Genomic DNA, 1,035,763 nt, shown 5'->3' on the forward strand with positions numbered 1-1,035,763 from the left:
TGGTTATGTTACTTGTGAAGGTAATCTCTGTAATCGGTAGGCTATAACCAACAGAAAAGGAACATGGCAACTGAGAAAATCGATTATAGGCCTCATTATTATTGTAGTTGACCGGAAAGTTTTCTACCAAATTGTAAAAATATTAAAACAGCAATAATTAACAAAGTAATCAAAGCAAGGATATCGAAAAGTTGGTCTGAAAGCCGCCAGATTTTTCCAGAAAAATATTCAAGAACGATGGAGTGACAAAAATTAGCTTCAGAGTTGCATCATTGCAAATAGAAATTTCCAATGCATTCAAATTAGGTATATTTATTCTAGGGAATAGGCCTACGTTAGTTGCAAAATGATCTTGAAACTTCGATAACGGTGCGTTCACACAAGGATAAAAGACACTGTAAACGGCCCCATGATCTGACTGTGTTTATAGTTTGACTTTATTTGTAATATCAAGGATTTGAAGATCTATTTTTGTTGCGGTTTTTCAGTTTATAAAGAGTCCAAAATGGTCCGTTTGTGTGAATTCAACTTAATTCAATTTAACTTTATAAGTAGCAATGAAAAACGAAAATGATGTAGTGACGTATTAAAACGTTGATAATAGATTTATCATTTTACCGCGAATAATTCAATGAGTGTTAAAACAATGTAGTGACGCATTAAAAGAATGACACTTAGATTTACCTTAACCGCAAATATTTAATAATTCTCAAATAAATTGGAAAGCCACAATAGAACTCTGTATAATATGGTTTTGGTCTTTAAACTGTGTAATACAAAATACAATTATATATGCTTCGGAATTAACTATAAAAAGTATATGCCATTTTTATTCATATCGAACTTTGATTCCAATTAATCATATTATTATTGTTTTTTTTTCTTTAGGCCTATAGGCCTAGTAGGCCTACATTACATAATGTATATAGTTACATATAGTTCTAGAATGAAAAGTATTTCTTTTATTTCATGTATGAAAAATGCATATTTGTCTATCGTCGATCGTTATCGTCCTAGTGTAAATAGGCCTTAAAGATAAGTAATAATATACAGAGACTTTACACTGAATTTGAGAACAACATAGCGAAAATGATTATTGTGAGCATGATGTGAAGTTACCCTGTATGATTATATTATATGTTTATGGCGAACGAACTAAATTAAGAATTGTTCTGAACCGTCACTTAAGTCTATGATTTATTTAAAACTGATATTAATGATATTTCATTATGTACAGATATAAAAGCTCAAGGCATCAGGCACTCCAAAAGGGTAAAATATTATATAAAAGATTATCTCATTGCAATTGCACAAAAGAAATATGAAAAACTAACATTTTATCAACATTGTCAATACAAGAATACAAAACGGAATGTAAATAAGGTCATTTAAAGAGACTGAGATTATCATGTATAACACACACTACAACAATCAACTAATATTTCAGTATTGAACACATTTGTTTGTTTTGTTTAAAAGCATGAGATCTAAACAATAGGAAAATGTTTGGCAATATAAATATTCCTAAATTGATAATGGAATTAAACGATATATAGATCCAATGCTATATAAAACAAAATCAATGGCTACATAAGAAGCTTTATGTACAAACTAAACATGTATTTAAAACCTGCCTATAGGCCTACTTTATATAATTTTTTATATAGAATATAAAAACTCTGACCAAAACAATTTTTTTCCAAGTACAACTGTCATCCTTTGTTTTATCAACTGATTTATATTTTCTCTGTTTGTTGGTAACTTGGAGGGGGATAATTACCAGCAGGAGGGGGATAATTGCCAGCAGGAGGGGGGTAATTGGCAACAGGAGGGGGGTAATTTCCAGCAGGATAATTACCAGGAGGTGGTTGGTATGGGTAAGCTGGTTGTCCATACTGCATTTGTTGAGCAGGGTAGCCTGGAATATAAAATAAATAAATACAAGTTACAAATTGTGTTCTTCTTGTTGAAATAGGTGCTCTATTATGATAATGTCAATCTATTAGTGCTTAATGCTGAAAGCGTTTAAGCACTTCAGTTAGTTACTCCAGTCAATGGATTTTCAGCTTCCATAATGTCATAGCCACTAACAGTTACTAGGTACCTATTTGAACACCTGAGGAAAGGAGGCAACCTGTTTGACTAATGACTAAGAAGACAAGTAAGACCCGACAACCATTGGTCTTAAAGGCCAGGTGCGGGCAAAAAAATTCTATTGATCATACATTCCAATAATTATCGATCTATAGTTTCCCCTATGTTTCATAATTTTTGCGATTTTATTTGTGTTACACGAGCTTGTTGAAAATAAGCACTTTCTTATCAGTGGGGGGGATAGTTCAAATTACACAGTAAAATCTCTATTCTTTTGTACACAAATTTTGTAAATAGAGAGGCATTTTAAAAAGCTATGAAAAATAAACGGTGTGGTAAAAAATGTTATCAGATAACTAAATATAGGTAATATAACTTGAATATTACATTTCTGGTATTTTTATTCAACTTCAGCTTTTTATTTTCATGCTATAGCAAAAATTATCCACCCTATATCCACCATCCTTTTCACCTTCTAGGGAGTCACCAGACATGTTATTACATTAGGTTAACTACCTAACTACTGAAAAAAAGTCTTCCTGGTTTTTATGGAAGAAATTTGCCAAATCTTGTATTTGGCCATATTAAGGGAAATTCATGTTTTTTCGTCTTGATTTCTGTTACAAATATTTGATTTATGTACAATTAACCAAATATTATATTTAAAATTCATGCCTGTACCTGAGCTTTAAGAATAATCCAACACCTAACAAACTTTAGAACAAAGAATAAGCAGGTACAGTAGAAGTTGTCACAACTTAATTACGAAAGTTTGATTTTAACATACTGTACATACATTTTTTCTAAATTGAGGTAAATCTCTAACTAGTTGGCATTAAATCCATTTAATAATCGAAAAAATTAAATTATTATTAAAAGAATATAATACCTGTCTGAATGACCTGAGTAGTGGTAGTTGGCATGGCTTGGTTCGAAACAACAGTCTGATAAAATTAGAACACAAACATTATTTCAAGAATCATTATTTGTTGATGATAGTACTATATGACCTAATGTGTATAGGTAATAACATCAAGCCACTGATTAAAAAAACATTGAGAGTAAAACATTGTTTATATATTGTTTGTATATTGGTTATGTTCAATCTGTATGATGTTAATTTATGTAACAAAAATAAAGTATACTGTTTCAGTTTCATTTATTTATCCAAAAAGAAAAGAAAAATATCAATATAATAAAATACATTAAAAGATGAAAAGGTTCTATCAATAAAAAGCTAAAGTTTGGCCTACAGTATAATGGAATATTATTGATTATGTTAATTAGTATTTTTGCACATGACCCTAACCAACGTACTCGATAACCAGAGATTCGTTTGTACGTTACGGTACAGATGTTGAATCGATCTTAACAAATTGAAATTTACCACAATCTGAAATGTTGTTGATGTGTGTTTGATGAGTAGTAAAAAGTAAGTTAGTATACGGGAATGTTGTTGTGACATGTATACTTTGTAATGATATTGAGAGCATACCACAGTAGTGTTTGGTCTGGTACGACAACAGCTGGTTCCTCCACACATGACAGCACTGGCATAAATAGACACAACAAATTCAACGACGGCAATGATGGTCAGTATGATGTTGACAGCAAGCTTTCCATTCTAACACAAAGTTAAAAAAAATAAAATAACTATGACTTTAATAATAATTAATAATAATAATTTTTTAAATTTCAGCATTAGTGTTCGTATTTATTAACCATGGGTATGTGTTTGTTATCAACTATACTTACATAATCCTCATCTTCATAATAATCAAAGTAGTAGTAGTAGCTGTTGTAGTAATCTTCATAACAACTGTAATCACCTTCGTGGAGAGCTCCGGACAAATTCACACTAAAGTGAGAGACACTGCAAATGGTTGACAGGATGGACATCACCATACAACCAATAATCTAACAACATTAAAAACAAAGGAGGAATTAAAGTGGAGCAGAATGATAAAGAGAAGACACTTTGACATGGTGTGGACACCGTCTTTGTCTAGTCTCTGATAACCCAACGCAAGAGGTTGGTGTCCAAATCTATGAGAAAAATCAAGACCAAAAGGACAACCAAAAACCACCTAGATGAAATTATAGAGAATGATACAAAAAGGAAATAGTCTATGTGCATTCTGACCAATGATCACTCTGATTTGGAGAAGTGCACAAGACGTCCAGTGTTCATAATGATGATGTGATGATTAAAAACATCTCCTTAGAAATATGGCTTTACCAACTCACAGAGCTAAAACATTGTCATGTTCGTATATGCTATTTTTACACTAAAATTTTTATTACACTGTGTCACATTACAGCTTGAGTCAATTTTCCCAAATTATGGCTTACTATGCATGACCATAATCTGTTCATTAAACTTTACTACCAATATTTTAATGCTACAAAAATTTGAGTACTTACTATATCATAAGGAAGGAATGATATATCATTTTGAAATAGAAGATGGTTATTTCATATGCAAACCAATAAAAAAACTTTTACTTATATAATCATAGCCTACAGTATAGGCATACTATTAGTGAAAATAATGAAACGGACTAAAATACTCTGCCGAGAATAGGCCAACGGATTGCTTAAATAGTATTTTGCATATCACATACTTGAGTAGCTCAGCAACTTATGTACATTTGCTGTTTACACTGAACAATTTGTGTGTTTAAAACATGTTGGAAAAACATGGGTATTTAGACGTTCTGCTGTAGCCATACAATTCTGTTAAAAACTGTGTTCAACGTTTAGAAAATCAATACTACTGTGTATTTCTACTATTATTCCTGGCACCAACCCAATATTGGAAAATAACAATAAAAAAAAAAAAAATAATAAAATGAGGCCTGTAAAATACTTACTGGGCATGACTGCTTTTGATAACCTGCAATTACACCAAGAATTCCAGCAGGCAAGTAAAACTAAAAAAATAACAATTGAGCATAAAAACAAACATGCATGAAAGGTTATAATTTATCACAAATAATATCTTGTACAGTGTCATGTAGATTTGCATTTCAAATTGGTAGCATTAATATAGGCCTAAAGATAATAATAAATTCCAGTACTCATTTCATTAAACATAAATCTCAGATTTGATTTACCCCTGCTCCACACCAGATGGCTGTGACTGATGAGTTGTTACATGCTTCAATGGCAATGGCAACACCTCCGAGAATGATTGATAGTACGGCACAACTGACTTGGATCCATCCAGTGACTTTAGCACTGACAGCATTCAGACTGGCGCTTGGTAATGGACCAGATTGGTGATGGTACTGCACTGTTTGTGCTGCAGGCATGACAACTGTATGAGGTTGCGGGTGTTGAATAATAGTAGTAGCCATTTTTCTTTTTAAAATTCTAAAAGAAATTTATTCAAGGTCAGTTCACTATGATACTATTTATCTATATATAAATTATATAAAAGTGAATCAAAACTAAAAAAGGGTAAAATAACTATATAGTCATGTGATTTTTGCCATGCCATTTTTTTATACTGTACAAATGGATACCAAAGATTGTGTACTGGGAAAAATGAACTTTCATTAGAATCCCCTTACTGGTAAGAAAGTGCTTATCTAAAGAACATCATGGAACACAAACAAAATAATACATGATACAAAGGAGGAACAAGGATGATCGATATTAAATTAAAATGTATGATCAATACATGTTTTTGGCTACACCATGAGTCTGGCCTTTACCCATTGAAAATACATAGCAAACAAAATGAACAATAATAGATACAATATTAGCTTACACTTACCACTATTTGTATGGTTTTAACGCTATTTTAAAACAGGGAAAATGTGTACGTGACAATTCAGTTTATTACTCCGACTGCTGCGTCATTGGTGTGGATTTCATACTAATTGTTATTGTTGAATTATGGATCGAAAAAGAAGTTCAGTGATGCATGACCAAGTTGATCTACATCCTAGAGTTTCAATTCAATAGAATTCAATGAGCAGTCACTGTGATGACAATGACTAGAGTTATGTATTATTATCTATATATAAATTATGGTTAATTTCGACATAGGCGAGCACACTGGAAAAACTTCGGTACAAATCTCTGCCTTGGATATCTACCTTATCTATCTCAGATGTACCGTGAAATGTAAATGTGATAACATTAGTTTCACTATTACGATATTGTTCCATATTTCTATCTTAGGAAGATATAATAAAGAGTTTCTTAACAAAATTTATGATTAAAACGGTAGATTTTCAACTCAATATCAATTCTACGCAGTCAAAGTAATTTCCGGGTTCACGATGAGTTCACCTTGCAACAAACTGGTTTCAAAAACTACCAAGATTGAATGTCGATACGCCAAATTATTAGCATACGGTGAATTTATATAAACTGAAGTACAGACTACAGACTACTATAGGCCTAGTACATTATATAAAAATGTTATCTCAAAAGCATAGATTTTTATTATATAAAAAAACACTAAACAAATCAAGCACATTTTTGTGCTTACAAACAGTATATTAAAGTCATTAAAACATTCAATACAACAGTAATTAACATAATCATTATTTATTACATAAATACGCATGCGTATAAGCTGACGCTTTCGATTCGTGTTAACAAATTCGCATATTGGAAAATCGGCTTAAAGACCCATTTACAATAGGACCATAACGATCGACGATAAATATATAATGCATTTTTTTTTACATAAAACAAAATTAGAAAGGTTTTCGTTCTAGAGAACTATAGGATAATCATTTATGCTGTCTTTGATATAAATAATATTTTTAAAATTCCAATCAAATGACGACATGATAAATAAAAACAATAAAATCGTTGTATTGTCAGGATGTCATTGCTCTTACTAATCATGATGTCATTTGATTGGACGTGTGAAAATATTATTTTCATCAAAGCAAGCATAGATGGTTTTTCTATAGTTCTAGAATGAAAAGTTTTTATATTTCTTTTATTTTATGTATGAAAAATGCATATTTGTCTATCGTCGATCGTTATCGTCCTAGTGTAAATAGGCCTTAAAGATAAGTAATAATAAACAGAGACTTTACACTGAATTTGAGAACATAGCGAAATGATTATTGTGAGCATGATGTGAAGTTACCCTGTATGATTATATTATATGTTTATGGCGAACGAACTAAATTCAGAATTGTTCTGAACCGTCACTTAAAATTTATTTAAAACTGATATTACTGATATTTCATTATGTACAGATATAAAAGCTCAAGGCATCAGGCACTCCAAAAGGGTAACATATTATATAAAAAGATCATAATATATCTCATTGCAATTGCACAAGAGAAATATGAATAACATTTTATCAACATTGTCAATACAAGAATACAAAACGGAATGTAAATAAGGTTATTTAAAGAGACTGAGATTATCATGTATAACACACACTATAACAATCAACTAATATTTCAGTATTGAACACATTTGTTTGTTTTATTTAGGAAAATGTTTGGCAATATAAATATTCCTATATTGATAATAAAAGGAATTAAACGATATATAAATCCAATGCTATATAGAACAAAATCAATGGTTACATAATAAACTTTATGTACAAACTAAACATGTATTTAAAACTGCCTATAGGCCTACTTTATATAATTTTTTATATAGAATATAAAAACGCTGACCAAAACAATTTTTTTCCAAGTACAACTGTCATCCTTTGTTTTATCAACTGATTTATATTTTCTCTGTTTGTTAGTAACTTGGAGGGGGATAATTGCAAGCAGGAGGGGGGTAATTGCCAACAGGAGGGGGGTAATTTCCAGCAGGATAATTACCAGGAGGTGGTTGGTATGGGTAAGCTGGTTGTCCATACTGCATTTGTTGAGCAGGGTAGCCTGGAATGTAAAATAAATAAATAAATGTTACAAATTGTATTCTTCTTGTTGAAATAGGTGCTATGCTATTATGATAATGTCAATCTAATAGTGCTTAATGCTGAAAGCGTTTAAGCACTTCAGTTAGTTACTCCAGACAATGGATTTTCAGCTTCCATAATGTCATAGCCACTAACAATTACCAGGTACCCATTTGAACACCTCAGGAAAGGAGACAAAGTGTTTGCCTAAGAAGACAAGTAGGACGCGACAACCATTGGTCTCAAGAATAATCAAACCCCTAACAAACTTTAGAACAAAGAATAAGCAGGTACAGTAGAAGTTGTCAGAACTTAATTATGAAAGTTTGATTTTAACATACTGTACATACATTTTTTCTAAATTGAGGTAAATCTCTAACTAGTTGGCATTAAATCCATTTAGTAATCGAAAAAATAAAATTATAATTAAAAGAATATACTGTACCTGTCTGAATGACCTGAGTAGTGGTAGTTGGCATGGCTTGGTTCGAAACAACAGTCTGATAAAATTAGAACACAAACATTATTTCAAGAATCATTATTTGTTGATGCTAGTACTATAATGACCTAATGTGTATAGCCACTGATTAAAACAAAATTGTTTAAACTAATTTTTAAATTAATGAAATGAAGAGTTTTATTTTAAGTTCAGTAGATAAAAAATTAGGTGTATGAGAGTAAAACATTGTTTATATATTGATTATGTTCAATATGTATGTGAATTTATGTAACAAAAATAAAGTATACTGTTTCAGTTTCATTTATCCAAAAAGAAAATATCGTATAATAAAATACATTAAAAGATGAAAAGGTTCTATCAATAAAAAGCTAAAGTTTGTACGTAGAAATGAATTTAACATTTAACTTGTAGGCCTACAGTATGGAATATTATTGATTATGTTAATTAGTATTTTTGCACATGACCCTAACCAACATACTCGATAACCAGAGATTCGTTTGTACGTTACGGTACAGATGTTGAATCGATCTTAACAAATTGAAATTTACCACAATCTGAAATGTTGTTAATGTGTGTTTGATGAGTAGTGTAATTAAAAAGTAAGTTAGTATACAGGAATGTTGTTGTGACATGTATACTTTGTAATGATATTGAGAGCATACCACAGTAGTGTTTGGTCTGGTACGACAACAGCTGGTTCCTCCACACATGACAGCACTGGCATAAATAGACACAACAAATTCAACGACGGCAATGATGGTCAGTATGATGTTGACAGCAAGCTTTCCATTCTAATAAAAACAAAAAATGACTTTAATAATAATATTTAATACTGTTTTTAATTTCAGCATTAGTGTTTATGTTTATTAAACATGGGCATCAAATATACTTACATAATTATCAACATAATAATCATCATACAAGAAGCCATAATATTCATAACAATAACTGTACGGATCACCTTCGTTGAGAGCTCCGGACAAACTCACAGAAAAGTGAGTGACACTGCATATGGCTGACAAGATGGACATCACCATACAACCAATAATCTAACAACATTAAAAACAAAGGAGGAAATAAAGTGGAGCAGAGTGATAAAGAGAAGACACTTTAACATGGTGTGGACATCGTCTTCGTCTAGTCTCTGATAACCCAACGCAAAGAACTTGTATCCAAAGCCATTAGAAAAATCAAGACCAAATGCGCATTCTGGCCGAGACGAAAATTTCTTAGAAATATGGCTTTACCAATTCACAGAGTTAAAACACTGTCATGTTCGTATATGCTATTTTTAAACTTGAGTAGCCTGGAAATTATGCTTTGTCACCCGACAGAGTCACTTTTCTCTAATATGGCTATGAATACTTAATATATCATAAAAAATGATATATCATTTTGAAATAAAAGATGGTTATTTTATACAAAACAAATAAAAAAAACTTTTTAGCATACAGTACTACAGAAAATAATGAAACAGACTAAAATACTGCGAATAGGCCTACAGATTGTTGAATGTATTCTGCATCGATCACAATACAGTACTTATATTAGAGTAGTTCAGAAACTTACTGTATGTACATTTTTAAGCTGTTTGTGTTCCATGTATGGCATGGGTTAACTTCTTATCTCCGCATTTTTAGTGGCAGTGTAAATGGGGTGAATCGCGCGCTACTGAATGGATTCAGAATGTGTGGATCAGGGTCATCCCATAGAATATTGTTATGTTATTTACCCAATGTTTTTTAGCTTTTTGTCCTCCAAACGTTTGTGTTAGAGGAAAAAAACAGGGGTATTTAGGCATTTTGTAGCCATACGATTCTAAATTTGGAGTTTGCTTGTTAAAAAGTGTGTTCAATGTTTAGACAATCAATACTACTGTAGCCCTCTTTATTCCTAGCACCAACCCATTTTTTAAAAATAATACCCCAATTAAAAACTAAAAATAAAGTACCAATACTTACTGGACATGACTGCTTTTGATGACCTGCAATTACACCAAGAATTCCAGCAGGTAAGTAAAACTAAAAAAAAATTGGAGCATAAAGATTGAGAAAAATATGCAGATATGCATGAAAGGTTATAATTTGTCACTCATAATTTCTTGTACAGTATGTGCAGTGTTATGTATATTTGCAGAGAATTGAATATAGGTCTACAGATAATATAATACATTCCAGTAATCATTATGATAAAAAATAAATCTCAGATTTTATTTACTCCTGCTCCACACCAGATGACTGTGGCTCTTTCGGTGTTACATGCATCAATGACAATGGCAACAACTCCGAGAATGATTGACAGTACGCCACAACTGACTTGGATCCATCCAGTGACTTTAGCACTGACATCATTTAGGCTGGCGCTTGGTAATGGACCAGATTGGTGTTGGTACTGCACTGTTTGCGCTGCAGGCATGACAACTGTATGAGGTTGCGGGTGTTGAATAATAGTAGTAGCCATTTTTCTTTTTAAAATTCTGAAAGAAATTTATTCAAGGTCAGTTCACTATGATACTATTTATCTATAAATTATATAAAAGAATTGAATTAAAACAAAAAAAGTAAAATAACTATAGTCATGTCATATTCTCACTCCTGAGGACGATCAAAGCATATTGATCGAAACGTCGAGAAACTCAACAGTTCTTTTCAGAACTAATACATGTGGTGTACCGCAAACTTTATACCAACATATATTCATGTGATGGAAGTTTTTTGCCATCCCATTTTTTTTTATACTGTACAAATGGATACCAAAGATTGTGTACTGGGAAAAATGAACTTTTATTAGAATCCCCTTACTGGTAAGAAAGTGCTTCTAAAGAACATCATGGAACACAAAAAAAAAATAATACAAGATACAAAGGAGAAACAAGGATGATCGATATTATCATGTGATGGAAGTTTTTTGCCATACAATTTTTTTTATACTGTACAAATGGATACCAAAGATTGTGTACTGAGCAAAATGAACTTTCATATAGAATCCCATCACTGTTAAAAATGTGCTTATCTAAAGAAAATCGTGTAAGAAACAGTGCAACCCAAAAAAAAAAGACATGTACAAAGGAGAAACAAGGATGATCGATATTAAAATGTATGATCAACATGACAATACGTTCAATACAGAAAACAAATATTGACTGTGGACGTGATGCACAATAGGCTCAGGATGTGGTTGAAAAAGCACAGCCCATCATGGTGATCTGGGGCTTCCTCTAACAGTATCATCGCCTCCTGATCACTCTGAGCTGAAATTCCCTCAACCAAGTCAATAAAAAAGTAAACATTTTCAAAAAAATGTTCTGTCCAGTAGTCATACTGTATACAGTAGGTTACTAATTATCTTTAAAAAGAAATATTTTTATCTTGAATGATTAAGAAATGACATATTGAGGGACATCTTTTTAAAAATAGCAATGCTTGACATACAATAGCTGGATGGTTTCACAGTAAAGATAATAAATGTAATTGTACAAAACATAAAACCATTGTAGAAGTGAGTATTTATATTTAATGGCTAAAAAAATGCTCATAAAGCAAAGGCAAACACTATCATAAATCAATGATTAAAGTAACAAGTAAACTGAAATTGCATTTTCTCGAGAACTACTTGTCCAAAAAATGTCATTTTTGTACAAGAGGCAAGAGTTATAATTTGTGATTTGTAATTTTAAAACATAAACATAATTTTTCGATGCGAGTAGTTTATAAAACCTATTTCTTTTCAAATTCACTCGTTTGATTTCCGCGTTGCTGTTATTGTTAAGTCAAATGAAGCTATTGTTAATTGAAAGGCTTGTTACATAACCATTACACCAAAACTCGCATACACATGCCTGTAGTGAAATTAGCCTAAATAGCCATTTGTGACCTTTTTTTTAGTTAAGCAGGACGAGCATCCGCTGTTCCTCTCATTACCGGTTTTTTGCAATTACGGTGATTTTAGAAGTTTAAGAGAAATTATAGGTTAATATTATTAATTATAGAATTTTAAAGGAAATTAGTATATATTTTTAATTTTTAACAAAACAACAAACAATCTGTGTGCACATTATTGTTGCAATCATATTATTTGAATGTTTTGTGAGTATACCAGCACTATCAACTGTTATCACAACTAAAATATTTCTTTTTAAATTCAAATGGCACAATACAAAATGCTGAAAAATACCCACACACAATAATAAGAGGATGCCTCGCAGTTACCTATCTCCTTCTACGATAATTGCTTTTAATATCTGAACACCGGTCAAACAGCTCGAGTAGAGCATCATAATGTTAAAGACAAGTCGATTTTCTTTATAAAATACTATTTTGATATTTTAATAATACGTAATACAAAAGGATTGCTTGGCGATGAATGGAACATTGCAAGTCTCAGTCTCCCTGTATATCATTTGGTATAACACAAGTAGGTAAATTTATGGGCCCTTGTGGATAAACTTTACTGTAGTTTAGTTATAGGTAGTGTATAACAAATTTTGACAATATTAACCATTTTTGGTCACCATTTGAAGTGCACATTTAGATATATATTATAAAGACATATACAAATAGTTGCTCTCAACATTTTACAAAAATATATAAACGTAGTGGTGTATTGTTACATATTATTATATTACATAGCCTATGTAAATACGTGATCGTGATTGGTTGAAACTGCATCACATGACTACCTACTGATGGAAATTCTTCTGTTATTATTTAAACGACCTTTATTGCCAAGGAATCATTAATTAGTAATTATCTGTATTATTCTTCGCAAGGTAAGGTGTCTAGGCAGCTTGTTTACATACAATACAAAAAGGAGGCCTAGCCTAGCTACCCGACCCAGCAGATATTCTACTTGCTGTTGGCTATGTAATATAACAGATATCGCCTTTTATATCGGTAAAATATAAGATTTAACATCCCCTCGGGATGATATTATATTTTCGGGGAATTATATTTCCCCCAGCTGCGCTTCGGGAATTATATATTCCCTCGAACATAATATCATTCCCTTTGGGATGTCAAATCTTATATTTCACCTCTAAGCAGGCAATATCTGTATAATATTACCCTATTTCAATCGACTACAGTATGACAGTGACAGTTTGAGCAAAGTATTAAATCGATGTTTTATTATTATTATTTAAAAATTGTTCCTCTTTGCACCCATTCTCTTTCTTATCCCTCAACACAAATTGGGTTTGTATAAATTTGACTAAAAAGTTTGGACTCATTTTTTCAGTTTTTCTTTTGGAAGTAGTTCCCAGGGTGCTAATTTTACATGACTACATTCGAATCACTGTGTCTATTTTTGTTGCTTTAAACGACATGTATTTTATATTGTCGATCCTACGGTACGTGCATTTGAAATCGCCAGTTTTTTTTTACGCTGAAATTACTGTATATTGCCGTTCCGCAACCTATGGTTGAAAAAAATTGATGGGTCGTGAAATTGTTTCCGATACTAAAAATTTCTATCAATTATACACTGATCTATATGTGAAATGTTCTCAGTTTTGTAGAATCTACAACACTGATTACATTTTACATACTACAGTTTTTCTTTATGTCGACGACGGGGCAATGGACGCTTTTGACACATACAGTAGTTCGTTGTTAATAAGTGGGGAATCCCCTTGTAGGAGGTGCATTTAATAACCTAACAACTGGTTGTTCTACGACGCTAATTTTCTGTAGTTTGCAAGTGAGTGCCGTGTATCTTGACTGAAAAACTGCAAACTTTGATGTACCGACGGTGGGAACTTTTACAATGAACATTAGAATAATAGAAAGAACAATAGAGGTCCATCCCAAATTACACTCATAGCGATGTTGTTCAGGCCCTAGCCAGGGAAACTCTTTATGGTTCGGGAGAACCCCTTGATATTGTTAGCATTGAATGTAAATGTGTTAACCAGGGGAAAAAGTAGGATACGATTGTTTTGCAATTTGCGAGCACGCTATTTATTATTGGAGTATCATCATTTCCGGTCAACTAGTAGAGGTGCCATTTATCATGATTTTTACGCATTTCCAGACATCTAGAGGTGTCAGTCATTCAACAAAAATGGGTGGGGGAGGGGGGGGGAGGGGGTTGTGGCTCTAATACGCAATGTTGGGTCGCGAGGAAAAAAGGATCATGGTGGGGTCGCAGTCGAAAAAGTAGTTTCGTAACGCTGTTCTAGATGATACGCAAGCGAAGCGAGCGTACCATAGGCTACTTACTACTAGGCCAAGGGCTAGCCCCTAGCTAGCTCTAGTTAGAGGCCTAGGCCCCTATGCCTAGTATAGGACCTAGCCTAGGCCCTCCTCCTAGGCCTGGCCCTATCTAGGCCTATAGACTATCATTATTATCAATATCATGCTGTTTTACCGCACTTCTTTACCTTTCTTTATAATAATTCGGTAATAATAATATAATATTCAGAAATCAATGTTTATTGTTAGCAATTAGTAAGTTACAAGTATAAACTCACACCTTTTATAAAATCAAATTGACGAAGTTTGGAATTCAATTAGGCCTACTGTATCTCGCTCTCGATCGGGATGATGTTTATAGTCCATGGGATTTAGACTTTTAACTCACACAAATTGCAAGAAAAGGTTTTTTTGATGAAATGTGTTCTTTAGACCCTACTGAACACATTTATCAACGTTAGGACATTTTTCGACAACGGGAAGTAGCCTAATTTGCATAATTAAAAATGGCGGCCATTTTTAATAACGTACTATGTATCTTGGAAACCGCTAGTCACAGATACTTAATTATGGTGTTAAAATCGTTAGAATATATGTTTTTATATTCACTTTAATGAAAAAGTTTGTCCAAAAATGAATGGAAGTGCTATTTCTAACATTATTGACCTTTGACCTTGATTTATCATATCTCAGCAACCACTAATTGGAGATATACAAATTAGGGCTTAAATTGTTCAGAAACTACACATTTATATCCAGTCTAATGGCATGTTTTTGCCAAAAATGTCGGATTCTAACATTATTGACCTTTGACCTTGATTTATCATATCTTAGCAACCACTAATCTGAGAGACACACAATATGGCTCAAACTGTTCAGAAACTACATATTTATATTTAGTCTAATGGCATGTTTTTACAAAAAATGGCCGATTCTAACATTATTGACCTTTGAACTTTGCACTACATAAAATTGCATAACTTTGAAAATATTGTACATATGAAATTATTTTTAGTGTCAAATTGTTCAGAACATACATGTTTCTATGGAATTCAATGACACATTATGTCCAATAATGACCTATTGTATGGTTATTAACATTTGAACTATATTTGAAAAGGATTTTTAAACCCGGAATCTTCTTCATGTAGGCATTCATTAGAACATGTGATTTGGCACTACTTGTTTAGAATATGGTGGTAATTTAATGTGCATGTAACCAGTTGAAAATATTCACTTAAAAAAAAAAATATTAGACTATGTATACATACATTATAGGTTTGGATTATAAATAAATTTTAAATTAGGTCTTACATCTTACTCAGGAGAAAGTTGGTGTTGACACTATTAACAGAGCCAACAAAGATGTAGTTTTTTTTATGATATATTGTACATACTTTAAATAGGCCATGCCATTTTGCAGGTTTATTAAAGTTTTTTTCAAGTTAGTAATTTATTTTTTGATCAAATTAAATTGGCATTAAATGGCATATTCAACAAACAAATTTCTAAAGATTATTTAGTTTATATTTTGGTAAGGATAGCATCACTCTTGAGGGCATTCTTTTAGGTTGAAACATAGTCTTATTAAGAAGGCCTTTTCTACTACTAGACGCATTGTTGACAACTGGAATTTTAAAAGATCGATATTTATGCAACATATTTAGTTTAGTTTAATTAATTGGCTATCGAGACTCATAATTAGGCTAACCACCACTTGCAATATTTTCACCGTATACAGTAAAGACCTCAGTTTCGTATGGAATTTATTTATTCATTTCAATAACCATCCATATACAGTATGACTACTAGTGGTGTATAGTTTTTAACCTTTTATAATTTGTTTTTGTACTTTTTTTACGTGAATGTATTGTGTATGTACCATGTTTCTATGTGGTTTAATTTTTACCATTTTTTAACCATCAATTTTAATGCTTTTAATATAAATATCTTGTAATTCAGCTTCAGCTGCGAAGACGATAAGAAATAAAATAAACAAACGTGTAAACTTGTAGGCAGTTTATGGATGAATGCAATAGTTTATGGTTATAAATTTAATGTACCATGGCCTACTTTAAACTAAACATAATAAGTCAACGTTGCAACTCTTACATTTTAGAGTGCCAAATCACATGTTCTAATGGATGTCCACATGAAGAAGATTCCGGGTTTAAATCCTTTTCAAATATATTAAAATGTTAATAACCATACAATAGGCCATTATTGGACATCATGTGTCATTGGACTCTATAGAAACATGTATGTTCTGAACAATTTGACACTAAAAATAATTTCATATGTACAATATTTTCAAAGTTATGCGATTTTATGTAGTGCAAAGTTCAAAGGTCAATAATGTTAGAATCGGCCATTTTTTGCAAAAACATGCCATTAGACTAAATATAAATATGTAGTTTTTTAACAGTTTGAGCCATATTGTGTGTCTCTCAGATTAGTGGTTGCTAAGATATGAAAAATCAAGGTCAAAGGTCAATAATGTTAGAATCCGCCATTTTTTGCAAAAACATGCCATTAGACTGGATATAAATGTGTAGTTTCTGAACAATTTAAGCCCTAATTTGTATATCTCCGATTAGTGGTTGCTGAGATATGAGAATTCAAGGTCAAAGGTCAATAATGTTAGAAATAGCACTTCCATTCATTTTTGGACAAACTTTTTCAATAAAGTGAATATAAAAACATATATTCTAACGATTTTGACGCCATAATTAAGTATCTGTGACTAGCGGTTTCCAAGATACAGAGTGTGTTATTAAAAATGGCGGCCATTTTTAATTATGCAAATTAGGCTACTTCCCGTTGTCGAAAAATGTCCTAACGTTGATAAATGTGTTCAGTAGGGTCTAAAGAACACATTTCATCAAAAAAACCTTTTCTTGCAATTTGTGTGAGAAAAGGGTCATTTTTTAGCTAAATCCCATGGACTATTAGGGGAGAGAGGAAGGTCGTTGTTTTCGTCGTTTTGTTGTTGTTTTTCGTTGATGTTGGTGTCCCGGATGCTCTTTAAAGTTTTTGAGTGACGTCAGTTTACGTGTGTAAACGCCGCGCGCGGCGGCGGTTCGATTGTTATGTAAACTTGTTTTTAGAGAGGGCGGTATGGCCGAATATTAAACTGATAAACAGAGCCATATAATATATTAATTACATTATAATATTAAATTCTCTGATAATAAATAGAGCCCTTTGTATAATAATATGGCTCTGACAGGCATTAGTAAGAGCCATTCAGAACCTAATTTGAAAATATTTCACTATGAAATATATTTCAAAGGTAGGTTCGAGCTAAATGAGGTATGCTGACATTATTGTTACATCTTTATAAAAATCCAGAATTGTTTTGAACAAATTCGAAGTTTACATCCAGTATTTCAATTTGTCTAAAAACCAAATATATAAAAGTAACTTTTTACAAAAATTATGTAAAGTTACGTGTTCATTTTGTTACGCTCTCTATATCATATCAGCACATTTCAAACACTAATGAGTAGTAGATAGGCGGCCTACCTAATTTAGCTGCCGCCATGTAGAGCGACCCTGTAAGATAGATAGCCCTATAGGTCTACTTGCGGTCATAATTTTCGGTTGAAATAAGTATTGTTTTGACAGAAAAAAAAAGTAGAGAAAATATCTATAATAACAGAATGCTTGCGGGATCCAATAACACTTTTAGAAAGAATAAAAAATGTAAATGCACTTTCTGAGACGTAAGACCAAAGCATAGGAAATGCTGTAAATACATAACTGATCTATAATCAATCTTAAGTATCGTGCTTAGGCCTAAATGTATCGTATGATAACTTTACGTCATCAAGAGATCAGGAAACTAATTTCAAAATAACATGTTGATAAACCAGATACTAATGTCCCTCAATCATACCAAAAATCCGACCGTATAATAAGAATTATATAAGAATTAAACAGGAGAGCATAACAAACTTGTATATAAAAGAGAGAGAATCAACAGTTCTGAGGACAAAATTAGCCTACAAACAGAAGTTACTAAAAAATCGGTTTGTTTCTTACATTAGGGCCTACCGATATGGCTATGCCCTAGTGGTTCACAAATAATGTCGGCCTCTATCATTGTATTTGCTTTATAGCGCCTCATCATTGTATGTTATCAGCGCATTTCTCTTTTCCCGAGTGACGTATGAAGAGTAAAATCATTTCCGCCTAACCTTCAAAGTAAATACAAACTGGTCACCCGCTTCCATGCATTTGAAATTATGGAGTCATTGGAGCCGTACACAATTCCATTTGAGGAATTAGAGGTAGTAAAGCGTGATATTGGAAGTGTCGGTGCAACGGCGTCAATCCACAAGGCATTATGGAAAACAAGAGAAAATATTCCAGTAGTATTAAAGATATACAATAAAGGCCTGAGTGAAAAAGAAGTCAAGATCCTTCGAAAATTAGACCACACTAATATCATAAAATTTCATGGAATTGTAAATAGTGGTTTGTCGAGTGGTATTGTTATCGAATTTGCTCCAGGTGGTGATCTTTTTACGCATTTGGCTTCAAAACGTGAAGCGAATGAAAGATTGTCTCAAACACAGTTTTCTAAATGGTGTTTAGACATCGCATTTGCTATACAGTATCTTCACAAGCAACACATTACGCATAAAGATATCAAATCACTGAATGTTCTTATATGCAGTAAGGATAACGAAGATTCTCTACATTATTTGAAAGTATGCGACTTTGGAATTTCAAAAGAAACGGCCATCACCGAATCAGTTATGTCCAAAGTTGGTGGATATTCCAAACCATGGGCAGCTCCTGAAGTTATTAAAGATCCTCGAATTGTTTCCCAGATGTCGGATATTTACTCGTTATGTATTGTGTTCTGGGAACTTTGGACATGTCAACAACCTTGGTTAGCAGAAGAGCCTGATTATAAACTTGAAGAAAGGGTGTTAAATGGTATTTTCCTAAATCTCCCGTCTGACTTTCCAAGAGTATTGAAACCAAATGATGACACAATGCTGGCAGACTGATAGATGTAAACGATGTGCAATTGATGATGTAATCTCATTCTTCAAACGTCAAATGTCTGAATGGAATATCAATGGTAGGTGATGAAACGTTGTGTCCGAAATATGACCAACGGGTGCGCATCGCAACAGTTACTAGATTATCTTATTTAATAAGTACACATAATACAGACGAAACAAAGATTGTCTCGCCTCTACTCAGACAGTGACCCTACTACTGACCGCTGGCGTTCAAGCTCCGTCGATGAACTTATTTTCAAACTATCCTTCAAACAAAGGAAAAAAATATATTATAATTATTATAAGTATATTATTATATCATCTTGTTTGACAGATAACAACAAACATGAGAAGTACAATTGTTTTGTAGAGCCAAAAATATTTGGGTTTTTTTTGTATGTAAAGAGTAAATTATAAATAATATTATTTAATTATTATAGCCATATCAATAGCCATTTTGGTAATGATCATACCATTTGTCTACATTCTTTGTTTGACGGTATCCACTTCCATTATTCGCTTCATTCATTTTCCTTTTCCTCCCTCAAGTCGATCGTGATGGTCCTCCTACAGGAAATACAATCGTTTTGTTTCTTACATTGCATTATAACTACTATGCTCTAGTGGTTCACAAATAATGTCGACCTCTATCATTGTATTTCTTCATAGCGCATCTCACTTCTCCCGAGTTACGTATGAAAAGTAAAATTATTTCCGCCTAACCTTCAAATTGTCCATGTACAAACTGGAAATCCGCTTTCATGCATTTGGCATTATGGAGTCATTGGTGCCGCACATAATACCATTTGACGAATTAGAGTTAGTAAAGCGTAATATTGGTGCCGGTGCAACGTCGGTAATACACAAGGCATTATGGAAAACAAGAGAAAATCTTCCAGTAGTAATAAAGATCTACACTAAACACCCGTGCCAAAAAGAAGTCGAGATTCTTCGAAAACTGGATCACATAAATATCATCAAATTTTATGGAATTGTGAATGGGTTGGCGAGTGGTATTGTTATCGAATTTGCTCCAGGTGGTGATCTCTTTACGTTTTTGGCTTCAAAGCGTGAAGAGAAGGTAAGATTATCGAAAACACAGTTCTCTAAATGGTGTTTAGACATCGCATTTGCTATACAGTATCTTCACAAGCGACACATTACGCATAAAGATATCAAATCACTGAATGTTCTTATATTCAGCAAAGACAATGTTCACCAGACAAATGACGATTCACTAAGTTATTTGAAAATATGCGACTTTGGAATTTCAAAAGAAACCACCATTACTGAATCAACTATCACCAGTTATGGTGGATGTTCCAAACCATGGGCAGCTCCTGAAGTTATTAAGGATCCTCGAATTGTTTCCCAAAAGTCGGATATTTACTCTTTATGTATTGTTATTTGGGAACTTTGGACTTGCCAAGAACCTTGGTCTGAAGAGTTGGATTATGATATTGAAAAGAGGATAAAGGGAATTTCTCTAGAAATTCCTTCAGACTTCCCAAAATTATTGAAACCAATGATGACAAAATGTTGGCAGACTGAGAGATGTAGACGATGTGAAATTGGTGATGTCATCTCATTCTTCAAACGTCAAATGTCTGAATGGAATATCGATGGTAGGTTTTTATTTTAACAAGATTCAAGTGTATTTCACGTGCAATACTGATAAACATCATCTAAGGTATGGTGTATTTGATATAATGTGCCCGACAGCTTCAAATATACGCATTTACGTGACCAACTAAAACATATCTTTTTGAATTATTTTATTATCATTCTTTTTATTTGCATTCGAAAAAAGAGGTCAATGTGTCCACTCAACCTCTGCAACAAACAATAGCACAATTAAGAAAATATTCAAAAGACAAACTGATTTTTTATATTTATAATATTTACAGTTATAAGCGATAAAAATATCGATAATAAATAGAAACGTTTACCTATCTTATCACTGAAGTACGAAATTGCTCTATAATAATAATCTATATTATAAGTGAGAGAGTTTGTACGTTTGTTTGTCTGTTTGTTTGTTCGTTATACACATTTCTGTTACTACACGTAACCTAATTACATATCGTTTATCAAAATGACCGGAATTGTACCGGAAAGGTTCTAAACTACATTTGAACATCATCCGCCATCTAGGATCCAAGTTAGGGACCAAAATGTGGTCAAAATGGCCCACTTTCCCCCACTTTCGATGTTTGTTCGTTATACAAATTTCTGTTTCTGCACGTAACCATACATATGGAGTATCAAAATGATCGCAATTGTACCCGGAAGGTTTTAAACTACATTTCAAAAATTGGTGAGTATAGGGAGGTACTGGAGTCGGGTGTTATGTACTGAGAAGGCTTTAAACTAATTTTGAAACCCGCCCTGGGGCTGGTATAATTGCTAGTATATACATATTGTGTTACATCCTAGAACAATGTTCAAAACAGTATAATCATAATAATACGACTTATAACGTTATTTTATTTTAGACCATCGGGTAAATCTACCAGAAACTAAACACACAGACAATACTGGACATGGAATTGTTTCTGATGAAATAGGTAGAGTATGTGAGGCTGATGACAAGGAAGACCTGTACCAGTCTACTAGTAGTAATCTGAAAGATCCAGTCCAATCAATAGCAATCAACGACTACAATCCTATTGGAAAGTCTTCGGAAATACAAGACAAGAATGAGATTTCAGAAAACATCCACACAGCAAATAATGAACATGTAATCATTTCTGATGAAATAGGTAAGGACGAGGGTGGTGTTGAGGACGATCTGTACCAATCTAACACTACTAGTAGTAATGTGAAAGAATCAGTGCAATTACCTGAAATCGAGGGAAAGCATCCTATTACGAAATCATCGAAAATACAAGAGATATCCAGTGAGTTGTCTTTAAACAGTGTCTTACCTAATTCTGACAAAGCAGACAAGGAAACTGAACGTTCTACAGAAAGCACCGAAGAAATTAAGGAAAATGACTTATCAGGAATTGGAAGTGATAATGCTGACATAATTAAACCACACGATGAAGCAACACAACATCAGAATTATGAACAGCAATCAACCGAGGTTACTGCCGATAAGTCTACAGACGCCATACTGGATAAAAAGGACTCTAATACATTTGAAGGTGGTCGTAATGTAGCTTATATTATCAAACGCTTTGAAAGTTTGGATGCGTTAGATGGCAGTGAGAAAACAACAACATGTACTACTAGCAATGGAAACAAAGAATCCATATATGATAGTAAGTTTACATTTTGTTGGAACATATATGACGATTAGAAACTGTTCTTGGCTGGGTATTATTTAAATACATTATTATTTTTGACATTCATAATAATATAGAATACATTAAAGCACACTGCGAGACTAAAGAAAGTGTATCCTAAACTTTCTTCTAAAAAGATATGCATGACATCCGATTATATATATATTATATGATGACTTCATATTATGTTATTAAGTCCAATAGATAACATTCTAAATTCTATTCTTTATTCTTTTCATTTCCTGTTTCTCAAATGATATGTTTATTATTTTGTTTTATTTGTAAAATGGTATGGTATTTAATCAGTTTGTGCTCAGCGGATCTGTTGTTTTTTTACTTGTTTTTTTTACTCGCCGCATAAATGTCGAATATAGATAAACTAATTTGTTAAAAAGACAAAGTAAACCACTCATGAGTTTAAAATAATAAACCGATTATAATATTAACCGATGAGAACATTTATTAATAATAATAATTTAATTTTAGAAGACCGACCACGTACCCTCGACATTGATAAAGAAGAAGACATGTAAGTTTGAATACTACTTTTAAACAAATTATAATATTTATTCAAGATAACTATAATCATCAGCGCCTTTCATCCCTGGACAACTTGCTGATTATCCTCTAGAATTATCAAGTGAAATTCCCACCAACATCAGGACTAGTGTGAGAGTGGACATGAGAAAAAAAGTTATACAAATATTGAATAGGGATGTACATACAATTTAAAATACTTAAATGACTGAATCACGGTTTGTTTATTTACTAAAATTGAAAAATGCAATATACAGTGTCTATAGGCCTACGACATATCATTGTGAAAAAACGTTTAGTTAATTTACAATGATGTTTATAGAAAATGTTCGAAAATGTGCACTGATTGTGTGAAACAATATTGCTGGTTCGCTAACACTGATTACAAATGTTTTATGCTCCAGATATCCAGATCTTGTGTTATACCAAAATCTCATCTCACCAGTCCCGACGATTGCGTATTACTATGGTAAGTTTAATGTCTTGGCAGGCATCCAGTTGACTAGAAGCAATTATGCTCTCAATTTGCTGTTGTTTCTTTCTTAAATAAAAAATAAAACAAAATATATCATTTACTGCAATTTAGAAAATGAAATAATCATACTTGCCATATTTACAATTTGAATGTCAAAAAAGATGAAACGGAAAGAAGACTTTTTATTTTATATTGATTTGAATTTTTAATTGATACAAGCATATTTTTTTTTCTAGACATGCACTATTTAGTTTAGTTAAATAGAATTTTGTCAATATGTTTATCAAATTCAATCAAACAGAGCCTATTGATTCATAGGTTTTACTATAGATCTAATCGAACTTTGAGAATACGAATACGAATAGAACTTTATTGCAATCAAACGAAAGATTGAAGTTTAACAAAAGCGTTTCACTCAGAAAAATAAAATGCAATATACAAATATAAAAGACATTCAGAAATGTAGAACATACAATCAAAAAATTAAAACAAAATTACAATTAAAAATCACTTATAAAAACAATAAATATAAAATTCAAATTGTTAAAGACATAGGCCTGCAGGATAAAAATTTAAAAGTATTAAAAATGTTTACAAATTAAAAAAATGTTAAAAACTTCAAAAATTTTCAATAATATTTACACACAAAGGTACGGAAGGTCGCGGAAACATAACAGCTTATGATTTTCCTCGTACAGGAAGTCATAAAACGCATAGATGCAGAAATCCACCGTTTTTATTTAAACAATTGCATAGGCCTATTATCTGATCAAGCAAAGAACCCTCAGGTCGTTTAAGTCTGCCTTTGTAGAGGTATGTTAACACTTTCATTTTATCGTTCTTTCTTTCTACAACAATATTGCATGTGGACAGTTCAATACCAATAGACATTACCAAATTTACAATTCACAAATGAACTCTTGTTTCTTCCATTTATAGGCTACTGCCATTATAATTTTATTTTCTGTATTTGAGCTTACAAATATGACCACTCTCGCATCCAGACGAGAGATGTTAATTAAAAAATGAAAGACTCTTGAAATCGGAGTTGTACAGAACTATTTTGCCCGACTACCGCATTATTACTAGAGAGCTTAGATCAACCATGGTAGATAAACCCCTAATTTAATATACCTGTTTGTAGTACTAACCGTACTAGCCCTTACTATAAGTAGAATCCTTAATTTAAACAATACTTAAAATGATCACACGCTGAAGATGTTATAAATATTTACATATATAGGCCTATGCATTTGTATATAAATTTTGGAATTTGTTAACACAATTTATTTTTTAACTGACTTGTTTAAATTTGTTAATGTTTTGTATAAATTATATATATATATATATTTTTAATATTTGTGTTTTCATATATATATTAAATAAATCAATGTTAACTTTTTGGTTAAACCAGTTGACAAGTACTTACTTGCTACGTTTCAGCTACTTTCAGTAGCCTTGATCACGCAAATGACGTTGACATGATGTTCTGTCATTCGTCATAGTTCGGTGACTTGCGCCATCTTTCGTCTGATGTTCAGCTTTCTGCTGGTGTCCCCCTTTGGATGCTCGGGTGTCCCTTTTTATTAAGTCATCATAGATGTGTCAACGTCATTTGCGTGATCAAGGCTACTGAAAGTAGCTGAAACGTAGCAAGTAAGTACTTGTCAACTGGTTTAACCAAAAAGTTAACATTGATTTATTTAATATATATTTGAAACCAGATGAAATTTTTTGAGAATTCATATATATATTTTTGTAAATCAACAATTTCAGCCTTCGGGCTGCATGTTTTTACTATATAAACCTGAATAAAAAAAAATAAAAAAAAGTTGTAGTAAATATTGTTTTAATTTTCCTAAGGATGCTTATTTGCATAAGGATAATGTGCTTTGCCTTTTTTTGGTGTGTAAAAAAAAGTGAAAAAAGAAAATTCAGTAAATCGCATTGGATTTTTCAATGGTTTACATAGTTGGTATATATTCTCAGGATGAAAAACAGTACACTAATACGAGGGTGCTTCTGTTCGGCTTCTGCCTTTACAATAACTATTTCTAACTACCGAAATTTGGTACACAGTTCAAGTACATCGTAATTGTAGACGGGAAATAATTGTTTTATGAATTATAATTTTATCTATAGATTAAAATTACTACAGTAATTACAGAAGAAGCTCAATTCCAAAACGCACACACATTTTGAATTTGCTGTTATACTGTATTATGTTACTAGATGATACATTGTTTCATTTATTTTGTAGACGATGTTGAACTCGCAGATTTACGACCAACGGGTCAACCAGGCAAGGTTAGTTTAACTGTTTGAGTATTTCCAGGGAAATTCCGGTTATTGTCCACATCCTGGATCATAATAACAATTAGGTACCTGGGCTGAATACTTGTTTTCAGAATGTCTATGAAGTTAAGTACGCCTACGCCTATAGCTCCTTATACAATTAAAAGTGAAAGTTACCGCTTTCTAATACCTGATGTCTCTCAGTTAATACTGAATACTGAAATACTTTATTTGTCACCATCATGATAGATATAACAACAAATATTTTTTTCAACAAAGATTAGCAAATATTAGTACGATAACGAACATAAAAATATAAAACAAAATGAATAACACACACGTCATACACACATTATTGCGCAAACCTAAGTTGTAAAATGTAAAAGTAAGATAACAACGCATAAAAGGCTGAACACTTTAACAATATAGATACATTATAGGTCCCAATAAAGTTAAAATAAACTATTCAAACACTGCAACAACACTAACAAGTTAGAGCAATACTTGACCACAACATTATTATGCTTTCAAAATGTTTGTAAAGTTAGTAGTTACTAAACATTATACTTTTACGCACTTCGAAATACTTTGAAGGGAAAGTGATCAATGTTTCAAAATACAAATGATCACTTATTGCATGATATTGACAGGAGTTATCCAAGTTGTATTTGCATATTGAAGAAAGTCACAAGGACCTAGAACTTGTTAAAGAAGAATTCATAGAGAAGGATCGATTGAACCAGATTTTAAATAAAGGAGAAATAAGGCATCTACTGATTAACACATCTGATGTGGAAAGTATAATGTCCAGGTAAGGTGATAACATCTTATTTTGTTAAAGATATTATAGATAATCAATAAATGGGTTTTCAAAAACGAGTTTGACCTTTTTTGACACAACGTATTAAACTATCAACCAAGATTATACAGTCGTAAATCGTTGCAGCTTTTTGGTCTTTTCTTTGCATTCATATTTATAATATAATAATAATAATTGTATTTTCATATGAATATTTAACTCTGATGGCTAAATAAAAAATCAAATTTGTAGTCAACATTTAATGGCGCACTATATTACCTACATCTGAAAATATTGATCATATCACGAAATATATAAGGAATAATATTGTTTTAAATTGGGTATACTATAACGTGATTGTTACGTTAAAATAATATAGTAATATTAGGCTCTTATGTTCTTATTTATATCTTCATTTAAATGTAGATTTCATTTATGGTTCGTCAAGTGTAAATATCATGTCCCAGCTGTGTGTAAATTGATAAGCAACATTGTTGAGGCTGACTATCTGCAACCGATCATAAACTTTGCTATATATTCACACCTTCAAATGAATATGCTGAAATTAATAAGGTATTGTATTATTATATATTTGATATAAACCCAGTTTAAAAGCAAAGAAGAAAGTGACTGTCAATCATCAGCTGCAAATGAGCGAGTGCATCCAACTGACGTCATACATTTTATAGTATAAATAACTGTGTTCATTGTATAGAATTAAATATTTATCAATCTCATTTAATTGGTTGATTCATTTTTTAATCTAAAGTTAAAGAGTTCTTTCAGTATATATTAAAATACATACTTTCAGAGCGGTTGGTTCATTCTTATGAATATAATTTAATGAATTTTAATAATTCAATGCAGTAGCACAAAAATAAAACAAAACACATTTTTTACATAGTGAATCAATTCAGTAGCTACATATGTATGTATATGTATTTATTTTCATTTAGTGCATTCATTTATTCTAGACAACGTTGTCTCGATTTTGACGAAAAGCTGGACAAAATGCAACAGCAAGGAAGTGATGACATAACCTATCGACTCTCCTTTAAACAGCTTCAATCAATCTTCTTAAAGCAAGCAAATTGGTTAAAGAAATTCTATGGTATACTGAAGGTAATTACAGAGTTGTTTAAATCTACATTGTATTTCTAAATGTTTTACAAGACGATGAATTAGTTTTTTTACTTCTATTCTCCACATTTTTATAAAAATGTCTTTTATTATATAGACCTATTTCTTTTTTGAAGTTGTATTATTCTTTTTACAGTAAGATTACTTTTACAAATGTTTTTTAAAAATTTTATTTATAAGAGTTTCTACGATGCTCTCGTTGTTGAGAAAACGATAGAAAACGAATCATCAATTCAAGATTTAAAGGAAGCCTGTTGCAAACTAGATACAGTCATTAAGAACTGCGCGGAACGAGAAGCTCGTATCACTGGAGATATCCAAGAACACAGTACGTCTGTATTGCAAAAACTACGCTTTGACTCAGTGAGTAACGAAACTATGTCACAGGTAAATATTTGCTTTTGTTTTGACACGATATTTTGAAAACATTATAATATTACATACATTAATTAATTTTCTGTAAATTTATTTAAAATACATGAGTAAAAAATAATATAATATTAAAAAAATACGTATTCTTGTGTATCGAACTGTTTCACCACCAGAACTAGGAGCGAGTCGGCCTCCAACCCTTGTTATTTAGGTATGGTATTGGTAAACGGCGCCCCTGCCTTAACCGCTCGGCCATTTGACTCCGCTCGGCCAATTGAATATAGATCTATAAACTCGATGTTTTAATTAGGATAATGTTTATTGTTTTGGTAGAAGTCGATGGTAAGCGATGAAAGTTGGATAAAGAAGAAAGGTACTATATCTATAATAGAGGAAATAAAACATGGCAAAAGACACTCTAAAATAGAAAAGAAAGAATGTACTATGATTGCCTTTGTGTCAACAGTACTTATTGCAGAGGTTAATGGGTGAGTTTATGCAAGATAAATGTAAAAAAAAACAATTTTGTAGGCCTATACCTAAGTTACTGAGTAAACATCGATTCCTCGACTACTCATACTTTGTTTAGCATACAGTAGTCATTGTATTTTTGACAATAAGTGAGCTTCTAAAGGATACAAGTCTTGTTCCACAGTTACAATTCAGTCTAAGCTCCAAAAATACCTCCTTAAATTGTAATAATATTTACTAATAGTAGGTGTATCATCCTAATTATAATTTGAATGTTACATTTTGAATCATCCAACAACTTTAAAGTTGATTTCGACTGCTCCCTGACAATACACCAATATCTAAAGATATGAGAGAAAGTAACATAATATTAAACTACTGTATAAAATATACAATATAATAGTGTACACATTAGTAACATCATGGCATTACTTTAAAGAAGTATCAAATGGTTTTGGGTTTCTGTAAAATAAACGAAACGCAAAGACCACCTTTATAGTAGGTGGCTGTAAAGGCTAGATACAACTACTTATGTCTTCATTTAAAACGTGTTGTTACCTACGGCCTGATTACGCTTAATTTATGTTTCTATTTTTTATAAGGTCTAAGTTGTGAAAACAAAATGCCACTTTCATTATTTATTTAGTATATACTTCCTGCTTCGACGAATACCCAGATTTTAAATGTAAATGTAAATAATCGATGCCACCATTAATAATAGTGGTTAATATTGAGTGTTTTATTGTTTATTTATTGTACTATACATTTCAGAGAGTATTACAAAGTTATTGATTGTATCAGCAAGAAGGACATTACATTCCAACGTCAAGACTATTTGAATGTCGCCTACATGGGAAATGAAGTATTTTCACTTACCAAGTTCAACCCAATTACACGAGCAGCTATCAAAGAATATGAAATTACACTACAGGACAGGTTAGAGGTCATCATATATTTGAATATTATAATATAACATTTCTATTTATTCACTCCAGATTTTTATCTAAACTAATTATCTATATAATAATGTTGTGTTTTTCATCCGAAAAAATGGTGGGACAATAAACATTTCGATATAATATTGTATAATCTATTGTTTTAGTGGAGAATTTCAAGAATGGTCCAAAGTATTGACGTTTTCCGAGGAAGAAAAATCTTATCAAGATACAGAATATAGTAAGTCTTTTAACAAGAATAATGTTGGTGTCATGACTTAATCACCCCCTCCATCTATCTTCTATAATTATCTTCTATTTTTTTTTCTATTATTCTACAGAAAACCTACTGTTTATATTGAAAAGCTAACTCGTAGCAAGTAAAATTGATATTTATATGCCACCGATAGACCCTTTCTAATTAAAGTTTAGTGTTCTTGACGCTTTATCAAACAAACTATTGATGACATTAATACAAATATTCATTATTGATATCGCTAATGTAAAATGAATATTAGTAATAATTCAGAGTGGTAAATTTCATAGGCCTACTGGTTAATTTGAATTCGAAACAATTAAAAACAGATGTCGAATTCAAACTGGGGCTAATACAATTCAATTAAATTCGATTAGGTTACTATTATTATATTTTGCATTTATAGTCACTCCACTTGAAATACTGAACACACCAGACGTTGAATCTGTGTATGAAGTCTGCTACATGCCAATCGGTATTGTAAAATTGAAATTTGAAACTATATGCCCATTATATTTAATTAAAATGTATAGCGATGTATTGCTGGTCACTAGTACATTTTTAAAAAAGTTTCCATCTCAGCATATTTGTATTAGGCTATTTATATTCATAGTGGTCAAACGATCCATTAAAAATTATGTTTTGCTCTTGTTTTCAAAGCACGACAGAACAGCATATATGAAAATATGGAAGCGATACAAGTAAGTTCACTTATTTTATCTTACTTTTTTTCTACGACCATGTTGTTAGGCTTAACGTTAATTAATATGAGCACCTCTACTGCTATTAGTTTTGTACGCCAGAATAGTTAATTCTTACATAGGTTCTCAACAAATTCTTGCCAGAACTTTATTTCAAAACTTAACTACAATATGGTATAGTATGTTTTCCAAAATAAACGAAATATCGAATTGTTATTATTTCCATAATTATCTGAGCAAAGGTTTGATTACTGACTGTGAACATTTCACTAAACTAAAGCCATTATTATGCTGTTTTTAGGCTTAACGTTAATAATGAGCTTACATCTTAACAGGTGCTGTCGGGTATTATCACCCTAAATAAGAAGACAATTGAAAGTCTAAGGAAGCTTAGGGAATTGTACATTAATAATGTCGTTTTAAGTTCGATTATTGGTAAAGGAGAAAAACATCATTTATACCTAAATGTCATGGAAGTACAAGACGCTATTGAAAGGTAAAACCAATTTTTCTAAATCTGAAATAGTAACGAATTTGTTGGCTTTCAAGATAGATGCCAAATCATATCTGGAGCAATTGTCATTTTCTAACGGCAATTCCAATTACATAGACTCCTATATATTTTGTGTGTTGATGTTTAAAATGTGAACCGATTGTCACATTGAGTAATTGAAAGTAATTAAAACATTTATTGAAACTTTTTTGGAAACAAAACGATTTAGTCAAAGTGGTGATCAAAGCATTTGCCATGGAAATTTTTAATAACGTTGGTATAGTTTTCTTTTTTTCCCCTACGTAATGCCTTTTACACATCCGTATTAAACCAAAATAAATACATGATGCTTAATATTATTTAGAAAATAGAAAACTAACCTTAAAAAGTAGTGCATTTACACAAACAGTTCGTAGTATAGTGTATGTCATTTCGCTAGACATAATACTGATAAACCGGCTGATTGTTAAGGGGGAGAACCCGTGTGGTACTTGTACTTGTACTGTATTAATGCATCTTTTTCTCTTTTATTCCAGCTTCAACCAAAAGCTAGAAAACAGCGGCACTTATGACAGTTACCAATTATTTACTGAATTACGAAAGCATTTAGAGGAGGATAGGTTTCATCCGATAATTAATTATGAAGCCCATATATGTTTCCAACGAAATATGGTTAGGTTCCAAAGGTAGGCTTAACAACTTCTTATACCATCCCTATTTGCCAATACTATTTACTTTAGCCGGCATATTTCATTTATTCTTTTTATTAGTCGCGTGGACGCGATTCTATAGTTCACTATGTCGGTCGGTCTGTCTGTCGGTCCGGTATCACTATGCGTTTTATCGCTTTTCTGTACTTTTTGAACTGTTTTGATGTACAGAAAGTTTTAAAGTACATTACTTTTTGAAAGTTAATTTTTTTCTGAGAGCACGCGACTTATGGCTGTTGGCCTTGTTCTTGTACTTTCTTTGTAATACAGTAGTATTATTCAAGAAGTTATTCCGTTCTATGTTCCGCAGCACTGTGTCGTCAATAGCTGTGATGAATTCCGATATTGTAACTATCTAGGCCTATAACTATTTAAAAACCCCGGTTAACTCTATTATAATAGAACAATTTGTATATAATGTTGCAGCTTGTTATATACAATGTATTTAAAAAATAATACTTTTACAATTATGATGACATAAACCCTTTTAAACTTTACTACCAAATCAATGTTTTTGATAATCAATAAAAATGAAAGCTAGAATCGTCATTATTCATTTATCATATTTTGTTATTTGTAATGTTGATGCTTTGTTTTACATCAGAAAACACAATACAGCATTTCACCAAGTTCTTGGAAACTTAGAGCGAGATCCTCAAACAGAAATGCGTGTATCTGAGATTGATCTACAGACACGGCTCTCAAAACCTGCTGATTGGCTGTCGAGGCTTTACCACAAATTAAAGGTATAGTATAATTATACTCATCAGAGATTAGATGATGAAAAACAATAAAACATAACATGATGAAATTGTAAACAAAAATTCTCTGGTGGTAACTATTTGCAAGCAGTACTTCTGCTTGATATGTGAAATGGTACTTTTTTTCTGTCGTTACAGTCTGTCGTCATCAATTATATTTCGTACGTTGCTTTAGTATAGAAGGTTACCTAATCTCAGTATTAAACGTATTGGGTCAAAATTAAAGAATTTGAATTGAAGTTTTTTTTCTTTTTTCTACATTTCTGTCGTTGTAGACTTTAGAAGGTACAATTAAAATCGATCCTGATCATCAAGAATCCTTCCACCGGCTCAATGCCGAGACTTTACACATGTTACAGCAACTCATACATCGTGAACAGGATCTCAGAAGTGAAGTCGAATCAGCTTCTAAAGACCATATCACAACTGTGCTCCTCAGTCTACCAATTCCTTCAGTGCATGCGCCAGGCTTAATACAAGTAAAGTAGCACTTCCAATTTACAAAATCTAGTATAAGTGCCGGTATCAGGCTGTTATATGTTTGGGTTTAATATTACTTACAACTGTTATTGTAAGTACTTTTCTAATTTTATTTTAATTTTAACTTAGACAATTACCTTAATGGGCTATAACAGTCACGCAGTATACCATATACCATCAGTAATTAAGTAATGAATTTTAAAATAATAATAATAATAGGCCTTAAGTAAATAAATTAATAGATAAAAATATATGGATAAATGTTAAGCGCATAATTCGTCAAAACTCTTTTCACTTCACATTAACGTAACAAGTTTTCCATAATAAACATAGACAAACATTGGATTGGATATAATATCGAGGCAAATATTTAAAAATAAAAATTATAATAATATAATTATAATTATAGAAGCTTTCCAACATACAAGATGACTGGATAACGAAACAGGGCATTGTAACAATGTTTTCAAAGCGTAGTAAATCGCTGGCAACTGTGAAAAAGAGGTATCATTCAAGCAAAATCAACCTCTATATATCCAAATCAGCCGTTATTTTAACTGATTCAAAAGTTAATACCGGTCTTGGCGATACCAAAAAGTAAGTATAATTTTGGTAATTTATAACAATCACATTGGTTTCCACGTTGGCTCTCTTTTCTGTGATTCGTTCTTTTTTTAATTTCTTCTCATTCAATCTAATTATTGTCCGTACCTGTTTAAAACGAGCAGAAAGATATTGTCTCTACGATTTTTTTGTTATTGTTTTGTTATTCACTTTTACCAAAAATTGGATCGAAAAAAATTATTCACATGAAAACAAATGTAATTGCAACAACATAGCAGCTATTTATAATTATACTGGATAGCAATTTGACTTTCCGTCACGATTTGACAATCAAATATTTTACAGACCTGTATTTTGTCAGTGCTATGATCGTAACTACGTAGATGTGGAAATACTCGATACAAAATCACGAGAGATATGGATGCCTGAAAGAGAATGTGTGTTTAAGCTCTGGATATATGAAAAACAAGACGGTGATTACACACAAATTGAGTATCTTCTTGGTCTGAATCCGGAGCAACCAAAGTAAGTGTTTACTAAACTAGAATATCTTAATGAGATGTTGTTTTTATCTGTTTGAAATTTGTTCCTTTTAAAAAATATAATTAAAATTCTTTTCATGTACGTTAATCTATATGTATTTACTTTTCGTTGTAATGGAAACTCCTAAATGTTTATTTAGGCCCAATCACGAATAAAAGACACAGACCTGTATTTTTACAATGTTTAATTTCCTCTATTATGCTGTACTACGGTTTGGTCTGAAATATCTACGACACAGCATGTGATTTTGTGATACTGATACAAAAAAACATATTCTATCTAAAAGCCCCTCCCTACAATTTTTAAACCCCTGTCTGTCATTGTTATAGTTATAGGCCTACCTATCATGTTGATTTGTATGACAATTTCAGAGAGGATTTAAATGAATGGAAGGCGCTGCTTGTTGTAGCAACAGGTGAATCAGGAATTTTCGATGACTACAGTGAGTCAAACTTTATCACATAGTTTTACATATTTCTCGATATGTATAATTATATTTGTAATAAATTGATTTATATTTTGTTGTGTGTTTTATTTACTGTTACTACCGCTAAATGCTACCATATTGGATTCTAGTTGGATGAATCATAATCATATACAAACATACCGGTACCCAATTTAAAGAAAGATAATTTGTTTCCATGAATTCGTTTAAATACCATATTTAATATTCGTCTGTGTTGACAATGTTATTCTATTCTTAGGGCGACCAAGCCATATTGTCTCTGAGTCTTTTACGACAGATAGGGAAGATGAACTACATTTGGAAGTCAATGACTTCGTAGAGATTTTGCAAATGGAATATGCTATGGACAAAGGTATAACAAATAGGAAGAGGCTAAACGAAATCAGGCCTATACTTAGTTTTTCAATTTTAGACGAACACTTTTTTATAGCGTTAAGTTCAACTAGATTGGTAAACTGCATTTCTGAACTACTAGTTACCACATTACAATACGTTTTTTTCAGCTTGGGTTAAAGGAAGGCGGATAAAAGATGAACAGATAGGATGGTTTCCACGTAAAATCCTTGGTCATGAAATTGACAGCGAGTACAGCAGAGGACAAGAAGTAAAGCTACGGTACAAACGCGAAAGAGAAAGCAAAACTTAACCAAAGCCATGAAGCTATCATAACAACTGTAGATTAATATCTGCATTAGGCCTATTGTTATAACTTCACCAACCTCTAAATCCGTAACCTCTTCATGCATCTTCATAGTAAGAATAAAATAAATGATCAAACTTCTTACGATTGGCATGATATATCATCGCCATAGTAAAATTGAATTTTCAAACATCCCGTTTGTAACAGGCCATCGAAGAGAGGACACAATTCAGTGGTCTGATGAAAGGATTCTCGAGGAACCACAAACAAATAGAGCGCATGTACTAGGCCTATAATTCAGGAAAATTGCAATCGCTCATTAAGTTAGTGTTCATAGATTGTTATCGAATACTGAATGACGTTCTGGCGTAAAACACCCCTTTTTCCTTCATTATGTAATTATTTGTATTGTATTCATTTCTGAAATAAATAATCATAAGACTACAATTGTATTTATAACTGACAAAAAGATAAAAATAGCATATACATGCAGTTTCGTGCATTTACGTTTATAAGATTAGATATTTGTAAATAAAACAATCAGTTAACTATTTATTTATTTCTAGTCTTGTACTGTATTGGTGGTTAAAACTGAGACTAGACTATAACGATACGGTGGGCTTTTTCATGAGACTTAACTGCTCGCGGTGTTTATAACAATGTAATAATAATCAAACACTTATATTGAGTTCGTTCCAAAGATGCAACAAATGAAAATGAGCGTCTCCGTTAGTCTTGGTCCTGACCGGGTAACAGATAGCAATGATTTGTCAGATGAACGAAGGCGACGAGATGGAACGTATCGTGGAACAGGTTGGGTGATAGAAGATTGACGGGGAAAAAAGCTTTAAATGTTTGAACAAGGATCTTAAAGATAATACGTTGTTTAATGGGGAGCCAATGCAAGTAAATCTGAGAAGCGCGAAATATACTTTGAGAGCAGTTTGAGGATCTCGTAAGACGGCCAGTCGGGTAGGCCACGCCTATTGTGTGCATGGTCGTACAGCTAGAACGTTACCGCTTTCTACTTGTTATCAGAAAAATCACTGACAAGTACAGTACAAAGAATTATATCTATTAGAATTATAATCATTACTTAGACTTTGTGTCTCTCAATTAAACACAGCTTGTAAAATTCAATTGGCTATCCATGGACAACACAAAGCAGTATGTGGCGCTATACACATTTCGACTTATCGATACACTCCCTCAGGCACAACAAATGTTCACAGCTAAACGTTTCTGAAACTTTACATACAGTATTAACCATAGGTGAAAATCTTCTGAAAACCGTTAAGAATGAATCCTCGCTGTAATACTTCTCCATCGTCAGTATTTGAAATAATGCACCTCTTTATTTTTAGAACAACATTTCTCCACTATTTTGTCGACTTCCTGGGATCCGATTGCTTGTAGCTACGGCTACATATTAATGTGTATGCTCATTCTCCTTAAATGTTTTGGTCGCTTCATGATACTAATTTTGAATCATCAGTCGTCATATCAGAATTGTAATCACCATACTGCTACTGGCATGTCTCTAAAGTTAATTGCAGCCACACAGTTTGTGAATGCTTCCTTATAAGACACAAAACGATCTCTCTGTCTAACCATAACTCTTCCTAATACCAACACTATGATCCCACTTTATTTAAATGAATGGTTGCTTTGTGTTTTCTGAAATAACACGTCAATTAGATAATTTTTATTTTTTCTCAATATTTGTTCAATACTGTGTTTCTTGTGCTGGTCTTAATCTTACTCCGGAGTGGTGTAGTCACGCAGTCGATTTAAGTACGCCATGATTGTAATGCAACTTTAACAGATTGTGGGGATAGAGTATATTGCTACAGAGCAGTGTCAGTACCTTCTCTCTTGTGGATACAAGTTTTAACAGAGCAATAATGTCAGGTCCTTCTATTCTCTCAACTTGGATAGATAATTGTAGATACATGTTGTTACAGAGTATAGTGTCTGTACCTTTCTCCTCCCAACTTGAACATTATTGTGGAACCAGTTGTTTTAGAACAGTGTAGTACCTCCTCTACTCCAAACTTAAACAGATCGCGGGGACAAGTTGTTACAGAGTAGTGCCAATGCCTTCTCTCCTACCAAACTGAACACTTTGTTGTCGACTTGCTGAGATTACCTGTTTACTACGGCTACATCATTCGCATATGATCATTCTTCTTCGATGTTTTGGTCGCTCCATTTTAACTGCATTTAAACCTTCTTCTTCTTTCTTACGGTTCATAGCGCTTGTTTTCTGTGCAACTTCTATAGTCGATACGAGTGGCCAATCGGTTAAAGACAGGCGCGCCGCAACAACCCAGCTCAATCAGCACCAGTTCAAGTCACTCTTTGACCATTGTTCTGGTGGTAGAACAAGTTTTTTCGGATAAGGACTTAAAAACGGTGTATACACATCTGGCTCGTGTGCATTCTAAATAACCCAGTTCATCTTTCGGAAAATCAAGGGATTACCACGGTGTACTGGTCCATTCATTCGTTGAGGAAAGACGAACATGCGCCGTCAGCACTCGGCAAGAAGGGACAGTTTAGGGGGAAGAAAGTGCAGTTAGGCTGCAAGCCATATAGTTAATTCCTCCACTTGTACAGGATTTTCGATATTTCAAGCGGCGTCAAAAATTTCTATTTTAGTCTAACTTCGTCCGACTATCAGTAGATTTATCGTCATCGTTTGCCAATATATACCAACTCGTTTTCATTTCTATTCCATTCTCATGCAGAAACTCCTTTTCTCTCTAGCTGGAGGTTGGGGACCGGGGAAAACATTCGATACGGACGACCATACAAATAAATTCCGAAATGTAAAACATTGCAATAAGTGAAGGTACCAGTCCACGAAAATTAATTAGGTGAAAAGCAATGCGTTGAGACATGATTGTCAATCAAGGATAATGGGTACAGCTAAGCAGCGGAAAAGATGGTATGGACTTTATATACAACAGGAGCTGGGGAAATCCTGATACCCTTTGAGGTTTTCAGTCTATTGGGAGAGGCGGTGTAAGCCTAGACTCTGTAGTAAACAATAGGCCACAGCAGCAGTAGTAGTAGTATAGTAAACACTAGTAAAACATTTTTGTCCATATTGAATGCATATGCAAAATCCCAGTGCTACTACGGTCTGGAAGTGGCACCACGACCATAGGCCTAATTCGGTTTTGTTTCCTCTTTCCTTTATCCGGTTGCAACAGCTAAGAACCAGAGCTACCTACGTTCGTAGTACAGTATAAACAAATCTCAGCAACCAGTTTTTAATTAACACACGGACGGTTGACCTCTACAACGTATTGCAGCTGGCCTCTATATCATTTTAAAAATGAAATTCACATCACAGTTAAACCAAATAAATTATAGAAATTAAAAACTAAATGGAGAAAATGCAATTTCTTTGAGTTACCATTATGGTAACTCAAAGAAATTGTAGCAAACACATTGGCCAGGCCTACTGACGATCAAGGAATGTCGACTCTCGGGCCAAAATAAAACAAACAACATCTATATATTTTTATGGAGACAATTTGGATGCACATTACTTATATCTAGACGTCTAATGTTTGCTCAAATACGGTACATCAACAGCCTGCTTTTATTGTGACCGTATAGTTTGTAGAGTAAAACATGCTTGCTCGCTAGTCATAGGCCTAATTAGCCTTGGACTGACTTCGCTGGCAAATAGTGTATTGATGCGGTTGCCGGGGCGATATATTGTGAGGCAGTGCTTCAACTCGCTTGCGACGTGTGATTACATTATCATAATTACCACAGTCAAGCTGTGTTGCTGATCGCGTCTTCTACTCCCGCTCTAGTGCTTGTATTGCCGTACAGTAGATTTTTAATAAGCATCTGTCGTAGCCTACCGCCATCTTAACCCGCTTTTCCTTATTTTGCATTGTAACTCCTACTAAAATGTACTGGAAGTTGTGCTGAGAATTGCTTCAAGACTTGACCCATGCAGCGACCCGCCTGGGAAGCGACGACAACGGTACGTACTTACATATTTACACGATTTTTGTTCTTGTACTACTTTACATAGGTTAATTCCAATGTATATTATTTCTTTGATAAGACAATCGTTTTACAGTTATATCGTACTTGTAATAATCGTGTGTATAAAACAATTTTATGCTCATGTTATAAATGTGTTTCAAATTAGTATAATCATTATTATAGTATGTAGTAATAAGCTATAAAATGAGCGAGATGATGTAGGCCTATATGGATTTTGAGTATGAAAAAAACAAAGAAATCGCCTTGAATAAGACTGACCTTTATCTTCTGTTTTAGCCTACCGGCACTTTAGTGTATAATGGTACAATGTTGCAACCACTCTACTGTATGCATAGAGAAAAGAAAACAATAATGGATTATTATAATGTGCATAATCACAAGTATCATCAATAGAAGATGATACAATTTCTTCTATGTATGTAAATATATAAATTAACACTATAAATATCGTACACATTTATAATTAATATATATATATCAACAAAATGAAACAGAATTAAGCATAGCATAATAAATAAAGGAAATAAATATTATACTATTTTACTATATAGAAAAAAAAAGGCAGCATTTAATTATGTGGAGTGATACATGGTTTAATTTTGTTATTCTAGTATTCTGTTTTTTTTTTCAATTTAAAAAATCGGTTCAGTCTTTTTGGTTTTTTAAATCGCATGAGAACAACCTTTCATACAATTCAGACCCAGTGAACACAACATAGAGTGGACCCCAGTAGTTCTCATCTCTCTCATGTGCATTTATTTTGAATGGAAAAAACCAGTTCGATTTTATAGTAATGTTATCATCCAACCAAGAATAAGGTGTAAAACACTGCTAATTTTTTAGTATAGCTTTATAATTTAAAAAGAGCAAGCTTAATGTGTCGTGAGCAAAAATGATGGGATTCGAACTTCTTCTCACGCTAGTATAGTTCATTGTATTTAGTAGGGTATAATAATATTGTCATTACAGTATTATAATGCAGGCCTAATATCTCATTCCCTGTTAGTGTTCATGGTGTCATAGTTCAATATTATCGGCCTGTTGATAATATCATATTTAATTAATTTAATTCAAATGAAAACTCTGATAGTGATAATTAACATAAAAAGCAGGTTGATATTTCTTGGTGACATTTTTGTATTTCTGGGCTTACAGTAACCCACAGATTACACCGTAATTTCACATATCATTCCTGAATGAATTAGGTCAATTAATATATTATAATTGATAAGTAATTGATTACAAATGACTACTGCTCTTATTATCGTGTTTACACACATATTGTACTATGGTACCATTTTGTTAAACGAAAGTGTAATCGTATAACTACTTGCTGATAAAACTGTTTTGAGACAACGTTCCATTGATAAGCTAACTCAAGCTCAATGATTGCGTTCATTCAAAAACAGACTTTTCATCAAAACAAAAAAAAATCTCTTCAAAGTTATAAATCAATAATAAAACAAAATACTGATATGGTTAATATATTTTATGAGAAAGGCCATATTACCAAAATCAAATGTAAAGCAACAACATGTTTATTGCAAACATTTCTTCATAATCCATGAGTTTACTGCTTCACTCTACAATCATTCCATACAATATTAATCGACGTAGGCCTATACATAGGTAACGATCTCAATGTCAGATCTCTCTATACGCTAGAAAACTTATTCAAAATAATGTTGATTTACGCATGTTCATCATGCTATTCTGCAAGTTCAAAGAAAAGCAAGTTTTGCAAAATAATATGGTTCGGTTGTACTTTATGAAGGGCCATAGTTAATACAAATTAAGACTATAAAGTTGAATAGAGTTCATAAGATTGGTACTGCTACACCGTACTTAAATGTTAACTTTAAGAGTTTGAGTTTGTGATGAGCATAATCATATATATGCATGTTTTCTGCTTTTTATGATTATACCCTTTTAACCATTTCTTTAATATTTCTTGTAATCTTATTCTCATACATTTTTCTTGTATAATTGTTTTCGACAGAATAAATAAATCAATGATCTTCTATCCATGATTTTGAAATAGGGGAATTAGGTGCTGAATTACAGGTGCTGAATTAGGTGCTGAAAGTCTTATATTTTAAAATGTAATAAATTGCGAATTTTAGGAGCTGGGTATATCCTCCTATTGGTTCTTGAAATTTCAAAACATTTTTGAAGCATTCGATTATTTTTATAATATTGATTCATCTGTTCATTGATCCATGTTTTCATTACAGTATTAATTCACTTCATTTTATTCAATTGTTCAAATATTCATTCACGTCATTATAATATTAATCAGTTATTATATTCATTCAACCATCTCGTTCATATTCATTCCATTCGTTGCATTTTGGTGTGTGTATACAACAGCCGATTCTCCCTTCAGTATTTAGATTCTCCTCGTATAGTATCTGGCAAATTATTTTGGTTATTTGTTATGTACTAGCTACTGTAACATAGACATGATGTAAACAGTAATACTACTTACAATATACTGTACTTCCTTCTTTCATTTTATTTACTTTGCCTCAAAACGAAACATAACAATAGTACCTGTATTAATACAATACATGGAAAAGGAAAACAAACAGGCAGAGGCATGATTCCTCAAAAAAATCAATTATCTAATAGGTTTCCTATTGCACTGATTAGAGATAAAACCTTTATAATATAAACACAAATATATAGAAATTGTTTTTGGTGAAAATAGCTTTGGAATATATTATGTTTATGCACAATAATAATAAATAAATTTGATTGAAATTAACTATATTTTGGGGAGGAGGGTGGAAATGAAAAGACACTATAATAATAAATAGTAAAATATAGAACAATCTTACCAAAATATAATTTCAAATTGTTATAAATTCTAAACATTTAACATTAATGAATCTCTCATTTCTTTTAGTATTAGTACCGTAGTAATTACTCTCATGTGGAATTTCACAAGGTACGTTTTGCGAAAGTCGAATGATATTAAACTGATTTTGATATACCGAAACTGGTAATAGGCTATACGATTATTATATATACCTATAATTATTATAATTCAAGTTCAGTATCGCAGCATTAGTATTTTTTGTTTACAATACAGGTACACAAATATATAAATACAGTGCAAATATGTTGTTCCTTCTTTACTCAATTATCTTAAACCTTTCACGGCAGTTGAACGTTGACATTTCATTACAGATTGTTTAAAATACACCTTACAGTATTGTATTTGTTTGCTTATTGACAAAGTCTTTGTCATTTTCACCGACTCGCCATTTGTGTATAATACAACACAAATCCTTACCCACAAGGTCACCATCCTCATGTAATGTTCGGAGCACTAGCATGTGCATTAAGGATTTTAACTAAATTATGTTTTACTTTTGTTTAACTCGGTCTAATTAAGGTGGTCATGGATTTACTGAAATGCAGTCAGGGCCTATGGGCCTACCGTGTTGGAAACAGCTGATGTTAAAGCTAACCAAAATCGTAAAGGCCCGAGGCGATACTCGTTTCATACTTATGGGTGGTCAGTCTATGTCTGCGGCAGGCTATAATAATAATAATAACAACTTTATTTTAAAACGGATGCAACACTTGAAACACCAGATTGGTGTTTTTCACAAGGCCGTTACTTACTGTAAAACTATTTACACAAGTTATCTACAGTACATATGATTCAAAAACTATACAAAAAGAGACAAAACTGTAGGCTACAATTTAAAAAAAGATTTCATGAAAAACATAGAGTTTCAGGTATATCTTATCTATATATATATATTTATTAATGTATATTAAGAGCTGTAGGCCTAATTGCATTTCAGTCTATATCATTTAAACTATTCCATAGCTTTGCGCCAGAATATGAGTAACTTTTCTTTTTATACTCAGTTTTTGGTATATGTAAACTTAGAATATCTTTTGATCTAGTATTATATGTTTGTTTACGTTCATAGGCTCATTACATTTGAACATTGCCTCTCTTTTAATTAAATTAAAAGGCAAATAATAATCATATTAAAGTTATAAACTAGCCCACGTGATGATTCATCAGGCTACGCATAACAACTACACATTTATTCCAAGAATATACTGTAGGCCTACGGCACATAATTTATGTATGTATTATTTTATGTGGCTATTCAATACCGTACCAAATGTAACAGATACGAGCACTTCAAGACTAAAATCGAAAGAAAAAAGGGCGGGGAGCCTAAATTATTAATTAATTATTCACCTGAGTTTTAAGTTGTTGACCTCCTACCAATAATTGACCCATAAAATCAACTTACCACCTTGTTAATTAACTAAGCAAAAACTACCATTAGAACATGCTTAGAATAAGTTTCATGACATCCACCATTTTGAAAGACCAATATCATTATAGAAAGAAGCAATTATTTTTATTTCGAGTTATACTATGTCCTGTCGAAGACATTCTGAGTCTTATATAAAAGTAAATTTGTTAAACCATTGTCAGAAGATTGAGTATAACATTCGTTACACGGAGACTAAAACGTTTGAAATTTAATCAGGAATTGAAATACTGTATACACTATGTTTGCATATTGGATTATATTTGTATAGGCCTACAGTATAAATTGTATTGTAGGCATATACTGCTTGATGTCGATATCTCAATCCGTAGTATTCTGGATTCATATTCTTTCACCATTCATGATGATGTTGATATTAATTAAATTGGGCCTACCGGTAATAGTAATAACATGTCAACAATTATGTTAATTTATTCATTTATGCACACACTAATCTAAATAATGATTATTATATATACCATTGTATTATACTCACAATATACAGCCCATTTACAGCATACCAGCTGTTTTGCTCTTGGCCAATCCATTCAGGCTGCCGCGGTTATGTTAATTATGTTTGTATATTTGTTGTGTTTGTATGAAAAAATATAGATGCTTATGTTAATGATGTCATGATGATTGTGATATAAAATATATAAAAATAAAATCTAATTGTAGTAACATACAACACTTTAGGTTTTTCCTCCATGGTAAGACCAACTCATGTTATACTTGTCGATGTCCTTTTTTTCCCGCTCATATTCTCGTTTTTCTAGCAATTTTTAATTTTTACCTATATGGTTTGCATTGTTTAAACATAATACTTATACTTCATGTTATGAGAATCCGTAAAAAATGTTGTTTATTTTTTTTCCAAAACACACAAATGTTACCTATTCCTTTTCTCCTTACATTTCGGCTTGTACTTTTCAAGCATGAAATAAGACTTGTTTAAAACATCTCGTGCGTATGTTTGTCCGATTCTCTGTGAACAGGGTTGTCACATTTAATAAGAGGATAGTGAATGAAATCACAAAATGGTTATCATTTGGTATGCCTAAATTGTGAATACAAACAGTTATGCTGTGACTCCGGTAATATTAAATAATATAATAATTATTTATAACAATGCTTTTGTTTTTAATTTTAAAATTATTCCAATCTTAGTGTGTTTCTTTGTTTCGACTGAAGCCTCTTATGTTTCCTTATATTATGTAGTATGTGGCATAAAACAGTTGTTCTTGGTAATAGGTAATATGGTTTATAAACTAACCGCATTCGGTAATCTAAAGATTTAATTGATTGCCTCTAGTATAATGAATTTTGATTGCTTCCTTCTATTCATCTGTTATTTAGATCATTCACTGATTTAATCTTACAGGCCATTGCAGTTGTTGTAAAGTCATTAAGTTGTGTGGTTACGATTCAGTGTATACTGCAGCCAGGGAGGCATAGATACCTCCCTGCTACAGCACACCCTAATATTACAACATTACAACACATACCACAAGATTAAATGAGATACAAATTGAAACTGAAATAGGTTTAAATATTTTCCTTATTATATTCATACACTTTTTAAAGCCGAACCTGTAAATCGTCTCCCACCCCGATGTGCCGGTTCACTTTTCACAAACAGGGACATGTAAAATAAATCTCCCTGCACAAACATACTTCATCTGTTTTCATTTGGCCAGCCATTCAATTCGTTCATTAAAAACTAGGTTTGCGGTACACCATGTTTTTCCAAAAGGAAATGGTTATGAATGTCTCGACGTTACGGTTTTCATGCTCAGGTGAGTTGGAAACTAATTTATTTTATAACTTACTTTACAACTTTCTGCTGAAACCGTCTTCAGGAGGAGCCTATTCTATATACACGTGATGTACCACAAACACAACTTTACTAGTCATTAATCATTATGTTCCTATATTAAATATGTTAATTAATATATTATATTTAATTTTGTTTGTTTTTTTTTAAATAACCAACTGCATGTAAAAGTATACTGAAATTACCATTTTTTAGGTGAGTACTTACCTGCAATACCAATGGGGTTTTTAAACAAATAACAGAGATAAAATAAATAATGTTTACAATTTCAATTTCTATCAAGCAAACATGTCTGCCTTTTTACAGCTATCCTGTAAGTGACCACCATAAGAACGATTGTCCTGTTTATGAATTTTATGAAATCCATTGAGTTTGTTGACTGAATACATTTTTTTTAATGAGCAAAGGCCAAGCAAGGAAAAAAAGTTTTTGTTTTGATTACCGGTAATGTGATACAGATGATATAACAATACACATATAAAAGCACGAATATACAAGCTAAAAATAAAAACGAGTAGAAAAGTAGCTTTTGATGGCTTTTCCTATATAACATTAGCTTAAGTTATTCATTATAATAAAAATTGGGTAGAAAAGGTAAACCTCTATACATTTAATCCTCTACATCGTATATAAAAAGTCTTTACAACCATGGGGGATTTCCCGCATATTCATTCTCATTATGTGTTATGACAGGAAATAACTATAGTGACATAAATAGAGCAGTATAAAGCGAGTTTCGTCTGTCTGTGACAGAATGTGCCATTCAATGGGTAAGTTAAACTCGGCCTTCTATTCGGCAGAAATGTGTTTGCCGCGTAAATTGTACCCGAACATTAGTGAAAGTGTTGGTCCAAACGACCTTCCGCTAACCTGCTGTTAATAATACATGTTCAATCCGTGATATTACGCTTCGATTTACACACGATCCATTGTACGGAATTTGGAATAGTTATAGTTAGATAACCGTTTTTCATGATTTTATCCGGCTACACGAATACGGACTTCGTGTCAGTGTGAACGTACATTCTAGAATATATCGATGTTGGGGTTTGTCCAGCTAGGCCTACATTGTAGCTAAGATATATACAGTACTGTATATCTATATTATACAGTGTAGCATAGGTGAAATTTAAAAAAAACCAATTTGGTACGATAGCGTTATCAAAATCAAACATGAAGATGACAATTTCGGAAGATAATGATTAGGGCAACAAGATATAACATTTGGAAGAAAATTAGACATTGGAATCGCGGTGTTTTAAATTTTCATAACTTTGACGAAAGAGATGAAAAAACTACTATTTAACTTCAACTGGCCATATGTTAACGTCACAACATCCGATAAGCACAATTTGTATATTTCATATCTACATTTGCAGCTTTCATAATAAGTTATAAACATCAAGATCATATAATATACAGTCGGTGAAATTACACGACCCAAGTTGGTCGGTATCTTTACAATGTTCTACATTTTGTTCTTTTCTGACATTATAACAAAAATTGAGGGAGCCAAACATAACATTTATGAGATAAAAACAGGTGGCGTAAGCCAGAGGGAAAAAATATGTTATGGTGTGCTCTCCCTGCCTCAGCACTAAGGCCCTGCCACAGCCTTGGGGTCGATTTCACGACATCAAATGTATTGATTTTGCCGCCTCATGATGTGGTGGAAAGGGGGACGTATAATTCTGTGACCCCCAGACACAGTAGCTCGCATAGCTTTAACTCTATTCCACCAGCGTAGGATTCGAACCGCGACATTCGTATTATTAACACGAGGCTGAGCTAACCGGTCATCTTGTTTATAGATAGGTTAATACGGTACTAATTTCGTAGCCTCAAGAAGAAGTTCATGAATATGCATATTTATGACGTAACAATGATTACTTATAAATAGACTATTTTCAGCTGTCCAGTCATGTACTTTCTGGCGGGTATTGATCTGTTTTGAGTACTCTCAGCTTTACCTTGGGTTCGAATCGCGGATTTTTTTTCTCTCTTTTTATGGAAAATAAATATTAATTATTTTTCTTTTATTTTGAAGGAGAGATATTTAGAGGGTTACGTTAATTTAGGTAAACTATCTTTGCGATTCCCACCGTCATAAATGCATAGTCAACTGTCATGATGCATACTTAATCACTATATCTATTTACAGTAAACGCTATCTATTATAGGACTTCTTGCACCGTAGGCAATTTGCCACCGCGGCCTGTTTCCAACCGCCTTCTGTCACATTAAAAATGCATACAAAATAAAGGCAAATTGTCCACAATTCTGCATGAACGAGTCTTGCACCACAACCTGGAAGTTGACTACCGTTAGCGGCGCCAGACCCAATAAATTGAAATTTCATATAACTAATGCCCCTTCCCCATTACGCCTCTCATCTCGTGTCACTTGTCATCACAAAATGAGGAAATTATTTTTGTTTTCACTAGCGGAAATATCTTTTTCAGACACCAGACTGTATAAGAATACCGATAATGATCCAACCTCGCCTCGTCCCGATCATATCCGGTAAACTTTGTTTATGTAACCCGTTATTTGTTTCTGGGTATATTCAGTATATTCATGTGGTTTTCTTTGTTTACCGGCAAGTTACAAACAACAACCGACAGTACATGTTTACTTAATGCGCGCTTCAATATTTGTACCTACGAACACTGATAAATTAACACTTGGCCTAATACTTCAACAAATCGTAGAAATAAAATAGTTATTGTCAGAAGTAGCTATGCCTAGTACTGCCAATTAAAGTTGTCAAAATGATCAGTTTCATGTTTGAATGGTGTGACCATGATTCAATAATAATAAGAAAAACATTTTTGTTATAGTGAAAGCGACTATAAATTATTTTATACCAATTTCTTTGAAACAAACAATATTTCAAATGTAAATCGTGGATAGACAATATATTTAATTGTGCGTTTTTGTTGTAGGCCTATATTCTAATAATTAATTGTAATAATTATTATTATGGGTACGTAGTACGTGTACTTCGTGGAACTGATGGTATGGTGAGGGTATTCTTGATTATGTATCATATGTGAACTTTACATCAACTTTAAAACGACGATCTAGACAGTTCGTCAACTTTAACCCGAAACGTCATTTTATCTGTTGCGGAATAGACTATTGTTCTTACCTTGCCAAGAAAGGAAATAGTAGAGATTGGTCGGTACTTAGGTATACTGTATTCTATTTTCAGGTCATATCCATTTTTTAGTCAAACGTGTTTCATATATTGTCTTTATTACATCATTTAGTAATCAATGTTTACGTTTTGTGACGGTGTAAATAATAGAAAAATAAGTAGTTGTTTATTTTTGTCTTATTAGACTTGGACCTTTTGTCGGACCAAGGAGCGATATTCGGCACTGTCAATGAGGACCGAAGGAGAAGAGTTGAGAGGGCCTGGTACGGCGTCTGTGAGCAATCTTGAGGCAAACGAAGATGAAGAAGAAAATTCACCTAGGGCTTGTTGTTTCTGCTGGTGTTGGTGCTGCTCGTGTCGATGGTACGTAGTACATGGTCGATCATGCTGCCGACTGAATAGCAGTTGCAAAGCAGATAACTTGACACCGGCTGGAGTTTCATTACAGAAATGTGAAGTCGGTGCCGAGAGGTAACATAATTAAACTGTTTAGTTTAGTTTCAATAACAGCAGTGAAAATATTTCATTTTTGACTGTGCGATTGTTTTTGTTTATTTATACCGAACAAAGTCTTCCATAACATGATTAGATACAAAAAATACAATAACATAAAGATTGTCGATATTAATTTGTTGTTTTATTATATTATATTCTGGTTGTTTACAGTTTAACAATGAGTCCAAGTGAGACTTCAGCATTACCAGCTTCTATGCAGACCAATTATGCGTAAGTATAGGGGCCGATTTCAACTAAAAAGGAAGAAAACAAAGTATATAGACAGCCTACATAAGTTGATATGCATTAGCCTAAAGCTCTGTCTACACAGGACACATCACAATGTTTTGTCACATAAAGTTTGATAGTGTTACACTATAAAACTTTATGTGACAAAAAATTGTGATGTGTCCATATATGGACATGATGTCATACCACTACCATGTTTGAGGATACCACTACCATGTTTGAGGATATCACTACCATATTTGGAAACATCACATTTTTTTTCAAAATAGTTTGATAGTGTAGACAGAGCTTAACTATAAATAAACGATGTTTGGTGTAAATAACTAGCAAAAACCATGTTTTACTATTGTTTAACTCTAATGACCCTATACTAAATGACTTTAATGATACTTGACCTTTGAACCCAATTTGTGAACTCTTGAGGCACCAGTCACAAAAACTCACAAAATTGTAATGAAATTAGTACTACCGTTGCCACTATTCATACTTAGGAGAATTAGAGTTGGGCAGCAACACATGATACCAAATTAACCAATCAAGCAGTTCGGATACAGTCACGTGTGTAATAATATCGAATATTAGAAAGTATGCATATTACCCATAGTTTGTTAGTATATGCAAATAGATAATAAATATATTTCTTTGTTGCAGTCCGACGGAAGAGGAGTTACGGGCGTGGAGTCGTAGTTTTGATACGATGGTGAGAAGCACCAGTAAGTATTATCAGGGAGGTATTATCAATCTTCTTTTGTATCATTTGAACGAAACTACGCAGTAGACAACCAATCGAATTTTTACACACAATGGCTGTGTTTCCGCAGCCAAAACAAAATTATCGTGCGCATTATCAGTCATTACCAAACAACCAATTGCCCAATCAGATCGCAACAATTTGTTCTTTAGGTCAAAGGTTAAACATTATCGCATTTATCCGATAATTATCTGATTTGAATGAGAAAATTATCGGATTTTTCTTTAGTGGAATCGGTTGAACCCCGTTTCCAGATGCAGTTTGTCGGTTAATTATCGATTAATTTTTGTCTTTTGCGGAAACACGGCGAATGTATAACAACTGGTAATGAAAACATTTAAATCAGTTTCAAAGATATATTAGATCAAATTTTCCGACCTTTTTTTCCATTCTGATCTCTATTCATATGATAACTGTAAACTTTTTGAAAAATAGGAATTTTAAGGAAGAATTAATTGGAGCTGTAGTAACTACGTAATGTTTAAATACTATTTACAAAGTGATTGGCGTTTATTCTTTATAGATGGATTACGGGCATTTAGAGAATTTCTGTGTTCAGAATACAGTGAAGAAAATTTAATGTTTTGGTTAGCATGCGAAGAGTTGCATACACTATCTGAGGCAGTCAAGATTGAGGAACGAGCTCGCATTATGTATGAAGATTATATCTCAATATTATCACCTAAAGAGGTAGGCTATAATCACTTTGGTTTCAACTAACGATTATGGGTGTAAGTTTAAGGACTTCTGTGTCCGTAGCAATTGGAGAGACGCCGTGGATGAAACGATAACGTGCTGCGAACGTGTTCAGATAAGTAGTGGGTTCAAAATTAGTATTTCTGGATTGAATTTTAGCCTATTTAAGGCTACTGTTGTGATGAAGTCTCGGTTGAGGTTTATGGCGGCCGGGATGGGAGAACAATTCCTTGAAATAATGTATGTACTTTATTCAGTATTCTGGCATAGGCCTATGTTTCTCAAGATTATGTCGAAAGTACTTCGAAACCGTTCTATTATGATTGTTTTTCATATTGCAATTATTTTTTTTACCATTCTAATTTCAGGTTAGTTTGGATTCAAGAGTCCGTGAAATTGTGAATCGCAACATGGTAGACCCGACAGTATACACGTTTGACGAAGCACAGAAACAAATATATACCCTTATGCAAAGAGACTCTTTTCCTAGGTTTTTAAATTCCAAACTCTACAAATCGCTGCTGCTAAAATCCCAATCTCAGCCTCAAGGGAATTGCTAGATGGAACTTAGTGGATTGTTGTAAAAAGTGGACAAGGCCCAATTGGCAAGATTGCCATACGAAGAGAGCTTTCACTGACAACTCAGGTTATGCTAGTTGTGTTTTATAAGACGTCGACTATCGCATTATGGATACAAGTTATTTCAACCGTAATGTTGTTGCAAAGAATTGTCAAGGATTGAGCGAGGATTATACACGTTTGTGAGCAAGATTTAACGCGTTTGTGAATGTAAATCCAATGCGTTTGACGGATGATTCAAAGCGTTTGAGTTCGCATTCGTTAGGCATTTGTGATGGAGAATTCAGTGCCGTTTGGCGAGAATTCAATGTTCAATGAGAAAATGTGTTGCGTTCGAGCGACATTTATTTACGATTGTAATTCAATGCATTTGACAGATAATTCTACGCAAAAATGTTGAGCTATAGTTAGAAGAATGTATTTGGGTGTTAAACCAATGCATTCAAATGAGAATTCAATGCGTTTAAGTATGAATTCAAAGCGTTTGAGCAAAAATTCAATGCGTTTAATCGTAAATCTAGTACGTTTGAATTCAATCACGCATTAACTTCATCATTTATCATCAGAATACGTTGCACATCAGTTATTACGATTTTTAAAAATTATCTTTGCTTGGAAACGATAAGACGCGAAATAACAAATCGATGAGTGAAGACATCTTATTTCTTTTCTAAATATTCTTTTTGACGACAAATATTTTCCACGTTAACTTGATCTATAAGTACCAAGTCAGTACGCTAACACACTTCCATTTTACTAACAATATGGTTACAGTCGCATCCATACAGTAGTTCGGCCATTCCAGTTGGTTTTAATGATTCTACATTACGCAAGCATATTTTTGACGGTCATTGTGTTACAGTATCGGCAACTGGAATTATACAATGAAAACACGTCACTTGTTTAAACAAATAGGGAAATGATGATTGTATTAAAAACACAACAACACTCACAAAAACAGGATAATAGTATCAGGAAATAACTGTCATACAGCACTATGTGATAAGATCTGTTGTATACAACGGGCGCGTGTAACCATTGTGACTGTATACCTGTTTGACGTTTTCCTTTTTATCAAAGAAGTTACTGTGTACCCGATACAGTATTGAGTAATTTTACTATTTTTTACTCAGAAAACGACACATTTGGAACCATGAATATTCTACCTGATGGTGTTTTTATAGGCCCATAGCGTGTTAGAAAATAATAAAATTAATGATTTTCTTAGATACATTTTATTTGAATTTTAATACTATACGTATAATGTTTTACTATTACTACGTTTTAAATTTAGTATAAGAAACTTCAAACAAAAATGTAAATGCTTCCAGTTAAACTTTTTACTATCATAAAACATTACAAACTAAATCAATGTAGCTAAATAGTGTATAGATATAGGTCAGAGTGAATTATTCTTGTGAGTAATATGTGTAGTTTATTTATTTATTCAGACAGTATTGTTAAGCCTCACACTATCAAACTGTCAAAAAATGTGATGTGCCCATATATGGACATGATGATGTCATATCACTACCATATTTAAGCATAACACTACCATATATGGGCACATCAAACTTTTTTTGACACATAAAGTTTGATAGTGTAGACAAGGCTTTAATTTTACAATCAAATATTATTATGATCTTCGGTGGAATATAGGTGCTTTACTACTGGTGCTAAACCGTAGCCTTACCTTATCTAATTTAATAAAAATTGATGCGTGCGTTCTGCTACGAATTGCGTTATTCATTACGTCAACGTTGAGTTTTCGTAGTTGTCATTGGTTTGACATAACGGTACCACATCTTCAATATTTGCAGATGTAAATTGTGCATATACAGTTTTTCCCGAATATATAGTCCCATTTCAGTTTTCGTTTCGAATACCATCATGATACTAACCAACGAAGAACGCCGCCGAATTATGTGTGATAAACTCAGCTTTGTATTCCCGATAGACCTACCTTAACTATATTTTAAATAAATAAATTAATGTTTATGAACGAATTAAATGTGGAAAATGTTAGTTGGAATTCATTGTTCTATTCGACATGGATTCATTCTTTCTACGAATACAATTATTCTACCCATCAGAAAATACAACACATTCATTATTTATTATTTATATAATGCATTGATGACACCCGAATCTTGCTTTATCTTCACATTTTTGTCCAGTATCATAGGCAATTCCATAATACAGCACCTCATGTGCATCACATGTTGTGACTGTATCATGTAAGGTTAGTATAAGGGTTAGGTTATGGTCTAAACATGTGATGTATCACGGTATTTTCATGTGATACTGGACAAATTTAAATACAGTACCTGGAATCGGTTAGTTTTGGAAGTACTGTACTGTAATAATAAAATAATAAACAAAAAAAACAATAAATAAAACCGGTGAGATATTAAATATATTACATAAATACCGTCACCTGTGTATATACGAGAACGTGATCGGTCGACATGGCATCACATGAATCGAAACGTTATATTGTCCGGTCGGTAGATGACAAATATTGACCGTAATCTTGCGTCATTGGATACGCTTCTGGAAATGTAATCCCTCGAGAAAAATTATTTAATTCCGATGATCTTCAATATTATATTACACTTCTAAACAGGCAATATCTGTATGATAGTATAATGTTACAGTAAATTCATGTGTGAAATGGTACTGTCATTGTTAACACGCAATTTCTGGTGCTATTGCAGAGAGAGTGTAATAACATTTGTACTTAACAAAACGTAGCATCGTTAATTGTTGGGATGATATATAAAATATAGGCTACAGAAACATCCTTTAGCAGACGACTGATTTGTATGAAATATGACGTTACACATTATTAGGGGTTCAGATTTTACTCAAACACCTCATCAGATCACATGACTATTTTTCGAGTAGTGTTTTGAACAGCATTTTAGTTGTTAGAAATATATTTTCTTGAATCAAGTGCTGTGTAAAACCATCAAGACACTACCATTGTTGTAAACATATAGCCGTAGCCCGAATTATTTTCTAATTGTAGGCATACCAACAAGGGGAGAAAGGGTACTGTAAATACATGCAAGTATTATTAGCATCAGTAACATTTAAGGTCAATTTACACAGACGAGTGGTACAGTAATTTGTAAGTAGAAAACAAAAATAAAGAATATATGTTAACTCTTTATTATATTTCATGTGCACTTACACAGTAAAAAAAGCAGAGCGGTGAGCAGAAACGCACTCACGTGGTTTTCCCGCTTACCGTTACCGCTCGTCTGTTTACATTGGCCTGTCATCATTTATGAATAACCAAGAAAGTTTCTTTCTTTTGTTAAAATTAACATTATTGAAATCAGACATATATTTATACGGTATAATGTAATATTGTTATGTCTTTTTACTACCGTTGGTATGTCTACACATGCGTGCAATTGAATTCAGTAGATATAGTCATTTTAGCAGTTATGGTTTCTGTTCGGTTAATACAGTATTAAAGTCCGTATTAGAAAAGGCCTTTTTAAAACTTGTTTTCCCAATGTTCAGTAATATACAATGACATGATATGAAGAAAACATTATGTACCATTTTAAAATGGGTTAAATTATGCTTTTTCTTAACTTTAATAATTTATAATTTATACACGCAGCAGATTACTGTATAGACTTGCGTTCAATTAGGCCTACATTCGAACATTTTCACCAGAGAGCAGTACGATTAGAATGCTCTCTTTAGTCAGAGACTTAATAAAGAGCAAAAAAATAGTTAATTTAAAGCCTCTTGGTGCCGACTTGTACGTATTTAATAGTATATGTTTTACTAAGATACGCTTTGCATACGTTTGTATACATGTTTTTATAATACGCCTATATACACACATTAGTGTTGAAAGTTGATATAATAACTATTCTACATCGTTTATAGGCCCGAGTTTTCAACAAATTGGTATTTATCTTTCAATTATCAATGTCTTTGAAATTTTGTTATTTTGAATTTTTTGATGTCAAAAGTTGTTCTTTGTAGAAATATGTGACGTCACAGTATATTGTTCAGTTTATGCTAATTAGTAAAATATGAAAATAAAGACACTAGTCGTTAAACATGTTTATTATTTATTTATGTGGAATACAATGTACTGTTATGTTGATGTCTTTTATTTTGTGTATACATCTGCGTACTCGCGCATTGTTAATCTTTAAGCTTTGCTGATGAAAAGTAGAAGTGCTTGTGAGTGTGCCAGCTTATTCTCATTTTATTTGTGTGTCTAGAAAAATTATTAAGTTCTTCACATGAGGTACATATGGAAAAAGACATCGCTACATGCAAAATTGTGTCGTGTCCAACATAGAGAAAAAGAGTGTTCAACGAGTATTATAAGCCTGGTTGTTGAAGCGGAAATATGTAATTATGTTATTTTTAATATTCCTAAATAATAGATTGACTATCAAGCTACGAGTTGGTGACAATGTGTGACGTTTTGCGGCAACAATACATACAATAACTAGATGTTTAACTCGTCACAATAGTTAGTTTATCCGCGCTGACAGTACTTTTTTTAGGTACAGTATTTCTCCACAACACTTGTCGATTCTTTACGAGAGCACTCGCTATGCTCAAGCTACCGATGATGACCACCATACATTATACAATTGCTTTTGAATCTCAGTTGGGAAGAGGGTTCTGTTCCTCATTTTTACAGCTTTACTCATCCTCAGATTATAAATTACTTAATTTCCAGTATGTCACATGGCTATCACATTTTTACTAAATTATATAATACAAAAATCTTCGGAGATCCTGCCTAGCCAATTAAACTACAAGATAGTGGGCGTATCAATGTGATATCTGTTGCATTGTATACTTGAGAACTAGTTCTGTTGCACCACCATACCACACCGAGGGTAGATTCCGGGCGCGATTTTCTGTTGGGTGGCGTTTTCTCATTCTCCCATATTCTCATTGTCATTCATATTAGGCCTAAATTAATATTCCAGCTTGTGTAGCCTAATTTGTTACTTAACAGAATAGCGTAGAAACATAGACGATAATTGATAATCAAAATAGGTGTACCGCACAGATCACACAAAAATTGTATTCTGCATTTCTTTTATTCATACAGTGCGATTATACGCTTCAATAAAGATATAAAATCTTTAGGATTGTTGTTGGGTGACGTTAAGCTATTGTGACTATGTAAATATTCTAACTGTACATGCTGTTCGATTGCGTGTGTTATTCAGACGTAGATTAATAGGCCTACTGTCAACATGTTCTACATCAGATTCGTTATTCTATTTTCCACTGCTATAGTTATATCACATGCACAGGGTAAGTTGTTTTTCTAATATTGTATTATGTAGTATAATATACATGTTGCTTTAAGGCTTCATCCTGTGAATACCGTAGGCCAGTTACGAACACAATAGGCCTTTGGTTGGTCTACACCTTAGCACAACCTGCTTGACATTGTAGTTGCATACTCATTGCGTTTCACTAAAGGTATAGAGTCAAAAGAGCCAAATTGCTTAATTAGGCCTACGCGAAGGAAGAAAGTTAAGCTATGCCACAAAATTATAATAATAAACGGAGTTAACTGCCCAGCCAGCTGATAGCCTATTGCAAATAACTTCAAAGGAGTAAGAGTAAGATTTTGCTCTTCCCTGGTTCAACCAGCAATCATACAGACAATCAATCAATCAATGGGTTTTTTTTAATTACGATAAACGTTTGCTGTTTAATTAACACAAAGATTTTTTTTTGTGCCATGTCGTACTCTAACAACTTTATTTCCTGCCATGACGTATACTACCAACAAAAAATACATTTTTTGTCATGACGCAGGCCTACTTTACAACTTTTTATTTCCTGCAATGTCATACTCTAAAAACATTACACTATATCTTTGGTATTTCTGATGCGATTCCATGCAGATGTATCTTTCACCTTAAACATGCTACCGTGTACTAGGCCTACTACCTTGATATGACTTTAGTGTTCAGCATAACTAACTTGGTAAACGAATATCGGCTCTTAATCATGTAGACTACTGTTCGTATTGTGTCCGATATGTTGGAATATTATAGTGTTCGTTTAAATTCACATTCAATACAGTATTCTATATGGTGATTAATACATAGGCTACCGATTTCCTTTAATGATATGCCCCCCTAAAAAAAAGATTATTTTTTTAATATACCATTTAAATTTCACATAGGCCTAATAGTTATTCACTTTGACCAAAATTCGGATCGAAAGAATCAATTATTCACCTGAAAACAATTATAAATTAAGGCCAAAACACTATTATAAATTGTCTGTCTGTCTGTCTGTTGACCAAAATTCGGATCGAAAGAATCAATTATTCACCTGAAAACAATTATAAATTAAGGCCAAAACATTATTATAAATTGTCTGTCAGTCTGTGAAAGTGAATATCTTATAACTAAAACTACAAAATGGCCCATTCAAAGTCTGATTTATATTAATGTACATTTTTAATGTTTTTGAATGACAATACATCTAATGTATTTTCTTCGGTGTAGTTTTGTGTAGTTTCTTAAAACTTACAATTACCATTACAGTAGGCCTATTGGTAGCAGTTTTATTACTTATTTGTCATTGATATTACTTTTTAGACGTATTCAACAGAGTCTACTATAAATTTAATTTAATAATTTTATTTTTAATAGTATAGGATCACTGCCATTTTTACACAATATTTTGCTTGTTGACATTATACATTTACAGATATGATATTCACATCTGAAAAACAATGGTGTTCAGTAGTGTTCTGACAACTTATTCAATTGAATGGATTTTTCCCCAGTAAATGCATTGTTCTGCACATTGCTGATACTGATATTATCACTTTTACTTATCGTTAATCTGTAAAACAATTTATATACTGTTAAAAGTTTATCGGATTTGAAGAAAACACTGAGAGACTTACTAGATAACTGAAGAAAAGAACGGTATATAGTTGTATAGAACAACACATTTAAATAATGGTTTTACTTGTTCCTGAAAGGTGAATGAATTGTTCAATGCCGACCGATATTATAAATTTTACTTTTTATCGTTAATCTTTAAAACAATCGATAGACTGTTAAAAGTATCGGATTTGTACTAGGAGAAAATACTTTTGTTACTATTAATAGTCTGTGAGACAGATATCTGAAAAAAGAATGGTATAGTTGTATAAAACATATAATGGTTGCTGTTCGGTAAAATGAATAAACTGCCCAATGGTAAAACCGATACCGATATTATCAATTTCACATTATTGTTAATCTATTTTAAATAATTAAAAGACTGATAACAGTTTATCGGATTTGAAGTAAGAGAAACGTCTGAAACAGTCAATAGCCTGTGAGACCTACCGTACACGATAATGATTACACACAGTGCTATTTAACATTAACCGAATAATAATAATATTTTTAGACAATAATATAGTGACCTCGTCTTTTGGTCTATCATATACTGTATACTTAAACTGCCTATCCCTCATTCCTTAGCATTGTAATGCTTTCGAGCGTACGGTATGAATACATACTATTATTTTATTTGTGTGATACAACAATTCACGGTTCTATAAGTCATAATAGATATTTTATTATTTACTGGTCGTACCAACTTTGTTATTCAAATATCAGGTTCACTGGAGTTCAGATAAACAAGCATTAAACGTACGTATGTCTATAGTATATTGTCGCTATTCTTTCAAAAACTTGTATCTCCATTCTTTTCTGCAATTGAGTTATTGTGCCCAATATGTTGTCAGTGTTATTGTGCAAACAATGGTGACGTTTTTAGTTTCAACTGTGACCAATCAGAAATCAGCAAACTGTTTTATTTTCTGATCATGATATTTTAAAGCTATAATCATGTCAGTATATGAAACAGCAAACGTTTTTATATAATTGTTTGATATTCAATTTTACTTTACTTTTTTTTATAATTGATTAGAATTTTGTGTATTGTTTAATTCGTTATATATTTTACAAACAGAAAATACAACAAACATAAATGAGGACCTAATGTTCTGTCCTACTGTAAAAATATGTCTATGGTTTTGTTGGTTTGAAAAAAAGTGGATGTTAGGTTTTACATGGACATACCCGTATACAATGTATGCCTATTCTGCGTAGATTTTCTGATGATGTCAAAAACCAATAGTAGAATATAATAATATAACGTTTAATTTTTGTTCTTAATCTACCATAGTTTCTGAACAATGGAATATATCTATCGAGTTGCAAGGTAGTTCACTGTGGGGTTATGTACAAGTTTTAAAAGATGGTCAATTGAAGTATATATGCAATGATTACTGGGACATTGAAGATGGTCGTGTTGTCTGTGCACAATTAGGTCAGTATAATGAGGTTATTTTTATTAATAATCCACAAAACTTTAATAGACAAAGACATGGTCAAACTAATAATAAATTAAATCATATTATAATATTATGTATAATAATGATGACAGTTATAATATTAGAATAAATTGCGACCATTGATGATTGATATAACCAACAAAACCTGTCAGTGGGTTATACAGGAACCAAGTGAAAGAATGTAGTAGTCAGCAGAGAAGAAACTGCAGATACTGTTTAGTGTCGCTAGACATAATACTCCGTACGACAATCGAGTGGCATACATATATATTGCAAGTTTCCATCCCACTATAGAATAATGTTCTCAATGTTTGAGTATCAAGTACAATTTACTTCAGAGTGTTGCAAAACATCTAATGAGTATTGTTATATTACTGACCTTCATATTATATATTTGCTGTTATGTAACATGTTCAAACGGTAATTAGAGAACCTGGTTTGTATTGTATTGATGCCAAAATGTATTGTTGCCACAATTGATTATTGTCTTTGTAGAAATGACATTTGTTTAATGATTAGAATTATAATTGTGGGGATGACATAGGATTATATTAAGAGACATCATTTTAAATATTTGCCTTTAGGTCTTGGTGATGTATTTACGGTTAGTGGACAGGAATACCCTACAGAAAATGCAATACCAGATGGATTCTTGTGCGATGGAACAGAGAGTACGCTAACCGAATGTCAACGTACATCAGATCTACCAGGCGACGAAAGTACCCGATGCAATGCAGCATACGTATCATGTGGTCCAAAGGGTAAGTTAAATGTGTTGAGAGGAAATAAAAGTTATACATTCTAATACAAAATAATCAACTCTAGGCTGAAATCTAGAAAGACATCTTGAAATATAATTATTTTGATATGAAAAGTCATTCTGCGCACACTCAGGAACACGCATGATCATGCGCAGAATGTTAGGTGCATAGTGTCCCATCTCTACTCTTTCTGCATTGAGTAGGCCTATGCTTCATGAATGTATGTCGACTTCTTAGAACTAGGAGGAAATTCTCAATTTGAAATGTCCTACATAAAAAATGGTTCAATCAGTAAACAAAATGTGTTAAGCCTATTATCTCAATTATAGATGCTAAGGTGTACGATTGGAAAGAAATTGGCTGTTTTCAAGATAACAATGATCGAATACTTCCTGACTTAAAGTGCGATGAATCCACAACCGAGATATGTAGACATTGCTTAAATGACACCGGCCAGTATTTTTGTGCTGATTACCACGGAATGACTGTGGATCTATGTCTACAAGTATGCTGTGGTTATGGTTATGCGTACGCAGGCTTACAGAATGGAGATCAATGCTTCTGTGGACGCGAATCTGCTGACTATAGTAGATTTGGAGAGAAGCCATCAACTGACTGCTCTTCCGAGTGTGAAGGCAACGCTGGGCAGGATTGTGGCGGTATATTCAACATGAAAGTCTACGAATGTAGTAAGTTCGAACATACGATACAAATATTTTCTTATTTGGTCCTCGGAGTGTTTTCTTGTTGTAATGCCATTAATTGATTATTCACTTCAACAATAACCAAGTTTATTTGGCGTACAGATGTGTTTCTTATACTAATTGATATAGTACAATATTATTATTTTCTAGTTTATCCTGATGCTAGCACAATACAATATATATCGACTGAATCATCGACATCTGTATCACTCACTTCTAAAAGAGACTCAACTACACAAGAAAATAATGTAACACCATCAATGACTACGGAATACTCAAGTAGTGTAACAGTTTCAAAATCAAGCGAGCCATCTTCTGCTTCAACTTATCTTACTTCTACTAAACCTAACGAAGTATCTATGACTAACGGTGTAACAGTGCCAACTTCAAGTAAAGAACCAACAAAACCCTCTGTCACACCACCTTCTACGGAAGATTCAAGTCGTATAACAGTTTCTTCTTCTACTTCTACTCAATCAAAAGTGTCTATGATCAGTGACGTTACAATGACAACTTCAAGTAAGGAACCAACCAAATCCTCTGTCACACCATCTTCTACGGAAGATTCAAGTCGTATAACAGTTTCAAAATCAAACGAAGGAACAAGCAACCCATTCTCTACTTTAACTTCTTCTATTTCTACTCAATCAAAAGTGTCTATGATCAGTGACGTTACAATGACAATACCAAGTAAGAATCCAACCAAATCCTCTGTCACACCACCTTACACTATTACTAAATCAACGGAAGGTCCTGTATCTTCTTCAGTTACAAGCACACGTCAGTATTCAACAAGCGACGGAGGTACATTTGTAAAAACGACTATCGCGTCATCAACTGGTGACGCAATGATGTCACGTAACCCGTCTGAGTATTCAACATCAATGAGTTCAGTGAGAAACACGGATGGACCAAGAACATCTGATCCATCTTTATCATCGAATCTACCAAGTAATAATCCTACTACATCATTTAACAAGTCTCTGACAACATCTAAGGTGCTAGAAACACCGATCAATCCCACAAGTAAGTTACAAATGGTAAATATGGATATATATACACAGTAGGCACTATTTTCTTACTGCCGTCCTTGCATCAGAGATAATAATGAAAGATAACTAATGTCTTTGTTATCATTTGCTATTGGCATTTGATAGCGAGACGTTGTATCCTGTTTTCTTTCTATAATTTAATTTATAATGATATAAAACATTATAGCATCAATATGATTATCTGTGTTGATACTGTATAAGGTAATATGTTACTGTTTCATCATTACAGCAAAGAAAAACAACGACAACCCCGTTCCTAAGGACAGCTTAACGTCTAACGACGAAGATGATTCATTTTGGTGTAAGCTTTCAAATTATAAATAGAATTAGCGCTCTTTTTTCTTTTATATAATAAATAGGATCGAGTGTCAACAATAAACTTTTTTTACAATTTCTTGTAACAATGTATCTTATGAGTATCTTTTATTTTTGATAGACTGGTATATGATATTGGGAACCGTGTGTTTGCTGCCTCTTGTTTTAATTTTGTTTCGATGTTGCTGTTGGAAAACCAGGTAAGATTTATATCATTATTTAGTGAATAACTACACCCATGATTTGATGAAAACACGTATTTAACTTTCTGCAGAAGTAAACAACTATAAAATCGTCTGTTCACTTTTGAGTTTATTCTGTTTTTTAAGTATTTTCAAGTTAAACATTTTCAACTGTTTAAACAAATGAATTAATCTGTTTTTTTTGTAGCAAGAAACACAAGTTCAACTACTCACAAAACAAGCCTAGCAAGATCAAAAGTGAACTGGCAGACGACTGTGATTTCGATTCAATTGATGATAACTGTATTGTTACTAAAGGCACCATAGTGGATGAAGAGGTTCAACCGGTACCAATACCTTCATATCTATATCCACCACCAACTGTAAACGATAACCAGAAGCTTATCGAAAAAGAAGATCCAGAATATACCGACTGGAACGTTGATAGTAATGGCGTTGTCAACACTGGTGTGTCTGTTGAAACTGAAACAAAACCCATTAACGGTGATGTTGAGGCGGCTGTAGACGCTGCAGATTTGTACAGTCGAGTTGATTTTTCAAAGAAAAAAAATCGACGAATGATTGATATGAATAATTTGTAATTCTATATTGTAATACATTTATTTATTAACTTTATAGATTTCAATACTGAAATTATTTTTTAGCACTATATTTATTTTTTCTTTATTTTCAATTATAATATTGCCATTATTATTATAGTTATATAATATGTTTGCTGAAAATTAGTTAGATATTAGTTATGGATGAAATAATAACATTTATTTTTGTTATCTTTGTTATTTTGTTAATGCTATTATTATCATTCAGCATTAAGCCAAGAACAGGATAAAGAGGACAATATACAAATGCTATATTTAATATAAACTGATCGCATACATGTTATGTCAAAATTGCAGCTAACATTAACACACGAAGTCTGGAACGGACTTTGACTTTGATTAAAAATATCAATTGATTACAAATGTTATTTAAAAAAAAGTAAGGATTTAACTTTTACTACTATGTATAATTTCGCTTACTAATCTTTAAAACCAATGTTTTCAGGATCATAAATAAACACAAATACTGGCATGCATTTCATTAAAATTAGCTGTATAAATTAGAAACACTTCACTTATTAGGCCTATGATAATTATCTTGACATAACGATTAACGTTATGTTTTTTAACAAGTTGTACATCGGATATGTAAGTTTGTATCAGGGTGTTATATAAGAGAGGCGAAGATGATTAAAATTGAAAACGGTTTATTGATCACAAATCGTGTTTTATTGTATTGAAAATGTTTTCGACGAAAGGTAAAAAATGTTTCAAATCAATTAGGAATTATGAAATTCTGTATCTGTGAAACTTTGTGTTCAAAAATATATATAATTCGGAACTGCATACAATAGAAGGCTTGTTAAGGAAGACATTCTAGGGACCCAACAAAATGTCCGTAAAACACGGGTGTCCCTTGAATAGTGGTTGACCGTGTTATACAGGTATTCCTTTCATATACAGAAGACCGTCCCCTCAACATGTCTCCAGAATAGGGGTGTGCTTTGACTAGGGGCTGGTAGTAGGCCTAGTGTTAATATATTACCCCTTATTCGTTTACACAGGAGAGCGTCTCTGCAATATGTTCCTAGAATAGTTATGTCCCAAAGGAGGGGTCCTACTGTTATCGCCTTTCGTTTCAAGAAAAAAAGTAGGACAGTAACAATGCTATGTTATAAGACAGTCTTGTAGGCATCTAGCTGTTCAAACATACTGGGTATGAATGAAACACATAAAGATAAACACAAACAGAATAGTTATTTAAATGTATACAAATATTTGGTCTATCAATCGAATAAGGAAATCATCGAAACGTAGCTGAAATACATAAAATATGCCTTTATTTTTGTTGTTAGTGTTTCCATGGTAACAATTCGGAGTTGATGATCCGTATAGAACCTGACCAGATATCGTATATAAGCCTGCAAATGCCTGTATATTTGAGAATGAGTTATATTTAGTGGTTTCTATGAAGGACAAAGGAACTAGACGCCATTCTATTTCGATTACTTGTACAAGGTAAACTCTCTCTGTTAGCTTATGAATGAGTAGGCCTATAGTCTGTATTAGATAGGAATGCCCATAATAGTTGTAATATTCTTTTAAATAACACAACTGAGACTTGGGCCCTACATTCATCAATACAAGGAATTAAAAACTTATAAATGGATTTTTAAAGAATTGTGTCTTTCCTTGCCTTATCTGTGGCAACTAAATAGTAGATAAATTTATATGCAGCTATTAGGCCTAAATACGTTTATGTTTTTTTTAAATTTATTTAAGGAAAAGTAAATTCGTTTGCAATGAATACAACGACACCATTGGATTTTATTCTTTTGGTACCAACTCAGAAACCATCAGAAAATAGTAACTTAGACATAATAGGTAGGTATATCCATTGAACGATTATTTACTTACTTTATCTTCTAGGAAATTATGAGAATGCCTAGTAATCAATTTTTATCTTTTACATTATAAATATAAAAATACATACATTGTTATTAGGATTGCCTTAAAAATCTCTCAAAGTATATTAGTATTACTATACCTTTGACAAGTATTGCTTATGATAACGAATACGTATAATGTATAATAAATAAGTAACAAAGCTAAATCTTATTAATAAGTATAATATCAAAGTTAAATATTATAATTTTATACATTAAATATAGTATAATATAATACATACATATTAATACAAGATGTATTATAAAAATCGTTTTGTAAGAGAAATAATTTTATTTTGAGAGAGTCGTTTGATTGCAGACAGTATACATCCGGTGCTTTTGTAATAAAATGTTAAATACAAATGAATGTGTTTAAACAGTTAAAAGAGTTGTAATTACTGTAAATAGTACGGTAAAATGCATGCTTTAATTTTTATCCAGCGTACGTGATTATATCCTTGGCATTGTTGTTTTTGTTGTTCTTCTTGTGGATAAACTTAAAACATGTAAGGTAGGTAGGTTTATTTTACATTAAAAAAAATGTTAAAATTATAAAAATAATAATAAACATTTAAATGCACTGAGTATAAATGTAATTAACACCCCACGGGTTTATTTTGATTCTGTACCCAATACAAATCGTAGAATCGTTTCTTCATTTCCTTCTTTTTTGTGTTACGTTTACAAAATAATTTTCTTCCCACCAGAAATAACAATCGGTTCCAGGATCCTACACCAGTAACGGTACCACAAATCATCCAGATTTCTAGTATTAGCAGTAGGCATAATTCATTAAGATCCATAGACCTGGATCGTACAATAAGCAGCATTCCCCAGAGCCAGCACTCTTTTGTTGCAGAGGACATGTATTCTAAGGTTCAGGAAACAACAAGAGAGAACATGAAAAATGATACAATTGAAAGAAACTCAAGGAAAAATAAACATAGGCCTAATCATGATATATACGCTGATATCGATACAGTTATTGTTGAACCTTCATCAAGTAATACAGGAGAAACTAACCAAGCAGCCGTACCTATCTATGCCAAAGTAAATAAACACCCGAAAAAATTGTAATTCGTACTGGTTTGCTCAGTTACATCTGACATTATTTTACGCTACTTTTCCTACTGTAGATACAATAAACAGCACCTGTAGTTTCTTTTCTTCTGAATGCAAGCTATGTCTACAGTTACATTGCCTCTTTTTACGCCAGGTCATGTCAAACATTGTCGGCAAGCTCATGGCTGTTTGGTCAAAATGTTAGACCTATACCTTCACATCTTGAAGAAAAGCTTGGTTCGAACCCTTTCGACGTGTGATTTTTACCGTTCGTTTGAGAAACATTTAGCTTGAATTATTATATTAATTAATTATTATAATATTAATTATTTCATATATTTTAAAGAATTGTGCAAGTGTATGTGTTAGCTTTATGTGGTTTACTTTTTCAATATCACTATATAGGTTTCTTTTCAGCAGGAACAACTGTATGTTATTTTACATAATGTGACTGTGGAAATTATGGATTTTTAATTATTATCCATACATTTCATTTAAATAGAGTAGAAATAATAAGAACATGCCAAACATTATAAAAGCTAAATAAATTATGTCTGAATCAAATGTTTAATTACTACAACTCTACAGTGATTTCATCATAAGTTGTTGCTGATTCATAAACGATATTTTCCTCCCAAATCGTATTTTCTATATCACTGTAGTCATAAGTTGGATTTTTATTATTATAATTTAAGCTTATATTATTTTTGGTGTCTTTTGTATTATTATGTTTGTTATCGTACTCCCTGCTGTTAATATATGTTGGTTCCAAATCTACATAAGGTGGCTCTACTTCATGGTAAATATCACAAGGTTCAGTTCCATTAGCTTTCGTTGATTCTTTATCATACTGTTTTGTTGTAGGCCTTCGAAAAAAAGAAAACATAATGTAAAATTATGCAGGGTGAATAATTATATATAAACATACAGTAATGTTATATTTAATTTTTAGTTAAATTTGTCGATAGATATACAATTTAAGTACACAATTTAAATTCTGTTTCAAGGTTTGTTACTAAACAGTACTACATTAAATAATTGTATTTTACAGCACTATGAAGCGAGATGTCTATGTCAACACCGTTTATTTATGTTTATTACAAACATATTTAACATGGATAACATTTTCATTAAAAAAGTTATATTTTTACAAATGGTCCACGGAGAGAATAAATTATTTAGAAAGCCTATTACTAAGTCTTCCCATCAATCAACTCATGTTTAACAGTAAGTAATTAAACATACCATTTGAACAAAATAATTCCTCCAATAACAAGAAAAACTACCACGCAGACAACACCAATGGACAAGTACCACCGCCAGTTACCATTTGCTTGTTTTAAATAATCTAGAAAAATTAACAGGAATACGTTAAAGATGTATTGTCCCCTAAAAACATGAAAAATAAAGATTAATTAAATCAGACTTTGAATAGGCCGTTTTGTAGTTTTAACTAAGTTAATCACTTCCGTAGAAAAAAAACCCTGACAAAAATAATGTTTTAACTTATAAAATGACAAAATAAACAGTTAATTTTCTTCAAGTAAATCATTTTTTCCCGATCCAATTTTTGGTCAAATTGAATAACTATCTTGTGACATTAAATGAAAAAAAAAAAATCCACTTTTCATCCAATAAAGGTTGTATCTGTCCATCAAATGAGCTAATATCCATTATTTGTGTTTGTTCTCTCCAAAATAAAGGCCGCTGCAATATGGGCTTTCCATTTATAAAGCATGAACTCCTGAGCTACGGTATGGTTTGCATTTTTTTCGCATCATAATGGTATGGAAATACCAATATACATGCGCATAAACCAATATGAAAACATTTTATCGAGTGGAAAACAATAAAGTTCGAAATAAAAATAATTATAAAAATGTTCTTAATGCGTACACATACCTTTGAATTAGAAATTAATTACTAGGTTACTTACCTTGTTTTTTGAAAACAGTAGACATTGTTTCCGTTGACTGCATGTGATTATTATATCTACAAAAATCATTCAGTTACAATTATACTTTTGTATATCAGTATGTAGAAATATGCTACCATTGAACAGTGGTATACAACGGATTACGATATAAAGAACATCAGTATTAGTATGTTCCTAAGTTAGTTTTTGTTAAAGTGATTATCCTGTGTGTATTGCCCATGTGAATTGTCGTCTAGTCCTATTTAAAAAAAAATGCAAGTTACTTTGAATTAGAAGACCGAAGCGAATTCTGAGTTGACTGTAAATATTCATCTGTTGTAACTGTTGGATATGGACGATCTGAATTCGATTTTGTTAGTAGAGTTGTAGAAGTTGTCTTATAAAACGTGGTTCCTTGTGTTGTTATGTCTGAAATTTAAAACATAGCAGAAAATAGACAAAGAACATGACAAAAGGTGACTCTGTTTTATTGTATCTATGGTATAGTTACGCTATTGCGTAGACCTAACCTAATCCTCTTTTGTTTTTATATTTAGTACACCACAAAGAAAATAAGATTTTAATCATTTTCAATTATGTTTCCTCAACAAAACTCACAGGAATTTCCAAAATTCTTTGACTTATAACTTTGTCTATCTCTTTAAAAATATTGTTTAGACAATCGCTTGACTGCCTCATTATAAGCACTACGCAAATAGGCCTACCAGTTGGCCACTGACCACATTTTGGTTGCGGGTTTCCGACGTTACAATATCCCCACTTGCGTCTAGTAAAACACCAAGCACTTTTCACACCAATTGGGTTACGGCAGTAGTTATTGCTCAAACCAGCGTTTGGGTAACGTGTTGACCAGTCGTCGTTCCAACGTTGACATGTCTTATTACTTTTTGTTCTACTCAAGAAACCTCTGTAGTCTGAAGCATCGCTTCTTGTGTAACATTCTGGAAGTTATTTAAAGTGAATATTGAATATGTATACTGTAGTAATGTAGGTTTCGTTGTAAACAATCATTCAATTCAACATAAACATAACAAAGAATCGATAGTTTACCTGCAGGGACGTTATATAAATTGTTAATACTGATTTTGTAACAATTTTATTTTATTTATTCAATTTTCTGCTATATATAATACAAAGAAGACAACAAATATAAAAGGCAAGGAAAGACCTATGCTAGTTGGTCAACCCAGAACAGAGCACAGAAATAAACAAATACAAAATTACATTATTAAATTAATTAAGCATCTACAAGAAAGCGACCAACTACACACATTTTAGTTCTCCAAAGGCCTTTCGAGACAACTTAAAGAATAAAAACAATATCATGGGTCTCTGTGTTAGAAATTCCAAATTTTTAAAATGATGAAGAAGAATTAGACCTAATTATTCTTTCCTTTATCTCTAGGTCGCTATTTTAAAATACCACTGGATTCTTACTTACCGTTTGCTTCAAGTCCACAGATTAAACAGTAAAACATAAATAAACTAGGTATTGCCGGACCACCAATACATTTATGCCTAAACAACATCGTAGCCCGTTTGCTTATATAGACCCAAATGCAATGCAATTAAGTGGAGTAGTGTCGACAGTGTTAGGTAGGTTACTGGGCTTAATCACAGGAAACTTGACACACCTGTAGGATTTAAAAGTGCACTCGGTTGTTCAACTCACAATAAATGTATAGGCCTATGTATCAATATATTTATTTTATGTAGTTTTTTTTTTTTTTTTGGAAGAATCCTTCAGAATACGCCTTCTTTGAGTTCAACTGTTTAATTCGTCATACGACATAGACATGATGCAGAATCGACGCCCGTGCACAAAAACCTCACGGAACCATTAGTCGATAGAAAGAAAAACAACCTCTCATGGTTTATTATTAGTTGTTTGTATCCGGTTTTTTTTTCAATACACTGTAAATACTCCAACATAGATTTATATCAATGCGACAAAATTGAAATACGTATATTTAATTATATATTTTTTTTGGTAGCCAATAATATTACAAAACCATTAAAAACAAAGGTCTAGATATACAAAATAATACTGTATTAGTTGACTATGTTACGCCTTATGTAACCGTCAATTATTTCTAACGTATACCGTGTGCTAAAAATAGAATAGAACATACGTACTATCACCGGTTTTTAAAGAAAAGTCGGTTTAAAAACTAGAAAGGTATAACAAAAGTATTAATGTATAGAGGGTTGATTTACTTTACTCATTTTGTAGGCTTAGGCATACTATTATATTTAATGATTGTTCCTCTAGACTAATTAAGTGATAATTATTTGAATGTGAATTGTGATAAGCTATTAGTATTATTGCAAGGACAATTAAACAGACAATTTGCAATGTAGTACTGCAATTGTTTTGTAGGTGTAGGCATTTAGGTTTTAGTCCCACAGCATCAATGAAAACCAACAAGACTGACGACCAATTTTCCAATCGTATAACCGTAAGTTTCTCAAATGAATTTAGGAAAAATGAGTCAGATATTAATGCATAATCATATTCTTTTCTACATTAACTACATTGAAACCTGTTCCTACGGTCTATTGAAACGAACAAAGCCCATTTTATATAGCCGTTTCTGTGACTGTAGAATTTATTTTAAATCCGTTGTGGACGACTACAGTATTCTTATCTATACAATAGGATCATTGTCTGTCGTAACGTTCAGCTCGTCGTCAATATGAGTTTCTGCTATATCCGCGTTGGTTATATCTTCCGCTATTACATCACGTTTATCATTATGTTTTCCGTTCTTAACATTGTTACTTTCGGTTAACACAATTTCATCTGTTTTTGTTTCCTCTTTATTGTATAAGCTTTCAGATGTGTCTGTAGTTTCATTTATTACAAGAGGAGCTCGTTTACGGTTGCCAGACGGACTTGTACGTCCAAATGTTTCACCGTCGTGCTTGTATCGTTTGTCCATTAAACTTGTCCGTTTGCCAATTTTACCTGCTAAGGGGCCTACATATTGATTATCTTCTTCATCATTTGCTCCATCATACAACCAGTCTTGTCGACTGTCGTTAAATACCCATCGTGCACCACTAATGTCACCCTTTTCATCATCGTATTCAGGTTCAGTAGAAGCCTTTGAGTACTCATTCTTCCGGCATCTAGATACATGTAAATAAAATAGTAATTATTTGTATTAAATCATTTTGATTGTTGGTCATAGTGTACCTCTAAATCCATATGCAGAAAAAATATGGTAGATCTGTGATAATCCTGCGTCAGTTAATAATCAAAATAAGACACAGTTTGCTATCATCTTACAAATCCTATAAATTCCACTGATCAACACTAACAGTATTATTCAAAAGAAAGGATAATACGATTTGGACATCCTGTGAAACAATTAGAAAGAAAACCCAAATACTCACCGTTTGCAAATAAATATGGTTAGAATGATGAAAAAGATGAGTGCCAGAGCACCAGTACACGCTGCTCCAACTAAGATGTATATACTTTTATCAGACACTGGGAAGAAAAAATAAAATACAAAATACAAGTTGGACTGTGAATCTATTTTGATGGACAGTTGCTGACCATTGTGATGAGTCGATGATGTGGTTTGAAGAAGATATTGTCTGGTGGTGGCGGTTGAAATTATGTAGGCCTATGCCTAATGTTATGGCTTCTGACATTGAAGAAAGAAATGTCAGTCCTATACTACTCACCAGGAACAGAAGACGTAGTCGCTGGCAATACCGCCTGTGACGTAGACATCATTATACCCTTAGACGTTGGAATTGTTGACTGAACATCTGATTGGCTTGTCTCTAAAAACTGTGTGCTTTCCATTGCAAATGTTGTTTGACTAGTTTCAGTCGAAAACACCGATACTTTTTGAGTTTTATTAATAGAATCATACGGTGTTGTTTCAGTAGAATGTATTACAGTCACGTGTTCCATTGATGCACTTGTTGGGATGGTGTCGGTATTCATCATTTCATTTTCTTGAGCCAATAAACCTAACATAACATAAATATTCAAACTTAAATAATACCAAAGTATATGTCTCGTTATCTGAAGGCCTACTATTTTTTGTTTTCGTTTGTTTTTTGCTTATAGGCCTAAGTATAATGCCGTTGGGAAAGTTGTGTGTGACGAACACATTGAAATAATAATTGGCTTACGCCTATGTTAGTGACATGCACATTGTTTTAACTCCTCATACTTAGAGCAATTATTACTTTCTACCAAAAGGTTTACATAAGACCTTAGCAAACACATTGAAGATAAGACCCGATGTCAAATGATAAGCGCCATGGTGTGCGGGCCTACTTAGTTATCTTATTATTGTATATTGAAGTACTATTGTGCTATAATAAATTGTTAACCAATACTGTATTATATTAATGTAATGTGCCTAATGTCATGGAATGAAAGGTACCTTTCTCTGATCCCTTTGACGGGACAACATGTCCATGTAGACTCTATGACGCGTCGTCATTGAATAGGCCTATTGTTCCTTTATTTCAAATTTAATCGATAGTGTCGAGATCATGCAATAAAATAAGACCCGTTTTAGGCCTATTTTACCAATATAATTTAGCCTACATAAGGAAATGGCGCATATTACACGCTATGTAACATCGATTGTTGCGCAGAATCATAGCAACAAGTGTGACGATATCTTAATCTTGACTATAGTATATTTTAGGTATATGTGTTTGGTGTTGCGCCAAGTTGTCAAAAAGTATAAAACCGGGCCATGCAGTCGTCATAGCCTAATTTCACGCCAAGATATCACAGCATCAAAGTCGTACTTAATTCCATCTTGAAATCGAGTTCAGATACAGTGTTTTACTTTAAAACTACCCATGACCACGCCCGCACTCTGAGTGTTGCATCTGTAGGTCTATCATAATATAACTCTAGACGAATGATGGCCCTACTGATATAAGAAAGTGACAGGGATATTTGAATAGGAATAATAGATCTACATTTTACATCTAAATTAACTAATATTGTTGTTGCATTGAAAACTTGGCTAACCAGCATTGGGACTCCACCCCATTTACTCACTAGCAAGAGAAAATAATCTACCCGAGTCGGTGTACCGGCGAGCCCGATACAGTGGTTTCTCACGATGCATTGGTAGATTTAAAATTAAGTGCAAAGTCCACTTACCATTAAAGCAGAGTAATATCCATGCTTTTAACAAATATTCCACTGGTCTTGATTGCAACATATTGGAAAATTATAATGTCAACTCAGGAAACACTTCGGTGAAATAACTCCGGCACGTGATCTTGAATTCGACGGTTCGATTCTTTAGTACAATGCAAATTTCACAGGCTGAATTTTTCAGCTTTACTCCATTCAGGTAAAATACTTAACAAACAAAACGTTTGAAAATTCGTTGAGCCCTGTACAATGCTTGTTCATTCAATGCGTATGACCAGGGATCACACTGATCTTCTTTGGTATGACAATGAACAAAAGCGCGATGTAAAAATCCTTACCACTTTTAACGGAAACCATGAAAGGCCCATTGTTGTACAAGTGATATAGGAAGCAGCAATCTTATCATCTAGATATATAAGTTTTACAATAATACGAAGTAAAATATAATAAATATAGCTAGCAGTACCTACGGATAGGCGCTTTACCTACCGATAGTGATTAGTTTCATTCGAAAACCCTCTGGTAAAATTCCTATCGCAAAGAAAAGTTTATTTGTCAGCGGGTGGTTCATAAACCAATTTTGCATAGTCAGTGGGTAGGCATATCCAGGTAGGTACGTACACATGATCTTATTTCACCATGGGTAGAGCCAGACTTCTTTCTATACTTGTGTATACTTTGCGTGGCGAAAGTGGTGAATAAGTCGGAATACATCGACATAGACAACAAAAAGAAAAACAACTAGGCCTATTATGCCTATTCATAGAAAACTGTAATACAGTTTACACCGGTCTCAATTTTGTTGGTCATGGATTTATTATTGACAAAAAAGAAAATTTTAGTTCAGTTAAAAATAATGTATCCGAAGTCTGGTATACTGCTAAGCAACCCATATCTATTGTGATAGATTTTGAACAAGAGATAATTAATGGCAACACGAGTTACATCATTTCTGTTTTGTGTATTTCTTTTTATTTTGGAAGACATTTTACAGTATAATAACATTTTGCTACAAAAATAATGAATGCGTGATATTAATTGCATAAAATCGATATAGCGCCCTCATCCATTATTGATTTTACTCTTGACGCGTACCTGGGAAGAAAATAGAAGCGCCCGATTTGCCAGAAATAAACTAAATAATATTATATTTATTTAACAGATTAAAATTCATGTCATTATTATATTTTGTATATTGTTTACAGGTTTAGAAAATATGATATTCTAAATGTGATATAAATCGTTTATTTTATTTCAATAATTTTATTTTAGACATTATAAAATAAGGTAACTCTGGAAACTGTCTAAGCCTAGATCAATTTGCAAAACACAAAAGTAGAGAGAGAAGCGTTGCATCGACCCACCTACGTCAGTTTAGCCTAGATAGCTTAACCACGATTAGTAGGCCTAGATTTAGATTTAAGACTAAAAGATGTCTGAAGATATATATGCGCCGGCGACTGAAGTGCAAAATGTAGCGCATGTAAAGTCGATGGAACAGTATGAAGAAATGTACAAAGAATCGGTGAATGACCCTGAAAGTTTTTGGACCAAAATCTCAAAAGACTTTTACTTTCAGAAGCCGCCGACAGGAAAGTTTCTTAATTACAATTTTGATGTTTCAGATGGAAAGAAAGTGTTTGTTGAATGGATGAAAGGAGCCGTTACCAATGTATGTTATAATGTTCTTGATCGTCATGTTGAAAATGGCAAAAAAGACAACGTGTGTTTTTATTGGTGAGTCAATATAACATAAATATCCTTCCTAGCCTAGTTAGGCCTAGCCTAGGCCTATATTCTTCTTCTTCTTCTTTCGGAATACTGCTTAACGATCCTTAAGGATCAAAACAAGCAGGGTTTGTGCGCATGCTAGGCATAGGGCCTAGAAGACCTATATAGGCCTATTACTGTATACTATAGCCCCCTTAGTAATAAGTATAATATAGATAGGCTATAGGCCCTATATATTTTATATAGCCTAGGCCTAACTAGGCCTAGTTAGCTGTTGTAGTAGAAATGGGTTCATTTCCGCCCAGTGAAAAGTTTTTGCCCAATAATAATAATATGTTATTGGTTATATATTTGTCTAATCTAATGGCTTTTTTAAATACGGTGGCCCAGTCGCCAATGGCGACCTTTATTTATAATTTGGTAAGGGCGAGTATTAATGTTGTGATGGTTGACCCGCCTGGCGACTTCCAGAAACTGCATCCACCTACCTTTTATAACCAATCTAGGCTAAGCTAATAATATACAGTATAAGCTACTGTAAACTTAAGCCTAGTGGCAGTCCCTCGTTGTTACGAAGCGCGAGCGCGATCGCGCTCCTCAACAACCTTCAAGTAGAGAGCAATTAATCGCGCTCCTTAAATCTCACAGTGCGAGATACCAAAAAAAGGGATTCCCCTGCCTGCATTCAAGGGCAAGTTTACTTAAATCATCTCATAGTGCATCCAGTACGGTGTCATAGAAACACCTCCTTTACAGCAAGCATATGTCCCAATTAATAATTGTTCCTTTATGCTTACTCCATGTTTTTGTGGAACGAGTTTATAAAATATATTTGGCTATGCCAACGATGAGTCGTAAGTATTGTTCGCAGTGTTCTTACGATTAAAAACCAATGACAAACTGAAAATGCATTTTAATACATTACATTCCCAGAATATCATCGCAAGATCATTCCCGCCATGATTTTGGTAAACTTTTGCAGTGTTATGACGTTATACGTACACTCGTATCTCAGTCAGAAAGCAGACAGTAAAATGCTACTGAACACTAATCTCAATTTTGCCAGTCAACGCATTTGCACATCATAAACATGAAGTCATGGGTTATCAGTTGACATAATCAACATGCAAATTATCAACAAGTCCCTAATATTATTGTTAATCTATACCTACCATGTCTTTAAAGCCAGGAAGAAAATGTTATCTTGAAATATTAATGTCAGATTTTTACTTTGTTGCCTTTGTAGGGAAGGTAATGATCCTGATGATAGCAAGGTAATCACATATGGAGAGCTATACAAACAAGTATGCAAGTTTGCCAACGTCTTGAAAGATCTCGGTAAGTTTCAAAATAATAATCTGTATATTGAAATAATTTATTATTTCAATGGCATTTGACAAAAATCAATGTTTATTGAACAGAATTGTAATAGTACACAGATGGTGATGCATCCATTCAGTGTTCTTCCAGTGCTTTAAAGCGTTATCGTCATGAGGAAATTTCCTCGGATCGGAATAAAAAACGGTACAAATGTCATCCGTTCATAGAAGCATTGATTGATGTAGAAAGTCTAACCGTGGTGACTAATAGAGTGTGGTCCCGGTACATGACTATACTTTGGCTTTAGTTGATAGAAATTGAAATGTTTGTTAGAGATAAAGTATACGATGTTTTACTACAGTGTATACTGTTTTTGTATAAATTATATTTTATATAATATATAAAAATAAAATAAAATAAATTTAAAAAAAATTAGATTACATTGTTAGGTGTTAAAATAGGGAAATCCATGGAGACAAATTCAGATTCATTTTATTTGTCATAAAACATATGACATTAATTTCCAGAGACAAAAGTTATTTAAAATTTCATAAATTGAACAATGTATTTAAAATGTTTATTTGTTATTTTGATCTGCTTTTCTACAGGAATCAAGAAAGGAGACCATGTTGCGATCTACATGCCTATGATTGTAGAGCTAGTCGTTGCTATGTTAGCATGTGCCAGGATTGGTGCCGTTCACTCCATTGTGGTATGTTGTCCGTCATAAATGTTTGTAAAAACAAATTTCTTAATAACTATGAAATAAGAAATGTACCAATGCTGTCTTAGCTTGGTATTTTAATTGATCTACAAGTACATTAAATTACATTACAAAGTAGAGATGCTCAAAAAAAGCTTAATTTCCAAATTAGGAAATACTTTTTTTAAAGATGTATTGTCCCCCAAAAACATGAAAAATGAAGATTAATTAAATTAGACTTTGAATATGGTATTTTGTAGTTTTAATAACATTAATCACTTCTGTAGAAAAAAAAACGAAAAAATCATGTTTTCACTTAAATTCAACCAAAAATCCATTGGCTGGCAGCCAATTTGACTATTTTTTTATTTAAATTACAGTTTTTTCAGGTACACTATATATTTTTTTTGTAGATCTAAATTTTTGTCAAAGTGGATAACTATTATGTGACAATAAATTGGCATATTCAACAAAAAAAAAGAATTTTCAGGGGACAATACATCTTTAACCCAGCACTAACCCAAAATATGTTATTGACAGAATTTCACGCCGTTTGAGATGATGAGGCACCTTTTAATTCCCCTTTAGCCATTCAGCTATATTACAACAACAATTTTCTTGTGAAAAGCAAGAAAGGTCACATATTGGTCATCATGAATTCACTAATTAGATGTTCCCATTCATTGGACGGGAAAATGGCTACTAGTTTTATAATAATTGTTCCTTATAAAAGCTACACGTTCTATTTGTTTCTGTTTCCGACTTGCTTGTTTTCGGGCATATGTTATTGTATCAGCAAAACATCGATTCAAGTCTTTCTCCTTTGGGGTAGGCTTTCCATATTTATAACACCAGTTTATAATGTAGGCTGTAAAAGAAAATGGTTAAATCAAAACCAGTGTTGTATAGTAGCACGAGCCCCACACCATGACCCCAATCACCCATTGGTTTCATGTTATTTAAATCAAATTGCTACACAATCTGATGATATTGTCACAACTTCATGCACACCTGTAGGAAATTCTCCACATGATTCTAGAAGCAACACAGAAATATACATGATAAAGTGTGTCTATTCATTTCATACAGAAAATGACCAGGTTACATTGCCATTATTTTTTTCCCAATGTGTCAAGGCAGAAATCATAATAGCTAAACTTACACCTAACCCTCTAAAAAATAATCTCTCTGACTATAAAAGATGACATCTTTCGAAGATGTTTAACACTAAACGTTCAGCCATTATAGTGGCTTGCAGAAATGACAACAAATTTGATTTAAAAATATATTAAAATAATGCTGGCAAACATTTTAGTCATCACAATGTTTGAATACCAATAGAGCAATCAACAACTAAGCATTATAGCATGGCAATGAACTTACTTTTTAGTGTTTGACAAACAGTAGTGTCAAGTGGAGGTTTTGTAGAGTGCCCTCTTCTAAGACCTAAACCTCCAGCATCCATCAGTTGAGTTGGTGTGAATGTAGATCTGATAAGATTACGCAGAAGTTGTAACGGGTCATCTGTTGCTGATGACAGACTTTCCAGCAAGGCACTGCTTTCCAGGAATACAGGACAATCTTTAACTAGTTGGACCTGTTGTTGAGGCTAGAAAGAAATTTGAGAAATCAAGCCTCTCTAATAATCTCCTAATACTGGTTACTATAAATACTATATCTGTTAGTGGTGTATTGTTAATTTTTAATTCAAGAAAACATGCACTGTGGCAAATATGGGAAAATAAATGCGTGTGTTGCTCACTGGGATTTCAATTTATTTTCTTATAATATAATTAAAATATCCATACTTCTAGTAGCCAATTAAATTAAGGCACAGTAATGCCACCCATGCACTACAGTAGTGTACTGTAGGGTCCCATCAAGACTGCAGTATACTTACTGGTGACGGACATAATGTTTCTATTACTGTATGTTCTTCTTCATAATTAGAGTTAATTGTCTTTCCATTCATTGTATCAATAACAGATTGAAAGTAGTTTAACACACCTTGATTAGGAACTGCAAGATAAAGTTTGAAATTAAAAGTCCAATTTTGAAAATATCAGATTATGTAGTTAGTAGGTAACAGCTATATTTAAATCAATCAGACCGCGGTAAAAATAAAAATCATGATGGAGTCTTTCGTGTGAATTGGGTCTCCACAAGGTTATAAAAAGTATCCAAACAGAATGGCACAGTTTAGGAATACATAGGTATACAAATGTCAGCTTAGTACTGTACTTTATATTACCTGGTACAGCTTCTTTTTTAGATTTCTTTAATTCTGCTTTTAGCTTCTGTATCTCCTTCTTTAAGACCAAGCAATTTGCGCAACAAGAATCAACATATTCCTTTTTTTTGCTCCTATTATCGTCATCAGTTTCTTCTTTTTCTTCATCCACATATGCAACTTCTAGTATCATATTCATATCCTCTTCGGCGTTTACCTTTTTTATAAATTCATTTTCTTCACTATCTGAATCACTGTGTTCGCTTTGTTGAGGGCGATTTTGTGAAAGTATTGTTGTTGGTTCCTGTTTAATTAATTGACCCAGTCTGGTCCCCCCTAAATTTGTAAAAAATACAATGTAAAAAATAAAACACTTCATTTTACCCTGCCCCTCCCCCCCCATTCCCCTTCCCTGAAACATACAGGGTACAGTACACTATCTGTATAATTGATCTTTCATTGCTATATAATGGTTTAGCCTATAGCCAAAGAACTTATAACACAAGAATCTCCTGTTCTTCAATTTGCATTCAAAACACAGCTGACAAAATCTTCACCAAATAATGCGTTAAATATATAGATTCCACAGAGTTTTTAGCCCTCTAACTAAGGCAGGTGCAAAAGGGAACTAGCCTACTAGCGGGCCTAGGCTACTTCAATTTCGGTGATTTCCTGCCTCGCAATTTTGAGAAATGATAAAATGATGCCTCGCATTTTTTGATGATGGTAAAACGATGCCTCGCATAAATTTGTGACTTGCCGCGCATGCCTTGCTTGCCTCGCACTTTGTTACTACCCTATAATAGATATAACACAATTTTCATAGCAAATACATCTGGAGAATAAACAGGAAATTATAATTTTACCTAAGGAACATTCTGATTTCTCTCCTTTCTTTTCTGGCCTAGTAGCCTTTCTTCTCTTGTTACTATATACTTCTGATTTATTACTTCTCTGACGCTTCATTCCATCGTCTGTAACTATATTTGTGGCTGAATCTTGGTAAATAATTCTTTCTTGTTCCATTTTCAAAATATTGATCAGTTAGAATGCACAGGAAATGTGTTGTAATAATAATGGGAGCTTAAGTGAGACAGTTAACCAACCAACTGAGCTGATTTCCATCTGACTCACACTATTGATTAACAATGAATGACCTTTGTGCTGCTTGTGCATGACCTCACATGGCCAACAAAATAAAATAAATAGTTTACTATCATTCAACTTAACATAATACATATGAAATTTTTTTTTTTTACAATGTTAATATTTAAATCATTTTTTATAAGTTATTTCTTTTTTTACTTTTGTTTTTTTTTTAAATTATGGTTTATTGGGTAATTTTTTTTTTTCAAACCAATTTTCAGTCAAAACAAATAATTTTTATGTCTTATTAATTTTTAAAAAAAATTCAATATTTTTTTAAGTCATAACAAAATGTATATTTTTAAGAGATTTGTCACAAATATATATCTATATTATTTTCTTTTTTATAGTTTGGTGGATTTTCTTCCGACTCCTTAGCAGAAAGAATCTTAGATGGAAAATGCTGTTTATTAATTACGGCAGGTTAGATTTGCATGGTCTCTTTTATAACTTTTATCACACTAACTAAATTATTTTATGAATTAAAGTATGTTTTTTATAAAAATAATGCAAAAAAAGGAGGAACAACATTTCTATTTCATCATGGGGTTGTTACAATATTTCTATTGTTATTTTTCTTTTAATTGAATTATTTTATTGTTTCAAAATTTTTTTTTTAATTGTTTTTGTTTCAGGAATACAATAATATATCTTTAAATGTCTTGGAATGGCCTTTTTTTTGGAGTATTTTACTGTACAGTATAATAATTTTTTCAATTAGATGGCGTATACAGAGGCACAAAATTGGTAAATCTGAAAGATATCGCTGATGGCGCTCTTAAGATCTGTAAAGAGAAAAAGTTTGAGGTGAAAAAGACGATTGTGGTTTGCCATCTTGGACCAATGTCACCACCAAGTGATAAGAAAGTGTCATCACCAGCTGCAAAGAGACCATGCATGTCACTTGTTGTAAGTATCTGTGTCATATATTCATTCCAAGTTCTGTTTTTTAGCGATCATTTGCCACCCATACAGCATTTCTGTGCCAATATAGCCAAGGCTTGACAACTGTAAATCTGCCAGCCATCATTGGTTTTCAAGATTTTCATTTCAATCATGTTTAATGAATAAGAATATTGCAACAATACTAAAACAATTTTGGCTTGTATATCCCAAATGCAATGCATGGATTGTAAAATGGTATTACTCTTTCTAAGCCATGACATTACTATCCAACTGGTGCTTGAGGATTACGGTATTGGCTTGGAAGACAATAGAGTATCTCTAGTTGTGCAATATGTATAATTTTAAATAAATTAGTTAGAGGAGAAAAAAAAGATTCAAATATATAATATAACCACCTAAACATAATATGTGGAACTCCATACAATATTGCACAGTTTTAGAGGAGGTACCAAATCACTACTAGCCATGTCTCATAGGATTTTATTTTCCTGTGCCCTCTGCTAGACCACCTCCAGAATCATGGGATCTCTTCTTATGAGAAGTACTGTAATATTCCATAAATATTGTTTTTCATACTATGAATTTCTTTTATTAGACTAACTTTGTTGAAGGTTCTGATCTATGGTACCATGATGTAATGTCAAATGCCAGCGAGGAGTGCAAACCAGAGTGGTTAGATGCTGAAGACCCTTTGTTTATGCTTTACACAAGGTGAGACAACCGTCAATATGAAACTTTCATTATTATACTTCAAGAACAGAAGTTGTAAGTAAAAAGTATCGCTCAACTTGGCTCCTCCAAAATTGTCATCAATATTTTATTCATCAATGTTGTCACCATTATCATCCCTATCTTCATTAACATTATTGAGCTGATCAGAAAGTAAGCCCTGCTTTGATATAATTTACGAATAATGGTTTGTTTTTTAATTTCAGTGGATCGACTGGAAAACCAAAAGGAGTGGTTCATACTCAAGCAGGCTATATGATGTATGCAGCTACGACATTCAAGTATGTTTTTGATTATCACGATGGAGATGTCTATTGGTGTACTGCTGACATTGGTTGGATAACTGGTCATTCCTACATCACCTATGGACCAATGGCGAATGGAGCCACAAGTGTACTGGTAAGAATAAAATTGTGAGATACCAAGGATAATTAATTGTTGATCTACTTTAAATAGACCTCAAATAATATTTCCAGACATCTATACATGAACACATCTCATAACATCTGCCCCTATGGTATACAGTAACTCAAAATCCATAAATTATGCTTTATCAGTCTATTTTGTGCCTAGGTTACCTGGATAAACCAACAGTAGCCTATGCTCTCCAGAGAGAGGGCTTAGATACGAAAAGTTACATTACTAGAGCACCCCTCTACCATAATGGACCAGTCCACATGAAAACAAATTTAAATATCGAATTATAGGATAAAAGTTTAACCCACAACCTGCATGTTGTTGAGAACTGTGCATTTAACATCATTTATCATTTTCTGTAATGTAGTTTGAGGGCGTTCCGACGTACCCTGGACCAGAGCGGTGTTGGCAGGTTGTTGAGAAATACAAAGTCTCTAAATTCTATACAGCACCAACACTTATCAGAACTTTGATGAAATATGGAGATGAGCCCATCAAAAAGTGAGATTTCACACATTACATACAGTATTTTATTATTAAATTATTTCTTCAATATTTGCTATTCTAATACATTTTTTCCATGTATTTTTTGTAGATATGATCGTAGTTCACTAAAAGTTCTTGGCTCGGTTGGAGAGCCTATAAACCCAGAGGCATGGCGTTTCTACTACAATAATATTGGCGAAAAGAAGTGCTCAATAGTGGACACATTCTGGCAGACTGAAACAGTAGGTCAAACATTAATTAGCTTAATTGCTTTCAGAGGTCAGTCGATTGACCAATTATAAACCCTATCACCTCAAATAATTTACTAAAATAGAAATTTTAATTTCCTTAAAATTACTATCTACTACTGTAGTAGCTATGCTTTTATTAATTTTAAATGCTTTTCAACATTAATTTTAAATGCTTTAAATTTCATTTCATTTACTCATATTATCATTTAAAATAATCTAATATGACACAACATAAGTAATTTTACCATTATTATTCAAAGTCGCTTGTCATTAATTTAAGCTTCGTTCCATTGTGGGAACGAAGCTTAAAAGTGAAGTGATGTTTTGTTTTCTAGGGAGGTCATACTATGACACCATTACCAGGCTGTACACCAACAAAACCTGGTGCTGCTGTAAGTAATTTCAATAAAATGATCCTCTATTTTAAAGTGTATTACTACTGTTTTTTGTAGTTTATTATTCATATGCCTACAAATAAGATAGATAGCAGATTTCTCAATATCATAGGTTTACTTATATATGAGAGAACGCCTATAAAAAGCAATTATATTGCCATTTTGTCTCTTACACATAATTATTCAACTTGTACCAACATAGTTGAATGTGTCTCTATACTACCTACTTATAGTCACTTGGAGAACTATGTAATGATGTGCAAGTCTGGAAGTCACACATACATGTACGTTAGCCTAGCAATAACTATGCATAATATTTGTTTCAGACGTTTCCATTCTTTGGAATTGTGCCAGTACTGTTGGATGAAAATGGCAAAGTTATTGACGGTGTAGGAGAAGGATATCTGGTTAGTTGTATTCAATACAATTAAAAAGGATTTAGTTGATGGTTGAATGTTTTACCTTTACGTAAATTTATATATAGATTTAAATAAAACACTGCTTTAGTTATGAAAAATCCACTGGCAAGGTTGTAACAAAAATGTATTTCAATGGTTCATTAAAACAAATGTAATAATAGGCAACATAACTAACAGTAGAAGCAGGAATGGCAAGAAATAGATCCAGCTAGAATAAGACAAGAGAATTTAACAGCTTGACGTAGTGTACGCAAGATGAGACAAAAACCACTGTTATGAAACAAAACTACAATGGACAGAAATACCCTTGTGACTGCTACCTTTTTAATTCTTTATATTTATACTGTACATTTACAGGTGTTTAAGCAGCCTTGGCCTGGTGTTATGCGTACTATTTATGGAAATCATCCAAGATATGAAGAAACCTACTTTACTCAGTTTCCAGGGTATTACAAGACAGGGGATGGTAAATACGCTTGTTACAGACATTCTGTTAGATCTTCATCATTGAAGTTCCACAATAAACATATTTTTTTTCATCAGTTAAATAAAAGAAATAATTTTTTTGATGGTATAGAGTATCACGGTGTGACGTCACAACGATAGAGGGCGCTGCATGGTTGCTAGCAAACCAAAAAATGCGTTCAACGCTACTATGTTGATAAACTGTAAAGATCTGTATTTCTATCAAATTATGTATCTTAGCTTGATTTTTTTTAACTTAAACTGTAGTTGAAGAATAAATAGATTATTAAAAACAAAAGTTAAATAAAAAAAAAATTGTTTGATGATATAAAAAGGAAAATTCAACCCCATAAATTATCTGGACTTTCAATACAAAAGTACAGTTGAATATAGAGACATTTAATTTTTTTATCCTAATGATAATAAATAATAATAATTTTATTGTAGGAGCCAAACGTGACAAAGATGGTTATATATGGATCACAGGCCGCATAGATGACATGGTAAATGTATCTGGCCATCTTCTCAGCACCGCTGCAGTTGAGTCAGCATTGGTGGAACACCCTAAAGTTGCCGAAGCGGCAGTCGTCAGTCTACCTCACAAAATCAAGGGAGAAACATGTTACTGTTTTGTTACTTTAATTGATGGCAATACCTTCAATAGTGAGCTAATCACAGAATTGAAACACTGTGGTAAGACACTATTCATATATAACACAGTAGAACATATACAAAAGCGACACCACTATGTCCCAATAATAGGTATATCCCCTTGATAGGGAGTAACCTCTTGATAGGGGGTGGGGGGAGGTATCCTCTTGATAAGGTTTGGCTATTCATTCATTCATCTTTTTATTTCGGAATATCATGGTGACATAATATTATATCCATAGCAAAAGAGAGAAAAAAAAAAATTCTTAATCTAACAGCTCATAGAACAAAAACAAAGATATGTAAATATATAAAGTCAATGCAACAAAGCATTCCATTGTATGTGCATTCTTGACACATTAAGAACGTGGCGATTAATGGCCATGATCAAAGAATTACTACTTGCGTTCACACGATTTTTAAAACTAAAAACAGATTTTCTAATGAACTCATCAAAGGATGGAACGTCATTTAAGACAAACATCATGCTTGCACTACAATGTCTAGGCTGCTTCAGCAGCAAACGTAAGGCATTGTTATAACATACTTTCAGTGATCTCAGAGTGCTCTTATTATATCTACACCATAAGGTTGAACACTATAATTTTGTTCATGTGAAAGAATACCTTTACTTAATAGGGTTCCCCTGAATCAGGCTGTTCCCTTGAAAATTGTGTCCCAAAGGATGTGTTCTACTATATGCTTTTTTTTAAAACACAATTTCATATATTTTTTTTATATTTAAAACCACATAAAACTATATATTTAACTGTTTTAATTGTAGTGCGAACAAAGATTGGTCCATTTGCACAGCCAGAAGTTATCCAGAATGCTCCTGGTCTTCCCAAGACTCGATCGGGAAAGATTATGCGCCGTATTCTCAGAAAAATTGCTGTAAACGATCGTGAATTTGGAGATGTGTCGACTATGGCTGATTCTTCAGTGATCGATGTCCTGTTTGCAAATCGACCAACATCGACATCATAAGTAATAAGAGTAACTTCACAATAATTACTACAAGTTACATTCTTTTATTTTCATTGATTACAGTACAATTTTAGTAGTAATTGAAGAGTAACTTTGGCGCGTATTTACACATGCCTTCTGTTGCAGCTGTAAAAATCAATATGGAGGTTTTATTTGTGACGACCATTGAACCTCAACACAGTGTTGACGTACAGATTCTTGTTTCAATTAATTGTAAAATAATGTGTCCTAGGTCGATTTGAAAGACTATGATTGACTTACTGGTCACGTAAATAAACTTTGATATTGATTCTTAGACTGTTTTCATATATTAGTACTTTATATAATTATATTTATTCAGAGGACCAATCATGTTGTACACAGATTTTTTTAAAATTTAGTTTACTTAATATTTTGTTTATTATAGTAGATGAAACGTCCTGGCTTTGTCACGTTACTAGGAATTGTCTCATTGCTGCAAACATGCCACTGCACAATACAAAGATCTCATTAATAAGAAACAATTTGAAGGCATGGGCTTTCAACATTTTGTAATCGTCGACCTTGCTATTTGATATGGTTTAGATAAATATTTATGCTGACTACAAAAACATTGAGTAGGAACAATCATATTTATTCAAAAAAACTTGTTTATTAAGTTGTCACAGCAATAAGTTGTATGCGAATCATGGTCAAAAGAGTAATATTAAAATGTGATCATGAAAATTAATTAAACCAAAACATATAAAATAGACCCATCTACTGAAATGTATCTTGCACAGTAAGTTTCCAACCAAACCACTGCCTAACATTCTCTGAACAAGAAAAACCCCAAATTCTTTCTTATTCAAATACAGGATGAAGTCAAGTAATGTTTATGATGTTATTTATATACTTATATGGTTGTTATTTATATTATTTACTAGGAGTTCTACTTATATAAATAATTATCATCATTGGCTTGATTTTCTGTTAAAGTATGGTTAAACGTCTACCCCAGACTTACCAATTTATCTTCCCATTGTTCCAGACATTTCCCACCACCTATCTTTTCAATTTATCAACAACTATACGGCTAGATAATTTAATATTTTAGTAGTTTAGCAAATGTTATATAATTTTGTTTCAATTTTCTAGAAGAAGATAGTGTAGTATTGGTGATGGGTATAAACAAATGTTTTTTTTAATAATGAATTTGTATCATTAATTGTTACCCATTCCTTTTCTTCAGTCTTTTACTGGTCTTGACAAATTGCGGATAATTGTGCTTTTAAATGCATCTTGACCAGCCTTCACATCTGTGACATTTTCAACTCTTTTTTGTATTGTAGCAAAATATTTGGTAGTTTATCAGTAATTTTTTTTCTGTATCTTCAATAACAGTATAAACATTTTGCAGGGAAACATGTTGTAGCATTTTCGTTTGTAATGATTGTCTAGTGAATAGTAGGTTTTGTAATCTCTCTATATATTAGGCGTGTGACAATAAACATTGAATTCAACACAAATTATTAATCAAAATGTACTATTTATTTTATTTTCCAAATAACTGAGTACTGCAATATTGAAATAAATTTTGAAATAACCTCATTATGTTGTAATCTTGATTATAATTCACATGCACGTTCAAACGCTTGATATAATAAGCTTTTATATATGCACGATCAACTGTCTGTTATCCGAGTGTTATTAACTATTGATAAACTAAAATTCTATACAGTTTTATCCTATATATATATATATTTATTATATGTCAAAATAAATTATGCCTTTTTCCTTATAATTATTATACAATTTTGGTGCTGCAGAATTTTCAAATGCTCACTAAAAATTTGCCAGTACACAGCATAATTATTCTAAATATATCCTTCATACAGTTTTTTTATTAGGTAATAATAACCTAATTATTATTAAACATTACTACTAAAACTATCGATAACTCTTAATAATATTTATTTTAATTACAAATTAGATCTCAAATATTCAATTAAAATATCAACAAGTAAAAAGATATTAAATAAAATTACTAAGTAGCATAATAAAATAGAATTAATCATATTGCTTTAAATAGAATAATTAAACATCCATGAATAAACTTTAATGTCAACATTATTTTGTTTCTATTATTTAATGAATATGTAATAGGACAGAGAAAAGGTAATTAATAATTGAATATAATTTACAACAAATAGGAAAAAAGAACTTAAATAGAACAAAAAGAAACAATAAAGTTCATTAAGATATAAACCAATAATAAAAACGATAAAATTGTTTTCACAAATATGGATGGTTATACATAATAGTAAAATAATAATGATTTACAAGTAATAATAGAAAGACTTTATAAATTTTTAATGTGTCATACTGCAATTCTATCTGCTTTCACTCATTAGATTTAGTGTATTATAATTTAAAATATAGAAATAATAAAACATTTACAACTAGGCTACTACTTAATTACTTGATTATTCTCCACCTCAATGTCTTTTTTACATTTACAATTTTATTCTATTTGTGTTGCAGCATCTGTTAACGAAAGGATTGATATTTGACTCAAGTTTGATCTAATTAACACAATATATTAACAAGACAATCTTGCCGAGATAGGAACCTCTAACAGTCCTTTGATCTTATGATTGGCTGTGATAAATTCATACTAGTTGCGGTTACAGCCGTTAATTTGCATCACATTTTAGCTATATGTTTCATTGTGTTTATTTTTAGGAACATGAAGTTCTAATAGGTATTTAATATCCTATTGTTAAATTGCCTTGATGAATAACCATTGTATTTTTTGTATTCTATTAAAATTATAATTTAAGTCTGAAACAAAGGTCAATTATACAGTCTATCAAAAAAAATGTTTCAAATGAAAAATAACAATTGTCCAGACTTACTAGAAAACATCTATTCTATTGTCAGTAAGTTTAGAACCTTTCTTGATGAATTAAAGTAAATGCTATTCTTTAAATTTATATAGATCTAAATTTTCAAAAACATTTTGCACTTTTGAGATTTCTAAAACCAATTGTCTATCAAATAAAGAATCTTAACAACACTTCTCTTCAAATACATTACCAAAGTTAAGAGCAGTATATGATTGTGTTGGTCATAATTGCTACTTTATTCCTGTATTGAGTAAAGTTGTGCAATTGTCTTCCATGTGTCCACAGCATGGCTTAATGGTATGGTGTTTAATAAATCGTCTAGTCCAGTAATTTCAGAGTGATAATTTTTACTATCATAGTATGGTTTCAAGGTAGAAGAAATTCTGAAAATATAACATTTGTTAGATTAATGTTTGATGACTTTGGGCAACATAAACCATGTAAGTATGTGAGTTTGTATAAAGTGTGTGATTGAGTACAGTATGTAGTTTAGTTCCTTGAATTTAATATTTGTTATCAATAGAAATGTTGAAATTTATTTTGTATCCCCTATATTTTGATATAGTAATACCAAATTAGAGCGTGGGGCACTATACATCTATTCTTACAGGATACTATTTAAACTTACTTCCATTTTGTCCTGTCTTCTTCTGATTGGCTACTTAGATTCAATAGAATATACTCATAAAGTTCCCCACACAGCTGATCCAACTTACTGAACTTTTTTAGCTTGGCTATCAGATCAGTTTTGTCTTCATCATTCAGTTTGTCTCGATAATCTTTGCTAACCCCATCGAAGGGATCCTGAAAGTTGAAAAAATATCTTGTTATAAACTGGCATATGGTATGCTAAACAAGGCTACAGTAAAAGTTGGCATACTGCATGACATGCATAGCAAGTCAAAAGTGGAAATTTTTCACTTTCCTTTACCTATAAACTGAACAGAATAATTGCTATATTGAAATATTTACCTGAAGGTCTTTGGTAAGTCTCACAGCTTTCTTCATTGCAAGTAGCTGCCAAAGAGCCAGCACATGTTTCAGACGGCAATGTCGTGATGCCTGAAAAAAGTAATGTGATAATAGGTAATGTTTTTTGTTAGTAACTAGTATATTTATGTTTAGAAAAAAACAGTTTAAGGTATCAATATTTATTAGCATTGTGTCACGTTTTTGATTTTATACTTGGTAAAATTGCCACACATTAATATGTGTTGCATTATTGGGCTTTATATATTTAATAACAACATTCACATTTTTAAATCCTAGCTCTGAAAAGATAAATGATTATAATTAAAAGAATACAGTACCACCCACAGATTGTACCTATTATTATTGTCACCCACATTTTTTTCTTTTAGATATAAATTTCTGAAAAGAGCAACTCTTCCAGTTTGAATTGAATTTTCATATTTCTATTTTCTTTTGAAAAAAAGATCGAAAAGTTGTCGTCTGGTTCTTCACTAGTATGCTGGTGTACTACCACCACTAGCCCATGGCACAACGCGCACTAGGGATTACACGGGCGTTACGTCATACATTCACTGGCACGTCAATGTGAATGTTCACAAAAGTTTGTACATTTGTCGACGAGTACCAGTCGAATACGACCAATGTGGAAGTGAACTTCGTGCATTGGGGATAAACGGGCCACTTTATGTAGCACTATAAACCATCATAAACACCAGTTGCTTGTACCGTACAGAACAGTAGGGTATAGATTTTTTATACAAATGGAAAGTAAGTCTTAAATTTGCAATTATTCATTAAATTATTTTAATGAATTGAATTACTATTGAATTTTGAAACCAAACTTCACAAGCTATTCAATTCAAATGATAATGCATATATGTTAATAACATGAATTGGTATACTGTAATGTTAATTTCTTGTTTTGTTTTCAGAAGTTTACAATAATTTTTTAAATAAATGAAAAATGGTTTATAATCAATTATAGAAAAGTAGATTTCTTACTGTAGCACTTTTTAGTCCTTTGTTCTGTGGCATAGCAAGTTTATCCCACAAGTAGTCGTTGATCAACATGTCACCTTCTGGCTTGTAGTTGGCAAGGAAACCAATAGCAATATCCAATGAAGCTAAACATCCACACAGGTCTGGGTATGACTTCAGTTCAGCTAGGATATTATGTTGTAGAGCCTTTGATGAAAATTCTTCCTGCAAATGGAAAAAAGAGATACCGTAAATCTTCTAATAGTAACCCACACTCTAATAGTAACCCCCCTTCTAATAGTAACCCACCCTAAAAAACAATCAAAGAATAATAACCCAGGGTTACAATTAGAAGATTTACGGTATATAAGAGCAATACTAACAGTTAGAGCAGCGAAACTTTATTGTTAATTTTCTCAAAACAAAGATTTCCTGAGCTAGAATGTTTTCATTAATAATGCTTCATATAATAAACCAATTTTAATACACCTCATTTAAAGCTTATTAAGATTATGAATATATAAAAAAGTATTAATTATTGTTTTATTTTTTACACTAAGCTGATTTTGTGATGCCATACCTCTAATGTTTTTGTTTTAAATTTTAATTAGTTGTTCTCTCTGCTATATATATTCTTTTAATTGTGGTTATTGATTGAATGTTATTATGAAACTTGAACTTACTAACTGAAGAATTTATTATGAAAATAAAATCTCATCTTCCATTTTACCTGAGGTATATTATTTCGCAAATTCTCAAAGATAGCAACATTCCGAACATCTTGGCGAAATAAAAGTTGGTCAAATTTGCAATTAATAAATGCACGTCCTCTGATGAATCTTTCGATTACTTGGAGTTCCAGACCGGTCAGGTTATATTCAATTCGGTCTCCTGCCATTGGCCTTACTATATACTGACACTGCGACAGAATCAATGGAAGCAAATCACGGTCTGGGTCATAGGCGATCAGATGCGACTGTAACAAGTCCGATTTTTTGTCTACTTTACTGAAAGAAATCAGAATCAGAAATATCAAATGTAAATATTTACTATTAAGAGATTCATTGGTAGAAATGCTAACTCTACCAGTAACATATTAGAAAACAGACTAACCTGAGTTTTTCATTTTGGATGTTCTGATATCTCCCAAGAAATTCATTCTGTGTAGTTACAAGAAACTCTACAAGACCAATACAACAGAGTCCAGATTCCTGTCTTGTGGGCAACAGTATTGCTATTTCACTGTTGTATGTTACAGTTTCCTTAAAAAATGCTTTTGGATCTAGTTTTACTGAAATTAATAATAAATAAGTAATATTAATAATAATAAATTTATTTTTTTTCTTTTATTCGTATTATAACAATTCAGTTGGGCATTCAGGGTGATTTAACAAGATTCGTGAGCATTATTTGAAATATAATCTGTACAGGAATAAAATATATGAATAACATTTTTATTAAAAGAAAGTCATAAAATAACAAAATATTGATAATTTTACTTGTTGCTGCAACATCTTGACTTAGAGAATTCCATGCATGAATGAATGTGTCAATCAAACGTTTAAACTCTGCATGCTCCCTCTCTATAATGAAGACATTTAAGTTGTTATAAACTGTAGCTGTTCACTACCAAGCATTAATACCAAACTAATACGAATTAGTTTTACAGTAAAACACATATTGATTTAAAAGATAACACTGAGAATGAGAATAATAAATATTGTAGTAGGAATTCCTTTTAAATGGAAGGATTATAAATGTGTTTATAGTATTTACAAACACAAGATGCTCTACATCTATTCTTGATTGTTTGTCTGGCATCAGACAAGATTTGAACACAGTGAAGCATTTAATTCACAGAGCTATAACTGATATATTCCTATGTCATTTTAATTTCATTGAGATCTATATTTTTATATCTAAAACTTGTGATCAAAATATGTGAAGCGCTTTGATCAACTTGGAAAAGCGCTATATATAAGCAATTATTATTAACTAATGACTTCTTTGGTGCTCATTTGAGGAGCAGTTTCAACAATTGTAAAATTAATATTTGTACTTACTAATTTAAGGACCAGACTGTTATGGACTGGATACACATCCATTCACATGCAATCATTAGAGGTGGGGCGTTTATTAGACACGTAAAATATTGGTTAAATAAGTTAAACAAATTACCATTGAGTTGGCCCAAAAACGTTGCGATGTTTAAATTGATTGCCTCAGATGCATCTATATGTCGATTAAACTTGTTTATTAGTAGACGTTGTAATTGTACTATGTCGGGTAGATATCTTACAAATCTCAGATGCTTTTCCTGCACAAAAAAGCATGTATAGTATTTATTATTAAATAGTAAATTTTTCCAGTTACACCCTATTGTATGCTATTAATTTTATTAATAAAAAAAAAATGATATAGTTAAAATATTATTGTACGGCTGTAAAAACCACACAGTTTATTGTTATACCACATGAAGTAATTTAGTAAGTTTAGTATTTGAATACTTAAACGGCCTGTTGTACTACTATAAAACAGCACCAACTGTTGTTAGTAATATATTTTTGTCATAAGCTAACCTTTTCCATGAAATGTTTAAGTACAAGCAAGGTATCATCCTCTTGTTCATTTTCCAAAGCTTGGTGGATGCTGTGAATTGTGATGCGACTACGATACTGCCAAACATGAGATGTGTCTGCCAGTTTAGCAAGGTCCTCTGGCTCAATAGGTGCATTTAGCAAACATATTAAGGGGTCATTGCTAAGACGTTTGTCCTCACTTAATGCTGCATTTGATTCATTGATCATTTCATCAAGACCCTATTATACAGACAAAAATGTTTAATGAGGTGGGTACTGTGTGAATTTTATTCTGGTTCATTAAAAAAGACAGGCAGTACAAACCTTGCGTGTATTAACATCTATAAAAAATATACATACAAATATAAAACGCAGTGGCTACGTCTACACCTAGTTGTAGATGCAATTCCTTTGCTATATCTAGGCCTATGCCTATTGGCTTGATCGGGTCGAAGTCCCTCTTTCTCGGGCATCGAGCCCTCGTAATAAAAAAAAACATCCCTCTAGGTATATGGTAATGGTAATGGTCAACAAAGAAGATGGAGAGTCAAAAAAAAGAAAAAAACAAAAAACAATGAATTTCGAACACTAGCCGAGGGCTACAGCATGACGTTGCGAGACCCATGCACTACCCCTTCAGCCATCCGACCGGCTTACGATGCACCAATATCATAACACAGTAGTCTTTTATCAAAAGCCATAGGGGGCACTATATAGGCATAGATATAGTCTGGAGATTGTATCTACGACTAGGCGTAGATGCAGTCAGTATGAATATAAAAATAGTAAAATAAACATACAATAAGTCTAGAAAAAATATTTTGCTTCATATTTCAAATTATAATTCATTTTCGGGGGACCTAGCAGCTCTATTTTTTTAAAAAGGTCAGCCCCAGGGGAAGGGGGTCGGTCAGGGGGTTAGTTCTGCATTTACAATTCAATTTCTTTTGTTTCTGTTTCATTCTGTTACCTGAAGTGCGGGTTTAATGTAAGCTGCTGTAAAGTTTTCTTCCCAAGTCTTTCTACATTTTTTTGATGGTAGCAGCTGCTGGAAACCAGTTTGCAAATCATCTGTAAAAAAAAACAAGCACTTAGTATTAAACAAAACAATATTTATGCTATCAGTGTCTAATCTAATTTAGAATGATACATCATTACTGTGATGGTCGAACCAGCAATGTACTTTTTCCTGCATGTTGCTAGTGACTCCTAATCCTATTTCTTGACCCCTGATCATACCCTAACCAAAACCCAAATTTTTACTACTGTATACCTTCAACTTGTGTTTGAAAAATGTTGTCAATAACTTTATGCAGAATAAATATACAGTCATCCTTGCTTTTTCCTGTTGCTTCTGATAACAGTCGTACATCATTATGCAGATGTCTCCATAGAAACTCAAAGACATTATATGGATCTGGTTTAATTATGCGGATTATTGGCTAAAAAAACATAAGAAAAAACAAGCTTTTTATGAGAAAAATGAGCAAATTATATTTCTGTTTTGATCTTAGCTTATATACAACAGAAATTTGTTATTAAATATATATTATATATTAATTTTTTACAGTAAGTAAAAAAAACAGAATATAAACAATTTTTAAATGACAGTAATGAGGAAAAATAAATACTAAAAATGTAACAATATTATGGCTAAAGTGAAATAGAATTTTGGTCTTTTCCAATATCTGGTTTAAATATTTTAATCACGAGAGAGGGCAGGTCACATTTACACTTGACTTCGCCTCATGGAAATATAACCTTTCATCATTCCCCTAACGCCATTATTTGTACCATTCCACTCATAAAAATTCATTATTTATATAAAATTGACTGTACACAATATTGTTGGAAGATAACCAATAGAAAAAGAAACAGGACAGTAAACAATAACTAAATAGAATTGCATCCTCTTTTAAAATTGTGTTTTGTGGAGATACAAGGTTTTGACAGAATAGTAATGATATTCTATGTTCATTTTGTTGTTGAGAGTATAAAAACATTTTTCCTTCACTAATATAAGACTATGCAGTCTCTGCACATTCAGAAACATACTGTTTGAGCATTTGAATAATGACTGTTTGATTCAATAGCTGCATATAGTCGCATTATTTTAGATGAATTAATCTTATTATCTATACATTATTCTACCTCAGGTCCATGTTGACATTCTGTACCCAGTAGCATGCTGCTGTGCATAAGGAACCTAACAATAGCTGTTGCTACACAGTTCATGGTTCTTTCACAAACTATCTGGCTACCATGTTGCTGTGCATCACCAAGCACATGACCAGTAGCTGTTGTATCAACCCTAAAAGAAAGTTTTAAGTGCCATAAAAAGAGATAAACAATGCACTAACTAAGTAGCTTCGGTCGAATGTTCTGTCGTAGACGGTCTAATTAGGCCTAGCTTAACTAGGCTTATAGTTTTGTAGGCCTAGTGGGCAAAGAGCATTTTTAACCATTTAAAGATCTAGTATTAGGGTTGAACCGTTTCTTGAAATAATCTAACATTAACATAGTCTAGACTATGTGTAACTGTGATATGATATTTGCAAAATAAATTTTCAAACTTTACATTGAAGCTATGTCCCTTTTCTTGTTGCCTGGGTGCAACACATTATATGAGCTCCCTCCTATAAGCAAGTTACATTCTGGACAATTCCCACAATCAGTTGGTTTGCCACACTAAAAAAGGTAAACAAATTGTACATGGTGTCAATAACATGTTATAAACACTGCAATAACATTTAGTAAACACTGCCCAAGAGGAAACCATGGGCCAAAGGTCCTATACATTCCAAGAGTGCAAACTTCTTGATAAAATGATCATCTATTATACACAGTATATCTATCTAGTGTTGCCCGAAAGCTCTGCTAATTTTTCTGGCTGTTTTACTTATCGTTTTGATTTAGTTTTTCGCTTTTTTTTTGTATCTCCATTGAGATCCAGCCACTGATACCCACAGCATTGTCATTTTTTCAGTAATTTGCCTTTGGATTTATATATATATATATACATACAGTGTTTATTGTCGTGGATGTAAGTCTCAATGGACATCTTTATTTCTATTTAAAAATAAATGTTTACTTACATTTCCTATAGCATATATGTGACCATTTGGGCAGTCTATATAACAAAACAAAAGATTTAATCAAAACACTGTAGTTTTAACGCAGTATGAACAAGTACTTATCTGGACCACTGACACTATAAACCCTATAGAAATGGTATTAATATTGACTTACCATACCAAGTCAAGTTCTCATCATCCTCACTTGATTTACGAATTGCTTTCACAGATTCTATTCTCTCATCTTGTGGCATTGCTGGTAAATATGAATTCTGGAATGAATTAACAGTATACACAGTACAGCAGCAATAACAGTATACATTACAGTAGCAATAACAGTATACAGAAAAAAACTTTAAGCTTCTAATTACGATGGGAGGTGCCCGAGAGATTATTTGTTTGAACCCTCGCTAGCAACTTGGGGGTGTATCCCCACACTTTGGTTTGGAGATGCTGGTTTGGCTTTCTCTCTTTTCCTTCTTTTAATTGTTTTTCACAGCACTTTGAGACTTTTTATTTTTATTATGTAAATTCAAAACCATATAACCATTAATGTGCAGGATTCTCCCGCCTCCTACTGAAGTTCAATTTCTCTTATAATACTGGATGATAAATTGTACTTGCTTCCCTGATTTAGTGGTTACTTTTACCCTGCCCATATGTTTAAATCAACAGAGGACATTCTAACATTAGAACATTCTTCTGAAAATATAAATTAGTAAATGTCTCTTACTGTATATTGTTATTCGTACAATGAATGCCGAAATAAAGAACTGAAATAATCTAACCTGCATTTGAGAAGGATCTTTCATAAGCATAGCAAGGCACTGTGTCAACGATTTTCCATCAACTACACTTAAAACAATGTGAAGGTGAGTCACAACTCCCTGAATACTGTAGTCTTGATGGCTCAAACCGGGTATGACTTTAAGCTTGTGATGCGGATTCTGTACTCTGTTCATTAACAGGGTGTCTGCCACAACCTGTATAGTTAAAATGATTTTTACATATTTTTAAATGTATACGGTATTTTTATGGTACTCAATTTACTGAAAATTTGGATATCATGATCAGCAAACCATGAGAAGATGATGAATAAACATCTCATCCAATACACTTTATAAGCAATACAGACACATACATTTAAATCTTTAAATCAATTAAATATTTTTTACATCATGCCAGAAAAGAATTCTCATTTGAAAAACAACCTTAAAAAGCACCTACCTTATTTCTAAGGAATGGAAAATTCTGAAGCACTTTTCCAAAGTTCTTTTTTGTCTAATAATAAAAAAAGGAATTTATTTATTTAAACAATTTATGGTGTATGGTGGCTGGATTTAGAATAGAAGCATACAAACATGAAATGTACACACTGTTATTTAAATTTATTGTAAATTGTAAATTTAATTACCTCTACATTGATTATTTTAGCTTTATCTTGTGTTGTTGCATTCATTGTTATCTCTCTAAATAAGGAAAGAAGAAAGCAAACTTCTTTTTGTTTTTCTTGTCCTTTTACATTCTAAATAAAGAAAAACAGCCAAATTAAACAATATCAATAACTGAAGATAAAAAAAATTCTTTAAATAAAAAATTTTAGAGACTGGTAAAATATTTTTGAGGGTCAATATTAGGTAATTAACTGATTATAGTATTTAAAAGTGTAAATATTTTAAACATACCACAATCACTTTTGACATTTTTTCAAAGTCTTTGTCCACCACACATTCACCAACTGCTTCTCGAATGCTTTTATACATACCTCCAACAATGACAAAATAATCTGGAATACTCAGTTCCTATTTTCAGCAAACAATTAAATATATCAATAAGAATCAATTAAGAATCTTCTTAGGTCAAAGGTAGAAATGCTTCCAATGTCAAGAAAATAATGTTTTGTTAGTAATGCAAGACTTTTGCATTTTTTCTTTTTTCTAAATGAAAAATAATTTATTTGAGGGTCTTTACTTTTATCAAACAAAACCATCAAAAGAGAAATGTGATTAAGCATGGGGGAATTACAGTTTTGACTAATATTGGATGGAAAGACAGGGCTATGTAGTAAATATTATCACTGTATACCTATTTACCTTATCCTATTGTAATAACTACTGTAGTATTAATGGCTAGTATCCACCATATGTAACATCTGTGAAAAAACAGAAATTCAAACCTGAACTTTCAGCTCATCTGGCAAGATCCATTTCAACTGGTCATCCTCTTTGAGTTGGTTTATAGCATCTCTACCATAGGCCTTATACATGTATCTCACTATGTACAGCTGAGCTTGCTTATTCTTCTTACAAAACTCACATGCTTCCCTACGTAGCTTGCTTAACTTAAAATAAGAAACAGACATTGCATAAATATTGATTTGTTCCCTTTAATTTCAAGGGATAAAAAACAATGTCTAATAAGCAAAATCAGATCATATGTCCATATTAAAAAAGGTTTTGATAATTATATTATCATTATTTTCAGTGCTTCTAAGTACATTACTGTAATGTAACTGTGTAATATATTATATTATATTATATTTAATATCATACTAATGCCTGCATTGGGGCATATGTTAGACAATATCTAAAGAATGGTGCATTGAAAAAAAATCTGTGCTTATATTATTTGATATTTGTTATTTATTATTGGATTATTATTGTGTGGTAATTTTACAAAAGAGAAGATTCAAATAAAGATAATTCCAAGGAAACCTACATGATTTTCGATGTATATCGAATCGTGATGTTGCTGTTCCACATCAATGAGAGTCGTAAAAGCAAACCGTATTTGTGATATAGCTTCAAGTAACTCAACGATTAATGAATCATCTATGGCATTATTTTTCCTTTTAAAAAAATCTTGAGCACTCTGAATTTTGTTCTGAGCATCCACTATGAGTTCACAGATTTGATCAACAGAGCCGTAAGAGAACCCTGAATAGTATGTGTCCTAAACAAATTTGTAGAAAAAATAGGTATGGTACTGTACGACGTCAACTGTAATTTGTTGAGGGAGTAGTTGTTGTAACAATAATAACAATCTTAAAATTGAGAATGAAGAATATTGACAAACAATGTGTAAAAATATATTGTTTTCATTTGTTCACAAGGAGAACATTTTGTTATTAACTATGAATATATATACATACCTCTAAACAGTTTATAAACAATGTGCAGATAGACTCTTTCATAAAGGATTTACAATGCTTAAGATACCCTTCTACATGTTCTTTGACTTTCTCAAGGCTGTGAAATCAGTAAAAGAAATCTGTATTTAATTCAATTTCAAATGTGTATTGCAAAAAAAATTAAAATAGGGCACTAAGACTTTCCAAATCTTTTTGAAATCTTAATCCTCTTTGCTATCACTAATGCAATCATAAAAAATACATATTACAAAACCAAAAGAACTCACTTTGACAGAAGTAAAAGCTGAAGTAGAAATGATCTGACAACTGGATTTGGATCAATACAGTCTTCTGGAAATGGTGACACTTTCTTGGTGGTTAGTTGGTTCTGTTTCTTTGAATCGATTGTAACATATCCCAGCAACCTTTTAATAACCTCTTCACTTGGTGGAGTTCCGTCAGCAAAGCAAAGTTGTGAGATAACTTCCATGAAAAACGAATTACAACATTGCCTAAATGCATTGTGCTTTGTAATAGCTTCACTAAAAATCAAGAAACACATTTTGTTATGTTTATAATTTTATTTAAATTTTCAGTAGCATTGTTTGACTGATTATTTATTAATCTTGATAGCCTCAAAGGAAAACTGTTCAGTTGAAGCAAAACCTGTTTTGATTTAGTCTGACCAAGTCTGGCAATAATTAAAACCCTTTGTAAAATCTAGACATATGTCAATGGCAAGAAAACTAAACACTGTAGCTTAATATGGCATGAACTCAAATAGAATACTGTAAACCTACCTGACTTGAGATTGCTCTTTACATACAAAATCATGAGGGAAATCTGACTTGCATGATGGACATTTATTAGCCTTTTCTGCTTTGAAGTATTCTTCAATACATTCTTTACAGAATACATGTTGTTCTGGCTTACATGGAAGCATGACAGGATCTGCAATGCTCTCTTCACAAATTCCACATTTATGAATTCCACTCCTGCAAATTTATTTCAATACAAGTATAACCAGTAAAATTACGTTTGTTATGTTCAATATTGTTTGAAACTCTGATTTATGACTTCTCTCACAGCAGAGGTGTCCTCTGAGAGCTGGATTACCCGTGTTGTTAAAACATCTCCCTCATTCATTTCAAGGAAGTGTCCGCTTTATAGGGGTGTCTCCTAAGTGAATTAGTTCCAAGGGAGGAATTCAGCCATATTGTCCGATTATAAATACTTGTTTTTACGTACTTTCGTAACAATTTGTATTTACAGTATTAATCAAGAAATAAAAGTAGATCAGAAAATTCAAATAAACCGCTGTCAAAGCTCTATACTTATATCAACTACTTAAAATTACCAAAGTGAACTTTTCGTAGTCAGATTGTGATGAAATTAAAACAAATTGCTCAGCAATATCTTGTTGTTGTCAATATCATCGACACAGACATGTCAATAGAACAATCAGACTGCGCATAATATTTCTACATGGCTACGTTCTAAAAAAATGTAACAGTTGATTCGCAGCGTCCTATAGAGGGCCACGGTTAGAGACACGGAGTTCAAATAGCGTGTTTGTTTGATTGGCAGCAGTGCTTTAGTATAGGCGAGTGTGTTGGAAAATCATTTGATGTGAACGTTGATGTGAATCCTTCTATTCCTTAATCCATGGTATAATAAAAGCAACTCTTGGACAGAAACTTTAAATTTTGGGTGTATTTTTCGTTGAATTTTGATATTTTGTGGAAATACAACACCCACTTGGATTTGGATTCATTTATTTATGAGTGCATGTTTTTGTTTTCTTTAAATTTTTTTTTATTTCAGTGGTTTTTTATATTTTGCAATTTCTTGTGCGAGGTTTGGTATCTTTTTTGCTAGTTTTGTAATTACATTGTGGTGTAGTTTTGATTTATTAGTTTAAGTGGTGATACTTATTATTTACACATATCGCGGATCTGAACTCGAACGTACTAAGCATTGATATCAATGACGGCATGGTATTTTTAGATCCGACCATGGCGGATACACAACAGAGGAGGTTGGGTAGTTTATAAGGTGATGGTCACTGAGACGTCAAATTACTGTTATTTTTTGCCTTTTTAAATGTTTATCCTTAAAATTCGAAAAGTGACATAGCCAATCGTGTGCAGCTCCTCAATTATTATCAGTGTGCCAAATGTGAGCACGTATCGTTCAGTGGTTTCGGAGGAGAAACGTAAAATTACGTGAAAAATTTAGTAGCATTATAATATATAGATATTGCAGGAAAGGAAATCACTATCACACAGTAAAATTTTAATCTGTAAATAAAATTGTAACTTACTCATAATAAGCTTTACCAGTTCTCTTGTTCATGATATTCAGGATATTTACCAATATTTTTATCGACTTATCCGTTTTTAAATTTGCAACTTTTCCTAGTCCCTACAATAAAAATTCACAATATTAATTATTAATTTTGGTTTTTACAGGTGTTATTGTTGCCTGAGGCAATTGCATGTGCAGAATTATAACATAAGTTTGCTATGTACAGTAACAATATTTCTAGTATTGTAACTTTTTTGCAACTTTGTTTTTACTTTGAAGAAGTTCGAACTTTAAACAAAATGTTTACAAACAATACACTAGAAAAGTATACATACCATCCACATGGCTTTGCAATTTGGTGAGATTAATTCTGCAAACTCCTTATTTGGCAAAGAGACATGCTCGAAGAATAGCTTCATCACTGTTATTCTCGACCATAGACATCTGGAAAAAATATATGGCTTTATTCTAATGTCACAAGTGACTACATAAAATGTTTATATTTTATTTATGTGCTTTTTATTTCTATCTTTAATTGTTTTTCTTCCTTCCTATGCTATTGAGTGAGTCAGGGAAGCAGAGTCATGCAGAGAAGAGTGAGAGAAGAATTATGATTGGTTGAAAAGTGTAACAGCTAAAGGAATGTGGGTTGGTGGATATGTATGCATGTGAAATAAAGTAGATGAATGGGTGTTGGCTGAATGAAGAGTTAGTTATGGAGGAGTTATGACAAAGAAAAGAAGTGGTATTTGAAGCTAATAAAATAAAGTAAAGTGTTATGGGAAACTAAGGAAATACAGTACAAGAAGGTAGTTGTGTTATAGTGAAGTAGAGCAAAAGGAATTATAGTGATGTGCAAGGAGTAATAAGGAGTTTGAATTCGTAATATATGGATGTACTGTTCACAAAAATAATTGGAGATAAATTGTAATTGTATGCTGAAATTGGAGAAGGTGAACACTTTATGCCTACTGTTTACTTGAATGAATTTACTATAGTGCATATCATAATGAGTATATTTGAGGAACGTGAACTGGGTGAATATAATAACTGTTAATATTTGATTTTGACAATTAATGTGGTTTAGAAATAACTTGTTAGAGCAGAAGATTAGTTGCAGTTGGTGAAGATATATATTGGTGTTACAAGCAGTACAGGAACAGAGGTGTGATTGTTTTTAAATTAGATTGGTTGTATTGCAGAACATTGTCAAGAAACATTTTAACTTTTATCTTTCTTAATTATTTATATATATCATATTTGGAAAATATATATATTGTTACATACAGGTTCTCCTTGAATCACTAAGAGGAGGTAGAATACTTTATGTAGTTAGTTTTTAATGTACCTGCATTCATCTAAAATTGTTTGGTTTCTTGCACTGTAAATTACATTGTCTTTCTTGGACAAGTCCATAACTCTCTGAACCAATGGAAACACAATATGTATTTCCTTCAACCATTTCCTTTGTCCTTCTTGTGGGCAAACATCTTGATTGAAACCAGGGAGATTCTTTTCTTTATCCTCGAAACTGTCCAATACATATTTTAGACTTGTTAAATCAAGTGTCTACAAGAAAAACAAATATATTTAAAATTTAGTTGGTTTGTTGCTAATGCCATTTGTAGTAGTGGTACTTTAACAATGAGATTACTCTTTCAGAGTAGCAGGTTGTCCAATATGATTTTGTAAAGGAAGATAAACCTATTCCTTTTTTTAAATACAAATATACTTGGATTATGATAACTTCACTTTAAAACTGTTTCTGAAATAGTTATATTGAAATTATTTTTACCATTTCTCCTTTATTTTTAGTCTCTTCCTCGTCTAGTGTGTGCAAGACATCTGGGCATAGTTCAACAATTTGTGAAAAGTGTTCAAATCTTGCTTGCAACGTGTTGAATGCCAAATGCACGGCAGAAACCATGTCAACACTTTCAACTTTACCGCCAAGTTGTTGTACAATTGACAATGACGAGTTACTCAACTGTTTGCAGAGCAATTGATGTACAGATTGACTTCTTGATTCCAGCTAATAAAAAAAGAGGAGTAGTGTAAAGCCTCATTCAAGGTACCGAAAACAATGATTTAAAATACCAACATTGAATGGTGCCTTTTTTTTTGTGAATATAGTTCTAAGGTTTTTTCAAATTTGATTTCCACACAGTCCTCTGAAAATGTGGCAACAATTAGATACAAATATAAGTAAAAGGCTATAGGTACATTCATTTAAGCTATATACATTCAAATGTGAATGTAGATTAATTTTTGATTAACTCTAAAATTCCAAGAGCGTTAAATACATACCATGTTTTCATCATTTTGTGTCGTCTTGCAAGTCATGCTGACAAAGTCTGAGATGTAGCTTTCAATAAAATCGTGACTATTACCAGTAGTTATGGCAGTCTGAAGGATTTTCCCAATCTCTGATTCCTGTATGTTTCTTAAAAACTGCTGCTCTGATGATATTTCTGCTTCCCCTATCAAACGCAATTAATTTTATGTAAATGTATTTCCTTTAACATTTAATTTGACATTATTGCCCTGTAAAACCTATACACTTGGCTTTAAATTACTAATTTTGAAGTCTAAGGGACATTAATTTACAAAAAAACTGACCTTTTGCTTCTGATGCAAATTTCCAGATTTCATTTAATTTTTGCTTCACAATCCAAGAGAATGGAAATCTGGCTGTGAATGATATACCACCAAATCCTTTTTCTATCACTGGTACCTCTGATCTTTGAACTTTCTTCTTAACAGAAATGCACATGTCATAACTCATGTTCATCAAATCTTTGGATGAAAATATATCAATCCAAAGACGGTGAGACCAACAATTATCTGCTTGGTCAATCATAAGAAGGTGGAGGTTGTTACTGATGTCACAGGCTGCAATTACTTCTGCCAGAAATGAGGCTACAGTTGCTGTTAAACGTTGCCAACATGCTTGCCTACATCAATGAAAAAAGTCTATGTGGCAGACAATACTTCAAATATAAAACTTTTAAAATGAATATTAACTGATAGGTTATAATAATATATTTATGTATTACTAAATTAATTGGCAGACAGTTTTGAATTCAAGTCTAAAAAATAATCATGGTGAAAAATAATAACACTCACCTAAATGTTCCACTCTCTTGAACTTCTTTGATAAAGCCTTTTCTACTTAACCAATTAGCAGGATTTGGTGATCTCCCTTCTTTCTCTTTCATGAGACTGACGATGAGATGTTTCAATGCATTTATAAATTCTGAACAAAAAGATTAACATTAAAGGAAAACCATGAATTGTTTTGTCACTGGCATTACATAATCATTGCATGGTAAGTCCTGAGTAAGCCTATCTACCACCATCGGTTATAACAGGGATGGGTCTATCCAAAATTACTTGGTGGATATATTCTAAAAAAACATATAAATATGTACCGTGATGAGCACAATCCCCTTCTATCAGTTGCACTAACAGACGGACTCGCTCTGTTGATCGATGTCGTTGATCAGAAGGATCAATAATTCTTGCCATAGCTGGATGAATACAGTCAACAAGGACGGCTGCGAAATTGACAAGAGAAACTTCATCATGTGGAGAGCTCTCTAGAGCTAAAATTGTGACATCTTCAGAACCTTCTACTGCTTTAGATCCTTCCTCCATCTCTTCCTCAATCATTTGCTTCTCGTCTTCCATAACTTTTACAGTGGCATCAACTAGATCTGTCACTACTTGCTTAACATCTGATTGATACATTGAATTATACTCTTCTGAATCATTATCATCATCTTCTGTTTCTTCTGCGACTAAATAGCAATACAATATTTATTTGTTGTTTGTTATATTCCAATTCAATTTATATATTTTAGTAAATTTACAAATATTTACAAATTATATAAATAATACCACTCTACCACTCTTAATAACATACCACTTCTAAAAACATGTATACATCTGGAATGCACAATTACCTTTAGATTTTTGCTCATTACAGGTGAAATTTTCTTGCATATTCTCATGTTTTGGAACTGGAAGTAGTAATTCACTTATTGGTCGACCTAAAAGTTTGGAAACATCTGGACAATTTTTTTTAGGCGGTTGAAGGTCATCGATGTGAGCAGATGACCATAGTCCACCTATTAAGAAATAACAGTTAAAGACGTTATCCTCTGTTTTTATGTCATCTATGCAAATTGAAAATTTAGAATCAATTAGAAATGCCAAATTTACTTTACTTGCAACAAATATTCTAAAACTTCTTTAAAGCAACTAGTAAGTCATTTTTTCAGTTGATATTTTATTTGAACTTAATTTCAAATATTATTAGCGCCAACTTGGTAATAATATAGACAATACTCACACAGATAATACAACTGAATAACCGATACTTGAGGTATAACAATAATGTAACTTTATTAACAAAGCAAACAGTAAACATTCGTATGTAAAACAACAACAACGAGTGGGCTCATATGGAGCGCCGTACGTGACATAACAGCCAAACTGGCGTGACTACCTTTTTTCCTTTTCTCAAAAAAAACAAAGTCAACAACAAAAACGGCAAATCGGGACAAACTGTGAATCATATATAAAAAATTGAAAAACGAGCTTTCATCGGGTAGACTGCCCTCCAGCTTGGGGATTATTCTGCCCCACAATACTTATCAGAAGTCACTTGTCAAGTACAAAATCGTTAAAATGAGTGGGTAAGCGATGACTGCGAGTAGATCGTCTGGGTTCTATCACTGGTGGTGGAATAACGACTTTATGAAGGTCAGTGAGAGGGCGGACATCATCAGAAGCAGCAGGAGTTAAGAACTCTGAGTCGGTACCGGTAGGCAATGGATCAACCTGGTAAGCGTGATCGGCTGGGGTTGACAGCTCAATAGGTATGTTTGTACGCGGTGGCTCAGGAATTTGATAATCGTCATCGCTGTTCGAGTCCTCTTGGTAATAATGTTGCGATCGAGGAGATGGTGACGAGGGAACCTTGTAGCATTCAGTACGCTTGACTTTGTACGCCGTACTACGTAACTGAGAACCGATAAATTTGCGGATATTGCACCAAGTGTTATCAACCGACGTTACGAGATAACGATGACGGGCCTTTGACTTGTTGCGATCGGCTAAGACGTACACAAGATCACCAACATCAATATCGGAGCTTGCTGGAAAACGGCCCGTTGGAGCCTTTGATCTTTCACTATGTGCATGATTGGCTAAACGACGTTTGTGCTGTGAGATAATTAATTGACTGTCAGACAGAGGAATTTGGTCGTTAGTAAATTGGTCGCGTTGTGTCCACATCTCTCTAGAAGAGAGACCACATGAGCGTAGTCGAGAGTTTAAGCAAGCCATAGTAATTTTGAGCATAGTTGGGGTGACTAATCCACCAGTGGGTTCTTGTGTAAGAAGTTCGTCTTCCACTTCACGTACGGCCTTTTCGGCGATTGGGTTCTTATTTGGGTTTTTGGTTCTTCCTAGCTCAATCATTATTCTGTGGTGCGCTAACAACTTATCGCTGACCAACGAAGCAAATCCAGGAGCGGGGTCGGTGCGAATTACAGCGTGTGGGCCGTCAAGAGGCCTGAGCTCAATACAAAGGCGGATTAAACCGTCTCGTAGACTGTCGTGACGTTCGCTGTCGATAATGCACGCGACTGTAAATGATGTTACACACTCTCGCATCACTAGAATAAGTTGTCGTTCACGCTTAATTACATCAGCAGCGAAGGTGGTACCAACTGCATCGGGTGGGTCTCCGGTGGACTGCGGGATAACGGTATGTGGAATAGAGCGAAGGGCAGCGCAGTGGTGACATCTTGCTGAGATACGCTCCACAGAGGCATCCATGTCGAGAGCGAAGAAATATCTGCGAACGATCGTTTTAAGCTGATGGCACGAAGGGTGGTCAAAACGCAGATGAAGTGCTGTGAGAAGGCCCTCGAGGACATCACGAGGAACAACAATACATTCGCGTACGGGTGCGAGTGGCTCATCCCTACGAACGACCAAAAGACCATCCTTGGCTATGGTAGAAAACCGTAGAAGGCGCTTGACATCTTTAATGTTTGTGATTTTTTTGTGGGGGCGAGTACCCTGAGAAAGGTGAGCGTGAGTGCGTCGTAGGACCGAACATTCAGACTGGATGGCCAGCCAAGCAGGACGACTAGTGAAAGGTAGCTTTGTGGAGCCAGATATAACGTCTTTAATGTTCACTTGGAAAACAACAGAGTCTTCGGTTTGTTGGACAAAAGAGCAGATTTGGCAAGAAAGAGCGTCACAAGGTTGTGCGTTCCTGCTCCCGAAGTCAGACGGCATATTTGCGGAACCTGCGAGGTGGTGAACAGATGCGTGATAGCGGCTAACAGTGGATAAGAAGGTTGAAACCCGAGGACTCACAGAGAATTCACCTCTGCACAACTTTTCGTAGGCTTGGACACACGGCTTACTGTCTGTCAAAATGTGTGCCTGATGTGCGGATTGTATGATAAATGGACTAAAGTGTTTTGTGGATGCGGCAATTGAAAGAGCTTCGACTTCACATGGTAACCAGGTCATTTGTCGTCCGCGTAGTTTAGCGCTATAAAAACCAGCGAGTAATGGTTTGCTGTCACGGGAGACATACAAGGTGGAAGCTATGCCATATTTCTTGACGGCACCATCAGTAACAATCCACAATTGGTCACTTGCTCGTGGGATGGCAATCGTGTGCGGTGAGTTGAGGATAGATTGCGCACTTGCGAAACTAGCGAGCAATTCGTCAGACCAGTCTATCTTCTCTTGGGATTGTCGTCCAGCGACAGCAGCTTCAAGAGGTGACAAAATAGGTGCACATCGCGGGAGAACGCGAGATAGCATCTTAAATGCGCCAATGAACGATCGTAATCCGGTCACGGTGACTGGTCTCGGGCAGCTAGATAATGTTGAAATGCGATGAGAGCTAGCTCGGAGTGTCCCTTGGCTCCATATCCACCCAAGAATGTTAGTAGTCTTAGGACAGATAACGGTTTTGGTAGCGGATAAATGTAGTCCTGAGTTGGATAGTGCATGAAGGATTCTTCTCCATACGTTCAAGACCTCTTCAACTGTATTACCGCCGCAGTAAAGATCATCAGCGAGTTTTGTAGCTGAACCTTCTTCTAAAAAATCACCCACTACTCTGCTTAGAAGTTCTTCCAATGCGGTCTCTGACCCCGGCATGCCCATTGCGCAACGGGTATATACCCGGACACCGTGAAATGGAGTGACGATTCCGCAATATTTCATGGACGGTTTTGAAAGTGGAATTTGGTAAAAAGCGTTGGTGAGATCCGTTGTTATAATGTATTTCCACTGTCCGATTTTAAGAAGAGTGGAGTCGACGTCAGGCATGAGTGACGGTTGTGGTTTGCTGTACCTGCCGACATCGGCAAAGGATGTCACTAATCTGGAACCGCCGTTGGGTTTCTTCACGAGGAATGACGGATTGAGATATTCTACAGCAACTCCAACATCTTCTGGACGGGCAAAAACTCCAAGTGTTTCGAGTTCGTCGAATTTGTGTTGTAGTTCGAGGAGCTTGTCTCTTGCATACTGAGGAAGACGACCTTTGCGTTGTGGGGGTTGGACTGGTCCCATATTTACGGTGGCAACAAACGGGCCTACAGCACCATTATAACCTTTAAAGGAAGGGTTGAAAATGTCATCATACTCCTTGTGGAGGCTAGTAAATTGTTCGAGTATGTTGCGAGGTAGAATGCTATCCGGATCCAGCTTAATGCTATCAGAGAAGCAAGTGTGAACTGTTGTAGTGTTAAGCTTTGGTGGTTTAATCGGGGATGATGAAGGGTCAGGTAGGTTAGGTGTAAACACAGGGCTAGCTTGGCAAAACTGTTCATGGCGTGAAAGCACTTTGGGTTCGTCTGACAGGTTAGGAATGCGAATTCGTCCGGCAACGCACGATATGATACGTGGTTCAGGCCAAACATGAGATGGCAAAGATGTTTTCGAGATTGGTGCATCAATGCGAGGTTCAATAGCAACAGTGTCTATGTCGGTGAGGTCATTTGGGAGTGAAAGTTCAATGTAACTACCTGGCCATATCACAGTGCGTGTTGAAGGAGCACGGAGAACATGAGCGCGTCTGATCGAGTGGCGTTCGGACGAAGTGGTAGGCAAGGAGCCATAGATGTATGTTGTGCCATCGGCCATAACTACTTGACGCTTAGCGGGGCGGATAGAAATATCATTCTGTTCCATGAACGGTGTACCAGCGAGTAGCTCAACGTCGAGGTCCTTAACGACGAGGCCATTGAAAGTCAAGTCTTTATTGTCACGTGTAAAGGTGACGTTTGTCTCGCCCATAACCTGTAACTGTGAAGATCCATCGGCTTGGTGTGCTGATTGACTACTGGGCTTAATCTGAATGCCAAGTAAACGTGCAGTTGATTCACGGATCATGTTGCCAGTAGCACCGCTGTCTATAGTAATATGTACGGTATTATAGCCGTGAAAGGCTTCGAGATATGGCGACTGACGTACCTGTATTCGAAGAGCTGAGGATGAACCAGATGGTGGGTCGTTGGGATCCTCGACATGGGTGGAATCCTGTTCATAGCAGTAGCTGTCGTCATCGTCGAAGATGTTTGCGGCCCGGGCACGTGCCATGTAGCGGCGGTCGCGTTCCGGAAGGAACTTGCACTCACTGAGAAAGTGGCGGTCTGGTCGTCCACCTTGTTTACAAAATGGGCAGCATTTATTTGGTTTGTTATTGTATGTCTGAGTATTGAATGTCTTAGGTGGGTAGCGGGAACGCGGTGGTTGAGAAGGAAGAGAAGCTGGTCTTTGAAACGGTAAAATCGCTGAACGCATGACTCTTGTGTCATCGGAAGTTTTGATTTCTTCTAATAGGGAAGTCATAGCTTGTGAAATTTCAGGCTTGATGGACGCTAGTGTACGTGAGCGAAGCTCTGTGCCATACCTCTGTTTGACGAGTTGGGGAAGTGAAGGGTGAACTAAGCGTAGCCATGTCAGTGTGAGTAGGTTTTCAAGTGAAGGGGTGAGTTCTTCGTCTTCCGTAATAGGTTGATTGTGGTGAGTTATAACACTGTCTGCTTGAAGAAGATTGTCATCAATGAAAGCTAGCAAACGTTGGTATAGATCCTCTGGGCGTTCATCTGGGCCCAGACTAATGTTAGCAAACTCTAAGAAATGAGCCCCACTAGATTGGAACCCGTAATGTAATCGTATGCACTGCCAGATGCAAGGTAGTGATGTGGATGATTTTACGATAGTGTTTCTTGAGATTACAGGGCAATAGTTAGCAATTTGACCTAACATTAGTTCCAACATGGTTACTTTCTGTTGTGCAGATAAAGCATTAGCTACGTTGTCTTCAAAACCATTGTCATCAGTGAACCCTCGGAGTGGGGAAGCTCTGGTTTTCTTGCCCCACGAGAAACCTTCCACCAGGAAATTGGCGAATTTAGTGTCTAATGTTAACGTGTACATGAGGTTTTGACGCCAATTCTCAAATGTGTTTATTGTTTCGTTTTTACCTAAGCACCATTGCTTGGGGGCACGATTGGATGCAGCCATTGTTGTGGTGTTTATACAAAGTGTACTGAATGAAAACGTTATTCCTCTATTGACGAACGGAGAATTACAGCGACGGCAGTATGCGCCGGTCAGTTGCTCGCCTGTGGATGTGCGATAACGGCAGTATAAGTACTATAGTTATAGGCTAGGCCTAGGTCTGCCTCCTGTGTAGACGGTAAGTCGATATTCTTGTGGGCAGTAAAATGTGTTGCGTAGGATTTTCGTCTCCTGACGCTGCCACCACGCCAACTTGGTAATAATATAGACAATACTCACACAGATAATACAACTGAATAACCGATACTTGAGGTATAACAATAATGTAACTTTATTAACAAAGCAAACAGTAAACATTCGTATGTAAAACAACAACAACGAGTGGGCTCATATGGAGCGCCGTACGTGACATAACAGCCAAACTGGCGTAGGGTATTTACAGTACCTTGAAATCCATTAAAGCATCTCTTAAGACGAGGAAGTTGAATAATAAAGACTACATGAGCTCTGTTTGTAATCTCTTCTTCCATGGAAGACAATGCATTCTCTCGCTCATCTTGCACTCGATAAGAAGCGCAGGAAATCAAAGGTGTAGTGTCACTACTTGCATCGCATTGCACTAATAATAATCTTTCATTCGCAGTAACACCAAAGAATTTCCTAAAAAAATGTTAGATATTATTGTATTTATGTGGTAAAAAGAAGCAACTCAAACTTTGTTATAATTATGCCCACTATAATTTAGGTCTCTGGTATAAATTTACTTGATAAATTCAACTTCGTGTTCAAATGAAATTCTACTAGGGAATATAAAAAATGCTGGTTTTAACTCACTGGACTCTAACAGAAAACTGTTGTTCATATTGGAACTCTTGTAGGGAGACCAAACTGATGTCAGAGGTATTAAGCTGTGTAGATTCCGCAAGAGCTTTGCAATCTTTCTCAGTTAGCAAACGTGAATATGTGGTCACCTAAATTATTACATAAAAAAAAAATTGATAATTAAATTTGTGCATAGACTTGGATGCCAAAGAATGTGCAAATAATATTTGTTATAGTTGATTTTTTTTTCCAGATTTCTGTTGCCTATTACAAGAAAAATCCAATCAGAAAAAAACAAACATTGGATATTGATTTTTGTAATACTATACTGTAGATATTAGAGTTGAAGTTGAACCTCTAAACAGAAACGATATGTTAGGATTACACCTCACCTGAGCTAAAATACCTTCATTACTAGGAGCATTTCTAATTCGATCACCAAGATAGTCTGCTAGGCTTGAATGCTTCTGAATATCAAAGTATGTATCCTGCAATACATTTTTTTCGTTTTCTGTTATTTTTGTTTCTGATAATCTGGTGACAGATTCTGGGGTTGCACACATCAACAACTGGTTTTTAACATCTTCAAAGACCTTTTGAAAAAAGAAACACAAATTGTAATATAAACAGTTAAACATGTGTAATTTGATTTAAATAACGACATTCCTCAGGTGTAGATAGATATTTTTCGTTTTGCTACTCTGATGTACCCATATTTGCGATCATAACACAAATGTGTATGTAGAAGAAATGTCAACTTCAAGCAACATTACAACTGTGCTTTCCCCAATTTTACGCTTTTAATGGACTCTACCAAAAGTTGAAACACAATTCAGCAATGAGACAACACAAGGATATCTTACAGTGTTTAAAAACATCTGGAAGGATTTATTGAAAGTCCTTGGTCTAGGCTAGAAAAAGTCAAATGCAAAGCCTTCCAGGCTGGGAGATCCTACACTACTATGCCTAACCTAGCTGGACCTAGTATAGAAAGTTTACACAAACCAACAGTGGTGAATAGACACCACAATATATGTGAAAAAATAATAAAGTCCATTAATTTATGAAATGTGCTAGGATTAGATGTGCATATTTTCCAAAGCTTTAAGAATATGTATATTTTGGAATAGAATAGAAAACATTATGGTGACAGAGAAAAGGATCGTTATACATAAAATACCTCTTCAGCAGTATCAAAAGATGGCCATGTTTGATAAACAAGTGCAGCAACTGTATCACAATGGTAACCAACAAACGCATCACTTTTCTTAAAAGCTTCTGATGACCTAATGAAGAAATAAATTATGCATTTTTATATACATACATTTTAGACGAGGATTTTAAGGTGGGCTTAGGTCAACACTCAACTCAACTATGTCAACAGTTGAGTTCAGTTTAAACATGTTCTACTTTTTCCAGAACTGAAAGGAACTAAACAGCACTGAAAACTTTGTGGTATGGTGAGAGCTCACACACTAGTTCCTTTCAGTTGCTCAAAAGCGTGTCGGTTGCTTAGAATTTGAGTTGCTTTCACTTCCAGACCAACAAAGCTTACCTTTACTGTGAATATTACAAATAATTTATTATTATTACTGTACAGGCATGTATTTTTAAATAATATAATATTTTTCATAATTTTGAGAGTCATTTTTATGTGTTTAGTGGTTGTCTACAAACTTAATTATATCAATAACTAAAAGTTTGGTAAACACTTAAACTTACTTTACAGGAGGAAACTGTTGTTTGTTAGTAATAAAAATGTCAATCCAATCTTCAACTTTGTTGACAACTTGCAACTGCTTTTCACTCAACATTGTTGTCATTGCTAAAAAGTGTTTCTCAAGACGGTTGATAAGAGGGATTGGAAAGCGTGTACGTACTACTTCTTTGTCAGCTACTACTATCAACCTATAATGTGTTAATAACTTATTTATTAATACCATCATATGTTGAATAAAAATCACATTTTCAGAAACCTTAACTGTAAAACAAGCATCATGCCAATATTACATACAACTCTATAAAGAGAAAAGTGACAACAGTGAAAATACCCAATGCCTGATTGAGCTGTAGACATTTATTTATTTAATAACTAAAATCCATCATGGCTTTAATGATAGTTCTACTGTTTGCATAATTAAAACCTTAATTTTTACCTAAATGAATCATGAACACGGCATTTCACACGGTGGGTACCAAGTCCAAGATCTACATATCGTTGTCCGCCAAAGTAAACATAGTACTGGTTGAGGGCGTCATACAAACTCTCGTAGAGGTTCTCAAGATTTAAAAGGACAACTGTCTTTCCTGCCTCCATATAAAGTTTAATGCGATTTATGTTTCTACACACCTATAATTAATGGTACACAATTAATGATTATTTACACAAAATATCATCTACTAAACAATCTGTAATTGTTTCTGAATACTTACTGTGTGTTACTAATTAACTGTTTAAAAATTTATATAATAAAAAGAAATTTCTCTACAATGATAAATATGTATAGTTTTGTTGGTGTGGAGCATATAGACTGTAACTGTAAAGCACTCAATTAAAGGAGTAACCCACAAACCTGTTGGTCCAATCAATGGCATCATTACCAATGAAATGTGAATAAAAAACCATAAAATAAAAATAAATAACCTGTGTATATTCTTGATCAAATGGAAAACTGCTTCCATAGATAATGACAGAATCTTTCATCGTATTCAGATGTTGTTGTAAAATTGGAAGAGCTGAAAACTTTTCAGTTAATACAAGAAGGTATCTGCTATCTCTATGATAAAAAACAAAAGAATTCCTCAAATTAGATATTTCATAGAGAAAAAAGAACCAGATTCATAGAAAGTACTGAAGTAAGTCAATCACCATCTTGAAAAAAATATTTTTGAGCTACTGTCAACTTACCCATCTGAAGTGCCATGTCCAACTTTTTTTATTCCTCCTGCCTGTGTCTGACCTTGAGCATCTAAGCTTGCTTTGATAAGGCCAGATGGTGTACAATCTGGATCAGTGTCAAGCTAGAAAACATTATTTTATCTATCATTCAATTTGTTCATTTAAGTTGCATTTTTTAGAGAATTGACATCAAGTTTTAATGATATACAGTACAATCATAATATTAGTAAGGAGAAAAGTGCAAATCTAACTAACCTTCTCTTTTTTTATATATGGTTCAAGTTTCTTTCCAAATATCTCGATATAATCTTCTATTCCTTCCATTCCACCAAAGTTACGCCTAATTGCATGCTCAATTTCAGCCCAAGTGGGTGGTGCTCTTGAATTCTTAGAGAATTGATTCACCATTTTGATCAAACTATAACAAAACAAACATAAACTGAAAAACTAAAAAGATTTTCTTAAAAATTATTTTCAGACAGGTACCATCTTTCAATAAAAGGTTTAAAGATACTTTCCCTACAATTTTTGACGTTTTTTAAAAAGTAATGCATATTACTTTATAAACATTAAACCAGGTCATTCCTTGTCTTAAATGTACGTTTTATGGTTAATTATGATAAAAAGAGAAAAACAATGCACTCCATATGTAGCTCGCGTCGAATGTCCACTCACAGTAAAAGGCTTAGCCTAGCTAGGCTTAGTTTTGTAGGCCTAGCTGATAAACAGCATTAACGTACAAACAAAATCATACTCTAGCTATAGTTATATGATAAAATAGTAATAAAGGAGATAAACATAATGGTAATGTCTGCCAAAATGATGATACTTCTACCATTGGTATTCGGTAAAATAGCTTAAAAATAGACAAGAAAATTCTAAGCAGATTTACTTACCTATAGAAATCTCTAAGTCCAAAGAAGTCATGTCTTTGTTCTTGATAAATCTTAAGGTATCCTTCTGCAAGTGGTCTTAAGATTTGGCTGACATTATGTGAGGTATCTAATGCACATATACCCCTAAGATATAATAATGATAATACTATGTAGAGAAAGTTTCATTGGCCAAGAACACAAACAAATTCGTATGAGGATTGAATGTCCAGCAATGTGTAGAAGCTTTAATATAAGATAGACACCTTCCATATTTAAACCCCTTTAATTTTCCACATATTACTTACTTGGCACTTTCTATGAGTTCAGCTTCGTCCGGAACTCCTCTAGAAACCAATATGCCTCTATTCATCTTGGCAGGATCTAGGGCCCAGTTTGAGATCCCTATGAATCCAACTTTTTTATAGGCTGGTGGATTGTCTTCTTCTTCAGAACCATATTCTAGCAATGGGTGCAGTGTCTACAAAAGAGCAATATTAATTATTTTGAGAAAATATATACACACACCATGACCATAATAATAACCATATTATAATATATAGTTTGTACAACAAACTAAGTGTAACAGGCACAAGCCGCAAGCCTAATTTTGCTGAATTTGAGTGAGTTATAAATTTTGAATGAATACTATTCTGTACTTTAATAGGCCTTCCATCTAGTTTAATGTTCTTTACATCCACCTTACGAATTTCTTTTATTAACATTCTATCTATATGTTTTCCACTATGAACACAAAATATTTTGTTAGCTATGTTTATGAGAAAGATTATAAACAGCATATATACCTTTAACGGCATTCTTGGAGAATCTTCAGCAAGTCCAACTTCATCAAGAACGACGACAGACACAAATTTGTTCAGATCTTTGCTTTGCTGGAATACGCTACATTGACGAAAAGTTCCAACAATTCCATCTGGGGTCGACAATGGACTACATTGGTATGATATCATGTGTACCTGATATCAAATAGAGTAAAATAAAATAAGAGTTGACATGGAAAACTAAATTAATAAAATGGCTTGCTTTTGCCAGAAGTTATCAAAAAGCATACCTGTTTGAGTTTTTTAAAAATCTCAGATGCGGATGAATCGCCTTGCATGGCATCAGCCACTATTGTCTTGGCCAAAGATTTGGAACTTCCAGGTTTGCCAACCAAAAATAACGGAATTCGCAACTCGATGCAGATAATCATCATGAAGATGTTTTCCTTCAGTGCCATGTTGCGAGCAATGTTGGGACCCAATCGTATTTCATCTAAAAGTATGTCTTGACAGCTGAAAAAGGGATACTCTTTTTTTTTTTTTTAAACCATATTTAATGAGGGTGATCCATCCAGCTATTGCTGATCATTAGGGACCCTCAGAGGTTCACAAGACAAACATATACACAAGATGCTGTACATAAACAAAGTCTTATTACAAGTCTTTGGGAGTGGAGTAATTTGGTCCTTAGAAAAATTCCTAACATGTTCCTAACGGGACTTGAACCCAGGACCCTTGGAGTGGTAGACAAGCATCATAACCACCAAGCCACAACTCCACTCCACTCTCACAACATATCGCTTTTTCATATCTTTATTCATTTTTTTAAAACTGTAAATATGTTTCTAACTGAATGTAGGCTTTGAACTGGAACTGAAAGCAACATGACACAACTGAAAACAAGAGCGACATAAGCTTACATTAAGTTAGGCAAAAAAAACAACTTGTGGGCGTAACCTGACCGGCCCAAAATATATATATCTGACCCTTAACATTTTTATTTACTTTAAAAAAAATGAACTAAATACCAGAATTTGTTTCTCTATCACTGCTGTAAAGATAACAAATTACATTGTTGAACACCGCCTTTGTATTGCAACAAAGGAAAAGATTCTCCTTTTAAACATAATTAAAAATATATAAAGTTAATGATTACTGTTGCTGAGTTTTTTATGGCTTACTTCTATTTTCAAATGGTTTATTTTACACTTGAAACAGTGAATTTGGAATATCTTACCTGTTAATTTCTCTGTATATCGTTCCATGACCTCCATATAAATTCAGCGGGTTCTTAAAGCTGTTGGCCACAGTTCTTCTGAAGTCTTCTCGCTTTTTATCTAAGCATGCATGGTAGCATACACCAAGTGCCAGAACTAACGCCCATGTAAGGTCATCAATATCCTTTAAAATAATTGAAGCATATTTCAGATGAAATAAAACAGAAAGAGATTGTACATCAATATAAAAAATATAAAATAAACAAATATAATGCAGATAATATTGCAGATGAAATTCAATTGATTTGAAGAGGAGAAAAAATGTGGAAATAAAACAAGCACCCACTCCCCCCTTTCACACAACTCAATGTACTTATGTTGTGATCATGACAAACCTTCTCTAATTGAGAATTTTCATTTTCAGTATCATCTACTTCCTCATATTCCTTTTCAAAGAATTCAGCTACATCCTGTTCCCTTCCTATATCATCCTCTTCCCCTCCAATACCATCCTCTTCCCTTCCAATATCATCCTCTTCCCTTCCAATATCATCCTCTTCCCTTTCTATATCTTCCTCTTTTATGTTCACTTTCTTCTTTTTTTCAATCAATGGCCGTAGCAAATCTCGCTTGCCAAAGAACCACACCATTACATTAAGTGTTCTCTCAACGTCTCTTAAGCTTACAAAGCTGCACTCATTCTAATTAAGACAAAAATAAATAATTATGAATATATTGATTTTAAATGTCTATTTAATTTTAACAGGAAGGAAGAATAATGTGCAAAATAGCATTTAAAAAGCATGACAGGGTAACCATACCCCTACTCTCAAATTTCTTAAAACACACCTTCTGTTTCCTCATAAACATCTGTGCAGCTGATAATACCTCACAGACGACATCTACCTGCTGTTGCTTGACAATACCCTGAAAATAAATCAAACATCAAAGTCCACTGATCACCATGATACATTCAACTCAGATGTGACACTACAATTTGTGATATTTTGTAAATATAATGCATATAATAGTACTTTAAAAACATGTGCTGAGGAATAAAAGATTAGAAAAGCATATTATTTATATAAATATTTGATATACATATTTATATTAAATATATAATTTATTCAGTTACTTAACGGACAGACTTACTGTAAAAAGTTTCTGAAAGATTAGCCTACATCACTGTATGATTGAAAAATTGCTTAAAATCCAAATAAAAAATGATGCCCGACTTGTTACTCATAGATATATATTGTTGAGAATAATTCATAATGTGAGGCTTGAATGAATAAATGCTTGGATATACGCTTGTATTGTATATGCGTACTGAATTTCCTTTGTTCTACCTGTTTAACTTGGAGGCACAGGTAGACAACACTAGATATTTGTGACACCAGTATTAAAAACAGGAAATGGTATTAAAAATAGGAAATGGTACTAACAAAACAACAAGCCTTAATACTTACAAAGCGTTGAACAATTTGCTTAATATACATCTTTTCTACATCACTGTTCAACTGTCCAAAGTCCCAAACAAGTGGTAGCATGCTGGGAGGCAGAGCTTGGACTCTGTAAACAAGTTGACGTAAAGGTATGCAACCTAAAATTTAAAATACCAATTAGGTTGGTGTTCTCTATGTATTGTACAATGCTCTCTGGAACTCCCTCAGTTCATTTCATTAATATATTTGACCAAATAAAATACAACAATTCAGGAAAAACAAGAGCAATCTATGCCATTATAACTCTGTAAGTCAGTAATTTCTTAAGGTGCTCCTGTAGCTTCTCAACTCAACTGTGTCGACATAAGCACTCCGAGCAACTGAACTCAACTGACTTAACTAATCGCAACTGACAGGCACAAAAAATAAGTCGTTCCTTTCAGTTGCCATGTTTCTTCTTCTGGAAAGGGCAGAACTGAAAGTTGAGGTTTAAATTGCGTCACATGTGCGGTATGGGCAATAATCGGTCGGTAGCGATCGGTTCAAGGTTACCATATAAGCGCTCGCGCATACTGGTTCCTATACAACTATGAATTCAACTAGTTACAGTCAGTTCCAATGTTGACATAAGCACTTGCACACTGGTTCCTTTAAGTTCCATTCAGTTGCTAAAAAAACATAAGTGCTGTCATGAAACTAGTTTCTTCAGTTGAGTTCCATGTGTCTACATAAGCTCACCTTTAAAATACATACATTGTTTTCTTGTAATTCAGCTTATGTGAAATAAAATTTTCAATAAATTTAATGAAAATAGAATAGCTACCTAGTCTATCTGTTGTTTTACTTGCTTTGATGTGGTAGCCAAGACCTGCTGCTTCCAATCTTTCAATCATTTCATCTGTGTGCCTAAATTGTAAATAAACATATTTTGTTTCATTTGTAAATAATTCCAACATTAAAGAGGAAGAAAAAGAGATGGCGCTTTAAGAACTTCTTACGCAGAAACAAAGAGAGCAACTGAAATCGTACTAAGTGGAGAACATGGTGACCAACCTTTTTATTGAAGACGGCACATGATGATGAAATAAGTACATTTAATTTACTAAATTAATTGGTTCCAGAATAAACATAGGGGGAACAAAAAATAGATTATTTCTACATTTTGTTAATAAGTTGTGTTTGTGCATTGTTCTGTGATTTATATTCCACCTTTTTTGTTTAAAAAACTTTTGTGCATGGCTTAAAGTTTGCGAAAAAGAAGTGTTTGTGAAATACCTTTTATAAGGGTTGCAAGCAGCAACAATCTTCAGACCACTGCCTTTGAAGTCAATTTGCTGGCCATTCATTCGACCATCACACATGATCTCTTTTATGATTCCAATCGCTTCTGTCGTATTCGCTTCATCAAAAAACAGAATCGTATCAATTTCATACTCAGACTTGTTGTATTTAGCAAGTTTTTCAGCTTTGTGTATACGTTCAGCAATATATTCCGAAGAAGTGCCTCCATGTACCTTAATAGAAACAAAATATGGTCTTAAAATTTTATGAATTGTATTGATTTTAAACTTTAATATTAAATCGTCTAAAATATGAAGAATTTATCAAGCAAGTATTCAAGGCAAATATATATGTAGAAATATACCGAAGTGTTTTATTCATTTTTAAAAAATGTGCTTATAGACCTACATTGTATTTTATAATAGAGCGATCTATTTGATTATATTAATTTTAAGCATTACTAATGGCAGGCCTTTGAAATTAAAACAACAACTAACTGAAATTACTGCATCGTTGTTATTGTTTAATTGTGATAATTGAGATTACATTTTTTTGGAAAAACATATATTAAATGTTACCTTCATAAGAATCATGTTTTGAACCTCATCATCTACAATGCCACCTGCTTGCAACTGACACATGAAACGGATCAGGCGTGTTTTGCCACAACCTGTTTCTCCCATCACAATCACAGGGATACCACACCTATACAACCAAGAGGAATGACTGTTATATCTTTCTTACACTGAAAATGTCACATTAATAGAATAAGAGTATAAAGAGGCGTAAGTAAAAGAAAATAACTTAAAATGTATGGTAGAATTAGTTCTTTGTATTTCCAACAGGGATTTTTATAACAGTAATGTAATATAAACCAAAATAAAAATCAAACAAAATGTCTACAAAACTATTATTTAATTGCTTATTTTTATGTAATGTGCTTACCTAAATCTCATGTGTATAGCTAAGATCTTCTTAACATTATCTGTGGTCAGCTCATACGTGATGTCCGGGTTACTAACATACTTAATTCCCATTACCATACACAACTTTTTCAACTTCTCGTCTCTTTTGGATGAAAGAAAAACATTGAATTATATGTGAAAACAATGAACAGGGACGAACTGTCTTACATGTATGATAAAATACAGCTAGACTCCAAGACTTTATTGGAAAACTGTAATCTGCAGAGCAACTAAGAAGCCAAGCTGAGTGGCTAGACAAAACGGTTTATATTGGTTTAATTTTGATTAATTCGTTTTATATCGAGTGAGTGGCCGAGCGGTTAAGACAGTGGAACCGTAATCTACAAGTCTTCTTGGTAAGGACTATAAACCGTAGGTCCCATGTACACAATAATACTTGCACTAAAGAACCTTGTACATCTTTCGAGACAATTAGGGGGTTACCCCGGTGTACTAGCTCAGATAGCCACTGTCGTGGACAGACTTAATGGTACCGTAGGTGGCAGCCGGTGACATGACGTGACCCTTAGTAGAGAAGAATTTTGAAAAGGTTGAACATCAAAGTCCACAGCCCAATGAGCGCTATTGCGTATATGGCGCTATATGAATCTTAATTATCATTTATCATTGCCTTATTAGATTAGTCATGAAAAGAATAAAGCAATATAGATAATAGGATATTTAATTTGGATGCAACGCACTGAAGTAAGCACAACGCAAGTGAGTTAACTGAATCACAAGCAACAGTTTGGATGATCCATTCCATAGCAATTGCTCAAAGTACTTACAGCTGAATTACGTAATTACTTTGTGTCTAAGTGGGAACTTATTATTAAAACTGTCCTTAATACTGGCATTAGAAATTAACATAAAATAGGTCAGTTCAGAAAGCCTAAAAAAACATTTTAAAATATGATAAAATTCACCTTGGTAACGAGTTGAAATCTTCTGAAAGGTTAACTGTTTGATTTTGAAGTGCTCGCATCAAGCTTTTTGTCATCACATTGCGTTGAAGAACCTCTCCGTTGACATCTAGAAGTGTTCCGTAGCGATTAACACTAAACCCCATAAATGTCATGGTCTGATGATCTTGATTAAAGAAGATGTATGGATGTGGGCTAAAAAAAGATTAGTGTTGTTAAGAGTCCTCAAAATTTGTGTTTACAATGCAAATACCTTATCTTTTTGGTTAGCTTTAGGCTGATTCACTAGGGACTTAACGAAACAGGACAGGAAGCCACAGGACGATGCTCATGAATAATTTATGCATGATCTTTAACAAAGTGGGTAAAGCTTGGTGGTTAAAGGACAACTTGACCGAGGACCATATTTTAACAACGTATTAGAACCATCGCGAGATTAAGGATATCACCGCACGCGCTCGCCGTACAGCCGTCGCCGTAGATTGCTGTGACGTCACAGGTGCATCACAAAATTTACATCATGAGTTTTCTGACAAAGTCTGGAAAATCGCGAACATTTCTAGTAAACACACTTTGTAAATAAATCTTTAAAAATATAAATGTTGATTTTTTTTATTTTTTCTTTTGCTTATCTGGACTCATTAAGTAGATTTAGCGATGCACCTGTGACGTCACAGCAATTTACGGCGACGGCTGTACGGCGAGCACGTGCGGCGATATCCTTAATCTCGCGATTGTTCTGAAATCATATGTACATCCCTAATACGTTGTAAAAATATGGTCCTCGGTCAAGTTGTCCTTTAACATGATGGCCAGCATGTTAACCACCAAGCTCCACCCACTTTGTTAAAGCTCATGCATAAATTATTCATGAGCACCGTCCTGTGGCTTCCTGTCCAAATGTTGAAAACTTTTAAATAATTTGTTCTGTATATATGTATGATGGCAAATAAAATCAAACAAACGACCGTGACAGTATAATACTGTCACGGTTGTTAAATACTGTCACGGTTGTTTGATTGATTTCATTTGCCATCATACATATACAGAACAAATTATTTAAAAGTATTCAAAATTTGCTAAATTAAAAAAAAAGTACAGATAGGAATTATATAACGGTAAACAAAAAAGAAAGATTTAAAAAACCAAATCCCCACAACCATCCAAACAATCTTAAGACTCTACCCCACTCCCTAAGCCTCTAATAACTATAAGCATGACAGATTATGGTTTATTCATCCTGTAATTGTAATTTTCTCGCTGTTGGATGAATATAAATTTTTTTTAAAATAAATAAATAAAAGGTTAGGGTTCTTTAATACACTTGAAGGGTCTACAAAGAAATAAAGAGGTGTACAGTGACAAAAACAATACTGTAATAAGAATAGGAGATCACTTGAATACTGTACTAGGTACAAGAGCAAATACATTACATTTTGGTTAGATTTAGTTGGGAGAGAGAAGTATATACTTACCTGCTTTCCCATCGTCTGCGAAGCTGTAATGCTTGTAAACTGCCATCTGTTTCTTGCGCGGGATCTACAGGATAACTCTCATCACTCATTTGAAGAGACGGAGTAGCAAAATCCTGATAATATAAAACAACTAATAAGTTTTCATCATATCCTAAAATCTCAAGCAGAAAAAAGATGAAAGTTTTTAAAATAAAAAATAAGTAAAAAATAATTCATAAATTGTAACCTTTGACATTTGTAACATGAACCTGACAACAAATGTTTTAAAGCCATCCAGTCCAGTGCCAGCCAGCATTTCAGGTTTACAAAAGTGAGAGCTTTCGCAAGCTTCTAGCTGTTTTTCAAGAAAACAGGCAAAATGACATAACTCAGACCATGATGGATCACAGAGGCCACAGTGTCTAAAAAAACACAAACAAAAATATTTGACTTGATGTGTAAGTTCAGGTAGCTTGTTAAATAATTTTTTAGGAAAAAAAAATAATCTCAGTATTTGTTGGAAAGCTGTTTTAATAATAATGTACATATACACTATGAATGGTCAAAACCTAGTACTGCACAGTTTTACCTTAGTAGTGTTACAAGGCACTCTTCATGAGTTCCAGACACATCTCCCTTAAATGTAAATTCATCTAATTTAGTACCCTCATCAAGTCCTCTTAAATAACAATATGGACGCTGGAAACTTGAACTTCGAAAATGCTGATCATCCATCAGAGGATCCTTAAAATCTTCTACAAATTAAAATTAACATGTATAATTACTGATGATGTTATCCTTGAAAGCAACAAATAAAAACAATAGCCCTTTGACATGTTGTTAACAGATGTAATTTAATTTTACTATGGTGTAATTGCAAAGACATTATATGTGCCCTTGGTATACTTTTTCTTAGGTTGTATTCCAAAATAATGCTATCTGCATGAATAGGGGTTTATAAACCGATTATTAGGTGTCTGTATTATAATAAATATCTTGCCTCTTAATAGATTTTTAGATTTCTCTTCTTCCAACTGGTATACCTCTCTAGGTGGTCGACACAGAACAGTTGGGAGACTCTCATAGAAACATTGTGTGATGAATTTCTGATCACTCTAAATTCATAATTTAAAACCAGTTCAGTACAGTAGTCAACAATATTATTGTACGTTGATAAATTTCATAAATTTGTTATTAATAAGTTATAAAATAAATATTATTAGGATAAAAAGTGACTTAGCAGAGGTGCTAAATCAAATTGAATGATGACTAAATACAGTTGAAGTTTTACCTTTCAATTCAAACATTAATACAATGTATTAAAGTTGTAACAATTTAAATTTAAATATGATACAATATTGTTTTTTTCATTTCTTGTGTGTATTGGATATTTGATATTTTATTTTGATATTTGTAATCAAACAGGTATAAGTAGCCAGTCAGGTCTAGTATTGATATTTGGCTATATTGAAACAGTATACTGTATATCGCTTTTTATATCTGTGAAATAAACAGAAAATTTATAGTCTCTCAAGAAAAATATCATTCCCTCATGAATCTTATATTTCACCTCTAACCAGGCAATATCTGTATATTATTACCTCCGCCAAGGAGGTTATTCAATCAACCTGGTTTATTTGCCTATTTGTGTGTTTGCAAGATTACATCAAAACTACTGAACGGATTTTTAACAAATGTTCACCATATAGATATCTACTATACAGACTACAAACCTTTCCCTCATCTTTAGATTCTGCTTCCTTTGGGTCAAGAGTGACCTCTACTAGATAAAGGTCATAGAATTTTCTTTGCCAAACAAAGCCATCAGAGCAACATATTGTGTTTAGCACAAGAAGATTGAATAGAAAATGGTCCAAACCTCCACACACCTATAACAAAATAATGTGGTAATTATGTAAAAAGCATTGTAGCAACAAGATGCGCAAATATACGCTTAAAGATACCTTAATATGACACTAGTGTAAATCTACAGTATACTCACATTTGGTGAAATATCCAGATGAAAAATTCGAGGAAAGTTTAAATCATTTCTTTGAATTTCTCTGATTAATTTCTTTGCAATGTTATGCTCTTGGACAGTCGGTGTCTGCAAAGGAACAGTGATGCAGCAATTTTGTTCCTGGCCAGTACATTGAAGTCGCTCTTTGTATCGTTGAATTAAAAGTGATTTTCCAACACCAGGTCTTTTAGAAGATACAGTCTGTACACATGTTCTAAAAAATGTGCAGATTAAAATGTTAGAAATTAAATGATAATATAATTATATTACATTGTTAATTATAAAATCAGTTTCAATTTTTCTAAAGACAACATTTATTTTGTAATAAGAAGCTACAGCAACCTCAGATTGGTTAAATTAGCTGCTGGTATCAATCCTTGGTTTGTTGGTTTAACTTGTTGAATGAACTGTTTACAAAGATAATCTTGGATTTCCTCTTGTTTTCGGCAAGTTAGCTTATTTGATGAAATGCGGTCAGAGTTCAATGCTGCCACCATGTGAGATTGGTCTTCTCTTTCCTGATTACAAATGATCACAAGTTTGAAACCTAACAAATAATTAAACAATAGGTTAGAAATTTACTTTGGAATAAATGTGTTATCATATGTGTTAATATGCAATACACCTTTGCGAGATGAACAAATATACTTCACGTCTAAGCCTTAACCATTGATCAAGCGCCAGTGCTGCACGACTTGGCTCAAACTTTTCCAAATTTTCCTTTATTAACAACACAACTTTGTGATTTTTTTGTGATTCTATATGTGTCTACACTCGCTTTTTGACGGCAGTGCTAGCCTGAACAGTGAACACATTACGATTCTATTTGTGCTTTGGCCCGCTGACTATTGTTACCGCGACTGTCATTGTTATTGGTATGCTGGCCTAACGCGCCCATTGTTCAAACGACTACTGTGAGTAGATGATCAAGTACTGTATTTATTTTGCGTGTGGTGCTAGGCATAGTTGCTGTGATGGTTCTTATATACTCGGCTGAAGATCTTATTGCAATTAACCGCTCATACAACACGGAGTGGCGTAGCCCTGTTAACTCGGGTGGTATCTTACGCATGCATCCTACTTGTTGGGCCTCTGCAAAACAGCTGAGATTAGTTAAAGTCACCAGAAGAGGAAGTCGAGCAGGTAGAGCGTCTAGGATGTCGACTGTGAGCGCACCAGTTGCCGAACCTGTCTTGGACCCTGTGACACATCTAACAAGCACTGATCCAACTAGTTGCCCGAGTAATGATAGTGTTGCTGATATCTTCATCCCAAAAATTCTTGTTACTAATGCCCACTCAATTTTAAATAAGCATGACGAATTCTGTATACTTCTCAATGAAAATTCACCTGACATCTGTTTTGTTACTGAATCATGGATCCGGAACGACACACCACCAGAGCGTTTTAATGTACGCGGTTATTTCGCGTTCACCACAAACAGAGTGGACCAAGTTGGTGGTGGTATTGTTACATACGTCAAGAAAACTCTTAGTGCTGAGATCATTAAGAATATTACTGTTCCTGAGCCTCTGGAAGTTCACTGGTTGCTGATTAAACACCACAGACTACCACGGAATGTGCCGTACCTAGTTTTTGCAAATGCCTACCTACCATCAGGTAAAGAGTCAACACTGGGTGGAACTATGTTGACTCATCTACATACTGGCGTGGACTTTGTTAGAACAGCAAAACCACAGACAGGTATACTTATCTGTGGCGACCTGAACAAACTGAAGTTTAATTCCCTTCTATGTGGCAATCAGTTAAAACAGGTTAAGTCCCCCACTAGAGGAAATAACATACTTGATGTGATCATTACTAACATTAATGACATGTATGATATCCCTTGTATCAAATCCCAAATAGGACATAGTGACCATAACGTAATCATAATGTCCCCAAAAACGTGTAAATCCGACAATAGCTTAATCAACAAATCTTGTAGACCAATGCCCCAGTCCAAGATTAATGCTTTTGGTCAATGGATTCAAAATCTTTCTTGGGACACTGTATTAGGCACCCCCGATGTCCAATCCAAAGCAGAGCTTTTTTATGAACTAGTCAATGGTGCTGTTGAAAGGATCTTCCCAACCAAAAATGTTAATGTCCACCCCAATGATAAGCCATGGATGAACAATACTATTAAAAAACTTATCAAAAGGTAATGAACCATTAAGGAAACATTTCCGTAACAAAATTATCCATGAAATTAATGTATGTAAGAAACGCTACTCCCAGCGCAAAGTTAGAATCTTGCGTGAAACTAATGTTAAGAGATGGCATTCGGAGATTCGCAGCATCACGAATAAAAAACCCCCATCCTCTACTATCCATATTAATGGTGTCAACCCAGAGGACTACTTAATGACCGCTAACGTAGTAAACGCCCAGTTAGCTAGTTACTCCCAGCAACAACCCCCAATTGATACGTCCATGCTACCAGCATACCTACCCTGTCCTGAACCACCCCCCCAATTTGAACCATATGAAATATATGATGAGTTAAGAAAAGTGTCTATTGCCAAATCTGGTGGTCCAGACAACATACCTCAGATTCTTCTGAAGGAATGTGCAGTAGAATTTAGTGAGCCTGTTACCAACATCATTAACGCCTCAATATCACAGGGTAAAGTTCCTTCCCAGTGGAAGGCAGCTAACGTTGTCCCTGTCCCAAAAACGTATCCTCCTTCGCTAGAAAAGTTAAGGCCCATTTCTCTTACCCCTACCCTGTCTAAAATAGCTGAACGCAAAGTAACTCAAATAGTTATTGACGCCATCAAACCAAAACTAGACATTAGGCAATATGGAAACCAAAAGGGCGTCTCCACAACCCACTGCCTAATACACATCTACCATTTTCTTGCTTCCAATACTGATGTGGCAAGTAATATTTGCACTCTGGTACTTACTGACTTTAGCAAGGCGTTTGACCTGGTCGATCACACTATAGCAGTGTCTAAATTATTAGATCTCAATATCCCTGCCTCCTTGTTGAAGTGGATAATTGACTTTTTGATTGACAGACGCCAAAGAGTGAAATACAAAGACGTATATTCGCAGTGGGTCATCCTTACTGGGGGTGTTCCCAAAGGAACCTTACTTGCTGTTCTGATATTCCTGGTCGTTATTAATAACGCTCTTGATGGGTCAAATGAAGCTGGAATTCCGGTCTGGAAGTATGTTGACGATCTTACCTTAGGGGAAAAAATTAAGCCATGGGAGAATAGTATAATTCAAAATTCCATCAATATACTCTCCCAATGGGCGTCTGATAACAAATTGAAACTAAACCCCGCTAAATGCCAAATATTCCAAGTTTTCTTTGGCCGCCGCTTACTTCCAGACTGGAATTTCACAATTAATGGTACTGTGTTACCACTTGCTGATAAAGTAAAATTACTAGGTGTCGTGATTGATAATGATCTTAGATGGGAGAGCAATACAAATGAAATAGTTAAGAAGGGGAACCAAAAACTATTCATGTTGAGACTTCTTAAGCTAAGTGGTTTCAATAAGGAAGAGCTGTCCATTGTATTTAAGGTCTACATCAGACCCGTTTTAGAATACGCCGCCCCAGTTTGGCATTTTGGTATAACCCACGCACAATCCAACCTGATTGAACGCGTCCAGAAAAGGGCTTTTAGGTGTATAATAGGCTATGAGAACTATACATCATACGATGCGGCCCTGACTGAGTTAGGCTTTGAACGTTTGTCAGACCGCCGTGACCTGCTTTGTGCCAATTTTGCTCACAAATGTGTACAAAACAATAGATTTAGTGAATGGTTCCCACTAAACAATAAAACACATAACATGAATATGCGAAAATCACTTAAATACAAAGAATATAAATGTAGAACTAAACGATTCCAATGCTCCCCTATACCATCAATGGTTAAATTACTAAATGAATGAACGAAAAAGAATGAAAATGAAAACTATATTTATTTATTTTTATATATATTTAAACGTTATATATTTTTAAAGATATTTTTCTACTAATTAATTGACTATGTACCGTAACTTAACTATTGTTCTTCATTTTGCTCATTTTGTTTAATTCTGTATATTTTTTGTATAATGTATTTAACTACTCAGTTTGCAATTCAGTTTATACTGCCATGAATTGTTTTATGTATATACTTATTTGATGAATAAAAGATACCGAAATATATATATATATAAGATGGTTTTTATGTACAGTGAACCATTCCAGGAGAGACCTCTATTAAGGCAACACTTTGTTGGGTCATCATTATTTTTGTACCTTGAGCACTCCTGGTTGAGATGTATGATGAATGTTTGTTATTATTATGAGTGTTATTTTATTCTGTTTACATACAAAATAATAATTTAATTTGCTTACCATGTTTTCCCTTCATTAAATGATTAAGCTTAGTAACAGCTTCAACACTAACATCATAATTTAAAACATCAGCATTCACAAGACAGTATGTCTTATTATTATCACCATTTAATGCCCTTCGCCATAATAACACAACCTGTGGATAAAGATTTGAGAAATTGCATGATTCTTTTCTTAGATTTGACAAAACTAGAGGGCATGGTGGTTTCGCTGGCATTGGCCACTGATGGTTATTGAATGCTGTAATAAAGCTTCGGTGTAAATAACTGGAAATTAAATCCATAAAATACATGTCCATGAAGTGAAAATAAATGTATGTAGTATGTAGCCCCCTGTGAATTATCTCCGAAGGAGGAACTTGCCAGTAATTATTTAAAATGAATATTAATCTTTGCATGGTATCGAACCTACATTTGATGAATTTTGGGTGGTATACACAAATATTTTTTTTCGAACAATCGATCGATCAGGCCGCTTTATTATCACAATCAATTATTGACAAAGGCAAATCAAATTAGATTAAATTCTATAGATATTATACTTAAATCTAATAATCTTCAATTATTCACATTGTGTTGTCATCCAGTTCAAGACCTGGGTTTTTGAGGGGGACATTTCTATAAATGATCTATAAATCCCAGGAATTCGCACAACTAAAGCAAGGTACGTCTGTTAATCACAGAAATAAATGGGACTAAAAGTTTAATTCAACATAATATTATATGAATGTAAAATAATTTAGTACCCTGTGAATACTTTGCTAAAACTAAAAAGTATGGCATAAATTAATTAAAAATAATTATAAATACATTTTACTCAGTAAAGAAATGTATATGCTTTTATATTTTTATAATGTACGACTAAACAAAGTATGGCAGGTAAGACTTTTGTTCACTTAGTAACCATATTATGTAATTTTCATTTATTTTGAGTAATTTTAGTTTCTTGTCGAAACAATTATTGTTGCATTATATATTTACTTAAACCAGAACATCTTGCAGTATACATTTTCCCTTTTCTGTCTTAATGTACAATCCGTCATTAATTAATTTTTTTTCTGTAACTCTCATTTTAACTGGTGGCCATGCCTTAAAGTTTAATATAACATAGCCTATGTAAATATGTGAACATGATTGGTTGAAACTGCATCACATGACTACCGCTGCGAGGATCGTAAATCGTATATATCCTCGAGAACGATGATATTGACTGAGTAATTTTCGCGTAATTATCGTGTCCCCTGTCATTAAACATATAAAATCCAGCAAATTCTCGAGTACGATGATATTGACTGTGTAATTTTCGTGTGAAAACACTCGCGTTTGCCGATAAATAAACAATAGTCATCCACTGGGTCTTGAACTCACGATAAAATTGTCACTTTATCACAAGACAATGCTTCATGCGCTGCGCTACGGACCTTGCTTGAAGAAATTAATCATCTAAACTATTTAAACTATGCATATATAGCGCCCTCATTTGTTATTAGTCCTCCCAAGATGTGATGAAAGACCATTTGTGATTGGTTAATACTCACGGAAGTAGTTAGTTCCGTGCGACGCGGCGAACATCCGTTGATTCGGCTCGCGAAGAAGACAAATTATTATTTATTCGGCCTACCGAATAATATTATTATTATTATTAATGTAGGCTTATTGACATAATTGTTACTGGAATACTGTAACAATTACAACTTATTACCTCTTCCAGACTGGTAGTAGAATTGCATAGTAATACTTCATCATAGCTTGGGAGACTTTCATTGTTTTCCATGTAAACGGAGAGTACGGTGTTAAGAACATTTCCTGTGAAATAAAAACAAGTTAGTATTATATAATTATATGATAAATGAAGTTCAACTTATCTTTACTATATTAATTATTATGATCATATAAATTTTTAAGACGCAATGAGATATTTGAAAGTAGGGAAGACAAAAGACTGTAAGCTAAATTGGAGGTCACTCTTTGAGAACCTCAAATAAAGTAAATTCAAGCTCAATATCATTATTGGTAAATGCAGACTTCTATCCACAAACAAAAAACAATCAAAAGCCAATCCATAAAAAAACTTACTTGCAGGACTAACAATTAGATTAGGACAGCCTGTTTTAAACACTTGAGGAAAACTTCTTTTTGTTTCTATAAAAATGAAAAAGAAAGACAAAATTACGTTGTAAATATATATCATACATGTACTGTAATTGAAAACAATAAATATTTGCAAATTAAATGTATATTCCTTTTGTTTGGTTTATACTCAGCTCTGCTTATTTTATTTCTGTTCAGATCCCCAATTTTAATTAAATCCCATTTAATTTCATCTTATAGCAGTGACTCTTAAAAGCAGTGATTTAGTTTATGTATATTTTTATTATGTTTATACCCTTTTTACACTATCGACTGGGAGAGAAACAGGAGTTGAACTCGGAGGCAATTTCCAAAAAAACTACGAGACTCCAGTTTCACCCATTTACACTCCATCAATCACCCCGGTGCTGTCAATCAAATCAGTACTGTGAGCACACACATGGAACATAGAGTAACTGACTATAGTTTAAACATTTAAACACTGGAACATATCAGGGGTTTGGTGCAGCAGTCACATCGAGATATGAGGCACTTGCGCTACATGTTTTACTGAAAAAAACTATAGACGTCTTGAACTACCAAGGCGACAGGAAAAGGGCCACGCCAGATAGGCAAAAGGGAAACAGTTTGTGACAGGGTTTGCGATAAAATAGGCGTCTAGTTTTCATTGATTTAAAGGTAGGATATCTTTATCGATGGGCTTAGCATCCAGTATAGCTGAAATCAATTTTGACACTGGACAGGCCAGGGACTTAGTTTTAGTTTTAATTTTTTCTGACCTAACCTCTTTACCAGCTCACCATAACAATTACAAACTTACTATCAGATGAAGCCAGACACTGCAGAAGCATTCCTAGTGTCTCAAGACTAGCATAATCAGATAAGTCTACAGTCTTTGTTTTACTTAGATATTTTTCCCATAGAATCTTCAGCTTTTTCACAAGAGTTCTGGAATAAAGGATAAATATTTAGACACTAATAGCAAACTTAGCTACAGTACTCTAAACTACTACACTAGTGCTGTCCATTTCATACAACCATTTTATTTACAATGAACTTACGCATTCTTGTCCATTCCTTGTAACAAGTAATTCTTGACATTGTAAGTTCCAAAACCTTGATTCTTAAGACTGACTGGTCCTACTAGCTCTTTTTCCATCTTTTTATCTTGAACTACTTTGTTCTCTAATTCTTCGTTATCATTGCATAAGTCAGAAAGATTACAACCAACTCTATCAATGAATCTTGTCACAAACTCTTTTAATTCTTTTTCTTCATAAGAGGTACCTAAAAGATACATAACTGCTTCTTGAACATTAAGTGATCTTTTATGTTCTATAAATGCCATTGTCTGCTGTTCATCGTCATACATTTCTTTCAACTTATTCCAGAACTCAATCAGTTCTTCCTTGCTTTCATCTACTACATCTTCTCGTGTGACATCTTCTATGACATTTTCCTCATCAATACTTGAATTCGTTTCTTCAGACACCTCCACAACTGCTTTTCTCAAATCCTGAACTGTGCAATTTGGTCTCACAAGGCTTAATAGTGCATATATTTCTGGACTGACATCTTGTTTTCCAAACTTTGCTAGAGCACGTTGCAAAATCACAAGCTGTTTTGTTGTGTAAACATTCAGATGATAAAAATCTTCTCTTTTTTCATCGATGTAATCATACCAATTCTTCAGACTTTCTTTCATAAACACAAGCAGTTCTTTTAATATGTCAGTAAGCTGCTGCTTATTAGCAAACAAAGGTTTCTGCTCAGTGACACGGAAATCCACTTGAACTGGTGATTTGCTATTCTTATTGCATTTCAGAATGATTTTAAGGTCAGTGAAAAGTACATTTCCTGATGCACACATTTTGTGATAATATGTTTCCAAATCCTGCGCCCCATCGAACACCTAGAAATGAAATAATTTGTTTAATTTATGCATATGAAAGTGACATGAATGACACAATGAATCAAATTGGATGAAATTGTTGCTCCAAGTCAAAGTAATTTTAAAGCAGAAACTTGTTTTTTATTTAAAAAAAAAATGAATTCTTCTTTTGGAGGATAATAAAGTTGTTTGAATCATCATCTGTTATGTCAAAGACTAGCTCATCTGAGCTTACACTACCTTACCTCTACAAAGCGATCAACTTCTTCTTTGGCACCAGTGGTTCTGTGGGCCTTGCCAGCTACCAGCATCAACTTACTCTGTAGGTCTTTCAGTTGCTGTACCGTGTAAATCTTATCCTCATCAATTCCTTCACGGTTCTCCACCGGAACTCGAAGCTGTAAACTTCCCTAAAATCAATTTAAACTGTTTGTTATAATTATTTGTTCTATGCTAATGCTAAAATTCAAATTTAACATTTTCTGTTAATTTGTAAGCTTTTTTTGTATGCATTTCATACAACATACATAGATCAAGGCAATCAAACAACAGGACGCTGAGCTCAACTTGCCAAGATAGGCTATTGTAACAGACTGCATTTATTTGGCACAAGTTTAGTACCGTACATCATGAAAACTGACACTACACATTAGTTGAAACTGAATAAACAATAGTCATTATACAAATGAGAAGAGCTCTGTTTAAAAGAGATGTTTAAAGTGGTATAAGAATGATGCAATACCTCAGCTAGTTTGCCAATTTCATACATCCCATCTGCATTAATTCTTTCTACTTGACGTAATGAAGTCACTTCCACAGCTCCATGTGATTCCTTAATACCCTTCAACCATTCCATGAGACGAGAAACATCTCGCTAGTAAATACGAAAAACAAGATAGCAAGGTTATTTACAAGAATATAAATTATTATTATTTTTTTTTTCAATATTTTTATTATATATATACATTCAATTTGTTGAGCTTGTCTACAGTACTAAAACTTTTTGCACGACCAGAAGCAGGACATTTACCAAAACTTAAATTTTTAACTGATAAACTACAGCGTGCTGGTTTCGGTAGTGTAATTAATAAATTCTTATGTTTTATAAATATCTAGAATAATACATGAATTTGTGTAAAAAAGAGCTTTTGATTGTGCCAGACATTACCAGTTTCTTTGACAACTGCGGATCATTCTTCAAAGCTTTCCACGTCAGGTTGCAGATGTTCATAAGTTCTTTATAACCAGCATCTTCATTTAGATCAAAAATGAAGGCAGAATATCCAGTGGCAGCCTGATGGAGACATGCAACTCTGTCTACTTCTATTGGAGTTTCTCCAGCTTGTATCATTGCCAAATCTACAAACACCTTCAATTCCTGCACACCTACAAAAAGGATCATCAATTTTAGGTAAATATAGGCCTAACTGTCTGAAATGTATCTTTCCAACTTTTTGAATGATTCGGTTTACAGGCAAATTGGACCAGCCCATTGGTGTTTTGTTTTGCACAGGTAAAACATTAACAAGTGAGTGAGTGGCCGAGCGGTTAAGACAGTGGAACCATAATACGTAGCCGTAACATCAGCAAGGGTTCGAGGCTTGATCACTCGCTCTATGGTTCTGGTGGTAAAACAAGTCTTCTCGGATATATATATATATATATAGGACTATAAACTGTAGGTTCAGTGTACAGATCTGGCTCATGTGCCCTTTAAAGAACCTAAGTTCATCTTTCGAGACGATTAGGGGGGTTACCCCGGTGTACTAGTTCACACACAGCCACTGTCACAAACTCATCATATATACACACTGGGCCCTCTGGGAGAACAGTCTTAGACTGAAGAGGCTATCCAGTATAAAGAATAAAATAATAACAATAAATATGATTACATCAAATCAAATTTGTAAATTATTAAATAGTTTATCCATCTTGCCGAGTTACTCACTTTTTCTTATTTATTTACGATATGACACTCAACTTAACAAATGGTTTACATAAAACTAATTCAATGTTCTTTTACCTTTTATTAAATGTAATTTTGTTTAGTTTTATTTCAAATCAACTGACTGAGATAACAACCTCCAATAATAACAGCAAAAAAAATATAAATATGAAAATACAAACTTTCAATTTCGTAGTCAAGTGCTAATTATATAAAACAATACAGAAAGGAAAACAGAACTCTGTGCCTGCTCTCTAGCTTGTCAGACATAACATGTTATGTTGCGTCCAGAATAATTATGCAGTTGAGATTTTATTAAATAGTAACAGAAAAATTAAATGAACCAAAAACTTATGCTATTTACTTACTTTTGATTTCCTTTTTTATCCAATTAATAAGGGTTTTACTTTCTATTAACATTTTCAAACATTCACTCTCTTCTTTAGACACCTTTTTAAGCTCTCTACAGGCATTTTCCACGCCAATATTTAATTCTCTTAGGACTGTTTTCTTGAAATCTTTGTTGGTCTGTAATATACAAATATAGTAATAAAATTAATTCTGTGTCAATTATGTTTTTAAAAAATACATTAAAACATATAAATGTCTTTCAAGCTAAAGCTGACTTATTGCAAGTGAAAATTAACAATTTTGAATTTGTAATTCAAAATATAAATAACTTAAAATTTAGAATTAAAATATACATTACTATATATATTAATATTTTTATTTAAAACATTTCTGATTATGTAAAATTTAAAGATATTGTGTTTACTGTTGAACACAAAACGTCTATGGCACTGAAGTCTCCTGCAAGTTGGAAAGTTTCTTGAATCTCATGAATAGTGTTTGCTGTATCAAAACACCGAGCAATTTGTCGATAGAGACAGATCTGATCACAACGTTCTTTGATCCAATTATTTGGAATGCTGTCAGATTCAAAGATTTTGAAATGTGACTCCAAGTCTTCATCAGAAAAAGATGATAAGTTTTCTTCAACAGACTGTAATGTGATATTACCAGACATCAAGGATTGACCCAAGTTTTCTAAATCATTCTTGACATTTTGCCATATCAGTTTCTCCACATCATTCAGTTTCATTAGTCCTTCACTTTTCCCTCGTTGCATTAACACTCTACGGACAGTTCTTTTCCAAAACTGTTGGAATATCGAACTCAGGTAAAACCTTTGAATTTTTGGAAGCATTTCAACAATTTCATTTGAAAAATTGAAGAATATGATCTTTGGTGGAGATACTGAAGTGTAAGTTTCGTGGAAGTCAGGTGGACAGCAGAACTCAATTAACTGCAGCGAATCTCTATCAACTGTAAGTAATTTCTCCGTTTCTTTGATGTCCACAGCCAATATTTTCCTTCCACTGGAATCTTCTACAATAATATAATCATTAAGGTTAAAATAATGTCATAAAATATAATATAATGCTTATTTCGACAAAAATGTTTGCCCTAAAATCTTTCAAAATGACACAGCAATGGTTTTTTTGTGTATATAATACTGTAGTATAAACAGTTTACAGAAATTGTGATTCAGATTCATGTCTCATATCACATACAGGTACAAGTGCAATAATTGAGCAGACATGTTACAAAGTATACTGTAAATATAAATTAACCATAAAATCATAGTATAGTAGTACACAGGCATGCTAGTAAAAATTCTTATACCATATACTAATATGCAAAATGCGAAGACCCTAAAACTATCAATGACCATAGATTAGCAATGTAGCATGGAACTCACACCAACTGATTCCAATTTCACAAAATACACCAAATGATACCAAAGCTACATGATTCAGGTTAATACCGGTCACTGTGATGCATAGGACATACAGACAAGTCAGTCTCAAATTCTCACTTTAGGGCAAGGTTCAATAATCTAGAATCTCATACTTTACCGTAATGAATATCTCTGCACATTGTTATCATTACACCAACTTTAAGCGTAAAATCATCAAACACATTCAGTTCGCGTTCTCGCTGCTTAATTAATTTCTGCATCAATACATCAAACTTTATATTGGTCATATCAGATGGTAAGTGTTTCTTTGCGATTCTTGCAACATCTATGACATCACAGATTTTCAAGAATTGGTCTTTCTCTTGTCGAATCAATTTAAGATCTTTTACTGCAATTGTGCCATTAAAAATGCTGTTAAGGACAAGATCTTCCATCAAAGATTTAGCTTCAAAGAGTAGAGACTGGGCCTTTTCAGTTAAAGCAATACTACTTTTGCCCCTAACTGTAGAGTAATAAAAATATAAAGTGTAACAGTTATTCTTTTCCAAAACAAACAAGTTTAGCACACTGGCAGAGAATATAACTCTGCCACTAGAATTCTTTGAACTAGGCACAGAGTAGTAGAAATTGCATTTATGTACCACCCTTTACTGTTTGGCCATTATTTTCACCATGGAAACAATTTTTCTTGGCACAAGAAATGAAACCAGATGATTATCTATGTGAAGTGAATTAATTGACAAAAAAGTTATTATGCTGTACCTGCCATCCTAAAAAAACTAGCAAGTGGTTTCCATTGTAGTTGATGCTGGAGTGTCATGGCGTCTGGATGTGATAGTGAGCTTTCAAGCAGATGAGAGAATATTCTACCATATTTGGTTGCCTCCCGTGGTAAAGGTGAGCCATGTGTGACATTGTATAAAATGTTCTCTAAACCTGTAGCCTAAATATATAATACATTGTTTATAGCTGTTAACAAAAAATCCTGTACTTTTTCATTTTCAAAAAAATGCAAATGTTCTTTCAACTCTGTTTGTATCCATTTGTAAGACAGTGCCTAGCTAGGCTTAGTTTTGTAGGCCTAGCTGTTAAACATCAGTAACATACCAACATACGCTATCTATAGGCCTTGCCTGCCGTTGTGTAATAATTCTCAGTATAGCAGAAGCAAAAGTGACGATGCATTCTGGGATTTATAGCGGGTCGCTTAAATTATTAGAATTGACTTAAATTTAAAATTGTTACCATCTAAAGATGAAAACAATTATTGCAATAGGTCAATATAGTATTTAAATTTACATAAAATGCAGTTTGTGACTTTAAATTAGATCAAATAACGTAGAAAATAGGAAAAAATCTTAACACCCACAGTATGTATCCAAGTTACCATGATGTAAAATATTGTTTGTTCAGATTTGTTATGACTGTTGAGAAAGATACTTTACCTCCATAACTTTATCTATGACACCAAATGCTACTTCGGCAAAGGCTTCTTCAATCTTTACATGTAGATTTCTGAAGTCTGTATGGCAATAAAATGTTACCACTTGTTCTCCTCTGTAAGTTGAATTAAGAATTCTCTATAATAAAAAATCATTATAAAATTATTAAACTAGACGAGACTTCAAGAGAGTGAACCTAACCCACACTTATGTCAAGTCATTTGATCAGAACAGTTTCCGTTGCTATTGCAGGAAAAATATAACAAAAATTAAACAAAGAAGAAACCTATGCATGTTTTATTTAAGATCACTGTAATATCCAGAGCTTAGGCCTATGCTCACATGGCTGTCCATATTTTAAAGAGCCCCATCTATGTAGTCAACATAAAAGCATGGCCGCCGAAGTTATTACAGTTTTTAACATTAGTAGTTACTACAATCACATTCTCTACAGTAACCATTGACAAAGGCAATTAAAACTATAAAACTATATTAACAGAAATGATTTTTATTTGGTACATTATAGACATATTGAAAATTATCGTCTGTAAATTCAAATTTGGTGTTCACTCAAAAACTATAACTATATATATATGTTTGCAATTTGTAGCAAAAGTCAAACTTGAACCTATAGAGAAATGACATGAGAAGAAACAACAAACTATTACCGATCTGACGCTTTCCTGTAAACTTTTGTACAAGATGGTTTCCCATATTTCCTGAAACTTGCTGCAGTTAAAAACAACATTGAACAGGCTATTCAAAAATCCAATCTGATAAATATGAATAAAAATACAGTAATTGACACAAATACATTTTTAAATGATTACTGAAGTACAAAAATGACAATGTAGATATCTGCTATGATTGCTTGCATTACTGTACTAGAGTCACTGCAGTAATGATTGGGGGGGGGGGGGGGGGGGGTGTCCTATCAGTACTTACTACTGAATCAGTATGACCACTGCGTTCTATCAAACTCTTTATCAGGTGGTTCATAAGTTGTCCAGCTTCAACCACATATTCTTTTGCTGTCTCCATCCACTCATCTGTAGCCAAACTGGAATGAGTCACACATCTGTCTACACTCGCCACAAATAACTGCAGGAGCAACACAACTGTGTTATATTCATCTGCATATGAACAGTTTTTTAAACAGTTTAATGCTTCCAAGACAGTTGGTGTTGCTTTATAATCTTGTTCAGTGAGCTGGGTATCTGAACTGAAATTGAATATAAACAGAAATGATTTATATCATATATATTGAGTTGCCCATGCACTTTAAAGAGCCTTGTACATCTTTCGAGACGTGTAGGGGGAATTACCCCGGTGTACTAGTATACACACAGCCACTGTCATACTCATCAAGAGGGCCCCTTGATTGTCAGCATATGCTGTTTAGGGTCACCCTCTACAAATAAGGTGTAATAAAAAATAAATAAAATAAAATATAATTATTTCAATGGATTATATATATATAATTATAAACTTTAGAAGTCTCCTCACAAAAATGAGAGACAATAGAAATTAATCATAACATTTAATTGCATTTTAACTTTTTTTAAACCCTAAAAGTAACATACAATAGGCCTACCTTTCGTCGTCTTTTACTTTGTCATTTATAACCAAAAGGACAGACAGCAAATCCTAATGGGGGTAATGAAAATGTAGATGTTAGAGTTACAAAAAGCAGTGAGATGTTTCATAAAATAAAAAAAAACATTACAAACAAAAAAGTATGTACATAGTTAAACTGTTTATGAATTAGCGTATATACATCGATGTACAAAAACCACAATGAAAACTAAACACAGAAATGATCTAAATTAGAAATCAGTGGTGAAAATTTACAAGCCACTGTGGAACAACATGCTTGTTTTCGATTTAATTTTGATTTAAATGTACTTAGATTTCAATAAATTTAGTGTGTTATGTTTTATCTATTGTGGTTGTTCACTGTTCCCAGAAGTTGACTCCCTCAATAATCCTGAATCTTCAAAAATGACCCTAAAACGGTCAGATTTGCAACTGACCAATGAACACAACTTATAAAACTTCTACAATGGTAAGATACTTTCATGTACAGTATTTCCCTGATATTATTTTCAGAAAAAATGCTTCATAGAATAAGATATTCCAAAAGCTTTAATTTAAAATTCAAATCGAACAAAAAATCCTGATAGAAGACCATTATTATTACTATAGTATGGCTACACTGCAAATTTCTTAAAAAGTTAAATTGTTTCTTTTCACAATAATTAGATATCTTATGATTGTGTCACCTGTAAATAAGATAACTGGTTGTAAACATCAAACATCTGTCGAACTCTTTGTCCAATTGTACAACAAGTGATATAAAAGTCAAACTTCGCAATACGGAATATTTCAGTCAGCTGATGGAGGTCCATTGATGACAGAAATGTGCGTTGAAGCAGAACATCAATTTGGAAGAGCCACTGAAGATGTGGTATTATTCCTTTTATTTGCTCCCTATCAATCAGACAATCATCAGTGTTACTATACTTAATGTTGAGGGTGCTATTTATGTTGTGCTATATTGAATTATAAGCTGCATCGTATAAATAATATAAAGTACACTAAGTCAAAGTGTTATCTAGGTATTGTTTAGTATTATTTTATATTACAAACAATTTTTTAATTACAAAAAATTAACAAGATAAAATACTGTATGATTTAAGTGGGATTTGTGTATAGTAAACGATGTTATCTACTGTTTAGACATACTATACGTATCTTGAATGAATCAAACTAACGTAACATTTAATACCTTTGCTATTATTATTGAATTATTCGACATCCTTTTTAATTTTAATAATTAATTTTAATTCCAGTTTTAATATTACAACATCACTGTCTGTGTTAAAGCAGTTAAAGAATTGACTTACAGGGTTACATTTCGATATTTTTTGTTTTCCTTAATGTCCAGATTATTATGACCCCACCATGCAACATCATGATAATTATGTTTATCCAAATTCGTAGGCCATTCTATTGGTTTGGAATCCCCTCGTAAGAAGTGCAATAGGGGAACTACCAACCACCAAGATGCATCAAACATTGCTTTCTTGCACAAAACTTCAAGTGACTTGATTAGCTCTCTATAGAAAGACATGGATAATATTATCAAACTTAGCTATAAAAATGTTGTCTTTTTTTCCACATTTTCAAAATAAGTTCAGGATAAACCAATTAGTTATTAAATTAAATAGTGAACATTTTCAGGTCGCATTATTAACATTTGCACACATAAAAGTTTACAAAGATGTAACTTTAAATAACTTTATACAGCCTTGTGGAAGAACACATTTTGTTGTGAACGAGCCTCCATTTTAAAATAAAGATTTTGTTATTATTATTATTATTATTATTATTATTATTATTATTATACTAGAGGGTTCGCTCGCTTCGCTCGCGCACCCTCTAGTGGGTGTACCCGAATGGTCCTCGAAAACATGACCAACGCCTCTGGAAATTGAAGCCCGGGTGACACCTATGCATATGACTGATGAGTACTGTATGTTTATTTTGTGATGTTTCATGGTGGTCCATAAATTAGGTACGCCAGAAATATCGCTTCCAGGGTAATGTAGCAAATTAGAGTTTTAAAAATGTACGAATAGAGCACAATATAGGCTAATTATTATATTCGGTCTTCCGCCGAATGTGTGTGTGAGATTTGAACCTGTACTGAAAATAAGTTTGGTAAGATGCGAAATGTATACCAATTATGATTGATTACGTCCCCTGTCAGTAATGATGTATGGACACTTGACAGCAATCGGTGGTTAGGAACGTAAAGGGGAAAAGTTACTCAATAGATTTATTTATTTGTAAACAAAATGTACATTAATTCTCCCTGTAATGATGTAAAAACTTTCAACAATTGGTATTAATGCAAATAATATAATTGTAAAGAACAGTATATACGTATAATATACATATTATATTATTATATTATTATATATTATCTGAACGTTACACACAGGAGGAAACCGTTAATAGGGGTCGTAAATCACTGAAACAGTCTCTAACGTGACCGTACCAAGAGACCAAAAACATAGTTTATCAACGTGGGTGACAGTGAGCGGGGCTTTAACATTTGTATCACAATATATCATGACAACAGCATCTTGTTAATTTTGGAACAAAATGATCAACTTTCGTAGCCTACTTATATTTCGGTCGTAGTAGACACCATTTATAATTATAAATAGAGCAAGCAACAGAAATAATCGATAAACAGTAAAGGTGTTTCTCTGGTAGGCATGGCCTCCTATTGAATCGCACCTAAATTTGATAAAATGATTAATAAATAGCATAAATAATTAGTTAAATTACTAAAACAAATTGTATTTCACGTAAAGTAAAGGCCTTTATAATTGATATTTGAATATCTAAAACAAATAAATTGTAGTTCACGATTCAGTTGAATCACTAAAATCACATTGTAGTTCACATAAAAGTAAAGGCCTTCAATAAAGTTAAATTACTAAAACAAATTGTAGTTCACGTAAAGTAAATGCCTTTAATCAATATAATTAAACAAATTAATTTCAGTAGTTCACGATACGTTGAACCACAAAAATATTTTTTTATTTAATATTGAATGGCGCCACCAACGGCCATTTTGCCGGAAGTGACGGACCCGGAAGCCAGTTGAACAACAGCGCGAGTGTGTGAAAATAACCCTGTGATATCCACAAATTTCGATAGGTAACGCTAAATTTTGTTGTTGTAAAAGACAAAAATGAAACAATAGCGTCGATGTGAAAACTAATGTTATCAAATCTACGTTTCGCGGTACATCTGAGATAGATAAGGTAGGTATCCAAGGCGGAGATTTGTACCGAAGTTTTTGCATTGTGCTCGCCTATGTCAGAATTAACCATAATTTATATATAGATTAAATCTAGTTACTGTTGTACTTACGCTAGGATTGGATAAAATGCTTTCTTGAGTTCACCAATTACATAATCATATGTAATCTTGTTCAGGTTAGGAGGTAGAGCCAATGCATGTAGCAAGCTAACATGTTGTGATTCTGTTAGTTGGATCTTACATTTTCTAATAATGTGAACTATAGCCAATGAAGATATCAGCGTTTTAATAAGTGTATGAACATTATAAGCAGAGCAACATCCTAGCTCAGTGATCTTTGGTTCAAGAAACTGAAGAATAACCTGTGATAAGAAAGAACACATTGTTTTCATAATTTGATTACATTCATTTAATGGGGGAGAGAAAGGTGATTGTGCACATAGATAAAATTAAGATGCATTATTCCATCTTTTCTTGCTTTTTCTCTTTTTTTTTATTATGGCTTTTATTTTCATACTCTTGGCAAAAAAAAATTGAATTGCGAGTTGATTACGAATATATGAAAAACAAATATGAAATTTCAAGAAGAAAAACATTGATATTGATCAAATTTAACAATATTATTATATACAGATTAAAAACCGACATAGTGCCGGAAAACATGAATTTCTATATCTTCTAGTTCTGCAGAACAATTCACTGAGGTGTTTGCGGTTTCTAAGGACCTTCCCTCATGTTTCTTCTCTACTATTAGGTAATGCATGGGGCAGGACTAGATCAATGCCTTTTGCAAACTTAAGCAACAAGGTATCTCATCTCACATTAGGTAAGTTTTAATTAAGTGCATGCTCATAAGAGTCAAATTCCTGACCAAGTATTATCTTACAAGCGCATTTCTGTATACATTCTAATTCTTTGGTTTGTGCATCAGTTAATGCAAAATAACACAATTAATCAATAATACAATAATTTTTTATAAAATCTGTGATTGAGATTGGTCTTATCTAATTTAAGTTAATAGGGCCTTTTAACTTCAAACTAATTTGTAAAGCTAGTTCCTTATTTGCCGTAGAGGGCATAGATGTATAAAATTTCCCGGAACTAGGGTGGCAAATGGTAAAGTACTTCAAGGGTCATCGATTTTAAGTAGGTCAAGTGTTATAACATTCATAAAAGCTAGTTACCTATTCCCTGCAGAGGGCTACATTTTCATTTTTATCATGCCTAAAAAGTGGATTCCATAATTTCATCTCTGTTATTATCTTCACGAAGATCACCTACAGTACTATTCATCAAAATAACAAATGAACTAGTTTTAAATAAGAATATATACCTTTTCTGATGAATATCCACGTGGAATCCAACGTTGTGGTTGTAAAAAAGAATCTTTCTTTGTCCATACTCCTTGCATGCATTCAGCAACATGTAGAAACCACTTAATTGCAAAAGAAGGATCCAATGGTGTACAATTTTTACACACAAAGCCTTCCCAAATAGGAAGATATGAAAGTAGACCCTGTTGATAGTCGCTAGCAATACGATCATCACGATTTGATATCAAATTAGACCTACTAAATAAACCCACAAACTGCTCGAAGTAAGATTTTTGTTCTTCTTTGAATTTTTCTTTTATGAAATCTTTTAGCATTGGATGATGTATCATGTTGTCATATTGATGCCAAACCTCTGACAAAAAAAATAAGAGCATCAATACACAGTTTATTTATTATTGTCATTGTTGTTTAAAAAAAAAGGATTTGAAGCAGGGTCTCAATCGTGGAAAGCTAGATGCAGCCACCAATGTCCTATTCACAATGGCTGGTAGTGCAATTAGGCCTACACACACACACACACACATAAATTATATATTTTTCTTTTTCAGGGGGAAATTCTTCTGTAGGGAAATTATACTGGGGTATGCACTATCAGAGACCCCTCTAGTATTTTATATATATTATTTTTTTTCCGTGCCGCGGCTTTAGCCAGCTATATCCCAAGAGGACTAATCATTCAGAAGCTATATCAAGCGGAAAGCTTATTATCTACGGTTGACATTTTCGGTATTTTGTAAACTTGGCAAAGATAGGTCCAAGCTGCTGGACCCAAAACACGTCTGGGAAAAGAGAGTCTATGAGGCTCACGATTGAACGATTTTGATTCTCGGCCTTTGATTGGTTGACTTGACAACACAAAGTGAAGTCATGATGTAAACGATAATTTATTGAAATTATTTTAATTTTAGGTTAAATAAACACTCTTTATTATTTAATAAACATGTAATATCATATTTGATTGAATTTTACAATGTTATACAAAATATATTACTAAAAACCGTAATTTTTCAAGTTCATACAATTGCCTACTGAGGGTGCAATTTATTTACTTCGTTTGTGGCTATAAAATATGATTATTTTCGGGGATGTTTTGGACCCTATATTTCGAAAACTAGCTATTAACTTTTAATGTTGCATCGTTATCCCTAGCTAGGTAAGTATGCCTTTATACAGGGTCAAATTAGGGAGTAATTAATGCTCCTACCATGGACCTATAAATTAGATAGATCCATGCATACGGTAGTTTAGTTTATGATTATATTTTTGTTCTGTACAGTAGGCCTGACTATATTTACACATAATGTTACTACTGATTGTTAAACAAAAATAATTGATATAAGAAACCATAATATCTGAAGAAAGAGAACAATGATTACAGTTTTTATTTCAAGAGTGCCTATTAGTAACACGATTTGTGCTTTTCATACTTACTCGTCAAGTCATTTCAATCAATTTCATTACAATGAATACAATTTTATACAAAATATACATTCTACTTTTAGTCCGTCTAACATTTTTTTTTATTTCACAAAGATAACTGATCCAAATACAATATTATAGAAAATCAATGTGTTCAAAACAAATTAGGAATCAATTTGTCACCAAAAATGTAAATAAAATAACTAAAATATAGATAAATTTACCTCCTGCACATAGTTTCATCTTTTTGATCATCAGTGCCCTGTTCACGACTGATTCGTTATACTGATTGTAGAGAAACTCGTACAGATATTGTTCCCCTCTAACATGACAATATTTGTACTCAATAAAAGGATACTTTAGATACTGCGGTTTAACCTCTATCATGCCAGTCATAAAAACATAGTTGTTATCATATCTGTAAAAATAATAGTAAGGTCTTTTAAACCTGCCCAATTAAGTATAGTTGAACATTTTTCAATTGTTTAATAAAGGACATTTGTTAACGTTTATCTTGAGGTGGTATTGTATTTTGTTGAAAGAAATGTTTACACTTTACTACTTACTTTACTGGTATCATTTTAACAGCATTATATAGAAAAGATCCTAAACTATCCAATCCGAAACGAATGTACACAGCATCAGTATGTGGATTGAATTGAAATTCAGGTGTAAGTACTGCATTGAAGTGTATTCTCATCATCTGTCCTTCTGTGTAATCACTTATAGCATATGGCATTAAAGGAGGACAATATCTAAAAAGTGAATCATAAACTTTTAGTCTTTTAACAATTCTATTAAGCCAGGTTTGTGTGTGCATTAAGTTAACAAGTTTCTTACAATATCCAAAACAAATACACAAATATCTGCTTTAACTAAAGATTACTGTTTGTTGTATCAACTTTAGTATCTAAAATGAATTGGAAATCAAAATTAGATGCATTCTATAGGCCTAATTGTAAAATAATTGTTTCAAATCATTTTCTTTTTAACTTACAGAGCTTGTGATGGCGCCCTACTGTTACCTTTCTTATAGGCAACATTCCCTCTTCTCTCATCATTCTAATTATAAAGAATATAATATATAAAATAAATATTTTATCAAAAAAAAGAACTAGATTTAATTCGTCACTATGACGAATTATAGGTTATATATATGCATTGATTTAAATACAGATAATTGGTTTTTAAAAGATATATTGATTGATTTTGTCAGAATCTTTAATTACTTATAATATTAGGGAGGTTTCGCAACCTTACGAAAACGATATTGAAAACGGATACGTCACACATTTGTGAATCTTTTGAGCTGATCCCCATCTCATATTCGTAAAGCGTATTCGTATTGACAAATATCACCAGTCATATTCGTAACTACAAAACGAGTATAGTTTTTGATCTATTTTGCACATTTTGCATTTGAATCAGGAATGATTCATGATTATAATATAATTATAGATTTATTGAAAGTAATTTACTAAAGTAATTTACTAAAATGCCAGGTCAATTTTGATAAATAGCAGTTTTTAAAGTCCTCACTCGCTTTGATGTTTGCTCAAATTTACCGTGATTTGCGTGACGTATTCGTTTTCATAATCATATTCGTAAGATTGCGAAACCTCTCTAATGAAAGATAGGTTCTTACTAATGAAAGATAGGTTCTTACTAATGCAAATCTAATAGCCAGAATCACAATCCGATCAAAGATCCCCCCGCATATAATGTCATAAATTACCCTTGTTACATAACAATAAAGACATAAGTTACTTTTTCTTTATATTTCATTATACATCATGTGTATAATCTATACACTAAGAAATAAAATTGAACAAACAATACGGATAATAAAAAAAAATCTTATTTCGTTTTATTTCCCAATAGTTGTGACTCGATCTCGGTACCTTGAATGCTATAGACACGAGCACAGACCACCGAGCCATACACAACTGACTAAAGGTTGAAGAAAGATTCCTCCATGTATTTACTATACAGTAACCACTTTGGTGCAGATAGATTATTACATACCGCAATGAATTATAATTTTTTACTATGATGACATCTTTAAAAATGTTAAAAAATGAGGCAATGTCAAAGTATATACTTTTAACTTTAATATATGAACATTTTAAAGAAGAAAGTTAATGTTGAAAGGTAAAGTGTGTTATTTCAGCCCAAGAAAATGTCATAGTTTGTTTGATTGTTAAAATTAATTTTTTTAAATTTAATATGCAAAAAATGATGACTTAATCACCTTTTTTTTCTCTTAATTTCATAATAAATCATATGATACATACACTTTAAGAAAATGAAATGCAAAATGGGGGTTCCCGAGCATTCTGACGATCTATATTAATTTTAAAATTTAGCATATTTTTCATTTTGACGTGCTTGTATAACGCAATTTCGAGTTGAAAAGTTAATAAAATATGATGAAATTATTAATGTGAGGTTGTAAAACAGAAATCTGGCAAAAAGATTGCGTATTAACGTTTATGCACAGTGCAGTACATGCAAAATGCAAAAAAAAAAATGTCATCGAAAATAAAGCTGGCGTATGCACTATATAACTTTTTGAATAGTATTCTAAAGACTGTTCTTATTGTATTTGAAACAATGACTTGAGCATTTGAAGGAAATTGTTGGTCTACTCTTTGAGTTGTTTCCTGCCTGGTTTCTGGTTTGGATGTATTGTTTTGTGTTTGATGATTAGATTCTTTTTGTAATTCCTTGAGTAAAAAAGAATTCAGTATTACAGTACATAATTAGAAGCAATTCGAACATATAATAGTAGACAGACAACAGAAAACAACATAATAGCCATATTCATATGGTAGTATTTTTTTCGAAAGACCTACTAAAATAGACAGGGATTTTGTATTTAAATAAATGATGTGAACTTAAATATGATGAAACTACTTTTATGGTTTAAAAAATGTTAATATGCTAAAAAGAGAAAATTAGTGGCATAACAAGTAAGGGTGGGGAAATCTGTAACACTCAACTTTGTGATCCTTCAACAGTTTCATTTATTCTTCTCCTGTATCTTATGACCTATGTTGAACTGTTGTTTTAATAAAGATGCAACATGGAGAGAGAACTTAACTATGTAGATGCAACATAATTGACTTACATTATCTACCGATGAACCATTGTTTTCTTTTTCTTCTTGTTTAGAATTTGAGACAGGTGTTGCTCGCTGTTTGGAATGTGTAGAAGGAGCACTGGTATCACTTGAATGACCTTGATTTGAACGGAGATTATATCTTGATTGAGAAGTAGATGTATCTTGACCAACAACTGTTGTTTTCTGCATTGGTGCAGTTATCTGCTCTCCAGTAGATGCCAACCCTGCTACAACTGTATGTGTAGTCTGACTGACTGGATATTTATCTCCACTGCTTTGTTTTGTAATAATGTTTTTAAACTGGTTTTCATGCATGGCATATCCTTCTATGTGATGAATTGTGCCATTGTCAGATGTTATTACGTCTCCACTTGTAAGACCTAAAATTGTTTCACTTACTGAATCATCATCATCTTTATTTTTGTTTTGCCCCTCATTTTTTAAATAAGGCTCTGTATCTGCCAGTTTTTTCCTCCCTGAATCTGGTTTATCTACATCAATTTTTTTAGTATGACGAAGTTTTATCGAACCATCACCAGATGAAGGATTGTCTTGTCGAAGAGATAGTGGTGGTCTCTCAACCTGGTTATCTAAAGATAACTTAGCTTTATTTACGGCTGCAACAGGTGGTGGTTTTTCTTCTTCGTTTTCTGAAACCAAGTTTTCTCCTTTTATAGCAGAACAATCTGCAGCAGCTGGTGGTGTCCCATCTTGGTTATCTGAAGATAACTTAGCTTTATTTATGGCAGGTGGTTTTTCGTCTTCATTTTCTGAAACAAATTGTTCTCCTTTTATATCAGAACAATCTGCAGCAGCTGGTGGTGTCCCATCTTGGTTATATAAAGCTAACTTAGCTTTATTTATGGCCGCAATATGTGGTGCCAGTTTTTTCCTCTCTGCATCTGGTTTATCTACATCAATTATTGTAGTATGACGAGGTTTTATCGTTCTATCATTACCAGATGAAGGATTGTCTTGTCGAAGAGATAGTGGTGGTCTCTCTTCATGGTTATCTAAAGATAACTTAGCTTTATTTACGGCTGCAACAGGTGGTGGTTTTTCTTCTTCGTTTTCTGAAACCAAGTTTTCTCCTTTTATAGCAGAACAATCTGCAGCAGCTGTTTTTTTCTCATCTTGGTTATTTAAAGTTAACTTAGCTTTATTTATGGCCGCAACAGGTGGTGGTTTTTCTTCTTCGTTTTCTGAAACAAATTTTTCTCCCTTTATAGCAGAAAAATCTGCAGCAGCAGGTTGTTTCTCATCTTGGTTATCTAAAGCTAACGTAGCTTTATTTATGACCTCAACATCTGCATCAGGTAGTGGTATCTCATCTTGGTTTTCTGTAGCATGTGATGATATATCTAAGTTCTCGTTCTTTATGGCAGAAATGTCTGGAACTGGTGGTGGTCTCTGACCCTGATTTTCTGAAGCCACATGTAGTACTTTTTCTTTCTTTATGGCAGCAACATCTTTTGCAGGAGGTCTCTTGATTTGAGTTTCTATATAAAAAACACACACACATTTAAAATTGTAAGGTTTCAACACAGTTTGTTAGCTTCAGAGTTGCATCAACATCACTGTACACCGTATGTCTTTGTCAACATATGTACCAAATTCATCTTGTTCTGTATAATGCAAAATTACTACAATTTTGTTTTCATTATTACTCTTTCTTTCTACCTATTTTTTTGGTTCTATATGTCTCTAAAACTGATGGTCAGAAAATGTTATTATTTGATCAGAAGTTGTACACCATCAAAATAGTTTTTATCAGCAATTTTACGAGAATTTTGAATATGTCATCATGTGATAAAACTTAAGCGTAGTCTTGCTTCTCTGATTTTTTTTTCAAAACAGAGCAGTTTTGATTTTTTAAACACTTTTAAATTGTTACTTTGACCTAGCTAGGTATAGGCCTAAATATCTAAAGTGATTAGAGAGAATTTGCTTTTAGAGAACGTGCTGTAATGAAACAGACAACTGATGATTGGGCCAAATTTGGTTTTGCCTGTTCATCTTATGTGTTTACTGAAGACATTATAAGCAATATCTCAAAATAATGAAGTGTTTCCAACTACTGTAACTTCTTGAAATGTTAGGGTATATAGGAGAACAATTTCATAGGAACTTGATGGTAGTGCACAGTCATAATTGACTCCCAACTGTAATTCGATTTATGGAAGGCAATTGTCGCCAAAAACGGAAACATTTTGCATTATCACACTGCATTAATACTTTGTTTGTAAGTCCAGTGGCAAAAATGATTACATTTGAAATAAGTCCAGTGGAAAAAAATGATTGAGAAAAAAGAAAAAAAACTGTTGAGGAACCACTTTTATTAATAAAGAATATATTTGTAATTTGTGTTAATTCAGGTATCCGAATGAAAACAATTTAAATTAACTATTTTACTTTATCTTTTATATCCAAAAAGAACTTTAAGGAAGAATGTAATTAGCATTTTGCAATTTAATTGATTAAAATCCAATTACCGAATTGTGTCTAATAAATGCCCCCTCCCTAATTACCCCTCTGAGATTTGTTTCCATATTGCAATGAGTGTTCCAACATGTATCCAGTCCATAGGAGGTGGCGACCTTAAATTAGTAAGGACAAATATAAATTTTACAACAATGATTTACCCGTCTCGTAAAATGCCTTAACTTTTATTATGACCAAACTAAGCTATGTTTGCGGTACACCACATATATTTAGTTCTGAAAAAAGTGTGAAAATCGGCATGACAGGATTCTTCATTCATTTTATTTAGAAAAACGTATTTAAAATAATTAATAAATTTCAAAAGTGATACCAATCTGTGAACTATTATTGTGGTACAATGTACCACACCAAATATAGTAAGAAATTTGTGATTTAGATGACAACCAAAATAAGTATAAAACTTCTTCTTTTAGGTCTTTTAATAAAATTTGTTCTTATAGAAATGTATATTATAATAGATGAAAATGAAAAAAAAAATTATACCTGATGCTTGTTGACTAGGAACTTTTTGTCCACATATACGACAAAAATTATCTTTTGATTCCAGGGGATTTAGACAACCCAAGCACCTGAGTTGTATTTGATTATCTTCATTTTCATGAGTGCCCATAGATGCACATGTAGCCAAACATTCTTCTTGTTCACTTGTACCATCATCAGATTTTGCCTGCTGCAGTTGACACTTACCACAAGATGGATTGTCTAAGTTTTTTCGTTTGGCTTTACAGCCTTGAGTCGAACATTGTTTTAACTTTTTATAACACGCCTTACAATACTCTTTTTTCTGGTTTTCAGTTTTATTTGTACAGTCTGCAGAACGACATTTTTTCTTTGGAGACATGGTCACAGGTGATGTGCAGACATTCTAGAAGAAGAAATAAAATCGCAAGAATGATTATTACATTAATACAAACTATATTAATCATGGTTCTAAACTAGGATTTATATTCAATAAAGAATGCAATTTGACAAACACCAACCAAAGATACAGATATATACACCGGAGCCTACTAATAAAAAAAAAACACAAAACTAACACATATACCGTTTCGAAAATTGGTCAAAATCTATGAGATTTTTGGAATGCTTTTATGTTGTAGTAATTTCAGAATCGTTTTTGTATAATAACATAGCAGCGCAAAGTATGCATTTATAATCTGTGTCTTTATTGTTATAGAATTCCAAGGTTCAACTATAAGGCCAATGATACTTCAAAAGAATTTTTGTTAAAAGTTACTTCAGCTACTTAAAGTTACACGAATATCGATTTATTCTTTTTTTCCCTCTGTATTGTTTAATATTTTGTATTCTAAATACCTAGATTTCTATTTATGGATATTATATTTCAAATTGAAATGGGCCTAATGTAATATATTGTGGAAGCTTTAATTGTATAGAGAGACTCTGACTCGCTTGGTTGCTTTATTAGTTCTTTATTTATATATTCTTTATTCACCTACATATTTAATGCTTTTTTTTTATTACAACTCATCAGAAACAGGATAAAATAATAGAAGATGATTGGTCCTAAGTTATCCCAGTTACTTCTTAAGGGGTTGACTATTATTATATAACTACCACTATTGAGTGAAGTGGCCCTGTAAAAATATTTAGTATATAAAAATAATGACCTAAAATATTATGAAGTACATATATTTATGTATGTTGTGCATGCATTTAATTGACTAGTGCTGTTCGGCTGTACCACGGCAAGGATGTTAGTAGCAACTATCTAATCGGATTTTAACAACCCCTATCAGTCAGTGTGTTAGGGATCAACTCAAGATAAACATTAGGTGAAATGGATTGAAGAGAAGATCAATAGTTACATTGACATAGGCCCAACATAGCATCCAACTTGGTCCAATAATAAAATACTGAATACTAAATAGCTTTATTTGTCCATTATCATATAAAACAATAATAGAAATTCTTCTTAAAGATTGGCAAGTATATATTAGTACAATTAAAAACAGATATATATAAAATATAAACAAAAAAATAGAATACATACAAATTATTGCACAAAAACCTTTTGGAAGTGAAAGGATAAAATATGATAAAAAGCAAAACGCTTACAACGTTGTAGTTTAAAAAATGAGATACAATTTTGAAGTTAAAAGTTAAAATAAAATATATAGATAAAATGCATAAAATGCTTAAAAAGTTACATTTACATATTCTTAATTAAAATACAGTATTTTATCGATGGTGATGTGAGTTAATAATATGGATGGCATTTGCAACAAAGGCATATCTTGTTCTGTTGGTCTTAGTTATTGGGACTTGTATTCTACCATTGCGTTTGATTGTGAAGTATTTACTGAATCGCAATTAATCACTTCCGTAGAAAAAAAAAATGAAAAAATAATGTTTTCACTTATAAAACGACAAAATAAATGGTTAAATTCAACCAAAAACCTATTGGCTGGCAGCCAATTTGACGATTTTTTGCTTTAAGTTAGTTTTTTCAAGTAAATAATAATAATTTTTTTGGGATCCAATTTTTGGTCAAAGTGGATAACTATTATGTGACATTAAAATGGCATATTCAACAAAAAAAATGTTAGACATTTTTTTTAGGGGGACAATACATCTTTAATTATTTTATCAGCTGCCTTCACTATCCAATCAATGTATATGTCATCTAATTGTATCAACTGATCTTTAGCGATGTATTCAGCTTTCCTTGTAATGCGATTCAGTTTCTTTTTATCTTTTTTATTAATATTTTCATAGTTGCAAATCAAACAGAAAGTCATAATAAAAATGCAGGGAATGTTTAAAGGTTAGGGTCAAAGGTCACCGTAGGAGACATGAAAATGCTGATAAATGAATGAAAGACTACTCCTTCTACAAATAACAAATAGGCTTGTATTTTTTTCCTTCACACATGTTATGATACAGGATCAAAGGTGTTCTTGGATTTAGGATCAAAGGTCGGGAGGGTGAACATTTCAATTTAACATAGTACAGCTCATGCCTCACATGTATTTTATGATATAGGGCTTACATGTTTTAACAAATAATAAAACAAAGGAAAAAAACAAATTATGATGTAAAGACGCACAAACATGTGTGTCATCAATCTATAGCTTTTTCATACAGAAGTGACACAAATAGAAGCATTTTCAGGTATTTGCAAAAATGTATGTGATAATACACTCGATAATACAGTCAGTAGTGCAAGTTAGCTCAAGTCTAAATTTAATGATATTCAAAAAAATACATTCATAATTTTATTTTAGGGGTACAAATAAAAGCAAATGTAGAAAAAAACTTGGTCAAACATTCTTTGTTAATGACATAACAGACAGTCTAACGTCTAATGTCACTGATGATACCAAAACATTTGGAAAAATTAATCAAAGATACTTGGACACTGTCATGGAATGGTCCAATGACAATTTAATGTGACAAAAAATGTAGCTGCGTGCATCTTTGATTCTCAAAATGAACGTTTGCAATACACAATGGGTCCTAATATCCTGAAGCAAACCACCAAGAGATCTAGGTTTCGGAAGACATGAAAATTAATTAGTAGGCCTATCCAGTCAGTCTAATTACCGAAAACAACCGAAATAACTGAAAACAACCTAAAACAACCATAAACAAGAAATATTTCTTAGAAAAAACGCCGCTCGACATTTTAAAATTAATCATTGTTCTTTTGATTAATTTATGATTAATTATTAAAAAGATGTCCTTTCATTGCAAAGATATATACAAATCACAGATAGTTCCTTAATTATGAATCACATGCCCATTTTTTCACTAGTTAATTGTATACACAGCATTTGAAAGAAGACATGTGTACCTTTCCAACAATGTATTATTTGCCAACAAATATTAATCTACTAATTCAAAAATGGCATTTAAAAATGGTCAATTTTGAACTTTAATGTGCTGTAGCCTGTTTGTCTGTGACCTCAACCTGAACTGTAGGCATGCAACTGAATACCCTCTAGAGACAACGTGACTTCAAGGTGGTAAAAGTGAAAATTCTTCCACAATCTGTTGATTCGCGTCAACCAATCAAAGGGCAAGAATCCAAAATCGTTCAACCGTGAGCCCTCATAGACTTTCTTTTCCCAGATGTTTTTTGGGTCCAGCAGCTGGGACCTATCAATTATAGTCGAGTTTGCAAATTCGCAAAACTGTCGGACTTAGATACTAAAGCTTACCGCTATGAAACAGTTTATTAATGAATATGTCCTCATGGACATAGTTGGCTACAGCAGCGGAGCGAAAAACAAACCGAAAACAAAATAAAAAAATCTAAATACCGAAAACAATATTGTTTTTAAAAGTCGCCCTCTACTGTGATTCTAAAACTAAGACCATGCAGGAGAGAAGACTGTGCGCGCAAACAAGGAAGACCCTACGAAATGATAGTGTGCAAAAAACAACTCAAAATCATACATACTTAACTAGATTTAATTCGTCACTATGACGAATTATAGGTTATATGCATTGATTAAAATAAAGATAATTGATTTGTAAAAGATATATTGATTGATTGATTTTCTCAGAATCTTTAATTATTTATAATATATGCTAGGATCTTGCTAACGCAAATACAATAGCCGGTATCGCAATCCGATCAAAGATCCCTCTGCGTATAATGTCATAAACCACATTTGTTACATAATAATAAAGACATAAGTTTCTTTTTATCTAGATTTCATTATAAATCATGTGTATAATCTATACACTAAGAAATAAAATTGAACAAACAATACAAATAATAAAAAAAAATCTTATTTCGTTTCGTTACCCAAGGTGAGGCTCGATCTCGGTACCTTGAATGCTATAGACATGAGCACAGACCACCGAGCCATACACAACTTACTAAAACATGTAGAAAGATTCCTCCGTGTATTTACTATTCAGTAGCCACTTTGGTGCAGATAGATTATTACATACCGCAATGAATTATAATTTATTACTATGATGACGTCTTTAAAAATTTTAAAAAATGATGCACTGTCAAACTATATACTTTTAACTTATTTAATAAATGAAATTCTTAAGAAAAAAAGTTAATGTTAAGTTTGTTATTTCGGCCAAAGAAAATGTCAAAATTTGTTTGATTGTCGAAATTAATTTTTTTTAATTCAATATGCAATTAATGATGACTTAATCAACTTTTGTTCTCTTAATTTGATAATAAATCATACATATGATACATACACTTCAAGAAAATGAAATAAAAAATAGGTGTTCCCCAGCATTCTGACGATATATATTAATTTTAAAATTTAGCATATTTTCACTATTTTGTTAACTTATACGTGCGTAGCCTGTCATTTTTGACGTGCTTGTATAACGCAATTTCGAGTTGAAAAGTGAATCAAATATGATGATATTATTAAAGAAAGGTTGTAAAACAGAAATCGGGCAAAAAGAGTGCGCATTAACGTTTAACGCGCAGTGCGCGTGCAAAATTCTGCGCACTCGTGGCAATTTTTTAAACGCTTAAAATTGTCTGAAACGTACTCTAATTTCATCGAAAATAAATTTTGACAATTTTAAAACTTTTAAGCGTGCGTACGCATGCGTTATATGCGCTACGCACGTAATTATATTGCCATATGATGAAATATGAGCTGAAATTTATAAGTACCAAATTTTGTTTAAAAGTGATTCATGCTTGTGAAGATATGATTACAAACGTGATTTCATTAAATCGCGCGTAGACCGCGTAATTTATGATTGCGCACCGTGAAAACATAACCACATCGATTCCTGGCCATAAGGAATATACTCTGAAAAATTGACTTAGCTAGATGAAACTGATGCCAAGATAATTCACGGACAAAATAGTGCTAAGGAAAGAATAAATAAATAAATAAATAAAGGTTATCCGCTGTGCAAACGCCATGTGCACGTCATACGTTAGAATATTGCGCACAGAAAAACGATTATGCCATTGTGACATGAAAAAAATAAAATGTTAGTGTGCCCTCTATTTTGTGTCACGTCTAAGTATATACAGTATATACGCTATATACTGTATACGTACTACATACAGTGCAGAATAGGTGAAAATAATGGGATCCGCCTTTTTATCCAATTTTTAACATGATGACGTCATCAAAATGAAACACGTAGATAGCAATTTTGGAAGGAAATTATTTGAGCAACAACATATCAACGTGTTGAAGAAATTTGGATATGTAGAATATGGAAGCGCGCTCTTTTAAATGTCATGAACTATGATGCAAAATATGAAATTAAGACTTTTATAATTGAACTGGCCATGACCATGATGACGTCACAACATCCGATAATATTAATAATTTTTTGTACAATTCAACAGCTTCCAGAAAACGTTTTAATCATGAGTATCACTTTTCACTCTGAGGAGCTATAACATATTGAAATTTATTGGAATGATGAAAATAAGTGACCAGAGTTATTCATGCTTTTGAACATGATGACGTCATAAAAATTTGTTAAATGGTAAATCATGTGAAAGATAATTGATTGACCTAGACAATATCAAAATATGGGGGAAAATGGAATACGGATAAGTGGAGATGCACTCTATTAAATGTGTTGAGCTATGACGAAAGAGACAAAAATCCTATATTTTATATTCGAGTGGCCATACGATGACGGTTAGCCATATTGATGCATGATCCGATATCTAAAACTCATCTTCTTCCAGAATATGTAATAAAAATAAAGTTCACCATGTAGTTTAGAATCTATGACTGTTTAAGAAAAGGCATTGTTTTGACAAATTTTTGAGTTTTTTAATCAAAAACGCGCGTGAAGTGTCCCAAGATCGTGACAATAACAAGAGGTTATCCAAAACCAAATTTTACCTAACTATACATTGATTACACATTTTAGAGTGATATCGTATTATGTTTTGTTATTAAGGCTAAAAATGTTATTAACTCGACTATGCTAATTTTACTAAATATATTTTATTGTGAATCGTTATGGTGAGCTTGTTTTGAGTATACTTTATAGTCTTTTTTTTTTTGTGGGTACCCATTCGCGAAGTAAGCCTAAGGCGAAGCCTAGGGTCTAGTCGTAGAGAGGCTAGTGAGTCAACCTAGGCCTAGCATTTTTTTTTTCTGTAAGTTGAAGTTCGTGTACCTAAAAATGTTTTTCCAGTCCCATTAGATTCTTGGGACTTAGGCGGAGTCGACTGTATATTACTTTAAAAACATTAAACCAGGTCATTCCTTGTCTTAAATGTACGTTTTATGGTAAATAAGATAAAAAGAGAGAAACAATGCACCTGTTTTTATTTCGACTTCCATTCGACTCCAAACTTGTTAAGTAACTTATTGTGAATACCACTCGTACATATCGTTTTTGTCCATGATTTGCGTTTTTAAAAAAGGGGAATAGCTGCCAAAGGTGCAGGGAGGCGCAGCTACGAATTGGTTTCAGATGTTGTCGCCTAATCAAATGCATACACTGAAGAAATCCACGAATTTTACAATCTTATTACACCTAATAAATGTCCTCGCATATCGGACATGTTTATTGAATTTTGACGCACGAATGAACATACACGCCCACGTACGTGCATCATCATTATTGGGCCTACAATGTGTTCCTATTTATTATCCAAATGTTCATATTGTAATCATTAATAAAAGTATAAATGCTAGCTTATTAATCAATTGTTTGTTATGCGCAATTTGAACAATTTGTGCAATTTGAAATTTTATTAAACGTAAATAAAGGAAAGTTGGTGAAATCCTTCTTATTTTTTTTGCTAAATGTATTATTGTCTAATTATTAATATTCATTAAAAGTCAGAATTATTCATAGGTAAAAAAATGTGAAGAAATATTATTTTATCAATCCCCTTCCTTTGCACCTTTTGCATTCCATACTTTAACGGGGCCGAGTTGACCGATTATTTTTGGCCGAATTGACGTGAGGCCGAGTTGACTTGAGGCCGAGTTGACTTGAGGCCGAGTTGACTTGGGGCCGACTTGAATTGGGGCCGACTTGAATTGGGGCCGACTTGGATCGAAATCGTCTGATGTTGTATAGTTTGCTGCATTAATTGCCTTTCTGTTTTTTGCCAGACTCCGTTGAATACAAATTGGGGGAAACCCGCCGGTATTTTCTCTGACGATCGATCGAAAAGTGGGTGAATTACGGAAGAAAAACAAAAATATCAATCCGTACGTGTGCAATGCATGTTGGAATTTATAGTGGGCCACTTAAATTATTAGATTAGAATCGACTTATTTTTCACATTTTTATCTGTTTAAAGACGAAAAAGTGATCTCAATAGGACCATATAGTATTTATTTTTACATTAATGTAGTTTGTGACCTTAAATTAGATCTAAAAAACGTAGGAAATGGGGCGCGGAAATGGGACTTAATGTTACAGTCACCAACCTACCTTTGCCTGGAGTGATTAGAAAGGCAGCCAGTTTTCGCCACGATCCGCCCCAGACAGTCCACACTACTCAGAACAGCCTCTTCTTACTCTCAAATGGAGATTAATTATGCTTGAAAAAAACTCCCTAAAGTGTAATAATATATACAATATCGAATTCAAGTTTATTTTAACTGCTATTACGAGAAGAATATGTTGATCTTTCTTCGAATTCAACAAATTTTAAAATAAAAAGCTTGGTATTTCTGTCGGTTTTTCCATTCTCGCCAGAAGCTGGAAATTCCCTTGTTGGTAGATAATTAAATGGAATAAGCCACAATAATTTAACTTTTCTGAAATTTATGATCTTCGAAATGTTTAAATATTATGAATTTTAATTGGGTAAATAGATTTAAAATTCTTAATATATTGTATTATAATTGGAATTATATAGTGTACATATAATACATGCATTCTTTTATTTCAGACAACTTTTACTGTACCTATTTCACAATGGATTAACCCAACAATCAAACAACTTGCGACACACAGTCAGTCAGTCTCCGCCCACTGAACACTTGACTGATTTTCGATTGGCCTATTGGCTTCCTGGTACCCACCATAATGTGTATAAGTAAATCCTTCCCACTTTCAATATAAATTAATCAATGCACGAATTAACGATAATATGAAAGACACCTTTTTGGGAAAACATAACAAAGTCAGTATACACATTATCTGGTTTTATGCATTTTAATGTCAAAATTCTCAACAAATTATTTCAATCACAAAGATAATAATGAACAATTTAAAATGTAATTGTAAGCACTCAGAAAGTGAGTGAAGTGGACTTGGTACGGGCGCGTGTTGATATTTCGGCCAAAATGTTAAAAGAATAATAAAATAAATAAATGTTTCTTTTTTTTTTATTTCAATGTGAAGTTATTAATTAATCGATTTTCTTGAATTTAAAGTATATACCTATTTACATCGACAAATTTAGAATAATAATAATAATAATAATAATAATAACAATAATAATAATAATAATAATAATAATAATAATAATACAAAACGTGATGCTTATAGAAACGATCAATAGCAAGATTACCAATATTGAATTGAAGTCGTGTAATAGAGCAAGCTAAGATCAGAGGTTAAACAAATCAATGAAGCCGTGGAAATGATTGAAACTCGAAATATCACAGATCTAAATTCATTAATGTACGCAGCTGCTTATGTCACTACTAAAAACATGAGAATGTTAACAAAACAAAGGGAAAGAAAAGTCGATGAACCATTCTTGAAAAGGAGAATAAAACAAAGTATTGAAACATGGGGAAAAGATCACAGCAAGATCGAGGAAAGCCGAAAAGTAAATATGAGATTAAAACACAAAGAGAAAGATCGATTGAATAGAAAATACAGCCTCGGAGAGAAAGGCGTTTGCAAGTTTCAGGCATATTAAAGCAGAAAATCAAGGCAGGGGGAACTAAGCTTAGGAGAAATGATGAAAATGAAAGAGTTTATTTAGAACAAACCAGAAACGGTTTTATCCAATTCTGGATGGAAAGGGAAAAGAAGAGGCAGAAAAACCTGGTCCAATCGAAGTAGGTTCCCAATTGAAACACAAGATGATATCAAAATCACTATAGTAGATATCAAAACAGCAGTTAATAAGACGGCAAATTGGAAGGCAGCTGGACATGACCTAGTCCAGGGATACTGGTTTAAAAAATGTGTCTGTATTGCACGACAGATTAAAATTACACCTGAATGACTGTATGTCCCAGGGAAATGTGCCTGAGTAGATGGTAAAAGGAAGAACAGTATTAATTCAGAAAAATCCTGCAAAGGGCACTCAGGCAAATAAACTATCGTCCTATTGCCTGTCTGCCAATAATTTGGAAACTACTCACTGGAATCTTGGGAGAAAAGCTGTACCAGCACCTTGATAGGAACGACATTCTAGCTGATGACCAAAAAGGTTGCATAAAAAATGACCAAAGGAGGACCATTTACTGGTAGACACGGCGATTTTAAAGAATTGCTGAAGAAGACTGACTAACTTGCCAATGGCGTGGATAGACTATAAAAAAGCTGACGACATGGTACCACATTCGTGGATTCTTAAATTCTTAGAGATGGTTGGTGGGACGAAGAACATGATAGCCGTGATAAGCATGTCGAATTGGAAAACGGTACTGACGTCAAGCGGATCAGATGTCGGGCAAGTAGACATCAAAAGAGGAATTTTCCAAGGAGACTCACTATTACCGTTACTGTTTGATAATTATCATGCTGCCACTTACCTTTATATTACGGAAGGTGAGATTATTGAAAAGGGCATGAAACATGTTAGTGAGTGTGGCCGAGCGGTTAAGACAGTGGAACCGGAATCCATAGCCATAACATTGGCAAGGGTTCGAGGCTCACTCGCTCCATGGTTCTGGTGGTAGAACAAGTCTTCTCGGATAAGGACTATAAACCGTAGGTCCAGTGTACATTTGGCTCATGTGCACTTTAAAGAACCTAGTACATCTTTCGAGACGAGTAGGGGGTTACCCCGATGTACTAGTTCATTCATTCACACACACTGCCGTGGACAGACGTATTGGCGCCGTAGTTGGCTGCCGATGACACAATGGGACCCTTAGTGGGGCAGTAGCCTCCTTCAAATATGAAGTTTGCTCCTTAAAATAGAAGAAGTCATCTCTTGTTTCATGTGTGATCTAAAATTGTATGGATCTAATAACGATCAACTAGACTCACTTGTACAGGTTCACAAGATATTAGAATGTCGTTTGGCTTGACAAGTGTGCAGTTCTAGAAATAGGTAGACATGTTGGCTGTAGTGAATTGGATTTGTTAGATGATAGATCAGAGAGGTTGGAGAAGACGGCTACAAATACCTTGGTATATTGTAGCTGGATAAGATTATCAATACTAATATTTAAGACAAGGTCACAGCTGAGTATATAAAGAGAGTTAAAAAACTATGTAAATCTAAACTAAATGGGGGAAATATGATAAGTGGCATCAACGCATGGGCTGTTAGTGTGTTACGCTACAGTGCAGGGATAATTGATTGGTCTGTGGAAGAGCTGGGCAACATCGACAGACGAAATAGACAAATTATGGCAATGAACGGAAGTATGCATACCAGAAGTAATGTGTCATGAGACTGTATTTACCGAGGAAGGAGGAAGAGTGCTGATCAGCATTGAGGACTGTGTAAGGAAAGAGAGTAAGTCACTGCATGGCTACCTAAAAAATACAGTCGAGTGGATGCTGCAATTTGGTTTAAAGGAGAAGGTGTTAGATGAAAAAGAGAATCGTATAGATTATCAGAAGAGGTGCTGAGGTGGCAAGAGGAGAAAACCAAGGTCTGGAAAGAGAAAGCCCTACAATGAGAGTTTGTGCGACAAACAGCAGTTATAGAAGATTCTTGGAGATGGCTTAGGAATGGTTTTAATGGATTTAATAGTTTTAAATTTATATATGGTTTTTTAAAGGAGACAGAAGGTTTGATACTGCTTAAGAACAAGCTTTAAGAACGAATGCGATAAAATGGGAAGATTAAACGAGACTTACCTGTAAGTTGAAGTTTGATCACTATTTTATGAATATGTGAGTGAGGTGTAAACTGAGATCCCGACGCGCACGCGCACCCTCATACTTTAAATCAAACATGTCCAGAGTAATAATTTGCAGCGATAAGTATATATATGATAACCTGCATTGTTCTATAATAATAATTGTTTTACTTGGGGTGGGTTGAGGCGGGCAGTTTACACCTCACTCACATATTCATAAAATAGTGATCAAACTTCAACTTACAGGTAAGTCTCGTTTAATCTTCCTATTTTATTTCATATACGTTCGCTGTAAACTGAGATGTTTAAAGCCAACTCTGGAAACATGTTTGAACTGTAAACCAAATAATTGACGGAAATGTTAGTTTCAATAAAACAACTTTATTTCCAAAAGTCTACATTCATTCATAAGGATGTTTGCCTAACGGGCAACTTAAATATGACAACTATCGTGTTGTATTAATAATAAAGCATTTATTTTGCTTATAATCAATAGTCCAACGTTTTAGGATTCTCACCCTAAAAACATCAATTAGAAAACTAAACAACAATATTAAACTGGTTCAAAATGCAAACAGGGGCTATTTGTAGTAGCCAACAACAAACACAACCAATATTAATGAGTTGATGAATCAACTTTTCTCAACAGTGCCTGTTGAAATGACGGATTTTCTACAAATTTTATAGGCTTATTATAATATCTGTTTAGTGTATGTTCGTTTCTCCACCCAGCTGTTTTCATTATTAAGTCAACCGGGACATTCCTTAATTTTGCTGATGAAGATGCAGCCGCTCGGACCGAATGGGCTTTAAATTTTGTTGTATCTACTCCTGCTTCTGATAAACCTGTCCTTATCCATCGAGCAATTGTGTCTTTTGATGCCTCGGCATACGGTTTCTTATGACATATAAAAAATCTGTCCTTATTTTCCCTTAAATTACTAGTTTTTTCCCTGTACTTTAGAATTGTTCTGACCGGACATAGGGCAGGGTCTTCACTTTTGTGGAAAACCACCAGTTGACCTGTATTGTTTGGTCTGCTAGTTTTTAGTAATGTACAAATGTAAAAGGTGATTGCTTCATTCTCGATATTCATATTTGAAAATTTGAAATTATATAAGGTTTGAAGCCTACTTGAGGACAATAATGCTAATAACAATGCTACTTTTATGGTAAATTCTTTAGGCGATAATGTATCGTCGTTAATTGTTCGCCTCAGATAGTCTGTAACTAAGCGAACATCCCAAATTTGTGCATATTTTGGAGTCGGTGGGTTAAAATTGAATAACCCTTTCATAAATCTTTTCAGTTCAATAGACTCCTTCATGTTTATATCTAAGATTTCGAGAAAGTTTACAATTGCGCCTTTCGCCATACTGATAGTACTATAGCCTAAGCCCTCGTCCTTCAGCTTTATCAAGAAATCGAGGACGTGACCGGTGTTTAGCTGTTGCCATGTGATTCCTCTGATTTCACAAAAGTCTATAAATTTTGTTAGCTGTGAGTTATATTGCTTCCACGTTGACCGTCTCCAGGATTGCAGAATGACGTCTGCTGCAGTATTGCTTATTCCTTTGTTGTAGAGTTCCGCCCTGATAGCCTGCAGGCAAAAAGGTTAAGTCTGTTATAAAGGGGATGACAATCATCTGAACCATGTAATGTTAAGGCATGTTTGGTATTCTTAAACCTCAGTGGTTCCCCAACCATCATTGATAGTAATTTAGGATACCAATACTGTGTTGGCCAGTTTGGGACCACCATGATAACTATGGCATTATCTGTCAATATTTTTTGCAAACATCTACCTATAAGGCAGAACGGCGGGAAAGCATAGAGCTTGGCAGAGGACCAATTTTGTAGAAATGCATCGATACCAATTGAATCTGGGTCCGGTTTCCATGATATATATTTCGGAAGCTGTGCATTGTGCCTAGAAGCGAATAGGTCTATATCCAGTTCGCCGAATGTTTTAGTGATTTTTATAAACAATTCTTTGTTAAGCATCCATTCTGTCTCATCTTTAAACTGACGAGACTTTGCATCAGCTATTATATTATCTCTACCTGGGATGTATTCTGCACTTATCCAAAAATTGTTCTCAATGCACCAAGACCAGATGGCTTTTGAAATTTTATTGCACGCAATTGATTTTGCGCCGCCCATGTTGTTTATGTAAGCTACTGCCGTGGTATTATCAACCTTCAACCTTATGTGCTTAGCTTTTCTCTCACGGGACAATGCTTTAAGGCCGAAAAAAGCAGCCAGCAATTCTAAGTAATTAATATTTAATGCCCCTGTAGCATATGCAATGTCTAGGTCTTTGTTTATCCACCTTCCCCCTGTGTGGGTATGTCCATCAGTGGCACCCCAGCCTAGACCACTAGCGTCTGTCTCAATTGTTAGGTCGGGGTACCCATGATATATCAATTTATATGCGTCTTTGACATTATTTTGCCACCAAAGAATATCGTCCCGTCCATTGACGGAAATACTAATAGGCCTATCGTAATGGCCTTTATTTATTTTTAGAGCTAGTATTTTCTCCTCCTCTAGTGCCCTATAATGAAGCTTTCCATACTCTACAGCAGGTAGTGTTGCTATAATTTTGCCTAAAAATTGCGCAACTTTCCTAATGGTAGTATGACTTAATGTAAGTATGTGTTTACTTTGAACTCTAATTTCCTCCTTCTTGTGATATGGAAGGGAAACCGTCATACTTATAGAATTTATTTCAAATCCCAAGAAGGTTATGATCTGCATAGGATTCATTACTGATTTTTCTCTATTAATGATAAAACCCAATGAGGCTAGAAGTTCACTAGTTTCCCTGGCGGTACCGCCGGCCAAGTCTTCTGACTGGTTTATACACAAAATGTCATCAATGTAAACCAACAGAATATGCCCTCTGCTGCGCAAAAACGCAATTGGGGGCTTCAATAATTTCGTGAAAAGTCTAGGCCCTGAGCTAAGCCCATTAGGCAATGCGACAAACTTATACAGGTTGTCTTTCCAAACAAATTTTAAATATTTAGTGTCCGACTCTGCTATGGGTACAGTAAAATATGCATCTTTGAGGTCGACTGACGTCATATATACACCTGGTGAAATTAGTGTCAATGCATTTCCAAACATTTCCATTTTGAAATGTTTGTATGTCACATATTCATTTAATTTAGAGAGGTCTAATATCATTCTGAACCCTCCATCTTTCTTTGGCCTTGTAAAAATATTTGATACAAACTGGTCATGTTCATACATGGCTGGTTTGACCACCCATTTTGATATCAATTTAACTATTTGATCATCAATAGCCTCCATATTCATGTTGCTGAGTTTGTATGGATGAGGTATTTTTCCCTTTTAGGTGGTAGGGTATGGCTTTATCAAACTCTATTTTATATCCTGAAACCGCATTTAGGATGTATGGATCCGAAGTATATTTTTTCCACCTATGTATATATGACCTGAGTCGACCTCCTACTATGTCAAGGTTATTATGTTTGTTAACCTTATTGTTAGGAGAAATACTTATATTATCAATCGACTCATACCTCTTCGGCTGTTGTTTTAGGTCCTTTTTCCCCTGATAAAATTTGGTCTGGTTGTAGTTGTTTGTTGACCATTTGTGTCGCCGGGTTTGACCTAAAAAAGGTTTGCCATTTCTATTGTATGGCTGGTATCTGTAGTTGTTGGACCTGGTCTTTGGTTGGTACGACTTAAAATTAAATAAGCCTGCCGTAGCCTTCCTTTCCTCATCCAGTTTTTTAACTGTAGTACTCAGGTCACCAAATAAATACTCTGTAGGCTTAATGCTGGGTTTACATAAATGAGTATATTTGGCATTTATTTCCGGTTTGAACATCTCCTTACGAAGTGCAAGTAACTCGAAGTTCGCATTGGCAAGTAGGCCGATTGTGTCCTCCTGTGCTATCTCCGATGACTCATTTCCATCAACTAATTTAGCAAGGGCGGTAATTCCCTTTATCAAAGGTTTTTGTACCTTTTGAAATTTTAGATCGTTAGACCGTGCCCTTGGTGTAATGGAATCCCAAATAGTTGGATTGACCTTTGGCACCATTAGGGCCTCTAGATTTTCCGGTATAGGATAGCTTTTGATCAGCTCGGTCATTACACTCTCACTCATATGCGAGTGCAATAAGTATGTTAGCGTGTCAGCCAACTCTTGGCTGACTGCTGGTGCCAATTCGTTAGAAACAGCAAATCTTGCTGCAAAACCCGGAGGAAGGGGGCCTTTGACCTTACTATTACTATTAGTGGCTGGCCGCTCAGGATTTTCATCCTTCTTGGATAGTTGTGTACCTGTTACTTCCCCCTCCTCCAGGTCAGACACATCACGTTCGTACTGATGATGCCTATCGTAAATGTTACTCGTGAGGCTAACCACCGAGCTACTGTCATCATATTCATTGTTGTGACATTGTGATGACATTTGTGTCATCAACTGAGATAAAAGGTCGTGCGTTGACTCATTTATTTGTTGAGCAGCCTTCGTCTCTTTAACCTGCTGCTCAACCAACCGCTCAAGGTTTTCAACCCTAGCCTCATAGTTCAGGCCTACTCCGACCTGTTGATTAGGCTGTAGCACGTTAGTGCATGATGGCCCGGCGATAGCAACGGCCCCGCTGTTGCTATGCGTATTACCTTCTTTAGGAGGCCTAGGCCTAGTAATAGTACAGCTAGACCCCGCCTTCCTGGCCTTTTTGGTGGGCTTAGCCACCGCATGCTGTACAAGTGGAGTTGTAGCTGCAAATGTTACATTTCCAGCAGAAATCTCCAGCACATCTTCTTGTATTGCAAGTGATTTTTGTTCCATGATCGTTCGGGTGCACGCCGTCTCCAAACGATGGCGCCGATATGAGGGTGCGCGTGCGCGTCGGGATCTCAGTTTACAGCGAACGTATATGAAATAAAATACAGTATAGATAAGACTTCAGAAACACCGTTATGTAGATTGTGTGGAGACTCTACTGAAACTGAAGACATTATCAGTGGATGCAAGATGCTCGCCCAGAGATAGTTATAGAAAGCGTCATGACAAGGTAGCATTGCGGGTACACTGGGCATGGGAGATTTGCAGAAAATACGGAATCGAATGTACTGACAAATGGTATGATCATCAGCCATTAGCAGTCACAGAGAATAAAAACATTCAAATTACTTGGGACATGACAGTTTGCACGGATAAGAAATTAAAACACAATCGACCTGAAATTACTTTTGTAAAGAAATGTAGGCCCACATATGAATGGACATTGGTTGACATAGCTGTGCCAGCGGACCAAAACATCATAAACAGAGAGAAAGAAAAGGTAGAAAAATACCAAGAACTGGCTTTTGAAATCAAGAGAATCCACAGAACAAAAGTTATATTGGTTCCAATCGTAAGTAGCGCTCTTGGAACAATTTCACAAAATGGCAAGAAAAGTTAAATGTGTATGGAGCGCTCAGATGTCGGCCATCCTGGGAACAGCACTGAGGAAGGTGTTATGTCTCTAAGCTAGCTGATGTAAGCAGTTCAGACAACAACAAGAAGAATATATAATAAATGTGTAGGCGCTATCACAGGTAACAGACATCAAAGCCGCAGTAAAACATTCTATTTTGCCAAGTAATTGGTATTAATCTGAAATATTGTGTCTACTTCGATCAAATCAATTTTAAAAATTAGACGAACTTCACGTATCAGGGACTTGAACGTGTACATAGCCTAGAACTCAACGGCGTATTAATTCGTCGAAGTCAAACCGCAGATCAAAGTCTATTTTGATAGCCTATCTTGACAATTCAAGCTCAGTGTGCTGTTTGCCTTGGTTGATTTACTTTGGATGAAAGCGGAGAAAAATGCTTTCCTATTCATAAACAATGTAGAAATACGTTATACAGTTGCCAGATTGCGTGTAACCTTTACAAGCAGATTAAAACTACCAATATTGATAGTACAGTACATAAAAGATAATGTTATGATAAAAATACAATAGAATCAGGCATTGAGTAGGCGGATGAACGATAACTAAATTTATTTTTAACTAAACAGAGAGGAAAAGTGGCAAAATCAGCACTGTGGTCATGTTACAAGAGTAGTCAAAACAATATAGATTATCTTATAAAAATCGTAGAAAGTAGGAAAAATGTTGCCATTTTTCCCCTGACTGTAAATGGGGAACTTTCTTTCCTTGGAAAATCCAAGAACATTTATTATGGCCTTTGGCCCAAATAATATACAATGGGGTCTAGGACAACTACCCCCTGGACAACTACCACCCGGACAACTACCACCCGGAAAACTATCACCCGGACAATTACCACCCGGACAATTACCATTCTATGACAACTACCACCCGGACAACTACCCTCTTAGGAAAATTACCCCTAGGACAATCACCCCCCAGAACAACTACCTACAGTGTGCTGTTTGCCTTGGTTGATTTACTTTGGATCAAAGCGGAGAAAAATGCTTTCCTATTCATAAACAATGTAGAAATACGTTATACAGTTGCCAGATTGCGTGTAACCTTTACAAGCAGATTAAAACTACCAATATTGATAGTACATAAAAGATAATGTTATGATAAAAATACAATAGAATCAGGCATTGAGTAGGCGGATGAACGATAACTAAATTTATTTTTAACTAAACAGAAAGGAAAAGTGGCAAAATCAGCACTGTGGTCATGTTACAAGAGTAGTCAAAACAATATAGATTATCTTATAAAAATCGTAGAAAGTAGGAAAATTGTTGCCATTTTTCCCCTGACTGTAAATGGGGAACTTTCTTTCCTTGGAAAATCCAAGAACATTTATTATGGCCTTTGGCCCAAATAATATACAATGTTATGTGACAGATAAATAGAATTAGAATTAGAGTGCGTTTAAAAAAAAAATCAAAGCTTAGTAATTCTGATCAGTACTGTTTGCAGTAGACATAAATGGGTCTAGAACAACTACCCCCTGGACAACTACCACCCGGACAACTACCACCCGGACAACTATCACCCGGACAATTACCACCCGAACAATTACCATTCTATGACAACTACCACCCGGACAACTACCCTCTTAGGAAAATTACCCCTAGGACAATCACCCCCCAGAACAACTACCTCCTAGAACAACTACCTCCTAGAACAACTACCCTAGGTCAATTAATCTCTAGGACAACTACCTTCTAGGACAACTACCCTCTAGGACAACTTATACCCACTAGGAAAACTACTCCCTAGGACAACTACCCCATAGTTCAACTATAGCTTAGGACAATTATCCCGTGGACGATTGGTAATCATTAACAAGCTGCTTGTTTTGGTGCCAATTGTAAATCAAATTGTGGATGAGGAGAGGGGACTGAGCGGTGTTGTACCATACTATGTATTTTACAGTATTTGACGTGGAATTATTAACATACCGGTCTTATAATTTATATCGACGTATGTTATTTTGTAATAAATCGCGATATTTATCTTTTTTTTTCTTCTAGGAAAAACGATGTATGTATGACACAACATGATTTCTTCAATTGGCACAGTTAGCTATGTTTTCATAATAGGAAGACTAAGAAATGTATGAATTTGCCGGGTTAGGCGCTGTACATAAACTAATACGATAAAAGGGATTACAACCATGCCAAAAAAAACCCAAACCGAAGTAAGGGGATACGCCTTCGTCGCTAACCAGGGATCGGTCTAATTGAACCCCGGTCAGCACCAGTTGTGTCTCGGTCATCCCGGACTCAGGCGCCTCCTGCCCTACTTAAATTAGATCTAAAACAATCTAGGTGGCATGGTAAAGGAGAAAAATGGGGATTAATATGCTTTATTAAACAAGTATGTCTTAAGAAGCCTCTTAAAAAGAGCCACCGACTGTGCATCTTTAATGTAGTTTGGAAGAGAATTCCAAAGCATAGGAGATGCATAAGATAATGCACGGTGACCATATGAGATGGTCTTCACTTTAGCAGGAACAAGACGATTCTGAAAATTGGAACGAAGATTGCGACAAGAGGATTGGTGGAATCAATCAATTAATTAATATTGTAAGCTTTTTCTTTTTAAATCTAAAGCAAAATTAGGAGGTTCTTTGCTGTAGAATACGAATTGGAATAAAATAAAATAAGTTGAAATGTTCAAGTTATACATGAACATATCATTGGTATAATTATTCTTTAGGTCCTTAGCACGTTTATTGTCCTATTTTCTCAGGAGTTGGGAGAAAATAAAAAAAAATCAATTAAAGTTTTTCTATGAAGTAGTCCTGTAACAGTCAAACCGATATTCCATATTTACTGGACTTGCAATAAACGTATAATATCATTAAACAGCATGGCATAAGCTCTTACGGTAAAACATTCGTTTTGGAAAAGAAAACAATATCGGGCCAATTGTATCGATAGTAAAAAAAAATTGTTTTATATGGTTTTCGATTGAAATAATAATAATTAAATAACATTAAATGAAAAGACTAAGGTGTAGGTGTCATGAGATTAGTTATTCTAGAGGTGTTGTCCAGAGTGTGTTGTTGTACTATCACCTAGACCTGGGGGACTCAATGGCTTTCGATACTTTAAACTCATATAAGATCATAATAGATACATAACTGAATATAAAATAAAAGATAAGCAACACTAACACTAAAGTTTTCTTTTGTAGATTACTTGTTTAACAGAAAACGTTTTAACAGCAAGTAAGACAGGATTAAGTCCCAGATTCGAGGGAATATAAATAAAACAGAAGTTTTCCTAAGGGGTAATTGTTCGGGTGGTAATTGTCCTAGGGGGGTAATTGTCCGGGTGGTAGTTGTCCGGGTGGTAACTGTCCACGGGGTAGTTGTCCGGATACATATATGCCTATTTTAATTTAGATGGGTTACGGTATTCGTATAATAAAAAGAAAACATTAGTTCTAATATATGAATAAAAGGGACAAACTGAAGTGATATTCATCTTCAAGTAATTGTAGAGAAAATAATTTGCATAATCTTTCATTCTATCAATAAGATTCCATCTTCATTTTTCAATTTCTAAATAATATTCCTAGTCTTAATTTAGCCATAATTTATCTATGTTTGTGTAATTTGATTATTTTAATTTAGTATTCTGCAATTCCAAAATTATATAATTGTACTTTGTATGTAAAATGTACGAAAGCCTAATCCTGCTGTTTGTTAGACGGCGCACAGAGAGTTTATTCATGTGAAAAGCTACACGGATAAAAGTTGTTGGACATCGTCCTCATATATGCAATGTTAAAACAGCAACTTTATCCTATATGCCTAAGTTGCCCGAGACAGTAGTCCCAATTAAGTGATCACTCCAAAATTATGTTAATCATCAAGAGCCATCAGTCATCGTGCAGTCTTAACATTCATTTACATTTTCTGAATGAATAAACAAACCAAAATACAGTACTTATTATAATTACCCATAACTAAAGTATAGGTCTTGATGACAAAGGAACCATAAGCAGATGTTCATCTCAATAATGACAAAATTAACAAAATACAAGAAATAGCATTGATATCAATGGTTTCAAGTAAATGCCAAAATAAAAATTAAGGAATAACATTGAGGCATGTTGAGTTCTATGACAGAATATATATAGAAACAAAAGGTTCACCAAACCATTACTAGTTTGTACAATATACTAACATTCCTATTGAAATATGTGTCGCGTTTGTGAACATATCCTACTATTGACCCGCGTATAACTACCGGTACCAATTCTAATAGTAATATTATGCGTAGAAAGTATACATAATTGGTTTAGCGTATTGAAGTTGCCATACAACATCTAGGTCTATGATTGACAAGAAAGATCAACCAGGTGTGAAATAATTAATGCAGGATCTCTCTCCAGCGATTCCTAATGGTTGAAGAATAGAGACAATATTTATAAACATCAAGATACCCGCATTTTATAAGAGTTCATAAAATATTTATTAAAAAAATATATATATATGTCATATACAGTATTTATTTATTATTGAATAATTATAAAAATGACAATATTGCACGATTAGTCTAAAGGTAGTCTATAATTTAGGAACACCATGGTCGAGGCATCTGAAAGATATCAAATACAAAATGTGTTTAAATTAGTATGCAAATGATTTCAGGCTACAGTGACTTAACGGTTAAGTATTTTCTACCGTAGGCCTAGGCATTTACTGTACTGTCAATATTATAATAATGTAATAGTACATTAATTATTGTATAAAAATGTAGTACTACTACTATAGTTTTGTTATTTAACTTACGTAATGTTGCTTTTAAAATTGTTTGTAAGGCTCTCGATTGCTTCTTCTTCTAATTGTGGGTTTGTCTTTGTGGCAATGATATATTCCAGATGTTGGAAGTGATGATCCACGGAACTTCTTTGTTTGGTAAATGCCATCAGCATGTGTCACATTCGCCGGTAATTCTAATCCTGCTGTTTTCCGAATGGAGCTATGGAAAATGCAACACATTTTATTATTTGTATCGAACATTATATTTATATTTAGGCAAATTGCAAAGGATGACCATATTATGCAAATTTGTTATCTATCCTTAGGCCTAAAGGTGGCAATCATGACAAACACAAATACAGTAAACAATCTTAAAATAGTCTTTGGGAGTGGAGCTGATACACATCTTTTGAGATTCATTTTTGACTCGACAGTATAATCGTGTGGCGCATCAAGAAAACGTAATAATCGATTTTATCGATGATGAAAATGATCAGGATGACAATAATGGTTGATTATTCATATACAAGTTGTACATACTGGTTATCAGTTACTTTCTTAATTTCATCTCTTGCTTTTCTTAACTGTTCCATCAACTTTTCACATGCTTTCTTTTCTTTGCTTACTTCGCAACATTTCTCATTCAACCTGAATTATAAAGTGAAAACAAAGTTTAATTAAATAAACATTATAATATGAGGTTATATATGTAATTGTAAGTTCACTAATCTTTAACATAGAAATCATAGTACATATCAACATGATTAACAGTTATCAAAAGTATTTTCTACCTACTTTATTTTTTCTGTTTCAAATCGATCCAAAGATTCCTGCTTGTACATTTCAAATTCTGTCTTCAGTTCTTTTTTCTCATCAGTTACTTTCTTAATTTCATCTCTTGCTTTCTTTAACTGTTCCATTAGTTTTTCACATACTTTCTTTTCTTTGCTTACTTCGCAACATTTCTCATTCAACCTGAATTATAAAGTGAAAACAAAGTATAATTAAATAAACATTATTATAAGAGGTTATATAAACTTAATAACATTGGACAAGTGTTATTTATTTATAAAAATATTCTATTGTAAATTCTGCAATAATATCGGAAACGATAAAACGTAAATTATTATTAATTAAATTACCTTTGTCTTTCAAAATTAATATACACTGACGCTTGCTGTTTGCAGAGGTCTTGTTTATCTTCTGCTTCATATTGCTTCTTTCTGGCTTCGTACAGTTCTTTCTTCAAATTCTCCAATTCTCCATTCAAAATCTCGCATTCTCTTTTAAACTCTTTCTTTGATGTTCTGTATTCACGTTTATTTTTAATGATAACGCTTTCTAAATGGACACACTTCTGATTCATTCTACAAAGAAAAGTACTTTGTATTAGAAACAATCTACCTTTTTAAGAGAACATGTTAGGAGGACATAGGTTGAAGGCTGCTCTAAGTATTATACCGAATCGTCTTTTTTAATAACATACAATTTATCTACTACTGTACCTTGTACACATGCGCATAATCAATGATTTCTTACCTTCTATATGCGTCTTCTTTATTAATCAATTGCTCCTTTAGCTTTCTATTTTCTTCTTCATATTTTTCTTTCAATCGTTGAGTTTCTCTTTCCATTATCTGTCGGTCTTTTCTCTCGGAACTTAGTGCATTATTCGCATGTTCATTAACTTGTGAGATATCGTCCAGTTTGTCATACACATGTTGAAGGAAGGAACCCATGATGATCTGATAAAATACCAAAAGAAGGTTTAAGAAACATACATACACGGGTCCTTTAAAGATGTATTGTCCCTTTGTCAAATTCCAAAAAAATAAAAAATAAAAGATTTTGAAAAAAAGTGGGTCATTTTGAAGTATCATAATAGTTATTAACTTTCACCAAAAATTAGTCGAAAAAAAAATCATTTAACTGAAATACAGACGTTTTTTGGTTCAAAAAATAACTTTGACTTCCAGTCAAAGTTTTCGATCAAAACATATCTCATAATGCAACGCGCTTATTTGGCTACTCTGTATGCATAATCATAAAACTTCCTCGCGATCTGTGTGAAAACACCTTCTCAACCGTGACGAGTTGTAAACAATCCTAATTAGCATCATGCATAATGTATAATCATGGTTTGAAATCTTTGTTTACTTTCGCTTGCGATGATTTTCCAGAAGAAATGTAATCAAGTTAATTTAGCTGTTAATTACGTAAAATTGTTGTTTTTGGCTCGAATTTTCGACTTAAAGTGAATAACTTTAACATTACTTTGATATGGCCAATTTAAATTTAGAATATTCTGACCTTCATTTTTTTGTGTTTCAAGGGATCTTTAACTTTTATAAAAATCAATTTATATGTACCTACCATGCAATTGCATTGCCTACAATACATTTTAAAAATGATAAATGAATAATATATGGTTTTAGCAGCTATTGTTTTTGGCCAGAATATCAGTCCTATATCATTATTTACAAGTGACATTTAAAGTTGATTCGGTATAAAAATATTTCCAAACCTTGTTCCCATCCATTGTATGCATAAAAAGCAATTTGCTTGGATCAAGATAATCAATCTTTGATGACGAAAGTGGAGCATACGGTAGGGTTGATCCTGTTAGAGACTTCTTACAAACTTCATCTGAAGTTGTAAAGTTTGCCATCCCTACTCTCAGAAAGTTAGTCCTTTGGTTTTAGAAAGAAAACAAATATATTGAAAATTGAAAGCTATTTTTTAGTATTCCTCATTAAAATGTATTATTCAATAATAATATTAATGTTGTTGGTGATGATGATGGTGGTGGTGACGATGATGATGATGATGATGATTATGTTTAAACTCTTCTAGACTAGGCCTCGAGGCCTAGTTAGTAGTAGAGTACTAGTAGTAGTAAGCCTAGAGTCTAAAGAGTCGTATCACATATCACTAAATAAAAAGTAGTAATATAATTAGGCCTAGGCCTAGTAGGCTAGGCCTAGTAGTAGATTGATAGGCCTCCCTCTAGACTAACTAGGCCTGGCTAGGCCTACATATAGGGCCTATCGGCTAGGCCTATATTTCAATATATTATTTGTATTTATTTACCTCTATTAAAAATTAGGTAGGGCATATAGCCTAAGTAAGCTAGTAAGTAGGCCCTACCTAGCTAGGCCTATGCCTATCTAGGCCCAGGCCTAGGCCTAGTTAGGCTATAAAAGTAGGCATTATGTTAGTCTCATAATAGGTACCACTACACTCTAGAAAATCGGCCTTAATAATAGGGAGGATAGCATACACCTAGGCCTAGTAGGCCTACCTAGCCTAGTAGGCCTAGTTTTTGGGCCACCAAATAATTGAACAAACTGCTGCTGCACAGAGCAGCCAGACAGTCACTCAGAGAGAGGAGAGAGTTTAAAAAAAAATTAAATATGTCACGTACCATTTAGAATCCTGTTCGTTAGGCCTATTCATTGACATTGTTGATAAAATCAAAGTTTGTAGTTATAGCTAAAAGTCAAGAAATCAAAAGTGAAATCAAATAAATTTTTTACAAGTTACTTTTTTCCGGCCTACATTCCGGCCTTTTATACAAGTTTTGGGTGCGTGCAGAGGATTACGTCATAAACACAATACATCTGACGCACGCGTTTCACATTCGTGTTCTAAATACGCGCGCTTTTCACTTTGTTTTGTCTCCATAGAGATCTCTATGGGTTCGTCAGATTCTTGTCAATAGAGGGCCAATGATTCCCTCCCGGCCCGGCCCCCCCATCCGGTATCCATCAATAAGAAAGCCGGCTTATTTATCTCTATGCTATGCTCTCCCCTCACACACCCCACAGTGGTGGTATCAATTAACAGACTAATTGTATTACGTAGGTCACAACATCACAAATTAAGCTAAAAACTTAAACTGTATGGTTTACCTATCATCAGAGCGAATCTGAGTAGGCTCCCGAGTAGGCTAGATCAAAAGTTTAAATATTATTATTAAAGCCATTGAAACGACTTAAAATTACTCAGACAGACAAAAATCGATCCAGGTAAATGATCGAATACAAATAATTTGTCCGTCATGTGTTATAAGTTCTTTGGTCATATTCAATAAAGAAGGAAGAATATTTATATATATTTAACGATTTTTTTTAATTATATTTAAGATTTCTATGATTAGGCCTACAGTACGGAGATATAGAAATAAAATTTGAATATAAAAAAGATGTTTGGAGAGATAACAAAACTAGAAACCGAACAAGAAGATATAGAAAAGCTTGTATAGCATTAGTGTCAACGATGGAGAGAACTTCTGCTCCACTCAGATCGCCAAACCATCAAGTTTCTACAATAGAGAACTTCTGCTACTGCCAGTTTCGCCAAAATTAAATCATCAGGTTTCAATAATGGAGAACTTCTGCTACTATCAGGCTCAGCAAACCATCAAATTTGTACAATGGAGAACTTTTGCTACTGCCAATTTCGCCAAACCATCAGGTTTCAACAATTGAGATCTAGAAAACTAAGATATCTTAGGTCTTACTTTTCTAGACACCCATCATCGGATCTAGAAAACTAAGATATCTTAGGTCTTAGTTTTCTAGACACCCATCATCGGATCTAGAATTCTAAGACCTAAGATATCTTAGTTTTCTAGATCTAGAAAACTATGATATCTTAGGTCTTAGTTTTCTAGATCTTAGTTTTCTAGACACCCATCATCGGATCTATAAAACTAAGATATCTTAGGTCTTAGTTTTCTAGATCTTAGTTTTCTAGACACCCATCATCAGATCTAGTCTTCTAGACTAAATCTAGTTTTCTAGATCTAGAAAACTAAGATATCTTAGGTCTTAGTTTTCTAGATCTTAGTTTTCTAGACACCCTCAGCAAACCATCAAATTTGTACAATGAAGAACTTCTGCTCAGACTACTGTCAGATTCGCCAAACCATCAAGTTTCTACAATGTAGAACTTCTGCTAATGTCAGTCTCGCCATGGGGTATTAACTCACCAAACCATTCCAACATCAAGTTTGCATTGGAGAACTTTTACTAACTATACCAGGCTCACCAATCATAAAGTTTGAATGTTTTTTTTTTCGTGCCAAATTCAATAAAATACAAATATTAAACCTAAAAGTAACATTGCTAATTTTAATCTATTTTTATAAAACTCTCTACAATGATAAATGATATATAATCAAAATACAACACAATTTGCCAAAAATTTGTAAAATACAGTAAAAAATTGTATAAAAATGCCTGGTATAGATCATGAAAGTCGAAATATTATCATACAATAATATTGTGTGTACAGTAGGCGTATGGAAAAAATGTTATTTCGAGGATTGTTTATTCGAAACGATGTCCTATTGGGGGCATTTATTCGAGGAGGGCATTTATTCAAAGGCGGTGTTTATCCGAATAAATACGGTATGCTGATAAACAAAATAAACATTACATTTTAAAAATACACTACAGTATATTACATTTTATATACACAGTATCTACAAAACTTCTATTTAAATTAAAAATTCGTTATATTACAATACTATATTTCGTACATAATTAAAATGTATACATTAACTTTTACATTTAAAAAAAAAGTTAATATACAGTGCCGTAATACTGGTGTAGGGTATAACTTTTCATTCAAAATAGACTGATCTGCTGGGGCCTATGATACTTTTAAAATCACAATGTCAAGATTTGGCTTCTTTTATTAAAAATTAAAGGATAAAAATATATTTGTTCCATAATCAATTCAGTTCTTATTAATATGTTTAAAAATATAATCAGGAGAACACTTGCATAATCGTTTATTTTTTGCCACCCTGTGTCACCATCTTTTTCATCATTGTGCATTCTTTCACCAAATTTAAACATGTGTTCTTCAGCATTGTGAAGCAGTGCTGGCGTCAGCAGGTTTACTATCTTTAACAACTTCTACGGGAATGCTGTGCTGTGATTCGCTGTCTGCTGTATTATCAGTACTGCCTCCATCCTCTTCTTCGTATTCACTGACAGATGAGCTTACTAATGTCAATGAACTGGAATCATCAGACTGATCTGAAGAAGCTTTTGATGCAGGTCTGGCAACAGAATCAGTAACATCTATTGCACTACCTTGCTTGACTTCTACAGTGACAGGTTCATTGTTGTCAGTGGTGTTGCTTTCTATATTACTGGCTATTTCCAGACTGTTATTACCAAGTGGCTGTGGCTAGAATAAAAGAATATACTTTTTATTTTCTTCCTACACCATACTAATTTCTGCCATTTTTTCAACAGTGTAGCTCTTGTTTTCCTATGTCTGAATTTAATTTTCAGATCTAAAGTATAGATATTATCAGTACCTATTCTCTACACAAATTTAAAAGCGTATGCTTAGAACAGTAAATTTTCCAAAAACTTAATGAATACAGAAAACAGATATGTTACTAAGGTTCCAAAATATAAAACTAAAAAAAACATTTGGAAAACTAAATAAGATTTTAAGAAAGTTAACAGTATGATAGTTTGTATGGTAGATGGATATGGACTTTTCTAGGTAAGTCATTCTCATATGGTGGTCCTGAATTAGTACAAAATAGACTTACTGTAACAGTACTCCTAAACTTTAACCGGTTTACAAGAGACTGTTCATCATCACTGATGATCAGTGAATGCTGCAGAGGTGAAAGAGCTCTTTCTGCAGGCTGCTGTGATGATGAAATATCTAGGAGACCTCCACCAGCTTTGCCCTTTTGCTTAAGTTCAAGATAATTCTCTTGTTCTTTTCTCTTTTTAAATGTTTTCTTTCGTTGTTCACGATATAAACTCAATCTGAGAAGTAAATAATTGTGAGTTCATTTCCAGTGAAACGAACAAGGGGCAATACAAGAATGATACAATATTAACTCTATTATTAAACAATAACTTACGTTGATCATCGGAGATACATGCTTTAGCACTTTATTTAGGTGACACACCTATAGCGGACACTTTGTTTAGTCACAAATGTGTCTTTAATAGGAGTTTTACTGTATTGAATTTATATAAAAAATTGTTTGTACCTTTCTTTACTACTAGCCTGCAGTAACTGCTCTCTGGCACTGATGTCTGTAGCACCAGGAAGTACAGGCAAATTTAGTATTCTTCGCTGATCAATAGATTTGTTCAACAAGACATCCTCTTCAAAATCATTACTAGAAATTATGACAATAACATACATATTATGTACATACATTGGTTACATCTTAACAATGCATAGATCACAAAATGTTTGGAGTGTGAGAAGCAAAAAGAAACAAACAACACTAACGCATTATGTCACTCAAACAAAGAGATACAGTACAGCACTACCTAATTTATTCATATTTTGGAAACAAATACATCCACCTAAGCTACATGTAGGTGGCTAACATTCTATTATACAGATAAATCAAAAGTTGCTTGCCATACATATACTTATATTTACCTTCTAATGTTTCTTGGACTTGACTGAACTGGGTTTTGAACTCCTTGAAATCGTGGTTGCATGTAGAGTTTATTTTCATTTTCTAATGTCAATGATGGTAGTTGAGTTGCTCTGTGAGGTAACATCTGACTGTTTATTGGAGTTACTTGACCTGAAGGCTGGTAACTTCTTGACAAAAGGTTATATCCACCAGATGATCCGCCACCACCACCACCTTTCAACATAATTAGTGTAATTAGACTATATTCTACCATGCCATTATAAAACGGCTCTACAAAACCATAACGTTTTTCTTCCTACCTGGTTGACCTGGTCGATCAATTAGCTGTTGCACTAGTTGTTTAAGTATATGCAACTCTGATGTAATCTCACTAACAGCTATTGATTGCTTATCTTTCAACTTCTTTATCTCACTCTTCATAGATGCTATAATTTCCTTGCTATCGTCATCTACTCCATGATAATGTTCTCGAAATTGGTCAAAGTCATCCTTAAAAGACAAGTATTATTATTATCATTATGTGTTAGTGTAGACATCAGGAAGTATTTATAACTAGAAGTATGAATTCCAGGATGGTGATCTGGAGGCTGTCGGTTCGAGTCACGCTTAAGAATTATTTATTTACTATACAACTATGTTATTGATCTTTTATTGATCATGACATCATTTAATTGGATTTGTGAAGTCGAAGACAGTACATAAATGGTTATTCTAAAACATCTAAAACTTCATTTGTGGAGGCATTAATTTGTAGTTTTTTGGTCATTAGAAATGTATGTCTTGAGATAGATCCAGATTTGGAAACTAAGGCCATTGACAAGGATTTATTTTACAGTATAAAGTAGAAATAAGTTGAAATACTGTTGAAGTAAATAATGAAATGTGCATCTAATAAGGGGTTTTCTTTAAATGCAAAATTGAACAACAAGAGTACTAACTTTTATTTGGAATGTAACTTTTTTAAGCTCATCCCCACCCTCAGTAACCGTATCATCATCATAGAACAGCGTTTCTGGTGAACAGTGTTGATGTACATAGGCACGAACACTTTGTTTTTTCGAATGAGATAGGCCTTCTTCTATTCCTTGCATGATGGATGCTCGCTGCATAATGGCATTTGAAAAGGCATTATCATATACTCTATAAGCAAAAGAATATATAACACATGATGAAATATTATGTAGAAAATGTAATGTATTACTGATCATAATGTATGTATATGGTATGATAGTGGAAGTATTTCTGTACCGTTTTTCCTAAAACTTACCTTTGGAAAGTGTCTGACAGCAGTGCTATGAAAAGATTAATGCCAACAAGTGCAGATATGGCTAAAAATGATCCCAATAAGATATTAGCCATGAACTTATCAATTTCCTTCATGCCCTGCAATGGAAGTGAAACCATGATTATTATCTGCTTAGACAAAAAAGAGAAAGAGATGAGAGGAGGGTAAGAAGGTAGGAAACAGCATATGGTTTAATGAGTAGCAGCAGACACCAGCTATCATCATTGATGACACCAGCAATCATCATTGATGATGGTAGCTATCATCATTGATGACGGCAGCTATCATCATTGATGATGGTCGCTATCATCATTGATGACGGCAGCTATCATCATTGACGGCAGCTGAGCTATCACAGCAGCTATCATCATTGATGGCGGCAGCTATCATCAGTGATGACAGCAGCTATCATCATTGATGACGGCAGCTATCATCCGAGATGATTGCAGAAATCATCAGTAATGATGGCAGCTATCATCATTGATGACGGCAGCTATCATCATTGATTACAGTATCATCATTGATGACACCAGCTATCACCATTGATGATGGCAACTGAACTTGTTCTTCAGGTTAGTCAAAAAAAAAAAGAATAAGGAGACTTAAACCTTGCAATACAAAAAAGATTCTTACATCATAATCATAGTCATCGACTAGTGTGATTCGGAACAGGCTAAAGGCTAGATCATCAAATGTTGTCATTCCAATAACTTCTGTTCCTTTATCTGTTCCACCAAATATCATCCAGAAGGCACACACTAGAATACAAAACTCAATACATTGTCTATGTTTTTGGATATCAGTGATGCTTAGCTTACTGTAGCTTATTGGCTAAACAAAAGAGGACATTCTGATAGTCGGATCACTTTTTGTGCAATCACAACGAACACATTTACAATGATCTTCTCTGTTTTCCTGAGACCTTTGGCAAAAACTCATGGTATATCACAATAATATATTTTATTTTCATTAAAGAGCAAATAAAACTTACAGTATGGGATATAAAACTCCATGTATAAGAATAAAAATCTTGCACAATCCCTTGTAATATGCCCAAGCATTACAATAAACGGACCTGTAAAATATGATAATAGTATTGATAAACATACTTGTCATCAGAAAAAAGGAGTAAATTAATTTGGCAAAAAAATTAGAATGCTTGTAGAAAAAAAATCCCAAATCCGGCATCTACATTTTCAAGTCAGGTTTAGGCAAAGTTTATTCCCTAATGCTATTTTAACAATAATAAAAATGCGTGTATTAAATAATGAGAAAAAATAACAAAGAACAAAATGGTAATATCTTTGACACTAGTAGATTTCATATTTACTATGAAAAAAGATAGATGTTTAAATGACATTAAATTACCATTTAAACATTAAACTAATAAACCATTACTGAATACACTTACCAATAGCTTTGAATGCTCTGGCAACTTTCATAAAACGACACCAAACAAAGATGATTGTAACTGCAAATATCCTTATGGTGACATCACTAAGAACATCACTTTTAATGAGCCAAGCTGTTAGATGGCAAATAGACACTGCCAATAATAATACATACACAAACCAGTCCAAGTAATTCCTGTAAGTAACAAGAGTGATAGCGATTGGAATTAGTATTTTGATAAAGTTATTGATGTTTTAATTTTCAAATTTAAAAAGAAATTCACCTAACTTTTTTTACTTGATTCTTACCAAAATTCAGAGAAATATGACGGTCCTTTGCTTTCAACAAAGTCTATTTCACATTCTAAGTATGATTTCTCTTGGGGCCATCTTGGATGACAAAACTTTAGGTCTTTTTTTAACTCCCCAACACGCCATTCTTGCCATTTCTATAGGGTAAAAAGTAAAATAATATATTGGTTTCATACTGTCTCGAAAAGATGATACATTTCATTGCAGATATAATTATTTCAGAATTTCAAATCAGGTTGCAGAAACAGTCTTTCTATAAAGAGAAAGAATGATCAATCAATCAATTAAATTATTCTCTTCCCCAATGTATGCTAGACCAAGCTCAGATCCTTTTTTTCAAACTGTACTACTGTATATAGTCTGTGTACTTCCAATGTAAATTACTGTTTTTGCTTTTGCCTATTTGCAAATCTTTACTGAACCACTTTGGAAATTAATGCTTCAGCACTGAAAGTGTCATTCATGCAATGCACAAAAATCCACAAAAATAAATACCTTAAAATTCTTCTTGCTCTGCAAGTACTCTCTTATTTCTAAAAATATCTGGACGAATGTACAAATTGTTGATAGAATCTAATAAACCAAAAAAAGAGAGAAGAAAATACTGTAATCTAATTGAACTGGTTTTTTTAAGCACTGTAATCTTGCATTTTGACAGCACCAAATGTTATTATTAGGTTAGTAACTTTTTTAAATATATTCTTTTAATCCAAAACCATGGCATTATACTGGAATGTTTGTGGCCAGTGATTGTGCTCACTACTTTCTTATTACTTTTACCTTTTTACTTGGTTAAAGTATCAATTAAAAACCTAAAACATCAGATATAGTTTACTTTATATTTTACTTGAAAATACTGCAAAATTCACCTTCCAAGCTACCTTTTTGTCAACTCACCATTATAGAAAACTGGAAGATATCAATAGCTTTTGAAAAGTCATAAGTAATTGGCGACTTCATTGTAACTGCAAGAATTGTCCACAGCAAAATGATGAAGATATTCCATATTACCTGCTTCAAAACACCAAACCTAATTGAAATGTAAACACAATTGATTAGAACAATCTTCAACATTCATAAATGCTAATGTACTAAACAGTACTTGATACTATGGAAATAAGCTCACCGTAGGTTATAGGAGTTAATTGACTATAGAGAAATCTTCTGTGTGGATGCTTTGAACTCTTTGGTCACAAGACAAGCTTGACCAACATTTACACCAGTACCTTAAGTATTATAAAAACCACTCTCCAAGACCTGTTAACTATTTCATAACATTCTGATCTGACAATATAAGTGTAATTGTTCACTTACTAAATAGACAAACATTGACAAATTAGTTGTAGCCTACCTTCCACATAGCTGCCATTTGATGTCAATGAGCCGCAGTATAACTGGATGTTTAATGACCTCAAGTTGATTGTACTCTACAACAACTTGCAACTATTACAAAAAAATGGAAAAGATTGTAATACATTTAAAGAGCAACATCACATCAATCTTTGTAAACAACTGACTGTAAGTGATCTTATCTACAACCAAATTTGTAAAGTTATAAAAGACACTACAATGTACAATACACAAGGGCTAGAATCAGAGTTTATAGAATAAATGGGATATGACAATGATTGATAATAGTTCATTTGTAAATAGCGTATATAAGTTGGTTCTCAATGCGATGCATTGTGTGAAGAACTATTTAAATCAAGCTCTTGCAAGATGGAAAGGACTGACTTGAAAATGATAGCGTTTACTTACAACAGATCTACTCTTAGGCTCCCTATCGGTTTCCTTTATAGGCTCTAACAAGTGTATGTCATAATACTGTTTACGATTAGCTCGGTTTCTACGATGGAAATTGTTAAGAGCTTCAATTGCCTGTGGGAAAATAAAACACAAAAGGTACTTATGAATAGTTACCAATCGTTCAAGGGTGTAAAAATGAATAATAAACCATAATTATCAAGAAAATCAGACATACCACAGTAGGCATCTTGCAAATCATCAGAATCATTGCAGTTAACCCAGACTTATCAACATCACAAGCCTTCGCTCCTAGCTCCAACAAGACGAGAGCGGTTTCACTTCGATCTGTTGTACAGGTAGAAAAAACATCAGTCCAGAATCTATTCCCATGATTATTGTTTTATACATTATCTAAACTAGTTTTCTTACAATATCATTATTAAGAATAAGTTAGGAAGTTAAGATCTTGAAATGGATAGGACATGTGCTTAAAATGGAAGATGACAGGTGTTGTACTGTATAATAGCATTTATGAATGTATAATTCATTTATAGTTAATCGTCATCATTACCAAGTTCTGCAGCCACTTGAAGGGGTGTTCTATCTTTGTAATCTCTTGGGTTGATATCCGCTCCAAGTTTGTGCAGCATCTTCAATGATTCACATGCATCGTTACGAGCAGCATAGTGTAGTGGTGTTTGAAGCTCCTCTTTAGTTTTAGACTCAATGTCAGCTGATTAATTGATAACATGAGATATAATGTAAATGTCAAGTAGCAAGTCATATCGATAAATCAAAGATAAATATAATCAAATTTCTACAATTTTTGTTTACCTGTATAGGTGTTCGTGTAATTGAGAGCTTACCTCCATTTTCAATGAGAAAATTAACCATTTCTGAATAGTCCACAGCAGCAGCCACATGCAAAGGAGTTCGACCAAAGCAATCTTTACAATTCACATCAGCTCCTCTCTCCAACAAAAATTGGACAACATCAGTTTCCCATTCCCTGGCAACCTTTTTTTTTTAAAGATAAAAAATAAATTAATGTAAATATTAAAGTATCTTTCCAAAGGCATAAAATATATAGTGCTGTGAAAGAATGTCTGGCAAAATGCAAGAGCCATCATAAAACAAACCAACTGTTTAACATTATTTTTTTAATACTCTCTCTAGACAACAAATAAAACCTATATGTGACCTATGTTGAGTACCAACAGATGAACAAAACAATACCTCATGTAAAATAGTCTGTCCATATCGATCAATACAATTGACACTTGCTCCTGAACTCAACATCTGGTCAACATAATCCAGGTCAATTTCTTCTGATACATCAGAAGATTCTGCTAACTTTGAAAAGTATGAGATGAGGTACCGATTGCGTGGATTTGGTTTCATATCTTCGTTCACAATTCCATCTAATCCACGAATTCCTTTGGATGGACTGCCTACAAATAGAAATTTAACATAAATATTTTACAGTTAAATGTAAAATCAATTTTTCTTTTAAACTTGGTGGTCTAAAAGTAAATTTTACATTTTTAGTAAATTAATATGAATTTGTCTTATATTACCCATGATTTTAATTTACTGTTAATGCTATGCAGGATAATTGAGGGTTATTATTGTGAGATAAAACACTAATCTAAATGTGATGTTAAATTCAAAGTAGAGCAACAACACATTGTGAGGGGCCTCAAGGGTCATTAAAATGGTACTTTCAATTGCGGATGTAACGGTGCTGGTTTTACAAATTGACTATGTATAAGTACTACATTGGTTTGCTGAAAGTCAACAGTTATTGTAGGACTGCATTAGGACCAACTACAGCTAAGATACAGCTGATCTAATGTTACAAAAAGCATGTACTGGTTAGAAGTATATACAAAGTCATGCTTAACACAATCAATATAAAAACAATTAAAATCAGTAAAACCTAAAATAAATAAGTGAATGGCAACTACTCACAACATTTACTTTGGTTACAAGGATCAATGTATCCTAACATGTTTACGCTAACCATATATACGTTAATAATTCTGTTGTGGTGTTTTATTTATTGATCGGCGATGGTAAATATGAATGCTTTTTGATTAATTGAAGTTTTGTATGAATGGAAAAGTACAGTTGGAATAATTATGTTAATGTGTAATTGTTGATGATATTGCAGAATTTTATACTGTTGATTGTCTTGTTGACTGTTGATCCAATTAAATACAGAAAGAAGAACAGTTGAAATCCGAAAAAGTGAGGGCCTAAGTCTCCATTTAATATACTCTGTCACAATGAAACTGTTTTGTGTGACAAGTGACAGGAAAACCTAGAAAGTTTTTATCTCTACAAACCAGGCTTTACCGGAGAGAATGTGAGGAATCGTTTATGTTTATTAAAATTATTAGTGTATTCTTAGACTAATCTGGTTTCTAGACATAATATGAATATGTTGCTACTCAGCACTATAATAATATTGTGATTGTAGCCATATGATCATGGTGGCATTGGTATCAATAGCTGACAGGAAAACCTAGAAAGTTTTTATCTCTACAAACCAGGCTTTACCGGATAGAGAATGTGAGGAATCGTTTATGTTTATTAAAATTATTAGTGTATTCTTAAACTAATCTGGTTTCTAGACATAATATGAATATGTTGCTACTCAGCACTATAATATTGTGATTGTAGCCATATGAGCATGGTGGCATTGGTATCAATCTCTACAAACCAGGCTTTACCGGATAGAGAATGTGAGGAATCGTTTATGTTTATTAAAATTATTAGTGTATTCTTAAACTAATCTGGTTTCTAGACATAATATGAAAATAAATTGCTACTCAGCACTATAATATTGTGATTGTAGCCATATGATCATGGTGGCATTGGTATCAATAGCCTATAATATGATGAAATGATCAATCAATTTTATGAAATGCCATGATGATTGTAATAATAATGAAAATATATGACTGGATATTGGGATAATACTGTATGATGATTAAATGAATTATGATATCTTAATTCCATTTGTTCATAGATTCACAACAAACAGTGGTTCTAATTAAACATCTGCATGATGAAACGACCAAATTTGGCTAAAATCAAATTTTTAACTGCTTTAAACCTAATTGCGAATGATAACCAACAGACCAGAAGAATTTGATGGTAAAGTACCAAACCTGTAGCCAGTTAATGAGTTAGTGTTTGTGTGTTCGAAAGAAACCCCTCTCTAACTGGTATCTCTGATAAACTATCATTATCAAGGCATGGGTATAGAAATTTGTTTACTTTCATACGTCAAACAAATATCATCTACTACAGAAAACAATCTTTAACAAAATGGATCTAATTTTTTGGAAAGGGGGAGGGGGATTTCCAATAACAATTGTGGCTACAGGCTTAAGTACTATCTGTAAGTCACATCATTGCTATATTCATTGATTTATAATATTCATGACAACTTATTTTTTTAATGAAGATGGGCTATAAATCTTAGGTGAAAATTATACAATAGCAGTATCCTGTAGTTAGCTTCTGTGGGTGACATGCAAACATACTGTAAGCTCATCATACTGACCATGACAACTTCCATTAACAAAGTGTCTACCTTTTGCATGCTCTGCAAAAATATATAATGATATCATTGACTGTACAAATACAATACAAATAAACACAGATTTACAGTTTTTTTTACAATATTTACATACTGTACATACCTCTTTTGGCTTGAGCATAACAGATTGCAAATAGTTTTGAAGAAAAAATGATAAAAACATACATAAACTAAGTAAAAATTTAAATATTTTAACTAATTCAAAGATCATTCGGTTCAGTTTCTTATTTTTAAAATTCAATATTTATTGAATTCCAATAGTACAATTAGGCACTTTGATATAGATACAAAAAGACAATATTTTCTTATATTATTATAGAAAATATTTGCCATAGAATATTGTCAGTACAGACCTCATATTTCTCCAACATATCAAACAAGATTGACAAAAAAATATACATAATTTTTATTTATTTAAAAAATAACACATTTATAATAACAAATAATAAATGGCAAAAAAAAATCTAAATAAATACCTATAATTATACATCTGCGACGACTTGTTCGCATTTCTTTAAACTTTTCTACACCTTTCTTGACATTTTTTATGACAGTGACAGTGTCCGCTGTGGACATCTTTGCACCATCTCTTGCTAACTTTGACCTTTCCATGTTATTGAGTTTTTTCATCATGGCTGTATCAGATCCAAAATCACCCAGTTCCATATGTGAAAGTAAGGCATCATCACCACCTGGGAAAACCTTCCCAGTTCTTCGCCTTTTCTTTTTGTGTTTTTTGCTGGAACTCATATCTGTTATAAATATGATGTTAAAGATGTATTGTCCCTCTAAACAAACTTTGAATAGGCCTTTTTGTTTCACTTATACAAGGCAAAATAATTGTAAGATAGGCCTAGGCTAGACATTTTAGGTAGGCCTAGGCCCTAGCAACAAACTATTCTCATCATCAAAAGAAATAGAATCAACTAGCCTAGGCTAGCCTAGTTAGGCTAGGCCTACCCTAAACTAAATAAAAGGTCTAGGCCTATAGGCTACTGTATCTCTACTCGCCAGCAGAGGCCCTGCTAGGCCTACTCTCTTTAGAGGGCCATATAGCGGTAGCCGATTTTAGTAAATTTGGTACCCACTACTAGTACTACTAGCTAGGCCCTAGGCCTACTAGGCTAGGCCTAGACCTACTCTAGCTAGGCCTAGCCTAGCTAGGACAGGTATAGACTAGGCCCATTACTAGGAAAATCTAGCTAGATCCTAAAACTAGAAAGTTTACATTAGGCCTTATTTTATCTTTATACTTCTCAAAATTCCGATATTCTTTCCCTTCACACGACGTCTCAGTTTTAATTTATTTACATGTTGCCATAGTCCAATTACCTTCAGCCAATCAGAGTCAATCAAAATTCTGATCTTTTTATGAAACGTCAGGAATGCCTTAATCGGTGTACACATTAGAAAAACCAATAGCTCATGACGGTATATACACACAATTATAATTATACTATTATACAAATATACCGACCTAGAGCCGATTTAATGTTGTAATTGTAGATTCAATTTTTTGTATCATTATTTATATTGGGCTGACCAAGGGGGTAATTTTTTAGCTTAGCTAACACCCTGTTTTGTACTGTCTTTCCCTGACAGTTGACTTTTTTCACGCTGCTGCTCTAGCCCGCTACGTCACAAGAGATAAATCATTCAGATATAAAGCAAGCAGCAGTTATAGTACTAGACACTGACATTTTTGCGAAAAATGATTCTCGACTATAATTTATAGGTACCACCTGTTGAATCCAAAAAACGTCTGGGAAAAGAGTCTAACGACAAATCCCAAAGCATTTCTGGTATTAATGAGTCCCATGATATTACTATAATTCGCTGTCAGATAATCATTGAATTTGTAAGAAATATTCTTGTTTATATCTATTCGTTTGTTTTTCATTCGAAAAAAAAACAACAATAAATACAAATAATAGGAAACAATCACACTGCTTCTAAAACTAAGGCAGAAACCGTTTATTGTAACATTGTTAATTTTTTTTTTCACTTTTTTTTGTTTTTATAGTTCAGGGGGACAATATATGAAGTAAGAAATCCTTAAGACAATGTAGTACTCAGATGGTATACAGTACTGGAATTGTTAATTGTAGAATCTGTTTTTTGTGTGTGTGTACCGCTGCGTTGGTCCTGTTTTTGTTTTGTTATTATACCATAAAATCTGAAATAAAATAATTAAAAATATAGAAGAAATTTAGAACGTTCAAAATTTATAATAAAACACTCCACGACAAAAAAAAGATACTTAAAGAACTAGAGGCAATAGAAAATATGGTCAAAACAGACAATTAACAATTTGCTAATTAAAACAATAACATGGAGTTGTAAAAAGGATTTTGTGTATTGAATTTGAAATAATTTGCTCATTCGAATTTAGGCCTATTATTTTATACGAAAAGTGCCTTCCATATACGTTTTTTGGATTTCTTAAAACCCTTGAGGGCAGCAAATAAATATTGACAATTTACTTTTTCTCGACCTCCAAAAGGTCGTCGATTCTATCGTCGATGCTCGTATTTTAGGTGAATTACAAACCAAATTTTATAAATAAGGAACAATTATGGACGTTTTTTGTCATAATACATGAAATCCATATTTAATTTAAAAGAAATATCCTTGGATTTTGTTGAAATTGGTAAGGTATTTAATAAATAAATCATGGAGAATCGACAAGGCTCAAGATCAGGAAGAGTAAATGTAAACATGGTGGAAGGCGTAGGCTCCCGTGTTGTCCGTGGACCTGACTGGAAATGGGGGAAACAAGACGGTGGTGAAGGTCATATTGGCACGGTACGGAGTTTTGAATCTCCCGAAGAAGTTGTTGTTGTGTGGGATAATGGTACAGCTGCTAATTATCGTTGTGCAGGAGCGTATGATCTAAGAGTTCTGGATAGTGCTTCGACGGGTAAGTTAAACGACCGATAATACCAACCGAGAGTCTATTTTAGTACTACCTACTGTAGCCTAGGCCTAGGGCCTACTTACTCGCATACAGGGCCTACCATAGTACTAGGCCTAATATGTTTTAAGGTAGGCCTAGTTTAGGTGCAATCCAATGTTATTATTATTTTAATGTATGTTATGCGCAATTTGAAATAGTGGAAAGGATTCTTTTTTTGCAATTCAAATTGTGGTACACAATTTAAAATTATATATTTAAATGCCACTGAACAACAAGTGCTCAATTTTGCCAGTCGCCTAGTGCATGCACATATCATAAAATGACGTCATAGGGTAGCAGTCGACATAGCCGACGTGACAATCTAAAAGTCCCTCGCGCACTTGTGCCATGGTACCAGAGATCGCACAAATTGTAAGGATTATGAATGAATAAAACCAAGAGGAGTCTGTATCTTCTCTCCACGCTAGCAGGAGTTGTAGGTGAAGGGGTATATCTCTTTTTATTCCTCAGTATATCTCCCCAGTGCAAGGGTATTAACTTAATGAATAAATACCGACTTTGGACAAATATAGACTGGTTGACTTGTTGTTGGGGCTGACTGAAGTGAGGACATTTTAGAAATAATGCACTTGTCAATTGTATGACCCACTTATACGACCCCCGGATAAAGACAATCGTGTCTCGTTTAAAATCGATTCATCTTTTAATTTGACTGTCTCATCTCCACTTCAAAAGCTCACTATAGTATTAACAGTACACGAAGTACATCCAGAATTATCCATTTGTAATTATAATTAACAGTATGTAATGTGTTTTTTTTTTATGTTTTAGGTATAAAACATGAGGGAAGCATGTGTGATACATGTCGTATGCAACCAATTTATGGAATTAGATGGAAATGTGCTGAATGTCCAAATTATGACCTTTGTTCAGCATGTTACCATGGAGACAAACATTCTCTCCGACATCGTTTTTATAGAATGAACACACCGTCAAGTGAAAAGTAAGTGCTGTTGCAAACCACTAAACTCAATCACATTAATGTGTTTCGTTGACATTTATTAGTATCATACTGTTATTAATTACTAAAGTCAAGTCTAGAAATTCTAGGCAGGGTTGTCACCGCACTTGTCTGCTTTTCTAAATTTCCTTGAAGTGCAACTTGTGTTTTATAAGACAATGAAGCTAAAAATATTTATTGTGTTTAAATGATGTACAGTACATTTTCCAGTCCTGATATGTATGCTTGTGAGAACCCCTGCTAAATTACATTGTATCAATAATTAATTAATAATTAATTAAAAAATGTTTTAAAACAATAGTAAGCAAACATTAAAATTAATTCCCTGAGTTTTTTAAAGTATTGATAAAGGTTCAGATGTAAAAGGAGTTCAAAGTCACTGAATAATGGCACATTGTTTTACGGGTCATTATCTTGCGGGTAATTATCTTGGGTTTATTTTTCCTGAGTGTTCTGAGGTTAATTGATCTTGGGTTATTTCTTCTTGGGATTTGAAGTCTGAGATAATTGTGGAAGTATACTGTAAGAGATAAAGTTGGACAAAATGCACATTTCCAATGCATCAATAATGCATTCTTGCAATTGAATTCATAAGGTCATTTTACACTTATTAGAGTAATTTGCTATCCTCTCAAGTTCTTATACAATCCTTGTTAATGTTGGATTAGCAAGTACTTAATATTAATTATTATGTACATTAATTATATGTTTGGAATTTTGCTAATAACTAATAATCATGTGTAAGTGTATGGAGTGATTTTTTACGCAGCATAATCACAGTGCAAAATATTCAGTTAGCTGAATTAATAATTGCCTTAAGTGTGTATAATATTGACTTTTTTAATGTAGAGTTAACATTGTGTATTTTTGTCTTTGAAAAAAAGACAGTTAATTTGTTATTACAATGGTAAAATGCATAATAATAAATTATGATCAAAATTGCTAGCCATTTTTAACCCACTGCAGGATACAGGCCTCTCCATTCAAGTGGACTCCATAACTGTTTACTTTGTCCTGTTCATCCATGTCAATATCAATTGCTTGGGAAAATTCATTGTCAATCATTGATAACACTAGATATAGATTTTCAAAAAAGGAAAGAAAAAACGATGTGAGTGTGAGTGAGTTTATAAAGTATATTGTATATTTTAATGTAGAGTTCTATTGGAGCCTAGAAGAAAAAGTAAGAAGATTGGTGCAAGAGGAATATTCGCCGGTGCTAGAGTTGTTCGTGGTGTTGACTGGGAATGGGAAGATCAAGACGGAGGTAATGGACGTAGGGGAAAAGTTACTGAAATTCAAGACTGGAGTGCTACCGGGCCTCGAAGTGCAGCTTATGTTTTATGGGACAACGGAGCTAAGAATCTTTATCGAGTGGGATATGAGGGAATGGTAAGGAATGTAATGTAACACATTTGTAAAAAAATGTTTTCAGATAATTGCAGGAGCCTCCCGATATTTTGTGTCATCTCTTGCTCTCCTGCTAAAATGCAAATTCCATTTTTTTCTCATTTATATTTTCGTTCAAAACATAACAAAAGCTTTAAAACTGTGTGATAGATTGAAATGATACTTTTAATACACACCTAACTATTTTTTTATCATCTCTGTAGTCTGACCTGAAAGTTGTGAGTGATGCTAAAGGTGGAATATTTTACCGAGATCATCTTCCTTGTCTGGGTAAGTTTGTGCCTATTTATTACCAGGATAAACCGACATTGGCCTTTTATCTTCCTAGGACAAAATGTAGAGCTTGAAAAATAATAATTACACCCTTGCAATATAATTGGTATTATCCATATCACCATTTATTCAATTCTTTTGTGTGTGTTGTAACATTTTGAGTATGCTAATTTGAATTCCAGGTGAGCAAGGACCAGGTGGACATGGTAATCAAGGAGCATTCCTGATAGGTGACCAGGTGAATGTTGATCTTGATCTAGAGATTGTGCAATCTCTCCAACATGGTCATGGTGGATGGACAGATGGCATGTTTGAGGTAAATCTTCTATGCAATCTGTAGAGCTTTGTCATGGCAGATAAATATGTAGATAAATATTGAAAGAACATAGCTGCCCAGACAACTCATTATGGTAACATTATTGTTATTGCCTTTAATCTAGAAGTACAATAAAAAGAACCGTTGTTTAAATACAATCTAGGCCTCTTTTCTATTTTATTTTGGTTGGCATTTAATATGGACAGAAAGAGAATACAAATATAGCAACAGCGCCATCTTTGTACTGCTGCTAGTTTTGCAGATTAGAATATGATAGCTAGCTATAGGAATTCAAAGTCACAAACAGTTTTTAGCCATTGAGTTCAGTTGATGATGATTAATATTAATTTCAAATCGGCTGAAAGAGAGGTGTAAGGTGAAATCAATGTGTCATAAATTTGTCTACAAATGTAGCTATTAGCACAATAATTTTAGTTTGGTCGTTCCTGCAACACCTGAGAAAGATTGATCTTGGCTATCAAAGTAAAAGTAATAAAATTATCAATGGCCATTCAGTGGAAATTATTGGTAGCTCTCTCAGCCTGTAGCTGCTGTGATAATAGAAAAATCAACTTGATGTCAACACATTGTCTTATAATGGTCATCAGAGATCAGTCATTATTTCTCTGACTGTCATTGTATATATAACAGGTGACTGCCAATGGCCATTCATGTTGAGGGATTTTTATAGTTAGGTCTAGTTCTGTTTTCTAGGTCTGTTGTCTTGCCAGCAGGTGATAGAGAGACACCAATAAGACATTTGCTCTGATGCAGTGTTATCAATGGTAGCTTTGCTGTAATATTAAAATAAATAATAATAAATTGTTATTTTGCAGACACTTGGTGTTACTGGTACAGTTGTAGGAATTGATGAAGATCACGACATTGTAGTTTCCTACCCTAGTGGTAATAGGTGAGCACTGAAATTTAATTTTAAAACCTTAAGCTATTTAAAAACAATGAAGCACAGTTTTAAACAAAAGACGCTGATAGGGTTAAACAATCATTTGCATGATCTATATTATGATAGCACTTGCCCAAAATGTGTTACTCTATCTCCAATATGCATCTTGACAGATTTGGGCTAGGGCACCCTTTAATTTTAATTCATTCTGCTATGTTATAACGACAAATTTTTGCTATAAATATGATTCTTAGACCAATTTCTTTACTAATGCTGTGTTTGCTAGGGCTGGACCATATTCTCTAAACCACAACATCTATGCCATAATACATTGGACTAGTAGTATAAACCGCTATTTGAGGGTTAGTTGTACCTGATTGTAATGTAATACTGTATTTAACTCATTTATTTGTGTTCTCTATTAGATGGACATTCAACCCTGCTGTATTAACAAAAACTAGTGGGTCAACTACTGGCGGTGCAAGCGCTGGAGCAGAAGCATCAAATGCCAGCCCGTTCCAAGTGTCTGACTTGGTACAGATTTGCAGTGATTTAGACCGAATTAAAGTTTTACAGAGAGGACATGGTGAATGGGCAGATGCTATGCTACCGGTTAGTATTTCAATTCCTTAGGTTTCCAATCTGATTTATAGTACCAAAACACAAATTAAAATGTGTTCAGTATTTTCTACAAAAATTTACAATGTCGCCACTACCGATATATTTACATATTGAGAGGAGTTTACCATCAAAGCTAAATACTTTTTTGAAACATATAATACATATTATGATGATTCTTTGTTATAAAAAATCAATATTTTATTCTGTATATATATGTAAGAATTTGGTCATGCTCTACAACTATCTTGGCCGCCATTGCATTGACTTCAAAACATTTATTAATTTCAATACAGTACAAATAAAGATATATCACATATATATTTTATTCCTTTTTGTTCAACATCTGTTTGTGAAGCTTTGCGTTTAGTCCCTGTATTATGAAACAAACAACAAAGCAAACTAGCTCATGTACAAGATTTGAATAATCCTATAAATCCTATAAACCTGCAGTAAACCTATATAAATGTTGATCTTGTTAATTTACTTTTGTTTCTAGACCTTAGGAAAAATTGGAAGAGTTCAGCAGATTTACCATGACAATGATCTGAAAGTAGAAGTATGTGGAACATCTTGGACATACAACCCTGCAGCAGTAACTAAGGTTGCTTCAGACAATACTGGGCTGGGTTCATCTTCAGGTAATTGTTATGGCTTACTGCAGCCTACCTAACTGTAGATCGATGTACCCACCTGTAGGCTACCTAACTGTAGGTTGACTACATCTCATCTACAAAACTTCATTAAACATCGATTTTGAGCCTTGTGGTGATACAAATAGGCTAACCCATGTTAATTGACATGTTATGCTTAGTTATAAAGCATTCCTACGTGTACTACTAATTGTTGTATTTGCTCTTAATTATTTTTAGAACGATTGTCTGCATTGCTAAAGAAGTTATTTGAAACTCATATAACTGGTGATTTAAATGAAGAACTTGTAAAAGCTGCTGCAAATGGTGACTCGGCCAGGTGCGAAGAAATACTTTCAAGGCATGACCTTGATGTAAGTAATGTTGGATTCAAACAAATACAAAATACAAAATCATGGTTTGTAAATTTATATTGAAGAATTTCCAATTCATTTATGTATATAGAAACAAGATAACAATATAATACAATAATAGCATTATATAGTAACAAGCTGCATGTTGGTGTTTAAAGAAGCTTGACTGCCAATTTTAGAGTTCCCCATTCAACTCTGGCAAAACAAAGATGTGCACATTTCAATACCCTTGTTTTGTAAACAATTGATGGTGCTTAAAGCTTAATGACTTAAAACTGGTCCAGTGTGTATATGTGGCTACAGAAAACAGTGCATCTTTTGGAGTAGGAGCGAGTCAAATGGCCGAGCTGTTAAAGCAGGGGCGCCGTTTACAATACCTAAAGAGCTAACATAATCGGTATGGGTTTGAGGCCGACTCGCTCCAAGTTCTGATGGTGAAACAAGTCTTCTCGGATAAGGACTATAAACCATATAACCTGTGTGCACTTTAAATAACCCAGTTCATCTTTCGAGACGAGTATGGGTTCGGTGAACTGGATCACAAAAATCACCTATCGGATAGGACAGTGATTAATTTACACTTGGTAATCCTTGGCCACATGTGCTACAAAAAAAGGTATACCCTTGACAGCTGTACAACATGAATATTGTACATCGTCCACACCTGTGTACAATTCAGCCCAGTTAGGCTGCGATATATAGGTTATTCCCACACATTCACATTCCCACACATTTCAACTTGACTCGTGAACATTATTCTCTCTGTTTACTCATTGATATTCATTAGTTTTTATTCTGATTTATGATTATAAGATTAATCATTGTTTACCAGCATTCTAATGCATCATATCTATTTACAGGCAAATGCTCAGTTTGCTGGTCACACAGCATTGCAAGCAGCCAGTCAGAATGGTCATGCTGAAATCATCAAAGTTCTTATGTCGCATATGGTAGATGTGGAAATAGAAGTAAGTCTGTCTTCTTGTATGATAGATGTCATTGTGAGGGCATGTGGCGCAGTGTGTTGGACGTTCATATCCAACTCTCGCTGCATTGCTTGTATCCTTAGACTTACGTTTGCCTCTTTCCATGCACCCAGGTGTATAAATGTTTCCATACGTGTTTGATCCAAAAAAATGACTGGGGTAATAATGTTCAGCGCTTAGAGGTTTCACAACATTAGGCGCTATATAAATACAGGATATTATTATTATTAACGCCATTTGAAATCTAATCATTAAAATAAAAGTATTTGAATAAAGAGTACATAATCTCATAATAATGTATCTACCAACTGCTTTATTTTGTAGTAAGATTGCAGACAAGTCAGCGTAATTATATTAACGTATGTGAACAGAACTAAATATATATCTATTTTGATTTTTCCTTAGGACAAAGATGGTGACAGATCAATTCACCATGCTGCGTTTGGAGATGAGGGATCAATTATACGAATTCTACAGTGTGGTGGAGCAGACCTGAATGCACGCAACAAACGACGGCAAACGGCGCTTCACATTGGTGTAAATAAAGGACACTTAGGGGTTGTGAAAGTATTGCTTGAATTAGACGCTCATCCAAGTTTACAGGATTCAGAAGGCGATACGCCACTGCATGATGCTATCAGTAAAAAGCGTGATGACATACTACAACTTCTGCTAGACAACAGTGCTGATATCTGCATCACAAATAACAATGGCTTCAATGCATTGCATCATGCAGCTTTACGTGGAAATCCAAGGTAAATATTTAAAAGTAGAAATATGTTTCTTATCAATTCATATTTTATTTTAAAAACATCACACTTTTCCTTTTCATAATCCATATGCCCTCATTCAAAAGTTGTCTATTTTTGCATTATAGGATGAAAGTTGTCATGACCTGACATTTTCAGTCCTGTCTTCTTCATAAATGTGCAGAATTTTATTCTCATTTATTGCAGCATCTCCATGCCATTTTAATGTCAATGTTTATGGCAGTTAAAGACAATGCAAAACAATGGGAAACTATTGAATTGGGTACTAGCACATGGATTGTGAATTGTGTGGTTTATTAAGGAATGTTATGTTTTTATGCTTCAATCGATAATTAATGTGTATAATAATAATAATAATGACATTATAATATAATAATATGATATATTATTTATATAGTTGTTTCTTATGTAGAAAATAGAAATATTTTCCAGGATTTTTTTCTTTTATAGGTAGCAATCCGGATCAGTTGTATAATACTACAGTAGAAAATAGATATATACACCTATATATTTTTATTACAGGTAGCAATTTCACAGGTCTAGGATAAATGGCAATTTCATACATTCTGCTTCATGTGAAGCCAAATTTCTAAATTTTATTGCAGATTTATCATAGCAGGATATTCAAATCATCATCTCTACACGTTAATAGTACAAATTTAATCAAGTATTTAATAGGTGCAGAACATATAGTTAATTTAGGTGACCTTCAAGTTATCAATATCTAGTAGTGAGATGGAAGTACATTACTGCTAAAAGTGGACAGTCAACCTGCACATCATCTAGTGATAGATCAAATCAGCACTATGGTTAATCATAGCAAACACCACAGCTACTGATAAACCAATTCATCGCTACAAATTTGCCACTGCCAAGTACCGATAAACCCACCATATAAATATATGCTACATATTACTTCAACTGATGGACCAACTATTGAAGACCAAACTGCTACCTACCTGTCTACTGGCTACCAACTCAGACTGCTCAATAGCTACATGACTATCAACTCCATTACACAAAGTAAGTAGGTTTTTTAATTTTTCATCTTTTCTAGTCTTCAAAAAAATCTCTACATCTAGTATAGCAACATTTTGCTTGCTGTAGCACCAAATTCTGTTGGAACTCATGTTACTACCGAATGTGGTGGAGTGCTAGTAAAAATGTTGTTTGTAGCAGCTACATGTATGAAGGGTAATCATATTGTATTACTTTCATTTTACCATATTAATAATTTATATTATATAATGGTAAACTACAGTATTAATATGTTTTCATATGAAATCTCTATGGTCCATTTGCTATGATGTTGTCTAAATGAAAAAGATTTCCTCTATTTTAAACCTTCATTGTTGTAATTCGTATACTAATATCTGGCATCAATATCTGGCATCATGCAGACTACGTTTGATACTGGCATTTCTTTCTGGCAACATTTCAAGAGAATACCGTGATTTTAATCACATGTTCTTGTTGGAATCCACCCATTTATTAGGTCATGAGGAATAATTAGAATAATAATTTTTTTTAAACATAAAATAAATGTAATGAATTATTGCTTTTGTCTTAAATGTCTTTTCTCTGCTCATGCAGGGTTTGTGGGTAAATTTGAGTGAAAGGTCATTTAGATTCTATACCCTTTCCAATAAGCAATTATATCATGGTCTTTGGTTTCATAATGTTTCTACTCAGGAAAATTTGTTTTATTTTTCATTTTCTATATATTATTGTTCATTAACAATCATCATGATCAACCAAGTCAAAATGATTAGGATTAACCATTCTCAGTAAATATTCAGCAACAATATATTCGGAATGATTAGCAGCAGCATATACTGTAGTAGTCACAATCATTTATCAATCAATCAACATCATTTCATGAGCAAAACATCGTCAACAAGATGAAGAACATGCAACATGATCAGTAAGAACATGACCAGAGATATAATCATATATCATCAACACAGTCTGAGTCAACATTATCAACATTCATCATAGTCGTCATGACAGCAATACATGCAACATAATCAACCACAAATGTAACATAATCATAATAATAAAAGCATAAGCAAAATTATCAGTAATATATATAATATTTAATGACCAAATGTAGTGATCCTTTAATATCAACCCCATTTACACTTACAATTGTGTCCTGGGCCTCTCTAGATTTAATTATTTGGTTTCCGTCAAGCATGTTTACACTTTCCTTTCAAATAATAGCCCTGATGATTCATTTACTTCATTTCTCAAGTCATTTGTCATGGTTTACTGCATAAGCCAGCTCAAAAAGTAAAAGCCCCTCCTGGACCTACATTGAGAGGTGGTCCAGGTCTGTATCTGACTCTGGGCCGGGTCTGGGCCTACCCAAATTGTAAGTGTAAATTGGAATCATACTTGCGTAAATGGGGTCATAGTTAACATAAATAGGGTCATAGTCAACATAGCTAGCAAAGTCAGAACAATCATTGTTGTCAACAATATAGTCCAGCAACATCATTATCAAGATTGACAACATGATCTTCATAATGAATACATTGACAACAAGACTACCAACATAGTCACCAGTAACACATGAAACCACAGACCACAGTCATCAACACAGTTTACCTATTGGTCATTATCAAAAATACATTTGTCATGATATCTATCTATCAACGATATATTAGAATGATAAAAAAACATATTCATAATGATAAGCAGCAACATACTCACCACGAGCATTGCCATTATTTATTAGAATCAACACGGTTAACATAATAAGTAGCATAGTTAACATCATTAACAGCATATTCACCATGACCTTACAATACCTACAGATTAATTGGTTTGAGGCATTAGCATTCTATGCCTAAACCTAATAACTAGGGACTTTTCTATTTGATTGAACGTGCATGAAGTTCACATCCACATGGGTAGTAGTTGACTGGTACTCATCCACGATTAAATTAACATTTTGATTATTAAGTGGACATTCACATTGATGTGCCAGTGAACATATGACCTACTGTAATGACCATGTAATCTCTAGTAGTACACTTATGCTGGGCCGGTGGTAGTACACAGGTTTAGGCCATGGTATCTATAAGGCTAGCCTAGATACTTAATTTTCAGTGTTATGACGACATACATTCACTCGTACTCAGTCAGAGAGAGAACAGCAAAAGGCCAAGTTCTCAAATTTTGCAGTCAACATTTCAGTCGACCTGCACATACACATATCATAACAATAACTTCATAGGGTATCAGTTGACATTGTGGACGTTCAAATTCAAAAGTCCCTATTATCAACAACATACTGATAGTCAACATTAACAGCATAGCCAGCATGATCAACAAAATAGTCATCAACTCAATAGACAGCATGATAAACAATCAGGATGATCAACAACAACACAGTTACCAGCAAAGTCATCATTGCTATTTACCGTTGATTTAAGAAAAATAAAGTTATTGGCTAATTGTTTGACATCTGTTTCTGCAAATACAATTTGATGCGATTGAATCCATCTGTGCGCAGCTGCTAACTGGTTACAAGTTGATGTGAAATGGAGTGCTACGGCTGGTTGAAGGGGACCAAATCCATGTAAAGATACGATGTGATTCCCATTTACCAGCTAAAGCCCAACATTTATTATCGTTCTTGCATCTTCCATGGTTCAGATTTTTTCCTTTTGTCCTGTGTCTTTTCTTTGTATTGTTGTTTGTTTCTTGTGTCCTTTGTTGCTGTTTCTTGTTCTGTGTGTACCATACATTTTTACTGTCTTCTTACTTACTGTTTCCATTATATATTTGTATTGTCTTGTTTCTTGTGTCTCGTATGCTGTTGTTTGTTTCTTGTGTCATGCGTTGTTCTGTGTGTACCTACCATACATTTTTATTGCTTTTTTCTTCTTCACATATTTTGTACCGTCTTGTTTTTTATGTGTCCATATAATGTTTATCTTTGTTACTTGTGTCCATACATAGTTATTATTTTGTTTCCCCATAAATTCTTTTGTCCATCATTATTGTTGTTGTCTTTACCTGTACTTAATATAAACCAAAAATAGAAAAAAAAAATCATTAATATATAACTATATCAAATAAAGCAGTGCTTGCAATTAGTCCTCAAGCTCCATTTACAAAGTATATTTGTTGACCATGCATCTCTTGTTTCCATCAAATTAAATTGAACTACAGAAATAGAATATTATATCCATCAAATATTAACAGTATTCTCATAAAACTATTAATTAATATTAGAAAAACTGTGTTTGTTAAGCTTCATGGAAATCTTGTTAATTAATTTAGGTATTTATTTTAGTAGATGATATGTTAAAAATTAAACTCCCACATATCTTTAAAAAATGTTTGTATTATCCATTGTAAAAACAATGACCTTTCTTTTGAGCTAAGAAGGATTATTTTCAAAAGACAAACATTGATTTGACAATTTGTTTCAGTTGAGGTTTAAGTGAAATTTGATTCAGCATTTGCAATTCATGCAAGACATTCATATAATTATGGCTAGCCGAGTGGGTGAGCGGTCAAGACAAACGCACTGCAAGCCATAGCTATAATTTCTACATTCTGCATTCCTCGATCATAGTTGGTGGCCGAACAAGTCTTCTTCAGGACTGAAAGCTAGCAGTTTCAAATGTTACTTATTCAGATCTCCCCTTCAATAGAGTTGTTGTTATACCCATAGGCCTTCTTGTCTGTATCCATCTCATGGACTCAACAGAAAACTGATACGAGTCATTTTTTTGCCTGAACCTGCCCTTAAAAACTGGCCCTGGTGTACTTTAAAGAACCATGGGTGCATTTTTCAGAAGAGTACGGAATTACCCTGGTATCTTTTACTGTTCCTGGTAGGCTACACTTGCGGTGTGGGTCTGTTAAGGGCCCAATCCGAATTTGCTAAATTGAGAATGAACTGTAAAACAAACAAGACTATGACCCTTTAAGATGCTAATTCTATTATATAATTATAATGTACTTACAGTTTTAATGCAGTTTACCTTGATTTAAAAGTAATGCACTCAATTAATCTTACTGTAATAAAAGGAAACACTTTATTACAACAATCAAATTGTAATTGTTTATAGGCCAATTTAATCCACCAATCAAAAAGGCCCATCATGCTCTGAAAGTTTATGATTTTAAAAAGATCAAAATCTACCTAGTCATTATATTTTAATAGTTCTTATCATTTAGGCAATTTGTATAGCGTGATATGCTATGTATGGGTGTGTCGCATGGACGTACTATAGCAAAAGCTAAGTTTGTCTTCAAATCAGTGCGTTTTTATGCAACTTCTATGAGTGTGATGTATATTATACTATTAGAAGTTAGTTAATTGCATAACTCTTATTGTTTTATACTATCTATTTTGATTTGTCTGTGTATTGCATGTTTTACATCAAAGACGATGTCGAGGGATATATAGACTTAGTATAAACTGTAGAATAATGATGGCAGACGCGTTTGCCAAACAAGCTAAACATGCAGTTCAATCTAGTTTATCGTTCTTGTACAACATACATTTATATTCATTCTATAAAAAAAAGAACATAGTTGGAAATATACAATGTCAGTTACCAATCAGATGATGTGAATTTAAATATGTAGCATAGTGCATGTTTTTCAGAACATGTCATTACACATGCTATTTTTGAGATGTTGTAACATTTTATAACACTCAGTAATGAGTGCTAAAAAAGGGAAGATAATGCCCTCTATTGGTCCACAGTAGATAATTAAAAGGGTTCATTTTATAATGAATACAAAGAATAGGAATAAATAAATGACTGAAATAATATAAATATGTTTGGCAACATGAGACTAATATGGGTATTCAGAGGAGTGGTATGTTCATGAATTCATAGCTGACTAAACAACATAAAGGCGGATGATTTATACAGTAATTTCATGCTAATAATTCGTAATGATCCAACATTGATCTGTCTGAAGTTCAGTGTGGTCAGATTAAAATATCCAACATGTGTAAATTAGTTGATTTACTACATGTCTTTGAACAAGTGTGAAACAAATTTATTTACTAGCTGTGAGTGCACATCATATCTAATTAAGTATGTCTTATAAATCTCATGCATATTCATTAGAACAGCTGTCAAGTTGGCATACACACATAGTTAATATTTATGAGCTTATCATACTATATTATTAGAATATATATACCACATACTATAACCTTATTTGTATTGTGTGGGTGATAGTAATGAGATGATATTCTATAATAACTAAAATCATTTCTGATTCTTAATTATTGAGTATAATTTTCTCTTTAAAGGGCAAGTCCGTATTTTAACATTTCTATTTGCGACCACAAATAAAGCAGAACTAACGTTTGTTAAAAAAATGTCCTGACTTATGTAAGAATTTAACACACATAAATTTGAGAATTTATTTTATGACTAGATTTTGGTCTGCAATAATTAATTAGTTATTACATAATATGTGCTATCAATTGTATATTTAAATACATTAGACCAATTGCAAACATGCAATTTATTTGAAAGAAAATTTGTAATTATTCAAATTATCTTTTGCAATATGTTAGTAAAGAGCTAAGACAGTGAGTTATGTGTAGATTATTTGATAATATTAGTATATGACAAGCTTGTTGGTGACAAAATATCATAATTGTCTCATATAGCCAATGAAGTTCTAGGCCATCAATTCTTTATGACAAGGAATAAGTAGACTGTGAAAGGAGAACGGTGCGCGTGCATGTCAGTTGGTTAGTAATTGGATAAGGTGTTGGTGAGGGACCCCAAACTGTGTACTTGATGGTATACCCTAGCATCATGACAAAGACAAGGTGACCTTGGACAAGTTCAGTAAGAATCTAAATAACTAATCTAATGATTTTGATTAAATCTTGTGCCGGTAATTTAACTCGGTTCATTTATTTAATCAACTAGTTTAATGAAAACGTAGTGTGCTGATTACCATTACTATTCGTCACTCTTCGCTTCCATTTAAGGCATCATAATGTCATTTCTTTCTACACATTCTTTCAATTTGCTTTTAAATATTTCAATTAATATTTTTAAAAAAAGATCAATGATTAACTGTATAGCTTTCCTTTTCAAGTTTTCTGTAGGAAAGACTTTTTTTTTCTTGTATAACACACTTTATCTCAAACAGTGTTAAATTTAATTGAACTCTTAAAAACAAAATAATGTAATTCCTGTTGTTTTGTTGTTGTTACTTTCCATATTTCAAAGATATATTTTCTTGAAAAAATCACTTTGAAGCAATTTTTTTTGTATGTTATTTTAATGCCACATAATAGTTAGTTAGTAATCACTTTGACCAAAAACTAGATTAAAACTACTTTTAATTAAACTTGAGTAAAAAGAGTAATTCACAGAATATTGTACAATTGTTCAGACTCGTGTGCGAGGACCAAATTGAGGCATAAACTCAAAATGATCATTTAAATCATTTTAATCTAAATTAGGAGATGAGCAAACAGAATAACAATGTATTATCCCCCACTCCAATTTTGCAGTGTTCTATAGTTTGCATGTAGCATTTTGATGCATGTGATCTTTTAGGTAAATATTGTATTGTTATTTAACCCAATACTGATGAAAAATTACAAAATTTAAAATCCATGAAGTTTAATTAACTAATATTAATTATCAAATAGATTTTATTTGAATTATAAATTCTTCAATAATAAATAGTTCACTCCAATATCAATATTAGGTTTATTGAAGGTTTGTTAATAAAAAGAAGAGAAATAAGTCATAAACAAAGTTGAAAAAATTAAATTTCTAAGTTTTTATATCAATTATTTATGTATTTGTTTTTTAAAAAACATTCAATAAATTTAAAATTAATAATTATTATTACATAAGAAAATTAAAATATGAATATTATAGTATCTTTTGAAATTACTTTGATATACACTAAATTAGTTTGTGTGTACCGTGTACTGAACAAATTGTATACAGCAGTGTGACGATGATGCAGTGCTATCATAATTCTCTTGATTGCCCATAAATAGGCCTAACTAGCATGTGATGTTTCATCAGGACAGGTGTATGGTAGCTTCTATACACGAGTCAATAGCCGGCAGCATATGATTGCTTTAGGCTTTGTGAGACATTATACTATTGAAAGGGCCTAATGAAAAGCATAATAATATAAATATCTTAGGTGCATGTATCCTTGACTCTTTCCCTTCTCTCCGCCATTTTTGTCCTCATTTATGTACTTTTCTTCTATTATCTTCGTCTTTCTTCCTGTTCTCCACCCCTCCCAACACCACTTTCTTATTCACTACCACCTCTCTTTCCTGTCTCCACTCCTTTCCCTTCTCCCCCTGTACTTCTCCATTCCTGTACATGCCTTTCTCTTATTACTTTCTTTCCTTTCCTGTCTTGACCACATCTCACTACCACCTTTTCATCTATCACCCACTTTCTTTCCCATCTCCACTCTTTTCCCTTCTCCCCTGTACCTCTCCTTCTGTACATTCCTATCTCTTATTTAACTTCTTTCTTTTCCTGTCTTTACCACCTCTCACTACCACCTTATTATCCTCTATTACCCCTTCCTTTCCCATCTCCACTCCTTTCCCTTCTTCCCTGTACCTTTCCATTTCTGTACATACCTTTCTCTTATTTATCTTCTTTCTTTTCCTGTCCTTACCACCTCTCACTATCACCTTATCCTCTATCACCCTCTCTTTCCCATCTCCACTCCTCCATGTACTTCTCTCCATGTACTTCTCTCCATGCACTTTTCCTTTCACCTTTTCTCCTCTCCACATGTCATCCACCACTACATTCTTATCCACTACCATGCTCTTTTCCTTCCCCACTCCTCAACTCCCATTCTTGTGTACACTTTTCTCTCACCATGTCTGTCACATCACCAATCCATCTTCTTGTCTTCGCCCTTTTACCCTACCACCCACAACACCTTGATACACAGTAAATCATGCGTGGAAATTAAAACTGAAAAGAGTACTCTATGTTGAAATATTTCATTGAGAGGCCATCTGATCCATTCCAAGAAAAAACATGTCAACAGTTTATTATTTCTCTACTATTTAGTAAACTTCAAACAAAATGATATGACCTTTGACTTATGGAGAATAGATAAATTATTAAATGGAACACATGATGAACATTATGATACTGATATACTTAATTAATTATACAATGGTTATGAGCAGATAATATCTGGTACATGTGGTATAATTAAATGTCAAGAAATGAATTAATTAAATAGTTTATTAGATATGTGTGTCGTTCTATTTAATATCAAATTCCCTATTCATGTAATAAACAAAATAATATAATCTTCAATAGGTTCTGCAGAGTGTATAAAAGTAGGCCAACACTCTTATACTCTTTCAGTATGTTCTGATGACTTAACGAACCAATATACAATTAAATCTCAGATTAAAATTTGTAAACTCTTGACTTTACTGATGAATAAATAATGTTACTTACCTTTACTTTCAGTCATTCAGTCTTCGTTCCATCGTTATGCATTCATTCCAACTTCAGAAGTTTCAATTGTTCATAAAATACAAAACAAAAGGAATATTACACAACATCGTAAATAGTTGGTCTGATTCTATGTATGCGACTCAACCTTCACATGGTTGCACTGTACTGTATACCTATCAAAATGACTAAATGATAACACTGCTGGGGTTTATTTGCCCTTTTATTTCAATTAAGTTGTGCGTACCGGTGATCAAAAACTTTGTCAATTTATCATCTTACTCTTCTTCATTCTCAATTATTAAGCTATCTGATTGGTCGATTGCTTAGTGTTGTGAATATAATTGTTTGAGCATGCTCTCACGATTGGTCAGTAATCTTAATAATTATTAAAGCTTTTGTCCAACTGTTGCTTTTCTTTACAACTCTGAGATCCCCTAAGTTACTGTAAAACATTTAATACATACCATAACTCAATTGTGAAACTTATTGTTATAGTTTAAGTGTTATATTTATTACGAACCCTCCCCTCTAGTTGTTGTGGCGATGTGCTCATGTAGAAGGTTGGCCTAAATTTCAGTATAATCATTATGGCTTAAAGTTGGATTGTACTTCTAAGTTATTGTGCTAATTATGAATATAAATTATTATCTAATATTATGATACAATATTATTTAAGCTTTTTAAAAATTGGAGTGGCATGCCTACAGTAAGTGGTGACAATGACATAAGCTTATGCATTTTTTTTACTCCTTGGCAAAATAATATTTATTCTATTATAATTATGTAATAATAATAATTATATAAAAATTATATAATAATAATGATTATATAATAATAATTATAATAATTTAAGTTAAATTTAATATATAACAGTAATTAATTAATAATAAGAAACAAGGGATTTATATACCTGTACAGTAAACACTATATATAATTTGTATTGATACTATGGTATTGATAATCAAATAATTATTAAAATATTTATTGATTCTTATTTTAAAATATTCCACAAAAAGTACCGTAGCATAATTGTATTAATGTACGATTATGTAGCTTCTATTTAATTTTAATTTATACTTTAATATTTTATAATAAAATTACAAATAGCATATTATACCAAAGCTGCTTAATATCTTCAGTGAAAAATATCCAAACTACAAAATATCATTTATGTAATGATATTGAATTTTGAGTAAGTTAAGGATTCAATGTTAGTTATGGGAATGATGCATGGAATGTATGGAATGGCTGCACTATGAGACTACATGTGGAATACTACAAGCAATTGTAGGATGTCTGTGTGTGTATGCTTTCTCACAGCCTGTGGTAGCACTCTGTGGGTGTTGATCAAGTCAATGCCTCAACACAGCTGTTTGTCTTTTTACATTTCATTGTGTCGTTGTATATAATTAACCTGTATCATAACGAACGAAGACAATTTCATATTCAATTTTTGCTAAAATTTAGTTGAAGTTGATTTTTATTGTTGGAATATTACTTCACTGAAAATGTTACAAATCTAAAACTTGTCTATCTATAAATTAGCAATAATTTAATTACAAAAAATTTAGTGATTGACATTGTTATTATTGAGATAATAGTTATTTCTATCTTTATAAAGTTGCCGAATATGTTTGTAAACGTACAGAACGTGATATATGGGGCTAGAGTTTTGATCACCATGTAATGTAAAATCATTCATGAACTGTAAAGTGACACAGAGACATGTGCCGTGTGTATTATAATGGGGAACCCCAGGCTGTGCTGAATTTTTCTGGATCATCGCATTTCATTTTCAACCTAAAAAACGCAATTTCCAATGAAATTGTTGTAGATGTGGATGGTTGGGCCAGTGTTAAGGCCTCAAAATAAAAAGTTTATGGAACGCTGTTTTAGACCCTTTTTTTATACATCCATAAATGTCATTTTTAAACATACTGTAGTATAAATACATAATTGTTATATTGACTAAACTATCAAATTTTGTCATGAAAAAAAATGTATTTTTGGTGATTGATAATAATTTCATTAGTCCTCGGTTGTCATGTTGTAAGCATCATTATTTCATCATCGATTTCATTTGTTTAAATATACCCAGCGAAACTACCGCTTGTTGATGTCTGCAAGGCACTATAAAGAATGTAATAAAACCAATAGATAATCAAGATGTTAAATCACAATAAAGTGCCTTATAGGTCAAACAAAATGTTAAAGTTGGGTAATTTTAGAAGTCTGTTTCTACATGTATACGTATTCAGCTGCTTACCTGTAAATATCATTTAATAACACTTGCCAACGTACAACAGATGTAAATACATATCATAGCTCTGTTCTATCATTTTCTTAGTCTTAAATAACCAATCTTAAGCCTTTATTACTTTAGTTTACACTCCAATCCTATATTATACTGTTTGTCTAATATTCTTATGTCATCTTTTTTTAAATATCAGTTACATCCTTTTATTGAAATATAGTACTCATAGCAATATTATTATTTATATGTAACATGGATAGTTATTTATTGTCTGGTAAAGCAAACATACAAAAGTTCCTGTTTTCCAAACTAAAATGTTTCCCTAAACACGGGTTTGCCATAGTGCTAAAACATTACCGTGAATCTTCTAATAGTAACCCACACTCTAATAGTAACCCCCCTTCTAATAGTAACCCACCTTATAAGTCAATCTATAATAATACCCCCATACTCTAATAGAAACCCATGGGGTTACTATTAGAGTCACAAAACTTATGATGCAGACATATTTTGAAAATAAGGAGATCATGCATGCTGATCTCGGGAGTGGGGGTTGGATTGAGTGTTTTTGAGTTTATAAAATAAAGTTAGAGTTCAACAAAATTTGTTTATTCGTACTGTTTTATTATTTTGTTGCTGACCGGAAAAGTTGGAGGTGGGTTACTATTTTCAAAATAACTTATATTTAGTCTCAGTCACTTGGGGTAGAAACCTTGCGTCTTCAAAGGGTTAAACTGTCATAATATTGATTAAAATAAAAAGTCTTTAAATGTTTTTAAACTGATTATTGTCATTCAAATGTTTAATGTAACTTGTCATTAACCAGCAACAGAAAACAAGCAGTCAGCAAGTGTCTTTCGTTTAGGTTGTAGGATTGTTAGCAACCATATTTGTCGTTTCCCAACTATTTGCTCTTCGGGAATAATGCATCCATTGTGTTGTGGTTCTTTTTCCACAGATGGCGTGTCTTGCTTTTTATAGGTGCTGTTTCCCGATTAGTGTCTCATCGGTAATAATGTTGCATACTTTTTGTTCTTCCATTGATGTTTATAAGCTTAACTTTGACATAATAGGGATGGGGATCAGTCTGGTGCTAATATGTAGGTCACTGAATGACCTTTTAAGACACAGATGGTCTTTATATAATGTATGCTAAACTGTAAATGTCAAGTCGAATGTAAAATAACGACAAATTAACATGCAAATGTGTGAACTAAATATTTACATATATCAATTCTTAATTTGATTTACGTTAGTTCATCGTGTGCTGTTCTTCATATGTTTTTCTTAATACCATATATTAATCATGTCTAGATGGATAAAGATTGGTTATGATTTAATTATATAATTCACCATACTTGGACGGATGTGGATAGAAACCATAAAGGGCATGCCTTGAGGAATTTAAACCCTCCCCAGCATTCACCAGCTACACACACATCATACACATAATGTTTTATATGTACTTTGGAATGAAAAATTACTATTAATGACTTTTAAATGTTTAAAAGGGTGTGCTCCTACATATTTGACCTCAAAATTGACTTTTAATAATAAAACCCATTCTAAAGGCACACGAAGCCAAAGCCATAATGATTTAGTTGTCCCCACCTGGAATATTTGTCAAGGCAAAACAACTTTTATGTATTGTTCATCTAAAAGCTTCAATGAACTTCCAAATGAATTAAAAATTAACTTTAAAAATATGTCAATAACTTCATTTCAAAATACAATTAATACGCAACATTTAAACTAAGTTTTCTTTTCTAAAATTGATTTTTATTTTTAGTGTATATTTTCTCTATTTATTATTTCTATTACTCTTTGCCTTTACTTTATTATGTTTGTTATGAGAGTTTCAATTACTGTACCACTTTGAAAATCAGTGCACTAGTACTGAAAGTGCCTGCAGAATAAAGAAAGTATAAATAAATAAATAATTAAATTTTACATCTAGTGGTCTTTTATTGTGACTCTTCATATTTCCCTCCAAGACAAGATATAAATTTGAAACTTAAAATTGAGAAGTCACTATCGTCATATGCAAGTTCATCTTTCTTTCTCTTTTTTTTTCAACTTTATTTATAGAAGGTTGGACTGTTTGATCACTTAATAATGGAAGTTGATATTCAGAGGCCATCTTAAATTTCATTACCAAAAAACAATACTGATAAGACTACAACATTCATCAGGATTACAACACAGGATACGAAATCATGTATCACTATGAATCAAATTTATTCCTGCATATCATATTTTTGCCCTGGCCGATTGAAGATATTTAGTTAATCGAGCCTGAAACGTTTTGCTGTTACAGCAATTTATTATAATGTGACTATGCTCTATGGTATGAAAGCACAATTCCATAAATCTGAACTTACCTTGGACAGTTATTGGTAGTTTTATTTTTAATTGATTAAAGCACTACCTACATTTTTCAAATTATGATTGAATGACAAAAAAACAATAATTGTTTTTATTAATTTTAAAATAATATACTGATTACTAAAAATAATATATGAATCCTCTTAAATTTTAAATGTCAAATCTACAAAAATGATTGATAATTGTTCATATACCCAGGGGGATGCATATCCTATTTTATGATAAGACATAAAAGTGTAGCGATGCTCTCACCAACATGCTATGAGAGAAAACGTGGAGGTAGAGAATGTGTTGAACTGTACAATCCTTATGGTATCATTGTTATATTAACCATTCTTTGTTGACACTCATTTTTGTGTCGTAGAAGTATAATTGCAGTTTCAACATTTAGATATGGAACGCTGTTTACGTTTAACATTTTGATGATATGAATTTTATGACTTGATATGTGAATGAAATGCATCGATATGAATTGCATGACACTATATGAATGAAATGTTTTGAATGAATTGAATGCTTTGAGAAGTCAAACTATTGGCGGCGTATGTCATTCTCGCTCACGATTTTTTACGAGGTCCGTACGCGGTCAAGCTACCAAGGGAGCGTGGTGGGAATGACATGCGCCGCCAATAGTTTGACTTTTCAAAGCATTCAACTCAATTCATTCAAAACATTTCATTCAAAACATTTCATTCAAAACATTTCATTCAAAACATTTCATTCAAAACATTTCATTCAACTCAATTCATTCAAAACATTTCAATCAAAACATTTCATTCAAAACATTTCATTCAAAACATTTCATTCAAAACATTTCATTCAAAACATTTCATTCAAAACATTTCATTCAACTCAATTCATTCAAAACATTTCATTCAAAACATTTCATTCAAAACATTTCATTCAAAACATTTCATTCAAAACATTTCATTCAAAACATTTCATTCAAAACATTTCATTCAAAACATTTCATTCAATTCATATCGATGCATTTCATTCATATATTGCGTCGTAAAATTCATATCACCGAAATGTTGCGTAAAGGGTGTTCCATAATTAGATATAACTCATCACTCTCACCCCGTTTCCAATGTTAAACAATCCAATATCATGAAGAAAAATAACGGTAACGGGACGATTCGGCCCTGAGACGATTCGGCCCGGGACGATTCGGCCCTGGGACGATTCGGCCCGGGACGATTCGGCCCTGGGACGATTCGGCCCGGGACTATTCGGCCCGGGACGATTCGGCCCTGAGACGATTCGGCACACTTACATTTATCGGCTTTGATATGCATTTTATAAGCAAAAATAAGCTTTTCCCCAAACTTTATTTCCAGAGAGACTATGGGGTAGTACTACTAGGGATAAAGATGCAATAAAGCAAACATTTTGAAAACATTGTCGAAAATGATCAATTTTTAGTCACGCGAACGATGTAAACAAGTTACGCCCTCTGTTGGCCGCTTGGCGAATGCACGAAATAAACAAGGTTTTCGAAGTAATAAATTCATTATAAAATTATAAATTTTTTTTAGTAATTTATTATATATATTATATCAAAATGTCAATATCAATAAAATACGGATTGTTAAACACCTTTAAAAACTTGATAAATACCCACAAAAATGAATATGAATTTGGTCTGAGGTGAGACGTTTCGGCCCACAAAGTGGGATGTTTCGGCCCGAAAGTGGGCCGAATCGTCCCACCAAAAGTGGGCCGAATAGTCCCGGGCCGAATCGTCTCAGGGCCGAATCGTCCCTGAACCAAAATAACACATTACAACAATTGCACTGTAAAGGAAACACTGCTTCTTAGTTATCCTAATCCACTAATTAAATGCTACCTATTACCTTTCTGTGCTCTTTTATTGTTCGCGTTTGTTACTTGACTAGCATTACTTCAGAAGTTACTTGAATACCGAAACTTCAAGATATTCTAAACTCTTCTTTATTCTAATATTCCTTCTGAAAACATATGGTGTACTGCAAGCCTGATTGTACTAATTGTATAATTACATATCAAATATCATTAGGAAGGTGACTTTTGGCCATTGTCATTACATTTTCCTATACATCTAATATATGGAAAAAAAAAATTTAATTTCTAGTTTATAACATTTTTTATTTTTAAATTTGTGTTAATGTATTTATTAAGTTCAATTTGTTCATTTCATAAAATTTATTTACAAACTCTGATCCACAAACAATGAGAATCTAGGAGATCAGTGAATAAAGGCAAATACACAAAAATTTGATTAAAAAACGAGTAAGCCTAAATAGTCGGTTGTTTGTTTTTAGTTTGTTGTTAAAGTCATTCTGTGAAGTACATGTGTGTATTCTTTGTCTCTGTACTGTTTCTGTGTGTATCTGACTTAATATAGTTTTTGTTAGTTCTCTTGGCCATGCTAGTTGACACAATTGTTGTAGTATGTTGTATTCAGGGTGTGGTAGTACATTTTATTGGCTGTACACTGCATTATGTTTTTACTTTCAACAATTGCTGCTGTGCTATAACAGCTGATGTACAAACTTACATGTTTCACAGTGACAAGAATGTAATTCGTTATTGGAATGCCTTCCTTCTTCTAGTGATACCTTCTTGCTACAACCTATGCATCAACTCTGAGAAAACAAACTCAGTTTGACTTTTAAAAGGCTTTTAATTAGGTTGATAGCAGAAGAAAGTTCATTCTTGTAACATTGTAATGGGATACCCATCAGATACCACCTTTGTTGGGCCTATATAAACATACCATCTACACAACCACTTTATGTGTCAAAACAGTTTCTTTGTTGGTATTTACCTAAAAGTCAATATTTTAACTATTTGTAGTAACTTTTAATTCATCTAAAAACATAAACATTTTTTGCACGGGATTTCATATGTAAAACACTTAAGTTGGGATTATTAAGTTAACAATAGCCATAAAGGTGACAGCGCCCTCATATGTTTTTCATAATTAAATTAATAATTCCACAGTTTTATAATTGTTAGTATTGTTGTATTCTGTGATTGGTTATTTGCAGTTTGCATTACTGTGTCATCAACAGTGATTGGCCAGTGCTAGGCTTGTCACATAGTAGTAGTAGGCAATCTTGGTGCTTGCCATCTTGTGGTCCTGGGTTCAATCCTCAGTCTGACCTTTGACAAGGTTTTTCTAATAAAATTCACATTCCTAATCAGCTTATAATGGCGTTTTTATATACATATTCTGATTTAATGTGTTATATGTATTCCTTCAGGATATAACAATTAGAAAATGATCTGTTTCAACATTTTTACCGTCTGTTTATTTTATTTTATTTGAACCATATTTAATGAGGGTGATCTATCCAGCAATTGCTGATCATTTGGGACCCTTAGAACAGATACAATACACAAAATACAACAATAACAGTAAAGTTAAAGAAAAACAAAAGCCTAAAAATAAAATAAATTGCATGAGAATTAAAAATCTGAATAAGAAAATTTGGAATATAGTTAAGCAAAAATAATAAATATATATACTTAGATCTGTTTGTACTGTGACATATAAGACATTTCCCCAAAGGGCATAGAAACATGTTATACACTTCAGCGTAATAGATGGGAATGATGCCACTTTCAGCTAACATTGCCATGGTCAGCAAAATTATAATTATATGAAAAATAATTACCCTCAACCCCAAATTAAATCGCTAAGGTCATCTAACAAAGGATGAACATGCAAACACATTGCTGTTTTTGGATTTATAATTAAAAATCGTTTACGCAATGAAAGATACATAAGATATGTACTTTATGTTGACATGGAACTCAACTCAACTGTGACGACATAAGTACTTCGAGCAACTGACCGCCCTTCATAGTAACGCAGATATGTCGCATAAGCCCAGTTGAATTGAGTTAAGAAAACTTAAAACAATTTATCACATCATGCGTGTTGTATAGGTAATCACAACCAGTAGCGAATTGTAATCCTTAGCCTTTATGGCAAGGGTTTGAAGCTCACTCGCTCCGTAACTCTGGTGGCAGAATGAGTCTTCTCGGATAATGAATAAAGAACCGGCTATTGTACATCTTTCGAGACGAGTAGGGGGGTTAGTTCGGTGTACTAGCTCACACAACCACTGTCGTGGACAGAATGATTTGCGCCATAGTTGACAGAGCCGACATGAAAGGACCCTTAGGGGAGATGAATGTTGTTGTAAAGGTGTATCATCTAAGTCCATTATGCCATGTTGCGGATATGGCGATATATAACTCTCCACCATTATTATTTTATACAGTAATAAACTAATACGACCTTACCACGTTGAAACACCGGTTCTCATCAGATCACTGAAGTTAATCATTGAGCTTGTATGGGAGACTATCTGGGAATACCGGGGTGCTGTATGGAGCTGGGGTCCCATTAGGCATTTGAAATCAGCACTACTGACTCTTATGGCAGCCCCTGCATCTAATATCTGCCTCAGACCTGGACGAGAGAAGCCTTGGTCAATGTTGGGACCAGCCAAAGGTGCTTTAAACAGTCCTGGCTTAGTCATCATTCAGATGAATTTAAGACTAATTGACATTGTCGTTTACAACATAGAAACAAATAAATTAAAGAAAATAAACTAATCCCATAACCACAATACATGCCACTTGGAGATAATCAAGTGTAATGATCCTCTTTGTTTGTCATGCTTATCAAGACATTGCATGGCTGCAGTGAATCTATACACCCAGCAAAAATTACAGTGCTTAAGATAAGATATAAATCTAACATGGTGTAAAAATATACCCCTACATCTTTCAATCAATCCACATTTCCCCTAGTAAAAGTTTCTAATAGCATCATTATCCAAGTCAAGTGCCAGAGCCTAACAACATTATAGGGCTACTAATGTGTATTATAGTAATGATACTCTACCTGTGTTAAATTGTGTATAATCCGATGGTAAAGTCTACCGTATCTTCACATGTTACATGCCCACTCAAAATCATATTGGAAATAACTGCTTTCTGAATTATATTGAATATAGCTTGTGAATGTGTGGGTGTTATGTATGTTATCAGGTATGCAAATAGCAAATTCAACTTACTACTCTCTGATTAATTCTCCTTATTCTTGATCCTGCTATTTATATATTCCAGTGGTTTACTCCCACTCATTTTTCTCTATTTTCATCCACCATCTTGATGATAACAAAACATGATCGCTATAGTATATTTTACATCGTTACTTTACTTACTATCACATCACTTACTTTACACTCCGAGTACAGAAAGTAGTACTATTTTTTGTTTAGTAATCCTAAACAACCTTAAATATTTTTAATAAGTACAAATATGTTTCTGCTACAGATGATTAATTTATTTAAACAAATAATACATTATAAATATTCTCAATACATGACCACTCTTGATTATGTTTTGAATTTATAATTATTTATTATAACTATATGTCATTTTAATCGACAGTATTATGTTGTGCTTCATAATCATATTATAAAACTAATCTATGGTTAAATATAAATAAAGTAATATGTAGTGGCCAAACAGTAAATCTAGCTTGTGTGCCAGGGCATTTTTTGACGAGTTAAAGTTTACCCCAGTGTACTGTGGTTAATCTCAACCCCCGTTGTCATGGACAAACGAATGATCACCATTTGGTGGCAGCGCTCGACACAACAGGACACAATAAAGGAGAGGTCTTTAGTGATAATGTGTTGAATGCTACACTTAAAGTTCCATCGATCAGACTTTGGATGGCTGGACACAGGGGTTCTGCAAACTAGGTCCGGATGTCGTTCAGTATCCTTCTTCCCATAAGTTTCCATTCACATGGAGTGAAAGATGACGCCGTTCAATTGTTTTTATGATTTTCCATTATTTAACAGCATGGCGTTGTCTTCTGTTCCATGAAATTTAACATTAACAAGGGTCCTTTCATGTCGTACTGCCACCAAACAGGCCGAAAGATTCACTGGGTTTTTTAAAGTGGACACGAGTTTTACTTGTTTCACTCACCAGAACCATGTTCGAAAGGTGAATTGAACCCATGCTGATTGTATGGCTATAGATTGCGGTGCTCCTCTGTCTTAACCGCTTGGCCACAGTATAGTCAACTTTCCCAATACTGGACACCTTTGGTTTTCTGGAAATTCTGGTACTTCAAATTTGTTTTTAATGATTAAAATGGTATTGGGACATTTTGGATCTCAAAAGTCAGGTTTTGGGAAAGTTTCCGGTTTCAAAGAATCTATTTTGCAAATGGCAATTGAATATGATAAAACTGACTGAGACTGATTTTCAGTAGTTTATTGGTTACATTCCCTGTTTTAAATCTAGGTTCTATTGCAGTTTGCGATCTATACTGTCAGTTTTTCTTCTTTAAATGTGGTTCCCACTAGAACGCAACGCGACACAGCAACGTATCAACACAGGGCGCTCTAGAACCGACGACACAACAGTGCTGCAAACATTGTTACAGGAAATCAATCAAAATTTGATTTCATACAGACAGGGGCAAACACAATTATTGGAAGAGCATTTTCTTAAGTTGCATAGGTTGCGTTACGTTACGTCACTAGTGGGAACCAAGCTTTAATAAAAACCTTATACAGTTTGCTGAGTTCACTCTTAATCAATCTAAACATAGAACCTTTACACCTCCATCTTTAAACGTTTTTTATCTTCATGCATGACCTGTAAATTCTAAAAGTTCAGATTCTCTGTAATTTTGTATTTTCCCTGTTTGATACACAAATAAATGCATAAAAAAAATTTGATAAAAATATAATTGTAAATTAAAAATGTGTTTTTTTTTTTTTTAGCAGATTTTGAATAGTACTGTATCGTGATGGAATAAGATTAATTGAAGTGTATAACTATCAAGAAATCACTTGTGATGCAGACTAGATGCTATCAACATCCAAGAATTCTGTACCTATGTAAAGTAAGTTTTACACAAGTTGAATAGATTTAATTATTATCTCAGTGAATATTTAAAATGTTTGCATTTTGGAATATTTATGCTTTAACAATAATCAGATCAAATTGATAGAGCCGGGCCTATAGCTGCCTAGGATAGCTGGTTTTTTGTTGAAATCCATAACAGTTTATCAACTGAAAATGATAATTCTACCTGTTCAAGGTGTATTATAAACCCCTTTGTTAATATAAAGTTAGTGTTTGTAGTTGAAAGTGTGCACAATGTCCAATATTTTGTGGCAATCGGATGCGTAAGCCAAAAACATTTCCAGATTTAATTGGAAACTTATTCCTGACATAATTTGTACTTCATACTAAGTACATTGAGAATACTTGGAAAAAATATGCAAGTAATTCTCGGGTGGGACTCAAACCCACGACCTCCAGATCACTAGCCTGGCGTTCATACCTCTAGACCACGGAGCTCTAGTGGGACCAATTACTCAACACCCTGACGCAAAGCTACTCCACAGTAGTTACAAACGATTACAAACTTATTCCTACTCACCAGTAGTTTCTGTATGAAAAGCGTTGTTTGAATTCAATAATGCATGTTTGACTAGTCTAATTGGAGGAGATCTATCTCGTCAAACTTCTCACTGTTTCTATACAAGTGGTGCAAGTGAATCTTTTGCGCGTATTATAAAATAGGGTGTCTTACTTACAGTAATCCATGGTGCAGCCTACAGTACATACATACAGTTATCTTGTTTATTGTATCCTCACGATACAATTGTTGTACTTAATGTGTATTGTTTTATGTGACTACAATGGCATTCTGTAAGATATTGTGTTTTATGTAATTGTATAATAATTTTGTTACCAGTATGTTATAATTATTATTTTAATGAGGCCCACACAAACACCCACACTCACTGTTTGGTGAACTCTAAAGCCACGCTGCGGAAGTTACAAGCAGTTACAATACAGATATATGCCTGTAAATATGCGCATAATTACTCTCTTTAAATCTGCATTAATGTTGGCTGAACTGTGTAACACTACACTTTTACGATTCATTTTTAAATATGAATTGTGTTTTTCAAGATTATAAAACATTAACTATCATTTATACTTTGAATCATTTAATCGCACAATAAGAACGTAAAACAAAATCACATCAAAATTTGTTCTTCAAACGAGGAACCAGAAAATTAACATAAGTTATATAAGTTAAAACTAATACTAATACTAATTTAATTCAATTCCATCTTTTATTTTGAAATCTCTGCTTCATTAAAAAAAACATAATTCTTAGGTGCGTGTCGAACCCACAACCTCTAGACCACCGAGATTGCGCTGATAGGTAAAGTTAGAGTTAAACCAGAAAATTCACAAGATACACTGTTATATGAATATAATTATGAAGAACATTCAGAAAATTCAGAATTTAATAATCATCATTTTAATGATTATTATTTGTAGCCTAGGTAGATTTAGGGGCAGGTGTATTCACCACTCAAGGATTATTGAATCTAGAAAGTTATCGATAATTAAAATAAAAAAAATACAAAGATCTTTATTTAACTCTAATCTTTACCCAGCTAGAAATGCAACATGTTTGAGGGAAAAAAAGTTCTGCCAAATTCTGAAACTTCACATCTGCTGGTAGTGTATGCTTATGAAAAAAAAAAATTTATTGCATAATATTTGTTTATTAAAGGTATGGTATGTTAATTTGCCATTTCCGATTCATTATTTTTCACCACACATTATGCAAAATTGATACCAAAATAACAATAAGCATTGATAGCAGTGTGTATAATAATGATTTCCGTTTCTTGTTAACGTTTATTCATTTACCCACACACTGTTCATTGATACTATTGATAGTAATTAGTGTAACTATTTAATAACATTGCAAGAGCCAATTACTTGGTATTTGATATTTAATTTCATATGTCAATCAGCCAATAGTATTTCAATTTAAAATTATCACAACACAGAGCTATGAAAAAACTGTCTACATTATCAAACTAGTTTGACAAAAAAAGTGTGATGTGCCCAAATATGGTAGTGGTATGCCCAAATATTGGAGAGTGATATGAACACTCCTGATGCAAGCAGTTCAGTGCCACCATTCCTGGAACATACCTTTGCTTTATTGACAGCCTCGTTTTGGTTTAAATTTTGTATTAATTTTACACATCCTTAAAGTTCTGTCTACATTATCAATCTAGTTTGACAAAAAAGTGTGGTATGCCCAAATATGGTAGTGGTATGCCCAAATATGGGAGTGATATGCCCAAATATGAGAGTGATATGAAATCATCATGTCCATATATGGGCACATTGCATTTTTTTTGTCACATACAGTTTGATAGTCTAGACAAGGCTTTAGTTTAGTGTGGATGGATTGGCATATCCATAATAAAATCATAGATGTTGAGACAGACTAAGGGGCACGCTTAACTGTTGATTATCATTAATCGAGCATGAACATTAAGACATGTTTACAAGATAATGTTAGAATTATTTTAACTGTATGCTGTCCTCACAAATGACATCCAACTAAAGAGGGCAGTATTTCAAATCTTGTGATTATCATAAATATATATAGTTGACTTTCCCAATACAGTACTTTACTCTCTGAAAACCAGAAACTGTCCCAAGATAGCCCAAAATGTCCATAAAAACTAATAAAAGAAATGTAGAGTATGTTCTGATCATGGGCTACAATCTGTGCCTTACCCACAACCTGACAATGCATAATTGTTTTACCTACTTTGATCACTTAAAAATGTGTAATTATGATTAGAATTTCGCTTTTTTTAACAAAACTATTTTTAACTTTATTTCTTTTTCAATTTTTATGAGCCAAATTATCTGCGTTGAATAAAAAACACAATTTTTCCTAGTTGAAAATCGAAGTCCCAGGTAAATGCTGTTAATCAGTTTATGACAAATAAATCAGTATAGCAAAAAAATTACATAAATTTATAGTGGGTATACAATTAATGTACCCAGGTATTCATCCATATGGACACATAAAAACTTGATTCGGCCAAAATGTATGGCAAAAACAATTATGGTATAGCTCAATGACCCACACTGCTTCCAGGTTTTGCCGACCATACAAATGTCAAAACATAACAGCAAGCAGAATGATACAGCATCTCAGCAAATGAGTGTGTTGGCCAATCAGAGAGACCTTTCATTTTCACAACATGAATATGCAGCTGTCGCGTCAAAAAAATCATTCTGCCCATGCTCAGAAACATATGAACATGCGCAAAATGCTGTTTGACATAAAAGTTTTAAAAAAAATATGTACTTCAAGAATTACTGAAATTAATTTTAGCAGGTTGAGAGTGAGTTGGAGTGAACGAAGACAGACTTGGTATATAACTCACAGTATATTTATTCAGTAACAAAAAACATAGGCCTACAGTGAAACAATAAATAACGGAAGGAGTACAAAGTTCTGAATTGACATATTCTTTATACATTCATAAAAAATCTATATAAAACTATTATAAATATACATTAATTATTAATAAGCTTGTATATAAAGTTACAATTAATAAGATTCATATAAACATAGGCCGCATTTCTATGGGTATACTGCAGTATACACTAATATTCTATTTACTTATATTTTATTACTACTGTTCTAATATTTTCTAATAATTTCATCAAATAAGAGACAGAACTGTTTTTAAATCTTTCAGTTTTTGAGATAGAGACTAGATATTTCCATTCTTTCCAAAGCTGCTGATGATAATTGTTTTTGATTTGGGAGCAAGTGATTGAAATATTCATTTTTACTTAGTTTTTTAACTAACAAATTGGAATACAAACTTCGATTAATTGTTTAATGTTTACATGTTTATTTTGTATCTCATTCCATTTTCTCGCTTAGTATTGGAATTATATTATTTTGTTTCAATTTTAGAATAAAATTTTCAGTGAAATGAAATGATTTTATAGTACTTCTTCAACCAGAACATTAACAATCATCATGGCTTTAATTAATATATAAATTAATACATTTTTATATATGTTTATTTCATGATTTTAATATTTAAAAAAAGTTGTTCACATCACTTTAAATGTGGAAAAAAAATTAGCTTTGTCTGGCTGCCAGGTATTCACTTTATGGTGCATCAACACAACATAGCGAATGAGACTTGTGAATAATATATGTTCTTGTCTGATTGTATAGTCACATATTAATACAGGATTACAATTGTCTGGCCAATGCTAAAGCCATAGAATAAATACAAATTTAGCAACATGATTACAGCATGCAATTCCTATATATTGTACATTTTACAGTAAGTGACACTTATTATGTAATGAAACCATGGCTAGCGAATAGAGCATCTTTATTGTGATTATAAAAATACAGAAATAAGTAAGGGGAACCTTAATCTAATCCATGTACATTTTAAAAATGTACATTCTTAAAAGCGCTAATTAGTTATTATTTAGGACTACATAGTTAACATCAGTTGGTAATGTGAGATTTCATATCTTTACATTGATAATATTTTGAATTGCAACTAATAGAAAATGATAAATACATTTCAAAATTAAAATACAGATATTTCTATTATTGGTTTTTTGCTTGGAAATTTCCCCATTATTTTCAGTTTGATGACATTAGTAACTACTGTACATTGCTATTGTTTTCAGTCATGCTTGAATAGTTTCCCTTCGTCATGTTTGGTCATGTGGGTTTTTTTTTATTGTATTATTGTGCATATGTCATTTTATGTCTTTGACTCACATCCAGTTATATTGCTTTGTTGTTTTCTAAAATTAGTTTCTTTTTTATTTGTTATAATATCAATGCTTTGAAACTTTTTAAAAACTATTTTCTTTGTTTATTGTAATGTAAAATGTAATAATAATCGTCCTTAAGATTAGCTAAGACTGAGGAAATTCAGATTACCATGACAGTCGGCAATGCAGTGCCTACCCAAGTCAGTACACCTGGAGACGATCTCCTTCTCTTTCGAAAAGTGTACTAAGCTCTTTAACATGGTACTATACACAAAACCAACAGCTCTACATCCCTTCTGAAGGATGATGCAATGAGAGTAGTATCTTGCCTAAGTATAATCAATATGGCACAGGCCTCACACATGCAGCAGTCCCAATCCCTTACCAATATGCCAATATGTAACTCTCTGAAAGGTCTATACAGGACCCAATATACCAGAAAAGGTCTCCCATCAAAGATATCTGCCGGGCCCAACATTGCTTAACTTCATCTGGTGAGAACCAGTTTTTCAACGTGGTATTGCTATATTTGGTATGGGTTATAATGGTATATGTTTGCCAAAGTATGGCATGAGAATGATTTGATTGTGGTAGGAGTTGACCACCTTTTGAGTAAGATGCTTCCATAAGGTCAGTTACCATTGCAGGTCTACCACAGGGCCAATATTTTTATTATTTAATCAGGAATGTAGGATTTGGTTGTAGGAGTGTGAAAAAGACAAAATAAAGTATCAAACAGTCAATTCTTGCATCACACTGATATTGTACTTTGCTTTTTAGTGTTGGGGTGCAAACTACTGGCTGTACCGATTAAGGTTCTTTTTTTGCTAACTCTATCGCAGTCATTAGAGGCCATTGATATGAAGAAAACCACATGCTTGTCTATATTGTCGAAAACATTTCATGTTTGGAACTTGACGCTTCCTGCTCATGTTGTTGATGCAGATACAATCATTGCTTTAGTTCAAAAAGCATTTTGAGAAGTCAGAACAGGCTTAAATTAGAAAACTACAGTATATACTACTAAGCCTACCAACAAGCAGAAATAGAAAACATTTTAAATAACCGGTTAAATGGCATTCTCAAAATAATAGATAAAACACCCAATTGCTGGTGTTAATTTTAGAACACTTTTAAGTGTTAAAACTGGTTATCACTGTCAACTACATCCTAAAGTGCATTGCGTTTTGGGTAGTTTTAGTTTTTTCGCCAATGACCACCAACTGATTTAAATGTTTAGCAGAAATGTGGTTGATATAAACATTATATTTTTTCAAACAAACAGTTATTCTACATTAAGCAAGGAGTTTCTGCTGCCAAGAAAATGGAGATTATTTACTTTATGCAAAATTTATAACCAGTAGAAACAGAGCTTCATATAAAAATCTAACCTTGTTGTAACTTTGACCCTCTACACTATATGACTATATAATTTTCACCTTGGATTTACTTTTCAGTACTTATAACCCAAACATAGAGGGAGCTGTATTATGTGTGCAAAAGTGCACTATTTGTAAACAAGCATTGAAAATCATGAAATGTTATTTTAGTGTTTACATATGAAGAAACTTGTAATCAGGATAGTCAGCCAGACCCTGCGGAATGATCGCACTCGTCAGTTGAAGGTAGATAAGTAAGAAACTTGAAAGTGAAATTATCAGATAATTTTTTTCCCAACATAGATTCTTTTTTTTTATAGAAAGTACTGTTTAGTAGTAATTACTTCTAACCTGGTTATTTCCAGTTCACACACATTTATGCAGGACTGACTTTGTTTATGCTGATAAGAACTGCTTTGAAAATGTAAGGATATTATGATGTTACATATATCTTAAAAACTGTCAGAATGTTTTTGAAATTTGTCAGAATTAATGTTCTTGAAATTTGTCAGAATTCATGTTTTTGAAATTTGTCAGAATTAATGTTTTTGAAATTTGTCAGAATTAATGTGCTATATCTACATTTTAGCTCATCTTAGTTTGAGTATTATCTCTAACAATAGATTTGTAATGTAACTGGGTATAAACAACCTTCAACATCTTTAATATTTTTGAAAGCATCTTTTGATATTAATTGTGTCTTGAAAATGGGTAGCAATTAGTCTATCCATTCTGTGTGAACATCAGAATTGCATTGTCTTGATTCGAAACTTGTAACCAAAGTGGTGGAAAAAGCTCACAATAAGAAAAAAATAACATTACTATAGTATTGTTAGTTTTGATTCTTAACTCACCACATGTTGGTTAAAGATCCCACACTATACTTACTTGATCTTCAAGCCTTTGGGTGTTGATTTCACCGCTGAATTTAGTGTAGACTTCTTGTACGATGTAATCTGGTTTCTGGTTAAAAGATCCTCTTTAGCTTAGTAGAATTCCCATTCTCAACAAACGTAAAACTGGTAAATGGTTTGAAGAATCTTTGACTTTAGCATTTCTATAATCAACCCACTTACAAAGCTGATAACTGTTTGAAAGAATCTCTTTGGCGTTATCATGATCAACCCACTTACAAACTGGCAACTGGTTGAAAGAATATCTCTTTAGCTTTGAATTTCTATTCTCAACTCACTTAAAACTGGTTTCTGGTTGAAAGAATCTCAGACACAAAACATACTTCTTTACATTCCATACAACGTTAAAAACAGTATGGAACAATAAGGAAGTATGTGCTGTAAATGAGTCACCGAGAATATCTTCTTCGGACTTCTAGTTGATTCCATATTCTAATTATTATTATTAGATGGAATATTATTAATTACAAACATCAAAATGTACATGATTTATTGTTTATAGAACATACCTTAATATCTGGTAAACCAGTCCATCAAATTTAAGATTGTTTTTCCAGATTTTGAAGTTCAAACATCAGAAGTTGCGTAAAGTTTCAAATCCAATTTCGTCATTTTTTATACATTTTCTGTCAAAAATAATACAAAAAGAGTTTAGTAGAATAGAGTAGCTTCTACTCGTACAGCTTCGTCTGTCTAATAGCTTTAAATTTCACAATTTGACCAGAATCAGCCATATAATTAGGCTATTCCATTACACAAGAAGGGGAAGTTGATCTTCATATAGACTAAAGTGAAAGAGAAAAACAACAATGAGTAAAAGTTTACAAGCTGGGAACCTCCCTTTGTAGTGAATGGTACAAGTGAAAGTATTGTAGAATGATTTGGCTTTAGTCCCATCTTACATTTGTGATAAATCTAGGCCTTATTAGAAAGTTTCCGTTTTTGATCTACAATTCCTTCCTACTGAATTAAGCAAATCTCAACTTCTGCATCTTTTCAGTAGTTTGATTGGGTGTGTATTTAATATAGGGAAATACAGCAATTTGCCCGTGTCCGCTGATTTAGCAAATCTGATTTTAACATCCTGGGTCATGTGGGATCTGCAAGATCTCAGTTGTCTGCGAGTTAGTCTGGCGGCAAATATAACAGGCACATAATATACATCAGGCACGTATCAAGCTTCAAAGTAGTTGAAATCTTGAAAATCTAAACTCAAGTCGTTGGCTTGAGTCGTTGTTCGGGCCAGACTAATTATATCTGCCATATCTGGCAGTGAACCATTCTTTGTTTGCAGGAGAATGTGTTTTATGTTTTTAGTAATTTCATTAACATCCACAAATGCTATGTGAAGATAAAATAAACTTGCCGAATCTCAAGGGAAGATCTAACCATACCACTGTAGCATGCCCGTTACTAGTTTCTAACAAGGTTATACAATATCATGATTTGTTTTAGCACATCTGTGCGCTGAATGTGTGCGACACCTGTATTGATCAATACTATGTCTACCAATCATGGGCAACATTGGTCATGCTTCATTACCTGTGTACATTATGCAAGCAGTCAATTGAGAAAGTCTTACTTTATTACCATTATCCATGATTCTATGAATAGATTGATTAGAAGTTAATTGACGTTCTACTTCAATCTGACTTTATTTTGGTTGATTTATTATAATACTAAATATTAAAATGTAGATTGTTTATGTATTAATTGTAAAACATTTAGGAATTATTGGATTTATTCTGAAAGTAAAAAATTAGCATTGTTAATTTGTTAAAATGGACTGTTCTTTGAATTGTTAATGTGATGTCATCTTTATTATTCTCTCCTAATTAGCATATTTGGAGATGTAATTTTAATCACTGCATCTTTTCGCTAATACATTACGATACACTGAACTAAATTTTGAAATGTTTTCTCAAATAGTAAATTAATTTATAATGTTGTCAGTTAAATTCCCAAATTGTAATTGTATTCTGCATGTCATTACAGGAGCTTACATTGCAGCACAGCACAAAGGTCAAAGTTTAATCTAATTAACATAAACTGGAGTTTAGATATGACCTGCTGTAGGCTGTACAGTGCATGACGAGATTAAAGTGTAGATATTAATAGTTAAAAACGCATAAATACAAATTGTATCAATAGGCTGGTAGGTAGAAGCAAGAAATGAAACAATTTTACTTGTGTTTTATTTTCTCTTCTGTAATATATAATAAATTTGACTTATTATTCTTCTATATATTTAATACAGCAATATCTGAAACTTAGACTATACTGTACACTACTTTCTTTATCTAGCTATATTATTTAGTTTAGTCATGTTAAATCACTTTTTAACACTTTTTGAGAAAAAGAAGACAAGGCATAGAATATTACTTACCATGGCCAAATAATACGATGAAGATGATTGTGTGTTAGAGAAGACGTTCAAAAATGTCCTTCAAAACAAAATTAACATAAGCAATATGAAAGATAGTTATTTTATGTAAAATAACAGCTATTTACTAGTAGTAGCATCAGTACTGGGGAATTCCTTGACTGCATGAAGAATGTTTCCATAAAAAGGCCCAAGAACTGTTAGCACATGGTATAGAATGTCTGCATGGTCTGAGTATGTCTACACACAACTGAGATGCATCCAAGAATGATGACTATGCCTATTCTGTGATGTCATCACTTTGGAATGTTTTAGCTAGGACTCTCTGCTTGAACCTATTTACAAATATGGCAGCATCCACCATGTGCTATATTATTCTAATTCCTACCTTCAACCATCAACATTAAATTCATTAACATATTAACAAAATACAACACTCATTCATAAAAGCTGTTATAAATATAGTTGTAGTAGGTAACTACAACTATTTTCAGTTTATTGGTTGTACTGTTGTGGTGTGTGGGAAAGTGCAATGTTCCAGTACTGTAGATGATTTAAAACATCTGTGTAAGGCATGTTGGCATTGGCCTGCTCTAGTAATTTAGATCCTTTACTGGATTTGTGACCTCCACAAACTTAAAATAACTCAACATTATAACTACATACAATTAGTTCTATATTTGTAGTTTTGTTTAACTTTCATAACAGTCCTACAAGCATATAGTTTTATTTTAGGAATAAGAAAGTAAGGCAAAGAGGAAATTAGTAATATAGGCTCAGCATGGCCACAGTGAAAAAACAATGGTCATGGAATGTGAGCTATGGATGCAGTAAATACCTTGTAACCATGGTGATATGTAGGTCAAATTAAGGCCAAATGAAAAATATGACACTGGTGGTGTCTTTATCCTAAGGTTGCACAACACAATTTTAATTTGCAAATTAGTCCTGGGCTGGGCCTTACATATATCATTTATTTCTGGTGCCTGATTCATCAATAGTGTGTACATTTATTATTACAAGATTTAAAGTTATTGTAAAAATTGCTTAAACTTTTGTATCTATCAGTTTTTTTTAATGAATTGCATAGTAATATCAATTCGTATAGTGTTTAATGCACAAAGCTTCTAAGCCCTTCACATTATTACCCTGGTACTTTTTTGGATCGAACAAAACACGTATAGAAACATACTTCCATAATGCAGCTAGTAATTAGCACAATTGACCTTACCAGATACCCATTTGTACACCTGGGTGGAGAGAGGCAAAGTAGTAAAGTGTCTTGCCTAAAAAGGAAGCAATGAAACGAACGTTGGATTCGAACTCATGATCTCACGATCAGTAGTCTACACACTGCGCCACATGTCCTTACATACTGTTGAGTTACCGTAAAAAGTAGAATAAAATGATTTGAAATAATTACTGGATGTTGTAGAATTTGATTTATTTTTCTGATAATTTTAGTATTGGTGGAGATCATTTGTTTGATAATATTTGTTCAAATGTCCTGTGCTAGATTGGGTAGGCCACCACTAAGTAAGGCATTGTACTAAATGGTTTATATTATAAGATGTAAATTTATGTTGAGGAGATGATGGATATGCATGTGTTAAGGTTTATATATTGACCCAAAGTACCAGCAAATTGATTGAGCTGGCAGCAGCCATCTTGTAACAAAGCATATAAAATAGTACCAAATTTATTATGACACACCCATCGACAATGATGAATAATAATGATATTGTAGTTGATTAATAAATATGAGTGTACAATATATTCCTGGTTAAATTTACTAATAACCAGAATATTTAAATTTTTAAAATGAATGAATAGTAGTCGCCGAAATAATCCATATGTTTTCAGCATTGTTTTAACATATTTAGTGGTTTAAGTATTGGAACAGACCGTTGAGACACTATATTGCCTTGTATTGAACAAACTCCTCTGGGATATTATCTATAACATTCAATGAAGCATACAATTAACGTAGTAGTATCATTTTAAAGATTCATTCAATTTTATTTTTAACTCTTGTAACAATATATAGTAAAAGTATATGAACATGAGAGAGGTGAACATATTGTACGTAAATAATTTATAGATAGCTAGAGATATAATAGTGAATAATAAAATCATAACTTACATCTTATCTGAATAATTATTCTAATTTATATGACCGATGAACACATCCAATCCATTGATTGTTAATGTAATCTGTCGTTGTGTATTCATTGCAGGTAATCTGTTTCATTTAAATGTTATATATTACTATTTAGTATTTACAGTTAAAAGATGAATGAATACACAAATGTGTACAAAAGATAACTGACTTACCATAAATGACAGTATTGACTTGAACAGTAAGGTGTGCTGATGTACAACAGTCAAGGGATCAAAAGTGTCTCATTCTTGAGATATTTTGAAACGCAAGCTAGAAAAATAGGATAGAAAATATGAAAACATGATTTACTGTCCTAAAATAATCTAACCACACCTCTTACCCTGCTGTGTACACTGATTTCAGGATGCTGTTACAAGTTTCTTGTCAATAATTAAGCTTATATTAGATGCCTTATGAATATTTCCCTTCTTTCTGTGACTCAATGCTATCACTTTCCTGTGAGCCTTTGACAGGCAAGCTTATATTAACTTGGGTATGTACCATTTTACCAATAGGGGTTTAAAAAATCATGATTATAAAACGGCCAAAAAGTAGCCAAAATGGATATAGATATTTAGGAATACAAACTCATGGAATTAAAATAACAATTTGTTTTGTTTTGGAGAAGATTTTTTCTTTAAGCTTTTTTTTTGTAATTAATGAAAAATAATTTGGCAAAATACATAAAATAAAATAATACTCTACTGTCTGTATATGAAGATACAGGTACAATAAAACATAAATTTGAATATTGACCCGAATAAAGAAATTCATAAACATTTAAATACAGTTTATCAAAAAGTTGATATTGTTTAGGATATTACCGTACAGTAGGCTTTTATTATTTAAATATTAATTGTGTTGTTATTTTATTGGTATAATTTGATATATAAAATCATATTGGACGTACCAAACTATATGTAAGGCCTTCACATCAAATCATTCCCCTCCCTGTGGCACACCCTTGTGAATTGAGGGGCTTACCAATAGTTCTTTCCCACATAAAGTTCTTTCACCCATAGTAAAGTTAAAAATACTACACATTTTCATTGATAAGGAAGGTCCATTTACCATTGTGTAGGCGATGTTTTAAAAGGGTACTATTCAGGGATGTGATCCTCCTTGCATTGTGGGTGTATTGGTTTATATTGGTTTCTTTTATTAGAGAATTTCTTCTTCTATAAACACTTTATATTACTATTGTTGTATTGTATGTAGGATGCTATATAAAGTATAATTAATTAACATTATTTAAAATTATTTACTAGCAAGTAGAAACCCCCTACATAGCAATATTTTCTTTTGTTATCTAAACTTTGATCTAAAACATGATGAAGTAAAACAATGGTGTGTCTTGTGGATGATTTCACTCATCAGCAAGGTCACGGGACACAGGAAGTGGTAAACTCCAATTTAGCAAAAAAGGTCATGACCTTTTTCTTGTAAAGCCACCAAATTAAAAAAAAAGAGAACAACAAATACAGGAATGAATCAAACATATTTGCATACAATTATTAAAATTAATCATTGTGTTAAATTTATACAGAGTTCTCAACGGATATAAGTAAATTCTTGATAAATCATTTCTGTAGTAAATAGTAAATGTTACGTGGTGCGACAAATAGTCATTATGTGCATGGTACATGGTTCTAATGCAACCGTGCTGCGTTTTGACACTCATATAGTCGCTGGAAAACCCGGATTTAACCATAATTAGACCAAATCATAATTTTGGGTTTTTGGTATTTCCAGGTAGTATTTATCTCCTTTTTCATATGTCCATAATTTGGTCGAATTTCCATGGTAATTACAGATCATGACATCATTTTTTTTTTTACCAGGTTTATAATGCGCAATTGATTTCTGTGGACTATGTACCAGATCTTGGAAGAATTTGATACAACTCAGACTTTGTTCCGTACACACTGTGGGTGAGTTTCGATTTACTTATTCTAGTAGTAACACCCACATGGTTGTTCCAAAAACATTTACTAAACTATTTCTTTGTTGCCATGAATTCTCTATCTGTACCTAAATGTAATGATTTTTTTGTAATTTTTGATATATAAAAACCAAACAATCAACTGAAAGTCTTACTTAAACATTTAGTACTGCGCAAACCTTTTGCCAAATTTAACCTGTCTAGCATTAGACAGAACATTGCTTTTTATTTTGTTTTTTTTTACCCATGACGGAAAACATCGCTATATCATCGATCATCAATATACGCCGATTTACTGTATTTTTCAAAGCATACTGTACATTCTTAGGATACCTGTTCTGTACTTGTAATGACACAGAATGCAGATTGCATAACCGAAGCACTAAAACATTTACACAGATGGAGATGTTTATAATATTATAATGAGTGGGCATTTTAAGGGATTATTGATTTAGTTTCACGGTTTCTCTCGAAATTATGCGACATGCAAATTAAAATTAATTACCTATCCTGCGCTTAAATGAAAATCATCTTACAGTTCACTAAGTAATCTTTTTGAAGAATAAAATGTTGTGCTATAGAAACAATAATTTTATACACTGAAGTTCCAAGAAAAGAAACAGTGCTACACCATTAAAGGATAAAGTTTAATTGAATTTGTAGACAGGTTATAGTAAAAAGTCCTATGAAATTAAAAAAGAAAACATTCATTCATTATTGTTTGCTACTGTAATAGTTAATACAGTAAAACCTGTCCTTTGAGACACTATTCCTGAGACACCCCTATTAAGGGGACACTTTACCATGACACGAATAAGGGGCAATATATGTTTAAATACTACTGCCAACCCCCATTCGCGCGGACCACTATTCATTTGTTGGGTCCCTTAATAGGGTTTATAAATGACATCTGTTCACTATTAACTTTTTCACTTTCATCCATTAATAAAAAGATTGATTTTTACTCATTCATTACAGTAATTAATGTATTCATTCCTTCACCTATTATATATTAATGTATTGATTAAGTCATTCATGTTTTTATTAATTTATTCAGATCATCATCTATGCCATTCATTCACTAACTTCTAACTGGCTTACAACTCATATACAAAATAATGAGCATTCACTCTTTTCATATTTATAAACAAAGAAAGCTTATTTTTTAATCAAATTTACTGCAGAGTGTTAAACTAAACATCCATGGTCCAAGTAATCAAGTTGATTTAATTCAAATAACAAATTAATTGATTACTCTGATTACATGGTGCATGGTCTCAACTTATTTCTCCATGCATGGTGTTAGTACTGGTGTCAAGAACTGTGTATTGTCAGCTTTTGTTGATCAATACGTTATGGTGCAATGTAACAGTTCCAAAATTATTGATTTCCAAAGCTGGTCCTGTTTCTGTTGCAATAAAGAACATGTGAATAAATTAACCTCAATTTATTGGCAGCAGAAATAGGACAAATTTTCATTAAACTGGTTAAATGGCAGCCTGAACATAATGGTTAAAAATAAAGTCAATGATATTTATAAATGTTATTTATTTGTGCTTTTTTTCTCCCAAACTCTTATTCTCAGTTAATGATTAGCTCAGCCTATTTTATATTGATTGAATTTGGGGCTTTCTCATCCTCAGTCTTTTTAAAAGTTGTTTAGTAATTAGGTCTACTTACATTTGATAGTGTACAATATGTATAATTTGTGAGTACAGCACAATGATTAGCATAGGAAGTATGCCATGATTTTGCATACCAGGAATTCCCCTTAGATTTCTAAAGTGGTTTGCAATACAATAGGATAATATAACCAAGGTTCTATTCACTGTCATTTCCTAAATATTAACTGTATAGGATTCTATAACAGTAAATTCATTGTAGACTTTTATTAACACTCATTTAGAGAACTTGCTTATTTTCCGATACAGAAACCAGTACCGGCTGAGATCTTATCTTTTGCTGTCATCTCCTCATTATTATTAAATTCTCATTTTTGTTCAGATTTGTTTTTTTTGTATTTTAAAGCTTCGTTTTACTTTATCAGAGAGGTGAAATTAATTTTAATCAACTGCGTGATGATCAACAAAGAGTTTCATCTATAGTATATAAAAATCTTGGCAGTTTCTAAAAAAGAATCAGTTGCCCTCTGACCTAGGGTGACCCAGGGCAACCAAAAGCCAACTAAAAGTTAAAATGGTCCCCAACGGTCTAGTGTAGATCATTTTTGCCACCACACGTTTTGGCCACCAAGGTTTAAGAAAGAAATTGAGAGGGCAACCAAATCTCAGACACAAAACAAATATAAAAAGGTTTTGTATTGGTTACTCGTTTGCATAATGTGCCATGTCTATAGGCATGTGTTGAGAGGGTAGACCTGTGATTCATCATGGAATATGTATATCTATCAGTAGTAATTTCTTCATCATTTATCAGGGGCCATCTGCTACTTAGTTTCTCTGCCTCACAGCACATTGGTGTGTGTATGAGAAGGTGCGGCATATGGTAGACAAAAGAACTCACACACTTGTGTACATAAATATCAGAAAACATTTTAAAACAATTATCAAAAGTATGATACTACCTAATCAAATATTTTGCTTTATACTTCTCGGGAAATAGTTATTAATTTAATCATTAAACATAATTTACTATGAATTTAAAGAAATAAATACTGTATACATTGAATTAAGTGAAAATATATTGTTTATTAATCACCTGAATGTTTTAACATTTTAACAATATTTCATTTTTTTATGATATGCCTACACATTATGTCAATGTTTTAGTCAAATTTTTGAAACATGGGTTATTTTTAAGTTCTAATTTTAAATTTACAATCAAAAATATCTTTTAAAATTCTCATACTCTGAGAAGGTTTGACAGATAGTACATGAATAAGTAATGAGGCCAAATTTCTATCTTAAGAACTTCTTATAAATTAATTAAATGTACTCTAGCATTCATCTATACCTTCAATTTGTGTTTTCATATACTCTGTAGTGTAATTGAGGTATATGTGTATATCATTCTTCATTCACTTAAAAATACATGTTTTGATTTGTATTTATTAATATTGGTTAGATAGTTACATATTAAAATTGTATGCGATGTCATTGCCAACAAATATATGATTTTGTTTAATCTAGCTTGAATCTGGCACGAAATGAAGTTATAAATAATGTCATCAAAATTGTGTCAAAAAAATAAAAATGAATTACGAGTTTTCTTCTAATCATCACCCTAGTAAAAATGAAAGTGGGATCCCAGTGGGATCCCAGGGGATCCCACTGGGATATGGTTATCCCAGTGGGATAGCACCATCCCACTGGGATTTTATATTGACACAGTGGGATTTTCTAGGATGAGTGAAAAATCCCAGTGGGATCCCACTGGGATAGATATATCCCAGTGGGATTGTTTTATCTCACTGGGATAATATGAAATCCCAGTGGGATTCAAATTATCCTACTGGGATGAATAAAATCCCAGTATTAAATACCACTACTTTATCAAATCCCACTCAAGTGGGATAAAATCCCAGTACCATCCCACTCCTTTGTAAAATCCCACTCAAGAGGGACAAAATCCCAGCTCCATCCCAGTACCATCCCACTACTTTATCAAATCCCACTCAAGTGGGATAAAATCCCAGTACCATCCCACTCAAGAGGGACAAAATCCCAGCTCCATTCCAGTACCATCCCACTACTTTATCAAATCCCACTGAAGTGGGATAAAATCCCAGTACCATCCCACTCAAGAGGGACAAAATCCCAGCTCCATCCCAGTACCATCCCACTACTTTATCAAATCCCACTCAAGTGGGATAAAATCCCAGTACCATCCCACTCCTTTATCAAATCCCACTCAAGTGGGATAAAATCCCAGTACCATCCCACTCAAGAGGGACAAAATCCCAGCTCCATTCCAGTACCATCCCACTACTTTATCAAATCCCACTCAAGTGGGATAAAATCCCAGTGCCATCCCACTACTTTATCAAATCCCACTCAAGTGGGATAAAATCCCAGTACCATCCCACTCAAGAGGGACAAAGATCACACAGCCCCCTCAAAACACAACACTATATAAACAAACAAAACCCCTGGACACACAAAGATGTGCGAGTCGGGGAAAACCCCATCCCCCAAAATACTCCCACTTTTAAACGCGCATTCACATTTTCTATTTTTATAGATCAATAAAATCCAGTGTGCCACCCACTCAATCATCAGATTTTTGTTGGTTTTGCGTTATTTTATAGTCTGTAATACATCGTAAATGATCAGATAAGAGCCGCCGATTTCGGAAAAGGAGGATACCCGGCATCATGGCCGTGGCTTCTTTGATCACTTACGATGAGCGAGTAGTTTATGTCATCTCATTCTATTTAACATCCATTTTATTAACAAGTTTTTGAGTTAACTCTTTTATATTTACTATGTTTCATAACGTTTACAAGTTTTAATTAATTGTTGAGTTGAGTTCCTTTAATATGTTGAGGGTATTACGCTATTGGTTTCCTAGCTGATGAGTGCAATGCACGCCTGCATAGACAATGCATGTTAATTGTTGTGCAGGAGATCCGATCAATAGCCACCTCCCTAACTGAGGATCGAAACAGTTATCATCATTGGTGTCATATGAAAAATAAATTTAAATCAAAATAAAAAAGTAATTGGCTTAAATACACTCAAAATTTATATTTTTGGAATTCCCAAAATCAATTTAACCTGTGCAATAAATGATGATGATAGCTGTCCTGGGATAAACAACCCAGTTACTTATTTTTATACTAATTTGGTAATCAACATCGACAGCAGTGGTTCAGAAAGAGTCGAGCTCATTGACGATTTCACATGATCTCGTCGGCTTTTCTTTGTATGCCTCACAGCAGTAGGTAAGTACTGTACTTATTATTCTCTCCAAGCTTTTGGTTGGTGACTTGGCAAAAAAACCCATTCCAGTATGTTTCATCTTGAACAATAATTTTTGTTAGACGGACATAATTGTTTATATAGCAACTAAATGAATGATAATGGTTAATTGATGAAAGATTATACAGCATAGCGTCACTTTGATCAGATCTCCTGATAATGAATTAATGTAAAGGAAACCAAAAGCGCAATATTCATTATAATAGTATTCCATCTTGGTTAGCCAATTAATAAAAATTGTAGAAACAACTTGACAAGTCATTATTATCAAATCAATCTTATTATCCTAGCAAACACCCTGGACACACAAAGATGTGCGAGTCGGGGAAAACCCCATCCCCCAAAATACTCCCACTTTTAAACGCGCATTCACATTTTCTATTTTTATAGATCAATAAAATCCAGTGTGCCACCCACTCAATCATCAGATTTTTGTTGGTTTTGCGTTATTTTATAGTCTGTAATACATCGTAAATGATCAGATAAGAGCCGCCGATTTCGGAAAAGGAGGATACCCGGCATCATGGCCGTGGCTTCTTTGATCACTTACGATGAGCGAGTAGTTTATGTCATCTCATTCTATTTAACATCCATTTTATTAACAAGTTTTTGAGTTAACTCTTTTATATTTACTATGTTTCATAACGTTTACAAGTTTTAATTAATTGTTGAGTTGAGTTCCTTTAATATGTTGAGGGTATTACGCTATTGGTTTCCTAGCTGATGAGTGCAATGCACGCCTGCATAGACAATGCATGTTAATTGTTGTGCAGGAGATCCGATCAATAGCCACCTCCCTAACTGAGGATCGAAACAGTTATCATCATTGGTGTCATATGAAAAATAAATTTAAATCAAAATAAAAAAGTAATTGGCTTAAATACACTCAAAATTTATATTTTTGGAATTCCCAAAATCAATTTAACCTGTGCAATAAATGATGATGATAGCTGTCCTGGGATAAACAACCCAGTTACTTATTTTTATACTAATTTGGTAATCAACATCGACAGCAGTGGTTCAGAAAGAGTCGAGCTCATTGACGATTTCACATGATCTCGTCGGCTTTTCTTTGTATGCCTCACAGCAGTAGGTAAGTACTGTACTTATTATTCTCTCCAAGCTTTTGGTTGGTGACTTGGCAAAAAAACCCATTCCAGTATGTTTCATCTTGAACAATAATTTTTGTTAGACGGACATAATTGTTTATATAGCAACTAAATGAATGATAATGGTTAATTGATGAAAGATTATACAGCATAGCGTCACTTTGATCAGATCTCCTGATAATGAATTAATGTAAAGGAAACCAAAAGCGCAATATTCATTATAATAGTATTCCATCTTGGTTAGCCAATTAATAAAAATTGTAGAAACAACTTGACAAGTCATTATTATCAAATCAATCTTATTATCCTAGCAAACACAAATCCATACAGTAATACTGATCCAGATTGTTTATTGGAAATTGTATATTACAATACAGTATAAACAATTTTGTAGGCCTATTTAAAATTAGTTTGAAAATAACAATGCAATATACCAAACTTTCAAATTTCCATGAAGCAGAGAAATGTCAGTAGAATAATAGATTGATAACAAATGTGTGTAATAACCTGTGTGTTCAAAGACCATTTTTTCCAATTACTTTTCATACCATACATGATAAATTCCATTGGTTTTTATGATTGATTCCTGTGCACATTTAAAGCTCAGGTACAGGCATGAATTTTAAATGTAATATCTGGTTAATTGTACATAAATCAAATATTTATAATGAAATCAAGACAAAAAAACATGAATTTCCCTTAATATGGTCAAATACAAAATTTGGCAAAATTCTGCCATAAAAACTAGGAAGACCTTTTTTCAGTAGTTAGGTAGTTAACCTAATGTAATAACATGTCTGGTGACTCCCTAGAAGGTGAAAAAAAGATGGTGGATATACAGTGGATAATTTTTGCTATAGCATGAAAATAAAAATCTGAAGTTGAATAAAAATACCAGAACTGTAAAATTCAAGTTATATTACCTATATTTAGTCATCTGATAACATTTTTTACCACACCGTTTAGTTTTCATAGCTTTTTAAAATGCCTCTCTATTTACAAAATTTGTGTACAAAAGAATAGAGATTTTACTGTGTAATTTGAAAAGGGGTTTCATTTTCAGACATCAGAAAACAAATAATTTGTCCAAAATTCAATGAATCTGAATCTTTGTATACAATAGAATAATTTTGTGTTCGTTTTGTTGTGCTAGTGGTTTTAGAAGTGTAGCAATGTTTACCGATTTTGTACTTAGAAAAACTCTTTGTGAAACGGATATTTTGTGGTTGTTCAAAGTAGTTAGCAATATTTGGCAATCTTTGAAATTTGCCAATAACGCCATTGGCAACAGCCTGATTTTCCTCTGTTGCTAGTTTTGATGACAGTTTACTAAAAAGCTTCTTCATGTCATTGTTATTTGTTTCCTCTGTTAAACTTCTCACTAAGTCAGGAAGGGCCTTTGTCATTTGTACTGCGAATGAAATCACTGATAAGAAAGTGCTTATTTTCAACAAGCTCGTGTAACACAAATAAAATCCCAAAAATTATGAAACATAGGGGAAACTATAGATCGATAATTATTGGAATGTATGATCAATAGAAATTTTTTGCCCGCACCTGGCCTTTAAAGCTTTTGAATCAAAATGTAATCAACAATCATAATAAAACATTCAATTTGATTAGAGATTCAATATTCAATTGTGTTCAAGCAGATTTGGTGGATATGACATATACATGCCATCATCTGTTTCAATAAATACACACTTCTTACAGATTTCTGTAAGAGGAAGCAAGATATTATTACCTGGGGTTACAATTGCCATATGATTACAAAGTTGTCTGTGTGTGTAACTGTTAAGGGTTGGGTTTTGAATGCGAGTTGGTGCAATTAGAGACTGATTAGAAATGTATTTTTGGACAATTGCAAAAGGGGTTTCATTTTCAGACATCAGAAAACAAATAATTTGTCCAAAATTCAATGAATCTGAATCTTTGTATACAATAGAATAATTTTGTGTTCGTTTTGTTGTGCTAGTGGTTTTAGAAGTGTAGCAATGTTTACCGATTTTGTACTTAGAAAAACTCTTTGTGAAACGGATATTTTGTGGTTGTTCAAAGTAGTTAGCAATATTTGGCAATCTTTGAAATTTGCCAATAACGCCATTGGCAACAGCCTGATTTTCCTCTGTTGCTAGTTTTGATGACAGTTTACTAAAAAGCTTCTTCATGTCATTGTTATTTGTTTCCTCTGTTAAACTTCTCACTAAGTCAGGAAGGGCCTTTGTCATTTGTACTGCAAATGAAATCTGAAATCCAAGAACATTATTTATTACTGTATTAAAAAGTAAAATAAGCATTAGCATTATTTCTTATTATTATTATTATTATTTAGCTTTCAAGCACCTATATATAATTGTACATATAATAATGAATGTATACCTGGCTATTCACATATCTTGTGCCATGAAACATACTTTTGAGGTGAGCATTCATTGACTCGAACCCAAAGCAAGAAAAATGGAAAAGTGGGCCATACAGTTTAACAAAGTATGGCATGTGTCGTAATGTGTGAATATTCATTGTCTGTCTTGTTTCACCTGCCGAGGGAAAAGGCATATACCGTATTCATTTAATGTGATTATACTCATTGTTCATTTCTACAAACAATATGACAATCATGTTTATTAACTAGATACAAAAGTTGTCAAATGTGCACGTCATCAGGCTGAGAGTATAGAAATCATATTTATGTATTCTCAATCATTGAATGGTTTGAAAAATTGTAATAAATATGCAGTTGCATTTACCGTATATAGTTGGAAAAATTTGACAAAAATCATTCAGAAGAATGTTGGCATATGAGAGGTCTGCTGATGTGATGCGTTCTTGAACAAGCAGAGACAATCCAGACACTAATAGGCAATAGTGGATGAAAATATCCGGTTCCAATATGCCTCTTAACACAGGTACTGAAAAGTGAAGTAACCATTCACGGTACTCTGTAGCTGTAATAACAACGCAAAAGTCACATAATCATGGAAAAACAGGTGTCTAGGAAACTTGGATATATCTGAGTTTTCTAGATCTAGAAAACTCAGATATATCTGAGCTCTGAGTTTTCTAGACACCCTGAAAAAACGGCTACAATTTATGAAACATGCAATCCAGTTGAAGGTCGCAAAATGATTGAAGGTTACATTGGTAATATTTTCAACATTTGCTTTTGATGTGTTTTGTCTGATCATACCATATTCAACTTAAGGAAATAAAAATGGTGCACGTCATACTCTGTATATAAACAGTATAGACTACTGGAAAAAAATGAAAAAGAATTTTATTACCTTTCCAGTGCTGGCTTTCCTCCAACCTTCTTTGACTACGAGCAATAAAATCGGGTAACTTTATCTTCATAAATCTTGTATTCATAAGATCAATCTACATTAACATTCAATTTATATTTATTATTATAATTAAATTAGGTGTATCAGAATATGAAACATTAAAAATTGCTAATAACAATATAAAAAGGACTAAATAAACAGTATAGTATTGTGTGTAATCTAAATGCATATTCAACAGTTATCAGTTAGAACACAAGTGACAAATTAGCTAAATTATTCAAACAATGATTGTTTAGAAGCTCACTGGAATTAAATCTACATAATTTGTGTTTATAAAAGAAGTATGTGCAATTTCAAATGAAATTTTCTTTTAAATATGTTTTACCTTAGAACCAATATAAAACTTCTTTGCCTTGTGGTCTTTTCCAAGCCACAAGTTCAACATGGATTTGGTAACTCCTAACAAGCAGGAATGCATCCAGTCAATTGGAAATACACATGATAAATCAACATAGCTCAAAGCTACCAAAGGGCATGCTCCCTTTATTCCTCTGACCTGAAAGTATGAAAATATATCAATTAAATAATGGAGCTATAAATTGTGATTGTATAGGCATTGTACAATAACTTTACACAATCAATAAAAAAAAGTCTACAATAACACTGAGACAATTTGATTGTTGTCTCAGAATAACAGTAGCCGTTTACAACTGTTATATCTAGCGGTACCACAAAGGATTTCATGACCTAATTCTACTTGGTAGTCATGGCATCTGTAAAAAAATATTGTAACATGTTACAATATTTTTTTCTCATGATCACTATGGTAACAGAGTGCAGTGAATTCCATGTTATTGTTGACGACCGAGCGAGTTCATTGCGGAAGTTTACAATCGTCACGTTCACGCATTTCCTTTCTGGTACGCGGTACGAAGCGAATTTAAATATATGTAAACACTTATAACCCCAAGGTCGCTGATACCAATAATATTTATGGCTAGTCTGGTTAGTAGGACTACTACTGATATACCTTCAGCACAGCTGAGTTGGTGGGTAGACTAGGCCTAGCCTAGAGTGGATGATTTGAAGGCTAGCTATTTTGTTAAGTATCACTAAAAAGGGAAACGTCCGTAATTTTTCAGAAATCAATGACGAACGTACGGAAATGAAGACCAAAATACATAAACTACCAGCAATTATAATTTACCTTAAATTTTAGGAAACCCTCAGCAAAACATAATAATTAATGAACAAATCAACGACTCGAACTAAAAGGTCCGTAATGCAAGCTTCCGGGTTTCTCCATACTACAAGCATGGACAAGCGTTGAAACACGGCATGTGTTTCAAGGAGCAACGGGCAGAGTACAATGCACTGGGTCTGTCAGTTCGAAAATCATTCTGCGCAGTCTCAAAAACCACTGAAAATAAACGTCTGGGAGCGTCTTTGGGTAAAGATAGCGTTTAACGTTTTTCGTGGGCGACTACTCACTGATTTTAACTGATTATTGAAAAGCGAAAACTTTGATATAAAATGATTTTAAAAAAAATTTATTTTCAAATAAATTGTTATTCGGCGTTATGGAGCAGAATAATAATAATAATAAAATAACTCACAGCCTTGCGTGTTACGGCAGCAGTTCTGGCGTCTTGAATGATAGTTTGATGTGACCGATGTTCATTGTTGTCAGTGAACGGATAGTGTCTGTGAAGTGGGGCATTTGGTCTTGTCATACCCTCGTCTAAACAAAGTGAACAGCCAAACCGACCATTAAATTGTTTCATATTAGACACCATTGCTCTGGCCGGTAAGTCTAAACACGATGCCAGTAGATGCCCTTTTACTTGTTTTTCTCCATAGCACGTCATGATTTGAATTCCTGCGATTGAATCATCAGTGTACAAGTATCATATAAATATTTAGCCAGAAAAGTTGTTATGGTTTTATTATATTTATTTTAATCCCCTTCCCCCTTTACAGCGAACCCCCATCCCCGACATGCCCAATACCTCATCCTCATCTCCCACAGTACATAAGGTTGTTCGTAAATTGAAAAAATCGTAAACTCGTTCGTGAATAACTCTAACCAGGGAGATGTAAAATAAACTAACTTCTTCCCTCCTGTATGAGGGTACGTCGAGCGATACGTGTCTGTAAATTTCAAAGAGTTGCTAATGAATTGCAGATTTTCAGCTGAAATATAAATACGTATTTTTGGTACCTGGATGCCCCTGGATGTAACATGTTATTGTTGTTATAGCCTTCTTCCGACGTACATAAAAAAATTGAACGCTGCGGTTATTATAGTATTTATGTTTATGAAATATAGTGTATCATCATCATAGAGCATTATAGTGAATATTAATATATTACACTATACTTTCTATAGAATCATGTACTGTAGTTTACATTATAACATCCGATTTTTTTTATAGGCCACCAGCCGATACGTACTCAACTCAAATACTACCTATTTGTCCGAAGCCCCCCCCCCCCCCCCCTTTGACAGACCCTGGCTACGGCCCTGTACGTTACAGTATTTTGAACATTAAAAAAAAAATACGAACCTCTACTAAACCGCAACAGAACGTCAATAAGTGATCGCAAGTATGTCGTCATACTTGGCTTTTCGGCTTGGCAGTGCAGAAGACATGGTATTATGTATCGTCTTGCAAATCTGAAATGTGTAAATAGTACGGTATTGGTGGATCATTCCAGAACAGGTTAATTATAACCTACCGGTATGTCTTATATTTTGCATTAACATTTGAAATTTAGGCGATCCAACAATCGCCCACCCCCTCTTCATCCTCTCCCACTGACATCTAAAAAAACACCAGTAAAGTAATTTTTTAAAGTATAAGTAATTTATTTTACAAAATATATTGCATGTTATTACTAATGTACCTACCTATATTGCACTGGCAATTCATTAATTGCCAAGTATACAGGCCAGAGACTTCCTTTATTTGATGATTTGAAAACTGCCACGCCATCTGCATAAAAAAAATCATTTCAAAAAAATGTATCATCCACATTTAGGCTATGACATACTGAACGCTTTATTGGGATTTTTCCCTTCGACCCCACCGCGACATCGCGGCGGCAGCCACATTACCCTCAGGAAAGTGATGATGATATGTGTTAGTTGTTATTTTCATATCATAAATAACTACCATGATGCTAACCAGTATTCATCATGAATGTCAGATGAACAGTATTCATCATCGGTTCTCTTGGAACAATTCTACTGTACTCTTCACCGTCACATACGTCCTTCCACACACCAGCTTCCGCGTACCGACGTCTTGCCATTACCATCTCACAAAAATGTTGATCTGAAAAATACATTTATTTAAAAAGAGGTTAGAAAACGTGTCTGTTATTTTATAATACCACTGTGTATTTGAAAAGGTTGTATACAATAACGTCATCTTACCTTGGAAAAGTTTTTGAATCTGATTTTCGACATCCAAGCTTAAGTACTCTAGCACTTTCCCACTCATGTCCGTACAGTTACATGAATCGGATGACGTTTCCACTTCTCTATTGCAGTTTTCGCAGTAAAAATGGGTTGTTGATGTTTCAAATTGGGTATTTTTCTTTAGAATCTCTTTGACCATGTAAGTTGACTTAGCGATGACACACGTTGGTGGAAGTATAGAGGCAATCAAATGTAGAAGATCGGAGAATGCTTCTCCCGAAAGTGAATGTTTGATAACGAATAGCATTAAAGATGTATATAGAGAAATATGTGTCTGAGGACAACCGTCAAATAAAGGATGTTTGCCATTGACGGGTTCCTCGCCTTCGATGTTGTCGTACTCATCATCTGTCGGTGCGTCACTACTGATCGAAGGATCGGTGGTAGGCCGACTTGAGATGGTACTATCACTACTACTACTATCGTCAGTATTTGAGACATTTTCTGGTGATGAAAAAATGGAGCTACTCCTGTCTAATTCAAAATCAGACTCACTTTCGCTTGACGAAGAACTTGTCAATATTGATTCCCTTAATAAGGGGCCAGGTGTTTTTTTAGCTAATATTACTGCTTTCAAATATCGAGCACGTCTAGGGTTAAACCCATGACGTTTTGATAGTACACGCCGTCTCTTTTGCGGTGTTGCCAGAAATTGCTCTTCTGTTGTGGTGGTATCACTTGAATCCATGTTGCATACTACTAGGCCTAGTACTACCTACAGTATCGAAATTAATAAAATGTTAAAAACAAATCAAAGATAAACGCAAGCAATTATATAGCAAAAATGATTACCTCTAAAAAGGGCACCTTGTAAAATTTAGGGGGGGTTGCATGCGGACCCAATGACACAATATTGATTGATTTTTATAAAGAATATAAAGCCTTATTAATTATAATATAAGTTAAGTTATATTTTAGGCCTAGCCTATATTGAAAAATCAGTACTTACTACTTGATTTAAATAGAGTTCTTTCAAATCCAAACATATTACCGCGAAATTTGAAAGACGATGCAAGCTTGTGCACAATATGTCAAAAGGGCAGCCCTGACTAGGCCTAGCCTAGGCCTAGGCTCTTAATATAATATTAGGACTTGCCCAAATTTAGCTTACTGACGTAGGCCTATAATAAGTAGAAACTAATACAATATGGCTATTCTATAGCTAGGCATTCCGGATAGACATAGGCCTAGGCCTATATGTATATTATTTGCTTTAAAAAAAAAAGAAATGTGACACATATAGGATAGCTTAGGCCTAGCTAGGCCTATTATAGGCCTATACAACATAGGCTAGGCTAGCCTAAAAAGCCTATTAGGGCCTAGTATAGCCTATGTATGTAGCCAATATAGGGCTAGGCTATATGCCTATAGGCTAGGCCTATTATACTAGCTAGCTATATAGGTGAATGGGTCTTGTTATAAGTTTACACGTCCCAAATAAAATGTAGGACTCATCATGTAAATCTATGTATGTATTTTACTGACCTGTTGAGGTGTACAGTGTTTAGCTCTTCATATTATTCATCATCTAGGCCTAGCGTGTGTAGCGTTCTCCGCTCTCTGCTGGCACGTCACACGACCAAAGATCGTATAGCGTCACTTCGTTTTATCTTTTGCACACGACGATAGGAGCCGCCGGACACGTCACACGCCGTATATACGTGACATGTCGTGCGCATATTATACGCGTCTCGCACGCGACGCCCGGGGCATACCAAACATAACAAGGGGGCGGCTCGCGGCGGAGGCGTCTTCAGATAATTTTCAAAAATCGTGTGAAAAAGGGTGATATTCAATATCCATGACGGGTGGTAAATATGGTAACAAATTCACTTTAAGGATAAATTCCAGTAATTTAGAAACAAATTATGAAAATAAAAAGGGTGCGTAAAATTACCCGTATCATCTGTCCGTCCGTCCGTTCGTCCGTGCGCGTAAGTTTCAAATCATTTGGCGGTCGATCCTCCTCTTTTTTCTCTTGTTCTTCTTCTCCGCCCGTCGGTTGTCTGTTCATCATCATCATCTTTTTAGTAAATTTGTTTAATCATTATGGGTCTAATCACATTAATGATTTGGATTAATGACGATCCTGTTACGGGTAATGTTATCAAAATAGAGAATATTGTAGAGCCACGGTGGGAATTGAATGACTATTTAGTAGGAGACCGTGTTAAAGCAAAGTGCCCAGGTTTTGGTATACAGACAGGACTGATTGGAGAAATAGGCGGTAAGTTAATTTATTTGGTCCAACAGCACTCATATCATTGTATAGCCTTAGGTTCGACAACCGTAACACACAAATTAATTTGTGATAGGCCTATTAATAAAACTTATGATATGGTCTAGCCTATTAAATAAGATTTTAAAAGTAATAGGCCCTAAATTAACTTAACGTCACTGGAGGACAACTGAAATTTATAATTACCAATAATAATGGTTAGGGCCCAGGCCTACCCTAGGCCCTAGGTAGGTATAGGGCCTAGTTAGGCCTATATAACTCTCTCAACCTTAAAAGTATACCTGTTTGCCAACATTTAGTTTTACTTTTAGGCTATACTATTTTTTGCAGATGAATCAATGCGGAAAAAATTCTCCAAAATACTTTCTGGCCCAGAGTTTCCAGATTTGGTCTCCCAAGTCCTGGAAAGTGAGACACATATCCAGAAAGGGCAAAAGGCGAGTACATACATATACTAATTAGGCCTATGCCTACTACTATCATTATTAAAGCAGATAAAAAGTTACAATCAATAGGCCCCTAGAATAAATGAAACAATGATACACTTTAAACTACAAAAATTGAATAATACACTAGGCCCTAAGCCTAGGCTACATCGAATACATTTAAGCTGCATGAAGTTAGCAGTTAACAGTTTCTTAAAAAGAGAAAGTGTTCATATAGTATATGCCTATATATTCATGTATAGTCATACAAATAAAATATGATATTAATGTGGGAAAGCTATATTAACGGTGAAAATTAAATATTTTTTTATTTATTACAGAAAGCATTAGAACTAATGCCACCAAAGAAAAAGGTAGGGTTCATTGTGTTTATAGTCTATATATGCCGATTTTAGTACTGTAAACATAAACATGTTTTGGTTGTGTGACCGTTTTATTTCATTTACAGGCTGCCGCATCAACCGTTTCCGTTCCACCAACAAAGAAGATAGTAGAGGTAAATTGTTCTCATTGAATGAATCAATTGTGATGAATAATTTACGATACCGAATGGAACTATCGTTCCGTATTTATTCGAATAAAACACCTTTCATAGCAGAATTCTTTGACTTCCATGATCTACAATTTACCAAGCATTTTGATACAATTTTACATTATTTTATCACTTCTTAATATTAATTGTGTTATACTATAGTTTTTCATACCTATGTGTTTTTTTTTATTGGGAGTTTATTCGAACAAATACGGCATGTGAAAATCCAACTTTCATGGGTGCATGCCATTCACATTAAGGGTGCATAATTACGTTTTTGTTTTAAATTACAGATGGCTTCAGAACCCATACAACAAAAGAAATCCTCAAAAAGGAAAAACGTAGAAGTACATTGTGTTTAGTATTTTCCACTTACTTTTGCATTTTGCACTTGCATTTTGTTTTTGCCAAATTGTTTTTAATACTTTAATAGGCAGCATTTTGATACAATTGTTACTGTATTTTACCAGTTCTTGTTATTGATTGTGTTATAGTTTTTTATATCTAGGGCTTTATTATTTGATTATACATGTTACTAATTACACCCAAAAAAATAAACGCCCTCGCCCAAAATCACCACATGCATTATTTTTGTTTATATTTATTTTTATATTTATGTTATGATATCCAGCTTTCATGATTTTAAATCTACCATTGTTCTTGATTAACGTGAACTACGCAATTTTTTATTTAGCATTCGTCTAGTCTATGCCGATGTTAGTACTGTAAACATAACATCACAACAACTGCCTTTAGATAATAATTATTAATAAATATTTTGGTTGTGTGACCGTTTTATTTCATTTACAGGCTGCCGCATCAACCGTTTCGGTTCCACAAAAAAAGAAGATAGTAGAGGTAAATTTTTCTCATTAAATGAAGCAATTGTGATGCATAATTTACGATACCGAGTGGAACTTTATTTATATATTTATACAAGTTACCATAAACGCATCGAATAAATAGTCATTGCGACTTGTTTTTATATTATCCAGGATATTATTATTATTTTATGATATCCAGCTTTCATGATTTTAAATCTACCATTGTTCTTGATTAACGTGACCTACGTAATTGTTGCTCGAATATAATTACAGGCAATCACGGTAAAAAAAGCCGTGGCAGCTGAGAAGAAGCAAAAAGAAAAAGCGAGGGAACAATATGCAGTGTCCTCAACATTAAGTTTGGTAGATGGAGGGAATTATCAGGACATAATAGATAAGGTAAAATATGTTTTAAAAATGTATTTAGCCCAAAGTTGAATAGTTCAATTTAAAGGCCAGGTGCGAGCAAAAAATGTCTATTGATCATACATTCCAATAATTATCGATCTATAGTTTCCCCTATGTTTCATAATTTTTTGAATTTTATTTGTATTACACGAGCTTGTTGAAAATAAGCACTTTCTTATCAGTGGGGGGATAGTTCAAATTACACAGTAAAATCTCTAGGCCTATTCTTTTGTACACACATTTTGTAAATAGAGAGGCATTTTAAAAAGCTATGAAAAATAAACGGTGTGGTAACAAATGTTATCAGATGACTAAATATAGGTAATAAAACTTGAATTTTACATTTCTGGTTTTTTTTATTCAACTTCAGATTTTTATTTTCATGCTAGCTATAGCAAAAATTATCCACCGTATATCCACCATCTTTTTTCACCTTCTAGGGAGTCACCAGACATGTTATTACATTAGGTTAAACTACATAAAAAAAGTCTTCCTGGTTTTTATATTTTATAATTTATTTTGTATTTGACCATATTCATGTTTTTTCGTCCTGATTTCTGTTACAAATATTTTATTTATGTACAATTAACCAGATATTATATTTAAAATTCATGCCTGTACCTGAGCTTTAAGCATAAGTATCCCTCAACTCCGATTGTTCATTTGTTTGTAAACCGTTATGCACAATAAATGTCTATAGTTATCAATTAATAATTATATGTAATTTAATTTGATTTTTGAAGCTCAACCGCATAGAACAAAATCAACAAACTATTATGTCGTTGATGCAGGACAGGCAAGCTGTCAAGTTCTTGTACAAGGTACGGTAGATGAGACACAATTTAAAGTAATATATGTTAGCTTGTGTAATATCTGTGAAACTGAACATATTTTTCAGAATTTGAATTTTTAAACGTTTCAGAATTTGAAGACTGCCGCCGTTGCGGATGATGGACGATGTGAGTACATAAGATATAATTTGTAATAATTTGATGTCTCTCCTTCATATAAAGTTGCAATCTTTAATATATTTTTAAAAATGTTTTCACACTTACGTCGTTTAGTATAATGTAACTTAGTCAGAGTAGTAGGGCAAGCTGACCAATTACTCGGCTTTCTGACGCACTGAGCTGCTACACAGTAGTTACATACAATTATCATTAATTATACCGTATTCTATATTAACTTATTTGTAGTGGCTGATCATATATCTGGTGAAAGCAGGCATGCGGCGAAATCGCCACCATCATCATGTCCTCTTCCTCCTCCTCCTCCTCCTCCTTCTTCCCAAGAGGATTCTGATACTAGTGGTAGGTTTTGAAAATAATTGTTTAGCCGGCCGTGAATTTGGTGTGTTATTTATTATGTTGATCTAATCGATTGGAAACAATTTATACATGTGATCTACAAGGATTTATAAATACTTTTTAAAAACATTCCTCGTTGTAATGTTCTTGGAATATAAACACATCATAACTTTTTTTTTTTGTTTTGTTTATAACAAGAATTTACATACATGGGTGATGCGAAATTTGGGGTCAGTGTCAGCAGGGAGAGGCTGACACTGGCTGAAATGTCGGCAACCAACATAATGAAGCTGGCCCTTAACCTTCTTGAACTGGTTGTTTGCAAAGAAGAATGCGCCACTTTAAGCATTTATGGATTTGGCCGGGACAAGGTGGCGATGGCCGAGGTTAAAAGACGGGCGCTTAGAAGTGAGTAAATTAACAGTATCTTTGGTTACGAAAGCAGCAATCCCCTTCCAAGCCCCACCTGTGGAAACTTTATGTTTAATGTTTCTTTAAAACAACTCGTCTGTTGCAGCACTATAGGCCCACTGTGTCATTGTAATGCGTCTTGTATGCATGGACAATAATTAAACACTGTAAATAAAAACACAACACAACATTCTGTGATTTAACCGGCGTATTGTTTTATTTCAGCTCACATATTCAAACGATACCAAGAAGTTCAAGTTGAGCAAAGGGAGCAGGTGTGGACCGAAATTGTCAAAAAACTAAATGATAAAATTAGAGCAATCAAAAATAACAAATATACTTTGAAGTATTAATAACGAGATGTTAATGTGATTAAAAGATAATTTAAAATGCAATATGTCGACTTATGATTTTTTATCACAGCGAGAATACCCCCAAAAAAACCGATCACAAATTACCCAAATCCCATCGGGATCCCGGTGGGATTTTACGCAAATCCCATCGGGATCCTGGTGGGATTTTACGCAAATCCCACCGGGATCCCGATCGATTTTTTTTTAATGAGGAAGGATCCCAGTGGGATTTTACGCGAATCCCAGCGGGATACCGCTGGGAATCCCGATCGTTTTCATTTTAAATTCAAGCGGAATCGCACCGGGAATCCCGACCATAAATCCCAGTGGAATTTTACGCAAATCCCGGCAGGATCCCGCGAAAATCCCGATCGTTTTCTTTTTAAATTCAAGCGGGATCCCAACGGGATCCCGCGGAAATCCCGATCGTTTTCTTTTTAAATTCAAGCGGGATCGCACCGGGATCCCACCGGGAATCCCTACCATAAATCCCAGTGGGATTTTACGCAAATCTCGGCGGGATCCCGCGGAAATCCCGATCGTTTTCTTCTTAAATTCAAGCGGGATCGCACCGGGATCCCAACGGGATCCCAACGGGATCCCACCGGGAATCCCGACCATAATTCCCGGTGGGATTTTCGTAAAATCCCACCGGGATCCCAACGGGATCCCGCCGGGAATCCCGATCGTTTTTTTACCCGGGCAGCTCTATTGATAGAAATAGTTGATAGATTCATGACCAAATGAAAAAAATGGGGAAAATGAATGATACAAAAAAACCAACATACCTTGTTTTTTCTTCTTGTTGTTTTCTCTCTTCTTAGTTCTTGTGTAGTTTTCAGCATTTCTGTCTACACACCCTGGTCTATAACAGCTGATTATACTTCAAGCTGTAGAAATTTTATTCCTGGTATGCAAACACAAAATGGACTGATCCACTTGACAGTGGGCACTGTACAGTATTACCACACCCATAGTTGCTAAATGGAGAGGGACAACTGGATATGGGGTATTTATAGACAGAAATGTCCACTTCCACTTCCCTTGTACTAATTACACACAAGGTTTTCCATAATGAGGATGCTGAGACATATGGCATAAATGTGTACCTTATTTGCATAAGGAGCCTTTGCATTGGAAATTGCTGGTCCTCATGATCAGTCATTGTTGGATCGTTCCATTTATTTATAAGGTAGAATAAATTATAATATTACATCAGGAATAAAGTACTGTAGGGTTGTGTTGTGTAGATTAATATTAGTGTAGTTTGATGCATATGATTATCCCATGATCTGATCATGTAACAACAATTTATGAGGTAAGGAAATGTAATTGTAGGATGTTGTGTATGATTGTAGGCTAAATGTGTTGATTCATTCTTTTGTGTGGTGTTCACTTCACTTGGATTAGTATGTAGGAAGCTAGTACAACTGTCATTGTCTCGTTTGATACTACTAGCTAGGCCTAGTCGACGTGAATTATGAATTCTAATGCTTGTCATACTCTCATTGTCACAATACTAGCTATATTGACTATACCACAATTCAGTATACTACATATACCATACAGTACTATGCATGGTGGTGGAGGTGTCATGATACCCATCTGCATAATTAGATATTCTGTATTGTATGGTAGCTACTGTATTTTTACGCATATCAGTGAAATCAATCCTGTAAAATTGTATAATTCTATCTAACATGGCACTTAATTTTATTTAGTAACTGACATTACCAAAGTGTATACAGAGTTGGATGTCTCTCCAATCTCTTATTTTGGGAGGCCCCTATTAAAGGGAGATTTTCTCTTTCTCCTTCTTTGGGCTGTAACAAAAGCCAACCACTACTCAGAGGGAAGCACCCATATCTTTTTAATCCAGAGGGTGTCCCCTTAATAGTGGTTTTACTGTTAAAGTCTTTTGTTGTCAAGTCAATCATTGCTACACAAAATGTCTTGTGTCTTTAAATTGAATGCAGAAATAATTTCATTGGCTTATTGGTAAATTATTTGAATTTCAAACCAAAGTAAAACAAAAAAAAATACAATAATTCATAATTAATTTATAATAAATGTATTATTGCTAGCAGCTAACTTATTATTTTCTATAGCCCTTGAGCTTCTTCGTTGGTGGCCTAATTATAATTTCATTAAGGTGACCCTTTTGACCAGTGGCATTACTTTGACCTATGTTGTCTTCAGGCCTGATACTGCTTCGAAAAACAATGTTTCAATATTTTTTGGAAGCAGAAATTATGATCTTAAAACCATACAATACACAATATATATTTTTTGACCCATAAAACATGTGTCAAATCAAAATACTCAATCTAAATCATATAATTAATAGGACATAAAGTCTGTAAGTTAGGTGTAAACTTCATTGTATACTTTATTACAAAACAAGTGAAACCATACGAATCTGTTGAATGTCCATGTATTTGAGCAAGTTTTTGCTTCTAGAAAATGTTTATATAATTTTGAATACAATCCTGCATTGCACACAGTTTATAGTCAGCATTTTGATCCTGTATTCAATGAGTAGATCAATTTTTTTAATTTTTTTATTTCAACAATATTTTACCAGGGTGGTCCATCCAGCCAAAGCTGATCATTATAAAGCACAAACAATTTAGAATAAAAAATTAAATGAATTAACTTTATCAAGTTGAATGAATTAAATGCATCAAGTTGTGGCACAATGCGTTGAACCAATGAATTGTGCTCAACTTACATGTGCCACGAACATGTCAAATGCATTTCATTATTGTGGGAAATGGCACTAGTTTACATCTTTACTGTGCACTGTACTTCTTACAATGGTTTTACCAAGGGTCTGTTTCTGTTATTATACAGAATAATATAATTTTTAGGCCATTAGGCTATTTTGTGTTGCAGCTAAAAGTTGCACAACAATAACCAGTTAAATGGCGGTCTAACATAGAATCGTTTTAGTGTTTTTAACGGTTATTTTCAGGCTGCGCCTTTTAACCGTTTATTGAAAATTTGTCCTGTTTCTGTTGCCAAAGAAATTTTGGTTAATTTATTCACACGGTTATTAACTAGTTATTTTTTTCACAGCAGAAGCATGACCCAAGTCAACTATTCATTAATGTCTTTAACTTTTTTTTGAATTTATAACTCTAGAATTCTATTTTAAAGATTTCTCTACTCTCTTTGGAAATGGAATAAAAACAAACAAAAGGCAATTTTATTGAAATTAAAGAATTTTGTTTATTTTGGGAAGGCCAGGTGGGTCTGCTTCCATTCACTCCTGATGTCATTAAATTGAACCATCATCAATAATTGATACTCAGAAGTATTGACAGCATTTGGGCTTGTGCATGAGGTATTTGAGCTGGTATGTTGTATGGGCCCTGATCAGTTAGATTAGAGGCATGTGGCGGCAGCAGCCTAGCATCTTGCCCTGATTTAGGCAAAGCAAATTGTGTTATTACACTGGTATGTTGTTCATATGCCTTCAAGGACTATACTTGTCCAAATAAGGTATACATTTACTATGCAGTTAATTTCCATTCATCTTCCATGCAAGTATATCCTGACATAATATGCAATTAACAAAGGTTGACTGTTAATTAAATTTAAACAAACTGAAGAATGACTTTGGACAAAAATGTTTTTGTCCAACTATAAACATTCCAAGTCTTGAACTGATTCTATTAATTGTCCATTGTATATAGTGACTTTTTTTGTCGGATTCAATGAAGAAATGAAACAGTTTTTATACTGATGTCAGCTGATGTGATCACAAAGATGCGTTGATCGTAAAATTCATTAATGATGCTTTTGATTTGATTCTTAAAACCTGTCCTCTTGGAACAGCTTGTCATCCTATTTAACTCATTTATTAATGTTCAATCTCTGGAAAAGCAATTGGTAATTATTTTTAGCTTCAATACACCTTATCTACAGTACAATCTCATTGTTTTGTTTTTCTTTTGTTTTGGACACACTTTCTTTATTGTATTAATATCTATTTGAGCAAACATTAACAATAAATTATTTGTGATTGCTATTTAGAAGATTACTTAAAAGAATCGATCATCCCCAAAAGTTAACAAAATAAAAGTTAAATAAGGTATTAAAGATGAAAAGACCAAAATCCCATGGGTATTGCTAAACCCTGCAAACCTAAAAAACATACAGTAGCAAACCATATTGAGCCAACATAAAAGTGATTGAATCATGTAGTCTACAACAATTTTTTTTGTTTTTTAGGGGTGGGGAGAGAGGGCCACAAAAATTGAAATTTTACCCCAAAAATAAGTAGTTAACAATAAAAATTTACAATTAAAAACTGATATAAGTGAGTTTTACACTACATGATTCAATCACTTTTATGTTGGTTTGAGGGGTTTAACAATTATTTTAAACCAAAGAATGATCGTTTTACCCCAAAAATAAATATTCTAAAATTATATACATAATACAGTATATATTTTTTTTGACTGACATACCAAGTGAGTCATACACTACATGATTCAAACCCAAATGGGGTTTGCAATGTTTTTTTGGAGGTTTGCGGGGTTTAGCAACCATCTTTAAGACAATGGGCTTCATTTTTATTTTTTAGACTAGTTATAATGAATAAATAATTATGATACTATTCATAACTATAGTATTACACTAGTTTTTGATCATTTCATTATAAGAAATAGATATAGATTTCTCAAATATTATTGATTTGTTGTATTTTAAAATATAAAACTAATAGTTGATAAAGGCAGAATTGGTTGTATTGATTTCTTATGACAGTCCTGGTAGGAAGTATTGAATATACCACTAACTATCATGAATAAGTACACAGTAGTCAAATATGCAATGGACTAATCCACGGATGATGTAAATAAGGGCTTCCTCAATGCTAATAAGGATATCCGTGTATGTTGACTAGTCAACTCTTGACAATCGAAGCTTGTTTTGTTTGTTGATTCATTTACGTTATTTTTAGGTATATCACCTGTTTTGTGTAATTATTTTGAAGGGCATTTTTACATAATAATTTTAGTATTTTAGAAATTTATCTGATTTTATTTTTTATGTATTAAAATTAAACCTTTTATTCTATTATTAGTCTTTGGAATACTGTAATTTTATTAAATTTAAATACATATTTTGATACAGTGTTATAAAATAATGATTGATTCCAATGAAAAAATAACAATAACCTAACAATAATCATTTCACTGGTCAGAAATGACAATGTAAAAGAACATGCTCTCAGTAAAATAATTTATTATTTTACCTTACTTTATACTTCATATTTTAATTACTTTTAATTACTTTCCTGCATACTTAAAATATCAGGGGAAAAAAAACATCAATCACAGTTTATTATTTTTTTCGTATTCGTATTTATTGTTATATCTTGGGGTGGGTCTTTCTGACTTATATAACCCTCCCCCACATGATTACTTCATTGTATTTATAATCCTGTATGGTATTGTGTATTGCGGAAATAAATTTAATTGAATTGAAAAGATACGTAATATACATTGTCGCGGCGGTCATCACATCTATGGCCGCTGTATATTGTAACAGGGAGTGGTGTGTTTGTTAAACAGAAATGATTGGTGAAAAACAAAATTAATACACTGATGATCCAGTATTGTCAATAAACCCTCCTGATAAACATTCTAAAACAGCCTGAAAATTCCAAAATCGTCTATAACCTACAGGGGGACATAGGATCCCCCTGACTACAATATTACACCCCTCCCTCCTCTCCACTACAACCAAATGATGGAGCCTGTTAGACATTTCAAATCTCTCAGGTTGGTAACTGATCATGGAGGAAATGTCAAGCTATAAGTATACAATGTATTTTACTGATAAATGTATATACATCATTTTGTTATAAAACTGTTTTCTGAAAAAAAAATAAAAAAATGTTTGACGTTTGTGCCATTATAATAATTAAGCACAGTGGGATGTAGCCAATTGAGAATAATTAGCATGGAAATTGAGTAAAACACCCGAAAAGGAAATATTTGATAACGTGCTAACCATCAGGTTTAATATAGGAATGAAGTCATTGAGTAAAATTGATGAAAGGAAAAAGAGTATATATGACATTGATATCATTAACTATAGTGCGATAACAAAGAACTTTTTTAATAGTTAAATCATACTTTATTGTTATTAACTAATCTAAGTGCAAATTATTTATATTTAGTAGTATGATTGTATATTTTTTTGGTGTTATCCCAAAAAGAAGTGACATATATAGTGAGAGGGGAAATAGTCTGCAAGGGCGGATCCAAGGGGGCCCCAGCAAATTGTAATGCAAAAGATAGGACATAAAATTAAGCTCAGCCCTTCATTTCACCATTTTTAGGCCCTGCATTTCACACGCCAATGCCGGATTCAGGGATTGAAGTAGACGATCAAGTGGCTAAAACTTGAGAAATGAAGGGTTGAACTTAACCACATTTTTTTCATTTAGGTGGTTTCCCATGCCAGCTGGTCCCCCTCCCTTCACACATCCACGTTATAATTTAATGTTTCACAATAGAAATTTATCCTCATGCTATTTTAACTCATGGTTATTTGCTTGCAGCAGAAACAGGCCTTAGTTTAATAATGTAACACTGTATAATTTGTCTATACTCTAATACTATAACTGAATTATTCCCTTTTTTGGCACATTTTTTGCAAATCATTGCCATAATAGTGCCTACCAGTAATTATCAAAATATCGCTTTTAATGGCCAACAAAAAAAACAATGTTAGTTCCACATCAGATTTGCATTTGAAAAAATGTAATTATTAACTAATTTTACCAAACATAAGACTGTGAATCCATGATGACCACAATGTTAAAACAATTTTGATTTATGATTTTAGAGTCTTCCAAAATTGTCACTAAATACAAGCCATTTAAAAAAAAAATTAAATAGCTATGAAAAGTTATATTTACGGGACGGGAAAGTAAACTTTATTTGTCTTTACTTTTTTAAATGAGCTTTCGTATAACACTAATCCTTCCTGTATATTTTAGATATTTTTTTATAGGCTAAAAGTAAAATAGGTTTTTTGTGTGAAATAAATTGAAATTGAATAATCTTAATCCATCCTAATTAAAAATGTTTTGTACCGGGTACTTTAATTGTCAATGTCATCTGTTGATTGCTGTGGAAATATAGGATTCTGTTAATTATATTTTGTAAATGATTTTGTACACTTGTTTCAAATGTCTTTGTTTGTCTTCCTTGTTTTTAATAGAAAGGATATAATTCATTTCCTAGTGTTTGAAGTAAACAACAATTGTTGTCCTGTCTGTCAATTCCTTAATGTTTTGTTCATTGTCATTGCATTCTTTTGTTTCTGTGAAAAGTGATTGATGTATTACACAAAGCAACTTGATTTAATATGTACTACATCTCCAAACATGGCATTATCTGTCTCGAAATCTATCCAGTATAAATTTAAATTGTGTAACACATTGTCACATATGTCATGGATGGATAGTCCTTCCATGTATCTATACAGGTTAGGGTTCAGGCTTATGATGTAGACGTCATATGTGATACATATTGTGACACTGTATCGCCAAATTTTCTGAGAACTGAGAATCGGCTAAGTACAAAAAACAGTAAACTTTAGGAATCTTGTAATATGTAGTCAGTTGTTATTTAAAAAAGAAGCAATAAATAGTCATATGACTAATCAGAAATAAAGATGATTTGTTTAAACAAATGGTCCCATGAACAAAATATATTACACATTTATTCACAATTACATTTACAATATTTAACAATATACCGAAAGAAGCAAGTGCTTGTCAGGTTGGTAACCTTTTAAATGTATTTAAATGTACGGTGCATACATGCCAGACAACATTAAACAAAAATTATGTACAAAAAAAAAACAACATGGGTAGCCCATGACTGGTCAGCACCTCCGATAGGGCACTCTTCTGTGAGGAAAAAGGATACCATCATATGTATACATTTGTTTCTATTGTACAGTTTACAACATGACAATCAAAGAAGATAAGACACAGACAAGGGAGAATGCAAGGAATAAGAAGAGGACAAGACATGTTAAGAGATCAAGGATGATAGACAGATAAATATTCAGCTGATGAACTTAAAGATGAGATTTACATCAAAGGTAGTAAAGAAAAAAAACTATGATGCATTTTCGTTTGCTATCGTACTATTATAACACACCCGAGAGTGTGTCCTTGCCATTCGATTGATACATTTTGTATCACATGCTGTTCAGAAATAAATAAATATGAATTACTTTATTTAGGTCTGATGTTTTTCCCAACTAGTCTACAGTACTCTATTCTTTTGAGACAAATTAATTTAATTTCCTGACAGTATTCAGTATTTTTCAATATTTTTCAATTTAAGTACCTCTTTTAAATTTGTAATTAAAATATATTTCATTTCATATCTACCAGCAACAAGACTCAGCAGTGGAAGAGTACTAACATGCTCAGCCTTCTAAGAGGTGATGAAAGTAAATTGATTACAAAACAACCATACTAAAAACAATCTCTATGGACAACCTACAACATTAAAAGAGAAGTGTATTTATGTAGTCTCCGGAGAGTACAAAGAAAACATTTCTTTTGAACACCTCAGCATGGACCACTGCAATGTTATCAGATTGCATGGAACATCATCGAGGCAGGTCAGTGAGTTTGCTGATTGCAGGCTGCAACGTGGACGTGTAGAGAGATTCATGGAGGCCTAGATGTTTTATCTCCACAAGTATAATGAACAGTTGTCTAGTCCAACAACAAATAGACAAACTTGATCAGTAATGAATGTTTAGTATGCAGAACTGTACGGTTATTTTGCGTAAGTATAAACTCAGTGTGCAAACACATCTTAGGTAAGTATCAAAATAATGTATATGCCAAACACATGCATATTCAGGTATCTGATATTGGTCTTAACCCACACTCTGTTTATATTCAACTCATTTTGGTGAATGTACAGTAGATCATGATCATGATATACTCTTACCTGCAAATGTGGATGCTAAATTATCAATATGGGGTTTACTCCACTGAAGAGTAGGCCAACCTACTATGGGTACTCATCTCCCAGACATCACCAATGGTATATAATAATTATATGAATTTGTTATTTTCATATATGTTTTTTTTTCGTATCTTTAAATGAATTAACATTAATAACAATATCCATTTTCTTCCATTATAATGTTATCTTTTCTTGATAAAAATAATCATATTTTTTTTACTTTCAGAACAGATAAATTATCTGAATAGTTGATTTAATTGAATATTAATAATTTCATAATTTTTTTTCCACTTAATGCAGTTCATTTTCTCTTTTTATATTCACAGACACTACTACAAATGTTTTTTTCTCAATAATATAATCTTTTTCTCTCCATCTATACTTATGTGCATTCATAAATTCTCATGAATGCAATTATTTGTATTTTACAGTGCAATGCGTATTTTGTTGACACAATTACCAAGACCATGGATAGTGGATGAAAAGAAAGATGATGGTTATACTGCGTTGCATCTGGCTGCTCTCAACAACCATGTAGAGGTCGCTGAACTTCTGGTTCACCAGGGCAAGGCAAATATGGATATCCAGAACGTGAACCAGCAAACAGCCTTGCATCTTGCAGTTGAAAGACAACACACACAGATTGTCAGGGTACGTACAATGACACAGTGACTTATATATTAGGGACGTTGAGACGAGTAGGAAGTAAACTCTGAAGTTACAGTTTGTCTGTTGTAAGCCCATGGTAGTGAATGAAGACGATCTTTGTATAAAGTTACTTCAACCGTACTACAGACGATTTACTCCTTATAAGCCTCGGGAGTAAATGTGCTACTTCCGCATGCATTATGTGCTATCAACTAGCGTTGTGTAGACACAGTTACTCACAAGTAAATGTACCTTGTGTTAAGCATCATGTGGATGCTCATCAAGTACAGTAACGTACGCGTGTAATTTAATGTTTGACGTAAAATTACTGCAGGCATAAGGCCATCTGAACATAACTACTGTCACTGTAAAATTCACATACATTTTCATAATTTCATGAGATTGAAATATTCATGATTTTTACACCGTTAATGCAATTAATGATTTGTAATTCCTGTTTTTAGCTGCTTGTTAGAGCTGGTAGTAAGTTAGACATACCAGATAAGGATGGAGATACTCCTCTACATGAAGCTCTTCGACACCACACCCTCTCACAGCTACGCCAACTTCAGGATATGCAGGATGTTGGAAAGGTACATAAAGTGATCTGGAGGTCATGGGTTCGAGCCCCACCCGAGAATTACTTGCATATTTTTTCGCAAGTATTCTCAATGTACTTACTATGAAGTACAAATTACGTCAGAGTAGGGCAAGACATCTGACCCAGTACATAAAGTGCTTGAATACCTAATAACATAATTGTATAAATTATGATTTTTTATTTTATTTGAACTTTATTTATAGCGGGTAACCCTTCCAGCTGGACAAATTAATGCCAGTTGATATTCAGGGGCCTCTAATAATAACATGAGTTAATTATAATGTCAAATAGATTCTCATTTTCTCATTGATTTTGTCCTTTAAAATATAGAGTGTATTTGTTTTAGTGTATTTATTATAAATTATGGATAAATCTTTGATTGAAATAAGCAGTAAAATTGATTTTGTTAGACACACCACCAAAACATAATGTGCTGCAATTGGTGTAAAAATGTGTAAGCATCTCACTGTACACTATGATAGGCACAGGTTATCTTTCATCTAACTGATTTTCAAAATGACATGCATTCATTTTCCATTCATTTATAATGAGAATTGTAACAAATTGCTTAGTATAACTATGAATGATTAATGGTTATGGGTTTTTAAAGCATAAAAAACAAATACTGGTAGCCTTCAAGTACAAGTAAAAGATGTTTAAGGAAAAGGGAGAAATCAATTAAGCATAAGTCTATGCCAACACCCAAGGCGAAGTATTAGTATACACCCACATCGCTAACCAGAGTTCTAACTAATAAAGTGCGGTTAGCACCAGTTGAGTCTTAGCCTTCTCTCCTCGTTATAGCTCTAGAATCAGGCAATCATAAACAAAAACCAATGACTTAACTGACAAAAAAGTATGTTTAAGTGTTCCTTAAAAATACAGAAGGCGAATAAAGATAAGAAATCCACAAATGTTTACACATTAAATTGTTTTATGATTTTACTTTCAGCTACTGATGGGCCTGAGCACACAAGGAACTGATAAGAAGAGTAGTGCATCTATTGCGTGTTTCTTAGCAGCAAATGGTGCTGATTTGAACGTGAAAAATAAAAAAGGACAGTCCCCATTAGACTTGTGTCCAGACCCTAATCTGTGTAAAGCACTGACCAAGTGTCACAAAGAAAAGTACAGGTATTTGCTGTTTTTATTGGTTTATTATAATAAGGTTCATCCAACTTTTACAGTTGGATCTTTCTGTGCAGACATCCCTCATAAAAATCGCATACTTGCCAACATCTGATGTTCAAACAGTGGAAGGTGGTTGTTTTTGAGCTCTTGAATCTTGATTTCTAAAGCTCTGTCCACACTATCAAACCTAAAGTGACAAAAAAAATGTGATGTGCCCATATATGGAGTGTCTTTAATTGAATGTAGATCTCTACCATTGCATTTTCATGTTTGATATTTATCAATTTTAGTAACAATCCTGTACAACAAAGCAACAATCTTGTACACCAAGAAGAAGATTCATTGGATGAATGTATGGTGTGTTCAGACATGAAGCGTGACACTATCTTTGGACCATGTGGACACATAGCTACATGTTCACTGTGCTCTCCACGTGTCAAGAAGTGTCTGGTCTGCAAAGAGCAGGTTCAGTCCCGCACAAAGGTATGATGATTCTTAGGAATATAGCTACATTCATACATGTGAGGACAGCGCCATTTTGAAAATATAAATAATTGAACAGCAAATTGTGAATGCAACTTAAGGTAGTTAGATTATTAACATCCATAAGAACTTCTTTGTGGATGTCAACTTTAATTATTTTAATAAAGATGAATATAAGCATCCTTACTAACCAGTATACATTGTGATAGCTTTCACAACTTCACCAATTTCACGAAAGCCATTACCATCCTTATCTTAACTAAGATTGACATTTTGGTTGCCATAAGGTTGATGTTTTTTTTTATAAAGATACAATATACCTTAGATTATAAAGCCATAACAGTCAATGACCCTAAAACAGGTTGAAATTTATCAGATCAGACTACTAAAAATATATAAAGTTAAAAGATGGTATATATGACGTACAAGATACTAGGCCTATTCATGTGTCTGCTATATATGTGCAGTGTAAAGCTCTACCTAAGGGGAAAAAATTATTTGTTTGCCATCAAACGTGCGACAAATTGGCCCTTTAACTAATTATTGCAACCATTTTGATATCTAATTATAGCAGTATGATGTACTAGATAGGCTTACTTTGAACTTTCTCTTTTTCTATTAGATTGAAGAGTGTGTGGTGTGCTCTGATAAGAAAGCTAGTGTATTGTTCAAGCCATGTGGCCATATGTGTGCATGCAGCAGTTGTGCTAATCTAATGAAGAAATGCGTACAGTGTCGAGAAACTATTGATAAAACTGTACCATTTATTGTTTGTTGTGGAGGCCAAGGTAACTTTCATGACATTTTTTTTTTATTCTGATAATATTTCAGACTATAGTAAAAAGATTTTATCATTATAAACCAATGGTAATATGGATAATGATATTAGCTAGTTATAAGCCCAAATTGTCCAAAGAGAAATATCTAGCTAAAAGCTAGTGTACATGGTTGATGACCTAAAAAATCATAAAAAACAGTAAATACAATAAAAATAAAAAATAAAGTTATCACATTAAAACCCAATAATAGTAAAAAGACAAAGACGAATCAAAACAAGATTTCAGAGAAAAAAAATATTTAAATTAAATTAAAAAGGTAGTGTAATAAAACAAATCTCTAAATTAACTAAATTAATGTAGTTGATATCTTGCAAAGGTTTTTTTTTCATCGTTTCATATTAATTTTCGTTTGTGTTGTGTTAGATGCATTTTTTGGCAGAGTGAGCCATTTTCTATTTTCACTTGCATTAATCTTAGCTTGTAAATGTTAAGTATTCTTTGTTCTCTCACATGTGTTTCACTTATATAATAATTGAGATTGTCAACTGTTGACAAGCATCTCTTGTGAATAGTATTGGCCCAAATTTAAACACCTGATATGAAAGTAGTCTTTTCAGACGGGACTTTAATTATATCATGCTGGATATTTTCCAATATAACATATAAATTCACTTTCATTTATTCTATAAAACTAAGTAGATTTACTGTCTTGATTAATATTTAATTTACTTTGACTTTCAAGTGAAATAAATGACACGATGTTCATTTGTATCGTGCCATTCCAATGATCACTAAATACTGCTACACACTAGGACGGTAACAATACATGATAAACAGATAAACATACATTTTTCGTACATAAAACAAAAGAAATTAGAACATTTTTATTCTAGAACTATAGGATAACCAGTTATGCTGTCTTTAATTAATAATATAAGACAGAAGCCCCAACATACAAAAAAGTGCAGATACATAAAATGTAAAAGAAGGCCCTGTCATCTGAAAATAGCACATGCATCTGAAGAAAGCCCATGGTATCTGAAAATGCGCTATGTATCTGACAGAAGTTTGATTGTTAGAAAAAGTATACATAAATTATAGCTATAAGATGGCCCTCGTATCTGAAAATAGCACATGAATCTGAAGAAAGCCCATGGTATCTGAAAACGTACTATGTATCTGACAGATATCCGATTGTTAGAAAAAGTATACATAAATTAAAGGCCTCAGCATCTGAAGTGGCCCTGCATGTATAGAAAAGCCTACCAATCTGAAACAAAGTCATATACATGGCTGCAGTCGCGTGCGCAAATTTGTGTTAGTGTTTACCGACCGACCGACTGACCGATATAGTGAGCTGGAGAGTCACGTTTGCATGTGACTAAAAACTCTGATAAGCACTATCTTGCACATTAATATATATACCAACATTTTTAGATGAATGTATGTGCTATTAAGGGTTGTGTATGAATTAATTTTATAATGTTTTAACATCAGTTGTGCTTTGTCATTTCAGTAGAACAGCCTGTTGTTCCAGTGCAACAAAATAAACCAGTTAATACTAGAACAATTCAAAATAATGCCGATATTATTAAACTCCAACAGCAATTACAAGATATCAAGGATCAGGTAAAGAACATAAAGAATGCTGTCTACACTATCAAACTTTATGTGACAAAAAATTGTGATGTGCCCATGTATGGACATGATGACATTATATCACCACCATATTTGGGCACATCACACTTTTTTGTCAAACTAGTTTGATAGTGTAGACAAATGAGTTCTTCTAAGAACATTTAAAAAAAGACAGATTATAAAAATGCCCATTACCGAACGATTAAGTGCATGCTTTTATTGAAAGCAGTTTGCATAGTTTTTTATAACAGATCACATTTCAGCCTAAATTTTACTCAAAATAAAACCAGTTTTTCTCATCATTCTTGGTCGGTTGTACAATGATGTCATTATTATCCCGCAAAGAGTAGTTGAATGTTCGTGCTATTCAGATACTGTATCTTTTGAAGTGAGATCAGCTGCCGATTGCTGTATTAGAAAAGAGTTTAATCAAAGTTTCTGCCTTTTTAAGTGAAAGTTTTCAAAATCTAAAAAATATTTACTTTACATGGAATAATTTGGTGTATATTTCTTTTATTCTTTATAGACTTTGTGTCCAGTTTGCCTTGACCGTCTCAAGAATATGATATTCCTCTGTGGGCATGGAACTTGCCAGCTTTGCGGAGACCGAATGTCAGAATGTCCAATATGTCGAAAAACTGTTGAAAAACGCATTTTACTTTACTAAAAATAAATTTAACAATATTCTATAATTAATCATGATTTAAATTGTACATACCTACATGAATTTCTGAGACTATTATGCTATCAAAACTTGTATTTTGATATAAAGAATGTAATGGTCTGAACACTTATTATCTCTATCAGTGAGTTGTAAATGTAAATATAATCATCTTTTTTAGTTGTACAGTATTTAAGTAGAGCAAGGAATGGTCGTAATGTAGAAAAAAAAATGAAAAGGTAATTTTACATGTAGAGAGTTTAAGATAAATCCTGAACTGGATTTTTAACATTTTTATAAAACATAAACTAGATGTTGTGGCACTGGTGTAATGAAGCCTAGACATTTTGTTTACAAAATACTGTTTAATGAAGGAGTGGGAAAAATGGAAACATTTGTTCATGGATTAATGTATGGAAAAGGTGGAAACATTTGTTCATGGATTAATGTATGGAAAAGGTGGAAACATTTGTTCATGGATTAATGTATGGAAAGGGTGGAAACATTTTGTTCATAGGGTAATGTCTGGGAAAGCTGGAAACATTTGTTGATAACGTAATGTCTGGGGAAACTGGAAACATTTGTTAATAGATTAATGTATGGAAAAGCTGGAAACATTTTGTTTGTAGGTTAATGTCTAGGAAAGCTGAAACATTTGTTCATGGATTAATGTATGGAGAAAGTGGAAACATTTTGTTCATAGGGTAATGTCTAGGAAAGCTGAAAACATTTTTCAATAAAAAATAATGTCTGGGAAACTGAAAACATTTGTTGTTAGATTAATGTATGGAAAAGCTGGAAACATTTTGTTCATAGAGTAATGTCTAGGAAAGCTGAAAACATTTGTTCATGGATTAATGTATGGAGAAAGTGGAAACATTTTGTTCATAGGGTAATGTCTAGGAAAGCTGGAAACATTTTTCAATAAAAAATAATGTCTGGGAAACTGGAATTTTTTTTATAGATTAATCTATGGAAAAGGTGGAAACATTTTGTTCATAGGGTAATGTCTAGGAAAGCTGGAAACATTTTTTAATCAAGTAATATCTGGGAAAATAGGACACATTTGTTAATAGATTAATGTATGGAAAAGCTGGAAACATTTTGTTCATAGGGTAATGCCAAGGAAAGCTGAAAACATTTTGTTCATAGGGTAATGCCTAGGAAATCTGAAAACATTTGTTAATAGATTCATGTATGGAAAAGCTGGAAACATTTTGTTCATAGGGTAATGCCTAGGAAAGCTGAAAACATTTGTTCATGTATTAATGTATGGAGAAAGTGGAAACATTTTGTTAATAGATTAATGTATGGAAAAGCAGGAAACATTATGTTCATAGGGTAATGTCTAGGAAAGCTGGAAACATTTGTTCATGTATTAATGTATGGAGAAAGTGGAAACATTTTGTTAATAGATTAATGTATGGAAAAGCTGGAAACATTTTGTTCATAGGGTAATGTCTAGGAAAGCTGGAAACATTTGTTCATGGATTAATGTATGGAGAAAGTGGAAACATTTTGTTCATAGGGTCATGTCTAGGAAAGCTGGAAACATTTGTTCATGTATTAATGTATGGAGAAAGTGAAAACATTTTGTTAATAGATTAATGTATGGAAAAGCTGGAAACATTTTGTTCATAGGGTAATGTCTAGGAAAGCTGGAAACATTTGTTAATATATTAATGTATGGAAAAGCTGGATATTTTGTAATAGATTAATCTATGGGAAAGCTGAAAACATTTGTTCATAGATTAATTCCTAGCAAAGTTGGAAACATTTCTTATAGATTAGTGTATGGAGAAGCAGGAATGTTTGTTCATAGAATAATGTCTGGGAAAGATGGAAAATAATGTTAGTGAAGGTTTACCTTATTCAAAGACTGGGACATGATAATTGAACGAAGGTAAATAGATTCTATTAATGTTTTGTTTATATGCATTAATGATAAAAATGGCCCCATTTTCTAACAAGATGCTAGTGTTTAAAAAAAGATTTTATGAAATCGAAAGGGTGTTATATAAACGTTTTTATTTTTTTACGAGGGTGGTCCATCCAGCCGAAGCTGATCATTTGGTATCCTCACAAAATACAACATGACGAGACATAAACATGTTACAATAAAAATTAAAATAAATATAATTTATAATGATAACAATAAAGCACAACATATTTAGAATAAACAATAAAATGAATTAAATTAAATTTGCCATCTCTATGTGGTATTACTTGTCAGTTGTGAGACAAACAAATATAAACATATTAATAATTTGGTTAGTGTGCTCCCCACATATGTCCCTTCTTAGATGCTTCACAATCCTTGCAATGTTTGTTATGCTTCACAATATATTTATGTCATATACCTTAACCACGTAACTCGTGTTGTTTCCAGTCATTTAAAAATGCCGCTTGTGAAAGTTCATATCCCCCTGCAATTATAAATCAATGGTCAATATTTACAGGGTGTATTTAGGTTTATAACTAATTAACAAACAATTATGATTATTGTATAGAATTTACATGCATAATTCATGCAATATTATTGGAGGTATTATGTTGTACTAATTACTATGTACATTTTATTCGGTAAATAAATTTTAAATTCGTCGTGAAGGCAAGTTCTCAGACACATGGTGCTGATTTTTTGTTGTTTTATTTAAAATGATGATATTTAACTAACGTACAGTAACTATCGATAACATTTCACAACTAATTAGCCTATTTTTAAATTGGAAAATTATGCGATGATTGCTTATATTTTCGGATTATTATTTTATGGTGTCATAGTAACAAGTAATGTCAACAAATGAAATTTGCCAAAATGAGCAAAATAAATAGAATGTTTAAATTTCAATTATATTTACGCTTATTTGATTATTGCTACTTGCTAATCATCATATTTGGTGTCGTAGCAACACTTTTTGTCGAAAATTGAAATGGTTAATATTTGGCCTTGTTTCTAGAAAACAATCCTGATTTTGTCGAAATATGGGCAAAATATAAAAAACTAAAAACTATGCGATAATAATTGCTAAATATGAGCATATGTTGTACCTTATGAAAATCTTACAGAATCATATTAACCAGTTTTGTCAAAAAATAAAAATGTCGAGATTTTACCATGTTACTCTGCGCATGTCAATTATGATATAGTAACCATTTATGTCAAAAAATAAAAGGGTCGAAATTATTCGAAAATGTTACTTGTCACTAATAGTACAGGTATTTTTTCGAAAAATGACCAAAATATTGACTTATTTTAATAATGTTATGTTAACATGCGCAGAACACCTTTTGTTACTCTGGGCATGTCAATTATGTTATACGAACCATTTATGTCAACAAATAAAGGGGGCGGAATTTTGCCACTTTTCGAAAATTTCCCTGTACTATAGTACAGGGAATTTTTTCGTAAAATGACCAAAATGTATACTTTTTAAAATATATTGAGATACCAGGTGCAGAATACATTATGTTACTCTGCGCATGTCAATTATGATTATAGTAACCATTTGTGTCCAAAAATAAAGCGGGCTGAATTTCGCCACTTTTCTAACATTTTAGGCCTACAGGGATTTAGCCAAAATAGCCACTTTTTAAAATTCAATAATTATGCGAAAATATTGCCATATATGCGCATATATTGTGTCATCATCTTATAGAACCATAGTAACCAGTAACAATCAAAAAATAAAAGGGTCGAAATTACTATGCACAAATATTGCCACTGAAATTTAATTAATTAATTTGAAACGATAGAGATGAGGAAATCTGTGAGAATGAGAAAAATCATGGAATACTAGGAATATTTTATTTTTTCTTTTGTTCACCTTTCTTGCCTGTTGTTGTTTTTCCGACTAGGCTAGGAGGCACCGGATCCCTGAAAAGAGCAAGACTCAACCGATGCTAACTTGGGTATTTACACACTGATCCCCAGTTAGCGGTGATGGTGCCATCCCCATATTCCGGTTTGGCTGCTAGCTTGGTGTTTTTGTCTTTTTGTTCTCTTCCTTTTGGTTTCCACTCTTTCTCTTTATTGTCGAGCGCATAGAGACATCGTTTATTTGCGCTATATAAATCTATCGATTATTATTTATTATTATTTAATACATGGAAACCAATTTTCCATTAGGCCTTATAAACTTTATTGTGACTAAACAAATAAATACATGTGAATAAATAATAGTCAAATTGCCAATACATCATAAGCCTTGCGGTACATCTATGTATTACTTAGCGATACACTGATGTAGGCCTACATTAAACAAACATTTTTGCGAGTGGTACGTGATACAAGTGTCAATCCTCCACAAATTTAGGACGCCATTCTGACGCACACAATATAAAATCTAAATATTATCCTCTACAAAGAGTGGGAAAGTCAGTAGTATCACCCTCATATAGAGTCATAACCGTGCTACAGAATTAAAATATTTTTTCAACCATAGGCCTAAAAACATGCAATAGTTTATTACCAACTGGCCATAGTACCTTAAATCTACATTGAATATGTGGTTATATTATTTTAATATAATAAGAGTTTTAGCTACGATTTTTAAAATGCCGTTCATCTGGTCGATTACTTTAGTTGTTTATTCACCGCATGGAAGTGATTTTAAACTTTCCAACTTATTGAGAGCTTCGATGATAACAGTGAGTCTGAAAATAAACATGAATATCGTAAGTCTCAATTATCACATGGTAGGCCTATGTAGTTTACTTATAATAATAGAGCCAAAATGAGTCTTATTTATCTTGCGCTTTATACAGAAGAATCAACGCGCGTGCTATAACTTGGATCCCGCTTAAGACCGGTTCAAGAGGTCGCAAGACAACATTACTCGGCAGCTCCCTAATGGCATAGAAGAGGTATTCAAACCAAATACTAATCCTTTTTACCCAGCTGGTCAACGCCCATCTAATATGCTGTCGAAAAACTGATGGGAGGAAAAGGCATGCACCTGCCTCAAAAGATGCAAACAGAATCAAGCTGGCATGCTGGAACATCATTACCACCATGCTGGATACAGCAGCAGAATGCGGTCGTCCGCTCTTTTTGCAGACATTGGCAGAAGAAAGAGACAGCCTTCAAGAACACGGAGCTGGTTCACTCTTAACTGGTTTATTATTAATATTATCATCACACACCACCATAGCTTTTAAACTTGCAAATAATATACCAACTGGTCATATCGATCGTATTCTGACCTCCCCAGCACAAACAAATGTCATTGTGTCACCAACTCTTCAAGCAGACCCTGCTGAAAAACCGTAAATTGTACACTGATCTACGAAAGCCTAATTCCGCCACATGTGTGTAACTATTACCCAATTAAAAATCGGAATTTCGGAAGAAAGCAACAAAGATCATCAACGTGTACAGTACATAGTCCTACTATCCATCCATCTATGGATGTGAGATGTGTTGTATACCGTCACCAATTACGTTATTTTGCCTACGCTCCATCCTAAACATCCATTTGGAATAACTTCACTAACACCGAATTATGGGAACGAGCAGAATAAAAACTTCGAATGGAAGGACATATGAATAGTATGTTTAACATCGTTTACTCAAAATTGCCATGTATGGAAAGCTCAAGTAAACGTAACATAGAATACCAAAAGAAGCGGTAGGCCTATTAAAGAGATTACCACAAATGGTCATCATGCTGTCTCCTCTCCCATAGAGAAGAATTGTAGAAAAAAAAAATGAGAAAAAAAGATAGAACTCATAGAAATCATTTACCGCATTACAAACCCTCATCTGCACCCAAAGTAGTCGTACCTGCCTTTTTCCTATTGGACCTGTCAACCATGTATGCGAACATGTAGTAGACGTGGTAAATCTTTATTCGCAAAGTCAAGATTTTTCCAAAAGCAATAACTATAGTACACATAATAAGGGAAATTCTGTTGGTACCCTTTAAATTCGTAAATTCCTTGACGTCAATTCGTCTTTTTTTCTGCACCTTACTTTTTGTATTTATTTTCACCTAACATAGCACATTACTATAAGTTAAACATATTCGTACTTATCGTTAACTTCGCCAATTCGTTTAAAAATACGAGCTTCTGTCGGTATTGTTATCTCTCCGTTATTATCTTCCTTTCCGGCATCTTCAAGAACAGGTATATTTCCAAATAGTCCATCTAACCATGTAATTATCTAAAAATACCATACTTTGTATCAATACAGTAATACAGATTACAATATAGCAACGATACATAATTTGTATTACCGTTCAGGCCTAGACTTACCTTTGCCATAGAGTGTCTGCGTTCTTTTCTGTTTGGATAAACAGTCAGTGAATGTTTTTGAAAGTGTTTCTTATGGAAATTGAATGTAATTTCAAATTGCTTGTAGAAGCCGACACTAAGCACCTGCTGGTGATATTTAGCCATCTTACCAATTTTCTCTATATCTCCCACTGCTAAACCAATCTACAAAAATTACAACTTCATATCATTACTGAGCAAAATACACATTTAAAATGTCTTAGCTGCTGAATAAACTGAACAAAATTTAGGTTAAAATACAGATAAAAAAATACAGCACCATTTGTTTTAGTATATAGAAAACATTTGTGTTTTTTTCGCTTTACTAAAGAAAGAGGACATTTTTACCCTGGACTGTTTTCACTCAAACTTGGTCAATAGTAAAATTCATAAATGGAGTGTTGAAAGCGTAGGAATCAAAGTCCATAGAATTCATCTGACTGAGTTCGTGTTCTATTGAACATTGTGTCTCTAGTTTAAACTTACCATCAGATTCATTAAAGCTATAGTCATAGTTATCATAAATATCAAAACCAATATTATAATGGTCCACTGATAATGGGCTGTATCTTTACTACCGTCCATTACTGGTTTGGCAAACGAATTAATGAAATCAATTTCTCCAATCATCATATCATAAATCCGCACAATAGACATAATAAAGCTCTCAAATGGCTGACCTTCCTGTATTAAAAAAGAAAGATAATTAGGAGCAAAAAAGAGTAGAATGAGAAAAAGAAGTTGATATATTTAAACGTTGGGAATCAACATTGGGAAATTACTTCTTCGACGGTGGTGATAAATTATCAAAACAAATGGACTTTCATTTAAATATTAAGTTATTTATCGGCATTATATACGTAAAAAAGGAATACATATCTTATACTCTTTTTAAAAAACTGTCTTTGCCTTGAAAGAATACGTACATCGGATCCAAGCAATGCATGAAAACAAACTGCGAGTCCAAACAATTGAAGTGAGAAAACAGTTATTATCTTCAACATTGAAACTAACACTTCATAGAACATCATGATCAGGATCCCGAAAGGAGAAGTTCTAAAATAGAAATACAGCATGATTACGTTGTCAAATAAATTCTATACTTAAATTTGATAATTTTACAATGAATTCAATGTATGATTTGTCCCATTGCTGCTGCTACTGCAATTAATACTGATACACATAAGGTCGTTCATTCGTCTCACTTGATCTACTACAAATTTATATAATTTTGAGAGTTTGAGTAAGTTAGTATTTAGGAATAAGTGTTATACCGTCAGCAGACACGATACTCTATATAGACCTAACTATGTTTTGTAAATAATGTGTCTTTGGATTAAAATCATAGCTCAATTATCAGGGTGCCATAGATTCTTGAAAACAGTCATGAAACAGGACAAGGCGCAACGGTTCTCTAATCTTACTTACATCATAATTGTCCACAAGCCTACTAGTTTGTATAGTGTGCTGAACTTTCCAGATAAGGAATAATAACCATCGTTATTACCTTAGATGAATACATAAGCCTAGAAGTACAACCTACATGATACGATTAATTATTAATTGGTAGAAATTATTACCTTTTTAGGAGTTGCATCGTGTTTGTCCAACCGAGGAATAAACCTAAAATGCCAAATTCCCACTGCCAATGATAACTAAACTCTTCTTGAAACAATAATGGTCCAGCGAAAATAGCAACTACAACATGTGTTCCAATCTTGAACAACCTTTCAACTGACAGAACTCTCCAATTACCCTACAAATATATACCCTTTTCATCAGAAGAAAAACCAATTGAAAATCCAGATTGGGCGAATTTATTGAATCGAGAAATATTCGCAGAAAAAAAATAGGGTCAGGAACAATGACCTCTATTCTAATTAAATATAGTAGTCCTACGGATTAATTACAAATCTGCCCAGAACTCAATTCTATCATTGACATTTCACGTCATATTTGGAACATTAGGTTCACCAATAGTTCCTCGTCATTGTCTAAGATTTGCATGAACACCAAGCTCTGATTGGTTGTGCATTTTATGCTTTGAAGAAAGTAAAAACTGTTTGAAGTGAAAAAAAAATGTACTTACCCAAGAGAGAAGTATTTTTATTTGTACAAGGAAAGAAACTGAACTGTAAATCATCAAACAAATCAGTGAACCAAACTGCGCATCTGTGAACTAATGAAAATATAGACCTCAAATAGACATTTGTTATTGTAGATACTACTGTATAACTTATCAATTTGTTGTCGAACTAAGACTAAGTGTGACACTTGATAGTATAGTGCCCATATCGAAGTCTCATTTAAACTATTGTTTATTTTATTGTCGACTATTACTAAAGCAACAATATTATATGTAAAATATGTTTAAAAGTACTTCTGACGAAGCAATTAAAAAAAGAATTCGCCTCTGATCTAAAATGATGATGATATGGCTTGTTTCTTAAGTATTATGGCTCAGTAACTATAAGTCATTTGCTTTGGAACTTTTTTCTTTATAAAAAAAAGGAACGATGATATAATATACTAATTCATGAATAATGTACCTCATTGTTACCAACATGTGTGCATTCCTCAGTCACATTGTTTGTTTTACAATCAAATTTGTTCATTTCAACCGATAGAATGAAGTAGGTGTAAATCATAACGTACAGTATATAAAAGGTAAATTGAATCATATGAGTAAAGATCCCATAGCTTTCCCTGAAAGTAAAAGCAATTGTTTAGTAAAGTTATAACCGCATATGACCAGAATGAATTAAATGACATTATCTGCATTCTACACAATACATTTTACATGAGACAACACACATAATTTAGGACTCCGCCAGTGTCTCCAACTCAAATCGCGATAAGTATTATACAGATAATATTTCATTAGTTGAAAGATTGACTTAAACCCAACTGCGGCTTCAAAAGTGCTATTACGAACTATTACTTTAAGTTCGATTCATAAAAGAAGTAGTCGAAGTTTGCAGTTTGACATACTAGTATGACATTGACATAGTAAACAAAGGCTAATATTGGCCAATAGGACAGTTTATATAAGAGAAGCAAATATCACTTTTAGTTTTGTAATAACCAAACATTTTACATTTAATGGAAAAGTTAAATAGAACTTTCCGTGCAATCGAACTAATATTGAATGGCACAAAATTATCAAATCAGATGCAAGGACACAATCCGCTTACCAAGTACAGAGGATTTATAAGATTTGATTTCATGTTTTTACTAATAATATACGATATGTGACGCATTATTTAAAATTGAATTGTTTGGGATATTTTGAATTGTTTATACTGAAAACATGAACAAATTTACAGTACTAATAATTCTCACCACTTCAAATTTAAATACTTCTCACAAACTTGATGACCAAGAAGTTCAGTTCTTGTGAACTTAATCATTGTCTATGAAAAAAGTATTAATTTAGTTAGGATTTGGATACATATACAAAAGTTATAGGCCTACGAAGCTATATAAATTATAATGTTTTTTAAAAAACTGTTAGACATGTTTTTTTATTTAATGTTGTTAGTATTTCTTTTACCACCAACAAATAAACACGTTTTGTGTCCGGAAATTCCACAATACGTATAACACGTCATGTATACTGAAATGTTGTTTTTTGTATTAAGCCGAATCGCAATCTACAACCTAAATTAACTTAGACATTTGAGCATAATGATTCAGACTAACTTACGTCAATCACTTCAAGAGGCTGTACATATATCTCATCTTTTTCACTTGCGTCTGGACATAAATAGCGGAAATCATACTTAATCTGAAAATACAATATATTTGATGTAAACTTACGGAATGTATCTTACAATAAGTATATTTGTTTATTAACTTAATATAAAATAGATTCAGATAACGATAAGGAAGGCATGATATGTGCAGTATCAATATCATTATTGTTTAGACATACAAGATACAAGAAACTTTAGGCCTATTTGTCTTCGTAACAAACAAAGAAAAAGGTTATCAGCAAATCCGATTAAAAGATACATAATATAAACGGACTATTTAAAAATGACAAACATCTTAGTGGTCTGAAAAGCAATCAATTCATAGGACAATAGATGTTTTGACCAAATCGTAACAAATAATATGTTACCCAATATTCCAGATTTTTAGGGTCAATATCTGCAGTTTCTTTACTTCTGTCTAGAACAATCTGAAAAAGAATGTAGGTTACAACAAGATCAGTCACAAAATAATTATATTTAGCTTTCGTAATTTTAGAAGAAGCAACATATATCCTTTTTTCAGACACGTGTCTAAAGAATGAGTACAAGTACAATCGTAAAAATGAAGATTTAAATTATGACCTTAGCTGCTGACGGCATGTCCATAATCAATCGATTCATCGGCAACCCTTTGGATGTGTTGTACATACTAAGACACTCGTGCCATCTTGGTGGTAAATAAAAAATATAAGCTATGAAAGAAACATGATATTGGAGTGGAAAATAGAGGAGTGAGCAAGAAAATACCTGCAAGATTTGAAGCCGTATCATATACAGAAAGATCTTTGGATCTTTTAGTAATTTATCAGAAAATATTTACTTTTACACAATATTACACTTTATCAACAATAAAAAAGGACAACAAAATATACAAAAAAAAACATGGTACAGTAAACAACAATTACATTTCTAGTGATCATGTCAAAACAATTCGACTATAGTAACTGCAATGCCATTGATAATTAACACTAGCCTACTGTGCAGCAGCAAGAAACCCACTGACACATAAATATACAAAACTATAAAGAACAAAGAAATAAACATATAGAATACTGTAAGCCAAGAGTTTGTTCGTCATATCTCTCGCGGAATAAATGTTTGTGTATACTTGCGAGATATGGAATGTTTGATTATACAAGTATATCAGCCTGGTGAATGAGCTAAGATATGACTATGAAACTGGTGCTATGACATGAGTAGGTCTACTATAGTGATTTAATAAATAACTTGTATAACCTGTCATGTATTGTGAGCGCTAGAGTTGCATTTCGGTTTCGGTTGTCAGTTACAACATCAAAAAAGTAATCCCCATCGATGTTTACACGTAATGTGGCACCCTCAGTCAGCAGGTAAGATACCATGTGCGGTTGATTTTCAATAGCCGCCAAATGAAGAGCAGTGTTCTAAGGAGGTGAATACGATAGAAAAATAAAAATTCGCTAAACAAATCCATGATAATGCTTCAACGTGTCTACAAACTAGATTAGGTCCATTTAGAAAAATACGTAAAACGTTACAATAGTTAAGGTCACGTTGAATGATGGAGTCTATATTTCACGATAGCAGTAGTAAATTAACATATTATTAGAGACTTTTGAACACTTACGCCATTTTTGTCTTGATCATTAAGCACAGTCTTAGACCTCATTTTAAGTAGTACCCGCGCTACTTCTATGTGACCGCCTTTTGCAGCGGCATGGAATGGGTTTTGTCCTAACGTGTCCCTGTGGTAAAATATAACGTAGAGTTAATGAACGTTTGTTTACTCAGTTAGCAAAAGCTGACTGGGTCAACCACATCCAGAGCAATCATGCATTCAGTTATGGATAAAATAGCACATGGACCTGCGTCTAATTGCTCTATTAATATGTCTGCGTCGAGGATTAATTAACAAAATGTTGCTGAACAATTATTTTTAATTTTATCAAAATCGGACGAAATGAAGTTCATTTTTATAATATTAATAATAATGCAATTTTTATATTTGAATTATTATATTGTTCCAGAAAACTCCGGAAAATAAATGCTACGTTAATCTATAGACTATGAAATAATGCATTTGAACATGTATATCGTTACCGTGTGCATTGATGTGCAGTGTGATAACAATGTTGTTTTAAATACATGGTTAGACAGTGTTTTTACTGTAGTTCTTTTCATTTCGGCACTCGTTTTGAAAAGTACATGCATGCTATCTTAACGTAAAATGCACCGTTGTCTAGAGATATGGAACGTTTGACCTTAGACTTATTCATATCCATGTGCTCTTTTGATTCAGTAAGGCAACTAATTAAACTAATAACTATACATAGCAAAAATTAGGTAATACAAGAGCAGAATACGATAGCAAGTTAATGCAATAAAAAATAGCAATCATACGAAGCCCATAATCACAGCTATATATCATTCTAACATTGCAGAGTTTGATATGTCACGTTCGATTTCAACCATTTAAAAAAAACTGAATATTAATATCTTGGAGTGAGAGAGATATAATAGAGAAGAAAAAATAGAGAATGAAGAATAGAGAATACAAAAATACATATCTAAAGAAAAACTGAGAATAAAATCATAAGATACTAAGTTTGTGTATGCCTATAATCTAAAAAAAAAAATTAATAACAACAAGGATACGCAGCTAACTAAACAAGCAACGCCCCAACCCGACCAGGATTCATCGATCGATCGCAATTGATCAATCAATATTCAACCAATATCTACCCTCGTGTAATTGCTCCTGATCTCAATAGGATCTTGACAACTTCCACATGTCCATTTTCTGCTGCTTGGTGGACAGCTCTTTTATTATCCGCACCAATTTGATTAATGCTTAAAGATGATGGGTAGTTCATTAAGACGTTTATGCAATCACATCGACCAATTCTATTTTAAAAAAAAATGTATTGCACATCTGAGAAACACATTTTGTCTGTAAGATACACATTATCAGATTAGATAGTAAATAAAATAACCTCAGACTGCATTAATTTGTATTTACAAATGTATAATTTTCTTTAGGCAATATTCAAATATGCCTACGAATGATCACGTCTTACTCAATGTCTACTGATTATGGATAGGCGAAACGTTACAAAACAGACAAAACTATAGATACAGGTTTATCAATTGAAATATTAAAACATTTACATAGGCCTACGATCCCACTCCTTGAAACTCTTTTTGACACCTGAGCTAGTTAAAAATTGGTTGTTACTATTTACAATATTCATAGTTGTGTTTCTCCGTTTTTGTAGGTTTTGGGGTTTTGGGGCTTTGCTGGGAGAAAACGGTTTCAGCTTTTGGCAGCCTGTTTGTCATTTGTATTTGAATAAAGTATACATTTCATTTCATTTCATTTCATTTCATTTATTTCACTATCATCATCGCAGCCTTAGCTGAATTACAAAGATATTTACATTTTCTCAATATTAAAATTTGTATAAAAGTATAAAACCAATGATAATTATATATAAAAGAGGAGGCAATTTACACAAGAAATACAATACAGGAACATTCAACAAGTTTAGCATTAAAATATACACGAATAATAGTACGTTCGTGTGTAGAATAACTTACGCCGCTGCGATGTGGAAAGGAGTCTGACATTGATTGTTACGTAACCGTTGTGACGCACCAAAATCAAGAATTTGTTGAACGTGAATAATATCTCCGTATAGTACAGCAACGTGTAAAGGTGAGTTGCCTTCAATGTCCTGTCTATTAACTAGCTTGAGAAGGTCCTCTTTATATTTCTATTGAATTTAGAAAAAAACAGATTTGTTATGAAACGCTGATATTGGTTTAATTTGGTTCATCGCATTTAATATTCGATACGGGTCTCTTATAATTACTATTCATTATTCAGCCCAATTCCTGTCATCAGTCAGCCCAATTCCTGTCATCAGTCAGCCCAATTCCTTTCATCAGACAGCTCAGTTTTTTTATTTTTCTATAATTCAACCAAATTCCTTCCCACCCATTTTACCAGTATTTCAGAAATATCACTGATTCGTATTTTCTTTTTTAAAAGAAGTTTTTTTCGGTAATATTTAAATTTGAATATGAACACACGGTCCTATTGTTACCCACTGGTTTTACCCTAAATTTATTACTGTTAGGCTTCAGCCAAACAATTCTTCTTTTATATGTATGTATTCAAACCTCAATTTTGTTGTTAAAATTACATTTTACAGGGTCTACCTACCTCACAAAGGAATTTTGGTATTGAAAAGATTGCTGATGTTTTATACACGAATAGATGCATTATATTACGGCCATTAACGTCAGTATCCGCAAGATTGGCTTTATGTTCCATCAGTAACCAGGATGTTTGCCAACAACTCATCAAAGATGCTATCAATAACGGTGTAAATCCGTCGTTATCCTTTTCATCTAATTTACAGCCCTACATTAAACATTAAATATACAAGACAAACTTGAATGTTTTCTTAATAACTTACGCAGACAGTAAATGATAGGAAATCGGACTGGCAAGCAAGTATACTTTGCCAGTACGATTAGTACATAATCTGCAGATGTATACACGCCATGGGCTAGTGGGTCTGATCCCAATTTAATTTGCTCCACCGTTAAAATGAATTTCCAAACATAATATTGATAATAAATGTTTCAACGTGTCGTTATCTTTCATCCAATTTAGATTAAATACTAATAACTAAATGTTATTTTCTTCGATATGCACTTTCACATAGACATATTATTATACTCATAGAGGGTCAACATTAGATACCTTCATGCTATACTAATTATTTTATTGTTTTGTCGCAGATTAAGCGATAAGGATAACGAAAACAATTTGTTAAGAACAACAATAAGAGAAAAACAAAAAAGATATAAAAGAAAGAAACGAAGAATAGAGAGAGAGAGAAAAAAAGAAATAAGAAAATTAAAAATAAGAAAAGTAGAAAAGGAAAGAAAACGGAATTAAAGTTAAAGAAAAAAAGGAAACAATAGAATAAAAAGAAAAAAAGAAAGGAAAGAAGAATAAGAAATAAGAAGAAAAGAAATAGAAGTATAACATTGTTTATGCGTGTAGGAAATGTACAAATCAATTTTTAGTAATAATGAGGATCCTCGTATGATTGTAGACCTTTTATTAATTTAAAATGACTATATTATTTGTTTACTTAAAATGAAAAATTGAAATTATTACGTTTTGAATCAGGAGTCTTGCAACGTCAACATGGTTATATTTAGATGCTAGATGAAGAGCTGTCTGGCCAGCAATGTCTTTAAAGTCAATAACCTTACTTGCATTACCATTATTTAAAAGCACTTCTGTGATACTTGTGCAGCCTTGAGAACACGACATATGCAGAGCAGTACATCCTGTATTCTGTAGAAACATAAACATAACTCAGTTGGCAATATTTATCTGCAGGTATGTGTGAAAGAATGGAATTATGAACATTCTCCAAACGTCAATAGAACTCTGAAATACGGTTATTTGTATTTAAAGCTCAAGTACAGGCATGAAATTTAAACATAATATCTGGTTAATTGTACATAAATCAAATATTTGTAACAGAAATCAAGATGAAAAAAAATGAATTTCCCTTAATATGGTCAAATACAAAATTTGGCAAAATTCTGCCATAAAAACCAGGAAGACTTTTTTCAGTAGTTAGGTAGTTTAACCTAATGTAATAACATGGTGGATACATGGTGGATAATTTTTGCTATAGCATGAAAATAAAAAAGTTGAATAAAAACACCAGAAATGTAAAATTCAAGTTATATTACCTATATTTAGTCATCTGGTAACATTTTTTACCACACCGTTTATTTTTCATAGCTTTTTTAAATGCCTCTCTATTTACAAAAGTGTAATTTGAACTATCCTCCCACTGATAAGAAAGTGCTTATTTTCAACAAGCTCGTGTAACACAAATAAAATCCCAAAAATTATGAAACATAGGGGAAACTATAGATCGATAATTATTGTAATGTATGATCAATAGAAATTTTTGTTTTTGCCCGCACCTGGCCTTTAAGATCAGCTTTGGGTATATATCTACCTAACCATTAGGAATAATAATTATTTATGTTATGTGGGTCTACGCTTACTGATAACAATACTCGTTTCGATAGGGGTTAATGAGTCTTGTTGCTATTCTATATTCTGGAAAAACAATTTCTCCATTTTGGACAAGATTCACCACACCAATTTAATTTCTGAACACACTTTAAGAAACATTGAATTTGACTTTCACTTGGCGATTGTTAACTAAGACTTCTTAAATAAACTCCTTTCCCATACCTCAGTCAGCTCCACTGAACAACCAAACAGCAAACAACATTCAACCACTTCCTTTGATCCACCACTTACAGCTGAATGGAGAGGTGTGAATCCGTCATCGTCTCGCAACCGCATTAATTCACTTTCTGTCGATTCACCTAGACTGACGGCTAGATTGGAAATAATACAGATAATTATTAGTCGCGTGCAAATGCAACTCTACAGAGCTCACTATGTCGGTCGGTCGGTAAACACTAACTCAAATTTGCGCACGCGACTGCAGCCATGTATATGGCCTTGTTTAGTATACAGTCACTATTCTAATTAGAATTTAACATGTTTAGAATCTGATGATTGTTACTGTCACGTCACTGAGCAATTAAATTATACATTTTCGTCAATGATGGGTTAAGATTGTTTAAAGTTCAATACAGGTTTTTGTTGAAATTGTTTTGATTTATTTTAATGTTGGTGTGAAATACCGAACAGTGAAAAATATATATACAATGTCTTTATAACTAACTGATTAAGATGCTTCTCTGACATATTGTACCGAATACGGTCTCGGTACATTTGAGAATATACAGTACGTGTGAAAACACAACAGCTTGAGATTTTTTCGCGCCGCGCCTGTAGGCAGTTATATTCAAGAGAACGGAAGCATTAGCAAACAGTTACCATGCGGTATAATTAAATAGAGTACTACAGACTATATTTAAATGTTTACTACTAATTGTTAAACAAAAAAATAATTATTTCTTAAATTATTAAATAGAATATCATACAAAGCATAATTTAATAAAGAAAGAACAATAATTAAAATAAGTAAAAATAAAATAATCAAAAAGTCGAACGGCGTTTACGTAAGAAATATTTCTTGTTTAATTCTAAAATGGGTGTTCGGTACTACATATTTTCAATATAATGAGTCGGCAAAAGTGTGTTCTGCAAACAATATTTAAGTAACGGCGTGTTTTCTTACCTTTTTCTACGAGATACTTGAAAGGTGAGACACACGAATGAGAAGCAGCATAGTGAAGTGGATAGTTGGTGTTGTCCGGTGTGCTACCTGCGGGGTTATCCACAAACTGCCCTGCAATCTGTTATAAGACATTGTGATAATCATAAACGGTTTTATTAACTTAATACATTAATGGTAATTATATTTTTTAAGTGATGTAAGCCACCATGATTCCATATTTCGTACTTAAAATTTACTCGCTAGCTTGACATTTAGTTTGGCCACTTGGTTCTCTGTAGGCCTACTGTATCCTTACATATAATATATGTTCATTATAAGGACAATATTCTGAATACTGTTTCACATTTATTTCATGGCGATTGTATCATGTTAAGGTTAATGTTGGATTATACTTATTGCCTGTGATACACCAGGGAAAAGTATAAACTCTTCCCTAGTGTACACGTAATCTGCCCAATACAGTAAACATTTTAATAGATTTTATAGTACTGAAAATCGGCTGTTTCGGTAATGTAAAATGTTTATAGAAAGCAAGCGAATACTCGTATTAACAAATGTAAAACACAATCGATACAGACATTCATTTTAACAAAGACATCTATGACTGGTGATTATTCTTTATGACTTTTTTTAGTTTATGTCCAGCTCGTGTCCAATATTAAATTGATGTTTTTTTTATCTTATTCTTTCCATCAAATTGTTGTTGTTCTCTGATCATAACATACATTTACTTATTAATCTAAAATCAATTTACATACATTACAAAAATGAAATTTAATACGTGCATACATTTTTGGTGCACATTCTTTAATTCAATTCAATTTAACAATTTAACAAACATCCATACATTTAACAAAAATAAAACATTGTATCATGTTTTCACTAAGATGTATTGTTGATATTTTTACTCAAATAAACCTACACTTTTTTTTCTGCTTTGTTATCTAAAGATATATAATCCAGTACTCTTTCCTTTCAGAAATACTAAACATTACTTTTCCTGTTTGAATTTACCATATTTTTTAAATAAAAACAACAAACATGATAGAAGGTAACCAGGCCAAATTCTGTACCAATTTGCAGAAAAGACTCACAGTGTGACATCGATAGCTAAATTGTATATGATGGAGAAAATATAAACAAACATATGTTCATTCATGTTTATATTATGAAATACAGTTATGAATGAAAACACTGCACAATAATTAGTGTAAAAAGAATGGCCTCTAACACAATTTTCACAGCAAAAGACTCATTATTACTATGGTGCTTTTGTATTTCATTATGCTTAGACATAAAAAAAAAATAAGAAGAAAAAGATTTTAGAATAAAAATATATTTACCCTCTAGTCTCAGGACATTTTTCAAATATAATAAACTAATTGTGATGTATGGTTATATTTCATAATTATGTCTCTGTACTCTAACTAGTAATTCATTCTTTCAAGTAATAAATTCGTAAATATCAATTACAAATAACAGTATTGTTTGACATGCACGTTTGTCGGTAAGCTCACTAATCTATAAACGCGAAGAAGTCCTATATACATAAGTGATTGGTTTTTTTCCATAAAACGTGTTGTTTCGCAATACAAAGTATTACAATTCTGCTAAAAAAGAATCAATACTGCTATGCATAAAAAATACTGTTTAATATAAAACGTAAACATAAAACATATTTAAATCGATAAGTATCGATTGTAAATGCAAATAATCTCATGAAATTATTACAAACTAAGATTTAGACTTTTTGTTGAACCTAAGAGATGTCGTCACAAGCATCTTCTTATCTTTTTCACATTATTTTTTTCTAAATTAAATGAAATCTAAATGTATATTAGCGAGATTAATTAATTCATAATTGCCTTTGACTCTTGATATTTTCTTTAATTTTGTATCTTTATTTTTTAGCAAAAATTAAGACATTTTTTTTAATTGGTTTTTGTGGACTTTGTCTATGTTCTTTTGTTCCAGTCTGTAAATGGCGGGATGCGATTTTTTTTTTCGTAAATAAGTTGAGGACATCTTATGTGAAAGATAGCCGAACTACATCCTAAATATAACTAAACCTAACCCTCTAATAAATAATCTAACTATAAAGTAAACAAGGCCATATACATGGCTGCAGTCGCGTGCTCAAGTTAGTGTTTACCGACCAACCGACCGACCGACATAGTGAGCTTTAGAGTCGCGTTGCACGCGACTAAAAAGAAGTTGCTCATGGCATTCGAACCCCATACATCGACATGTAAAGTCCATAGTCTAATCCACTGACTACACAGACGGCTCGACAGAAAGCGTTTGCATTAGTGAATTGTTGTTAGATTAATTCTTACATCACACATTATGGATATGACTAATAATGAATATTCATTTTTATTTTGTGAAGTTTCATGAGGGGTCCCCAACTTATGTACGAAAAGAAATATCGCTGGCGGGATCCCCTCTGTTGATTGTGAATTGAAAAAAACCAAAAACAAACAAACAAAACTAGGCGTTTGTTATTATAAAGAATTATTGGGTTGAGTATTGTTGTTGAATCGCAGATACCTTTCTTATTAATGCTACCCAAGGCTATATTTTAGAAACCAAAACAGTAGTATATTATTATTCATTAAACCATTTCGATAATTTTGAACAAACTTGATTTGTGTGTATCTGGTGTAACACACCTATGGATATCCCTATATCGTTTACCGTACAATAGATTGTTGTTCAATTTGGTTTCTGCGCAATGAGATGATAGGTCATATTATATAGACACCTGGAAGGCCAGGAGTTTGGAATAAACAGCGTAGTATTATCCTTACTCCTTATAGTAAGAGGGAAGTTATGATTCAACGCTTCGATAGAAACGTTGAATCATGACTTCCTTCTCATTATGTGGATGGTTGGTTCTCTACACTATGTTATCTAACAAAATCAGTGCAAATGACGTATCCCTATGTGATAGATATAATGCTTTACCTTACATATATCTATATTATATTAAGATTTTTTTTTTATTACTAAAGGAATTTGTGCTGATAATTGAAGAAACCCCTTACAAAAATAGTAACAAAGATCACGTTGTGCAGACTATTCTGTAGATGATGATGGCGTCATTATTATCTATCTATTATCAAATGTTCGCGCCATTCAATATTAAATGTTTTTCATTATAATACTCAAAATGCTGATAGCATTCGTAAAAAAATAATTAATCCTGTGCGTCACAAGACTAGTCTTTTTTCATATTAATTAAAAGGTTTTTATTTTCAAAATCGGCTGTCAATTTATGTTGTCAATAGTGCCAGATAAACAAAAATATTTTGTGTAACCGTTTTAAAAACAGGATTTTTCTTTTTTTCAGCAAAAAAGCCAGCTCTAATACCCGTTTAGTATACTTTTTGTTTGGTAATAATACCAACTTCAGTCACTCTGAAACGGATATTTCTTCGTGCATATTACACTGATAATGTTTCCCTGTATGACTAATTTAATGAGTTGCCTACCTGTTGATGGGCGAAGTCAATCCCATCTTCATATAACACCACCTCTGACATTTTAACGTTTGCTTACGGCTAGCTTTCCAACTGCTCTGTTCACACAGACCTAAATTAGAAATAAAGATACGTATTTTTATTGAATTTTCAATAACACAAATTTAATTAGAATTTGCATTGCTCTTGAAAATATCTAGTTTGTGTTACCTCGTGTTGGGAGTACTTATGCGGGTGCAAAATCTTAAGATTATCGCGCCAATGCCGTTTTCAATTTCAGAACAAGTTAGTTATTAATAATACACCATTTCAAGACATACAATATTACACTATCATGATTATTATCGATTTGGATTTAGTTCCCGGTACGGATATTACATCCGGGACTACAAAGAGAGCCTGTACATTGATACACAGAGTTATATTATATAATTATAACAATGATTCTATTGTATACCAATAACTTAATGTCGAAATGCAATGCATACTTTGAACACGCCTTTTAGATGTAATACTCTATAAACATTGTCCATGTAAACTTTCCGTAAATAAACGCTACCCCAAAAGCTTTTACATCATCAAGTGTGTCTAATTTCGAGAGCACATTTAAACTACGATAAAAAAACGAAATCCTAGTACTGTACCTGAATTTCATAATCTCTCCAGTCGGTCACAATCACGGCAGCGTTTCTGTATAAATTACAATATCAAGAAGCAGTGTACGATTAATCTACATCACTTGATTGCGGATGTTAAGACGCTTCCCAATGTTTACTAAATAAAACCTATTAAATCTATCAATCATCATTACGCGAATCAATACAGCATCAATAGTGACGATGATTTCATATTGCTTCAAATACTCGAGCGTTTGTTTAAATAATTATTAGAGTGACCACACACGTCATAGTGATGGGTAAGTGTTAGTAACACTTGATGTACGCCGATGGTTAGTTAAGCATTACAACCGTGCATTGTACGAGTGATGTGGCGGTTATATAAGGATTGACATTTATGGGAGAATTGTATCTGACGTTATTATGTGATGGCGCTAGTTACTCTTCGTTATGCGTGATTAATTTATATAATGACGTAATGCATAAAACGGTATAAATACGGAGAAACATGAAACGTATTGTTAATTGCCGGTACCGGTGTATCGTATGTACAGGCTATGCTTATACCAAAAAGGTGGTCGATTTTTATTTATTACTTAAACGTGGTATTTTTTAGTGCATAAAAACACGTTAACGTTAATCATAATTTAAGCACATTTCAGCCTACTCTTTCTCGCTGTCACTTATAATTATATCATTTTAATCAGGATCAGTAATAAAAACATTAAGCAACAAAAAGCAACTTATAATATCTAAAACTTTTAATGAATTATTAAGTGTATTTGCCTGCATCTCCAGACAATTTACAGAAGTGTGAATTAACAAGACTTGTCTGTTGGCTCGTTACAAAATAATAAACAACAATTAAAAAATAAAATCTGAATCCGAAACTATATTATCGAGTATGACGTGATGGATTAACAGCTACGCTATTTCAAATACTACAGAATGCAACCTCATATTTTCATCATGTAAATTTACTAACAGCGACAGACCTTCACAGAAGTCCTGTCGCAAGGCAAGCAAGACCAATGCACAGTAGGCATCACATCATTTAATACAGTACTATTTAGGCTGGCATTTGTGCGATAGTTATGTATTATGAGTATGTTTATAAGGTTGCATCTGCTGCCCTCTATCCTAATTCCTGGTTAAAATTTCATTTTACTGTAACAGCACAGCTTATTACAGAAAAAGGTGACAAAAACAAATAAATAAAATGGCAAATAAAATAAAAATTTAAAAAACGGAAATTAGACAGGGGAAACCAATAAAAATGTACTGTTATTCTGTATCAAAGGGATAACATTTTTTTTTTAATAGCAATATTATTGGAAAAAACTGGTAGTACAAAAATAACAATTCTGTACAAAATTTGAATTGCTAGTTACCGAGACAAAAAGCAATAATTAAAATTTGGGCAAACCATCACTGTACCATTATGGTTAACATTGACGTTAAAATTTAAAATTGTTCTACAAAATATATGCAATTCTTTTCTTTAAAATCAATAATTAAAAAAATAAAAATACCATATTTTTCTATGACCAATAGTTACTGAAATTAATTAACCACCATAAAATAAACATATAAAGTACACCTACTTGATTACAAATGATGATGATTTAGAAATAAAATATATGTATTTGAATAAAAAAAAACACCAAAATGCAAAAATATAGAGTTAAAATGAGTAAACGTAGAGTAGTAGATGTTGATGTTAATTCTTAGGACAGAAGCTCTTCACTATTCCACCTGTCTTCTTAACACCAAGATCTTGCACTTCATCTTGTATAATCACATCCTTAATGCAACCGACAAAATCTCCTGTGGTGGTTATACCATCATGCATTTGATCATCTAGAAATTAAAGCATGATTAAAGTGTATAACAATAATTTTGAAGAAAAATTGTTTTCGGTCAAATGACCCCACTTGTTTGAAAAATTTAGGACTGAATAAACAAAACATAAACATACAACAACCTCTCTGATAACGATCATAAAAACAATTAAGTAAAAGTAAGAGAAAATATGTGCCGTATTGGGTTTGTTGTTGTCCATATCCATTTAACTACATTTTTCCAGACAATACATTTCAGAATGGAAAAATATATATTTTACTGGTTTTAGAATGATAGCTTGCAGGTGTACTGGGTAGTGGATGCACATAACAAAATGTATCTAGCCTTACACGTTACACCCCTTCATAACAGGACATTTAGAATACTCTATTATGTAATTTTTATGATATCACATGTTATTTTAAATAAAGCTTTTATTAATACAGGTTTCAGCCTGGGTCTAGTCAGCCTTAATTCAGAGACCCACTTGGCCTGACTTAAGCCTGTCATGTACTTACACTGGCCCAGCGAATTGGAATAGCTCCAAGGACGAGCGCTACTAGAGATTATAAGGTCAGACCATAAGGTCATTACGTCATACGCTCACTGGCACATCAACGTAAATGTTCATATATCTGCGACGAGTAAAAGTCGACTACGACCCAGTAGTCGTGGGGCGCAGTGTTTTGGACGTTTCGACTATTGATCGTGTGATTGAGGTTCGAATCCCAACTCTCTCCGCATTGCGTGTATCCTTAAGCAAGATACATTACTTGTGTTTGCCTCTCTCCACCCAGGTGTGTAAATGGGAACCCAGTTAGATCAAGACACAACTTTGCGCTGATTACTAGCTGCATTATGGGAGTATGTATCCATATGTGTTTAATCCAAAAAAATGACTGGGATAATAATGTTCAGCGCTTAGAGGTTTCACAACATTAGGCGCTATATAAATCCAGGATATTATTATTATGTGGATGTGAACGTCGTGCACTCAAATCTAGTCCTAATTTGATACCAACCTGGAACACCACCAAGATAGAATGCTTGGTTGTTTGTATTTGTTGCTGTTGTGCTGCCATCACCGTCACCATCTATGCCTGGTATATTGTCAACAAGAATGGAAACAACTGATCTCTGCTTAGAAACTACAAAACAAAAATGTAACCCAAATAGTTTCATTGCAACCGCATTTTTTAAATTGACATACCACTATTATTTAAATGTATTCATTATATCTATAACCTACTGATTCTACCCGAATTGTTTTTATTTATCTATACTTTATTATTATTATTATTTATACAATATTATTATTATATCCAGATACGTTTCATCAATATACATTAACTTTTCACAGTTTCTTATGGCAAGAATCGCCATATTAATAATGCTTAATCTTCCCAAACAGCTGTCTAACTACACCAAATTCAATGCCCATAAAAAAATAATTTTAGACTGGAGCACCTTTTAGGCAATTTTTAGCAGTTTTAATAGCAAAGTGGCAAATAAAACTCTAGTTAAAATGATATATCAGCAGCATTCATTGGCAAAACAAATAATGATTTGACTTACCAATAACAGAATGCCACTGGCCATCACACAAAGACACACCAGTCTGGTCACTTGTTGCCTCGAATGGACCATTACCATTGTCAGCACGGGCAATTAACTGCCCTCCAACAAGTTCAACAACAAAGAAATCGAGTTTAGCACGCACAGACATTATAACACCATCAGTTACTCTTGGCTTGATTTGGAACTCTACATTGAACTTCCTATAAACATTCAAGTTATCGCCTGTAATACGAAATAATCAGAAATGTACATGAAATCATTCCCAAAAAGTATGAAAAATGTATTCAAACTTGTGTTTAAAAAGAAACCAGCTTTGCATTTTGTGAACAGAACAAATATTGAAATTTGGCGTTTGAGTGGTATTGTAAAACTACATGCTATCACAGCTGTATAGTAGTAGCAATAGTAATAAACATCACATTTTGGGAATGGTTTAATTTTAGACAACATAACTAGGAGGAGTGACACAGTTGCAATCTTAGGACCTGGATCTAGCTCAGGTTATTTTGTTACTATGTCATTGAAGTAAAATTAAATGCAATAAAAAAAAAGCCAGCCATGCCACTTTTACACATTGTCTATAAATATTAATACCAGTCACTAAAATAACAAAACAGATGCCCTTTAACTTACTTATAATTATATAGCCATCATTAACAAAAGTTCCATCTTCCATTGAACCTTTGCATTGTGTGATTCCAAACTCTGTTTTCTCGCTGGCAAGGTCCACCAATTCACCATTAACATTGAATGTTAAATTCCTCATACAACCTACAAAGCCATCACGGATCTAAGAAACAAAAATAGAAAATAATAATAAATTAATATTTATTTCTATTGGTTGGAGGCAATCTAACTCAAGAAGTCTACACTAGCAAACTTTAGTTCTGAAATGCCAAGAAAACTCCCAAGTTCGCAAGAGAAGTTTTCAAAAGTTTGCTACAGCAGACGTTATGCTGTCCACCAAGTTTAGAAATAATCATGCCCGACCAATAAAGTTCAAAGTATTATTTACTTACGGGCATGTCGTTAGCTACTATTTCTTCTGGTAGGCCTCCTACGTATTGTTTACCTATATTGTTCAAAAACTTTCCAGTGCCTGGGCTTTCCCCTCTTACTTCTACTACACCATCAATACGAATTTCTCCAATCTGTAAATTTCTTTGTGCCTCAACCTAACATCAAATATATATAATAATTATACTGTGTATATATATATATATATATATGCAAGCAAAATATATAGCATCAACTAATGGCAATAGGAAAGTAAAGAAAAAGATTTCTCTTGTTTTAAGTTGTGTCAACATGCTGATTTCTGGTTTAATGGATTACTTTCATAGTTTGTCACACATTTTAATATTTTATTTATTTAGATATTTGTTTTCTTTTTTTTCACGCTGCTACTCTAGCCAGCTACGTTATAGTATCTAAGGCCGACAGTTTTGAGACTTTGTCAACTTGACTATAATTTATAGATCCCAGCTGCTGGACCCAAAAACCGTCTGGGAAAAGAGAGTCTATGAGGGCTCACGGTTGAAAGATTTTGGATTCTCGCCCTTTGATTGGTTGACGCGAATCAACAGACTGGGAAAAATTTCTCACTTGTACCACCATGAAGTCACGTTGTCTCTAGATGGTTTTTAGTTGCATGCCTACAGGTTGTGGTCACACACACACACAGCACATTAAAGTTCAAAATTGACCATTTTTAAATGGGCATGCGATTCATAATTAAAGAACTATCTTTGATTTGTATGTATTTGATTAAAGGACATCTTTTTATTAATTAATCATAAATATATCTGAAGAAAGAACAATGATTAATTTTAAAATGTTGAGCAGCGTTTTTTGTAAGAAATATTTCATGTTTAAATGGTGGCCGTGAATTAGAGATTGGTCAATCTTATGGTGACCTACCACACACTGTTTTATCTTTATAGTATATTTCATGTTTTTTTTGTTACTATTTATATACAATGTGTGTGGAAAACAAACAAATAAATTACTTACAAAATGCCATTCACCATCATTGACAGTAGATTCACTTTCAATTACGCCAACACCTGAACCACAATCAAACCTGAATACAATCCTTCCATTTAACATATTAACACCTACAAAGTCAATCGCTCGTCTGTCAGCAGTATAGTATATCATTGCATTTTGTGCTGTTGTTTTGATTTCAAATTGCAAAGTTCCTCTGAAAAAAAATATGGTTTTCTGTTATAGTCACACTAATTTTTCACCATAATGATCATATGCATTTTTTAAATGTCACATCCTGGATTATTGTTGGGTTTCGTCGCACAACATTATCATATTTCTATGTGCTAGCCATTGAATAGAACAATTACCTGTTAAAATAAATGAAATCAATTGAAAATTCCACAGAATAAAATATTCTTACTCTTTTCTGAGGTTTGTTTCATCGTATATTTTACCATCTGCATACTCAATCCTACTGAAAGCTTCGCTGCCGAACATGATGGCGCCCCTGTCTGCTGGATCAATTATGGTGGCTTCGCCAGGTGCTGGTGGTTGAAGAGCACATGTTTGTAGTTGCATTGGAGTGCTCGACAACACTGATGATGCAGTGGTAAAGGGTGGTAACGTAACAATGGCTGGCTCTACCAAAGTTGTCACTACGCATGTGCCAAAGTGTGCATTGTCATCTTCTAGTCTATCAGCGAAACTTAAAAGACTGAAACAAACAAAATTTTGAGAATATTCAATGAACATTTATTATTTGTTTTAGAACAAACTTACTATGAATACATAGGCTAGACTTAATACGAAAGCTAATAGTAAGTTTTGTTGTTGTAAATGAATACATTGTTTCATGGTTTTCACAAGCGCCTTGAGCACTTTAGTGGATATGTGCGCTGTATAAATCTTATTATTATTATTATTATTACATTATAACATTATTATAATGATTATGATGGTTTTATTTGTGATTCAGAAACTTACCTTGTGTCTAATATTACATCTGCTATACAACCAATAAAGGCAATATTGCTCTGAGAACCTCTGCCTAGGACAAGTGGACCTCCACTGATAGAAAAGGCACTTTCTGAATTGAAAGCATCAACTTCAACATCATCAACATAGAGAGTTATCCTATCAAGAAAACATGACATCATATTCTAGTATTCAAATTTTTATTCACTAAACGAAATGTTTTTGTATTTATATAGAGCTTTTAACAAGATTGTCCCAAAGCAAACATCATTGTAGATTTTGAAACATTGGTATGTGAAAAAAAAAACCTTTTGGAAGGTTGTTATTTGGAAGCAACCACCTAAAGATTGAGGTGAATCTTATAAAACATTGCGAGGTCATATTGTTAAAAAATGCATATTTTGCCCCATTATAATTACAATACTTTAATAATAATACTATCTTCCAGCTCCTTCCTATGTGCATGTTATTAATCATTATTTTGATATGAAATGCAACTCTATTGACTGACCTATTGCGTTCTTTAAGCAGCGTAATTACATGCCAGTTACCATCACTGACATTCACATTATGAGACAATGAAAAGTCTGTTGATGACGACCCTCGACCTGTTACTTGCAGTGTACCATCCTCTAAGAATGCTGATATATGCTGTAAGTAGCAAATACAAATGTTGACAAATTGATCAATTTGATTGTGTAAAAAAGACTTATTTATTACCTCCTTAATTTTTGTCTATAATATTTGTGTGCGAGTATAATATGTGTAGTCTATTAGCAGGATAGCCTCAAAACTCAAAGACAGATCTTTATCTACATTTAAACTACATATAGATATATGGTTACGGAAAAGTGCATTACAGTTTGATATTTTACTAACTTTATACAAATTTTTAGCAAATTTAAACCACTGAAAGGTATTGTATACTACAATGACTCCATTAAATTTGGAGGCAATTTAAAAACGAGTCTTAAGCATTTTTTAAATTTGGAGGTATGTAATCTCCGATTATTCTAGTTTTTGGTTATTTATATATTTTTTTTGATACAAACAAGCATTTGGGTTTTAATTACCCTAAAAAATAGTATGTAGTATGTTAAAAAAAAGAAATATTTAGTTATTTTGACTTGTTTTAATGTATACCTTTGAATTCTCTTTGACTTCAAATATGACTCCAGCACTTTCAAGAGTGCGGAAACTGACTACCATTCTGAATTCTAATCCTAATGTAACATCCGACATCTTGACAAAGCCTGGACTTTGTAAATTCATCATTCGAACATCCTACAAAAACGAAATTATTAAAAATATCTACACATATCGTATATAGGAAAATGAAAAATGAGAAAAATTAGTATGTATATAAGACCACACAGATGTATATACTTATGTGATCTACAAATTATAACTTACTTTAAAATACAAATTAATATTCTACACATAATAATGTAAAAAGGTATGGGTACCAGATACATAAACGAGTATAATCTATAAAACTACACGTTCAAATCAAGATACAGAATGTAGTGTACAAGATCCATTATTTGAACATTGGCAAGTGGTTTACCTCTCATAGAAATGTACTGTAGTCCTATCTACACTAAGTTAAGGTAGGTAATATTGGTAGTAGAGGTTATGAAAAGAGTAGATGGTAGGCTTAGCCTTAATTTAAAATGAATAGAAGGCACAAGTGTGGGTAACCAACCTACTATTACCCTGCAAAGATTATATATTCACTAGAATACTCACCCTGTGCTGGCAGCCAAAGAAGAATCCTTCCGATAAACCAGTATAATCTTGTAATTTCTTTGTGACTCCAGATATACTTACATCACTAAGACAACCCAAGAATCCTTTACTGTTCACTACATTGCTATTCAAAAAGATAGATAAAAAAGATACATTGTTACATCTCCTTTAATCCTATTTTAACATGGTAAATTTACGATGATAAAATCATCTAAATACTATAGCACGCTTTCTAGACCTTTTATCGAGTATATAAAAGGTAAAGAATAGCAGATGTTCACAAAATCAAATCATAAGCATTATCAAGTCTGAACACATACTTATTGCCTCTCTGGCTGTTAAATGTCTTTTCAGGTTAGCACATAATAATTACCTGTGTGGAAACTTTGTTGGATCGAGTAGGCCACCAATTTGAATAAGTGCTTCTGTTTCTGTATCATCTGGTAATGTTCCTTGTGCAGTTACTAATATACGTTCATCACTACATTAAATTATAATCATTGCAATGATCGATATGGTGATGTTAGCAAACAATTTATGTACAAATAAAACTATATTAATTCTTAAATAGAACATTTGTGTGATTCAACTGGAAATGGTTGACAGCAATCACTCCTCCAATAGTTTCAACTTCTACCTCTCCGACGAATAATATTGCAAATTGCCAAGGGTATCCATAAGTGAATTTATTATATACAATATATATTAATATATAGGTGGCAATCCTGTTTACAAACCAAGTCTTTAGGAGCAGAATTGTCATCTGATGGGAGTTGAAACCAGGACCCCAAGATTAGGAACCAAGCTTCTTAATCAACAACTTTGAGAATGACTCATAAAATTGTGCTTTTGAATACAGTAACAGATTTTTGTATTATATAAATAACAACATACTTAATTTCAAGATTTCCTTTTAGTCCATTTCTTCCAAATATAACTTTGTAAAACTGATCATCATTGTAGGCTTCTTTACTTTCTATCTCCAGTGATACATCATCACCATTCTTGAAGTTCATCACAAGATGTCCGTTCCTGAGGGACAATGATAGGAAGTTCTGCTCATCGCCAGAATAGAACAGTAGACCATTGGCAGCAATTGACTTGAATGCAAGTTCCACAACAGTATTTTTATTTGTAGAGAGTGTTAGTGTGTCAAGTAGGAGATATGCTTCACCATCAAACTGACCTATGTTTGACTGATCTTCACTGGTACTAAAATATCAACAAAAACAAACCAAATACATAAAATAGAAAAACAAAATTTCAGTAGAACTAATACCAAAGTAATTAATTAAGGTTAGTTAACCTTATCACTATGTACAACTGCGTATAACCGCTACCAATAACCTCCAAAAAAATCCTTGAATAAATCATGAATTAAATAAATACTAACACTGCTTGACTAGTTGCTTGGATTCCTGTATACTCTTCAAAGTTCCATAATCCAATGACATGGTTATCAAAGTGCATTCCCTGTACTGTACCACGATATGAGGCAGCAACTACGCCATCAGGTATCTATTACATAAACATAACATGTAGTCATAGGCAGTACAAAATAGAAGAATATATCATTTTTGTCTAGCTGTTCATTTTGATTTAGCTTTTTTGCTTATTTCTCATTTGAAAATATATCTTTATTAGGAAGCTTTTAATATGTGACGATAAAGAGTCTATGAACCAGTTACATCATGTTATGTATTGTGCACTTGAACATTGGAATGTAATTTCTAACTAGATTCCTTCATTTTGCTGTATTCAGGTCAAGGCGAGCAGTTAAAAACAAACGAGACAAAGATGCTATAAATATAATAATTAATATAAAACATTTTAGTTTGTGCTGGGAAATTGGTGTGGGTGGTAAAAATCTAAAATTGCAGACGAGGCGAGCGCCTCAAAACTGCAGACTAGGTGAGTGCCTCATCAGCCTCATGCTGGCAATGGCCCTGCAGGTGATAATTAACAACAATATCTGTAGGTTCTAGTTTCTCACTAAACTTAAGCTCGCTATTAGAACGGTTATGTGTCTACAGCTATGACAATCTCAATTGTCTCTCCCTGCTGCCGATGCGACTGAAAATTGAGACAATAGTTTTGCAATATTATTTTGGTAGATTTTATACTTAATACAGGTGACAACATGGTCTTTTTAATGATGCAAGAAAACACAATTAATACTTACTCCTTCAAATTCATTTGGAACGCCTCCAAGGAAAAATGATGCATCTGGGCTAAGATGTAAAATAGCTGCGATTGAATTTGATTGCTGTTCAACAACGTCATCCTCTTGATCAGGCGTACTAATCTTCAGTGAAGCTGCACTTGCCAATCTGTAAAATTGTACAACAAATAAACATGTATATGACATTAGAAAATTAATAAGATGATTTGTTGCTTTGTTTAATTAGCGATGGAATGTTATGGTATATTATTACTGTATTATTTGAGATAATGCAGTGAAAATGTCAACATCTAAAAATGCATTAAGGCATGTACACTACTCACGATAAATAACAGTATATAGAAAACTATACATTATTATTAGATTAGCCAACCCTTTTTGATTGGTATACTGTACATAACATTATAGATACTCATCTACACAGAGCTAAATTACACAAAAAACAAAACAAAAACAAAAATGTCATCATTTTGCATGACTTCACTTCAGACCAGTATGTATAAATAATATAAAATATACCTGGTGACAGTGACTTCATGCCAGAATTCATCATTAACATTCCTGTTTGAAATCAATCGAGTAGGTTCATCCTCGCCCAAACGATAGATAACATTTAGACGTCCATCCACAATTTCACTTGCTACAAAGTCATCCTGTAAAAGATACATCCAATTAAAAAATGTTAAATCAATCAAAGGTCAAGTGGTTCAGACATTCCAATCCATAGCTGCTTGAGGCATGAGTTCACAACCAACATGGTTTTTATGGGGTATTGAAGTACATTGTACATCAATTGCTCATAATATGAATTTTAAACATTATAGTACATGTTGGGAGATGAGAATGGTGTCAATGTACTGGATAGATAGAAAATTTACACTAGTGTATGGCTTCCAAAGGATATGACAAGACACAAAGAATTTTATAGACAATGTTAACATCCAATACCAAGCAATTCAATAATAAGAAAAAAAACTATATTGATCTTTGACATATGGAATTACACATGTGTTGGCTTTATTTATTTAAAGGAAATTGGACAAGAGAAACTGACCTGTTTAGTTGGGCCTCCATTGAAGAAGAGAAGACCATCGGTTGCATTGTTGATGTTGAAGATGGTCTTGGTGTAAGTAGTGTCACTTGCTGGCAATGATCTAGCTTTCACATATGAACCTTCATCTGAGAATGCCACTGCTAATTTGATCTAAAAAAAAAGAAGAATTTTAAAGTATTTTCTTCAGTTGATTGGCATTTTCAGCTAGGCCTACTATACAAGATTCATTCTTACCTGATCTGCAGCTCCTCTGGCCTGCTCCACAAGTCGTTTGATATCACTTATGTCAAGTTCAATACCTTCCTTTCCAGCATCAACTTCATCAGCAGTAGTCTGAATACTCTGTATAAGGTCTCTTGCAGCTGATATTTGTACCCTTGAAGACTCCACTGCAATAAATAATTGAAACAGATCCTTTATCAGTAAGAAAATTGAAAGTAGGATAGGCTATCATTTTTTGGGACATCCCTATTCAGGAGACATTTTATCGTAAAAGGAACAGGAGGAAATATATGTTTTGACACTATGAAATTCTTTTGCAATTTACTTATAAAGCTTATGAAAAAGAAAAACATGTATGACTGGAAATAATATGGATTTTATCATGTGAACTTGTTTATTGAAATAAAAAGAAAGAATCCCTATTCAGAGGACACCTCCTTTAAGAGGATACTTTGTTGCATCTCCAAGGTGTCCCTTTAACAAATAATAAACACTTAAAGCATGCTTCATAACATTGAATTCTACATAATGCTCATCTCTATTGTTTTATTTGAATGCATGTTTTGTGATAGGTAACAATTGACTTACATTTGTCTTCTGCTTGTTTTAATGCGTCATTTGCAGCCGTTACGTCTCCATCTATGCTAGCCAATCTATCAGAATATTCTCCAAGCTCTCCTTGCAGCATCTCCACCAACTGCTTGGTTTCACTTGCAATGTCGTTTGCTTGCATTGCAGTAGTAACAGCCTCTGACGCTGCATTTGAATCAACTAAAATTACGAAAACAATGAATTTAAATACAGTTTGAAATAGTACCAATGAAGGTTTAAAGCACAAGGTATCATGTCTTCATTATGATCAACAGTAATTTCACATTACTATAGCATGTACATTAGATTAGACAAGGCTATATATAACTCATTCAGATTCATTTATAGATCTACCATTAGCTAATGATTTGTCATGCAGTTGCTTTTTTGTTTTTGTTTTTTTGTTTAGGGGTTGGTATTTTCTGATCCCACAATCAGTTCTTATTTAATGTTACCATTTAAAGTTATTGTTAATGTATGCTGCTTTTATTTATCTCGGTTTCAAAATGAATGTTGAATCTAAACATACACTCTTCTGTGAAATAAGGGTAGTTTTAAAACTTAGATCGACTTACTAGTTGGTAAATTAGCAATTGCATCTCGTATCATACGCAGCTGATTGCTAGTTTCATCATTTGTGTTGCGTAGTTCTTCCATACTTATTCGGGTTGCTTCCATCTTTGGTGCAAGGTCTGAAAAAAAAAACCATTCATACTATTTAGTAAGCAATAATCACTTTTTAGAAAACATTGTCATTTGAACTAACATACATTGGCGATCAAAAAACATAAAAGTAAATTAAATCACATGTAATTAGCTAAGAGATCCATCAGTGGTAGCATAGGGCATCTACACATTAAGAAAACGGTGTACACCCCTTGGTTGAAGTAACCCTCACTTTTAAAATTCTGTCTCGTTCTTAAGGAACTAAACGTTATAACAATGTTCTGCAAGGAAAACACTAATTGTGAATTAACTTCATAATACATGTTCAAGACACAAGTAACTCTGGCTTGCACTCACCATTGACTTCTTCCTTCAGTTCTTCTGTGTTTTTCTTTTGTTTCTCTCCTTTCCTTAGCAATCGTTGAGCTGCTTTAACTACTCCTTCAGTCTACAAAAAAGAAGTTTATTTTAATTTCATTTGATTGAATATAATACAAATAGCTAGTGAACTATTTGAGGAAAAGTTATGTAGATTCAACATTTGAAAGAAGGATCTCAAGCATCTCAAGAATCGCAATATCGGTAATACTGTAATATACAAAATTTGTTACCACTCCTTTACATAGAAGATAGTAATTTTACACTTTACGTAGTGGTACACAAATTGCAAAAGAATCTAAAGTTGAGATATAAATCTTCAAACTTACATCTTCAAGAGCAGTTTCTGCTGCAGTATTCGCTGTACCAGCAGCAGCACTAGCACTGTTGATAGCTTCTATAATATCTTTATACGCATTTGCAGCCTTTCTAGCTTGTTCTGCATAAGCTGTGCCGACTTTAGACAATTCAACAATTTCCATCGCATAGCTGGTGAGGTTGTCAGCATGTTCACCAGACTGAACAACTAGAGGTCTTACATTGTCCAGCGCTATTGCCAGAGCTGTAACAACTGGTTGAAGTCGATTGATGCCTTCATCCAGACGGGTGTAATCGGTTTCAAGTTTAGTGTATGCATCGTTAGCATCCAGGAGGAACTGACGTGCAAGATTGAGCAGATCAAATCCTTTAATGATGTTTGAAGTACCATTATTGAATGATTCAATTGCAGATGCAATGGCAGCCTATAAAGAGAACAAAATGATAAAACTGGTTCTGCTGCTATGACAATAGCCTTGATTACTTGATAATATTCAAGATTAATAATTTCTATATTTTGTGTTTATACATTCTGTATTTTGTATTAATATTAATCAATATTAATAATACATGCCATCTGTCTAAATTGACATGGCTAAACCTTAAAGACATCGGTTGGTAGAGATTACACCCACCACTTACGCAAATCACAAATAGAGCAATATCACAAGATGTATATTACATACCTGTACTGCTGCTGCAGCAACAGAATTTGCATCATTAAGTTGATTTGAAAGTAGGCTTAGATTGGCTGCCTGCTCACTCAGGTCAATAAGTTCCTGTAGTTGGGCTATTACATCATCAGTGCTTCCAATCACAACAGCAATTTCATCTAGGAGTCCCTGAGACAGCTTAGTCAAATTCTTTGCAGCTTCTAATACTTTAATTTAAAATAAAAAAAGTAAAGATGTATTGTCCCTCAAAACCATGAAAAATCATGAAAGATTTGAATAGGCTATTTTGTAGTTTTAATAAATAATTCAATTCCATAGAAAAAAAAACTCCAATGTTGTTCTCGCTTACAAAGGATGTGGATTATCCACTATATTGGATCCAAGATAGCGGATAATGTTCAAGTTGTATATTATGTTCAAGTTGTATATAAACATTCCCATGCTTGTGTGGATGAATGCAGTAGGGAAAATGTGTACACAGTCATGTAGATTTCAGCTTATAACAAGATCCATATTAGCAGGATCAGCTCTGCTAACTTTGCAGAAACACAACTTACATTCTTCAGCTGTGGATTTTTCTTTATGGGCAAGTTCTTCAGAATTAGAAAAATTTCTCGTTTCTAAATCTGCCACAATGAGCCTAGCTTCATCAAGCCTCCTTTGTACATCATCAGTTCCTTCTTCAATTTGCTTTGCTTTTTGATTATCTATCAATTCTAAAAATGTATACAAATACGAATACAAATTGTTATGACGTTAAGAAAAAAAGGAAATTTGGATTAGGCCTTCTACAAACCTACAGCAGTCAGCAGTGCAGCACCTACCAGATCAGCACACTGGGAGACGATCTCTACTCTTTTCAAATAGTGTACCAAGTGATCAATGTACACAGATTTACATCCCATCCGAAGGACGAGGCAATGAGAGTAAAGCATCTTGCCTAAGGATGCAATCAGTATGGAACCCTATCACATGCTAGTCTGATATTATCATTACACCATAATCTCCGGTATATGCAGCATCAGACGCGGTCTCCAATCCAGAACGCAACTGGGCCCAACACTGCTTTAACAGTATACCTGTTAAGTTCAATCGATATGCCAGTAAAACACTAACCTGTAAGGGATTGGTAGGTATCATTAATGAACTTTTCTATTTCCACTGCATCTGCTAAAGTCTCTGCAGCTCCATTTTTACCTTCATAAGCAGATTTCACTTTTGCTACAGACTTTAAAAAATAAAATATATACAAGAAAAAAATCAAATATCAATGATATCAAAGCCCAACAATGACATTAATTTGTTTGTACAAATGTACCAGAGGTTTAAAATTAATCATTATTCTGATGCATGGATTATTTGAAAAACAAAATTCTGAAATGTAATAATTGAAAAGCTTGACTTACATCCTGATCAATTTTGTCTGCATTTTCTGTTACATTATCTAAAAGTTGATAGACTGGAGCTAAGCTAGTTGAAATAATAGTTGAAGCAATCCCTGCATCAGCCACACCAGGCTAAAAGAAATGAACACAACATTATAATTCTTTCAGAACTAAGTTATGACTTATGACACCAATACGTCTAACAACTAAAAGCTGAGTGATGGTATTTTAAAAATATAACTATACAGATAGTTTAATATATTGTACAGGTAGTTGCTGGTTGATCCTCCCCAACTACTCATTTACAACTGAGTGAACTGGGAGCTTCTTATCAAGAATTGAGACAGAATCTTTTGATGATAGTATACGTATATTGGTAATATATTACACTGGTATACTATAACAGCCAATTTATTGTTTGCAAGAAGCGATTTTAATTAAAAATATATGCTTATATTGAATATAATATTCAAAATATTGGGACACTACGATTTTTACAGAGTCATCAAATTGTGACATAATACCTTTAGTTCATTGTACAATGTATCATTGAGTCTATCGATTGTTGCAAAGGCTTCCAGTCCAATAGAAACAGCTCCTGGTTTTGTGTTATTAACTTGAAACAACATAACATCTAATACATCTAATAGCGTGTGAACACAACTATCACATGGTAAGCAACCTTGAGGTGTGAAAACAAATCGTGCTTCACAGCGGTCACATCGTTTGCCAGTGGCTCCTGGTGGACAGATACACTTGCCTGAATCGGTTTCACATTCCAACAGCTCAGGACAGTTACATTCTAGAAAGAAAGGTTAGTTTAACAATTCATTTTAACCTGTAAATTGTAAGAGACCTATACAACATACAAAGCCTACTGGAACAACTTTTTTTTTCTCTAAAAATTTATAAGATGAACTAGTACACCTGGGTAACCCATACTCTTCCAAAAGATAAATCAGATGTGTATACAAGAACTCCAAATTTAATTCCTTTAAGACTTGTTCTACCACCAGAAAAATGGTAGAGGAGTGCACTGAACCTGTGCCAATTGTATCTTTGCGATGCTCCTGCCTTAAACGCTTGGACACTCAGCTAGACCTTGATTAAGCGATTCCAGAAATCATTTGTTACTTACTTGTACAGCCTGATGGACCATAATCCCAGTAACCTCTTTGACACCTGTCACACTTATGACCTTCCACACCAGGCATGCAAATACATGAGCCATCAGTTTGTAGACACTGTTCGGTCACTGAACCATCTCCACATGAACAGGTTTCACAACCAGTGCATGAATCATAATTCCAGGTGTTGGGCTATGGCAAAAAAGTATTTGTTTGACATAAAATATTACATTACTTTTTTTATTGTTTGTTTCTTTTCTTTTGGACAGAGGATCGCTCTTAGTAGTTTCTGTAATAAGCAATTTAACTGAAATTTAACTTGACAAAAATAGAACATCAGGATAACTGGCCCTCGTCCAGACAGCAATGATACACTTACCCTACACTGGTCACATGTGTCTCCAATCACATTTCGTTTGCAGTTACAGATACCATTTGTGTTATCACACTGTTCAGTTCCACAGGTGTTGCAATTACAACCTGATTTTATAAAAAAAAAATTTTGCATGCATGAAAACGTTATTTTAATAATTGATTTTTCATTACACATCTTACAGAAACAAACTTACATGATATAAGAATGTTAGAAACTATAAGATAATAAGAACTGGTTTGTTTCAGAATCATCAGTTAAAGAGCAGGGAGTTATTGTAACCAAAACCACTTCAAGTTCAACACCCACAACAGTTAGGTTTAGATAGCACAAATGATGCATGTGGTTGCTTTATGCAATAGGTACAATTTGATGAAGAGACCCAAATACATACCATCATAATTTACACTTATCCAATCTAAGGTACACAGTGGGATGAGTAGTATTTACATATAATCACATTCCAACTACCAAATATTTGCGACATAAAACTTTTGAAACCTACATCAACTACAAAGCCTGGTTGTTACCCTTCCAGTTAAAACTAGAATTAAGGATAATAGTAATACTAACGTGAACAGTTTTTCTTTACAACAGCATCTCCAAAATAGCCATTACCACACTGCTCACAGCTATATCCATCATATCCTTCTAGACAGAGAAGACAAGCTCCAGTTGAACCACTACATACATTACCAACAGCATTCGGATCTAAGTTACCATTGCAAAAACATGGTTCACAAAACCCACCCAACTCATCAGGGTTGCCGTAATATCCATTTTCACACCTGCAAATTAAATAGTAACAGACAAATATAATAAAAAAATGAATACATTACACATTTATCTTATCTTAAGGTGTTAAATAAGTCCAGTTGATTTATTTTACACCTACTACCTGGATAATATTTAAAATCATACAACATTTATCTTCTATAGTATATATAAGTAGCTAAAGCTAATCACTTTGGCTAATGCTACAGAATGTTATCTGTGCGGCAAACTGGATGAATACTTACACGCTGCAGTTTTCGGTTGTATATCCAAGTGTACAGTCGCAGTTGAAATTGGAACTAAATGCATCTGGGGGCTGACAAGTTGTTGCAAACCTAAAAATCAGAAATAATTTAAAAACCAAATACAGTTTCTATGCTCATGGAAAATGGCTTTCTACTCCCAAAGGTGACAGTGTGAATGTTATGTGCACTTGAAAAGCCAAAAACCTGAAGCTAGGTTGCAGACAGTACAAGAAAATTGTATTTGTTTGCCATTAAAAAGTAAGGGAGACGCCAGTGTCTACTCCACCAAAAAAAGGACTTGCAAGTTTCTTGGATATTCAATGTTTCTTATCTTTACAGGCATATATGCAAAATGTAAACATGTATTTTTAAGTACGCAGAGAAGAAGTTGTTACATACGTGCTACCAACAACAGCAAATGGACATGGGCATATCTGACAATCTGATTCCGTTCCATATCTTGGATCTCCATAAAAACCAGTACTACATTTTTCACAATGTTCGCCTTCTGTGTTGTGGTCACATAACTGAAAAAGGATATAAAAAAGAACAAGATATGTAAAGCTATTTGTTACATTCATTACCTTTAATTTATACACTCAAATCTTTGAATTGAAGTCAGTCTAGAATTATTCAGCAAGACAGTTGTAGCATTGAGACATTTTGAACCATACTTTATCTCCTTTCAGAAACACATGGTACATCACAAACTGACCTGAACTAGATGTTATTCACCATTGAGAACAACTCCTCTTTGTTGGTTACCATAAATTTATACACTACATCAATAATTTGTAAACTGTGTGGCACATGACTTTATTATTCTTCTATGTAATATAAAAAATGCAAAATTAATCATGACAATTTCCAAAAAAAAACTCACCAAACATCGACCATCAAATGGATCACATGAGATTGCATGGTTGTTACATTGACATGGTACACAGGCTCCACTGCTCAATTTATAGTAGCCATCAGAACAGTCCTATCAAATAAAATCAATAACATTTATTTTATATAACTTCTATTTCAGAGGAATATCTCATGAATACTTTCCCAATAGAATATCAATTGTGTAGATTTCAAATATAAAAAGACTCATTCATTCAATCTTTTATTTCGTTATCTCTGGTCAATAATAGTAAAATTACATATAAATTAATTAAAAATAAACAAGACTGTACTAATTACTATTACTAATCTCAGGATGCAATTCCACCTGAAGAGCATCTTTGACTATATAAGACGTTGCCTATAATCGTTGAGACTAAAACATTTCACTTGAATTGAGTCTACACATCAGGCCATATATCGATGTACACAAATGTACACAACTATTTTCGACAAATACAATAGATACAAAATGTATGAAAGGCATGGCAATACCCTGGGGGTAGGTTGCAAGTAACTGGCTTTCAAACATTAAATATGACATTTCCAAATAATATTTCTACAGTATTTCAAACCTACCTGACATGAAAGACCTTCATACCCTACAGGGCAATTACAGAATTCAACACTATACTCTGGAACGCCATCAAAATCCTTAACAGTAGTATCCATGGAAACATCACTCAAGCTGATGAAAACAAATGTAATGAATGTTATAAAAACATGTGATACTAGAGAGTGCGCTCGCTCACCCTCTAGTAAGTGTAGACGATGGTTCTGGTAAATCGTAAAAACGCCTCGGGGAAAACTTGAGCCTAACATGAAGGAATGAAGTAGGACATTTCAGCCAATTTCGGAAATTATAATTGATCATCAATGGAGGTTGTACAGTCTTAGTAGTAATGGAACTCTGTAAATGCAGCAGTATGTCAATTATTTACAATTTATATTGACTGCATAATTACCTTGCATATATTACTCTGTCAAAATACTGTGCTTGGATCTGAAGAGAGCTAATATCGGCCAATACAGTCATTAATGTTTGTCGTGAAACTGTGGCACCACTAAATGCTCGGAAACTTGTCTAAATGTAGGGAGAACAATTGGATAGTTAAGGAAACATACTACACGTGCTAAAGTTATTGGAATTATTAATACATACAATATTGACGGAACACATTACATTACATTATAATACATACATTACTAATGTGTCATGAGTGTGAAGGGTGGTTTTAAAATATTTTTCCTCCACCTCCTCCCTCATAAAATCTTTCTTCTTGCTTAAAGCTACATTAAAGCGTCATTTTGTTAAATAATGGAAAATCATATAAAGAATTGAATGGCATCATCTTCACGGAACGGATTGAGTGTGAATGTAGCATTACATTGGTAATTTCACTAATTCTGGACAAATTTTTTCTTGCCAAGTATTCATACCTCAAGTAAATCAACTTCAACAAGCTCTCCTGTTTCAACTGGTCTCTGTATGTTATTATACATCAAGTTAAGTCCATTGCCCTAAAAGATTGTTAATAATAGAGAAAAGAGTTGCACACTCATCATATTGATATTCATTTGTCTTAGAACACCAAGCTTGAGTGGAAGGCCCAAGACACTTGCATCAAGATGGCAATACCTTTAATAGTAATAAATGCATATTTATTATGCAAAAAGTGTACAAATAAATCAGACTCTCATAATGTAGCCTACAACAGCCGAATTTAGAGAATATCAAATGTGCATTTGCAACCAAACCAAACTGCTTTTAATGAACCATAAAACTCACAGACAAGATAACATCTGCTCGTATCAATGGTAAAGCGGGTTGTGCGCCAGAAGCATCACCTCGTACAGCCTCTATGCTATTTTCCACACGATAGCGAAGTTTACCACCATAAGAACCAATCTACAAAAAAAAAAAAATAGCTATGAAAAACAACAGCTTTTTTTTGGTTGTGTGTGGAATTGTATGTTGTGTGTTCAACATTGCTTAACATTGGCCTAAATGTCTATGTAACCAAATTTCACTCTTGATGATTTAAGAGTTTATTTGAGCATTTTATTTTGCAGCCTAAAATATGGTTCCTCTGACCAAGCTTTCGACATAGGTTACTGAAGAAAATATAAAAAGAATTTGAAATATGATGGAACCCTGTGGCTTAATTAAGGACCAAAGAATACTTAATTATAGCTCAATTTAAAAATAGCTGAAAAAAAAAAAAAAATCAACATACCTTATCTCCTAAATATTCATTGGGAGCAACCCAGTAAACTGTGGATTGAGGGTTGATGCTACTTCCTTCAATGTAGACATTCATTTGGTTACCTGCTAAACTAATTTGAGGATCTCTAATGTTGGTCACATTCCAACCTTCCATTGTGTTGACCTACAATTTAAAATACAAGGTAATAGATGTAAAATCGTACAGAAGCAAGTACAAAGGCATACTTAAACATATCATACTTGTATTTTCTCCACATTTTTCCCTCCCAAAATTCATTGCTCAAACAGGATGCTAAAACATAATGTGGATTACCATACAGTTATAAAGTTAATGACTCTTTGTCTACTAAACTCCACTCCCCCAAAGGACCATGCCCATAATAAGTTATTACTCAAAATGAGCATAATAAATAATATAAAGGCACAAAAAATAGCGCTCCGGCTCATAACGGATAAAACAAAATGCATTTCTTAGATTCTGAAAAATAAAACTGGTTTTTAATTTTTACTTAGGAAGGCAATATGCCTAATATTATAAATATTAATATTACTATTAATATATAAATATTATAATATAATGTCAAGTAGACTTGATACTCACTTGGCCCCTGCTGACGGGTGCAATAACACAGTCTGTTGTGACTCCGAAGCAGAAGCAAGATGTACAACCTTTTGGGTTACGGTCTTCAAGCGAGAAGGTACCAGGCTTACACCGATTGCAATAATCTCCTTCAACATTTTCCTACAAAACCAAATAAGGTTATTAAGATGGGCATAGAGTAAATAATATATGTCATAATACAATTATAGTATACTGTTTGAAGGTACACCATGTATGTTACTTCTGAAAAGAACTGTTGAGTTTCTCGACGTTTCGATCAATATGCTTTGATCGTCCTCAAGAGTGAGAATGATTGAATTTGATCGAGAAACTCAACAGTTCTTTTCAGAACTAACATATGTGGTGTACCGCAAACTTATATCTTTATTTTTTATTTATTTATTCAATTTTCTGCCATATACAATACAAAGAAGACAAAACAATTATAAAAGGGGGGCAAGGAAACACCTATGCTAGTTGGTCAACCCAGAACATACAGAGCACAGAAAGAAAGAGATAAATAAAAAAATAATATTACGTTCCACAATATCAACACAATTATAGTAACTAAAAACTCCACAGAAGCCATCCGAAGATAATTCTCTATTCTTATAAAACAGATGTGCACTGTATGTATATGGACCAACCGTTTTATTTCCCATCTGAAGGACAAGGTAATGAGACAGTCATCTAATGATACAATACGGCACAGATAGGTATGAACCCCTTTTACACGATTCCTTACCATATGCCATATATCACATATTATTTATTTTGCCAAATTTCAAATACAGTACAAAGTAAGACATAAAAACAGTACAAATGAGGCAGGATCACCTAAAGGCTATAAATAAAAATAAACGCCGAGAGGCTCTCCACATAGAAATACTTACATAAAATTAATTACACACATTAAAAACATGAATTCCTAATAGATTTAGATAAAACTCTAAAATATCTATCTATTATTACCACAATTAAGAAATATATACTTTCGAAATACTTTAGAATAATAATTATAAAAAGCATATAGTAGATATAGCAGTACCTTGCACAAACATTCAGCATTTGTTTGGTTACATATACCAGGTAGAGTTCCCGACAAATCACAGTTACAATCACTACAGAATGGATATGAATGGAAACCAGGGTTACAAGCTTCACACCGACGACCCGCTACATCTGCTTGGCAACGGCACTGTCCTGTGTTGGCATCACAGCCTAGATCGCTACCAATAGTGCCTCTTTCATCACAATCACATGGCTGAAAAATGATGATTTTATAAAATAGAAATTGTACATGGTAAAAGACTAATTCCTTAAAGGGTTCTGGTTTAACATCTCTATTATTTATTATCGGTCAAACAAACCCATAAACTGGTGACATAAGTAGAGTTTTTATTACCATCGTACCATTTACCAATTGAGATAGAGAAAGATCTGTAATGTACAAGACTAAAGACAAGACTGAACTCAAGTCACCTAATTAAATGACTTACTACACATCCAGCAATAGGATCATATCCATAATGATTATCAAGACATCTGTCACAGTACTCTCCGGACACATTTGGTGGACACGTGCATTGACCAGTTTCTTCATTACACACACCAGACAAGCATCTACATTCTGTAAAGACATTTTAAGTGGTTATTTTTGTATATGTGTAGGGTTATACATATATAAAAACAAATATACAGTATGTGTTAATGAAACTAAGCAAGGACTGGTTGGTGCTATCACTGATTAAGGTTGTCGCTCGACCAGTGCCCATTTTTACGAGAGGAAAGTTATTAGTAAATACTGAATGCAGGGGCTGCCATAAGAGTCAGTAGTGCTGATTTCAAATGCCTAATGGGACCACAGCTCCATATACAGCACCCAATATTCCCAGATGGTCTCCTGTCCAAGCTCTAACCAGGCTCAACGTTGCTTAACTTCGGTGATCTGACAAGAACCGGTGTTTCAACATGGCAAGGCCGTACATTTTATGACAAGCAAAAAAGCATAATAGTGCTTTCACTATCTATTTCAGTAGTGCTGTACAAATTAAGTATAGTAGTAATTCACAGAAAAGAACTATTTTAATGAAAACAATTTCTAATGAATACCTCTACATAATGGAAATCCATAGAATCCAATCATACACCTTTCGCATTGACGACCTGTGACATGGTCACGACATGGACACTGACCACCAAGTTCTTCACAATAATAGTTGAGTGAACCATCAATATTACAGTCACATGATAATGCTCCATTGTTGTAGTCAGTTGTAAGCGAGAAGACAGAGTCACGGCAAAATCCAGTTGTTGAAGGGCTAAAAAAAATAATTAAACCAATAAACTATTCAGTTCCTGTCGATTCAATCACTACTGTATTATGAAAAAGCAAGAAAATAGAATTAAGGATTTTGCTTACCTAATGTAAAAGTTCTGGCTGCCACACTCTCTGATAAAGTCACCATTTCGATCTTGTGGACTGGCTTTTAGGAGCGCCTCACTGTATCCGTCTTCTGGTATTGCAAGGATGTAATCCTAAACAAAGACAATGAGAAATGTACTTTCTTAAGCTTATGAATTGCCAATAGGGTTTTATGCTAAAGTAGGTCATGCAGTTGTCACAATATGGGGGTGGGAGAGAGCTTAGGATAGGGGCGGAGTCGAGGATAGGGGCAGGGGATACCTTCTATACAACAGGTTTTGTACAGTCATTATACCTTTTTATAGCAGTGCATTTGATTAGGATCTGATTTAAATAAGTTAAGACAAGTAGTTAAGAGAGTGAGAGCTATAATTCCTATTGAAGATGTAGAATGTCCTGGGGACAATAATAAATTAGTAATACCAATACTAAAGTTACTTACAATCCAAAGAGTACGTTTGTCTCCATTTGGTAATGTAATGAGAATGTCACTGCCTACACCATTCATTTCAAATGTGGTGCCTCCAGCTGCATTGGAGACTACAGTACGACAACCAGAAGTATGAGGGCAGTATTTGGCTTCAAAAGAACCTGTCAAATAATGTTCATATTATATTATTGTTTCATGTTATATATATATATGAATACATGAATGAATATATTACATTTTAGCTCAATGCTACACATGCCAGTCTATATAATTGAACATAAATATTGGTACCAAAGAAATGTTTTTTTCCTCATTTTGTTTATGAAATTGCAGAAGAAACTACAAGTTCTACAAAGTTTAGAATGTTTCTCAAAACTATATATGCTACCAACCTGAAGATTCTACTTCACCAAGAAGATCAAAGAACACTTCATACGATGAGGTCAAAGGTTGATAATAATGCACCACAAACACCCATCTTCCCACGCCAGGATTTCCATCTACGATTGTTAACTCCATCTGAAAAAAAGATCTTATTTGAAAAAGCTGTATTTCCTCCATGCTTATACAAACAAGGCATATGCTGGGTTGGTTAAGGATGTATTGACCTCCGAATAAGTTAAAATAAAGGCAAAATTTTCGAACTTTGAATAGGCCATTTATAGATGTAATAAGTTTTTAATAGTTTAAGTTTAATAAATAATGATTTTGCTTCGTTTTCCAACAATGGGCTTCAGTTCAACTATTTTTCCTTTAAATTATGATGTATTGGTAAATAATTTCTTTTTTGAATAATATTAAATAATGATTATCATAAATAACAATAAAATATAGTCCCCTGAAACATATAAATTAAAATTGTCTCCTACAAACACATATGAATGAATGGCTGCATGTGGATCTGGAATGCGGTCTAAAAAGATTGTGATTGATGTTGTATGTTATTATTATTATACTAGTAAAGTGAAACATAATTACTCTTCCTGCATCCGTATCCATATAATAGAGAACATTCCTGTCACTGGCCATGGTAGGCAGGGGAAATTGTTCATCTTTCTCTTCTGGTCTCTCAGCTTCCTTACGAACAGCTGGAACAGGAATTACATAGCTGGATCCTAGACAGCTACAAAGCAAAAAACACCTCAATAAATACAACACTCTGATCGTTGCTACAACTAATTTTTAGAACACATAATCAACTGCTGCAAAGCGGGAGCAGGAATGCATACAGTGTGTGTATAAGTTCATCATTAAATTACATGCCATTATTTTAGATCTAAAGCTCTGTTTACACTATCAAAATAGCTTCACAAAACAAGTTTATATATGGTAGTGATACGACATCATCATATCCATGGGCAAATCACATTATATCAGGAATGTATACAGTGTGTGTATAAGTTCATCAATTTACATGCCATTATTTTAGATCTAAAGCTCTGTTTACACTAGCAAATAACTTTACAAAACAAATTTATATATGGTAGTGATACGACATCATGTCCATGGGCACATCACATTTGATAGTGTAGACAGAGCTTTAGTTACGGTCATTGTACATAGATTGTCACCGCAAGAAAGGTTGGTTAAATATTGTTTGTATTGGCAAGTCTATTCCCTTTAAATGTGAATTAGCATTGATATAAAAGTGATTGTTGATTTTGGATAACATGGATTATGAGGTTGATATATGAGGTTCAGGGGGAAAAGATTTTCTGTTACATTTCGTATAGATTTACTGTACATTTAACTAATGGTTAATTGTGAATAAGAGCGTGTACATTTCAGCATACAGGTGACGACCTAATTAGTTTGAAAATAAATTCCTCATTTCTTACTTTTTGTTCACATCTCTGACACACATTAATGTTGGTGTGACAAACTCCATACTCCATTTCTCAGCAGGTACAGCGACAATGGAGCTCTGCAATATAAAGTTGAATTACTAATTAAGGTATATTGCTACAAAAATGCGAGTGGTAAGGTGAAGTTTCTTATAGTTTCAGAATAAAAACATGGGATATGCCAGCACAATATACTTACAAGACCAAATACAAAATTCTGGCCATATTCTGAAACCTGAGCTCTGAAAATAGTTGTTGTTACATCAAAGATCATCACACGGTTTTGAGAGTCCATTACAACTGCTCGACACCTAACATAAAAACAAAAAATGTCTTAAAAAATATGAAAATGGTAAAATATTCTGTGTACGCTGCACCTATGGTGTATAGACCTTATCAGGGAAGACTCGTTCTACCACCAGCACCATGGAGTGAGTGAGCAGGGTACCCTTGCCGATTTTGTGGCTAGCTGCCATTCACTAACTCTGAAAGCTTAGCTGGCACAGTGTTATACATAAATTTTTGTTATGCTTCTCTAGAAAAAAAAAGAAGAGACTTACATAAAGTTGCAGTTATAGACAACAAAGTAACCAGTCTGCTCAATACCATCCATTGATACATTGAATTTGCCATTGTAAGCACCAGGACCGCCGCCGTAATATTCAAGCACAAACACATAGCTACCAACTTCTTCAATGGGAAATACCAAATTTAGGTATGGCTGAAACAAAAATATTAACACTGTTATGTTAAATATTTCACAATTAAAGAGGCTAAATTATGTTTATACTCATGAATCAATATTCAAGCACAAACACATAGCTACCAACTTCTTCAATGGGAAATACCAAATTTAGGTATGGCTGAAACAAAAATATTAACACTGTTATGTTAAATATTTCACAATTAAAGAGGCTAAATTATGTTTATACTCATGAATCAATTAAGAAAGATATTTTGTGTTGCTGCTCATCAACATCCACAAAGTTAAAAACAAATTTCTTATGTTCAATAATTAAAATAATATGGATGATCATGTAAAATTTTAATTTTTTAATATTAATTCAATGAAACGTACTACATTGGAAGAATACAAGGAGACATTTTTGAAATTTTTTGTCAAGGAAAACCAAACAAACATATAGGGCCTACTTTACGAAATCTAGAGAGTACACTTCTCAATAATAAATATATAGGCTCCTTCTGTTTGTTACATCATCTTCAATGGGCCCATCTAGAAACTATCGCAGTGTAAAAAGATTCACCTTGCAGATTACTTTAGTAGTACTATATGCTCCAACTGTTGTAATTTTAGCTTACTTATACTGTAGTAGTACCATAGAGCTTACTTGCACACACATAAAATCATAGATGTCATTTTCTGTACCTGATCTGGGCTTAAGTAGGCCATTTCTGAGACACCAAGGTCCTCCAAGATTGTAACATCAGTAAAGAGGTTTGTACGAACATTATCACCATCATCATTTGTGTAGGAGCCAGCATGCCCAAGAAGAGTGTCAAATTGCTCCAAGCCAGGAAATGTAAAATAATTGCACCTATAATAACCATATCAAACTTGCATATTAAATGTTTACACTTAATAGTCATGATGTCATCTTCTTGCAATCTTAAATCCATGACATTATAATGGTAACAGGCAAAGTACACAAGAGAGTGTGAAATTTAAATTTCCGATTACAGTACACAGTGCGAGAATATAGAATACTTCTGCATGTCAACTAAGCATAGTTACTTTACTTAATGCCTGAATTTATTTAATACCTAAAAGGTGTGCTATAAATCAAATTATAAATGTTTTATATTCATGTAATGGAACAAATAATTTCATTCGGTGAAAAATGAAATGTTATATTAAAATAGAACCTTTCATCTTTTACCTCATTAAATTATTTGTATCATTGCACTCATTGCATTCATTATTTGTAAAATTAAATATTAAAAAGATTTGCTTGAGGAACCTTTCTTGATCTTGTCCAGCTACACATGGTTCAGTAATGTCAATATGAAGAGTTCTTGCTTCAAAATAAGCAGATGGCAGCAAAACAAGATAATCCTGTCAAAATATATTATATCATTTTAAAATATAAATAAATATAAATTTATCAGTATGGTTTGTCTTTGCAAATTGTCTTTTCCATTAATTGCTACAAAATACATCTCAAGAAGAAAATCAGACAAAAGCATTTCAAACTTTACAAATGAAAATAAGACCAGAAATTTCTGTTAGTTTATTTTACTTTTGGTAAATAGTCAAATGGGTTTCACTTTCTTATTCATTATCAGACATACCAGTAAAACACCTGACGGTGCCTCAATGACTGCAAGCCAGTGGTCTCGATTCAGTACGAATGGCGATATTTTTATATCACTTTGGACAGTCACAAGTTGTGGGCTAGCACCGGGCTTGAAAAGTACTGGGTACTCTTGAACATCGTCTAAAACATACAAGTAAATTTTTTATAAAATAAGTGCCAATATAATAACTGCCAAGTAGTAGCTTTGAGGAAGATTCTAGCCACCAGCACGATTCGAGCCGATCAAGGATTTAATTACTTGCAATTGGATTACTCTAATTACAGTACTTGTATCAACCACCAATAATGAACTACACCAATGTTATAGTGGAGTTTTGAAGACAATGATGGGTGGTTTGTTTTTATCTGTACATTGTTACTTTTCATATTCAACTTTTCTTCTTTTTTTTGAGATGCGACTCTATAGCTCACTATGTTGGTCGGTCGGTAAACACTAACTCAAATTTGCGGTAGCAACTGCAGCCATGTATATGGCCTTGTTTTTTGTAAATTTGCCATGGTGATGAATAATATAGGGAAGTAAACTTTAAACTTCAAGATGGTCGTTGTTATTAAATTTTACATACTTTCTTGAATGTTGGTTGGTGTCATACGAATTTTACCATACACTGGCTCAGAACCATCATACATGTAACGCAATACAATACGGTAGAGGTCGGGCACTTCAACTGGTACCCATAAACTGACCGAAGGCTGAATAAAAAAGAAATCAAGGCATGATTTTCAAGCAATCAATTAAAGCATCAAACCTTTGTCGATTTAAAGTTTACGATACACCACGTATATTAGTTCTGAAAAGAACAGACACTCATATACGTGGTGTACCGCAAACATTACATCAACATTTGATTTCGCCATGCAAACCTTCAAACAATATATCAAACATTTATAATTAATCATTTTCTGATGTGTCTAGTCTAAAACATCATTTGTAATAGCTATTATTTTGTTTAAATTGTTTATTCAAAAGCTGTGAAATTTGTCTAAAATACTATACCTGTAGACTTTGCGACATGACAGCATATCCAATATAAGAGAAACCGGGAAAGGTGTTTTGATCATATCCAATACGTAACTGACTGCCATCAGATGCATGTCCAGATTCAATCTCATATTTGTATTGGTAAAGATCAGGGAAATAGTGAGCACGTTCTGGTCTGTAAAATGAACAATTAGCATTAGGACACATATATTTGGAGAAAATCTAGGACAACCTGGAAACCATGAAAACAAATGGACAGAAATATAAGTAGGTAGTCTGAGAGGAGATACAGCAGTAATCACAATGACATGAACGGTCAATCCTATCCACACCTTAAAAAAAAGTCAATCAAAGAGGTAAGGCTGACATATTGTGTCGTATGCATAACAATCCTTAAATTGAATGGCAATGGCCATACAATGGTATGGTACAACCACACTGTGTAGAAAACAAGGACCACAACTTTAGGCTAATAATTGGTATATCTATATGAACATTTCAACAAAACAAATTCTTACTGATCACAGTTCTGTCCACGAATCCTGGCTTTACAGATACAATTTCCTGTTGTTTTATCACATACATTAGTTGCAGCACCACCAACATCACAATTACATGCTGTAAAAATATTACAAATTAGCAGTTAATAAACCACAGTCGTAATCATGCTACAGTAGGCTGTGGCTGGATGGAGTTGGCTGGTTTAACGTGTTTCAGAACTGTTTATCTTCTTGTTTACGACCCAAATTAAATTTTACTTTAAGAAGTCTATTTTTGATTTCAAGGTCTCATGAACCATCCTTAAAATGTTAGCTCCGTGAGGTTTGTAGTAGAAAACCCTGTATACCGTAGCTGTCTGATCATAATTACTGATCAACTATGATTGAAACGGACTAACTCATTAAAAAAAAACATCTTTTTAAAATTGTAAATGAAAGCATGGTTATTATATTGAAATCAATCATCTTTTTATGTAAATATGCCTACTTTTTAACTACTTTTAACTTGTAACAATCTTAGTAATATACAATAGAAAGAGAAATATTCATACAAATAATTAATTGTTACAATGTACCTTTATTTTATATATAATATATATACATATAAATCTGAGAATTATAATAAAAGTGGGAAGACCCCACACAAGACAAAAAAAAAAAAAAAACTCATTAAAAAAAATTAACTAACCCCTAACCCTAACCCAACCTCTCTGGGTAACCTACTGAAGGTAGGCCTACATGAAGACTCCAACCTCTCTGGGTAACCTACTGAAGGTAGGCCTACATGAAGACTCCAACCTCTCTGGGTAACCTACTGTAGGTAGGCCTACATGAAGACTCCAACCTCTCTGGGTAACCTATAGTAATAACCTAACCTGTACATCCAAAGGAGTTTCCTTCAGTCAGTTGATAAGCACCATCTCTACACTCGTCACAAATCCTTCCATTGGTCAAAAGTTTGCAAAAACATTGTCCAGTCACCTACAACAAACACAAAATTAGAACATGTATATATGAATGTAATTTCCATTTAATCAAACAACTATTACTATACTTTGTCTATGAATGGTTTTACCTCATTATACAAAAACCAATGGCTGGCTGACTCTACAGTGAAATGACAATCATGAGTTTAGTTTAGATGGGTAAGTTTAGGCAGTGTGTGTCCCGAATCCAATGGGTTTAAAATGTGTGGTGGTTTCAGAAATGACTACTTCGGTTGGCAAACTATTCCAATATGTAATTACAGTCTAAGCTGATGTCCTCATGAATGTTCTATCTCAAACCAATGTCATATGTATGCAACTTACCGTGTTACATCTGTCACTACCAGATACAGTTCCTGGAGTGAAGCAATTACAACGCTCACACCCATCAGGATTGCTTAGCTGAAGGTTCCAGTACAACGGTGTACACGTATCACATGATCTTCCCTCTACAAAACTCTTGCAGATACATGCACCCTATATACAAAAATATAAATAAATAGTTAAATCAGTGATTTAATTACATAGAACACAAAACCTGTTCGAATATTATAGAATCCATGTTTATAAGCTTTCCTCTCATTGTAAGCAGAAGGTCTAATTTTTTCTCTCCTATAATTGGATGTGTTATATTTAACACAACTTTCGCATTGTCTTGCATTTTCACAGGAAGACAGTCTGATTAAGTTTTGTCACTGTGTGAATCGGATTCAAGCGCGAGTGTGCAACATAAATACAACCTAATCTTGTTGCCCTTGTTCGCTAACCTTTGGTATATTATAGTAAAATAGCTGAACGCTAAAGTGTGATGGCAAAGAAGACTAGACCAGACATACATAAAAACAGTTCTTACCTTCGTTTCAGCACCACAACCACCAAGCGGTTGACCTGGTAGCTCTTCAACACCAGCTGGATCACAATCGCACTCTATGGATATAGTTTGTGTAAAATAAGATTAGAGTTTTCATACCAAAGTCCAAATACATACTACTTGAGGTAGCAAAACCAATTTTAGATTGGATTACACTTGACAGAAGATGCCCTAGGTATCATTTTTAGTTCATTTACTGTGAAGATAGGAACTTCTAAATTCACTTACAACAAACATGTTATCTAAAATAAACTTAGGCGAGAGAATATAGAATAGGAATATCTCATTGAAGTTGAAACTACTGTATTCCATAACTTGTTGAATACAGTACTGTAATATTTATCAAGTATTATAGGCGTTAAAAAAACAGAATCCAAAATCAAAAAATGTTTACCATACTGACGTTACAAGAAATTATGCTAATTATTATTATTATGATGTTACCTTCACAAGTTGGAAAGTTATAGAAGCCCGAGTTGCAAGCTTCACACATGCGACCTTTGAAACTGTTGTAACAGTAGCACTGTCCAGTCACCTGATCACATTCTTCAGAGTCTGTCCCTAATAGATTACAGCCACAGTCTGAAAGAAATAGTACAAACAAAACATTTAACAGCTAACATTGCTGTTTACTGGATGCTGCAATTGAAAGGACAGAAGTTGAGACGTATCTATGCATGTTGAAACAAACAAGTCAGTCTTAACCATGAAAGACCATAGGTTTCTATTGGTCCACAACAGTATGTATTATGCACTAAGTAAGAATACATAGAGTTTTGTGGTGTGATGTCACAACGATAGATGGCGCTGCATGGTTGCTAGCGTTTTAAACTTAAACTGTAGTTGAAGAATAAATAGATTATTAAAAACAAATATTTACTGATCTTTTGAAATTTTAGTTTGTTTTTATTGAAAATTATTAAGTTTTAAAATGACTACTTCAATAAGCCTATTCCAAACCATTGGTGACCAACCAGGCAGCGCCACCTACCGTCCACGCACCGTCACCTACCATCGTGATGTCAGCAACGCAGAACTCTATACTGTATTATTCCTACTTACATTGGCAAACTGGGAAGTTGTAATATCCCACATTACATGCATCACACTTCATGCCACCAAAGTTGTTGAGACAAGGACATTGACCTTGGTTATTGCATTGAACTTGACCACCAGTTCCTGATATGTCACAACTACAAGCTATAAAGGTAGAAAGAGCATCTTAGATCAAGCCCTAAGACATTTTTAAAAGGGTCATGCAGCAGAATCCTGATGTCTTTCTAACAACCTGACAATGTACAATAAATACAATAGACACTCTAAAAATGTCCATAGTAAGATTCTTTTCTTTCATCAGTACAGGCATGTCACTTTTTCTAATGCTGATCAGGGTTCAATTAGACCGATCCCTGGTTAGCAACTTTGGTTTGGGTTTTTTTTTTGGCATGGTTGGAATCCCTTTTATCGTATTAGTTTATGTACATCGCTTAGAGGTTTCACAACATTAGGCGCTATATAAATCCAGAATATTATTATTATTATTTATTATATAGTAATAATATAGTAGTAATATAATTCTTTATTTTCATGACCACAAACATAGGCGAACAGAAAATTTGGTTTTCTGATGCTTGAAAAACACAACTTACAGTTACACAGTGTATCAGAATATTTCCTGCAAACTACCAGAATCATAAATATAACATCATGAATGAAAATCAGGCCAACATAAGAGCATCTTTGCCATGTTAAATAAACAATATTGCTGGATACTTTCCAACTTGTTTTAGTAGTTTGCAATACTTACCATAACAATATGGGTAGTTATAAAAACCCTCTGCGCATTGATCACAACGTGCTCCAGCATAGCTACTCTTGCACAAACACTCGGATGTTTCCTTGTCACAGATTTCACTCAAGGTACCTTGTATGTCACAGTCACAACCTAAAATTCATAAATTTATCTTCAGAAAAACTGTCTTACTATAGTTGACTACTGTAACATTGCCTGTTGGCGTGGGTGCGGTCGACACTGGATATATAACAGCACACCACACCTGCAGTAAACAGTAGGCTATAGTTTTCTCAAATGTAGGCCTACTAGGCTATAGGATATGTCCGCTTTTTACTGAAACATCAAAACTGGTAAATTTCAATGTCTTTTCTACTCATGCAACACCTGGCATTTCACAACAGCACAAAACGACTATTCGGAATTAGCTTGCTAGGCACACGACCTGGCTGAAATCCATCATAAAAATCTCAAATGAACATTATCATTTTGTTCACATAACTTTGGAACAACCTTTTTATCAAAAAGCATTCTGTTTTTAATTGTTTAATTGTGGTAAGCAATAGACGGAGGTTTCCAATACTATGGCCTAGGTTGTAGTTTAGAGGTGGCCTAGTTTAATAGGCATAACACTGTACTGTTTTCTTTTTTTTGGTGGGGGGGGGGGGGTGTTGTTATTGGTTGATTTGCAAACGTACCAATACAATCAAATTCACTATAGTAACCATCGTTACATTGGTCACAAGCACGCCCAGCAAAGTTAGGTTGGCATCGACATTGTCCTGTTGTTGCTCCACATGTTGGACTCACAGTGCCAAACAGGTTGCATCCACATGCTGTAAAAATATAGGAAATAATATAATAATGCACAGATATAAACCATGTATTACTTGTTTATAAATTGACTGAGAGTACAATTGTAGCACAATCAGTCCAACTTGTGTCGTGCATGGTTGCTCATGAACATGCATATAATGAAATGGCACTCTCATATGTAACGGGATTTCAGACTTATATGATGTAAGGTTCATTTGAGTATTTTATTGAATATCATGTGATCGACAATCCTCCAATCAAATGACAAGCATCTAGTCATGTCTGTTATAATATTTAGTTTGATTAAAAAAGGGTGGTTTTAAATGATTGAAAAGTCTTACGAATACAATCGGGAAAGTTGTAGAACCCAGGTGCACATGCATCACAGTTGAGGCCGACATAGTTCCTCTTGCATGGACACTGTCCTCCATTAGCCTGGCATAAAGCTTCATAAGTGCCTTCAACATGACAATCGCAAGCTGTAATACAAAAACAAGTAACAACACAACATTCTTGAATCAAATTGTGTATACTGTAATTTAGGCCAAATGGTCTTGACCAAAAATAAGACAAAAAAGCAGAAATGTACTATGTAATACAAAGTGACAGACTTCCTATTGTTTTTGCTGCTTTATTCAAGATTTTTCTACCCATTCTATGCTGTCAGAAGGTGTAGATCTCAAAATACGAAACTAGTATTAGGTTTGCGATACAGCATGTGTTTCCAAAAGGGAAGTATGGTTGAGAATGTCGACGTTGTACTACAACCGAATTCTCCAGAAGCTAAACTAACTTTATCTATTATTTGCCATACAAAACTTATTATTTAAAGATATTACAGATTTCTGTAATCAAAATTTCTGACAAACACAACCACAGCTATGAAATTTTAAACCACTTACGTTTGCATTCAGGGAAGCTGTAGTACCCTGGGCTGCATTCAGAACAACCTTCACCAGTGAACTGGGGTTTACATTCACATACGCCAGTAGATGATGCACAATTACCAGTTGAGAAATATAGATCACATTCACATTCTTTTATTTAAAAAAGCAAGAACAAATATAGCATAGTTCACTGAGAATAAGGCAGAAGTGTTTGTTTATTGTTTACATGAAACTCGCTTACTGTAACTGTGGCTGCCATTTGAACACTTTGACCCTAATTAAATCTTAAACCATAAGGCATTTTGTATAAAAATTATTAGTTACATTATATACAGTAAACCTATGCTCCTTAAACTTGGCATTTATTTATGTTTCGCAAAAGGAAAGTGTTCACATAGGGGTCTATGACAGACTCGAATGACTTTAACTGAATAATGTAACTCTACAAAATAAAGCCTGAATGAGTCAAATATTAATTTGTAGCATAGTACATTTACTTACGTCTGCAAACATATGGAGAATCTAGTGCTTCTCCTTGTACTTGGTAGAATCCAGAAATGCATTCATTGCAGTTTATGCCTTGTGTGTTATCCTAAAGAACAAATTTATAAAAGCATAATGGAAATACATAGATTAATATAATAATACAACACAAATCAAGTTTTTGTTGAAAACCTTGACCCGATATGTAGTCCCATTGTACAAAAGGAAAAGAGATATTTTGTAGAGCTGTGGCACTTGCAAGAATAACTTGTTATTGCAGATAGCTAGGCCTATAGTATTTGATGCCTTTAATTGATATACTATTTATACACTTTCTTGAAAATAAAGTTTACCTGACAATTGGTACAAACTCCACCACCAGAATAGTTTCCATAGATATCAATAGACTCCCTACGTTCTGCTACACCCTCATCATAAACACACTCATTAGAGTGTCCATAGCAGTTGCATGCTAAAAAATTGAAACTAGTGGTTTTGGTATATCCTACAAACCGCACTTTTGTCATAGTTTGTCAGTCATTCGTATCATGCAATATCAATTTTCATCCATATTTTATTATGAACAACCCTCTTTCATGATCTACCATTTTATTTTCTTTTTTAAATAAATGTCAGAAAATTATCTTCACAACAAAAGATCACCTATAATTCGTTGAATAACGAATTAAAATCTTTTTCCAGCTCATGCATTTTACAAACAAATTAATTAAATCATAATTTTCTCAAGATGGGCTTAAATTTGTGTGTGGAGAAAATTTCAATTGTTGTAGTTTTTAAACTTACGTTCACATTCATTAGAACTATCAGGTATTGCTGGTTTCCATTTTTTCTGAACAAACCCTGGACAACAAGTCTCGCATTCAGCGCCACAAGTATTATGGGAACAGGTGCACATGAACTGTGATTGACTTCCAGGGACTGGGGTATCACAAGCATCCGCATGTCCATTACATACACACCGTCCGCCGATTGATATGTCTTTAATACTATAAAAGTACCGCCTTGTGACAGTCGGATCCAGTTGTTGTATGGCCATCAGATGTCCAAGAAGTGTCTTTGTTTGTAGGAGACGCAGTCTAACATTTGTGGCTCTTGTAAATTCTTTTAGTGTTGGTGAGTCGTAAAAGGTTTGAGCACCTGGACGTCCATTTATGAGAGATACAACAATCTGTAAAGTAAGCCAATTATAAATTATATGGTAAAAATTGTGCTTCTTTTTACATTAAAAATTAAAAAATGTATTCAAAATTAAATGATGAACTAGATAATTGAGCTTTATATGACGGACCACAAATAACAACTTTCATTTCACATAAGGTGCCTTTGTGTCGAGTGCTGCCAACAAATGGTCTGTCAAGAACAGGAGCCGAGATGGAGCAGAACAATAGATAACTCATACTCTTTCAAAAGAAGCAATGGGATTATTTGTACACTAGGAGGACTACCACTACTGTATTGTCGAGGAGAGCATTGAACATATGTAGATATTTTGGCTAGTGGTTTCCAGCACCCCAGCTCAGCCAATCTATTTCCATCCTTAAATCTGCATATTCCCAGAATACCATGATACTTTTTTTGGTTCAATAGTGTCTTGGTTTTTTTTCAGAGTTACTGGTGTTATAATCTTACAACATCTTAATCTTACCTCACCATCTTCAAGAGGGACAATACCAGAGTATTCTGTTGTACAGATTACATCATCATCATTTGAAATTTGTTCAAGCGATCTCATCCCAAAATAGTTGAGGCAGTCACTGGGAGTATCAGCAAAGTATTGCCATGGCTGGTATGTTTCTCCATAATCTACAGATTTTTCTAGAACCCATGTACCTGGTCTTGGAGAGTTGGCAAACTTAATCAGGACGTATGCAACATGATAGAGCTAAAAAAAAGTCAATGAATTGTTTTAAAAAAAGTACCAATATGTATCATGCAAATTCAAATCCTAATGCCAATTTATACTATGAAAATAATTTTGCAAAACTGATAAAAGACTAATTACTTATTTTTAATAATATATAAATCTGTTTGTTTTCCTTGTTCTTTTTATGTAAATCAAATGTATATTTTATGGCAATCCTGTATTGGTGTTTTTATTGATACACTGCTGGATCTTGAATAAATAAATAAAAAAAATAATATAAGAAAAGAAATGCATGTACATAAACAGTGAGTAAAAATAAAATCAGTAAATGGAGAAAATGTTCATAGTAAAGTTGTAAAAAAAAATTGGTGGTAATCACTAATAATAATATTAATTGTTTTACTTGGCACAATACTATTTTAAGAACAATATAAAAGAAAATCTATCTAAGATTTCAAGTACTGTGTATGTACAGTACAATGATATATTTTACAAAACAAAGGAATAAGCCCATAAAGTTCAACTGGTGGCAGTTGTTATTCCATTTGTAAGTGATTAACCATCTGGCTGTGATAGGAGTGGTTTTGAAACATACCATAAATAAATATCACTGTCTAGCAATGTCATTCTGCCCAAATGAATGCAAAGAATTTAACCTCAAGCCCATGTTTGAGTTTCAGATCAGTCATAACACCACCATTATCTATTTAAAGTGTTTACTAATTGGCTACTATAACATATTTATTACTCCACTACTAGCTTTCAATGCATGAAATGTTTATTCTTTTTTCAACAATGTACAGCATTTGGTTTGAGCTAATAAATAAACAAAAAGTTACACAAAGCAATTGATGGGTTTTGAAGGATTTACAGTACATCCAGTACAACAGGTAGCAAAAATAGGGTCTGTTTCTGCTGTACCATATAGCACTGAACAATTTATTTCGAAATAAATAAATATAAAAAAAAAATAATAAAATATAATTTTTATTTCGACTGCATTTCTGCTAAATTTGTGCTCCTAACCGTTTAAATCATTGGGTTGTTGATGGAAATCGTTAGCGTTACCCAAAATGCAATGGGTTATGCCGGTCAATTCAAACATTACTACAGAGTAGTTGACTCAAAGGTAAGCGGTTGTAAAATACAGTTATATTGTGTTGCAGCCAGAACTTGCAAACCAATAACCGGTTAAGGCAAATCGATTGGGTGTGTATTTAACCGTTTTTTCCAGGCTGCCATTTAACCAGTTACCGAAAATTTGCCTTGTTTCTGCTGCCAAGAAATTGGGGTCAATTTATTCGTAAGGTTATTTTAATAACCGGTTATTTTTTTGGAGCAAACAGAACCAGTCAAATTGGGTTGTTTAAAAATTATTATCATTTTGAGAATTTTCTCTTTCCAACCATCAAATCGAATAGAAAATACTGTATAATACTTTTTAATGTCTTTTAAGGTACAGCAGTAAATGAAGGATAATATTAATATTTCTCAGTTGAAAAACAGTCAAACCAGATTGTTGCTCTATGGAAAGTAATTAAAAATACTGCCCACTGTGCGAGGTCAGTGAGAATGGCTGATATTTTCAGTATACCTTACAGAGTGTATGTACAGTGACTGTGTAAAACATGTGCTTTTAATATTAATAATAGCTGGGATAATAAATACAGATTTTGTCCATATAGAACCCAGTGTCCCCTGAATAGGGGTTTCCTGTATTATTGTCTAATATTTGTTAAATTGTCCCTTAGATAGGGGTATCCTAAATAGGGGTTCAACTGTATGTGAATCACATCCGCAGTAGGTGCTTGTGTGCGATATAACTCTGACGTACCTCTGATAGGTTTTAGAATACGTCATCAGAATGTAACATAAGCTCTTCACATCAGGGGTACAGTGATCAGATGTTTTAACTGGTATATTATTGGAATGCAGAATACGTTAAATTGCAATTCAACTCTGACTGTTCTAATAGTACATGTAGTAGTACAAATTCAAAAAGTACAGAGGTGGAATTGTCCCAATAATATGGTAACATGATCCAAAATCTTTTGTACTGTGGCAATAACAAGAGATGAAAACATGATTTGTCCTATATTTGAACTTTCAATTAACTACTGAAGTAAGCTACCAATACATTTGACATTTTCGATTTTACCGTTGAGTATACAGTAGTTTTTTTCCGTTGAGTACATTTAACGGAGGATTGAGATTGTTCTTAATGAAAAATCTAGCGTTGTTAACAACGTTTTCTATTCGAATGATCATATTGAAGATTTGAAAATACTTTTTAAAATGTAATTTATTTTGAATGCATTGTTTGTGGTTTTACCTACAGAATTATTTAAATCAGTGGGTGGTTGTCGATGAATAATGTTGAATCCAAAGCAAAAAAAATATTTACCAGAATAAATGTAAAGTAAAGCAAAAAATAGTCAAATTGGCTGCCATTTTAAACTGTACAATGTGTTTTTGGTTGAATTTAACACTTTAGTTTGTCTTTTTCTCATTTTTTACGGAAGTGGTTCTTTCTTAAAACTACAAAATAGCCTATTCAAAGTCTGATTAATAATATTTGGTTGTTTTTCATGTTTTTGGGGGACAAACAAATCTAGCCCTCCTACAACCATCTTGCAAACCAAAGGTTAATAACAATGACAGGAAAAGTAGGTAGACACTGGGAAGATATAAAAGGGTACTTAATACAAAATCCAGACTTCCCGTTTATAAATGGTCCCGAAACCTTCCTGTATTAGTTTATCCCAGGTACTTAAATAACAGTACTTTATTATTATAAAACATGTAAAGAGATGCATGCATGGTTCATTTCATTCAATAATAAAGGCAACCCAACAATCGAATGAACAGGTCAAAACCCACACAATGGGATCAATTCTATGGCTGATACAATTAATAAACAATTTTCAGTTGAATAAAAGCAAAAGTTATATTGAATATGTGTATGTATCTTGTTTTGAGAAAAAAAGACAGAGCCAACTGATAGCTTTTTATGGTTCGGAAAATCTAAACAGCAAATTTACATTTGTTGTAAAAATGGCTTGTTTCTGCTGCACATCCTCTCAGAATATATGGTATAAAAGTGCACCCCATTTCCGCTATCAGTACTACTATCTTGGGTTGTCATGTTAAAATTTATCTTAATCCAAACCGCCTTTCAATCGATAAGTTAGTATTTCCTTGCCCGAATTAGATTGCTATCTTTGTGGCGATGTTGTAACCTACAGATTTCACAGGCTCTTCATTTTTTTATTGACTTGTTTCGACAACAAGTTCGCACCTTGTATGCTTCTTATTTTTAACTAAAATTATCTTTGTATTAAACCTTTCAATTTTCCCGAAATTAATTTACAATTGTGATTTTCGCTGACTCTAGACTATCCATGTGTAAAAAGCTTACATAAAATAAAAACATACAGTATTTTTTATTGGCAGCAGAAAATGGTACACAAAATATGGTATAAATTTATAAATATCGTATTTATACAGTATATTTTTTCAAGCACCATTTTTGCTGCAAAAAATAACGGCGTATTAGAAAATGTGTAACATACAGTAGTAGTTCATAAAATTTGATTTTGTCAAAAGTAGGAGCACACGCAAAAAGCGTTTCATCTGTCACAAATTGTTACCGATATTTGCTTGGAATCACGCCCTCACCCCTCTCATTTCTGGCAAGGGTTTGCTATAAGCAAAAAAAATATTTAACATTAGTGATGCACATTTCAGAAATCCTGGATCTGTTCCTTCTTTGAGGTTGCGGCACAGTTTTAATCGATGTTTTGGAAAATAATTGATAAAACGAATCATTCTTCTTACCTGTGCGAGATCAATAGTAAGGTTTACTTTGCTGTAATCGAATGACCGAGAGAGTGGCGGACTCTGCCACCATTTCTCAGTGCCATCAATGGCATACTCTGCTGGATGAGCTCGAAGGGAATCTCCAGTCTCACAGTAGTCACAATATTGGCCATCCACTATGTCTTGTTCATTGTATCGGAAGCTGTTCACTCCTGTATTCCCTGCCAATTTACAATAGAGTTCTGCCTCACCTTCATCTGCACAGGTGGAAGTTGCAGAAATTGATTTACCTTCAGCAATGTTAAAATATGGGGGAACAAGAACACCAGTAGTCTGGCATAAAGAATTTGCAACAAAGCAAGATAAAATTAAAAGCAAAATCTTCATCTTGCTTACCGACAGCACAACTTCAGCCGCCGTACCAGACTTGAATGAGACCAGTCTCAAAATCGCAGCTTGCATCATTCATCGAGCCACAGGCACATTCCATTCCAATGCTTAAAGAATTTACGACTATACCAAACCTTTGTTATAACGGGTAATATAAAATATGCATTATATTATAATGCCTCCTAAATTATCATACGCACTCATGTAACATTAACGAAATTCGTACACGATTCTCATCAATCTAATCTATAGTTATTTTATTAACGAATCAATCATTCCCGATTGACAAATAAATTTAAAAATGCAATTGCCTCCTGTTTGTAAAGTGGATTACTCTGGTAGAGTATTCCCTTTCTTTAGGAAAGAGGGCGCCGTAAGTTTTGTTCTTATTATTTTTTTATTTATTTTTTATGATTAGTATATTGTTGTTTTGTTCTGTTTTTGTTTTATTTATTTTTTAACTTGGTTTTCTGTTTTGTTGTTGTGGTTATATATTGTACAGTTTAAGTATTATGTATTTCCATACAGATTCAATTAATTAATTAATTAATTAATTAATTACTTTTGTTTTGATGTTATTAGTATTTAGAGCTTATGGTTATTTGCAATTTTGTCTGTAAAATGGATGCACCATTAACTGATAAACGTGTGCCACCGATATACAGGTGATTCCTATGAATAAATAAAATAAAATAAATAAAACAAGTTTTATAAACTAGACAAGCAGTCGATTGCAAACGGACTAAAAAACAATCTATACATGTATATTTCTGAATCGTCTTATAATTAACCATTATTTCACATTGAGATGAATTTTAAAAATTGTCTCAATCATCGACGAAAATCGCTAAAGCCTGTTTTCCTGTCGACGTTATTCGACGCTATCGTTAACAATAATCGGCAATCTTCTACGTAAACATTAAAATGTTAACGATTTACAGGAAAGTACTCGCTCCATTATCATTTCAACTTGATCGTTTTCGTTTTCCTTTTGATGGTCTACAACTTTGGAATGAGGTAATGTAGTTTAATAAATGATCTTGGGTTTTTGGATTATTCATCCCAAGATCTGCTATTGTTTCGAAAATCAGTAAGCCAACAAGCTAGCTCGATACCAATTGGTTATTACAATCGTCAATCTGGTTGCAAATGGTTGCTGGAGAAAATGCGATGACATTCACAATTAATAGTTCTATTTCAATTACCAGTGTACTTTTCGTTGCATAAATTCCCAAATTGTAGGTACATTTTCCCGGATGATTGTTAAATTAGAAAATGGAGAAAAGTGCAAAGTTATGCACATTTTGTAAGAATAATCACAATTCCATCTAATTCATGGAAAACACACCAATGTTGAGAAGGATTTATTTAGGGCTATTGTTACATCTGTACAACTCAAGTTTCTAAAGCATGCAGCAAAGGAAAAGTCTATTGTCCGGGTTTCTGACATTATTATGAACAAAAAAAGATGCAGGGTTAATTGGAACTCGATAGCTCCATTGAGTATGCTGTTTAGGCCTTGTCACCTTATATCTCAAACACTGATATTAAAGTATTTGAAAATGTCCAAAGGTGTGCAACAAAACTTGTCCCTTAATTATGAAATTTTCCATTAGAATAAAATCTATGAGCCCGTTTGGACTATTTATTTACACAAAGTCCGAACTGTCTACTAGCATTGAAAGAAAAGGAGAGTACGATGTATTATGGAAACTTTCAAGATCTTGCACGCGTATAGAGAATGTAAAATAATCTTTACAAACATTCCGGTTGTAAGATCACTCGTGGTTCATTATTAAAAACTAGATAGAAATCAAACGCAATGATTTCTCTTGAATGGGTTGTAGCCAGTAAAAGTGTTAATTCATTCAAAAACAAATGCAGTTTGAGAGTAGGAGGTAGCATAGCAGTTTTACTAGTAGCCTCTTACACTACAAACATAATATTGATATAAACTTTCTTCGTCCACAAGTAACTTATGATATTATCAGTTCAGAATAACATTACCTCATCTTCTCGTGTTTGCTGAACATATTAGTAGTGGGAGTTTGTTCCAAAGAGGATGCAACGAAAAATATCAGCGCGGATTGGAACAGATACGGAGATTTGTCACGGGACGACGAGATGGATCAATGAACAAGTTGGTTGATAACAATGGATGGGAAAGTAATAGTCACAAATGTTAAAACAAAGGAACTCAGTCAGGGCATGGATTAAAGAATTCTTTAATCCATGGTCAGGGGAAACATGGCAAAAGGCTTCCTACTTTCTAGGAGTGTTTATTAGATATTCTATATTGTTTTGACAACTCTGGTAACAAGACCACATTGCTGATTTTTCCCCCTAACTGCTTGACAAGTTTTGTTGTTAACAGGGGATTATAGCCAATGATGGTCTATGGTATATAATTTCCCTCCAATATTTGCTTAAAATCGACGTTTTGCTAAAAAAATATTATTCATGAATTCACTAAGAAGAAGACTTTCAATAAAAATCATCTACTATTACCATGGTATTTATAGTAAACTCTGTCAACAAAAGAACAACTATACTGTATGGATTTAAGCTCATGTCTTTAATAAAAAAAAAACAACAGCATCGTTTTTAACAAAACAAATTGTAAAACTAACAAAGGGAAACAATCACATTTTATGCTATATAATTAATAAATCAGTTATAAACAATAATACTAATTGGTACGTTTTAGAAGATTTAATAAAGGGTTAAAATATTGTATCATTACTTATAATTCAAAGTTACCTCATTTGCAATTAATTTTTTTTATCATACATTAAAACGCATTTTTATTCTATTTGTTCATTCATTCAGTCTAAAATAGAAATACAGAGTTAAGCTTAGTTTCCACAGTAGGACCAAACGCAGTGCAAGTAATTTGACCAATTACGACGGGTACATAATCTGAACTGCTCCTTGTGATTTGTCAACTCTACGTCGTTGCATCTGAGTGGGAACCAAGCTTTATGGGCAGAGAGTATGATGCCAATGCTATGTTGTTTGTTCATTGTTCATGAACTCCTATTTTGTTTAGGAGACATGTAGTACATTACGAGATGAAAGTTGCTATACTGTACTGTCAATTTAAGTATTTTGCAAAAGTTTAAATTGTCAAGTGTCTGGCAAGATGTACGTTTAAGCAATGACAGAAAAGTAGACAAGCTTTAAGGCCCATTTACACTACGAATATATAAGCATGCATTTTTTTACATAAATCAAAAGAAATTAGAAAGGTTTGCGTTCTAGAACAGTAGGATAATCATTTATGCTGCCTTTGATAAAAATAATATTTTAAAATTCCAATCAAATGACTTCATGATAAATACAAATAATATGTCACGATATTATTGCTCTTACCAATTATGACGTATGAAAACATCATTTTCATCAAAGGAAGCATAGATGGATATTCTATAGTTCTAGAATGAAAAGTGTTTATATTTCTTTTGTTTTATGTATGAAAAATGCACATCTGTCTATCGTCCTAGTGTAAATGGGCCTTTCACAATCGGTGCTTTTCATTATACTGTACACTTATTTGACAACACTGCTTATTTACCATTCCAGTTTCGCTAGTTTTAAAACAGCTATACAGCAATATACAGTATTTTGTTCATACAAGGTTTTCTTTCAGAAGTATTGATTACTATGTAATATGCTATTGTTTTTCTGAAATGTATCTGTGGGCAAATTACTTACGTCATTATATCATTTATTACACATAAAAATCATTGCTGTATATTATACATTATTCATTTTGTCAAGTTGATTACAATTCATTGAAATACAAGTTTGAGAATGCACTGACTATCTGTGCATCATATTTGGTCATATATTAAAATCTTTAGTTCAAATTCTCATTAGTCAATCTATGCACCACCAACAGTTCAATGTGAAAATCTGCTTAACAAGTTACAGTATATTGTGATCCAAAAGATTTGTCACAATCCAGAAAGTGAAGTATATTGTACTTTTTACAAATTGAGTAAAACATTAAAGATGTATTGTCCCCCAAAATCATGAAAAATAAAGATTTTTAAAATCGGACTTTGAATAGGCCATTTTGCAGTTTTAATGAAGTTGTTCACTTCCATAAGAAAAAAAACGGGGGAAAAAATTATTTCCCCTATAAAAAGACAAAATAAACAGTTAAATTACCCAAAAACTCATTGTCTTCCAGACAATTTGACCATTTTTTGCTTCAAATTAAATTTTTCTCAGGTAAATAAATTTTTTTCAGACCCAATTTTTTGTGAGAGTGAATAACTATTATGTGACATTAAAATAACATATTCAACAAAAAAATTTAAAAAAATATTTTTTTAAGGGGACAATATATCTTTAAATAAATCTTACTCAATATTAAGGCAGATTTCAAGTTAAATGGCCTAAAGCATGTTTTCCACTAGGCGAATTTGTTTATGTGAATCAAAAGCATCAGCTTATATGCATACATACTCATTCTTTCATCTACCAATCCTTATCTGCTATTCGGTTGAATTGTTTCTACTTTTTGCAAAGCGCAAAATTATGCAACCAATTAGAGCTCAGGGAATGAGTTATGAGCACTCGTGCAAATTGAAAAGATCTTGCAGTGGAATGGCTAGGACGCATTTTCTCTGTGAAAACATTGGATTCACACGACTAAATTCACATAGTGGAAAACAGGCTTTAGTTCATATATCTGGTGATGTGTGAATGTTGGTTGCACATGGATTGGAAAACCGGGAAATTGGTTGCGACACTCATTAAGCGGAGAAGGCTGTACAACATGCATACTACGTAGAGGGCTCCAAACGTTAGACAAAACTGAGAAGTTCCACATCAAAGACCAACGTTGAGGATGGTGGAATAGTGTGTAGCAGTTAAGGAAAATAATGTTTTCAACATTTTATCTAGCTACAAAATAAAAAAGTACTACAGTACTTAAACAATAATCATAAAATATAATTTATTATAAATAAGGAGTTAAACTAAAGTGTGGTTCCCACTAGCGACGCAATGCAAGGACGTAGACACAAGCGAGTTGACCAATCACAAGCGACTGTTTGAATAATCCATCGATTGTGATTGGTCTACTCGCTTGCTTGCTAGTAGGAACCAAGGTCAAGGGAACATTTTCTTTTAAACATTTTAAATAGCACTTCTGATCAATATAAATCGCCATAGCGGTTCATTACTGTAGGTTTGCCTACATGTGAATTATTGACATTCAGTAGTTGACTAGCATAATAGACCATGATTTATTCCAATATCCAGAATAACATTTGAAACTGGGCCAAACATAGTGGTGGAATTGCAATTGAATAATATTTTAGGCATTCAAATATAATTTATATTATTACCGAGTTTTGTACCCCTTAAAGGACAACTTGACCGAGGACCATATTTTTACAACATATTAGGGATGTACATATGATTTCAGAACAATTGCGAGATTAAAGATATCGCCGCACAGCCGTAAATTGCTGTGACGTCACAGGTGCATTGCAAAATCTACTTAATGAGTCCAGATAAGCAAAAGAAACAATAAAAAAGTCAATATTTATATTTTTTTACGATTTATTTACAAAGTGCGATGCACCTGTGACGTTACATCGATTGATGGCGACGGCGAGCACGTGCGGCGATATCTTAAATTTTTTGCGATGGTTCTGAAAGCATATGTACATCCCTAATACCTTGTTAAAATATGGTCCTCGGTCAAGTTGTCCTTTAACAAGATGCCAATCGACAAACTATTGTTACGTACAATACAAGCATGCTCATCTTAACATTTCAAATAGACAAATTTGATTTCATCAAAGCAGAAGCGGACACTCACAGACTTATAGGCTAAAACATTGGCTGGTACTGGTAGTAGCAATTCATGTTTTGTCATGGGAAAACAATTAATTTCTTTATAATTATTAATAGGTAAAATGTCATCACTTATCCACTTCTTTAAGCATTACAAAATAACATGTTTGTCAGTGGGTTTTTTTGTGTGAAAAGGGTGAGTCAAATGGCCGAGCGATTAAGGCAGGGGCGCCATTTACCATACCTAAAGAGCCAACAACATCGGCAAGGGTTCGAGGCCGACTCGCTTCTAGTTATGGTGGTGGAACAAGTCTTCTCGGATAAGGACTATAAACCGTAGGTCCAGTGTACACAGTTATAACCTGTGTTCACTTTAAAGAACCCAGTTCATTATTCAAGAAGTGTAGGAGTTACCCCGATGAACTGGTTCACAAAATAGCCCCTGTATCAGGGGGATTACCACCTATCTGATAGGACAGTGATTAATTTACCATTGGTAACCCTTATTATTATTATATGAATTATTAAAAATAAAATAACTAATTGAATTTAAAGGATATACACCAGGATAACCTTTGCTTCCGTATGCAAAATCAGGAGGACAGGTGAGCTCTGCTCTTTCTCCTTTACTCATCTGAAATAAACAATAAATAAAATGTTAACAATGTTACAAACATACAGATATATGTTGGGCTTATTGCTGTATTGCACAACATCACAACATAAAGCTCTGTCTACACTATCAAACTAGTTTGACAAAAAAAGATGTGATGTGCCAAAATATGGTACAGTGAAATGACAATATCATGTCCATATATGGGCACATCACATTTTTTTGTCACATAAAGTTTGATTGTGTAAACATAGCAATTTTAGAATTTGAATTATTAAAACATTTGATTACAGTACAGTATGAATTCTCTTTATTTTGACTGATGATGTAGTTTTTTTTAACCACTAAATACTCAAATATCTATAGGCTTTGAATTAACAGGCAAATTAGGTGGTAGTACAGGCTGGCCTGGCAGCATCAGAAATCATGAATAATTCATTACCTTAATTATTTTCTATTATAAAGATTGCAAGATAGCTGATCTACTTCCTAAATATACTAAACCTAACCCTCTAAATAATCTCTCTCAACTATTTAAAACAAATCATGTTCTTGATAGATCTCGAACTGAGGGCTCCAGTGTTAAACTCAAAGGAAAAAAAATAATGCGGCCTGGCAGTGAAAGTGTTTACACACTGACTGTACATATAAACAAATACTGTATAACAATTTACTTAGTTTACTTAATAAGATAGTTTATACTGTATTAGCCCTCATACAATATTCAAAATCTCATTTCCATGTTGGCCCACCCGTGGTTAGATGACGTAGTGCAGACTTTCAGCTTATTGGTATGGCCCCATTCATGGGGAGCAGTAAGTGATCACATCTGCAGAGTATTTTAGTTTTTACACTTGTAACATTATCAACATTAATGATTGTAATTCTTCTCTATTAAAATTATGAGATAAATACAAAAAAAAGATGAATGAAGAACATCTCCATTGGACCAACAAGAAATTACAGTCAAATCTAATTGGACTGGAATAAAAATGTTGAAGTTTATCCGAACTTCAACATGACAAATTTGTAAAAACAATGCTCTGTAATAGGCCTAATACACAGTACTGCTCTCCCCATAAACACGGAATGACTCATGCTGAGCATTTAATTGAGTTGATTAAATTCTAGGCTTTGATTTTAATGCTAATATGTACTGTATTGTATACGAATTAGGCAAATAAAATAGATTTCATTTTTATGCTTCTGTCTACTTATAGGGAAGCAAAACGCAGACAACAATACACCACCAGATTGAGAGAGAACTGATATTTTTCCATACTATCACCTCTCTCAGTTTGTTATCCGTATCATTTTCATCTACATTTTGAGTTTGTTGGAAATCAGACTTATACCAAAACTACTAAAGAATGTGTATACTGTACTGTATAGTATTAGTCTAAGTTACACAGAATGTATAGGTATAGTAATTTCATAAAAATTGGTCGACATACAGTAGGTGGAGTCAACTGTAATTTTGTAAACTGTTATTAAAGCAAGATAATACAAAAAACAACCTTAGCAACGCCGACGTCCCATCCTTTTATGACTTGACCTGCTCCTAATTTAAATTTGAAGGGCTTGCCACGATCACGAGATGAATCAAACTTTGTTCCATCTGTCAAAGTTCCTAAAATACAGTAAAAGGTACACAAACAATTGTAAACTATACATTGAAAAAAAATGTCAACTGATGCTACTGTATAAAAGAAAAAGCAACCCAAAGATAAGGTTACTGGCTCCATCAAATGCAAGGGTTTATGCATTTATGCAAAGTTGATTATCTCAGTATTTTATATTGTACTAACCCTAATAGAATTTTGGTATGGAATCACTGTGCCCTACTACTACTACTACTACTACTACTAAGGTATTTATTTACCATTTTGGAAATACTGTAGTAGTGTACAATGATAATCTACAGGATCCAAATATTTTGGAAGTATTCTGAAAGAATTGAACCGATGGGAAAGGAATTACATAACTAGCAAACAACTGACTCAATGCTTTATAATGTTCCTGTATTGATTAATATGTACATACCTGTATAATGAACTTCTACTGTTTGGCCATTCTTAGGAAAATTGCAACCTAAAAATAAAAGACAAAATGTTATGAATATCATGCTAACTACATGAATTGGGCTGAACAATGTAAAAATACTATACGGAAAGGAAATATGCGACTGTTCTTTCTTAGGAAACTTAATAAATTTGGAGTGGACAAGTCAATATTAAATTTGTTCTAATCATCAGTGGTTGAAAGTGTAATTGCGTTCCGCTGTGTTGTACGGTATGAAAAATGTAAAGAAGAAGAAATGTGGACTAATCACAGACATGAATTATTCGCTGAAGGAAATATGTCATAAATGTATTAAATCTAAAACCACTAATATTCAGAAAGACGCAAAACACCTGCTATAGTAATTATCATAAAATGCGCTTCGAGAGAAATGATCTGTATAGATCTATTAGATTAGAACCGAGAGATATAAAAGATCCTTTGTTCCTTACTTGATCAGGTTGTACAATGGACGGCCGGCATTAAATAAAATCGATGAAAGAAAAACCTGGACCAATTTTGGCAGTGGGGACTGCTTTTGACCACAAATTTAGGCCCTGGATCATATTTGTCGTGGATGTCCTTTTTTATTATATTGAAGTTCGTCGAAAGGTCTACTAGCCTAGTAGGGCCGCCTAGTAGAGTACTAGCTAGCCTAGGCTGAGGCTAATATTAATAATACTAATAGTTCGACCGTAATCCATAATAAATAATACTAATATAGCAAAACAAGGCCTCTATCTACTCTACAGTAGCTAGGCCTACGCATAATCATAATTTGCTCCCTAAAATGGGCGTCCTTTCTCTCCTCTAGCTAGCTAGATCTAGGCCTACTACGGTTACTACTACTACTCTAGAGTCTAGACCTACCTAGGCGGTAGGGATGGTAGGCCTAGCTAGAGGCCTAGGCCTAGCCTCTAGGCTAGGCCTAGAAAGTAGTAGGAGAAGAGTATCATTATTATTACCTTTTTTTTCTAAATTCCAATTCATTATAGTAGGCCTAGGCATAATTACTTACCATCACCAGGAGTCAAAATATTAATGCCTACGTCTGACATAATTTACTACGTAGGTAAGTAACTGGTAATTAGGTTTTAAGCAATAATATTAAATAACAGCCAACAAGGAACGTCAGAAAGCGAGCCTGCAAGCCTGCCACACTCTCCACCAAACACGGGGGGCGAGGTGGCGTGTGCGCACGTCGACTTCTTCTCTGGCACCCTCTAGAGCTTAGAGCGAGCGGGACGAGAATGTCTAGATAAGTTGAGGGCGGGCTCTTAATTGATGTCAATATGAAATATGGAACGCCGTTACTGCATTCTGTAGCTTTTTTCAACATTATGTCATTCGGCTATTTTACAATTATTCTGCTCTTTTACCACATCGTTCGTTTCCTTTTTCGTTACGTAGACCCGCGTTTACCATTACGTTAGGACTATGCTTTAATAATCATTTGGCGCTTTACCTGTCATTTCAAATTATAGCCTGGATAAAATGAAAAAAATAAAATAAATCAACGGCTCTGGAAAAAAAGCACATTCTTTGAATTTAACCAGTGGTAGCCTCACGTACACACCTAGTCTATTCATACGACTAGTCAAGTCCTAGGCTATATAACTTTATTTATTGTTCAAATTTTATTTGCTATTTTTACATCATATATTGCTGGACATTTGTTGGGTTTCTTTTTTAATCAAAACGGTCATATGCTATCATACTAATGTGTACCTGTACTGCATCATAAATATCAGATAATGTACACAGTTATTGGTTAATTTGTTGTCTACCTAAATTCAAGATAATCGAGAGGAACTTTGTACACGTAATAGGCCTAAAGCTCATAATATCAACCAATCAAGCGAGTAATTTATGCAGTAGCATTGACACAATAGTAAAGTATTGGAAATAGAGGAAAGAGGACAAGAGCACAATGGATAAAATAATAATCAATAATATTGAATACAAATGAAATTGTATAATATAAGATTCACAATACAATTAATTACGAATGAAGAAATATTACGAAAATGCCATAACCTAGTATATTTAATTAGCATATTTACGAAACATGTTTTCTGCAAAGGAGGGAATGTGTTGAGTCTTTCATTACCTCCGCCAATGATGTTGTTATGTAGTCGATCGCACGTGTGTGTTTGTTACTTGGTATAGTATAGTATTTGTATGTTTGTTTGTTAGTACGGTGGCGCCTACAATTTTCAATTTATAATTCTGAATTGAAATGACTATTAAGAACTTAGACTCAGGTGGCTAGTATGTTGAAAATGTGTGTGACGGTAGGAATCGCAAAGATAGCTCACCTATTACTTAAATACAAGCTTCGTTCCCTCAAGATGACGTTCTATATCTTTCTTCATAAATAAAAGAAAAACATTTTTTTTTCATTAAAAAAAAAAGAGAAATCCTTAGAGTTTCGAACCCGGGATAAAGCTGTGAGTACTCAAAGCAAAGCATATTTCCCATTGCGCCACAAAGTTGAGACTAAACAGCTGACGTATAGTCTATTTCTACATGTTTCATTACGTAATTCGTCGTGGCGTCTTAAATATGCATATGTATGAACGAGTCGAATCCCTAGCTGGCTTTCCATGGTGGAATAAAGTTAAATCTATGCGAGCTACTGTGTTTGGGGTTCACAGAATATATACCTTTCCACCACATCATAAGGCGGCAACATGTATCTGATGCTGTGGAAACGACCCCAAGGCCGTGGCAGGCCCTTAGAGCTGAGGCAGAGAGAGCATATACCATAACATCTTTTTTTTCTTCTGTGACTTACGCCACCTCCTTCGTTCTCGTAAATTTTATACTTAGCGCTTTAAAATAGAATTTTGCAAAGTATAGTAATTGCTTTTTATGTTTTTTTCGCGTTTACAATTTTCAAGTGTAGATGTGTGTATATTGAAATGATGTTCCGCATTATTATAGATAGATGAAGATGTTAGTTGGATGTAATGATCTTGTATATCAAATAGATTGTCATGCGATAAATTGGTTAATCCATGTAGTTTTGGTTAATCCATATTATTTTATACATATTTTTAATAATTGTTATAATTATAATATTAATAAAAATGATATTTGTTAGTATAAATTTCATAACATAAAACTATAGATATAAAGAAGAAAAGCAAAGAGATTATGGAGCGGGCTATTCCTGAATATACAATAGTAAGTATGGTAAGTTAAATTGATAAATGTTAGCGATCTTGTCAAAGGTCAAGCGCCTATAGCCTGGTGACGTTTCGATATTCAATATTATTCTACGTTCATTAATTACAGTATTATAAATGGTCATCATGTGTTCTTTCTCATAATTTACACAACTTATGGATATGTTTAGTTTTTAAGCTTGAATGTAGATTTATCGTTGGTGATAGTATAAAATGTATAAACATTATATGGGAATATACACAGGTGAATGGAAACAAAGGTGGTATTGATAATTCATAGCTCTAATCAGATACCATACACTCGCTCGACATAGATAGATGTCCTAAATTGATACACGCTTGTTAAATTTACTTTATTTTGCTAATAGCATTACGTGTACTAAAAAATGAGAACGACAAGCTGCAGTTATTGCGCAATATCAATATTCTCAAACTTCATGCCATTAGTTCTTTCTCAACAATGTTCCTTTATGCCTCTTTAAATTCTATTTTACTACAGTACAGACTTTTGTATATTCCTTTCACCTGAGATTTTTCAAGCCCATTTTCCATAAAGGATTGAACTGTAGAAGACATACCTTCTCGCAACGAGTAATAAACCATTGGAACAGTTTACCAGCCGACGTTGTCAATTCTGAGACCACTAACACCTTCAAGAATCGCATCGACACAATGTAGTTGATATGGGGTTAAAAGGCACATCGCCTAAACTTTCCCATTATAACTAAACTAAACTAAACTAATAAAATTTCGATTATTTTATAGTTACATATTTATTTATTCATTATATATTTTTTTCTATTATTTCAATCTAAGGAAGAAAACAGATTAGTTTCAAATTGAAAGTATCTTTGCAATACTTTTTATTTTCATTAAAGGAACCGGCTCAAAGATTTCCTCATTTTCATTGTTTATATATTAGTATTGTTCCCCAAAAACATGAAAAATTCAAGACCTTGAATAGTTCATTTCATAGTTTTAATAAATCACTTCCGTAGAAAAAATGTTTTCACTTGTAAAAAGAAAAAATAAACTGTTAAATTTAACCAAGAACTCTTCTTCCAGTCAATTTGACTATTTTTGGTAATAATAGTTTTTTCAGGTAAATATATATATATTTTTTGATCTAAATTTTGGTCAAAGTTAATAAGTATTATGTGACATTAAAATGGCATATTTAACAAAAACATTTTAAACAATTATTTTTTCAGGGAGACAATCTTTAATTCCCAGTGTATCACTGGTTTTAAGTTCTCTATGTCGGTTACATTGTTATATAAACAACAAGTATGCCATTGATATCCCGCCATCTTTGTTGCGCATGCTTACAATGGTAAGATGGGTTTTGAAAGCTTATGATTAATATAGCAGGAACCATAATTAACTCTTTCTTGGTCTATTCTAATAATGAAGTTGTTTTTGTATTATATGCAATTGTTTTTGTCGGCAATATCATTATTACGCAATTGATATAATCATTCTACGTTTATTAATTGCAGTATTACAAATCACCATCATGTGTTCGTTCTCATACTAATTTATCACAGCAATATTTTGATATGTTTGGTTTTGTATCTCGAATGTTAATATTACCTTGGTGATAAAAGTATAAGATATACACATTATGTGGGAATATATACAGGTGAATGTTCTTAAACAATGCTATTGGTAATTGTTTATCAGCGAAATTTAATTAAACAGACACCGTACTCGCTCGACAAAGATGTCCTATATTGTTAAAGTACTTATCAATGTATAGTAAACAGTTAAGAGTACAAATTAATGAGCACGCCATATTGCAGACATTTTCCATAATAATATTATACACTTACACTGGTATAATAAATTAGGCTGTAACTATTATTTAGTTTTCTTTTGGTTTTTAAATCAATCTATATTTTTCTGTGTTAAAGGTATAGTGTGGCGAATGGTTTCATGCAACGTAGGTTGAATAGTGGTCAACATCCTTGTTGTTTGTGTTTGCAAACATATGCTCCATAACTCCAAAATGTATTGTAGATGTTGAAGCATTCTATTAATATGGATGATATTTCCGAAATAAAAGGAAATTGAATTGAATTAAATGGCGAAACAACGGAGACTTGTTTAAAGTTGGCCAATGGATGGTGTTGTGTGAATACATATTTATTTGAATATTGTGGGTGAGGACACTATGGACTGCATCACTTTATTTATTTTTAAAAATTTTATTTCAACAATATTTAATGAGGGTGATCCATCCAGCATAAGCTGATCATTAGGGACCCTCAAACAACACAAACAGTAAATACAAAATAAACTATAAAAATACACAATTAACAAAGATATAAAAAATATATATATATATAAATATATACGTTAAGTCTGGAAAAGAAGTAAAAATATACATATAACTGAATAAATTATTTTCAATCAGCTTCTCGGATGCCTATTTTATTGTATCCAAACATATTTGACTCATCCCTAATGATAGGATGCCTGCATATCAAGCAGAATATTCTGCGGATTGAATATCGGTTGAGGGCGGATTTTCTCATTCTCCTCATCTTCCACGGTAATTATTTAATGTATCACTGGTCTGAAAATTGATAGGAATAATATAAACTAAAATATAACATATTACAATCAATCAAATAATCAACCAATCATTATAGCACTGGTTTCCAAAATAGAATGTTAAGAGGCGATAAAAGTAAAACAGGAAGAGCTTCTGTGTATAGGCCTACAGGTGAGTTTTCAAAGGATTTTTAAAAGATATTGGCGTTTTCTGAGGTCTTTATGTGTCTATTTAATATTCCATCAAATGGGTGCTACACAGGAAAATGCACGATTGTAAATATATGCAGTAACGTATCACATGAACTTGCAAAAACAACGTCCAAAACACGTATGTTAAAGCAGATGGCTTCATCCCATACAAAATATGGAAACAACTCAATCAGATAAATTCGTTTATACTGATATAAATATTGATATCATAATAGTTCCATCAAGAATATTATTAAATTATACTGAATTATCTGTTTAATTATTTGTATTCGATAATGTGCAAGATAGGGAGATAGTGATAATGTGTAAAAACAAACCTATGGACATGTTAAATACAGGACTTCAGTAGGTCTACTTTACATTTCAAGAGACTACTCATTACAGGTAAGAGGTGGCCAATTAAATTATTATAGCTGTAAACGGGTATTGTAGGCCTACTTTAAAGTTTGGCATTTAAACATTTATTTACTTACTACTTACTTTATTGCCGGTCCGTCAGATAGTCTGATGACTTTCCCGCCTCGGCTGCTTTGCCTATATCTCGGATTGCTTTTCTCCAGTCCTGTCTGTTTTCTGCTACTCTCCGAATCGTTTCTATATATTTTATGCTATTGATCCTAGGGTGTAGTGCAGTTGATGATTGTTTACATTTATTTATAAATTAATATTCATTATAAGTAACAATGTGTTGTTATTAAAGAAGAGTCTTCAAGTATAGCGCGCTTCTTCCTTGGAATTTGCTGACTGTGACTTTAATTGCTTATACTATTAAAAACAATTAATAAAATCGTGTCAATTAATTTCGTTGCATTGATCGACATTGGTATTTTAGGGCTTTTTTAATAATTGGTTAATAGCCCCTCCTACTGCCGTACTTTGAGAAAAGGGCTTATCTACAAAAAGCTACTTTTGAGTAATTGACCAAAACGTGTTTTTGTTTTTCATTAAAAAAGTTCATGTAATATTTTATTTTCAAACGTACATTATTGACAAATATTTGACATAATTTTCAATTATTATTTTTTTTATTTTGTGGGGTCAAATTGCAGATGAAGCCTTTTTCCAAATTATTTGTACTCAAATGGCGGGAAATACTTCGAAAACACCTATGCCTATGTTGTTCAAAATTTACCAAAACATTTAGTAACTTTAGTTGAAATAAATAATAAATGCAATCATTCAGGTAAATTGTTAAAAAATTACAAAATATATGAAAAAGGCTTTTCTCCTGAAAGTATTATTCTGCCTCATTATATATTCATCACTGTTATCTGATTGGTCAATTGATGTAGTTGAGGCCTTTTGTCAAATTATTTCTATAGGTGTTTGTAGATAAGCCCCAATAATAATAATTATTATTGTAAATTTCATATTTATAGACATATTTTGGGATAACTGGTCAATTCAAGTGATGAAGTATACCCACAAGAGTCAAATAAGACAAAAATCTCAATTTCGAAAAACAATGTAGTTAAGTCCTTTTCTCAAAGTAGGGCAGTATTGTAATTACTAAATAATATTTAGTAGACCTAATTACAATAGGTGCTATTAACCAAGTGTAGACCTATATTATAGAAAATGAAGGTGTTTTTGTTGTTGATGTTAATTGGGACTGTGTCGGCTCAATGGGACCCAAACATGGCGTATGGACGTCAAGTGATGGTTCACTTGTTCGAATGGAAGTGGAAAGACATAGCTTCAGAATGTGAAAAGTAAGTAGCATACCGGTATTGTAAGAGTGGGTAGGATCTCCACAAAAAGACAAACAAAGGCTTCTGCATTATTATTATTATCGTCGCCTATTACTATTGAAATCATAATAACGGTTAAAGGACAACTTTAACCTAGAACCATATTTTAACAACGTATTAGGGATGTACATATGATTTTAGAACAATCGTGAGATTTGCGATATCGCGCTCGCGGTACAGCCGTCCCCATAAATTGTTATTAAGTCACAAGTGCATGTGCCCGTCAAAAGCCTGCTGGCAAAGCACGAACATTTCTAGTAAACACACTTTTTAAATAAATTATAAAAAAATAAAAATGTTGAATTTGTTCATTGTTTCTTTTGCCTTGTTTGCCTTTGTGTTTCTTCAAAATACCAGGTCAGATTAGCAATAGCAGTGACGGTACCTATCTCTTGTATGTTAGCAACAGTGAAAACTCTTGAGGTAGATGTTGCCATTCACTTTACGGCGACGGCTGTACGACGAGCCCGTGTGGCGATATCCTGTTCTGAAATCATTATGAACACGTCAATACATTGTTAAAATATGGTTCTCGGTCAAGTTATCCTTTAAGTAATTAACGTTTAAATTAGCATGGCAAACTAGTACTGTCAATGTAGGCTGTTCCCGCAATGTATCTTTTATTTTCTGTTGAAAATTGTTTCAACTAATTGATTCATTTATAAACGGTGAAGATGACGGAGTCTGTGAGTGAGAAAAATCCTGCCTCACTGAGACATCCTTATTGCAGCCGACGAGGAAAGGAGAACATTACAATATTTGAACTTGTAGAAAGTTTTGTCCGTTATTAAATGATAATACGTTTAGAAATGTCAGCCTGCCTGCGACAGCCTTCACAAACACATTTAGAGGCATATGGCTGACAAGTTTTGAAAAAGTGCATCACATAGGTTATATCATGATTACAATTTTTGATCCAATAATAATATTCTGCATGCTCTCATTTTGATACTTTCAACAAGCTGAATAAGTTGGGAAGTCCTTTAAATAACATCAACATAATTATAATCTAGGCCTATATTTAAATAATGCTGCATAATGATCATTTATTTGTCAGTTTCCTAGCTCCAAATGGATTCGGTGGTGTTCAGATTTCTCCACCTTACAACCATGTCAATGTTTGGTCCCCATTCCGTCCTTGGTGGGAACGGTATCAGCCTTGGAGCTATGACTTGAACAGTCGTAGCGGTAGTGAATCGGAGTTTGAAGATATGGTAAACCGATGTAACAATGTTGGAGTTCGGATCTATGTTGATGCTGTCTTCAACCATATGGCCGCTGTTGGTAAGTTAATAATGTCAACACTAAGAACTCGCACCTACACTATCAATATATTTCCATAGAGCCTCTTGTAACTAATTCCCCTGTTATTCTATTGCCGGAAAAGGAAAACTTTCTATAGGCCTACTCGCATGAAATTAACACACCACTGACTGGAGTACGAGTTCATACGAAAATGAAATGGGCGTATGCTCATCATACTTCAGCAGACACGCAAAGGATCGCAACTATTCGCTCTTGACAATGGTGGAAAAAAGGAGGAAGAGCGATTTTTTCTCTGCGAAAACGTGGAATTGCGCGAACAAATTCGTCAGGTGGAAAACAGGATTTACGATAGTGTGAGCATATACACATACATAGCATATATAGACAAACAAAACTATCAGTTTATAATATTTATTTATGCAGGCTATGATTTTCCGGATGTACCTTTTAGCAAGTATGATTTCAACGTACCACAAGGGAAGTGTTCTACTGGTGGAGATATTCAAAGCTACCAGGATGTAAACCAAGTACGTCCTATAAACAGTTTACTTTTTGCAATTTAACGAACAAACTTGCTTAGGCCTAATAAGTAGCAATCGAAGCTAACTATAATTTTACCAAGCTACTAAAAAGTTTCAAACGGTTAAGGATAAAGTACGGTATCTTATTAAATCTTTAAACAGCCAAAGCGAACTCAGTTTGGAGAAAACTTACAGTCGTTGATGTTTTGCTTGTTGGTTAGGCGCTTATACTTGACATATAACGTTTGATTTCTTTTCCAGATTTAATCCGAAATACCATATAGTTCGTGCTCAAATACCTAATGTTATAGGTGTCCTCCCTATCTTTCTCTCGTCAACGTGCCCCCGTCGTATCAATATCATTAAATTTAATGTAACACTAATTTACAACTATAGAAACTAAGAAATAATACAACTTAGAATATATTAGTTTGGACACATCTTGTTTCAATATTTAAATTGTTTTGCAGGTGCGTAACTGTAACTTGGTGGGATTACCAGACTTGGATCTTGGTAAAGAATATGTAAGAGGCAAAGTAATAAACTACCTTAACAATCTGATCAATTATGGTGTCGCAGGCTTCCGTGTAGATGCATGTAAACATATGTGGCCTGGTGATCTCTCAGTAAGCTCTTGTATTGTACTATAGGCCTACTTTTGTACTTTTGTAAACGCGGTAAAGAATCCATTATAAAAAGATGTACAGTTTTATAAATAACTATGAATAGAGAATGACAATACTGTTAATACCCCTTTTAAACTATTTATACGTCAGTTGTTTGCCATTCTCAATGTCATACATTTAGTTTCAACTAATAAGATATCATATTTTTGGAACAATCAGATTGCATCTATTATATTCAGTTAGGTTTAGGTACCGTAAGTGAATGTAGACATACTGATTATACTCATTTAATTCTTTTCTACTACTATACTGTTGAAATGTTTGTTATAATTACAGTTTGTTTGTGTGTATTTTAACAAAAGCCCATACTAAACCACTACAATAATGCTATCCCTTTTCAGGCTATATATGGCAGCTTAAATAATCTAAACACAAAATACTTCAACTCTGGTAGCAAAGCTTTTATATTTCAAGAGGTAATTGATCAAGGTGGTGAACCAATAACAGCTGGAGAATATACAGGTCTTGGTCGTGTAACCGAGTTTAAGTATTGCCTGAGGATTGCTGAAGGAATCCGAGGTTCCACTCCAATGAAGCACTTCAGTAACTTTGGGTCAGAATGGGGCATGTTGAGTGATGGTAGCGCAGTTGTTTTCGTTGATAACCATGACAATCAACGTGGGCACGGTGGAGGTGGAAGTATTATCACACATGAAGAATCTAGACTGTATAAAATGGCCGTTACATTTATGATGGCTCACCCGTATGGCGCAAAGAGGGTTATGAGTAGTTTCTACTTCAACCATAATACTGATCAGGGCCCACCATCCGATGGAAGTGGCAACACAAACTCAGTGATGATTAATGGTGACGGAACATGCGACGGAGGTTGGGTCTGTGAACATAGATGGCGACAAATTACAAACATGGCAGAATTTGCGAATGCCGCTGCTGGACAACCACAGTCCAACTGGTGGGATAACGGAAACAAACAGATTGCATTTGGACGCGGAGACAAGGCATTCTATGTATTGAATGTTGATGGCTATGGTCTGAATGAACGTTTGTACACAGGCTTGCCGTCTGGTGAATATTGTAACGTCATAACTGGTTCGTTTGACAAGAACACTGCCAGCTGCAGCGGACCAACTATTCACGTTGATGGTTCTGGTTATGCCTCTTTCAGTGTCAATAACGGAGAAGACCCAATGGCTGCAATACATGTAAACGCTCGTGTTGGTGATTATAGTGGCGGTGGTGGTGATAATGGTGGAGGTGGTGGTGATAATGGCGGTGATAACGGTGGTGATAATGGTGGTGATACTCCTTCTGGTTCACAACGTACTGTTGTATTTGTGTATAAACCAACATCTTCTGGTCAGGACCTTTTCATCCGAGGAGGTATTGATCACAAGCAGCGTACAGGTTGTACATCTAACGCCCAAACTAGTGAATGTGCCATACAAATTACCCACAATATTGGAGGAAGCAACAGTAAATATAATGCTTGGAAAACAGGAGATAACTACCTTGATTGGTACGGAGCAGAGAGCGGACAAGGTTCATACAATGGACAATCTTCTGAAGGCACGCCTCTCGTATGGACAACCAACAATGCTAATAATGATAACAATGTCGATTCTGACGGAGTTGGTTATACACCTTTGAACAAATGGGGAGACCATTACTGGATGCTGGATATCGATATGGACTGTGATAAGACAGAAAATGGTTGGTTTGAATTGAAGGCTTACATAAGCAACGGTGATGGATGGGAAAGTGATAGAAAACAGGGAACATGCACTGGCACCGCTGGTGGCAGTACACCTTACTCAACTGGGAATCACTTTGGTAGATGTGGTTTCATCAACGTCTTCGACTTTGACAATGATAAGTGTACTATTGATAAAATCTAAAACTTGAATGTTAATTTCAGAGTATTAGAAAAATGCATGAATAAATAAATAATAGCATTTATTTTTATTTGTTATCTTTAATTTTGTTAAAACACATTTCCAAGACATGTTTTAAGATAGTTTCCGCGCCACGTAATTCATGCCCATCAATATACTCGTAACATTTGGATAATATGTTTTGATTGACGCTAAATCTAAACTTGATTAAACAGTAAAAGAAAAATAAATTTCTATGTAGAGACCTATTTTATTGTTGCTGGGTTTTTGTATTAAAATAAGCCTGAAATAAAAAAAAGTAAAAATATAGTTTAAACGCAGTTATTTAAGATTGCAACGTGCCTACACACATACATACATACAAAATATCTATATTTAACTTCACCAGGAGAAAGTTTAATATATACAAACATATATTTATTTTGCTTTCTAGCCAGGTTGGTTTGCTTAAGCTCTGTCTACACTCAAACTGTATGTGACAAAAAAAATGTGATTTCCCGTGGACATGGTGATGTCACATCACCACCATTTTGGGCATATCACTAGCATATTTAGGCACACTTTTTTTGTCAAACTATTTTGATTGTGTGAGCTTTAAGCTCTGTCTACACTATCAAACTTTATGTGAAAAAAATGTGATGTGCCCATGGACATTATGATGTCATATTTAAGCATATCGCTACCATATTTGGGCACATCAATTTTTGTCTACACTATCAAACTAGTTTAATAGTGTAGAAAGATCTTTAAATTCAAAGGAAAATTTCAGATACTTACAACAACACACACGAAAAAAACGACGGCAACTTTCATTATTCAAACACAATGCCTTAACAAGTCTATTGTCTTAGTCGACATTCTCTCATTGTAGAATTTGTCCTGGTTGTTAATAGTTCGTTTGGGTTGACACCTTCGGGACCTAACAAGGCCAACAGCCATTAGGTCGCGTGCTACAATGCATAGTGATACCGGACAGACAGACAGACAGACCAACCGACCGACATAGTGAACTATAGAGTCGCTTCCACGCGACTAAAAATGTGTCCGCTGAATAGGGGGGTGTCTCAAGAATAAAGGTACTCATATTCAAAAGACACTAACCAAAAATTTAAAATGTCCGTTTACTGTGGGTTCGCGGAAAAACAAAAGTGACAAAATGATAATCTTAAACTCGACTCTTGAAATTAAGAATTGAAACTATAGCAGCCTGCGTTAAAGATAACAATTCAACAGAAAGAACTAGAAAACATTAGGTTAAGTTCGGCACATCATTTTAAATGCCATTGATTGGTCACATTCCACAGCAATTATAGCTTTTAGTTAGTGTTCACACTTTCTAATAGTTAAGTTTAGTAAGGCTTACTGCAGTGACCATTGAGCTTATGGCATTTAGGCCTACAGTAGGCCTTGTTGGTTGTCGTCTTGTTCGGGTAGGCCTATATTCTGAATAACCCAGTTAACAGTTTTATTATAGGTAATTAAGAAAATATCACAAAATTATAGCATACACTGATTTATCTTTGAATAACATTTTCCATTCCGTTGAAGGAAAGCATTGATTTCTGCTTTACTGTAAACAATTACAATATTGACGTCTTTTTCAAGATTAACATTTTCTTCTATATAAAATAAACAAGGCCAACAGCCATTAAGTCGCGTGCTACAATGCATAGTGATACCGGACGGACAGACAGACCGACAGACAGACAGACCAACCGACCGACATAGTGAACTATAGAGTCGCGTCCACGCGACTAAAAACTTACACCTACACCTTGTTGAGTGAGTAGTTGAGAATTAGTGAATATCATCCCAGCCGGTCAACACCAAAATACAGTTAAAAGAACACTGGTTAAAGACTATACTCTTGAATTACCATGATCATAATGAACGCAGACAATTACTAGGGTGATTAAATCGTTTGCCAGTAGTATACTTTTTGAATGAGTCAAATGGCCGAGCGGTTAAGGCAGGGGCGCCGTTTACCGTACCTAAAGAGCCAACAACATCGGCTCGGCAAGGGTTCGAGGCCGACTCGCTCCTAGTTCTGGTGGTGGAACAAGTCTTCTCGGATAAGGACTATAAACCGTAGGTCCAGTGCACTTTAAAGAACCCAGTTCATTATTCGAAAAGAGTAGGGGGTTACCCCGGTGAACTGGTTCACAAAATAGCCCCTGTATCAGGGGGATTACCACCTATCTGATAGGACAGTGATTAATTCACTATTGGTAATCCTTGGCCACATTGCCTAAAGACATAAAATAAAATAAATAAAATAAATAAACAAGAAAATGTAGGAAAACATAACCAGTCAGCATCTGATGAGAATATGTTCAATATAACAAGGCACCATACTTTACACCAAACTGTGAACAAAAAATACTGCAGTTTGTGACTCACTTCTTATTGATACAACTTCTTGGATACAAGAAGCTCATCCATTAAATTATTATCCATTCTTCGAGAAAAACAACGGTTAAAAAGTTAGCAATCAAGGCGCTAGTAAATGTAGTGCATTCATAACTGAAATTACTGTGTCCCGTTATAGCCATTTTTTGTCACAATGAAGAAACTAAATATCTTTGATTAAATGCATGAAATAACTAGAAAGCCACTCCTAGAGTACATACCTCCGCCTACTGTGAAATTATCCTACATAAGATTTTTCAGGGAAATGCTGTGTGTGATTTAGGCTAATTTCACTACAAGCATGTGTATGCGAATTTGGTGTAATGGTTATGTAACCAGCCTTTCAACTAACAATAGTTTCAGTTGACTAACAATAGAACAGCAACGCCAAAAACAAACGAGTGAATTTGAAAAGAAATAGAATTTTTAAAACTACTCGTATAAAAAAAAACCTGTGAATTAAATCAAATTATGTTTTAAAATTACAAATCACGAATTATAACTTTTGCCTCTTGTACAAAAATGAAGTTTTTTGGACAAGTAGTTCTCTAGAAATTATAATTTCAGTTTAATTGTTATTTTAAGACTGCTCGGCGGCTTTTGAAAATTCCATCCCATCTTTTTAACATTATAGCAGGTCTGATAATAATACTAAAAAGTGGTCCAGAATTGGGACCGTGGTCTGGATTGCCTCCAAAATGAATGGAGTGGTCCTTGGTCACATATCTATCTGTATTTTCATTTTAGTAAAGATCTTGTAATTACTTTTTGAGTAGGCCTAATCCTTCTAACAAACAGACAAACAAACATACATACATACAAACAAACAGACAAACAAACACACGCGATCGATCGACTACATAATACCTCCTTGGCGGAGGTAAACAACAGAAATCAAGTTTTACAAACAACGGCAGTCTTTCATCATAATAATAATTTGGGTCATCTTGAGGATCGATCTATTATAGTACATTCGAAATAGGCACAATCTGTTAGTTAAGTTAAACAATGGTCTTACCCTACTATGCGGGTTGTTGAGCGAGTATGTGAAAAGTAGGAACATTTTTTAAATGCATATTGGATTAAAAGGTGCTTTAAGAAATTATATATTTTGACTTTGCGCATTATGAATTTTAATTGTATATAGTAGTTGACCCTTGAATATGAAATTGTTGTTTTATGATTCATTTAAAATTCAACGCAACTCGCCGTAACGTTACGTCGACAGGAAAACATGCTTCATGATCAATAATAGCATTTCAAGTTAGCTAGTAGTAATAATTATTATTACAACTGTTCTCAGTCATTTTTTATAGTTTTATTTTACACATTAGCAATATAAAAAAAGTAAAGAAAAAAAAGTGTAACAACATATTGTTGAAGTGTTTCATTTTATTTAACAAGAGAGTTAGAAGGGTAAATGCTTATTCTTTGTTACTGCACTAGCGTGATCAATTACTTCTATTGATACAGGAATTGACAATGTAGCAGTGAAAGAATACAAGCTTATAGTACAAACAACTCAAAGTATAACAGGTAATTGATTTTTAACAAAGCAGACAGATGCAGTTGGATTCGGTTAGCAACACACATACATGCAAGGCGAGATTACAATTTCTTCTGAAGGGTTAACAGTAGGCCGAACTGTTATTGCATAAACACGGTAAGACAAGCTTAATCAATATAAATTATATCAATCACTGTTAATAATTATCTAAACAAAGCCTACAATTAATAATTATATACTTTGTTTTCTTAGTGTTTTTTAGAAACAAAAACATACTGTAAAATGGCTCAATTGGCTGGCAGTAAGTATTCGGCGTCGACACAGCGAACGGAGCGAAGTCAGGCTCTAAGGGGACCCCAAATAAAGTATGAACCTACGTTTAAAATGGAACCGGATCGAGTATTTATTTCATACCAAGCAAAGTGCATAATTGATGGTGTACTAACACAGAGGCTAGAATCAGAGATCTATGATCCGGAAAAATGCAACAATATTTGCCGTGAATTATCGGACACAATAAAGAATAGAGTAAAGGAATTAGGTTACGATCGATATAAGCTTGTAATTGTCGTATCCATTGGATCTGTATCAGGCGCAACTCTTTGCACAGCTAGCCAATGTATTTGGAATGACAAATTTGACACTTTTGCCGAACATACGTATACAAATGGATCACTATATGCTGTTGCAACAGTATATGGAGTATATCAAGAATAGTGTCTCAGTTTGCTATCTCAAATCTTTGATGTTCATTTGATTCTATTAATTTGATTTTCTTGGTTGCTCTGATCGTCCTAATTAATGATATGCACATTTCAATTATGAACAGTTTGTCTTCCAGTTTGAACACATAGGCTAGTAACGTTACGGTTTGTAAACATCTATAAACTATCTGGATAGATTTATTTGGACGTGTCGTAAGTTATAACTAATAAACCGTTTTAAATGACAGCGTACCTAAATATTGCCTAAGACTCAGTTTTACTAAGATATTTCTGATATAAAATGTGTATAAAGCACAACAACGTAGGCGTTGACGTTTTATTACACAATAATTATGAAGAATAACAACATATCACGTGATAATCTAGACGGAAACATTTTTAGAGTGCAGTGTGATTTAAATTATTTAATTTTTTAAACAAAACTGTTCTGATTTATAAATTTGAAAAACTTATAAACGTTATGAAAAGTAAACAGGTTTCTGTTCCACTTAATTTTGGGGGTTTTGTGATTCTTTGTTAGACTAATAAAACAATATTTTAACTTTTATATTATACATTAAAAAAAGAAAATAAGATGAGTCGATTTAGTACACATATTTTAACATTGGTCTTAATATGATTTTTGTGTGAGGTATGATCGATTGGAATAATCAAGGCAATCTAACAATATAGACGGCCTTGGAATAAATGATCAATAGGAATTATTATTAGGACTGAACAGAGTGTTACAGACGAAAAAGGCAGTAACAGCGTTCCATAGCCAAAATGTTGATTTTTATGGATTTGTGATTGTGACATTTTTTCGCGCGAGGGGACGCGACGAGTGTGAACTTTGAGTTTTGCTGTGAGAAAAACACTCAATATATCTCTGTTTGTGACATCACAAAAAAGAGAACAGTATGACATCAGCAAGTGAAAAAGATGTTTTCAAAATTGGCAAACGGCTAGAGCAAATAATATCTAAAAACGAGGTAAGAATTTGGTTTATTTACTAAAGTTTATGTTAGGCATGCCTGCGGATTAGCTAGGCCTAGAGTCTAGCCTAGGACTAGATGATTCAAGGACGTTTCTGTCTAGGCATACTAGGCCTAGGGACGATTTGGCCCTGGACGCTTCGTCCCATTCAAATGTCTGGCTGTTAGGCCGAACGCTTCATCGAAATGTCTCATTTTTAGGCACAAAAATGATTGTGATAAAATAGACTAGCCTACCAGGCTAGGCTAGTAGTAGTAGTAGGCCTAGGCTAGATGCCTAGTAAATAGTTTACAGTATATATACTTATACTAGCCTAGGCCTACAGTAGTAGTATAGGAATAGGCCCAAGGCGTAGCTAGGTAATCCTAGACCTACAGACAGTAGCAAGCCTATAATATATTATTAATATAATTTACATTTTTCTATTGTATATTGAGTTTCCCCAATATTTATATTGAGAAAACCACTGTCTCCGTCATACAATACAAAAACAGTGAAGAGAATCAATTCATCAAACTGAGTAAATACTATTATAGACTATGTTAGTCATCACCCGTATTTGTTACAGTATTTAATTTTTTTAAATATGATTCTTACATTTCTATAGGTCGTCGAATGTGGAATTATTTTAGAAACTAATTAAAAATCAACATACAGTAATACTACTACAGTACTGTAGTATCCTACAGAACCACACATTCTTATCACAACCCTATGCTTATTTTGGATAAGGATAAATGGCAAAACTAAAAAAACTAAAAGACGGATCTTTGCCAAATTTAAATCACAGATATATGTGGTCACGGACGACTCCATTTTGGAGGAAATCCGGACCAGGATCCCAATTCTGGACCACTTTTTATTGTTTTACGTTGTATATAATGTATGCATGGAATTAGCAAACTCTGTCTCATTTAAAATATAATAATAAGAATAATGATAATAATAATAGTAATTTCATTATTTTTAAACATTTCAAAAAGAATACAGATGAGGCATTGGATTTACTGAAACGTCTGAAAGAACTTCCGGTCACACTTGAAGTACTCCAGGTAAACAAATTCAATTTTTTTCCAAAACCCTCAATTTGAACACAACAACCATTGACACAGATTTCCTGTCACTTCCCAGGGTCTTAAATGTCTTAAACTCTGTCTATACTATCAAACTAGTTTGACATAAAAAGTGTGAAGTGCCCAAATATGGTAGTGATAAGCTTAAATATGGTAATAACAGACATAAATTAAGTTCTATATTAAAGCCCCCTTCCCTATGTTTTTTAGATCTAATTTAAGATCACAAACTATATTTAATGTAAAAATAATACTATATGGTCCTATTGCGATAACTTTTTTCGTCTTTAAACGGTTAAAAATGTGAAAAATAAGTCGATTCTAATAATTATAGTGGCCCGCTATAAATCCCAAAATGCATTGCGCGCGAATTGATATGTTTGTTTTTCACCTGTAATTCGCCCACTTTTCGATCGATCGTGAGGCCAAAACAAATGGAAGACTCCTAACTTTTCAGCGAAAATACCGGGTTTTCTCCAATTTGTATCAACGGAGTCTGGCAAAAATAGAAAGACAATTAATGCAGCAACTATACAACGTCAGGCTAGGTATATAGCTAGCGTACGATGTTCGTACGTTACCGATGTTTACCAGCTAGGCCTACAAAACTAAGCCTAGCTAGGCTAGGCCTAAGACCGTCCACGAGAGGTCGATCGCCGCGAGCTACTTAGGTAGTGCATTGTTTCTCACTTTTTATCATAATTTACCATAAAACGTACATTTAAGACAAGGAATGACATGGTTTAATGTTTTTAAAGTGATATATATGTATTATTTTCCAAAAAACGGCCAAAATTGCAGGGAAGGGGTCTTTAAATATTTTGTGCTGTTGAATCTCATACAGGTAATTGTTATTTTTTATAATTGTATTTTGCATTGTTTGCACAGAAAACAAGAGTTGGTATGTCAGTAAATGCCTTACGGAAAAAGAGTAGTGATGAAGAAGTGATTGGAATAGCAAAGTCATTGATTAAAGCCTGGAAGAAGTTACTGCCAGGTTAGGATGTCTGCTTTACTGTAAAGCCGATTTTCCACTAGGCGAATTTGCGCGAATCCAACGTTCGAAGAGAAACAAATCGCCTACTCTCTTTCCACTACAGCGTGGCTGCTGAGCTTTTGATTCACATGAGTGCTCATGAAAACGTCATAGCTCATTTCCTGAGCTCTGATTGGTTGCGCAATATTTCGCTTAGCAAAAAGTAGAAACAATTGGAACTAGTAAATTTCGCTGCAGCGAAAAATCAAAGGAACTAGAATTCGTCGCAGAAGGAAGTATGACACCCAGAAACATGAATACGCATAGCATAACGCTTTCCATTCGCGCGAACAAATTCGCCTAGTGGAAAATCGGCTTAATGTAATATCTCATCTCATGATCCTAGGAATGAATAGGACCATTTATAGCAATATGCTTTTATGAAGCAGACTTAGGAGTACAGAGTATACTGTAGTGCAATATCATCACATTTACCAAAGGTACAGTATATTGATATTTTTTCTTAGTGGTCAGCAGGGCAAGTTTGGCGAATATTTTACTTCAACAAATTGAACTTGCCCTAATTAAAACTTGTGAACAGGAAGAGTGGCGATTCTGTATTTTTGACAAAAATCAATACTTAAAAAAAAATAATAATATTATCTTTATTTCTTTCTCAGATCAGAGCAAAAGTTCTGTTAAAGATGAGAAAAGCAGAGATTCAAATAATTCGCCAATGCCATCAGAAGACAGTAACAGTAGTGTTCATGATACAGAATCAAACAACAGCGACACTTCACAGCGTAAGTCAGTCGTACCAAAAACAAATGACTCAGTAAGGGAAAAGTGTCGAAGCATGATCACTGCTGCCCTCAAAGTTCCAAGTAAGTCAATATCAATTTCTCAATTGTTGTTCAGGCTTAGTAATTTACCTGGGTTGTTGGTTACCAACCCACCACTATTGATCCATGAAGCCAACTTACGAAGGAAATTAAGTAAATATAAATGCACCCTTTGAGTTTGTATGATTTGGTGCATATTCCAGTCTGTTATTTCTACAGTACTGTAGTTTCTTTAATTTGAACAAAACAATTGAAACTAGAAAGCCACTCAGAGAGTGCATACCTCCGCCTACTGTAAAATTCTCCTACATAAGATTTCTCCGGGAAAAAAAAAATATATATTATTTGTGTGTGTCTTAATGCTGTTTGTGATTTAGGCTAATTTCACTACAAGCAAGTATATGCGAGTTTGGCGTAATGGTTTATGTAACAAGCCTTTCAATTAACAATAGCTTCAGTTGACTAACAATAGAACAGCAACGCGAAAACCAAACGAGTGAATTTGAAAAGAAATAGGTTTTTTAAACTACTCGCATCAAAAAAAGTGCACATTAAATCAAATTATGTTTTAAAATTACAAATCACAAATTATAACTCTTGTACAAAAATGAAGTTTTTTGGACAAGTAGTTCTCGAGAAAATGCAATTTCAGTTAATTTACTTGTTAACTTTAAGACTGCTCACCGGCTTTTGAAAAATTTTGTCCTATCTTTTAACACTAGCAGGTCTGAAAAGTATACTAAAAAGTGGTCCAGAATTGGAACCATGGTCCCAAAATTTAATGGAATGGTCCTTGACCATATATCTATCTGTATATTCATTTTGGTAAAGATCTTGTAATTACTTTTTGAGTAATCCTGCTAACAAACAAAAAAACAGACAAACAAACCCACGCGACCGATTACATATACCTCCTTGGCGGAGGTAAATAAAAACTGTTTTGTGATCAGTTTCTTGATGGCGATTCTGTTTTTTTGTATAAGTTCTAGTACTTTAAAATATACAGATATTGATGCCAATTTGGCGATTGTATTTCTCCTCCGCTCTGGACGATATCAACAATAGATCTTGATAGCGGCAGTGAATATTTATCACAGAATACCTGATTGTAAATTTAGGGATTTAACTATATAAAATAACGGTTTTAACTACACAGTAGGCGATGCATGTGTTTAATAAGATATTAAAAAGTAAACAATCCAATAATTAATGGACTCTACCAAATTATTTTGTGCGCCCTTATGTTTTCGCGATCGATGTTCAATCAAAGTCACAACATCAAAAGTGCTTGAAAACTGTTGGCTTTACAGTATGCTATACAACGAGACAAAGCTGAGTGATACTGAATTTTTATCACCAGTCATTACAGGCTTATGATGTTAATTTTGCCTCTAACAATGTAATTATAATACTGTATATATAAATCCAAAGGCAAATTACTGAAAAAATGACAATGCTGTGGGTATCAGTGGCTGGATCTCAATGGAGATACAAAAAAAAAAGCTAAATCAAAACGATAAAGTAATGCCAGAAAAGTTAGCTGAGCTAATAATATATATATATGATTTTTCTCTTTATTGTAGTTGATATTGAAGATAAATCAGCTTTTCAAGATGCAGATGAGCTTGGTGCTATCATTGAAGATTATATCCTTTTGAACAACTGTCAGTGTTCTCCAACTATCGCCATTATTTTAATTGTCATCATTTAATTGTTATAGCCAATGTCATTGTGTTTATGGTCATTATGTTCATGGTCATTATGTTCATTATAATTTAATCATCATTTATTCGTTAAATACAATATAGTATTCTTTTTATTCTCATGCCATAGACAATATTATTATCTTCATCATAGTCAATATTATACTGCATGATATAACGTAATATAAATATATAAATTCAAATTACTGAAAAAATGAGAATGCTGTGGGTATCAGTGGCTGGATCTCAATGGAGATACAAAAAAAAAAGCTAAATCAAAATGATAAAGTAAAACAGCCAGAAAAGTTAGCAGAGCTTTCGGGCAACATTAACCCTTCATCAGTGCAAGTGTATATATTTGCAAATGCAACTTATTTTTGTAACAATCCTTAATTCTTGATTACGTATATTCACGATATTTGTGAACACGGACCAGAAGTACAAAAACCGAGTACGTAGTCGTGTATGCAATTTGAAAGATGCTAAAAATCCAGAGCTGCGAAGGCGTGTACTATGTGGAGAAATAAAACCAGAAGAGATAGCCAAGATGCTACCTGAGGTAAGCTGCATTCTTTTAAAATTAAAAACATTAAAGCTTGATTAGGCTTAAACAAAAAAAACTGACAACCTGTGGCCGTATTCACCATTCACACTTAGGCTAAGGGAAACACTTACCCTTAAAATTAAGAAAAATTACCTATCTAAGTGAACACAGTTTAAGGGAAATACTTAAATATTTATTGAGTTAAGTGAAATACTTAATATTTAAGGGAAATATCTCTTTAAGTGTGATTGGTGAATACGGCCACAGGATTTTGCAACAAGTCTATTGTGCTTTAAGCCTTAAGATATATAACAATGGGGAACATCAAAATTGCTAATATTTACCGTTGTCTGTAGGAAATGGCTAGCAATGAAATGAAGGACCTACGTAAGGAGTTCACAAAGGAGGCAATCAGAGATCATCAAATGGCAAAGACAAGTGGAACAACTACTGATCTGCTGAAATGTGGAAAATGTCTGAAACGAAACTGCACATATAATCAGGTAAAATCATAAATTATATTTGAATATACTGTACTGAATGAGCTTCACTCCAATCCAACTAACATAAAAAAATCCTTACATTTTATTACAATCACGAATCCTACAGTATTTTACCTTTTAAGAAATATGATTCTATTTTGAGGTCTACTGTATATCATATCACTATTATTTGTTATTTTCTCCAATGTCATGTTTCTAATCATTGCTTGGCTTTTTGTAAAAGTTTTTTTTTCTTAAATTTTAATGGGTTTTGATTTTAGGTACAAACTCGGAGTGCTGATGAACCGATGACAACATTTGTATTTTGCAATGAATGCGGTAATAGATGGAAGGTAAGTTACAAATATAAATATGTCGAAATTACCTGTGTCTTAACTGGGTGTGTGGATGACACATACACCAACATTCTTCTCCCCTAATGGTGCATTTGAGCCCTACGGTTGCCACCAAATGACGCTCATTCATCTGTCCACTCTGAAAGGGCTAGTACACTGGTGTAACCCCCCACTCTTGGGTTATTTAAAGTGCACCCTAGCCAGATGCACACACTGGACTTCCATCCTTAAGACTTGTTCTACCACCAGTACCATAGTCGAAGAGAGCATTGAATCCGTGCCGATTGATTGTATGGCTATGGATTGCGTACTCCTGTCTTAACCGCTCTGCTACTCAACACAAAATAATGTGGTTCATACATTTATTGTGTAATTATATACATAAACCATTTATTATACTTTGTTGTGGATGTGAAAAGAAACTTATTTGAAATGGAAGGCCTAATCTTTGGTCTATTATTAATGTTCTGTTCGCAAAATATGTTGTTGGCATTTCATACATGGCATGTCATATCTTGTTTGGATTTTTGGATGTCAAACAGAGTGACACAGATGTTCAACCCCTCTCACACTGCTTAGCAAATGTGCCCCAGTATGTGTAAACTCCAGGTTTGGTAGTTGATGTGAAAGATTATTACATTTCCACTGAATCCCTCTCGTTGAGCCTGACATCCATGGCTTAATGAATTGTGGTTTTTATTGACTGTGTGTTCATCTATGCTTGACACAGGTATGGCATTTATCCAAACGTTATTCTACAAGACTGGGATTGAGATTTATAATTATTTCTATTGTATCTGCCTATATTTATATAATATCTTTACCGTTTCAAAATTAATTAAATAATTTTCAGTGTATCACCGGGCAGTTTAGAATTTATTTCTATGCCTGTTGTGTATAATATATAATATATAAACACATGCAAAGAACATTAATTCTAAACCGCCCGGTGATATACTGAAATTTAATTAATTAATTTGAAACGATAAAGATGAGGAAATCTGTGAGAATGAGAAAAAGTCGCCCCAACCGAGACTCAAACTCGGATCGTCTGCTTGATATGCAGTTGTCTTAACCATTAGACCACTGGGGCTTTCATGGTATTGTTCAAACTCGATTGGATAGCGACTATATAATATATAATGCAAAATTTATATAGCGCTATTTCATGAAGATCAGAGCGCTGTGGACTTTACATCTAATTCAACAACATTCTTCTCTCCTAAGGGTCACATCGTGTCATCAGCAGCCAACTACGGCGCCATTACGTCTGTCCACGACAGTGTGTGTGTGAACTAGCACACCGGGGTAACCCCCTACTCGTCTCGAAAGATGTACTAGGTTTTTTAAAGTGCACACGAGCAATATGCATACGCTGGACCTACGGTTTATAGTCCTTATCCGAGAAGACTTGTTCTACCACCAGAACGATAGAGCAGAAGAACCCTTGCCGATGTAATAGCTATGGATTACGGTTCCACTGTCTTAACCGCTCGGCCACTCACCCACATATTTAACAATTTAAAAGCTTGCATGTAATGTAAGCAATATTAAACAAACAGTACAATTAATCAATTATTATTCTTTCATACTTTAGTTCTGCTGAAAGTTATTCAAGTTTGGATTGAGCGATTCCTGCTTACACCACTCTCTCGACATCTGCTTACCAAATCTATCTGCTGCCCTCAACATCCTCATGTTTGTATTGTAGGAATCGTCACTGCAAGTATGCTAAATGGGGTGGGGCTTTGTGTTGAACCAGATATTTACATTGGACATTTGATATATAATTTTAATAAATTGTACAATTATGGTTATTAAAACACTTAATGGCAATATTGCCTGTGGATGTGTATGCACTACCTACTGTAAGAAACCTTCAGGATTTACTGACAACTTTAAAATCAACCTACCAAGTCAGTCAGACTTCACTGAAAATAACATTATTATAATACAATGTTTTCTTGTTAAACTACAACCTTGCAGTATTTGTATTTAGTTAAGTAATGTATGTATGTAGGCCTTGTATCCCATGGATGTAAACTTTATAACAGTAGAACCCCCTGGTGGTGGACCCAACAAAGTGTCCCTTTGATAGGTGGATCCCCTGAATAGGGGTTAGCCATAGTATTAAAACATATATTTTCATTGTTGATTTCATTGCAAAGTGGCTATTTAATAGAGGTGTCCCAAAGGAGGGGTTCTACTGTTTCCAATTTCTCACAAGTTTGTATATACCAGAATAAATGCATGATAGCGATACTTATTTTTCATTTCAAAACTTTTTAAGATTAATTTTTATGTAAATAGATTATTACAGTTAAATGCCTTAACAAAAAGTATGATTTCTAGGCAATGTGTATAATAATGATTTCATTATATTGTAGTTACATATATACAATTTAATCAGCTGTAATGAAACTGGATCATATGCCCTGTGTCTGGTTGTTAAGGGTTTTCCTTTCGGTCTTTGTGTGAACTTCAACATGAAAAAACAGATTTTCTGTAAATCTAGATATTTTGATCACATAGTTTTCAGTTTTCTGAGAGTTAATTAAGCTTGGTTCCCAATGCAAGGACGTAGACGCAATGCAGGCGAGTTGACCAATGTCAAGCTCGCAGTTTGCTTGCGTTACGTCGTTGTATTGCGTCACTAGTGGGAACCACGCATTATCCTAAAGTTTAGGTTTTTATATAGACTGTAACATATTAACATAGCAAATGATAGTTAGTAATTGCCAGTCTTGTCTTACAACACTGAAAGGCGCTAGGATTGATTCGTTTATTTAGTACATGGAAGAGGTTTTTATGATTTAATGTTATCAAATGCCTAAAATAAAGATGGATTAATTAAGGGTGGGTTTACAGGAAGAATGTTAAGGTTTTTCCTAATAAATTCTAGGAACAATTGTGTGTAAATTGTCTAGTTTTATCATTGTGTTTTTTGTTTTCCAAAGCATTTATTCCAGAATGTGACATGTGTTATTGACTTATTTGAATACGACTTCCTATTAATAATTACTACTAAATTGTGAATTTAAACAAAGTGTGTATCCTGTTATCAAGTAGTTATATGTTTTTCTATGGTTATAAAATAATTTATATCCCAATAAAATGTTAATTTTTTGTAAAAATGTTAAAAAATACAGGTTGTATTGAACCAATTTGACAACGTGGGTTTACACTTATTTGCACTTTTTATAAAGGGAACTGGACTGTGAACCTGCGATCTGATTGCGTCGCGTGCAGAGATTTTCGAATGGCATGAGTATTATTCAAACCGTCATAACCCATTTGCTGACATTGTTTGCGGTTCGCGTGGGCAGGCCCGTAGTCAGGGGGGGTTTTTATGGTTCGGGCGAACCCCCCCCCCCCCCTTAACCGACTGTGAACCCCCATCCCCGACATCCCCAATACCTCACCACCCTCATCTCTGAAAATCCTCCAAATACGTGCCCCACAATACAAAAGGTTATTTGTAAATTGAAAAATTCGTTAACTCGTTCGTGAATAACTCATACCTTATTGTTAAACAAATGAATTGGTTGCCGAAAAATAATACGAATTTTTGGTCCCAGGATGTAACATGATATTGACGTGAGCTTGGGCACGAACGAATCGTACAAAGGACACCGCTAGACAACCGCGTACCTATTGTTTCGATCACTGGCAGTCAGCATGCATATAATAATAGCCTTCCGACGTACATCAAAAAATGGAACGCTGCGGTTATGTATGTGTGGCTATGAAGTATAGTGGATTATAGTGAATTTAATATATTACACTATAATATCTATGGTATCATGTACTGTAGTTTACACCTATAGCATTCGATTATTTTTTTCTAGACCACCAGCCGATACGTAGGCCTACTCAACTGTATCAATACCACCTATTTACATTGATATATTTAGTTTCCTCAACAAATTGCTGTAAATAAATATAGATAGAGCTATCAGGGGCGGTCGCAGGACTATTTTAAGAGGGTTGCCCAAAGACTCCAGGGCTGTAGACACTGAGTATTTGAGCAAGAAAATTGTTAAATGACACCCCTAGATGGCCGCAAATGGTACTCTCGCACGTAAAATTCATGATAATTTTTTTTTCGTTCAATGCGAACGTCACGGGGAGGTCCCCGATGAAGGTACTTTTGGTACGGTAATACATTCTAATAACTGTACTCAATTAATGTAAATTAATTATCAATTAATAATTTTAAAAAGTTATACAAAAAATATGAAGCTGTTGCTATAAATATATTGAGCAAAAGGTTAAATTGTATAATTTGGAATTTTAATTAATTTAAAAATGCTAAATAAAGTCAGATGTTCAAACCACCATTTCCAAAAATTCATTTTTATTTATCCACTATAAACTATACAAAAGTGTTGTTTTAAACCACACTCCAAATAAAACATAGAAAAGAATGATAGGACATTTGCAGAAAGAAGCAAACTTTGCTCTGCTACCGGTATAACACGGTTCAAATTTCGGAACGTCTATAAATTACTACGGAAATTCGGCCTAATATTTACGAACGTACGGAAATGAAGATAAATAGGGTACTACACGCATCGGAAATACAGAATACGCACAATTATGATTTGGCCTAAAAATTGGCCTTAGATTATGGAAAACCCCCGGCAAAACACAATAATTATGGACAAATCGATTATTAGCCTTGGCAATATGCCTAATATTTAAAAGGAATGAATATAGGCTATATTTCGTTTGTCGATGAAGTTTTGAATTCATGTATGAATGATTGATCTATTAGAGGTAATCTGTGATGGCTCTAGTAACACTGCTATGCGTGGGTAATTTGTGAATAACGTAGTATGCTACATACACGAGCCTAGATAGGGAAGATCTGTACTGTCGTTCATTGCGAGAGGAGGGGGAAGTCCGGTAATGTGTCATGAAAAATGTAACAAGCCAGAGATGAAATAAAATCACTAACATTTAGCTGATTGTCGTTGTTTTAGTCGTCGTCAGAAGTTTATCGACCGACATCTATTTCTCATGTGTTGAGCGTTTCTTTAATTGAATAATTTTGGATTTTCAGTAAATTACCAATGGTTTATTCAAAGTCAAACTGTAACTAATCCCTCACTATTCAATCAAAATGTTATTATTATACTACTATATTGTTAAAAAATGGATTGCGTGACATGAAAATGGATTGATAGTAAAACGTAACAAAGATACGTTCTTGTCTGGTTATTAGGTATTCATGCTCCGATGAAGCAGAGGATTATTTTTGTAGCGTTCCATTTAAAATGAAAAGAAATATTTTGGTTGTGAAGGTCGTTTTAACAATTAGGCTAATATCAAAACATTCAACAATAATAAAATGTCCTGCAACTCTGTAACTACTTTATGACTAAGCCTATCAAGTTCCGGGTCCGGATGGAGATTGTATACGATGAAATGGAACTCAATTTTAATTTAGTGGCAGAAACAACATTTAGTATGAAATTAAGGCTGTTGCCCGGGCCACAAGGGAAACACCCCTGGGTCCGCCCCTGGCTATAATAAGCATTGAATTTGCCTTCTCACCCAAATTGTGCTTTTTTTGAGGGGCTTGTAACTTGAACGCAAAACAAAATACCGAGTGAATGATCAAACAATCGGCGGTGGTTCCGCACAACACAGAGCACGCGCATCTAACATACGGCGGCAACAAATGTTATCGTGAGGAGGAGGAAAAAAGTACGATCGTTTTGTTCAATCGTAGCATGCTGCATGAGAGTGTTTTTCCGGCCAATTAGAGGTGCCATTTATCATGAATGTTATGTACGAGAGTACCATTTCCGGCCATCAAGGGGTGTCACTAAATTCGCCTCAGACCCCACCCACACCCAACCATATTTGTTTTTATATGTCAGTTAATATTCGTCCTCTTGTTTGGATAGTACATAATACTGCATTTTATATTCGTCTGGTAAATTTTACAAAAGTATGTTATTTTGAAAATTGTGTCAAACGTTGCAATGTCATAATAGAAGTGGTATTAAATGGTAAAAAAAAGATTAACAAAATATTTTAAAATCCGATTTTGGAATAGGCCTACTTTTATAGGCCTATGCAAATTACTAACACGCAGCAATAGCAACAGTTTCACAAACAAAATTCATATTGCACGCAATTAAAAATTCAAAATACGATAAAATACGATACGATTTACAAAAGGTACAAATGAAATTCGGTTGGTTGATTTACATTTGATTAACATACAATATACAAATATAAAGAAAACAAAAAAGTGCTCAACCAATACAGTAAATTAAACATAGGCCTACACACCAAATTTTAGTGTCAGTTTATGGCGTAACAAATAATTTAAGTTAATAGGACAATCTGACAGCTAGATTTGCATGCGTGTGTCCTTTACGGGAATATTGAACTCTCGGATTTTAGTAGGTCTAATAATAATACATTTGAACTTTTGAACAGTACTCATACAATGCTTTTAGATTAGATAAAGTGCATTAGGCCTAAATAGTCAAGCTCTTCAGTAATAAAATTACTGATTTGGAAACTAACAAAAGCCTTTTATCATAAGTTTCAACAAAACGAGATAGAACTAACATTCTCTGTTTATGATCCTTTAATTTAACAAAAGCCTTTTATGTGATTATTTCAACAAAAGAATTTTTATCGAAATGGCTTGGTCTTACTTTTAATTCCTGAGACAACATTGTTGTCTCAGATATTTTCAATAAAGTATTATGATGTCAATTGACCAATCAACAATGAACAAATTCTTTGCAGAAATACCAGACGAGGCCTATACGAAACTAATGAAGGAGGTTGCTGTAAAAAAGTTTGCGTTATTTAAGTTTGCACAGCATAACACCACTCACATTAATGATGACTAATTTAACTTTATTTTTTATACCTCTAATTTGTATCGGCTTGTTTCACTCTGGCAACTCATCTCATTTTCGAGGTGCCATATTTACATGGACGCCAACATCAGAAGGAAATCAGGTAAATAATATATCATTCTTTTAAAAATAGTATCATACGTTTTGTTTACTATAATTTAGGTGCTACAAATTATTACAAAAAATCAGACTGTATAGTTTTGGTTTGTGTATCTGCGTTGTTACTCGGTGTTTGTCTTCCTTCCAACTCTTCTAATGCCAACATTATTTCAGATTGAAATTTCATGGAGGATATCTTGGCGAAGAGGTACACAATATTGTGACGAGACTACAATAGCAAATCAACAGTTACTGAGTGGAGAAGGAACACTAAGTTGCACCAATGGATGTTCTGGAGGTGTTAGTCTGAGATTCCGTTGCACTGATTTTAGCGTAAGTGAAGATTGGACGACTGGTGTAAACACTGTCACATTTGATCCTTCGAGTAACACAATATTTGTCATGTCGTAAGTATTTTTATTCAATAATCAAACAGTGTGGAGTTAGTTGTCGATTTAAAGCTTGCACAAAATGAAAAAAAAGCCTTTACTTAATATATAGTCAGCCAACGTGTGTCTAAGAATATATCGCCTGTTATAATACAGTGAACCAATTTATCATTCTTTACTAACAATGTGGCCAAGTTGATAAGCAACCATGTAACCTAAACAAACAACCTCTTTTAATCAGTATTCCTGGACTTACTGACAGGGACATTGAGAGACCATTACCATCCACACCCATACCACACCATTGGACCTTACAACATTGGCTGCCTTTTTTGCCGGCAAATGTTTTTGTCGGTCAGGTAGGAAATGGCTTGAAAAATTAACTCTAGGAAATCTTTGTTTTTCTTTCTGTTCACCAAATTTCACCAATTAAACAACAATTTCGTGCGTAAAGGTATGAAAGCCAATATTATACATTTTATAATTTGAAGCTTTACAGGTGGTAACTGGATTGGGGGCCTACATATTGGTAGTAATGGTAATTGGGCACTTCCAATGAGTGTTGATCTGACGGTAAGGCAAGATACCGGAAGGCCAAATTCATCTCCAGTTTCATCGGTTACTCCCATTGTTCGCCTTCAACATGGATGCAACCATACATTTAACATACCTGGTAAGTTTTTGCTCTCTGTTTCTCTTATTTTTTTTAATTATTTTTTAATTTAGTATAAAAATAATAACGATTCTCTTATATACTCGTATAATTTTCCACAAAAATAAAAATAAAAATTTACATTATTTTTTTAAAATTAGCACAACACATGAATTTATTTCATTTTTAAACTTGTAATATCTTATTAGATTCAATTTATTTTATTATATTGTTTATATTTTTATTCATTTGAATTTTGTTTTTAAATATTTCAATAACGCTTTTATGTTAAAAGTAAATGATCCAGACGGCGATAACGTACAATGTTGATGGGCTACAGGTTATTCAGAATGCTCTTCTGTTTGCAACGGATTTCCAAATGCTATATTAGACAAGGTACAATAGGTTTTTCGATTCTTCCATACAAAACATAATATAAACTAGAATTTAATTCGTCACTGACGAATTACAGGTGATCATTTTATAATTTTACTGACATTTAATTTGTAAAAATGATGCACAAGCTTTAAAATACGATCACACAATTTTGATGTATTACTTTGATATGGCCAATTTAAATTTAGAATATTTTGACCTTCAATTGTTGTGTTTCAAGGGACAATACATCTTTAACATCACTAGCGTTTTGTTATCTATATATAAATTATGGTTAATTCTGACATAGGCGAGCACAATGGAAAAACTTCGGTATAAATCCTCGCCTTGGATACCTACCTTATCTATCTTAGATGTACCGCGAAACGTAGATTTGATAACATTAGTTTTCAGTACTACGCTATTGTTCCATATTTCTATCTTAGGAAGATATTATAAAGGGTAATTTTATAACAACATTTTTGATTTCATCAGTATATTTTCAATTCAATTTCCGGGTTCACGATAAGTTCACATGTTCACCTTGCAACTTCCTGGTTTCAACTAAGTTGGCCGTTAGTGGCTATATAGCCATCTTAGTTTTTTGTTTATTTTCGGATCGGACCGCGCGTGTGAAGGTTCGGTAGTTAAAAAATAAAAATTATACTGCAAATTAATAAAGATCAAATTAAATATACGCCATAAAGCATTGGAATATATTGTGGGGAATATTATTATAAAATTACATAGGGAGATCTGATGATAAGACCTTTTGTTTAAAATCCAGTGAAATCACGAGTTTTATTGAGTAAGCTGGCAGGAATAACTGTAGGCTATCTGTGTCCCGTTAGGACCGGATGTCTGCCCATGTTGCAATCCGTCTAAAACGTCTTCCTGCCACGGAAGTTAGTTTCAAAAGATGTTTAAATTAAATAATGTATTAATTATTAGGATGACATTTATTTTAATAAACGCCTCCCCAATAAAACATCACTTTGAATAATAATCGCTCCCCCTCCCCAAACCCAACTATCTACTAAACGCCCATCCACAATTATACACAAAATATTGTATTATATTTATAGTAACACAATGATACTATTTTTAGTAGAATTCATCGCACTGTTATCTACAATTGACCAAGCATTTGACATTTATTTTAATAAACGCCTCCCCAATAAAACATCACTTTCAATAATAATTGCTCCCCTAAGCCACGCCCCCCCCCCCCCCCCCCCCACCCAAACCCAACTATCTAATAAACGCCCATCCACATTTATACACACAATATTGTATTATATATATATTTATAGTAACACAATGATACTATAGGTAGTCGAATTCATCGCACTGTTATCTACAATTTACCAAGCATTTGTTAATCTTTTTTACCACTATTCATATAATCTATTAGAGGATTTTATTTGATTATAAATGTTACCATATAATTAAAACTAAACAATTAAACATATCCCTTGAATAAGCATCTCCCTCAAATGAACTCCACATCCCCACCTCAGCCCTATAAGGGCCCTACCAAACAATACACACTATAGGCCTACTTTAAAATGTTATTAATCATCTAAGACACTGTGAAACAGAGTAGGTTTAGTTTTACGAATGTCAAGAATTTTCAATAATGGTAACCGGCAGAAAACGTACAAGGAGAACGTCCATTGATGGCTTGATATTTTTATTGAGGTTATTACATTGGCCTACTCATAAACATTTACAAATTGTACATAATGTTATTTTTGTTTTATAATTTACAGGAATCGTGCACTCTCAATTATGAAGCTGTTTATAGCACGGGACTGTACGCTGTGGCTCTGATGATTGAAGATTTTGGGAATCAATCATCAACAACACCGTTGAGCATGATACCTGTTCAATTTTTGGTCGAAGTTTTCAGCAACCCAGGTCAGTGTGATGCCGCCCCAGAGTTTGTATATCCAACACCTACAGACGGGTCGTGTGTCGGAGTTTCAGAAAACGAAACATTCACTCAAACCATTGTTGCACAAAGTACCGACGGGTAAGAACATTTATCCATTTGTCTCCATCATATACTTCTTTTCTTCTAAAAGATGTAGCAGTAGCCTATGTAGGTGATTTGCTTCGATATTTATTAAATCTTAATAAGAAATAAGAAATAATAAATAATAATATGAAATAAATATTGCAAAACAAAATGCATTAACAGATGCATTATCAGATTTAGTTTAAATTTAAAGATTCTTCTCCCTATCATTAAATGTAAGTTACGTTTAAGGACATTAGAGCTTCTTACAACCGATAATGTAGAAAATGCCGAAACAACCATTGATGTAATTAAAATCAATCTTATAATAAGATCAAAGCGTTTACAATGTTCAAATCATAACAAATGTCATCTCTGTTACAGGATATCAGATATTGATACCGTCTCACCTTTGGGGTTCCTTAAGTCTGAACTAGTTCAGATTGATGGTGACTTATTTTCTGTGGATCTTACATGGACACCAACAACGAACCAAATCGGTGATAATATACTTTGTTATACGGCACGAAGTACAACTGGGTAATTTAAAACTTTCATAACTAATGTAATCAACATTGGTTATTTCCAAGTTGAAAACTGGTCTTTTAAGTTTTGGTATAGTTTGTACCCTGTGCTAATATTAAGAAGATGAAAACCATACAATGTAAGAAAAAAACAAACAGAAAATACCAGAAGTATTAAAAAATGTGTACCTTAAAACAATTATTGTATGTATTAAGGCACATGTGACCAAGGATAGCCAATAGTAAATTAATCGCTCTCCTATCAGATATGTGATCATCTTTTTGAACGGGGCTATTTTGTGAGCCATTCAGTTCACCGGAGGTAACCCCCTTGTCTCGTGCACACGGATAAACTGTGTACACTGGACCTACGGTTAAAGCGTGGTTCCCACTAGCGACGCAACGCAAGGACGTAACGCAACGCAAGTGAATTGACCAATCACAAGCGATGGCTTATTCGCTTGTGATTGCTAACAGTCTATAACTTCGCTTGTTAAAACGCTTGCGTTGCGTAGTAGCATTTTTTTATGCTGTCTGTTTTTTTATTTTTCCCTTATTTGTTGTATTTATTTTCAGTCAAACATCTTCGCAAACCTGTATCAGACTTGCTGTTGGTGGTGGTATGTCTTTTTGTTTATATAGTAATAATTTAAATAGATAGTTTAATTATGTTTTCCTTGATTTGCTTCATTTTTAAATGGTTCTCAAACAATTTAGATAAATGCCGGAAATACTAAAACAGACTGTTATTACAATGTGTACCTCATCAAATGTTCGTAGGCTTTATCGCTTATACATATTATATTGTTTATATGCATTTTATCTTGACGAATGATTGAAAATCTAGCTTAGATTTTGTTGTCATTTTCATCAGCACGTACTGTAGACTAATTGTTTTATGTAAACATTAAATAATTTATGTCTAATACTGTAGATGCTTCATCACGATTTAACAATTTATTGTGTGTACTATTACAGAACAAGCACCTCCAAACATAGTACCGAACTCTCTGGAACCACAGTCAGGAACTGAAGTACTTTCGGATCATTCCGTATATTCTATGATGTTTGATAATGATGTATGTAACACTTATGCTAGCACTCAAATCTACGCCAAACTAAGATCGAGCATCTTGTTATACAATTTCATTAAAGAACTTTATTAAGTGTCAGATCTCCCACTGATTGTATTCTATGTTGTTCATTTGGATTAATTACCTAGAAAAAGTTATAGTACTGATTTTAACTTCATAGATATGCTAAAAGCAGTATTTAGCTATAGTTATATATATTACAAATACTTTCTGAGTATACTATACTATTTGTATAATAATGGTGTTTAATGTACCTAATGTGACATAATGAGTAATTTAAATTAATCAGAATATTCAATTATAGGCAAACCGCCAGTATCGCCAATGCAATAACATTGAAAATGCAAAATAAACTTTACTAAATAAATAAATATTTATTTATGGACTAGAATATTGCTGAGTTATATAGTTAATAGTTATCATCCATGGTCGTTATTGTGCATATTAAAAAATTTACATTTTCTCGCAGATTGTGCGTCCTACCAGCCCCAAATTTATTAACATCTATGATGCTTCCAATAAAATGATCGTATACACTTTAGACGTTTCGTCTAGTCCGGATGTGTTGTACCCGACATATACTCGTTCCGTTGAATTTACAACACGGAACATGTCACTACAAATAAACCGGGCATACTATATTTTGATGGATCCAGGAGTAGCCATAAGTACAGTACCAGGATCGTGTGAACTAGAATCTCCAGCAATACAGGATCCATCGTTTTGGACTTTTGTAATAAGTATGGTTCTGTTTCAAAAACTACTTCTAGTATAAAAGTACTAATACTTAAAGTATAAATAATTTAAAGTGCCTTAAAACTGATTCCATGGTGGTTCTTCGAAACGTCGATCTTTCTTTTTTTCCATTAAATTATTGAATTTTAGATTTATTTACAAAAAAATCCCTTTTCCTTTTTTAGGCGTTGGATACTGTCCGTGTGTAATCGAAGTTCAACGACCAAACCCATGATAGTTGTTATTAATATCCGGACATGGTGACATGTTTATCGAAATATGTAGGTTTAGAATAATATGATTTTTACATTGGTGTTGCATTATGTTACACAGATATGACTTGCATTTAGTTATTGTATACCTGACGTGTAAATCAGGCCTATTGTGGTTTACATATTCCATTGTATTATATTCTATCCATCACACAACCATTTATCGTGATTAATAATATAAAAATGTCATTGGATGTCAATCATGATTAAATGATCGATTTTAACAACGCCGTATTTTTTTTTCTGTTGTCTTTCTGTCGTCTTTTTGTCATGGCTCAGTATAATTTTGTTTTGTCTTGCCTAAGAAATTCAATTTTTACTTTATACTTGTTGATTTGACTTGACTTCTTTTGAGGGCAAACGAGTTTTCAAGCGGGGAAGTTGTCATGGCCAAGTGCAGGTATATTATGTAGTTGTTTTTTGATAACAGAGAACTATCACTTATGCCATCCTCGTATATAATTAATTTCGTACGAAAAACACATTTAATTGATTATATCATTAGGTAGAGTATCATTCTTATAATTAATTATCAGTAATATATATAATTTTTGAAATGTTAGGGATATATTTTAAAATAACTATAAATAGATATATAATTTCACAAACACGAGATTATCTTTTCTGCCTGAAACCTAGGCCCTAGCTAGGCCTCCTCCTCCTCTGCTCTCACTTCGTTCGTTTCGCTACCTGATCCGTGCAGGCCTAGCCTAGGCCTAGGCTAGACCAAAGATCGTATAGCGCCACGTAGTGGCGCTATACGATCTTTGGGCTAGACTGGATATTAAGATTGCAAGCCAAAAAGGTAGATTTAGAAGCATATTTTATTGATTACCCATCATAAGTGTCGCCCTTAACAGATAGTTAAGCTATGTTTGTAGGTCATAGCTTATTTTAGACAATATTTTAGCCTCCAAAAAGGGCAGATTAGTTAGGCCTAGGCCTAGCCTAGCTAGGAGGCCTAGGCCTAGGCCTAGCCTAGCTAGGCCTAGGTAGGCTAGCATCTCTCTACTCTAGCTAGTAGCCTAGGTAGGCCTAGTAGTAGTACTAGTACTACTAGGCATATAGCCTAGGCCTACTACTAGGGCTAGTCTAGCTACCCTAGCCTAGGGCCTAGATAGGCCTAGTAGTAGTACTAGCATAGTAGGCTACTACTAGGGTAGTACTACTACTACTAGGCCTAGCTAGGCTAGGCCCACCTGGTTAGGCCCTACTAGGGAACTGGTAGCTTATAAGTACTAGTTACTAGCTAATAAGTAGCTAGGCTAGTCCTAGGCTAGCCTCTAGCTAGCTCTATGTATTCTAGTTTTTAGGGCCTAGGCCTAGACTAGTTTATTAGGCCTTAGTTTAGGCTGATTATGCCTGCCTAGGCCTAGTTAAATAAATAGGCATATAACCAGGCTCAGTCTAAACACTCTAGGCCTATCTATATGAGACCTGTGCTATTAATTATAGGACTAGGCCTAGGGCCTTGCTAGCTAGCCAGCAGAATGGTATAGAGAGGCATAGGCCTAGCTAGGGGTAGGCTGGGGGTCATAGACAGCCTATCTATATAAAATGTTAGTGTGTAAGTTGATTTCATTGCTAATGGCAAGGTATTAGGCCTGTTTATTTTCAGGTTGAAAACAATGGATAAAGAGAGATTCAATTCTACAACAAAAGAGACAAAAGTCAAACTCAAACTGATAATTAACAATGTTTCCAGTTAATTAATGTTAATTATTTTAATAGATTGTAGTGACCCTAACTACCTTACTGTTTGTGTATGGCTGTAATATTATATTAAATGTCATCACAATTAGTAAGGTTGTGAGGCTTCACAATTTCAAACAACTCTTCTTGTGTCTCTTCTTCATGTGGATGGATTAAAAAATACTGTGAGTATTGTACAGAAAAACAAACTCTTTATATGAATATATCATCATAAATCACAATATCAAATATGATCAGTGTAGTCAAAATTTGATAAGTTAGCATGCATCTTATAATATCTACATCATCAATAATTAATACTCTACATCACATTGTTGGATATGATCAGTGTAGTCATAATTTGATAACTGAGCACGCATCTTTTAATATCTACCTCATCAATAATTATTATTAATAATCTATATCTCATTGTTCGATATGATCAGTGTAGTCAGAATTTGATAACTGAGCACGCATCTTTTAATATCTACCTCATCAATAATTATTATTAATAATCTATATCACATTGTTCGATATGATCAGTGTAGTCAGAATTTGATAACTGAGCATGCATCTTTTAATATCTACCTCATCAATAATTATTATTAATAATCTATATCTCATTGTTCGATATGATCAGTGTAGTCAGAATTTGATAACTGAGCACGCATCTTTTAATATCTACCTCATAAATAATTATTATTAATAATCTATATCACATTGTTCGATATGATCAGTGTAGTCAGAATTTGATAACTGAGCACGCATCTTTTAATATCTACCTCATCAATAATTATTATTAATAATCTATATCACATTGTTCGATATGATCAGTGTAGTCAGAATTTGATAACTGAGCACGCATCTTTTAATATCTTCATCATCAATAATTATTATTAATAATCTATATCACATTGTTGGATATGATCAGTGTAGTCAGAATTTGATAACTGAGCACGCATCTTTTAATATCTACCTCATCAATAATTATTATTAATAATCTATATCACATTGTTGGATATGATCAGTGTAGTCAGAATTTGATAACTGAGCACACATCTTTTAATATCTACCTCATCAATAATTATTATTGATAATCTATATCACATTGCTCGATATGATCAGTGTAGTCATAATTTGATAACTGAGCACGCATCTTTTAATATCTACCTCATCAATAATTAATATTAATAATCTATATCACATTGTTGGATATGATCAGTGTAGTCAGAATTTGATAACTGAGCACGCATCTTTTAATATCTACCTCATCAATAATTATTATTAATAATCTATATCACATTGTTCGATATGATCAGTGTAGTCAGAATTTGATAACTGAGCATGCATCTTTTAATATCTACCTCATCAATAATTATTATTAATAATCTATATCTCATTGTTCGATATGATCAGTGTAGTCAGAATTTGATAACTGAGCACGCATCTTTTAATATCTACCTCATAAATAATTATTATTAATAATCTATATCACATTGTTCGATATGATCAGTGTAGTCAGAATTTGATAACTGAGCACGCATCTTTTAATATCTACCTCATCAATAATTATTATTAATAATCTATATCACATTGTTCGATATGATCAGTGTAGTCAGAATTTGATAACTGAGCACGCATCTTTTAATATCTGTTTCATCAATAATTATTATTAATAATTTATATCACATTGTTGGATATGATCAGTGTAGTCATAATGTTATAACTGAGCACCCATCTTTCAATAACTACCTCATCATTAATTAATATTAATAATCTATATCACACTGTTGGATATGATCTGTTTAGTTTTTTAATATATACCTTATCAATAATTATTATTAATAATCTATGTCACATTGTTCGATATGATCAGTGTAGTCATAATTTGATAACTGAGCACGCATCTTTTAATATCTACCTCATCAATAATTAATATTAATAATCTATATCACATTGTTGGATATGATCAGTGTAGTCATAATTTGATAACTGAGCACGCATCTTTTAATATCTACCTCATCAATAATTAATATTAATAATCTATATCACATTGTTCGATATGATCAGTGTAGTCATAATTTGATAACCGAGCACGCATATTTTAATATCTACCTCATCAATAATTAATATTAATAATCTATATCGCATTGTTCGATATGATCAGTGTAGTCATAATTTGATAACTGAGCATGCATCTTTTAATATCTACCTCATCAATAATTATTATTAATAATCTATATCACATTGTTGGATATGATCAGTGTAGTCATAATTTGATAACTGAGCAAAAATCTTTTAATATAGATACATCATCATTAATTAATATTAATAATCTTTATCATACTGTTGGATATGATCTGTTTAGTTTTTTAATATCTACCTTATCAATAACTATTAATAATATCCTATATCACAATGTTGGATATGATCAGTGTAGTCATAGTTTGATAACTGAGCACGCATCTTTTAATATCTACCTCATCAATAAGTAATATTAATAATCTATATCACATTGTTCGATATGATCAGTGTAGTCATAATTTGATAACTGAGCACGCATCTTTTAATATCTACCTCATCAATAATTATTATTAATAATCTATATCACATTGTTAGATGTGATCAGTGTAGTCAGAATTTGATAACTGAGCACGCATCTTTAAATATCTACCTCATCAATAATTATTATTAATATCTTATATCACATTGTTCGATATGATCAGTGTAGTCATAATTTGATAACTGAGCACGCATCTTTTAATATCTACCTCATCAATAATTATTATTAATAATCTATATCACATTGTTGGATATGATCAGTGTAGTCATAATTTGATAACTGAGCACGCATCTTTTAATATCTACCTTATCAATAACTATTAATAATATCCTATATCACAATGTTGGATATGATCAGTGTAGTCAGAATTTGATAACTGAGCATGCATCTTTTAATATCTACCTCATCAATAATTAGCATTGATATCATATATCACATTGTTGGATATGATCAGTGTAGTCATAATTTGATAACTGAGCACCCATCTTTCAATATCTATTTTATCAATAATTATTATTAATAATCTATATCACATTGTTGGATATGATCAGTGTAGTCATAATTTGATAATTGAGCAAAAATCGTTTAATATAGATACATCATCATTAATTAATATTAATAATCTCTATCATACTGTTGGATATGATCTGTTTAGTTTTTTAATATCTACCTTATCAATAACTACTAATAATATCCTATATCACAATGTTGGATATGATCAGTGTAATCATAGTTTTGATAACTTTGATATAATCAATATTAAATGGTTTGAATGATGTTTGTGGGGTGTTTTTTTAAAGTTTGCATTAAATTTACGCAGTTTAAATGGTAAAATCTGTAAATTTATCCAAAATTGACATTTTTCACCCTAAAAAATCAAACCTAGAGCTATTTCAATAAAATTATTTCATAAATTGTCTTCTTTTACAGTTCTAGTAGTGATATAATCAATATTAAGTGGTTTGAATGATGTTTGTGGGGTGTTTTTTTTAAGTTTGCATTAAGTTTATGCAGTTTACATGGTAAAATCTGTAAATTTATCCAAAATTGACATTTTTCACCCTAAAAAATCAAACCTAGAGCTATTTCAATAAAATTATTTCATAAATTGTCCTCTTTTATAGTTATAGCAGTGGTATAATCAATATTAAGTGGTTTGGATGATGTTTGTGGGGTGTTTTTTTAAAGTTTGCACAGTTTACATGGTAAAATCTGTCAATTTATCCAAAATTGACATTTTTCACCCTAAAAAATCAAACCTAGAGCTATTTCAATAAAATTATTCCATAAATTGTCCTCTTTTATAGTTCTTGTAGTGGTATAATCAATATTAAGTTGTTTGGATGATGTTTGTGGGTGTTTTTTTAAAGTTTGCATTAAATTTACGCAGTTTAAATGGTAAAATCTGTAAATTTATCCAAAATTGACATTTTTCACGCTAAAAAGTCAAACTTAGAGCTATTTCAATAAAATTATTTCATAAATTGTCTTCTTTTACAGTTCTAGTAGTGATATAATCAATATTAAGTGGTTTGAATGATGTTTGTGGGGTGTTTTTTTTAAGTTTGCATTAAGTTTATGCAGTTTACATGGTAAAATCTGTCTATTTATCCAAAATTGACATTTTTCTCCCTAAAAAATCAAACCTAGAGCTATTTCAATAAAATTATTTCATAAATTGTCCTCTTTTATAGTTCTAGCAGTGGTATAATCAATATTAAGTGGTTTGGATGATGTTTGTGGGTTTTTTTTTAAAGTTTGCACAGTTTACATAGTAAAATCTATAAATTTATCCAAAATTGACATTTTTCACTCCAAAAAAGTCAACCTTAGAGCTATTTCAATAAATTGATTTCAAAAATTGTCTTCTTTTACAGTTCTAGTAGTGATATAATCAATATTAAGTGGTTTGAATGATGTTTGTGGGGTGTTTTTTTTAAGTTTGCATTAAGTTTATGCAGTTTACATGGTAAAATCTGTAAATTTATCCAAAATTGACATTTTTCACCCTAAAAAATCAAACCTAGAGCTATTTCAATAAAATTATTTCCTAAATTGTCCTCTTTTATAGTTCTAGCAGTGGTATAATCAATATTAAGTGGTTTGGATGATGTTTGTGGGGTGTTTTTTTAAAGTTTGCACAGTTTACATGGTAAAATCTGTAAGTTTATCCAAAATTGACATTTTTCACCCTAAAAAATCAAACCTAGAGCTATTTCAATAAAATTATTTAATAAATTGTCCTCTTTTATAGTTCTAGCAGTGGTATAATCAATATTAAGTGGTTTGAATGATGTTTGTGGGGTGTTTTTATTAAAGTTTGCATTAAGTTTGCACAGTTTACATGGTAAAATCTGTCAATTTATCTAAAATTGACATTTTAAAACACAAACTAGGTCAGAAGCTTGTAAAAACCGAGACCAATGACATTTAAAACAACTCCTACTTAAAATTCCCTACTTATACAGTACAGCAGCTTTTCGGATTGGCTGCAAGTTTAGTTTTCTGTTCCTTCATCAGAAATGGTACAACTAATTATTAATCAACAAGATTACTGGATTCTTTAGTATTTCTGACACATTTCCTTTTTAATTGAATTATTAATGTAATGGAAATTCGTCATAGGCCTATTATAGCAACATATCATTTCTGGAAGAGTATTAATACGTGTACGTCTGTATAGATCGATGTTAAAACACACGTCCTCATTTATCAAATTATTCATTCACTGCAAATTTATTCTGTTAAGAAGAACTGGGACCCTCAATAGAAGCCAATACATATGAAACATAAAAAGATATGGAATATTTTTATTTTTACAACGGCACACGTTCATCATAAACGATGCGTTCTTAAAAGTATAAATTTAAACAGCAAACGGATACAAATCAATAGGGTGATTAGGAACAAAAGAATAACACATTTTCAAAACCCATCGACTCGATCTCTCGTATACATTAAATTTAACAAAACCACACTGATCATATCCAACATTAAGTATTAATAATTATTATTGATTAGGTAGATATTAAAAGATGCGTTATATCAAATTATGAATACACAGATCATATCCAACAATGTGATATATATTATTAATAATAATTATTGATGAAGTAGATATTTAAAGATGCGTGCTTAGTTATCAAATTATGACTACACTGATTATATCCAACAATGTGATAGAGATTGTTAATAATAATTATTGATGAGGTAGATATTTAAAGATGCGTGCTCAGTTATCAAATTATGACTACACTGATCATATCCAACAATGTGATATAAGATATTAATAATAATTATTGATGAGGTAGATATTAAAAGATGCGTGCTCAGTTATCAAATTCTGACTACACTGATCATATCGAACAATGAGATATAGATTATTAATAATAATTATTGATGAGGTAGATATTAAAAGATGCGTGCTCAGTTATCAAATTATGACTACACTGATCATATCCAACAATGTGATATATGATATCAATGCTAATTATTGATGAGGTAGATATTAAAAGATGCGTGCTCAGTTATCAAATTCTGACTACACTGATCATATACAACAATGTGATATAGATTATTAATATTAATTATTGATGAGGTAGATATTAAAAGATGCGTCCTCAGTTATCAAATTATGACTACACTGATCATATCGAGCAATGTGATATAGATTATCAATAATAATTATTGATGAGGTAGATATTAAAAGATGCGTGCTCAGTTATCAAATTCTGACTACACTAATCATATCCAACAATGTGATATAGATTATTAATAATAATTATTGATGAGGTAGATATTAAAAGATGCGTGCTCAGTTATCAAATTCTGACTACACTGATCATATCGAACAATGTGATATAGATTATTAATAATAATTATTGATGATGTAGATATTAAAAGATGCGTGCTCAGTTATCAAATTCTGACTACACTGATCATATCGAACAATGTGATATAGATTATTAATAATAATTATTGATGAGGTAGATATTAAAAGATGCGTGCTCAGTTATCAAATTCTGACTACACTGATCATATCCAACAATGTGATATAGATTATTAATATTAATTATTGATGAGGTAGATATTAAAAGATGCGTGCTCAGTTATCAAATTATGACTACACTGATCATATCGAACAATGTGATATAGATTATTAATAATAATTAGTGATGATGTAGATATTAAAAGATGCGTGCTCAGTTATCAAATTCTGACTACACTGATCATATCGAACAATGTGATATAGATTATTAATAACAATTATTGATGAGGTAGATATTAAAAGATGCGTGCTCAGTTATCAAATTCTGACTACACTGATCATATCGAACAATGTGATATAGATTATTAATAATAATTATTGATGAGGTAGATATTAAAAGATGCGTGCTCAGTTATCAAATTCTGACTACACTGATCATATCGAACAATGAGATATAGATTATTAATAAGTATTATTGATGATGTAGATATTAAAAGATGCGTGCTCAGTTATCAAATTCTGACTACACTGATCATATCGAACAATGTGATATAGATTATTAATAATAATTATTGATGAGGTAGATATTAAAAGATGCGTGCTCAGTTATCAAATTATGACTACACTGATCATATCCAACAATGTGATATAGATTGTTAATAATAATTATTGATGAGGTAGATATTAAAAGATGCGTGCTCAGTTATCAAATTCTGACTACACTGATCATATCGAGCAATGTGATATAGATTATCAATAATAATTATTGATGAGGTAGATATTAAAAGATGCGTGCTCAGTTATCAAATTCTGACTACACTGATCATATCCAACAATGGGATATAGATTATTAATAATAATTATTGATGAGGTAGATATTGAAAGATGCGTGCTCAGTTATCAAATTCTGACTACACTGATCATATCCAACAATGTGATATAGATTATTAATAATAATTATTGATGATGTAGATATTAAAAGATGCGTGCTCAGTTATCAAATTCTGACTACACTGATCATATCGAACAATGTGATATAGATTATTAATAATAATTATTGATGAGGTAGATATTAAAAAATGCGTGCTCAGTTATCAAATTCTGACTACACTGATCATATCGAACAATGTGATATAGATTATTAATAATAATTATTGATGAGGTAGATATTAAAAGATGCGTGCTCAGTTATCAAATTCTGACTACACTGATCATATCGAACAATGTGATATAGATTATTAATAATAATTATTGATGAGGTAGATATTAAAAGATGCGTGCTCAGTTATCAAATTCTGACTACACTGATCATATCGAACAATGAGATATAGATTATTAATAATAATTATTGATGAGGTAGATATTAAAAGATGCGTGCTCAGTTATCAAATTCTGACTACACTGATCATATCCAACAATGTGATATAGATTATTAATAATTATTGATAATGTAGATATTAAAAGATGCGTGCTCAGTTATCAAATTCTGACTACACTGATCATATCGAACAATGTGATATAGATTATTAATAATATGATGAGGTAGATATTAAAAGATGCGTGTTCAGTTATCAAATTCTGACTACACTGATCATATCGAACAATGTGATATAGATTATTAATAATAATTATTGATGAGGTAGATATTAAAAGATGCGTGCTCAGTTATCAAATTCTGACTACACTGATCATATCGAACAATGAGATATAGATTATTAATAATAATTATTGATGAGATAGATATTAAAAGATGCGTGCTCAGTTATCAAATTATGACTACACTGATCATATCCAACAATGTGATATATGATATCAATGCTAATTATTGATGAGGTAGATATTAAAAGATGCGTGCTCAGTTATCAAATTCTGACTACACTGATCATAATACTGTACACATAGTCCTATGCAATTAGACATTGATTTAGTAGTACTACATATCATTTGTTATATTAAGAATGTTGTTTCAGTGTTATTAAAATACTTATCGAATTTTTTTAAAAATAAAAATATTAGTTTTGGTACCTATACATTTATATATTATAATAATATGCTAGATTTTATAATAATGTGATCTTTATTACAACTAAGAAACAATTATATACGAGGATGATACACACTGATAGCTCTCAGTTATCAAAAAACGACTACACAATATAGCTCCCAAGTGGGTTGGTTTGTTTGTTGGTTTGTATTACTAATATTTCTCTCCTCGTTGGTCCGTCTGTTGGTTTGTAATATTTCTGTCCTCGTTGGCGGCGCACGGTTCGGTATGCACGATTTGCATTTCGCAGGTGCTTCTTCGTTAGAGTATTTGCAGCGCGATATAGGCAGAAGGCATTATGATTTAGACCAAAGTGGTTGTGTTTATTTAGATTTAATTCAAGAACAAATAATGCTTCACAATTATATGGCGATGCGTATTATTACTGAGTAGAATTGCAATTATGTAATAGCCGTTGTTAATTGATCCAGGGCTTCCGTTTCGCTTCCGGTTTGCTTCTGCTTCCATTCCGTTTTGATAACGTTGTGGTAACGTTTTGCATGTTTATGGTGATTTCTTGTACTGCTGTTATGCATGGTTATGATTAAATTACGAGAAAGAAAGTACTGTGTACAGTGTTTTGTGTAGTCCTGACTCATTTCCACAATAGGGTTGGTGAAATCTGTCCACAATAGGTTACTTTTCTGTCCATAATAGGTTACTTTCTGTCCACAATAGGGACTAGAGGGCGCTGTTGTTTGTCCATAATAGGTTACTTTCTGTCCACAATAGGGACTAGAGGGCGCTGTTGTTTGTCCATAATAGGTGACTTTCATAATTGGCTGTCCAAAATAGGTGACTTTTTGTCCACAATAGGGGATTTTATTGGAGTAGTGCGCCATCCATTGTGTTGTCCATAATAGGTGATTTTTTTGGCGTACTCTCGTACGTACGGACGTACGTACGTAGTTTGTTTCGCGAGTAGAAGTAATACTAATTTGCTTTCTCTTCAGACTTTGACTCAAAGTTTGATTTGAGGCTACCGACCTAGGCCTATAAATTAGTATATTATTTAAGTCTCTCTAGCCTAGGGGTCTCTCTAGCCTAGGCCTAGTCCTGTTAGTTAGGCTACCTCTATACTATAGGCCTACTAGCCTACTAAGGCCTACTAGCCTACTACTAGCCTAGGGCTAGGCCTAGCTTAGATACAGCAGCAGGGTACCTCCCTGCTTACAGGAATACAAATGACATGGGCTCCATATTAGGTAGATATGTTTCCTACTACAAACAACTAGGCCTAGCCTCAGTTATCTTGTTTGTTTGTTTTTTTATTCTTTATTAATATAATATGAATATATATACAGACTAACATACTATTTTACTCGTAACTATATTGCCTATTCTGCAGGTCACTGGCGGACTAAGTGACTAGAGGCCTAGTCACTATTTAATACGGTCTTTTACTACTGCCACCGCTACTATACTTTGAAGACCGAAATCTTCAAATCACAAACATCTAGATTGAACTATTAAAATTTTTGTTTTTTTTTATTATTTTGTGAATGAACGAGTCTTATCCAGACAGTTCGGACAGTTAATAGGTTGGCAGTATAGTAGAACCAGAGCTAGTGTTACTGTGTTATTAATTATGTCATCTATTTAAATCTCACAATTGTTTTCCCATATTTTTTGCGTGTATTACAGATTGTGTACAGTGTATATTCTGATCAATGTTATAGTACAGTAGCATGGAAATGTCTATTAACTAGGCTAAGTAACAGATAGGCCCAACCTACAATTGAAGAAAAATACTTTACATATAACCCACTACATCTTTTAGGAGATTTTTCAATATGATCAAGATACTGTGAAATCCCAAAAAGAAGCCTATTTCAAAACAGTATTTGTTTGCAAAAGTAATCTCGAAAAGGAGGATACAAATGAGACAAACTGAATATTATCAGTACCGTAGTAGAAAAACTTACTGACAATACATTTGAAATGTTCTATTCATTTGCTTTGCTAGGAAAATAAAAGTAGATATTTCTTTGTTTATTTCCATTCATTATAAGCATTACAATCACCATACAAAGAATAGATAAATCCACTGACAAATTCATGCAGAAAATATTTCAAAATTTAATTAAATGTTATATTATTAAAGCATTCATTCAATAAAGCCTTTATCTTTAAACATTTAATATAAGTTTTTATATAGTGAGTATGGTAATAATTGACTCTGACAACTGGCATAAACATAAATTTAGTAAAACAATCCTACATATCTTTTTTTTAAATGCAATAAAATATTTAAACATAACTGTGTCCCACCATACAACATGACAATTTGACTCAGCATTACTAAGATTGAAGTTTGAATTGATTGAATACCTAAACATTATTATAGTGTTTAACTATTTCCTTTTTTTATTATAGGCATACAGATGTTTGATATTCTGCCCATATATCCTGCTGAAATGAAAAGGTACATCATTACAACATAATATCTTTGATCATATCATCATCGGTCAATACTTATAGTAATAAACATAATAATTATGGTGTATTTTTTTTATCTTTGCTATTTTTTAAATTGTAGTTTAACCATATTTTTACACTTTTAAAATTAATATAATTCAGTATTTTTGAATGTGATTTAGATTATGAATAAATTTAGAATACAGAACAAAATTGTTGATTGTACACTGCGTGTATGTAAACTGGATTTATTGTCGTATTCCTAATGATTCAAAATAATATTTATTTTGCTTCATTATTAAAGATGTATTGTCCCTCAAAAACATGAAAAATTAATTCAATCAGACTTTGAATATGTTATTTTGTAGTTTTAATAAAGTTAATCGAAAAAAAAACCCGAAAAAAAAAATAATGTTTTCACTTGTAAAATGACAAAATAAATGGTTAAATTCAACCAAAAATCCATTGGCTAGCAGCCAATTTGACCATTTTTTGCTTTAAATTACATTTTTTCAGGTAATACATTTTTTTTCAATCTAATTTTTGGTCAATGTGGATAACTATTATGTTACAATAAAATGGAATGGAAAATTTTTTTTTTAAGAATTATTTTTTCAGGGGGACAATACATCTTTAAACATTAAAATTGATTCATTTATAAACAACAATATAATAAATGGATGAGAACTGCTGCTGTTGATTGACTACTCACTGGGATGATTTGTCATGGATTTTGAAACAAGGGACGACCTAAAATGGCGAAATGAAGTGCTGAACTCTGATGTCTTTTGCAATATTAAATTGATAAAGTTGATTTTTATTATTACTGTTAACAAAACAAAAAAAACAAAAAATTAACGGTAAAGAGAAAACATTATCATATATCTATATAACCTATGTGGACTATCATCAGGAATTAAAGGTATAAAGGTATAAAAACGTATTTTACTAAAACAATAGGAAGATTCAAATGTTGTAAGCCTACATACAGTATTTACAAAAGGAATGGAAAACCCAAAGATGAAATGAAAAGCTGTTGGCAAGCGTCTTTAACTCCTATAATTTGTAACATTGTTGAGAAATTGCTTTGATGTATCTAGAATAGTATAATAATATACTAATTACATTTTTTCAGTTTGGAATTAAACAAATGTATAATTATTGAACTTTTACTTTCTAAGGTTTTCATTCATGGGCACAGTTAAAGGCTGTAAAGATTTTTAATTTTTGTTTTCTTGACTTTTCTTCTGCACTGGACGGTGTCTAATAAAAAGAACTTAATAACTCAGTAGCTGTTGGTGAAAACACCAATGGATTACAGATTTTATTTCAAATAAAGCGCAAGTCAAAGTTGGTGATATTGTAAATAATATTTCTTCTTTTTTAATTTGCTGATGATCACACCTTATCACGTCCTATAAAAATAATGATTGTATAATGCTTCAAATAGATTATATTTAATTGCTAAATGAGCAAATGTCAACAATCTTAAAACCTTAAATCCTGTACAATGTGCCATAATATTCTCTCAAACTATTTACATACACACTGTAACTTAGTGAACATTGTCTGATTCTTGCATTATGCATTATATAAAATATGTCTTGGTCAAGTTGAACAAAGCTCTATTACTCCTAGTGGTTAGATTGTAGTGTGGGCACCATTTGAGAAATATTATGTTTAGAGAATAAAAAGTATACAAAGGAAAACAACAAGGAAAGTGATTTTAGACACACTTGGGACATAGGGCCTACCTTATTTTTATAGTTTGAAAGTGCTAGAAATATTACCTATTGGTTGATTGATCACTTTATTTCAGAATAAAAATTTCATACAACAATTAAAAAAAACCCGAAAATCACACTTTAATAGGATTTTTTCTCTCAAAACCTATTTGAAGACTCTATTGAAGACTTGTTTGAATTACATTTAAACTTTTATTAGGATTTAAGGTGTTGAAGGGTTACTAATACTATAGTTTTTTTGGTTTTGTTGGAATTCAAAAGGCAATTCATAATTCTTCCCAGAAAGCAAATTATTATTTACGATACAACTTTCCTACTATTAACTCAGACTTGGAGGCCTAGGATATAGGCCTAGGGCCTAGCCTAGGCTAGGCCTAGTTTAGTTAGTACTTGGTTGGCCACTATCTAGCCTATACTAGGGCCAGGCTACTTAATTACTAGTCTACTATGCTATGGAGTTTCCTACACATTACAAAAATCACCTATTATGGACAACATAATGGATGGCGCACTACTCCAATAAAATCCCCTATTGTGGACAAAAAGTCACCTATTTTGGACAGCCAATTATGAAAGTAACCTATTATGGACAAACAACAGCGCCCTCTAGTCCCTATTGTGGACAGAAAGTAACCTATTATGGACAGAAAAGTAACCTATTGTGGACAGATTTCACCAACCCCGCTCCATTTCCATCCATCACTGGGGTTCAGGCTCATTACGTGGGTGCCGAAGGCAGAAAACACGCTGAATCGATTTCGGCAAGTCTCCGAACCATAACATGTCTCTATTATTTAATTTGGTTATCCAAATGGAACACAACCACATTTCATTATACAGGTATTGAGAATTTGACAAATGTTTAGGAATTGAGGAAATAAGACTTAATATTAACGTAATTAAAAGAACCTTGAACTGTTCCGAATTTCATTTGTTTAACATGTCATAATGTTATCCTTTGTTACAGTTCTCTTCACCTGATGATGGGCTATGCCCGAAACATTCTTTTTAATAAATATTGATTTAATTTACCTTGCCTACGCAGCTCTTTAGTTGTTACTTTTTACGTAACAATTTGTAGATGTATACTATTACTCTTGAACGTTTTTGAGTGGTGTGTTATAACCTTACGAACAGTAACACTATTATTATTATTATTATTATTTATTGCCAAAAACCAGTTACAAACAAACAAAACACAGAAACTAAGGGAGTAGGCAGGAACCTAAAATTGAACCTAATCACTATAACAAGAGTTCAGGTTCCGTACTCCCAAAGTAACAACAATGATATAAAATAAACTATATAAAATATTTAAATAACAAATAGACGAATCAACAGTGTCAATATAAAATAAACGGATAAAATACATAATAGTCGATTCAACAAAGTCAATATAAAACAAGTGATTTAAGTGAATTTAAAAATGTTGGAAAACTGTCTAAAATTAAAGAATTTTTAATCATTTCCGGTAATTCTTCCCACAACCTAGGGAATATGTTAATAGCGGAATGATGAAGACAATTGGTTCGAGCATAGTGATGAATGAACTTAAGTGTATCAAGGTGACGGCCATTAACAACTATAGATTGACGAACACTACTACAATCAACCGTTCCAATAAGTGATTTACAAACAAAGGATAACAGAAGATAATTTCTTAGATTAGATAGTGTAGGCCAATTTAGCTTAGTGAGACGTTCCTCGTATTCCATTTCACCTCTTGTTTGTTTAAGGACAAGCCTAGTAGCCCTTCGCTGGACTGCCTCGATACGTTCTGTAAGTTTTTTGGTTCGAGGCAACCACGCTGGGACACCATATTCAAGGATGGGGACAATGAGAGCTTTATAGAGTGAGAAAATAGCTGAAGGGGATGATCCTCCTGCAATACTAGTAATAAAACCCAACATTCGATTTGAACGAGAAATAATTAAGTTTACATGGTCATCCCAAGTAAGTTCACTATTAATCGTGACCCCCAGATGACAATGACTAGATACGGATTTAATAGGCAAGTCATTTATACGATAAACAGGTCTATACTCTTTCCTTGATCTTGTAATGTGGAGAACCTTGGTTTTATTTAAGTTAAGCTCCATTTCATTTAGATCACACCAAGAGGAAAGCCTGATCAGATCGCACTGAAGAACAACTTCATCGTCTACAGTAAATATATTTCTATAAATTATCGTGTCATCGGCAAACAATGCACATGGAGAAATAATAGATGAGGGAAGGTCATTTATAAATAAGTTAAAAATAAGGGGTCCAAGTACGCTGCCCTGTGGTATGCCAGAGGTAACTGGGGATGATGGGCTAATGGATCCTTGATACAAGACTCTTTGGGAACGTCCCAATAGAAATGACTTGATCCATTTCCAGACATTGCCTCTGATATTAAAGTGACTAGCCAGCTTATTTAAAATAATATGGTGAGGCAGTTTATCAAACGCTTTGGCGTAGTCGAGAAAGATAACATCAATTCTGGGGGCTTTAGTTTTATCTAGCGAAGATGCCCAGGAATGAGTTAGGTTGGTAAATTGGGTAACACAGGAACGGGAGGGGAAAAAACCGTGCTGGACTTCAGTAATTGGACAATTATAAGCAACGTGATCAGATATACTTGAAAAAAGTATTTTTTCAAGCAGTTTCGAACAAATAGGGGTAAGGGATATTGGTCTGTAATTACAAATTGCATTTTTATCACCAGATTTAAATATAGGAGTGATATGGGACATTTTCCACTTAGCGGGGATTTCCCCCATACGCAGGGACAAGTTAAACAAATTAAATAATGGTGGAGCAATAAATTCGGAAGCAGATTTCAATATGTATGGATGCATGGAATCAGGACCTGGAGATTTATTAGATGAAAGTCCATTAATCACCTTCTCAACATTGTAGACGTTAAAGTTAAGTTGAGAAAGTTCAGGGATTGGGACATTACAAACCGGAGGTTCACAGCTGGGAATTATGGGTGGGTTAAAAACAGAAACAAAAAAATCATTAAATGAACTAGCAATTACAGGGTGTGACGAAACATTCACACCGTTAATATTAAAAGATAACGGTGCTGGTGATCGTCTACGTTCTCTAACAAAACGCCAGAAAGCTTTACGAGTAGAGTCACTTGTAAATAATTTGTTGACATATGAATAATACGACTTATTGCATAGACGCTTAACCTTATTACGAATAGACTTATAGTCATCCCATGCAGATACAGAACCAATACGTTCGGCTTTTCTGAACAGTCTATGCTTTATATTGATAAATTGCTTGATGTCATTGGTAACCCATGGGGAATGTTTCCGCTGCTTGCGGGATTTCAACGGAACTGAGTCACGGACAATAGCTGTAAAAATATCCAGAAATCCATCCCATGAGTTGTCAACTGAGTTTTCATCCATGAAGACATTCCATGTGGCAAGGTGGACAAGTTTTTTTAGATGGTCAATATCAGTTTTGTGGTAAGCAAGAAAATTACGTACCAACAATTTAGAATACGGTTTGGTAAGTAATACGTTAAAGGAAACTGCATGGTGATCACTGGGATATCAATGACATCAAGTGAAATTAAACGGTCTGGCCTGTTTGAAAAAACAAGATCAATTATTGTACCAGATGATGGGACCAAATGATTAGGCCTAGTGATTTCCTCAACAAGCTGAGTACAATTTAAAGCATTCATAGTGTCAAGAAAAATGGTAGGTATCGTATGTTTAAGATTCCAATTTAAATTAAAATCCCCAACAATATAAATATCATCATACTTTGGTAAGTGAGGTAATAAAGGCAGAAGAAAATTGTTACTAAAGTCATTCCAAGGAGACTGAAGAGTTCGGTGGGCAGTAACAAACAGCGAAAAGCATCTTATAATTGTCAATCGAAATAGAAAAACATATAACTTCATGAGGACCAGAGTCCAGCAAATGACAATGAATGGGATTCAGTTCGTTCTTTATTGCTGCAAATACACCGCCTCCTTTCTTGTTGGGTCTGTCCTTTCTGATCACCATATAATCTTGAGGAATGCCCAGTGAAGATGTCAAATCTTCTGATGTAAGCCAGGATTCAGTTATTGCTAAAATATCAATGTTTTGAATAGAGAGAAACGCTTGTAATTGAATGGTCTTGTTCCGAAGACTGCGGGCATTCATGTTAAGACAATTCAAAGTTGACGCAGTACTGATAGATGAACTCGATGAACGCAGCTGCTGCTCCTGTGCCTGATGCTGATTTACCGGGCCTGGGTTAGGGTGTATGTCACCATCATATGATAAACTACAATAGTGTCGTGTTGCAGTTGAGTTAGAGTAAAGGACCTGAGGAGGGCCTTGAAATTTGCGCTTGATAATACTCGGATTGTTTGAACAGTAATTGTGCGATAAGTAGGCATGCTGCTCAACACTGTGACTCCAAAAGAGCGATAAAAGGACATGAGAAATATAAATAATAGTTATGCTCACCATCTTGAATGCAAACAAATCCAAGCGAAATAAGAATCCTATGTACAATGATGATGAGTCCAAGCATTGACAGGCAAATGATCACAATCGACTTTTACAGGACATCACAGCACAGTTAAAGTATTTAAAAAACAGTTATTATCATAAAAATCGTCAACAAAAATATGTAAACACTGCGTAAAATTGCTTAAAATTCAATCAGCGACTATAAAACTGTGGGTCGGTTCTTATATATGATTAAAAAATGTACTCCATATAGTATAAAAGTTAAAATGGAAGTCCAACGCTTTATACAAGTTGAAAATATATTGCACTATGCCTAGGCTAGGGGTGCGCCCTGCCTTCACACTGTCGTCGCCGTCAGATATACATTTGTCAGATGTCAGATATACATTTGTAACATACAAAATGTTTTCAAGATGCCGTTAAGACACAAATGTAACAATACCAGGCGGTGTTCGTCGTTTATTTGTCAAATGTGGAAGGGATCGGACCAGGCTCTGGAACAATCTGTCTTTGTAGATGATTTCATCATTGAACAGTTTTTAGAAATAGAAATATTGTCGAATATATTTCTACTAGTTCTAATAAATGTATGTATTTTTTGTATTTCTCTGCATACAAAACAACAGCGTACGTTGCGTACATGACATTGCCCAACATCTAGTGTTTCTACACTATATTAAAAAAACATAAATAATTGATAATTACATCACTGTCAACCTTATAATCTATCGTTACATTAAAACAAATTATATATTTATCGTATGATAAAACGATGATTTGTGCGTTTCGTGTTTTTTTTTCATATTCTTCTTTATTTTTTTCGTTGATTCAATTGCAAGTAAAACCAACGCCAGCCAAGAACGACAAGAAGTAGGTTAAATGCCAAATAATACCAGGTAAATAGATGGATAGAGTGTTTTAAAGATTGACCAGACCATAATCGGATAAAGGGGAGTTCACACCTGTTCCGTTTTGTTAAAGATGTCTTGTCCCCCTGAAAAAAATAATTCCTAAGAACATTTTTGTTGAATATGCCATTTCAATGTAACATAATAGTAATCCACTTTGACCAAAAATTGGATCGAAAAAAAAATCTATTTACCTGAAAAAGCTGTACTTTAAAGCCAAAGATAGTCAAATTATGGAATTAATTAACTTTATTAAAATTACAAAATTACATATTCAAAGTCCAATTTAATTGATCTTCATGTTTTTGGGGGATAATACATCTTTAAGTAATCGAAAAGCATTTAAAGAATAGAAGCGTTCACACCAAATCCGTTACGTGAAAAATGACGGACTATTGGATCGACCATCACAAAGATGACACGGGCCATTTCATCAGTAGATGAGACCATCCGCCACATCTTCACAACAATTAATAAACCAAGATCAAGAAAGCTATACACGTGTGAGACATGAGTGTTACTTGGCACTAGAGAAACCACCTGATGCAGACTTTGACACAGATGTGAATAATCAACATCATATGGAAAACAGAAAAATAATCGTATCGTGGCGCTATAGTACATTTGGATCTAAACAGTTTTATAGTCAAAGTGCCTTAAGCCAAACTTTCAGATGATCACTGTAGGCCTACTAGTGCATTATTTGTTCAAAAACACAAAAGACTTATTCGCGGCACATCGACGTATATTGTGCAGTAAACTAATACAATGTATTTCTTCTTCTATGACTTACTCTGGTTGATTGATTTCAAATTTAATAAAACATTATTGAAACGTGGTATGTGTGTTGTATTTCTAAATTATTGGTGTCAATTGACCAATCAACAAGAAGCCAAATTTACAAGACCATATATGGCACGTTTCTTGACTGCATGCGACTAATTAATATAGTACTATAACTGAGCATGAGTATAAATATGTTGTTATTGGAATAAGTTTGCGTTACTTAAGTTTAGTAGCGCAGTCAAGAACAAGCAGAACACTAAAAAAGATGAATATTTTTTCTGTCTGTTTAACATTTGCGGTTTTCATCGGGTTGTTCCACTCTGGAAACTCATATTTTTTCCGAGGTGCGCTGTTTACATGGAGGCCAACATCAGTAGGAAATCAGGTTAATGATGATTCATTCTTTGAAACTATATTAAAATATTAGTTATTTTCTTATTTAGTTACTCCTATTAAAATACATAAAGTAGACTACTGTACTGTAATTCTGTCTCTTCAGACATTTTAAATAATTCATTGGTATCAGATTTGAATTTATTTACAAACAAGTAATATTTTATAATTGACATTGAAATATATATTTATACTGGGTAACCTCTTCAGTCAAACACTGGTCTCCCAGAGGGCCCAGTTGGTGATCAGTGACTGTGATGTACTAATACACCGGGGTAACTACTCGTCTCGAAAGATGTACTAGGTTCTTTAAAGTGCACACGAGCTAGATGTGTACACTGGACCTACGGTTTATAGTCCTTATCCGAGAAGACTCGTTCTACCACCAGAACCATGGAGTGAGTGAGCCTCGAACCCCTGCCGATGTTATGGCTACGTAATTACGGTTCCATTGTCTTAACCGCTCGGCCACTCACTCACCCAACTGCCGATCAATCTCCTTTTTGTTGGTTTCCCAGTACTGGTGTTCTTCAGACCTTTTGACGGCGAAACCCAAACATTTATAGAAACATGAGGACGGGGAGCCACAATTATTAAAAACTAACTATTTGTTTACATCTCGCAGACTCTTTAATGTCCATCCACACCTTTCTCATCTTTTAGTATGAATCTTTTTCGTTTTGTTTTTTGGTTGTTTGTTTTTCTTAGAGACTATAACCTTATAATGGGTGTATTATTTTTAGATCGAAATTTCATGGAGGACATCTTGGCAAAGAAGTACATATTATTGTGATGAGACTACAATAGCAAATCAAGAGATACTGGATGGTGGTGGACAAGGATATCTAAAATGTTCTGGATGTTCTGGAGGTGTTCATCTGAGCTTCCATTGTACCGATTTTAGCGTTAGTGAAGATTGGACGACTGGTGTAAACACTGTCACATTTGATCCTTCGGGAAACACAATATTTGTCATGTCGTAAGTCATAAATTAAATTGTTCATATCTTAATTAGAAAATCAAAATTTGTATTTTAGTCTTTTGATCTGTTTGACCATCTTCTTGGTTTCTGTTCAATGGCTGTTAACTCTCTGTCTATTCATTTTTCTCACCTTTGATTTGTCTACTTTTATCTTACTTCGTTTACATTGCCTGTTCTTCTACATAGTACAACTCTAAAGTCACCATTTTGTGTTAGAATATTGGGAAATTTCGTCTGCAAAATCTAAGTCGTTTAACTGATCCATGAAGTTCGACTTCTGATGTGACATCAAACCAATCCGACCTGCACACTGGATTCATTCTTTATTATTATTTTTTTAGTAATATTCCAAAGTGGTGCACGGTTTCCATATAGATAGTCTTTAACACGGTTGAAATCTGATTTGAAGTCTATAAAAGAAAGAGATGTCACGTTTACTAACTCTCTTTCTATGCGAAAACATGCTTGTTCAGTCGCTCATTTACTTTTGTTATTAATGCAAATATTGCTCTACTCATCACCGTTGTGATGACTCTCAATAATTGTGATCCCTCTTCAGTTGCTGCAAATCTTCATTCTTGGCGAGTTTATCTCTGCCAAGCCTTCTTTCCCGGAAGAGAATGATGTATACATGTTTAGGTTGAATGATACATCATGGTAACATTGTATAGGTATAGTTATTTAGTATTAAGTTAATTGTTTCTTACAGGACATAAAACTATTTAAACTTTAGTTTCTTTTTTTTTGGTTAAAATTTAAAAACCAATTTTGTACTGTAGCCTACAATTTATACTTTGAAGGTTTATAGGTTCTTCCTGGATTGGAAGTCTATATATTGGTAGTCATGGTTTTTGGGAATTTCGAATGAGTGTTGACCTTACAGTAAGACCAGACATTGGAAGACCCAACTCATCACCAATTTCTTCGGTTACTCCAATTGTTCGCCTTCAGCATGGATGCAACCATACATTCACTATACCTGGTAAATATCGGAGTTGCTTCATTTTTTCTTTTAGCCTAGCATAACAGATTGCATTGCGTATTTCAGATAAACATGCAATATTGTTTAAATCATAGTCAGTGTTTTCGTAATATTGTAATTTAAATTGATTTGCAAACATATGTCTAACAGACATCGTTTGAATGTTTTTTTCGTCAACACTGTGTATATCACCTAAGAAATCAAATTGCGATCTTTTGTTGCCTCTTCTCATTGAAACAGACTCTCCTTTTGTAAAACTGTCGCCTACCTTTGAATAATTTAAGATCAATTAAAAAATCATTTATTTAGCAAATGTCAGGATACGATGCACATTTGATCATCTTTTTGGATTTGGGCATATATAAATGTTTGATTATTGCTCTATTTTAATAATTAAAATACAGTAAATGACCCAGACGGTGATATGGTACGATGTCGATGGGCTGTAGGTTCAGAATGTGGTTCTGTTTGCAACGGATTTCCAAATGCTATACTAAACAAGGTAGGCGTCTACTGACAGATTTTTATTCCATTATATTTATGTCTGGTACTGCTAAAATTACTAACAATGCATACACAAACATGGTTAGCTGTTAGGAATGTGTGTTTAAAAAGTGTCTTAATGAACTTAAGCGAACCCATTTAGATAAAGTTAGAATGAATAAACTGTGAACACAGATGAACATTGCCTTTATAGGAGACGTGTACATTCAGTTATAACGCTGTGTATAATTCTACGGGTTGGTTCGCTGTGGCTTTGATGATCGAAGATTTTGGGAATCAATCGTCAACAACACCGTTGAGTAAGATACCTCTACAGTTTCTGGTAAATGTTTTCAGCAATCAAGGTCAGTGTAATGCCACCCCAGAATTTGTCTACCCAACGCCTACAGACGGTTCGTGTGTTGGAGTTTCAGAAAACGAAACATATATTCAAAGCATTGTGGCACGAAGTGCAAACGGGTAAGAACCGATTAATTTTACGTTGAATGTTGTTTTCCACTTAAGCGTTTTCATTATGAATTTAAAATTATTTTTAGCGATTCTCCAAAAGAACTGTTTGTGCGACTTAGTATTTCGGTTCAAAATGTTGTGCATCCCTTGCTTAATTCTGGTGATTTTAAGATGGTGACGATGATGATCATCATCCACGTAGATTATAATTTGTATAACTGTTTATTTCTGATAAAAAGCTTTTTCTGCAATTACAGAATAGCAGGTATTATGACTGTCTCGCCGTTGGGGTTCCATAAATCTGAACTAGTTCAGATCGATGTTGACTTATTTTCTGTGAATCTAACATGGACTCCGAGTGCGAACCAAATCGGCGAAAATATAATTTGTTATACGGCAAAAAGTACAACTGGGTGAGTAAAAACTTCAACAACTTCACAATTTACACAATCTTATTACTCATGGCTTCCTTAATACCACTATGGTAAGCATTGCTAGTTTCCTTTCAGACTGTTTTGAAGCAGAAATGCTGCTCCTTTAATGTTAAAGAATGTAATTCTAATTTAATTCGGCAAACTGAATAAGAGGAAACGATGGACCAATGGCCCAACACTAAAGTCCACTTTACTAAATATACAAAAGGCACATAAATTTATTAACCACCGTCTATAATACTAATTATATCTTGTGTTTGTATTAATTTTGCAGTCAAACATCTCCGCAAACATGCATTACACTTGTTGTTGGTGGTATGTCTTTTTTTATAATCAATATTTTGAGAAGAGTGCTCTTTTCATTTTTCTTATTAAATAACAAGCCAGTGTATAATGTATAATGTATGAGTCAACATATTAATAATCTCAGTTTCTTATTTAACGTTCTTGTGTGTATACAAATAACATTTAAGATCAGCTATGTTTCACGACAATGTTTCTATGTTATTTTATTACAGGATATGCACCGAATATAGTTATTAACTCTCTCGAACCTCAGCCAGGAACCGAAGTACCAGTGGATCATTCCGTATATTCCATGACATTTGATAATGATGTATGTAAATCAATTATTGTCCGTTAAACAATTGAAATATATACTGTATATACCTTTTCAACATAAGCAGATGATACATAACGTGTTTATGTAACAGTCATTTTGAAGTTATCAAAACATATACGCTTCTTCCTTTTGTGAAATTTTTCTTTCTACCACCAATAATAAAACACCAATTGTGAATTGACCTTTTTATTAAATAAACTTTTTTTTTAATTCCTTTTTCGAGGAGCATTTTTTTTTTTTTGGTTTGCGAAACGATTTTAATTTGTTTTCAAACTGTTAAATATAAGATACTTGTTTACATAATAATATGTTTCGTATGTTTTTAAAGTGACGTTGCTTACCATTCCTAGGTATTTAATCTTTTATATTGACTGCCCTATTCTCCCACGAACAAGTATTCTTATAGTAACTTATATGCTTTATCATATTAGATAACACACCTTTATAGGTAGGCTTAATGGTTCAAACGTACTTAATTCACCTAATCTATGACTGCTAAAATCTACCAGAGGCAGCTAAGGAATCAGGTGTTCCGATTCGTTGTATTTATACATCGGCAATAGATTGTATTGTATTACATCAACATTTCTTAACAGATGGTGCGTCCTACTAGACCAACATCCATCCAGATCTACGATGCTTCCAATGACATTCTCGTCTACACATTTGACGTTTCGTCTAGTCCAGATGTTTTGTATTTCACAGTTAATCGTTCCATTGAATTTACAACACGGAATGTTTTTCTACATATGAACCGAACTTACTATATTTTGATGGATGCAGGAGTAGCGAGAGGTATAGAAACGTGTGGACCACAATCTCCAGCAGTACAGGATCGATCGATTTGGACATTTAAAATAAGTATGACTTAGTACCAAAACTGCTTATGTAAAACAAATATGATTTCAATCAAACAGCTTTTGAAACAAAATATTCATTATGGTAAGGTGTTATAATATTGGCCTACGTTATTTATATTGCATAAATTAATTATAGTTTCAGACACGGCGAATGAATGCGGTTTTGGGTGCTTGAACGGTGGTACATGTGATACTACTGCAGACGGTTCCAGCTTCTGTGATTGCCCTAATGGGTTCATGGGCCAAACTTGCAATACGGGTAAATTGAAATAAATCTTTCTATACATTATTTATATATGTCTAGATTAAATGGGTTAACAAGCTTACAGCACATATTTTAGAAGCCTTTTTCCAATTAATTGGTTATAACCTTTAATACATCATTTGGTATTTTCAACTTCAATCAATAAAAAAAACACCTAGTAGACATATTGTATCAATATGTTCATGTAAAACGTTGACGATGCATAGCAATCGAATTCATTAAAAATATTAACAAATCAGTTGGGCCTTTCCGTGACTTTTACCACTTCTGTTTTGATTTGTTTTTCAACTATTACAAAATGCATAAATTCTTGCTTTTATGGAATCAAGTATGACACTACGTTTAATTTAACACGATTCTGTTTCTTTTATTCCAGTTGTTGGATACTGCGCATGTGCGTTGCCATAGTTCATGTTCATCAATCACAATCGAATATAATATGGTACTGGTTACTGGTACTTCGGTATAATTTCAATTTATGTTATCTTTAGAGTGTTAATGGTTTAAGGTTTTACATTTTAGTTTATATATACCCAGACATGATCAACATATTCTCTGTTAATCGGATTTGAAGTATTATTTTATTTACATACTGATGTTTAGGCCTACATACTGTATTTTCGGATGTCACTATAAGATACTATCTAACTGTCTGTTGCAAATCAATACTTATATCTAACTGATTGCAATATTCAGTTGGATAGTATCGGGTGTATTGATAAAACAGTTATCTAGTAATTAGGATGATTTTACAGTATTTGATATAGGAGTTTCCTCATTAAAATATTTACACAGACTGAATGTTGTATGCTAAAATATAGGCACTACGATTGGTCCTGATTAACATACATCTTTAAATATTATTTATTTTAAATGTTACTTCATTATAAATATGCATTATTAAACTTAATCAAGTCAATTTAGAATAGTGTTATCATGGTATTGCTTTGTTATAAATGACTGTAGATGTATTAATACTTTGGGTTTTAATTTTGATTTTGTTTCATTATAGGCCTACATATAGGCCCTGATAAAACACATGATTTTTTTTTATTTGATATCATATCGTATTCAGTTTTATATTAATTCGTGTTTATTTTTTGGAATAAAAAATACTTTTATTTGAAATAGAATCTCGTTTTTCTCATGAATTGTGTCACTTCATTTATAAAACGCATTTTCCGAAGAAAAACAAGAGTTAAAATAATAACTAGTTGCTGTTTCTTTGTACGAGCACAGGAAATCGTTACGCTATGTTTCTGGCTCCATGTTAATGTAGTTGCTGGTCTCGCCGATATTTTACTACCGCATCAAAACAAATACTATCTTTCTGGAACAAATCTTTTAAATTGTGTTCGCTAACGTAAACAACGTCCATAACGATTAATCTTGTTGAAAAATTCTCCTTCACCTCGTCATTTATTCCCCTACGCGAACAATTTGTCCTGAACCTAACCCTCTGTGCTATTTTCTATGGACGGAATTAGAAACAAATATATATATTAATATTGTTGATAGTCCACATATCATACACAACATAAATAAAATGATATTTGATCCCATCGATATTTTACTACCGCGTGAAAACTAGGACCGATCTACTACTACTACTCTAGGACTGGCTACTTATTGCAAATGCTTGTCTTCATAATGTTTTATATAATCTTATTGGGTTGCTGAACTCTTAGTTTAGAGTGTTGTTCAAATCGGACTGGATCAATGACAGTTTCTTTTAGTTTGAACATTCAGTGAAATTTAGAGGTTTGTGACCCGAGGTGACATTGACCGTTTAATATAGCTTGTAGACACGTGATTATGTGCATCATTGTCATAACCTTTAGAATATGTATAACAAGTTGTGTAGCTTAGATGTTTTTATTCATCAAGTTTGGTTAAAATAAGACATTTTAGAAAAGAAGCTTGTGACTAAGTTTAATTAAAATCGAATAAAGCATTTTTGAAAGAATTAGCTTGTGGTTAAAATCATATAAAAAGGAGTCGAAACAAATTAAAATTAAAAGATAGAGCATAAGCATATTACTGTATAGGCGTAATTATAGCGTGATTATTGTAACAAGGTAAACACCTTAACAACATTATTCGTCGACGAGCTGTGCAGGCAATATTTTACCAGTTCATGAAAACACCATGGTTTGTAATAAACTATTTTCATCTTTTAGTTTTAGGCCTACATAATGGAAACAAAATTCATTACTGTGTCAAAGATTTTCGAGAATGAATTATTAGCCTATACTACTATCTCTCTGGAACAAAATTTTAAAATGTTGTTCCCTAACGTTAACAAACTTCTCCGTAATGGTCAATCTCCTTCACCTCATCATTTATTCCCCTACGCGAACAATTTATCCTTAACTTACTAGAATAATAACGGGGAACACGTCGACTTATTATTTAAAATTTCTTCCTGATGTTGTTAAGTTATATCTTTTTAACTTCTCTTTAATACCATGGTCTCCAACATATCGTCTTCAGTAGCTAATTTTGAGGAGTGTACTCTGTTTTATTATTGAAATATTTAATCAAGAACTGGGTATGAGATTTTCCTAGCTAAACAGTTTTGTGTAGTCTAAAAATTACTTTGCAAATACTTAAATTGCCGAAAAAGGTACTTTAAACGTACAATGCAGATATTATATATATTCTTTTATTTAAAATAGTGGTGATTATAAGTATTATTATTATGTTAGGCCTAGTGTTCTGTCAATGAACGCTGCACGCCATCCTTACATTTTGGATTCAATAGGCCTACACTAATGTATTATAGGGATAGGAACAATTGTTGGTTTGATTTAAAGTGGTGTTTTCTCATTGTTCATCTGTTTTCATCATTCTTCTATTTAAATAGTTTAATAATGGAAATAGTTAAATGTCAATCAGGATTAATGAAAAATGAACTTTATACAAATGAGTAGTGTTTTGATTATGAATGCTTGGAAAAAGAGATTTTGTATAGTAGTGGGAGTCACTTTGCAACACTTTGTGCTAAGCTGTTAAAATGTGTAATGTTTTTGTTTGGTCTTCGTTTAAGTAATCTCGTGGGCCAACAATTAGGCCTACATGCTTTTAAAAAGACAATAATTGGAATATTTGAAGGAATTCGGGAAATATAGTTTGGTACTTAGCGTACAAAGAACCCTTGTAATAATAAAAATGAATTAATACAGTTATCAAAAATTAATATGCCATTTATTTCTACTTATCCTTTCTATAAATTTATCCTTAACTTACTAGAATAATAACGGGGAACACGTCGAATTATTATTTAAAATTTCTTCCTGATGTTGTTAAGTTATGTCTTCTTTCAATGTGTAATAACTTCTCTTTAATACCATGGTCTCCAACATATCGTCTTCAGTAGCTATGTTGAGGAGTTTACTCTGTTTTATTATTGGAATATTGAATCAAAAACTGGGTATGAGATTTTCCTAGCTAAACAGTTTTGTGTAGTCTAAAAATTACTTTACAAATTCTTAAATTACCGAAAAAGTACTATCAACGAACAATGCAGATATTATATATATTCTTTTATTTAAAATAGTGGTGATTATAAGTATTATTATTATGTTAGGCCTAGTGTTCTGTCAATGAACGCTGCACGCCATCCTTACATTTTGTATTCAATAGGCCTACACTAATGTACCGACAGAAAACGTACAAGGAAAAAACCTTCTAAAACCTTTTTACCCGAGTCATTATCATTCCGAGAACCATCGTCTACCCTTCCTAGAGGGGGAGCGAGCGGAGCGAGCTCACCCTCTAGTAACAAAAACGAATGTTATCGCTGTTGATATTTTAACTGTAGGCCTATCATAAACCAACAAATGGCGTGCCTACACTAATGTATTACAGGGTTAGAAACAATTGTTGGTTTGATTTAAAGTGGTATTTGTTCATTGTTCATCTGTTTTCATCATTCTTCTATTTAAATTTAATAATGGAAATAGTTGGATGTCAATCAGGATTAATGAAAAATGAACTTTATACAAATGAGTAGTGTTTTGATTATGAATCTTGAAAAAGGAGATTTTGTATAGTAGTGGGAGTCACTTTGCAACACTTTGGGCTAAGCTGTTAAATGTGTAATGTTTTTGTTTGGTTTTCGTTTAAGTAATCTCGTGGGCCAACAATTACATGCTTTTAAAAAGACAATAATTGGAATATTTGAAGGAATTCGGGAAATATAGTTTGGTACTTAGCGTACAAAGAACCCTTGCAATAATAAAAATGAATTAATACAGTTATCAAAATATGGCATATTTCTACTTATCCTTTCTATCTATATATACATTATGGTTAATTCTGACATAGGTGAGCACAATGGAAAAACTTCGGGACAAATCTCTGCCTTGGATACCTACCTGATCTATCTCAGATGTACCGCGAAATGTAAATTTGATAAAATTAATTTTCACTATTACGATATTGTTCCATATTTCTATCTTAGGAAGATATTATAAAGAGTTTTTTACAACAAAATTTCTGATTTCATAGGTAGATGTTCAGCTCAATTTCAATTGTACGTGGTCAAAGTAATTTCCGGGTTCACGATGAGTTCACGAGTTCACCTTGCAACTACCTGGTTTCAACTAAGTTGGCCTTTAGTGGCTAAAACCCATTTTATTTTTTTGTTTATTTTCGGATCGGACCGCGCGTGTGAAGGTACAGTAGTTACAAAATATAAATTATACTGCAAATTAATAAAGATCAAATTAAATAGACGCCATAAAGCATTGGAATATATTGTGGGGAATAGTATTATAAAATTACATACGGAGGTCTGACATTTTGTTTAAAATCGAGTAAAATCCCGATATCCTAGTTTTATTGAGTAAGCTGGCAGGAATAGGCTATCTGTCTCCCGTGAAGACCGGTATCTCTGTCCATGTTGCAAGCCGTCTAACACGTCTTCCTTCCTTCCCGAAACGGCCCACTCTGTCGCGGAAGTTAGTTTAAAAAAAACGCCTCTCCAATAAAACATCACTTTGAATAATAATAGCTGTTAAAATGTGTAATGTTTTTGTTTGGTCTTCGTTTAAGTAATCTCGTGGGCCAACAATTAGGCCTACATGCTTTTAAAAAGACAATAATTGGAATATTTGAAGGAATTCGGGAAATATAGTTTGGTACTTAGCGTACAAAGAACCCTTGTAATAATAAAAATGAATTAATACAGTTATCAAAAATTAATATGCCATTTATTTCTACTTATCCTTTCTATAAATTTATCCTTAACTTACTAGAATAATAACGGGGAACACGTCGAATTATTATTTAAAATTTCTTCCTGATGTTGTTAAGTTATGTCTTCTTTCAATGTGTAATAACTTCTCTTTAATACCATGGTCTCCAACATATCGTCTTCAGTAGCTATGTTGAGGAGTTTACTCTGTTTTATTATTGGAATATTGAATCAAAAACTGGGTATGAGATTTTCCTAGCTAAACAGTTTTGTGTAGTCTAAAAATTACTTTACAAATTCTTAAATTACCGAAAAAGTACTATCAACGAACAATGCAGATATTATATATATTCTTTTATTTAAAATAGTGGTGATTATAAGTATTATTATTATGTTAGGCCTAGTGTTCTGTCAATGAACGCTGCACGCCATCCTTACATTTTGTATTCAATAGGCCTACACTAATGTACCGACAGAAAACGTACAAGGAAAAAACCTTCTAAAACCTTTTTACCCGAGTCATTATCATTCCGAGAACCATCGTCTACCCTTCCTAGAGGGAGAGCGAGCGGAGCGAGCTCACCCTCTAGTAACAAAAACGAATGTTATCGCTGTTGATATTTTAACTGTAGGCCTATCATAAACCAACAAATGGCGTGCCTACACTAATGTATTACAGGGTTAGAAACAATTGTTGGTTTGATTTAAAGTGGTATTTGTTCATTGTTCATCTGTTTTCATCATTCTTCTATTTAAATTTAATAATGGAAATAGTTGGATGTCAATCAGGATTAATGAAAAATGAACTTTATACAAATGAGTAGTGTTTTGATTATGAATCTTGAAAAAGGAGATTTTGTATAGTAGTGGGAGTCACTTTGCAACACTTTGGGCTAAGCTGTTAAATGTGTAATGTTTTTGTTTGGTTTTCGTTTAAGTAATCTCGTGGGCCAACAATTACATGCTTTTAAAAAGACAATAATTGGAATATTTGAAGGAATTCGGGAAATATAGTTTGGTACTTAGCGTACAAAGAACCCTTGCAATAATAAAAATGAATTAATACAGTTATCAAAATATGGCATATTTCTACTTATCCTTTCTATCTATATATACATTATGGTTAATTCTGACATAGGTGAGCACAATGGAAAAACTTCGGGACAAATCTCTGCCTTGGATACCTACCTGATCTATCTCAGATGTACCGCGAAATGTAAATTTGATAAAATTAATTTTCACTATTACGATATTGTTCCATATTTCTATCTTAGGAAGATATTATAAAGAGTTTTTTACAACAAAATTTCTGATTTCATAGGTAGATGTTCAGCTCAATTTCAATTGTACGTGGTCAAAGTAATTTCCGGGTTCACGATGAGTTCACGAGTTCACCTTGCAACTACCTGGTTTCAACTAAGTTGGCCTTTAGTGGCTAAAACCCATTTTATTTTTTTGTTTATTTTCGGATCGGACCGCGCGTGTGAAGGTACAGTAGTTACAAAATATAAATTATACTGCAAATTAATAAAGATCAAATTAAATAGACGCCATAAAGCATTGGAATATATTGTGGGGAATAGTATTATAAAATTACATACGGAGGTCTGACATTTTGTTTAAAATCGAGTAAAATCCCGATATCCTAGTTTTATTGAGTAAGCTGGCAGGAATAGGCTATCTGTCTCCCGTGAAGACCGGTATCTCTGTCCATGTTGCAAGCCGTCTAAAACGTCTTCCTTCCTTCCCGAAACGGCCCACTCTGTCGCGGAAGTTAGTTTAAAAAAAACGCCTCTCCAATAAAACATCACTTTGAATAATAATCGCCTCCGCATCCACCCCCCCCCCCCCCCCCCACCCCAATCCAACTATCTAATAAACGCCCATCCACATTTATACACACAATATTGTATTATATTTACACAATTATACTATTTGTAGTAGAATTCATCGCACTGTTATCTACAATTTACCAAGCATTTGTTATTCTTTTTTACCCCTTTTCATATCTATTAGAGGATTTTATTTGATTATAAATGTTACCATATTATTAAAACTAAAAAACTTAACATATCCCTCGAATACGCACCTCCCTCAAATGAACTCTGCCTCCCCACCTCCGCCATATAAGGGCCCTACCAAACAAGAAACACTATACTTTAAAATGTTATTAATCATCTAGGACACTGTGAAACAGAGTAGGTTTAGTTACGAATGTCAATCATTTTCAATAATGGTAACCGACAGAAAACGTACAAGGAGATTACGTCCCTCTAAAACCTTTTCCCCCGAATCATTATCATTCCGAGAACCATTGTCTACACTTCCTAGAGGGAAGCGAGCGAAGCGAGCGAAGCGAGCTCGCCCTTTAGTAACAAAAACGATCAATGTTATCGCTGTTGATGTTTTAACTGTAGGCCTATCATAAACCAACTAATGGCGTGGCAAATAATATTTTTACATCTCCTTATACGTAGTCGTAGAGAACATGTTATTTTATTCATTAACCTCATTACAATGATATAACCATCACTGTTTCGAAAGGTCAAAGGAAGCGAGACAAAAAGTATTTCATTACTAAACATATTATTGGTTTATTCATTTTGATTCTCAGCTCTTAACAGCTTATTTTTCCATAGATTAAGAATGAAAGTATTAGTTGAATTTCAATCAATATTAATAACTGTTTATAAATAAATGATAATAGTCCAAATTATCTCCACTCTCCAGTCTCTTGGTAAACTCCTAGTCGGATGATAACTTCGGGCTACCTTTGTAAAGTTTAGTATTTTTTCTGTTTAGCCTTCGTTTATTCTGTTATTTAATCAATTAATTTGGCAACAAATTGGTGACATAAGCATTATTTATTTTGGAGGTTTTCCCTGCTGTTTATTATCTAACTACTGAATAAAGAACAATATGTGCTCTATCTGTATCTTTAGTCGCGTGCGTGGAACGCGACTCTACAGCTCACTATGTCGGCAGGTTGGTCGGTCGGTAAACACTAACTCAAATTTGAGCACGCGCCTGCAGCCATGTATATGGCCGGCCTTGTTTAAAATTTTCTTCAACCGAATATGTTCAATTTCAAATCGTAACAAAATATATCTTCTCTATATACATACACACGTTTATGAACGATTTCCGATATTTTTTTGCCCGTTATAGAATTTTCAAGAAACATCCTAACCCTCATAATATCGTAACTGAAAAACAATACATAGCTCAATTAACTGTAGACTGTGCTAATCGATAGGTTGGAGGAAAAAGTGTAAATTTGATTCCAAGTTGATGATGATAAAATAGCCAACAAAGCAAACTAAATTCGTTAATTGGCAATTCTCTATAGTGATTATCGGAATGTGTGTGGTATTTGAGAAACCACATTAAAGATGTATTGTCCCCCTGAAAATATAATTGTTGAACATTTTTTTTTAATGTGCCATTTTAATGTCACCTAATAGTTATCCACTTTGACCAAAAATTGGGTCGAAATAAATGTAATTTAAAGCAAAAAATAGTCAAATTGGCTTGCAGCCAATGAGTTTTTGGTTGAATTTAGTGAAAGTGAAAACATTAATTATTTCCGTTTTTTTTCTACGGAAGTGATTAACTGTAACTGTATTAAAACTACAAAATAATCTATTCAAAGTCTGATTTTATTAATCTTTATTTTTCATGTTTTGGGGGGACAATACATCTTTAATTTTAAATACATCTAGTTTTTGACAGTTTATGCTAGTGTGATATTTGTTACGTTGCATTAACATTTTGGAAAACGCGAGGGCGCAATATACACTTTTTGCGATATACAATAACTAATTTCAACAACATGTATACTAAGTTATTAATGTTTATAGAAAACTAGATATCCTACTGTGTGGTAACTTTGCAGTAGGCCTATAGTAGCAATACTGTGAAACCTTAAAGTTTTGGTATGAATAGGAATTTCGATATGAAGCAAATAGTGTTGTTTCTGTAAACCACGTAAAAAACAAGTGTGCACTATGCAAATATTTCTCAATAATTGAACCAATCAAAAACTGTTATCCTGTATGCAGTAAGGTCAACTGGCATGTGAAGAGAGATGAGATGTGACAATCGGCGATACCGCGCTAAACATGCAGAGGATGTCATATTCACTTCTTTTTTTTAAAATACAATGTGATAGTATCTTTTTGGCTATTAAACCGTTTGCTTAAGACAATCTCCAAATGTAAATCATATTATCTTTTTTTTTAGGAACTAACTTGAACTTCATCACAATGTTGATTATGAACTTCATATTCTAAATTTAACGTCTGTTGATATGTAGGCTTATACAATGAAACAAAAATAAACTAATACCATACGATTCTCAGTTAAGAAATTAACGTTTTATCAATTCTGTGTAGGCATTTATTAATAAACAATACATCTATTTAAGATGAACACAACATATCAAAATAACATCATACGTGTCAATCTATATAGTAACGTTATTGTGCGTAATAACAATAAAGCAACACTGGTTTAATATGTATTGTCCCCCTGAAAAAATGATTTTGTTCTTGAATATGCCATTTTAATGTCATATATTAGTTATCCAATTTGAGCAAAAATTGAATGAAAAAAATGTATTTACCTGACAAAACTGTGATTTAGGCCAAAAATAGTCAAATTGGCTGCCAGCCACTGGTCTTTTTGTTGACTTTGACCATTTATTTTGTCATTTTATATGAGAAAACATTTTTTTTTTTTTTTTTTTTTTTTACGGAAGTGATTAACTTTATTAAAACTACAAAATAAAATATTCAAAGTCTGATTTAATTAATCTTCATTTTTCATGTTTTGGGGGGACAATACATCTTTAATATATCAAAAAGCATACCATTCAAAAAAGAGAAACATTTCGTGAAACCTGTGTATAATATATTATTAATGAAGCTGATTAATAGTGTTCCAAATAGAGGAACGTTTTATGAAATATGTATATATATTTATAATGAATCCTCTATCCGCTTAATAACTAAATGCCATTCTAAATAAAAGAATGTTTAGTTAAATATATATATATATATATATATGTCTCGGTTGGGGCGACTTTTTCTCATTCTCACATATTTCCTCATCTTTATCGTTTCAAATTAATTAATTAAATTTCAGTATATCACCGGGCGGTTTAGAATTAACCCGAAAAATGCGGCCAGTTTGGTTACTCTGAAATTTTTCAGTAGAATCAACCAATGAACAAGTTTTGCAAGATTTGCCGCAAAGGTGACTGCCCAAATTGTGGCTGTCATGAGAGTTAATTTCACTCTTAAATTTGGATCTGACTAATATATCACGAAGGTTGGGAGGTCTACGAAATGCAATAATGGGTGGTTCCGGAAAAACAGTCCTGAGACGTTCTGTGGACTGTAGAATGGGCATATGTTTCTCAATAATAGCCCGTAATGGAGGCAACCTCCTATATATATATATATATATATATATATATAATTTTTATAATAAAAACAAAGCGGCCTATTAAAATAAAATTATACAATTCCAAATATCGATAGAGGAAGGTTATGTTCAGGTCTCTGTATTATTTATAAACCAATATGAATCATAGGCATTATCATTATAAATTGGGAAACGTTTCAAGTATTAGACAAGCGTTTTAAAGACTGTGTAAGCATTTATTTTGAATATGAATAACAAAATATGTTAAAATAATATGAAATTATTATGTTCATTTGAACACCTATCTAGAAATACACAATAGTGTAACACGTCATTCTTCCGTTTCTAACGTTTGGAATACCAAGTCTACGGTAAAGCACATGCGCAGTATCCAACAACTGAAGAAAAAAAATAGGTAACATTAACAATGAAAACAATCTAATCTACCTGTTATACATTTTCTTTTGTATACAACTTTGAAATTTCAATTTAATAAAGACTCTTCGATACTAAAACGTAAATTTACAGTGTATTGATCATTTTTTAAAGTGAACAAAATCTCTATTATATACATTGTAGGCCTACCTGTCTTGCAGGTTTGTCCCATGAACCCATGAGGACATTCACAAAAACTGGAATCGCCTGCAGTAGTAGCACATGTACCACCATTTAAGCATCCAGAACCACATCCATCATTTTCGTCTGAAAGAATGTATTTAAATACATGTTTTAATGTTATAATGTATTTTATTGAAGTTATGATATGTGATATGTTGTTTATAGTTCTATATCTAATTAAATACTGAAGATAATATATTTTAATAATATTATTATTTAGTCAGGCAAAAGATACATTTTACAAAATATAATACAAATCAACAAATTAAAACAAACACGACGCAAGAAGAAAATATAAAATCATAGTCACTAGCTGCCAGGAAAGCACAAAAGCAGCCTAAGCCACTGTCACAAATTAGGTGTGTACCTCCAACCAGTGACTAATTATTACAAATAATATAAATAATATAGATGATGACTTAAAGTTAATATCTTAAAAGAATAACTTAATTATATTAAGCCTATAGTTTATATTATGTAAGTTATAAAAACAACAGCCATATACTTATTGTAAATGTCCAAGACGATGGATCTTGTATTGCTGGTGATTGTGGTTCACACAACCCTATACCTTTCGCTACTCCTGCATCCGTCAAGATATAGTAGGCGTGATTTTCATGTAACGAAATATTTCGTGTCGTAAATTCAACGGAACGACTGACTGTCAAATATGAGACATCTGGACTAGAAGAAACGTCAAATGTGTAGACGAGATTGCCATTGGAAGCATCATAGAACCGAATGAATGTTGGTCTAGTAGGACGCAAAATCTGTAAAAAAAATTGTAAAGAAAATTTCAGAAAATAAACAAATCTAGGGTGATTTTATTTGTAATTTTGTAATAGTATATATCAATATTATCAATATAATATCACATTTTCAAAAAGTATGTGTGTTCAATTACGGACATAAATATAAATACAAATTTAGACAGGTAAGCAATATAACATGGAAAGCAAACTGGTGATATGTTGTTACTGGATAAAGTAACTAAATAACTAGAGGGTACTCCGAGAGTACAAACCTCCGCCTACTGTAAAAAAAATGTCCCCGGAAAATATAATATATATTTTTTTAAAATTTTTGTTTTATTAGTTCTAAGTGTAAATAGGCTAACTGCACACTAAAGCTGTGGATGAGAGTTTGGTGTAGTGGTTATGTATCCAGCCTCTCACAGTTGAGATCGCTGGTTCAAGTCCCGCTGAGGTTTTTTTTAAATTATTATTTATTTATTTCTTTTTTTTTGTGGACCTTGATCTTTGGCCCTGACCCTTCAAAATTTAACCACAATTATATGATGGGTCATTGATCATTGTGGCTAAGTTTGGTGAGAATCAGATAAAAACTGTGGTCTCTAGGCAGTAAAATAGTTTTTTGTTAGTTGTGACCTTGACCTATGACCTTTTCCCCTCAAATTTAAATTTGTCCGAGCTTTTGGGGCATAGATCATTGTGACCAAATTTGGTGAGAATCGGATAAAAATTGTGGCCTCCAGGCTGTTCACAGACACACACAAACAAACATACAGGGGTGAAAATATAACCTCCTTGGCGGAGGTAATAATAGTAATCTCATAGTCTTATATAGCGTTTAATACAATGTTTCTAAACGCTTTATAAACAAAAATGATCCATAAATTATCCTAAGATAACCAAATAAGGAAAATGAAGCAGAGGTAACATTTTCACCGCTCTGTTCGCCACTTGATGGTAGGTCCCATGTTTATATCTATTTGAAAAGATGTGTCCACTCCATCGGTAAAGCAGTATTTACATAACGTATATAAATACATACATCATTGTCAAACGACATTCGATAGACGGAATGATCCACGAATACTTCGGCTCCTGGTTGAGGTTCCAGAGACGTAATTGTTGGTGCATATGCTGCAAAAAAAGGGCATAATTGTTAATTGTGGGGAAGCATGATAAAGATATCAAATAACCCATACAATATTAAAGAAGCAATTGTTTTAGAATGTTGTTTATTAATAATTGATTAATTAAAACATAACATACCACCAACAGCAAGTGTAATGCAAGTTTGGGGAGACGTCTGACTGCAACGTAAAATACAAACAAAATAAATACATGATGAATATTATTATTTGACAAGCTCTGTCTACAAAATCAAACTTTATGTGACAAAAAAAAGTGACGTCATATTACTACCATATTTGTGCTCATCACATGTTTTTTGTCATTTTCACTGTCTGAAAGTAAGGAAACTAGCAATGTGATGAATGCTTACCTTAGTTGGAATAAAAGAAGCAATGAGTAATATAGATTGTGCAAATTGTGAAGTTTTTACTCACCCAGTTGTACTTTCTGCCGTATAACAAATTATGTTTTCGCCGATTTGGTTCGCACTAGGAGTCCATGTAAGATTCACAGAAAATAAGTCACCATCGATCTGAACTAGTTCAGATTTATGGAACCCCAACGGTGAGACGGTCATAATATCTGATATTCTGTAATTGTAGACACAATATTAGTGTAGACCTACTTTAAAAAACAGTTTTAGGTACGATTGTATTGTTGTCAATATATAACAAGTTAAATGATTGAAATAAAGAAAGATGTTTATTTGTTTAAGCCTAGTCTACATTTGCAAAGTTTAGTTTGGCAAAGCTTCCAGACAAATTGGCAACTTGACAAACTTCAGACTCCGGTAAATAGTGTAGACAAAGACTTCTCCAGAGTTTTCAAACAAAAGTTTGTCAAAGTTTGGTAGAATAGGCTTACAGTATTATTATTATTATTTACATCTTGTTGTTAGTGCATGTTTGCCTTTTTTAAAATTCAAAATATAAACATTATTTTGCAAACATACTTCAAGTTCTGGAATAGAACATTTGGCAAAACTTTAGGGATTAAGCGAAAAGAGCTGAACCAAAACACTAACTAACACAAGTTAAGTCAGGTAAAGTGGTTATCATTCATAATGTTAAAGAAGCAGGATGGAGAACAGTATATCAACACAAAATTACTACATCCTTACCCGTTTGCACTTCGTGCCACAATGCTTTGAGTGAATGTTTTGTTTTCTGAAACTCCAACACACGACCCGTCTGTAGGCGTTGGATATACAAATTCTGGAGCGGCATCACACTGACCTTGATTGCTGAAAACACTTACCAGAAACTGTAGAGGTATCTTACTCAACGGTGTTGTTGACGATTGATTCCCAAAATCTTCGATCATCAAAGCCACAGCAAACCAACTCGTAGAATTATACACAGCGTTATAGCTGAGTGTACACGTCTCCTATAAAAAAAAACCCCAAATATTTTATAGATCTGAGATTATTTACGAATACGTATTACCCATTATCTGCATGACAAAATATCTAATATCTAGAAGTAACTACATACACATACCTCCAGACACATTAAAAGTCATCCTGACCATTAATTAAACTCATGATAAATTATAATATCAACTCCCGATTGTGAAATTGTGATCTTTTGAATTTTGATAAAAACCGTGTATGTTCCGTCTTTGTTGTTCACATTCATCCATTATTTATGTGCAATTGAACAAACATGTAACCCAATATGTTTAGTTGATATGTATGAATAATTGTGATAGTGATATGGAAGAATTAAAATTGTTCTATAATTAACTTTACCTCGTCTAATGTAGCATTTGGAAATCCGTTGCAAACAGAACCACATTCTGAAGAACCTGCAGCCCATCGACATCGTACCATATCGCCGTCTGGGTCATTTACTTTAAAATACAAGAGATAATGTTATATGTATGCAATATGTCTGAAAATTAATGTTATTGAGAATAAATGATATAATAGATCAATAGACCGACGACCACCATTGTGGAGTATTGGGCAAAAAGTAGTGTGCGCACTTGTTGATGAAACTGTATGCCTAATTAGACTGTGAAAGGTCGATTTTTGGTTATAGTTTCTCTCATAAAAATTCATTTAATATTAATCTTACTAAATTATCAAAACAATTAAAGAAAAAAATTGGTATGCAATGCTATTATTGTTATAATAATTATTATTATTTTACAGACTATACATGGTATTTAATAACAATACAGTACATATAAAATAATGTATTGTAATAACAGCAGTGGCTTACCAGGTATGGTGAATGTATGTGAGCAATTATGTTGAAGGCGAACAATTGGAGTAACCGAAGAAACTGGAGACGAATTGGGCCTCCCGGTATCTTGCCTTACCGTCAGATCAACACTCATTGGAAGTGCCCAATCACCATTACCACCAATATGTAAGCCTTCAATCCAGTTACCGCCTGTAAACCTTTAAGTTATAAATTGTAAAATTTTGACTTTCATGCCTTTACACAAGAAATTGTTGTTTCATTGGTGAAACCTATTGTGTAATATTGGTTAGAAATTATTATCACAATTTGTTAATGCTGTAAAGATGTACACAACTAAATTTACAAATATTGTATGTTGAATTGTATATGTATAATACAGCTGAAATATCATCAAACAATTTTAACAAATCTACCTATCGTGGAACATCAAAACAGCTCTGGCGAGTAACAGAGACGTTTTTTATACACAACCGTTTTAGCAGTTTGTCTATCTATTACCCTATCAAATAATTTAGAATTAGGGCCTTGATATTTAGATATGTTATACAACAAAGGTAAACAAAAAAGCTGGCTGCTTTGCTGCTCAAAAGTACCGTGGTAACACTTTTCATGGTACCGTAATAAGAACAGGTGCATGAATGGTTTTTCCAAACTGTTTGATTAATGTTCATGCAAAGTTATATTCAATGTTTGACTTACGACATGACAAATATCTTGCTCCCTGAAGAACTGAATAAGGCAGACTTTACACCAGTCGTCCAATCTTCAGTTGAGCTAAAATCGGTACAATAAAAGCTCAGACTAACACCTCCAGAACATCCATTGGTGCAACTTAGTGATCCTTGTCCAGACAGTAACTGTTGATTTGCTATTGTAGTCTCATCACAATATTGTGTACCTCTTCGCCAAGATATCCTCCATGAAATTTCAATCTAAAAGTAATTAACTGAATCTAACAATTGCAATAGAACGTGTAAACGGTTACTTGATACTGTAGAAAGGCAAGAGCTTGAAAATACAGAAAGGTGTGAAACGAACGTCATACTGTATAGTATTTCTTTCTCAAATTAAATTTACAATATATTTAACTATAGATATAAATATATATATAGGTATAAATTAACAGGAAATAAGATGGAACGAGGCCACAGCTATAATCAATCACATGTAGGATAGAGAAAGAGCAAGGGTCCAATGATATGCAATTACGAAAATTAACATTTCGTACAAAAATGTGCCATTTTAATGTACACTACGTAATAGTGATACAGTTTAAGCTTAATGTTTGAATTTCTTTGAGAAAGTAAAGTTCCTCATGATCAGCTGTTAGATTTCAATACTAGAGTTTACCCGTCGTGTTCCGGATGGTAGTAGTAAATGAAATAGAGGCGTCAGAATAAAACTCCGTTGTAAAATATGTAAATATTTTTTAAAAATCGCCTCTTTCTTTCACCCGAGAAACCTGATTCAGTCTGTCAGAGAAGATATAGATGAGAGTGTATATTTATGTGCATGTATTACAATGTAATAATAACAAACAAAGTTCTCATAATTCCACATTAAGCTGTGGAAGTGGAAAAAAGTTTAGAACTTTTACAATAAAACTGTTCTATATTCACATAATAATGAACTCTAACCTGATTTGGTAGTGAAGTGGGTTTCCATGTAAAAATTGCCCCTCGAAAATGAGACGAGTATCCAAAGTGAAATACTCCGATGAACACCAACAACCCGTAAGAAGCAAATTGACTCATCATTCCGTGTTCTTGCTTCAAGACTTTGGTTTGATTTGGGTAAAGCTTCAAATTCAGAGCTATTTATACTGCTTCCAATAAGTTTAACCAGAACTTTTGTAAGTCTTAACAAAATGTAAATTAGTACGGTTAATGAATGTTAACAGATTTTCTGAAACACAATTAGTTTCCCCCTAAGGACGGTGGCAGACATTTCTAACATTTCAACTGAATCCGCACCTTAGTGATAAAGTAAACACTGTTTGTCATACGTATACATTGTTCTGTACTTTCGTCACTATAACTATCGTTATATCTTTTTTATCAATCACAGGCGATGGATTATTCGAACAATCGCTTCTCATTGGTCAACTCGCTTGTTCTTGCGTTTCGTCTCTAGTGAAAACCAAGCTTTACAAATAACCCGGATTGAATTAAGGCGTAAGTGAGTGATCACAATCAGTTCACTCGTCACAGAAAAATTCTATAGGCCTAATGTTTGTTTTTTATAACTGTTTGAACTTTACTTTTCACAAATACATAAGTAAGGGAAGGTGCCAAAAGTTCTTTAAAAGCTTAGGCCTAATTGAATTCACTGATCCTTTATTAATAAAAGTAAATATGACTGTGTATACAATCTAAGGATAGCGTGCTAGATTGATTTGGATTTTTGGATCATATTTCCTGGCATAATAACAGATGAATCTATATTGTCAAATGTAAAATGAAAAACTATAATCATTCATTATTCAACGTATTTTACAAAAAGAACAAATAAAAAGCTTCTCTTGTGTAAGAATTTGACTTATAAAGTATAATTTTACTTGATTATTTAACAAACAATAGATAGTTAAATGAATATAGCATATAATCTGATCAATGTTGATTAAATTACCAATTTTCATTATGATTTGTAACATTATCTTTAACATCTTTATATATAAAAATTAAACAGGTAGGCCTACAGGAAGTTGTCTCGTGCCAAGAAGAAATCTCCCATGGAAAATAATAAGAGGAAACGAATTGTAACTCTACATATTTTCACACTTCTAAAGTGCTAGATTGTAGTTTTAAAACTGTTTGCCCATTGTTAGATACGTTCAAGCATATTATATTCAAACTAAGTGAGACCAGAATGCTACCCAGGGGCAGCGTATTCAATAATAGATCTGATATATAACCAGTATTAATAGTAAAGATATCTGTAAATGGAATAGTAATACATCAAAGATACACTTATGTGTTTTATATAACACCATTTATTTACTTAGAATAGGTTGTAGTGTGTATATCATGTTTTATTTACAGTTCTAGTATTACAGACAGACAGTGGTGTCTTTCTATCAATAAGACTTGACTCTTATTTAATATGTACAGTAGGACGTTGACACCTATAAATGCATCTTTGATTGATAGAATTCGTATCACATTCCTTTGGTTACTTTTATTTCTATCAGTTAAATTGAAGGAAGGAACGAATACACTTTCTGTAAATAATAATGTGAGAATGTGTTGCAAACCCAATGGAAAGCGCGACTAAAAACCAACATGTAGTTGGTCCTGAGTCTATGTCTATAACTTCTGCTTTTTGGCCAAAATTATAGCAGCACCACTGTTATGATTTTGTATTTGATGTAAAATTAATTGCCAGGTAGTAAAACTTGTGTGTTATTAATGGATGAAGTAGAAAGGAAAAGGCATAGTGATATTAAACAAAACATAGGCCTAATAAAAAGCAAACTATTAGCCAGAAATTGAAGTTTCCTGGAATGTTTAGGCGTGTAATGTATCATGCAACAACTAGTTTATTTCCATTATTGTCAAACCAATATGTTCATACGCGATCGAATATTTATTTGGTGACCGGAGGTGCTAGAAAGTCTTCTGAAAAAAAAACTATATGAAAATACGGACCTGTATGCCAACAGATTGCTCTGTTAACTTCAGGCATTCCATTATTTTGAGGGAGAATAATACAAATATCTACCGCATTAATATACAGTTTTAAACGATACTGGTGTCATTTAGAAAACTGCGCGTGTTATTCAGCCTCTTTAGCTACGTGTTTTAAGATTATCAAGCAAGTTTCAAACTCCCTATATAGAGACAGGAGAGTCAGCAAAAGGTAAGACATTAGGTTTAGTTTAGAATGTCATTAACCTTTTTCGGACCTAGGCCCTCATTCAAAAATTCCTGGATCCGCCATTATGTACCGTTGAACTCATGTAATTGTGAGCTATTTCCTATTTGAAATTTGGTATAAGTTGAAAGCTATTCTCAAGAAAAGTTTTATACTTTGGTCCGAAAAAACGTTCACCTTTCATAAATGATGCGACAAATTCACAAAGAGTAAAAAACAGCATTAAGTAAGTTATGTAAACAATAGTACACAATTTACCCGGGAATTGAGGTACCTCTATTATTAAAGGAAACTTTTGCGTGCCTCGATGATGCCGTGAAAAATCAAACATAAAACAAGATGTAAAAAAGCGAACATACGTACCTGTAGGCCTACAGTAATACTAGAAAATGTAAATACAATTTGATAACCTATTGTAAATAGAGAGATATTTGATGTTAGATTGTTTGCTATATTTACAATGTAGGCCTACAACCAATGAACTCGTTAAGAAATGTAATATGACTATAGGCCTATAGCGATATTTTGTTTATAGGTTTTAAAGTCTCAAAATTGCCAATTAAATTATGTAGGCTAAATGTTACAAAAAGGCACCCATATTATTCGACGACAATAGGCCCTAGGCCGTTTTTCCGTACGCTGTTACTTTGTAAATAAATGATTTCCTTATTTGTTTTCAATTTTCATTTAAAGCGGTGATTGCCTTTTATAGAAATGTTATTCAAAGTGCAATGCCCTTCAAGTCATAACCCTACTGCTGTTATCTGAACACTACGAGTTTTATATTGTATACATATCGGTATCTTTATTTCCATAAAATATCACAAATACAATACAATATAAACAAGGCCAACCAACAGCCATAGTCGCGTGCTCTCAGAAAAAAATGAACTTTCAAAAAGTAATGTACTTTAAAACTTTTCTGTACATCAAAACAGTTCAAAAAGTACAGAAAAGCGATAAAACGCATAGTGATACCGGACCGACAGACAGACCGACAGACCGACGGACCGACCGACCGACATAGTGAACTATAGAGTTGCGTCCACGCGACTAAAAATATAAATGCCACGGTCACCATAAAGTTGAATTGGGGCACCCACACAATTTGTTATATTTGATTTGATTTGATTTGATCACTTTAGGCCTATTTCAGAATAAATATTCCATATATACTATATATACAACAAATAATACAAAACCGGAAAATCAAACTAAAATAGGAGTTTTTCCCACTTAGTGTAGAGATTTGAATATCGGAACAAATAGTTCGTGGTACACCTAACCCAGATCGTTTTCACTATTCAAAATTCTTAATCTAAAACCATAGACGCACTTGCGTACATGCTCGTAGAAAGAGGGAATTCTCCTCGTGGCAAACATATTACTAGCACTACAGTGCTTAGGTAAGCCTAGCAACATTCTCAATGAATTGTTGTAGCACACCTCCAAAGATTTAATAATCTTAACAGTGTGGTTAGACCATAACATACAACAGTACAGATTAGTACAAAACGACCTGAACAGATTACATTTAACCTTCTCATTACATCTACTAAAACGTCTACAAAGAGTGTTACCTCGAATGCAAAGAGCTCGATACTGGCGATTAATGTCATTAGAATCAACTAAATTATTACGTAAAATATGACCTAGGTAAGTCACTTCATTGACGTAAGATAATATATCATTATTTAGCTTAATATTTGATACCACTTCACCATGTTTCTTCTTTGGAGAAAAAACCATACAGACAGATTTTTTTGCGTTATAAATAACATCATGTTCTATCCCCCCAAAACATGAAAATGAAAGATTAATTAAACCAGAATTTGAATATGTTATTTTTTAGTTTTAATAAAGTTAATCACTTCCGTAGAAAAAAAACGATAAAAAAATAATAGGCCTAATGTTTTAACTTATAAAACTTAATGGCGAAATGAATGGTTATATTCAACCAAAACCCATTGGCTGGCATTCAATTTGACCATTTTTTCCCTTTGAATTACAGTTTTTTCAGGTAAATACATTTTTTTTAATCCAATTTTTGGTCGAAGTGGATAATTATTATGTTAAAATGGCATATTAATAAATAAATAATATAATAGATTGATCATGTTGTTTATTTATTGCATAGCGCCGCGAACGACCATACCGTTGTAAAATAATTGCAATAATAACGTACAGACTGAGCTGTTTTTTTAGGCTAGGCCCTCTACCTAGCAGCCTACATTTTCATCCTTGCTAAGTCGTAAAATCTCAAGTTATGATCTGGGTTTGAGTAAGTTTTTCTCTCCATGTTCCTATTTTCTGTTTCTGACTATAAAATTGCGATAAATGATATGACTTTAAGTCAGGATTATAACATAAGGCATAGGCTAGGCTACTCATACTGGCCTACCTGCAGTTATGCATAGCAGGACGAATGGGCCCAGCCAGGGACGTTTCGCCCCATGAAAGTGTACAAATAAATATAAACGGTTGGGTAGATAGACGGATACGTGTCCCTTTTTTTAGTTTAATTAGTAGGCTAGGCCTATAGACATTGGAAATCCGATTTTGAAATCATCTATTATACTCATCATGCAAGTTTATTTTTTTTATATAGAAATATACTACTAGGCCTAGGCCTAGGCCTTATAATAGGCCTCTATCTAGCCCTAGTTATTTAAGCCTAAGCCTATATTTAGTTTTATTTTACTTGATGACGATAACACAAACAATGTACAATTGAGGAAATTAAATGTTTATGAATAATGTAAAATAGGCTAAATTGAGTTTTATTTTTAGATAAACTTAAATATTTAACTAAAGTAAATACATTCATATTTATTTTAATTGTTTATTTATATAAATAAATATATGGTAGTAGCATACAGTATATATATAGTACATTTGTGTCATATCAAGTTTAAATAATATGTTTTAATATTAATAATAACTATTTTTAAAAACTTGATAAATACCACACAAATGTTATTATCAATTGGTCTAAATTTGGACATTACTTACAGCATTGTGTGTGTTGTTTTGGCCCAATTTTTGGACATACATGATTGTTGCATATCATTTAAAAATCTTTTTTTTTAATGCAGACATCAAAGCCACCGACCTTGATTGTTAAATCAACATTCTGACAATGTCAGCGGCTGACATAACATTACACTGTGATGCACCCAACTACATTTCTATCATTTGCGAGCATTTGAATTGACTGTGAATACATACAGTGTTAGAATGAGTGGATGCTGTGCATGTATTTTTCGTAGGCGTCGCCATCGTGATGCCCATGGTGGTAGTCGAGATTCTATTGTACCTGTTGATCGGGACAGTTCCTTTCACATCTTTCCGAGGGGCCAGGAAAACCCAGCAGTTCAACTTGATGAGGTCAGATTTTGATTTTTTATGAGGGATAAAATATATGTCAGATATTAATAGAGATAAATGAGATTAAGCGAATTATGTTCAGTAATGTTGATAGTATTATTAGTAGTATGAAATATGTGTTAAAATAATATTAAAGAGCATACAAAAACAGAATATTACGAAGAAAAAAAGATAGAAGATGTATAAAAAATTGAATTGAAAAAAAATGAGTGAATAAAGGTGTTGATAAAGCGAATTTAGTCGAGCACCCCTTTTCTTTTTTTATAAAACAGTTTTTATTAGTACATATATTTTTGTTGTATTATTAGATGGGCCTTAATTCATAATGAAGTATTAAGACTGTTTAATCTATTGCATTGTCAAAAATGCCAGACTGACTATCTTTGTTTTTCAACATGTTCTTTTTTTCTTGACAGTGTGATATGATGGGAGTTCACAGTACACAGCTTTCTAGCAATGGAAAAAATGGTAAGAAATATATCAATTATTATGATAATTTGAAAATATAAAATGTTGATGTGTATTGATTTACACTGCAGTAACCACTTATTAGCAGGATGAGGCAACTTGAATGCTAATTACTTAAATCAGAGCGGTTGAATGGTAGTACAGTACTCGTTTACAGGTATAAGTACATTTTGATTGATCATTCATGTTAATAACTAAATAAATAATAATACAGTAATTGTATTTATCCTTGGATTAATGACATTTTTGAATTTAAATTTTAAGAGGACTTTATAAATAATAAATAATAAATAATTTTAAACTTGTATATATTTCTGAATTTCTATTAATTTGATCTAATAATAATCATTAATTTTAAATTTGTGCATATTATATTTTTGTATGATGTTTTAATTGGTTTTGTTTTTATGTCAATTTTAGTATAGGCCTATTAGTTTTATATCTTTTTCTTTGTTGTACCTTTTGTAAACTCATAAGATTTTCAACTTTTGTTGCATTTTGAGTGTTATACCAAATAAATAAAAAAAAAAAAAAAATAACATCCAATGAATGTATGACATAATTTGGCAGTTGACATGTTAGTAACTTGGTGCATGCCAAGGATCAACAGTCGACGTAATGGATATGCAAATCTAAAAGTATAAAAGAAATCTAGTCGATCATCGAATTGCTTTTACTGTATAATATGTTTTATGAATGTATTTAAGCCAAAACGAACTCTGAGGTCATCATCTGAGGTTTTACTCAGGCCTATACCTACACGGCCTTCAACAAAATTTTATGGACAGCGTGCCTTTTCGTGGTCAGCTGCTGTTCTCTGGAATGCCCTTCCAAATTATATCAGGAATGCTGAATCACTCACCACATTCAAACAACTCCTGAAATCCCACCTTTTTAATTTGCATTTTCTTTAGTTTTTGCTCTTCTTTTTTCTGATTGTTAAGCGCTTAAAGGCGTTCTGCATTTTGCTATAGTAAATTGAACATTACTATTATTATTATTTGTATAGGTGTAAATCCCTTAGACTTGAAAGCTGATTTTAGTGTATGTTTCATTGGTATGCTGAATGATACACATGGACTACCACCTTCACAAGAAGATGATATAGATCTTGTTCAAGTCCTTGACACTGCTCAGGTAAGCTTCAATAGTTTCAAGAAACTAAAAAATGAATACATATATAAAACATATTACAAAACAATTTGAATATAAAAGAAAGCAAGAAAAGGCAACTACAGTACATGCCTGTTTGATCAACTTCAGATATATTAGTTGTAACAGGGAAGCTATAATTTCACCCTCACTCTGGTTGTATTAACAAAATAAAGGCATTTACACACATATAGGTCCTTTTCTGTATCGTAGAGCTGGATTCAAAAACCTATTCAGCACTAAGTAGGATACTAAAGTGTTTGTTAAGATGTGTATTTTGTATAAATCTATCAGATACTTGCTGTAAACAGTCTTTCAATTGCGATGTTCCAACAATTTCACATATCATTTTCTTTATAGGCAGAGTATGTAGCTATTTCACATCCTTTTGTTGGAATAGCTACCCATTTTATTGCATTGTCTTTCCTTGTAGCGTTCATCATTGACTGTGTATTGTCCATTATGATTACATTTCTTAAAACATGTAGAGACATTTTGACCTCCGTTTCTATTGTCAGTTGTTAAAAATTGAACAATTATATTGACAGAAATGTTTTATTATTGTTTTATTTTATTTTTTAACGTTTTTAGATGGAAGGAAAGTTCAAATCTGCTACAGATGAAGTGGATCCTGTTAGTCTCACCTTGTCCAAATATGGTATTAAAGTTAGTGACGGTCACCCTCACACTGATCAGGTTAGTATTACGACGTATTTAATAAGCTATGAAAGTTATTGATGGTCAACACCCTCCCCCCTCCCACTGATCAGGTTAGTCTTACGACTTACTAAGCTATAAAAGTTATAGCTTAGTAGTTGCATTGGACTCTGATCATGCTCTGGCGCCCCTTGAGCTCTGGGGCCTTTGGGTTTAGCCAATGAGTGCTCACAGCCGTTACGCCACTTAAAAAGACATTAACAAACTTACAAAAAAACTTTAAAATCAAAATACAAAGACAGACAATATTTACAATGTTTTAAAAAGGAGTGAAAAATTAAAGGGATACATAAAATGACTAGTTTGTTTTTCAGCTTGTACGCAATAGATTTCGACTTGCAGATGTTATACGTGTTGTACATTATGAAGATGATATTGGCAGGCAATTACTAGCATTCAAAGTTGATAAGCACTTTGACAATATTTATGATTGTATGGTATTTGAATGCGATTCTCATGTGAGTAAACAATGATTCATTTGTTAGTAAACACTTTCCAATTTTTTTGTTTACGTCCGAACACACAAACTTCTTATTTTCCCAACATACACTTGTAAGCTCTTTCAAATTTGTAAACAAATTGATCTGCGTGCCTTAGTTGCGTATGTCGAGAAACTTATTTTTATAAAAAAAAAAGAAAAATAACCAAACTAGATTTATCAAAACATGGAATAATCATTAATTCTCTGCAGAATAATTAAGAAAACAAAATGGTAAATTCAAAGTATTTTAATATTTAATCCAAACATTAACAATAGCGGTGTAGGTCTAGGCCTTAAATGATTTGGTTTTTTCTACACTTCCCCCTTGATTCGAATGTTAACAGTGTTGTGCAAATGAATATAAATTTCATGAAATATGTTAGAGTTGTTTATGTGTTCATCCGAAAACTCCCTAAAATATGTTATACAGTTACTGTATATTTGTTGGTATCTATGCAAATGATAGTTTTGTCTTGTTTTCTAGGCTCAAGCCAAGGCCATTTGTAGTACCTTGAATGTGATATTCGATGCTGTCTGCAATATGAAATTATCTGCTTTGAATTATTCTCATCTCAAATTCCAAATGATGTAAGTAAGAGATTAGAGAGCTTTTGTGATGACAAGATCTGAGGTCATCATATAGAGGCACTGTTCACATTCTGTACATTGAGTTTGGTTTGATAATTTTTGTGACGTTTTTGGACACAAGCTAGTCAATTCTACTAAGACGAGGTGATAACCATGGAGTGTAATTTATGCATTATGTATTAATTGAGAGCTATGACAATGGATAAATAATGCTAAAAATGCTATAAATAAGAACAGTTCCCTTTTATTACTCTCTATTATTCGACCTTCACGTCACATCAACGAGACAAATCCTAGTTATTGAAATGGAGAAAACTAGCAATGTATGTTTACTTGTTTTTTATATTGAGTTATATTTTTATATATTTGCATTGCTGCTGAAACAAAATGTAGGTCACGCTCTATTTAACTGGTAATTTGTTTGTTAACAGTAGAAACAGGCCTGTGTTGATTTCTGGGAATAAATTAACTCACCACAGCTGTGCAATACATAAAGACAATAAAAGTATATTTAATAATTAGTATAAGGGCAGTCCATGAGTGATAGATCACAGATGAAAGCATTGTAATGAATTGTGGTGGAATCTAATTTGAAAGCTATAAAGGAATAACATCCCTATTGTGCATTGTAAGAACTGAGGACTTAATAAACCCCATTAAACAATTTAGAATATTCAACGCAGATCGTGCGTGATGCTTTTTATCTACAGTACGAACAGCTTCCAATGTTTATGAATAATACAAGTAGTTAAATAGAAAAAAAAATGGAAAAGAATTTTTCAGAAAGCTTGGTGTTTCTCAAAACAATTTTGTATTTTTTTAGACCATTCACGAAATGTTTGTTTTAGGAATACTTCTGTACAAAAACCAAGTACAAAATGTACTAAAGAAAAATGAACAAGTCTTTCTATTTAAAAGATAATTTGATATTATATAAAAAAATAAGCTTTTTTTATATTAAATATACCATTATGTTTGATTATGACAATTAAGTACTCTATAGTGTTAATTTAATTTCTGCTTTTTAATTTCTCTTGGGAATGTTATACTCAGGGTATAAACTCAACCTACCCTTGTTGGGGTTGATTCTACTTCGTTCAACAGTATATTATGTGCAATTTCTTTGTATTTTTACATGATAATAGGTATCTAATTATTATTAATGCAGCACATGTTTGGGCCACACCCTTTTTGCTTCAGTTGCTTTGTTAATGGATTCTAATCTAATGTATATCCGTATGGTAAGATGTCAATCCACAATCCTACCTCAAAATACACGTGGCCTGTAGAATTAAACGTATGAGAAAAATAAAGTGAAACCTACTGTACCAACCAAAGTACCATCCATCCTTTGGCACAAACCCTATAACACGCCTATTTAAGGTAACTATTTCTGAATCTCATGAAATGAATGTGGGGGAAAAATTTTAAACCCATATTAACACTTGGTGGGCCACAAGGTGACCCTTAATAGAAGTTCTACAGCAGTTCTAAGCATAGTTTGAACTTGTGTGCTTGACAGTAAAATATAATTTTATTTTATAGTCTTCAATCATTTTAAAGTATCCATATTTAATGCCAGATTATGGGCAGATCCAGGGGGTAGCATTAGGGGCGCACGCTCCCCCTCCCCTCCAGCTAAAATGAAATTATGAACCTTTTACATCTACTATTTAATTTACAATCAATGTTTGTCTCTAATAAAGTTAAACAAAATCCTAAATCTGCCCTGCAATGATTAGCAATATAAAAATATCCTCAAATGGTGGCTAATTGATACTGCATGAAGAAAAATAAATGTTGGGTCCAAATATTGATTTATTGAACATTGTTACTGTAGTGCAAGGTACTGTACTGTACAAACTTTTACTTTTGTGTCAATCAAACAAGTGGATTATTAATTGTATTAGTAGTAGGAAGAAATGCTATCATGAGTGCCACACCTCAAACATTGACTCATATAGTAAGCTTTAGTCATGGATAACCTTACACCTTTATACACTACTCATATTATTTCCTTTTAAAAATTAACCATTAAAAATATGTTATGTTTTTACTGTGTACATTATATAATGAATATATTCATATTAAAATACAGATATACAGTAGCAGTGTACACATTTAAATTATGGTGTTAAATTCTGTATGTGTATAGATATTAGATAATAGACTGTAGTTACAGTAAAACAATAGATCTCAACTTCTATTGTGAGGTGCATTAGAATAGGAACATATAATGTATTTATTGTATGGACCTTGCAATATAAAATAAAGTTACTGTAGATATAATACAATAATGGGAGTAGATCTTGGTTCAACTCATGTCTGTAAATTATGTATGCGTGCATGCATGTATGATTGGTATAATGACATGATAAAATGGTTACGCTTGCATTGTTACAATTGTACCATTACAATTGAAAGTTGTACCATACTTTTCTGTCCAAAACCTTGATTTAGTTAGGGTTTTTTTTCTTCAGGTTTATGTAAATTTAATTGTAATGCCCAATAAAAACATTTTTAGTGTCTGTAGTTTACCTTATTCTTAAATGTTGCACATTTTCCTATTTTAATTAATTAGTGTATTGATATGTATCGATGTTTATTTTTGGTGTAGTAAAATACAGCACATTTGTTTTTTTGAATAAATTAACAATTTGAATGTTACATTTCACGATTATACCTTATTCTGTACTAGTAGCACTGCTTCTGTATTTCTAAGGCCCTCCCGACGATGGGTCTGGACTTTCTGCATTGTCACTCCTGAGGATAATCAAAGCATATTGATCAAAATGTCGAGAAACTCAACAGTTCTTTTCAGAACTAATATACGTGGTGTACCGCAAACGTACATCAACAGAAAATAAAGTTAGTTACTGTTTGATATATTTTAAACACACTATATGATATGTTAGAGAGTTAATCCTGGATCTTCCCATGGATCTGATGTAGTGGGTCTTGTTTGTTACATGAGATCATAAGAAAGTACAGTATTGTAGTCCCTTAATGGGGGTGTCCCTGAGGATGGGTTCTACTGTATTGTCTTCAATGGAAACAAAAAAAAAATCAATATATTTTATTATTTAAAACCAATTTATATTTACACTTTATTAAAAGTTTTAGCTATTGAAACCGTACAGTAAATAGTTTACATGTAATTTAATTTATCATCATATGCCTACCAATACTAGACATAGATCTATATATATAAAATATACAATATATATTATAGTAAAAATAGTTTCCACAGCAATTTTTTATGAAATGTATACAGTACCAAACATCCATTTTAAAAGGTTGCTTTCAGTTTTTTCTATGTTGATCTATAGCAGGGGCAGATTATTGTTAGTGCTCCCCCGTTAACAAATCCTGGATCCACCCCTGTATAATTCTCACCATTTCTACCAAACATGTTCCAAGTTTTCAGACCTAATGAGCATGGCTGGATAGGTAAGTGCTTAAGTGAAAAACAGATGCTTTATTTTTATCAAACCAGTTCTTTTAACTTATGGAATGGACTTTGTCATCTACACTGTAAGATTTAAGAACACAATATTGCCTAGGTTATTTTGATAACATAATTTACAAAATCATTTATATTATATTTTTGCTAAGCATGTTAAATGCATGACTTATTTTTTTTCCATTCTGGGTGGGCAGGATGGCTATGTCCTTTTCTGTGCTAGATTTCATAATGTAGTAATGTAGTATTAAAGATTATAATCTTTAACAAAAAAAATATCTTGCTCTTTTAGGCAGGTACTTGGGTACATTAAAATAGTTCCGACTAGATATAATGAGAATAACAATTCAATTTTTTATTCAAGTAAAAGAACATAAATATAAATAGATTTTATGTTCACAGTCATCGACACTCACATTTAATGTTGCTTTTAATTTTATCAGTTTAAAACATACTGAAAAAATACAACGTTGTGTATAGTTTAAAATGTGTTATAAAATATTGTACCCAATTGTAAAAATATTTTCCACCATAGCACAACTAGAACAGCTATTTCTTACACAATTTGGTTTGTTCTTTTTGAGTAAAGTATTATTCATTGAAGGCCGATTATACATATTTTACTGAAACTATGTAGATGCTAAAAATATTAAAATCAAACAACATGAAAGACATTGGACTAAACAGGTACTTTAGTATTATAACCATCAACATGATGGATCTGTATGCACTTTCTATTGTTTAACACTAAATACCAATGTAAAATACATCTTATTAGAAAACATGAAACAGTTACTTACTCTTGTTTACTAATTGTATACATTTATGGGGAACTATGCCACTATACAGTTCTCCCAGTCAGTTCTTTCGGAAGACAATCAGATATAAAATAACAAGTTGAGTACATGGATGTATAAATGGAACTTTAATATAGCAGCACATGTCTGCATAATAAATTATCATCATCGATTCGTTTAGAGGGCTTTGGATGTACAGCTAGTCTGAACAAGGTCTGAGCATATCAAATGTTGATTACCAAAAATATCATAGCAGAACACAATGCAAGTGGGAACCAAGAATATTGTATCAAAAAAACCTAACTAATAATATCAAGCCTTCAGTCAGGATGTATTCAAATGTGTTCATTTTTTCTCCTGAACTGAAGAAAATATTTTATTAGGCCTAGCCTAAGGTCTCTAGTATAAAAAGAACACATCAAGAACACCCTCTGACTAACAGGCTTTCTAGTGTTCGTTACCCAGCGTATGCCCATCTGTGCAGAGCTTTGAAAATACAGTATAATGTAGGAGTTTGATGTACAAATTTTGAATGAACTTCTTAATGTCACGGTTCTGGATCACAATCAATTGTTAATCAACTTTTGTCAAGGTTTCAAATATTATAAAGTGAAAATTCAACTAAAAAATACATAGGAAAGTACTGTGCTTCCACATCAGAAATTTTTTTTCCAAGATATGAATGCCAGCTGAACAAATGATTCCAGGGAAATATTGCCTTTTTCAGTGAGTATAATTTTTTCAGCTGTCGTCAATACTCTTTTCAAGTTGGGTAACATCGTTGAATGCATCTCGCAGGGCACGATCTAATTCATCCATCTCGGATGGAATGGATTGTGTATAAGGTCCATTATCTGCTAATATCGTTGATGATGATCCGTCACTCAGTGTCCGCGTCTTCCTTCTTCCTGCGGTACCGCTGTATATGCCATCCCCATTAGCACTACCGATTCCTCGTTTATCTAAATATTCTTCAAATGAATCACTATCTCGTTCCGGAATGAAAGGCCGTAAACCTAGTTAAAAAAGTAATAGTAAAAGAAATCTGTATAAATACATGGTTCTCGCCGTTTTGGTAACATTCTTCCATCATCAAACATGACACATTGACTCAAGGTTGTCAGGTCATAGTACATGGCAGCCTAGCTAGTCCTGGCAGATTTCCAGTAAGTTGAACTTTCAGTGAAAAAGAAAGTTCAAAACATTTTCATTTCCCAAAATTCTGCAGAATTTATTTTCATTAAAAAGTTTTTAGATGGAATAGTCTTTTATTCTGCCAAGGAAAACAATGTTCATCTCTCATTTTACATGATGAATAAAGCATTTCATTTGATTTTGGTATTTGTTAAACTTCCCACAGAAGGAAATTGCAAACGATGAAAGTATAGCTGATATAAATGGAAAGAATTGTTTAATTACCTGGAAATAAATACATTCTCTTGTCGCCATAGAGATGATGTAATCGTTGACAAAACTCTTGTATAGAAACATGTTGTCGGTATTCACGCAAAATAGTAGCAAATTGTTGCAATTCATCTGCGTTTAGTTTACTTCGTAGCTATAAAATAAAAAGAAATTGTATTACGAATCATGTGGATAAGAGTACCAAATACAAAAAACTAATAGTGACATTACCAGGTACCCATTTGTACACCTGGGTGGAGAGAGGCAAACGTAAGTGAAGTGTCTTGCCTAAGGATACAAGTAATGCGTTTGATTTGAACCCACGATCAGTTGTTCAATGTCCAACACACTGCGCCAAAAGCCCTTACATATAAAAAATCACAACAAACATACACTTAAAAATTCTATACTTACAACTTCTATATATTCCTTTAAAAGTAGTGTAACTGTTTTACTAAAGTCTTCTGGCTGATGTGGATGGTACATAGGATGCATAGCTCTGTCAAAAATACAATAATGAGACTTAATCAATTAATTTAATTCTAAAACTAATTAAATTTGTAGTGACCTTAATCATGATTAATTTCGCACAGAAAGATTTTGTGCGATAGTTTTTTTTTTGTGTGTGACCCCTATTTAGGATATTTATAAATATAAGGTATGGTGATTTTTTTTTATGACCTATTGTTTCAAATTTATATATAGTAATTTTTATAACCTCCTGTGAATTTTGATACAATTCAGTGTTATACTGAAAAATCAAAATGAGTGTTTTTACTAAATAAACCAGAAATAATAACATTTCTGGATGCCCAACACCAAATATGCAATTTTGTTTGTAAATTTAATAACTTACGGAGATGGAATATCCACTTCAGTGGGGCTCACTGTACTTCTCCCTGAAATAAATGTACATGTCATTAAATAACATGCATTACTTAGGTACTGTATATCCTAAACAATAATTTAAATACAAAATGTTATTAGTATAACTGTGACACAAAAATAGTACAGAAAAACTCAGGTAACCAGTCAACATCACCATATAGAAAACTTCATATAATAAAATATATTTTGTACAGTCCAACGTTATTTTAAATAGTTAAACCTCCCTCTGATCTAGACAAAACCTTAGTACTAGATTTTTTCCACTGGAAATCTGCCTTGTTTTAGACTCGTTTGCATATATAATTATGTAAGAATAAATATCTTCATTTTTTATTAATTCATATTTTTCTTCCCAATTTCAAACGTGATTATTAAACAATATAGAATGAATATATCTTGATGACATAAACTTCCATTTAAGGCGATTTCATCTGGTTATAAAAGTGGTTTTAGTAGCCAATGTTTATAGAATATTTTAAAACAAACCTACCTGATGTTGAATGTGACTTTGCTACATCAATTAAGGAATAATCAAAGTATTTCATAGTAAGTTCGGTGTATACAATATCAAAAATCTGATGAACAAGACTGCAAAATTGTTCTGCTTGCTCCTACAAGATTATTAAAAAGACATTATTTGGAAATCAAATACACAATGCAAATTCAAATGAAGCCAGGAAAGTGGAAATACACATGTAATAACAATTTTATGTTTGAATAACACTCTTTTTCTGAAATTCCTTGTGGATAAAACAGTTAACAGGGTATATCATTATCAAACTTACTAACATTATATTGTCATTGGTCTAAAATAAGACAACTTGTGCCTATAGCTAACTATTTTTCTCTCCTACATACAGTTTCTTGTCTTAAACTTTTTACAAAAACAAACAGTGGATGCGTTGGTAGTCTATGAGCGCCAAAATACATGAATAAACCGATAATAGCCTCTTTCCGGTTCTATTGTCTGTTTATTCAGGTATGCTAGGCATGAAATAGAAGACGAAAATTAAAATACATACCTTATTTGGACTAAGAAGAACAACTAAATTACAAGATATTTGTTGGTTTTCTGAGGAAGCTGAAAAAAAAAAGAAATGTATACAATAAATTATTTTATTGACACAGGTATGTGGTAACACTTTTTTCAGCAATGAAAGACCTGGTTGTATCTGAACAGGGAATTGTCTTCTGAGGGAAGTTTCCTTTTTTTCCTATTCTTTGATGGGAACAATGACATGCGCATAGCAAACACAACTGGCATGTATGTGAGGATAGGGATAATGTCCTCAGTGTGATGATTATGGTTGTAGATGATGTATACAGTATCTTCAAATCACTCATAACCTAAACCATAGAGATAAAACAAAATTCATACCAGTTTTAAGCATAACAAAATGATCAGCATCATCTCGGATATGGCTAACTGCAGCTATATTGTGTATTGCAAGCCTTTCCAATGGTTCCTAAAAAAAAGTAGTTTAAGAAGATTACTTATAATGTAAATAATTTATTATACTGTAATTTGATTAAATTCACATTATATCAGATTTTAATTAAACTGTCAATGGACTATTATATGATCTCTACAATAGGTTTCTTTCAAATTAGTATAATAAAATGATAGCTTTTGTAAAATTCAGTCATTATTTTCGTCATTTTACAGTAAAACAACAATTCTGAATTTTTTTTTCAACCCATAGTAGGACCTATGAGTTCATAGATAGAACTAACTCTCTTGAGGCATTCCTATTCAGGGGACACCTGTAAAACGACCAAAGGAGATATGTTTCAACAAACTGTATGGCCCAATACATATTCAGAGGACATCCACAGTTGTCTCCCAAAAAAAGTCAATACAATTTAGTAATTTAGGTAACAATACCTGTACCTAGACAATTCCTTTATTTATGTTTCTATTATCTACTGTTTGTTTGGATGAGCATTTTGTTGTCATTACTGCATGTGCCCTGTAAGACAGGCAATGACTATTAGGTGACATTCTTTGTAAAATTGATTGAATAAACAATGAAAAGATTATTAAGTTTTAATACCTCTCCATCTCTTTTAGTAATTTTTATTTGCCTGACAGACAAGGAGACAATTGCATCCAATGTCCTATCTTTTGTTTTTCTTGCCAATTTATTCTCTTTCTGGAAAAAAAAATTTATGTAAACAAATTATAATTTAAGACTGAAACAAATTTTAATTATGTCTTTAAAAATGAACTGATATCTTCATCGTTATGGGTTCCATATCATGAATCGTTGATTATCACGGAACTAGTTGGTGTGGTGGCAGCTGATTTTGGTTTTGATTGTTGGGATTTATTTCTTATATTATTTTATCTATTCTTTTTTTTTTTTATTATTTTCCTTTATGCTTTTTATTTGAGATGTCTGTAGAAGCATGGAGGTTAGTAAATTTAAGTTAGTAAATTTTAAGTTTCACAAAAAAAAAATTCGATCTGAAATAAGAGTAGCTTTAATTAATAATTTTATTATTATTATAAAATTATTAATTAAATTATTATATATTATTATTATATTATATTATAATTCTATAAACAGTTCAAACACTTGTTACAGAAATTATGAATAAATAAGTTTCTTCCTCTATCCAATTAGTAGTACTAATATGCTTTTCATAGAAAAGAAAAACACAATATGAAAATGATGATTTGCAATGATGGGTGTGTCTCTTTTATTTCCTGATTTCTAAATGGCAACACATGTTCTTGACTTTGTAAATAACAAAGTACTAGTATTTATGACAGTATTTATTTGCAGTATTGAATGTGGTATTAATTATTATACAATACTGTACTTAAAATCCAAACATGAATTTTCCTAATGGTGTTTTTATTAATTTCCTTACAAAATGAATGGTTGGAGTGTGTGGGGAATGGCTGGGGTAGGGAATGGATTACCAATGGTACAGTAAGGTACACTAGGTGTGATTTGGAAACTACAAATTCATTGACTTTGGCTCAATGACCAAAGGTATGCTGTTTAAATGGCAGGGATTTTCAACAGATTTTAACCGTGGGCTACAAATAATCTTGCAGGCCGGATCTTGGAGAAAGAGAGAACCACTTTCTTAACATTTACTTTTATTTATATTTTTAATAGCATTTTTTTTACTGTATTTTGAGGTAGAATAGCACACATACTGTACATATATGGCCAGTGGGCTACATAAATCATACCCCTCAAACCAGACAGAACATTGAATGATGTCATTTATGTTTAGGGATTGGCTGAAGTTTTAAACAAGTTAGAAGATGCTGAAGGTGCTGAGTAACCCGAGCCACAAGATAAACAAAATGTACTTACACGGCCTTTGTCCAGATATTCTAATAAGCCAACACGTTTACTTGCATCCAGGTGGCGAGGAACATCAGTTATTACTCCTAAAAACTGAAGCAAATAAAATGGCACATTAAAAAAATGAAAAAGGTACAGTACACTTACTGTATTTGATTTTATAATTTTATTTCACATACATCTAACAGCGATATCGCCAATTACAGGATGCCTTTAAAGACTCAAATATAAATACATAAGATTAAAATATATATAACAACATACTCATCAAAATGCATAAAGTAATGATCAGAAAATAAAAAAAAGAACAATAAAAACAGTTAAATAGCACAAACTACCTTAATTTTGAACATGGAAATATTGTTATAGAAAATGTCAATTGTTTTATCTTTGCGTAAAATCATATTATATTGAAAGGAAAGTCTATGAATGAAATCAAGTACAGTGCTCATAGAAGATTTTAATATACAAATCAGTGATTCAGTTAAAATTTTCCTATCATAAAACGTATGTAATAGGATAAAAATTAAAAAAATAATCATAAGATAAGAGATATCCAATCTGCAGACAGTACTGTTTCGATCTTATTAGATCTCGTCAGTGCAGCTCAGGTTTCGAAATGAGATGTACCGCAGAACTGGCACAATATATAGACTGAGCCAGGTATGATATTTATTCGTCCAATAAATTTTGGAAATTTGCTTTCCTTTGGCATTGACCAGGGAAAAGTTAATTTAACTCTTCTCTGGCATTGGCACATTAAAATACTTAAAATACAGAGCTCATAAAAACAGTTACTGTACCATACATAAAACAGTAAAAATAATTTAAATACAAATGAGTTAAGAGATAAAATTACCGACATACAGCCTGATTAAAATTGAATTGGATAAAATGAATTTGGATAAAATGAATTCTTATATCTATCATGGATATGAATGCTCAATCAACATAAGAAGCTCAAAAAAGCTTAATATCCTAGACTGTGTTTGGACTTAATATTACGATTAGTAAAAAGATTTATTTTTTGGCACATGTAGTGGTACATACAGTATGCATAATATTTGAGTGTAGTTTTTAGACAAAAATTGAAACGCTGACTGGTTTGGAATAAAAAGACAATAAATACACACTTGTGACAAGTCTAGTATACACTTATCTAAAAGCTACAGTTATAAAAAGGTAATTGCATAAAAAAGAATTATACTGTATTTAAAAAAAATGTTAACCAATCTAAAGCATTCTGGTTTGGAAGGGACATCAAAGAAAAAGCTCAAACAGAGGTCCTATCAAGCTAAGCAAATAATGTATAAAATTATAGTGTGATATCTTAAAATTAAGTTATATTTTTAAAAATGGTCACTGATTTAATGGTGACTGTGTGCTCAACTACTGTATGTATTTACTTTTAGATTGTGCTATATCATTCAAACTCACATTAAAAAGAAAAGTAAATTTGTTTTTTATTCTTTAAGTGCTACCCATTTTCTAAGGACAAATTCAATTACATTTTACGTACCTGCACTGCATACTCAAATGTAATGCATTTAGTTCTAGTTGTTGGTCCAATTGTTAATCTTATAGTACTTAGTGATACTTAGTGTGATCAACTTTTACATTTTGATGTTTTTCCCTCATGTAATTAAACTCAATACACCAATGAATAATAAAACATTTATAATAAATTCATTATCTAACAGTGGCAGTTATATAAAAAGCATTAACTGTTTACAGTATATTTCACTTATTATAATTTTCATCGTTTGTAATTTTTGTTAAAAAGTTTAATGGCTTGTGGAAGGAAGGAGAGAAGATATCCTTCAGTGCGGACAATATCTACCACTTGTCACATTCAGGTGACAGTTTATCCTCTCGAAAAGAGGATGACCTTCATTCTTGTGACAGACACAGATTTACACAAGGCCAGTGTGGGTCTTGGATGGTTTACAATAATTTATATAATTTTTACATGTTTATTGGGAAAAAACTAATAATATTTTCTCCAGTTCACTTATATTTGACCAGGTGTTCATTTACTGTAGGAGTAAGCAACAGTGAGTACTGCTAAGTGTTTTAAAATTAAAATCTACCATATGATAAACATTAACTGCAGTTAACATATTTTACTGTATGCTGCAAGTAAGCAATATTGTATGATTTGTTTCTTCAATGTAATTGTAAGTCCTTTCAATTAAACAGTGTGTGGGATTGCTATTTGCATTAAACTTGAGTTGTGTACTAGTAGTTACTGTGTACAGTAGTTACTGAGTGCAGTAGTAAGAATATTCAGCAATAATTGAAAGACAATTCAGCAAGTGTGTTATTACCTTAACTTCTAACTCTGTATAACTTTCAATAAGAATTGAAGCATCTATTCGATACTCTGGTGGATTTAGCACCGTTGAATGTAGCCTACGTCTTTCTCCTGAATCTGACAAATCTGTTTCTTGCAAAGTAGCTGAAGCTGATGGAAGAAGTCCTTTGATACCTGACTGTCCCTAGACATGAAAATTAACAATTTAGTTTATTTTTTTGACCGGGGCCAATAATACCACCACTGAACCAAGTAGTCCCCACAATACAACATTATGTAGAAAATACACAGAGGGAGTGGGGAAATAAAAGGTATCTCCTTTTGTTCTGACCTTAACTCCAATCAGAGCTGGGGTTATCGTGGTAGTTGTTCGCCATGTCACAAACGGCAATTGGGAAGCCAGTTGTTGTAAAATAGAGTGACAAATATATTAACAAATTTGTAAAACATCAGAGTATTAGCGAACTGTGAGATTGTGTATTTAAAATAAAATGTGCATGCCGCTACTGGCTAACATTGTTCATTATAAATGTACAGTAGAAAGCTTCCACACACCAAAGTGTAGGCCTATCATATATTAGTGTGTGAATACATGTGGTTGTATGTTACTATAGTAGAAATATAAATAAACGTTTTTATTACCAGGGTTCTAAATAATAATAAACACACCCGCAATAATGGATGCTAACCAACCATATTGTGTATAAATGTACAAAGATATCTACTAACATCATAATAAATGTTATAATGGGATAATATAAAAGCAATTGAATTAATTATTTAGGTGAAAGATAACATTACCACTAGCATAAAAATGTAAACTAGCGGAGCAAAAATTCTTGTAGACACTTTCTTTCTTCCATGACAACATAAAAATACCAACTTGAAAAAAGAATAAAAACGCACCGTACATATTTCCTGCAGCTAATTTAGTCAATCACTTAATTACAAAATATTTTCCAAAAAATGCTAATATTCAATATTAGGTCTGGGAGTATAGAATATAGATGCACACAACACTGCCCTTTCAAAACAACCCTCTCTCTAGATATTGTGTCTAGTGTAGTACTATCTAAAGTACAAAAATGCATACAATTGGTGAAATCGGGTGTGTGGGTGTGGTCATTATTTTCTAAAAATCATCAAATTGTATGAATATTTCTTTATTACTGATTCATACCAATATGTATAATGACACGATTTGTACCGTTTTAGTTATCTTATATAAAGGCAGAAACACAAAAACAGTAAAATAATACGACCGGTTTTTGCTCAGATTCCAGCGGTTGGCCCTTACCATTATTTCTGGTGGTTGAAAAAACCAACAATTTTTATACGATTAAATTAATTCTCATACCTTTTTTGATCCTGGTTTCCTTCTATGCTCTTCCATCCCCATTGCATGGTTTACTATAAAATAATGTGTATGGAGAGTGTACACATTTATATTATTTTTTATTGATTTTTAAAACTTTTCAGTTCCTGCGTTCTGTGTTTGTTGTTTGGCAGCAGCTATTCAGCAGATAGGCGGTGTGACCTCTATACCAATGCGTGAAATTATCATTGACATGACCTTTTGTTTTGCATCCGTTAGGTCAATTGTATCGCTTGACTGAGTATCGATTGTGGATTCGGTTATTTATTATTTATAGCCTATTATAATCATCCTATCAGGAGGCCAAGCCTAGGCCTAGATATTTATCAAAAACATTACAGCAGAACAGGAATGTATGTAGTCCCTAGCCCTAGTAGCTAATACTTACCATATAAACATTAACCAAGTGTACTGTCTGCTGTGTAGTAATAATATTTAGAAAGAAACAAAGCAAAGATGTAGTCTTTATTTAAGTAGAGAGGGATTAGAGTAGGCTAGCCTACTTTTTTAGCTAGCTACAGTAGGGGACTAAACTAGCATCCCAGTGCAGTAGGGCTAGGCAAGGGCCGGCTTTGAAAGGCCTAGCCTACACCAACTAGTCTAGGTAGGTAGTGGTCTATGTCTGACGAAGAAGGGCCAAAATGCAAGAGAGAGACCTAGTTCTGTCGCACCGCCGCTGACTGAGTGGGTGAATGCTTTTATATTGTTGGGTAAGCTCGTGAGTAGCACCCCCGGCCCGGTACGGTAGGCATACTTGTAAAGTGTAAATCTTCCAAAAATATAATTTCGGAAGATTCGAATACTATTTTTATATTACATAGGAGTACAGTATTTCATCGAGAATAGTAAGATTCTTGCTGTACAGTGGATATTTACACAAAATTAAGTTATGCACTTGTCAATTGTATGACCCATACGACCCCCAAGAAAGGTGCATAATTTGTCCGATGTGCGTCATACCTTATGAATACCATGACACATCCGTGCGTCAAAAATATGACTTACCTTTAGGTGATCATGTTGATATGGTGGATGGTAAATTGACAGACATTTGACACACTATTGTTCATTGATTTGATGTACCATCTACTGTAGGTTTTTTGACACACCCCTGCATCAATAATTATTTGTAAACGACTCACCCATGATGCACCTCTCCCTGGGGTCGTATAGTGGGTCATACAATTGACAAGTGCATTATAATTACATGCTCTTTGTTTCTTTTTTTTTCAGATAATGTGTTTTGACGCTATTTCTAACCTCACCATTGTAATAGCTTTAAGTGATGTAATTGAGCGCTTTAAAATTGTTTCTTGGTTATTATGGCTAACAACTCCAGTTGCTATTACCTTCCTCCTGCCATTAGTTATACTTCTGCTTGTATACGGGTGTGTGCTATTTCTTCACTTCTACAAATCACGTCATAAACTTGTTGATGCGTATTCCAAAGGGTATTGGGATGCGGCAAAGGTTAGCATTGCAACATTTTGGGAAGCACAAGGCAAAATATGGCATGGTAAGTTTTATTTAAATTTATATTTGAATAGTAAATGTGTATTTTATTTATCTATATGTACTGGATGCCTAAGGATGGATAAACAAGCCTGCGAGCTACAGCGATTTGAATTGCTTGCTTATCCTTGCCTCCTTAGATTTCCACCTGTCTTGTTTTTGTTACCTATGTATAAATGTATTTCGATTTTGTCTAAATAAAGAATGAATGAGTGAAAAAGATATAAAAATATTGTTATTAATTATGTTATATGTTATAATATTTCTTTTTCCAAATTCTTAAGTGTTGTTTTCTCATATCAGCTACCATACATAGTCTTTAAATCTAAACATTCTGTTAAATAGTTGCATTTTGATGAAATGAAATCTATTTTACTAGCTAACAAAGAGATTCATATCTGTCTGGGTAAATTTCTATTACACCTGATTGCTTAACCAGATAGTTACATCAACCCTTCATGGTAAACAATGCTTTTATTAACCTCACAGTAGTTTGTTATAGTTTAAACATATTGTAATAAAAATCAGTGAGCAAAGGTAGGAACAAATGCGATAGTTTTACAATTGTGAACTACTGTATATATGTGAAAACCCGAATAAATATCCTACAGTAGTTACAATGTAAAACAGATTTTTTTATGATGAATATTGCCATATATTTTCTATTACAGGTTATGAGATAAGAGGCTTAGAGAAGCTCCCTACAGATTCTGGGGCTGTGTTAGTGTTTTACCATGGAGCAATACCAATAGATTTCTATTATATATTGTCCAAAGTGGTTCTTTATAAGGAAAACACAATGCATATTATAGGTGATCGCTTCCTTTTCAAAGTTCCAGGTTAGTGCACAATAAACCTACCACTATATTACCATATTCATTCATTCATTCACAGGTACCAAGTTAATTTTTCCAATGTAAATGCAGTATACATTATAAGTTTACTATGCAACATGCATATTAAATATGCATTTTAATAATATATTTATGTGAGTCACCATATAAGTCTTTATTGGCAATAATTCTAAATTGGAACTATTAAATACTTGAATGATAATAGGCAATTACTGTATATAATAATTTTCATCTAGGCCTAGACTGGTTGATAAACCTGAGTATAAATTTCGGGGATGAACTTAGTAGTGAAATATACCCAATTATTTCCTTGGTTTTTATCATAAGTGTATGCTCTAATTATTTTTAATTATTATTATTATTTAAAGAGTGTGTTAAATAAATAAATAAATTATGATTATATTATTATAGCATATGACTATTATAGTTTGTATAGTATCCAACGAATTGAATGTTTATGATGGCGAGAATATTTACAAATTGTTGTTGAAAACATAAACTATTTGTTTTATAACATCTAAAAAAGATTTTTGTAAAAAGTCGCTATAACAAGAGTGAACACATCAGTCAGGGGAAAAATGGCAAAAGGCTTCCTACTTTCTAGGTGTTTTATTTGGTTAAGTTATCAGATAGTCTATATTGTTTTGACAATTCTGTAACATGACAACAGTGCTGATTTTCCCTAACTGACATGCACAATACAAGTTTGTATCCCCATATTTTTTAAAATTTGTTTTATTTAATATATTACATAGAGGCGCCTCACAAGGTGGAACCACCTTAGCTTCAAAGGCACCTGAGATAACAATTTATACAACATTTTAAAACAAAAAAACAGAAAACATCAATCAAATCTTCCAGAATTAACAAGAAATTGTTGTACATAATGAAACAATAAAGCATTTTCACAATTCGAATTGATTATTTATTTTGAATATCATATGAGCAATTAATCAAGTAATCAAATGAAGAAGGATCTACTTTTGTTATCAATTTTTTTTTTTCTTTTAGGTTTTAAATTGTTAATGCAGGTATTTAATGTAACCGTTGGCAGTTGGGAGGAATGTACAGACATGTTAAAGAAGGGTCATCTACTTGCCATTTCACCTGGCGGTGTACGGGAAGCGTTTTTTAGCAACGAATATTATCAACTAAAATGGAAGAATAGGATAGGATTTGCAAAGTGTGCTGTATCCGCCCAAGTGGTAACAACCCTTTTTTTTCCTAGCATTTTACTGCCAAGCCAGACCTCTCAAATCTCCTGTGTTGTTACTATAGATGATGCCTGACATTTTCTTAATATCACTCACTTTGTTAATAGTATTTAAAAAAAAAGTATAGTGCCCTCTATTGTTTGACTATCAATATCATCAATCATACACACATTTATTCAGTTATTTGACAACAACTTGGGCCCGCACTAGAAGCAGTAGCTTGTCTCATGAGGGCCCCTACAATACAAATATGCAGAATACATAAAAAGAAATACTGTATAAAACAATAAACAATAAAATAAGTAAAAAAAATCAAAAGAGATAAAATAAGTCTCATTTTTGTTAACTTTACAATTGGTAAAAGAAAAACAAAAATATGAATGCTAAATTTTGCAATTACAATTCAAAAATTTGTACTGCTATTCACTTGGTAGATAGAGAATTTTCTTTTCTCAATCGCAAAAATATATACTTTTTCATGTACTGACGAACTCTACCAGTGCAGTCGAGTAAGCTATTCATTTTTTAATTATAAATGAGCATTATTTACTAAATTTGTCTATGCTCTCCAATAAAATGTTAAGTGTAACATTTTTTTGTGTTTTTTTTATTCCAGCCAATAATTCCAATTTTCACTCAAAACTGCCGTGAAGCATTCCGAGCCCTTAGTTTTGGTCGTCCTATTTTTAAATGGTTGTATGAGAAAACAAGACTTCCAATTGTACCAATATATGGTGGATTTCCAGTTAAATTAAGGCAAGTGAATTGATATATCAGAAGAATCATTGGGCTTGTTCAGGCTTAGTTAATAATACCTGGGTAAAGCTAGTGTAAAGATTCATCTGGATCTCTGTATAGTATTCATAAATTTTGTCTCTTGGATGATCCAAAGGGAATAAAACCGCAAAACTTACGTTTTTACTCGAGCTTTCGCTGGTTCAACGACACAGCTATGAGTGAGTCCATGTAGCTTGGAACTGTTACCATGAAATCTCGTAGTCGGTGTAGCGCCACCTATAAAAACTTCGGACTGGAACTACCTACCCATGATTAAGCTGTGTCGTTGAACCAGCAAAGCTTGAGTAAAAATGTATGTTTTGCGGTTTTATTCCTCTTGGATCATTCAAAATAAAAAATGTATGGTTACAGTACGTAGTTCCTACCCACTAAAGTTAGCGATAACTGTACACATGAAACCAACTTTCTAGCAACTCAGGCCTTGTTTCCGCAGCCATAACAAAATTATCAGATAATACAATGATCACATGATCAGACATTACCAAACAACCACAATCACAACGCAACGATTTGTCGTTCAGGTCAAAAGTTAATTATCGCATTTATCTGATAAATATCTGATTTGAATGAGTTAATTATTGGTTAAATTTTGGCTGCGGAAACATGGCCTTAGCCTAAAGTAGAACATGTGCAGTCCACGCAACTCAACTGTGCGTATGTCAATCTATTTTGTGTTACTGTGAGTTGAGGTCCAGTGCGTTAAGTTGCTTGGAGCACATATGTTGACACAGTTGAGTTTCGTGTCGACATAATCCCACCTTTATTATGCATGATCACCCAACTCACCATGAAGACGATTTCAAATCAAGTTGAGTTTAGAACTAAAAGATGAGTTTTCTTGTGTTTCAGGACATTTATTGGTGATCCAATTGTATGCAAAGCAGGAACCACTGCTGAACAGCTTGCATTAGAGGTACATTATAACACAGAAATTATTATGAAAATAATGAATGTTTATGAGTGCAATGGTACAAATATTTTCATTGTATAAAAATATTATTATTATACCTCACAGAGCAAAAATATTCCATTGCACGAATAAAACATTCATTATTTTTGTATACGTGTAAATTAGATTTTTGTATTGAAACTAGATTTTTGTCAAAGGTCACGATTGCATATTTTTTATTTTATTTTATTTCCAAACCCAACCAACAGCAAAAGAAATTCGCCAATAGCAATGTATGAACATGCACTGTACAAATATGCATATGCATATAGTACAAATTTGCACTCGCGTATACTTTAAAGTGCACTCTTGTTGATTTAGCATGGGGTCGATGGAGTATGAGTGTGACCCACAGTCCTTCAAATGGATCTGCTTAGATATATGAAATAAAATGATTTTGAAGAAGAGAAGACTAAATACCAATAGACTATATTGTAAAATTGTGATTTATTTATTTATTTTCAGTGCCGCAATGCTTTGGAACAACTGATAGTTGAACATCAAAAGATACCAGGTAGTATACTACATGCACTATTTGAGAGATTTTAATGACATCTCAGTACCATATATTTTATATGTTATAACCTTGTTTTAATCTGAAATTAATTTTATTATTAGATTTTAATAGAGGATTCTCGGTACTGTATCTATTTTATAGTATGTGTCTATATGCAAATGCAGTATGTGTCTGTATATGTTGGTTAGGTTAAGCTCACATCACATGTTTTACATATGTGACTCTGTATTAGAGATGATGACCTATGATACTAGACATACAATGCCATATATTTAAGATACAGTACAGAGAGAGTGATTTGCTGATGAATCGATATTATAAAATAAATGTACATATGTAATTTTAGCAAAATATCCCGTACCTATATAATATAAGAAACATAGACAAAGTATTTTAATACTGTTCTAACAATTTGGTAGTTTCTCATTTTAGTTCATAGGATAATTAGTTTGAAATAAGATTTTTCTAAGCATAAATTACTATTGTGATAAAAATGTACGGCAATTGGCTGTATCGCACAACAATAACAATTCAAGAACTTTATTTAGGGTGTACTCAGGGTGTATAGTAATAAGCAACACAAGTTAAAATATATTTTAAAATACAAATTTAAATACAGTATCCATCTACTACTCAAGTTTGGCTCCCACTTTGACAAAATGTAAGGGGGTACGTGAAACGCAAGTAAGATTATCACAAGGGATAGTTTGGATGATCCATTGCTTGTGATTCTGCGCTTACACCCTTGTGTTGCATCCTAGTGGGAACGGAGCTTAAAGTTGCAGTGCGTTCCTGTATAAATATACATTCATATCTGTTACATTCCACAAAGTAACAACATCAAGTTAAATTCATGTGTACTTTATTTACATCAACGATGGTCTGTTACGCATGCACATTGATCCTATCTGTATTAACAGTGAACAGTGGAGACAAGCTTACACCATATTTTATATCATTTGAATTACTTAACTTTTTTATAAATTATCACGCATAACAACCATTACAGTGCCACACAAGTATTTACTGTAGATACCAAAAAATATTCTTATATAAATATCACAAATTGATGTTATTTTGTTGAATTGTTGTTAAGTGTCGCTTAAAGTTATGTAATTCTATATGTACTGTAGGCCACACTATTTTGTACAATTATGAATTATTTTGGTTAAAAGTGCAATGTAACAAAAAACGGATGTTAAGTTAACTAGTTAATTTTAAAATTGTTTAAGGCGTTTGTAAGAGTAGGCAAACATAGCTAATTAAAATGAAATCATAAAAATAACTCCTTGACTGACCTGGATAAACAGGAATTATTTTTCTGGAAAATTACTCAGAATTCTAAGATTGCTCTTAATCATTCATTCAGAATGGTATATTTATTAAAATCATCGTAGCCGAATTGCGATAGAATTTTAATAATTTACAAAACGAATTATAAAATAACAACTATGATTTATACAATTTATGTTTGTTTATAAACATATGTGATCGTTATAAAGCTTTTGAAAGATATGATTTATATAATGACTAGAAGGTACACGCAATTTACTGAATCTATATACAGGTATACGTAAGAATATTAATTGAGTATAGCCAGAATAATCTAACCTTAGAAATAAACCTTAAAACACAAGTGAATCGACTAAACACAAATGACAGAATAATCCATCGCTTTTGATTAATCAATTCGCTTGCGTTGTTGCGACTTGCGTTGCGGCCTTGTGATTTATAAAATAGATAGCTCATACTTTTTATGTATGCAAGAGCTAAAAATATTGTCAAGCATTTTTTTCTTTTGTTTGCATTAAATATGCCTATCTGTAGTAGGGAATTGAAAAATATATATGCACTAACATTTTAATTTCTACCAACATCATAATGGTACTATGTTATGATAAATAAATGTGCTGTTTACAGTATATTAATAAAAATGATACATAGATTTTATATACAGTATTGTGTACTTTAACCTCCAAGATCTTTTTTTTTACACAATTGTTCCTCGATACGTTCCATCGCGTCGCCTTCGCTCCTCTGAAAAATCATTGCTATCTGTTTTCGGACTATGACTTGCGGTGGATGTTCACTTTTCTTTGTTGCATCCTCTCCAACCATGCTGTAAACATTGCTACAGAAAATTAACTACATCAATGCATCATTCAGTCATAGTCACTCAGTCTATTGATGAGAACCTGACCATTAGACTGATAAGTACGATTTTAGATACTGTCACGAACTCCTATTACATAATGTTTCGGAACTTTAAACTCTGTGACATAAAAGTATAGACACAAAATCCACAAAGTTGTAAAATAACTCGAAACAAAGCTTTAATCTCAATCAACTTTCAACAATCCAGTATACACTTTAAACAACTGCTTCACAATAACTTTTACAATCCAAAATCGAACCTTCTTCAAAATATATGCTTCATCAAAAAGCCTTCCCCCTCCTTATACTACAATTGTCTTACTTCCCCTTATATACATTATGGTCATAACCTTCTAGATTATTCCTTATACTTTTTACTCTATTGGATTACAGTTTCTATAAATAGTATACTTCTTGAATGTTCTTTATTAATTATACATTGTTTCTTAATTCTAAGCAATTATACCCTTATTCTATAATGTTCATATAGATACTATGTTACTGGTAATTTTATATACAAACATTAATATGATCATTGTTTAAGGAATAGACCTTTTGATCGTGTAGAAAGAAAGGCTAAACTTTAGTGCAGAGAACATTTTTATAGGCTACTTCTCACTGGTCTGATCATCCATTGTTCTGTGTCTTTCTCTGATTGATTATGGCACTACGCCTATGTAGCAAAAGCCATCATATCTAGAATTAGCATCACTGGCATCCCAACTTATAATCGAGCGATCCTCGTTGCCGCAACCACTTCTATTTTGCACTACAGGGTAAATGGCTTCTTGACTTTTAACCCAGCCCGTGGAACAACAGTCATAACCAGATAAAAGCGCCGCTTCTATCTGATCTCTAGTTGCCAATTCTCTCCCATAACTAGAACATCTATTCTTTGCATCTTCATACGTAAGACTATATCGTTCACTTCCAGTTACGGCAATCACACGATGATGGGGAAATGGATCTGGAATCGTTGTCAGGTTTAGCAAGGGGATGTAACACATACCAAAATACTTCGTTAATGGGTCGTTTAACTTAATGTAATTACCAGTCGGATAAAGCCAAAAGTCTCCAGGAGTAGGCCTATTGTCACCAGGGCAAGGATATCCACCCAACCCATTTAAATACCAGCCGTTTGTACAAAGACCAACGCCCACTGAATAAGATGCGTTATAAACCTCAAAAGGAGTCGCTAGCCTACCACCGAAGTTGGCACGGCACCTAGTCTCAGATTCATAAGCGTTCAGTTTATCCGAGTTAAAACTTGTTAGCCTTATGATTCGCTGATTTGTTGGTATATAATCAACTGAAGATAGATTATCTCCCCTGTAACAATAATATCCACTTTGATATGGTTTGTCTGGAAAAACATTACTGCGTCGTTCGGGTGAATGTAATGTACAATTGTCTCCAGAAATTTCGGTGAATGCAATCTCGCCACTTATGAGCCAGCCCTCAGCACAGTTTTCCATACGAGGTTGGTAAGCATTGTAAAGTTGCTCATATGATGCCAGAGAACCTAAGTTAGTAGCACAATTGCCAGAGGCTACTTCGTACGTGGCATACGTTGACATATAATGGGTATCATCTGAAGAAGACAAAGTACAACCTCAATATTCAAACACATTTACCACATGTCACTCTATGGCAGCTAAGAAACATGTGATAAATGTGAATATGACTCGTAAAAATTATTGGTTACAATTGAAATAAATTAAGAAAAAGTAAAATATAAAGTATAGAAAGTTTAAAGATTATCGTTTTAGATCATATATTATAATAGAAAACGATCTTTCTTTTCCAACGAAATTTTATAATCCGAATGAAAAAAATCGTAAACATACATTTTACAAAGGAAACTATCTTAAGGTACATATGATGGAACTAATCAAGGAGAATTGATACTGTGTGCCCTTTGATGTTGTCCAATTGAAAGATTTAAATTGATATTGTGCCTTGATATCTCAACTTGATGATTTGCGTAATTGGGACAGTATTCTTATAGGGCCGCCTACAATTGAATTAGTTTCGATACAATTTTCCATTTATCACTTAGCACTTCGGTAAAAGCATGGAGAACTAACTTATTTCTCCATGGTAAAAGCAACTGATCTGTAAGGAAGACTCTAAACGACTTGTATCGACAACGACAGTATCATGTCTGCATGTTTCTACCCAACAAGAAGTAACCACGTGATGGAAGAACTTTGCTGAACACTTTAATCAGGTCGGTTAATGTCACAATGGGAAGGGATGAGCCATATCTCCCTCACTAAGCTATGACTCAAACTCCACTTCAACTTTTCAGTTGAATAATGAATTAAATTATTGTATTGTTGAACATTATTATCATCATCATTACCGTCACCGTCATCATAGTCAATTGCTTTGATGGATGAAACCCTAACCACACAGTGGTATTGCAAGATTCTTTGTAGGTTTTAGTGGTACAGTAATGTGTAAACTAAATAGAAATAATTATACTCACAATTTTTGAAACTTTGATCCAACACCTACAAATATTAATATTTGTGCATAAAGAACGATCGTTATGAGCAAACTGATATGGAGAACTATTATTCATTATATCATTAATTTCAATACCACAATAAATAACATGACACAAAATAAAAATGTTCTGGTAAATATGATCATCTCTAGTCATTTAATTATCACAGAGGGTCGGCACATTTAACTGAATTTTTACAAACAAAATGATTGATATAGAGATTTTTTTTTACATTTACGCAAAACTAAGAATCAGAAGTTGGAAAGTTACCGTTAAATAATAATAATAATATTAGGCCTAAGTTTATAAATATAAATTCAAATTCAGTTACCTTTTCTATATATTCGAATGAATTTTCTTGCTGAAAATGTTCTGTCCCTGTTTTGTCTTGTACTTCTCTGTTTATTTTACACAAGCGATCACGTTTACTGTAATTAACCGACCAGCAGTAGACCTTTCTTGAACAAGCCAACAAGCAACCCATACGATTGGTGTTAACAATCTCGTAACTCCAACCCAGAAGTTTACGTTGCGGAAATGTTTTGTAGAGATATGAAGTTGCCATCGAAGCATCACTGAACAGTGCTAATATTGAAATGATGAGACTGATACAAGTCATAATGGTGGCGAATAGTTTTATCTCTTGTTCGGACTAAGGTGATTTGCCAACTAATTCTTTATGAAACACACACGGGTATTTCAGTAGAGTTATAACAATATAAGAAATCAATATTTACAGTTTAGGCGTATTGGTTAAAGATGAAAGTTACTGTTTAGTAACATTGAAAAAAAATCAATATATGAATTAGTACCAGGTAAAGAGATCGTGTTCTACCCCTGATCTATAAACTGTCAGCATAAACACTTATGATGATTTCTTTATCAATATCACATTATGTTCCTATTTGTTACAATTGTTCAATATATTGCTTAAGGATTTAATTTAATTTATTTTTATTCTCATTAAAACATCAATATTTTAAAATTTCTTGTGATCTCATTAGGTGACACGCACCAAAAAACCTGTGGTTTTCGATGGGCTGAAAAATCACATTTAAGCCACTAATCAAAAACTTCATTGAAAACGGATCACAGTGAATCAAATACTATACAAGAACTGCCAAAATGCAATAACCAGGCATACTATAATATTACATAAAAAAAAATCAATAACACAGCTATAATAATGCACATACGTTTTTACTTATTGTTTACAGCAATATCGGTAATTGCTAATTTTTATTAGGATTTCTTGTGCATTTTAAACTAAATGTTGTGATTGTTATTTAGCTATAATACAATGCTTACTACTATAAATTGATTAAGAATTGTTTTCAATTTATGATCATTGTGGTAGACTAATCAATAATAACTATAAGTTCATGAAAGGCAATGTTCATATTCCTATTGTAGATTAAATTTGAATTATTATTTATTTCAAGGTTTTTAACAAATTAATAAAAAAAATGTCGTGTTTAAAAAAAACCAGAGATTCTAAAAAGAATCAACTGACGATTATCATACGGTAAATTTCAGACAAGACCTGTTTTGTTCTACAGTTACTTGTCTACCGACTAAAACACTTTTCTGCCAATTCACATTCTTGAATTTGGCCCTGTTACACCGTAGCTTGACATGAAAAAATCCCGTGACAGTTTATTGTCTCTAGACGAGAACCGCTTTAAAGCAAAGGACTCGGACGTGCAATACACCATTAATATGTTATTCTGGCGACGGTGATCTGGGAATTCGTTTTGTTTTTATTATTAATGTTTAAAAAAAATGTCTTGTCTTCTTCTTATAAATGACAAAATAAACAGATAAAAGATATATTGTCCCCATGAAAAAATATATTTTTGTAAATGTTTTTGTTGAATTTGCCATTTTAATGTCACATAATAGTTTACTTTGACAACAAATTGGATAGAAAAAAATATTTAAACCTTAGAAAAAACACTGTAATTTAAAGCAAAATTCATAGTCAAATTTACTGGAAGTCGATGCGTTTTTTGTTAAACTGAAACATTTTCCCCCTGAAAAAAATAATGTTTTCAATTGTTGTTGTTGAATATGCCATTTTAATGATCCATAATAGTTATTACTTTGACCAAAAATTGGATAAGAAAATAAATTTATATAATGTACCTTAAAAACTGTAATTTAAAGCAGAAATGATCAAATTGGCTGCCAGCCAATTGGTTTTTGGTTGAATTTAACCGTTTTTTGTTTTTTTATAAGTGACTGGTAGCTAATTTGGCTATTTTTTGCTTTGAATAACAGTTTTTTAGGTAAATATTTTTTATTCGATGCAATGTTTGGTCAAATCAAAGTGAATAAAATTTGCATCGAATAAAAAATATTTACGTACAAATTATTTTTTCAGGGAGACAAGTATTAATCTTTCAAGCAAAGATCTTATATACTATTATAATAAGATCTAGCATGAAACTTGAGGGCGCTTGAGTATTATTTTGATCTCTTTCAATCATCATCGAGCCTTCCTCCTTCCTCTTTGTGGGGGTTCACTTCAGGAAAAATCCTTTGTTTTTGTAGGCCTATGCTAGGCTTCGCCTACGTTATTCATGCAAAGAAAGGGGGAGTGTGCTTTCTGCTGAAAATTTAAAAATGATGTGAAAGAATGCATCATGGTTTTATAACAATTGAACACAACTTTCTTTTAATTTTCGTTATATTTTAATTTCTTTGACTAGCCTAGCCTAACTAGGCCTCCTAGCCTAGGCCTCTATCTAGGCTAGCCAGTCTGTCGGTAAGTAAAGTGATAAATGTTCTGCCTATTCATCCTAACTAGCTAGGCCTAGCACAGACTACTAATACTAGGCCTAGGCCTACTTAAACATAGGCCTAGACCTTCTAGTGTACTATCTAGTAGTAGTAGTAGTAGTAGTAGTAGTAGCAGGAAGTATTTACTATTAATTAATTAAATTCCTTAAAGCCCAAGTTTAGCCTAAAAAGGAGGCAAATCTGAGTAAATCGCATGACTGTGCGTGTCTGCTCCTTTTTTAAAAAGTTTCATAATAAATATGTAATAATGCATGGCCATGTTAGGCCCCTATGTTTTTTTGGACTTGTGGCTGCAGTGTGGGTGAATGTTACATTGGGTTAAGCTCGAGTCGAGAGATTGGGGTGCACATTTATGTAGAGTACTGTATGTAATCAAGAATTCCATGTGTTAAATTTTCAACTGGAGACTTTCTAAATGACCATTGAATACATGACAAAGCCTTTAAAGCCATACCTAAAAAAATGGCATTGATTTAATAAATGCCCATTTGTGTATAGGCTAGGCCTGTAGCAATTTCTCCAGCACAAGAAAAGACATTTTGTATTTCTCCCAAAGTTTCTAATACTCTAATAAAACATTTACTTTCAATTTCTACAGGTAAACCTCAAGACCTACTGTAATATGGCGACTAATTTTTCACAATCCAATGGAAACGCTTCCTCAGACAATAACCATAAAACCCCGGTTAAAATTGTTAAAAATATGGACAACTTAAAATTCACAAGATTTGATGCTCTCTTTATATTTGGGGGTATGTGGACGTATATAGCCGATCTCGTAACAGATGTTTTAGTAGGATTTAAATATCTGAGAGAACAACACTATTGGTGGTGTGGTTTAACGTTTTTCTTTGTAATTTTTCCATCATTAACATTGCAATATTTAAGTCTTCGTTGGTTTGTTACGGATGATCAGAGGAGTCGAGAAACTCCGGTTCAGACATCGGAACAGACGCAAGCCCGTCATTCTAGCTTTGCTAGTAAACTCTGGGAATGGACCAGTTGGCTTCTTACTCATGTACTTCAACTTGGAGCTGTCAATAGGTACAGTAACTGTAATTCCTTTATATAATTTGAGAATGACACGTTTATATGTTCCCTTTACAAGATTAACTAGATAGAAATCAATTTTTTGTTTCAATAGCTGGACCTAAATTATGGAACGATCTCCCTGTTAAAATAAAACTTTAAAATAATTACTTTCAAAAAATCTGTAAACCGTTAGCCATTTAAACAACTTACAATTTTACTTGTTATGTTCAATATTTTTTTTTTTACTTATTTTATTGTTTACTCTTTTAGACAGTATTTCTTTTTATTAATTTTTGTAGGGGCCCTCATGAGACAAGCTATTGCTTTAGTGCGGGCCCCTGTTATTATTGTCAAATAACTTAATAAATGTGTATGAATGAATGAATGACATACTGACTTACACCTCTAGTACATAATGTAAGGATACTGTACATATGCAGCATACACCTCTAGTACACAATTTAAGGATACACAATGCAGCATACACCTCTAGTACACAATTTAAGGATACACAATTCAGCATACACCTCTAGTACACAATTGAAGGATACATAATGCAGCATACACCTCTAGTACACAATTTAAGGATACATAATGCAGCATACACCTCTAATACACAATTTAAGGATACACAATGCAGCATACACCTCTAGTACACAATTGAAGGATACATAATGCAGCATACACCTCTAATACACAATTTAAGGATACACAATGCAGCATACACCTCTAGTACACAATTGAAGGATACATAATGCAGCATACACCTCTAATACACAATTTAAGGATACACAATGCAGCATACACCTCTAGTACACAATATAAAGATACATAATGCAGCAAATTAGCCATCAGTGACATATTGGATAATCCATCACTGGTGCTTGGTCATTTTAATTGCGTTGTATACAGTACGTCCAAGCAGTGCGTCCGAGTGGGAACCAAACTTACTATGCTAAGCCAAATTGTTGAGTGTTCAAATAATGTGATGAGTGAGCTCGAGATTAACCAGAAACCTATATTGATTGATTGAAATGTTTTTCGCCATTTTTTTTCTTTCTTACTACTGGGTAGGGGTATTAATTTAATTCCAATCCTGTGGAATTAAATGTCCAATCTTGTGAGAACTAAATTTAAGGATTTTAGTATATTTATCAAACCATTTGTTTATTGCAGGTATATTCGAACATTACGTTATGGTTTTAAGAGCCGTTTGAATCAGAAATATTATCGTAACATGGTGTATGAATATCGTGACGTGACAATGCTTCGATTAATTGAAGCATATACAGAGTCCGCACCTCAACTTGTCCTCCAACTTTACATTATGGTGAAAGTCAAAGATCAAGGCTGGCTAACAAGTGAGTAAACAAATATTCTTAATACAATTTCAAAACTTGTCATTACGAGAATGTCATGTAAATTCAACACACATTCTCTTCAAAGAGAGACAATAAGTAAAAGAAAAACAAAATTAAACATTAAACATTTCGCTGAAATTAATATACACAAAATTATTATAATACAACTGTTTAGTCGTTTGTCATAGCTGATCCAGGGGGTGATGGGCAGCCTTCCCAGTCTCCCTGCTAACAATGCAGAGATAATTTAGGTCAGCACTTAATTTCACCATTCTTAGCACGAACCCCTACCCCATCTCCTCTCCCCGCCCCATCCTCTCCCCGCCCCATCCTCTCCCCGCCCCATCCTCTCCCCGCCCCATCTCCTTTCCCAGCCCCATATCCTCTCCCCGCCCCATCTCCTTTCCCCGCCCCCATCTCCTCTCCCCGCCCCATCTCCTCTCCCCGCCCTATTTCAAAATTCTGGATCCGCCGCTGTCACAATTATTTTACTTTAATAAACAATAATACAAAACGCAATAATGTACAGTATGGTTGAAATTAAAAGGAATCTGTAATTACAATTACATTTGGATTTCTAATGGTGTTTCTACATATTGAAAAGTCTGTTAGCGATTCTTATTTTCTGCTGCTATCATTGATTTGTTTAATGACATGATATAAAATCTAAAAATAGACTTATATAAAAGGATTGTTTCACATTGACAATGAGACTGCAGAATTACTGCAATTCTTAAACAAAAGATCAAGATTTTGTGCATGTAGAAATATACTTATTGTTTTTAATGTCGGATCCTATAAAACGTTATTCTTGTGTGTTGTTGCTACAGTATCTAAGCATCAATTATACTCATAGGGTGGATCATAATGCCTATGTCGTAGGCTTCACAAAAGTATTGGGAAAAGAAAACGAAAATCCCAAATTTAATTTAAGCGGTAGGGTTAACATTCATAAACACTATACAAGTGTACACTATTAAAATTCTTTAAAAATTATTTTTAATACTAAGTAACAGTAAAATGTCAAATTAGCCTATGATGTATATTTTGACCAGTAATCTACTCTAGCTACAGTAGAAATTATTATTTTATAATTATTAAAGAAACTCTTATTTTGTAGCATTCATTGCGTACTTAAATTATTTTCAAAATGTTATAATCCCCTCATACTGTACAATGAAGAATCCATGTCATATTCTTAACAAATGTCAGTATTATTAGTTGGGTTTAATTGTAGTATTGTTAAGCTGCTGCAGTGTTATACAGTATTTATCGAAAAAATACCCATGATTACATTGTAGTTGTAATGAAGCATTCATTATCACTTCACTTGATAATTGTATTGATCCGTATGATCATTAACTACGCGTTTAGGATTCATCTAATGCTTGAACACGAGGCCTCCTCAACACATCTTTAGAACACATTGAATAATTAATGTTGAGAGGAAATTGTCTGACTTTCTTGTCTGAGGCTATTCAGTAATGATGATAGTAAAGTTCCTTAAAACAAAGATGTAATTAATTCTATGCTGTCTGGCAGATGATCAAGTGTTTTTAAATGTCGTTATTCAAATTTGTGTTTGTTGAAGGCTGCATTAAATGTACTGTAGTAATTGTTGAAACTGTGTATACCTAATGCGTTAAGTTTTTAATTTTTGTTAACGTTTACTGTATAATAATTATTATTGATAATGGTATGCGTGTATATTAAAACAATGGCATGTACTGAACAATTCTCTGACCATAAATTAATTTACGACTTTAAAACGTTCACACTTGGCAATCACTGTCTCTATTCACAGTGTAAATTAAAGGGAACATCCAACATAACTTATTACATTCAAGAATAATATTTTGCAACTTTGCCATTATATCTGTTTGGTAATTATATTTCTTTCTCCATTTGAAGCTTTCCATTTGACAATATTTTCATTGCTGTTCATTTCAAATTATTGATACATGTAATAATAAAGGCTGACATTGAGGACTTCTCTTTTTTTGGGTTTATCACACATTGGAGGATAGGTTAACTGTCTAAACAGAGTAGACTATGAGAAGATTCATCAATGTATGACTCCATCATCAAATCATGTTTACAGTACATTAACCCACTATTTGTCATTTTATATCAAATTAATTATTAGTTAAGCTAAATACACTACTGTATCTATTACTGGTGTTACAATAAATTTAGCTTTTGCAACATCAATATAAGATTATGGTATGTCCTTAAATATAGGAATCGATATTGTCAAATTCCAGACCCTGATAATGTAGGGACTTGTTACTGTCATTGTCAATGTCAACTACAGTACTACAGTATGTGGCAAAAAAAACCCTACAATCAGTAAACATCTTGTGTTCCATAAACAGCAATTCATATAAGGGTTTGTCTTCTATTGGACAGAGCCTATTCCAGAGGCAAAGGTGTACACTTACTGTTAGTGTTACAATTTAACTCACTTTCTGCATTTACTGTACTTGGGCATGCTAATATATTACATTATATTTACGTGTATATTTAACTGCATGCATTCATCAGCATTGTTTTCATTTCTGAAATGCGTTTCTGAAGCAATATTTTCAAAAATCATCTATTTATATATAAAATGTTTTGAATTAATGTAAATAAAAACAAAAACATTATTTATTTATAATTATATACTTTCATTTGCAGCTACATCAGCATGTGTATCATTAGCTTCTTTAGCATGGGCTTTAGAAGCGTATCACAAAGCTCTACGTGAAGCCCGAAGTGACAAACAAAACGTGGGATACATTGCATTGACAGTACGTATCATATGGAGGTTATTTGTCGTGGCATCTCGTGTAATCTCACTCGGTTTATTTGCATCTGAATACGGATGGGGCGTGTTTATCGTAGTTGGCGTACATTGGGTTTACATGACAGTGTGGCTTATACACCAGAAGACGGATTTCTGTCCAACTCGATTCGAGGAAATTTTGTTTGATACTGTTATAGGTATAATATATTTATTCTCTTACTTTAACATGAAAGAGGGCCAAACCAGATTTAGAATGTTATCTTTTTATATTATTATGTTTATAGAAAATTCAATAATGTTTGCTTTGTGGTACTACAATGGCGGTAAAAAATTAATGTATGGTCTGCCAGCATTGATATTTGTTTGGGGTGGGTTTTTCTTTGGCATTGTTGTGATGCTTTTTTACTATCGATGTCTACATCCAAACCAGAGTATTAGGATGTGTGGAAAGGGGGCAGAAGTGGAGGAGGATGAACCAGATTGCGGCCAAGTATTAAAGTCTGAATCGGAACATTCTAACGAGAATGACATTGAAAGGGCAAGCCAAGAGGGTAGCAACTCTAGACTCGATGAGTCAAGCATTGAGAAGAAAGCTGCGGAAAAATCTGTAGATGAAGGAAACTTATTCTCTGCTAAAGGTCGAAGGTACTTATATTGGGAGATTGGTATGTACATCAATGATACAAAGGCACCAGAAACAAGACTATAATAATGGTACAAAGAAGTACACATAGAAGTATACATTTTTTTGCAAACTGCATATACTGTATAACAATTTATCCATTTAAGTTTGAAATCAAAAAGAATAAAAAATATACTATTTTATTATTTCCCATTGTTGCTGCTGTTTGGGGAGGGCATGCAGTATGTACTTATTAAATGGGTGGTGATTTTATAAAGGGATGTGAAAGTTATGAGGTTTAATGTTGAATTAAATTCCGAATACTATTATGAGTACAGTGCTGCTCAAATATATATATCTCTTTAGTATGTGTAATTCTGTACAGAGTGTATGCTGCAAGCAATAATACAAATATCATATATTATTTTTGTACCCTTTATTTAATATCAAGAAGATACAGTAATTATCAGCACATTTGAAATCATGGCAAATAATTATTAATAAGTTTTAACCTTTATTCAACTTTTCTTCCATTTTTATTCAAAAACATTTTAATTGTCAATTTGTAGATGTAAATTTAAGTTAAATATACATGTAAGTATTAAACAACAATAGGATTGCATAGAAAATGTATTTAACTCTGTACAGTAGAATAGAATTAAGTGTCAAAATTATTTTACATTTTAACGTTGTATCCAGTGCCTAGACGTGCTGTACTTATTCATTTATTTGAACTCAATATCTATTTAAAAAAGCATATTATTTTGTATAAATATTGGTCTTCACTCAAAATTACAAATCAATGGTAGTCCTCCAAGGTTGTAATGTTTCCTAGCTGTACTTAATTTAAATCAAAAACCTTTAAAAAACATATTGCATTTACCATCATATTTCTTCAGGTACCGTATATTATTTATATATAATATGTATATATTTGTATTTATTTTTATTTTGTTATGCAGAAAAGCAATATTAAAGATGTATTGTCCCTTTGTCAAATTCCAAAAAAATAAAAAATTAAAGATTTCGAAAAAAAGTGGCTCATTTTGAAGTATCATAATAGTTATTAACTTTCACCAAAAATTAGTCGAAAAAAAAATCATTTAACTGAAATACAGACGTTTTTTGGTTCAAAAAATAACTTTGACTTCCAGTCAAAGTTTTCAATCAAAACATACCTCATAATGCAACGCGCTTATTTGGCTACTCTGTATGCATACTCATAAAACTTCCTCGCGATCTGTGTGAAAACACCTTCTCAACCGTGAAGAGTTGTAAACAATCCTAATTAGCATCATGCATAATGTATACTCGTGGTTTGAAATCTTTGTTTACTTTCACTCGCGACGATTTTCCAGACGAAATGTAATTAATTAATTTAGCTTTTAATTACGTAAAATTGTTGTTTTGACTCAAATTTTCGACTTAAAGTGAATAACTTTAATATTACTTTGATATGGCCAATTTAAATTTAGAATATTTTGACCTTCATTTTTTTGTGTTTCAAGGGACAATACATCTTTAATTAAACTGCAAAATTGTCAGAATGTGGCCCTTAATATAAATTCCAGGAGTTTATGTATTTAATTGCTTCATTTTTAGAATTCATTTAATAACTCGCAAGCTCCTCCACTCAGTAAAAAAAAGGGCATATCACATATTAACCTAATAAGCTCTGTCTACACAAATCAAATGTGATGTGCCCATATACTGTATGGACATGATGATGTCATACAGGTATCACTACCATATTTGGGCACATCACACTTTCTTTTATCAAACTAGTTTGATAGTGTAGACAGTGATATAGATTGCTCAAAACAGCTGATGGGTATAGAGTTTCCTTGTACTTTTTACAAAACTGATGTCCATTTTGTGACCCCATAAGGCAAATACAACCATGGATTAAAACATTCACCATACAGTAGAAAAATACCAGTATAACGGTAACAGATTTCCAAGCATCTTAAAGTGATGTTTCCTGGTGAAAAATATAATAGTGTTTTACCATGTTAACATTAATATTGCATTCATGGATCAACTGTTGTCCTCTCCATGAACTATGGTTTTTTTCTATAAAAGTACTATTATTTGTGTTCTGTCTCATTGTCTTATTCTTAAAGCATAGCATTAAATATGTTTATTGAAGCCGATTCACGTTTCCATTGTTTCTGTTATTTAGTTGAGTCAGATGTCAATCACTTTCGTCATCGGACATCAAATGTACCATGTATTTAGGATCTTGTCCAACTAACCAGTATGTCATTACATTACCCTTTCCCTACATTAAGAACCAAAAGAAAATATAGACAGGGCAATATTGTTATAAATCAACCCTATGTTTGACACTATAATCTTGTATTAATATATTAATATAATACACTAATCAATAAACACTAGCTCAGTGGATACTGAATGAATAATAAAATTTTTTGTTTCAAAACAAAAATTGAAAAAAGCTGTAATACTTTAATTACATGTGTTTTTTCTCGTATTCTAAAAGATTCAAAGTTGCATAGACAATGGACAGAACTTTTGTATATATAATCTCATGTATACTTTTACGTGTGTTACTAGTATCAGTATAGCCATAATAATGTGTTGTTTTTGTAAACTATAGTAATCAATAATATAATAATGTCTACAGTCTACATCCAATAAATCCCAAAACATAATCCACATGTAATTTAAGAGGCACTATATGTCAACAAATAATTATTAGTCCTCTCTCCATGACCGTTGTCACATAATGCTTTGTATTATTTTTTATTGTATTTATGTTTCATATGGACAGTTTGTCTGAAATAAAGTTGAATTAATTGAATTGAAAAGGTTAAATAGTCAACTCTGTTCAAAACTGAATTCTTCCTGGTGGAAGTCGTTCAGTCAAAACAAAATTAAAATACAATACAGTAGAAAAAAGGTAACTTTTCCTGGTTCAAAGTTTAGAAACATGGTATGAGTAATTAGTAGTAGTTATACAAAATGAAAAGAATGGACTTGCCTTCATTGCAACTAGACCTCTCTGTTCTAACTGATAACCTCCCAAATCGTCCAAGATTTCCTTCGTCTCTGAACTGACATGTATCTTTAGAGCTGCATACAAATATAAGCACAGTAGGAGAATCTTTGTGATCAATTGTATTGTATTTTCTAGTACAAGTAAAAATCTGTGTGTCCTTTTATGAACACACATTCTCTTCAACTTATCCACTCAATTCATAATTTATAATACCATAGAAACTCATTTTTCTACTGACAAATTGGCGTTTATCGTAGAAACATTTCTCGTTGTATTGGTCACGTCATACTTCAGTTTAACAAAAAACCCATACATAGTGGCCAATTGTCATAAGTAGTCCCAGACCACTGTACTACAGTATCTATTAGTATTACCTAGGCTGTTTGATTCCATCCTCGAGGCAGTGTTGATAGTATCCCCAAACAGGCAGTATCTTGGCATTGTTAAACCCACAACACCTGCAACGCAGGGGCCTAAAGAAAAGTGATGAACAATGATTAAAATTCAGACAATAAAGTCTAGAATAGATCTATAGAGAATTGATAACCGATTACTGTATAATATAACCAATTCCATGGTTTGTTTTTTATTTATTTTTTATTTCACCTTATTTACTGTATAGAGGGTGACCCTAAACAGCGTATGCTGACAATCAAGGGGCCCTCTTGATAAGTGTGACAATGGCTGTGCGCATACTAGTACACCGGGGTAACCCCCTACTCATCTCGAAAGATGTACTAGGTTCTTTAAAGTGCACGAGTCAGATGTGTACTGGACCTACGGTTTATAGTCCTTATCCGAGAAGACTCATTCTACCACCAGAACCATGGAGCGAGTGAGGCTTGAACCCTTGCCGATGTTAATATGGCAAGGTACTACGGTTCCACTGTCTTAACCGCACTCGCTCGCTTGGTATAATCTCACCTTCTACATTCATATTCTACATTCATAAATCCATTGTTAATTCCATCTTAACAATTACACCCCCTAGTATCTTTTGCAGTAAGTACAATAGTTTACAAAGATATGACAAAAAAACATGTTGAATTGTGTGGCTCAAACATCATGCCCTTGTTATGGGTTATTTTTAGATAGAAACTATGAATACAGGTTTTAATAAAACCAGTAGGCCTAAGAAATAATATAAATAGTAACCTATACCCCAAATATTCTGTATTTAATCACACCTAAATCCCTTTCTCAAATTCTCTGGTTTTGTTAAATAATAAATATCTATGTAAAAAGCCCTGTTGCTTTACAACAAACAGAGTTGTAATTAAATTATTGTACTGCTATATATTATAATAATGGTTTTATAATATTGATTTGTACTGCTCTGAAATGCACCGTCTATAGAACAAGTAAGGTGATATTGTTGGCCTCAGACGTGAGTTGCCTATAAACCCAGATGAATACACAGTTTTCAATATGTTGGCTACTAATTTTAATTCCTTGAATATTGATTTTCTTTTCTCCCACATAATGAATTTGAAGCATACTGAGTACCAACATAAACTTATTTATAGATGTGTGAATGCGCATTATTAAACATACATGTATATCGCTAATGCATCATGTCATAGAGAAAAAGATGCTTTATTTGATGACAGCCGCACAAATTACTGATGTATGCTAGACAGGGGTAATGACCCGAGTGAATTGTACGAATATATATTGGTTTATTTTTTGAAAGAGCCTTCAAGATTATATACTGTATGACTGAAGTCTTAACATAATCAATATCATAACAATAAACTATTAATATTACCTTGCATATAAATCACTTACAATCCAGCTCACTCATTATAGATTATTAGGCTTTTGCATTGACGCTAATGTTTAAACATACTGTTTACTTTAGAATTTCAAATACTTTAGCACTATATTGCAAACATATTCTGTAACTCTAATTCCAGCAGAGTATAGAATTATATATTGTTGTCAAGACTATAGTATATAGATATTATAATCAAAATATGGTTTTTTTAGACTGTGTAATGTATATATCCTGCCACCTCCTACAAGTATATGTGTATTATAGCATATATTATTTGATCTTTATTGGCATAGTTCAACCACATACCCAGTTCTACGGTCCTGAAAGTATATATAAACTAAAGGGCTCTCTCGGGGGATGTCTAGTCAAAATTAATTCTGAGCAAGCTCAGGAACATATTTAGCATGCTCAGAATGACTTTTAGACTCAATAGCTAAATATCAGCCATCACAACAAAAGATCAATAATATAAAATTACAGAGAATAAATTGGATTTAGATTGCACTCTTTAAAGATTGTAGAACAAACAAATGAATACAAAATATAATAGTACCAGAGTGTATTCCTATACGGAGCTTCAATACTTCATCAGGTCGATGCTGGACACGAAATGTTGATATTGATTGCAGCAGTTGCCACGCTGTTGATGCAATTTGCCCTGCGTGACGGTTACCATTGCGTACAGGAAGACCAGATGCCAGCATGTATGCATCACCAATAGTTTCGACTTTGTAAACATCATAGTTGGCAATGATTGCATCAAAGCATGTATAGAGATCGTTTAGCATGTTCACAACCTGCAGAGCATTATCAGATTAGTTGACAATAAAGTTAGTTTAAAGGTAGTTATGACGAGGGCCAAGATGATAATGATGATAACAAAATAAAGTGTAAAAAGTAAAATATGTATTCAAACCCAAGAGTAATGAGATACAACAATGACTGATGTTACAGGCACCAGAATTAATATCTAAACTAGCTATTCTTAACTACAAAACATTATGCTTAAGCAGAAAGGACAACTGTTAAAATGGTACAGTACACCATCCTGATTGACTTTCTTTGGAACACCAGGCATCAGGGAGGGTGAAACACCTGTGTGACTAAATATAGTGTTTGATCTTACCATGTGAAAAGCTAATAATTATATTCATGAGAACCAATCAGATGCCATTATGGCCCAGGATAACGCCTGCCACTGCATGATAAATTGATAGGTTTTCTCTGTTTTGCACATGAAGCCAATAGCTTTTAAAGGTTATATACCGTATATGTATTTCTACCTTCTTAAACACAAATACAATACAGTTTTGTAAAATCCCACTATCAATGTGTATGATTGTACAGTTGTACTTGTAGCAACAACAAAGGCCTTAAAAGACCTTATTTTGACAGTTTGGTGGTCAGCTGTGGATTGGGACCGAACTCTTTATTTAAGTTTGATTCTTTCCCTTTTGAAAGATCACAATTTTTTTTTTTTTTTGGTAAAACTATTATTAGGCCTACATAAAACCACATTTGCTCATTCTACGAACTACAGCGTAAGGTGGTGTATGGCATGTTGTGCAGGTTGGGGAGGACACATGGTCACGAAATGCATTTATGATTTTGCTCATCCATCATCCAATCTATTTGGTAGATGGATGAATTAGCTATTGTATTAACCATGTGATATGTGGCGTAGGTTTTTTTTATATATTTATATATATATATTTTTTCCATTATATTTATAATAATGTAGACACTAATTTATTCTTGAGCTATGGAGAATTTTGTACTCTGTATTATTTTTTGCAAAATCAAAGATGAAATGAATGAAATAAACAAAGTTACCTGTATTGGTGTGCTGGCCGCCGACAAAGCTGTGAAGCCAACAATATCGGAAAAGAAAATGGTAACCTGCTCAAATGCTTCTGGAAGGACAGAGATTCCTTTAATCAGCTGGGCTGCTATTGACCTGTAAATCATTGTCAACATTTTTAGAATCTCGCTTGAAGACGTGTTTCAAACGCACTGTTTCAAAGCAATTTTGTAAGTATGATGAAACAATTTTCTACTTCAATTCTATAATTTGTTTTGAATCCTTATGGTGTTGGCTGTGGAGCCTAACAGATTGTATTTGAGTTACTTATTAAAATTGTGGCAAACATAAATACTGTATGGTAATTTTTGTTTGCTTTGTTAAAATCAAAGTTTACTCCTTAGATAAATAGCAGAATACAGAATAATATAATGAACAAGCCAGATATATGTTAATTTTTGTATTATGCTAATTATTTTATTTTTCTTTGAATATTTATACTGAATATTAGAAATATATTTAGAAGCATTCACTTCCCATCTATCAACTGCAAATCATTCATCAGTAAATTCATGAAGAGGTTGTCTCCTCATTTATCACTTAATAATGATTACTAAACTTACGGTGGCAACATTCTGTGTAAGAGAAGATCTGTCTTTCGTTTTTCCTTTTGTAGTTCACTTGTCCTTTCATCTACAAGTTCTTCTAAATTCTTTGTGTAGAGTTCCATCACAGCGATCATGTTATCAAGAATATTTGGTTTTCTGAAATATCATAAATGAGCCATTAGTATACGTTTGACTACTATTCATGTATGGAATGGAATGGAAGTTCATGTATTGAACTAAAAAAAAAAGAAATTAAAAGAACTTTGATGAAAGTTCATGTATTGAATGAAAGAACATTGATGAAAGTTCATGCATTGAACACAACGATGAAAGAACATTGATGAAAGTTAATGTATTGAATGAAAGAACATTGATGAAAGTTCATGTATTGAATGAAAGAACATTGATGAAAGTTCATGAATTGAACACGAAAGAACATTGATGAAAGTTCATGTTTTTGAATGAAAGAGCATTGATGAAAGAACATTAATGAAAGTTCATGTATTGAATGAAAGAAGATGAAAATTCATGAATTGAACACAATGATGAAAGAACACTGATGAAAGTTCATGTATTGAATGAAAGAACATTGATGAGAGTTCATGTATTGGATAAAAGTAGTATTGAAAAGACATTGATGGAAATTCATGTATTGAACATGAAAGAACATTGATGAAAGTTCATGTTTTGAATGAAAGAGCATTGATGAAAGAACATTGATGAAAGTTCATGTATTGAACAAATTAAACAAAGACTAGGTCTAGTTACAGTATTTAATTTTAAAATGTATGCTTTATTCAGTTTTACAGCTAATCTTTGCAAAACTTTAATAAGAACTTACTTAACTCACTTATGTGATATACAAAGAGTACTCTGGCATAAAATTATTCTCACTTACAATCCATCCTGAAGTGGTGCAATCATTTTCTTTACTTCTAGAAAGGTTGGTCTTTCCTCTGGAATCTCTCTCCAACATTTGCGCATACATGTGATAACACATGGAGGAGCATGTTCAATTATGTCACTAATATCTGGTCTGTAAGCTGGGCATAAGCCTGTTTCCACACGTGATATGATGACTAAGAACAACATTATAATTAGAATGAATTACAAGATTCTAGAACTATTGGTCTATAATTGTTATCATTCACAAGAATTATTTGAACAGGGTGGGGTGGTCCAATAACTCAAACAAAGACTGGCCTCCTTTGGGGCCATGTGTATGTCATAAATGTCAAAATACACAGACAAATTACAATCTCTATGATGGTATGCACATAATGATAAGACTAATTTATGAGTTATAAATTTAAATATGAACATTAATTTTCTCAAATGATTCAAAAAGCTGCCGGGGCAAATGATAGAATGAATGTCTAATGAATGTGAATATGAATGTTATTTAAACTTGCAACTGTTTTTGTGTATTTCAAACTTATAAAATATGTTTAAATAAGGTAATTTTGGGACACTATCATACTGAATAAATGATAAAATTTATACAGTATGCTAACATCAAAAGACAACTTTGTTATTTACTAATTGTTTTATTTTATAATTCATTTATTAGTGTTTCTCACCTTCTGGTTCCTCTTCATTTAAATGATATGGTTCTGCTCTACTGTATATCTCATTTAATATTATAGCAAAAGAATATACATCACCACTGCATGATCCTGCTAGTGGCATTGACTCCCCTTCTTTTAGGTGTTCAGGAGCCCTCCAAAACAGATCTATAATAACATAAGAGTATTATATTTGTGGTTTACTAATTGTTATTAGAATATAGATAATAACATTAAAATGTAACTGTAGGTTATTTGTTATAATAATATATGCCTATAGCCTCATTAAGACTATAATTTTTTATTATCAAATTACAAGCAGTTCAATCCAGTCAATTCTTAAAGTAGTTCACATTTAGATTTTCTTAATAAACTTAGTTCTCACTTGAACACAACATCATAGCTACTGTACAATGTAAATGAGTTGACCAATCACCAGCAACAGTTTGGACGATCCATCATGTCGTGATGGGCCCAATTACTTATGGTGCGATTAAATCTTGTGTTGCATAAATGGGAACCATGCCTTTGTTACGGAGAGCCATGGTAGAACTACAGATTCCTAATTTAAACTACTTAGAACTTTTCTTTTTTAGTCTAAGAAATATTAATAAAAGATCTTTTGAACTTATTCGAAAAATGATGTCCATCTACTATATATTCAAATTTGTTATGCAGATATGAGAAAATAGTGTACATTCCTTTCACATTACCCATGTAGTCAACGGAAGTAAATAGTGGCTTACTCTTTGACTTAATATAAAGATCATCATCATCCAAATCATCTTGTCCTTTCTTGAGTTCATGCAAGCCATAATCTGTTATACTCAACACCCAGCGATTGTCCACCACACAGTTACTAGACTTTAGGTTACCGTGTGAATCAATTGCTGAACTATGTAGGTAGATCATGCCTTTCACTAGATCAGCAAGCAATGATGATAAAAACATGTTGTCCAGCTTAATATCCTCCGCCTCCAGAATATCCTTAATACATCGTAATAAAGAAAAGGTGTGTATCAGCATTCCGCAAACTTTTTATTTCGCGTTTCCTTAGACCAAGTAGTGACCCACCCAGGACCAATGTAATGAAGCTAATGTAAAAGTTACCTAAGCCCCACAATGGTTGGGCTTCAGACATGACGTATACAGCCCATACAGTAGTTTGTAGAACGTGATCTATATTAAGACCTAACTTTTTAGATAGGCCTACATTTATACAAATTTATACAAACATTGATAGATATCTATACTATATTTCTTTAATTTTATTTAACATTTTGTGTATGGGAAAAGTTCCTGTTTAAAGGGTCTTTCACACCTGTTCCGGCACGGTTCTGGTCCGGCGCCGAAAAATCCAATCGAACGTCAATGTTTCGTTTTCACGCGGCTACGCGCATATCAATTGGCGCATAGCCGCGTGGAGCGTCGTGAAAACGAAACATTTATGTTCGATTCGCCGGACCGGAACCGTGCCGGAACAGGTGTGAAAGACCCTTAAAGCAGGTAACTAAATAAATTTAAAACAAAAATTATTTTCTGTTTTAATAATATTTTATGCTATAAGAATTTCTTATGGATCCTTAGCATATTTGTCCTACTGCACAGATCCTACAGTGAGTTCAGAACATGTCATCTAACCTGGAGACTTCCTTTAGCAGCATATTTCATTAAAATAGCCATATTGGGACTATCAACACACGCACCAATAAATGGACAAAGATTGTCATGTCGAATATCTCTCACCTAAAAGATCAAATGGTTAATATTGTGCATTGTGCTTCCAACATAATATCTTGTGCCATAAATGAAGATAAGATTCAAGATTCAAGACATTTTATTGGTCCACTTTTAAATGAAAATTCGTTTTGCTTGGCATAATTTAGAAAATAAAACAACAAAGAAAAATACAGCAAATTGCAAAAGGCAATGTTAAAATAATGATAAATACTTTTTTAACCTGTACTGTGAGAAGTATCTTACTATTTTAAGCTCTTTTCTTATTGATCTTGTCAACTGAATATTACTCTTGTTGAGATGTTTAACAGCACACAATGTATCCTAAAATAATAATAAATCAAAAGTACTGAAAAATGACTGAAAACGTAACAAATGCTGTGAGTGTCAGTGTCTTAATCTCAATGGAGATGCAAATAAGCAGAAAGCAATAAAAAAAAACAGAGCGAAAGAAATTGCAGAGCTTTCGGATAACACTAATCCTTTCAGTGCATTTTTTTCCGGGCGCAAATTCAGTGCACAACACCCTTCAATTATATTAAAGAACTTTCTTTCCAGATTACATTCTAAAATAATTAAGTATTTCAACCACAACAATTGGAAAATATTTCAGTGTGTTTGTAGCAAAATAAAATAATACTGAATGTAGAGATGATTGGTTCGATAAGTATGCTGCAATACTTTTAAAATTTAAAACTTTTTACATTAAAAAAGTTACTACAATTGATTACAGGTGTTTGATAGATTGGTAAGATATTAGAGAACAGCAAACATGTTTTTCAATCTGTTATGGGTGTAGGGTCTGCAAACGGAGGTTACTTATAGTATATATCAATGTAAAAAATCAAATTAAACCTTATAATCAACTACTGTAGCATAACGTTGCATTTGGTCCAAGTTTCCTGACATTGATATCTGACTTATTGCCTAAAATAAAACAAATATATACATACAAAAATATAAGAAAAAAAAGACTGAAACTATTAGGTTAAAGAGTGAAGGAAAGGCGATTGATGTTGAGTAGGCCTACAGTTGAAACAATTGGAATACACCATTGAGATTGTGGAGAGGACCAATGGGAACAACATACAACAAATGTAATGTTCATACCCTTATCTACAGTATAAGAAAATGAAAGCATGTGAAATCGAATATAAGATTAATCCGTTTCATCTTCATAATTTTTGATACATGTTTATTTTTTAAAAAGATGCAGGAGTTGTTTCACTTGATTTCATCTCAATGCAGCAACTATTTATTTATATATCTCCATATATTTCAATTTGTTTAGTTTTATAAATAACATCTTTAGAATATATATACATACAGCCATACTCTGATGTCTTTGCCTTTCTTTCACATCTGACCAATCAACTTTCCAAACTAAACTGTCCAAATCTGCCTCATACTTTCTTTTTCTGCATAGAATACAATAAAATAAACATTCAGAATGCATGTGTATTAAGGATAAATGAGAAAAGTTACAGCCAGTGATAAACACAAAATAAATTCAACTTCAAGTAGTAGTAGTAGTAACAGCAGTAAAAGTAGCAATATATAGCAGCAGCAGTATCATCAGCAGCTGCTACACCACCAGTAGCAGTACTACTAGTACTATATAATGTTATTGTTTCAAAATTATAGTTAGGATGTGAACAAGTTGAATTGTATATTACTAATGAATTTTGAGATCAAAATAAATATTAGTTTATAATGAAGTTATGATGTGGAATCTTTGAAAATTGAAATTACTGTTTATTAGTTTTTAAATTAACATTTACCTGTATATACTGACACAAATAATTATGATGATTATTGGCACTATGCATACTACTGCCATATAATCTACAACAAAATAAAATGCTTATTAGAATAACAAAAAAAAACCTCCTCAGTTGTATTTAACTACAATATAAAAAACAGTGTTTGTGATTCTCTGTATGGAAGGAAGGAAGTACAGTAGTTCTTAGATATTTTCACAAACATTATTGTTAACATAATTGTACTTACTTGGAACTTGACAAAGTTCACCATAATATCCACATGTCGGGTAATCTACAGGTGGGCTGTTGCGATGAGGCCAATGAATATCAGGCAAACCATAGAGTGATTTGTACATCTACAGTAGGTGATTAATAAAAATACAAAATAATTGATGCTGTCAAGTAAAACAGATTAAAAAACATACCAACCTATGATATTGAACCAAGAAGAAATGCCTTACAATATAAACAAATTCTTTTTTGTTGTTGTAAATGTAATGTATCTCTCCATTTCGTGAGGCTTTTTGAAATTGAATAAATTGAGTATAACAAGTTAAAAAAGTGAAAATAAATTCAGAAGTTCAACAATTATTTAAATGTAGGCCTGAAGGTTTTGAGAAAGACACTTGTTGATGTCATACAGTAGTCTAAGTTTAATTTCAAAAGGTTATCTAGATTTTCAGAAATGTCAATAATAATGTTTGTTTGTTTCCCTGGTTTTCTGTTTCCATTCACAAAATCATAAACATACATAAATAATCATTACACAAAAGAATGGAAATAGAACATTATGTGTAAAAGCCCCTTCTCACAGAGCATCACATCACATCACACATGTGATTTCTTTAGTCTAAACAGGTCTCAGAGAAGCAAGAAGTTCTCAACTTCTATAGGCCAGCTAGAACGTCCCCTATACTGCGACCGATTTAGTAAAATAATAATGGAATAAGAAAACAGCATTATAAATATTTTCTTACCCATATTCTATTTGTATTATTATGTTTGATCTGTGCTACTGCTAGCATTCCATTCTCACCATTTGATGGCAACTGATTCATATCTCTGACATCATAAGCAACATAGGCATCGCCGTTATCACTATCAAACTGTATTGACACAGAACTAATACCTGAAAAAAAAAACAACAGATGAAAGAAGAAGAATGGACATCAAGATAAAGATTCAAGTCGTTGGTAACTATTGTTATGGATATGCTATTGTGTTAATTTTTAGGGTGGGGAGGGGGTTGCGTGACTGAGCAGAGGCAGGGCATCAAATTGACATTGGATTGGCTTGTTTGCGCCAGACATGTTTGAAGGTTTTATTCTATTCGACATCAAGCACTCTAGTTTCCATCTACTGTAGGTCTACGAATATTTACAATGTAAAAATACAATGCTCATTCTAGTCATCTGATTTGTATTATTATTTATAACAAGACGTTCTATTTCTCCTGTACTAAGTTGCATATACTATTTCCAGACTTATTCTGCTAATCCTAACACTTACTATCTTATTTTTTATGGTAAAAAACAAATAAAAACAAACTTTGGATTTCTCGTCCTTTAATCTTGTTGACGAAAGCAGTTACATTTCTAATATCTTCTCCATCAACTACCATCTCATGCAGAATATTTGCCCAGAGTACAACTGCATCATACAAGAATGCGCCATATGTAAACCATGTTCTTCTCTGTAACAGTTCAACCAAAAACATTCATTTACAAACATTTTTTACATACATACATACATACATACATTTTTCATACATACCTCTTTATTTATTTCTTATATTAGCACCAGTGTTCTCCAGAAGCAGGTTTTACCAGAAAAAATTGCCAGAATAAATTGGTTCAAACTGGTATTAAAAATGGGTATAAGAAAATTACACATAAAATAAACATTATTAAATAAAAAAAAATTATCTAGTAGGCCTAGTGGAGGTCTATAGCAATTAACATAGACAAGAGCAATTGGAGGCTAGATTTTGTCAATTGGATAGACAATTTGCCGGATGTCTATATTGGAAGAACACTAAGAACAATTCTCATGCAAACAGTTTTATTTTTATATACCATACCGAGGAGGCGCTGGGTGAGTTGAATGGCTCTGCTTGAGATATGTTGACAACTTCTTCCTTAAAACTATCATAAGTAGGGTTTGCACCGATACTAGGGGTTAATAGCAACACTGATTGGAATGCTACCTCAGCTGCCTCATCCTCTCCATCCTCTACACCAAAATCTACATAAAGTGATTTCCAATAAATACATACACTTTTTAAATATGAGTATTGCGATTATTAAATGTAATGTTGACCTTTGCATCCAATCAATTAAGAGGTTTTGTTTTATTGTAGGTCTACTGTATGGTCAGTACATTGAGAGCAATATATTAATGTTTTATTTAATTTTTTTTAAATTTCGATGGAAAATATTGATTGATTTGATGTAACATGTTTTGCTCTACGATGTACTATGTACTGAATGCTCGGTATAACTAATAAATCATAGTGCAGTATCCACTGTTTCATTAGGCATGAATCTAAACGTAGCCATCAGTACAATCTTGGCGGTCTATAAATGCCGAACGTTCACACGCTAAAGTGTTCTCAATCTTGAACTTTCTACAATTTTGTCAGAATTTTACAAATTTAAATCTGATAAACATGGTAAGTTTATATATTTACAAGATATTTGATGGAAATCTTCATCACTGCGTTCATTGTAGTCCAGAATCGATCCAATAATAACATAATCCCCAGTATTTAGGATTCCTACTGACAACGCTGCCAATGCAAAAAGTCGTAGTTCCCACGGCTCACCAAAAAATACATATACTGAAATGCATCAATAGAGTAGGTTAACAAAAAAATTAGTTTCACTAAATTAATTGCATGAGGGAAATGACGACAAGCTATATTTATTTTGTATTCTGTACAACAAGCATTGTTTAAAAAGGTTGCATCTGATGCATGGGTCTACTGTAGACAATTTGCCATAAGGACATTTCCATGAGAACTTAGATGACATAAACATTTTATTCTCAAAGTATCATAAATTATATGCCTTTCCTGCCTTAAGTTATACTTATCATAATGTCTTTATTATATCTGAAAATATGAAGAAAATAGCGACGTGTTTTCAACAAAAGAACTGATGTAATGCAAGTTGCTGAAAGATGAAGTTTTCTTCTCAATCAATTTGTTGTTGTTTTTTTTAATGAAAAGACTTATAGTTTTCTAAAGTATGTACTGTATTTTTAGTTGATGTCTCAGAAAATTGAATAATTCTTAATGAACAATTGTTTCTATAAATAGAATTTATTATATCATTTTGGGACTAAATTCTTTATGTTATATGACTCTGACAATGCAGAAACTAAACACATTTGACATAACAATTTATAACAAATAAGATGGCAAGACACAGATTAGAAAAAAATCTATCAAAATAATAATTTCAGAGAGTTCTGCGGTGTGACGTCACGATAGAGGCCGCTGCATGGTTGCTAGCAAACCAAAAAATGCGTTCAACGCTACTACGTTGATAAACTGTACAGATCTGTATTTCTATTAAATTATGTATCTTAGCTTGATTTTTTTTAACTTAAACTGTAGTTGAAGAATAAATAGATCATTAAAAACAAGTATTTAGTGATATTTTGAAATTTTAGTTTGTTTTTATTGAAAATTATTAAGTTTTAAAATGACTACTCCAATAAGCCTATTCCAAACCATTGGTGACCTGAGAGTCACTCAGGCAGGTTGAACGCATTTTTTGGTTGGCTAGCAACCGTGCAGCTCCACCTACCGTTGTGACGTCAGCGCCGCAGAACTCTATAAATATTAAAATTGGAGCCTACTTCTAGTTCCTTGATACGTCTCCTGTATCAGATGTTTAAAGTTGTTCTTTAATCTGCAGACATGTTGTCGAACTTCACTCAAAACAACATCTGTGTACATTTCGCATCCTTGCGAGTGTGGTTCAGTTGAATAAATCTTAATATCGTTGACGTTTTTTTGGTTTTCAAACAAAATATTTCTTGTGAACCATAATAGTGTTAACAATTTGGATTCATTACGTGCCACCAGTGTTACCTATAAGATATTGGATTTAAAATGAAAAGTTCTGCAAATTTATTTACATGTGAAAAGACAGATGAAACAGTGAAGACATTTTAAGACTGTATTACCAAAGGGAAACATTTTGACCATGTTTGCACACCAATGTTGGGAGAAAATGTGCAAACTATGAAAACGTTATTTAAAACAATCCAAACTCAGAATATCGGCCCTGGTAGTTAACATTTATAAACAAATTGAAAATTCAAATGAGTTTTTTATTTAATATATTCAGTTCCCAAATATTTTGGATTCCAAATTTTAATTAATACTAGCATAAACTAATCCAAACCACTCAATAAATAAATTGACCTGAACAAATATTTTATTAAAATCAACTTTTTAAAATTGCCGTTCCTTTACACATTAAAAAAATACCTAAGCACAAAGTTAGTTTTGCACCTGAAAAGGTAGGATCTCAAGAAAATATAATATAAACACTTGATTATTAGATATTAATATAATACCAAATTGATAATTATAGTATGACCTACTTTTTGCCAGTTGAAATTGTTCATCAACTCAAGTATTGCATAGCTTATGTACTTTCGTTTAGGCAGTACACTAAGAAATAACTCTGGTGTTTTCATGTCTGCGTCTTCAGTTTCATCAATATCAACATAACAAGCCTGTTAACAAATAAATCATAATTTCTTCTGGCTCTAAACTCAAAATAGTACTGCAATTAAATAATTTCCAATAACAAAATATTATCAAATACAATTAAGGCTACACTGAGATCCATGAAAAATTATGGCATGGGCATATCTTGTTTGATACATTGTTTATGTTAGGTTAATAATAATAATTGTTTGCTTGTTTTTTTTCTAGGCTACACATTATGGATATGCCCTACTATAAATCTGAAATATAAAAAAATAAGTACAATATCAAATAACAAATTAAAACAAATTCATCTCAAAATATCATTTTATTAGAATAGATTAAGAATTAAAAATAAAATGTGTGTTTATGAAACCAATTTCTACTAAATGAATACTATTACTAGGTATATTATTTTTATTGTTATTATAATATTTATCAAATATTATCATATTTGTATTTGTAGGTACCTACATAATCTATCATAGGTAAACCAATAGAAGTTGAAAAACGGCTTTCATAATCACAGCTGCAACCAGTTCCAACAAAGCCAAATACATTGTCTACCCACATTGAACTAATAGCTGCCAACGAAGAAGCTGCATCACATGCGGTGTCTTGCCAAACCCAAGTTAAATTTAAATCTTAACAGGGGAAAAAATTAAATTAATGAACAATGCTCTACTAAAATGGGCCTATAAATCTAGACTAGGCCTAGGCCTAGGCCCTATCTATATATAAAAGTGAAAACACATGTAAAATAAGTCTAACTAGGCCCTAGACTAGAGGATGGGTCTATTACTAGGGCTACTATAGGCCTAACTTAACTAGGCTAGTATTAATTAGGCATAAGGCATCATGCCTCGCCTAGGCTGGCTAGCTAGGCCTAGACAATGTGAACTGCAGTAGGCATGACGGCGAATTCTCACCCGGTAAAACATCAGTATTTTGGTTGATGTCATTCACAGCCTTCACGAATGCCCCAGCAATTGACGTTCCGTCGTATACGGCATGATTCGTCGATACGATTGTATTCGAGTGAATAAATCCTAACTCAATTTCTTCGCTTCTAACGATAACACCAAAAATACTTAAAACAGAAATTTGAAAGTAGAAATTAAACAGCAACATCTTCAATTATAATATGCGTTCATTTCCTCCTTCCATCTCCATCATGCGGCGCGCGCGCGCCCCCACCTAAAAAACTTTTTTTAAATATTTTTATATAGCGCCCTCTTACTAAAAAAAGAGACAAACTTTTATCCAATCAGATGATCGGATCGAATTTACCGTTCGAGCTAGCTAGATAAGTTTAATTTTTTTATTCCAAGATTTTTTTTTACATGTCCAATTCCCAGCAAATTTATTTTGTGGAAATCACATACCGGGCTAAAGAAAAGAGACGCTTGATCAGTTTTTAAAATATTTTTTCAATGCTTTGCGACTTTTCGGTAGAAATTTGAAATCCCAAAAGGAGCATTTAAGAGCAATATACCTAATAGTGGATTTTGTCTTCATGAAAGTAAATTTTGTAATTTGTGCTGCTATTAATAGTAAACGAATAATGATAACTGAAACATTCAGCATTCATTTAATTAGTGTGAAATGGTAACAAAAACAACATGATATTAGAAAATTCACAAATAAGTCTTATATAAAACATTCAACTAATGTGAAAAGTCATACATTTATTAAAATAAAAATATAAACTATAATACATTGTTATGAAGAAAATGAAACAGAAATGAAATTATTTTAGTTATCAATGTATTAATACCTGGATGGTATACGCTTCTATCACAAAGTTGTTCATTAGACGAGAGAAGTGCGTGTACAAAAGTCTCCAGATTTTTTTTCTATACAATCATATTGACACCGCATATATGTTAGTTTTAAAGTATATACATTAAAGAAACAGTGGGGGGGGGGGGGGGGAATGCAAAATGAGCTATTTTTGTGGAATTCCATGTTAATAGTTTATGGTAGATTTGTGTTCCTCGGGTCCGTTTATTTCACAAACCAACTGGCGGATAGTAGCAGTACATAGGAATGTACGAGGAGGTTTCGAATGTTTTTTTATCTTCTGGTAATAAAGTCCGACCAAACACCGATTTCCCGTAATTTGGAACAGGTCCTGCAAACACAATGTCAATACAGAATTATTTATTTTGGCGATTTCTATATCTGTCGATTCTTAATCAACTATACAACTAGTACTGTACTTATTATTATATTATGTACTTATACTATTCGACTAGTTATTATTGATAAGAAAAGCACTTATTTACATTGATACACACAACACATTTGTGAAATGTATTCATACACGAAGAAAAAAACAATATATAAACAAATTAATTAATAAATCGTTTTTGTTTTACTGGATAACTGATAATGGTAGACTTCCAGTAATAGCGCCTAATAGGACTACAAACATTAGGTAAGGTACATAAAATAAAGCAATAAAAAAACTTACGTCCAAGACAGTTTAACAGAAAAACTTGTCAGTTGCCAGTTATCGTCAACTGTCTTGAAGTACGGTAAGTTTTATTATTGGTTTATTTATGAACATTAACTTATTACTATTATTGTTATTTGAAACCAAATAACATTTCACACTTCGGGCCTACAAACTTTTATATGTTATAAGTGAATTAGGTTTTTGTTGTATAGAGATCTTACCGCAGTAATAGCTAAATCCACCAAACGACTTTGTTTGAACTTGTGATGATTGTATCTGAAGCGGGATGCTCAGTTTCCTTTCTTTGTTGTCCCCGATGTTAAGTATCATCTAAAGTAACAAAAATAGTTAAGAGTCTGTAATTTACAAGGATTAAATACCGATCTGTTTGTAAACAAATATACACACAAGCGTTTAAAAACATCCACCAATCACTTTCCCCGTCCCAGATATTATTTGTCGTCCAACAGTACAAAATTTCCCAAAATATATTCAATGAATAACCTAAATGAAAACAATTTGCTCAAGCAATAATAGCCTGGAAATATTTTATCAACAGGGACCACACTTCGAGGAATTGGATCTTCTCCACCATCAAGTTAAACGCTACAGTGTGTTGAGCTTTAGTCGGAGGATCATCAACTTTAATTTAACTTTTCAACCAACAATCTGTGAAAGGCATATAATTATCCTTTAATAAAAAACAACATAGAACAATGTTCAAATTGAAAAATAAATAAATAAAGACAAATTTGAATCCCAGTTGCCCAGCCCCATACCTCTAACAAACTAGGGGAAAAAAGTGCGTTTGCGAAAGAGCAATGGAAAGTTCTTGATCTTTTTACAAATGGAAACACATACCTCAATGGCATAGTGTATATCTATGAGCCGACTAGTGCTTGATGGAGGAATTGGTGGGATCATAAGTGAACTATTTGTCCACTTCTTTGTTTCCATTCCTTCAACGTCACTTACAGCTTTACAATCGACTGCTCTTTCTTCACTTCTATCACCATTTTCTCCGTGGTACACTACTTGTTGGTAAACGCAAATTTTTCCCGTGATTGTTTCTTTTGAATTGTTTTTTATCTCTCCGCTGAACAGAATGGAATCACCTAAAAAAACGAGAGTATATTAACAGTACTCGAACAAAGTGAAAAGTCTGAAATCTCGATCCATACTAAAAATTATGAAGATTTGTAGGTCGGTCGGTTGGTCGGTCGGTAAACAAAATAAAAAATAAATAAAATTTGAGCACGCGACTGCAGCCATGTATATGGCCTTGTTTAGAAAATGAAACTCACACAAGTCGTTATTAAATAAATACGACAATGTACAGTATGTAACAAATATACATTATGATGCAGTGGTTCAATGTAGTTGTCATACCCAGCAAGTTAATATTGTTTAGAATGTGTACATATAGGTCCTACCCAATATGTTACAATCATTATTTGTCGCGACTCTACAGCTCACTATGTCGGTCGGTCGGTCGGTTGGTTGGTCGGTCGGTCGGTCGGTAAATACTAACTTGAGTACGCGACTGCAGCCATCTATATGACCTTGTTATACACAAGCATCTACAGATATAATTATTTATATTAGTTTTCAATGTATTAATACCTGGATGGTATATGCTTCTATCAGTGGTGAAACTGTAAAACACTTTCCTTCTTCCTGGAAAACATGGACAGACTCTAAATGAGTTTGGTTTTGATTTAGTCACAGATTCCTATTTTAAAGAATTAAGAAGTTATCTTCTTGAATGAAGTAATCGTCATTGTTTGTCTGATTTACTAACTTTACTAACTTAAACTTCTTTTTTTTTTAATTTTAATTTTTATTACAATACTTTTTGTTACAATGTAATAATATGTACAATGTTTACGAAATAAAGAATGAATTGAACAGACGTTTTCCTATATACTGTGAAATCCTACTGGTTTGAATTGTATCTTACTTCTGAGTTAAGCGTATTAATTGCGTTCAATATATTACTTACTAAATATGTTTCATCATCGAATGTTATCGCGTGGCTTGCAACGGTAAATGGTAGTTGTGCTTTTTTCTTGAATTCAAATCGTGTAGGTTCAAGCGAAGCTTCTAGCCAATATCGAGTAAACCCCATAGACCCTTCGAATGTTGTCGGAAGTGACCTAGAGGATATACATTTTTACAAATGGTTATTCATTTGGATCTATTGATCTATTTTAAACACTTATTTAAGATAACCAAGAATATCCTTTGTCATCAACTTTTATTTATTATAATAATTATTATGTTATAAATTAATGTGCTTTATGTTCATATAATATATATTTATTCAAATAGGCATGCAATATTGTATATTGAACTTACTCGTGTGGAATTTGGAATTCAAATCTGATTTCATTTCTACCAATAGGCATTTTTTTCTTTCCTCCGCCTAAAAAATATAAAGATATATAAACACATAAACTAAAAGCAAATGATAATAGATAAGAAATGAATAAATAGAAAAAGAAGGGTTGTAAATAACGAATACATCGATTACGTATATTGCCGGCCTACACCAGAACCACCTACCACCTCACTCTTCTCATGTATACATTATGGGAGTATGTTTCCATACGTGTTTGATCCAAAATGGCTGGGGTAATAATGTTCAGCGCTTAGAGGTTTCATTACATTAGGCGCTATATAAATCCAGGATATTATTATTATTATTATTATTATTACATAACAACAACGCTAAGTTATAAAAGTGAATGTATTTGTATTACTGATAGGCATACTTACGCTTTCCTCCCCAAAGTATTTGATTATCCCGGAAATGCCATTCATCCGGGTCATACTCCTCTTCCTCATCCTCATCATCTTCCTCTTCACATTCACCATCTTCTTTTTTCTCTGGTTGTTTTTTCACCTTTTCTTTGCTTTTCTTGGATTTTTGTATTTTGCTTTTCTTAGTGACATCCTCCTCTTCATCGGTGTCATCGTCTTCTTCATCACTTACGTCACACATTGCATTATCATATTCACTGTCAAGAGTTGTTCTCTAATTCAAGAAATAAAAAGTAGTCAGCTTTAAACAGTGTTTATTAGGTTGCACAAATCAAAGAAGTAGTCCAGTAAGGTTGGGTTATTTCAATGTATATTCTTTTAGTGTTGACCAACTCACAATTACTTTTAATAAAACACTTCTTAGGCATATCCTACATGACTGTAATTGAAATAAGGCTCTCGTGAAGGCATATTGTCCGTGTACAACTTACATAATTCACTTCTATTTATCTCCCCACCCCGGCCAGAAAATGTATGAACTATAGGGCCTAGAGTTTAACGTAGGCCTATCACAACAATAGTTAAATTCTTACCACAGATGTCTTCCCACAAATGTCAATCTCCAGCTTTGAAATCTTTGAAGGCTCGTTTAGGTGTACCACGACTACTCCACAAATAGTATCACCTGGTCCAAAAACATTCTCTCCAGCAGCAGTGCGTCTATCAATTATAATTTTAAAATCGCGTATTTTTCCCATGCTGTTTTGCGTGTTTTGGTTGTTGACATTCCAGTGTTACTTATAGGCTGAAAGCAGGACTATTATAAATAATGAATGCAATGGAGTGTTAAGTAACTTTATTGTTCGTTGCACCCACACTTGTCTGCACGTCAATGTCGTATCGTACAAAAGCGTGTGGTAGAGAACGCGATTCTTCAATTGATAAGTTAAAGTTTTCTTACGCCCTCAAAATTCCTATCCTGGTTTCATTTTATAACAGCTTGATCACAACGTCACGAATAAAATTCCACTAACGCCTTTCCATTTTACGTGGGTCTTTGCAAAGGGTCGTTCAGACTGAGTTACCCGCCAATCTTCACCGAACGATTACCGTTAATTCTGGTTGGCAGGGACCAATTTGAAATAATGCATTACATCACTAAGTATGATGCGATACTATTGTAATAAAAAAGTGTTGTATTATATTGCCTTATAAAAATAATTATTATTAAAAAGTATTTTATATAGTTGTATAATACAGATATTTAATATAATACACAGTTGTCAGAGTTAAAACAGATGTCAAAGGTCGTAAAGCTTTTGTATAACGATATTAATTCAATAGACATATTGCTCCAATCTGTGCTGAAATATTATAATCAGCCCTTCAAGGTAAAGTCAAGATTTGGCCACTTCTGCGAATCAACTTCTCGCGATTAATTGATAACGTCGTATTTTTTTCCTATGTTCTTTTAAACAAAATCGTTTATTCATATTGGAATATACATGGACGATTTGTTTTTGTATTTACCAGATGATGAGGATTAGTTTGAGATATCGAGTACAAATGGTTTACACAATCCCTCCCACTCAAAAATACTATAGTTTTGTCAAAGTTGGCAATAATTCACGATCAGTTTGAGAGTCTCATTTTATTGTATTTGATATTAAATTATATATTTACATGCATTTACATAAAGTATAATTAGGATATATGCCTATGGTAAATAAGAACATGGGCTGTTAGTTACAACACTGGTTTATGCAATCCATCTTCTTACAAACACGCACTAGTTTGACCAAAATTAGAAATATGCCTAATCAACGAATCATCATTTCAAAGAATCTCTTTTTTATAATAAATATTTAATTGACATAAATTGATATAATATTATTTACACGCAATTAGCTTAAATAGAACATACAAACGAAATCAATGAATTAATAGAATAAAGCAATATATTATGTATAATGGTAAATGATAGAAACTAGTTTATTTACGCTTAACAGCCACCAACAAGAACACTTTCCATTTCGTATATTGTGAAATACCTTACATCCAGATACACGAGATTGGAATATGCATGTATACGTACAAAATAACAAACCAATACTTTATAACATGTTCAATATGATTTATACATTTTGATACCGGTAACTATTAGATCAACAAAATAAACAACAATACAATTTTTCAACTGGGTTATCGACAATAGAATAGATTGTAATTTTACTCGTCCGTGGAATTGTCGTAGGCTCCTGTAATTCAATCAACAAGAGAGGGGATTTATAAAATAAGCCGGCCTTGTGCATAGCTAACAAAATGAAACTAGTTGTTTGCACGCAACAAAAATGTTTGATAAAAAGCAGAATCGATTTGAATAAAACTGAAATATTTATGGAATGTGGTTTAATAAAAAGAATTATTATATTATTAAATCATACCAGTAAAGTATTATATGAACTTGCATAGCTTACAGTATAACCAACCTTAGTGGTTTTTAGCCGTTTGTATATAAGTGTATATGTATAATCTATAATAATCATGAATTATTGAAGTAAGTACTCACATTACATAGGCTACTATTTTGCACCAGATACATGTACGGTAATATCTAGTGACAATACACATGTGGATGTATGTTACAAACAGAATTTATCGAAGGACTTGCAACATTTTACCATTTATTAGCACATCGAGTATAAATGGTAATAAAACCTGAATTGCATTGATATCAAATCATCAAATTACATTCTTTTACACCCATACTGTTCTTCTATGTTGGATCAAAATAGCTGTACATTGGTATATATTTTGAATCGCCTAAAACCTTTTCATTGGTGTCCGTATCTACCGGCCCAAACACACTGCTTGCATACTGTGATCCTGAGAAAAAATAAACCATATATCAGACTAAGTAAAGTTGATGCAGAAAAAAAAACCAACCAGATGAAATTATTTAAACTATATACAAAACTAATAATGTTGGAGGCTCGATCTTCATATACCATTCTTTCGCTTTCACAAATAATGTTCAGGAAGACCCACTACAGATTGCTTGAATACTTGGTGCAATGAGTTTTTTTTAAACAATAGCTAAATTCCTTTCCATGCTTTGATAGAAACTATAGGCATACACTTTGTACACACACGAAAATGAAATACATTATTATACGAAATATTAAATTTATTTTAGTTTTTCCAAAAGATTCAAAGTCTTGTAAGGATGTTTGAAATCTACCACAGAGACGAAGAAAGGCAAATAATCATGAATAACTCTTTGTTTACCTGAAAGCAAGAATTCTGTGCTCATACTTTTACTTCTTCCCACTCCTCCTCCTCCAAAACCAGATGAAGAGGACGAACTCATTGTCGCAGTTGTGTCTACTACTGCAGGTAGATGCATTGGTAATGGAACGGTTCCGATTAGGACGGGTATACATACAGATGTCTCTTTAGATCGTGAAACTTTTAATGAAAGCTGGAATATCAAAACACACGATGTTACAGGCTTTAGACAGACTTTATGTTGTACTTTTCTGTAGCTTAATCTACACAATACTACAGTTAAAAATTAGCATTCAAATTTAAGCCTGGATTACTTAAACCAATGCAACATTGTGGATAATGCGTTATGTAAAATACAAGTGCAAAAATCTATCTGTATTAATGTTTTTGTTATTTAAAAACATCAAAAATATAGCAATGACAACAATTTAACTCGAGTTATCTTCAAGTACGAAGATCCTGTATCTTCCCCTCTCCTCATTTATATAAAAACAAGCAATATACAGATTACAGTATGAATTGGTTACCTTAAGGTAATATTCGACCTCGATATATTTGCATTTGAATGAAGGTGGAATTGGAGGCATCTGTAATGCAAAATTACTCCAATTCTGGGTGTCTTTCTTGCTAACCATTTGCAGGTCTTCTGAGGTCACGACTTTGTCGGTGACTTTACTGTTCTCTTCTTGAGAGTACGTTGATTTTTGGTGAAACGATACACTTGGTTTGATTTTCTTATTGGATGAATTCATTATCTCTCCACTGTAAATTAAGCTCTCACCTGTAATGAATTATACTAATTTATTCTTTGTATAGTTAGATTACACAGTTTAAAAATGTTTATGAACTCTTTAATATTGAGTATTGTGTTTATACTGCCATGTGCGGATCTCAAATATTATAGAATTACTTTATATTTGTCTTTTTATAAGTGATACCATTATTATTGTTGCTTGAATACCGAAACTGCAAAATGGCCTATTAAAAGTTGTTTTATTAATCTTCATTTTGCGACAATACATACAATACACTTTAATAAGAGATATTAATTCAGAAAGATTATTGTAATTTAACATGTACACCATATACCAAAACGTAGTAGCCTACATGTATCATTTGTTTAGTTAATTCAGTACGTACCTGGTGAATATGATCTTCTTTCTAGTACTAGGTTGAAGTAAAGTTTCTGTGGTTTTGAACAGCATTTAGCGTTACGTAATACTTTCTCCTTATTTGCACTCATCTTAACCTATGTAAACATATTGTACATATATATTATACTGATCATGTCTTAATGACTCTTTATTCAGTTTAATCTGAACATAACCACAGTGATGATGGTAGGAATTTTTAAAAATAAAAAGCTTGCACCGGTGAATCTTGGTTATGGGTTGGTGGGGAGAGCTGTTTTCACCGTTTTTATTAACTTTAACATTTAAAAATCAACATATGTTAACAACGAATTGATTACTGTTAATCATCATTAATAATACTGATAATGTAGGCCTATGGGTTAATGATGATTATATGATAATTCTACATCAATAAAAAGTAGATGGCATTACAAAAACATGTGACAGGGAACCTACAATCGGAAAATGTGTTGTCATCCATACGATCTTGAACATCAGTGAACATGCTTTAAACTTTTTTCAGTGTAGTTAAGTAAACATTCGTATTATACTTACTGCGTACATTGGGTGTGTCAAATCAACTGTATTTATCACTGTGATAATCTTTCTTGATTTCTTGTCAAAATCAAACATACCAGGATCTATTTCCGCATCTAACCAATAACGGATACTTCCATGCTCTCCTTCAAAGGATGTTGGCAAATTACTAAGTTATTACATTTGAAGAAGAAAAAAACAGTCATTATCAAATTCCATAAAAATTCTTCAGTAGAAACAGTTTTCTTTTCAAATTTTATATTTACTAAATGTATGTTAAGATTAATTTAGATATCATATCAATTATTGAGACCTACCTTGACGGTAAAATAAATTCAAATCGAAGATTGTTTTTACCTGGTGCAAATATTGTACTTGCATTAGCTAAATAAAATAGAAAAAAAAACATTTTTACAGAATTGTAAACCAAATGTATTATTGTATGTCGTTTCGTGCTCTCAATACAATTGATGAAAAAAAACTATTGTAATTAAAAAGTAAATAAATGCCAGTATTCGAATTAAAAACTTATTAATATACTTTAGCCTTATTACCTTTTTCTATTATACCTTTTTATTTATTAGTTTATCTTTTAAGCCTTATGAAGTAATAACTCACAATCTCCCCATATTATCTTATAATCATCGACGTAAATTTCATTATTTGTGTCATCATTTTTATCTTCTTCTTCTTCATCTTCATTATTCTCCCCTTCATCGGCTATCTCTTTTCCAATATTCACCTGTTTCAAAATAAGTATATTTGACTTGCATATTTATACTTTTTCCTTAAATTAAGTTGGTACTCTCTCTATAATTTTGTCAAAAAGAATTCATTGCGTATAAGAAAATCAGATCCAGTATGATGCTTACTCTTACACGAGTTCAACCGCATCGACTTTGCACAGGAGAGACGAATTTAGAGCAAAAATATGAATAATGGTCTTTAAACGTACGTGACACCAATAGCCACAATAACAATAATAACTATATGAATACAGATACATACCATAGATTTTCCAAACAGATGAATGCTTATTTGTGGAATCTTTGTGGAATTTGCGAGTGTTAAAGACACCGAGCCGCAGATACTTTCACCTACCCTGTAGACGGCCGAAGAATTGTCTAAGCATATTGATAAATCTTGTATTCGTCCCATAGCTCAATCAAGTACAAAGCAATACTCATAACAAAGTACGAAACTGTAGATTATATACAATATTTTTATTTTGTCTGAACCCATCATGGATGGTTACGCTATCTGAATAGAGAAAAGACAAGCCGTGCCCACATACATATGCCTACGTATCGACGTCAGGATTCACCTAAACAAAACAACGATTATGTATTTTATTGTCGATCTATAGAGCGGATCAAATATGTAGAGTGGCGACAAGGCCCACTGCTGGACTGAGATGATGTACCATTAGAGGCGAGAAAATGCCGATGAAAATGAAGCATGAACCACGATATCTTTACTTGCTGCTATATTTCAGCCAAAGCACAATTTATGTGTCATATTCGTTGTTATTTTAAATGTTCATAATGTTTCCACCTTTATTTTGAACAAATATCAATTGTTTATTAAAATATCAAAATATAAATAAAAGAATAAATTGTATGAGGACAGGTAAATCTTAATATGTGGCAAAAAAAAACTGGCTGATAAGTTAAATCACAAATTTGCTCCGACACACACAGGCGATCGGAGGAGATATCGATTTTTCGTTTTGTTGTCTCAGGTACTACGGATTTTTAATTACACAGGTAGGAAGTGCGGTCGTTGTGGTTTTTTAAATTGTTATTTAAAAAAACATTATTGTCAAGTTCAAGGATTGTTTGAGACTCGTCGTTCAGATTCACAGCAGAGAGGGCGGTTTAGACGATTATGTGAAAGTCGTAGCTTTCGTTTGAGACGTTTAATAAAAAAAAGTTCCGGTTAGTCTGCTTCTTTTTAAATTTAAGTTTTCCTTTTTGATTAATTGTATATTTACTTTCCTTGTTCCTATTACTATAGGCACTAATAAACATACCGATTGTGGCCGAGTGGTTGAAGGAGCACATGCAAAATGTATGTGATGGTGATATCATGGAAGAAATAAATAGGGCCTAAAGTATTTATTTCATGGTGGTATCCCGATATTTACACGTCATATTGTGTAGACACAATTATTTAAAGAAAACACAAATTGATACTGCAGTTCATCCATACTTCATTATTTATTTATTTTTTCATTATTAAATTCTGCCTTAAGAATATAAAAACAGTTTACTTATCAACATTGGTGTTGTCTTCTAATCTAAGTAAATCAACACCGATCAGTCGATCAAGTACTGACCAGATAACTAGTTACTAAATGCAATCGTACAAATCTACATAATAAATAAATATAATTTACAAAATATAAAATGCGTATAAATTAGAACCTATATACATTAAAAATGCGCTGATATTTACAACGGTACAAAAATTGATGGCAGATAAAAGGCTTTGTCTGATCTCAAACCCTTCTTTTCAACATGGAAAATACAGGACTAAAAATATTACACAATATTTGATTGGAATTATATAGCTACCATTCCAATAAACGAAACGTGGTGTTATATTGACCGGTTAAGATAACGCGTCTAGCTGACGTCATTAGATTACACCCAATAAGAAAAAACAGGCCTCATTTTAGTGTCACTTTTGTTACAAACATAACAGTATTTATATTCACTCTACAAGATTAAAAACTGCTACCGGAGATATAATATATTTCCATTTGTTGTGCTTTGTAATATAAAAGATATTGTATTTATATCGGTATGTATTTGTGTAGGTGTCATAAAAGATTTCAGATACTCTAGGCTTGGAAATGCTCGGAGATCGCATTCCAATTTATAGACGTCTCTGAAGCTGAATCTACATTTGGCATTCCAAAACTTCATAATACTCTTCGTCGTGCTTTAGCTCTTCGTAATCGTTTGAAGCATTTGACAGTCCTTTACTAAGTTTATCCCTCAAAGAAGATAATGAAGATTTTCGACGTTGATTGTTTTTCGCCACAAAACTTGGTTGATGAGCCAATCCATTGTCGTCTGCGTTCCTGACAACGTCAGGCATTGTGGCATACTCTGACAACTGTGAATATGTTTGATCTGCTGGTGATAGGGTAAAATATACAGGTGACACCGGGGAGTCGGTGTTAGTTAAATTGTGATTAATACGTGAATTTCGAGATAAACTGCAGTCTGGTAGGTCTTCCACATCTTCGTATGTTGCGTCAATATTAACACTGTTTCTATATGGCTGTTCTTCTTTAGCTTCTTTTGGTAAGGATGGTAGACGTGGCAATGACTTCCCACGTTCTATGGGTGTCATTCGTTGTTGAAATTGTATTCCTTGTTGTGTCTTCGGGTTGCTGGTAAGATCTATGGCACCTAGTTCAGCAGAATTGTTCAAACCGCCCTCTTTAGGCTTGGTTAGTGTCATATAACCTGATGTTGTCATCAGTCCGGATTTTGATTCTTGAAAACGTTTGCGTTTAGTTTCAGCGGCAACTATTTCCACTTGCACTTTCTTCTTGCGACGATTTCTGAGAAATAAAAATACAGAGTTCATGATTATACAGATGTTTACAAGATTTATATCATTGTTTTTGTTAACTATAATTAAATTCTTCAAAGTTACTATATTATTTTGGAAACAAACGAACGTTTGTCTGATTATTTAAACTGCATTACAGTTTACACTGGTTTCTCTCTTTCTAAAATAACAGTATCGATAACAGTTCAAAACTCAATCCAAATCGTCTCTTGATTTCAAAATGTAATTTGTATAGAATGTTCAGGAAATGTAACTGTTTAGTTTACGTTATACAATACGCGACTTAAAAACTATACCAACCTTCTTAGCAAGCAACAGTGAATTATAATGCTCATAATGATAATGAAAACCAAACCAATGATGATTCCAATTAAAATCACAATCAAGCTATCATTGTCTGAAGAATACAATACAAATTATACATTCATTATTAAAATTTAATTTTCGAATATACTTCCTGATTGTCAGGTACTGTATTTTTTAAAGACATAATCATGTTCTTTTTATTCGTAATCATATGTATCATCAAGAAATGAAAATGAAATGAAAAATTGTTTTCATTGAAGCTGAAAGTTGAAGGTGAAATGTATATCACGGAACCCATAGTGAGAATAATTTGAATACAATTTGAGTTTATTGGTTCACGAATGAGGTCAAATTATACTGTAGGCCTATATTACATACTGTATAGTTTTCAGCAATACATCTTAACTTAACTGTCAGAAATGTTTTAGGCCCTATGCTTAGTCAATGTGTAATAATACATAATAATATTCTATAGAAATTCCTGGTGATTTGAAACCTACTATTTGTGTAACATTCTGTAAAGAAATGATGGAATGATTGGAATATTACTATTAAACTCTGTAAAATAATTGTTGATATAATTTTCACTTAAAGTTTGATACAATTTAGGCACGCGTGTGTTTTTTTTCCCAAACCATTGTAACATGTCTGATGTCGGAAAGGCGGTAGATTACAAGTAGGTTGTTCACATTGCGTTTCCTTTGTTTACTCTGCTGGGACGACAACAATTATTACGACAATAGTGGGTTTTATATTGCATACAATAAGGCAATAGACCTTGCGATTGTGGGTTTATGAAATGATCCACTTTCTTTCAGACAATTAATTTATTCACCATCTGGTATATCCCATGGCATCAGTCAAGTAGTTTTCAGTTTATAATACTTTAGTAAGAAAGAGATAATACACTTAATACTAAGTTAATTAGGTGATTTATTTTCAATATTTGTCTAAGTATCTACTTTTTTGCCAGTTTAATTTTCTTTAAATTGACTAACTGCAATTTGCAAAAAGGGACACGATTCGTTAAAAGAGACTATATGTACAAGTGTGTTTGTTAAAAGGAACCGTCTACAATTGTATAGTTAAAAGGGACAATCTACAAACAAGTAGTGTTAGTTAAAATAAGAATTTTATCGGATTAAATGCATTTTTGTAAACTTTCTTTGGGTCACCAAAATATCAACTTGATCATAAACGCTGAAACCACCTGAAGTAGATCTAAATAATAACTTAATGACTAAGGCCTCAGCACATTCGACTTGTTTCTGGGAGTAACAATTTTAGTGATACAGCCTACAGTATTTATTGAGCAAAAAAAAGTAGCATTTAGGTTTAATTATTCTTTTAATATGATATACTGCTTGATTCGATATTAGGAAATGATATGCGTTTTGTTGGTAGGCGGTCAAGGGTATATTGTCACAACAATAAGTGAGATTTACCAGTTTCACGTCATCAACTAATTCACTCACTTCAAAGTTCGTAATATTACTACTTCTATTGATAACATAGTTATAGTAAATACCGCATTCAACAAGAGCGATATTGATGTTAAATGTTACAATGATAATTTACATAAAGGTTTTACTTTATTGTGTATGTATGTGTTTTCAAATTACGTTTTTAGGGATTTATTGCTGTTTGACTGGCAGCAGTAGGCCTATTGTATTTTTACTCTCCCAGATTTCCTCATTCTTTCCACTCACTAAGATTTAGAGTTCACCTATGCCTGTAAATCTAAAAAGTAAAATGAATTTTATCTCATATGGATTTCGATCAGAGTGTCTGACCAAATGTATGTGTTCTTGGGATAGTGTAGGCCTATTCTATGTTTCGACCTACCAGTAACATAATCAACATCGTCAATCTTAACCAGTCCAGGACTTTTACAAAACCGGGTACCCTGGTATGTGCTTAGAGGTAATAGGGGCTACCTAGATCTTAGAATTATCCAAAAACTAAACTATACCTTTGGTTGTTGAATCTGGGAAGTTTGTAGTTACATCTGAGCTATTTTGTGACGTCAGTGATGACGTGCCAAGCACAGAAATGTGTTCTTTGGTTAAAGTTGGATCGGCAGTTATCGGTGATTGTGTTGTTGGTCCTTCAGTCACTAATTAAAAAAATTACAGACTTTAATTCATTAACAGTAAGTAAAGTAACAAAATTGACATTATTAGGAAAAATAAACAGAATTGAAAAATATAATTGAGAAAATTAGGCCTATTTACTATTTTTTTACGTGGATTGAAAATAAGAAAACTATCTTTTCGGGTTTTCATGCTTATTAATTAAGTATAGTAGTGGTACTGGGCATAAGCAGGTACCATGTATTAATTAAACCTAATAGGCATACGGATTTGCTTTAAATTTTAACTATTTTATTGATATATTATTATTCATTATTATACGTTGATGAATTTAAACTTTGTCATACTGAATATAACATAAAGTCGTACAATGTCAAGCTACCCTAATTATTTACATAATACTTACACACATGACCACTTCGAACCACGATATCATCAAGGGCTACACCACAATTACTACCGTTTACGGTTGCTTCAAAATATATCTGTCGAAAAAAATTTTCAGTGTTTGTAGTATATTTAAAAAAATAATTACATAAAACATATGAATACAAAGTATATAAATGTGACCAAAAAGCATTATTAAGTTAGGCCCTAGTTAGTAGAAGTAAAATACTCGTCTCACTAAACAAAATACCCAATACAAAAGTATAATTTATTATAAGGCCTATTATCGGTGAAATTATAGAAAACAAAGTCTTTAATCATTTGGAAATGACATAGTGTGTAACTCTTCTTCCACAAGAAAAAAAATACATTGTAGTTTTCACAACAAAAAGAATAATCTAACTTAAAATAAGTTTAAACATATAACACACGACATCATTTACATTCTAGATAAATCATGAATGATTCCACCGAACTTTCGAGTTAAAATAACGAGTGTGAGGCTTAACTGCCTTAAAATGTCTTGATATGTTTCGAGAAACTATTCTCATCATCAGAACAGAAAACAATGCCTAGAGTATTTATATACCAATAGGACATGGTTGTATGAAAATGAGGAAGTAATTAGCATGATAAAACAACAAAGAACGTAGGCTGTTCTGATGATTTACATTTTACTTTTAAAATATAACGAACTGTCTATTTTGACAACTAAAATAAATGAATATATGGAAATAAATTAATATTACACACATTGTTTTCTCAATAATTAATGTTTGTGTCAAAATGTTCAACGTGGAATATTTATCTAGCGACAGGTCTACAGAATAACAGAAAGGTAATCTCGTCTCTGTCTCTCATAGAGTATTCGATGAATGTTGCTGAGGGCGAAATACCCTGACAAAAATAACGTCATAGTGTGCAAATACAATATTGGGTAATGTTTAGTCTAAGAGCATTGTGTATCCGGCGATGGATAGTTTTAACGGCTATGTTGTGGTGAACTATATGACATATCACAACAATAATTATATTGGCATTCATGTTAATGACTCCGATTTGCGAGTGTTGTTCTTCATTTCCGCGTATTTCTACCAGAATTAATAATTTTAATCATCAATCGTTAGTGACATGACGTTGTTTACTTTTATCATTAAAAGTCAATGTATAAATATTGTTAGGGTTATTTGAGTTTATTCCGGCCAACGAACGCTCGACTTTATTTCGCCTTCTTAGGCCACCGGTCCATAGAAGAAAATAACAATATCATTAACAGATATCTTTAATAGAGAGCATATTTATTTTGTATGAACAAATATAAATACATTAAACAAAAACAAAATATCTTTAAAAAAGAATGAATCTATAACATGTGGTGTGTTGATTTTCTTTCTGTAGGCCTATTGTGTACAACAATGGGCAGACAAAAAATGGTAGATAGATCTTCCACCATACAAATCGCAAGCATTAATATAGTTTAATCAGTATCTAGCGACTAAACAAATTGTATATGCTTAAATATGTTCATGTGATTACTATAATTTTATATTTGTGTTTTTTAATTTGACCAAAGAAATATATTATATTCAAGCGTAGTTTATCTTGTACATTACAGGTGGTTACTTTCAGTCTTTCAACAATATATGCTTCCATACCTTGATTGAGCTATGCATATATCATAGCAAAATATGTGTTTTTTAGGCCTACCCTTTGCTCAACTATTGGATTTGTGATACTGATTAAATGAGAGAAAAGATGATATCACGATTGAATAAAATCAAGAACTCTTACATGGATATGATCATCATTTAAAAACTCACTTACCTTAAATGATTCCTGACAATTCAAATATATATTTGTTGTGATCCACCTATCAAGCTTATCGCCCGTTCTTTTCCATATTGCCCTTGTTTCATTTCCACAAGTAAATACTTTTAGTTTGGGATACTCAAGTTGAACAGGTTCGTTTAGATCCCACATGTAATAGGAAAAGGTCAATGTACCCTTTCCCGATGGAAGCTCTAACTCTGGTATATTTGCTATTGATGTGTAAACACCGCTTTCCCGGTTCCAAGAATGCAGCACTATAAATAAACCTGTAAAATAGATCTTAATTTAGTACAGTTCACATGGCATGGAAATAGCATTTGAATTTCGTTGTTAATATAGGTATGCTTGATTGTTATTTATAACACACTCGAGTGACTATCTGATTGACTAATTTCGTATTACGTGTTGTTCAGTATCATTTCGTAGTAAATGTAGATAAACACACTTCTGTGTTGGGCTATTGGTTCATGGTTTTCTCTTTTTTCTCCTTTTTTAATAAATAAATAACTTTAATGAATTTCTATTTCACGGTAAAAGTTCTATTTTATGGTTTTATGAAAAACGTTAGGTTGGTGACTGCTCAAAAACAGTATAGGTCCTAACTTAATTGTAAGGTACAGGGAATTCCTAAAAGAAGTTGTACTGATTTTATTTACCTTTGACATCCGAATTATCTCTGATTGGTGGTTGTTTGTTAAATTGTGTAAGTGACCAGTGCAACACCGATGCAGTTCGTACGTCGATTTTAATTTCGCATTGTGTGATATTTTGTAGGTTGCATTCGTATAATACTATAAAAAAAAATAACATAGGCCTAATTATAAAATTAGAAAAAGGAAATACTCGTGTAATCGATATGAGAATAAAAACGAACACAAGAAAATAAATGAGTACTTTAGCATATTAATAAAATTCAAATAAACCTTAATTAAACATTATTTTAGATATATAAATTACAGAAAAAAACAAAGTACTTATGTCAAATTTAAAAAAATGCAAAATGAAACATCCGGTGTCCTAGGGGAAATTATTGAATTCTAAGCTAAAATGTTCATTATAGTAAAATGTTATAGAGATTATGATTTCATATTTGCATGAAATATGGTACGGGGCGATTTTGTATGAATAATACTATTAGATATCCTCGAAAACAAAACAACAAATGGTCAACATGATGATTCAGTCAGGTAAATTGAAAAATAAAACATCGAGTGAAAAATAGCACAGCGTCTGACCACAGGTGTGGACCACCAAGGATTTAATAATATTATTACAGTAGGCTACGTGGTTGACGATAATATCACCAAGAAATTTCACGATATCAAGGGAAAGACGTTAGACCTTCTACTAATAAATAATTGCTTGTTGATTTCAAATAACATTTCTTTCAAAGGGTACCTCCCTTCTGCGGGTTACACATCTCAAGTACAACGTCCGGTTCTGATTTGTATTGCAGGGTTTAGGCCTAATTGAAAAATAATTTAAATATAGGCCTATATTTATATTTGATAGGCCTAAATAAAACAAGATATGAATTCTAATATTAATTAGTCTCATACCATGTTCAAACGCTGAAACTGGTGTGTTGTATGTATAAATATGTTTCCTGTTTGAAGCAGATGGTATTAGATAAAAAATATCCGAGTTTAAGACTACAAAGTTGATAAATTAATAAGATAGCCTACTCACCCGATCCATATGTATCTATTATTGCAGTAGTTTTATCACAATTTACCTGAAGATAAATACTGGAAATTATTAACACAGCAAACACAAACATGTCCATTTCAATCGAGTTCCTCAAAAACAGAATGATATATTGTCGTAAAATAATAATAATCCGTGAATGATCGTTTGTAGTCGCTAATCTTACTGCTTAATATTTAACAACGACAGTACGTCACACGCTTCTAATCCATCAAGACCATGAACTTCACTCCTCCTCTCATTTGCATATTGCCATATATGGTAGTTACGACGGATTACTCAGCATGGCAGAAGCTGCAATCCTTCTGGCGATGGTGTGCGATTTCATTTTCTTGACTCAATTATCGCCCATAAAAACTCCAATCAAAAAACAAAATGATTTCGTTACCATTTCCAAGTTGACGAGTTTTCTTTCGTAATAAACTACGCCGTAAGACCGTTAACCGTTAGGTTCATGATCTTGATTTCAATGTCAGACAAAGAGTCACGTAATCTCATGCGATAAAAGATATGCCGAATGGGGGTGGGGAAAGACGTAAGTACAACAATTATAAACTAATACTGTATACCATTTTTTCAAGGACTAAATACTTTCGTTGTTGGTAGCTTAATTTCATATTAAATCGTTTCGAACAACGTCACTCCTTTAAATCATATACTAATCTTGTAATACATATTCATGTATTTTTAGTCGTGGCAAACGCGACTCTACAGCTCACTATTTCGGTCGGTTGGTCGGTCGGTCGGTAAACACTAACTCAAATTTGAACACGCGACTGCAGCCATGTATATGGCCTTGTTATTAATATAATATATCATCCGAATTAAATAATTATCTTTCCAAGGGTAACCCACCACCTGGCAAGTTAGCTGATATTCCATAATATATTATATAATAAACAATAACATACAGCCCGCATCATAATATCTACTACACACTTTAGTTATAAATTGTTAATACACATAATATAATTGATATAAAGACAAATCTAATAATATATAATTAAATATACCTATTTAAACGATTTTTTTTTCTATTTCAGTTTTTTTCTGAAACTATTTTCGAAATAAAATTAATTAAATTGAAATTGAAATAATGACCTGAGAAATTTGTAACTTAAAAATCAGAGCAAAACTCAATCATGCCTAATTAAAAGAGAATAAGATATGTTCCTTATTTATCCTGTCACGTTATATCACACAGACGGTCGCTTTCTTTGGAAAACATCAACATATAATATTATTTTTACAAACGCCCTGCGACATTGTAGCAGCGAAAAAGTTGGTTAATTCACGTTGTTTATTGAAGCAGATTGTTGCATTACTAAAGTCCTTCAATACAAATATTGATACTTTAACAATTAATAAATACAATAATGAAGGCACTCGAAAACTGAGTGAAGTACTTCTGGCATACCTCCGCCCACTGTTAAATTCCTCTACATAAGATTTCCCCTGAATATTTATATATATATTTTTTATTTCTGTGTCTTAATGACCATGGCCTTTTAAATTAATTTAAAAATAGGTTTTGGGCCTATTTCGTATAATTCCCTTTACAAATTAATGTTCTATAATATTCCTAATTTTCTAACAAAAATTGAGGGCGCTAAACATAAAGTTTACGAGATCGAAGGAAAAAACCACAGCCTTGGTGTCGTTTGCACGACATGAGATGCATTGATGGATTCGAACCCACGACATTTATTAACACGGCCCTCAGTCGACCGAGCTAACTGGTCATGTTGTTTAAAAAAAGTTTAATACAAGCTTCGTTCCCTCAAGATGACGTTCATGAATATGCATATTTATGACGCCACGATGAATTACGTAATAGGTCTATTATGAATTACGTAATAGGCCTATTATGAATTACGTAATAGGCATATTATAAATCACGTAGGCCTATACATTGGCATCTGTACAGTCATGTAGTTTGTGACGTAATGGGTAATTCTCTGTTTCGAATACTCATCGCTCTAGCCCGGGTTCGAATCTCTAAGGATTTTTTTTTTAATGGAAAATAAATATTGTTTTTCTTTTATTTTACAGAGAGATATTTAGAGTGTTAATTTAGGAAATAGGTAAGCTATCTTTGAGAGTCCTACCGTCACACAAATTTGGAAAAATAGAGCTGCTAGGTCCTCATAAATTGCACTTATAAAATAAAATAATCGTACTAGCTACCTAGCTTAAATTGTTTACTTACTGCATACTGCGAAGACCTGAACTCCGGAGAGCTAGCTGATCATTATAGCGTCATTGTATGATCACGCTCTGGAATGCATCATTTGCATAAATCACATGTGAGAAATTATTTCTTATGGTCGGATTTTGAACTGACTACTACATGACTACTATATGATTTGGGAAAGCAATAGAGAGGAAGAGTTTCATACAACTATTTTTAAAACGCTTCCGGTGGCGGATTCTGGATTTTGAAATAGGTTGGGGGAAGGGGGTTGTTGGGTCTAACAACTGTTTTTTGGAAAAGTAGATTAGATTTTTAATTCTAAAAATCTCAAATGAAACACAAAACAGAAAAACTGAGTTTTTAAAGTTTATTAAACACAATGGACATGATGTTTATAGCAAAAATAAGTTAAAAAACAAAACATATAACCTTGCTTGCACAACTTTAAAATAATATGTCAATAAGTATCTTGTTTCATGATAACATCCTGTATTATTAACGTATACTTTACACTTTTACCTGCATGTCTGGCCAATAGATTTCCAATAATGAGTTCAATGGTGCAAGTCATGAGCTGAAAATAGAACATTTCATCTTTCACCAAAATTGTATTGATTGAATTGTTTCGATACAATGGAAAACACAGATACGACCTCTGAGGTTTCATAATGATCAGCTGGATGGATCACCCTTATTAAATATGGCAACAAACAACAACAAAAAAACAAGAAGGGTCGCGTACAAATTTAACGGGCATGTTAGAAAAGGGCTCAATGTATAGTAGTTATTGAAGAATCATGTGACCCACAATCCTCCAATCAAGTGACAAGAATCCAACCAGGTGTTTTGTAAATATAACTTCATTTTCAGGGAATTAATCATTTGTTCATTATTAATACAAACAATGTAGATTACTTATACGATTCCAAGATCATTATATTTGTTGGTGATTAGGACATTGTAAATATTAACAATAATTTAAACATTTAAATTGAATCTGTAAATCCTGATGATGATGATGATGATTTCATACCGCACATATCATATCTAGAATGTGAAATATCAAATATCATTGAACTAGCAAAAACGTTAACAGTGTGTTGAAACCGGTGGTAATAACCTAGATATGAATGTCATTAATATTAACATTGTATAGGATACATATAAATGAAGTGCACAAAAATAAATACTGCATTTTTATGTAACCATACTGACTTACATGTTGGTTAAAAATAAAAACAACATTGTACGGTATTGTCCACGACATTTGGTCAACGTTTTACAGTTGGTCTGTTTCTGTTTAAAATTAAGTTTGAAATACTTAATCTAACATTACATTAAATAAATATATTTTAAAAAATTAAATACATTTTTAGGCCTACAGAATAATACACACGTAGATGAATGGCGTCGGTGGTCTTATAAAGTGAGATGTTATTACCACAAGTAAAAAAAAACTCTACGCTAAATAAAGACGGGCTTGTAACTGTATATTAAATATAGCATTGTGTAATAATTATACATTTTAGATCATAAATATTTTTTTCCTTATTTTTTTTAGAGACAATACGATCCGGGACGCAATTTTTGTCACGGTACTTTCTTAGGCAGAAATAATACATAATATTAATTATTTTCTATTTCCTAAATAAATCTTAACAATAAACTGAAGCTATCACTGCACTCTAAACAATCTTTCCCAGTGACCTGAATTCTATACCATTTATTGAGCAACACAGAAGATTGTTAGCACAACCTATTTGGTATGTGTCCATGCTTATTAGCGCCCTCTATAATGTCCTAACTTTTGCCAAAATCTCATTCATTATTTCTGCCCCAGACGTCAAGAAAAAAAAATCTTTTTAAAACCATCACCACTATTAGACATTTATTTTAATTCCAGTGTTTGAACAATTACTGCTCCAAATTTTACAGATAATACAACAAGAATGTTGCCTCCGGTACTAGTTTACTAGTAAGTATAGGCCAAAATCGTTGCATCAGGCAGGCAGTTAACTAACACTTTGGCATAACATTATGTCCTATTTTATGAATGTTTTGTTGTTATTCATAAACATTAAGCACCTTAGTTATTGGACAAGGTGTATATATTTATGGCAAACTGCCGAAAACAGGTTATACTGTGAACTAAACAGTTTTATTTTTATGTAAAACCAATGCTTTAGTCCCACTGAATTTGGTCGATATTCCATTTCATTCCACTTCAACTGAGATCTACCATGGAGTAATAATCTTACTCCATGGATCTACAGTAGTTTCATTAACACTGTACATGCGATATTGATGAAATTCATTCAAAGTCAGTCTTCGCTAAGTAAATACATTAAAGTATGCATAGCGAAAAAGGTTAACCATTACAATATTAAATGTTGTATTACTGACTATATATTGATAACATGTGAATGTTTTTAAAGATACAGCTACGATGTACTTGCAAGGTTCAACGGCTTATGCTAATGAAAACCGGCTCATCTGATTGGACACCAGCATGAGTTTGTCGGCTCAATGTCATCTTGAACTCGTCCTCAATCTCGAAATTCCTACGCTCAGATAAAAATCATAATGTAATATAGGATTGTCATGTATGTAGGTAATCAGGATAACATGTTACAGTTATGTAAAATATCACTAATAGTACTTGCCGTTCGCTTGCGTCTGTTACATTAGCATTAACTTGCTCCACGCTAGCCATGTGTACACATAATACAACTTTTCTTTGTGCCTAACAAATGACAAGCTACGAAGCCATTTCTTGCTGCTGACGTCAATGGTTATGTTTTGCTTCCTACCAGGAATTTCATATTCCCCATAACATACATATCATCTCAAACAAGAGAGTAGTCTAAAGTATTTTCAATATTAGTATGTGAAGGTGCTGAAAGATTATTAAGTTGTGTGTCAATTTGGTAGCCAGAAAAGCCCAAATCGTTAGGGCCTAAGCAACGATAGTCGTCTGAATCGGATTCATCCGCTTGGTAATCAGATAATCGAATACTATCTATTGTCTCTTCTTCCCGCGCACACAAATCTAAGTAACTATTAACATCCATTCTACTAGTAGCTTTTTCAGAGATAAAGTCCTCCTCGTCGTCTGCATGATAACTTTCTAGTTCATCTTGACCTGGTTGAACTGGCTCTGTATTTTCTTCCTTTTCGAGAACATAATATTCATGATATGGTTGAATATTAAATTCACCATCTTTCTGATATGTGTCTCTTTGATTCGCTTGTGATATAACATCAGGAATATGATAATAACCAACTTGGTTTACTATATCCATCCCGTAAGTTGGATTAGCGCCAATTCTCCTTGTGGAATGTCTTCTAAACTGATCAGGATCCATATACACGGGCGGATCATAACTCCGCGCATGCGCCGGTACAGTGTTACTATTAAAGTGAAGCGGAACTCTTTTAAAACTAGAAGTAGTGGAAATGTTTTGTAAAGACATATAAGCTGATGTGTCAACTTCAACTACACCAGTGCAAGCGACTTGTAGTTTGGTGTAGACGGACGGCACCGGACCTTGTAGCTCTACATAACCTGCAGGGTCATATAAATACGGGTTCATGACCCCGTCTACAGACGATCCCGAAGATACCTCAAGTTCCTTACGTCTTCTAAAATATAAAAAAATAAGACATTAGCATTTACAATATGAATAAAAAAAATGTATATTAAAATCAGGGTGTCAATAAAATCGAGTAAGATGAATGGAACAGACAATCAAGATTACCGAAGATTGGAGAGTGGTCCTGTAATAATAACCCTGATAATAACAACATGTTAGAAATACAATATACTGTATTACCTATTCATGTATGTCATCGTTATCATCAATCCTTTTGTAAAAATTAATTTACTGGCAAACAATTGAATAGCAGATGTTAAGAAATATTGAAGTTGTAAAATCAGTTTCGCTTCAATGGGGCATAACGCCTCAGTAAATAGGAAGTCCCAGAGCACTAGAATGAATTAATTCCAAATAATTATACAAAGCGTTTCTCTCTAAACAATTGTGCAGGCAGTTCGGGGAAAAAGAATTTAAAAAATCAGACACAGGGGCTGGCACAGAGAGCGACGCTATGTTAAAAGAGCTGTTCTTCTCGCTCTTCAACTTTCTCGAATGGATAAGGTATGGGAAACGTGCAGCTTAACAAAGTAACTGGAAGAAACAGCTCTGTCGATCCACATCAAAACACCAGTCTCTATGGCCGAAAAGTGGATGCTTTGGTTATTGGGGGTGAGGCAAGATTTGGTGGCGCGAGTGGCGTTAACACTATTGATAGCCTAATTTGGACCGGTAATTGCACTCTTCTCTACAAAGTACAAATTTAGTAAATACTAAAATATATGTCATTTTTGTCACCATATATATAACGGCATCAAGTTCAATACACATTTTAAACGTTATGGTAACGTAACGGAGACGTTTACTAAAAATGCGGCAACCATTCGTTAAGCATCAAACGATGCAACACCATCGGCCTATGCGCAGTACGCTGTTATTTCTAATGTATAAAATGCATTGAATTATTCGTGTACTTGCAATAATTGACAGTTTAGTTAAGTATAATACCATGAATTGTATCGGGTGACAAACAATAATTAAGGAGTTTAGAATTTAGATTGCTACATAGTAGACCAGTAAACAGACGTTCAGCCATATAATAAAGTAATGTTAATGTTGGTATAATGTTCATATCATACATTTCATTACAAGATATTATGATGTAAACATTGATATGAATAATATTAGAAAAATAATGTAATCCAAGAATAAATAACTACATATTAGTAATATTAATAATAATACAACAATGACTTATCTATAACATTAACACTTTACGCAATGTTCAAATGGTGCCCTCGGAATACTGCTATGAAATTATCAATACATTTACATTAATGTACATTTTCTCTTCATACAAACGTCGTATCTAGATGAATGTCAATAGTAAGTTAAGATGTACCTAGTGACAGCTTCAGAATCGGTTGTATACACGTATATACGGACCAATAAGGAAGGCCTACAAGATGGCAAAAATAACCTTAAAAATCTAAAGGCTAAACGCGTATTGGGCTAAACGTGTTGAAAACGTTGTTAGTATAGGCAACATGTTAACAAATCTAAACAGCTGGAAAATACTAAACATGTATCAAGGAAGTGGGTACATGATGCTATACGTTTAGAGTCTAAACACATGGACAGGCTTAGTATTTTATTTTACTATTTATTCCACATTTATTTAGTCATCAATTACATCATAATTGCAATACAACTGATAACAAGGATCCTGCATAAAAAAGCTGTAGCTTCGTTTTTTTGTAGGACTCTTTTACATAAGAACAATATAAGTAACTGTGATAAAGGTTGGCAAGCTCGATGATAATTTAACTAAACAATATAACTGGAGTTGAATCATTCAGTATTCTAAACAAACAAAAGTCAATAAATCATTTTTTTTTTTAATTGATTGGCAACATTTATTCTCAAACGAAACTAATGTACCGACAAGACCATTGATGCCGAACAGTTTATGTTGATTGGAAAGTGTTGAAGTAAATTTAGGTGATAACTGAGGCGAGAGTATAGGCCTATTCTAGGAAGGGCGACACAAAAAAGACGTTGGCAACTAAAGCAATGCTAACTAATAATATAGAAACGATCTTATTTTTATTTTTAGTGACACTATTCTAAGTAAACACTTAAGCTCTGTCTACACATTCAAACTTTATGTGACAAATTTAAACGGTTACTACACCGATCTACGGATTAGTAGTAGTAAGTACTGAGCACTCTGAATAAATAACATCACAATTTTATCATTTGATATATCTTTACAAAAAGAAAAACAAGATTTCAACTAGTTTTGGATAAACTGCTGCTAAAATATACCTCTATGTTTAGTTCCAATATCAGTTATCTAGATATACATGACTGACTACTGCAAGTCATTGAGATACGGTCTACGTGTATTAAATATGTTTATGGTATCTATGTCTACAGGTTATACAATGTAATTATAAAACGTGTTCTCGGTAGTTTAATCATTCGTTTTCGTTTCCATTAATTACAGTGAATTTCATATAAACATGTATCTACCTATACAACTGACTTTATCCTTCTGAATTATATATACACATTGTACTCAAGTCAATGTGATACGATGTTTACGGTCATGATGAACAATGGCAAACTGCAGTAATATTTTGAATATTAATTATCAAAATACAATACGACAATAGAAATGAGCACAGTTAGTATGAAATAAAATAGCATATGCTAAAAGCATTCTAATATATCACGAACATACTCAAATTTATATTTAATATCAACAGGAATGAATATTGGTTAATCCATTATTCTTGTAGATACCTTGTATAAAAAAATATCGACACAACTAATGAAAAGGTTTTAATTCCTTCTTGACCAAACCAAGGTTATTTTGATAAAAGTTCAATTTATTCATTAGCTGGTTAATTAGCTTTACGATCGATTTTAATCGCAGCGATCAACCTCAACGAATAGTTGTGTGTTTTGTTTGAATGATTGTAGACTAATAACGAGAATATGGTACTATTGTCAAATAAAATTTAAATTAAAAAAAATCGTATCGTATGTTGAAACATTTGTGTATAATAGAATGCTTTCTTTGTTTGATATAGTTAACATTTCCGGTTACTTTATTGAAGGTTGTTTTTCAGATTACTCACACAAACTTCTAAATAGAATAATAATACACAACCAAATACAGTAGAGCTAGCAAAACAGAGCTGGAGGAGCAGAGTCTTCACATATGAAGTTGGCTCCAAATACGAAGAAGAAGAAGAGAAGACATGCTCTGGATTGGCACATTATTACAATATCGACAGGACCAACTGATTGTTTCATTGGACAAGGCGACTGACCAACCTGACCAACTCCCTGGCCGGAATATTACGACCACGTCGTTCATTTTAGAAACTAATCGAACATCCAGTCACTCAACGCTGCGCCACGAGACTACGCCACGTGACTACATGATTGAATTGGATTGGGTGGTGTGTATAAACATTGATTTGTCGTCACTTCTTCAAAATTGAAATCTGGTCATGAATCAATATATCAACCGTCATCGCGTATAGCTATTTTCTGAATAAACATCATTAAGTACGAATCAAGACTAGATGCTAATTATTAAGAATCTTGTAAGAATATGCCTACAAGGCGTTGACTAATTGAATGCGTTGAGCTGTGATTTCAGGCGGATTGGCGCACACTCTATATTCTACTTCTTAGAGGTTGTATTCATAGTAACCTATCGTTCGATGTTAAAAATCTATACTTTTCAAGCACTAAATGACCTTAGTTTAAAACCGTAAAATAGTTAAATTAAATACTACCGGAGGATATATTGAATACGACATACGAGGCTATACGTACTGCAACACGTACAAATATAAAATAACTAACTATTTTTCATTTATCTTATTATAGATTGTTTTAAATTTAAACCTATAATGTGACCCTTCGAGATAGAATATAATATTAGACGGAAGGGATATTCTGACTGAAACATAGCCTACTTACGTAATTTTTATTAGACTGGAGGTCATTCTTATTTCTTTATACATCAATTAAACCCGATAAATTTTCTGAGGATGTAGTGTTAACAAATTATAATGAAATTTTAGAGGCCTACTATTTGACATAAAGTTGTTATGGAAACACCGTATTCATTAATACAAATAGATGCTGTGGAAGCACCTTATTCATTCATACAAATAAATGCTGTGGAAGCACCGTATTCATTCACAGGCCTACAACTACGTTTTATTTGAAGAAATTGATTCACTTTTGTCGTAATAATCTGAACTGTCCTTTCGAAATTAACCCACCGCAGTTGTGTTATATGTAATACAATATTATAAAGAGCCCCAGGATATAAACAAAAGACAAAGTTGTACTTTATGTATCAAGTCAAAGTAATACAAGACTATACACGGCGCTTTAAATATGAACACATTATTAAAAAATTAGACCTGCATATAACTAAACATTACCATTACCGTTAGAAAATAGTCGATAAAATTGTATATGAAATTCGATCGTTTGTAATAGATTGTCTGTCAGATACAATTTATCATATCTAACCATGCCATTCAAATTTGACTCATGTATATAGGAAAGATATCATCAATTTTAGAAGCTGAATTATGTTTTACAAACTAGTAATTGATCAGGAGCGATGCATCTGAAATTTGTACATACTATTGGTAATCAATCTAAACACAAATAGAATGAGCACTTCCCCTGTTATCAGTTATGTATAGGAAAATGGACACATTGATTTAAGGAGTAAGTTAGTATAGGCCTATTTAAACACTTTCAAAATGAGGATTTTGTTTTTCTTGTTTTTTTTTTAAAGTTAAATTAATTAAATTCTAGTTTAAATTGAGTCTACTATCCATGTATACATGTCAGAATACATGCTGATGTATGTTAAATTATTATATATTTGCAGCATATATCACGTGTATACTGATTATAATTCGCTTGAAATTTCGACCATACATGCCGGTACATTAACAATGGTCCATACTTGCCAAATTGAAAATTGAAACTATATACACGACTGCCTACGGAATTATATAAAGTGATTGATCAGCATATATATTAGAAGTAACTTTGCTAAAACTACAAAGCTATTATACATACGAACGAATACATTTGTGTTATTTTACCACGGCAAATATGATATTGTTTAAGTAATGTTTTGACGTCCGTTTTTGTACATCTCAGTTTTTACTTTAAATATACAGATAACATACACCCACACGATCACACTAAGAAAAGTTCAGTGACACCGCGTTCTTCACATGTTATTATAACCAGAATTTCATTTTTCCTGGTTGCAACTAGATATTGCATGAATTAATTTCTAAGCTTAGGAAAGTTAATAACCATCCCACTTTGTAATTACCCGTCTACAGTTTACACATATCTAAATACACAGGTACACACGTGTGTATCTCTTTGAGTTATAGTGGATATATAATTGCTGCAAGACTGTATGCATTTTATGAAACCGTTTTAATATGTTCGTTATCAGGTAATATAGATGAATTACTCCAATAAACTATTCAATACAGTCTATACTGTAGGCCTAATGTAACTTTTCTATTTATATTAAAAATAATATGCATTTGTTGTCCTTTATAAGGATATAACAAAATACTAAACATGCAAGTAATTACTTGTGCTTTATATTTTAATCAAAATTTTAATATTTTATTTTGTATTGTTTGTGCAGTTTGTTGGTAGTATAATGTTTCATGTACAATACAGTAAATTTTATGTTATTTCTTCAAAAGTATAGGATAAAGTAATAAGTTAATTAAGTTAATTGACGTACTATATTAAGATTCAAATACATTTTTACACTTATTTATTTTTGTTATACGTAAAGTGGCCATTAACATATATTATATACTTCGTATCTTTACATGAAAAGTTATTTTCCATACATAGGCTATTAGAAATATTATATAAATGCTGCTCGGTTGTTAATCTCTTTTTAGCCATTTTTCATTTTGATAATTGCCTTCTAGTATAGAATGACTTTATTTTCGTAGGATATGATACGAATGAAAATCAATATATTGCTTACAATAATACAGTGCACTTATGCCTTTTATTACACATTCTTATACCCTGTACTATACTTATGGTCGGCTTATGGAATAACTTCATCGAACTCGGAAATATTACAGTAAGAGACCGATATTGTAAAAGTTACTTAGGGAAGATTAAGATACTAAATAAATCATTCAAAAGACAGATAACTCACTCACTCACTCACTCAGGAAAGATTAAAACTCAACAGAGAATAGTTAACGATGAAAAGTGATTTAGATTAATAAAAAAAGGACTTTGAATAGGCCATTTCGCAGTTTTAATAAAGTTAATCATTTCTGTAGAAGAAAACAACTTTAAAAAATAAACTTTTTAATTCAACTAAAACCCCATTGACTTCGAGCCAATTTGACTATTTTTTTATTTAAATTTTTCAGGTAAATCATTTTTTTTTATCCAATTTTGGTCAAAGTGAATAGCTATTAGGCCTATGTGAGATTAAAATGCAATATTCAACAAAAACATTTAAATTAATAAATATATATATATTTTTTAGAAGAACAATATAAACTAGAATTTAATTCGTCACTTTGACGAATTATAGGTGATCATTTTTATAAATTTATTGACATTAATATTTTTTAAACATGCACGTATGTTAACATACGATCGGAAAATGTTGATGTATGCCATCCTATTATACGCTTATAGTGCTTAGTTGTGCCTATTATATGTCATATCACATTATGTACAGTATACTGTATATCTATATACAGTGTAGCATTGGTGAAATTACGGACACACATCATGTTCTAAGTTTTTTGCACTGATGACATTATCAAAATAAACTTGTGGATACCAATATCGAAAGATAATGAATTGAGCAATAAAATATAACAATTAGAAGAAAATTTGGCACGTAGAAGCGCGGTGCGCGCTCTTCAAAATGTGTATAACTTTGACGAAAGAGATGAAAAAACTACTTTTTAACTTCAACTGGCCATATGGTAACTTCATAACATTCGATAGGCTTAATTTTTATATGCATTCATATCTACATTTCACCAGCTCTCATAATAAGTTATAAACATCAAGGTCAACTTTAATTCAGAAGAGCTGTAAGGTATTCAAGTATACCTTGTAGGTGAAATTACGTAACCACCGTTATTTAAATTTTAAGACGTGATGACATCATCCAAATGAAAATATTGGCAACTCATAAGTAACATAATTGGTTGAGTTAGAATATATTAAAAATTTAAAGAAAATCGATCACAGATAAGCGAGTTGCGCTCTGTTGAATATGGTGGTCCATTACAAAAGGGGAAAAAACCCTATTTTAAAAATTCATGTGGCCAAATGATGACGTCATACCATTTTGTACGTCTAATGTGTATATACATTTATATCTACAACTCATTGGCTTCTAGAATAAGTTAAAAAAATTGGGGGTCATCGTGCATTCTGAAGAGTTATATTAATTTTAAAAAGGCCTTATTTTTTACTATTTTTAGCACTTTTGTACAATTAATGTGCGCATTTTGTCATTTTTAACCTGCTCGTATAGCGTTATTTTAAGTCGGAACAGACTCAAATTTGGTGAATGTACTAAGGATGGTGAGTAGAATACGATTTGTAAAAAAAATTCATATTTTTTACGCATTTTAAGAATTGCGCACGCAAAAACGCATTTTTGCGCAGTAATTTTTTGAAACACGCAAATGGCCTAACTCATGCTCTAAATTGATCAAAACTTAATTTTGAGCTTTTAAAAATCTTTACGCGCGATTTCACGTGCATGACCTTGGAAAATGTAAGTTTTTATTTGTTAATATTTTTATCCTTCACCTGAAGTTTACGTATAGTGAATTTTATTGATATGTGATAAAGAGTTATGGAGATATGATTGATAGTGTGATTTCACAAAATCGCGTATTAATGACGTCACGGTTGAGTGATCACGCTGAAAAGCTTATTATGGCTAAGTTAAAGTATTTGAAAGACATTGTGAAATTTTTGTGATCATTGTTATTCAACTTTTTGAGATAATTGTTAAACAAAAGTGTACAGAAAGAAGAAGAATAATAATAATAATAACAATAATAATAAAGATTTTGTACAATAACAATAGGTGATCATTTTATTCTAAATGATCACCTAATTATCTTTAAGTAAAAGTCACCATTGCAAAGAGTGAATTTCCAAAATTGAAATTTTAAAGTTACCCGAGGAATATCACCATGGCAAGAGTTTCTCAAACTTGCCAATAATTGGTAGGTTTTTCAAATATTTCAAGGAAATTGTGTTCTACAAAATCTCTAAAGGAATTGCAAGTTTTCTCCAAAACTCACAAGATATCTGTTAACGTAGTTTCCTCAAACTCATTAAGAGAAGAGAAAGAGAAAGTGAGTTTACTTTAAATTCACGCAGGGAGGAGTGGGATTCTCAAACATGCTAAGGAAACGGCGAGTTGCCAAATTTACTTTTATTGTATCATTGTTTATTTTCAAACTCACATTATTCAATAAAAGAAATATAATTTTTCTTAAATCACTTACCGTTTCCGTATAAAACAAATGAATCCCAAAATTACTAGTAAGAGTACTATTGAAAACACTGGTGCAGTCAGGCCTACAAGTAGTATTAATTTCTTTTCTGTAAATAGAACAAATAGGAATAAAAGCAGGCATTCACACGCCAGATAACATAAGGTGTTTTCTGTATAAATAAAAAGCAAAGCAAGTGTTTACATTATAAACAATTAAGAGTGTTATAAATCATAGTTAATAGAATAAGTATTGTACATAACAGCATTCTTTAAAATCACAAATTCATTAAAATAAAAATAAATAAAACAAAATTGTTTACAACAAAAACATAGCAACGAAAAGTGTTTTAAATGATAAAATAATATTTATCATTAATCAAAAACGTAAATGAATATCCATAATTAGAATTATATTATATAGAAGTATATTTTCGCAACTTCGCAGTATTTAACAATAATAATGCCTACTTGAAGGTAGGAATGAAATTGTAAGATATATTTGTAATTTGTGAAGATCCGATTACGATATTCAGCAATGTAACTATTAATAGAGACATTAGCAGTTGTTACTATAGTGTAGTATGTACAAAGTGTATGTATAAATAAGAAACGTTCATGTAATACAAATTAAGATTTAAGATTACGTAGGAGACACCGAATTTAATGAAAACAATTTATAGAGACCATTATTATGCATCATGGATGTAAGGATTCAATGTTTTGAATCTCATCTTACGACAGATAGGTATGTTGACCTACGTCCCAGCTAGCATACCCATAACCCGAAGGGATGATCACGAGAAGAGAACTATTTTCCATCCGTTTTCTCTTTCATAACCGGCGGCTGTTTATTATGCTTCTATAGCAGTAAAACGATTTATGGTCAATTACATGATTGTGTATGGTGTACACAAACAATTTTGGAATCTAGATTGTAAATACTTAGAATCTGTTGTGAGATTATTGAATTAAATTGGAATCTTCGCGATATATAAAACAATCTTAAAAACTACTGCATGTGATGTTGGATTTGATAATGATATTAATTGAGGTTTCAAATAAGGTATGATAGAAAAAAATAAAACAAATACAAAGCGGGTATACTGTTTAACACACTTGAATTTGGATCTTGGTTACTGCTGTCTATCTCTTGCATCACAGACCGACCGACGGAAGGGGAAGTTGATATTGTTGAACCATGTAGCGCCCTCATTTCACCATTTGTTGTACTTGTAGAGTCATATATTACCTCAGACCCAGCTACTGACGTCGATGGCGACCTCATTGCCATCGTTGTCATGGCTACTGATGTTGATACGTAAGGCACGCTTTCTGTCAATACAATAGAAAGGAAATGGTATTTGCAATTATGTATATAATGTATAATTTCCTTATCTAAAATGTAACAATAGTGCATATTCAATGCTAATATTATTTAATTAACTACTTTCTAAACATTAGAAACATAATTATATGACGTAATTGATAATAATTAGGTTAACAGTTAGTATCTGTCTGTATTGTGTTTAAATAATTGGAGAGAACATTATATTCCACATCATCCTAAACTGAAATTAGCAAAACCAAATGTGATCATTATTAATGTTTAATGTCATATCACTTCGCAATTATAAACATCATCGGTATACGATATTTCAGCTTTATAATATCTTAAGAGAAGATATCCCAGTTGAACACCAGTTAAAATTCCAGTTAAAAGTTGAGACTGGGTTAACTGTGATTTGGTTATTGCAACTGCTTTGCCAGAACGGTAACTGGTTTTCTCAAAATCTCCAATTGATTTCCATCAAAAGTGTGTTTTTTTTGTTAACAAACTCGTTCGATAATGTACACTGAGCTTTAAATATGTCTTAAAACTTTCGTTACGCACAGCAAAATAGAACTTTACAGAACCCGTGCGCTATAAGGTATGGTACTTTGGTACACATACACAGTGCATAACATAACTAATTATGTTAATTTACTACACTGGTACTCATACGCGATCCTTTAAGGGGAATAAGCATGTGTCTATATGCCAACAATATCCTATTGGATCAACGTGCACGCGAATGTCTCCACACTCGTTTTGACAATATGTTATTTGACGCCACTGAGTTGTTTGTTGGTACTTTCAACCTAATAATAAATAACGCCGATGTTAGGTGTAAATGAGAGTGTGTGTATACTTTAAATCCAATCTTGCGGCAAGCATGTCATGAACCAGAATAAATATATCTTGCACATCACGTAGTAATCCTTCATGAGTCGTCTAAATATTCATTATTAGAACTGCTATGCATGCGTCAGCCGTCAACGAACACGCAACCATGCAGTAGAAGAGGCACAGAATAGATAGAACATGAATCAGAGAGAACAAACAAATCAAATAAATGAATATTGCTATATACTATGATAAAAGAAAAACAACAGAGATCCGCAGACATGAACAAAATGTTTGCATTTCTGAAAAGATGATCACATTTTGCGCGACGCGTTTATGAATGTAATGGTACAAATAATGACATGAGGTGAATGATGAAAGGTTATATTTCAAGGAGGCGAAGCCGAATGCAATTATTTGTACCATTACATGAATATAAAACATCCATTATTTGTTTTATATAACATCTAAATAGATTTTTGTCATTTGAAACAGATTGAATAAAATGTATGCCTAGACCTACATTTAATTCAAATTGAAACAGTAAATATATTTGTTTTTATATGTTCTTTTTTATATTATATTTTTGAGGATTTTATAAACACACCTACTGTAGTGTTAATATGTCAACAAACGACCAAACAATCCTAGCCTGATACCGATAGGCATAGCTAGGCTAGAAATGCAGCGATTCGAAATTTGGACAGGCAACTGTAACTGATCTAGGCTAATTCTGTTTTTCCAACGATTCCACGTCTTGTAGAGACGTTCCTATTAATTAATCAAAATCATAAAAACGATCTAAAGCTAATTTAAATGTTTTTTTTGTTTTGTCTAAACATAAACTCTCCAAGAATGTACTTCCGTCACGATACACTCGCGTAGGAATCATCGCAGCGGAAATAAAAAATAGGCGGCGCTGTTGGATTTATAAAGTAATGGTCTAAAAAAAACATTTTTAAAACGCACTATTCAATAGTGCGTACTATTGCACGTCATGTGACCCACAATGCGTACAATAAAATGAATTTTTTTAGGTGTTATATAATAAGTAATATTAGGTTGTTCTTTGTAGAATCATGTCATATACATCCATAATCATCGTTCGCGATCGTTTGCAATAAACTACACTACTAATTATCATTACCTTAACGCTGTGCGTAAAGTACGAAACCGTTATGTTATTTTCAATAATACCAGAAGGGGAATGAACTTGGCCTTAAACTTTCGATTGAACCCAGCTTGTTTGTAAAATGATTCCCCTTAACGATGACAATGCAAACATAACAGATGAGCCGTGTCTCTACACCGGGGGCGAACATCAATGGCAATGCAATAGAAAACATCTTAAACTAATGAGATTTAATATAGCTACTGTGTTACATTACAGTAAACGTTATCCTTTAATTAATAATAGCCTTACGAATATTAACCTACCATCGATTGAAAGGTCAAGCAAAATAATATCATCGATTGCAATGTCACTGTCACGTGTCCCACGAACGCCTTCGAATAAAACCTAAATGCAAAAATACAATAACAAGTCATTTTACAGTTTGTTATTATTAAACATAATCAATGCCATAACATACTGCCCATGCGCAATGAACAGAATTAACCTAACGTGACGTTGCGTTGTACATTATCGTACAGTTATTAGAGAACGTGAGTTTCAGTTCGACCCTTTCAAAGAAACCCTAAATGAGTTTGAATCCATCAAGGAAAGTGTACTATAACAACCACTTGACATAAATGAATCGCTAATCAGCATTTATCACCATACACTAATACATAATATCTAGAAAACTAAGATAAGATGCAAGTATAATATGTATTATTTTAATTTAATTAACACCAGAATTGAATAAGCCATTTTGTTACAGTAAAAGATGTTCAAAAAATTATGATTCTGCAACAAATAAAACATTATATTCTATACATCTTTAAACACATGAATAACGAAATATCTGCTGGTATATCCTTAATATGGCGTATATTCATAACGCATGCATAAAATCCTTGATAAATGCAGAAATAATGCTTTTCGTATCGTATATCAACGAACATTAACATAAAAAAGCTGACCTCAGTCAGAGTAGTGAAAATATACGAACGTAGCATAAGCTATCTTGAGTGGTATAATTGATTCATATCAAAGGATAATTTTATCGTGACGTCTTGGGAAATAGTAACAAATTGTCACACCTTGCTTAATCTCAATTTTCTTCTGTACCTCACAAATCATTTTGCGTAGGCCAAATCATTTCTATGAAAATCCAACATTCTCGAATTTAAAGAGTTCTGTTTAAGAATCAGAAGGAAACTGCATGATTTTGCTTTATATTACGAAATGTCTTAATGCTTTTTTTCAATCATCAATCCAAATGTGCATATTGCTGTATTACACGTTCAGACCCAACGTATTGTACATAATGCATTGTACGGTACCGGTGTATTATTGCGTTTGCTATCTTCACACTTTGTAAATCCCTAATTTCGGTCTTGAAGATGTCCCCATTTAATTGGGAATCTACTCTAGGTGTACCACAAATTCATGTCATATATTAGTGACTTCATATAAGCTTATTATCTAGGCCTATAATAGTTTATTTAATTTAAAATTGGTCAAAATATTGTAGATACTCGCTATTATATACATTCGGGACCCAACAAATATTCGAGTGTTCCTTAAATAGAAGTTGCCCGTATTGTTTAATCAGCTTTTATGTGTATATATTGGAAATCTAAATTGAATTGCTATTCTTATTATAGTTAGATTAATTGATCCTTTCTTTTAAAAAATAAAGCATGACTGCTCTTATAAAGGTTGTTCTTGTAAACAATGTACTTCTGAACTGAATGAGCATTGTCGGTTGCATATTTATGTTAATAAACGCGAGGGTAATTACGGATCCGTAATTGGAAATTTGCAAAACGATAATGAGGTTTATGCCAATTTCTTATTGTTCCGTAAGTCGTTTCAGTTATACGTACATTTAGTAACACTGCGTGATGTTACTGAATTCAAGATTCACATTATTTCACAGTGCGATACTAATGAGTAGGGTGAATAGCAGCGGGTCTTTAGCCAAGCCTGAAGTGATGGTTGGGTGCGAACACGCGAATTCGCTGTTGGATGTCCTAATCATTCGCAACTTGAAGTCAATTAAATGACTATTATGACAACACCATTCCATCTTAAACATATTTTTGTTTAAGTCTAATGCATTTTCAGTACAGTACAGTTTGAATTACCTACACAAACCAGTAAATTTATTGTCACATACTGTGTAACTATAATAAACATAAAAACAAATCGAATCCCATAATAATAATATGGGATTCGATGGTAAGTCAACTTACTGGAGGTGTATAAGGAAAGAGTTCCAATGTGGTAAGTTCAATGAGTTTAAAGAATTAGAATGGAATAATAGCCTAGTTATATAAAAGTAGTTGCATGCATTAATTGTATTTTTCTCACAATTCAATAACCCGTTGATGATTAAATGAGCTGTGAGCGCGCGCCTCAAACTTGTGCCGAATTTTTAATTTCTTCACCTAAACATTATACAATCGCCAAGAGTAACAGGACACTTGGCTAATTGAGAATCTTCTTCTAGGCCTACTAATACCATTGACATAAATATATGCCAGAGAAAGTTTAGCTACCTCTGTGTTGACAAATTGACATGCTGCAGTAATTGGTTATCATTAGTGTTATATTGTATAATTCATAAAATCGGCGCCATGGCTTCGCACAATGTTTTACACGAGAAGAAAAGAAACACTTTCAAAATAATTACATTTTCAGCCACGGTAATAGTTTAATGTTTTACTGAGATGGGTACATGATAAATAATGGGATAACACTAGATCGGCTGAGTATGGTAACTAGAGATACATACTTGAAACTGACCGGAACATCCGAATACTATCTCCGCCATAAGCCATCGGCTACCTTGTGAGTTTGACTTTATCCATGTTGGTTCGCCAAGAGTATAACCATTTTGTTGACAAGCATACACCTTAACAATATTTTTAAAAAGAAAGAAAAAATAGAAGCTATGTCGACGTATATTAGGCCTATACTATTTCACTTAATTTTTACTCATTTTAAACACAGACAATTTTTTAACAGTAGCCTTTTGCCAGATTCTTAAACTGTACCTTTCTCAATACTTGTTGGTGTACTGTAGGCCTACAAGTTGAGTAAAATATACAAACACTTGTCCTGGAAATAATAGTTACGGTAATTCTAAAGTTCTTTGGTTGTTGGTTTTTTTTTTTTGAATTTTTAGCATGATCTATGACAAATTTATTTCTATATTTATAAAATATATTTCTCTCTTTGAACGTATAACGTTTATTTTGTATAATCAGAGGATATGTTTATTATGTAGGGCGATGTATTTATTCATTTCTTTATTGTGTTAGTGTCAAAGCACTGGTACCACGTGTGTCAATGAATCAAATGAAACGGGTAAAAAAGCATTGACAATGTTACGCGGATGTCACTATCATGAATGTATATTTTTAAAAATGACCGTATTCATGCGTTTTGCTTAAAGTTTCACAAAATAACTCAGGACATTGACATCAGCAGAGTGGCAATACATTACTTTTGTAAAGTACTATGTTCGTCTTGACGGGAAAATGATTTACATTATTTTGTAATATTTCATATTACGAAAATAATTTGAATATACAGGTCAATAATATTTCTATGCATAATTTATCTTGTGTTTTTTTTTTGTATATAATGTATTGACAGCATTCATTCCATGAAGATAAGTTTATCTCCCTTTCGAACAAGGCCGACCTGTGACGAACGATGCCAGCATGATCTATGATTATCCCGTCATGCTTAGCGCATTATGATTAACGCTGATTTATTATGCATATTTTAATAGCAGTAATAAACAGCAAATAAATAGTGAGATATTGAGTTCACTGCTTTTGATATTTAGCAATTGAAGATAACGAAGATTTATTATTTATTATTTCATAAATAATGCAATCTTATGAGAAAGACATTAAGTAGAGAGAAACGTGTTAAAACGATGCAAATTTACGTTGTACATAGAAAGACGACGAGAATGACATGCAGTTTGTACTGTAGGCTACACAAACCTTTGTGATACGGCACTTTTAACAGTGAATTTGTCAGAGGACAAGGCATATGTTTGGAACAAGAATAAACTATAATATTATCGAATATATCTACACGCTAATGTAAAATTTAACAGTTTTTTAGTACATTGTATCGTAAAATATATCATTTGTAGCCTACATAATCGTGCCAATTCTTTGATACGGTCTCCGATTGCATTCAATGGAATTACAGGCCATTGAAGCCTAATCTAACCCTACCTAGAATCACTTCCCCACACGTAGGCCTACTCTGAAACATATGTGACTACATGTATTACAGAATTTTGCCTATGATACTGATTACTAGACACGCCACTAATGTTATGTCGAGATGCGGTGCAGATAATCGGATGAGGCAGGATAATAGAGTTGTGTGGTTGTCACCTTACCAAATGGAAAACTTGATATGTTTGTATTATTCGACTACTAATAATTATCATCATCAAATATCAGTTACTATTCCATTTTTTTTCTGAAGTCAGTTATTAGCGTTGACGAACGCATTAGGACATAAAAACAATAGTTCTGATGAATTATTTATTTTGAAATGCAAATGAAGTAATTAAAAGTGCAAATCTGTTTAATGGAATCTTATTATAAAGATTAGCATTTTAATTCACTTACTTTAAGGTCACCGAGCGAATCTGGTGGATCACGGTCTTCCATATGATAATAAAACCTTAGCAAACCTCTACCAGCCGATAACTTTAGTTTGTCACCTATTTGTAGTATAGCTCTGTCACCTCTTCTGTCTGCATTTGACTGTGTATACATGTAATGCCCTAAAACAAAATGCCTACAGAGTTATTCTCACTTTAAGAATAGAAATGGATTTATTTTATTTAGTATATAAAATCTAGTACTGTACGATTTTGTTTCGAATTGGACACGTCCATCTCTATCTGAAACTGTGGCACACGAAGAATAAACATAATTGTTAACACGTTAAAAACGGCAATAATTATTAAAATAAAATGCAAAAATAACGAATTATATTTAAAAAACGAAGTAGTAAAATTCAGTTATATTATGTTTTATTTATGGAAAAAAATAAATAGTAATTAACAGTATCATTTTTGTTTCTTTTACTAAAGGGTTTATATTTGGAGATAGACTAAGGAGTGACAGGTTGTTCATGCCTAAAACACGGTTCGTGGTGAACAGTTCTGAAGTGGCACTTCGGTTTTCGAGTGGGGTTGGTGAAATCTGTCCAATATCTGTCCATTTTTTGTTTTTTCCTGTCCATCATAGGGGCTGATGGCGCTGTTTGTTCATTCTAGGGGGTTTTCCATGTATAAAACTGTCTTATTTATCGGCGTTCCATACACGATTTACTGTTTACCGTTCTGCTGAAATTTGATGGATCGAAGTTGGAGATCTATTATACAGCCAAATTATTCTTATTGCACATTGGAACTACGGAGTACTGAATTGATCTCAAGGTTGCTTTCAGACACAATACAAACATGTATGTAACACTATCGAGACATAAGAATCGGATCGTCAATGTGTGTTACTAAATTACTAACGGATTTGGACCCAGCATGTGTACGAACGATATCATGTTGTTAACTATACTGATAGTCGATTGCTACAGCACTTAATGCTTATATAGTTTTTTTCTATTTTCACTGGTGTAATGAGGATTTGTAAGAAGAGAGAATTAAATGAGGCTGTTAATTGGAAGAATACATCATTTTCATCAATAAAACACCAGTTGGAAAAGTAAAACGTGCTTGCCTATCAAATCAAAAGACATTGACCAATGAATATACTTGAACGCACACGTTTGATATTGCTATAAATATTGTATACTGAAAATTAATTAATTATTTTAAGACAAGGTAACGAGAAAAACCCAGCCCAACCGAGATCCGATCGAACCCGAAACTTTCTGCTTGCTGTGTAACAAAACATCTTTCCAAGCCTACCACCATAGAAATGATATTCAAAACTCAAAAAAAGTTTTTTTCTGATTGTAAGTGAAAAATGTTATACGAAAATTAAATTTCATAATTTTAGGTAACATGATATTTCAATGATCTTCAAAATTTAGTTTTTCTGATTGTAGATGAAAAATGTTATACGAAAATTACATTTCATTATTTTAGGTAACTCGAGATTTTGAAAGGCTAAACCTGAAGCTGAAAGGGGATTTTTATTAAATGTTCATGAGACATTAATGTTGTTTTACCTTTACAATTATGATAAACGACATATTGGACGACAACCAGACACCATCTGACAGCAGACGACGTCCAATAATTCAATAACTCGATCTTTTTAATTAAGAAACTATTGGACAGAGTTACATGGTGTCTCCAACTACGTTATTCTGAAATTTAATTTCATATTAACCTTTAAAATATGAATTTATATTTTTGTCTATATAATTCACCTTGGGCCAATCAACTGAGTACGGCGACAGTGCTTAGGCTGTATCAAAGATCTCGGATCGTCGAGAGTCAGATTCATGATTTATATTGTGGGTTGTGGATGGGTGAAAACTACCAATGAATCTACTACAGTACTGTGCATGAGTTTGAATCTTATTTAATTATTGATTTTTCAAATCATAATACGAGGTTATGAGATTATTAAACGTTATCAAACATGGTATTTAAACAATATAATATATACTGTAACTTAACGTAACTTTAAAACCAATAAAATATTGTAAATGTACATGCTATTCAAGTTTCAACAGCCATTGCTGTAGTGTGAATATGACCTACGAGACCCTCTCTTGCACACTCACTTTATTGGTATAGTGTTCTATTGGGACTATACTGTTCATGAACATAGACTACCTGAGACAATCCATCGTGGTACAGTATGATCTGATGTTAAATCTAAAGTCTCTAACTAAAGTAAGACAAAGGCTTCGTTACACGAATATATTATTATGATGAACTGTCAACCAAGATAAATGACATTGAGTTAAAAGGAATATGACATACACAGTATAAAGTGTCACATTTTCCTGCAGTGTCAATGAAGAAATTAACACACGTTATGTTCTCTAGTTCATCTCTGGTCGTAAACAATTCAAACTGAATGTCGAACATGTGGATAAGCTACAGTGTTGATTTATACACCCGTGACCTCTAACACGAGTTGAATTAATAAGTAAATTTCTACATAATTTAGGCCAGGAATAAAATAACGTATTTCTAATTAACTTCACGAACAACATCCAATTAAGTAGCTGATGATATCAGTGGGTTTGAAGTTAATTGGTAACAAGGGATTTTCGTTACAAAGAGCGAGATTTACGGTGATACTAGGCTTTACTAAACAAAAACAATTTAGCAGCGATGTTTTATATCATTAGATTACTACTTTGGAAACAAAATGATAATTGATTGTGCATCATCAGCAGGTAAGCTGCTCAGAGATTTGAATACTGTAACATATCACCAATAGGTGAAGGGGTTAAGGCGCGAGTAGTGAAGCCAAACCAACGATATTTGCAAATTATTTTGCCGGGGATTTTGCCTACAGATATGCAAGTCCTTGAACGTTGCTGATTTATGTGTAAGCAATCCCGGCCCTCCCCTGCACAAAACGTGACGAATGGGCATCGATCTATCAGGCTTACACGCAGACAGAGCATAAATGGCTGCATTATCGGTATGTTTGCGTTATTACTCCATACATTTTGTATTCAGTCGTCAAACTCAGATACATCTGTCTTTGCAAAACTTGATAATCCCTCATTGAATTTAAAATTGCTTTACCTGACATCAGAAAAATAATGACTCTAATGCATCTAAAATATTCTCATTTGCAAAACTTTTATTTTTGCAAACGCCCTCCGATGATGTCATCACCATTATTAATTTATATACGAGTATTGAATGTTTTCTTTGCACTATTCTCCACAGTATTGATATTGTGTTTGTAATGGTATTGTAAGGTACAAAGCATATTAAACTTGTGTGTTAAATATTTAATCTATTTAATTAGTAAACAAATTGATAAGCGATTAAACTTACACGGTATTTTCTTTGCTGATGCATGGTGAATACACAGACAAAGAAATTAACAAAGAAACAAAGACTGGTAATAAGATAATAATAATGTAAACACTTTTAATCAATTTGATACAATATATTACCTCTTTGATACAGTTTAAGTACACAAAGTCAGAACGAACCTATACTTTGATTAATGTACACGTACAGTACACAATATGGATTCCCCACAATATCACTGACCGTATATCCACCATTTTTCAACGTCTAGGGAGTCACCAGACACGTTATTACATTAGGTTAAACTACCTAACTACTGAAAAAGAATTTTCAAAGTTTTGTATTTGACCATTTTAAGGGAAATTCATGTTTTTTCATCTTGATTTATATTACACATATTTGATTTATGTACAATTACCAGATATTATGTTTAAAATTCATGCCTGTACCCGAGCTTTAAGATCAGAGGTTCCGTAATAGGCCTAGGCCTACTGTTAGTAAAATAGTTACAGCGATTATCGTCATTGGCAAGAAGCATTTTTTTTATTTATTTACTCAATTTACTTTAAATTTTACACGAAGATTATAAAGAACTCGCCGATGACAGTCTCGGATACTAAATAAGAGTAATATTAACATTCGATCAATAATGCATTTAATAATCTAATTTACATTGCATTTTAATGTATTGATTTGTCAAATGTAATATTATTTATTATGTATTGTTAAGATTATGCTGTAGGTAACCTATAAATGCACTACACATATTTTGTAATGATGCGGTTAATAACCACGCCATACAATTCATAATAAATAAACAATACAAACAATTACTAATAAAGTATTATATTAAAGTATTATAATGTTTATTCAATTAATAATAACAATAATGAATCACGTCTAAATATTTACCATAATAAAAAGTATTTAATAAACATATTGTAAGTACGATATACAAACAAGTTTAACCTCGTTTGTCATTTTACTAATACTGTATAGCCTAAATATATGTTTTGAATATGATTCTCGGCATATGTGATGTTTTTACTACAGTTTATGATTTGAATTTTTAAAACCGTCAACAACATACTGAACGAGTTTCTTTCAAATGAAACAGTGGACTGAGATAGGTATCTATACATGTAATTTTGGCTAGGCCTAATAATTTTTATTTTAACAAAAAAAAGCGCGTTACAACCGATTTGTGTTAGTAAAATCGTGAATGAAATGTGGCTACATTTGAATAAGATGATTATACTTTGAATAAATAATAAATATTTCCTTAAAATCACATCAAGCTGCCAGTGGAACGAGCATGAGTCACGTGTCCACGCCCCGTAATTTTCTTTTTTATTCAAAACACGATTTTCAGTCCTCATTGGATTGTTATATTGCCCCACCTCACAAACAAACCATTACACGGAAACGAGTGCTCATTAAAAGACGTAGTTTCAGATCGCTTTGTCCATATATTACTTTTGAGAAATATATATTAGATGTGTTATTCATATAGCCTTCATTGTAAATAAGCTGATCAAACAAAATTTCTGTTTATATACTATAAAAAATCGGCTTTGTTATCATGCATTGTCTTTTTTTGAAAAATCAATTAATAATAATGATAATAATATTATTAATTAATAATCAAACAAAACACACACAACATTTAAAAACCAAAACTATAATATTATAGGTCTACACTTTAATGTGGATTTGTAATACTGGATGTTCAATGAATACTGTATTCTTCTAAGAATATTTAGTAAAATGTTACAGTATACTGTTATAATTAAAATCTAAATTAAAAATAAAATAATTATTTTTATATAAAATGAAGAGTTTTACTCAACAAAGTTCATTTTAAACTTAACCGCGTACTAAAAATGTAGAACTGTAGAAAATGTGACTAAAATAGCATATATACAAAAACAACTATGAAAGCCATTTGGGTAAAATCGAAAATATTCCCTTTGCTTTTCTTGAGAATCCATCTGAGACATTGCAGTCTGATGAAATCCATTGTATTTCGAATCGTTGTGTCTGAGTGCATTGTACGTTATGGATGAGAGAAGTCCGTGGTTGTTTATTCGTATTCATTTACTCTCTACCTATCATAAATCACTTTTCCATCTAGACTTTCACTAATAAAAATAAACCACGATAACCTATAATAACCCTGAATCCTTATACCTAGTAGAACAACATATTTTGAATTTAAAAGAATAAATTGCATATAGTTTTTTGAGAAACCAGCAGTAAAAGTGGCGCCATAGTTTTAAAGGATTTTACATTAAAATGAAAAATATCGAACAACCATTAAAATGTCTTAATGTAATGTATACGACAAACTAAAAGCATCAAAACAAATTTGCATTTTGTAGGCTAGGGAAAACTACGTTCCTTTTTGTATAGTACTAGTAACGCATAATTATTAAATATTTTATACAGTACAAAAAGAAATTACAATCCTAAAGTGAAATACTAAATAATTTTACTTGATTTATAGTTCGCACTATCAGTAGGCCTACAATGACAAACAACATCTCATGGTGAATGTTTAATGAAAATCAGTAAGGTTTGGGTGTGACGTAATCTTGCCAACAGACAGACAAATAAACTAACAAACTGACAGATAAACCAGGGTGATCGCATAACCTCAGTGACGAAGGTAATAAAGTTACTGTACATATATACTATACATCAAAAAACGTACAGTACTGCTGCTATACAGAGTTACATAGGTAGGGGCCTATATGTGACGCCTGTGCCATACGCATTAACCTATGACGTGTGATACATGTGACACGAGGTATTACATAATTTACATGATACTACACAGATAATACCATGTGTGAAGATAATTACAAAGAATGGGGTGTGATAATAGTACTGTACTGTATTTTTGGATTTTAAAATTTCGAGAGTGATAATTAACTGTTACCTAGTATAAAATAATGTACCAGTAAAAATGAAATTTATATGTACAGTGCAAATGTGAATAACATTGATAAGGACAATGACTTTACGAATGATCATCATTGTCGAATTTAATTTACACAAATGCATTTTTAATCACTTGATATATATTTGAATATTATGATTCATTTTATAGTATACTTTTTATCACGCACCTGATATATTCCCATAGGTGTGGTCGCTGCTGGGACCCGAGTATGCTCCGCCAGTCAACCCTCGCCATTTCGTCCAATCAAAATTGTCATTCGGATAACTCCATTGTCTTATTTGTTCACAATTTTCTTCAGATTCGAAATCACACAAAAATACCTCTGAAAATTAAACATAAAAGCCAAAATTAATTTGAATTATAATGCATTCATTTGATAATTCCAATTCGGAAGTACTCGTCATTTGCAGTACTGGTACTGGTACTGGTTCAAATAACCGTCTCACAGAGACATCTGGTAGCCATTGACTTAAAGTTGGCATTTGGATGTGTTACTTTTAAATGTAGGCCTACAGTATGAGAGTGACTACTACCAAATTACACAGTCTCAAAACAACTTATAAACAGTTCATATATACAGTTAAAACATTGCTGGGAATTATAAATTTCTGTTGAAGCAGGCTCTAATGAAGTACTATATAATAATCTAACAACATCTGGTAGAACTCATCAATGATTATGCACAAGATAATATATTATAGAAGACTATTGTACATTTTATACTAGGCAGTATTATGAGTGACCGTGTTTAGAGCAAGTAGGCATGTTTTATGATTGTTTATTCATAATAATTTATATATTCATATTATAATATTGTTGACTTGAAATTCTTTATATCAGCATTTATCAGCAACTCATTTTTTAATAACGAAAAAGCATACTACGGTACTACCTGTACATAATCCACAATGGAATTGGTCAAAAAATCAATTGTTTGTTAAAACAATTTAAACATGGTAAATTGTCTTGTCCGATGAAAAAAGTACAATAAATGCTAAGTTAGAGCGTATACAGTATGTAAATGGCATCGTGAATTATAATAGTATTCACTTTTAACATTCTATTACGTATAAATTATATCCAAAACACGGCCAAGGCCGCACGCGTAAAGCATATCTTTATGATATGTCTTTTCAGTCGAGCTGCTATCATTACTGCTTAAGGGAGAGTATAATAAAATAATGTGCACCGCTGTTGTATACAGAAATTAAAACTTACATTTTATGGTCAGAAATACGGGATACAGTACTGTAATAAATCGAAAATCATGTGATTGGAATTTCTTTTTGTGTGAATGAATGTAATTGTTCAAATTTGAGCTGAAACAATAGAGGTTCAAACTCCAATTTCGTCGTGTTTTTGTTTAATTGTGAATACATTTTAACGTAAGCAAGATAATAGTTTAAACAATGGAGGCATGGCTACAAAAGAGATTAGATAGTGAATATATCTTATGGTTATACTGTAGGCCTACACATTGAAATGTAGCAACTAGCACTATACCTATATGTAAAAATCATTCCAATAATTATAGCTTTTAGGATTTTATTTGTGTTACACGATTTTGTTATAATAAGAACTTTCTTATCCGTGGGGAGGGGGTGGGGATTTAAATTACACAGTAAAATCACTATTCTTTTGTACACAAATGTTGTAAAAGAGAGGCATTTCAAAACAATTAATGATGACTAAATTTGGTAGTTAATAACTTCACTTCAGATTTGATATTCGTACTATATAGCAAACATGATCTACCGTATTAACACGCATAGACCTACCCTCTTTTTGCCACCAGATTTGTCGTACATGGTATAGCAACATTTTGCCAAATTACGTATTCCACAATTTTTTTAAAGGAAAATTTACCTTTTTTTGTCTTGATTCTTGTGTACACAGTATACATAGTCGATTTATGTACATTTAACCAGATATCATATTTAAAATTCATGCCTGCACACGAGATTTAACATCAAATTGAGGTACTTTAGGCACTGTATTGTCAGTACCTAATAGTCCTACATTTTGAGAATCTTTTATCCAACGGTGTGCATCTCGAACGAACACATTTAACTTCGTGTTATAGCTATGATTCTATTTTGAACGTAATGATCACATCAGAAAATTAGATGTACAGTATACACACACACGCATGAGTTACTTACACCATAGAAGATAGAAAATTATGATAATTTGACGTGAGTAGTATAAAGAATGCATAGCTAGCAGCCATACTGATTCGAAAGCGTGAAACCATGCAGGTATAATGCCACTGAATACATTTCAATAATAATACATAAACAAAAAGAACAATAGAGAAGGGGATTTACACTGGGGATAAGGGTTGCAAATACAATAAGCTGTATTCTTATGATATATTTATACCATGGACGACGATGACGAGTATGGTATCTGACAGGCATTCAGTCCTAATGGATGGACATACTCATGAATGTTTCCAATGTTTAAGCTTAAGGTTTATATTGGATCAAACGGCCTAAAGGCATTTTGTCCCAAGACAATGGGATTTGCGAAAGGGATCAAGGACTTCAAGTAAGGACTTCGACGTTATATTTGTCCAGCTGTTAAAGTTAATAACATTCTATCTTTATGGTGTTAATAACATTCTGAATAAAATCTTGAATCCATTATTATAATGATTCTAATGGCTGTACCATGTGTCAATCAGATCGTATTCCTGTTATTGAATATAATCAGAGAGGAATTACATTAATTCCATCAAAAATATATACAGTACATTACCATTATCGCAGAATGAATATCGTATAATATACTAAAACAAAATGTTTGACTATAAAAAAGAATAATTAAAATACAAAATAAAATATAATCAATTCACTTCAATAATGACAGTACACGCTGCGCTTTTGGAATAACTTATAAAACAAAATATATGTGTATATGTATATCAATACATACAATGTATAAAAATAAAACAGACAAATTGTGTTTGTTTCTGCCTCAAAATAAAATATTTATTGTACGAGTACTTTCGACCATAGGTCATCATCAGGTACTGATAGAATATTGGTAAAAGACGAATAGCCTACATATAGAAAAAGGGTACACTAGAAAACAAAGGAGTCGGTACCTGATGATGACCTATGGTCGAAAGTACTCGTACAATAAATATTTTATTTTGAGGCAGAAACAAGAAATTTGTCTGTTTTATTTCTGTACATGATCCTGCCTATGCAGCACCTATTTCTTTCCTGATACAAACAACAATGTATATGTACAAATCAATATATAATAACAAGAATGGGAAATGTTCAAAAATCTAACTGCTCCAGTGGTTTCGAGTGTTTGAAATTCAGCTTTATGGTAGAATGGAATAGTAATAATGCTATTGTTATACTGATATAATAGAATTTATTAAAAATAGAAGATTGTTTTGACAATAAAAACAGGAGGGTATGCAACAACAATAGATAAATCGAGGTATATCTCAACTGGTTAATATTGAAGAATAGTAAAATGAAATTATCAATGTTTAATTCTTTCTAGACCAAGACTCAATAAGCTTAACAGTAACAACATTCATTTGAATACTTGCCACATTTGTCATATGGAGGAGCATTATATATGTGAGTGCATATTGCATTTAAAAATGTATTATTTTTGCCTCCCCGTGTAATAACTATATATAGTTATACAGTATTATATTTATTAACAGATTCGATAGTTCGAACTTAGAAATATCACGACATCATTACATTATATTAAATAAAACGTGCATAATTGTGTACATATTTTAAGTGTCTTGCCATGTTACGTGATAATTGGATTGGATACTTCCGATACACTTAATTTTATGTACAGAAGAACCAAGGAGGAACTTCCTCTTTAATAAGATGTATTGTGCGATTTTACTGTAGTGTAGCAATACTTACGTTGATAACATAACACAGTCTTAACCATCAGCGACGAACAAAGCAGAATAGATGTCAAGCTAGCATATAACCTCTTGAACAAAACAATCATAGTACGTTAAGGCTGTATCCTCCAAAATGTTGTTTTACATTCCAAAATCAGTTGGTAGTGAATGTATAACGCAACAGTTGAAGTTATATTATTCGACTCGACTGACCGAAGCAGACGGCTTGTGAGCATTTTATCGACCAAAGCAAGGTCTGCTTGTTTACTGTACTGTAACCTTCTCAAATCAGATTGGCTTACAATCGACTAATGCATAATTCATGTATCACGGTTCACTGATCATGACCGGTCAATAGAACCTCGGAAGTATTTGGTAATTAAAAATGAAATAATGTACATCGATTTTGTTCAAATCAATAATATGTTTTATATTTTGCCTTCACTTAATACGACTTAAGTTTCAATGATTGGGTTATTGAACAAAATTGTATTTTTAATTTATTTTATTCGACGCGAGATTGCTTCATTACCATATTTGGTGTATGAAAGCATGTACAGTATGTGTAAACCATTGAACAACACGGAGTGGTAATATAATAATGATGTTTTTAAAAACAGTTAAGATTTTAAAAACACACTATTATCTATTATTATTAATAATACTTATAACTACCGTATTGTCGAACATCTCAAGAACATTTGCGGTAAATAAATGCCATATTTGTTTTAATAAGATGCCTATTCGTATGCAACTCATGATTCATAATTTTCAAGTATGTTTGTGTACAAACAAATTTAAAAATTTAGTTGGCGTACATATATATTAATACAAATTATTTCTATGCCTACCGATAGTAGTGCTTCCTGGGAATTCTGACTTTATTTTATTTTACTTTTAATACGGTATATCAAATTTACCTGATTCCAGTAACTAACTGTAATAAACGTGTATTTTTTTAAGAATTAGGCCTAGTGCTCTTTTGTTGTTTTGTCTAATTAACCTGTTGTCGATTTCAGTCTTCTGGGTGTTGCATGTTTCATTGTCTTGTCAATCTGTGTGTGGATACAAAATGTATAGGCTATTACTTTTTATTGTCTTGTGTTGGTTCGTCCCACCTTTAGGCCTATTATCATACTCTGTATAAATATATTTTTTAAGCATATTTTTTCCTCTCTTTTATATATTACAACGTTAAAAGTAGTTGTAATAAAAAATTGCTAGGCCTTTACATAAAATGATTGATTTTGATGTTTTTTAAACCATAATTGCATTCGTTATTTTACATTTTTTTTCAAAAAAAGTAATTAGGCTATTACATTACATTTTCGTAAAGTATATAGTGATTGCTTATAATGGACATAACAAAATATACAAATAGATATTCGATTGAGGATACGGTACATATATTTGTGTGTAGGTGTCCGTGTTGTTGTGGTTACATTGTCATTTAAATAGCGAATAAAGTGTATCGAACACATCGTGAAATACATTAGAAGTTTGACCTGCGGCATTGTATGAAAGTATTGATAGGCTAATTTTCCAATACTATAGAATAGTATGACTATTATTTATTGTACACGTATTATTCCAATATTATTAGTAGGTATACCTGTACAAGAAAACCAATAGCACTGATCCAACAGCGAAAAACTCTCCAATTATGGATAAATTATCTTGAGGCTTATGGATATTTGAAAGAGTCGCGAAGTACAACTATTAACTAGTCAGGGTTGAACCTGGACCATTGGAAGACAAGAAATCATCTACCAAGCTGCAGCTCCACTTCTGACGAATTGAATCCCTTTAATATCTGAACCTGGAAAACATTTCCACGGTGTTTGTAACCCCAGATAAGGCCTAAATGAATATGCCTACTGCCAAAATACTATTGGTATTAACCATCATGATTAAAAATAAATGTTACTTGTGCTGATCCAAGCTTTAGACAATTAATTCTCAAAATCATCATTTTAATCGATTGGTAAAGGCGGGTAGTGAATGCATGTTAACCATGAAGCAAAACTCCTTTCATCAAATCTCAACTTATAGGTAAGACTCATTCATTTTGTTCTAGTACCGGTAATATATTCCACTATGCACAAATTAAACGGTAACAACAACATAGACATACAAAATTCAACAACATACGCATGCAAAATAAAACTGCAAAAGCTGTGAATGAAAGACTGGATCCACCTCAAAGATGTCCTTGAATTGATCTCTTTATTTAAAAAAAAAACCAAAATGTAGGCCTATATCTAAATACTGTAATTACAATGAAAAGAAAACGAAAATCATACAAAATATGATTCTCTTAGTGAACAGACTAGAGGACCTTCACGAGATGCGAAGTGCACCTAACAAGATTAATTTCACTCTAATTCACAACTCTTTTAGAACCGAAACGCATTTTCCCTTAAAGGCCAGGTGCGGGCAAAAAATTTCTATTGATCATACATTCCAATAATTATCGATCTATAGTTTCCCCTATGTTTCATAATTTTTGGGATTTTATTTGTGTTACACAAGCTTGTTGAAAATAAGCACTTTCTTATCAGTGGGGGGATAGTTCAAATTACACAGTAAAATCTCTATTCGTTTGTACACACATTTTGTAAATAGAGAGGCATTTTAAAAAGCTATGAAATATAAACGGTGTGGTAAACAATTTTATCAGATGACTAAATATAGGTAATATAACTTGAATATTACATTTCTGATATTTTTATTCAACTTCCGATTTTTATTTTCATGCTATAGCAAAAATTATCCACCGTATATCCACCATCTTTTTTCACCATCTAGGGAGTCACCAGACATGTTATTACATTAGGTTAACTACCTAACTACTGAAAAAAAGTCTTTCTGGTTTTTATGGAAGAATTTTGCCAAATTTTGTATTTGACCATATTAAGGGAAATTCATGTTTTTTCGTCTTGATTTCTGTGACAAATATTTGGTTTATGTACAATTAACAAAATATTATATTTAAAATTCATGCCTGTACCTGAGCTTTAAGCCTATAAGGGTATTCTTCACGAGGCAAACATAAACTAGAACTACAATTCTTAAACTTAAGAGTTGTTTTTCACACCTTCAGTCTGCAAAATCTGATTAAACAGACGGATTATGACAAATAGAATTGTTTATGAAAAACTCCAGCTACCTAACTTAGAAAGAGCTACTCAACAAATGAATTGACACATCGGGGGCGTTGTACAAAAGGCGGTATATTTAAAAAGTACATGACGTAGTTATTTATTCTTCACGATGCAAACATGAACTAGAACTACATTCTTTGGTAAACCAAACAACGAGTTGTTTTTCACACCTCCAGTCTGCTAAATCTGATTAAACAGACGGATTATGACAAATCTAATTGTTTATGAAAAACTCCAGCTACATAACTTAGAAAGAGCTACTTAACAAAAATAAATTGAAAAATCGGGGGCGCTGTACAGGCAAAAGACGGTATATCAAAAAGTACATGACATGGTTAAGTTAAACTGTCACAATTTATTTTGGAATTTAAAGACAGATTTTTAAATTGTGACAAGTTACTTTTCTGTACCTTTTTAAATACTCAACTCAATAATATTGCTCACGGTTTTGTATATTTCCTATCACCCTCTGGCTACTTTCTCTTAATGTTCTCATTAAATCGAATAATGGATGTTATGATACAAACAAACACACACCCACAACAAGTAATACACACGGGTAATGAGGGAAAAGGTTAACCAGACGTCTAAAATTAATTGAATCCAGTGAGATGTAAAGTCGAAGGCTAGAGGGCGTACTCTAGACTGAAATGTGATTCCAACAGGAGGGGGAACCAACAAGATGTCGGCCGTAAATGTGTTCAAAAACATTATTTAATATAAAAAAAATCTAATATAATAAATTAAGACAACATCAATTACAGCACATATTCTTGTCTAGTTTTTATAAAATTAAATATAATAGTTAATAGCAATAAAATGAATAATGTCTTGGTAATCTAGCATTTGTTGTATACGAGGATCATATAGAATGCGTTCGCGTTTATACGCTTAACATGCTGCGTTGAGTATCGTTCTCATGCAGATAGGCGTAGTAGTGCGTATTGCGTAGAGCATATCTGATTGGTCGATTGTAGCTGCCATCTTGCTATATAAAATCATTGATTGAATCATAACATGCCGTTTGGGGGCGCTAATATCCATAGCTTGGCAGTACTTTACTGCCCCGTCATGAAAGAACGACTCAACTGCATAAACCAAAGTTTTGAGATAATCAACAAAACGTGTTATTGTTTTAGCCCTTCTTATGTGTAGATAATATTATTTTGATTTTCACACCTTTTAGTAGTACATATAAGTACTCTTTATTGTGTAGAAAGTTTTATTAAATTTACTGACTCTAATTTTAGATATGTCAGTTTCACTGTTTTTTCATAACATTCTTGGTCAATCATACACAAGAAAATCACGAAAGACTGACTCAACTGCATTTGTCATGAAAGAATCAACTCAACTACAAAATGTATTTTCAAGAAAGTACTAATTTAACGTAAAAATATATAAAAAACATTTTATATTATTTAATAATTTGATAATAAGACTTTAGTTTATATAATACTTAGTTATATAGTGATTTTTTAAATGATTTATGTTCCTAGGCCAATTTTGTCTACGTCATATAAGGCACCCAAAGCCCATTGTCCGCCTGTGCGTTTTTTGGATTGTTATAAGCTAAGACTAATTGGGGTTTTTGCCTATAAAGAATGAATTTATATGTGATATTATTTCATTAGAGGAAAATGAACAAGAATATATGTTATTCAAAATAATGACACCTTTTAAGGCATGATATTTAATTCATTCATTTTTAAAATTATTTTTGTCTCTGGACACTACCGTCGTTACATTGCTACAATCAAATTTCCCACTTTTCTGTATATATAATAGTGTGTACATATATTTGTATCTAAAAATAAGTTTAAAATATTGTTTTTCATGTTTCTTGTATTTTAAATTTTTAGTTTTAAGTAATAATTTAAGAGGGAGAATATTCAATAATAGCATAATGGTGTTCACATACAGTAGTCTCTCCGGGGTATTTAATTCTGAATATTCGAAAAATATAATTAATACTCTAATAATAACAAAACAAGTTTAAGTAAGTATTGAATAAAATAAATATTGACAATTATTAGTAGGGCAGTACCAAATTATTTAATGTTTAAAACAACAACATTTGAGTACACAGCTTGCTGTGCAGTAAACACCATTGTTGTGCACTTGAATGGGTTTCCTATGACATAATAGGTGTTAATATGTCAATTGAGTGAGTCTTTCATGACATTTGCAGTTGAGTTAGTCTTTGATGACAATAGTAACACACACTTGCAATTGAGTGGTATTTTGAATTTTAAATTTCATATTTCTAGTCAAAATTTTGAATATCTGAATATACCACAAGGTGTACTTTTCCCTAAATAGCCCGAAAAGTTAAAAAAGTGATTTTTGAAAAATGTGTCAGTTGAGTCGTTCTTTCATGACAGGGCAACAGTACTATGATTATAGTACAAGGAATATTACAACGGTGTAGTAATGGTACATTGTTTGAGAAATGCTGTATTTACTTGTACTTGCTATGGCTTTCATTTCAGCCTATATTCTTTCTCTCTTCTTGTAACATTATAAAAGTCTACTACTGTACTTGCAGACGACAACTCCGATTACCTCAAAAATCAGTCAGTATGATTTGTACCCCTCTCATTTATGTGGTGTTTATAACTAAATAATTAATTTATTCAAGTTAGTCAAGTTAGTCAACAATCTAGAGAATGGTTTACATGTTGGTGAACATAGAAAGCTCATTCCATTTTGTTATGCAAAAATTACATTTGTCCAGGTTTACAGACACACAGAATGTTTTGTGTAATTGTTGTACTGCTTGTAGTTTGTCCTTGGTTTGTACACATTAATTGTACACTTTTTGAAAACGTTACGACACACCAAAACATAAAAAAGTAGATCCGTTTTTCATACAATATTTACCCATATTTCTCTTTAAAAGTAAAGTGTGTTTATTTTCCCGGTTGTCAGTGAGTTATCACATTGGGTTGACCACTGTTCCTTGTTCTTACACCTTACCTAATTTACATCTAATGTAGGCCTATTGTAGGTACTATTACCGTATAATAGTTACCGGTAATACCCATGTCAATTCTTGTTTTTAAAAAGTAAAATAATTTGACAGGGAATAGATGTATATTCATCGAATTCGTTTTCAGTGGAGACACAATTCTTATTAACAACATTTACAAAAGCGATTTTATTATCAAATATGCTCAACATCTGATAAATGATGGGATTTAAAAGGTCATAGGGCACCGTTAATTGTATTTGTTGTAATTAAGTATCGGTTTTAAGATGTATGCATATTTGTAACAGATTGAATCACCTTTCGCAATCTTTTCAGAAGATTGAAAACAAAAACAATTGTTTAAAAATAGTTAAATAACATTAAAAAAACAAATAAGTATTCATCATATCATTTTTAATTAACTACCTGTATTTTTATGATGATTTTTTGTGATGCATTACTTTCATGTAACGCACTATTGTATATTTAGAATATTGTTTTCATTGTCAATGAAAATAAATACTTATAACTATGGAAATGCATTCTGAAACACTGAATTCGTCTTCAATTGAGTAAAACAATAAAACTAAATTTAGAAGAGCACGTTAACGCCTTGAAGTTGCACGAGTTTGAGGTAGTATTTTGTTTTATTTCGCGAAAAGGTATAGTACGAATTTTCACATGCATATTTACTTGCACATAATTTTACAATTTTAAAACTGATAAAATAGTATCTTAAAACCTCGTACCCTTCATCCATTCATAAACACAATGCAACTTGCAGTGTCTAATTTCTTTCGTTGATCAATACAACTGGCCCTCTAAAAGCAGCGTGGACTAGCTCTTGGTTTTTTTAAAGTCTTCTTGGTTATGATAGGTGTGCCATCTCTTCATTCTATTTGAGACTCATTGTTTCGGTCTTGCTGAGGTTCATGTTGAAGCCAAAATCAGTCAAAATTTCATATAAGATGTTGACTATAATTTAAAGCTTTTTGGATGACCGGCTGCTGAGCATTATATTGCAAATAGCCTATCTCACATACGGTGAATTCACTTGTTGCAGACTCCATTCTTTGTTTATATTATAGTGGCTTTATTCGGAATTTAATACGATACTTGTAGCGCGGAATGAATTTTAAATTTTAATTCAAGTCCAAGCAGAAAAGCTTAGGCTGCGTTCCCTCATTGCCTTACTCCTGCGTTGATAAACAATATTTACCTTCTTCTGCCATAAAGAAACAAATATTGGCCTACTTGTAGCGAGTATAGTGACTACAGAACCTCATATATAAATTTACGTAAGGGCAAAATTCGGTATCTCGTGCGTTATTTCTAGAATGTTTACTCGATGGTATTATAAAGTTGGTTCGTACTTTCGGTACTGATTTTAACCACCTGATGTAACCCTGTTTACTTATTAAATTGAGTTCGATATTTAGTTATTGGCAATTATAACGAATTTAGGTTCAACGATCCAAATAGGGGTGTTTTCCGATCGTGGTTCCATCTTGAAAAATACCCACACACAATAATACGAGGATGCTTCGCATTTTCCTATCTCCTCCTACGATAATTATTTTTAATGGCTGAAAACCGGTTGAACAGCTCGAGTACAGCATCATAATGTTAAAGAAAGGCCGATTTTCTTTAAAAAATACTGTTTTGATAGATTTAATATACGTTTATACAAATGTATTGATTTGCGATGAATGGAACTTCATTATTTGGTATACCTCCGTGGTTTAACACAAGTAGGTAAATTTATGTGCCCTTAGAGAATAAACTTAAAACCGCAAGATGCAATACTATACAATACTGTAAATACCTATTAACCACTGTTGGTCGCCATTTGAATCGCAAATTTCTTACTGTGAGTGTTGGTACGGTATAAACATCTATACAAATAAACTGTATTACTATGAGTGTGGAAGGCCCTCTGTTAGATTATAAACACATAATATACAAATAAACTATATTACTGACAGTTGTTTCTCAACGTTTGTATTAATTAATAATTACAACAAATATAAACGTCGTAGGTGTATCGTCACATGTACTTTACTATTTCAATCGACTATGACAGAAAAAGTTTTAACAAAGTATTAAATCGCAAATGTTTTACTGTATTTAGTGGTATATTATTTATAAGCCTATAGAACATGAACAAAATATTTCGTTGCTGAGTAGATAAAGAATATATTTAAAAATTGTACCTCTTTGTACCTTCCCTCAACCTTAATGTTACATACAAAACACAAAATGGGACTCCTTTTATGACAACTTTATCTTTCGGTAAGTAATTCCCAGGGTGCTAATTTTAGTTGACTACTTAAATCATCGTGTCTATTTATTCGTTTCTGTAAACGACAATGTATTATAGTCCTGCATTTGAAATCGCCAGTTCTTTTACGCTGAAATTACTATGTATTCGAGAACGTCCATCTGTGGGCACGACCTAGATGGTACGCGAGCGAAGCGAGCGTATCATCTTGTTAGTAAAATTATGAGTACTGTTGGTTAGGAGTATGTTCTAATGTTTTAAAAAAAATTGGTTCACATGGTCGTATCCGAGAAATCATCGATAAATAGCAGCTAAAATATTCCTATCTGATCTGAGTATGTTATTTGCGCATGTATCGCAGACTTTACTAGACCTGAAAGGACTTTCAAACAAAAGCGAACAGAATCATCAACATCAGTTTTGATGAAAATAGGTTATCAAAAAAAATTTCTTTTCCGAGATGATCGATGGTTTGGTAATGTTTGGCAGCAGACTTCTTATCCCAGATCTCACAAGAGGTGACATCTGAAGGCGTGTATGCAAGACTTATGGGCCTCCTATCCTAGTAAAGCTTTAAAAGCATGCATGCATGAACGACAAAATGACTAACGGATTAAAAATAAATGGGTCTTACGCCTTCCTTAAAAATAGAAATAGGTGAATGGATAAATAAAAGCAGTTCAGTAACTTGCAACGATCGCTCACCACACGAGTCAACCAACACTAGAGGGCGGTAGTATCAGGTTTTGATCTGAGCGTGCTTTGAGACGAGAAAATAATAAATATAGAAATGTTTGCTGAAGACCTCCATCATAATAATGTTCAAACATATAAAATTATTGGTCTGTTGCAATTTGTTTTATCACTGATTAAATTACGGTGAAGGTGAATTAGGACTCACACAATATTAATACAATACCATGGTAATCTTACAGCATGACACTGAGGTCACCTTTCCAAGACTCGTACCAGTCCTTTGATCTTATGTCTAGCTGCGAAAAATACAAACAGTACTGTACTATGTACATACTATTCTCCGCGGCGCGTGGTGTCTGTTAAATGGCGTGGAACTTATCATTTCGCAGCCACAGATAAACCTTTCAATATCCGGAGCACAGAATCCTGTTGTTAGATTGCATGCCTTGACAATACTAAATATATGGTTCAGCGCCACCTATAACTTATTCAGCTTAAGTTCTAATAGACTTAATTTGACAGCCGTGCAGCAATGAGTATTTTAAAACAGACGAAATAGTTCGGTCTTTTAGGCGTTCCCATTAATTAAAGCCATCATACCTACGTTTTTATGACACACTACATGTTATGTAAAAACAAATACTGTATGGACCTATTACGAAATGTTTTCGTCTTTAAACGGTTAATAAATGTGAAAAATAAGTCGATTCTAATCATTTAAGCGGCCCGCTATAAATACCAGAATGCATCGCGCGCGTATTGATATTTTGAAGTGATAAACCACTTTCGATCGCGTCAAAGGGTAAACAAACAAAAGAACCGTAACTTTTCAGCGAAAATATCAAAATTTGTCTAAATTAGTATGTATATCTTTCCAAAAATTCTGTCGCGATATGATGTGTGATGTTATTGATTTAAAAATAGGCGGCGCTGTTAGATTTCATGTTCAGAATCACAGTAACTGTCTTAAGAATTTTTTTTTTCCGTACGCGAAAATAATTTTTTTTCTTACATGAAAAATAGAGAAAAGAGTACTATTTAACAATTGTTAAATAGTGCGTACTACTGCACTCCATATGACCCACAATTGTCCAATTAAATTACAGGAAAGTATTTAGGTGTTATATAAAAAGTATATAGCAGAGAGTGAGTCTGTTTTAAATATTCAACATTTTGACTAGTAAGTTACTAGAAGCTAATTCAAGCTTTATATTCATCAACTTAATGCACTATTTTCGATGAACCTACAGTAGATATTACTTAAGCCTTAATATGTTCATTATACCGTAATATCATTAGATTGCTGGGGGCGATAATAGAGACTGTTTTAAAGATAATTTCTGAGATAACACAAGTCGTGTAATAGTGTGTATTTATTATTCTTTATTATTTTCAACTCTTAATTGGTCTTATAGTGAATAAACTTTCATATCATCATTATGTTTTCTTATCCTTCTAAACACAATCTGTATAAATTCATGCCAGCTAAATGATGTTTAGTTTGTAGAAATATAATAAATATTCAATATTAATATAACTATTATAATATATAATATAACTACACAGAGTGGATGAATGAATATATATATTTCACAAAGTTTTGGTAAAACCTTCTGGAAGAAAATATCATCATCTTCATCCAATTCCATAACTCTCTGTTCTAGTCCAATTTTTCAATTTGCGTATTTCACTCTTGGCCTACATTCCACACCTCTGTCTCTGTATGCCGTGCTAAATAAATAATATAAACTGAAATAACATAATAAAATATAGGCACCTACAAGGCATACCATGCGTACTATGTTATTAGTTTGCATTAATGTTTGTTGTTTTATTATTCAAAGACTGGCACTTGTCAATTTGATGGTTTCTAGATCCAGACGGAGACCGACCGACATGGACCTATGGACTAAAGAATCTTTAGTCCATGATTGACCTGACCTAGGTTTATCATCGGGCACATATTGTCAAGAATTAACAATAGCAAATTAATGGTGGCACGCATGGGTTATTTTGTGAACCAGTTCACCGGGGTAATCCGCACTCTTCTCGAATGATGAACTGAGTTCTTTAAAGTAGGCCCACTAGACCCATGGTTTATAGTCCTTATTCGAGAAGACCACCAGAAATAAAGTGTCTCCGGAAAGATTATACCATTCACATATCCTCTCCCCACCCCCACCACCCCAATTCACCAACATCAGAGATTGTCAATAAGAAAAAGCACTGTTACTTAAATACAATTTTTTGTAAATAAATGGTCGGCTGAGGATTACCTTTCGGAGTTTCGGGTCGGTACCTTTAACATTGTGTCCCCAGTTCACTGGGTTTTGCTAAGAGTAATGTCGAAGGGAAATTACAGTGACTATTGGAGCCCCCATTATAGCATGCTGGTTTAAAATTAGTTACGGAAGTTTGGAATCCTGTACACTATATTGTGTAAAGAAGAGAACGTGGGGAAAAGAGACAATGCAGGCCAATACATGACTGCAGTTAATGTCTGTTATTAATGGGTAAGATTGATAAATATACTGTTGTTACGTGTTTTAATTATGTCATCGTACTGTTTATAATATTTGTTTCTGATCATTTCTTTAAACACGACTTGGTTTTAGCATGTAAAATACAATTTTGCTAATTCAACTTGATCGAAATGGTTTACAACATTCGAATGTACGTTTCAGTAATTTTACTTTTAAATATCATCCAACAGTTGGTCACCGTGTTCTGTATAGTGCGAATTACGAATTATAGAGGTCATGCGATTTTATAAATGAATAGATATTGAAGCAGACAATAGCTTGAAGCTGTGTATTAAGGCAGGCAACTACATCTTAAATTGGTTGGCTAAATACAAACAGTTTTACGATTTTTTATTGTGAATAATTGAGATAGGGTGTCTGCTCTATTTAATTAATTGATTGATATCAACATAGACTCAAATTAAACACATACAGCTTTATAACACAACAATAAATAGTAGTTGGAAAAAGTTTGTTATATGGATTCAGATCTGATTCAAAGTTTAAAAGTTCGCATTAAAACGAATTTATTATATGAAATATGTTCTATGATATAGAAAATTAATAACTTATATAAAAAATAAATGAAATATATGTGTATGATTAAGATAAATCATTGAAAGAATACCGTACTTCAATGGTTAACCGACATTAGTGATAGCCATCAAATATTTTCTTCATAATGTTCTTTGATAGTGCGATCTCTATTTTATTATAAACTGCTAATAAAAAAGCACGTAATCCATTCATTACATTAAAAGTCATACAAATTAATACAGTAATGTAGAAATTCTGTATATTTAGATATTTTATAGGAAAGCAAACTATATTATTTCAACTTTACTTTTACAAACTACATTACAGCTCTACGAGAAAGTAATAAAGGAATGGCGTATATACAATACTCTACAATTTTACTTAAATTATTAAGCCTACTAAGATACCCGTCCCAGAGTTGGTAATTAGTAGGATTAGTGAGTAGACAAAAGAGGACAGTGAATTAACAGAGCGAGACGGTTGTATAAAGTGTTCCGTTCAGCTATTAAATTCGTTTCGCACAAGCGATGACGGTAAGCGTCATCCTAGGCTGAGGCCGCAGACCCTATACCATGCTTGGCAGTTGAGTTCTTCGAGAGCCAGGCCAGGTCTTTTTATAGCAAAGTTCAAAAGGATGAATTGAAAACACCTAATCAAAGTTTTAAAGAGGGCTTACGAGGATGCTTCCCTTTTCAAGCTAGAAGAATTAAAATGAATTTACTGTTTATGCATACAATATACATCAAATAGCGTTTTAGTTACATATACAGTACGTCCCGATGCGAAAGCTCATCATTAACAATCTCCCAACGCCTTCCGACTTCAAATTAATTATCAATTTTCTTAAAATACGAAATAAGAGACAATACATATATTTTTTAAGATTGCGGGAAAATCTGCACATGATTGGAGTGGAGTGATTTGACATTATTATCAACAGGTGGGTATTATAAGCTTATTATTTTAGGCCTATTATTATATTAATTAACGACCAGTTAACAAATTCAATTCCTAAAACTAATTGTAGTATTTATAATAAACTTATTAATGATATTTCCATTTATATTGATTATCATTTAAATTTTGTTTGTATTATTTTAAAATATGCCTTCAGTGTTTATTTAAAACTGTAGTACCGTCTTATCAAACTTGTCATCAATGGTTAAAACAGTCACCTATGTAAATTAGGCCTATATTTGATTTGACAGTTTGAATACACATTTAATATTTTCTTTTGATTGTCTATGTTATATATAAAAGAGAATACTCAATTCTATCGTATCCGAGTATAATTGCTACTTAAATTATTTAACGAGAGAATATGACGTCAATATGGCTATAAAGCACCTATCAAACATTTAACCATTAACCTTAGTAATCAACGATATAATTTTTTAGACATAGGAAAGTGTAAATTGAACAAGCAAGATGTGCTGATCTACAATAGCATAATTCTATGTGGAATGATGACAGTCTTCTTGTTGCTTCAAGTTATGGTACGCTTATATGGTAATACATGTTAATTTTAATTTACTATTAATTTGCCTAGATGCTATATTTTCCGAAATGTGTACTATGTATTAATTTATAGAAGATAGAAATATGTCTACAGAGAAACTGGCCTAAATTGTTATCAATTATTGCTAGAGTAAATAGTAATGATCGTTGTAACTCTAAATATGGCGACGACTCAAGGAGGTTGAAAGACACGAGAGGATGTCAGATTTAGAGATCAGAGCCTAAAACAATATAGATGGTTTTTTATGTTAAGATTCCATAATAGCCCATGTGCAAATTAATCTGCTTGCAAAAGAGATCCACATAACTTCATAGTGTGTCCCATAAATATGCTGTTATTACAATACTTTGACCATAATTGAAATAAGAAAATTCAGCTAACGGCAGTAATTATTTTAATGAAGCACACGATATCGATATATTTTAATGTTGGCCTTATAGTACAGACACATTTTAGGGTATAGTGTTTTAATGGATATGGCTGTTTATTGTTTCTAATTTCCTTCCTTCCCTTTCTTCGTCTTAAATAATAACAAGGCCACCAGCCATTAAGTCGCGTGCTACAATGCATAGTGATACCGGACCGACAGACAGACAGACAGACAGACAGACCGACATAGTGACCAACCGACCGACATAGTGAACTATAGAGTCGCGTCCACGCGACTAAAAACACGATATGCAGGTAGCTGCCCTAAAAAAAATTGTTGGAAGACCTTTTTGATAGATCTGAAGAAAAAAAAAACCTTCTTTGGGAAGATGACAAAAGACAGAAATGGGTGGGGTGGGAGGACTTGTTTGGAGACTGTGGGATACCTCTTCAGTCAAGGACTGTTCTCCCAGACGGCCCAGTATACAGCAGACAAACAAGCACAATACCAAGTTAAAATACAAAGCCAAAACAACCACACCTAACTGTTAGCAGCATTCCATGACTTAATTATAAACAAACAATTTTCGTTTCAGTTTTAGCTGAAGCAATGTTTTGGTGATGTTTTCTCTAGCAAGAAAAAAACATCTAAAAGGCATTTAAAGCATACGACGCTGTTATTCTGATTGGCTGTTGCTCTTAAATGTCGCCCGTCGCACGGTAACTGACAACATGGTTACAAAAAGAAATTTCATAAAACAAATAAAGATACAAGGTTTTGATAGCAAAGTGACGTCATGTTATGTGAAACAAAGTTGAGTTTCTGTTCCGGAATGTTCGGTTAAGGACTTTTTTTGAATTTATACTCTATGCAATAATGTGTCTATTATATTAGTCTATGGCAAAATGCATAAGCTATATTTATGGTGTACTAGTCAAACCTGTGCATCTGTGTATCCACGTATGTTTATTTTTTTTATATTATACGTTTATGTATAATGGCCACTTTTCACAAACGATAGTAAATATCTCTTAAAAATCTAATGGATATAAAAAGATTGTAACGACGCAATAAAGCCCGCGGGAAATATCAAACAATTCATAAATGATTGATATTGACAGTTATATTTCAACATGACTTGTCCAGAATTATCTAAATTGTAAAACAAAGATAACTGAGTGAATTTAAAGTTTACCTGTATGAAAAGTTAGCTGTGTTAATGATAGACGACGGCCATGCTCAAGGATATACCACTGTGCGTTAATAGAGGCAGATGACCAAATCCATCCATACAACGTTCGATTTGGCCAACAGGTGACCACTATCAGGCAAATGCTTTCATGCATTTTCACGCTTGTGGTATGCCATCATGCATTCTATTAAAACAATGGTTGTGTTCATCTGTATGCACCCACATTGTGATCTGCGGGCAAACGATAACATCCAAGTTGCGTTTACACTTTCACCATTATCATGCCATCATGTTTTCTACATTACGTGTTTCAGTCAAAAACACGTAAAAGTTTTAACACTATATCTATATTAGTAATCCGTTACAACTCAAAGTCAAATTACTGAAAGAAACTGCCAAGCTTTCGGAAACAAACTATTCAGCAGGGTTGACTTCATAATCTATTACAACGTTTACACGTTCAATAATTGAATTGTAGCAATTATCTTTTAACTCAGATTCCTTAATTGATATTTTGTATATGTATTTTTTATTGTCCTTTTTATTTTTATATTATCCCAACAATTTGTTAATTGGCTATAAGTCCATGCATGCATCGAAGTATACTGTCTTGTATTGGCCTAACGCATGCAGACTATTTCTTTTACTGCCCTACATAACTGACTAACGGGAAGATTTTGCAGCACTTGCGTATTGCATGTGATAGATAACAGGAAGACCACATTGCCTCGTAAACATATCCCCTGGCTACATTAACAAACACTCAGAAGCATGCAACAGCACTTTAATCTCTGCTCAGACTATGCCATTAATTTATTTTATGCTTTGATTCAATTTGTATTTGAAACGAAATTTCTAGGACACACTGCAACTTACACCACGATGATCGCTTAGCGTAATTACCAACCAACCTAATTCTATGGAGAAAAATCACCAAGAAAAACATTCTTTCATATAATGATTAACTGTGTAATGTAGATACACAAAAGTACTGCGTTTTATTTTAAATATATTCAACCAAAAATATAAATACCTGTGTATTAATTATTAAAGATGCAATCACTGTCTATAACTTAAAAGCATGTGAATTGAGTTATTAACATGAACAATATAACATGGTATGTATGTTTTATGGTCATGTAAATAATGATTATGGAAATCAATAGAAAACAGTTTGATAATCAATCATGCAAAGATCGATAATTGGAAATTAACGAACAAGTTAGTTTCCAAGCGAAAGTTTAAATCTCACGCATGCGCCTATTCAATAACAATAGGTATACTCCGCATTTAGAACCTGTGCTTATACACTTTGATTTTATATTTAAACGTATAACAACAAATACTGTCAACATGCATGTTTCATGTGTTTTTAGACACGTGTGTAGCAATATACTCAGTGGATGTACAGTAGCTTGTGTCCGATCAGCTGCTACATATTTTGATGATAAAGTTCAACTTATCGACAATTTCTTTCCCTTGATGCTGCAGTCCATTGCAAAATATGTTGTATTGGCAAGCCGTAGAGCATTACTACTAACCATAAAAGGTCTATCCCTACGCCCATGAGATAATACATTAATAATTTTTTATTATAATTATGAATATAGACCTACAATTCCATTTTTTTGTGTATGTATCCCATTCGCAATTTTTCCCTGCACATTTGAATCCGTCTAAACCAATCGTCGTGGATTAATTAATTAAACGCTGTGTTTCAATCTAAAATTTGTAAAACTGCAGAGAAAAGCTTTGAAAGAAATTCATTATTCAACTAATAGTTATGAAAATATGGTATCAATATAATACCGTAGAACAATATAACTTACATCGAAGATTTGAGACGACGAACAAGTTGATGAGGTAATTCAAACAGGAGAGGGAAGTTGTAGACGTTAAACATCATCAGAGTGGAGTAAAAGAAGGATGAACAAGCACTTCCCAAGATTGGCAGAATTACTAATTATCATTAGACACATCAACATGCACAAAAGGAATGCAGAGGACAAAAGGGGTTGTCGGTTTGTTTACAATAAATTTAAAAAATCACATCAGAATAAGAATATTACGAGCATGTACAGGGCCGTAGCCAGGATCTGTCAAGGGGGGGTTCAGACACTAAGTATTTGGGTCACTGCCCCGCACCAACCCCCAAACCCCCCACTCTCGCACATAACATTCATGATAAATGGCACCTCTAATTGGCCGGAAAAAACACTCTCATGCAGCATGCTACCATTAAACAAAACGATCGTACTTTTTTCCTCCTCCTCACACACGTGGACTATTTAAAGGACGATAATATTTGTTGCCGTATGTTAGATGCGCGTGCTCTGTGTGCTGAACCACCGCCGATTGTTTGATCATTCACTCGGTATTTTGTTTTGCGTTCAAGTTACAAGCCCCCCAAAAAAAGCACAATTTGGGTGAGAAGGCAAATTCAATGCTTATTATAGCCAGGGGCGGACCCAGGGGTGTTTCCCTTGTGGCCCGGGCAACACCCTTAATTTCATACTAAATGTTGTTTCTGCCACTAAATTAAAATTGAGTTCCATTTCATCGTATACAATATCCATCCGGACCCGGAACTTGATAGGCTTAGTCATAAAGTAGTTACAGAGTTGCAGGGCATTTTATCATTGTTGAATGTTTTGATATTAGCTTAATTGTTAAAACGACCTTCACAACCACAATATTTCTTTGTAATAAAATTTATTTTAAATGGAACGCTACAAAAATAATCCTCTGCTTCATCAGAGCATGAATACTCAATAACCAGACAAGAACGTATCTTTATTACGTTTTACTATCAATCCATTTTCATATCACGCAATCCATTTTTCAACAATATAGTGGTATAATAATACCATTTTGAGGGATTAGTTACAGTTTGACTTTGAATAAACCATTGGTAATTTACTAAAAATCCAAAATGAACTTGTGTTATAATACAAACAACATTATTCAATCAAAGAAACGCTCTACTACACATGAGAAATAGCCTACCCACGCATAGCAGTGTTACTAGAGCCATAACAGATTACCTCTAATGGATCAATCATTCACACATGAATTCAAAAATTCATCGACAAACGAAATAGGCCTATAGCCTATATTCATTCCTTTTAAATATTAGGCATATTGCCAAGGCTAATAATCGATTTGTCCATAATTATTGCGTTTTGCCGGGGGTTTTCCATAATCTGAGGCCAATTTTTAGGCCAAATCCTAATTGTGCGTATAGTTTTGTATTTCCGATGCGTGTAGTACCCTATTTATCTTCATTTCCGTACGTTTGTAAATATTAGTCCGAATTTCCGTAGTAATTTATAGACGTTCCGAAATTTGAACCGTGTTATACCGGTAGCAGAGCAAAGTTTGCTTCTTTCTGCAAATGTCCTATCATTATTTTCTTTGTTTTATTTGGAGTGTGGTTTAAAACAACACTTTTGTAAAGTTTATAGTGGATAAATAAAAATGAATTTTTGGAAATTGTGGTTTTAACATCTGACTTTATTTAGCATTTTTAAATGAATTAAAATTCCGAATTATACAATTTAACCTTTCGCTCAATATATTTATAGCAACAGCTTCATATTTTTTGTATAACTTTTTAAAATTATTAATTGATAATTAATTTACATTAATTGAGTACAGTTATTAGAATGTATTACCGTACCAAAAGGTGGGGTTCGCTGTAAAGGGGGGGGGGGGGGTTGTTCGCCCGAACCATAAAAACCCCCCCTGGCTACGGGCCTGATGTATGGTAAAAGTAACATACTACAGTATATCATGCGAGATTAAGTGAAGACAACAATTTCAAGACGTTCCGGCCTGCATCTTTATTAGATATGCATTCATTACAATATTGTTCGTATTTCTATCTTTGATATTATTGAACTGATTTGTTTTTATGATACGATCTACCCTTTATGAATTTTCTAGAGTAATTGTGTCATAATTAAGTAAAATGATTATGCCTGTTTTCCGATTGCATAGCAACCATTAGTCCATTTTCATGTGTCTATTTGTTACCTATAGTCTTATTGTTTATTGTTTTCTATTTATTGTCTTATTCTATAACATTAAACATAGAACTATTGCTTATCGATAGGATAAAAATAATTATCTATTTATTCTACATTATTCTACAATTATATTTAAAAATGGTCTATGATGTGGACAGATATTACTAAACATATCCAAGAAAAACCATAAACCTAATTAACATAAATGTAAATATTTAACACGTCACTGTTAACAAAAAAGGATTAAAACTAAACACTTATAAAACAAGATAATAAGTAAAACATTATTTAAGATAATACAAACCATATCAATCTAAAAGATACTAAATTTATTATTTTTTTACATCTAATTATGTGCTGATGTCATTCAAATGAACTATAACCTTTTTGTTGCTGTTTACGTTTACCATGATATTCAACAAACAAACGAGTCATTTCTATGACTGTCGGCCGTCTTTTTGTTTCCTCTGGCTGATTTTTATTTTCCCACATCCACCGACCTAATCTTATAGCCGGAATGCTGGCAAATATTAACATTGCTAGTTGAAAAATCCCTGTATTCACGTAGAAGTCAACGATATAACTTTTAGTTGCATCATATATGAAACCTAAAATTAAACAAAACAAAATAAAATGATTGATTAACCATTTCCATGGTGAAAAAGTGGTGAACATATGCTTGTGAGAATATGGCTGCGAGCAACTGAGGCACTCTTCATCAATTGTTGCTTTCTCTATTTTAATTTACTTCATTCTAAAGACGACGTTTTAAGTACTTTGACCGGAACAACGACACTGTTAGTCGCCGGTGCAATTCATGCATTAAATTGTTTAGGGTTACAATTGTCTAACAATCATGCATAGAAGTAATACATTAAGATATGTTTTTAACGAGCAAATAATGGAAACCCAGCGTGTGTACTCAATAATGTATTGTACCATACAATGTCGCCAGATGAAACATAATTGTTATTTTTAGTTGGGTTGGTTGCATATCAGTAATTTATTAATATGTAAGTTATTTTATATGGAATAAATGTGTAATTTGATTAATTACCTGCTACACCTGGTCCTATAATGATGGCTATACCAGGCGGTACCTGACAAAACGCCCATGCTTGCCTGGCCAGATCTTTGCGAAAAAGTTGCGTTGTTGTTGGAAAAAGCAACGAGTTGAAAACACCATTGAAAAATCCTATAACTAAAACGACAAAAGCGTACAAATTAGAAATTGCTTTGAAAGTGAAATTGTCTTCCTTTCGTTTAATTTGATGCAACGGTCAAGTTCTAGATTTAAATCTGTATTTGAATAGGTTTGAATATTTTATAAATTTCATCAAATATTCAATTAAGAATTCCAAATTGTTGATTATACATCTTATTAATAAAATCATACTTTAACAGTTCGAGTAGTGGTATTAATAGTTACATATCTATTAATTAAATTATGTATATTAATTCAAACTCGATTGAAAATTACCATATCTTGTGTGTGAAAGACTCTGAAATTTTATTCTTGACAAATGTGTCTTATATTTGTCAAGTCAAAATAGAATAAGGAAATATACATATAGTCCATGGGCCAGGTCCAGTTTTTTGCGAAAGCAGTATCAAATTGGTGGCAAATGCTACCATACATTTTTGGAAAGCTTAATATGTCTACTTTTCAGAAATCCATGATAGCAATGCCAATTGTACAGCTTAATAGTCATTTTTTAGGATTATATAACACCGCCTACGGAAAATATGCAACACAAAATTTTGGGGTAGGGGGTAACATTTTTGCTAATAACTTGGGATTGAGTGAACATATTTGCATTTTCTTTGTGTCAGTATGTAGTGTATAGACTGCTTAAGCATAATATATTTTTATAAGTAAATCCAAAAATTATTGACGCCATTAGAGGTCAGAAGGTCACTGAACTTTAATAAAAAATGAATTTTTTTCTAATATTAACTCATAACTTTCAGTTTTTAACTAAAAAAATACAATAGATGTTATGCAAACTGATGTTTTCATGAACATATAGACCCAATAAACAAGAAAATTGGAGTTAAAGATTAACAAAATATGAATATACTGTGTATTATGAAGAAATTTGTTGTTTTTAGTAATTTGTAATCGTTTACAATTATGGGGTAGGGGGTAACATTTTTGCGAATAATTTACAATTTAGTTAACAAATTTGCATTTTCTTGCTATCAGTATGTAGTGTATAGATTGCCTAATTGCAATATACTTTTTAAAAATGAATCCCGCATTTATTGACATCTTTAGAGGTCAAAAGGTCACTGACCTTTAATCAAAAATGCAATTTCTTCTAAAATAGCTTATGAATTTCAATTTTAAACACAAAAATACAAGAAATCTTATGCAAACTAATGTTTTCTTAAACATATAGACACAATAAATAAGAAAATTGAAGTTAACATTTTTTCAAAAATGAATATGCTGTTCATTATAAAGAAACTTGTTCGTCATTAGTAATTTGTGACAATTATGGGGTAGGGGGTAATATTTTTGCAAATAACTTAAGATTTAGTTAACAGATTTACATTTTCTTGTTATCATTATGTAGTGTATGGATTTCTTTATTGTAATATGCTTTTAAAAAATGAATCCAACATCTATTGATGCCTTTTAGAGGTCAAAGGTCAATGACCTTTAATCAAAAATGCAATTTCTTCTAAATTAACTTATAAATTTCAATTTTAAACACAAAAATATATAGAGATCTTATGTTAATGTTTTCCCAAACCTATAGACACAATAAACAAGGAAATTGAAGTTAAACAAACAAATATTCTGTGAATTTATGAAGACATTCTGTCTGTTAATAGTAATTTCTTATTAACAATTATAGGGTAAGGGGTTACATTTTTCCTAATAACTTTGTATTTAGTGATCACATTTGCATTTTTTTTGGTATTAATATGTACTGTGTAGGTTGCTTAATTGTTATATTCATTTTGAAAAAAATAAAACGTAACATATATTGACATCTTTTTAGGTCAAATGGTCATTGAACATTTAAAAAATGTCCAAATTTACATTAATAAAGTTTTAATATTTAACGCAAAAATACAACAAATCTAATACAAACTTTTTTTTAAACCTATAAAGACAATGGACAAGAAATTGAAGTTAAAGATTAAAAACAAATAAACATGTGTACAGTAATAATAATATTAAGAATTGTGACCGTATTAGTAATTTGTAATTATTCAAAATTATGGGGTAAGGTAACATTTTTGCTAATAACTTTGAATTTAGTGAACAGATTTTGCCTTTCTTGGTACCAATAAGTAGTATATCAACTGTTTAATTGCTATATATTAAAACATTATCAAATTGTTATTACCAATAGATTTATGTGGTTTTTATTTTATTAAACCTATAGAAAAATATTCACCGTTTAGTATTGTTATAGGTTACGAAATAACATGACTTTTTGGAGGGTATACATTATTTGATTTATTATTTATTAAAAATATCGTTGATGTTTCATTGTTATTACATATTGATAATAATAAACATATCCAGCTTCTGTGTTGTAAATTGTTTTTTATAATTTACATATTCCAAACATTCAATTGTCTATAGTAATCATAGAAATGACAATTGTTTAGATTACCAATTATATCTGTAATTGATCTGTATTTGTAAATGATAAGATATTCTAAGGTTATAAATGTTCATCTCGTCTGCAAATGCAAATTAGGTAGTTTTCTTCTTTTTTTTTTAAAAACAAAACTGTTATGGTATTGTAATATTACAGGACAATAACATTTTCCTTCATCTTGATTTAAAGAAAACAGTTAGTTTATTCAAACTCATTAATATGTCAATTTTTTAGATTTTCATATTAGCTGCAGTTCAGCAATTCACACTTACTAGGAAATTTACACTACAGCATCAGAGACCGGTGGCGCTTCCACATACGTTTGAAAGAACTGGGTATCTCTCTGTTTTCATATCTCAGTTTGAATTATATTGGAGGATAACTCTGACACAACCACCTAAAGTTAGGTCCAGTCAATGCAATTTACACAGGAAGGAAAAATCATATCTGGTATCTTCAGAAGAGACTGTCATGTATACTTTACATTTTCTTCATTGATCACAGACGCCACTGAGCCAAATAGTGTTTCTATCCATTGTTGGATGCCCTTCACATCTCTAGAGAATACAGACTGAAGACTATAACGTGCTGTACCAGGGTACTTGGTTCTAGTATTTTTGTCAGCTTTTTCCATAACATTTTAAAAGATATTAGCGGTAACATTGATCAAAACCGGGAAACTTGCAAAGTATCACATTCCAAAATGTCAAGGAACATTGTACAAGATCATACTTCATTTTGCGATAACAAAATCATGTCTTTTTAAGATTTCCATATATACCCAGTTGTTTTAAATGATGTAGGCTCCACTGGAATTTGACGATGTAATATAATAGAATTAATTCTATTATGAATGTGTGAATTGCTAAACTGCAGCTGATATGCAGATCTGAAACATTTACCTATTGTTAATGAGTTCATTTTTGTAAACCAAGATACAGGAAATTGTCAGATGAACATTATAGAAAAGAATATCTTTTAAATACAAATTTAATTGGTAGGCCCTAGTGTCATTTTTAAAATTACTATATAAGTCAATTAATTCATTTAAAGTACAAAATGTAAAATAATAACAATTTACACAGTATAGCCTAAAAACTAGAGCAGCAGCGTGAAAATAACCAAATACCCTATAAAAAGTAGTGGAGCTGTAGCTTGGTAATTAACGTGCTTGCCTTCCAATCCCAAGGTCCGGGGTTTAATCCTGACCTAGTGCCAGGGTTGTAACTCACAACTCTTTCAACTCCACTTCTTCACGATAAATTATAAAATAGTTTATCCATCCTGTAACTTTACGATGAAATAAATGTTTTTATAAAGCTCTATATCCTCATATTAAAACAAAATCATTAATTTTTTTTTTCAATAAATAAAATAATGTATACCCTCCAACAAGTCATGCATAATGTTATTTTGTACCCCACAACAACACTAAATACTACAATTTTTCAATTTGTCTACAGGCTTTAAATAAAACTACACAGCCACTATTGGTAATATTATTTGAGATCAAAATGTTGCATAATTTTTTGATATAACAATTTTTAATTAAACAGCTTATACAGTACCCTACTTATTGTTACCAAGAAATGCAAAATATGTTTAATAAATTCAAAGTTATTAGCAAAAATGTTACCCCTTACCCCATCATTTAAAGGATTACAAATTACTAATACGGTCAAAATTCTTCATATTGTTAGGGCCTATACATGTTTATTTGTGTTTAATCTGTAACTTCAATTTGTATTTGTACATTGTCTGTATAGGTTTAAAAAAAACACCAGTTTGTAATAGATTTCTGGTATTTTTGTGTTTAAAATTGAAACTTTATTCATGTTAAATTTTGACGAAATTGTATTTTTTGTTAATGTTCAATGACCCTTTGACCTACAATGATGTCAATATGTTACGTTTTATTTTTTCAACATGAATATAACAATTAGCCAACCTACACAGTACATATTAATACAAAAAAAAGCAAATTTGATCAGTAAATACAAAGTTATTAGAAAAAATGTTACCCCTTACCCTATAATTGTTAATAACAAAGTATTATTAACGGACAAAATGTCTTCATAAATTCATAGAATATTTGTTTGTTTAATTTCAATTTCTTGTTCATTGTGTCTATATGTTTAGGAAAACATAAACATAAGATCTCTTATAAGTTTGTGTTTAAAATTTAAATGTATAAGTTATTTTAGAAGAAATTGCATTTTTGATTGAAGGTCATTGACCTTTGACCTCTAAAGATGTCAATAAATGTTGGATTCATTTTTTAAAAGTATATTACAATTAGGCAATCTATACACTACATACTGATAGCAAGAAAATGCAAATCTGTTAACTAAATTGTAAGTTATTCGCAAACATGTTACCCCCTACCCCATAATTGTAAACGATTACAAATTACTGAAAACGAACAAATTTCTTCACAATACATAGCATATTCATTTTTTGTTAATCTTTAGTTTCAATTTTCTTGTTTATTGGGTCTATATGTTCATGAAAATATCTGTTTGCATAATATCTATTGTATTTTTTTGGTTAAAAACTGAAAGTTATAAGTTAATATTAGAAAAAAAATCGTTTTTTATTAATTAAAGTTCAATGACCTTCTGACCTCTAATGTCGTCAATATTTGTTGGATTAACTTAAAAAAATATATTACGCTTAAGCAGTCTATACACTACATACTGATACCAAGAAAATGCAAATCTGTTCACTCAATCCCAAGTTATTAGCAAAACTGTTACCCCCTACCCCATTATTGTCAATGATTACTAATGACGAACAAGTTTCTTTATAATGCACAGCATATTCAATTTTGAAAAAATGTTAAATTCAATTTTCTTATTTATTGTGTCTATAGGTTTAAGAAAAAATTAGTTTGCATAAGATTTCTTGTATTTTTGTGTTTAAAATTGAAATTTATAAGCTAATTTAGAAGAAATTGCATTTTTGATTAAAGGTCAGTGGCTTTGACCTCTAAAGATGTCAATAAATGCGGGATTCATTTTTAAAAAGTATATTACAATTAGGCAATCTATACACTACATACTGATAGCAAGAAAATGCAAATCTGTTAACTAAATTGTAAATTATTCGCAAAAATGTTACCCCCTACCCCATAATTGTAAACGATTACAAATTACTAAAAACAACAAATTTCTTCATAATACACATTATATTCATATTTTGTTAATCTTTAACTTCAATTTTCTTGTTTATTGGGTCTATATGTTCATGAAAACATCAGTTTGCATAACATCTATTTTATTTTTTTTTTTTTAAACTGAAAGTTCAATGACCTTCTGACCTCTAATGGCGTCAATAATTGTTAGATTTACTTATAAAAATATTTTATGCTTAAGCAGTCTATACACTACATACTGACAAAAAGAAAATGCAAATATGTTCACTCAATCCCAAGTTATTAGCAAAAATGTTACCCCCTACCCCAACATTTTGTGTTGCATATTTTCCGTAGGCGGTGTTATATAATCCTAAAAATTGACTATTAAGCTGTACAATTGACATTGCTATCATGGATTTCTGAAAAGTAGACATATTAAGCTTTCCAAAAATGTATGGTAGCATTTGCCACCAATTTGATACCGAAAAAATGTCTGGCCCATGGACTAATAGAAAATAATTTTGATTCGATTCATTTAAAAAAAAATTCACATTGATTTCTTATAGAATAATTTCAGAAACACCATCATTTATCACAATGTAAAGTACCGAACTAATGCTTGGTTCCCACTTTAGAGACGCAACACAATGACGTAACAGGTGGTTTGGCCAATCACAAGCGATGGATTTTTCGAACTTCCGCCTGTCTTTAGTCAACTCACTTGCGTTGGTTCTTCGTCTTTGCATCGCGTCTCTAGTGGTAAGTGGGAACAACCTTCCCTTCCCCTCCCCTCCCTTAGAAAATTGGGTAACCATAGCTTTGTTAAAATACTTAAATGCTATGGGGAAGATTCTTTTTAAAATATATATCTTTCTACTATAGATATCTACAGAAAATACTATGTACTTACATATAGCATAAAACACCATGTGTGTGAAATTACTGGCAAATGTAACTAAGTAGGTTGTAACCGCCATAATACCCGTACAAATAACGTACATATGAATGATTTGAAACGGCAGCCGTTCACCTAGAATACCCGCTAAAAGACGACCTATCATGTCTGATGCTCCTTTTATTGTCATCACTATAGATCCTAACCTTGCAGGTATTCCGATAGTTTTCATGAAAGTTACCTGTGTAAATAAAATGTAAAAGTAAATGTATTATGATTTATTTTTTCATCGTGATAGAGTAATACAGACCACTGTATGTTTAGGCCAAAGTAGGTGCTACGTGTGCTAAGTATGTTGGACTATACCATGATGTTAAATAAATAGACGAATTATCGCATAACCCCGTGCAATAAAAGATGTGAAAAGTTGTAACAAATAAAATTGTTACATCTGCTCAGTGACAACCACATCTAACTGGGTTGAGTTTCACCCAACTAATAATACATATCACTATCACCAACGTAACCCAGTAATTACTTCCCATATCGATTTTTTCTCCCAGTTCTCTCATAGAATAAGGTATAATAAATAATATAAATAGCATATTCTAAGCATGATGCCATTTTATGAAAGATGTATGAGTTTAAAGGACAAAATTGTTGAGAAATTATTCATAAATTGATAAGCAATTTGTAGCATTACCTTTAGGCTGCAGTATATTCATGTAGCTATGTTTTTATTATGGAACGCCCTTTTAGAATATTTCAAAACTAAATAGCGCTGGCATTTTGTTTATTGCTACTCAATGTCGGTTCACGTTCATTAAGCTAGCCTAACATGATGTGTGTACATTTTGTTTTGATTTATAGCTGCTGATAAAATACGATGGTTAATGGTTTAATCAAGGTGTATAGCGTAAATTGAATTTGGCGCCGATACATTTGTGAAGCCTTTATCCTATCAATTCGGATGGGTAAAACATACTACTATTCTAGTCTTACAATCGGGGAATACACACATATACTTATCAGTTGTTGAACATTAATATAAATAAAAATAATAAAATTTGTATTAATGTACTTGTAGTAAGTTTCTGAATAATAAGATTGTTTGAAACTTTTTCTCGAATAAACAGTAGTCTCGAGCAAAGTTTGCGAATACTTAAATGCTCTATACTTACCAAATGAATGAATGGAAAAACGTATCCTAGACCTTTAACAAATTGTCCAAGTAGATAGAGTAGAAATATACTATCACTCCACAGCTCATACTGACATCCAACACAGCATACGGGGTAATCGTTTCGTTCTTTATTTATCATATCTTTTAGCCATTCGCTACCACTTTCAGAATTTGGTATTGCACTAGGTGTTTTCGGCACCCCATTCTCTTCTATACTCTCTTCTGGTTCGTGTGACATCTCAAATTCATCAGGAGGTTGCGCAAATGCAAGGCTGCATGGTATTCCAATAATTAAGACTAGACCAGATAAACACAGAAATGTTTTCTCCAATCCTACACGCTCTAGTAATGCCTGGCATACTGGATTCATTACTAAAGATCCTGAATAAAAGACAAATTGTATATGTTTCTTAAAAGTTCGTATCTGTGCAAATAGGAGCAAAAAGTTCCTTTACTTTAGTACGTTAAACATTTTCAATTATCTTATGTGTGACAAGATCCTGAAGACTACGGCATTAACCAACTCGCCATGCAATTCTTCGAAGGAAAACTGTTTCCATAACATAATTGGTAATATTCTCTGTGTAACACATATTCACTTTCAACAGGTTTCAAACAAAGAAATACGTTAAAAATTAGTTATTTGAGTACTCGTTATGCATACACACAAACAAAAATCGGTATTTGTAGACTTTTCTGAAAATTAAAATAGCAAAATTGAATGTTTATATCGAAATATCAACTTACCGAATGGAATCCCAGCAACCAAAGTACACGTCGCTAATACATGATGATGTGTTGGAAACCAAGCACCCGTTAAGATTAACGGTGGGTTATACGTCAAGTTGGTTGCGAATCCAAACATTAAACTATACGTTAGGAACATTAGTCCAAACGATTTGACATACGAACAAATTATTAATGATGCTGCTCCAAGTAAAACTCCACATAACGATACCCTTCTGCAACCGAATCTGTGGTATAAATTGGCTGAAATTGGATTAGCTACGTACGCCATGCCAAATCCTATAGAACCGACCCAACCTAAAAAGAAATGAAATAATGGTAGTAACCAGGTTATTTACAAAGTATGATTCATGAATAACTCGCACATAATATGAAACAGGTTATACAAAATAAAAAAGTAAATAAATAGAATTCATTCATAACAGTCCTTCAAAATATTTATTTAAACTATTTTATTTTTATCAAGGGACTAGGGATGTGAGTTTTATGCAACCTAAAAGTATATCATAAAGTTAATTTCGGATAGGCCTGCTTAATTTTAAAAAACAAATATGTTTTACACATTCTTTTAAATTTCACGAAATATATTTGACTATAATATTGAATGTTTGTATCTGTTATTAAGTAAACGTTTTATTAAGTTTGACATTTTTGGAAAAGGATAGACTTAATATTTGTGTGAACCATTTTTATTTTATGTAAATTAGAAGGTCAAGACTTGGAAATATTAACTTATAAAAAGCATATTTTTTTTCTATTTTTTCTAGAAATGAACATGATGTATAGTACAGTTAGTAAGATAAAAAAGTTCATAGTAAAAAAAAATGAAGCATTAGTAATTATATATGGTAATACTGTGATGACGTCATAAAATATATAAAAATTAGTTTATAGTATAGACTAATTATTTATAATGAATTTGAATATTTATTGATTTGTTGAAAAACCAACATCCATTAAGCGAGTCAGTTGGCGTATCTTTTATCTACTATTTCGACAGTTGTTGTACTCTCGCCATCAACAACTCGACAGTATGTCATCATCGTGCTTGTCATAGAAGAACAATTAATGCCATGTTTTAGGTACACTGTTAATCAAATTTCTGTATGTAGCTGCCTGTTCAATTTAATACAATTTGCACGACACGTGTATGGATACATTAATCTTCCTTTAGCCCGACGTTTAATATCACTATCATTGATTGTCATGTTTTTACCTTTATTCTATAGTAACAAAATGTGTTAACATAGTCGATGAGCAAACCCTTTGCATTCGATATTATTTTATTGTATCTGATTCTATTACTATTGATTGACATATTTCTAATTTTATTCTGTGGTAACAAATTGTGTTAACAACAGTGGCTCTCTTGGTGAGCAAACCCGTTCTCATGCGATACGCTTGATACGAGCAGCCTACTATAGGGAAACTCAAAGATCTGATCAGTGTCCTGTTCCTTTGGTATGAAACCATAAGACAATAAGAACATGAGTCTTAGTCGGTCAACATCATTCGATTACCGTATTATCACACTTTGTTGGTGCTTAGATATATATATATTACATTTTTCAACCTGAGATTCAATGTTAAATGCTCAGAACACAGAATATCTCAATTACAAATAAGTAATTATTAATTGATTGATCAAATTAGGAGGAACACTTGCGAAAACATTAATTCAATATAACATTGCGGCCTCAGACACACCAATTGCAGCCTCACTGACAACATCGTAGGCCTCCTACATTTCAAAGCTAGCACATAATATGTATACACAGTATATGCCACGGGACATGAGTTTACTTAGCTTTGTAGTTGACTTTCAATTATACTTGTCAAATATGTTTCATGTCTGTTTGTAATAATGTACTTTCTTCTGACATGTTAATGAAAGATGAATAAGAATATTTACTTACAATTCAGTACAATGCTTAACGATATTTGATACTTGTGTTAGTTTCTATGTCCATTATTTGTATTGTGTATTTTATGATGTATGGCGTGAAATTTCATACGATAGTCCATGCTTTCAATTAAAATAAGACAACATCAAAACATTAACCCAACAATTTCGTGTTGAGCAGTTAATATTGCAAATATATCGTAGTTATAAGTGTAAAAGACACAAAAGATACACAGGCCTAGGCCTATACGAATAATAATTCGTATAATAACATCATTTGCCCCCAACCCAAATAAAAATATAAATGTCGGAAACCTTCACAAAAATAGGAAAACAAGGCCTAAACATAGATACCTCAATGTTCCACTGACTCTCCTAAACATGCTTATAGAAAAAATTTAAAGAATTTTTTTTAAAGAGTATTTGAATCAACCCTTATTTTTCTTAATTATTTCTTTCATAATAAGCCTAATATATAACTTTTTAAATTAATTGATAGAAATATTCGCGAAAAAACGGTTCACATTTGTAGATTTGTAAATAAATTTATTGTATCACACTATTTGAAATATTTTGTAATATTTTGACCTGTGTTAAGTCTAATAATTAATAAGAAATGTTTGAAAAGATTAACACACGGTACAATGTTATACCAAAATGTCTGTAGATAGGTTTGAAAAGTTCAAGATCTTTCTGAGTTTTCTCAAATTAAAACAGACGTTGTTTTAGACACGACGCCTACTTGAGCAATATTTTTAATTTAATTTGACATGATTTGTAAAGAATGTGTTGAAGCATTTCTAATCAATATAATACTAATTATTTCACAAATTATAAAAAAATTGTAAGTCGAACAAATAATCCGCTGAATGAGAGAAAAAAACAATAGCTTTAGGTAGAATAGACCTATACATTGTGAGAATAAAATGGGATGGCATGACGTACGTCACGCGTGTATCACAAAAAGAAGAATGGTAAATTATGTTTATTTAATTAATTCGTCGGAAAATACAAGCCTGCGGCATTAAAAAAAGTTTTACTGACATAACATTAATATACGGTATAGTAAAAAAGAGGAATATGTGTATGATGTCTTGGGGATTGGAAATAATAAATTCCTATGAAATATCAAAGGACTAATTACTTCTCGAAATGAGCCAGAAATTATCCTCTAGCTAATTAACAAGGTGTATGCAATTGATCTGAATAGTAACAATGCAGGATGAACAATTTGTTATCATTATGTAGTGAAGCCCCCTAAGCAGACGCGTAGAATCATTGAGTTTATTGCCTCTACTAATGATGTTGGCGTAGATGGCCGAAGGCGATTATTATTCAACAGGCCCAGTATCTATTGATTCAGGCCCTTGTTCTTAATACATTGCATATCAATCTACTGACTAATTATAGATCATCATTTTTATCAGTTTATGTACACGGAATTAGATTATAAATGGCACTGATGAAAATGAAACTTGAGTTAATATTGATGATGAAGTGTGACCATGAATGAAAGGATAATCTCTCAACGCCGACGATTTACTCTATCCATCGTCAGCTTTTTGTATCGTTGCAGTATCGTACAATTTATCTGAACCAATATAACAATAATATTTACTATTGCGTAAGGATATATTGGCGCCGTTTATACATTCAATCCATCGCAACAATATACAATGTACAACTTAAATGGATGTCCACTATCATGGATGAATGATATATGTATAATTTAAAAATATTATCATTAGTATCGAATGTGCTTCAGAATAAAGTATAGTAAATGTTCCAAACACAAGACTACAATAAATGGGTTATACCTATAATATAGCATATCACAAGTTTCACGTGCGCCGAGTTTCGTTCATAAGTGTTGTATCAGGAATAAGTAAAGTTCACTGGTGTTATATAAGTATATGTTTTTAATAGTCATGCTACCTTTTTAATACTCGAAGAAAAGTCATAGGCCTATGATCAGGTAAAAATATAACAATTATAAAATAAAATCTAATCTAAGGTTAAGATTATGTCAGTTTAGCTGATTTAAAGCAGCATGATGGCAAACCAATGCTGATCGGTAGAAAAGTCAAGTTTACCAACATTGTTGAAACTCTAAAACAGAAAGGCTTTAAACTAGAAAAAAACATGACATTGTAAAAGTGTAATATTGAAATGAATTTTATGCTCAAAATTATTCTGTACCGTATCTTATCGTGTCCAGCGACAATAGACATGGTATTATGTCAGTTGTCAAGCAGGAAAGCTAGATCACATTTGTATTATCTTCATATCATTATCACGACAAAAAGAAACATATTTTTACTGTTAATTTTTAATTCAAAATGAAATATCAACATAATTTATATCGTACAGACTGGGATTACCGTTCTTCTCTCGTAGAAACCACGTTAAATAATTGAATTAATAGGCCTATAAATGACAAAACAGACGTCAATTATGAATGCAGATATAAATATTTCATAAAATGGTTGCTAGATTACGTTCAAAGAAACGCAAATATCTACAAAGAGAGACGTGATGTGACATAATTAGGCCTGGATAATATATAATACTAATACGATAGCTCGTGCTTATCAATATCATTTAAATCCCCTCAGAAATGTGTTTATATTTAGTATAGAGATCTTTGCTGATGAATGAATTCCTCGTCATCATTACCTCAGCTGTGTCCACTATTGAACCATGGACAAATAAATTAGATCATATGTCCATTGTTGGACAAAAACTAAGTTTGTCCTACTCTTTGTTGTCGTATATAAGTGTGTTTTTTTCTCCTCATCTAATTTCCATCTTTATCTTAAAATATCCTTTTCTGTGCGTTAGTCGTATGTCATAAATTTAAACATCACGAATGCTTATTTTATAGTTTTGTTTCAATTCGTTGCAATATTAATAACACTATTTTAAGCTTTATCACTTTCGTGATTCTTCAGGACACATGCCTTTGATTAATTACTATGTTCAAAGAATTAGGATATGACCATAAATATACTATACATCTTGCGCATTATTTTGTTTATGTATACTTGATTGGGACTTTTGATTATTTGAACATTGTATGAGTTATTCTTTTCTTTTAAATGATAATTAGCTTATTGTTTGATATATAATTTGATTACATTGGTATAAGAGTATACCTAGCTCATCATTTTTGTGTTGCCTTATGATGTTATAATGTTACCATGTGACATACAAATGGCGACTTTTAAACATTATTCTTTTCAAATAGTGTCACCTATAAAGAGATACAACGTTGACGTACGCTCCCAAAAAGTGAGGTGTTACAGGAAACGTAATACAGACTAGCCCTACTTACTTATTAGCGCTGTACCTCCACCAAATGTATCCAAAAGAGGTGACAATAACTCTCCGAAGCTCATAACCATTCCCATAAAAGGAACATCTAGGATGAAACCAGCAAGACATACCAGCCAGCCCCGATAGTAACGTCGTTTCTTTGCCTTCGTTTGTTGACATGGTTCCACAATCGGGGTACTTTCTAGGCTCATGTCTGAGGCATCAATTGAAAGGTGTATATCGGAACGCTGGATCGGATGTGCGCGTCCGTTCTGGAAGAAAAGAAACATAATTTAAATTAACGGTATTTAACGGTAAATGTATTGGCAGTAGGCAATTGTAGTGGTGTTTCTTGTGAATTTTAAAATAGAAACAGAAGTATAACTAAGTATGTAGTGTAATTCACTTGTTGCACTGGCATGCTTCTTCATAGTTAGTAAAGATTAATAATAATAAGTTCACTGGACCAGACCTCCTAAAACACATTCATTATATTTATATACAATCATAAATAAAAATGTCCATACACTGAACAATATTTCCCTATATCGAGAAGAAGGTCTCGGGGTGCAGAAAACGGTATCAAAACGCTTTTTTCTAGAGATTCTATAACACATTTACAGTTACAGTTTCTGTGCACCCTATTACAATAGTTCGTGTGCAGAGAAGTGGGGTCATAGACCTATTCAACTAGTATGTGCTCTTATTTCACTATCTACAAACCGATAAGTAAAAAAAAAATTTACAGAAATAGTTTCAACTGCTGATCCAAGTAGTTGTTTAAAGAGATGAAGAAGAACACGGTCGTCGGTGAAACAGAATACGATATTTTCTAATGACTTAAAAGCGCTAAAATATAGACTCTAATCAACGCTGATAAACAATCCAACTTCGAAAGATATGTAATTCTCATCTTTATGGCAATTGAAGAAATGTGTCTACGGCGAATACCTGAATTTTAATTTTTGTAATTCATTTCCATTGATAGAGCATGTCATGAGCATGCGCGCTTCTTGTTTATCTAATTTATATGCATTGCACTTGACGGGTTTTAATTTTTTGGCAATTTGTCGATTTTAATCGAGAATTTACAATTCAAATTGCGAAAATTGTGTAGAACGAGCAATTAATTATGAAACATTTTAATCTTCACCGCTGGCTGTAAGCAATAATTAGTTATCAAGCTTTAATTATTGTTCGTATGCAGCAAAAGTATTTTGATTGTAAACTCAAATAATGATATAAAAGTGTTTAAAAATGTGAACGTTTTTATAAATGCTTTGAAATAATATAAATTTAAAAACGTATTTGATGACAATTGCTCGTTCATAATGTCCATTAGTGTTATGTCTATAGCTTGTATGCTTTTAAGTTTAGTATGTGTTTCAACTCAATAGTGCCTTTATTAAAAGTATCGATTAACTTGGCCAGCGTTCCGTTGCAACAATAGTAAACGTTCCAGCTGATAATATACTTTATATAAGACGTTACTATCAATTGTTCAAATTTGCTTGCTTTATGATCGTCCCACAGGTCAATTAAATTAAATTAAATTGCATTTTTCTGAAATGTTCATGGAATCTTCATAGAAGCCATGCATACAGGAATTTGTAAAATGCATTTTGAAAATAAAAATTATATTGAAGAAATTAAGAAATACAAAATATTAGGCACCACTTTGATAGTAGCATTCATGTTAGTAGCTATTTAGTTCTTTTCATACATTTGTCTCTTACACAATAGAATATTATATTTAAAATGCAACCAGTAATATACTAACAATTAATAATATTAATAAACGGTCAAATTTAAGAAATATGTGAGAATTTGAAAACAAAGATTCGAACCCAAAATGTTCTTCTTAACGAGTAGGTGAGTGGCCGAGCGGTTAAGACAGTGGAACCGTAATCCATAGCCATAACATCGGCAAGGGTTCGAGGCTCACTCGCTCCATGGTTCTGATGGTAGAACAAGTCTTCTCGGATAAGGACTATAAACCGTAGGTCCAGTGTACATCTAGCTCATGTGCACTTTAAAGAACCTAGTATATCTTTCGAGACGAGTAGGGGGTTACCCCGGTGTACTAGTTCATACACACACACACTGTCGTGGACAGACGTTATGGCGCCGTAGTTGGCTGCCGATGACACGATGTGACCCTTAGGGGAGAAGAATGTTGTTGAAAAGGTAACATCTAAGTCCACAGCGCATAGAGACGCAGGAGCAGAGTCTTCACATCTGAAGTTGGCTCCAAAATACGACGAAGAAGAAGACTTATAATTAATCAATTATATTATAAACAGTAAAGAAAGAAAGACTACATTTCTGTTTAAAATGACACCGAAGTAAGTTCTTGTCATTTGATTGGACGATATTTCATTTTTACAATTATAATGTGTAGAAATATGCAGAAAACGCTTAGGCCCTAATAGGATATATACCCATATCGAACCAATATAAAAGTATCGTTGAATGAACTTTCTGTAGGCCTAGCATGGATTTTGTAAAATGTATTATTATTATTCCAACAAGACAAAAACGCTGTAAACTACTAATGAGAACCTCTTTATGATTGAGACTACTGTTATGTAAATACCAAAGGTTCGACAATGTAAAACACACTGTATTATAATAAATAATTAAATATATAGGCCTATTGTCATCTATAGTTACAATGTGTGTTTAGGTTTATATAATTATAATATGACACTACCATATCAATCGATAGAATAGTTGTTTAATTAACCTATATAATAATAATATAAAAGCAATATATTATTAGGTATAGCTTTTAATTTAAAGAAACTATAGTCAAATCAGTCGCCGATAAAGTGTACATTGATGGAGAAAAATTTATTATCACTCTTATCGTGAAGTTAAATTTGTTTTATTATGGAACACCACCTGTGATATACCACATGGATGTTCTGTCGCAGTGAATCAATTAAATGGATCCGATAAGCCCCACAACGCGCTACTTTTATTTTACTTTCAACATAATTACTTCACCAACGCAAACATTGTACTAAATATTTAATTTTGCATATTAATACATTTATTTTAGTTTAATTCAAGAGTCATAATATAAAGCAAGAGGGAGTCCAGCTTTAATGTTTTCATTTAGCTCATGACATATTTCCCTTAAAGTTTTTAGTCAGGACACCTACTATTTACATATTATTTATAGTTGTTAAATTTGAAAAAGGTGAATGAATGAATATGAATGAATTATTAATCATAATTAATAACACAATTAACCTGACAGTGTATTACAATTGGCATTCATGACTACGTAGCTCATTCAATGTTAGTACTCCTCAAATTTCAAAAGCAATAAACACAATAGTAAATTTAATGTGTCTTGAAACATTACACAAATGATATAATTTCAAGCATTAGGTATTTGAGATAGGTTAAATAATATGTAGGGCCTAGTATTTTTGTTTAACTATCAATCTAGTTTGACAAAAGAAGTGTGATGTAACCAAATAGTAGTGATATGACATATTTTGTTTTTTAAGCTTTTTTTTTTGTGTGAAAATAATTTTAAACATTAGTATCGCATACATATTAGAAAATTGTAAATGCATGTAAATATAAAAGTGATACAAAATATGTTTATATAAGCAAAAGACGACTTGAATGTTTGAAGAAAAAAAACATCTGCTAAGCCTTTCAGCTGACACTCAATACAACGGATACTGTTTACATTTATGAGATGATTACAAACGGTTTGAAAATAGAAAAAGTACATCCTTAATATTCCTGATTATGCATTATGTTTCAAACACATTTTAAGTCTTTGGGTCGATATGGAGAAAAAGAACGAAAAACAGGGGAAAGTATGTGAGCAAGCCGAATAGCAGATTTGTAGTATTTTAAATTACACTTTTAATTCAGATTACTGTATGTAACTGTTCAAAATATCGATCTTTTTTTTGTAAATAAGGTGGATATTAACAGGTGTGGATTTAAGGGTGTATGATGGGTCGCGCTCTCGATATATTTACTGTCTAACGTGAGAATATAAACTTATTCATATTAATTGAAATAAATTGAAACAGCCACTGGCATCGCGGCAAGCATGTTGCACTCGATGTACGATGTCTATTTTAGCGATGTCTAGTCTGATGACTAGAACCTCTCTCCCACATGAGTTAATATTTATGACACTGTACAAGAACAGACTGTTCGCCCACAGCTAACATGTATTGCCAGGCCACCTCAGATCATGTATCCGTATAATATTATCCTTCTACACGATATTAGACTGTTGCAACTAAAACAATTAAACAAATAAAAATGCCTTGTCGCAATATATGTAAATGTCAAGTGGTTGAAGAAATAAATTTCAATAATCTTAAGTGTGTTACATTTAGTTATAAAGTCGTCATTAATTTGTATAGCCTAGATTTGACTTATTAGGTAAAGTAGGGTTTTTTCACAGTATATCCAGACGGTGTTTTAAAACGCCGATAACATACTCACATGAGACGAAAACTGTATATTATTCAGATGTTGAAGAATAACATTGAGTAAATAAATATGAAAATCATTAATTTAATTTTCACCCATTTGGTGAAAACTTTTCAGATTGCATTTGGTAATTTATTAGTTTATTATCGTTTATTTAATTCATTACGTCATGGAAAAATTATTTACGACTAAGAGTACTAGTTCTAGAATCATTTGGTAATTTAATGGATACAGCCAAAATGATATATTGACAAACCATTAATTCACAAACAATTCCATATTTATTAATTTGTATTAGGAGGATCTACAACACATTACCAGGAAAGTCATCATTTAGTATAGTTTTGCTTATCACTATCGACATCATTCATCTTACAATATGCATTTTGTTTATTCCTATTTCTTACAAATAAACATATAATTAAATAAGGCAAGGAAAGAGGGGTTTATGCTAATTTGGTCAACACCAAACAGACAGTTCTATAATGAGTTCTGGATATTGATCTTTCATGTGTTGTTATTTACCAATGGTGTGAATTTGTGAGCTATCTAATTTTTTCTCTTTTTTATTTAACAGTCAGGGGAAGAAAAATGGCAAAATACTTCCTACTTTCTAGGAGTTTTATCAGATAATCTATATTGTTTTGACAACACGTGTAATATGACCACAGTGCTGATTTTGCCATTTTCCCTCTAACTGTTAAACAAGAATCAATTTCAAATATTGTTTGGTATTTTCATTTCTTTTATTTGGCCTTCAATTAAATGCTTTTTTTGTTTAAATTGATCATGTGTTAACTTTATGGTGCCAAATTAGAAGAAATAAATTGAATTATGAATGAATTTCCACGGCCAATAAGAACATCCGACGTAATAACTAGGAAGAAAGAAATTGTCGTGCCCATCATGCTTTACAGCGCCAACATTTGAAAGATTATGATTAAACTTTCTAGTCGATAAAGTGAATTGTATTCATATTAACATATTATTTTATTAATATATAATATAAAATTCACAGCACAAACATATCAGACCTCATTCTACTGTAATACCAAGAATGATTTCCTTTATAATATTAGTATATCTGTCTTCATCGTCAAATAACTCATTATGTTGTAATCCCAACAAAGTATTCTTCATTGCTGCTGTCTACTATTTGTTTCACGTCAATATGTATGTCTATATGGAAGTTGATATTTGTCAATGTTACATTGGTTAATGTTAGTTACACTTTTAATGTTTAATTAAATAAGTAGATACAAAGAGAAGCTATATAAAAAATATTAACCTGCTTGTTGAACCGATCGCATTGTTGGAAGATATTAATGTATGCCTACTGCTTAAAAATAAACTGTAAACGATAATTGACCAGAGAGTGTTGATGAAACACAATGACAATGTTCAAGAATTTGGGGTTTTTTTAATCGAAAAGTATGTATTGTTGAATCTAATATATACTTATTAATTAATTTAATTAAATAAATTATTTAATTAAAGAAAGTATAATGGGTTATGATGTCCTAGAATAAATTATTACTTAAAAGTACTTCAACAAGGCCATATAAATGGCTGCAGTCGCGTGCTCAAATTTAAGTTAGTGTTTACCGATCGATCGACCGACCGACCGACTAACCGACCGACCAACCAACCGACATAGTGAGCTGTAGAATAAAAATTAAAAAATAAAAGAGTGAATTTGTATTGCAATGTAAATCAGCAATATGCATGTATGTATCCTCATGTTCCCTATAATATGTATAGTAACTCTCGTTATTGTCAATTTCATCAACTTTTACAAAATAACTTTTATGTCATAAATGGTTGGTTTGAATTTTTAAGACATGAAATTATAAATTACTTTGCAATTTAATGACATTTTCTGTCAACTACTATTAACAAAATTCAGGTTAGAGGATGACCTGGTGTTGCTTACGATAGATATTTTAATTTGACAGCATCTTGATTACCAGAAGCAGTTGTAAGTTTATATCAATTCTAATTTCACTGGATATCTTTATTAGATTAAATTATGTTTCTCACTCGATTATAACATGCCTTTATTCAGGTTAAATGATAAACATTCGATTACTAAAATTAAAATGTTCACCGTCACAGTAAATGTTTCTGGTGTATCTGCCGACTTTCGTTCAATATTTCCAATCGTTGAACATTTAATAAAGGCTTAGACTTATACATTGTCTCTCAACTACACTGTACCACACCCCTTCTTAAATCAAAGGGTATGTTTAATTCTGTTGTGATGATTAAATGATTATTATCAATGCAATTTTTTTATAATATTGCACATTTGTTATATATGCTGTACTATATTTAAATTGTTTGAAAGACTTTTATATTTGTTCTTTTTTACTTTCTGCTTCCACCTAATTGCGTGGAGAGAAACAAAACAGCTTCGGTTTACGTTAGTGTGTGATCCTGTCGGCCTTTTTTATTACTGATTTCTTCTCAATATTTCAGTTTCACTTATATTTGTATTAATATAATAGTAGAAAACACAATCTATAAAACATATTTTTTTATTTAGTAAAACTTTGTTTTAAATGGTGTTCCTTCTTTTATAATCATATATTTCAAGAATCTTCTTTGCTACAAATTATAATGTTATTTGTTAGCCTATAGTATCTATATATAATTACCAATATTGTAGATCTTCTATTGCCAATATTTTAGATTGGTACAAAGAAAATAAAATAATTATTAGCATTGTCAAATATAAAATTGAGAACGCATGCATACATATTCTTAATAATACTTTTTTTGCGTTAAAATAGTCTTGTTTTTCTTTGTTACTTCTCAATGGTTAAAATAACAACTTTTGAAACGAACTCGTTAGAAGATTGATAAATTAAAACGATGCGTTCCTTTCCAAGTATAATGAACATAATATTAGGTAATGTTGCAGTAAGTCATCAAACACCTCATTAGCGGCAGTACATCATACTTTGATTATGACGCATTAGTTGCTAATTATTTAGAATCACGCGTGCGCATAACTATCCATCAACAGTGTAACTTATAGCGTTTAACAGAAACAACCATATACATGGCTGCAGTCGCGTGCTCAAGTTAGTGTTTACCGACCAACCGACCGACCAACCAACCAACCGACCGCACGCCACTAAAATGGTGTACACGGAAAAGATTTTTTTTCCTGCTTTGAATTGGTGCTAGAAATGACGTAGGTCAGTCAGCAGTCAACAGTTTGGCTTTCGGTAAATCCAAATACAATGATGGTAGAATGTCAATAAATAAGTGTAGGCTACATTTATCCAAATTTAAAACTTATATAACTTTCAACTATTGTTTGGATTGACAACAACACAATAAGATACGATGAGTCATCTTTTACTATAAGTCTGATGTTTGAGTTGAAAAAGTTCGATTGTCATTCAAAATTATATCCATGTAACAAAAGTAGTATAAAATCACTTGGTTAAAAACAAATACCATAATTGTGATAAATTAACAAGCATGCTAAGTTTTTAACGTTCATGAATTGAATATGCTGTAGCGATTTCAGATGATTACACAATGTATTTTAAACATATTTTTCTCCTTCAAAGCAAAACATTTCAGTATAATATGAATACCATATAAATACTTATAAAAACAAATTTGAAATATAGCATATAAACAAATTTGATTTGGAACGAAAGATAATTTTTTCAAAATCTGGTTGGTTGTCTAACTCTACCAGACTTGTCGATAAAAAGAAAAGTCATTATGTTATGGATGACAGTGTCGTGTAACTTTACTTAAAAATCATTATGTTATTGGAGTGCCGTATCATACACTGTTCGTAACTTTACTTAATGTTGCTGTATACAACCCACATCTATAACAGTATAGTAATATATAATAACGTGTTTGTGGGTGATAATTAGTATGCATCGTTAATTAAATGTATAACAATACAATCAGGCTGAATTATAGGTTATACCTGGTCATGTATCTTAAGTTATTTTTAATTGTGTGCTGCCAAGTGATGCATGACAAGTTTTAAATTTATAAAGTCGATATTATTAATTAATGCATTGTAGTTAAGTATGCTACTGTAACGTTCGATACGCGGTGTTCTTTTCTAATCTATCGATAAATATGATATTAGATAGTTATAAAATAAATATTTTGTTAGTTTTTTGTTAGAATATTAAAAGTACATTCATAATTTAGGAAGAAATAAATGTATAATGTAGGTCGAGATAAATAAAACCTGTAATCTACTAACAATTAATAGCAGAGAAAATTAAGTTATTTTTAAAATTTGATAAATTACGTCCAATGTTTGAGGAATGTTACTACTACAGCCGTCTTCAGGAGAATTTATTATATGATATAATATGAATATAATGAAAATTATTAAGAGTATTATTTAGAAATTAGTAGAGTGAAACACTGTGTACTAACCATATTTTATATATACTTCGACCACTTCGACTACCATGCATATCATGAAAACTGTATTTCCTTTTGGCAAAACATGAAGTAATACCTTAAACCTAACTATTAGTGCCTTTCAATTTCAATAACCTAATCATACTTTCAATACAATGACATCAGGAAAGTTCAGTTCAATTAGATTACGTAGTATAATATAGGCCTAGATGTATTATTCAGAATGTTTAGGTACTTAGGTAAGGCCTATTGGAATCAACACACCTTAGGCATAATTATGCAAGGACGCTCTTCTAGTTTTGCTCCTTCTATTGCAGAAAGAGTAAGTAAATAAACCTTAAGCAAGAAAGTGATCACAAGTAATAACAAGTTCAGGTGAAATCGATCATTTTAAATAAACTTAAATATTGAATCTAATTCGTTACATCTAGCGGCGTTTGTCATTGGTTTTCTGGAAAATATATTAATATACTGATTAAATGGTATATTCCGTCCTGGTCAAATAATCATCAAAATGATCACTGCCTAAAGATACTATAAGAAGGTTTTATCAGATGAGTAATGCTCAACTAGTGTTCAGTTTTTGGAGAAGTAAGGAAGAGTTAAATAAATAATGTCAATAGGCCTACTAATTCTTTTGATTTGAAACTATGATCTGCCAGCTCTTTTCATTTAAAAGGAAACTTTGTCAATATAAATTTAATTTATAGACATTTCTATAGACTAAATATAAATATATAAATTATATTGAATTTTGAAAATTTCTATAGATTAATTTCTTTAGAATTTATCTATATGAATATCTTATATAAAAACATAAAAGTTCGATAAACTCTATAAACACTCTATAATAGAAAGTACTTTCCTATGGTTAATAAGGTATAACACATACAATATTACATTTACAAAACGACTACCTTCTTTCTGAAGCTGTCTACTGGATACGATTAGACATTAGGCTGGAGACTCCACTAACCCATGAGACTACAGTACAAAAACACAGTCTAGTAACATGTGTCAGTGCGGTCTTGCTGCCCGCCTATTATTCGGTTAACGGTAATTTCAAATTAATTGGGACCTATTCAATACATTTCAGCAAAAAATGAATATGTTATTGGCAGAAGTATAATTATTATATTTAATTATTTAACAAACTGGGTTATGTTTTTATTTACTGATAGTGAATACAAAGATTATTACAAGCCAGTTATGCTCATAATATTATATATAATTGTAATCGTCAGTATATTATAATACTATTATTTCATTAGATATTCAATAACATGAATTGGAAATGCTTCATGTTATACCGGCGGTTATTGACCACACACAAACAACGCTTGCAAAAGTCTGATTTATGAATTTAATTTTACGTTAGAGACTAAACTAAGTCTGTCAAGCTTGGCGCCCATCGTAATCCAAGATAAAGTAGCCGATTGTGTATCTAGGCAAATGTCATAATGTGTATAATATCGTCGAAGCATACCTGAATACAGTGTCACACGTGACATTGTATTTTTTTGCCTGTAAGCTGATACTTAAAGTAATTCGTAAGCTACACTGTATTACAGAACTCACTGAAGAAATTAAGACACAGAGAATCATATAGATAAAAACTATTACCGTATTAGACATACTGAAAATACAATATAAGAGCCTAAACACTTATTAGGCCTCGGTATGCCTAAAATCTAAACAATCCTTACCCCTTCAGTTTAAAAGATTCTAAACAAACTAAATCCAGTTTACAACAAACATGGCGTTGGTAGTACTCAATTGGTAGCATGTCAAATTAATTTGTGTAGGGCTGTATAAAGAGTTTTTATAATTAATTGTTTACGTTTGTCAAACCCATATAGGCCTAGATTATATTCACTTCTTACAGTAATGCGCAGGACTGTAAATGACACTAAAAAAGTTATATTTATTTAAAAATAATTCTTATTCTTAAATAATGAAACAAAACCTTAATATACGGTAGCCGTATTGAAAGAAACCAGTCGATACAATAGATCAAACAGTAAAGATAGACCTAAATTTATTTTGAAGTTAGGTTTGTTTAAATACTGGCGTATGTAATAAGTAAGCTTATATATATCTTGTAACACGGATATTCTTTTTATTTTTTAAATAATATTTTATTCGTATTTTTCCTGTACAAATGGTTCGTCAACAACCCTTATCAATTCTCTTATACTATACGTATTGTTAACATACCCTAATACTCCTTCCACATTACCTATAAAGTCTCACACGACAATGCAAATTCTTGAATTATTGAATTACTTACCATTTTTGTTTGTTTCAAATGGTAAACTTCTTTAAAAAGAAATAATCACAACATGACTTTCACAGTGGACAAAGTTGTTTAGAGACTCCAAACGATGCTGTAAGTGTTGGTATTGCAATTCCAAGTCGAACATTGAGCGATAGCATAACGGTTCCCAGTCTACTGTACTTCATGCATTTTTAATGACAACTTTTGTAGTAAGTATTGGACCGCGTGTTTGTATTGTAGCCCAAATCGATCAGGCCGTAAGGTGAAGTATTGATCTTTTTATATCTTCTAGTAAATGTGTATCGAATTGTATATAAACATATAGTTTCGTGTTCTAATTTACTTTAATTTACACCTAATGTCAATAAATGAGGTGTCAACAAAACATATGCCACTTGTGGAGTAAACATTTTTTATCTCAAAGATGTTCACTAAAAATCGCTGTATTCAAAGTGGTCAAGTAGTTGTATTAAACGTTATTCGCCTCATAAAATACTAAAATTTACATAATCGTGATCAATTTGACATATTAATTGAGGTAATGTGCTATAATTTATCCCAAGTATGAAGGCTCCGTAATCAAGTTATATCTGTCAAATACTTTGACTAGCATATTTTACAATGTTATTAAGAAATAAACCACTAAGATGACATTTACAAGTGTCATCGTAAATCAATATATCAGAGCCTGGATTCAAGACTGTCATTCAACCAGACCATAAAAATTGATAGAAGATATGAAACATGAAAATATAAAACAAGTCTGTCAAGATTGAATATACATTTTGGAAATTTGCTAACAGGTCCCTGTGGAGGTATAAGGTAGAAGTTGCTCTTTTGTTGCATAAAGATAGAAATGTATATTAATATAAATGTTGACAGAAATGGAGAAACTTTAAACCGCTAAGAAATAATGGTGTCTGAAATAAATAATAATGGAAAGTATTAAAGATAGCAAACTGTGCGGCAGAACACATTCCCAATAACAATCGTGGTAGTTTGGCTTTGACCACTTTTGACCACTAGGACTTCAACATTATGTGAACAATTCGATTGAATAACAATTCAATGACCACCAATGTACTGGTGCGGTTATATAGTACACGGAAGTGCGACTCACTATTGGGTTATTACTGGGGCATTTCCCTCCTCTTACGCTTGTATTCTTCCTTCATTCATGCAATGTTATAGAACTATTGAAATGGAACATGCCTACCTTGTTCTAGAATTACTGAACGGCTTGTGATTAAAAATTCTAATTGATAAAATTATACACTGAATCATTAATTTGAAAGATTGTATCTCTGTTCGTATAACTTGTAACTATAAAAACCCATCAACCAGCAGAGAATATTCACTTATATTATATATAATTATTTACTTATTATATACTTATATTCAAATTATTTTCTGTCACTATATTCCCCTGCTTTGCTGAATTACTGCAGACGCATACGTTTCCAAATATAAATTCTTTACTAGAGTGTTCCATTCTATAAGACTTTAGTTGCATACATATATATTTAAATATACTACAATTATGACTAAGTTATATAGCCTACAGTATATGCTACAAGTTGCTCTTAAAGAGGTTGGAATGCACAGCAAGAGAGATGTATGTCTAGATAGCAAATAGACCGGTAAGTTAGCATGGTTATAATTGATATACTTGTTGGTAATCACCTTTTAATTTCTTCGTATATATCAAGAAACGTGCAGCGCATTCATCCACGAAAGACAGTGTTTGTCAGATTGAGGTCTGTGCATTACGTCGCCAGGTGTTCATAGCTCAACACATAACGACTTATAAAGTAACGCGTCAAGATGCGTATGATGTCATACAAACTTGACAACAACATACTTTACATTACTTTTTTCGTAAAATGTATTATCTAACCTTACAGATAAAACCAGTTTACCAATTACAGTGGAAAACATTCATTATAGAATACCAGCTCGTTTCGCTTCCAGTTGAATATCGATTTACAGGAGCTAAACAATTGCAGCGTATATTAATTGATCGAAGCAATTCTCAGCATGGTGGGTGTGTAGATTCAGTATACACATTTCTGTACAGTTCAGTATGTGTATACCAAATACAAAGCTAATACACCAAAGACATTCTTACATATTTATAAAGTACCGATAGAATTGAAGGACAATCAAAGACATTACAGAAAGCTTTATTATGATCACTGGTGGTAGCCAATTCATAACATGCATGTGTCGAACATAAGGTCACCTTTTTTTAATCGATTGATTCAGACAATTTTGGAAGTAGACATAAGTTGAGTTAACACGTCTGTATTATTAGTGGAACAGAAAGGAGTCGGAAAACGTCCCTCTTTCAATAAAAGAGATGTTGGAAGGGAAACGATACTAAGCATTCAATTGTGGAAATCAAGTTACCTTTTATTAGTTGCTGTTTTGCTACCAAATTAGTTATATTTTATCTACATATGCCTATATGTTGTATTTTTATGGTATATTATTTTTCTCAAAATAATCTATAATACGTGCTGCGGGTTGAACAAGGATATTTGAAACATTACTTTGAGACATTTGGGATATCACACATGTATCTTTTAAAATAATTAATGAATAATTGAAATTATCTTATGACAAGAATAGAGAAATAATAATGGGCCTACATTACTCATAAATTAAGAATATTTTTTAAAAATCCAAAACAAAATTTGAAATTAGTTGACAATTAACACGTGACTTTTTTTTATTGCTAAATGTAACGTTACATGTAAATAATGGGATAAGTTATATTCCATATTTGGTATGAAATTGTGACCGAAGAATGAGTACTAATGGTACCAATTAAAAAAAATTAAGCAACACCTAAATAACAAAGTTATCTCCCAAAAATATCGTTTTGCACCAAAATCAAGCTTGAACTTATCTGACACATAAAACAACACTCTGTGTCACATCCAGCTTTCTGAAGTAGTTCAATATTTATGATAATGATGATACCGTTATAAACAACTTATTATTGATAAAATAGTTTGCAAATTGGGTCTGTAGGCGACGAACAATTCTGACGAATCCTAGCATGTGTATCTAATTGTCAATTTGACATATACATTAGGTTATATGTTGCTGTTCATATACCTACATATTTTATCCGATGTTCTGTAACCGCTATATACAAATCCATATAATATTGTAAACTCTGATTCAAAGTACGAGTTCAGTTTGATGACAATTTTTATGGTCTTTGGGTCTTTATCGGTAATTGTCTAATTTTATGTACACATACCATGTCAACAATTGAACTTCTTTCATATAGTAGGCCTAAGTGCATCGAGGCGTGACAGAGTGTTATGCATACTTAACTTCGATTGTTATAAGTTTAAGTTTAATACTTTTGTATCAAAGTTATTGTTATGCATTTTTATACTATAATACCTATAATCAACACAATACAAAATCGACATCAAAAATGATCAGAAAGATAAGGATAATGCTTCAGTTATTATAGAGATGAAAGACTTAGTTTTGGATTGAAATGATTGTGTTTAAAAGTATGTCAGGACAGACCTTTATTCTAAATTGTTCATCTGTTTATAACATGTGGTGCTACAGGATTTTTTCGATGGGAATTTTACTGATTTTTAATCTAGGTGCAGTAACAATTTTTGTAATAAAAAAAAGTATATTTTTTATTGATATACATACCTTTTCTTTATGACAAGTATCACAAACTTCATAAGTGAGGGTACATTTTGGTGAATGTTTATCTAACACTAAACAAAGTTTTGTAGCGCCAATTTTTAAACAGCCGGTGCTACGGGACTTTTTCGTAATCTTATACGATGGAAATTGTCCAGATTTTTAATCTAGGTAAAGTAACTATTTTTGTAATAAAAATAGTATATTTTTTATTGATATACATACCTTTTTAAGTATCACAAATTTAACAAGTGAGAGTACATTTTGGTGAATGTTTATCTAACACTAAACAAAGTTTTGTAGCGCCAAACGACACTCGTTCTGCTAAACCGCTTTCAAAAACGTTAAATTCATAGACTACAGTACCGGTATACAAATAAAATATGTAATTTATAAATGCATTAAAATATTTTTTAAAAACATTAAAATGAATGTGATTCTATATAAAATGACAATGTTACCATTAGTCATTATTTCTTGGATAAAATTGCTTATATATTTTAGATATGATTTTAACTTTTAAATTAACTTTTTTTTAACTAACATTAGAATAAGGAAATAATTTGCATGAAAACGTGAATGAATACTATACCTGTAATATATAATATACATTCCATTTTCAAAAAAAAATATAAGGCCCTATTTTAAAATGTGATTATTTGCCTTTGTTTTATATGAAATTTGATATGACTGAGAAATTTGCTCTTATCTTATAGCTGTACTGTAATTATTATTATTATATAATTATAATATTTGAGACATTTTGAACTGTAAGCCCTTTTTTATATTGTTTTTCTTTATTCTTTAAATATTGTTTATATTTCAAGCTATTGGAAGGCATGAAACGAACAACAAAAGACAACAAGGCTACGAAAGCTCACGCAACGATTTTCACAAGCTCGTTATATACGGGTGCAAAATAAATATTACTCTACAATTGTTCAACCGTAGGCCTATACGGTATAAAGTATTTTTATAAGTAATAATAGATAAAACTTACCAAACCTGTTGCTAAATTGAATGGACGGTCTTATGTTCCTCAATGCGTGAAGCCGGTAAATGATGAATACAGCTTACTACCAATAGCTTCTATAGATTAACTTCAATAGAGAAAGTGAGGGCGTTCCATAATACTCTAGTAGCTAGATCAACTTTCGTATGCACTTTGCGGTCCAGATAATTTTACCTAAGAAATTGGTTTAGGGTGGTCAAACACTCAATTATTTCTTGGTTACACATTTTGAGAATGTGGCGAAAGGTCAAAAGGTCAGGGTGAAAGGTTATAAGACCATTTCATGTGTGTGTGTAACCAAGCCAAAACGGATCTTGTTTGACCATCCTAAACCAATTCTGAGGTCAAATTCTCTGGACCTCAAAGTGCATACGAAAGTTGATCTAGCTACTAGAGTATAGTAAAAGTCATAGGCATTTGTGTGAGAAGATAACTCTTAATCGGCCCATTATTAGTCTCAGTTCGGAATTTAAGTTTTGGTTGTTTGCACCAGGACACAATAAATCCTCACACTTAATTAAATAGGAATTCATGCATAAAAAGTCCATGCTTACCGCAGCTTGTGGTTACCAAGCCTTGATTATCTGTATTATTATTATTATTATTATTTATTCAAGAAAGACATACAAAATACAATACAAGAAAATATAATATATTATATATAGTCACTAGCTGTCAGGAAATAAAAATAAAAATTACTCTCTAAAGCCTAAGCTAATAGGCCTACATAATATACATTCCATTTTCAAAAAAATATATGGCCCTATTTTAAAATGTGAACATTTGATATGAGGTTTGATATGAGATTTGATATGACTGAGAAATTTGCTCTTATAGCTGTACTGTAATTATTATCATATAATGATAGTATTTGAGACATTTTGAACTGTAAGCTTTTTTAGTCACGTGACTCTACAGCTCACTATTACCCCTTTCACACCAAAACTCCGGAGTGATCTCCGGAGACACCCCGGGGTTTACGACCTTTCAAAACATCGAGAAACTCCGGAGATACCCTTTTACACCAACCTAGCAACACCGGGGTTTATAAAATAAAATTGTAAATGTCGTCCTCTATTTTATTTGTTTACATAGCGACGATCATTAGAATCATTTTAATTAATAATATTTTTAATTAAATAATTACTTTCAAAAGTCTCAGAATAATATAATGTTTTATTGATACTACTTATTATTTTTTAAACTCGCTATATATTTTGTACGTACAAATATTTAAAGTATTTTGAAATAAAACTAAAGCAATGAGTGATCGTGTGAGGATGACCTTTTGACCTAAAACTCCGGAGTTTTGACGTTTGTAACTTTCACACTAAAACACCGGGGTGCACCCCGCAGTTCGCTCTCCGGAGAATGTTCAGCTGTTCAACCCCGCAGTTTTAAACTCCGGAGTTGCTTGATTTTACCTTTCACACCAAAACAGCGGGGGTCAACTCCGGAGTTTTGCTTTTGGTATGAAAGAGGTATATGTCGGTCGGTTGGTCGGTCAGTTGGTCGGTCGGTAAACACTAACTTGAGCACGCGACTGCAGTCATCTATATGACCTTGATTTATATTGTTTTTCTTTATTATTTAAATATTGTTTATATTTCAAGATATTGGAAGGCATGAAACGAATAAAAAAAAAGATATTAAGGCTACGAAAGCCCACGCAACGATTTTCACAAGCTCGTTATATACGGGTGCAAAATAAATATTACTCTACAATTGTTCAATCGTATATGGTATAAAGTTTGTATTTTTATAAGTAATAATGGATAAAACTTACCAAACCTGTTGCTAAATCGAATGGACGGTCTTATGTTCCTCAATGCGCGAAGCCGGTAAATGATGAATACAGCTTACTACCATTTTTCCTCCATGCTTCTATAGATTAACTATAACTTCAATAGAGATGTGAGGGCGTTCCATATGTAGTAAAAAGCCATGGGCATTTGTGTGGGAAAATAATTGTTAATCGGCCCATTATTAGTCTCAGTAAAATTCGGAATTTAAGTATTGGTTGTTTGCACCGACAAAATAACTCCTCACACTGTACTGAAATAGGAATCCATGCATGAAAAATCCATGACCGTAGCTAGTGACAACCAAGCCTTGATTATCTGTATAAAATTACTGTCTAAGTTGTCAATGTGTATATAGTTATATGTTGCTTGCCGATGGTCGATGCTAGCCAAAATATCCCAAAACAATTATAATATTTCATTTCGTGTACACAATTATAAACATAAAATGTCTTTGAACGCTTTAATTAATATCTAGGCTACGCATTGTCTTAGGCTAGTGGCTAATTGATAGCCGGTAATTTTGTCGCCAAGCAGAGTTCCCGGTGAAACGTGTAGGCCTACGTGATGCTAGTAGGCCAGACAGGGCTAGGCCGATTGCCAGTAGCCGGCGGTGAATGTTTTCCCCGTTTTTGTGATATTTATGACAATGAAAAGTTCCCTTCTTGTGGAGAATCAACATCTTTGTATTAACGAGAGCATTCATAATTTAAAAAAAAACTCAAACACTCGATTTCCGGAAAACACATCGGGTCTCGAGGAGCTTTACCTATATAAACCAGCCATGCGCAGTTGATAAAGCCATAATGATAAATTAAAGATATTATAGAGGGCACTAGATTTCGTCACAAACCAACCAAACTGTAATACCCTGTTTTAGAAACATATGCGCATGTGCAGATTGAGTGTTTAATGGAATGCGTAACAAAACTTCTCGCATGTTCTATTTACAGAAAATTTGTTAATAAAAGTTTACATAGAAAAATTGAATACGCTTCATGTTTACTCTCTTTTACCACATATACTTGTTTTTCGATGTATGAATTACACATTTGGTAGAACGCTGGTGGCGCGTATGGTGATCAGATTGACAACACACAAAATAAGGTAATACTACACATTTAGTTATTTAAAGTTCATATTATTAGTATTTATTCATGAAGACTGTTTTATTTTTAAACGTAACTCATAACATCTTCATCTATATATATAGATTATTATATTTATTTATTTATTATTTTATTTATTTGATTATTATAAAATAGGCCTACGATGAAACTGTTATAAACTGGGTTATTCGTTTTCTTTATACAGTATTTAAATTCTAAAGGTACAAACTAAATGAATTGTATTATAGCTTTCTTTACAATTTGCCTCGATTGATATACTACCTGTATCGTTTATTTTATTTCACCATATTTCCAAAGAATAATTATATTAACAATATTATTTATGTTTCCTAGGCCTAGTATTGGCCTGCATACCTAATATATAATAGTACCATGTTCCATGACACGATATACATAATCTCTAAGTCCTACTTATGTTTCAGATAAGATAATAGTTGCAGCTTTTTGACCAATCATAATGCTTGGTGCGTTTGTATTTCCCGACGTCACTTCCGGCATAATTGACGCATCAGCAACTCGTAGTCCATTTACACCTTTAACTCTGAAATAATTAAATGGAATAACATAAAACGCATATTAATGTTGATTTTCAAGCAAAGCAGGCTGTTCTCTTCGTGGAGGAACCCCCATGAAATATTCAAATAACTAAATATTCATCATCGGCGGCGGTACCAATAAAGTGTAAACGTATTTAGGTAAGAGGTTAGGTAAGTAAATCATTATACACTTTACTACCAAGTATAGATGTCACTCTCTCCTATGTTATGTTACGATTGTTGTCATTAGGTAATCAAGGTATTATTATGTGTAATAATGAATTAAGTTTAAAACCTGAGTTTAGGATCAACAACTGTAGATGGATTGTCTGCCGCCCCCATACGACAAGTGCCAGTAGGATGGTAAATAGTTGTTGCAAGGTAACGTACAAACTGTTCCCGGTATTCGTCAGTATATTTATTAATTTGAGTATCAGTAACGTCAGGAAGATTTAGTTTAAGTCTAAAAGAAAAGAAACGTCAGTGCTGACAATATCTTATTTTGATACAAACAGTTATGTTATTTTGTTGAAATACTTAAGAGCATTATACTTTTACCCAAATGGTTTCATTGCCTCTGTTGCAGCGATCTTCTGGCAAATCTCTAGCCCCTAAGGTGATAAAAATAGACAATATACTATACTGGGATTATTGGGTGTGTATGGGCCTGAAGGGTTACTGTAAAAATGTGTAAAAACGTAAATACATATTTAAAGGCGAACTAAGGAAAACAAATGTGCAATAGAACTGGTCATGATTTAAAGGAGGGCCAAATTGGTTGATGAGCTAAGCTTGGTAGATTACATTACAAGGAAATGCTTGGACTACCTTTGCCAATATATCTACATCTCCTTGATCTGACAGATAGTTTGGCTGTATAATAGGTGGCGCTGTTGGGTCAGCACTGGATAATTTGATGAAACCATTACTCTTCGGATGAAGCAACACCGGTGCTAGTGTGATTCCTTCAAATGACTTGCGTTCATCTTCTGGGATATCATAGCCCAGGTCAGTTTTGTATCTGTAAAAATCGTAAATATTTGAAGTCAAATAGAGATTCATTAAAAACACAAATCAATTCAGCGAAAGAAAATGTTTTTAAAGAGTGTCTGTTAAACTCCTTCTCTAACAAACATTTGTTCGCAAATTCCGAGTTTACCACTATTTTGAAAAGTAATTTTTAGTCATTTTCCAGCTGCATATGACTACAGAGAGTTTGGTTTGATTGGCTGAGTTCATTGCCCACCTGCAAAATAGCTCTATTGCTTTCTTTAGGTACTAGCCAACTTTGAAAAACTTTTCTTGTAAAACTCGGAGTTTGCTGAAGTTTGCAAACTACAATTATCTAGTGTGAACTAAGCTTGTAATGAGGTGTTCCACTGGTAAGTTCAACTTTATGAGTTTTGTCTATAAGGGGTTGGGCTGAAATTTTCTTAGTTCGGTACTTTAACAATTTGCCATGTACCATGGGGTTAAAGTGTAAATATGATGTTTTATATTGTATTATGATTATTCAGAGGCACCATACCTTTCTTCATAATTCAGTACACTAAACTGATGTATGCCTAGTGCAAAGTAACTTGGAACTAAGATAATTTGTATGTCTGGCCATTCGTATTTTTTCTGTGAAAAAAGATGTAATCATTTTATGAGAAAATGATTTATTTTATATCAACAATAATCTGTTCGTCCACTCCTTTTTAATAGAAGTATAATGCCTGAGACAACAATTGAATTGAACACATAACGTGCTTTATTGTTAAAAAATAACAAGCTAAAGGATCTTGAGATTTAGAAAAGGAAAATCAGGAGGACGATGGCACTTATAATGATGAAGACAAGTATTAATGTAATAATTCAAATCAAAAGAGTAAAATACAATAATTGAACCTGCCTTCACGATACTAATAAACAGATTATTTTATCTGTTTTTGAATGTTTTTTATTATGCGCATATAAATTGAGTGGGTTTTCTGTAGCCTAATTTGTTTGTTTTTAGACGCGTGCAACGCGACTCTACAGCTCACTTTTTGGTCGGTCGGTAAACACTAACTTGAGCACGCGACTGCAGCCATATATATGGCCTTGTTTTCGGCCAAGTAGTACTGTAGTTTTATAACAAGAGTATATTTTTATTTAAACACAATCAGGTTTTTACAAAAAAAAAGGAAGGAACAATCCCACCGACAAACCATGTTTTTCTATAAGTTATGCTGTCCTTATTTGGGCAAACTGGTAATTTTAGGCCTTACTATGAACTCTTAAATGTACCATTATAACAACTAACCTCCAGCCCACTGTTTAAGAACGCAACAGCTTCAAGACCATTCGTTGACAGCATTCCCTGAATAAAGAAATAGTAAAAAAGGAATGTGTGTTTACTGTTTTTTTCTCAAACACTAAAACGTGACCATGCTCGACTCACTTTTGTTTTAAAAAAATCTGACGGCTGTCGAGATAAAAATAATTAAGGATATTTCAATTTATATGTCTGTAATTCATTTGAGAAAAATGCATCAATTATGCAGAATATTCATGTATTATTACTATTTTCTCTCTAACTAAACTAGGCCTAGCCTCGTGGTTTTAGCATCGACATAACGTAAAGTGTTTGTGCAGAAAATTGCGATTGATAGTGATTCAATTTTATGTTTAGTCTTTCTAAAATGGTTTCGTAGGCGTAGGCCTACGTAAAACGAACGATCTTCTATTCTAAGATTTAAGGTTTTGTTCAATGTCACTGCTAATTATTATTTCGTTATGAAAGTTTCAACGTTAACAGCATCAATTAACGTCGACGGTGAAATTTTAGTGTAGTAGTTTTATTTACTTTACTTTTGGTCACAACCAATAAACTATTTTCATAATATTTGTTCCTACTCCAGGTGTTTTGGAAGAAGAATTATCATCAGCAATCACATTCTATCTGTGAACCTTTGCATAGGTAGACCTAATTACCAGGGGAGTACAGTACTGCACCTGCAATCAATATATCAGACGTCAGTTACATACCCCCTTGCGATAACATATAAACCTTGGTTCCTTTACAAAAGGAAACATTCGAATGTAATCAAATGTGAATTATAATTTCTATAGACTAGCAGACTTCTCATCTTTATCGTTTAGAAATTATGATTCGCAACATTACAGAAACTAAAATTATTGAATTACAATAGCAACTAAAAATTTATAGTTTTTTACTTGAGAATTACCACTTTTACTGAACAGGAAAATAAAAAGAACTCAGTTTAAAAACCTGAATGGTAGAGAAATAGTTTATACTAGGTCTATTGGTTATTGTTCCAACACGCTGTGGCAACCGTTGTTTAGAAATTTAGAAAATAATCAAACAATCCGTTTTATAAACATCAATATCTTTTTTGTCCAACGTAAACTATTTAGTTATTAATTTGAGTTAGTGACGTCTATTGTTTAAAGATGTATTGTCCCCCTGAAAAAATATTTTTTTCAAATTTTGTTGTTGAATATGCCATTTGAATGTCACATAGTAGTTATCCTCTTTGACAAAAAATTGGACCGAAAAAAATGTATTTACCTGAAAAATCAGTAATTTAAAGCAAAAAATAGTCAAATTGGCTGCCAGTCAATGGTTTTTGGTTTAATTTAACAATTTATTTTTGTCATTTTGTAAGTAAAAACATTTTTTTTTCGTTTTTTTTCTATGGAAGTGATTAACTTTATTAAAACTACAAAATAACCGCTCCAAAGTCTGATTTAATTAATCTTTATATTTCAGGTTTTTGGGGGACAATACATCTTTAAAAGTAAAATTGTGTAATTCGCTGACGATTTTATGTTACAATATTATGGTGTACTATTAATTATATCTAAATTACATTACCTTCTTCTGAAATAAATATTTCATTTTTGATGAGAATGTTGCAGCATATGTGTCTGTGAGCATTGTCTGTGCTCCTTGAGTACTGGTAGCTATTACTGGAAGCGCCAAATGATCCTGTGAAGCAATACATGTTTATCAGCTTTGCACGAGAAGCTATTTTTAATATTTACAGTTATTAAAAATGGCGACACATCGGGCTCGGATATGATTAATTAAGTAATGATAGCCTACTAATTAATTGTAATGATCACACGCAAGTATGTTGTAGAAAGAAGTTAGTTAATATGGTAAATTGTTGCTACATAACAAGGATAATAAAATAGCCCATAGTGCATTAGACTCAAATTATGGTTATGCAAGCAATATTTACCAATTTTAAAATGTTTTATTCATACCAAGGAGAGAAACTTGTCTAATAAATGAGGAACAACATGCACTGTGCCTACCACATTTCTTTATTTCAGAGGAAATAGTAGTTAATTGAATCAGAAAAGCATATGCCAAATTGCCAAGGAACTGAAGTAGGCAATAACAATGTGTGCCATAAAAACATGCTTGCTTTAATTCTAGTTGAAAATATATCATATCATAGTATAAACATCATGATGATGTATATTGATATACTGTAATAGACAGACTAGTGGTAAATCGTAACCTAATAATCTATTATTACCTGCAAATTCCTACCGACGGCAGGTAAATTCACTTTACAGTCAATACCGACTTCTTTCAAATCTTCCTCAGGTCCTATACCCGACAAAAGCAAGATCTGAAATAGAAATGTGTAAATAAACATTAAAACAGCAATACTACAAATTTAATGATTTAGTTTATTCAGTAAAGCTATATGTGGCCTATACAATTAGTTTGAATTCAAACATATGTTTACGTACTTCCAATGCAAAAGAGAACCTGGTTTACGGACATGGGTTTGTATATACAGACCAACAATAGTTGGTATCTAATCTTTTAGAATTAACTCATTCATTTTAAATAATCCTCAATAATTAGGCATACAATAATAAACAATAATTGTGCCTACTTGTGGTGATCCAATTGCTCCTGCAGATAGGATAATTTCTTTTTCTACTGGAATAAATTCATCTTTACCATCTGACGTTACATACACACCTGTTGCTCTTCCATCTACAACTTCGATCTATGAAAAAGAAACGTACAAGACATATTGTATGTAAATTGAAAAAGAGCAATCACACCTCGAATCGACCATCGTACTCGCCAACCTCATGTGAATTGACAATACATGATCAAGTATATTTCAATCTTCAACAGAAGATAAAATATCTTCTTGCTTGATAGATCTTTATTCATATCCACAGTATTCACACAATGTCGTACTCGGCTCGTACTCGACGTTATAAGTCATTCTCTAAACAAACGGCAATGGCAACTTCAATATCATTTCAGAATGTTTACATTTTCTCGTTTACAAATTTAAGTAATTTTTCAATTTATCATTCACCATTTTGACTTTATGTGTAACAAACCTAAGTTGTAGATATGCTAACCTTGGTGACCAAAGTGTTGACCGATATTGTGAGATTGTTTCTTCTCTTAATTGGTTCCAAGAACGCTTTAGCTGAGCTGCATCGTTCTCCATTTCTAATCGTTGCTGGAAAATCACCAAATCCAAACTACGTGAAATACATGGAAAGAATAATAGTGTCACTGGTCTATGTTATGTGATACAACAATATTTAAGTTGCATTCCCGCACCATATATTGAAACAAAATCAAATGGAAATAATACAATTTTAACAACGTCTGTGGGGAACGAAATAGTATTAAATGTTCACGATATTGTTACAAACAATGTATCGCAAATGATTAGGACTATGTGTAACATTTGTGTTAACATGTGCACTGTATAGACTGAACTGATACTTACAATGGACTTTCCATTAATATCAGGTGTCTTCGGATAACCAAGTTCAATACCTAGCAATAAATTTAATGACATTTTAAATTAATTGTTATAAATAAATATTTGAAACAGTTTTAGTACTGTTGGGTATATTTGTTTCCAAAAATTGGATTGAAAATTAATCATTCTAAATGAACATATCTTTATGCACATTTTTCAAAAAGAAATAAGCTGCGCTTCATCGTAAAGAAGCTATGTATAACAATGTATAGCTGTTTCAATAAGCGTAATACTATGTTCCATCTTCAATAAAATCATGGATCGGTAATTAATTAGAAGTAAAACTTCTTTTACCTGATTGTGTAATCCTATATAATGATGTTGTTAAATAAATAAAATAAATACATAATAAATTAAAATAAATACATAAAAAATAGTGTTTATCTGTATATTATTTTCTTATATAAATGTATACCACTGGGTTAATCTTCAATATTAGGAATACATACTGTACAAATTGGAGGCTTAATATGCGCTGTTTGACTCATGTTCGTCCAATTTTGAACGGAAATTAGTTCCATACGCTGGTTTCAGCAATGTTCCTAATATAATATTTGTTTACGTGTGAATAGGGGAAAAACTAAAAAAAAGCTTACCAGCTTCAATGAACGCTTTGGCCATCGGTGTTTTATAACTCTGCTCAGTAACGGATAATCCAGGTTCACTGAAAAAGAGAAAATGTGAGTAAACAAACAAGTTTAAAAATAAATAAATTTGGACCCTGGAACAACTTACAGAAATGGGACGTAAAGCCGTTGGTTCCGTGTACATATTAATAGTGTACGTTAAAGAACTCAGTACAAAATACGAAAAGTGTAAGGGGATCATTGGTTTGATGATCTGGTAGGCGCTGCACTGGTGGCTGCAGTTAATAATACATTTTCATATCATACATAATTATCATTTATAAAACACAATTAACGCGTTTACAATAGACCCAACAACATTTTACTACTGTTTTAGTTTATTGCTAGATTAAATACCTTAGATTGTTTTCCAATTTTTCAAAACAGGGTAATATGTCTTCCCAAGCCCAGTTCTCGGCTCCCATTTCAGCCCATCTGTTAAAATCTGCAGGGCATCCTCTGATGTAAGCCATGTTGTTGATGCTACTCGATCCTCCTACCACCTAATGTTAAGAATGTATTATATAAGCATAATATTATATCATTTTTTAGTATTTTTTATTAAGCCTTTACGTCGTATATCATATTTTGGAATAACATCCAAAGAGATAAAGCTAAAGATGGCAAATCAAAAACATTATTACAAAACACCACTGACTTATGACACCTCAATTTATCACAAAGTACACGACACCTCAGTAATATAAACTACAACGTAAAAACAGTAATCTGGGTTATGTTACAGGCGTAGAACTTAAGTGACTACACAAAATAGCGTCGTCACAAAAAGTATCGCAACTGATTGGAGATGTCAAGAATATACCATTACTATGATTACTACATGCTTGTTACCTTGATGATATATCGACGATTTATCAAACATTATGTATAGAAGGATTAAAAACAATGTTATCTTTAAAGAAGACAAGCTTACGATAACATAATTCCTGTAGTGAAATACACATTGAAATAAAGATTGCCTGAATCTCTGTTTTCACGATTTTCTTGAAAACATGTACCGTAATCAGTGGTTTTCTTTTGGATGAAAAGCAATATGTAAACGATCGTACATGAGCATTAATGAAGTATATGAGTATGAAGATAAAAACTTAATTTTAGGGCCTACCAATAGACTTTCGTAAAACTACAATAGAACATAATGTATTAACGATTAAGGAAACGGAGGTTAAGAAGAAGAACCAATGCAATGTGTTGGTACTATAATATCGACAATAAACTAAAGTTTTAATAGTCTTCCTTATGTTTTCCAGCATCTTAACAGCGTTGGCTTTCTCAGAAAGCTCAAGCAAATTAGAGTCGATGTTTTGTTTTTGATTATGCTAAGCACTGTCTTTTTTTAGTAGACCAATCAAAATAAGTATCACGTAGGTATAGAAAACGCATGTATATAAACACAACAGGCAAAGAACATTAATTCTAAACCGCCCGGTGATATACTGAAATTTAATTAATTAATTTGAAACAATAATGATGAGGAAATCTGTGAGAATGAGAAAAAGTCGCTCCAACCGAGACTCGAACTCGGACCGTCTGCTTGATATGCAGTTGTCATATATATATATTTATAAATCCAATAGCAAATTACTGAAAAAATGACAATGCTGTGGGTATCAGTGGCTGGATCTCAATGGAGATACAAAAAAAAAACGAAAAGCTAAATCAAAACGATAAAGTAAAACAGCCAGAAAAGTTAGCAGAGCTTTCGAGCAACACTAGCCCTTCATCATATACGAATAGATATTTACGATTTGGAGTTTTACTAATAATATTAAATACAGATAAGAAACGTTTTTTTCTTTTCTAATCAAGTTAAGGAAGAAAGAATAATCAAATTACCTTCCCCCGAGGCCAGTTGCATTTTTGGTCTTTCATCGCCTTGCAAGCGTGCTTTTGCGATTCAATCTGCGAACAAAATAGAACAGATAATAGGTTAGAGCTTATCATCTAGCTTATCATCTATAGTAGGCCTATAGGATAAAATGTTGCTTGACCTATTTTGTTAAAAGTTATATATTGAAAATGCTTCGGGTATATTGTAAAAACTATTGTAATACTACATTAAATCGTGTAGTTTGTTACTCTTTTTAAAGTAAATTACAAGAATAAAATATTGTTCGAAGACTATGTACATTCGTTATGATGATAAAAATCATCCTAATAAAATCAGGGAGCTGGTACAACCAACATGAAAATAACAATCCATGTCACTTAATTAGTATACAGGCCTACCAGTAACGTTTTCCCTTGTGGAGAAGAGAAATGATAAACTTATATTATTGCTTATTAAATGTTATGAGAGACTTATATTTGGTGCCCACTGTTTTGCCATGGGATTCGTAATAAAGTTTATATAAACCACAATCTAAATATCCACATATTGGTGTGTTTCTTGTAGTCATTTAAATTGCGTCTATAGGCCTTTACATGAATTGAAACCTGTAAAAAATGGTCACAAATGTTAACAAAATATATTTGTTCTTACCTCAAATTTCCAGTCTACATCCGACCGCTGTAAAGTGGCTACTGCTAGTGGTACGTGTATTTCGGGTTTAGTGTCTTCTCCTCCAGCTTCTATCAGCAGAACATTGGTATCTGGATCAGCACTTAATCTGTTGGCTACAACGCAACCCGCACTGCCAGATCCTACCACTATATAGTCGTATTTATCTTCAAGATTGTACTTGTTGATCTTCTGTTTAGTTCGTAACCAATCCATCAAGAACGCCAAAGATGTTACAGCCATAATTATTTATCTATAAAGTAAAATGAAAACTATACCGTTTGTTAAGTTGGAATACAAAAACATTCGACTAAACTTCTAAAGAACAATAAAAACATGCTTCTTGGCCAAAGGTTGGGGTTCGAATAAAAGAGTTTTGTATAGTGTACAATGGATATCAAGAGACAATTAAAACACAACAATCGAATAAAATATGCCATTCCAAGGGTAATTTTAATACTTTTGATAAACTTTTCCATAGCTTTTTGTAAAATATGAACCCAAATCGAGGTCAGAATTACTAGGCACTAAACGATCATAGTTTTTACTGCCAGCAGCAATAACTGGTTTTTGTGTAATTGAACTCGTTTTTCTGCTTGAGTTGTTTAAACTTCAATAAGTTAACTGTAAATAATGTAAGAGTATATTCTTATCTATTTGACACATTATATTCAAATAAGGTTTATAAATTATTATTATTATTAATTATTTATATATAGACGAATAAATTTATCTTGTCATTAGTTGAAATATCTCCCTTTAATTATTCGTAAATGGAATAACAAATATTGCAGATTCATTCTACTGACATTTCTTTTGTCTTTTGTCCAGTACACATTCAATATGGACAACAAATGTCAACAAATTAATCTGAGGCGATCTTGGACATTTTTAACTCGATCCTGTCGCATCTCTACAAGAAGTTAAATTTCTTTTATCCTATAACTATACTACCACGTATGCAAATCTCGTTGCTAATAAATAATGTTTTTCGAAGCATGCATTTAAATGAATGTGTGGTGGAAAAGTGTATAATAATAATAACATGACCGTATTGACGTCCCATGAAGAGCTAGCACTGCTATGTTTGCCTTCCGCAATGCTTCGATTTGTCTGGCTATATTATTACTCCTTCCTCGTTAAATGTCATTAGCAATTAGCCTATATTATACATGGTATTGAGTGGTTCTAACATGTCAGAGACAGTCGGATTTTCTGTATGGTTATGGGCCGTTTTCAAATCTAGCCTATTGATATGGTTAAATAGGCCTACATTGAGACATGCTTGGCTTGTTTGGAGGACCATATTTCCAGGGACGAGTAGGCCCTCTGTAGGCTACACATCTAATATAATTGATGTTTGAACTTTCAACATTTCCTACTTCAAGCGAGTAAAACCGCAGGGACAACATAATGTACGTACCATATTCGATGCAATACTCACAGTTTGTGATCGTTTTTCCAATCCGAATTTTGAACAATTGGTAATAAATTGGTTTTGGAATTTCCTAAATGCTCTATTCTTTAAACCCAATAGGGAAATATTTATGGTGACGCAAGATGTAATAAAAAGCTGTATTCATAAAGTGCATGTTTTTTTAAAATCTTCAGGTCAATACTCCGTAACCATCTAAAAAATATTATATCAAAATACTATTATTTTCATAGCTGTGAACGCAACGCGTTATATCCATCATCCATATATTATGTAGTTGACCTAAACCAATGAAGGAAACTTTTAAGGTAAACGCTCGTTAATTTAATAAGTAAAGTCCCGGTAGGAGGGTGGTGGAAATTATGGTAGAGAACTTGATTTACATTGATAATTTCTTAAAATAATAAGCCAACAAAAAATATCATCATTGAACAAAACGATTATAACATTGAATTTAAAATATAACAAGATTGTAAATAAACAATCAAACAATATCATGTTATCTTATTAATAGTAATAAGAAATATAACTATTAATTTTAATAATAATTATAATATCAATTGCAAAACATTAAGTGTAACCAGCATGGGGTTAAGGTTAGGTCAAATGTCAACTTAATGAAACATTAGATCTAATAGTTGTAACTATATTTCCAGTGATGTACCAAACATAGAATTAAGTATAGGTCACAGTAACACATTCATTGACTAAATTACATTTTTTTACATAATTTTTAATTTAAAGAATATTGAACAATTAGTTTTTGAAAGTGTTGATAGTGTAACTATGGATCAGCAAACAACAAAAATCTGGCATTAGATACAATAATGAACACGCCAGAATATCTCTAAACTAGTGAGTGAAAATGTTATAAGACTATCATTTTGGCCTCTATACTGTAGTCTTTCAAAATGTATTCTGTGTTGTTCTTGCACGATCGATTATCAATCATATTGAATAATAATCGACAATATTTGTGTATAAAAAGGTATAGGTCATTTTGATAATTTCAAACGTTTAATTCATTTTTACTACTTTTGTTTCTAAAAAGTATTTTTTCATCTCGTAGACTTTATAACCCGTATTGCTGTGAAAACCTACCGCGGAATTCAACATTATGAAACATACTGACTTTTCTACTAAAAAATGTGATGGTAGGCTTTCTAAACTAAAACAGAAAAAACAAGTACTAAAAGTTCAAGTGTCACACGACAAGACACGGCTCTGTTCGCAATAAATTAATAACGAAATATTCGAGGGAATTGATGTTTGGCACACAAAGTATTTTGCCATTGTTTCGTTGGAAAATATGGAATCTTTAGTTTAAATAAATCACAAATGTATGATCGCTCGAGGGGGTCATCGTGTGCCGCACGAATATTTTACTTCTGTCACACCAATCATGTACTGGTATTTCTGTCAGATGTGTTCGTCATCAAAATATATAAATATTCTATATTCATAATACGGATACTTTCTTTTCGTCTTAAAACAATACGTAAAATAATGTTAATTTAATTTAAACAATAACTGGAGAACGACAGTGACGCGCATTGTGATCCAATTGTTAGTAAATTGTTAGATCAATTCATTATTTGATGATCTGAAAATACCACCACAGAACGGCGGAAAAAATATGACCTTAAACAATTCTGTTCGTGATTAGATTATTCATAATAATATAATAAGACTGAGCTCAGTGACCTGTCAGAAAGTCACTCCTTAGTGGGATATATATAAGTGTGCGTATATATACGACAACAAATATGGGGAAGTCATGATTACAAACATAACATTTGCATTGTGTCACACGTAAACCTACAATCTGAAATAGGCCTATAATAACAATTTATGTTTTTCAATACAATAATATTGTAGTACGCCTTATAATGATATGTACAGTGATGTTATATTAAAGAAGACGTCCTTGATATAAATAGAGAACAAAATAATGTAAATGAAATATAAAGTGATCATTATCTGAACATGGAAATACCACGACTTCTACGATAAAACCGTATATAAGCATGTCTAAACTAAGTTTCGTAATGTGTAGGCCTGCCCTATCAAATATTGCATTCAACTTATTTTTGTAATCCCATAGCATGTTTCTCAAATACATTCTGTTGTTTGACATTCTGAAAAACTGTGGATAGCTGGCCTACGTATAGTGTAGGTTGAATTGAATTGAATTTGCAATCGTCATACACTATTGAACGTACAGGTCCAAGTGGTCCTCATCAGTTTTGCTTGACAGATCATTTTGAAAACGCAGATAATAATAAAAACTAGAAAATTATATACTATATGTCTACGAATGCATTGGAAAATACCGAAGTATCTAAAATACGTATCAGAAAGCATATAATAATTAAAATGTTGATAGTTTACTTACTGTGGCTTCTGTCTTGCTAAGTACAGTACAGTGAAATAAACAACAATGTTAAAACTCTTCACTGGATATAAACGTAGGCGCGGCAGTTTATTTAAAAACGATGATATAGAGGTCGCTGTTTACAATCAATGGAAAAAGATAAGACATTATGTTTAGGATACCATGTTTAAAACTGTGCAGAAGGCAGTATTCATGACTGGAATACAATTTTACAATACAATTCCACCATGCTGTGAAGTGACAGATACAAAATAGTGAGAATATTTTGTGCAAGCTCATATATGTTTTGGTGAAAAGCATGACACTGATTTCCCTGATCCTGACAAAACATCGGTTGCATTGCATTAGACTGTACAAAAGTGGACATAACATGTACAGTACTCGTATTGCAGTCTCTGTTATATCTTGAAAAGTGAAAAGATCTTGGAATTGAACGTAAGTAGGCCTACCATAAGGAGGATGTAGAGTAGTTAACGAGAAATCCTATCAATTACACCCAGAATCACCATTCTAAAACATGAATCATTGACAAGAAGAAACGTTGCTTTAATTAGCACAACGGCTCAAAGGAATCACTGTACCCAACAACCGTGGACAGGCAGGTGTGCGGTCAAAACAATGGACCGCCGCACACCTGTTTTGTAAAGCATAACATTCCTTTTGCTAAAGTCTATAAATGCACTCTCGTTTACAACAAGTACACACCATTTGTTGTTTAAACATGAATTTTAATTTACAGAGAACCGTCTAACAAATATCCTCTTCGATAGTTTATTAAAATAAATTACCAAAGGTATATTTTAGCAAATTAATGTTAAGATGTTTTAAACTGCTGACCCATTGACAGTAGTCCAACATGCATATTCCTCTCATCTACTTGCCATTCTATATATATATTTACCAGTGATTTTTTTTTTCGCAATTAAGGTTACATGAGTGTTACAGAGAGTGTAGAAATACTAGGTCTATACAAATTAAATGGTCATAAACAATTCATAATTTTATCTTGATACAATATTACAATTTGTTAAGTTTGTATATACACCTGTACCTATATCAGGAAGAATGAGCTATTAGTATTATACTATAGGTATTGTTTATATTATGAACAATGGAACATGATTATGAAAACAATGTGAATAAGTTATTTATTTATGTTATATTAGAAGTTTTATTGTTGATCAGACGTACATAACGAATTTGACAAACTAAACCTTTTTTTCTAAACTTAAGTTTCTGATAAAATAATAGTTGCAGCTTTTTGACCAATCATAATGCTTGGTGAGTTTGTATTTCCCGACGTCACTTCCGGCATAATTGACGCATCAGCAACTCTTAGTCCTTCTACACCTTTAACTCTGGAATGAAATGCATATCACAATGTTTAGTTATTTTTAAACAAAGCACTTGTTCTTATCTCCAAACTAATCATCTGTAGTGTCAATGAAAGGTAGCTAAAACTCTAAAATGAAGTATTACTACTATTATCATATGTCACTCTTTCATATTAATACTAATGGCAATAAATGTGTATTAATGAATGAGATTTAAAACCTGAGTTTAGGATCAACGACAGTCGAAGGATCATCTGCTGCCCCCATACGACAAGTGCCAGTAGGATGGTAAATAGTTGTTGCAATGTAGCGTACAAACTGGTCCCGATATTCGTCAGTATATTTATTTGCATGAGTGTCCGTAAAATCAGGAAGATTAAGTTCAAGTCTAAGAAAAATTTAAACGATTTGCGACAATATCTTTGATAAATACACAGTTCTTGCTGAGAAAGTATATACAATCATATCAACAAGGTAGTACTTACCCAAATGGCTTCATTACCTCTGTTGCAACAATATCCTGGCAAATCTTTAGCGCCTATTATTATAAACGGAAAAAAAATGTGAAAAAAATGCATTTGATCAATAAGCCTAACTGATGACCTTAATAGATTAAGTAAGTTCTTGGTTTAACTACCTTGGCCAATACATCTACATCTCTTTGATCTTCGAGATAGTTTGGCTGTATAAATGGTGGCGCCGTAGGGTCAGCACTGGTTAGTTTGATGAAACCACTACTGTACGGATGAAGCAACACCGGTACTAACATAACTCCTTCAAATGACTTGCGTTCATCTTCTGGGATATCATAGCCCAGGGAAGATTTGTATCTATAAAAAGTTTAAACCTTTTAAACATTGCAAGCTAAGTAAATGAAGCTCAGTTGTTAAAGAAGCTTTTTGTATTCGGATTTAAGATGGTGGTGGTGCCATACCTCTCTTCATAATTCAACAGATTAAACTGGCCTGTACCAAGTGCGAAGTAACTTGGAATTAAGATAATCTGCATGTCTGGCCAATCGTATTTTTTCTATGAAACAAACGAAAACATTTATAAACAAGTTTATGTTTTTTTCAAACAATGGTATTATAACACATGACATAACAATTAACTTGAAAACATATATAGTATATACGTTGGCCCCAGTAGTACTTTTATAACAAGTCTACATATTATTTTTATATCATTTACACAAATCTTTAAAAAAAGGATGGATTTTATACCTTCGACCTACATAAAAGAAAAACAAGTAACACAAACTAACCTCTAGTCCACTGTTTAAGAACGCAACAGCTTCAAGACCATTCGTTGATAGCATTCCCTGAATAAAGTAATTATAATTATTTTTCATAGATATGTTGTATATATATTTCAAATTAATTAAATTTATTTGATTTCATAATAGTCTGAATGATGTTTACTAACTTTAACCATGAAATGGAATGAGAACTTCTTTTAACAATCGAATGAAGAAGAATTTCAATAAATTGAATTTACAATTTGATGATAGTGCTGATAACCATCTTCTTTTTGTCTTTTGTGGGCACGTCCCACTTTCATTACAATTCTCTTTGTTTGGAGTTACCACAAGTTTAGTTTATATAATAGTTAAGGTAGGCGGTGTGTATATTTTTGTTCTACCAGTTCATGTGATTCTTTAATGTTTGGATGTTTTCAGAATTGACGACTTCGGCTGGCAAACTTTTCCAATACGTAATCACTCATTGTGAATAAGTTTATCTCATACAGCTCAGTCTTTGTGGAGATTTGGTTTGAATTAGTATTCTTATGTTTGTCAACTGTCAACTTTAGATGTTTTATTTTCAAAGAGGATTTAAATATATTAATAAATATCTATATATAACACTTTTTGTATTGTTGTTACAATGCTACACATTGCTACTGAATAAATTTAAAAATACCTTCTTCTGAAATAAATATTTCATTTTCGATGAGAATGTTGTGGCATACGCTTCTGTGAGCATTGTCTGTGCTCCTTGAGTACTGGTAGCCATTAATGGAAGCATCATATGATCCTATAAAATAACAATATTGTTATACCCTTTTCCCGTGAAAATACTTTTCATATTTAAATTAGCTAAAGTAGTAAAACCAAAGATATCGTAAGAATGAGCAAGTCGTCATTTTACTTACTACTTACTTAACAAGGCCAACAGCCATAAGTCGCGTGCTCTCAGAAAAAAATGAACTTTCAAAAAGTAATGTACTTTAAAACTTTTCTGTACATCAAAACAGTTCAAAAAGTACAGAAAAGCGATAAAACGCATAGTGATACCGGACCGACAGACAGACCGACCGACATAGTGAACTATTGAGTCGCGTCCACGCGACTAAAAATTGTATATTCTCACTCATGACTAAGTATATTCCCTCGAGAATATATACATTCTTGGGGATATCAATGTTCCTGAGCGAATACTAATTTAATTATGTGTAAATAACAACGTAATAATGTTGGTTTATATTATTATTATTATTATTTGTACCTGCAAATTCCTACCGACGGCAGGTAAATTAACTTTACATTCGATGCCGACCTCTTTTAAATCTTCTTCAGGTCCTATACCCGACAACAGCAAGATCTGCAAAAAAATTAATTAATAAACATGTAAAACAGATTTGTGAAATTCGTCGACGCAAAGCCCGGTGATGTAGACGCCGACGCCGTATAAGACGTCGTTCCACTTTCGCGAGTGTTGCGTTGGTTGCAAAAAGCTGAATCGATTCAACTTTCGCAATGCAGGGAATGTCTAAGTTGGACATCTGGTGATGTCCAACTTACGACAGTACATCATAAATATGGAAAACAAGTATTGAGATTAGGCTTTAATAAATGATAATAAAAATAATATTATAATGGTATGTGCATACGTGTGGTGATCCAACAGCTCCTGCAGACAGGATAATTTCTTTTCCTACTGGAATAAACTCCTCTTTACCATCTGACATTACATGCACACCTTTTGCCTTTCCATCAACAACTTCAATCTATTAAAAACAAGGCAGCATCCGACGTAATAATAAACAGATATTCAAAAGCAAAATGATTCTATTGTTATCATTACCATTTTGACTAATAAAAATGTGCGAGGGCTAACCTTCGTTACCAAAGTGTTGACCGATATCGTGAGATTTTTCCTTTTCTTGATTGGTTCCAAGAACGCTTTAGCTGAGCTGCATCGTTCTCCATTTCTAATCGTTGCTGGGAATTTACCAAATCCAAACTATGTAATAATATGAAAACAATAATAGCAGCGTACAGTATGTAGGCATATGTTTTTTTTTATTCACTACTGTGTTCAGTTCACGATTGTAAACGTAATTCAAGTTATATCAACAAGAAAAATGTAGACGCTCGAATGATTGAATCTCAAAATTATCGGGGTGGGGGAGGTGGGGGTTTATGTATGTTAAAACACATTTTTGATTCCAATTTAATTATAGTAAGCTGGGCCTCTTTTTATACTATTTTTATATACATTTTAAAAATGATGACAGTGCATACATTACATAACTTTAAGACTAAGTATTACTATATTATAATGAAAACTCAATTATTCTGCAGCTGTCACTAGGTAGATCTTAACTGATTATTGACATTCATCTAGATTTGAGTCGTATTGTTATCACGACGTATTAAGTATTATAAAATACTTACAATAGACTTTCTATTTATATCGGGTGTCGTCGGATAACCAAGTTCAATACCTATCAATGAACATAATGAAATCTCATATTTATATTAAAACAAAAATAGTACCACTGCGTAGTATGTTCGCTGATAATGTGGTTGTAAATAAATTAACAAACGATTTAAATTATAAATGAACATATCGGTAATACAATGCATATAAAATATCATTATTTAATTATGATGATCTATCATCGTGACAATATTACATGATAAAGAGAAACCGTACATATATATAAAACCGATCATGATAGGTACATGCAACAAAGTTTTTAGTCGCGTGGACGCGACTCTATAGTTCACTATGTCGGTCGGTCGGTCTGTAGGTCTGTAGGTCTGTCGGTCTGTAGGTCTGTCTGTCGGTCCGGTATCACTATGCGTTTTATCGCTTTTCTGTACTTTTTGAACTGTTTTGATGTACAGAAAAGTTTTAAAGTACATTACTTTTTGAAAGTTCATTTTTTTCTGAGAGCACGCGACTTATGACTGTTGGCCTTGTTTCATTATAAAGCTCGGACAAATAAGCTATTGCATGTGCCCTGACTAAATCTAATGGTGATTGGTTAATAATTTTTCTTCAACATGATGCACTAGATCACATTTCGTGATTAAGCTAATCACGTATTTGATTTTAATTACTGACTTGATCAGGGTGAGTGGAAGCATGGTTAATGTAGTAACATTCACTGTTGCTGAATATATAATTATAAATCATTAACAAGCAAAACTTATTATGCGCAATTTTACTCTTGTTTAATCCAATTCTCTCATTTGATGAACTAGACTATACTGTTCCATATGCTGGCATCATAGGGAAATGTTTCACTAAAAAAAACTCACCAGCTTCAATGAATGCTTTGGCCATCGGTGTCTTATAACTCTGTTCAGTAACAGATAAGCCAGGTTCACTGGAAAAGAGAAAATGCCGCAGTTTGTTGATTATTACCAAATTTAATTCGAAGCAGGTGAGTGAATAACATTTTGTTTTTAATCTGTATAATTGTATTATGTATTAGTTTAATGCTAGGTGTCTGTAAGATACCTTTGATTGTTCTCCAATATTTCAAAACAAGGCAATATGTCTTCCCAAGCCCAGTTATCGGCTCCCATTTCAGCCCATCTGTTAAAATCTGCTGGGCATCCCCGGATGTAACACATGTTGTTGATACTACTCGATCCTCCTACCACCTGATGTTAAGAAAATTATCTAAATCGTGTTATAACATGGAGGAAATAAAAAGAATGGAAAAGCAACGTATGCAGATCAAAAGGACCATGTACACAACACCGCGGTCAGCATGACTGGTTGCCAGTATTATGCTACAATAGAAATGTAAAAACATAAAAGATAAGTGATATTGAGCAGTGCTCATGACATTTGACCTCCTCATAATTAAATGTGACTGTACGCGACCAAGAATAGCTTGTGTAGTACACTATAAGCATTTGTCACTTTTAATTTGGTTTTTGTTTCTTTCCTTTCTTTAATTTCCTTTCCTTCCAACCTTTGTTCCTTCTTTAGTTTATTTCTTACAACAATAAGCACATAACATAATATTTTATTCTGTACTAATTCCAGTTATGATTACATACAATTGTTTACTGGGTTTATGTTCTATTGAGCATGTTATCTCTATTATTATGTGGTTCAGAAGAGGTTACAATAAGATCATTATCATGCAAAATATACTTTTTGTGACTATATTGTTAGATCAATAATGTTTGCTTATCTAGTAAAGTTAAAATTTACCTTCCCACGAGGCCAGTCGCACTTTTGGTCTTTCTTTCCCTTGCAAGCATACTTTTGTGATTCGATCTACCAACAAATAAAATAGATAACAATGTAAAGAGCTTATTATGATGAATCCATTGTAACTTTAATAGTATACCAAAATGGCGTTGTGAGTCTACGGCACAATGGTTAACTGAAAATGATCATCTTGATTATGAATATTGACTATTTGCTAACTACGTACTTGTGAGATAGTAGGCATGTCTACTGCTTTGCCATGAGAATCATGGTACTGTAACTGAGCTTTTATTTTAAACTAACCTAACATGGGATTCAAAAGAATATATATGCCTATATTCACAATCGAAATATCCCATATTGTTGTGTTGTTTCACGTCAAGAATAGTTGAATTGTTTTCAAAAAGAGTTTTCATCTTTTGGAAAAGACATTAATATTCTCTGTTCTCACCTTAAATTTCCAGTCCACATCCGACTGCTGTAGAGATGCCACTGCTAGTGGTACGTGTATTTCGGGTTTAGTGTCTTCTCCTCCAGCTTCTATCAGGAGAACATTGGTATCTGGATTAGCACTTAATCTGTTGGCTACAACGCAACCTGCACTGCCTGATCCTACCACTATATAGTCGTATTTATCTTCAAGATTGTACTTGTTCTGTTTAGGCCTTAACCAATCTAAGAGGTTCGCCATAGTTATTTATCTAGTGTAAAATGAAAAATACGCTCGTAATTTGACAATCCTTTGTGTTTGTTAAAAGGCTGTAATAAAACTTTCTACTAAATAACTTTGAGAGTTTATTTCTAAAGGTTGCAGAGACTCGAATAAAACAGGTATATATTATTTACAATTGATATCAAGATAAGTGTTAGGGAGCGATAGTCCGCAGTAGATTAGAATTATACTATAGTTTATAGGCGGTCATGTAAATACGGGTCTATTAATTATTATTAGGTTGGATGTTTACTAGTATAGTCACAATCTGGCGTACGAAAATAATGTCGAAGATGATGTTGTAAACGAGTAGGCCTATATAATGTGGCACTTGTGAATTTAGGTAATGTCTGAAAGTTTTCTGAGTTGGGATATGTGGACGATGACCGTGCTGTGGCAGTATTACACAAATTAATTAGGAATAGTTAAAAATGTAAACACTACGACTTCCTTCCTACGTAATTTTATTCACTCTTCTCTGATATCGAGATTACGGAAGAAATAAACGCTTGATTTAAAACGTTTTACACAAATGAACCTCACTTTTAACATGTTATTGAAGACAATCTCATAGAGATAAAAACACTTATCAAATTCAATCCGGTTATGATTGGTAGTCGACTGATAGGCCTACTCGTACACAGGTATATGAACGTTTCGATTGACATGCATTGTATGTTGACACACCAGTGTACCTATGACCTAATGAATTAATCTAGTGTGCGTGCTATTCCACTCTATTCTACCGGTGGTGCGCTAGTAGTACATGGGCTTAGGCCAGCAAAGCGACATTAGACAACATGTTTGTATGTGATAATTGTCACAGAAAATGTCTTTTTAATAGTCATTTCGACTCAATGATGCTTGATGAATGGTACTACAAAATCATAGAATCATTATTACAGGACCAAATAAGTTTAATTAAAATGTTTATTATACGAATGCAGTGCAGTATTCGAAAATGTGTACAAATAGTAAGAAGTAAATATCCATATAACATGCACAAACTAAAACGTATCTAAATATGTTGATAGTTTCCTTGGTGTCGTCGCGCCTGTCTACCTAAATACAATGAAATACTGTAAACTACTTAAATGTAGGAGGAATAATCTAACTTATAAATGATGACATATAGGTCACTATATTTATCTAAAAATAGATGAAAATGTAATTTTTTTTTTTTTATTGGTACACACTGAATGTATTCTGGCCCATTGTGATATCTGTCCAAACCGGTTAACAGTGTGTAGTCCTGTGAGTTTTTTACAGTCCTAACGTATTCCACAGTTCAAATGTATTAGGAATATTTAGAAATGTAGGCCTAATCACGGTGACTCCCTACATGTTGCGTAATTGTTATTTCATTTCCATTTATTAGGTCAATTTAATACAAAAATACTTAGTAAACTAAGTGTATTTAGTATAGTCTATTTTTTATTTTCTTTGCTGTTTTGTTTTGTATCCTTTTGTTTTTCTTTGAGGGCTTCTGTATAAATCAGCTTTGGCTGGATGGATGGATTAAAGAAATCAAACTTATCATGTGGAACATAAATAAATAGCCTAGTCCTATATTTGGTATTTCAATGTGATATTTAATTGAGTTGCTTTATTACTGTTTTTGAGTATTTTATTCTATACAAAAATTTGTTTTTGATTTAATAATCTGTCCAACTAACTAACCAACTACAACGCACGTTACTTATCATGCAAACGTTAACCTACTGGTTTCATTTCACTTTAAGCTTCTTTTGCATTATTTTAGTCTGAATGGTGTTGCATACTTCTTTGCTGTTCCATTTGTTGAGAAGATTGTCGGTGCGGGTTGTTCTACGCTTATTGACATTTCATCTTTTGGGTGTTTTTTGTGTGTCTCCACACTTTCGTAGATTTCTCTAAACCTTTCTGAATCGGGCAAACGGGCAGGTTTGTTAGATTTACTAACGTTGACCTTTTCTTTATGTATCTTCTGTTCTTTTGTTTTCTTAGATTGCTTTCTATTCTGTGCCACACAACAACAGCAACAAGCACACAGGACAGCCAGCAAAGCGGCAACACCACACGTTACCATTACAATATACACAAACATATCTTCATTCTTTGCTTCTTTTGTCTTCCCTTCCTCCTCGACAAAGTTGACTCGGAGTCGACCGATGTTCCCTACAACGTCCGTCGCGATTAATTCTACCAACGGGTCACAACAGCTGCCGTGGTAGATAGCTTTGGCTATAGAACCTGACACACCTTGGGTAAATTCAGACATTGTGAGACCGATTGCGTGCGATTCCTTTGAAGTAATGACGTCATAAAGACCCATTCCATTATCGACAACCTCAACAGCAACCGTAAAATTAGCGTCATTACAGCTTCCTTTTGATGGAAAGCACTTTCCAACACGCTCGACAATACTAAAAGATGGTGCAGCTTCATCCAATTCCTGAAAAAATATTAAGATTTAAACCATTTATCAGGACATTACCAAAAATCAAACTGTAGTAGTAGTAGTAGAGTTTTGTCATGATAATAAGAAAATTAGAAAATAAACTGTATAATTCATTCTTTTTTAACATTTCATCAGATTTCATTTTATTTTTAAACATAGGCCTAAATATGATGATAATTAATGTTGAGTTAATGAATCACAAGGAATTCAAACTTTTTGGAGATTGGATGTTACTATACAATTTACATATGACTACCTCGGTTATGACTTATATTACCTTTGGCTGAATGTTGATGGTGAAAACAAAGTAGTTGTAGTCAGAAGATGCTTTATTTCCTCTGATAACCAACGTCACAGTACTAGAGGTATCGTATGTTGTACCTATTGGTACATCAAACAGTATTTCTCCTCTCATCTCTTCATTCTTTCCCAGAACAAACCTGGAAAGAGAGATAACGCACATCGTAATAAGTCAAGCACCTGCATTATTGTCTCATAAATAAATAGTTTCCCCACATAGATTTTGCTTCCTGACAGTAGTCAGTTGTTTGGCTGGTTGACACTTTATTTAGAGTTAATTTTACTTATAATACCTGTTTGGTGTAAGCTGTTTTATGAACCCAGCACTATCAATGGCAGACACAGTGTATTCAGCAGACTCTCCGTCATTTACAGCTTGGAATGGAACACGTTCAGTTGATCCTGGTGACAGCACACGTTGTACATCACCACGGTCGGTTTTTACTGAACACTTTGACGTGCTAATAACTTGACGAAGTATTCGAGAGAAAGCATTTTTTATTTCATCCGAACCAATCACTTTTATTTGGAATGGTGACGATGGCAAGATTGTTTTTGTATACAACTTGTTAGATGCTTCGCTTGTCTGCAGAGGCATTGATTTTATAGTTTCCCCATTTGGTGATAAGAATTCAAGTTTATTGGTTAGTCCTACTTTATTCTTATCTCCTATCACGTCAATGAGGATGAAGACTTCGACACCTAAACAAAATGTCAATGTTAATAATTATGTAAATTAGTGGAAGCTTTAAGATGTACATGGAATGTTTTCCAAGTGCAAAACAAAATTTAAAAGAAAACACGAATACATAAACATAACAACATATCCTATCCTTTTAAGAAATGTTACATTATAAAGCTGGCATAGCATAATTATATTGATTAAAAATTAATAGTTTCAAAGCTTGTTTTAACTATCGGAACACCAATAAATACATTAATCAATTTTACAATGTCTATTGTTGTTTTATGAAAAAAACAATTTTGTAATGGATACATTGCCTACTTTATCCTAAAGTGCCATATAAACTGCATCTTAGGAATATTACTATACATACATTATTATTAAATGTGGTTAAAAACTATAGAATGCTACTACTATTTCGATCGATCATGGGACCAATAGGCCTACAGTATGTGTGTTTTAATGATCATTTAGGCCTACCTTGCGGCGGTTTTCCAACAAGTCGTTCTACTCCAGGATGAACTCCGCCATGTTCCACACCAAACGAAGGTACAAGATCTACGGAACCTTTTCCCGTTACATATACTGAGTACGTGAGGATAGAGCGTATACGCACTCGCCATTTCCCTGCCTCGGGATTTGCTATTTTAATAATGCGAATGTCTGTAAGTTGCAATACAGCTTCAAATATGTTACCAGTCGATTTCACGAGTTTCCCTGCAAATATAAGGTATCAACATCGTATCAGCGTAGAATATAAATTGTATTCCTGAATAATAAATAGTATTTTGTACAAAATTCCCAAAAATTTAGTAATAGTAATAGTACAGCATATACAATTAATTGTTAATGTCATTTTTTTTCAAAGTTCATTTTATAAATTTTGTCCGGTATAAAAACAATTTAATTCTTAATAATTTTTTAAGTCTGTGTGTATATATCATCATTTTGTTTATCCTTCGAAATAGTTGTTCATCTTCTTGACATTGTGCCTAAAGAAATATAATATGATGATGATTACTGCATCTCCGCTGAAAAGTCTGCCGACATTTCCGCTTGGGCTGCTCCGGATATATCTTTTACCAGTTTTTTCCAATCGGATCTTTCATTGGCTAGCTGGGAGTTATTGGTAGGTTGGTTCTCGGTCTTCCTCGAAATTTTATATTGTCTGAAATAATAGCTTATTGCTGTGTTAGCTGTTGTACATGGGTCTTGTCTGAGTATGTGACCCAATAGTCTCGACTATTTCTAACGAAGTTGGTTTTGTTCCTTTCCTTCTGTATACATTTATGTTCGATATCCTGTTTGGGAACCTGGTACCTAAAATTTTGCGAAGTTGCTGTCTGTGAAATGTGTCAAGTTTATGTGCTTCTTCTTTTGTGAGTCCCCATGTTTCGGAGTTGTAGAGTAATATACTTTTAACTAGCGAGTTGTACAGCTTCATACGTATTTTTAATTTTATTTTATCTTTTCGAAGCCACATCGAGTTTAGTTTGGTCATTGCTACACGCGATAGTTATTTTCTTCTAATTATGTCTTGTCTGTCCCCAAGGAGCGATCAAGAAATATAATAATATAAATAAAACAGAATCAACGTACTTACCAGAAGGATTGAATATCTTAACGTTAATAACTGTTCCTTTAACAGTGATTTCAATTTCGTTAATCGTTGAATCTATATTGACATAGTGACTCCGACCATCTAATGGATTCGTCACACCTTGCTGACTTGCATACATTAAAGTTATCTAAATAACATAAATGTGCATGTGAATGAATATTGTACACTAAGTATGCAAACACATAGTAAGTTGTCCTCAAAATGGCACCCGAGTCCAATCTCTTCCGCATCACCACCGAGATTAAGTTTGCGATGTGTAACAATCAATAACACATGGGACTATCTAATAATGAAACTTAAAATTAATATTAGCATCACTTTTAAAGTGTTGCAAGTGAAATAATAATCTAGAAAGAGGTTGACTAGGTGGATAATAGGAATTTTTACCTCTGGTTGACCTGAATCAATATTTAGCATCGAGGTTGCAGCCATAACTTCCTTTTTAGATAATGTAGTAACTTCACCGCCTGTTGAGAGAGCTACATCAACGTACGAGCTATCAATTGTGATTGCAGCACGTGGGTGGCGTCCAACATCACGTTGTCCGCGAGTACTACACGAACCAGATAACATATACTTAATCTGTAAAAACAATATTATGTAAATTTTTAAATTAATGATGACATGTGGTTAATAATAGTGTGATGTTGGCGAGAATTCAACTGTTTGAATACCAAACATGACGAAGTAACAATTCATGGTCAACGAACATTTACGCAATGCATACATGCAAAACCAGACATTCCGTTGATTGGTTCGGTCACTCTATTCTAAAATAAGAATATCAATACCAGCTTTGTAATACTGTTCCATTGGCCGCGCCTTTTGGCTTTCACCACATTTCAAAACGTTGTTTCACTCGACAATGACAAGCAACCTACAGTATTCTCCCACAGTCATCACCTTTTTAAAATAGGACCTTTGAGGTTTTCAGACCTTTAATAGTTAGTGCATACTGTACTGTTGTAGAAATGAAAAGTTAACAAACCTTAATAGTCTTGTACTTTGCTAAGGCAATAACTGACTCTTTCAAGTGTGCGTCTTTAGATGAAACATCTGTGAACACGAAACATGTCGAATAGGAGTCTGTGTTCTCTACAGCTAGACGTAAAGCATGGAATGAATTCTCTGGACACTCGATTCCATCTGTGATGTTGATAGATGATAGTTGTGAAAGGAATTCATCAGGTTCTTCGGTAACAAACGCAGGGCCATAATCTAAACAAAAAAACAATTGTGGAGAACACTCGCAATTAATTTTCTTCATCTGTATTTTCACATAGGTGTGAAATTTATTTCCTAAATTCAATTCAATTATATACACATCATGAATGTTTATGGGTGCAAAGGGGCAAATAATTTAATGAGGTGAAGCCGAGTGAAAATAGATAATTTCATCTTTCACCGAATGAAATTATTTGCCCGAATATAAAACATCCATTATTTGATTTTCGAATGCGCAGTTAACAGCGCTCCGATTCCTCACTGGGTAACACAACAAGAGTATACACTCTGATGTCAGAGTTGACTAAACTCAGTTTATTAAACTCCATGTGACCCACAATCGTCCAATAAAATGACAATTTTCTGTTATTTAAATCTCAATTGTTAATTTAGCTTACCTAGATCAGTAAAGGTTACAAGTACAAATTGTGACGGTTCGTTGATACTTCCATTCATTCGCTTAATAATTTGTCTTGTTCTGTTTTGAACAGCTTCAATATCATTTCTCATGCTACTGGTTCTGTCAATTACCATGCACATTGTTCCACCTATAGGTAAACCGAGATACTTTATAAATTCCTTGTGTCCAACAACTTTTCGAATGTCGTTCAGGATCATTTCAGATGCCTTTGTTGCTACTTTAGCAGCCTCATGATGGTGGTAGTAATGTGGAGATATTAGTAAGCTATCTGCGTCTTTGTTGATTCCACCGCGAGCATATTCAATTCCACTTGAATCAACTGGTCCTCCGTGGCTGCATTTTCCTTCAAACAAAGAGATAAAAAGTTTGATATTTATGTATAACTTTTATATTTATAAAGGAATTTATTTATGGAATATTCTATCACTAAACATAAAATATATAACTTTGTTCAAAACCAAATACAAACAAAACTTCACGTCACTTACAAAACTTCATTCGTTTTACTATGTCTTACAACAATAACATTGTAATTTACATTATGTACCGTCTATTTGTGTAAACTCTTTTTCTATAGATTACTCACTTGGACGATTTAAACTGTCTTATGTTCAGGTGGATCGGACATTTTCGTCAGCAATATGATGGAGTACCAAAGGATGTTTACATTAATGTACCAATTACATTATTGAACGCTTTTCCTGTTACATTTTACATTATTTAAAAGGTTCATAAAGGTTATTCTAGTTTCCTTACTTTGGTTAAATTCTTTCCTATACATATGTTTCGGATTTCATCATTTCCGACAAACAATAAATAAAATGTTTACAGAATGAAATGGTCGATACCAAGCTCTTGGGTATAATAGTATAGGCCTACACATAACGAATGTTTTTGAGAATCCATTCTATTTTCACGAGGCTAGGCCCAAGAGAAAATAGAATTTCAAAATTATTAAAACAAAACATATTGGTTCAGGCCTAGATCTTTAAAGCGACAGTTCGATACACACTTTCCTCTTTTCTAACTTAAAAGTCAATATTATGAGATTATTATGAGAACAAAAGATAAAGCGTGTTCTTTGCAGAGAACTTACCAACACCATTAGGCTTAACCACAGGTTCTCCCTTGTGATTTTTCTGATCACTACAATAGCCACTTGTAAGCTTATTATTCGATATTATAGTTCTGAGAATGTTATTTTTACATCTTCCAAATAGACCGCAATTGTCACACGTTTCTGTGTTTTGATCAGCAATATTATCAATTTGTGATCCTGGAACTCCTAGGCTAGGATGTGGCTGACGGTTCCCCATCTCGATCCAGTTAGAATGGCTGTAGAAATCTTGCAAAGTATGAAACAGCTGACCAGTTTTACGTCTGGCTTCTTTGTAGTTCTTAGCTTTTATTGAAATAATCGCCTCCTGCCGTAGTCGAAGTAATCTGTTATTGCTTTCTATGAACGTTTCAGCATCAAAATGGGCTGACGGTAGTTTCTTTGAACTGTCGTCGAAATCTACATTTGCGTTTGCATCCTTAAAATCTTTAATAGCCTCCTCAAACCTTGCAGTGGAGACCTGATCACCGTAATAGGCCCGAAGGAGATCGGATGCCGAATCATATGGTGCATTCTTACTAAGAGGCTTGATCGGTTGTAGCGGTCGCGGTGTACTTTTAAGAAAGTCGTAGGCCACGTTTAGAACAGCATTTTCTGTGATCTTAACATGAGTTTTTGAACTTGGAGAAGTTAAACCAAGCCATTCATTTGGAATAAAGCAGTCAACATTTACAGTTACTACGGTGACTAACAGCAATGATAAAATCATGTTTAGTGTGTTGTTGCTCTAGCATCAAATCTAGACTATTTTACTGTTCTGCGCTTTATATACGATTGCCCGCTCACTCATGTGTTATTGGTTCAATGTCCATCTTCCCATTTGATATAATTTCATTGAGACCATATGTTCGATTTTCCAAATGAAAGCAATTGCCATTCTAAAACATTAACTTTCGCGTTTCATATAGGACTAAAATTGCTTAGGCATAATTGGTTAATGTTGAACATTCCCAGTTGAGAAATGTCACTGATATTCATATAAGATTATGTAATATAAGATTTTCTAAATGAAAGTCGACTTGCATAATAACATAACTAACTTTTAATCAGAACTATCAGTGCAATATGCAATATGTGCCGAAATTAGAAATGACAAACTTTTAATAAACCAGAGATCTAGAACAAAGTACACAAAACTAAAATAAATAGTTACTTCCTGTTCAAATATACACTATAATATTTGTTTTATTGTAAAATATTGTCTTGACTAAAGCTACTGTTAATAATTTAGCACAATCAACTTTTTTCATTCCAATAGAGACTTCGGTGCATAGTTTGTCTAAATGTTTTGAGGCACCATATAGAGGCCAAAAAGTAACATTCATAAGATGTGAGTCGATGTGGTTTTGTCGACATATCTGGTTAATTTAACTATTTTACAAAACGACAACATAGGTCTATAACTTAGGAATGATGCCAGGCAGGCATTTAAAAGGTTTCAAAATGATACGTATAATTCCAACTCAAAGGTAAACATGATCAGTAACATAGCTGCTAAAATAAATATTGTTGATACCCATGAAATTATATACATGTCAATGTAAAGGCCAAAAAATAATAAAATTGGGCCTAAATAATGTGAATCTTTTCGCTGACCGTTAAAGGTTAATAAATGATGACAAGTTTGGTGAATTTCACACATTACAAAAAAATGTTATGTGAGGTTATTATCAATGTTGTTTATATTTTATAATAAACAATAACACATTAAACTCTACAGTACCGTTTAAATTCATTTCAAATAATGCAATACAGTAGTGTACATTATATACACAATCTTAGCTCTAGTTATCTGATGAAAATAACTTTATTTCTTATTCTCTTCCTACAAATAATACAAATGACCACTAGAATTAAAACTCCAACAATTGCTAGACCAATGCAGGCAATGAGGATAAATGTACTAAGATTCGACTCGCCATCGACGGGCGAAGTTGAAATGTTATTTATCTCAATAACACATCTACCAACGTTTCCAACGACATCAATGGCAATCAGTTGGAACTTTGGATGGCAACATGTTGAGTGGAAAACTCCTTTGACGCTCTGATTGGTTAAGCCTACTTGAAAATGATCTACATTCTGACGACCAATATCAGTCTGCGTTGGGTATTTTGCTTGAATGTCATACAAGCCATATCCTATGTCCATAAATGAAGCAGTGACAGTATAGTTAACTTTTTTACAATCCGTAGTTGGTCCTACTGTCGAACAATCGCCCTTTGTTTCTACAACAGTACATGTTGGAGGGTCTTCATCAAGATCCTGAAATTATATATAATAAAAAGGGAAATTATATTATTGTGATTTGCATACAAGTGAGTGCGAGTGGAGTGAGTGGAAACGCTTAAAGATGTATTGTCCCCCTGAAAAAATAATTTTTAAAAAATGTTTTGTCGAATATGCCATTTAATGTAACATAATAGTTATCCACTTTGACCAAAAATTGGATCGAAAACAAATGTATTTACCTAAAAAAACTGTAATTTAAAGCAAAAAATGGTCAAATTGGCTGCCAGCCAATGGATTTTTGGTTGAATTTAACCATTTCTTTTTGTCATTTTATAAGTAAAAACATTATTATTTTTTTTCCTGTTGTTTTTTTCTACGAAAGTGATTACTTTATTAAAACTACAAAATAAAATATTTAAAGTCTGATTTTAATTAATCTTCATTTTTCAGGTTTTTGACAAGTGTATTGTTGTTACTGATGCTATATTCAATTCAACTTATAATGGTATTGTTTTTATGATGGTGGCTTACTCTAGGCATATGAATACCGCTGTTCATTATGTTATATGCATTGTTGATGTTTTAATCAGTAAATTTACCTGCAAAGTGAAACTAACTAAAGAATTTGGCATAGAGTGGGTGGTGGGTGATCAAAAACATACAATTATATAGTTCTTGGCAACATTTTACAAATTTACAAGTTGTAGATAATCTTGTTTTCATCCTACTGCGAAAGCAAAACTAAACTTTGCAATCATAATTCAACTTAATTTATTAATTTCCACTATCTTCAATTTGCTAGCAATGAACAGTAATAGAAGCACTTGATTAAAGACACACAAAGAATGTTCGCGATTTGTGTCCGTTATATTATATTATGTGAAAAAAAACTGCATTCCATTCTCCTGTTTCCATCGGGTTTAGACAATATTAATGACCGTGAAATGACTGGTGCCTGTTTTCTTTACATCATATCTAAATATTGTTTTATTCTATTGACCATGTGCTAGGAGTTTGAAAACTATGATCTAAATGGAAATTAAGCGTAATATATGTATATCCGGGATCTTTTTGCATGTTTGCTGATGATTTAGTCATCTACACTGCTGATGAGTCAGTTTGAATCAGTATGAATAATGTTGGAAATTGGTATAACTTACAAAAAATAAACTGCGTGTAAAGTCTAATGAAAACTAAGCTTTTGTTAATTAAAATTAGAAATAGAATATGTAGCCCTTCTTTCTCATATCCAAGTAGGTAATAGCCATTGAAAGTAGTAAACAACCCTTAGGCTTTTCTAGGACTTATTATATTCGCCACCAATTCGATAAACATTATTGTTTATAAAATTAATATTTTAAATAAATTGGCTGAAACACTCAGTAAATAAAAAATTTACTCCAAGTACAATACAGTGTACAGTACATATGTCAGTCAATTTACCTGAGGCGCAACAATGACGTCGAAAACCATGAAGTTGAATGTTTGACCTGCAGTGTTTGTGTGCACGGTAAGTGTCACTGTAGACGTCGTTCCAAACGCTGCGTGTTTAGGAGCTTTTAACGTGATGTAACCATCAGCCGAATCATTTACTTGAAGATTTACTCTGCAAAAATTAACCCATACAATCAAAGTAAACCAGACCACCTTGTAATTGTTACAGTGTATTTAGTGTTGTTCTGAATAGAACAATTGAAAGAAACTTCCTAAGACAGACATTAGGTTTGGAGAATTATAAGACTGAGAATATATGTGTAGTAATGCAGTTGCTTAATATGTTACCGGTACCGGCACTTAAATAATACAAAAGACTTATCTTAACACTTACCTGTCTGGCGTTACCATTTGAACAAAATCTTTTTCATCCGTAGCTTTTATCCTGAATGCTGCAGGCTTACCGATGTTAAACACTGTGAACCGAACATCAGTGGATCCCCCAGGCGCTAAAGTACTGTTCTTCGTGCTGGCGTAGGCTATGATCTCTGTTGTTGACGGTTCCACTACGGTATTCAGTAACCGATGTATCACATTACCATTTCCATCCCTGCCAACCAATCGCACTAAGAACGGAATGTCTGGAGGAATCGCCTCAGCAGTGTACTGTGATATTGGACTGATCTTCTGTAATGATTTACTGTTTAGGATTTTGTCTTTTATATTTACTAAGTCCATTTGTTCCATCCTAGCAATATCTTGACCAATAGCTCCAAATATTTTCATCATGATATGTGCTGGTTTTCCTGGAAATGAAAATTGAGTTGAATTGAAACGAATTTGATGAGAAGGTGGTCAATTTTAGGGGAGTGTTAGGAAGGATTAAAAACAGATTTAAAAAAAGGTATTGTTTGACCCAATCAAAATGGACTATTTTTGTTTGTTTTCTTTTTGTTTCGTTTCTCTCTCCTTTCCTGTGGCAGTTGTCATTAAACCAATGGTAAAGCCAATGACTACATGACTCTTTAAAAGAACACAGTATTGCGGATGATGTCAACCAGTGTATCCACCATGATGATGCTAAGTATGAACGAATGATTAAACTACCATGCATAAAATCCTACATAAATTTGTTCAGTTCAGTTTTGAAACACAAATTTAACTTTTCTAAAACAAATATCCAAAACAAAACTTATACATAATACAAATTGATACTACAATTTACTTCTCCTAATTATGATATAGTATGGCTGCATAAGTAGGTAAATTATTTTTTAAACGTAAATTGGTACCTTTTAGTGGTCTGCCACCAATCTCTTTGTGACCTGGGTGTGGTCCGTCCGTCACGCTTTTTCCGAAGGTGTGTATAAAGTCTAGCGTACTCAGTCCGTACACAGACACGCTATACGCCATGAACGAATTCACTCGTATTTTCCACATACCAGGCACAAGATTTGTCATTTTTACAATATGCAAGGTAGGTAAGTTGGCGATGAATTTTATTTTACCAGTAGTGCCGATCTTTCTTGATTTGCCTACAAAAGATGATAAATACTGATAAAAAGTACGGTTCGTCAGTAGGCATATTCTTATCATGAAGACATAATGCATGATGAATAATAAGGGGAAACAATATAAATATATATATTCAAATAGAATTGTTAATAATACACAATTCAATGTAAATAATTGTATGAATATCATTCAGTTATAATTATGACGACTCAAATTCTGTAAGATTGAATCCATATTGTTTTGAAGTAGACCTATTCATTCATTCATTTCTTTATTTCGAATAGTACATCCATAATATACAAACAAGAAGAGAAACAATTACACCAGAAAATTAACAATATAAGCAACTTCCACAAAACCAACATACAATATCCTAAAAAACCAATTTGCACCAACGCTGATGTAGGTTGGCTTGTGGAAGTACCTATATTCTTTAAAGCTGTTTACCCTATAAATGAAGACACAGAAACGTTACTAATGAGATCCATGTAATGTAATAATTATAAATATATTGAAAGAATACGTATTTAATGTATAGGCCTACATCAGTAGGCTTACTATGTGTATACTGATCAGAATATTTATGAATGTCACGACATTTTAAATACAAAATCGATAAATTGGTTACTTTAATTTCAAAGTAGATATGATCTAGTGTTATATAATTACTTGTTTTTAATTCTGTCTCCAAAAATGTACGAAAAGCACGTTGTCTTTTCCTATTTCAGAGTTTCTTTCTTTTTCAGATCTGATTAAGCTCAAGTACAATTCTATAATATTAAATACTTTTAGTTTGATTAATTACTCTGGGCGATACGATGTGCTCATTATCCCCTTTACGACGGAACAGACTGGTACATAAATTAGTAATATTGTAAACAAACACAAATGCCAAGTTTTCCTTGTAGTTTTGTTAGAAACTGCGTAAAGTATCTAATTGTATTGCGCATGCGTACAATGTGATCCAATAATCTTCCATCCTGAATTTTTAACACACCACTATGCCCAACGGTCCGATTTAAGTTCGTACAACATTTTTAACTTTGGAAAATGATATCATTGTCAATTCAATTCAACTTTCAACGGAGGCCCAGGGGGTGTTCGCATACAAAATAGAAATACAATTTCAAAAATATTATTATGTACAGTATATAAATATATATTGAGGTTTATGTTTAAACGATTGTAGATGTCGACATTGTTCTATTCAGGTGCCCATTATAATGCAAGGCTACGTTTTTTTATATCCAGTCTTAGGTAAAGGCTTAGCAAAATGATGGTTCTACAGTAAAGAGATTATAATTCTGTGTTCTTAATATTCAAACTAAAATGAGCACATACCATTTGGGTCAATCATGTTCATTTTTTCGATGTATCCATTAACTTCTATTGTTACTTCGGTCAGTGTAAGGTCTATTGGAAATACATGTGCTCGGCCATTATTAGTCGTGGGTGGTAAATCGTATGCTTTAAATAAAGATACCTGTATAGGAAATATAAATGTACATTCAGCAATACTGCTTAAATAAAATGGATGTTTGCACATTTTGAAATAGCATCCAAATGCAACGAAATCATTCCGTTTATTTATATTCCGTTCATTTATAGTCCGTTGGCCACCATGGGTCAACCAATGTCCATCAAAAGACTCTAACAAACTCTCACAATTTTTTATTTGACTGATATAAAATACTCAAAAGCAACCGGCTTACGCCTAAACAGTACATAAACAAGAAACAAAAGTAAACTTGAGAAAAGTCTAACACACTAGCCATGTATTGTCGGTACTAAAACAATATTTCAGTTGCAATACGATAAAACGGTCTTCGTCGTACCTTGGATTATCATTTATTCATTTTATATACTTTTTAATGCAATGATTTGCATGTTGTATTTGTTTGGTTCTCTTATATATTGTAATACCTTGGACAATTGAACTGTGCTCTCAATAATCTGTGTTCCTTCCAATATATCTTTTTTGGTTAGATCCAAAGCTTGTCCTCCGGTTGAAAAAGCGATGTCTGAATACAATTTGTTTCCTGTCGATGCCCTTTTGGTCCGACTGGCCCTTCGACGACGCCCTGTATGGCCGGAGTGCCAACATTTTCCGGACACAAAGAAGCTAACCTAAAGAAGATAGTAATTTTTCTTCAAGATGTTACCATACTCTATAAAACTTTACTCATTAAATTGAGTAAATAAATGGCAGTTGTAAAAACGTAGCCGATTCTCGATTCTGACTAACATTAACAAAAACTACAACAAAACTAGCCTTCAACAGAAGAAGCGCAGAAAGCGTTGAAATAACGTTGGGCAATGTATTATAGTGTCTGGAGAGATGAACAGTAACTAACCCAGACTGGAGTTATCATGACGAAATAAAGAAATGTTTTGTCGGTTAGCATGGTTAGTAGGAGAATTGAAAAAAAGGTTCTGGAGAAAATAAAGTATGCTTCATTTCATTTCAAATAAACATTTATTTTCTTCCTTTAACATCACATAACATAGAAAACAAGTAAGTGACAAATTACTTTGTGGATATGAATATTCATGATGATTACCTCTATTTTCTTATGCTGTGCAAGCGCCACTACAGAATCCCTCATCACCTCGTCTTTAGCCGAAGCATCGGTGAACACAAAACATGATGAATACGGCTCACTATTTGTTAAAGCTAAGCGTAGCCCATTCAGGGCTAACTCAGGACAATCGCCTCCATCTTTGGTTTTAAGATTGTTTAGTGCTGATTTAAAATGATCTGCATTATCCGTAACCGTCGCAGGTCCAAACACTGTCAGATAAATTATCAATGCAATATTAGTTTGGAAACATAATTATGAATTCGATTATGATTCGTTTAAAACAGTGATATTGAAAGTCAATCTGTTTGGAAAGATATTTATTGTTAGAACCCGTAGCAAGAGATTGGATGGCATATTCACAACAATAATCAAAAAAATCTGAATACCTGGATCATGGAATGGTACCAGAACAAAGTTAGCTGGTTCTGCGTCTGTACCCATCCTGCTATCAATGATGTGATAGGAACGGTTGATGGCCGCATCCATATCGTTACGCATGCTGCCACTGATATCCATCACGATGCAAAGTGTACTGCCTAGACCCAAGTTCAGAAATCGAGCAAATGCTGATTCTCCAACAGATTCTCGTAAATTCTGTAAGAAAGTCACCGTAGCCTTGATAGCTAGATGAGATGCTTTCTTATGATAATAAAAGTGTGGAGACAAATGAGGGCTGCTGGTGTCTTTGTTGATACCGCCCGCCTCACGTTCTGTATTGCTGGAACCTCCACCATGTGAACATTTTCCTGTTAGTGAAGACACACACATTTATATATTATATTCATTATTGATTTTACGAAGCTGGTCAACGTGGTAGGAAGAAATACAATGTTGAAGGAATGGAAGATAATAATTTTAGGAGAAAGAGTGAAGAAACAGAGAGAACGACAAATAGAAGACAAGATAAAGACGAAGGAAAAAAGAAGACAATAGACATAGATAGGGGGAAGAATAATAGAATAGACAAAATACCGAAAACAAACATGTTTACAGATTACGTTTGGAAAGTTACTCGTTGATTTTTAAATAGCCACCGAAAATGAGTGAGTAGGATCGGGTGAAGGTGAGATATGTATTCCTTTTCCATTCGTTGTGGCACTCTATTCACTACACTAGCGTCCTTATTATTATCACATTTGTTTACACAAAGCACATGCTGTGCTAGGCTAATTTTAGAAATACACTGGCCCGAGTTGACAGACAGGTCATTTCAATGAGCAGCATTGTATTCCAAATGTTTAACATTTCAATAATCTTTCAGTAAAATGAACATATAAACATACACTGCATAGGCCTATGGGTGCAAATAAGTAAATAACACAAACCTATTCCTGGAGGTTGATGAATGGGTTTTCCTTGACTGTTCACCTGTCCCTCGCTGTATCCACTTGTAAGGATGTTGTTTATTTTTATGTAATTGAGGACATTGTTTTTACATGTTTTACTTTTACTACCGCAATCAATACACGTTGGTAAAGTAGGATCAGCGAGTTTACCTAAATTACCCCCGGATACACCTAAGTCCGGGTTCAAATCATCAGTTTGTCCAATTTCGATCCAATTTGAATGACTGTAGAAGTCTTGTAGAGTGTGCAAGAGTTGGCCACACTGTCCACGCGCTGCCTCGAAGTGACCGTCAATAATTGACGATACGACTGCTTGCCGAAGTGACAACAATCGTTGGTTACCAGAGACAAACTGTTCAGCATCAAAATGTGCCGCAGCCAGATGGGAAACTGTTAGATCTAAGTCTACATTTGCATTAGCTGTGGTTAGTTCTTTGATCGCTTCCTCAAATTTCCTTGGTGATGCATTATTGCCGTAATATGCTATGAATAAGTCCGTTGCACTGTTATAAGGGGACCTACTAGAGAGTGGCTTGACACGCTGTGAGGGACGTGGGTGCTTTAAAAAGTAGTCTGTTGCTACATCTAATATTGCTCTTTCTGTAATTTCAACGTGTGTGAATGTGTACTTAGACGAAAATTGTAGCCATTCGTTCGGTATGAACGCATTGGCGACGAAAACCAACAGACTGAACCAGATCAATGACGTCACGTAAAATATTTCCATTTCTGGAACTACAAAAAAAAACATGCTTTTTAATTTAAAAAAAAATTAACATGATTTGATTGTTTACTTAACATTTCATTTTTTAAGCATAAATAATATATTATTTACCGGTATATATTATCAAAAATGCTGATACAATTGGGAAAAATTACCAACATGCAGAAAACAAAGCGTTATGGTACGAAAGTTGAAGGTTTTTAAAAAGTGTCGCACATTCAGATAACGACGACGTACGGTAATGCTTATTTCTATTTATTTAGAGTTAACAAAACTGTACCAATGCTCATTTCTGAGCATGTGCAGAATGTTTTCCATCGACAAATAATTAAGTCTGAACTCAAAGTTAACTTAAAAAACTTAAATTATTAATTATTTTCCCACCATTATGCTAGACATAATATTTCCTTATAAAAGTTCCTTTTCACTTTAATGAATGTCAATTAAATAACGTGGACTTTAGTTAATGAATATGAAGGATGTTCAATTATGTTGTATTTCCATGATCCTTTGTTGCGTAGTGTTAAAGATTGATTTGATTGAAAAAGCATTGTTTAAATGTATGTGAATCAGCCAATGTGTAATATGACTCACTAAAAATAATATGGTGGAAAAAGAAGTTTCTCATTTTATTGCTTGTACTCTGGTTTCAGATTGTATGCAAGATATTTGTAGAGTAGGCCTATATAGGCTTGGGGTCTACTTCTTTTAATGTAGGCTAAAGAATGATGATGACCGAACATGTTTATAAAATAACTCTATTATAACACAAATAAATGTATCCTTTCAATGTGATTGTTTAAATAACATTTACGGGCCGTTTCTATTGATAAACGGTAACGGTTCTATTCAATGGTTCTGTCACATGAAAGCTTTTAAAAAAGTTTTCGTGCAACGCGAGAGTGGTGCCTTCTGCATTTAAAATTGAATAAAGGTTTAGACTGCATGTTGTAAAAAAAATAAAAACCTAGAACAGTCAAACTACTTCATGAACATTTTACAGGACTAATTCTTAATTAGGCTACGGTATTTAAGATTTAATAACACAGTAACTAGTTTTTGCTTTTCTGTTTTGTATTTTACAAATTTCTTATTACATTTTGACTCAGGATATTTCAAATAGCGATGTTAATTGAGGCTTGGGATTGTGAAAACTGTTGACTCATGTTGCAAAACAATATACGGTGCCTTTAACAACAAAAAAGAATGTTAAGAAGTAAATACTTTGTATTAATGGTATGATATTAAAGAAAACAGAAATTAATGAAAAAAGGTAGAAAATGTTTGAAACATGAATGAATAAAGGTGGTGGTGAACTACAAAAGAAATAAAAAAATATATGGTGCCTTTTTAAAAGTAAGAGGCACAATTAAGAAATCAATATTTTTTTATAATAAAAAAAACATTGTTAACATAAGCTAGGCCTTCCTTAAAATGTCGTTTGCTTCTTGTCACTTTCACTTAATTGCCATCGCGTAAAGAAGCGAAACTAATTTTGCCGATTGTATTCGTTTTATACTAACCCTGACTCCAACACATTTACGACACCCAAGTATGATGGTGCCAAACATACGCCTACCTGATATGATACATTTAAATATTCCTATACGTCACAATTTTCATAATGAAATTTACGTACCGTAGGCCTATACAAAGAGTTGTCAGTGCTTGTGAAACTTTGGAAAAAAAGAACGCCCATTGCTTGATTTAGAAGTCATAACTGAACTACTGTACATAAAGTTAACCTGTGACAGCATGATAGTCATCAGCTTAATTTACAGCGTTTCCTGCCATATAGCCTTCTGAGGGATTCTCTTCCTTTAGTCCCCGGAGGTCGGCTCTCAAATAAAAAAAAACTCTTACAGACACAATTATTTTATTTAAACATTATTATAAAGGATCAACGAACAACAAAACGTATGCACACGGTCGGGCGAATTTTTCATTCTCGATTCTAGGAACATAAGGAATAAACTTATAAGCCCTTCATCGATGAGTCAGACTTTCCAACCGTTGACTTCGGCTATTGGACATTATTTTATTGAGTTGAATTCCTAATAATGATTGAGTTAGTCTTTCTTTGTTGAGTAAACGGGTTCTTTTCAAATGCTTCAACTTAACTTAACTTCAACGAAATCGTAATAATAAACAATTAATAGAAAATACTGATGTGCAAAACTGAAAAGTTAAATGGGAAAAACAGTATACTTAAAATTGTTTTCTTAACGTTTGTCTATTTTTTTTTCTTATAAAATCTTTTTTTATAATAAAACAAAACTGTTAAGTGGATTTTAAATTGGTTTTCAATGGTTTTATTATATTATTTCTTCTTTGAAATCGTAACAAAACAAATAGGCCTAATGGAAAATACAGATATGTGCAAAAGTTGAATGAAAAAAAAACCAGTATATTTAAAAATTGTTTTCTGAATGTTTGTCTATTATTTCTTATAAAATCTTAATTATATTAAAACAAATAATGAAAAAAAATGGTGTGTGCCAAATTAGCTGAATGAAAAATAAATCACAATAATGTTAATTAAAATGTCCATCCGTTAAGTAAAATTCGGCTATCTTATATCATAGTTAGCCTAAGCAGTTGAGGATCCAAAAGGGGAAGGAGGTGATCGGGTGCCAGGGCCTAACAATTGTAAAATGGAATGTGTAACTAGAGTATGTATAGAGAATTTCACCAAAACACTTTAACCAAAAGACTTACGCCTTACAAGTCACACGGGTAGACTCTATTTACTGGTAGGACTAGGGTATGCCTATGTTTTCATTACAAAGAATAAATGTTTGTATTTTCTTATATAGACTTATGCCATGTGAAATTCTGCTGTTTTATTTGACATCTGTACATATGTTATTGTTAAATTGTGATCATGACAATAAAAAAATATCTTATCTTGTTTTATCATTGCAATTCCGAAATTAAAACTATGATTTTTATAGAATTATATTTTTAGCAGGCCGACGAAATTATAACAAAAATAAGCCTGAATTCGAGTCAGAATTCGATTGAATGTTTGAATATATAATGGGGGTTTTTTTTTTGCGTGTGTTCCTCCATGAAAGGCAATTAAAGAACTACGACTTATTCTTGACAATACTAAAAATTGATAGGGCGCCATCATGCAGTTGACTTTTCATTTAATTTGTCGCGAGTCAAAAAAAAAGTACATTATAAAATCAGCTCGACACACGCCGCCACATTGTCAAGTTCAACCGGCCTAGGCTAGGCTAGGTAGCGCACACGCAACGAACGGCCAAATTGCAGTGAACTCCGAAAATGCTCACCTCCTTGGGCCCACTGTCCCAGGACAAAAAGTGGGCCGATTATAGCAAACAGAAGTAGGCCTAACCTCGTAAGTAGGCTTTTGTCCTTTTTATTGCTTCATTCACAGACATTTTGCAGGTTAGGTGTGTCCATCCATGACATCAACACAGTGAATGGCTCACACCGGCATTTAATTAATATTATATAGCCTACACACGGAGTTTGGATTTTAATAAAGAAATCCTGTGTAACAATAACATGCAAGCAGAAACATCCATTTAATCCTGAGATCTTATTCTTAGCTACCTATCTAGGCTAGTTATTAATACCAGATAGAGGTCTAGCTTAACGTTACATAAAGAAGTGGAATACAGATCACTCTGGTTGATAATATTCCGGGCCGCAGTTATGAAGCCCACTAAAAAAGGCTAATAATAATAAGAGTCAATCGCAACTGAGGTACCTTTATTATTATTATTATTATCATTTTTAATTGATTATATAATTGATTGATTCATTGGTAGTTTGGTTGTGTGGGTGCAAGGCATTTTTTTCCTTTTTAGACATAAAAGTACAGTTGAATGATAACGTAGCTTCCTACAGTGATTGAATAGTGACGGAGTGCATAACATCGTGAGATGGCGGCCAGAGTGATCCGCTGCCAAGCAAGAGTCTAGGATTACATTAATTTTATTACTAAAATGCTTCTCGGGTTTAACCATAAACAACAGCAAACAGGGCTAGAGACAATAAGAAGATATAGATGAAAACAGGAAACTCAGTGTGCCAATCATTTAAGCCACCACTTTTCTTACTGCAGTTAAAAAATCCAATTTCTAAACAAAATACAGATATTATAGTCCGTAAGTTAAGGTTTGATACTAGAGCACTCATATAGAGTATTACTCCATGTATTTTACATCTCCCTGCTCCATGGAGCACTGTATACAAATATTGATTTTTCAACAGATTTCAAAAGTGTGAAATAACTAAAGTATCCGATTGAATTTGATTTCTTCCAGTTTATAAAGCAATTATTTCATGTTTGACATGGCAGCTAATGAACCAATGAATTGTGCCCTATTATACGTTTCATTACAACAAGCTCTGCTCAAAACAATGTAAAATTCACTTGCAACATTGCAACTGTCATCATGACTTTGATAAAACTTGTTGTGCTACAGCTTTAGCTTTTGGTAGACCAGAGGTGTAACCAAAATTTACATTTGAATAGGGTTAGGATCTAGGGACATATCTTGTTTTAAACACTGTTATATAAAGCATGTGAATAAGGTACAGTATGGTCTAGGCACAGATCTTGTTTTGAACATTGTTAAATAAAGACTAAATAAATGACTGTATGTTGTAAAGGTTTTACTAGGATCTACAGTAGTATAAGGTTTGCACATTTAGATTGCCCAGCCCATTTTTATTAGGCAGTATAGTACGTATGCTGGCCAATTAATACAATTTACACTGCTTGTGAGTAAATTTCATGGGATATTGTTATTGTTCTTGTTCGGTATATGTATAGACAGCTGTAAACTCTAATAAACATTTTTTTTTTCACTTTCTTTATAGGAAAAAGTTAAATGCAGATGGAAATTACATAACCATCATAATTTAAACATTATCAAATCAAAGGTAATTTATATTTATTTACAGTCCATTTCAAATAATTAAATAATTATGTATTTCTAAATATTATTTTATATTTACATTTTCCAAACATTAAAACAATTAGATTATGTACATCTTCAATTGTTTTTTTTTTAAATATCATTGTCAACTTTTAGTTGAATTTTTTGTTGGATATATTTTTATAATTGGTTGTTGACACATTGAACATTTAAACTGCAGTGAAGCATACGGGTAGTATAAAGCCTTGTCTACGCCTTTATCATATCAAACTTTATGTGACAACAAAATGTGATGTGCCCATATGTGGACATGATGATGTCATATCACTACCATATTTGAGCATATCACTACCATATTTGAGCATATCACTACCATATTTGGCCATTCACACTTTGTTGTCAAAGCTTAATATTATTTTATTTTTTGGTTCACTGTAAATTTAGGATATCAAGTTGCTATTGCTACACAATTAACTAGTAAACATGAGCTTTTACTAACCATTGCTTTTGTTAATCAACAATGAAACTTTATCCACAATAGTTTGATTGACATCAGTAATGTCAATCAAATCATAATTCAGACTGTGAGAAGTTTATATTCATACCTGTCAATTCATACAGAGATTTAGGCTAAAGTTAATACAAAGTTGTAAAAATACAAGTTTGCTAACTGTACAGTACAATTAAGATACCATCCACCATACTCTCTGATGGTTGGTAAAGATATGTTTGGTAGGGTGTAACTTTTTCTAAATTATCAATATTAACAATGCTAACTGGAGCCATGTAAAAAATCCAAATTTCATTCACACATCATACCAAAAATCCACCTGGCTGAAGATGCATAGTGGCATCATAACTAGGAATTACAGTATAACTGTGTGCAAAATATCAAGAAAATAAATGGCTGTGTTGACAAGTCGATCCTAAAATCAGTAAAAAGGTTGAGATTGGAAAGACCTTTTAACTGGTATAAATACCCCCATATAGCTTTTCTACATACACTATCAAACTAGTTAGTGATAATGATATGACATCATCATGTCCATATATGGGCACATCACATTTCTTGTCACATACAGTTTGGACAGAGCTTAAGCCATTGACGATTACAATGTAAAGGATGGGACAAAGTTTTGAATTTGATGCAGATTGTTGACATCAGTTTTACTAAGTGATTCAGTATTACATGCACTTTGTATGGAAGGACCTCGGACTGTGAATGCATTATGTACTTTATCCTTTAAATCCTTTGAAAAGTATCCACAGCGTTATCCTGTAAAACAAAACTACAGTACAGCATTCATCAATTTATAATGATTAAACTGAACCATTTTCCAGTAAAGAGTTTAAAGTTCTGATAATAAATTTGATAAAAAAGAAATCTCAATTTGTACATGTGACCTGGGAGTGTGTAGAGGCATAATGGTAACTCTGGATTGAACTTACAGTAGACAGGGATAGATTTTGAAGTGATAATGCTTGGTTTCCACTATGATGCAACGCAATTAAGGATGTAAGCGAACCACGTGTAATTTTACAATCACAAGCAATGGATTATTCAAACAGTCGCTTGTCATTGGTTACGTCCAGTCCAGTGGGAACCTTGTTCATAATCTATAATAATCAAAAATAGATCGAACCGTAAGTTTAATATTTTTGTGCTGTCCCTGGATTCGCCCCTGCTGGGACTGAGATTGGAAGCCAAGCAAGGTAACTACCAAGCTACAGATTCACCAAAACACTGTAAATAAACTTGTAATATTTGCACTGAGGAAGGGTTGCTCAAAAACTCTTTTTCTGGCTGTTTATTTTACTTGAACATCGTTTTCATAGTTTTTGCTTATTTTATTTGTAACTCCACTGAGATCCAGCCACTGAGATACCCATATTAATTATTACTGTCATTTTTTTTTTAGTGTTCCTTTTGATAAACATATTTAATATTCAAATTCTTTATTTTCATTTCTTTCTGTTATTGTTAAAAAAAGATCAGAAAACAATGCCTTAAAATAATAAGGGGATATGATTATGAAACAAAAACGTAATAATTTTTCCAAGTGCAAAATGTTTGTACTGTTACTATACAGTATCTCTTGAGCTAAAATAAAACTAGCAATGCATGTCAACCAAACAAAGTACTGCCGTCAAATTGTCTTTTCAGTATCCATAATGTTTTATTATTAATACTATGCTACAGTATATCATAATGACAACAAACTTTCTTAAAATAAAATGTTGATTGAAATTTCAGATCTGCTTGATATAACATTGTAATTAATTTATACCGGATACATCAATTCAACCAATCTATCACTTACAAACTACAGCAGTAGCTAGCCTTTGAATTGCGTCATAAAATGTTGATCCAAAATGTTGGGAAATGACATTCAAACCTGTTTGCAATCAGAAAAGTACAATCTATCTGAAGTACAGTTTAGGCTTTCTACTAAACAAACAACATATTATGAAATCTACTGTAAAATTAAATATAGCTAGGGGATTGCAAAGTCTATGCATTCTTTAATATAGTTAGGCCTATGGGACTTGATCATTGATATGTTTTGTACATGAACAATTCTTTGTTTGAAAGATATCAGTTGTTCCTGATCTGATATTGATAATGTTTTTTAAATGAGTCCAAGGGTAGCAGCCTACATGTATTGTTTGGTCTTGATGCTATGTCATGAACAGAATTTAAGGAAGTGCTTGTTCAAATACTGATATACTGTACCTGTGTATGTTCACAAGTACAGCTGGCATAAGCCTTGCTTAACTTACGCCTCAGTGTTGTTAAATCCATTGATCGCCACCGACATTGGCATTATGTACAACAGCTACTAATACTAACTAATGCCACAGAGCTAACTCCAGGGATTCTTGAATATTTTTTATTTCAAATTGACATACACATTTTATACAGTATTTACTGTGAAAGTAATTGACGGAAAATTGATGGAATAGTTCAGTTGACAATTTAGACAACAATGTCACATAAAACTTTAGTGTCTGTAGTAATGCACATATTTTGAGTGAGGGAGTATTATTGTCATCCAGATGTCCCCATCAGAAATTCCTAGGTATCCTACAGTATGTCTTAAAATAAAACCAAGATGCTTGATTTTTAAAAGACTTTTTCACATGCCTAGTGTGTCGGTGATGAGTCAGTCTAGTAGAGTTGTTGTTTTATTCTGCAAATCAAAACATGGTAACACCTCATCTGAACAGTAAGGTCAATGTAAATTAATTGTTTCCTTGTTCCTTATCAACATCATGATTTGTGAATACAAACATGAGTACTTTACAGTATTTTACTTTTATAAAATAAACTACAGTGTGTTGCACAGTTAACATTTTTCATTATTTCGGACTGCTGCCAAAAATTATATATAAAATTTTAATACTGGTAAAATGTTTATCAAAAAAGAATTGACAGAATTAAAAGGCTGCAAAAATAAATTTACAGTTTTTCATTATTAGGCCTATATTCTACCGGTAATGAAAAGAAATGTTGTGTTGCACAGTTTAATAACATTTTTCATTATTTCGGCCTGCTGCAAAAATTTTTTTTTTTTATCTTTCGTGGGAATCACTCGCCTTTATTGTAATTTCTTCTCATTTTAAATGTATAATAGTATAAATAATTCTAATTAGCTGCAAAAATCTATATAAAATGTTAATAACTGGTAAAATGCTTATCAGAAAAAAATAGTAAACATAATTAAAAGCCTGCAAAAATAAATTGACAGTTTTTCATTATTAGGCCTATATTGTACCAGTAATTAAAAGAAAATGTTTACTGTCCTACATGTGTTGGCCACTATTATTGCAGCGTTGTAAATTTTGTATTTAGTCACTGTTATTAATTTCATTATTGCACTGCGCATTAGCTGGAATGACTATTTGAGATTACATTCATTGTATTGAAAGCTGTTTTAACTTCACAGCAAGGATACTATATGATGAGTCACATATCAGTTAGCAAATTGCTCACATTGTAATAGATGCTTAAGCGTCGATTCTCTCTCGTAAACCATATCAAAACAGGATGCCAATTTTATCAGATTTTACGTTAATATTCACTTTTAACTCATCCGTTGTCAATTTGTTTTATCCTACGATTGGCTTGACACATGTACCATTTGCAGCAGCGTAATTGATGACTATTAATTACAAATAATTAAATTAGAACTTATAATAAACAATACAAATAATGAATAACATTTAAAAGAAGAAATGTGCCAATAAGAACTTTCAAATACTGCTGCATACTTGGTTTAATATGACTATAAGGATCATAAAAAATGAATTGATATAACAGGCCTTGTCTTTTGAAAATGATAGATGTGCTACAAATGCGCTCCTAAATTCATTCAGGGGTGCTGTATGTGTGCTGTTTTGGTGTGTAGAAGTATACCAAATTTAAGCGTGTTGTAAATCGAACTTCTCAAGGGCAGTTTAGGAGTGTGTTAGGTTAGTGGTGTCGCTCGCCTTAAAAGACAAGGCCTGATATAAGCACTTACGACAGAGGGCGTGCTACTATTGAATATTTCATGGCACTTGTTAGAAAGGGAATTCAATATTTTAATAAGCTTTTGTGATATTGTTTAATCCATAAAATCACTGCATTCTGGTGACAATTTAACTTGAAATTTTCACTAAATTTTTGGATGCCATCTTGCAAACAATCGTATTACCCATTAAAGACAATATAGGGAGTTAATATGGAAGCCATTCTGAAAATTATATTTGTAAAAATGGCCATAAAGTAAAAAGATATGCCTCCCCCCCCCCCCAAAAAAAAAAAAAAAAAATTATTAGGAAAAAAAATATGATAATTTACATCTTTCACCCTTCCTTCTCCCCACACTATACGATGTCAAAGCCTTTGTGATGCCTAGTAGATTAGTCCCATTCTGCACTGGTTCTGCATCTGAAATAAATGTGTCTATATTATTATGAATATGACCCCTACTTATTCAGTTATATTATTAATCATTTTTAAAGTAGCATTATAATTATATCAGCCATCTGTTTAGGTTTTCCATATCAGGCTGTTTAGGACTGTCAACATAAAATCCATGCTATTTGTAGACTGGGTCATTAGCCTAATACCTGTAGTAAACTGCCTCTCTTCCCTGTCATGGATAACTGTATCAGATTTTCAAGGTCGTTTGATTGCAGTAGTTGCATAAATTATTAAGTATTCTTTGTTTCAATATGCTAATACATACAGCACATTTTTTTTATTTATGGATATTAATAATGCTGTAATATTACTTGGCTGAAATCTGAAATCAAAGTAAAAAAAAAAATGTCGAAAATGAAATTTAAATAATCCGTAAACAAAAATATACAGTTATATTACAAAAATAAAAACTATACTAAATTATTTGAAATATTTTTTTTGTTGCAATTACTGGGCCTACTACTATGGCCAATTTTAATAATGAAATGAAATCTGCAAAAATAGAAAACAAAATACTGTAGTGAAGACAATCGTTCAACCCTGACTGGGGGTCAAGGGGCCTGGTACTTTCGTGTACAGTATGGCCTACCGTCCTGCACCATAATCTTAACAGATTGTTCCTGCCAAAAGTGGTCCTGAATATTAACATTGTCATTGTTTTAAATACAGTACTGTACTCCAATGCCTTCGGTCAGACAGGATTCACCAATGTAAAGTGCAAATAAAAACACAACCAATATTTCTTTAATCCTGGGAATTAAAAACATGGTTTCTTTACTAATTAAATCATTTTAGATCCATAATGACTTCAATTAAAACTTGACATGCATTAACCTCTGTGCTCCCCTCCCAGTATTGGCAACAGCCTTGATTTAGTATATGGGTATTTAAAATATTTACTTGGTAAAGATGACAAAGAAAATATGGTATTGTTTCCACATCAAATAGGGTATCTATTCCTAAACAAAATCCACAAAATTGTGGTGAAATATCATAATGTTTTGGTAATATATTTTATGAGAACCATTTCTGTACCCACAAAAAAAACCCCCAAAAAAACGGAATGTTTTGGCCCTTTACACTTCACACTGTACTGCAAACAAATATCAACAAATTAGTGTGATAAAATACATCTGATACCTTGTGTACTTTTTGCTTGCCTATATTATTATGTAGTGATTGTATACATTGTGAATTGCACTGTGTGTGATGATGATTGATGTTAGGAAATTTGGTATGCCAGTTATTTTTTAAGGACACTAGTACTTATAAGGAAACAAATTAGAATCATGATGATGAGCTAAACAGGCAGCCCACAGTATCAGTCTTTATGTTTTCTAGTGCAGTGGCCTGTTTTTTTTGCTGCAACATTTTATATTTTTTATAAACTTTACAAAATACACCAATTAAGTCATTGACTGCAAATTGTATTTTATTATGTTTTTAAACGAAAGATACCAAGATACCAAACTACCGTAGTTGTGTTAACAAATAATGAATATTTAATATTTATAAATGTACAAATAGTTTGATTATTGATAAGATGAACATTTTTTATATATTCACTTGGCTTTTTCCTCGTGAAAATATACCTTTCAACTTTCACCTCATGAAATTATTTGTACCATTTCACCTATAAACATTCATTATTTACCATTCAATATAAATAACCAACACCATGTATGTAGATATTATCTCTATGCCAACACCAATTATTTTTACAATGTTGTATTATATAGAAGAAAAAACATTTTATAGTAACTGTATATTAAATATTAAAATGTGAAGTAATTTTTAATTGGTGTTTATTCTTGATTCTTCTTCTTGATTTAGGTTTAGCTTCTAGAACTGTTTACATGTTGAATTTGCAGCTTTTTGAATTAGAGAGTTGAAGCAGGTTTCCAACAGCACATTAACATTAATTAATAATTAATTTTTAATATATTATTTATTTTCTAGATCATAACTCAAGATGGGTTGCTGCAATAGCTGCAGGAAGCGCTCTAAGTTAAATGAATCTGAAAACCCAATGAACTCTTCACTGGCACCCATTCCAGAAGAAAATGCATTCCTACCACTGGAGACAATGACCAGTACACCAGGTCTTCGCAGAGAAAGACTGGATGGCTACATTACAGGTTCCAATTTATCAATATCCAAGAAAACTAACTCTAACTTGTCAATCGCCCTTAAACGGATGTCTGGTGCAAGTTTCTATCGTCTTGCCAGAGGAGGCGAAAGCGACTACAATCTGACAGATGATGAGGGCAGTGTCTGGACGTTGGCATCTTCTACCATGGACAATCCAGAAGTCGATGACCCAGATTATGCTGCTGATGTCCTTGCCAGTTTACATCTAGGTCTTATGAATGGCCTTTACACAGATTTCACTATTGCTACAAGGAACCAGCAGTTCCACTGTCACAAAGCAATTTTGGCTGCTGCCAGTCGATACTTCTCGTTAATGTTTTACGAGAAGAGGAAAGAGAATGGCAAAACGGAAGTAGTTGCTTGTAAACCTATCAGTTATATCGACCTATCAAACATTGCCCCTCCAATCATGCTCACTATTATTGAATATATATACACGGCAAAGATAATAATGTGTTTAGAGACTGTACATGATTTGCTGATTGCTGCTCAGTTATTCCAATTAAATTCAGCAGAGGAAGCTTGTAGAGAATTCATTGAAAGAATCGAAGCTTCAAGCCGATTCAGTGATGATGAAATGATCAAAAGGATCCAACCAGAGTACACATTCAAACAACCTTTTCATGTCAATGAAATTCTCCTTGGATTGAATAACCAAAGAGTGGAAAAGAAATTTACAGATATTACCCTTAGTTGCGACGATCAAGAGTTTGCCTGTCATCGTATTGTACTAGCCACTATACATCCAACATTAGAAGAGAAGATGAAGACGGTAAACATGGATAATCAATTAGTCTTTAAAGGTATATCAGCCTCTGTGTTAAAAACTCTAATAGCGTATACATACACCTCCAAGTTGGAGATCAATGCTGACAATGCAATAGATGTATTACGTTTGTCTTGTCGTCTACAACATACAACAGCTATCAGAAAATGCAGCGACTTCTTAAAGTCTTCGATCAACTGTGCCAACTGTTTATCCATTCAAGAAGCCGCAAGCAGTGAACACTGCGAATACTTGAACAGAATGGCGCTGAAATATGCGCTGCGAAACTTCAAAGAAGTTATTAAACAGAAAGCATTTGTAATCATGCCATTAAAACAACTGTTGCGTTACCTTGGTGACAACAGTCTGAACGTACATGCAGAACAGGAGGTCTTTGATGCATTATCAATCTGGGTGAACCACAGTCCTGAAAGTAGAAGCAAGTACGTCTGTGAAATTCTAACACGTGTACGTCTACTTTTTGTCGATCCAAAATACCTAAAACAGACCATCTTACAGAGTGATCTGATAATGAACAATGTAGATTGTGAAAAGATGGTAACTAAAGCAGTTGATGTACACCAACAGATCAGAGATGGCAGAAATTGTTCCGACTTGAGGATAAATGCAAGGAGGTCTTACGGAGAAGTCTCGGTTGTAGTTGGAGGAAGGTATAAGAATGGTGAATGGATAAATGATGTGTGGTATTATGATCATGTTAAGAGGAAATGGATTGCCATGACCTCTTTACCAAGTGGCAATGAAGAGTACAATGTGATATCATTCTGCAATGACATTTATGCTATCGGTGGCATTAACAAATTTGGAAATGTTGTGTCTGAAGTGTGGCGTTATGATACACTTTTTGACGAATGGACTCGCGTAGAAGATTTAAATGCACCAAGGATTGGTCATGGTGTTGGTATACTCTTTGACAAAATATACGTTGTCGGAGGTCGCGATGGTTACACTGGAGAAAGCACTAATGAAATGGAGAAATACAACAGAAGAACGAATGAATGGAAGAGTGGTGAACCTATGACTTATGGCGTGATGAATCCAGTTGTTGTTGCTCACAGTCGCAGACTTTATGTGATAGGTGGAAGGCACGAGGATGGAGACATTTTGTTTCAATGCTTCCACCAGGATAAAAATACTTGGACAGTCATGGCGCATGTCGGCTTGTTGTATGAGCCACGAATTGCTGCTACCATAAAAAACAAAATCTATCTAGTTGGTGGCAAACAAGAATACAATGTACATATTTATGACCCAAATAAAGACAATTTGACAGCAGCAGGAGAGATGCCACATGCAGAAGCTCATGCTAGAGAACTTTACTCTGGTACAACCACCAACAAAAAGATGATTGTCACAGGTGGTCATTGGGCAATTGGGACAGCTGATGACCCTTTAATAATTGCAACGAACAGTGTAGAGCAATATGATCCAGTCACAAATGACTGGACAGTGCTGGGTCCAATGCCAAGGGCCCTGTCCCAACATGGGTGTGTTGCAATCAAGAAGTTTATTGGCTTACCGATGCCTACATCATGGTCGTCTAAATCGCCATTCCATGCACCTACCAATTAATTGCAAACCTTTTTTTCATTTATATTGTAATTTTCCATTCCACAATATTACAATTTTTTTTATATATAATATTTATTTTGGTTAAAAACTGTGCTTCTAAATATGTTCTACATATTTTTTCTAAATACATACCAATCCCCGTCTTTCATATTTTTGAAATTTCCTAGAATAACTGGTGACCAATGTCAGCGCTTTATATTCCAGCAATTTTATGTTATGAACTTTAAAGTATAGCAACACAAATATAAGCACAAAACCTGGGTAATAGCCACCCCAACCATACCTTTCAGGTAATAACCCACTTCTTTGTTCCTTAAATACGCCCAAGCCAAAACTGTACGTCATCCTATATGGCTTTATACTCATTTCAGTAATGGTAAATTAAGCTGGATTTGTCCTGTGCAAATTCACAGAATAACCTTAATCCCTCCATGTTCACCTTGCTAGATGATTTTTCCTTGTTTAAAAATTATTTATCTTAATGAATGCAATAGAGTAACAGTGATTGTACTTACTTGCTTGCTATGAGATCATTGTTTTAAATTAAGGTACTGTATAGTAAGAAGCATACAATGTGAATAATTGGACAGAGTACAGAGTATATAACTGGGTTCATAGTTTGATGACAAAAATCATGTAAAATGTATTAGAAATAAAAATTATGTAGAAATTATAATATGTAATTTAATATTAAAATTTATCAGTATTATAACTTAAGGCCTAAAATATCATGCTTGTTTGGTATCTCACCCATAGCCCTGAACATAATTATACGGTGGTTGATAATTGTATCTGTTTCCTATTTGACAATGTATAAAACTGTGTTAATAGATTTCTAAGTGTACGTTCACACGTACAGTGCAAGGCTGGCGTGGGTTTACACAAGTCGTTAGGTAATCCACTTTTTAATATTACAAAGTTTTCACAAGAACATCATTCGATTTATTAATGAATTGCAATAAATACAGATGTTACATTTTATCTTCTATACCAGTGTCTAGGCCCCTAGTTCACTTGCTACACCAGCATTATGCCGTACGTAAACATACTCTCAGACTAACATTGACAGACATTGCCACCACATTGATAATCTTAATATTGTACAGGTTTAAATTAAATGGACTGTGTGAATGTGTGTTTATGCACATTACAAACTTGCCTTATGCATTGCTAAAGTTTACCATTTTATGATGGTGGTTATAGTGTGTGTACGGTTTAGGATGGAGTACAGTATATGCTCCCTCAATTCAAATGCAGTATTCCTTTCAGTGTAATATGAACAATTAGAGATTAATAGTAGAAATTTAACATTTCTCTAAAATAAATCAATGTGTAATACTCTATGGCATAACATACACATTTTGTATTCAATCAGGCAAGACCATTTCATGTCAGAAAAGGTGCTTTTTAGTCTGTGGTGTGTTATACCATTTAATTCACACTGCATGTTGCAGCTGTGAGTGTGTGGAATTCTTTGGGAAAATTGTAATGAAAAATGCACAGTATTCAAAATACTATAGACTCACAGCAGGCTTTAAAAACTTTTGCTATTGTCAACTTTAATTAAATTTGAGTGCTGTAAAAGTTTTTTTTTATTTTTTAATACACACATTCTGTAGCTCAGATCATGTCACACCATGGAACTAACTCCTCATATTAAAAATCTACACAATGAATAAGTTTTTATTACCCATTACGGCATCTGAGAAACAGAATGTGTACATTTTTGCTGCTTGTTTTTGTGCAAATATGAAACTCATTGAAATAAAACACCGTCCTTTATGTTGTCTGCTGTATAATATTACATTATATTTAATTATAGTTGATATAAGACAAAAATACTAGTCTGTAATATCGCATTTTTTAAAAAAAAGTTTATTTTCTTATTTCAGTAAATTTAGAAAATTAGACTAATGTTAAATAATCCTCTAATTTTAAGTTAAAGAACTGGTTCCTTGAAGAAAGCATATTTTATTAAGAAGATTTTTTGTTTGTGTGTTCAAAGAAGGATTTAAAAAATGTAGTTTAGTGGCTAGAAATAACAAATATTATTAAAAACGGTTTAGTGTAGATTGGTTGTGAAGTTTATCTCAAAACCGACTGCCTTTTACAGTTGTAAGCTATATAATATCTGTGTGTTTTCAAATTATTATTAGGAATTATAACTGCCTTGTAAAGTTTGATTCTAAGACAACTATACCTACCTGCCTATTCTAGGACAAACATCCTGTAAGACAACTAGTTTGTAGGACAATTACCCCTGTAAAACAATTAGCCCTCTCGTAATAACTACCACCCCTCCCGTAACAACTATCTTACTCTAACCAGGGAGGTATAAAATAATTATTATTATATACCTCCCTGCTCTAACAGTAACAGTAATAGTCTGTCAGAAATAGATGGTATATGGTTTATAATTTAAGCTGTCTAAAGGGGAGCACATGGCCCTTCTACTTCTATCTGTGGATCCTCCCCTGGCTAGTTGTCTGCTGGTAGTAATGTCCTAATAGGGGTAGCTGCCTTATTAAGTTAGCTACCCATTAGAGGTAAAGTAGTACAGGTATTCTAGTTGTTTGCACTTGTTATCTGATAACATTGAATTATTTTTGACATTGGATAGATTATATAAAGCTATTTTACTTGTCTACTTTTTATATTAATTATACTAAAACAATAATGCCTTCCATAAAGTACACAGGAACCAAAGGTTTTCTTATTTTTATACAGTTTGTGCTTATTAGATTTAAGTTTATTTTTAATTGAGAGGCTGTTAATAGTCGGGCTGATCCAGGATTTCTGCGAAGTGCTAAACATACAATATTGATAGTCTGTCAAAAATAGAAATCAAAAAGTAGTTCATAATTTCATTATAGCTGTCAATAGAGGGAGCTCCTCCCTCTAGTTTATACCCCCTGAATCCGTTTTGTTCGATGTTTTAACTACTGTATACTGGTTACTGTACATGGAAATGGTAGGGAAATATAAATTACAATATTGTTTATATTATATATTATAAGCGCAATTAATTGAAGTTAGATAAGTTATTTTTTAGTCATCAATAATGTTTGCAGCACATGCTATTTTTAGGTTTATAGAAATACTAAGCATTGTAGTAGATGCTTATTGATTGATATTGGTTCAGTAGTGGTGCTACTCTATTGTAAACTTATACCTAAGTGGAATACAGTAGAACCCATTAAGGGTACACCTTCGGGACCCAAAATGAGAGGAGGGTCATGTAATGTTAAAACATATATTTCCCCTAATTTGTTTTGAACAGGAAAGTGTCACCTTAAGGAGGGGTTTTACTGTACTTAAATTGGTATTACTGTAGATACATTGTATTTTGGAATGCCACCAAAGTAGTGCCACCCTGAAACCTCAGTGTGTTAAGCACTTATTAATTACCATAAAATTATTATAGAAAAACTGTATAAAAGGCAATATATATTATGTGTGAAATTATTTTTTTTTTATGCACCACATCAGTTTGGGTAACTCTGATACTCTATTGTACATACATACACTATACACATGCATAGAAATATTGTTTAATTCCCCTACTGAATTGTATATAAATATCATGAAATATCTAAATGAATCATGGTTGCTGAAATTTAATTACAGATGTGTATGTGCTGTAGCATTGAAATAAAAGGGGAACTCTGGTTTTCAAATTGGTATTGTGAAATTTTCACAAAAAATTGAAACATTTATTTTTAATGCCACAATATTTTACAAGGTTGGTCCAAATTGATATAATGATAAAATAATACGCTGTTTTATAATTCATTTAATACACATAATTCAATACATTTGATTTAACAGTTGCAATTTTAAACCCAGAATTCCCCTTTGATATCTTAATTATGCTAACAACTATGTGAAATTGTAGTCTTCAATATAAAAACAATGTCAGATAATATAATTGTATATTTAAATATAAAATCCCAGGTATGTGCAATTAATTCATTCGTTTTGTTACGGAAAGCAACTGTATTTAAGTGTATAATACATTGTTATTTACTTGTGCATTGAGTAGACCTACTTACATTAGGAAAATGCATTATTAAAGGTCTGTTTATACAGGCCTACGCATGATAAACAACTAAATAAATGCAATATAGTTTTTTCTATCTGAGAAAGAATTAAAAAAAGTTTTCATCCTAGAACTATGGATAACCAATTTATACCATCTTCGATAAAAATAATATTAATAATGTTATGATCATCAATTAAAAAAAGCTTCACTCTTCATACTGATCATGACGTCATTTATTTGGGTTTAAAAAATTATTTTCATTGAAGACCATATGATTATGAATGGTATTTTATAGTTCTGGGATGAAAACATGACTAATTTCTTTTGTTGTCTGTAGAAAAAAATGTATATTAATCGTTGGTTGTTATATTAAATAGTATAAACAGGCCTTAAGAGATTGAAATTACACCTTATAAAATGTTTAAAATGTTTGCCGTACACTGCTGCGTTATGCGAGTTGCATTAAATAAATGTGTATCAAATAAAATATTATGCTTTTGTGTATTTGTGCTTTATTATGGATGTATTTAGTGTATAACACAAAAGTGAAAAGATAATACAGTATAAATGACAAGAAATTGTGTACATTAGATATATCATATTCTATTTTTATAAAGAAATACATTTTATGTATGATGTAGATGTATGTAACATGCTTATAAGCATGTTACATACATCATCCCCGGTGACAGCTTGGAGGACCAAGCATATGCAGGGAAGAACAAAACGAAAAGGACACAACAATTTAAAATTGCATACAATTTCAGTTTATGGCCCACTATGCGCCGCATATATCTTGTTTTGGTGTTATGTAATTGAAATTAAATCGCGCCCTCACTTGTTAAATTACTTGGGGCGGCCGCACCGGGGGAGCGAGTGGTATCGTGGTTGTTGTGTATGTTGTTGTTTTTGTCGGCATCATCATCCTTTTAATCATCAATCAAGCACAAACAGTGCATCAGAAAATTAAATAATTGTAATGTAAGTACCGATTCAAACAATACAATTCTCAGATGATGGTAGTTAGACCGATTCGAGCTCTTGGCTAGGACTATGCTAGGCCTAGGCCTAGCCTTTAATTAATTAGGAAGGATTCTAGCTAGGCTAGAAGGGTACCCGGCCTAGCTAGGGCCTGCTAGCTAGGCCTAGCCACCCTCCTAACCAGGCCTATAGATAGAGGAAGAGTCATACATTAAAAAATGCATTTTTTATAATTAGTTTTGACATTTAATTTAGGCCTAGCCTAGGGCCTAATTAAAAATGATGAATTTACCTAAAACAAATAATATTATTATTAGGCCTAATACTTGATTAAAACATGTGATTGTAATAACGCCGTGGCTAAAGATCGGTACCGTATCCTAACTTCCGTTTGCTAAAGGTACGGTAAAATTGCATTACGTCCTAATCAGCCAACAATGGGGTGCTGGTACGTGTGTGACGTCATCGTATAAGGACACTTTGGATTTGTTTTATCTCGAAAACAGTGATCAACCGCTTAACATTTTCTTTATGCTTCATTTATTGCTGTTATCGCCGTCGTGTGTGAAAACAACTAAATGTAGCCTACGTCTGTTATTATTGAAAAGCCAGAACATGATTTTAATTCTAGAATACAGAAAACCGTTCCAAAAGAGGCCTACTACGTACTATAGCCTCATTATATGAGTTTGTGTAGGGAAAGCGGTGCCAGGCTGTGGCCAGCTGCATGTGTGCGCTGATTTCTATGACCCAGCCCTGGGCTACTGTCTAAATCATAGTATTTGAGGGCCCCTTTACTGTCCGCATTTGCTTGTTGTTTATGGTCAACATCTGTAAACACAGTCTAATAAAAAAATATAGGCCTAAATAGGCCATTTGGAATAAAAATAAAACCCTCATATATAGTAACTATGGACAAATGAACTAGACGCAACACTGAATTATAATTCCTTTACTTCTAATTTTGCTATCAAATCAACATATCGGATTATAATACTACTACTGTATGTTGTATAATGAAATAATATTTGAGATTGAGTGCATGTTTTAAACGCTTTTAAACGTCCACCAACCACATAAACTTTGGTCTATTACTACAGCATCGACGTTGTCGCCCGTTATTAAACTTCTGGATTCAATATTGCTAGGTCTAGCCCCGGGGCTGAGTCACAGAATCAGCGCACACATCCATGCAGCCTGGCGCCGCCGGTAGGCATTCTCTACAGACGCGATATGAAAAACATCCAAAGTCCTTATACGATGACGTCACACACGTACCAGCACCCCATTGGCTGATTATGACGTAATGCAATTTTACTGTACGGTACCTTTAGCAAACGGAAGTTAGGATACGGTACCGTATCTTTATCCACGGCGTTGTAATAATATGTGGACCCTTTTTCAAGAATAATGGATGAATTAGATGAAAATTGTGTTTGTTTTGAGATCGTCCCTCAACCAGGTGCACAGCACAAATCCCTATTCATAACACACACAATGATCACAAACATCATAAGTCTTGAAAAATACACTGTGCTAGCTAGATGACCGCCTTTTATTTTTTTTATTTGTTCCGAGGACACAACAAGCAAAAAGCAGGCTCTATGAATCTGGGACAATTTGCCTCGGGTCGATTCAACCACTTTAGTTCACCAGGTGATAAACCTGATGGTTGTAATTATCAAAAAGTACATAAATCATTGAAATGGAAAAAAAAAACAAATTAAAAGATCCTGGACATGGCTGCTGTGTCAGTCTGTGAAATTGAATTTCTCTTGTAACTTGGTCATCGATTTTTGCTTGTGTCATTTGCTTCCAAAGGGTCTAACCTTCATGATTCCTATGCCAGCTGGAATTTGAATGATTTTCATTTCAGTTCCATGTATTATATCAATCACATATAACATAAAAATTGGGAATTTTTAACTTGCAGGAACTAAATGTGAATATTCATGGGTGATGCCAAGGGCCTAGGCCTGCCTCAGGGTATGGCCACAAAAAGGCAGAAAGCTCATGGTTATGTCTTAGTTGTTGGTCAATATCTCAGGTAATGTATTTTAAGACTTCTCACCATTCTTGGGGGAATGTCTCTTCTCTCTTTTTCCATAGAAATAGAAACTAGCCTATTATTTATTGGTGTAAAGTAGTAGATTACAAGCCAGGAGCTTACCCCAGTAAATGAACGGCTGAGTATAATTTCCTATACCACTATATTTCGAAGTGAATGGGGTTCTACAAGGTAAATTCGGTTTGATTCACTGCTCAGCCATGCAATTGCCACTAAGCTTCCAGTTTCGTTTGGAGGACATCCCAAGCGTATTCAAATGACCACCCAGTAATTTCCAAGTTAGCTTGAAATCTTACATGAGGTGAGCCAAACCAGGATTGATACATTGGTGTGGCCATAGCAGTGAAAAACAACTAAGAGCTAAAAAGGGTTTCATTATGTAAGCATTTTGAACCTTCATTTTAATAATTAAGTTTTTTTCCCTCCACAGGGACTTGCTTCATGCACAAACTCCAGCATTAGTCAAAGACAGACGATACCATTTAAGAATTTTTAACAAATGTTTCATTGGAAGAGAAGTTGTTGATTGGTTAATGTTCAATGAAGGTTTAGCTGACAGGTCAAAGGTTATTGAAATGATGACTTTGCTTCAGAAGAACAATGTTTTCCATCATGGTATTTTGAGCATTATTATGTTTCTTGTTAAATTTCCTGCTGTACCTTTAAAGTACTAAATATATAAATTGAAGGCCATTTCACCTAGTTAATAAATTATAAAAACTTTCACAATAGAAGGTATTGTCTCATAAGAAACTTTGTTCACAAAATATCATGTTCACAAAATATCATGTTCACATTTTTGGAATACACTCCACAATTCTCACGAAATGTAGTGTTAAATTGCTAAAATATTTCTAAATAATCTGGGCTTTTAGTATATAATAATTATCTCTTAATTAGAAAATTATATAAATTTGCATCTTAATCTTTATGAATCATATTCAGACTCAAGTACAGTATCTATAAGGAAATACTTCATTTAGAATGTTTGGGAATTCCCCCTTTTTTACATACCTTAAATGAAAGAGGATACTTTAGTTCTTTCCAAGTGTGAACTTTCAATTTCACAAAAACCAGCACACAATAAGAAAACTTGCAATCCTAAGTCTTAAGCTCTGTCTACACTAGATCAAAGTTTATGTGACAACAAAATGTGATGTGCCCATATATATGGACATGATGATGTCATACCACTATCTTGTTTGGGCATATCACTACCATATTTGGGCACATCACACTTTTTTTGTCAAACTAGTTTGATAGTGGAGACAGAGCTTTAAACAGAGGTCATAACTTGTACGGCTACATGACTTTGTTGTTTATACGAATGGGTAATCTTTATGTTGAAAAGAAGAAGTTGTTTAGTACTTTTGTATGTGAATGGTCATTGAATAATGCAAGCTTGTTCCTTGAGTATTACTTAATGTGCTAAAAACTCTGTTTTACTAAATGCTCATCAGAAAAACAATACAGTACTGTTTAAAGTCCTCAATGAAATATGCAAATTGATTTACATGCAGTTAGATTTTCAAGACATATACCTTTTCAATTTTTGAATTACTTCCGTCTCATGAAACTAGTATTAATTGAATTGAGTCAATCAACATGACAAAAACCACAAACTTGTCATATGCACATGATATCAGTCAAGGTGATTGAAAGCTCCATAATAGTTTTTATTGTTTATCTTAAATTATTATCAAATTTTGTTTGCACATTTCAGTTACAGATGATCACAGTTTTAAAGATGATTATTTATTTTACCGTTTCCGACTTGATGATAACACGTTTGTTATGAAGAGAGAAAATGAACCATTCATCAAGGGCTGGCGCTTGTTTACAAAGTAATTATAATTTGACAAATATCACAGTGGTGAATCCAGGGAGTAGTGCTAAGAGCATCCCCAAAAACCCTTCCCCTTCATGTTCCTACACCCCCCCCCCCCCCAATTATTAGATAAGTTTGATATCTATTTTTGACAGAATATTAATTTATAGCACTCCCCTGAGTCTGGTTCTCAAAAATGGTCGACGTCAAATTGTCAATGCTATAGGGTTGAAAATATGAATATAATTATTGATAATAATAATTTAAAAGTAGTAATCAATCAAAATGTATTGGTATTTTCACCCATAACATGAAAGAGTAGTTATTCACTTCCACAGAAAACAAAAAAAGGCTTACATAATGATTTCACTTATAAAAAGACAAATGTACTGGTAAATGTGACCAAAAATCTTTATATAGCTGACAGATACTGGACTTTTTGTCAACTTTGTTTTTATAGTGAATAAGTATTATGTGACATTGAAATGGCATATAGTATTCAACAAAAGGGATAATATGTTTAATAATTAGCAGAGTTGAATGGATCTTGTAAAATATTTATAAATATTTATTTACGTTTTAAATTGAAACCAGCAACACTGATGATTATCTGTCAATTATGTGTTAATATTTGATATCTGATTATTTTATTTATTGCATAGTAAGTAACCAATGTAAAATTTAATATAATAAATCAACAGACAACTGTATTCATTTCACTCATTTTAATATGTTTATATATGAGAAAAGTTAGTTCTAAATTATAATTATTTGTTTTGTTATTTCTTTTGTTCGATTCTGGAATTTATTTCTGAAATAAAATAAATTATAAGTTTTTAATTTTATGTTTCAGATTGTCTAAATCAGGGAATTCAGACACGTTCCTTCAAAGCAGAGTAGAAAATAGCATCTCATATGAAAAGGTAAACCTGTTACGGTTTCAGCCTTATGGCTATTTGTATCATTGATCGTCTGTTTTTGGAAAATAAATATACCTGAATTATTAATGCAATTACTATATACAATAGTGTAGTTAAATCGTTTTTTTGTTATTACTGTTATTAAAAATAGAGGATGTGTATGTACTTGTGCTCTCATTTAACATATGTTTTATTGTGTATTATTATGTAACACATTTACATATTTGTCTTTGTTTTAAATTGGATGCAATTTGTCTTTTGTAGTGTTTCTATGGGTCTGAAATGGTTGATTATCTGGTCAAGAAAGGCCAAGTGAGTTCACGTCAGGAAGCAGTCATGCTTGGAAAAGACCTTCTTGAAAGTGAAATTATTCATCATGGTAATGTTAATATAATTGTTATTTTTATTTTTATTATATCATTAATGTATATACATATAATGTAGCTACTGTATTGACGAAGTTATTGGTCAGAGGGTGAGCCCACCTTTGACATAATTGAACTTGTACTCAATGTAGAACCAGTACAATTGAAGTTGATGGAAAATGCAGCTGTATTGTTGCATGAGCAAAGAGTGTGTTGTGTTTTTAAATAAACTTAGTATAGATACATTAAACCTAGTATAGATAAATTAAACCTAGTATAGATAAATTAAACCTAGTATAGATAAATTAAACCTAGTATAGATAAATTAGACTTGGTTTGGTTAGTTTGTTGTAGAGATATATTGTGCAGTGATAAATCTGTGGATTGTGTCAATCATGGTATCTGTGATAGTGTTAAGTCGACCCTTTTTCACAATGATTTTGATACTTTATTTAACTTGTTAAAACCATTTTAATCTTTTTTGATTCGTGTGAATCTTCATTTTGATGTGTTTTATTTTGCTGATACAATTTTTATATGTTTCTCCTAAGGGAGGTGAATACAATAAAAATATAGTAGAATATAGTACTGTAGTAATAATAGAAAGACAAACCACTATTCAAAATGTGGTATGGTATCCTGCTGTGCTAGAATTGGAAAGATACTTGTATATTTAAATAAAAATAAAAAAATGAACATTACATTTACAGTACGTGCATTGTTTATGGAATGTTAGCATACTCTGACTTTGTTCCTCTCAGGTTTTTTAATTTGAGACCTTTCAAATTCTTTCATCTAAATTCAATGTACTTACTGTACTACTTGACAATTTTTGTCTTGTTTTTTTAATGACAGTGAGAGATGAACATCACTTCAAAGATGAGCATTTGGTGTACCAGTTTCATCCACATCTTGAAACTATCAAATTATCTGACCTGTTGAACTTTGACATAAAGCCAAGACGAAGTTCATCAGCCAACTCTTCACCAACCAGTAGTTATATAACACAAACTAATAAACTGCATTCACCAAGTGACGAAATTTCAGTAGGTTAGTTGAACTAATGGTGTTATGGTTATAATTTATAATAACTAATTTTGAGGTAAATCATTATGTTGGCCTCTTTTGCCACTACTTGGCGCAATCAAGCTATTTGGTTGTATTTGTGTTTGGTATACATTTGGTTGATTTTTTTTTTATATTGAACTGAAGCACTATTTAATTAATTTTGTTCACTTCTAGAGAAATATCAGAAGCTTTTGTAAACTACCTACCATTGTACTCTTAAATTGTTTACATCTACAGTTGAACTATTTATCTCAGCTCAGATAAGCATTAATTTATATCCATTTTTTCAGTGTCAATTCCAAGACATGCTTCATTGCCTGGTAATTTTGACGGCATGTCCTTGCGTACCCTTCAAAGTTTCACCATAGATGAGCCAGCTTCCTCGCAATCATCAAACTCTTCACCAAAAGTGTCTGGAGACACCAAAGCACCGCCGTCCGTTCTTCTGCGACAAGCCACAGTAGACGAGTTGATGTCACAAGAATCACCATATATCCGTAAAACAATGACAGTAAGTTAGGTTGTTTCTAAAGCTCTATATTCACTATAAAACTAGTTTGACGAAAAAGTGTTTTGTGCCCAAATATAGTAGTGATATGTCCAAATATGGTAGTGATATGACAGAGCTTTATAGTTTATACACTATACAGATGTGCATCACATTGCAATCGTTTGTAGCAATTGCGACATATTTCCAATTTCAATGCGAAATCGTGTGTGAAAGCTCACATTAATATTGCAATTCTTACACATTGGGTATTATAATCTTTGTTAATCTTGATCACATGGAAAAAATTGATTCATAAAATCTGTTCACTAGTAAGGTACATTTTTTTTAAAGTATTGTAAATTATTCAACAAAACTGAACCTAGTTTGAAAAATGTTATTTCCATTTACTGTGTCTTATTTTCTATTTTTGTACAAAAATATGAGATAATATTATCAAAATGTTGGGTCCGTTCCGGGTAAGTTTGTTCCTACCCACCAAAGCTAGCGTTAACTGTTCCCATGAAAGCACCTTACCCGGGTACAAAAACTAAGCTTCATTTAAGGTGGACATATGCTCACTTTTTGTGTTCACACACACGATTCCTTATTTAGATTACAATTGATTCTTTTCATTGTCAGTCAGTTTTTATATTCATTTTGTAGACATATGCTTGCATTTTGTGTTCGTCATAATCAAAGCAAACTCTGATCAGAGCGTGGCTTCTCTAACAGTATTCTGAAACCATCCCCAGTCTTCTGTCATCCTACTTGCTTGCTCCATAGAGCCAAACACATCTGTTATAGTCTTTTTCCATTTGCATCTTGGTCTTCCACTTCTTTTCTTCCCTAGAATATAAGCCTCCAACATTTTTTTATTTTCCTTGTTGATTTCAGATTACAAGTGATTCTGTAGGGTATGGTTTTATTGTACGAGGTAATGCTCCTTGCTACATACAAACAGTGGATCCAACCGGACCAGCAGCTGAAAAGGGTCTAAAGGTGCGTCAGTATGTCTCGTCCGTCAACGGCCATGATTGCCTTAAGATGTCGCATCAAGAAGTTGCCGATCTAATCCTAAAGCGGCAAAACGAGGTTACTCTCGAAATCATGACCCATTTCAGAGATGCCTCGAAAACTACATGAACAGCTACAACAAGATTGTATGCTACAGTTGTATTACTGTATTCTAATATTACAAGGTAACTGCTCATAATGGAGGGCAATTTCAGGTACAATGCAGTCAAGTGGTATTACATAAATTCTTATCACTTATTTCAAAGAGACACAATTTGTACACAAATTATGTACAAACCCAGGAAGTAGAAACAAATGCTTTTTTCTTGTTTGCAACATCAGTGACAATACAAATCCAAAAAGAAAAGATGTTCAATCATTGAATATTCTGTTACATGCATTAGATGTATAGGATTGTCGGACCAACTGGCTATTAACAAGGGCATTGTCCATGGGACTCAACTGGTTCTATTCATAATTCAATGGATCAAATAGTGTGAAATGTTTATACCTGTTAATTGTGGTGCAAAGAGTACACATGTTACAGATAAAATTGTTATGAGTGTATCATACATTTTGGAACCATTATGTAAAATTGTAAGAAAAGTATATGGAAAAAAATATGGATAAGTTGGTGGAACATCGACATAAAATACAATGATTCTAAAAGGATGATACATTAAAATTTTGGGAAGCCCTTAAGATAAGAAAAATGATTTTTAGAAAAAGTAATCTTCTACCTCTACTTCGACAATCAGGAGGCTTATTATTATGAGCAGTGCCAGCAAAATATTGGGTCGGTCGTCTAATACACTATTGTCTAAAATGCTGTCAACGACTCTGTGAGTCTTATCTTGTATATGCATAAATAGATATTCGTAATTAGATTGTATAAGTAGTACCTATGCAATAACTTCCATGTTTTAATAAGAACATTTTTCAGATTTTGAGCACAAATCTTAAGCTGGTGACTTAATTGAATAACCTCTATCTTTGCATTTTAGTGTTGGAGAAAAGAAAATGTTGAGGCTTCCTGTTTTGCTTCTTCATACTTAAAATATATAATATTGAAAGATTATAATCATGTGTAGGAGTTTTGTTAATTTTTATTTCTGTTTTGAAATTGTAATACACAGTGTGTGTAAAGAAGGATAAACCTATCTTATTTAATAGTGCGTTGTCAACCCTTACAATCTTGAAATTCTGTCGAAACCAGGGGTTTATTTTATCAAGAGATAGGTCCTTAATGTGTTTTAGAGGTTTTTTTTTGGATGCATTTGCAGCAGACCCCACAACTACTATAGATTGTAAAAACTGTCAAAATGTTTCAAAACTAAACACCCTTGTCTCAAAGTGTTTTCGAAAGGTGTCATTAGAGGCATTTTAAAGAATAGAAAATAATACGAGGCCTTAAAATAAAAGTCTGGTTTTGGGAGTTTTCAGTGTGTACAGAAAATTTATTTTAATGTTGATTCTTTAGGATGTATTTGTTCATCTAATAAGTATTTTACTGTATTTGGTTTTGGGATAATAGTATTTGTGTTTCTGTGCATAGTAATCATATAAACAAAAAAATATTTATTTTCATTTGGATCTGATTCCAATTCTATATAACTTTATATTTAGTGTGTGATAAGCTGATTATTTTATCAACTAAATGAATGGTTTAAAATGAATCATTCCAACATAGGAAAATAACTATTGTTTAATTTTAGAATAGATTTTAACTACTCTAACAATAATAATATTGTATATTATTTTATGGTTGAAAATATACCTACAATTTAATTATTTACTAAGGCCAGCTCGTTTATATTCCGCAGTATATTTCATAATTACTGTTTTACTTTCAGCATAATTCTAAGAATTTTAGAATAGTATAAATAAACCTAATAAGGGTATTTTTTATTAAAGACAAAGGCTAACAGCCTAATGGTTCAGAAAATAATAAAAAAATTATGTCAATATTTTTAATCTGTTCATTATTTGGTTCAGAGTGTACTTTTATTGTAATTGATTACGTGTTTGTTTAAAACACATAAAACACTACGGTTGGTATCTTTGATTTTGATTTTCACTACACATTTGGTAGGAAATGGAATCACCAATTACAGGATGGGAAAGAGTCCTTTATGATACATTTCTTGAGCCAGAACCTGAATTTGGGGAGGCAAGCATAATATACTATTCTTTTTTATTTGTAGTCTACACACATGGGTATAATAATAGATTTGTATTTATAATGTGCTTTATATACTAACAACCATGTCAAAGGTCAATCAACTAGATACTTTCATCTCTTGTATTATGTGAAGCTGCCACTGCTCTTTCATCTGTTCATAATGACACAGGTTGAAATGGACTGGCAGTAATTCATTCTGTACGAAGGATCCTCTTTCTGCACCAGAGCATGATTTTTTGCTGTAGTGCATATCAATGCAACAGTATTTGCAGTGATCTGGTTATATGCCAGAAATAGTTCATTGTTGATATTCTTCCCAGGAAATATACTCTTCCCAGATAATTCTTTTATTTTTAATAACATGGTTACCTTGTATAGCCAATCTTTATAAATTACAAACATGGCCTGCAAGTGAGAACTTTCTTCCTGTTGAAATAACAAATTTAGGGTTTCATGAATACTGTAAATTGAATTTGGTTTGGTTGATAGAAGCGAGACACATACAGTATTCAAAATTAGGCCCAATTGCTTAAATACAATTCCAGTTCTGTGAATCAAACTGATCCTAATCTGTTTATTGTAGACAAATAATTACACACTTTCACACCTGTTCCAGCTCAACACTCAGATGGCGCTACCGTACAGCATTAGATACTTTTTGAATTCACTACACGACTATGCGCATATCGAGAAGAAAAAGGTTGGCAGGAGCATAATTGGGTGTCATAAAAATTAACATAGCGATGTGACTTTATTTGCTGGAGTGATGTGAAAGACCTTTTACACTTCAATTAAGAAAACACTAAAAACAATGTTTCAAGTTACAGTATCTTTATTTGCTTTATCACACATGTGCTCTTTTTTAAGACCTGGTAAAGATCTATTATTGGCCTGGTCTACACATTTTAGACTTTAAAAGACTGTTTATGCATCAGCAATGGTTACTTCAACTTCAACGCCTGGTTCAATGCTGATTGATGTCTATAAAATAAGGTTAAGGGTTACAGCACTAAAATGAATACACTTTCTTTTAGCAAAAGGTATATAATTTCATACATACTGCACAAAGACAAAGAATATGGCCAAAAAAAACAGATATTTATGTCCAGATAATCTAATTTGCGGTTGTCCTCTTAACTACTCTGCTGCCAGGGAGTCTGATAAAGAGGCCTTGGAGAGTGCCTTATTAATTGGAGAGGAACTACTACTTAAATCATTATTAGTGGCTTCAACATTTCCTTTTAAACATAATTCACCTCATGAAATTATTTATACCATTGCACTCATAAAATACCCACTTATTATAGGGGTGTCCTAAAGGACTATCAAATGATAGTCAACACAATATACACATTTGCACCCATTATAATTATAAACTATTTTACGATTGTAGAACAAAGCAATTTACTTTTGAACAGTCATTATGAATAAAAGGATACAATCTGCTTAACAATCTCCGAGGGGCTGTGAAGATCAATTAGACGCTTGTGAATTCGCATTTGGAATCGATCCCAAGTTTTGGAACCTTCACCACATGGGGTTTTACGGGTGGTAATTCGAAGAATCTTGGTTGGCATGCGGATTGGTCCTTTCACTTGCAGATTTTTATCTTGTGCTCCACGTTTCAACTCGGCACAAACTAAAAAAATAAATGTGGTTATAAATATTAGTTTACTATTATCCTCGCTTTAAGTGATTTATTATATTGTCATGTAAAAAAGTGTAGTTTTATAGTAAAAAATATAGTAAAACTTGTCATCTCTCTCACTGTAGAAATATTGAGAACAAGGTCTAGTTTAAAAATGCAAATAGTTTAGGTTAATAAATGAAGTAATTTTTCTGTAAATTAGTGGCCAACCTTCTGGTTGTTAAGGGGCCGTCCAAAAACTAATTTTCCGCGAGTTCCGCGATTTTACCTTCATAGTTCATTGAACCTCATTTCCGCGGAACGTGCGATACAAAAATATTCATTCGGAATGCTCGCGGAACGCAATTGATGAATATTCATATAAACAATCAAAATGTTGCCGCCCACATATCGCGAGTTCCGCGGGGAGCCTAATTAAATGTTTACAATGTACCAGGAACTACGACTAGGCTAAAACGGAAAAACATTACATTCAGAACTAATGAATCAACTAGGTCCTTTTACGACGATAATCTCGTATACAGTAGTATCCCTCCTAGGCCCAGCTAGCCGATATGTCAGCTAGCCCAGTCTAGTTAGTAGTACCCACGTCATACAGTAGTATAATAATAATTATTATTGTTTTGGCGGCCTACACTATAAATGATTTAATCCTACCTTTTGTTAGCGAATTATAAAAAACAACGACACCTAGGCTAGGACACCAACAATAAAATATGCAAAATAAATATATATTCCATGTTAAGATTTAAGATAGGCCTTTTAATAATTATTAAATACATGTGTAAAGAAAATGCCCGACTAGAATTTGGATGGAGGGAAAAAAACATGTGAATCGTGGGAACAGTTTAGAGCAGCTAAAAGAGTATTATATTACGTTTCATGTCATGTGACACAAAATCCAGGTACACGATCTTAATTAGCCACCCCTCGTACCGAGTTGAAAAAAAAAACATGTGAGAGGTTGCGGTAAACAGAGAGTATCGTGTTTCATGCCATGTGACCAAAAAAACTAGGTCTGTATAATTACGGTCTTCTGTCGGCAGTCCTTTTGAGCGACCGACTGAACGTTCTGATACTATATTTAGAATGAATTGTTTACGATCTTTTTTGTCGGGATCGTTTCTGGATCGACTGGACGTTCGCTATATTATTTTTATTAGTTGGCCTAGTTCATTGTGTTGTATCGTGTCTCTACGTTCATTTACAACGTGGGAAATTTATATTCGCCGTTGAGTAGGTATAACACGCACGAAGGAAACGAATACGATTACAAAATATTATATATTTTTATGATCAAAGTTGCTGCGACTGAGAGTGGATTCTGTGTATTGTGTACGATAGTTTATACCATGCATTGTACTTATATACTATATCGTTCTTAAAATAATTGTAACTACTGTAAAAATAAAAGATTATGCTTTAATACCTTCAAACTGTTTTGTTTTTTCTTTTGTCAAGAGTTCACAAAAATATTTTTGGTTTTTTTATTTTTTTAAAAACTTTTTATGGAGGTATATTTTTTGCGCGATGGACGTTTTGGCCCACTTTTTTTTAGGACGAAACGTCAAACTTTTAAAATGCGAAACAGAACAAAATTGACTATGTATGAAATATTATTGCCGATGACAAAATTGAGTTTTGTATTGTTTATATCCAGACGTAATTAAAACATTAAATTTAATTGCCACCGAGCGAAATTGTAGGCCCTAGGCTAACTAATCCGTCCAAGCTGCTACCCCCGCCTCACTCATCGGCCATGGTCCGCCGTCTCTCGCTCGACTCATCTATCCAGGAAATTCCCTATTCTATCGCGAGAACCATGATGTTGGTCTCAATAATACTAAACAGTGGGCTGATTTATAGTTTAAAACAGCTTACGGCATTTCTTAAGTGAATTTTTATTCAACGTATTCATTCTTCTTTGATGAATCCTTTGCCAATTGCTGTGTAAATCAGTATTTAAAGTTGTGATGCGAAAAGTGTGTGTAATTATTCCACAGGTAAACCAGGCATAAGAAAACCCATCGCCCAACAGGACCTCGTGGTGTGCCGATCTCGAGATTATCGTAAACAAAATTGGTAGAGTCCATTATGTATGGGGTGTTTCCTTTTTACGAACCTATAAAAAACGCGCTTCGACCACTGTGTAGGCAAAATATTTATTTCGTTAAATCCCTAAATTGATAATCGCGTATTCTGTAATCACGTGACTGATGATGTAATCTCAGCGACGTACTAAATGCACGTGATTTAATGTGTTGGGTGGAAAAGCTTGCTGTTTACCACATTACATGATTCACGGTGCTATTCGCGTTTTCTTGACGTAAATCGGCGGCGTGTAAATGAAACAATTGTTTTCACCAAATTGCCGTTGTCGACATAGAGCGATCGGCGGCTAGCGTGGCTAAGCTAAAAAGTACGTATTTTTCAAAAATTACACTAGCCCAGCAAACATATTTGCTAGTTTTGAAATTTCAACTAGCAATTATGAAGAATCTACTAGCAAAATGCTAGTTTGCTAGCGTGAATTTCGAGCCCTGCTCTGGAGCTGGGCCGGGCCGCTGAACTTTCCGTTGTATATGGGTAAAAAAAAATAAAAATAAAAAGAGAGGCGGCTGGATAATCAGGAGCGGGCGGTGACGCTTAACAAGTATGTTTTTTTATTTGGCCTAATTGTAAACAATATTGAAATATAATTTGTTCTTCCGTAAAAATCAATTACCGTAATACCTGGCCGGCAAAGCGTACAAACGAGTTAACACTATATTCTCCAGTATCGGCAATACTTCCGCGAGTTCCGCGATATTGCAAGGCTTCCGCGAGTCTCGCGATATTAATTAATATTCATGAGTTCCGCGAGAAAATCAAGCTTGAATGATTTTGCCTCATTACCGCAAGAGACGTTCACTTTCATGGTTGAGTAAGTAATAGGGTATATAATCGCGGAACTCGCGGAAAATTAGTTTTTGGACGGCCCCTAAGCTATGTCTACACTATCAAACCAGTTTGACTAAAAAGTGTGATGTGGCCAAATATTGTGATATGATGTCATCGCGTCCATATATGAGCACATAACATTTGTTTGTCACATAAATTTGATAGTGTAGACAGAGCTTAAGAGAGCTGTTAATACAGTACAGAAAGAAAGTACTGCAACTTTACCTACGAAGTAGCTTCGTAGATAGAACGTAGGCTACGTTGTTGGCTTCGTAGGTTCCATTGTTTGGCTTCGTAACCTCAATAAACAACTTTCAATGAGCTACGTTCTGAACTTCGTAGGGAGTTCGTAACCTATATAAACAACCCTGCGATGTTCTTAGTGAAGTAATTAAGGTGTGAAATTAATGTGTTAAATTTAACTGGCGGAGGACCAAGTTGTAAATTACTAAAAAATAAATAATATTTTTTAATCGTAATCTTTTCCTTCGTGCGTGTTTACCTACTCAACGGCGAATATAAATTTCCCACGATGTAAACGTAGAGACACGATCCAACACAGGTGAACCGCAACGAACAGGCCAACTAATATAACGAACAGGCCAACTAATATAGCGAACGTCCAGTCCATCCAGAAACGATGCCGAGAAAAAAAAGATCGTAAACAATTCATTCTAAATATAGTATCAGAACGTTCAATCGGTCGCTCAAAAAGACTGCCGACAGAAGACCGTAATTAATACAGACCTAGTTTTTTTGGTCACATGGCATGAAACGCGATACTCTCTGCTTTACCGCAATCTTTCACGTGTTTTTTTTTTAACTTAGTACAAGAGGGTGGCTGCCGGTCTGACGATCGTGTACCTGGATTTTGTGTCACATGACATGAAACATAATACTCTCTCTCTGAAACTGCTCACATGTTTTTTCCACTCCAAATTCTGTTCGGGCTTTTTTCTTTACACATGTCGTAATCATTTTAAAAGGCCTAAGCCAGGCCTATGTTAAATCTTAATATGGAATATATATTTATTTTGCATATATTTTGTTGGGTTAGGTGTCGTTGTTTTTATAATTCGTAGGTATTCCAAGGGCCGCCGAAACAGGCTAGCCTCGACTCTCTCTACGTGAGCTGAGGTCCACCGGCCCGATGATGTCGTTTCGTCGGCGGATTTCCGTTCAAATTAGGATAACCGATACGTAGGGCGGCTACAAAAATTGACGTCTACTATCTTTAGATAGGATTTTAATTAGCAAACAATACATTGTTTGTTTGCATTGTCAATGCTTCTAAAGGCGATAACAATGGTGTTTACTAGCCCTACGAACCACCCTACGTAGGCGCGCCTAGATAATTATCATAACAATACATCGTAGGCTACGAACAATACATCGTAGGCTACGAACAATACATCGTAGGAGAGAACAATACATCGTAGGCTACGAACAATACATCGTAGGCTACAAACAATACATCGTAGGTTACAAACAATACATCGTAGGCTACGAACAATACATCGTAGGAGAGAACAATGACCTACGATCTACCTACGCGTAGGCTACGAAAGGCTACGCGTAGATACGAAGCAGTAATTTCTTTCTGTACTGTACACTACCTTTTTCTAAATTTTTGACATTGCGACTTGTTAATGTTATTCTTATTCGGTGCACAGTCACATCCTCGGCAGGTCCCTTTCCAGAGTCTTTGTAGTGAGCCTGAAAATATTCAGAACATTTCATTAAATTTGTTATTTAATAACATTTTAAAAAAAACTTAAAATCCATTGATGCTTATACACCACAGTGTATAAGCATAGGCTGTCACTGCTGTTTTCTGTGGTACGTATGCTTATACACAGTGATGTTTCTTTTTTTATGGATTTTAAGCGGTGAAAAATTTTTATAATTTTTTTCAATAATACAGTTATGATGTAGGCCAATCTTTTAAGAACATTTTACAGTAATTTTTTTCTCATACAAATACAACCCTCCGTTCAGAAAGTATGATTTTTAAATTAACATGGTGTCCTGTCCTGTTATTTTTGGTTTTTTTACGCTCAGCTGCTGAGGTGGCCACGACTGTTTGTTATCTCTGCAAGATGGCTTCTGTAGTAGTAGCATGAAAATTGTCTATTAAAAAATTATTTATGAGGAAATCAATTTTTTTTTAAATAATGAATCAGATTCTGGGATTTTAGAAGCATCATACGCCACATATTGTGGCAGTATGACATTCATTTCTCAAACAATACGCCCTCAATCATTGTATCATCACAGATCAGTACGTCCACAAAATTCACAAACACGCCACACTACCTTCTGCCGCTAGCTCCACATGTATGTGATGACTGGGCCTAGGCCTAGCTAGCTAGCCTAACAAAAATGAATCATAAATGTACTATTATTTCAATATACCTACAAAATGTATGCATACACAATAACATCATGAATTGTATTACAACTCTATCATACTAACCATGGTTTTAGTTGCTGACCGACTTAAACAAATTCAATTTTGAACAGCGGTGAGCCAGCGACTTTTCTGTTCCACACATGCAGCAGCAGAGAAAGGACCAAATCTAAGCCGGCATAGGCCAGCTAAAAAATTCGCTATTGATTTTGTTTTAAACATTTTAAAATATTTAATTAATTTGTTTTGCTCTATTAAAAAAATAATTATAAGGCATTTTAATTTATATACAAAGGAAACATAATGTATTGACTTTAATAATACAGTTAAAATACTTGTAATTTGTAAATTATATAACCCATACCTATAACACGAAAAAGTTGCAGTCCGACATGGTATAATATTAGAATAATTGGTAAAATATCCCTATTACTAACAGTGGAACTGCCATACGTGACGTCAGATATCTAATTCCACGTTGATGTCTCCAACTCCTCCTTCCTTTTTCCACACAAGTCACCAGTTTTGAGTCGTTTTCTGTAGATTTTAAAAACAACAATATAAAGCATACAGAATAGAAATGTAAGTAACATTATGTCAATTACTTTAAAGATAAATTTTATGAATTATACGACTAGAGGCTAGCCCTAGCTTGGTAAAATAGCTAGGCCTAGCCTGCCTAGCTAGCCTAGCCTCTACTACTCTAGTCTCTAGCTAGGCCTGGCCTCTATCTAGGGATAGCCTGACCTAGCTAGGATGGAGGAGGACCTAGCCTAGATGTTAGGCCTAGCTACTACTATATAGTTCTAGCTAGTGCTTAACTTAGGCAGGTAGACTAGCCTAGCTAGGTGTCATAACCTGGATAGCCCGGTCAGGCCATGTATTTAATTTTAGAAAGAAGCTTTAAAAAAAGGTAACCCAAAAATTGCATTTTTTGTCTGTTTTTTTTTTGTAAAAATCGTATTTGAAAAATGTTATTTTAGACTTGGTGCCAATGGTTTTATTGTTAAGTTAATTGTTGTGCTGCATGTCAGGCCCAACTTAAAATTAAACTAAATAAATAATCATAATGAACTAACAATAACATTGAACATCTTTAGACTTTGTTGCAACGTTATATATTAAGAAATAACTAGAATTTAATCTGTTACTTTGACGAATTATAGGTGATCATTTTTATAATTTTACTGATATTTAATTTTTTTAAAAACATGCACGTACGTTAAATATGACTGCAAATAGTGATGTATACAATCCTATGACCTGATGCATATATGCTTATGGTGCCTATTATGTGTCATAGAATATATACTCAATACTGTATCTGTTTATTTTTCAGAATGTCGCGATTGTTTTTGTTAGTTTTTCTGTTTAGCTTATTTAATAAATTCAGTGCCTTCTATGTACCTGGAGTTGCACCTGTGGAATTTAGAAAAGGAGAAAATGTTGAAATAAGGGTAAATATGTGTATTACTATAACTTTTTCATTAATGAATTCCTTACAATACATTAGGTACAGTAGATGTTGTTTAAAACAACTCTTAACAGGTTACAATATAATATTAATGTAGAAACATGTAAAACAATACATTACAGTAGGCCAAAATATAAAACCGCCTAAAAATATCATCGGCATGATATGAAAAAAACTATAAAGCATCAATGGTTATGCATTCTTTTAAACAATGGAACTAAATTAAGGTCAAGGAAGCCTTCCACATCATGTGGAGTAAACCTTCCTTGAACAAACAAATCTATAACTTAGGCGTCACACTTGCCATATGATTGTTTGTTGCCTACATTCCTTGTTGTTTTATCATGCTAATTACTTCCTCATTTACATACAACCTGTCCTATTGGTATATAAGTAGTCTAGGCATTGTTTTCTGTTCTGATGATGAGAATAGTTTCTCGAAACATGTCAAGACATTTTAAGGCAGTTTGCCTATTTATCAAATGTCTTACAATCATTATTTTAACTCGGAACTACTGATACTAACAAATTAATTTATTTATATAATCATACATTATCATTATTCTATGTATTTATTATTACTTTATCACAGTCAATTATTAATTGAATATTCTTGTTGCAGTCCAAATCTCAATGTTACAATGTAAGGCCTGTGACAATTAATTTTTATGTTTCTTGATTGCAGGGAGTGAAATTGACGAGTAGCAAAACTCAACTTCCATATGAGTACTTTTCATTGCCATTCTGTAAACCTGAAGGTATAGACCTTCACTACAAACCAGAGAATCTAGGGGAAGTATTAAGAGGGGATAGAATTGTAAATACACCTTATCAGGTAAATATAATGTGATATACACAACATAATTTGCATTAATGCAGTCATCAAAGTTATATAGATATTGCTTTACAAAATATATTTCTGTTTTCTGTAATTACCAATGATTTTATGCTAGACTAGATAGTAAACTGCCCTACGCAGTACGCACTGCTATACACCTGTGTTGAGCCTATCTGCGTGATAACAATATGCAGATATATATAAACGCGAACGCATTCTATATGATCCTCGTATACAAAAAATGCTAGATTACCAAGAAATTATTAATTCCATTGCAATTAACAATATATTTAATTTATAAAAAACTTCACTGTGCTTTGACAAGAATATGTTGTAATTTATGTGGTCTTAATGTATTATATTATATTAGATTATTATTTTTGAACACATTTACGGCCGCCATCTTCTTGATTTCCCCCCTGTCTCTGGTAATTACTTGTATCTTTGCTATTTACAGGTTGAGATGGCAACAGATAAATCATGTACAGTGTTGTGTAAGATTACATTAGATGAGAAAGATTCTAAGCTGCTAGCACGGCGCATTAAGGAGGATTACAATGTACACTTGTTATCTGATAATTTACCAATTGCAACAAGAATTCCAGAAGATGAGTTAGGCATTAAATTCAGCTATGTTCATGGATACAAACTTGGCTTCACGTTATTAAAGGAAAATGCAGAGGGCAAAAAGGAACCTGTGGTAAGTTTTACCCAATTTTTATAGTGTATGACGCTACATGCATTGTATGTACAAACTCATACCTCTCACATGCGATCTCTTAAATTATACTTTATTTGTAAGCAATTAGTGTTCCTCTTTCTACTTGTGGTGAATATAATGGAACCAAAACTTTTACTTTGGTTGATGAAGGTTTTAATTTATTTTTTATGTGTTTCCCTTTACCAATTTATTCTTATATAATTTATTTGTAATTCTCAGATGTACATCAACAATCATTTGCGTCTTAACATGAAGTACCATAAAGTTGATGAGTATGGGTAAGTCACAATTATTATTTAATTGTTTTGAATATTCAGATTTTGTTAGGAACCCTGTATTTATTCAAACGCATAACATCAACAGCATTAACATGGTCTAACATTAGATGGGTATAGCTTATTTTAACATTTTTGTGGAAATCAATTTAGTTAATTGGTTTCTGGAAAAGTATGATCAGAAATACATTAGATGCTCAGTTTCATGTGAGACTACAGAATATAGAACCTCCTTTGGAACAGCCATATTTATGTTGGAGATATCTTTATTAGGGAGGCCGCACACCACGAGCAACCTCTATTCAAAAGACATCCATATAAGGTGGACAATTCTACTGTACTATGTTGCTGTTTTATGCTTACTCTATTTAGTTTTTGTTAGATAATTTGGTGTTTTTTTTCTAACAGAGATGATTACAGGGTGGTTGGTTTTGAAGCAGTAGCTCAGAGTCGAAAGTATAAAGCTGATGGACTAGAGATTGTCGATGATAAGACCTGCTCAGTTGATAAGACCAAACCACTTGTCTTTCAAGAAGTTGTAGCTGGAGGTATGCTTCAAATCTTAAACTCTATCTGCAGTGTCAAACTAGTTTGACTACCATATATCGTAGTAATATTATGTCATCGTATCCATATATTGGCACATCACATTTTTTTGTCAAGTAAAGTTTGATAGTTGTAGATACAGCTTTAGAATTAGGAAAATGTCACAAAGAAGAACTTTTAAATGTTAATAAAGGAAAACATTTTCTCTTGTGTTTAAATAACTTCTTTATTATACTTTCCGACCAATAAGTATTTTTTTTTTATTGTTTTTTATTTTATTGTCTTTTATGCTTACAGAGAGTCAAGAAATTTATTACACATTTGAAGTGAACTGGGAACCAAGCGATGTTAGGTGGGCTTCACGTTGGGATACATACCTTGCCATGAGTGACGTCCAGATTCACTGGTTCTCAATTATTAACTCACTTGTTGTAGTCTTCTTTTTGGCAGGTAAGTTGCCATTGTTGATATAAAGTTTGCAGTACACCACATATATTAGTTCTGAAAAGAACTGTTGAGTTTTCTAAGTTGCCATTATGTTTAAATTATTCTGAATAAATAAATCGAGTACAGTATTATGACATATACTGTACTTTATTTCCCTATGGAAACAATGGTGTACCGCAAACCTAACTTTGCTAGTCTTTTGTTATTGTTATTGTTTTCTTGCATCATTATTATTATTATTATTATTATTTTTGATATATATTTTTCAAATACTCGCATAAAAACTTTAAATTCTTCATCTTTTAGGAATTTTGACAATGATAATTATCCGAACACTGAGAAGAGACATTGCTCGTTACAACAAAGATGAGGATATGGTGAGCATTACTTTGCTTTATTTCATCTCTTATCACACTTTAAGATTAATCATCAAATACAGTCTATCAATTCATGATTGTGAAAAACTGCTACAAAGTGTATTTTTGTAATTTATTCTAATTTATTTCTTTTTATTGTATGTTTTTATTCTTTTAGATCATATATTATAATTATGATATGTATTTTTGTACTTGGTGTCTTTAGAATATTTGCTCTATTTTAATGTGCTTAATATCACGACTAGTATTATACAGTCATATAATTGTTTTTTTAATTTAAATATAATAATAATAAAAATATTACTTTTTAGAATAAAGAAAAACATTTTTAAAAATGTATATGTATACAGGCACCCTGTAATTCATAACTGATCATGGGTGTTGGAAGTACATACCTATTTATATAGTCATATCATTTTTTTTTTATTTAAATATAATAATAATAAAAATATTACTTTTTAGAATAAAGAAAAGCATTTAAAAAAATGTATATGTATACAGGCCCCCTGTAATTCATAACTGATCATGGGTGTTGGAAGTACATACCTATTTATATAGTCATATCATTTTTTTTTTATTTAAATATAATAATAATAAAAATATTACTTTTTAGAATAAAGAAAAGCATTTAAAAAAATGTATATGTATACAGGCCCCCTGTAATTCATAACTGATCATGGGTGTTGGAAGTACATACCTATTTATATAGTCATATCATTTTTTTTTTATTTAAATATAATAATAATAAAAATATTACTTTTTAGAATAAAGAAAAGCATTTAAAAAAATGTATATGTATACAGGCCCCCTGTAATTCATAACTGATCATGGGTGTTGGAAGTGCATACCTACTTAGTGACATTTGGCAACTTTCTTGACAACTAGTGACTATGATTTGTCCCTACCTTCTTGTTTTATCATTTGTAAATGTATCTTATTTGCCTGAATAATAAATAACATAGTACAAGTTTGTCATAATATTTGATTTATACAGGAAGATACCATGGAGGAAACTGGGTGGAAATTAGTCCATGGGGATGTGTTCCGTCCTCCTAAGCACAAGAAGCTTCTATCATCAATGGTTGGGGCTGGCATGCAAGTCTTTTTCATGGCACTGATCACAATAGGTGATTACATTTATTTTCTTATTTAATTTAAGTTTTAATAAGGAGTTATCGATATGCAACAAACGACGTTTATGAGTGGCATGGATATGATATTTAGAGAGGTGGAGTTAAAATAGACCAGTGTATCTTTTCAACTCAGATTTTTAAAATACAAAACATTTACTATTTGTACATCTACTGTGGCTGTTGAAGGCCATGCCTTAAAATCTTTGGGGGAAAAAAATGCGATAGATGTCGCACACAGGTAAATTGGTTTTCGAATGTGCAACAATCACCAGCTCCGCATTTAGAAAAAAAAACCTGAAATGTGTCATCTAATTGTGAGCATGGATTCAACTAATACTTAGCACACATGTAATCAACCAATCATGAGGCAAAGATACTCTTAATGTGGTTATAAAACAATACAAATGTTCCTTTTTCATTTATTTTAGTTACTGCCATGTTTGGTATGCTGTCACCAAGTAGCCGTGGATCTTTGCTCACTGCAAGCTTGTTTCTTTTTGTATTCATGGGGTAAGTTTCAGTTGCATGATTTCAGATATAGCAGCAATAAATTGGTAATAATATTTTGTTTCATACTTTAAACACAATATGATAAATTTATATTAAACAAGAAAAACAACTTTGTGCATGCATTTAAAATGTATACATTGATAGTTCTATTCTGTTTTTTAGAAAAATGAATTAATTAATAATAGTTTTGTTTTTTTTTATTATAATGTAGTTTCTCTGAATTGTAAATATTGTTTTTATCTACTTTATTTTTACGATTGCAATAAATTTAGATTTATAATAATAACAAATTCCTCTTGCTTTACTTATATTCATATCTTTTTATTGTAGTGTCTTTGCTGGTTACTTTGCTGGAAGACTTTATAAAACTATTAAAGGTACAACATGGAAGCGTGCAGCTTTCTTGGTAAGATATTCTATTCTTTTTTTTCTATCGTAATTTTGTTTTTTCAGTTTCAGTTTATTGTGTATTTGCACAAAAATTGGGATTGTGGCAGTGGAGACCATGTATCACCAGAGTAGAAAGACTAGAAAAAAATTATAATCCCCTGACAACAATACATTACAAGGCATTGTATGTAGTACATACTAGCATGTCTGTCTGTTTTATTAAGGATTTAAATTTATGTTTGCTTTACATTCAAACTGATGTTATCACACACAACACAAATTGTAGACCAGTATTTCCATGACTAGAGACAACTACAATCCCCTCCAAATCGGAGAACAGTACATTACAAAACATTGTATCTATATACATCCTAGCATGTCTGTCAGTGTTCTATTAAGAATTTAAATTCATGTTTGATTTCCACAAGAGAAAACTACAATTCACTGACAACAGAATAACAGTACATCTAGTACTAAATCAAACCTAGCATATCAGTGTTTATATTTAAGTTCTTTAAATGTTTTCTTCACTTTCAGACTGGTACAGTTTTTCCTGGTGTATCATTTGGAATAGCATTCATACTGAACTTCTTTATCTGGGGTAAACATTCATCAGGTGCTGTACCCTTCACCACCATGATCGCCTTGTTATGCATGTGGTTTGGTATATCACTACCACTTGTGTACCTTGGGTACTATTTTGGATTCAGGAAACAGGTAAGATATTACATGTAATATGTAAATGCTAAAATATGATTGGTCGAATTGGAATCTAAAACCTTATATTGCCCTAGAGGGGAATATAACTAAATTTAAATTAATATACTAAAAGTAAACATTAGCGTGCAAAGATTTTGTATGTGGCTGTTTTATGAGAGCAATAATGACATGGTAAGGGAATCTAACTATGTAAGAGACATGGGTTCTTTTTTGCTTGTATCCCTCTAATGATATGAACAACACTTCTAAACAAACTCGAGGATCATCTCCCAGTGTGCTAGGGGATCTCCCAGTGTGCTGGCAGATGCTGCAGTGTGACCACCGTGGGTATGTGGAGAGCCTTATCATAATTGCTTGAATTGAAGATATATTTTTGTATTCATATTGTTTATTTTGTTACAGCCATATGAGCATCCTGTAAGAACTAACCAGATCCCAAGACAAGTACCTGAACAAGTCTGGTATCTTAACCCACTGCTAAGGTTAGTTATAATTTGGTTAATGCTAAATGTTCTTGTGTAGTGTGTAAACAAATATTGAATGTACATAAAGATACTGTATATGTAAATATATATAACTTTTAAAGACTACTGTGATAATATTATTATATGTGTAATTTATTTTTGTAGTACATTGATGGCTGGTATCCTACCATTTGGTGCTGTCTTTATTGAATTATTTTTTATCCTATCGGTAAGAATTGTATTGTCTGCTTCTGTTGTTTTGTTTGTTAGCTATTTTATTAACTCATATGCCATGCCATTCTCCTAACTTACATTGTTGTCAAATGATATGAAGATCTGATAATGTACAGTGTACTGTGTCGCTTGTGTATATTCAAAGATCTCAGTGCATCTATCGGAAGGTAGTTACCTCGATGTACTGGTCCATATCAGCCCCTGCACTATAACTGACAGCCTAATCCGAATTTCCTCAGAGGATGAATATTATTAAAACAAAGATTAGCCCAGCTTTTTTCCTACACATTGATTATTGTAGTGAAATGAGGAAGTAAACATCGACAATATTTTGTTGTATTTCAACAATCTTTTATACGAATGTTACTTTTGGTTTAATCTGTGAAATTTTTCTTTAGGTTTTTGCTTTTAATAATTTGTTTTCTTTTGTTTTTTCTAGGCTATTTGGGAGAATCAGTTTTACTACTTGTTTGGATTTCTGTTTTTGGTTTTTATTATTTTGATGGTTTCTTGTGGTCAGATTGCTATAGTTATGGTCTACTTTCAACTTTGTGGTGAGGTAAGCAAAACTAAAAACCAAAATATACAATTATCGATATTTGTTATATAGTTAGCTCTCCAAAACTGGAATTTTGTTTAGGGTTAAAGGTTGCAGACCTCTGGGTTACTCAATCGGGTATATAAAGACAATTTATCTTGTTATCTCCACGATATAATATGCGTACATACATAACACAAGAGTATCAATGCTTTTTATCATTCCTTTCAGGACTATCATTGGTGGTGGCGATCATTTATCGTGTCAGGCGGCTCAGCATTCTACGTATTTCTCTACGCAATATTCTATTTTATTACAAAGGTAATTACTTTTTTAATGTATTTATGTATGTTACCCGATTCTGATTTCTGAAACAAATGAAGCTGATGTGTGTGGTCAATTCTCGAAAACCAAATACTGAAATTAGTTTGACAAACTAGTTTGACAAAAAAAGTGTGATGTGCCCAAGTATGGTAGTGATTTGACATCATTATGTCCATATATGGGCATATCACATTTTTTTTGTCACATCAAGTTTGATAGTGTAGACAGAGCTTAAGATGTACAGTTTTTTGCGAGAGTTTACTGAATTTGTACACTATACTCAATACACTAATTTTGATCAACAGGAAATAATCTATTCATATATTAGATAATTAAGATTTTTAATATAAAATAATATCATCTATTTGTTGTTTGTTTCTTGTTTGTTAACAGCTTGAGATTACACAGTTTGTTCCTGCGTTGCTGTACTTTGGCTACACGCTCATTATGGTGTTCACATTTTGGATCGTCACAGGAACTATAGGATTCTTCGCTGCTTATTGGTTTATTCGCAAAATTTATGCGGCCGTGAAAATTGATTGATGATAAGTTTATCCCGCTTTTCACAAGTTGAATATTACCCATATTAGAAAAATATATCTTAAATCTTGCTTAGTACAGTATATCTATCTGTATATATACTTCAATCGCAAGAAAGATTCACTAAGGTCTACTAAAGAAAAGGAAAATTTGACGAAGGACTGAACTTTTTATTTATGCAGTCAAGAGGCCTGTTTCTACTGAAATTAAATTGTAACAAATTGGAACCGATTTTGGTAGTTGCAGCTTATTTAATTCAATACAAACAAAACTGGTTTAGTCAAGTAGTGTTTGTTATGAAATGATATCAATACCCACAACACAGTTCATTAGGCAGAAGTATGACTAGAATACGTGTTGGCGCTGTTTTTTAGTTGACCTCATTTAAACCCAGGGTGATTTGAGGCCAATTTAAAATACATCCTGAAATAACCAGTTGATTGGTATGAACTATGATGCCCTCCTGTGACCTCTTTTTAGTTTTGCAAATTGTACAGTAATGGAAAATAATATAATGATCACTACCAGATTCTTAGCTAGCTCTAACAAATTGCGTTGTATATTGTAAACAACATTGATCAATATTGATTTTCATTGAAAGTCTGAAATCATTCTTTTCACTAACTGTAAAATCATAGCATAGCTCGCTATCTCTCTAATCAACCAAATTGAAATCTTACCTATACACACTCAAAATTTGTTATCTTTTCATTGATCTGTTCTAATGAATATGCATTGTAAATGAAATGTCTCAGAATCAATTTATTATTATTGACAGTTTTCTGTTAAATTGAATAGATTTCAATTACTGTAGATTCTTCCAAACAAGAAATGTTTCGTGACAGTGACATTGGTGTAATCATGTTTTAGTGTCTAAGGATTTTCCTGTAAATAACATTGTTAGCCTTCTTGGTACTTTGGTATTAACGCCATTTCGTGTTCACTAGACTACATTCCTATGTAGTCAAAAAGTCATTCTGTGCATGCAAATAAATTTGAGCATGAGCAGAATAATCTTATTACTCAATAGCTGTGTGGTGCCAGTGAAAAACAATTGGACGCTATTATCTATCGATTAAACGTCGTCAAAGTAATTTTTATTTCTGGATATGGAGCAAGTATTTATGATATATGAAATCTGTATATAAGCAACTTATATGACATTGTATATAATTTCTTTCTAAATTTCTAGTTAAGTCTGCTGGCCTCCCAATATTTTTGCAGATTTACAGTTAAAATAATAACACTTTTAGTTCTGCTTAATATCTGAATTTTTTCATCATATTTTCACTTCATTTATTTGAATACATTGTTTTCTTTTGGTTTCATTTTTTTAATTCAAAATACCTTCACAATGCGGCTATGTGTAATTGCTAATGAATTATTATAGATAGTGTTCATGGAATAACTTAATTCACAATTTTGATTTATTATTATTAAACAATTTAAAAATAAAGGATATATGCTAAATAAGTTATTTTATATATTAGAATGTTTTTAGGTTCTTCCTATACTATTACGGTGTATACAACAATTTACTCAACCTGGTTTTGTGGTTATATTGCTGCATACCAATCCCAATGTGCTGGGTTATGGTCCTGTGATCTGCAACATTCAAGTGAAAACCACTTAATGGAAATAAAATATTTATTAATGACTTAAGTTAAATATTTAGTTTTCAATGGAAATAACTTACTTAATTGTGATTTGTGAATATGACTACTGTTTATTTGTGTCGGATATTTTTCTTAAATAGTAAGTAAATATGAAATTAATTTAAAACATTTAGGTATAAGGAATTCTTTTAGCCCAAGTGTACACACAACCATTGGCTCTGCCTGCCACAATGTGATTTAAGCTTGGTTCCCACTAGCAACGCAATGCAAGGACATTTACGCAACGCAAGCGAGTTGACCAATGACAACCGACAGTTCGAATAATCCATTTCTTGTGATTAGTAGGTAGTGGGAACCAAGGTTTAGGACTGAATGCACCTAAGCCTTAAAATAATATGTAGTTTAGAAACATGGACCTTCTTGTTTTTTGGCTATTTTCCATTAATGTTATACATTTAATGGTTATGGGAAAATTATTGGGTGTTTTTTTTTTAATGTATTTATCACTCATGTTTATAATTCTATTGATTTTAATGACACAAAATATAGTTTTTTATTAATAATGATTATTATTGTTCAATTTTATTATTATCCAATATTTAGTAATAGTAAAATCATATTTTGTTATTCTGTTAATATATAGAATAATATTTTTAGTTGTACAGTTTGTTTATAATGTAGAATTACATCACATTTAGGGGATTTTATTTTTATTTGTAAATTATTGTGTTTGATTTAATTGATTGATTCATAGAAGTAGTTTTTTTTGTTTTCGATAATGTAATTTGTTTTTCGAGACATTTTTTTATGTAATGGAACTTTGAATTGGAACATTAATTTTGCACTGAAAAAACTAAAACTATGAAATAAATAACAAGTATACACCATATTGGTTTATTGTTATATTTCCTTAGTTATACTGTAGCTGCAAAAAAAATGACTTAACTGAAAAATCGAACTTGGATTTAGTCACTTCAATTATGAGTAAAACGCCGCTCCTTTAGGCAGTTATTAGGAAACAGTTACTTATTGTTTACTACGGCTCAGAAATTGGGTATTTGGAAACTCGGACTGGGCAATGGGCATGCTCAAACCCCAAAGCACGTCTGGGAGAAGACTAGTCTGTAAGTTTGGCTGTCAACGTAAGCATTTATCATTGAATAGTTTTGGCGCCGGTATGTGTGTATACCCTATAGTGTGTATGTAGATGAAAAGAACTGTTTGGTTAGTGAGTACGTTTGTCGGCGGCTGTACGACAAGGTAGGTTCTGGGAAATTAGAAAGTTTGTTTATATTATATTTGTTTATATAGGAATGTTGGGGTATTCAATCAAATTGATTCAATCAGGTATAGCTAGTAGTATGCTTATTTTATTCTGGTAGGAATCGCAAAGATAGCTTACCGTACCTATTTCCTAAATTAACACTCTAAATATCTTTCTTCAAAATAGGCCTAAAAGAAAAAATATATTTATTTTCCATTTTTTTGACAAATGGGTCATAAATGAATGAAGGCTGTATCAACCCTTTTATAAACAAGGTGACCGGTTAGCTCAGTAGACTGAGAGTCGTGTTAACAACACGAATGTCGTGGGTTCTAATCCCACTCTGGTGGAATAGAGTTAATTGCGGTTCACAGAATTTTACGTCCCCCTTTCCACCACATCATGAGGCAGCAACATCAATGCATCTGATGTCGTGGAAACGACCCCAGTACTGTGGCAGAGCCTTAGTGCTGAGGCAGGGAGAGCACACCATAACATCTTCTTTTTTTGGCTTAGGCCGCTTCCTTCTTCGATCTCGTAAATGTTATGTTTAGCGACCTCAATTTTAAGAACACCCGCGTCAGAGAATAGATATTTAGACCAAAAATGTGTTATTAAAAGAACAATCGTTCTATCATTTATTTTTGTGTAAATCAGAAAATAAGAGCAACTATTGCGCAGAACAGGAAATGAAAAAAGAAGCAGATTCTTTTGCCATGATATACTGCACTGCAACGTGGGACTCAAGATCAAATGCCAAGTCCAACTTCAGCTTACACAACTTCTATATTTTTTTATTTTTTTTTTAATATGCCATTTTAATGTCACATAATAGTTATCCTCTTTGAACAAAAATTGAATTGAAAAAAAAAAATTATTTACCAAAAAAAAACTAAATTATATGAGATGGGATACGGAAATGATTAAGTTTATTAAAACTACAAAATAACCTATTCAAAGTATGATTTAATTAATCTTAATTTTTCTTGTTTTTTGGGGACAATACATCTTTAAAGATACGTTTTTGGGGGACAATACATATTTAAGTTTCGGGTCGTTTTCAATTCACAACTTTGGACCATATAAAGACTGTAACAATAAAAGGATATTCTATTCTTTTGGTTTATATACTGGTACATTGCATATAATATTAAAGTTTACCAACAATGTTTGAGATTGAGGTTGGTAATAAATTATTCAGATAATATGAAAAACTAGGCTGCTATCTGTAGCATTACGGAGTATGTCAACATACCAATGATGATCTTCTAAATAAAATATCTCCTAAAAACGTTTGATGAACGCGCAAAATAATTTATGAGCACTGTAATGTCCATTTATATTGGACAATAAATGAATCTGTATTTGTATCTGTAAATTTCATCGGTACTGAATGAATGAATTATGATTCTGCTATGTCATTATGTAGTCTTTGGTATAAATGTTAGCACCGTAGGACGTTCGACACCATTGCCGCGGCAGCATATTTTATCATCTTGTCAAATATATAAATAAAACGTAAATTCAATAGGTATTATATTGTAATGATATATTGACTTAATAGCCTATAGCATGAAAATGACATCGTATTGAATGAACCGTGGCAAGTTTTGTTTGTACAGTGAGAACGTTCATGCATTGGTGTACCTGACAAAGGCTATTGTATGCTTTAACAAAAGACTGCATTCAAATGACCGTGTACAGTATTATACGTTACTAAACGACGCGACGCAATTGCCATTATACCTGTTATTTAAAAAAATATATCAACACTTGTTGCGTCAATCGGTATCAGACTATATACAGTATACAAACGAAAATACTGGTTTCAGGATTTTATAGGCCTACCACAGGAACTGGATTCATCAAACTTAGGAGATATTTTATTTAGAAGATCATCAATGACATCTGTGTGATGCTATTTACCTATTTGTAGTCCCGTTTAACCAAATTTAGGATTTAGTATGCTGCTTACCGAATTAGGATTATTTATATTGATAGCTTTCGCCAACTTGTCAGTGATAAATGCTCAAGGTAAGTGAATACACTGAAACTAAAGGGCCTACATTGATTACCCATTTATTCTGCAAAAAAAACATCGGCTTTTAGTTTCACACCAGAGTGGTACCGTACTACTTCCGTCTGTCTCACCATGGAGGAAATACACATATAAATATATATTTCCTCCATGGTTTCACCAAGATGCATTGTATTGTATTGCATTTTGCTGTAGGCCTTGTTGTGGTATGCTGTATTATTTACCATTCAATATCACTCGGTACACGTCCTACAGCATGACTTTATTCATAGGTGAAAGAGGAAAGGGAAGATCCCCTTTAAAATTGAAAAAAAATCCTTGGCTAATTCGTAGATATTAATAATTAATAATATAATTCTTTATATTCTGAATTGGCTCATATTGCCTACTCCAATACTTTAGGTACGCATATTCTATTCAGCTATTTTCTCCATTGTTCAATGTGTAGCTTCATCACTATCTGTAGGCCTAATTGGTCTGGATACGTACAGTTACATATTGTCGGTGTATAGGCAGACCCTACTGTAGATGTATTGATGTAGGCCTATATGTCATCGATAATCGCATTAATGTTGAAATCAAACACATTCAAATTCAATGTGTTACGGTATAATATCCAGTCAAGTTGCGATTCGTTTTGTCATTTTAGAAATACCTTGGTCTTACGGTAGCAATTTATTATTCTTATAAATATCTTTAATTATGAGATTTTGTAAAGACTGTGGGTCGGTATTCCTGTGGGCCTACTGCGTTTAGTCAGCAAGGGTCCACTCCAAAACATCATCCATCCACGGAATTATATAATAACAAATATTTTAAAATGTCCAAACTAGCCTCTGACATTTTTGGTCTGATAGAAATGACTATCATGGCCTCATGTTTAATTATATTACATACATATTTAATGCTTATTATTCAATGTGATAGAAAATTACAAGGCCCCTCTTTCAGTTACAAGGCCCCTCATTTCTATAATGATCTTCCTCTATCTATCCGCAATTCCTTATCCTTTTCCTCTTTCAAAACTAGACTTATGACTTTTCTTAAAAATATGTAATCCTTTTCCAGATTTTAATTGTAAAATAGTAGATCTAAATTTTTATTTATATATATATATTTTATATTTTGCTTAATTTAACATTTCAGTTATTTTCTATTTTTCAAATTTTCTTATTATTTTTAGTCTTATGTAATCAATTTTATTTTTTTCTTTTACTTTTCTGTTCTTGTTGTTTTTTGTATATTGTATCTCTTCTGAGGGTCCCAAATGATCAGCAAATGCTGGATGGATCACCCTCATTAAATATGGTTAAAATAAAAAAAAAAATAAAATTGATAAATTCAGAGGTACTGTATTTGCGAAAATAATATATAACGAACTTCCGTCATTTGTTTTCAACCTATGTCAAAAATATATATTAGGTCTATACACAAAACAATTTGGCCCCAGTCGGTTTGACGCAATTACTGTTGAACATTAGGGAAATGGAATTGAAAATCCGATATCTTGAATAAGAGCAAATCGTTATTGATTTTAACAACGGAAAACAAAAGGAGCAATAACTATGACTAACACGGATCAATAAGAAATTCGATTTTTGAATTTGGTTTAGTTCAAGTTAGGCGTGTACTGTTGAAATCACAATGTACGCTGTTATTAGTGAGCAATATTGGTCACTTATGTTTACTGTACACCATCTGTCATCATTGGGAATGATGAATCATGGTCAATAATAATGACATGGTGTAATACACGTACTGAAATAATTAAACAAACCTCGAAAACTTTAAACAATATGAAACGAAGACAGACATATTGACCATTAATAAAGACCTACAGTACATCCGAAAAGCGACTTGATCTATCTACGTTATAATACTAATTCATTTGGTCTTTTATTTTTTTGATATTTGTACAAAGTATAAATATTCGTTATGTATACAGTAATAATCAATATCAAAAATTCCCGTGGAGTTTTTTGAGTGAATAACATCTTTCAATTTGTTAATCAATTGTTTTGAAATTAGAATTTCAATTAACTCCTTCGAATTAATAAATCTATTATCTAAGCCAAGTTTTTCGTATACCGGACCTGATCCAGTTTCTGTACAAAATAGTACATTGTAATTATCAATTTATTTCATCAATATTTCATCGTAACATGATGGATATTTCGCGCCGTCATTTGGAATAAGCATCCTCTTTAGATTAAAAATGAATAGATCAATAATGTATTTTCTAATGAACTAAAAAACTACTGTTATCGCAGTGAATAATACCATATTTTTTATTTCTTTTCTTTTGTAATAATGTTTATTATAGTTGTTGTTAAAGCATTGTTAACTTTAGAATAATGTACTGTAGGCCTACTGTACCGTTCGTAATGTTAATTCAGCACGGTATACAGCAGGCTTTTATTTAGTCTCTGCTATTTCCTAGATCCTTTTGAAATATCATGCATGCATGTATTTTTGTACAATAAAGTTATCATTTCAAATTAAATTCAATTTATTCTGGGTTTTACAATACAAACAATAACACATTATACATCACACATGCTAGACCCGGGGCACTCCAACAGCGAACTCAATCGCTTTCGATGGGACGTCCCAGGTTAAAAACTAGTATACCTGTACACACTTTTTCTATCAAAGTGTGACATGCTTTTAAGTCCTTGCACCTGGGATCTTGGATCTGGTCATATTCATGTATTAGTGTTGACCTTTCTATTTTTCTCCTTTTTATACCATACAACATCATCCACAATAACATCTTCTAGGACATATATTCAGGTGTTGTTAAAATACTCTAGATGTCTATTTGATATAAAAAGGATTATATTTTACATAGTTGTTTTTCTATTTCATTTAGTTGTAGACCTGAGACCTTGACAAAATGTATTTAAGCTTTTTTTAAAAATACCATACTCATCTTTAAAACTTTGCTAAAGATCCGTCTTTTAGGTTTGACGTTATACAGACAAACATACAAATAAATATAACCCCTTTGGCAGCGGTAATAAACCTGAATTACAGTAGGTTGTAATAACATTATCTATATATATTGTATTTGATTAAACCTTATTTAGTGAGGGTGACCCTAAACAGCATATGTTGACCACCAAAGGGCCCTCATATAAACATTATAAAAATACATATATAAAAAATCGGATGAACTACCGGTATGTTTAAAAAAATGTATACATAAATACAAAAATATAACCTACAATACTATACAAAACGTTCAGGTTTTCTTTTGGAATTGAATATTTTTTTAGAGCAGACTTAAAATTGTTTATTGATGCCACATTTCTTAGTTTTGAGGGTAGCATATTCAGGTATGTTGGTGCTCTATGGATAAAGCTGTTCTTAAAAAGTTTCGGGTTTAGGGTAAGGGACGACAAATTTCCTCTCACTGACACTTCGGGTACATCGATGATTTAGAAGTCTGGCAAGATATAGATATAAGGCTAGCTTTTAATTACCTTCATGGCTTTGTAGATTTTGTGCATTCTTTAAATTAGTTTAAACAAGGAAGAGTGACATTACTTTCACTCTTCCCTGATTTAGGACAATCAATCTTTTTCCAATAGAATAAAAACAAGAGAAATACAAGATACTTTTAGAAGATTAAAACGTAAAAATCTTGTTTGTGATGCTAAAATAATTTATACTTATGAAACAAACAAAAAAACCGAAAAGCAGATCAAACAATAAAAAGACGCATAATTAAACTACAGGAATGACGTAGACGTTAAGTCCAAATAAAATTTAGCAAAGTTTAAATTTTTAAACCATATACTGTAGTAGTAGTTCAGGTCAGCCATTGGAATATGCAGTAGTACACCACGCCTATCAAAACACTTTCTTCCTTCTGAATGACAGTTTTAAAAGCAATTCATTGGTAGATTTTAAAAGTATTTTACCGGTGCCGAATGATCCCGGAAAGAAAATAATTTTGCTCAAATCATTTTATTTAAACTTATTTTATTTGCAGCGTGTGACAGTTCGCCTTGTGTAAATGGAGGGACATGTCAAGATATAGTACAGTTCTACATCTGTTCATGTCCTGATGGATTTCAAGGAACAAACTGCGACGACGGTAAGACATATTCAACTTAGTTCAAAGTAGTAAAGTTTAAAATAGCGCTGTAGTATATAGGTCTACTGTTATAAAAACAAAATTACATTGTTGGTAAATTTGTACTACCTATAATGTGAATTACATCCGCCTAAAGAATAAACATCCCCGATCAGTTTCAATGTATTGACAGCGTATGGTCGCTGTCATTACTGCTTGACTATCGGTTCAAATTGAACCGTATTTTCATTACTTTTATTTGATTCTATATGTCGTCTAGTCCTGCATTTGTTTTGTGGATGTCATTTTTATTCAGATCGTCTTGTATTTGTATGTAATTTGAGAATTTTAAGCGAGATTTACTGACTTTAGTTTTGCCAAGTGACTTAGCCCCAGTGTGTTACAACAATAGAGAACTATTCAAGTGAACGACGACAGTGTGCATACTATGCCGCCTGGAATGTCTACGAATAACACTACAAATACAGGGGTGGCTAGATACATACCTTGCCTTCGTGAGTATGAACTACATTGTAATCAACCTTGCTGTGTTAAGAATAAAAATAGAAGAAAGAAAAGAGCGGGTAGAAAACTGAGACGTAAAATTAAAGTACAAATAACTACTAGGAGGCTTAATAGGCCTAACCATCAGAAACGTTTCCAATGTCAACATAATTTAATCAGTATTAAGACAGAACCAAAGACAAAAGTATTTTGCCCAAGCCCACGAATTTTTCTATCCAATGCCAGATCACTAAAGAACAAAGTTGATGAGTTTGAAACTAAGATTTTGAAACTTGGCATCGATGTAGCTGTTATTACTGAATCCTGGCTGAATGATCAAACTGAAGCAATAGCTAACATTCCTCGATACACTTGTATTACCAAGAATAGAAACGAACGTAGTGGCGGGGGAATCGCTTTGTTTGTAGCAGAAAAGTTTTGTGTGAATACTATCGACGAGCATCCTTTATGTAACTACGAATGTTGTTGGAGGAAAATAATGTTACCTACTACTGGCAGAACGTCGCAAAACTTTTACATTGGGGCTGTTTATTACCCACCATCAGCAGAAGGTAGTGAGGATTTGTTAAACCATCTAATACAGACAGTTGATTCTATTCGCACCAAAGACATGTCTACACCTATTATCATATTGGGTGATTTTAACGACTTAGACACTGACCAACTCACGTCTAGTCTTGCCTTAACCCAGATCGTTAATTTTCATACACGTGGGACGTCTCTTCTTGATAAGATCTTTATGAGCCATCCTGAACATTATCACCTTCCAGAACGCCATGCGCCTTTAGGGCGTAGTGATCATAATTCTATCGTCGTCATGCCACTCAATGAGATCATACAATCAAAATACGTTCACATAAAATTGAGACCTTACGCCGACTCTTCAGTTAGAAGCTTTGGTCAGTGGATAACCAGCCATGGTTGGGATGAGGTATTTGACGCTGATACCTGTAGTGGTAAAACTGATGCGCTTACGCTATCACTGAGAAGTGCTTTCAATCATAGTTTCCCAATTAAGAGTCTTCGTAAACGTATTGCTGACCGACCGTGGATAACCACTAAAATAAGACGCCTGCTGGATAAAAGACAACAAGCATATAAACGAGTACCGGAAAACGAATGGAAAAGGCTAAGAAACTGTGTACAAAGAGCTATCAAAACTGCTAAGGAATCATTTTACAAGGATAATATTAGAAGTCTTAAACTTAATAACCCTGCAAAATGGCACAAAAGCGTACGTAACTTGTGCAACTTTAAAAATAAACCAAACATAAAGTTTTCAGGTGAATCTTATACTGAATCAGCGATAAAAATGAATGATTATTTTGCCTCTATATGCTGTCAACTACCGCCATTAGATTTAAAAGCTTTACCAGCCTTTTTACCGGCTGAAAGCCCCCCACCTACAATCTTTTCAGGCCAAGTTCTAAAAATATTAAGTAAACTAAATGCCAGTAAGTCAGGTCATCCTGACGACCCCCCTATTAAATTAATTAAAGAATTTAGGGATGAAATATCTCCAGTATTAGCTGATGTATTTAACGCCTGTCTCTCTGAGGGAGTTTTCCCCGAGATCTGGAAATTAGCGACTGCAATACCTATCCCTAAAGTTAGCAATGCATCATCACTACAGGACCTGCGTCCTATATCACTGACACCAATTTTTGCCAGAGTTTTTGAATCGTTTATTGTTTCATGGATTTCAGAGGACATTAATGGACTGCTAGATAAAAAACAATTTGGATGTCAAAAAGGCTTCTCAACAGTACATTACCTTATTGACTTAATCAATACGGTTGTTAGTGATCTGGAAACTAGTGGTACTTTTTTTAATATATGTACGATTGATTTCGCTAAAGCGTTTGATCGAGTCGATCATACCATTGTCATTAGTAAGCTTATCCATTTGGGTGTGAGGTCATCTCTTATTCCCATCATCTGCAGCTTCCTTACAAATCGTAAAATGAACACCAAATTCAATAACTGTACCTCGCCTTATAAAGAAATAACATGTGGTGTCCCACAAGGAACCAAACTGGGACCAATATTATTCCTAATCTTAATCAATGATATCTCCACGGGAAGCTGCAGGGGATGGAAATATGTAGATGACCTTACACTCGGAGAATCCGTTAAATATAGGAAACAGCAATCTATGCAATCAAGCCTAGACGATGTGACTAATTGGTGCCAAGTTAACAATATGATCCCCAATCCCAAGAAATGTAGTATAATGAGGATTAATTTTTTATTAAGGGAGTTACCGCCTCCTAGCTTCTCTCTTAGTGGCACTGAACTCCAGGTTGTGAAGCATATTAAGCTATTGGGAGTTCTGATCCAAGACGACTTGAGGTGGAATTTACATGTTAATGAAATAATTACAAAGGCTTCCCGTAGGTTATTTACACTCTGTATTTTACGTAGGGCTAATGCCCCAGTTGACGATATGAAATGTATTTATTTGAGTTACATTCGGCCTATATTGGAGTACGCCTGCCCTGTATGGCATGGTGCCATTACACAATTTCATACCCAACTTATTGAAAGGGTTCAAAAAAGGGCCCTAAAAATTATTCTTGGCCTTAATTACATTTCATATGAATTAGCTTTAGAATTTTTAAATTTACCTTTGCTAAAAGTCAGGCGTGATAATCTTGTACTGACTTTTGGCAAGAAGATGTCGAATTCAGACAAGTTCAGTTATTTGCTCCCCCCTATCCGTAGTATTCCTCGTGTTCTCCGAAGCAACGGCAAGGTCAAATATCAACAATACAAACCGAGAACCGAAAGATTTAAAAATTCACCAATCCCTACAATAATTAATTTGCTAAACAATAGTTCATGAGCCAAAGAGTCAGAGTGATATTGTTGTTATTTCATTTTATTACATCCTTTTTATTGTTATATAAGTATTGTATAGTAATTTTGTAAATGCAACGTTTTTAGCCTTGCGGCTACCTGTTGTAAGTTTTATACCAGAATAAATAAATAAATAAATAAATTCATATTCAAATAATCCTACAGTAACTCACGGCTTACAGTACTGTAGCCACAGATGTCACCAGAATTAATTGTACTGGTTATTTCTGTATGGTTAAAGTTAAATTCAGATATTTAAATTATTTATTTATTTTTATTTTTCATACCTAAAACAAAAGAATTTTTAAAAGTTTTCATGCTGCTGTAGAACTATAAGATTATCATCTATGCTGCCTTTGATGAAAAAAATATTTCCACACGTCCAATCAATGACGTCATGATTAGTAAGAGCAATAATATTGTTACAATACGATTTTATTGTTTTTATTGATCATGACGTCATTTGATTGGATTTAAAAAAATATTATTTTTACCAAATACAACTTATCATATCTAGAAGGAAAACTTTTCTAATTTCTTTGTTTTATCCAAGAAAAATCTATGTTTATCTATTTATCGTCGATCGTTATCGCCCTAGTGTAAATGGGCCTATAGAACATTCATGGATCGATGTTTGGTAAAAGATTGCCCCTGCCTTTTTTTTCCCGTTGACACTTCGAATCGAATTGTCTTTGGAAGTTGCCGCGACCGGTCTTCAAGAAGTGCTTGTCACACGGCAAGCACACTTTTCCTTAAATATTACTTCGAAGTAACGCCACGGCAGATCAATTCCACAGCTCGCGGGTTGTCAGCGTGTCCACCATGGCACAAACCATGGATGTGCGTATGCAATTTTAGGAAATATGAAGGGAAAATTTGTAGTCACCGGCCCGCTGTCTGTATAAATCCGCTTAATCATTTGGGCTTTCTTAGCAAAAACTACGGTTTGAAATAGCACGCAGATATATTCATATTGATATCCTTTGTTTCTATTTCTTCTTACTGGACAGTAATTGGAAACGTTGATCTGTGTAGTACAAGATCAATTCAGTGTATAAATGGTGTTTGTAATCAGGATAATATCGAAGGAGATTGCATCTGCTCCGCAGGGTATACCGGTCAACACTGTGGCGAGGGTAAAGCATCCCTAATACAAATACATTATTTCTTCTTTTTTTCGGAATGCTTTTCTGGTTTTTGTTTTCTTTATTTGGTTATTGTTTTTGCTACCTTAAATTATTCCATGCAAATAATATTATCACTGGTGGTACAGTATCATCGGGTAAGATTTACCATTTGAACACATACTGTACATAGGCTACAGTACCAACACTACTGTATAATACCACATAATGACACAATTCTATCTGAATTTGCAAAAGCCAATAATAATTCGTATCTATATTCAAATTACAATTTCATCACCAATTTATATTTATTATGGGTGCAAATGATCCCGATATCATCAAGCCAGTTATGAAGTATGTATGTTCGGCGTTTGAAAGGCTCTCGACTATTCAGGCCTCCACCTGATACTGAGCGACCTTTATGCAACATACATGTTCATTGAATGCTTTATTATTGCTTTTTCCTTTATATCTTTGTTTATTTTGTAAATGTTGTTGTTAACCATACCTTGATGTTAAGGTGAATGTTAATAAATTTGAAAATTTGAATTTGTATTTCCTCACGAACATTTTCATTTAAATGCATGTTTTCTCGCCATATTTTTATTAATTTTTTTGCATGTTTTGCATTTTTGGTTTGGTTGAATTTTACTTTATTTTATACTTTATATTGGTAATATAATATATATATTTTTAATAATACATTTTTATGCTATTAATAATATAACTACCTTTCTTTTTTCAAAAAATTGCATTAATCTACAACTACAGTAATGCATGTTGGTTTATGTACAGTATCACAGTAGAATTGCAAAGTGTAGCATTTTAAGTTTACAGCAAACAGCAGCTATTTCGTTCTATTTCGAAATAATTGAATTAAACAGAAGGTATCTTGGTCTTTAAAAGCAAATATCGGGCAGCTCTGCTTCAACCTGGTCACACTAATTTAGAAACTGCAATACTGTACATAAATGTAGGCCTAATCAAAGCAATAATATTTTGAAAATACACGCATGAAGGCCATCTTTATTTAACCTAAAAGTTGTAGCATGTGACGAATGTGACGTTTATCTTAGGCCTACAGTATTTGGCCTAGAACTTTACTTCTTCCTGCACAGAACAACTCAAGCCTAAATGATCCACTTGTAAAGCAGCATCATGCTCATTATGTTTCTGTTTTTGTTGTTCACGTATTGAATCGTGCTTTCACAATGCGAACAATGGCAAACACAGCATTTCAAAATGGCAACTGATAGCTTCTAATCGATCGATACTCGGTAAAATCAAACGTTGTTATTATTGCAGACGGATCAGGCAATATAGGCCTAATCATTAATCTGGCTGAAGTACACGGATGATTGTACACTTCGGTTTATCGCATTTTTACTGTTTCAGAATAAGTTAACAATCAAAGAAGCCTTCTGAATTTAAAAACAATTTAAAAAATAATAAATTAGTAATAATATGCCGAATACCGGCAATAGGCCTATATCTATAAATGATGATAATTACAAAAACCAGATATATATATATATATATATTATAATATACATTTAACAATACAATTTGACAGTATGATTTAAATATCGTTTCAAATTAATTAATTAAATTTCAGTATATCACCGGGCGGTTTAGAATTAATGTTCTTTGCATGATTTGTTTATATATATATATATATATACACAAACACAAGAGGCAAAGAACATTAATTCTAAACCGCCCGGTGATATACTGAAATTTAATTAATTAATATATATTGTAAGCCTAATGATGCTTTTGGTTACAACTCTGTCTACACTTAGAATTTGACAAAATATGGTAGTGGTATGACGTCATTGTCTATGTATATATGACCACATCATGTTTTGTGTCACATAAAGTACGATAGTGTAGACAAAGCTTCATACTTTCTATCTTTCTTTGGAATGCTTGTAGAGATTTAGAGGTGCATGATGAGCCAAATGTCATTTAATCATTAACAAGATATCTTTGTTAATTTGTTAGAGATATATCAATTCAATTATTATTGATTAACTATAACATCCTCTTACAAATGTTGTTGTCAAATTAACATTTTGATGTTTTCTCTTTAGTAATAACGGCATGTACGAATAATCCGTGTTTAAATGGTGGTGTATGCATTTTACAAACTGGTACAAGTGGGTATACCTGTTCTTGTCCTGCTGGATTTACAGGAGACGAATGTCAATCAGGTAAGTCTGCGTACGCACACAAACTGGACGCTTTTAAAGCAACTATATAACCGAATTATCTATCATTTCAGTTACAACACACAATGCTCATGATGTCGTTTAAATGGTTTAGTTATATTTTCCTTTTTTTTTATTTCAAGCGGATGGACCTTGTGGAAGTAGTCCATGTCAAAACGGAGGAACATGTAGTGCTTTCAATACCGGTAACTTCTATGCATGTGTCTGTACTGCAGATTATATTGGAACTAACTGTGAAACAGGTAGGTATATACTATTATGATCACAAGAAAAAACGCACCACAGTGATCTTTTCATGGAATGAGATAATTATGGAACTTTTATTGTTATATTTAATTATTTTTTGTTATAATTTACTCTATTATTAACGAGGATGTTGATGTGTATTGTGTTTCACCAATTAATCAATCATGACATCCTTAGACGACATAGATAGAATTTCATCAGCACACCAAGTTTTATACTGCATTTTATTAATTAACCTTATTATTAATTTATTGTATGGGTGTAAGTGTGAGTCGCTTGAATAACCGTGTGTCACTAAATAAAACCAGAACTAACATATTATTTGATTAATTACTGTTATATGGTTACCCTTCGCTGTTTATGAACTTTGCAGAAGACCCATGTACATCTGATCCCTGTCAAAATGGAGGAACCTGTATAACATTTGCTATAACTGATTCATTCGTATGCTTCTGTACGGATGGGTTTTCTGGCTCAACCTGTGACATCTCGGGAGAGGGTAACATTGGCTGGCTCAACAGTTTAATTTATTTCATTAATGCATGTCTACATTTTTTCTTTCTTTTGTTTTGCTTCTCTTTTGACATTTTGGATATTCTTTCAGTATTAAATCAGAAGAAGCGCATGCTGTATCAATTTGAACTGGAGCATTAGGGTTTTTTTAGTCATTCTTATTCAAAACTCTGCTTTTATTTATACTATACTTCTTTTAATTGCTTTTTTAAATGATTGACTTATTTGTTATTTATTAACTCGATACACCGTGTATTAAAACTAAATAGTTATTATAGTTATGGACATCAAATCAAGCTTCTAGCAATATCTTTCTGTATACTGTCTGTCATCTTCTATAACTTTTAGTATTATTAATAAACTTGCTGGTTACTTTTTTCTAAAAAAAACTCTAAATACATATGGCATAATCATGGAAAAAAGAACACAACGAATCGGCGGTGAGATCAAACGATAATCAAGCGCGCTTGCCTATGATAAAGCACTGCAAAACAACCAATCAGTATAATGTCATGACTAAAGACTATTAGTACTGTATACCACATTCTTTAACATTAATGTCGGCAAATCATAATAGGTTTACTATTTCACATTACAGCCTAAACATCTTCTCTGGTTATTTCCATACAAAATAAAGCAAAAGACAAGTTATTAACTGAATCTGTTTAATTTGTATTTATTTATTTATTTATTTTATTTAAAACATATTTATACAGGATAAAAACTATCTCAGGTATAGATGTATCGCCTACTTTACATAATGGTCCAGTTAAATGACATTTATAGGTCAATATTATCAAATTCGCTCTTCCTCTTTTTACATTTCGACGCTTTCGTCGGTAGGCCTAATATCGATTGCAGTTAAATCGTTAATAGGAAATTCTTCGTCAGGAACATCACTAACATTTGCTTCTGCAATATTGTTTGGTCTCGGATCGCTTGTCGGCAAGAGCTATGTGGAACATTTGATCTCAGATTGAATCAAGTCCCTTTTCCATGATTTATATTTTAGGCCTATATATTTTCATATCGTTTACTCTACTCAGGTCTTTCTGAGATTTATTCTATTGTTCTATATAGGCTGTCCATTTGGAAAAAAAAATATTTTCTATATTTTATATTCAATCATCAGAATTAAATTGGTATACAGTATTAGTGATTATTATTTGTTGGTATGGGTTTTTTTTATTTTGCTGCATGTTGTTCTTTTATTTGTTCTCGAGGTTCAAGGATTTTTAGTACTTTATTACACTGATTTTTTTGAAGACGTGTATATACTAACCGGCTTTATTTACTTCTATAGGAGATCCCTGTTTTGAAAATCCGTGTTTAAATGGAGGGGATTGTGAAAACGATAATGGTATTGCCGTATGCAAATGTCTTACTGGATTCTCTGGTGACAATTGCCAAAATTGTAGGTCTTACTTGAAACTAGATTTTCAAATGGCCAAATAGTATTTTCTCTGAAAACAGAATAACCATGCTTATACCAAATTATACGGTTTAATAATTCAATTTTAATAAAAATAAAAAAAAAAAAGAATCTTGAAAACTAAAAAGTAAAATACATTTTCCAGCCTCTAGTACTAGTAGTGTTAATATTGCAATAATAATATGGCAAAATAAAATGTGTTTTTTTTTAATATCAGCCAAATTGTTTAACGAAAGAAAAAAAAAAAAATAATAAAGAGCACAATCAAGATATATATTTCTAAATAAATTTCAATTATAAAATAAACATAAAAAGCTAGGTCTTAAAAATATTAAACATTATTGTTCTTGATTTCAGTTGGTGGAACACCCGCTACAAACATATGCATTGATAACAATCCTTGTTTAAATTTGGGTACTTGTATATTATTACTTGATGGATATGAATGCTTGTGCCGCCCTGGTTACTTTGGCGACAACTGTGAAACAGGTATTAAAGCCCCCTTCACCCATAAAAATATCATTATTTTTTTTATATATATACTCAGAAATTAAGGGGGAAAACATTTCCTCTCCATTCCAAACTAGTTTATCTTAAACTAATGAGAGAATTTAAAATTATTGAGAGAATTTGAAAGAATTTGGTCTCTTTGTTTCAAAATGATTATGTTAAGAGAAAATACATTACCGTATATAACTTTAGGACATCTGCATATCAAGCAGGAGGTTCCGGCTTAGAATCTCGGTTGGGGCAAATTGTTTTCCATTCTCACAGATTTCCTCGCCTTAACTGTTAACAAATCAAATCAATAATCTAGAGTATATCACCGGGTAGTTTAAAGTTTAAGTTTTCATATCTGATCAAAAGGAAAACACTCACCGTTTTAAGATGATTTTATAAATATAAGTATCGTACGGTAAATAATCTGCTTTGTATCTGTAGCCAAAAACATTCAAACAATTACACAGTAACATTAACCGTTGATGTGAAAATTAAATCTTGCTTTGATCTTACTTTCTGTAGCCCTTGCTTGTTTGGCTAACCCTTGTTTGAACGGAGGAATTTGTGAAAGTAATAGCAACATCGTCGCTGGCTACACTTGCCAGTGTTTTGGAAACTTTGAAGGAGACAATTGTCAAACGCCAAGTAGGCTTAAAGCTTCGTCATTTCAACTTTTATTCAATTGTTTTTTCTGGTGAAATCAGTGCATGATACTCAGGCCTGTTGTATATTTTCTTCTTCTTTTATGTCGGAGCATTCTTCTCTAAGCTTAGTATAATGTTGATCTAAAATCTACCGTACATACTATAACGTTATTCAATATCATTATTTTTTAATTGAATAACATTTATTGTTTTCTTGTAAATCTGTGGGTATTGTTTCGGAAAAATATCTACAAATAGTTTCTTCCAGTTTTGTGCCAAGCTCCACTTTTCATCTTTTATTCTAAATTGTTTGTCTGGTGAAAGCAGAGCAATCGGGCTTATATACATGTATTTTACTTTTCTTACTTGGTGACTAAGAAGTATTTACTTTACAAAGATGGGTTTGAGTCGACATGTAGGCCTATACTGTACATTATTCTATCTTTCTTATTTTCACAGGGCTTGAATCAACATTTAAAATTTAGGCCTATAGAAAAATGTGTTTTATTTTTTTCATATGAATGTTTGAGTAATGTTTCTAAAGAATCTTTACAAAAGTTATCCTACAAATTTCTTTTACAAATAAATGTTATTAGGAGCAATGCTATACTATGCATTTGAGATTGTGTATGAGAAGATCATATATATTCCGTTAAATGTATCCTTTTGTACAGCAAGCAATTCTGTGGGAGTATTTTTTTTTTTGGAAAATAATAATTTATAGAACAAAAATTTTGACTAGGTGTTATTTATTATCATTTAGAGGATAATAACAACAATATAACTGTTGACTTTTATTTATAATGTAATTGTGTGCTACATTGTGGTGACGTGTTATCTAGATAAACATACTAACTCTGAAAATGAATGTGAGAAATAAAAATGTGATATTCTGGTACGGTAGCGCGGCGAGTTTTGTTTGTCGTTGATTACGTGATATGATAAAAACCCTGGAATTTGAGAAAACCAGGGTCAACCTAAGTGAACTAAATCACTGCAGCTGAGCCGATTCTTCTTGAGAAATAAAATTATAGTACCGGTATAGAGTATAGTATTGTTATATAACATATTTAACTGTTTTTATTTATTTATTTGTATTGTTTCGTTTATGTTCATGTTTGCGACGATATGACTGCTGATACTAACAATTTAAGTCCCTCAAATTATCGAACACAAACGTGTTAATTCACTGTATATTTGCTACAACTAAAAGGTATTTGAAAATAGTATATTTGCCTTTTTTTACATTTTTATAATTCGTTTTTTAAACTTTATTTGCAGTACTTGTTCTAGATGCTTGCGATAGCGAACCGTGCCTGAATGGTGGTATTTGTAATGACATCAACAATGGTTACACTTGCATATGCCAATTAGGTTGGTCTGGAACCCAGTGTCAAACGGGTAAGATTTCATATTATTATCTTACAAAAAAATACTGTTACAAAGGAAAGCAAAATGAGAAATCTCTTGTAAATGCTAATCTATAACAAAAGAATGAGTAGCCTATGTTCTTTTGTATAAGTTTGGAGAAATAGAAAAATTTCGATTGTTAACATTGGTAATAATGCCTCCAAACTCCAAACCGTAATATTTATTTATTTATTTATTATTATTACTTGTATAGCGCACATTTATACAACATTCAATTATAATCAGCGGCGCTTCACATCAATTAGTATCATAACATTGTTTGAAATATAGTTCCTTTAACTGTTTTTTAAACTGATTATAGTCGTCTAAGTGTTTAATGTGACTTGGTAAACTGTTCCAAATTTTGGGTCCTGCTACGGCAAACGAACGGTCAGCAAATGTCTTCCGTTTAATTCGTGGGATTGTCAGGTTAACATTGCTGGTGCTTGAACGTGTACTGCGAGAAACATTCCGCACAGTAAGAATATCTCTCAGGTAACTTGGAGCGGAACCTTTAAGCGAACGCCATACCAGACACGCTATTTTGAATTGACATCTATGAGACATCGGAAGCCAGTGCAAAGATCGCATGGCGTTAGTTGCACTGTCATACCATGGAGGAAAAAATAATTTATTTTTTCCTCCATGGTCATACTGACCTTTTACCGACAATTATTTTCGCAGCTTGGTACAGTAACCTTTTCATTGGAGCAAGGGTATTATCAGGTACACCATAATACAATGCATTGGCGTAATCAATATTAATATTTAAAACATTTCAACAAACAAGGAAAAATGTAATAATTAAGCCACTGTATTGAACAACCATACCAGCATGTGAATCTAGTTACACAATTTTTTTATGGATGATAATTAATGTTAATAAAGCATACTAACTGAAACATAAGACCATACCAGCATGTCTATGTATATAATTCAATTGTTAATTAATACATCACATTAATAACACATCTTACCTGTGTAAGGCCTACATAAAGTGTGGATCCGTTAAAGAACCCGCGATTCAGTCATGTTTGTAGTAAACAGAAAAGTTACATTTGTCACGTTTTATTTTGGTTTGCTTTACTTTACTGGGCGTTGTCAACAAAGTTCCACCAAACCGAATTTTGTAATTTTCCTCGCCGATGACCTAGGCTTCGGGGATCTTCAATCTTATGGTAACGCAATATCAACTACACCAAACATTGATGCCTTAGAAAAACATGGACTGAAGTTTACACAATTTTATAGTGCGGCACCATCGTGTAGTCCGTCGAGGGCCAGTCTCCTAACAGGAAGATATGCAGTTCGCTCGGGTATATGGACGCCTCCAGATGGTAACTATTCCGTATTTACGCAATCAACAACTGGAGGATTACCTCATGAAGAAGTCACAATACCAGAGATGTTAGCTAAGCAAGGTTACAAGTCTGCTCTTATTGGTAAATGGCATCTTGGTGTTGGACGCCACAAAGAATTTCTTCCTTTACGTCATGGTTTTGATGAGTATTTCGGGATACCTTATTCACAGTATGATTGTCCTTGCATCACATGTTTCTATCCCAAAGACGACTGCACCTCATTATGTTTAGACGATGCTGCTCCTTGTCAGCTGTTGTCTGGAGACACAATCATTGAGCAACCAGTAGATTTAACCGTTTTAAGTGCCAGGCAGGCAAGGACAGCACGTAGTTGGATTAAAAAATACTCTTGCACAGACACTCCATTTTTTCTTATGTACTCATTTTTCCATCCGCATACTCCTCATTTTGCTGGTAAAGAATTTAGAAATTCTACAAAAGGCGGTGTTTACACGGATTCTGTGGCGGAACTAGATTGGCAAGTAGGAGAAGTGATGGATGAACTAAAGAAAAGCGGAGTGATTGAAAATACATTGATCATTTTCACATCAGATAATGGACCAAGTATAGGCCTATACGAAGAAGGTGGTTCCTCCGGCGTCATGGCTTGTGGTAAAGGTTCCCCCTTTGAAGGTGGGACACGTGTTCCTACAATAGCATATTGGAAAGGTAAAATTTCTAGTGGAATTTCAACACAGTTTTTTAGTCATCTTGACATCTGGCCAACACTCCTTACTCTCAGTGGTTCTTCACCAGAGGACTTCGACGTCACACTGGATGGTTTTGATTTTTCTGATGCAATTCTAAATAATGGAAAGACTATGCGGAATTCTATGCTTTATTATGTATCTAGTAGTCTACCAGTTGCTTTTCGAAATGATAAATATAAAAGTATTAATGAGCATTTCCCTAAAAGAGATTGTCAATCTATTGAAGAAATCATGAATTTTCCACTTTTGTTTGACCTCCTTCTTGACCCCAGCGAGCGTAATAACTTGGGAAATTTAACTGAATACAAGTTTATCCTACTCGAAATTGAAAAACTATGGATAACTGAAGCGGAAAAAATTCAGATCAGAGGGAGTGTGTTGTTGGATTCTGATGATAGTATTCAACTTTGTTGCGATCCAGGGTGTGAACCTTATCCTGAATGCTGTAGCTGTCCCTCGAATTACACAACTGAAATGTTTCCATTAACGGAGAATTGTAACCTTCAACCATTACCATTGAGTAAAATGCAGAATATAAGAAACACGTGTTAAAATACCTGAGTAATATTCACCAGGTATTTGAACATTATGGCCTAAGAGGAAACAGTTGATAGGATAGAAAATGAAATATTACATTAATTGCATTCTTAATTTTTGGCAATTATTATCAATTCGGGCGTTAATTAAGAAATTTGTTTATGAATTATAATTATTTGTAAGCCTGTTCTAATAACATTTAGTTGTTTCTGATTCAATGTTTACAATAGCTAAGTACAGAAAATTATCATCACTATGTCATTGCATCTATTTTCGGCATACTATATTAGATTCGGATCCAATGTTATTTGTAAGTAGATAGGCCTACAATTGAATAGGCTGCTAAAATTACGATATGAGGAGTATAAGCATATAGAGTATCTGACGATGACATATCGTGCATCACCGAAATGTTTGAAAGCCTGCAGTAAGAAATTACATAATACCAGTCAGGTTAATTATAGAGTTATTTTTGGACGACGAAGCTCTCTAAATGGTACCCAATCCTTTTGTTCGTCGTTCTGCCGTACAATAGGCCTATGCTATGTAGATTTTTTTTTAATATATATTTTAGAATTTCAATATTATCAATAATATCTTTTTTAAATGTTGCTTTTCATTATTATAATCCAAACAATGTGATTTTTTCTTGTATGATAAAATAAAGAATGGCATACTTGTAAATGTAAGCCTAAAATGGCGACAATGATGATTAATACAATAATTACTAATGGTAACCATATTTGCTGGCTCGTTATTTATTTCTAGGCCTGGCTTGTGTTCCTAACCCTTGTTTAAACGGAGGTGTTTGTAGCGATGATAGTAGTAGTGTAACAGGTTTCAAGTGTGACTGTTTAGTAAACTATGAAGGAGAAACATGCCAAACACCTATTCAAAGTAACAGTTTACACGTTTCTTTCTAATTTTTTTTTATTGTCCCTCCTTTTCGTTTAATTATTATTAAAAGGCATGTGATGCATGGTGGTAATGGTTTTATTCTATAACATGACTTTTGAATTTTTATGATCTGGTAGACGACTCACAAAATACAATTTTTTAATACTTATTATATCACTATCATATTTTCAATACATTAGATACATACATCAGAGGCAACAACTAATTGTAGTATTTCAACAAACTTCCGTCACACAATCAATATACAGTATAATGATCGATGTTAGAAATAAAAGACAATGATGGAATGTGTCAATAGATGGAGTAATCTAATTCCTAAACGGTATAACTGGTTTAAGCAAACTAATAAACACACTTAAACAAACAAGTGTGTTTTTGGTAGGCATACATTCGGGTTAGCGGTACACTTTATGTATTTCTATAATGGAAGCACTGCTAAGTGAGGTTTAGAATGTCTCGACCTCCATTTTTCGGCAAGTTGCTTTCAACCCTTTACTTGTATGGAAACAAAATGAGACCTGTTTATATTGAAAACTCTAAAAAAAAGAACTCCGTTTTTTAGAATCGGTATAAGAAAAGATCGCAATGGTAAAATTACTAAACAAAAACCTTTTTAAAAATCGTTCGAGAAATCGAGAAATACCGTTTAAATTACGGTATTTAAATCGGTATTCTCTTCCTTGTAGAAACGAGTCCATAGTGTACCGCAAACCTGACATTTCCAGTGTTTTTTTTATCGCCATGTAAAAAAATCATGTTCTTACTTACTTTCTGGTCAGTGTTGAATTGAATACATAGGCAGATTGCCATTATTGTTTATACTTTTCTCATTTTATTCTATTTGGGAACTTAACTTTTTTGTTCAATGACTGAGATGAGATAACCTGTATTTTTTTTCCTTTTTTTACTTAAATTGTTATTACAAATATTAACTAAAACAAAATGTTACAACAATTCAACAGATGGCGAAAAATCATCATCATTGATGAAATTTGACAATCATGTCGCACATCTTTGGCGTCAGCGTAAATGTGTGTGTGTGTGATGTTACCATTATAATCTATTGTTATTATCATTATATTTAACCAGGTGATACATGTGCTAGTGATCCATGTCAAAATAATGGAGTATGCAGTAATTTCAACACATTCTTCGTTTGTGTCTGTGTAGATTCGTGGACTGGAACTACATGCACAGAAGGTAATATAAGTGTATTTCATTAACACAAAACATAGAAAAGAAGCCCATTTTAAAAACAGCCCTCCAATTTATTTTGCCCCATTATAGTCTATTTCTGTAAATGGGGATGTTATAATTCGATGAAAATAGAATGATTACGTTAAAAAAAATAAAGATTGCATATTTTGCAGGGTTAATGAGTTAAGTAGCGTGTACATTAGCATTGATCCCCGAATACCAATTCACTTATGTACTAATACAATAGTTATTGTCTTCATTGATAAACAGGTAGCTGCAATACCTCTCCGTGCTTAAATAATGGGGTTTGTACAGATGGAGATGACGGTGCCTCATTCACATGTGACTGCCCTATTGGTTTTATAGGTGACACATGTCAACAAGGTAAACAGGCCTACAAATAAGTGTATTACTCTTTATTATTTCTTTTTTTTTTGGTGGGCCTTCGTTAAGCTGCAGTCAGATAACGAATGATGGAATACATACACATACAACTGGTATATCAACTGAATTCCAGAATGGCTATTTTTTAACTAGGCTATTAGTGTTTTTAAATAAGTTTGTTTTACTATAAAACGCAACTACTCTCTAATTTAGTTTATGTTTCTTTAAAGTTGATACATGCTTAAATAATCTGTGTGTAAATGGTGCAACCTGCATTGTAGCCTCGTCTATTGGCTATACTTGCCAATGTGCAGTTGGTTGGATCGGACTCATATGTGACACAGGTACGATGTAGGCCTACTTTACCTGCTAGAATGTTATTAAATGGATTTGCGAAATGCCAATATCACTCTTTTATTGGCTTATAGTAGTATTGTGAACCTCTGAGGGTCCCTAATGATCAGCAATTGCTGGATGGATCACCCTCATTAAATATGGTTAAAAAAAATTGAGTCCAGCTTACCACAATAATAAAAGTAACGAAAGTTACATTTATGAAAGATATGAAATTGAGACGATCGGACACATCGCAAGACTAATAGACTAGAGCTAGTTGTAATGAAAAAAATATATGGGATCTTCAAATCACGAGTAAATGGACACTGCCCGAGGAAGGTTAAATTGAGAAGTGGACATAAAAATTTGAACTATTGATGTTTGAAACCACATTTAATCTAATTGTTTTCTTTTTATATCTCATTCCATGTTAGCTAATGGTTGTGTTGGAGATCCTTGCCAAAATGGTGGAGTATGTGTAGCTGCTGGGTCAAGTGTCAGTTGTAGCTGTCCGACTGGTTACTCGGGCGAATTCTGTGATATTGGTATATATTTCTACTTTTGGATTTATTGTTAAATGTTTCATATTTTTTCTATGGAAACTATAATAATAGTATGTTTTCCCTTCTTGCATAAACCTATCTATATCATATAACCTCTTTATTTTTTCTGATTTATATGGCAGTCATGTTACTTTAACCTATCCTATTAAAAAGCTCTTTTCTAAAACTTATAGACAATAAGCTTATAAAACTGACTTGAAGTGGTAGTGTAACTACAGTACCTATTGTGTGTGACGTATCTTAAAATAGAATAATTCGATATTTCTAAATTTATTACAATAATTTAATCATAGTAGCTACCACCAATCTCCCTCTTGAACTTTAACAACTGTTATGCCGTGTAGTGGCTCTGATGTAGTAAAATCTAAGAGTTAGGTATCTACGTGTACATCCTGCTTATTTAGGTGACCCATGTGTTTTGAGTAGCCCATGTCTTAATGGAGGAACGTGTTCGCACGACGGTGCTGGTGACTATACGTGCAGTTGTGCCGATGGATTTCTTGGTGAAACTTGCAGCTCAGGTAATTTAAACGTTAAAATTGTGACTGTATGATATTGAAGTGATAGATAGGAGAACTACCGTAGTCGGTTAAATTTATATATATATATATATATAATATTTATATAAACACATCAGGCAAAGAACATTAATTCTAAACCGCCCGGTGATATACTGAAATTTAATTAATTATTATAAAGGTAAATTACTGAAAACATGCTGTGGGTATCAGTGGCTGGATCTCAATTGAGATACAAAATAAAATAAGCAAAAAGCTAAATCAAAACGATAAAGTAAATTACCAGAGCTTTCGGGCAACATTAGCCCATTATTGATTACTAAATAAAGTAAACACGTATTATAGTGTATATTAATGATCTCATTTTTATTTTTCAGTTGACTTTTGCTACCAAAATCCATGTCAAAATAATGGGGTATGCGAGTTGGTATCAACAGGTTATAATTGTGATTGTACTGATGATTTCATAGGATTTAATTGTGATCAAGGTATGAATAGCCAGTTCAGTTTTTCATTTTATTTTCATATTTCTGGAGATAAGTTGGTGATTCTACTTCATATATCAAAGAGCCTTACCAATCCAAGAAATAACTGTCGTTTCCAAAGACGGTATCTTCCGTCTAAGTGGCTCTCATGTCGCTATGTCCATTAATAATAACCTGTAAAAACATATTAACGCAGTTTAGATTGAGCTAAATAAAAATGAATAATAGCCTGCATATTTCTATTGGTAAATATTAATATCGTTAACAATTCAGTTTCTATTTATGTCAAGTTTCACGACCTTTCAAATTATTGAATATTTCTAAAAGAAAACTATATTTTGTATAAGAAAACTTTTCAAAATATCAAAAGAGTGAACATGGAGTTAGTAATTATATAGTCATTATATATATATAAATCCAAAGGCAACTTACTGAAAATAATGACAGTGCTGTGAGTATCAGTGGCTGGCAAAAAAAAAGCGAAAAGCTAAATAAAAACTAAATATATACATACCTCTTATTAAAACAACTTGATTTCTCATACTGAGATGTTTTAAAAATTCTTTTTTTTTCAGACAAAGCTTGTTTTCAAAATTATTTTAATTCAAAGTTTCAACATATTCTATATTACCAAACTCGATACTTCCATATACTAGGCCTATATTTAATATCTGACCTTTCATTCAGGAGAACCTTGTTTCGCAAAACAACTATTCTAAGAAATGTCTAACGATTCCGACTTTGATATTATTGACAAAAATTATGGTTATTTTTTCAGACAACCCTTGTTTTCCCAATCCATGTGAAAACAGTGGCACTTGCATTTTGAATGGGCTCACCTCGTACACGTGTGTATGTCCAGTAGGATGGACGGGTGATACTTGCACCATAGGTAACACATTGTCTGTACTTATGTTATGTATGCACATTTGCTTGCTTACTGCCTACCCTCCCTTGTCTAAATAGTTGTACTACTTCTCTTTCACTGATTATTATACAATCGTTGTTGTAGATTTATTTCAAAACAGCTTCCAACTTTTGGAATATTGTTCACAGTATTTTTTTTTAAGTCGGTTAGATGAACAAACGTAAGTATACGTTATATTTATAGATTTCTTTGTTTGCAGGTAACGCAACAGATTCGAGTGAGAAAATATGAAACGCTATGTGGTTTATTCTACATTACCTGTATTATTTCTCTATCTCTATTTCAAAATATATTCTTCAACATTGTATGGATAAAAGTAATAGTAACAGTTTGAATTACGTTGCGAATGAGATTACATGTAAACATACATGATGTTTACCAAGGCCGATTATAATGTAAAGTTATTACTACATTTTAAATAATTGTACGATTAACAATGTGTAATTGCCTTGAATGCCTTTGTTTAGAAGCAGCATGTGATTCAAGCCCTTGTCAGAATGGATCTCCTTGTATCCTGACAGATCCCGGGTATAGATGCGAGTGTGCTGTGGGCTGGATTGGTGTCAATTGTGATACAGGTGTGATACAAACTAGGAACACAATACAATCATAATGATTTTGTTTCATGAATTTAAAATAATGTGCCGCGTACACAGTGATTGTTGCCTAACCAGCAACATGAGGAATCAATCGCGCTAACATTTTATTCCAGAATTACGATCTGTAGTTCACAGCTTGCGATTGTAATTCAAATAGTTTGGAAAATATAAATTTCATACAACACAATAATCTCCGGTAAAAAGAGTTAAGCAATGTCATCAAATATGGCATGGGGTATTACACAGTAGGCATATATGCAGTGGATTCTCAAATTTAGTAATACAATATCCTAGATTGTGGCTTTTACTATGCCTACCCCATATCTAAATTAAGCCTATTATTCAGCGCAAACAAAATAAGAAAGCTGCTACCAGTGCCGTCTGTGCCTTATGTACGTTATGATACTACTGAACTAACATTTAAATTTTCCCAATCCATTTCCGGTCCTACCAGAATCCACTTTTTCTAAAATGCGAAAAATACAGATTACCTACTGCGCAATGCAATACACATTTTACTTTAACTTTACTTTATTTTTATTCCCATCTATGTTATAATCTATAACAGACAACCCATGCCTACCCGAGCCGTGCCAGAACTCTGGTACATGCTCAATAAACAGTGATACAGCATACTGCACATGCACAGATGGATTTATAGGTACATTTTGTGAAATAGGTGAGGCTGAAATAATCATATTGTGTGTGTTTGATTTACAGTGTGATTTACATATAATGTAGGCCTACTAATTACTAATATACTTTTACTTTTTTAGGTTGGTTTGTCCTAACACAATTTTCTTTGTATTAACCCCACACACTTTTAATATAACTATAGAATTAACGATTATTGCATGTTGTTCTGAAGTGTTTAATTTTCTCACATCTCACGTGACTTCTGCACATAACAGACGTACTAATGTAAGTATGTGATTTTCAATGTTATTTTAAAACTATAACAACCTTATAATCCTGTAAAAATTGGTTATAAATATTATCTGGTTATAAGATTAATTGTGTGATATGTATTTATAATTAGTCTACACTTTGCTATCGTGATATACTGACTATGCTGATTAACTCAATAGGAATATATAGCAATGTCCATTCATGTGTTAACATGATCTGATACTGAACAACTGACAAAAACTCATTAAAAAATATAACTAACTATATAATACTGCAGTGTGGACGAAAAATGTAAAACGTTGTATTTGTTGACATTTTGGAGATGCTTGACAAATTACGTGACTACCACCTGCAAATAAAGACGCATGAAATGTTATTAAAGAGAGTATGGCGATTGGGGCTACTTTTTGTTTTACTCATACATTCTTATGTCATTATTTCTCAGTTATTAACAATTTACATTTTATATTGTAGTCGATTACTGTTATATTGAACCATGTTTCAACAATGGCACGTGTATTCTGGGTGCTTCCGGTTACACATGTGATTGTCAATCTGGATTTAATGGAAAAGACTGTGAGATACGTGAGTAAAATATTTTTGTTTTACTCCTTTTAATCTTAATTATTCCTAATACGTTTGCTATCCGCGTAGTAGCCCGTTTTTCAATTTTTGTTGTTTAATTACTGACCTGTAATTATGATGCTAAAAATTGAAGCATGGTAGTAGACGTTAACTCCAATGCTCTGTACCAATTTCGACGCATATAAGGCCGAATTGTGCGCGAGTTTACATATGGGATGTCCACACACGCTCACTGTTAATAATATAAATTAATCTTTTCAGTTGTAGTAACGGTCATGACGTTTCGGTAGGTGTAGCCTAAAGATGGTATACGTAGGATTACGTCATACCTAGAGCTAACAGCGATTTTCCGTTTAATAGGCTTTACTCTCTATATTTAAATACTATATAAAAAAAACAATACCTACAGTTGTTATTATTATTATTACAAACTTGATTATTTCTGGACGATAATCAATCTCCGGGAAAACTTTTATAAAAATGAAACCGATAATGAACTTCTGACCAATGAGAAAACACCCTGACAACTCCTCTCACACGTGCGCACGCCACCACCGACCGACGACGTCCGTCGACGACGATCGTTAGGTGGTCCACACACGTCCGATTCCCTCAAGGTCATCATCATCAGACGAAATTATGCTAGCTTAGCCTAGGGCCTAGGCCTAGCCCAGTGATTTTATTTATTAAACTCCATACATGGTTGGCTAGGCTAGCTTAGTTCAGGCTGCCGTTTGGTTGGTCCTGGCTCACTCCCCTACATAAGTGGCCTAGCCTCTAGGCTAGCTATTTGTCAGCAGGCAGGAGGAAGAGGGAGGTGTATAACAACATCCTGGCCTAGCCAGCCAGTTAGGCCTAACTAGGGCCTAGGCCTTAGGCCTAAAAAAGGTCACAGTCACATTATCATGTGATGCTAAACTCTGAGCTGCCATAGGCTAGCCTAATTAACAGGGTCGTGTACGTGTAATCAGGTGGATGATTGCAATCGTTTTTTTAAAAAAGACTGGCTAAAATATGCTAAAATCTTACAAAATACAGTAGGCCTAGGCTAAGTAGACCAGATGATGTTTATAATTTAAAGTGTGATTTCCATCATATAATTTTCTACCATTGGCAAGAAATAACTGATTTCATAATATTTTTGGTTTACAAAACCCACTAGGGCCTATATTCAGACAGTTAAATGACGCCTCGAATGCAATCTCTGGGTGTCTAGAAAAACATTTTCTCGGACCTTGCTAGATGATTTGTCTCTATATCAGCTTCCTTTTTATCAGATTCGCCCCTAAAATTTTTCAATTTTATTCAGATTTAACATTGTAAAATAAAATATGTTTTTTATTACAAACTATGTATGCTGCAGAATAATTGCCATTATATTAACAATCAGCAGACTATCCCAAAGCATGAAATGAGATTGAAAGAGATAACAGATTGAATTTCAAAGAACTAAAAAGCAATTGATCTATAATCCACACGACCAAGGAAATTTCAAATTCATAATTGTGTTTATTGGGGTTTTTTCAGAGGATTTCTGTTTTAGCAACCCATGTCAAAATAGTTCACCATGCATTTTAGAAGATGAAGGGTATATCTGCAATTGTTCAGAAGGTCGCTTCATTGGTATTCACTGTGAAATAGGTAAGAGAAGAAATTATGCTTAAAAATAAATAAGTAAATGTTTGCAGCATTTGATCATTCTTTTCTCAAAAGCATATTTAATATGGCGATGAGGTTGTTATATCATTCAATTCAGCGGTCAACTGAAATGACATCATTTTTGTTTTCTTAGAGGATTTTTGTTTTGACGATCCATGCTACAATAATGGCACCTGTTATCTGTTACCTACAAACTTTGTATGCGATTGTGAACCGGGATTTCTTGGAACCACATGTGCACAAGGTATAAATAATGTACAAACACGATTTTCTTCTTTTGCTAGATGACAAACCAATATATGAATGCATCCAAGCATAAAACATAAAATCAACATAGCATTTGCGTGATCAAGGCTACTGAAAGTAGCTGAAACGTAGCAAGTAAGTACTTGTCAACTGGTTTAACCAAAAAGTTAACATTGATTTATTTAACATAGCATTTGCAGCGAATTATTGAAAAATCTCCTTATTGGGTGTTCAATACAATATATATATATATAATAACCAGTGGTAAGATATATCAATCACTTGTCTAACATTACATTTAATATGAAACCTATCGGAGTTAAATTTAAAACTGATCAGAGTTATTGAAAGTACATCGGTGTTATATCGACACGGAAGTTGACCTATCACACAAGCATTTTTTAAAAATAATTTGCATATTATTCAGATAAGCTTAAATCTGTTCTAAGAATGCTTAACTTGAGTGCGTGTGAACACCAATCTAGGCACATGGCCTGGTTAACCCTAGTGAGGGTCTTTCACACTTGTTCTGGCACAGTTCCGGTGCCGGCAAAATGCAATCGAATGTCAGTTTTTACACAGCTATGCGCATATCAATTGGTGCATAGCCACGAGAAGCGTCGTGAAAACGAAACATTGGTGGTCGATTCGCCGGATTGGAACTGTGCCGAAACAGGTGTGAAAGGCCCTTTACTGATTTCTGCATGTTTTATCAAATAAGTTCATACATTCAATTAATACAGGTTCTTTATTTTCACTTGATTTGCTTTAGTTGATTATTGCTACACACAGCCATGTGAGAATGATGGTGAATGTCAACTAAGCACTTCTGAGAATTATACTTGTAACTGTATAGCTCCATTTATTGGGAACAATTGTGAGATTGGTAAGTATGTGTTTATGAAGTCAATGTTGTCACTTGTGCGGCTTCCTCTCTTTTATAAGTTACTATGTCATACATGTTTTACCATCACAACAGATCAGTAATAACATAAAGATAATAGTTCACTAATATCTCTATGGTAGTAAGTGATCAATAGTTAACATTCAGATATTTCTTCTTGTAGAGGATTTTTGTCACAGTGATCCTTGCTATTTTGATGGAACATGTTCTTTGACAAGCGATGGTTATATATGCCAATGCACTGATACCCATCTTGGAGACAACTGTGAACTCAGTAAGTCTAGAATAATAACATTGATATCTGTTGGTAGCCTTACCTTTTGAGGTGTGCAAGTTAACACACACATATAACACCCTTGTAAAATGCACTGGTAAACTATACATCAAGATACAAACTACACACCTACAGCACAAACTACACACCTACAGCACCCCAAAAATGTGTTGAGTGCAATTTTCAAAAGACATGGCCAGAGGAGGCCTGTTTGCTAATTGTTTATCAGTCCTCATTTGCATTTTAGTATTGTCTTCCTGTGGATTATTGTCATTCTTAATTGTCATTCCTAATGATATCCATTGAGGATCAAAATGTTAAATCATGATTCTCTGTCATTATTCAGAATGTTTTATACTATACAGTATGTTTAAATTATGTTGTTTTGTTTGTTGTTTTTCAGCTGATTACTGTGACAGCAACCCTTGTTCAAATGGTTCACCTTGTACTCTAATGCCCGGTGGTTATTCTTGTAACTGCACAACCGGATATGTCGGGCTTAACTGTGATGTTTGTAAGTATAATCCAGTGGATTATTATAAGCCACATTTTTTAGTTAGATATACTGGAAGACCAAAATACAGAGGGTCATACTGTGACAATTACTTGTTCTGGAAGTGGACCAGGATCACTGACATCACATTAGGTGTGGATGTAGGGGCTTCTTCTTCTTCTCTCCTGAAACTGATCATTTTTGTATTATAACCAAGATACCTGTCCCAGGATGTTTTTCAAATGCAGTTTAAAACCATCCCAGTACAATTCAACTTTTATACATGCTGCTATAGCTAAAAGTTGTATTTAATAAACAATCATCTTTAATAAACTCGCTCGCCTATAGTATAGATCATTGTATGTTTTACTAATTTTTGTTTTCAGATGATCTGTGTTTAAGTTTCCCTTGTCAAACAGATGGTACTTGTATTCTGAGTGACTATGGCACATATAGCTGTGAATGCAGTAGAGGATACTTGGGAACTCATTGTGAATATGGTTAATGTTTGTTTTCAATATTTGAAGCATTTTTTCCAGTGTTTCTATGTGGTACTGTTATCTAACAAGCTGTCATCAGGTTAAGCTAACTCAACAAAATGAAAACAATTCTCTTTTTCAGTGAATTATTGTGTAGATGAACCATGTTTGAATGGTGGTCAATGCACAATAACAACTACAGGTTTTACATGCCAGTGCCAAGTAGGATTCACAGGTGTCACCTGTGAATACAGTAAGTATCTTTATATTTACAGTACGCAATGGTTGGTGACATCATATTTGTCATCATTTCTAACTTTCAAGCCAATCCTGGTTGTGCATACAATTAAAACGTTTGCTACAGTAATAATTGCATGTTTCCATGTATGGAACTCCATGTTCCTTTTAAGTGTTTTCTTCCACTATTTAAAACAACATTCAATAATAGTCACTATGTTTGTTTTAGTCAATAGCTGCTTGTCGTCACCATGTCAGAATGGAGGTACATGTAGCGTGACATCAACAGGCTTCTCTTGCTCGTGTTCTAGTTTATGGACAGGATCTACTTGTAGTGAAGGTAAATTAAAACCTATCATAATGTTAAACTATGCTCAAGATTTTCCTATACACATTTTCATGCGGACACAAATGCTAATATGTGGTAAAACAAGGAACTTGGGCACTTTGTAAACAAGTATATTTACCATTAATTTACAATGCTAATAAAGAGCCTTTATTCACACTTGTTACAATTTCAGAAGAATGTGATTCATCTCCGTGTTTAAATGGAGGTGAATGTAGTCGTACAACATCAGGGTTAATCTGTTCTTGCCCTCCTGGCTGGACTGGATCAATATGTTCTGTTGGTATGTACAATACATATTTTTCACTTTTTACCAATCTGAAAACAAGCATGGGTGATGGTTTCAGAAAATATTATTTTGTCAGTAACTAGAATTGATAATTTGTCTCAACAATCAACTTTAAAAATGGTCCACAAAGCCTTCGCTGCCCTCAATCTATAAATGGCCACCATTTTTGATCGTATGTTCACATTGGAGGCTACATCACTAAGCTTTGATTCTGTCTCTTCTTGGGACATAGTCTAAATAAAAGTATCTGTGCTGTGTTTGGTGTGAATCAAGCATTTGCTTCAAAAGTAAATCTATTGACGACAGAATTAAACATTTTGTAATTAAATATTCATTACCATAATTAACTATAATAATTTTTGCTAATTTAATCTTATGCATCATTTGTTTTTTACAGTTCAATGAAGACAACCAAGTCGGCAAAATTAATATTATTTAACTTTCATTAACATGTATTATTTATTTTTTTTCCAACTGTGTATATTTTCACACTATTTAGTAAAATATAGTATTATTTGTATTGTAATGTCTGCCCATCCCTGCTTGCTTGCCTTCTTTCTGCAATGCTCTGTTTTCTTTGATCTCAGATTAATAGTCTTAGCTTATCACAAATTCAAATTCTGTTTTCTTTACATTATAAAACTATTTTGAAATAAACAATATTTAATGTTTGTATAACCAACTTTTTTATTTAAATTCAGGTATTGTATGGTTGTATATGTATATAACAAAAACAAGAATTAAAACTGTATACTCTAAAGGGACATTTAGAGGGGGTCAATACACTTTCCTACTTCCCCTTTTAAAAGGAGGAGAAGCCCCACCCATGGTACTGGTTCAGACCCTATTTCCAACATCCAGTATCTGCCCCTTTCTTTATCCTTTGAACAAAAACGATATTTAAGGTACTACAGTATATACAGTTTTTATAGTTTAGGTTCTATTTAGTAACACATTTAGTGACAGTGACCATGCACTGAGTAAAATTAGGGCCTGTTTCATGGAGTAAAGCATATTTCTCCTCTGGCACAGTTGTGGTCCGGCGATGACAAATCGTCAATGTTTCGTTTTCACGCAGCTACCAATATAATATACCAATTGGCGTATAGCTGTTTGGAGCGTCATGTTAACAAAACATTGACATTCGATTAGATTTGCTGGCACTGGACCGGAACAGGTGTGAAAAACCCTTAATACTTGTTTTCAGTAATTATCACTTTATGGACTTTAAGAGTTTTGTAAAAAAAAATGTATGTATATTGTGATAGTATATGGTTTTGTTTATCTTAGATGCTGGTAATCCATGTGGAAGTAATCCATGTCTGAATGGTGGAGAATGTGAGCTACGTAACACAAACACAGCATACATTTGTACTTGTGAATTGGGATGGGCTGGAAATCATTGTGAAACTCCAGGTAAGTCAGTAACCACAAACCACTATATTCCTACAGCTCCAAATGTGACTTTCTCAATAAAACTATTACAGAAATTGAAAAAAATGAATGAATTGTACGAATATTTGATTCGTTGAAAAATTGACGGAGCAGAGCTGATTGCTTTTTTTTGTGTGTTAATTGAACAAAACTGCCTGCAATAGTGTGTTTTTTTTATTTTAGTTTGTGCGAGTGCCATTTTTAATGTTATTGTTGCCAAGCAATTTGAAGGCGCTATATGATTTTTGCCTGGAGGGGATGTATTGTATTTTTCATATGCGATGTTTTATTTTCAACTTCAGTTTATTTGTATAATAAATCGCAATAATAAAGTTTCATTGTTGTATACCATGATTAGTCTTCTGTTGACTTTTTCATACTTCATAATATTTTGTTTGTTCTCAGTTGAGATCAACCCATGTCAGAGTTTCCCATGTGTAAATGGAGGAGCTTGCCAACACAATGTTACCTCATATTGGTGTTTCTGTGGAAGTGGATATTTTGGAAGCAATTGTGAATTTAGTAAGTATATAATTCATATAGACATAATACAATAAGGGTACCCCTGGGGACCTCACAACATACCCCTCTTTTTTTTTTACCATATTAAATGAGGATGATCCATCCAGAAATTGCTGATGATTAGGCACCCTCAGAGGTTCACAAGACAAACATACACAAGATACATAAATAAAATCTTATTACAAGTCTTTGGAAGTGGAGTTGGAATTTTGTCCTTAAATCCTGACATGTGACGGGATTTGAACCCAGGACCCTTGAAGTGGTAGCCAAGCATCATAACCACCAAGCCACAACTCCACTCTGGAGCATGTTTAACATGCTTTCAAGATTATTCTAATCAACACAAACAATTTGTTACAGATGACCCATGTAGATTTGATCCTTGTCAGAATTCTGGTGTATGTACACCTGTGACATCAACAGTATATGGATGCGAGTGTTTGCCAGGTTACTCTGGCCCGAGATGTGAAACAGGTAAATTAGCATTAATTACTAAGCACATTGTTAAAAGCATAGATATAGCAGTAGAACGTGAACAAGGCTACGTCTGGTGTATAATAATAATAATAATAATAACTGGTACTTGATATAGCGCATTATGCTGAAAGCCTCAATGCGCTTTACAAAGACAGAAAATTTTGAAAAATTACAAATTAAAAAGGTGGGTTTTGAGGAGAGATTTGAAGACACTGGTGTGGAAGTAGCCTGACGGATTTCAATAGGCAACGCATTCCATAGAGAAACGGATGCCGAAGAAAATGAACGATTTCCATAAAACTTAGTAGAGGGATGAAATATATGGGCAAGAGACTCAGATCTAGATCTCAGAGACCGCTTAGGAACATAAGGTTGAATAAGTTCAGAAATGAACTTAGATGAAGAATTATGAAGAGCTTTGAAAACAAAGAGCAGGATCTTGAATGTAATTCTTTGTGTTACCGGAAGCCAGTGAAGCTGTCTCAGCACAGGTGTGATATGTTGCCTTATGGGGCTTTGAACGACCAATCGGGCAGCTGTGTTCTGGACTCGCTGAATTTTAGAGATATCCTTTGCTGGTAAGCCATAAAGTAATGAGTTACAACAGTCTAGCCTTGATGTAACAAAGTCGTGAACAAGAATCTCAGTTGATCTTGAATCCAGGTACTTCCGAATGCTTCCAATTTTACGAATAGCGTGACGCCCAGCTTTGCAGATGTTATGTACCTGATTGGACATACTAAGCGTTGAATCCATGACAACTCCAAGGTTTCTACAGGATGACGAAGGTTGAATGAAAGAATTACCAATCTTAACAGAGGCAGTCCAACACGCAGGCTTAAAACGAGAAGAAAAATGAATAAGTTCTGTTTTAGCATCATTCATAACCAGGTTGTTAGATTGACACCATGCTCTGACTTCGGCAATACAGGATTCAAGTTTACTGACAGCAGAATTACGCTGATTAGGGTTGAAAGTGACATAAAGCTGAGTGTCATCAGCGTACGCCATACACTTCACATTGTGAGATTCAATGAGGTCAAGTAGTGGGGCGGTAAATAAAATAAACAGAAGAGGACCAACCACAGACCCTTGTGGAACACCAACTGTAAGCAGAGTCGGGTTCGACAAAACATCCTTGATGACAATGGACTGGGACCTATCATTTAGATATGATGCAAACCAATTATGACCAATTCCAGAGATACCGTAACGCGATGATAGACGATGTAATAACTGCTTATGGTTGATGGTGTCAAAAGCAGCACTGAAGTCCAAAAGGACCATAAGAACCTCATTATGGTTGTCAAGTGCAATGCTAATATCATTATGCACAAGAAGAAGTGCAGATTCTACACTATGGTTTGGACGATAGGCGGATTGTCTAGTGGCAAATAACCCATTTCTATTCAGATATGATTGCAGCTGACTGGACACAACCCTCTCAATAATTTTTCCAAGAAATGGAAGATTGGAAATGGGTCTGTAACTTGCAAATTCTTCAACATCCAAAGATGGCTTCTTTAACAATGGTGTTATGCAGGCATGTTTGAGTGAAGATGGAAAGATACCTGAGCTCAGTGAGGTGTTGACAACTTTGGTAAAGAAGGGAAGAAGGGTAGGAAGACAAGTCTTAAATAATTTAAGAGGAAGCGGATCCAGGGAGCAAGAGGTAATGGAGGCTGACCTAATGACATTAAGTAAATCATCAACTCAATGGTGTACTAAGCCTTAAGCTATGTCTACACTGTCAAACTAGTTTGACAAAAATAGTGTGATGTGCCAAAATATGGTAGTAATATTCACAAATATGGTAATGATATGAGATCACTACATTTTGTTGTCACATAAAGTGTAATAGTGTAGACAGTTTAGACATTGCGTGGTAGGATGGCCAGTTTTCACACCAACTTATCCTCCCTAGTATTTTCAACCAGGTACTCCTTTACAACTGAGTGGATATGGGGTTTTTCTGATGGGGAATTGAACACAGGTCTTTCAATATATAGTAGTCAAGTTTCCTAACCACTGTTAGATATATACAATATTAATTTTTAGTACATGAATGGAATGGAATTATTATTTCCTTCGTAACATATTAGCATATGAGGATTATTTCAGTCCAACACAGGTGTAATGCATGGTCATATTTACATTGAATTTGATTATTCCTTTTCGTTTAATATGCAAATGTTGTCATTTTTAGTGATCGACCCATGTACAATTAACCCATGCCGAAATGGTGGGACTTGCAATGCATTTGGAAGTGACTACACATGTGTTTGTGCTGTTGAATATCAAGGTATCAACTGTGAATTGGGTAAGTAAACATGTGTTTGTCTTCATAATCAACACAATGACAAAACAATGTGATGTGCCCATGTATGGACAATATGATGTCATATCACTACCATATTTGAGCACATCATGCTTCTTTGTCAAACTGTGTTGATAGTGTAGACTTCAAATCCTGTGGCCGTATTAACCTTATTAATTACCATTTCAAAAGGCACTTTGTATAAGCATGTTAAATGTTAAAAGTATTAACTAGAAACTAAGGAACTAACTAACTGGAAACTGAGGAAATTCGGATTAGGCCCTCCACAGACCCATGGCAGCCAGCAGTGCAGCGCCTACCAGATCAGCACACTGGGAGACGATCCCCTACTCTTTTTCGAATCGTGTACTAAGTTCTTTAACATGCACTGTTAAGTACACAGGACCAACGGCTTTACATCCCATCCGAAGTATGAGGCAATGAGAGTAAAGCATCTTGCCTAAAGGATGCAATTAGTATGGTACAGATAACCTCAAACCCATGCCTATCACATGCTAATCCGATATTATCATCACACCATTACCACTATATGCAGTTTGTTATGATTTGTGATTTAGTATTTCTGCCTGTATTATAATTTCTCTCATTGTCTTTGAATTTAAATCATTCACAGCAATTGATGCATGTCTTAATGTCATTTGTCAAAACGGTGGTCAATGTGTGACAGAATCAGGTTTTTACCGATGTGCATGTCCACAAGGATATACTGGTTTCTTTTGTGAAACAATTGAGCCTACAAGTAAGTTAAACGTTGTCTAATGGCACAAGATTTCATTTAAAAACATTTATTTTAAAAGATATTTAACAATTATGTTTTAAATGAAGTTGGTGTTTTAAAGCCTTGTCTACACTATCAAACTTTATGTGACAAAAAAATGTGATGTGCCCATATATAGACATGATGATATCACTACTATATATGAGCATATCGCTACCATATTTTGGAACATCACACTTCTTTGTCAAACTAATTTGATAGGATAGACAGAGCTTAATACAAAATATCTTTGCTGTTTTCCTGCACCAACTAATAACGACATATATTAATAAGTAACAACTTAACTTTTTTTTTTTAATATTGCAGTTTTTATCTTTATGAAAAAACATTTCATAAAATGAAAATTGTCAGGGTATGATTATATCTGGTTTATTCACTATATAATTAGTTTATTTTTTTAAAGAAATGTTTTATTTTGTAAAATTCTATTTTATCAATGAGGAATTTAGATCTATAGAAAGGTATGACCTATGTTAAATTACCAGGTCTATGGACCTACACCATCAACAGCTTGGAGGAATTAGTAATTCTGGCATGCTCAAAGTTTCTTGAGTGTTGGTGCATGGAGATATTCTGGTTGGCACTAGGTTTAAAATTAAACCTATACATACCTAGACATTTTGAGCTGATGAAAATACATGGTACTTTTCCACTCCTTGTGGAATCTACATATGTACATATATTTTATAAGGTATATTGGGCTCAGTACAATAATTCAAAAACAATTATAATAGAATAGAAAACAAGCCCATGTACAGGGGCTAAATATTAATAATGTTTGGTTCTATGCTATTGTATAATATTTGTAGTTTAAACAGCAATCTATAATTGAAAATACCTAATAGAATAAAATAAGGATATTTTCTGATAGTGATGTACAATGTACTCCCACTATCTACTTTCCCAATAGCAAATTATTTATTTTAAATATTATCATCAGTATTATTTTTGTATACAATATCTTTAGATGAAAACGTTGTTTAGTTATCGTTTGCCTATCTTATTACAGGTATGCCTCCTACAACACAAACACCATCATGCAACAACATTATTTGTTTTAACAATGGAATTTGCGACGACACTTATGAAATTAGATGCATCTGCCCTTTTGACTATAGCGGACAATTTTGTGAAATAGGCATGTGATAAGAAATGGACAATGACTCTCTAATTTCGATGTTCTCTAAACGATTGCTATAAATATCATTTGACGTCTTTCTAATTGTAATAATAATAATCAAGCAAACTATGACACATTTGCGGTCAGGTTTTATTCAGCTTACATGTCCTTTACAATAAACAAAAATCACAGAATTACTGATAAAATTATGTAATCAGCACAATTAGAAATAACTGTAAATAATATTAATGGCAATCACACAAATGGGAAACTAACATTACCTGCACTTACTGTAAAAAATCATTTCATTTCATTCAGCATTCCTAAGGGCCTATACTGTAGCCTGATTCATATTTCATTACACATTATTGTCTATTAGTGTATTAATACTTGTTGTTCTTGATAGAGCTTTTGATTTTGTTTGATTAGGCCCTAGATTTGATAAACATGTAATTTATAATTTAATCATCTTAGACCAACCACAAATGCAATCCTACCTATAATTCCTCATATAGTTTTTTACCCCAGGTTGAGAATGATTACATTTAAATTAATTTAAGTCACATTATCAGCCAATCAAAATCAATGGTAGAGGGAGGAATAGAAGCTCCAATCAGTGACTTGAACATGATCATTATTGAAATTGGTTGACAATGACAGGTTGGCAAATGAAAGAATTTTCTGAATAAACAATGACAGATCCAGGATTTTAAAGTAGAGGGTGTCAGGGGCGGGGGACAATGCCTACAAATTATGAAACGAAGTGCTTAACCTATTATGACCTATCTTTTCCATTGTAATTTTCAAAATTTACGAAACCCCTTGCACCTGCATATGATAGGTTTTTAATGAAGATATTTAAAAAATTATGCTTCAAAATATCCTCATCGTTACAAAATCAAATGCTCGGAAACCTTCATTGTGTATTCACATATTTTTGTATCACACGTGGTTCACCTTATTCTATTATTCATCTATTTGTAAGGTTCGCCACCCTCATATCCTTTCACTACACTACCTACAATCACTGATGCTTTTACTAGTAAGTACTGCACGATTCTAAATGTAAGGTGCACGGCTTATATTTTCACAGCAAAAATATAAATAAAATTTTATACTCAACTGCATGATCAATGAGTTTGAAGTCACAATTTAATATTTTCAATCTTGGACTATTTTGAATCATAATTTAACTTCTACTTTTTTTTCTCTATTTAGATTGCATTCTTCTGTTAATTCACTTTGTATATGTAGATTAGCATTTTGCAAAATCATAATCATGCATGATGTGCATTGATATCATTAGATTATAGCAGTACATTGTATAATTACACAGCAGGCAAAGAACATTAATTCTAAACCGCCCGGTGATATACTGAAATTTAATTAATTAATTTGAAACGATAAAGATGAGGAAATCTGTGAGAATGAGAAAAAGTCGTCCCAACCGAGACTCGAACTCGGACCGTCTGCTTGATATGCAGTTGCCCTAACCATTAGACCACTGGGGGTTTCATGGTATTGTTCAAACTCGATTGGCTAGCGACTCTTTAACATTCTCGGCGTGGTACGGCGGAACAGCACTAGTCCTCAGTTGTACATTGTATAATTGTTGCAAAATTGAACTTCTTAAATATTTGCAATCATATTTTTTTGCAGAATCATATATATTGGTATTTATTCAAAATAGTTAAAACATAGCAGCAAAAATGCTGAATTGAGTTCTAATTTACATGAGGTAAAAAACATCAAAATATAATATATACATGCTAGCAACATGTATATCGTTGGCAACTATTGTATACTTTGTGTAATTTGTTTCCATTATCAACAAGAATTAAATTTTACAAAATAAAAAAATTTAAATTATTTCCATTTGAACAACACTCATTAAAACAATAAAAAATATTTTAACCTTGTTGAAAATTTGTATGGCAAATTATCATGAAATTAAAATCTACTTAAAATCATCAAAATAATCATTTCTTAAGAAACATAATTGTAAAAATGTTATCAAACCAGCTATTATTTACTACTGACTCTCCTAGTTTGTGCTGCTTATTGTCTACCACTGATTTATTCATAATACAGAATATTTTCATATCTTTTACATCCTTCTACATTTGAATAAGTCTGCTTATTTATTGATGCTTAAAATGGTTCTCTATATCTGTTTTTCTTGCATGAAAATTGGCATGATGATATTTTTTATTTCTTTGAAAAAAATTATAAATAGATATATACATAGAGAGTATTATGAATTTATATCAATTGGACCAAAATAGTTGCTTTCCAATCTAAACAGTGACTAAGTCACTTTGATAGTACTGTAATGTACTCCTGAACAATAGGAAAATAAATTTAAAAAATACAAACAGAATAATTTGGCCAGTTTTTCAACAAAATGTCTGTACTGTGTAGTTTGGAATAATTGAAAATTAAATTTTCCAAAAAAAAAGAAATTATAATAAAGCTACTTTTTTAACTGAAGTATTTCTAATGATATTTATATTGTTAATGATAGCTCCAGATACTACTGTACCATGTGATCCATCGCCATGCATGAACGGAGGTGATTGTCTTCTGTCGGGGAACACTTACGTTTGCTCATGCTCAGAATTATACACAGGAACACACTGTGAAATTGGTATGTACCAAAAATAGAAAAAAATACCAATAAAGGCCAGTTGACAGCGGTAACAGTACGCGGAAAACCGCGTGCTTGTCTGACATACAATCTGTATCTGTCCCAAGTGGGTTTCCAATCAACCATCAGCCTGCTCCGTATTTTGTGTAAATGGTCATAAGAAATAACATTCTATATTTCTGTTTTCCATTTAATGCACTTACTATTACTGCTCGTATGTGTAAAATGGCCTTCAGATAATAAATGGTTTACTTAATTGAGAAATAAACTGGAAATGTTAGTTCCCTTCTGTGTGTGCAATTTGTAAGACAAGGTACAAAAGAGAAAAAGAAATAAACTCCAGCAAAAATCTGAAACTCAATTGAACCATACTGTCTTACATTGTCCACATGTCTATGATTAGTTGCAATAATGATTTATTTGTTTACACTATATAGCTATTGCATGTTTATCAAGTTTATGTCATGTGACAGCACGGTGTGAACCTGTTTCTATAAATTCCTACATCTGTTATTGTGCACCAGGATACACTGGGACACTGTGCGACATAGGTAGGAGTGTTCACAATCTTAAAAATCAAATTGAAACAGTGATAGTTTGATGGTTTACACATTTTAGACTTAATTTTATAAACTGTATTTTCCAAAATAAGGCCTATTTTATTTTTATTGCAGAAAATACTGTGGCAAATCCATGTAATGTAGCACCTTGTATGAATGGTGGAGTATGCCAAAACTACATTACTTATTATGAGTGTGTATGTTTAGCAGGCTACTCAGGCGATAGATGTGAACTAGGTATTTATTTATATTTTTATATCATGGACCCATAAATTCCATGTTTATATTGTTTATCATTGATTATTAGGCAATCTTTGTTCCACATACGATATGATATTTTAAGATGATCATGTCTAGAATAATGTGGACAATCAAGCTATACTTTGTGGACGTTTAAGGCCAAGTTTGAGGATGTTTGGGCCCAACTTTAAGGAGGTTTGGGCTCAACTTTGAAAGATGTTTGGGCCAAACTTTTTGGATGTTTAGGCCCAACTTTAAGGAGGTTTGGGCTCAACTTTGAGGAGGTTTGGACCCAACTTTGTGGATGTTTGGGCCCAACATTGAGGAGGTTTTGGCCCAATATTGAGGATGTTTGAGCCCAACTTTGAGGATGTTTGAGCCCAACTTTGAGGATGTTTGAGCCCAACTTTGAGGATGTTTAGGCCCAACTTTGAGGATGTTTAGGCCCAACTTTGAGGAGGTTTGGGCCAAACTTTGAGGATGTTTGGGCCAAACTTTGAGGATGTTTGGGCTCAACCTTGAAAGATGTTTGGGCTCAACTTTGAAAGATGTTTGGGCCTTATATATTTTTCCACTATTAACATGCGTTTATTTGTCTTCATAGTGAGTAACCCATGCTCTTCTAGCCCATGTCAAAATCAAGGAAATTGTATCAATTATGTTACAAATTATGACTGTATATGTCAAAATGGATTCACTGGAACAGACTGTGAAATAGGTATATTTGTTTTATACAATACTAAAAAATACTTTTGAACTGTTAAATAGTAGGCCTATGATTTCGATGTTAAACTTGTTAATTAATCATGAGAAAGAAGCTTATTGCAATAGATTAAAATCTAAAGTCATTGCAATCTGTCCCAGCAATATCAACTAGATTTTTATAAAACCACAACAAACCATTTGAAACAAAATGAAATTACTGTAATAAAATGCTTAGGCAACGAAACTGAAATGATAGAATGCAGTTGACAAATTTGAATAAACACTTTTTCTTTTTACAGAGCAAAACCCCTGTTTAAGTTCTCCATGTCAGAATGCTGGACAATGCAACAACTTCTACAGCTATTATACATGTACATGTCTTGTTTCTGGATACACAGGATACCATTGTGAAATTGGTATGTACTCAATTTAGTATAGTCTTTAAATTAAAGTCTCAACAACATTCCTATATATATTGTAAAATTTAGTCTCCAAAAACATTTTCTGTTAAAATTAATCAATTTTACATTAAACTTTCATGAAATTGTGTATTAATACCCATGTCCTATTAAAATGGTTGGTTTGTGTTTCATCCATGCCTATACACAAAACTCTGCTGAAAACAAGGTTGATTGAATAGGCCTACCTTCTAAGTACAGTGATCTAATAGAGTACTCTACCAAGACCCTGGGCTAACTTAATATGTCTGTCAATTTTATTTGTTGACATAGGATTCATTCATTTATTCATGGTCAAACACAGTAAAATATGTACATGGTTTGAAATTATTTTGTTTGTTCAAAGTTAAAAATTTACATAAAAATATAAAAATGAGTTAAAAAGGTTAAAATATTTTAAAAAACAAATAAAACACATCATTTAAAATACAAAATACAAGCAAGATTGGTGTTTGTAAGGGTAGGTAGGAAAGCCTAAGTAAGATTCAAGTATGCCTAACATATTGTAATGGTTTTTACCTTTAAAGTTCCTAATCCATGCTTAAGTAATCCATGTCGCAATGGAGGTACTTGCTCAAACCAAGTGACGTCTTATTTCTGCATTTGCTTGAGTGGATATAGCGGTGTTGTCTGTGAGATAGGTACCGTCAAGTTGAAAATCTTTTTTTTTTATCAATTCTATATTTTAACTATTTTAAAACTTTCTTTTGCGGGTTATTTGCAATCAATTTTTTTCAAACAATTCCAAAATGTGTTATTTTTAATATGAATTTTTATTTTGCCCCTATACCCATGTGTATATGTCACTATATAAACCGAATTATTGCACTTTTTTAACTTAAATTTTGTGTTTGTACTTTTATTTAAATGTATTTTTTATTTGCAGTATAATTTTCATTTACTTATTTTAAGAATAAATTATTTGGCACTATTACACTATTATTTTTAATTTATTAACAATATATTTTGTGGTAAGGTTATTGTACAATTGATGTCGTGTGCTCTTTTAGATGGTTTAAGGGTTTACTATTCTTTTATTAGCATTATTAAACCACCTATTAAATACCATGAAATTATTTTAACGTATAATAATGATTTTCATTAATTCAATTATACTAAAATTCTCACTTTTTTTTTCACATTTTGAGCAAAGGAATTTTTGAAAGAGAAAGAAACATTTGTATTTGTGTCTTCAAACTCTTATTTAATTTGTTTTTGTTTATAGTTCCTGACCTTTGTAGCAGTAACCCATGTCAAGGCAATGGTATATGTACTAATTACTACACATCATATACATGTTCCTGTTTCTCTGGATATTCTGGAATCAATTGTGATCCAGGTAACTTTTTTCATAGTGACATTTTCTTTCCACAATTGTAGCCATTGCGTCTCACAGTCATTTTTGCGTAAATGCCAATTTACACAGACGAGCGGTAACGGTAATAAATATCTAATCTATGTTATTTGTTATGACCATTACATAAAACGCTGATTGGACGGGTGGTTTTCGCTCAGGATTAATTCTAAGTGGGACAAGCTACACTGTAAATTGGCCTTAACAGTAATTATTTTTACCTAAGGTGTTTTATTCACACTTTTTAAATAAGCTTTTTTTTATTTGTACTTACAGATCCTCTAGTAACTCCAAGTAGCAACCCATGTGAATTGAACCCCTGTCAGAATGGCGGAGTATGTTATCTGCTGGCTAATGCATATGGTTGTTCCTGTCCTAGTGGATTCCTAGGACTCCATTGTGAAACTGGTAATTTCAACAATGAGCATAAATTAACGTTTAAATTAGAGGAGCAATTAGAAGGGAATATGTGTATATAATTGCTATGTTGATGTATTCATTATAGTTACGAACCACCTCGCATCATGCAGGACGGTCCTGCATTTCAAAGTAATTTTTAATGCAACACGCATTTTTAACAAACTCATGCATGACCACATATTTGTCACGCATTTAGCAGAAGTACTGTATATTTGTTATCACAATTAAAGAAGAAACTGCATTTAAATTAATTGGTATATTTTAAAAGTACAGAACATTATGCGAGTATTCATATTATAACACCACACATGTAATATCAGGGGAAAATTACAATTAATTCGCTTTGTCACAGGCCCCCACGAGGGCCCCGCCCCCCACCCCCCACACATCAAAAAAAGTTTGTGCCGTATTTCAAATTTCTCAGATTGGTAACAATGACTCATTGTCATTATGTGGTTCAGCAACGTAATAAATCGCCTTTCTACCGGACAGTAATTCCTCATTTCTTAAAACAAGGACTCAAATCTAAAATTATCTTTTTGTTGGCTGTAGTGTAAAATAAGTATTGTATTTGTATTCCTTTTGTAACAGATGTAGATGTGTGCGTAAGTGATCCTTGTTTAAATGGTGGTGAGTGTATTAGCCTTTCGCTTACGTACACTTGTCAGTGTCGACCAGGATACATCGGCTCACGCTGTGAAACTCAAGGTATGTTTTCAAAATGTTGGTTTGTTTTTTTATTATTTATTAGCATAGAACAGTAGAATAATACCATTACATTTTATTACGAGTCAACCAGTAACACCTGTGTGTATTATTTAAAAATTTATTTAAGGGAATAAAGATAATTTTTATAATTTACTATTACATTGTTTTTCATTCAATGTGATGAAGTTACAGAAGGGATATTTAATTATATTTATTCAGGTACCATATATTATATTAGTGTGACTATAATATCTATCAATGGAGCACAGGCAACATTCACAAATGACTTGGACAATCCAGCCTCTGCGTTGTACATACAGTATGAACAAATCATATGTGATTCGGTATGTAAATTCATCAAGGTTTTATGTTTAGTAATATCATTGTTGATTTATTTATTTGAGTGTTACCGTAGAACATAAGACATAAGAACAACTTTATTATCTCAAAACAGAAGAAATTACACATACAAACAAATTTAGATATAAATAAACACCACCAAATGAGGGGTTTATTCGGCGCTATACAGCAGAAACAGACCCTTTATGACATTTTCAGTGCAACTATGTCACTTTATCAAGTCAAGTATCATTTATTGTCATTTGTTTTAAGAAAAAAACTGTTTGGCGGAGCACAATATCCAACGGACACAACACAAACTCAAAACATAAACATGATGTTTAAGGCTCTAATAGCTCCTGAAAAGAAACTATTTGTAAATCGTGCCTTATTGGCCTTAACAGAACGAAATCGGCGACCACTGCGCATCAACTGGAACATACTAGAGGCCAGATGAAATTGATCATCTTTGATAGCCATTGCCTTTTTCAGAAGACGATCCGAAAATATGTTATCCAAAGGCAATTGTGCAGATCCAATTATACGCGATGCGGTCTTGACTATTCTATTTAGGTCTTGCTTTTCATTTTTATTCTATTGTTTTAACTTCACCCTTTGTTTATTGTCTCTAATCAACATCAAATGTTTCCATAACAGCTCACTACCAATGTCTATGATGGAAGTAATCAAATATCAAGCAAGGCAGAAACATGTGATATCTCTAGCTTCAGTCAAGGGAGTATAGTTGCCATCATTGCACTCACATTTCCTGATAATACAATAACTGATAGTGATTTAACGACGGTGCTTTTCGATTCACTGGATAACAATTTATTGCCTAATACTGCCTTTGCAGTGGATGCCGATGCTATTACAGTAATTGAATGTAAGTTTGTGAAGTGTGCTAGTACAGGGGTTTATTCAGGATTTGTTTTAATGAGATTGAGAGTGTTAACATAATATCAAAAGTCAAAACTATAGCAAAAATTTGTTTTACCTTTGTCCATATGTTAGTAGACCTTGATTCAGATTTGATTTGAATTTATTAGGAAATCATCATAAAAAAATACATACAAAGTGATAACATTAATTACTGACATTACAAATAATACATTTATAAAAGATTTTCCAGGATAGCCCAAAAAGCTTATCAGCTTATTTCCATTAGGATCCTTTTATAATCTAAAATATAAACGTTAGAAAGTATTGCATTAAACACGTAAATATAACAAAAACAATAATATGTATAAAACAAGTTAATTAAAAGACTATGATTGACTTACAGTTATTTGGTTGAACCTTCTCCTCCTTACATGCTTGAGATGGTATAATAGAGCTCAATACGTTTATTAGATTTAACTGAAATAAACTGATATTAAATAAAATGTAATAATGCAAAGATTGTTAAACAATACTAAACTACTGTATGAAACCTTTCGATTTCTGACGACCTAGAACCTACATACAGTATCATGTCTTGTTATTAGTTTGATTTTTTTTTTAAATTGTCTGACTCAATTTCGTTGATTCTAAATCCAGTTGACTACCTTGGATTCTGTTATCACAGAAATTCGCATTTAAACTTCTTTGGGTGCATGGTCAAAAATACATTAACAACTTGAGGCAAATGTTGTAATCCGTAATTTACTCAATATTCAATATTCTAGGCCTTAATCGTTGCAAATCAAAAGTGCTCATTATTAACTCTTTAGATCATTCACATTACAAAAGTGCCTTGTATAAAATAGTTGTCTAAATTCTAATACATGTTTTGTATTTTAGTAAGCAACCCATGTACATCAAGTCCTTGTGTTAATGGAGGAACCTGTACAATACTTGGAAGTAACTACGAATGTATTTGTCTTCCAACTTATATGGGTACCAACTGTCAACAAGGTATAAGCTATTATCAATTTTAATTACAAATATTTATAGCTTCTAAATTTTAGTTTTCATATTGGTTGAAAAAAATTCAGTGTATTGAAGGTATCGAAAATACAAACTATTAAACTGTGAATTTACAGAAAAAACATAAGCAAGATCAACCATGCATGTAATTTAAAAACCTAATAACAGTCAAATACAAGTAAACTAGTATTTGGCATGGTTATCTGTGTGGTGAAAATTCATAATTTTTGATCTACACATAGAGATATTATAGTGAACTATACACTATAATATCTCTATGATCTACACTATTATATCGTATATGAGTTTTCTGTCCAGCCGGGCAATGTAGACCGTACTCTTCTCATATCAGTACAGGGCATGAAGGGTCAGCCATACTTTTGAAGTATGGCACTGTTGCCCATTCCATGCATAGTAACTTTCTTTTGGGTCTTAATAATAATTGTTTTTTATATCATCTGAGCCTTCCAAGTTGTCTAAAGACTTCCATTATATTTGTAATCTGAGCTTAAAAAGGCGTAAATATCTGTCATTATGACAAATTTTTGTTAACAATTTAAAAGTTTTAACCAAGATTAAACAAAAAGGTAATAAATCAAAATGTTTAATGTCCAACTATTAATAATGTACCAATGTTCTTTACAGTTGTTTCTGTAGATCTGTGTGACAGTAGTCCATGTCAAAATAATGGTGAATGCATGAACTATGGTACATTCTATGTATGCACATGTCCAGACTTTTACATGGGATTAAATTGCGAAACTGGTAATATTAAATTTTTTGTTAACCTTATTGAAAGTAATCATAATAATGCAAGATGTGATTTGAGTGTTGATGATTGTTTTGCCATGAGTTTAGAATATAAAACAGAAAAATTGTTTTTCATGGATCTGTCTATTTTGTGACATTCTACAGTAACTGTATGGACTATACACAAAAGGAAAATGGAACAGATTTCTTTCATTGTTACTGTTTAAATATTTAATATATTACATTTAGGTTCTACAAGGCAAATCAGCTTAATATCTGCAAAATGTTTTGGCACACATGCCGTGTCATACAGTATCTATACTTGTGTTGGTATCTATTTTTAACGTCCACTGGTGGTGTTACAGAAAAATAGACAATAACTATTGACATGTGCCAAGGCTATATATTATATATTATTATACTACTCTTTAATTCACAGAATCTGATTGGTTATTAATATATTATTACAACAATATTAATACAACTTTTAACTAACCTTTTTTCTCCCATGATCTTAAACTGTTTATAACTTTGAATACAGCTACTACAGATTCAGATGGAATGTGCGCTCTAAATCCTTGTGAAAATAGTGCAATTTGTGAAGTTGATGGCTCAACCTTTAAATGTACTTGTTTGAATGGATTTTCTGGTGACACTTGTCAATTTGGTACACAAACCCTTTGTTCTACTATATTTTGTTTTGTAATACAGTTCACTTCAATTTAAATCTTCTTGTAATGCTTTAACAAAATAACTGATTTGAGTGACCATAAACTGCAAACAATAATAAATTATATTATTTATTGTAAAAGATATTATAATGAATTTACATAAAAATCAGTGTTGTTACATTTCCTTGTGCATAATAATGGAAAAAATAAGGCAAATAAAAAAAACTATTTTTTAGAATCAAACTAGTAGAAGTTAAAAAAGTCTTGTCATACTAAAGTTCACGAAATAACAGAAATAATAAGAAAATTAAAAATCAATCATACTTATTAACATAATTGATAGTTTTTTGTTAAATTATCTAAATTGTTATAAATAATCTCTTTAATAATATTAAATCAATACATTCCACTTGTATCAATTACAAAAATTTATTGAGGATTTTGATAAATAAAACTTTTTTAGAGTTAGATATTTATTTTTTCTTTTATTATAATTTTTAAATTTCTATTATATTTTTTATATCATATTATTTCCATTTAGGACCTGATTTATGCATTGATGATCCGTGTATGAATGGTGGTCAATGTTTAAGCCATTTTACTGAATATTCTTGTGAATGTTTAGACAATTTCTATGGCATTCATTGTGAATTTGGTAATATTATTATCTTCTTCCTATATTATTTCTTTTCATTTTTTTATAAACTTCTATTTATTTGTTATTTTAGATTATATAAAATTCCAAAATACTGATTTTCTCCTTTTCTGTTATTGCATAAAAAGCATTAACTATAATCTTGAAATAAAACTCTTCGTTAATGAAGAAAATCTAAATTGTTTTATTTGTACAACAGTTCATACCGACCAATTTTTGTTCATTTTTACTTCTTTTTTTCAGTGGTTCCTATTTTGTTTCGTATTCAATAACAAAAATTAATTTAATTAAAATAGTTTTGAAATATTAAAATTAGGAATAAATTTGTAGATGAATTTGTTTTCTTTGATTCTTGTTTTTGAAAGAACAGTGTTTATTGCATATTGATGTATATAAATATATATTTTTTATCTGTTTCCAAAACTTTTTTTTTACTCTTCTGGCTTAGTTGGTACTCCAACAACTACGGTAATTACACCACAAATGTGTGATGATAACCAGTGTAAAAATGATGCTGTGTGTGTAGTGGAAAATAACATACAAAGATGCATCTGTCCCTACGGATATAGTGGACAGTTTTGTGAAAGCGGTATTTTTATTTCTTGTTTTTATTAAACTTCCTGTTTGTTTTCATTTAAACATTTTCTCTTAAATTAGTACAAAAAGATAGGCTATAAACAATTCAATTTTTCCAGAAAATACCTTAATGGAAAACTTGTTTAGTATAAAGTTAACTCTATATAATATAGCAATATTCCCCAAGATATTTAGCTATAGTCACCACTTTAAATGTTGAAATTTTGAATTCCCTGAATAAGTAAATAGACTAAATGAAATGATAGGTCTGTATCATAAATGAAGGACCAGTGTACTTCCGAAACTATTTTTGCTGGCAATATTCGCCAGAATAGATTGTTTGTCCCCAACCTGATTTAAGAATGATCATTAAAAAAATGTGGTCGAACCCTTAAAGTGGAGCTACACTCAGACTTTCTCAGCTTATATTATGTTTAAGTATGTTTAATTGAAAGTGATTACATACAAAAAACAGGGAAGATATGGCAATATTTTCCAAAAACTAATTTCTAAAAAATCGGTCAGAAAATAGTGTTTTTTACTACATTACACTTTTTCAGTAACTTAGGGGTTATTAGTTTACAATACGTCGCAAAACGCGTTACACTTAGCGACTGACGCGTTTTAGTCGCCGGTGAACGCGTTGGTGAAATGTCTCCCTTTTGGTAAATTATGTGTTGGAAAATGGCGAATCAATTTTATACCAGGGAGTTGTAAAATAATTTTCACAACTCCCTGTTTATACACACAATTAATACGATTTGTTTAGGCCCAAGTAATATTTCCGATAAAAATGTCAGCATAATTTACATGTAACATCATGATTTGCACAGTACAACAACAGCATAATAATCTTAATCAAATTGCTTATTAATTTTATGCTAGGCCTAGCTAAATCGTCTGCTCAGCCTAGCTAGCTAGACTTGAATTCATGTCTAGGTAGGACTGTAGTCATGGGTTCGAAAATGCTTGGTCGTTTCGTCCCATTTATCGTTCCTGGGTTTTCTCGCACATTAAGAATTGTGAAACACAAAATTCTCTACAAAACAAGACTGGTATTGCTCAGAATAGTAACGGATGTGGAAGCTTATGTCTGACTGAAAAAGCAACTATTCAGACACCCTATCATGGCCCATGGGTAGTGAGGCCGAGATTGGGTGCCAGAACAAACTTCACTGCTGTAAGGCTATCAGGCAGCCAGCTAGAGGCCAAGCAGCATCGTTACATACCTAGACTCTAGTAGGCCTAGGCCTAGCTTTATTGAATATATAGCCACGTCTTTCTCAAATCTCGTTAAATTTGACATTTTAGTAATAATCTCATAATCACTTATTACACTGTGAAACATGATAGGGTCACATCCAGAATGTTTTAATATACTTTTCGCCCGTCAAAAATAACATCGCGACAATAACAGATCACCAGCTGCAGTGTGAAAAATGTTGTGAGAAATGTCACGTGATCATACTCCCTAGCAAAGTAAAAAACCCAATTGGACCCAACGGGGGAAAGTGTCTATTTACGCGAAATTGCGCAATGTATACGCAATAACAATACCAGAAATAAAAAGATCTGGAAAAATTACATATAAAAACATTTTACATTTTTTTTTTAGTGAAGAAATTAATTTTTTAGGAATATTCAAATATACCCCCCTTTTGCATGTAAAAGAATAGGAAATTACAAGGTATCCCCCCAAAACGCAAAAAGGCGTGATTTTCAAGAAAATCATACTCATTGAAAAAAATTTCAAAAAAATATGAAGTATGAAGGATGATATTTTTAAAGAATAGTTGAAATGTATGAAAAATAGCAATTTTCTGGGTGGAGCTCCACTAAAGTGTAAACATCATATACTAGATAGACCATGCCCTACTGATTCTGGGTAACACCTGATGTTTTCAGTAATAAATCAAATAGATATGTTCATTCACAATAATTATTATGATTAATTCAGGACCATGTACGAATAGTACAAATTGTCTTAATGGAGGCCAGTGTTATGCTACCAATGATTTAATTGGTTGTATCTGCCCAGATGGTTACATTGGTAGTCAATGCGAAAGGGGTAATTAAAAATTCAATATCAACTTTATATTTTTTGGTTTTTAGCGCCTTTTTCTCTGTTTTCATGGATTCTTTACTCAACTAAGATTTTTGTATCTTCTTATGTTAAAGCCAATATAATTTTTTTTTATTTAAACCTTTTTATTATAGTTGCTAGTGCTGGTGAACGGGGATGTACTGTATTTCATTCCAAACATCTTCCAATCCGATAAAAAGGAACCTTCCTTTTCACTTAGTAGCCTACTGTACATGTTGTTTGTACCTACCACACTCCTTAAAGTGATCTTATTAATCAACCTTTACTTTACTGGTAGGAACCCCCTACTCTCTTCATAGCTATCCATGTGTACTGTAGTTGAGGTGTTGTTTTTGTCCATGTGCTACCCATACAAATAGAACCATCTTCAAGTACAATTTGCTTGATGACTATTTTAACTGCAAACTCAGTGAATGTGTAAAGGTTTGATCATATTCTGAATACAGTATTATGAATCAAAATAGGTTTGATTGAAACAGTAACATTTTATAAGACTTTTATAATGACACAATTTGAGAATCATCTTGTTTCTGAAATACTGTATTGCAATGATTGTTAATTGTTGATAGATTTGGAGAAATTACATTACCACCAACCCAACTGTCTATTGTGTTTTTTGAAGATTTATCAGTTGACTTTTTTTCTTTAAATTTCAATTTATATTCTCATATTTGACATTACATGACAATGTGCTTGAGAATCTAAATAAACTTTTAGAATCTTTTTGACTAGTTCTATCAGATTTTGTTTTACATTATTGGTGTTGGAATTTAGTTTGGAAGGCTTCTTATATTCAACGTATTACCTTTATACTTTGATCTGGTGATTTTTTTTTTTTAAATAATTTTCCATTTTATAAAATTTTGATACATTCTGGTTGATTTTTGCATAGTATTGTAGTCTTTAATTTATTTTTTTTTTTATTTTGTTTTTTTTTTATTGAATATTGTGAAATAATTATTATAGTTAATAATTAAAAATTGCTAAACAAAATATGTTTACGTATATAGAAAGTCCTTGTATTGCCCAGCCTTGCAAGAATGGTGGTGTATGTCAAATCTTGGATACTTCATCTTATATCTGCATGTGTGGAGATGGTTATGTTGGACCAAATTGTGAAGAAGATGGTATATACTACAGTATATTTTGGAAATTTTTAATTGCCATTTTCTTGATTTAAGTTTATCAAGAGTTTTTTAAAAGTGAATGTACAGTGATCCTTTAATGTGTGTGCCTTGGTTGCTTCCTGTTGACTTACTTAACCAAAATATTTCAAAAAAATCAAATAATATCAATGATCTTGACAAACCTATGGTTGTTTATAAATGAAAAAGCTATCAATTAATCTGTGTCTATGGGAAAGAGAGTCGTATCTACTTAGATCAATTTATGACTTTTGGAAGTTACTCATAATTGAGGCTATACTCTAGTAAAGTATGAACATTGTTCCTTTTTCACTATCAAGAATTACAATTTTCTTCTCTCTGTTTGCTTGAACATAATTTTTAAATTTATGACAGATGGTGTAACAGAAGAATGCACAGATAATCCATGTGGTGAATTTGGAATTTGTTTGATGGAGAATGACCAGCTGAGATGTGTCTGTGGATTGGGGTACACTGGAACTTTTTGTGAAATAGGTAGAACATGTGCATTTGTTTAGAACAAGGCCATAAATACTGAACATTTCACAGTAGCTTGGACACAAAATAAAGACAATTATATCCTGAATATCGGGTGAAAGCCTGAGTTCGGCTCCTCCATACATGAGCAATACAATATTTTCATCCAATTTGTATAAAGTTTACTAATTTGTGAATATCGTAATCTAGATAATAATTGTATTTTATATACTGTAGAGTAGCTATAATTTGTAAGATGTTTTGCTTTACTTTAGAGCTATAAATGCTAGGCTATTGATCAGGATGTCAAGGGTTCGAGTCCCACTGAAAAATTACCGTTTTCAATTGTACCTAACATATTATCTTATAGCCTAGCCATCAAAATCATAATTTTTTATTTCCGTACATGATTTATTTTAAGGTCCAGATAACCCGATATGTGACCGATCAACTTGTAACAACGGCGGTCAATGCTTTGCCTTCAATGACACTTATTTTTTCTGCATCTGTCCAACTGGATATACAGGAACTTTCTGTGAATTAAACGATGGTATTAGTTCAACCTTTATTCCCTTATTAAAACTTTCTTTAGGGTTTAAGGTACTTGATTAATTTCCATTTTGACATTTTTCTTGTGGTTTTGGAGGTTTTTGTGTACTTTTAATTTTATAATTTAATTGACATTGTTTGTTTTTTTCAGAAATACAGTAGTGTCTAGTGTTTGAATTTGTTTTTTATTTTTTACTTTTACTACTTTTAAGGACATTTATCTTTATATTGTATGTGTATATTTTTAATTTTCAGAATTAATAGTTTCAGATATTTGTTTGTTATTGATGTATCCATAACAACATGGGCATATTTCTTTTCCCTAATTATTTACTATCTTATTTATTACGTAAGACTAGTTCTTACTCCATGTCACTTTCTGCAGTTATTGTATAAAGAACAAGCAGGCATTTGGACTACATTCCGCTTCTTTTACTTTTGATTTTAATTTCTTATACATAATTTACATTACCTCATTTTATACTATTTTAAAATTGTTTGGTACTTTCTACTGTATGGTTTTCTTCTGATGCCTTTCATTACATAAAGGGATGAATGAAGTGGAATATAGTAAATTTATTTTTTGGCGAGTACTTGTCTGGGTAATGTAATACGTCAGTACAGTCATGTGTGCATTTACAGTCCTCATTCTACAACTTATGACATAATGGTGTTGCAATGGAATGAATATTCTTTTTTAAATGCATTATTAGCCCGCTTTGTATATACAGTATATAATCATCTGGTGTATCAACACTAGATATCCATTCAAAACCAATTAGTATTTGGTTCCTTTTTATTTAATATAATAAAATTATAAGAGTTAATAATAATAATAAATGAAAACTTATATAGCAACGGTGTCCCCCACCCATGTGGAGCTCATGCTTTGTGCATTAGCAACATGCGAGTACATCAGCGAATAGCGATGGCTTCAGCAATCTATGTTGTGCTTCTGAAATATTCCATTTTCATTGATAGAACATTTATACTTGCTATTTTGTTTAATGATAGCATAATGTCAAACCTAACAATTTATGGTCAAAAAAACTAAAAGAAATTTTCTTTACAGTGACAAACCCATGTAACAGTAGTCCTTGTAAGAATAATGGTTTATGTGTTAATCAATTGACATCATTCACATGCTCCTGCTTTGATGGATACAGTGGATCACTTTGTGAAATTGGTAAGTAAAGGCCCATTACACTAGGATGATAACGATCGACTATAAGTAGACAAATGTGCATTTTTCATACATAAAACAGAAGAAATATAAGCACTTTTTATTCTAGAACTGTAGAATAACCATCTATGCTTCCTTTGATGAAAATGATATTTTCACACGTCCAATAAAATGACGTCATGATTAGTAAGAGCAATGATATCGTGACAATACAACGATTTTATTGTTTTTATTTATCATGACGTCATTTGATTGGAATTTTAAAAATATTATCAAAGACAGCATAAATGATTATCCTATAGTTCTAGAACGATACCCTTTCTAATATCTTTTGTTTTATGTAAAAAAAATGCATGCTTATATATTTATCGTTAATGTCCTAGTGTAAATGGGCCTTAAAACTACCAAAAACAACCCTCCAACAGAATTGTACCACCTCATCCAAAAATGGAAACAAATTGGATTTAACAAAAGAATTTATAATATATAATATAGTTTAAAATATTTTAAAAATCTTAAAATTCATGATAATCAAAATCAGACTGAACCTTCATGTTCAGTAAATGTAAAATGATAAATTTAAATTCAGTTTTGTGCATTTCATATTTCATTTTGTAATTGAGAACTTACTTTTTGCAACATTGATATTTTAACAATAAACAATTTTAACAATTTGTTAAATTTAATTTGCTTATTTTTTTAGAACCTGTTTCAACTCCATGTGCGATGCTAAACTGCTTAAATGGTGGTTTATGTATTGAGGTTTCTAGTACGGTAGCAAATTGTGTATGTACACCAGGTTTTACAGGCTCTCAATGTGAACAAGGTAGAATATGAAGTTCATTCTTTATTTTCTGTAATTTATAACAAATTATAGAATCTTTATTACTTTTGTATTCCGCAATATCAAAGGTAATTTACTGTAGGCTTATACAGATAAGTTTTTAAATTTATTTTAAAAGAATCCAGAGTGGATCATTATTATAATTATTCCCAATTTAGACAATTTACCAAGGATAAACATAAGCGAATTAATTCACTATCCTTCTCAACGGTGGCAACCCTGTTAACAAGACAAAGTCTTATTAAAAGTCATTTTCTCGTGAGAAAAAATTATGACAGAATTTAACCAAGAACCACAGGATCTGTACTCAAGTATCATAACCACCAGACCCACTTCAACGCCAGTAAATTAGTCAAAATATTGTTATGTTGTTGTTTAAAAGTATTTTCATAGCACATTTACAATAATAATAGTATCATTTTATTATTATAGAACTGAACGCATGTGAAAGCAATCCATGTTTCGGCAATGCAATGTGTACAAATCTTTATACATCATACATCTGTGCCTGTCCACCTGGGTACATTGGTACAAATTGTGATCAAAGTAAGTACAAATTATGGATATAATATTGCATTTACAAAATCAATTTCAGTTTTTCTTACTTATTCGATGATAAAACTGTACTGATTAAAAAATCTGTAAAAAAATTATTAATTATTGTTCATAATTTTAAATTTTATTTTAGATTAATTTTTACAGAATTACTATATGCTACATCCCTCAATCTCCCCTAATTCTTATTGTATGTTGTAATATTATTTCATTATAGCGCCTTGCACCTCTAACCCTTGTATCAATTACGGGACTTGTGTAGTGGAGGATAGTGAGTATATATGCATGTGCATCACTGGCTGGACAGGCGACAATTGCGATGTTGGTAAGTTTATCAAAATTAGAATATAATTGAACAATAAATATACTATAAAAATAGTTAGCCCTGTCCACTGTGACATTCAATGCGTGGAAATGACTGGATCATGCATGTAAACTTGTAGAAAGTTACGTGGTGCAGGAAGTTTTGTTAAATGTGTGCAAAACTTTTTTTTTCTTTAAATTCGTAAACAATGCTGCATTACTTTGCTAGTTGAATACTGTGTACAATTCATTTAGTGAGTTTATGAAATTGTAAACTCTTTAAACCTCAACAATAGTTTCCTCATAAATTCCAAACTGGCTTTGTCTTCTTTTTTGAAAACATGTTTATTTTGAGAGAATTCATTGTTAAGGGGAGTTTAATGTATTCAATTTAAGCTCTAATATTTCAATGACAGTGTAAAAATATGAATGTTTAAACTAGCTGGAAATCAACAATAGTTTCCTAACTAAATTCAGAACTGGCTTTAATGTCTTCTTTTATTATAACATGTTCCATAACAAAAAGCATATAAATATTTATTTGAGAGACTTCATTGTTAAGGGGAGTTTAATTTATTCAATGTAGCTCTACTATTTTAATGACATTGTAAAAATATGAATGTTTAAACTAGCTGGAAATCATTAATCTTGTTTTTATTGAGTCTGGGCAAAGGGAAGCTTCATTTATTCAATGTAGCTCTACTATTTAATGACATTGTAAAAATATGAATGTTTAAACTAGCTGGAAATCATTAATCTTGTTTTTATTGAGTCTGTGCGAAGGGGAGTTTCATTTATTCAATGTAGCTCTACTATTTTAATGACATTGTAAAATGTGAATGTTTAAACTAACTGGAAATCATTAATCTCTCCTTGTTTTTATTGAGCCAAGGGGACATTTATTCAATGTAGCTCTACTATTTTAATGACATTGTAAAATGTGAATGTTAAACTAACTGGAAATCATTAATCTGTCCTTGTTTTTATTGAGTCTGTGCGAAGGGGAGTTTCATTTATTCAATGTAGCTCTACTATTTTAATGACATTGTAAAATGTGAATGTTAAACTAACTGGAAATCATTAATCTGTCCTTGTTTTTATTGAGTCTGGGCAAAGGGAAGTTTCATTTATTCATGTAGCTCTACTATTTATGAAAAAAAAATGTGAATTTTTAAACTAGCTGGAAATCATTGCCAATCTAACCCATGTTCAAATGGTGGTACGTGTGTGATCGATGCTGATGGTGGCTACTTATGTCAGTGTCTATTTGGCTTTAGTGGCACACACTGCCAGATAAGTATGTTTTACGTAGTGCATTACTTTCGAGCTATTTTTTTTATTTTTTTTTTTAAATTATAGTATAGGCGTAAACAGGTGTACTATTAGTATTAGATTATCTTTTTGTTTGTTTTCATTCAATTTTCAGTTTATTCAATTTACAGTGTTTTTTAAACTTTTTTAAACATTTATTTATAGACGTAAAACACCTATTAAGGAGACACCTTCAGGACCACACAAAGTGTCCCCTGAATATGTTTGAGCATATACTGCATTGGCCCTCATTCTTTTCACAGCAAGTGTCCCCTTAATTGGTGTGTCCCCTGAATATGTTTGAACATATACTGCATTGGCCCTCATTCTTTTCACAGCAAGTGTCCCCTTAATTGGTGTGTCCCATGAATACTGGTGTCCTAAAGGAGGGGTTCTATACTTTTGTCATAAATGTTTTATATTGTTTGATGGTTTTGCATGATGAATAATATTAAATGCTTGACATGTTTTCTTTAAAAAAAACTGTATTTTTAGAAGCATATCAAAAGAAGATTTTCTCACTTTTTTAAAAACTATTTTTATATCAACTGTTGTTTTAATTGTAGTATTCAGAGATACAGTATATGTTTTAACTTTTTGCTTAAATCTTATTTTATGTGTTTTAATAGTAACTATCACTAAGCCATGTTTAGTGATATATTAAGAAGAGAACTATAAACTTGAATTTGATATTTATTTATACTGGGTAACCTCTTCAATCAAAGACTGGTCTCCCAGAGGGCCCAGTTATGATAGTGACTATGTGTACTAATACACTTGTATATAGACTTTGTATATCAATCAATCAAAACTTTATATCATCAATAAATAATTAATTAATCAATCAATTATTAATATAGAAGTAGGCTTAGAACTACAACTGATATTGCTTTTCAAGATCTCGCACGATTTCATCTGTTTAAATATCGTTTCTTTTATATTGTATTATAGCAAGTCATTCATGTTCAAGTAGCCCCTGTCAGAATGGTGGTACATGTGTAGCATCAGATTTAGGTTACATATGCACATGTAGAACAGGTTATACCGGTACACATTGTGATGAAGGTAAGTACTTTAAGCCTAAGTCTACAATAGTAAACTTTCAATTCATAAAACATTACTTAGATAATGACAAAATACGCAAAGAAAAAATGATTCCACTGATCATGATCAAGCCATTAACATAAATACTTATGATGATAATTAAGTCACAATATATTAGTTGTATGAATGCCAGTGGCGTAATGCAGTTACCCGAGGCCCCTGGTTTAAGAGTCCTAAATGGCCCCTTATGTTGGAGGCCTTGGGCGTTTTTAGCCCGTTTACAACATATTTCAAAGCCCTGCTCATGGGCCCCTTTAAGCTCCGGTCCTCTGAGTTTAGCCAGTGAGCGCTCATAGTTGTTACGCCACTGATAAACGCCTTTTTGCAGAGGGTGGCTGTACATGAGTACCAAATAATTGATAATTATACAGTACCTTTACCACAGTATTATTCTCTTGTAATCTTTTTTTTTATTATTTCATTAGATGATTCAATATGTGATATTGCCCCTTGTCAGAATGGAGGAGTGTGTATTTTAGCTGGTGATAGCTATATTTGTAATTGTAGTATAACTGGCTTTATTGGAACACATTGTGAAATACGTAAGTCAAAGCAGTTTTAACTCTCTAAATAATGAACATTTATTACCTAACTAATATTATTTATCAATTATGTTGAATTCAAAATTAATTGGTTTGCAAATTCTGTTTCCATAGCGACAAATAAATGCAGTGAGAGCCCTTGTTCGAATGGCGGCACATGTACAAACTACATCAGCACATATGTTTGCACATGCTCAGTAGGGTACACTGGAACAAACTGTGATTCATGTAAAGTATTTTGTCTACCTTCATTCTTTATAATAGATATGGATCAAATTGCCTTTTTACATGGCATTCAATTTTATATGAAAGCAACAGATATATTAAGTTATATTTGATCTAATATAAAACAAATTCTGGTTAAAATTATGGTCCTACAGCTTCACCTAGAGGCAGCTACTAAGAATTATCACATACATTGATAATTGCTGCTCCATAGAGTAGAAAACAGAAAGGTGAAGTGAAACAATTATTTAATGATGTAGAAATAATGTAAAAAATACGAGATCAAATTATTATTTGGTGAATACCTAGATTGCTTATTGGTTGGTTATTCTGTTATTTTTTTATAGTGATAGACAATTGTGAATCATCTCCTTGCCTGAATGATGGAGTGTGTTCTAGTAATCTTGGTTTTTTCACATGTTTTTGTCAAGAAGGATTTGGAGGAGCAACATGTGAAAACCGTAAGTTATGCACTGTACTTGGTGACTGACATGCTTGCTTGCCAATCTCAGGGTCCTTGGATCAAATCCTGTCAGAACTACAATAATATATTTAATTAAACATGTTTAATTTTTCCAGACCAGACGACTCAATGGGTCTTTTCTAAAGCTTTGTCTACACTATCAAACTTGATGTGACAATAGAATGTGATGTGCCCATAGATGGACATTTGGGCACATCACACTTTTTTAGTGTAGACAGAGATTGTCAACACTGTCCAAGACCTTTAATAATCAAAGTTGTCTGTATACTGTAAATATGCTAAAAAACAAACACAGAGGCCCAAGAATGAAAATTATTACCATATGGGTTTGTTGATGAATTTATTGCATAATATTAGACGGTCTTATTTTGCAGATTTGATAGATCCATGTGGAAGTAACCCATGTCTTAATGGTGGAGTGTGTAAAGAAGAAAACGAAGGCCACACTTGCTCCTGCCCTCAGCAGTACAATGGATATAACTGTGAACATGGTATGATAAACAAATAGCTCATTTCCTTGCTCACAAGCTAAAAGCTTTAAAACATAGAATATGATAAGCAATAATAACTCTACCTTTTCTAACCATATATTTGATATAAAATTCGCGGTACACCACATAGTTATGAAAAGAACTGTTGAGTTTCTCGACGTTTCGATCAATATACTTTGATCATCCTCATAAAACTTTATATCAACCAGATTTTTAAATATACTGGTTTTCTCTGGGAAGATATTTTACTGTGTTTTTTCATGGCAATAAACAATAAAACTATGCCGATTAGTCTGCTTTTATTCCGGTTTTCTTCAAAATTGATTGTTGTTTTTAGTTTCAAGGCTATTATTTTTCATGGGTTTCACAAGCGCCTTGAGCACTTTTTGGATATGTGCACTTTATAAATAAAATAGAAAATTAAAATGACTTGTATCTTCTTTGTTGCAGCAACTGAATGTGGTGGTAGTGTTTTAGTCAACACAGATGAACTTAAAATCACATCTCCAAACTACCCTGAAAACTACAATGAAAATCTACTCTGCAAGTGGATCATATACTCAGACCCCACAACTCTCATAATGGGAAGCTTAGAAGACTTCAGTACAATCGGCCCTCTTGATTGGATTGATGTGTTTGATGATGACGTCGTTGATTCTTCTAAGTTATTGTTGAAGGCATCTGGGAGTACAATGCCTGAGCCCTTTATCTCGTCTTCTAATACGTTGCTAATTATCTTTAAAACAAATTCTATGGATAATTCTAAAGGATTTTCACTGAACTTAAATCAAGTTCCAGGTTAGAATATGGCATTTTTTATATTTTTGGTTAGGAGTTAATACTAACTCCAATAGAAATTTACAAAAACTACTACAGTACATTACTACTATTATGTTCAATAAATATGGCTTTACTTACAGTTAATAATAATAATAATATTTATTCGGCAAAAGTTCATAAAGTACAATTCTTCTTGCCAGGAGCAAGTAATAGGCATGAGCCCAAACAGAAAACTGCTCTTACTCCATCACATATTAAAAGCAAGCATTTTTTTCCAGATTACTGTATTCAAAATCCGTGTCTGAATAATGGAAATTGCATTAATAATGGAGTTGGATTCAAATGTGAATGTCCATTGACGTACACTGGAGATACCTGCCAAACATGTAAATACAATATGCCATCTTTCTACATAAATATAATAGTAGAATGATGCCGGTGAAATAATCCTTTTTTTTAAGTTTATTAGTGATCACACATAAATACAAATAATGACAATGTCATGACCATTTTGAGCTTGAATTTGAACACTTTTAAAAAAGCACCCGATTCACAATGCAAATATCCTAGGCCTACCCTGGTATGAACATGATTTATGGTAATACCTGGAGTTAAAAAGATTGCAGCACTAATGACATTTAATAATGTAAAATTACATATGTTTTGTTACAGATGTTGGCTCATGTCATAGTGACCCTTGTCAGAATGGGGGTGAATGTTTTCATGATACAACTACTGATCGTACTGTGTGCACTTGTGCTGAAGGATGGAAAGGAACATACTGTGATCAAGGTATAAAATCAGTTTTGTCTACTACAGAATATATAAACAAAATTATAAAAAGGAAAAGGTCTTACCATTCCTGTTACATTAGCTCTGAACTCTTATATCCCAAAAAATTGTATTATTTAAAAATCTCCATGTCCTAGACCCGTGGCTCTTTAGTTGGATATCAAAGCACATTTTGTTATATTTTAATTGTAAATGTGATTGTCATTACATGAATGAATGAATGTATTTTTATACCCTAATGTTTATATACTTTTTAATGTAATAATATTTTATAAATGTTTTGTATTTGATTGTGTATTAAGATAAGTCCATATTTATTTTATTTTGTTGCACATCTCTTGAGAATTGTGCCTCTGTTATAAAAGAGAAACAATAAAGTTATTATTATTATTATTATTATTATTACATACACATTTTGAGTTGGTTGGGCTTGGATTACATAACAACATCTTTTTCAGAGGTAAATCCGTGTGATAGTTCACCTTGTATAAATGGTGGTGAATGTAGTTATTCTGGCAATCTTTACCAGTGTGCCTGTACGGATAACTTCATTGGTGTTAATTGTGAAAGTAAGTTTTGGTTTCATTTATATTCATTTGTCCATTATATGTATAAAGCCCCCAGTACAAATAGCCTAAACATCATTAACTGGATTCTGTATATTAATTGAAATATCTATTTTCAGGGAATGTATTTTGGGATGGGCTGAGTAGGCTATAAACATCAGTCATTTGTCTATAATAAATCCAAACTTTATCTTGTCTTAGCTTTAGGTCAATGTTCCAGTTCTCCCTGTCATAACTCCGGCACCTGCTACCATATCAATAATGTATACATCTGTGATTGTATGCCAAACTATTCTGGAGTTAATTGTGAGATTGGTAAGTTACTATTTTTGCTAATTTAGATCAGTGTCTTAAGCTCTGTCTACACTATCAAACTATGACAAAAGTGTGATGTGCCCAAATATGGTAGTGATATGATGATGTCATGTCCATACAGTATATGGTCACATCACATTTTTATGTCACATAAAGTGTTATAGTGTAGACAATGCTTAACCTCATGCCTTCATTCACATTTAGAAAATGTTCTCACTCTGAAATACAGTAAGGGTGTAACTGTATCTTTGGTGGTGGAACAGAATTGTAGAAAATTGGAACAGATACAACAGTGATACTGGATAATTCAGTGTGGGGCAGAAATCAAGACTTAAATGTTTGATGGGATATTTACTAGAGAGTAACTCTTCTGCCTCAGCGAGAGGTTCACCCTCTTTCCAACCTAAACCCCAGCCTCCTTGCAGGTTAATAGCTACATTGCAGGCCAAACATAGATTAAATGTATCATCACATTCAGTGCATTTTAATATAAAGAGATAAACACTGCACAATATTATAAATACTTGTTTTCGTTTCAGGTGATTCAACAAGCACATCTGAATCATCAACATTTGGATCACTAGATACAGAGGTGTGGGTTATAATTGGTTTGGCTTTGGTTGTTTTTATTGTTGTTGCGGGACTTCTAGCGACATTGTTCTGTTTAAATAATAAACCTGATAAGAATATGCAACAGACTGGTGAAGAAAATTGGAATTTAGAAGATGATTCTCCCACAGTTTCAGTAATAGACAGTCCTATGACTGCTACGCCACCTCAAGTGAGACGCTTATCACCTAGATATGCACAAAATGCGTCGGTATATAGAGTATAGCAGGAATAGTGTTCTGAAACTAGCATACTAGGATGTAGTGTAATTATGTAAAAACAAAAGATAATAAAACGTATGATAACATGATCAATATCATTTTCCAAAAATATTTCAATAATTTGTGTATTTACATGCACTTTATTATTAACATATTCATTAGGACCACTTTGGAAATCAGTACATTTGTATTGAAAGTGTATTTCAGTTTAAAGAAAGAACAAATAAATAAATAAATAAAAATTAATCCCTTTTCATTAATTTGTGAGATTTATACAAGAGGGAAACATGAATTCTTAGGTTTCATTATATGCAATTTCCTGTATACATGAGTATCACATGTGTTGTTTATTTAATTTTAATCAATTGTCAATACATCAATTACATCAATTGTCATTACATCAATTGTCATTACATCATTTCCATAAAAACCTTTTGAAAAGTCAATATCCTTAAATATATTGACTTTAGTGAAATACTATAGTGTAAGGAAAATATTTCACTTAAGTGTGATTAAGTGATACGACCACTGGTTCATTATCATGAATTCAAAATCTCTCTATGTGTTTGTTTACCAGTGATTCTCCAAAAGCAAAACAATCGCATGCAAGTTGTACATAAATAAACACATTTAAATTATTTGTACATTAATATCTAGTCTTCCATAAATAAATAGTGATGACATGCAATACTTAATTTCATTTTATGCACATTGTCCCAAGATTTAACAAATTAACCATAGTCAGTGGGATGGTATCCGTGTATAACTAGTGTAAAAGGGTTACAAATACATTTTTTTCAATGTTTAGCTATTTAAAGTGTATTGTTGGTGTTTAAAACAGTATTTAAAATGAAATGCATAACAGTGTATTTTTGCAGATAAAAAGTCTCTATTATGTATAGAGGAAAATGGAATAGTCCAGGTACTGTCAAATTGATAAGAAAGCAAATATTATATTATTACTCTATACCTCATTGTATCTATTTACAAAAAGTAATTTTAAATCTAATTTTTTTTAAATAAGATTGTAAATATTTTTTAAACGGTATCTAACTGGTTCAACAAATTCAACATGTTATTTTCTTTAAAATATTTTGTGTGTAATATTACTTATTTTTTACTTATATTATTTTGTTTCATAATGAATGTACAAATTGATATATTATGATATAATTTTATGACATCTTCTTTTGCATTACTTAATTTAGATGTTAAGTTAAATATACTAACTATGATGTTAGTTATCAAAAACTAAAGGTTTTTGGGTTGTATTATTATATTTACCAGATGCAATATTTTACACAGTAAAAGATTTGGATGTGGCGTCCAAATTGTATGGTATACATTTTGTTAACTAGTTCTTTTGTAATTTACAAATTATTAAATTAATGGAAACTGATATTAATAAATTATGATTTTAATCATTATTTTAAAGAAATAGTTATTTGTAAATGTTTGTAAGTTAGAAATGAATGCAGTATTTTGCCAACAAAAATTAATTTGAATTGCCTCATGTAATCTCATAGGTGTCTGATCATTGCGGACGACAGCCATTTTGACTGTCAGTTATGGAACACAAGGGTGTTGGGGGTTATGAGTTGGTTCTACCTATGGAAATTTGATTATGTGATCCTGTCACTAATATACTCATAAACTGCATAATGAAAGTTCTCATATGAAAGTTAGTCAAAATTACATTGAACATACAAACTAGACAGAACCTGCAGGGTTTTGCAGAAGCAGTGGCAGCATGGATATAAAAACGAGAGAAGAGTCTCAAACATTTAAAATTGAACCTAGATTCCTCACTGTAGTACCGAGCTAGTAGTTGAGCACATAAAATTTCCCTTCCAATCGGACAGAAACTATTCAGTATTGGTAAAAATAAATATTAATTATGCTGAAGTATAGAATGCATCCTTGAGATGCTGACTTACACAGGTGGCCTTTATCTCTCATACAGACATACACAAATAGGTATACGATTTATAAAAAACAATATTTATTAGAAGAAAATCATCTGAATACATAGCATTGAATACGAGTATTTGTATATTAGTTTTAACTTCTTACTATAATGTTTAAAATCTATTTCTACAAAAGATTTGGAATACAATTAGCTGACAAATATCCTATGGTTATTAGTATATAGCGGACACACAATACCCTTGTACACAGGGCAATTGCGTATTGTGTATTTGTTTCTTATAAATTAGTGGATATCAGGATTAATTTGGAATATAATGTTAGCATTACTATTAGATACAATACAACAGGGAATATAAATCACCACACTGAACAAAAAACCAGAAAGACTTACACTTAACTATGGTATACCAAAACACAGCAAAATATATGGAAATGTTAACTATGAGGAATGATAGGGAAAATGAATACAGTATTATGTTTATGATATCAACATGATGGTGAAGATAATGATGGAAAATTGTTTTGATTTTGAACGTGGATGATGAATTGCTTAGTCACACAAAAAATAAATACATAAAAATAAACAAAATACATATAAATATATATAAAAGATGTAAATACTACTATTAGTTGGAATATTAAAATTTGGTATATATATAAATTAAAATTGTTCAAACCTGTATATTGAGCTAACACCAAGTAGTTTAAATTTGAAACATTATTAGTAAAAAAAACCCTTTTTTTAACTGCACAAATATAAGATTTTGACCCCAATTTTGACACAGCGATTACAATATATCATGACAGACATGTCATGTTGTCATTCACTTGTAAAGTTTATCGATATACAGTAACAATTTGTTACATACATTGTTGCCTACGTAGCAATATAGTTTCATGAAATTTACACACCAATTTATCAATAAATAAAAAATATGTATATTTTTATTTGCATAGCACACTCAAACTGAGTGTGTACACTCCTGTGTTTATAACCAGTTTATGTGATGAGATCTAATAAGCAGTATTCTGTATACATTTTAATTTTATTGATTTCCTTCCTCGTATACAACATCATAAATTGCTGTCTATCAGAATCCACAATGATTTTCACCAATACAGAAGCAGCAAAGAAGTATTTTTGCATATATTTTTTCCAATATAGGAGATTACTACGTTATCATATTCATAAACCTCTCTATTTATTAAAGTATTCACAACCAAAATTAAGTAAATTCAAATTGAAATTAGATAAAATGAAATGTATTGAAATGTATGGAACATAAACAGTTAATCAATTTGCCATGATTATATTAAAATACATTACACAATGATAGTACCAAATACACATGAGCATCATGATTAATATATTAGAATGCACCAATGCATAATAGAAATTACCTACAAAGTGCTTAATACTATGCAATTTACTTACACCAATATACAAACTACGTGGTTTCTAATAATTGTGCCACAATCGAGGGAAGAAGGAATAATGAAGAGACATTAGAGCACCCCTAATGAAACATAATTTTGACAATTATTAAAATGGTTAAAATGCTACCCATCAAGATACAGTTTTTCTGAATAATGTTAAACTTTAAAACTTTTTTTGTTTACGATTAGTGTTACTAAACAATCAAACCGATCAAAAGAAAAGTATTTTATTTAGTATTTAGTTCATTATAAGCAGGTGGATTACCATGTGCAGGTTGACCTGGCAACTGATCAGGTTGACCAGTAGCTGGGTAGTGAGCAGGTTGACCAGTAGCTGGGTACTGAGTAGGTTGACCTGCAGGAGTGTATTGAACAGGTTGACCAGCAGCTTGCAATTGAGGTTGTCCAGCTGGATATTGACCACCTGGATAAGGTGCAACAGGTTGTTGGTAATACATCGGTGTGCTTAGAATCTGAGTTTGAGGAGGATACACTAAAAGACAAAATGCATTAGGTTAAAAAAGACAGATTATTTATAAGTAAACAAGATTGTAATATACTTGCATTCATTTATGTAAATACAATGATAGGTTGAAATGGAATTACACATAATTAGCGATGCAAAACGTCATCACTGGATTGATCCTGTGACGACAGTAAATGTAGACTGCTGTTGATATTGTCTTTTTATTTCTCTCAGTAATATGTGATATCCCCTATGTGCTGAGGGAATATACAGTCCTGAGAGAACAATAGTTCCCACAGAGGATATCAAATTTTATATTACACCTGTAAGCAGGCAACATCTGTACATTAACTACTGTATTTTTAATCTATACAAAAATATATTTTAAACAATTAAGGAAGGTAATTAAAAATATGATTGGAAATAAATTAAAATACCTGGTCCCATTGGTTGTACATAACCACCAGCATGGACTACTACTGGCTGTCCAGAACTATACATCACCTAAAAGATAAATTTACAAATTGTAATTTACATAAATTATATTGGTAATAAATTAGATAGTTTCATAATTCACAATTATGACTGCAGCCAGTAATATGTACTTTACTTTTAGACTGACTGAGGCTTTCATGGCACAAAGTATGACTGTTTTAACAATAGGGGATTGATTTGGGTTGATGTGGAAAGGAGTCCATGTCTACATGGGTGGGAAATACAAGGTATATCAGCTTTTCACTTTAAAGTGTTGACCCGCCAGTGAACATATAGTATGATGTAAAAGACCTTCTGGTGCTTATACATTGCCCAATAGCCCATGCATACATCTTAGATTAGACAATGGATAGACATATAGTTGGTGTCTCAGAGTCCCTGACCACTTGTTTCATATAACCTTCATTAAGCCACTGAATCTGATTGAATCATGCTGTTTGCTATTTACGAAAATAGGCTATTTCCAAAAAATCAATGCAAGATCATTCTTCTTCATGATTTTGGTATTGCAATGCTATGACGTCATACGTACACTCTAAAATGCTACTGTACATGTTCAATTTTGAAAGTATAAAAAAAAATCCAATGATTTCCACCACCCAAGCAGTCTGGTTGATGAATCAGAGAATCACAGAAAGTCTCTCTAAATACTTTCATGAGCCGATTTGATTGATGGGATACTGTAGACTTGATTATGAACAAATCAATCAATATTTTTTTTTCAAATATCTAAAACGCCCTACAAACAAATTTTAATCCAAATATTAAGCACATATACATATATATAAATATATATTTTATATATAAAAACTACTCTGAGACCCCAATATTACATAAGTATACCTGCTCTCTACTTACATGTTGATTTGATCTTGGAGGGCAGCACAAATCAGGTGACAGTACACACACAGCCGCAATGGAAAATGCAAATTCAAGTATACCAAGAACAATCAATACTGCATCTATTGCAATCTCAACATTCTGAAACAAAAAAAAACAATTATTATTTTTGGAAATGTATACAGTAAATAACCAATAACCAGCTCTATAATAGCCCATCCTAAACGTTAATCTATAACTATTATACAGATATTGACTGCTTAGAGGTTAAATATAAGATTTGACATCCCTGAGGGAATGATATTTTGTTCGAGGGAATATATATTTCCCGAAGCGCTAGCTATGGGAAATATATATTCCCCGAGAACATAATATCATTCCCTAGGGATGTCAAATCTTATATTTTACCGATATAAAAGGCGATATCTGTTATAGTATATAGCCAACAACAAGTAGAATATCTGCTGGGTAGGGTAGCTAGGCTAGGCCTCCTTTTTGTATTGTATGTAAACAAGCCTGCCTAGACACCTTACCTTGCGAAGATAATTACTAATTAATGATTCCTTGGCAATAAAATATTCACTAAGACCTAGGTCGTTTAAATAATAACAGAAGAATTTCCATCAATAAGCCTACATTAATAACAATAATATTATTATCAGGTAGGCCGAATAAATAATAATTCGTCTTCTTCGAGCCGAATCACTGGACGCGTTCATTACGCCGCGCGTACCGAGTTACTACTGTGAGTATTAACCAATCACGGTCTTTCATCACATCTAGGGAGGACTAATAACAAATGAAGGCGCTATGTATGCATAGTTTAAATAGTTTAGTTTATTAATTTCTTCAAGCAAATTGCGTAGCGCGGCGTGTAAAACGTCTTGTAATGGTGTGGACAAATCGTCGCAAGTTCAAGTCTCAGTAGATGACTTTGTTTATTTATCACCAAACGCGAGTGTTGCTACATGAAAATTACCAATCAATATCATCGTACTCGAGAATTTGCTGGATTTTATATGTTTAATGACAGGGACACGATAATTACGCGAAAATTACTCAGTCAATATCATCATACTCAAGGATATATACGATTTACGATCCTCGCAGCGGTAGTCATGTGATGCAGTTTCAACCAATCACGTTCACGTATTTACATAGTCTATGTAATATGATTTGGGGTAGAGTACTTATTAAAGCCCCCTTCCCTACAATTTGTGACGTTTTGTAAAAATAATACATATATATTACTTTAAAAACATTAAACCATGTCATTCCTTGTCTTAAAGGTAAATTATGATAAAAAGTGAGAAACAATGCACTACCTAAGTAGCTCGCGGCGATCGACCTCTCGTGGACGGTCTTAGGCCTAGCCTAGCTAGGCTTAGTTTTGTAGGCCTAGCTGGTAAACATCGGTAACGTACGAACATCGTACGCTAGCTATATACCTAGCCTGAAGTTGTATAGTTGCTGCATTAATTGTCTTTCTATTTTTGCCAGACTCAGTTGATACAAATTGGGGAAAACCCGGTATTTTCACGATCGATCGAAAAGTGGGCGAATTACAGGTGAAAAACAAAAATATCAATCCGCGCGCAATGCATTTTGGGATTTATAGCGGGCCGCTATAATTATTAGAATCGACTTATTTTTCACATTTTTAACCGTTTAAAGATAAAGTTATCGCAATAGGACCATATAGTATTATTTTTACATTAAATATAGTTTGTGATCTTAAATTAGATCTAAAAAACGTAGGGAAGGGGGCTTTAAAATCATGAAATATGGTGATGAGAGCACCAAGTAATGACAAATTCATAGTAGTAATTTTATTAAAAAAATGTAAAAATATTTGGTAAATTTGATCGAAGTGAACAAAACAAAAGAACAAAATTAAAAAGAATTAATTACACAGTCATAATAGTCAGGATAGTAGGATCCATAATAGTAGGGGTAGTTGTTGTAGTTGTAGTAATAAGTGCAATGCTCATTGTATCCTTCCTCTCTTGCTGCAGCTACACTCATCCACAGTATTTGATCAATAGAAAACACAATGGAGATGATACTCATGACAAGTCCACCAACAGCCTAAAAAAGAAACAACATTATGAAAAACTGCATAATTACATGATGATGATGATTTGTATATTAGTGAACATATATATGATGTGCTTCATGTTTGTTGATGTATCACACACACACAGGTATATTAATATGCAAGGCCGTAGAGAGAGATTAAAAACAGATGAGGCAAAGATGCTTTAAATATAATTATCAATGACCTCTGCTGGGGAATTGGGGTAGTGTGTAGTGAACATTGACAATCTCAGATGAGGCCCTCGCTTCGTCTGTCTTATGCTGGCTACAGCACTGTATTGGGGTGGTGTACAATTCCATTGTAGCAGTCTTATCAATACAAAATGGCAAATTTGAAGTTCTGTTCTGTTCTGTAATCTGTTTCATAGGATATCGAGGGAAAACATGGTCGTACAATTACTTCAATAAACTGTAGATTATTCACTAGGCATCAGCCCTCAACATGAGGAAAATGTTTGAGATTGTATAGTCTTCACTGACCAGACATCTTGTAATAAAAGTGTTAATTACACAGCCCAGGACCATACATGATAATATGATTGATTTGATGATTATATATTTTTATTTAGCCTTTTTGTAGTATTTTATTTAAAACAACAATATTGTGTCCTGGGAGAAAATAAACTGAAAGCATGTTATGAGTGGAAAGTGAAGTACAATACTTACAGGGCATTTGTTGGCTGTGCGTTTACCTGCTAAAACACACAGCATTCCGGCACACAAAATTATCTGAAACATAAGACAAAAAGGTGTAAAACTGTCATTAAATTTCATTTCAAATGTCATTTCAACATTAATACCCAGTATTAAATCTAGCAATCTGAATCATATAGTAGAGGGTAATACAGTATAGGTATGTCTCATGAATAAGGTCATGAATGATGACCTGTACCTGTAGTACATGTACATTAAACATTTGAATGACTATAACCAGTTTTAAAAGAATTTTTATTTAAACCAATGTTATAACAGTATGTGAAGCGCCGTTGATTATGAGCTTATCATAGAAATGGGCGCTATGTAGGTCGTGTAAAATGTTAATGTTATGTTGTTTATAAATGTTGTACCCACAGCCAAATGTTTAATGGGCCAAGAGGTACTGTAGTAGCATAATTTGAATAATTTAAAGTAAGTAGGCCTAATAGGTTTATAAATTTGTTGGAATGGAGATAATATTTTCATTTGTTCAACACTCAATTCATGATGAAATCAGCACAATAACCGACTTTGGAACAGTACATTTATGGGGATAATTTGATATTTGTTGAAAGCATGAATATACTATTTTATACAGCCAATCTTTTCAACTCAAATTCTCACCTATTCAAATACTAAACAGTCATCCTTTGTTATTTAAACCAATGACTGGGTCACTAACATGACAACATGTTCAAAGAAATGGAATGGAATTAATAGGAAGTCAAATATTAAATTTCAAACATCCTAAATTAAGGTACATAAATGGACATATGATGATGTCATATCACTACCATATTTGGGCATATCACTACCATATTTGGGCATATCACTACCATATTTAAGCACATCACACTTTTTTGTCACATAAAGTTTGATAGTGTAGACCATGGATGTTTTCCTCCACTACAGAGCTTAAATCTGTGAGATTGAAATTTAAATAATAAAAGAAGTTGCTTTATCATGATTGTCAGTCATAGTTCACCATTGTTGACACAAAGTACACTGTGTGTTTATTTGAATACGCTGTAAAAAATGTGGTATTAAATTTCTAGCTTGGAGATGATTGGTGCAGGGTCCTCCTCGGTTGTAATCATGCCTGATGTCTGGATTTATTCTCAGCTCAAACCAAGACTTTGTTTAAAACTTTATTGATTGATATTGATTTATTTTTTTATATTCAAAATAAAGAACAACACATAAAGAATACAAACATAATATGAATTCATACTACGTTGTAATAAAAGTGAGGAAAATATGATTGTGTAGTATACACATGTGTTTATATTTTGTCTGTGAATATTAGCTGGGGTAGGTTTAGGGTTAGAGGTTTCGTGGAAGGCTGCTGTGGTGAAATATTGGTGGAATGCCTTAATAGTAATCATAAGACTTCAAAATGTGGGTGTTCCAGCCCAACTCTGGCCACCACCATTACTTCCATGATACAGTAAAGCCTGGTTTCCATAAAATCGCTACACCGTGTCGCCGACTGCTGTCGCCGACAGAGCGTAGCGATTCTATGGAATTTATCGGGGATCTAGTATGCGAGCGCTAAATATTCTTTGGTACACGCGTATACGGTTCATCGCCGACAAAATCGGCAAAGTTGATCATGGTTGCCGATTTGTTTGCGATGAATCGGGGACACCTTCCCGATGCGCGTCGGAGACATCTGCGCATATAGCGATTTCAATGGAAACGGTGTAGCGATTTTATGGAAACCAGGCTTAACAGTAAACAAATTTGTTATTGGCAAATCTTTTGCAATGTACATAAACTTTGCACTGCAATGCACCTAACACAAGGTATTATCCCCTGCAAAAATAATAATAATAATAATAAAATAATAATAATAATAATAATAATAAAATGGTTATATTTTTTTGTTGCATATACCATTTTGATGTACTAGTTATTTACTGTGACCATGGAGAAACATATTACAAATTCAATTTATTTTTATTATTTGTCCAAGAAAAATAAAATGTTTGGTTTAATTGTACCATTTACAGTACAGTACTTTGTATTGTTATTTAGTGAAATTATTGTGGTTACTACAAGTGAATAATAAAAACTAATCTTATTTTACTCATCTTTATTTTTCAATAATGTTTTGGGGGACAATACATGTTAATCCTACACTAAAATAACTTACTGCTCCAGACCATAATGGATTGCCTCCATAAGCGTAATAGATTGTTGGCAAAGAAACTGCAACTATGCCAAAAATGATAGTTAATCCAGCTGATACTGACAGCAAAGTTCCTACAACAACTTGTCCTTTCTTGGAGCATGTGCGACGAGGTTGAAGATTGCCTTGGGCAACCGTTGAAGACATTTCTTATTGTATTTGCGACAAAGATGAAACAAAATCTGAAAGTTAAAGAACAGTCTAACAGTAATACCCCTTTTACATCAAACTCAGTGTTCATACTACTGTAGGCCTACTCCGGAGGAACTCCGAAGAAACTTTAGGCTGGTGACTGCACCACTCACACTGATGAAAAACTCAGAGGGGACTCCATTCACATCGACCTACTATAGCACCCCAGAGTTTTGAAGTAAAATTGTAACATTATGAAAAGATTATTATTTTATAGCAAACAAACAATATCTATAAGTAAATCACACCTTTGACCGATTTTTTAGGTTGCGAAAAGTAAACTCTTTTTTTTTAAATATTTAAATACCCATTTCCTACAATTTGTGACATTTTGTAAAAGTATAGATTAATGCCTGCATTAATTGTCTTTCTGTTTTTTCCAGAATCCGTTGAATACAAATTGGGGGAAACTTAGGAAATTTAGGAGTCTTCCATTTGTTTTGACCTCACGGTCGATCGAAAAGTGGGTGAATTACTGAACGAAAATATCAATCCGCTCGCAATGCATGTTGGGATTTATAGCAGGCCGCTAAAATTATTAGAATCAACTTATTTTTCACATTTTTAACTGTTTAAAGACGAAAAAAAAATCTCAATAGAACCATAAATAGTATTTATTTTTACATTAAATGTAGTTTGTGACCTTAAATTAGATCTAAAAAACATAGGGAATGGGACTTTAACACAGTGATGTCTGGTGATGTCATTTATTTAAACATTAAATGATTATGAATCTTAACCGAAATTATTCAGATTGGTTTACCAGCTGCATGCACTACTGTAGGCCGAAGTTATACGAATAATAAAAAAAAATCATTGGTCTGTCACACCAAAATCGGTCAGGCCCAAAATCAGTGTGTGGACCATTTATGGCTGCCAAAATCATTTATGGCCGACAAAACCTGTCCGGCCGGACCAATTTTGGCCGGCCAAAAAATCGGTCCAAGCAGTAGGAAGGACTTTTTTGGCTCCAAATATGGTCCGGTCTTACAAATATATGGTTAGCAAAATTAGTCATAATGTAATTCATTAAAAAAAGGCCGCAAATATTCCATTACAGTATTAGTTATTACTCATTGACATTCATTAGTTTAGGCATTATATTGAAAATGACAGGGTTTTATTTATAATTTATCATTTTAATATTACAAATTCAGCCTGTTTAAGTTTTTCTAAATATGTCCTAAGAAAGCCTATATTAATTAGCCCTAGGCCTATATAGGCTAGTAGTAGTATTAATTAAGTAGTCAAGTCGCCCCATACAAAGGAAGCTTAGTTTAGAGTAGGCTTAGCAGGGCTAGGACTAACCTGGCCTGATGATAGGCTTAAGTTAACTAGCTAGGCCTCTAGTCTAGGTGGTAGGCCCGGCCCAACTACCTACTAACTACTACTCTAGCCGCTTTACCCTCTCTCTCTCTCTATTCTCTAGCCGGCCTAGTAGTACTAGTAGGCTAGATAGGATTGTTAATATTATAAAGCCTTACCAAAATCAGATACTGTAATACAAATTCACAAAAATTTTCCTTTTGTGGTTACCTTGTATCCGGCCTGTCTTCTAGCCCTTTATCTATTTGTTTATTGACGACTCCCAACGTAAAAAGAAGTAATAATAAAAAGTGTGGGCGTTTTTACGTAAGGCCTAAATTATTTGTAAACACAACATGCTCCTCTTCGAATCCGAGGTGTTTTTTGGAAACGTAATAAGTACACAACCATGGCCCAACTTATTGCATCATCAACAGCCAATGAAACGCCTTGGATTGGATTGGCATGGCAAGTCACAGAGTGCTGATCTTTCTATTATTGCCAGACGAATTCCCAAACATTATTATATATTAGGCCAGAATAAAATACACGTTGTTGTTATTATGATTGTACTAGAATATAAGTCACACGGTATATTGATTTTTTGAACGAGTTCTAACGCATAATATGAGGATTGACAAATATTTCTTCTTTTTCTCTTTCATGATTTAAACATGCTATTGACAATGACATTTGAAAATAAATTGTACGATATTAGCATGAATAAATATTATTTTTGTCATTAAATAAGACCGTATAAATAACAACTCAAATAGATGAAATTAGTATAAATATAAACTGCAAACATCTTGATTTTTATTGGTACATGGAATTATCTAATTTTATAACTCCATGATTGGTATAGTGTTTGTTCAGCAAATTGCTACAGTGCGTGCGATCGGGGTTTTTTTTTCTGCGTATTAAATTGGCCCTCCGGCATTATAATTATAATTTAATAAATTAAGATTGTAGGCCTATATGTTAAACCCCGAGTTCTTTCCCAAATATTTGTTTTCATAACATGCGCAATACTAAATTGTATATTTAAGTCAATGACCGCCATAGATGATCAGGTGTGACAAAAATATTTGAATTAAAGAAAAATCCTGGAGACCCACATCATCTTAAGAAAGGAACGATACTTAAAATCTAAACTTTACTCCGAGCTGCTTGAACTTAGTATAAACGTTTACACCAAACCAAGACCTTTTATAACATTAAAAACTAAAGCTAACTCTGTGAGGCGTTTTATTAGTTAATTAATATCCATTTGTCCATGGTTAAATTAAGAAGTTGTAAACAAGAAATAACAAATACAGAACATTAGCTAATGTTGAAAAACACAGACTTAATATGCTTGGTCACATTTTAAAGATGTATTGTTCCTCTGAATGAATAATTCTGAAAACATTTTTTGTTGAATATTCCATTTTAATGTAACATAATAGTTATCCACTTTGACCAAAAATTGGATCGAAAAAAATGTATTTACCTGAAAAAAATGTAATTTTAATAGCAAAAAAATTGGCTGAATTTAACCATTTATTTTGTCATTTTATAAGTGAAAACATTATTTTTTTTATTTTTTTGTCTATGGAAGTGATTAACTTTATTAAACCTACAAAATAACATATTCAAAGTCTGATTTAATTAATCTTCATTTTTCATGTTTTTTGGGGACAATACATCTTTAAGGCTTGATAAAAATTCTCCACCACTGACGCTTTGAATTTTGCATTTAGAAGCTCTAAAATATTTTTAGTCAGTCATCAAATGTGTCTTTTCAAAACTGTAATTAACGACTTATCTAACCGTGGCCTTATTACAAATGATTTCAATAAACTGAGAGAAACTTCAGCAAATCGTGCAAAATGGTCAAATTTATTTTAATTACTGTAGGCTATTATTATACTTGTTTATGCAAGAAAGACATTACTAATTATTTATAAGAGAGATTATTTATTTTTCATTAGCCTATGAAATGTTACATTTTTTTATGATACGATTACAGAACATCAGAAATGCGACTCGATACGATACGATAAAACTTTATTGTCACAACGGCAAAAATATACAGTTATGAGATATGGGTCCTAAGGTACACTCGAGTTAGTATGAATATAACATAAATTAAAAGACTAAAATAAATAAATAACTAAACTAATAAACACGGAAATGTAACAGAAACATGAGTAATAAGCGGACTAGCGTTTGAAATCTCTATTATACAACCTGATAGCTGATGGAAATTTGCGTTTCTAAATCTGTTTGTTTGACCGCTCGACTTTTTGACATAACACTTTTAAATTATTGATCATTCTCATCAAATGATGTTTTTTTATTGATATTATTAATAATTTAAGAAATTGTGATTTATTATCAATGATTTTGTTTAACAATCAGTAGTAAACATATTGTGTAACGTAAAGTTAGTTTGAAATGTCCTATAACCATTGAATATGCCTAAACTAAACTATCTGTACAAGGCGTTACTCCCTGCCGTGTGACCCACATACCCACAACATCCTAGTAATAACAAACACTCTAATCCCAGCCACCGAAATCAAACAAATTCTATAGGCCTTCCTACACACCATTCGTAGAGGAGGAAGACAAGATAGTTTTTTGACAATAACATTGTTTATTGAATAGGTCTTACTCTGTCTGCATACATCTCATAGACTCTCTTCTCCCAGACGTTCTTTGGGGTTTGCGCAAGCCCAGTCCCACATACCCATATTTTCAGTCGTAGAAGCTTTGTTTCCGCGCAAAAGAACCATTTCCGCTACACAATTATACCTCGTTTGTGTGTGACGTTTTCACATCCGTGTTGGTGATATCGATCGACTCTCCGCGCTCTCTCCCCATCCCCCCACCCCTTTCCCATGGAAAGTGTGGTGGCGGTATACTCTTCATTGTTTCTGCATTGTTTATTATTAATTGTACCACCATTCTGTTGATTGATCATACTTTTTTGGCCTAGTATTATTGAATTTGGCAATTTAATATGTAAGTATGGAGTATTATATATCAGAAATACTGTAGGCTTAACTACCCAACCACCCTTTTCAATGTACCATTAGTATAATATACAGTACCAGTGAGTGGTATTGTAACAAGATTCTTTCCCTGATATTTATATACAGTGTACTAAGTTGGAATTTACATGCATGAATCTACTGTATTGTGAAATAGCTCTATTTCCTCAATATATTAAAACTAAAGTCACATGTCTGATAGAGTCAGATGGATGGTTGATGGTATGGTGTTATTGTTGCATTATATGTTGTGTCTTTTTTTGACTTATCTATATAATAGTTTTATTTTTTTATAACTTGCAGGAAAGAATAGATTTTTTTTTATACTCATCAGAAATAGTGACCATAAAGTTTTGTATTTTTTATTTCTAGCTCGATTAAAAAATGAATTCTCAACCAACCGTTTGTGTCGCTCAACCTTATTATGGCCATCAAAATCAGCGCAAATGTTGTCCACTTCAGTGCTCCAAAAAAGCACAGTTGGTTTTTGGAATTCTCATGATATTGACAGCAGTTACTTCTATTGCATTTGGCATTACTTCTCTTATTTTGCCATCATACTATTATGGATTCTTTGGTAGTGGACTGTGGGGTGGGGCAGTAAGTATGGACTTCATTATCTAAATTTGTTAACTAGATTTACAAACATCACCAGTAGGTGATATTCACATCACCAGCAGTAGGTTTCTTGTGAACGATAGGGCTTTTTAAGTTTTAAACAATCTTACAGTATTTTCAATTCTACAGTAAAACTCTTCATTAGGAGACCTATTCAGCAGAAACCTCTATAAGGCCGCTGGAAATACATTACATGGTTCTCGTCAGCACTTATCAAAAATTGTCAACGTTCATCTTTCATCACAGTATTTTAATTAAGTGAAATAAACCTTGAATGCAATAATGCCGTAGGCAGAGAGGTAGCTGGGCACGACGATCGATCGCGAAATGTACGAGAGCAGCAGACCAAAAAAAAACTTGGTAGACCTCGTTCTGATGATACTAAGGTATGGATATCGTGTGTGGATACGACAAACACACGCTCACCGCGCGCACGCCCGGACAAGAATAGACTCAAAATACAGATTGATGTCGGTCCGCGGCGATTCATATACACACATTATGTTGGGAAATCGTGCGATCACACAATGGTTTGAGCGTTCACGATCGACGGGAGGTGAGTCGGATTTTCATTAAAGAAAATATAACAAAATTTGTACTTTTCCCATATTTACCCCTATTTTTTCTTAACAAATACACAAAGATGAAAGATGAACTTTTTTGGTGCGGGGCCTAAAATCGCGAGCGGGCGGTGACGAGAACCATGTAATGTATTTCCAGCGGCCTAAAGGAACATTTACCTGTGAAACAAATCACTATAGACTGTTTACAAAGTTATTTTACTACAGTTCAGTATAGTATTAGTAGGGTTACTGCAAATAATTTTGGAATTTGTCCTTGCCTATAAATTTTTGCTCAAAAAAATAAAATATGCAAAAAACAGAAATGTGTCATAATGAGGAATTTTTTAAAGAATTGTCCATAGTTTAGTCAGTGACTGAAGAACATACTAACTTTATTTTCCAGATTGTCTTGACAGCTGGAATTTTGTGTCTGTGTTCTAGTAAAACCAACAACAAATGTGTTGTAAGTATTATTTTGTCATTAATTTTTTTACAATGCTGTTTACTTAATTTTAGAGATGAACTGCATTGAGACATGTAACTTTTAATACCATCCTACCAACTCAATATGTACATTTCAATTTAATTCAATTATTTTTTACTTCATCAAGCACTCTGGCTCGAAATTTGTATTTCTTGTCACATATAAAAAACATAATCAGGCGCGGATTTGGGCGGGGGATAAACAGAGGCTTTTTAAAATAAAATAATGACTATTTTTATTTTTCTGCAACCTGACGGATCGTTTATATCATTTATGAAATATTTAGCCCCCCACCCCCCTAATCTATAATGCTGTATCTGCCCCTGATAATAACATATGATAAAAATGGGTAAAAACAGACTCAAAAGGGTAAAATACAAATGACATCACATCATACCATGATGCAAACATTTACAGGTTGCTTATATTTTTTGCTTTAATTTCATTTATATTGAAAAGTGAAACTAGTTGAATCACATTTGCAGTATTCCAGAGCACTAATTGCCCTTTACTGTAGTGTGCATCATATATTGAAGTTATTCATCAGATGCCAAGATAGGACAGGACGATCGGACGATTTCAACAATGTAGATTGTTTGTGAAACTAGTGATTAGAATATAGTTTATGCGAAACAAAAACTCAGAAGCAACTAATTATATACAAAACAAAGGAATATTTATTTATCTATAGTTATCTGTCGTCTACTTATTGTTGACATTCATTACTTTATCTGGAGCTTATTATTAATTACTACTACTAGATTATGAAGTTGGATTAAATAACTGTTTACTCGTTTAAATATTATTAACGGAAAATATAAAGACATACGCAACATTGCAACCCTTATACATCAACTGCTAATCAGATACTCCCTAAAATAATTACAAACAAAACACTAACAGTATGCCGTTCATTCAGAAAAAGTAAACTACTAGTTATAACCTTATGTAGCTATCCAAAATAATTATTTCTCTTATAATCGGATTGGCCACACTGTTAAAATACTGACACTGTACATGCTGTTCTGTATTTTAATTTTAACTATTTTAATTCTATTTTATCAAAGTATTATTCAAAGTATTTTATCTTTTAGCATTGGATGTTTTTATGGTAACTTTACTGAAAATGATAAGAAAAATATTGAGAGACCACGTAAAATTGCACAACGTATTATTAAAGCTGATCTAACGCCTTGTTCATTTATCTATGAAAAGAGTATTTAAAAAAAAGTAACAATATTATGAAAGACCCCACTCATCCGTTACATTACTGTTATAACTTAAATAGATCAGGTATTAGGCTACGACCTCCAAGAGCAAATCTTTGTAGAACTAGAAAATCCTTCGTTGTAAATAGCATTCATATTTTTAATTCTAATGTAAGACGATAATGCAATTTTTAAATAGTTTTACAGTATTTTTAACTTTTTATCTTGTATTTTTAATCTGTTATAATACTGCACGTTTTAAATTGTTGCAATATTGTTGTTTTAATCTACCAAGCAAAGTGAATTTCCATTTTTATGGACAAATAAAATTTCTTGAATCTTGAATCTGTATGTTGATAATACCATAGAGGTGAATAGAACTATTAAACTGCAATAAAGTAAGAGAACACTTTCAGTCTCTCACACTGTCCACTTTGAAAAATTGATCAACATTCACATTGCACTTCAGAGCAGCATTTGTTGCCAGTTACAATGTTTAAACCTGGTCAACTTTAAGTCTAGTATGTTTAATCATGCAGGTATTTATACCTCCATGGTTAAATTGTTTCAAATTGTTTTTTCAGGCTGTCAGTGCTCTTGTGATGAACATTATCTCAATCTTGGTGGCTATTGATCAGATGACATTGATGAGTATAGCGGCTGGAAGTGAGTACGGCGATAATTATTATCAAGACCGTTGTCACTGGACATATTCGTCGCAGTACGATTACTATGCAGACTGTGTATGTATTTTTTAAACATTTGTAAATCCTTGAATCCAAAAAAATCAGCTGTGTGAGATCAACGATACAAATTAAAGCCATAATGGCTTATTGTAATCTCCACACACAATCAAATGTTTTATTATAATTTATAATAAAATGTAAATACAGTGTAATATGTTGTGTGAAATAAAACTGTAACTGAATTATTAAACTATATCTGTTATGAAAGTAGGACGACCACAGTACGTCCGTATTTATAAACGTTTCCCCAAATAAGTTTTGATGCAAATTCAACAAGATATAGGTTAACAAACACAAGTAGACTCTTTATTGTCGTCTTTCGGGAAAACTAAGGGCGCGTTTATACAACACGCTATTACCAAAATATTCAACACGCCTACGAGAAGTGTGTTGTATAACACCGAAGAGATTCCGTGTAATGAGATTTTAATTGCAAAAAAGGCTACTTGGCTGAATCCTAAAATTTGGTGGATTCCCGGTTGCTGTTGGCGTGTTGGAAGTGTCCTCAGGGTATTGTTTTGACCTCTCGTTAAATATAAGTATGTGCTGTGAAAATGTTGACAAAATCTAGTAGATAATTGTGCTTTTTTTGCATATTTTAACTGATTTAGCACTTAACATTAACGCTAATTAATGTTGGCATAATTTGGCAAAATGTAGCATAGTTTTATCCTAATTCTAAAACATTTTTTTTTAAATTTCAAAAGCAGATTTAAAAAATCAATAACTGAATAAACTAAATTTTAAACGAAATCATCCGTTTTATTAAAATCCTTAATAAACTAATATTAATTCATAATGCTGTGAGTATATATACAACTTAGGATTATGAACTATGGTATAACACGGTATTACGATTTAATGTATAACTGCAAGGTTTTTGTGGGGTTGACCTCGGCCCATGCAACATGCTAAAAATTAAAGACGTGTTCAAATTTAGGGTGTTGTATAAACACAGCCTTAGTGGTACGACCGCCTTGCATTTAAACAATTAGGCCTACGTGTTGCCTGTTACAGTCTTGTTTATGCACACCTCATACATTATACGAAGTGGATATCTTCACAAATTCTATTAGTAGGCCTTAGCTTTTTTCCATTGATGTACTGTAATAAGTTGGGCTCTATAATACGGTACCAAAAGCTTAAATGAAGGTTTTTTTTTAATCCTTACTTACTTTCGTTTGGTCCATCAGAAATGAAGTTACTTGCTCATTTTTAGTCATTTTGTCTTTTTTAGGAGGCAGAAGTAGCTATAGATGCAGTGCTAATTGCTATTGGTGCTGTTGAACTTGGACTTGCAATCACTTGTGTCTGTCTGTTGTCTGTATCTGTTTGCTGTTCAGGCACCAGGCAAACAATTGGGGTAATAACGTTTTTCCTTATATTTGACCAACCTGAAATATGTACTGAGCTTTCAACCCTCGACCTACAAAAGGGACTTTACGAAACACGACTGGAAGCCACAGGATGGTGCTCATGAATAATTTATGCATGAGCTTTAACTAAGTGGGCTGAGCTTAGCGTGAAATTCCGTCGTCTTAACTTTTTGAGGACGATAAATTTGCCATTTTCTCGTTAACAGAGAACGACTAGAAATAATGTACACATAACCTTAAATATATAGTTCGAAATACACTTAAACGTGAACATTTCAAAACTCTAAACAAAATTTAATTGTTTAATGAAATAAAATTTTTATTTGGTTAAAATGGCTGTATTAAAAGCGGCGTTTGAATGCGAGGCTCCTAACTAGGAAGGCTAGGCCTATGCTGACGATATAGTATATGTTCACATACTAATAGTGATGTTTTTTGTTTCAGGTGATCCAGCAGCCTTTGTTACTGCACCATGGAGGTTCCAGTGGTGCCCCAACCCCAGGTACTAAACATGGTCTTTATTCTTACTTCTTACTTGAATCTTCGGGCTCCTGATTAAGGCAAATGCCTTTTAAACGCCCTCCATTTCTTCTGTATTTATCTAGAATTGGTAGAAAATTTATCTCCCATTGCTCTGTCTTTGTTTAGTTGATCCTTGAATGCATTAATGTTTTCTGCTTGTACTGTAGTGTGGTATAGATTGTTCCATGTGTTGACGATTCTACTTGAAAAGGAGTGGCTTCTGATTTTCAGTCGGGCTCTTGGCTTTCTTAATTTGAATTGATGGCCCCTTGTTCTACTGTCCTCTCTAAAATCAAAAAAGGTTTCGGCTTCAATATCATCCAAGCCCTTGATAATTTTAAACACTTGTATAATGTCCCCTCTCCTTCTTCTGTAATTATTACAGATAGCACAAATTACAAATTTTGCAATGACAAGCACTCACATTTGGTACAAGTGCTTTACTTACTTGAATGTAATAGGTTACTTATTCTACTGTGTACTGTATGTGTTCGTTTTCACTTGCCAATTACTGAAATGACAGTTTTGAACTTTCTAAAATAAGGGATAGTGATGTAATGCGTGCATGTTACTGTATGCTACAAAGTGCAAATCTTGTTAGAATTGTTTATGACCTACCAATACGTTTTACTTTAATTGAATTCCTGAAAATGATAATAAAAGGTATCATTTTTCGACACGGGTGATACAGTATTACTATTTACCGGATATACCTACAATAAAAAAAACATCACCAATAAATGTTGCATAAAGCTAGTTCAATTCATTTTTTTTACTGGCATTTAATGACAAGTTGTTCTCTTTTGCAGTTTTCCCTCCACAAACTCACTTTGTTACACCATCTGGTCAAATGTATGTTCACCAGCCACCGCGAATGCAACAATATGCCGCTTCTCAGTCACAGCAGCTACCAACTGGTAATCAGCAACAGTATCCAGTAGCCAGCAATCCTCAGGGAAAACCCTTTGATCAGCAGTCTGGTCAGCCTACCGGTGCTGCTCCACCTCCTCAACAGTACCAAGCAGATCATCTACTTCAACAGAACCCTGCTGGCGGGGAAGCTAGACAGGAGGGAATTAACCCTCACTTTCTGCCACCTTATAGTGAAAATAACTAAACTGTTTTGGTTTAAATACCATACCGTATATGCTCTGTTTTATTAGCTTACTTACATTTAGTTTCCATTTTGTCATGCTTGTTATGTAATAGATGTACATACTTAGCATGCACTATAGGTAGAGTATTCAAAAATGAATTGCAGTTGGACATGCTTTTTGTCATATATACCAGTACACTACTTGATATACAAATTATAGATAATCTTATACACAGGCATATACTGTATCACATATCAGCTTACCCAGAAAAATCCAGTAACCAAACTTTCAACCATTTACCATAATAGGCATATTCGGCTGGTCAATCGCAAACACCTTCCAGTGATATATGCATATAAACAGTGAGTTTGACGATCTGTTATCTGTTGAGTTCAGTTGAATATGCTTAATGGGTTCGAATTTCTGATTTTAGAAACTAGTTGAAATGTTAAAAAATTAGTGTTAATTTGAAGGTGAATATATTACAGGAACTTTTATATAAATGTTACTTAAAAAAAATAATAAGATTATATTTTACTCAGACAAGATGATAGTGTTTAGTGATTTAGTGTAGATATTTTTTATTACCTTTGATTGGGTATTTTAACATGCTTTATAAAATGCAACATGTTTCACTGGTCACCATATACTGTACATCTTATTTCAGTAGTATTTGCACATTTTTGATTGGATATAAAATAAATAAATCACTGCTGTCCTAAATAAAACAATAATATAACAGAATTGTGTAGATATAATTGTTGACCAGTTGAGAATGTTGCTTAAAACCTATTTTAAATAGTATTTGTAATGGTAAAAATGTGTTTGTTTTTGTGTAGTGTACAACACTTGATTAATAAAGCTTATCCATTTTTAGCATTCATAAATTTTCTTTTTAAGTTTCTTATAAATACAGTATAGTATATAAAATATCTGATTTCTTCTTCTATTATGATGTTTGGTTGCAGACGACTTGTTCTCCATTGTTCAGAGCTCCCTGTCAATGTATGCATTGTTGAGCTAATGACGATTGCTTTTATAATATTTAAAACCATGGACCTAAATTAGGTTATGTAGGTCCATGATTTTGAACCGAAGAAATCTTATTTTTATACCTCCCTGATTTACCGTTTGAATTTAACCCCCAAAAATGACAATTACGACTAGTCTACATGGTATTCAGGGAAGAGTGAAATTGCACTCTCCTCTGATGGGCCTACCTCATTATAATATGACAAAATAGGCACAATTCAGCACATATAACTTATTTTCAAGTCGTCGGTTTGTTTTTGTTTTTTTGTGGTGTTTAGTAGATGTTCATAAAACGCCCTCTAGCAAGCCTATACCGGCCGTTTGTAGAAAAAAACGCCTTTTTTGTAGTCTGTGGTCATTTATTTTAGAAATGCATCATTTTGAAATGACTGAACCTTGATAATCCACAAAATGATTATAGGCCGGGCTACTAGTCTGGGTTCCAGACGGAGGTTTGACTAATAATTAGTAAAAAGAAAAATATTTTGGCACATATGGCGTTTCATATGTATACTAGTTGAGCTTGTAAACTTAGACAAAAATCGAAATAAAACAAAATGAATAAAAAAAGACAATAAATGCAGACTTGGGGCAAGTCCATAGGGCTAATTCAGTCTTTCTTACGATTATGTGTTTTAATATTAGAATATTAGAGCGGTTACACTTTTTCTTATAAATTGAAAGAAATGCGTCGATCCTAATGCATCTTGCATTAACAAGAAACAAAATGAGTGTTTAGACGTCAAAATCTCACATATTTTTACATTTTACTATTCACATAAAGACTATATTAAATCATGGTTTACCTCCATGCTATTATAATGTAAACTTTACGAATTTGTTTTCATCGGAGAGTGATGTACCGTAGTTTTCTACTAAGCCTATGAATGATGGCAATATGCTTTGAATTAGGGACCGTCTTATCAATTTGAGAAACTCTCGTAACTCGCTCATTTTGATTATAAATTCAGCCAGGGAAGTTTTATATTGTTCAATTATTTTCAATTTATCAGCTAGTAAGGTCATCTTTTGATATATTGACATGGATCATGTATTACTAATGAAAGTAACTAGTATTATGTGTATTGTAGAAGCAGTACAACGCAAGAAGAAAGCTTTAAACAGACTGCAAAAGAAACGTAGTGTTTGGGTAAAACCATGGATAGAACGACGACAATTACACCATGGAGCATACTATGACCTTTTAAAAGAACTGGAGGCAGAGGATATAAAAAGAGACAAATATTTTCCACACATGGACAAATCATCATTCGATGATATTTTGGAAAAAATAACTCCCTTAATAAAAAGAGAGGACACACATATGAGAAAAGCAATTTCCCCAGAAGAGAGATTGGCTTTAACACTTCGTTTTTTAACATCAGGTAAGACAAATGTCGAATTACTTAATAATATTAGCTTCTTGCTTTCTCTCCGATCTAGCTAGTCTAGAATCCGGTCTAGAAAAAAAACTAAGACCTCATATATCTTGCTTTTTCAGTATAACTCTCTCTATATAATATAGATATAATCTGTCTACCCTATCGCACTAGTTGACAATAAAATGTGTGATGTGCCCAAATATGGTAGCGTTATGACATCGTGTCCATATATGGGCACATCACGTTTTCTTTTGTCACATAAAGTTTGATAGTGTAGACAGATCGCTTTATATTTAATTTTCTAGATCTATAATTTTCTAAACATCAGATCTAAACTGCTAAAATAATCAAATATACAGTATAGGCCTAGACAAATTAAAGACATTTTACCGTTGTAAATTATTGACATTTTACTTTTACTAATTAATTTATTTTATGCAAGAAGTAGTTACAACAATGTATTTTACTTTAAAAGCTGCAAGATTATTAGTTATCCGCTTGGTATACCAAGCGGATAATTAGTTATCCGCTTGGTATACCAAGCGGATAACTCCTTGTAATTGTATGAGATCAATATTTTTTTTCTGTATTATTAGTTATCCGCTTGGTATACCAAGCGGATAACTCCTTGTAATTGTATGAGATCAATATTTTTTTTCTGTATTATTAGTTATCCGCTTGGTATACCAAGCGGATAACTCCTTGTAATTGTATGAGATCAATATTTTTTTTCTGTATTATTCTTCTTTCCTTCCTTCCTTTTTGTGAGTCGTGTTCCTCTAAAATGTGTAAACATAACATTTCATAACTTTGACAACATATGGGCATTTACGTGAAGTTGTGCACCTCCTATTTTTGAATGACGTCATAGTTGCGCAACGTGACTTATGCGCAATTTTATGAATTTCAATGATTGATCATAGATTAAAAACCAAAAGTCATTTAGTATTGACACTTTGACAAAATTTAAGTCATATCAGGGGCAAACTTTCTACGGATTAAAAATGGCATGTTTGACAAGAAGTTACGCGCGCACGCGCATTTAAAATTTCAAAATGCGCAAAATTAATTTCTAATCAACTTTTTACGCGTTTCTTGTCATTTTGAGCATGTCAAAAATTCCCACGGGCGCGCAATTTTTTATGCGCGCGGTGCGCACATAGCGTTAAAAACATATTTTTTTCTCTTGAATTATATTTTTCAAGCCTTTCCCAGTGATTTTGAAAACAATTTAGACCTTTTCCAGTTTAAATAACGCCATACGAACACGTTGAATTAGACAATTCGTGCGCGTTTTTTATGAAAAAGCTTAAAAAATCGTCAAAATTATGTCTTTTTTTAAACAGTCATAGTTTCTAAAGTAAACCGTTAACCGTTTATTTTTATTACAAAATCTAGAAGTTGATGAGTTGTAGATATCGGATCATGCATCAATAAGGCTAAAAAAACATTGTGACGTCATCGTATGGCCACACGAATGTAAAATATAGGATTTTTGTCTCTTTCGTTATTGCTCATCACATTCAATGGAGCGCATCGCGCTTATCTGTATTCCTTTTTCTCCTACATTTATATATTGTGTAGGTCAATCAACTTTCTTTAGCATGAGATAAAAATATTTTAATTTTTATGACGTCATCATGCCTAAAAATTTTAATTACGTGGGTCATTAATTTCATCTTTACAGTAAATTTTAATCTGTAATAGCTCGTAAGAATAAAATGTGATAATCACGATTAAAACGTTTTCTGGAAGCTATTGGATTGTAGATACGAATTCATGTAAACATTTTGCCAATCGGATGTTGTGACGTCATCATATGGCCAGTTGAATAAAAAAAGTCGTATTTTCATATTTTGCGTAATAGTTCATCACATTTAAAAGGGTGCGCATCTATATTTTACGTATTCAAATTTCTTCTACACGTTAATATGTTGTTCCTGAGATAATTTCCTTCTGAAATTGCTATCTAAGTGTTTCATTTTGATACCGTCGCCATGTTAAAAATTGGAATAAATGGCGGGTCCCGTAATTTCACCTATTCTACACTGTATGTAATATGTATACAGCTTATACTGTTTGCATGTATATACTATATGACACAAAATTCAGCACTAACAGCATGTCATATTCTTCAGTTCTTGTCATAATGCCATAATCTTTATCTGTGTGCAATATTCCAACGTATGACGTGCACGTGGCGTTTGTCGTGGTGCGGATAACTAACTCGTCAAAGTGACGAGTTTCATGTCTAGTTCTTCTTTCCTTCCTTCCTTTTTGTGAGTCGTGTTCCTCTAAAATGTGTAAACATAACATTTCATAACTTTGACAACATATGGGCATTTACGTGAAGTTGTGCACCTCCTATTTTTGAATGACGTCATAGTTGCGCAACGTGACTTATGCGCAATTTTATGAATTTCAATGATTGATCATAGATTAAAAACCAAAAGTCATTTAGTATTGACACTTTGACAAAATTTAAGTCATATCAGGGGCAAACTTTCTACGGATTAAAAATGGCATGTTTGACAAGAAGTTACGCGCGCACGCGCATTTAAAATTTCAAAATGCGCAAAATTAATTTCTAATCAACTTTTTACGCGTTTCTTGTCATTTTGAGCATGTCAAAAATTCCCACGTGCGCGCAATTTTTTATGCGCGCGGTGCGCACATAGCGTTAAAAACATATTTTTTTCTCTTGAATTATATTTTTCAAGCCTTTCCCAGTGATTTTGAAAACAATTTAGACCTTTTCCAGTTTAAATAACGCCATACGAACACGTTGAATTAGACAATTCGTGCGCGTTTTTTATGAAAAAGCTTAAAAAATCGTCAAAATTATGTCTTTTTTTAAACAGTCATAGTTTCTAAAGTAAACCGTTAACCGTTTATTTTTATTACAAAATCTAGAAGTTGATGAGTTGTAGATATCGGATCATGCATCAATAAGGCTAAAAAAACATTGTGACGTCATCGTATGGCCACACGAATGTAAAATATAGGATTTTTGTCTCTTTCGTTATTGCTCATCACATTCAATGGAGCGCATCGCGCTTATCTGTATTCCTTTTTCTCCTACATTTATATATTGTGTAGGTCAATCAACTTTCTTTAGCATGAGATAAAAATATTTTAATTTTTATGACGTCATCATGCCTAAAATTACGTGGGTCATTAATTTCATCTTTACAGTAAATTTTAATCTGTAATAGCTCGTAAGAATAAAATGTGATAATCACGATTAAAACGTTTTCTGGAAGCTATTGGATTGTAGATACGAATTCATGTAAACATTTTGCCAATCGGATGTTGTGACGTCATCATATGGCCAGTTGAATAAAAAAAGTCATATTTTCATATTTTGCGTAATAGTTCATCACATTTAAAAGGGTGCGCATCTATATTTTACGTATTCAAATTTCTTCTACACGTTAATATGTTGTTCCTGAGATAATTTCCTTCTGAAATTGCTATCTAAGTGTTTCATTTTGATACCGTCGCCATGTTAAAAATTGGAATAAATGGCGGGTCCCGTAATTTCACCTATTCTACACTGTATGTAATATGTATACAGCTTATACTGTTTGCATGTATATACTATATGACACAAAATTCAGCACTAACAGCATATCATATTCTTCAGTTCTTGTCATAATGCCATAATCTTTATCTGTGTGCAATATTCCAACGTATGACGTGCACGTGGCGTTTGTCGTGGTGCGGATAACTAACTCGTCAAAGTGACGAGTTTCATGTCTAGTTCTTCTTTCCTTCCTTCCTTTTTGTGAGTCGTGTTCCTCTAAAATGTGTAAACATAACATTTCATAACTTTGACAACATATGGGCATTTACGTGAAGTTGTGCACCTCCTATTTTTGAATGACGTCATAGTTGCGCAACGTGACTTATGCGCAATTTTATGAATTTCAATGATTGATCATAGATTAAAAACCAAAAGTCATTTAGTATTGACACTTTGACAAAATTTAAGTCATATCAGGGGCAAACTTTCTACGGATTAAAAATGGCATGTTTGACAAGAAGTTACGCGCGCACGCGCATTTAAAATTTCAAAATGCGCAAAATTAATTTCTAATCAACTTTTTACGCGTTTCTTGTCATTTTGAGCATGTCAAAAATTCCCACGTGCGCGCAATTTTTTATGCGTGCGGTGCGCACATAGCGTTAAAAACATATTTTTTTCTCTTGAATTATATTTTTCAAGCCTTTCCCAGTGATTTTGAAAACAATTTAGACCTTTTCCAGTTTAAATAACGCCATACGAACACGTTGAATTAGACAATTCGTGCGCGTTTTTTATGAAAAAGCTTAAAAAATCGTCAAAATTATGTCTTTTTTTAAACAGTCATAGTTTCTAAAGTAAACCGTTAACCGTTTATTTTTATTACAAAATCTAGAAGTTGATGAGTTGTAGATATCGGATCATGCATCAATAAGGCTAAAAAAACATTGTGACGTCATCGTATGGCCACACGAATGTAAAATATAGGATTTTTGTCTCTTTCGTTATTGCTCATCACATTCAATGGAGCGCATCGCGCTTATCTGTATTCCTTTTTCTCCTACATTTATATATTGTGTAGGTCAATCAACTTTCTTTAGCATGAGATAAAAATATTTTAATTTTTATGACGTCATCATGCCTAAAAATTTTAATTACGTGGGTCATTAATTTCATCTTTACAGTAAATTTTAATCTGTAATAGCTCGTAAGAATAAAATGTGATAATCACGATTAAAACGTTTTCTGGAAGCTATTGGATTGTAGATACGAATTCATGTAAACATTTTGCCAATCGGATGTTGTGACGTCATCATATGGCCAGTTGAATAAAAAAAGTCGTATTTTCATATTTTGCGTAATAGTTCATCACATTTAAAAGGGTGCGCATCTATATTTTACGTATTCAAATTTCTTCTACACGTTAATATGTTGTTCCTGAGATAATTTCCTTCTGAAATTGCTATCTAAGTGTTTCATTTTGATACCGTCGCCATGTTAAAAATTGGAATAAATGGCGGGTCCCGTAATTTCACCTATTCTACACTGTATGTAATATGTATACAGCTTATACTGTTTGCATGTATATACTATATGACACAAAATTCAGCACTAACAGCATATCATATTCTTCAGTTCTTGTCATAATGCCATAATCTTTATCTGTGTGCAATATTCCAACGTATGACGTGCACGTGGCGTTTGTCGTGGTGCGGATAACTAACTCGTCAAAGTGACGAGTTTCATGTCTAGTTTCATTTTTATGTTGTATTGTTTGTTATTGTATTGTTATATGCTGGTTGAAAAATTAAAATAAAGATTAGTATAGTATTCGGTGTCATATTGCGGGTACGAATATATTTAGCTTTTTTGTATTTGACTTCAGAAACGTATTGACCAAACTATGATGAATAGATTTAAATCCCCCTACCTAGTTAGTTATCCGCTTGGTATACCAAGCGGATAACTCCTTGTAATTGTATGAGATCAATATTTTTTTTCTGTATTATTAGTTATCCGCTTGGTATACCAAGCGGATAACTCCTTGTAATTGTATGAGATCAATATTTTTTGGTTATCCGCAACTTAGTTGCGGATAACCCATGTGATTGTAAATATCTTTTTTTTCATCTTCTTCTTTGTTATTCTTCTTTCTTTCCCGGATTTTTGTGCGTCGCATATCCCCTATTGCTTGTGAATATATCTTTTGTATAACTTTGTCATTATATGGACATTTACCTGAAGTTGTGCACCTCCATATTTTTAATGACGTTAGAGTCGCGCAGCGTAAGTTACGCGCAATTTTATGAATTTCAATGATTGGTCATAGATTATAAACCAAAAGTCATTTTGTATTGACACTTGGTAAAAATTTAAGTCATATCAAGGGCAAACTTTCTATGGATTAAAAATGACATGTTTCACAAGAAGTTACGCGCGCACGCGCATTTAAAATTTCAAAATGCGCAAAATTAATTTCTAATCAACTTTCTACGCTGATCATGACATTTTGAGCATGTCAAAAATTCCCACGCGCGCGAAAAAATTTACGCGTAAGGTGCGCACGGAGCATGAAAATCATGTGTTTTTTTCTTGAATTATGATTTTACAGCCTTTCTTAGTCATTTTAAAAAAGATTTACATCATTTCAAATTAAAATGACGTCATACGAACATGTTGATTTAGACCATTTGCGCGCGTTTTTGTTTAAAAAGTTACAAAATATTGTCAAAATAATGCCTATTTTGAATCTATTATAGCTCTTCAGGATCGAAGGTGACCCCCAATTTTTTTAACTTATTATGCAAGAAGATAAATTGTAGAAATGATTTCATGCAGAATTTTCACCTCTCGGATGTTATGACGTCATCGTATGGCCACACGCATGTAAAATATAGGATTTTTGTCTCTTTCGTTATTGCTCATCACATTCAACAGAGCGCATCTCGCTTATACGTATTCCATTTCCCCCGAGATTTTATTATTGTCTACGTCAATCAACTATCTTTCGCATGAGTTAAAAATATTTTAATTTTTATGACGTCATCATGTCTAAAAATGTAAATAACGTAGGGCACTTATTTTTATCATTACAGTAAATTTTAATCTGTTATAGCTCGTCAGAATAAAAAGTGATAATCATGATTAAAACGTTTTCTGGAAGCTATTGGATTTTAGTTACGAATTCATGTGAATATTTTGCCAATTAGATGTTGTGACGTCATCATATGGCCAGTTTAATTCAAAAAGTCATATTTTCATCTCTTGCGTAAAAGTTCATTGCATTTAAACGAGAGCGCATCTCACTTTTACGTGCCCAAAATTCTTCAAATTTGTATTAATGTAATTATTTAGATAATCAGCTTCTAAAATAGTTATGTTTATATGTCAATTTGATGACATCATCGTGTTAATAATTGGATTTAAAAGATGGGTCTCGTAATTTCGTCTATGCTACACTGTATAACATATACAGTGTATTCTGTAAATACTGTAATATGCTGTATGCTACAAAATAGGTACAATTCAGCACTGTAAACATATTTAATTCATGTCATAGGATGGCATAGTAATTGTCGAGGTTCATAGTTTAAAGTATCTGCATGTTGCATTTGCGCGGATAACCCGAACTCGTCAAAGTGACGAGTTCAAATCTAGTTTTCTGTATTATTCTTCTTTCCTTCCTTCCTTTTTGTGAGTCGTGTTCCTCTAAAATGTGTAAACATAACATTTCATAACTTTGACAACATATGGGCATTTACGTGAAGTTGTGCACCTCCTATTTTTGAATGACGTCATAGTTGCGCAACGTGACTTATGCGCAATTTTATGAATTTCAATGATTGATCATAGATTAAAAACCAAAAGTCATTTAGTATTGACACTTTGACAAAATTTAAGTCATATCAGGGGCAAACTTTCTACGGATTAAAAATGGCATGTTTGACAAGAAGTTACGCGCGCACGCGCATTTAAAATTTCAAAATGCGCAAAATTAATTTCTGATCAACTTTTTACGCGTTTCTTGTCATTTTGAGCATGCCAAAAATTCCCACGGGCGCGCAATTTTTTATGCGCGCGGTGCGCACATAGCGTTAAAAACATATTTTTTTCTCTTGAATTATATTTTTCAAGCCTTTCCCAGTGATTTTGAAAACAATTTAGACCTTTTCCAGTTTAAATAACGCCATACGAACACGTTGAATTAGACAATTCGTGCGCGTTTTTTATGAAAAAGCTTAAAAAATCGTCAAAATTATGTCTTTTTTTAAACAGTCATAGTTTCTAAAGTAAACCGTTAACCGTTTATTTTTATTACAAAATCTAGAAGTTGATGAGTTGTAGATATCGGATCATGCATCAATAAGGCTAAAAAAACATTGTGACGTCATCGTATGGCCACACGAATGTAAAATATAGGATTTTTGTCTCTTTCGTTATTGCTCATCACATTCAATGGAGCGCATCGCGCTTATCTGTATTCCTTTTTCTCCTACATTTATATATTGTGTAGGTCAATCAACTTTCTTTAGCATGAGATAAAAATATTTTAATTTTTATGACGTCATCATGCCTAAAAATTTTAATTACGTGGGTCATTAATTTCATCTTTACAGTAAATTTTAATCTGTAATACCTCGTAAGAATAAAATGTGATAATCACGATTAAAACGTTTTCTGGAAGCTATTGGATTGTAGATACGAATTCATGTAAACATTTTGCCAATCGGATGTTGTGACGTCATCATATGGCCAGTTGAATAAAAAAAGTTGTATTTTCATATTTTGCGTAATAGTTCATCACATTTAAAAGGGTGCGCATCTATATTTTACGTATTCAAATTTCTTCTACACGTTAATATGTTGTTCCTGAGATAATTTCCTTCTGAAATTGCTATCTAAGTGTTTCATTTTGATACCGTCGCCATGTTAAAAATTGGAATAAATGGCGGGTCCCGTAATTTCACCTATTCTACACTGTATGTAATATGTATCTTATACTGTTTGCATGTATATACTATATGACACAAAATTCAGCACTAACAGCATGTCATATTCTTCAGTTCTTGTCATAATGCCATAATCTTTATCTGTGTGCAATATTCCAACATATGACGTGCACGTGGCGTTTGTCGTGGTGCGGATAACTAACTCGTCAAAGTGACGAGTTTCATGTCTAGTTCTTCTTTCCTTCCTTCCTTTTTGTGAGTCGTGTTCCTCTAAAATGTGTAAACATAACATTTCATAACTTTGACAACATATGGGCATTTACGTGAAGTTGTGCACCTCCTATTTTTGAATGACGTCATAGTTGCGCAACGTGACTTATGCGCAATTTTATGAATTTCAATGATTGATCATAGATTAAAAACCAAAAGTCATTTAGTATTGACACTTTGACAAAATTTAAGTCATATCAGGGGCAAACTTTCTACGGATTAAAAATGGCATGTTTGACAAGAAGTTACGCGCGCACGCGCATTTAAAATTTCAAAATGCGCAAAATTAATTTCTAATCAACTTTTTACGCGTTTCTTGTCATTTTGAGCATGTCAAAAATTCCCACGTGCGCGCAATTTTTTATGCGCGCGGTGCGCACATAGCGTTAAAAACATATTTTTTTCTCTTGAATTATATTTTTCAAGCCTTTCCCAGTGATTTTGAAAACAATTTAGACCTTTTCCAGTTTAAATAACGCCATACGAACACGTTGAATTAGACAATTCGTGCGCGTTTTTTATGAAAAAGCTTAAAAAATCGTCAAAATTATGTCTTTTTTTAAACAGTCATAGTTTCTAAAGTAAACCGTTAACCGTTTATTTTTATTACAAAATCTAGAAGTTGATGAGTTGTAGATATCGGATCATGCATCAATAAGGCTAAAAAAACATTGTGACGTCATCGTATGGCCACACGAATGTAAAATATAGGATTTTTGTCTCTTTCGTTATTGCTCATCACATTCAATGGAGCGCATCGCGCTTATCTGTATTCCTTTTTCTCCTACATTTATATATTGTGTAGGTCAATCAACTTTCTTTAGCATGAGATAAAAATATTTTAATTTTTATGACGTCATCATGCCTAAAATTACGTGGGTCATTAATTTCATCTTTACAGTAAATTTTAATCTGTAATAGCTCGTAAGAATAAAATGTGATAATCACGATTAAAACGTTTTCTGGAAGCTATTGGATTGTAGATACGAATTCATGTAAACATTTTGCCAATCGGATGTTGTGACGTCATCATATGGCCAGTTGAATAAAAAAAGTCATATTTTCATATTTTGCGTAATAGTTCATCACATTTAAAAGGGTGCGCATCTATATTTTACGTATTCAAATTTCTTCTACACGTTAATATGTTGTTCCTGAGATAATTTCCTTCTGAAATTGCTATCTAAGTGTTTCATTTTGATACCGTCGCCATGTTAAAAATTGGAATAAATGGCGGGTCCCGTAATTTCACCTATTCTACACTGTATGTAATATGTATACAGCTTATACTGTTTGCATGTATATACTATATGACACAAAATTCAGCACTAACAGCATATCATATTCTTCAGTTCTTGTCATAATGCCATAATCTTTATCTGTGTGCAATATTCCAACGTATGACGTGCACGTGGCGTTTGTCGTGGTGCGGATAACTAACTCGTCAAAGTGACGAGTTTCATGTCTAGTTTTAGATTGCATGTGGATATATTTGATGATGATGATTAAAAATTATACAATTACAACTCATAGTCATAGTTTACACGAGCACACAACGTTTTGCATGCATAGGTATCGTTATTCAAATTTACAGCTGAGTAGTTTATAAAATAGTAGGCTTAATATAAGTGTATTGATCGTTATTTAAAGTTCATACATTTCAATTGAATGTACAGTATTTCAAGTATGGTGTGAAGATCAAAAATACCTTTGTACTAAGGTATGTGCACTCAACACAAAATGCTCACAAAAAGACCCGATTGAACTCAGAATAAATTATTTCTTTTGTCTAGGAAACACATATCAAGATATTGAGTGTCTTTATAGAGTTCCACGGAGCACCTTGAGTAAATTGATTCCTGAAACATGCAAAGCCATTTATGATGTGCTGAAAGAGGATTACTTAAAGGTATACTAATAACATTAACAATTTTTACAAGAAGCACCCCGTGCATCCCCCCGTCCGTGCACTAACTATTGTTATTGTGCGAGATATAACCGTTGAGCCCTGACTGAGTGATCGCTGGTTGGTGCTGCCTGATGACAAATCTGATATGAAAATTAAAGTTTAAAAAAAATGCTTTGGAGGATCCGCATCCTGAATTTTATATATCACAAGTTTCTAAAAACAATTTAAATTATGTCATTACAAAGACCAAATACATTACACATGTTTTTATTGCAATTACCCAGGTTCCTCAAACAGAAGAAGATTGGCTAAAAGTAGCTGAAGGTTTTAAAGAAAAATGGCAGTTTCCCAATTGTATCGGAGCACTAGACGGACAAATTATACAAATAAACCCACGGCCTGGATGGGTATCAATGTATAAAAACAATGTCAGTATTATTCAAATGGCATTAGTTGATGCAGACTATAAATTCATATATGTTGATGTCGGCTGTAGAGTGGATGATGGTGGAGTATGGCATGGGTGTTCGTTGAAAAAAGCTCTTGATGACGGTACGATCAATATTCCAGGCCCACAATGTCTTCCTGGAAGGGAGAAACCAGTGCCTCATGTAATAGTGGCTGATAAAGTTTTTCCTTTGAAAGAAACTATTATGAAACCTTATCCATCAAGAGGGATAAGTAAGGAAAAAGAAATCTTCAACTACCGTCTTTCAAGGGCAAGGAGGACAGCGGAGAATGCTTTTGGAATCCAGGCAAATCGATTCCGTGTATTTCAGCAACCATTTAGAGCACACCCTAATAACGTAAGGTCGATGGTTTTAAGTACGTGTGTACTTCACAATTATTTACTCACCAGGCCCAGTTCAAGGAATATATACACATTAAATAATCTCGATGTAGAAAATATAAAAACTGGAATAGTGACTGAAGGAAGTTGGCGAAGAGGTCCTACCCCAAATGGAATAGCTCCATTAGAATCACAATGTGGTAACAGGGCTGGTGGTCCGGCTAAACTTGTACAAAATGAGTTTTGTGATTATTTTAATGGAAATGGTAAAGTTGAATGGCAATGGAGAGTTGGACTAGAGTAACATTGTAAACATAATGTCACGCGTAACGTACAATTTTGTATATTTCTTATCAAATTATAAACCGCCCCATTTCCAACATGTGGGTCAGCTCTTCCCTAGTCAGATACTGTAAAATAAAATCGTTGTAAAACAGTTGTGAATTATATGCTTTAATGAAAGACAACTTTGTGTATTGTGCTTTGTGTTGTTCATTTTTTTGGTATCAGGTAAGACAAAACGGATTGATTCAGTCACAATTTAATTTGCTATAATTATACAATATTTAATTTTAATGAAGTTTTATTTAAGAGTACAGTACAGAATGGTGAGAAGACATACGAGGCAGTTAATGTAATTAAGCCACCAAGAAGAAAACAATTATACATTAAATAATTTACACAAATGTATTATAATGTATTAAACTTTTCTTTGGTTTATATACGATAATCTACAGAACACCCTGAATAAATTTATTCTTCAAAACAAAACAAATTAATGATGGTCCTTAAAGCTTGTTATTCTAAAGAGAAGATTTGGATATACTGTAGGCCTCCGTACTATACTTTGTTTGAAGTGTTTAAGCTATAGTTGCGAGCGATACGAATTGATTGATTATTGGTGGTGGTGGTGGTTGGTTTGGTGGTGGATGATTATTGGTGGTGGTTGGTTTGGTGGTGGCTGATTATTGGTGGTGGCTGATTTATTGGTGGTGGTGGCTGATTTATTGGTGGTGGCTGATAATAAATCTGAGGAGAATAGTTAAACTGAGAATTGCTTTGTAGCTCTTCATCCTCATCAAGTATTCTAAATATCACCTCCTGCATTTGTTGAATTGCTTTGCGCTTAAGCCTAGGAGTTTTTATCCTTTTCAACCACATTGTGAACAATTTTCCCTGATGCAGATCTTCATCATCGGCTCCTGTTTCATTCTTAGATGATGATGTAATAATAATAGTACGTAATGCTTCTGTTGCAGCTAACATGAAATCGTCATGTGGGGTTCTCTCATTTTTCTTAACCTTTTTATTGTTGTTATTAGGCGTTAGATGTTTAGCCGAAGAAGTGTATTTTCCTGTTCCTGTGGAATCCTTGCTAGTTTGAAGAGCATCACAATCATCATCAACATCTTCATAATCAAAATAATCTGCATATTCATCAGTGATGTAAATTGACTGATTAGGCTCCTAAAAATTAAATAATATGTCATTACACTAAATATAGGCCTACATTAAAATATGTCATTTACACTAACTATAGGCCTACATTATAAGTGGGCCTACATTATAAATATACATATGGCCTCAAATCCATTAGCATTACGTTGTAATAGTGCTGGTAAAGCTAGACTACAAAAGGACTTTTTACTCTCTATGTCTACTATGTCGGTCGGTCGGTAGGTCGGTAAACACTAACTTGAGCACGTGACTGCAGCCATGTATATAGCCTTGTTACTTGATTACTTCAATGACAAATTGTCTATGTTCTTATAACAAAGTCAATTTCAGACTGCTTTAAAAAAAAGTATATTTAATTACCAAATTTGAAACGGCTAGCTGCTGGCTATAAAAATGTGTGGCAGCAAGAAATGCATCAAGTTGTTCAAAATACATCCACTTAGATACATAGACACCTGTATGTTCACTTTTAATTGACGACTTTACTTTTGCCTTTTCTTTACCGTAGTACGATCTAAAACTGTTTATTTTTGTCTGTAGGTCATGTACTGTAAAATGAAAACACGTAAATTTGTTAATGACGGCTATGCATGAAATACTGTATATCTATTCTATTTTCACTCAGGCTTCACCTCGTGAAAATACAATTTCATCTTTCACCTCATTATTTGTACCATCCCACTCATAGACATTCATTCTACCTTTCGTAACTCACTATACCTATTGACTTCCTAAATTCACTGTCACTCTATTATGGGAATAGGCCGTTCCGGGACATTATTCGAGCGCTTTTTGTAACCATGTGAATAAAAAATAAGCATATTAACACCGGAGTCAGAGTGGTGCAATTTAGAAGTCTATTCCATGAAGTAAATTATTCCGAAATGTTTCGCACTTCAACCTCCGGGAACAATTCATATTTTTTAACATTCTGTGCAGTATGAGTACAGTAGTAGCCTACTGATACTGAAAAGTAAGTTCAAATGTTACGCACCAGTTACTCCAAACTTGAGAGCAATCTTGTTCAACGCTGCTTTTCGTTTATCTTTGTCCTTATATTCTGGCATCTGAATATTCCATAACACTTCTTCTTGCCGATAACAATCTATCAATTCTGTTGTCAATTTCAGTTTTGCCATTTTGAAATGTAAATTTCATGTAAAGTGGAATAGGTATAAAAGTATTCACTAGTCACAACATCTAGACTTCCCTTCCAATTCTCAGTTTTGTTTCTGGATTCTTGATTGATGGACGGTACCTGTTTCTAATCAACTTAAGGTCAAATCTGTTAATCCAGTATAACTGTCTGCACCCTTGTGTATACAAAAAGGCATAAGATGCTAACCAACCAAGTTCGAACATGTTGTAAGTGTATTGGTAAGAATCATGGAGTCTTTACTCCATGGTAAGAATACGGATACCATTTTTTTTTACACCAGCAGCCAATGAGCAGGACAAGAATTGTGTTTGGTAAGGATCTTCAACCTGTACAATGTAAATAATGGGTACAATGTAAATAATGGGTACAATTTGGGATTGGCAGGGGTCCCGGGGTAAGGATCAACTTCTTATAAAACATAACTGAGCAGTCAAGTTTCTTTCACTCATTCAGTATAGCGGTATAGCCAGTTATATTATAATATACAGTACCAGCACTAGTTACTCTGAGTTATAGTTGAAAATGATAAGTTGAAAATAATATATAATTTAATAAACCGTAATAAAAGCAATGAGATCTGCCAGCCTCAACATACTGTTAGCTCTGTCTACACTATCAAACTTTATGTGCTCAAATATATGGCAGTGATATGCCATCATCATGTCCATATATGGGCACGTCATCACAATTTTGATCACATAAAGTTTGATAGTGTAGACAGAGTAAATATTGAATGATCATATCAAGAAAAACTACTAAAAAGCAATTATCATGCATTTAGACAAACAAGAGCACAGTACAGTACTGTCATTGGAAATAAGACTAAGAGCAGGTACCAATTTAAGAACAAACCTAAAATTGAATTCAATTTTCAATTGGATATTTTTAAACACCAAACTCGGATCAATTAACTATTGTAAAAAATATCCTTTTTATTGGAAAACCTTTGCTAAAACCAACCCGTTAATTCATAAGAATGACATTTTTAAGACTAACAAAGAAAATTGTTCAGTAGGCCCCTAAATATCTCAATGTAATTCGAGCCAAATTGTTAATGAATAATCTTGCATTATTACATCATGATCTGTTTAATCATTGATCGTGCTGGAAGGAATGACAGGTTTGACACAGTTTGATACTTTATATCATGGCTTTACTCCATGTTTATATCAATCAATCATCAATAAAAATGGAAGACTGGTGAGATTATTTAGTAACGCAAGGAAATCGACATGAGAAAACCAATTTCTTCAGAAAAGCGACTGATTATTTTATTGTAACATTAGTATACAGTTCCGCACAATATTATTAGTAAATTGAGTGTTTAAATTGCAAATCCATTTATTTATTTATTATTATGAATGAAGATGTTTATTATAAAGATGAGATTGGACATGTGCTTTGCTTTTATTTGCGAGGGACAAAATGTGGAAAGTTTTGGTGGTGGTTGATTGAGTGGTGGCTGATTTGGTGGTGGCTGATTGGTTGGTGGTGGCTAATTTTGTTGTGTAGGCTGATTTGGTGGTGGCTGATTGTGGTGGTGGCTGATTTGGTGGTGGATGATTATTGGTGGTGGTTGATTTGGTGGTGGCTGATTATTGGTGGTGGCTGATTTATTGGTGGTGGTGGTGGCGGCTGATTTATTGTTGGTGGTGGATGATTATAAATATGTGGAGAATAGTTAAACTGAGAATTGCTTTGTTGCTCTTCATCCTCATCAAGTATTCTAAATATCACCTCCTGCATTTGTTGAATTGCTTTGCGCTTAAGCCTAGGAGTTTTTATCTTTTTCAACCACATTGCAAATAGTTTTCCCTGCTGCAGATCTTCATCATCGGCTCCTGTTTCATTCTTAGATGATGATGTAGTAGCTGTACGTAAAGCTTCTGTTGCAGCTAACATGAAATCGTCATGTGGGGTTCTCTCATTAATTGTCTTTAACTTTTTATTGTTTTTAGGCGTTAGATGCTTAGCCGCAGGGTATTTTCTTGTTCCTGTGGAATCCTTGCTAGTTTGAAGACCATCACAATCATCACCAACATCTTCATAATCAAAATAATCTGCATATTCATCAGTGATGTAAATTGACACATTAGGTTCCTGAAAATAAAACAGATGACACCAACAATATGTACAGTATTACCAAAATATATATTGTATACATGTATTGCAAAACAGATAGGTTGAAGGTTTAAGAAAAATTAAATTTTCCCAAAAGTCAAATTATAATACTTGTGAGAAGGAAGAGAGGCCCGTACCCAATGGAATAGCGCCGTATTATCATGGAGGTATAAAATATACCTCCATGGTATTACAGTGTGATATACAGGGCTTCCGCTAAAACTACTAAATATGGATTTTGTACATATGATTATTTCAATAACAACAATGCATCGAGTCAAAATACGTCAATGGCAACTGCTTATAAACATCGGGGTTGTAAACGTACAATTTTGTATATTTCTTACCAAATTTGAAACGGATAGCTGGCTAGCAAAATGTGTGGCAGCAAGAAATGTATCAAGTTGTTCAAAATACATCCACTTAGATACATAGACACCATCTGTACCCTGTTCACTCGCCTTTACTTTTGCCTTTTCTCTACTGTAGTACGTCCTAAAACTGTTTATTTTTGTCTGTATGTCAGTTGCTGTAGAACGAAAATGGGGGAAAAGGTAAAATTAAGACAACTTCTAAACTATGCAACTTTGTATGTTAGGCTTTGTTTGTATACATATTTGTATTGTTTTACACAGCTCGTAAATCGATTGAAACGACATGGGGTCCTTGGGGACCTCTGGCTCCTATTAGCTGATTAGCACCGTTTGTATTAGCCTACCACCTTATTTTTAAGGATATGACAATATTATATTGTATAGACAGTCAATGATAATACTGAATGAAAAAACAAGTTCAAATGTTACGCACCAGTTACTCCAAACTTGAGAGCAATCTTGTTCAACGCTGCTTTTCGTTTATCTTTGTCCTTATATTCTGGCATCTGAATATTCCATAACACTTCTTCTTGCCGATAACAATCTATCAATTCTGTTGTCAATTTCAGTTTTGCCATTTACACACATATATATAAATAGATTCTGTTGAGTTAATTAATCTGACTAATTGTAATTACTGAAAGCAATAGATGATATTCACTGGTCACCACAAGTCTACAATGTGTATTGCTCACTTCCAAATATCTGCAGTTGTATCATTCTTCCATGGGGAGTTGTATTGATTGATGTTTCTTATCAACTTCAGTGTGATCAAACTTTTATTCCAGCATGACCTTCAGCTTCTTTGTGAATACAAAAGGCTATAAAACACGGCTACCATTTACAACATGTTTGTATTGCTCCGAATTTGATACCAATTTTTTACAACAGCCAATCAGCTGGCCAAAATGCATGGCTTGGCACGTCATGTAGGGATCAACTTCTATTCACTCGAATAAAATATTATTACTGAAACATCTAAATAATACATGAACATTTACTTATAAAAAGACAAAACAAATGGTTACATTTCAACCAAAAACCCATTGGATACTAGCAACCAAAGAATGTTTTTTTCAGGTAAATAATTTTTGTTTCGATTCAATTTTTGGTCAAAGTAAATGAATTGGAACATCAAAATGGCATACAACAAACACATTTGAAAACAAAAATTAATTTACTTCTTTCAGATGGATCTCTGTACAGTTTAATATCAACAATGATACCTAATTAACTAAAACTAGAATCATTCATTCAACGTGTAAGAAGCCAAAATGCCTACGGCGTTCGTCACATTGTTTTGGTCACAATATGAGAGACTTGCGGGCGTTCATTAATCATGTGACTAAAACCTGTAATGTCGCTGATTTGTTACACGCATGATTGATTTTTGTTTGTTTTTGTTGTCGGTCATCTTTTTGTTGACATGCAGTGCAGAGCCCCATGTGTGTGACGATTGTGTGTGTGTGTATGCCTAGTATAGTAGGCCTAGGCGTTCGAAGCTTAGCTGTAACTTATTATTTAAAAAATATGATTATTGGAGCTCAACCGCAACAATGTTAAATAGCATAGTAAGTACCGTATAAGTTGCATAACCCACAGGCAACTCTTTAGACGCCAAGTCCTTACTCTGTAACTTAAATTAAAAGGAGGAGGCCTACCTTCTCTAGCTAGGCCTATTATAGCTAGGCACGCCAGACGCCTAGGCTTAGCTAGCTAGGGCTACCTAACTAGCCTACTAACACGGCGGTATTAGAATGCGTAAATATGTAGTGACATTATCACAGTGCAGTACAGTAGTAAGTACATACATGATGATTGTTTAGTTCACACAATATAGGCTATATTAACTTTAGTTTGGCCTAAAATGATTTCAACCTAAAATATTAATTATTATTTATATATTTAATTTATATGTTTTTTTTATATGTTTTTAGGATGTAGTTATAAACATTGTGTTTTGTCAGCTGTCATTTTATGCTTTATACTACATGGTTGCAAGTCTAATGCATGGCATATTTGTGTAAGTATTTCCAATTCATCTTTTATTTGTCAAATTCATATAGGCATAGAAATTATAAATCAGAAACTCTTTGGTAATACACTGCAGCAGATAAAACATTTTAAAATACGTATTTTATTACTCTAGAACTTTAATAACTATTACTAACAATGTACACAAAAGATCTTAAGATAAATTTGTTGCATAATGAAAGACAAGGCTCTCCATCTGTGGTGTTTGTGGTCTGTTCCAATAAATTTAGTATACTTTTTAATTTGTTATTCATTCAGATTAATCATTCAGAGATTACGTATTGTATATTTATAGTGTTGTCATTTTCTGTGTTTCTTCATCTTCATCAATTTTTTTTCAATCATTTTCATTTGTATCAAATGAATTTCCTGTCCTTGTGGACTAAATTATCATTATGACATTTGTAAAGTACAGTAATACTTTTTTAAGAAATATTTTTTAAACCAAATTGTTTACATGATCTATAAAACAATTCTTGTGAACAAATAGTTTAAATATTATTAATGTAAATACAAAATGATTTTGTTTGTGATATTAGTGAAATATTTGTGCATACTATTATTGACCACCTAGTACTTTCTGATAGCTATTATTTATCATCACCAGTTACTTCTCTCGTCTTGCTCCCCACTATTTTTATGCCATTTCACTCTGTTATGGATATGGACAATTATAAACGTATTCAATTTAGTAAATTATGTTGATGATATTAAATGTTGTACAGTATTATACTGTAAAAATATAATGTGGCTGAGACAAAATGTTATCTCATTTTTCAGTTTAGATGATTTTGATGGTAAAATACCGTTTCATGTCGACAGTTTCCAAAGTATGTTTAGTAATGCAACAGCCACCTGGAACCAACCAATATTTCTAGGTAAAAACATAATTATTAAATAATGTGGTGTAATTGTTATACAAATAACTAAATGTTCTGCTCTTTTCTACAGTATAATAATCCTAAAAGTTTACTTAAATTGATGATTGAATTATTATTTTGATTTAGATTTTTTATGCTCTCAATCGAAATAGAAGATATTGAAAGACATAAGATTTTTATTTTAACATTAATTAATGAATTACTGTTTTACTGAAATGTTTTTTTGTTTCTTTTACTCAGCTGATTTATTGTCTTTAGAGTGTACGTGTTTGATTAGTCCATTGGCTTTTATTATTTTCCTCTATGAAAGGATTTGGGATTTTGCAATAACAACCATTCTTCTACATGTTCTTATAGTTTGTGTTGGTAAGTATGCAATAAGTGTATTTTTTATCATTGCTGTCTGTTGACAACTACCTCGCACAAGAGCATCTCAAACATGATCTTCAATAGAAACACTTTCTTACTGTAGCCTATAACATCATTTAAATATAGAACAGCCTTCTTTCCAACTTACTGCAGCCTCCCTAACCCCAGACTGAACTATTATTCATAATGTATAATTGCACATACTGTACAACATTTAACAAATATCCCAAATCTAAATATTTATTGACTTGTTCAGTAAAATAGTAATGGTGATATAGTTACTATTAGTATTTAAGGGAATCAATTAATTTCATTTTTACCACTTCACCATCCAGTATTAGCTACTTAGCATCCAGTACTGCAGCCTTCATTGCATAGCAAACATTCAGCCTGAGGCTTGCCACTTTCAGCAACCATTAGAATCAAGCCAAGGTGTCTGCTACAGCACTGTACTGTTCTTGCAAAGCATGCTTCAATAACTCCCTTGTAGCCTTCGTGGCCAGACACTTCACATTCAAGTTACAGCTACTGAGTTCCTAGCGTCTGCATGTTTGAGAAAGTTTCACTTCTAATGACTAAAATAAATATTTTTTTCAATTGTTTTTCTTTGCAGTTAATTTATCTATCCCTACGGTATGGGAATGGTGGGTGAGTATATTAATAGGCCTTGTCAGCATGATATTTATTGGAGAAGCTTTAAATGCCTGTTTTCATCGGAAAAGTTCTAACAAAGAACAAAACAAAGAAAAGTGAACTAGATGTAATAACATTTGTCTTTTGCATAAATTTTCCATCTGATTTTGAGTAAAATGTTTTTTGTATTGTATATTTGAAATGGAAACTGGTATTGTATATTTGAAATGGAAACTGGAATAGATCCAGAAGCTAAATAAGGCAATTACGTATAATAGGGAGCTTTACGATAACCGACGGACTATATAATGTTTTTCATTGTGCACATACAGGGGTAATAGGATGTGTGTCCTTGCTCCTCACCTTGGCACAGGTTTGATGGTTTCTAGATCCAGACGACAACCTGACCTAGGTTGGTCATTGGTCCTCTCGTTGCAAATAGATCTAATGAAAGAAAAAAGTAATAATTGTCTAAAGATTACCAACGAAAAAAAGGCCTTATACTGTATACATCTTCAGTATAGATGTTCAACCATTTTATAGACAGTAATTAGTATACATGATTGTCAGAAAAAGTTGATAACGACAAATATTTAACATTTTTATAAACCCAATCAAATCAATTTCAATGTGATCATGCTGTATATTTTTATATTAAATATCTCTTGTTTGGTAAAACGTCGTCGTTACCTTCTTGTTTTAATCTAGATCGGTATTTCTTGAAGGACTAAAGTTTTAATGATGATTAAAAAGGCAAATGAATTTTAAAGTCTATTTCGTACCTATAGCTTACCTAGATAAACCGACATGAGCCGTTTCCTCACTTCGTGGACAAAATACGGAAGTGGAACAGTGGAGTGGTTTTGGTGGAACACCCTACCTGTAAATGGGACAATCCGCTGCCACGCCTCTGGAGCTATTCCATCGCGCTGGGCCGGTGGAAGTACACAGGCTTAGGCCATGCTCAGTTTGTAGCTTATTAGGCCTAGCCTAGATCGTTAAGTTTCTGAACGAAGGCTGACGTCCTAGTGATAAGACCCAGGCCATAACCTGTATTTAATATTAGATGCTTTATTTAAAATAACCAATAAAAATCAACAAGTTTGCAAATATAATTTTACTGAAATTCAATTTACTATTCTCAGAACATCATCGCGAGATTATAATTATATTCTCCGCCACGGATTTTGGTAAACTTTTGCAGTGTCATGACGTCATTACGTCCTCTCGTATACTTTATCCAGTCACCTAGTGCATGCGCATGTCATAACAATGACGTAATTGGGTAGCAGTTGTCATATTCGACGTGAAAAACTAAAAGCAAATTGCACATTTAATAATACTAATAATATCCTGGATTTATATAGCTCCTAATGTTCCATCAATTTTTGTGAGAGAATGGTTATTATTATTGAAATGTAAAGTCATGAATGTACTGTATATTTTATTGGACCAATGTGGTAACAGATTGGTCATAAAATCGGGTGTGTCTTTAATACTGATGTATTTTCCCGCATGCTCTTATTTTCGGTAGCAGACCTACGCCGTAGTCTAGTAGTAATTAGCTAAGTATTCTACATTAGTATATCATTTGTCATTGGTTTTGTTTGAAAATAAGAAATTTAAAGTTTCATTATCATTGTTAAAAAAAAGTCATTTTTCTTATAAGCATTGATCATCCTCAAGAACGTCAATTTATCATATATTTATTAAAGAATTATAGTTAACCAAAACTTACCGATATAATGCTAAGTCCATTAGCGATTAGTTAAATTAGATTAAAAAATGTTACCAGTTCATTACGGTATTTTATTGTTGTTCAACCATAATCATAAAATAAATATTGAACATAAAACTTAATAACGAAGGTAACTATTTACTAAATAGCCATATTTATATATATTAATACATTCGGAAAACATTTATTTGCAACGAGACAGTTGGGGATAAACATTATGTATTTTACTGTGCTCTTCTTTTCGGCTTTACTCTGTATTGAGGCTGCTTTTGCGAGTTCTCAATTATATACAGTGATTTCACAACGTTCTCTTCTGGGCTGGAGTTACCAGCTTCTTAACATCGATCGTGCTGGATGTTTGTTGGCTTGTTCCAGGAAAGTTTACTGTCTGTTAACTACATTAAACCGAATCGTTTGTGTCAAATGAATACAAATGTACAAAAAGACAAAGCATCTACAGACGATTTTCAACAAGATCTTTCATATGAATATATAGAGAAGGTAGGCCTACAGTTACAGAACTATTGTATTTAAACTTTTAAAACTTGTATTTCTTACTAACATCATCATTGAGCGAGTGAGTGGCCATATATCGGCAAGGGTTTGAGGCTCGCTCGCTCCATGGTTCTGGTGGAGAACAAGTCTTCTCGGATAAGAACTATAAACCGTAGGTCCAGTTTACACATCTAGCTCATGTGCACTTTAAAGAACCTAGTACATCTTTCGAGACGAGTAGGGGGTTACCCCGGTGTACTAGTAGGCCGACATCACAGCAACTGGTCATAATACATCTTTAAAGGAACTTACCCAGTAGCAGAACATGAAGACAAACAATATATATAATCAAATTTAAATAAACATAAGTTCATTTATAACGTTAACATTTAAAGTACGTACGATTCACAATTAAGACGATTACTCCAGAAACAAATTTATTTGAAGTTTTACCAGAAATTTAAAAACTATGAATAACGAATTGATGCAAATGTTCTAAAACATTTTGATACGGCGTCTATAAAAATGTATTGTCCTCCAAAACACGAAACACTAGGATAAATAAAATACAATTTTGTAGTTATAATAACGTTATTCACTTTTGCTGAAAAAAAACGCAAAACATTATTGATTTTGCTTATAAAAAAATCTTTCTTGTAATCTACTGCAGTCGAGTGAAGACGTGTTTTGTCCCGGAGCTCGGTAACCGATATTTTTTAATTGTTCGACACGCCAACCGGCTTAAATGACTGTTTGATGTTTACTTTCTTTTCCTACCATCTATAGACGAAGAATTACCTTAATTTTAAAGGCAGCAAAAACATTGATAAATAGGCCTACGTACTTGTGTCCGAAGCAAGCAATGATGTTAGTGAATTAAAATGAATTAGAGCAATAGCCGATGATTTTGTAGGGAAACGCATAACTGCTTTTTTTGGGCCATGATGTTAGTGGATTTTTCCTTCTATTATGGTAATTATTGATTTCCATTAGCATGCTGTGGAATGCTATTGGCTATACCGTAGCTCTCTTGGATGGAGATGATGCCAGAATAACCATGTGTTGAACAGTGTATCCAATAAGGAGTCCAATCACAACTTTGAGGGTGAGTGTGGACTCAGTATAAGCATGGATTCTATTCCTTAATCCATGGTATAAGTAAAGCATTATGTTTTCAATCTCGGTAGTAGGCCTAATACGATTTGCCTTCGATAAGGTGGTCTAACGAATGAATGTGTTTGATAATTTAACCATCTCTTCATAATTAAATCGTTCACGTTCCAGGCTGCCTTTTCCAACCAAAAGTTTGCGCGTAAGTAACGCTCTTATAAAGAATAATAATAACACGCGTAGAAGGCCGTTAAGAAACTCCCGTTATTATTTTTACGTTGAGCAAGTTTTGAAGTCGAACGTATAGTTATTTGTCCACCACGCCTACTAGCCTAATATTGAACAAGAATCATGGTTAATTGTAGTCGTATACTGCTAATATTCGTTAATCTTATCATTCTGGTGAGTTAAAAATTTTACTTTAAAGTTAAATTGTTTTAAACTGTATTGGAGGCCTCTGTGCATCGTGTGGCCCAGCCCACCAGTCAGTCAGCAGTCTATTGATGTAATAGTACTTTGCAGACTTGGGTGGGTACGTGATATCCGCTCCCTCTGTGAACAGTTTCAAAAAAAAATTAGCCTATAGGCTAAACGGTCTTAGCGCTTAGACGGCTATAATTCGTGACGTAGCAAGTAGTCTTTATTTATAGACCATTGCTCTACCGCGGGACCTAGGAACCTGTAAGCGGTCTTTAAAATTAAAGCCTACTCGAAGGAGTCTTAAACAGTCTGAATGAAACCTCTCTTTTTGTTGCTTTTACGTATTATTTATCGTCAAAGACAACCAATTCATCTTTAACTGTTGAAAACACACTGACATAACTAAAGGAATATCCCATTATATGCACCACCCAGTCTATAACACTCTCAGACATATTATTATTATTGTATTAATTAAATTACAGATAATTGGGATATGTGCAATTGGCTTGTCTTGGTATGTTTTATCTCACTCGACTAATTTACCAGCTGAGTTACAGTTTCTACAAGGAGCAAAGGTATTAGAATGACTATAGTCGTTTATCAGTCGGAAAGCCGCGTTGGTAACGCATCACTGATTTCATTCATTGTGAGGGCGCGCTTCGTGGAAAATGTTGGAATTTTTGCTATTTTAGTACACTTAGAAAATGGTATAATTTTGATATTAAATGAAATCAATAAACGTATTTCAATAGTTGAACTACAAGCGTAAATAATGATAAAAACTGTGATCTAAATTCCACAGATTTTTTGTTTCAAGAAATATCATTATTTCATGTATAAACTTTTTTACTTTCATTTTTTTTTAAATGATGGTAAAAAATCATTAAATTTCATATTTTCTAGATAAGGTTTCAAAGCGAATTTAAAATCCTTTCGAGATAAACTATTAAGCTATCTATTAAAATAAAAATCTAATTTTAAGCTTTCTTGGGATGCAACTCCCACTAATCAAACCAAACCTACTACATTTCTGTTCTGTTTCGATCGAAAAATCGCCATTTTGAAACTTTGTTTACGTTTTACGAAGCTGGTACGAATCGTCCCGGACCGAATCGTGTCTGTGTTCAATACGGTTTTCATGCAGGTGTATTACGTCATAGGCCTAAGATTTCAATTTGCTCCCCGATTATTGTTCTATTTGGTTTCTGAGCTAGGAAAGGCTACCTACTATAATTACTTACTTGATTTCTAGCCTAGCTAGGCCTAAAAATAGTATTTTCTAGGCCTAGCTAGGCTGAGTAATTCTGATATAATACTAATATTAGATAGGTAGGCCTACCCTAGTGAGTGTTAATAATAGTAGCTGGGTATGGTAGGTCTATCCCAGCTCTGCTCATATACCAAGCAAGAAGAAGCCTGAAGAAGCCTGAAGGAGAAACTAGGCCCAGAACAAATAAAAAACTGTTAAAAAAACAATAAATGGAAAAACAAAAAAAATTTTCAATTTATATATGGGGAATGTTTTATAAAATCGGGCATGTTTGTTTCAGAGACTCAAACGTGTATTTTTATATGGTCATGTTTTTTAAAAAGATAATTATGGGCCCAGCTGAAACCAAGATATAAAAATATAAGTCCATCATTTACTTGGGTATTGTTACAGTGATTGGTTGGTACTCAGTATTTCAGTATCTGGCAGTAAATGTCACACTTGTATATAAATATTACTTTATTAGATACAACTTGCATTTCACACACCAATTTTTTGTTTACGTATACAGAATGTGAAAAAGCAGTTTTTAATACAAATATCTTTCAAACAATACTGATATAAATAGTAAATACTACTACTGTATATAAAAACTTGCTTTTATTTAAATAGCACCTTGTTCATCAAACATAACAAACTAGCTAGGCCTATATCATATTAACTTACATGCATCTTATGGTTGTACTGATTTTATGATTGTTTTATATGTTTATATTGTATGTATCTGTGTGACTCTGGTTAATAAAGTAAATCAATCAATCAATTGCAACTTAATTTATATCTTATCATTGACTGATCTGAAACGCTTCTAAAACTTGAATGCGTATGAATGTATATGTTATATTATTATTAGCGAATAAAATGAAAAACTATCAGCTGCAGCAATGATATTGAAATCGAGAAAACCATTACAGCTTCCACCGTCCAACCTCATATTGAAGAACGAGACAGAAAATCGTCTTGATACCAACAAAAAACCTAAAATGAAAATGAATAGCTGAAATGTAATGAATGAAACTATTTAAATAATTGTCACTATGATATGAACAAAACATTGCATCGTTATACAGTATAATTATTCAACAACCTGAAAACATTTTCAGATATAGGCCTACCATGAAAAAGCAGCAAATACAAAATTTCCTTATGTCTGTTTATTGTAATAATTATTAATATTATAAATAAATTGTACCCCTCAGTTGTCAATAATTTTACTATAAATAAATATTTAACTATAGAATAGGTAGGCCTATACCTGTATCAGGCTGCGATTTGCTTAATTATCTTTTTAAAACTTCCCAATGCATCTTCAATATAGAGTAGGATTGTAACGATACTTTAATAATACTAAATTGTAACTAAAGTATTTAAATTATTAACAGAACATGTTACTAGGCCTAGGCCGATATAATACGACAACGATCCACCAGGTCGTGCATATACCCACCTACAACAACCACAATCAACACACCATGCACCACACACGACGGAACTAGTGCCGCGAGACGTAACAATATATGACATGAGGACCTTTTTTAAAATGTTCGCTATAGGAAGCTTAAATAGGGTTTCAAGCCAATTTTAACGTAAAACAGACTATTGATACTTACTCTATCCATATACGTCGGTTTTTTGGTAATTCACTGTATGGGATGCAAATCCCACTAATGGGAAATTTGTAAACAAACACCTGTTAGAAAACTTCAGTTTTGACGGACGCACACGAACTTTGGAAAGAAATTGTCGCTGACAACAAATCCAACAAATTATTCAGAAAATTAGGTGACCTGCGACATCTTAAACATATAAGGAACTGATCTTACCATATATGGTTAATTTTTCGCCTACTAATGTTTATTAAACAGCTATTAAATGACGTATACTTTATGCTAATGTTTTCGCGCGAAACGTTGATGCTTCTGTGCCGAGAGAGGGCTTCTAAAATTTATGACGTCATGCGAAGTCGAAAATTCAGCGATAACGGTCATATTTCCCAACGCGGCTCTCCGACTGTTATATCATTATCACGTTTATGTTAATAATATACGTATTCATAGACATAACTGGACCTTTTATTTACTACAGTTTTATATAGGTGCGCTAGCCAAAGATCCGGTTCTACGCTATCTATGCCTAGCCTAGTTGTTAAACTATGGTGGTTCTGCTGACACTTTGGTATACAATTTCATACAAACATGCCATTTTCGCCGATTGCATCAATGCATTACTTTAAACAAAACATTGCCGTTCATCGCGATGTATTTCTTTCTGCTGATGATGTTCTCCCGAAATGCCGGTCAAGTCGACTGTCGTGATTGGCTAATAGTTAGGAGTCAGTCATCATTCATCCCAGGCATAACCATGGACACCGACCGATGATATCTGAACGTTGCCGATTTGACTGAGACGGAGGTCCCGATTTCGTCGGTTACTTCTGCCTCCATTTTATTAGAACTTAAATTTAACATTTTCATTATTCTGGCCTATTATTATTATTATTATTATACTAGTAATACTTTAATGCATTCCTCCATCTTTTGATGACTTTCGATTAACGAAATAAGAAATAATAATAATATTTGATAATAATATAGCCGTACCGTACCGTCTTATATACATTTTGAAATGTTTCCCTTTTTTGTCAGATTGTTACATTTGCTGGCTTAGTATTAGGAGCATTTTTGTTTGTAATTGGTAAGTCGTCATTTTTTTCATGAATAATATTTATTTAATTGTACAGTAATAATACAGTTATGTTTTTTATATATGCTTATAGCTAGCTAGGCCTAAATGCTGTGGTGTGTCCGTTGTATTGCTATAGATAATACTACGGTAATATATAGAGGTTAACGGATGATAGCCACTGACATATTTTGTTAATATTCAGTTTATTTATATTGCCGTATCAATTGATTTGACATAATTGCAAAGATAGCCTACTTAGTATACTGTATGTATGATTTAATTTTGTTTTTAATGATCGACAAAGGCCTTACTGGTGGATTTGGAGCTGCTGTACAGAATGTTACTCTGTTAAAAACAGTAAGTATGTCCTATTTTAGTTTACAAAAAAAAGTGTTCATTATTAGATGATCACGAGAACAACACCCCGGCTATTAAAACATGTGAATTAGTGCTATAAATGTCATAATTTCCAAGTGACTCTCAAAAAGTACCTCTCTCGATCCGCCCCTGGTTCGTGTTTTAAACAATTTTAATTCTTTTTACTATTTTTTTTCAGTACATGTCCATACTCTCACTTATAGTGACATTGCAGTTGGCCGTAGGGATCTATATCGCGGTGATGAACGAAGAGGTAATCAGATTTTATTCACTATGTCGGTCGGTCGGTTTGTCGGTAAACAATAACTTGAGCACGCGACTGCAGCCTTGTTTTTAATATATACGCATTTAGTCAGTCAGAGTGACGTCAAGACATGGCAAACGCCTTCACGTACAATAGCCTAAGCATTGGAACGTAAAGAAAACTTCACAGTTCTCCAGCACTGGTTATTGCTTGCCAGGGGCGGAATTTTTCAGCTCCATTAAAAAAAATTAAAACAAATAATGCACGAGACTTGATTCTAGTAATCTTATTTTTAGAAAGTTCTTCTGGAAGTTTGGAAGAAAATGGATGATGTCAGTATAGATGTGGTTCAATCACAGGTATTTTCAATAGTTCATTTAAATTCTGATTTTACAGAATTCTGTAATACATTACGGTTGTGTCCAAAGTATCGGAAGCTGCAACTTCTGACCAACCCACCCTCTCAACAAATCATCAACAAAGACACCAAATTAGTGATAAACCAAATTATAAAAATATACCAGAAATGATTTACTTTAACATTTTGAACATTGAGGATGTGTAATAAACATTCAAAAGAGAAGTTAAACAAATATTTCCTTTTGTTATTAAAAATCTGCATGTATTATTATTATTAAATCGTTTCCTTAACTAAATAACTTATTGTGTTCAGATGGAGTGCTGCGGATTCAATAGTGCATCAGAATATCCACCAGGATCTGTTCCAGACTCCTGCACCGACCCGGATTCTGGACAACTGCATGACGTAAGTAAACAACTGCACGGCAATGTAATCTCTGTCCACACCCACTTGTTAGAAGAGGGTGTGCGTGTGGGTCGTCGTTAACCCGGATATAAAACCGATAGGTTTCAGAATGTATCGTTGAAGAGCGATAAATAACTTCCACAACGAAAGATCAGAATTTTCCCCGGTGTCTTTTTTTGCGTTTTCAACTTAACAATTGTGGACTAAACTAAACAAACTGTACTGTTTTCTAATTAGGTTTCACTAAATTTCTAAAATGATGGGAAAATTAGATGAAATTAGAACTGAAAGATACGATTTTTGAGCGCAATAAATAAATTACGTTCCTGCAATAGTATCTCTATCACTCTCAATCTCTACACCATAACATCCAGGAAAAAAAAAACTTGTGTAGTTAAAAAAGTTCACTCTCAACATTCCTCTTAACTTATAAGTATTATTTTTCACCCGGCCCCTTTTAAACATTCGATATACAAGAAAGGAATAGAATTCTTTGTAGATATTTTAAAAGATATTTTGCTGTGTATTGTGCATGATGCAAAATTGTAAGAGAGTAACTTTTTTTAAACTTTTAGGTGTCGTGTTACACAAGACTTTGGGACCTCATTAATGATAATCTACTAACCTCTAGCATAGCAGTATCAGTTGTGTTTCTTATTGAGGTAGGCCTAAATATAATAATTGTATACTGAATAATATTATTCTATAATTGAATTGAATGTTACTGGGTATATAGGTGGGGGGCGCGTTGAAACGTTGAAGATGAACAAAACATTTAAAGCTCTGTCTACATTATCAAACTTTATGTGATGTGCCCATATATGGACATTGATGCGAAACTAGTTTGATAGTGTATACAGAGCTTAAGAATTGAAAAATTTTCCTCAATCGATATCGATTGAAAATCGCTTGACTTATTTAACAACATTGTTTTTAACAGGTTTTTGCGATTTTGTTTGCGGGAAGAAATGTCAAACACATCAAAAATCGAATATCTTATACCAAAGGTGATTGATATATATAATGATTATTAACCGTATAGTGTTCTAACAGTGAACAAATCGAATAACTTTAATATAAATCGATTAGTCAAAAATGTTGGTAACGCAATTTTTAGGTACACACCTTTAAGCTTTTTGTTATAATCCACTGTAAACATCTTTCTGAGGTGTGTATAGTTAACCATTATACTATCTTTAATGTTATTGTCATTTATCATTAACCGTTTTGAGTGATCGTCCGTGTTGGATCATTATTATACTCATGCGAACATTGGATGTAGTGTCCGATAAGATTGATTCCCACTATCGACACACGCACGCACCCGTACCACAAGTATGTAACGCAACTTAAGTGATTTGACCAATTACAATTCGTCGCTTTTGGTGGTCAACTCGTCTGCGTTGCGCTACGTCCTAGGAGTGTGTGATATGCTTATTTTAATTTATATTCCATTTATATTTTCAGGTATAAAAACTGCTTGGGAGTTGTAATCTGTATGTCACCAACACTTTCAATACACAAACGCGTATATAAATATATAATATTATTTCATAATGTATTTTATATTATTTAATTAAAGGTTAAAAATATTGGCACAAAATGTCAAACCAAAAACAACCATAATATGTCGTTGTCTATTATTGAAGTTTGCATTTAATTGTTATCAAATAAGGAAAATTTGCACCTTTGTAAGAAGTAGACCTACGATACAAATAAATGTTGACATTTAGTACTTTAGCTGGTCCCAAGTTTATTATTACCGGTATATCTAGGCCTCTATATTCGCTTTGACCAAAATTATTGTGTTCAAAGACAAAATATATATTTGTGACAGCTTTCGACTTGCGGCCGCGATCGACGGCCTGGACCTACTCATTATTTGTCGTCGGTTGTCGTCTGTAATCCAGAAAACAGCCAAAACCGTGTCGATGAGGAGGAGGAAGAGAGCTGTGAAAAGCACATCACATCTTTCCCACATCGTGATTAAATAATTATGACCTTTAATATCTTGTTTCTTGGTCGTCGTAAATCGAATGTGGCTCCCTAATATTTCAATATTTAGATGCCTTCAGAAACAGATAGAAGGAAGAACACATTAAAATGATATATAATATACTGCCACTCACATTTATTAGGTTTTTATTAGCTCTTATTTTCATTTTCAATTAGTTTCAAATTGACAGTCGGTTTACAAACAATATTTTCTTTGTTAATTTTGTCTTTACAGTATTTTCATATACCTTAGGCCTATATTATGTTGCATCGTGTATAATTTACCGCTATCTCATTGTAACGGCCAATAAAACTCGTTCCCGAAATTTGTAAAAAATGAAAAAAGAAAACAAACTTGTTAGTAATGTGTGACTTGCCATTAAAAAACTGATTTGGCAATATTCATTGATATTTTTTCTTTAAAAATAAAACAACGCTGAGAGGAGAATCTTGATTGGTTGACAACTGATTTTCCTGTTTACTTTTTGACCAATCAAATTTGCTAGCAGTGATGTAATCCTGATCTTCAATGCGGAAATAGAGAGTAATAAAAACACAAACGTCTCGTTTGCATCCAGCCAGGGTAGGCTAGTTACTCTTCTTTAGTAATAAAAAAAACCTGTAGTAAAGTAATTGTTTTTAATTTGTTAACGATAATGGCTGATGAAAGAGTTAATACGTTAGAGAAAGATGAAGAAGACGATGATTTCGATAAATATGCACCAGAGAATCGATCTTCAACTACAGCAGGCAGTAGCCTCACTCACCCCGGATCTGTGGTGTTTGACGAGGACCACACGCCAGTAACCCGTGGAGGTGCTTACGAAATTTTGATTAAGAAAAGTTGTGTGTTTTGTAAAATTGCTCATGAAGACGAAGGGAGATTTTTTGCAAAGCCTGTTTTTCAAGTAAGCCTTGCCCATGCGAACTGAGTTCCATTATATTAAAGTATTTAAAGCCTAGCCTGGACTATAATATTATGAGTGAGAGAGGAGGAGGAGGTCTAGGCCTAGCCTATCTAGGCCTAGGCTAGTTAGGCCCTAGGCCTAGTACTTTACACAGCTGCCAAAAAAAAAAAGATTTAGAAGATCAGGCCAGATTCAGTTTATTTAGGGGTTAGGTTGATAAATTAGGGGTTACTTTATTAATATTTAAAAAGATCCTGTAAAAAACCAAACCATTTACTATCTGATGTATACGGTATATGATTATGATGTTAATTATTGGTAAATTTTCCAGAATACCGAAGTGACCGTGTTTTCTGACATAAGTCCTGCAGCCAAAGTTCATCTTTTAGTAATACCAAACACCCATATTGCCAGTGTACGAGATTTGAAGAAAGAACATATTCCATTATGTAAGTATTAAGAACCTAGAATTAAGTTTTTTTTATTCTTTTATGGTAATTGGAAACTTATTGATTGATGATAGTGAATTATGTGCCTATAATAATCAAATCACTGAGCCAAGCAATTTCAGAGATTTTTTTTTTGCAATACAATTTAAGGTCAACTTTACCGGTACGGATAGTTTTACAATGTATTAGAGATGTATGATATCAGAACAAATTGTATGATTTAATTTAATTCTTAGTTTTAAATTTATTGGTATTGTCAGATTTAGTATATAACCTATACAAGATCTGCACCTGTATATTAAATCATTCATTGTTTTTTTTAATATAGTAGAGTACATGTTTGCTGCAGGGGCAGGTGGGCTGGAGATTTTAAGTGGCAGTATCAATGAAGCAAGGTTAGTTTATCAGTGTAACTGATTATAGGCCTTGCCAGTCTACGTTTGCATTTCTTTATCAGTATCCCCCTGTTACTGGTTTTCCCATATCCCATCTCATCCTCTGGTAGTTGCTACATTCTCTATTTGTCTTTCCCATTTTTAACAACAGTGCCATGAAACTATATGAACTAAATAGCTCTCTCCTGTCAAAATGTCAGTAATGTTTGACAGTGCTCAATTTAGAAGTTATAGTTGTCTGCAAAAAGAAACTCAAATTTTATGTTAATTGTCTATTTCTTGGATTTATTGAGAGTAATTATTAATAATAATGTTTAAATATAAGTTTTTTTTGGCTTGATTGGCTGTGTATAATTTAGTATTTTCTATCGGCAATGTCAGTTGTTGTGCTCCTTTTTTGCTGTTTTCTATCCGCACGGACAACAAGGTACACTGTACCAATAGAAAACTTTACATTAGAGTGGATTTGTGGCTTAGTGATGATGATGATGTTTGGCTACCAATCCAAGGGTCCTGGATTCAAGTCCTGTCATATGTCAGGATTTTTTCTAATGACAAATTATAACTCCACTCCCAAAGACTTGTAATAAGACTTTGTTTGTGTAGAGCATCTTGTGTAAATGTTTGTCTTGTGAACGGGATTGCCATCTTAAGGATAGTGAATGAATTTGCTTATGGTTATCCTTGGCAATTTGCCTAAAAATGTAAACAAACAAAACAAACAAAGATGCATGGTATAGTGCATATTTTAAATACTGTATGTACCATGCATATTATCTAATGTAAAGTTTTCTTTTTGTAATATTGCACACCATAGAGTGGATAGTTATTGCCTTTATTTACTTCTTACAGAGTTGGTTTTCATTGCCCACCATTTACAAGTATGAGCCACCTGCATATGCATATTTTGTATCCAGAAACAAGCATCAGATGGTGGAACAAACTCTTCTTTAAGCCTGATTCGTATTGGTTCACTCTGGTGAGTTTATATTCTACAAAAATTGACAGAAACATTTTGATTACAATTGCTAGTGATAGAAAGCCATAAATATGCTTCTGTTTGTGAAAATGATGTTATTATATTACTTTTTTGCTGCTATCTGTATATCATATATCATTTTACAATAGACATTAATAAAAAAGAAACTCCATCATCATATCCTTAATGAGGAACCATTTGTGTAATTTATTATTTCAGTGGTGGATCCTATAAATCTGAAAAAAAAATTATCCTACCATAAGAAAACAAAATTTTGTAAAAAAAGCTTAAGAGTAAAGTACTTTCACTTTTGATTAAAACACATTGTTTCAGCGCTGTGCTAATTTACTTTTTAGGTCACCATTGCCATTGCTGTCTGTAAATTTCTAAGAGTTGCTAAATGAATTGCCTATTTTCACCTGAAAAATAAACGCATTTTGGTCCCTGGATGTAACATAATATTGACGCGTGTATCGTACCCATACAGCGAGCTGGGGCACGTACGATTCGTACAAAGGACACCGCCATACCGCGTCGGCCTACCTATTGTTTAGATCGCTGGCAGTCAGCAAGCATAAAGTGTTTCCAAAAATGGAACGCCGTGGTTACCGTACCTACAGTATATGTGGCTAGTATAGTGTATCATCATCATAGAGGATATGTTAATAATAATATAGTACACTAACTGTGTACTGTAGTATACATTATAGCAACCGATTTTTTTTCTAGGCCACCCACCCAACTGTATCAATACCTATTTATATTTATATATTTAATTTCCTCAACAAATGTAAATAAATACTGAGCTATAATAAGCATTCAATTTTGCGCTTTTTTCGGGACTTCCCCTAGATGTACGTTCGTATTGAACTTGAACGCAACGCAATTAAAACTAAATACTGAGTGAATGAAATCGGCAAGAAAATGTTATATCGTCCTTCAATTAGTCACGTGTGTTTATTGGAGGGAGAAAGTATGATCGTTTTGCTCACTGGTAGCATGCTACATATGAGATTTCCTGCAAATTAGAGGTGCCATTTATCATGAATTTTATGTGCGAGAGTACCATTTCCGGCCATCTGGGGCGTCATTTAACAAAGTTCGCTTCGCCACAGGTCCTGTCGACGGCCCTGGACAAGCACCTTTTTCCGCCATGTGCAAACGCTGACTTGCGCGAAGCGACCTGTTGTGATGCTTTTACTCAAAATAGGCCTATGGGGAAAATGTCACCATTTAATAATAATAGGCTAGTACCTCAGTTTTCATATTTAAAATATCAATTTTTAATATATTTATAATAACGTGAGAGTGTATCCATATTTGGGTACTGTATATCAATAACATATTTGGGCATTTTTTTTGTCAAATTAGTTTGATATTGTGGACAGAGCTTAAAGCATTATTACACTGAATAATTATCAGACCGTCTTTAAATTTATAATAGCGCCCTCAATATTTTTTTACATCAATATCCTTTATATGCAAATTTATGAAATCATTACTCAACTGAGTGTGTTCGCTGTACAATACATATGGTGGATATTGAAAGGAATTTTTAATGTATGTTTTTATTACCTTTCGATACTAACAATTCTAATTTTACTTTTATCTTTCTAAATAAATTAAGATACAGTACACTTACTTTACACATTTAAAAAAATGGTTTTTAGCTTTGTTTGGTTTTTCTTTTGAAAAGTAACTTTTTTTTCTCCTCATGATTATGAGTCATGAGTTTCATCAATTTAATAAAAAAAATTTGGCTAAGCCCTAGGCCTAAAAAAGTGTATCTGCTACCAGTCAACCAACAATTCAAAAGTGGTGTGGTGTATGATAAGGAATGATATGTTATTTCTTATGACCATTTACACAAAACGAGGAGAGACGGGCGGTTTCTGTTGATATTAGATAAAAGTCCATATTTTTACTGAAGAAGTCACCTAGTATTATAATTGATAAAGAAATCAATAAATACAAAATAGACAGAGTTTAAAAAAACACCTTTAAACAAAATTTAGGCCCCATATAAATAAATGTTATCGGGAGTGTTCTCATAAATTATGTTGTTCTTCTTGTACATTGATGATTATGAATTTGCTTTAAAGTCACATATTTCAAATGAACATTTTATCATGTAAACCATTCCACATTTAGTCAGTTTAATTATCTAACATTTTCACCGATCAATGACATAGGGATATCATCAGTGAAAATGTCATAGAATTTTCTAGAAGATAGCAAGCAATTTTTTTCTTTTTCTCCATTTCTTTTTTTTTCATAAGCTGAAGTTCATGAACAATTTTTTTATAGGGTTTATAATGACTCACTCTACTAAATTATGTTGATCATTTTATGCATTTTCAATTTTCAGAATAATGATTATACAGAAACAGGAAGCTGCCTACTGTATTATTTTTTTCCGAAAAGCATTTCACTATTCAATATTCATATTATTAATATTAATATTTTAATAGTTACTCTTACCATTATACACAAGTAAGTCCAAATTAAAATTGACAATCAAAAATGATTAAAAAAATTACTAAATGAAAATCGTTATTAACTACATCATCCAATCAAATACTTTCAGGTAAAAACCTCTTGCGTATTATTCTAAATCAAAGCATACCTACATACCGCCCAATCAGCTTGCTTAATATCTCCAGTGTTTGAACGAGTTCTCACTATTTGCAGGCGCACTTTTATTGCTATTCCTTCCAGCTTTATCCTTAGCCCGTACCTCTTGTCTGCGCAAGAGTGGATTTATGGCTTGGTGGTTACTGTATGATGCTTGGCTACCACTTCAAGGGTCCTGGATTCAAGTCCCGTCACATGTCATTGTCAGGATTTTTTTCTAAGGACAAAATTACAAAGACTTGTAATAAGACTTTATTTATGTAGAGCATCTTGTGTATATATGTTTGTTTTGTGAACCTCTGGGTGGATGGATCACCCACATTAAATACTGTATGTAAATTTACTGTGTAAAAAAAAAAAAATTTTGGTTAGGATGCTTGAAAGGGCATGGTTCTGCTGCATATATTCAAATTTACCATAAATAGAATACCACGTATATTATGCATCTGGTTGTTGTTGACATGGGTTTGGGAGCAGGGTCCCAATCTCAAGCCAGCAGCAACCTCAAACGTGACATGTATGATACCAATAGAGTTTACTTTTTGTGCCAAAAGAGTACAGTACTTCTTGGTTGATCCTGATAAAAAGTCATTTCATTAATATAACCCAAACTTTCTTTTAGTCGACCACTTAATAATATATTTTTAGGCTGGCAGAAACAGTGTCATATCATATTAAATATTATATTAAATGCACAATTTTGAGTGAAATACAATATTTGGAATTTGGTATTTTTTATCAGTTACTCTGCTGCATAAAAAGTACCATATTTAAAGATATAATTATTGATTTTTTGTCGCAAAAACAGTGTCTAATCATGATATTTAATAGAGGATTTAATATGTATACCCTTAATACCTTGTAATAATACCCTTAATTGATTTACAAAAAAGAAACAGACTGGCTTTTTTTTCCATTCGCTACATTAGAAGACGTTTCCTTTAAATGAGTTACTGCTAGTATGCTACAGTATGATCATTATGAAAATTCTGATAAGTCAACATAGCCAAGAGGTTTTCCCGATTTACACTTCTGTGACAAACAATAGCCTTGGCTAATTAGAATTAATGAATATGTATTGCTTGTTTTTTAGGTGTTTGTTTCTCATGTTCTCATTTATACCTAAAACTATGGATCTTTTTTTTATTAATATAAAATTATGAAATAAAATCTTTTACCTCAAAATTGCAATGTAGAGTTTTTATGAATGAGTGAATTTATTTTGTTGTATTGTGCCATCATATTTTGAATTAATTACATTATTAATCAATCAAAAATAAAATGTTTATTCATAATTAAACATTCATTAAACATACTCCTCTTGCTTGCTAAAGCCTACTGTATAGTCGAGTGACTGATCAGTTAATGCATGGGGAAACGTAAATCTGCACAGGTTAAAGGCGCTCTTCAACTATAGTCCTGATAATAGAACAAGTCTTCTCGGATAAATACTGCTATGCTGAAGTGAATGTCCAGTGTTTGTGTGCACTTTAATGAACCTGGTGTACTGGTCCATCTCAGCCCCTTTGACGGTCGGCAGACGATGAATTAGCGCTGTATTGTAGTAGCACTCAATATAAGGGACCTTTAGGGAGAAAAGTTCTTGTATGTGTTACATCTGGTCCACTGGGCTTTGAGATGGTTAATAAAGCGCAATATTATAAATATTCTATAATCATTTAGTCATATGGTACCTTGTTTGACCTTCCACCTTGTACCACCTTCCACCTTGTACCTCGATCAGTCACTGATGAACAAATTAATTATACTATAGTAGTATAGTGAATGATCCATTAATTAAAATATATGATCAATTTAATATGCGTACCTTTGAATGTGTCAAGGTCAAACAGTTGTAAATACAACACTGTTTAAAAAATCGTTATTTTTTGCGTTAATTCCAACTGAAACATCCTTGTGAAATGAATTGTTGAGATTTTGTAGCACATTGTATAATGTGTGTATGCATTTCTACTGTATATTTGTCTTCTAATTATCATATTTTGATATTATAGAAACATAATGTATTTTAGATATGGTAATCTATCATAATAGTACAGTATTGTGTGTGACTCCCTTTCATAATTAAAATTAATTTGCAAACATCCAGGCAAAAAATAAAATCCATAAATAAATGATCATTAGATTAATTTCTTTATATATTAATTAATATAATATTTTAAAATCAAACCAACAATGAATTATCAATATCAGAATACAAAAAAAAAAGAAGTAAAACTAAAATTTGGTAATGCTGTACGCACAATCGTACACAAACCTGATCTGGATCCGAATTGGAGGTGATGTGAAAGACCCTTAAAAGGGGTATTACTATTAAATTGTAATGATTAAAATAATGGTTCACCCGACATAAAATTCTATCTTTTGGCATTATTCTTTAATTCTTGGGATGTATTTGGTATTATGTATTGAAATTGTATGAAAAATGTATTGAATAATAATATGTTTTTGTGCTCTATACTTTACTTCTATGAGCATCTTGGCAAAAACATCTCAACTAAAAAAGTGGAATGTTATTTGCCTCTTGTGATGATGCATTAGGTGGCTGATCTAATTCTGTTATGTATAAGAAATGTACTATACCTACTGACGTACTTCTTTACATATCTCCCAGACATTATAATTTATTTCATTGTCTGAGAAACCTATACAGATTTGTATTGCATAATGGACATGTTTGCCTATCTGAATACTTGTTTGTATGGGCCTGTTTTGACTGCAAAGCGTCGAATAAACTTCTATTTAAAAAATAAAACGATTACTGTAAATTATTATATTATTAATTAGTGTATGTGGTAGGTTTTGAGAAATAAAATGGGTGTTGAAAATTAAAAAATAGGCTTGTATGTTTAATTTAAAATTCCTTTTTTTTTCAGTATGATACTATGCTGATGTCACTAAATGAAATGGATGGTCCACCTGTAAAATGTGTTTCATTTCCGTCGCCGACAACAGATACTAATGAGAACCCAACTAATACTAATGCAGAGAACCCAACTAATACAGATCCAAAGCCTGAGACGAGTACTCCACAGGTCAAAGTTGAAAATGAAAACACAGTAGAGGAGAGTAAATAAAACAAAAACGTCTGCCTACATTTAAAGGTGCTACTACTGTGGATCCAATCCACAAACTTAATTTAAAAGCAAAATTACAACAATTTGGTCTTCTCGTAAAAACATCCTATCATGGACTTAATATGCAGCATTTTTACGCTTTGCTCCCACTGGGACCCAATGCAAGTGATTTGACAAATTATAAGTTACAGAAATTTGGATGATCCGTCACTTGTGATTGGTCAAATTACTTCCTTGCATTGCGTGTTATTTCAAGTGGGAACCAAACATTAGTATTAAAGTACTGTCACGTACTAGGTGTTAATTTGATCTTCTTGAAATTGTTTGAAATACACACTTTCATCTGAAAATTGGAAAAATTGACATACCTGTCTGCCTAATCAGAAATATTTTCTGGAAAAAAAAGTGAAGGGATTTTTTGGATGGGAAACCCCAGATGCACACCAATACATATTGGGAGGCTTGTTTAGCACTTTATATATTATATAAATAAAATAAAGCAATATATATTTGATTTAGAGTGTCAATGGGTATGGATAGATAACAATGTTGTATGTGCTACATAATACCAGCTGCAGTCTCTGATGCAGACTGATATCAGTGCATCAGTTATAAATGTGCACATTTATTTTACAAGATTAATGGCATTTTAAAATAGACAGTTTTTAGCATTGAATGCATTAAAAATATAAATCTAGTATAAAATGTTAGCATTTGGTAATTTGCACATGCATTAATTACCTACTCACTGTAAACTACAGGGATTTACCCGCATCCGTTTGCTAATGCTTTCTGTAATGTTATACACAAACAGATATTGTAGTTTAAAAAAGAAATACTCTAATGTTCAAAATCTTAGCATACTTTATGCGCAATATGTACATGTGACGTTCTGTCAATGCGAAAATTATGATTTTCTGGCACTGCCATGGTGCGCATACGTTTCTACAGACCACAAATTTGTAATTTTCAACATGTTGAACTGCAATTTTCCCAATATGCCACAGACTGTTTTTACCATAATTATATAATAACACCTCATGGTGCACTTATATTTGAAGTATGACTACACGACAATTGATGTTTTGATGAATATTTCAGCTTCATCTTCAAATTGCCATTAACATAATACTAAAGGCTGTTTTAGACTTGGTTTGTACAGTATGAATACACTATTCTATCTTATACACATTCTTTTTGCATTTTTAGCATAGACAAATACAGTAGAACCCTATTATTGGATCGAACAAAGTGTCTCATGAATAGAGTTGATGGTAGAGTGTTAAATCATGTGTTTTTCTCGTTAATTTCATGGGAACGCGTAGGGTTGTCTCCTGAATAGAGGTGTCCCCTCAATAGGGGTAACACATTAATAGGGGATGCTCACTGAATAGGAGTTTCCCCTGCATCGAGGAGATGTTCCCTGAATAGGGGTACCACATTGATATGGAGTGTACACTTAATAGGTGTCCCTTGAATAGATGTGCCTAATTGCTAGGGTTGTCCCCTGAATAGGGATGTCCCAAATGAAGGTTTCTACTGTATATCATTTGGAAAAGAATCACTTTATGTACAATGCAATAATGTAAAATGTATACCTTCTTTTTAAGCATTAATGTTGGATGATTAGAATTTCTCTCCCGCTTTCAAATGTTTTAAAAATACTTTTAGTAGAATAACATTCAATGCTTGTCCAACTTTAATTCTGAGTAGTTTGCAGACTAATTATAAAATTAAATTATTTTGTTTCTGAGTGTATAGGAAAAAAATGTTTAACTGTTTAAAACAAATCTGAAATGTTCATCATTAGCATGTCTAGAATTAAGTTTGATAATTGTGAGTGTCCGACACGTTCAAGTCTACCGTATGTCTGCTATGCATGCAAATTATGTGTTATAATTGTCAATGCAAAGCTAGAAAACATGTTTGCTATGAATCGTAAAAGATTGCCTTCTAACCATGTTTGGAAAACGATATGATTTCAATTTATGTATTTGAAAGGCGTTGTAAAACTACATGTCAAATAGCCTGATGTTGGTATGTGTAAAAGATGTTCTAAAACCTTAAACCAGAGGCCTAGTCCTCGAATTTATATCTTTACAAGCAAGAATACTTAGATGTTGGGTTTAATTTAAAAGAATAATGATATGACCCTGTTTGCCATCCAATCCTTTATTTAAAAATATGATCCCAGGCATATATATACATATATATATATATCCCGCCGAGCTTTCTTTTCAAAGATTTATGATATGATAATAATACTTTAATATTGTAAAGTAATCCTGTTCCTGTATTTTAGATACAAAAAATGAAATAATGTTTTTATTTCTGTATGTATGTATTCCCTGTGGGAAACTGTTTAGATTTAAATATGAATATTAAATTTATAAGTATATATTATTTGTATGCTTTATTTTGAAAAATGTAGGTAATTTAAATTTCATAATTTCAGTGCCATTTGTAATAGTTTCATGATACAATTTTGAAAATTCATGCATCTCTTTTTACTGTTTTTATATTTTATTTTTTAATAAAATCAAAATGTTATTGAGCAATTTTGTGATACTAATAAAATTTAGTTTTTTTATAGAAAACTATTGTTTTAGTTTGTAATATAATAATTTAACACTACACAATGTTTTTTTAGGTTTGTTTCTTTGATATATCATCTTATAAGAAATACTATGTATCCTAACAGAATTTAGAAAAAATTAAAACAGAACACAGAACTTGTATTTGTTTTGTTGTTGAAGTGTACTGTACTTAACGCAACCTAAATGATGACATAAGCATGTTACAAATAATTTGACCAATCACAATGTGATGTTATTCCAGCTATCACATGTGGTTGTGTCCATGCTGTTGCGTCGCTTTGCGTTCAAGTGAGAAGTAAACTTTAGGCGGAGGCTGATCAGCGAACCCAAAATTTAGAAATTTACAATGCAACAAATAGGTCATTAGGTTCAGTTTCATTTGACCAATTTTAGCCACTTGATCTTGGATCTGCGACTGAGAGAAGGATAAGAATTAAGAACATGTCTCAATAGTGCTAATAAATGACATCAATTAGACCTATGCCTACACACCGATAACAGATATGATATGGGGACACTAAAAGACAAATTAGACACATTTTACAGGAAACAAAAACAAAACATAGAATTCAAACCAAAAGCTTTTCAAAGTGAAAATGACATCAATTAGACCTATATATAGACACAGATAGCAGACTATATATCAACTGCTATATATAGCTGCCGCTACCTATAGCTGCTGCATAGCTGTTGCTGTATTTGATTGTTTTTTGATAGTTTTTTTTATATGACCAATATTGTGCCTATGTGGATATGGAGACAATAAAAGACAGACACATTTTACAGTGAAAAAAAACCAAGAAGAATTCAAACTAAAAGCAGCTTTACAAAAGATGCAAGGAAACCTCCAGTAGTTGCAAGGGAGATGGTGACTATATTTTTGGTTATATTTAAAGGACATTTACAAATAGCAATTATCAATAATCATATTTAGCAGAACGACAGAAAAAAGAATTATACAGCATCCTGTTGCGTCATATCAATATTCATCAGTTAAGATGAGGTATTAGATAAGTTACATAAAGAATCAGCAGCTGAATAATAAGCATAAGGATATATAATCCAAAGTTAATGAGTTAAAACCTTGCTACAGTAATTTTGCTATACAGTTACAGTTGGTACAAGACTTAATCAAAGCATAAGGTTAAAAGTTCAATATTTCTCCAGATCTGAATGAATTTCTTTAGCATAATATTCAGCTTTAACACTTACAGTAGACCATGGATCTTGATGTTTTCATGTAATGTAGTACAGGAAGACATGAAGGGGAGAATCTGGCACATTGAAACAGTGAAAATGAATGAAATATATGAAAATATATTTTTAAATGTTATAGAAAAATCTAATTTATAAACAAACCTTTCATTTATTGAAGATATTGTGGGCATATTCACCAATCACCAATTGAAAAGGGAGATATTTCCAATTAATTTGTTTTCACTTAAAGTCAACAAATATGTAAGAATTCGAAAGTGCCATTGAGAGAGAAACTTTGTAAATACTTTAGCCAAAAGTTTGAATAGGGCCATTGGATGCTGTAGTCATATTTAAGGTCTGAAATTATATCCTCTATATTGAGATTGCCGCTTTAAACTTGTTTCATTATTCTGCATTATTTAAGTGCCTATGAGTCATACAGAAAATTGTACTGTGTCTGGTATTTTCACAGCATAAATTTGATGAAGCTCTGATGGAATTTGTGACTTCTGGCAACTGTTCAACATCTTATTAATTTCTTTTTTTTGTTGTCTAGTTGCTGTTTTTGTGGAAAGATATAATGTACTGTATGCTCTCCAATTTAAGTAATAATAACGATCAATTTAAGTAATAATAACGATTAATTATTGCAGTACTGGCACCCCTCTACACCAACTTTTTATTTAAAACCAAAACAATTTCCAATGTGAATAATAATAATGCAACACCTGATAAGATGAAAACTTCCATGAAAATAGGAATTGGTCATAGCATGGAGCAATAAAATAAGTTGCTCTATGGTCAATTACTCTTTCCTTCATGGTAAGTGTATCCAAAAAAAGGATAATAACTACCTGTTAATTGTTATTTATTTTTACTATTATGATAACAGATAATAATAAAAAAAATACAGTATATTTAAAAAAGATTATTATATTATCCATTAATGCTACATTTATTTAGGGGATGGGATGGAGGTTATGATAAAATAAATATATATGATGATATATTTTTTTACATTTTTTTTTTTAAAAAACTTTATTATTTTTTTCTTTGAATTGAATTATGCTTTTTTCCAATATTATTTTCACACAACTCAGATTTCTCAAAGCTCTCGTCCATTTATCTATGCATGGATTTCAGTTAATTATCTGGCATTCATGCATGATTAGGCAAAGAGTAGTGATACTCTTTTATCGCTGACATAACTTAGAGCAATAATAATGATTAAGTAACTCAAAAAGCGACAGTAAAAGCTTTGGTTTTGGTCACTTCTTCTAATCTAATAATACAGATTTGTTTTCAGATTTTTCAGACTGCTTAGCCGTTCTATAAATCTATAAATGATCAATTTAAATTTTAGCAGCAGAATTAGGAAAACAAAATGAAGGAGATTGATACAGGTGCAATCCAGCATGTTTTAAGAGTGCTAACATTATGTATTGCTTGTCTTGTCAATATCAAAAATTAATTTCATTTTAGCTGTCAAAAGTGCAAGCACATCCCCAGATCCACCCTCCATCAAAGTTTGCAACCGTTGACAGGCAGTTTCTGAGATTTCTTTTTCCGTTTCTGCTATTTCCCAAAATGCCGTGGCCAAACTGTCAGTCGCTCGCCCTCAAAATGATCATTCGCATCTCCCAAATAACTATTGACATTCATACAAAAATCTCTGACTACATCCCTGTATCAGCAGTAATTTCTCTTTTTTTTCATGTTCAAGAGGCAAGTCTATAAAATCGGTTCTACCAATTGAAGAGTTGCAGATCTTTCGCACCATCAGTTTAATAGAAGCTAATAACATGACGTCATATCAATACCATGGACACATCAACATTTTTTTGTCAAACTAGTTTGATAGTGCAGACAGAGATTTGGACCAATAAAGTGACGCTCTATACAAATAATTTGTTTTGTAAAACATTGAAATTCACAAGACGTTGAATGCAAGCTTGTCTTTTTATTTCGTACACACAGTAGCATTTACAACATTTAATCCACAAATTTACAAACATAAACATAAAGTAAACAAAATGAACAACAAAATAAACTTGATAACATGCAACTTTATTGTAATAAAGTAAATATAAATCAAGAATTTGTACAAAATGAACATAAAAATCTTCAGCTGATCATGGAATATTTTGAAGAGAATATAAAAAAGAAACAACTTTTACATAACTATAATTTTTGGCAAGTAATGGATATATCATATAGAAGAACTCAACACTTTACAATCATATAAACTTATCTTAAATATAACGCTTTACAAAATTCAATCATATAAATCTATCTTAAAAAATATCATTTCTACTATAATTCCTCTATAAACTCTACAATAAACTATTCATTAAGCTAAACTTAATACCAATCAGTTATTTGTCTATGGTAACATTCATTAATAATTATGTAATATTAATATACAATACAGTACTTTTACATTGGCACAGAGGGTGTGCATTTTTATCACCTTTGCAATATATATATAGGTTGGTTGACGATTAATAATGATTTTATAATGGCAAAAAAGTGGTCAATAAATATTCCATCAGTTCAATGATTTGCATTTTAAATTTATTTTTACAGTGTAGACGGAAGCAGTGTATTGCACATAAGTGTTTTATTTAAATATGTATGGATTGGAAAATGAGTATTTAACCGTTACGTAGTTGCACTAAACACAGATTAAATACTTACTTACAGCCTTAGCACACTGGCTCGGTTTTCTGAAATTATATACAGTAGTTTGCATGCTATAAAAATTGACGATGATCACTGGATCGCCAACATTAGCTATCATAATATATAAACAAAAAGAACAATATATTGTACTACTTAGTTTGCTGCATTATGTTACATCTATCTATATGAATAACAGAAATACAGTAATGCCCACAACTTACAATACATGTACACGGAAATAGTCTAGTCCGAAATAAAAATGACTACAAATCTACTTCTGCCTTTCTTCTACTTAGTATGAGACAAACTGTTAGCAAAAAGCCAATTAGCAGTTTACATTCTATTTTGATTAAATAAAATGCAAGGTGGAACACTAGAAAGATATGCATTCACTTAATACCCTTTATATCCATTTTAATTGTGATCAAGAGTTCTAATTGCAATCATGAGTTCTAATATTCTGATCAAGAGTTATAATATTGTGATCCAGCGATTGTGATCAAGATTTCTGATATTGTGATCAAGAGTTCAGATATTGTGATCAAGAGTTATAATATTGTGATCAAGCGATTGTGATTAAGATTTCTGATATTGTGATCAAGATTTCAGATATTGTGATTAAGAGTTCCAATATTGTGATCAAGAGTTCAGATATTGTGATAAGCGTTTGAGATCACAAGTTCTGATATTGTGATTAAGCGTCTAATTTCAATCAAGCGTGATCAAGCATTCCAATATTGTGATCAAGTGTTGTAATTGTGATCAAGAGTTCTAAATTATGATTATCTATCTATCATTTTAAAGTAAACATTTTGTAAAAATTTAACACAAATATAAATAACACTTAATAAATACAGCTGTTTATTTCAACATGTTGCCTTTGGATTGGTCCTTCTGCATATTACAAGGTTTCGTCACATGCATCTCCAGAACTTCCAATCTCTTTCTTGCGTTCTCTTACTTTCTCAAAACGCTCTTTCTGCAGTGCAAAAAAATAAACCCAAATAATAAATTAAAAAGGTCAAGAATCTAGATTCTGGTTGGAAATTGTACCATAATCGCTAGGATTAGATTGAAATTGATTCTAGTTCATAAGACAACTAACTTTTTCAAAGTTTTTGACAGTCAAAATGTTAATAAGTGGATAGCATTCATTGATCATCACCTATACAAATTTAAATCTTATTAGAAATATCTATTGTTTTCACGCATGGCAATATCGGAATGAGTAGTACCAACTGGGAAATAATAATAATATCCTGTATTTATATAGCACCTAATATTGTTAAACCTGTAAGTGCTGAACATTATTACCCCAATCATTTTTTTTTTGGATCAACACAGCCAGTAATGTTTTTCTTGAGAGATAATCTACAACATTGCCTCCATTATTACTCATGATTACTATTCGTAAGTGCTCATGTAAAAGGGTATTAATATGACCATTTACAAAAATATCCACAGTTAACTCATCGATAATTTCAGGATGAGTCATGCCTAATCATCAATTACGAGTATTAGAGAGAATTTCTCTATTCGCATCTCATAATTACAAACCACAAAAATCAATACAACACACAATTTTACAGTATGCATACCCAAGTATGCCAAATTTGTTATCAATGAGAGTCATGTGACTGTGAGTCAGTATACTTTAATACAAAACTAATTAAAATCTAAAACATATTCCAAATGTCATGTCATAGATATAATATCTTTATAATAATAATATAACTAATAATAACTTTATTGTTAGTATTACTGTTATGCATCTCAATCATTGAACAGGTCAACTTTTAGATGGACTAAGTCTAATAGTGGGGTATTAATTAACCAACCACCAGACATGTATTTACATTTTTCCATCAGATACGATTTACAGTATTCGTTTGTTTTGAAAAATCTTGTTTCAGCTGATTTGGTTCTTTATTGCCATCCCCACAGTATAATTTTATTTTACAAACTGCTTTGAAAAAAAAAACACCAAGAATTTTACGTACCTTTTCCTTTAGCTTTTGTTTGCGTTCTTCATCAAGCTGTTTGTAATTATTCTCAAACTTTCCCATGTCAGCTTCTAGCTTTTCTTTGGCAGATTTAATGAAGTTGTTATTCTGTTCCCGTGCTTTAGACTGAGCTTGCAGAATCTGTTCATTTTCTTTTGCCAGTTTTTCTAACAAACTGCTTTCCATTGACTACAAAATATACACAAAGAGTCCCATGAAAAAGGAAGCAAGTAAGGATGTAACACAACTACAACAAGACCAGTTGCGCAGCCTGTATGGTCAAAAATTACATATTGAACTCCCCAATACCATACTCCTTTGTGGTAGCTAAAAATGTTTTTTGTTTAAATTTAATTTTAATAGACGTATGAAAGAATTTGGGAACTTTTGGACAAGAATTTCTGGGGAACAAAGTGTGTACTATAGTTTCAACTTTTGATTCATCAGTAATTATAAAAAAGCCAATTATAGCTTGAATTTACATACAGTATGACAAAACTAACCTTCCTTCGTTCTTCTGCTGCAGCTAGCTTGCTGTTGATTTCATCCAAAGATTGAACACTTTTACTTTTTGGGGGTGACGGTAGCCGGTTTGGGGCATCTCCTTTACCAGGCTCCAACTCCAAAACAAAAGCAACGCCGCCATTAGATGTCTTTTTTTCAGATTCTATAATTAATACAAAATAAATAAGTTACTATAATGTTCAAAGTCAACAATAAAACACATTTAAAACCAGCAGCAAACACAATGGATGACCTGGTTTAATGTTTTTAAAGTAATTTTAATAAATATCCATTATTTTTACAAAACATCAAAAAGTGCAGAGATAGGTAGGCCTAGCATCTTTAAACTTTATAGATCCCAAAATTTAGACACTTTGTAAAAGGGGCAGAAGGGGCTTACCTGAAGGCATGTTTTTAATCAGATTTTTACGTTAGACAAGCAATTCTTAAGGCACTAAAACGGATTAATCTGTGAAATAAAACAAACAATGTTTGTCAAAAATCAATACCATCATGTAGTGTTACGTGTAGTAGGCCTAATTAATACAAAACATCTGGCTTGTGGTGTTATGTTAGTCTTAAAAAAGATCTAACTCGTAAAAAACATCTGGGCTGGAAAAAAAAAAGTGTGATGACCATCATCTGGATATAAATAATTAATATGAATTGAATGTATTGAATCAAATCAAAGAAGAGTGTAGGCCTAGGCTAGGGCCTAATTTAATTATTGTGCAATCAGTTGAAGGAAGTCAAAGTTAAATGTGCCTTTTCATAATGGGAAGAAGACTAGCTACAGCTAGCAGGGGCTAGGTCTCCTAGACTAGCCCAGGCTGTATGATGTGGGGAAAGCCTAGGGCCTATAATATAAATGCGAGTAGCACAGTCAGGCTCACACCACTTCCTGTCAATACGCCCAAAACACATCTTCATCATCTCAAACGTATTTTTTCAATCTCAAAATACCAACCAAACTGCGTGTAATTTTATTTTACTCCAAAGCACATGGACCAGCGTCTTTTAATTATTGTTACTAGATAGCCTAAACTTCATTATAAAATAATTATAAATGAAATTCAAACCTTATTGCCTTCCTTTACCTGACCGTCTTTGAGACTCTTCCTAAGCGAGAATGAAAAAGAACGTGACGAGACAAACTGGGTGGAACCCTGAATGTTTGTGCGCATGCCATGCTTATTGGGATATAAATTATTCAAATTATGTGAAAAATGCAAGGCTTTTGATTGGCTAAAAGGTGTGCATCAGAATTATTTATGAGGGCGCAATCAATGTTTAGAATTCCAAGTTCTTTTCGATAAACTGTTGTCCAAATATCGGCGCACTGCGCGGATTGATGACCTTTATTCTTAATTTTTTTTTTTTTATAATCTGCATTATTTTAATTCAGTATAAATATGAGAAAAACTGTTCCAAATTTTGTTGTGAATACAAGAATATAAATCATGTAACATATTTACTACAGTAAAAGTTACACACTACACACTTCTTGTTTAATAGTACAAAAAATATTTGCTTTGCAAATATTTGATTTTTTTTGCCATTTGCCAAAATTCTTAAATTACATTCTCAATAATTACCATTTTTATGATCAATATTTATGATGTTATTGAGTTAATTAAATACAATGTCACAGAATAATTTAGAGAAATAAAAACAAACTTAACATCATATTTCGCTGTTTATATTTATTTGCAACATCACAACTCACATGCAGACCATATATAAATACATTGCATACATTAACACACTTTTCTCATTACACAAACATTTAAAGATGTATTGTCCTCAAAAACATGAAAATGTAGATTAATTAATTCAGACTTTGAATAGGGTATTTTGTAGTTTTAATAAAGTTAATCACTTCCATAGAAAAAAAAACCCTAACAAATAATGTTTTCACTTATAAAATGACAAAATAAATGGTTAAATTCAACCAAAATCCATTGGCTGGCAGCCAATTTGACTATTTTTTTGCTTTAAGTTACAGTTTTTTCAGGTAAATATTTTTTTTTTATCTAACTTTTGGTCAAAGTGGATAACTATTATGTGACATTAAAATAGCATATTCAACAGAAACATTTTTAATAATTATTTTTTCAGGGGGACAATACATCTTTAATGTAATCCAAATATCTTGATTTATTATATTAAAACATTTACATCTAAGCCCACCCAACCCATAAATGTACAGTAGAATGAAGAATACAAATTCCATACTGAAAACATGGGAAATTTACGAGCAAGACGTCAAAAGCAGTCACAACCTATTTTCTTCTCTCTTCTAAAATACTTTTATACATTTGTTTATAGAAACAGTACACATTTTTAGGCTATTCAATTTGAAAACACTATATTATAACAAAATCTCAATGCACAAACTGTAATAAATACTATGTTAGGTAGTAACACACTATCAGAGAAAGGTTTACAAAAATGTACTATTTCGAAGTACAGTATAATATTGCATATTAAACAAATTGTGCTCTGTGAAAATGAGGTTCAAATTAAAATACAACTGGATAGATTTCGGCAAAATATGTAAACATTAACGGATGATCTCATCATTTTATTCATTTCTAGTACAGTTATGTTTGATGATTTCTAGTAAATAATAGAACATTGCATTGTGCAAGCAACACACAACACTCATATTTTAAAAGAAGATTTTGAAAATATAGCATTTTTAGTGTTTGATTAAAATAAAAAATTAAATAAAAAATCACTCTTCCGGATTAAATTAACCATTTTGTTTTCTAAATAATTCGTTTCTCAATACACTTTGGTTAATGTTTTGTTTGAAGCTAATAAGGTTCTTCACGCATGTGCAGATCAATTTGTTTACAAAGTGGGTGGTGCTTGCACATTGCATGTTGGGATATGTTACGATTTCCGTGTTCTGCCGAAAACTATTATCTAGTATGATTCTATGTTTTACAAATGTGTTATATTTGGTTTAGTGTCTTTCCTTTGATTTTGTCTTACAGCTCTACCAGGTAGCCCATGCGAATCATCGTCTTGCTGATTCCTCTGAGAGCTTGATGATGTAAGAGAATTTGTTCTCCTTGGCAACGGTGGAGGGATTAACTCTGGCAAAGGTGGGCAATTCCGTGCCAACTGCCTTGCAGACAGTCTTCGTGAATTTTCACTAATACTCAAATCACTCATTTTCCCATCTAGATTCAAGGGTGGAACCATTGGTGTTGGTAGTGGTTCAGTTCGTCTGTCATTTAGATATGTATGAGGAGCCACATTGACAGTGTCATACAAGGATGGTGTTGGCAGTTCTACCTCCTCTTTTGTAAACGTACGTCCAGATCTTTTTTTAGCATTTCTTGAAATCTTTCTAGTTGGTGGTAGATTAGTATTTGTTGTGTCAGTATTGACTGAGACAATATTGCCTTGTACACTAGATCCATAGTTTTCGGCTCTATGGTTTTCATACTGTAGTGCACCAACATTTTCACTTGATAATGAGTCTGTTCTACTACTGCGAGTTGATGTCATGCTTGCATAACCACTAGAAGCACGATCCCACTCTGGAGTGGAGTTAATGTAACTTCGAGGGGGTGAATCACTGCTTACAGGGTGAAAGGTATGCGAGCTAAGTTCATTTGCTGGATTACTGATTGTTAAGTATTCTGGTTGTTCATTTTCATTTGTGTTAGTAAACTGTAGTGAGCTGGCATAGACAGGATCATCAGATGCTCTATCCTCTTTTATGTCGACAGCTTGTGTCTTCCTTACTTGAGGTGCTGCATTGGATTTCTTATCCTCTCCATCACACGAACTACGTGTTTGGTCTGGTTTAACTGTTTTCTGCATCTTTAACCCAGCTACACCCTTTTTCGGAGCACATATTAAGTCGCGTTTAATCATTCTCTGCCTTGTGGGATCATTGCGTCTCATCTGTACCATATTCTCAAAGTCAATAACATAAAGGAATCCAGCAATGAGAATCTCTACAGATTCTTGTTCTTTAGAGTACGCCGTTTCCAGTTCTTCATTTGTGCGTTCATCGTACTGCCACCAACCATTTCTACCCTCGTAATACCATGAATATTTTTCTTCACGTTCAGATGCCTCATTTTCATTACTTTGTTGTAGTTCCTTACTAATTTTCACTAGCCGTGGGTGATTGAAGTAGTCCATAGGTATCTCCTTGCGACACAAAGCACAGCGTTTACTTCTGTTGGCTGCTCCTTTCACACATAGAAAACAGAAGATATGACGACAAGGCAATTGCACTGGATAGATACATGTTTGGAGACACACAGAGCATTCCAGAGGATTATCAGCAGAATTTGCATCACTTTTGGTAGTCATCTTTGACTTGTGTAATTCTATTAAAAATAAAATTGATATTATATTAATTAAATTAATACTACAGGTAAGTAGTTTCAAATACCTAGGCTAGGCATAGTTTCTGTCTTTGAAAGGAAAGAGCTGATTCCTGTGTGACAGGGTGCAGCAACTGCAGCAGTGACTGACTGAGTGCTACTAGGCCTAGGCCTAGGCCTAGCCTAGTTAGACTGTGCTATCTTTTCTAGCAGAGTGACCTGTTTGTTGTGATCAATCTGATGAGTATGTGGCGATACCCAAACTGTATGCAAAACTAGAGAACATCTGATTAAGACAAATTTATATGCAAACAATTTCAAACGGTATCTCGTTTATAAAATGTACAATATTTACCGTAAAAACTTTACCAGGTTTCCAGTCTTTTTTCATGTCAAAACAACAACCACAGGAAACAACAATTTGTTTTGTACCCCCTCTACGGTATTGAAAACCCGAACAAAATTAATTTCACTAGCGCCCTCTAGAATTCTTTTTTCGTCGCTCTTTTTTTTCTTTCTACCGGCATCATGGCGGAATACGACCTGACTTCAAAAATTGGTCAATATTTAGATCGACATTTGGTGTTTCCCCTCTTAGAATTTTTGTCAGTAAAGGAGGTAAACTGCTATAACTATAATTGAATAAACAATGGTCTTAATGTTATGTATTTTAGGTGAATAATAGGATAAAAACAAGAAATCATCTGGATGAGTTGTACACATGCATGGACATGATGGATATGATTAGTAGGCCTAGAGGGCCTAAACAGGCCTTTGACATGTTTTTTTTGTGTGTGTGTAGGGACGATTCGATCCAGCCAGGGACGTTTCGGTCCATTTAGGAGGTTGGCTGTTCTTGTTGGTGCCATATAAAAGCTTAATACAGTAGTATGTAAACCTGTTTAAAGATGGAAACAGACCTATCTATTTAGACTCGGCGACTTTTCTGCTAATTGTTAGTATTTTTAAATAATAATAATTATTAATGGCCAGTCCAGTATTTTATATTTAATTATTTATCAATTAATTAATCTTTACAGATTTACGATGAAAAGGAAATGCTTCAAGGAAAAATTGATTTGCTAAGCAACACTAACATGGTATGCATCGAACCTTGCTTTACATTTATTATTTTGTCTTTTTTAAATTCTAAATTGTTATACAGTAAATGGGGTGTTTAAATAAACCCCCTTTGCATAATTTGATCTGCAATTTACAAAGCAGTTTGATACAATTTGATAATTTAATAATAATTTTGTGTTATTTGAGTTAAAGATGTATTGTAATGTCCCCCAAAAACATGAAAAATGAAGATTAATTAAATCAGACTTTGAATATGTTATTTTGTAGTTTTAATCAAGTTAATTACTTCCATAGAAAACAAATTTAAAAAAATAATGTTTTCACTTGTAAAATGACAAAATAAATGGTTAAATTCAACCAAAAATCCATTGGCTGGCAGCCAATTTGACCATTTTTTGTTTTAAATTACATTTTTTCAGGTAAAGACATTTTTTTTCAATCCAATTTTTGGTCAAAGTGGATAACTATTATGTTACATTAAAATGGAATATTCAACAAAAAATGTTTTAAGAATTATTTTTTCAGGGGGACAATACATCTATAAATAAATATCATTTGGAATGACATCACACGTTTCTTTTGTAGGTGGATTTTGCTATGGACGTGTTCAAGCAATTGAATACAGAGGAAGAGGTACCATCAAGTGAGTAGTAACGCTTTCTAAAATCAGAAACCCAGAATATTGCTAATATTTTGTCAATACATTTAATTGTTTTGTATCCTATAGTTTGTTATTGATCCAGCATTAAGATATCTACAGTACAAACCATTTTCACCAATCATCAACATATTAAAATTGATGATATTTAAAAAGTATTAAATGTATCTAATGAAACACCTCTCTTACACAACCTTGAAAAAGTCTTCAATAACATATTTCTATTTTTTTTTAGAGCTGCGTGAAAAAAGGACAGAAGTTGTTTCTCAACTAAAGAGGCTTCAATCGCAAATTGACCCAATTGTTAAAATCTTCCTTGACCCTGAGGTCAGCAAGCAAGTCCAGTCTACAAGGGATGGACAACAGCTATTTGAATACCTGAAAAATGAACACAGTGTAAGATCTTGCTTATTTCTATAAAAATTGTCCATTTCATTTGTAACACTCAATTAATTATTGTAAAATATGTTGGGTAGGTTGTTGCACTAAATAACTTTAAAATAATACTAAATAGCAATACAAATTGCTTCTCTAAATCGTCTTGTTTTTAAGTTAGAACCTTGGGGAATTTTTTTATAAATTCATGATATTCATGAGTGCTTTGAATATTTCTGGGTGGTACACAACCAACAGTGACATGCTGAGCTAAGAAAGATCTGGAAACATCTTATAGTAGGCTCATTATGTAGGCCTCCTAACTAAATGCATCTGTTTTTCTTCTCTGTACCAGTGTACAGATATTCCCTCTCATTTCAAAATGTTGTTAAATATACTGACAATACTAACTAAACAAGCAGCAGCACCTGATGCTTGGTTTTGGGAAAATTGACTGATTCTGTACTTTGAATATTTGACCTTCATAATTATGTTGTTTTTTGTTTTTTTTTTTAGTTTACTGCTGAGATGGTTGAGTTACTTTTCCAGTATGCCAAGTTTCAGTATGAGTGTGGCAACTATTCTGCAGCTGCTGAATATTTGTATTTCCATAGAGTACTGGTAAGTATTGTGTGATTTTAAAGCTAAATCTGTATCCGTGTTTTTTGTTATGAAAACTAAAATGTGAATGTGCAAGTCGATGCAAATAATGAATGTTTATGACTGGAATATATAGAATTGAAAGTTGAAAGATTACTTGGCCATTAAATAGAACAGTACATCTTTCAACGAATGAAAATACTATATCCATTCCATAAATAAAAAACATTGTTTAAAAATGCATTACACACGCAAAATGTAAATAATTAAGCTCTAGGCACATTAGAGAAATATATATGTGTCTGTGTTGTTATTTTAAAGAATTACATTAAGGTATAAAGAAATTAATTTTGTTTTCTTTCTTCATTAGGTTTCACCTAGCGACCCTTGTTTTATGAGCTCATTATGGGGAAAATTAGCATCTGAGATTTTAATGCAGAATTGGGAAGCTGCTCTTGAAGATCTAAAGAGATTGCGAAATACTATTGATTCAAATGTAAGGCTTCAAATCGAATTACCTGTTTGTGAGTGAGTGGAAATGTAGACTGGTGGTTGAAATTCATACAGCATTTATTGACTGTGTGTTCTGTAAAAGGGAAAAGTCACATTTGTACAGTGATTTCATTTGCTATTTTTAATCTTTTGTTTTGTAGCAAGCGTTTGTGTCACCTCTCCAACTGCTTCAGCAAAGAACATGGTTAATACATTGGAGTTTGTTTGTATTCTTCAACCATCCTGAAGGCAGAGATGACATCATTGATCTATTCCTCTATCAACCTCAGTAAGAACAACTATTTACATAAATATTTTTTTCCCCTTATATTACTAAAAATATATTCATTTCATAATATTTATAAATGTAACATAATCATATTTTAGCATATTCATTTCTTAAGCATAATCATTTTAGCATATACATTTCTTAACACAATTCATATTTTAGCATATTCATTTCTTAACATAAATCATTTTAGCATATACATTTCTTAACATAATTCATATTCTAGCATATTCATTTCTTAACATAATCATTTTAGCCATTTCTTAACACAATTCATATTTTTGCATATTTATTTCTTAACATAAAGCATTTTAGCATATACATTTCTTAACATAATTCATATTCTAGCATATTCAATTCTTAACATAATCATTTTAGCATATACATTTCTTAACGCAATTCATATTCTAGCATATTCATTATTATTATTATTTTTTATTCTAATTATTTAATTAATACTAAACTTTGTAGTCTATGCCTGTGTAGATTGTAGTATTTTATTCTAATATCTACAAGTTAGATCATAGGGCTAATAAACACCATTGTTTCCAGCATTTAAAACCAAAAAAAATGCTATGAATTGTAAATGCTTAAATGGTATTTATAATAATAGATTGTATTTTACTATATTTTAGCCCTTTATCAACAACAAAAATGTTTGCTGTAGAATTTCTTTGTGTACAGCTATTTAGCTAACCTACTTTTGCTTGTTTTTTCTTAGTTACTTAAATGCTATACAGACTATGTGTCCGCACATTCTACGATACCTTACTACAGCTGTAATTACAAACAAGAAACGACGACAATACTTAAAAGATCTTATAAAGGTTATACAACAGGTAAGGTTGTCAATTATTTAAAAAGAAAAAAGTCTGGCTGATTTAGATAGTTACTAAGATAACACAGAATTGTAAACGTTTACAAAATTGTTTTCAATAGTATTAATTGTAGAGTTGCTGAACTTTCTTCAATTTTTTCACCTGTGTGTATTTTTTATTTAGTTAGTTCTATAACTTTACTCGGATAAGAAGTACCCTAGTCCTGTCAAGGCCGAGACTCGGCTGGTATCCCCATATACTTTAGTTTGGGTGCTGTAAAGAGATTCCCCTTTCTCTTTCCCTCAAAAGAAAGAAACTTTTGTTTTTTTACACTACTACTAATTCATTATTATAATAATATTTACTTTTGTAGGAGTCGTACACTTACAAAGATCCAATAACAGAGTTTGTTGAGTGTCTTTATGTTAATTTTGACTTTGATGGTGCTCAACAGAAGTTACGAGACTGCGAAATTGTAAGTATAAATGCAGGCTGGTTTAATGTAAAACGTGTACCCTGTTTCCACAGTCTCATGTCTCATGTCAGCCTAGGCTAAATATAATGGCTTACAAATTTGTTTACCATCATAATGTCTTCTGTTTTATTAGGTGCTTGCAAATGACTTTTTCTTGGTTGCTTGTCTGGAAGATTTCATTGAAAACGCCAGATACTTCATTTTCGAAACATTCTGTCGCATTCACAACTGCATCAGCATAAGGTGAAGTCCTTATACATATTATATATTGTTTAAGGTTGCATGACAAAATCAAATGTTGTTATAAAGTTTGCGGTAGAAAAAACTGTTGAGTTTCTCAACAGTTCTTTTCAGAACTAAGATACGTGGTGTACCACAAACTTTATAGCAATAAATAAATGTTACTTTGAACTTTGTTTTCAGTATGCTTGCAGAGAAATTAAACATGAATCCAGATGAAGCTGAGAGATGGATTGTAGAACTGATTAGAAATGATGTCAGATTGGATGCCAAGATTGATTCTAAATTAGTGAGTGACTATATATGATGATATTACAGCTTTAAATACCTTTCAACCTCATTTCAAGTCAGCAATTTACGTTGAATTGCATTAAGGCAGCCATTTCAACGATTTTACAGCTAAAGGGATAATCAGGATTAGAAAGGTTTTCGTTATAGAACTATAGGATAATCATTTATGCTGTCTTTGATAAAAATAATATTTTTAAAATTCCCATCAAATGATGTCATGATAAATAAAAACAATAAAATCGTATTGTCACGATGCTCTTACTAATCATGACATCATTTGAGTGGACGTGTGAAAATGTCATTTTCATCAAAGGAAGCATAGATGGTTATTCTATAGTTCTAGGATGTAAAGTTTTTATATTGTTTTTGTTTTATGTATGAAAAATGCATATTTGTCTATTTATCGTCGATCGTTATCGTCCTAGTGTAAATGGGCCTTATGTCTGCTAATAGGTTTAACTATATTTATACAATAATCATAATTAGAATATCTCTGTTTAAATTTGTTTTTTTTCTATAGGGACATGTTGTTATGGGTGTAAAGTCTGTGTCACCCTATGAGCAAGTTCGTGAAAAGACCAAAAATTTAGCCTTCAAGAGCCAGATGTTGGTCATGAATATAGAAAAGAAAGAACAAGCTATAAGAGCAAAACTCTCTGGGGTAAAATTATTATTTCTTTTACTGTTTCCTTTGTTTCGTTCCTCAAAAGCTTAAACACATTTGAAAGAATATGAAGCAGCTGCCTTTAAACTATTTGAATTATATGTGACATTAAAATAGCCTATTTAACCAAAACAAAAAAATATTTAAATTTAAAATAAAAATTCTTTACATACGAGTAAATTCATTAAAGATGTATTGTCCCTTTGACTTATTCCAAAAAAATAAAAAATAACAGATTTCGAAAAAAGGTGGGTCATTTTGAAGTATCTTAATAGTTATTAACTATCACCAAAAATTTGTCGAAAAAAAAATCATTTAACTGAAATACAGACGTTTTTTTGTTAAAAAAATAACTTTGACTTCCAGTCAAAGTTTTTGATCAAAACATATCCCATAATGAAACGCGCTTGTTTGGCTACTCTGTATGCATAATCATAAAACTTCCTCACGATCTGTGTGAAAATACCTTCTCAACCGTGACAAGTTGTAAACAATCCTAATTAGCATATGCATAATGCGTACTCGTGGTTTGAAATCTTTGTTTACTTTCGCTCGCGACGATTTTCCAGATGAAATGTAATCAAACTAATTTACCTGTTAATTACGTAAACTTGTTGCTTTTGGCTCGAATTTTCGACTTAAAGTGAATAACTTTAATATTACTTTGATATGGCCAATTTAAATTTAGAATATTTTGACCTTCATTTTTTTGTGTTTCAAGGGACAATACATCTTTAAATAAACATTTTCTATTATAATATGTATTTGTTATAAACAATTGCATTCTTGCTGCAAACCACTTTATTTTAAAGTAATTTATAAAACTGTAGCGCTACTTAAGCCTAAATGTGGTTTGTCAACCTGATTTTGATGTGTGAATTGAACAGTAAAATAAAATGATTTTTTATTCAACAGGCACCACAATGGGGAGCACAAGATGTGTATTGAAGATGATGTCATAACTTGAAATACAACTACATGTTTCATATGCAGTACAACAAGCAGATAGTTATTGTCGATTGGGCTTATCTCTCTACTTTTTGTTTCTTCTTTACAAATATAATATAAACATCATATAGAATCTCTACAATTTATTAACTATAAAAATAGTTTCCAAATATTGTTTTTAGTTTATAATCATTTAAAACTGATTGCTCAGTGCAAGAATCTTTGGCTTTTTAGTTTTATGTATTTATGATGCATCTACAGTGGTATATTTCACTTTCAGTGTAAAGCTCTGTCTACACTATCAAACTACTGTGACAAAAAAAGTTTGATGTGCCTAAATATGGTGGTGATATGCCCAAATATAGTAGTGATATTACATCATCATGTCTAATCGCTGTTAGTTGTCAACTGAATGAAATAAAAATATATATATGGGCACATCACATTTTTTTGTCCCATAAAGTTTGATAGTGTAGACAGAGCTTAAGTCAGGTTTAAAACAAGGTCCAAATTAAATAGATCAGGCAGTAAATTACTTGCACATAATATTGTGCCAATTCCATAGTAGTGCCGAAATTATGTTAATCTGATTTGTATTTAAATAAACTATTGTGATTTGTAACCAATACAGGTTTGTTTTGTATATACAGTACTGACTTTATATAATGGAAATAGTACATCAGCTCTATACTACATCAAACACAAGTTCTCCACATGCTTTAAGCTCTGTCTACACTATCAAAAAGGTGTGATGTGCCCAAATATGGTAGTGATTTGTCCATATATGGCACATCACATTTTGTCGCATATAGCGACAGTGCAGACAGACCTTTAAGCCGATTTTCCACTAGGCGAATCGAAAGCGTCACGCTATGCGCATGCGTATTCAAGTTTCTGTCTGTCATACTCCCTTCTTCAACGAATTCTAGTTCCTTTGATTTTTCGCTTCAGCGAAATTTACTAGTTCGAATTGTTTCTACTTTTTGCGAAGCGAAATATTGCGCAACCAATCAGAGCTCAGGAAATGAGTTATGACGCTTTCATGAGCACTCATGCGAATCGAAATGCTCAGCAACCATGCGAGGAGTGGAAAATCGTTCAAGTCAAGTTCATTTGTTTCCTTTTCATTAAAATATAAAACAGTCATACAATTCCACTAAGAAATTTGAAGACCTAAAAGGAAATATGTTAAATACAAACATCCTTTTATTTCAAGTGTCCTTGAGGCATGAGCCATTACAGAAATAGATAACAGTTTGAAGAAATGGAGAGCCTTGCGAGGCACACTAGTCCATGTTAAATATTTTGACCATGTTATAGTATGCTAACAGTAACCAATTTTGGGTTAAAGGCCAGGTGCAGGCAAAAAATGTCTATTGATCATACATTCCAATAATTATCGATCTATAGTTTACCTTATGTTTCATAATTGTTGGGATTTTATTTGTGTTACACGAGCTTGTTGAAAATAAGCATTTTCTTATCAGTGGGGGGATAGTTCAAATTTCACAGTAAAATCTGTATTCTTTAGTACACAAATTTTGTAAATAGAGAGGCATTTTAAAAAGCTATGAAAAATAAACGATGTGGTAAAAAATGTCATTAGATGACTAAATATAGGTAATATAACTTAAATTTTACATTTCGGGTATTTTTATTCAACTTCAGATTTTTATTTTCATGCTATAGCAAAAATTATCCACCGTATATCCACCATCTTTTATCACCTTCTAGGGAGTCACCAGACATGTTATTACATTAGGTTAAACTACCTAACTACTGAAAAAAAGTCTTCCTGGTTTTTATTGCAGAATTTTGCCAAATTTTGTATTTGACCATATTAAGGGAAATTCATGTTTTTTCGTCTTGATTTCTATTACAAATATTTGATTTATGTACAATTAACCAGATATTATATTTAAAATTCATGCCTGTACCTGAGCTTTAAACCCATGCATAGGTTAACATCACTATTGTTAACGATTTTGAAATTTAAAATGAAAAAAAAAATAAAACTACAATACAAAGTAAAGTTAGACAATCCTTTATTTCAATCTTGTTTGAGTTGAACAAATCATACTTTTGAAGTATCTTTATAGTAACGATATTTAACTTCCCACCATATTATGCACAAATTTATTTAATCTTTTGAAATGTTCATATAAATACAGTAGTTTATATTGTGTTGGAAAACAATTGATTTTGACCAAAACAATAACACACTTTTATTTTATGAAATTGTATTTTATATTTTGCTTCAAGCTTCCCTGCTCTGACTCAAAATGCATGGAAATTTTCAAAAAAAAACTTGCATTGTCAATATTATATATATTTCTGTTGATTCCGTAAAAGCAGCTCCACATGCGTGGATGATGATAAAAGGTGAAACTATCATTTATTTACAATTTCAATCTATTAATTTCAGTGTATTGCAACTCTATTATGCTGGATACCTTTCAATAAGCATACCATGTCCCTGAAAAAGAAACAAAATGTCAGTCAAAATGTGGTTAAAATACTATGAATATAACTCCCTACTTTCTCTTATAATTTCATAATAAATAAAATTTAACAGTAAATATGATTAAAATAAGAGGCAAAATTCCAAAAAAGCGAAGCTTGTATAAGGCAGCCCATAAAAACTAAAAATGAAAACAGGACAACACGGGAACCGGAAACAGGACAAAATCTGTAATGAAGACTTTTAGTTTCAGGGTACTGAAAAATGCTAATTACATAATTAATGATAATTACACATAACTGGATAAGAGGTGTCGTTTCTATTTAAAAGAAGAACTCTTCTTTGACAAACCACTTTTTATAGGGTAACTGGTACACCATCCCAGAGTTTTGGACCAGTGAACTTAATGCTATGTTTAAAAGAATTAGTTTAAAACATTTTGGACATATTAATAGGTTTGCATTGAGTGAATGTTTAGACTTTTTAGGTTAGTGTGTTGGTTCATAAACAGATGTTGTAGCATTGTTCTTACCAGTCCTCCTGCAGCACAGGCTGCAATCAGTGCAAATTGTCCATCCTCTTTCTTGAGTCTGTTGGCAGCTGTGGTAGCTAAACGAACACCAGTGGCTCCAAATGGATGGCCTATAGATAAGGATCCTCCCCATAGATTGAACTTATCCATTGGTGGAACGCCAACCTAGAAAGTAAAAAAAAAATTGAATTGATAACACACTATAAGTGTATCCTTGCCATTTGATTATGCATGACATGTTACTTTGATTCATCCCTGTGGTTGCGTGGCACAAATTGCATGTTCAGTTTTTGTGAAATAAACATTCATTATTTAATATAATTATCCATTGATATTAACATACTGTAGTATAATAACACAGTATTATGTTAGGCAATGTGAAAATGGGTAATAGACAGCAGCAGCAGTTACCTTCGTTTTCCTTCCCATTTGTGTTTGAGCAAAGAAATCTGAATCCATGGCTGCTAAGTTTGCAAGGATTTGACCGGCAAAGGCTTCATGATACTCAAAGACATCGATGTCGGACATTGAAAGACCTGCCTTCTCAAGGACTTTTGGAGTTGCATATGCAGGCCTGCAAAAGTTGCAAAGTTTAGTTATATAGGTAAATGAAACTTGTGCATATGTAAGCTTAAGATTTAAACCAGACAAAAAACAAATTTTAAGTTGGCTTGTTAATTGCATCTTAGGCCTACTATTTGCAAATCATCATAGTTGATTCTTACCCAAGCAATAGCTGATCTTTAGGGTCCTGTGACACATATGCAAAGTCTCTAAGGTATGCTTTAGGCTTATAACCCATGGCTAAGGCTTTCTCTTCTGACATTATTAAGCATGCTGAACCACCATCACTCTGTAATAAAACAAAACATAAAATACTTTTACTTTGTTAGAAATACTACTTCAATAAGTTTTCAGTCTTTTATTCCATTTTTATTATCTAAACCTTATTTTGTTTCTACACCACTGATAATTTTCCCTTTCAGTGTCTAATTATCAAAGTCACATATTTTCTTTACTTAAGCTCTGCCTACACTATCAAACTAGTTTGACAAAAAAAGTGTCATGTGCCTAAATATGGTAGTGATATGTCATCATCATGTTCATGGGCACATCACATTTTTCCACATAAAATTTGATAGTGTAGACAGAGCTTAAAACTTGACACCACTGGTAAACAAAAATGCAAGTACAGTACAGTATGGACACACTATTAGAAAGACACATTCTCGCTATACGGAGGATAACAAGGGGGAATATAACTTTAACACTAGAGCCTATCCCTATGACTTTACTTGGCAGGGTCCTACTATATTTATATAGCCTTACCAGAAAAGATGAGTTTGCTGCAGTAACTGTACCATGGGGTTTGACAAATGCTGCTCTTAGACTGCTCATTTTTTCCATGCTGGTTGGTCGAATTCCATTGTCACGTTGCACAACTTTACCCTTTCCTGGAACTGTGTAGTCAAGACGGTCACTTAGGAGTCCTTCATTCGTTGCCTTGTCGGCCAGAGTGTGTGATCGTAAACCAAACTCATCCTGTTCTTTCCTTCCAATTCCAAATGCTGCACAGAGTCTATCTGCTGAATGACCCATGACCTCATTAGTTGAGAACTCTGCTACAGCAGGCAACTATAAAAAGTGTACAAAATAATGAAATAGTAATACTGTAATAAATAATGTTCAAAACAGTTTCTTTGAAAACATATTTAAAAGGAACAAAAATGCATCATATATCATAACTGGCTCAGGCTATATACTAAGCTGCACTGACGAGATCTCATACGATCGAAACAGTACTGTGTGCAGATTGATACATAATATCTACATAATATACAACGGCCTTACCTCAGGTGCAAATGCTGCCATACTTAATTGTCTAGAAGCAAGGGCAAGTTTTGCTGAAACAGACTTTGCCTAAAGAAATAAAAAATAAAAAAAACATCATCAACATCAGGCAGCAATGTTTTTGGCCACTCCAAGAAACACAAAAGAAAAAAGTTGATTTTTTTTTATCGATAAGTATATTGTGCTTTATACAAATACTGTCTTAAAGCACAGTGGACCAGAGACAATATAATAAGATATAGTAGAGGACCCTGTAATAAATATTCTAGATATTTCCATCTGTCAGCTTAAAAAAATATGATTAAAGTAGATACCTTTTGTTGTGTTATCATGAATTTTCTCATTTGTCTGCTGTGTCTTATTGGTGCATCGGACATAAAGTCAATGCCACCGGCGATACCAGAATCAATCTGTCCCATTGCAATCATTCCCATAACTAGAAAATGAACAGAGCACCTCAAGCTATTATTCATTCAACCCAAAAATAATCAAAATGTTGGTAAATATTAACTCTATGGTACCATATATTGGGTGGGAAATTGACTTGTTATACAGGCTTACATGCAAATGAACATTTAAGTGTAGATTAGCTCTAAATACAGTCTACTCTCTATTATTTTGAACAGATGCAAGTCTCTTTACAAGTGATAAGACTGTTTTTGTGATAAGCCAATCAGAAATAAGAAAACTAAGAGTTTCCTTTACACAGTCTGCCAGGTAGGTTAATTTCTTATATTTACACAGCTTCACTTGCATTGGTTGTTCACAATTGGCTAATTAAAAAGATGGCTGATTTTAAATCTTGTACACTACAGTATTAATAAACAAATGCACTTTGAATGCAACTTACCTGATGTAATGGCCTGGTTGGATGATATGCATGCCATTGTTACTGTATGTGCTGGAATCTTTTCAGAGAATCCTGCTCCTAATGCAGCCTATACATAAATACAATACACTTTATGTACTTTGTTAAGCTCTATATGTCTACACTATCAAACTTTATGCATCAACAAATGTGATGTACCTATATATGGACATGATGATGTCATATCACTACCATGTTTGGACATATCAATACCATATTTAGGCACATAACACTTTTTTTTGGTCAGACTAGTTTGATAGTGTAGACAGAGCTTTACACCTATTATAAACATTGATTATAGAGTGAAACCATTTTGAGCTAACTTGTTTTTCTATTTTTTCTATTATGGAATATACACATCATATGGAATGATGATGTGGAAAAAAACTATTGAAAGAAGCATTTTGGGACACTAAAGCCATGTACAGCTTACCTCTCTTGCTACATTGCTTGTTTTAACCTCTTGAATGACAGTCCCAAAGCATATGTAATCAACAGCATCTACAAAATAGGTGCTTTCAAATTTAATACATTTGCAAATATAAATTATGCAAGGGAACATTTCAGTAAATCATGCATAACATTTATAATTTTTACTCAATGGTATAGAAAGTTTCTATACAGGGTCATCTGGGAGAACAGCATTGTAATGAAGAGGTCACCCAGTATAAAGATTAAATAATATATTTAAAAAAATGGATAGTACTGACTACAGACAGTTAAGGAAGAGATTACAAAAACTTACCCTTTGGTATATTTGTACGTGCCACAAGTCCCCTAAAAAAACAAATAAATTTTGTTTATATATATATTTTTTTAACATAAATTGAAGTAAAAATTAAAATTGTCTTAATTATCACTTAAAAATGTATTTACTATTGCAAACAATTAGGGGTGTAATACAGAAATTCTCTGGTGTTTACAGTATTCAGAAAATCTAAAAAAACAAAATGTGGTTTTCTGTCATGTCCTTTTCATGTGAATTGAAATCAATAGATATTTATAGAATATAAAATTATAACATATACATATAACATTTGTGTTGCATTTTGTACCTTATGCCAACATGTTACAATTCTAATAGTGAGATTACAAAATAAATCTATTTAAAGTACTGTAAAGATGAAATCCACTTGTCAGTTACAAGAGTCATAATTATATTTTTACAACAAACTTACTCTAAAGCTCCTCTTGCAAGATCATGAGGCATTAAGTCTGCATAACTGAAAAATAATAATATTTAAAATAAAAAATAGAGAAAATGTAATCAATGCCAATGTTGGCTAAAATGTACATGTCTTCTACAACTACTACTAATAGATATACAGTAGTATAATTTTATTATATTTTCCAATGAAAGTACTTGCGTTCCCCGAGGTAGGGGTATAGCCCCTAATTCGACGGCACCACTGATCAAAGGAAACCCCGTAAAATCGATGGACAATTTATGTTTTACTTTACAATGGCCAATATCTATCACTCATATTAAGGAGACATTGTTGGGTACCAAAGTTGTCCCCTAATAAATGTTTTACTGTTAAATTATTTATGCATTCCTGAAAGAAAAATTTGAAAGAAAAATTTGAAACACATTACTATTTTACACTACACTATTACACTATTTTATGTTTAAACATGTATATAACATCGATTGTAGTTTCTTAAACTTAAAACACTTTTTTGTAAAAAATGTCAATTCCATGTTACTTTTATGTATTGCAAATTGTTATACAATTATAAAAGAGAACATATTAAGGCAATTGTAGACCTACTCTGTGCCAGACATCAGGAAAGGTGTTCGAACTCCTTCAACTAACACAATGTTCTTTCCATTTGGTTTAGATACTGTTTTCTTCGTTGCTGCATTATGAGTTATTGATGTGCTCAAACAACGTAGGCCATCTAAAAACAAAAAACAAATGTTAGGTTTGGTTACAACTTGTTATTACTTTTTGCAGTGTGTGAAAAAAAGATATAATTAGGCGTAACTAAAATTAATAAAATAAAAGCCTTTTTAAGTAAGGAAAACCTGTTTTTTTTAAAAAGAAATTGTGATTATTTAAACACAATCATTAGCCTACTACCACAAATTTGTACATTTACTATACTACTAGGCCTACAAACGGCTCTCTCCCTCCCTCCTGTACACGGATTACGGTCGAAGCGGCCGCCAACCAAAGCGGCCGCTAGTTCAATAACGGTAATTTGTATGGAACGCCGTGTGCTCTTTGATTGTCGTTGGTTTGTAATCTTTGATTGTCATTGTTTCGACAGGTTTTCTTTACTCGGACGTAAATAACAATCTACATTATTGTAATGTAATTTATTCTCTTTATTTTACAGATTGAATGTGATACGTTCTTTTAAACGAAATGGCGAATCGATGATTAGCCTACTTATTTTAACTAAATGATTTTAAATAAATGATATATATGTTTAATAATAAAGTCAATAACATTCATTGTGGTGTTTGTATTGTATATTAATATAATATATAATAAGCCAATTATTAAGAATTATACACATTTTTTCAATAAAGTATATCACAATATATAGTTTTGTTATTGTATATTAATTAATCAGTAAAGTAACTATACTATAGTAGTGTTCATAATTTGTTAACTTCTTTCTAATTTTTTTTACAATATACATGATTTTATACCTTCAGATATATAAATCAATTTAAAATGAGTTTTAAATACTAATATAAGATGCAAGTGTCTGTACGGTACGGTAATTAATTACGCGAACTTTTGCTAATAACTCGACTGGCAGCCAGCAATAGTGCTGTAGAAGGTGCGTAGAACACACACCCTATTACTAATAATAAAAACCAAGATTCGATAGTATGTAAATGGGATATAAAGATTCGACAATACCCTACGTAAATTATTAACGCAATACTGTATAACGATTCGATAGTACGTAAATGAGATATAAAGATTCGGCAATACCGTACGTAAATTATTATTGCAATACTGTATAAAGATTCGATAGTAGGTAAACGAGATATAAAGATTCTGCAATATCGTACGCAAACTATTAATGCAATATTGTATAATAACGATTCAATAGTATGTAAATGATGTATAAAGATTCGACAATACCGTACGTAAATTATTAATGCAATACTGTATAACGATTCAATAGTATGTAAATGAGATATAAAGATTCGGCAATACCGTACGTAAATTATTAATTCAATACTGTATAACGATTCGATAGTATGTAAATGAGATATAAAGATTCGGCAATACCGTACGTAAATTATTAATGCAATACTGTATGAAGATTCGATAGTATGTAAATGAGATATAAAGATTCGGCAATACCGTACGTAAATTATTAATGCAATACTGTATAACGATTCAATAGTATGTAAATGAGATATAAAGATTCGACAATACCGTACGTAAATTATTAATGTATAGATTCGATAGGAGAGGGTCGAGAAAGGTCGTGTCAGTTCAACGTCATATTTTCCCTTCACTACCAATAATGAGATATACAAAGTACGTAAATTATTAAATAATTCGATAGTATGTAAATATTAAAAATAGAATATAAGATTCGATAGCATGTAAGTTAATATTAAAATACATATAAAATATACATTGATTTAACGGCCGGCAAACTTATTATACAACTTGTTATAGAAATATAAAGAAGAGCTGTAACTCAACTCGCTATAGGCCATGGCGTTGACAACAACAATCCAAGATTAAAGCGCACACGGCGTTCCATATAAATGACGATATTAAACTGGCGGCCGCTTTGGTTGGCGGCCGCTTCGACCATACTACTACCAAGGAACTCCTATACTAGGCTTTAGGCCTACTCTCTTGCATGCCACTATCACAGCTAGAGACAGAGCCATTTGGGGAGGCCGCTGGGATTAGTCAGGCCGCTGACTCGACTCGCCGGCCCGGCCTAGCTTGCTTGGACATTTTTGCCGGTTTAAATCAATAAACAAACTATGAAACTAAACACCCACTAGATTGAATATGTCCGGAGAATCTTCCAATTGTGGAAATAAGCGCCATTGCTGTTACAGTCAGATATATTTTTTTTTATCAAAGAAGATGAGAAGATTAATCATGCGCCGCAAAAAACAGTTGTCTCCTCGATTTCTCTTCTTTTTTTTTAAAGGTCAACCTTTCTGGTCATGTGTGGTATAATTTAATAATTTAGCGGAGTATAATAAATAAATGAGAGCATTCTAAACAGAATATTCGTATTCGTATATAAGTATTAAATTATTAATTTTATTTAGGCTGTATATTTCATTAAAAAAAAATTACGAAAACTTCAATTGAAATCAGTGATAAAAACAAGTGTGCACATTTTGAACGGTCAAACAGGTCATTCTCTTTAGAAGTCGGAAACATGGCTACTCTTCGTGGGTTTAGAGCTCTAAAACGAATTTCCTGTGGCAAATTATCGATGTCCACAGGTTTGTTTTTCTATAATCACTTTATAATAGTAACCTTTAATAATTAATAATAGTTATTAACTTTTTCAATTATTTGTTTGTGATGAATATGACACATTAATGTTGCACCGGCTTATAATGAAGTGGTTGGTCGTCATGATGGTGTCGTCGGTAGGGCTAAATTAAGCTACCACACTGGACTGGCACTTGCTAGGAGCCGCCTGTTGTTCGTTCCGGCCGCCGCGGTTCAATTCCGGTCGCAATTCACTCCGGTACGACTATTCTATTGAGTCAACTATTTCAGCATTGTTATTTATGTTGCAATTAATATATGAACTGCTTTTTTTTCAATTCTTAAATTAAAAAAGCTACTTTCCCTACTAGTACTACTATACTAACTAGGCCTAGGCCTAGGCCTAGCTAGGCTAGGCCTAGAGTACTAAACTAGGCTAGCCCTACAACAATTTTTGTTTTGTAAAAATAATTCATCTTAGTTTTTAGGTCTAGGCCTATTTATTGAAAATTAATATGCACAATTTAAAATTTTTTCACAATTTTAATCAAAATACATACTCTATTCAAATTGCACAGAAAATTTAGAATTTCGCAAAGTATTTCAGTATTTGATAAAACCAAAGCTGGATAACCTACATTGATTGAAGCAAATAATATTATTTATTACTACTAGGCCTATGTGTCTTTTTTTTTACAAAACAGAAGACATGTTCTATAATCGATGACAAACAATAGTATGCTGCACCGCTGCACTGCATTGTTTTTCGATGGAAGATGTTTTCCGTTTCGTGACTTTCGTAACTTAACAGAATAAAATGTTATAAATACAATTAAAACGATTTATGTTTTTAAATATAAATAAGAGAGACGATAAATTAGATAGACAGCAAAATTAGGCTAAAAGTCACTCAAATTCTGTATGCACAATCTGATGCAAACTTGAACTGAAGCTGGACCAGAGCAGGTGTAAAAGACCATTTATACCATAGACCATACAGACAGTAGGTTAGATCTAGTTTAAGGTTAAAACTACTTTTTGACATTATCAAAGAAACAAGCAAGTTATTCCTTGTGCAACCATTTTATTTTGTGTATATCATCCAGGCTGAAATAAACAATTTTAATGTGGTGTAGTATTTTAGTGCTATGAATATGGGGTAACTATTTTTTTTAGTTGAAAATATGAATCATTGAATGATTTATGATGACTTATAGTTTAATCCTGTATGCAGTCAGTCAAGGGCACTAAGCTGATTTTTGTCTATATTATTATTAATAGAAAAGAAATGCTACTACAGTGTAAAAATAGGATAGTTATAATAAATTTAGAAACTAAACTAGACTGTAAATTATTAATTTTTTTTCAGGCTGTTCTACAAGGAATTTGTCACTTTCCACTGCGGTTTCTGGTAAGTAAATCTTGCAACCACTTAATATTTGTGTAATTATTTTAAATTTTTTTTGTGTATTAATTTGTTTATTGTTCACAAATGTACACTTGTAATTTTGCCATACAGTACATTATTAGCGGGAATGATATTTCTAATGAAAGTAATATAGAAACTAATCCGCAAAACAATGATAAAATACAGTTTTTATGATGATTACATTATTTAATTTGATTTGTTATAGCACGAACACAGTTGAACTATGAAGTGAAAGATGATGTGGCAGTTGTGCGAATTAATCAACCAGATTCTAAGGTAACCCAAACATTAAAATGTAATTTAATATATACAGTACACCCAATCTTGTATAGGACTTCTCCACAAGATCCATTTTCGCTGCCACCTAGCCCACCCTCTATCCCTCTATTCTATCTCTATGATTTTTTTTTTCAAATTGGCAGTGCTCTGGGTTACAATCATAAGTGTGGCATATGACTGGCCCATACACTCCAGACTCACTAAATAGACCTTTTATTGTGCAATAGTACTAAATCTAAAATAATACACTTTTTTTTAGGTTAATACATTGTCAAGGGAATTCAATGCTGAGATTGAAGAGGTTATGCACGAGATATGGGCCAATGATAGTATAGCAAGTGTTGTACTTATCTCGTCTAAACCAGGATGTTTCATTGCTGGAGCTGATATTAAGTAAGCAAAACAATTAATATAAAACTAGTTTTTGGCGCTTTTTTCCAAAATAAAAACAAATCTTCCAATGACTTAAACAATCAGTTTTTCCTGTGATTTCTCGCACCTCAGTTCTGATGGAGAATCTTTGTGATGCATTGTGGTAACAGTACTGATGTTAGCATTATGCTGTAAATACATACTGAGTAAAAATTATCATTGATTTTTAGATCTGAAAATCAATTATGGTAATGAAAAAATATATCTTGCATTTGATTATTATTTTTACATCGATTTCTTAGTTTTTCATTAAAAACCAACTTGTAGCTATTACTGAAAATTACAATTAAATGTAAATTTTACCATTTATAAAAAATTTGTATTTTTCCAATTGTTTGATTTTGAAAAAACACCAATAATATTTTAGTATATTTGAATTGCAATATTAATATTGGCATTGCAATTGCTAATGATATACCAGTATATTTGCGATTGTCTCTATCATTTTGAATATGTTACAATAATCAGGGTAGTTAGGATACATATACATTATGCCTACTGTACACGGATCATTTATAAATTCATTTTACAGAATTAAAGTGTCTAAATACAAGGGTACCATTCTAATGACAAACAAATTACTATTACAAGTTTACTACATTGTTAAAATTATACAGAATTCTTAATTGATTAAAAAGTTAATGATAAAATGTACAGTACTAAATGAATATATTTCTAGATGTTATGAAAACTAATGCATAGTAGTACTATTACAAACAAGTTTACATTGTTAAAATTATACAGAATTCTTGAATTGATTAAAAAGTTAATGATAAAATGTACAGTACTAAATGAACATATTTCTAGATGTTATGAAAACTAGTGCATAGTAGACTTACTATTACAAACAAGTTTACATTGTTAAAATTATACAGAATTCTTGAATTGATTAAAAAGTTAATGATAAAATATGGTACTAAATGAACATATTTCTAGATGTTATGAAAACTACTGCCTAGTAGTAGTATAATGTTATCATCAATATCAATCAATTATTCAATTTGACGTTTCCAAGTTTCATTACATAAAAAAAAAATTATGTTAATGTATGTTTTAAAACATTATTTCTGGTAATAAATAGCATTTTCAAGTTACTTTTGAAATAAATAAATATAAGACACACTCTTATGTAATTAGTATCCTACTGCATTGAAACATTCAATAGGCCTACTTTGCTAATAACTATGGAAAATAAGGTATGAGACTACAAGTTTAATTAAGATAGTGGTGATGTTATGTAGATGTAGACCATAGTAAAACTGTACTTTACATATTTTCTTAAAGGGCTAAACTTATTTACATCAATTTACATTTTGTTTCCTTTCTTCGCACAGCATGTTATCACGATGCAAGACTTCAGAAGAGGTTAGTAGATCAAGGCTCAGGATTGAAACCCTTCAAACTAGTTGTTTGTTTGTTTTTCATTGCTACTGTAGTCTAGCAAGGTTTGATCTGCAGAACAATTTTTCTTTCTTTCTTTTTTATGGGTTCTTCTCACTTGAGAAGAGTATACAAATTATTGCACAATACTTACTGTACGGTACATGTTATCCCATTTTTTGCAACAATTAAAGAACGATACAGGATGATTTGAAAACTGTATTAAATTACACACACTCACTTGAGACACACCCAGTCCATGACAGAAATAAACATCACAAAATAGTAGAAAGCGCTATGTCTAATGAAGTATATTGAATATATAAACAATGTTTGTTGTCTGTATTAAGTCAGCATATTTGATATTTCAGGTTACCCAACTATCACAAGATGGCCAGAAGCTACTGCAGCTGGTTGAGGACAGCAATAAACCAGTCGTGGCTGCAATCCATGGTAGCTGTATGGGAGGTGGTTTAGAGGTGAGTCTAGACACAATGTTCTCATCTAAAACAAATGGTTTTAGTTGGTACTGTTGACATTTGTTGAATAGACATAAAGCCATATTCTCTTTATGCTATGACACTGAACAGTTATAAAAAAAAACACAGTGATGGTATAATGATTTGACTGCTGCTTGAAGAACCACTAATATCATCAACAGAAAATGATAAAAACAAAATTACGAGTATTAAGAGTCTGTACTTTTGAAAATTGATGATATGAAAAATTGATTCACTGCTAAACAATTCACCACCTTTGAACATGCTCAGTAAACAATCTCAACAGAATATTTACAGAAAGAATAAATATAATTTAACTTCATTGTTAATTTTTGTTTTGTCTTGTAGGTTGCGATAAGTTGTCAATACAGAATTGCTACAAAGCATCCAAAGACAGTATTATCCGCTCCAGAGGTTATGTTGGGTCTTCTACCAGGTGGAGGTGGTACGCAAAGAATTACTAAGATGGTATGATGTTTTTTATACCTTCATAATTCCAAATATGCATACAAATAGTCTTTTTATTGTTTATGATTTGTTGAAAGGTAGCAAAACAATACATTTGTATTTGAATATTATTTATGTTCCTAGGTTGGTCTTCCTAGTGCTTTTGATATGATGCTAACTGGAAAGAACATTCCAGCTGATAAAGCCAAGAAGATGGGATTAGTCGACCAGCTCATTACTCCTATTGGTAAGAAATGACAGACTTCAGTGCTATTACAGTACAACATTTAAAATATTAAACTCTAACCCTCTAAATAATCACTCTCCAAAAAACAAATGAAAGAACTGCAATCCTAGCTTAGCCTATACTTAGCATAAAATACAATTATTAGCGCAAACACCTGAACAGGTATGTGAATATCATTTTAAACGTTTTTAAATGTATTCATGTTTTAGGAGTAGGGTTGAAGTCTGCTGAAGATAACACCATGTCATATCTTGAGGAAGTTGCTGTACAAGCTGCCAAGTACGTAAACACACATTCTGTAGATAATTTGTTTTGAATTTCAACAAATTAAATGATATTTTTCATATTAATTGTACAAATACTAATTGTAAAGCTCTGTCTACACTATAAAACTAATTTGACAAAGTGAGATGTGCCCAAATATGACAGTGATATGCTTAAATATGGTAGTGATATGCTTAAATATGGTAGTGATATGCTTAAATATGGTAGTGATATGCTTAAATATGGTAGTGGTATGCTTAAGTACGGTAGTGATATGACATCATCATGTCCATATATGGGCACATCACATTTGACAAAGTTTGATAGCGTAGACCGATTACTTTAAACAATTTATAGCTATTGTAGATACTAAAATGATGATTATCCTAATTAATTTTGTGTTTTTTGTTTTCCAGAGATCTGGCTTCTGGCAAACTTAAAACTGAGAAACCTAAGTCAATGATGAAAAGTAAGTCTAAAATAAATATGACTGGTAATGTTATGATATGCTCATCTGTATTAACTTTTAATGGAAGCATTTTGGTGCAGAAGAAGTTGTATTGGAAACAATTGCTATACCATATTTGTGAAATATTTAAATGCTTCATCATTGTAGGGAAATATCAGTGTAAGGTTTTACAGATTTTTTTTTGTTAGGTTTTTAGGACTACAACCTAAAGGGTTACTTGCATTATTATTATTATTATTATCAATTGTAGAAATGAATAAATTAATAATTTTGCTTTTACTTTTATAGACATAATGGATGGTGTGATGGGACTTGGTTTTGTACAAAATCAAGTGTTTAAGAAAGTACATCAAACTGTAATGAAGATGTCAGGAGGACTCTATCCAGCTCCATTGAAAATTATAGATGTAAGGTTCAAGTTAAGCTCTGTCTTATGTATTGCTTAAGTAAAATCTTCTCAAGATTGTATCAAGTTAAACCAATATCAAATGTAATTTTTGTGATTTGTTTAGGTTGTAAAGACTGGAGTTCAACAAGGTAGTGACGCAGGATATCTAGCTGAATCTAAAGGTTTTGGTGATCTTGCTGTGACAGCACATTCAAAGGCTCTGATTGGACTCTTTCATGGTCAGGTGGGTGGATATACATTACAATGATATTTATTTCAAACAAACTAAAGGTTTTGTTTATCGTGATAACAATGTAATATTTAAAGTTTTTAATACTATAAATATTATATGCAATATTATAAGTTACCTAGAACATTGGTTCCTAACGTTTGAGAGGGAGGGAAATGTTATGGGATTACAAATACAAATACAAACACACATAGAATATCAGATTTGTATTGTGGTACCTTTTACCAGGTGCAAGGCCATATCCAGCATGAGGCAGGAATACAAGGTGGTAACCACAGCTGATTGTGCTGCCGTTCCTCTGTACCTCGTCTTTTTTCAATTTTTTTCCAAAGCCCTGAGGTACATGCATGCAATTCTAACATGATATTTATTTTGAATGATAATAATTATAAGGAATGATTATTTTTACTTTTTAGACAATATGCAAGAAGAATAAATTTGGTAAGCCTGCAAAAGAAACAAAAACATTGGCTATTCTAGGTGCTGGTCTGATGGGAGCTGGTATTGCTCAAGTTACCTTGGATAAAGGCGTTAATGTACTGTTAAAGGATATGAGTTATGAAGGCCTAGCCAGGGGTAATCAACAAATCTACAAAGGGTAAGATTTTCACATCAGTCGGACCTGATACCGTGTATGTTTGAGTATAGTTCCCTGGGAGTCTGGGTATTAAATTTAAGGTGGGATTGTAATTGAATTGTATTAACAATGGAATTGACAAAGCTGATGTGTCCATATTTTGCACAAATTAGGGGGGTGGAATTGTACTCAAACTTTGGAGTATACTCTTTCATATACAGTAATTTTTGCTGTTCAGGCCTAATAAGTGATTTTTTTTCCTAACTGTAGTGTATCATAAATAGCCATTGTTAGTGAGACAGTCTATTATTTCATTAACCCTAATATTTTTTTATTTCAGACTCAACACTAAGGTAAAGAGGAAGAAAATTACAAGGTAAATTAAAAAATATTTAATAAGGTGGGAGAAAAGATATATATGCTCCCACAAGAGACAGTTGAACCTACTGTAAGTGGACACCATCTGTCACCTAAAAATGTCTTAATTTATTTGTTTCAGTTTTGAACGTGACCAATTACTGTCACATCTCAGTGGACAGTTGGACTACGCAAACTTTGATAAATGTGACATGGTTATTGAAGCAGTTTTTGAAGACATCAACATAAAGCATAGAGTAATAAAAGAAATAGAAAAGGTATGGTAGACACTTGTTTTATAGTTAATCCAATGCTGGATTTATAATTTATTTTAATTATTTATTTCAACACTAAGCTTACGTATAAAATGTTCAATGTCATTTTGAATAAAAAATAAAGATACATTTTCATATACACAAGAAACTAAATTATAAGTCTAATCCCAACTACAATATTTAAAAAATAATTGTATAAAACACTACAGTAATTTATTTAAATACAGTTTTCAAAATCATTCCACCAGATTAAAATTGCATTAAATTTGCCATGGGGCCATTCTATAGTCACTATTTTATAGGCTTCTTTTTATATTGGGCACATTTTTTTGTGTCAATATAGCCTGTGTTATTTTTACAATCATTAGTAGTATAGTACGGTGCATACATTAGCATTTTATGTGTGAATATTTCTTATGGTGAAAATGGTTGAGATGTATTATTTATATTTCAGGTAATTCCAGAGACGTGTATCTTTGCATCTAATACATCTGCACTACCCATCACAGAGATAGCAAAAGCAAGTAAGAGACCTGATAAGGTTAGTAGTTAAACATTTGACATATTCATATTTTTCAAATACTATCAAAACATTTCAATATTCCTGTAGAAAGGGCGTAATCAGGCTTAGTTGGTGATCTAGCAATGTTCATGTTATCCTCATTATTAATACTGTTATCATAAAATGGTTCAATTTATTTATAGGTTATAGGTATGCATTATTTTTCACCTGTGGATAAAATGCAGCTATTAGAAATTATCACAACAGACAAGACATCAAAGGATACAACTGCTGCTGCAGTTGATATAGGCTTGAAACAAGGCAAGGTTATCATCACAGTGGGAGATGGGCCTGGCTTCTATACCACTAGGATCTTAGCGCCATTCTCTGCTGAAGCAGTCCGACTCATGCAGGTATGACAAATTTTGTTTTCTTTTTGTGAATGATCTTTCAAGGCTTTGTACTCTTGCAAAACATTACCCAATACAAACATTACTATTAATTGCTTTGTTGTTTGATGGCGATTGATATCCCAAAATATAATGAACTTGAAAAATGTCAACTGAAAGAGAAACTATTCTTGCATTATTTGTTTATTTACCAGATAAACAATACATAAAATAACAACACAAACAAGCTAATGATAATATGGAACTAAATTTATCTCAATGTCAGCACTTAAAAATGAAACAAAAATAAGTCATTTTTTTGTACTGAAATTAAGTCTTCTGTATCAAATTATAGGAAGGAGTTAGTCCAAAGAAACTTGATCAGCTGACCAAGTCGTATGGATTCCCAGTCGGTGCAGCAACTCTTGTAGATGAGGTTGGAGTAGATGTCGCTGCTCATGTAGCAGAGGATCTAGGAAAGGCTTTTGGTGAACGTTTTGGCAACGCTGATGTTGGTGTGCTCAAAGATATGGTGGCTGCTGGGTTCCTGGGTATGATACTCTTTCTGGGTTTAAAAAGAGGGTTGTTCTGCTTTCATACTGTTGAAGTGGGCTTATTATCAAGGTTGTTTTTTATAGTAACAATAGAAACTTTAAAACACTTTCTCTACAATTTGTTTACTTTAAAAAAAATAATGCGTATAATTATATTACCTTAAAAACATTAAACCAGGTCATTCCCTGTCTTAAATGTACGTTTCATGGTTAATTATGATAAAAAGAGAGAAACAATGCACTATCTAAGTAGCTTGCGTTTAATGTCCTCTCATAGATGATCTTGGGCCTAGCCTACCTGCATTATAATGGTATTTAACATACATTATTTGTCTGTACAATCATTGTTTTGTTTTATATAATATGTTTAATTACTTTTTTAAACCTATTTTATTACAAAAAAATAAACATATCAATTGTTATTCTGTTTAAATATTTAGGACGAAAGAGTGGAAAGGGATGCTATGTTTACAGTGGCTCTAAAAATCGTGAAATCAATGAAGAAGCAGAGGCAATCATGAAAAGGTACTTGATAGAACCAAGAGGAGCCAACTCGGACGAGGACATGCAACTAAGATTGGTATCAAGATTTGTCAATGAGGCTGTACTTTGCTTTCAAGAGGGCATTTTGAAGACTGCTGTAAGAGCTCACATTTATTAAAAAGTAATAGGAAAAATCTTTAAAAATTAAATACAATGTGTAGTTATTAAGTTATTGTTATTTTGCAGGTTGAAGGAGATATCGGAGCTGTCTTTGGCCTTGGATTCCCACCTTTCCATGGTGGTAAGTTTTTAACAGATTTAAGACTATTCAGCTCAATGTACTATCTAACATGGTTTCCTATTAGATTGGATAGTTTTTTTAAAAGCATGACCAAACTATATGGTTGCCATAATAATATATCAAAATACATCACACCATAGAAGGTGTCATTAAATAATTTAGAGATATTGGCATCTGTAAGGGTAAATATAGGTATGTCATGGCATTCCAAAGGGAGAAATGTGGTACCAACTTAATACAAATACTTATTAATCAGTTTATGGACCAATATAGTATATTTTCTAATTTCTTATCATTATCTAGAGCCTAGAACCTGTAGTAAAGATTATAAATAGATTAACATCATCTGGATATTTTTTATATTTATGAACAATTTTGGGGGAGAGTGGGATTATCGTTAAGGTGTCTGTATTATAAATATGATATCTACTATTTGCCTTATTTTATTTTATTATTACATTGTATTTTATCTTGTAGGTCCATTCCGATTTGTAGACACTTTTGGTGCTGACAAGCTGGTTGCCAAAATGAGAGAATTTGAAGCCCTTTTTGGGGCACCTTTCACACCTTGCCAGCTGCTCCTAGATCATGCAAAGGACCCAACAAAAAAATTCTACCCGTCCAACTGAAGTATACCGGACATACAGTGATAATATAAATGCATAGAAATGATGTTATTGCATTTGATAATGCAATGAACCTTGAGCTTTCGTGAAGAAATACATTTGAGAAAGAGGAAATCCCCAAGTACATGTTTATAAATGAAAAACTATTAATTGTAATAATTTATGGCACATTTACCAATGATTTTGACTCGATGGATAAGGATTTGTGTGAACAATTCTAGCGACAATCTAATTTGTTATTGAAATAGTCTTCTGCAATATAGAGATGTGTGTGTATATAAACTAATAAACTGAACATTTATTCAACAATGTTTATAAGAAATATCTAATGCTTAGTAAACAGTTGACTTTAGCACAACTCGTAATTGTTGACAACTTTATTCTAATTCAATATACAAATAAAATTTATTATGAAATTTGTTGTTTTATCTTCATTTTGTTCTACATACATTAAAATGTATTTGATAGGCTTAAATTGGGAATGCTTCGTTCCCACTAGAGACGCAACACAAGGACGTAAGCACAATGTATATGCTTTGTCCAATCACAAGTGATAGGTCATCCGAACTGTCAATTGTGATTCAGATTGGTCAGATTGCTTGCGTTTCATCTTCTCTCCCTTTTTTAAAGATAATTATTTGTTACTTTTTATTACAAACATTATCAATACAAGAGTAGGCCTACCTGTACCCACAAGATTTAATTAAGGGGATTTCATGACCTTTAATCAAAATTTAAATGAAAACCAATTAAAACGATTGTACGGTTGGGGGTGCATGTAATTGGGAAAAGATCAGATTGCAGATGAAATAATAATTAAATTATTCTTGATAAAATTAATGGTACCAGATGGGGGAGAAATTACCCCGAAATATTTTGTTTGCTATCCCCTCTTTTATTTAATTTTAATAATAATAATAACATCTTTATAACTTGACCGTCGTTGGCGGCGACGTTCCGTCGTCGTAGAAACTATAAACAAAATGGATTTTCCCGTTTTCTTGACAACACAAACTGTTTCTAAAATTGTTTCTTTACCAGTAAGAATTTACCATTCATGTATAGGCCTAGGCCTTATAACTGTATTATATAATTAATAATGGTTTCATATTAATTTTATTTTATGACATGTTAAGCCAGTAGCTAAGCTCTTAGGCCTAGCCTAGGCCTGGCACTAGCTAGGCTAGCTTGGTTGGTAGGTCGGATTAATTAGCCCTCCTCTGCCTGCTGGTCTATGGTCTCTCCAATACTTTTGTATTAGTCGTTTCGCCCTCTCTCTGGGCTCTATTTGAGTATTTTTTTGCCACCGTATGTATGTATCTTTCCTTTGTATTTTAAATAGCACATTATACTAATCTTCTTCTGGTTGCATACGTTGATGACCATTCATGGAAAGAGAACTCTAGTTAGGCCTTTTTTTAATGACATTTTAGAGTGTTTGTTATTTTATTGATTGTACTGTAGTCTGTAGAGTAGAGAGATATGTCAACGTATATACACTACTAATTAAATGGTTTCATTTCAAATTACCTCGATTTTTTTGTAGAAAGAAGGTGGACAAATGGTTCTTGCAGATTACCTGGGTTACAATGCTGAAGATTTTCTAAAATTAAGAAATTCTATTCTACTTGATTTTCATTATGGGAATTTAATGTTAGCTGTTGATAGTGGGTTTTCTTTGCAACATTCCATTGAAATGTTTAAGCTTGGACAAGAGATGCTACAAGAATGTACAGGTTAGTTATAAAATAATTATAATAATATAATAAAATAATTATTAATTGTTCATTATTGTAATTTAGAACTCATATGACTGCTGAATCTTTGTATTGTATTGTATTGCCTACAATTAACTATGCCATGTTCAGTACTGTGTGTTTAATTTATAATATTCTACCTAATAGTATTGTACGTAACGGCTAATTAAGATTAGCTTAAGTGTTGTATTATTATTATTATTTGTATTTGTATGTATACTTGTATAATGTAAAGAGGGACTACAGCGACAGGCCCATCGGGCCTTTTGTAGTCTCTCGACTATATATATTATATGCCAACCATTGTTAATGTTATGCTAAAATATGGTCAATAAATGTTTCTTGAATTGAATTGAATTGAATTAAATTAATTATGATTATTTAAGGTGTTGGACTACCCCAAGCGATTGAGATCTACCAGGAAAAGGTTCTGCATTTATCAAATTCAATCGAACATGAACAGTTGAAATTGTTTACAAATCATTTCTTTGGAACATTTATGAAGCATTACAGATTGTATCAGTTTGTATTGACACAAGGGCAAGAACCAATGTCTTCAGAAGTTAATGTGCATGTCATACCTCCAGTTGAATGTCAACAGCTAAAGGTACAAACACCTCCTTTGGGACACCTCTATTAAGGGAAAACGAACAAAGGGCAACATATGTTTAAATACTATGGCCAACCCCTATTTTAAAGTGGACACTTTCTTAGATCCTGAAGATGTCTTATTGATAGGTGTTCTACTGTGGGTAGTTATACAAATAATAAATGTTTACTCCTCATAAAAAATATTCTCATTCAACCTATAAACATAAATCAATTTGTATAATTAACTGCAGAAAAAAAAATAGTCATAAAATGTTAGAGCTGATTTTTAGTCCAGTTCAAGCGTGGCTATACTTTTGTTTAAAAAAAACAAAAAAAAACTTAAATAATATTTTCAGGATGCTAAGATGTTAACTATTTGGGAGTATGAACAAAAGTTGAAAATACTTGAACGTGAAGAAGAAAACTGCAAAACAACCTTGAATAAACAAAAGCAGGAAGAAGAATCTGAAAGAGAAAGTCAAAAACACAACCAATTTACGGTTGATTCTTCAGTTTTAAACCGTGAGGTAATTCCAACACTTGATTATTATCATTTTTCCTTAAATTTCAATTTCACTATTGTATTTCAAAATACAGCTGAAATTTGTTTAAACCGTAAAAATATGTAAAATTAAGTAATAGTGTTAGGGCCTACCAATATTTTTCATGGTTCATTGTATTTCTTATCATTCCTAAGATGGATTTATTTGCAGACACACAGATATTTTTACTAATTTTTTTAGACACATCACAAGATATTTTCTTTTAATTTATTGTAGGAAACATTACATACATTTTCCAACTTTATTGTTTTTTTTGTAAATTTTCTATAGATTATTTCTGAAATGATAAAGAGAGCATCTGAAGCTGAATCAACTTATGAAGAAAAACTTTTAAAATTAGAAGTTGAAGAAGCACATGAAGATTTAGACTACTACATGCAAAAAACAGCATTACCTAGGCCTGCTGTACTAGGTGCCCCTCCCAAGACTAAAGATCCACCAAAGCTGCCTTCAAGAGGAAAATCCAGTTCTAAGACGGTACAAAAGATTGGCTTAGAACCTCAAATAGCACGAAGTTCAACAAGAGGAAGTAGAAGCAAAGCCAAATAAAGACACTTAGCTGTACATTTGAATAAGCTGAACTTTATTGTTTACTAATGTAGTTTACTGTATATAAGAAAAATTATTTTTGTGTCTTTCATAGGAATACACCATCTTTATATTATTTTTTTTCATTTTTTATTTAATATATGATGCAAATAATTTAATTGAAGAATAATATTTTATTAAACATTAAAGATAATATATGTTTGACCAAATTATCTCATTAAATTAGAATCTCTTATTTTAAATTGTTTTAATGTTTTATCTGTTTACAGTATATGTTTGTTATTTTCCTGTTCCAATATTAAACATTATTTTAAGGCCACCACTACTAGCTTTTAAAATAATAAATCTTCAATTAAATTACATGCAACTCATCATGACAAGTATAATTATTTACGCCTATATAATAAAAAGTTATACGCTATACAATGTAAACCTATAAAGCTATTGAATTATTAAGAGATCAAGACATTTCTAAAGAAAACATTGATACATGATCGCACTAGCTCATTTACTACCCATCCTACAGGCATGACAAAATGGCACAGGACAGAAGCAAGGCCAATTAAAGTTTAAATAGGACGATGCTTAAAATCGAGTATAGTTTGGAATCTGAATAAATGTATTTTTGTTTTCATTTTTTAAAAAATATTTTGTTCGATCACTGTTGGATCGCTGTTTTACCATCTTCTCCAGAAATAAAGTATCTTGCTTTTTGGATCGCTGTTTTACCATCTTCTCCAGAAATAAAGTGTCTATATAGATCTTTGGATCACTGTTTTTACCATCTTCTCCAGAAATATAGTATCTAGATCATTGTATCGCTGTTTTACCATCTTCTCCAGAAATAAAGTATCTTGCTCTTTGGATCGCTGTTTTACCATCTTCTCTAGAAATAAAGTATCTAGATCTTTGGATCACTGTTTTTACCATCTTCTCCTGAAATAAAGGATCTAGATCATTGAATCACTGCTTTTACCATCTTCTACAGAAATAAAGAATCTTGCTTTTTGGATCGTTTTTACCATCTTCTCCAGAAATAAAGTATCTTGCTCTTTGGATCGCTGTTTTACCATCTTCTCCAGAAATCATTTCATTTATACTGTACAAAAATATTATCCAATTTCAAGCTCCCTCGATATTTATTTTTAATGTGGCCACTCTTTGGGGTTGTGTCTTCGATAAAAAGTTAATTTCTTAAACTTTAATCGCAATTCGACTGAACCGAGCATGCGATGGATGCCAGACCCGTGGACAACAAGAAGTTAAAAAAATTATTTATTATTCATAGTTTAATATCTTCATATACTGGTTCCGAAGTTTTGTTGTTACGCTTAGCTGCAGGGTTTGGCTTAGAATATAACTCACCAACGTTGATATAGTGGGATGTTCGTATCGGTTTTGCTTTCTGATCATTATTGTCGTCAGCGGGAATATAAATTATATTTTCAACGGTACCAACTAGGTTGTCTTCGTCCATTGAATTATCATCTACAACTGTTGAGCTGTTCGCGTTACTGTCAGCTGAAGCGAGTTGCATGCCACCTACAGGCGATTGCTTGTTGACACTGCAAGCTAACATTGATGAGTCAAAATTACCAGATGCAACCGATTGCGCGTTGATATCATCACAATTTGCAGCTGACTGTGTGTTTATAATGCCAGCTGCAACCGACTGCTTTCCGACACCACCGTTTATACCTTCAGCTGCAACAAGTTGAGTGTTGATCTTTTGTATTGAATCCATACAAGGAGTTTTCTTATTTTGTCCATCTGCAATCGTTTCGTATGGTTTCTTATTGATACATTTTTCTATGTCATTTTCTCCCGCATCATCTTTCACACAGTGTAATTTCTGAACGGGGGTGTTCTTTTCTTGATCAATGACTATCTGTGTTTCGTATATTGCATTTTTGTCAGTCTTTTTTACTGAACTTGCTGGGCACTTATGTTTATCCTCAATATGTATTTCGTTTATTATAGTTTTATTGCTGGTCTCTTCCTCTGACGTTTTATCTAAAACCAGTACGATAGATTCTGAATTGCAGCTTCTTTTCGCTTCTTTCGCTGGTTTCTTTCTTTCATCGCCGTTGGCATTGGCTTCCAAAATCTGTGGACCAGACTTAACAGCTTTTGATAAAGCTACACAAACTGCTTCAGTATTCTGCTGCCCATTATCAATGTCGTCATCATCACCCATGTTGATTTTCAATGGCATTTCCTCAGCCGGATAAGGTTGATCATTAGTTTCTGTAAAACATATCACAGCATTCTGTGAGTTTGAACATATTTGCTTTCTTTCTCTTAAACCGAATGTTTTCAAATCTTTGTCACAAGCTTCGGAATTGTCAATTATTTCTGTTAATTCTTCTTCTGGACTGTCGTTAATAGATTTATTTTCTTCGAGGTTTTCTTCTTCGGATTCATTAATTGAGGGATTGGATTCATCTGGTTTTGGAATATACATGTTCTGTAATTGTTTATTTTTGCGACTGAAAAAAAATCAGATTAAACTGAGCATGGTTTCTTAATTGCAATGACATTGAAAACATTACGTCAGTAGGCCTATTATTGTTAAAATGGTAAATATCTCTATCTATTTCTTTGGCATTGATGATACCTTTTAATGGACTGCATTTAAACGGGTAATACCAATGCATTCACAAATTTAATTATTTTTCGTCATACATCACAATCATTGTTTTCTTCATCATTACATTATTAATCATCATAATTGTCATCATTTTAATCATGCTAAAAGTACTTTAGCTCGTGCTGGAGAAGAAACTATTATTCCTACAGGTTGGTGAATAATAATATTTACCATTGTTTGCACAAATTTATTGAGAGAATCACGATTATGAAAAATGACAGACCAAAATATATCCAAACTGAAAGAAAAATGATCATAAAAATATACCATCTTTGAATCAACATGTATTATCATTTAAATAAATGCATGAAATAATTATTATAACTCTGGTCATCCTTTCAACTAAAAATTCTGAAGATTATTTTAATTTATACTATACTTTGTGCAATGCTCATTTTCTTTATATATATTATATCTTTAGGCATATTATAGTTCACGTGTTTTTAATGTGTCAACAAACCAAATAATTATAATGTATAAAAAAAAAAGGATCGACGTTTCGGATCCACTTTCAACAAATATACAAAGTAAGTCACACACATTATATATGGGTGAAAGAAAAGATTTAACTTTGATTGAATAATTTTCTTTAAGGATATCAGTTTTATCCAAAGAATCAACCTAAGACACTGGTTACGTTATTTGATGTCGTATACATTATTCAGTTGTTATTTTTGTCTATAGGCCTAGTACAATAAACACAGTATTTTTGTTCATGTCATAATGTAATCGTAATAAACGTAATCGTTCATATTTCTGGAATGCCTTACCCACAATACAGCATTCTTCAAAATCTAGACCTATATAAATAATAAAATGAACAACAATAAATATAAAATATGAATAATTCAGTTGTTTTTCATTTGATCAATTCGTCTCTCTACCAGATTAATTCGCCTGTTGTCCATACATACATTACGTAAGACCGTTATATTATGTGAAATTTTACAATTATAATTGGGCACTACAGAATTATAATAAACCGTTGGCGGTGCTAATTTACAAGGCTTAAATTTAAGTTAAAGATAAATTTTGTTAAATATTTCAAAAATTTAATTCATTTAGGGCTATGGATGATGATTATATTTTGGAAGCGGTAAAGAACGGAAAATGGTTTATACAAATTTAGTCAACTCTAATCCTTACCGTCAAAACAAGGGTCCAGAAAGGGACAACCTGCAAGCGTAAAAATAGCAGAAAATAAGTTATTTTTCTTCTCTCACATTTTACTCACTGCACAGTAATTAATAATAATAATAATGAATATTATTTCATATAAGGCTTATCGACTTCCTCCAATTTAAATTAAACATACTGTAATAATAAAATAATATTTATGTTATAATTAATTACATTTCATTGTTTTCACTACTATTGGAATAAATAGTAATAACATTAAGCCTATTAATATTATTTTATTTATCTTTTATAATACATAAAGTTAGAAATGACAAGAAACACAATGACTGGAATGCTTACCCGGTGAATCTGATGCAGTGCTCGTGACCATGGTTGTACTATCCACTAAAAACACAATATTACAATTTGATCCATAATTATTGCATTTTTAAAAGGTAAATAATAATAATAACAATAGCAACAACTACAATAACAGTAGTAATAGGACAGATAATTTTTCAAATTATAAGAGACGTTCACTATATAACTTTAAAATAGAATTTAATAACAAAAATATGTTTCGGGACCATCATAGAATCATTCTCAAGCACAAATGAGTAGAGTTAAAAACTGTACAAAATAAAAAAGCACCAAAGGGACAGGAAATAGTTAGTTACAAAGACTGAAATTATTTATTTGGTCCCGAAAAGTTGATCTTTTGTGTCACTAAGTCAAAGAATTTTCTACATTTACTACAGCTCTAAGACAGATATGTTACTTAAATGATAAAATAATGTTAGCCTACTTTTTGATGCTAAGTATTATTTGGATTTCAACTTAATTTAATTTACTTCAAAGTGTATTGTAATGCATATCCAGTATCGCGTTGTATAATACACATTGAATTAACTGCATTTTTTTACTATTAGGCCTACAATATATGAATAAATAATAATTTTTTTGTTTTATTTAAAAACAAATATATAAAGAAATTCTTACCATTTGTTGTGCTCTCCATGGTTGTTGTGCTCACTAAAAACATGATATAAAGCATTTTTTTTTTACTATTACAATATATGAATAAATAATAATTGTTAGATTTTAATTTAAAACACATATATCACGAAATTCTTACCATTTGTTGTGGTCACCATGATTGTTATGCCGATGATATTCACTAAAAACATGATATAAAGTTATTTAAAAAATGCATTCTGACTATCTGCTTTGTCATTTTTAATGTTATATTTTAAAAAAAGTAATTAATCTATTACCTTACGTTATTATGCTTTTTAGTATTCAGACAGCACTAAGACAAATATATAATTTGAATGATAAGATAATTAATATTAGCTTACTTTTGGATTTTAAGTACTATTTGGATTTCAAGTTCATTTAATTTACTTTGTGCTGTAATGCATCTCCACATTCGCGTTGTATAATACAAATTGAATTAATTGCATTTTTTTAAATATTACAATATATGAATAAATAACAATTGTTATGTTTCATGTAACATTATAAAGAAATTCTTACCTCTGTTGTGTTCTCCATGACTGTTGTGTCGATGGTATTCACTAAAATCATTTAAGTTTATAAAAAACCTGTTTTCTCATGTCTAATGTATTTTGTAAAAATAATTAGTTAATCTATTAACTTACATTATGTAGATGCCTGTGAGTGGGTTTTTCTTCCACGCTCCGTTATACTGAAATGATAAGAGATTCAAGAACAGATTCAATAACTCGATAGCTGTAACAACAAAACAAAATCTTTTCAGGGAAAAGCCAGATTGATTATCAGAACATGAAACATGTTATTATCTAAAGCATCATGGCTCGTCATTAGAGGTTTCAACAATTTGCTGAGGTACAGTTACTTACCAAACTCCGAATTTCGAGGATGGAGTATGTGTCTTATCACCAGTATTCGGTCTGCTGTATTCAGTTGATTACAATGTTCTGTTTAATTATTGGGTCTTTGTGTCTGTTTTAGTCTGAAGGTTTCTATGCTACAGTGTACAGAAAGTGATACTGTAAACTGTTTATGCTCATATTGAAACTATCGATATGCAGATTATGTTTTTGAAACAAATAGACAAAAGGTTTCAATAAACATGTTGAGGTTTATAAATATAATGTAATCGTGACTAGGCCTAAACTCTTGCGTTGTTTAGATAGCAAAGTATAGCTAGGAGGTGACATTCGCTTGGCTTGTCTGAGTTTCAGACAAGTTTAATTTTATGATTATGGGGTATATGTGAGAATATTAGGTTATTTTCAAAAGAAAACTTACTTTAAAAAAGTGGGAAACAAAATCTATGGGATGCGAAAGATTGATTCAATCATATATACGTTTTTCAAGATTCTGAGTCAAAATTTTACATGATTAGTATTGCCATCGTTCTCATAATACCTAACATAAACTTAACATTGAGAGTATTGAATGTAGGCCACGTAGTTGTTTGTGATATTTTACTTCTTTTTTGATCCCAGAAACAGTTCTTATTTAATGTTACCATTTAAGTTATTGTAATTAATGTATGCTGTTTTTATTTCTTGAACTGTTTCTAAATAAATGTTGTTGTTGATTGTGAAATGTTTTGGCCTACCGAAAAATTGCATTTTTTACCTATGTCAAAGGTCAAATGCTCAAAAAGTGGAATTCAGTGACCCAAAACCTGTAGGCCTACATATACGAGCCTCGCGTCCTGGGACAGTAATTCTACCCCGTCAAAGGGTTAACAGTACGTCATTTTAAAAGTAATGATAAGATGACGAGAGCATGGATCTAGTCATTATTGTCTACAATGTTTAGATGACGAGATTAGAAGAGACGATAAGAATGACGATATCTCGTCATATCTATCTTTAGAAAGGATGATCAGAACGGTAGAACTATAACTACTTTGCGGAAGCTATCTGAGTATCACGATTACATATTTGTTAGACTGAAACGCTTAAAGCAAAGCACCTCTCACGTTAGATGAGATCAATCAATATGAAAACATGAGCATTGCTCATGGTAGGACCCGTAACACTAATTCTAACACAACACTAAATCAATACAAGGAGCCATCAGCATGATTGCTTATATTTCTCTGGTCCAATTAAAATATCAACAAACCAAGGATCAGGAATTTACAAATAGAGGGTTCTATTTTTAAATGAATTGAATTGAATTGAATTGAATCAATAAGTTGTGTTTGTATTAAACGGCGCTATAGGCCTACATTCCAAATAAAAGAAAAGTGAGTAGATAACAGAAAAAGGAAAATCATTTTGTATTTATTTTAACGCTGAAATAAAATGCTGTATGGTTGTTAACAATGGTCTTGTTATTATTATAGACATTACTCTGTTTTGAGACATTCGAACGTACTGATACAGACAGTCTAAAATCAAGGAAGAGTGACATTACATTACATAAAAGTGAATACAAGGTCAAGTACTCAGAAACAGGAAATAGGAAAGTTAAGCATTGACGAGTTGCGCCCTCATATCGTTAGAATTGAAGACAATTGAATTGAATACACATTATTTTCAAGGAGAGGAAAGTGACGAAAAGTAGTCAGCCTACTATATCTTCCTTAATTCGTCGATCGCACTCCTACTGGTAGTTATTGTTATTCTATCACAAATACACTGAATGCACTAAACTCGCGTTTTACGCTGACAGCATGTTTTCGGCATTTCCCAAAATATTTCATCAGTGGATAGGCATACACGTTATAATGGGCACTATAAATACTTGCATTGTTATAACAATGCTGATTCCATTTATTAGTGGTAGGTAATTTTATTTGTTGTATTTTTATTGAATATGAAAGGAAGGCAAATGAATGAATTTGATTTATTCAGGGAAGAGTGATATTACAATAATATGTCACTCTTCCCTGGTTTTATCTGAATCGAAATTGTTTAGTAGTTCATATATTTATTTTATTTTATAATACAAGTGAATGAAAGTGTGGTAAACACAGATTCGTTGGTGATAACGTGAGTTATAGGACTTAAATGTTTAACATATATTCGCAGCCTTCCGGACTGGTAAATTCAATATTGGCCATTTTCGTTTATTAGGCTCATTTTACATCTATACATTGTTTTTATTTCAATTCAATTAAACTATTTTGTGGACATAAGGTCCAGACCAACTCACTGTTGTTCTTCCCTGGGCTGGGGCCGATCGTAGGGTCGTGTGGCATTCATGTGTATGCCTACATTTATATGCAGAGCAGCATTATTAATTACATTCAAAATAAAATCTTTTAAAAAATCAATGTTTACAATGTTTACAACTATAACAGGTCAGATTGAAGGTGATGTTCGATTAATGCCGGAAGAATCAGACTATAACTTTGTACAAGTTTACCACGACAGCCAATGGGGAGCAGTATGTAGTGGTCAACAGTGGGATAGGAACGACGGTGACGTCATTTGCCGACAGTTGGGTTAGTATAATGTTAACTTGTCCTAGTTATATCTTTCTTAAATAGATGTGTTGATATATACCTCATAATGTAAAATATTGTAATTAACAATGATACCGTAAATCTTCTAATAGTAACCCACACTCTAATAGTAACCCCCTTCTAATTGTAACCCACCTTATAAGTCAATCTATAATAATAACCCACTACTCTAATAGTAACCCATGGGGGTTACTATTAGAGTCACAAAAACTTATGATGCAGCCGTATTTTGAAAATAAGGAGAATGCATGTTGATCTCGGGAGTGGGGGAGGATTGAGTGTTGTTGAGTTTAAAAAATAAAGTTAGAGTTCAACCAAATTTGTTTATTCCTACTGTTTTATTATTTTGCTATGAGTTGCTCACCGGAAAAGTTGGGGGTGGGTTTCAGGTGCCTAATTTAAGATTAGTAATAGTAACCCACTACTCTAATAGTAACCCCTCTTCTAATAGTAACCCACCCTAAAAACCAATCAAAGAATAACAACACAGGGTTTCAATTAGAAGATTTACGGTATATAGATATTAGGCTTATATAAATAAAATATATTTACTTTCAGTATTACCTTTTTATTATGCCCTTAGGCTATAACTCATAAAATCTATCATTTATTTAACTCAATATTGTATTGTCTGTATTATTTATTATTTAAATCAAAATCATAGTTAAAAACTGAATTAGATTTATAGAGCCATACAATGTATACAATGCATGAAAGCAGTAAAATAGATATTAATAAAAAAAAACATTAAACATCAATAAAATATACACATATGTCGAATTGGTGACACGTAAAATAATAACCGTACCATTTATATGTTCCAATAATAAAATTAAGATTTTACTGTACTAAATATGACGATGATGATTATTGAATTCCTCTACCATCAGCATAGTAATGAATAATAAACTTTAAGTAGGCTTATTGGTGCAATAATCGCAGTGGATTATTCTAAGCTGGTAAACAATGACGAACTGTTACCGCAGCTAATACCGTAAATACACCACAGGCCTATGATGTGCTTTGGTTGGCACAAATCTCAACTTATTCTACTATGAACATTGTTTTCAATGTAAAAATGAAATTGTACTCTAACAATAACTTTCATTCAACACATAAGCAAGAATGCTGCGGGGTCTAAATTAACACACAACCGTACGAGAATCGAGTGAAAATAAATGATAGTAAATCAGACTATCTATCCTCATCATCAAATAATGTTTTAAATTATCCCAGCTCCCAGCACGTGCACTTACTCTTTTATTCAGGTCGCAGAGAGGTAAAATTGACTACAAGACATCGTTCCTAGGACAAGAAACCATAATGGAGGAAGATATATTTTAGTAAATTAATGTTATGCTATTTCTATCTATGTCATTGTGACCCTTCTATAAATTTACTTTAGGACTAGGTAGAGCTCGGTACGTATTCACAGCATATGGACGAGACAGTAAATCAGTGTACAATAGTGTCAACGTGAGTCAAGGGGAGCCCATCTGGTTGGCTGATCTGCAATGTAATGGTAACGAAGATCGGGTAGCTGAATGCGAAAGACCAATTGAGTGGGGTTCACGCTCTCCAATATGCTACCGTGCTGGAATTGAATGCTCAAAAGCTGGTGAGTTATGGTATACAATAGAAACTTATTTCAATATTGTTTATATAGAAGTAAAGAAGGTTTGATGAAACTACTCAATCGGAGAATTTATTCAAAACAAACATTTGACCATGGTTCAGAGATTTACAGTATAAACCAACTAAAATAGAAATCTGCTTCATATACGCAACATATCTAACTATAATCATTATACCGGTATACTTTTGCATTATTTAGCTGTAATACATTTTATCATTCTGTGTAATCTTCTGGAAACGTTAAGTCGTTTTTTTTAAATATTTGAATTCAACATTCAATGTCCTGTGATCATACTTACGAATTCAAAAATATTTTTGTTTATTCTTCAAGCTGTAATTGCACAATATATTCTAGAGATTAATATAGTTTTGCTTCATGAGGACAATTGTCCGCAATGAGATCAACTCATGAGTCATCGACCAGTGTATTGTATACATAACTATTGTTGTTATATTATATGCAAGTCAGATATAAGTTTTAATCCACTTACAGTGTTCAATGAGGAGATTTAAAATATTTTGGAAACAAAGTAGTATTGAATGGTTTTTAGGAATTTCTTCTATTTTTTTAGGAACAATTATAAATAATATACAATTAGGCCTACATCTTACGTAGAAAACATTGTAGAAATGTAGGCTTATGTTGTTATTTTCAATAAACATAATTATTGCTTTACCAACAGTGAAACCTAGGCATTTGTTGGTTGTGTCAAATCAAATATTGATTAGATGACCCTTAATTTTATTATAACATTTCTTAATAATATTTTAAACATTGTTTCTTATATCTCTTGGTTAACACTATTTATTAAAACATATATTTATTTGCTGTGCTTCCAGAGAGCGAAAGTTACAGATACATGGGTTGTTACAACGATAACCTCGGTGGTGAGCCCTTGTTGAAGGGGTATGGATGCAATGTGAACAAAGACCCTAGATGCCATGAATTCGGGTGTCTTAACAGATGTGTTAACAGTCTGATGACAGTAGAGCTATGTGCCAACATTTGCTGTGATGAATTCAAATATTTTGGACTTGAATTTCGCAACGAGTGTTATTGCGGGCAAACAAATGTTTCGTATTACATGTATGGCCAGTCATCTGATGACAACTGCGTTGCTCCATGCAATGGAAACTCCTCCCAGAATTGTGGGAGTAATCAAGAGATAAGCCTATACGAATGTGGTCCCAGTAAGTAACACATCTGCCTATTTCGGGGAATTAGAATTATTTATTTGTGATGCGGGTCTACATACCTTCATGTTAAGAAGAAAGAAATAAGAAAATTACAATAAGGAGCTGTAATTTTCACAACTCGACGACCAGATCTTGAGGATGTCTTTCTGCAAATCCTCTAAAAATACGAGCATGCGCGCGCAGAATTACTTTTTTTAATCAACAAAGCTCCCTAACGTATGTAACCTTCACCCTTTCTTAGAAACGGTACACATGGACATTCAAATAACAGTTTTATATATATATTATTTGAAAAAAAAAATATTATCAATAATGAAATAGAAAATAAAATGTATTAAAATGTTTGTATTTTGTATTATTATTATTTTTTAGATTTAATGCCAGATATACTTGAGGAAACTAAGGTTAGTGATGCCACGCTTCCGCCATTATGGGGAAGTTCACCATCCGATAACGGACACTTCTTAAAACCGATAAGTAAGTTATTTTTCTTCTACATAAATTACACAAACTTCTCCATTTTCTAAAGTAAATTGTATAGTCCAAACGGGCGCATAAAAGGTAATCCATAAAGATAGTTTGTTTATAGTGGATATGGGCTTAACTCATCCTGTAATTAAGCTGTTCAATAGACTTAAAAGAAAAGTCACTAAATGTACACCAGCTGTGTTAATATTTTATTTCAAATCTTAATCTAGTTTTCTTCTTGATGTATATTGAGGTCAGTTTGAAGTCTGCTTACATAATGTTAATACTTCGCTTTGTGTGTTTTTGTTTTCAAATTTTTTTTTGTAAAGCATAATTATTAATCATCTTGTTTGTTTCTCTTTTTAAAATAGTTATGTACCTAATTATTGGTGGCGTGATTGGTCTTGCTATAATGATTATAATTGTCTATGCTGTTTACATGAGGTAATTATAGTATAATTTCCAGGTACTTTGAAAGGAAATTATACACATTGTCTTAATAGTTACACGATGGCTTGCTGGTTGTTGTCAAATACTGTCGACTCTATATTCAAATTCTGAAGTTATGGTTTTTTATGGCGTTTTGATTTTGGTACAGCTCAATTATATGTTTGACCGAAATGCTTATCTTTTTTACCAATATTAAGCCGAATCGTCATTTAGAACCACAATCTACCCTATAACTTCCGAGTTATGTATTTACTGTTGGATGGGTGTGTGAAAGGAGAAAATAAACCATAAAAATATATGAATGTCATAATTTCCGGACATGTTTAATGTCGATCGTTAAAGTTACGGGCAACATAGGCTTACATATAATTAAAATTATACATGACTTTTGTTATATTATTGCATTGAGATTCCAGAAATGTATACCTTTCTGCTGATTTCTCAAAAGTCACTCATGTTAGTGCTGAAATTACGTTTCATATTACTCATTGAATGTAAAATACAACATATAATTGTTAAATATTTTAATGTTGGTAAATTATAATATAGAATAACATCCATATTTTTTTTTATTATCTGGAAATAGGAAATCAAATCAATCTCATATGCGGCAAATTGGTAAGTATATTTTAGGATCTTAGTTTTGACAAACAAACAACAAACACACAAAAAATAAATAAATATCAAATAAGAATATAACCTCTTTGGCTGAGGTAATAAAGCCATGGTATTATGTAATAACATAAGTAAGTTTGTTTAAATTTCCAATGAGGTATATCGACAACTCACAACTTTCCATTAATCACACTATTTCGTTTTAGGTGATATATCGATATATTGCGAACCAGATCACATTCAACTACCAAATGGCACAGGAAATGTTGAAAAGTACCTGGAAGCAGAATACAATTTTATACCCGAGAGGCAAATTATAGAAGAAAAAGAGCATATGTATAAAGCGACATTACTTCCAAATGGCGCTATAACACCTTCAATCGTTAGGACTTCAGGGAGCGAGCCTGATGCTGAAGAAGAAGGCGCAATTGGATACGCCTCAGTTGCTGCTGACTGCAAAGATGACGAATATTGTGTACCAATTATTCCAGCTAAAACTGTTGTGCGCAAAGAAAAGAAACCAGTAGCGCCACCCCGACAGTCATCTCTAGAAAAAGGACAAAGGCACACAGCAAGCAACGATCCATTGTATGCTCAACCTAAAAAACTGTTAGTAGGTTTACCAAAGAAAACAGACAGTAAGATAGAATACTACGCAACTTCTGACGTAGTAACGAACGCAGATGAGAATGACGACATGAGGGATTACCGATATATGTCTTCATTAACGGATACTGGGTACACGAAACTTGATGATCAGGGAAGAGTGATGAATGAGGAATACGCGCATATTAAGGACTGAGATGATCAGATAAAGTAATGTCTGCTATCACAGACAATGTTACTTGCTTTTATACACCCATTCACAAATAGTTTCATGTCACACATGCATCATATTTTTACACGTCAACAAAGCAATTTTCAGATACTGTATGTTAATTATAAGTATAGCCATATGCTTTCTACCTGCAAAACGGCTCTGTGGACTTTGTAAAAAAGTGAGCAATGCACAAAGCTCGTTAATGTTTCAAAATATTGTACACACCAGAACAAAGTTGGTTGATGATGAAACCTAACAAAAAAAATATAAAATGTTTGTTGTTGCGTGCTATATGGTAGAAATTGAACTATGTATAGGCATAGACATCGAAATATGTCAAACATTTTACAATGCAAATTATAATAGTATTATACCAAAACGTGAATGAATGCATTAATGAAGATGTATACTACTAGTTCTTCTTTGGCTCAGTCAGCAAATAAGACAAAAATTTGATTATGAAGATGCTACTTTTTGTTTGCATTCTAGTTACACCACAGTCTTAATTTATCACGTATGATGCATTTAACCTTAGTTGCATATTTTACACAATACTACATACTTTTATAACGTTATAAGGGGTGGAATGTAGGCCTATGTCTGTAGGTATGGCTATTTCGGCTATCATTTTATATCTGTAGGTCTATTTTATTTATGTCTTATGTTCACATTGTTTTAAATTTGTTATATTTTATTTGTAAAGTTTACACAATTATATCATTTTCATTATTGTTTTTATTAATATTTTGAATGTGTACACTGTAGCAATAAATACCATTACAAATATTGATATTATTGTTTCTGTCAATTTTTAGAAGTATTATAATTAATAAAATTGTGATTATTCTCAAGATAAATACGTTGAAATTATTACATATCAATTAATAATATAATATTATCAATTAAAATAACATTATCTTTCATAAGATGATTTCATCATAAACAAATTCGATTTAAATAGGCCTACACTATCACAACTTCATAAAACTACAAATATAAACACATGACCGGTCTTGATTCTATCGAAGGTTTGAACAGCAAATACTAGGCCTATACTCACAATGAAAGGACTATTTAAGTCATTGCGTCGTCGTTACTTAAACTCTATTAACCGTGTGGATTTTGTCAATGTTCTGTTTTGTATGTATTTATATAAAGGTTTCCATTCCTCCTGTCCGGTCTCTTAATTTTCGTCGAAACCTCAAAGCTAACGTATAGAGTAAGAGTCATATATTCTAGTTTGCTTTTTAGAGTAGCATATACACTGCATTGTAATGAATCAAATGTTTGAAAACTAAAATATTGTTCAAAAATAATTGCTAAATAGGCTTTCAAAAATAGATCATTTCAAACTTCAGCATTAGTAATGTAACATACGACGCCTAAACGTATATTTTAACTATTATTATTTTATGATTACTTTATGAATATGCAATTTAATAGCTTATAATACCCAATTCCTTGTTTGCTTCGATCATTTTCTTATTGTTTGTGTTGTGACGTCTATAGTCTTTTTGTGGTACGCAATGACTTATTTGCATATTTTCCACCTGTGGGTTGGTTGAAATAGACGAGGTATTTGTAAATGCAGGGAGTTCCGGCCAGGCGGTTGTGCACAACGAATGAATAAAGTGAACGGTACCGAGTAATGTGTTGCGTATATTTATTGTCTAAGCATAACATTTGTACCCGTTTCTATGTAAATAGTCTTACGATTAGGCTACATTTTTTCCCGATGCAAGCTCAATGTTATATCTACACTGTAGAAGACACGACAACATAGGCTGTGTGCTTATTGACCGACACTGTTGGCAGACACGATGCCGTACTATACGACAATAGGCCGAATTTTTCTGTAAGATATTATGATGTTGTAATGAAACTGTTCCTGATGTGAACATTTATTGTTTGGAAACTGATGTAATTATGATGATCATTTAGGAAGTGAACTACAATATTAAATCTTCAAGACGTATGCGTCAATCACTAATTTGTTACACAGGAGACTTTCTGACAAAACACAAACCGCACAAACAAATAGATGGAAGTCGACATGTTTCAAAACTTAATCTCTGGGTTATTTTTCGATTGTTGGAATAATACAGATATTTGCTTTCTCAAACAATAACAGACGCTAATGACAACCATGGCCTCATGTGGAAACAATCGTAATCGCATACTTCCTTTTTGTAGAAAAACAAGAACTATTATTATATATAGTCAATAGTTATATAACAGCGCCCCCATATCTAATTACGATCCCCTTGATGATTCATAAGTGGATTATGATGGAGTGGTAACTTAATATTTCCTTCCGAACTTACCTCAATCAAAGACTCATCCAAAATAAATATAGATTACTCCATGGAAGTATAAATACCTCCATGATTATTCCATTGTAAACTATATAATAGTTCTGTACACATAAAAAGAAAAACAAAAGCACACTCATTTTATAATTTGCATCTATTAAAGACGGAAAACTGATACCATCTAGTGAGGCCAGACAATTGAGTATTTATTAGACAGTTATGAGAGTTATACAATTTTCGTTTAAAATCGTATTCATCTTAAACCATTAAAACACAATTCATTGTAAATTATAGAGTTTCGGAGAAAAATTCCAAATCAGACGTTTATACGGCATATAAACGATCTATAAGACCGTTAGTTAGGAAACAATTCACATAACTACTTACAGTGTCTTTCATAGTGTCTTATTTTGGTTATGCGGTCCGTGACATATTACACATTTAATCTCAATTAATCTCTAATTAATTAACAAAAACCAAATCCGTACTTTAAAATCGATCTAAAAGTGTTTTTTCTAAGAACCTAACCGACTTTAAGTTGCTGACTCATAATCTGTTTATACCAAACGAGAGTACACTGTCAATTTTAAATACATTTATTTATAAATCTAAAATTACTAAAGATATGTTTGTCTTCTAATAATAATACTGTAAGCCCATTATTGTTACATAATAATGTATTGTTACATAATAGATATTCAATTAGATCAAAAAATGGATTTAAAGTATTTTTATTTTGGTCAATAATGAAATCAATATTTGTTGTTTTTTCGGAAGTGAATGAACTAAAAACTACAAAATTGCACAATCAAAGTTTGATTTTATTTATCTTTATTTTTCATGGGAAAATTACATCTATAAAAGAAGAAAGTCAGTCGCTCAACAAACAATTGTACAAACATATGTCCTAATCCGCTTGACCTCAAAGGGATATAATATTCGAACAATCGTCGTTCACCGGAATTTGCATTGTAAGCCGAGTGACACAGAAATCCTCCGAAGCATAAATATATATCTACTCGAGATGGGGCGTATTTACTTCCACTTCAGTAGGAATTATGATACGATATCGGATAACTCTTTTCTTGCTCTGTATTGTTAAAGGTAAGAGAGAATAGAATTGTCGAATTATATAAGCTAATTGAACAATAGAAATACTTTATAGGTTTGTTATTAATTTAAAGAATGTCTGGGTATAAATCTCTATTGTATGTTTATTTTGAGTAAATTACCAGAAATTGGGTACAAGGAGATGCATTTTGTTTTTATAGATTTACAATAATCATTTGAGCATTCTTATTTTTCTTTTGTAGCATAATAATCAACTTTATTTGTACCTTATAACACATTCCCACTGTTCGTACAGTGTATGTATTATATTAACAATTAAAAAAAAATTAGATCGGTTTGATGATTCAAAATATTTTGTTAGTTTCTATAAAAGCCTTTCGATTTTCATACCAAGAGTACATTGGCAATTTAAGTTACTTGCCGCACTCTACATTCATTTATCAATCTAAAGTCATCAAATAAACCAAAAACAAATAGCTTAACAGACTGGTGTGGTAAACATTTAAGTTGAATTATTAAGCCATTCTACGTTATATGATTGTGGTTAAAATCTACTAGCATAATGTATTATACTACTACGTTTCTCCATTCAAAAATTCTCATTTATTCAATTCATTTGAACAGACCTGTTATTAGTACTATTATTTGACACCTCGTATTTTATTTATATTTATTACTGAAACAATTGTGGAATCAAGTATGTTTGTAAAGTACACTTATTCTAAATTTTTGAAAAGAAATGGGCACACTCATTCATTCCTTACAGACATACAGATTCTTTAACACATTCTATACAGATGCATTCTACCTTCCATATTCTATGAAGATCTTAAATGTACGTAGATACAGCATTATAAAATACATTATCGAAATAATAAATGTGATAATAACGTTCATTGTCTTTAATAGTACTCAGCTGCAATGTTGGCCGGATTAAGATCAACAATTCATGCTATGATTTTGTTAAGCCAGAACAAAACCTTACTTGGATGGACGCTCTCAAAGGTTGTATAGACTCCGGTGGAACTTTAGCCAGTTTTGAAACAGATTCGGAGCAAGATGCGGTGAGGAATCACCGATATGCACTATATAGAACCGAAGAGAAGTTTTATATTGGTCTCTATAGTCAGGGAATTACTCCGATGTGGGTGTCTGGGGAATATTTGTCGTCAGATAGATGGAGCTTAAAATCAGCACCACAAGGAGATCATTCTTGCGAAGGAACAGTATTGGACATTTCAGATAATAATTGGCTTCGAGTAATGTGTACTGTTCGGTACCACAACATTGGGTATATATGCGAGTACGGTAAATACATATCTTGTAAATTATTTTGAACTTAATTAAAATCGAAAAGCAATCGCAAGGCAACATGATTGGAAATCACCACTTTAAAAATCCCTTAGTTTAATGAGGTTTATCAGTATCACTGTTTTGAATATAAAAATAAATTGAACACATCACACTTGCATTAATGTTCAAGTATATACCACCAATCTACATCTACATTACATACGATGAAACTGGTAGATTCTAAAAAAACAAAAATTCTACAATAGATAAATATGATTGATTCGAATGCTGAAAGATAAAATACATAAAATACTATACAAATCATACTGTCAAATTATTGAAACATTGCTCTCATTCGGAACATGATCTTATATTTGCGTCGAGCATAACTCATCGGCGAAGGTTCCGTATTTTTTTTTTGAAAAAATGTCTCTGACGGGATAATAAGGGATTATTTTAATGTAGTGATTTCCAATCATGTTGCCTTGCCATTGCTTTTAAATTAAGTACTATACAACCTAAAACAAGGCTGAGAATGCTGTTTAATTAAAATTTATCTTATTTGATATAGGCTACATAGGTTACACTTTTTTGTATGATAGTTTTATAATTATTTTAGGAACACCGGCATTGACATCCACACATCTTCCTGTGTTATACCCGACAAAACAACTAACTACAGTTGAAGAAACACAGAAAACAAAAAATGACTTAACTGGTAAATATTCACTTTATGTAAATTTGAGAATACTGTGAAATACAACAACATATATTGAGATATATTGCTACCAACAATGCCTACATACTAAAAAATGACACATTATGCTTTTACTATTTCAATTCATTAGACTCTAAATAGAATCGTTTTTGATTGTGTTACGTAGTAGAATGAAATACAAATTTCTTTTTTACACAATATTACAGCGCTTTGTCCCTCGGATCGTTTTGTTCATGGAAATTCCTGTTACGAGTTTGTAGAAGATCCTAACACCTACAATTGGACATACGCTGTCAAATCCTGCTCATCAAAAGGCGGTCAACTTGTAAGTCTGGAAACTGAAGAAGAAAACGATGCATTAATCAACAGTCTTAAAACAAACTACCTTTATAAAGAGCTATATATTGGTCTTAGACTCCCAAAAAATGAAGAAAACGCCAGGTGGTTATCAGGAGCACCTCTTACGTACAATCGTCATGGAGCGGGAGCATCAAATTTCAGATGTACTACAATATTTGCCTTCCAGTCAGTATGGTTTTCTAGACCTTGTGATGCCGGGATACCCTTTGGACACGGGTACATATGCGAATATACTAGAGGTGTGGTGTCATTTATTATCTCACTATGTAATGACATCAATGATAATCAATAATAGTAACAATACATTCATATTTTCAAGACTAAGATACGAACATCTTTTTTTGCGAATTATTCATTTAAAATATTAAAAAAGCTTGTTTTATTAATTAGTTCTCTTAAATCATTAACAATCGACATTGAAGTTTTGCAAACTGATACTTCAAATGAAATGAAATTGATTACTACTTAAATGATTTTAACATTGACATTTTATTATTTTTTTCAGAATCTAAGACTAACCCTGTAACTTCAGGTAAGCTATCGATAAAAATATCATTATATTACATTATATTCAGTTGCGTTTTAAATGCTTTATTTGTCCATTATCATCATAAGATAACAATAGAAATTCTTCTTAAACAAAACATTCCTTTTATTTCTAGCTATAAATTCATAATTCGGATTATTTCGACACAAGAATACAATACAATTTTCATTTTTTCAAGATTTAAAGATAATCAAAACATAGTTGAAAATTATTATCATTCATATTTTGTTTTTCAAATTCTTGTTCTTTAATTACAGCAACATCAGGAAACAGTTAAATAGTAAACTTACAGTACAGATAAATAATGATACACGTATTATATTTTATCCATATATGGTAATGCAACTTAAATAGTATCGATCATTCGTTTTGGCAATATCAGATGTCAGGCATTCCGATTAACTCATGACTTACCGTTTTTGACTCACAATTGTGTCATCATTTACACCATATTTATTGACATAATGTTTTCAGGAAGTTCTGACTTTACTGCTAACGTCACAAGTATACAGCAAATTAAGAAAGGTGACGACAACACATTGAATATAGGTAGGCCTAAAGCTTTCTCATGTTAATCACTGTATTTTTCTGTTACCAGAGTAGGCCTACAAAGCGATACAATAGGCCTATGGATTACAAATATCATTGCTGACATCGATGTTCTTGCTCAGTGTCTATGGGAGGGAAGTTTGTTACCTACTTTACAAGTAATTTACGTTTCGGCTACGCAATGAATCACCAGTATATTCTTGATATATTTGTAATTGTGTAATTCTACCATCAATACAATGTATGTCTTATTTTACAGGTGTTTTAATTTCGGTTATTATTGTATTGTTTATCCTGGTATTGGTGGTAATTGCTCTGTTATGGAGGAGGTAAGTATCAATCAAAAGTATAAAGCGTGACCAAGAAGACATTATTTATTTTAGCAGCCTTGTTTGTCCCCTCTCCAACTCGTTGTTATGTCGTGAATAATCAGAAACGATGGAGCTATAGAAGTAAAGAATTAAAAACGTTGATATTTTCGTTTTGTATTATGTTTTATTTTTTGGTTATCAAATAGAAACATTCAAGGTTGATAATTTTCTTTTAGGAGCAAGATCAGAAAGCAACATATTACGTCACCTCAGGAAATGCCATCGACAGCGTTTACAGGCGGAACCAATGAATACATTGCTAAGGAAGGGGTTTCAGTGCCAGTTTATATGCAACTTGAAACTCCAGATATTATTAGAGAAACACCAAACACTGGTTTAGAAATTAACATCAATCCAAGATGCAAATCAGTAAACCAAGTGAATCAGGAATTAGAGGGGAGATATTACGAAATTCAACAATTACATCCAACAGAAACAGATCTCCCTAAAGAAAGATTCAGTAGTAAAAATATTTCTAGAGCAAAGACTGTTTTTCGATTGAGTGGTAGGAAGAGATTTGAAGACAAGAAGCAAAGTCAAACAGAAATTAAAAGCAATCGACCTAAAACTTGTAAACCTCAGTATATTGCAGGACAAGAAAGAACATTCTACGCACACTCGAACTTGGGCTTCACTTCCAACACTTGTACCTTACCAAAGCAAGGTTCATGTTCTGTAGAGAGCGAACATTTATACAACAAACCAGTCTATGACGTTTGCGGACCTGCGCAATGTGGTGCTGAACAGATATATACACTTCCGTGCACTGAAACACTTTCCAATAAACAACATTCTACCAACTTTGAAACTGAACATTATTATTCTTCAATGACTGATCCAGATAATGAACAGTCTGTCCAATCAAATGGAGTCTATTTTGTTTTGGAAAAGCCAGACAATGGTGAGAAAGCAGATTATGGAACATTAAGCAAAGAAGTTGAAAATGAAATTTACGAAAGCGGTTCCTAACTGTTCTTAATATTAACACTTTTACTAAAAACAAATACATGATTTAATTTTCGATGAAGCACGCACTTCATCAATGACTTTTAAGCAATTCGACTTCCTTGCCTATCTCGTGTATAAAGAAGTTAAAAATGTCTCCAGGAGAAGTTATCATGTACCCTTTGGGTATATATTTTTAACCAGTGTTTTTATACTATAATACGATTAACTGTGGTAACATTTGCATAACATATCTCGTATATACATTTTATATACAAATTATGCCGCCATTACATAAAAACAAGCAAAAAATAAGCAAATATTCGTGGGACACCCGATAAAACATGAAGACAATCAAAGACAAATGACCATCAATAATACTTTTCTGAAAGCGATCATATAAATACCTTTTAATGAACGAAATAATATTAAAATTAAACCCAAATTAGTAAGTTTATATTGAAGAACTCTATTATGCCTATAATACGTTGGTCATGTATTTGTAAATGTACAGTAAATTTCGACATTTTTAAAATCAAATTAATATGCACTAATATTGCTATATGTGTAAGTATAATGTCATATCATCATCTTATAGTGTAATGGGACCACTCTATGTCGAAAATAAAAGGATAGAAATTTCGGAAATTTTCGTGAAAATCTCTGTGTTATTGTACAGGATTTTTTGAAAAATCACCCAAATTTTGACCTTTTTTAAATTCTATTAATATGCACTAATATTGCTATATGTGCACGTATAGTGCCATAGGATCATCTTATTGTGTCATGGGACCACTTTATGTTGAAAAATAAAAAGCTCGAAATTTTGTCATTTTTCGAGAAAATCCCTGAACTATAATAGTACAGGGATTTTTTGCAAAATCACCTAAATTTCGATCCAATTAATATGCACTAATATTGCTATATGTGCACGTATAGTGCCATAAGATCATCTTATAGTGTCATGGGACCACTTTATGTCGAAAAATAAAAAGGTCGAAATTTGGTCATTTTTCGAGAAAATCCCTGAACTAATAGTACAGGGATTTTTTGCAAAATCACCCAAATTTCGACCTTTTTAAAAATCCTATTAATATGCACTAATATTGCTATATGTGCACGTATAGTGCCATAGGATCATCTTATAATGTCATGGGGCCACTTTATGTCGAAAAATAAAAAGGTCGAAATTTGGTCATTTTTCGAGAAAATCCATGTTCAGGTATTTTTTGCAAAAGCACCCAAATTTTGACCCTTTTAAAATCAAATTAATATGCACTAATATTGCTATATGTGCACATATAGTGCCATAGGATCATCTTATAGTGTCATGGGATAACTTTATGGCCTAAAATAAAAAGGTCGAAATTTTGGTCATTTTTTCGAGAAAATCCCTGTACTATAGTTCAGGGATTTTTTGCAAAATCACCCAAATTTCGACCTTTTTAAAATCAAATTATTATGCACTAATATTGCTATATGTGCACGTATAGTGCCATAGGATCATCTTATAGTGTCATGGGACCACTTTATGTCGATAAATAAAAAGGTCGAAATTTGGTCATTTTTCGAGAAAATCCCTGAACTATAGTACAGGGATTTTGTGCAAAATCACCCAAATTTCGTCCTTTTTAAATATCCTATCAATATGCACTAATATTGCTATATGTGCACGTATAGTGCCATAGGATCATCTTATAGTGTCATGGGACCACTTTATGTCGAAAAATAAAAAGGTCGAAATTTGGTCATTTTTTCGAGAAAATCCCTGTACTATAGTTCAGGGATTTTCTGCAAAATCACCCAAATTTCGACCTTTTTAAAATCAAATTAATATGCACTAATATTGCTATATGTGCACGTATAGTGCCATAGGATCATCTTATAGTATCATGGGACCACTTTATGTCGAAAAATAAAAAGGTCAACATTTAGCCATTTTTCGAGAAAATCCCTGAACTATAGTACAGGGATTTTTTGCAAAATCACCTAAATTTCGATCCAATTAATATGCACTAATATTGCTATATATGCACGTATAGTGCCATAAGATCATCTTATAGTGTCATGGGACCACTTTATGTCGAAAAATAAAAAGGTCGAAATTTGGTCATTTTTCGAGAAAATCCCTGAACTGTAGTACAGTGATTTTTTGCAAAATCACCCAAATTTCGACCTTTTTAAAATCAAATTATTATGCACTAATATTGCTATATGTGCACGTATAGTGCCATAGGATCATCTTATAGTGTCATGGGACCACTTTATGTCGAAAAATAAAAAGGTCGAAATTTGGTCATTTTTCGAGAAAATCCCTGAACTATAGTACAGCGATTTTTTGCAAAATCACCCAAATTTCGACCTTTTTAAATATCCTATTAATATGCACTAATATTGCTATATGTGCACATATAGTGCCATAGGATCATCTTATAGTGTCATGGGACCACTTTATGTCGAAAAATAAAAAGGTCGAAATTTGGTCATTTTTCGAGAAAATCCCTGTACTATAGTACAGGGATTTTGTTCAAAATCACCCAAATTTCGACCTTTTTAAAAATCCTATTAATATGCACTAATATTGCTATATGTGCATGTATAGTGCCATAGGATCATCTTATAGTGTCATGGGACCACTTTATGTCGAAAAATAAAAAGGTCAAAATTCGGCCATTTTTCGAGAAATTCCCTGAACTATAGTACAGGGATTTTTTGCTAAATCACCTAAATTTCGATCCAATTAATATGCACTAATATTGCTATATGTGCACGTATAGTTACATAAGATCATCTTATAGTGTCATGGGACCACTTTATGTCGAAAAATAAAAAGGTCGAAATTTGGTCATTTTTCGAGAAAATCCCTGAACTATAGTACAGGGATTTTTTGCAAAATCACTCAAATTTCGACCTTTTTAAAAATCCTATTAATATGCTCTAATATTGCTATATGTGCACGTATAGTGCCATAGGATCATCTTATAGTGTCATGGGATATATAAATATATAATTTAATAACACAATTACAAGATAGTCATACTGTACACGAAATAGATTTAATATTTACATACCACTTAATAAAAATATTTTCAACATAACATTAAGATATACAGGTCCCAAACAAATATAGTTGTTTAACAAACATTCGTTTTCTAATAACTTAAAAACACATTGCTATTAACTATTAATATACTTTGCATCTCCCATCCCCCTCATATATTCTAAGCTTCTCGGTTGGAAGCCGTAGTGTTTACTGTTCTGTACTGTTGTCCTGACTTCTTCCTTTTTATTATCGCAACATTCGATTATTTATACAAAACATTGAGACTACATCACACCAGTTGTATGTTTATTTATATATAATATACATTTTCATGCACAGAAATTATTATCATAAATGACTTGTTTTAAAAGTATGTTTTAATAACATATATATATATATTTCTATTTACATTAAATATATATATTTAATGTAAATATAAATTTTATACTGCATATTAAAATAAATAATTGATAAATGATATCCAAATTTAACAGCATATTTCCACAATATAATACAACATTTACTAAACTTTTTAAATTTCACTATGTATTGATTACTTAAATACAGGAGCAACACTTTACGTTATATTGACCAATTGAATCCTTATAGAAATAGAAATGGTTAAAAAATCTTAAGAACAATCATATTTGAATATATATATATATATATATATATATATATATTGGATTTATATATATATATATATATTGGATTTATATATATATATATAAATCCAAAGGCAAATTACTGAAAAAATGACAATGCTGTGGGTATCAGTGGCTGGATCTCAATGGAGATACAAAAAAAAAAGCGAAAATCTAAATCAAAACGATAAGTAAAACAGCCAGAAAAGTTAGCAGAGCTTTCTGGCAACACTAGCCCTTCATCAGTACAAGTAAAGGAATTTGGATAAAGTCATAGCATAAGAGAGTGTTAAAGAGTCGCTATCCAATCGAGTTTGAACAATACCATGAAAGCCCCAGTGGTCTAATGGTTAGGACATCTGCATATCAAGCAGAAGGTTTCGAGTTCAAATTTTTTTCTCACTCTCACAGATTTCCTCATCGTATCGTTTCAAATTCATATCAATTAAATTTCAGTATAAAACCGGGCAGTTTAGAATTAATTATGTGCCTGTGATGTGTAAAGACAAAGATAAGATTTGCAAAAATGAGAATATTTCCCCAACCTAGCATAAAGCTTGTTTGATAAACCACATATATGGTAATTGTAATACAACCATGGTTTACTGTGTACACACATTTTAATGTTTTCTCCATGAAGTATCACCTGCTTATTTGTGAATATGATAAATATGTAATTACATAGCACACCCTAAAAAGGCTCTCAAGAAAACAATAATACTGCAATATTTTTTTCCTTAAACTAAATGTCAATATGTCGACGCTATAAAACAAAAAGTACAGTAATACATACATATATTTATAATATTATTTACAAAATTGCCTTCAAATTTGGTTGATTAAGGCATTAATTTATCTGTTGTTAATTTTAGTAAATCACTCAAAAACTATTAATTATGTCATGTTAACATTTTTTGTAAGCATTTGGCTGTTGATTTTGTTTTAGGTTAGGTTTACATAAACAATTAGCATGATTATCAACAATTTCTATGTTAGATTTAACAGATCAGCTTTAAAATACAACTGTACTATTGTAAATTGTACTATATTCTCATTTTTACAGTACAGGCAGAACCATTGGATACATAGTAAAACAGTGGCACATTTTAGTTTTGCAATTTGTTTGATTTTTTAGTACCCACTTGGCTGAAGCCATAGACTAAGATCTTCACTTTTTCCAGTTGGTGGTCTTAAATATATAAAAAAAAGAAGATATTATTGTGAATATATTGTGCCAGTTCTGTGGTACATAATCATTAATCTGAGCAGCACTGACAAGATCTATTAGATCGAAACAGTATTGTCTGCAGATTGGGCATTCTGCTATATACAGTATGTTGTTTTGTAGTGAACAATTTTAAATTACGTACTACAATGAATATTCAGAGGCAAGCACCAGAAGACTGAAATACAGTACTTCTCAAGAAAAAGCCTGCAGTGCATTCAAATGTTCAAGTTATAATCATGGAGAAAATAAATATTTCCTCCATGTCATCAAGTGTTTTTGACTATTTTTTTTTTCTATATATAGAGTGTATAATAAACAAATCTATGAAAAAATAGTTAAAATTTGCATAATAAATAATTTTGTAGAAAGAAAGAGAAAAAAAAAGAAATTAACATAAATCTCTAAAATGTCATTTATATATATTCTTATTTTGTATATATTGCCAATCTGCTATATATATAACAAAAATAGAATTAATTTTTAGGACTATTATTAGTATGGTCTCAGCAAATCAAACTATAATTTTGTTGGAATTGGATAACACAAACTTATAGATAAATCAACAAGTATGCAACTTTTAAAATGAATATACTGTAAATATTGTACCTACCTGTCACTTGATCCTTTTGACATAAACTTCTGTAATACATCATCTGGGTCTTCATTTGACATGTCACCTGAAACAAATACATGCACAATAATATGCCAAATATCCTAGTGCAAGACTGAAATGATCTAAATGTAATATATAATTACCGTGGTACTTTAAATTCTCTGTTATCACATCGATCAAACTTGTTCCTGAATGTAGTACTACTAGTAGTATTTTTCTGTTCATTATCATTTTACTAATTTTAGATGGACCAAATTTAAATCACTGAGTAGCTACAGAAGACTCCATTAAACTTTGGAATAAATTCTGAACCACTTTTAGGGATGATGGCTAAATTGTCACATTTTGTGGTCACCAACTGAAAACTAAATAATGTTTATATAATAATAAACATATTACACTTTAGTTTGGTATTTTACACAATAGAATATAAAAATTGGGCTAATCATTTTTAATTTTGGAGGTCAGTCCTTTGACAGACAGCAATTTCTGGTTGATTTTGTATAATCTATATTTTTTATGGTTAGCTGGATCATTTTAGTTATGACTTAGAACAACTTATTCAATGTTGTATTGTATGTTATTATGTCGATATGCTAATTGAAATGAAACAAAATGAAAAAACAAAGTAGTCGAAATGTCTTACTCTCTATCGCTGCTAAAGCAGCTATTCTTTCCTTATTTTTCCTCTCCATAACTTCTAAAACGTCTTCATTAATACTTCCAATATCTCCATAAAGATCTCTGGTCTGTTAAAAAAAAAGAATAATATAAAATACAGTAGAGGACACATTGGGACCAGGCCACTGAATAGGGGTTGGCGGAAGTGTTATATATTGGCCCTTTGCACTTGTTTGACAGGAAAGTTTCTCCTTAATAGGGGTGTCACAAATGGTTTTACTTCTACTGTATATTACAAAATTACGTGATGAATTGTGGTTTACTTTTTCTAACTTCTAACTTTTTTGCCAATCATGAAAATTCAATAAAAGTGAAACAAATTTATATAAACAGGGAATAGACAATTGAGTCTTCAGATGTTTTTCAGCAATAATGCTTTGTTTACAGAGACTACATTGTTACAGTTAAAACCTACTAGTATAGGAATTGTGAACTCACCCGAGCCGACCCTGGTAAAGACCTCTCATCGGGTGGTATCTTAGATTCTCCTGAATCAATTCCAATGAATGCACTTGAAGACTCAAGAGCTATCAGAGGAGATTCATTTCGCTAAAAAAAAAAAGAAAAACAGAAAGAATATTAGAAAAATACTACTCAATCACTATAATTTGCAAACAAATATGAACAAGTTCAAACAAGACTATAAAAAATAAAGCATTAATGAAGACTTTTGATGAATGAAGAGACTATGCAATGTTACTTTTATATCACAATATGCACAATCCTGTCAACAAAATCACAAAAAATAGCGTTATTATTGGTAACAAATAGAGCATTGATGGTGACAGCCAATTGAGATTAGAAGGTGGAAAGAAAGTTTACAAGTCATTTCTGTATTCAAATTGTATTTAAAGATTGTTTTAGAAAGCACTGATATTACATGGCCATATTATTATGGCAGAGCAGGGCATAGCAATTCAAATCAGCAAATCTGATGGATTTGCTCTAACAATATCACAAGTTCCATGGGCTGGATGAATTAAAAGGTTGATTCTATTGCATTTAATATGCTATCTAGCTTCGCTATCTTTTGGATATATTGTTTTTAAACTGTCAAAGCAAGCTCGGTTTTGGTGTTTGCAATAAAAATTAGTTTGTACAGCAGTAGCAGTAGTGATTACATAGTATGTTTTGCTTGCCTCTTTGTTTACATCATCCACAGCCTGATTATTTGAAGCACAAGAGTAAAAAAATATATAAATAAAAAGAATTACTGTATTCAAAGAAAAGATGATGGTAAAAGAGTGAATCATAAATGAAGATCAAACGAGAAAATACTTATTATCTGTGAAATAAATAAACTGACAAGTTGCTAGGTGTTTGAATTTACAGTTGCATTAATACAATTAGATACATAACTACAACTTACCCTTCCAATATTATGCAGATTAATTGTTGTATCATATGCTGAGGGCCGATAAGCTGCAAACAAAAAGTGATTCATAATTTATTTGATATAAACAATGTAATAATAACAATGTAAACCACAACTCCTTTGTAATCATAGTAGTTTTAAAATAATAGATTTAGGTAATAATAACATTTAGAGGATGGTAATTGGTTTGATTGTTTGCTTGACAGAATTATATGTGAAAGGGGCTTACTATAACCTCCTAATAATATAAATACTTACCTTTTCTCATGTTGTCTAACTTCTCTTCTTGTTGCCTTAAGAGTGCTCTCTGTTGAGCTTCAAGGGCAATATCTGTAGTTGGTTTGTCAGGGTATTGTTCTCTCATCTTTTGTCTTGATTGAGAACCTTTAATAAAAAATAATGTCATCAACATACACAAAACATTTACATTGGTGTTTTTTTCAATATGATATTAATGGTGCACACTTTAATAATGTATTATAAAATTTGATTTTTTAAATAATTTTGGGCCCCAACCCATCTTGCAAGAAGGTGGTCTGCTGTCTGAATAACATAGGATTATTGAGGCAGAAGAACCAGTTTAATGATTCTGAATCTACCTCAACTTTTGGGGATCCCTCAGCAGGACGTAAATCTTCTGGGGATTTAGAGCACTATTTGAGATACCAACCAGTTATTATAGCATTGTTTTTTTTATCTATACTTGCTTTTGTAAATTTTATAAATCTATTATAAACAAATAATACAGTAGAAAGTATTAAAACACACATCTAACCTCTATCTTTGAGATGATTAAATTCCTGTGCTGCTGCATGGTTCGTTAGCTCACGTCTAACGGTAACTGGTTTTGGTTTCTTTTTTTTTTTATCAAGGTCAAGAACGTTGACTTGTGGGCTTGCACGGCGACTTCCATGAGAACTGGGAACATGGGTGTAAGGGTCATACTGAAAATAATGTGACAAAAGTACTTAAATACAAAATGTTTGTAATAATAATTTTTTTTTTCTTTGACGAACATTACCAATGGATACATATTTTAATAGCATTATATAACCCAAAACTTTTCTACTCTTATTCCTTAGCACACAAAAGATACTTGCTCCATTTGATCTGGGCAGCTTATTTCCCTTTTTAGCCATTTTGCTATGCAAGTACAGCAATTTCTTTGCAAAAGAATTGTATATAAACAAATATCTTTGCAACTAATGAATGCAATGTTCGGTAATTCTCTCTATATTGTCACACATCACAAACACACATTACAGTGAAATGCAAATTACAGTTGTAGTCAATTAATAATTTATAATAACATATACTGTACTTCTCTTTCAAGGGCCTGTTGAACTCGCCTCTGCTCACTCTGAAGCTGTTTGCGCATTGTTGACAGAGCACTCATAACGTTGCGTTCCTTATCTCCTGCACGTTCTTTAGTTGTCACTGCTGGCACTGGAGGTGACCGTCGACCATTAGTCTGAGATAAAAATATGATAAGTTTGAAAGTACAGAAAATGCATAGAACAGAAAGTTGTGTAATATGAAACATAAATATCTATTACTTTAATTTGAATAATGAAAAATACTGTTCACACATGATGATGTTGTTAAGTCACTGAAAACTCAGAAAATAACATTAGTTAAAAGAATCAAGATAATGTTATACTATAAAGTCTTGGAACTATATTTAAAATGAGTTATTAAGGGGAAAAAGTGTGAATGTTTTGTATAAATGAATTTCTGATACTTGATATATATGTTTCAATATCTACAGTATTTAGTGAAAGAATAAAAAAGCTGATGTGCTTGATTAGGTCTTCTATAGAAGAAACAAACATAAAACAACATTTTTTACATTGCAATATTTATTGGGAGTTATTTTTTATATAAGCGTTATTTAACATATGAGCAAGAAGTGAAAGTTCAGGGGTTGGGGATGAGGGGTATCATGAGCTTGGTTGTTATATAAACCACCAGTTCCACTGCTGTTTGAAGACCAAGGACAATTAAATAGCAATTACATTTATTTACATGAAAAAAACATATAGAAAACAATGGTAAAGAGATATACAACTAATAGTAGAAGTAGCTATGAACTAATGTGTACATAAATAATTAGAATTGAAATTTAATGTACAGTACTATAATAATCCCATTTGTAAACTGTAAAGTCCTAATACTGTGCATCAAAAGACTGACAATATAACAACACAAACTATTCAGCAAAACGATAGCCAGTACATAAAACTTTAATAAACCGTTCTTACTGCATGTGTATCCTCGTCATCAGATAAGAATTCAGGCAGTTCTACATCAGACTATAGTAAAATATACAATCCATTATTGTAGGTAAAACATTTTAAACTATGAATAATCATAATATGAGACAAAACTGCCAAACTGAACTATAAAATGCAATAGGCAATTAATAATCACAGAATATGTGGACAGCCAAGAATAGGAGGAGAGATGATACCATTAAGAGATGTACAAGTATTATTCACTGTCATGCAGCTAAGTCTGATACATTGTGAGCATCATCAAAACAGTTAATTGAGCATTTGCAAAGCAAATGTCTGTCAGAAGACTAATATAAGTTATAGCTGATGTAACAAGCTCTTCGGACACCCAAAGCAGACCTGCCAACCTTGAGTTACATATGGTGGCAGAAAAACATGCTATATATAAGAGTGATGTTTTGGTGTCATTCAGTGCTGTGTGAGTTTTGCCGTTGTTTGTGTAAACCGTAAGATTCAATTGCATAGCACAAATTGATAGATATGCAAAGCATAATGAAGTGTAAACAACAGACAGTTTGATGTTACAATTGATGTAGATAAGATGATGCACCATGGACAGCAAAGCATGTCACTGAAAATGTACACATCGCTGGAACTGGAAGCTGCATAAAATATTGTGAACAGCAACGTATCAGATAAACAACATCAAAGTGTCATGGAATGTTTAGTCCTACATAAAACACATCAAATGATAATAAATGTGACGAAAGATATACCAAACATTAAAGACAAGTAGGGCCTCTTTGTTTTTGTGAGAAAATAATGTTATTAAACTTAGTTTGTTTATAATTATGGAGGACCCTCCATCATGGTATAATTAATTACCTTTTCTTATTTGAGTAATAAGTGGGTAATAGAGTATAAATAGATTAACTCCATTATCTTTTAAAGTATGGAACTCATTTTCGATCATGATACCAACTATTTAGGGAGAGGTCAATGTATTCTGTATGAAAATATAACTAGTACCTCCTCTTTTGCTATCATTCAGCAAAATACATTATTAGCAATTACTAAGCAGTTTAGACAACGAAAGCATAGACTACATAGAGACTGACTTATTTATCACCCTTGAAAATAAAGATAACACAAGAAAAGGCAATTGGCACCATACAGTGGTGTTTATAAAGACACACCTTATGGTGGGTATTTTTGAACTGAGTACCGAACTTCAGGTTGTTACAAGACATTAATATACAATAGGCAGAACTATAAAACAACCATCATTTTAACCAAATAATACCTCATTATTGAGTTCTGCATCTAAATCCATATAAACCACTTCCTATAGATATAAATAAACACTTCAGTCAGTCCTTATTGTAATGTCCCAAGATCTGACATCTTGAGAGAAATATAATAGAAAAGTCACAATTGAATATATTATTGTTGTTTTCTAACTGCTGAAAGTTTGCATAGAAAAGCAATAGTGAAAATGTTGGTCCTGAATCAAAAGAGTTCAGCATTTTTAATTCATTCAGAAAATAAATACTAGTACAGAGATTGACATTGTAAATTTGGCGATATTTTCAATCTTTCTTTTCACAAAATACTTTCCGTAAATTTTAAATCAAAATGTGGGCCAACAGGCTACCAGAAATCTATGCCTTGTTGATAGTACAGTTTAATAATTGTTTCTATTATTGTATTAATAAGCAATTCAAAATGTGGCCACTGTGCAACTTACAATGTTTTTCTTCCTCAACATGTCTTCAATTTCTAGTGGAGGCTTGTAAATTAAATGTAAATTCATGACAACATTTTATTTATACTCAAATGTACATATAATATGCCCATAACATAATAAACCACTATTGATATAAAATCCAACAATAACTTTTACATTAAATTGTATACTAGATACACTGGTCCAGACGCTACCAACTGAGAAGCTAACTGGAACAACAGTTTTCTCATCATTATGTTGGCTGAATCTCTAACAAACACACTCAAGTTGTTTTACATATTCTGTAATAACTTACAACATCCTGCTTGACAGGTATTTCTTCCACTTCCACTGGAGGCTTTTAATTAAAATATTATTATTATTATTAACATCTTTAAATATACAGTAAATTCTAACCACATTGTATCATAGAAAGACTATCAAGAATTAATTGAAAAGCTATACAAATACTCTTCCATGCTACACTGACTGTTTAACAAACTTAAAACAAAATGTGCTAGCAACTCATCACCTGCATAACATAGCTAAAAATGTTAACATACTGTAAAAGTAAAAACAAAGCAGTAAAGTTAGATGAGTTAGGGAAGAAAACCAACAAATGCTAAGCACAACATCATCTAAAAACATTCTCTATCAGTTTTTAAAATATCTTCTTCGACATGAAACTCATTATGAAAAATGTTGGGCTTTTATTTATTGGATGGTACTCTTCTACTGTAGTAAGTGATACATTGATCAGTTTGCTATGTTGCAAGAGAAATGGAATGAGAAGATCAATTGGAAGACCATTGATGACATGGACTTGCTACACAAATAGTGAAAGCTGCTGAAAAAGGCAGACATGTACACTTAAGCAGAAACAGATTGGAATTCACCAGAATGGTAATGAACAAACCATTCACTCCATGGTTTTGGTCAATTGAATTGAATGTCATACATCTATCACTAACATTTAATTGCTCGCAATTCTGCATTTGTACAGTACTCTGTTGTCTGCAGGGCCTGTGTCTGTCAGTGATTTGCTGGTATTAAATGTCAATTGAACATGGGTACAGTAGTAAGAACACTCTATAAACTAATTTTAGGTTAGTTGGTCTAGTTGGAGCAACCATTGACAACAAATTCCCCTGCTCAAATCAATTCACAAAAACTATAGTATCTACAACAACATGTACTGTATGTAATGTAAATGTCATCTTGTAGGAATGTAGCTAGCTGGATGTCAACAACAAGTGTAGGTTAGAAAACTAAAACACACAGAAGCAGCAGTGAGTTAAATAAATCCAAAGTAGGGAAAGAGCAACATCCTGTCTGTTATCACATTCATGATATGTAACATCCAGTAAGCAGGCTCCCTCCCTCTTACATAATTTTCATCAGGTAAGGGAAGCATCATGGTACCTGATATTTTTAGAAACCAGTTCACATTAATACCTGACTACTTGCAGAGTTGATATTTGAATGGGTCCTTGGTAACTTTTGACTTTCTGATTGCTATATAGAATATTTCATTATGATTATATATTTTGGCACAAATGTAGGAACAAAGAGTCTTGTTTGATTCTATAGGTTTATATATAATTGGTAAAGTCAGGCTGATTATCTCCCCTAAGTGTAAACCCAAAATCACACTGGGCCTTTTTAGTAAGCACAGCTTAGAAGTCTAAAGCCAAGAAAGTCCATATCCAGACAGTGGTAAATTTAAATTTTCTGATGGTACGATTGTTACTGTACTAATGCCAGTTTGATGGTGGTTTTTTAAACTATCTGAAATACTTTAACTAAAAAAAAACAAAACCAATTACCATGCTATCACCCTGCATCTGCTCAAGTGTGGGAACAATGGGAGAATTATTTCTTGGTGAAGGAATCTGAAAAAAAGGAGAGACAATGTATACATTTTCAAATAAATTTGATCTTTCAAATCCATTTATATCATCGTCATAATATAAATGGAGTACTTCCTAAATTACTCAAGGAAAAACAGAAAAGTAACCTATATAATTGAAAATCGGTCACTGCTGGGTTTCTCTACAATCTAAGTCAATTTAAAAAGTCTTAAACTGCAATAGTTTCTTTCTTTATTCTGAAACAATGATGCTGCACGAACCTTAGTTTGCTCCTGTTTGCGCAAAGCTGGTACTGGTGGAGACTCGGTTCTGGACTATTAAAAGATAGTAATTCAAAATAAATATTATATAAACTTGGGCCACAACAATGATAGTGAATGATAAGCACTACATTCTCACTTTTCATACAATAAGGTCTGTGGCCGTATTCACCATTCACACTTGGGCTAAGGGAAATGAGATTGGTGAATACGATCACTGATTATGAATAAACTTCTATTTACATAAAACATCCAGCTTCTAACTATGGTCATTTGGTCAATCTAATTTCTCCACCTAGAATTTGATATTGAAAATAAAGTAATTCACTTACTGGTTCTGCCTTCCTAAGTGTTGGAATCGGTGGTGATTCTACCCTCTGTCAATTTTAAAAAATGAAAATGGAGTAATGAATAAAACTAACATGAAAGTAGATAAATACAAATTTAAACAAATGCTTCAACCAATTCAACACACACCAATTTATTTCATTTATTTTGCCATATGCACCAATTTCCAATCTTTATCTGTCTGCTGATCTGGTTAATCAAGAATTTCTTTGTCAGAGATTGAAAATGAATTGATTTAATATAGTATTGTACTTACAGGTTCTGTCTTTCGGAGTGTTGGAATTGGTGGTGATTCTACTCTCTGCTAATAAATAAAAAATTTAACAACATATATATATTTTAATACATAAATACCACTTAAAACAAACGTTCTTCAATGATAGGAAGAACACTGGGTTTGAATATCGGTTGTGGCAGTTCTTTTTCATTTACACAAATTTCCTCATCTTTATCGTTTCAAATTAATTAATTTTATTATAGCTTAATTTTTACCGATCAAATCACCGATTGACAAGAAAACAAAAACAAATTTACCAGCACTTCAGCCTCCTTGTGAACCTCTGTTATTCTGCTATGTTGTTTTACTGACTTTTCTTCCATGACTGCTTGTTTCATTTCTGCTTGTTTCCTTTTTTCTTCTGCCAATTTAGCCATCTCTTCGTTTTGTTGACGTGTCTAATTTAATGAAAACAAGATAAAACTCTAATAAGATCATATCATTATTGATTTAGGTCATGTCCAAATAGATCAAGTTATGGTACATATGAAATGTCAAATTATAAATGGCATAAACGAGGGTATACATAGCAACACAAAGTTTTCAGGCTGTGCATGTGGCATCAGCAAATGGTTGCCTGTCTATGGATGGCAACAAATTGCATACACACATGGGTTAACACGACATATCTATAATTGTCATTCTAATAACAACCAATCATGTCTGAATATACATACCTTCTCTTCCTTTAACCTTTGTTTTTCTTTTTCTGCTTCAAACTCCCTTTGCATTTTATCTCTTTGTTCCTGAAGATCACGTTCTTGCTTTTCCTCTCTTAATCGTTCACGTTCTTTTTCTTCAGCTTGCCGTCTTTTCTTCTCTTCAATCTGTTAAAATTACAGTAAATATCTCATTTACTTTAGAATTATAAACAATTTCTCTGATATTTTGTCAGTTTGCAAACAAATTAATTAATGAATTTGATTCAATAACTGAAAAATGCTGAACCTGAAATGTGCATTTTCTCTGCTCAAATAACTATTTGATATTAAATATGCAATAAAAGAAACCAATCTATTTTCACAAAAATTGCTGTGACCTTGATATACTGTTTCATAATTATCCACATACTATAGACTTACAGTTTAAAAAATGCAGAAGCGTATGAGAGAATGTCTTTTCACATAGACAATATTGCAAAGAGTGAAAGTTATTTTTCTCCAGAGTGACAAAAACACAAGATGCTCTACACGCAATAAGGTTTTGGTATTTGAGAAACGTTTTAGAAACCAGGCATCTGCAAATACCACATCCAGACATCTCTGACAAGATGTGAACTCAACACCACATTAGTAACATAGTATCTGAACCACCAAGATATCCAACTCATCTCCTTTTTTGTTGCATTCTGATTTACATCACATAAATTCCTACCTGAAGTCTAAGGCTTTCTTTATACTCATCCTGAGCATTCACAGGAGTTGTGTCACCACCTACGGTAACACTTTCAGGTAAAGTATGATGGACAGGTATCTGTACTTGGCCTCTTGGAGAAATCATAGGATTACCTACAAAAGACAACACTCTGTTCATGCAGATCATATTCTTCCAGGATTGTATTACACTTAATACAGTAATCATTTTTGTTATGGCCGTGTTTCTGTAGCTATAACCTATTATTGGTTTACTTTTTAAACTATAATTATCAAAAAATCAAATGAGCATTATCAATGACTACTTTAACATCAATCACTCAATTCTCTATACCATAAACATTTTTAGTCGCGTGGACACGACTCTATAGTTCACTATGTCGGTCGGTCTGTCTGTCTGTCGGTCCGGTATCACTATGCATTGTAGCACGCGACTTAATGGCTGTTGGCCTTGTTTATCATAAACGATCGGATAATTATCTGATTTGAATGAGATAATTTTTGGATAATTTGTCTTGAGTGGAATTGGTTAAATCCTATTTCCACAAAACCTTTATCGGTTGATAATCAGCAAATTTTTTATCAGATAATTATGGGTTCATTTTTAGCTGTGGAAACATGACTTATGAAAAAAAAACTCTACAGATCAGTGATATAGTAAGTCTGAATCATTTCAAACAAATTAGCCGCTTTTAATCTATGTATTTCTAGAGTATATTTTACTTTACCTTGAATAGTTGAGCCTCCAAATACATCCTCTGTTGTCTGCATTTGTTTCACTTGTTTTAAATCAGCTGAAAAAAAATATTATTTTAATAAATGATGGAAAAAAGAATATGGTTGTAATAATGGTAAAACCCTATTAAGGAACATTTTGTCTGGTCCTGAAGGTTTTTTCTTTAGTTTGCCAGTTAGCCTGACATGAATCAATAGTAATACTGTAGTAAATTTCTTGGACTTTTCGTTCATAAATGCTTGGTTTGAAACAGGTATCCAAGTTGCACTTTGATAGGATTTGCATTGTGGATTTGTATTGCATACATAATTAATAACTGTACATAATCATTTCAACTTACCAATGATATGTCCCTTATTGTCACGCATCGGTGCTCCTCCACCTCCTTTGCCAAATGGCTCATAAAGTTTAGCTTCAGCTTCCATTTTTTGATCATATCGTTCCTGTGCAGCTTTCTCTTCTCGTTTTCTTCTTTCCTTCTCTTGGATCTATAACAAGTTAATAAGAATATTGTCCAATGAAATCGGCATTTATTTATTTTAAAAATGAATGCGTGAACAATCTTCTTGATATTTAAATGTTTATACTGTATATATATAAATCCAAAGGTAAATTACTGAAAAAAATAACAACAATGCTGTGGGTATCAGTGGCTGGATCTCAATGGAGATACAAATAAAAAAGCGAAAAGCTAAATCAAAACGATAAAGTAAACAGCCAGAAAAGTTAGTTAATAATAGCTATAATATAATTAATGATGATAAATTTGTCTAGAAATTCATAATTATTTATATTTTGTATAATAATGAAACCAACAAAAGAAGTTACCTGCAATAGAAGTTCATCTTGGTAGCTTCTAGAGCCACCTTTTTTCTGAGGTGTCTTCGAATCATCACCTACAAATCCTTGAATTGATGACCGTCCATTTTTCTGAATTGGTCTGAAAATAAAAATAATGATATACAAAAAAAGTAAGAACAATTAATTAAAATTAAACAATATATAAACAAGTTACAGTATTATTAATATTAAATATAATGTACTATAACAAGAATGTCTCACTGAGTAGGTCTTGGATTGAGTGTAGAACCCTGACTCATTGAATTCCCATTTTGTGGAGGATTATCTTGACCCCGTCCATATGGAGACACACCTACATATCCATCATTGTAACCATTATAGTATGGGTTCATTCCAGATGGAAGACCTAAAAAAATAACAAGAACAAATTCAGTAGAAAATGACTTCTTAAAAGGTAAGGTATTAAAATAGAAAACTGTTTGTTTGTCCCTAATTTTATTTTATTAACATACATTTTTTGCATTATCATAACAATAGTAATCATGCAATTTAATTCCTTGATACTTCAATTTGACGATTATATTCAGTCACAAAGAAATAAAATAAAAAATTGAACAAAAACAAGATGGCTGACCTAAAAGAAAAAAAGTGAAATAAAAGTCTACAATTTTAGTAAGCTTTTAGCACTTCCAGTTTAGTTTGTCCATTTATGGCATTGTATGTATTTATTAATTGCACTGCATGTGTACAGTATACATTCAATGTGTTTTAATTCTTGACTTCAATTGATGATATATTAAACCATTAAAGACAGAAAAATAAGCATCCCTTACCAATTCAGTGCACCACAGATTGCAAATTGAATAAAGGAAAACAAAACAATTAGAACAAATTATTTGCAATGATTAACATGTGAATTGATTTTCGGCAAAATGAGAAAAACTACATTTAAATAATTTCTGAACATATACAACACTGACTTTATGCAAGGTTGATGTACACAAAAGAAAAGTGACATATACCATTAGAAGGCGGATCTTCATGAGCTTTCTTTTCCAGAAATGTTTTAAAAACTGAGAGCATGTGTCAAAATAAAATCCAATAAAATAAGAAACTTATAATGCATGTGTTTACAATATTATTACAAATTAATTAAACTAATATAACAACTTTAAGTTGATATAATTAATTACATTGTTTGAAATGTGCACAGTTATCTTATTAAACTATTCGTTCCACAATTTTTAAAATAATAATAGACAAAAAAACTGTAGAAATAATTATTGAAAAAAACTATTTATTGTACACTCCCAATTTATTTCATATAGTTATCATTATATTGCACAGTAATACCAAACCAAATTACTTTCATAAGGTGATTGCTTGAACTCGGACACTCCGGTTGTATGAGCTAAAAAGTAGTAAAAATAATTACGGTCTTTAATTGTTAGATAAATAATCCATTATTTTAATCAAAGCAAGGAAACGGGAACATTTACTGTAGTTTAGCAGAAATTACAATTCATACGCTATGTACAGAGGAAGCAATATTTGACAGTTAAATTTCTACCTAGTTTCAATGACCCTATCCAGATATCTATCCAATTTTGACAACCATAGCACCAATTCAAAATCCATGATACAAGTATTGAAATTACCAAATAAGTAATATCACAAATGAACATTACAAATTAACAAACTAGAACCCCTTTCTCACAGCCAAGTTCTGTAATACTCTTAGCATGATTCCTCCATGCTCTTGTAACATAGCTGTTATTAGTCAGACCACCTAGCGACCAAGTATATGGATTCACTAGAAAGCAGGACCACATGAAGGGGAAAATAAATGTGAGAACGAGTTATTTCTCAATCTTCATTTGGGAGAGTTCTTTTGGTTGAATGTATCCCAAAGAACAAAATGAACAGTATTCAAATCAAAAATAGGTGTTTTATAGGCAATGTATTAAGAAAAATAAAGGCAAAAAGGATATAGTTAAAACAAAAAGAAAATTTGTTTTGGGGATATAAATAAAGCATTATGTTGGACACATACTGTACTATGTGAGAAAGGGGCTAAGAATGTTGATTGTTGCTGAATCACTGTTGAATCAGATCACAACACACAATTACTGGATGCACATCTACACAGGATATAAATAATACTTAAAAAGAAAATCAGCTACAATAGCTACAATAACTGCTTCAATATAAAGATATATCTAAATGTATTTTTATTAGAAGTTTAGAAAACAAATTAAATTAATGCCATAACATTAGTTAGTGAATGAAAAACAATAAATTCAAGTAAAAACAAATCTAAGAGACATTGTTTTGGATTAGATTTACTCCAAAAAAAAAACCTAAGCAACAAAAGTTATTACTGTATTCGCAGAAAATAGGACACAAATAATAAAAGGCACTGGCAACTAAACAAACGTTCTTCCATGATCAACATAAAATACAGTTTAAAAAAATATAAGTTGTAGTTGTACATAAACCAAAGCAACAACCATTTAAAAAAGTTTACCCTCTTCTAATACTTCATTTATTTCAATCCTACGAAGAATGTCTGAGATACAAAAAGTGAAAAATAGTAATAAATGAAATATCAGACTGTAAAACACATTTACACTGCTAATAGTTACATTTAAAACTGTTAACTTTCATGTTTTTTATTTTAGTTAAAAATCAAAAACTAAAAATTATGGATCTGTATCCTTTGATGAATCTGAAAAAGAAATAATGATGGGTTTTGGTCTAATTGTGAATGTTTTATGAAATTGTAGATTACCATTTGTCTTCTGCAAAATAAAGAATAAAGATTTCATTTTTGCGAGATTTAACACTTAATTGGCAACAGTAGAATAATTATAGCATACTTTACTACTACATACATTCATTTGTTAGATGTTAGTGCAACCAATGTACTGTAACACAAAAAACTCCATGTCACAAGAATGCTGACAAAGATCTAAATAATAAGGAAGTAAAACAGAAACTTAATATACAGCATTTGGTATAAGAATAAATAAAGAAAAACACTTGGAACACCTGTAGAAAGACAGGGTCTGAGATGTAAAAGTCTCCCCCGAAAGATGTTCTTTTAAGGGCACAAAAGCCAGTTGAGTTAACTGGACCTCCAGTTTTAAATCCTTATCAAAGAAAAGTTGTTCTACCACCAGGACTATTATGGATGAGAATGGGGTTTGAACCTGTGCCGATTCTATAGCTATTAAAGCAAATTTGTTTCTGTTTTGCCATGAGCAATTAAAACAAAACTTAAGCCTCTCACTTCATCACTGTTATTTACATTACACACTATACTTATTCTAGTATTAAAATCTTGAAATATTTTAAGATAATTTTACACATTTTACATTAGCAAAATAGCAATATAAATAGGGCAAAAATATAGAAGAAATGCTTATTTATTTACTGCAGATCTAAACTAAAAAATTAATGAATATCAAAAGCATTTCTAAAAAAAAGTGAAATTAATTATACCTTGGGGTGAATCTCCTGGTCTTGATACAACTTAGAAAAACATATATTTTTTAAAATTTTCATTTCTATAATTTTATTTCATTTTAAAAGCAAATTAGTACAAACAGAACATTTTTTGAGATATATAACAAATCTAAAAAACAAAGGCAATACTTATACTGAACAGAGTTTTAAACTGTTCATATTCTAATTATGTGGGTTGTACAATATATTTAAGACTATAAAAGCTGTACATTTACCACCAAATTGCTCAACTGGTAAAGTTGCTAAATTAGAGCCTGATATGAAAGAAGATATGAAAACCAAAGTAAATAACACATTTCATTTTTATTACAATAAAAATAAGTTATAAAAGTTTAAAACTTTACCTGGTTCTCCTTCCATTGGGTTTCGATGTCCATAATATGAATAAGGATCAACAGAATCAGATTTATATTGGTATCGTTCAAGTTCAAATGGCCTGAAAGGTGTTATAAAATTTTCATAAAAGACATATCAAGGTAGTCTATATAGCATACAAAAACAGACAGAAAAAAGTTATAGCTTAGCGAGTTGAGTTAAACTCTGGTCTAGTTAGGATTTGTTATTACAGCAAAACAACTCCAGTCCTAAAGTTACGATTTGACTAAATATATATTAAAACATTTCGAAAAGAAGCTTATTTCTAAAAGAAGTCCATTTCTAAAAGAAGCCTTTCTTGGTTTGCCTATTGGGAATAGAAGATTGAGATGTACTTACTTTTCTAGCATTGGGGCTTTAGACTTGAAGAATGCAGCCTCCAGGCCTAGATCTTGTGCTGGTGGTGGCACATATGGCTGATTCATTTGTGGGGCAAATGAAGGTTGATACTTGGTGTTCTGTGTTGTTGTATTATAACCATGTGAAGGTGCTTGCCGGCTGCTTCCATGTTTTGATAAGCCTTTCAGACGATCAGGCTGATGGTAGAAACATGTAAAAAAACTTACAGTTTAATTTCAAAATCAAAATATTTGCAATTACAAGTTTTAGAGTAACTGGAGATAAATTAAATATACCATATAGAGAATTCTTTTTAACTATGACTAGTACTTTAAGCAGGAAACTATATTTATAAATGAGTACTACAAGAAAGCAAACTTCATTGCTATAGTGGCTGAAATGAGAAAGAATTTCAAAATGCTCACCAATTTCTCAGGATCTTGGAGACCAGTTGCATTTACTTTTAACCCTTCTTCTCTTTCTCTGTAAACACATGAGGTATTTGAATGAGATAGTTGAATGATATATTTCTTTCATGGATATACAATGCTATATATCTGCCAAAGCAGGTTTTGGCAGCAATATTTGACGGACTAAATTAGCTTCAACCGGTATCAAAAATGGTGTAAAAAAATTATACATAAATAAAAACTTATTTAGTAAGTGGTAAGTGAGGCCTAGCCATTAAAAACATAGACCAAATGCAATCAAAAGTTATATTTTGTCAATTGAATTGACAAAGTAGTAATATTATTATTTATATATATATATATTATATTATTTGACATTTTTGTATTTACTGTAGTAGATTAGTTACATCTTATAGTATATCAATAATTTGGTACTTCGCTTAATTGACCGGAATTAATTTATATATTGAGAGAATATTCTTTTTTAGCTTAAATTGAATAGGAAAAGAACCTAAAGGCTGATAAATGATATGTGTACAGTACTTACATGTTTCTGTTTCTGTGAAGATAACATAGCAGAAATTGTTATAATAAAGCAAAGCACATTTAAAAAATATAAACAAAACATAAATTGAAAAAGCCATTAGCATTCATTTTATTGGAACTAAATTCATATCTATTTTGTACAATAGCATAAATGTTTTAATATCTATTAATTTCTACGATGTATGTATTTCGTGGCGAACATTAGACAGGCTTGTTTAAAAAAAAAACACAGTGCTTTTATATCTGGTCTGACATTATTTCCTTCATCTATTATTAATTTGCATATTCACAAGATGATTAAAACCAATTGTCTCAGTAAGGGGTACGTTTTATTCACTGTTTACAGAGCAAATTAACACTGAATCTTGCAATTATAAAGCAAGCTTCTGAAGCACATTTCAAATGTCCATTCCATATGTAATGAGAAAAATTGTTTAATGTTAAATTTTAAGTGTCATTTGATGTCGATGAATTAGCACACCCATCTCTACTATGCTACACTTCCAAGTAAAAAATGTTCAAACAATCTTTTAATTGAATATGTGTATTGGATAATTATTTTGTACAAATAAACATCCTTGATATAGCAAGCAGCAGTACAGTAATCTCTCTATTATACCCTTCCTCAAATATGTTTGTTATTATTAATTATTTATCTCAAACACCAGTAGCTTGAATATGATATGTGTTGCAAACTGAACTAACCTTCGTTTTGTTTCCTTGGCCTCTTCCATTTGTTTCTCTAATTCTTTACGATATTCTTCTTTCTTTCGTTGAGATGCACTTTGACTTTGCCGCTGACCTGAAACAATATGCAGCATGACACCAATTACTATATTTAAAATTAATAATTTTGTTATACCTTTCTTTAATTGTAAGCTTGACCAAAAGTGAACATACTAAAATAAGAGTGAACAAAAATTCCATGTTGACCTCCCAAGCTTTCTGGGTGGCAGATTGTGACATGCCAAGTATCAAGATACAACAGTGCTTCCTTCCTGGGGAGAAAACTGTGTAGAATGACTTACCAATAAAAAACCCCTCATCTTCTGCCGATTTAGGCCGTGGTTTTCTGGTGTTAACTGGTTCTGGTTGATTATTCTGGACTGGCCTGTTGAGATAAATATAATAATAGAAACTAATTTATAATCCTTAATCAATATTGGTTTCTAATATCACTGGTTAACAAAAAGGTTATATACAATCTTGACCTTCAGCATAATACTATACACGCAGACATAAAGTTTTCCAATAGATTCTTTTCAGTGAAATCATTCAAAAAGCAATCTATACTATAAGAGGATTTGTACATTTTTTCTATATCAAAATGACAGAAATTGTACCCTAGTGTAGCCTAGAATGTGCACTACTTCTATGCTTTATTGACATGCTAAAGAGCACAATATTATACATTAGGAATTTTCAACATAAAGCTGACAATATACCTGTCCATTTCTGGCATTGTTCTACTTCTTTCCTCTCTAAAATTTTTCTGTAAAAATAATACTTATAACGTAGTTAAGTTTATAAATTACGAAACAGAACTGTTGTAAAATCGGCATTATGGATAGCTCCAGCTGGAATTTAAAAGTGAATTTCAATTATCTTTACAATTATAATCTCAAACATTCTGGCAGTTATTAAACAACTCAATATTTATAGACAAGTGATCTGGATTTTGGGTCAACGTTCATAAAAACTTGGTGTTAGTACAAATGAATTGAAAAACAACTTACATTGTCAATATCATCGTATGAATCATCTCCTTTTGAATAACGCCCTCTACCACTATATTCTTCAAATCTAACTCTCCTGGAGTAACAAGAAATTCAATTAAAAAACAAATGAATATTTTATTCAATTATTTAATAAAGAAAATCAATACATATGTTTTACAGTGGTGAAGAAAAATAATCACATTCTTTTTTATTGTTGAACAATTTATATAGGTATCTACAAATTATGGTTATTATGACAATACTAATTCTTTCCCACTATACCATATCTACCTAAAATTTGAAACAAAATACTGAACACAAGTCCAAGAAACTAACTATATTATTAAGTAAAAAAATATATCCAAAAGGGAAAACTTTTAGAATGTACAGAAAAACCATTTAATCAATTACCTATCATCATTATCCCTTTCATCTTCATATCGATCATAATATCTCCGCCTCTGAAATGCATATCATTATTAAATAAATGCAGGGTTGTGTAAAAAAGCAGGTTTGTAAATGGCCTAATGCATTCAAATTATTGTAGTAAAAACCTTTCTAAAATGTAGAGTCTAGAAAGGAATTAGGTCTGAGTACAGTAAAGAAATCAAACCGAGTTCAAGCGCTCAAAGTGGATTAAAAATTCTGGAAATATTAAAAAGTACACCAAAGCCAAGGAATCCCAGGATGACCTATTGATGAACTTTTTGATTGGCATTGCACATTGTTTATGCAGAATAAGTTATAGTTATACAGCAGCAGTTCTCTTTAAATTATCATGTAATTGCTATCATATATTACTTAGGATATATACTTACACTAGGGCCAGGCCGATTTAAGTAGGGGTCACTTATAGAAGGCTGAATACCCCTTTCTCTATAGTAATCCATATCATCATCGTATCGCCTAAAGATAGAAGGAATAAAGTTATGATATTATTTACTAACATGATATTAATACTAAACTAATATATGTGGTGTACCGCAAACTTTATATCAACATTTGATTTCGCCATGCAAACTTTCAAACAAGAATAATTAGTAAACAAATAATGTATGACAAACGATTACATCTATGCCAAAATAGAAACCATGAATGCCTTTTTTGTATTGGAGAATGGACATTGCACACTTTGTGCTTATGAGTTAACCTACAGGTTTTTATAAGGATCAGGATACACTGTAGCAAAACAGAGTAGATCGTTTGTTACTCAAGATCTTACCTGTATCGAGCCTCTTCTTGTCTTTTCCTTCTTAAGATATCATCATAATCTAAATGAACTGGTGTTCCCCATCCTCGTCGTGGTGGCGGTGGAACATCATCATAATACCTCCGTGGTGGTGAATGGTCATCATAACGAGGAAGAGGACTTCTGGATTCTTTATTATCATAATGATGTGATCGTTTAGGACGGGAAGTATCGTAATAGTGCTCTGCATGCCTAGGCCGAGGAGATCGTGATGTATTTTCTGAATACCCATTAACATCTCTGGGACTGTGATCTTTCTGGACTTTTGGTGACTGTCTATCAACGCCATTCATATTACGCTATTGAGCAGAAGAAAAAGGAATTATATCCATCGTGTCATGAAAGAATTTTATTTTAGTTTAAGATTGGACTGGGGTTGGGAAATTTATCAATATTACAACTCCCTGATCTAAATGTGAGTTTAGTAGTGCCCTATGATTTGGGGTGTAATTGATAAAATAAAATATTCAAACAAATAGAGGTTTTACCCCTGTTGGCATTGGCATGAGTTGTTACTGAAAATGATAATAATCTCCAGATTAGATAACCACTGAGCACCATCTACTTACAATTTTCTGTTCATCTGATACAGACTGTCCATTATGCTTTTTTCCTTTCTGTTTTAAATATTCATTGTACTCTTGATTGCGTTGACGTCTAGCATTCAATTTGGCCGAGTTCCTTTCACCAATACCCAAGCTGTTTGTGGCATTCTCATTGGGACTTTCCTTTTGATTTCTTCCATTTTCAGGACCAGAACGCATTTTTTTCTAATTAAAATAAACAAAACGTGGTGAACATGCACTTAAATTTCATCAGTATACTGCATTAGAATCAGAACAGGCCGGTGCATAACGATATGTATTTTAAAAATACATCCAAGGGAATTCTTGCCATAAAATAAGTCTCGGAAATTGGAACAGTTGTTGTGAGATACAACTCTGGCACCAGGTCAGGATTGAAACCTTCTGATGAGAAGACATGCACATAAGAATGATGCTAGTAAATTTCTAAAAATAAATTATAGATTATGAAACACATTTCACCAAACATTTCTGACTGGACCTGGATTTAATTGTATATCACCTGACCTTAGTAGAAGTGTATTAATAGACATACAAGTCTACTAATACAAGTGTATTTATAGTATTATATTATGTGCTATCTCTGCAAATTTCTTTACCTCCTCCAAGAACCTCTTATATTCTTCACGGCGTTCAGCGTTTAACTTTTCTCTAAGGTTTGTATAACTTCCTCTGGGTAAAGCTCTTCCATCATCTAATAAGATATAGTAATTATTTTATATTGTCTGTATTTTTTCTCCAATAATAAAGTTTAGAATTGGTGATACTACACAGTAATAACTAAAAAAGTGGAAGGTTGTGAATACAGGCTGCTAGTTAAAGAGAGAGGAATGGAAGTTTTAGATCTACTATAAGTTACCTTGCTTATTCGATTGAGCTGCTTCTTTATTTGGCCGAGCAGTTTGAATGATTTCATTTGATCCAGATACACCCAATATATCTCTTCTCATGTCATGTGACTACAAATAAAAAACAAATAACCACACCAAAAGTTGTTATTACTTCTGATCTAAATTTTTTATTTATTTTTCAGATTACAACAAACTTGGCAAAATTAAATGTCGCAAGACTTTTTAAAGCATGGTCGAACAACACAAAATATAAACAATGGGTACTATAACTGTATGCGCCATGCAATGCTGATGTGCATACAGTAGGTATCACTTTTTTGTTAAAACATAAGGGGCCATAGGAGACTAAATGGTAAATGTATGATCTAGGCTTTATCATTCAGTATATTGTTTTGTATCCAAAACAATCGGGAGAATTTGCATATTAGCAAAAGAAGGGAGATCACTTGAAATAGGAAACGATTATTATGGAAAGTCTGAACTAAAATTTGACTGAACTGGTCAATTACTTTCAAGGAGAAAGTGTTAAAGCAATGCAAATACACTTTTATTTAAATTTGTTTTATTTATCAGGAGCCGACTCAATTTTCATTTAACACATCACTACTATAATTATACTATTGTATATACCTTATCAAGACTCTTATTAAGTTCTAGTTGCTGTCGTTCCTTTGCAATCCTTGCCTTCTGCTCAGCAATGAATAGCTCTAGCTCATCCTCTGTCATCTTTCTTTATTTAGTCTTTTAAAAAACAAAACCAGTGTGAATTATACAAATTAAAAAGTATGGACAGATGGAATATAAATGAGGACACATCTATGTTAAAACAATTATATACACCTATGCCTAGCCTAGGCCCAAGTAAAATAAAACGACGGTCAGGCTTTCATTCAGGGAGACCGCCTAGCAACACGGTAAACAGCAGGAGTGTGTGTAGGCTAGCTGGGCCTAGCTTTTAACACTGAGTGAGCAGATGAACCGTACAGATTAAATAATCGTATGAGCCTAGACTAGCCTAATCTCAATAATTGTCCATAATGAATATATAGTCAATTAATTTAACTTACACACTATTTATTTGCCATTATGTAACTATACTAACGACAGAAACTCCTTTTAATTAGCTGCAGTTTATTACAAATTGTACTGTAAATCGATCGTGCATTTTAAAAATAATAATAAACAGGGAGGAATGTTATAGCGCCACCAAACATGGAGTAAGCTTGATATAATTATATCATCAAAGAAAAATCCATCATCTACGGATGTATTTCCAAAAAAAGACGGCTTGTTAAGATTTAACCATGGAGCTATAATTATAGCTCCATAATTTAACATTTCGGATGTTAATGTTTCGTATTTTTTTCCTCTGTTCGCTTATTATTAATAATGCGCTCATTAAATGGTCATATAAAAGTAACGACTGTTAGGCCTACTTGTGTGAGGTGAAAATATAATTTCATTTCATCAAATGAAATTATTTGCACCACTAGGCCTACACGGATATAAAACATTTATTCCTATTTGTTTTAGAACACACCTAACTATTATTTAAACACATATACCTAGACCTCTGGCTAGGCTAGGCAGCTCATGTAGTGGCAGAATCTACGATATCTGCTAAGCAACTAAAACTGATCTAGACTATTCTGTTTTTCTTTTGTTCCCATTTCCTATTCATTAATCAAAATCACTGACACACGAATCTGAAGCTAATGCTGACGTTCATTTTGGTCTCAATTAGTACCCGTGTCTCTAATGTAACTTATCGTGAAATCTATGGAAAACCGTAGGCCTACGACTTTAACTATATAAGAAAAAAAGGTTATACTTACTTCAGATGTTTTTTACTCTGAAAATAGTGTTTTAATGTATGATTCGAGACTCAGGGTTGTTTTCGGAGAAATATAAATAATGCTCAACTTAAGTTAACATTATAGTAAAATTGACAAATATAACTGCAACTAAGTATTCCCCATTTATTATAAATATATACGGTGTGCATACAAATCTTTTATCAAAACTAATACAAAAATTGTAGGCCTAAATTATGAAAGTTTTTTAAAGATATTATAGTAGGCTTAAATATATTTATCTAACATACTTGTGTCAGTGTAATTCTATAGAATTAGGCCTAACTAACAGTTTTTAAACATTATCGATTTTGACTTTGACTATATTGGGCAGCGCAGTAATTTGATTTGAATGTATTAGGAAAATCATCATAAAAATACATACAACGTGATAGCATAAAATTACTGACACTACAAAAAATACATTTATAAAGATTTTCCAGGATAGCCCAAAACGCTTATTAGCTTATTTCCATTGGTCCTATTAGGCCTATAATCTAAAATAAAAAATATAAACGTTACAAAAAGTATTGCATTAAACACGTATATATAAAAAACAATAATATATATAAAATATATAGGCCTCATAACTAAATCACTTCAAGATAATATAATATTTATGATTTCTAAAACAAAGCAATATTGAATGAAAGGTTTCAATATTCTAATCAGTTTTATAGTATCCTAATTTTAATCCAATTTGAGGTAGGCGTTGTCCACATTCTATTTGTAGTAATTCCTATGGCGGCGATCAACCCATCTTTCATCATCTATATCATGTGTACCTCTATTGTCGTATACATGCTGTTGGAAATAAAGAAACACACCAATTATCAAACAGTGAATTTAGGCATTGTAACTAATTCCTTTAATATTATTATTGTAATATTTTTTCCTAAGAGTCATTGTGTTATTAGTCACATTATAACCACAGACAAATTGCATTCACACAAATGTATTGAATTCCAAAGAAAGAGTAGACAATATACTCACCATGCGTTCCTGTCCAGTGGCAACGTATGGCCGACGGAATTCAGTATGAGGTAGAGTTCGGTTATATCCAATAACCTATAGTTAAAGAGAATGAATAAAGAAATACTATGATGCTAGGCCTACTCTTTTCTTTTTGGTGCAACGTTTACACAACATGATATGCTCTTACTAAAGGTATATATTAATCCCGTAGAAAAACATAACTTACATCGGATGGCGAGTTTAACATATGATGACGTATATTTCGAGGCACGTCTGAGTTAGATGAAGTAGTAAGACTGTCACTATCCAGGTGTCCAAAATGATAAGGCATTGCATTGCCATAAATCATTGATTTCTTCAGACGTTGCATTCTTCTGTTGTACATGAACAATAGACCGCCGACAATACAGCAAATCAATGTAAATACAAGCATTCCAACACCCAAAGCAATCGCAAATATAGTTATGTCATCTGTAATGAATTATTATTATTTGCATTCATCTTAACAAAAATGACAGGAAACAGGAAAAACACGAATTATTCTTTAACTGAAAACATGCTTAATCTAATGTAGGGGTCCCAGTTTATGGATGCTCATACTTATTACTTTAGGGTGCCTTCAGTACAGCATAGTACAATGTTATAAACGTATAACATATTGTCTTACATTTTGAGAATCGCATACTACATCAAATAGTTGTATTATTCTTGCTTTGGAAATAATATGATGATAGTAAATTATATTATTCTGACGGAATTGCATGATAGGCCTAAATAGTTATTACATACCACTTTCATTTTGACATTTATCACCTTCGTAACCAGATGGACATTTGCAAATAGGAGGCTGTACACCATCAGAACATGTCCCTCCATTAGAACAGTAGTCAGAGGTACATAGCAACACTAAAGAAAGATATGTTAATTGATTTACTGAATGTAAATATGGTGTTTTTTTTATATTTGACAAAATAAATGTTCTTTTGTTTAAATGAAACTCATCTTAAAGATAACTTCTTAGTATGGTTTGATTGAACCCAACTTCATAATCGACTGACATCAAAATTCATTAGTAAACAACATGATTCTACATTATAAATAAAAAAAATAGGAACCCATTTTTAAAAGGAATTTATCTTATCTTAACTTACTTTCTGTTACTGTTATAGCTGAAGCATCAATAACAAACTCGGTATCCGGCAACAGATCAGTTTCGATTCCTTCTGAAAGAACTGTTTGTATTTCTTCAGAAGATGTGGTGTCTTCTTGGTATACCAGGTCTACATTGGCAATAATGCTGCCAGACTCGAAGCTTGAAACCGAGCATGTGCGACTGTTACGGGATATTGTACTTTGATCAACTATATTTGTTACCTATGAACAAGAAAATAATTATTAGAATACTGGTCAAGCATGGATAAAATGTTACTTCTTCCGTGAATTAAGTAAGTACAATTTGACAAGAACTTGAACAACACATTAAAACAATACAAAACTAACGAAAAGAACTGAACGAGAAACTGTTTCGGTTTATGAAATATCTAAAATTAATTGGATACTATAAAAACAAAATGTATACTAACAATACTAAATTGAAATAATAATAATGTTGAAATCTCTCATAATCTGTGATATAAATTGATTTTATTTAAGAGTTTTTGTTTCAATCACATTATTATAACAAATTATTCTCCCATTACCCAAAACCCTTTAGCTGGTCTAATAAGGTTTTCTTTTCAAGATGAAAATGTAGAATAATGATTGTCATAATAGGACTACTTTGTCAAATATCCTATAATATATATTTAATTAACTAACGTCTGAATGCTCAAATTACAAACTTTGTTTTAAATTTGGTACACTTACCGAATCACAAATTTGTTGTTCATACAACATGTAAAGTGCAGAATTTGGGTCACCTAAATCATCAACATACTCTGCAACTAAACTTCCGATACTGATAATGCGTATGGAAATAGAATATGTTGTACCTAAAAGAAATCGATGATTGGAATGACATACACAAAGTTATTTCTCAGTTAGCGGGAGTGATTTGTGTGGGATACTATATGGTTGGTGGAGGTAAAATACAACCTCATTGGCGGAGGTGTAATACATAAACACACAAACCTTCTGTGGCTGTAGTAGTTTCAATGTTTGCCGTAGTTTTCTGTCCTGGTGCTGTAGTTTGTACTTGTGGTGCTGTAGTCTTCACTTCATCGGGTGCTGTAGTCTTCACTTCATCGGGTGCCGTAGTCTTCATTTCATCAGGTGCTGTAGTCTTCACTTCATCAGGTGCCGTGGTCTTCACTTCATCGGGTGCTGTGGTCTTCACCTCGGCAGGTGCTGTAGTCTTCACTTCATCAGGTGCTGTAGTCTTCACTTCATCAGGTGCTGTGGTCTTCACTTCATCAGGTGCTGTGGTCTTCACTTCATCAGGTGCTGTAGTCTTCACTCCATCAGGTGCCGTAGTCTTCACTTCATCAGGTACCGTGGTCTTCACTTCATCAGCTGCTGTAGTCTTCACTTCATCAGGTGCTGTAGTCTTCACTTCATCAGGTGCTGTAGTCTTTACTTCATCAGGTGCAGTAGTCTTCACTTCATCAGGTGCTGTAGTCTTCACTTCATCAGGTGCTGTAGTCTTCACTTCATCAGGTGATGTAGTCTTCACTTCATCAGGTGCTGTAGTCTGTACTTCGGCATGTGCTGTAGTGTATACATCTGGTGTTATAGTTGACTTTCCTGTCATGGTAGCATCTGGTGTTGTAGTTTGCGCTGTTAGTTCGGTTGTCGTTAATATGGATTCAGTTGACGGTTGAATTGTGGATACAACTAAATAAAACGGAAAAAATAGATATTAACTTGCATTATTTTTGTATTCGTTCATTTTCGTATATGCTGTATATATGTTAAATTCAAACATTTTTTTCTGAACTTTAGGGCACTGCAAAACTACAACCACCTATTGGTAGACTTACCAGGTAACATTGAAATAAAAGATGCTGTATCTATAGAACTGTCAGGTGGTACTTGGCTATTATCCGCACCAGACAAACCTCCGTAGAATGTTGCAGCAATGTCGTAAGAGTCAAGGTCAGTTGATGCAGGAAGATCAAGTCTGAAAGTAACTTCTTGGAACAAAGATACTGCTCTGTACATATGTATGCTTACTTGCAATATTGAACTACTGATATTTGACATCTCAAAAATAGCAAAAACCTAGTAAAGATATAAAGTTGTCAAAGTTGTACCAAAAACTACATACAGATTCAATATTAGTAATATTTATACGCATTCATTGAATTCAAAAGAAACATATTTCGATATGTGATGAAAAATACGTGTGGTCATGTACCAGTTCCCATGGACACATGGCCGATCAGTTTTGAAAAAAATGTGTACACAAAAACCGTGTAGGCAGCATTATATTCTTATCAACACAGCAGTGCAACCATTACAATCACTTGGTTAACTGTTTTCAATAAGTATTTATTATACATAAATAAAATATATGAATGTTAAGGTTGTATGGTAATAAGCCAATTATATATTAAACAATAAAAGGCCTACAACACAATTATTATAAACGGAATCATATTGAAAGTACAGATTTTTAATAATAAAATAATACAAATCACTTACGTCAGCTGTGAGCTGGGTTTGTGTATCAATAGAATTCAGAATAGTGGGCATGGCACTGACAACGACTCCTTTGATGTCCGTGAAATTGATTCCCAAATACACAGTTAATGATTCTTGAAAAATTAAATAACTTTACAGTTATGTACATTTTAGGCTACCAAAACCTACAATTTTTAGTATTTGATCGTGCACATAGTTAAGCTATTTACCGTGTACATAGATATGTGAAATCCCGTGCCGAACATAGATAGGCATGATTAATGCTTATGTAACATAACTCATATTTGTTGACTACACAGTTCTTTAACAATTCATTGCTTTGTCAATCTGTTAAACTTTGAACACCGTGATGTTCCATATAAATATACATTATTATTCATAAATTTTAATAGTGAAACTATGTTTCTATTATGCCTACAATCAAGTAATTTACCTATACAGATTTCTTGCACTTCTACAAAATGTTCTTGGCAAACACATGTATAGTTCCCATCATAATTAACACACATTCTGTTTTCTTCAATGTCACATCGGTTAGAAGAAAGACATTCATCAACATCTGTCAATTTCAATAATTCGAGAAAATTGTTATTTAAAATATCAATAATGACTCAACACCGGATCAACTATATTGTCATATTATGTCCAAACATAATAACATATTAACGGCTCGAATAACAATATTATGAATAAGAAACTATAGTACATTAACACATTAAAATAAGAAATACATTTATGGATACAAATTGCGCCGCAATGGCGGACGAAAAAATGAAATTCTTGGTCTTGTATGGGTCTATAGGGTGAAAGACCAGATGGCAGATGGAAAAAACACAAATTTGACATCTTTCATACCTGAACATTGATTTCCATTGCCTTGATATCCGTCTACGCAGGAACACTCAAACATTCCAGGAATATTCTCACATGTTGCCAAGTTAGAGCAATTGTGAATATTCAGCTCACACTCGTTAACATCTAGAATAAAAACAAAGTATAACACTATTTCTAAGAACAAAATATGTGCTGGATGATGACATAATAATTTAGTGGTGATAATTATCTTTTTTTAGAATACAGTGCTAGATTTCTTAACAGGTTTCTAGTGACGACGCGATTTATGTTAACAAGTATCAATAACCTGATTCTAGGTGGAGATAATAACAGAACGTGTTTTTCATTATACACCTAAAGTAAACTTAATGTACTAACAATATAAACTCATTGTTTGATTTACCGCAAATTGACTAAAATGGAAAAGAATACCTGGATATAACAAACAAATCTATAACTTAGGCGTCACGCTTGCCATATGATTGTTTGTTGCCTACGTTCCTTGCTGTTTTATCATGCTAATTGCTCTCTTATTTACATACAGCCTGTCCTATTGGTATATAAGTACTCTAGGCGTTGTTTTCTGTTCTTCTGATGATGAGAATTGTTTCTCCAAACATGTCACATTTTAAGGCAGTTTGCCTATTCATTAAATGCCTCGCTATAGTGATTTTAACTCATAAGTTCGGTGGAATCATTCATGAAAAGAATATCAATGATAAGACGCTGGGACAGTTTACCGCCTAAAGTAAGAATATCTTACGCAACATATCTTATTACACTTGTATTGAGTACCTACCGTTACAATTTCCATCTGTTGCAATGCCTCCACTACTAGCATATCCATCATTACACATGCAAAAGAAAGATCCTTCCAAGTCCATGCACGATGCATTTTCATCACAGTTGTTAAGATCATTAGATGCGCACTCATTGATATCTATTATAAACAAAACGTACTATCTTTTACTTTTGTTTCCTTTTATACGGACAACCTTACTATAGATTTTGCGCTGACGGCGCTAGTTACAATCCGTTATGCGTGAGTAATTATTGATTATTTAACAGTAAATACTTTCTGGTTATGTTGATAACATACAAAAACAAAACAAGAATATATTCTCAAAACGTAATGTGTATGCTCCATTACTTCTCTGAACCCTCAACACTGACCGTTAAAACCTTCCCAGTAGTATTTGCGGTAACGTTGATACCCCATGTTTAAATGCATGTAAGACAAATAACTGCGTGATAACATCCAGATTGAGGAATTTATATATCATATTTGTGTACAAAATTAGATCCAAAGGCCGGGTCAAATATAATCTTCAAAATTTCATGAGGTCATTTCGACCTATGTGTATAAACTCGTATGCATTCTTTAAAAGTTAACTTACTATCACAAACAGTTCCGGTCCCATTGAATCCAGAATTACATACGCATGTAAATGATCCAGGTGTATCAGTACAGCTGGCTTGTGTGTGACAATCATATGTGTTTTCTTCACATTCATTTACATTGGTACAGTTTGTTGATCCGTCTCCTTGGTACCCATCCTGGCAGGTACATGTGTATGCGCCAACTAAATCTGTGCAATCAGCGTTTTCAACACATGTATTGTTCATATCGCATTCATTAATATCTAATTGAACCAAAATAAACAATAATTAAATATAGATAATTTTAATTAGTAAGTAATTTAAATATTATATTGAACAGTATTGTTACGACGACGGTTTGAACTGATAAACAATCTTTAGTTTCTTTAGTGGACTTGGTTTAGGCTTCAATAGTTTATTTTTCGTTGTTCTATGTCTGTACTTTTTCTACTTTGATACAATTGCATATGTATCAATTGTGTCAGTCATACGCAATCAAGTCTCGTTCAACCGATAATAAAAACAACTTTTATAGTATTTGTATACACATATGTCAGTTAAAATGTACATCTTACTTTGACAAGTTTCACCATCGCCAGCAAATCCAGTGTTGCAGGTGCATGAATAATTACCAGGTGTATTGGTACAGGTGGCCATTGGATCACATGGCATAGCTGAACATTCATTAATATCTGCAGATACAATAATGAAACAAATATCCAAATAAAAGTAGTAGTACTTTAAAAAAAAGTAAAGTAAAAAAGTACGAAAAAAAGAAAGACAAACAAAAATATAAATAAGAAAAGGAAAAAATAAGAAAAAAGAGATAAAATGAAGAAAAAACAAACAAAAAACAAAATAGGGAAAAAAGAAGTCAAAGGAAAAAACAAACCAAAGAAGAAAAAAATATACAAAAAGACAAAAAGGTGAAGGAAAATGGAAAAAGAAAAAGAAAAGAACAAAAAGGGAAAGAACAGAAAAAGTAAAAAAGAAGAAGGAAAGATAGACAGACAGAAAGAAAACTGGATAATTTTACAATTTCGCACAAATTGACTTACCAAAGCACACCATTCCATTGCCTGTATATCCATCATTACAATAGCACATGTATGATCCATTATTATTGTTGCAGTACGCAGCATCATCACATTGGTCATACTCGCATGTTTCATTTCCAGTACAGTAAACACGAATATGTTCACATTCATTGATATCTATGGATAAACAAAATCATAATAGGTTATATAGTTTTGATATAAAGTTTGCGGTACACCACGTATATTAGTGTTGAGTTTTTCAACGTTTATAGTATTGTTGTACCTAATAGAATCAATACTTTGTAAAATAATGGTATTCTTACATGGAGAAACCATTGATCTGATAAATATTGTAATTTTATACTTTACCGGTACATTGTACACCATTGCCGTTATATCCAGAGTTACAGGAACACATATGCGTACCAGGTATGTTTAAACACATTGCATTATCACCGCATGTATCAGCAGTCTCACATTCATTGATATCTATAGAATATTAAAACATAAACATATAACAAAATTATTGTTGTTATAATAATTATAATCAAGTTGTGTTATGTGAATAATTAGTCTCAATTGTTAAAATATGTGTACCTTCACAACTCCTCTTGTCGTCTGCTAGCTGATATCCAGAAATACAGGAACAATTGTAAGATCCTTCAGTGTCAGAGCAAGAACCAGAACACATGTGATCTCCGGTCGAACATTCATCAATATCTATGTTAAAAATAAGATTAAACAAAAAATATGCTGAAAAGTAATGGTGACACGGTAAGAAGTTATAAGTACAATAACAACAATAGGTAAATGCATCGGTTCTGTAAGATTCCTTTTTTAAAATGAAACATTATATTTATGTCTTAATAATGTTTATATTTTGTATTGACACACATTGAAGAATTATATATCGCATCACTATGATGATGAAGTAGATGAACACCGTGGCAAATTCATCGCACGTTTTCCCTATTTAAAATTATTGTTGTATAATCAAAAGAAAGAAATTCAATTCTGAATGTTAGATGTTAAAATTGTATATTATATTATATAGTCTGGATCCACCACGACATGTACACACATTTTATCTATCCTTTATCGAAAGTTAGTTAGTAGTTAATTTTATTGTTATTAGTTATTCAAACTTTGGTGGATAACTCCTTGTGTTCATTTTGTATTGAGAAGAATAAATAAAATGATGAAATGTCTACAATTACATCTATTATTATTAAAAGTATCTAGAAATTTAGATCATTAGGCTGTCATATAATTGACACTTATTCTTTAAAACAAACAAACATACTTTGACAATGCGTTGTATTTCCTTCAGTGGCGCCATAACCTTGTTTACACAAACATTCAACGTCATTTCCGTTCATTGAACAAAATGCATTCACACATGGGTCAGTATCACATTCTGCTCCTTGTTTAGCTAAAAATAATGATAATCTAATAATATGCGTAGGCTACTCACCGTTCCGTTTAACAATAATAATTGATACAATGAAATGTAACCAATGATTAGAAAAACCAATATCAAGTAAAAACATAACATATATAATATAGGCCTATGCATGATAGGTAAATAGTGTTACCTTTAGGCCTTTTTAATTATTAATATTATGAAATACTTAACTTAGCTTAATTAAATAATATTTTGGACCTGAGTACATATATAGTACTGATTTTAATTAGTTATAAAAGCATTTTATGACCTGGATTGCTGGTACACTGAAACTCAAAACCTGTAAAATAGACTTAACTTAAGGCAAAATATATCGATTCCAAATAGGTTAGATGAACTCAAATAGGATGTATCTACAGTAATTCTAGTCAAGTCTTCTTTCAATATTGAATCAACTAAACTGATACATTAACAAAAATGAACTGGCGATACTTACGTTGACAAGATACACTATCGTTTGTTAATTCATAATTATCAGTGCAGTAACAAGAATATCCTCCATCTGTATTATTACACATCTGTTGACATTCATGAATAGCAAGTTCGCATTCATTCAAGTCTGAATATTAAACACAATTAAGGCATAATTTAACAAGAGCAATTTATGACACTAGATGGTTCACAAATATATTTTGTCAACTGGAAATGTTCAAATGTACGCAAGGCTATGTGTACCGACATACATCTCGATGTTGGTGATGGAAGTGGTGGTGGGTGTGGTTGCGTTGGCGGCACTGGTGGTGCTGGTGGCGTTGGCGGCACTGGTGGTGCTGGTGGCGTTGGCGGTGAAGGTGGTGTTGGTGGTGAAGGTGGTGGTGGTCGTGATGATGGTGATGGCGGCCTTGATGTCGTTGGTGGCAACGACAATGGTAATATCAGGTGCAAAGAGGAATGTTTTTTTCAAATATATTATTTATTCACTCAGTAAAAATATTGATTTGTTTTTGTGTTTTATAATAATACTTTGTTGAAACTGTCACATTCGATAAAAATAATGTGACGATGCAAAAACGAAGATGTAAAATCTGCACTTTTAAATGGCGACCTAAAATGCTTTCTAGAATATTTATACATTACTTTTAACTTAACGGAGCAAATCGTTGAACATAAATGTGTTGTATTTGTCAGTTACTAATTATCTAATGTAATATATCTTGCCTAGTGTTATATCAAAATTCAATTGGTGAACAGAAAAGTGGTCCAGAATTGGGATAATATTGATCCGCGTTCAAAATGTAAATATTATAAGTCTGTTGTGACAATTATCAATATACGTGGTTTTAATTTAGTAAAGATATTTTTTAGTTTACAAACACACAAATAGTAATAATCAAAAAACACTACTTGGTAATAATAACAGTAGAAGTGATAAAATGTTTGCAGTCAATGTTTTCAGACAAATATATATTATATACCTATTATTGTATTCAATTATGAAAGATTTACCTTGACAGATCTGTCCATCCAGCATGTATCCAGAGTTGCATGTACACACATAGCTTCCCAATGTATTTCCACAGTCTGCATTTGTGTCACATGGGCTAGTTTCCGCTAAACATTCGTTTACATCTAAAATAAAATGTCTTTTGAATTATTTTCACAAAACAAAAGTGCATTATACTTTATAATAACCAGTAGTCCTATATTTAGTATGCTACGAGGTATAAGCAAACACGTAGTGACATTTGTAATTCACATACCTTGACATGTACCATCTGTCAGATTATAGCCTTCTTTACATGGACATTCAAACCCGCCAATGGTATTAAAACACATAGCAGTATCCGTACAGTTGTGACTACCAGAAGTGCACTCATTAACGTCTAATTATAACGAAAATGCATCGTATTTTAATAAATTGAAATAATGATAAATGTAATCAATACTAAAAAAAAAGAAAAAAAAAAGAGAGTGCGTACCAATGCAAGTTGTGTCATCTCCTACATAGCCAATGGGACAGCTGCAGTCAAAGCTACCTGGTATGTTTTGACAAACAAACCTAGTAGTCGGACAAGGACTGTTAGGACATTCGTTTATGTCTTCACAGAAGGTTCCATTACCGATCCAGCCAGAAGAGCAGGAGCACATATAAGATCCTTGGATGTTGGTGCAGTCAGCTTGTATGTCACACGAATGAAGTGCACGAGCACACTCATCAATATCTAAAGAAGTGAATAATACAGCAACTAATTATATAATATTACCGCTTTGTCTGACTCGGTATTTGGAAGTGGAATTGCTTTAAAAAGATTGCACACTAAAATAAAGTTGTGTTTACCAAATCATTCAAGTCAATTATTCCTTTAAACAGTATTGATTGAGGTTTATTTTCATAATCTGGCCCTTTTGCGTGCCGGTGTTCTTGGTAATACTATTCATTTGCTTACTTAATAGTGCATTCAAGATACTAACAAGTTTTATAGAGATTGTTCAAATATTAATCTGTACTTTTACCAGTGTTACCTTGTTGCTAAAGATGTACATGGGAAGAGCCTCTGTGATAATATTATTTGAATAAAAACATATTTGGAGAGAGTGTGAGGAAAACTGAGTGACAAATAATTATGCTTTTTGCTATGTCCGAATTGTAAATAACATGTACCTTCACAGGTTTTTCCATCTCCTTCGTAGCCATCAGCACATTGGCAGATGAATGAACCATCTGTATCCATACAGTCGGCCTCTTCATCACATGGGTAGTCCGTGTAACCGCATTCATTCTTGTCTTAATATTAATAAATTACATAAAAACAGTAATAATCGACATAGTCGGTAATAATATGCCAAGTAAAATGAATTAGTAAATGATAATGATACACATATTTGCTTCGAGACAACATTAATAACATTATTTTACCTATTAGCACAATAATTTATCATAAATTAAAAACCTACTAGTGCATGTCTTTCCATCACCACTGTAACCTTCTGAGCATGTGCAGTTGAATGATCCTTCTGTATTTTCACAGGTTGCATAATCACTACAATCATCAGTCATCGTCATACATTCGTCAATATCTGAAAAGAAATATATGTTTTCCTATAAATTATATCCAAATTCCAATAAAGTCAAACACAATCAAAATTGTTAATATGAATTTAGAGATCTTTTTTAAGAAACCATTAAGAAACTTTTACCATTTAAGTTTTAATTAAATTGGTTTATAAAAAGAAATATATGAATTCATTTAGTAGGCCTATTGCATACCAGATACACACACTTTGTCACTAATTATAAGATACTATAGTTATTATAAAACACTATTGAAAAAGCACCAAACACACCATTGCTTGTTTTATTTAAATATTGAAACAAAAAATATCAAATTACCACTGCAATTTTTTAGATCAACATTCAAGTCATATCCTTGTCTGCAGCTACAAGTGTACGAGCCCAAAGTATTGGTACATTCCTGTTGGCAGAACGGTACATCGTCAACCCTGTCACGACCTTCAACGCATTCGTTGTAATCTAATAGAAAACACATATTTGCAAATTTTACATGAGTCTGTTTCTGTTGCGTTTATAAGTTTTCTCTGTTTTAGTCATCACCATAGCGGCTCGCGAAAATATTTTTCTTTCTCTGAAAATCTCATTTTAGGGAGCATTATTATGAATGATGCATCATGTTTCATCTGCTCTGCGCTCGCCCTCTGAATGAACTTTTTAATACGCATTCCGTCGAGCCGTCTATATGGTCGAATAGATTAGACTATGGAATTTGCATGTCGATGTATGAGGTTCGAATCCCATGACCAACTTATTTTAACTTTATAGTGAGAGAGATTATTTAGAGGGTTAAGTTTAGTTATATTTAGGAAGAAGTTCGGCTATCTTTCACGTATCTTTCAGAGAAAGTATTTGGGAAAAAAAATTTACGCTAGCGGCCGTCGTCCTCGACTATTAGTAATTTACTATATTAATCAGTTTCTCCCATTTGACTATAGTAATAGTAACCAGTTTATTAAAACACGTTTGCTTATAAACATTGAAGACATTCACCATAACACTTGAATCCATTTCCAACTAAACCATTTGGACAATCTCCACATGAAACATTTGCTAACGGAGCTTCCTGATCAATGCATGAGACTCCTGGATAACAAGGTTCATCTAAACATCCATTGTAATCTTCACTACAATCGGTGCCCGTCCAAGCAGGTGGACAATCACATTCGGACACCTAAAACGATATCAAAAGTGTCAGTGACACAATAAAGTCGTGACAATTATGTTCTAGTGTTTACCCTATACATAGATATACCCTATAAAAATGTGTTTTACACGCTAATTTTATCAAAAACACGGTTGGGAATCAACGAAATTATCACAGATTACATTATTTGTTGTACATAAAATTTACTTACTGCGAAACGGTTGTTAACAAGATCGGATCCATCAACAAGAGCGTTGAAATTACAAACTCCACCATTATCACATTCACAAATAATAACGTCTAGTGGAAATGCAGTTGCCGCTCCTTTACTGTCTGTGGCAACCAATGTAACTTGAACTTGGTCAGTTGAACCAGGAGTCCATTTAAATAAACCATCTTTAAGATATTTAAAATCATTTTATATTTCTTGATTGAATACAACTTACATAAAAAGATGTTAGTGATTATATAATCTAATCAGTGGTGAAAAAAGATTTTCTACCGGCATAAGTGTTGGTAGATAACTACATATTATAACACTGATGATATGAGACTACTTATTATTAGTGAATTTAGAGACTTTCTAGCTATCATCAACCATATCATCATTGATTTTAGAAGACTATACTAGTGATGGTAGTAGACTCCAGAAAGACACTGTGCTCTTCATGCATGAACTGGTCTAAAAATATGTCATTAGAAAGGCTCTCACTTAGGCCTAGCTGATTTGTTTCATCCTGATCATTATGCCAACGTATTGTACCAGACTTCACTTGTATATTCCTTTTCATAGTTAAAATAAATGTTACATACCAACATCAATACCAGCACCTGGCACCGTATCTTGAAGGGAATATGTTATCGTGTCATTTTCTGGGTCAGATGTAATAACTCTTAGAATATATTGACTTCCAACCATAACCAAAAAGCGATTGGTTTCCGTAATTGAATCAACCGGAGAAATTGCAAGAACGCTTGTAATATTTGGTGGAAAGTTTGCTGTATCGTAAAAAATGTAAACATGAGAAAAGAATCAACATATTGGAAACTATTTTGTTGGTAAAAAGGTGCAACGCATCCGACTATTAATGATTTATGATAATTAAGCAAAATGAATGAAACTATTTCATTTTAACGTTTATGAATGTTTGTGATCTTACCAAGTTCTTCTGCGTTTTCATTGTTGTTTGTATTTGTTTCTTTTGTATTCATACCAAAAGAAATATCCTTTGTTGCTAGTACATCAAAAAGACACATGCGATCACCACCACATTCAGCAATCGCCTCATTGTACAGTTCTGTACCAGAATATTGTTCTACAAGATCTTCTAAGAACAATGGTACAAATGTTAGGTTATTCAATGTTTCCCATGATTGACCATCAGTGTAACTGAAAAGTGAAGACTCCTCTGTAGTTCTCCCTGAAAAAAAAGTGAAAGGAAAAAATAGGTTGAAATTATGTAATGAGTATAAAAATATACTTAATTGCTAATGATAATACTTGGTGAAGAACATGTACCACATTAAAACAAATATTTAAAATGTATGTTACTTCATGATGCATCTGTGATGATCGGCCAATGAATCACATTAGTGATGACGTATTTATATAGTATATAGGAAAATTAATCTCTCATCTTATATCGCCACTGATTACCTTACATAGATTTAGCAAATGTAATTACTGTGAGTTTGAATATGACCTTACATGTATTTCCAAAATGGAAACCATCACTATCTGTAACCACTCCATCTTCTGGCACGGACATCATACTATTATTTGGAAATGTAAGATCATCTGTTATATCATCATTCCAAACACCTGGGAAATAATACAATAATAGATATAAAACCTTCAGACAAATGATTAAAGTTTGAACATTTGTACTTTTCATCATAATATTTAGGCTTATTTAAAGCACGTTTTCTTTAACACTATTAACACACGCGTCATTGTTAAATACAAAACTTGACACACAGAGTCGAAAAAGCCCAAATTACGTTATCACAGTACATCAGGAGCTCTATGAAAAATGATTAGTTGACACGATTATTAAAACAAAAATATTACCAAAGAATGCAAGACATTACTTTCGATAAGAGGACATAGATTACATGCACCTACCATACAATCCCTTTGTTGCTCCTTTGTATTTTTCTGGAATAGAAAATACAGCCTCCAATACAGTACCAGTCAGTGAAACGGAAATAGAAATTCCAGATAACCAAGTCGCAACTATACGATTTCCAGTTGAATTTGCAGTTGAATTTCCAGAAGGAAGACTTATTATAAACCCAGTGTCAGATGGCGGTGTGTACGGACCTGAACATAATAATGTTACTTTAATAAATATTTCATTATCTTTCTTTTCTTATCTATTCACTGCCGTACATATGTTCATTGAAAAACAAATCAAATAAAAACCAAAAAGTAACAGCAAGCCAAACGATTTTAAACTTGGCATGTCAATGTGGATTCACTTGAAATCTGAGTAATTAACTGACGCTTACTTGACTGCGGCGGAAATTTATTTCGGATTTGATGGGTTTTCAGTTTAAGAAGCTACATTTTCAGGAATGCTTTAATATTATCTGTTTTATTCTTGCTATTTGGGAAGATAAACTTCATGAACATTTCATTGTAGTACTATGCTTACGCTTACTAAATAAATCCCTGGTCTGGCACTAACTTTTTTTATAGATGTTATTGTAAAGTTTATACTACAAGTTAAGAATCTAATATGTACACCTACTAGTGTCTAGTAAATTATGTATTATACAAAATCTGGCTTCTCAAGCAAATTGACTCATGCATTACATGTATTGAGGAGTATCAGTGTAGTCCAATACCAATACGTTATGCAATAAAAATATGATGTGAAAATAGATACCTTCATTGAGACTAGATTTATTTACTGCAATGCTTCCATTAACCAAAATATCAAAGTCAGTTGCATCGTCATTCAACGTCATTTGTACCTGTGTGTAAATGTATAGAAGATAAACAATTAGTAAATATTTAGTTAGAGTTCAGATATTGCAATAGGCACTACACTACAAACAAGTCTAGGTAAAATCAATCACAAAGTAAAATATCATTCTTATTAGTTCAATGGATAACTTTAAGAAAATTAACGAACATTTTTATTATTATCTTTCACAAAAAAAAGTGGTCCATAAACGTCATTGTGTAATTTACAAAATCAATTTAAATACACTATAAAATCAGTACGTAATGTTAACTTACCGTTGTTGGGCCTCCATTAGCTACAAATGCTGAAAATATTGTCGCCTGTACATCTTCCTCACTCTTAGGCTTTTGCATTCTTCCTTGGAGTATAAATTCACCATCGTTGACGGTGGCAAGAACAAATTCTCCAATACCGTTACAAGTATACTCAAGGCCATCAAGTGTACGGATGTGAGGATCACCAAACATCCAACCTATAACAAATTAATGATAACACTTTTTGTATAAAAATTATATTAAGTCATCGCAATACTAACCTAATCTATATTAGATAATTTCACTCACAGTGGGATTTTAAAATTACATTTTGCTTTTATTACTTTCACCTTTTGTTGATGGTAATTTACGATAATTGTAATTACCTGTGTTAGGAGGAATATATCCTCCACATGTTCCTTTAGGTCTAACTTCAGAATACAGGTCACAGTAGTACGGGTCATTAGACTTTTCACAACATACATAACGAGGAATCAAATCAAGATCTAAAAAAAATCGTTTTAAATAATAAATAGGCCTACTTAATATGCTAAACACCAAATGAACCAGAATCAATAAGTAATCGTTTTGTGACATACATACTAATATACATTTTCTTTATACCACGTGCATAATACTCCTAAAATAATCACAATAACGACAGTAATAAGATTAAACATGCGCTTATTTGCAATGGTTCAAGTTCAAAACTTGAGAATATGATCATCAGTTAATTTAATTTTAATTAATGTTTTATAATACATTAAATACAGTACTTACAAAAGAATGACCCTTCAACAAATTGATATCTCTGAACAAAGCTGCTAGTATATACGTTGTTTTCATATCCTTCAATAAGTGATCCATCTGCCCTATAACAACACATCATACCTGCTCCATACACTGTCGACACCTGGGTTTGTAGGCAGAATGGAGTACCTAAAGTGTAACAAATCATGCAATCGTAATCTAATTTATACCTAACAATATTCCAATGTTCAGGTTTATAATATAGCAATAATATTTGTTTAAAAATGTATAAATTGATGTATGATTCGTTAGAACTCAAGTTGAAATGCAGCTTCTAATTCTGTCCTTGACAAGAAATTCTAACTCTGGTTTTTCGTCCTGATTTATTTTATTATTTATGTATGAATAATTTTACTGTATTGATATCTATAGAGAAATAAATAAACACATTATTTGTGATTTCAATAAAAACGAATTGTAAATGTCCTTACCTGTTATGTTATTAATGTCATTAAGTAGTTCAGGAGAAAGTTCATTATTTCCATTGTTATTTGCATCTTCATTTCTGTTTCCATTTCCGCGTTGACTGTTGCCAAACCCAAGATCATTTGATCCCTGGCCAAACGCACAAGGGCATGTTCCAAGACCTTCTGCCCAAAACAAGTTATCATATTCAGTTTGCCTCCAATCCATGCAATATTGTCTATAATTGATAGTATATTCGTTGTTATCTTCAAGTCGAAAGAACCACTGCCCATTAAAGTCCGTGTTACTTGTTAATTCAGGGGTGTATCTTGAGTCCTCAGTTGGGAACATGCTGGAATTTAACTGAGCATTGTAATACTCCCCATATGCACCAACTCCGTATCCAATCACAACATTCTTCTGTGCAAGGACAGTGGGGTCCCATAGCATTCCACCTATCTTATAGTTAAAGATAGCAAAACTATAAACACCATCTGTGAGAAGAGCTGCTTGAAATGTCGCTGTCTGAAAAACACGATTATTCCAACTACTATATATTTTTTTGAGTAATGGCATTATCAAAACATTATTTCATAATTTATTTTCAACATTACACATTATACTTCAATATATTGTAATTAAACGGAAACTATTTAACCCTAGACGTTCTTCAATTAGTTCAGTGTATCGATAATTAATATATTTAAAGTTATTGAATGGGGGTGCATGTAGTTTACTTACATTTTCAGCATTGTTTACCACGGGATACTGTGGTACTCTGTCCCATGTGACTACAAGCATCCAAGTAGCATTAAATGAATAATCATTAGGAAGTGTATTTGTACCAAGAAATGTGTTGACACGAGATGATCCTTCAGACAACATTTCTTCCTCACGATCTGTAGCTGCAGAGCTAAAGCTTCGGCTATAAACCTGTTAAAATACAAGTCAATACTACATTTTGTATCTCTAATTTCAATTTTAAAATGGAATATAATAATTAGATACATTATTTGGTTTTAAAAATCAATAAAAATGATTTCCTCTAAGACTAAAACTAGCTGTGACATAAATAATATCAATAGAAAATCAATAAACTTAAAAATTGACTAGAAAATATTAGATATTTTTTCCAACTCTAATTTATGTTCGATAGCCTACTCAGTATATTTTGCTTAAAGAAACTTTATCCATCAATCACAAACTCGAGTATTGGAGTTAATAATTTCCAATAAAAACTGTGTGAACTAATGGTAGACTGATTAGTGATGGTTTCATATCATGTTGTAGTAAAGCATAAACTTGACGATATGATACCTAATGTGTATCCGTAACAGTGTTATATTGATAAACACATTTAAATCACCTACACTGTAGAATACGTTTCCAATGTCACTGTTTGATAAATCAGAATCAGCCCAGAATGGTGCAATGACTTTATGTGTAAAGGTACTTCCAAGACCACCATCAGGAGGATTAGCGAATCCATATTTTTGTTCGTTTTCTCTAGACAGAGATATCACGCCATTTTCCGTAAACTACAACAGGAAGAAAATGAAAAGTATTGACTAAGTTATGTTAGTAAACTTGTCATTGATTTTCGTTTTATGAAATTTTTAAAATACAAAAAATGTGATTCTGACATATTTTGATTTTCAGACCACAGATGTAGTACAACCACAAAAATGTTGCCATATTTTAAACTTCACCTACTCCAAGGACATTTTATAATATGGCAGGCCTATTGCAAAATGTAACATTGATAAAAGGTACAGATTCAAGTTTAATAAAATATAGAGTGAATAACACTTACATACATACTGTAAAAGAAATCACCATAGAATGGAAAACCATTTGTAGGTCTAAAAGTTGGTGATATCTTTTCTGGTAATTCATCATCTCCTGATGGTAATACGTATTCAGCAGTAAGATTATAATCACCTTGGTCTAATCCCCACAAGAAGAAATAATCAGCTGAAATAAAAATAAATAATTAGTTCAAAGTCTTTGATAAGAAATTGTTCCACTGTATATTCAACCCTAGTCTATCGACAATGATACTATTGTAACAAGTGTAATATTTATCGTTTGTGTTTTGTCCATATTTTTAACACGACCGTCCAATTGTACTTTTCATTTTTTTTTGTACGAAAACAAAATATTCCCGCGTACGTAAAAAAAATCAAAGACCAACCTTCGTGGAATTCAATATCACTACCTATTTTTTGTTTTGCATTAGGCCTACAGCCAAGACAACACACTTAAATTGGTTTCAGATCATTTGTATGATTTTAAATATTTAATGGGAACAAGTATACAAGATGTTGAATAGTTGATAAAGCATTAGGCTAGATCAGTTTCAGCTGCATGATGATTTTTCTTATCGATAAGCTGCCTCTAAACTATAATTTAGGCCTAGCTATATTAGGAATAAGCCTATGAATGTGTTATATACAACAGCGTATTATACCTTCACATGTAAATCCGTCACCAATGAAATCTTCAGTACATTCACATGTATAGCTTCCAGCGGTATTGACACAGCTACTTCCAACTTCTGCACAGTTGTTTTCTTGTAAACATTCATTCACATCTTAGTAACAAGAATAAAAGTTCTGAAGAATATGTCATGACTTTGAATTAGGTAATAAATATATACAAAATATGATATATTTACCATCACATTGTAATCCATCGACATTGAGGTTATACCCATCAGGGCATTCACATTGGTAACTACCGTCTTCATTAATACAAGTTCCTATTGGATCACAGCTATGGCTGCTTTGTGTACATTCATCAATATCTTAAAATAATAAGTAAAAATATTTTATAATTATCAACACATTGAAAATCTAAGCTAGAAAGCCGTAACGATTATTCTAATAATAGCATTGTAAAAAAATCATAACACTTACCTCTACATCTACGAGGTAGGGGCCGACTGTACATGCCGTCATTGCATGTTGACATTGTTGCACGACTTGGCAATAATTCATAACCTGTACGTTCACATGAAAACTCCACTACTTCACCATGTATCGAAGACCCTGTTATATTAACTCCCTCAATATAAAGTAGTTCACAGTTAGCTGGAAGAAAATTGTATTCGTTCAATTTGTATTTGTTGAAATTTGTATACGCAAACCACTGTAGCATGGAATCAATTATATAGTAAACAAATATATTGATAGAAATAAAGACATTTATTTGTCATCAATAAAAAATCACAGTATACTAAATCTACAAATTTTTTCCAAGACACATATCATACCACTTACCAAAGCATTCTGGAAATTGAAATTCACCGTCGAGACACTCACTAACTGATTCACCAACCAAAGTATATCCTTGTCGACAGGAATATGTTATGTTCTCTCCAGATGCAAAGTTATACTGATATCCGCCTACTATGACATTGTCTGGGATTATATAGTAAGACAATGTGCACATACCTAAGAGAAAGAATAATGATGACCGTACATAATTTTTTATTCTTATAGTGTTTTCATTTCAAGGTAAAGGAATAATGTGAAAGAAGGAACTGCTTAAATCATACAAGTTAACATAATTTGAACTTGGAATCACATATATTTAATGTAACATTTGTAACATGGATGATATCATTTCCCTATTAATCTAAACATCAAACGGTATAAGTTTTTTATTTTCATATTCTTAAAAACTAGGTTAAGATCTCAATTATGCTAGTGATAAAAGAATGTTCCCTAAACCTTATTTCGAATTTTATTAGATGGAAATTACAATATTGATTAGGAAAGGGTTGTTCAACGTTCAAACATTAGTTTAATTGTGATGTATCATAATCTTGTATACATATTGTGTTGAGATGAATAGTTTATGAAGGTATAACTTAAAAACATACTTGAACAAAGTTCTGGATCTTCATCAAGATTGCCTGGGCAGTCGTAATAATAGTTATCACAAACGTAATACTCTGGAATACATATAGAACTGGATGGGCAACGATATTCATCGGGACCACATGTAACTGCAACAACAAAGATTAGTTCATTATTTACATTAACTAGAAGTGGTGAATGTTTAAAACAACCAGTAATTAACATAACTGCATTTGAGCTTTTGGAGTGTGTTTAAAAAACCGAGGAATTTGTACAAAACAATAAGTACAATAAATAATGATCCTAAACACGTATGTTTTAATTTCACTTAATAATTACTAATACCAATAAGCAAAAATATAAAAAAATATATAAAATGTATCCTCTATACAGTTTTATTGACAATTAAATTATATTAATATATAATATTACCTGGTTGAGTTGTTTCTAAAGTAATTGTTTTTGCTGTGGTAGGTTGTGTTTCTACAGTAGTTATACTTGAACCAGATGTTGATTCAAAACCAGTATTTGGTTGAGTTCCAATGGTAGTTGGTTTTACTGTACAGTTAATTACAATACGCATCTCATCGCAATTATTTTCCAAACACATGCCATATGTGGATGATGTCAGGTTGGTTGTAAAAAGGCTGTCCGAACAAATTGTCGAAACAGACACCGTTTCATTGACATATGCAGGTACACACACACTCCCATTGCTGTTTGTATATACTGTAGATAATCCAGAATTATCATAAATTCTGTATAAAATAAAATATATATGCTATAGTTAACTAAATAATTTATAAACATAGGTTACACTATAATCTAAAATCAAAGGTTACGAAAACTGAATGTTTTAAATAAAAGGAGTATATTATATCATATTATATTGTTTGTTAGTATTGATTGGCGATGGTTCGAATTGTGTGTGTTGCTTTTATTGTATATATTACTGATTACAATATATTGTACTTACGTTATTTGGTAGTTAGGTAATGTTGTAAGACACTCTTTGTCCATGCAGGCCTCAATAATTAAACAACCTCTGTCTAACATGCATTCCAATTCATCGCTACCATCACTACAATCAGCGTTACCGTCACACTGTGCATCTTCATCTATGCATTCACCATTTTCACATACAAATCCAGTGCAAGTCTGACATCCTATGACAAACAGGATATCTGTACAGTCGTTTGACGAGCATTCTGCAGTCGTATTTGATGTTTGTATTGTATAAGATGCATTGTAATTTAGATATGAACATTCAGTTGAAACTTCTACCGTAGATCCTACACTGACCGTTATACAAACAAAACCTAATATATCTGTCTTTGCATTGGCATAAAAGCGGTGGTCTATACCAAAAACTCTGTAATAAAATGAAACGTGAAAGCAACTACAATAAAATACCCTTCTGTTATTGGCGAATTTCTTTTGCTGTTGGTTGGGTTTGGAAATAAAATAAAAATTAAAATAAAATAAATCAATAAAATAAGTATTGCTGTGACTACATATTATTTTACCTTATTCAAACTTATTTTTATAAGATCAAAAGCATCACAAATAATAACTGTAACTACTACTGTATTCCGTTATAACAATCTACAAAGATTATTAAAATAAATTAAAGACAATATTAACAGAAAGTCATTATAAGATTACATCTCAGATTCTGAGAATTGAAAATCATATAAAAATCAATGAGGTATTAAATATTAAAATTTGTATTTACTCGACTGTTTGTAAAGGTATCGGTTGAGAACAGTTGACATCTTCGCACACTCTGACTGCTACACAGATTGAATTTTCAATTAGAAAACCTGCTTGCCAAAATGACAAATGAGGAAATTCAGCAACCCAGTATAGTGCTTCATTACTTAAAACCACGTCTCCGTAACTATACGGTGACCATGCGCCTATTAAATGGTAAAGAGAAGAAATGTAACATACATAATGTAATCTAGATCCAAGGGAATGAAAAATGAGTTGTAAAGTCATTAAACAAAATAATTAGGTTATGCTATTATATACAATACAACCAGCATTGAATTCCAAATTAACAACACTCAGAGTAATCAAACAGACCGAGGATAAGTAAAAACAACGAATACTATGGTTTTACAAACTACAGTTTGTGTGGGCTTTGAAAAAACCTGAAACAAATATGTTTTCCTTAAAAACGCAAACTGAGGATGCTAACAGTTACAATTATTATTACATACACATCTTTCACAATATTACCTTTCCGTTTTTCAAAATACAAAGACTGAATTCTATCACCGGCTTTCACTGCATTAGATGTAATTGGTACTTTCACTGTTATCGGTTTAATAATAGCAATTACTTCGCCACTTTGAACGTCTGTTAATGTTAGTTCAATGATAACAACCGATGAAATAGAAATACCTAAATATAAGTTTTAAAAAAAAGAACATTTATTTATCAAATTAAATCGAATAAATTAAATAATACATTTATTTCTTAAATGAAAAAACTATTTTTATTATAACACAAAATATCATAAAAAAATAATTCATTACATTTATATATTTTTTATTTTATCAATTTACTATTGCTAGAATTATTCTTACCTCCAGTATTTACCAACACTGGGATATTTTCAAATTGAGATGAGTCAGAAAGGTCTGGTACATTTAATGAAATACTAATGTTTGTTCCATTAGGACTGTTAACGCTTCCTAAATATGACAAAAAATGAAAATAATTAGTTTTCTCCGTCTTATAGTAAGAGGACGCACAGAGGAGTAGGCGCACCATATCGATGCAATGTACTATACGAAAATGATATTGAATTTTACAAACAATTGGTAACCAACGAGATAATCTACCTGCTGTTGCTAAAAATTAAATTGATATCTTTTAAAAAACAATTAGAATGTCTAGATATTATTTGTTAACAAGATCTTCACAAACATATATTTGGATCAAAGCTACTAAAGGGAGTAAATGCGGAATTGTGATGTGAAAACTAAGATTTAAGAATGAAATAAAATGTGTGTTGAAATTGTGTATTTTTGCAATACAAATACATCTATCTCTACAAGTCATAGTCTATTCAGCAGTGAATATCCAACGCTCACTTTGTATTCATTAATTAAGTGAATATAACAATCTTGCTTAATTAAACTTTTGAGCACAGTTAAATGAACGTAATATCAATACATTTTAAATAGTTGTAAGCTATTTACCCGCTGGCAAGTGAATGAAAACTGGTGATCCAGAAGCGGTTGTTACTATTATGTCTTGTGCTATCCCTTGGTCAACAAGTTTGATCGTTTGATCATTTTCTAACGGTATAAGTGCAAACTCAATTGTAGGAAGATTAGAACTCATGCATTCGAGAGTTGACCATGCTTTACTCAGTTCTTGATACCCATGTACTCCTACATATATTACACCATTTGAATTTCCAGGAACATTAAACACATGATGTGAGCCTTCGTAAACAATAAATGATTTCCCGTCTCTGTGTTCCGTCGCTATGATAGTAACATTAACTACACTTATCCAAGGAACTCCAGAAACACTAACAGTCGCAACAGATTCTAAATGAAAAGAGAATGAAAAGTTTCACTTATAGTAACTCATAAGAATACATTTCCTACTTCATTGTAAATGGTCGCTGCAAATAGTGTACATATGAACATTCATTATCTGTTTTATAACACACCTACTGTTATAAAATAAACTTGTATTCAATTTATCCAACTTAACTCATTCACGAAGTCTGGGGCGAAGCTAGGTCATTCAAACAGAATACAAGAATATACTGAGGTTTTGATTAGTTACAGCCGGTAATTGAATTCATCATGTGGTTTAGTAGGCCTATCGATTAGAGTTTGATAAAAATATAGGCCATGCATTTTTTTTTTAAATAATTTATCGTTGCTTGATATTATTAATACCTGGATGCTCTAGTTCTAAACTGAATGAACACGAGTCTGAGTTCGTAGATACTGTTCGACACGTGACTGATTGAATGTCTTCATTCCAGCAATATACTCGTGCATACTGTCCATCTTCTCCATATGCTACTGGACGTTGATATTTATTTAAATCATCACATGGTGCACCCACTGATTCGGGGCAATACGGAATGGATGCATTGTTAACACAGTTATTTTCATCTTCTGCCCCATAACAAGGAATGATATTATCACAAACATATGAAGATGGTATACATCCATTTGAACAAGGGAATTCTTCTTCTTTGCAATCTATTCAATCACAAATTACAATAATATATTATTATGATATAGAATTAGCACACAATGCTATTGTAATTAGACATGTATATAATGGCGATTAATAAATATAATAAGTCTAAAATCGTCAATACATTTCTATCTGTATAGTCTAAAAATAGATGAGTTTGTAAAGAAAAAATTATATTTTTTAAAGAAATGAAGCAATGAAAAGAATATCAATATCAAAGAAAGAATATCAATTTGCTTTGTATTTATATTGTTGACTACAATAAAATCTTATACTTTCAATAAAAACAAGTAAAGTGATCAGAAGCATTAATGAATAACACAGAAGATTATTCAAGTCATTATAAAGACGGCCCAAGTTTTCTGGAACCATATGTACTCCGTTTCCGTAAGCAAAATTAAATCATCACATAGGATCTCGACATGTCACCCGTGATATAAGGAATGGGGTATAGTGTGTATTGGTATGAATATGAATCTGCAAAATAAATCTCTTAATCAGATCAAGATATTCCTTAAGTGTTTTACCACAATTCGTTTCGTCACTGTCATCAATGCAATTCGAAACACCATTACATCTTTCCCAGAATGGAATGCATTCGCCACTGGTACAATTAAATTCGTTGAAATCACACACTGAAACAAAATAACATTATTAACAATTAATCCATTATTATATAAATAATCCATGTGTCAAAATATTGCCTTTTATATTTAACGAGGCGGTAAAAGACATTTGGAAATTCAACAAATTAAAATATTCTTCACATTCAACAAATACAACAGATGAACTATTGTTTTTATACTTTTCATCAATAGACATTACCGCTGCAGTCTTGTTCATCTCGCTTATTATCGCAATCATAATTTCCATCACAGAACCAACATAATGGAACCGTTTGTTGGCTTTCACCCGAACAGCTGAATAATTCTAATAAAAGAAAAACGTTATACAAGGTTACAATTCAAAGTATACCGTTGTTTCGACATATAAAGTCAATTTTAAGTTACAACAAATTAACTATACTAATACTTTAAACATGAATTATATATGCAATGATTCAAGTATACATTATATGACACACTTGGTATTTTGCATGCTCAATAATAGTATGTAGTGAGTGAAGAACCAGTCTTCAAAGGTGTGCCTATATTATAACATTTTAACATATTTAGCCTACCGTCTCTGTTAACTGCCCAAATCCGAGCTTGAAAATAATCCTGTGGGCTTGAAACGTTGCTACTAAATGAAATGCGTAATCGATTATTAACAGATGATAAACTCGGAGGGTGGATGCTATTAAAAATGAATACAGAGTCACTGCTGTTATCTGGCGATAAATCAATTGTAACTTTGGCACAACAATCTTCTAAGTGGAACTCGGTAAAATAGAGAAAAACAACTTGACCATATTGTGCGATAATATCCCAAGAACACTGTCGATCGTACGGGTAAGGGTTTGGGAAAACAGGAATGAGGAATTCCAGTACTCCATTATATTCCAAAAAGTGTTCAGTTGCACCACATGCTACAATAACAATATTAGAAAAATAATCATTAGAAATATTATAGAAATTGCAACATGATAGAGACAATTAAGATATTAAAATATTTATATTGGATTACCTAATTCAAAAATCAAATATAAACAATTGCTATGTGTTGTTTTTTCTATAATCAAAAGAGAAACTCATTTTCAGTCATCAAATTAAACCAATGACTCGTTTTAATATGTTTACGGTATACCAGAAATAAAACATGGTGCGATGAGTCGTCATAAAATATGGTAGATTACTTAAAAGTAATAATGAAAATATTCTGAATATTTTTTTTTTATTGTTCAGTCAGCATCAATTCCAACAGTAAATCAATTAAAATGTCAGTTTTACTGACCAATATTATATTGTGAGAACCAACAACTTCCGATTTTGACTTTGGCTTGTCTTTGCTGTCTGTTATTAAACAGACTAAAATCATAACTTATTTATGTTATGCAAAGTAAAAGATGTTTTTCCTGAATGTGTATCATTAGCATTCATTCATCCAATACAATTGAATTCAGAACATTTGCAAAGTATTAATAGAAATATTAACTGTTGTTCACACATTTTAATTTCCCTTCAAAAAATAATGCGAATATTCTTATTGTTAAGATAGGTAAAACAGTTAAAAATTGCGTATATTAATGTTATTACAAACTACACACAAGATGACATGCCAACAACAACCATTTTGAAAACAATAAAAAGTGTTTCTTCAATTATATTATTCATTTTTTGTACGTTTTTTAACGTTCTTCAATATAGGCCTAACGCTTTCGCGAACAATGTAAGAGATACATTACCATAACGTTGTAAAATTATTGAATTTGAATTAAAAAAGTAGTTTACCTTGTGGAACAACTGCTGTTATGGTTGCATTAAATCCTTTACGTGTTACACTACCATCTGTAGTGAAATTTATCCACATGACATTGCTGTAGGACAATACATCATAATAGTATGTGCCTGTAAAACTAATTTCTGTTATGTTGCTATTTTCTGAAAAGCCAATATACAAAACGTCATCATAAGTCTGAAGTTGGAAGTCGGTGAACTCAAGACGAATGACCAAGTCCGAAGTGGTGTTTACTATCCATAGACAATCTAAATTGTTGTAGTAATTATTTGGATAATTTGGGGACCAAAATGAATATAAAACGTTTGCATCTTCAAGATATATCTCATTAATTTCACATTCTGAAAAAAAGGAAAAACGAAATTATTGTGGTTGTGATTATGTTTACGAATGCGAAATGAATTTTGCGATATGAACAAACTAAACCAGATGTTGACGAATCGTGCGAAAAAAAACTTTATTGAGACCTACATGTATTTCTATTCATCATTAATACATTGGACATAGAAAAAGTTTCACCGTACCGATGACACAGTTTACTTCGTCTTCGCCATTTCTACATTCACTGTTACCGCTACAGACGAGAGACTCATCTAAACACAAACCGTCTTGGCAATAAAAGTCACAATCTAAAAAAAATTCAACCAGATTTTCCTAAAGATTATATGTAGGTGTGAAACTGTGGAATTATCTTGATTTGTGGCGACGAGAATTTGGTAAAAAAATATGTAATTTTACTTTTCACAATTTATAAGTTAAAATGTTGTTCTTTAATAATTTAAAACTCATCTTTTTCAGAAAAACGTAATTATTATTGTAATGTACCGTTTGTGGTAAACAATAAAAATAAGTTTTTAACTTCTGTCTTTTTTTCAATTATTAAAAAGGCAATCCTTTACACGTATTTCATCTTTTTTAGAAAAAGTAATATATTGCTTTGTGGTGATTTTTGTTTATTGGTGGTATGAAATACAATACTGTATTATGCATTAACTTAAAAACGATCAGAGTGCATTCAGATCTAAGATATGAATGGTTCTTTTATGTATAGTGGAGTAGAATCTATTCTATGTGTGATGATTAGGTTCAATATAGGCTTGTTGCTTTGCATGTGGTCCACATAAATATCATTCACACACATAAATCACACACAAAAACCAGTAATAAAATACATATATTACCTTTGGTTAAAGCCGTTACTGTTGCATTGAATCCTCTATCTGATATAATAGGATCCGTGTACAAAGTTATCCACAGTGTCGAGTTTTTGGAAATTATAGAATGAATGGATGAACCTGTGAAATTATATTCATAACTATTTTCTTCAAACCCAACATACAGATAATCCCATCCGTACTCTAGTTGAAAGTCGTTGAATTGAAGAAGAATAACAAACTCTGATGAGGTGGACACGGTCCATTCGCAATAATCACACGTGCCTAATTAAATGTAAATATTTATATATTTATTTATTCAATTATATTATGTTAAATTAGAAAAACAACTATTGATAAATACAACTTCGTTGCTCATCAAAATAATCAAATTAAATAAGTTTTCTTACTGGTGGATGACATTTTAATTGTTATTTATTTTATTTTTTTAATGTTTATCATCTCCTATTGTATCTGAATTGCATACTGTAACAGTTGTATTTACATTGAGTATAATGATGTTTAAAACTAAAATAACAAACCGTTTGGATAGGATGTAGGAAATGGCGTTGCTCCGCATCTATTTTCGTCGTCTCCATATGGACAATCATTTATACCATCACAAATACGACTACTACTTATACACAATCCAGTTAAATCGCATACATAATCACACAGGCCTAAATAAATATAATTAGATTAATCATAATTCATCTGTTATACCGGTTGAGGAAAAAAACTACTGACCAATACAAAATTGTCGTTCATCAAGTTTGAAAAGTTTGTTTTGTTTATGATGGGTGGCAGAGAGCGAATAGTATTCTTTGTCTAATATTAAGACCAAAATAAACAAATTAAACGAGATTTTCATTAAGATTATCTATGAAAATGTGATATTATCTAGATGCAGATATTATTTGTGGAGACAAGAACATGGTAAAAAATGTAATTGCCTTTCTCAGTTTATAACTTAGAATTTAGTTCTTACCAAAAAGACAAAAAGATGCCAACTCTTTGTATTTAAATTTCCGTATATAGCCAAAGATATAATAAATAAAAAACCTAATTATTATTGTACCGTTTGTGGTAAACAACAAATACGTTCTGTTTTCTTTCCTTTTATAAAATGTAATCCTGAATTTATTTTTTTTTTATGAAAAACTAATTATTGTTGTGAAATGCGGTGATTTTTTTTTTAAATGTGGTATGCCATGTAACATTAACGAGTGCATTCAAAGCTAAAAATATTTTCTTAATGTAAAGTGGATTATTGTTGATAAAATGTAGTGAGAGTTAATGTGGACGTTTTTTACCTACGTGTGTTCAAGAACGTTTATTGTCTTGCTTGTGGTCATAACATAGAACATAACATAAATAGCAATTTAAAAAAAAACAATAAAACCAGTAATAAAATACACAAATTACCTTTGACTAAAGCCGTTACTGTTGCATTGAATCCTCTATCTGATATAATATGATCCGTGTACAAACGTAGCCACAGTGTCGAGTTTTTGGAAATTATAGAATGAATGGATGAACCTGTGAAAGTATATTCATAACTATTTTCTTCAAACCCAACATACAGATAATCCCATCCGTACTCTAGTTGAAAGTCGTTGAACTGAAGGAGAATGACAAACTCTGATGAGGTGGACACTGTCCATTCACAATTTAAATTGTTGTAGTAATTATTCGGATAATTTGGAGACGAAAATGAATATGAAACATTTGCATCTTCAAGATATATATCGGTTTTGCATTCTGAAAAATATAAAAAAAAATTAAAGATGTAGTTATTATCCAGTGACAATTTCTAGTTTCAAGTCTATTGTTTCACACAATACAATATAGAATATACAGAACGTAAATTAATAAATACAAATTTAAACTGTTGTTGTATTCATTTGAATAATAAGTTGACCAAAATGAATATGAACTGTTCCCATCTTTAAGATATTATATATGTAAAATTATATATAAATCCAAAGGCAAATTACTGAAAAAAATGACAATGCTGTGGGTATCAGTGGCTGGATCTCAATGGAGATACAAATAAAAAAAGCGAAAAGCTAAATCAAAACGATAAAGTAAACAGCCAGAAAAGTTAGCAGAGCTTTCGGGCAACACTAGCCCTTCATCAGTGCAAGTGCAATATAAAATTATATATATATATAAAAAATAATGAAATCATTACAGAAATGAAAGAAAAGAGAAACAGAAGAGGTGAAAAAAAGAAAAGAGGGGAAAAATAAAAACAAAAATAAATAAAAGAAAGAAAAAGAGGAAAAAGAAACAAATTAAAAAAGAAAAGGTAAAAAAGACAAAAAAAGGCAAAATTTTAAAACAGGGAAAACGTTTTATAAAAAAATAAAAAATATTTTAAAAAAAACAAAAAAGGGAAAAGAAACAAAAGAAAAATAGAAATAGGAAAAAGACCGAATAAATAGGGGGAAAAGGAAAATGAAAAATGACAGAAAAAGAGAAAAAAGAAAGAATTTAATAAAAGAAAGAAAAGTAAAAAGAAAAATAACGAAAAAAGGAACAAGAAAAGGTAACGAGATAGAAATAAGGAAAAGAAAGAAAGAAAATAAGGAAAGAATATTAAAAAATGAAAGAATATTAAAAAATGAAAGAATATTAAAAAATGAAAGAATATTAAAAAATGAAAGAATATTAAAAAATGAAAGAAACGAGAACTAGAATAGAGGGAAAATAATAGATAAAAAGACAAAAAAGTAAAGAAAATAAGAAAAAGAAAGTAAGAAAAGAAAGATAATAGAAAAGAAAGAAAATAGAAACAAAGAATGAAAGAATAAAATAAAGAAAGTGAAAAAAGCTGTAAAGGGGAAAATAAAAATAAAATATTATTTGTAAAAAAGAAGAGAAAAAGAAAAAATGAAATGTCACCACCAACGGCCAAAGTTTCTGGATAGAATGCAGCAAATAAACCCGGAAGTCGCTTAACAATGTGACACCCATAAGCGAATTGAAAATTCGTGTTGAAAAAAACTGAAGTGTTCACGAATTAAGCATAGTTTGATTTTAAACTTTGCTTTAGGTAGCAAGTTTGGCCTCGTTGCAAAATCATGTGGCTTTTCATTGAAATTGCAGAAACATGTTTTTTTTTAGTAACTTGGGTTACTGTATATAAAATAGTTATAAAGAGTTATAGAACAGCAATCTAAAATAAAAACTTTCCTTATAAAGTACATTAGAAGAGAATATTCATCACAATTATAGTTAGGTATAATTATGTATGTGGATATTTTCACCAATAGATCACGGTCTACGTATCATGGTAGAGACCGGAAAGAAATATTTGTAGAATATCATCATTATTTTTTTTTTAAATAGCAATTAAGAAAGCACAAACCGTTTGGATAAGATGTAGGAAACGGCGTTGTTCCACATCCATATTCATCGTCACCATATAGGCAATCATAAATACCATTACAAATGCGATTGCTGCTGATACACACTCCAGTATAAATGCAAACATAATCACACGTGCCTAATTAAATGCAAATATTGATATATTACACACAGTCCAATAAAATTGCATACATAATAGCACGGCCCTAAAAATAGAGAGGTTATGGATTCCTGGGTTTGATTATTCTCTTAAATGGAAGCCATTCCGATGTAGTTTAGGTAAATTTTATTCAATCAGTACGTTCCGCGTGTACGTACAGTATAAGCACTTACCACAACCCTGTTCGTCTGACCAATCACCACAGTCATTAAACCCATCACACTGACTGTTGTTTGAAATGCACATTCCGTTAGGACAGTTAAAAGATTGAGTGGTACAATCTGAAAAAACACCATTAATTTGTATAATTATGCGATATTATGTATTTCTGAAATCATTCCGAGGTTTGGTACAGTTTACTTTTTATACTTCTAGAGAAGTGCTTATTTTAGCGTTAACCCATCGATGCAATTAAATATGAGCCCACCTGTTCCAAACTTGCAACAAAACATTTGAATTAGTTCAAATAACTATTATTATTAATACATGTATCTTGCTTATTGCAGCAAAAACAATTAGGCCTATGTGTGTTTTGATCGGAATGTTTATCATGTTTTCATTTGATATTTTTTTGCGTAGGTAACGATATATTATCATCTCAATGTGAAAAACTGTATTCGCGTGGTTCCAATCAATAAATGACACATTCCAAAGTATAACCATTCGGCTACACAGATTTCGATAGAAAGCGTTCTCAATTCTTACGCAACGCATCTTAAATATTCATATATCAGTAATAATTTCATAAATAATAATAATAATAATAAAAATAAATTGAATTTCAATGTTGTATTACATACCAACAATATAAATGTCATCAATTGCTATATCGCCAGTGTATGAACTTCCTGAAATGCCTTCGAATACGATGTAGTTGTCTCCATAACCAGTGTGCGACAATTGTACTACAGCATTACGCCATGTATTTCCTTGGTTACCATACCTTGACCATACAAGTTCATCACCAACGTTAGACTTTCTATAAACATTGAGTGTTCCAATAGTATTTCCGTACATATGGTAGTAAAATGCCACGGTTAAATTGTTACTCTGTGGTAGTAGTGGACTTCTTAGACGAGCTGACTGCCCATATGCGGTATATGTTGTTTCGATATATACATAATAATCTGTAAAATGTGGAAATGAAAAAGAAGAGTGATTAATTTAATTTGGCTTTACAGCTTGTTGAATTGTTTTATTATTATTTTTTTACAGTATAACATTTACTTTTAGCAATGGACATTTTTAGGTGTGCATACATTCTATTTATTGTAGGCCTACCCTTTAGGACATCCGTATTGAGTTGACTGTGAAAAAACGCAATGAGTTAACACTAGCCAACTTCAGTAGAAAACCCCACTAAAAGGATATTTAGGTGCGTCCTAAGGGTTTCCATTTTAATATGTATGGTGGGTTTTTTTTCAATATAAACATAATGTAATAAACTATGTATGTGGAAATAAAAAGGAAACAAGAACACAATCAGTTAAATAGTAATTGCTTGTTAATGCATCGATTTCAGATAATAGTAATTACCAGTTAATCTCGCAGTTGTTTTTGACAAAATATAACTTGGGAAATGGACAAATATAAAAGGATAAATTGGGAGACAATGTGAATCAAATTAAAAAAAAAGAAGAAAAGTTAGCCCAATGAAAATAAGATGATTATAAACATACCAGAATACCCCGAACGACCATTTGTTGGTCCTGTGTTAGATGATGGTGTAGAACCATACGCCAATGTCCAATCAAAATCATCACCACGTTCTTGAGTCCAACCACCCAAACCACTCTGGAAATCTGTTTTTATGTTAGCGTTAACTAAACCAAAAAAGAAGAATGTTTGTTGGAGAGAATCTCTTAATAATTAACACAAACATTGGCAACATAATTATACTTTAAATAAAAGAGGTACAACGTACACATTTTCTTACTACACGTACGCATCCATTTGTTCATATGCAGTATATAATGCGCAGACGATGTACTTGGAAATACATTTTCAACTTAAAATTTAGACTAACCGGTTCGAAGAATGTTAGATTCTTAAATAATCGCCGATTGCAAATGTTATGCAGTTTATTTCATCACATTTGTGTTTAATAGCGTAATAAAGTTTTACAATACAACATAACTTTAAACAATACTTCAGGCCTTTCTATCCAACGGATATATAGCTTATACATTCCAAGATTTTCAGCTCAGAACAAGCCTAAAATACAGTCAAATGCTTTAAAATTGCCATTACATATAACACAAAGAGTGGGCTAAACAAACAATGCAGGCCTAAATTACCATTTTCTAAATCATTTCTATTTAGAATGAAATATACCTTTAATTATATAGAGTGAACATAACAATTATGAATATTCGTAATCCTATTTATGCAACTATATTTTCTTCGCATATAGAATGTATCATTACAACAGCCTAAAATCACCAAAGCCATTGGAACTAAATGGGACTGATTTTCAGGGGGAAAAGAGCGGTTGTTATACTACAGTAGGCTACCCAATGATAACTTTTGACACAGCGAGTTTGATTGTTCGTCACATGGTCTATACACTACACATCAAGAACGTCACAACTTACCTGCACCATTGCAGTTAGCTTCATCACTACAATCAGCGCAATCACGAAATCCATCACAATGCCATGTGTAAGGAATACATCGGCCATCAGCACATTCGTATTCATAATAGTTACAATCTGGGAAAACAGATTGAAACAAATTAGTTTACAAATATGAGTGGAATGGTTTTATGAGGTGAATGATGAACGGTTATATTTCCACGAGGCGAAAATAGAATTTCATCTCTCATCTCATGAAATTATTTGTACCATCGCACTCATAAACATTCTTTATGTGCATACTACTCTATTGAGTATCAAATTGTGATAAATTACCAATAATTTTGAATTCAATTTTTAATTCAAAATAATATAGTATCCAAACAAATGAGTAACCAGTTAAAATGAATAATTGATATTATAGTAAATTCAAATAACCATGTGACAAAAAAACAGTGAGGGCAGTTATCCATCTATACTTTCAAATATTGGACCGTGTATCACCCACTAACTTAACCATGAACCACTAATGTAATAATAAACATTAACGTTATACAAATTGAACCATTAATGTAAAATCAACCACTAATGTAACTAAAACCATATCAGGGCCGTAGCCAGGATCTGTCAAGGTGGGTTCGGACACTAAGTATACGGACACCTTTGTACTGTGGGACACGTATTTGGAGGATTTTCAGAGATGAGGGAGGTATTGGGACATGTCGGGGATGAGGATTCGCAGTCGGTTAGGGGGGAGGGGGGTGTCGCTGTAAGGGGGGGGGGGGGGTGGGGGGTGTCGCTGTAAAGGGGGAGCGGGGGTTCGCCCGAACCATAAGACTCTCCTGGCTACGGGCCTGATGGTGATATAATGTTACCGCTCATCCGATTGCGAGATAAAACGCATGTCCATACATACTATACACAACACTTAAATGCCCTATGTCCAGCTGTAAAAAAATAATGGACGGACCGGTATAAAGTCAGAGAGATGATAACACAAAGTCGGTGAAATCGAACTTCATATTTTAGCTGTATAATTAACGAAAGAGCATCATGCTATGTTAGGGAAATAAGGTATATAGCTATAATAGGAGCGGCAAAATGCACAATTGAAAAGCTTGTATCGGGTGATTGCATTCTCTAAATTTGGTCTTAGTTTGCGGTTGGTTGGTTGGATTTAATTGAAGCACCAACTGATAATTTGATATAAAAACGTTAACAGGAAATCAGGTCCAACAATGTTGAAGATTAAATTTCAACGTTCATGCCAAACGGTTAAAACATATAGAGAATTGACAATTGAACCATGGAGAAATTATTTAGAATAATTCCTCCACTGTTTGTGAACCGACATACAGCAGACATAGAAATGTTTACGGATAATAACCAGACTGAAGTGCAGAAAAGTGACAGTTACATTGTTACATTAGTGGTTGATTGTTTCGTTAGACGTAACACTGCTTGTAGTGGGGAGCCAGAAAGGGTTCACCTGCACCCTCTAGCAAACTATGCAAACAATGTTTTTTTGCTTTTTTATATCAATACAAATCAGTTTTTTGCTGTTGGCCGAAAAAAAATCGGGATGCTGGGTCAGTACAAGGGCAAAGGTCAATATGGTCAAAGTTAAGACTTTGCGTAACTTGGTAACTACTGGGTGTATTGGAATATTTTTTGTACCAAACTACTCAAAAGACCCATAAGTGGGCGGAAACCCCTTTTCGACCACTGGTTAATACATTTGCCATATGAATATCTCAGCAACCACTGGTCAGAAAGTGATAATTGTGGTCTCAAATTACTCGCAAAGTATATGTTTATATTTGTTCTAATGCAATACAAATCATAAAACTGTCAATAAACCCTTAATTTTGTCTTTTGACATATAGCCGGCACAAACATTTTTGGCTTAGAGCACACTTTTCATATCTCAGAAATTGTTGGGCGGCTATGGTCATTGTTGGTGGCAAAATACTTCTATTCACTTTAATAGACACCTTTTGCCAAAAATGACCGTGAAACTTTATTGTTGACCATTGGTCAAGAAAATGGCCATATCGATATCTCAGCAACCACTAGTCAGAATTTTAGTCTCAAATTAATAGCAATATATTATATTTGCTCTAATACAAAAAATACACAAAATACACCTTATTTTGACAATTAACCTATAGCTGGTACAAACATTTTTGCGTGGAGCTATACACTATGAATACTTACACACTAACTAAACAACATTATCATATTTATTATCTAATTAATTCCTTTTCTATTTAGAGTAGGCCTATAATTTTGAAACGTCAAACTCCATGTAATAGACAATAAACATGTACTGTATACCATGTCACTATAGAGACAATAAGCTGCCATTCAACAATACAAGGCATAAACTGAAGTGTCAACAAGATTGTGTATCTACCTTATAGATATCTGATATTATGCACATTTTATATAAAATTAGTGGCCATTTTGAAAAATGGCCGCTATTTTAAGACAAGGCAAAAAATGTCAACATGATTATCTGGCTATGTTGACAGCCTCTTACATTTAACTCCCCCAGTATGGTTAAAAACGGAATAAACTAACTGAATGTGTGAGACAACTAACATGATTAATACAAGCATTTCACGATTGTTTCCACGAACATGGGATTGGTAGTCGAGCATTATCCACCAAGCTAATTTAACTTGAACCAATGTGATAGCTGAAGCTTATCATTAGGGACCCTTAGAACAATGCCATTTATATATAAATTAACTCAGTAATAAAATTAAATAAAACAAATATGCCTAAAATAATTGTTTGCCTAAAACTAAAATTAGAAAAAATAAATAAATTTGCTAGCTGAGAGAGAAAATGGTCTAGACAGAATATACTGTACGTAACGTACAAACAGTAAATATTTGTTATAACGAGAGATGTTCCAGGCGGTATTGTGTCTTCTGAAAGCAATCTTCATCGAATATGGTGCTCTGTATAGCATCCCCTGGCACTATACAATAGCCTTTATTCAAAGACGTTATTTCAGTTATTTTTTATTAAGTTACTAATATAAGTTAGGTGATATGATAGGATCTGACAGCAGACGTGATACTGTAGGACGTTTATTGTCGCTAAACATAGGGGTATCGCCTGAAGTAGGTTAAATAATTAATTTAACTTACATATATGTTCCGATTGCACAAATGACACCAATAAAAAGATGAGTGTACATCCTAAGATAAAACAATTGCTCATACTGTCAATATAAATAGCTTAACATCTCTTAACAAACGTTTGAAAACAGTCGTTATACTATTTTGATTAAATGTCTATATAACAATGTTGCTCAAAAGACGGCTGTTAGGTTTGTGGTGGACAAAATGATGAAACAACCTGTTTGTTGGAACTAGGCCAACTTTCAATACACTATTATACAGTACATTCTTTATTAACAATAACAATATTTGAAGACTAATCAGCCGTAACAGTCTGAAAGCAATCTTCATCGAATATGGTGCTCTGTATAGCATCCCCTGGCACTATACAATAGCCTTTATTCAAACCCTTACAAAAATTTTCTATAGAATTCTATAAAAAAAAATTCTATAGAAGATCTATAGAATTTTCTATAGATTTTCTATAAAGTTTTTTATAGAAACAATCTATAGAAATTCTATGGAAACTCTATGAAAACTCTATGGAAATTCTATAGATATTTCTATGGAAACTCTATGAAAATTCTATGAAAACTCTATGGAAACTCTATAAAAATTCTATGGAAACTCTATAAAAATTCTATGAAAACTCTATAAAAATTCTATGGAAACTCTATAAAAATTCTATGGAAACTCTATAAAAATTCTATAGAATTTCTACGGAAACTCTATAAAAATTCTATGGAAACTCTATAAAAATTCTATGGAAACTATAGAAATTCTATAGAAATTCTTTGGAAACTCTATAGAGATTCTAGAGAAACTCTGTAAAAACTATAATAGGTCTATAGAAACTTTATAGAAATTATATAAAGCTCCATAGAAACTCTATAGAAATTATATAGAGCTGTATACAAATTCTATAACATTTTCTATAGAACTTCCATGAAAAAGTTTCACTTTTCTATAGAAACCCAACAACTTTCTATAGAAAATGAGTAGCCAAACAATGTTTATTTTCTATGGGTGGTTGAGATCTTCAGCTTAAATACAAGTCCGCTATTAGACCTTCTTTCATGCGACAGCAAATCGTTTGTTAGGCCTAGGCGAAAAGAGTACTGTAATAAAATCTAAAGTCAATTTTTCATCTGTTTCAGTGCGTACTGCAATTTATTGAAATATCAATAAAATATTTAGGATAACAATATAAAAACGAAATTACACATGTATACATACACATAAAAATATACTATTATACACTATTAAATATTGTTTTTGCAGTTAAATAACTAGTAGTTAGTTCGGTGTCTTTTATATATATATTATGGATTGTTTTGGTTGTACCTTGTGGGAAATAGGGATAATATCACTATCACTATAAAAAGATCAAGGTTTTGGATAAATTAAATGGTTTACAGCCGAAACGGCCGCCAACTGAATCGATCGTGCATTTTAAAAATAATAATAAACAGGGAGGAATGTTATAGCGCCACCAACCATGGGGTAAGCTTGATATCATAATAGAAAAATCCATCTACGGATGCATTTGCAAAAAAAAGACGGCTTGTTAAGATTTACCCATGGAGCTAAAATTATAGCTCCATAATTTAACATTTCGGATGTTAATGTTTCGTATTTTTTCCCTCTGTTCGCTTATTATTAATAATGCGCTCATTGAATGGTCATATAAAAATAACGACTGTTAGGCCTACTTGTGTGAGGTGAAAATATAATTTCATTTCATCGAATGAAATTCATTTGCACCATTAGGCCTACACGGATATAAAACATTTATTCCTATTTGTTTTAGAACACACCTAATTATTATTTAAACACATAATATACCTAGACCTCTGGCTAGGCTAGGCAGCTCATGTAGTGGCAGAATCTACGATATCTGCTAAGCAACTAAAACTGATCTAGACTATTCTGTTTTTCTTTTGTTCCCATTCATTAATCAAAATCACTGACACACGAATCTGAAGCTAATGCTGACGTTCATTTTGGTCTCAATTAGTACCCGTGTCTCTAATGTTACTTATCGTGAAATCTATGGAAAACCGTACGACTTTAATTATATAAGAAAATGACAACCAAAGGTTATACTTACTTCAGATGTTTTTTACTCCGAAAATAGTGTTTAATGTATGATTCGAGACTCAGGGTTGTTTTCGGAGAAATATAAATAATGCTCAACTTAAGTTAACATATAGTAAAATTGACAAATATAACTGCAACTAAGTATTCCCCATTTATTATAAATATATACGGTGTGCATACAAATCTTTTATCAAAACTACTATTGTAGGCCTAAATTATGAAAGTTTTTTAAAGATATTACAGTAGGCCTAAATATATTTATCTAACATACTTGTGTCAGTGTAATTCTATAGGATTAGGCCTAACTAACAGTTTTTAAACATTATCGATTTTGACTTTGAATATATTGGGCAGTAATTTTAATGTATGATTTGATTTGAATGTATTAGGAAAATCATCATAAAAATACATACAAAGTGATAACATAAAATTACTGACACTACACAAAATACATTTATAAAGATTTTCCAGGATAGCCCAAAAAGCTTATTAGCTTGAGTCCATTGGGATCCTATTAGACCTATAATCTAAAATAAAAAATATAAACGTTACAAAAAGTATTGCATTAAACACGTATATAAAAAAAACAATAATATATATAAAATATATAGGCCTCATAACTAAATCACTTCAAGAAAATATGATATTTATGATTTCTAAAACAAAGCAATATTGAATGAAAGGTTTCGATATTCTAATCAGTTTTATAGTATCCTAATTTTAATCCAATTTGAGGTAGGCGTTGTCCACATTCTATTTGTAGTAATTCCTATGGCGGTGATCAACCCATCTTTCATCATCTATATCATGTGTACCTCTATTGTCGTATACATGCTGTTGGAAATAAAGAAACACACCAATTATCAAACAGTGAATTTAGGCATTGTAACTAATTCCTTTAATATTATTATTGTAATATTTTTTCCTAAGAGTCTTGTGTTATTAGTCACATTATAACCACAGACGAATTGCATTCACACAAATGTATTGAATTCCAAAGAAAGAGTAGACAAATACTAATATACTCACCATGCGTTCCTGTCCAGTGGCAACGTATGGCCGACGGAATTCAGTATGAGGTAGAGTTCGGTTATATCCAATGACCTATAGTTAAAGAGAATGAATAAAGAAATACTATGATGCTAGGTCTACTCTTTTCTTTTTGGTGCAACGTTTACACAACATGATATGCTCTTACTAAAGGTATATATTAATCCCATAGAAAAACATAACTTACATCGGATTGCGAGTTTAACATATGATGACGTATATTTCGAGGCACGTCTGAGTTAGATGAAGTAGTAAGACTGTCACTATCCAGGTGTCCAAAATGATAAGGCATTGCATTGCCATAAATCATTGATTTCTTCAGACGTTGCATTCTTCTGTTGTACATTAACAATAGACCGCCGACAATACAGCAAATCAATGTAAATACAAGGATTCCAACACCCAAAGCAATCGCAAATATAGTTATGTCATCTGTAATGAATTATTATTATTTGCATTCATCTTAACAAAAATGACAGGAAACAGGAAAAACACGAATTATTCTTTAACTGAAAACATGTTTAATCTAATGTAGGGGTCCCAGTTTATGGATGCTCATACTCATTACTTTAGGGGGGCCTTCAGTACAGCATAGTACAATGTTATAAAACGACAACATATTGTCCTACATTTTGAGAATCGCATACTACATTAAACAGTTGTTTTGGAAATAATATGATATAGTAGATTATATTATTCTGACGGAATTGCATGATAGGCCTAAATAGTTATTACATACCACTTTCATTTTCACATTTATCACCTTCGTAACCAGATGGACATTCGCAAATAGGAGGCTGTACATCATCAGAACATGTCCCTCCATTAGAACAGTAATCAGAGGTACATAGCAACACTAAAGAAAGATATGGTAATTGATTTACTTAGCAATTACATTTATGGGTTAAAAAGGTAAATACGGTGTTTTTTTTTATATTTGACAAAATAAATATTGTTTAAATGAAACTCATCTTAAAGATAACTTCTTAGTATGGTTTGATTGTACCCAACTTCATAATCGACTGACATCAAAATTCATTAGTAAACAACATGATTCTACATTATAAATAAAAAAATAGGAACCCATTTTTAAAAGGAATTTATCTTATCTTAACTTACTTTCTGTTACTGTTATAGCTGAAGCATCAATAACAAACTCGGTATCCGGCAACAGATCAGTTTCGATTCCTTCTGAAAGAACTGTTTGTATTTCTTCAGAAGATGTGGTGTCTTCTTGGTATACCAGGTCTACATTGGCAATAATGCTGCCAGACTCGAAGCTTGAAACCGAGCATGTGCGACTGTTACGGGATATTGTACTTTCATCAACTATATTTGTTACCTATGAACAAGAAAATAATTATTAGAATACTGGTCAAGCATAGATAAAATGTTACTTCTTCCGTGAATTAAGTAAGTACAATTTGACAAGAACTTGAACAACACATTAAAATACAAAACTAACGAAAAGAACTGAACGAGAAACTGTTTATGAAATATCTAAAATTAATTGGATACTATAAAAACAAAATGTATACTAACAATAAAAGTTAATGTTGAAATCTCTCATAATCTGTGATATAAATTGATTTTATTTAAGAGTTTTTGTTTCAATCACATTATTATAACAATTTATTCTCCCATTACCCAAAACCCTTTAGCTGGTATAATAAGGTTTTCTTTTCAAGATGAAAATGTAGAATAATGATTGTCATAATAGGACTACTTTGTCAAATATCCTATAATATATATTTAATTAACTAACGTCTGAATGCTCAAATTACAAACTAATGGTACACTTACCGAATCACAAATTTGTTGTTCATACAACATGTAAAGTGCAGAATTTGGGTCACCTAAATCATCAACATACTCTGCAACTAAACTTCCGATACTGATAATGCGTATGGAAATAGAATATGTTATACCTGAAAGAAATTGATGATTGGAATGACATATACAAAGTTATTTCTCAGGTAGCGAGAGTGATTTGTGTGGGATACTATATGGTTGGTAGAGGTAAAATACAACCTCATTGGCGGAGGTGTAATACATAAACACACAAACCTTCTGTGGCTGTAGTAGTTTCAATGTTTGCCGTAGTTTTCTGTCCTGGTGCTGTAGTTTGTACTTGTGGTGCTGTAGTCTTCACTTCATCGGGTGCTGTAGTCTTCACTTCATCGGGTGCCGTAGTCTTCATTTCATCAGGTGCTGTAGTCTTCACTTCATCAGGTGCCGTGGTCTTCACTTCATCGGGTGCCGTGGTCTTCACTTCATCGGGTGCTGTGGTTTTCACCTCGGCAGGTGCTGTAGTCTTCACTTCATCGGGTGCCGTAGTCTTCATTTCATCAGGTGCTGTAGTCTTCACTTCATCAGGTGCCGTGGTCTTCACTTCATCGGGTGCCGTGGTCTTCACTTCATCGGGTGCTGTGGTTTTCACCTCGGCAGGTGCTGTAGTCTTCACTTCATCGGGTTCTGTAGTCTTTACTTCATCAGGTGCTGTAGTCTTCGTTTCAACAGGTGCTGTAGTCTTCACTTCATCAGGTTCTGTAGTCTTCACTTCATCAGGTGCTGTAGTCTTCATTTCATCAGTTGCTGTAGTCTTCACTTCATCAGGTGCTGTAGTCTTCATTTCATCAGGTGCTGTAGTCTTCACTTCATCAGGTGCTGTAGTCTTCACTTCATCAGGTGCTGTAGTCTTCAATTCATCAGGTGCTGTAGTCTTCAATTCATCAGGTGCTGTAGTCTTCACTTCATCAGGTGCTGTGGTCTTAACTTCATCAGGTGCTGTAGTCTTCACTTCATCAGGTGCTGTAGTCTTCACTTCATCAGGTGCTGTGGTCTTCACTTCATCAGGTGCTGTAGTCTTCACTTTATCAGGTGCTGTAGTCTGTACTTCTGGAGGTGTGGTTTTTGCATCTTGTGTTGTAGTCAATGTGGATTCAGTTGAAGGTTGAATTGTGGATACAACTGAAACGGAAAAAATATGATTGAAATTAAATATACTATTATTAACTTGCATTAGCTTGTGTATATATGCTAAATTAAAATATTCTTTTCTGGAATTGAGGTCACTACTAAGAACTACAACCTATTGGTAGACTTACCAGGCAACATTGCAATCAAAGATGCTGTATCTATAGAACTGTCAGGTGGTACTTGGCTATTATCCGCACCAGACAAACCTCCGTAGAATGCTGCAGCAATGTCGTAAGAGTCAAGGTCAGTTGATGCAGGAAGATCAAGTCTGAAAGTAACTTCTTGAAACAAAGACACTGTCCTGTACGTATGCATGTTTACTTGTAATATTGAACTACTGATGCTTGACATCTCAAAAATAGCAAATACCTAGTACAAATATGAAATTGACACTTTAGTGATGTACTCAAAATATTAGTAAAATGTCCAAGTTGTTGATTTTATAAGCAGACATTTGTGAACGAACACGCAATATACAAATACTTTTTTTTCTTTTTTGGAAACAAAATTACCACATTGTATCGAATTGAAAGTATGCATAATAATCATGTGACAGTGTCCACTGTAACACCACTATCCTATGGCAGCAGGCCAGAATTTTAAATAGGTTGGTTAGCAGATCATGGAGATTAAAACTACTGTGTATGATACTAAGCAATAATAAAAAACGTTATTATTATTAAATCAACGACCTCCGATAAAGTACAGATTAATAATAATAATAAAACTACAAAAATCTATACAACATACATCAGCTGCAAGTTTTGTCTGTATATCAATCGAATTCAGAATAGTGGGCATGGCACTGACAACGACTCCCTTGATGTCCGTGAAATTTATTCCTAGGTACATCGTTAATGATTCTTTAAGAAATAAAAAAACAATGACATTTTGTTATGAAAGATACATATCTGGCTACGCAAGCTTATCAACCAATTGTCTTATTCATTGACCATGCGGATAGTTTATGGAATCTTGTGATAGACATAGATAACCTTGGTTTTTATTATTTAACTTGACTAATAATTATTAGTATAGTGTTATCAGTGTGTTTATTTTGTTAATATCTCGGCTTATGACTAAAAAACACTGCTTATAATATAAATGAATAATTGATTAATTAACTACTTATTTGATAAAATTGATACATTTCAGTAGTAAAATTCAGTTTCTCAGATCTGGAATTGCATAGAAAAAATTACCTATACAGGTATCTTGTACTTCTACAAAATGTTCTTGGCAAACACATGTATAGTTCCCATCATAATTAACACACATTCTGTTTTCTTCATTGTCACATCGATTAGAAGAAAGACATTCATCAACATCTACAAATTACAAATTGAAACAAAAACGTAATATAAATGTGGTTTAAATGTTAATAATATAAATGGTGAATGCATCTGTAGTGACTTTCGGACTACAGCATAAGATGATTAGCTACTACATTAATTACAACAAATGAAAAAAAAAACAAACAAAAACATATCTTTAATACCTGAACACTGATTTCCATTGCCTTGATATCCGTCTATACAGGAACACTCAAACATTCCAGGAATATTCTCACATGTTGCCAAGTTAGAGCAATTGTGAGTATTCAGTTCACACTCATCAATATCTAGAAAAATATAAATACAATAGACACTACATCTAAGAAATAGTAACATTTTAAATACGGTATATTTTAATACTTATGATTAGCTTACAGTCTGGAGTATAAAACTACAATCAGACCTTTAATATTTCAATTCACTGACTAGTATTGTGTACCTACCGTTACAATTTCCATCTGTTGCAATACCCCCACTACTAGCATATCCATCATTACACATGCAAAAGAAAGATCCTTCCAAGTCCATGCAAGATGCATTTTCATCACAGTTGTTAAGATCATTAGACGCACACTCATTAATATCTATTGAATAATCAAGAACGTATAGTAGGCCTACTACTTACAATACTAAGTACTATATTTTATTTGTTATTGTTTATAATGTTTGTATACAGATAGCTGCAGAGCTATTACAGATTTTGGCTAACTACATTATATATGAACTTAACAGTTAATCAGTTCTGTGTGTATTAATAATATAAACTATAAACCAATACCGTGTTTTCAATCGTTCGTGAAAAGCTATGTATATATAGTGTTTCTGACAATACGTATTACTAATAGATGAACTTCCTTTTTCCCTTTCGTGTACTGTAGGCCTACTCTAAGTATATACAGTAAAGTGTGTAGACCTAAGTTATGGAATAATTTACCTTTTAGCTCCAAGTGTACAATGTTTTAAAAAATTGTTAAAAAGTTTTTTTTCCCCTAAAGAATAATTTAGATGTTCTATTTGTCTTTGTATACTGCTCTAAATAATGTACAGCGCTTTGGTCTATAAAGTATAGTATAGTGTAATACGTGCGCACTGTTTAAAAATTAATATTACTTACTGTCACAATTATTTCCTGTTCCATCAAATCCAGAATTACATACGCATGTAAAGGATCCAGGTGTATCAGTACAGGTGGCTTGTGTGTGACAATTATGTGTGTTTTCTTCACATTCATTTATGTTAGTACAGGTTGTTGATCCGTCTCCTCGGTACCCATCCTGGCAGGTACATGTGTATGATCCAACCGAATCTGTGCAATCAGCGTTTTCAACACATGTATTGTCTATGACACATTCATTAATATCTAAAAATACAAATATTTATTATTTGTACTAGATTTCACTAGATTAGAAAGCTGTCAGAAAAAATGTGACTGTGTAAACATACTTTAAAAACTCAGCCAGTGTATTTATATTTTGTTATTGTGTAATTGTGTTATTCATAAGCCTAAAAGTGTATTAAAAACAAATTATAGTCTTACTTTGACAGGTTTCACCATCGCCAGAAAATCCAGAGTTACAGGTGCATGAATAATTACCAGGTGTATTGGTACAGGTGGCCATTGAATCACATGGCATGGTTGAACATTCATCAATATCTGCAGATACAATAACAAAATTAAATACCCTAATAATACGGCAAATACTATTATTAAGAAGTAATGAACCAAGTATTCAGATATTCAGTGGTATCAAACATTGGCCTACAAATAGAGCATGGATAAACTAAGAAGGAACAATAATACATTCTACAATTGCACACACATAATGACTTACCAAAGCACATCATTCCGTTTCCAGTATACCCATCATTACAATGACACATGTATGATCCATTATTATTGGTGCAGTACGCGGCATCATCACATCGGTCATACTCGCATGTTTCATTTCCAGAACAGTACAGACGAATTTGTTCACATTCATTGATATCTACGAGAAAAACAAAATCATAATGCTATGTTACATTCTTTACAGCAGTCAATTTTACGAATAAAAAAAATAAAAAATAAAAGTCTATCTAATAAAATGCCATTTTTCCATTAGATAAAAAAGACAAACAAAAAGCATTACTCTTTTTCGTTAATTTTGTCCAACTAAATTGGAAGAAAAATAAAGTTATACTTTACCAGTGCATTGTACACCATTTCCGTTATATCCAGAGTTACAGGAACATATATGGGTACCAGGTATATTTGAACACATTGCATTTTCACTGCACGTACCAGGAATCTCACATTCATTTATATCTATTAAGTCATAAGTAAATAAAGCAAGACTTCTTACTAAAGTAAACATAATAATACTATTAATTGATGTTTTTATCACATATATTATTAGTTTCAGTCTCACTACATGTGTACCTTCACAACTCCTCTTGTCGTCTGCTAGCAGATATCCAGAAATACAGGAACAATTGTAAGATCCTTCAGTGTCAGAGCAAGAACCAGAACACATGTGGTCTCCAGTCGAACATTCATTAATATCTGTAAAACAAATTAATAGAAATTTGAATCGGTAAGGAGTTGATGACAATCCAATTAATCGGTTCTGTCGGGCTACTTTTTGAATTAAACATAATAATCATGGTTTACAAGATACAAGATACAAGATAACTTTATTGTCAAAATTGCTAACAATTTCGAGATATGTTTTGTACCTGAGTAGAATAAATAATATGATGTGATAACAATAAAAATAAATACAAATGATACAAGTGACTATCTTGAAAAGTTTTTGTTAAATAAATTGCATGCTATGTACATTGGTGAAAATCTGAAACGGTTTGTGGATATTTTTTTCTGTGTCAGTCTAACCCTTCCTGATCTACTTATAATGATGTCTGAATGTAATGGGTGTGATGGGTCTTGCATAATTGTGTCAAATGTTTGAAGTATGAATGTATTAAACATTTCATCTAAAGGTTTCACTTCTACACCGATAACTCTGCTGGCCTTATTTACTAATCTCTGAATTTGACTTTTACTGTTTACATTGATATGAGAAAACCAAACAATAATACAATAAGAAATGATTGATTGAACAACAGAGGAATAAAACATATGAATGAGATGAGAACTAACATTAAACCGTTTCATTTTGTATATAAAGTACATTCTCTTATTAGCCTTGGTACGGAGTTCTTTAGTGTTTCTCTCCCAATTTAGTTTATTATCAATTATTAATCCCAAGTACTTATGACTTTCTACTATTTCAACAATTTCATTATCAATTTCAATATTTACATGATTAGTTTTATTTTTCCTTCTAAAATCGACAATAACCTCTTTAGTTTTTTTGGCATTTAGTTCAAGAAAATTTTGTTTACACCAGACTATAAATTGTTCAACATATTCATTAAACAGGGATGTATTATTATTTGAAATTAAACCAACTAGGCAAGTATCATCTGCAAACTTAACATTAAATGATTTACTTGGATCAATATCACTATAAAAATCAGAATATAATGAAAAAAGTAAGGGTGAGAGAACGCATCCCTGTGGTGCACCAAGATCCTTAAATCAAAATTGAATGATTTATGTTTTTTCTTGGTATCTAAACATTCCTCTTTTGTGTTGTAAACAACCACTTTTATCCATTCGTCATTTATCCCAAATATATAATAGATGTTGGTTAATTCTTATCTTTCCATTTTTTGTAATTAATTCTTTTCTTGTTTTTTTATTATTGTTTTGAAATCACTCATAATTATATTGAATGAAATGTAAAAACAAATTTTGTTTTTTTCTGAAATTATTGTTATTCAGTCATTTCTGTAACGCTTTCAAGTGTATTGATTATTCGTGTTGATTTTGTTTATTTTTTGAACTGGAATATCTAGAGATGTATCCATTGGTCTTTTATACAATAATAAGGAAACCGTTCATTTTAAATGCCCATTATTATTTTGTCCTAGTACACGTATTCATTTTGAAAAAAAAAATACATACTTTGGCAATGCGTTGTATTTCCTTCAATTGCTTCATAACCTTGTTTACACAAACATTCAACGTCATTTCCGTTCATTGAACAAAATGCATTCACACATGGGTCAGTATCACATTCGGCTCCTTGTATTGCTGAAAATAAACAGACAAAAATAAATTTCAACTCCGGGTTCTTTTCAAATATTAATCTAATATTGATATTCCTCTAGGAGGCGAAACATTGATTATATAGAAAGAAATCTTTTAATTATAATTGTTAGATCTACTTGTTAATTGTATTAATTCCAGTGGACCCAATTGGAAACAAAGATATCGAGGGTTATAGTGTCAGGTACGTCCCAACTTCCTCGCATTCACACAATCAATTCACATGACAAAAATAGAAAGACACATTGAAAGAAGCATCGGGTATCGATAACTTACGTTGACAAGATACATCATCGTTTGTTAATTCATAATTATCAGTGCAGTAACACGAATAACCTCCATCTGTATTATTACACATCTGTTGACATTCATGAATGTCAAGTTCGCATTCATCCAAATCTGAATATAATTAATGCATAATTATTAATGATAATTTATGAGTTGAAAGATATGAACAGAAAATTAACTTTGTTTATATCACAACTGTAATTTATGTCATTTTATCATAATCGGAAATTATTGTGAAATGAAAATACAGAACATAATTTTTTTTAAACGTTACCTTTTCTAATGACCGATATAATAAATACTTCATAGTTACTTCATTTTTGAATTAATTTAAGTACAATTTACAATGTATAGTCAACTGTGATTAATTACGTCATTTTAATTACTGTTAAAGATTATATATATTTATTTTAATAATTTAATATGATATGATACCTTGGCAGATCTGTCCATTCAGCATGTATCCAGAATGACATGTGCACATGTAACTTCCCATGGTATTTCCACAGTCTGCATTTGTGTCACATGGGTTAGTTTCTGCTAAACATTCGTTTACATCTAAAATAAAATGTAGAAACAGTTAACAACATGTTTGCAAAACCAGTATGTTTAAAGTAAAATGAAATAGGCCTATATCAAATAATGTGTGAAAGCTTTCACATACCTTGGCATATACCATCTGTCAGATTATAGCCTTCTCTACATGGGCATTCAAACCCGCCATTGGTATTTAAACACATAGCAGTATCCGAGCAGTTGTGACTACCAGAAGTGCACTCATTAACATCTAATTATAACACAAATGTATCGTATCAGAACATTTCAATTCAATTTCAATTTAATTTTCATAAGATACATCATTATGTAATAACATGAGAGTTTTATAAAAAAGTTGGAGAAACTTAAATAATAATATAATTTATATTTCAAATGTAGTCAACAAATAAATAGATGTAATACTTTTAGTTAGAGAAATGTTAGGGAAATGTGTATGCGTACCGATACAAGTTGAACCATCTCCTACATAGCCAATTGGACAGCTGCAGACAAAGCTACCTGGTATATTTTGACAAATAAACCTAGTAGTCGGACAAGGATTGTTAGGACATTCGTTTATGTCTTCGCAGAAGGTTCCATTGCCGGTCCAGCCCGAAGAGCAAGAGCACATATAAGATCCTTGGATGTTGGTGCAGTCAGCTTGCATGTCACACGAATGAAGTGCACGAGCACACTCATCAATATCTAGATGTAAATAGTAGAAGTAACACATTAACATTAATATCAAGAGAATTTGGGAACAAGAATTTGACACATGTGCTTTATTTTGTTCATATGCCTATTGTCAACTGTTTATATACCTTGGCAGGTTTTTCCATCTCCTTCGTAGCCATCAGCACATTGGCAGATGTATGAACCCTCTGTATCCATACAATCGGCCTCTTCATCACATGGGTAGTCAGTGTAACCGCATTCATTGTTGTCTTTAAGTAAATATAACAGAAAACAGTAATAATCGTTTGCAATTGCATACTCGATAATAATAACTTACCACGCAAAATGTATTTACTACATGGCAATGATAAAACTATCTGATCCAATGTTTGTGCTACTTACGGTATAATAGTTTATTTATAAGCACAAGTTCTCATATTTTCACTAAAAATGTTTTTCCTTCACATTTTAACTAAATTAGTATAAACTTACTTGTACACGTCTTTCCATCACCACTGTAACCTTCTGAGCATGTGCAGTTAAAAGATCCTTCTGTATTTTCACAGGTTGCATACTCACTACAATCATCAGTCATCATCATGCACTCATCAATGTCTGAAATTAAATATGTTTTCTTGGTAATAAAATTCAAATTATAATTAAAGTCTACGTCAGAAGGAATAACACAATACAAGTTATATATTGAACTAGTTATTAAAAACACGTGTAGGTCCATTGAAATTGATCTAACCATGTATGCAACCTGAGATAAAGTTTCCATTACTATATTTCTTGCTTTTTAAACATTGAAAATCAACCTACCACTACAATTTTTTAAATCAGCGTTCAAGCCATATCCTTCTCTGCAGCTGCAAGTGTATGAGCCTAGAGTGTTTTCACATTCCTGCTGACAGAACGGTACACCGTCATCCCTGTCACGACCTTCAACGCATTCGTTGTAATCTACAAGAAAGGCCATAGCAAAGCAATAGTTACAAATTAGCCTAAATATATTTACGCAGTACATACAGTAAAATCCCTCAAAACCCCAATAAACCAGTACATTTATATTATTCAACCACGTGTGTTTATAAACAATAATTAAAAATTAACAATTAATATTAAAAATTCACCGTAACACTTGAACCCATTTCCAACTAAACCATTTGGACAATCTCCACATGAAACATTTGCTGACGGAGCTTCCTGATCAATGCATGAGACTCCTGGATAACAAGGTTCATCTAAGCATCCATTGAAATCTTCACTACAATCGGTGCCCGTCCAAGCAGGTGGACAATCACATTCGGACACCTAAAACATTGACATTGTCATTGACACAACACAGTGACATTTCCTAGCTAACTAAATTAATTTCTTAAAGTTAAAAAGTGTGTTCTGAAGCTCTCTACTTTGATCGTATTCTCAGTATCATGGACTATGCACTTAGTGTTACTTCTTGGAATCACTAACAAAATTATAAAATTAATGAGTCTTTCGGGCTAGATAAACTTATGTGTAATTTACTTACTGCGAAACGGCTGTTAACAAGATCTGATCCATCGACAAGAACGTTGAAATTACAAACCCCACCATTTTCACATTCACAAATAATAACTTCTAGTGGAAATGCAGTTGCCGCTCCTTTGCTGTCAGTAGCAACCAATGTAACTTGAACTTGGTCGGTTGAACCAGGTGTCCAAATAAAAATACCATCTTTAAGATAATATGCATTTGTTAAATATTAAAATTTAATTATATTCTTTGTTTGAATACATAGACTATTGTAGGCTAATGTATACTACACAAATGGTAGCAGACTATTAACATTATCAATGATGACAGGAGATTACTGTACCTTCAATCATCAGTAATCTTTAAGAAATCAAGACAATTAAGTGCAATAATTTACCTATCTGTGCGCTAAGTTAGTATTTAGCCAAAAAACGCATGCGTATTAATAACTTAATGTTATCTTTTTGTGACGCGAATAGATACGCAACCAATCGGAAACCAGGAATATTACATTCGCGCGAATCTATTAGCTAAATGGAACACAGGCATTGGAGAGGTTTCTATATTTTCTATACAGTAGTCATAATCTGATTAGCTTGCATCACGATCATAGACATATTGGACCAGCCAACGTAACTTCAACGTAGAGTTCATTTAGTAAATCTTTTTTCCTCTATGAATCGATGTTGATTTAGCACTTTTCCACGCCATAGCTTTAAGAATAAGAGCGATTGTGTAAATAAGTTTTACCTACCAGCATCAATACCAGCACCTGGCACCGTATCTTGAAGTGAATAAGTTATCGTGTCATTCTCTGGGTCAGATGTAATAACCCTTAGAATATATTGACTTCCAACCATAACCAAAAAGCGGTTGGTTCCATTAATTGAATCAACAGGAGAAATTTCAAGAACGCTTGTAATATTTGGTGGAAAGTTTGCTGTAACGGAAATAATTAATGTAAACATTAGAAAGAAAATAACAGATTAGTATTATTCTGTAGTAAAATGTGCAAGACACTTGATTATTCAATTTACAAAACTAATTAAAATGAATGAGACTATTTCATATCAATATTTATACGTTTATGATTTATGTGATATGTTATGTTGTGTCTTACCAAGTTCTTCTGCGTTTTCATTGTTGTTTGTATTTGTTTCTTTTGTATTCATACCAAAAGAAATATCTTTTGTTGCTAGTACATCAAAAAGACACATACGATCATCACCACATTCAGCCATCGCCTCATTGTACAATTCTGTACCAGAATATTGCTCTAAAAGATCCTCTAAGAACAATGGTACAAATGTTAGATTATTAAATGTTTCCCATGATTGACCATCAGTGTAACTGAAAAGTGAAGACTCCTCCGTAGTTCTCCCTGAAAAAAAAGCATATGAATATAATTATTAATAATAAATGTTATCAATGATTTAAACGTTCACAACCACACCAGTGATGGCGACTTGTACTGGCATCTTAAGACATTTTACTTTATCGTTATTACTATGATTACCGTATAAAGAAAGCTAATATAATGATAATGAGTTTGTAAATATAGCTTACATGTATTTCCAAAATGAAAACCATCACTATCTGTAACAATTCCATCTTCTGGCACTGGCAGCATACTATTATTTGGAAATGTAAGATCATCGTTTATATCATCGTTCCAAACACCTGAAAATAATGAAATATTTATTAACACATAAAAAACTCAGACACAAAGTCTGAACAATTTGCACAATTAGTCAAACTTAGTCAAAGTTTAAGGCCTAAACAAATATAACGGATAATAATAATAGACAAATATAAGGGATAATAATAGAGGAAATATACCCACCATACAATCCCTTTGTAGCTCCTTTGTATGTTTCTGGAATAGAAAATACAGCGTCCAATACAGAACCAGTCAGTGAAACGGAAATAGAAATTCCAGATAACCAAGATACAATTATACGATTTCCAGTTGAATTTCCAGTTGAATTTCCAGAAGGAAGACTTATTATAAACCCAGTGTCAGATGGTGGTGTATACGGACCTGAAGATAATTATATACAATTATAACTAGTCTCAGTATGATTACTGTGTTATGTTAATACATTATTCAACTGAAATAAGTATTTGGCGTAGCAGTAGTAGACACTCGTTAGACGGCGTTATAATTTGATTTAAATATAGACCACTACATTAATGTAAAAAAAACCAGAAAATCTTGGAAAATAAGTAATACCTTCATTGAGACTCGATTTGTTTACTGCAATACTTCCATTAACCAAAATATCAAAGTCAGTTGCATCGTCATTCAACGTCATTTGTACCTGTGTGTAAATGTATAGAAGATAAACAATTAGTAAATATTTATTTAGAGTACAATGAAGACACTACACTACATAACATGTTTATGTCAAAACAAACACAATGTACGGTAACGCATCATTATTATCATTTTCATTGGGTAACTTTAGCAAATACCAATTGTGATATTTGTCTTTTAACTACAATCTTGACAAATCTATTCATTTATTTGCTTTTACACAAACTGTGGTCCACGAAATTTAATTTTACTATCACTATAAAATAAATGAGATTAACACTAAAGAACATAATTTTCACCTACCGTTGTTGGGCCTCCATTAGCTACAAATGCTGAAAATATTGTTGCCTGTACATCTTCCTCACTATTAGGTTTTTGCATTCTTCCTTGCATTATAAATTCACCATCGTTGACGGTGGCAAGAACAAATTCTCCAATACCGTTACAAGTATACTCAAGGCCATCAAGTGTACGGATGTGAGGATCACCAAACATCCAACCTATAACAATGGTAAAATATTATGTCTACATAATGTATACAAATTATATCAACTCATTGCCTTATCAATGCAATCTACTTTAGATGGTAGGCCCTTCTTTTTACAATGTTTATCTTTATAATATAATTGTAATTTAATTGTAGTTACCTGTGTTAGGAGGAAGATATCCTCCACATGTTCCTTTAGGTCTAACTTCAGAATACAGGTCACAGTAGTACGGGTCATTAGACATTTCACAACATACATAACGAGGTATCAAATCAAAATCTAAAAAAGAAACATGTAAAAATTCATAACTTCTTAAAGACATTTTGCAAAAGTAACATATTCTATTTCAGCCAAATTCACCGAATCTGCATTCCGCAATAATACACTTGGGCCCTACATTTAATAATTTCTTCAATGTGAGATGCATTTGCTTATTTTAAATAATTTAATAGCACGCATATAATATGCCAAAGCTTGAGCATATGGTCATCTGTAAATTGTAATGGCATTTTGCAGCGAGGTACTGTACAGTATATAACTTAAATACTTACAAAACCAATATAAATAAGCCCAAAAATTAAAGAATGGTCCTTCAACAAATTGATATCTCTGAACAAAGCTGCTAGTGAACACGTTGTTTTCATATCCTTCAATAAGTGATCCATCTGCCCTATAACAACACATCATACCTGCTCCATACACTGACGACACCTGGGTTTGTAGGCAGAATGGAGTACCTAATGTGAAACAAATCATGCAATTGTAATGCATTGATTAAAAAACAATCTAACAATTCTATTTTCCCTGGTGTTTATCATAAATATTTCTGATTAATAAGATAACGATAATATTTAGGCTCATTAAAAAAAAACAACATAATGTATGTGTAAAATGATATATTTTGACTGTGACTAGAAATTACAATTCCGCCTAATGTTTCTTTTTTCCATATTAAATTATGTGGACTAAATGATTCGAGGAAGATTTGCCGATTGAGAAAGTTATTAAGCAAAATATGTGTACATTGAAAGACGAATTATTTCCAATACAAAGTGGTTTATTAGGCATAGTTAAATCTTCAGACCCAAGAATACCTATTGTAAACTAAATTGTCCTTACCTTCTATGTCATTAATGTCATTAAGTAGTTCAGGAGAAAGTTCATTATTTCCATTATTGTTTGCATCTTCATTTCTGTTCCCATTTCCGCGTTGACCATTGCCAAACCCAAGATCATTTGATCCTTGGCCAAACGCACAAGGGCATGTTCCAAGACCTTCTGCCCAAAACAAGTTATCATATTCAAACTGCCTCCAATCCATGCAATATTGTCTATAATTGATAGTATATTCGTTGTTATCTTCAAGTCGAAAGAACCACTGCCCATTAAAGTCCGTATTACTTGTTGATTCAGGGGTGTATCTTGAGTCAACAGTTGGAAAAATGCTGGAATCTAACTGAGCATTGTAATTCTCTCCATATGCACCAACTCCGTATCCAATCACAACATTCTTCTGTGCAAGGACAGTGGGATTCCATTGCATGCCACCTATCTTATAGTTGAAGATAGCAAAACTATAAACACCATCCGTGAGAAGAGCTGCTTGAAACGTTGCCGTCTGCAAAGCAATATCATTCCGACTATTATACATGTTGTGTATATGCGAGTAGTGACACATTATCAACACATTATGTCATACTATTGTTCACCATTAACGAATATACTACAATATAGGTAATTAAAGGGACATGTTTTGGATTGTTATAATTAATTGCATTTCATTTGAGTTGAAATTTCACATTGTAAGTATATATATATATATTTCATGCTCTTACTTAAAGTAGATTTTTTGCGAAATTAATTAATATTATATTGAAAGTTGTTGAATAGTAATTGCAATGTAGTTTACTTACATTCTCAGCATTGTTTACCACGGGATACTGTGGTACTCTGTCCCATGTGACTACAAGCATCCAATTAGCATTGAATTCATTAGGAAGTGTATTTGTACCAAGAAATGTGTTGACACGAGATGATCCTTCAGACAACATTTCTTCCTCACGATCTGTAGCTGCAGAGCCAAAGCTTTGACTATACACCTGTTAAGATACAATGTCATTTGCATCACTAATTTTCAATGTTAACAATGAATAATAATTATAATAATAATTCTTATTTCTTTAAATAATAACGAAAACAGCTATGACATAAATAACGTGAGTAGAAAGTAAATAAACCCAGAGTAATTAGAAATTTACCTAGAAATTATTAGATGTTTGTCCAACTCTGATTTATTGTAGATAGAATATTGCAATATTGGGACTCTAGTAAAAAATCACTAAATTGATGATACAAAGGTGAGTGATGAGGTGGAGTATAGAGGAGGAGCCTTAATCTGTTACAATTTGATGTATATGACACTATGTCGACTATATCATATATACTTCCACATTGATAGTGTTTGGTTGAAGATAATAGATTGCTAGGGAAAACATTTTAGTTGACTTACACTGTAGAATACGTTTCCAATTTCGCTGTTTGATAAATCAGAATCAGCCCAGAATGGTGCAATGACTTTATGTGTAAAGGTACTTCCAAGACCACCATCAGGAGGATTTGCGAACCCATACTTTTGTTCATTTTCTCTAGACAAAATTATTACACCGTTTTCCGTAAACTAAACATAGAAAATGGAAAATAAATTTAAAATTGCGATTGTTTTATTTTGCAGTACGCAATTTAACAAAAATGATTAATTAATAAACTACTATCAATTTATAGCTTATGAAAAAAGAAATGTTATCATCCAAACATTTTAGAAAATGAATACAATTCTTTAAATACTTTTCCTATTAGACAACAGAAACTGACACATACTATATACTATCTTTAAAAAATGGGAATATCTCAGTGATTCGGTTGCTATACAAATGTTTTCAGGCCACAGATGTAGCACAATCTCAAACATGTTGAGATGTTACATTCAAGCTTACAATTACTAGGTACTGTACTTCAATATTATGTATTTACGTGCTAATGATGATAAAATGAATAACACTTACATAGATACTGTAAAAGAAATCACCATAGAATGGGAAACCATTTGTTGGTCTTATAGTTGGAGATATCTTTTCTGGTAATTCATCATCTCCTGATGGTAGTACGTATTCATCATTGAGATTATAATCACCTTGTTCGAATCCCCACAAGAAGAAATAATCACCTGAAATAATATAATTATAGATCGAGTAAAATGCATTTGATAAGATACAGTTACAATGTATTTTCTACTTTTTAGCAGCATAGACATTTCGACAATGATACTATGCTAACGAGGTTATTCTAGCTAGTGTCATCTTCTGTTAAATAGGCCTAAGTTGGTTCTCTCATCGCAATAATTATAGTTATGATACTATAGACAGGATGGGTAACAAAGTGAATAGTTGTTTGTATAACATCACAGGAATTTAGACATTAAATCCAAATGCTGAATCCATTTAAATTGACCATTATGTCCACATACTGCTGTACAATGACGTACCTTCACAAGTAAATCCGTCACCAATGTAATCTTCAGTACATTCACATGTATAGCTTCCAGCAGTATTGACACAGCTACTTCCAACTTCTGCACAGTTGTTGGCTTGTAAACATTCATTCACATCTTAGTAACAAGAATAAAAGTTCGTTTGAAAGAATGTTTTTGAATTAAGTAATCGGTATATTTAAGATGTATTGTCTCCCTGAAAAAATAATTCTTTTTGAATATGCTATTTTAATGTCACATAATAGTTATCCACATTGACCAATAATTGGATCGAACAAAAATGTATTTACCCGAAAAAATGTAATTTAAAGTAAAACAACATAGTCAAATTGACTGCCAGCCAATGGGACTTTGGCTGAATTTGACCATTTATTTTAAAGTGAAACATAATTTTGTTTTCTACAGAAGTGGTTAACTTGATTAAAACTACAAAATAACCTATTCAAAGTCTGTTTTGAGGGACAATACATCTTTAACAACAACATTTAATATATTTACCATCACATTGGAACCCATCGCCGTTGAGGGTATATCCAACAGGACATTCACATCGGTAACTACCGTCTTCATTAATACAAGTTCCTATTGGATCACAGCTATGGCTGCCTTGTGTACATTCATCAATATCTTTAGATGAGGAAGACAATTTAATATATTAATAAAGAAATTGAATCTCTAAGTTAGAAAATTGTAACGATTATTCTGATAACATTATACTCATAACACTTACCTCTACATCTACGGGGTAGTGGCCGACTGTACATGCCGTCTTCGCATGTTGACATTGTTGCACGACTTGGCAATAATTCATAACCAGTACGTTCACATGAAAACTCTACTACTTCACCATGCTCTGTAGATCCTGTTATCTCAACTCCCTCAATATAAAGTGGTTCACAGTTAGCTGAAAGAAAATTTTGTTCGTTCATTATATTTGTCAAATATCTGATAGAAAACCCTATTGTTTGTTTGTTAAATCATTCTATAACAAATGTATTAGTAGAAGTTGAGCAACCAAGCAAGCTTAACCCTTTGAAGACACGAGGTTTATACCCCAAGTGACTGAGGCTAAATAAATATATTTTTAATAGGTTTAGGGAAAATGCAAAATACATTTTTATGACGTTAACTTTCTGCAATTGTTGGTTTTATTGTTATGTGAAATGTTTTGGCCTTCCGAATAAATGCATTTTTTTATTTACCTAAGTCAGAGGTCAAATTCTCAAAAAGTGCAATTCAGTGACTCCAAAAAGTCAACCCGTACATATACGGGCCTTCGAATGGTTAAAGCAATCCAATAAAAAACCAGTATAAATCTTATCAAAGCAGCACATTATGCTAAATCTGAGAAAATTCATTGTTTGCAAGACATATATTATCATACCACTTACCAAAGCATTCTGGAAATTGAAATTCACCGTCGAGACACTCACTAACTGATTCACCAACCAAAGTATATCCTTGTTGACAGTAATATGTTACGTTCTCTCCAGATGCAAAGTTATACTGATAGCCGCCTACTATGACATTGTCTGGGATTATATAGTAAGACCATGTGCACAAACCTGATAAAGAAATCAATTATACGATTTATAAAGTACATGAAAATGTATTTTATTAATACATTTATACATTTTTGTAGAATCGTTATTATTTGTTAATGCACAAACGAAAACATGGTTGTATGGCAAAACCTTAAAATTGCTAGAGTATTTCTATAGTAAACGCAGGTATAATTTTAAATCTTACTTGAACAAAGTTCTTCATCTTCATCCTTATTTTCGGGGCAATCATAAGCATAGTTATCACACAAGTAATACTCTGGAACACATCTTGAACTTAATGGGCAACGATATTCATCAAGATCACATGTACCTGCAACGACAACATCAGTGTGTAGTTTAACCGGAGTAATATTGTTTGAATGTTATTAAATATGGAAATAACATATTTTTAGTGACAGAAAAATTGTTTATGAACTGTATTTGTACTTTTGTTGTTTTTTTTTTCAAACACAGGGAATAGGGAATTGTAGAACAATAATAAAAATAAAACAATGATCCCCAACACAATATTATGCTATTATATTTATTTCTATCTATCAATGTTTGACAAATATATTACTAAAATAGTAAAAGTATAAATAACAATACTACAATGTGGAAGCTGTCGAGTGTAACGGAAGATAATTGTTACATTTTAAAATGTTTATTTGTATTTTACGGATAGTCTCACACCTCCCGTGACTTTCCGAAAGATATAAAAGTGCAGCATCAATAAATGTTTATGTCAATTTAAAATGCATTTGAAGTGTTTAGGTAATCCCTCATAAATAATTGCATGCCAAGTTAGTTATTATTTACTTTTTTTATGATGCTATAATAATATATTGATTTATAAGATATCGGATCACTAATTCTAGTATGTATATTGTAGTATTTTTCATTGTGCGTATACAGTTAAATAATTTACTAACCGCAGATTTCCTCTGACTCATCAAATGCGTTCTCGCAGTCTTGGTAATGATCACAGACATAGCGCTCATCTAAACATTTATCTGGACACTGTCTATAACCAGGATTACACTCAGGGCCTAAATGCAAAACAAATATGTTATAGAACAATATCGGAATATTTCATAGATTAGCATAATAAAATATATGTTTTATGGCCTACATATTTATTGACACCCATTCGCCTACACTTATTGAATATTATTATTAAACATCTTTGTTATTTTATTGGCTTATTTTTTTTTATACGTTATATTATTAATTTAATTCATTTAATATAAAAAAAAAATCAATTGTTATATTCAACTGCGTAAGTCTACTGTCAACGTATTCATATTTTCATGTCACGAAATTTGAAAAAGATTCGCAGTCAAAACCAGTGCCCAGCATGTATCGTTATGCATAGTATACGATATCCTTTGTTATTTGATTCAAAATGTAATTTTCGCAGTTTGTATAGATGAATAAAACAGAAATACATAATTAATAAAATAAAAGTTTAGTATACAGGTATAATAGTGGAGGTTTTCATCTTTGTAAGTTAATTTAAAATAAAATAAAAACATAATGAATGGGGGTATTCAATTCACCATTAACACTCACTAATACAACTTATGTTTTGATAATTGAATAGTATACTTTGTACTAAATATAAGAAGCACTTTTAGATCTTTAAATAGTGTAATTAAACATTTTCACTACAATAATCTTAAGAGTGGGATTACAATTAAAACTTACCATTGACGGTTATATAAAATGAACACACAGAAACAAGCCCATTACTGTCTGTGGCTGAATATGTTATGGTATATGAACCTTCAGAAAAGGTATCACTATCAGAAAGCTGTTCAATAGTTACTTCCCCGGCATTATCGACAGCTGTTGCATCGTCCCATGTTATAACTATTCCATCAACATTAATGTCCAGCATTTCTGTTACATCACTTGGGCAAGATATTTGAGGTGGTTCATCATCTGAAAATAAAAGCAGCGAATTAATTGTGCACATAATAAGGAATCAAGGCTAAAAGAATAAAGACATCGTTAGAAAGTGTTTCAAGACATTTGATTGAATGCATTCTTGGGTAGAAAACTGTACGTTACTGACAGGCAAAGAGTCAGGTGTTTTTGTTGCTATAAGTGATGTGGTATGAGTTGTGTTTACAAATCAGCTTTTACATAATAGTGGCCATAGCGATCTTTACATTGGATATTGTCAAATTGGAAAACAGTTTCATTAGCAAGGAAAAGAGTATAATGACTTGGGATTGTTTTAGAGGTTTTAGATTTCTCCACAAATGTTTTTAAAGATTTGAAATTATTTTAGAAAAAGTTGTAAAATCGAAATAAATTAATAAATGAAATGATAGAAAACGTGAATAAAATAAAACAAAAAATAAAATTTATCATTTAATGATGAGCTGTTTAAGCACAAGTAAAATGTAATAGTGAGGAAAGCTTCCTTTGCAAGAAAGTTAGAATATGATTTTAAGACTAATAACATTTTAATCTGAATCAGTGAAGACATCTAATATACAATAAAGGTAATAAACGAATGATCGGAATGGTCTGAACTTCTCCATTATAGTTAGTTTAAACGCTATGATCAGTGAGGTAATGAATAAGCCTATAAAGGGTACTTTTAGCAGTTGATCATGAATCATACATTTTATTTTTTGTTTAGACCTACTCATAGGTCTACTAAAAGTATAACATTTTCTCACCGTAGACTTGTACATGAAAACTACACGTTGCTGTTTGTCCAATTTCATCTATAGCTGTTAATCCAACTACCTCAGTGCCAATGTAAAATTTGTCTCCGGAACTAAAATTTCCAGTAACCGATATCATGCCACTACCTCCAATAACCTCAGCATTCCATTCAACTATTGCGTAATTGAATCCAGTTCCAGTAGGAATGTTGATATCATCAGGACAGTTGATAGAGTCAATTGGTGCTTTACAGTAAACAAAAAAAAACAAATAAAAAATAAAACAACTAAAGCGGTAAACATATTTTATCAACGCTCTGTACAATTCAGAAATCAAAATATAATATTGTTGTTATGTTTTGATATGGTCTGACCATGGAATCCGGAGTCAATGATTCACATCTAGTTAACTTGGGGTTACACCACATCCCTGGGGTTAGTCTTCAAAAGAAACAACGATGCGTTTTTTAAACATTGTTATAATAGATAACATAATTAGATTAGGATTAGAATGAAAAATTAAACTTAACAGTAACGATACGAATACAGTTTATTTTACTTACCATTGACAGTTATATCAAATGAACACGAAGCAACTAGCCCGGCACTGTCTGTGGCTATATAAACTATAGTATATGTACCTTCAGAAAAGGTATCACCTGAAGAGTATGGGTTGTCAGGAAGCGGTTCAATATTGACTTCCCCAGCATTGTCGACAGCTGTCGCATCATCCCATGTTATAACTATTTCAGTTAAATTATTGCCCAGCATTTCCGTTATATCATTTGGGCAAGATATTTGAGGTGATTCATCATCTAAAAGAAAAAGAAGCGCATTTATTTTGTACATAATGATAACGATAATAACGGAACTAGATAAATAATAAGTTTAGGTATTCCGTATAATTATTATATACCATAGGCGGTTTATATAAATATTTATGTCGGTCTACTCGCTGCATGTTTACTAGAAATACATACGTATGCATCTTACCGTAAACTTGTACATGAAAACTACACGTTGTTGTTTGTCCAATTTCATCTATAGCTGTTAATTCAACTACCTCAGTGCCAATGTAAAATGCATCTCCGGAATTAAAATTGCCAGTAACCGATATCATGCCACTACCTCCAATAACCTCAACATTCCATTCAACTATTGCATAATTGAATCCAGTTCCAGCAGGAATGTTGATATCATCAGGACAGTTGATAATTTCAATTGGTGCTATAGAAAAACGATAATGCTAAGTAAGCCTAAACGTTTAACTATCCAAGAAAAAATATTTCATTCTTTACAATGTTTATTTTGATTAAGATCATGTTTCAAGGCACCTTTCAAATACAGATTTGTCTTTCAAAAACTATACTCTAGTATGCTAAACTTACATGGTGTTGTGATTGGTATTGTTGTCAATTCAAGGCAGTCCAATACTAAACCAACTTCAAAACAACTATCATCGGGGCAACTGCCACCAATTTCTGGAAGTACCGTTTGTGTTACAATGGCACCATTAGAACAAACAGCTGATACAACAACTTGTTCTCCAGATACCGCTGGTACACATATCCTACCATTCATGTCTGTTCGTACTTCATTGACTCCAACCCTGTTGCCATGTAAATCAACATAAAGAGAATTGTATTCTTGGTTAGTGGTATCATGTTTCTTGAACGTATTTCAATAATTACCATTATTGCAGTAATACATAATAAATATCTTAAACAGAGCAACATTAATAGCATATGTGGTTGATTACACACGTAAGTTCATTGAAGAAATTACACATTCATTATACGGTTACACAAATCAAATAAAATACATTTAAGGTAATTGAAGTATTTCAAAAGTGTTTAAAATAGCACATGTTTGCTAATGACCATTTAAAAGCAAATTGTGTAAACAATTATATTATATCTTATCAGCTTTAAAGATAACAACTATCACTAGCAACTCACGTTACATCTATGTTTGGAATTAATTCTGTACAATCATCATTAGCACAAGTAACAATCTGGATACATGCGTTAAACATAGGTGTAGTAATTGCTTCATTCGTTGGTATTATTGTCGTTCCTACTGGAGGTAGACAGTTTAATACGAAACCAACTTCAACGCAATTGCCGTCAGAGCAACTGCCAGTAATGTCTGGTAGCATGGTTTGAGTTACAATATTACCATCAGAACAAACAACTGATAAATCAACTGGTACTTCATATAAGGCTGGTATGCATACACTACCAGAGGAGTCGGTTACTGCTGTATTTTCTTCGTTACCGTCAATCCTGTAAAGATAACATAATAACATTATAAGGGTATAGTTTTATTATAACTTTAAACATTGAAAAGCAATACACAGTGATGAAATCTCAAGCATTTAAAATAGAATCAATAGTAGTAATGATAAGTTACATCTCTTTTTAAACGGATGGACTTATTTAAAATTTAATACAAATTGATACAGACAATTATTTTTTCTTGAAGTTGCCATTATGCACGTTTTATATATAATGCAAACTTGTATTCAACGAACATCAACTTGATATCTGAAGTTTTTCAACATTGTTACTCACGTTATAACTTGGTTTGCAATTAATTCTGTACAATCATCATCGGCACAAGTAATAATATGGATACATGCGTTAAACATAGTTGTGGTAATAGTTTCATCCGTTGGTATTGTTGTCGTTCCTACTGGAGGTGGACAGTTTAATACGAAACCAAATTCAACGCAATTGCCGTCAGAGCAAGTACCAGTAATGTCTGGTAGTATGGTTTGAGTTACAATATTACCATCAGAACAAGCAACTGATAAATCAACTGATACTTCATATAAGGCTGGTATGCATACACTACCAGTGGAGTCTGTTACTGCTGTATTTTCTTCGTTACCGTCAATCCTGTAAATATCATATAATACCATTGTAATGGTATTTATGTAGATTTATTATAACTTTAGAAATTGAAAATCAATGTACAGTGATGAAATATCAAGTATTTGAAATAGAATAAAGAATAATAATGATAATTTAGATATCTTTAATAATTGGCATAAAACTAATAATCTGTACACTACCAATTAAAAAAAATTGAAACAAATTGATGCAGAAAATAATTTCTTCTTTCTGTTTTAATTTATGTCCCCATTATACATGTGTTTATATATAATGTAAAGTTTAATTCAACGAAATTCAATTTGCTATTTTTCCAACATTGTTACTCACGCTATAACTTTGTTTGAAATTAATTCTGTACAATCATCGTCGGCACAAGTAATAATCTGGATACATGCGTTCACCATAGGTGTGGTAATAGCTTCATCCGTTGGTATTATTGTCGTTCCTACTGGAGGTGGACAGTTTAATACGAAACCAAATTCAACGCAATTGCCGTCAGAGCAACTACCAGTAATGTCTGGTAGTATGGTTTGAGTTACAATATTACCATCAGAACAAACAACTGATAAATCAACTGATACTTCATATAAGGCTGGTATGCATACACTACCAGTGGAGTCGGTTACTGATGTATTTTCTTCGTTACCGTCAATCCTGTAAAGATCACATAATAACGTTGTAAGGGTATTTATATAGGTTTAGTATGCCTATAACTTTAAAAATTGAAAATTGAGGTACAGGAATAAATTAGATATCTTTATTAAACGGCTTCAAACTAATAATTTGTTCACTACCAATTCAACAAATTTGAAACAAATTGATGCACAAAATCATTTCTTGTTCCTATTTTAATTGACGTTGCCATTATACAGGTTTTATATAGGCCTAATATAAAGTTGTATTCAACGTTCACCAACTTGCTAATTTTCCAATATTGTTACTCACGTTATAACTTGGTTTGAAATTAATTCTGTACAATCATCATCGGCACAAGTAATAACCTGGATACATGCGTTAAACATAGGTGTGGTAATAGCTTCATCCGTTGGTATTATTGTCGTTCCTACCGGAGGTGGACAGTTTAATACGAAACCAACTTCAACACAATTGCCGTCAGAGCAACTACCAGTAATGCCTGGTAGTATGGTTTGAGTTACAATATTACCATCAGAACAAACAACTGATAAATCAACTGGTACTTCATATAAGGCTGGTATGCATACACTACCAGTGGAGTCGGTTACTGCTGTATTTTCTTCGTTGCCGTCAATCCTGTAAAGATAACATAACAACATTATAAGGGTATAGTTTTATTATAACTTTAAACATTAAAAAGCTATACACAGTGATGAAATCTCAAGCATTTAAAATAGAATCAATAGTAGTAATGATAAATTACATCTCTTTTTAAACGGCTGGACCTATTTAAAATTTAATACAAATTGATACAGACAATTATTTCTTGTTGACGTTGCCATTATGCACGTTTTATATATAATGCAAACTTGTATTCAACAAACATCAACTTGATATCTGAAGTTTTTCAACATTGTTACTCACGTTATAACTTGGTTTGAAATTAATTCTGTACAATCATCATCGGCACAAGTAATAATCTGGATACATGCGTTAAACATAGGTGTGGTAATAGCTTCATCCGTTGGTATTATTGTCGTTGGTATTATTGTCGTTCCTACTGGAGGTGGACAGTTTAATACGAAACCAACTTCAAGGCAATTGCCGTCAGAGCAACTGCCAGTAATGTCTGGTAGTATGGTTTGAGTTAAAATATTACCATCAGAACAAACAACTGATAAATCAACTGATACTTCATATAAGGCTGGTATGCATACACTACCAGAGGAGTCGGTTACTGCTGTATTTTCTTCGTTACCGTCAATCCTGTAAAGATCACATAATAACGTTGTAAGGGTATTTATATAGGTTTATTATGCCTATAACTTTAAAAATTGAAAATTGATGTACAGGAATAAATTAGATATTTTTATTAAACGGCTTCAAACTAATAATTTGTTCACTACCAATTCAACAAATTTGAAACAAATTGATGCACAAAATCATTTCTTGTTCCTATTTTAATTGACGTTGCCATTATACACGTTTTATATAGGCCTAATATAAAGTTGTATTCAACGTTCACCAACTTGCTATTTTTCCAACATTGTTACTCACGTTATAACTTGGTTTGAAATTAATTCTGTACAATCATCATCGGCACAAGTAATAACCTGGATACATGCGTTAAACATAGGTGTGGTAATAGCTTCATCCGTTGGTATTATTGTCGTTCCTACTGGAGGTGGACAGTTTAATACGAAACCAACTTCAACACAAATGCCGTCAGAGCAAGTACCAGTAATGCCTGGTAGTATGGTTTGAGTTACAATATTACCATCAGAACAAGCAACTGATAAATCAACTGGTACTTCATATAAGGCTGGTATGCATACACTACCAGTGGAGTCGGTTACTGCTGTATTTTCTTCGTTACCGTCAATCCTGTAAATATCATATAATACCATTGCAATGGTATTTATGTAGATTTATTATAACTTTAGAAATTGAAAATCAATGTACAGTGAAATATCAAGAATTTGAAATAGAATAAAGAGTAATAGTGATAATTTACATATCTTTAATAATCTGCATAAAACTAATAATCTGTACACCACCAATTAAAAAAAATTGGAACAAATTTATGCAGAAAATAATTTCTTCTTTCTGTTTTAATTTATGTCCGCATTATACATGTGTTTATACATAATGTAAAGTTGTATTCAAGAAAATTCAACTTGCTATTTTTCCAACATTGTTACTCACGTTATAACTTGGTTTGAAATTAATTCTGTACAATCATCATCGGCACAAGTAATAATCTGGATACATGCGTTAAACATAGGTGTGGTAATAGCTTCATCAGTTGGTATTATTGTCGTTCCTACCGGAGGTGGACAGTTTAATACGAAACCAAATTCAACGCAATTGCCGTCAGAGCAAGTACCAGTAATGTCTGGTAGTATGGTTTGAGTTACAATATTACCATCAGAACAAGCAACTGATAAATCTACTGATACTTCATATAAGGCTGGTATGCATACACTACCAGTGGAGTCGGTTACTGCTGTATTTTCTTCGTTACCGTCAATCCTGTAAATATCATATAATACCATTGTAATGGTATTTATGTAGATTTATTATAACTTTAGAAATTGAAAATCAATGTACAGTGAAATATCAAGTATTTGAAATAGAATAAAGAGTAATAGTGATAATTTACATATCTTTAATAATCGGCATAAAACTAATAATCTGTACACCACCAATTAAAAAAAATTGGAACAAATTGATGCAGAAAATAATTTCTTCTTTCTGTTTTCATTTATGTCCGCATTATACATGTGTTTATATATAATGTAAAGTTGTATTCAAGAAAATTCAACTTGCTATTTTTCCAACATTGTTACTCACGTTATAACTTGGTTTGAAATTAATTCTGTACAATCATCATCGGCACAAGTAATAACCTGGATACATGCGTTAAACATAGGTGTGGTAATAGCTTCATTCGTTGGTATTATTGTCGTTCCTACTGGAGGTGGACAGTTTAATACGAAACCAACTTCAACGCAATTGCCGTCAGAGCAACTACCAGTAATTTCTGGTAGTATGGTTTGAGTTGCAATATTACCATCAGAACAAACAACTGATAAATCAACTGGTACTTCATATAAGACTGGTATGCATACACTACCAGTGAAGTCGGTTACTGCTGTATTTTCTTCGTTACCGTCAATCCTGTAAAGATAACATAATAACATTATAAGGGTATAGTTTTATTATAAATTTAAACATTAAAAACCAATACACAGTGATGAAATCTCAAGCATTTAAAATAGAATCAATAGTAGTAATGATAAATTACATCTCTTTCTTAAACGGCTTGACCTATTTAACATTTAATACAAATTGATACAGACAATCATTTCTTCTTGACGTTGCCATTATGCACGTTTTATATATAATGCAAACTTGTATTCAACGAACATCAACTTGATATCTGAAGTTTTTCAACATTGTTACTCACGTTATAACTTGATTAGAAATTAATTCTGTACAATCATCATCGGCACAAGTAATAATCTTGATACATGCGTTAAACATAGGTGTGGTAATAGCTTCATCAGTTGGTGTTATTGTCGTTCCTACTGGAGGTGGACAGTTTAATACGAAACCAAATTCAACGCAATTGCCGTCAGAGCAAGTACCAGTAATGTCTGGTAGTATGGTTTGAGTTACAATATTACCATCAGAACAAGCAACTGATAAATCAACTGATACTTCATATAAGGCTGGTATGCATACACTACCAGTGGAGTCGGTTACTGCTGTATTTTCTTCGTTACCGTCAATCCTGTAAATATCATATAATACCATTTTAATGGTATTTTGTAGATTTTTTATAACTTTAGAAATTAAAAATCAATGTACAGTGATGAAATATCAAGTATTTGAAATAGAATAAAGAGTAATAATGATAATTTAGATATCTTTAATAATTGGCATAAAACTAATAATCTGTACACTACCAATTAAACCAAAATTGAAACAAATTGATGCAGACAATAATTTCTTCTTTCTGTTTTAATTTATGTCCCCATTATACATGTGTTTATATATAATGTAAAGTTGTATTCAACGAAATTCAATTTGCTATTTTTCAACATTGTTACTCACGTTATAACTTGGTTTGAAATTAATTCTGTACAATCATCATCGGCACAAGTAATAATCTGGATACATGCGTTAAACATAGGTGTGGTAATAGCTTCATCCGTTGGTATTATTGTCGTTCCTACTGGAGGTGGACAGTTTAATATGAAACCAACACAATTGCCGTCAGAGCAAGTACCAGTAATGTCTGGTAGTATGGTTTGAGTTACAATATTACCATCAGAACAAGCAACTGATAAATCAACGGATACTTCATATAAGGCTGGTATGCATACACTACCGGAGGAGTCGGTTACTGCTGTATTTTCTTCGTTACCGTCAATCCTGTAAAGATCACATAATACCATTGTAAGAGTATTTTTGTAGATGTATTATAACTTTAACAATTGAAAACCAATGTACAGTGATGAAATATCAAGGATTTGAAATGGAATAAAAAGTAATAATGATAATTTACATATCTTTATTAAACGGTAAAAAACTAACAATTTGTACACTAAAAATTTAACATTTAAAACAAAATGATGCAGAAAATAATTTCTTCTTCCTGTTTTAATTTGCGTTGCCATTATACACGTTTTATATATAATGTAAACGTGTATTCAACGAACATCAACTTGCTATTTTCCAAAATTGTTACTCACGTTATAACTTGGTTTGAAATTAATTCTGTACAATCATCATCGGCACAAGTAATAACCTGGATACATGCGTTAAACATAGGTGTGGTAATAACTTCATCCGTTGGTATTATTGTCGTTCCTACTGGAGGTGGACAGTTTAATACGAAACCGACTTCAACACAATTATTATCCAGACAACTTCCGTTATTAACCACTGTCATTGGTATTGATATAATATTACCATTTGCACACATTGCAAATATTTCTACTGATATTCCAATAGGTACCTCTATACATGCATATCCCGTGTTATTTGTAATTTCTGATTGAACATTTCCTTCATAAGTTATTCTGAAATTGAATTATATCAAATATGTACCTGTGCATGATCATGTTTGTACATATATTTGATCATTGGTTATGGTATAATGATTTACGTACTTTAGATATATCATATGCCTATTTCTAATAAAGCAATATCTGTATCTCCTACAATCTATACTTTTGACTTTTAAGCATCCTTCTATTTTTTCAAAGTATAGTAATTAGATTTACTTATCTATTTCAAATGTATTTTTGTTTCTTTGTTTTTATTTTTATTCTCGAAATGTTATAATATAATATATAATAATATTTTTTTATCATTATTTTTTTTTGCTATATAGAAATTTCGACATATTTTTGTTTATTTTTGTGAAAGTACCTATATTTATATTCATGTGGCAAGATTAGGATTTCGTACACACCGTATTTAATTAACAACTTTAAGCTAGACAAATGACTATTAACTAGTGAATTGCTAATTAATGCTATGTTGTTATATATTGTAGGTTATTATAATCCACAAATAACATTTTGGAGTAAGGGTATGTGTACCTACGTTATGTTATAATTCGGCCATCCATTATTACAATCTTCATCTTTACATGCAAGCACGCTTAGACACCCATAATCTGTTTCACAGGCTAACTCATCGGTGCTATCAACACAATCGACATGGTTATCACATAGAGAAGTGTAGGGGATACATTCTCCACTTCCGCATAAGAAACCGTCGCAAGACTGGCATTCCATAACAAAGCGCAGCTGTGAACAGCTGTCTGAAGAGCATAATGCTAACTCATCTGACGTCTGTACCAATTTTGTTGATAGCAAACCATTTGAAGAACATTCCGTCGACACTATGATTTCTGACCCCGTTTTAGTTTGTAAACAAACTTTTCCTAATGCGTCAGTTCTCTGTTCTATGTTATATAAATGTTCAGTTGCCACAGCACTAGAATAAAAAAACAACACATCTGTTTATTCACATGACAATCAAATAAATTGGTATCTACAAAACTTGGCGCATTACAAAAATGACGAACTAGCCTAAAACTAAATCATACCTCACTGAATGCAAAGGGGCAGGCTGTAAGCAGGACGGGTCAAGACACACCTGTATATCTATACAAGCTGACGTATCAATATCAACAGGCAAAGCACCTGACCAAAATGACAGGTGTGGGAGTACACCAACCCAGTATAGATCCCCATCTATGATTTCAATTAAACCATAATCAAACAGTGACCATGAACCTTTCAAGAGAAAATACATAAATGTCAACATAAAACAACATAGAATAGGGTCAGGATTAAAATTAATTAAATTAATTCCTAAAAGATTAAAACGTGGATAAGAATTCTTCCAAGTACTAAAATGGGTCTTCAGTAACATTTCGTTTATAATAAGTAAGTACAAGAAGTATTAGCTTTTTGTTTCAAAGATACTTTATATATTATATAGGAGCTGCAATTGAACATGTGATATACGCAAAGTGTTGATTAAAAAAAACCAAAAGATGTGTTTAAACTAAATATTTATTTTACCTAATGTTCTCTCAAAATAGTAAGATGGAATTTCATCGCCAACTGCTGCTGTATTTGGACCAATAGGTACAGATACTTCTATTGGTAGGGTTATGTCTATTATGTTGCTGGTGTCTCCATCAAATAATGTTATGTCAAACATTGTAATCAAATAAACAGGAATACCTAAATGTGTTAAAAAACATAATAAGGAATAGCATATCAATTCATATGTCTACATATCATCCTAGTTGTTGCTTGATCGCTTTACTTTAATAAATATAAGCATCACACGTTTTCATATGACCAATCATTTAAACATTAAATTTCTCGCAGTTATGCCGTAAAATTATGGTGTTTGGTGCAACAACGATTGTTCATTTGTTAGCCTAGGCCTAATACATTAATGGATCAATCAATTAATTAGATAGATTAATTACTTTAAAAGGAACAAACCTCTGGCATCTATTAATGCTGGTGCTGTTTCAAGTTTAAATGAATCTGTAAGATTTGGTAGATTTACGGCTATGTCAACCGTAGAGCCACTGAGACTACTCAAGCTGCCTGTAAGTCAAATGTTGTAGGGTATAACATATAGTATCAAGTTTTATTGTAGCATTCGTTGTTTATAACAGACATACATTTGATGGTATAAAAACAAACTTTGTGAAACATGTCAGTCAAAATATAAACAAGGAAATTCAAGTATGTTATGACAGTACTCTCTTCTGAATTTGTTCAGGAAAAAATCAAGAATATTGAGTTCTAAATAACATTATTGATACATTACAAGAGATTATTTATTGCATGGCACATTTATGATAACGCAAATGGACATCTAGTTTGACATGTTTAATAGATAAATTACATTGCATTGTGTCATAGTACATACCCGGTGGAAATGAAATAAAAACGGTTTGTCCAGATGGAACAGTAATCGTGATCGTCTGTTCTGTATTCTGATCAACTTCAACTGTATCTAATATTGAAATTGCTACTAATTTGAATTCAATAAATATTATTGGATATGAGCAGTTAAGAGTTTTCCAAGACTTGCTTGTTTCCAAATAACCAGGTACTTGAAGAGAAATAACACCATCAGAATTCCCAGGTAGTAGAATGATATCGCTTGATCCTTCATCAATGATTCTAGTTACATTACCAGTGCGTTTAGTCACAGTAACAAATGGAGCAAGCTCAAACCAAGTCATGTTAAAAACATTCAAAATGGCTTGTGATGCTAAACAGAAAAAAACAAAAATATGCATTATTTGCATGGCGAGATAAAGACAAAAATATTACTATAACATAATCCAAGTAATCGTGGTGTACCATGAAAATAAATAAGCTTTGTAGTTCACAATATAATAATATGAATAAAGTAGATACGTACACTAGATCGAATACATACTAAAAACTAGAGTGGTAGATCCAGCAACATCTGATCAGTTGGAGGTATCAAAACATTACAAAAACTAGAGGGTACTCCGAGAGTATAAACCTCCGCCTACTATCAAATTCCCCTACATAAAAATGTCCCCGGAAAATATATATATATATATATATATAATATGTAATGTAAATAGGCTAACTGCACACTACAAAGTTGTGGATGGGAGTTTGGTGTAATGGTTATGTATCCAGCCTCTCACAGTTGAGATCGCTGGTTCAAGTCCCGCTGAGGGGTTTTTTTTTTCATTATTTTTTTTGTGGACCTTGATCTTTGACCCTGACCCAACATTTAACTACAATTATATGATGAGTCATTGATCATTGTGGCTAAGTTTGGTGAGAATCGGATAAAAATTACTGTGGTCTCTAGGCAGTAACATAGATTTTTGTTAGTTGTGACTTTGGCCTATGACCTTTTCCCCTCAAATTCAAACTCGTCCGAGGTTTTGGGGCATATATCATTGTGGCCAAAGTTGGTGAGAATCAAATAAAAACTGTGGCCTCCAGGCTATTCACAGACACCCACCCACCCACACACACACGCACACATACAGGGGGGAAACTATAACCTCCTTGGCGGAGTACTAAAATCTAATTATATAATACTAATAATAAAATAACATTAAATTATATAACATACTTCCTTCCAATTTAAATGAACATGAAACAGGATGAGCTGAAATGGTTTGACACACGATCTGCATATCAAATTCACTGTTATTCCGACAAAAGACAGGAGCTATATCTCCATTTATGCCATATGCTACAGGGCGTTCAAAACCATTGACATTGTCACACTGAACATATACCGTAGCTGGACAGTAAGGAAATGTTGCATTGAAAGTACATTGTCTTTCATCTTCAGATAGACTGCAATGATCAATTCCATCGCAAAGATTTGAGAGTGGTATACATTCTCCATCTGAACAAGGAAATTCACCATCAGGACAATCTAAAATGAAAAATAGTTATAAAGAGAAGATAAGAATTGTTATTATGAAAGCAAATACAGGCATCCTACTTCATAAGATTTTAATTTATATTATTTTCAGCACTATGAGTTGATGTGTTATTGATCGAATTCTGACGTTTCTGTAAAAATACATCCAAAATCGAAAGTTCTGAACTCATTATCATACATGTATTATGTTTTAAAAGGTAGTATTAAAACACTAATGTTATTTAAATAAAACTTGTCCAAAGAGTCTCGTAGCACTTAATTGCCAACAATAAGTTGGTGGCGTTTTAGAAATCCAATCCATCTATATTTAAACGATTATAGTTTAATATCTTCCTATAAAACAAAAGTTGTGAATTAATGTTTCAACGTACTCAACAAACAATCTTTTTTGTTTATAAATATCTTAACGATTTACTTACAGCAGTTAAATTCATCACTATTGTCAAAACAGTTTGGAACTCCATCACATCTCTGATTGTATATAATACATTCACCGCTTGCACATGTATACTGATTGGGTCGGCACAAACCTACAAAGCATTTAACCCAACATTTATTTATTTTATTCAACGGCATTCAACGAAATTGTATCATGAAATATAACAAAAAATTCATTCCGTTGTATTTCTCTATTGAAAAGAGCTGGGAAGGTAGATAGTAATAGCCGTAAAAAAACTAATTTACTGTTTTATTTACTTAATTATGTTTTGCGTCTTTTTCTTTCTTTATTTTTTTTATTTCCAAACAAATCAAATGAATAAATAGAAATGAATGACTTAATATAATGTGTTTGTTGTTTAATGGCTGCTTTAATTGTTCAGGTGACGCTTATTCCCAATAATTGTATTCATTTAATATTTTAACAAAAGCTCTTATTACATTTTAATTTGTAAATTAATTTACAAGAGACGGGTAGCAACTAAACAAACCTTACAAGAGTGGAGATAATTAACAAAATAAAAGTAGGTTGAACTATACTTAATTATGTTGTATTTTTATGCAAAAATGATGAAACAATTTAGGTAATCCAAAATAATGTAATCAATTGATTTATACTTATAATTAAACGTTGTTTCAAAAGGTAAATAAAGAATAACTATAGTATATTTATCGTCTATATTACCATTTTCTTAGGCTTGACTACAGTATGTCATCCAGTATGGAATAAAGAAAAAACTAAATAATGTCTCACCACATCCTTCTTCATCTGAATGGTTTTCGCAATCCGCATTACCATCACAGACCAGGCAGTTGGAAATGGCTTCATAATTTTCACTCAAACAGTTAAATATTTCTTAATGATTAAAAAAGTTACATTAGAATACATCTAAAATTGATTGACAGAACATTTAAAGAGACTTTGTAATTGATTGTTTGCAGTTTCATCTTTTTTAAAATGCCGATTATTAAACTATAATAATAATAATAATAATAATTATCATAACAATTTTTTTATAATAGTACATACATACCTTCTCTAGTTACCGCCCATATCCGAGCTGAAAATAAAGCACTTGATTGCGAACTGTAAGTAATATAATGTAAGCCTAATTTATGTTGAGAAGATGCCACGCTTCGAGGAATAGAATTCGGAATATAAGTAACATTGTTATTATTTTGGTCTGGTGAAATATAAAGTGTGATGCTGCCAAAACTCAGTTGAAATTCAGTGAAGTATATAAATAAAACTTGGTCCTCGTTTGTAATTATTTCCCAATTACACTGTGCATAATCTGAGGACGTTGGATATCCGGGACTTAGTAACTCCATTACTCCATTTTCTTCTAAATAATACACACTTTCTCCACAATCTGGAATAAGAAATACTAAAATAAAACTAGGCGTATGTGAACATTTCAACATTATTCACAAGATGTAAAGTACTTTTTATCATGCAATAATAGAAGTGCACAACCTTGATAAACTGGGTAAATGTAAAACTTATAAATCAAAAAAGTCGTTAGAAATGGGATCTTCCGCTGGGTCGTGTGTAAATGTTACTTCTGTAAATTGATTGTAAAAGACACAGTACTAATAACAATAATAACGCTTTACAAAAGTTGAAATAAGAAATGATAACAAAATAAATAGCAAACTAACCCGATGAATAATCAGACGAGGATGAATAATAAGACGAGGATGAATAATCAGACGAGGATGAATAGTACTCTGAAGAAAAAAAAACATGAATTACGTATTGTAGTGCCTAATCATTGGCCACTGCATAGGTTTTCTACACCACAGCCAATCACCTGGTCTATTCGAACTCAAACCGCGGTTGCTGTGTGCTGAAATAGTCAGCTTTACAGCGCATGAGTAGTTAAGAAAAATATTTTTTGACAAGATACATTGTACATTTGATATCAGATTGTTACAAATCCGTATCTCTCATTTATCCACGATCAAATATGAAAAAGAATATGGTTATTTCAGAGAAATGCATTTATAAAGCAATTAATAGTTATAATAATTCATTTATTCAACATTTATTAGTTTCTATCAATGGTAAAACAATACAATAAAAATAAGTAGTAATATAATAATGAAACAATACAACAATACCAATAATAGAGGATCTTGCAAGAATAGATAATTGAAAAAAAAGTAAAAAGAGAATACGTAACTAACCTGAATAAGATGTGTAAGGCCAATTGTCTTCATCTGTAAACAATACATTTATAGTTAGTTTGGGTTTTTGTTAAACATTATTTGTTTGCTTATTAACAATGGTAAATTTAGCCTACACATAAGATTCTCAAAGCAATGGTGTTCCAATGTTACACATTTAAGAAATGTAAGTAAACAATGTAGGATATAAAAAATAGTGGTGTGAGTGGCCGTTATATGCCCAAAGAAAAACAGTGACGGCTGCTGATTGTTACTTTCGTTCATATAGTTAATAGTAGAAAATGTAGTAAAAATATTATAATATGTTCTGGCAATTCTGAAGAAGAAAACATTAAAATAATACTATACTTTATTGCAGGAGGCCTAACCAAGGAACAGAAAAAAACACATGTTTAACTAAACAAAATGACATGAAAACATTTTGCTGACTGAGTGACGAAATGTAGAAGATAATGAATCAACATTAGTATACAATCACAAGTGATATTTCATGACTAGGCATGTAATCCTGTCATGTTTTTTTTTATTGAACATCATTACAACATTTTTATGAATGGAAAGAAATAACAACAATTATGTTGTAAATGGATTGTATCCGTTTGTGAGAGTCATGAGTTGTATGGCACGGGCAATCTTTCAATTTGTTTACATAAATAAATGAGAAGGTAATTGATATCGAACATTTGTATCAATACTATCTGGATAACTTCTACAAGTTTATCAATATTATTATAAAGTAGCCTAGCTAGTAGTAAAGAATAAAAATACTGAAGGCTGCAGTTCTTAAACGGTTATATTATTTATCAAACTACATCAACTCATCCCATCAACTATATGGCACTAACAAAAAGAAAAAGGACGTAGATAAAACATTCAACGTAACCGCTCCATACAAGGAAAAGGGAATACATTCTTAGAATATAATATCATAGGCCTATAGATTTATATTACAGGAAAAGGTTTTTAATATGAAATATATTATATAACAGTCTACTGTGTTTGTGACGTTATCCATATGAAAATTACTTACCATCTATTTCAAATGTCAGAATAAAATTGATAAAATCAACAAACTGAGAAACCCTGGTGTATACACCTGGAAGGTTGGGTTCCGCACAACCATATCCCCAACTCGTGATTCCAACAAGATGCCATGTACTGCCATTTACGCACATCAAGGGACCACCACTATCACCCTGTAGAAAATATATATAATAATTATTTCCAAAAATTTGCGCACAGAAACTTTTCCATTTGCAAGTATTAAATTGAAATAAATTCGATGTATTAGTTTGTGTGAACATAACGCTTCGATTTTCGTATATTTCTCTACATCTCACTATGTCGGTCGGTTGGTCTGTAACACTAATTTGAGCACACGACTGCAGCCATATAAATGGCCTTACTATATTTGAATTGACTGATATAGCATATCCGCTGTTTAAATGAAACGTACATTATGTAACGTACGTATAAAAGATTGAGGAACGCCATTATCTGTTATTTACTGTTTTCTGATGTTGAATTTATTTATTTTTTGTAATTCAACAAAAATTTAATAAAAAAAAACAAATGCAAACATTCACTTGACAAGAGTCTTTGCCGCCCTCTGGATGACCAGCACAGATCATGTTTTCAGTGACCTCAGATCCACTTAGGTTTCTTCGACACTCTTCTATGTCTACCAATGGGACATTTGTATATTGTAGTATACTGGGAAGGGAACCTAAAAATAATCCAATATTAAAAGAATATCCAATTTACACTACATAGATATATAATATATAAATTTCTTTGCCATACAGTGATATAAACATTGTCTAGTGGTTAATTGATTGAAACTGTGATAATTAATCAAATGTAACTAATTAAAATAAAGTATACGTTTTTTACCAGTGTCTGAAACTCCCCATCCTGCAACATAACACTGTGTTTCTGGTGGATATTCTATTTCGCTATAGCAAATCGGCTGTATGTTTTCATTGAATGTCAGTGGAGTAGCGAGTAAAATTAATGCAATATCATTGTCACTTGTATAGTCATTGTAATATGGATAGATAATTATCTCTTCAACATCTATATGTTCACCATCATTTAAGTCTCTTTCACCAGCAATAATACTGTATGCGTCAATGTTACGATTTCTAGAAATATAACAAAAGATACATAGTTTTAGTTTAATACAAAATATAAACAAAAGTTTTTATTATATTTTCTTTAATTTATGACCCTGAAAAAAACTTACATGCAGTGGGCAGCCGTTACAGCCCACTTTTCACTGATCAACGATGCACCACAAATATGTTGATTATTGTACTGTAAAGAAAGCATCCATGGCCATTCTCCTTGATCGGAATCCTCACCACCAATAATCCGTGGTGTATCTAAGTGACGCTCTCCACATACAATATTTGGAGCTAAAATACAATACATTTATATTATTTGTAATAATTTAAATGTTCCTCCCAATTATGTTACGTTGTTGAATCTATGATGCAAAATATTTAATGAGGTAACCAAGACATTTTTGTATTAATGTATTTTAAAAAGAGGTATAGTTTTGTGTTTTAATATTATTTGTTTTTTACTCACGTTCCAGACATTTATCATGCCATTCATCAGTCCAATCACCACAATTATCAAATCCGTCACAAACTAAAGAACTATTTAAACATACACCGATGTGATTACCAGACAAACACAAATGTCCAGGACAATCTGCAAAGATACAAAATATTAGTTAATAATTAAGAAAATAATAATTGCTGGAACACAAAGTTATTCAAACATGTTTATTAAAAGAATGCTCTGTAATCTGATTGTTAGTTACTTATAATATAAACATACCTAGGTCAATAACATGTAGTTGTAATTCAAATCCTCTGTTAACCACTGAATAGTCAGTTTGAAATGTTATATTTATGTTGGTTTTAGCAAGAACACGGTTGTTATTATCTTGTCCAGTAAAATATTCAGTCACTGTATTGCCAATGAAGTTAACATAGGTGATTATCAAAAAGTCGCAACAACTTTCCAGATCCAAGTCGGAAAAGGTTAGGAGAATTCCGGTATTCTGCGGACTTCGCACAATCCATTCGCAGTTGTGATGATTATGATGGTCATCAGGGTAATTCGGAGAACTAATGTATACAACATCACTTGTGTTTAAATACACATTTCCACCACAATCTAACAAATTGAAGGATTCATAAAGTTATTATAAATTAAAAATAATCAACTTAATAATTTATCTTAAGACATTTCAAAATACCTTATTTCGAATTATAACGTACTTTATAAAATACAAAATAACACAATGTATACTTATAGAAAATTTAAACGAAATAAGGCTTTTGAATCATAACCCCTTGTTAGTTCTTATGAAAGGAGTGTACGTAAGTTTTTGTCTATAGACACAATGGTTGTTGTCTCTCATAGAATAATTCAAAAGAAATTAATATCGTCATGTATACATTACAGATTAACATAATTTACAGACAAGTAAGGTAGAATAACATATCTAACTGTTACATCAAAACATTTTAATCCATTATAAATTGGTGTACGAAATGATAAAATTTTACCTGAACAGTTATTCTCATCTTCTCCTAAAAAACAATCTTCTTCTCCATTACAAAATAATTCATAACTTATGCAATTACCATCGATCTCACAAACATGATCACATTCTTATAATACAAAAAAATGTATGAACAGTTATTAATTAATTGTAAATAATTACAATTATTTAAATTATAAATATTATAATAAAATGGACTATTTTCAAAAGAATACATAAACAGTTAAGAGATGAATATGGAAATTGAGCGATTGTGTAATATCTTTTGCATGGAAACATTAAGGACGAATGAACGTAAGAATTCCTAACTACGTGGAGCAAGGAAACATTCCGAATGGAAATATTGAAACGAAGCCAAATGACGGAAACTGAATGTATTCATACAAACATCATGTAGGAGATCAGTTTGCTGCACATTCAAAGGGATAATTATAAAAGAAATAATTTGTTCCTATCAAAATACTTTCAATTGCATTGAAACAAAACATTTCTGATCATAAATAATATAAATATTACTAACCTGATGAAAAGTACGAAGAAGAAGAAGAAGAAGAGTAGTACGAAGAAGAAGAGTAGTCTGAAAAAAAGAAAAGTTTGTAATTGTTATAAGAAATTAACCTGTGTATGAATTATTTTAAATGGTGAAAGTGTTTAAAGTATATATTCTAGAATGTGCCAATTGTAAGATAACAGGCTTACTATACATCAATTGTTAAAAAGTACTATTAAATACATGATCGATGTATAATGTGAATAGGAAACTTACCCGATGAGTAAGAATAAGATGTGTAAGGCCAATTATCTTCATCTGTAAAGAGTGCAATATAGTTAGTTTTATTTTAACATTATTATAGTAAAAACCATCTCACTTTGTTTACTTACTCTGTATCCAATTTTGGCTACATATAAGATTATTTGGATAAACTGTGAAGGTTTTATAGTTGTGTAAAAAAAATGTAAATATATTTGCTTTTATTTCTGTTCAATCATTTTCATTAAAGTCAAATATTTGGTTGCTAAAACTAATGATTTTTCTTACACAGTATTGTTATTATTCATTACAATACACCCTCTCGTCTTCTCACTAGCTATTCACTCAGAATTTTTTACACTATACAGATTTAATATAGAAAAATAGATATTATTTTATATTAAGGAGGTGCAATTATGAAGTTTTGAAATTACTTTATCCTTACGAAAATCACTTACCATCTATTTCAAATGTCAGAATAAAATTGATAAAATCAACAAACTGAGAAACCCTGGTGTATACACCTGGAAGGTTTGGTTCCGCACAACCATATCCCCAACTCGTGATTCCAACAAGATGCCATGTACTGCCATTTACGCACATCAAGGGACCACCACTATCACCCTGTAGAAAAAATATATATATAATAATTATTTCCAAAAATTTGCGCACAGGACCTTTTCCATTTGCAAGTATTAAATTGAAATAAATTTGATGTATTAGTTTGTGTGAACATATCGCGATCGATTTTCGTATTTTTAGTCGCGTGCAACGCGACTCTACATCTCACTATGTCGGTCGGTTGGTCTGTAACACTAATTTGAGCACACGACAGCAGCCATATAAATGACCTCACTATATTTGAATTGACTGATATAGCATATCCGCTGTTTAAATGAAAACGTACATTATGTAACGTACGTATAAAAGATTGAGGAACGCCATTATCTGTTATTGACTGTTTTCTGAGGTTGAATTTATTTATTTTTTGTATTTCAACAAAAATTTAATTAAAAAAAACAAATGCAAACATTCACTTGACAAGAGTCTTTGCCGCCCTCTGGATGACCAGCACAGATCATGTTTTCAGTGACCTCAGATCCACTTAGGTTTCTTCGACACTCTTCTATGTCTACCAATGGGACATTTGTATATTGTAGTATACTGGGAAGGGAACCTAAAAATAATCCAATATTAAAAGAATATCCAATTTACACTACATAGATATATAATATATAAATTTCTTTGACATACAGTGATATCAACATTGTCTAGTTTTTAATTAAAACTGTGATAATTAATCAAATGTAACTAATTAAAATAAAGTATACGTTTTTTACCAGTTTCTGAAACTCCCCATCCTGCAACATAACACTGTGTTTCTGGTGGATATTCTATTTCGCTATAGCAAATCGGCTGTACGTTTTCATTGAATGTCAGTGGAGTAGCGAGTAAAATTAATGCAATATCATTGTCACTTGTATAGTCATTGTAATATGGATAGATAATTATCTCTTCAACATCTATATGTTCACCATCATTTAAGTCTCTTTCACCAGCAATAATACTGTATGCGTCAATGTTACGATTTCTAGAAATATAACAAAAGATACATAGTTTTAATTTAATACAAAACATAAACACAAGTTTTTATTATATTTTCTTTAATTTATGATCCTGAAAAAAACTTACATGCAGTGGGCAGCCGTTACAGCCCACTTTTCACTGATCAACGATGCACCACAAATATGTTGATTATTGTACTGTAAAGAAAGCATCCATGGCCATTCTCCTTGATCGGAATCCTCACCACCAATAATCCGTGGTGTATCTGAGTGACGCTCTCCACATACAATATTTGGAGCTAAAATACAATACATTTATATTATTTGTAATAATTTAAATGTTCCTCCCAATTATGTTACGTTGTTGAATCTATGATGCAAAATATTTAATGAGGTAACCAAGACATTTTTGTATTAATGTATTTTAAAAAGAGGTATAGTTTTTGTGTTTTAATATTATTTGTTTTTTACTCACGTTCCAGACATTTATCATGCCATTCATCAGTCCAATCACCACAATTATCAAATCCGTCACAAACTAAAGAACTATTTAAACATACACCGATGTGATTACCAGACAAACACAAATGTCCAGGACAATCTTCAAAGATACAAAATATTTGTAATTAGTTAATAATTAAGAAAATAATAATTGCTGGAACACAAAGTTATTCAACATGTTTATTAAAAGAATGCTCTGTAATCTGATTGCTAGTTACTTATAATGTAAACATACCTAGGTCAATAACATGTAGTTGTAATTCAAATCCTCTGTTAACCACTGAATAGTCAGTTTGAAATGTTATATTTATGTTGGTTTTAGCAAGAACACGGTTGTTATTATCTTGTCCAGTAAAATATTCAGTCACTGTATTGCCAATGAAGTTAACATAGGTGATTATCAAAAAGTCACAACAACTTTCCAGATCCAAGTCGGAAAAGGTTAGGAGAATTCCGGTATTCTGCGGACTTCTCACAATCCATTCGCAGTTGTGATGATTATGATGGTCATCAGGGTAATTCGGAGAACTAATGTATACAACATCACTTGTATTTAAATACACATTTCCACCACAATCTAGCAAATTAAAGGATTCATAAAGTTATTATAAATTAAACATAATCAACTTAATCATTTATCTTAAGAGATTTCAAAATACCTTATTTCGAATTATAACGTACTTTATAAAATACAAAATAACACAATGTATACTTATAGAAAATTTAAACGACATAAGGCTTTTGAATCATAAGCCCTTGTTAGTTCTTATGAAAGGAGTGTACGTAAGTTTTTTTCTATAGACAGCAATGGTTGTGGTCTCTCATAGAATAATTCAAAAGAAAATAATATCGTCATGCATACATTACAGATTAACATAATTTACAGACAAGTAAGGTAGAATAACATATCTAACTGTTACATCAAAACATTTTAGTCCATTATAAATTGGTGTACGAAATGATAAAATTTTATCTGAACAGTTATTCTCATCTTCTCCTAAAAGACAATCTTCTTCTCCGTTACAAAATAATTCATAACTTATGCAATTACCATCGATCTCACAAACATGATCACATTCTTATAATACAAAAGATGTATAAACAGTTATTAATTAATTGTAAATAATTACAATGATTTACATTATAAATATTATAATAAAATGGACTATTTTCAAAAGAATACATAAAAAGTTAAGAGATGAATATGGAAATTGAGCGATTGTGTAATATCTTTTGCATGGAAACATTAAGGACGAATGAACGTAAGACTTCCTAACTATGTGGAGCAAGAAAACATTCCGAATGGAAATATTGAAACGAAGCCAAATGACGGAAACTGAATGTATTCATACAAACATCATGTAGGAGATCAGTTTGCTGCACATTCAAAGGGATAATTATTAAAGAAATAATTTGTTCCTATCAGAATACTAGCAATTGCATTGAAACAAAACATTTCTGATCATAAATAATATAAATATTACTAACCTGATGAAAAGTACGAAGAAGAAGAAGAAGAGTAGTACGAAGAAGAAGAGTAGTCTGAAAAAAAGAAAAGTTTGTAATTGTTATAAGAAATTAACCTGTGTATGAATTCTTTTAAATGGTGAAAGTGTTTAAAGTATATATTCTAGAATGTGCCAATTGTAGGATAACAGGCTTACTATACATCAATTGTTAAAAAGTACTATTAAATACATGATCGATGTAAAATGTGAATAGGGAACTTACCCGATGAGTAAGAATAAGATGTGTAAGGCAAATTATCTTCATCTGTAAAGAGTGCAATATAGTTAGTTTTATTTTAACATTATTATATTAAAAACCATCTCACTTTGTTTACTTACTCTGTATCCAATTTTTGCTACATATAGGATTATTTGGATAAACTGTGAAGGTTTTATAGTTGTGTAAAAAAAATGTAAATATATTTGCTTTTATTACTGTTCAATCATTTTCATTAAAGTCAAATATCTGGTTGCTAAAACTAATGATTTTCCTTACACAGTATTGTTATTATTCATTACAATACACCCTCTCGTCTTCTCACTAGCTATTCACTCAGATTTTTTTACACTATACAGATTTAATATAGAAAAATAGATATTATTTTATATTAAGGAGGTGCAATTATGAAGTTTTGAAATTACTTTATCCTTACGAAAATCACTTACCATCTATTTCAAATGTCAGAATAAAATTGATAAAATCAACAAACTGAGAAACCCTGGTGTATACACCTGGAAGGTTTGGTTCCGCACAACCATATCCCCAACTCGTGATTCCAACAAGATGCCATGTACTGCCATTTACGCACATCAAGGGACCACCACTATCACCCTGTAGAAAAAACATATATATAATAATTATTTCCAAAAATTTGCGCACAGAACCTTTTCCATTTGCAAGTATTAAATTTGATGTATTAGTTTGTGTGAACATAACGCTTCGATTTTCGTATTTTTAGTCGCGTGTAACGCGACTCTACATCTCACTATGTCGGTCGGTTGGTCTGTAACACTAATTTGAGCACACGACAGCAGCCATATAAATGGCCTTACTATATTTGAATTGACTGATATAGCATATCCGCTGTTTAAATGAAAACGTACATTATGTAACGTACGTATAAAAGATTGAGGAACGCCATTATCTGTTATTGACTGTTTACTGAGGTTGAATTTATTTATTTTTTGTAATTCAACAAAAATTTAATTGAAAAAAACAAATGCAAACATTCACTTGACAAGAGTCTTTGCCGCCCTCTGGATGACCAGCACAGATCATGTTTTCAGTGACCTCAGATCCACTTAGGTTTCTTCGACACTCTTCTATGTCTACCAATGGGACATTTGTATATTGTAGTATACTGGGAAGGGAACCTAAAAATAATCCAATATTAAAAGAATATCCAATTTACACTACATAGATATATAATATATAAATTTCTTTGACATACAGTGATATCAACATTGTCTAGTGGTTAATTGATTGAAACTGTGATAATTAATCAAATGTAACTAATTAAAATAAAGTATACGTTTTTTACCAGTTTCTGAAACTCCCCATCCTGCAACATAACACTGTGTTTCTGGTGGATATTCTATTTCGCTATAGCAAATCGGCTGTATGTTTTCATTGAATGTCAGTGGAGTAGCGAGTAAAATTAATGCAATATCATTGTCACTTGTATAGTCATTGTAATATGGATAGATAATTATCTCTTCAACATCTATATGTTCACCATCATTTAAGTCTCGTTCACCATCATTTAAGTCTCTTTTACCAGCAATAATACTGTATGCGTCAATGTTACGATTTCTAGAAATATAACAAAAGATACATAGTTTTAATTTAATACAAAACATAAACACAAGTTTTTATTATATTTTCTTTAATTTATGATCCTGAAAAAAACTTACATGCAGTGGGCAGCCGTTACAGCCCACTTTTCACTGATCAACGATGCACCACAAATATGTTGATTATTGTACTGTAAAGAAAGCATCCATGGCCATTCTCCTTGATCGGAATCCTCACCACCAATAATCCGTGGTGTATCTAAGTGACGCTCTCCACATACAATATTTGGAGCTAAAATACAATACATTTATATTATTTGTAATAATGTAAATGTTCCTCCCAATTATGTTACGTTGTTGAATCTATGATGCAAAATATTTAATGAGGTAACCAAGACATTTTTGTATTAATGTATTTTAAAAAGAGGTATAGTTTTTGTGTTTTAATATTATTTGTTTTTTACTCACGTTCCAGACATTTATCATGCCATTCATCAGTCCAATCACCACAATTATCAAATCCGTCACAAACTAAAGAACTATTTAAACATACACCGATGTGATTACCAGACAAACACAAATGTCCAGGACAATCTTTAAAGATACAAAATATTTGTAATAGTTAATAATTAAGAAAATAATAATTGCTGGAACACAAAGTTATTTAACATGTTTATTAAAAGAATGCTCTGTAATCTGATTGTTAGTTACTTATAATGTAAACATACCTAGGTCAATAACATTTAGTTGTAATTCAAATCCTCTGTTAACCACTGAATAGTCAGTTTGAAATGTTATATTTATGTTGGTTTTAGCAAGAAGAACACGGTTGCTATTATCTTGTCCAGTAAAATATTCAGTCACTGTATTGCCAATGAAGTTAACATAGGTGATTATCAAAAAGTCGCAACAACTTTCCAGATCCAAGTCGGAAAAGGTTAGGAGAATTCCTGTATTCTGCGGACTTCTCACAATCCATTCGCAGTTGTGATGATTATGATGGTCATCAGGGTAATTCGGAGAACTAATGTATACAACATCACTTGTGTTTAAATACACATTTCCACCACAATCTAACAAATTAAAGGATTCATAAAGTTATTATAAAGTAAACATAATCAACTTAATAATCACACGCTACTTCTTGCACAGATCTTGGAAAACACAGCGCTTTGAAACCTTTGTCTCTTGCGCTTTATAAATGTTATTTATTATTATTAGTAAGACATTTCAAAATACCTTATTTCGAATTATAACGTACTTTATAAAATACAAAATAACGCAATGTATACTTATAGAAAATTTAAACGACATAAGGCTTTTGAATCATAACCCCTTGTTAGTTCTTATGAAAGGAGTGTACGTAAGTTTTTGTCTATATACAGCAATGGTTGTGGTCTCTCATAGAATAATTCAAAAGAAAATAATATCGTCATGCATACATTACAGATTAACATAATTTACAGACAAGTAAGGTAGAATAACATATCTAACTGTTACATCAAAACATTTTAGTCCATTATAAATTGGTGTACGAAATGATAAAATTTTACCTGAACAGTTATTTTCATCTTCTCCTAAAAGACAATCTTCTTCTCCGTTACAAAATAATTCATAACTTATGCAATTAACATCGATCTCACAAACATGATCACATTCTTATAATACAAAAGATGTATGAACAGTTATTAATTAATTGTAAATAATTACAATGATTTAAATTATAAATATTATAATAAAATGGACTATTTTCAAAAGAATACATAAAAAGTTAAGAGATGAATATGGAAATTAAGCGATTGTGTAATATCTTTTGCATGGAAACATTAAGGACGAATGAACGTAAGACTTCCTAACTATGTGGAGCAAGGAAACATTCCGAATGGAAATATTGAAACGAAGCCAAATGACGGAAACTGAATGTATTCATACAAACATCATGTAGGAGATCAGTTTGCTGCACATTCAAAGGGATAATTATTAAAGAAATAATTTGTTCCTATCAAAATACTAGCAATTGCATTGAAACAAAACATTTCTGATCATAAATAATATAAATATTACTAACCTGATGAAAAGTACGAAGAAGAAGAAGAAGAGTAGTACGAAGAAGAAGAGTAGTCTGAAAAAAAGAAAAGTTTGTAATTGTTATAAGAAATTAACCTGTGTATGAATTCTTTTAAATGGTGAAAGTGTTTAAAGTATATATTCTAGAATGTGCCAATTATAGGATAACAGTCTTACTATACATCAATTGTTAAAAAGTACTATTAAATACATGATCGATGTATAATGTGAATAGGGAACTTACCCGATGAGTAAGAATAAGATGTGTAAGGCCAATTATCTTCATCTGTAAAGAGTGCAATATAGTTAGTTTTATTTTAACATTATTATATTAAAAACCATCTCACTTTGTTTACTTCCTCTGTATCCAATTTTGGCTACATATAGGATTATTTGGATAAACTGTGAAGGTTTTATAGTTGTGTAAAAAAAATGTAAATATATTTGCTTTTATTACTGTTCAATCATTTTCATTAAAGTCAAATATCTGGTTGCTAAAACTAATGATTTTCCTTACACAGTATTGTTATTATTCATTACAATACACCCTCTCGTCTTCTCACTAGCTATTCACTCAGAATTTTTTACACTATACAGATTTAATATAGAAAAATAGATATTATTTTATATTAAGGAGGTGCAATTATGAAGTTTTGAAATTACTTTATCTTTACGAAAATCACTTACCATCTATTTCAAATGTCAGAATAAAATTGATAAAATCAACAAACTGAGAAACCCTGGTGTATACACCTGGAAGGTTTGGTTCCGCACAACCATATCCCCAACTCGTGATTCCAACAAGATGCCATGTACTGCCATTTACGCACATCAAGGGACCACCACTATCACCCTGTAGAAAAAAAATATATATAATAATTATTTCCAAAAAGTTGCGCACAGAAACTTTTCCATTTGCAAGTATTAAATTGAAATAAATTTGATGTATTAGTTTGTGTGAACATAACGCTTCGATTTTCGTATTTTTAGTCGCGTGTAACGCGACTCTACATCTCACTATGTCGGTCGGTTGGTCTGTAACACTAATTTGAGCACACGACAGCAGCCATATAAATGGCCTTACTATATTTGAATTGACTGATATAGCATATCCGCTGTTTAAATGAAAACGTACATTATGTAACGTACGTATAAAAGATTGAGGAACGCCATTATCTGTTATTGACTGTTTACTGAGGTTGAATTTATTTATTTTTTGTAATTCAACAAAAATTTAATTGAAAAAAACAAATGCAAACATTCACTTGACAAGAGTCTTTGCCGCCCTCTGGATGACCAGCACAGATCATGTTTTCAGTGACCTCAGATCCACTTAGGTTTCTTCGACACTCTTCTATGTCTACCAATGGGACATTTGTATATTGTAGTATACTGGGAAGGGAACCTAAAAATAATCCAATATTAAAAGAATATCCAATTTACACTACATAGATATATAATATATAAATTTCTTTGACATACAGTGATATCAACATTGTCTAGTGGTTAATTGATTGAAACTGTGATAATTAATCAAATGTAACTAATTAAAATAAAGTATACGTTTTTTACCAGTTTCTGAAACTCCCCATCCTGCAACATAACACTGTGTTTCTGGTGGATATTCTATTTCGCTATAGCAAATCGGCTGTATGTTTTCATTGAATGTCAGTGGAGTAGCGAGTAAAATTAATGCAATATCATTGTCACTTGTATAGTCATTGTAATATGGATAGATAATTATCTCTTCAACATCTATATGTTCACCATCATTTAAGTCTCGTTCACCATCATTTAAGTCTCTTTTACCAGCAATAATACTGTATGCGTCAATGTTACGATTTCTAGAAATATAACAAAAGATACATAGTTTTAATTTAATACAAAACATAAACACAAGTTTTTATTATATTTTCTTTAATTTATGATCCTGAAAAAAACTTACATGCAGTGGGCAGCCGTTACAGCCCACTTTTCACTGATCAACGATGCACCACAAATATGTTGATTATTGTCCTGTAAAGAAAGCATCCATGGCCATTCTCCTTGATCGGAATCCTCACCACCAATAATCCGTGGTGTATCTAAGTGACGCTCTCCACATACAATATTTGGAGCTAAAATACAATACATTTATATTATTTGTAATAATGTAAATGTTCCTCCCAATTATGTTACGTTGTTGAATCTATGATGCAAAATATTTAATGAGGTAACCAAGACATTTTTGTATTAATGTATTTTAAAAAGAGGTATAGTTTTTGTGTTTTAATATTATTTGTGTTTTACTCACGTTCCTGACATTTATCATGCCATTCATCAGTCCAATCACCACAATTATCAAATCCGTCACAAACTAAAGAACTATTTAAACATACACCGATGTGATTACCAGACAAACACAAATGTCCAGGACAATCTTCAAAGATACAAAATATTTGTAATTAGTTAATAATTAAGAAAATAATAATTGCTGGAACACAAAGTTATTCAACATGTTTATTAAAAGAATGCTCTGTAATCTGATTGTTTGTTATTTATAATGTAAACATACCTAGGTCAATAACATTTAGTTGTAATTCAAATCCTCTGTTAACCACTGAATAATCAGTTTGAAATGTTATATTTATGTTGGTTTTAGCAAGAACACGGTTGTTATTATCTTGTCCAGTAAAATATTCAGTCACTGTATTGCCAATGAAGTTAACATAGGTGATTATCAAAAAGTCGCAACAACTTTCCAGATCCAAGTCGGAAAAAGTTAGGAGAATTCCGGTATTCTGCGGACTTCTCACAATCCATTCGCAGTTGTGATGATTATGATGGTCATCAGGGTAATTCGGAGAACTAATGTATACAACATCACTTGTATTTAAATACACATTTCCACCACAATCTAGCAAATTAAAGGATTCATAAAGTTATTATAAATTAAACATAATCAACTTAATAATCACACGCTACTTCTTGCACAGATCTTGGAAAACACAGCGCTTTGAAACCTTTGTCTCTTGCGCTTTATAAATGTTATTTATTATTATTATTAAGACATTTCAAAATACCTTATTTCGAATTATAACTTACTTTATAAAATACAAAATAACACAATGTATACTTATAGAAAATTTAAACGACATAAGGCTTTTGAATCATAACCCCTTGTTAGTTCTTATGAAAGGAGTGTACGTAAGTTTTGTCTATATACAGCAATGGTTGTGGTCTCTCATAGAATAATTCAAAAGAAAATAATATCGTCATGCATACATTACAGATTAACATAATTTACAGACAAGTAAGGTAGAATAACATATCTAACTGTTACATCAAAACATTTTAGTCCATTATAAATTGGTGTACGAAATGATAAAATTTTACCTGAACAGTTATTCTCATCTTCTCCTAAAAGACAATCTTCTTCTCCGTTACAAAATAATTCATAACTTATGCAATTACCATCGATCTCACAAACATGATCACATTCTTATAATACAAGATGTATGAACAGTTATTAATTAATTGTAAATAATTACAATGATTTAAATTATAAATATTATAATAAAATGGACTATTTTCAAAAGAATACATAAAAAGTTAAGAGATGAATATGGAAATTGAGCGATTGTGTAATATCTTTTGCATGGAAACATTAAGGACGAATGAACGTAAGACTTCCTAACTATGTGGAGCAAGGAAACATTCCGAATGGAAATATTGAAACGAAGCCAAATGACGGAAACTGAATGTATTCATACAAACATCATGTAGGAGATCAGTTTGCTGCACATTCAAAGGGATAATTATTAAAGAAATAATTTGTTCCTATCAGAATACTAGCAATTGCATTGAAACAAAACATTTCTGATCATAAATAATATAAATATTACTAACCTGATGAAAAGTACGAAGAAGAAGAAGAAGAAGAGTAGTACGAAGAAGAAGAGTAGTCTGAAAAAAAGAAAAGTTTGTAATTGTTATAAGAAATTAACCTGTGTATGAATTCTTTTAAATGGTGAAAGTGTTTAAAGTATATATTCTAGAATGTGCCAATTGTAGGATAACAGGCTTACTATACATCAATTGTTAAAAAGTACTATTAAATACATGATCGATGTATAATGTGAATAGGAAACTTACCCGATGAGTAAGAATAAGATGTGTAAGGCCAATTATCTTCATCTGTAAAGAGTGCAATATAGTTAGTTTTATTTTAACATTATTATAGTAAAAACCATCTCACTTTGTTTACTTACTCTGTATCCAATTTTGGCTACATATAAGATTATTTGGATAAACTGTGAAGGTTTTATAGTTGTGTAAAAAAAATGTAAATATATTTGCTTTTATTTCTGTTCAATCATTTTCATTAAAGTCAAATATTTGGTTGCTAAAACTAATGATTTTTCTTACACAGTATTGTTATTATTCATTACAATACACCCTCTCGTCTTCTCACTAGCTATTCACTCAGAATTTTTTACACTATACAGATTTAATATAGAAAAATAGATATTATTTTATATTAAGGAGGTGCAATTATGAAGTTTTGAAATTACTTTATCCTTACGAAAATCACTTACCATCTATTTCAAATGTCAGAATAAAATTGATAAAATCAACAAACTGAGAAACCCTGGTGTATACACCTGGAAGGTTTGGTTCCGCACAACCATATCCCCAACTCGTGATTCCAACAAGATGCCATGTACTGCCATTTACGCACATCAAGGGACCACCACTATCACCCTGTAGAAAAAATATATATATAATAATTATTTCCAAAAATTTGCGCACAGGACCTTTTCCATTTGCAAGTATTAAATTGAAATAAATTTGATGTATTAGTTTGTGTGAACATATCGCGATCGATTTTCGTATTTTTAGTCGCGTGCAACGCGACTCTACATCTCACTATGTCGGTCGGTTGGTCTGTAACACTAATTTGAGCACACGACAGCAGCCATATAAATGACCTCACTATATTTGAATTGACTGATATAGCATATCCGCTGTTTAAATGAAAACGTACATTATGTAACGTACGTATAAAAGATTGAGGAACGCCATTATCTGTTATTGACTGTTTTCTGAGGTTGAATTTATTTATTTTTTGTATTTCAACAAAAATTTAATTAAAAAAAACAAATGCAAACATTCACTTGACAAGAGTCTTTGCCGCCCTCTGGATGACCAGCACAGATCATGTTTTCAGTGACCTCAGATCCACTTAGGTTTCTTCGACACTCTTCTATGTCTACCAATGGGACATTTGTATATTGTAGTATACTGGGAAGGGAACCTAAAAATAATCCAATATTAAAAGAATATCCAATTTACACTACATAGATATATAATATATAAATTTCTTTGACATACAGTGATATCAACATTGTCTAGTGGTTAATTGATTGAAACTGTGATAATTAATCAAATGTAACTAATTAAAATAAAGTATACGTTTTTTACCAGTTTCTGAAACTCCCCATCCTGCAACATAACACTGTGTTTCTGGTGGATATTCTATTTCGCTATAGCAAATCGGCTGTATGTTTTCATTGAATGTCAGTGGAGTAGCGAGTAAAATTAATGCAATATCATTGTCACTTGTATAGTCATTGTAATATGGATAGATAATTATCTCTTCAATATCTATATGTTCACTATCATTTAAGTCTCTTTCACCAGCAATAATACTGTATGCGTCAATGTTACGATTTCTAGAAATATCACAAAAGATACATAGTTTTAGTTTAATACAAAATATAAACAAAAGTTTTTATTATATTTTCTTTAATTTATGATCCTGAAAAAAACTTACATGCAGTGGGCAGCCGTTACAGCCCACTTTTCACTGATCAACGATGCACCACAAATATGTTGATTATTGTACTGTAAAGAAAGCATCCATGGCCATTCTCCTTGATCGGAATCCTCACCACCAATAATCCGTGGTGTATCTAAGTGACGCTCTCCACATACAATATTTGGAGCTAAAATACAATACATTTATATTATTTGTAATAATTTAAATGTTCCTCCCAATTATGTTACGTTGTTGAATCTATGATGCAAAATATTTAATGAGGTAACCAAGACATTTTTGTATTAATGTATTTTAAAAAGAGGTATAGTTTTTGTGTTTTAATATTATTTGTTTTTTACTCACGTTCCAGACATTTATCATGCCATTCATCAGTCCAATCACCACAATTATCAAATCCGTCACAAACTAAAGAACTATTTAAACATACACCGATGTGATTACCAGACAAACACAAATGTCCAGGACAATCTGCAAAGATACAAAATATTTGTAATTAGTTAATAATTAAGAAAATAATAATTGCTGGAACACAAAGTTATTCAAACATGTTTATTAAAAGAATGCTCTGTAAACTGATTGTTAGTTACTTATAATGTAAACATACCTAGGTCAATAACATTTAGTTGTAATTCAAATCCTCTGTTAACCACTGAATAGTCAGTTTGAAATGTTATATTTATGTTGGTTTTAGCAAGAACACGGTTGTTATTATCTTGTCCAGTAAAATATTCAGTCACTGTATTGCCAATGAAGTTAACATAGGTGATTATCAAAAAGTCGCAACAACTTTCCAGATCCAAGTCGGAAAAGGTTAGGAGAATTCCGGTATTCTGCGGACTTCGCACAATCCATTCGCAGTTGTGATGATTATGATGGTCATCAGGGTAATTCGGAGAACTAATGTATACAACATCACTTGTGTTTAAATACACATTTCCACCACAATCTAACAAATTAAAGGATTCATAAAGTTATTATAAATTAAAAATAATCAACTTAATAATTTATCTTAAGACATTTCAAAATACCTTATTTCGAATTATAACGTACTTTATAACACAATGTATACTTATAGAAAATTTAAACGACATAAGGCTTTTGAATCATAACCCCTTGTTAGTTCTTATGAAAGGAGTGTACGTAAGTTTTTGTCTATAGACACAATGGTTGTTGTCTCTCATAGAATAATTCAAAAGAAAATAATATCGTCATGTATACATTACAGATTAACATAATTTACAGACAAGTAAGGTAGAATAACATATCTAACTGTTACATCAAAACATTTTAGTCCATTATAAATTGGTGTACGGAATGATAAAATTTTACCTGAACAGTTATTCTCATCTTCTCCTAAAAAACAATCTTCTTCTCCGTTACAAAATAATTCATAACTTATGCAATTACCATCGATCTCACAAACATGATCACATTCTTATAATACAAAAAAATGTATGAACAGTTATTAATTAATTGTAAATAATTACAATTATTTAAATTATAAATATTATAATAAAATGGACTATTTTCAAAAGAATACATAAACAGTTAAGAGATGAATATGGAAATTGAGCGATTGTGTAATATCTTTTGCATGGAAACATTAAGGACGAATGAACGTAAGACTTCCTAACTACGTGGAGCAAAGAAACATTCCGAATGGAAATATTGAAACGAAGCCAAATGACGGAAACTGAATGTATTCATACAAACATCATGTAGGAGATCAGTTTGCTGCACATTCAAAGGGATAATTATTAAAGAAATAATTTGTTCCTATCAAAATACTAGCAATTGCATTGAAACAAAACATTTCTGATCATAAATAATATAAATATTACTAACCTGATGAAAAGTACGAAGAAGAAGAAGAAGAAGAAGAAGAAGAGTAGTACGAAGAAGAAGAGTAGTCTGAAAAAAAGAAAAGTTTGTAATTGTTATAAGAAATTAACCTGTGTATGAATTCTTTTAAATGGTGAAAGTGTTTAAAGTATATATTCTAGAATGTGCCAATTATAGGATAACAGGCTTACTATACATCAATTGTTAAAAAGTACTATTAAATAAATGTTTACATGATCGATGTATAATGTGAATAGGGAACTTACCCGATGAGTAAGAATAAGATGTGTAAGGCCAATTATCTTCATCTGTAAAGAGTGCAATATAGTTAGTTTTATTTTAACATTATTATAGTAAAAACCATCTCACTTTGTTTACTTACTCTGTATCCAATTTTGGCTACACATAAGATTATTTGGATAAACTGTGAAGGTTTTATAGTTGTGTAAAAAAAATGTAAATATATTTGCTTTTATTACTGTTCAATCATTTTCATTAAAGTCAAATATCTGGTTGCTAAAACTAATGAGTTTTCTTATACAGTATTGTTATTATTCATTACAATACACCCTCCCGTCTTCTCACTAGCTATTCACTCAGATTTTTTTACACTATACAGATTTAATATAGAAAAATAGATATTATTTTATATTAAGGAGGTGCAATTATGAAGTTTTGAAATTACTTTATCCTTACGAAAATCACTTACCATCTATTTCAAATGTCAGAATAAAATTGATAAAATCAACAAACTGAGAAACCCTGGTGTATACACCTGGAAGGTTTGGTTCCGCACAACCATATCCCCAACTCGTGATTCCAACAAGATGCCATGTACTGCCATTTACGCACATCAAGGGACCACCACTATCACCCTGTAGAATATATATATATATATATAATAATTATTTCCAAAAATTTGCGCACAGAACTTTTTCCATTTGCAAGTATTAAATTGAAATAAATTTGATGTATTAGTTTGTGTGAACATAACGCTTCGACTTTCGTATTTTTAGTCGCGTGCAACGCGACTCTACATCTCACTATGTCGGTCGGTTGGTCTGTAACACTAATTTGAGCACACGACAGCAGCCATATAAATGGCCTTACTATATTTGAATTGACTGATATAGCATATCCGCTGTTTAAATGAAAACGTACATTATGTAACGTACGTATAAAAGATTGAGGAACGCCATTATCTGTTATTGACTGTTTACTGAGGTTGAATTTATTTATTTTTTGTAATTCAACAAAAATTTAATTAAAAAAAACAAATGCAAACATTCACTTGACAAGAGTCTTTGCCGCCCTCTGGATGACCAGCACAGATCATGTTTTCAGTGACCTCAGATCCACTTAGGTTTCTTCGACACTCTTCTATGTCTACCAATGGGACATTTGTATATTGTAGTATACTGGGAAGGGAACCTAAAAATAATCCAATATTAAAAGAATATCCAATTTACACTACATAGATATATAATATATACATTTCTTTGACATACAGTGATATCAACATTGTCTAGTGGTTAATTGATTGAAACTGTGATAATTAATCAAATGTAACTAATTAAAATAAAGTATACGTTTTTTACCATTTCCTGAAACTCCCCATCCTGCAACATAACACTGTGTTTCTGGTGGATATTCTATTTCGCTATAGCAAATCGGCTGTATGTTTTCATTGAATGTCAGTGGAGTAGCGAGTAAAATTAATGCAATATCATTGTCACTTGTATAGTCATTGTAATATGGATAGATAATTATCTCTTCAACATCTATATGTTCACCATCATTTAAGTCTCTTTCACCAGCAATAATACTGTATGCGTCAATGTTACGATTTCTAGAAATATAACAAAAGATACATAGTTATAATTTAATACAAAACATAAACACAAGTTTTTATTATATTTTCTTTAATTTATGATCCTGAAAAAAACTTACATGCAGTGGGCAGCCGTTACAGCCCACTTTTCACTGATCAACGATGCACCACAAATATGTTGATTATTGTACTGTAAAGAAAGCATCCATGGCCATTCTCCTTGATCGGAATCCTCACCACCAATAATCCGTGGTGTATCTAAGTGACGCTCTCCACATACAATATTTGGAGCTAAAATACAATACATTTATATTATTTGTAATAATGTAAATGTTCCTCCCAATTATGTTACGTTGTTGAATCTATGATGCAGAATATTTAATGAGGTAACCAAGTCATTTTTGTATTAATGTATTTTAAAAAGAGGTATAGTTTTTGTGTTTTAATATTATTTGTTTTTTACTCACGTTCCAGACATTTATCATGCCATTCATCAGTCCAATCACCACAATTATCAAATCCGTCACAAACTAAAGAACTATTTAAACATACACCGATGTAATTACCAGACAAACACATATGTCCAGGACAATCTTCAAAGATACAAAATATTTGTAATTAGTTAATAATTAAGAAAATAATAATTGCTGGAACACAAAGTTATTCAACATGTTTATTAAAAGAATGCTCTGTAATCTGATTGTTAGTTACTTATAATGTAAACATACCTAGGTCAATAACATTTAGTTGTAATTCAAATCCTCTGTTAACCACTGAATAGTCAGTTTGAAATGTTATATTTATGTTGGTTTTAGCAAGAACACGGTTGTTATTATCTTGTCCAGTAAAATATTCAGTCACTGTATTGCCAATGAAGTTAACATAGGTGATTATCAAAAAGTCGCAACAACTTTCCAGATCCAAGTCGGAAAAGGTTAGGAGAATTCCTGTATTCTGTGGACTTCTCACAATCCATTCGCAGTTGTGATGATTATGATGGTCATCAGGGTAATTCGGAGAACTAATGTATACAACATCACTTGTGTTTAAATACACATTTCCCCCACAATCTAACAAATTAAAGGATTTATAAAGTTATTATAAAGTAAACATAATCAACTTAATAATCACACGCTACTTCTTGCACAGATCTTGGAAAACACAGCGCTTTGAAACATATGTCTCTTGCGCTTTATAAATGTTATTTATTATTATTAAGACATTTCAAAATACCTTATTTCGAATTATAACGTACTTTATAAAATACAAAATAACGCAATGTATACTTATAGAAAATGTAAACGACATAAGGCTTTTGAATCATAACCCCTTGTTAGTTTTTATGAAAGGAGTGTACGTAAGTTTTTGTCTATATACATCAATGGTTGTGGTCTCTCATAGAATAATTCAAAAGAAAATAATATCGTCATGCATACATTACAGATTAACATAATTTACAGACAAGTAAGGTAGAATAACATATCTAACTGTTACATCAAAACATTTTAGTCCATTATAAATTGGTGTACGAAATGATAAAATTTTACCTGAACAGTTATTCTCATCTTCTCCTAAAAGACAATCTTCTTCTCCGTTACAAAATAATTCATATCTTATGCAATTACCATCGATCTCACAAACATGATCACATTCTTATAATACAAAAGATGTATGAACAGTTATTAATTAATTGTAAATAATTACAATGATTTAAATTATAAATATTATAATAAAATGGACTATTTTCAAAAGAATACATAAAAAGTTAAGAGATGAATATGGAAATTGAGCGATTGTGTAATATCTTTTGCATGGAAACATTAAGGACGAATGAACGTAAGACTTCCTAACTATGTGGAGCAAGGAAACATTCCGAATGGAAATATTGAAACGAAGCCAAATGACGGAAACTGAATGTATTCATACAAACATCATGTAGGAGATCAGTTTGCTGCACATTCAAAGGGATAATTATTAAAGAAATAATTTGTTCCTATCAGAATACTAGCAATTGCATTGAAACAAAACATTTCTGATCATAAATAATATAAATATTACTAACCTGATGAAAAGTACGAAGAAGAAGAAGAAGAAGAGTAGTACGAAGAAGAAGAGTAGTCTGAAAAAAAGAAAAGTTTGTAATTGTTATAAGAAATTAACCTGTGTATGAATTATTTTAAATGGTGAAAGTGTTTAAAGTATATATTCTAGAATGTGCCAATTATAGGATAACAGGCTTACTATACATAAATTGTTAAACAGTACTATTAAATACATGATCGATGTATAATGTGAATAGGGAACTTACCCGATGAGTAAGAATAAGATGTGTAAGGCCAATTATCTTCATCTGTAAAGAGTGCAATATAGTTAGTTTTATTTTAACATTATTATAGTAAAAACCATCTCATTTTGTTTACTTACTCTGTATCCAATTTTGGCTACACATAAGATTATTTGGATAAACTGTGAAGGTTTTATAGTTGTGTAAAAAAAATGTAAATATATTTGCTTTTATTACTGTTCAATCATTTTCATTAAAGTCAAATATCTGGTTGCTAAAACTAATGATTTTTCTTATACAGTATTGTATTCTCACTAGCTATTCACTCAGAATTGTTTACACTATACAGATTTAATATAGAAAAATAGATATTATTTTATATTAAGGAGGTGCAATTATGAAGTTTTGAAATTACTTTATCCTTACTAAAATCACTTACCATCTATTTCAAATGTCAGAATAAAATTGATAAAATCAACAAACTGAGAAACCCTGGTGTATACACCTGGAAGGTTTGGTTCCGCACAACCATATCCCCAACTCGTGATTCCAACAAGATGCCATGTACTGCCATTTACGCACATCAAGGGACCACCACTATCACCCTGTAGAAAATATATATATATAATAATTATTTCCAAAAATTTGCGCACAGAACCTTTTCCATTTGCAAGTATTAAATTGAAATAAATTTGATGTATTAGTTTGTGTGAACATAACGCTTCGATTTTCGTATTTTTAGTCGCGTGCAACGCGACTCTACATCTCACTATGTCGGTCGGTTGGTCTGTAACACTAATTTGAGCACACGACAGCAGCCATATAAATGGCCTTACTATTATTGAATTGACTGATATAGCATATCCGCTGTTTAAATGAAAACGTACATTATGTAACGTACGTATAAAAGATTGAGGAACGCCATTATCTATTATTGACTGTTTACTGAGATTGAATTTATTTATTTTTTGTAATTCAACAAAAATTTAATTGAAAAAAACAAATGCAAACATTCACTTGACAAGAGTCTTTGCCGCCCTCTGGATGACCAGCACAGATCATGTTTTCAGTGACCTCAGATCCACTTAGGTTTCTTCGACACTCTTCTATGTCTACCAATGGGACATTTGTATATTGTAGTATACTGGGAAGGGAACCTAAAAATAGTCCAATATTAAAAGAATATCCAATTTACACTACATAGATATATAATATATAAATTTCTTTGACATACAGTGATATCAACATTGTCTAGTGGTTAATTGATTGAAACTGTGATAATTAATCAAATGTAACTAATTAAAATAAAGTATACGTTTTTTACCATTTCCTGAAACTCCCCATCCTGCAACATAACACTGTGTTTCTGGTGGATATTCTATTTCGCTATAGCAAATCGGCTGTATGTTTTCATTGAATGTCAGTGGAGTAGCGAGTAAAATTAATGCAATATCATTGTCACTTGTATAGTCATTGTAATATGGATAGATAATTATCTCTTCAACATCTATATGTTCACCATAATTTAAGTCTCTTTCACCAGCAATAATACTGTATGCGTCAATGTTACGATTTCTATGAATATAACAAAAGATACATAGTTTTAGTTTAGGAACAGAAGTTTTCATTTTATTTTAAAAAGTCTATGATTCTGAAAATAACTTACATGCAGTGGGCAGCCGTTACAGCCCACTTTTCACTGATCAACGATGCACCACAAATATGTTGATTATTGTACTGTAAGGAAAGCATCCATGGCCATTCTCCTTGATCTGAATCCTCACCACCAATAACCCTTGGTGTATCTAAGTGACGCTCTCCACATGCAATAATTAGTGCTGAAAAATGCAAAAAATTTAAATGTTTGTATGTATTTAATTGTTAAACTTAATTAATGGTATTAAACCCCACATTGTTATTCATAAAATTAAATAATACCAATAGGAATAAATGATATATCACTAACATTTATTATCATTTTACAAACAATTTAAAAAATAATACTTGTTGCAGGATTTAGCTTTTTATATTATTTATGTTTTAGTTTTTAGGCTAGTTAGGGACGCAGGGGGACACAACAAATCAAGCTCCTTTGAGTTTTTATGTGTTTCCTTTTCATCTTTATTTTATGTTCTCATAAATTGTTGTATAGGGCCTAATTATTTTCATGATTGATGATGAATAAAGAATATTTGAATTGAATTGAATTAATTTTAGACCTGCATTTTAGAGTTTTAGTTAAAATGTTTTATGTTTAATAAGGTTGTTTTTAACTCACGTTCCAGACAGTCCCATTCATCAGTCCAATCACCACAATTATCAGATCCGTCACAAACTAAAGAACTATCTAAGCATACACCGATGTGATTACCAGACAAACACAAATGTCCAGGACAATCTTCGAAGATAAAAATATTTGTAATTAGTTTTTAATTAAGAAAATAATAATTGCTGGAACACAACATGTTTATTAAAATAATGCTCTGTAATCTGACTAATTGTTAGTTACTTTTAATGTAAACATACCTATGTCAATAACATTTAGTTGTAATTCAAATCCTCTGTTAACCACTGAATAGTCAGTTTGAAATGTTATATTTATGTTGGTTTTAGCAAGAATAGGGTTGTTATTATCTTGTCCAGTAAAATATTCAGTCACTGTATTGCCAATGAAGTTAACATAGGTGATTATCAAAAAGTCGCAACAGCTTTCCAGATCCAAGTCGGAAAAGGTTAGGAGAATTCCGGTATTCTGCGGACTTCTCACAATCCATTCGCAGTTGTGGTGATTATGATGGTCATCAGGGTAATTCGGAGAACTAATGTATACAACATCGCTTGTGTTTAAATACACATTTCCACCACAATCTAGTAAATCAAAGAATTCATAAAGTTATTGTATATTTTTAATGACATTCATATTTTAAATAATTATTTAAAAATATTTCCAAGTGTCTCTTTAAAGCTCTATCGTAAAATGCAACATAAAATAATGTAGGCTTATGAAAAATAAAAAGAACGGCATAGAACTATTACAGAATAATTCCTAAGCACCTCAATTTACAATCATATTGTACACTGTAGATAATACATCATAATAATAATATGGGCTATTATTAGGGTATGTTCAGACTCACGGCGTTAAGATGGCGTATGTTTGTGTCTGAACCAGGCCGCGGATTAGCGTTAGGGGGATGTTACGCCGCGCAAGTAGGCCTACAGTTTGCGTCACCGATATGATATTTTCATAAATTAAATACATTAATAAGATAATTGTCCGTGTTATAACTATGTTTGAAATTCTTTTGTAGTAGTATGAAACAAATCAGTATATTTTGAAGGTAACGTATAAATAAAATGTAATGCGTTTGTCATAAATGTATGCACAGTTCTAGCTGCTTAGACCTAAGAATCAGAGCGTTTTACGCAAGGCAGTGGAATGTTGATCATTGTATCTGAACATTGATTACCGTACGCCTTGCGTTAGATAACAAACTTAACGCCGTGAGTCTGAACATACCCTTAGTAAGGTCTAAATTTAAGAGTCAAATTGAGTCACCTTTGCGGCAAATCTTGTCATTGATCGACTTTACTGACAAATTTAAGAGTAACCAAACGGGCCACATTTACCAGATAAGACAATCATTATTATTAATTGGCTAACCAAAGTCATTTATATCACATACCGTAATATTTGTGGTAAACAGTACATCGGAGAAATAAAAAACACTCTCGGTATGAGAATGACACAACACGATCAACTATCGAAACATTAAAGCTTGATCAACCTGTTATTGCAATAGACAACGATGGAGCGACAAAACTCGCAGACAAAGAAAACCACTTTAAACTAGAAAGCCACTCCGAGAGTGCATACCTCCGCCTACTGTCAAATTCTCCTACATAAGATTTCTCCGGGTGTGTCTTAATGCTGTATGTGATTTAGGCTAACTTCACTACAAGCATGTGTATGCAAGTTTGGTGTAATGGTTATGTAACAATCCTTTCAATTAACAATAGCTTCAGTTGACTAATAGCACAGCAACGCGAAAATCAAACGAGTGAATTGGAAAAGAAATTCGCATCAAAAAAGGTGTACATTAAATAAAATTATGTTTTAAAATTAAACATTACAAATTATAACTCTTGTCTATTGTACAAAAATGAAGTTTTTTGGACAAGTAGTTCTCGAGAAAATGCAATTTTAGTTTACTTGTTGCTTTAAGACTGCTCGCCGGCTTTTTAAAAATTCTGTCCTATCTTTTAACACTAGCAGGTCTGAAAAGTATATTAAAAAGTGGTCCAGAATTGGGACCCTGGTCCCAAATGGACCCAAAATTTATTGGAATGGTCCTTTATATCTACTTGTATATTCATTTTGGTAAAGATCTTGTAATTACTTTTTGAGTAATCCTGCTAACAAACAGACAAACAGACAGACAAACAAACAGACAGACAATCAAACAAACACACGCGATCGATTACATAATACCTCCTTGGCGGAGGTCAATTACTACTTAAAACCACAAAACCTTTTGGACTTTAGAACATACATCGTTAAAATTAGAACATACATCGTTAAAATTATTCCATTGACTACCTAAATTTAAGTTTCAATATTAACCGCCTTTTGAGTTGTTTTTAGATCCATTCCAAAATTGTTTATATCTACCAAGCTATCTTTTCCACTCTTATACTTTCTCCACCCTCTTTTCACCAGGCTGTGCCTCCTTTGTTTTTATTTATTTTATTCCAGTTCACTCAGGCATCGCTTGTCTGCGTAATACTACCCGGGAAGACTCTGTTACAGTCTACTTTCTCCAAGTACTTTCACTTGCACTGACGGAGGGCTAGTGTTGCCTGAAAACTCTCCTATTTTTCTGGCTGTTTTACTTTATCGTTTTGATTTAGCTTTTTCCTTATTTTATTTTGTATCTCCATTGATATCCAACCACTGATACCCACAGCATTGTCATTTTTCAATAATTTGCCAACGGATTTATATATATTTAAATCAATTATTGTGTTGCGTATCACTGTGTAAATATATAAATCATACTGTCAAATTATTTTTTAAAAAGTGCTCTTTTCGGAACATGATCACATAATAATATATAATTTACACAGTGCTACGAAACACAATTGATTTATATATATTGCTAAACAGATACGATACTGCATAATTAAAAATAGGAACTGGAGGATTGAATAAATAAATAAAAGAACTTGTATACACAACGTCATGTGGATTTTGAATAATAGATTGATATTTGGCGAGAATTCCTCTCTTCCACTGACATTTCAAAGTGGTATAATAATTACACCATAGAAGCATAAAATAAATAAACGCCCTGGAAACCAACAATAGGCCGACGATGCTTCAACTGTACTGTATAATAGTTCAAGCTTGGACGGATTACCGGGTCATACGCAACGCCAGATTTGGAACAATAAATTGCTAGCTTGTGCTAATACCTATTCAATCTTTAGATGACCAGAGAATAAAAATAGCATCACTGTTATCGTGGAAATGTAGGGTGACGTCAAGTAGGCCTCACTTAATTCTTTTCGGCGAGAAAGTCTCCTGTCTATAACAATTAACCCAATATACAATGCATATGAGTGGCTATTCAATCATTTTTTTAGAAGCAATAATACTGTTTTTAAATTATAACAAAGTAGAGATTAGAAACAAACCCAAGATGCTACGTGCTGCTATGTTTTTTGTTGTTTTCTTTTATTAAAATACCAACGTATATTGACAATGTATAATACCATGTATTTTATGCAAATGTTAATATGGAATTGAGGCTGTGTAACATAGGTTTAATAACAATAGTCATAACTAGAGGGTACTCCGAGAGTACAAACCTCCGCCTACAGTAAAATTCCCCTACATAAAATGTCTCCGGAAAATATATATATATTTTTTTTCATTTTTTTAATTAGTTCTAAGTGTAAAAAGGCTAACTGCACACTACAAAGTTGTGGATGAGAGTTTGGTGTAATGGTTATGTATCCAGCCTCTCACAGTTGAGATCGCTGGTTCAAGTCCCGCTAAGGGTTTTTTTTTTTTTTTTTTTATTTCTTTTTTTTTGTGGACCTTGATCTTTGACCCTGACCCTTCAAAATTTAACCAAAATTATATGATGAGTCATTGACCATTGTGGCTAAGTTTGGTGAGAATCGAATAAAAACTGTGGTCTCTAGGCAGTAAAATAGTATTTTGTTAGTTGTGACCTTGAACTATGACCTTTTCCCCTCAAATTCGAACTCGTCCGAGCTTTTGGGGTATAGATCATTGTGGCCAAATTTGGTGAGAATCGGATAAAAACTGTGGCCTCCAGGCTGTTCACAGACACACAAACACACACACAAACATACAGGGGTGAAAATATAATCTCGTTGGCGGAGGTAATAAATAATAAAATGTAATACAAAAATCAACAATCTTTTGAGCGGTAATATGATGTTTCCCCACCATAACACACATACTTCCCTTTCGATCCGTGTATTAAACTATATAAGATATGATCGCTGAAGTTCAATCCTTTTTTCGTTTATACGTGATACTTTGATAGGTTATTGTGAATATTTAAGAAAACGCACATCACAATAGAACGATTTTCACACTAACTTAAAGGTTGTTCACGCACTATTTAGTATTACTGGTACAACTTATGTAATGCCACTGTCATCGAAAGTCACACCAGCACGTAATTCGATTTACCATAAATAAATAATAATAATAATAATTGCTTATATAGCGCTTTTCCCAGTTGATCAAAGCGCTTAATTACAATTTTTTTATATAACAAGGCCAACAGCCATAAGTCGCGTGCTAAAACGCATAGTGATACCGGACCGACAGACAGACCGACAGAAAGACAGACCGACAGACCGACCGACCGACATAGTGAAGTATAGACTCGCGTCCACGCGACTAAAAATAGAGATCTCAATGAATTAAAATGACATATAAGAATATATAAATATATAAAAATATAGTCTCAGATATTAAAACTACTTGGGAAATAAATACGTTTCAAGAAGGCGTTTAAACAAAGTTTTCAAATAATAAATGAATGATTATTTTAGCCTCGATGCTATTATAATAATATGCTGATAGATATTGATGCATTGTCTGTATCAATGTAAATTGAGAAATACATTTGGGGGGGTGGGGGGTGGGGGGGTGGGGGGGGGGGGGGGTAGGGAATATAAAAAATAGACTAACGCTTTTCTATAACTTCACCATTTTTAATTAATGTGCTGCGGCATATATTTATTATCGCACATTATGTCAGTATTCAGCTTATTAGGCTTATAGCGATTTTGATTAGAGAATAAAACTAGATAACATTTTACATTGAAATAACGTAGGCACACATATTGCATTTCAAAGTCAGTCTGGTAGACGTACAAAGATATTTTGTTACTCAAAAGTTGACTCCAATCAACTGTAAATTAGCCATAGGACCTGGTTGAAAAATACTAGGAAGGATGTCAATAAGACGGCGTGGAAAAAAACAGTTCATTCTACCACATAATATCGAAGCTTAAAACAGTTGGGCTCTAGAATTAAGTTTGGAAACCTTACCGTTACAACTGTCTTCGTCGCTGCAGTCAGTACAATCCCGTATTCCATCACAGCGCCAACTGTACGGGATACATCTTCCATTCTCACATCGAAATTGATCATCTGAACATTCTGTAGAATCATCAATATAAAATAAATTTAGCTCAGTATGTAGTACCACATTTTGTTTATTTCCCAGGGGCACGTGAACAAAATGCATGGAGCAGGTTAATAATTATTCATTGTAATATTAAAGATCCAGGATTGGATAACATGTCAACCAATTTGTTCATAAAAAAAGTAATCCATCAAAAGAAAACAAAAAAACAATGTTTGTCAACGATACAAGCCTAACACATTACTTGTATTAACTTACATCTTGCATGCTAAAATAACATCCAATCCTCTTTTTTTAAACCTTAAACTTACAGAAAAGCGTTGACAGGCATAAAGGGTGCAGGTAATGTTGAGGTAAATGAAACAGTTATATTGGTAAAATTGACAGTATAGTCTGGAATTTCACATATCCAAGGTACAGCTTACACTACACAACGTATTAACAACCTTACGTTTAAAGATGGTGTCTATGTAATATATATTTTAACAAAATACATCATTTGAGTACAAACTAATAACTCAAGCACAATTTGTCTATTTATTTACTATGCATTACTTTTATTGAGGTAGAGGTAATATTGAGAGCGAGTCATGATATAAGTAATAGGAGTAGTCATAAAGTAGTAATGATATCTTTGATAATTATAATATACAAACTAATCTTTAAAAAAACGTTTAAAAAAACATTTCGGTAAATTGTACTGTACATTTTTAATTTCTAAAAGTAAGGTAAGTCCTATAACGAATTGGAGAAAGATGTATGTTTATGATGGGCTTTGGGCTAGATTGTATGTTGGGCCGCACTGGGGGATGGGTATGGAAGAGTTAAACTGAACGAACGGCATAGATGGATGTAAGAACAGATATCGGTCCCAAATTGCAATATACACAATCACTCACCTTCAATCGCAGATTGTCCTTTAATATCCACCCAAAGGCAGGTGAAGATTAATCCAAGTAACAGATTGTTCATGATGTTATATACAAATATATTTAATCATTGTCATCAAATAAAATATATATTACGACGACTAGGAGCAGGTATTTACCTTGCTCTCAACACACTGTTCCTTCCGAACGAATTGCGCCGACTTAAGCATATATTGACGTTATGCCTAAATTCACATATACAATCATTTCTCAATAAGTACACGGTGATAACACATTTTCTCTTAGGCGTTCAATAATCCAAACAATATACCATTTGCATAAACCGTGCTAAATTTTAAAACCGGGTTACACTATCGTAAATTATATAATTATAAAGGGGTAATTGCCTATTGTTAAATTCCTAAATCAAAGAGCAAGTGTAAATAAAATTGTAGTTTGAATAAATTGCTTTCTGTCATAAAAATTATAGATTTTTCATTTGAGCTTATTAGCTACGTCACATCATCAATGTAAAATTAAATTATTGCAGCACGGTACCCTAATATTAAGGACAAAGACTGTAAGAAGTTAGGATGTTAGTATCGGGTATAATTATGCATTCAATAGAGTTTGGATACAACAGTGTGTCAAATAATAATAGACCACCCCGGTTATTAAACCCCAACATAAATGGTGTACCAATCTTGTACTCGTTCATTTTTAACACCGATATGCATTGGCAGTTACAATAAGAATTTATAAGAAAGAAATGAAAGTCATTGTTGCATTTTGTGTTTTCGATTGTCTTTATATACTTATTTATTCTGAGCGTGGTAGCTGAGGCCAAATTAATATTGTTTGTTCATCCCGTTTGAATGCCGTTACTAGTATATTATTTCTGTAGTTATGTTGCATTGTAATAGTGTCAGTCACTACTGTCAGTACAATGGTTTTGAAAAGAGTTCATAAAAATGAATGGAATTTATCAAGTAAATGTCAACGTAAATAAATAGAAACGCTCGATGAGTTTTGTGTTTTCGTTTTTGATCTTGTAGATATTGAAGCACGGGTTAAACATGTCACTGTGCCTTATTAACAACCTTGGTGTAGAGTTTTAATTGTTCCCGAAACACTGATATCTAACATGATTATTAATTCTTACAAGGTGGAAAAGTATAGCAAGACAATTTTCTGTAGAACCCTGCTATTAATTATAAAAGACTCATTCCCTACAATTTGTGACGTTTTGTAAAAACAATAATATATATTACTTTAAAAACATTAAACAAGGACATTCCTTGTCTCAAATGTACGTTTTATGGTAAATTATGATTTAAAAAATTAGAAACAAAGCACTACCTAAGTAGCTCGCCGTGAATGTCCTTTCGTGAACAGTCTTTAGGCAGCCTAGCTAGGCTTAGTTTTGTAGGCCTAGCTGGTAAACATCGTACGCTAGTATAGGCCTAGCTTGACGCTGTATAGTTACTGAATTAATTTTCTTTCTGTTTTTGCCAGAATCCGTTGATACAGATTGGGGGAAACCCGGTATTTTCGCTGAAAAGTTAGGAGTCTTCCATTTGTTTTGGCCTCACAATCTATCGAAAAGTGGGTGAATTACAGAAGAAAAACGAAAATATCAATCCACGCGCAATGCATGTTGGGATTTATAGCGGGGCGCTTACATTATTAGAATCGACTTATTTTTCACATTAACCGTTTAAAGACGAAACAAGTTATCTCAATAGGACCATATAGTATTTATTTGTATATTAAATGTAGTTTGTTACCTTAAATTAGATCTAAAAACGTAGGGAATGGGACTTTAAGAGTAATGCAATTGCATTATCGTAAATGCGGATGGAATGTCATCCAGGTGCTTGTCGATATAAACAATGGCAAACAGTGAAGCACATCAAATATAAAACTGGTTAAAAACACCAAACTATGTATACAAATTCAATTAAAATGTCAATAAAATAGTATCTATACAGTATCGCAATTAGACTTGCTCCAGTCTGTGTTTCTTTTGTAAGAACCATGGACCTATAAATTACGTGATAGGTCCAGGTCCAACAATCGGCGTTTACATTTTGGTAAACGTATGAAACGCCATACGTGCCAAAGTCGAAGCACAGTCTTTGACAATATGCAGCAGACTGTTTCAAGAATAGATCAATTACGCTAAAAATGAATTTAACGAGACAATAAAAACAATAAATTGAAGTAAAAAAATCTCAATGAAATATGTCGTAATAGTATTGCACTTAGATGACAGTCGGCGGTATTCCCAGTGGAAAATGCTCTCTCCCTCAAATTTAGAAAATTTAGCGTTAGAAAGCACCGTTTAGATACGCATGTTGTCCATGAAAGGCAAACATCATTTTAACATTGACTACTCACTATAACTTACTATTCTAAACAATTGGAGTTCTTGTTTGTATTTTTACGATCAGAATTTATTGACTCGTAAATTAAGGTTATATTTCAAATGGTTAGAAAGCAGTTTTGGTATTGTCAGTACAGTTATCAAGAACATGCATTTATATTAAAACATCTTATAAATCTCCTATCACACATAAGTGTCACGATAATGGATGTGCTACATAGATAAAAGTTTTAAAATAGTAGGAATTATGAAAAGTAGCCTACCACAGCAATCAATAATATTGTGAGCATGTATATGGATTTCAAAGTGTTATCAATACAGACAATGAAAGTTAAATGTTGACAATAATGAAGAGAACATTGTATTAGAACATAACGGATTATTGAACAATGAGAGTGTTTTAATTTAAAACAAACATCGACACAAACATTAATTAACTCATGAAAAGAAAGTTTTTCAGTAACATGGTTTTTTAATAAGTTCTGTTAGTATACAACATATTTATGACAACGCTGTGGGTATTAGTGACTGGGTCTCACTGTGGTTACAAAATAAAATAAGCAAAAAGATAAATCAAAACGATAACAAAATAAAGCTTTCTGGCAACACGGGCATACATATTAGTTATATTACATAGCGTAAATGTAAATTCGAGAATGACCCTTGTTCGAAACGGCATCATAAGATTGCCGTTTCGATGATCGTAATTGAATTCCTGTGAACTATTATAAAGACTGAGTAATCGTGTCCCTGTCATTAAAAAATATAAACTTATTGTCGACGACTGTAATAATGACTGAATACATTTCGTGAAGCAACTTTCCTTTTGTGATCGGTCAAAACTCTCTGTTAAGCTGTACATAATTTCAACATCTTCGAAATTGAAGAGGTTTAAATCTCTCGACGAAGACTAGGCCTACTTAGTAATTGTTATTAGGCTACTTTAAACTGTAGAATTATTTACGGTAATTCTTCGTTTAATGTACTAGGTCTAATGCCGAGGTGACTATTTTATGACCAAGGAATCATAAATGAGTATGTATTTGGTAAGGTAGGTTGATAACTCTATTTATAAATAATGTTATTTATGCACATGCCAGCGAAATCAGATATAAGTCGCATGGGTATATTTGTATAGACAGCCAAAAACAATAAAATTGAAAAATTACAATTTTTTTTTACAGAAAACGATAGTTGAATAAAACAATATTTATTTAAATTACCTTGGTGTTTTTCTATTTTGTGACAAATAAATGCATATATTTTAACATTTTGTGTCGGTGTAAATTATGTATGATTTTCATAAATCATGTTTTATGCCTAAATAGAAAGTTTTGCATACTAGAACAATAGTTAATGAACAAAGGTGCGAAGTTTCATTGAAATACAAAAATTAGAATACCCATTTGCTAAGGCGTAAACTTAAACGCCCTGTTTACTTTGTACATGTCATTTCCTGTTATTTACTTTACGAGCATCTTTCTCAAAACAATGATTGTAACAACCAAAACTTTAGACCATGGAGCTATAAAATTAATTAATTTTATAGCTCCATGTTTAGACTGTGATATCTCTGGGAGAAGACATGGTATCAAGATATTTTTTCAGTATATTAAATCTTCGATTATGCAGTTCAGTATTTGTGAAATCTCAATTTTGAAAATTCAAACGTATGTCTGATTTCGCTTTCATGTGCCACAATTTAGGAGGTAATGTAGGCTACATTGTTAATGCTTTTCTGCATATGGTTTTTCATGTTTTTTGTTGTAATTGCTACCACATACCAAGCATACTGTATAGCCTACCAACTAATCTAAACATTCTTTTACAATAAGTTGTATCACGGTCTGTAGTCATATCTGGGTTTCAATATCTTGAGTAATATAATTTGTAGATAATTATTTTTTCCGCATATAATATAGAGTAATAAAATCTGCTAATTTCCACTGCATAAACTATATTCTAATTATGGCGCCCACTTAATTATATGTCAATTGATCATTATGGTTAAAGTAGGCCTATTCTAAACCGACCCACTGGATACGGACCTTCTGAAAGGCATGTCATGTTGTGCCAGGGACATCCCTTGCTGAGATTATAGTGTATTGCACAAAAGCAACACAATTATAAGACTAAACAATACGCCATAAAATGTGATTAGATGTGTTCTTTTAGATCGGTTTAGGCATAGAGATATTATAGTGAAATATAATATCTCTGTGGTGATACGAAATGAAAGGATGGTAACATTGCTGTAGTTAAAGTAAATCACCCAAGGTAGTAGGCATAAAAGCAAGTTCATCAGTTACTATAGTCTCTATTTGTAGGTAATCCTATGGCGGCGGTCAATCCATCTTTCATCCTCTATATCCCGTGTACCTCGATTGTCGTATACATGCTGTTGAAAATAAAGAAACAAACAGTGTATAAAACAAATTGTTGGCGTAAACTTAATATTGGTGTTGAATAATTATGACGGCAATCACCTGTAACGTAATTGTAACGTTTACCTACCATTATACACTAGTCAACACATACCTAACCAAACCTTTTAATGTTGTGTACTGTTATTTAATAGTCACACCAAACTCAGGGAAGACTAGTGACTCACAGTCACTATAATATCTCTATGATATCTCTATGATGAGTCAAGTAACATCAAGATAAAAAACAATTTGAATGGAATGGTTCCGAAACGTCGATATATTTTGTTATTAACTTGTATTTAAAAGATGGTTGAGATGTTTACAGTAGGCCTACTCACCATGCGTTCCTGTCCGCTGGCGACGTATGGCCGACGGAATTCAGTATGCGGTAGCGTTCGGTTATAGCCAAATAACTGTGAAGAATGTGAGTAAAAAATTGTATTAGAATGAAACATAGTGTATGTATAAAGTGCTGCATTAAAAAGACTTAATAAATAAAACCATATATCAATCCCATAGACAAACATAACTTACATCGGATGGGGAGTTTAGCATATGTTGACGTATATTTCGAGGGACCTCCGAGTTAGATGAAGTAGTACGACTGTCACTATCCAGGTGTCCAAAATGATAAGGCATTGCATTACCATAAATCATTGATTTCTTTAGACTTTGAATTCTTCTGTTGTACATGAGTAATAGACCACCGACGATACAGCATATTAATATGATAACAACAAGGATTCCAACAGTCAAACCAATCACAAACATAGTTATGTCACCTGCAATTAATGATTGTTTGCATATATTACTTAATATAGCTTACATTATCTTCAAAGGAGCAACAAGAAATATAATTTGATTAAAAATATGTTGTGGAATTGAATTTTAATCTACTAACTACTAATTGCATATTTTACTTAAAGATGTATTGTCGCCAAAAAATTAAGTTTAATTTTAAAAGACTTTGAATAGGCCATTTCGCAGTTTTAATTAAGTTAATCACTTCCGTAGAAAAAAAATAATACTTTTACTTTAAAAAAAAATAAACGGTTAAATTCAAAAACACATTGACTTCCAGTCAATTTGACTATTTTTGCGTTAATTTACATATTTTCAGGAAATAATTGTTTTTTAACCAATTTTTGATCAAAGTGAATAAATATTATGTGACATTAAATGGCATATATTCAAATAAGCCTGAAATAGTATAACGTACCACTTTCATTTTCACATTTATCACCTTCGTAACCAGATGGACATTTGCAAATAGGAGGCTGTACACTATCAGAACATGTCCCTCCATTAGAACAGTAATCAGAAGTACATAGCAACACTAAAAAAAACCCACATTATTATTAATTGACTCAACTTAATAACATTAATTACTAATTAATTACATTGACATAAGTGGGTAAAGCATCGTTTATCATTTTTATCAGTTAAATTCACGTAACTATCTATATACTTATCCGTTTTAACATGTTTTATTAAATGAAACTTGTCCACGAATGTATCGTTATAGTAGGTCATATAATTATTATTTACTCAATTATTATTGGATAACAATTTAAAGTCGACCGAATTTAAAATTCAATAGTAAATCAGTTTTAATAGAAAAAACATTTAAAAAACAGTTGAATACACATTATTATTATTAAAGAATTACTGTAATCTGTAATGTACCGGTATAGAGGCAGATTACGTGACCGATAATTAAAATAATTATATAAGTCTCCTTCTTGACTATATAAATCATGAATCATTGATAAGAAGAAATCTAGATACCAAGCAACCTGATATACATGGAAAATGTATTATTGAACTATGTAAGAATAGTGGTTTAAGAATAATTAACGGTAGAAAACTAGGTGATCTCTCTGGGTCATACACATGCTTTAAACCAGGGTGCAGGCCTAGTTCCATTGATTACATGCTATGTGATATTAATATGCTCAAACTTGTATCTTTCTTTAAAGTTCACTCACCATTATCCTTTTCAATACATTGTATAATATCATGTGTTATTAACATTGATAATTGTATCGATATGGATTATGGTGATGAAGAAAGCATCCTTGAGGAACTGCCTAGACAATTCAAATGGTGTGATAATTCCAAAAACTTACTTTCTGTGACAGTTATAGATTCAATACCAAATTCAGTACCCGGCAACTGATTATTATCAATTCCGTTTGTAAGAACATCTTGTATTTCAGAAGAAGATGTGGTGTCTTCTTGGTATACTAGGTCTACATTGGCAATAATGCTGCCAGGATCGAAACTTGAAACCGAGCATGTGCGGCTGTTACGGGATATTGTACTTTGATCAACTATATTTGTTACCTATGAACAACAAAATGATTATTTGAATACTGGTCAAACACTTCTTCCGTGAATTAAGAAAGTACAATTTGACAATAAATTTAGAACTTGAATTTGAACAACACATTAAAACAACACACACATAATGAAAAGAACTGAAACGAGAAACTGATTCAGTTTATGAAATATCTAAAATAAATTGGATACTATAAAACAAAATGCATTCTTTAAAAATATAAATTACAAACTTTGTTTAAAATGGTTACACTTACCGAATTACAAATTTGGTCTTCATACAACATGTAAAGTGCAGAATTTGGGTCACCTAAATCATCAACATACTCTGCATTTGCGCTTCCGATACTACTAATGAGTATGGCAATAGAATATGTTGTACCTGCAAGAAATCGATGATTCGTTTCGTTTCGTTTATTTTTCCACTCACTTATATAGATAATTTAAACAAACATGAGTATACATATATTAAATGTGGGTGGATGGAGGTCACAGTAAGTTCACTGAACTTTAAGTCGTGACTATAGGCCTATAAGTATAGTAACAATGCTACGGAGTAGACTAAAATATATATATATATATATAAAAGTGAAGGTACATAAAATAAAAAATAAAAAAATTAAATTATAGAAGTTAAGATAAACGTACCAGGCAGTTATATAATATAATGATAAAAGAGATAATGATAACAAAGAGTATAATATGAAATATAATTAAATATGGTATAATAACAAGTATAATGATACAATGTAGCGGAGATTATTGAATACCAGGGTGAAGGATTTAATGCCATGTATCACCTCCAAATAAATAAGGATAAAATTATGTAGCATATTCTGACATTGTTTTGTGTTTGAAATTAGATTTAAAACTAGAGAAGGAAGATTTCTGTTTGAGAGTGAAGTCCAAAGTTTGGGACCAAAATAATAAATAGAAGATCGTCGAGCCTTAACATTTAAATTATCAAAAATATAATTGTTTACAGAGGATCGGGTTTTATAGAAATGGCGTTCGTCAATTCTTGTAAATAAAGCACTAAAATGTGAAGGCAGTAAATTGTTAGATAAACGGTACATAAATGAGGCAACTTGTAATTTATTTAAATCATAAATGTTTAAAACGTTAAATCTTTTAAAAAGTAATTTTGTATGGGCTCTAAATGATTATCCCACTTTGAATAGGCCATTTCGCAGTTTTAATTAAGTTAATCACTTCCGTAGAAAAAAAATAATACTTTAACTTATAAAAAAAAAAATAAACGGTTAAATTCAAAAACACATTGACTTCCAGTCAATTTGACTATTTTTGCGTTAATTTACATATTTTCAGGAAATAATTGTTTTTTAACCAATTTTTGATCAAAGTGAATAAATATTATGTGACATTAAATGGCATATATTCAAATAAGCCTGAAATAGTATAACGTACCACTTTCATTTTCACATTTATCACCTTCGTAACCAGATGGACATTTGCAAATAGGAGGCTGTACACTATCAGAACATGTCCCTCCATTAGAACAGTAATCAGAAGTACATAGCAACACTAAAAAAAACCCACATTATTATTAATTGACTCAACTTAATAACATTAATTACTAACTAGAATTTAATTCGTCACTTTGACGAATTATAGGTGATCATTTTTATCATTTTATTGACATTAATATTTTTTAAACATGCACGTACGTTAACATATGATCGGAAAATGTTGATTTATGCCATCCTATTATACGCTTATAGTGCTGAGTTGTGCCTATTATATACCATATACATGTACAGTATATACTGTATATCTATATACAGTGTAGCATTGGTGAAAGTACGGACACAAATCATGATCTAACTTTTTGGTATGATGACATTATCAAAATACACTTGTGGATAACAATATCGAAAGATAATGAATTGAGCAATAAAATATAACAATTGGAAGAAAATTTGGCACGTAGAAGCGCGGTGAGCGCTCTTTGAAATTTGTATAACTTTGACTAAAGAATTTTAAAAACTACTTTTTTGCTTCAACTGGCCATATGATAACGTTACAACATCAGATTGGCTTAATTTGTATATGAATTCATATCTACATTTCACCAACTCTCATAATAAGTTATAAACATCAAGGTCAACTTTAATTCAGAAGAGCTGTAAGGTATTCAACTATACGTTGTAGGTGAAATTACGTAACCCCCGTTATTCAAATTTTAAGATGTGATGACGTCATCGAAATGAAAATATTGGCAACTCATGAGTAACATAATTGGTTGAGGTAGAATATATTAAAAATTTAAAAAAAATCGAGCGCAGATAAGCGAGTTATGCTCTGTTGAATATGGTGGTCTATGACAAAATGGGAAAAAACCCTATTTTAAAAATTCATGTGGCCAAATGATGACGTCATACCATTTTGTACGTCTAATAGGTATATACATTTATATCTACAACTCATTAACTTCCATAATAAGTTAAAAAAAATGGGGGTCATCTTCCATTCTGAAGAGTTATATTCATTTTAAAAAGGCCTTATTTTTTACCATTTTTAGCACTTTTGTACAATTAATGTGCGCATTTTGTCATTTTTAACGTGCTTGTATAGCGTTATTTTAAGTCTGAATGGACTCAAATTTAGTTAATGTACTAAGGAAGATGAGTAGAATGCAATTTGTACAAAAAAATTGTATTTTTTACGCATTCTATGTACGCACGCGCAAAAACGTGTTTTTGCGCAGTAATTTTTTGAAACACACAAATGGCCTGATTCATGCTCTAAATTGATCAAAACTTAATTTTGGGCTTTTAAAATTTTTAACGCGCGATTTCAAGCACATGACCTTGAAACGCGCAAGTTTTTATTTTCTAATATTTTTACCTTGACCTGAAGTTTACTTGTAGTGAATTTCATTAATATGTGATAATGAATAGTAAAGATATGATTGATATTGTGATTTCACAAAATGGCGTATAAATGACGTCACGGATGAGTGATCACGCTGAAAAGCTTATTATGTCTAAGTTAAAGTATTTGAAAGACATTGTGTAATTTTTGTGATCATTGCCATTCAACTTTTTGAGATATTTGTTACACAAAAAGTGTACAGAAAGAATAAAAAAAAAAAAAAAAAAAAATAAAGATTTCATACAATAACAATAGGTGATCATTTTATTCTAAATGATCACCTAATTAATTACATTGACATAAGTGGGTAAAGCATCGTTTATCATTTTTATCAGTTAAATTCACGTAACTATCTATATACTTATCCGTTTTAACATGTTTTATTAAATGAAACTTGTCCACGAATGTATCGTTATAGTAGGTCATATAATTATTATTTACTCAATTATTATTGGATAACAATTTAAAGTCGACCGAATTTAAAATTCAATAGTAAATCAGTTTTAATAGAAAAAACATTTAAAAAACAGTTGAATACACATTATTATTATTAAAGAATTACTGTAATCTGTAATGTACCGGTATAGAGGCAGATTACGTGACCGATAATTAAAATAATTATATAAGTCTCCTTCTTGACTATATAAATCATGAATCATTGATAAGAAGAAATCTAGATACCAAGCAACCTGATATACATGGAAAATGTATTATTGAACTATGTAAGAATAGTGGTTTAAGAATAATTAACGGTAGAAAACTAGGTGATCTCTCTGGGTCATACACATGCTTTAAACCAGGGTGCAGGCCTAGTTCCATTGATTACATGCTATGTGATATTAATATGCTCAAACTTGTATCTTTCTTTAAAGTTCACTCACCATTATCCTTTTCAATACATTGTATAATATCATGTGTTATTAACATTGATAATTGTATCGATGTGGATTATGGTGATGAAGAAAGCATCCTTGAGGAACTGCCTAGACAATTCAAATGGTGTGATAATTCCAAAAACTTACTTTCTGTGACAGTTATAGATTCAATACCAAATTCAGTACCCGGCAACTGATTATTATCAATTCCGTTTGTAAGAACATCTTGTATTTCAGAAGAAGATGTGGTGTCTTCTTGGTATACTAGGTCTACATTGGCAATAATGCTGCCAGGATCGAAACTTGAAACCGAGCATGTGCGGCTGTTACGGGATATTGTACTTTGATCAACTATATTTGTTACCTATGAACAACAAAATGATTATTTGAATACTGGTCAAACACTTCTTCCGTGAATTAAGAAAGTACAATTTGACAATAAATTTAGAACTTGAATTTGAACAACACATTAAAACAACACACAAATAATGAAAAGAACTGAAACGAGAAACTGATTCAGTTTATGAAATATCTAAAATAAATTGGATACTATAAAACAAAATGCATTCTTTAAAAATATAAATTACAAACTTTGTTTAAAATGGTTACACTTACCGAATTACAAATTTGGTCTTCATACAACATGTAAAGTGCAGAATTTGGGTCACCTAAATCATCAACATACTCTGCATTTGCGCTTCCGATACTACTAATGAGTATGGCAATAGAATATGTTGTACCTGCAAGAAATCGATGATTCGTTTCGTTTCGTTTATTTTTCCACTCACTTATATAGATAATTTAAACAAACATGAGTATACATATATTAAATGTGGGTGGATGGAGGTCACAGTAAGTTCACTGAACTTTAAGTCGTGACTATAGGCCTATAAGTATAGTAACAATGCTACGGAGTAGACTAAAATATATATATATATATATAAAAGTGAAGGTACATAAAATAAAAAATAAAAAAATTAAATTATAGAAGTTAAGATAAACGTACCAGGCAGTTATATAATATAATGATAAAAGAGATAATGATAACAAAGAGTATAATATGAAATATAATTAAATATGGTATAATAACAAGTATAATGATACAATGTAGCGGAGATTATTGAATACCAGGGTGAAGGATTTAATGCCATGTATCACCTCCAAATAAATAAGGATAAAATTATGTAGCATATTCTGACATTATTTTGTGTTTGAAATTAGATTTAAAACTAGAAAAGGAAGATTTCTGTTTGAGAGTGAAGTCCAAGGTTTGGGACCAAAATAATAAATAGAAGATCGTCGAGCCTTAACATTTAAATTATCAAAAATATAATTGTTTACAGAGGATCGGGTTTTATAGAAATTCTTGTAAATAAAGCACTAAAATGTGAAGGCAGTAAATTGTTAGATAAACGGTACATAAATGAGGCAACTTGTAATTTATTTAAATCATAAATGTTTAAAACGTTAAATCTTTTAAAAAGTAATTTTGTATGGGCTCTAAATGATTCTCCCGCACAAATCCGAAGTGCACGTTGTTGTAGTTTAAAAAGGCGGTCTATTTGGGTTTTCTCTACACTTGTCCAGGGGCATAACGTATCAAATTAATCTAGAGTAATTGCCCAACATAAATTGGCATAAGAAAGGTAAGGCAAAACTAAAGTATTATAAAGGGTTAATTTTTGTGTAGTTTCCAAGTCAAAGAGGCATCTATGTTTACTCCTAAAAATTGTGTTTCAGTAACTCGTTCGATCATTTTATTATCAATGTATATTTGTTCATTTAAAGAATTTGACATTTTACGTTTAGAAAATATTATATAGTTCGTTTTGAATGTATTAAGAGTTAATTTATTATGCTTGAGCCAATTTGAAACTTTAAATAACTCATCATTGACAATTTTAAACAAGGTATTTAATTTAGGATGAGAGAAAAAAATATTTGTGTCGTCAGCAAATAAGATAAACTTGAGTAATTTAGAGCTGTTTTGTATATCGTTAACAAAAATCAAGAATAAAAGTGGTCCAAGAATCGATCCTTGGAGAATTAATAATAACATTATTTAGGGAAGTAAACTGAACACGATTGAAAAGGTAGCTTTTAATTAGTTTTAAAGGAAGGCCTCTGATACCGTAATTTGAAAGTTTATGAATTAAAATATCGTGGTTAATAGTATCAAAGGCCTTAGGTAAATCAAGGAAAATGCCAACAGAAAACTCATTTTTACTCAGGGCAATTGTAATTTTGTCAAAAATATCTAATAAAGCAAGATCTTTTGAATACTTTTTCCTGATATAAAATATTATGTTTAGTTAAAAAGGAAGAAATTCGGTTATGCATTATTTTTTCAATTAATTTTGAGAAACAAGGAAGTAGGAAGATTGGTCTGTAGTTATTGAAATGGTGAGGATCTTCTTTCTTGTAGATAGGGATGACTTAAGCTATTTTAAAAGAATCAGGAAGAATACCGATTTCAAAAGAAGTATTAAAAATGTGAGTTAAGGGTTTGCATATAAAACTAGAACCACGTTTAATAATTTTATTGAAAAACCCATCAAACCCAGGAGATTTATTATCTTTAAGGCAAAGTATTATACTGACAACTTTATGTTCGGTTACTGGACTAAGAAAGAGAGAGTGCACACATGGACGAGGTAGGAATGACATATACAAAGTTATTTCTCAGGTAGTGGGAGTTATTTGTGTGGGGTCTTATAATGGTTGGCGGTGATAAAATACAACTTCATTGGCGGAGGTAATACATAAACACACAAACCTTCCGTGGCTGTAGTTGTTTCAATTTTTGCCGTAGTTTGCTGTCCTGGTGCTGCTGTAGTTTGCTGTCCTGGTGCAGTAGTTTGCTGTCTTGGTGCTGTAGTTTCCACATTGGGTGCTGTAGTCTTGACTTCATCAGGTGCTGTAGTCTTGACTTCATCAGGTGCTGTAGTCTTGACTTCATCGGGTGCTGTAGTCTTGACTTCATCGGGTGCTGTAGTCTTGACTTCACCGGGTGCTGTAGTCTTGACTTCATCGGGTGCCGTAGTCTTGACTTCATCGGGTGCCGTAGTCTTGACTTCATCGGGTGCTGTAGTCTTGACTTCATCGGGTGCCGTAGTCTTAGCTTCATCGGGTGCCGTAGTCTTAGCTTCATCGGGTGCCGTAGTCTTAGCTTCATCGGGTGCCGTAGTCTTCATTACATCGGGTGCCGTAGTCTTCACTTCATCGGATGCCGTAGTCTTCACTTCATCAGGTGCTGTAGTCTTCACTTCATCAGGTGCTGTAGTCTTCACTTCATCAGGTGCTGTAGTCTTTACTTCATCAGGTGCTGTAGTCTTCACTTCATCAGGTGCTGTAGTCTTCACTTCATCAGGTGCTGTAGTCTTCACTTCATCAGGTGCTGTAGTCTTCACTTCATCAGGTGCTGTAGTCTTCACTTCATCAGGTGCTGTAGTCTTCACTTCATCAGGTGCAGTAGTCTTCACTTCATCAGGTGATGTAGTCTTCACTTCATCAGGTGCTGTAGTCTGTACTTCGGCATGTGCTGTAGTGTATACATCTGGTGTTATAGTTGACTTTCCTGTCATGGTAGCATCTGGTGTTGTAGTTTGCGCTGTTAGTTCGGTTGTCGTTAATATGGATTCAGTTGACGGTTGAATTGTGGATACAACTAAATAAAACGGAAAAAATAGATATTAACTTGCATTATTTTTGTATTCGTTCATTTTCGTATATGCTGTATATATGTTAAATTCAAACATTTTTTTCTGAACTTTAGGGCACTGCAAAACTACAACCACCTATTGGTAGACTTACCAGATAACATTGAAATAAAAGATGCTGTATCTATAGAACTGTCAGGTGGTACTTGGCTATTATCCGCACCAGACAAACCTCCGTAGAATGTTGCAGCAATGTCGTAAGAGTCAAGGTCAGTTGATGCAGGAAGATCAAGTCTGAAAGTAACTTCTTGGAACAAAGATACTGCTCTGTACATATGTATGCTTACTTGCAATATTGAACTACTGATATTTGACATCTCAAAAATAGCAAAAACCTAGTAAAGATATAAAGTTGTCAAAGTTGTACCAAAAACTACATACAGATTCAATATTAGTAATATTTATACGCATTCATTGAATTCAAAAGAAACATATTTCGATATGTGATGAAAAATACGTGTGGTCATGTACCAGTTCCCATGGACACATGGCCGATCAGTTTTGAAAAAAATGTGTACACAAAAACCGTGTAGGCAGCATTATATTCTTATCAACACAGCACTGCAACCATTACAATCACTTGGTTAACTGTTTTCAATAAGTATTTATTATACATAAATAAAATATATGAATGTTAAGGTTGTATGGTAATAAGCCAATTATATATTAAACAATAAAAGGCCTACAACACAATTATTATAAACGGAATCATATTGAAAGTACAGATTTTTAATAATAAAATAATACAAATCACTTACGTCAGCTGTGAGCTGGGTTTGTGTATCAATAGAATTCAGAATAGTGGGCATGGCACTGACAACGACTCCTTTGATGTCCGTGAAATTGATTCCCAAATACACAGTTAATGATTCTTGAAAAATTAAATAACTTTACAGTTATGTACATTTTAGGCTACCAAAACCTACAATTTTTAGTATTTGATCGTGCACATAGTTAAGCTATTTACCGTGTACATAGATATGTGAAATCCCGTGCCGAACATAGATAGGCATGATTAATGCTTATGTAACATAACTCATATTTGTTGACTACACAGTTCTTTAACAATTCATTGCTTTGTCAATCTGTTAAACTTTGAACACCGTGATGTTCCATATAAATATACATTATTATTCATAAATTTTAATAGTGAAACTATGTTTCTATTATGCCTACAATCAAGTAATTTACCTATACAGATTTCTTGCACTTCTACAAAATGTTCTTGGCAAACACATGTATAGTTCCCATCATAATTAACACACATTCTGTTTTCTTCAATGTCACATCGGTTAGAAGAAAGACATTCATCAACATCTGTCAATTTCAATAATTCGAGAAAATTGTTATTTAAAATATCAATAATGACTCAACACCGGATCAACTATATTGTCATATTATGTCCAAACATAATAACATATTAACGGCTCGAATAACAATATTATGAATAAGAAACTATAGTACATTAACACATTAAAATAAGAAATACATTTATGGATACAAATTGCGCCGCAATGGCGGACGAAAAAATGAAATTCTTGGTCTTGTATGGGTCTATAGGGTGAAAGACCAGATGGCAGATGGAAAAAACACAAATTTGACATCTTTCATACCTGAACATTGATTTCCATTGCCTTGATATCCGTCTACGCAGGAACACTCAAACATTCCAGGAATATTCTCACATGTTGCCAAGTTAGAGCAATTGTGAATATTCAGCTCACACTCGTTAACATCTAGAATAAAAACAAAGTATAACACTATTTCTAAGAACAAAATATGTGCTGGATGATGACATAATAATTTAGTGGTGATAATTATCTTTTTTTAGAATACAGTGCTAGATTTCTTAACAGGTTTCTAGTGACGACGCGATTTATGTTAACAAGTATCAATAACCTGATTCTAGGTGGAGATAATAACAGAACGTGTTTTTCATTATACACCTAAAGTAAACTTAATGTACTAACAATATAAACTCATTGTTTGATTTACCGCAAATTGACTAAAATGGAAAAGAATACCTGGATATAACAAACAAATCTATAACTTAGGCGTCACGCTTGCCATATGATTGTTTGTTGCCTACGTTCCTTGCTGTTTTATCATGCTAATTGCTCTCTTATTTACATACAGCCTGTCCTATTGGTATATAAGTACTCTAGGCGTTGTTTTCTGTTCTTCTGATGATGAGAATTGTTTCTCCAAACATGTCACATTTTAAGGCAGTTTGCCTATTCATTAAATGCCTCGCTATAGTGATTTTAACTCATAAGTTCGGTGGAATCATTCATGAAAAGAATATCAATGATAAGACGCTGGGACAGTTTACCGCCTAAAGTAAGAATATCTTACGCAACATATCTTATTACACTTGTATTGAGTACCTACCGTTACAATTTCCATCTGTTGCAATGCCTCCACTACTAGCATATCCATCATTACACATGCAAAAGAAAGATCCTTCCAAGTCCATGCACGATGCATTTTCATCACAGTTGTTAAGATCATTAGATGCGCACTCATTGATATCTATTATAAACAAAACGTACTATCTTTTACTTTTGTTTCCTTTTATACGGACAACCTTACTATAGATTTTGCGCTGACGGCGCTAGTTACAATCCGTTATGCGTGAGTAATTATTGATTATTTAACAGTAAATACTTTCTGGTTATGTTGATAACATACAAAAACAAAACAAGAATATATTCTCAAAACGTAATGTGTATGCTCCATTACTTCTCTGAACCCTCAACACTGACCGTTAAAACCTTCCCAGTAGTATTTGCGGTAACGTTGATACCCCATGTTTAAATGCATGTAAGACAAATAACTGCGTGATAACATCCAGATTGAGGAATTTATATATCATATTTGTGTACAAAATTAGATCCAAAGGCCGGGTCAAATATAATCTTCAAAATTTCATGAGGTCATTTCGACCTATGTGTATAAACTCGTATGCATTCTTTAAAAGTTAACTTACTATCACAAACAGTTCCGGTCCCATTGAATCCAGAATTACATACGCATGTAAATGATCCAGGTGTATCAGTACAGCTGGCTTGTGTGTGACAATCATATGTGTTTTCTTCACATTCATTTACATTGGTACAGTTTGTTGATCCGTCTCCTCGGTACCCATCCTGGCAGGTACATGTGTATGCGCCAACTAAATCTGTGCAATCAGCGTTTTCAACACATGTATTGTTCATATCGCATTCATTAATATCTAATTGAACCAAAATAAACAATAATTAAATATAGATAATTTTAATTAGTAAGTAATTTAAATATTATATTGAACAGTATTGTTACGACGACGGTTTGAACTGATAAACAATCTTTAGTTTCTTTAGTGGACTTGGTTTAGGCTTCAATAGTTTATTTTTCGTTGTTCTATGTCTGTACTTTTTCTACTTTGATACAATTGCATATGTATCAATTGTGTCAGTCATACGCAATCAAGTCTCGTTCAACCGATAATAAAAACAACTTTTATAGTATTTGTATACACATATGTCAGTTAAAATGTACATCTTACTTTGACAAGTTTCACCATCGCCAGCAAATCCAGTGTTGCAGGTGCATGAATAATTACCAGGTGTATTGGTACAGGTGGCCATTGGATCACATGGCATAGCTGAACATTCATTAATATCTGCAGATACAATAATGAAACAAATATCCAAATAAAAGTAGTAGTACTTTTAAAAAAAGTAAAGTAAAAAACTACGAAAAAAAGAAAGACAAACAAAAATATAAATAAGAAAAGGAAAAAATAAGAAAAAAGAGATAAAATGAAGAAAAAACAAACAAAAAACAAAATAGGGAAAAAAGAAGTCAAAGGAAAAAACAAACCAAAGAAGAAAAAAATATACAAAAAGACAAAAAGGTGAAGGAAAATGGAAAAAGAAAAAGAAAAGAACAAAAAGGGAAAGAACAGAAAAAGTAAAAAAGAAGAAGGAAAGATAGACAGACAGAAAGAAAACTGGGTAATTTTACAATTTCGCACAAATTGACTTACCAAAGCACACCATTCCATTGCCTGTATATCCATCATTACAATAGCACATGTATGATCCATTATTATTGTTGCAGTACGCAGCATCATCACATTGGTCATACTCGCATGTTTCATTTCCAGTACAGTAAACACGAATATGTTCACATTCATTGATATCTATGGATAAACAAAATCATAATAGGTTATATAGTTTTGATATAAAGTTTGCGGTACACCACGTATATTAGTGTTGAGTTTTTCAACGTTTATAGTATTGTTGTACCTAATAGAATCAATACTTTGTAAAATAATGGTATTCTTACATGGAGAAACCATTGATCTGATAAATATTGTAATTTTATACTTTACCGGTACATTGTACACCATTGCCGTTATATCCAGAGTTACAGGAACACATATGCGTACCAGGTATGTTTAAACACATTGCATTATCACCGCATGTATCAGCAGTCTCACATTCATTGATATCTATAGAATATTAAAACATAAACATATAACAAAATTATTGTTGTTATAATAATTATGATCAAGTTGTGTTATGTGAATAATTACTCTCAATTGTTAAAATATGTGTACCTTCACAACTCCTCTTGTCGTCTGCTAGCTGATATCCAGAAATACAGGAACAATTGTAAGATCCTTCAGTGTCAGAGCAAGAACCAGAACACATGTGATCTCCGGTCGAACATTCATCAATATCTATGTTAAAAATAAGATTAAACAAAAAATATGCTGAAAAGTAATGGTGACACGGTAAGAAGTTATAAGTACAATAACAACAATAGGTAAATGCATCGGTTCTGTAAGATTCCTTTTTTAAAATGAAACATTATATTTATGTCTTAATAATGTTTATATTTTGTATTGACACACATTGAAGAATTATATATCGCATCACTATGATGATGAAGTAGATGAACACCGTGGCAAATTCATCGCACGTTTTCCCTATTTAAAATTATTGTTGTATAATCAAAAGAAAGAAATTCAATTCTGAATGTTAGATGTTAAAATTGTATATTATATTATATAGTCTGGATCCACCACGACATGTACACACATTTTATCTATCCTTTATCGAAAGTTAGTTAGTAGTTAATTTTATTGTTATTAGTTATTCAAACTTTGGTGGATAACTCCTTGTGTTCATTTTGTATTGAGAAGAATAAATAAAATGATGAAATGTCTACAATTACATCTATTATTATTAAAAGTATCTAGAAATTTAGATCATTAGGCTGTCATATAATTGACACTTATTCTTTAAAACAAACAAACATACTTTGACAATGCGTTGTATTTCCTTCAGTGGCGCCATAACCTTGTTTACACAAACATTCAACGTCATTTCCGTTCATTGAACAAAATGCATTCACACATGGGTCAGTATCACATTCTGCTCCTTGTTTAGCTAAAAATAATGATAATCTAATAATATGCGTAGGCTACTCACCGTTCCGTTTAACAATAATAATTGATACAATGAAATGTAACCAATGATTAGAAAAACCAATATCAAGTAAAAACATAACATATATAATATAGGCCTATGCATGACAGGTAAATAGTGTTACCTTTAGGCCTTTTTAATTATTAATATTATGAAATACTTAACTTAGCTTAATTAAATAATATTTTGGACCTGAGTACATATATAGTACTGATTTTAATTAGTTATAAAAGCATTTTATGACCTGGATTGCTGGTACACTGAAACTCAAAACCTGTAAAATAGACTTAACTTAAGGCAAAATATATCGATTCCAAATAGGTTAGATGAACTCAAATAGGATGTATCTACAGTAATTCTAGTCAAGTCTTCTTTCAATATTGAATCAACTAAACTGATACATTAACAAAAATGAACTGGCGATACTTACGTTGACAAGATACACTATCGTTTGTTAATTCATAATTATCAGTGCAGTAACAAGAATATCCTCCATCTGTATTATTACACATCTGTTGACATTCATGAATAGCAAGTTCGCATTCATTCAAGTCTGAATATTAAACACAATTAAGGCATAATTTAACAAGAGCAATTGATTACACTAGATGGTTCACGAATATATTTTGTCAACTGGAAATGTTCAAATGTACGCAAGGCTATGTGTACCGACATACATCTCGATGTTGGTGATGCTGTTGGTGATGGAAGTGGTGGTGGGTGTGGTTGCGTTGGCGGCACTGGTGGTGCTGGTGGCGATGTCGGTGAAGGTGGTGAAGGTGGTGGTGGTGGTGAAGGTGGTGGTGGTCGTAATGATGGTGGTGGCGGCCTTGATGTCGTTGGTGGCAACGACAATGGTAATAGCAGGTGCAAAGAGGAACATTTTTTTCAAATATATTATTTATTCACTCAGTAAAAACATTTATTTGTTTTTGTGTTTTATAATAATACTTTGTTGAAACTGTCACATTCGATAAAAATAAGGTGACGATGCAAAAACGAAGATGTAAAATCTGCACTTTTAAATGGCGACCTAAAATGCTTTCTAGAATATTTATACATTACTTCTAACTTAACGGAGCAAATCGTTGAACATAAATGTGTTGTACTTGTCAATTACTATTTATCTAATGTAATATATCTTGCCTAGTGTTATATCAAAATTCAATTGGTGAACAGAAAAGTGGTCCAGAATTGGGATAATCTTGATCCGCGTTCAAAATGTAAATATAGTCTTTTGTGACAATTATCAATATACGTGGTTTTAATTTAGTAAAGATGCTTTGTAGTTTACAAACACACAAATAATAATAATAATAAAACACTACTTGGTAATAATAACAATAGAAGTGATAAAAATGTTTGCAGTCAATGTTTTCAGACAAATATATATTATATACCTATTATTGTATTCAATTATGAAGGATTTACCTTGACAGATCTGTCCATCCAGCATGTATCCAGAGTTGCATGTACACACATAGCTTCCCAATGTATTTCCACAGTCTGCATTTGTGTCACATGGGCTAGTTTCCGCTAAACATTCGTTTACATCTAAAATAAAATGTCTTTTGAATTATTTTCACAAAACAAAAGTGCATTATACTTTATAATAACCAGTAGTCCTATATTTAGTATGCTACGAGGTATAAGCAAACACGTAGTGACATTTGTAATTCACATACCTTGACATGTACCATCTGTCAGATTATAGCCTTCTTTACATGGACATTCAAACCCGCCAATGGTATTAAAACACATAGCAGTATCCGTACAGTTGTGACTGCCAGAAGTGCACTCATTAACGTCTAATTATAACGAAAATGCATCGTATTTTAATAAAATGAAATAATAATAAATGTAATCAATACTAAAATAAAAAAAAAAAAAAAAAAAGAGTGCGTACCAATGCAAGTTGTGTCATCTCCTACATAGCCAATGGGACAGCTGCAGTCAAAGCTACCTGGTATGTTTTGACAAACAAACCTAGTAGTCGGACAAGGATCGTTAGGACATTCGTCGATGTCTACGCAGAGTGTTCCATTACCGATCCAGCCGGAAGAGCAGGAGCACATATAAGATCCTTGGATGTTGGTGCAGTCAGCTTGTATGTCACACGAATGAAGTGCACGAGCACATTCATCAATATCTAAAGAAGTGAATAATACAGCAACTAATTATATGATATTACCGCTTTGTCTGACTCGGTATTTGGAAGTGGAATTGCTTTAAAAAGATTGCACACTAAAATAAAGTTGTGTTTACCAAATCATTCAAGTCAGTTATTCCTTTAAACAGTATTGATTGAGGTTTATTTTCATAATCTGGCCCTTTTGCTTGCCGGTGTTCTTTGTAATACTATTCATTTGCTTACTTAATAGTGCATTCAAGATACTAACAAGTTTTATAGAGATTGTTGAAATATTAATCTGTACTTTTACCAGTGTTACCTTGTTGCTAAAGATGTACATGGGAAGAGCCTCTGTGATAATATTATTTGAATAAAAACATATTTGGAGAGAGTGTGAGGAAAACTGGGTGACAAATAATTATGCTTTTTGCTATGTCCGAATTGTAAATAACATGTACCTTCACAGGTTTTTCCATCTCCTTCGTAGCCATCAGCACATTGGCAGATGAATGAACCATCTGTATCCATACAGTCGGCCTCTTCATCACATGGGTAGTCCGTGTAACCGCATTCATTCTTGTCTTAATATTAATAAATTACATAAAAACAGTAATAATCGACATAGTCGGTAATAATATGCCAAGTAAAATGAATTAGTAAATGATAATGATACACATATATGCTTCGAGACAACATTAATAACATTATTTTACCTATTAGCACAATAATTTATCATAAATTAAAAACCTACTAGTGCATGTCTTTCCATCACCCCTGTAACCTTCTGAGCATGTGCAGTTGAATGATCCTTCTGTATTTTCACAGGTTGCATAATCACTACAATCATCAGTCATCGTCATACATTCGTCAATATCTGAAAAGAAATATATGTTTTCCTATAAATTATATCCAAATTCCAATAAAGTCAATAAAATCTCAATCAAAATTGTTAATATGAATTTAGAGATCTTTTTTAAGAAACCATTAAGAAACTTTTACCATTTAAGTTTTAATTAAATTGGTTTATAAAAAGAAATATATGAATTCATTTAGTAGGCCTATTGCATACCAGATACACACACTTTGTCACTAATTATAAGATACTAGTTATTATAAAACACTATTGAAAAAGCACTAAACACACCATTGCTTGTTTTATTTAAATATTGAAACAAAAAATATCAAATTACCACTGCAATTTTTTAGATCAACATTCAAGTCATATCCTTGTGTGCAGCTACAAGTGTACGAGCCCAAAGTATTGGTACATTCCTGTTGGCAGAACGGTACATCGTCAACCCTGTCACGACCTTCAACGCATTCGTTGTAATCTAATAGAAAACACATATTTGCAAATTTTACATGAGTCTGTTTCTGTTGCGTTTATAAGTTTTCTCTGTTTTAGTCATCACTATAGCGGCTCGCGAAAATATTTTTCTTTCTCTGATGCATCATGTTTCATCTGCTCTGCGCTCGCCCTCTGAATGAACTTTTTAATACGCATTCCGTCGAGCCGTCTATATGGTCGAATAGATTAGACTATGGAATTTGCATGTCGATGTATGAGGTTCGAATCCCATGACCAACTTATTTTAACTTTATAGTGAGAGAGATTATTTAGAGGGTTAAGTTTAGTTATATTTAGGAAGAAGTTCGGCTATCTTTCACGTATCTTTCAGAGAAAGTATTTGGGAAAAAAAATTTACGCTAGCGGCCGTCGTCCTCGACTATTAGTAATTTACTATATTAATCAGTTTCTCCCATTTGACTATAGTAATAGTAACCAGTTTATTAAAACACGTTTGCTTATAAACATTGAAGACATTCACCATAACACTTGAATCCATTTCCAACTAAACCATTTGGACAATCTCCACATGAAACATTTGCTAACGGAGCTTCCTGATCAATGCATGAGACTCCTGGATAACAAGGTTCATCTAAACATCCATTGTAATCTTCACTACAATCGGTGCCCGTCCAAGCAGGTGGACAATCACATTCGGACACCTACAACGATATCAAAAGTGTCAGTGACACAATAAAGTCGTGACAATTATGTTCTAGTGTTTACCCTATATATAGATATACCCTTAATTAAATTATACCATTTATTTTTTTCAATATCATATTTTTACATGGGTGCAAATAAAACTTCATTTAGGAAAAATAGAAATTTCTAAAATAAAAATGTGTTTTACACGCTAATTTTATCAAAAACACGGTTGGGAATCAACGAAATTATCACAGATTACATTATTTGTTGTACATAAAATTTACTTACTGCGAAACGGTTGTTAACAAGATCGGATCCATCAACAAGAGCGTTGAAATTACAAACTCCACCATTATCACATTCACAAATAATAACTTCTAGTGGAAATGCAGTTGCCGCTCCTTTACTGTCTGTGGCAACCAATGTAACTTGAACTTGGTCAGTTGAACCAGGAGTCCATTTAAATAAACCATCTTTAAGATATTTAAAATCATTTTATATTTCTTGATTGAATACAACTTACATTAAAAGATGTTAGTGATTATATAATCTAATCAGTGGTGAAAAAAGATTTTCTACCGGCATAAGTGTTGGTAGATAACTACATATTATAACACTGATGATATGAGACTACTTATTATTAGTGAATTTAGAGACTTTCTAGCTATCATCAACCATATCTTCATTGATTTTAGAAGACTATACTAGTGATGGTAGTAGACTCCAGAAAGACACTGTGCTCTTCATGCATGAACTGGTCTAAAACTATGTCATTAGAAAGGATCTCACTTAGGCCTAGCTGATTTGTTTCATCCTGATCATTATGCCAACGTATTGTACCAGACTCTACTTGTATATTCCTTTTCATAGTTAAAATAAATGTTACATACCAACATCAATACCAGCACCTGGCACCGTATCTTGAAGGGAATATGTTATCGTGTCATTTTCTGGGTCAGATGTAATAACTCTTAGAATATATTGACTTCCAACCATAACCAAAAAGCGATTGGTTTCCGTAATTGAATCAACCGGAGAAATTGCAAGAACGCTTGTAATATTTGGTGGAAAGTTTGCTGTATCGTAAACAAATGTAAACATGAGAAAAGAATCAACATATTGGAAAATATTTTGTTGGTAAAAAGGTGCAACGCATCCGACTATTAATGAGTTATGATAATTAAGCAAAATGAATGAAACTATTTCATTTTAACGTTTATGAATTTTTGTGATCTTACCAAGTTCTTCTGCGTTTTCATTGTTGTTTGTATTTGTTTCTTTTGTATTCATACCAAAAGAAATATCCTTTGTTGCTAGTACATCAAAAAGACACATGCGATCACCACCACATTCAGCAATCGCCTCATTGTACAGTTCTGTACCAGAATATTGTTCTACAAGATCTTCTAAGAACAATGGTACAAATGTTAGGTTATTCAATGTTTCCCATGATTGACCATCAGTGTAACTGAAAAGTGAAGACTCCTCTGTAGTTCTCCCTGAAAAAAAAAGTGAAAGGAAAAAATAGGTTGAAATTATGTAATGAGTATAAAAATATACTTAATTGCTAATGATAATACTTGGTGAAGAACATGTACCACATTAAAACAAATATTTAAAATGTATGTTACTTCATGATGCATCAGTGATGATCGGCCAATGAATCACATTAGTGATGACGTATTTATATAGTATATAGGAAAATTAATCTCTCATCCTATATCGCCACTGATTACCTTACATAGATTTAGCAAATGTAATTACTGTGAGTTTGAATATGACCTTACATGTATTTCCAAAATGGAAACCATCACTATCTGTAACCACTCCATCTTCTGGCACTGACATCATACTATTATTTGGAAATGTAAGATCATCTGTTATATCATCATTCCAAACACCTGGAAAATAATACAATAATATATATAAAACCTTCAGACAAATGATTAAAGTTTGAACATTTGTACTTTTCATCATAATATTTAGGCTTATTTAAAGCACGTTTTCTTTAACACTATTAACACACGCGTCATTGTTAAATACAAAACTTGACACACAGAGTCGAAAAAGCCCAAATTACGTTATAACAGTACATCAGGAGCTCTATGAAAAATGATTAGTTGACACGATTATTAAAACAAAAATATTACCAAAGAATGCAAGACATTACTTTCGATAAGAGGACATAGATTACATGCACCTACCATACAATCCCTTTGTTGCTCCTTTGTATTTTTCTGGAATAGAAAATACAGCCTCCAATACAGTACCAGTCAGTGAAACGGAAATAGAAATTCCAGATAACCAAGTCGCAACTATACGATTTCCAGTTGAATTTGCAGTTGAATTTCCAGAAGGAAGACTTATTATAAACCCAGTGTCAGATGGCGGTGTGTACGGACCTGAACATAATAATGTTACTTTAATAAATATT

At 32.5% G+C, this 1,035,763-nt stretch overlaps 71 protein-coding genes and 3 long non-coding RNA genes across 95 annotated transcripts in view; 29 read left to right on the forward strand and 45 right to left on the reverse strand.

Annotated features, from left to right (window-relative positions):
- Positions 1–1,167: 1,167 nt before the first annotated feature.
- LOC144845932 (uncharacterized) lies at positions 1,168–6,072 on the reverse strand. Of its 2 annotated transcripts, XM_078703452.1 has the most exons (8): positions 5,876–6,072; positions 5,211–5,469; positions 4,968–5,027; positions 3,850–4,011; positions 3,590–3,718; positions 2,984–3,038; positions 1,828–1,918; positions 1,168–1,764 (listed from the first exon to the last, which is right to left on the reverse strand). In XM_078703452.1, the coding sequence occupies exons 2-8, from the start codon at positions 5,451–5,453 to the stop codon at positions 1,737–1,739; spliced, it is 768 nt and encodes a 255-aa protein (XP_078559578.1). In that variant the 5' UTR covers positions 5,454–5,469; positions 5,876–6,072; the 3' UTR covers positions 1,168–1,736. The 2 variants fall into 2 exon arrangements, with proteins under 2 accessions (XP_078559578.1, XP_078559577.1); XM_078703451.1 differs by having other exon boundaries at positions 1,168–1,918; positions 5,876–6,003.
- Positions 6,073–6,525: 453 nt separating this feature from the next.
- Positions 6,526–14,941, reverse strand: LOC144845936 (uncharacterized). Its single transcript, XM_078703458.1, has 7 exons — positions 14,922–14,941; positions 10,668–10,926; positions 10,412–10,471; positions 9,344–9,499; positions 9,113–9,241; positions 8,436–8,490; positions 6,526–7,970 (listed from the first exon to the last, which is right to left on the reverse strand). The coding sequence occupies exons 2-7, from the start codon at positions 10,908–10,910 to the stop codon at positions 7,828–7,830; spliced, it is 786 nt and encodes a 261-aa protein (XP_078559584.1). The 5' UTR covers positions 10,911–10,926; positions 14,922–14,941; the 3' UTR covers positions 6,526–7,827.
- Positions 14,942–18,888: 3,947 nt separating this feature from the next.
- LOC144845706 (mitogen-activated protein kinase kinase kinase 20-like) lies at positions 18,889–19,662 on the forward strand. Its single transcript, XM_078703133.1, has one exon. The coding sequence runs from the start codon at positions 18,889–18,891 to the stop codon at positions 19,660–19,662; it is 774 nt and encodes a 257-aa protein (XP_078559259.1).
- Positions 19,663–20,297: 635 nt separating this feature from the next.
- On the forward strand, positions 20,298–36,135 carry LOC144845910 (uncharacterized). 2 transcript variants are annotated; one of them, XM_078703418.1, is made up of 24 exons: positions 20,298–21,284; positions 22,155–22,762; positions 22,793–22,925; positions 23,436–23,478; positions 23,891–23,955; positions 26,222–26,268; positions 26,907–27,067; positions 27,482–27,628; positions 28,030–28,177; positions 28,376–28,582; positions 28,901–29,055; positions 29,810–29,974; positions 30,141–30,214; positions 30,636–30,704; positions 30,890–30,930; positions 31,266–31,426; positions 31,960–32,109; positions 32,738–32,879; positions 33,170–33,373; positions 33,784–33,971; positions 34,284–34,463; positions 34,853–34,923; positions 35,186–35,299; positions 35,451–36,135. In XM_078703418.1, the coding sequence occupies exons 1-24, from the start codon at positions 20,396–20,398 to the stop codon at positions 35,591–35,593; spliced, it is 4,305 nt and encodes a 1,434-aa protein (XP_078559544.1). In that variant the 5' UTR covers positions 20,298–20,395; the 3' UTR covers positions 35,594–36,135. The 2 variants fall into 2 exon arrangements, with proteins under 2 accessions (XP_078559544.1, XP_078559545.1); XM_078703419.1 differs by having other exon boundaries at positions 28,904–29,055.
- A 2,963-nt stretch (positions 36,136–39,098) lies between these two features.
- On the forward strand, positions 39,099–55,778 carry LOC144845935 (regulator of G-protein signaling rgs-2-like). Of its 2 annotated transcripts, none has more exons than XM_078703456.1 (6): positions 39,099–39,596; positions 49,111–49,397; positions 49,593–49,652; positions 50,322–50,383; positions 50,945–51,111; positions 51,486–55,778. In XM_078703456.1, exons 1-6 carry the CDS (start codon positions 39,564–39,566, stop codon positions 51,675–51,677), a joined length of 801 nt encoding a protein of 266 aa, XP_078559582.1. In that variant the 5' UTR covers positions 39,099–39,563; the 3' UTR covers positions 51,678–55,778. The 2 variants fall into 2 exon arrangements, with proteins under 2 accessions (XP_078559582.1, XP_078559583.1); XM_078703457.1 differs by having other exon boundaries at positions 49,111–49,289.
- Positions 55,779–56,885: 1,107 nt separating this feature from the next.
- On the forward strand, positions 56,886–64,386 carry LOC144844838 (uncharacterized). Of its 2 annotated transcripts, XM_078701928.1 has the most exons (9): positions 56,886–57,012; positions 59,911–60,054; positions 60,664–60,840; positions 61,170–61,529; positions 61,695–62,096; positions 62,268–62,570; positions 62,826–62,897; positions 63,033–63,111; positions 63,302–64,386. In XM_078701928.1, exons 1-9 carry the CDS (start codon positions 56,952–56,954, stop codon positions 63,693–63,695), a joined length of 1,992 nt encoding a protein of 663 aa, XP_078558054.1. In that variant the 5' UTR covers positions 56,886–56,951; the 3' UTR covers positions 63,696–64,386. The 2 variants fall into 2 exon arrangements, with proteins under 2 accessions (XP_078558054.1, XP_078558053.1); XM_078701927.1 differs by having other exon boundaries at positions 61,695–62,570.
- Positions 64,387–65,075: 689 nt separating this feature from the next.
- LOC144845286 (uncharacterized) lies at positions 65,076–66,762 on the forward strand. Of its 2 annotated transcripts, XM_078702487.1 has the most exons (4): positions 65,076–65,171; positions 65,436–65,537; positions 66,041–66,110; positions 66,307–66,762. In XM_078702487.1, the coding sequence occupies exons 2-4, from the start codon at positions 65,456–65,458 to the stop codon at positions 66,674–66,676; spliced, it is 522 nt and encodes a 173-aa protein (XP_078558613.1). In that variant the 5' UTR covers positions 65,076–65,171; positions 65,436–65,455; the 3' UTR covers positions 66,677–66,762. The 2 variants fall into 2 exon arrangements, with proteins under 2 accessions (XP_078558613.1, XP_078558614.1); XM_078702488.1 differs by lacking the exon at positions 65,076–65,171 and having other exon boundaries at positions 65,433–65,537.
- Positions 66,763–70,552: 3,790 nt separating this feature from the next.
- On the reverse strand, positions 70,553–74,143 carry LOC144844593 (uncharacterized). The gene is made up of 4 exons (XM_078701570.1): positions 73,750–74,143; positions 72,294–72,587; positions 71,997–72,093; positions 70,553–71,729 (listed from the first exon to the last, which is right to left on the reverse strand). The coding sequence occupies exons 1-4, from the start codon at positions 73,808–73,810 to the stop codon at positions 71,246–71,248; spliced, it is 936 nt and encodes a 311-aa protein (XP_078557696.1). The 5' UTR covers positions 73,811–74,143; the 3' UTR covers positions 70,553–71,245.
- Positions 74,144–75,090: 947 nt separating this feature from the next.
- Positions 75,091–88,151, forward strand: LOC144845917 (acetyl-coenzyme A synthetase, cytoplasmic-like). The gene is made up of 14 exons (XM_078703430.1): positions 75,091–75,483; positions 76,724–76,815; positions 77,406–77,509; positions 81,227–81,299; positions 81,598–81,785; positions 82,378–82,493; positions 82,718–82,910; positions 83,296–83,429; positions 83,524–83,656; positions 84,001–84,057; positions 84,387–84,467; positions 84,837–84,945; positions 85,392–85,637; positions 86,380–88,151. Exons 1-14 carry the CDS (start codon positions 75,179–75,181, stop codon positions 86,580–86,582), a joined length of 2,034 nt encoding a protein of 677 aa, XP_078559556.1. The 5' UTR covers positions 75,091–75,178; the 3' UTR covers positions 86,583–88,151.
- On the reverse strand, positions 77,586–80,864 carry LOC144845927 (uncharacterized). The gene is made up of 5 exons (XM_078703446.1): positions 80,597–80,864; positions 79,752–80,066; positions 79,401–79,519; positions 78,884–79,109; positions 77,586–78,368 (listed from the first exon to the last, which is right to left on the reverse strand). Exons 1-5 carry the CDS (start codon positions 80,754–80,756, stop codon positions 78,181–78,183), a joined length of 1,008 nt encoding a protein of 335 aa, XP_078559572.1. The 5' UTR covers positions 80,757–80,864; the 3' UTR covers positions 77,586–78,180.
- A 62-nt stretch (positions 88,152–88,213) lies between the features above and the next one.
- Positions 88,214–123,503, reverse strand: LOC144845707 (E3 ubiquitin-protein ligase rnf213-alpha-like). Its single transcript, XM_078703135.1, has 55 exons — positions 123,269–123,503; positions 122,323–122,445; positions 121,956–122,082; positions 121,372–121,610; positions 120,920–121,002; positions 120,121–120,254; positions 119,501–119,578; positions 119,047–119,352; positions 118,672–118,835; positions 117,725–117,947; positions 117,459–117,629; positions 116,961–117,133; positions 116,677–116,799; positions 116,036–116,198; positions 115,790–115,902; positions 115,526–115,658; positions 115,038–115,231; positions 114,604–114,789; positions 114,062–114,167; positions 113,274–113,474; positions 112,894–113,030; positions 112,505–112,719; positions 106,455–106,619; positions 105,921–106,289; positions 105,616–105,745; positions 105,109–105,443; positions 104,797–104,969; positions 104,285–104,521; positions 103,838–104,058; positions 102,825–102,933; positions 102,506–102,606; positions 100,983–101,177; positions 100,470–100,724; positions 100,204–100,300; positions 99,771–100,004; positions 99,229–99,393; positions 98,738–98,854; positions 98,467–98,577; positions 98,280–98,333; positions 97,841–98,035; positions 97,228–97,324; positions 97,074–97,108; positions 96,557–96,666; positions 96,130–96,289; positions 95,252–95,420; positions 94,949–95,049; positions 93,979–94,218; positions 93,578–93,716; positions 92,899–92,982; positions 92,513–92,690; positions 92,130–92,406; positions 91,424–91,624; positions 90,422–90,511; positions 90,078–90,253; positions 88,214–89,832 (listed from the first exon to the last, which is right to left on the reverse strand). Exons 1-55 carry the CDS (start codon positions 123,418–123,420, stop codon positions 89,685–89,687), a joined length of 9,012 nt encoding a protein of 3,003 aa, XP_078559261.1. The 5' UTR covers positions 123,421–123,503; the 3' UTR covers positions 88,214–89,684.
- Positions 123,504–124,500: 997 nt separating this feature from the next.
- LOC144845708 (E3 ubiquitin-protein ligase rnf213-alpha-like) lies at positions 124,501–142,646 on the reverse strand. The gene is made up of 25 exons (XM_078703136.1): positions 142,521–142,646; positions 141,833–141,885; positions 141,184–141,460; positions 140,907–141,011; positions 140,242–140,376; positions 139,559–139,739; positions 138,954–139,298; positions 137,810–138,423; positions 137,403–137,562; positions 136,258–136,475; positions 135,832–135,963; positions 135,335–135,499; positions 134,260–135,110; positions 134,019–134,146; positions 133,184–133,249; positions 132,810–132,913; positions 131,109–131,244; positions 127,082–127,286; positions 126,722–126,953; positions 126,453–126,608; positions 125,720–125,834; positions 125,309–125,474; positions 124,967–125,141; positions 124,741–124,853; positions 124,501–124,525 (listed from the first exon to the last, which is right to left on the reverse strand). Exons 1-25 carry the CDS (start codon positions 142,644–142,646, stop codon positions 124,501–124,503), a joined length of 4,983 nt encoding a protein of 1,660 aa, XP_078559262.1.
- A 2,511-nt stretch (positions 142,647–145,157) lies between these two features.
- LOC144845709 (uncharacterized) lies at positions 145,158–146,740 on the reverse strand. The gene is made up of 2 exons (XM_078703137.1): positions 146,411–146,740; positions 145,158–145,439 (listed from the first exon to the last, which is right to left on the reverse strand). The coding sequence occupies exons 1-2, from the start codon at positions 146,738–146,740 to the stop codon at positions 145,185–145,187; spliced, it is 585 nt and encodes a 194-aa protein (XP_078559263.1). The 3' UTR covers positions 145,158–145,184.
- Positions 146,741–163,895: 17,155 nt separating this feature from the next.
- LOC144845711 (uncharacterized) lies at positions 163,896–165,002 on the forward strand. The gene is made up of 2 exons (XM_078703139.1): positions 163,896–164,181; positions 164,779–165,002. Exons 1-2 carry the CDS (start codon positions 163,896–163,898, stop codon positions 165,000–165,002), a joined length of 510 nt encoding a protein of 169 aa, XP_078559265.1.
- A 489-nt stretch (positions 165,003–165,491) lies between these two features.
- LOC144844397 (uncharacterized) lies at positions 165,492–169,262 on the reverse strand. The gene is made up of 2 exons (XM_078701291.1): positions 168,968–169,262; positions 165,492–167,016 (listed from the first exon to the last, which is right to left on the reverse strand). The coding sequence occupies exons 1-2, from the start codon at positions 169,037–169,039 to the stop codon at positions 166,033–166,035; spliced, it is 1,056 nt and encodes a 351-aa protein (XP_078557417.1). The 5' UTR covers positions 169,040–169,262; the 3' UTR covers positions 165,492–166,032.
- On the reverse strand, positions 169,079–170,250 carry LOC144845712 (uncharacterized). Its single transcript, XM_078703140.1, has 2 exons — positions 169,239–170,250; positions 169,079–169,131 (listed from the first exon to the last, which is right to left on the reverse strand). Exons 1-2 carry the CDS (start codon positions 170,248–170,250, stop codon positions 169,079–169,081), a joined length of 1,065 nt encoding a protein of 354 aa, XP_078559266.1.
- Positions 170,251–175,383: 5,133 nt separating this feature from the next.
- On the reverse strand, positions 175,384–178,341 carry LOC144845516 (uncharacterized). Of its 2 annotated transcripts, XM_078702904.1 has the most exons (7): positions 178,180–178,341; positions 177,195–177,400; positions 176,798–177,022; positions 176,451–176,630; positions 176,196–176,303; positions 175,686–175,875; positions 175,384–175,491 (listed from the first exon to the last, which is right to left on the reverse strand). In XM_078702904.1, the coding sequence occupies exons 1-6, from the start codon at positions 178,321–178,323 to the stop codon at positions 175,698–175,700; spliced, it is 1,041 nt and encodes a 346-aa protein (XP_078559030.1). In that variant the 5' UTR covers positions 178,324–178,341; the 3' UTR covers positions 175,384–175,491; positions 175,686–175,697. The 2 variants fall into 2 exon arrangements, with proteins under 2 accessions (XP_078559030.1, XP_078559031.1); XM_078702905.1 differs by lacking the exon at positions 176,451–176,630.
- Positions 178,342–180,776: 2,435 nt separating this feature from the next.
- Positions 180,777–190,049, reverse strand: LOC144845916 (uncharacterized). Its single transcript, XM_078703428.1, has 19 exons — positions 189,067–190,049; positions 188,697–188,847; positions 188,402–188,563; positions 188,066–188,175; positions 187,843–187,962; positions 187,436–187,527; positions 186,982–187,114; positions 186,580–186,657; positions 186,082–186,221; positions 185,793–185,968; positions 185,373–185,456; positions 185,015–185,139; positions 184,364–184,479; positions 184,035–184,236; positions 183,396–183,585; positions 183,096–183,309; positions 182,692–182,823; positions 182,236–182,461; positions 180,777–181,859 (listed from the first exon to the last, which is right to left on the reverse strand). The coding sequence occupies exons 1-19, from the start codon at positions 189,229–189,231 to the stop codon at positions 181,530–181,532; spliced, it is 2,946 nt and encodes a 981-aa protein (XP_078559554.1). The 5' UTR covers positions 189,232–190,049; the 3' UTR covers positions 180,777–181,529.
- Positions 190,050–193,943: 3,894 nt separating this feature from the next.
- On the forward strand, positions 193,944–272,224 carry LOC144845914 (E3 ubiquitin-protein ligase MIB1-like). 3 transcript variants are annotated; one of them, XM_078703425.1, is made up of 20 exons: positions 193,944–194,360; positions 195,189–195,360; positions 196,536–196,770; positions 196,992–197,058; positions 197,244–197,377; positions 198,214–198,290; positions 198,707–198,893; positions 199,399–199,540; positions 199,772–199,905; positions 200,766–200,873; positions 201,297–201,646; positions 265,038–265,257; positions 265,719–265,847; positions 266,808–266,989; positions 267,277–267,469; positions 268,092–268,257; positions 269,765–269,877; positions 270,413–270,969; positions 271,419–272,054; positions 272,131–272,224. In XM_078703425.1, the coding sequence occupies exons 1-18, from the start codon at positions 194,114–194,116 to the stop codon at positions 270,551–270,553; spliced, it is 2,997 nt and encodes a 998-aa protein (XP_078559551.1). In that variant the 5' UTR covers positions 193,944–194,113; the 3' UTR covers positions 270,554–270,969; positions 271,419–272,054; positions 272,131–272,224. The 3 variants fall into 3 exon arrangements, with proteins under 3 accessions (XP_078559551.1, XP_078559550.1, XP_078559552.1); XM_078703424.1 differs by having other exon boundaries at positions 271,419–272,224; XM_078703426.1 differs by having other exon boundaries at positions 269,768–269,877; positions 271,419–272,224.
- On the reverse strand, positions 205,199–206,700 carry LOC144845939 (uncharacterized). The gene is made up of 2 exons (XR_013612609.1): positions 206,647–206,700; positions 205,199–205,692 (listed from the first exon to the last, which is right to left on the reverse strand). It is a non-coding gene; the product is annotated as an uncharacterized LOC144845939 (long non-coding RNA).
- LOC144844910 (uncharacterized) lies at positions 242,679–249,754 on the reverse strand. Its single transcript, XM_078702018.1, has 10 exons — positions 249,022–249,754; positions 248,771–248,920; positions 248,494–248,578; positions 248,150–248,259; positions 247,199–247,461; positions 245,968–246,138; positions 245,583–245,676; positions 245,049–245,246; positions 244,681–244,838; positions 242,679–244,547 (listed from the first exon to the last, which is right to left on the reverse strand). The coding sequence occupies exons 1-10, from the start codon at positions 249,752–249,754 to the stop codon at positions 243,936–243,938; spliced, it is 2,574 nt and encodes an 857-aa protein (XP_078558144.1). The 3' UTR covers positions 242,679–243,935.
- Positions 272,225–274,686: 2,462 nt separating the features above from the next.
- Positions 274,687–282,307, reverse strand: LOC144845049 (transient receptor potential cation channel subfamily A member 1-like). The gene is made up of 14 exons (XM_078702177.1): positions 282,185–282,307; positions 281,815–281,981; positions 281,161–281,245; positions 280,947–281,006; positions 280,530–280,610; positions 280,166–280,236; positions 279,373–279,529; positions 278,913–279,002; positions 278,404–278,579; positions 277,750–277,879; positions 277,310–277,507; positions 276,806–276,988; positions 276,580–276,713; positions 274,687–275,203 (listed from the first exon to the last, which is right to left on the reverse strand). Exons 1-14 carry the CDS (start codon positions 282,224–282,226, stop codon positions 275,137–275,139), a joined length of 1,641 nt encoding a protein of 546 aa, XP_078558303.1. The 5' UTR covers positions 282,227–282,307; the 3' UTR covers positions 274,687–275,136.
- Positions 282,308–283,195: 888 nt separating this feature from the next.
- LOC144845926 (transient receptor potential cation channel subfamily A member 1-like) lies at positions 283,196–291,367 on the reverse strand. Its single transcript, XM_078703445.1, has 7 exons — positions 291,314–291,367; positions 287,820–287,937; positions 286,859–287,007; positions 285,752–285,934; positions 284,783–284,983; positions 284,155–284,330; positions 283,196–283,461 (listed from the first exon to the last, which is right to left on the reverse strand). The coding sequence occupies exons 1-7, from the start codon at positions 291,362–291,364 to the stop codon at positions 283,296–283,298; spliced, it is 1,044 nt and encodes a 347-aa protein (XP_078559571.1). The 5' UTR covers positions 291,365–291,367; the 3' UTR covers positions 283,196–283,295.
- Positions 291,368–292,656: 1,289 nt separating this feature from the next.
- On the reverse strand, positions 292,657–334,232 carry LOC144845908 (laminin subunit alpha-like). The gene is made up of 69 exons (XM_078703417.1): positions 333,834–334,232; positions 329,778–330,014; positions 328,916–329,300; positions 328,465–328,583; positions 328,130–328,220; positions 327,644–327,778; positions 327,083–327,220; positions 326,624–326,761; positions 325,941–326,078; positions 325,196–325,333; positions 324,578–324,715; positions 324,116–324,189; positions 323,587–323,739; positions 323,152–323,257; positions 322,295–322,394; positions 321,792–321,951; positions 321,361–321,487; positions 320,769–320,914; positions 320,438–320,532; positions 319,846–320,014; positions 319,019–319,179; positions 318,658–318,769; positions 318,453–318,538; positions 317,593–317,737; positions 317,007–317,133; positions 316,627–316,775; positions 316,182–316,297; positions 315,872–316,080; positions 315,259–315,389; positions 314,808–315,023; positions 313,760–313,900; positions 313,169–313,321; positions 312,721–312,840; positions 312,372–312,452; positions 311,897–312,015; positions 311,511–311,619; positions 310,924–311,025; positions 310,440–310,567; positions 310,041–310,130; positions 309,595–309,809; positions 309,028–309,128; positions 308,660–308,840; positions 308,046–308,323; positions 307,543–307,653; positions 307,253–307,364; positions 306,694–306,852; positions 306,149–306,342; positions 305,474–305,887; positions 305,124–305,214; positions 304,676–304,792; positions 304,098–304,280; positions 303,522–303,676; positions 303,288–303,437; positions 302,753–302,886; positions 302,234–302,381; positions 301,445–301,569; positions 300,946–301,263; positions 300,425–300,532; positions 300,052–300,175; positions 299,446–299,586; positions 298,814–298,953; positions 298,312–298,461; positions 297,749–298,042; positions 297,352–297,541; positions 296,358–296,513; positions 295,972–296,128; positions 295,336–295,560; positions 294,783–294,908; positions 292,657–293,778 (listed from the first exon to the last, which is right to left on the reverse strand). Exons 1-69 carry the CDS (start codon positions 334,200–334,202, stop codon positions 293,639–293,641), a joined length of 10,788 nt encoding a protein of 3,595 aa, XP_078559543.1. The 5' UTR covers positions 334,203–334,232; the 3' UTR covers positions 292,657–293,638.
- Positions 334,233–336,767: 2,535 nt separating this feature from the next.
- On the reverse strand, positions 336,768–343,879 carry LOC144845831 (peptidyl-prolyl cis-trans isomerase Fkbp12-like). The gene is made up of 5 exons (XM_078703278.1): positions 343,712–343,879; positions 342,676–342,723; positions 342,150–342,262; positions 340,580–340,653; positions 336,768–339,074 (listed from the first exon to the last, which is right to left on the reverse strand). The coding sequence occupies exons 1-5, from the start codon at positions 343,749–343,751 to the stop codon at positions 339,020–339,022; spliced, it is 330 nt and encodes a 109-aa protein (XP_078559404.1). The 5' UTR covers positions 343,752–343,879; the 3' UTR covers positions 336,768–339,019.
- A 6,352-nt stretch (positions 343,880–350,231) lies between these two features.
- On the forward strand, positions 350,232–354,772 carry LOC144845830 (alpha-amylase-like). The gene is made up of 5 exons (XM_078703277.1): positions 350,232–350,365; positions 351,462–351,688; positions 352,094–352,197; positions 352,662–352,817; positions 353,219–354,772. The coding sequence occupies exons 1-5, from the start codon at positions 350,232–350,234 to the stop codon at positions 354,731–354,733; spliced, it is 2,136 nt and encodes a 711-aa protein (XP_078559403.1). The 3' UTR covers positions 354,734–354,772.
- A 5,415-nt stretch (positions 354,773–360,187) lies between these two features.
- Positions 360,188–369,235, forward strand: LOC144845931 (transcription elongation factor A protein 1-like). Its single transcript, XM_078703450.1, has 9 exons — positions 360,188–360,342; positions 361,330–361,398; positions 362,308–362,416; positions 363,076–363,279; positions 364,821–364,883; positions 365,345–365,499; positions 365,841–365,987; positions 366,248–366,319; positions 367,920–369,235. The coding sequence occupies exons 1-9, from the start codon at positions 360,271–360,273 to the stop codon at positions 367,926–367,928; spliced, it is 900 nt and encodes a 299-aa protein (XP_078559576.1). The 5' UTR covers positions 360,188–360,270; the 3' UTR covers positions 367,929–369,235.
- A 3,906-nt stretch (positions 369,236–373,141) lies between these two features.
- LOC144845713 (integrin beta-like protein C) lies at positions 373,142–404,379 on the forward strand. Its single transcript, XM_078703141.1, has 8 exons — positions 373,142–373,315; positions 373,486–373,718; positions 374,192–374,373; positions 402,753–402,850; positions 403,046–403,311; positions 403,560–403,715; positions 404,011–404,051; positions 404,255–404,379. Exons 1-8 carry the CDS (start codon positions 373,193–373,195, stop codon positions 404,377–404,379), a joined length of 1,224 nt encoding a protein of 407 aa, XP_078559267.1. The 5' UTR covers positions 373,142–373,192.
- Positions 376,504–379,722, forward strand: LOC144845933 (uncharacterized). The gene is made up of 6 exons (XM_078703453.1): positions 376,504–376,762; positions 377,132–377,287; positions 377,848–377,891; positions 378,250–378,350; positions 378,835–379,105; positions 379,286–379,722. The coding sequence occupies exons 1-6, from the start codon at positions 376,560–376,562 to the stop codon at positions 379,333–379,335; spliced, it is 825 nt and encodes a 274-aa protein (XP_078559579.1). The 5' UTR covers positions 376,504–376,559; the 3' UTR covers positions 379,336–379,722.
- Positions 404,380–415,135: 10,756 nt separating the features above from the next.
- Positions 415,136–422,653, reverse strand: LOC144845216 (integrin beta-like protein C). Its single transcript, XM_078702399.1, has 11 exons — positions 422,456–422,653; positions 421,518–421,750; positions 420,834–421,015; positions 420,359–420,459; positions 419,729–419,994; positions 419,043–419,198; positions 418,747–418,787; positions 418,523–418,614; positions 417,234–417,498; positions 416,696–416,812; positions 415,136–416,508 (listed from the first exon to the last, which is right to left on the reverse strand). Exons 1-11 carry the CDS (start codon positions 422,573–422,575, stop codon positions 416,477–416,479), a joined length of 1,605 nt encoding a protein of 534 aa, XP_078558525.1. The 5' UTR covers positions 422,576–422,653; the 3' UTR covers positions 415,136–416,476.
- Positions 422,654–426,830: 4,177 nt separating this feature from the next.
- LOC144845937 (integrin beta-1-binding protein 1-like) lies at positions 426,831–434,151 on the forward strand. The gene is made up of 7 exons (XM_078703459.1): positions 426,831–426,972; positions 427,787–428,078; positions 428,495–428,546; positions 429,556–429,683; positions 430,290–430,394; positions 430,730–430,873; positions 431,381–434,151. The coding sequence occupies exons 2-7, from the start codon at positions 427,929–427,931 to the stop codon at positions 431,486–431,488; spliced, it is 687 nt and encodes a 228-aa protein (XP_078559585.1). The 5' UTR covers positions 426,831–426,972; positions 427,787–427,928; the 3' UTR covers positions 431,489–434,151.
- Positions 434,152–435,278: 1,127 nt separating this feature from the next.
- LOC144844121 (cerebral cavernous malformations protein 2 homolog) lies at positions 435,279–445,196 on the reverse strand. The gene is made up of 11 exons (XM_078700855.1): positions 445,034–445,196; positions 443,690–443,860; positions 441,372–441,455; positions 440,091–440,189; positions 439,415–439,502; positions 439,059–439,117; positions 438,527–438,647; positions 438,005–438,047; positions 437,563–437,647; positions 437,164–437,302; positions 435,279–436,760 (listed from the first exon to the last, which is right to left on the reverse strand). The coding sequence occupies exons 1-11, from the start codon at positions 445,073–445,075 to the stop codon at positions 436,486–436,488; spliced, it is 1,206 nt and encodes a 401-aa protein (XP_078556981.1). The 5' UTR covers positions 445,076–445,196; the 3' UTR covers positions 435,279–436,485.
- Positions 445,197–445,338: 142 nt separating this feature from the next.
- LOC144845929 (DGAT1/2-independent enzyme synthesizing storage lipids-like) lies at positions 445,339–587,385 on the forward strand. Of its 2 annotated transcripts, XR_013612608.1 has the most exons (8): positions 445,339–445,404; positions 446,285–446,567; positions 447,235–447,402; positions 448,429–448,622; positions 449,248–449,387; positions 450,279–450,342; positions 450,844–451,074; positions 587,374–587,385. XR_013612608.1 is itself a non-coding variant. In XM_078703449.1 (7 exons), the coding sequence occupies exons 2-7, from the start codon at positions 446,288–446,290 to the stop codon at positions 450,925–450,927; spliced, it is 930 nt and encodes a 309-aa protein (XP_078559575.1). In that variant the 5' UTR covers positions 445,339–445,404; positions 446,285–446,287; the 3' UTR covers positions 450,928–453,141. The 2 variants fall into 2 exon arrangements, 1 of the variants encoding a protein (XP_078559575.1); XM_078703449.1 differs by lacking the exon at positions 587,374–587,385 and having other exon boundaries at positions 450,844–453,141.
- On the reverse strand, positions 453,709–454,626 carry LOC144845714 (aggrecan core protein-like). The gene has a single exon (XM_078703142.1). The coding sequence runs from the start codon at positions 454,624–454,626 to the stop codon at positions 453,709–453,711; it is 918 nt and encodes a 305-aa protein (XP_078559268.1).
- LOC144845924 (XK-related protein 6-like) lies at positions 458,083–466,319 on the forward strand. Its single transcript, XM_078703443.1, has 4 exons — positions 458,083–458,328; positions 458,962–459,407; positions 460,572–460,756; positions 463,436–466,319. Exons 2-4 carry the CDS (start codon positions 458,986–458,988, stop codon positions 464,251–464,253), a joined length of 1,425 nt encoding a protein of 474 aa, XP_078559569.1. The 5' UTR covers positions 458,083–458,328; positions 458,962–458,985; the 3' UTR covers positions 464,254–466,319.
- On the reverse strand, positions 466,312–482,320 carry LOC144845912 (speract receptor-like). The gene is made up of 23 exons (XM_078703422.1): positions 482,095–482,320; positions 481,640–481,809; positions 481,057–481,191; positions 480,304–480,538; positions 479,129–479,278; positions 478,520–478,683; positions 477,988–478,132; positions 477,417–477,568; positions 476,687–476,795; positions 476,458–476,521; positions 476,004–476,094; positions 475,532–475,603; positions 474,923–475,000; positions 474,581–474,685; positions 473,686–473,926; positions 472,955–473,107; positions 472,273–472,453; positions 471,390–471,530; positions 470,799–470,922; positions 469,519–469,762; positions 467,563–467,661; positions 467,171–467,262; positions 466,312–466,447 (listed from the first exon to the last, which is right to left on the reverse strand). The coding sequence occupies exons 1-23, from the start codon at positions 482,294–482,296 to the stop codon at positions 466,361–466,363; spliced, it is 3,234 nt and encodes a 1,077-aa protein (XP_078559548.1). The 5' UTR covers positions 482,297–482,320; the 3' UTR covers positions 466,312–466,360.
- Positions 482,834–487,410, reverse strand: LOC144844707 (arrestin domain-containing protein 3-like). 2 transcript variants are annotated; one of them, XM_078701733.1, is made up of 8 exons: positions 486,983–487,410; positions 486,405–486,663; positions 485,985–486,051; positions 485,629–485,782; positions 485,250–485,358; positions 484,602–484,741; positions 483,848–483,956; positions 482,834–483,299 (listed from the first exon to the last, which is right to left on the reverse strand). In XM_078701733.1, the coding sequence occupies exons 1-8, from the start codon at positions 487,145–487,147 to the stop codon at positions 483,178–483,180; spliced, it is 1,125 nt and encodes a 374-aa protein (XP_078557859.1). In that variant the 5' UTR covers positions 487,148–487,410; the 3' UTR covers positions 482,834–483,177. The 2 variants fall into 2 exon arrangements, with proteins under 2 accessions (XP_078557859.1, XP_078557858.1); XM_078701732.1 differs by having other exon boundaries at positions 484,488–484,741; positions 486,983–487,405.
- Positions 488,344–492,527, reverse strand: LOC144844644 (arrestin domain-containing protein 3-like). Of its 2 annotated transcripts, XM_078701651.1 has the most exons (9): positions 492,356–492,527; positions 491,966–492,089; positions 491,665–491,731; positions 491,366–491,516; positions 490,818–490,926; positions 490,205–490,458; positions 489,678–489,870; positions 489,159–489,275; positions 488,347–488,647 (listed from the first exon to the last, which is right to left on the reverse strand). In XM_078701651.1, the coding sequence occupies exons 1-8, from the start codon at positions 492,503–492,505 to the stop codon at positions 489,166–489,168; spliced, it is 1,158 nt and encodes a 385-aa protein (XP_078557777.1). In that variant the 5' UTR covers positions 492,506–492,527; the 3' UTR covers positions 488,347–488,647; positions 489,159–489,165. The 2 variants fall into 2 exon arrangements, with proteins under 2 accessions (XP_078557776.1, XP_078557777.1); XM_078701650.1 differs by having other exon boundaries at positions 488,344–489,275.
- LOC144845923 (uncharacterized) lies at positions 493,554–503,522 on the reverse strand. 3 transcript variants are annotated; one of them, XM_078703441.1, is made up of 7 exons: positions 503,468–503,522; positions 501,241–501,286; positions 500,208–500,342; positions 497,741–497,819; positions 497,214–497,357; positions 495,236–495,332; positions 493,554–494,924 (listed from the first exon to the last, which is right to left on the reverse strand). In XM_078703441.1, exons 2-7 carry the CDS (start codon positions 501,247–501,249, stop codon positions 494,252–494,254), a joined length of 1,137 nt encoding a protein of 378 aa, XP_078559567.1. In that variant the 5' UTR covers positions 501,250–501,286; positions 503,468–503,522; the 3' UTR covers positions 493,554–494,251. The 3 variants fall into 3 exon arrangements, with proteins under 3 accessions (XP_078559567.1, XP_078559565.1, XP_078559566.1); XM_078703439.1 differs by lacking the exon at positions 503,468–503,522 and adding an exon at positions 499,546–499,817 and having other exon boundaries at positions 501,241–501,674; XM_078703440.1 differs by lacking the exon at positions 503,468–503,522 and having other exon boundaries at positions 501,241–501,350.
- Positions 503,812–534,848, reverse strand: LOC144845920 (uncharacterized). Of its 2 annotated transcripts, none has more exons than XM_078703436.1 (8): positions 534,714–534,848; positions 530,065–530,220; positions 523,581–523,738; positions 521,711–521,830; positions 519,243–519,324; positions 516,758–516,973; positions 515,652–515,748; positions 503,812–507,094 (listed from the first exon to the last, which is right to left on the reverse strand). In XM_078703436.1, the coding sequence occupies exons 3-8, from the start codon at positions 523,728–523,730 to the stop codon at positions 506,299–506,301; spliced, it is 1,461 nt and encodes a 486-aa protein (XP_078559562.1). In that variant the 5' UTR covers positions 523,731–523,738; positions 530,065–530,220; positions 534,714–534,848; the 3' UTR covers positions 503,812–506,298. The 2 variants fall into 2 exon arrangements, with proteins under 2 accessions (XP_078559562.1, XP_078559561.1); XM_078703435.1 differs by lacking the exon at positions 534,714–534,848 and adding an exon at positions 533,810–534,048.
- LOC144845921 (monocarboxylate transporter 13-like) lies at positions 552,877–583,785 on the reverse strand. 2 transcript variants are annotated; one of them, XM_078703438.1, is made up of 7 exons: positions 583,730–583,785; positions 567,895–568,147; positions 562,658–562,954; positions 561,909–562,291; positions 560,743–560,968; positions 554,131–554,274; positions 552,877–553,681 (listed from the first exon to the last, which is right to left on the reverse strand). In XM_078703438.1, exons 2-7 carry the CDS (start codon positions 568,085–568,087, stop codon positions 553,437–553,439), a joined length of 1,488 nt encoding a protein of 495 aa, XP_078559564.1. In that variant the 5' UTR covers positions 568,088–568,147; positions 583,730–583,785; the 3' UTR covers positions 552,877–553,436. The 2 variants fall into 2 exon arrangements, with proteins under 2 accessions (XP_078559564.1, XP_078559563.1); XM_078703437.1 differs by lacking the exon at positions 583,730–583,785 and adding an exon at positions 579,058–579,219.
- Positions 586,677–600,559, reverse strand: LOC144845919 (putative GMC-type oxidoreductase Mb1310). 3 transcript variants are annotated; one of them, XM_078703432.1, is made up of 17 exons: positions 600,443–600,559; positions 599,994–600,108; positions 596,146–596,416; positions 595,500–595,565; positions 594,000–594,145; positions 593,613–593,680; positions 592,981–593,030; positions 592,601–592,726; positions 592,114–592,230; positions 591,745–591,840; positions 591,072–591,185; positions 589,497–589,553; positions 588,738–588,832; positions 588,038–588,230; positions 587,768–587,820; positions 587,505–587,672; positions 586,677–587,214 (listed from the first exon to the last, which is right to left on the reverse strand). In XM_078703432.1, exons 3-17 carry the CDS (start codon positions 596,404–596,406, stop codon positions 587,085–587,087), a joined length of 1,740 nt encoding a protein of 579 aa, XP_078559558.1. In that variant the 5' UTR covers positions 596,407–596,416; positions 599,994–600,108; positions 600,443–600,559; the 3' UTR covers positions 586,677–587,084. The 3 variants fall into 3 exon arrangements, with proteins under 3 accessions (XP_078559558.1, XP_078559560.1, XP_078559559.1); XM_078703434.1 differs by having other exon boundaries at positions 596,146–596,435; XM_078703433.1 differs by lacking the exon at positions 600,443–600,559 and having other exon boundaries at positions 599,994–600,263.
- Positions 600,560–600,838: 279 nt separating this feature from the next.
- LOC144845716 (alcohol dehydrogenase [acceptor]-like) lies at positions 600,839–607,480 on the reverse strand. Its single transcript, XM_078703143.1, has 15 exons — positions 607,241–607,480; positions 606,790–606,855; positions 606,082–606,227; positions 605,880–605,947; positions 605,007–605,056; positions 604,447–604,572; positions 604,220–604,336; positions 603,835–603,930; positions 603,250–603,363; positions 602,592–602,648; positions 602,262–602,356; positions 601,965–602,157; positions 601,813–601,865; positions 601,548–601,715; positions 600,839–601,351 (listed from the first exon to the last, which is right to left on the reverse strand). Exons 1-15 carry the CDS (start codon positions 607,478–607,480, stop codon positions 601,222–601,224), a joined length of 1,719 nt encoding a protein of 572 aa, XP_078559269.1. The 3' UTR covers positions 600,839–601,221.
- Positions 607,481–608,239: 759 nt separating this feature from the next.
- LOC144845913 (von Willebrand factor A domain-containing protein 7-like) lies at positions 608,240–616,047 on the reverse strand. Its single transcript, XM_078703423.1, has 9 exons — positions 615,289–616,047; positions 614,170–614,535; positions 613,536–613,765; positions 612,935–613,129; positions 612,530–612,674; positions 611,407–611,643; positions 610,535–610,943; positions 610,219–610,381; positions 608,240–609,935 (listed from the first exon to the last, which is right to left on the reverse strand). Exons 1-9 carry the CDS (start codon positions 616,016–616,018, stop codon positions 609,255–609,257), a joined length of 3,156 nt encoding a protein of 1,051 aa, XP_078559549.1. The 5' UTR covers positions 616,019–616,047; the 3' UTR covers positions 608,240–609,254.
- Positions 616,048–616,424: 377 nt separating this feature from the next.
- Positions 616,425–627,075, reverse strand: LOC144845915 (von Willebrand factor A domain-containing protein 7-like). The gene is made up of 10 exons (XM_078703427.1): positions 626,782–627,075; positions 624,398–625,153; positions 623,459–623,818; positions 623,052–623,281; positions 622,414–622,617; positions 621,832–621,973; positions 620,268–620,510; positions 619,370–619,781; positions 618,985–619,147; positions 616,425–617,574 (listed from the first exon to the last, which is right to left on the reverse strand). Exons 2-10 carry the CDS (start codon positions 625,143–625,145, stop codon positions 617,098–617,100), a joined length of 2,979 nt encoding a protein of 992 aa, XP_078559553.1. The 5' UTR covers positions 625,146–625,153; positions 626,782–627,075; the 3' UTR covers positions 616,425–617,097.
- A 1,306-nt stretch (positions 627,076–628,381) lies between these two features.
- LOC144845825 (kelch-like protein 25) lies at positions 628,382–644,069 on the forward strand. Its single transcript, XM_078703272.1, has 3 exons — positions 628,382–628,509; positions 630,003–630,065; positions 636,990–644,069. Exon 3 carries the CDS (start codon positions 637,003–637,005, stop codon positions 639,538–639,540), a length of 2,538 nt encoding a protein of 845 aa, XP_078559398.1. The 5' UTR covers positions 628,382–628,509; positions 630,003–630,065; positions 636,990–637,002; the 3' UTR covers positions 639,541–644,069.
- A 367-nt stretch (positions 644,070–644,436) lies between these two features.
- LOC144845826 (DEP domain-containing mTOR-interacting protein-like) lies at positions 644,437–654,283 on the forward strand. The gene is made up of 9 exons (XM_078703273.1): positions 644,437–644,563; positions 646,497–646,610; positions 647,062–647,246; positions 648,355–648,475; positions 649,313–649,382; positions 649,644–649,758; positions 650,600–650,794; positions 651,103–651,323; positions 652,197–654,283. The coding sequence occupies exons 2-9, from the start codon at positions 646,516–646,518 to the stop codon at positions 652,443–652,445; spliced, it is 1,251 nt and encodes a 416-aa protein (XP_078559399.1). The 5' UTR covers positions 644,437–644,563; positions 646,497–646,515; the 3' UTR covers positions 652,446–654,283.
- Positions 654,284–655,312: 1,029 nt separating this feature from the next.
- Positions 655,313–661,690, reverse strand: LOC144845938 (small ribosomal subunit protein uS10). The gene is made up of 4 exons (XM_078703460.1): positions 661,563–661,690; positions 660,703–660,802; positions 655,938–656,137; positions 655,313–655,479 (listed from the first exon to the last, which is right to left on the reverse strand). Exons 1-4 carry the CDS (start codon positions 661,563–661,565, stop codon positions 655,423–655,425), a joined length of 360 nt encoding a protein of 119 aa, XP_078559586.1. The 5' UTR covers positions 661,566–661,690; the 3' UTR covers positions 655,313–655,422.
- Positions 661,691–661,883: 193 nt separating this feature from the next.
- Positions 661,884–673,530, forward strand: LOC144845918 (transmembrane 9 superfamily member 4-like). Its single transcript, XM_078703431.1, has 17 exons — positions 661,884–662,078; positions 662,836–662,953; positions 663,656–663,805; positions 664,266–664,508; positions 664,749–664,807; positions 665,213–665,352; positions 665,648–665,800; positions 666,104–666,174; positions 667,169–667,301; positions 667,736–667,817; positions 668,148–668,223; positions 668,745–668,924; positions 669,330–669,409; positions 669,557–669,620; positions 670,065–670,184; positions 670,395–670,484; positions 670,881–673,530. The coding sequence occupies exons 2-17, from the start codon at positions 662,837–662,839 to the stop codon at positions 671,028–671,030; spliced, it is 1,908 nt and encodes a 635-aa protein (XP_078559557.1). The 5' UTR covers positions 661,884–662,078; position 662,836; the 3' UTR covers positions 671,031–673,530.
- Positions 673,531–675,666: 2,136 nt separating this feature from the next.
- On the forward strand, positions 675,667–741,316 carry LOC144844788 (uncharacterized). The gene is made up of 60 exons (XM_078701850.1): positions 675,667–675,941; positions 679,943–680,047; positions 684,421–684,546; positions 686,631–686,750; positions 686,891–687,010; positions 687,388–687,513; positions 688,831–688,941; positions 689,317–689,448; positions 689,983–690,105; positions 691,386–691,505; positions 694,891–695,019; positions 696,130–696,240; positions 696,508–696,621; positions 696,852–696,965; positions 697,392–697,502; positions 697,925–698,041; positions 698,416–698,526; positions 699,302–699,415; positions 707,762–707,887; positions 708,311–708,427; positions 708,788–708,901; positions 711,111–711,224; positions 711,856–711,981; positions 714,126–714,182; positions 715,665–715,787; positions 716,225–716,338; positions 716,462–716,584; positions 717,192–717,305; positions 717,592–717,708; positions 718,278–718,391; positions 718,976–719,089; positions 719,381–719,512; positions 720,116–720,232; positions 720,452–720,576; positions 721,229–721,457; positions 722,354–722,467; positions 723,125–723,244; positions 723,771–723,896; positions 724,442–724,555; positions 725,004–725,144; positions 727,089–727,199; positions 728,246–728,362; positions 728,756–728,875; positions 729,279–729,407; positions 730,479–730,592; positions 731,293–731,415; positions 731,866–731,979; positions 732,206–732,313; positions 733,472–733,588; positions 734,554–734,667; positions 735,132–735,248; positions 735,363–735,476; positions 735,821–735,934; positions 736,332–736,448; positions 736,899–737,246; positions 737,507–737,614; positions 737,901–738,020; positions 738,479–738,589; positions 738,788–738,901; positions 739,441–741,316. Exons 1-60 carry the CDS (start codon positions 675,872–675,874, stop codon positions 739,734–739,736), a joined length of 7,491 nt encoding a protein of 2,496 aa, XP_078557976.1. The 5' UTR covers positions 675,667–675,871; the 3' UTR covers positions 739,737–741,316.
- On the forward strand, positions 701,458–705,061 carry LOC144844797 (uncharacterized). The gene is made up of 5 exons (XR_013612467.1): positions 701,458–701,544; positions 703,337–703,447; positions 704,222–704,335; positions 704,517–704,627; positions 705,031–705,061. It is a non-coding gene; the product is annotated as an uncharacterized LOC144844797 (long non-coding RNA).
- Positions 741,317–741,711: 395 nt separating the features above from the next.
- LOC144844794 (membrane-spanning 4-domains subfamily A member 8-like) lies at positions 741,712–751,742 on the reverse strand. 2 transcript variants are annotated; one of them, XM_078701858.1, is made up of 7 exons: positions 751,611–751,742; positions 749,847–750,064; positions 747,662–747,724; positions 746,810–746,986; positions 744,917–745,039; positions 744,001–744,067; positions 741,712–743,590 (listed from the first exon to the last, which is right to left on the reverse strand). In XM_078701858.1, the coding sequence occupies exons 2-7, from the start codon at positions 750,027–750,029 to the stop codon at positions 743,325–743,327; spliced, it is 879 nt and encodes a 292-aa protein (XP_078557984.1). In that variant the 5' UTR covers positions 750,030–750,064; positions 751,611–751,742; the 3' UTR covers positions 741,712–743,324. The 2 variants fall into 2 exon arrangements, with proteins under 2 accessions (XP_078557984.1, XP_078557983.1); XM_078701857.1 differs by having other exon boundaries at positions 751,559–751,735.
- Positions 751,743–754,236: 2,494 nt separating this feature from the next.
- On the forward strand, positions 754,237–761,918 carry LOC144845198 (uncharacterized). The gene is made up of 7 exons (XM_078702378.1): positions 754,237–754,388; positions 754,790–755,017; positions 756,002–756,061; positions 757,875–758,033; positions 759,274–759,399; positions 759,857–759,914; positions 760,744–761,918. The coding sequence occupies exons 2-7, from the start codon at positions 754,802–754,804 to the stop codon at positions 761,049–761,051; spliced, it is 927 nt and encodes a 308-aa protein (XP_078558504.1). The 5' UTR covers positions 754,237–754,388; positions 754,790–754,801; the 3' UTR covers positions 761,052–761,918.
- A 16,627-nt stretch (positions 761,919–778,545) lies between these two features.
- Positions 778,546–781,027, reverse strand: LOC144844781 (uncharacterized). Its single transcript, XM_078701843.1, has 3 exons — positions 780,435–781,027; positions 779,975–780,156; positions 778,546–779,606 (listed from the first exon to the last, which is right to left on the reverse strand). Exons 1-3 carry the CDS (start codon positions 780,577–780,579, stop codon positions 779,070–779,072), a joined length of 864 nt encoding a protein of 287 aa, XP_078557969.1. The 5' UTR covers positions 780,580–781,027; the 3' UTR covers positions 778,546–779,069.
- A 410-nt stretch (positions 781,028–781,437) lies between these two features.
- Positions 781,438–784,587, forward strand: LOC144844796 (putative transmembrane protein 244). Its single transcript, XM_078701860.1, has 5 exons — positions 781,438–781,572; positions 781,939–782,024; positions 782,816–782,913; positions 783,157–783,282; positions 783,899–784,587. The coding sequence occupies exons 1-5, from the start codon at positions 781,558–781,560 to the stop codon at positions 784,036–784,038; spliced, it is 465 nt and encodes a 154-aa protein (XP_078557986.1). The 5' UTR covers positions 781,438–781,557; the 3' UTR covers positions 784,039–784,587.
- A 2,951-nt stretch (positions 784,588–787,538) lies between these two features.
- LOC144844795 (CD63 antigen-like) lies at positions 787,539–794,637 on the forward strand. The gene is made up of 10 exons (XM_078701859.1): positions 787,539–787,663; positions 788,167–788,259; positions 791,600–791,648; positions 791,944–791,996; positions 792,196–792,270; positions 792,558–792,620; positions 792,935–793,027; positions 793,603–793,689; positions 793,968–794,034; positions 794,495–794,637. The coding sequence occupies exons 1-10, from the start codon at positions 787,613–787,615 to the stop codon at positions 794,518–794,520; spliced, it is 657 nt and encodes a 218-aa protein (XP_078557985.1). The 5' UTR covers positions 787,539–787,612; the 3' UTR covers positions 794,521–794,637.
- Positions 794,638–795,431: 794 nt separating this feature from the next.
- LOC144845154 (adenosine 5'-monophosphoramidase HINT3-like) lies at positions 795,432–806,215 on the forward strand. The gene is made up of 5 exons (XM_078702306.1): positions 795,432–795,930; positions 796,262–796,379; positions 796,708–796,774; positions 797,627–797,753; positions 803,285–806,215. The coding sequence occupies exons 1-5, from the start codon at positions 795,679–795,681 to the stop codon at positions 803,483–803,485; spliced, it is 765 nt and encodes a 254-aa protein (XP_078558432.1). The 5' UTR covers positions 795,432–795,678; the 3' UTR covers positions 803,486–806,215.
- Positions 806,216–809,325: 3,110 nt separating this feature from the next.
- On the reverse strand, positions 809,326–813,663 carry LOC144844832 (stathmin-like). Its single transcript, XM_078701919.1, has 5 exons — positions 813,548–813,663; positions 812,869–812,937; positions 812,468–812,631; positions 811,962–812,153; positions 809,326–810,940 (listed from the first exon to the last, which is right to left on the reverse strand). Exons 2-5 carry the CDS (start codon positions 812,876–812,878, stop codon positions 810,863–810,865), a joined length of 444 nt encoding a protein of 147 aa, XP_078558045.1. The 5' UTR covers positions 812,879–812,937; positions 813,548–813,663; the 3' UTR covers positions 809,326–810,862.
- Positions 813,664–814,152: 489 nt separating this feature from the next.
- LOC144844792 (uncharacterized) lies at positions 814,153–817,232 on the reverse strand. Its single transcript, XM_078701855.1, has 2 exons — positions 817,179–817,232; positions 814,153–816,826 (listed from the first exon to the last, which is right to left on the reverse strand). The coding sequence occupies exon 2, from the start codon at positions 816,807–816,809 to the stop codon at positions 815,418–815,420; it is 1,392 nt and encodes a 463-aa protein (XP_078557981.1). The 5' UTR covers positions 816,810–816,826; positions 817,179–817,232; the 3' UTR covers positions 814,153–815,417.
- A 78-nt stretch (positions 817,233–817,310) lies between these two features.
- Positions 817,311–824,382, forward strand: LOC144844793 (eukaryotic translation initiation factor 3 subunit E-B-like). Its single transcript, XM_078701856.1, has 13 exons — positions 817,311–817,441; positions 817,864–817,923; positions 818,492–818,549; positions 818,800–818,960; positions 819,456–819,560; positions 819,910–820,035; positions 820,193–820,320; positions 821,042–821,159; positions 821,512–821,613; positions 821,747–821,856; positions 822,037–822,142; positions 822,665–822,805; positions 823,724–824,382. Exons 1-13 carry the CDS (start codon positions 817,352–817,354, stop codon positions 823,754–823,756), a joined length of 1,338 nt encoding a protein of 445 aa, XP_078557982.1. The 5' UTR covers positions 817,311–817,351; the 3' UTR covers positions 823,757–824,382.
- Positions 824,383–825,784: 1,402 nt separating this feature from the next.
- Positions 825,785–833,604, reverse strand: LOC144844791 (trifunctional enzyme subunit beta, mitochondrial-like). The gene is made up of 13 exons (XM_078701854.1): positions 833,463–833,604; positions 831,241–831,370; positions 830,647–830,691; positions 830,214–830,245; positions 829,902–829,969; positions 829,451–829,538; positions 828,915–829,036; positions 828,601–828,669; positions 828,079–828,384; positions 827,475–827,602; positions 827,161–827,323; positions 826,750–826,914; positions 825,785–826,232 (listed from the first exon to the last, which is right to left on the reverse strand). The coding sequence occupies exons 1-13, from the start codon at positions 833,509–833,511 to the stop codon at positions 826,197–826,199; spliced, it is 1,401 nt and encodes a 466-aa protein (XP_078557980.1). The 5' UTR covers positions 833,512–833,604; the 3' UTR covers positions 825,785–826,196.
- Positions 833,605–833,824: 220 nt separating this feature from the next.
- Positions 833,825–844,478, forward strand: LOC144844790 (trifunctional enzyme subunit alpha, mitochondrial-like). Its single transcript, XM_078701852.1, has 21 exons — positions 833,825–833,921; positions 835,283–835,324; positions 835,548–835,618; positions 835,881–836,014; positions 837,388–837,418; positions 837,805–837,912; positions 838,282–838,401; positions 838,525–838,627; positions 838,837–838,906; positions 839,308–839,360; positions 839,649–839,767; positions 839,873–839,992; positions 840,415–840,596; positions 840,916–840,951; positions 841,075–841,210; positions 841,662–841,748; positions 841,913–842,122; positions 842,454–842,649; positions 843,093–843,292; positions 843,382–843,436; positions 843,914–844,478. The coding sequence occupies exons 1-21, from the start codon at positions 833,855–833,857 to the stop codon at positions 844,063–844,065; spliced, it is 2,292 nt and encodes a 763-aa protein (XP_078557978.1). The 5' UTR covers positions 833,825–833,854; the 3' UTR covers positions 844,066–844,478.
- A 556-nt stretch (positions 844,479–845,034) lies between these two features.
- On the forward strand, positions 845,035–847,717 carry LOC144844866 (uncharacterized protein C8orf74 homolog). The gene is made up of 5 exons (XM_078701962.1): positions 845,035–845,102; positions 845,609–845,798; positions 846,206–846,426; positions 846,767–846,937; positions 847,244–847,717. The coding sequence occupies exons 1-5, from the start codon at positions 845,046–845,048 to the stop codon at positions 847,520–847,522; spliced, it is 918 nt and encodes a 305-aa protein (XP_078558088.1). The 5' UTR covers positions 845,035–845,045; the 3' UTR covers positions 847,523–847,717.
- Positions 847,659–850,405, reverse strand: LOC144844865 (uncharacterized). Its single transcript, XM_078701961.1, has 2 exons — positions 850,344–850,405; positions 847,659–850,011 (listed from the first exon to the last, which is right to left on the reverse strand). The coding sequence occupies exon 2, from the start codon at positions 849,984–849,986 to the stop codon at positions 848,805–848,807; it is 1,182 nt and encodes a 393-aa protein (XP_078558087.1). The 5' UTR covers positions 849,987–850,011; positions 850,344–850,405; the 3' UTR covers positions 847,659–848,804.
- A 398-nt stretch (positions 850,406–850,803) lies between these two features.
- On the reverse strand, positions 850,804–851,683 carry LOC144844867 (uncharacterized). Its single transcript, XR_013612476.1, has 3 exons — positions 851,652–851,683; positions 851,319–851,348; positions 850,804–850,972 (listed from the first exon to the last, which is right to left on the reverse strand). It is a non-coding gene; the product is annotated as an uncharacterized LOC144844867 (long non-coding RNA).
- A 3,187-nt stretch (positions 851,684–854,870) lies between these two features.
- LOC144844774 (uncharacterized) lies at positions 854,871–861,611 on the forward strand. The gene is made up of 8 exons (XM_078701835.1): positions 854,871–855,079; positions 855,601–855,744; positions 857,171–857,383; positions 858,241–858,591; positions 858,970–859,074; positions 859,437–859,509; positions 860,102–860,133; positions 860,337–861,611. Exons 1-8 carry the CDS (start codon positions 854,971–854,973, stop codon positions 860,930–860,932), a joined length of 1,623 nt encoding a protein of 540 aa, XP_078557961.1. The 5' UTR covers positions 854,871–854,970; the 3' UTR covers positions 860,933–861,611.
- A 951-nt stretch (positions 861,612–862,562) lies between these two features.
- LOC144844344 (uncharacterized) lies at positions 862,563–869,160 on the forward strand. Of its 4 annotated transcripts, none has more exons than XM_078701209.1 (9): positions 862,563–863,118; positions 864,127–864,366; positions 865,243–865,641; positions 866,246–866,344; positions 866,551–866,943; positions 867,210–867,236; positions 867,726–867,800; positions 868,060–868,129; positions 868,348–869,160. In XM_078701209.1, the coding sequence occupies exons 2-9, from the start codon at positions 864,321–864,323 to the stop codon at positions 869,138–869,140; spliced, it is 1,902 nt and encodes a 633-aa protein (XP_078557335.1). In that variant the 5' UTR covers positions 862,563–863,118; positions 864,127–864,320; the 3' UTR covers positions 869,141–869,160. The 4 variants fall into 4 exon arrangements, with proteins under 4 accessions (XP_078557335.1, XP_078557336.1, XP_078557339.1 ...); XM_078701210.1 differs by having other exon boundaries at positions 862,563–862,805; XM_078701213.1 differs by having other exon boundaries at positions 862,563–862,805; positions 864,130–864,366.
- Positions 869,161–872,159: 2,999 nt separating this feature from the next.
- On the reverse strand, positions 872,160–897,094 carry LOC144844789 (centrosome and spindle pole-associated protein 1-like). The gene is made up of 37 exons (XM_078701851.1): positions 896,994–897,094; positions 896,557–896,667; positions 895,935–896,034; positions 895,675–895,769; positions 895,061–895,261; positions 894,465–894,790; positions 894,061–894,148; positions 893,654–893,703; positions 893,261–893,336; positions 892,970–893,016; positions 892,553–892,635; positions 892,230–892,326; positions 890,994–891,051; positions 890,569–890,765; positions 890,199–890,290; positions 889,831–889,860; positions 886,588–886,732; positions 886,354–886,465; positions 885,866–886,013; positions 885,518–885,583; positions 884,791–884,924; positions 884,094–884,243; positions 883,674–883,814; positions 883,396–883,443; positions 883,124–883,168; positions 882,792–882,845; positions 882,487–882,552; positions 880,977–881,018; positions 878,962–879,012; positions 878,022–878,171; positions 877,476–877,644; positions 876,959–877,084; positions 876,695–876,747; positions 875,764–875,874; positions 875,291–875,393; positions 874,642–874,708; positions 872,160–873,992 (listed from the first exon to the last, which is right to left on the reverse strand). The coding sequence occupies exons 2-37, from the start codon at positions 896,650–896,652 to the stop codon at positions 873,935–873,937; spliced, it is 3,675 nt and encodes a 1,224-aa protein (XP_078557977.1). The 5' UTR covers positions 896,653–896,667; positions 896,994–897,094; the 3' UTR covers positions 872,160–873,934.
- An 811-nt stretch (positions 897,095–897,905) lies between these two features.
- On the reverse strand, positions 897,906–918,253 carry LOC144845717 (uncharacterized). Its single transcript, XM_078703144.1, has 40 exons — positions 918,181–918,253; positions 917,524–917,684; positions 917,081–917,248; positions 916,452–916,643; positions 915,737–916,235; positions 915,276–915,434; positions 914,882–915,001; positions 914,517–914,713; positions 914,161–914,248; positions 913,395–913,592; positions 912,978–913,091; positions 912,430–912,690; positions 912,083–912,268; positions 911,481–911,665; positions 911,116–911,296; positions 910,444–910,584; positions 910,008–910,130; positions 909,715–909,837; positions 909,032–909,274; positions 908,813–908,935; positions 908,559–908,681; positions 907,549–907,671; positions 906,951–907,079; positions 906,245–906,367; positions 906,017–906,136; positions 905,669–905,824; positions 905,186–905,302; positions 904,628–904,873; positions 904,030–904,170; positions 903,252–903,374; positions 902,830–902,955; positions 902,397–902,509; positions 901,733–901,973; positions 900,885–901,586; positions 900,621–900,745; positions 899,906–900,128; positions 899,544–899,660; positions 898,981–899,225; positions 898,773–898,847; positions 897,906–898,583 (listed from the first exon to the last, which is right to left on the reverse strand). Exons 2-40 carry the CDS (start codon positions 917,527–917,529, stop codon positions 898,503–898,505), a joined length of 6,756 nt encoding a protein of 2,251 aa, XP_078559270.1. The 5' UTR covers positions 917,530–917,684; positions 918,181–918,253; the 3' UTR covers positions 897,906–898,502.
- Positions 918,254–918,337: 84 nt separating this feature from the next.
- LOC144845718 (uncharacterized) lies at positions 918,338–927,786 on the reverse strand. The gene is made up of 18 exons (XM_078703145.1): positions 927,774–927,786; positions 927,391–927,648; positions 926,734–926,838; positions 926,203–926,550; positions 924,993–925,340; positions 924,638–924,742; positions 924,340–924,447; positions 923,503–923,814; positions 922,786–923,142; positions 922,168–922,275; positions 921,818–921,982; positions 921,309–921,492; positions 920,550–920,945; positions 920,006–920,331; positions 919,597–919,722; positions 918,992–919,165; positions 918,629–918,802; positions 918,338–918,516 (listed from the first exon to the last, which is right to left on the reverse strand). The coding sequence occupies exons 1-18, from the start codon at positions 927,784–927,786 to the stop codon at positions 918,338–918,340; spliced, it is 3,786 nt and encodes a 1,261-aa protein (XP_078559271.1).
- A 3,235-nt stretch (positions 927,787–931,021) lies between these two features.
- LOC144845719 (MAM and LDL-receptor class A domain-containing protein 1-like) lies at positions 931,022–936,734 on the reverse strand. Its single transcript, XM_078703147.1, has 5 exons — positions 936,630–936,734; positions 933,490–933,606; positions 932,575–932,718; positions 931,696–932,022; positions 931,022–931,176 (listed from the first exon to the last, which is right to left on the reverse strand). The coding sequence occupies exons 1-5, from the start codon at positions 936,700–936,702 to the stop codon at positions 931,022–931,024; spliced, it is 816 nt and encodes a 271-aa protein (XP_078559273.1). The 5' UTR covers positions 936,703–936,734.
- A 2,125-nt stretch (positions 936,735–938,859) lies between these two features.
- Positions 938,860–963,968, reverse strand: LOC144845720 (uncharacterized). Its single transcript, XM_078703148.1, has 50 exons — positions 963,769–963,968; positions 963,199–963,419; positions 962,804–963,037; positions 960,837–961,073; positions 960,062–960,178; positions 959,335–959,460; positions 958,977–959,150; positions 958,316–958,489; positions 958,084–958,212; positions 957,580–957,702; positions 957,101–957,261; positions 956,548–956,715; positions 955,952–956,137; positions 955,158–955,656; positions 954,590–954,775; positions 954,198–954,317; positions 953,854–954,050; positions 953,467–953,554; positions 953,077–953,274; positions 952,800–952,913; positions 952,354–952,614; positions 951,988–952,173; positions 951,250–951,434; positions 950,852–951,032; positions 950,541–950,681; positions 950,211–950,333; positions 949,865–949,987; positions 949,506–949,748; positions 949,171–949,293; positions 948,942–949,064; positions 948,495–948,617; positions 948,075–948,203; positions 946,485–946,607; positions 946,251–946,370; positions 945,898–946,053; positions 945,603–945,719; positions 945,180–945,425; positions 944,509–944,649; positions 944,230–944,352; positions 943,934–944,059; positions 943,482–943,594; positions 942,860–943,100; positions 942,537–942,722; positions 941,820–941,912; positions 941,556–941,680; positions 940,872–941,094; positions 940,492–940,608; positions 939,940–940,184; positions 939,732–939,806; positions 938,860–939,536 (listed from the first exon to the last, which is right to left on the reverse strand). The coding sequence occupies exons 1-50, from the start codon at positions 963,966–963,968 to the stop codon at positions 939,456–939,458; spliced, it is 8,244 nt and encodes a 2,747-aa protein (XP_078559274.1). The 3' UTR covers positions 938,860–939,455.
- Positions 963,969–977,869: 13,901 nt separating this feature from the next.
- On the reverse strand, positions 977,870–1,002,814 carry LOC144845721 (uncharacterized). The gene is made up of 58 exons (XM_078703149.1): positions 1,002,790–1,002,814; positions 1,002,182–1,002,353; positions 1,001,840–1,002,090; positions 1,001,533–1,001,672; positions 1,000,955–1,001,120; positions 1,000,540–1,000,581; positions 1,000,294–1,000,350; positions 999,779–999,883; positions 998,960–999,301; positions 998,699–998,824; positions 998,351–998,522; positions 997,999–998,249; positions 997,692–997,831; positions 997,110–997,275; positions 996,667–996,708; positions 996,404–996,469; positions 995,163–995,294; positions 994,901–995,026; positions 994,553–994,724; positions 994,201–994,451; positions 993,894–994,033; positions 993,315–993,480; positions 992,872–992,913; positions 992,626–992,682; positions 992,113–992,217; positions 991,292–991,633; positions 991,031–991,156; positions 990,683–990,854; positions 990,310–990,581; positions 990,003–990,142; positions 989,425–989,590; positions 988,982–989,023; positions 988,739–988,792; positions 988,224–988,328; positions 987,399–987,743; positions 987,139–987,264; positions 986,791–986,962; positions 986,418–986,689; positions 986,111–986,250; positions 985,543–985,708; positions 985,100–985,141; positions 984,857–984,910; positions 984,324–984,446; positions 983,604–983,945; positions 983,343–983,468; positions 982,995–983,166; positions 982,643–982,893; positions 982,340–982,479; positions 981,761–981,926; positions 981,318–981,359; positions 981,072–981,128; positions 980,556–980,660; positions 979,819–980,160; positions 979,564–979,689; positions 979,217–979,388; positions 978,865–979,115; positions 978,558–978,697; positions 977,870–978,167 (listed from the first exon to the last, which is right to left on the reverse strand). The coding sequence occupies exons 1-58, from the start codon at positions 1,002,812–1,002,814 to the stop codon at positions 977,994–977,996; spliced, it is 8,919 nt and encodes a 2,972-aa protein (XP_078559275.1). The 3' UTR covers positions 977,870–977,993.
- An 8,908-nt stretch (positions 1,002,815–1,011,722) lies between these two features.
- Positions 1,011,723–1,035,763, reverse strand: part of LOC144845722 (uncharacterized) — a 79,427-nt gene continuing 55,386 nt past the window's right edge. The window contains exons 79-112 of the mRNA XM_078703150.1: positions 1,035,534–1,035,731; positions 1,035,117–1,035,230; positions 1,034,568–1,034,828; positions 1,034,220–1,034,405; positions 1,033,618–1,033,802; positions 1,033,163–1,033,343; positions 1,032,524–1,032,664; positions 1,032,085–1,032,207; positions 1,031,792–1,031,914; positions 1,031,109–1,031,351; positions 1,030,888–1,031,010; positions 1,030,634–1,030,756; positions 1,029,633–1,029,755; positions 1,029,035–1,029,163; positions 1,028,329–1,028,451; positions 1,028,101–1,028,220; positions 1,027,753–1,027,908; positions 1,027,270–1,027,386; positions 1,026,712–1,026,957; positions 1,026,114–1,026,254; positions 1,025,336–1,025,458; positions 1,024,914–1,025,039; positions 1,024,481–1,024,593; positions 1,023,817–1,024,057; positions 1,022,780–1,023,670; positions 1,020,619–1,020,743; positions 1,020,151–1,020,367; positions 1,017,662–1,017,778; positions 1,016,491–1,016,615; positions 1,016,023–1,016,239; positions 1,015,113–1,015,229; positions 1,014,428–1,014,675; positions 1,014,232–1,014,306; positions 1,011,723–1,013,865 (exon numbers count right to left, since the gene is read on the reverse strand). Coding sequence (XP_078559276.1) covers positions 1,013,785–1,013,865; positions 1,014,232–1,014,306; positions 1,014,428–1,014,675; positions 1,015,113–1,015,229; positions 1,016,023–1,016,239; positions 1,016,491–1,016,615; positions 1,017,662–1,017,778; positions 1,020,151–1,020,367; positions 1,020,619–1,020,743; positions 1,022,780–1,023,670; positions 1,023,817–1,024,057; positions 1,024,481–1,024,593; positions 1,024,914–1,025,039; positions 1,025,336–1,025,458; positions 1,026,114–1,026,254; positions 1,026,712–1,026,957; positions 1,027,270–1,027,386; positions 1,027,753–1,027,908; positions 1,028,101–1,028,220; positions 1,028,329–1,028,451; positions 1,029,035–1,029,163; positions 1,029,633–1,029,755; positions 1,030,634–1,030,756; positions 1,030,888–1,031,010; positions 1,031,109–1,031,351; positions 1,031,792–1,031,914; positions 1,032,085–1,032,207; positions 1,032,524–1,032,664; positions 1,033,163–1,033,343; positions 1,033,618–1,033,802; positions 1,034,220–1,034,405; positions 1,034,568–1,034,828; positions 1,035,117–1,035,230; positions 1,035,534–1,035,731 — 5,972 coding nt within the window. The 3' untranslated portion in view covers positions 1,011,723–1,013,784. The remainder of the gene's footprint in view (positions 1,013,866–1,014,231; positions 1,014,307–1,014,427; positions 1,014,676–1,015,112; positions 1,015,230–1,016,022; positions 1,016,240–1,016,490; positions 1,016,616–1,017,661; positions 1,017,779–1,020,150; positions 1,020,368–1,020,618; positions 1,020,744–1,022,779; positions 1,023,671–1,023,816; positions 1,024,058–1,024,480; positions 1,024,594–1,024,913; positions 1,025,040–1,025,335; positions 1,025,459–1,026,113; positions 1,026,255–1,026,711; positions 1,026,958–1,027,269; positions 1,027,387–1,027,752; positions 1,027,909–1,028,100; positions 1,028,221–1,028,328; positions 1,028,452–1,029,034; positions 1,029,164–1,029,632; positions 1,029,756–1,030,633; positions 1,030,757–1,030,887; positions 1,031,011–1,031,108; positions 1,031,352–1,031,791; positions 1,031,915–1,032,084; positions 1,032,208–1,032,523; positions 1,032,665–1,033,162; positions 1,033,344–1,033,617; positions 1,033,803–1,034,219; positions 1,034,406–1,034,567; positions 1,034,829–1,035,116; positions 1,035,231–1,035,533; positions 1,035,732–1,035,763) is intronic.

Source organism: Antedon bifida, chromosome 6, assembly GCF_963402885.1.
Source record: "Antedon bifida chromosome 6, ecAntBifi1.1, whole genome shotgun sequence".
Classification (NCBI taxonomy): Eukaryota; Metazoa; Echinodermata; class Crinoidea; order Comatulida; family Antedonidae; genus Antedon; species Antedon bifida.

What these genes read in the sequence shown, in the direction of transcription:
- LOC144845932 (XM_078703451.1), bottom strand. Translation starts at nt 5,453, where the DNA reads ATGGCTACTACTATTATTCAACACCCGCAACCTCATACAGTTGTCATG. An exon ending in CCAGACCAAACACTACTGTG is followed by an intron (nt 3,039 to 3,589) that starts GTATGCTCTCAA and finishes TAATTTTATCAG; the next exon opens with ACTGTTGTTTCGAACCAAGC. An exon ending in TACTCAGGTCATTCAGACAG is followed by an intron (nt 1,919 to 2,983) that starts GTATTATATTCT and finishes TTTATATTCCAG; the next exon opens with GCTACCCTGCTCAACAAATG.
- LOC144845936 (XM_078703458.1), bottom strand. Translation starts at nt 10,910, where the DNA reads ATGGCTACTACTATTATTCAACACCCGCAACCTCATACAGTTGTCATG. An exon ending in TCATCTGGTGTGGAGCAGGA is followed by an intron (nt 10,472 to 10,667) that starts GTAAATAAAATC and finishes ATTTTTTTTTAG; the next exon opens with TTTTACTTACCTGCTGGAAT. An exon ending in TACTCAGGTCATTCAGACAG is followed by an intron (nt 7,971 to 8,435) that starts GTACAGTATATT and finishes TTTACATTCCAG; the next exon opens with GCTACCCTGCTCAACAAATG.
- LOC144845706 (XM_078703133.1), top strand. Translation starts at nt 18,889, where the DNA reads ATGGAGTCATTGGAGCCGTACACAATTCCATTTGAGGAATTAGAGGTA.
- LOC144845910 (XM_078703418.1), top strand. Translation starts at nt 20,396, where the DNA reads ATGTACAAACTGGAAATCCGCTTTCATGCATTTGGCATTATGGAGTCA. An exon ending in ATTGATAAAGAAGAAGACAT is followed by an intron (nt 23,479 to 23,890) that starts GTAAGTTTGAAT and finishes TTTATGCTCCAG; the next exon opens with ATATCCAGATCTTGTGTTAT. An exon ending in GTAACGAAACTATGTCACAG is followed by an intron (nt 28,583 to 28,900) that starts GTAAATATTTGC and finishes TTGTTTTGGTAG; the next exon opens with AAGTCGATGGTAAGCGATGA.
- LOC144845935 (XM_078703456.1), top strand. Translation starts at nt 39,564, where the DNA reads ATGCAGCGACCCGCCTGGGAAGCGACGACAACG. An exon ending in TGTGAAGTCGGTGCCGAGAG is followed by an intron (nt 49,398 to 49,592) that starts GTAACATAATTA and finishes GGTTGTTTACAG; the next exon opens with TTTAACAATGAGTCCAAGTG. An exon ending in TCTATGCAGACCAATTATGC is followed by an intron (nt 49,653 to 50,321) that starts GTAAGTATAGGG and finishes TCTTTGTTGCAG; the next exon opens with TCCGACGGAAGAGGAGTTAC.
- LOC144844838 (XM_078701927.1), top strand. Translation starts at nt 56,952, where the DNA reads ATGTTCTACATCAGATTCGTTATTCTATTTTCCACTGCTATAGTTATA. An exon ending in TGTTGTCTGTGCACAATTAG is followed by an intron (nt 60,055 to 60,663) that starts GTCAGTATAATG and finishes ATTTGCCTTTAG; the next exon opens with GTCTTGGTGATGTATTTACG. An exon ending in CGTATCATGTGGTCCAAAGG is followed by an intron (nt 60,841 to 61,169) that starts GTAAGTTAAATG and finishes TCTCAATTATAG; the next exon opens with ATGCTAAGGTGTACGATTGG.
- LOC144845286 (XM_078702487.1), top strand. Translation starts at nt 65,456, where the DNA reads ATGAATACAACGACACCATTGGATTTTATTCTTTTGGTACCAACTCAG. An exon ending in TAGTAACTTAGACATAATAG is followed by an intron (nt 65,538 to 66,040) that starts GTAGGTATATCC and finishes ATTTTTATCCAG; the next exon opens with CGTACGTGATTATATCCTTG. An exon ending in ATAAACTTAAAACATGTAAG is followed by an intron (nt 66,111 to 66,306) that starts GTAGGTAGGTTT and finishes TCTTCCCACCAG; the next exon opens with AAATAACAATCGGTTCCAGG.
- LOC144844593 (XM_078701570.1), bottom strand. Translation starts at nt 73,810, where the DNA reads ATGTTGCAATCAAGACCAGTGGAATATTTGTTAAAAGCATGGATATTA. An exon ending in GACTACGTCTTCTGTTCCTG is followed by an intron (nt 72,094 to 72,293) that starts GTGAGTAGTATA and finishes TTTTCTTCCCAG; the next exon opens with TGTCTGATAAAAGTATATAC. An exon ending in ACCATATTTATTTGCAAACG is followed by an intron (nt 71,730 to 71,996) that starts GTGAGTATTTGG and finishes ACATGTATCTAG; the next exon opens with ATGCCGGAAGAATGAGTACT.
- LOC144845917 (XM_078703430.1), top strand. Translation starts at nt 75,179, where the DNA reads ATGTCTGAAGATATATATGCGCCGGCGACTGAAGTGCAAAATGTAGCG. An exon ending in TTGTTTATGCTTTACACAAG is followed by an intron (nt 82,494 to 82,717) that starts GTGAGACAACCG and finishes TTTTAATTTCAG; the next exon opens with TGGATCGACTGGAAAACCAA. An exon ending in ATGGAGCCACAAGTGTACTG is followed by an intron (nt 82,911 to 83,295) that starts GTAAGAATAAAA and finishes TCTGTAATGTAG; the next exon opens with TTTGAGGGCGTTCCGACGTA.
- LOC144845927 (XM_078703446.1), bottom strand. Translation starts at nt 80,756, where the DNA reads ATGGAACAAGAAAGAATTATTTACCAAGATTCAGCCACAAATATAGTT. An exon ending in GAAATCAGAATGTTCCTTAG is followed by an intron (nt 80,067 to 80,596) that starts GTAAAATTATAA and finishes TTACAAATTTAG; the next exon opens with GGGGGACCAGACTGGGTCAA. An exon ending in TAAAAAAGAAGCTGTACCAG is followed by an intron (nt 79,520 to 79,751) that starts GTAATATAAAGT and finishes TTTATCTTGCAG; the next exon opens with TTCCTAATCAAGGTGTGTTA.
- LOC144845707 (XM_078703135.1), bottom strand. Translation starts at nt 123,420, where the DNA reads ATGACATTTATGGGGTTTAGTGTTAATCGCTACGGAACACTTCTAGAT. An exon ending in GGACATGGCACTTCAGATGG is followed by an intron (nt 115,659 to 115,789) that starts GTAAGTTGACAG and finishes TTTTTATCATAG; the next exon opens with AGATAGCAGATACCTTCTTG. An exon ending in GACTTACCAAAGACCTTCAG is followed by an intron (nt 90,254 to 90,421) that starts GTAAATATTTCA and finishes TTCAACTTTCAG; the next exon opens with GATCCCTTCGATGGGGTTAG.
- LOC144845708 (XM_078703136.1), bottom strand. Translation starts at nt 142,646, where the DNA reads ATGGACCTCCATCAGCTGACTGAAATATTCCGTATTGCGAAGTTTGAC. An exon ending in GATAAAAAAGGAAATCAAAA is followed by an intron (nt 136,476 to 137,402) that starts GTAAGTAAATAG and finishes TCCTTTTTGTAG; the next exon opens with GTGTGCAGGAATTGAAGGTG. An exon ending in ATCTGGATATTTCACCAAAT is followed by an intron (nt 126,609 to 126,721) that starts GTGAGTATACTG and finishes ATTTTGTTATAG; the next exon opens with GTGTGTGGAGGTTTGGACCA.
- LOC144845709 (XM_078703137.1), bottom strand. Translation starts at nt 146,740, where the DNA reads ATGATACATCATCCAATGCTAAAAGATTTCATAAAAGAAAAATTCAAA. An exon ending in GTGGATATTCATCAGAAAAG is followed by an intron (nt 145,440 to 146,410) that starts GTATATATTCTT and finishes TTCTTATCACAG; the next exon opens with GTTATTCTTCAGTTTCTTGA.
- LOC144845711 (XM_078703139.1), top strand. Translation starts at nt 163,896, where the DNA reads ATGGCGTGGATAGACTATAAAAAAGCTGACGACATGGTACCACATTCG. An exon ending in AAAGGGCATGAAACATGTTA is followed by an intron (nt 164,182 to 164,778) that starts GTGAGTGTGGCC and finishes CTAATATTTAAG; the next exon opens with ACAAGGTCACAGCTGAGTAT.
- LOC144844397 (XM_078701291.1), bottom strand. Translation starts at nt 169,039, where the DNA reads ATGGTCAACAAACAACTACAACCAGACCAAATTTTATCAGGGGAAAAA. An exon ending in CTAAAACAACAGCCGAAGAG is followed by an intron (nt 167,017 to 168,967) that starts GTATGAGTCGAT and finishes TTTTGCCTGCAG; the next exon opens with GCTATCAGGGCGGAACTCTA.
- LOC144845712 (XM_078703140.1), bottom strand. Translation starts at nt 170,250, where the DNA reads ATGGAACAAAAATCACTTGCAATACAAGAAGATGTGCTGGAGATTTCT. An exon ending in TGCCAAATATACTCATTTAT is followed by an intron (nt 169,132 to 169,238) that starts GTAAACCCAGCA and finishes TTTAATTTTAAG; the next exon opens with TCGTACCAACCAAAGACCAG.
- LOC144845516 (XM_078702904.1), bottom strand. Translation starts at nt 178,323, where the DNA reads ATGGCAAACTTTACAACTTCAGATGAAGTTTGTAAGAAGTCTCTAACA. An exon ending in AAAGAAGACGCATATAGAAG is followed by an intron (nt 177,023 to 177,194) that starts GTAAGAAATCAT and finishes TTTTCTTTGTAG; the next exon opens with AATGAATCAGAAGTGTGTCC. An exon ending in TTTGAAACAGAAAAAATAAA is followed by an intron (nt 176,304 to 176,450) that starts GTAGGTAGAAAA and finishes TTTATAATTCAG; the next exon opens with GTTGAATGAGAAATGTTGCG.
- LOC144845916 (XM_078703428.1), bottom strand. Translation starts at nt 189,231, where the DNA reads ATGAAACCAAATCCACGCAATCGGTACCTCATCTCATACTTTTCAAAG. An exon ending in GACAGACTATTTTACATGAG is followed by an intron (nt 188,848 to 189,066) that starts GTATTGTTTTGT and finishes TAAAAAAAAAAG; the next exon opens with GTTGCCAGGGAATGGGAAAC. An exon ending in TCAAGTGGCTGCAGAACTTG is followed by an intron (nt 188,176 to 188,401) that starts GTAATGATGACG and finishes CCTGTACAACAG; the next exon opens with ATCGAAGTGAAACCGCTCTC.
- LOC144845914 (XM_078703424.1), top strand. Translation starts at nt 194,114, where the DNA reads ATGGAGAATCGACAAGGCTCAAGATCAGGAAGAGTAAATGTAAACATG. An exon ending in TTTCAAGGCATGACCTTGAT is followed by an intron (nt 199,906 to 200,765) that starts GTAAGTAATGTT and finishes ATCTATTTACAG; the next exon opens with GCAAATGCTCAGTTTGCTGG. An exon ending in TGGTAGATGTGGAAATAGAA is followed by an intron (nt 200,874 to 201,296) that starts GTAAGTCTGTCT and finishes ATTTTTCCTTAG; the next exon opens with GACAAAGATGGTGACAGATC.
- LOC144844910 (XM_078702018.1), bottom strand. Translation starts at nt 249,754, where the DNA reads ATGGATTCAAGTGATACCACCACAACAGAAGAGCAATTTCTGGCAACA. An exon ending in AATTTTTCCAACTATATACG is followed by an intron (nt 244,839 to 245,048) that starts GTAAATGCAACT and finishes TTCCCTCGGCAG; the next exon opens with GTGAAACAAGACAGACAATG. An exon ending in CAAGATATGTGAATAGCCAG is followed by an intron (nt 244,548 to 244,680) that starts GTATACATTCAT and finishes CTTGGATTTCAG; the next exon opens with ATTTCATTTGCAGTACAAAT.
- LOC144845049 (XM_078702177.1), bottom strand. Translation starts at nt 282,226, where the DNA reads ATGAGGTCTAAGACTGTGCTTAATGATCAAGACAAAAATGGC. An exon ending in GCGCTCACAATACATGACAG is followed by an intron (nt 281,246 to 281,814) that starts GTTATACAAGTT and finishes TTTACCACCAAG; the next exon opens with ATGGCACGAGTGTCTTAGTA. An exon ending in GCAGACACTCTATGGCAAAG is followed by an intron (nt 276,714 to 276,805) that starts GTAAGTCTAGGC and finishes TGGTATTTTTAG; the next exon opens with ATAATTACATGGTTAGATGG.
- LOC144845926 (XM_078703445.1), bottom strand. Translation starts at nt 291,364, where the DNA reads ATGTCAGAGGTGGTGTTATATGAAGATGGGATTGACTTCGCCCATCAA. An exon ending in TTGACTTCGCCCATCAACAG is followed by an intron (nt 287,938 to 291,313) that starts GTAGGCAACTCA and finishes GTCTTATAACAG; the next exon opens with ATTGCAGGGCAGTTTGTGGA. An exon ending in CAAGTATCTCGTAGAAAAAG is followed by an intron (nt 287,008 to 287,819) that starts GTAAGAAAACAC and finishes TTTCCAATCTAG; the next exon opens with CCGTCAGTCTAGGTGAATCG.
- LOC144845908 (XM_078703417.1), bottom strand. Translation starts at nt 334,202, where the DNA reads ATGAAGATTTTGCTTTTAATTTTATCTTGCTTTGTTGCAAATTCTTTA. An exon ending in ATGAATATTTAGGAGATAAG is followed by an intron (nt 312,841 to 313,168) that starts GTATGTTGATTT and finishes TTTTTTTTGTAG; the next exon opens with ATTGGTTCTTATGGTGGTAA. An exon ending in TTGAAGTTGATTTACTTGAG is followed by an intron (nt 312,016 to 312,371) that starts GTATGAATACTT and finishes CCCTACATTTAG; the next exon opens with ACAAGTTTCCGAGCATTTAG.
- LOC144845831 (XM_078703278.1), bottom strand. Translation starts at nt 343,751, where the DNA reads ATGTCAGACGTAGGCATTAATATTTTGACTCCTGGTGATG. An exon ending in AGTAGAAGTTCATTATACAG is followed by an intron (nt 342,263 to 342,675) that starts GTATGTACATAT and finishes ACTGTATTTTAG; the next exon opens with GAACTTTGACAGATGGAACA. An exon ending in AGCAAAGGTTATCCTGGTGT is followed by an intron (nt 339,075 to 340,579) that starts ATATCCTTTAAA and finishes ACTGCTACACAC; the next exon opens with TATTCCACCATCCTCAACGT.
- LOC144845830 (XM_078703277.1), top strand. Translation starts at nt 350,232, where the DNA reads ATGAAGGTGTTTTTGTTGTTGATGTTAATTGGGACTGTGTCGGCTCAA. An exon ending in CAACCATATGGCCGCTGTTG is followed by an intron (nt 351,689 to 352,093) that starts GTAAGTTAATAA and finishes TTATTTATGCAG; the next exon opens with GCTATGATTTTCCGGATGTA. An exon ending in GCTACCAGGATGTAAACCAA is followed by an intron (nt 352,198 to 352,661) that starts GTACGTCCTATA and finishes ATTGTTTTGCAG; the next exon opens with GTGCGTAACTGTAACTTGGT.
- LOC144845931 (XM_078703450.1), top strand. Translation starts at nt 360,271, where the DNA reads ATGACATCAGCAAGTGAAAAAGATGTTTTCAAAATTGGCAAACGGCTA. An exon ending in TGCTGCCCTCAAAGTTCCAA is followed by an intron (nt 363,280 to 364,820) that starts GTAAGTCAATAT and finishes TCTTTATTGTAG; the next exon opens with TTGATATTGAAGATAAATCA. An exon ending in TGGTGCTATCATTGAAGATT is followed by an intron (nt 364,884 to 365,344) that starts ATATCCTTTTGA and finishes ATTCTTGATTAC; the next exon opens with GTATATTCACGATATTTGTG.
- LOC144845713 (XM_078703141.1), top strand. Translation starts at nt 373,193, where the DNA reads ATGATGACTAATTTAACTTTATTTTTTATACCTCTAATTTGTATCGGC. An exon ending in AACACAATATTTGTCATGTC is followed by an intron (nt 373,719 to 374,191) that starts GTAAGTATTTTT and finishes TATAATTTGAAG; the next exon opens with CTTTACAGGTGGTAACTGGA. An exon ending in CATTACACTTGTTGTTGGTG is followed by an intron (nt 404,052 to 404,254) that starts GTATGTCTTTTT and finishes ATTTTATTACAG; the next exon opens with GATATGCACCGAATATAGTT.
- LOC144845933 (XM_078703453.1), top strand. Translation starts at nt 376,560, where the DNA reads ATGATTGAAGATTTTGGGAATCAATCATCAACAACACCGTTGAGCATG. An exon ending in CAGACTTGCTGTTGGTGGTG is followed by an intron (nt 377,892 to 378,249) that starts GTATGTCTTTTT and finishes GTACTATTACAG; the next exon opens with AACAAGCACCTCCAAACATA. An exon ending in GTTTTGGACTTTTGTAATAA is followed by an intron (nt 379,106 to 379,285) that starts GTATGGTTCTGT and finishes TTCCTTTTTTAG; the next exon opens with GCGTTGGATACTGTCCGTGT.
- LOC144845216 (XM_078702399.1), bottom strand. Translation starts at nt 422,575, where the DNA reads ATGATGAGTCAATTTGCTTCTTACGGGTTGTTGGTGTTCATCGGAGTA. An exon ending in CAAATGCTACATTAGACGAG is followed by an intron (nt 419,995 to 420,358) that starts GTAAAGTTAATT and finishes TTTTTTTTATAG; the next exon opens with GAGACGTGTACACTCAGCTA. An exon ending in ACGGCAGAAAGTACAACTGG is followed by an intron (nt 418,788 to 419,042) that starts GTGAGTAAAAAC and finishes TTTACGTTGCAG; the next exon opens with TCAGACGTCTCCCCAAACTT.
- LOC144845937 (XM_078703459.1), top strand. Translation starts at nt 427,929, where the DNA reads ATGAGTGGATGCTGTGCATGTATTTTTCGTAGGCGTCGCCATCGTGAT. An exon ending in CAGCAGTTCAACTTGATGAG is followed by an intron (nt 428,079 to 428,494) that starts GTCAGATTTTGA and finishes TTTTCTTGACAG; the next exon opens with TGTGATATGATGGGAGTTCA. An exon ending in TATTTGAATGCGATTCTCAT is followed by an intron (nt 430,874 to 431,380) that starts GTGAGTAAACAA and finishes CTTGTTTTCTAG; the next exon opens with GCTCAAGCCAAGGCCATTTG.
- LOC144844121 (XM_078700855.1), bottom strand. Translation starts at nt 445,075, where the DNA reads ATGGGGATGGAAGAGCATAGAAGGAAACCAGGATCAAAAAAG. An exon ending in AATATCTGGACAAAGGCCGT is followed by an intron (nt 440,190 to 441,371) that starts GTAAGTACATTT and finishes TTTTTTTTCCAG; the next exon opens with AAAGAGAATAAATTGGCAAG. An exon ending in GAAGTGGATATTCCATCTCC is followed by an intron (nt 437,648 to 438,004) that starts GTAAGTTATTAA and finishes TATTTTTGACAG; the next exon opens with AGCTATGCATCCTATGTACC.
- LOC144845929 (XM_078703449.1), top strand. Translation starts at nt 446,288, where the DNA reads ATGTGTTTTGACGCTATTTCTAACCTCACCATTGTAATAGCTTTAAGT. An exon ending in GTGCTGTATCCGCCCAAGTG is followed by an intron (nt 448,623 to 449,247) that starts GTAACAACCCTT and finishes TTTTTATTCCAG; the next exon opens with CCAATAATTCCAATTTTCAC. An exon ending in GGATTTCCAGTTAAATTAAG is followed by an intron (nt 449,388 to 450,278) that starts GCAAGTGAATTG and finishes CTTGTGTTTCAG; the next exon opens with GACATTTATTGGTGATCCAA.
- LOC144845714 (XM_078703142.1), bottom strand. Translation starts at nt 454,626, where the DNA reads ATGTCAACGTATGCCACGTACGAAGTAGCCTCTGGCAATTGTGCTACT.
- LOC144845924 (XM_078703443.1), top strand. Translation starts at nt 458,986, where the DNA reads ATGGCGACTAATTTTTCACAATCCAATGGAAACGCTTCCTCAGACAAT. An exon ending in CAACTTGGAGCTGTCAATAG is followed by an intron (nt 459,408 to 460,571) that starts GTACAGTAACTG and finishes TGTTTATTGCAG; the next exon opens with GTATATTCGAACATTACGTT. An exon ending in AGATCAAGGCTGGCTAACAA is followed by an intron (nt 460,757 to 463,435) that starts GTGAGTAAACAA and finishes TTTCATTTGCAG; the next exon opens with CTACATCAGCATGTGTATCA.
- LOC144845912 (XM_078703422.1), bottom strand. Translation starts at nt 482,296, where the DNA reads ATGTTGCTGTTTAATTTCTACTTTCAAATTTCTGTTTTAAGTATTTTT. An exon ending in CCGTATAGGAATACACTCTG is followed by an intron (nt 467,662 to 469,518) that starts GTACTATTATAT and finishes ACTTTTCTTTAG; the next exon opens with GCCCCTGCGTTGCAGGTGTT. An exon ending in GAGGTCTAGTTGCAATGAAG is followed by an intron (nt 466,448 to 467,170) that starts GCAAGTCCATTC and finishes TTCTTAATGTAG; the next exon opens with GGAAAGGGTAATGTAATGAC.
- LOC144844707 (XM_078701732.1), bottom strand. Translation starts at nt 487,147, where the DNA reads ATGGGAAAAATACGCGATTTTAAAATTATAATTGATAGACGCACTGCT. An exon ending in GAATTCCAAATTCCACACGA is followed by an intron (nt 485,783 to 485,984) that starts GTAAGTTCAATA and finishes TATATCCTCTAG; the next exon opens with GTCACTTCCGACAACATTCG. An exon ending in TGGATTTAGCTATTACTGCG is followed by an intron (nt 483,300 to 483,847) that starts GTAAGATCTCTA and finishes TTGTGTTTGCAG; the next exon opens with GACCTGTTCCAAATTACGGG.
- LOC144844644 (XM_078701650.1), bottom strand. Translation starts at nt 492,505, where the DNA reads ATGGGACGAATACAAGATTTATCAATATGCTTAGACAATTCTTCGGCC. An exon ending in TGACACACCCAATGTACGCA is followed by an intron (nt 490,927 to 491,365) that starts GTAAGTATAATA and finishes ATGTTTACATAG; the next exon opens with GTTAAGATGAGTGCAAATAA. An exon ending in CACAGAATTCTTGCTTTCAG is followed by an intron (nt 489,276 to 489,677) that starts GTAAACAAAGAG and finishes ATTTTTTCTCAG; the next exon opens with GATCACAGTATGCAAGCAGT.
- LOC144845923 (XM_078703439.1), bottom strand. Translation starts at nt 501,337, where the DNA reads ATGGACATGTTTGTGTTTGCTGTGTTAATAATTTCCAGTATTTATCTT. An exon ending in ATTGTCAGGAATCATTTAAG is followed by an intron (nt 497,820 to 499,545) that starts GTAAGTGAGTTT and finishes TTTTTTCGACAG; the next exon opens with ATATATTTTGAAGCAACCGT. An exon ending in GGTTCGAAGTGGTCATGTGT is followed by an intron (nt 497,358 to 497,740) that starts GTAAGTATTATG and finishes TTTTTTAATTAG; the next exon opens with TGACTGAAGGACCAACAACA.
- LOC144845920 (XM_078703435.1), bottom strand. Translation starts at nt 533,900, where the DNA reads ATGATTGTTTTGTTCAAGAGGTTATATGCTAGCTTGACATCTATTCTG. An exon ending in GATGTTCCGGTCAGTTTCAA is followed by an intron (nt 519,325 to 521,710) that starts GTATGTATCTCT and finishes TTTTGCATTTAG; the next exon opens with GTTTTATTCGAAGGCGTTCG. An exon ending in ATTTGTTTTATACGGAAACG is followed by an intron (nt 507,095 to 515,651) that starts GTAAGTGATTTA and finishes TTTATATTTTAG; the next exon opens with AAGACGTAAGGAACTTGAGG.
- LOC144845921 (XM_078703437.1), bottom strand. An exon ending in TGGAGGTACAGCGCTAATAA is followed by an intron (nt 562,955 to 567,894) that starts GTAAGTAGGGCT and finishes ATTTCTTTTTAG; the next exon opens with GTTGGGTCGGTTCTATAGGA. An exon ending in CATGGTGTTTTATGCTATAT is followed by an intron (nt 554,275 to 560,742) that starts GTAAGTACATAG and finishes TTGTCGTTTTAG; the next exon opens with TTATAGGATTTTTCAATGGT.
- LOC144845919 (XM_078703432.1), bottom strand. Translation starts at nt 596,406, where the DNA reads ATGGCTGTAACATCTTTGGCGTTCTTGATGGATTGGTTACGAACTAAA. An exon ending in GTACTGAATTATGAAGAAAG is followed by an intron (nt 588,231 to 588,737) that starts GTATGGTGCCTC and finishes CGATTTTTACAG; the next exon opens with ATACAAAACTGACCTGGGCT. An exon ending in ATGTAGATATATTGGCAAAG is followed by an intron (nt 587,821 to 588,037) that starts GTAGTCCAAGCA and finishes TTATCACCTTAG; the next exon opens with GGGCTAGAGATTTGCCAGAA.
- LOC144845716 (XM_078703143.1), bottom strand. Translation starts at nt 607,480, where the DNA reads ATGGCGAACCTCTTAGATTGGTTAAGGCCTAAACAGAACAAGTACAAT. An exon ending in TCAACACTTTGGTAACGAAG is followed by an intron (nt 604,337 to 604,446) that starts GTTAGCCCTCGC and finishes TGTTTTTAATAG; the next exon opens with ATTGAAGTTGTTGATGGAAA. An exon ending in CTGTTGAATTATGAAGAGAG is followed by an intron (nt 602,158 to 602,261) that starts GTATGGCACCAC and finishes AACTTTTTATAG; the next exon opens with ATACAAATCTTCCCTGGGCT.
- LOC144845913 (XM_078703423.1), bottom strand. Translation starts at nt 616,018, where the DNA reads ATGATTTTATCATTGCTGTTAGTCACCGTAGTAACTGTAAATGTTGAC. An exon ending in TGTTGGAAAACCGCCGCAAG is followed by an intron (nt 610,944 to 611,406) that starts GTAGGCCTAAAT and finishes CATTTTGTTTAG; the next exon opens with GTGTCGAAGTCTTCATCCTC. An exon ending in CCATCAACATTCAGCCAAAG is followed by an intron (nt 609,936 to 610,218) that starts GTAATATAAGTC and finishes ATATTTTTTCAG; the next exon opens with GAATTGGATGAAGCTGCACC.
- LOC144845915 (XM_078703427.1), bottom strand. Translation starts at nt 625,145, where the DNA reads ATGGAAATATTTTACGTGACGTCATTGATCTGGTTCAGTCTGTTGGTT. An exon ending in TCATCAACCTCCAGGAATAG is followed by an intron (nt 623,819 to 624,397) that starts GTTTGTGTTATT and finishes CTTCACTAACAG; the next exon opens with GAAAATGTTCACATGGTGGA. An exon ending in GAACATGATTGACCCAAATG is followed by an intron (nt 620,511 to 621,831) that starts GTATGTGCTCAT and finishes CATCTTTTGTAG; the next exon opens with GCAAATCAAGAAAGATCGGC.
- LOC144845825 (XM_078703272.1), top strand. Translation starts at nt 637,003, where the DNA reads ATGGGTTGCTGCAATAGCTGCAGGAAGCGCTCTAAGTTAAATGAATCT.
- LOC144845826 (XM_078703273.1), top strand. Translation starts at nt 646,516, where the DNA reads ATGGGTGATGCCAAGGGCCTAGGCCTGCCTCAGGGTATGGCCACAAAA. An exon ending in GTTGTTGGTCAATATCTCAG is followed by an intron (nt 646,611 to 647,061) that starts GTAATGTATTTT and finishes TTCCCTCCACAG; the next exon opens with GGACTTGCTTCATGCACAAA. An exon ending in GGCTGGCGCTTGTTTACAAA is followed by an intron (nt 648,476 to 649,312) that starts GTAATTATAATT and finishes TTTATGTTTCAG; the next exon opens with ATTGTCTAAATCAGGGAATT.
- LOC144845938 (XM_078703460.1), bottom strand. An exon ending in TGTCAAAAATTTAGAAAAAG is followed by an intron (nt 656,138 to 660,702) that starts GTAGTGTACAGT and finishes TTATTTTTTTAG; the next exon opens with TTTGTGCCGAGTTGAAACGT. An exon ending in CGGAGATTGTTAAGCAGATT is followed by an intron (nt 655,480 to 655,937) that starts GTATCCTTTTAT and finishes CTTATTTTATAG; the next exon opens with ACATCAATCAGCATTGAACC.
- LOC144845918 (XM_078703431.1), top strand. Translation starts at nt 662,837, where the DNA reads ATGTCGCGATTGTTTTTGTTAGTTTTTCTGTTTAGCTTATTTAATAAA. An exon ending in TCAAGAAGTTGTAGCTGGAG is followed by an intron (nt 665,353 to 665,647) that starts GTATGCTTCAAA and finishes TTATGCTTACAG; the next exon opens with AGAGTCAAGAAATTTATTAC. An exon ending in TATTCTATTTTATTACAAAG is followed by an intron (nt 670,485 to 670,880) that starts GTAATTACTTTT and finishes GTTTGTTAACAG; the next exon opens with CTTGAGATTACACAGTTTGT.
- LOC144844788 (XM_078701850.1), top strand. Translation starts at nt 675,872, where the DNA reads ATGCTGCTTACCGAATTAGGATTATTTATATTGATAGCTTTCGCCAAC. An exon ending in AGGAGACGAATGTCAATCAG is followed by an intron (nt 686,751 to 686,890) that starts GTAAGTCTGCGT and finishes TTTTATTTCAAG; the next exon opens with CGGATGGACCTTGTGGAAGT. An exon ending in TTTCTGTGAATTAAACGATG is followed by an intron (nt 729,408 to 730,478) that starts GTATTAGTTCAA and finishes TTTTCTTTACAG; the next exon opens with TGACAAACCCATGTAACAGT.
- LOC144844794 (XM_078701858.1), bottom strand. Translation starts at nt 750,029, where the DNA reads ATGTCTTCAACGGTTGCCCAAGGCAATCTTCAACCTCGTCGCACATGC. An exon ending in ATCCATTATGGTCTGGAGCA is followed by an intron (nt 747,725 to 749,846) that starts GTAAGTTATTTT and finishes CTTATGTTTCAG; the next exon opens with ATAATTTTGTGTGCCGGAAT. An exon ending in CTCCAAGATCAAATCAACAT is followed by an intron (nt 744,068 to 744,916) that starts GTAAGTAGAGAG and finishes TTTATCTTTTAG; the next exon opens with GTGATGTATAGTTCTGGACA.
- LOC144845198 (XM_078702378.1), top strand. Translation starts at nt 754,802, where the DNA reads ATGAATTCTCAACCAACCGTTTGTGTCGCTCAACCTTATTATGGCCAT. An exon ending in GCACCAGGCAAACAATTGGG is followed by an intron (nt 759,400 to 759,856) that starts GTAATAACGTTT and finishes TTTTTGTTTCAG; the next exon opens with GTGATCCAGCAGCCTTTGTT. An exon ending in CAGTGGTGCCCCAACCCCAG is followed by an intron (nt 759,915 to 760,743) that starts GTACTAAACATG and finishes TCTCTTTTGCAG; the next exon opens with TTTTCCCTCCACAAACTCAC.
- LOC144844781 (XM_078701843.1), bottom strand. Translation starts at nt 780,579, where the DNA reads ATGGCAAAACTGAAATTGACAACAGAATTGATAGATTGTTATCGGCAA. An exon ending in TCTCAAGTTTGGAGTAACTG is followed by an intron (nt 780,157 to 780,434) that starts GTGCGTAACATT and finishes TTCGTTCTACAG; the next exon opens with CAACTGACATACAGACAAAA. An exon ending in AGCTATCCGTTTCAAATTTG is followed by an intron (nt 779,607 to 779,974) that starts GTAAGAAATATA and finishes TTTTATTTTCAG; the next exon opens with GAACCTAATGTGTCAATTTA.
- LOC144844796 (XM_078701860.1), top strand. An exon ending in GAACCAACCAATATTTCTAG is followed by an intron (nt 782,914 to 783,156) that starts GTAAAAACATAA and finishes TCTTTTACTCAG; the next exon opens with CTGATTTATTGTCTTTAGAG. An exon ending in TGTTCTTATAGTTTGTGTTG is followed by an intron (nt 783,283 to 783,898) that starts GTAAGTATGCAA and finishes TTTTCTTTGCAG; the next exon opens with TTAATTTATCTATCCCTACG.
- LOC144844795 (XM_078701859.1), top strand. Translation starts at nt 787,613, where the DNA reads ATGGTTAATTGTAGTCGTATACTGCTAATATTCGTTAATCTTATCATT. An exon ending in TAGATGTGGTTCAATCACAG is followed by an intron (nt 792,621 to 792,934) that starts GTATTTTCAATA and finishes TATTGTGTTCAG; the next exon opens with ATGGAGTGCTGCGGATTCAA. An exon ending in CAGTTGTGTTTCTTATTGAG is followed by an intron (nt 793,690 to 793,967) that starts GTAGGCCTAAAT and finishes TGTTTTTAACAG; the next exon opens with GTTTTTGCGATTTTGTTTGC.
- LOC144845154 (XM_078702306.1), top strand. Translation starts at nt 795,679, where the DNA reads ATGGCTGATGAAAGAGTTAATACGTTAGAGAAAGATGAAGAAGACGAT. An exon ending in GAAAGAACATATTCCATTAT is followed by an intron (nt 796,380 to 796,707) that starts GTAAGTATTAAG and finishes TTTTTAATATAG; the next exon opens with TAGAGTACATGTTTGCTGCA. An exon ending in GGCAGTATCAATGAAGCAAG is followed by an intron (nt 796,775 to 797,626) that starts GTTAGTTTATCA and finishes TACTTCTTACAG; the next exon opens with AGTTGGTTTTCATTGCCCAC.
- LOC144844832 (XM_078701919.1), bottom strand. An exon ending in CAGCAGAAGAACGAAGGAAG is followed by an intron (nt 812,154 to 812,467) that starts GTTAGTTTTGTC and finishes TATATTTTGTAG; the next exon opens with TCAATGGAAAGCAGTTTGTT. An exon ending in AACAAAAGCTAAAGGAAAAG is followed by an intron (nt 810,941 to 811,961) that starts GTACGTAAAATT and finishes TTTGCACTGCAG; the next exon opens with AAAGAGCGTTTTGAGAAAGT.
- LOC144844792 (XM_078701855.1), bottom strand. Translation starts at nt 816,809, where the DNA reads ATGACTACCAAAAGTGATGCAAATTCTGCTGATAATCCTCTGGAATGC.
- LOC144844793 (XM_078701856.1), top strand. Translation starts at nt 817,352, where the DNA reads ATGGCGGAATACGACCTGACTTCAAAAATTGGTCAATATTTAGATCGA. An exon ending in AGAGGAAGAGGTACCATCAA is followed by an intron (nt 818,550 to 818,799) that starts GTGAGTAGTAAC and finishes ATTTTTTTTTAG; the next exon opens with AGCTGCGTGAAAAAAGGACA. An exon ending in TTATAAAGGTTATACAACAG is followed by an intron (nt 821,160 to 821,511) that starts GTAAGGTTGTCA and finishes TTACTTTTGTAG; the next exon opens with GAGTCGTACACTTACAAAGA.
- LOC144844791 (XM_078701854.1), bottom strand. Translation starts at nt 833,511, where the DNA reads ATGGCGCTTATTTCCACAATTGGAAGATTCTCCGGACATATTCAATCT. An exon ending in CTTGCAAGAGGAGCTTTAGA is followed by an intron (nt 830,246 to 830,646) that starts GTAAGTTTGTTG and finishes TTGTTTTTTTAG; the next exon opens with GGGACTTGTGGCACGTACAA. An exon ending in AAATGGGAAGGAAAACGAAG is followed by an intron (nt 826,915 to 827,160) that starts GTAACTGCTGCT and finishes TTTACTTTCTAG; the next exon opens with GTTGGCGTTCCACCAATGGA.
- LOC144844790 (XM_078701852.1), top strand. Translation starts at nt 833,855, where the DNA reads ATGGCTACTCTTCGTGGGTTTAGAGCTCTAAAACGAATTTCCTGTGGC. An exon ending in TTGGACTCTTTCATGGTCAG is followed by an intron (nt 839,993 to 840,414) that starts GTGGGTGGATAT and finishes TTTACTTTTTAG; the next exon opens with ACAATATGCAAGAAGAATAA. An exon ending in CAAGTAAGAGACCTGATAAG is followed by an intron (nt 841,749 to 841,912) that starts GTTAGTAGTTAA and finishes ATTTATTTATAG; the next exon opens with GTTATAGGTATGCATTATTT.
- LOC144844866 (XM_078701962.1), top strand. Translation starts at nt 845,046, where the DNA reads ATGGATTTTCCCGTTTTCTTGACAACACAAACTGTTTCTAAAATTGTT. An exon ending in TTGAATGTCAACAGCTAAAG is followed by an intron (nt 846,427 to 846,766) that starts GTACAAACACCT and finishes TAATATTTTCAG; the next exon opens with GATGCTAAGATGTTAACTAT. An exon ending in CTTCAGTTTTAAACCGTGAG is followed by an intron (nt 846,938 to 847,243) that starts GTAATTCCAACA and finishes AATTTTCTATAG; the next exon opens with ATTATTTCTGAAATGATAAA.
- LOC144844865 (XM_078701961.1), bottom strand. Translation starts at nt 849,986, where the DNA reads ATGTATATTCCAAAACCAGATGAATCCAATCCCTCAATTAATGAATCC.
- LOC144844774 (XM_078701835.1), top strand. Translation starts at nt 854,971, where the DNA reads ATGTTTTCGGCATTTCCCAAAATATTTCATCAGTGGATAGGCATACAC. An exon ending in ACACTTCTTAAAACCGATAA is followed by an intron (nt 859,075 to 859,436) that starts GTAAGTTATTTT and finishes TTTTTAAAATAG; the next exon opens with TTATGTACCTAATTATTGGT. An exon ending in GTCTATGCTGTTTACATGAG is followed by an intron (nt 859,510 to 860,101) that starts GTAATTATAGTA and finishes ATCTGGAAATAG; the next exon opens with GAAATCAAATCAATCTCATA.
- LOC144844344 (XM_078701209.1), top strand. Translation starts at nt 864,321, where the DNA reads ATGATACGATATCGGATAACTCTTTTCTTGCTCTGTATTGTTAAAG. An exon ending in TGGGTATATATGCGAGTACG is followed by an intron (nt 865,642 to 866,245) that starts GTAAATACATAT and finishes TAATTATTTTAG; the next exon opens with GAACACCGGCATTGACATCC. An exon ending in ATTGCTCTGTTATGGAGGAG is followed by an intron (nt 868,130 to 868,347) that starts GTAAGTATCAAT and finishes ATTTTCTTTTAG; the next exon opens with GAGCAAGATCAGAAAGCAAC.
- LOC144844789 (XM_078701851.1), bottom strand. Translation starts at nt 896,652, where the DNA reads ATGACAGAGGATGAGCTAGAGCTATTCATTGCTGAGCAGAAGGCAAGG. An exon ending in TATCAGATGAACAGAAAATT is followed by an intron (nt 894,791 to 895,060) that starts GTAAGTAGATGG and finishes TCTGCTCAATAG; the next exon opens with CGTAATATGAATGGCGTTGA. An exon ending in AAGATGAACTTCTATTGCAG is followed by an intron (nt 886,014 to 886,353) that starts GTAACTTCTTTT and finishes AACTTGTTATAG; the next exon opens with ATCCAAGAGAAGGAAAGAAG.
- LOC144845717 (XM_078703144.1), bottom strand. An exon ending in CAATGGAATGGTGTGCTTTG is followed by an intron (nt 905,303 to 905,668) that starts GTAAGTCAATTT and finishes TTGTATCTGCAG; the next exon opens with ATATTAATGAATGTTCAGCT. An exon ending in TAAATGTCAAAATGAAAGTG is followed by an intron (nt 899,226 to 899,543) that starts GTATGTAATAAC and finishes AATTCATTACAG; the next exon opens with ATGACATAACTATATTTGCG.
- LOC144845718 (XM_078703145.1), bottom strand. An exon ending in TTTCATTCACTTGCCAGCGG is followed by an intron (nt 922,276 to 922,785) that starts GTAAATAGCTTA and finishes TGTCATATTTAG; the next exon opens with GAAGCGTTAACAGTCCTAAT. An exon ending in AGATCCAGAACTTTGTTCAA is followed by an intron (nt 919,166 to 919,596) that starts GTATGTTTTTAA and finishes TCTTTCTCTTAG; the next exon opens with GTATGTGCACATTGTCTTAC.
- LOC144845719 (XM_078703147.1), bottom strand. Translation starts at nt 936,702, where the DNA reads ATGAGCAATTGTTTTATCTTAGGATGTACACTCATCTTTTTATTGGTG. An exon ending in TGTGCAATCGGAACATATAT is followed by an intron (nt 933,607 to 936,629) that starts GTAAGTTAAATT and finishes CTGTTTTCCCAG; the next exon opens with ATTGTAACTATTATGAATAC. An exon ending in AGCTAACTGCAATGGTGCAG is followed by an intron (nt 932,719 to 933,489) that starts GTAAGTTGTGAC and finishes TTTTTGGTTTAG; the next exon opens with TTAACGCTAACATAAAAACA.
- LOC144845720 (XM_078703148.1), bottom strand. Translation starts at nt 963,968, where the DNA reads ATGCTACCAGACATTACTGGCAGTTGCTCTGACGGCAATTGCGTTGAA. An exon ending in CGATGATGTATCTTGTCAAC is followed by an intron (nt 948,204 to 948,494) that starts GTAAGTTATCGA and finishes GTTTATTTTCAG; the next exon opens with CAATACAAGGAGCCGAATGT. An exon ending in AAATGGTGTACAATGCACTG is followed by an intron (nt 946,054 to 946,250) that starts GTAAAGTATAAC and finishes TTTTTCTCGTAG; the next exon opens with ATATCAATGAATGTGAACAA.
- LOC144845721 (XM_078703149.1), bottom strand. Translation starts at nt 1,002,814, where the DNA reads ATGAATGGGACTGTCTGGAACGTGA. An exon ending in GCGGCAAAGACTCTTGTCAA is followed by an intron (nt 993,481 to 993,893) that starts GTGAATGTTTGC and finishes TTTTTTCTACAG; the next exon opens with GGTGATAGTGGTGGTCCCTT. An exon ending in ATCTTATTCTTACTCATCGG is followed by an intron (nt 992,683 to 992,871) that starts GTAAGTTTCCTA and finishes TCTTTTTTTCAG; the next exon opens with ACTACTCTTCTTCTTCGTAC.